The sequence below is a fragment of the Myotis myotis genome, unplaced genomic scaffold (assembly GCF_014108235.1).
Source record: "Myotis myotis isolate mMyoMyo1 unplaced genomic scaffold, mMyoMyo1.p scaffold_m19_p_4, whole genome shotgun sequence".
NCBI classification, from domain to species: Eukaryota; Metazoa; Chordata; class Mammalia; order Chiroptera; family Vespertilionidae; genus Myotis; species Myotis myotis.
In genome coordinates this window covers 63,675,610-64,829,042 of record NW_023416346.1, presented here as the reverse complement: position 1 = coordinate 64,829,042, position 1,153,433 = coordinate 63,675,610, and the positions used below count along the sequence as shown (strand labels likewise).

General features: G+C 38.8%; 3 protein-coding genes and 4 pseudogenes across 11 annotated transcripts; 4 read left to right on the top strand and 3 right to left on the bottom strand.

The window, feature by feature from the left end:
- Positions 1 to 173,943: 173,943 nt before the first annotated feature.
- On the bottom strand, positions 173,944 to 174,489 carry LOC118653314 (annotated as a pseudogene).
- Positions 174,490 to 192,411: 17,922 nt separating this feature from the next.
- Positions 192,412 to 1,132,393, top strand: DIAPH2 (diaphanous related formin 2). 9 transcript variants are annotated; one of them, XM_036305327.1, is made up of 28 exons: positions 192,412 to 192,792; positions 248,619 to 248,651; positions 251,397 to 251,573; positions 269,624 to 269,728; positions 274,841 to 274,861; positions 391,723 to 391,862; positions 426,853 to 426,927; positions 427,007 to 427,076; positions 430,797 to 430,933; positions 432,702 to 432,810; positions 449,222 to 449,332; positions 454,849 to 454,967; positions 456,867 to 456,983; positions 459,197 to 459,315; positions 462,826 to 462,890; positions 466,220 to 466,324; positions 470,726 to 471,028; positions 472,572 to 472,686; positions 600,206 to 600,304; positions 602,436 to 602,530; positions 643,354 to 643,455; positions 657,928 to 658,167; positions 692,408 to 692,537; positions 804,478 to 804,602; positions 891,664 to 891,828; positions 930,984 to 931,119; positions 975,525 to 975,620; positions 1,129,763 to 1,132,393. In XM_036305327.1, exons 1-28 carry the CDS (start codon positions 192,661 to 192,663, stop codon positions 1,129,825 to 1,129,827), a joined length of 3,306 nt encoding a protein of 1,101 aa, XP_036161220.1. In that variant the 5' UTR covers positions 192,412 to 192,660; the 3' UTR covers positions 1,129,828 to 1,132,393. The 9 variants fall into 9 exon arrangements, with proteins under 9 accessions (XP_036161220.1, XP_036161224.1, XP_036161223.1 ...); XM_036305331.1 differs by lacking the exon at positions 1,129,763 to 1,132,393 and adding an exon at positions 995,950 to 996,208; XM_036305330.1 differs by lacking the exon at positions 274,841 to 274,861.
- On the top strand, positions 393,974 to 395,930 carry RPA4 (replication protein A4). The gene has a single exon (XM_036305336.1). It carries the CDS (start codon positions 394,252 to 394,254, stop codon positions 395,047 to 395,049), a length of 798 nt encoding a protein of 265 aa, XP_036161229.1. The 5' UTR covers positions 393,974 to 394,251; the 3' UTR covers positions 395,050 to 395,930.
- Positions 400,298 to 401,036, top strand: LOC118654108 (annotated as a pseudogene).
- Positions 418,098 to 418,680, top strand: LOC118654243 (annotated as a pseudogene).
- Positions 928,244 to 928,688, bottom strand: LOC118654109 (histone H3.1-like). Its single transcript, XM_036305337.1, has one exon. The coding sequence runs from the start codon at positions 928,666 to 928,668 to the stop codon at positions 928,258 to 928,260; it is 411 nt and encodes a 136-aa protein (XP_036161230.1). The 5' UTR covers positions 928,669 to 928,688; the 3' UTR covers positions 928,244 to 928,257.
- LOC118654106 lies at positions 933,833 to 935,621 on the bottom strand (annotated as a pseudogene).
- Positions 1,132,394 to 1,153,433: the final 21,040 nt, after the last annotated feature.

The following is a 1,153,433-nucleotide window of genomic DNA, read 5'->3' as shown; positions in this document are numbered from 1 at the left end:
CTGATGGGGGGGCATGCAGGAGGTAGCCATCAATGATTCTCTCATCATTGATGTTTCAATTTCTCTCCCCTCTCCCTTCCTCTCTAAAATTAATAAAAATATACATATTTAAAAACCATAATGTTGATAAGCAATTTGTCCCAATTTTTAATTTGGATATATTCCATCTATGTGTCTTTGGCCAGGCCATAAAAAAACACACATGAATTGTATTATGTGACAATAATGTCAATGAAAACAATGGTTGAGAAAAAACACTCTTTAATTTGAATTAAATGAATCAGTCATGGAAAGCAGTGTTAGAATGTTTCAGAGCCTTACTAATATTATTTCTGCTAAATTCTACGCTTGTGGAACTGAAGATTCCACCAAGCTAGAAAATGAGCAAAGTTGATATTTGCCCATAGACCCCCTTTCTGAAATGAAAATCTACCAACTTTCCTGAATATTTTCTGTGTTTATACCCAGCTAAAGGCAATACTAGACAGCATTTTAATGATGATAAGCATATCATTTTCTTGGTCTCTCTTTCCTCATAGTAGTGGAAAAAGTGCCCCTTGGCCAAATCTCTCCTTATTCTCCTTTAAGTTTCCAGTGTCCCCTGCCCTTTCCCTATGATCCTGTCATATCTGACACCATTTATGCTTATTGGTTGGTTGGCTTTCTTGATCACTTTCTGTTATCTTCCTGTTAACCAGGGGCAATGTATGGATTTAATGTTTATCTTCACACTAGAGGCCCAGTGCACGAAATTCGTGCATGGGAGTGGGTTCCCTCAGCCCAGCCTGCACCCTCTCTAATCCAGGACCCCTCAGGGGATGTCCAACTGCCAGTTTAGGCCCAATCCTGGGCCACTGGCTCCTAATCGCTCACCTGCCTGCTTGCCTGGTCACCCCTAACTGCCACACCTCCTCCCCCAGCCTGATCGCCCCTCACTCCCTCTGTGTGTTGGCTTGATCACCCCCAACTGCCCCCTCCCTGCTGGCCTGGTCACTCCTAACTGCCCCCCCACCAGCTTGCTCACCCCCAACTGCACCCCTCTGGTCACCCCTAACTGGTCACCCCTAACTGCCCCCCCACTGGCCTGGTTTCCCCCAACTATACCCCCTGCTGGCCTAGTCACCCCTCACTGCCCCCCACCAGCCTATTCTCCCTGAACTGCCCTCCCTGCCAGCCTGGTCACCCCAACTGTCCCCTCTGCTGTCCTGGTCTCCCCGTATGGCCCCCATGCTGGCCTGGTTGCCCCATGCATGTTGAGTGTGTTTCCTTCCACGACTCGCGTGGAGTAGGGTTCGGTATCTGAAAGAGGAGCCGCACAGCAAATGAGAGAAAAAGACACGAGATAATTTTGCAATATTGGGGGACCAGGCGGCAAGTCCCGAAGGACTTCTCTTCTCGTGCTCAGGCCTCACCAAGCTTTGTATTCATCTGGGATGCCCCTATAGCATAGCCCTAGGCAGGTGACCCCCTGCAACAGGCAGACTAGCCCATCAGCAAGGATTTACATAATAATAAATGGGGGAGCAGTTTCAGCTACCACTGTCTGGACAAACAGAGGTGGCGCCTATCTCCGGGCTTTGCTAGGGCTTCAAAGGCACCCAGCCTTCGGGGGGGTTTCGGGGAGTGCTCTGTCTATGCTTATCAGATAGTGAAGGCAATAAACAGTTTCCCACATCTCCCCCTTATTTTTTCTTTAAAAAATAATCAAGTCCCAATTTCAATGTCCAAAAGTTCTGAGTCCATGTTTCAATGTCCGACAGTTCATGTGTACACGCCAGCAATGAAATGTTGGTTCTGGATGGTGGAAAATGCAGGTCCGGTCCTTTCTGGTCTGGTCCTGGGCAACCTGCAGCGACGCACAGCTGCTGTCTGCTAGCATGGCAAGGCGTCTTCCACCATCTCCATCTCTGAACTGTCTCTTCTGTCTTTGTGGCTGGCTTTCTGTGATCCGTTGTTACAGGAATCCACATGGTCTTGGAGTTGTTCTCTGAAAGTATACAAACATATTCTCGACCAAAGGTTAATAATTGAAATTTTACTTGGGGAATCCTTTTTATATTTGCCCAAATGATTTTCCTATGGCTTATTTTGACACCACATATGTTTTTCATGGGTGTCTTGCTGTTAGCATTACAAAATGAAAAAAGAAATTTTTCTAGATGTAATTTAGTTACAGGATATTTTTCCTTACATGGTATTCTTCCACTATCCCCCTTTTTTGATTTAATTAGGAGGCTTATGGAAAATTTTTTAATGTAGTCTAGATAACTTTAAATATTAATTTTTTGTACAAAAATATGACTGCTTTAGGTTCATTGCATGTTAAGCAATTTTACCATGAAATGAAAATTTTGGTTAATACTATATGAATAATTACTTATTTCAAATTAGCCAAATTTAATTAATTTGAAAACTTGACAACTATTTTACTGTCAAATTTAATATCTTAACAATAATCTTAATTTATACTGTAAATATTAATTGAAAGGATCACTTTACATCTTTGTGAAGGCTCTGAGCATTCCTGTTGTTAGACTAGATTTAGACATAGTGTCTGTTAGCCAAGCCTCAGTTTTTCTGGGTTCTGATTTCAGCTGGACCAAATCTCTTCTGTTATTTGGTTCCTGATCTGGGCTGGGCATGGGAAGCAAGAAGCAGCCATGGGGACAGGAGACCTCCCTCAGAAGGGCCGAGTGTTCAAGCCCGTGCACCATGGGGAGGGGGGGTGAGGATCTGTGCCCCACCTTTTTCTGTCTCCTTGATAGCCTATGTCCCTCTGGCCTCCATACCCAGCAACTGCCTTTGGGTCCCCTCGCCTGCTGGCGGGGCCCTGGCATTGATCATAGAGAACCCAGGTTTCTTCTCCAGAGAGGGCCCAACTTACGCCATTGGGCCAGAGACAGATCCATGGTACCAGCTTTTCATGATCCCAGCTTGAACAGAGCGCTCAGATAACAGCTGTAGGCAATTGGATTCCTCTTGGCAAAAAAAGTCAAGAGAGGTCAATACAGAATGCTTAAGTGCCTTCCCCAGGAGGCCCTCCACACAGTGGAAAGGAATAAATCCCTTCATGTAAAGCATTCAAATTCATTTGTAAATTTGTTTGGGATAAATGCACAATATACTGTTATAAAGCATCAAAAATTATTAATGAAACTTGTAGAATAATACCATGTAGGAATATTCTTTGCTCTAGGTCATGACAACTTAATTTTAAACTCAAGGTTTGGAATGAGGAACATAGTTAGCAAAAAAAAGCAATTTACAGAAGCAGAGACAGTATGCTATCTAAATTACAGTTTTGGGTCTCCAGAGCACTGAGTTGACACACTAACTGGATCCTTATACTGTCCTTCCCAGGTAAAGGAAAAATGTGCCTTCTAAGAGATATGAAACTTACAGTTTTTACCTGAATGAACTGTTACCATATTTCACTTTACCATGCCCCAGGTGGTCTCTGGGCTGTTGGTTGTCTGGCTTGTCTTCCTCCTGCTGGATTACACTTTGAGAACTTTAATTTAAAAAAGAAAAATCTTTCTTTTTTACACGAGGTAACTTATAGAGTTACTTCTTGGATGTTGACTGATAGTGCTGTAAGGCCATGTATTCCAAGTCATTAAACATTTATGGTGACTGTACTTATTTTCAGATTTGTATTTTAACAGCAAATCATTAGATTATCCTGTAAATATTAGTGGAAGATATTTCAAAATATTAAACTTTCTCCTTTTTATTAAATTTAAAATAATGTTTTTAAACAGCATTCCCTTTTGGCTTATTTGCATATACAGAGGGATCATGGGAAGCCTTCAGTAACTTTTTAGAAGAATTTTACTTTACTAGGATTCAATTGCTTACAAGGATTAGTAAATTCAGTAAAGTTTTATGTCTGATACACGCGGTGCAAACGCTGCTACACTTCCAGCCTAATTTAAAATGCAGCGGTGAGGAGCTTTTAAATAAAAGACATTGCTAGCTTAAATAAAGACTTTGCTACTAATAAATCAATTCTTTCTTTTATTTGGCAGAAATTCCTTATGCAACCAAGTATATTATATTTTGAAATATTGCACTCGGGAAAAACTTCCAAATACATATCTAATTAAAACATTTTCAACACTTAAAAACAGTTTTCAACATAATAGGATCTAGTCTTGACCATGGAATCAATTACTCTTAATTAGTTTATGATATATGTATAACTGTGGTTCTACTGAGAATTTTAGATATCTTTGAAAAATGTATCTATCTACAAGCCTTTTAAGAAATACGAGTTCTATTGTCGGCCCTTATAAAGCCAACTGCTTAAAACATTGGTCTATCATGCCACTGAAATTATATTAAGACCATGATTGCTAATTTATTAAGCATTAAAAATATCTTCTTAAAAATAGTATTAAATAAATCTGGGAGGCAAGCACACTTTCTGCCCCATCCGCATTTCCGCAGTAAAACTCCGCCTTAAAACTCCACCCCTGAAATCCCATCCTGCCTCAGTGAGCAGACATTCCTTCTGTGATTAGCTAAGTCGGAGGGCGGGGCTGTTCCAAGATGGCGGCCCCCAGGGGAGCAGCAGGCCATGCGGCCAACATGGCGGCTGCCAAGTCAGGCAGCTCAACATTGAGGCTGTCTACACTGTTCTCTGACAGAAAAGATGATTTCCTCATTCTCACAATAAACAAGGGAAGAGCAAACCAAAATCCCTAAAAGATAGATGGCCAACATTATATTGTAGACAAACAGAAATCTCATTAGCTGTTTATACCCTTTATAATTATCTTAATATTAATTACATTTAAACTGGTTTTTGTATTAAAAATTTCAGTTGAGATCTTAAAAATTAATCCTCTTTTTAAAATCAGACCAAGAAGTAACATATTTTGAATTCCTAATCATTTAAGAGAAACACATTCTATTTTTTCAAAAACATGTTATACATTAGATATTTAATTAATTTCTCCCGATTCAATTTGCACTTTAAACTTTCAGAGCTTTAAATCTTAGACATTTCAAATAAAATATAAGGCATTTTCAACTAATAGATTAACTTCTATCTTCTAGACTTCATAATAGGCATACTCAGATCAACATTTCAGTATTATAAATTTCAATACTTTTAGATGATTTGAACTTAAAAGCTTTAAGTTTCCAGCCAATAAGCCTGGCATAGCTGCTAAAATGGTCACAATTTTCCTGTTGGGGAAGTCAAGAAACAAACCCATAGGTATTCACAAGTAAACTTGACTATCAACTTCCTGGTGGTACTTGCCTCAGGGCGGGAAATTTCAAAAGCTACTTTAAATCGCTTTGGGAAACCAGTCTGCATTTCTTTCTTAGGTTCAACTTCGCCATTTTTAAAGCCAAAACAGTCTCGGGTTTTTATTCTGTACACATCAAAAGGTCAAGTTCAGCTCAAAACTATGCGCACTCGTTTTTAAACTGGCTTTTTCCCTTTACATGTGCACAGAAATCCCAGATGCATTTATAAATTTGTAAAAGCTTTTCAATTAAGAGAAGGAGACTTTAAATTAGAGGAGGCGTCCATATTGGATCGCCATGTGCTCCCTTTTCCTTTCCACCACATCCTGCTTTGAGGGAAGTTTCAGCAAATGACTCAGATGGTGTATTTTTCCCAAAGTCATGCTTAATTGAAAAAGACATTTTAAGTTTTTCCCTATTTCGCTTTCTAAAGTCATGGCTAGCACCCAAGGTTATCTTAGCCAAAGTTTGGTTGTCATAAGATGTTCTCCGGTAATTTTTAAACAAAACATTAAGTAATCTCATTGCGGGAGAGCTTATAGCTCTGCCTTTTCCTGCCACCTTTGAATCTCTCCGCACCAGAGAGAGATTCGGCAGTGGGGTTTCATTTCTTATTACAGATTTTAGATTCCAAATACAAATTAAGATTTTAATTTGGACAAGAAACCACATTAAGATGACCATGGCACTCTTTTTTCAGCTTGATTTAAAGGAGTACCTTTTAATATTCCAATTTCTTTATAATTTGGCCTTTTTGCACAGGTGATTCTATTCATGGCAAATTAAACATATTAGGATTAGGACATGGAGGTGGAGGGAGCCATGAAGGCCATTCCTCCCATTTTTTTTTTTATTTTTTATTTTTTATTTATTTATTTTTTCTTTCTGTTCCTCTTAAGGAGCGGAGGGTGCAAGGGGGAGGAGATCCATCCTCCTTGACCTCTCCTAAAGCCTCTAGGAAATGAAATGCCGTGTTCCACAAGGGGAAACAATTTTTGGCAAGTTCTGATTAACTTTTTGGCAAACTTTTAAGATCTACTGTACCTTTTTCAAGAAACCAAGGGTTATGTTCTATAATAACATGCAAAAACTGTAAAAGATTACCTTCTAAAATTTTACTTCCAGATTACCCGTTGGGCGCCAGATGTTGAGTGTGTTTCCTTCCACGACTCGCGTGGAGTAGGGTTCGGTATCTGAAAGAGGAGCCGCACAGCAAATGAGAGAAAAAGACACGAGATAATTTTGCAATATTGGGGGACCAGGCGGCAAGTCCCGAAGGACTTCTCTTCTCGTGCTCAGGCCTCACCAAGCTTTGTATTCATCTGGGATGCCCCTATAGCATAGCCCTAGGCAGGTGACCCCCTGCAACAGGCAGACTAGCCCATCAGCAAGGATTTACATAATAATAAATGGGGGAGCAGTTTCAGCTACCACTGTCTGGACAAACAGAGGTGGCGCCTATCTCCGGGCTTTGCTAGGGCTTCAAAGGCACCCAGCCTTCGGGGGGGTTTCGGGGAGTGCTCTGTCTATGCTTATCAGATAGTGAAGGCAATAAACAGTTTCCCACACATGCAGCCTGTTTTTTCAGTCATTTGGTCATCCCTCACTAATGCCCCTGCCCGCCTGGTCATGTTGTGAGGGTGTGATGGTCAATTTGCATATTACCTCTTTATTATATAGGGTGGTGGTGGTCTCAAGGCCAAGAAAGCTAGATATGCAAGTCCCATTCACAAATTTGAAGAAACTCTGTAATCAACTTTAGAACTCCTATGAGGTTTTATTTACTTCTAATTAACCTCTTCTTGCTCTTCCTGTCACTACAAAGCCATATTTCTTTCTTGCAATCATCAAGTCAATAGTCATTTTATCATCTTTTCCCCATGTTTGTTTGCCCTAATATGATGAAATGTAGTTGGGATGTGCTGGGATCAACTAATCAGGATCTTAATGTGCAGTTCTTGACTATTTGCCCATCCTTCAGCCCTTATAACAATTTCCTTCTATAAGATCTCAGCCATTTTTCTATCCCTAACTACCTCCAAGACATCTGCTGCTGCTCTCCACAGATGGCTTGAGGATGCTAATGCTTTCGCTAACTACACCAATGCCTAAAGTCTGTGCTGGACCAAGGCAGTGTTACAGATGCTGAGTCTCCCCTTGTGACAATGCTACAGATGCCTACATCGAAACAGCTGATTGCAATGTGTTGCATAATATCCACTCCCCACAATTTGTGTCCATTCAGAATCTCTGAATGTAATCTTATTTTGAAATAAGGTATTTGAAGATGTAATTAAATTAAGGGTTGATATGAGATCACAGTGGGATTGGGGTTGAGTTCTAAATCCAATGAAAGAGTCTTTATAAGAGATAGACAAGGACACAGAAACACACAGAGGAGAAGGCCATGAGAAAAAGGAGGCAGAAGTCAGAGTTAGGCTACCACAAACAGGAAGCTGGAAGAGCCTCCAAGTTTGTGGTAGTTTGTTATGGTAGCACTAGGAAACTAATACATTAATACTGCGCCAAAGATACCACATCATATCACTGCCAAAACTCTTATCACCAATGCTGTGGATTCTTTGGCTTTGGATATCTCAAGGGCATTTACTCTTTTAACAGTACAGTCGCCCCCCCTTATGTGAGGGGGGCATGTTCCAAGACCGATAGTGGATGTCTGAAACTGTGGGTTATCGTGAACCTTCTGCATATTGTTTTGTCCTATACTCACATACCTATGATAAAGTTTAATTTATAAATTAGGCACAGCAAGAGCTTAACAACAATAATAAAAAGAACAATTATAACTATATACTGTAATAAAAGTTACATGAATGTGGCATTATTAAGTAAAATATGGGTCACTTGAAATCAAGTACTCATGTACCAGGACAGTTGATGTGAAAACTGAGCTGGCTACTAAGTGAGTAAGCGGGGTTAGCATATACAGTGAGGAAATGGACAAAAGGATGATTCACATCTCTGGACAGGCTGAGCAGAATGGTGAAGTATTTAATCATGTTATTCAAAAAGGCATGCAATTTAGAACTTATGAATTGTCACCATGTCTGGTGTTGCTCAGTGGTTAGAGCGGGGGGGTGGGCAAACTTTTTGACTCGAGGGCCACAATGGGTTCTTAAACTGGACCGGAGGGCAGGAACAAAAGCGTGGATGGAGTATTTGCGTGAACTAATATAAATTCAAAGTAAACATCATTACATAAAAGGGTACGGTCTTTTTTTTTTTTAGTTTTATTCATTTCAAACGGGCCGAATCCGGCCCGCAGGCCGTAGTTTGCCCACGGCTGGGTTAGCGCATCACCCAGTACACCAAAGAGTCATGGGCTTGTTTCTCAGTAAAGGGCAAGGACCTGGGTTGTAGGTTTGGTCACTGGGGAGCATGCTGGGGGTGAGGGGGATGGTCAACCAATTGATGTGCCTCTCTTACATTTCTCTCTCTCTGCCCTCCCTCCCTCGCTCTGTTCCACCCTCTCTAAAATTCAATGGAAAAATATCCTCTAGTGAGGATAAACAGTAAAATAAAATTTTAAAAATTAAAAGAAATAAAACTTGAGAATTATTTATTTCTGATATTTTTCCATTTAATATTTTTGGCTCATGATGTAACAAACCATGGAAAATGAAACCATGGATAAGGGGGGATTACTGTAGCCTCCTTACTAAAGAATTCAAACTTAACTTGGGCATAGCCTAGAATACAGTCTGATATATACCACGCTATACTTAGAATCTGCTTCCACTCTGTCCTCAAACACTGGTCTACTCCAGAGTTGAGCCTCATCTTGATTGCTCTCCTACAATTCTTTCTCAGAAGAATCCTTAGACCAGTGGTTCTCAACCTGTGGGTCCCGACCCCTTGGGGGGTCGAAAGACCCTTTCGCAGGGGTCGCCTGAATATATCCTGCATATCAGATATTTACATTACGATTCATAACAGTAGCAACATTACAGTTATGAAGTAGCACCGAAAATAATTTTATGGTTGGGGGTCACCATAGCATGAGGAACTGTATTAAAGGGACGTGACATTAGGAAGGTTGAGAACCACTGCCTTAGACCCTAGTGCAATATAAATAAATGGATCGTGCAGAAGGCAGCTGATCCATGTTTCTCATTGATGTTTCTATCTCTGTATCCCTCTTCCTCTCTCTCAAAATCAATTTTAAAAAGAATCGACAAATGCATGCATAAATAAGTGGAACAACAAATCAATGTTTCTCTCTCTCCTTTCCTCTCTCCCTAAAAAAAAAAAAAAAAAAAAAAAAAAATCAATTAAAAAAAAAAAAGATTCTACCTCTACTCAATAATAAGCACTTCTTAGAAAGATGGAGAAATTGTCATTCTTTCAGGTAAGTCTTACACAATACCAGAGCATGGGGAAAAGGAAAAGGTGTAGCCATCTGGTTTTCGCCTATCAGTTCACATAAGTCACCTCTGTTAGTTGCTACTGTCGCTGTCTGGTGGCCCATGGTAGCCCATGCAATTTAGAGAGAGCTGCTTGCTGTTCAGTTACTACTTAGGTCATGATAATCCTTTCTGTTGCTTCTTTGCCTCATTTGGGGCCTGAGTATAATTTATGAGGTTGCCTATGCTTCCATGTTAGACAACAAGTATCACAGTCATTTCCCATCTGTAGTCATGAGACCTCACCATCCTCACTACAAAGCATCCTGTCTCCTTTGTTCTTATGACCTAGTAAGTCTCATTTTTCATTTCTTCTCTCTCCAAGCTAAGAAGAATATCAAGTGTGTAGGGAATGACTTTCTCCCCACCACTGGCTTACTCCTATGAATTCACCTAATTCAACATACTTCTCCCATATAACTCGGCTGGGGAGCACATGGGGGTGTGGTTAACAGAACCAGTTTAAATATTTGTTAGAAAGTCTTAGACGGACTTAGTGTGGCCTTGCAGCTATTTGTCATTTTCTTTATAATGGGCTGGGTGAGAAGCTTTGCACTATCTTCTGTTTCAGGATGTTAACCAAAATTGTAATTAAAAAGTTCCCTTTGAAGTAAGGCAAAATTCCACCATTAAATGCAGTCTCCCCCTAAATATAGCAAAAGTGCACTGCTCTATCTCCTATTTGTTGCCTTTGGAACTTTGATTCCAGGGCTGGGGAGGGATCTTTCTAGCTGCTGAAATACAGGCCTTCTGTGGTCTTGATAGGTAGTGTGATGGGACAGACACAAGGGAAGTACTGGGCAGAATATTGAGTCATGAGAAACCTATAAAAGGAGGGGGTGGTGTTTTAGTTATTGTATAATACAACAAACCAAGGCTATGTGCTTAAGTTTCTCCCATTTTTGTAGACATCAGTCCGTGCAAATAAATCAAGTGTTAGCACAGAATTCCAGAACAGAAATTACAGCTCCTGTGGCCCAGGGATAAAAATACGTACTTACGGATATTGCTAAGGTTACATAAAAAAGGACAGGAGCCCTGGCTGGATTGGTTCAGTTGGTTGGAGCATCCTCCCATACACCAACAGGTGCTGGGTTCCATTCCCTGTCAGGGCTCACACCCAGGTTGACAGAGACAACCGATCAATGTTTCTCTCTCTCTCTCTCTCTCTCTCTCTCTCTCTCTCTCTCTCTCTCTCTCTCTCTCTCTCTTTCACACACACACACACACACACACACACACACACACATTTTTTTTTAAGTATAAGGGCAGGAAATTGGCACCATTCAAGGTAATATAGTCCTTTGAAGGCGGTCTGTTGCCAGCTGGCTGCCCTATTCTTTTGAGGGAGTAGAGCAGCCTATGTATGGAAGTGATTTCCAATAAGATTCAAGAAAACAAATGCAGTCTGATTTCAAAACAAGCCTGGGACACTGGGTTAAGTAATCATCTCCCATTAATACATTGGAACCCCAAAGGCATAGCTATCCATTCTGCTTCTGGGTGGGGAGGGAAGTGCTGCCATTAATATTTTGTTAGAGAATGACGAAGTTGGCAGGACTGTCCTGTGTTATAACATGCAGCAATCACAAAATTCACATCTGGATTTAACACTTACATATATTAAGCTAAAAGGGAGGCTTATACTAGTTCTCTTACTTTGTAAGAAGTGTCCAAGGAATACGAGGTATAGAACAAGCTGTTTATGTTGAGGCTTCAGTAAAACAAACCCAGGCTCACATGTGTCCCGGCCTCTACAGTAAGAAAAGGCAGAGACCAAAGTTCTATCTCAAGACAAAGTACATTTCCCTTGAATTTCTTCTGTGTATACATCCTTTGTGATTCTCATGAGTCAGATAAGATAATATGCCTTTCATAAATTTAGGATGATAAAACACTGGCTTCCTATCAAACAGTGCAAAGCACTTTACATTGGGGGGTTCTGTGTAGCCTTAGCCTATAGGTTAAAAGCAGATTAACCCACATGTGTTGAAATCCTAGTAGATTTCTTACTACTAGGATTACAGACATATCCACAGTGGGATTCGGTAATGATCTTATTCCCCAAGAGTTCTTTGATTTTGCTTCTCTCACACAGCATTCCTCCCAGGTTATTCATAATGGCTTTGAGTCATTCCACTTTATAATATGCCGCTCCTCTTGCGTTCCCTCCACCTCCTATGCAAACAGAGAAACACCTTGGTCTTCGCTGTCAATTTCCTCTTCAGCCCTTCCTTCTACCCTCAACTCTGGAAAGTCTCCCCAATGAAAGTTGTTTTGATTATTCACATTTTGGGATTTCTTGGAATGATCACCAGGGGAAAGAAATTGGAATTGGGGGTTACTTTCTTATTTGTGTGTACCTTCTTATAAATTTTTATGAAATGTGTATAGATAGTGCCAGTAAGTAGCAATTCCCAGCCTGCTGCAGGTATTCATGTGCCAAGTGTTAAAGTGGCTAGAGATAATGCCAAATAATGCCCACTTCCTCCACATCTGTCAAATCAGAATCCTTTCAGTAGCCAGTTCACTTCTTTAATTTCTACAATGTCTGTCTTATAGCAAATCTAACCTGACAGTTAAGATTCTGGTTGCCCATTGAGGGGGGAGGGAGGTGGGAGAGGGCAATGGGGAGAAAAGGGGACATATGTAATACTTTCAAAAATAAGGTTTATAAATAAAATTTAAAAAAATGATACGGGTTATCCACCTACAACCTATTCTCTCCACTTTTCTTGCTGAATAATAGTACTTGATTTTTTTTTCAGGAAGGAGACAGAGATCCCTTAATCTCGGTGTAGATAGATCCCTAACCTCGTCCTAGGGGATAAATTAATTGCTCTAGTCATTTGAATTCTGTTTTCTTCCATACAAGTGATTTGTCTAGGATTGGACCCCTAACTGAGCGAGTTCTGACCACTAACATATAAACGGGAGTCCGGTGGGCTGTTACTAGGAACTATTTTGCATGCTGGTAAAGGGGACAGGGCATATGAGGAGGGCATGCTGCCACGGTCCCTTGCCCCTTCTTCCAGCCTGGAACTAAAAAGAGAAGCCTGGCGCTCTGTCAGCCATCATACAACCATGAGATGACAATCATGAGGCTAAAAAGCCAATAAGACAGGCATGAAAATACAGAACCTGGCAGAGAAAGATGAATACTGTATATTCTGCCCTATATAGATATGTAATATCTCAAAAAACAAACAAAAAAAAACTGAACTCACAAAAACAGAGTGGAATGGTGTTTACCAGGGGCAGGGCCGAGGGGGGGTGTTGAGCAATGGGAGAGATGTTATTTAAGGATACACACTTGCAACCATAGATAAATAGAACCTTTACAAATATACTCACTATTTAGGAATGTTAACATCTTTGTTTTGATAAATGTGTGATAGTTATGTCAGATGTAATATGAGGGGAAGCTGGATGAAGGGGATATACAAACTCTTTATCTCTATGACCCTTCTATAAGTCTAAAATTATTTCAAAGTTGAAAGCTTAAAAAGTTATTGAGGACCCCCCAAAAGCTTGCACTTATGTGAAATATATCTATTGATATTTACCGTATTATAAATAAAAATGAAGAGATTTAAAGCGTATTTTATTTATTAATTCATTTAAACATGAAAAAAAAATACCTATCACATGTTAACATGTGAGAAATGCTCACCTGTCCAAATTCAAATTATGGACTCAGAGACAGAAGTAGGGCAAAAATGAGACCTTTAATACGTTCTCGAGAGCGGGGGTCAGACACAGGCACATCCAGGGCAGCGAGCACAGCCCATTTATCCAGTCCCTCCCCCGCTTCCTCTTGGCTGAGTACTATGGGGTCACCTGCTTCCTCCTACATCGCCTAGGTCTTATTGTCTCCCATTGGGCCATTTAAAAAGTTGGGCTGAGGCCCTTTCTAGTTGCCTTCACCTTCCCCTGTCTAGCTGAGGCAGGCACCTCAGGGGTGTCCACCATGACGCTGGCCCACGTCCACAGTTCCTTGCTCTGACATCCTCTTCCTCCTCCCTACATTCTGTTGTCCCTGGGGAAATTCAGCAACCTTTTCCATCAAAAACTGACATGCTGGAGGTGGATCACAGAAGCCCATTTCCTACAAGCATAGTAACATTTTCATGAACATTATGTTTTCCAAAACAAAAGTAAATTTAGTGACAAGAGTAGCAATGTCTTACATTTCTGCTTTTTTTTTAATGTCTGGCATGGTAGAAGACAACTAGAGTCCCATCTCCTGCATTCAGTCTGTTGTGATATGTAGTTGTGGTTTGATTACAGGAAGAAAATCTAGCCTCACCCAGGTATTTCAGTAGAAACAGAAGTATTTCAATGGCCTTTCCAGATAACTGTAGACATTCCTTTTTGATAGTTCACTGAAATTCAAGAAGTGGTAGCTAAAGAAAGTTAATTGCAACATGGCCTAGAAAACCGTATCAATGAATTTTTCAAGCTCTGGCATATTAAAATCATTTGTCTACCTTGCATTTTGAATGGACCTTTACCCACTCATGATTTTGCAACATGTTGTATTCATTTGTCATTAGAGAAATACTGGTTCACTGAGTTTTATACAGGACTTCCAAATGGTGACACATTTCATTATAAAATATGAAAAAAATCACATTTTTTGTTAATACCACCATTGATCTTATCAGAAAAGTCTTTACTCTAGGAAGCTGACAAGATAATGGTAGCAGATATAAGTTTCCCAAAACTTGAATTTTCACTTGAAAGCACAAATGTTATTATTGATAACAAATACTTTGAGTTGTTTTCCTTAAAATGACAGGCTCACTTTGTTCATTTTCAAGAAAATATCTGCCAAATACTCAAATCTTGTAACTATAGTTTGCCTGTCAGTCATTTTTTTCAAGTAAAAATTATGCTTCTTGACAAAAGCAGGCAATTCAGCTTGTTACTCAGTTGCACAAGCTCCTTTTTTGGAGACAACCATTAAACTCCAGTTCATAGCAGAAGCACTTTATGCAAACTCCCCATTTCATCCCATAGAATATTAACAAGATGTATACTCAAGTGTTGAGATTTAATGAAATTCAAATTTTTTTACTGTTTCTTCAGGAGCCTCTTAAAGTGGAACTGGGTCCCCCCATCAAGTACATGGCAATGAAGGCTACACTGATGACTACTAGTACTGTTCGGTGCCACTCTTGTTGATTCCTTTTAGCATATGTTGCTTTAGCACCAACACTACAAATGTCAACAGAGTGAAAAAGACAAATAATATCTTAGAATTATTACTAAAATAGTTTTGGTCTTGCAGGATCCTGGAAAAATCTCAAGCACCCACAAGGGTTCATGGACCACACTTAGAGACCCTGGTGAAGCATCCATCTTATATAAAAACTGCTGTTTGAAATTTTAACCCTGTTATTTCTGGCTTCTGTAGATGCTTGCTGGCTTAAAGAATAAGGAAAATAAGACTACTCCCATTTCAGAGAGGCCATTAAACCTTCTCCAGACGAAGTTATCAGTGTTGGCAACAGGCCAAGCTTTTGGTCGAGGCCTCAAGGCACCAGCACATAGGGCCCTTTAAGAACTTGCAAAGGGAACCACAAAAAACCCATATTGGGGAGACAAAGAGGGTAAGATAGTATAAATACAGGAAACTTCCTGTGTGATTGCACCCAGAATTTGAGAGACATTTTCCTCTGGGCCCGCGCGTAATAAATGTAACTCCATATAAGCGTTTTGGTTCTTCTCCGGTTTTTCTGTAACACTGGTTTGCTTAATCCACTCATAATCAGGTTTTCTGTTATCTGCAAATAAAAGCATTCCTGATGCAGTCAACATAACATACTCTTGGGTATTCCTTAGTATTCAGAACATCCAAGCTCCCACTTCTGCTTGAGGCAAAGGTCTGGTTACCTGTTTGACTTGCTTCTTCTTCTGTGGAGCCAGAGATAACACACTCCCTCCCAATCCTGTGGTTTTTACTGACTGGTCCATGAACAAAGCTAAGGAACTCTCATACTGCATGTGAGCAATCAGCTTTGAAATATTTCCTATGACCTAATTTTTGGACTAGGAATCTTAAATGATTAGGTTACCCAGCAGTAATTCTATTCATTTCTATAGGTGTATTTCTTTAGAAAGTCGTCCTTAGCATTATTGCTGCTTCAAGCTAAAGAAGCTGCTGTCAAGGGAGCTGCGTCAGAATCTAGCACAAACCATTGCAAAAGGCGTGGCACTAGTGATCTTGATCTCAAGGTACATGACACATTTAAAGGTGAAGGAGAAAGAGAAAAAACAAGGGAATAAGATGAGCTTCTCCTTGCTTGTATTTTGGGGCATATTGCAGCAACAATGTTGGCTCTATTCTAACTTACAGTTTGCTAGTGGGAAAGAAAGTCACTCAGTATTCCAAAGCTACCTTCACTGCAAAAACTAATTATAACATTTCACATTTGAATACATGCTGTATTTAATAAAACCAGTAGGTAATATGGTGGAGTGGGAGGATTGAGAGATTTGGGGACAGAAAAATAAATCTGACCATAGTTTAGCCACAGGGTAATGGTTAGGGAAAAAAAATGACTAGAGGATTCCTATGCTCTGAAATGTTAACCAGAAAAATGAAACTTTAGAAATGGAGAACCTGTGTTTTAAATGCCTAAATTGAATAGCAGATATTTTGATTTAAAAGATATAATTTCTTAAGCCAGACACAGAAAGAAAAATACTGCATGTTTCCAATTGTATGGAGTATCTAAAATAGGCGAATTCGTGGAATCAAAGAATAGAATGGTGGTTGCCAGAGGCTGGTGGGAGGGGAATGGGGAGTTACTAATCAACAGGCATAAAATTTCAATTAAGCAACCTGAGTAAGCCCCAGAGATCTGTTGTACAACATTATATCTACAGCCAACAGTAATGTATCGTACACTTAAAAATGGTAAATGGTACATCTCATGTTAAGTGTTCTTACTACAGTAAAATAAACATTTTAAATAAATAAGAGACAGTATTTCTTATTAGGAATACAGGAGAACTTCCATGAACTGATAAAGGACATCTATGAAAAACTCACAGCTAACATCATATTTAACATTAAAAGACTGAATGCTTTTGCCCTAAGGTCAAGAATAAGACAATGTTGCCGCTCTTGCCACCTTACTTGACATTTTACTGGAGGTTCTAGCCAGGGCAATAGAATCAGAAAAAGAAATAAAAGGCATCAATATTGGAAAAGGAGAAGTAAAACCATGTTTATTCATATATGACATTATTTTGCAGATAAAAAATCCTAAGGAATCCATTAAAAGACTATTAGAAATAATAAAGAAGGTCAACAAGGATGCAGGACATAAAGTCAACATACAAAAATAAATTGTATTTCTATACACTTGCAAAGGAAAATCTGAAATGAAATGAAAACAATTCAATTTCCAATAGCATCAAAAATAATAAAATACTTAGGAATAAATTTAAAACTTACACTCTAAAAACTACAAAACACTGTTGAAAGAAGCCGAATAATACGTAAATAAATTGAAAAACGTCTCTTGTTCATAGATCAGAAGACTTGTTATTGATTTACATATCATTCTATGTAATCCCTATCAGATTCCCATCTGGCCTCTTTGTAGAAATTCATAAACTGATTCTAAAATTCATGTGGAATTGCAAGACACTCAGAATAGCCAAAACAATCTTGAAAAAGAAGAACAAAAGGCGGAGGACTTACACTTCCCGATTTCAAAACTTGCTACAAAACAACATTAATCAAAACATTGCAATACTGGCATAAGGATAGATATTTAGATCAATGGAATGAAATTGAGAGTCTAGAAATGAACTTAAGTGTCTATGGTTAACTTATTTTATTTTTTAAATTAAATGTATTGGAGTGACATTGGTTAATATGATCATATAGGTTTCAGGTGTGGGTTTCTATGCTTTAACTTATTTTCAACAAGGGAGACAAGACCATTCAATAGGGAAAAATAGTCTTTTCAACAAATTGTGCTGGTACAATGGGTAGCCACATGCAAAAGAATTAAGTCATATTCCTATTGCATACCATATATAAAAATTAATTCAAAGTGGATCAGCAACCTAAACATAAGATCGAAAACCATAAAACTCTTAGGTGTATTTAGAAGAAAATATAGGAGTAAATATTGGTGATCTTGGATTTGGCAATGGGTTATTAGATATGACTGAAGAACAAACAAGCAAATAAAAAAATAGATAAACCAGACTTCATCAAAATTAAAAACTTTTCTGCATCACAGGACATTATCAAGAACGCAAAAAGACATCCTACAGAAGGGGAGAGAGTATTTGCAAATTGCATACTGTGGTGATGATTGCATATATCTGCCACTATAATAAAAAAGATTAGCATGCATGTTTTTGAAAGGGTGAAATATATAGTATGAGAATTATGCCTCAATAATGCTATGAAATTTAAAATATATATACTTTCTTAGCAAAATATAAAAATGAGTTTAGATTCATATACATTTTCTATTTCCTTAATGTCTTTCAAGCAAAACAGATTGTTTTTGTTTTTTGTTAATCCTCACTGGAGGATATATTTTCCATTGAGTTTTTTTTAGAGAGCATAGAAAGGACAGAGGGAGGAAGAGAGAGAGAGAGAGAGAGAGAGAGAGAGAGAGAGAGAGAGAGAGAGAGAGAGAGAGAGAGAAAGACATCCACGTGAGACAGATCAATTGGTTGCCTCCTGCTGAGGAGGAAACTGGTCTTGCAAGGCCATAAAAACTGAACAATGCACTGCCCTGGGGGGGGGGGGCGGGAATGTCCTTATCACTGGCCCCAGGAAGATCATCTGATATGACCTGGGAACCCCAACACCTGGGGGCCTTCCTGTAAGCCCACAAGGGGGCGGAACCATATCTGCAAGACCAAGACCCCATAGATCATAAAAAGCAAAGCCTCTGTATGTTACTCACTCTCTGATTTGGAAATTACTTCCCGGAGTCCACTAGTCACTAGTGTTAATAAATGGGTCCCTCCCTTTCTCTAGGAAGCGTGCTTGGTTTTTCTTGCTCTTCTGTAACACTGCGGGTGCCCCAACCAGAGTTGGGAATCAAACCTGCAACCCAGGTACTTGTTCTTGACCAGTAATTGAACCCAAAACCTTTTGGTGTGCTGGCCCACGCTTTAACCACTGAGCAACACAGTCCATGGCATCAAGCAAAACAGATTTTTCATCACCATATTTCAGGACCATTTCTCTAAAAATTCTTGTCAGCCTGCTTGTGCTTACATCCTAACATGGAAAGGTGAGAAGCTGGGCATAGGCCTGGGAAAACTGCTCATGAAAAGAGCACCTGGCAATCCAAAAAGTATTTGAATTTGGGACAGAGTTGACAGTGCAGGATAATTAAAATACAGTAGGATAGGTGCTATGATGGTTGTATCTAGTAAGATAGAAGCTAGATAGGTAAGTTGAGACAAAGACATTGAGGATCACTATGAGTCAGGGTCATAGAGGGCAAATATCAAAGTTTATATGGGAAGATTTCAGAGAGCTGCCATAGACTGAGTTCACTCAAGCCCTTTGGGTTGGGTGGGTGGGGAGGGAGGGGGTCAGTGTATATGAAGTAAGAGAAAGAGCCAAGATAATAGAGGACGAGAATCACTAGGTGATCTAATTGCACAAGTGATTTTCTCTCTTTCAGTGGATCTTACACTTGCCAGGTCTTACATCAAAGCATCTTGAAGATGCTGCTTGTCATTTGAAAGTAAAATTTTGGCCGTCCCAATTTGGGGCTATGTATGTCACAAAGGAAGGCACATTAGGCACGCTGGTCAAATAAATCTGATAAAAGTGTACCAGTTCCGAGGAGCCTCTTGGAAGCACTCCTCCTGACAGAAAAGGGATCTGGGAGTACAGTCTTAGTCCTCGTAGGGGTGCAGTGACATTGAGTACAGCATGGTGACTATCACTTTTTTTCTATTAATCTCTTGATCCCAGCCCCAACTTGACACATGGTTAAGTCCTAAACGCTTATGTTATTGGGAGTATAGGCATCACTCGCATGGATTTGCCTATTAACAGAGAGTAGCACTTGAGACAAGTAAGAGCAAGGACTAGCAGGAGGTGGTTTGGGGGGAGCACTGCTGCACCCACGGGAAGCGAACTCCAGGAATATGCAAGAGGGGTCTCTTTCAACCTCCCAGAAGCACTTAGGGATGGTGGCAGGCAGTTAGACACACAGGAGCAGAGCAAGGAGGATGGGCCAGATACAGAGGCCACCAGGGCGGAAAGCCCCAGGTGCCCAGCAAAGGACAACTTTAGGGTGAGACCTCGCCCCCAGGGTGACCGTTCTTCCCCTAGCATATCACTGGTCTTACAGATTGGACCTCCTGGAGTTAACATCTGGCCTCAGTTGTATTTCAGTTCCAGGCCTAGAAAAGCAGCAAAACCAGACCAGGGACCCCATGGCTGACCTCAGGACCAGCTGCATTGGATAATGCCCGCCTACCCTGGTGCTGACCAATCAGTGGAGGCCTAGACCCTAAAAGGACACGCCTGGAAAGCTGCTGACTATTCTATTGAGATCTTCCCCTGGACCTCCTTGAAAATCTCCACCCATAAAAACCCTTGGGAGTGAGGACTCAGAGTGCTCTTCCTACAGCAAACCTGTGCCGTCCTCTCCTTCTTCCCCTCCCCCCTCCCTCCAGGCATGTCACCTGTACCTTCCTCACTTCTAAGCTCCAAGGGCCCTTCCTTTCCCCCTATAACTTGTTCCCTGAGCCCATTTCTTCTACAGATTACTTCTTCCACCTCTGTGATTTTCTAAATAAATGTTCTCTTATAGTTGGAGTCTTGGCTCTGAATTCTTTCCTAGCCAGAACTCAAGTACTGAGGTTGGTGAACCCCGGTCCGGTCTGCCTCCGCCTGTCTAACACCTGGTGTCGTTCTACCTCCCACAACAAGAGGACCTTTGAAGAAGCCTGAAGTTGTGTGTCATACAGATGAGGACATGAACGAATTGTCACAGGTATAACTATGTCATCCCCACAGGTTGGTGAGGCCTGAAGGAATGGGGAGACATGGACAAACTTCCTAATCCTTCTGGAACAGCCAAACATGATTTCGTGGTGGAAGTTAACCTTTGAAGGAATACAAGGTGTTTACTACACTGAGAGAGGGTGTGTAGGGCACTTCAGATTGGAGCAGAGAGGACGCACACACACACAGGTGTTCTCTATGCCTACTTATGAAGAATAGTTTGTGTGGACCAAGTGGTTTCCATTTTGTGTGGCTACACATGTGCATACTTAATGGGGATCCTGCCATTTGACCACAGTGGCAGTGAGAGCAGCTCAACTATTTCTTATAACCGTCAGAATTATTAAAATATTAGAACTGAAAGGAACCACAGATGCCATCTACTCCCACTCCCTCTTCCCAAGTGCAAGGGATAATTGCAAAGCTATTAGCAAACTCCAAGGCTGATAAACACTGTGCTTCTCTTTGACATCTGCTTTGTCATGTTAATTTAGAGGAGCTAAAAATTGCTGTAAGATTTAGAAGTCAGAAGGAATGCTGAAACTCTGTCAACAGGTCATAAGTGTTTCTTTTGTTAACCCAATGATCTAGTAATTCAACATACAATGAGAGCATCAGGTAACCTCTATAATTCCCTGAGGTACAGATAGCATTTATACTTATGACACAAAAGAAAATGGCTTTTGAGGGTGTTATTGCTTAATTGTTAGTGGATCACATTGTTTAACTCTAGCATCTAAATATCAGGATAGTGCTTACAAGCCGAACATGGTGATTATAATTTATATTATTTTTGTGTCACCTTACAGCAGTGGCTCTCAGCCTTCCTAATGCCATGACCCTTTAATACAGTTCCTCATGTTGTGGTGACCCCCAACCATAAAATTATTTTCGTTGCTACTTCATAACTGTAATGTTGCTACTGTTATGAATCATAATGTAAATATCTGATATGCAGGATGTATTTTCATTGTTACAAATTGAACATAATTAAAGCATAGTGATTAATCACAAAAAACAATATGTAATTATATATGTGTTTTCCGGTGGTCTTAGGCGACCCCTGTGAAAGGGTCGGTCGACCCCCAAAGGGGTCACGACCCACAGGTTGAAAACTGCTGCCTTACAGCATTTTTTTTTCTTTCACACTGTCTCAAATAATTTCATCAGAAATTATGCAAAGTACAATTCACTATACATAGAAAAGTAAGATGACACTGTGACAGTAAGCACTGAATGAAGTACCAAATGGGGTTTCTCTGAAAGCCGATTTAAAAAAGCAACTCAAATTCAGTAAACAGATTAAAATGGAAACAATAGTCCAGTGGCTTTTTCTTTCCAATACAATTTGACTATGGCTGTTTTTCAAAAAGTAAAAATGAAAATGTTACTGGAGAATTATGTGGACTGCCCTTCTCCGTTACTAGTGGGGTATCCACTGGTGGAAGTGGTGTTCTTGGGGGTGCCGCTGGAATAAACACTTCTGGAGGCCCCCACGAGAGAATGAGATGTAGCAAAAAAGTTTTATTTTTGTGAAATTATGTCCTTTTGATACGGAATTTTTGGACTGGAACCTGGATTCTTTGTCCGCTGGAATCGAAGAAGGAATCCACAGACAGAAAGTGGTACAGCAAAGGTGGAGATTTATAGAAGAACAAGTACAGACTCCCACGTGGGGAGGGGCAAAGGGTCCCACTAAGTTCCTTTTCCCTACTTATAAAGGCTGCAGATCCTGACGCCTTGACATCCCCTCTGATTGGTCACCATTCCCTTACACTGGTTACTACAGTAACTCCTGGGCTCAAAGGTTGGACCATGAGGTTCTCCCCCGCACCTTCCTTATTGTTTTTCTATTCCCTTTGGGCTTTCTTCTTCTCCTGGATGAAGGGCTTCCTTCTCTTTATTTTGTAAATATACACCTTTTGCTGTTCTCCCAGCTCCTCATTATATGGAAATGTACCTGTTGCAGCTTTCCAGCTTCCCTATTCTATGGAAATATACCTTCTGCTGCTCTGCAGCCCTGTGCTTCCTCCATGGTCCCCCTAAATTCCAAAATTTCTAATATTTCCTAAACCTGTCCTATTTTACCCTCAAATTCCTGTTTCACTTTGGTTTCCAAAACCTCATTTCCCTAAACCAGTTCTAGAAAAGGTGCAGCTAGGACCCAGTAGAGCTAAAAGCAATGGCAGTGTCCAGAGTTTCCGTTCCCTGGTGAAGCTGCGTCCAGTGTAGCATCAGGCTAGCCAGTGCAGAGCGGGAGGGCACACCCCCTGCAACAAGAGGGCCAAGAGCAGGACCTCCCTTTGTTCAGGAGCTTATATATCTCAGATCTGAGTCCTTGCAGTGGCCACGCCTATTCTGGCCCATACCCCTGTTCCAGGTGTGACTGATAAGTAGTAATAGGCCCATTCCGACCTCATTGGTCATGGGTCTATTCCAGCCATGGGCAAACTACGGCTGTTTGAAATGAATAAAACTAAAAAAAAAAAAAAAAAAAAAAAAGACCGTACCCTTTTATGTAATGATGTTTACTTTGAATTTATATTAGTTCACACAAACACTCCATCCATGCTTTTGTTCCGGCCCTCCGGTCCAGTTTAAGAACCCATTGTGGCCCTCGAGTCAAAAAGTTTGCCCACCCCTGGCTCTGCCCAGTCCCTTTCCCCAGGATCTGTGGGAACAGGCCTGGCAAGTGTTAAACTGCAGCTTTTTGGCAAAGCTGTACAAATGGCATGCCTAGATTATCTGGCCTTCCCTTTGCTCCTTTCCTGTTAATTAATAACTGGATTAATTACAGTGGTATCAAAACATTGGTAACAGAAAACCTTTAAGAATACTTATATAGGAAGGCCTTCCCATTGGAAATAATCAAAACAACATTGCTATCAAAATTAAACACCAAAAGAAAATCTTATGCCAAAGCTAAAGTAGTCACTCATATTTCATTTTTATTGCTTTTAATTTTAAACAATTCTTAGGTTCATAGAGTCCTATTACCCAGGCACTCTTTCATTATTGTCAAGCGTGACAAGCAGTAAAATTACTTGAAATAAAATCTGTGTGTTATGCACATTGCAGTAAAACTCTAAATTAGCACCACCTACACACAGAATTGTTGGAGATGTAAAATGTAAGGCCTTCTCTTGGAAGGATTTATGATGAGACACACACGAAATGTTCAGTATATGACATTAACACTGTATCAAATGAGTGTGACAGCCAATTACAGCTGTAGGAATTTAGAGGGGGGCCTGACATTCTGCTGTACCTATGCCTTTGCAAGGCTAGAATGTCTAGAGTTTTCTTTATGCTGGGCAGTTAGGCTGTAATTAAAGTAGAGCTGTTATTGGTTAGAAAATAATGTAATTACTTATTATCTTCTAACCCTGGGATGAATAATTATATCAATTGCAGTTGTTTCATGTTTTATCAAAAGATTTAACTATATAAATTTCCAATGACCATATTTTTTTAAAAACAATAACACATTTGGAGCAAAGTTTAAAGAAATTAAAATACATAAATATTGAAAGGAATTTTGGGGGGTGAAATAGGACGGTTTAGGAAATTTTAAAAAATTAAGAGGTCCATGGAAAAAAAACAGCGCTACAGAGTTGCAAAAAGGTACATTTCCATAAGACAAGGGAGCTGGGAGTAGCAAAAGGTACACATTTACAAAATAAAGGGAAGGGGGAAGAAAAGCTCAGAGAGAATAAGAAAACAATAAGGGAGAATGAGGGAACTTCACATACTTCACACCTCACATGAGACTTGAGCTCAGGAGTTGCTATAGTGACCAAATCAAAGGGGAATAGTGACCAATCAGAGGGGATATTGAGGTACAAAAAACTGTTGCCTTTATAAACCAGGGAAAAGGGACTCAGTGGGACTCTTCCCCCTCCCCACGTGGCAGTCTGTGCTGGGGAACTCTTTCCCCCTCCCCATGTGGGAGTCTGTGCTGTGAGATTCTTTCCCCCTCCCCATGTGTGAGTCTGTACTTGTTCTTCAATAAATTTCCACCTTTGCTATACCACCTTCCATCTGTGGTTTCATTCTTTGACTCCAAGGGACAAAGAGCCCAGGAACCATCCTGCCCAGGGGAACACTGCAGGTTCCAGCCCAACTTTCCCGTTTCAATATCATACTGTCTTAATATTTTAATAAAAGTAAAAATCAAGTTTTGTTTGTTTCAAAAACTCAAATAGTACCCCCTGACTTCCAGGTTTTTCCTATGGTGTAGATTTTAACTACAAAAACAAAAATGTACTTTCTTTGAAAAACTGGCTTTCTTTTAGTACTGTACCGTCCAACAATTCACTGTTTCACTAACCAGTCTCTCTCAGTCTCCTTGCTTATAGAAAAAGTTGCCTGCTATAGAACAAATGTGACTTGCCAGACAGCATAAGAGAGATGATAGCCATATACAATCTGTCTACGTAAGAAATGTCCAAACCTGTAGAGAATTTTTGTAAGAGTTTATTTGAGCCAAACTGATGACAATTTCTGGGAAGCAAGATCTCAAATACTCCTGAGAATGACAGTTCTGCAGTTTCTTCTAAGCATTTTGAATAAGGGAGGAACTAAGGAAGATTACATGGAGGTGAAAGAAAGCCAGGCGGGATTGGACTACAGGATAGTTAACAAGGTTATGTGCTTTATGAGGGTGGTAATCCCTCCCAGTGGTCTGAAAAGGAGGATTACTCTGACATTCCAAAGGCGAGTTAACCTAGAGCAGTGGTTCTCAACCTTCCTAGTGCCGTGACCCTTTAATACAGTTCCTCATGTTGTGACCCAACCATAAAATTATTTTCGATGCTACTTCATAACTGTAATTTTGCTACTGTTATGAATCGTAATGTAAATATCTGATATGCAGGATGTATTTTCATTGTTACAAATTGAACATAATTAAAGCATAGTGGTTAATCACAAAAACAATATGTAATTATATATGTGTTTTCTGATGGTCTTAGGCAACCCCTGTCAAAGGGTCGTTCGACCCTTTCAAAGGGGTCGCGACCCACAGGTTGAGAACCACTGACCTAGATGGACAAGAACAATGGACAGGGTTTGCTTAAGACAATGATAAACCTTTCACTAAAAAAGTGATATGCTGCCTCGGCCAGTGTGATTCAGTGGTTGAGCATCAACCTATGAACCCGGAGGTCACGTTTTATTCCCTGTCAGGGCACATGCCCAGATTGCAGGCTCGATCCCCAGTGTGGGGTGTGCAGGAGGCAGCCCGTCAGTGATTCTCTCTCATCACTGATGTTTCTATCTCTTTCTCCCTCCCCCTTCCTCTCTCTGAAATCAATAAAAAATATATTTCAAAAAAAGAAGTTCTATGCCTCGTGTGTGACTACTCACCATGACCTGCCCAGATATGAATTTATGATCAGATCACTCTGTGAGGTTACTTTCTGTCAGCGGACTTCTCATATGTATCACAGAGTCCCTTTCGCTTTATCTGTGTTGTTGAAAGTATTACAGATGTCCCATTTTCCCCCCATTGACCCCCTTGCCCATTCTCACCCCCCACCCAGGCCTTCACTGCACTATTGTCTGTGTCCATGGGTTGCGCATATATGCATATAAGTTCTTATCTCTGTTTTCTGTAATTACATTGTTCTTCCAATCATGTTAAAGTCATTTTTCCTTTACTGCACTAATTCAAAAAGAATTTATAGAGCACTTACTATGTACGTGGCACTATGTAAGTGTAGAGGTACAAAAATATTTTTCCTCTTACTTTGATAAGTTTTTCTGGCTGGGCTAATAATCAAATTAACATGATCCCTGGTCAGGTAGCTCAGTTGGTTAGAACATCATCTCAATATGCCAAGGTTACAGGTTCAATCCCCAGTTAGGGCACATACAAGAATCAACCAATGAATGCATAAGTGAAACAGCAAATCAATGTTTCTCTCTCAAAACAATCCTATATAATAAAAGGGTAATATGCAAATTGACTGAACGGCAGAATGACCGGTTGCTATGACGTGCCCTGACCACCAGGGGGCAGACGCTCAATGCAAGAGCTGCCCCCCTGGTGGTCAATGTGCTCCCACGAGGGAGTGCCGCTCAGCCAGAAGCCTAGAAGCCAGTTTCACAGCTGGCAAACGCAGCAGTGGCAGGAGCCTCTCCTGCCTCCACCACAGCGCTAAGGATATCCGACTGCCGGCTAAGCCATCAGTTGGACATCCCCCCAAGGGCTCCTGGACTACGAGAGTATGCAGGCCAGGCTAAGGGACCCCCCTCCACCGAGTGCACGAATCTCGTGCACCAGGCCTCTAGTAAATAAATAAAATTAGTGAGACAGATTAATAGAAGAAAATGTCCAAATGTATTACATATGTACATGTGGGCTTGCCATAAGAATGAAACCTGAGACCGTATTGGGCATGAGGCATATATGCCATTCTGGACTAAGGACAGGGGAGCAGGTGTCTAGAACTTCAAAGGGAAATTAGGCAATTCACAGGTAGATGAGAAAGAGCAAATATATGCTAACTTAATTCTTGCTGGACCATCCAGAAACCAGGGGAGTCCAACAAACTGGCTTAGCTAGATTTCTCCCTGTCTGCCACATTTAGTTTATACAGTGGAGCCTTGACTTATGAGTGTCCCAACTAACGAGTTTTTTGAGATATGAGCCATCTCTCGGCCGATTTTTTGCTTTGAGTTGCGAGCTAAAATTCGGGTTACCAGCCAGCTTCAGATATCCCACCGCTAGTTGGCACAGTGAACGTCACAGTGAACGCCACAACATCAGCCCAGCATTCAATTCATTGTAATGGTGAAAATTGATTTGACATATGAGCAATTTGAGTTACAAGCTCGGTCACGGAACGAATTAAACTCATAAGTCAAGGCCCCACTGTATTATTATCCTAAGTAGGTTTTCCATCTGAATTCTATCAGGCAAGTAAGGGGGAGGGTCAGAGGTTCTAGCTGAATCTTTTGTTTCTTAATAACTAACTTAAAATCTATATCCCAAAAGACACATTTTGGGGTGGCAAACTCCGGTTGCCCTTACTAGATATCAAGGATACAAAACTGAAAGGGGAAAAAAAGCTTCATGATCATGTATACAAAGAATTGCAAGAGAATGGAATAAGCAAAAGAAAGGTGTTCCAAAACTGTAGCATGGCCTCTAAGATCCTTGCTTACCTTTCTAATCTTATTTTAGCCACTATCTTCCTGCCTCACTGGCCATCTCTGCACTCAGCTCCCTTTTACCTCAGGCCTTTGCACTTATTTTCTCCTCCTGCAATGTTCTTCCTTACATTCTTCAACTGGCCGAGTCCTATTTACCTTCAGTAATCAATGTAAATATCATTTCTTCAGAAAAACCTTAACTATCCGCTCGGATTAGATTTTCTTCCTGTCGTATATTCTCATTGTCTCCCATGATTTTCAGTTTTAGCCCTAATCTAAATTGCCATTAAATCCATTCAATTGTTTGTTGACTGTATTTCCCACTAGACTAGACTATAAAATCAATGAAGGCAGGCCTACATCAGTATTGTTCACTAGTACATCTCCCATGGCCAACAAGAGGCCTGGCACATAGTAGTTGCTTAATAAACATCTGTGGAAGGAAAGGCGATCAAAGGAGAGTGGAAGTGGGGAAGAGAGGGAAGGAGGAAGGAGGGAAGGATGAAAAAAAGGAAAGAATAAAGGAAGGAAGGAAAAAAGGAAGATTGTATGTGCATAAAGAAGAGAGTAGCCAGCCAGCTGGCATGGCTCAGTGGCTGAGTGTCGGTCGACCTATGAACCTATGAGGCAGCCAATCAATGATTCTCTCTTATCATTGATGTTTCTATCTTTCTCTCCCTCTCCCTTCCTCTCTGAAGTCAATAAAAATACATTTTTTTTTTTAAAAAAAAGAAGAGAGTGGCTTATCCCTATTTATGGGAATCAGAGGTGCTGTTTTTTAAGATTTATCTCTGTATCAGAGTTACTTACTCTTTGTCACCTTCTTTCTGTCTACTAACTTCTATCCTTGGATCTTAGACCCAGGAATGAGAAGATGTGCTAGCATCAACCACTTTTTGACAATGACTCTACCACTAGCATGAAGTTTGAAAGTGACTGAAATACAACAACCCCTGTGGTTTTAATATCGGACCTACTGAATGGGGAGTTCCATACTCATACCAAACTCTGAAGTTTCCCCTATTTCCTTCTTTAATTAAATCTCTTGTACTATGTCTGCACTTCTATGTTGGGGATGGAGAAAGTAGAAAGGAAACATCAAAGTTAGATCCTTGAGGACATTTGTAAATGCACTTTTTCACTCAACCTGCCTTCTATTCCCATAGGTAATTACAAGTTGCTTGTATAAAGTGATTGTCATCAGTCTTAGAAAGATTGATACAAGCAAAACTAACAGTTTTCTTCTCTTCTAGTTAATGCTTGAAATCAGGTTTCTACATTTATATAAAAGAGAAAGGAGACAAGACAAAATCAGTCATCTTAGAAGTGCCAACAGCAACCTAGTCTCTTTTAAATATCAAATAGCAACTCCCCTCTTCATCCTTCAAAAGATTAATATAGCATTTGAAATTATCTTTTCATTCTACTTTTATTGTAATGCTCCAATTTAAGTTACTATAGTAACCATTTTGGATTTGAGTGAAGGCTCCATTATTATCACTTTAATTGTTTGGTTTTGTTTTCTACCTAGCTATATTGGAGTTTAAAAAATGAAAAGTGGATTAATCTTTTACTATTCTCTAAATATTATGGAACACAAAGACAATTCAGACAATGATTCTGTATAACTATTATTGGAAATATCTGTTTATATACCAATCATAGATATCTATTTTAGAAACACCAGACATTATATTAAAGCAGACCATTGTTCTGTATAATTAAATATCAGAGTGCTAGTAGCTAATCTTCAACACTCTGCTGAAAAGCATATAACAATGCAACTACTTCTGTGATACATAATTATTGAAGAACATTTGTTTTACTTTTTATAGAGAAATATAAAGATGGTGATCATGATATTTACATCATTACACAATTTGTGCATTAAAAGACAGGACACCATAATGGATTTGTGTGATTTTATCACAATACTAGAGGCCCGGTGCACGAAATACTAGAGGCCCAGTCCCTCATCCTGGCCTGTGCCCTCTCGCAGTCTGGGAGCCCTCGGGGGATGTCCCACATCCTTAGCACTGCTGTGTAGGTGGGAGAGGCTCCTGCCACTGCTGCAGCACTTGGCAGCCTTGAGCCCGGCTTCCGACTGGGCAGAGCACTGACCACCGGGGGCAGCTCCTGTGCTGAGTGTCTGCCCCCTGGTGGTCAGTGTGCGTCATAGCTACTGGTCGTTCTGCCATTCGGCCAATTTGCATATTAGCCTTTTAGAAGATAGGATTCATCACAAGTACCAATTAATGTATTTAAGTTGTCCAGATCTGATATTTTTTTAAAAAAAAATTCCTAAGTGTCTGATTATTTTCAACTGTTTTGCTGATTATTGCCCTTAAAAAAATTATTTGTGGAGATTCCCTGAGGATTATAATAAGTGTACTTTACTCTCTCTGGCTGCCTTTTAGGGGCACAAATTAGAGACCACTTCAAACCAAATTCAATGCCCATCTATGCTTTATGTTCCTGGGGTATACAGTCTGTGTGAGGGCAGGTCTGTGACCACATCTTCTTGGGAGTAATTTACCCCCTTCCTTCTCCTGCTCTTTTTAAGTCAAGAGTAGCCTTCTTTCCGGGCGTGTTGGGTGGGAGAGGATCAGGAGCTGACAGTTTATTTCTGGTTCATTCTAATCCTGAGAGGGTGACCCTTGGGGACTCCTGTAAGAGTCTTTACTCCTCCAATGTCTTCAAGCCAAAAGCAACTTTGGCACTCAACACCCTAGTCCAGTGGTCAGCAAACTGCGGCTCACAAGCCACATGCAGCTCTTTGGCCCCTTGAGTGTGGCTCTTCCACAAAATACCACATGCGGGCGCACACGTACAGTGCGATTGAAACTTCGTGGCCCATGCACAGAAGTCGGTTTTCAGAAAGGAGATAGATGAAACAAGTATACAAGACGAGTGTGGATGGGAGAGTTGGAAGGGGTCGACCTCAGCAAACGTACCTCAATCAGATTGAAGACATTTCTAGCAAAGGCCAGCTTAGGAGTACCCTAATTGTTAATAACAATGTACCTACATATTTAGTTTAAGTTTAAAAAATTTGACTCTCAAAAGAAATTTCAATCGTTGTACTGTTGATATTTGGCTCTGTTGACTAATGAGTTTGCCGACCACTGGACTAGTCTCTTTGGATATGAGTTTCCCTCAGTTCGTTTGGCATAGCTGCACTATCTTTTTAATTTCTCAGTACTTTTTTAAAAAATATGTTTTTATTGATTTCAAAGGGGAAGGGAGAAGGAGAGAGAGATATAAACATCAATGATGAGAGAGAATCATAGATCGGCTGCCTCCTGCATGCCCCTACTTGGGGTTGAGCCTGCAACCTGGGCATATGTCCTGACTAGGAATTGAACCATGACCTCCTGGTTCCTGGGTCAACACTCAACCACTGAGCCACACTGGCCAGGCAACTCTTCAGTACTTTTAAGGTGACTTATTTATAGTTGTTTTCAACCAGTGGGTTTGATCCAAATAACCAACTACCTAACCTGCCCTTATGGGAAACTGTTATTACATTTTTATTGTATAAAAGTATGCATTTGTGTTTAACAACTATGATATTTGCCTTTTGGAACTTTATAATGCAAAAAGATCAAGGGAATGTAGGCCTACAAGTTCTTATTTGTTCTAAGACATTAGCAACCATATGCAAGACTTATCTGGTGTAGATATTTTTGGGGAAAAGGTCTGAATCTTTTGATAGATTGTCCCATTAACATTATGAGATTGAAGAACCCATCTTTCTTGACACCATTTTCCTCAAGGAGTAACTTCAATTGACCAATAAGCTGTATCCTTCCCTTGAAAAAATAACCACCAAAGCAAAACCACCCTTAGTTGGTTTCCCAACCACCTCCTCCTGGTCCTGAGCTGCCCTGTAGTGGTCAAGGTTCACTCTCTTCAAGTTAGAGGCAGCTGTGATGACAGCTGGCTATGATTCAGACTGCAGAGACAGCATTAGCAGCCTCTTCTCTCATGCCCTGATGCCTTAGCACTCCAACATGTGTCTGTAACAAAGGCAGATTCCTGACTCAAGCCATGGTTAAGTGTGAATAAGTTTGGGCCACGTTTGTGACCTTGTAACTTTTTAATAACAGCTACATTCATGGCTCAGTCCCTAACTAGTGAAAACAATAGATTTGATTCTGAGAGGACAAATCAGTAACACCAGGCACCACAGCTTGGTAGGATTATGGTCAAAGCGGTGTTTTAGATTTTACAGAGGAAAAACACCTCTACATTCACTAAAGACACAGTTTAGGTATTAACATGCTTCCTACTATACACTTAAAACTTGTTAAATTATCCAAGATTCATCAAAAGTATAGAAAAGCATTGAAAAATTAAAAAAAAATCTAATTTAACATCACAAGGTTATATTAAGCATATTAAAATAGAGGTCATCTGTAATTCATTGAGTATTATTTCATTGTTTTTACTTGTGCATAAATAGCACATTTTGCCTAAGATATTTGACTTTAAAAAAATAAATAGTCCATTAAAATTAGTTCAGTACCTTTAGAAATAAATAGACTGAAATACTCCTCCAATGTCTGCAAGCCAAAAGCAACTCTGGCACTCAAATAACACCCTAGTCTCTTTGGATTCAGGTCTATTTAACCATGAATTAATTGAACCACGATTTAAATGTATTTATTAGTAAAACAAAATTGCTAATCTTCTATAAAATAATTTGTATTTATATTTGTACAATATTCCATGGTTTATAAAGTACTTACACACCCAACATTTTATTTAATTGTTTTAACAGCTCTGTGAGGTAAGCATTACCATCATTTCACAGATTAAAAAACAAACTCAAGGCTCATTTAGAGTACAGGCCTTCCTAAGGTCACAGAGCTAATCAGTGGCAACTAAGTCTCAAATTCAGTTATCTGACTTACAATCAAGTGCTTCTCCTGCTAAGTTTACAATTTACACTGTTCTCATCATTGTAGAATCATTACTAAGGCCATTCTAGGAAAGACTATATGGGCAGATGAACAATGAAAAAGGCAAGTTCTATGTACTTTCAGTTCAGGTTTGTCAACCAAAGGATAAAACTACAGACAGAAACACTCCCCCATGATGAACTCAGAGCAATGCCTAGAAAATACTCTCTAAGTCTAAATGAACAATGTTTCAACCGTTTAATAAGGGGATTTCATCTTCTAACAAAAAAATTTTTTTCCCTCCTTACAAATGGAGTTAAATCCTAACAAGGTCAAGGCTAAATAAACTGTTAAATTATTTTTCTCATCCTTCAGTCTAGAAGTTGTTTTTCTTAGCTAAATTCACAGAGGCAGTCTACATATTTTAAGAATTTTCATTTATTGCTACATCGACTTTCACCTTTACTTTATGGCTGAAACTTTGAACAAGCGCCAATAAATCATGACTGAGATGAAATTGAGCAAGATCTTAGAAGCAGAATAATCAAGACTTAATATGCATTTGAGAGACCTGTAAAGTATGAATGAATGTTACCTGCCCTATCAATTCTGTTTGTATTAAATTTATATTCATTCTGCCTAAAATTATTTAAGACTTGCTTTTGATATAATTCCTAAGTCATTAGTGCTTAAGATATCATACCATTTTTGAGGAAATATGTAAACATTATGTAAATATTGATCTATAAATGAAATATATTTGTACAAACTGTCTCAATACAGTTAATAATTCTGTCAAATCAAAACATTTGTTTTTTTTCTATAAACTATAGCTTTCACAAATGATTTGTTCTCTATTTCAATATATTCATTTAATAATTAGAGACCGTTGTAAATTAAAAGTTAACAATACAATATATATCCAAGTAGCAGGCCAAAAAACCTCTTTTTTTTTCTAATTGACATTGAAACAAATCATTAGCATGCAACAGTACCTGTCTAACTCTTTTATATTCATTAATTATTCAAGATTAATTCTGTGAAAATACAGAGAATGCTTATGATGATGAGTCTTTAAGATATACAACTGTTCTAGGAGATAAGAAATGTTCATGAATTTATCATGTATTGAAATACACTATAAAGAGCTTCACTGCCAGAAATATCTCCTACCTTGTAAAAAATATAATTACTAAATATTGGTGCAGAATGTACATTACCATTTGCCCATTAAAACTCAATTACAATTTTCTAAACTATTAAGATTTATTAACCTTGTGCAAGGTTATATACAAATTATTCTAATGCTTTTTATTTTTGAAGTACTTTGTATAGATGACCTATTTGACATGCATTGCCTCATCTGGTCCTCTCAATGATCCTGAGAGATGGGCGGAGCCCTCATTGAGCCCATGCTTAGAAGCTCAGCAGAGGAAGTGCAAGCATTTTCCAAGTACAGTACTAGATGCTGAGGATATAATGAACAAGCACATAATCGGGAAGCTTATGATCTAACCAGAAAGACAAACAAGCATTACGAGTGAGCTGTGGTGAGTACTCTGATGGGGAAATCAAGGATGCTACGGAAGCTCACAATAGGGCAAACTAACTAGTCTTAGAGAAGTCAGGGAAAAGTGTCCTTGAAAGAAGAGATGTTTAGCAAGCACAAAATTGGGAACTTCCTTGCAAGACATGCTCAGTGTTATATTTGATTTCAGAGATGAAGGGAGAGGGAAAGAGAGATAGAAACATCAATAATGAGAGAGAATCATTGATCAGCTGCCTCCTGCACACCCCCTTCTGGGGATCGAGCCCCAACCAGGGCATGTGCCCTGACTGGGAATGGAACCATGATCTCTAGGTTCATAGGTTGATGCTCAACCACTGAGCCACGCTGGCTGGACAGTGATTCTTATTTTATTGTGAAGGCTGTAAAAGCTGTAGAGGGGGAAAAGAGGAGAAATTCTAGAAACATAGGTCTGGAATAGACAAAAAGTTTTACTAAAATTACACTAGTATTCATTAGCCACTTAATGGAGACGAAGAATTGTGGTGAATGTATTTCTGCAATCTGTATTTCATTTAATCCTCACATCAACCCTAGGACTTAGTTACTAATGGCATTTACATTGATATAAGTGTTGTTATTATTATTACTACTACTAGTAGTAATGGTAGTGTTTGACTTAAATTTGTAAATAGCTGATGAGCTACTTAAATACATTATAACAGATCACTAAACAACAACATGGTAATATCCTTTTTTCTATAAAGTGATGAAAAATATATCAGGATCTGAAAGACATACATCTGTGTGCTAACAGTTACCGCTTCTGGATAGGATAATTATGAGTGCTTTCTGAGTTCTATTTGCTTGTGTATATGCATGTATATGTACATATGTATGCATGTGTGTGTATGTATGCAGTGAACATGTATTGTTTTTATAATAAGAAAATATAATGAACTAATTACAAATAAGGAATCAATACAGAGAAACAATGAAAAAAATCAAACCCAAGTATATGGTGACAGAAGGAGACTAGACTAGAATTGTACACCAGAAATCTGTATAATGTCATTAATGTCACCCCAATAAATTTAATTTTTTGAAATTTAAATTCTTTATTGTTTAAACTACTACATATGTCTCCTTTTTCCCCCATTGACCTCTCCTCAGCCACTCCCACCCCCCCAGCACATGCCCTCACCCCAATTGGTTATGCTTATATGCATGCATACAAGTCCTTTGGTTGATCTCTCATCCCTCCTCCCCCTGCCTTCCCTCTGAGGTTTGACAGTCTGATAGATGCTTCTCTGTCTCTGGTTCTATTTTTGTTCATCAGTTTATGTTGTTTATTATATTCCATAAATGAGTGAGATCATGTGATACTTATCTTTCTCTGACTGGCTTATTTCGCTTAGCATAATGCTCTCCAGTTCCATCCATGTTGTTGCAAATGGTAAGAACTCCTTCTTTTTTACCGCAGCGTAGTATTCCATTGAGTAGATGTACCACAGTTTTTTAATTCACTCATCTGCTGATGGGCTCTTAGGCTGTTTCCAAATCTTAGCTATTGTAAATTGTGCTGCTATGAACATAGGAGTGCATATGTCCTTTCTGACTGGTGTTTCTGATTTCTTGGGATATATTCCTAGAAGTGGGATTATTGGGTCAAATGGAAATTTAATTTTTTACATAGGGAAAAGAATGCTTAAAGATGTATAGAGCATTTTGAAAAATCCAATGTTGCACCCAGATGTCCAATTTCCAAAAAAGTAATTATGGTGATTGCTATGGATTGAATTGTGTTTCTCCCAAATTCATGTGTTGAAGCCCTAACCACCAATGAGACTGTATTTGCAGATGGGCCCTTTAAGTAGGTAATTAAGGTTAAATGAGGTCCTAAGGGCAGAGCCCTAATCCAATTTACCTGGTGTCCTTAGAAAAAGAGGGAGAGACACCGGGGACACATACACACATAGAAAAGGCCATGTGAGGACATACCCAGAAGACAGCCACTGACAGCCCAAGGAGAGGCCTCACAAAGAAACCAAACTTGCTGGCATCTGGCATCTTGATTTTGATTATATAGGCTCCAGAACTGTGAGAAAATAAGTTTCTATTTTTTAAGCCACCCAGTCTATGGTATTTTGTTACAGTGGCATGAGCACAGTAATACTATTATCTATTTTCAACCAAATCATCATCATGACCAACTTGTGTTCAGACAAAAGAAAACGCATACAAAGCACTGCTATCATTTGGGGGGGAAGTTTTGCTTATTTGTTTGCTTTGGGTTTTGTATTTTCTAGTGGGAGGAGGGTGGATATTCTGCCAGAGGCTTTAGCAGAGTGTGATCCCACTGGTGCAGGTGCGGGAGTAAAGGGAACTAAACTTATGTTCAAAGTAAAAGAGCATATTAAAGCAAGAGACTGTCAGATCCTGGCTGGTACCAGGGTGGAGGATGGACAGTTGGTCATTGGAAGAATCAGATCTGAGTCACATACAGGAGGAGGCACAGGATGAAGGGGGAATGCTGGGAAGGTGAAGCTTGGTGAGATCACCTGAGCAACAGCCTGCATATGGGACATTTTATAAAGAATCAACTGTGGAGTCTGTGTTGAGCTAGTAGAGACCTTTAAAAAAGAAAAAGTCTGGCCAAAAATATGAGGGAGGGAGGGAGGGAGGGAGGGAGGGAGGGAGCGAGGAAGGGAGGAAGGAAGGAAAGGTTATTGAGATAACACATTTGAATTATATTCCCATAATTACTAGCTATCTACTGATATATGGAGAATAACTAAGATGGTTACTCTCTATTTCACATTCTGACCCAAGCTGCCACAAACAATATTTAAGATAACTTCATTTGACTGCACATTCATCTGACCAAAATGCCCCTAGATCTCAGACTCATCTCCAATTATACAATACTAGTGGCCCGGTGTCCCTCAGCCCAACCTGCACCCTCTCCAATCTGGGACCCCTCGGGGGATGTCCAACTGCTGGTTTAGGCAGTCAGACATTCCTCTCACAATCCAGGACTGCTGGCTCCTAACCACTTGCCTGCCTGCCTGCCTGCCTGCCTGCCTGCCTGCCTGCCTAATTGTTCCTAACCGCTTCTGCCTGCCATCCTGATCACTTCCTAACCGCTCACCTGCTGGCCTGATTGACGCCTAACTGCCCTCCCCTGCCGGCCCGATTGCCCACAACTGCCCTTCCCTGCTGGACTGATTGCCCCCAATTGCCCTGCCCTGCCCTGCCGGCCCAATCACCCCCAAGTGCCCCCCCCCCACTGGCCCTGCCCTGCCGGGAGCCGGTCCATGCTTGCTGTTTCAAGGGACCTGGCATATATGGCATACTGTTCTTAATATGTTTGCTCACCTTCTTGGCACTATGTGTTTTAACCAAGGTCTCTGAGAAAGGTTGTTTCCCCAGGTAGGGATTTTCCCCTGAAGTTAGGGAGGGAATAAAACCTCTTAACTAGTGCCAGGTGGGTAATTAATCACTTTAACTACGAACAATCATGCTTAAGCTACATAATCTTTACTCCCTGGAATGGAGATAAGAAACGCCCTAACCTTTGTCATAGAGATTGATAGGATTGAATCAACTGGTATAAATACAGATGTAATAAGACAGCAAAAGTCAGAACTTAGAATACAGAGCTTAGAACACAGAACCTACAGACAGAAGAACTTCGCTGGAGAGAACATGGCAAAAGATCCTGGACTGAACCTGACTACAGAAATTGGCAAGAGAACCTGACTAGAACCTGGTGACTGAACCTGGCTGGAGAACCTGGCTGGAGAACCTAGCAAGAGAACATGGCTACAGAACCTGGCTGGAGATCCTAACCAGAACCTCTCTGGAGATCCAGACCAGAACTTGGCTGGAGATCCTGGCTAGGCTGCTGATCAACTGAACACTGTCTCCGTGTCCTTCCTTCTTCGCCGACTCCGTCCACACCTTTGGGGACCCCCTGGACCCGCTGGCGTTGGACCCCGGCACTGCCCCGTACTGGCCCGGTCACTCCCAACTGCCATCCCCTGTCGTGACCCGCCTCCTCCACCAGGACCTCCCTCCTCCACATGAGGCAGTGGAGGTGCTGGGACCAGCCACCTCCATGCTGTGTGGAGCTGCGGGAACTCCAGGCCTCACCACGCGGAGTGGCCACTGGGTACCACCTCCACTGTGCGTGTGTGTCCATCTTGTGGTGGCCATCTTGTGGTGACCATTTTGTGACATCATGTGTGAGGGTCACCTAGGCTTTTATTAGTATAGATGGTTACATCATGGGTCTTGATTTTTGTTGTTGTTATTGTTTTATTTTGTGATAATAGGGGCATAAGTATGCAGATTAAGAACCCAGGATGTGGAGCCAAACTACCTGGATTCAGGTCTACCTTGTACTAGATGTGTTACCTTGGGAAAGTTAAAGTCTCTGTGCTTCAGTTTCTGGGCAAAGGTTTCTGTGTGTTGGGGATGACCAGCAGCCACTAAATGACAGATGAACAGATCACTCAGACACAGTTTGACTGTGCAAGAGAGGGTTAAGGGGCCTCTGGCTTTAGTAGCCAGGGCAGCCTCTATTGCCTGCCTTGTTAGGCCTTTATTGGAATTTTTATCTTTAGATGCAATCATTAGGGTGACTAATCTTGGGAGGATACATATTTACATTGTCCTCTAGGCCAGGGCATCCAGGGCTTAAGCATAAGGATTCCAGTAAACACCCGGGGGCCTGCACATGCACAGGCTTGTGTGGAAAGGTCAAAGAATGATTAGGGGCACCACCTTCAGCACTCCCCTAAGTTGGAATTCTGATAAACAGGGCAGGCAGCCTTCCACACACTTCCTTTTTATCAGAATGTCCTCCTCACAAACTTTCCAACCAAGTCTCATGCTTCCCAACAGCTGTGAGGTTTAAATGAGCTAAAACATATAAAACACTTAATTCATGCCAGGAACATGATAATTGTTCATTCTAACATTAAACTGAGAATTTATCAAAGGAAGATGCCTTTCCTGAACTGCATTTCATTGTACTAGTATGTGGGATTTTTTTCAGTGATATAACATAATCTAGTATTTGTTTCTGTTTTTTTCATTTTTGATAATATAATGAACATTTCATTCTAATTATAAAGTAAAAAATATATATATAAATATAAATATCTAATGTAAAATTATACCACATTTTGAACTACTATAAATAACAAATAAAATAATGAATAGTTTCTATACTCAAAATAACTATATTTTTTAAGTTTCTATGAATTCTTCAATCTATTATAGAACATTTAAATAATAAAATAGATGTATGTTTTTTTTTTACTTCACAGACTAATAGGAAATTTTTCCTATCATAAAATAACATTTGTGAATATAATTTGAATTATTAAATGATATTCTATTGAATAAATGTACCACAATTTATTTAGCCATTCATGTTTTTAGACACTTTGGTTACATTCTTTTCATCCTTCTTCCTTCTTTTTCTTATTTACTGTTGTAATTAACACTTAGATATGCATCCTGGTATCAAAATATAAAAGAATATTAAATAAATGAGAGGATACAAAGATAGACAGAGCTGCTTGAACATATTTAACACCAATATTTGTTATCATCTCTGATTATTACCTTAAGGAGAATTCCTAGAAGTAAAATTACTGGATCAAAAGTCCTTTAAAATTTCATTTTATTTTATTGAATTAATACAGTAACATTGGTTAATAAATTATATAAGTTTCAAGTGTACGATTCTATGAAACTTCATGTGTATATTGCATTGCATGCTCACACCCAAATTTAAGTCTCCTTCTATTACTATATATTTGATCCCTTATACTCTCTTCAACCTCCTCCCAGCCCCCTTCTCCTCTGGTAACCACCGTTCTGTGGTCTGTGTCTATGAGTTTTTTTATTTGTTCATTTGTTGCTTTTCTGGTTTATATCCTACATGAGTGAAATCATACAGTTCTTATCTTTTTTCATCTGACTTAGTTCACTTAGCATGATACTCTCAAGATCCATCTGTGTTGTTATAAATGGCAATATTTCATATTTTTAATGACTGAGTAGTATTCCATTATATATATGCACCACATCTTTATCCAAGCATCCATTGAAGGACACAGGTTGTTTCCATATCTTGGCTGCTATGAACAATGCTGTAGTGAACATATGGGTACATATATCTTTACAAATAAGTGTTTTCAAATTTTTTTAGATAGATACTCATAAGAGGGATAGCTAGGTCATATGAGAGCTCTAAATTTTTTGAGGATCCTCCATACTATTTTTGATAGTGGCTGCACTAATTTGTGTTCGCACCAGCAGTGTATAAGGATTCCTTTATCTCCACAACCTCTCCAACACTTGTTATTTCTTGTCTCATTGATAAGAGCGATCCTAACAGGTATGTGGTGGTATCTCATTGTATTTGTATTTCCCTTATAGCTACTTGCCAGGAGCCGGTCCATACTTGCTGCTTGACACAGTCGCTGCAGGGAAGAAACATCTGCACAGCATATGTTTCAAGGGACCTGGCGTATATGGCATACTGTTCTTAATATGTTTGCTCACCTTATTGGCGCTATGTGTTTTAACCAAGGTCACCTCTCTGAGAAAGGTTGTTTTCCCAGGTAGGGATTTTCCCCTGAAGTTAGGGAGGGAATAAAACCCCTTAACTAAATGCCAGGTGGGTAGTTAATCACTTTAACTATGAACAATCACGCTTAAGCTACATAATCTTTACTCCCTGGAATGGAGATAAGAAACGCCCTAACTTTTGGAATAGAGATTGATAGGATTAAAATCAACTGATATAAATACAGATGTAACAAGACAACAGAACACAGAACCTAGAGACAGAACCTAGAGACAGAACCTGGATAGAACATGGCAAGAGAACCTGACTAGAACCTGGTGACTGAACCTGGCTGGAGAACCTAGCAAGGGAACATGGCTACAGAACCTGGCTGGAGAACCTGGAGAACCTAGCAAGAGAACATGGACACAGAACCTGGCTGGAGATCCTGACCAGAACTTGGCTAGAGATCCTTTCTAGGCTGCTGATCAACTGAACACTGTCTCTATGTCATTCCTTCTTCGCCGATTCCATCCAAACTTTTGGGGACCCCTGGACCTGCTGGGGTTGGACCCCAGCAGCTACTGAAGTTGAGAGCGTCTTTTCATATATCTGTTGGCCATTAGGGATCAAAAGTCTTAATATTATATTGTCATTTCCCTCAAATTGGATGGACTAAATAAACATTCACTCACAACATATAAGGGCTCCCATTCCCCTCCTTTACTATTTACATTGTATATTTCACTTCGTCTTTGCTGGGCAAAAATCATTGTTCTCTTAATTTTTTTTTAATGGCTAGTAAAATTTAAATATATGCCTTGATCATGAATATCTATTTTATAGACTGTTTTTTAATAACATTAGATAACTTTTCATTTATTTGTTATATTTTATATGCACACTCACAAATTCAAGTTTATATAAGGCATAAACATAACCATATCACACACAGATGGAATTTTAGTGATGTTTTCCTCATTTTTCTTCTTTCTCCTTTTGTTTGACATATTTCTATATCATATTCAGCCCCATAACCTATGTTAATAACTTAGCATGTATCCCTACAGAGCTTTCCTCATACTCATATAATGAAGCACAATAAAAGATCCAAAAGGCCAAACAAAATGTGTGTGAGGTGTGTGTGTGTGTGTGTGTGTGTGTGTGTGTGTGTGTGTGACTGTGTGTGTGTGCATGTGTGTGCGTGTAGGAGTGAGAGAGGGGAGAGGAATAAAGGAGAGGGAGAAAGAGAATGGTTAAGAACATGAGCACCCTGGAGCCAAATGTCTATGTTGAAATCATATATCTGCCATTTACTAGCTTGTGAACTCGGACAAGTGACTTTACCTCTATACCTCAGTTCCCTCATTTGTAAAGTAGGCTTCATAACACCTACCTAACTGAATTAATAAATGTAAATTCATTAATAGAGATATGACACATTGTATATGTTATATAAATGTTAATTATCATTATATAGGAGAGTTTGAGGTCATGATTTGTTTTACAAAAATAGTATAATGTACAAATCTTTCTGGAAGGAGGATCTTGTTTTCCTGATAGGTGATATATAATGCTGTATTTCATTAAATCTTAAAATGCCTCTGATTGTAAGCTGCATTATTATTTTATGTACCACTAAGAAAAAGTACTACCAGTTAAATATCACACAATGCTTTCTTATCACTTAGAATCATTTTATTACTAGAGGCCCTGTGCACGAAATTTGTGCATGGGTAAACCCTAATATGCAAATAGACCAAATGGTGGAACAACCAACCAAACATCTGAACAACCAGTCACTATGACATGTGCCAACCACCAGGGGGCGTGAGTGGTACATGGTGGGTGTTGGCAGCAGGCAATAGAGAATGGAACATGGCAGGCATCGGCCATGGTGGGATGGTGGAGCAGGAAAGTGGGGGTGCCAGACCAAGGCAGGGCGCTGGTCGCTGTCATTGGGACAAGCCTCTGATGGTTACTGAAAATTCTTTGCTCCCGTGCACTGCGGTCCCACCTGGTGCTTGCACCTGCTGCTGGCGCCAGCCCCGCTTGCACCCACTGCCAGCAACAGAGCCACTGCTGGCACCTGCTGCTGGCGCCAGCCCCACTTGCACCCACTGCCAGCAACAGAGCCACTGCTGGCACCTGCTGCTGGAGCCTGGCACCGGGACCAATCACTCAGTGCCATCAGCAGGTGCAAGCGGCGGCTGCCAGCCCCGATCTCCCCTGAGAGTTTCTCCACCTCTCCCTGCTCCTGAGGGGCAATCAGAGCAGCAGCTGCTGCTCACACCCACTGCTGGCGCTGGCCCCAATTGCTCCCTGCCATCAGTGGGTGTGAGCAGGGCTGGCACCATCAACATGTGGGAGCGATGGCAAACAAGGGACCTGGGGCTGTGGCGGGAGGGTTGGGTGGGGGTGCAGAGGATGGACCAAGACCGGCCCCTGTGCCCACCGCAGTCTCATGGCCCACAGTTCCTTTCAAGGTGCACGAATTTGTGTACTGGGCCCCTAGTCTTTTTAATAACTAGGTAAGATCTGATATTTGGCCTCTTGTGTGCTTGAACTGCTGGCCCTTGGATGGAATGTAGGGTTTGGTGGGGCTGTGAGGGGTACCTGGGGCCTTGCTGAAATGCCTGTATACCTCACCGCCATTGTGAGGACCAGAAAGCAAGGTGGTGCTTGGAAGGGAGTCCAGGGCCAGCTGGTCAAAGGTGAGGATCTTGCCCCCAGCCTTGAGGATGCGGCTCCGGGTGTGGCTGCAGCTCCGGGTGTGGCTGCTCACACAAAGTAACACATATTCTATTTTTAGAAATGAAAAGCAGAGAAAAAGATGTTTTTGAACTAATGAAAGATGGTAACACATTATTTTGATTTAAAAGAAATTTCCTGACAGTGAGCCTAGCATATTTACATTTTTGAGGGATCATTTATTCTTTTGTCATTTGCTTTTATATATCTATCCTTTTCACTTTTCTATTGAGGCATTTTCTCTTTCTTCTTATTGTATAATAGTTCTTATGTATAACAGATAATAATTCTTTGTTATCTTCAGTACCAGGATTTTCCCAAATTTATAATTTGTTGACTTATTGGGTCTTTTCCTATGCCAAATACTTTTATTTTTATATAGTAAAGTATGTTTACTTTTTAAATATAACTTCAAGTTCTCCTGCTTTGCTGATCTCTTCTGTTCCTAAACTGTAAATATAGTCTCCTTATTTTTCTTTCAGGATTTTTATTTGTATTTGTTTACACTTAATGTTTAACCCATCTGTTTTTCTAGTGTTTTGTCTTTTTTTAATAATGTGGGATAGAAGTCCAACTTTATTTTCCTCCATATGGATAAGCAGTTGTCCCAGAACCATATATTAAATATTTAATCTTTTCCCACTGAATTTGAAATAGTCTTTGTGGTATATTAACTTCTCATATATGCTGGGGTCTATTACTTGATACATTTTATTCTTCAATTTATCCAGAATTTATTTTTGTGCAAATGGTTATCCATTTATTTAGAGTTGTTTATTGGACTGATATTCTAGTCATCTTTCAATTTTGGCACCAGCATCACTCCTGTCAATTTCTGCTGCTCTGTAATACGTTTTTATATCTGGTAGACAAGTCACCCTCTGACAATCTTTAACTCTTTATCAGAATTTATTTGGTTATCTTTTCATGTTTATTCTTTCAGATGAACTCTAAGATTCTCTGGTCACGTCACATCTCTCTCCCCTTACACATAGATACTAAACAAATAATAAATAAAATATACTGTGATGTGGGTTTTTTGGGTGGGGGTCAGGAAATGTATTTATTTTATTTTTCAATTACAGTTTGCATTCAGCACTATATGGTAATAGAAATAATGGGTTGGACTGAGAGTGTGTTGCATGTATAGATTGATCTCTCCATAAATATATGTTTCCTATAATATATTTCTCCATTTACTGAAATCTTATTTTATGTCTTTAATTCTTTAATAGAGTTTTGTAGTTATCTTAATTTAGTCATGCACATTTTTGTTAATTCCAATATTTTATATTTTTCTTCATATTGTAGTTTTTCATTTTATTATCAAGTGAATTATTGTTAAAATGTAAAAATACATCAATTTTAGTATATTAATGCCATAGTTTTATACATCCCAATAAACCCATTATAAGTTGAAAATATCATTAAGTCGAAAATGCATTTATTTACCTAATCTACTGAACATCATAGCTTAGGCTAACCTAACTTAAACATATGCAGAACATTACATGAGCCTACCGTTGGGCACAATCATCTAACCAAAATCCCATTTTATAATAAAGTGTTGAATTCTTCATGTAATTTATATAATTATGACTTGCCGCCTTCATGCTGGGCAATTATCTTGAGTTTCATCTCAAGAGTAATTGCCTTCCTCTTCTTCTCACCAGAAGCAGGAGACACAGATGGGCATTTTGTAGGATGTGAAAACACAATATTCAAAAAACACTGGCAATCCAGGAAGCTGTAGAGTATAGGTTGTTTACCATTGTGAGAGAGTATTGTACCGCATATAACTAGCCTGGGAAAAGATCAAAATTCAAAATTTGAAGTATAGTTTCTACTTCAAATAGACATGTGTATTGTTTCACACCATTGTAAAGTAAAAAAAAAAATTGTAACTGGAACCACCATAAGTCCAGGACTGTCTGTACTTCATTCTCTAGGGGTTGGCAGATAGAAAATTACACCACTTACACATAATACAATTTTCCTATTTTTAAAATATTTGTTTATATGTTTATATTTTATAAACTCATTGACAAACACATCCATAGTATGTTAAATAATAGAAATAATGGTATCCAATCTCATTCTAAATTTTAATGGAATATTTCTAGCCTTTCTTAATTAAGTATGATGCCAGTTTTAAATTTTAATCATGTGAAGAAATTATCTTTTAATTTCTATTTTGCGAGAAGCTTTCTGTACAAGTGCCTGTTGAATTTTCTCTCCAAAAAAAAGACATTTAAATGTGTTGAAATATTTTTGTCTTTTGATATGTTAGAATGAATTATTATGTTTCTTAATATTAAGCCATCTGTGCATTAATGTTATAACATTTAATCAGCAAATATTATTCTTTGACTATGTTACTGGATTCAATTTGCTTTGTCATTTAAAATTTTTTGTATCAATTTATACAATTGGCGCTAGACAGTTGTTTTTTATTTTCGTACTGTCAAATTTTGGCAAGAGATTTATACTAGCTTTGAAAAATAATTTATGGCAGCTTTCTCTCTTTCTCTATGATCTGTTATTTGGATGTTTGAAATAACTTATTATAAAGTTATCTTGGCAGATGGTTTCTACAAGGTGTTTTTTTGTTACAATTCTCAATTATAATCAAGTTTTCTACCTCTACTTGAGTTAATTTTAGTAATTAGTATTTCCCCAAATGCTCACCTGATATATTTGGCCTTAATTTTGGCATGCTACTTGATGCTTCAGTACTTAATATGTCCAGATTTAATGTGCCATTGCCTTTTAAATCTGTTTCCTCATTTCTCCAGTTTTCCTTATGTTCACTTTCTGTCTTTCACTTTTTAATTTATTGGCATGAAAGTTGCATATGATAGTATTATTATGAGATTTTCTACTAAATTGGTCATTCCCAAAGGCTGTGGTTTGTAGTGTTTTTGTGGTGTTTACCAGTTACTGATTTGGGTGGTATAAATACTCTGACCATGGCCAATTTCAAGTTACCAACATGATATAACTGATTGCAGAGGTAGCCCTAGCATACCACTGGGTTTATTCTACAAATCCTTATGTTTATATTTTAAAAGTTGATAATCTATCCCACAAACATAAAAAATATGTGTCAATTACTCTCCTCTATATAGGATGAGAGACTTATATGCTTTTGTTCTTTGCTACTACTAATCTCCACTGATCCTCATGTTTTATTGAAATAACCTGATTTATTAAACTGAGATCATTACATCTTTTTATTATATAATTTATTCTTTAGAAATTATTTTGAAATTAATTTTACAACCACATCAATAATAATAATTTACATTTTAGGTATATGGTTCTCTGATGAAAGCACTCAACAATATTTTATGATATTCATGGGGAATTATTCAAATAATATTCAGTTCTCTCACTTTTCTGGATATTTTAAATTCTACTCTTGTATTAAGCTTGACCATCTGGATGGTATGTCTATGGCCTATACTACCTTAGACCTTCAGAAATAAACTTCATCAAGCCAAATGTGTGTTAACATCAGGGTAATTTTCAAAGGACAACAGAAGAAACAATAAAAATTTCACTATAGACTTTGCTGTAGATTGAAATGATTGTTCATTATATCACTCAGTATTCTTAATAGGAAGCTCCATGTGTGGAATTTCCTTTAGGATCCAATTGGTACTTGAAAAGCTTCCTTGAGGATCATTAAAATGACTATGTTTCTTTTCTCCTTTGTTTTCCAGGAATCTTCTAGTTCAGTGGTTCTCAGCCTTCCTAATGCCGCGACCCTTTAATACAGTTCCTCATGTTGTGGTGACCCCAACCATAAAATTATTTTCGTTGCTTCTTCATAACTGTAATTTTGCTACTGTTATGAATCGTAATGTAAATATCTGATATGCATAGATCATGTATATGTATTTTCATTGTTACAAATTGAACATAATTAAAGCATAGTGATTAATCACAAAAACAATATGTAATTATATATGTGTTTTCCGATGATCTTAGGCGACCCCTGTGAAAGGGGTCGCGACCCACAGGTTGAGAACCGCTGTTCTAGCTAAATCTGAAGCTCAACTTCAGGATTTAGCAAACTCTTGTGCCCCGATTTTCCCTGATCTTGACTTTCTGCTCATAATTTTATTTTGGCTTGCCCTGCTAATTCCTAGTTACACCTCAAAAGGCTGCTTTACACACAAAGAGAGGAAAAAGTTAAATACAGAAACTCTATAGAAAATCATACAACTTAACAAAAGGAAGATAAACAATCCAATCAAAAAATGGGCAAAGGACCTAAATAGACACCTTTCAAAAGAGGACATTCAGAAAGCCAAGAGACATATGAAAACATGCTCAAAGTCACTAATCATCCGAGAGATGCAAATCAAAACAACAATGAGGTACCATCTCACACCTGTCAGACTGGCTATCATCAACAAATCAACAAACGACAAGTGCTGGAGAGGATGTGGAGAAAAAGGAACACTTGTGCACTGCTGGTGGGAATGCAGACTGGTGCAGCCACTATGGAAGACAGTATGGAGTTTCCTCAAAAAACCACAAATGGAACTCCCATTTGACCCTGTGATCCCACTTCTAGGAATATATCCCAGGAAACCAGAAACACCAATCAGAAAGGATATATGCACCCATATGTTCATAGCAGCACAATTCACCATAGCTAAGATCTGGAAACAGCCTAAGTGCCCATCAGTAGATGAACGGATTAGAAAACTGTGGTACATCTACACGATGGAATACTATGCTGCTGTAAAAAAGAAGGAACTCTTACCATTTGCAACGGCATGGATGGAACTGGAGAGCATTATGCTAAGTGAAATAAGCCAGTCAATGAAGGAAAAAATACCACATGATCTCACTCATTCATGGATAATAGAGACCATTATAAACTTTTGAACAATAATAGATACAGAGGCAGAGCTGCCTCAAACAGATTGTCAAACTGCAGTGGGAAGGCCGGGGAGGGTTGGGGGGCAGGAGGGAGGGGGGTAAGAGATCAACCAAAGGACTTGTATGCATGCATATAAGCATAACCAATGGACATAAGATACTGGGGGATAGGGGAGGCTAGGGGACTGTCATGGGCGGGGGGGAAAAAAGGACACATATGTAATATCCTTTGTAATACTTTAAGCAATAAAAAATAAATAAATAAATAAATAAATAAATAAATAAATAAATAAAATTCTATAATTTTGCTTTTTGGTTCCTGGTTATTAAAATGGAATTTAATGCTGTTTATATTTGTCTAAGGTCCTTACATAAGACACAAGCTACAGTTGTCGTGTGTGTGTATATTTTTTTAGTTTATGAGAATTTATGTATTTGTCCATCAACTAATATCTTCATGTCAGTGGTCAACAAGAGACAAAATAGACTCTCCATCCCTTATATAATGTGTTCTTTGACTGTCTCAAATAAAGTTGAAATTCAAATTAATTTTGTTTTTGTTTTCAGACTGATGGTATAGTAGTTTGCCTCATAAAGTGCACTGAATTTAATAAAAACCTCATGGGTGATACTGAGGATGTCTTATTGTTAGTGATGTGAGGAGTGGTACAATGTGTTAGAAGATCCCTGAAATAAGAGGCGGGCATATTGTTTCCAGTTCTGGTTAAGGCTGAGCTGCAAATTCACCTTTTGATTTGTGGGTAAATCATTACTTGTCTGAGTCTTTAAAAGGAAGGATAAAATGATATGCATTTTAAGGTCTCATCCAGTTCTAACGTCTTATTATTTGAATTATGAAAAAAAATAGCTAGTGAATAATTATTGATAAAATATGTTCCTTACACCCTCATCGTATCTACCATATTGCACCTTTGGTCATGCCTTCAATTTATACGAGTAAGAGCACTTATTAATATAGTTAAAATAAGAAGCAATAAAGTAACAGCTATCTTATTTATGCATACATAATTCTTATTCTGTTGACATTTTAGAAACCCATGGTATTACTACTAGCATTCTTTTTCCTGTTTCCATAATGGCAAAATAATATTAATAGTGCATGCCTGGAATATTAACTATGTTGTGCTAATGAGAACTTTAATAGCCCAAATAACTCTAACATATAACTCATGATTTTGTTTTCTGAGTAGTTCATTCACTTTTGGTGCTGAGATCATCCCTGAAATGCCATGGGATCCTAATGATGTGACTCCTACGTGTAACATTATTCTTCCTGGGAACACCTCGGAGGAAGACAGGCTTTACATTTGGAAGGGTCCTTAGAGGTTATTGTCTCTTATTCCAAAGACGGATGCCTCCTTTCACTAAGTACAGTGTCAGAAATATTCAGATGACAAGAAGTACTTCCTACCATATATAAAATGTGAATTTGAAAACAGAGGTTTCCATTAATACTGTCATGTCAGTCCCCTATCCTGGAGCCTAACACAAGGAAAGAAATAACATTGTAAGATCAGTGATAGAATGATAAATCCATTCATTCTGGTTTACTGCCAATTTAAGTAACCAACCACCAAAGTACTCCCCAATGATGCTCACCTTCTAGTATTCATGCTCCCCTCCCAGATTGTACCAGAGCTGGTTTGTGTGACCAATATTACTAGGATATGGCATAACTGATGGAATGTAACTTTTAAGATTAGATAACAAGCCCTGGCTGGTTTGGCTCAGTGGATAGAGCATCAACCTGCAGACTGAAGGGTCCCAGGATAGATGGTCAAAGGTACATACTGGGGTTGAGGGCTACATCTTCGGTAGGGGTCCTGCAGGAGGCAGCCAATCAATGATTCTCTCATCATGGATGTTTCCATCTCTCTCTCCCTCTCCCTTCCTCTCTGAAATCAATTAAAATATATTTTAAAAAAGATTAGATAACCAAGCACATGAGGATTCATTATACTAATATGTCTAACTTTTCTATTTGAAAATTTCCATAATAAAAAGTTTTTGGTTTTACTTACTTATTTATGAATCAGCATTTGCTTTTATTTATTTTATGTTTATTTGTTTAAATCTTTATTGTTGAAACTATTACAGATGTTCCCCCCCCCATTGACCCCTTCTAGCCCATACCTCCCCTTGCCCCCTCTCATTCCCACCACCCGCCCCAGGCCTTCACCACACTATTGTCTGTGCCCATGGGTTATGCATATATGCATACAAGTTCTTTGGTTGATCTCTTCCCACTCACCCACCACCTCCCTTTCCCTCTGAGATTTGACAGTCTGTTCCATGCTTCTCTATCTCTGGATTTATTCTTAAACACTTTAAAAAATACAGAGCATCATATACTTTAAAGAAATATGGGAATATGAAATTTTATTGTTTATTATTGAAAATAATAACACATTTCCAAAAATATCTTTTAATGAAAACCTTATTTTAAAGTATTTCAAGGGTGAACAATTTTACAATGGTTATCCAAAATTCAAAAAATTTTCTTTTACACCCTAAATAATTGAATTCATTTATTTGGGGGGGAAAAAAGTGTAATTACAAATAGTCAAAAAAATAAAAAGCTTAAGGTGATATGGCATAGGAAGGTCACAATTTTGTGTTATGTCCCCTGTCCCAAACACATTGCAATTCTAGATAAAATATATAAAGATAAAAATAAGAAGACAACTAAGCTCAAAAGTAAGAAAAGTGTCTCTGTGGATCCAAAATTAAATAGAAATAAAATTGATAGGGAGTCTTAGAGCCACTGGCCTGGTACTTCTAGGTCTTAGAAACAAAGTAGGAATGATCAAGAGGGTAACATGGCCAAAAAGAGTTACAGAAATAAGAAGGGAAATGAGCAAGCTTAATTGCTTAAAGCCAAGCTTTGGGGTGGGTTTATCATGCTCTAGAAGAGCTGCTCAACAAACAAACAGAAAAACTGCCCACAGCTATAGCTCAAAGAAACCACAGATCTAGAGAGGTGAGAGGCCAATGTGCAGACTCTTTCTGTTTGTTTATACAAAAGACTTTTTCTTTTCATCCAGTAATTTTAGAGACTAGTCTGACAATGATTTCGAGTATGTTTAGAACACTAAAAAAAAGAGAACCTTATTAAAAACAGTAAATTAGGGACTAAAACCGAGCAGAACTGAAATATGAATAGGCAAATGTGTAAAAAGATCAATCAGAAATTCTAGAAATGAACCGTCTAATCTTTAAAAAAATAAAGATAAGTCAATAGATAGGCTAAATAGTAGGATCAATTAACGCATTAGAAAGTGATATGGAAAAATTCACCTGGTATGAAGCACAAAGATACAAAGAGAAGAAAAAGATGGCCAAGATATGGAGGATAGATTGCGAGACCACAATATTCCTTTAATAGAAGTCCCAGGGGAAAAAGTAGAGAATTGTGTAGAATCAATATTTGTACAGTTTATGACTGAAGTTTTTCCAAAATATAAAGACACAAATATTTAGATGGAAAGTAAACTCTGAGTACTGAATAAGTAAGACAAGAATAAATAAATCTACATCTAGACAAATAGTAATTAAAAAGCATAGCATCAAATATAAAAGTAAAGTAATAAAAGTTATCAATAAAAAAGACTTATTACCTTAAATAGGAACAAAATTTAGGTGGCGCAGTTTTTTCCTTAGCAATAATAAATACCAGGAAACAAAGTAATATTTTAATGTGATAAGAGTAAAAAGTGTTCTTCCCACTTAAATTATCATTTATGAGGAGTAGCCAAGGACTGAAGGAAGGGAGGAAGGGAGGGAGGGAGGGGGGAAGAAAACACAGCATGGAAGGAAAGCATTATATAGAAAAACACAAGGCTGAACAAAGAAGTTGTCAGTAAAATGAATTAACATTTTATTATAAGAATAAAATATTAACTGTTTTTGAACTTTAGAAAAACACTTCATACAACAATAGCAAAAATGGGTTAATATGTATTAAGGTCCTTGTCATTAAGAGAAAGAGAAAACCTGAATTGCTTGTCAGAAAAAAATATTGAAAAATTTAAGGTTTGACTTACATTTCTACAAACGTGGCAGACAGACTAGATAACCTGAAAATCCCTCAACCACTAATCAGCTAGGAATGCCAGATAAAACAGAGCAGCCACCCTTTTAAAAACATAGCTGTGCTCCAATGAAAGGAAGGGAACTCACCAGTGCCAAAGAATGAAGAGAAAACTGACAGCCAGAGAAATCAGCTTCGGAGCTGATGCTGCAGGAGTGTTGAGGAATGTTGCAGGTCGCCACAATATAGAAGTTGTGGTTTTCATTTACATTACCTGTTTGATCAATTTTAAGGAATTGATTCACATGATTATGGAAGATGGCAAATCGAAAATTTCCAGAGAGATCTGGTAGACTGGAGACTCAGTGAAAAACTGATGCTGCAATTCAAGTCCAAAGCTCAATAGGCTGAAGACCCAGAAGAGGGGCAATGTTACAATTCAAGTATGGGGGCCGTCTGCTGCAGAATTCCCTCTTGCTCAGGGGAGGTCAGTGTTTGTTCTAGTCAGGACTTCAACTGATAAGATAAGGCCCACCCGCCTTATGGAGAGCAATCTGCCTTACTCAAAGTCCACTAATGTAAGTGTTAATCTCATCTAAAAACATTCAGAATGTTTGACCACATATTTGGGCACTGTGGTCCAGCCAAATTGGCACATAAAATTAACCATTACAGTTGGCTAACTCAATAGCCATTTCCAGCTCTGTTCTCCTTTGCCTCTTATCCACAAATATTAGAGAAACAAAGTGTTTGCTTTTCCAGTGTTTAGGAATGGTTATATGACCTAAATATGGTCACTAAGGCTTAACCAGAAGTTGGCTGGGGCCAAGGGTATGGTTTCTTAAAGAGTTTTCTTTTTTCTTTTTTTAATAACAAAAAGACATGGCTATTGTTGCCTGTCTCCTCTTTTATCTGCCTTTAGTGTCAACATGATGCCTGGAGCTGTAGCAAATATCTTGCAACCATGAATTTGCTACTTACAAAGGATAGCCTACTTATAGGCATGTTGTGACATGAGATTGTTTTTATTACTTAAGCCACTCTTATAACCAGATACTTTGATACTTGCAACCAAACTTTCTTAACTAATACAGTTTTGAAGATATATTTGAGATAAGAGGTAATTATTCATTGAAAATGAAAATGTATTTGACCTCACTAGCAGGCAGAGCAAAGTCACAGCATTCAGTGTTGAGAATGTCTTTGGAAATGGGCATACACCATTATTACTGATGAAAATGAAAATTTCTGCAACTTTTTAAAGAAGTAATCTGGCAATATCCACTTAAATATATATGCATTAGAGGCCTGGTGCATGAATTCGTGCATAGGTGGGGTCCCTCAGCTTGGCCAGCAATCGAGGCCTATTGGGGGGCCAGCCAGCTAGGGGGAGGGGCCACGGGAGGTTGGCTGTGGGAGGGCACTGACCACCAGGGGGAAGCTCCTGCATTGAGCATCTTCCCCCTGATGGTCAGTGTGTGTCATAGTGACTGGTCAACCGGTAATTCCGGTCATAATGGTTGCTTAGGCTTTTATATAGATAGATAGATGATAGATAGATAGATAGATAGATAGATAGATAGATAGATAGATATAGATATGTACATGTATCATTTAACTAAGGGATTTCACTCTGGGGAATACAGCCTAGGAAATGAAAATTAACTGTATGTAGGTGTTGGGAGGAATAATCCTCCCTGGATCTCTTATAACCCTGACCTCTTGCTCCGTATGCTAAAAACATAAGGGCCTAATTGCTCTTTACTTGGTTCCATTCTTCAGGTTATGTTTGTAGTAAGCAACGTTGAGGGATGGAGTACTGACAGTCTTCCTCCAGTAGAAAGAGCAGGCTTGCTTACTGTTTGTTGCAGAATTGGTGGATTCTCTAAGCTCATTGCTCCTCAGGTGTGACATGCCCACTGCACGAAAGCGTCCATCAGGGCCCATATCACAGCTCCCTGTGGAACCTGGGGCAAGAGGGAATGACACAAATACGCTGGTGCTCATGCTGCTTGCAGTGTCATGACTAATAAAGGCCTTGTCTTTGACCTGAAGTATTGTGTCTTTGTCAGCATTCATGAAGTCATGTTAGTCGAATTTGTTAGCTTGTAACTTGTAAGCAGGGTAAAATCAAATCCCAGACTGTTGTAGAAAGAACATGTAAATTGTTGTTTTGCAATATTGACTTTAGTGGCAAATCAAAAAAATTAAAGGAAATAATATAAATTTTCATTGAAAGATAAACAAATAAAACAGTGGATCAACACAACACTTTGGAATTATAAGACTATCAGAAATGTGTTATATGTATATGTATTTATTTATTTATTTTGAATACATTTTTATTGATTTCAGAGAGGAAGGGAGAGGAATAGAGAGATAGAAACATCAATGATTAGAGGGAATCATTGGTTGGCTGCCTCCTGCATTCCCCCAACTGGGGACTGAGCTCACAACATGGGCATGTGGCCTTGACCGGAATCGAACCTGGGACCTTTTAGTCCACAGGCTGATGCTCTATCTACTGAGCCAAACCAGCTAGGGCTATATGTATTGATTTAGAAAGACAAATATATATACACATTTGAATGAACATAGAGAAAAGTGTGGCAGGAGACTTAACTTTGATTACCTTGGGAATGGGTTGGAAAAAATTAGATAGAGAGATATTGATATAGGTTGATATAGTTTGTATTTTTAAATAAACATATTTTCAATTAAAATATAATGAACCGCTAAAACTATATTAGAACTAATAAATGAGTTCAGCAAGGTTATAGAATACAAGATCAAATGTATATAAAATCAATTGTATTTCCATATATATTTGCAATGAGCAATCCAAAAATTATATTAGGAAAACAATTTATTCAAAAATAATAAAATACTTAGGAATAAACTTAGGTGTAAGACTTATACTGAAACTACAAAACACTTGAAAAAACGAAAGAGCTAAATAAATGGAAAGATATCACATGTTTATAGACCATTAAACTTAGTATTGTTAAGATCACAATTCTTCCCCAAATTATCTACAAATTCAATGTAATCTCTATCAGAATCCCAAATGAATTCTTGGTAGAAACTGACAAGCTGATTCTAAAATTCATATAGAAACTCAAGAGACCCATAATAGTCAAAATAATCTTTAAAAAGAACAAAGAAGACTCACACTTTTCAATTGTAAAACTTAATACAAAGCAACAGTAATCAAGACAGTGTGGTACTGGCATAAGGATAGACATATATAGATCAATGCAATAGAATTGAGAGTTCAAAGAAAACCTCATTATATCTATGGTCAATTAATGTTCAACAAGGGTGCCAAGACCATTCAATAGTAAAAGATTAATCTCTTCGACAAATGGTGCTGGGACAATTCTATCTCCATATACAAAAGAATGAAGTTGGATCTCTATGACATACCATACACAAAATTAACTCAAAAATGGGTCAATGACCTAAACATAAGATCTATAACCACACAATTCTTAGAAGAAAACATAGGGGTAAATCTTGATGACTTTATATTTGGCAATGAATTCTTAGATATAATATCAAAATAAAAAATATATAGCCCTAGCTGGGTAGTTCAGTAGGTTATAGTGTAGACCCAATTTCCCCAGGTTGTGGGTCCGATCCCCGTCAGGGCACATGCACGAATCAATGAATGCATGAATGGGTGGAACGGCAGATCAATGTTTCTCTCTCTCTCTCTACTTTCTTCTCTCTCTCTAAAATCAATAAATAAAACTTTTTAAAAAAATCAACAAATTGAACTTCACCAGAATTAAAAATCTTTATGCTTCAAAGTACACCATCAAGAAAGTAAAAAAACAACCTATGGAATGGAAGAAAATACTTGCAGATCATATATATAATAAGGGAGTTGCATCTAAAACATGTAACTAATTTTTACAACTCTACAATAAAACCAAAAATAACTCAAATAAAAAATGGGCAAAATATCTGGATATTTCTCAAAAGAAGTTATACAAATGTCCAATAAACACATGACAATATGCTTAACATCAGTGGTCATCAGTGGGATTCCAATCAAAATGATATATCTCTTATACCCACTAAGATGACTATAATAAAACAGTCAAATAACAATGTATTGGCAAGAATGTGGCGAAAATGAAACCATCATGCACTGCTGGTGTGAATGTAAACAGGTGCGGCCTCTTTGGAAAACAATCTGGCAGCTCCTCAAAAACTTAAACAAAGAGTTATCATTTGACCCAGCAAATCTACCCTTAGGAATATACCCAAAAGAAATGAAAGTACATGTCCACACAGAAATCTTACATAATAAAAGCTTAATATGCTAAGTGTCCGGTTGTCCAGTTGGCCATTCAACCAATCAAAGCATAATATGCTAATGATATGCTAAGGCCACTCAACTGCTCGCTATGATGTGCACTGACCACCAGGGGGCAGACAGTTGACTGGTTAACCAATCGCTATGATGCACACTGACCACCAGGGTGCAGACGCTCCAACCGGTAGGTTAGCTTGCTGCTGGGGTCTGGCTGATTGGGACTGAGTGAGACAGGCTAGACATGCCCTGGAGCCTTCTCGCAGTCCCTCCATGGCTAGCCAACTCCCCACGCCCCTCCCTGGCCCCGATCATGCACTGGTGGGATCCCTTAGCCTGTCCTGCACCCTCTCACAATCTGGGACCTCTCAGGAGATGTCAGAGAGCCAGTTTTGGCCTGATGGAGGAACAACCAGTCGCTATGATGTGCACTGACCTCCAGGGGGCAGACACTCAATGCAGGAACTGCCCCCTGGTGGTCAGTGCACTCCCACAGGGGGAGCGCCGCTCAGCCAGAAGCTGGGCTCACAGCTGGCGAGCACAGCAGTGGTGGCGGGAGCCTCTCCCGCCTCCATGGCAGCTCCAAGGATGTCCGACTGACAGGCCCACTCCCCCTGGACACATCCCCATGGGGAGCAGGCCTAAGCCATCAGTCAGACATCCTCTGAGGGCTCCCAGACTGCTAGAGGGCACAGGCTGGGCTGAGGGAGCCCCGCCGCCCCCCCCCAGTGCATGAATTGTGTGCACCGGGTGTCTAGTTTGTAAATAAAAGCTTATAGCAGCATTACTCACAATAGTCAAATGATGGAGAAAATGAAAATGTCCACCAACTGATGAATGAATAAACAAAGTATAATGTACCCTTACAATATTATTCAGTCATAAAAATGAATGAAGTACTGATTTATGCTACAACATGGGTGAACCTTGAACATATGTTCATTGAAGAAGGCAGACAAAAAATGTCACATTTTATTATTCTTTTTTATATGAAATATCCAGAATAGGCAAATCTATAGAGGCAGAGAATAGATTACTGGTCACCTAGGGCTGGAAGGGACAGGAGGGATGACTAGAATGTGATAGCTAAAAGGTATGGATTTGCCCTTGTCTGATGGCTCAGTTGGTTGGAGTGTTGTCCCATACACCCAAAGGTTGTTGGTCCATTCCCAGTCAGGGCACATACCTAGGTTGTGGGTTTGATTCCCACCTCGAGCCACTTACGGGAGTCATCAATATCTCTCTATCTATCTATCTATCTCTCAAATCAATAAAAAAAAAGTATCCTTGGGTGAGGACTGAAAAATAAATAAAAAATAAAGGATATGGATTTCTTTGGGGGGGATGATAAATGTGGTGTAAAATTTATTGTGGTGATGGTTACAGAACTCAGTAAGTGGCTTTTGTACTCTAAAACATTGAATGGCACACTTTAGGTGAATTGTATAATATCTGAATTATATCTCAATAAAGCTGTCACCAAAAATATATATTATGAATGAAAAATATTTGTTTCTTGACATCATTTCCACCTTTTTTTCACACGCTGATAAAAGTACAAAATTCCCACTCCTTAAAAGCAAAAAAAAAAAAAAAAAAAAGTAAAAGTCATCTCTGCCAACTCCATACAGATTCCTAAGAGAGCAAAAATCCAATTTTTTTCAGTTTTCTATGTGGTAGTGAATACCTGGCCACCAGGCCATACTATGCATCAGATTTGATTGCCTTGGGTTTTTTTTTTTGTTTTTTTTTTGGTTGTTTTACACTTTGCGGCCTATCTCCCAGCTAAAATAATCTCTGATACTATTACCAATATGCTTGGCAAGTAACTTGCTCTTAGAACAAAGAAAATCCTCATTATTAAAAAAAGAAAAAGAAGGGCCAATAGGCAAAAGGAAAGAAAGCCCCCTACCTTTGCCTTTCATTTTGGCAAATATATATTAGTAAGATAAGGCTACTTCAATCTGTGTGTAACTTCCAAAGATAGCAGAAATGGACAATGCAATTTTAAAGATAACAAAATAGACTTCAGAGAAAATTCAGACTGGCCACATTGTGCTCTGCTTGAAGAGTTGCTAAAAGCTCAGTTATGATAGGCAGGTCCCCAGTGATATTCACCTCTTGGTACTCAAACCTACTGTAATTTTCCTCCTCTTGGGTGTCAGGTGGACGTACTGACTTTCTTTCAACATATAAAATACGCCGGAAGTAATGAGATGCAACTTCTGAGATAAGGTTACAAAAGACAGTGGCTTCCATCTTGGGCTCCCTCTTTCACTCTTTTGCTCCAAGGGAAGCCAGCTGCCATGCTGTGAGCGGCACCACGCAGAGGCCCACATGGTTAGGAAAGGATGTCCCCACGCAAAACCCAAGCAAGGACCTGGGCCTGGCAACAGCCATGTGGCTGAGCTTAGAAATGGGCTCTCTCCCAATTGAGCCTTGAGGTGATGGCAGCCCAAGCAGACACTTGGTGGGAGCCTTAAGAGAAACCTGAGCCAGAGACATGCAGGTGAGCTGCACACCAATTTTTGACTCACAGACACTGAGATAATAAGATAACATACGTTTGCTGTAAGGCTTTGAGGGTTGGGGTGATTTGATAAGTAGCAAGAGATGACTAATATAGCATGAAAAAGAAATAACACCACCCACACAATTAGCTACAAAATAAACTATTAGGATCCTTTTTTTTTTTTTTTACAATATACAAAATAAATATATTAGCAGATTGTAGATACAAAATAATTAGCCATTTACATGCAATAAACATTAATATTTTAAGAAAAACTATTTTAAATATAATATTACATGCACAAAACATTATTTCAAGGAAAAATATTTTAAATATACTAATATTACCAAAACTATACTAACATAGTATAATATCACAAAAGTTGTAAGAAATATTAAAAATCTGCAAATAACAGAATTACTTCTATTATATTCTAAATTTTTTTTCCCTCTGGCTCTATTTTTGTTCACCAGTTTATGTTGTTCATTATATCCCACAAATGAGTGAGATCATGTGGTATTTATCTTTCTCTGACTGGCTTATTTCACTTAGCATAATGCTCTCCAGTTCCATCCATGCTGTTGCAAAGGGTAAGAGTTCCTTCTTTTTTACAGCAGTGTAATATTCCATTCTGTAGATGTACCAGTTTTCTAATTCAGTGGTCGCCAACCTTTCAGACTTCACGGACCACCGGTTGGCAACCAATGCTCCAAAAGTTTCCTTAAACCAGTGTTTGCCAATCTTTTGGACCTCATGGACCACAAGTGGGCCGCAGACCACAGGTTGGTGATTACTGATCCACTCATCTGCTGATGGGCACTTAGGCTGTTTCCAAATCTTAGCTATGGTGAATTGTGCTGCTATGAACATAGGGGTGCATATATCCTTTCTGATTGGTGTTTCTGATTTCTTGGGATATATTTCCATAAGTGGGATCACTGGGTCAAATGGAAGTTCCATTTTTAATTTTTTTGTGGAAACTCCATACTGTTCTCCACAGTGGTTGCATCAGTCTGCATTCCCACCAGCAGTACATGAGGGTTCTTTTTTCTCCGCATCCTCTCCAGCACTTGTCATTTGTTGATTTGTTGATGATAGCCATTCTGACAGGTGTGAGATGGTACCTCATTGTCATTTTTATTTGCATCTCAGATTATTAGTGACTTTGAGCATGTTTTCATATGTCCCTTGACCTTCTGTATGTCCTCTTTCTAAAAGTGTCTATTTAGGTCCTTTGCCCATTTTTTTATTTGATTATCTTCCTTTTGTTAAGTGGTATGAGTTCCCTGTAAATTTTGAAGATTAAATGCTTATCTGAGATAACATTGGCAAATACGTTCTCCCATGAAGTGGGCTTTCTTGATGTTTTGTTGATGGTTTCTTTTGCTGTACAGAAGCTTTTTATTTTGATGTAGTCCCATTTGTTTATTTTCTCCTTAGTTTCCATTGCCCTAGGAGCTGCATCCATAAAGATATTGCTATGACATATGTCTGCCATTTTTTAAATATTTGTATTGATTTCAGAGAGGAAGGACGAGGGATAGAGAGATAGAAACATCAATGATGAGAGAGAACCACTGATTGGCTGCCTCCTACACATCCCCAACTGGGGACTGGGCCTGCAACTCGAGCATGTGCCCTTGACTGGAATTGAACTTGGGACCCTTCAGTCCACAGGCCGACGCTCTATCCATTGAGCCAATCCAGCTAGGACTATGTTTGCCATTTTGCTGCCTATGGATTCTTCTAAGATTTTTATGGTTATTCTATCTTACATTTAAGTCCTTTACCCATTTTGAGTTTATTTTTGTGTATGGTGTAAGTTGGTGGACTAGTTTCAATTTTTTTGCATGTATCTGTCCAATTTTCCCAACACCATTTATTGAAGAGACTGTGTTGACTGCATTGTATGCTCTTGCCTCCTTTGTCGAATATTAATTGAGCATAGTGGTTTGGGTCAATTTCTGGGTTTTCTCTTCAATTCCATTGGTCTGTATGTCTGTTCTTGTGCCAGTACCAGGAAGTTTTGAGATCAGTGGCTTTGTAATACAGCTTGATATCTGGTATTGTGTAGGTCCCTTACTTTTAAAGGTGAACTAGCACAATGGGAGAGAGAGACAGAGAGAGAGAGAGACAGAGAGAGAGAGACAGAGAATGGGAACTAATTAACTTTGAGGATTTGGGAGACATGCTCTTACTTTCTGAACAACTATAATTCTTCAGAAACAGATCAGGAGAGAGGAGTTTGGCTCAGTCCTTATTTCTCTCTTCCAGTTTTGGGGGTGATCATCAGCCATTATGAGCCCCTTGTTGACTAAAGATTGAAATATCCAGTACTAGCCTTATTTAATGATAATATTAATTTTCTCCTTTTATTAGAACTAATCAGTCACATTACAGGGACTGCCCTAGAAAATACCAGCACTTTATTTTGCCAGTTTCCATCCCTTTAAACAGAGGTGGTACAAAGCTGAGCCACAGTTTCCTTACTGTTGTCATGACAACACTTTTCCTTTTCAATACTTTATACTCTATAAAGCCATTTATGTAATGTACAATGTGCTTAGGGTTAAGCACTTTTGAACATCATGTACACAGATCCCAACCTTCCATAAAGGGTGTTTGAACCTATGTATATATACATGTTAAAATTTCACTATATAGTGATAACTAGAAAAAAATGCCACGTGTTGTGGTCAAAAAGACCACATTTTAAAGTATTTTTCAAAATACATGTTTTCTACCTTCAAACATATCAAATGATAGTACATATCATGCAAAATTGACCATAATCAACTACAATACATAACAGTGCATCATAAATATTGGCATTCAGTTTCAGACCAAGAATGATTCCTTTTATATGCTTTACGTTTTTTTGTTTCTTTGTGTTTGTTTGTTTGTTTTTAATCCTCACCGAAGGGTATTTTTCCATTGATTTTTAGATAGAGTGGAAGGGAGGGAGGGAAGGATAGAGAGAGAGAGAAACATCGATGTTAGAAAGACACCCTGATTGGTTGCCTCCCACATGCTTCCCGACGGGGGAGGGGGGAGGGGGGAATCGAACCTGCAACCCAGGTTCGTGCCCTTGACTGGGAATTGAACCCAGGACCCTTTGGTGCACCAACCAGTGCTTTACCACTGAGCAACACTGGCCAGTGCAGCTTTAAGTTTTTGATACCAGATAGACTACTGAATTCTGGCTACCCTTAACTTCAGTCACACCTTAAAGTTATAAGTGGAAGAAATTTTGATTTTTTTCCTCAATAAAAATTATGCTGAGCCCAAATTATTATGAAGTTTACATTTTAAGGGATGTTTCCTTAAATGTGCTCTGCAAGGGCTCACACACCAACTGATTGTGCTAAGTTCATCTGCTTTCCTTTTTTCCTTAATGTCAGTCGGTCTATGAAAAGGAAGCAAATGAGTGGAAGCACCTAAATTAATGCAGACTCTGCGTAGCAGCAAATAAGCAGGCAGGGTACAAAGTCCAGGCAGAAAGCTTGGTCTGGCTCATGTAAAGACGTGACTACCAGGTGTACCGGCTAATAATTGGGATTTTGTAATCAAAGAAAACACGATAATTTCAAGAGAAACACCAAAAGTACTTTATTCAAAGTAATGTCCATCGCTAGCTACACATTTCCCCATCTTTCAGGTAATTTGTGGATACCGTCCCAAGAGAACTTTTCTTGTTTTGAGGCAAACCATTCAGAGACCCAATTTTCCACTTCTTCATATGTTTTGAAGTGCTGCTCAGAAAGTGCGTGTGCCATGGATCTGAACAAGGGGTAATCTGAAGGAGCAAGGTCTGGTGAATACAGCGGGTGGGTTAATACTTCCCAGGCAAGAGCTTTTAATGTGTCTTTAACTGGTTTTGAAGTGTGTGATGGTGCGTTATCATGAAGCAAAATTACTTTGCCATGTCTTCTGGCACATTCTGGTCGTTATTACGATCAAAGCGTGGTTCAAATTGATTATTTGTTGTCAGTAGCGATCAGTATTAACGGTTTCACCTGCTCTTAGAAGCTCATAATACACCACACCTTCCTGATCCCACCAAACGCAGAGCACTGTCTTCTTTCTGAAGTGATTTGGCCTTGCAGTCGATGTTGATGGTTGACCTGGATCAACCCATGATTTTGTGCATTTGGGATTCTCAAAATAAATCCACTTTTCATCGCCAGTCACAATTCGATGCAGAAAAAGACTTTTTTTTTCGTGCCATTGAAGCATCATTTTCCTGATGACTTTTCAGTTTTCCATTTGTTTTTTGTTCAGTTGATGTGGCACCCATTTTCCTTCCTTTAAAATATTTCCCATTGCTTGTAAATGAGCGGAAATTGTTTGCTGAACAATGTTTAATCTTCCTGCAAGTTGTTTGACTTTGACACGCATCTTCATCCAATAATGCTTGTAATTGTTGGTCTTCAAACTTTTTCGGTTGACCTGGGCATTCTTTGTCTTTCACGTCGAAATCATCACTTTTAAAGCATTTAAACCAACGTTCACAAGTATCTTGAGATGGAGCATGTTCACCATAAACTTCCCGAAGTACACGATAACTTTCAGCAGCACTTTTCTTCAAAATAATGAATTAAAACTTCCCGCAAATGCTCTTTTTTTGGCATGAAATTCGACATTTTTAAGTGTAAAAATATCTATGATGTTAACACCTTCAGAAAATTTGACATATGAAGTTTTGAAGCTTGCTGTCAATACAACAAAATAGCATACATATCAAATCGCATACATATCAACGAATGTGTAACTCCATCTATTGAAAAAATTCCGCATTAGTAACTGGTGCACCTTAGCGCATGTTGAACAAGTCCTTTCACAGTGCGTGTGTGATAGTTAGAGTTCTGTAGCAGGCAGCGATGCATTGTAACTTGTTGGTGGATCCAGATACAGACACCATGTCATTTACCATGTGCACCAGTCCCCTTTACAATCCTTTCCAAACCTATCCCTGATGGGAGCAGAACGGCGACCTTTCTCCCTTAGTTTTACACAAGTTCTGTGTTCTTATTCAGCATGGCTGTTTCACCGTCTCACTCTATTTGACATGCGTACAATTTAAGGCAGTGATTTTTCCATTATTAAGAATTATATATAAACGGATTTTTTTTGGTATTGCAGATACTCCTAGTGAATTATGCATGGGTCTGCCAAGGAAGTTATAGTTATAATTCTGTCATCCCAAATACACTGTTCAACCAGGAGACCTGGACTGATTTGAAAATATGCTGTGACTGTAAACCACTTTGGGATCCTTTGGGATGAAACACAATGTTTAATAATGTTACATCATATGAGAACAGGTCAGAGCAGGAATGATAACATATGAGGTGTTAATCATTCGATATTATTTCTAAATTATTCAAAGTGATTCCCAAGATAAATGTTATCTTCATTTTGATACCAAATCCATGGAGAATTGACAAGTGGAAAGCATCCTGCGGCTTTATAGTTCCCTGACTTTTTTCTTCAGGTTCATAAGTCAATAGGAAGTTGGCTTGCTTCTTTACAAAAGACAGAATGACATCAGTAGATGTCACCCATGATATAAAACTTGGAACGTACCCCAGGGAAACAGATCCCCACCCCCACCCCCAGATACTCTTAAAATCCCCATAGTGGTCAACACACTGTTCTACCCTCTCTGTCTTTTACATGGACAGGAATTGCTTTCTTTCTTTAATTCAATGGAGATTTGGCGTTTTCTAAGGCAGCCCTCTGGGCCATTCTGAAAGCTTTCTCAAGATTGTATCATTTATTTGTTGGCCACAAAGAAATGCAAGCAAAAAGCCAAGCTGTAGGTAACAGCTACATATTATATCGGGAGGGCCCTGCCCTCTGCTCAGCTCAGAGCCTGGCTGTTTAGTTTTCATCTAGAGAATAAGCTGCTGTTACTCTTTGTTGGAGGGAAGCAAACTGAGGGAAAGGGGAGCAACTCTTTCAGGAAAGAGAAGAGAAAGATCAGTGAAACTCAGTTGTCTGCCTTCACCAGTTGGAGAGCAGGCTTTTATCTTCCCCTTCAAGGACACATATAGGAGTGTTCATCTTTTCTTTCAATCAAGTCAATGAAAATGTTCCTTGTTTTGCTAATGAGAATTCTGAAGACACAGCCAAATGAATTTGGCCATCATTTTGATGGTTAAAAGAAATATGCTTAAATGAAAGTAGGGGAGAGTGCAGCAAAAATAATCAAAACAAAATTTAGCATTTCAGCTTAGGAGGTAGCTCATATCGGTGGATTAAAGACTATTTTTAAAGTCCCGCCTATTATAAAAACTACCAACTTCTATGAAAGGTTTATTTCAAATGCTCAGTGAGGCTTCAAAGAACATAGCATCCAGCACAACATAGGCAGTACACCTTACTGGATGCCTCAATCAATTAAGACACCAGATTTTAGTGTTTCACCAATACATTAAGTGATACTTTGCCTCAAACATGTGTATAAATCTGTGTCTATCTGCAAACTAATATACACTAATGGCATGTCTGTACAATTGAATTATATATGAACCATAGATAATTCTTCTCTTTACAACTGTACATGCTTCCAGGAAAACTCCACTTCTTTCTCTATTTGTCTTCCTTTTCAAAGACTATCCATCCTCATGCTCTTCTTCCTTACGGTTTTATAGACTGATCTGTATGTATGTATGTTCTGTAGGAGAGAAACACTGGTCCCTTCTTCACTTCCAGGTTCTTTGACAGGCCTAATAATTAAATTGACAAAAGATAGATTAACAGGAGGAAAACAAATTTAATTTTGTAGGAGAAACCAAGATGGCAGCATAGGTAAACACAGGAGTTTGCTGCCTTGAACAACCACTTCAAAAATACAACTAAAAGATGGAACGGACATCATCCAGAACCACAGGAAGGCTGGCTGAGTGGAAGTTCTACAACTAGGAGGAAAGAGAAAAAACATACCAAGACTCAGAGGAGGCACAGTGCTAAAGTAAAATAGTAAAGTGCGGAGTGCATGTGGAGCGGGCTGGCGGCTGAGGGAGCGGTTGTCATTTTCAATCAGGAGGGAGTCTCAGGCTCTGAGTTTCAGTTCCAGGTGAGTCTCTAGGGACCCAGACTCATACGGGAGAAGCGGGACTCTGGCATCGCTCAGAACCCTAGGGCAGCTTTCTCTCTGTGGGGCTTGCAGCGATTACTGGGACACTGAGAAGCAGAGCCTCTGAGGGTAAGACTGAGAGCAGCCATAATTGCTAACCCCGCCCTGTTGATCCCGTGGGACCCACCCCTCCCAAGCCCTGCAGGGAGACTTTTCCTGGATAGCCTCAGGCAAAGGCTAGATTAGCACCTCCTTAGAGATCCAGGAGCCAGGAAGCCCAGAGGTCAGAGTGGGACCATACAGTTTGCAGCTCCATGGAACCATAAAAGACACACTCAGGGGGCAGACTCAGTGAGCACCAAAGCCCAATCGAAGCAAGTCTAGCCCCAGAGGGGTGTCTCCAGCACAGAAGTTCTCCCACTGCAGACACAGCTGATTCTCACAGCCAATTGGCCTGGAGGTCAATTCCTCACAGTGATAACTACAACAATCAAGGCTTAACTACAACAAGACTGTGCACAAAGCCCACAAGGGGGTGCACCAAGAGTGTCTACCTCAGGTAATTGGGACACTTAGCACAGAAAGGCACTCTATCGACACAGCAAAGCATAAAAAATGCCGAGACAAAGAAATAGGACACAAACAACAGAATTGGAGGAAAGCAAACTGTTGGGTATAGAGTTCAAAACCACACTTTTAAGGTCTTTAGAGAACTGTCTAGAAGCCGCCGATAAATTTAATAAGGCCCTCAAAAAGACTGGTGAGACCGCCGATAAATGTAGTGAGATCCTCAAGAAATCTAATGAGACCCTCAATGTTGTGATAACCAACTAGAAATTAAGCATACACTGACTGAAATAAAGAATATTATACAGACTCCCAACAGCAGACCAGAGGATCGCAAGAATCAAGTCAAAGATTTGAAATACGAAGAAGCAAAAAACGCCCAACCGGAAAAGCAAAATGAAAAAAGAATCCAAAAATATGAAGATAGTGTAAGGAGCCTCTGGGACAGCTTCAAGCGTACCAACATCCGAATTATAGGGGTGCCAGAAGATGAGAGAGAGCAAGATATTGAAAACCTATTTGAAGAAATAATGACAGAAAACTTCCCCTACCTGGTGAAAGAAATAGACTTACAAGTCCAGGAAGCACAGAGAACCCCAAACAAAAGGAATCCAAAGAGGACCACACCAAGACACATCATAATTAAAATGCCAAGAGCAAAAGACAAAGAGAGAATCCTAAAAGCAGCAAGAGAAAGAAAATCAGTTACCTACAAGGGAATACCCATACGAATGTCAGCTGATTTCTCAACAGAAACTTTGCAGGCCAGAAGGGAGTGGCAAGAAATATTCAAAGTGATGAATACCAAGAACTTACAACCAAGACTACTTTATCCAGCAAAGCTATCATTCAGAATAGAAGGTCAGATAAAGAGCTTCACAGATAAGGAAAAGCTAAAGGAGTTCATCACCACCAAACCAGTATTATATGAAATGCTGAAAGGTAACCTTTAAGAAGAGGAAGAAGAAGAAAAAGGTAAAGATACAAATTATGAACAACAAATACACATCTATCAACAAGTGAATCTAAAAATCAAGTGAATAAATAATCTGATGAACAGTATGAACTGGTGATTGTAATAGAATCAGGGACATAGAAAGGGAATGGACTGACTATTCTTGGGGGGCGAAGGGTGTGGGGGTGAGGGAAGAGATTGGACAATAATCGTGCACCTATGGATGAGGACAGCGGGTGGGGAGTGAGGGCCGAGGGGGGGGTGGGAACTGGATGGAGGGGAGTTATGGTGGGAAAAAAGAGTAACTAATGTAATAATCTGAACAATAAAGATTTAATTGAAAAAAAAAAAAAAAAAAAAAAATAAACAAACAAATAAATAAATAAATATTAAACTCCTCAACAACCTTTCATTAAAAAAAAAAATTAATTTTGTATGTATGGGAGCTCATAGAAATATGAGACTCAAGGAAGTGACCAAAGCAGGCAACTTTTATACCATTTAGACAAAGAAACAATAATTTGTGAAGAATTGACAAGATAAGGGGGTTGGGCTTAGAGTAATAAACTGATGAAAAAGTAGCAAAATTTGTTTGTACAGCCTTCTTGACCCTAAATACCCTATCTTTGGTGATAAGAATGCCTTTTACCCTTTTAGTACAGGGCAGTTACCTTTCACATGGGAAACTTACGTCCTGTTTCCAGGGAGACAAAAGAGGGTAAGAGTGTTTTTTTGTTTTGTTTTGTGTGTGTGTGTGTGTGTGTGTGTGTGTGTGTGTGTGTGTGTGTGTTTTGCACTGGCTATTTCTTAAGTAACGTTAATTCACAATAATCAATATGCCAAAGTGGCATATTTTGCTCCCACTCAATGTCTCCCACTATACTAGAAACTTTTTAAAAGAAAGGGTACATTTTATTTTGCTTTCTATTCTTATCACTTCTGCTTTAGCATAACACCCTGTGTTTAACTCTATTATTCTGTATTTTGTTTGTTTTTTAAATTGTTGTTGTTGTTTTTGTTTTTGTGTTTTTTAAGAGAAACACCGATTTGTTATTCCGCTTACGCATGCGTCATTGGTCATTGGTTGGTTCTTGTATGTGCCCTGACTGGGGATCTAACCCACAACCTTGGTGTACCGGGATGATGCTCTAATCAACTGAGCTACTCAGCCAGGACCTCATTCTGTCTTTCAATTGCTCATTTGCTTAGAGAGGGACAGCATTCTTATGATTTGAACCTTTAAATTCAACCTTTTTGGATCATCTTCATTATGTGAGTCAATAAATACAAACAAGTTGGAATTGAGTTTTCTGTCCCTTGCAACACAAATACTCTTCATAAACTTGATATTGATATCTAGAAGAGCGATATTGGAAAGTAACAGATCCCAAAAGTAGAATTGCTGATTGCAATTGGAATGTGGGACACTAGATTCTTCTGCCTCCAGCTGTGGAATTGGCAAGCTCGATTTTACTAATACAGTAGCTTATTAAACAGCCCATATTGCATCTTAGGATTCAGATATTGGGCTGACCAAAGTTTAGGAACTTGATATAACTACTTCAGGATATTGGATTTCACTGACGACTGCTTTTGACCTTGAATAACTACCTATCAGGAGAATAAATGCTGTGGTCCAAGCTGATGTGTCTGAAAGCAGACCTGGAAGAAAATAGAGATACTTTCTGCTTTTAGCCAGCAAAACAAAAGTTGACAGGCAGATAATCATGAATCTTCCCAGGTTGGAAGTGCTGTATACTCTGCTCCAAGCTAAACATTATAAATAAACTTGGGAGGACAGCAGATATAAAAGGAGGTAAAACTGGTGCTCATACCCTAGTTCCCCACTAAGGACCGTATCCTGTGTATTCCCTGTGTGACAAAGGGCACAATTACCTGCATTTTAAATAACATTCCATTAGAATTCTGCCTCGGGCAGGGGGCAGATTAACTGTATCTCCACCACACCCCATCCGACTTGAGCAGCCCCCCCTTATCCATGAGGTATCTATGTCCCAAGATCCCAGTGGATGCCTGGAATTGCAGGTAGTACCAAACCCTATATATACTATGTTTTTTCCTATACATACATACCTATGATAAATGTTAATTTATAAATTAGCACAGTATGAAATTAACAACAATAACTAATAATAAAATAGAACAATGATAACAATATCTCTCTATATATAAACCCTAATATGCAAATAGGCCAAACAGTGGAACAACCGAACAACCGGTCGCTATGACAAGCACTGACCATCAGGGGGTGTGCGTGGAACATGGCGGGTGTCTACAGCAGGTGGCAGAGTGCAGAACATGGTGGGTGTTGGCTGTGGCGGGATGATGAGCGAGGGTGCCAGACCAAGGCGGGAGGCGATCGCTGTCATTGGGGTGAGCCTCTGGTGGTTACTGAAAATTATTTGCTCCTGCACACCTGCTGCCAACACCAGCCCCACTCCCACCCACTGCTGGCACTGGAGCCACAGCTCACACCTGCTGCTGGCACCGGCCCCAATCGCTCTGCGCAGTCAACAGATGCGAGTGGGGCCTACACTGTCAGTGCTTGGGAGCAGCAGCGGCGGGAGTGGGGCTGCTGGCAGACAGGGGACCTGGGGCTGTGGTGGGAGGGGCTGGGCGGGGACGTGGAGGATGGGCCAAGACCTGCCCCTATGCCCACTGCAGCCTCACAGCCTATAGTTCCTTTTGAGGGGCATGAATTCGTGCACTGGGTCCCTAGTACTGTAATGAAAGTTACGTGAATGTGGTCTGTCTCTCTGAAAGCATCTTATTGCACTATACTCAACCTTTTCACTTAAAGGAAGCACTTTACAGCTTCTCTTTGGCAAATCTGAATTGCCAGCATCACTATTCTTGTGCTTTGGGGCTTTTATTAAGTAAAATAAGGGTTACTTGAACACAAATACTGTGATACCTCAACATTCAATCTGATAACCCAGATGGCTACTAAGTGACTAACTGGAGGGGAGGGTATACAGCAGTGATGGCGAGCCTTTTGAGCTCGGCATGTCAGCATTTTGAAAAACCCTAACTTAACTCTGGTGCCGTGTCACATATAGAAATTTTTGATATTTGCAACCATAGTAAAACAAAGATGTATATTTTTGATATTTACTTTATATATTCAAATGCCATTTAACAAAGAAAAATCAACCAAAAAAATGAGTTCGCATGTCACCTCTGACACACGTGTCATAGGTTCGCCATCACTGGTATACAGTGTGGATTCATTTGGCAAAGGAATGAATCCACAGAGCAGGACGCACAGAGCAGGAAGGCACTAGATTTCATCACACTACTCAGACGTGCAATGTAAAACTTATGAATTGTTTATTTCTAGATTTTCCGTGTAATATTTTTTAACTATGGTTGACTGTGGGTAACTGAAACTGTGGAAAGTGAAACTGTGGATAAGGATGGCCTATTAGATTACTTGTATTGTCCCAAGAAATAGCAAGATGGAGATGCCATTTAACATCTGGGCTGGGGCAATGGGCAGAGCAGCTTGGTCTGTTGCTTAAAGGCAGAGACTTTGCAGCCCAGATTCAAGGACTGTGACTCAAAGAAATATGTATCTTTAGTTACCAGCCTATAAAACTGACCAAATGTAAATTGGCAAAAAGCCAATTAAGATTTTAAAAGGAATGGATGGATAGTCTGCCTGAAAATTAGCCAAAACAGTGCAAAGCAGCGCCAAGGGATAAAAAGACATCTGAATAGCATTGATGGAACCCCTTAGATTTTCCCTTTAAATGAATGAACATATTCCTTTTTTTAAAAAAAAAAATGTTTGATGTAGATTTCCATCACTTGAAAGTATGAGTCCTGATTAACGCAAGGCTAAGGGGAATGGGAAGGAAATGAAACTGTATTGAGAACTTACGATATGCCAGACACTGTGCTAGGTGCTTTCCACTATATTCTTTTTTATCCTCACCCAAAGCATGAGGATATATTCCATTGATTTTTAAAGTGAGAGAAGGGAAGGAGGGGGAGGGAGAGAGAGAGAGAGAGAGAGAGAGAGAGAGAGAGAGAGAGAGAGAGATGATAGAGACACATCGATTGGTTGCCTCCTACATACTCCCTGATGGGGGTGGGGTGGGGATTGGGAGATTGGGATGGAACTCAGGTACATGCCCTTGATGGGGACTCGAACCCACGGCCCTCTAGTACACAGGCTGGTGCTCTAACCACTGAGCATGCTGGCCAGGGAGCTTTCCAATATTCTTAATGTTCCCAATAACCCTGTGAGGTATAATATCTCCCCTCATTTTGTTTAAAAGAAATTGAGGTTCAGAGACATAAGTATACATTAAGTGCCCATGTCCACATGGTTACTAAGTGGTAGATTAAATATTTAACCCTTCTGTTTGATGCTAAAACCAATACTATTTTTATTATGCCATACTCTTCTTCAATAGAATGGGTATTATAATAGTGCTTGCTTCATAGGATTCTTGCAAATGCTGGGTACATAGTAAGTGCTAAATAGGTAAATGAAATACAAAAGGATAAAATAAATGAATAGACAAATGGTGGAGCGAGGGGTCCCTCCTTAACATGAGAATTTAATATAATCTATGAATGATGTGCTGTTTGATCCTGGCAAATCCTCTGATGCCTAATGACCTCCATTATTTAAAATCCGTAATCAGAAGATGGCTATATTCACTCAATAGCTTAAAAGTGCTTACAATTGTTGTAAACATTTAAAATATAAAAGCTACAGATAGAGTAGATTCATTTGCCTTTTCCTCAGCAAGGCTAAAAAAATTATGTGTATTATGAAAAAACATTATTTGGACATTGTAATTATTTTACAGTCCCCAGCTGAGAATTTTTAGCCTGAATATTATAAACTAAGAAACATTAAGTACATGACTTTTGTAATGAGATTTCTCACTTAATGTACAGTAGCTCCCCCTTATCCACAAGGGATACCTTTCAAGATCCCCAATGAATGCCTAAATCTACAGATAGTACCAAACCCTATGTATACCATGTTTTTTTCCTATACATACACAGCTGTGATAAAGTTTAACAGCAATGGCTAATAATAAAATAGAACTATAATAATATACTATGATAACACTTATGTAAATACGCTCTCTCTATCTCTCTCCCTCCTTCTCTCTATCTCTCTCTAGTAATTTTTATATTTTTCGGTCCAAACTTTCTCCTGAACCTGTGAGCCATCCCGTGCAGTCAGTGCTCGGTGTCACGGGTTTCAGGGCAGCCCTCCTGAAGTCTCCCTACAGGCTCAGTGCTTTCTGGTGCAACACGTTGCCGTCACCCAGCACACGTTTTCTGTCCATGCCTTCCACCCCCGATGTAACGCGTCTCCACCTACTAGTAAACTAAGCACTTAGCGTGCACAGTGGCCGGAACTTTGGCAGTTTAAGGTGCGACACCAAAACTAGTATAGATTTCTTTTTCCTTCATCATTTCGTGGATACGCTGGATGAAGGGAAGGTTCAAGTCCCGGGAGGGGCCGAGCAGAACTGTGAGATGTCATCACGCTACTCAGAACGGCATGCGATTTAAAAAGTGTGAATTGTCTATTTCTGGAATTTTCCATCTGATATTTTTGGACCATGGTTGACTACAAGTAATTAAGACCATGAAAAACAAAATCCTGGAGATCCGACTCCTGTGTGACTCTAGGCATTTGACTTGAACTTGCTGCAGTCTCAACTGGAATCTGTTTGAAAATGTAAGCGACATTAACTGTGCTTTGCAGTTTCAAGCTAAAAAATAAATTATTCAGAATGAGTTAATTATTATCTCAGTGTACCATCATTCCTATTTTAAAATGATATTCAAAAGATTAAATACCCAGAAATTTAATCATAATTTGCATACACTAGTTTTGAAATTAAGCAACAGTCTCTTGATCAATGCAAAATTACAAAATCCTCCAGATGAAAGATAACCTTGAACCACGATACAGATAGAAAAACAATTTCCCTCTTTAAAAAAGCTAACGACCACTCCCGGTTGCTTGAGGACATTTTACAATTTATTTCAATAAATTGCCTCGCATTCCCTTTTCCTATGAAAAGAGGAAAAAATATGGCTCTAATTCCACGTGGGCCTTTGATTTTGAGCACATGAAGGATTGAGTTTAAATAATTGTCTGAGTTCAGGCCTCTGCTCTCTTTCCCCTCAATATATAGGTGCTTGCTACTCACTCAACCTTCCAGACACAAAACAGTGACTGATGTGCCGTGCCCCCCTCCAAATTACTCAGACGGGCACAGACAGGAAACTCCCAGATCATCACAGTAATTATGTCCTCCCTGAAGCCAGTGTGAAACATAATGGCTTAACAGCCTACTATGAACTCAGGCATCTCTGTTTCCTCCAGTCTCCAAAGCAAGCCTCTGTGATAACCAAGACTTCAGATGCAAACCAAGAAGCAAGGACCAGACTTTACAAGTAGGAGATACAACAGCCCTTTCACCATGAAAACAAGGAATATATATAGAGTGACCCCCTCAAAATGTTTGCACACTTTAACAGCTGATAGCTCAATTTTGAAAATGAAATGTATTTTAATAAACACTGCCTTTATAATTATTCAAAGTGTGTGTATACATTTTTGGGATACCCTACATATAATGTTATGTAATATTTAATATATTATGACAATACAATATTCAAAGTGCGTATATACAATTTTGGGGGACACCCTATATATTGATGTAAAAACTATGTGATTTCTCATATTTAGTTTAGGAAACAGATTATATTTTACTCTCATACTTCTTCCTGCACAGAAATACACATAACGATAACATATTGAGAAATTATATAAAATTAAACCATTTAATTTTGCAAGTATATTTTTTTATTCCTTGGTTGAACATGTGACAGATCACAATCAAGCCTACCTATTGTAATTTATCACTTAACACAAGAAATGTATTTAACCAAAATATATTACAAATGCAAAGTGTTAGTGTCCAAAGACTAATATTTTCCTATTAACATTTTATACTTTATCTTAGCGTTGACAAAATATCCCATACTACTTTTTTCAAAAACAAAACATGTTTGCTGTGATTCTAAGCAAATAGTGTCTAGACATCAAAAGAAAAGTTTTTTCCTAATCTTTCCACTTTTTAAAAGACTCAGAGAATTTACTGGAGAGGAAGAGAAGACTAGATGAAACTTTTAACATTTTTAAAGCTATATGTTCCCATTTCTTGACAGATAAAGTGACAATAAATAAGATCTGCATCCTGTGATCAATAGAAATATAGAGGTTAGAGTTTTACTATTTTTCTCTTGCCTTTAAAAAATAAATAGAGCTTGCCAATGACTTCATTACACACAGCCTTTCAAGGTAAGCGTAATAGAATTCTAGTTTCCTGGCACACTGCGATGGCACGTTAGGTAAGTAAAAGATGACACTGAATTAAAGAATTTATTCCTTTACAGGAACTCAATTATAGTCTTCTCTGGTATTTTCCTAAATCAAATCCAGTGCTACATCTTGAGTTAAAATTCTCATACACTCCCTTGGCACAGAGGTACAAAAGGGTTTCTCCACCCTCCTCTTTGATTTTCCTCTTCATCCAGAACAAAATCCAACCCAAGATTTTTCACAAGAGCTATATAAAAAACACACAAAAAAACAATCGCTAGAATACTCAAATATTGCCAAGTCCTCCAGTATTCTAAGGCCACTCTTTCATTTAATATCCAACTATAAAATGACTTGAATCACCATTGTTCATGCAATAATAAGTCCAGCACCCTCCCTAAAATCTAAGGATTCCTAGGATGGGGTTGGTGGCTAGAGAGTGAAATCTCATCCCAAAATACACCCCCCCCCCAAATGATTTCTCAGTCCCCTTATGATCCTAGGTCTGAAAGCTGCTGACCTCTGATCTCCCCGCTTTGCAAGCCCTCTATCTCTCCCATATAGCACTTCCTCCTTGATTCGCCAAAGTGACACTGATACGTGCGGTATGGAGTTCAAGAAAGTTTGCTGAATCAAACCAAGCTAACATGAGAAGGGGAATTTAAAAAAGTCAAACCGGAGAAATGTCAAACCAGAAGCCTAAAAAAAGTGACAATGAAGACAGAGGCGCAGCTCAGAAGGTGTAAGAGAGATGTTCTTTGCCTTCAAGCAGTATCTATATAGCGTATTAGGACATTTGGAAACATACCTGAGCACACTTAGGCTCAAGCCGGGACCTTTGTTATATATTTTATGTCTTTTCAGGATGGTGTTTTTCCCTTTAATAAACCCAGTGATCAGAGATCTGTCAAAGTAAATAGGAAACCAGAGAGTAACCAGGTAGCATGTGTTGTGCTTCATACCTGGCCAGGTGATTGAAGACCTGTCTGCAGGGAAGAACTGAACCGGAAGTGGACAGGGAGGGATAATATTTTCAGAAGGTCTGACTGAGGGGGAGCTGTATGTTCCTATTGTCTAGCGAGATGTCCAATATCTGCCAATCATTACACATGAATCAGTAAGAAGAAAGATTGGTCAGCCAGATCAATGCACCTGTGTGATGATAATATTCTGATTTCTGATCAGAATTCTCTTGCTCTACAAGAAGCCATTTTCAAATGAAGTGTTACTATTTTGTCTTCCTGATTTTATTCCTTGTTCCTTAGAGTCAAAGAAGTGCTTGCTACAAGGGTAAAATTTTCTTAAATATTCAGTTAACTGAGAATTCAAACAACTGCCGGATCCTAATTGTAAATAGAAAAAGTGGCAAAGAAAGGACATCTTAACATTGGAAAGTAGAAATATGTAACCAGAGTTAGGAAAACAGATATAGAAATAGGCAAGACTCAAAAAAAGAATATTTCAGGCACCCTTGTAATCTACTTAGATATTTCAGTGTTTGACCTTGAAGCAATTTCTGGCAAGTTAAATGGCATAATTTCCTAGAATATCATAGTGGATAGATCCATTAGCCTGATGACCCTCACTTGGCATTTTCAAAGAAATTTACTGCTGGTAGTGATAAGGTTGTGAACACTGAAAGTTGCCTGGCTGATGAAAATCCTATTTGAAAAAAAAATCTAGGCAGATTTCACTTAGGAGTTACACCAAATACACTCACACACCCATACTGTTAAAATGTATACCTTTTAAAAATATGCATTAAGGTCTGAGGATATAATGGGCATTATAAATTCTATTTCATCTATGAAATTACTTTCGATCCATCAGAAATATTTTGAGACCTACTATGTGCAAGCCATATGCTAGATACTTAGGGAAACACAAAGATGACTAAGAGAGTCTCTCCTTCTGTCTTATAACAGAAATAAGACAATTAGGCAAATAACTATAGCTGAATAAGTAAGTACTAAATCAAGTTACAAATACCCAATTGGAAGAGTACAGGAAAAGAAGGGATTGATTATGACTAACAAGGATTTTTTTGGGGGGGAGGGGGGCCTTAATTGAGGTGAGAATTGACTCATAGAAACCAAATTAAGCCACACCCTTTCTGGAATCAAAGAAGAATCCTCATCCTTTAGCTCAGTGGTTCTCAACCTTGGCTGCATATTAGAATCACCTGGGAATCTTTTTAAAATCCTGATTTCTGGGCCTCATCCTCTGGAAATTCTGTTTCTTTGTTACTAATGTTGTGGCCCCACCCCATAACAAAGAAACAGAATTTCCGGAGGATGAGGCCCAGAAATCAGGATTTAAAAAAGATTCCCAGGTGATTCTAATGTGCAGCCAAGGTTGAGAACCACTGCTTTAGCTGGATTTAATACACAATGGGAAATCTGCTCAGAGACTCTGCATTCTATAAAGGGAGAACTGCTACTAATGAAACAAAAGAGCTTTTGGCCATGTCATCATGTATCATACAACCTAAAATGCTATTAGTGAATAATATCTGTTCTCATGGGAATTGCAACATTACAAAAGCATGAAATGGCATTCAAGATGAATGATGCCATGGCTCTTCGTTGTAGAAAAATAACATTCGAGCACTGTTTAGAGGAGATAAATATTCTATTCCTAGAGAGATGTCCTATTGCGTGGAACAGGAATACTTTGCTTGGCTCAAACATAACTGAAATGCACCCTTCCCCCAAGACTACCAATTATTTTGCTCTTATTCCATAATTCCTAGTAACCTTTTGATTACTAATGTAATCATTTAGCCTAATACGGGAAAGAAAATTATTTTAAGAATAATCTTTGAACTTCTTGGGGGCAGGGACCATACATTGGTTAGTATAGATCAATAGTGCTTGATAACTGGCAAAATTGCAAATTCACAAAACTTTCAAAATCACAGTTCTAAGTACCAGCAAGGTAACACTGACCCTTGTTAGTGAACTCTTACGCATCTGACCAGACTCGCAACTTTACCTATTATATTCTTATTTTCCAAAATAAAAGAAAGCCAGTAAAAAATTATGGAAGAAACCGCATAAATAATCTGATATATATCATGGGCCTATCTTTGCATTTGGCCACAGGTATTTGATACCAAAGTGAAGTAGAAGGCTAGAGGGTCAGGGATATATTTCAATGAAAGAAATTATATCAGGTCTATTTTAAGAATAAATATGATGAAAGAATGTAGAATATTTTTTCAAGCACATCAAAACTAGAGCACCCAGGGTTCACCTACCTGGTAGATGCGAAGAGACCGTACTCAACCCTCTTTTCCCTGAGAAGTTAGGTAGCCGGGAAGAGATGACCAAGACAGGCACCGTCCCTGTCTTTTTGAAGCCAATTTATTCATTAGGCATGATAAACACAGTGCCTATTTCCCACAATATATTTTAGGGCTCCATAAAAAATGTTTTAATTTTTTTAAATGAGAAAGAAAAAAATGAATATAGTCCTGGTTCAATTTTATTAGTCTTTATATCAATGCAGTCTAAAATGTAATTTTAATATTTTCATGGAGAAAGAGGCCCATGAAGACAAATATTGCTAGGGTTCATTAAAAAATAATGTGGCCCAGCCGGTGTAGCTCAGTGGTTGAGCTACGAGCCAGGAACCAAGAGGCCACTGGTTCGATTCCTGGTCTGGGCACATGCCAGGGTTGCAGGCTTGATCCCCTGAGGGGGGTGTGCAGGAGGCAGCCAATCAAGGATGTTTCTCTCTCATCGATGTTTCTATCTCTCTATCCCTCTTCCTTCCTCTCTCTAAAAAATCAATAAAATATATTTTTAAAAGAGATAATGTGGGCCTATTTGTTTACCTTCTATTAGAAAAGACTGGCAAATAATTAAAGAAAATGTAACACAGTTTAAAAGTACCGAGATCAGGTAAGTGCAGGGTGCTCCATCCTGAGAGGTCATGCAGGGTTTCTCAAAAGCCTCAGAAGAAACAGGAAGGAGGAAAATCACTAGAGCAAGAATGCGCACAGATCTAAAAGCACCTGAGGCCAGGATGAGTGGGGAAACGGCCACGGACCTTCAGACCCTTGGAGCAGTGGTTCTCAACTCAAGGAGATTTTTGCCTCCCAGAGGACAAGTGGCAATGCCCAGAGCACTTTTAGTTGTCACAAACAGAAAGGAATGCTACCACATCTAGTGGGTGGAGGCCGGAATGCTGCTAAATATCCTACAAAGCATTGGCCAGCCCCCCACCCAGGAATTATCCTGCCCCAAATATCAACCGTGCTAAGGCTGAGAAACCTGCATTAGAGAACTAGAATCAGATATTTTTAATTTTGAGCCTTTTCCAATTTGATAGCTTGTTGCTTAGATTTACATTTCTAAGCAGCTTAAACATTTAAATATACTTATTAACTCTTACAGTTCTTTTTATTAACTAGTATATGTTCTATTTATATCCTTTGGTGATTTTTCAACTTGTAATTGATCTGATGCTTGGTGTCCTAGAAGAAATCTTTACATATTATCGATAGAAAACCTGTGTGTCATATATGTTGCAAATATTTCCCTTACTTTATCATTTTCCTGGATGTTTTATTTTTTCTTTCTGTGCAGTTTCTAACTTTCATGTAATCAATAGTATTCTCATTTTTCACATTTTCTGCCTTTATATTATAAAAGCTGTTTTCAACCCAAATTGCGTAAACAGATTGTTTTACTACAATGTGATAAACAGTATAGTACAACAGCATGCCCCATGTCAACAGTGTGGAGGCACAAAAAAGTGGGCATTTAAAATGGCAGAAGAGGAAGAATTAATTTTTTTATTGTCCTATGTATTCTAAGTACCTAGAAAAGTGACTGACACATAAAAGGCTACCAATAAATATTCATTAAATGTTGAATGAATAAATAAGTGGCATTGAATTGGCCATGTAATTGCAGTTTATGAAATAGCATAAAATATTTATACTTGCAAACGTCCTTTGCAGAAATTGGATAATGAGTAGAAGAGATCATAGAGTTTTGTATTTCTCCTAGTTTATCCACTTCAAAGCTATATCTGAATCTAAGGCTCCCAGCGCTCAAAATCATCCTAGGAATGTGCATCAGGCTTAGGACTGATCCAGATGACCTTGGAGATAGCTATGAATCTCCAGATCCTCTTCTCAACCCAAATTGAATTGTATTTTTGTTTTGCAAAGAAAAGAGTATTCTCATTTCCCCCTAGATACACACACATGCCCATATGCATTTAAAGTAAAAAGGGAAAGCTCTTCTAGCCCCCACCCTACTTCCCAGGGGCTTGATGTATCTATCCTTCCATTTTTTAAAATATTTTTTTATTAACTTTAGAGAGGAAGGGAAAGGGAGAGATAGATAGAAACATCAATGATGAGAGAGAATCATTGATTAGCTGCCTCTTGCATGCCCCCCACTGGGTATCTGAGCCTGCAACCCAGGCATATGCTCTTGACCAGAATCCAACCCGGGACCCTTTAGTCCATAGGCCTATGCTCTACCCACTGAGCAAAACCATCTAGGGCTATCCTTCCATTTTTAAAATGGATTTGTGATAGGTATGAATCTGTTCCCAATTGCTTGGGTACAAGAAATACCACATTTTTCTCTTTTTGGTTTTTTTTAAATTAAATTCAACTTGGTTCTGAGTATTCACATTGTTAGCTGACAGGACACTTACTACCAGTAGTTATTAGAGCTTCCTTCTCTATCAGATCCTATAGGAACCTCAGAGCTTACTAAGTCACAGGAAAATGAGAGAGAAGGGGCTAACTCTTAGCTGGTAGTTGCCATCATTACTGATGATTCTGCTACCCAATAATGCCATTGAATTCTGGTTTTCTGCCATCTACCAGGTGCCAACGCTTTGTAGGGTATATGGCAGGAAGCAGGGTGATGCATCTATTTACCCCAGGAGATCCTCACTGGTCCTCTAAAGGCAAGACACTGGTCATTTTTATCAGTCCCTGGTATATACCTCCCCCAACAGTAGTACTGCCACCTGCCCAACTACAGATTCAAGGTAACGCTTCCTCTGCAGCAATACTCACTCACCAATTTGACAGCAAGTGTAAACCTTTATCCGCCCTTGCCTTCTAGGGCAACTCCAGACTTTCCCAATAAAGACCTGGATAGGTGTTACTGCTTGTTTGCTTTAGGAGTGGTTTTAATTTATGAATTTTTCTTCTAGGGCTGCTCCTATTATAGAAAGAAAAGGAGGGGGGGAAGAAATGAGAGAGAGAGAGAGGGAGGGAGAGAGAGAGAGGGAGAGAGAGAGAGAGAGAGAGAGAGAGAGAGAGAGAGAGAGAAAGGAAGGAAGGGGAAAGGGAGGGAGAGAGAGGAAGGAAAGAAACAAGGAAGGAAGGATAGATGAATGGAAGAATGAATGGAATGAAGAAAGAAAATGCTGTTAATTTTATTTACCCTTCCACTTCCCATCTCTAAGACAGCAATTCATTCTTAGAAATGAATTGGCTTCAGGCCAAGCAAGATAAGTTTAGCTCTCAAGGAGTCGTACTCATCAATAGATCAAACAAAAACTACAAGTGTTGGTGATGATGTGGAGAGAAGGGAATCCTCACACACTGTTGGTGGGATCGATAATTGGTGCAGCCACTATGGAAAATAGTACAGAGGTTCCTCAAAAAATTAAAAATATAACTGCCTTATAACCCAGAAATTCCACTTCTGGATATTTATTCAAAGAAATAGAAAATACCAATTTGAAAAGATATGCACCCCTAGGTTCATTACAGCATTATTTACAATAGCCAAGGTATGGGAGCAACGTGTGTCCATCAATCGGCCAATGAATAAAGAAAATGTGGTACATATACACAACGGAATACTACTCAGCCATCAAAAGAGTGGACTCTTGCCCTGGCTGGCTTGACTCAGTGGATAGAGCGTCAGCCTGCGGACTGAATGGTCCCAGGTTTGATTCCAGCCAAGGGCACATGCTGGGGTTGCGGGCTTGATCCCCAGTAGGGCGCGTGCAGGAGACAGCCAATCAATGATTCTCTCATCATTGATGTTTCTCTCCCCTCTCCCTTCCTCTCTGAAATCAATAAAGAAATATAAAATATATATATATATATATATATATATATATAATATGTTTTAAAAAAAGAGTGGACTCTTCCCAATAGTTGCAACGTGGGTGGGCCTGGGGAGTATTATGCTCAGTGAAGGAAGTCAGTCAGAGAAAGACAAATACCACATGATCTCACTTAGATGTGGAGCCTGAAAAACAACATGAACCAACAAATAAACCGAAACAAACTGATAGGTGCAGAGAATAAGCTGATAGTCACCAGATGGGAGGGGGATCATCAGGGCTGGGTGGAAAATGTGAAGAGAATTAAGAATTACAAACTGGCAGTTACAAAATAGTTACAGGGATATAAAGTACAGCATAGGGAATATCATCAATAACCTTGTAATAACTACCTATGGTGTCAGGTGGGTACTAGTCTTATCAAGATGGTCAATTCATAAGGTATGTAAATGTCTAATCACTATGCTGTATACCTGAAGCTGATACAGTATTGTATGTCAACTGTAATTGAAAAATAATTTTTGTAAAAGTACAATCTATAATAATAAAAGGGTAATATGTTAATTAGGCTGGACATTATTGCAGACGTCCTTCCAGATGAAGCCGGCGGCTAGAGGGAAACCCGGGTTCCAGGGTGCTGGAGAGAAGCCGGTGCCAGCAGCTGGCAGAAGGAAGGCCTACTCTTGCACAAATTTCATGCATCGGGCCTCTAGTATATTATAATTCACAAAAAAAATCCTCATGTATGTATTTAAAATCTATTCAAAGAAAAGAGCTCAGAAGGTAACAAAATGTTTCCATCTATTTGCCAGGTCCTCTAGATATAATGCTCACTAATTTTGACAGGCCATTGCAATCATTTCTCTTTTCTCTCTCATGTTGGCAATGACCCAAATGCTTTTTGATTGCTGAAAAGGATAAGATCATGTGACCTGCTAGGAGATTTTCAATCAATGAAAAAAGAACAGCAGGCACAAATGTCTGGAGTTTATCAAACACTGGAGCAGCAACTTAAGATTTGATTAGAGTGGATTTCCACTTAAAATGACAACATCAAGCTACTGTATTATTGGAAAACCATTACAAGTAAGGATGAAGCAAAGCATGAACTACTTTAGGAGGAGAATACTTTAGAATCCTTTAGCAAAAAAAAAAAATCCTTTAGCAATAAATGGAAAAAGTTATTTTATGAAGTCTTCCCAAGGCTTTGCTTTTCTGAAAATACTCAGAGTTCCAGTAACTTTAACATGAATTAAAATATTTTTTCAATGATGTTCTGATGCTAATGTTGCATCAAACTTATTGACATAGTTTTTCAATCCCAGAGTATTAGCTCTATGATCCCTTTGTCATTTAGACTGTCGAGTTTGGATTAATTGCACTGAAAGTTATGATTGGAAAAGGTGTGGTAAGTATTCTGTCATTTTAAAGGAGAAAAGGCCCCATTTCAAGGAAATGAATCAAGTATCTTATTTAGATTAGTTGGTGCATTACAGAGATTGTGGGGAAATGTTATTAAACATTTGATGATATATAAACAATCAGTCCTCACATCTTTGAAGTAGCTAAATGAATCTACACACACACACACACACACACACACACACACACACACACATACACACTCAAAAATATCTTTGAGGAGAAAGTACTTGCCAATACCCATAGGCAATCATAGCAACTTCCTTTTTTCTGTTTAGGAGTCAGAGAAGACCTCCTCATGACCTATTCTTAAGAATTACTGACTCAGAGGTAAGCTAATAGTCTTAGTAACAAGTTAATTTTAGTAAGTTAATTCATCGCTCTAGATCATTGTCTTCTCGTCTATAAAATGGGGATAATAATAAACTACCTATCTACTAGTCCTTGAAAGCTCATGAAAGGCTGAGATGAGATGGGGTATGTAACACTTATTCGCCAAATATAAAGCTATTTTTTCATCTATTCCATATTTGTTTAGCCAAGAAATGTACTCGGTGCTCAAGATATACAAATGAGTTTAACAGTCATTGTTCTCATGGGTCAATAACAAGGTGTTAAGTCATTTGGCTGACCCATTTGAGCACCTAATATTATGGCAGTCACTGTGGGAAGTGAGGAGATTATAAAGATGAAAGATTGGGTCCTTACTCTCAAGAAGCACACAGTCAAAGCAAGAGGGATGCCCATAAACCAACAACCACAAAATAGTGCAATAAATGCCGTAGTACAGAAGAGGAAAGGCTTACATGCATTTCTGTTCATTTGTAATGTGCTCACCTGTAATTAGATGGCCACTGTCATCGGAGCAGACTTGAATATGCTCTTTGGACTTGAACTGTTATGTTCCCCATATGTGTGGTTAATTGAGAAAGAAATGAGCATACTTTACACTCAACTATCCATTTTATGATTAAAAAACAGAAATCTTTGTTAAAATAGGTTAAGCACCGACATTAAAGAGTAAAACAGCCGAAACCGGTTTGGCTCAGTGGATAGAGCGTCGGCCTGCGGACTGAAAGGTCCCAGGTTCGATTCCGGTCAAGGGCATGTACCTGGGTTGCGGGCACATCCCCAGTAGGAGATGTGCAGGAGGCAGCTGATCGATGTTTCTCTCTCATCGATGTTTCTGGCTCTCTATCTCTCTCCCTTTCTCTCTGTAAAAAATCAATAAAATATATTTAAAAAAAAAAAAAAAAAAAAAAGAGTAAAACAGATAGTCATCCCAGGCAAGTTTGTAAAAAGACATTAACTCCTAAGTACAATTTGTTATCTCTCTCACTAATGGGTACAAGTGGTGTTTAGGGCAGAGCCACAATTTTTGCACTGTAGTCCTCATGACCAAAATATCTTTTTCTTGTTGGAAAACATCTTAAGTAGAACTGCTCTTATTAATTACATACTTTAATCTTCCTTGAAATATTTAAAGCAAAATAAATTTAAAACTCCAACTAGAAACATATAAGGTTCATCAAGGAAACTTCTACCCTAAGCACTTTAACTGACATGAGATATTGTTGTGCGTGAGCTCTTTTTTTAAAAATAAAGTATTAAGTTTTCCCAAGATAGCATCCCATGGGAGCTGGGAAATTTATTTTTAAAGGCTATAATTTTTTTTCTTTAATGTGCTGCTATAATTCTAGGACAGCAGTGTCTCTCGGGGCGGGGGGGGGGGGGGGGGGAGAAATAGCATTCAAGTGGCTGCCATCTGTATAGCCCCATCCCAAATGATAGGAACAAGCTGGTTCGGAGGCTGAATGACAAATATTATGAATTTCAAACCAATCTAAACCTGCCATCCTTTTCAGCACGGATGCTCAAGAAATCATTTAAAACATTTGATAACCATGTCATTGCACACCTTGAGAGGTGGATGATTTCAGGGATTACAATGACCTGAAAAACACAGAACCATTTGCCTCACAGAAGCTATTTCGATTTGAAGACCTCTTCATCACAACCCTGAAAGTTCATCTTACATCATTTATCTCCTTATGCTTGGAGCTGCCATGAGAGCTGCCGCGCGGCCATTACCTCGGCCTGTTGTACTGACAGGTCATGCAGGAGCATTAGTATGATCAGCTGTGGCATATACGGAAACTTTTGAGAAGAGAGGTTAAATCCTATAGGGAGCAGGGTTTGGGGAACAAATGACTTAGCAACAGGAAGAAATCAGTTAGCTAGCAAAGCAGCAGGACTGAATAGGTATTTAACTCTTCAGGGAAACATCCAGCTATGTATCAAGGTCAAGAAAAAGCAGATCAATTAGAGTAGATATTTAAAGGCACTTAATATTTCATGATGCTGATATTTAAAGAGAAAGGACAAAGAATTCATCTTTTCTGTGTGCCATTAATTTATAAATATTCTGCAATTAAAATAAAGTTTTTCAGAGAATTAACGTCCTTTTATCATCTTTCTTTTTTGTAGCATATTTCTTATTTGATTTGTTTTTAATAATTGAAGTACATTAGAGCACACCATTTAAAATGCTTCTTCATTTAACCCCAAAGTAATTAAATCAGCAATAGGCATGTATTATGGATAACTTTATCAATCAATGTCAGCATTTCAAATGTTTGAAATTGTGCAGTAATATCCAAGATAATGATTTCAGAAATACAGGAGAGACATCGTGATTTTTAATGTGTATTATGACATTTATGAAATGTTAAGGAGAAAAAAAATGAGAAAGAAAAAAATGGAAAATGAGCTATTAAAGGTATGCATGTCAATTTTATGAAGTGGTTCAAGATTAGTGTTTTATTCAGAATAATAATTTTATTATTATTTTATAATCCTCCGACCAATAGACCAGACTCCACTTCAGAGCATTCAGATAACATTTTTCTAATTTAAGGTTTCTCTCTGCTTAGAGTTTACTTATCTGAAAAATAAGACTTGTAACAATTGCAAGTTTTATCTATTTTTACCTCACCAGCAATAGCCTTCAAAGATTTCTTGCCTTCAGGGGCTTGATTGTTTCTTCCAAGACTTGAGTTATCAAAGTTTCAAATTGTTCCCTGGGATATGAGGGGATAATTAGATTACTGCACTCAAAATTTGCATTCAATGGCAATGATTTTATTTCAAGTTTTAAAAGAAGTAAAACAGCAGTTATCTCATTAGAAGTTCATTGGATATGACTTTATCAAAAAGCGAGTTGTTTCAGGGGTCATTTTATTTTTTATGAGAAGCCTGATTCATTCTAAAATCCAAAAGGCATAAATCTATACTTGTCCAAATTCTCAAGTATATTTGTAAGAAAAAAAAAGTTTTTTGTGTGTGTTGAATTGGTTTCAACATAAGAATTATTGTTTTAGAAAATTCTGCCTCCGTCTTTTATATACAATTATATTTTAGAAAGATGATATGTGTAGTCATCTTTGTATATATCTGTATATCATCTTTCTATACAATGTGTTATTATTATAAACTTAGGATGTCAAGGATATTTTCACTCTTTAAAGCATTTTGTTGATCTCTTGAATAATAAAGTGAAACTGAAGTTTATATTATTTCATCACCACCCCCTTTTTTTCTATTTCTGTACTCAACATGAATCATTTATTCAATAGCCATTTTTGCTAAACATTGTGTAACACCAAAGAAGTGTAATGCATAATCTTTGCCCTCAAAGACACACACACTCTCTAGAAAGTCAAGACACATATACCATTAGGAGAAAACAAATGATTAAGTGCCAACATGCATAATATGGCAGGTGTTAGAACAGAACATTTTTTTAAAAACAATGAGATTCATGTTTACTGAAATGTATGTAGAAGATTTCACAGAAGTGATGGGACTTGACGGGGTCTAAGGGATGTTGGATGAACCTAAAATGAGGGGAGAAGTTCTGCACAAAGAAGAGTAAAGAAACAAAAGAATGAACATGATCAAGAGAGTGAATGGAGACTGGTTTACATTGTGGAATGACCTTGATGGGCAGCAGGGAAAGATAAAGTTGGAAATGAATTGGGTTCCAATTATGGAAGAACTCAAATAATAAAGGGGAGAGTTTAGAGCTGATATTATTTGGTTTGGACTAGGCTAACAGTGGACGTGGGATAAAAAATTTGAGTATATTGCCGAGACCGGTTTGGCTCAGTGGATAGAGCGTCGGCCTGCGGACTGAAAGGTCCTGGGTTCGATTCCAGTCAAGGGCATGTACTTGGGTTGCGGGCACATCCCTGGTGGGAGATGTGCAGGAGGCAGCTGATCGATGTTTCTCTCTCAGCGATGTTTCTAGCTCTCTATCTCTCTCCCTTCCTCTCTGTAAAAAAATCAATAAAATATATTAAAAAAAAAAAGTTTGAATATAAGAAGCCTAGGGGAGGAAGCATCAGTGGGGCCTTTATCCATTTGTTTTAGCAAGCATTTGTAGAGCATCGTGCATTTGGTGAAATATTCTGAGGAGCAAAGGATTTTAAGATGGCTTTAGGCTTTGAGATTTCAGAAAGGAATGTGTTTATATTAACAGAAATTTTACTGTACCTTCTGGGCCCTTTAGAAATAAGACTCAAACTCCCAAATTGAGCCAAATAAGAAGTATGGTGAAAGAGGTTAACCAAATTTGTGTAATTAGTTCCTGAACTGGCGTTCAATTCCATTGTGCTTTCCGTTGCCTTTGAATAATTCAGTTTCCAAACCTTTTTGTTTCCAGCTCCTTTCCTGCCTCATCTCTCCAACCTCCCAGACTTCAGCTGGTTACTTTCTTTCCAGATGCTGTTCCCTCTTGGACATTTAGATCACCTTAGGCAAAGCCTAAATCATCTTTCTTTTTCTGACTTGCACTGGGGCGGGGGTAGGGTGGGGTGGGAATTGACTTGGAGAAAAATTAGGAGGTTTAGAAAGAACAACAATTGGGGTAGAGGAAAGGTGATCAATTTGACTGTGATTATATTGATTTTGTAATGATAGTGGGATTCATGGTCATATGCATGATTCCCAATAGACAGTTGGAAATAGCAAATGAGAAATTAAGGTGGGAGACAAGGTTGGAATGCAGATTTGGGAGTCTTCACCAATGGCAAGTGAAGGTCTCTCAGAGGCACTGAAGAGTGCTCCCCTCTCCTTACCCCACATGGGCATCAGTGGCAAGGAGAGAGCTCTAAGTATCATTCAAGGTCAAGTAATAATATTTTGTCTTATTTCATTAAGTCCTTGTAACAAGTCTATGAGGTAGGAAGGTGAGGCAGATTGCATATAATTTCTCATTAGGATTTTTTTCTCATTGGATCATGAATTTGATTCGCATTAATATTTATATATATTTATCCTAGACTGATTTCTTCTAAGGACCCATTATTTTCATGACTGGTCAGATTATTCCTAAAATCAGCTGATTCTGCTGTCTTTCCTATCAGCATGCACAGTCTTGCTCTCACAAATAACTGTGATTAGAAAAACTGCATATGTTAAAAAAAGAAGTCCAGATTGAAGAAATGTGCTCTACAACACATAGATCCTCTATTCAGCTAAAAATAAAGCAAATACGTAAGGGAAAGCATGAAGGAGAAAAAGGCTTGTTATTCTTTGAGGGATATGTTTTGAAACCATTGGTAACTGTGCCTGGAAAAACAACAGACTGTGAAAGAAATCTACCTTTTTATTCTTTATATACTAATTTTCTACTGAACAAACACATTGTATTTGAGTTCTTAAATTTTAAAAAAAAATTATTTTGTAGGCCCTGGCCAGATAGCTCAGTTGGTTAGAGTGTCATCTCGATGCACCAAGGGTGCAGGTTCTTTCTCTGGTCAGGACACATACAAGAATCAACCAATGGATGCATAAATAAGTGGAACAACATCTCTCTCTCTCTCTCTCTCTCTCTCTCTCTCTCTCTCTCTCTCTCTCTCTCCCCCTCTCTCTCTCTATCACCCTCTCTCTCTCTTTCTCTCTCAAATCAATCAATAAAAAAATTTTAATCATTTTGTTATATATCATCAAGCAGAGCCATAAATATAAATTCCAAAGGATGGCAGAACATTCAGTAACTATAAGGCATTGATGGAGAATTGGAAACAGAGAACTCGTATTCACTCCTGTGGATTACCGGATCATAGAATTGAAAGGGATTTGAAAAAATCATGTAGTTGAGGCACTTTTGTTTTAAAGAAGAAACTGCAACTCTGAGAGATTCTGAAAAGTTTAAGGTCATATAGCAAGTAGCTAGTGGAGCTCAGTTTTGAATCAAGTTCACCTGACTTCCAGTTCGGTGCTCATTCCACTGCTTGTAATCCCCTACCGTGACTGACTGAATGAATCCAAAAGTAATTGAGTTCTTTTTTTTTTTTTTTTTTTTTAATTAAATCTTTATTGTTCAGATTATTACATTTGTTGCTCTTTTTTTCCCCCCATAACTCCCCTCCTCCCAGTTCCCGCCCCACCCTCCGCCCTCACTCCCCACCCACTGTCCTCATCCATAGGTGCACGATTTTTGTCCAGTCTCTTCCCGCATCTCCCACACCCCTTTCCCCCCCAGGAATAGTCAGTCCATTCCCTTTCTATGTCCCTGATTCTATTATAATCAACAGTTCATTCTGTTCATCAGATTATTTATTCACTTGATTCTTAGATTCACTTGTTGATAGACGCATATTTGTTGTTCATAATTTGTATCTTTACCTTTTTCTTCCTCTTCCTCTTCTTAAAGGATACCTTTCAGCATTTCATATAATCCTGGTTTGGTGGTGATGAACTCCTTTAGCTTTTCCTTATCTGTGAAGCTCTTTATCTGACCTTCAATTCTGAATGATAGCTTTGCTGGATAAAGTAATCTTGGTTGTAGGTTCTTGGTATTCATCACTTTGAATATTTCTTGCCACTCCCTTCTGGCCTGCAAAGTTTCTGTTGAGAAATCAGCTGACAGTCGTATGGGTATTCCCTTGTAGGTAACTGAGTTTCTTTCTCTTGCTGTTTTTAAGATTCTCTCTTTATCTTTTGCTCTTGGCATTTTAATGATGATGTGTCTTGGTGTGGTCCTCTTTGGATTCCTTTTGTTTGGGGTTCTCCGCGCTTCTTGGACCTGTAAGTCCATTTCTTTCACCAGGTGGGGGAAGTTTTCTGTCATTATTTCTTCAAATAGGTTTTCAATATCTTGGTCTCTCTCATCTTCTGGCACCCCTATAATTCTGATGTTGGTACGCTTGAAGCTGTCCCAGAGGCTCCTTACACTATCCTCGCATTTTTGGATTCTTTTTTCATTTTGCTTTTCCGGTTGGGTGTTTTTTGCTTCCTCGCATTTCAAATCATTGACTTGATTCTTGCGCTCCTCTGGTCTGCTGTCGGGAGTCTGTATAATATTCGTTATTTCAGTCCGTGTATGCTTAATTTCTAGTTGGTTCCCCAATATAAGATCGAGGGTCTCATTAGATTTCTTGAGGATCTCACTACATTTATCGGCGGCTTCTAGACAGTTCTTAAGAGACCTTAAAAGTGTGGTTCTGAACTCTATATCTTCCATTGACAATTTTGTCCTGTTTCTTTGTCTCCGCATTTTGTTATGCTTCCTTGGTGCACCTCCTAGTGGTCTTTGTTTGCAGTCTTATAGTTAAATCTTGATTGTTGTAGCTAATTCCAGGGAGGGTTTGACCTCTAGGCCAAGTGGCTATGAGAATCAGCTGTGTCAGTAGTGAGCGAACTTCTGTCCTCTAGGGAGGTGCTAATCTAGCCTTTGCCTGAGGCTATCCGGCAAATGCCTGTGTGCAGGGCTTGGGCGGGGCGGGTCGCACAGGATCAACAGGGTGGGCCGGAGAGAGCAGTTATGGCGGCTCTCAGTCCTGTCCCCAGGGGCTCTGCCTCTCTGAGTCCCAGCACCCGCTGCAAAGCTCAGAGAGAAAGCTGCACTCGCTCTGACCGAAGCCAGACAGTCCCGCTTCTCCCGTTTGAGTCTGGGTCCCTAAAGACTCGCCCGGATCTGGAGCTCAGAGTCTGCGACTCCCTCCCGATTGAAAACGCCAACCGCGCCCTCCGCCGCCAGCCCGCTCCGCGCACTCCGCACCTCAGAATTTGACTTCAGCACTGCGCCTCCTCTGAGTGTCCGTATGCGTTTCTCTTTCCTCCTAGTTGTAGGACTTCCACTCAGCCAGCGTTCCTGTGGTTCTGGGTGATGTCCCTTCCGTTTTTTGGTTTCACTTTTGAAGTAGTTGTTCAAAGCAGCAAACTCCGGCGTTAACCTATGCCGCCATCTTGGTTCCAGTAATTGAGTTCTTACTATGCGTTTACCAATGTGGCATGTGTTAAAGGGGAAGCTAAAGTTTTTTTTAAAAAAAACATGGTTTTAAAAATTTAAGATATTGACCCTGTTGCCAGGACCTTTAAAATTGATGTGAAGGTAGCCTACAAGGAGAAGTTAAAAGGGAGGAGTATCAAGTGTTTGATGGCAGCAGGGCGTGACTAGGCAAGATAAAAGGGTACGTCAGAGGAATTTGCTCCAACGCTACCAGACACGGCTGTGCCTAGCCATTCTTTGACAAGGCCTGTGTCATCACCGATATACCAGGAGGAAAAGGACACTCTATATTCACTTTCCTCACAGGGTACATAGAGAGTTAAAGTTTGCTAAGGAATTTTCAATCCTGTCTCCCAAAATAGGCTGTGTTTACTCTTGCTGTGAATTTATTAAAATTCCTGCCAAAGTATTAAAAAGTAGTTTGCTCAGCTTTAAGATCTTAGATCTCACCAACATAGGATAAATATTATAGTCTCCTTTTTATAGGAAACAGCATGTAACGCCAGAAAAATGTCAAGTGAATTTTGAACAGAAGTCCTCACTGAGGCGGAAGTATTTAGTGCCCAAATCACTTTAAATTAATAGTTAATTTAAAAATAAAAATATGGGCAAGTTTGATTTATAATTATTTAAAATAAAGTAATTGTGTTGCAGATATTAAACCTAAAAATGTATATAACCTGTTTCAAGAAAAAATTATACCATCTATTGAGGAATTTTTTGTTGTTGTTAATTCTCACCTAAGGATATTTTTTTCATTGACTTTTAAAATTTTGAGTGAGTGAAAGGGAGGGAGGGGGAGAAAGAGAGAGAAACATTGATGTGAGACACATCAATTGGTTTTGCTCCACACGTGCCCCAACCGGACCGGGGATCGAACCTGCAACCCAGGTATGTATGTGCCCTTAACCAGGAATCAAACTTGCAACCCTTCAGTGCACAGGCTGATGCAACCAGTGAGCAACACCAGCCAGGGCTATTGAGGAATTTTAAAATGCATGTTTCCATTGCCTTTTTTTGTCTTTACTTTTTCCATATGTTTTGTTCACGGCTGTTTCCCTAGGGCCTACAACTATTCTGGCACATAGTAGGCACTCCATAAATATTAGTTTAATTTTTCCATATCAGGCTCTTTTCTCTCACTAACTATATTAACATTTTATCTTGATTGTTGCTTAGGCCACAAGGGCTACACAAAGAGACTAACAGCAATTTGAAAACATACTTTCAAAGTCATTGCATAAACAATGCTAAAATTAGATATAGTCCTGTGGAAAAATAAAGGCATTTCTCTTCCTCATGTGGAAAAATTAGGAATTAAAACTGGCGAGACCTTTCAGAGCCTCAGTGTGAATGAGAATAACCAAAAAAAAAAAGTCCCCATGAAACAGACTAAGAGGATCAAGAACCACTTTTATCACTAGCTCCCAGAAAAACAAGTGAATAAACAGAACCAAAAAAAAACGGTAAATGCTGTTCCCCAACAACAGAAAACTGAAATTGTGAGGTGGCTCCCCGCTGACATCCCTTACCTGCTTGGCTTAAAACAAATTAGAGGCAAAGCAATTGAGTTAAGAGCGCTAGTGTTGGAGTCAGACCAGGATATGCGTTCCAGTTCTGTACCCTCCCAGGTGTGAGAATTTCAGGGTCACTGTGACATTGGAGACAATGTCAATAAATAGCAGCTTTCAGTAAGTATAGCTTTTTCAGCTTCTTAAGTTATAATTAGATTGTAGACATGCAAATTTAGATTGTAGACAACTGTGCTGTATTTAGTCCCAATAAGGCATTTTTTCTGCCTAAAGCAAATATCCACACCACAGGTGACATAAATGTGTCAGTAAAACTTGTTAGAAGATTTTTAAGCAAAACTTTTATCACACCAATAATATTCTTCAAGTCCATGCAAACAAACATTGCTAAAGTCCAATCAATTGTTCAAAAAGTAAATATGAAATGAATGCCTACTATGTGCCAGATGCTTTGTAAGACACTAAGGATACCACAATGAGTGAGGTTTGATCCTTGTCCTAAGCAGCTAATAGTTTGGTGGGAGATGACTCATAAACATTTATAAAGGGGTAATAAGGAGGTGCACTATTTTAAACTCAATGTGTCATTTGCCAGAAAAGAACTTGAGGTAAGAAATGGGTCTAAGTACCCTTGGTCCCACTTCTCGTAGCCCTACTAACCACAGTTGAAGATGTCAAGTAGGTCACCACTAAAATGCAGACTGTCTAAAGTCCCTGAAACAATCACATTTAGAAAACAGAACAGAGTCCAACTAATGAATTCACTTACTCCTTAAAAGATTAAAAGTAAGAGCTAACATAAAATGAAAATTTCTATAGAGTGTATAATTTACAAAGGGCCTTACTTTATATAACCTCATTTGCTTCTCTAAATCCATGAGTTAAGCAGGCATTGGTACATTTATAGGTAAGGAAACAGGTTTTAAAAAGTGAGTGAGGTGGCCGGTGTGGCTCAGAGGTTAAGCATTGGACTATGAACCAGGAGGTCATGGTTCAGTTCCCGGTCAGGGCACATGCCCAGGTTGTGGGCTGGATCCCCAGTGTGGGGCATGCAGGGAGCAGCCAATCAATGATTCTCTCTCATCGTTAATGTTTCCACCTCTCTCTCTCCCTCTGCCTTCCTCTCTAAAATGAATAAAAATGTATTTTTATAAAAAGTGAATGAGGCAATTGACTAGTTATGACACACTAGGAAATAAGAGCAGGTGCACTTGAGGATTGGAAAAATAAATGCCCAAAAGATAGAAGTCAGATGGGATCAAATTAAAGAAAAAAAAACTGGAAGGAAAGATGGGAGGGAGGGAGGGAGGGAGGGAGGGAGGGAGGAGGGAGGAGGGGGAGGGGAGGGGGAGGGGGAGGGGAGGGGGAGGGGAGAGGGAGAGGGAGAGGGAGAGGGAGAGGGAGAGGGAGAGGGAGAGGGAGAGGGAGAGGGAGAGGGAGAGTGATGCACAGGAGAGGCTCCTGGTGAATAGGGCCTCAGGAGCGCTTCTAGCACAAAGATTGCAGAGCATGAGCTACCAAATGATAACAGACTTGAGCCCTGCAGAATGAGCAGCCAGGACATTTGACCACCATGCAATGCCCCTACCATGACCGGAGAGAGGGCTCTGTAAACATTATAAGCACTGAGACACTGGGAAATGGAGTCAGAGCTGTCATCCCAGAGGAGCTACTTGCATGTCTCAAACTGTAGAAAAGTTAAAACAGGGTAAAATGACCTTTGGACTGAGCCTAAAACAACCTTGAGTCTTGAAGAACTGTTCGCAAGGATAACAAGCAAGTAGATATGACTACTGCACTGAAAATTAAAAACATTGTTGAGAATTATAATCACAGCTAGCTATCTGCACCAATAGAAATGCCTTCCTTCTATTGATGTCACTCTTACCACTTCCATTTCTCATAAATACCCCTTGCTTTTGTCTCCAAATTGGAACACCATTTGGGCTTCTGCCTGAATCAGTGTTTCCAGAATAGCAATTCTTTTTTATCTCAAATAAATACTTGTTGCCTCTCAGTTTGGTCTTTTATTTTTAGGTTAACAGCTCTCACCCAACCATGCTGGCACTCTGGTCTCAGACTTTCAGTCTCCAGAATTGTGAGAAATAAATTTCTGTTGTATTTTAGCCACCCCGTCTGTGGTATTTTGTTATAGCAGACAACCTATTAGAACAGTGGTTCTCAACCTTCCTAATGCCGCGACCCTTTAATACAGTTCCTCATGTTGTGGTGACTCCCAATTTCATTGTTACAAATTGAACATAATTAAAGCATAGTGATTAATCACAAAACAATATGTAATTATATATGTGTTTTCCGATGGTCTTAGGCGACCCCTGTGAAAGGGTCGTTCGACCCCCAAAGGGGTTGCGACCCACAGGTTGACAACCGCTGTATTAGAAGGATTGAACACAATAATTGAAATCCCTTCCTGCATACCTAAGAGACAGCTCAAACTCAACCTGTTTGAACCCAAACTCTTGATCTCCCCAGACCTACTCTATCTACAGCCTGCTTCATTTCAGCAGATGGCAATTTCATCTTTTTCAGACCCTAAAACTTTTCAAGTTATTATTTTTTAAAATTTTTTTATTGAAATAAGTGCATATATCAGAAGTATAATGCTTCAAGAATTTTTCACAAATTGAACAAATGCCCAAGATCAAGAAACAGAAATTTAACAATACCCCAGACACCTTCCTTAGACTGTCCACTTCTAGTCACTAGCTCCCCCTCAGTAAAACTAATGTGTGCCTCAGAATGCAATGCAGGAGAACAACAAGGAAGAAAGGATGGGAGATAGAGTATATATATCTGGAAATTACAGCATTCATCTACTCTCAGGGCCAAATGAAAAAGAAGAGATAGAAAGAATAGTTAGGAAGGAATAGACAAAGCAATAATAAAAGAACATTTCCCAGAACTAAAGAAAGACATTAGATTTAAAAGGCCCATCAGGTGTCAAGCAGGATGTATGAATAAAGACCCATACCCAGTCACATTGTGGTGAAATTTCAGAACACAATAGAGAAAAAAAACTCTCAACAGCTTCCAGAAAGTAAAACATTGAGCTAACGGAACAAGAATCAATGACATCTGAATCAATGATACCAGTGACATCTGAATCAATGCAACCTGAATTGTCATAGGTAATATTGTGTAGGAAGAAGATGGAATAATATTAAAAATAAGAAAATAAGATCTTCTTGAAGGTTCTTGATCATGTTTATATTTGTATACATTATAGAAAAATATATTAAAATGGCTGTATCCAAAACAAGAATTGTCCATAATCCCATCAGCTAACCAAGTCAATATTTTCACTTAGCCAGGTTTCTTTCTAGTCATTGTCTATTTTATATTTATTTATTTATTAATTATTTTTATTGATTTCAGAGAGGATTGGAGAGGGAGAGAGAGAAACATCAATGATGGGAGAGAATCATTGATTGGCTGCCTCCTGCATACCCCCCACTGGGGATTGAGCCTGCAACCCAGGAATGTGCCCTTGAGAAGAATTGAAGCCAGGACCCTTCAGTCCACAGGCTGACACTCTATCCACTGAACCAAACAACCCAGGGCAACAGTCATTGTTTATATGCATATTCAAATTTTACATATTTGTAATAGCACTAAAGGTAAAAATTATATTCTACAGATTTGCTTTATAATATATATCATGAGAATTGCTTGATTTGGTAGCCTTTCTATATTTCTTCTCTGCCCCTATCATCTCTTCCCCAATATCTTCCTCCACTACTCATGGTAACAGTATCATTCCTTCTGTTTTTATTATTTTTCCCCCCCAAATTTCTCAACTCTTCTCGCTTATGTTCTCTACCTCTTAAAAAATTGCAATCAGTCTGTCAAACTCCATCACACATTTCCGGTGGGCTTTAACTGAAACTACATAGGACTTAGAGATTAATTTAATGAGAACTGCCATCATTAGAAAATTGAGACTTTCCATCTAGGACCATGGCATGTATCTCCATTTATTCAAGTTGTCTTTTGTGTAGAGAAACTACTAGTTTCGCTGTTACAGACACTTGTGAAGACAATTTGGCCATGTCTATTACAGTAAAAATGCATGCATCCTATGGATCAGCAGTTCCTTCTCAACAACTCTGGAGAAATAGGCATATTCAAACATGTCCTACAGTATCCTCTATAGTAGCAAAAAAAAAAAAAAAAAAAAAAAAAGAAAAAAGAAAGAAAATAACCTAAATGTTCATCAATAGGGAGATGAACAAAGAACATATTACCTGACAACCTGCTAAATGGAAGAAGATGTTTGCAAATTATATATTCAATAAGGGGTTAATATCCAATATATATATTAAAAAATCATGCAACTCAACACACACACACAAATCTGATTTTAAAATGGACAGATTTGTAATACTTTCAACAGCAAAGAATTTAATTTAAAAAAATAAAACACTACTTTGGAATTCTCAACTAGAAAATAAGTAAATAAATAGGCAGATGACCTCAACAAACATATATATGGCATAGTGATTAAGGCTCCGAAGGCACAGGTTTGAATCCTGCCTTTGCTACTCACCAGCTTCACCGTCTTGAACACACCTGATACTCAGCTTCATTGTTATTTTTCTGATTTGTATAATTTGAATAGGATTGTAGGGAGGTTTAAATGAATTAACTGGTGCCAAGTCCTTAAAGCAGTGCTTGGTAAAGAGTAATTGCCCTCTATGTTAGCTATTATTGTTATGAATATTATTAGTCTTAGTTCAATTCAACAAATATTCATTAACTAGCCACCATGAGGCAGAGGTTCTGCTAACCTTTGTAATCCAGAAATGACTGAGAATTAGTTCCCACCTGAAAAAGCTTACATAATGTACAATAGTCCACATGCCAATACCACGTAGAAATAAGTGCTTTGAAAGGATAATCGTAGGGTGCTGAGAACATACTGAGGAGGCTCACTCAACACAGTCTTGGGAACAGAAGGATGGGAGAGTAGGACATTCTGACATGGGGGAACTAAGAACTTTCTCTCCATTCCCTTTTTTTCTTTAAAGGGGAGAAAGTCCTTGGTAGATTATTTATTTCTCTGCAAACTTAAAGGTGGCCCACCAAAAATTGTTACCACAAAATTTTCTGCTTACAGCTCAAGGTTGGCAACCAAGAGTAACCACTGAGACATGACAAGGCTGTTCCGCAGATTGAGTTGTGAAAAAAATTCAAATCTTGCTGTAAACCTCACAGGGAATCAACTCTGTTCCACAGGGTGCCAGCCCTTCATAACATAGTTTCCACATTCAGAGAGTATTTCATGGTAAGTTTCCAAAGATTGTTTCACAACAAACATCTCAATCCCCACGAAGGATTCAAGATCATATAGTCTCAAGATAAACATGAGTCACCACGGCATCTCTATTTAAAAAAAATGAAAAAGGCATGACAATGGCTTGTATGAACTAGAGTAAATTACCTAGGAACTATTAGTTAGGCTGCCTTCTAACTGTAGTTCACAATCTTACAAGGTTCAGATTGAATATTCAAAAAAGAAAGAGAAAATCTGATACCGGTTAAAACACCAACCTGTAAGACTGCAATGGATTAAAGGAATAAGGAATGCTTTCCGACTAATTCAGTAAGAACTGCCCTCTCCAGGGCAAGCAAAAGAGATTTCCTGCCCATAAGAGCTCACAGTTTAGTCAGAAAAACAAAGAGCATGCACAGTAAATAGAATGCTATCAGGTCTTAAACAATATAAGTTTAAGTATAGCTTTGAGCAAGTGGAATTTTAGCTGGATTTTGAACAAGGATTACATATCCCTTATGAACAACTTGTAATGGCTTCTCATTGTTGACAGAATAAAGCTGTTCTTCTCACTTTAACCCACATACCATATCCCAACCGTAATCCTCTTGTCCAGCCTGAATGGCTTAAGCAGCATGCCTCAACTTTCCCATCTGGAATACTTTTCTGTACAAATCCTAACCATAGGTAATGAGATTAATCCCATCTCTTCCATGAAACCTCCCAGTTATGGCACCTATGCCTTCTTCCTCCACCTATTTTGCAGTCTACATTCTGATATTTCTTGGCAACCTCTATCTCTACCACATGAACTTGGTCACGAATGAGGAAAATTTACCAACAGATCAGAACAGAAATATGCAAAGTCACCTTATATGGTCAAAATGACTCACAGGCTTCCAAGTGTTGACTGAATGCTAATTGAATAAGGAAAGCAAGGCTTGAGCAAAAAGGGGCTAAGAAATCTCAAAGGCTAAACTGACTTTGTCCAAATAGCACTTTCCCGGGGAGGGGGAAGCTTGAGCTCTGGACTTGAATATTTCTATTTCCTAAGGCAAGGCATGGTTCACGTGGAGACACTGCAGGTGCTTGCAGCCAACAGACTTCACATATTTCTAGCCCCACAGGTGCCAGCACTCTCCGCCCACTGAATGAGAAATTCCAGTGAAAGGTGCCCTATAATTTGCATTGTTTAAAATCAGCTTTATTCTGGGATAATTTCTATACTGTAAAAATGCCTCCTTTTGAGGGCATAGTTCTAGGAGTTTTGACAAATACATATGGTTGTATAACCACCACCACAATCACAATATAGAATAAGACAACTTCTTATGTAAGTTTGATGACAAAGGGGAAAATGCACTGTTCATTAAGACATGCCTGTAACAATTATTTTTCACTAAGAAAAATAAAATAAAATACTGTCCTGTTAGCTTGGCTAGAATGAGTCTATTTTTAATTTGTTAAAAATAAGAGAAAGAAAATTGCCTATTCAGACCTAAATTATACCAACACAATGTATCAGATCAGAAATACAAAAAGTTACCTTAAAGAGATACAGGCCAGGAAGTGTTATTGACCATGACCTAATTGCAAATTTTGTATTAATTTAGTGTGTCAAACAAAAGAGTTTGGTTTAGTCAGACATTTACTCAAAGTATAATCCTTAAACTGGTGCCCTTATGTGAATGGTTTGTTATGGGTCCATGATGAGATACACACTAAAACTAAAAGTAAGCAACTAGGATATATACATATATATATATATGAAATGGCTAAATTTTTAAAAATATGTTTTTATTGATTTCAGAGAGAGGAAGGAAATGGGAAAGAGAGATAGAAACATCAATGATAGAAAATCATTGATTGGCTGCCTCCTGCAGGCACCCTACTGGGGATTGAGCATGCAAATGGGGCATGTGCCCTGATGGGGACTTGAACAGTGACCTCCTGGTTCATAGGTCAATGCTCAACCACTGAGCCACACTGGCCCCGGACACAACTAAGATCTTTTATTGGAACTTGATAAAGTAATTTTATATTGGTTGAACTAATGCTAAAACCATTTGGCTATATTTTGTATATCTTTGTTTCATTTTTTAGTGATACATTTTTATTGTATTTTTAAAAGGTATTGGTCCAGGATGGATTGGTGGCAAAAACAAACAAACAAACAAACAAAAAACCCTGGCCTTTCCTTACACAGAATGAGAAGCACTGTTTAGTGCAGGCCTCTACTACTTCCTGCTTGTAGCTAGTAAATTTTGACCACTCAATTAACCTTTAATCATTTACTGCCTTAAATCAAAGGTCAGAAAACTGTTTCCATGAAGGGTCAGATTCTAAAAATTTTTGTCTTTGCAGGTCTTACGGTTTCAATCACAACTCCTCTAATCTGCTGTTGTAGACCAAAAGTAGCCATTGAAAAATATAGGGTGTCCCCCAAATATGTGTACACACACTTTGAATAATTATAAAGGCAGTTTTTATTAAAATACATTTCATTTCCAAAATTGAGCTATCAGCTGTCAAAATGTGTATACTTTTTTGGGGGGCACTATGCAAATGAATGAGCTTGACTGTGTTCCAATAAAACTTTATTATAATGGAGACAGGCTGGATTTGGGCCATGGATTGTGGTTTGCCAATCCTTACCTTATTTTATTATTTAATTTTTGTCATATTAGACTGCAAACTCTTCATCAAGAATTTTTCAAATATTTTATTTCAAGCAGTGACTACAAATGCTAATAACCACTTTGGAATAAATGAAAAAATGGTGAATAATAAACTGGAAGCATGGAAGAGAGTTTTCTAGGCAGTGAGGACAGAAAAAGCAAGGCAGAGAGTTAGGAATACAAGTAAAGGTAAACCCACTAAAGCCAAGAAGATTGAAGATAATTTCAATGCTTCCAATCAACGATATAAAGGAACCTGGACATTTCCCTTTTCTATCGTCACTGACTATAAACAAGAGGAAACAAATTGGCATTTTCTCAGAAAGTTTTTACATGACACATAAAGACCTTCTGGTAAACTTTAGACTAGGTTACCGAAGGAACTTGCTCAGCAGGGGAATTTCTCAACACAATATTAACACAAACTGGTCTGAACTGTTTGAAGAGATTATGGTGAGTGTCTAAGAAATATCCTAGATAATTCCTCAAGGTTACTTTCAAGCCTATGAATTCACCAGATGACTCATTTTTCCCCCAGCTGTAAGCTCCATGCTTCTACTAAAGAAGTTCTAGCCCAGTTGGTGGTGTTCAGTCGTTGAGTGTCGACCTATGAACCAGGAGGTCATGGTTGATTCTTGGTCAGGGCTCCATTCCCAGTAAGGGAGTGTGCGGAAAGCAGCCAATCAATGATTCTCTCTCATCATTGATGTTTCTATTTCTCTCTCACTTCTTCTCCCTGAAATCAACTTTAAAAATTAAAGAAAAAGAAGTTATAAAAGAGAAGCATGGTATTTTGTTTAAAAATAATTGATACTTCAAATTATATGATATATAATAATTATATTTTTGTGCTCAGTAAAAACACATTTTCTAAAATAAAGATTTTAAGAAAATTATTCACTGTAACAGATGACTAATATTTAATCCAAATTTGATGGCTTTAGAGTTAGGTCATATAAATTTCCATTTGGGCATTAATACTTAAAGAGTTAGAGGAAGGAGAATAGGTTATAAATATTGCAGAGGTGAAATATGAAGAATACTAAATAAGTGAATTGTCAGTTTTCATTACAGCAGCAAAACTGTCATGTAATGGCACATTCATTTAGTCAGTATTTATTGAATACCAACTGTGCCAAGAATTGTGATGAATCAAACATGACCTTGTCTTCAAAAAGCATATACTCTAGGTAGAGTGTGAAATATGAATGAAATAGTATGACTGGTAAGTCAAATTTTACTGAAATTTGACAGACTATATTGGTGTTTGCCCAAAACTGTCAAAAATGTCCTTCAAAAATTACTCAAGTAACATTTTTTAAAAATCTGTTTTTATTTATTTTAGAGAGAGAGGAAGGGAGAGGGAGATAGAGAGACATCATTGTGAGAGCGACACATGGATCTACTTCCTCTTGCACTCCTCCTATTCGTGATCAATTCCACAACCCCAGCACGAACTTACCTCAGAGTCAAACCTGCGGCCCCCAGTGCACAGTATGATACTCAACTAACTGAGCCACACAGGCCCATCAATGTTTTTATTATTACTACTAGTGGCCCGGTGCATGAAATTTGTGCACATTAAAAGGGAATTAATTAGAGGAAATATTTTAATATTGCTATTTGCCCTTTCTCTATAATAGAAGTGTCAGAGAGGAAAGGAAATTAGTAAAATGTATATGAAAATAATATATACATTTATTAATAAGTAAACAATCACAACATGATATAACAACAACAAAGACAATATATAAAAACAAAAACATGGTATGAAAACAACAAAAAAGTGATACAAAAACATGATATAAAAACAACAGTGATGCAAACAATGACTGATATATTGACTAAACTTACTCTAATATCTCCCTGTATACCACATTAAGAGTGAAAACACTTTCAGAGTGCTTGACTAATTTCCCTTGTGATGAAGTATTTACAACTTTAACTGTAACGTCCCATGCTCTTTGAACTTGTGAGAAAGCAACATATAACTAACCATGTCCATAAACAGGTTCAGGTAGAAATAGTCCTACTCTGCCTAGAGTTTGTCCTTGTGATTTGTTAATAGTCATTGCAAATGCTGGCATCACAGGAAACTGTCGTCGAATCAATTTAAATCAGAAGCCAGTGTCAGATGGGGACAAATCAATTCTTGGAATCAGAACAACCTCTTCCTCTGCAGATACTGTTAATACTTCAGCTTCAATAATGTTAGGTCGTAATCTTTTGATAATAAATCTAGTACCGTTACAAAGACCCCATTTACTATTCAGATTTCTCAGTAGCATGATGATTGCACCCACTTTCAATTTTAATTTATGACACGGCATTCCAAAAGGAGTAATAGTATTAAGAAATTCGATGGGAAAAATTTCCTTTTCAGCATCATCTGTTGAATCAATGGAGTTGGTCTTGGGCAGGCCTGCGTACTTCCACTGGGGGCAGAAGTTCTCACCCCATGCCTACCCACCAGCTCCTTTGTGCATGCAGCCTGTTGACCAGTCATGACTGGGATACCATTACGACCAATTAGCATATTACCTCTTTATATATATAGATATCTTCCCAGAGTAGAAGAGCTGCTGTCTTTGCAAAAGAAAAAAAGAAACATAGCCTTTTTGGAGCAATGGAAAGTTAATTAAGCTAATGTGATTGCCTAAAAAGCATGTCTAGTGGAAGAAATGTAACGGAGAGAAAATAAAATAGTTTCAGACCTAAGAAACTCATTCCAGCGTCTTCTGATCTATACTTAACATGGAATCAGTCAGTCTACAGTTATTAAAAAACTTGTTTAAGATTCATAAAAGTCACACTACTCATAGCAAAATTCTTGGCAGTTGAAATATTTACAAACGTAAAGTGTGTCATGTTGTGAAAGAACTATCTCCAGCTTCCTTAATTAAATCAATTGTACATTGATTTATACATTAAAGCTAAAATGTAATGTATATAAGGTTACTCCTTCAGGGTACTTAATGGCTTTATTAACCATGAAAATCATCATTAAAAAGAGCCTTCTAAAGGCAATTTAATATGACAATTTTCATTTTTTTTTAAACCACATGTTGCATTATGCTCAGCTTTCACAAATAGGAGCACTCAGGTCTGATTCTTACACAGCAACGCTGAATGCAAATGTGCTCCACCTGGTGCAGCAGCCGATTGCACCTGCCAGCTCTCTAGGTCTAACTCAGTCACTAAGAGTCTCCCTGGCGCAATGCTGAGGCTCAGAAACCAGGCCTAATACATCTTGTGCACATGCTCACTCCAGAGCTGGTCTATTCCTTAAATTAGATTTTGCCACCATAATGCTACCTTTTTGAGATATTTATTTTAAACTGTTAAGAAACAAAAGTCCAACTGGTGTGACTCAGTGGTTGAGTGTCCACCTATAGAACTGGGAGGTCACGGTTCCATTCCTGGTCAGGGAACATGCCCAGGTTTCGGGCTCAATCCCCAGTGGGGTGCATGCAGGAGGCAGCTGATCAATGATTCTCTCTCATCACTGATGTTTCTCGCCTTCTTCCATCCTCTCTGAAATCAATAAAAATATTTTTTAAAAAGAACAAAACAAAAGACTCAGAAGGAAGCTTTGACTGTCCCCTCTTTCCTGCCCCAGAGATGCAGACAGAAAACCTGCTTCAGTTAGAAGATTTTAGGATGCTGCCTTAGCCTAATCTGAATTAAGTATGGTAAACAAGAGGGCTTCTGGCAGGGGCCGTTAGCTAGAAACCCGCTGAGGCCCATTGTTTCTGAGTTGCCCAGCAAGGATTATCCTGCCAAGTATGTTCTGCTCTTCCTCAACTACCTGTAAATTGCCCGTTCTCATTCTGAAATCGAAGACCCTGTCCTCCCTGCTTTCTCCTTTGTCCAAAAATGTCTTATACACAAAACGTTGCCTCACTGTTTTTAGAATTTTCATGGATTTATCATGTCTATGTGAATTCCTCATGCACATGTATTAAACTTTGATTTTTTTCCTGTTAATCTGTCTCTGTTAATTTGGATATTAAACAAGTCTAGACTCTAGAAGAATTTAGAAGGTGGGAGAAAAAGTATTAACTTTTTCTTGTCTCTGTGTTTTGGTACTCACAGTTTTAATCTTGCTCAGATTAAATTTTTACTCTGGTTTATGATCTTGGCTTTTTTATTCTATGGCCATAGTATACCTGGTATTCATCCCATGTCCTGGGTCTTAATCATATCATATTGTGTTTCTTTTTTACCTTGTCTTGCCTAATACTTAAATTCTAGTAAATTACTTTGCTTCTCTAACCTGAACTGCTGGGTTACTACGTAAGTTCCAATTTCTGCTGGGTGGTGCACTGGTCAGCATATTAATAATGAAATTTATATCCATGTGTTCATTTAACAAACATGTACTTATCTGTGCAAAGCACTCTCTTCGCTTTGGTGATACAGCGATGAATGAGACAGAATCTTCAAGGAGCTTACAGTGTAGTGGAGGCTACAGAGAAGTTAATCAACAACTATAATAGAAGGTGTAATGTAAGTATTACATCAAGGGAGTCATGCAAACACAAAGGGGGTATTCAAGAAGGCTTCCTGGAGGAGGTGATACTTAAGCTGAGTCTTGAAGGTCAGATAGGAATTCATAAAGCAGAAGAAATGAATAAGTAGGAAGGCAGGAAGGGTATTCCAAGAACAGGGAACATCATAGGTAAGCAAGAGATAGCATGGCAGATTAGAGAGACTGTAACTGGACAAACAATGGGTCCATGCTGCCTGTCACTACTCGAGCCAATTAAGCAGAGACAGGGTTGAATCATATATGAGCGTTTATTCCAGTACTGCCAGCAGCATGGGAAAGCAGCAGGTCATCCACAAATATCTGCTCTGCAACTCACCATAAGCCAGTTGCTTATATAGCAAGACCACAAAGGAAAAGTAGGCAAAAGGGCAGTTTACAGATATGCAAATGGACTAGGAGCCTTCAAAGGGCTTAGTGATATGCAAGGCCTGGAGTTACATGGGGAAATAGCCAAAGGGAGTGCCAGATGGGCAGTTAGCCAGTGAGCAGGCTGGAGGTCTGCAAAGGCCTGCAGTTATGCAAAAAGGACTGGGGACCTTCAAAGGCCTGGCGATTCTGGGTTTTTCAGCAAAATTGTTAATCTTTCCATGATAATAGGCAGCTCCAAACAGAGAGGAAGGGCTGCATCTCCAGGTCAGCTCCAGACAGGGTAGAATGTGCCTTCTTTGAACAGAATAAACCAGTGGTTCTCAACCTTCCTAATGCCACGACCCTTTAATACAGTTCCTCATGTTGTGGTGACCCCAACCATAAAATTATTTTCGTTGCTATTTCATAACTGTAATTTTGCTACTGTTATGTATCGTAATGTAAATATCTGGTATGCAGGATGTATTTTCAGGGGTCGTGACCCACAGAGCAATCATGGTGAACAGAGCATGATTAATATTTCTTACAATACTAGCTGGTTCCCACATTCTTTTTCTGCCCCTTTCAAAACTACAACTACTTTAGTATGGCCGAAACATATTTGCAGCAAAGTGGTGAAATATGAGGCCGATTGGAGCCAGATTATGAAAAGCCTTGTACTATGTTCTAACTACTAGTAGGCAATAGGAAAATGCTGAAGGGGATTAATCCTGTAGTTTCATATCTGAGGTGTTAGGAAAAGAAATTGTAGTTGAAAGTTTGATGCAGAAAATGATGAGTTCTTTAATGATGCTGAATGTGCAGTGTATACAGGGTGAGGCAAAAGTAGATTTACAGTTGTTCATAAGGAAAATAATACAATAATAAATAATAATTCAAGAATAAACTCTGTGTTTCAAGTACTGGCAACTGTAAACCTACTTTTGCCCTACTTTGTAAAAGCATCCAGCAGAGATGATCCACAGGCATATGAGAACCCCATTCTGTAGCTCAAGGGAAAAGTTATGGCTGGGATCGATTTGAGGGTTGTCTGCATGGAGGTGATAGCTTATAGGAATGAATACATAGCAAAATCTGGACAGGTTTTTAGATGAAAAATGAAAATCTAGATAACACTAGAATTTCCAGTAAGTTTGGCATTGTTGATATACAGCTTGGACACTGTCACAAGAAAGTCATTATCTTTTCTTTTCTAAAAAGTTCCAACTAATTCTTTTCAAAGTACTTCCTCTTAGTGTGACCCTCTTTACAGGGGTCACTTTTCTGTGACCCTCTGTACAGTGCCCACAGGAAGAAAGGAGAGACCTCAGGATTGCTGACTTCATGTCTAGAGCTCTTAGTACTGCATTTTATGATGAACTTTCCAGGAATCCACCAATTTCACAAAGCAAAGCAGAGAACACTGGTAATCTTAAATTTGAGCCGGCCAGTGCAGCTCAGTGGTTGAGCATCAGCCCATGCATATAAGAGGTCACTTGTTCAGTTTCCTGTCAGGGCACATGCCCAGGTTATGGGCTCAATCCCCAGTATGGGGTGTGCAGAAGGCAGCCAATCAATGTTCTCCCTCATCATTGATGTTTCTATCTCTCTCTCCCTCTCCCTTCCTCTTTATCTAAAATAAATTTTAAAATACTTCAAAAATAAATTTGATTATACATGTATAGTTATACCAACTTATTAATTATATGCACATGAGCAAAAGATGGAAATTCTTAAACATGTCATAACTAATATTTATTTTCATTTTTTATAAGCTATGTTTTACTCTCCACTTGAAATCAGTTTCCATCTGGAAGTTTTTTCTCTTCCTCTAAGTAGAAAAATATGGTGAAGCTCCTAGCATTCAAGACTTAAAATTTTCTATTAGTGTCATAGTATACTCTAAAAATAGCCAGAGGGTTTTCACAAACACACAAAAAGCAAAAACTACAAAAGAGAGAACTCATGTCTAAAAAATAATGAGGTAAGGTTTTTGCATACTGTATAAAGTACATGGGAGAAAGAGGGAAGTGTGTATAGCCAAGAGTAAGTTACCTCCTAAAAACTTGAACATTGTTTTATCCTCTAAGAGTTAAAACTATAAAATCAAGGCCTAAGGGACCATTATAGATAGGCAAACATAAGCTACAAAAAGAGAATGGTCCCCAGGCCAAATCAAGACAAACAAAATATCCTATCTAATAAAGAGGGAATATGCAAATTGACCATCACACTGTAATGGTCAAGATGGCTGCTCCCACAGCAGAGACAGGGATTCTGTTATACAAGATGGCTTACTCAGCAGAGGCCGAGTTCCTGTAATGAGCAATCAGCAGGGACCTGAGGCTGCGCCCACATGCCTTGTGGGGCTTGAAAGGGGACCTCAGGCCGCGTCCCCCCACCCTGGCACCAGGCTGGAGGACCTCAGGCTGCATCTCCCGCCCAGCAGAGCTTGACGGGGTACCTCAGGCCGTGCCCCCTGCCCTGGTGCCAGGCCAGGCGACCTGAGGCCGTGTCCCCCATTCAGTGGGGCTTGACAGGGGTGGGGCCGGCCAGGTCTGGATCTAGCCCAATAGGGGTGGGGCTGGCTCCAATTGGTCTCGTGTGATTTCAAGGCCCACATGGGTAGGCGGGGACTTGACTCTGGTTCCCATGGCGCACCCCAGACTCTGACAGGAGGAAGGTTTTCATATACATTTTACATATTTTCTTTCATCTCTGACACTTCTATTATAGAGAAAGGGCAAATAGCAATATTAAAATATTTCCTCTAATTAATTCCCTCTTAATGTGCACAAATTTCATGCACCGGGTCACTAATATTACCATATTTAAAGAAAGAGTTGGTCCATGCAAGAGCATGTTGGCAGACAGGAATTTAGGAGAATGACAAAGGCCTTGGCAATACTCATCCTAGCATTGCCCTGGGGAGAGAGTGTGAAGGCCATAGAGCACTTTAGGCCCTTTAGCAATTCAATATGCCTGTTCCAGAAATAAACACATTGGTCTTTCAGAGTTAGTTGTCATTACACATAAATTTCATCCCACTAATATTCTTTGCTTGCTCCTCAAGCTATCCTCTGGGGAGAGAACACTTTGGTCATATCAACATGAGTATTCCATCCACTATGAGAGTTTTATTTTGTATTGTCAATCAATATTTTGGTATTCTGAAATGTTGCTTGTGGATTTAGTCAATATGATTTTAACTTTGGGCCACAGAGCTAACTCCAGATGCACACAAATCACGTTTCAGAGGCTACCCTGTTATGTTTACCAACATCAACCTTGGAAAGTGCCATTTACTCACCGTTGAAGGGGAAGAGATGTACATAATCAATGCCTTAGGAATCATTCTATGGTCTACTTGAAAAGTCTGGGTCAGTAGTACAATGTCTGTGTGCCGTTGACAGAAAGCTGGTGCTAAGAAGCGAGAATGGTTTTTAGATGGTAAGTTTTAAAAAAAAAAAATCAGTATTCAGATATAATTGTGTCTTTGGGCTGAGTCCAATTCCTACATGTAGTACTTTACCTCAGATATACATGCACTGACTATACAATCCCAAGTATACATATGTAGCACTGTACGGATTACATAGGTGCACACGTTCTCCTTTTCTCCTCCTCTGCTTTCTGAAAAGTAGGTTAGTGAAACAAACAGAATTTTGCAGGTAGAAACATCTGGGTTTGAATTTCACTTCCTTTACTTTTCAGTTTCTTATTTTCTCTGGGCCTCAGCTTCTTTATCTCTAAAATATAGGTAATGATAAGTATCTCATAGAATTGTTGTGGAAATTAAATGAAATAATATGTACAGGTCCTTAAATTTTGGTTCTATTCTTGTTCCTTTCCATGCATTGTCCTCTTCAATTTAGACACACACACACACACACACACACACACACACACACACACACACTCCACATGACTGTAAGCCTCATGAGCAGAGACCACAGCTGATTTTTGTTTACCACTCTAACTCTAGTGTATGGCTTTTTAAAGGGATTCTCAAAACTATTTTGAATTATAAAACCGGATTGGTTAAGTTGAGGTTTTGTTTAACTGAATTTTCCAATCAGTTTAGGGACTCTCTTAGTTAAACTACCATAAGGCCATATCACGTGTCACTTCTATATAGTCTGTTTTATGATTGCTGATTAATCAATATAATGTCTATTTAAGTGACTTTTTATGGTATTTGTTTTTGTGAAACTTCAGATAGGCAACTGTATTAATTTGGTAAGGCTGCTGTAACAAAGTACCACAAACTGAGTTGCTTGAACAAGAGAAGTTGTGTCACACACAGTTCTGGAGACTAGAAATTCAAGGTCAAGGTGTCAGCAGGGTTGGTTCCTTCTGAGTGCTGTGAGTGAAGGATCTGTTCCAGGGCTGTCCCCTGGCTCACAGATGACTGTCTTCTCCCTGTGTGTCTTCACGTTGTCTTCCCTCTGTGCATGTCTGTCTCTGTGTCCAAATTTCCCCTTTTTATAAGGACACAGTCATACTGGATTAGGGCCCATCTACTGGCCTCATCCTCACTAATCCTAACTGCAAGCCAATGACCCTACTTCCAATAAGGCCACATTCTGAGGTCCTGTGAGTTAAGGCTTCAGCATGTGAATTATTGGGGGTACATAATTCAACCCATAATGACAACTTTGAAGTGATTATCTTTAAAGCTTCCTGGCAAAGCCTATTCCTGAACTGCTTTTTTCCTGACTGCATATAGAGAAAAACTCTTGACATTTACTGAATTACATTTTAGGATGTCTTGACTAATCTTAAAATGCCCATAGTAGCATGAGCTATGAAACTTGTGAGGGTATCTAGGTATCTGCAAGCAACTGTATCTTTAATTGACTTTGTTGCTTTCTACTCTTGAGAACATTTTGTATGTTAAATGGGAAGGACAGGAGGGATGGCCCTCAAGCTAGGAAAAAAAAATTAGTGTGTTTTGAAAAGCCAGTATATGAGGATATGTCAAGGAAATAGAAATATGATTCAAGATAAATAAAAAGAACTGTAAAAACATGAAAACATGTTGATGAACTTGGGAACAGATGAATTTCAGAGGACTATCAAGGACCTTCCGGACATAGGACAAGATTAAGCCTCAGTCATGATTATGTATTACCACTAAAATGAATCAAAGTGGAGTTGTTCCAGTCATGTTGTCATCTTCCCAGTGGATTTGGATGCAGGTGAGTTGATCCAAATATTGATCTTTAAAATGGTTAAAGTAATTGCTTTTAGAAAGCTACCAAAGAATTTCATTGACTAAAATTTAAAGTTTCATTGAACACGTGTTCTGTTCCCCATCAGATAAGGAAAGTGTTTGCTTTGCTTGATTTGGGAGGACAGGGCAGGAATTGATGCAATGGCCTTATGAAGGATAGATTTTTTTTTAATAATCATGCCTCATTGCCCATCAGTGTAAGGGGAGTACTTTGTGTTTGGCATTCTGGAAATTGTCATCTTTATGCTTAACTTGACTTCTAAAAATCTGGAGTGCTGTGTAAAGTTGCACTTTTGTCTCAAATGTGAAGCAATATGTTACAGGGGAATGAGTGTTGGATCAGGAGAGAGAAAAGTCTAGATTCCAGTCCAAACTCTGCCTGTGGCCTTGGCAAAATCACACAGAGTTTGTGCTCTGTCTCAGCAAGCTAAAGGGTTCAACCTGATGATCTTCAAGGTCCCCTTCAACTCAGAGGTCTATAATTCTATTATATAAAATTATCATATCTCTAATACAATATGTTCACTCAGATGCTGAGTATATCAACATAAAAGAGGACTTTTTGCTCTGCTGGGTGTAGGCTGTAGAAATGGAGGCTATTTCATTTGAGAACTCCCATCAGTTTTTCATCTCATTTTCATATCGCACTTCATAAGGTCTACCCACATAAAGTGCTACATGCTTTTGAATATGTTTGTCTTTTACTCCAAAAAATTAAACTCCCTTTGTTATGTCAACATTACTGCAGCTAGACGCCATGTAATTTTGTTTCACATAGATCTTGGCAGACATTACCTTGATGCTTTTGTCTTGGCTAAGAACCAGGTACATTTGTACTGAGTATATCCCAACTGCTTCTTTTATTTTAAAACTTTACACACGTCCTATGTAATTGATTTTCCCACCTATCTAATTAGCCTTGATGATATTATAATTCTTTTAAATAATTAAATGGGCTATGACTAATTTCAATACTGATAACAAAATTTTAACTCGATCCTGCAATTTTAATATTGGCAAAGCAATACCTGGACTGTAAATGCGTTTAGCCCACATTCCAAGTGTTTCATTTGTGACATTTATATTGAATAATATGTGTTCAGTATAATGTAACATTTATAAATCTAACCCTTTCATAAAGATGGGGCTGTATATTGATTAGTTTATGAGCAGAGTGTAATTTTTGAAATACAATATTTAAAACTGAAGATTAAATTTTTATAATTTAATTCATAAAGAACTGTGGTCTGTTACTATAGATTTTATTGTATTTTAATTTGATAACCAAAATGAAATACTTTCCTTTCATTTTCTTTGTTGTGTAGTATGATAGCCAATGACCTCTTTGAAATGGAATTTTATTTTCATTTCTTAATGTGTTTCTCTTATATTCCCTGTTTGTTTTAGTGGCACTCAAATATTTTGTTCATATTTTATAATACTCATTGGATGGGTTTAGTTTATTATAACATTTTCTCCAATTCAATTTACTTGAAACCACATGAATTCAATCCATTTCCCACAATTTTAAACTATATGAAATCTGTGCAACTTTCTTCATCATGGCATGCAATAATGGCCAAAAACATAACTTTGTATATTTGGGAAAGAGTTTTTGGGAGCAGGAAGTAAACTAAAGAGGGAAAGCTGTAATATGGACAGGATTAGAGGAGAAAGAACAAGGCCGGGACTTCAGCAGCAGGAGCCAGTGGAGGGTGAAGGGGACAGTAGGACACTTTCTCAGGTCTCTCTCTTGCACGTGCTTTAATATAGATCCAGGAGCATCTTCTCCAGAAAGTCTTTCCTAATCATCATCCAGGCTGTTTGAGCCATTCCTCTGTGCTCCTATACTTTGTGCTGATCTAGAACACATACTGTAATTATTCAGCCATTCATTCAATGTTTATTGTGCACCCACTGTACACCAGACATTCTATTAGGAGTGGGGAATACAATGGTGAACAAAACAAAGTCCCTGCCCTTATGGAGCTTACATTCTAATGAAGGGAAAGGATACAGAAAATAAAAAATAAACAGGTAAATATAGAGTATGCCATGTGGCAAGTAGTATTAAAGAAAATAATGCAGGATAATGTGGGTAGAAAGTGGGGGGAAATTGCTACTTTTATGTAATCTCCTTTCTAAAGTTAGTTTCACCTTGTCAATAAATACAGTTATTTCTCTAAAATGTTATTTTTATGCTTGCATATATATTCTCTTATATGGGTGTATGCTCCGTACCTACATAAGTCTTCCCTTCTTGTTGGGCATTTCGCTTTTCTTTCTCTATAGTAAACAACATTGAGAAGAACATACTGAAAGTTATCCCTTGGGGCACATTCTTGATTATTTCCATAGGATAAGTTCCTAGAAATGGAAGGGTTGCTACTCAGCTGCTGCCATGCTGAGTAAGTCAGAGCCATCTCCAGTCCTTTGGACTCTGGTATTGGCATCGACAGCCACTTCCTGTAGGAGTCAAGGCCAGAGCTTGGTCCCTGGTCCTGCCCTCACCCATTCACCTTTCTCTTTCTTTCCCCAGTGACCCACTAAAATGACATCAAGAAAGTTAGTGGTGGAAGTTATGAAGGTTATGACACTACTATCAGATGAAATTTCCCAGAAATTTAGGCAACTGTCTAAATCTAAAGGTATTGGTGTTTTAAATCCTAACATTTTTATTGCAGATATACATAGTGTCAACATTAAAGCTCACTGTAAAAGTCTCCAGCTTTCTGTCAGTTCCATCTTCAGCCCCATGCAGAGCAAATTGAGGTTTTGAATATATTTCTTGACCTTCACCTCCCAGAATCTGTGACTTCCCTTTCTCCTTATTCTTATGAGACCTCAACCTTCCTCAGTTCTAGTTTCCTGGCTGACATCTAGCTCTGGTCTCTAGGCCAGTGATGGCGAACCTATGACACGCGTGTCAGAGGTAACATGCGAACTCATTTTTTTGGTTGATTTTTCTTTGTTAAATAGCATTTAAAGATATAAAATAAATATTAAAAATATAAATCTTTGTTTTACTATGGTTGCAAATATCAAAAAATATCTATATGTGACACGGCACCAGAGTTAAGTTAGGGTTTCTCAAAATGCTGACACGCCGAGCTCAAAAGGTTCGCCATCACTGCCCTAGGCTCTACTTTGACCACACTTTCTTTTTTATTTACCATTAACCGGCGAACAACCTAGATACTGTCCCAGTAGTGATGGATGGTATTGGGAACCCAGAATAAGATAACATGCCATTCCCCCTTTTCTCTTTACTCACCACCACCTCCTCCTTATTGGTCACAATTGTGCTGAAGACCTTTAGGGCATTCAGGTCATCTGGCCACACTATGTGTAGAAGGTCCCCTAAAGCTCAAAGAAATGGCTCGGAATTGGTGTGCAGACTAAAGAATATAATTATTAGTCAGTTTAGCTATTTATCAGCAACTTTTTAAAGAACAAACAACTTGATGGTTAAGGAGGTCTAGCTGATGATTAAAATAATTTGAGGACAGAGTTTGTGTTTTTCATTTGTCCATGACTTCACTTTCTCTTATAATGATTCAATGATTAAAAATTGTCTCTAACTAAACTATTCTATTTTTCTAACAGAGTTTGAGTAACCTTAACTTAGGCTTTTGGAGAACTATCAGTCACATTAGCATAAAAAACTATTTAAAAGGAAATATAAAGAGAAGTCAAGGGAAAATCATTATTAATTGGATTTTAAACATATAGACCCTCTGCACAGACTGGTTCATTTTTATCAACTCAGCTTTAAGAGATAGAGCTTATGAAGTCACACCAGAAATGCAAGATCATTTAGGCACAAGAACTTTAGCAGCCTGGAGTAAATATGTCTACCTTAGAAAAACATATTCACTTTTCTTATTCTGACTTTTCAGTAGGTGATGCTACTATTTTATTTTTCTCATTGGAATGAAAGAATACACAAAACTACCCACCTTCAATTGCTTTTCTCAAGGTGATAATGGGCAAATTGGAAGCCACAGATGTGGCTTTTCTACTTGTTTGTGTATCTGCTCCCTTCATCACTGCTTTCATCAGGTGATGTTCTTCAAATGATCACACCATGCTGGGCACAACAAGCTCACATTTTCACTTTCAACCTCCCATATTGAGGACAAAAGTTACTGGCCCATGAGTTATCTGTGAGCATCTTTTATTATTTTCCTACTTTCATGGATACACACAAGAAAGAAACAACTTCAATATGAATGTGAGATTTTCCTGACCTGGAAAACAATATACTACACAACATGAGCAAAGCCAATAGGTATAACAGATCTTTCTAGAGATGATAAGTGGTGTCTTCCCACCTATAAATCATAGGTCACACTCTCCAATCTCCTCTATTCCTTGAATGGTGAATTTCACAGAGTGTTGTCCATCATATGATCTATACATTACTATTTCTTTCACTTTCACCTGAAAATGGAGCTGGCAAGACCATCTAAATTTGGGACTGGAAAAAGTGGATGTAGAAAACATGCTGAGAGAATCAAGTTGCTGCATTCACATTAGTTGGGAAGCATTTTAGAGTCTGCCTTGAAGTGATTGTCATATACTCACTCTAACCTTGATCAAGTGTGACAGGTTTCTGTTGAAAGCAAGACAGACCAAATTGGAGTTGACCAAGGATCAGGAGACAGGACTGATTCATGAGGAAATAACAGAGATCCAAAAAGCAAGCCACAGAAGGGACTGCAGATACATGGACAGGTAATGTCAGGAAGAGCTAGCGGCTAATAATAAATAAGATCCCTGAAAACACAAGAAGTATGACATTAGGAATATATGAATTAGGAATTATATTCTGCTATTAGTATTACAGGCCTAAAACTATTGGCTTACATGAGGGTTGTTTTTTTCTTTTATGTAATTAAACATATGGAGATTTTTACACCAGGGCTTGTATGACAACTTTCTATGTCATCAGGGGACCAGTCTCCCTTATTGCCTTCATTTAGCATGCCTAGGATGAGTGGCCTTCATCTGCGTGGTTTCATAATGGTTGCTGAAACTCTAGCCATTACATCTGCCTTTGCAAAGGAAGAAAAGATAAAGTGAGGAAGGACACAGCAAACTCTTTAAAAGAGACTTTCAAAAAGTCCTGGCTACTTCTGCTTACATGTCTGCTTATAGCCATTCGACCTGTAAAGCATGCCAGAGACTAGAATCTATACTATTTTTATCTTAACACACTGACATCCTCAAGTGTCTAGAAATTCTGTTTGTAAGGATGAAGGAGAGAACAGATATTGAGTAGAAAACGAGCAGTCTCTACAACAGTCCAAGGCAGTATTTGCGGGGAGGCCTTTCATTCAGGGATTCAAGGGCGCAGGTTCTTTCCTTCTTACAAGCTATTTTCAACACATGGCTTCAGTGGTCATCACCGCAGGGGTAAGATAAGGTAGAGAACCCATATGCTGGTCAACAGAAAGCAGGAACCCCACCAGGTTCAAAGGGCAGGACACTCCTCCATGAAAGGACCAGAGGAGAGCTTTCACAGCTTGGCTGCAAATTAGAATTATTAGACACATAAGGGAGTTTAACACATGTTGATGCCCAGGCCCGAGCCAAATGCAGTGGGAATAGGTAGGCATCAGTGCCTTTTAATGTCTCCTCAAATGATTCTCATGTTCATCTACAGTTGAGAACCATGTTCCTGGAAGATAACTGGACCGCAGACCTAGAAGGACTAAATTTTGGACAAAGATTGAAGATAGAGACTTAGTTAATTTATCTCATATACAAATTCATGGAACCATGCAGCAAAACAAACTTGATACTTAATTCTGAGAACTTGCGCCTTGGTCTCCTTAGACAGTTTCGTTCAAATGCCTGAGGTGATGCTAATATAAATAGGGGCTACATGGTCCCAGCAGTGAAGTTTAGAGGACTCACGGCCAGGAAGCCAATCACCCCACCAAACAGACAAAACAAACAAACAAACAATAAATAATCAACCTCCTGGAGTTTTTGGAGTATATGCTACCCAAAGGATAGACTTCAACAATTTCATTTATTAGGATATTCCCAGTGCCTAGAACAGACCTTGACACAGAGCCCCAACAAATATATATATATATATATATACATACATTTGGGTTAATCTTTATCCAAGGATATTTTTCCATTGACTTTTAGAGAGTAGAAGAGTGGGGGAGAGACAGAGAGAAACATCAATGTGAGAGAGACGCATTGATTGATTACCTACTACACGTGCCCCCAACCAGGGCCTGGGATTGAGCCTGCAACTGAGGAACATGCACTTGACCAGAATCGAACCCAGGACCCTTCAGTCCGCGGGCTGATGCTCTAACCACTGAGCACCTGACTAGGGCAGCAAATATTTTTTTTAAATTGACAAACTAACAAGTATTTTGAGAAACTATTCCATGTACTCAGAGAGTTATTATGTAGAAAATGAAGAGATATAGAAAAATACAAAAACATTAATTTCCCTCACATGACAAGATTAGACAGACAGATAGCTAGATGATAGATTGAGGGAGGAGAGTCGAGATTTACCGTAACACACAGTGCCAGAAATCAGACAACGTGCCAGAAATCAGACAAATGGTTGCCTGCTGGGGTTCAGATTGATGGTAAAGGAGCAGGAGGGAATTGGGGACATGATATTAATGCTCTATATCTTCATTGTGGAGTTTAAGTTTGTAGAAACTGAAAATGGGTGCATTTCATTATATGTAAAGTGTATCTTCTATTAGTCTTCTAATGCTACACAACAATATAGTGGCTGAAAACAACATTGATTTATGAGGTCACAGTTCTGTAGGTCATAAATCGGTACCACATGGCTGAGTTCTGCGCACAGGGTCTTCACAGGCTGAAATCATGGTGTCAGCTGGGCTCTGTTCTCCTCTGCATCTCAGGGTCCTCTTCCAGCTTCACACGATTGTGGCATAACTCACTTCCTTGTGGCTGTATGACTGAAATCCCAGTTTCCTTACCTGCTGAAAACCAGGGCAAGCTCTGTTAGAGCTCACGTCGCTGGCTGCATGGATCTTTCAATTCAGCAATGGCTGAACCTTTCTTCATCAAATCCGTGTCAGGCTTCAAAATTTTTTTTCTGTATGTAGAGTCCAGTTCCTTTTAGGAGCTCCTGACCTCAGTCATTTACATCTGCAAAATCCCCTTTACTGCAGATTATGACATAATAACGGGAGCGATGTCACACCTTCACAGGTTCCATCCAGACTTAAGGGGAGGAGATTGTAAAGGAGTTAGTCATTGTGCTCATCTTAGAATTCTGCTTACCACATACCCGATCATGTTTATTACAAAAGTAGATTAATACATAGGAAGTTAAGGATACATAGGAAGTTAAGGATACATAGGAAGTTAAGGATACTTGTATGTTGACTTTTAGCCACTCACTCCCATGCTCACATCTTGGAGCAGATCATCATCCAGAATTGCTCCCCTTTTGAAATCTTAGCGTCTGAGAGGAATGCACATAGGCATTCTACTTGTCAATAGAAATGGAACAACAACATGATCGGCAGGGCCAGGTGACAGAAAGGCTGAGCTACTCCTTCAAGCATTAATTTTACTATCATTACAGTTGACACATGTGCTTCTTTTTCATCCTACTGGGTTCACATTCCAGTTGTCAGAAGAGAGTGTGTGGGAAGTGAGATTTACCAGCACTCCCTAACTACCTCTTACTTCTGCCACCAGTGACTATCACTGGTGAATTCTTTTCAGTTGTTAAGAAATTCTCCCTCTTTGTATGCATGTGCACACGCGCCGATTGCAAAAAGATGCATTTCTGGATTTATGACCCAGTGCTAATGCAGATCCCGCTTTTTCTGGCAGGGGAAATAAATTCTATATAATATTTATTGTATAGTCACGGATTCTAAAAATCAACATTTGGGAAAATTATCTAGCACTGTGATTGTCACTCAGCTATTTTTAATTTATGCTTAGCAAACACTATACAAAAGAAGGTACTATATTATTTCATGGACGTTATCAGGGAACACGGGTTACAGATCTCATTCACTTCACAATAGTTGTCTGTTTTAGGGAAGTGATTGCCTGTTATATTTAGATCCATGAAAGATTAATTGCATTTCAGTATTTTTATTAGAACGAATGATAAAACCATAAGCACACTTGAATTTTCACAACTTAAAAACTCCAAATTCATCAGTAACCATTTTTAAACCCTCAGAAATATTTTTCTCTCAAAATACTTGATGATGAGCTCATTCTAAATGCTTTAGGTTAAATTACAGTAGTATTTATATTTAGTAAATTACATGGCAGCTTGTGATGCTATCATAATTTAAGAAATGAATCTTGATAAGTGATTTGTGCTTTTTATATACCCCTACATTTTATTAAACATAATTAGACTGTGTTCAAATATGAATATGATATTAAGACTCGGGATAAGTGACATGCCTTTCCCATTAGCATATTATTCAAATGATATAGGGCCTACCGCTTTTCTGGTCAGAATGATAGATAATGAGTTTGTACAAGCTAATTTGAAATTGGATCCTTAATTTTCATTCATTTAATTACAAAGCAGCATTATAAAATCCCTACTAAAATAGTTCACATAGCAGTCTGCAATGAGGAAGAAGCTGTTATGTGAAAGCACATTGTATAAACTTGGTCAGTCGCCAGAAGTGGTAGGATTGTGCTGAGCAAGTCATGGCATTATTAGAGGATGCTGGCATAAACAGAAATGCAGATCAGTAAATGAAATGGAGGATAGAAAGAAACCAATAAAGATGGTGTATTAAAAAAGTTGAATGTAGCTTATTGGAATCTGCGTTTTAATAGTTCAGTGTGAGTAAAGACCTGAGGAAATGACCTTTCATTTCAGTATAAAAGAAATGTAATTATAATTTATTCCAACTGCGCTCTTTTACAATAATATAGGATCATTTAGACTTGCCCGTGAAAATGGTTTTATTGATAGGCTGGTGCTAATGATAAATTAACTCTTCATAGTACACAACATGTTGACTGATAGAGAACTTATAGAAATGAAGAGGAGACTTTTAAGAAAAGCCGCATCCTCGGGATAATAAAACAATGAATGAATTATACTTGTAAAAATAATCCAGCTTTTTATGATAGTTATACCTATTGCAAAACTCAGGCTTTGTAACAGAAATAGGATGACAGTCAAAATTTCTATTAAAAGATAAAATGAGCCCTGGCCAGTGTGGCTCAGTTGGTTGGAGAGTTGTCCCATATACAGGTCTCAGGTTTGAATCCCAATCAGGGCACATACCCAGATTGCTGGTTCCATCCTGGGTGGGATGCCTATGAGAGGCAATCGATCAGTGTTTCTCTCTCACATTGATGTTTCCCTCTCTCTCCCTCTTCCTTCCCCTCTCTCTAAAGTTAATAAAACCATGTCCTCAGGTGAGAATTTTTTAAAGAAAAAGATGAAATGAATCTTACAAACAACTTACCTGTTCAATTAATATAGTGGTATTTCATTTTCTAAAATAATTAAGGTATTATAATTAGATACTTTGCATGAAACAGGCTTCATCCCTATATAATTGAGTATGCATATGTCATGTATGTTAGTCATAACACTGATGGGAAGAGATGACTGGGGTCCCAAATCTTCAAATATTCAGATTCTGTCAGGCAACGTGCTCCTTTATAAGGTTCCTGAGGAGTATATGGAACACACAGGAGATAATGGACAAACACACACTTCATAGCTAGAGCTATGGCCTCAGATCTTTAAGTGGTCTCAGGTTAAACTGGGCGGGACCATAAGTGAATGAAGGTGACTATCTACCCGACTCCCATCCTAACCAAGGGCCTAGACTAGAAGTCAAAAGAGTGGCTTCCTAGCTCTTTTTCCAGGAACCACTCCCTGGCTTGGCCCCCGCCTTTCCCTCCACTTTCAGGTCTTACACTCTGATAATGAGAGGAAGGACAAAGAGAAAATCTTCCTAGAAAAACATGGAGTAAAACTTGCTTAAACTACTTTCTGTGAGCCAGACACTGACCTTACACTCACTTGGCTTTACATAAAAAAGAGTATGAGGGGGGTCACAACATGGAGAACGCTCATCGTACCACAACTCCCACATGTGAGCACACCTGAAGCTTGAACTTTTTGGTTATTGTTGTTAATCCTCACCTGAGGATATTTTTACATTGATTTTTAGAGAGAGTGGAAGGGGGAGGGAGAGACAGAGAGATAGAAACATCTATGTGTGAGAGACACATCATTTGGTTGCCTCCCACAAGCCCCAACCAGCGCCAGGGATGGAGCTTGCAACTGAGGTAGGTGCCCTTGACCAGAATCGAATCTGGGACGCTTCAGTCCACAAGCCAACATTCTATCCATTGAGCCAAACCGGCCAGGACTGAAGCTTGAAATTTTACTTTTTTGTTTCTCACACCAAAAACTCAAATTATGAGTTCCTTACCCTTGTTTGAGTTGATTCTTCTACAAGATGGAGTTGTTGGGGGCAATACTGGACCTTTCCCAGCAGTTAGAATGTGCCACTAACAATAATTAGGACAAAAAGTAAACAACAATTAGACACTTCTTGTTGGAGTTAATCTTCTTAATTCAGGGATACAAATCCTACCCTAACACTACATTGACTTGGTGCATATAAAGTAGTAGGAACTGAATCGTTTTAGTTCTGTCTCCATTCCCATCACCTAATTCTTTATAATAAAAACCTAATATGCTAAGTGTCCAGTCATCCGGTTGTCTGTTCAATCAATCAAAGCGTAATATGTTAATGATATGCTAAGGCAGCTCAACCACTCACTATGATGTGCACTGACTACCAGGGGACAGACAGTCGACCGGTAGGTTAACTTGCTGCTGGGGTCTGGTTTATCGGGACTGAGTGAGACTGGCCGGACACTCCCTGGAGTCCTCCTGCAGTCCCTGCCCAACTGGCCAGCCTCCTGCATCCCTCCCCGGCCCTGATTGTGCACCAGTGGGGGTCCCTTGGCCTGGCCTGCACCCTCTCACAATCTGGGACCCCTCAGGGGATATTGGAGAGCCGGTTTCGTCCTGAACCCGCAGGCCTGGCCGAGGGACCCCACAGGTACATGAATTCGTGCACCGGGCCTCTAGTCATTTCTATAAAAATCATCAATCTATTTTTTCAATATAAGCATATACACATGAGAATACATGTTTGGAAAAATATTCATTTATTAATTGGTTTGTTCAGCTTTTAAAGAACTAGTTCTGCTGATAATCTAGTATTCAAAATAAACACATTAAAGAAAAATCAAATAAAAAATACTATGATAAATATTGTAAGAGATATAGACAGGATATGAAATACATGTTAAAAAGAGGAGCTGCTATTCTGAGGGAGAAGGAATTGCTATATGGAAGAGGTACGATTTAAGGAGAAACTTGAAATATATGTAATCTTTCATCAGTTGAAATCACAAATATAGTTTAATCCAGTAATTTTCAATATGTGGTTTGGGGACCAGCAATATCAGAATCACCTGGGAATTTGTTAGAAATGCAAATTATCAAGCCCACCCAAACTTAATAAATTATAAACTCTAGGGATAGGGCACAGCAATCTATGATTTAACAACCCTCCATGTGATTCTGATGCATGCTAGAGCTTGAAGACCACTGGACTAATCCTATATAATAAAAGCCTAATATGCAAATTGTCCCCTGGGGCGGTCATTCTATCACTCACTATGACGTGGGGCTGTGACCTCTCGCCAGCTACCTGGGGGTGGGGTGATGGGGATGGAGGTGAGGTGAGAATGTGGGATTTCCACTGAGCTCACTCTCACTCCCCCTGCTACCCTCCCCTGGGACACCAGGGCTAGCGTGCCAGGGAAGCACCTTCTCTGAGGTGCCAGGCACCCACGAGGAGCTCACCCCCCCATCTGAGCAGCCTCTTCCAGGTGAGCTGGGCTGCAGTTGCTGAGACTGCAGGGGCCAGTCAGGTTCCCTGTGGGTTCGTGCAGGAGCCGGTCTGCAAGGCCAGCCAGGAGAGAGTGCGCTGCCTGCCTGGCTTCCATGCAGTGCCGTTGGGCAGCCCAGAGGCCCAAGCTGCACCTAGCCTGCTGCCTCCAGCCGTGCTCACCATGTCTCTGCCTGGGGACTTGGGTGCCGTGACTCAGGCAGAGGGGGGCGTGCGGAGGCCTGAGGGCCCAGGTGCTGTCCAGGGCCCAGAGATCAGCTGGGACCTGCCCTTCCACGCCAGATGCTTTGATCACTGGCTAGGCCTAGGGACCACACCCATGCAAGAATTTCATGCACAAGGCCTCTAGACCTATATAATAAAAGTGTAATATGCTAAGTGTCCAACCTATCGGTCGACCTCTCAACCAGTCGCTATTATGCACACTGACCACCAGGGGGCAGACTCTCCGACTGGTAGGTTAGCTTGCTGCTAGGGTCCTGCTGATCAGGACTGGGTGAGAGGGCCAGACATGCCCTGGAGCCCTCCCACGGTCCCTCCCCAGTCAGCAGGCCCCCATCGGCCCCCATCAGGACTGGGCGGGACAGCCCCGATTGGCCCCAATTGCCAGCCAGGCCAAGGGATCTCACCCACTCACGAATTCATGCACTGGGCCTCTAGTTAATCAATAAGCCTATATTTATTGATTGACTTATGTGCAAAGTGCTAAATAGGCACTCGGGGAATAGAAATAATTATAAAATACAGATCTTATCATTTAAAATGTTCCAATTGATTTAGAATAGTCATCATAACAGAAATGGTATAAAAGAAACCTAAAGCCCAGCCAAAGTGGCTCAGTAGTTGAGCTTCAATCATGAACCTAGACGTCGCAGGTTCAATTCCCTGTCCAGCCATATGCCTGGGTTGAGGGTTCGATTCCCAGTAGGGGGCATACAGGAGGCAGCTGATAGATGTTTCTCTCTCATAGATGTTTCTGTCTCTCTATCCCTCTCCTTTCCCATCTCTCTAAAATAAGTAAAAACATTAAAAAAAAAAAGAAACCTAAAACACAGAGTTGTTGATAGGGCCCAAAAAATTCACAATGACAGGTAGAGACTGCAAAGAAATCCCTAGTAGTAGAAAGTTCTAAGGTATACAAAGGGGGCAGATTATAGTAATATACACCTAGTAGAAAATTCCAAGGTATACAAATGGGGGGGGGCGTTATAGTAACATACACCTCCTCCATTTTGTCAACACAGGCATTATCACTCCCTTGGTGCAGATGGCAATCAGTCAAACAAGCTAAAATAGAGCTACAGCCCAGCTGGTGTGGCTCAGTGGTTGAGCATTGACCCATGAACCAGGAGGTCACGGTTCCATTCCAGGTCAGGGCACATGCCCAGGTTTTGGGCTTGATCCCCAGCGAGGAAGGGGGGTGTGCAGGAGGCAGCTTATCGATAATTCTCTTTCATTATTGGTGTTTCTATCTTTCTCTCCCTCTCCCTTCCTCTCTCTGAAATCAATAAAAATATATTTTAAAAAAACAAACAAATACAGTTCAGTTCATAAGTCAGGATTTAGGGACCAATAAAACAAATAGACACAAATGGCCACTTTATCCTGTTTTGAGATTCTTGAGCTTCTTGAATGTGTAAATCTATAGTTTTCATCAATTTTTGAAAATGTTTGGCCCTAACCGGTTTGGCTCAGTGGATAGAGTGTCGGCCTGTGGACTGAAAGGTTTCCCGGTTCGATTCCGGTCAAGGGCATGTACCTTGGTTGCGGGCACATCCCCAGTAGGGGGTGTGCAGGAGGCAGCTGATCAATGTTTCTCTTTCATTGATGTTTCTAACTCTCTATCCCTCTCCCTTCCTCTCTGTAAAAAATCAATAAAATGTATTTTAAAAAAAGAAAATGTTTGGCCATTGTTTCTTCAAAAAAATGTATTCTTCCCCCTTCGCCCATTTAGGACTCCAATTACAAGTATTCTAGACTGCTTGATATTGTCACTACTTGACATGGTCACTGAGACCTTTTTCACTTCTTTTAGTCTTTTTTCTCTCTATGCTTCAGTTTGCATAGTTTCTATTACTATATCTTCAAGTTTACTGATCTTGTTTTTCTGAAATATCTAATGCTGTTAATTCCACCCTATGAAATTTCATTTCAGATATTGTATTTTTAATCTCTAGAAGTTTCATTTGGTCTTTTTTACATCTTCCATTTCTCTTTTCATTATGTTCATTTTTTCCTTTATGTCCTTAAGTGTATGGAACATAAATATTATAGATGCTTCAACGTCCTTGTTTGCAAATTCCATCATCTCTCATTTCAGCATCTGTTTTCCTTCTGCTTATGGGTCACATTTTCCTGCTTCCTCACATGTCTAGTAATTATTTTACTGAATGCTGGACATTTTTAATTTCAGGTTGTTGAGTTATGATTTTGTAGTATTCCATTATAGAGCATAGGACTTTATTCTGTTAGGCAGTTCAGCAACATGAAGATAATTTTTAATGAATTTGAAGCTTGTTTTTATGCTTCTTTTAGCTCTACTATAAGGTATGAGCTTCTGAGAGCACCACTAAATACCCTGGACATTCAACAATGTCTCTCCATTCTGGTCAGTTAGAACGAAAATGATGCCAGGCCCTATAGTAACTCTTGAAACTGCTTGGCTTACAATAATTGTTCTTTCCCTAAGTTTTTCTTTGCCTAACCGGATGGAATTTCACCCTACATATTCATAGACTGGTTTTAGCCAAAGATTTAAGGAGACGCCTATGTAGCTTTCTGGAGCTATTTCTCCAAGTGGCTCCCTGGACAGTACTCAGAAATTCTAGTTGTATTGGCCTCCCTGAATTCTGACCTCCTCAGCTCAGTGAGATTCCCTTTCCTTGTTCTACTGTCTAAAAAGTGTCTTCACCATAAAGTCAAGGTCATTGTAGGGCTCACTTCATTTATTTCCCTCTTTTCAGGGATCAAAATACCGCACAGCCTATTGCCCAATATTTGAAAACAGTTCTTTCATATATTTTGTGCTTCTTTCTAGTTGTTTATGGGAGGAAGGCAAGTCCCACAGGAGATATCCTTCATGGGTGGATGCAGAAGTCCTCAAAATGCCTTCCATAAAAACACGTAAAATAAACAGAGCCATAAACAAAAAGGTCTTAAGGATGGGGAGCTGAGAAAGATGTACTAAAATATATTTGGTAAACATCTTTTGGCATACATAGTTTCCCACTGGACCCTGGCTAGTTGTTTTTGTTTTTTGTTTTTTGTTTATTTATTTCTTTATTGAATTCAGACAGGAAGGGAGAAAGGGGGAGAGATAGAAACATCAATGATGAGAGAGGATCATTGATGGGCTGCCTTCTGCATGCCCCCTACTGGGGATCGAGCCTGCAACCCAGGAATGTGCCCTTGGCTGGAATCGAACCTGGGACCCTTCAGTCCACAGGCTAATGCTCTATCCACTGATCCAAGCAGGCTAGGGCCTCTGGCTAGTTTTTAAGGTGCCCTGACCCCAAGTAACTGGACATTCCATATGCACGAACATTAATAAATAGTTGATGTACATACAAAGTGATTTGAAGGATTGGCTAATTTATTTTCCTTATCAAGTCAACATTTGCATTATCTGTAGATTTTTCTGTTCTTTTTGAGAATGGCCTTTTCAGTATATGAATAAGGTATACGTATAAAGAATTTCAAAACAATTCAGAAATATAGTGGGGGGAAAAGGAATAAAAACAAAATCTCTCCACTCTCTTTTTTGATAAATTTCTTTATTGGTTAAGGTATTCCACTCTCTCTTATTAACTGTTAACTGTTTGGCATATATATATATATATATATATATATATATATATATATATATATCCATTTCACAAAAGTAGATTTCTCTACCACTGTCCAGTCCCACTGAAGAACCAGTGAGAGGAGTTTCCCTACTATACCACCATCACCCCTCTGTTTTGAGGGACTTACCAGAGTCGCGTGCTATTGCCAAAGAGAAGTATTTACAAGGCACAGTTTGGATGGGACCCAAAAGCTCAGAGCCTATTCCTGCTGGATGAGCAGCAGTAAGGACCACTGGCAGATCTTAAAGGAAAGTTGTACCTCACAGTTAAAAGATGACATGGCTTCTTGACATGGTTATATGCTCTCTTGACTGGTGATTAATGTTTTCTGGTATCAATTTAACCTTCATTCGGCTCCTGGATGGAGGCTACCAATAAAGTTCTACTTCGCCCTCGATGCCAATTCCTTGCTGTCATCTATAGCCCCCTAGGTCTGGTCTTTCTGTCTCTAGCTTATGACCACCTTCAAGGACTTTTCCTTTACTCCCTGCAAACACACTCATTCCTACACTGTAATCGAATCTCTTCCCAGGACTGGGGTGGAGTGGGTAAAGAGGGTCCTTTCTTCTAATATTTTTTTGTAAGTTTTGACCATCACCAACTCTATATTCCATTTTCCAGAGGGCCTTCCCTTTTGTTTCTCCACATACTTGTTTGGAAGCAAAAACAAAATGAAATAAAACAACAAAGAGTGTATATTAATTTTTTCCCTTTTCATTCTTACAATAACTATGCTTATTTATCTCCAAGCTAGGCAGGTGACTGTGACTGATAAGGGCAAGGGTCAGAAAGTGCAGAAAGTAAAAGAAAGAAAGAAAAATCACAAGAATAAAGTTCAAGGTTATATTCTGCATCTTTGCAAGCCACTGCATGCATGTAGGAATGCTGCATAATATTAACATATTATTATACTGTGTAAATTACTATAATATAGTGAAGCAGTCTCTTACTGATGCACACAATGAAAGAAAACCACCTTGAATCTGCTCAAGCTTTAAATAGCACTTACTTATTTATTTCTGTAGGAAAAATTTCTGAAAGTAGAAATGCTGGATCAAAGGGTATGTATTATTTAAATTTCAAAGAAAATATCAAATTGCCTTCCATAAAGATTGTGCCAATCTATACTTTTATAACAGTATATGAGATTGTCAACACTAGATATTAATAATTATATCAATATTTGCCAATGGAATAGGTCTAAATTAGATTAAAATATCTACTTTATAAAAACTCTATTTTTACAATTAACAGGTTGAAGATATTTTCATATGTAGATAAATTCATTGTACTTCTTCCATGAATTGTCTGTTCATATCCTTTGTGCATACTTGATTTGGATGTTATTCTTTTACTTATTAATATGTAGCAGCTGTATATACCAAATGTATTGTACAAATATCAACCCTTTAGATGTTATGTGTAGCCTATATATTGCACATTTTTTTCTAGTTTGATATTTGCATTTTAGCATTATTTACAAAGTGTTTTAGGGTTTGATTGTTTGTTTGTTTGTTTGTTTGTTTTGCTATGCAGAGATTAATCCATTCAACAAATATGTATGGCGATCCTACTATGTGCCAACCACTAGTCTGAGTTAGAGGGACATGGAGGTGATTAAGACAGACAATGTCCGTGCATGCAGGGTGCTTATATCCTAATGGAGAAGCAGGAAAATAAGCAAACAAGAGATGTACAGTTGTATGATAATGAAAATAAACAGGGTGACAATAAGTAAATGGGAAAGAATGGTCAGTTAATGTTTTTGCGAAGAGATGGCATTTGGGTAAAACCTGAAAGATGAAAATGAGACAAATAAAGCACCTGGGCAATGGAGGGGGACGCTGGGGTTGGGGAAAGTCTGTGTGTGGGAGGAACAGCCATCCAAATGAGCAATGGCAGGAGAGGATTTAGGGTGCTCAAGCACAAAAAGAAAAGCATGGTCACAGCCTAGTGAGGAGCAGGGAACTTGATGTGAATGGGGTTGTAGAGCCGGGTGGGGCCAGATGAGACAAGATCTTGTTTTATTCTAAGAGCAACAGATGGCCACTGGAGAGATTTAGGATGGAGTGGCATGATTTGATTTATGTTCTTAAAGCTCATTTATTTTAGTTATGCAAAGAATAAATTGGAAAGGGGAAAATGTATAAACAGAAAGAAGGCAACACTTGCACTAGTCTAGACCAGAGGTTATAGTGCCTTAGCTTATGGTGGTGGCCATAGAAAATAAAGTGGGAAGGGCAATTTTTAGACGATTCAATTTGCTTTTCTATCCCCTCTTCCCACACATAATATATCTTCATCTTTATCTATTCTTCTCTCATCTTTTGTAGTGTTAAGGAATAAGGTGTCCCATCTCTTTTTTAAGACCAACCTCTCAAGACACAGCAAAAATCACCTATTCAAGAAGTTTTTCTTGAAACTTTGACTGTGCTAAGAGTCACTAATGTATGCAAACCTCTACCAAAGCATTTAACATTATATTTTAATTATGTTCATTTGTCTTTCTTTTAATTAGACCATAGGCTCCAGAAGTAGGTGATTATATCCTATTCATCTATATAACACAGTGCCTGGATCAGTATCGGGTACATAGTAGGCACTTCATTATTAACTATCCTTGAATTGAAGAAGTGGGTATTAAATTTTACCTAAAACACATGTGGAGATACTAATTTATTTCAGCCTATTGATGTTGCATGTAAATAGCTTATCTTGAAATAAGCCCTGTATAACTATGATAGATTGTTATTTCCATGTAATACCAAATCTGATCTACCAATATTTTATATAGTTATTTTTCATCTATATTTTGAATTTGATATATTTTGTTCACATTTTGGGACCAGAATTATGTTGACTATAAAATAGGTTGAGTAGTTGTACAGTTAGGGGGTCTTAATTTCAAACAGCAGAAAATGACACTGGTTAATATAAACAAACGTGGAGGTCAGTGGAAGAATGCTGGATATTCACAGAATTCATAGGAAGGTTGAAGGCCTCAGATCAGTATGAAGTGGGAACCACAGAGTCAGCACTATAGTTGACATCATGCCATTGGAACAGTCTGGTAAACACCCCGCTGGCCTTGCTATCATTGGATACTGGATATTGCAGCCAACAGCCCCTGCCAGATGTCTGCTCTGTCCCTGCTTCTTTGGCTTTGCTTCCTCATTCCGGTAGGAGAAGCTGATGGGTTTAGCCTAGGACCTAGGTCCTGCATCTATAAGTTAGGGTTTAGTGGTAGAGATAGTGTATATGTGGCCTTTTAGTTTCTGTAATAGAAGGCAAGCACATCCTTCCTTCCTTCTCTCAATACTCTGAGGAATTCCTCAAACCTAAAAAGGAGGTCAGATGTTGGGAAGCCACAAAACATGCAAGAAACTCACCCCCCAAAAGCAAAACAAAAACTTTAGTTCACTCCAGAAGATTTTAATTATTTTTGATTATCTGACTACGTTGTATGGGAGATGGCCTGTCAACCTGCCAAGACCCAGACAATTTCCTGGGAAAATTTCTTGGATAGTTGTTTTTGTTTTGTCTATGGTTATTGCTCTGCTCAAGTTGTCTATAATTTTAAAATTTATCTTCTCAATATACAAAAATAAAACACAAGCACACATATGTAAAATGAAAACTATTTAGATATGGAGAGAGTAAAAAAAGAACAGTTTTTTGTTTCCTCTTCCTGAGGTAACCACTTTTGTTTGTTTTTATATATTTTTTATTTTTTTAAATATATTTTTATTGATTTCAGAGAGGAAAGGAGAGGGAGAGAGACAAACATCAATGATAAGAGAGAATCACTGGTCAGCTGTCTCCTGCACACCCCACACGAGGGATCAAGCCCGCAACCTGAGCATATACCCTGACTGGAATCAAACCGTGACCTCCTGGTTCATAGGTCAATGATCAACCACTGAGCCATGGTGGCTGGGCTGAGGTAACCACTTTTGACAGTCATTTTGCTATGCATCTACATAGAGAATGTGTACATACATACATTATATGTAGTTTTGACTTTTAAAAAAAGTAGCATTATCCTAAACATATTACTATGATTTCTTTTCACTTGATAATATAACGTGATCATCTTTTTATACCATTTTATAGAGACACCATATTTGTAAAGGGTTTTATTATGGTCCATTGTAGATATTAGCAAATAATACTTAGCCAATAGTCTCTTGAAGGACATTTAGGTTCCCAATTTCTTGATATTACATATTATAATACAACGAATATTCTTGTACCCCATATTTTCATATTTGTAATCTACTTTATAGTTAGAGGCTAATGATGGTATGTCAAGCTTTTCTAATTCTGTTTCTGTACACTTCTCTTTTTATGTATGACATCATCATCATATGTTTAATGAATTTTGATATTGCCTTTTTGATGTGTAAAATTCATTTTAGATGTTTTAAATGAATATAAACTTATTTTGCCCTGCTAAATTTTTTTTTAATTGCCTTTTATCTGACAACAATATTAACATCAGTTTTCCTTTTGGATGTGATTGTCTACATATATTCACTCATCCATTTACTTTTGACATTTCTAAGTGGCTGAGTTTTAGGAGTCTCTCTGATAAGCAGCACGTGGTTGGGTGGGGGCATTCCCGTCAGTTTTCAGGATCAGAATTTTCATCCTCCATGATCTTGTCTCCCTGAAGTTGGAAGAGAGGATCAGCTCCGTAAAACAGCCCCATTCTAAAAGAAGTCTGTACGGCATAGACTTCCCACTTCTTGTTATTTAAATGAGCCAAAATAGAACACTTTTTTTAAAGTAATTTTTAAAAAATATATTTTATTGATTTTTTACAGAGAGGAAGGGAGAGAGATAGAAAGTTAGAAACACCAATGAGAGAGAAACATCGATCAGCTGCCTCCTGCACTCTCCCCACTGGGGATGTGCCCGCAACCAAGGTACATGTCCTTGACCAGAATCGAACCTGGGACCCTTGAGTCTGCAGGCCGATGCTCTATCTGCTGAGCCAAACCGGTTAGGGCCAAAATATAACACTTTTAAAACCAGTTGGCCAAATGGCAGGAAATCATAGTAACATAGATTGAATTGGATCAGGCTTGTTTTAGTAACTCCTTTCCTACCCCAGATGAGGTCTGAGATGCTGCACAAAAGGTTGCAGCCTCTGTATCCTAACACATAAAGATGAGATTTCCGGGAACCTTTTCCATATCCTGTCTGTCAGCATGCTTCCTCCTCTTGTCAGCCTTCTGATTGCATCACATTGCTTAATTCCTGCTTAAAAAAAAAACTACTTTAAAGAACACACACAAAAAAAACAACAAAAACCTCTCTTCCCTGCTCCTTTGACTAAGCTCGCTGTGTGAATTTGATTCTCCCTGCCAGCTTTGCTCCCATGGCTTCATGTTCTGTAGGCCAGAGGCCACATCTAAACATCCGCCATGCCCAGACACAGCTTAATAAGGGCTCCTTGGATCTATGATCTTCAGCATGAAGCTTACCCGAGACAGCAACATTTCTGAAGTTTATAAGTATGAAAGAGACTTGGAAAATGAAGTAACCATTTGTCTCTCTTGCTCTCCAATTCAGGCAGGAATTCTACTGAATATGCAACTAGATTGGAATATAAAGATGGCCCCTCCACTAACTTGGGACCTAGAATATGAGAAATTTTAGGTCCATCCATTACTCAGTACTATTCCTGAACTTTTCCATTTTTTGGATGCCATTTCGTATTTTGTGGGTATGTCTGGCTCCTTTACTAGGCTGAAAGCGCCTTTGTCTTATGGACCTTTTTGCATTCTCCACCTGGCCTAGTAGAGTACTGTACGTGAATAGGCATTCACTAAGTGTGAAAAATAAAGAAGGAAAGAATAAAAAAAGAGAAGAAAATCAATAATGAAGGGAAACAAGACTAAGAATTGTGTTTACATAAAATTGGAATGTGATCAATTGAATGAGGATTTGTCTAGATTGGTTTGGGTAGTGATAGAGAAATAATTGTAAATATCTATAACCTGTGTGTCACCTTAGTTTCTTTAGACTCTGTAATGAAACTGGGGAGAAGAATGCCCAACAGTAAAATTCTATCAATCTCTCAGCCTCCAATAGCTACATCTAGGGAATCCATTTCCACTTCTAATTCAAGGGGGTGGAGCAGGATCAAGGAGTGGCTCACATGGTTTATGATTATGGTGATGGTTTTCCTCCTCTTTATGGCATTTGTCATCTCGGCCTCTGCTGCTCCAGACCCGTTCCCTAGTGGAAACTACTGCTTCTGTCATACTTCTGGATGTCAGCCACAGTGCTATAACCCTAGTTGCTTTTCCATTCCATTCCAACAGTCATTTCTGCCCTTACTTGTACATCAGTGTATTACTAAGCCACAAATAGCACTGCCTTGTGCTTTCAAGTTCTTACAATGACTCTAAGGCTGGGACTTTTTGATTTGACCTGTTATCTGACGGAGCCAGCACCACCCCTCAACCCTGAGCCGGCAGCACAGCACAGATCCATGTGTGTTTCACTCAACCACCCCTTCCCCCCAACACAGACCATTTCTTTTCCTGATCACATCAGTTTACCGCCAACAATAACTCCCCTCGAAGATGGTTCTTCCCCAGCTATTAAACTGAATTCTTGTTCAAAAGTGGGTTTTTATTCTCCCAAAAACTCAAGGAGGAGTCTTAGTGCTTGGGGCAGATATCAATTTCAACTTTCCCAGTTATAACTCTAGGACTCCTGCCACACTTGAGAAGCTTTTATAATTAAAAAATAACAAGTAAACTTCTGAGAACAAGATGAGAGCAAGCATGTGAAAGAGCTTTACAAATGCAATGTATTATAATTAGTTCCTTATTGTTTGTTTGTTTAATAGAAATCTATGTCCATGGGGGAACTGAAGGCATCAAATAGGGAAGGTTAAAAAAAGACAAGAATGATTAATTGAGGTAGAAATCAAGTTGATAAGCACATGGGTAGTAATTCAAAATTTATGTACTAAATAGAATTTCTGTGAGCCTATTTGAATGCAATAGACACTTGGCAAATGAACAGAGATGGAAGTTGAAAGATGATCCCGGAGTACCTAAATTTGCAGTCATACGCAGCCTTACATACTTTAGGGAACAGAAACCTAAGTGAAGCCATCTAGCCCCGGGAATTACCAGAGCTCAATTACTTGGGTTTAAATCTGAGCCCTACCACTTATGAACTCTAAGTGAATTTTGACAAATTACTTAATCTTAGTTTTCCATCTGTAATAAATTAGAGATATAATAGTACCATCTCCCCCATGGGTTTTTGCAAGCATTCCATGAGTCAATACATATAAAGCACTTATTATCACATCAGACACATAGCAAGTGCTCAATATAAATCAATTTTACAATTCAGCCACTCATGCCATCGTACTTCACAAAAGTAAATTGGGCTAGAGTTCACGCAAATTTTCAGTAAAACACAAATTTAGAGACTTGTGTTTTTTAGTTAGGTAGAATTTGGTGAATGTTACCTGTAATTAAATTGAAAAGTATTTCTTTAGTTTTAAGCAAAGTTAGGCAATAGTCTAGAATATTCAAGTGGCTTAAACAACTCACGTTGTATGACTCTAGTTCATTGGCCCTTTTGCTCACAATATGGGCAAAGAGACATACAATCATAGGACAAAATCAAGAAATAACAGTTGATATTAAAATGATTAAAAATCTCATTTACTCAAAATGACTGCTATAAATGGAGATTACTCTCAAAATTGCTATAGAAAATAAAATTAATATTCATGTGCAGATAGTTTTATTTACAAATATCTCATAGTTTACAGTGTACTTTGTTTTAAACTACTGCCATAAATGGAAATCACTTTCACTACCAATATAGAGAGCTATATGAATAATCACATGGAGATATAGTTGAAGCTCAGAATAGTAGTGTGTATCAAGTGATTTGTCCTAAAGTACAGTCTTATAAAAGAAAATTACTTCATAACCATTTGAGAGTTTAATTACTAATCAAACACAGATACAGTTTTAGTTACAAATATTAGGGTTTATTCTGTAATACTTGAAAATAATTGCACTCTAAAACATTTATTTTCAACAATTCTTGAAAATCAAATGCTTAACATAAACCACAAAATGTTCACCATAACAATACTTTCAAAATGCTGTTTACTAAAACATGAATTTGAAGCAATAATAAAAAAAAATGATGTGGATACCGGCAGTGGTTATATTCTCTCCCAGAAAGGCATGGGAGTGAGTCAATAACATCCCCATTGGTCTAACAGCAAGGCTGCCTGCCAGAGTCCTGACTCACAAGCAGCCTGTTGGCCATATTTAGCAAAGGAGCCTGCAGTTGATTAGCTGTGCTCTGACAATAAATATCCTATCACCACCACCAATGAAAATCACCACAGTATAGAGAATTTCTAAGATGATACCATAATTCATGTTAACCAAGATAGACAATGCATACATGGAAACCCTTCATATGAAGATCTGGTTCCCTGACATATCCTCATGGCATTTAGTTAGCAGATATTTAATAGCTGATCCTCACTGCAGTCAACTCAACCATTTTGAGGCTGATTACCCAGTGTCCGGCTAGCCATGTCTTGCTTTTTCTCCTACCGTTTCCTCTGGCTGACAGCCTTTTGACCATTTCACTCTTCATTAGCACCTGTAAAGAATAACTGAAAGCAGATGAACTCAAACCACTTAATTATGCTTCTCATTAGCAGCTCTACGGAAGGGTTCTCTCCAGGAGGTGGTTGCAACTATCAGGTAAAATTAGGTTTCTGGATTATCAGTGGATTTTCATTATCCCCATTGTTTCTGTCCCTCAGGACCCTGCATCATCCAGCGTTGGCCATATAGGCATTATTTGCCTTGCCATATGGAGAAAAACATGGGTCTTTATTGGGAAAATTAGATACTGGCTATATGTTCTCCTGTTTCTATTGAGAATTTTCTCCCTAGTCCTTTTCAGTATAGCGAACTAAAAAGCACATAAGGGTCTGTGAGAATTCATACTAATTGCTATTTGTTTAAAATGTTACTGTAATTGGTAAAACCCTGAAAGTGTGGGTATGTAGCCACACTGCTCACATTTGAAGGGCTCTTTGCAAGTGTTTTAAATACTTCATTTGGCAACGCATTACTTATACTAACCTCAGTTAGAAACACTGAAAGCCAGGGAGTGCCAGGAATAATATGCTCTTAAAGGTTTATCCTATGATGCATGAGTATGGGTGTGTCTCCAAAAAAATATGACTCGTGCATATTTCTAAAACACAAAATACTGTAGCCTGTTGTAATCTTTGTTGTTCCATGCATTTGAACAATTTTATTATAAAAGTATCACAGGTTTCTTTTAGAAATAGAAATATCCATAAATACTGCCCATAATCCAACCAGTGATAACCAGTTACTATTTTGTAGTATACACTTGCAGAATTTTTCTGTTCATAAATAGATTAATCCACCACCCTTCAAGTGGGAAGATATATAATATTGTTTTCTAACTTTTTTTCCCACTTAACATGTCAGGCAGGTTTTTCTGTGCCAAATACACTTGAACAACATTCTTTGAATGGGCTGCATAGTAATCCATTTTATGGGTGTGCATAATTTATTTAGATACTCTAGATTTGGATATTTAAATGGTCTTCAATTTTTGTTATTATAAAAAAGCCATAAGAAACACCCTGGAGTGTAAATCTTTGTGCACATTCTAATTTCTCAAGAGAAATTAGTAGAAGTGGAATTCTGGATCAAAGGATATGGGTGTATCTCCATTATTTTATTTTTTTGCTTAACAAATGTTTTAATATTAGTCATACAGAGCTTGTACATATTTTTCACAAGAGCAAAATCAGTAATATACAGCGTAGAATTTAACATTCAGAAAACAGTGTAACTTCTGAGGTGTGTGTATAACTTGTTTTATTGATTTTTTTTTTTGAGAGAGAGAGAAATATTGATGTGAGAGAGAAAAATCTATTAGTTGCTTCCCATACGTGCCCTGATCAGAAATAAAACCTGCAACCTTTTGGTGTATGAGATGACATTCCAACCAACCAAGCCAGCAGGCTTAGCCTGTGTAACCAGTTTTAGTTTAATATGGTGTGGCTGACTGTTCCCCTGATCTTGTTTTGACTACTGGTTCCCCCTTGTGCACACACACACTTGATCCTATAATTTACTGGTTTCAATCAACTTAAGAGGACAAATGAGCACCAAAATTACATAATTTCTCTTGGTTAATTATCACAATAAAATACCGAATGGACTTATTTCAATGTATTCATCAATCTACTGCAATAAAAACCTATTTCTTCCTTGATAGATATTCTGAATATTCTTTGTCCTGCATCATATTTAATCTCAGAAGTAAAAACAAACCAACAAACAAAAACAACAACCCCGAATTCCTACCTACAGCTTTGTTTACTTGACTAAATAACCAACAGTGACATGACTACCATATACCACTACCACCACCCTGCCCCCTAAAAGAAACATATAATCTGAAAACATATTGAAATATCCAACATATTTTTTAACATCCCCAATCTTCCAACCTACCAAGTCTTTTCCATCTCAGTAAATGGAGCTCCATCCCTCCATTTGCTCAGGCCAAAAACATTGGCGTCATCCTTGGCACATTCTTCTCTCATGTGCCATATCCAACCCATCAAGATCCCATTGGCTATGCTTTCAGAATATAGCCTCAATCAGTCCAGTTCTCAAAGTCTCCAGTTCTCAGGCCCAAGCCACCATCATCTACGTTTTGAATTACTGGTCTTAACTGGTCTCCGGCCTTTGGTCTTTTTACTCGTACGTTTACTCTTCATACAACGTCCCATGATTCTGTTAATATATATCAGATAAAATCACTGCTTTCCTCAAAACCTTTCAATATCATCCCATCTCACTTTGAGTCAAAGCCAACATACTTACAATAGACAACATGGCCCCACCGAATATATCATCCCTAGCCCTTCAGCATTCTCTTTGAAACCCTTTCCTGTTGCTCTCCCCCTTTCTCACTTCACTTCAGCTACACTGGTCTCTACTCTGTTTGCCTAATAAGCAGCAGCCGTAGAGAACTGGTACTTTAAGAGTTTCTATGTGGCTGTAGAAGCAGTAGCCAATTCACTGCAATGATATCAGTGGGCTTTGTATCCTCCTCATCCACTCTGGAACATTCCTTATGCATTTCTTAAACCTCACACACCTCACTCATTCAGTCAGCAAATATTTATAGGGAGCCTATTTTGTTCCAGATACTGCTGTATATGTTAAGTTTACTTTAATAAACAAAAGACAAAACTTCCTACCTTAGTAGTTTCCATTCTATAGGGAGAGAGTACATAATAAGTCAATTGTGATGTATGTTAGAAAGTGATAATGCAATACAAAACATATAAAACAGAGATGTGGGTTTAGGAGTGTGTGCATGTATGTCTGTGTAAGTTGGTGTGTGTGTGTGTGTGTGTGTAGTTGTACTGTTGATCCTTACCACAATGTCATACTTGGATTCCACATATTTCTTGGGTTGTGTTCTGTATAGGTCATAGAGTTTCTATATCAATATCCTGGTTTCTGACATGGTTTCCCCATAAATTCGCTATTATATGTGGTGATCTACCTGTATTTTCCAGCATAACCTGCTCCTTGAATTTATTCTTACTCATTCTATTGTGTTAACAGCTAGTGCATTTATCTCCCTGCCCTCTAGGCCATTGGTAGAAATTATGGCTGACGTCTTAAGAATGTGTTATCGTCTTCCCTTCTATTTGGCTTTCTCTTTTGTTTATGCTTCAGGCCCTGCCAGTGGCAGCCAGTGGCATCCACATGCATGCCCTAACCCTGAAAGCTTGATCGAAACTGCCATAGTCAGAAATGAATTATTGACCTGCAAGGAATTAGACATGGTGAGTCAACTGGTTATTTTCTTAGCAATCTGTCCGATTGTAGTGAGAACCAGTGTATTTCGGTTTATATCAGTCCATCATTGATCCTGAAGATGTACGAATAACCTGTAGGTCTGGGCGTCCTTGATTTCTCAGTTCGGGCATTTGGCTGTCTGTGGGACAATGTTTGGGGTTATCCCTAAGGGTTTCAGGCAAAACTGTTTTTCTTCTTCTTTTTTTTAAAACTGACTTTCTTAATCTATTGAACTGCCTGACTGTTCAGATAAGAGGAATTGAATTGATGTCTATTTAGGAGATTCTGCCTGGAGATGAGCTATGGAAAAATATAACTCCATTAGAAACTTTGTACCTTTCACTCTTCAAAACTCTGATTTTCTTCTAGTCCAGCCATGCTCACAGGGGTTTTAAGTGGATTAATTAGTGCTTGAAAAGCACCTTTATAAATGAAAAGTAGCTAAGTACTAATATAATCTTTTAAACTCTGGATGTTTGCCTTTTTAATTCATATTACAGTTCTAATTTCATACTTTTCTATAGTGTCACCAGATTGTAGGTAAGCTCCCAAAATAGACAGTTACTAGGGCTAAAAACTGTTATATGACCCAATATGCCAAATAGCTCTGGGAAAGGAAGGCTGCAATTGACTTGATTGTAGCAATGGCCCATTCTTTTAAAAGGATTTTTGTTTATTCAATGTCATCACAAATAGTTTTTCAGGGTTTTGGAAATGAGAGCATTTTGTATTTGGCGTATTACAAAAAAAAAAAGCTATTTATGTAGTCATTGAAGATTAGCTATAATGCCATAGAAAGTTTGTTTCCAAACTCAGACTTGGAATTTGAATTTAGCAATAGGTCAGATTAATTTTCGTGAAAATCTGGTTATTGTAAGTCTCTCTTCCTCCTTCCTTAAACTTGTCATTACATTTTCACAAATAAAGCTTAACAGGTTGTGATGAGATATTTCTCTTCCAAGACTGATTAAAAAATAGTCGTTTGGATTTATAGCTGTCTATGAGAGAAACAAGTCAAAATATTAAACCTATAGGCAATGCAGAAATACCATTAAATTGTAATGATTTTGTATCCAACTTCACCTTTCCCAAGTATCTTGCAGGGAAAAAAAAGGGTGAAATCTAACAATGGGAGCTGAAGCTACCCAGGCACGTTACTGAAAGGTGGCTGAGAGAGTATGTGGGTGTAGCATTGTTTCTAACTTTGAACAAGTTTCAACTCTGGCAGCTCCTCTATAATTAGTACCTAGACTTTATAATAAAGAAAGGTTTGTTAGTTTGTTGCATCTACCTGAACAGAAAGAGGACCTACTGTTCTCCATAAGACAGATAATGATCACTCTATGCATTACAATGTTAAGGTCACCAAAACTTTAACCACCCTGTCATATTAATTCATTATTTTTGTAAACCTTTGGTTAGGAAATAATGCTTTATTTGTTTTTGTATTTTTAGGAATGCCGTAGTATAGTCTCCGAGAAATTAAGTGAAGAAAAGTGGTATGTTATATTACAAACAAAGATGTATACTTTAAATTATGATCTAGTTTTCTAAACTATTGCTACCTGAAAAAAAATGAGTCAAACATTTATACCATAAAGTGCAATATGAATACTTCTTCAACCATGAATATGTCAGATACATTCAGTCAGTTAAAGCAACAATAGCAAATACATAAGCATAGCTGGAATACTGGACAAACTATTTTTAATGGAAAAAGTCAGAGCATTATCACATATGATATTTTAGTAGATAAATAAATGGCTAACCTCTAGGGGAGAAAAGTGTTTGCATCTATGAAAACAATACTATTCTCACATCCTTTGGTGCCTACATATTAAATTTAGTAATGAAAGGGTGAACATGAGTTCCTTTACATATGGATTATAAAGTGTTTAAGAGGTAGAAAGCTAATCGTAAGAATGAATGACCAAATTTCAGTGTGTATGAAAGCTAATAGGGAGGTGCCACAGCCCTTTGTATGGCCAGTGGGGTTGCAGTTTTATCAATTTATTAAGAACCAGAAGAAGGATGAACTTAGAACTATTCAGGATGAGGGGGGAATTATAAAACACTCCTGGGGAACTAAGCAAATGTTATCATTGGGTAACAGATGAACAGTGACAGATACAATTTAATATCTCTGCATACAACTCAATGCACATTGAAGAAAATTAAACTGCTTGCATACACTGAAAGATTCTAAATTAGTTATTACCTCTTGAGAGGGAAAGGAAAAATAAAACCCTTACATGTCCAACATGGACAGTTCAGTGAGATTGTCTGCTCAGTATTCAGCTGTGGTTAAATGCTGAGCAAAGTATTAAAAGTGTTTTGAAACAAGTGAAGAATTACTCAAAAGATATAATGATATACCAAATAACATATACCTAAGCTTTGTGCTCACAATGCATACACAAAATAATATACACATACATACACACAAATCTTTTCAACTTTTAGAGCAAACAAATGTTTTTCAACATTATTTTGGTATCATGAAATACAATTAAGGATATACTTAGTATTTCACTGTCCCTTCATGTCTAAAAGAAAAATACAGAACCACGGATGTTTAGCAAAAGTAGGTAAGGAAGAGAATATCCTATATAATAAAAGCCTAATATGCTAAGTGTCCAGTCATCCAATCAATCTAAGCATAATATGCTAATGATATGCTAAGGCCATTCAATCGCTCGCTATGACGCACACTGACCACCAAGGGCAGACTCTCCAACCCATAGGTTAGCTTGCTGCTGGGGTCCGGCTGATCAGGACAGAGCCCTGGAGCTCTCCCATGGTCCCTCCCTGGCCCTGATCATGCACCGGTGGGGTTTCTTGGCCTGGCCTGTGCCCTCTTGCAATCCGGGACTCCTCAGTGCATGTCATAGTGACTGGTCGACTGGTCAACTGTCTGCCCCCTGGCGGTCAGTGCACATCATAGCGAGTGTTTGAGTAGCCTTAGCATATCATTAGCATACTACACTTTGATTGGTTGAATGGATGATCAGACGACTGGACACTTAGCATATTAGGCTTTTATTATATAGGACTAAAGGCCCGGTGCACAAAAATTTGTGCACTCCAGGGGAAGAAGGGGGTCCCTCAGCGCGGCCTGTGCCTTCTTGCAGTCTGGGACCCCTCGGGAGATAACGACCTGCTGGCTTAGGCCTGCTCCCCGGTGGCAGAGGGCAGGCCCAATCCCTAGGTGCAGCCCCTGGTCGGGCTCAGAGCAGGGCTGATTGGGGAGTTGGGGCGCTGACCCCTGTCATGCACAGAGCAGGGCCAATCAGGGGGTTGGGGCGCTTCCCCCTGTCATGCACAGAGCAGGGCCCATCAGGGGGTTGGGGAGCTCCCCCCTGTCACACACAGAGCAGGGCCGATCAGGGGGTTGAGGAGCTCCCCCTGTCACTGACAGAGTAGGGCTGATAGGGGAGTTGGGGCACCGCCCCCTGTCACACACAGAGCAGGGTGGATCAGGGGGTTGGGGCGCTGCCCTCTATCACACACAGAGCAGGGCCGATCAGGGGGTTGGGGCGCCGCCACTCTCACACTCAGGGCAGAGCCGAAGGGGAGGTTATGGCTCTACCCCTTCACACACAGAGCAGGGCCCGTGGGTGGGGGAGTTTGGAGCGCCGCACCCTGTCACACACACAGCCACAGGGTGATCAGGGTGTTTGGGCGCTGCCCCCTGTCATGCTGATCCCAGTGCTGGGAGGCCTCGTGGTTCCGCTGATTCTGGTGCTGGGAGGCATATTACCCTTTTACTATATAGGATAGAGGCCTGGTGCACGAGTGGGGGCCGGCTGGTTTGCCCTGAAGGGTGTCCTGGGTCAGGGTGGGGGTCCCGCTTGGGTGCCTGGCCAGCCTGGGTGAGGGGATGATGGCTGTTTGCAGCTGGTCACACCCCCTTCAGGATAGGGGTCCCCACTGGGGTGCCTGGCCAGTCTGGGTGAGGGGCTGAGGGCTGTTTTCAGGCTGGTGGGTGACTGAAGCTCCCAACCACTCCTTTTTTTCTTTTTCTTTTTATTCTGGGCCAGCTTTAGCTTTGAGGCTTGGCTCCAGCTCTGAGGCCTCGGCTGCTGAAAGCAGGTATCTGGTTTGTTTGGGTTCTATAATCGAAACACTGTTTCAACTCCAGCTCTGAGATCCCGACTGGCTGAAAGCAGGGATCTGCGTTTGTTGTATAATTGAAACAATGTTGCAGTCCTGCTAGCTGAAGCCCAGCTGGCTGAAAGCAGATTTCTGGGGTTTTGTTTAGCTTCTATATTTGTAACAATGTTTCAAACTGCAAGCTCAGAGGCCGGCAGCAGCAGGCGGGGAACATTGGCTTCCTCCGTCACTGAAGCAAGCAAGCTTCCTGTTCGCTTCAAGCTGCCTGACTGCTGGCCGCCATCTTGGCTGGCAGTTAATTTGCATATCGCCCTGATTAGCCAATGGGAAGGGTAGCGGAGTGACACCAATTTGCATGTTTCTTTTTTATTAGTGTAGATGACATTCTGAAAAAGGTAAAACTATGGAAAGAGTAAAGAGATCAGCAGTTGCCTGGGGGTAGGGAAAGGGAGAGATGTAGGAGGAACACAGAGGATTTTTACAGCAGTGAAACTATTCTGTATGAAACTACAATGGGTAATACATGACATTATACTTTTGTCTAAATCCACAGAATGTACAATACCCAGAGTGAATCCTAAGGTACACTATGGACTTTGGGTGATAATGATGTGTCAATGTCAGGCCATCAGCTGTAACAAATGTACTACTCTGGCACAGGATGTTGATAGTAGGGGAGACTATGCATGTGTGGGGGCAGGGGGTAGATGGGAAAACTCTGTACATCCCACTCAATAGTTCTAAAAACTTAAGTCTATCAAAAAATGTAAGGCAACAGCTAATGGTTCCTGGGGATTATACTAAGGAAGTAGCCATTAATGGGGTTTGTCATAAGAATATTGAAAGGCCAAGCATTGCAGGAATTTTAAAAAGCATGCAAGCTTTTATTCAGACCTATCAACTTCTCAATTAAAATTATACTTTATTGACTTCATTATCTAAGAATGGAGGGGGAAAACTGGGAATATATTTCTAGGTCTCTATTTATTTTCTACTGTGTGAGGTAGGGTCTTTAAGTAGATAGTCACCTATATGGTAGGATATGAGAAATGCTTAAAGACTACATTTGTCCCAAAATCTCACCTATTCCTCTGTCATAGTGTCTCCTTCTTTTTCTCCTAGATTGAAATATATCTTGTCTGCTTCTCATTAAAAAAATTATTTATTGATTTGAGAGAGAAAGGGAGAAATATCAAATTGCTGTTCCACTTATTTATGCATTCATTAGTTGATTCTTGTATGTGCTCTGACCAGGGATCAAACTTGCAACCTTGGCATATTGGGATAATTCTCCAACCAACTGAGCCACCCGACCAGGGCCTGTTTCTCATTTTTAATGTGTCTAGTAAGTAGCCCATCACCAAATGACACATACAAGGTGTTCAATCATTGCTTGTCAAATAAGTTAATGATTGATTCTGATTTTTTCTTTTTTATTGAATTTACTAGAGGCCTGTTGCAGGAAGATTCCTGCAAGAATAGGGCTTCCTCAGGCCTATTCCTGCAAGAATAGGGCTTCTCTGCTGCCTCGCTCCCTCCTGTCTCCACTGCCTCGGCTCTGATCCCGTGTCCACTGCCTCGGCTCCCTCCCTTCTCCGCCACTTTGCTCCCTTCTGCAGTGCTTGGCTTCCTTCTAAACTGTCCTCAGGATTCGCTCCACACCTGCATATGCAAATTAACCGCCATATTTGTTGGGTTAATTTGCATACTAATCCTGATTGGCTGGTGGGTGTAGCAGAGTGGCACCAATTTGCATGTTTCTCTTTTATAAGTGTAGATTGGGGTGACATTGGTTAACAAAATTATACAGGTTTCAGATATACAATTCTATAATGCATCCCCCATCCTATCTAATAAAAGAGAAACATGGTAATTGGCGTATGACCGCTACCCTTCCCATTGGCTAATCAGCGAGATATGCAAATTAACTGCCAGCCAAGATGGCGGCCGGCAGCCAGGCAGCTTGAAGCTAACATGAGGCTTGCTTGCTTCAGTGACGGAGGACTCCAACGTTCCCCGATTGCCGCTGCAGGCCTCTGAGCTGCAACTCTAAGCAACTATGTAACAAATATAGAAGCTAAACAAAACCCCAGAAACCTGCTTTAGTCACAGGGCTTCAGCCAGCAGGATCACAACATTGTAAGCAAAGGCAAGAAACCTACTTTCAGCAGTGGAGGCCTAAGAGCTGGAGCCAAGCCTCAAAGCTAAAGCTGGCCCAGAATAAAAAAGAAAAGAAAAGAAAAAAAGGAGTGGTTGGGAGCTTCAGTCACCCCCAGCCTGAAAACAGCCCTCAGCCCCTCACCCAGACTGGCCAGGCACCCCAGTGGGGACCACCACCCTGAAGGATGTGTGACCAGCTGCAAACAGCCATCATCCCCTCACCCAGGCTGGCCAGGCACCCCAGTGGGGACCCCCACCCTGATCCAGGACACCCTTCAGGGCAAACCAGCTGGCCTCCACCCATGCACCAGGCCTCTACCCTATATAGTAAAAGGGTAATATGCCTCCCAGCACCGGGTTCAGCGGAGCCACGAGGCCTCCCGGCACCAGGATCAGTGTGACAGGGGCAGCGCCCAAACCCCCTGATCGCCCTGCGGCTCTGTGTGTGACAGGGTGCGGCACCCCAAACCCTCCCCCCCCCACGGGCCCTGCTCTGTGTGGGATGGGGTAGAGCCATAACCTCCCCATCGGCCCTGCCCTGAGTGTGACAGTGGCGGCGCCCCAACCCCCTGATCGGCCCTGCTCTGTGCATGACAGGGGGCTGCGCCCCAACCCCCTGATTGGCCCTGCTCTGTGCGTGACAGGGTACAGTGCCCCAACCCCCCTGATGGGCCCTGCTCTGTGAGTGACAGGGGGCACTGCCCCAACCCCCTGATTGGCCCTGCTCTGTGCGTGACAGGGGGTGGCGCTGCAACCTCCCCATCAACCCTGCCTTGAGTGTGACAGGGGATGGTGCCCCAACCCCCCAATCGGCCCTACCCTGAGTGTGACTGAGGGTGGAATCACAACCTCCCGATTGCCCTGCTCTGTGTATGACAGGAGGCTGCGCCCCAACTCCCCAATCGGCCCTGCTCTGAGCCCAACCAGGGGCTGCACCTAGGGATTGGGCCTGCCCTCTGCCACTCGGGAGCAGGCCTAAGCCAGCAGGTCGTTATCTCCCGAGGGGTCCCAGACTGCGAGAGGGCACAGGCCGGGCTGAGGGACCCCACCACCCTCCCCCGGAGTGCACAAATTTTTGTGCACCGGGCCTCTAGTATATTATATTTTGTTTTCACCACCCAAGTCAAGTTTCCTTCCATCAGATTCTAATTTTTTTTAAAATATATTTTATTGATTTTTTACAGAGAGGAAGGGAGAGGGATACAGAGTGAGAAACATCGATGAGAGAGAAACATCGATCAGCTGCCTCCTGCACACCCCTTATTGGGGATGTGCCCGCAACCAAGGTACATGCCCTTGACCAGAATCAAACCCGGGACCCTTCAGTCCGCAGGCCGACACTCTATCCACTGAGCCAAACCAGTCAGGGCAGATTCTAATTTTTTTAAAAATAGAATAAACACCTCCTATGCACACAATATAAAAAAAGTTTAATACTCTCTTTTATCTCTTGAACTTGTCAAATTCTTAAAGCTTGAATATCTCACAACTTTCTTTTTAAACTACTTTGGTTGTTTTTCTTCTTACAAGGACAAAAAACATGACTTTGAAACAAATAGACTCTTTCAAAGTGGGTTGACAGTCCAGTTGATCCTGAAGTTGTAGGCATGCTCATTCGCAAATGGGCTGATTTCCATATTTGAGGTATAAAGTGTACAAATAAATTAAAATTATTCATATTTTTTATTTACTGTTTCTTCTGGTAGACATATCAGATGACACTCTGGAGCCTTTAAATATAGTGAACAGCAAATTACAGGCTATTTCTATGAGTTCAGCTTCATTTCTTATTCTTTTCCTTTCTGTTATATTCCTCTTAAGGCATTACTGCTTCTCCCTGTACTTCCTGCTTCCATACAAAGTGTCAAGAGTGTGCATCTTCTGTCATTATGGCCACTACCTTACCACCTGGTCTGGCCCCAAATCACTGTAATGCCTTCATAGACAAACACCAACTTCATTCCCACCTTTCTGAATGGTGAGCCTTTGATTCTGTACTGATCTACAACTAGCCTGCTTTGGCATTAAAATAGTTTGGGATTCTACAAAGTACTCTAGGAAGTGACAGGTAGAAACAATAATTGAGGTAAATCAAATAAAGATCATATATTTGTATGAAAACCATCTGTGATGAGGTTGTGGTAGGGAAAGAGAAAAGTTCGAAGCGAATGAGCCCTTGTCTTTCTGGATATAAGATGAATGTAATGTGGGATCAGGGAAAATCCCCTTAGAGTGTTTTATTATCCAATCCCAGAGTGTGGGATTCATGCTTCCCCACACTGCTGAACACTGTGGCAGAAAGATGTGAATTAAGCAGATAACTAAAAATACATTTGATGCCTAAGTCTCTAGGCCATGACACGATAATTTAGCAAATACTATCCTAGTGTCTGACTTTACTTCGAAGACTGTTTTACAAACTTACTTACAAGCACGGCCTCCAAAAAAATAAATTTTGTAAAGCAATCCTTTATTTTTCAGTTTTTCCTTTGAAATACTGATACAGCTCCTGACCAGTCAACAACTTCCTACTCCACATTTTTTATCTCATAAGAACCTAGTTATTCCACAAATATCTGTTTTTTTCTCCCATTACACCAGTATCCTCTCATGTATTAGAAGCAGTCTTCTACTATTTAAGAATAGCAACAATACACCTATGACAACAGCAGCTTTTCTTTTTTTTTTCCTTTCTCTCTTTTTGTGTTTGTGTGTATTTTTTTTTTTTAATCCTCACTGGAGGATATTTTTCCATTGATTTTTAGAGAGAGTGGAAGGGAGTGGGGGAGACAGAGAGAGAAACATCAATGTGAGAGAGACACATCAATTGATTGATTCCTGCACACACCCTGACCAGGGCTGAGGATTGAGCCTACAACCGAGGTACATGCCATTGACCAGTAATTGAACCTGGGACCCTTCAGTCCACAGGCCAATGCTCTATCCACTGAGCCAAACCAGCTAGGGCAACAGCAGCTTTTAAGTGTCCCTCTTTAAATCCATTTCATTCAGGAGATAGTAGCAATACGTCAGATCCTACCAAGATGGAATGAATGATTACTGTTCTTTAGTTACTTTGTCCAAACATGGGCTCCTGGTTTATGCAATCAAGTGCAGGAGTTCAAGTGCCACCAACCCTTTCCAGTCATGTTTAGTTGACTTTGGACATCAATTATTACCTGTTAGATGGGTTCATGGGCTAATAACAAGTGCCAGCTCACCCTGACCTTTATCCAGACTTGGCCAAGCTAAAGAGAGGGCATTAAGATGAGAAAGAATGGGGGTAGTTTTGATTCCCTTTGCTACTGCTATGGCTTTTAGGTGCGTACTCTTCAGGCTGGATTGAAAGAGTACAGACTTTGTGTAAAGAACTTAATAGAAGTATCAAGTAAAACTCAAAATTGTATCATTACTTAGCAGTGTCTGGAGCACGCATCTCCGTGCCGCCATTATCACAATAAACTCATAAAGGTGTAAAACTATGCAGAGCTATGTCAGACACATTAAAATAACATCTGTTAAATGTCTCTGATGGCACATTTATTTCTTCTGATTCTTTTCTGTTCATCGTTTTCTCCTTACCGAGTTTTGAACTGGACTGAAATAGGAAACAAAGAGACAAACAAAACATTACTATGGTTCCTATAGTGTAGCTGTTTTGATGCTGTTTTATATATATATATATATATATATATATATATATATATATATATATATTTTTTTTTTTTTTTTTCTAACTGTGTTCTAAAAAATATTAAAGGACAGAATAAACATAGTATTGTGTCCATTGGTTAGGCTTATATCCATGCATACAAGTTCTTTGGTTGATCTCTCCTTCTTACCCCCACCTTCCCTTACTATCCCTCTGAGGTTGGACGGTCTGATAGATGCTTCTCTGTCTCTGGATCTGTTTTTGTTCATCAGTTTATGTTGTTCATTATATTCCACAAATGAGTGAGATCATGTGATACTTATCCTTCTCTGACTGGCTTATTACACTTAGCATAATGCTCTCCAGTTCCATCCACGCTGTGGCAAATGGTAAGAACTCCTTCTTTTTTACCACAGTGTAGTATTCCATTGTGTAGATGTACCACGGTTTTTTAATCCACTCATCTGCTGATGGGCACTTCGGCTGTTTCAAATCTTACCTATGGTGAATTGTGCTGCTATGAACATAGGGGTGCATATATCCTTTCTGATTGCTGTTTCTAGTTTCTTGGGTTATATTCCTAGAAGTGGGATCACTGGGTCAAATGGAAGTTCCATTTTTAGTTTTTTGAGGAAACTCCATACTGTTCTCCACAGTGGCTGCACCAGTCTGCATTCCCACCAGCAGTGCACGAGGGTTCCTTTTTCTCCGTATCCTCACCAGCACTTGTGCTTTGTTAATTTGTTGGTGATAGCCATTCTGACAGGTGTGAGATGGTACCGCATTGTCGTTTTGATTTGCATCTCTCAAATGATTACTGCCTTTGAGCATGTTTTCATATGTCTCTTGGCCTTCCTTATGTCTTCTTTCAAAAAGTATCTATTTAGGTCCATTGCCTGTTTTTTGATTGAGTGTTGGGGTCCAACCCCAGCAGGTCCAAGGGTTGCCAAAGGTGTAGACGGAGTTGACGAAGAAAGAATGACACGGAGACAGCATTCAGTTGATCAGCAGCCTAGCCAGGATCTCTAGCCAGGATCTCCAGCCAAGTTCTGGTCTGGATCTCCAGCGAAGTTCTGGTTAGGATCTCCAGCCAGGTTCTGTGTCCATGTTCTCTTGCTAGGTTCTCCAGCCAGGTTCTCCAGGTTCTCCAGCCAGGTTCTCTAGCCATGTTCCCTTGCTAGGTTCTCCAGCCAGGTTCAGTCACCAGGTTCTAGTCAGGTTCTCTTGCCATGTTCTATCCAGGTTCTGTAGCCAGGCTCTGTCTCTAGGTTCTTCAACCAGGTTCTCTCGCTAGGTTCTGTCTCTAGGTTCTGTGACCAGTTTCTGTCCAGGGTCTTTTGCCATGTTCTCTCCAACGAAGTTCTTCTGTCTTTAGGTTCTGTGTAGGTTCTGTGTCTAGGTTCTGTGTCCTGTTGTCTTGTTACATCTGTATTTATACCAGTTGATTCCAATCCTATCAATCTCTATTCCAAAGGTTAGGGCGTTTCTTATCTCCATTCCAGGGAGTAAAGATTATGTAGCTTAAGCATGATTGTTCGTAGTTAAAGTGATTAATTACCCGCCTGGCACTTAGTTAAGGGGTTTTATTCCCTCCCTAACTTCAGGGGAAAATCCCTACCTGGGGAAACAACCTTTCTCAGAGAGGTGACCTTGTTTAAAACACATAGTGCCAAGAAGGTGAGCAAACATATTAAGAACAGTATGCCATATATGCCAGGTCCCTTGAAACAGCAAGGATGGACCAGCTCCCGGCGATTGAGTTGTTTATCTTTCTTTTGTTAAGTTGTATGAGTTCCCTGTAAGTGTTGGATATTAAACCCTTATCAGTGATAACATTTCCCCTAAGAACAGGAACAAGACAGGGATGCCCATTTTCACCACTCCTGTTTGACATAGTACTGGAAGTACTAGCCATTGTGATCAGACAAGAAGAAGAAATAAAAGGCATCCAAATTGGAAAAGAAGTAAAACTGTCCTTATTTGCAGATGACATGATACTGTACATAGAAAACCCTAAAGACTCCATCAAAAAATTATTAGACTTAATAAATGAATTCAGCAATGTAGCAAAATACAAAATTAATGCCAAGAAATCTATGGCATTTCTATACACCAATAATGAACTTACAGAAAGAGAGACTAAAAAGCAATCCCATTTACCATCGCACCAAAAAACTTAAGATACCTAGGAATAAACTTAACTAAGGAGGTAAAAGACCTATACAAGGAAAACTACAGGACACTGAAAAAAGAGATAGAAGAAGACATAAACAGATGGAAGAACATACCGTGTTCATGTATTGGTAGAATCAACAGCATCAAAATGTCCATACTACCCAAAGCAATCTATAGACTCAATGCACACCCCATTAAAATACCAATGGCATATTTCACAGACCTAGAATAAACTTTCCAAAAATTCATCTGGAATAAAAACAGACCCCGAATAGCTGCAGCAATCCTGAGAAAGAAGAACAAAGTAGGTGGGATCTCAATACCAGATATCAAGCTGTATTACAAAGCCACTGTTCTCAAAACTGCCTGGTCCTGGCACAAGAACAGACATATAGACCAATGGAATAGAATAGAGAACCCAGAAATAGACCCAAACCACTATGCTCAATTAATATTCGACAAAAGAGGCATGAACATACAATGGAGTCAAGACAGTCTCTTCAATAAATGGTGTTGGGAAAATTGGATAGATACATGCAAAAAAGTGAAATTAGACCACCAACTTACACCATACACAAAAATAAACTCAAAATGGATAAAGGACTTAAACATAAGATGGGAAACCATAAAAATACTAGAGGAATCCACAGGCAGCAAAATCTCAGACATATGCTGAAGCAATTTCTTCACCGATACAGCTCCTAGGGCAATAAAAACTAAAGAGAAAATAAACAAATGGGACTACATCAAAATAAAAAGCTTTTGCACAGCAAAAGAAACCATCAACAAAACAACAAGAAAGCCCACTTCATGGGAGAACATATTTGCCAATGTTATCACCTGTCCAATTTCTTAGTCCTCCACCCATTTTGCTAACAATGATTCAGCTATAATCAACTCTAAAAATCACAGCTTTAAGGGTGCAGAATATAAATAGCATGTACCTGGGCAGATTTGCCAAAATCATGCCATCCCTACCCTATGTTGCTCTATGACTCAGAAAACAGCCAACTAAGCACAGTGGAGTAGACCTGTGCAAGCTTTTCATTCCTCGCACATCAGTTAAATACTTATTGAGAGCCTGCTATATGTACCATCCTGTACTAGATAGAGGACTATAAAAAAGCCTGAGATAATGCATCTGCCCACAGGAAACTTATCAAGTTGACTGGAAGAGGAGACAATACTCTCAGTAATAATTAATAGTCAAAGGCTTAAACATTCAAGGAAGAACTAAAACTATCCTTCTCAGACTATTCCAAAAGATTCAAGAGGACGGAACACTTCCAAGCTCACACTATGAAGCCAGCATTACCCTAATTCCAAAACCAGATAAAGACAACACAATGAAAGAGAATTACAGGCCAATATCCCTCATGAACATAGATGCCAAACTCCTCAACAAAATTCTAGCAAATCAAATACAGCGTTACATCAGAAAGATCATACAACATGACCAAGTAGGATTTATCCCGGGGATGCAAGGATGGTACAATATCTGCCAATCAATAAATGTGATACATCACATAAACAAATTGAGAGATAAAAATCACATAGTCATATCAATTGATGCAGAAAAAGCATTTGACAAAATCAAACACCCATTCTAGATAAAAGCCCTCAGCAAAATGGGAATAGAGGGATCATACCTCAACATAATAAAAGCCTTATATGACAAACCTACAGCCAACATCATACTCAATGGGCAAAAACTAAAACCATTTCACCTAAGAACAGGAACAAGACAGGGATGCCCATTTTCACCACTCCTGTTCGACATAGTTCTGGAAGTGCTAGCCATTGTGATCAGATAAGAAGAAGAAATAAAAGGCATCCAAATTGGAAAAGGAAATGTAAAATTGTCATTATTTGCAGATGACATGATACTGTACATAGAAAACCCTAAAGACTCCATCAAAAAATTATTAGACTTAATAAATGAATTCAGCAATGTAGCAAAATACAAAATTAATGCCAAGAAATCTATGGCATTTTTATACACCAATAATGAACTTACAGAATGAGAGACTAAAAAAAACAATCCCATTTACCATAGCACCAAAAAAATTAAGATACCTAGGAACAAACTTAACTAAGGAGGTAAAAAACCTGTACTAAGAAAACTACAGGACACTAAAAAAATAAAAGAGATAGAGGAAGACATAAACAGATGGGAGAATATACCATGTTTATGGATTGGTAGAATCAACATCATCAAAATGTCCATACTATCCAAAGCAATCTGCAGATTCAATTCACTCCCTATTAAAATGCCAATGGCATATTTTACAGACCTAGAATGAACCCTCCAAAAATTCATCTGGAATAAAAAAAAGACCCCAAATAGCTGCAGCAATCCTTAGAAAGAAGAACAACGTAGGAGGGATCTCAATACCAGATATCAAGCCACTGTTCTTAAAACAGCCTGGTACTGGCACAAGAACAGACATATAGACAAAAGGAATAGAATAGAGACCCCAGAAATAGACCCAAACCACTATGCTCAATTCATATTTGACAAAGGAGGCAATAACATACAATGGAGTCAAGATAGTCTCTTCAATAAATGGTGCTGGGAAAATTGGACAGATACATGTAAAAAAATGAAACTAGACCACCAACTTACACCATACACAAAAATAAACTCAAAATGGATAAAGGACTTAAACACTGCTGGAAGCCATTCCATCCTTGCTGCTTGACACAGTTACTGCAGGGAAGAAACATCTGCACAGCATATGTTCCAAGGGACCTGGTGTATATGGCATACTGTTCTTAATATGTTTGCTTCCCCTTCTTAGTGCTATGTGTTCTTACCAGGGCCACCTCCCTGGGAAAGGTTGTTTCCCCAGCTGGGAATGTTTCCCTAGAGTTAGGGATCAATGGGACTAGGGAAGGGAATAAATCGGTAAAACCCCCTAGTGTTACAGAAATACCATGTACCACTTATGAGGAACTCAGACTAAGACTGTTAGCAATAAATTTAGGACTTGCTAGGCCCACATCCCCAGGGGTCTACCCACCAGAGAAAGTACCAAAGCCTATACCCCTAAAAACCCACGACCACCAGTAAGGCTAAAAGGACAACTATCAAACAGTTAAAGAAATACTGCTGCAAACAATGCAGGCAGGCTCCTTATTTAAAAATCTTATGTGAGCTATGCAAGCAGAAAGACTTAAAAAAAGTGCCAGGCAGGTAGTTAATCACCATAGCTAAGAACAATCACGCTTAAGCTACATAACCTTTACTTAGGCCATAGAATAGGAAAACCTCCTTCAGTTTTTTCCTTATAGTTTAACAGTAGAGCAATAGAATAGTAACCTTAGAATAGAAATAACAAACTAGCCCTTATAATGAAACACAGAGACTAACCTTTAGAATAGAATGTGGAAACATAGACAATAGATAAGATTAAAATCAGCAGAGCTAAATAGAAATAAAATTTTTAGCAAAGGTCGGGTAAGAAACTGTAAACATAAAACAAGAAACTGTAAAAGGTCAAAGGAGGACCCAAAACATACCACGATGTAACTATAGAGGCATGCTTATAGAATCAAATAGTACAAGTACAGTTGTAACAGGGCAATAAAAAAGAACCTGACTATGCTGATCATCTGAACGCTGTCTCCATGTCCTTCATTCTTCGCTGACTCTGTCCACACCTTTGGGAACCCCTGGAACGCTGGGGCTGGACACCGGCAAAACATAAGGTGGGAAACCATAAAAATACTAGAGGAATCCACAGGCAGCAAAATCTCAGACATATGCCAAAGCAATGTCTTCACTGATACAGCTCCTAGGGCAATGAAAACTAAAGAGAAAATAAACAAATGGGACTACATCAAAATAAAAAGCTTCTGTACAGCAAAAGAAACCATCAACAAAACAACAAGAAAGCCCACTTCATGGGAGAACATATTTGCCTATGTTATCACTGATAAGGGTTGAATCTTGAACATTTACAAGGAACTCATACAACTTAACAAAAGGAAGATAAAGAATTCAATCAAAAAATGGGCAACAAACCTAAATAGATACTTTTCAAAAGAGGACATAAGGAAGGCCAAGAGATATATGAAAACATGCCCAAAGTCAGTAATCATTTGAGAGATGCAAATCAAAATGACAATGAGGTACCATCTCACACCTGTCAGAATGGCTATCATCAACAAATCAACAAATGACAAGTGCTGGCAAGGATGTGGAGAAAAAGGAACACTTGTGCACTGCTGGTGGGAATGCAGACTGGTGCAGCCACTGTGGAGAACAGTATGGAGTTTCCTCAAAAAACTAAAAATGGAACTTCCATTTGACCCAGTGACCCACTTCTAGGAATATAACCCAAGAAACTAGAAACAGCAATCAGAAAGGATATATGCACCCCTATGTTCATAGCAGCACAATTCACCATAGGTAAGATTTGAAACAGCCGAAGTGCCCATCAGCAGATGAGTGGATTAAAAAACCGTGGTACATCTACACAATGGAATACTACACTGTGGTAAAAAAGAAGGAATTCTTACCATTTGCAACAGTATGGATGGACCTGGAGAGCATTATGCTAAGTGAAATAAGCCAGTCAGAGAAAGATAAATATCACATGATCTCACTCATTTGTGGAATATAATGAACAACATAAACTGATGAACAAAAACAGATCCAGAGACAGAAGCATCTATCAGACCATCAAACCTCTTAGGCAGCGGTTCTCAACCTGTGGGTCGCAACCCCTTTGGCGGTTGAACGACCCTTTCACAGGGGTCGCCTAAGACCATCCTTCATATTAGATATTTACATTACGATTCATAACAGTAGCAACATTACAGTTATGAAGTAGCAATGAATATAATTTCATGGTTGGGTCACAACATGAGGAACTGTATTTAAAGGGCCAGAAGGTTGAGAACCACTGCTTAGGGAAGGCAGGGGAGGGTGGGGGTAAGGGAGAGAGATCAACCAAAGAACTTGTATGTATGCATATAAGCCTAACCAATGGACACAGACACCATGCGAGTGAGGCATGAGTGGAGGGGTGGGGGGCAATAGGGAGATAAGGACACATATGTAATACCTTAACCAATAAAGAAAAAAATAGTCAAAGGCTTAAATAACAACAGAAAACTACAATGAGTGGGAAATCTCAAACTCGGTTTATACTGCCAATAGGAGCTATGCCCGCTGGCTACCCCATTAACAAAAAAGCAACCAGCCCTGACTTATATGGCTTTTCTCAGTTGAAGGACAGTTACTATAAAATAATGACATGGTTTCTCAAAATACACAGTATGACAAATATAAACATTTCCTTCATTTTTCCACTGTCACTGAAAAAATATTCCTCCCTCACTTAAAAATAGCTTAAGTACCTTTTCAAACAGTGTCTACATCATACACCTTGTTCTCGCATTTCAAATGCATTCCTAACATAATTTAAGGGTGAATAATATCCAGGAGTCCATTCTGATACTGTTACAGAGGAAACTACTTAAGCCCAGAGAGAAATAAACAAGAAGAGGGGTTTGAGAAGTCAAAGGGAAAGTACTTATATTTCAGATCTTTCCTATTCCTCCCTTCCATATCGCCAACTAAAAAAAGAACTTGTGCGGGCTCGTTGGTGGCCTGACCTTAGACCAAGTTTAATTAATTAGCAGTCTTCTCCAGCTGCCATCTGGCCTCATTTGCCTAGACTGTAACCACAGCTAAGTACATTACTGTCGCTGAGACTCCAACCATGACCTTTTTGGTCCACTGAACTGCAGTGAACAGCTGATCAAATCTACCTCCTCTTTCCACAGTGCCCCAAACCGAGTCCCTCCTGCCAACAGAGGCGAACTTTAACTTCCCAGACTTTGATCAGTGTTTCTCAAAGTGTGGTTTATGCATTAGCGCACTGCAAATAACTGTGTTTATAAAACTGCAGATTCCAGGCCCCTGTTCTGAGAGATTCTGGTAGAGTAGCTATGGGATAGAACCTGAGAATATGCACATTAACATGTTACTCTTTGTCAATCCCATGCTCACTAAAATGACTGATGATGCTAATACAATTACGGAATAAGACCTAAGGCTGTAGGATCTAACTGTTATTCAGTTAGATTCTAACAAGATGGGAATAACTCAACTTGCTGGTAACATACTTAATATGAATAAGAATCACTCAGGATTCTTGTTAAACATACAAGGGTCCCACCTTTAGTCCTGCTCCCCAAACCAAAGGAATTATAAAGGGGGCCTAAGTGTCTGTATGCTTGAAAAGCTCTCCTAGGTCCTAGGTCATTCGGTTATATTTTAACAGTTGAGATTCACCGCGCCAGATCAACTGCTTCAAGGTATCCAGCAATCTGCAGAGTGAAAGAGGTTATTTGCGGAAGATTCAGCCACCTGTTCCCCATTATTGGAGTCTACAGGTTTCAAAGAACAACGCTACACATATTTTTTAAGTGCATAAGGGATACTTTACACTGAATGTGCTTGGGGTAAACACTCTACAGGTCTCAGGGACAGAGAGAAGCAAAGGTTTGCAATACTGTGGAAGAGAGGAAGAGAGAATGAAACGATACCATGGTGAAAAACAGGTGATGACAGGTGCTGAGATAGGCAAGTGTTTCTGTATCTGGCCTCCCCCCCTCCCCAACCCCCTCTCCCCCCAGCCCCAGATTATGAAGGGCTGAGGACTAAAGAAGAAGCAAATATCCATGTGGAGACAGTAGGGTTCTGTCCTCAGTCATTTTAAGTAGTCCTATCTGTTCTGTAAAAATCACCAGAATACTCCCTGGTCAAGTGGCTCAGTTGGTTGGAGCGTCATCCTGTACACCAAAAGGTCTCGGGTTCGATTCCTGGTCAGGGCTCATACCCAGGTTGTGGGTTCAATCCCCAGTTGGGGCACGTATGGGAGGTAGCCAATGTATGTTTCTCTCTCACATTGATGTTTCTCTCATGCGCTTTCTCTCTCTCTCTCTCTCAAAATCAATGAAATAAAACCAACAACAGCCGAAACCGGTTTGGCTCAGTGGATAGAGCGTCGGCCTGCGGACCGAAGGGTCCCGGGTTCGATTCCGGTCAAGGGCATGTACCTGGGTTGCGGGCACATCCCCAGTGGGAGATGTGCAGGAGGCAGCTGATCGATGTTTCTCTCTCATCGATGTTTCTAACTCTCTCTCTCCCTTCCTCTCTGTAAAAAATCAATAAAATATATTAAAAAAAAAAACACAACAAAACCAACAACAACATATCCTCAGGTGAGATATTTTTAAAAAATCATCAGAATACCCTCTTCCTAGCTGCAAGAGCAAAGTAGGACAGCATGAACAGACACAGCCATCTCAATTGCCACACGTATTCTCACACCATCTACTAATTATTCTGTGCTCATCAGCTGGAGTAACCCATCCAGGCAGGGAGGCGCCACGCTCTCCTGGAAAAAGAGAACACTTCATTGCATGCCACTGCCTAGATCTCATGACTGCCTCTTCCCCCTCCCTTTTCCCTCTGGGTCTGGGAGGGTGTTTTAGCGGTGGAAGTGACAGTCACCTAGAAGGGCGAAGCTAATTTCAATCTACTACTGAGAATCATGACATCTTAACACCTGGTTCCAGAGGCTAAGTAAAAAAGAACTTAAGGTTAAAAGTGCTCTTCCCACAGAGCCCTGAAATGTCAATCTCCTGGAGCACATCAAAATTCACTTCCAGGCTTTACAGCACCAAACTCTCTCCAAATGTCTAGATGCACAATGCAATCACCTCCTGGACATCATTGAAATGTTGCACTAGCATCTCTAAAACTACATATCAGAAACTAAACCTATCTCCTCCACACCAGTTTCTGCTGATGACATCACCATCCTCCCAATTAGAAACCTACAGGCTGTCTTCAAGTTCCCCCTTGAATTTATCCTCTACCTTTAATCAAGACTTTAGACCAGTGGTTCTCAACCTTCCTAATGCCGCGACCCTTTAATACAGTTCCTCATGTTGTGGTGACCCCCAATTTCATTGTTACAAATTGAACATAATTAAAGCATAGTGATTAATCACAAAAACAATATGTAATTATATATGTGTTTTCCGATGGTCTTAGGCGACCCCTGTGAAAGGGTCGTTCAACCCCCAAAGGGGTCGCGACCCACAGGTTGAGAACCGCTGCTTTAGACTCTTACTGATCTGAGCAGTAGTGACCAGGACACTGGGGGGCAGAGAGGAAGAGATGCTCAGGAGACAGTTGATAGGACTCACCTGAAACAGTCTCCTTCACATCTTCACTTCCAGGTTTTAACCCCCCTCCTCTGAATTCTTCCCACCCATAAACTTGTTCCTCCCTCATCCCAAAACGCTCACTTGCCCTCCAGGCTTAGCTTCAGCCACTCCTCTTGCACACAAAATGATTTAACTTTCTCCCACCATTCCCCCACTTATAACCTAACTCTCAGCCAAATTCTACCATTCCTTCTTTCCTGAACACTCGCCTTGTTTCCCTTGCTCAAAGTTTTTGCTAATGCCCTTCCTATTGTTTGAAAATTTCTCCCCCTTCCTTCTGTTAAATCCTATTCATCCTTCAGCTCCAGCTCCAATGCGACAACCCCCCCACTCCCAGCCTCCAGCTGAATACATTCTTTCCTTCCCTGGACTAAGAAGCACTTTGCATTTTTAATGACCCTTGCCAGGTTCTGTTCTATCACACTTCCTCCGCCTAGGGGACTAGGGGAGGAGGGCTTGTACTTCCACACAAGGCCTAGCAGTACCTTTTCCATAGCAATTACTTTAAAATTGTGTTGAATGAATGGATTTCCCCTTTCTCAACTTTTGGGGAAATTCCCTAAACCAGCCGTGGGCAAACTACACCCCGTGGGCCAGATCCAGCCCGTTTGAAATGAATAAGACTAAAAAAAAAAAAAAAAAAAGACCATACCCTTTTATGCAATGATGTTTACTTTGAATTTATATTAGTTCACACAAACACTCCATATATGCTTTTGTTCCGGCCCTCCGGTCCAGTTTAAGAACCCCTTGTGGCCCTCGAGTCAAAAAGTTTGCCCACCCCTGCCCTAAACTAACCCTACTTTTATTAATGAAGAAGCTTTCATCTTAACACTTGTCTTGGTCTCTCTATGTTTCTGTTTTTGCTTGTCTTTCTCTATCTCTATGTCTAGCTCTTTCCATAGCTTTCTCAATCTTTCTCTTTCTCTGTGTCTCCTTGCCATTCTCCTTCCTCTATCTGGCACCATCTATCTTTCTGTCCCTTTTATCACCACCTTTTCTTTTTTATTGTCAGGATGCCTTTGACATTTGCCCTGCATTGCCTTCCTCTATCCATTTCTGTTTCTCTGACACTCTGCCCGTTCTTACCTGAAAGTCAATCGCTAAAGCTCTTTTGAACCTTTGCTTTATCTCGAAGTAGAGTGTTATTGGGCCTTTTCAAGTTAGAACTCAGAAGGCTACAGTCGGAAAACCCTGTAACTCTGAAGAAAAATCAACTTTCCAGGGACAGGTGACATCAGTGCCTATAGTGAAGGGTTTGAATGGCAATCCTCAGATACTCCATATTCTTGATTTCCAAAAATGTAAGGCATACGGGTATAAAAGATGACTCATGACAGCTAATCATAATAACAATGCTAATTTCTCTAACTCTGGCTTCAAAGATAAGAATATATTAGAAAGTGAACAAAAGTTCTATAAAACCATTAATCATTTGGCACCTTGCCCAGGAGACTCTAAGGAATTCATATATAAGTATAAATGAATTGAAACTAAAGACATGTAATAATAACACCAACTGTCTTTTCAGTGCCTACAGTGAGACAAATGTCTTGTACACATAAATATATTTAATCCCCAAACATTTGATGGAGATGGAAACCGAGGTCGAAGGTGGTTAATTAACTTCAGGATCAGTCATCCCTAAGTGCGGGGGGGAGTGGGTGGACGGGGGGTGTTATGATTGAACCCAGGTGTTTTCTGATTCCAAAGCCTGGGCTCCTGAGCTCTCCAGCTTTTTTCAAACATGTCAGCTCATAAGAATTCCCTGGATGCTGATGGATCCTTCAGATTCCTTAACTCCACCCTAAAGTACCAAATTCCTGGGAGCCTGTTTTGTTTAACAAATGACCCAGGTGATTCTTTTCTTTTTTCTTTCTTTCTTTCTTTCTTTCTTTCTTTCTTTCTTTCTTTCTTTCTTTCTTTCTTCCTTTCTTTCAAGATTTCTCAAAACAATCAATGGTTTTCATTGAGTAAATTTTTTTAATTTTTTAACAGTGAAATTCTATTTTTTCAATTACAGTCTACATTCAATATTATTTTGCATTAGTTTCAGGTGTACAGCATAGTGGTTAGACAATCATATACTTTACAAAGTATATTTCCCCTGAATATTCCAGTACCTACCTGGCACCATACAGAGTTATTACAATATTATTGACTATATTTCCTATGCTGTAACTACAACAACTTTAACTACCATTCTGTACTTCTCAATCCCTTCAACTTTTTTCTCTCAGTCTACTTACCTTCTACTAACCATCAGTCTGTTCTTTATCTATGAGCCAGTTTCAATTTTGTTAGTTTATTTTGTTCTTTAGATTCCACATATAAGTGAATTCATATATTATTTGTCTTTCTCTTAGTTATTTCACCTAGCATAATACCCTCTAGGTCCATCCTTGCCATCACAATGTAAGATTTCATTCTTTTTTATGGCCAAGTAATGTTCCATTCTATATTTGTATGATCCAGGTGATTCTTATCAGCAGGCCTGTTGGGGAAATTGCACTTCATTAACTTCCCTAGCCATGACAGAAAGGAGGGGAGAGTTCTGTTTCCCTGTAGTTACTATTCTTGCCTCACTCTCCTCCATTCAGTGGCTTTCCTAGTCTTTCCTTCCCAGAGAATCAAAGTCAGCCTTAGATTCTTCATTCAATATGTTGTTGAAATGTACAAAAATATCCGCCCTGACAACCCTGAACTGTGACTTAAATTTACACCAAATTCAATAAAGAAATGAGCTTTATTGGTGGAATGAAAGTGGATAGAAGAATGCACTGTAGCCCTGGCCGGTTTGGCTCAGTGGATAGAGCATCGGCCTGCGAACTGAAGGGTCCCAGGTTCGATTCCGGTCAAGGGCATGTACCTTGGTTGTGGGCACATCCCCAGTGGGGGGTGTGCAGGAGGCAGCTGATTGATGTTTCTGGCTCTCTGTCCCTCTTCCTTCCTCTCTGTAAAAAAATCAGTAAAATATATATATTTTTAAAAAGCGTACACTGTATTTATGTAGGGAGAGGGAGAATGAGGAGGTTGGAATCATCCTGATACTCTTAAAATCATACCACGTAGGTGATCAACTATTTCAGCTTTTTAAAACTCAGCCCTTATTATGAATAATGATTTTATTTTAATTAACAGAATGGACCTGATACCAATGATAGAAAACACTCAGAAATCATACAGACTGAAAATTCAAACTAATCATGAGTTATTATGTATTGATTGTCAGGTTCTATGCTAAATGATTTACATGAATCCTCTCATTGAATACTCACAATAAATTTCTGAAGAACTACTTTAGTTATCTGCATTTTACAGATGGCAAGAATGAGGTTCAGAAAAATTACTTGTCCGAGATCTAAGATTCCAACCCAGGTTTGTTTGAATGCAGTTTGTGCCCTTAACACTGTGCTGCGCAGCCTTCACTACAAATAGGTCAAAGCAAGATTTAGGAAAATTGCCCAGCCAATGTGGCTCAGTGGTTGAGCCTCGACCTATGAACCAGGAGGTCACAGTTCAATTCCCAGTCAGAACACATGCCCGGGTTGAGGGCTCTATCTCCAGTAGGGGATGTGTAGGAGGCAGCTGATCTATAATTCTCTCATCATTGGTGTTTCTGTCTCTCTCCCCCTCTCCCTTCCTCTCTGAAATCAATAAAAATATATTTTTAAAAAAGATTTAGGAAAATTCACTGATTGCCAATCACTAATGACACAAGAAAGGATATTTTAGGATATTCAGGCTGTTTTGAAACATACTTTGAGGATATTATTTTGGAGGAAAGCACAGCATTCTTCCACCCAAATATTCCTTGGTATCTTGGAGTCACTGATTTGATTCAATATGGCATTTCTTATGTTCCTCCCTTCTTCGATTTATCAGCAACCAATTTCTTTAGTCGTTTAGGGTACTATTTGGAGCAATTCTCTCAAATGTACTATGAATTCAGAACCCTTTTTCTGAATCTTCAGAATCTCAAGTTTCTCAAATTTATAGACTTTAAGACTTTTTAAAAAAATTTCTCTTATGGTGGCCAAAGTTTTCCCCAAAGTACAGTAATACGGAGAGTAAGTATAAAGATATTATTTTCCCTTTTTTGAATTCTTTCCTGTTCTGAAATTTTTCTCCCCATTATGCAAGGAAGGAAAAGAATAATATAGAATATACTAAAAATACTCCTCAACTAGAAGTACAAGATATTTGATATATATGTATAAGGGACTTGTCAACAATTCTTTTCATCTCATAAAGCCTTACCAAAATTATACATCTTAAGTAAAAGCCTAACAGCTTTCAAGCATCTGAGTACTTATAATCTCTAAATTTAGAATTCTTTTCTTCTACCAAAATTGTAAAAGTATGAATAAATCAGAATTTTAAAAAAACTTCAGCTTTCAAAAATCAAGTGATTATTAAAATGGCTAAATTTACTGCATGAATCATTAACAGATTTATATAACTCAGTAACTTCACATAATGGAAGAACACTTTTTTACTTATGCCTAATGTTGGATTTCTGCAAAATTGTTTTTATTTTTAACAGAGCAATGCAGAAGCTGGGTACAAATTTAATAAGAGTGGCTGACCCTTTTTGCCACAGTTTCATTGCCAGTAGGCAACGACTTTTAAATATATTTAGTTCTTTTGTTAACTCATATGCTAAACTAATAACATGCTTTCTATAATAAATCTCAAATCCCATCATTCAGCTATTTGCATTATGAACATTTTGCCTATATTACTTCATCTAGAACTCATGTCCATCTTTTTCCTAGAGTTTCTTTTTGTTTCAGGTTTTATCTCACTAGCTAATCAGTCTTGGGGCAGGGCATTGTAACCTTTAGCTTCAATGTCCAGCTCCTAAACCTTGCTCAATGCCTGGAAATGCTATGCCTTTGCTCTGTTGGTTATGAAGGAAACAATTTGGATTCCACAGAACACAGGCGATAAGGTGGATTCCGCAGAACACAGGCGGTAAGGTGGATAATGATGGGCAACTTTATTTCATAAATGGCATTTATTGGTTTTATAATTTTTGTATAATTGATACAATGAGTTGCACATATTTAAAGTGTACAATTTGACAATTTTTTGTTGTTGTTGTTAATCCTCACCCGAGGATATTTTTCCATTGATCTTTTAGAGAGAGTTGAAGAGAGAGGGACAGAGAGAAACATTGATGTGAGAGAATCACAACGGTTGGTTGCTTCTTTCACAGGCCCCGGCCAGGGCCTGGGCCAGGGAGAAGCCTGAAACCAAGGTATGTGCCCTTGACTGGAATCAAACCTGGGACCCTTTGTTCCGCAGGCCGATGCTCTATCCACTGAGCCAAACCGGCTAGGGCGACAAGTTTTAAAATATGCATACTCCTTGGAAGCCATCACCACAAAGTCATAAACATATCCCTTACCCCAAAATGTTTTCTCATATCCTCCTGCCTCTCCCCACACCCTTTCCCTAATACAGAAACCACACATCTGCTTTTGACACTATAGATTTGTTGACATCCTCTAGTATTTTAAATAAATGGAATCATACAACATGTACTCCTTTGGCTTGGCTTCCTTCACTCAGTATAATTATTTTGAGATTTATCCATATGGTGTGGATCCATAGTTCTTTCATTTTAGTTGATGAGTAGTTGTCCATGGAATGCATATACAACAATCAGTTTATTCATTCACCTCTTGATGGACATTTGGATTGTTTCTGGTTTTTAGCTATCACAAATAAAGCTGTTATGAACATTCACCTATAAGTTTTCTTTTCTCCTGGGTAAATACCTAGGAGTGGAGTGGTTAAATTGTATGAGAGGTGTCTGTATAACTTTTGAAGAAACTACCAAACTGTTTTTCCAAAGTGACTGTACCATTTTATATTTATACATGAAGTCTATGAGATTTTCAATTCCTCTACATTCTTGCATTTGGTATAATCAATCTTTTTAATTTTAGTCATTATGGTGGGTAAATATACTATCTCAGTGTGGTTTATTTTGCATTTACCAGATGACTAATGCTATGAAGCAGCTTTTCGTGTACTTATTAGCCACCCTTATATCTTCTTTGGTGACATTTCTGGTTAAATTATTTTCCTATTGTGTCAAGGGTCTCAAGACCACCCTCAAGTTTGCTAATTCACTAGAAGGAGTCACAAGAATCAAAATAGGTTTTACACATGGCTAACATTTGTTACAGAAAAAGTATAAAGAGCAAGAGAAACAGGAACAAGTTATCCATTGGGTGGATTCCAGAGTCATTGGACACAGGTTTCCATGTCCTTTGCCATCTGGAGTCACACAGGATATATATGTTTTTTTTTCTGACTGTGAACTGCAGGGATATATACGTAGTCTCTGTGTATAGCCTGTTCAAGTCTCAGAGTCTAAGGTTTTTATGGAGGGATGGGCATGTAGGCATATTGTACTAGACAACCAGCTATGGCAACCCAAACTCAGGACCCCAACAATGTAATCAGCTGCATATCACCAATCCTGATTTTTGTGCAAAGTACTTCTGGCAAGATAGTATAGCATGGTCTATTATTCCAGGTGTACACAATAAAATCCTTAATCCTTAATGTAAAGAACTATCCAAGCACCTCATTTTCAGAAGTTGTCCAAATGATCAATAATGGCTCCAAGTCTTGGAGATGTATGATGAGTAAGTAATGAGACCTGTTGTGTTAACTCTTTTCTCACACTCATTTTATTATCAAACGAGAGGCCCGATGCACGAAATTCATGCAAGAGTAGGTCTTCCTTCCCCTGGCTGCCAGCACCAGCTTCCCTATGGCAACCGGGACCTGGGCTTCCCTCTGGCCACCAGCAAGCACCCAGGACCCAGGCTTCCCTTGCAGCTGTGGCTTCATCCAGAAGGTCGTCTGGAAGAACGTCTGGAAGGATGCCCAGTCTAATTACCATATTATGCTTTTATTATTATAGATTGTTTTTTTACTTATTACTGAATTTTAGGAGTTTTTTATAAATTCTGTATAGAATCCTTTATTAAATATATGCTTTGCAAAAATTTCCCCCCCAGTCCTTGGTTTGCCCTTTTACTTTCCTAAAAGTATCTTTTGAATAGGAGAAATTTTTAATGTGGATGAAGTCCAAATTATTGATTTGTTATTTTATGTATTCTGTTTTAGGTATCATGTCTTAAAAAATTCTTTGCCAAACCTGATTTTAAATAACTTTCCTATGTTTTCTTCTAGCACTTTTATGGTTTTAGGTTTTTACATTTAGGCCTATGATCCATTTTTCTATGTGGTTTGACCTGGGGTATTTTAAAGTAAATCTTTGACATCAAATCTTTTTACTCATAAATACTTAGGTATATATCTCTGTCAGATGAGAATAATTTTAAAAACATAATCCAAATACACTTATAATAATTATTTAATAGCATCTAGTACCAAATCTGTGTACAAATTTCCCCAGAGTATCTTTAAAAAACACACACTTGAATTAGGCTCCAAACAAAATCAGCATATTGAATTATGATGAAATTGTTTCTTAAGTCTCTAGTAAACTATAACATTCTCCTTATCTCATTTTCTGATGCCATTTATTTATTTATTTTAATAATTCAGGTCACTTGTGCCAAAGAATTTCCCACATTCTGGATTTGGCTGGTTGTATCTTTGTGGTATTTTTAATATGTTTTCTCTGCCATTTCCTGATTTATTGAACTTAGACATTATAGATTTATTCTATGCTGTGAAAGATGAAGATCTGGCTAACATACTATTTTCTACTTCCCTCTAATTATCTCTTCAACATTTTTAAGAATTGAATAAACCTGGAAGATTTTTGAAGAATCAATACATATAATTATTTGCCGTTTACCAAGTAATACCTTTATTTATACTTGGATCTGCCATAAAGTAGCATATATTATAATAAACTAGCTTTTATACAATGCAATAGCAGTGGAAGAGTAGAGAACAGAGATTTGAGAAATAGCACAGAATATCTGATAGTATCAAATGAGGGAGGAATGTAGAATGACTGCTCAGTTTCTGGTTTCAACAACTGACTACATGGCAGTGACATTTAGAAGAAAAGAAAAGAAGGAGCAGGTTTAGGAGAGGGTTTGGCGATATAGGAAGAAAATAAGTTCAGTTTTTGACACTGAGACACGGATATCCTATCGACTATTGGATGTGGAGATTAGGAGAGACATGTGGGCTAGAGTTACACATTTGAAAGTCATCAGTTTTACGAGTGATAGTTGAAGCCATGGGTATGGATGACATTGCTCAGGAAATATGTAAAGAATAAGGAAAGAGAATGACAAACAACAAAAGCCCAAGAAACACCAACATTTAATGAGACAGAAGCAATCAAAACAATGTGTGATAAATACCATAAAAAAGACATGCATGAGGTGGATTCCCTAGTCATTCAAAATAAGATTGATTGGGGGGGAAAAGGAGACATATGTAATACTCTTTGTAATACTTTAAGCAATAAAAAAAATTAATTACTTAATTAATTTAAAAATTTAAAAAAACAAAATAAGATTGATCAACTGGTTGTAGAGAAGTTATAAAAGGTTTTACCTTGGTTTTGATACTGAAGGATGGGCAGAAGTGTGCCAGTGGAATGAAGGGTTGGAAAGCAGAAAATTCACCTATTTTACAAGAATAGAAGACTTCAAATGAGAGCACTCTCAACCATGTCCCACCTGGTACACTTGGTTTACAGCAGTGTTCCTTAAAGTGTGGCAAAATTCACTTGCGTGAGAATCACAAAGGGGGCTTATAAAATTGAATATTATTGAGTTCTACCTTAAATCTGTTGAATCAGAATAACTGTCAGGGTGGGGACCTGAGAAATCCTCATTTTAAACAAGTTTTCTGATTCTGAAGCCGATGGTTTGTGAGTTAAGTTTTGTACAAACTAAAGCCTGATCATGGGAACATTCAGCTAAAATGTATCTATACTAACAAAAGCGTGATATGTTCATTAGAGCAGACATCTTCCGGATGTCCATCCAGACAAAGCCACAGCGGCTGCAAGGCCTGGGGTTCAGGCAGCCATAGACTCAGGCAGCCATGAGCCCTGGCAGCTGTGAGGCCTGGGGTTCAGGCCTTGCAGCCCCAGCAGCCCGCAGTGACAGCAGCAGCTGGGGTCATGGGGGTGGTGCCTTCTCCTGATCAGCCCATTGCCTCCTGCAGAGGGAGGCCAGACTGTGCCTAAGACATCAGTAGGACATCCCCTGAGGGTTCCCGGACTGTGAGAGGGGGCAGGTCAGGCTGAGGGTCGCCCCCCTCCTCCAGTGCACATATTCTCATGCACCAGGCCTCTAGTTTGAGATAAAAGGCTTTGGGATTGATTAATTCAAACAATTGTGATCTTCAAGTTGCCACTTTCTTCTTGCCAGTTTTAGAAAGAAGGCCTATGGGAAAATGGGGAGCAGGGGGTTTGCAAGAGATCATTTACTCCATCTGTTTCCCCTCATTAGAAAGGAAAAATGAACCAGGTAAGCCTAACAGCAGAGCAGTCTTCCTCTGAGCTGGATCCAAGCCAACCAGGAAGTATATACAGGCACCATGATGAAAAAGAAATTGATTCGGTTCATTGATTGTGGTTGTTAACACAATAACAACACCACTGATTTTATATTATCTGGCATTTTATACTCAGATCTTTCTAGTGAATGCATGTTACCTGAAGTGACCAAATGTTTAGTCTTTCACTTGCTCAATAATTTCAGGGATAAAAATTTCTATGTTTATCATAATTTTTATCCTAAAATGAGAAAACTCTCAAATCAAGTCATTGTCTATCATTCAGTCAGAAAATGTTTCTATGTATTCACACACACAAAAAAACTACATGTTTGGGAATACATTACTTGAAGTTCATTGTGTAATACATTACTTTTGAGAATTAATTCATTTGTGTATTTATGGAATCACAGTGATGTATTCTTAAGCCAAATTTTATGGCATATGAATATTTTGCTATGGCTATAAATATTCTTCTGAGAAATCAGCTAATGTGTTTTGTTATTTTGTCAAAACAACTCTGTACATGGCTCTCCAGAATTGGGTTTATGGTGCTAGAAATATGCTAACTTCAAAAGATTGGAACATATTACTTCATTTTGAAAATAGTTGTGAATATTTTTATTCATTCCTTGTAATTTTCCCAGAAAAATCATATTATAAAAACCATTGTCTCCTTTGTAAAGACTACTATATTAGGCCCTTTCCTGTGATAAAATTGTCAATTCTGATTACAAAATTAAACTTCAAGAATAACAAGATTTCATAAGAGAACTAACTCTTCTTTGTGTATTCACTATTTCCGTCTATCATTCATAGTTTTCTAAGACATGGTTCTGGCTCACATCTTGTGCTAGTAAGTCAGTAACACGTGAGAAGTAGATGATAGCCCCTGGTTACACAGAAGTTAGAAGGTTCTTTAGAAAGTATAAGAGGTGTGATGGGGAAATAAACTGTCACTTCTACTGTGATTCCACCCAGGAGCTATGGGATTATGTTGGAAAAAAAGAACTATGGACCTAGCTAGCTGATTTGGCTCAGTGAATAGAGTATTTGCCCGTGGACTGCAGGTTTGATTCTGGTTAAGGGAAGGTACTTCGGTTGCAGGCTCAATATCTGGCCCTGCTCTGGGTGTGTGCAGGAGGCAACCAATCAATGTGTCTCTCTCACATCGATATTTCTCTCTGTCTTTTCCTCTCTCTTCCACTCTCTCTAAAAATCAATGGAAAAAAATATCCTCAGGTGAGGATTAACAACAACAAAAAAAGAACTATGAAACCTGAGAGGAGAGCTAGAGAATAAAGAATTGTCAGTGCGTGTGCAAAATTGTGTAAAAAACACTAGAGAAAAATAAATACTGGGTCACTCTGAAGTTACATATTTTATGGTGGAGGGGAGGCTCTAATGGAGTGTGTGTAAATATTCCCACAGGAACAGGAGGTTTCCTTTTTAAATGTCATATTTACCAAAACAATGTTTTAGCTACTGTATTATCTGCCAGCTGCTATATGAGTGGCTAAGGTTGCCACAGAATGGGTGGCTTAACTGTCTCACAGTTCTGGAGGGTAGAAGTCTGAGATCAAAGTAGCAGGGTTGGTTGGTTTCTTCTCAAGCTTCTCTTCTCAGCTTGCAGATGGCCGTCTTCTCTCTGTATCTTCACATGGTCTTCTGTGTGTCCCTGTCCTAGTTTCTTTTTGTAAGAGCAGGGATCATTGGATCAGGGCCTACACTAATGACCTCATTTTAACTAAATTATCTCTTTAATGGCCCTATCTTCAAATAGTCACATTCTGAGATGCTGTGGGTTAGGGTTTCAATATATAAATTTTGTGGGGATACAATTCAGAGCATAACAGTTATTATTTAGGGCTGTGGATACATTAATCCAAAGAAAGTCCCTGTAAATATATATCATCTAATATAAATTTAAAAGTTGAATTTTGCCAAAATCTACTTGACTGTGAGTTCCCTTTCTAAAGGTCTGATCTGTCTGGGGAATCAACATTTATTTCCAAATATTTACTAATACTCTGTTCCAAGCGCTAGTATAGGGCCTGAAAGACAAAGGAAACACATTTCTTATCCTGAGGAGTTTGCAGTTTGGAGGAGGGGAAACAATATAAACAAGTACAATAAAATGTGCTAACATTATTACAGAGGAAATGAAATGTTGAAGGAGCAAATTCAGCCAGACCCATGGTGACCCAACCAAGATAAAGGAATATATTAAGCCCTAGAATATTGCCTAATTAATAAAACTGCAAAAAGTATTAGAGTTTATTATTTTTGACTTAATTTATTCATCTATTTAGATTTTTTTTTGCCTAAAGTCTTAAAACCCATTTCACATATAATTAAAAAAAACTTTATAAAATGCTGCTTATAGGAAAAAGTCAGCAGAAATGTTATTTTTTTGTCATGATATGATGCCCATGACCTTGCAGAGTGTGTTATGCAAATTAAAAATCTGTCTTGATAGGATACTGTAAGATAAGCCATCATTGAACACAAGGCTATATATAAGAACTCTGAAACCCAAGGACAGTTAAAAAAATCAAACTATACATGTATTGTTTGCCAAGAACTAGAACAATCCCTAATGATATATAAGAACCAGGGTACCAAAGTAGTGAGATAACCAAACTCATTATTAAGTACTGTATCACTTAGCAGATATATATCTTATAAAAGTTATCCTGAAATTATGATACACTTCAAGGTGCATTCTAAATTATTCTTCATAAGATCACCATTTTTCTGATAATCAATGATAAATTGATCACAAATATCTATATACAGCAGTAATCTTCATTACAGTTCTCTTTCGTCCTTCAAAGATGTCATTAGGAGTGAAAAAAAAGAAAGTTTTAGGTCAGCAAATATCACGAAGAAAAAGTCAGAGAATACTCTTTGGAATTGCATATTTAAAATGGTACTCTAATATGGGTATAACACAAAACAAGAAATATGGCATGACAAATGCTAACAACTTAAGGACAAACTTGTCAAGGTTTGATAAACCCATTCCATAAATAAACCAATTTTTACTTCCTATTGATTTTTTCTTCCAAGGCTTTCCCGAAATGAAATACATGGATATGTGATTTAGCTTTGAAATATGTAAAATGGGAAAGTTGAATTAAATTTTATGGCCATTGTAAATGAAGAATCTAATATTTTGCCTTATGTACAAGTTAACAAGTTAGCCAGTCACAATGTCATAGATGGTGGCAAAAGACACAAGACTGCAGGGTCATAGACAAAATACAGTTTATTAATATCATCAGGAGCAGTTACTAGAGTGTTAGCATTTGTACCAGTTGCCTGAGCCCCAGTTCCCACAGGGTGATGCAAGGAGGCCTAGAAGACCTGCCTGTGCAGTAGGGAGCATTGTAAAAGAGGAATTCTGAATTTATTATTTATAATGGGCAGTAATCTCTGGAAGGAAACACTATCTCTGCTTTCCATAGCTCTTCATTATACAAAAAGTCTTTTTATAAGTTGAGATATAATTCACATGCCATAACCTTTTTAAAGTATACAATTCAGTGTTTATGAGTATATTTACACAATTGTGCAACCATCACCACTCTATAATTCCAGAATGTTTCCATCATCTGAAAGATAAACCTCATATCAATAAAAATAAAGTTAAAAAATAATACCAGTACTGAAAAGATAACAATACATACATACATACATACATACATACATACATACACCTCATACCCACTACTCTCCATCCTCCTTCCCCCAAGCCCCTGGGAATCACTAATCTCCTTTTATCTCTGTATTTGTTTATTCTGGACACTTCATGTAAATGGAATCATATATGTGACTTTTTTTTAAGGTTTGTAACTATTTTATTACAAGTATACATTTAACACAATGAAATGAACACTGATATATGGAAGCCTAGTTAATAGTAGCATAACAATATGCATCTTTGATGATTACATTATTTTAAACATCAAACTACACTTAAAAATTAATGCCTATGAAATTCTAGGTAATAATATTATTGAGAAATACAATATATAAATTGAAAATATGAATACTTAAAATTTGTTGTTAATCCTCACCTGAGGATATTATTCCATTGGTTTTTAGGGAGAGTGTGAGAGAGAGGGAAAGACAGAGAGAAACATCGATGCGAGAGAAACACATCCATTGGTTGCCTTCTGCAGGAGCCTGGACCAGGGCCCAGGCAGGGGAGGAGCCTGCAACCATGGTACATGCTCTTGACCAGGATCAAACACGGGACCCTTCCGTCCGCAGGCGGGACCCTTCTATCCACTGAGCCAAACTGGCCAGGGCCAATTACTTAAAATTGAAAGTGGAAGTGAACTCAGGTGGACAGAGTCAGAGTTCAACATAATCTGAAAGGGGGGCAGGTGGGAAAAAGCTCTGATCCAAAAAAATCTTTCAGGTTAACAGAAGAAAATATGAAGCATAGCTTATCTTCCAGGATGACGGGCAATTTGCGTCTGCAGGCAAGCCGGGTCCCAGTGTCCTCAGGTCCTGCAGTGGAATTACATCACTGAGCAAGAAGACTTTCCTGGGGAAGCAGCCCCATCAATGTTTTTCTGCCTCCAAAATTATCCTTCAGAAAACATCAACAGCAGTTTGATTCTCTTTAGCAGAAGATTCCAAAAAAGCTGCCTTTTAAGATTCTGCTAACGCCATCCCTTCTTCGTAACTGATCACCTTTTCCATTAGTAGGTCTTTCTTATTCTCAACCAGCACAACAGGTATTTGCACTTTCCCCACCATGTCCAACAATTTGCCATGGATAACTTTAATCACCTCAAAACTTTTGATCGATGCAACAGAATACACAAGAATATAACATTAATATCTATGGAGTACGTCTGAGGAAAAATGGGATATTCATCTTGCCCAGCTATCTCTACAAGTTGGAGATCATATTCTTGTCCATTTACTGTGATCAATTTTGTTAAAGTGTTCTTTATGGTTGGATGGTAGGAGTCAACAAATTGGCCTTCAACAAACTGAGCTGTCAATGAGGATTTCCCCACAGACCAGTAGCCCAGGATAGTGATGTTGGACTCCGGCATGTTGGCAGCCTCCTCAGCCCCAGGCCAACCACATCCACCTGTAGAGGCGGCTCCTGTGCTGTGATCCACAATGGCCACACCAGGGAAGACTGTGACTTTCCTTTGACAGGCTTCTTTCACTTAGCATAGTGTTTTTAAGGTTCATCCATGTGGTAACATGAATGAGTTGTTCATTTATTTTGGCTGAATAATATCCATTATCCAATGTGTGTGGATATAACACATTTTGTTTATCCATTCATAATTTGATGAACATTTGGGTTATTTTAATCTTTTGACTATTCTATATAATAAAAGGCTAATATGCAAATTGACCGAACAGGCAGAACAACTGGTTGCTATGACGTGCACTGACCACCAGGGGGAAGATGCTCAATGCAGAAGCTGCCCCCTGGTTGTCAGTGGGCTCCTACAGGGGGAGCGCTGCTCAGCCAGAAGCCAGGCTCATGGCTGGCCAATGCAGGGGTGGTGGCAGGAGCCTCTCCTGCCTCCACGCCAGCGCTAAGGATGCCCAACTGCCTACTGCGGGGAGCAGGCCTAAGCCATCAGTCAGACATCCCCTGAGGGCTCCTAGACTGTGAGAGGGCACAGGCTGGGCTGAGGGACACTGCCCCCCCAAGTGCATGAATTCTGTGCACCAGTTCTCTAGTTAAGAATAATGGTGGCATGAATACTTGCATAAAAGGTTTCGTGGGGGCATATGTTTTCTGTTCTCTTGTGTATATAAGAGTGAAATTGCCAAAAAAAAAAAAAAAAGTGAAATTGCTGAGTCATATGGAAACTCTATGTTTAAGTTTTTGAAAAACTGTCAAACTGTTTTGTAAAGCATCTGCACCAGTTTACATTCTTACCAGCTCTGTATGAGAATTCCAATTTCTCCACATCCTTGCCAACATTTGTTATTTCCTGTTTTCTCAATTATAGCCATCATAGTGAGTGTAAAATAATATCTCATTGTGGTTTTGATTTGTATTTCCTTAATGGCTAATGATACTGAGCATCTTTTCATGTTCTTATTGCCCATTTCCATATCTTCTTTTGAGAAATGTTTATTAAAATCCTTCATCCCTTTTTTTTTTTACATTGGATTGTTTGTCTTTTTATTGTTGAGTTCTAAGAGCTCTTTATATATTCTAAAGAATAATCCCTTATCAGATATATGATTTGCAAATCTTTTCTGTTGGTTATCTTTTCACTTTTTGATGGTGTTATTTGAAACACAAAAATATTTAATTTTAATGAAGTTTAATTAATTAATTAATTAATTTATTTATTTATTTATTTCTTGGTTGCTTATTCTTTTGGTATTATACATAAGAAACCATAGTCAGAAATATTTACAGCTATGTTTACTTCTAAGAGTTTTATACATTTAGTTTTTCCACTTAGGTGTTTGATCCATTTTGAGTTAATTTTTATATATGGTGTGAGGTAGGGAACCAACTTCATTCTTCTTCATGTGTATACCCAGTTGACTCAGTAACACTTGTTGAAAATACTATATGCCATTGAATAGCTTCCTTGTCCAAAATCAATTGACAATAAGTGATTGGTGTATTTCTGGTTTATTTTTATGAGAGTTCCAGAAAGTCTTGGTTACTATAGCTTGCTACTAAATTTTGAACTCAAAGTTAACAAAATCCAACACTCTAGCCACTTTTATTCAACATTATTACTAGTAGTCCTAGCTTGTGCTATCCATAATGATAAAGAAATTAAATACATACAGATGGCAAAGGATTAGGTAAAGCTGTCATTATTTGCTGAAGACATCATTGTCTGTATGGAAAAACCAGTTGAATCCAAAACTATAACATTTCTGAAAGGAAACATAGCAGAAAAATTTTGTGAACTTGAGATAGTCACAGATTTCTTAGATAGCATACCTAGTATACAGTCCATAAAATAAAAATTAGTAAATTGGAATTCTTCAAAGTTAAAAATCTGCTTTTCAAAAGACACTGCTAAGAGAATGAGAAAACAAGTCACAGGTTAGAAGAAAATATTTGCAAAGCATATATCTAATAAAGGACTTGCATTCATAATACAATAATGAGAAAACCATCAATCCAATTAAAAATTAATATTTGAGCAGATGCTTCCAAAAGATATTTAAATAGGAAATAAACATGTGAAAAGATGCTCAACATCATTACTCATTAGGGAAATATAAGTTAAAACCATGAGATACCAGAGTAGCTAAAATTTTAAAAGAATGGCCTTAACAAGTATTGTCAAGAATGTAGAACAACTGGAACTTTTCTAAATTGCTGTTGGGAATATGATCTGATATATCTTATTGGAAAACAGTTTGACAAGTTTTTTTTGATATCTACAAAATATTTTAATTGATGACATTTTTTAACAGCTCTATTGAGGCATTGTTGACAGATAATAAATTGTACATATCTAGAAAGGGTCAATGGGGGAAAAGAGGGACATATATAATACTTTCAACAATAAAGATTTTTAAAAATATCTTATATATATAAAAGGCTAAGTGACTGATCATGTGCCGCCCGACCGCCCAACCGACTGCACTGGCAATTTAAAAATAAACGTTGACTCATGCATGGGAGATACATATAAAGCTCTCACTGGTGCCAATCACACGTGTGTTTCAATTTTATAATACTATATTATATATACTATTTTGACATGTAATTTTTTGCAGTAATGTAATTACCTCTCGAATCTTTCTTCTAATTAATTTCCTTTCAATGTGCATGAATCCGTGCACTAGGCCACTAGTAAATAAATAAACGTACAATTTGATACCTATGATATAGTCACATACTTGTGAAACTATCCCCACAATCAAGATAAGTAACATACACCTCAGCCCTAGCAGATCCCCCCGCCCCCATCCCTCTTTAATCGCTCCCTCTAACCCAGAGTCTCCCTTCACTGATAACAAGGCATTCACTGATTCCTATCTGTCACTGCAGATTATTTTGTATTCTCAAGAATATTATAAAAATGGAACAATATAATATGTAATATTTCCTGTCAGATTTGTTCACTCAGTTTAACTATTTGAAGGTTTATTTATGCTTTTTTGCATATTAATTATTCAACCATTACTTAGTGGTTCTATTATATGGATGCACCATAATTTTGGTAGTTTCTTAAGTTAAATATACATCTACCTATGGCCCAGTCACTTCCAATCCTAGGTAGTCTCTCAAAAAAACCAAAAGCCTATGTATACACAAAGACTTATACTTTAGTACACAAACTGCGGTAAATTCATACAATGGACTACTCAGCAATAAAAGTACAACAGCATAGACTAATCTCAAAATAAGTATTCTGAATAAAATAAGCCAAATAAAATAGTACATACCATATGATTCCATTTATATAAAACTGTATAAAATAGAAACTAATCTACAGTGACAGAAAGTGGATCAGTGTTTGCTTGGGGACAAAGCTGGGGTAGGAGGAAGGAACTACACAGTAGCAAAAGGAACTTTTTGGGGCTGGTGGATATGTTCGTTTTCTTGATTTAAGTGATAGCTGTACAAGGTTATATACATATGTATTTTTTAAATATTATTTTATTTTAGTAAGAACACTTAACATGAAATCCACCCTCCCAACAAATTTTTAAGTGGACAATACACTATTATCCATAGGTATGATATTGTATAGCAGATCTCTAGAACCTATTAATCTTTCATTTTTTGCATAGGAGTCAAAATGATTTACTCAAATTTGTTAAAATCAGAACTGAAATGACATGTATAAAAGAATAAAGTGGTTCTTCCATTATAGTCCATTGTATCATTAATGTTCCATCCCCTGCTCCCAACTGATCAGGACATGCGAACTCAACAGAGCAGTTACATGGACTCAAAATCATCTCAACTGGAATGACTCTCCATTTCAATGTTCTTATTCATCTCGCATAACTGAAATTGTATACCTCTGATTAGTAACTCCCCTTTCCCACCTTCTTCTAGCCCCTGGCATCCACCAGTCTATTCTTTGCTTCTTTGAATTTGACTATTTTGGATACAGATTTTATCAAATTGTATATTTAAATATATGTAGTTTATTATATGTCAATTATACCTCAATAAAATGTTCAGGGAATTACACATACATTGAAGAATAATAATTGTAGTTAATATTTATTGATTATTTACTATGTGCCAGGCACTGTAGTAAGCATCTTATATGCATTAATTAATCTCATTCTCAAAGCAACCGATGATGGAAGTATTATTCTTAATTCAATTTTGTTTATGAGGAAACTAATGCATAGTAAAGTTACTTGGCTAAGGTCACGAAGTCTTGTAAAAGGTGAGTAAACATATGTGTGCTTCCCCTCACAATAATAGCTCAACTGTATTCAGCACTTTCTGGGGCAGGCCCTGAGTTCATCATTTGGCATATGCCATCTCATTCAATCCTCATATCAGCACCAGGAAGTAGGTACTATTTTAAAGATGAGGCACAGTGAAATTAAGCAACATGTTCCAAATTATATAGTGAGTAGAGATTTGAAGATGAGCAGAGATTTGAACAGAGGATCTTCATCCATCAGGTGAGTTTCCCTGGAAAGCAGGTTCAGAACTGCTTCTCTGTTGGGCCTGTGGTATGGGCTCATGGATCTGACTTTCCTGATGCTGAACATAGACATTTGTCGCATGGCCCCCTCACTGCTGTGGCCCACCTTCCCGACTAGATACTCAGACACCGACTACAGCTTGCGTTGCGGTGGAGTCTGCCAAGCCTTCCTACTTTATTGACCACCTCCTTGCCACTCCCCACAACTCCAAGCCACACTGTTGCAGATGAGTTGGTTCCTCCAGGTCCTTGACCTTAAATACTGTCTCTACCAGTCCTAGTTTCCTCTCCTTACAGACTTTGTGTTACTGATAACCACACAGTCTTTTAGCAGAGTAGATCCAAATTCAGATGAAGTCTAGTTCACAAACCTTCTTACTCAGATTTAAATATAGCACCTTTCTTATACCTTCATGCATTTATGTTGGCTTTAGAAATTCCATGAAGAGTTGAGGGCTGTGAATGTGGAATAAGCCATACTCCCTGCTGAAATCTCAAGTGCCTGGTTTACAGGAAATGTCTTGTTTCTTTCAAGCACCCACTCAGATAATTTTGAAACATAAATGTATCCCCTCCCCTTAATCTTATCTCTCCTTGGGGCTGCTTGTTCTTCTCTCTGGTAGTACAGAAATAAGTGGCAGATGCCTCAAGTTTCCCTAATACCACCAGAAGCAACCAATTCACCTCTTTTGCTAGGTCCACAGAGCCAAGTTGAAGCTAAGAGACAGTATTCGGAATGTACCAGACAGTAGACCGACTGCCATGATTTTATTTGTATGCTGGAAGCCTGCTCTAATGCTAGAGGTTTATAACATGCAAATTACAGTAAGTAAAGGATTACCTAGCTATATCCTTACATATTAAAATGCATACACAAAGCACGCAAATAGATACACACATAGATAATTCTTTCTAAAAAAATATATTTTGTTATTGATTTCAGAGAGGAAGGAAGAAGGAGAGATAGAAACATCCATGATAAGAGAGAATCATGGATCAGCTGCCTCCTGCAAGTCCCCCACTGGGGATCAAGCCCACAACCTGGGCATGTGCCCTTGACAGGAATCAAACCTGGGACCTTTCAGTTTTCAGGCAGATGCTCTAACCACTGAGCAAAACTGGCTAAGGCCATACATAATTCTTAATTTAACATGTTAATGTATATACATACAAGCATGTCCATGAATACTGTATTGTTCACCTAGCCTCAGCACCATGGCCTGGACATAGTTACTACTCAAAATTTGTGAATATAATATTAACTCAAATTATATGTGTAAGTTCTAATATGGTAGCTACAATATAATCTAATTACTTTATAGTCCTCCATGATATTTAATCATTGAAAAGGAAAAAAAGCACTCCTCTAGCAATCCTATATAATAAAGATAGGATTACTGCATATGTGTAAGTTCTAATATGCAAATGGTTGTCACACCCTCACATCCTTGCGCCTGAACTGCTCAGACACTCAACACTGGGGAGAGAGGAATGGGGACCAGCCAGGCACAAATGAGCTCATGAGAGAGGAATGGGTACCAGCCAGGCACAATTGAGCTCGCGAGAGAGGAATGGGGACCAGCCAGCCTGCAGCCTGGGAGAGGGATACGCCGCCTGCCCTGCAGTCCCGGGCGCCTGCAGCTGCGGCCCAGGTGAAGCTGCCTGTCCATGGTCCCCTGCGGCTACAGCTGGCCTGGGTGAAGCCGACTCAGGTCCTCGGTGCCTTTGGTTGGCCAGAGGGTAGGAAGCCCAGGTCCCAGGTGCCTGCAACGGGCTGGAGGAGGGAATCCTGGGTCCTGGGTGCGGGGCGATGCAGAGGCAGTAGGGGAGCAACTAGGGGCGATCAGGCAGGCAGGCAGAGGTGGTTGGGGCGATCAGGCAGGCAGAGGTGGTTAGGGGTGATCAGGCAGGCTGGCAGGCAGGCTAGCAGTTTTGAGCCAGTGGTTTTGAGCCAGCAGTCCCAGATTGTGAGAGGAAGTTGGACATCCCCTGAGGGGTTCCGGATTGGAGAGGGTGCAGGCTGGGCTGAGGGACCCAATAATGCATGACTTTCATGCACCGGGCCTCTAGTCTACTTATATAAAAACCCTGGGTGTAACATCATGGCCAGAAGCATGATCAACCAGAAGCAAGTCAGTCCTGCAGGGGTCATCTTGGAAACGGCTGCACCCTCCGCAAGCTGTTTCCTGGAGGGTGAGGTTTCAGGCAGGAACCTGCCCTTGGAGCGGAGTGTGGAAGTGAAATAATTTGTAATGGATCTATTATTGAAGCTACCTTTGGAAATACTATATCTATAGATCAGTGGTTCTCAACCTTGGCTACACATTAGAATCACCTGGGAATCTTTTTAAAATCCTGATTTCTGGGCCTCATCCTCCGGAAATTCTGTTTCTTTGTTACTAATGTTGTGGCCGCACCCCATAACAAAGAAACAATTTCTGGAGGATGAGGCCCAGGTATCAGGATTTAAAAAAGATTCCCAGGTGATTCTAATGTGCAGCCAAGGTTGAGAACCACAGCTATAGACAATATTAAAAATATATCTAAACATGCAAGTCTTTGTCCAAAAAATGAGCATGTTCAAAAATTAAATGAAGAAAATTTGGATATACTCGATGGTGATTTTCACACATATTTGAGTGATGATCCCATTGATTCCACAGATGATGCTGAAAAGGAAAATTTTCCCATCGAATTTCTTAATAGTATTACTCCTTTGGGAATGCCATGTCATAAATTAAAATTGAAAGTGGGTGCAATCATCATGCTATTGAGAAATCTCAATAGTAAATGGGGTCTTTGTAATGGTACCAGATTTATTATCAAAAGATTACGACCTAACAATATCAAAGCTGAAGTATTAACAGGATCTGCAGAGGGAGAGGTTGTTCTGATTCCAAGAATTAATTTGTCCCCATCTGACACTGGCCTCCCATTTAAATTGATTCGACGACAGTTTCCCGTGATGCCAGCATTTGTAATGACTATTAATAAATCACAAGGAAAAACTCTAGACAGAGTAGGCATATTCTTACCTCAACCCGTTTTTGCACATGGTCAGTTATATGTTGCTTTCTCTCAAGTTTGAAGAGCATGTGATGTTACAGTTAAAGTTCTAAATACTTCATCACAAGGGAAATTAGTCAAGCACTCTGAAAGTGTTTTCACTCATAATGTGTTGTACAGGGAGATATTAGAATAAGTTTAATCACTTTATCAGTCATTGTTTGCATCACTGTGTTTTTATATCATGTTTTTGTTGTTTTCATATCATGTTTTTGTCGTTTTTATATCATGCCTCTGTTGTTGTTATATCCTTTTGTTACTGTTTATTTATTAATAAATTTATATATTATTTTCATTTACATTTTACTAATTTCCTTTCATCTCTCACACTTCTATTATAGAGAAAGGACAAATAGCAATATTAAAATATCTCCTCTAATTAATTCCCTTTTTAAAAAAATATATTTTACTGATTTTTTACAGAGAGGAAGGGAGAGAGATAGAGAGTTAGAAACATCGATGAGAGAGAAACATCGATCAGCTGCCTCCTGCACACTCCCCACTGGGGATGTGCCTGCAACCAAGATACATGCCCTTGACCAGAATCGAACCTGGGACCCTTGAGTCCACAGGCCGATGCTCTATCCCCTGAGCCAAACTGGTTAGGGCAATTAATTCCCTTTTAATGTGCGCGAATTTTGTGCACCGGGCTACTAGTAGTTATATAATCATCATAGAGCCATACAATGGGGCTGTGCCTGCAGTGGAAAAGCTTTATTCTATACATTTGTGATTAACCTCAGCCCTGTGTATCTTTGACTTTGGATGCCAATGAAGCCAAAGCAGCATGGGGAACGTCTCATCCGCAGGCCATATAAGACCCATGAAATCATTTGGTCTGGCCCTGCAAAGGCATTAGGGGTGGGTTAATTAAATGTTTGATCAAATGTAGCAGGCTAATTTTTAAGTTGATAATTTTGCATGGCCCATGAATAATGTTATAAATATCCAAATGGCCCTTGGCAGAAAAAAGGTTCCCCGCCCCTGGTGTGAAGCAACAACACCGTTAGGGATTAAAGGATGAACATTTTCATGCAAATCAGGGTTAGTTCATAGTGTTTAAAGGCAGGTCTGCCTTTGTATAATAACAGGTGTGAGATAAAGCTGCCAGTACTGAGGAGGTGAAAGCTTACCTTAGCCTTTATGTTTTGAAGGCAGCAGGAGGCCCATGTTACAGAGCTATTTGAAAAAACAAGTAAAATAAAATTAAATACTGAGTCTCTGTCAGCCCTAGTGACCAAAAGTCTTTCCCAAAAAGTTTCTTAAAAATTAATCCGCAGCCCTGGCCCTGTGGCTCAGTTGGTTGAAGAGTCATTCTGTATACCAAAAAGGTTTCAGGTTCCATTCCTGGTCGGGCACATGCCTGGGTTGTGGGTTCAATCCCTGGTTGGGGTGAATACAGGAAGCACCCGATCTGTGTTTCTCTTTCATATGGATGTTTCTCTTCTCTCCCTTCCTCTCTCTCTAAAATCAATAAAAAACATTCTCTCACTTCCTTTCTCTCTAAAATCAAAAAAAAACACAAAACCCCAGACTGTCAAACTGCAGCGGGAAGGCCAGGGAGGGTAGGGGGCAGAAGGGGGGGGGTAAGAGATCAACCAAAAGACTTGTATGCATGCATATAAGCATAACCAATGGACATAAGATACTTGGGGGAAGGGGAGGCCAGGGGATTGTCAAGGGCGGGGGAAAAAAGGAGACATATGTAATACCCTCTGTAATACTTTAAGCAATAAAACAATTAAAAAAAATATCCTAGGGTAAGGCTTAAAAGAAAAATAGAAAAAAATCCATGTGCAAATCTCAAAGGCCTTCTGAAATAATCTGACACCAATGTAGATGAATATTTTAGCTTCTAATAATGTTGGAATGGAAGACTTAAAACTAAGACAAGACCTATATATTCTCTGCTACTGTATTAGGTAAAATGTAATATAATTAGTTTCTGTGTTGACCTAATTAATTGGTATAAACTTCCAAAGTTCTGGTACATAATGTATACTTGGTTTAATATGGTGGTTGTGGTTATTTCCACAAAGCATCAGATATCAGGCCTGGGTCAGAAAGAAATTCCTCTATTATATTATTGTATAGAAAAATCAAACCCTAAAATCTCCTAGTTTTGCCAGGAGAGGAGGGACAAGATTGGAGTTCACATGAAAAGATCAACTTTTTGCAATTGTAAGTAGGTATATGTTTGTCACTGTGTAGGTAGCTTAAACAACTGACTTGTGTCCAAGAAATAAATAGGTAATAATAAATAAATAAAAATTGATGTGGGATGGATGAAACTTGAAAATATTATTCTGAGTAAAAATAGCCAGTGACAAAACACCATATATTGTATGATTCCATTTAAGTGAAATGTCCAGAATGGGTAAATCTACAGAGACATGAAGTGGATTAATGGTTGCCTACAGCTGGGGAAGGGGTGATGGCTATGGAAGGGATTCTTTTTGGTGTGAGGAAATATTCTAAAATTGATTGCAGTGATGGTTGTACAACTCTGTGAATATACAAAATAACTGCTGAATTGTACACTTTAAAAGGTGAATTGTATTATATGTGAATTATATCTCAATAAAGCCATTAGAACTTATAAGGGAGATTACATATAATACAAATAAACTTATTTCTAAAACTTGCCTCACTACTTTTTAAAAATACACTTTTATTGATTTCATAGAGGAAGGGAAAAGGAGAGATAGAAACATCAATGATGAGAGAGAATCATTGATCAGCTGCCTTTTGCACACCCCTCATGGGGGATCGAGCCCACAACCCAGGCATGTGCCCTGACCGGGAATTGAACCCTGACCTCCGGGTTCATAGCTCGATGCTCAACCACTGAGTCACACCAGCCTGGTTTGCCTAACTATTGATGACCAGATATGAAAACCTGTTTTTATTTTTTGCAGATGTCAAACACATGTTCCTTAATTGTCATGTAATTAATTATATTTTGTAAAGGTCAGAAAACAAACACAAACCACAAAGTACAAGCGACAATAGATTTTAATTGCATAATTGTAGTCCACTTTTGAACTGTACTCATCTTCAAAGAGACTGCTTATACTGATTATAAAAACCCTCAACTTCATAAAATAAATAGCATCCCTATAAACACCCGTGTGTGTTTCTTTGATCCACATACTTTAACAAGCAAATTAAAAATGTTTCTCTCACTGTTTATTACTGCACCTATGTCTTGGTAATGTATAGATTGGACAATTACCATTTATAATATGTTAAATCACTCTTGAAAATCACTTTGGGGCTTTGATTAATGTAGAACAAGGAAGGCTGTTCTTTGTTAGAAGCATATTTTCCAGATAAAATTGAAAGCTTTGGTTGTCAATATACTGTATAAAACTATAGGAGGCATGAACATGGCAGTTCTTGGTCTCTATCAGTCTCAACACTTTCACCAAAAGGATAAATGGGCATTACTGTCTCTCGGGCTAATTTTTGTAGGGTTGTGTTTTAGCTGCTTGGCAGCCTGCTTCCCAAACCCTGTAATTGTCACAACTGAACATATTAACTTTTACCTGCAGGTAAGTAAGCATTATTGTGTTTCCTTGTTGTTCACTTTTCCCCACTGGGACCAGTCCTGCTCCTAATCAGTGAGGATTTAAGAAGCAGTATTTTGGTATTTCAGTGGCTTAGTCAGCATCACATGGGTCTATTGCTTCTGGTTCTACTCTGTGTGTCTTGAGTACCATTTTTCTTCGCGCTGGTCTGCCTCTCTTCATGGACTTCATTTGATAGGCTGATTCCTTTAGGCCTGGTGTCCTGCCTTGTTTATCACTGTCTTGCCAGATCTCTTATAGCAGTGGTTCTCAACCTTGGCCGTACATTAGAATCACCTGGGAATCTTTTTAAAATCCTGATTTCTGGGCCTCATCCTCCGGAAATTCTGTTTCTTTGTTACTAATGTTGTGGCCCCACCCCATAACAAAAAACAAACAAACAGAATTTCCGGAGGATGAGGCCCAGAAATCAGGATTTTAAAAAGATTCCCAGGTGATTCTAATGTGCAGCCAAGGTTGAGAACTACTGTCTTGCAGGATTGCTAATTGGCTTCTTAATCCCAAACCCAAGAGTAGATTCCCGTTATATACTGCTTGCTTCAACCTCTGCCTATTGTTTGCCAGCAGACTGTCTGGATTCTGTTCTATGCCTGCCTGCTAGGACATCCATTGCTGCACTTCAGAGGTTAGCTATCTGTCTGCCCATTGTCTACTGTTCCTCAACTCCTTCTGTTTTACCTGCCTATCCGGATTTGTCCTGTTGGTGACTACAGAAGCCTTCTTAGCTTCCTTGTTCTGCCGTAATTAGTGTCTTTACTTTCTGGGTACCAGGCTCCTTGGTCTGACTGCCTGCCAATGACAAGCACCTGTTGAGATAATATCTCCCAGTTTACCACTAGGTTTTAATTTCCTTGGGCCAACATTTTAGTAATTCTTTTTCTTTTAGTAATTCTCTCTCCCGCTTTGTTTCCTGGATATAAATAACTCTGTGTGTGTGTGTGTCTGTGTGTGTGTGTGTGTGTGTGTGTGTGTGTGTGTGTGTGTTTTCACAAATCTCTTGGATTCATTTCTTTTACCTCATTTCTTTTGGGGTCACTCTAGTTCCAATCCTCATGACCTGTCCAGTGGGACTTTATCTAGTTTTAGCTCGAGTTCAGCAGTGGGGCCTCAAAGGCTCACCTCAGAGGATGAGAAAGAAGCTCAGGGGACATGAGCGGGGCTATGGTCTCTGCTCCATGCTAATTTCAAACAGGTCAGCTTGATTTGTATCTGCTGTGTATATTGGGATTCTATGAAGAGTTTGATTTAGAAAAAAATAACCTGTACTAAGGAAGAATAAGTTTGACAATCTTCTGCAGAGATGAGTTATTCTGCCAGACCAGCTCCTTAAAATAACTTCTTTATTTTATAACATTCCTGCTAAAGATCCTTATCAGTGACTACTGCTGTATCTTACATTCAAATCTGATTACATAGCAGGAAAATGCTATGGGGATAACCATGTTTCCTACTATTATTCAACATCTATGTTCTCACCATTCTAGTCAAGCCCTGGAGCCTCGCAGCATTACCCTTCAGTATTGTCTCCAGGCCATTCCATGTGTTGTCTTTTTCTTACTTCCTTTCTTTGCTTTGCCCCTTCAAGTCTGATTTCTGCTTCAGAGCTCATGAACTCAAGTTTTACTTCCTCCATGAAAACTTCATTTGTTCTAGGCCCAACTAATCTCACCCCTTCCCTATATTATGTTGAATTTAGAGTCAGTACCTCTGAGTGAGGCAACTAATTCCCTCTTACTGTTCCCCACATTTGTTTTCCGGACCAGATTTGGTGCCTATGAATGGCAGAGATGTTACATTTTACAGTCTGCCCCACTATAAGTGTTTATGTACCGCGAATAGCACATTCGCGATTGGTAAATAGAAGAACGATGTCAAAATAAGGTAGAAGTTCAGCTGGTTGGTTCATGGATGAACTTTCTTAGCATTTTTAGTTTTGCCGTGATCAGGAACAAGCTTTCTCACAATTAAGGAGAAATCTTAGCAATATATGAAGACTTTTCGAAAAAGAGAAGAATTCTGCATAAAGACTCTGCCCCTTTAGTGTGACTGGGTTAGTGGCTTCAACAACTGAATTTTCCACATTAGACTATCTGATGAAGCTATGAGTATTGATAATGAAGCTGTGAAGACTTTACACTGTGCGTTTTGAAAAAGTTGGGTCCTCCTCGATTAGATTGTAATTTCTGATGAAAACAACATCTATTCAAAGTGACTGCCTTTGAGGACCCACATTGGGAAAGAGGAAGCATGAAGACTACTGAGCACTGATGACGGTGATGGTGGGTACAAGAGCCAGTGGAGATGTAATCTCGTGAGTGTGTTTATTAGGTTAGTTATTGTTTTCATTAGTGCTCCGATTACAAAGTTGCATTGGATTTAAGTCCTGTTATTTTTAGTGTGCAATTTTGCTGAACAAGAGATTTTTTAGGAAGACACATGTGACAGTATCGCAGAATGCCTGCTACTTTTTTTTATCTGCTGGACATCTAGTGTGGTGCTGGCTATATAGTACATGCTTAATAAATACTTGTTGACTTTAGGCAACCTTTAATTCATAAATATTTTTCCATGTCCTTGAAGGTGGTTACTTCTCATATTTGTTTAATCTCTATTTCCTTTAATTTCTCTATTAATGGCTCAGATTGTTTAGATGAGAACAGGCAGCAGAAGGGAGACACAGAAAGCCAGGGGAAGATTATAAGGATCATCAGAAACCTCTGGGTTAATGGATGGTTCTAAGATTAATTTGAAAATAACTAGAGCCTAGCAGCCTTTTATCCTTCTTTTCTCCCAAGGCTAGCTTTCTAGTGCTCACTGGGTGCTAGACTCATGAGAGGCCAGACAGAGAGACCAAAAGATCAGTGGCTCTAACATACACGTTTGATATCCCAACTGATGGTGGTAACCTCCTTTCTTCAGCATCTGAGAAAAGTTGTCTCTCCATCCACGAGCTTACTTGTGCCTCAGAAAGGGAAAAATCAAGAAATGCAGCTGCAGTCAGATCAGCTTCGGGGGTGCACTTGGTGCGGTGCCTGGTTCGTAATCAGTGGACAAAGTGTTCTTGCAGGAGAGCAGTGGCTCCTTTGTGTGTCAACTTCCAAGAGAGGCCAAGGACCCTGATGCCTGAAGGAAGAGTGTTTGTAATTAACTAGAGCAAAATTCTGAACAACAAACATCAAGAATTCAGACGGGGCTGAGATAACCACCATAAAGTCAAGTGTAAGCCATCTCAGGGACAGTTTCTCACTTGCCCAATGTAGATTACGCATGTTTTACATGTACCTTTAACTTGATTTTAAATGTTGCTCTGCCTGGCCCGAGTGAGGGTGGTGAAGCCCAATCTTACATTCAAAATACTGGCAATCCATTTTTTAGTCTATTTACACCCTCCAAATGGAAGTCTTTGTATTGCAACGCCTTCCCCCCCTTTTAAAACCACACCAATGAGACCTACACGTAGGGAACTTCATGATCTGGAAGCTGCTTATGTGCTTTGCTTCTCTTGCTAACAGCAGCCCCCGCCCCAGGCCCCCAATTTCTTAACCACGGGGTCTCTGCACATGCTATTGCTATTTTGTTTGCCTAGAACCGTGGTTGGCAAACTGCGGCTCACGAGCCACATGCGGCTTTTTGGCCCCTTGAGTGTGGCTCTTCCTAAGCCTTAGGCGTACCCTAACTAAGTTAATAACAATGTACCTACCTATATAGTGTAAGTTTAAAAAATGTGGCTCTCAAAGGAAATTTCAATCGTTGTACTGTTGATATTTGGCTCTGTTGACTACTGAGTTTGCCGACCACTGGCCTAGAATGTTCTTCACTCACCTTCTTTGCTTCGTGATCACTCAATATATTTTTGCTTAATACCCTTCCCAATAGCCGGACAGTTCCATAAGAGCAAACTACATCTGTTTTGTTCACCAGCATACCCACAAAACCTCGAACAATACCTAACACTCAGTAGGCTGTCAAGAAATACTGACTCTACACCTTTAAGACTCAGCTCAAACATCATCCTCTTTGGGAAGGTGATCCAGAGCCTCTGACATTCCAGTGGGTACTTCCCTCCTGTGCTCCTGGGCTCCCAGTTCATATCGGTTGTGCTGAAGTGTGGCTCTGTAACCGTCTGCCTCTCCCAGTAGACTATAAGGTATTAAGTCAGTGATGGCGAACCTTTTGAGCTTGGCGTGTCAGCATTTTGAAAAACCCTAACTTAACTCTGGTGCCGTGTCACATATAGAAATGTTTTGATATTTGCAACCATAGTAAAACAAAGACATATTTTTGATATTTATTTTATATATTTAAATGCCATTTAACAAAGAAAAATCAACCAAAAAAATGAGTTCACATGTCACCTCTGACACGCGTGTCATAGGTTCGCCATCTCTGTTCTAAGTGGCAGAAACAATGTCTGCTTCATCTGTATAACCCACTGCACTCTTTATATCACCTGGTGTACTCTAAGGAGTTCAGTAAAGGTCTTACTGAGTAGATTATTGAGCATCTTTTCTTTTGTTTTATTAATCTCACCCAAGGATACTTTCCCATTGATTTTTAGAGAGAATGGAAGAGAGGGGGAGAGACAGAGAGAAACATGGATGTGAGAGAGACGCATCAATTGGTTGCTTTGCACACATGCCCCAGCCAGGCAGGGCCAGGTATCAAGCCTGCCACTGAGGTATGTGCCCCTGACCGGAATCAAACCTGCAACCCTTCAGTCCAAGGGCCAATGCTCTATCCACTGAGAAAACTGGCCCAGGTGAGCAACATTTGAGTTTGAAAACCCCCCAGCAGTGACCTATATCTATATCTCTCAACCAGGAATTATGTGAAAGCATTGGACAAACAGGTCACATCTTTTTGCAGCATCCATTTTCATGCAACTTTTCAGTGGGGGAGACATTTAAGAAATTTAAATCATGTGTGTGCATGCACGCACATGTGTAGCGAGTCAAATTCAAAATATACATCAAAATTTAAGTCAAAGAGGAACGTCAACAAAGCAAATTTACCATAGGGCTCCCTGTCCACCCTCTTTGGGAGCTTGCATACCCTCTTCTCTGCTGGCCCTGGGTAGTTTATCATCAGCATGATTAAGAAGATAGTTAATGGCAGTGCAGGGATTAAAACTGTTGATATCTAACTTTCTTTTCACTCTACTGTCCAAGTTAATTGCCTCATCATGCCTATAGCATAGTCCAATTTATTCTAACGCACTCAATAAATATGTTCATAAACAAAATAGATTCAGCAGAGTTGAATTTAGGTGGAAGGGGAGAAGGGCAAAAGGAGTCATAGCCTGAAGGTATCTGAGTAACAGGCATATGGACATGTTTAGACTTGGTATCTGAACTTACATTTCATGGAGCTTCTCTAGCATATAAGCTTTTATTTTATGACGGTGGTTCATTCAAAGCCTGCTCTGCCCCTTGAATGTTCTCAGTGCAAACATTATTTTTATTAAAGGGCCCTGTTAATAAAGGATGGAAAAATATTGCGTGGGCCTCTTCCTGACAACTCAAGGTTTAATGACTAACAATACTGGCAGTGCCCTGCTGCTGCTGCTGCAGACACCGAGCCTTTGTCTAGAGCAGTGGTTCTCAACCTTCCTAGTGCCGCGACCCTTTAATGCAGTTCCTCATGTTGTGGTGACCCCCAACCAGGAAATTATTTTTGTTGCTACTTCATAACTGTACTTTTGCTACTGTTATGAATCGTAAATATCTGATATATGCAGGATGTATTTTCATTGTTACAAATTGAACATAATTAAAGCATAGTGATTAATCACAAAAACAATATGTAATTATATATGTGTTTTCTGATGGTCTTGGGCGACCCCTGTGAAAGGGTCGTTCGACCCCCAAAGGGGTCACGACCCACAGGTTGAGAACCACTGGTCTAGGGGTTTACATTTTAAACAAAGTTTGTACACACGTGATTGTTTTCACTCCCCACAACAACCCTACACCCAAAGTAGTTCGGGAAACTGGGAATAGCACTCAATCCAATTGTTCGCTCTCTCTAGGTGCTGTGGTTAAAAAGCCTTACATCCACTTGGGGGTTAAATGGCAGGTGCCTGCTGCTTCTACAACCCAGCAGCATGGGAATAAAGAAAGACTATTTCTTTGGCGCTATGCAATCATGGCAACAAAAAGCACCCCCTCTTTCCACTTTGACCCACAGGGCTAGGCAATTCATCAACGCTCTAAGGGATGCCAGCTGCCTTGCCAATCAACCCCTCCCACAGGGCGTAGCAGGACACCCCCCAGCAAGGCCGCCTCCTGGGAAGGTGCTCTGGCCTACACCCGTGAAAGCTGCTACTCAGGTAGCTTCTGCAGTGAAACTCACACGTGAATCCTCCCAGCCCTCAGTTTCCCCATCTCTACAATGGGCTACACCTCCTCATTCTAGGGACTAGTTCCCTCCCATTCACGCAAGGCCCCTTGGACGTGAAATCAGTGCTTAACCACCGCTTCAAGTCCTCTCCTTGGGTTGCGGTCACCGCGCCGGGCATGCTCAGTGGCAGTGGCCCTGCCGGCGGCACGGCGGCACGGGAGTAGGAAGCAGTTCTCGGCGCCCAGGCGCTGGCTGCGGGCACTTTGATGAATCACGTGTGTGGAGGCCTCTTAAAGAGATAGGCACGCACTTTCTCCACCCTAAACACCGCCCTGAGGGCGGCGGCGGCGGTAGTGGTAATTGCAGCTGCTCAGGGGCAGGGCTTGCCCCGGCGCCGAGTAGTGGCAACGGCGTGTGGCGTCAGGGGTGCCTGGGCTCCCGGAGTCCCGAGGGCCTGAAAGCTGCTGCTCCCTAGACAGACACACGCCCTCCCAGGGAGCGGTGCTCCCGAATCAGCGCGGGGCCGCGGGACCACCCCGAGGGGCTTCCTCAGTGGCGGAGAGGTGGGGTGACAGGGCACAGGTGACAGGGCCGGAGAAAGATGGAGCAGCCCGGGGCGGCGGCGTCGGGAGCGGGAGGCGGCAGCGAGGAACCCAGTGGGGGCCGGAGCAACAAGCGGAGCGTGGGGAGCCGGGCCGCCAACGAAGAGGAAACGAAAAACAAACCCAAATTGGTGAGTGCTCCCGCAGCCCCCGCCGGCCTTGGGGACAGCGAGAGCCCCGGGATCCTCCTGCCGTTGAGCGCGGGGGCACCCGGGGCCCCCTCCCAAGGGTGACCGCGACCTCGCTGTGCAACTCGGGGAGCCGCTCCGAGCGGCCACGCCGAGGCGCGGAGACGGCGTGGGGGCGGAAGAGCACCCCCTTCTCCACTTAACCCCTTTCTCACTCGTGTCAGCCTGGGAAGGAGAAAGGCCCCACCCCAACTTGGGGAGACCCCGAGTACTGGGCAGGGTCCGTTGTTTTGTCCAACTTGTGGGCGCAAACCTTCTTTGCGCGATTCCCTTCCCTTCCCACCCCTGTCAGCTGCTGGGTTTCGCCTCTTTAACGCTTTTAGGGTCCGGGCTGGGAAACCGCGCTTCCCTGCAGTCCAAGTACTTGGGAGCCCACCCACAGGCTTCCAAAATGAAAAAATCCCATGAAACAAAACACACACAACGTAGCGCCCCCCCCCCCCCCCCCGCCCCAGTCTTCCCACTTTACCAGAAATCTAAGAGACGCCTACGTGCGCCTTCCCCCTTGCCTCTCCATGTGCTCTCCCAAGAAACGTTTCTTGGGAAGAGTGGGGGGAGCGTGGGAGCTGGAGGCTGGGTGAGGTACCACCAACTGTCGTGTGTGAATAGGCGGAGGCAGCCAGCGCTCCCACTTAGTTGATTGAGAACTCTCCCAGGCAGCCTGACTGCACCAGCCCCACCGTCCTGAGTGTGGGAAGCAGTGGTGGCAGTCCATTTCCTGCCACTGACTCCATGTGCAGAGGAATGAAATCGATGGGCCCGGTATTGCATTGGGAAATACTGGAGTTCCCTCTACTCATCAGTAAAAAGGGTTCCTCTTTTTTTTTTTGGTAAACTTTCTAATTCGGGTGGCAGGAAGGGAAACGGTTTGCCTGCACAAAGTCAGCAGATACTCCTGTCTTAACGTTCGTCTAGCTCGGAAGCACAAGCCACATGTTGCTCAGCTAGTTTTCAGTTTTAACCAGCAACTTGATTATAATTAGGAAGGAGAGGGTGACTTAACTGAAGCCTTTCTTATGGCATCTGGCCAATTTGGTGTGTACCTGCTATAACTTCTCTTGCCGCCTATTTGCCTTTCATATTGGAAAACAGTGGTCAAAGTGTTACAGTTTCAGGAAATACACAGCCTTCCATTATGTGGGAAAGGACCCAGTTGGGTAGAAAAAAATGACAACTTGAAAGTCTCATCAATTCCACCCTAACTTGAGGCAAATTGAGAATTTACTTACTTGATGTGTCTTGTTACCCCAGTAACTACAAGTGAGGAAACTGAGGCACAAGGTCTTTGTGAATTGTCTATGCTGGACTTAATGGGTGCCCTCACCATCATGAAAGTTAGAAAAGTTTTGTGAGTGTATCACCAAAGTTTAATGTACTTAAAAATTTGGATGTTGTGATTTTGAAATTTATCAGTTTGTGGTAAAAGAGTGGTCATATTTCCTTTTAATTTTGACCCAGCACAAAACTGTGGTTTAAACAGTGATTAAAAGTTTAAGCAAAAATAAAAGTGAGTTGATAGTTTCCACGAATAGTTTGGTGCAACCAGCAAGAACCTTTCAGTTTTAGGAAGTATTCTCCCAAGAGAAAGCAATTATCTCTGCCTGTTGGTAAATAACACCTTGATTACATTCTTCTCTTCCCTTTGGCCATTTGTCCTGTTTTATCTTTTATGTTTTACTTGCTTCCACAAGGTAACTAGATAGTTATGAGGTGGTGTCACTTTCAGTTCCTAGCTGACACTGTTGGGGGATGAACATAGCTTGATGTAGTTACTATTTGTAGTAGGACAAGTATTTAAATCCAAGTGTTTGTTAATATCAGTGGGAATTTCTTTCTTTTTTTGCTCAAATACAACCTTTGGGCCTTACCTGATTTTACGAGCGGATGTGTCAGAGTTAAGAAATACAAATTTAGGAAGATATTTCAGCACTATTTTGAGACAAGCAAGTTGACCAAACAACAAGACTTGGTAAACTTCTTTTGATAAATGCCTTACTCCTTATTTTGAGTTGTCTTATTGAAGTGCTCAACATTTTCTTCAAAGGCCTTTTAGATAAAAGTTCATCTGGAATTCTTAACTTAAAATATTGCTAGTAAAATAAAGCTTTATCTAGACTAAATGTTATTATTTTGGGTATTATGTTATTAATCAGTATAATAGTCCTTAATTGTGTGCATGTGTTCGTCTGCGTGTGGGATTATAAAAGAGAGCCATATGGTAATAGAAATTATTTGTGTAGGTGATTGTGAGGGACAGCAGTTCTTAAACTCCTGAAATTGTATGAAAAAATTTGAGTGTAGGTAGGTAGGTACATGCAGTTTTCTGGGCCCCAAGGCCTTCATCAGTTTCTCAAAGGCATCTGTCACCTATAGAAATTGGGTTACCAGATGGCGGGGAGGGGAGAGAGAGAGAGAGAAAGAGAAAGAAGGAAACAGAAAACACCAGTTGATTCCACCTGAAGTTACTGGGAAATAGCACTGACTACAGGACTGATTGATATTGAAGATAATTCACCTGGGGATAAAAAGAAATTAATTACACAATGTCAATATAGCATTAGCTAAGGTGAAAGTTTCCACTAAGTAGAAAAATTAACTCAATAGCTATCGTATAGTGGGTTCATAAAGTTTAAGGATTACGATTCTGTTGTTTTCATTTTAGTTCCTCACTGTTCTAGAACACTGGAGTAGGCAGGCATGTTTTCTATACTGAAGAACTATGCTTTTCTTTATATCAGTGGTTCTCAACCTTGGCTGCACATTAGAGTCACCTGGGAATCTTTTTTAAAAACCTGATTTCTGGGCCTCGTCCTCAGGAAATTCTGCTTCTTTGTTATGGGGTGGGGCCATGACATTAGTAACAAAGAAACAGAATTTCCGGAGGATGAGGCCCAGAAATCAGGATTTTAAAAAGATTCCCAGGTGATTCTAATGTGCAGCCAAAGTTGAGAACCACTGCTTTATATCCTCAGCTTTTGATGGGTATTAGTGAGAATTTTTTCAAAGATACATTTCAGGACTTTTTTTTTTTTTTTTTAATTTTTTTTCTTTTTTTTCTTCTTTTTTTTTTATTATTAGTTAAGGTATTACAAATGTGTCCTCATCCCCCCCATTAACCCCCAACCTCCCCCCCACACACACTCATGCTCCCATCCCCCTGTTGTCCATGTCCATTGGTATGGCTTATATACATGTATACAAGTCCTTCGGTTGATCTCTTCCCCTTACCCCCGCCCTCCCCTACTTTCCTTCTGGGGATTGATAGCCTGATTGCTGTTTCTCAGTCTTTGAGTCTGTCCCTTTTCATCAGTCTATGTTGTTCTCTATAATCCACAACATTTCAGGACTTTAACGACTTCTGTTTAAGATTAATTCAGTCAAAATTTAACAAAATTCATATGTATCTGTGCCTCCTTATAATGATCCTTTTATTTTGATTCTTTTTAATGAAGGCAACCTTATTTGGGAATTCATCATATATTAAATAATGCATTAGTAGTAGAGCTTTGTATTTCATGTAACTATCTGGTGAGGCCCAGATTGTAGCATCTCGTCAAATAGCATGAGTCTTAGATTAATTAGTGTCTTGATGTCAACCATGGAATGTATTTTGTCAAATCGAGAATTAGAGAGAGCTCTAGAGGTGGTATGATTGAATCCCACATGTTTAAGGCAGCGACCTAACCATTAAGAGAGGCTAGTGTTAAGGTAGAACTAACACCCCTCATACACACACAGTGGTGTAGAGTGGCTTATCATTCTGTCGTGTTTTTGTGTTTTGACTTTGTGTTTCTGTATGATTCCTGAAGCCTTTGGTTCCTTCGATAGTAGAGTTAAATTAGTAACTTGAAGTAACAGAAGTTAATTTTGTGGTTATTAAATAACTTTCTGAGTATTTGGTTATTGGTTTTTAATTGGCTAAATTCTGTTTGATATTAATTGATAAAGTTTGAACTTTATTATTTCATTTATGTAACAAACATTTACTGAGCATATACGGTGTGCTAGACATTATTCTTAGGGCTGGTGATATAAGGGGAGGGAGAGTAACGAAGACAGAGAAGTTAATTAATAGACTAAAGAGCTGTGTGATAAGGAATGATTGGAATATGCATAGGAGGACGATGTAAAATCATCATGGAGAGGCATCTAAATCTAAATGGATGCTGGAGTGTGGTAAGGAAAGGCTAATATTGTAGGTGATATTTGCCCCAAGGCTTGAAGAATAGGCCATTAATTGAAGAAGGCAAGGGAAAACATTTTAAGTTGAAAGAACAACGTATGCAAACAGAGAGAAATAGTAGCATGTCCAATAAAGGAATGGTGGGCAGGTGTTAATGGCTGAAACAAAGGGTACACATGGTTGACCTACTAGAAAAGAGACGGAGTACAGACAATGATGCGTATTTGTATGTCATGTTAGAGGTTCAACTTTTTTTGTGAAAGCCATAGCAAGTCATTGAAGAGATTTAAGCAGGAGATTGATTCGATCAGAATTGTGTTTCAGAAGGAAACACTACAGTGGAGAATTTCTTGGAGAGGCGTACTGGAATGGAGGCAAGAAGACCTATTAGGAAGAGCAGAATGGTGTAGAAGAGTTGGATGTTTGTAGTTGGAGACCTGGATTCCAATCGCAGCTCATCCTTTTATTCTGCAAGTTTTTCTGCATCTCAGTCTCCTCCTGTCACTTCATGGCCTCTCTTTCCTGCCACCCACCCTGAACATGTTCAGCACATCTGAAATGCTCACTCCGGTCCTCCTTTAGAAATCTCACCTGTGGTTCACACAGCCCAGCTCCTGCCTCAAAATGCTCTCATTCTTCCACTAAACATTCACTGATTACTTCACCTTACTGAAGGTTTTCTTTATTTTGAGGTCCTAGCTATTTTGAGTCTGAATGTTATATGCTGATCTTGCATCTGCAAAGATTTTAAAGTGCTTCTGGGCCAGGGTCCTGCTATATGCCTTTTCTTGAATACTTTGCAGGACAGCACTTGGGGGTAAAACTACTCAGTAAATTATTATTTGTTGGGAATTCTTTCTCTGTAGGCCAGACATTTTGAGAGTGTAAATTGTTGAAAAGAGGCTTTTAAAAAAATAAACGTTTACTTTTATATGCTTTTTTTTTTAACTTAGTGCACGTACTCCATCAAATGAACTTGTTCTGTACACTGTTTTGTTTCATTTCTCTAATTTTGAAATTCAAGAAACTTCTTGCTGGTAGAACTCCCTTACTCCCTTGTTTGTTTGGACTATTCTGATATCAGAGCCGGAACTTCCACACAGACAAACAGTATCAAAATGGATGATGATCCAAGTAAGATTTTATTGTTATTAGTAGGAGACTTCATATTATTGGCAGAGTACTGAATGGAGGGCCAAAGGACCTGAGCTCCAGTGTTTGTCAAGTCTTTTATTTGCTTGTGATCTCTGATGAGCCATTTAACACCAGAAGTTTGCACCTTTTGATTAATAGCTGCCAGTCCTGAGATAATGTCTGCCTGATTTGCTTCACAAAGTGGTTTAGCTAAATCACAGTAATTGAATGAGAAAGCATTAGGAAATTGTATATTGCTATGCAAATATATAGAGCATTATCGTTAACCCCTTATATTACCTGAGTGAAATATATTGTGGTTAGATGGCCAATGGATTTCTTGCAATATGATAGTTCTATCATTCCTATTATTATACTAGAGCCTGGTGCACAAATTCATGCACCAGTGGGGCCCCTCGGCCTGGCCTGAGGGATGGGGCCAAAACTGGTTCTCCGACATCCCCCAGGGGTCCCTGATTGCAAGAGGGAGCAGACCAGGCCGAGGGATCCCATCAATGCATGATCAGGGCCGAGGAGGAACGCAGGAGGTTGGCCAGCCGGGGAGGAACCGTGGGAGGGCTCCAGGGCATGTGTGGCCTGTATCGCTCAGTCTGATTGGCCTAGCCCCAGCAGCAAGCTCACCTACTGATCAGAGTGTCTTCCCAGTGCATGTCATAGCGACTGATTGACTGTCTGCCCCCTGGTGATCAGTGCACGTCATAGCGAGCTGTTGAGCGGCCTTAGCATATCATTAGCATATTATGCTTTGATTGGTTGAACAGCCAACTGGACACTTAGCATATTAGGCTTTTATTATCTATAATAATAAAAGGGTAATATACTAATTAGACCAGACGTCTTCTGGACCTCATTCTGGATGTCCTTCCTGACAAAGCTGGGGCCGGAAGGAAGCCAGCCTGGGTCCTGGGTACCTGTGGGTGGCCCAAGGGAAGCCAGCCCAAGGGCCTGTGGGCGGCCGGAGGAGGGAAGCAGCCTGGGTCCTGGGTGCCAGAGGGAAGCCGGTGCCGACAGCCGGGGGAAGGAAGGCCTACTATTGCATGCATTTTCGTGCATTGGGCCTCTAGCATAGGATAAAGTACCATAATATGGTTGGTTATACATTTATTGATTCCTTATTCTCTCCCCAATTATTTTGTCCATTTGGAGTATTACGCATTCTGTCCTTTTACTAATAATTTTTTCCATTGAATGAATATAAGATGTGAGTGTATTTTGTCATTGTACTTTTTATAAAGAACCAGGTTACTCTTTTCTTTGATTTGGAAGCATTTAAAAATTATATATTGCCCTAACCGATTTGGCTCAATGGATAGAGTGTCGGCCTACAGACTGAAAGATCCCAGGTTCGATTCCGGTCAAGGGCATGTACCTTGGTTGCGAGCACATCCCCAGTAAGAGGTGTGCAGGAGGCAGCTGATAGATGTTTCTCTCTCATTGATGATTCTAGCTCTCTATCCCTCTCCCTTCCTCTCTGTAAAAAATCAATAAAATAAAAAAATTATATATTTATGACACCTGTCTTGTCAGGAATCGTGCTGTTGTTGTACAAATAAGGAAACTGAGTCACTGATGTGTTAAGTGGTCTGATCTAGAGATAAGTTTAAAAACTAGCACTTTTATTGTCAAAGTTAGCAATACACTGAGTCATTATGTTTCAGGGACTCTGAAGGAGTAAAATTATTCAATCTCTCTTTTTTTTTGTTCCTTTTTGGAACAATTATAATTGTAATCCACCTAGCTCTCAGTAGTAACATGTCACTGAAGTGAAATCATATTCTTTTCCAACCTGGTCTCAAAGAACACTGTAAATAACAAGATGCTCTGAAAATAGTACATACATAACATACGCTAATTTACATGAACCAGCACATTTACCTAAATATTGCTGGTTATCTCTAGCACCACAGAGATTGTTATTGAAGACCCAACTTTCTCCTATTCCTAGATTCAGTCTGCCATGCAGAAGAGACCAGTTCCTTCTGTTAGATTTTGGCTGTTTGATACTTTTTTTTTGCCTCAAGCTTGAAGAAACTACCAGTGAGGTGATGGCCAGGTAACTTGAACTATGACTATGTATTTGCTATCCAAGTGGGCATCTTGTAGAAAACACCCATGTGGAAGATTACCCAAAAATGATGCATGCAAAGGAAGGTCCAGACATATTTTCACATAGCTGTTTGTTATTAATGTAAGTAATAGAAAGAAATCAACTCTTACTAACTAAAAACTTATTTACCTGATCAGGCTGCATCAGTTTCAGTCTAAAATGGTTTACTCTGGCTGTATTGGACAGACACTCAACCAAATCCCGATCCTTGCTTGCTTCCGTGAAGCGGCCTGGGGAAAAGGGTATTGGTGCTTTCTCATGAAAGAAATGTAGAAAATGAAATTCTTACTAATTACCACTTGCACAAACTTTGGCTTAATGAAGGTTTTTTTGTATTGCTTTAGGGAGAGGAAGCTACCTTGCTACTAAATACAGACCAGCGAATTGGCTGCCAGTTTCTCCTTCTGTTAGAGCTCTGACAGGTGTGATGCCTACTTCAAGTGACAAGCTTCTAGGTGGCTATTTAGGCAGCCTGGGTAGAATCCACGACTTCATTAGGATTGAATTGTTCCCCAAAGGCTACTGAGTCAGTCACCTGGCAATTCTGGTGTTCACCCAAGGGAAAAAAGACATTGGGCACAATCTTTTAAAAAAATTCTTATTTCTTGTACTGTGATAAATATACACAAGCGCTGCTTAAGGTCTGCTCAAAATTATGAGGAGTTTTTATCTGACCTTAACTTGTTAGTTGCTCTCACCCACCAAAAAATGAAAGAGACGCCGTAGCGGGTTTGGCTCAGTGGATAGAGCATTGGCCTGAGGACTGAAGGGTTCCGGCTTTGATTCTGGTCAAGGTCACATGCCCAGGTTTCAGGGTTTCAGGCTCTATCCTCAGTAGGGGGCGTGAAGGAGGCAGCCAATCAATGATTCTCTCTCATCATTGATGTTTCTATCTCTCTTTCCCTCTCCCTTCCTCTCTGAAATCAATAAAATATATATTTTTAAAAAGTAAAAGACAAAATTAAGTTTCTACTTTCTTTGTAATAAGGGCTGATTAAGACTATAAAACATGAAATTTCAAACATACTATAGAGTCAAGAGGATAGTCTAATGAACCACCACATATCCATTACCCACATATAGGATGGCGCAAAAGTAGGTATACAGTTGTACGTATGGAAAATAATACAATAATTAATAAATAACACAAGAAAAAACTCAGTTATCTCGATTTTCAACATTTGCTTCATCCATCCTTTATTTGTTTCTTGCTAAAGTATTTTAATGCAAATCCCAGATATTATGTCCTTTTACTCCTAGGTACTTAGTATGCATCTCTAAAAATTACTGACTTAAAAAAAATGTAACCACTATGTCACTGTTGCATCTTTAAAAATTAACATATTCCTTGGCATCACCTAACATTCAGTTCATAATCAAATATCTCCAATGGCCTAAAAAAATAATTAGATTTTAACCTAATGTGTGCCTAATTAATATACATGTCATTGAACTCCTTAAACAAATACAGCTTTAAATTAATGGTGAAGTCATAGTCAAAGTTATTCTACATGAAGGGCTACCATAAAGTATTACATCCAATTAAATACTCTTCTGTCTTTAATTCTGTAGAAGTGTCTGGAAAAGTTGACTATGTGAGTGTGGAGAGACTCCTTAGAATAGCTGCTATGTGCCCTAGGAAACAGAGCAGATTAAGACTTTTGGCTCCACTCACTGGTTGGGTAATCATACATTCTTCATTTGCAATTTGTCATGTGGGGTGGGGTTTATGTGTAAGAATTTTCCTCCCAGAGAAATGCTGTAGAATGTTGAAGGAAATGTGTCCTTGAGTTCTCTAGGTAAAGGGCTCCTCTAGCTTTTTGATACACACACACACACACAACTAAGTTTATGTTACCAGCTCTAGTTTTTATTTCAATACAAATGCCATTTTGGTACTTGAGGTGTCTTTGTTTTTAGCCCTTTTCATACACTCTAGGTTGCTGAATCTGGATAAGGAACTCTGAATTGTTAAAGTTCCTTATTTAAACATTTTTGGGGTTAAAACTGAAAACCAGGCTACACTAATGAGGCTGGGTATGGGTGGAGTGGGTAAGTGTGAGAATTAACTTGGGCAAGTGGCCTACTCTCCACACAGATTTACTAAAGAAATTGTGTAACCACTGTCTTCCAGAGAGTAATTTAGTGCTGGGAGGTGATAGGCTTATAATTTCACAACTTTTTAGTAATCCATCTCCACTCTGCAACTTCTAGGCTGCCCTTTTACTGACCCAATTTTCCTCCAAACAGGAGATGAGTGATAATTGTTGGGGCTGGAAAGATGGCCTTCCCTCCTTTTGTTTTGTCCAGGAGAGAGAAAGCTATGGAGGTGTTGTTTTATGTGTTTTGAAATCAGTCACTGATAATATGCTATTAAACATTAGAGATTTTATGGTTGCTGAAGCTGTTTAGGAAGATTGTATATATAGAGTGTAAGACTTTACGTAGACTTTACATTTATATTTTGAACTTTAATAAAGTATATGTGTTCTAGAGACCAGGGCCACTGTGTATGGTGGGGCCCAACTCAAGGATGAGATACCATAGAGGTCATATCACTTGTGCCCAGTCACAAGACTATGTTTTCAGGGGACCACATTTTCTAAAGCACACAAAGGTGCCAGTGGGCTTGCTACTGCACTTAAACCAGATGGATTTTGTTCTGAAACCTGATGGGGAATTTAGCAAGGCATGGGACAGAGTTTAAGTATCTCATTTAGAATAGGTATTTCCATTTGTCATGGATTCTAGGGAAAAAAAGGCATATATCTATGTAACATGTTGTCCTAAACCTGGTTACATGTGCTTTTAAATTATTGCAATCCTCAAATGTAGAGACCTGTGTCCGTGAGGACCTAGGCTACCGGTTCACTCTGTTCATTACTTAGTTAAGTCGCCTCACTTTCTGCACTCTTCCCAGTAATTTTCTTGACATTATTGTTCCGCGCGCTTCACATGGTTATAGACTGTGACGGATAAGACTGCATTTTTGGGAAGTTAGTGTCATAACTTCAATTTATTTTCATTTACATTGCCTGTGATATAAGGCCAGAACATATAGCAAGTTAAGATGGGTTAAAATAAATTTGGCAGAAGCATTTACTCTAATAATATGCTCTGCAGCTGCGTACCTCGCATTACAAAATCAATGTTTTCTAGAAGAGTCAGTGTGTACATAAAACATTTGTGAGTAGCAACAATCTTTTCTTAGGCTGACCTCACAGCTTGTTTTTCATTGGCAGTGCATTAGCTTACAGTTTTCCTCCCCTTTGGTTGAGTAGCTAATGGTCTTTAAACAAGCTATTAAAGGGAAGAATAATTTTACAATGCAGAAAAAAATTAAAATGGCCTGGATATTATATCCATGCTGGTGGTTTGGCTTTTCATATATTTGTTTTATCAAAGCAGGGCCAACCCATGTTCTCTAATCTCTAAATTCTTAGGCTTTCTCAGTAAAGCCTATACTTGCTTCATCAAATTGTTTTCAGATGGTCTTAAGAATTTCTGAGAGATCCAAGGGCTCCATTTTTATGTAAGTTGAGTAGGTCTGAGGCCAAATACTAAGTTTTTAAGTGTCTGTATCTCTGTATAAAATGGAATTGAGGCATTATTTATACTTTAAAGTCGGAATTGTGCAGGGCTCAGGGCCTGATTTTCCACACTCTTGTGCTAGCTCTGTTGTAGCTAACTGTGGATCAAGATATGTTATGCTACAAATTCCTGCTTTTGATCCCCTCCCTTTAAATATTGTTAGCATTTGTGTGTTGCTAACTCTAAAGATCATCTGATTCCTTGTGGTTTTTACTGGTTTCAGCAAATATTAATGGTGAATGCTATTGCCTGGCCACAGAAATAACATGCAGGATGGCCATTGGATGTGAAATCAATTACTGAATGTGATAGAGATTTATTTAAAAGCATCTTCCATCCATACCATCGCCAATCATGTTGCCAGAAACTAGTAGAAACTACATTTTGATCTTAGTACCATTACTTCACTTTTTCAAGTCTCCACATTTTATTTTATAGAGTCTAAGAGTATTTCATATGCTATATACAGAGTTGAAATAGGCCAAGTGGGATGTTTAACTGATCCTATTAAGTCTTTTTTTTTTTAAAGTTACTTTCTGGCAGTTTGAAGAGGTTATGTAGAGAGTAAGGTGACTACTTTGAAAATGTAACTCTAAGTAAGTCATTTATCTTCTTTCTGGGTGTCAGTTTGTTCTGTAAAACAAGGGGGTTGATATAAACAGTCTTCCAGTTTCCATTCAGTTCTAATGTACTGGGAATGAAAGGTTATTGAGAGCAGTAATGAATCTGCCCTAACATAAATACATGACATCTGGGTTTCAGTTAGACGGAAAGTTAACAAACATGAAAAATAACTGTTTAATACTGAATGCTAATGGGTGAAAATGCAAGTTCACGTTACTGTCCTGTTTCGGGAGTCTGAGTTAGCCCAGTTCAGTGAAGTTCACATCCATGTTTTAACCATGCTCTATATGAAGGACCCTAGAGAATGCTGGCTCTGCCCTAGGTCAGTCTAATCTAGTGGTTCTCAACCTTCTGGCCCTTTAAATACAGTTCCTCATGTTGTGACCCAACCATAAAATTATTTTCGTTGCTACTTCATAACTGTAATGTTGCTACTGTTATGAATCGTAATGTAAATGTCTGATATGCAGGATGGTCTTAGGTGACCCCTTTGAAAGGGTCGTTTGACCACCAAAGGGGTCGCGACCCACAGGTTGAGAACCGCTGGATCCCTCAGTGGTTTACCTTGATTCACTGACCAAGTACAGTACTCAAGCCTGCTCAGAGGTGATTCTCAATGAACAACCTCATGTGTACTGGTTGCCATTCTTAGTGCCTTGCATATATTTGTCAAGAATTATGTATGGTCTGGGTTTTAATCCTGCTTACCCACCTGTTGCTGTTTTCTGGATGGTTGCAGAAGACACAGGACTCCTGGATCAGGGACAAAACACAGTTTATTATTCATTGCAAAAGCAATAGCCAGAATGTCACCATGACACAATGGTGCACTATGGTCTTAAGTCCCATGAAATGGACCAGGATGGATCCCTACACAGATAGTGAGTTGCATTCCAGGAGAGGAACACTGAGCTTAGAGGATTTATCTCTTGTTCAAAAAAATATATTTTTATTGATTTCAGAGAGGAAAGGAGAGGGAGAAAGAGAAACATCAGTGATGAGAGAGAATTATTGATTGGCTGCCTCCTGCACGCGCCCCCCCCCCCCCCCCACTGGGGATCGATCCCACAACCCGGGCATGTGCCCTGTCCGGGAATTGAACCGTGACTTCCTGGGTCATAGGTTGATGCTCAACCACTGAGCCACACCGGCGAGACAGATTTATCACTTTTATAGTAATCAGACGCAAGCCTGCTCTATGTCTGGGGAGGGGAGATATTATTACTTCATCCAGGGTTTCTTGCTACAAACAAACCCTGAGAAATGGGAAAAGTGTTGTCAGGGACTTCCCGTTTTGGCATCCCCAACAAGAATGTGCAGGATGCTCAGGAATGATGGTAGACATTGTCCTCCTTCGATAGTAACTCATTTGATTTTCACAACTGTTATTTTTGTAGGTAAGGAGAAAGGCTCAGAGCACATACGTAAGTTGCCTGAGGAAATACAGTGGTGAATTTGGAGTTCAAGACCAGTGTGACTGTAAAATTCCTTGTTTTAAACCATGATTTTCTATAGCACCTAAGACCCTGAACTTCAGAGTAGCTTTAATTTGACCTGAAGACCTAGTGGTTCTCTAGCCTGGTGATGGTTGGACCTGGCCTACCTTTTGCAGTATGCTTATGTATAATTTAGAAGACAGAGTTCAGGACAATTCATTTTAGTGCCACTGATAATCAAAAGTTAAAATTCTTTGAATCACTGCCAGAAAGCAGTGGGTCAGATATATAACCATTGTTAGCAAAGAGCCACGAGGATAAAAGTGATATGGCTGTGGATTTTAAGGATGCACGAATTTAATTCTTAAAAATACCAGTCTGGCCTAGCCAGTATGCTTAGTGGTTGAGTGTCGACCTATGAAGCAGGAGGTCGGGATTCAATTTCCTGTCAGGGCACATGCTCGGGTTATGGGCTTGATCCCCAGTGTGGGATGTGCAGAAAGCAGCCAATCAATGATTCTCTCTCATCATGGATGCTTCTCTCTCGCTCTCCCTCTCTGAAATAAATAAAAAACATATTTAAAAATATTAAAAAAAATACCAGAATGGCAGTTTGGCCTCTGTTAAATACTTTCATGGACAACACAAGGCCTATTATTACTGTTGCATCTTACATGCAATTATTTGTTGTTTTTTCTATGTTAGCCATGAAGAGAGTCGCTTTTGAACATTGCAAGTCATGCTGCCTGCTTCAATTTTTAGTTTCTCTCTTCCCCTCCCCATTCCCCTTCTGTTTGTTTGTGAAATTTTGTGTGAAGTAAAACTGCTTTGGAAAAACTAATGCCAATCTCCCATTATACAAGTACACAATATGCATTATTTCTTGTTTAGGGGAGTGCCAAGAACCACCTACCTTCTCCTGCTGCTTCCTGTGCCTGCTTTGCCTAAAGATTGGCTGCAATAAAAGTGTGACATATTCAGCCAAGCGCTATCTTTTTTAATTAGGCTGCTGAAAGTGTTGTGACAAACTCTTTTTGCGTTGATGTGTGACGAGTAATAGAGCCCTAAACTGTAGGCTTAAGTGCCAAGTAATACGGAAATGCATTAATGTGATTTGAGTTCTAGTCCCTCAGCCTTAACCATCCAGCCCCCACAAAAGGAAAAGAGGGACTTTAACTTTAGAAAATGTGATGAGTAAAGGAGACCATGAATACACCAGTATATGCCTGGAATCCGGTGATTTCACACTTATGATTACTAATCTTAATGAGTTAAAATTTGTTGGTTCTTTTCATTGAACTATGTACAATAAATATGAAATAAGGTAAAGGCTATCTTAAGCTTACATAATGATATAAACATAATTGGGGCCCTAGCTGGTATGGCTCAGTTGGTTGAGTGTTGTCCCGTGCATCTAAAGGTCACCGGTTCGATTCCTGGTAGGGCACATACCCAGGTTGCAGGTTTGATCCCTGGTCAGGGCTTGTGTGGGAGGCAACCGAGTGATGGTTCCCTCTCTCTCTGCCTCTCCCTTCTTACTGTCTCTCTAAAACCAATAAAAACATAATAAAAAAATTACAAATAACTGAAAAAGCTGATAATTAAGGTATTTTTAAAAATGTCTATTTTTTAAGTATCTCTCACCTATTCTTACAGATTCATATTGTCTCCAAATATGATTCTGGTTATTGATGTCCTTCTTTAGTTTTTTACCCCATATAACCCAAAGAGCTTTGTGTTTTGGACACATATATATAAAGGAGAATGTAGTATTCCTCTGACCCCAAAATATGTTCTTCTTTTCTTTATAGCAGTGGTTCTCTTTGGAGGACAGTTTAACCTCCTAGGGGACATTTGATAATGTCTGGAGACATGTTTGGTTGTCAGAAGTGGGGAAGAGTGCTACTGGTATCTAGTGAGTAGAGGGCAGGGATGCTGCTGAACATCCTACAGTGTGCAAGACAGTCCCCCATGACCAAGAATTATTTCATTCCAAATGTCAGTAGTGCCAAGGTTTTGAAACCTTGCCTGGGATCCTGTGACTTTTTGTTTTAGGATGAAAAATTCCTATGGCTCCTTAACCATTCTTTATTCTCCATTCTATTCTTTCCTCTATATTAAGATGGAGCCAGATCATCCCTGTCTTCAAGGAAACATTGTTTATTTCATTGACTCCCACCAATGTTATTTTCATTCCCTTTCTTCCCTCAATAGGAAATCTGCTGGAAGGTACTGTTTACAATTTTGTAGTTGTAAACTATACATTTTATCACTTATCTCATTTCTGCCCTCTAAAAAAAGTCTCTTCCTAATGCCTTTTAAAAGGCTATTTTTCCATCTGCTGATTCCATGATACCTCAACAAGTTTAGATACTAGTCACTTTTAACTCATCTGTACAGATTTTAGATTCCACGGTAGAGAATTCTCTGGCAACTTTTGCCTCTTGATTGGTTGACTGCCCAAAGTAACAGCTTCCTTGCTTCCCATCTCAAAAAATTCTCTCTTTATCTCCTCTTCTCCACATACAATTGTAGGCAATCATAAGCCTCTTCAAATGCTACCTGAATGCAGTTGAAGCCAAACCTTTCCAGTTACTTTGACATCTAAATTCTATACAGTATCATTGTTTGCTGAAACACATCTCTAAACTATGATGCAGTTCTATTAAAAAACAGCAAAAAGTTGATTCATTTCTCTTAGATCCATCCGAAACCTGGAATTCTTTATGGAATTCTTTATGGAATTCTATTATGTTTTAATAATCTTTCTTTTTTCAGGGAAAATAAAAATTATCTTGATGTCACTCCCTGAACACACACACACACACACACACACACACACACACACACACTAAGTGAGACACACACACACACACACACACACACAGTATTTATAGTTTACTTTTTCAAGATAAGGTTTACTCTTGCCTCACGTATCACCAGACTATATTACTATAATATTAGTCACTGACTGACCTTTATGATTTCTGGTTCAGTTGAATCAAGGTTAACTTCCCTGTTTGACCAGTTAAAGTCAGTGACTACTTCTCACTCAATTTGACAGGATCAAATTTATTTTTTACATTTAGGGTTACTGTTAGGCTACCTAATTTTAACTTCTTTTCTTCTTTCTGTTTGCCCTTTATTTAAGTGAAGATATTAGCTGCATTGCCCCTTCTGCCTGAAATAACCTCATCCTTTTTTTCTCCTCTTAGTGAATTCTAAGTACTTACCTTCTATTTCTTTATATAACTTCTTAAAATCTATATTACCTGATTGAAAGTGACATGATCAACTCATTCCCCTTCTAAGAGCCAGTTCATTTTGTGGCATGTATGGCCATGTTCCCAGTTATTCTTATTATAAATGTTCTTTACAGTGTGCAATCATTCCACACGCCAAATCCTCATTATGAATGAGGCATCATGCTGAAGGTGCAAGTACAACTATACATAGGTCTTACTCTCTAGGACAGTGGTTCTCAACCTTCCTAATGCCGCAACCCTTTAATACAGTTCCTCATGTTGTGGTGACCCCTAATTTCATTGTTACAAATTGAACATAATTAAAGCATAGTGATTAATCACAAAAACAACATGTAATTATATATGTGTTTTCCGATGGTCTTAGGCGAACCCTGTGAAAGGGTCATTCGACCCCCAAAGAGGTCGCGACCTATAGGTTGAGAACCGCTGCTCTAGGAGTTCGTGGCCTAGCGAGAAAAGGACATATGAGTCTAAAGTAAAGTCCCATAATAATAGGTGTCAGCAGAGTGCTCTTGAAATGCCACATACTGTGCTGAGTATGGAGAGGAGAGACTTAACAGAGGTCACATTTGCCTCTGGGTCTTAGAGAATGAAGAATAGTTTAATAAGGTTACAAGGGAAGACATCCTCAGTAGAGGGATCATCATGTATACAAGTTGAGAGCTAGGTAAAGGTATGTATATTTTTTAAGTGTCATTGATTGAAAAATGTCATGTCTTGGAGGGAAGGCTATGACTGAATTTGCTTTGTAACAGAATATGGGTGATCATATGAAGCATCTTTCACTAACTCAAAAGTGAAGTAAAGAGAGAGAACTAACATTTATTGAGTGCCTACAATGTTTCAGGCATTTTTCTGGGAGTTTTACATCACTATCTTAATTTTTATCATAAATGTGTGCAGTAAGTATAGTTATTTCCCTCATTTTACAGATAAGGAGAATGACTCTCAGAGAGCTTAACTTGTTCTGATTCCAAAATACATGCTATTTTATAGTAGCATGCTACCTTCTTGGGAGTAACAGACTATATTTAAAAATTTAAAATGAACTATACTGGTTTTCTGTTATGTTAAAATATGCTTCATATTTTATATTTTTCTTCCTATCACAAACCTTATCCAGTGTCTAATAAATGCATTCTAACACATTTCATCATTGTTGGATTAAGTTAGTTGAGAAATAATAGAGCTTGAGAAGTTGGCTGGGAGTTGTCCACAAACATCTAATTTAGAGCTCTATACAGTTAGTTTACTTCTGACACACTATTCAGCTGGAAAAGTTCTAGCTCTGAAATTCTTCTTGTTCAGTACTTGATCTCATTTAATAAACGTTTTGGAGAAACCCATCCCAGGACTGTACTACGCATTACTAGGGTATTCAAATAAACAGACCCTGCCCCCTAGAAACACAGCGTTGGAGACTCTGATGTGTACAACACTCTGGTGTAAGGTGGAATGTGGTAAGTGCTACTTGAGAGGTAAAAAGTGCTGGGAGTGCTAGGGCTGACTTCTTGGAAAGATTGGCAATAGAAGAGAGTCTTAAAGTGCTGGGAGTTTTCCTTAAACAAACAGCGCTAGAGAGAGAAAGGGGTAATTCCTTATAGTGAGAACAGTATGCCAACTGCCAGGGGCTAGGAAGTTAGGGCAAGTTTGAGGAATGAAGAGCTTCTTAATCCCTTCTTAATCCCTTCCCCTTTCCCACCCATCTCTCCAACCCCCATCTCATCTGGCAACATTCAAATTTGTTCTTTATATCCATGGTTTGTTTCTGTTTTGTTTGTTCATTTATTTTGCTTTTTTAAGATTTCACATATAAGTGAAATCATATGATATTTGTCTTTCTATGTCTGACTTATTTCACTCAGGGCAATACCCTCTAGGCCCATCCATGTTGTGGCAAATGGCAAGACTTCATTCTTTTTTATGACTGAGTAATATTCAAATATATATATATATATATATATATATATATATATATATGCCACTTCTTTATCCATTTATCTCTTGATGGACACTTAGATTGATTCTAGTTATAAAAACAGTTACCATGGTACATAGTACAGCATAGGGAATATACTCAATAATCCTATATAATAAAAGGCTAATATGCAAATTGACCAAATGGCAGAATGACTGGTTGCTATGATGCACACTGACCACAAGGGGGAAGACGTTCAATGCAGGAGCTGCCCCCTGGTGGTCAGTGCGCTCCCACAGGGGGAGCGCCGCTCAGCCAGAAGCCTCTCCCCCCTCCTCGGCAGTGCTAAGGATGTCCGACTGATGGCTTAGGCCTGCTCCTTGTAGGGACATCCCCCGAGGGCTCCCAGACTGCAAGAGGGCACAGGCCAGGCTGAGGGACACCCCCCCCCCCAGTGCACAAATTTTGTGCACCGGGCCTCTAGTATTGTAATAACTATGTGTGGTGTCAGATAGATACTGGGCTTATCAAGAGGATTGCTTCATAAGTTATTTTAATGTCTAATCACTATATTGTACACTTGAAGCTAATCTAATATGTCAACTGTAATCAAAAAATTAAAAAAGAAGAGCTAGCCTAGTGAGGCCCTGATGTACATGCGATAGCTGTGGAGTTCAGTCTGGAAGGAGATTGCGGCTCCATCATGGTGAGCACTGAATGCGTCTCTATACAGTTTGGAATTCGTTCTGCAACCCAGCTAGAGTATCTGAGCAGGGAGTGATATCAGACCTTACTCTAGACCAGTGGTTGGCAAACTGTGGCTCACAAGCCACATGCAGCTCTTGAGTGTGGCTCTTCCACAAAATACCACGTGCAGGCGCGCACTTACGGTGCGATTGAAACTTCATGGCCCATGCACAGAAGTCGGTATTTTGTGGAAGAGCCACACTCAAGGGGCCAAAGAGCCGCATGTGGCTCGCGAGCCGCAGTTTGCTGACCACTGCTCTAGACTTTTTGTAATTGGAAATATGTAGTTTAAAATCTTTTGTCAAAACTTCGTGGTAATTGGCCTATTGTAGTGTAAATATAAAGGCATGTATTAATTCTGATACCTTTTGGCATGCTTTAATTTGATAGCTTTGAACTTGTGAAATTAAACATGTACTGTAAATAGCATGTGCTTTGCTAACTTAGTTTTGCAGTGACTTAATTGGCCCTTGCTCCCAACTACTCTTCTGTAGATCTGTGCCTCTAAGTCTAAAATTTTTGCCTCACCCCCGCCCCCGCCAAAAAAAAATAACTTCTCTAAAGGTCAGGTAGCTTACTTAGCATACAAGGCCTCTACTGTCAAACTGAATGTGTTGTGTCTAGACTGAATTACAGTCCCCAGAATATTCCCAGAGAAGCGGCAAGATTTATAATATATAAAACTAGGTAAAATTATCCTCACTAAAGTGTTGTCATGATTTGGTTGTTTCCATTTTCATGCATGAACCTCCTGTGACAAAGTAAGAGCGATACATTGCTCACAGCCATGGCAAAGTAGACTAGGGTTATAATTTGAACTTGAGTTTCCTACTTACAATAATTCACTTAAGTGAACTTTGTATTAAGAGATACTGTCAACTTAGTTTTATTGCTACAGCTTATAAAGCTTTTGTTACTACAGGGGTCCAAATGAATTCAAGATAAGAGCTAGAGAAATGAAAATTTGTCCATATACAAAGGATTTCACATATCCAGCATATGAAAGAATTGTGTTTAAATCTAGTTTTTACACAAAATCTGATTTGTAATGTGAATGAAATAATATCTGTTATTGTTATTATTAATGATTATATTTATTTGAATGTAAAACTTTAAAAATACATACAGGGTTTAAGGTTTAGCTGCCCCCGTAAAAGTAAAAGTAAAAGTAAACTGCCTTTCTGTTATGGTACGCAACTGTTATTCAGTGTTTGGTTTGGTCGAGGACAAAGATAATTTGTCCAAACTTGAATGTTTCCTTATTATTTCTTGAGAGAGGTATTACCTATCATGTGCTTTATTGAAAGTGAATTATTCTTTTTTTTATGCAGTGGTTTGTAGCTATAGAAATGGGACACCATTTTGCAAGGTACAGGCTGGGAAAGTTTTCAAGCTCCTTGTTGGATTGCACAATTATTCCAAAAACACATAGGTCTTTAGGACATGAATCATCCTTTGCTAGACAACTTTCTCATGAGAGATTTGTGATTCTTGCAAAATTCCTTTTGAGCCCTCAAAACATGAATAGTATTACTACCAAAGCGGAGGACAGGAACTCTGTGGGTTATAAATACATGGCCATAGCAAAGGCCAGCGGCTGCCCTGCTGTGTTAGAGCCAAAAATATTGCCTGGCCTTTTCCTTTTACACTGATGGTGCCTTGGGACTTGGCAGCCCAATCACGAGTGGAGTAGTGTCTGGTTTTTTTTTTTTTTTTCTCAGTGACCTCCATAAATGTGATGGTACTGGAAACAATTCACTTCTCCAGTCTCTCTCCCACTTGCCCTTCCCTCTGACTTCATTGCCAAAACGTTGGGGTTGATGATGGCCATCAACTTTCCCTGCTGCTACTGGCCCCTCCTCCTTTTTGCTTTATAGTAAAATACTGGGACACATTTTCCCATAGACATTATTCCTTTATTTGGTACATATTGTAGTGCAGTTCAATTTCCTAATATTCTATTTAGGGCTGAATAATAAAGAGTTATGGAATATAAGTGCTTGGTATGAAAGGAATTTACAATATTATAAGAAAATTAAGCCTTGTATACGCATCATTATTGAGTTAGTGTCATACAAATGACTGGGGTTTAGAGACAGGAGAGATTAATAATTTGGGTTAAAATAGGCTAGGAACTGAGTAACTACTTCTTCCCTCCCTTCCCCTCCCCTCCCCTCCCCAACTTCCACCATGGGGAAGTGCATTCAGAATTCAAAACAGAAGAGTTAACTATGAATTCATGGGTTGTAGAATGCTCAGTTTCAGCATTTCTATATAGGTTAGGTCAATTAAATTATTATAAAAATACACTTTAAGTAGATTTTTTTAGTAAACAAAATGTTCCTGATTTTTTAGAACACCACCATATATACATATATGCTCTGGCAGGGGCATATTATATATATGTTTTTATTGATTTCAGAGAGAGGAAGGGAGAGAGGGAGGGAGGGAGGGAGAGAGAGAGAGAGAGAGAGAGAGAGAGAGAGAGAGAGAGAGAGAGAGATGACTTCCTGGAGGAGTCTATACCCCCCCCCACCCCCCGCCGGTGTATGTGCTTAGAGTGAAAAACATATTCCAAAAGCTACCTGCTTTTCTAATGCAAGCTGAAATAAAAACCTACAAAATTATGACTGGCAGGAATAGACAGAAAATAGCATGTCCTCACGTTAATCTAACCAGGGTAGAGGCACACACAGAATCCCTGGGCAAGCTGTAACAGAACCCTTGGAGTACCTGAGATTATTATTTAAAGGAGTCAAAGGTTAGCAAAGGTTGACACTTTGCTGTAGCATATCACAATGACACAGTGATTTAATGACAACCACTTCTTTCTTGCAAATGGTCACTTTGGTTCTTTCTCTCTTTATGTCTTCTATATTTAAATTTTTGCTCTGAGTATTCTTTATTACTATGAATACCAGGAACATGCTGTATTTCAAAAAGTGTTTGTCAAACATTTCTTTCTTTTTTATATCTCTGAGAACATTGTTTCTTTGGGAACATGCTATATAAGGAGGTTAGGTGCAGGGGTAGCTCCCCTTTTTTCATACTCGATGTACATTGTAGATGAGTGGTTTTATTAATAGTATGAGGCTGGGCTCTGGGAGCAGTCACATGTCATGTAGTACAGGAACAATGAAGAGAGAGTTCCTTCCTCTTTTCTAGGTACAGGGCTGATCCTAGGCAATATTTTGAAATTGGTAAATTTTATCTTTGGGATTCCCCAAATTCCTTTCCGTACTACCCCTTTTCCATATAAAGGTGCCCTCCCTTCAGGCGACACCCCTCCCTCTGTAGCCCTCCTTCCAAATCTTCCCTCTTCCTCACTGTTCCAAAGTTACCTACCTCCTCTCCCCTCTTCTCTTACTCCTTCTGTCATACAACTTCTCTCTCCTAAGTACCAGATGAACTACGGTGTGCTAAAATAATGTCTGGATTTATCGTTGTTTTCAAAAGATGGTTGCTAACAGCAATTAATAGCTTGGTAAAATATCTAACACAGTGATTCTCAACCTTCCTGATGCCGCGACCCTTTAATACAGTTCCTCATGTTGTGGTGACCCCCAACCATAAAATTATTTTCGTTGTTACTTCATAACTGTAATTTTGCTACTGTTATGAATCGTAATGTAAATATCTGATATGCAGGTTGTATTTTCATTGTTACAAATTGAACATAATTAAAGCATAGTGATTAATCAAAAAAAAAATGTAATTATATATGTGTTTTCCGATGGTCTTAGGCAACCCCCGTGAAAGGGTCGTTTGACCCCCAAAGGAGTCGCAACCCACAGGTTGAGAACCGCTGATCTCAGATAGCACAGGAAAGTGGCTAAAGCAGACAGTGAGAGGAGAGGGTTTGGGGGAGAGGGTAATCATATAAGCAGCCCTGATTTAAGGTTTACCTTGGGAATAATGGGCACTAAACTGTTTCTATGCTCCAAGTCTTGCCTTTATTCACTCATGAACCCATCTCTCTCACATCTCTACTCATGACTGCTTTCAAGACAGTGCAGAGAGGCTTCTGGAGTTGAGGATAGGCACATAGGATAGGGAGAGTGGATTTCTTAAGTTTGGGACTGCTTATATGGCCTTTTGAGTGAAGGGTATATTCCAAAAGGACTTAATATGACAGTAATTAATAAAAAGTCCTTTAATATTTATTACCCATAAATGGTGACATATAATTTCTAAGTTTAGACAGTTTACTCATTGAGGCAAATGATGACTATCATTAAAAGCATTAGTTTCTAATAATTTATAAACTACCTTCTGTTCCTGTGTGTTGAGTTGTGATCTTACCGAAGAGTCCATTGTATTTGTTCCCAAACCTGTAATCCTCGCTATAATTGCCATTGTGATGACATGATTTAATTAAACATCATGAAATTGATGAAATGTGAGTGTGAGGAGAATAAGATCCTTCTTTGAAAATTAAATAGAAGTCTTTTTCATGAGTTGATAAAGCAGCTAAAAAGACTGCCATTGAATTGAGTCTAGGTGTGACAGCTAAAACCTAGGAAAAATATTAGTAACACAAATCTAGAAGGATCTCTGTCTATGGCTTTGCAGGTATCTTTAGATTCTTTCTTTTAAAGAAAATGCAAGCCATAGAGAATGCATTAAGGGTGTGGTTTATGAAAGGAAGACTGCTCTGAACTTCAGCTAAGGAGCCTGTATTAAAAGAAAAGGCCTTAGCTCTACATCAAAAGATTGATGAATGAATGTATATTTCTATGTTGTAAGTGATAATAACATGTTGAAGGTAATTTTTACTTGTAATGATTCCTCATTTTAATAAACTTTTACAAAGTAACCATCTACTGGACCTTATGAGATCTGTTCACTATTGTACCATAAAAGCTCATTTTCCATGCTGTGAGATGGAGTTCTAGCTAGCAGGTCTCTGCCATTTCTAGGCATAGAGAGGGACCAATATGTCTTCAAATTGTCCATTGAATGACCATGCTCATTAAGCAGATTGTATTCTCATTCTTTAAAATGTATGAATCCCAGGTTAATTTTTTATTGTAATATTCTGCCCATGACACGTGAAGGCATTTATTCAATGTGGAAATTTTATTTTGTGGAAATGATAAAGTAGGAATTATTTTAATATATAGTGACTAAATTTATCCAAGGATGTACTTTCTGAAACATTTGTGGTCTGCCGGGCCAGTGGCCGGCAAACTGCGGCTCGCGAGCCACATGCGGCTCTTTGGCCCATTGAGTGTGGCTCTTCCTAAACCTTAGGAGTACCCTAATTAAGTTAATAGCAATGTACCTACCTATATAGTTTAAGTTTAAAAAATTTGGCTCTCAAAAGAAATTACAATCGTTGTACTGTTGATATTTGGCTCTGTTGACTAATGAGTTTGCCGACCACTGGCTAGGCAATCTTGAGGAATTCTATATATTTGTACCTTGACATTGTTTTAGTATTCATCATTTTTAGTAGGATTTTTTAGTAGGAATGTTGCTAAGTATCATTTACAAGTGAAGTCTGATCAGGGTGTTCTGGAACCATTCTCATATTACAATAGTTCTTTTAAATGCAGATGAACTGTCATTCAGCTTCCTAAACTTACTCTGATCTGGCTCAGCCTTCAGGGTAGGATGAATAAAGCAGTTTTGTCCCCAAGGAGTTTGCTGGATTGACTTTTTGTCCCTGCTGTATTGAAAAAACATACTTCGCTACTGACCCTTTATGTATTTTCAATGATCATATGGATGATAGTCAAGTGGTTAGAATTCATATGCAGAGGGGTATGCCATATCACAATTTATATTCCAAATCGCTGTTTCACTGTCCTGTCAGCCACATTCTTCCTGGTGATTTAAAATTTGAGTTGATTGCTTTTAATGAACACAAAAAGATTTTTCCATTTTTCTCTTGTTCTTTTGAGTGGATTAGTACCCTGAATTGGTAGGAATAGTGCCAGTTAATCTTTGGATAACATATATAATACCCCCCATGACCCTTCTCATCAACCTTCCACTTTAGGATAAGAGAGAAAATTAACAACTGGTTAGGATAGTTTGAGAATTTGTGTATGAGGTAAGTATTTTTCTGATGCAATCTCTGCTAGCTGTATATTTAAATGGGTGAAATATAAGAGAAAGTATATGAGATAGAGGAGAATGTGTCCCATTTTTCAAAATTCCCTTTTTCCTCCTTTCAGAAATAACTTGCTTTTTCTTTTTGTTCCACTACTGCTGTGTTGATCTAGATTAGTTTTAGATGTAATGATCTATTCAAATGTCATCATAATATTTGCTAGCATTTTCTGTTCTTGCACATAATCAAGGTAGACTTCCTATTAGAAAATAGGTCTGCTCAAACCTCAGAGGGAAGGTAGGGGAGGGTGGGGTAAGGGGGAGAGATCAACCAAAGGACTTGTATGCATGCATATAAGCCTAACCAATGGACACAGACACCAGGGGATGAGGGCATGGGGAGATAAGGACACATATGTAACACCTTAATCAATAAAAAAAAAGTTATTTGAAGAAAAAAATAGGTCTGTAGTAAAAACAAAACAAAATTCAAAACCCAAAACTTTTAAATGAACAACATCCTTGACAAACTGAAGTAATTCCCTGGCTAAATATTGAATTCTTAGAATCTGGAATTCTGCTAAATAAGCAGGTTTATTACAAAGAAATTATAAAAGGTAGAGCTGGGTACTAATCTTGACTTGACTGTGAGCTTTGGCATATTACTTCACTGCTCTGGTTCTCCTTTGTTTTCCATATCTGTTATCTTCTCTATAATTATCATATTTTGTTTGTTTCATTTGATGTCCTCAATCCTATTAACCCCCTTTCCCAGATACTGCCTTTCCTGTCTCTAAACTCCTACCAATCATGTTCCTAACTTTGATTTTCAGATGTTTTATTCTGTTTATTATTGTTGTTTCTTTTGTGGATATTATTCATAATTGTTTCATCCTTTCTTTCCAGAACTCTGACAGCTTGGTTTTTCCTTCTTCCTCTTCTTTCATCATTTTCTTTTCTTTTCTTTTTTTTTTAGTTTCTTTTTTTTTTTTATTGCTTAAAATATTACAAAGGGTATTACATATGTGTCCATTTTATCCCCCCGCCCTAGACAGTCCCTAGCCTCCCCTATCCCCCAGTGTCTTATGTCCATTGGTTATGCTTATATGCATCATTTTCTTAAGTGGATCTTAATTTGTATCAAAATGCTATCTATAATAATAAAAACGTAATCTGCTAATTAGACTGGGCAGCCGGATGATCTTGCGGACGACCTTCCGGATGAAGCCGCGGCTGCGAGGGCCGAGGCAAGCCACCATGGCTGCGAGGGCCGAGCCCCTTGCATGAATTTTGTGCATCAGGCCTCTAGTATATACATAATTAAAGGGCTTGTTATAAGTAGTTACCATCTCATTCCCCATCTCTATCCTTAGTGTTGTTTACCAGTGGCAACCCCTTTTAACTATTTTAATTGTTTTGTCTGGTAGTTTTCTCCTTATCTATAAATACTAGTAATATACTATTGTGTATCACCTTATCAATTTTAGATATTATCTATTGACTTCCTGCTAGGATAGAAGAGGGCTCTTGCCATCCCTCACCATCCTATCTTTATCATCACAATACTGTTATCACTCTTTTTAGTTTCTGCGGTTCTAAGAGTACACATTTTTTGTTCTCCTTTTACATGATTACATATAACTTACTTGAGAAAACATCTGAAGTCCATCTAGATTTTTTGCAATTTTTATAGATTCTCTGTTGGTTCCTATCTGATCATTTATGTTTGAATTGGTCAGGCGACCCACTGTGGAGAGTGGTATAATGTATGTGTGTGTGTGTGTGTGTGTGTGTGTGTGTGCAAGTTTGTGAGTTCACAGGTTTGTTCATGTGTGTACACGCATACCCTATGTGTGCACAAGCATATTTCCAAGCTCATACATGCAACAGGAGATGATAGAGACGAGCCAGTCATCCATGGACTGAACTTGAGTTTATTTCCTTACATACATTCTCTCCTAATTTTATTTTTATTTCCTTTACCCTGAGAGCATGTCTTTCTCAGATTTTGCAGTCAGTGGTCTTTGCAGCAATGTCAAACTTGCTCCTTCCTTAAGGATTGTGTATCTGTGTGTTTATTTTATTTTTACATAGACTTTAATTTTTTAGAGCCATTTTAGGTTCACAGCAAAATTGAACAGAAAGTACAGAGAGTTCCCATGTATCCTCTACCACCACACATACACAGCCTCCCCTTGTCAACATCCTGCATCAGGTGGCATATTCATTACAAATGAGGACTCTGAATTGACACATCATTATCACCCAGTCCATACTTTACATTAGCTTCACTCTTGGCATTGTACATTCTATGGGTTTTGACAAATTTGTAATGACATGTACTAGTATTCACCATTCCAGTATCATCCAGAATAGTTTCACTGGCCTAAAAATCCTCTGTTCTCTCTCTATACCTCTCTTCCAACACCGTAACACCTAGCAACCACTGATCATTTTACTGTCTCCATAGTTTTGCCGTTTCCAGAATGTCATTGAGTTGGAATCATACAGTATGCAGTCTTTTCAGATTGGCTTCTTTCACTTGGTAATGTACATTTAAGGTTCCTTCTGTCTTTTCATTGGCTCATTTCATTTTAGTGCTGAAAATATTTCATTGTCTGGACATAACACAAGTTTGTTTATCCGTTCACCTACTAAAGGAGATCTTGGTTGCTTTAAAATTTTGGCAATTATGAATAAAACTTGTATAAACATCTGTGTGCAGCTTTTTGTATGAACATAAGTTTCAACTCCTTTGGGTAAACACCAAAGAGTGGTAAGAGTATGTTTAGTTGTGTTTAGTTTTGTAAGAAACTGCCAAACTATCTTCTAAAGTGATTGTATCAAGAATTTTGCCTGGGCTCTTCCTATGGTCCCCCACTTTTTTCTACTCTCCCTTACTACTCAGCTCAGTTCTCCCACTACCTCACTGACTCAGTAATTTGGGATTCCCTAAATTCCTTTCCGTACTATGAATGCTCAGTTTCAGCATTGCCTTCCCCCCTCAAAATGCTCCCCAAATTCCTTCCCGAACTATGATTGATTGATTTGAATGATTTCATAGCAGATGTACCTCTCCTTCATAGAATTTGTCATAAGTTTTTGTATGTGATTCTTTAGTGTCTATCTTCCCCACTAGTTCATAAGCTGTATGGAAGCATGGATCATGTTTGATTTTTTTGTTTACCATTTTATCTCTAGCACCTAGCACACAGTATCTGGCATTTTGACAAGTATTTACTATATATAGTATTTACACACACACACGCACACACACACACACACACACAGTGAATGAATGAGTGAATAAATAAATTGCATTAATGTTCTTTTTCCATTGATAATTATGTTTTGATTTGGCAAGTTTACTTTGCTTGAAGAATTTTGCCTAGAATTCTGCAGTAAAACTAGGCAAAGCCATTTGAAACTTCATGTCAGAAGGGCTGAGCCACAAGTGTTCTCTAAACTCAGAAGTCTGTGTGTATCTCTCTGTACACATATGTACCCAGTTTGTGTATGTTTATATTTAGTAATTTAAAATAGTGTGTTTTCAAGTGATTTAATCAATTTGTGATAACCACTAACCTAACAAAGAAAATACGAGGCAGCTCTTTTAGAAAAATGTGTTGTTATCAGGTAGCTTGGCCAGTGTGCTCAGTGATTGAGTGTCCGCCTATGAACCAGGAGGTCAAGGTTTGATTCTTGGTCAGGGCACATGCCCAGGTTGCAGGCTCAATCCTCAGTGGGGAACATGCATCAGTGATTCCCTCTCATAATTGATGTTTCTATCTCTCCCCCTCCTTTCCTCTCTGAAATTAATAAAAGTATATATTTTTTAAAAATAAAATAACAGATAATTACTGATGTCTCTTAAAGTGAATGGTTTCATCATGAAGTGGACAGTTCTGTGTGCTTTAAAAAAATTATTAAATTAAGACTTTGCTTGCATTCTTAAAGCATTAATGTGTACTGCACAGTAAAAAATACATATGTAATTTAAATTCTAAGTCTTGTCTGTAGTTTATTTCTGATTATCATTTGATTACTCATTAATCTGAAGAAAAAAAGATCTAGGGATCAAAGCATTCATTCAGATCATTCATTTTTATGCAACACAATAGCCTTGAACTTGAAAGTGAATTTCAGAACAAGATTTTAAACTCAGGGCAACAATTATTGACTAATGATGCAAGTTATTAATGGAGCCAAATCTCATTGAAAGTCACACTCTAGGGACACTTACTGCAGTACTTTCCTTGTTATGGCTGGATTATATATGCTTTCACATGGCAATATTGATTAAACAGTGAAGATTTATTCTGTCATCATTAGAGTTAAGTAGTCATGGTTAAGAGGAAGTGAGGTACACACAAGCTGTAAAGTGATGCTTTGCCTCGTGTTTATTTCTTTTAAGCTTCACTGACCTAAACTAGAGTATTTTGCAAGAAATTGTACACATAATTAAGAATGAGTGTCTTGTTTGGTTATTGGTGAAAAGGATTAGGTTTGAAGGAGTGGCTGCTACTCAGGTGTATTTAACCATAGTCGAAAGTAGGAGTTGTATTAGGAAGTTCTTTCATAAACATAAGAGGATGAGAATAAGATGCCTCCATTGTCTTCTTTACTTTTGGATTAGTATATATATATATTTTTTGTTGGTCTTGTGCTACGTCTCCAAAACAAAAGACATAACCTAGACCCTTTTATGTATTTTGGGTAAGTTTCCTCTGATCTGGGTCACGTGTACAACTCTCTCAGTTATCTGGTTAGGGTGTAAAACCTATTTTGCACAGTGTTAAAATAATCGCAGATAACAGATGGTAAACTAACTAAATAAGCCCAGAAATCCTTGTAAATATGTTTAGTTGTTGTCCCTTAGTATAGTCACCCTGGGTGCTAGGGGTTTCGTATTTACTTTATAATGATGCTGCTACCATTTCTCAAAATGCCTTTTGGAATGTTTGGGAATTCTATTCAGAACTAGTTTCTAAGAGACACGAGAAAGCCACTTTTAAGGTCACATTTTGCTTTGAGTCTAGCATACATTTGAGTGTCTGCAGTGGTAATCAACGTTTAATGTTGAAGGGAAACAAATGATTTGAATATGCACTTTCTAGTATATTAAACAAATTCAGGTGTTATTTTTGTTTCATATCTTGTAAGTGGAGATAAGTTGGTTGTTGGTATGTAGTCATTTATCTATCTGTCTATTCTATCAGTCTATTTAAACAGCTTTATTGAAGTATAATTGAGGTACAACAAACCATGCATATTTAAGTTGTACAGCTTGTTAAATTTTGCATATGAGCACACTTATGAAACCATCACCACAATCAAGACAGTGAACATATCCACACACCCTCAAAGGGGTTATGCCCCTTGAGAATTTCTCTCTACTCTCCTCATCCCAACCCCAAACCAAGAATCAGTTTGCATTTTCTTCAGTTTTCTGAAAATATCTCTGTAGAGTTGATTTTGGTAGAATACACAAGTGAAGCCATAGTGTTGGGTCCCCCCCCCACTTTCCCTCCCTTCCTCCCCCTTCTCCTCTCCCTCTCTGTCTCTGTCTCCCACCTCCTACTTAAGGAAACAACTTTAGGTTTTATTGATTTTTCTGTACTATTTTTCTATTTCATTGATTTCCATTTTGACTTTTATGATTTCCTTTTGCTTGCTTTGGATTTAATTTTCTCTTTTTTACTTAAGGTGGCATCTAAGGTCACTAATTTGAGAACTCTCTTATTTTCTAATTTGACAGTCTGTTCTAAAATTTCCCCTAATTACTGCTTTTGTGGCTTAAATTCTGATATGTTGGAATCTTATTTTCATTTGGTTCACAATACTTTCTAATTTCTCTTTTGCTTTCTTCTTTGACTCAACTGTTATTTAGAAGCGTATTTGTTTCTAAATATTTTGAGAATTTCCACAAATCTTTTGGTTTTGATTTCTAAGGTAATTGTGGTCAGGAAATATACTTTGTATGACTGGAATACTTTTAAATTTATTGAGATTTTGTTTTGTGGTATATGTACCACAAGCACTTGAGAAGAATGTGTATTCTGCTGTTGGGTAGAATGTTCTAAAAATGTCAATCCGATCAGGTTGATTGATAGTGTTGTTCAAGTCTTCCATATTCCTGCTGATTTTCTGTCTGCTTGTTCCATCAATTATTGAGAGAGGGGCAGTGAAATCTCTGACTATAATTGTGGATTTGTCTGTTTCTTCTTGCAGTTCTATCACTTTCTGCTTCATGTATTTTGTAGCTCTGTTATTACAGGCATAAACATTTTGAATTGTTATATCCTCCTGATTAATTAATTGATCCCCTTATCATTATGAAATGATCTTTTGTAATCCCTGGTAATATATTTTTGCTGTGAAATGCACTTTATCTGATATTTGAGGCCCGTTGCATGACATTCGTGCTCTGGGGGGCAGGGATCCTTAGCGCTACTACGGAGGCAGCAGAGGCTCTTGCCACCGCTGCCACCACTGCTGTGCTCACCAGCCTTGAGCCCAACTCAGGGCTTCTGGCTGAGCAGTGCTCGCCCTGTGGGAGCTCACTGACCACCATGGGGCAGCCCCTGCATTGAGTGTCTGCCCCCTGGTGGTCAGTGCACATCATAGCGACCAGTCGTTCCCACATTCAGTTGATTTGCATATGACTCTTTTATTATATAGAATTAATGTAGCCACTATAACCTTCTCTTTACTTGTGCTAGTATGGTTTATCTCCTTTTACATTACATATCTCCCCCCTCCCCCCCGCCTCCCCCTGCCTCTCCCCCCGCCTCCTTCCCCCCCACCCCCCCTGCTGCTTTTAACATTTTCTCTTAATCACTAGTTTTGAATAATTTGATTAAGATGTGCTTTGGTGTTGCTTTCTTCATGTTTCTTGTGCTGGGTCTCATTGGGGTATTTGGATCAGTAGGTTTATAATGTATTTTTAAAATTTATTTTTTCATTACAGTTAGCATTCAACTTTTTTTGTGTTAGTTTCAGTGGACAGCACAGCAGATAGAGACATTCATGTAGGTTATAAAGTGTTCCCTCCAATAATTCAAGTGCCCACCTTACACCAGACATAGTTACTACAGTATTATTAAATATATTTCCTATGCTGTACATTACATCCCCATGCCTATTTTGCAACTACCAATTAGTACTTCTTAATCTCTTCACCTTTTTCATCCATCCCCCCAAATATCTCTCCACTCTGGCCTCCATCAGATCTCTGTATTTATAAGTGTGTTTCTATTAGTTTGTTTGTTTGTTTGTTGTTGTTTTTTTTGGGATTCCACATATAAGAAAAATCATATGGCACTTGTCTGTCTGACTGGCTTATTTCACTTAGCATAACACCCTCTAGGTCATCCATGCTGTCACAAAAGGTAAGATTTCCTTCTTTGTACAGCTGAGTAGTATTCCATTGTGTAAATGTACCACAGCTTTTTTATCCACTCAAGTACTGATGGGCACTTGGGCTGCTTCCAAATCTTAGCTATTGTAAATAACGCTGCAGTGAACATTGGAGTGCATAAATTCTTTTGAGTTAGTGTTTTGGGTTTCTTTGGATATATACTCAGAAGTTGAATCACTGGGTCATAAGACAGTTTCATTTTTAATTTTTTATGGAAACTCCATGCTGTTTTCCATAGTGGTTGCACCAATCTATTCCAACAGTGCCCTGGGGTTACATTTTCTTTACAAATTTATGATATATTTGGCCATTATATCTTTACTAGAGGCCTGGTGCACAAAATTCGTGCATAGGGTGGGGTTCCTCAGCCAGGCCTGCACCCTCTCCAATCTGGGACTGCTGGCTCCTAACCGCTCACCTGCCTGCTAGCCTGATTGCCCCTAACTCCTCTGCCTGCCTGCCTGATTGCTCCTAACTACTCCCCTGCTGGCCTGATCACCCCTATCTGCCTTTGTCTCGGCCCCCGCCACCATGGCTTTGTCCGGAAGGAGGACCAGATGACCAGAAGATGTCCCATCTACCCAGTCTAATTAGCATATTACCCTTTTATTAGTATAGATTTGTTATTCCCTACTCTCTTTTTCTTTGGGACATCAATTACACATATATTTGGTCAATTGAAAATTTCCTCCATATTACTGAGGCTATTTTCATTTGTTTTTTTTTCTCTGTTTCCTTTTGGATAGTTTCTACAGCATATATCTTCAAGTGCACTAATCTTTCCTACTGTAATATCTAATTTGCCATTAATTTTATCAAGTGAATTTCTCTGCTTATCTATATAAATAAAAGGCTAATATGCTAAGTATCTGTCTGACCAGTTGCTAAGATGTGCACTGACCACCAGGGGGCAGACGCTTAATGCAGGAACTGCCATGATGTGCACTGGCCATTTACAGAGAAATGACATTGTGGACCTGGTGCCCACAAAGCAGCACTTGGCTTCTCCCAAGTGGAAAATAGGCCCTGCCACCACCCTGGAGCGACACCCCACCAAATCACAGCCAACTGCCCATGGCACAAAATGCGGCCCCCAGCCCAGCCTGGAAATGGTGGCTGTGGGCGCTGGGTAATGACGTCACATAGCAACACCTGGCTTCCTCTCCCTAGCGACCCTCTTTGCAGTTTCTTCTGCCCAGGAACACAACTTGCTTTATAGCCAGGTGGAAACATTTTACACTTTAACCAAATGTCTGTGAAGTGTTTTCCTGTGCTTCATCTCATTTGATCCTCACAGAAGTCCTGGAGTAGGTAGAGAGGAGACTCGGTGGAATCCTGTTTTCTTTTCATTAGCCGGAAAATGGAGATTTAGAAAGCTTAGAAACTGGCCTGACTGAAAAGAAGTAAGAAATGGTGGACCTTGAAAATTACTTCAAGTTTTCTCACTGTGCAAAATATAGTCAAACACTGCTGCAGTTAAATATTTTACCTTTTGTTCTCCCTGTGTAATCTACAATAATAATCTGCTTTGTGTTGATATTTACTGCTGTGTTTCTGGCAATTACCTGAAAGAGAAGTTGGGGTGTTTCACTGGGCTGGAAAAAGTTTATCTAAATCAGAAAGCAGGTCTAGTTAAGCAAGTGTATTCTACATCTATAAAAGGCTGAGTTGACTCATGCATGCACGATACATATAAAGCTCTTGCTGGCACCAATCGCACGCATGTGTTTCGATCTGTCATTGTTGATCGTGAATTCGGTTGACACTTCTATTATAAAGAAAGGGCGAATAGCGATATTAAAATATTTCTTCTAATTAATTTCCTTTCAATGTGCACAAATTCATGCACCAGGCCACTAGTATATTATAATTTTCATCTCCAGAAGTTCAATTTGGGCCTTTTTGTTTCTGTCATATCTCTACTTAACTTTTTAATTATATAGAATACAAGTAAAAATGGCTTTAATGCCTTTGTCTGATAATTTAAACAATCTGGACCAGTTCTGGATCAGTTTTGATTAGTTTTCTTTTTCTCTTCATTAAGTGTCATATATTCCTGCTTTTTTGCATGCCTGGCGAATTTTGGGTGCCAGATTTTGTGAATTGTTGGGTGGCAGGTATTTTTGTAGTGCTGTAATTAGTGTAGAGCATTGTTTTGGGATGCAGTTCCGTTACTTGGAAACAGGTTGATCCTTTTGGGTCTTGCTTTGCAGATTTGTTTGGCAAGATCAGAACAAGGTTTAGTCTAAGTCTAATCATCTCTTTACTACTGAGGCAAGAACCTTCTGAGAGCTCTACCCAAAGCCTCATTCATTATAAGGTTTTCTAGTTTAGCTGGTAGAAATAGGTTGTATTCCCAGTTCTGTATGAGCACCAGGCAGTGTCTTCTCTCTCAGCCTCTTGGATGGTTCTTTCTTCCCCATCCTCAGGTAGTTTATAGACATGTTCCAATGAGCACTCTGCTGAATTTACAGTTTGGACCTCCACAAGTCTCCTGAGTTCTCTCTCTGGGTAGCTTTTTTCTTTCTGGAACTGTGCCTTGTGAACTCTGGCCGCCTGGTCTCGGATCCTCAGCTCCTCAACTCTAGCAGGCTGCAGAGCTCTGCCTGGGTCCTCTCCCTGAGCAGCCACCTGGACACTCTTTCAAGGCAGTGTGAGGGCAACCAGAGCTTGCCTCATCTGTTTACCATGTTTCAGTGATCACTGGACTTTGTAACCTGCTATCCAGTGTCTTGAAAACCATTCTTTGAAATACTTGTACTTTTTTTCTGTTTGGTTTGGGCTGTTTGGTAAATCTGGGCACAAGTGGAAATCTTAGACACATTTTAAAAAAGCACACATCTGGTGTGACATAGCTAATTGAAATGAGATTTTCATGGTTCTCATTTGCTACCTCTTCCCCCCCCTCCTCTACCTCAGCATCTGGTCACTGTTGACTGAATGTTAACCAACACCTTGCAACTTTAAATTTAGTTTCCAGGTATAATCTCTTGGATTTAGGTAAAAATTGCCCATTTAACAATTATCTTAACCTCAATCTGCAAGTCTCCCTTTATTTTAGTCAATAATTTTTTGGCAGTTCCTTCCTTTCCTGAACTTGGTTAGTTCATAAATATTGTGTACATATGGCTCCTCCCAGTTTCCAAACAGATTTTATCTTAACTGTTTTCCTCCTTGTCATGTGATACATCTATTTCTTTCTATTTGTTTATTACAATGCCCTTTCCAGCCTTGGTCAAAATTTAATCCTTTAAAAAAAATTTTTTATTGATTTTTTACAGAGAGGAAGGGAGGGGGATAGAGAGTTAGAAACATCGATGAGAGAGAAACATTGATCAGCTGCCTCCTGCACACCTCCCACTGGGGATGTGCCTGCAACCAAGGTACGTGCCCTTGACCGGAATCGAACCTGGGACCCTTCAGTCAGCAGGCCGATGCTCTATCCACTGAGCCAAACGGGCCAGGGCTAATCCTTTTTTTAAGTGAGATTCTTTTTTTTTTTAATGTTTAGAGAGCGAGGAAGGGAGAGGGGTAGGGAGATAGAAACATTGATTACGGAGGAACATCATCGATCAGCTGCCTCCTGCAAGGCCCCCACCAGGGATCAAGCCCGCAACCTGGGCACATGCCCTGACTGGGAATCAAACTGGCAACCTCTTGGTTCCTGGGTTGAAGCTCAACTGCTGAGCCACACCAGCTGGGCCAACCTTTTGACTTCGTATATCAAAGTCTCCAGCTCAAGCACATATATTTTTACTAGAAATATAGCACAGAAACAGAATTTTATTGCTAATGAGAACCTTACTGTTTACCACCTACACTTTAAAAGTTTTAGAGCCTACTTTTCGGTTAGGCTCTCTTCAGTAAGCACACATCTAGTTTTTGCCTTGTCATACAATATTTAAGATATTTATCTTCAGCCTTGATTATTGTAAGAATTCAGATAAAGCCTTTTTAGAATATTTTAAATACATAATATAATTTAGGGATTATTCAATTAGTATAACCTCACATATTCTTTAAGCTGGAACATTCTCATTGGTCTTAGTGGCAGGGAGAGGGGAAGGCAGAAGAAAACTCAAGTCACTATCACTAAGAACAAATGTTATGTTGGTGCTGTACGGTCACATCAACACCACTTTTGGCAGGAAACTTCCCATCAATTTGACAGATTTTATTTGTGATAAATGTACTTCTAGAGGGCTTGCAACAAACCACTCAGCTATCAATGGATATTTCTGAAGTAATCTTTTCTGATTTGTTTTCAGTTCCAGGCCTCCCAACCCCTTTTGAAACTGTACCCTATGATTTAGTTAAAATGTATTGGATGCAGAGACTAGTAGCATATTATACACATGACCTCATTTTATACTGGTTTCCTTCCTCCTGACTCCATTTAGTAAGACTGTTAAGTCTGTGGTTCTACCTTCTTTCTGGAATTCAAGGGGAACTTCTGTTTGACAAAGCTAGGTCAGAAGGAATGAATTCTTCATTGCGGGCTGTCGCCAAAGCTTATGTCGAAGTCATCAAGTTTTTGAGGGATTAAGTTAATATACTCACTTGTGTATGTTACTGGAGATAAACTTAGGTAGGTGAAAGCAGAAACTGGGAAGGTTTTTAATCTTTGTTGTAGGATTTATTATGTAAGATGGGAATAACTCAGTTTTGCATGTAACTTAAGTAAAGAGAATAAACATTTTTAACTCAAATCCAAATAGAACCCATCTTACAGAGGTCATAAACATTTATTGCATGATGTTTTCCTTTTATATTTTTAAAATGCAAATACCATAGGGGAATCTTCCAGTATATGTTCATGAAGTGCATTTTGATGCTTACTGAGTATTTTGTATTTTACAGTTGGTCAGTCAAGTGCTGACTGATGAATGCCTGAAAAGGTCTGTGTTATTGGTGTCAGAAAATAATAGCTTTTATACACAAGCTAAGTCATACAAGCTAAGTTCATGTGAGTGATCTGGGAGGCATATGACCTTTGAGCTCTTGCTAGAATTCTGAAAGTAAACTATGCAAATGATCTGAGATGTCAGCTGAAAAATTTTCTTTGGGTTTCACCCAGGGGAACTATTGAATATTTTGCGATGCCTCCATCTGCACTATGATGGATCACACAGTACCGCAGTTCTATCTGTTTGCTAATTCCTTTGTGAAGATGTAGTATTAATCGGCATGGTGATACTGCATAAAGGTCAGAAAAATACTATAAGGTAGTTCTGTTTAACCTCTGTGGGCCTCAGTTTTCTAATCAGTAACATGGGGATAATAATACCTACATGACAGGTTTGTTGTGTGGTTTAATTAATTAAACCAAAGCACTAAGAACAGTGCCTGGCATATAGTAGATGCTTAGTGACTCTTAATTAGTAGACTAATAGTAGTGATGATCTCTCTTTAGGTCTAGCTTTGTTGTTGCTGTTTTCCCCCCTCTTTTTTAGTATACAAACCATTATTTAACACCATTTCTTATTAGGTATCCACCTCTAGAATTTGGCAAGTTAAGAGATTATTATTCATTTATTTTCTTCCTCTTCCTCCTTGCCCTTTTCCTTCTGTCTTCCTTTCTCCCTCTCTTCCTCCGTCCAGTCCTCCCTTCCTCTCTTCATTGTCTTTCTTGGACTTGTTGCTGTCTATCTGGAACAGTAATGGGCTCAGGATATAAGTGTTGCTCTAGGAATTGTGGTGATTTGATTAGGAGATAGAATTTGAAGCCATATATTCCAGAAGAGGAAAAGAGACCCAGACATCTCTTTTGTTTCTAATTTGTGTGTGTGTGTGTGTTTTAAATTCAGATTAAATTTTATAGTTCAAGTGTATTTAAACATTGATTTTAAAATAAGCTTTCTCATATGCATGCATACAAGTCCGTTGGTTGATCTCTTACTCCCCCGCCTTCCCTCATAGGTTGGACAGACACAGACGGGGGGGGGGGGGGGGGGTTTGGTGAGGGCATGTGCTGAGGGGTGGGGGTGGCCCGGGGAGTGGTCAATGGGGGAAAAAGGAAACATATGTGATACTTTAAACAATAAAGAATTTAAATTAAAAATAAAATAAAATAAACTTTCGGATATTTCTTATAATATATTTAGGTAAATGTTATGACTGTGTTTTGAAGGGTAACTGTTAATTTCACTTTTTTAGGGTGATATTCTTTGCTAATCTGGATTTTTCTCTGTAGATTTATTTTCTTGGTTTTAAAATTCTTCTATATTATTCTTGTTTATTACCGACTTTCTCACTTCACCCCCTTTCCCTCTAGCTGAATTAGCTGTGGTATCCCTAAATGCCTATTATAAGCTCTTTTCTAAGATCAGTCATTTTTGTTTTGTTGTTTTTGAGCTGCTGATATTTCTTGAGATGTCATTGAGTTCTTGGTTACTCTTACTTCTTTGATACAGCATATTGTTTAAGGATATTATTGGCTTTGGAGAATAACAAACCTGGATTATTTTGCTTTAATCTTTTTTTTGTTGTTGTTGTTAATCCTCACCAGAGCATATTTTTCCATTGACTTTTAGAGAGAGTGGAACAAGCGAGAGTGAAAGTGAGATCAAGAGAGGGAGAATGCGTGAGAGAGAGAGAGAGAGAGAGAGAGAGAGAGAGGGAAAATGAGAAAGAGAGAGGGAGGGATATTGAGATCCATGTGAGAGAGACACATTGATTGGTTGCCTCCTGCACCCACCCTGACCGGGGCCAGGGATCAAACCTGCAGCCCAGGTATGTGCCCTTAACCAGGAATGGAACCTGAGACCCTTTGGTGTATGGACCAACACTCTAACCACTGAGCACACCGGCCAGGGCATCTTGCTTCCATCTTTTAACAACTATGGGCCATGATTAAGTTACATTGTATCTATGAGCCGCAGGTTCCTTATTTGTAGACTGGAGATAAGTAATGGAATATACTTCAAGGGTCGTTGCATAAATTAAATCTTAAAACATATTTAAAAGTGCTTCGTATGGTACCAGGAATGTAGCTAACCTTCAATAAATTATACTTTTGTTGTTGGCATCCATATTATGGCTACCTATTCCTTCTCCTCTCTTACCATTTCAACTTTGTGTCCACTAATGTTCTGTCCTGCAGGTTCTTTGTGATGCACAGCTCTAGTGGTAGGAAGGGTTCTCTTATCACACCTGATAGAGATCCTGTTTAAATTCAGAAATTACCAGATTTCAGTAGTTCATTCAAAAAATATATGGTTGCTCCAAGGGCCATTAGCAAGGTATTGTATACTGAGTGAGTTTGAGAGCTTTGGGGCTGATCAAAGGAAAAAGAGGCCCAGGAGATGACAGTAGTATGCAATGAGGTTTATTTGAGTGATGCTTTAACAGATTTGCATGTAGGGGAAGCCCCTCAGAGCCTGAGTCCTTCCAGAGACAATAGTAGGGGGTAGGGGGGAGCATTACCCAGAGGGGAGGAGGGCAGGGGAACTCATGAGGGACATACAGGGTGGAGCAAACGTAGGTTTGCCATTGTTCATATGGAAAATAATACAATAATTAATAATACAAGAGTAAACTTTTGTGTACTTATAACTGTAAACTTATTTTTGCCCCACCCTGTATATGTCTTGATGTCACCCAGCAGCACAATGGAGAGTCTTTGGGTCAGAGAGCTCCTAAGGGCAGTAGCTATTGGGGTCTTTTGTAGCTGTTCCATTTATTTTATGTTTGGCTGGCAGATGTTAGGTGGAGTTTTACATTGTATACAAAGTAGGCTGGCTCTCAATGGCTGGAAATGTGCTTACCTGAGCTATATTTAAAGCCATTGAGTGGGTAAAAACTGGAGTTTGGCATCTGTAGGCTTTTAACGGGTCTTAGCTATTATGAAGAAATAAATAACAAAGGGCCAATATACAGAGGCCATCTTTTACCCATTTATAACCATATCCAAAGCTATTTCAGACCCAGTCCCTACCTCAGGAAATTCATACTCTCCAGTGGGAAATTATATACGATGATAAATGGTATAATCAAGGTTTGAACTAAGAGGGACATCAGGGAAGATACCCTCTGGGAATTTTTTAAAAAAGCCACTTTTGTGGTGTCCCAGGTTCTGTAAAGCATACTCTAGCTGAGGAAAACATTCAACCTTGTTGGCTACTGCTGACTGACACCATGCTTCATTACTTTTTTTTTTTAACTCTTGGAAATATGTTTATTTTGCAATTAACAAAAGGTAAGAAGAAAATGAATTTCCTGGATTTTCCCCGTCATGAGCACTTATTTTTTTTTTTTTACACTTTGCATTCAACATTATTTTGCATTAATTTCAGGTGTCATTACATTTTAAGTTTTAAAAAACTTTGTCACCCCATTGTTTATATGTTCATGTTTAGTCACTGTCTGCAGCTTTGGGCCTACATAGAGTTTCATTTCTGCATTTCATGTGAAAGAAAATGCCTCTCAGCATATTTTATTATGGTTTTACTAGAGAGGAAGAGGTCATTCTAGTACATTCCTAAAATAAATGGTCACCATTTAAAAACTCAAATAGAAAGGTGCTTGTGTATAGTTTGTGAAATTTGAGATATTTAGAACTCAATAGCTATCTGAAAATGGAGAGACTTTTCAACTTGGTCGAGCAAACTTGTACTAAAACTCCTTTTTAAAAATATTTATTATTAAAAATTTTTTTGCTCTTTATGGTATTAAAACTCTTGAACAAATTCACTGTAGGAAATGGGGCTTGGAAACCCAGGGATGTAATACCGCGCAAATAAAACCCACTCATCCTCTCGTGCGAGTCTCAGAAAATTCTTTTTCTCAAGATATTGTAAGGACTTCATCCACAGCACCCAGTGGGGAAAGGGATACCCCAAGTCCCCTGATAACGTAAGTACTAGAGGCAGTCTTTATGAAGAGATTTAGATCCCAGGACAAATGTTTTCTTGTTTTTTTTCATGGAAGGGGTGTTATTTTCAGTTACCCCAGCTAAGACTCCACAGGAGCTTGATCTCCTCCTGCGTTAGTTTTCGAACCCTTGTACTGAAATAGGAGGCCTGTTATTTCTCTTATGTCTCCTTATGTACCACTGCTAGTGTCGCCAGCCTTACCTACAGAAAGGAAAATACCGGGTTTTTGACATACTGAGTTCGAATGTATATTTTCTACAGAAAGTGTTTCAAACGAGGATGCAGTTGGAATACCACTGCTAGTGCTGTTCTGAAGGTGCGCTATACATTAGAGTTTGTAAGCTGATTTGGGGATTCAACCATTGTTGAGAACATTGTCTCTGTGGCCAAGTACAGTAACAGTACTGAGCCTATGAGTTGATGAGGGCTATAAAGGCCTATGTGTGTCCAAGCTTCAATAATATTGATTGTGGCCATTAAATAAGTAATTTTGTTTGAAATAAGTAGAATATTCTTAGCAAATAGAATGGTGCTTGAAGAGAACTCAATTTAGGAATATTGTGAATAACCTGGCTATGATTCTGGTGCTGGCTCATTAATTTGGAGCTAGAACTCATGACAGCACAGTAAAAGAAATTCTATAAATGTTTAAGCACATCTATATTTGTATTTCAATGATCTACTGATTATAAATTTTTCTGTCAGTTGCGTAGTAACATTTTTCAAACTTTCTAATCCTTAATTGGCTAAACTGTTATAAAACCAAATTACTCAGCAGTGAGGAAAATAGAAATTTGGCCAAATTGCTATTAAAATAAGCTCAGAACTTCTCAAATTTAGCCCACATAACTTTGACTTGTTTTATCAAAGAGCACCTGCCATACGTAGTCTGAGTGTCACTGGCCAGTTTACGATGTGCAGAGATATGTCTGTATTTCTCATTGGTTTTTGGGAAACCCCATGACAGGACTTGATTTTGCTGGTCAGCCACATTTATTGCAGAAGAGGTTGCTAGCCCCTTCATATTTTTTGGCTTTATGCAAAGTACGATCTATATATTCATGTATAGGAGACATGTTGTCTTAAAGTCTGGTTGGAAAGGAAAAAAACATGTTTTCTGTATCAAAATCTGAACTATTGCTGTGATTTTGCAATATTAAGAAAAAAAAAAGAATCATCTTGAGTTGCCTGTAAATTTTCAGGCAAAGGGACATACAGTTAATCATTTTTATGTTGTAAATGGTATAGTGATCACACACTATATAGAAGGCCTCACGGGCTAAGTATAGTTGCTGACTTATTTGTGATTCTTCCTCCATCTCAGCTAATTCAAATACATGAAGAGTCCATTGTGGACAAAGCAATGTTAGAGTCTAAGAAATTCTAGTTCTGTCACAAAAAATACTAGTACAATATTTGCTTTGTTTAAAATAAAATATCAAAAATTTAAAACTATTTGTTAATTTATTATAGTGTTTGTAAAACACAGTGACATAAATGAAATGTTTTTGCAATGTGTTCTTTATTTTACTTTGACAGAATTTGTCACTATATTTAGATAAAATCCCTTATCCAAATTAAAGCTAACTAAATAACTATTTAAGGAACACTATGGGACAAAAGCTTTAAATGGTGTTATCACTGCTCAGCATAGGCTTGTAAGCCAGTGAGGGGAAAAATGAAGGTTACAAAATTTAAATTCTTTTTTATTCCTAAATCCTTTCGAAGATCCTTTTTAAGCTTTCTGAAATTTTACATCACTTTTGTGTACCTTATAGTCGTCATGTTTTGCTTAAGTTTTTAAGTGTTAAATATTTGTTATAATGTTTAGTTATTTAAAAAGTTCTTGTTATGAGTCTAAATAAGCAGTGTTTGTTTTCCATGGGGAGAGGGCTATCTACTTTCACTTTGGAAACCACTTTTATTAGGTTGTATCTTTGAAAACGTGTTCCAGGAGCTAAATGACTGCCATACAAATGAACTTTTAGAACACAACCTGTTCCTGAATTGGAAATTATCTACAAATTCAAGAATATCAGTTAAAAGTACTAATAGTGAAATTAACTTAAATTATTGGTTGGTTTACGTATCTTTCCCCACCAAAAGTATGTTATAATAATACCTTATTCACAACTCAGGTATAATTTTCTGGTTTAGGCGATTCATACTCTTGAATCTTTAAAGGAGTGAATCATTTTGTTTTGTCAGATTAATTTTGCAGCTACATCAGAAAACTAAATGATGTGGTTATTTATAAAAGCTACTTGAAGTAGATACATCACCTCACAATGATTTGCCATGTATCTCCAGAGTGATAATCATAGCCATTTAGAGGTTATTTGTGTGTTATAAAGATGGTAATCATAACCACAGATATTAAATTACTCTATTTAATACAAACAACAATCATATGTCTGGGTACATTGCTTCAATAACAAGTGTAATTTTAAACAAAATTATATATAGTAACTGCCTTCTCTATTTCTGTTGCTACCATCCTGGTCTAAGCTCTTATCAGCTTACAACTGGATCTCTCTCTCCTCTCCCCCAAACCCCCTCTCAATTCAGCAAGTCATGAAAGCTTTGAATGCTAAACATGTGCTAGAAACTAAAAAACTAAGGACACAGTTGGGACCAAGAGAGACCTAGTACTTACTACACTGAGTTGGCAGTGTAGCAAGGAAGACAACATTGATACGGAATTGTAGTTTGATAACCATGATGTGTTACAAAAGCAGAAGTCAGGAACCATAAGATGATAACAGGACCAATTGTAACCTCAGCTAATATCAGAAAGGATGAGTAGGAAATGGCCGGGTGAAGAGGGAGGGGGCCGTGGGCTGAGAGCTGTAAGCAGAGCAGAGTTTTAGTACACAGAATAGAAAGGCCAAGGTTGAAAAAGATCTTGAGCTCTAATCAATATTGTTATACTGATGAAGACTCTTTTGCAGAATTCAGAATGTGGATGGAGGTTATAGAGTTTGGATTCTACTCAGATTAAAATGCTAATCCTAATGTAAATGTTAATCCCAACTGTGCAGTTTATTAACTTTGTGACTTTAGGCAAATGACTTAATGACAGCAAATTCCTTTATCACAAGATTGCTGTGAGGATTTAACTGAGGCACTGAATGTAAAACTCTTAGCATAGTGCCTGCACATAATAAATGCTCAGAAAATGGTAGCTAGTATTTAGGTAGAATTGACCACATTGCTGATCTCTACAAGCTGCCTTTTAATCCTTAGATTCCTTTTGCCATCTATCCTGAATATTACGGCCTACAACCCTTCTCTGAAATTCTAAAATCTGAAAGCTCTGAACACAGCCTTTCATCATTTTGCCACAAAATGTTTGAGCAGCTATTAAGTGCCAGCTACTGTTCTATTAGAAATCCAAAAATGAATAAGACAGGGAAATTAAGGGCTTTGCTGTTAGGGAACTTGTTTTCTTGAATCTATAACATAAGTAAATAAGTGAACAAGATAATTTCAGATAGTGGTCAATGTTGTGAAAATAGTAAGACAGGTCATGTGACAGGGCCTAGGGAGGAGCTACATACCTCAGAATCTCATAGTTGAGCATTTAATTATTTGTTTTTATGTGATTAGTTTTCATTCCCCAGTTATATTGTAGATTCCTTAAGGGCAGAATCCTTTCTTAAGCATCTATGTGCCATAAAGTGCTGGGCATATAATGGATACTCAGACATATTAATGTTTAGTTGAGACATTTGTCTTTTATTAAAACAGAAGGTACACATTTATTTTTTAAATATTGAGTCTCACTTGGCTAACTTATTGATCTAAGAGCATCTGTTGTATACAAGGTACTGGGCTGGGTTTTGAAACATTCGTATTTGTATAAAGCTAGCTTTGTTTCCATTCCTGTTGTTTTTATAGACTAAGAAAGAACTTTCATGTCCAAACAATTTTCCCATTTGAAATGGTTTATTACAAAGCAAATAAACATGATTTCTATACCAGCAGAAGAAGTTATTACTCTTAAAAACCTGGATGATTCTTGCAGTTGTTTCTGATTAATTCAGTACTAAGTGACTTCCTCCAATTCATTAGTGTTCACTTTTTTAAGACCTGAGCGGCAAACATACATTTCCTGATTGCTTGGCCCTTAGCCCTCAAGCTGAGCATGTGTGTTACTCCAGAGAGACTGCTGGAGTCCCATATTATAGTCACCTGTCTTGGAAGTTCAAGCTTGAAGTTCATGTCGAGACAATTAATTTAAGATTGAGCATATCTTGTTATGACAGATTAATGAAATTTATCCAGTGCAGTGACATGGTCCTTTGGATCAGGAAGAAAACTGAAGCCCTATGCGGTGATGTCATACAGTGGGGCCTTGACTTACGAGTTTAATTCGTTCTGTGACGGAGCTCGTAACTCAAATTACTCGTATGTCAAATCAAAAAGTGAACGAGTGAGACACGTGATGCTGGGCTGATGTTGTGGTGTTCACTGTGACATTCGCTGTGCCAACTAGCGGTGGGGTATCTGAAGCTGGCTCATAACTCGAATTTTAGCTAGAAACTCAAAGCAAAAAATCAGCCAAGAGATGGCTCATATCTCGAAAAACTCGTTAGTCGAGACACTCGTAAGTCAAGGCCCCACTGTATTTGATTTCTGATAGATACAGATTTTGTGTGTTAAAAGTTTAAAGAGCATCTTGAGAAGAAAATCCTAAAAGGAATTTTTTTCTTGTCATAAAAATGGTGGAAAGAATTTTGATTCGTAATAGCTAAAATCTGTGGGGGGTTAAAATTTGAGGCTTTGGCTCTAGCCAGTTTGGCTCAGTGGATAGAGTGTTGGCCTGTGGACTGAAGCATCCCGGGTTCGATTCTGGTAAGGAGCACATGCCCCGGTTGTGGGCTCGATCCCCAGTAGGGGGGCATGCAGGAGGTAGCCTATCAGTGATTCTCTCTCATCATTGATGTTTCTATCTCTCCCTCTCCATTCCTCTCTGAAATAAATAAAAATATATTTTAAAAAATTTTGAGGTTTTGACTTGACAGTACTTCTGAAATGATGTCTTTATAGTTACAAAAATATAAAAGTATTGCTTTGTTAAAGTGATAAAATGAACAGGTTTCAATACTAATAACAGCATAGTAAAGAGGAGATAGGAGCATAATGCCTATAACCTCATCTTCTCAACTATTAGGTTTTGCCTTCTGGGGGTGGAACCATGTCTCTTTAAATCCCAGTGCCTAGCACACTGCTCATTGATCTATCTTCTATTATCTGTGCTATGATGATGGAAGACAGCAATGCCTAAGACTAATGTGGGTGCCTAAAAATGATCTTCACTGTTATAAAGGAAATGAAAGAATGTTTTGGAGTGATTTTAAATATAGGTGGTAATAGTTTAATGATTTTGTAAACCAAAATTTGTTTTCCTCTTGTCTTCTTAGAATCAAACTTCTATATTGATCTTACTTCTAAAAATCAGACTATATATAACTCTCTTGGTAAAATAAATACAACTGACAGGTACTCAACTAAAAAAAAAAAATCCTTTAATAAAGCAGTTGAATGCCTGAACAGAATGTTCGGCTTGGTTACCAGGGGATTAAATGGCTAGATTGGTTTTACTGGTTTATAAAGTTCAGGGTTCGTACAGGATCTGGAAAGTTGGAAGGCAGGCCACTGAAGAGTAACTACTTCCTTCTGTTACTGCTGCTGATTTGAAGAGGTATTGGGTCAGGCATGTTGTCTAGAAATCACACCCTGGGTCCGTGGTTGATACGGGTGGCCTTACTTACGGGCCCTTCTAACATGGAAATTATATGGAGGTTGTGTTAGGTACTATCCTATCAAGAGCTCTCAGAATTTCTCTATTGTGATTTGTTCTTTCATTCATCTTATGTTCAAGTGAACTGCAACCTCCTAAAAGGAAGAGCACATACTTATTTTGTTTATGATTGTATTCTTAGTGCCCAGCACTGCACAGATGAATAGTAGATGCTCAGGTATTTGTTCTTGCACATGGTTTTCTGTGTCATATTGCCCTGTCCTTCTTAGAGAGTAGGAAACTTAAAGCTGGGTAAATAATTGACCCTTCATCTTTATTGTGTTGGCTAACATTTATTTTCTCTAAAACTTGGTGGTGAGACTTTTGAATTGTATGCAATTTAGTTGTCTAATTTCTGTGTTACTAGAGTAATTGTGCGCTGTTTATAAAACATTGTATTACCATGTAACATTAGCCATAAGAGAGTTGCATCTTTACATCTTGCTGTTTTTGTTAATTTCTGCCTGATTGAGAAAATTAAAACTTAATTTTCTTGCAATAATGACTCTTGCATTTCAATCAGAACTTTAGCATTAGAGTTTATAAGTAAATCAACCATTTCTCCTATTCTTAAGGGGTTGAGACTTTGGAGTGATACTTTCATAATTATACCATACTCATATAATACTGTACTAAGTTATATTTAATATAACTGATTATAAAGGAAGTTTAATAAACTCTGATTGCTTTACTAATGCACAAGCTTACTGCTTTTCCAGAGTTGATTTTAATGAAAATATATGGTCACTATACTTATTGGTGGAATATGCCCTCATCTTAATGACCATTATCGTTAGATTTGTGCAATAAAAACTTACTAAAATGACTTTAATCAGTGCTTTTAAATCAGGGGTGTGACTCAAGTTTTTTTGGTCATTTTTTAGAACTCCATTGTAAATCTATAGCTTATATATAGGGATAAAATCCATAATGTCTGCTTGCATGTGATGTGAGAGACAGATGCATGCACATTTATAAATAACCTTCAGATAAAATTTGAGAGCTTATCCCTGTAGAACATCATTATAAATGAGACTGTATTTTATTACAACCATGTAAAAATATGTTTTAAAAGTCACTTTACGTAAAAATGACTGATATATTTTTATCAAAGAAACAGCTCTTTACAGTTCTCTAAACTTTGTCTTTTTGCTGTTGGTTTCTGTCATTGTTCTTAATTCCTTTTGTACCTTCATTTTTTTTTTAAAGGCTCACCTGAGGATATGCACTCATTGATTTTAAAGAAAGAGGAAGGGGGAAGAGATGAGAGAGAGAGAGACAGAGAGACAGAGAGAGAGAGAAACATTGATATGAGAGGGAAATATCCATCAACTGCCTCCTGTATGTACCTGGACTAGGGATCAAACCTACAACCTTTTGTGTAGGGCATGATGCTCCAACCAATGGAACCACCTGGCGAGGGTGTACCTTTCTTTTTTGACTGCTATAGAAAGGCAGTTGTGTGGCAGAAATAATTTATTTTCTATGTTAGATAATTTAATTGTAACTGATACAATAATTTCAGTGTATTTTTCCATGTATAGTGGCCAAAAATCATCCCTTCTGAAGCTGAAAACTCTTCACATCTGCTTAAAGACTTTCCTTTTTAATAGACCACATTTTTTCTTATTTTCTGAACATTTATAAAGAAGAGCCGTAAACAATGGCATCAAGAAGATAAGAAAATATCCATATTAGCCAAATGTGCATAATTATACAAGATATATACTCTGTAGTTGAATGAAACTTATAAATCAAGAAATCACAAGCAGAGTGTTTTTCTGTATGGTTCTCTATCACAAGTAATTGCAATAATTTTTTACATGACTATAATTTCCTATGTGCCTTCGCATGCTCTGTTATTCCTGAAGATGTCTGTTAAAAAACAACTGTAAGAAAACACTAAAACAGCATAAACCTTCTCTGGTATTATTTTTGACTTTTGATTTATCAGTAATCAAACATTAAACTCAAAAGTAGCTCTAGAAAGAGAAATTTATCTAGCTAGATGGGCATTTCAGGTATAGCGAGCAGTGGGCGCACTATCAGGATGTACTGGGCCATACATGTGGGAAAAGGATTTCCGGATTTCCATTTTGTTTTCTGTAGCATATGGATCATGAGCAAAGAGAATAAGTAGAAGAAATAGAACTAGGGCTGAACAATACAGGACTTTTAATGCCATATTAAGGCTATTAGTCTTTTTTTTAAATAATATTTTTTATTTTTCAATTACAGTTAACATACAATATTATATTAGTGTTAGGTGTACAACTCAGTGATTAGACATGTATATCACTGTAATCACCATGGTAAACCTAGTACCCATCTGACACCATATATAATTATTACAATGTTGTTGACTATATTCTCTATGTGGTACTTTACATCCCCATGACTATTCTGTAACTACCAATTTGTACTTCTTTTTTTTAAAAAAAATTAAATCTTTATTGTTCAGGTTATTACAGTTGTTCTTCTTTTTTTCCCTCATAGCTCCCCTCCACCTGGTTCCCACCCCACCCTCTGCCCTTACCTCCCCCACTGTCCTCATCCATAGGTGTACGATTTTTGTCCAGTCTCTTTCTGCACCCCCCACACCCCTTTCCCCCCAAGAATTGTCAGTCCACTCCCTTTCTATGCCCCTGATTCTATTATATTCACCAGTTTATTCTGTTCATCAGATTTTGTATTCACTTGATTTTTAGATTCACTTGTTGATACATAAGTACTTGTTCATAATTTGTATCTTTACCTTTTTCTTCTTCTTCCTCTTCTTAAAGAATACCTTTCAGCATTTCATATAATACTGGTTTGGTGGTGATGAACTCCTTTAGCTTTTCCTTATCTGTGAAGCTCTTTATCTCACCTTCAGTTCTGAATGATAGCTTTGCTGGGTAAAGTAATCTTGGTTGTAGGTTCTTGGTATTCATAACTTTGAATATTTCTTGCCACTCCCTTCTGGCCTGCATAGTTTCTGTTGAGAAATAAGCTGACAATCTTATGGGTACTCCCTTGTAGGTAACTGTTTTTCTCTTGCTGCTTTTAGGATTCTCTCTTTGTCTTTTGCTCTTGGCATTTTAATTATGATGTGTCTTGGTGTGGTCCTCTTTGGATTCCTTTTGTTTGGGGTTCTCTGTGCTTCCTGGACTTGTAAGTCTATTTCTTTCACCAGGTAGGGGAAGTTTTCTGTCATTATTTCTTCAAATAGGTTTTCAATATCTTGCTCTCTCTCTTCTTCTGGTGCCCCTATAATTCGGATGTTGGTACATTTGAAGTTGTCCCAGAGGCTCCTTACACTATCTTCATATTTTTGGATTATTTTTTCTTTTCCAGTTGGGTGTTTTTTACTTCTTCGTATTTCAAATCTTTGACTTGATTCTTGTGATCCTCTAGTCTGCTGTTAGATCTCTGTATAATATTCTTTTTTTTTAGTCAGTGTATGCTTAATTTCTATTTGGTCCTTTTTCATATCCTTGAGGGTCTCACTACATTTATTGAGGGTCTCACTAAATTTATCGGCGGTTTCTAGAAAATTCTTGAAAAACCTTATAAGTTTGGTTTTGAACTCTATATCCAGTAGTTTGCTTTCCTCCATTTCTGTCATTTGTGACCTGTTTCTTTGTCTCTGCATTTTGGCTGCTTCCCTGTGTTGATAGGGTGGCTTTCTCTGTTAGGTGTCCTATAGGGCCCAGTAGTTTAGCCTTCCCAGTTACCTGAGGTGGACACTCTTGGTGCACCCCTTTGTGGGCTGTGTGCACATTCTTGTTGTAGTTAAGCCTTACTGTAGTTGGTATCACTGGGAGGAATTGACCTCCAGGCCAATCAGCTGTGAGAATCAGCTGTGTCTATGGTGGGAGAACTTCTGTGCTGGAGACACCCTTCTGGGGCAAGACTTGCTTCAGTGGGGCTTTGGTGCTCACTGAGACTGCCCCCTGAGTGTGTCCCTTATGGATCTGAGGAGTTGTAGTTTGGATGGACCCACTCTGACCACTGGGTACACTGGCACTTGGATCTCTAAGGAGGTGCTAATTTAGCCTCTGCCTGAGGCTACCCAGCAGGAGCTATGGAGAGATCTGTAGATTCCTCTTCTTTGTTTGGGATTTGGAGGTGCCCAGATGAGGCCCAGCTGTGAAGCAATGCAAGCTGCTGTGGGGCCTTGGGCCTTCTTTTGGAAGTTCTGGGTCTCTTTGACCCAGCTGCAGTTTGTTAGGTAATTTTAGATTGCAAAGGGCCAGGTCATTCATATGCAAAAGCCTCTGCGCACAGCTTGGGTGGGGCAGGGTCTCAGGGAATCAACAGGGCAGAGCAAACAGCTATGGCTGATCCTCAGTCCTACCCTAAGAGGTCCCGAGTCTCAGTGTCCAGGTAATTGCTGCAAGCACCTCTGAGAGAAAACTGCCCTTGAGTTCCACTCACTGCCAGACAGTCCAGCTTCGACAGTCCAGTTTCTCCCCGTATGAGTCTGGGTCCCCAGAGACTAGCCCGGAACTGGAGTTCAGAGTGGGAGCATGTGTCTCCCTCCCGATTGAAAAAGACAACCGTGTCCTCAGTTGCCAGCCCTTTCCGCGTGCGCCTTGGTACCTCTGCACTTTACTTCCGCACCCCCTCTGAGTCTCAGTGTGCTTTTCTCTTTCCTTCTAGTTGTAGAATTTCTACTCAGCCAGCCTTCCTGTGGTTCTGGATGGCGTCTGTTTTGTCTTTTAGTTGTATTTTTGAAGTGGTGGTGCGAGGCAGCAATTTCCGGTGTTTACCTATGCCGCCATCTTGGTTTCTCCAAGGCTATTAGTCTTTATCCTGTATTAGAAGCCATTGACTATGAACAGGTGTGTGACAGTCATAATTTTTAGTGTGCCTTTGCCAAGCAATGCTCTAGGCATTAGGGGTGCATCTCTGAATCAAACAGATGAATATCTCTATTCTCATGGAGCCTACAGACAAAAAAAGGTATAGACCAATGATGGCGAAACTTTTGAGCTTGGCGTGTCAGCATTTTGAAAAACCCTAACTTAACTCTGGTGCCATGTCACATATAGAAATTTTTTGATATTTGCAACCATAATAAAACACTTATATTTTTGATATTTATTTTATATATTTAAATGCTATTTAACAAAGAAAAATCAACCAAAAAAATGAGTTTGCGTGTCACCTCTGACACGCATGTCATAGGTTCGCCATCACTGGTATAGACCATATTAAAATGTGATAAGTCCTACTGAAGCAAGGAAAAGTAGAGCACAGTAAGGAAAGTTAGGCATACCCAGAGGAGGTGTTTCCATTTAAACAGGATCGATAGAGTAGAGCTTACTGAGCAAAAACTTGGAAGAGGGATGGTGGTGGTGATGGAGTGAGCTATATGGATAATGGAAAAGAGCAGTCTAGGCAGAGGAAGGAGCTAGTGCATGAGGCTTTGATGTTAACAGTATCACTTCAGTCTGTTCAAAATTAACTGTAGGAGGTTGAAAATGTAAGTAGGGAGACAGATTAGGAGGCTACAGTGGGGCCTTGACTAACGAGTTTAATTCATTCCATGACGGAGCTCATAACTCAAATTACTCGTATGTCAAATCAAAAAGTGAACGAGTGAGACACGTGATGCTGGGCTGATGTTGTGGTATTCACTGTGACATTCGCTGTGTCAACTAGTGGTGGGGTATCTAAAGCTGGCTCGTAACCCGAATTTTAGCTCGCAACTCAAAGCAAAATTTGGCCGAGAGACGGCTCATATCTCGAAAAACTCATTAGTTGGGTCACTCGTAAGTCAAGGCCCCACTCTATTCCAGAAATCTAGGTAGGAGGTGATGGTGGTTGGAACCAGATCTCTGCTTTAAGAAGAGGACCTTGGCAGTGAGAAAAGAGTGGAAGCAGAGGTAATTATTACGAGAGTTGCCTTGCTGGTGATTAGAATCTAAAGTAGGATGTTTTGAGTGAGGATGAAGAGGGAACTGCAGGAAGATTACCATGGAACTTGACAGCTGCTTGACTATAGGGAATGAAGGAAAGGTGGCATGGGAATCTTAAGCCTGGATAAATGGAATGCAGATCTAACCATTAATAAGTGTTACCCTCCTTTGTGAAAGTCTGTCTGACCCTCTGAGACATTTTGCCCACTTCCTGCTCATGTAGTGCTCATTGGGTTATTAATTGTATACTCATTTTTCCCTCTTGCCACCCACCTAGAAGTGGTCTGACTTTTAGAATTGTGGCAGTATTAAGGAATAATTAGGAATGTAAAATTTAAGAATTCTGAATAATCTAAATTAGCATATAGCTTGTATATGGAGAATAACTAGCTGATTAGCACTCAAAGAGCATAAAGTATATTGGTCAAATTGAGTTTAGTAGATGACATGTAAAATGTGTTGGGGAAGGACTATGGGTGCCAGGGGAATGCTCTTTGCAATGATGCTTGAGCCCTGGGTAATGGTGGCAAAAGGGCAGTTACCCACAAAGGGGTATCTCTGAACATGAGATTATCATGGACTGTTTCAATTCAGTAATTCAGTCCTAATGTCCTAGAGCTTAATTATACTCACTGAAAAGGTCACATGTTGACTAAGATTTAGTACCAAGTAGTAACCAGATCTGTGGTCCTTTGGGAATTTACTCATCGTCTTCAAGCTTCAGTTTCGTCACTTGTAAAATGAGAGGTTTTGACTAGATGCTCTCAAATTCCATCTAACTTTAATAGTCTCTAACTCTTTAATGTGTGATTTAATATGGACAAAAATATGTTAACTTAAAAAAGAGAAAAACACTCAAGTTTCTTCCCATAGACAAGGTGATAATATTGCTAGCATTACTTTTTTTCTTCTGTCCTCCTATTAAACTGTCAACATTATATTAAAAACCGAGATATAGATTTAAAGCATTCCACACGTATGTGTACCTTACCATAGAGAATTTGACAAAATAAAATTATATTTTCCCCCAATTTACATTCTAACGTTGAAGATACAGATTTGTTTCTAGTCTTGAGTTTATAACCCCACAGAATGGGAAGAGAAGAAAAGCAGGCGTTGCTTGAAGAACTATATAATCTGGCTAATAATAAGGTGGACAGATACATATCCAGATGGTAACAGGGTAGTTGAGGCACCTTTGAAGCTTTGACATTTTGCACTCTGATTTTATATTACAGGAGATCATGAAGTTTGTCATTGTGCATAAAACAGTTTCTGGTAATCCACGGGGAAAATTAAAGAGAAAATACCAGCTGGAGATAGTCTTAGGGAGTTCTCTCTTAAAATAGCTTCCTTTCTGATGTAACTAATCCCCCCTCTTTTATTTTCCTCAGGCAATAAAGATTGATTGGGAATTGTGTCAGCAGGATATAGTGAAGGCATTGTATAAAGATGTAGAAGTGTAGATCCCTGAGGGAATCGATGGATTGAGAGTAGAAAATGAAATGTGCAGATAATAGTGCGTTTGTCCCAGCTGATTGAGAGGAGGGTGATCTTTACAGCATTTTGTTGGTGCTATTTGAAGACAATTTCATGAGATCCTGAGACCAAATAATTCTCACTTCCTTAAAACTCATAATGGACTTCTCCCCATCAGTGAGAAGACCGTATTTCGCTTAGTAAAAAGGGATGTGAGCACGCATGACCAAGTTGATGTATATCATTAGTTTATGTTGTAGGAAATAAATGTACATGATGTAGCAGAAGGGTTAATTTCAATTCCTAACAGGCAATTTAAACAAAACTTGTTCTTCCCTAATCTTGTCACTTGGTTGGCAGTTCAAAACATTTATAATATAATAACTGCCCTTCATGCTAATTGTATGTTATTATAAGATCTTGAAGTATCTTCTGAATCATGAAGATTACTAAATTATTAGATGTTACTTTGCTTACTTTAGTATTGCTTTATTACTTTAGTATTATTGTATTCTGATTCTTCAAATCATGGTGCCTATGTATGTTATGTGGTAGTGTTTATTAACCACTGTATTTTATTAACTAGAATACACCATTTCCAATGATTTTCAGAATTAGAAGTAGAGAGCTACATCCAAAAAAAGTGTTGGAGTTTTTGAGAAATGGGCATATACTAAAAGAATCACTAAGTTCAGTTTTATCTAGACTATTTATAAAGATGTCCTTTAAACACCCATCAGATATAACAGAGTTCTAGACTGAGCTGTTGTGTTATATTTTATTACTATTAAATATGACATTTTTCTTCTTATTTATATATATTTTTAAATTTATCTATTGTAAAAACATGATCATTCATTCTAAAACTTTGAAAAAACTTGAAAGGGGCTTATGACTTCACTGTATGTTTTCTTATGTTTGAGCACTGTGGCCATGATGTCTGATCCAAATGTGACTTCGGGACCTTGGGCACCATCTTTAAAAACAAATAGACATCCCCACCCCACCCTTTATTTTAAATTTTTAAAAAGTTGTTTTTTTTTCCTTTTGTAAAAAATGTGCTTGTTAATATATTTAAACTGTCTGATTATTTTTGACAAGTTATACTTGATAAAATAAAAATGAGAATTATTCAATTATTGTTTTATCTATGAGTTTCTCTTATTGACAGGTGTTTCTTTTTTTCTTTTGGTTTTAATAGAACATTCAAATAAAAACTTTGGCAGATGATGTGGTAAGGTGGTCTTTAATAGCATGTTATTGCATTACTTATGCATGTTGCTTTTATATTAAAGTGAGTGGACATTACAGCATTGATATATGTAAGATATAGAATGTTTGGATGTTTACAAAGTACAGTAGAATGGAAGAATTTTCAATAGAATAACTTCTTTGTTTGAATTTTAACATAAAACAATTATATGAAATCTCAACAAAATTTTGATATTATCATCTTGGTATATACCTTAACCAAATTAAAAAAAATCTCTCTGTAAATATCACTCTGGAAAATCCAGATGTTTCCTTTATTGATAGCTTAAGAAAATTGACTGTGAATATGTTAACTAGTAATATGAATATTGGAAGAAATTAATGTAACATAGAAAGGAGGTTAAGTTCATTATGTTAGTCAGATATTTAAAATCCTTAAATATTTTTGAGCTGAATCTATCACAGTAAACCTTATTAAAAGTTATGGGCTTTAAAATTTAAATGTGCCCTTTTATAGCTAAACTTTAAAGAAACAGTATTGTAAGCAATGCCAATTTTTACTTGGTGAAATTACCTATCTACAAATAATGTAAAATACTGTTAGTAATTTAAGGAGGTGAAAGTATTCAGATTAACTTCATTTTCTTATCAAGATATAGCTGAAAGCAAAAGCCAGTTATCTAGATAGAAATGAAGGGCATAGTGGAAGATCAAATATATATGTAAATAATGCTACTCAGTAGAAAAGCCAGCTCGGCAAAAGTAAATATTAAATGATATGAAGGGACAGGAACAGAGGTATGTTGATTTAACGGTTGATTGCATATTTGAATGCTTTTATGTCCACCATATCTTTTAGTGAAATTTGACTGTTGAATATGTACTCAGCTTATTTGGGATTGCTTAATATTTTTTTCTTCAGTTGTTCAAAGATATACTACATATTTAAACCAACTTAATTTTTCTCAGAGTTTAAAGAAAATTTGAAAATATTGTTAAAGATGATTTTAAAAAAATGAACCTTACAGTGAACACTGGGATAGAAACCAGAGACTCGTGAATTTAGCAAGTCACTTTTTCTGTGAAATGAGAGAGTTGGTTTGGATTATTTTTCAAGTTTCTTCCCAGCTCTAGAATATTATGATTTATATAATCTCTTTGTAAGCAACCACATACTAAAATCATTTTTGTAATCCTAAATAAGCTGTTTAAAACTACTCATATTTATTTCAAAGCACACCTTTTAAGAAAAAAGTGTTCTTTGAATCAATATGAAAGGTCTGTTTGTTTTTTTACTGGGGGTCAACAGAAACTTACATAAGTTGCAGTAATGACTTCTTGATGCTTTTTGTATTGTTGAAGTAATGTATAAGGACTTGGTAACCTGGCAGTGAAGACACGCAGTCCTTGCATCTGCGCTGTGTCTGCTTGTTTGTTTAACGTGAGCTGACAGTGTGCATGTGCTTCCTAACAGAAACAGAATAAAACCAAGCTGCATTCAGTTTTATGGTCCTTACTAATTTTTGATGTCTAATGTTTTGTGGTTTAAAACAGAATGGCCTGTTTACGTGCAACTGGAGTCGTTAACCCACTTTATGTGAAATAGAAAGCTAATTATTAGAGATTGTACATGGAATCAATGGTTCAGAGTCAATATCCATTAAATAGCAAGTTCTTCATAATAGTGTTTGTAGGATTAAGATATTTCTGTTTATGTTGTGTTTCCAGTAAATAGAAAAGGTGATGTCTTGTTGGTTCTACTTTTTAGGGCAGAAAAAAAAGGTAGAGGAAATAATAGTAATAGTAAGAACAACAATAATAAATAGCAGCTAAATGCATTAGGCATATCAATTTATTTTATTGCACAATAACCCTATGGTGTAAGTAATATCATTATTTACTTATATGACATGTTAAATCATTGTGCTATATTACTTTTTATTTTTATATTTTTTTATTTATTTCAGAGAGGAAGGGAGAGGGAGGGAGAGATAGAAATATCAGTAATGAGAGAAAAATCACTGATCGGCTGCTCCTGCACACCCCCCACTGGGGATTGAGCCTGCAACCCAGTCTTGTGCTCTTGGCCAAAATCAAACCTGGGACCCTTCAGTCTGCAGGCCGATGCTATATCCATTAAGCCAAACTGGCTAGGGCTCATTGTGCTGTTTTGGAGATGAGGAAACAGAGACTATCTAATTTGCACAGGCAAACTGAGCAAGTAAAAGGCAGATTCATACTCAGGTAGTCTGCCTTCAGAATTTGTGCTCTTAACCACGATACTCTACTGCTACACTGAGCAAGTACTCACAGATACTTGTCACAATTTTTGGCACCTTGAAGAAGACAAACATTACTATAACATCCCCTTAGAACTGGATATCGGAAGCTCTTTTTATTTTCTTTCTCTCTTTCTCATGATTTGAAAGTTGCCAACAAAGACACATTCTCCCTGAAACAACCCACATGACTTTGATGCAGGTCTTTTTGTTTACCTACTTCCTGTGCAAAACTGAAATGACGGAGAACTGAGTTTTACTTTTTAAGGAATACTTTTCAGCCCCCAGACCGCTGAGGCTGGAGAGCTACTTCAGGGTTTCAAAATAGTACAATCTCTAACAGGAGCTTGCTGCTTAAAATAACATTTTGTCAAAAGGCAATAATGTTGTGTGTCATACTAAGTGCCATTTTGATGTTTCAGTTCCTTTTTTTGTGTGATTCCCAATCTCCTTTTTAGGGCTTATTTGTTGTTGTTTTCTCTTTGCAGCGTGACCGAATTACAAGTTTTAGAAAATCTACTGTCAAAAAAGAAAAACATCTTATTCAACATCCTATTGATTCTCAAGTTGCGATGAATGAATTTCCAGCACCTCAGCCATTATATGATGAACGATCTTTGAATTTGTCAGAAAAGGAAGTACTGGATCTCTTTGAAAAAATGATGGTAAGGTGGACCCCTACTTTTGTTGTAATTTAAAAATGCGTGTGCCTGGAATAACACTGGGTTTTAAGTAGGTATGTTTGTATGGACTGGACTGTGTTTATGTCACATAAAGGACGGACCAGAAACTTGGCCGATACAGCAGAACTATTTTCAAAAGTATCTGTTTTTTGAGCTAACATTCCTACTTATCTCTTCCAGTTTGAGCTCCTAAAAGCAGAGGCTGTCTTACTTACTTTTGATCTGTAGCATTTTGTAGTCTCTGGCACATCAAATCAAATTTTCAGGTAACTAATTTGTGTTCCTGTTTCTATAAAGCGAAACAGGCCTAAGTCCTCTTTGCTGCACAAGGTATCTTGTTCGGTATATGAAACAGAATTGGGAGGGAAGAAGTGATAAAACCATTATTGGGGGCAGAGATATTAATTCCTCCAAGTTTGTTCTATAGCAATAGTCACACAACCAACATTTCCTAGCATGTTGCTTATATTTTATAGCTTGTGGCATACGTTATTTCTTATATTAGACTAGAGGCCTGGTGCACAAAAATTTGTGCACTCGGGGGGGAGGGGGGGTCCCTCTACCCGGCCTGTGCCCTCTCGCAGTCTGGGACCCCTCGGGAGATAACGCCCTGCTGGCTTAGGCCTGCTCCCGGGTGGCAGAGGGCAGGCCCAATCCCTAGGTGCAGCCCCTGGTCGGGCTCAGAGCAGGGCCGATTGGGGAGTTGGGGCGCTGCCCCCTGTCATGCACAGAGCAGGGCAGATTGGGAGGTTGCGATGCCACCCTCAGTCACGCTCAGGGCAGGGCCGATTGGGGGGTTGGGGCACCGCCTCCTGTCACACTCAAGGCAGGGTTGATGGGGAGGTTGCGGCGCCACCCTTTGTCACGCACAGAGCAGGGCTAATCAGGGGGGTTGGGGCTCCGTACCCTGTCACGCACAGAGCAGGGTCGATCAGGGGGTTGGGGAGCTCCCCCGTGTCATGCACAGAGCAGGGCCCATCAGGGGGTTTGGGGAGCTCCCCCCGTCACGCACAGAGCAGGGTCGATCAGGGGGTTGGGGCTCCGCCACTCTCACACTCAGGGCAGGGCCGATGGGGAGGTTATGGCTCTACCCTGTCACACACAGAGCGGGGCCCATGGGGGCGGGGGGTGTTGGGGCACCGCATCCTGTCACACACAGAGCAGGGCCCGTGGGGGGGGGGGGTTGGGGCACCGCACCCTGTCACACACAGAGCCGCAGGGCGATCAGGGGGTTGGGGAGCTCCCCCCGTATCAGGCACAAAGCAGGGCTGATCAGGAGGTTGGGGCGCCTTCCCCTGTCACGAACAGAGCAGGGCGGATAGGGAGGTTGTGGCCCCACCCCCTGTCACACACAGAGCCGCAGGGCTATCAGGGGGTTTGGGCACTGCCCCCTGTCATGCTGATCCCGGTGCCGGGAGGCCTCTTGGCTCCGCTGATCCCTGTGCTGGGAGGCATATTACCCTTTTACTATATAGGATAGAGGCCTGGTGCATGGGTGGGGCTGGCTGGTTTTCCCTGAAGGGTGTCCTGGATCAGGGTGGGGGTCCCCACTGGGGTGCCTGGCCAGCCTGGATGAGGGGATGATGGCTGTTTGCAGCTGGTCAAACACACTTTAGGGTGGGTGTCTCCACTGGGGTGCCTGGCCAGTCTGGGTGAGGGGCTGAGAGCTGTTTTCAGGCTGGCGGGTGACTGAAGCTCCCAACTGCTCCTTTTTTTCTTTTTTTTTTTATTCTGGGCCAGCTTTAGCTCTGGCTCCAGCTCTGAGGCCTCTGCTGCTGAAAGCAAGTATCTGGTTTGTTTGTGTTCTATAATCGAAACAATGTATAACTCCACCTCTGAGATCCCTGCGGGCTGAAAGCAGGTTTCTGGGGTTTTGTTTAGCTTCTATATTTGTTACAATGTTTCAAACTGCAAGCTCAGAGGCCGGCAAGGCAGGCGGGGAACGTTGGAGTCCTCCATCACTGAAGCAAGCAAGCCTCATGTCCGCTTCCAGCTGCCTGGCTGCCGGCGGCCATCTTGGCTGGCAGTTAATTTGCATATCGCCCTGATTAGCCAATGGGAACGGTAGTGGTCGTACACTAATTACCATGTTTCTCTTTTATTAGATAGGATAATAAATATCATGTTTTGAGTATTCACTAGTTTATGGTAGGAGAGGAGAGAGATGAGGTTTGGGCCGTGTTACACTTGCTTGCTTGACCAGAAGAGAAGTGGAGATCCTGACTCATGATTTCTTTATTCTCTCCCACTTAGCATTCTAATATTTTTAGGTGGATGTCTATTTATCTGGAGTTAGAGTTCACAGGAGTTCCCAAGGTCCCTTCACCCACACCAAAATAAAAGGTTACGAATCACTGAAAATCCAGACCTTCTACTCTGCTCATTATGGAACAGCTTGTCACCACCCATCCCACCCCCACTGTTTCCCTCCTGTGCCTAGAAGAGGAGGTAATAGGCCTTCAATAAATATCAGTTGAAAGTTGTTGAATGAAGACAAACCTAATTCCCTTTATCTTTAAACTTTTCCTTGACTATTCCTTCTATCTCGCCACTGTTCCTTCTACCTGGCTTGTCCCCGACACAAGTCCTGCCATTTGTGCCCTCTTCAGCCCTGCATGCCGTTTTCTACCTGCTCCTTCCATGCCATCTTTGAACCATCGTTCAGCAACCCTTTCTCTTGTGAAGCCTGTTATCTGCTGACCTTCCTTGATGATAAAAGCACCTGGCTATCCTTTTGACTTTTCCCTTGATTTTGGTGATTTCAACTATTGTGTTGACAGCCCCATGCTTTTTTTGCTCTTACTTCTTTGATTTCCTAAACTCTCACTTCTGCACTTATACATTTAGCTAATTATTGGCACGAGTATGCCTTGGTTGGACTGTGATATTCTTTGGAATGATTCCACCTAAGTAAGATCTTTAACTCTGAAATTCTCCTAAATAACCTATGCTCTCTCTCCCACGCTTCTAATTTTACAAAGTGTGTATTGTGTAGTGGTTATGAACAAGGCCTTTGGGGTCATTCCGACTTGGATTTGAATTCTGGCTTCGCCATTAATCGCATTAACTTGCAAAGGTTATATAAACATCTGTACACTTTGTTTTCCTTAACTGTAACAAAGATATAAAAGGATCTACCTCATATGCTTATCTTAAAGGATTAAAGGAGATGATATTCATAGAATAGTGCCTGGCATATAAGCTCTCTGCATAAGTAATTTCATAACTGTGTTCCATTATCTTTCTTTATCAAATAAAGTTCTTTCTTTAGTTGCCAATATTCTAGATCACCTAGATTGCCCCTCAATTTACCACTTGGTTGCCTTATCTTAATAACTCCAAAGCAGTGATGATAACAACAGAAGCAGAAACATTCCTTGATTAACACTTTTAATTCTTTAAATAGTTTTTTTTTTAATTTGTCTCTTTTCTCTCTTTTTTTTAAATACATTTTATTGATTTTTTACAGAGGGGAAGGGAGAGGGATAGAGAGTTAGAAACATCGATGAGAGAGAAACATTGATTAGCTGCCTCCTGCACACCCCACATTGGGGATGTGCTGGCAACCAAGGTACATGCCCTTGAATGGAATCGAACCCGGGACCCTTCAGTCCACAGGCCTATGCTCTATCCACTGAGCCAAACCAGTCAGGGCAATATATATATATTTTTTTACTTCTCTTCACTCAAGCCTCACTCAAATTATACTTACTGCTTTAATCTCCCAACTGGTTACTAATTTGTACAGTATTGAAATAGTTCTTTGAGTTTATCAGTGGCATTGCCCTACTCTAGTTTACTTAAGATTGACACTTCCGGGTGATCTTCTACTCCATTGGTGTTCTCAGTCACTTCCAGTTGCTTTCCAAATCATACTGGCTTGGCTTTTGCAATGACTTTTACATCTGTTTCCTCAAATGTCCTCTAGATGCTCTTGCCCTAGTTTCGACAATATCCCTCTCTAGTTGTTTCTTGTAGGATACTAAAATAGCCTGCTAACTGGTCTTCCTCCTGTCCTTTAGGTTTTGCCTGTTCTAGTCCAATAATGCCCTATTAATGATCAGAAACATTCCTTTTCCAAAGCACCAAATAGGCCCTGATGTTTTCAGACAATTATTTTATACATTTCAACTCCAGTCCCTCAGCTGTGCTCCTAGAAGACTATTTCACACCTGTACTTTGATGTTCAATCCTCAGAACTCTTACTTATCTTTATACTCTGCTGATGACCTTGCTGCTTAATTTACTGAAGCAATCAGAAGAAAACTTCCACCACCATATATATCTACCCAACTTTTAGTACCTGCACTCACATAGTTTATCTTGCTACCTGTCACCGTAGGTGAACTTTTTATGTTCCAAATCCCTCCATTTGTGTATAAGGTTCCATTCCTTTTCAACTACTCAGGGACATTGCCCCAATAATTTTTCTCCTCTGTCTTCTGCCATTCCAAGCAGCATACAACCTGTCTCATTTTACAAAACCTTTTCTTGACCTTATCTCCCTTGCCAGCTACTGCTTTATTTTTACTCTCCTTTGAAGCAAAACACCTCGCTTAATTTTGTTTATATTGATTGCTTCTGATTTCTCACCTCTCACTTTCTCTCCTAAACTTACTCTAGCCAGGCTTCCACCTCACCATTCCATCAAAACTGTTACCAAGGTCACCAAAGATCTTCATGCTGCTGAATCCCATGCTCAGTTCTCAGTCTCATCTTGATTGACTTATCAGCAGCATTTGATGCAGTTGATCATTCTCTTCAATTTAAAATGTTCCCCTCTCCACCCCTCAACATTGATTTTATTTCCTCTCCTGTCTTTGAAATGCGTGACAAGAAATAAGTTACTTTAACATTGCCGATACAATTATTTGGAATTTCTGGGTAATGATATATTTTGGTGAAACTTGGTGAAAGCTTAAATAATGAGAGGCAATCCTATCTAATAAAAGAGTAATATGCAAATTAACCCTCACTCTGTCACAAAGATGGCGGAAGCCACGGAGCTGGAGTGAGCAGGAGGCTTGGTTGCCCCCTGCAATGGAGGAAACCAAGCTTCCCACCTGCCCTGGCCAGCACTGAGCTCCGCTCAAGGCTACAAAATTTCAATTATAGAAGATAAATAAATCCCAGATACCTGCTTCCAACTGGCCTGTCCTCTGCTCAAGGAGGGGCTGGGAACATGGGTTGCCAGGGGCAACCCAGGCTTCAGTGGGACCAAGGCTACAAAGTTTCAATTATAGCAGTTAAATAAATCCCAGATACCTGCTTCCAGCCCGTGGCCGTGGCCAGCCTGAAAACAGACATCAGCCCCTCACCCAGGCTGACCAGGCACCCCAGTAGGGCCCCCCACCCTGAAGGGGGTGTGGCCAGCCTGAAAATGGCCCTCAGCCCCTCACCCAGGCTGGCCAGGCACCCTAGTAGGGCCCCTCATCCCGTAGGGGCTGTGGCCAGCCTAAAAACAGCCCTCAGCCCCTCACCCAGGCTGGCCACACCCCCATGGGGTGAGGGTCCCCACTGGGGGGCTTGACCAGCGTACAAACAGCCATTAGCCCCTCACCCAGGCTGGCCAGGCACCCTAGTGGGACCCCAACTGTGATCTGGGACACCCTTCAGGGCAAACCAGCTGGCCCCCACCCATGCACCAGGCCTCTATCCTATATAATAAAAGGGTAATATGCAAACTGAACCTAACAGCAGAAACACTGGGAATGATTGGTCACTATGACACACACTGACCACCAGGGGGGCAGACGCTCAATGCAGGAGATGCCCCTTGGTGGTCAGTGCACTCCCACAGGGGGAGCTCTGCTCAGCCACAAGCCAGGCTGATGGCTGCCAGCACAGCAGTGGTGGCGGGAGCCTCTCCTGCCTCCTCAGCAGCACTAAGGATGTCTGACTGCAGCTTAGGCCTGCTCCCCGCTGGCAAGTGGACATCCCCTGAGGGCTCCCGGGCTGCCAGAGGGATGTCTGTCTGCTGGTTTAGGCCCGCTCCCCTGGGGAGCGGGCCTAAACCAGCAGATGGACAACCCCCGAGGGGTCCCAGACTGTGAGAGGGCACAGGCCAGGGTGAGGGACACCCCTGAGTGCACAAATTTTTGTCCACTGGGCCTCTAGTATTCAACTATAAGCCTATCTTACTCTGATCATTGAAACTTGTTATGCCTGAGGTTCATGTCTATAACAGTATTTCTCATTGTACAGACTTGTAGATGTAGATATCAGGGATATTCAGCTAAAACTTTAGTTATTGCAGGACATGGTTTTTTTTTAAGTATTGACTTTTATTTGATTATAAGAAGTCTTATTTAGTTACTAATAATTAATTTAAAAATTCGCTTGGCTCTTTAGAGCTAAGTAAAATCATGAAATGAGTCTAACTAAAAGATCTGAGTGGTTAGGTTTTACTTTACTAGCGTATATTAGCAGATTACGAATGTTTCATTGAATGTCATCTATGCATTGTATGTCATCTTTTATATTGTGGATACTCAATGAAACAATAATGGACATATCTTCTGAGCAATGGTATCAGTGGCTATTGCTGACAGATTTAAAGCTCCAAATTTGAAACTTTTAGGTGATTGCTCATTTTATAGAGCACAAGCAATTTATTAGCTGTGTGTCTTCAGTAGTTTGTAAAAGTGAATTTTGTTTTTAGAGTATGGTCACTGACTATTAATTGAAAATTAGGAAGTATTTATTTTTTTATTTGTTTGTTTGTTTTAAATTTATCTTTATTGTTGAAAGTATTAAAGATGTTCCCCTTTTTCCCCCTTGCACTCCTCCAAGGAGGTGTTTCTTTGATTAAAACTTTCGATAATAAAAACAGCCACTTGTTTTTATATGATTTTTATCATTACCTGCATGGGGTAAATTATAATTGCTCTTTAAGATTCCTCTTCCCCTGCTCGCCCAAAGTCATGTTTTCAAATCTTACACAAATGGGTAAAAGTAGTGGAACCAAAACAACAATACTGCTTCCACATTTTAGGGGGATAACTTTAAAGGATGACTGGACTATATAGTAGTAGTACATATCATCTCTAACCCAAATTCAAATTTGAATAAGGTTCATATTAGTAGCATTTCTCATGTTAATCAGAGGCATTTTTAATTTTCTTTAAGTAGTGTTGGTGAAATATCTCCTCCCTGACACTTTAAATGTAAGGAAATCAAAAATGCTATACTTGAGCAACTACTCAACATTTTAAGCTTACTGAGACTAACTAAACTGGTTTTTGTACATTGAGTATACTGGTTAAGGACTGTTAAATATTTAATAGTGATGATTTATTTTTATCCAAATTGAATTAATGCAGTTAGAACAAGGAATAAATATGTTGTAACATTCGCATTTGCTTTTGAATATTGTTGCTCTTTTGTATGCAGTTGTTCTTTTTAGGGGGAGCTAGAGGAGGTGGTAGGGGATTTCCATTTTAAGCTTAAAAATAAACATTGAGTCTTCAAGTTGGAATTTAATTTCCATTAGCTAGCACAAGGATCTACTGAGTGGAGATCCAGCTTGCACTGGTGACATTGGATTCATATAAATATGTCAATAAGGACTTCATTCTAATAAAGGTAATTAAGTAGTTTGGTTATATGCAAAAGATGAGACTATGATGATTTATTATTAATTTCTAGACACAGTTCATTTCAAATTTATTTATAATAACAATGTTTAACATATGATTCCATGTGCAAATTTGATGTTTTATACTTTGTTGCTATTCAGCAATTTATATTAATGTATTTTGCATTTTGTCATAATTTAATAAGAATATAGTTATACGCAACAAATGCTAAGGTATCTGTTCCATATCCCATCTGATATAACTCTGATAAATAATACTACAGTTTTTAATTTTGTTCTCTCACTTTTGCCTTTCATTAGTTAAGAGAATAGCTGAACCGTAGGCGGTGTACTTTAGCCCAAGTGTGCTTATTCACCGCTGACTACTATCATGGGCTTCTTTCTCACTCAACACCTGTTTTGTAGGAGTTGGTTAGCTTGGGTGAGACCCTTTTAGTGCTCTCAACATAAATAATGTTAATTAATGGTTAAGATAGATTAAAACAAATTATTGGTAAAGTAGATCCTAAAATGTATAATAAGCCATGGAAATAGTTTTCAGAAGTGATTAGATCCCTAGAAATTGTCTAGATAGCTTAATTTCCATTGGCTACATTTTCATTTCAGCATCCTTACTCTATATCATTAGATTGAGAAAACTCCAGCATCATTTCTAGTCAACACAGACTCTTAAGAAAAGCTTAGGAAGGAGGAGCAAAATTTACCCAATAAACAGGTCTAAAAGATAACTAAATGTGGCTCACTTTTTAATTTCCTTTCCAAGTATAATTCTCACCAAAGGTTTTACAACTGACAGAATAGTAGGCTAGGAGTCCCATGAAGAGAAGTTAAAGGAACTAGGTTTGCAAATTTGTTCTGATTGTAACTGGTAAACTCCACAGTTCACTGCTTCTTTTCTTGGTTTGTTCATAGAAATGTTTTCCAAAATATTTTTACTGTTTGAAAGGTTCTATTAGTATCGATTGCCAATGCATTTTCACAACCATTTATTTATATGGGCAATATGCCAGGTCCTATGCTACATGCTGGTGGTACAAAGATGAATGCAACACCTCCTTTCCCCCCACAGAGCTCAGAGTTTAGTCAGGGACACAAGCAAGTAAAAAGCCAATTTCCATGGTATTGGAACATTTTGGAGTGGACTACTGTGGATACTTAAAACCAGTGCCAGGGGCTCAGGGAGGAAACATTCAAGACCTGAATATGCTATGAAACCCAGTGCCACTTCTGAATTTTCAGTCTTTATTTCTTAAAGCATTAAAGCATTCTCAAGTTTGAACGATTTAGTTCATTGAAGCTCAATGCCTTTTATGTGCCAGGCAGTGTTCTAAGCTCTGGGGAGAGAGAGCAGAGAACGACATACAGAAAATCCCTCCAGTTAGCTTATGTTCTAATAGGGGTGACATAGCAGAACACAAGGTGTACTTGTGAGGAAAAAAAAGCAAAGACAAATGTGTGTCATGGAGAACTTTGACAACTCTCTATTGAAAGCCAGATATTTTATTAAGTACAGGGAATAGAAAGATGAAAAGATGCCAGCCTTGCCTGTAGGATTTCATTTTGTATGACTCACAGGGTAAGAATTGTTTTTATATATTTAACAATTTTTGAAATAGGTTTTTATTGATTTTAGAGAGAGAGGCAGGGAGAGATAGAAATACTGATGAGAGAGAAACATCGATCAGCTGCCTCCTGCACACCCTCTACTAAGGATCGAGCCTAGAACCCAGGCATGTGCCCTGACGTGGATTCCAGCTGGCAACCTTTCAGTGTATGTGATGACACCCAACCAACTGGGCCATGCCAGCCAGGGCTTTTTTTATATTTTTAAATGGTTGGGGGGGGAAATCAAAGACGATGTTTTCAGGTCAGATGAAAATTATATGAAATTCAGTGTTCACAAATAAAGTTTTATTGGACCCAGTCATGGCCATTTGTTTACATATTGTCCATGGCTCCCTTTGTGCTACAACTGCAGAGTTGAGTAGCTGTGACAAAGACCCTCTGACCTTCAGAGCCTAAACATTTACTGTCTGCTCCTTTATAGAAAAACTTTCTCAACTTCTGGACTAGTGTAGTAGTCTCTAACTTCATATCCTGTGGGGAAGGGGGCAAAAGTAGGTCAATAATAATAATCTATAATAATAAAAGCATAATATGCTTATTAGACCGGACAGCTGAATGACCTTCTGGACGTCATTCCGGCTGGATGCAGCCATGGTGGTGGGGACCGAGGCAGATGTGGTTAAGGGCAACCAGGCAAGCAGGTAGGCAGTTAGAGGTGATCAGGCAGGCAGTCAGGCAGAGAGGTTAGGGGCGATCAGGAAAGCAGGCAGGTGAGCAGTTAGGAGCCAGTGCTCCCAGATTGTGAGAGGGTGCAGGAGGGGCTGAGGGAAACCCCTCTCCTGTGCCTGAATTTTGTGTACTGGGCCTCTATTAATATGTAATACAATAATAAATAAATAACAATAATATACGAATAAACTGGGTTTTGTGTACTCACAACCATAAACCTACTTTTGCCCATGTTTGAGCAAGTAACCCCAATATATTTTACTTAATAATTATATACATATATGCCTGTACTAATACTATGTACATTATAAAATACATAGTAAAGAATGAGAAAAGCATGACATGAACACGATCTTTCCATGATTTAAAATGAGTTTATTTTATTTATTAATGGCACAAAAGCTTTTTCTGTCATGGTTAATAACTTTTTAGTGAGAACAATGACAATGCCATTTTTTATGTCTTGTTAAAAAAAGACAGTAATTAGAAGGTTTAGTTCCAAGATCATTTTATTTTGATATTTGGTTTGATGTCTGTTGTAGTTGAAACATAAGTCTGACAAAGATATGTAGGTCCAAGTGGAACAAGAACATCATTAGCAGCACTTATTAAATCATAGTACTAACTCTTCTCAGTCCGGTCTATGAATCAAGCAAGATTTCCTGCTGAACCATGGCTAGTAAATTTCCATCTTCCTTGATGACAGTCAGTTGTTCTTGCAACTAATCCAGAGTGTTACATTTTTATATAAATGGGTTCAAAATTGGCTTTAAAAATGGCTTTGCCAGATGTCATCAGGGACTTGGGCTCTTTGCAAATTTCCTTCTTTATTCTTAATGAGGAGACCCTCATCCCCATTTTTGTCTACTCATGTCCGCTCCAGACATTGCTCTAATGCCAGGAAGAGGGAGGAAGAAGTGAACCATACAGGGGTCAAGGAGATGGACCTGGAAATTGCGTCTGCTAATGTGTGTTTTTTTCCAATGCCATTTCTTTTAAATAGTTACTTTTTTTTTTTTAACTAATTGTTAAACTATCAAGGGATCACTTGTCTTTTTGTGAGTGAAAAATGCCTAACTCATGTTAAATTTCAGCAGTTTTTAAATGCTTTGTCTTGAGATAACCAGAGCTATCTCTGTAAAGTACAACACATTTTCATGCTTATTTCCTATCTCATTTCAAAATATTGTAACTATCCTATTTTATTTGAAAAATTGAACTTTTATAAAAAAATAGCTACATTCTTGACTCTGTGTGGCACTCTCTGTCCTTTGGTTTCAACTTCTTTCTTGCAATAGCTTGAATTTTGCACATGGGGTAACCTTACTCAGTAATCATTCCCACTTAGTTTTTTTTTTTTTATAAAGCATCTTTTTATTAAGTAAATCATTTATTTTTGTAACATGTTTTCTCTATTAGATTGCTCCATTAGTGACTCAAAAAGTAGTTTCTATATTTTGTTATTGAAGCAATCTAGAAAATAATATAAGCTGAGTTGTTTAAAAACAGCTGTATTTTCATTTATATGATAAACCTTTTACACTAAGTAATTTTTCTAATACTTGTTTTAGCAAATTTCCAGCAGTGATTTCTAAGTGTCTCTAATAGTATTTGCTGACAGAGGCATTTGTTCTAGTTTACTGTCATGTTTTTCTGCCTGTATTATTTCAGCTGTTTCTACCAAGTGTTTACCGAACGTCACAGACCTTTTGTCTTTTGCTATTCAATTGATTTTAAATGGTCTGTTAAGTTGAGGTGGCTTAAAGTGGGAGTCATCACTGACAATTGATATCCACCCATATTTCAAAGCTACCTTAATAAATTTTAATCTTGTGGTATCCACTTCTTATTAGCTTTAGATTTTCATTATGTTTACCATATTCTATGACTGATGAATGGCTCAAACATAGAGTAGGAGATAATAAAAGTCTGGCATTTTCTTGTTCCCTTGTGTTTGCATTACTGGTATTATGTTATTATCCTCAATCTGTTGTCTTTGCAGGAAACTTTTAAAACCACTTTTCCATTTTTTAGTGTGATTTGGTTAAAATTAGATAAAACAAACTACAAATCCACTTAACCAGGTACATGTAAACTGCAGTATTTGCAGTGCAGTGCACTGACAGTGAACAAATAGACATTGCCAATACCCCAGCTTTCCCCTAAGATACCTCAGGTACCATTTGGACCTATGGATCCAGTGAGGGCTCCAATGTTAAACTCATGTTAAATATTAAAGCTTATTTTCTTGTAGTTTCTGAATACAAATAAATGTCTCACAAACTGCAGTGGATCCTTTATGTAATCTCTTGACTCTGGAAACCACTGGTTGAACGTTAAACTCAGGATTAAGGATTTGGGGGAAGTGAAAATAATATTTTTGTTTTCTAATATCTAAATATATGTTCTAAATTTACCCTCATGATGGTAAAGAGGTATATGTAAGTATTTAAAGTTGGATCCCTCTAACAGGAGCTGGAAGCAGAATTAGATGAAGAGTTTTTGTGCCATACTCGGTAACATTCACCTAAGATCATGCTTTTGTTTCCATAATATTTGTAGACATAATGCATTTCAACAATTTTTTCTTTAACTTTGTTTTCCATCTGAGCTTCTAAATGTTATGTGGCTACAGTCTATATAGGTAAAGTTAACTGGATTTTTTTTTAACACATCAGGTAGTTATTTAATGCCAGGTAGAATTGTTCAATTATTTAATTATGTAGAAAATCCCTAATATTTTTATTGGAATTTTAGAAAGAAACATTATTTCTTTTCTGGTTCACAGAAGCTAGAAGAATTAAGGAACTTATCTTTAGAAAAGAATAAATTAAACAAGTGCTGTAAAAGTTTGTTAATTTATAACCTTAGAATAATTAAACATAACTATAACCACTGTTCATGCTAGGACAGATTTTTAGGTACTAGGGTATTATTGGTTCATTCAGGTCCCCTAAACATTGAAGTTAAAAACATACTTGAAAAATTACTGTTGAGAAGCAGAAGGCACAGGGCAAACATTTGATGGTGAAGTCCACTTCAGATTTTAAAACAGGTGGAAAATCAGCCTTAAACTGGGATCAAGACATGTTGCAGAAACAAACAATTTATAGAAAATATAGAAATTTATATAAAGAAGGAACAAGTACCACTGCTCTCTTATAGGGAAGGAAGAGTTATAAAAATGTAATTTATCTCTCATAAAGCAAAACAGAAAAACAGTGGAAGATTTAGAGTATGATGTTAGAAGATGAGGAGAAAGTTCTAAAAATTATATTGTCATCTATTTAAAGATATATGGGGTGAGAGAGGGAAAATGAGAGAGAGAATGAGAATGAATGAATGAATGAGAATACTAATGAATGAATAGGCAACTAGTTCAACTTTTAATCTCCGTTGACTCTAATAAGGCTTCTTAGTGATAACTTCAAGAATATAGTATTTGCTGAAGAAGTGAAAGAATTTGCTTATAATGGGAAATATAATGGGAAAGTTACATCATGACATACGTGGAAGGAGAAAAATGGTTTAATGTTTACAAGTATGGCTTTAAAAATATAAATGGTCAATTACTTAGACTTCAAACAACATTTTGAAAGACTACAAAATACGAATTTCTTCTCATGTATTATAGAACTGCTAACTAAATCTTAAACATACTAAAACTTTACTTTTGTGTTTTGAGTACTATCAGAACTCAGTATGTTTAGAAGTAGTTTTATATTTATATTGTTTAGAATTAATATTGAATTATGAGTGCTCTATTTAGTTTTATGATTATATTATAAAGCTAGAGTTAATGGATTGGAAGTATTAGCTGCCTAATTAGTAGTATATTTCTTATTTCTATAAAAATAAAATGAGTCATTATTATGGTCTTTCTGTTCATTTGAATGGTACCTATTCCAAGTCAACCTATGCAGCAGAGTTATAGGTATAGACCATCTTGATGGCTATAAAGCAAATTAAAGTATTTAGAGAGAAGGTCCTAAATATCACATTGGATCAACAAATATTTATTAACTGCTTAGTGCATTCCAGAAGCTCTGCTCTTTGCTGGGAATACAAAAATATAAAAGACCCAGTTTCTGCCCTCAGTTACCTTTTAGGTTAGGGGACATAGACTTATCAGGTAGTTTCAATTTAAGTGCTGCAATATCAGAATTAATATGAAGAATAGAATGAAGATAGTTATTTCTAAATGAGGTAATTTGGGAAAAATATGAAGAATTAGTGTACGTGTGAGTCATTCATAGATGGATCTGGGTGGGGTGAGTGGGATGAGATGAGATGTGGTTAAAAGAGGGAGAGGGTGGTGAAGATGCAACATTGCGGGCAGAGAGAACAGCATCATGTGTAAAGTAATGGAAGGGTGTACCAGCATAGTGCATGCAGGAAAACTACAAACAACCTTGCATTATTAAAACAAAGGGTAAGATCAAATGTGGTATAAAAAATGAGACTGAGGAGGCAATACTGACACTAATAGCTAGCATTTTTGAAGGCTAGTTAATGTAAAGGGTGGGGCAAAAGTAGGTTTACAGCTGTTCATATGGAAAATAATACACTAATAAGTAATGATACCAGAATAAACTCTGTTTTCAGTACTCACAACTGTAAACCTACTTTTGCCCACCCCTGTGCACAGGGCTTGAGGAGCATGATCATGCTTCATCTTGACAACAGCCCTCTGAGGTCTGTAATCTCATATTCCTCTTATTGCCCTGCCTACCTCCATGCAAAATGTTTCTACTCTGATGGCGTGATTTTAGCCATTACAACTTGAATGGAGGTTCATTGTAATGTAGAAATGCCACTGGAAGGGGGGAACAAATTCTCTGCCTAGAGACTGCCACCGGTGGCACTACCACACTCTTAGGCCTGGCGGTAAAGTTCACAAATCTAGACACACAATCTTGTTAGTGTCCGGAGTGGATTTAACTTGGGCTATGCAGACTTGTGCTAACCTCATTGCAGGAGACGAATTTAGTCAGAATGTTCTGAGGCAGTAGAGAGATGGCCTAGCATATGTGAGCAGTACTTGGGGTTTTGATGGAAACAAACACAATGTGAGTCAGTAGAACAATGTGCTTGCCAATAAGGTAATAATATCAGATGCTGAATTAATAGAGATATGGTATTTCAAGATGAAGGAGGTGGAAGTCCTTGCTTGTATTTGTCAAACCACAGAATATTTGAGAGAGAGCAATATGGATGCTAAGCCCTGTCACATAAAGATAAGTTGAAGCTGGTAGGTGTACTTTATCCTGAAGGAGAGAAGGCTGCCTTCAAATCAGATTTACATGGTTGTTGAGTTTATTTCCTCTGTCCTATCTGACTGCCATCTCTCTTAGTTCAGACTCTTACTAGTATTATTAGTCAGTTGAATTACTTTAATAGCCCAAATTATGGAATATAAGAGAATCCACTAAACTCCGGCTAGTTTAAATAGAAAAAAAAATGCTATTAAGATATATTAGTTAGCTCTCTTAAACAAGATAGGTTGCAGAAACAGGATCCAGATATCATTATAGGAATAAATTCCAGAACCACACAACTGAAATACAGTCCGAACAAGGAGCTGTTGCTACCCCAAATACACTTGATCAAAGTGTCATGATGCAAAAGATGTGGCTGCTGCCGTCAGTTTCATAACAACATCCCCTCTCTTGCCATCCACGCCAGCAAAATGGATGGCTTACTAGTGGCCTACTTCCTTACTTAGTTCACTTCTGAATCTACACCTCCTATAATTGCCTTTCATTGGTGGAAACTCAGCCACATGACTGTACCCTAGTTATAAGTGAGACTGGCAAAATGTAGTTTCTATAGATTCTTCCTTGGCGAGGTGGGACTGACACTGTGAGGTGTAATAAAGGTAGTGGGCATGTGCAAATACTGTTGGGCAGCCACACATGACAGCAGACCACTCTCGTCTCCTTGCCTTCTCTCAGATTTTCCTAATCCTTTAAGACCTGAATTCTGGTGAAGACTTCTCTGACTATTCCATCTGTCCTCTGTTTCCCAAGCATCATATACATTCCTCTATTATAATTATTTCTTAACATATCCATTTTCCAAACTTGACCATGGGTTATTATTTTTATTTAAGAAAGATGGCATTGTCCCAAGTGCTTCATAAATAAATAACCCATTTAATTTGTGGGTACAAACAGACTTTCAAATTTGCACTCCCCTAGACCTAGCAAAGCTCTGGGTGCATGGTATGTGTCCAGTAAATAAGTGGTTCACAAATTAGAAAGTACATATTTCACATCCAGGCGTCTAAAGGAAACCTTAGCAAAAATCACAATACCCTAAGTTAGGGTGGGCGGCCTGCTGAGGTAGTGAGTTCCCTGTTAGTTGAAGTTGACACAGAACATAGATGAGTATCTGTGGACTACATCAAAAGTGCTATCCGACTTCGTGTTTGTGATTTTTGATTCAACTGTGTTAAATCTAGCCTATGAGAGAGAAAGAGAGAAGAAAAATGTGTTCTGCCTTCAAGTAAGTCATTAACAAGTATGACATACAAATGAGAAATAAGATGATAAGACAGGAAATGTAGAGGTAGAGGCAGTGATAAAGGTGATAGGAGGAGCGATCATGTATATATACACTAGATTTATAAGAATTGTCATAGGAGTCACTGCAGTGGGTACAAATACAGGTCGTGAGATTCTGGCTGACACTGCAGTTACTATTTAAGAGATAAGTGTAGTTTGATTACTTTTCATGGATCCTTTGTGGGTTTTTTTTCCTCCCACATTGTCACATATCTCTCTGTTAAATAACTTCAGTATTTTTCTTTGACCATTAGTTTACTTGATTAAAAAAACAGTAATGGCCAGAATTACTAAGAGAATAAAAGGATAAAAAATCAATTAAAATTGAGGTACAATTTACATATCATTAAGTCTGCCCTCTAAAAGTGTTCAATGTGTTTTTTAAGTGTATTCAAAGACTTGTATAACCATCACAACAGTGCTTAGAATATTTATATCACCTGAGAAAGAATCGCTGTACACATTAGCAGTCATACCCCAATCTGCCCATCCCCTCCTCCCCGGGCCTTGGCAACCGCTAATCCACTTTCTGTCTCTATAGAATTGCCTCTTCTGGACATTTAATATAAATGGAATCATATAACATGTGTGTTTTGTGACTGGCTTCTTTCACTTAGCATAATGTGATTTCTTGGTTCATGAATGTAAGAGTATTTCATTCCTGTTCATGGCTACATAACATTCACTTGTATGGACATATTACATTTGTTTATCCATTCATCTTACTTGATGGACATTTGGATTGTCTCCACTCATTGGTGATGCTACACTGAACATTCCTGTACACATTTTTGGTGTGGATATGTTTTTATTTCTTTTGGGTATAACCTGGGTCATGTGATAACTCTATGTGTAACTTTTTGAGGAACTACTAGACTGTTTTCCAAAGTAGCTGCATCATATCACATTCTCAACTTCTCCACATACAAACCAACATTTACTGAACCTCGAACAATGTGTTCTTATAAGTGAACATTTTCCCCTCCAATGAGGGATTTTTGTTATCCCATTATAGGTAATTATATTTCTACCTCTTTTTTTTCCCCAAATCCAGTAACTTCTTATGAATTAACAGGAGATATATATATAAATTAAGTAATATATATATTAAGTAATATATATATGTTAAGTAATATATAAATTACTTTTAATTTACTGTTAATTTATACATAATAGATTTACTGTTTATTTATAAACCATATTTGCTCCTCTAAATAGTAGTGATCCTAGGAGAGCATATAGAAAATAATAAAGTATGTGTTTGGTAGTTATTATATTTATTTTTTAATTGGGGCAAATAAATAGCTTTGCTAAGGCTGTATGATGTATATCTATGCTATAAACTGCCAATTTATTCTGTGGGATAGTTAAAATTGTTCCTTTCTGCTCATTATTTGACTAGGTAGAAATATGAGCCATGAATATATGGTAGATTTTATATAAGATTACAGTATCTAGAGTGGAAAATAATAGCAAAGGATCCACAAAAATAATAAATATTAATATTTATTCATCACTTTTGAAACTCTTAAGCAGAAATTTGCTAATGCTCTCCAAAATGTTCTTTCTAACAGGAGGACATGAACCTCAATGAAGAACGGAAAGCTCCTTTACGAAACAAAGATTTTACCACCAAGCACGAGATGGTTGTCCAGTATATTTCTGCTACAGCCAAATCTGTAAGTAGTGAGTCCTGGCACCAACATAATAAGCTTAGCCTTATCTGCTTAAAAATAAACCGCAGATCTTCAAGTTCTTGCCTCACTGTACTCATATAGCCTATTTGGGAAAAAATTATACAAGTGTTTTTATGCATTTAATATATATATATATATATGTATATATATATATTGAAGTGTTCAAAATTAGAGCGAATTCCATTATAAACAAGACAAACTAAAGATAGAAGGCTCTGAGTTAAACCAGTGAGTCTTGGGATGGAGGTTTTGTGTGCTTACTAAAAACTGACAACAATTTGCAGGTATTCCATTTAATATACAGTTTGTTACATGAACATTTTAGATTTTGAGGTTGAAGACACAAATATAGCCTAATCATAAGCTTTGACTAAGTTTACGCTAATGCTACATGCCTGGGTCTGCTTGCATGAATATTTTAAAAATATTTTTAATAGGCAATTTTGTTTCTTCATTATTTTACATGATACTATGTAAACTACCTTGTAATTGTTATTGTACAGCTTTATTTGATAAAGAAGGTTGCTTAATAGGAACTTTAATAAGATCTGTGTGAGTTTCAAAATATTTGAAAGTGGGGTTCATTTGCAAAGACTTATCAGAAGGAAAAACACAATTTTTTGATGGAATATGTTGCTTTCTTCACATCTTAAGGTGCTTCCAAAAGTAGTCTCCAGGGTAGTGTGTGTTTTTTTTAATAAAAAAAAGTTTTTTTGAAATGGGGAAATGCATTGTTTATGTACCTATAAAGAAAACCCTTTTCTCATTTAGATATCATAAAATCACTGTGTATGTATATATTACATATATGGGTGTATGCACACACACAAACACACAGTGATTTTAGGTATGGCATGTATATTATATATATATATATATATATATATGCATTTACATGCATATTTTAAATTTATAAAGCTGACCAGAGAAGAAAAGAGTTCTTCATTGGAAAAGTATATTCTAAAATTATTTGGCTCTCCTATTAATGCTATTTCAGTATAGTAATTGCAGTGGCAATTGCTGATGCATTTTGCCCTGAATTCCACGATCATATTGATTCCATATTATACTTTAAGCAAGCTAAATCCGAATGCCGAACTATTTAAACATAACGCATTGCAGCTCTGCCAGAGCAGAACAACAGCATGTTTTTTAATTTGCTTCTGGTATCCAAGGGCAGAAATATGTTTCGAGTGATAAGTGAAATTTGCCATGAGCGTTGTTTTCAATAGAATTAGGTGATGCATAGGGTTTTACTTTGAAATTCTGATGAATCTCTTCTCATTTTGCACTCAAGTTATTGTTCACAGTAAAATGCTTTAGGAAGATGCAGGGTGTACATTCAGTGTTATTTTTCAAATACCTAAAGGCAAATACAGGAGTAAATCTATATAACCAAATCTGAGTGCAAAGTATGGATAATAATATATGAATAATCATGCCATATTTTTAATGAGATGATTTCGTTAGTGTTTCTGGTTCATTTATTGTTTTGGTTGTGTAAGTGGGGCTGAATATAATGAAGATTATATGAAGCTCTTCTTCACCTTTTGATTTTCACTCTGTCGCTATGTAGAACTTGTCATTTTTTCTCATATTGTTTCCTTTTCAAATGACCAAAGAAATGCACAATTTAAGTCATACACTCATTTTTCAGATTAAAATGCTAAAATTTGGGGAAATGTGCAATGAGCTCTCTTGAATTGCTTTATTCAAAAAATGGAAATTGAATATTTCTCAAAAGTCATTGAAAATTCTATGTTTAAGCCAGGCGTTCACCTCAAAGTCAGTACTGTAACTCTTTATTATATGACCTTTGTTTCATTCAACATACATATGAGCACCTGACACATGTCCAGCACTTTCATTAGAGTTCCAAGATTATACGTTTTATTTGCTAATATTTTTCAAGGAGCAAATATTATGGTGAAAGAAAGCCTGTTGATAAGCATGTTTTAAAGCTCCCTCACCTTGGGGAACCATTAATTAGTACTGTGTTTTCTGTTGTTAAAACAAAGAAAATTGCTTATGTAATTTCTTTATGAAGATGAGAGGAATGCCATTCAGTGACAAACAATTCTCTTACCTTTTGACCTCTTCATGATTATGACAATAAAATTTCCATAAATTATAACCTATGGCTGTTTACCTATGTGTAATCAAGGTTTCCATCCTGCTTGCATATCTTATACATTGTTATGCTTACTTTTTCATTATATTGATACACTGCTTAAAAATGTTTTCTCTTGTAAAATAAGCAGGATTCTAACCACTTCTTTATGAAAATTATTTATAAGTAGTCAAAACTTTCATCTTGAAGTAAAAATAAGTTAAGGGCTAGAGTCCCTGGTGGAAAAATGTTTTGTAGTCACATGTAAAACATGTGAGAATTGCAGGTAAATTGAGACATAAATTGTGCATTTCCCCCTTTAACACCTGCATTAGTCATTTTCTATGGCATTGAACACAAACAACATGTGAGCTCAATAGGAAATGTCCATCATCCTCCTGGGTGCCTGTAAGGACAGTAAAGCAAAATGAAACTGTACATAGGTATGTGCTCAAAACCTGTTTCTAAAGCAAACCAGAGACTATTGTTTAATTAACGGGGCTAAAATTGGCATGGAATCAGAGAATATAAAGGAAATTAAAAGATAATAATGAAAACTATTGCTTAGTTTTTCCCCTTTCAAGTCCCACAATAGAGAATGTTGCATTGTGTGAATATTAAAGGAAGAAGTAGCTTGAGTAACTGTCAGAGATGAATGAACTTTAAATCAGGGAGCAGAGAAGAGCATTTCCTCTGCACCAGCCCGGCTGGCTTGCTTATTGTAGCCTGCGCAGTTCTGGACCTGACCTCAGATAGCTGGTACACATAGGTCATTTGGCCGCAAATAAACTGGAAGAGTCTATATTTTAAACACCAACATATGTTTTCAGAACTGGAAAACCAAGCTTTGTGAACATTGCAAATGTAGTCATACCAATTCATAATCCTGAAGCAGGGCAGAATACATCGGTGGTTTGGAGGGCATCTTGCATGTTATATCAGAACAGCTTATTTTGGCAGTTATGAGGAAAAATTAGTCACTGAAATCCTAACCTTAGCTCGCCACATGTCAGTGTCCATATTATAATATTAAGAAGCAAGTTTATTTCTAACTTAAATCACAATCTTTAAAGTTGATATTTTAAAATATGTAAAATTATATTTTTGAAGACACGTGAGCCCTTGACAGGTATCATTGGAAAAAAAGATCTCAATAGGAAATAATTTCAAATAGTGATACCAAATACATCTATAGATTTTTTTAGATTGACCTGTATAATAAGCAGTTAAAGTTTCAGTATAGCTGTGTGTGTGTGTGTGTGTGTGTGTGTGTGTTTGTATACATGTATTATGGCTTTGCTCTTGCCATTATAGATATTTTCTTTCTCAGGTCTTCTTTTCCAGGCATGATCTGGATTTGGTGAAACACCTGAACCCAAACATGACCAAACCAGTTTTTCTTAGTTTTCCTCTGCCAATCTTAACTGTTCGCTTCAGCTAAATGCAGTCGTTTTTCAATCTGAGTGAATCATTAAATGGGCCATACCCTGGTCATTTCCCTGGGTATAGACCTACCTTAATTGTTAAGACAGGCTGGCATTCTTTTTAAGTTTCATGTCTGTGCTAAATAAACAAGGGACAAATACATAAGACTTCTGTCTTTTTGGAGGGAGGAAATAATTTAGGTCAATAGCATATCTTTCAATTCAGAGGACTGTTAATGGCACCAAAGAGGCTTTTATTCAACTAAATGATCACTGCCTGTAAATAGTCTGTTGAGTGAATATTTAAGAAAGCTGCTTCTCTCTCTGGAGATTCATGGATTCCTCTAAAATTATTTACTTGGAAACTGTCATTATTGTTTTGTATCTTGTGGTATCCTATTCAATTTAGGATTCCTACTGGAATTTCAATTATATTTGATTTTTTTAAGTACTATCTGAAAAATAGAACACATATTGATAACAACTTCTATCAGATTAATGGTTTTAGATTGTGGGTTAGCATTTTTTGGACATTGCTTGATATTTATGTGTAGAATTCTGATAACAGTGGTTTGATTTATGTTTGGATTTTGGCATTAAATTATGTTTAAGACTTTTTTTTCCCCCCTTTATTTGCATTTTTTTTTATTATTAGTTAAGGTATTACAAATGTGTCCTCATCCCCCCCATTAACCCCCAACCTCCCCCCCACACACACTCATGCTACCATCCCCCTGTTGATGTTTAAGACTTTGATTTTACTTCTTTTTAAAACACAATTCTGCCTCTCAGAAATTCTCTTGTCTCTTATGCATTAGGAAAAGCTCAGTCCAACTTACAATTTTGAACTGTTCCTTCCTTATGAATATCTGCATGTTTAGATATAAAATGCTTCTTTGTCTTCATATGATATGGAGAAATCTGATCTTAGAAATGCTAAGATGACCTAGAAAACTAAAATCATAAGCAATCTCTCTTCTTTGTAATTTTCAAGTATAATACTAAATATTATAAACTTTAAATTTATAATAATATAAAATATTCCAGTTTTCAACCTAACTTTCATTTCTTAACTTAGTACACGATGTTGAATGCAACATTTATATTCTAAAATACCCTATTTCAACATTAAGGTTATAACAGGGGAAGGGAAAAAAACAAGCAATATTTGGGAAAAAGTAATTTTCTATTGATAAGTTTTGGAGGAGCTGTGGGCTGGTAAAATATCTGATGCCTAATTACACTTAATCTTGCATTACTTGGTGTTTTGATTGCACTATATGAGAATCCCATCACAGTACATTTAAAATAAAACACACCTCAAATTGTAATAATTTTTTTGGGGGAAACCTTATTCCACAGACTTTACACATTTTTGAAATGTGGTAGAAATTTTTAGATTGTAGAACTAAAGTATTAAAAGCATACATAGGGTTAGCTATTTACTAATTTACTAAACACTTAACTTTTGTAAAAAGCTTCTAATTACTAATACTGTTGCTGTTTGTTTTTGTTTTTTGTTTTACACCATAACCACTCTTCATCGACCACTGCATGCAGATAGTTGGAAGTAAAGTTACGGTGAGTACAAAAGATGTGTTTTACCCTTAGATGTGAATTTGTGCTTTTTGGAATTGAGTGACTTTTGCTTATTGTATTTTATATGCTTGGTTTTTCTTTTGGTGTATATTTTACCAAAGCAGTGAGATGAATATTATGATTGGGTGGTTAAAATTTAGCTATGATAAGTATTTTTTCTGTGGTCTTGGAAAATGTTTTAGAACTAGAACACACTTGTATATTTTGTCTTAGAAAGTTTTACTTTTTTTTTAGAATTGTGCTTGTGCCAGTCTTTATGATTCTGATAAAATTGCATGTTGTATCTCAGTCTCTCAGGATGGCAGGGGAAGGACTCCTAAAATGTTGGTTTATGTGACCCGGAATTCTTATTAAAATGCCTCGCTGTGATTTAATATCACTGAGCACATAGCGTAATGAAAACAATCCTTGATGTTCAGTCAGGAGGTCTAGGTGCCTGTCTTTGTTGGATGCTACTCATGGGCTCTGTGACTTTGGGCAAGTCATATAATTTCACTGTGACTCAGGTATTAAATAGATAAATTGAAGTGATTGGCTTATCTTATCTTTTTAAAAAATAGTTTATTGGTTTTTAGAGAGAGAGAAAGGGGTGAGAGAGAGAGGAAACATTAATGTGAGACCGTAACATCCATCAGTTGCCTCCTGCATGCCCCCTACTGCAGGGGATCTAGCTGCAACCCTGGCATGTGCCCTGGCCAGGAATGGGACCAGCAACCTTTTGGTGCACTGGACGATGCCCAACCAACTGAGCCACACTGAATAGGGCATATTATCTTTAAAGACTCTGTTGCTGTCTTTTAAAAGTGTTCTATTCAAAGCACTGTATTTCAATGTTATAATTACGCTAGAGGCCTGGTGCATGACATTCGTGCACAGGGGGTGTGGGGGTCCCTCAGCCTGACCTGCACCCTCTCCAATCTGGGAGCCCTCAGGGGAGCCCTCTCCAATCCGGGAGTTTCTGTCTGTCTTTGAAATCATATGAGTGAATTGTCTGAGACCCCAACTCAGTTTGGTTTGTTGCTCACAGAATAATAGAGGCATTTTTTTTTTCTTTGCTTCATTGGTGGAGATGTCCTGGAACTTTTAGGATATCTTCCCTTTAATTTTTCCTAGACACTCTGATTTTACTTATGTGTCTCACCTTTGCTTTCCCTCCATCCCCCACCACAACAGTAACTTGCTCCAGGCTCACTTTGCTCTAGTATCTAGGAGATCCATCTGCCACCAGAACTACGATTCCCAGAATTCCTGGTGCTCCCTGCGCTCTGGGCTTCAGCTTCCGGTCCTGGGGCTGCCACCAGAACTACTATTCCCAGAATTCCTGATGCTCCCCATGCTCTTGGTTTTCCCTTCCTGCTCTGTCTCTGTCCCATGGCCTCCCACTCTGCCAAGTCCTCCAGGCTGCTGCCACTCCAGCTCTGCTCTCTGCCCGGTAGCTTGGGGGGGCATGGGTCCCTCGGTCGCTGGGAGCAACTGAGGGAGCCACATCCCCCCAAACCTCTGGCTCTCCTGCTCTGCTCTCAACCTGTGGCTTGGGGAGAGCAACCGATGGAGCCACGTCCCCCCAATCTGCCAGATCTCCCGTTCTGCTCTCCAACTGGCGCCTCTGTATGCAAATTAACCCACCATTTTTGCCGGGTTAATTTGCATACTCACTCCTGATTGGCTGGTGACCGTAGTGGAGGGTCAGTCAATTTACATATGTCTCTTTTATTATATAGGATGATACACTATTGCATAATACACCAAAATGCCCTGTATTGTAATTGAGAGCTGTCTGTAATCACCTTGCCTTCATGACTAAGCAGTCTGTAGGAGGAAACATCTTTAACATCACCATGTACCATGGTATCTAGAATAGTGAATGTGTCTGATATTTGCTTTGCTTTAAAATTTTGCTTTCTTCTTTTCCCTTTTGTAATTCAAAGTGACATCTAGGGGGAAAAAGCCATCAATCTTTCAGGATGATTGAAGAAATCAGCACATATTTCATTAGTGCTTGTTATGTGCCAAGAACTGTGCTAGGTGCATTGATGACTGGAAAATAAGAATGAGATAAGACCTTTTAGTTTCAATAATATATGTTGAAATAATTAAACCTTCCATTGAGCATGCTGATTGTAGATGTACAGCATGTCCTCGAGTAACGTTGTTTTGTTCAGCATCGTTTCATTATGACATTGATGAGATACTGTAGGAACTTAACTCTTGTTTATATCAATTAGTCTGTGTTAAAATTGTTTTCATTATATGTCATCTCACTTAAAATTAAAGCTTCCAAGAACCTATGGATGATGTTAAATGAGGACTTATTGTAATAGAAATTCATATGCAGGAGAGAGAAGTAGGGTTAGAGTAATTAGAGAAAATTCCTTGAAAATTTCTGAACTTAAATTGATGGCTGGGAGTGGACTAGGGAGGGGAGACTATGGAAGCTACCAGATTAGGATAGTACTATTCAATGCAAAAGTTTAGAGGAAGAACCAAATCGTGTTGGGGGTTGGGGCAGGGAAGGGGAAAGCAAGAGATGAGGCTGAGTTTGCTAGAACAAAGAATGTATATTGCAAAGAATAAAAAATCAATTTGAAAGAGGATCTCAAAGTCCTGGCAGAATAATAGAAATTAGTTTGAGCTAAATTCAGCAGGGTTTAAGAAAAATAAGTTTGATAGTAGGTAGGCTGGATTAGGCAAATGGTTCTCAAACTTGAAAGTGTAACAAACTGCAGTTTTTGTCCTTTATGGGGATACAAGAACTCTGCATTTCGTACCAAGCACCACAGGCAGTTCTGTTAAGGTAGGCTGAGGAGCACACTTTGAGAAATGCTGGATTATGATGGAGAGAGATTTTTTCGGGGGGCTACCCAGGAGATGTGTGTGTGAGTCAGTGAGAACCTGTATTGTACTGCAGGGTAGATTTAGATGGGTGGGGTTAAATCATGGAGTTTTGTGTGATAAAGGAATCTTGAACTTATTTGAATGTGAGCAGGAGCCAGCCTATATTTCTGATCTTGGCACCATAAACAATCCAATGGCCTATGCTAGAAACCAGTGAAATACTACAGATTCCACCACATCCAATTACCAACTTCTATGACTATTTTCTCTAAGTAACTCTTAACTCTCTCCCCTAATAACCTACACCACACCCCCTTAGTTCAGAGTCATCATTTCCCACACCAATAACTGCCCTGCCTAGTGGGTAGTCTCCCAGTCTTTGTTCTCTCATTGGGCTCCTGCATGTTCTACACTGTGACCAGAGATCGTGTTTCCCTCTTAAAACTTTCAGATGGCTCCCTCTTGGCCTTTGTGACCTTATCCCTGCATCCTTTCTAATTTCATCTCCAGCTGCATAGTACATGTGCCTGCCACCTGGCTATATAGCAGCTCTTAGAAATTCCTTAACATCCTATTCTTTAATACTTTTAAATCAAGCATGTTCTATTTCTTTGAGCTGGAATGCCCTTTTCTTTTCTAACTTGCCCAGCAAGCTCCTAAATATCTATTCAAATTAAGTTTCATGTCAGTCTTCAGAGAAGCTGTCCTAGATAACTCCTTCCTTCCCATAGCACTGTGTATATAACTGTATTATAATATTGAACATATTTTAATAAATCATTTATATGTCTTCCCCAATGAACATTGCTCCTGCTCTCAAAACGCTAGGTCTAATGGGGAAGACAGACAGGTAAACACAATAAAGGCAGGGTCTGAAGATGCAATGTAATAAAAGTTGCAAAGTGGCAGGCCAATAGGCTGTATATGGTTCATGGAAAAGTTTCATTTTGTCTGAGAATGTTTAGAAAGACAGTATGAGATGGGTGTTATGATTGATCTGCAATATAAACTGTTTCATATCCATTGTCTATGACCTGCTTCTCACACTGGAGTTTGCAAACCCTGCGATAAAGGAAACCATAGGAATCAGCTTCCAGAGGAAGTGATGAGGGGTTAGTTCTACAAGTTTAGATGGGAGGCGTCCCTAAAGGGAGACGTTTTTGTTGTTGTCTTAAGACTAGAGAGAGGAGTGGACAAATAGTATTTACAACCACTCTGGTGAAAATCAGGTACAAATGGCCTTAATTTTCATGGTCTCATTAATTTTCAAAAGAGGAGAATGTTTGTTCATTGATAAAATGGGCAGGTTAGAATTTCATAGAACTGTTGCAGAGAGAAGAATTTCTAGAATAACCACTTTAAGAATCATAGTTACCTAGAAATTACATACTTTGGTCAAAAAAGTGAGTGATAGAGAAGCCAGAATGAAATTGAAAAGGTGGAATATGTAATTAACGGGTCGCCCTGACCCTGTCTTTCTTTTGTCTCTTCGGTGTTGATCAGGAGCAGAAATGGAGGCATTTGAGGCCCTCCTGATCTTGAACTACTGCCACTTGTGCTTTTCACTCTTCCCCTTTATCAATTTTACTTTAAAAATCAGGCTGAAAAACTGCCTGTTACCTTAACATAACCAACCTCTCAGCCTCATGCAGTCTTGCTTCTGACTTTGCTCATCTGATTTTTTTGTTTTATTTTGTTTTGTGTGTTTGGGTTTTTTTTCCATGGAACGTTTCCCTTCGTTTGTCCACATTCTGCCCCTCCTCTATGGCTCTTCCATGAAGCCTAGCCTGAGTCCCACCTCCATCCCCTGCTCCCGATTTCTACCTAACAATTTCTCTGAAATTTTATAGCACTTTCTTTTCTTCTATCTCTTACGGAATCACTTTCTACCTCATCTTATACTTTCTATTACATTTTATGTTCCTTAAGGGCTTCTCTTATAATACTCCTATTTTACTTTATAGCAGTGATTTTCAACATTTTATGTATTATGGCAAACATAAAGTAATTACTAAAATTCTGCTGCACACCAAAAAATATATTTTTGCCAGTCTGACAAAAAAAATAGGTGTAGTTTTGATTCATTCATGTCAGATGGCTATTGTTGTGTTGGATGTTGTCATTTTTAAATTTGACAATCCTAGGGAAAAGAGGTCAGTGCCCCCGACTAAATAGTCAGGCACTGCATGTTTTATTTTATTTATTTATTTATTTTTAAATATATTTTATTGATTTTTTACAGAGAGGAAGGAAGAGGGATAGAGGGTTAGAAACATCGATGAGAGAGAAACATTGATCAGCTTCCTCCTGCACACTCCCAACTGGGGATGTGTCCACAACCAAGGTACATGCTCTTGACCGGAATCAAACCCGGGAACCTTGAGTCCGCAGGCTGATGCTCTATCCACTGAGCCAAACCGGTTAGGGCGATACTGTATGTTTTAAAAATTCTCAAGGCACACCAGTGTGCTATGGCACACTGGTTGAAATCACTGCTTTATAGTAATATATGCCTTGAATAATACTGTCACTCTATGGGTCTGTCTTTTTATTATTGTAGTATAGACTCTGTGAAGGGATGCATGGGTTTACAGGCAAATAGACCTGGGTTCAGATTCCCATTCTATTATATACTAGCTATGTGACCCTAGATAATTTACTTAACCTCTCTGAATCTCAGTGTTCCCTTCCATAAAGTGAGGATAATAGTACTAAATTCAGGATGGTTTTGGATCTTACTGCTTATATTTAACATATAAAGAAGCTTGCAAATAGTAGGTCTAAATTATATTTTTTGTTAAGTATATTTGATTCTTCAAAAAACTTGGTATGGAAAACATAAAAACAGGAAGAGGACACAATACTATTAGATAAATATTAGATGAGCTGCCTTTTTTATTGGTGAAGTATTCAAGGTGTGTGCTATTTGATAGCACTTATTTTGGACCAAGAATGGTGAGGAGGGTTAGCTGGATGGATAAGGGAGAATGCTTCACCTGCTTATTGGAAGCTATGTGTTATGTGGTGTAGATTATTGTTGAGCTTTGAGAAAAAATTCACATGTGGTCTCAAGATAATATTCAGAAAGTTATTTTAAACATTTAGTAAAATAGTTGAATACTTGTTATGGATACGATCTCTGCAGGGAAATGATAAAATATCTTCCTGTAGATATCTTAAAGTGGCAAAAGAGAATTTGGAATAGAAAGAACTGAATGGCTTTTTTAATAGCTTCTAATTCTAAATAACTGTTGTACAACTTTTTGAACCAAAATATATTGTTTTTATTATTTAGTAACACATTGCATAAAACAGATTTAGAAAACAGTGAAAATGGTTGATTTGATTTCACTGCAAGCTAAGAAAAATTTATCCACAGATTGAAAAATCCCTATTCATCTGTGGGGGGAAAAAGAAAGAATTGACATGATTACACACAGTAATTGGAAAATAGAATTATAGTGACCAGACCTTACAATGTTAAATATAAGGTAATTTAATGACATAAATAATTGAGTGCCTACTGCTGCAGTAGGATGTTTTTTGGGATAGTGTTTGTTTTGGCATTAGAAAGACCTGAATTTGAATCTCTGATTCAGCACTCATTCATTCCCTGTGATCTTGTTAACCTCTCTGGCCACAGTTGGCATTCTTTTCTGAACAAAGAGTTACTGGTTATCTATTATATGCCAGATACTATTCTAGGTGCTCATATGATGAACCATAATGGCAAATAAAATGATTCCAATATTTCAGGTTTCTGAGTAAGTATAGGATCAATAGTATAACCCTTGTCCTACGTGAAGATACAGGCAGATAAAAAATATGAAGGCTCCATTAGCATGAAGGTAGTGAAGGATTCAGCCATAATTTACATCTCGAAAAATGTGAGTAACAGAATTTAAAGTGAAATTGCTCATGGAGTTTACATTCTAGCTAGGAAGATGGACAGTAAGACACATATCAAATATGATGGCAGGTAGTGGTAAGTGCTACAAAGGAGGGGGGGAAGCAAGGTGAGAAAGCTGTGATCAGGGCTGTGTTATTATTTTAGACTAGGGGCCCAGTGCACGAATTCATGCACCTTGAAAGGAACTGTGGGCCATGAGGCTGAAGTGGGCACAGGGGCGGGACTCGGCCCCTCCTCCACGCCTCTGCCAGACCCCTCCCGCTATGGCCCCTGGTCCTCTGTGTGCCGTCAGCCCCACTCCTGCCACCACTGCTTCCATGTGATGACAATGCTGGCCCCACTCGCACCTGCTGACGGCACCCAGTGATTGGGACTAGCACCAGGCGCTGGCAGCAGGTGTGAGCAGCAGCTCCAGCGCTGGTTGTGGGTGAAAGTGGGGCTGGCGCCAGCAGTGAGTGCAAGCTCTGGGCAGGACTGTGGCATGTGGGAGCAAAGAATTTTCAGTAACCACAGTAGGCTCACCTTGATGACAATGACTGGCGCCTCACTTTGGTCTGGCACCCCTGCTCACCTCCACCATCCCACCACGGCTGACGCCCTCCATGTTGCACGCTCTGCCACTTGCTGCCAATGCCAGCCATGTTTCGCATGCGCCGCCTGATGGTCAGCGCATGTCATAGCAACCGGTTGTTCGGTTGTTCTGCTGTTTGGTCTATTTGCACATTAGGGTTTTATATATACACTAGAGGGGGAAGGGGGGGTCCCTCAGCCTGGCCTGTGCCCTCTTGCAGTCTGGGACCCCTCGGGAGATAACGACATGCTGGCTTAGGCCTGCTCACGGGTGGCAGAGGGCAGGCCTAATCCCTAGGTGCAGCCCCTGGTCGGGCTCAGAGCAGGGCCGATTTGGGAATTGGGGCGCTGCCCCCTGTAATGCACAGAGCAGGGCGGATCGGGAGGTTGCGATGCCACCCTCAGTCATGCTCAGGGTAGGGCCGATTGGGGGGTTGGGGCACCGCCCCCTGTCACACTCAAGGCAGGGTCTATGGGGAGGTTGCGGCGCCACCCCCTGTCATGCACAGAGCAGGGCCGATCAGGGGGTTGGGGCGCTGCCCCCTGTCACGCACAGAGCAGGGCTGATCAGGGGGTTGGGGAGCTCCCCCCTGTCACGCACAGAGCAGGGCCCATGAGGGGGTTGGGGAGCTCCCCCCTGTCATGCACAGAGCAGGGCCCATCAGGGGGCTGGGGAGTTCCCCCCTGTCACACACAGAGCAGGGCGGATCAGGGGGTTAGGGCTCCGCCCTCTATCACCCACAGAGCAGGGCCGATCAGGGGGTTGGGGCACCGCCACTCTCACACTCAGGGCAGGGCCAATGGGGAGGTTATGGCTCTACCCCGTCACACACAGAGCAGGGCCCGTGGGGTGGGGTGGTTCGGGTGCCGCACCCTGTCACACACAGAGCCGCAGGGCGATCAGGAAGTTGGGGAGCTCCCCCCTATCAGGCACAGAGCAGGGCCGATCAGGGGGTTGGGCGCCTTCCCCTGTCAGGAACAGATCAGGGCCAATAGGGAGGTTGGGGCCCCACCCCCTGTCACACACAGAGCCGCAGGGCGATCAGGGGGTTTTGGCGCTGCCCCCTGTCATGCTGATCCCGGTGCTGGGAGACCTCGCGGCTCCGCTGATCTCCGTGCTGGGAGGCATATTACCCTTTTACTATATAGAATAGAGGCCTGGTGCATGGGTGGGGGCTGGCTGGTTTGCCCCGAAGGGTGTCCCGGATCAGGGTGGGGGTCCCCACTGGGGTGCCTGGCCAGTCTGGCTGAGGGGCTGAGGGCTGTTTTCAGGCTGGGACTGAAGCTCCCAACTGCTCCTTTCTTTCTTTCTTTTTTTTTTTTTTATTCTGAGCCAGCTTTAGCTCTGAGGCTCTAGCTCTTAGGCCTCCGCTCCTGAAAGCAGGTATCTGGTTTGTTTAGGTTCTACAATCGAAACTCTGTATCAACTCCAGGTCTGAGATCCCGGCTAGCTGAAAGCTGGTTTCTGGGGTTTTGTTTAGCTTCTATTTTTATAACTATGTTTCAAACTGCCAGCTCAGAGGCCTGCAGCGGCAGGCGGGGAACGTTGGAGTCCTCCGTCACTGAAGCAAGCAAGCCTCACGTTAGTTTCAAGCTGTCTGGCTGCCGGCCGCCATCTTGGCTGGCAGTTAATTTGCATATCTTGCTGATTAGCCAATGGGAAGGGTAGCAGTCGTACGCCAATTACCATGTTTCTCTTTTATTAGATAGGATAGGTAGGTGAGTTCTCTTAGCAAATGGCATTGAAACAGACAGGAATGAAATTGGAGAGAGCCATGAAAATATCTCAGGAAGAGCTTTACAGGCCGAGAAAATGTTAAGCGCCACAGCTTTGAATCAGGAGTGTATCTTGAGTAGTTGAAGAATAGCAAAGAGGTGGCCATGTCTGGAGTGGGGTCAACCATGGGAAGTACGGGGGTATTCATTAACCAACCTGAGAGTTAGTGAAGGTGACTAAAAACACAGGTTAATCATAGTAATGGGTAGTAAACTTGGAAAGGTGGGTTCAGATCATTAGAAGGGATATGCCAAGGAGTTGTGAGGAATCCCAGAAGGTTCTGAGCAGTGGAATGACAAAATCTGACCTGTATTTGGGGAAGTTTAATGGAGGAGTGGAAATTGGAAAGGTTAGGGAGCCCAAGCTGGGTGTTGTTGAAGTAGCTTAAATAATAAGACCCTGAACTGGAGAGTGCTTAGGAAGAACTTAATGGAGGGTATGGATGAGAGAGAGGGAGGTTGTGGAAGTGGAATATCTTAGCCTCAGCAAATGATTAAGAAGGGCAGAGGAGATGTGTGATTCAGCAGTGACTGAAATTTCAAGCATGAGTGACTGGAATGATGGTGACTTGAGCATTCATAGAGAAGTCAGGAGCAATACTAAGTTTGGAAGAAAAGAAGACGAGTTCAGGTAGACATGCCAATCAGGGAGAAAGTAGTAAAAGAAAAAAATAGGAATCAAGTTATCACCATGCAAAAACATTTTATTAGCACTTATACCATTAAGAGTAGAATTTTATAGTTAGATTCTCTGTTTCAGACTCTGACTTTTACTATTTAAAATATGCTGTCTGCACATTGCTGCTGAACATAATGTTGTTTATCATCCTAATGCCATTTAACTGTTTATAAACCGAAACTTAAGTATCCGTACCAGACAACGTAGGCGATGTGTATTTCAGTTGGCTCAATGGACCCTGATAGAAAAGAGCTAATTATTTTGTTTTCTTACCACATAAGCAATTTAGATAATTGAGATGTCACATTTGTATCTTTTGCTGTGTTTCTAAATAACCTGAATTAGGAGGACAACCGCATTATGGGTGAAGGTTAGATACAGATGTGTGTTTCTTGGTCCTAATTCGGGCATGGGAATCATGGGCACTGATTGAATGAATATTGCAGAACCTTTTCCTCAAAACAGAGCCAAATGAATCTGTTTCCCAGGCTGATGAAGGTCATACTGAAAGAAAGTTCCTGGTAAAAGTATCAGTTTATGGCCAAGCTCAAAGTAATAAATTAAAAATGCTACTGATGTTTTCCTTATTATAAGCCACTAGTAATCATAATATTCATAAAATACCACCAAGTGTGACAGTATGTATTTGTGGGTTGAGCTGCTATTACATTATTAAATTAAAGTTTTATTAGTTTATTGATCAAATAGTGTCATAATGATTTCTTCATGTAATGTTACATTTGTGTCAGGCCAATTATTTGGATAATCCTGTGACAAAAGATAAAATCTTCTTTGCCTTAAAATTATATATATATATATATATATATATATATATATATATATATATATATATATGGTCCAGAAGGGGGAGACAAAACACTGGTTATTGAAGCTTGAAGTAGCTGCTGCTTCATGATAAAACATGGCTTTCTTGCTCTCCAATTTGATTGTTTTTTCTTGTGAGTTTAGAAATTGTAGGATAGCTGTTACTGTAAAATATTTAGTTTTATGGAAGTAACAATTTTGTTAAAAATCTAAATTCAATCAGAGTAAAATAATCAAGGCAATTATTTTTAACTATTATATATAAAGTAGAAAAACTCATTTGGTAATCAGATGAAAATAAGACCTCAGACTGTCTAATGATGGTATATTATAAGTGATCTTTTAAAAATAGCACAGGCACTATTAAAGTTCCAATTTCGGTCTTTTCTAATTTCACATTCATTATGTGCAAGGAGAAGCTACCTCCCCATTTCCTTATGTTTTAATACTGCAAACCAGCTCGTATATTGTATTTGTTTTGGATAGGAGCATCTGCCTGTGTTTTGAAAGGTTTTATTATTTAACTCTCCATTCATTCTTAGAACAGTTTCTTACCATTCTCTCTTTCCAGTGCATTGTCATAAATTACATTATTTAATCATGACAGATTAAATTCATTGTTTAAGGAATGCTAAGATAGTGCAGATTATAAAATATTAGCAAGTCATCTTACCTTGGGCATTTGGAAACCTCTGAAAGACAGTCTGAATGTTGAATTCCTGTTTAGACATATATTTTGTAAATTGATTGTATTAATATTTATGGGTATGGGGTAGTTATGTTTTATAATATATCCTGATATTAAAAACAAAAAAAAATAGACTTGTCATGTAGGATTCTGCACTGCAAGTTTATTTTCTGTATACTTTGTGATCATGTTAGAAATTTCTATTGATGATATTTCTCTGTGTGCATCATCAGGTAAATGAATACATTTAAAATCTGATGCTTGATTTAAGACATTTAAAATGAATATAGCCATTATTTAGTATTGCATCAGTTTTTAAAAAATTTTTCAACTATGGCAGAAATTTAATTGGCCATATAGCACGAGATAATTATATACAAGTGGTTTTTTTTGAGTGTGTGTTTGCTTTTGTTGTTAAGTAATATAGTCTCTAAGCTATGTGTCCTTTAAAAGCTTTGCAAAATTTGCTATTGCCATTAGAAAACTTAAGTGGCATACATGCCACAGGGAGATTTTTTTATGAGGCAATGCTTTCTTGATCCAGGTAGTCTTGTCCAGCATTGGAAAGAGTGAAAATAAAATTAGGATCACTATTAAAGGATCACTATCTTACCTTACTCTGTATCAGACTTTGAGCTTTTTCTTACATATTTGATTCCATTTCCCATTTTAGTTAATCAAGTTTCTTTTATCAGCTTATTGATTAGGACAGGACTGTTAGCTCCATTGAATGGGATAAGGGCAGAGTAGGATCATCTTTAAAATGCCACCTTAGATTTATAAAGTGCTTTAGAGTTTTTAAAGTCCCATCATGTATTTTCTCATTTGAGCTACATATCACATGTATTTCTGTAGGTTTGTGCATCAATTGTTCAGAAAGACATTGCCTCCATTTCCATATTCCTGGGGTCTGGCCTTATCCCATGGAATTTTTTTGAGTGGTATATACTGGTCAAGGTATTTCCCACCAGTGGTCAACAGGTATTCATAACGAATTAGTATCCAATTTATATGCTTGTATGAAATGTGTTGTGGGCTTGCATCTCTAAATAATGGTCATGTGACTAAGTAACATTTAAGTTTTTTTGTGGGTTTTTTTTTTTCCCTGTGGTCTCCATAATTCAGATACCAGGAGTACTACATTGATTACATATGCTATTATAGTTGCAACACAATTACCTATCAGAACAATAAAGAAAACAAAAGCATCAATCAGACACCAAAAGCTTTCTGAGTTTAATTATTGTCCTGATCTGTTTGTAAATTTTTACTAACCTGTCATGGTTCCTTTTTTCAATGCATTTGTGGTCTAAGAAGAAAATAATTGTTGTGCAGTGTGATTCTTGTGCTCTGGCTAGAGTAACTACTTTGTAAGCTTTAGGTAAACCATTTATTTTCATTGATGATGATGCTTTTTTGGCAGGGTGGTTTTGTAGTCAAAGAGCTGTTTTGCAAAGTGTGATTGGCAACTGTATCCTAGATTTTTTTTTTTTGGCGTGTATATCTATTCATCTGTCTATCCTCTCAAAGTTAAATGAACTTAATGTAGGTTCCTCTATGTTTGAAAAGTGAGAAATCTTAAGAGAGCTGAGACTTTTTCTCAAGATTAAATTTTTCTTATTATGTGGAAACCTTTTGGTTAGAATGAGAGGAGGCATGTTATGGGTTGAATTGTGCCCCCCAAAATGCATATGTTGAAGCCCTAACTCCCAATACCTCAGCATGTGACTGTCTTTGAAGGTAGGGCGTTTAAGTGGTAAAGTTAAAATGATGCTGTTCGGGTATGCTTTAATCCAATTTAACTGTATCCTTTTAATAAGAGGAAATTTGGACAAAGAAACACCAGGGGTAGATAGACCATTTGAAGACACAGTTGATGTTACCTGTTTGGGAATGTGTGCTATGAGAGCACACAGACCATGTCTGCTCAGTCATTTTTGTCCCACAGAGCAACATGTGACAGAGCGGCTTTCCCACAGGCGGGCTCCCTCTATGTTGAGGGTATGTCTATTAGCATGTCCATCTGGTGGAGAAGCAATCAGTGAAGGACAAAATAATAACAATGTTAGAAAAGATAAGCACCCATGGTGATGATCATTATCCACAACAGCCTGGAAGCCACTCAGTTCTCGGGTTTTGGTTAAGAGGCCAAGCTCTGAATTCAGTCTGACTATCCTCTCAAAGTTAAATGAACTTAATGTAGGTTCCTCTATGTTTGAAAAGTGAGAACTCTTAAGAGAGCTGAGACTTTTTCTCAAGATTAAATTTTACTTTTAAGGCTAAGGAGAGAGGCTTCAGAGGAAGACAACACTGCCGATGCCTTGACCTTGGACTTCTAGCCTCCAGAACTGTGAAGAAAGAAATCTTGGTTGTTTAAGTCCAGCCGTGGGCAAACTACGGCCGCGGGCCGGATTCGGCCCGCTTGAAATGAATAAAACTAAAAAAAAAAGACTGTACCTTTTTATGTAATGATGTTTACTTTGAATTTATATTAGTTCACACAAACACTCCATCCATGCTTTTGTTCCGGCCCTCTGGTCCAGTTTAAGAACCCATTGTGGCCCTCGAGTCAAAAAGTTTGCCCACCCCTGTTTAAGTCACATCCTCTGTGTTTTTTGGTTTGTTTTTGTTATGGCAGACATAGCAAACTAATGCAATATATAATATTCATTCTATTGTAATTGATACTTCATGATAGCTAACTTCTATAGTTAACTTAGTGTAACGCTAAGTGCCAAGAACTGTGCTCAGCAAATTCCACGTAAAAAGTAACTTAATCTTCATAACAGTTATCACCCCCATTTTATAGATGAGGAAAGTGAGGCTTAGATAAGCAAGTGCATTGTCCTGGGTTGCACAGTAAGTAAGTGGGGGAGCCAGGACTCGAATCCAGTCAGACTGACTTCCGAGCTTGGCCTCTTAACCAAAACCCGAGAACTGAGTGGCTTCCAGGCTGTTGTGGATAATGATCATCACCATGGGTGCTTATCTTTTCTAACATTGTTATTATTTTGTCCTTCACTGATTGCTTCTCCACCAGATGGACATGCTAATAGTCATACCCTCAACATAGAGGGAGCCCGCCTGTGGGAAAGCCGCTCTGTCACATGTTGCTCTGTGGGACAAAAATGACTGAGCAGACATGGTCTGTGTGCTCTCATAGCACACATTCCCAAACAGGTAACATCAACTCAGATAGCATACTGAACAGCTTAAATGTGAGGAAAGGGATACTGCTGCTTTATGACCCAACATAAGTATTAAAAATAATCCAATTTTTAGCAATGGCCTTTACTTACTTTTAAGCCATTTTCCCTGTTTCTAAAATCGATTAAACATTGTGCCTCTTCAAGTTTTATATCACTGCTGTTCACCTTTCTTGTGCACGCTTTCCTTTTATAATTAATTTCAGTTAAATATTAGTTTTGTTTAATTAATATTGTATAATTAAAATGCATATAAGCTCTCAAAGATCAAGGACTATGTCTTCATATACCTTAGACATTTAAAAATACACTAGGCTTGCCTGGCCGATGTGGCTCAGTGCCTGGCTGGCATGGCTCAGTGGTTGAGCTTTGACTTATGTACCAGGAGGTCATGGTTCAATTTCCAGTCAGGGCATATGCCCGGGTTGTGGGCTTGATTCCCAGAGTGGGGCGTGCAGGAGGCAGCTGATCGGTGATTCTCTCATTATTGATGTTTCTATCTTTTTCTCCTTCTCTCTTCCTCTCTGAAATCAATAAAAATATTTTTTAAGAAATAAAAATACACTAGGCTATAACAGTAATAAAATAATTGAACATCCTTTTGTTTAGTCTCTACCTATTCACAGTTCCTCTGATGGTGAACCGTACATAAACTGAAATCTGAAAGCTGCTTTTATAAAGCTTGTCAAGAACAGAAGTCCTCTTCTGTTGGCAATGCAATCCAGCATCTTAAAATCATATTTCTGTCAAGAATAAACTAAATTTCTCCCATGACAGTTCAGGTCCCTTTCCTCTTGAGACGTTTCCTACTTTCACTGAGAATGATTGGCCATCATCACCCATGCAATCTCTCTTAGATTGAAGTGGCCCTTCAGCTTCTTCTCCCACTTGCTTTAACTTTTCCATATAGTCCTGCATTCTTTTCAATTGGTGGAGGACTGTACACTTTGGGGCCTCAGATCTTTAAGTGCTACTTAATGATACACCCAATCTATACTCTCTTATTCTCATTTTACTCAGTGTGTGTGTGTGTGTGTGTGCGCGCGCGCGCGCGCGCGGGGGCCATCTAAGTTCCTTAGTTGTAGTGGTGACACTGTTATAGATAGTGATTGTGATTTTTCTGTATAGATGTTGAAAAATACTGAAAAATACTGAGAAGCCCTCTCCCCCTCTCATTTCCCCCCATTATCCAGGAAACTCCAAAAGCTAGACAGATTCTGGATGTTCACCTGGAGTTTTTCTCCACTTGTTTTTGCTCACAGCTTGGTGTGCAGAGTGAATCATACCCATAGGGCAGCCACCACATGAAATGGTTGTTTATAGCATAAATTATCACATAGTGAAAATTACAGTGTTTGGCCTCAGAAGACCTGGGGTTTGGCTCATGACTCTCTTTCTTAATGGCTGAGTGATTTAGGGATAAAACACCCAACATTTTGTGAGTCCAAGTCTCTATTTTTTCCTACTCTGCCATCCTAATAGAGTTATGAAGCACTTTGTAAACTGAAAAGCACACTATACATTGAAATGATTGTCATTGTAGTTCCTAATATATATTTTTTTGGAAGAAAATGCTGAACCACAACTACCACCAGCTTATAGTGCCACATGCGTGCATGTGTTCCTTCCTTCATCACTCAGTGTCAGTTTAGAAGCCATTTAGAGGTGTAGCCTTTGTAAAAACTCAGGTCTTCTCAGAAGACTGCATTTAAAGCTACATCTTTATGAGATACACAAGCAGCCATGAGGATTAGCCTTAATCCTCTATCTAGATATTAAAATATCTGTACTTTAAACGGCACAGCCACGGTATCCTTTTCTCATTTTATTTGAACTCTTTTCTTCATCTGAATATTGTATATGATTTACAAATTATATACAATAACTACTTCCAAACTAAGGTCACACACATTCAGGAATGGGGAAGTTTCTGGAGTAGTATTTTAAGATTTGTGATAGTAGGAATTTGGCCTTTTTTTTTTTTAAAGGTAGTACTAAATGTTTAAGTCAAAAGGCCATGTTTCTTTGAAATATATGTTTTAAATTAAATATACGATTTAAAGCAAACCCATTTCAACTTTGTTATTGTCATTCTAAGAGTATACAGTACATTTCAGAAAATTTGATAATGCAGCTAAGGAGAGAGTATTAAAAAAAACCCCACAAAAAAACACAACACCTTCCTATACCCCTATAACCCTGACATAAGCCACTGTTAGGAATTTGGTACTGATATCCACTCACCTCTCTGCTGCATAGTTATATTTTTACCATGGTTCCTACCGCTTTTCATAGCTATACTTCCCCCTCAGAATTGCATCCATATTTTATGATGAGGCAAACTGATACAGATAATTTTTGGTAGATTACAGCTTCTAATAGCAAAGTAGTATTTCAATCAATCCTGGTACCCTTACATCATTTCATTACAGTCTGGTTACTATAAACTCAATATCTAGAAGCATTCGATGCCTCAAATAGTTCTGGCATGATTTTATCTTTAGTAATGTTTGAGTATGTGAACAGTTATAGGCCATTTTTATGCTTAAAAAGTCTAATGGAAAGTGTTCATGATCTATTTCATTATTGGATGAACATAATACACAAATTGCTATCAAGATATGAAACCAATAAATGCTTGCTGTCTCCATAGGTATTTATATATAACTATAGGCTTAGTGCATGAAATTCGTGCACTGGAGGGGGGGGTGGTGCCTCAGCCTGGCCTGCGCCCTCTCACAGTCTGGGAGCCCTCAGGGGATGTCCCAGGGGGAGCAGGTCTAAGCCATAGTCTGGCCTCCCGCTGTGGGAGGCAACCAGGCTGGCCGATCAGGGGAAGGTGCTGCCCCCATCACCCCGCTGCTGCCGCCACCACCAGCCTTCCTCTGCAAGAGGCGACTGGGCAGCTGATCAGGGGATGGCACCGGCTGTTTCGGCCCCACCCTTCCCCCATTGCCCGTCCGCCACCACTGGTCGCTGCCACCTCCCCCCCACCCCTATTGCCATCCCCTCCCTCTGCCCGCTGGCACATGCCTTGGCTGGCCTGGCACTGCCTGCTCACCGGTCCTGCCCCCCGCCAACTGGTCGTTCAACCTTTAGGTTGATTTGCATATTATGCTTTTATTATATAGGATGATTCATTTTTATATTTATGAGACATGAATAATTTGAAGAACAATCTAGAGGTGATGAATGGAAACAAACTAGCAGGAAAATGTGTCAATAATTCATGATTTGTAAGCCTCAATTTTCATTACTTTTGGAGGGTGCTGTTGAATTACTGTTGTGCATGAAGCAAGATCTTCATTTGGAAAAATTATTTGTATTAAACAGATGACTAGGTTGGAATAGCTGCTAAATAATTTCATGTTTTTGTTTTTATTGTATGTAGTCCAATTATAAAATATCACATCAGATTATTTATAAGTATACAAATGCACAATTTTAGTTTTATTTGAGTTTTCACATTTTAGAGAAGCTGATTAAAATCACACAAAAATATCAGTGTTTTTTGTTGTTGTTTGTTCGTTTTCTTTTGTGAATCCTTACCTGAGGATATATTTTTTCCATTGCTTTTCAGAGACAGTGGAAGGGAGGGAGGGGTAGAGAGACAGAGAAATATCAATGTGAGAGAGACACATTGATTGCATGTGCCCCTATGGAGGGTGGGGAAGGTTTTATTATACAACAGTTTAACCATTTGAATTGAGTTAAAGCAAGATTGGAATTTTTGCAGTTAATACCTTTATTAAAGGAAGTGATCAATTATTCTGTAGTTAACCATTTTGTCCTTTTTATTGTTGAAGGTATAAGGAACTCATTACCACATTTTATTATTTGTTCTAATTTCTTCTTTTTAAAAAATATATTTTTATTGATATCAGAGAGGAAGAGAGAGATGGAAACATCAATGATGAGAATCATTGATCGGTTGCCTCCCCCTACTGGGGATCCAGCCTGCATCCCCGGCATATGCCCTTGACTGGAATTGAACCCGGGACCCTTCAGTCCACAGGCTGATGCTCTATCCACTAAGCCAAACCAACTAGGGCTGCTCTAATTTCTTATTTTGAGAAATTTCAAACTTACAGAATCATTATAAGAATATTACAGTGAGCCCTGGACAGTGCGGCTCAATTGATTGGCTATCATCCTGTGCACCAAAAGGTGTCCAGTTGGATTCCCAGTCAGGGCACATACCCGAGTTGTGGGTTTGATCCCCAGTTGGGGTGCGTACAGGAGGCAACCAATCCATGTTTTTCTCTCTCTTCCTCTCCTTTCTTCTCTTTCTAAAAAACACACAATAAAAACACATTTTTTTAAAAACAAATATTACAGTGAATACCCAAATCCCTCATCTAGATGTTCTAATTATTAACATTGTGATATTTGCTGTCTCCTCTCTTTTTCTTTTTTATTTCTCCTTTTTTTTCTCTTTTCTGAGTCTTAATTGATGATTTGTAACACTTCTCCTCTAAACACTGGGTATCTTTTAAGAACAAGGACCTTCTTTTATATAAGCACAGTATAATTTTAAAACTCAGAATTTATCACTGATACAACAGTATCACATTTCCCCCACTATTATTTCAATAATGTCCTTTATAATTTCTTTTCTCTATGGTCCAATGAAGGATCATGTGTTACATTTGTCATATCTTTCAATCCTTGTCTTTAATCTAGAATAGAACCACCCTAGCCTTAAAATTTTTTATTTCATTAACATTTTGATGAGACCAAACCAGTTATTATACAGAGTGTGCCTAAATCTGCATTTGTCTGTTTTGTTTCCCCCTAATTAGATTTAGGGTAAACATTTTTGTCAAGGATGCTATGTAAGTGATGTTTGCCCTTAGTGCATCACATCCTGAGGTGTATGGATATCAGTTTGCCCCATTATTGGTGATGCTAAATGTGATCATTTGGTCTAGATCTAGAAGGTCTCTTCCATATTTGTTTTTGTAATTAATAGGTAAAATGTGAGGTTGTACTCTGAGATCATATAAATAAATTGTTCCCCAGCAACATTTCACATGATTTTAACATCTCTTGATGATTCTTGCCAGAATCAATTATAACCGAGGTTTTATAAAATGGTGATTTCTAATTTCATCGTTTTCCTACATTTATCATCTGGTGTTGTTCTCTAATGTCGAACTTTCCTTTATTTCTCCTTTCTCTTAAATTTTTAAAAAATACTAGTATGGACTAATGGATTCTCTATTTAAATTTAGTTCACTGCCATAGTTTATTGATAAAAACTGTATTAAAGCCTTTCAATTACTTACTGAAAATAACAAAGAAATCAAACCATTAACATCTGTTAGGTTTGAACTTAATGAGGTAATTACACTCATACTAATTTATTAACTCTCATCCAGTAGTAGTTTTCCCCCACCCCCGAAAAAAAACACAACACATTAAACAGATATAGTAGAATTTGAAGTAATGAAATGTCTGACGTGATACATTTATTCACTGCAGTTGTTATATTTGGGCCTTATTTACATTCATTACTGCATAGCTCTTTTGAATATTCTAAACATTAAAATCTACTTTGGTATCTTACAAGACATAAGAAATCTTATATCAGATTGCTGTTTGAAATAGAAGCCTTTAGACATCTTTATTTCCAGAGTTCTATTCTTACAAAGTCATGGCAGTTTATCTTTAACTGTTATCAAGTATGAATATATAAATAGCCACAAATGTGTTTTCTGAAAAAAAAACATTGCATTTGCATATAGAAATGCACGTTGCCATAGTGTTTGATCATCCAGAGCTTGTCTTCCCTGCACACCCTTCACTGAGCCTTTTGTGGAGGTGCTTCATGAGTTCTGCAATCTCCCTGCCCCCAGTTCTGCTCAAATAGAGTGCTTTACTTGTTTTGAAAGATTACAAAAATAACACCCATATTCAGAGAAACCCAGGTTAGTAGTAATTTATAAGACCAGATCAGTTCATTTTTGTGCACATCTCAGAATGTAGCCTCGCTTAGTGTCTTTGGTAAGCTATTATAAGATTGCAAGAGTTGCTATTTTAAAATCCTTAACATTTATAGGTACCTATTTGTGAAAATCTGGGTTTTCTTCATACAATGCAACTAAATCGAATGTGTAATTCATCTGTATGCTTTAATAGGACTGTAGCTCTTTCATAAAATGCCTGCTGTTAGATGTTTCTGTTTATCCAAATCGTCTTATTGTTCTTCTTGATTGACTTATAAAACCAATTCCCACTAATGGAATACTTCTTTAATATACTTGAAAAAAATGGTGAGTCTTTGGAAAAAAGTTCTTAAATTGCTAATCTTAGAGAAAATATCCATTTCAATATGTAAATTTAATACGCCCATTTGTATTTAAAGTGTGTGTGTGTGTGTGTGTGTGTGTGTGTGTGTGTGTGTGTAAATTTTAAATGTATTTCCTTTCATTGGACATTGAATCAGGACTTTAAAATTAGCTTTCTCTACATTTAGTATAATGAGATAAAGGATGGAAATCAGGAATTTTTGTTGCGCTTAAGTAAAAACAAGAATAATTTTAGTGGTCTGGGTTGAAGTATCATGAAAAGCAGCAGCTACACTTAGCTGTAAATCTGTGCAGCTGAAAAATAGATTGTGGCAAAGTGGCCAAGGAGCCATGAGGTGGGCAGCAATATCATGGCATTAGGTATCGCAGAGCTGACTTTGCATGATCTATAAGAGTTTGCATAGTCTATAATATCAAGCTAAAGTTTAGCCAAAAGTTTTATGGCCCTTCATAATCCATTTCCTCCATGCTGATGGAACATTAGCCTTCCAGCATAAAGATTTCCCTTCTGATGGAAGGTTCTCCTTATTACCTCTACCACATTCAGCTGTCCATTTTAGATGTGTATCTTGATTTCTGCCCATCTAAGTAGTCTACTTGAATAATTAGGAGAAAGCTGTCCTGAAGTTTCATTACATAAGCATTACTTGCTGCCTCTTAGGAAAAAAATGAATTTTCCAGTCACATTTTCCTAATTGCCAAAATTATCTTTAGTTCTACACTCAAACTGCTTTCCTAGAAATATTATATCATATAAATTAAACAAAAAAGACTACCTAAATATAGATGAACATTTTAATGATGAAGGTAGAGCATGAGATCATTTCCTTATGTAAAGAATAACTATTAATAAATTCATTATTTATAATCCTGTTTATATAGCTCTCTTATGCAAGGAGAACAGCTTAGGTAAAACAGTATACCTGGAAAACTATTATGTGGAAATGATGAGAGATACAGCTAACACTAAAATGTGGTAAAACACATACATCTATAAACCTAGGCATCTTCTCTTGCTTATAGATGTCAATTTTAAGAAATAAAACCAATACTATTGAAAGTGGAGGTATGAAAATGATCCTATTGTGCTTTTTAATATACAGAAATTTTCCCAGATTTAAAGGCATAAAATCTCTATTAATGAGTTTTCTACTGCTATTTAATGCTATGAAAACCCCACTCTTCATTCTCAATATTTATTATATTATTTATTTATTTAAAAATGTTTATTGAAGATGTCTTGAATAAGCCAGGTATTTTTCTAGATGCTGATGGGGAAAAAAGTAATAGGGGGAAAAAGCCAGATGGAGCTTAAAGTCTAGTTGGGCTAGTATTAGAGTAGACGATTGATAAAATATATTTGTTTTGTAAGCCTCAATTCCTTCATTGTAAGGGGAATGGGGGTCACATTTTCTAGGGTGTAAATTGATCATTTGATCAAATTTCAGTTGTATTAATATCTCATAAACTATTTTGTTTCTCTGCAATGGCTTATTTAGTATTAACTCTCCAGTGCATAAAATGAGACTACAGTGACTTCTTAGTAGTAAGTCAAGGATAAATCTTTTGATACTCGTAAAACAACCAGAACAGATAGCATTCTACAAGTCAGGGGTGGGGTGGAGTGGGGATCAACTGTGGTGGTGAGAAAAGCTCTGAATATCTGAGTTATGACTAAAATGGAAAGGAGGGAGGGAAGAGAGGGAGAGAAGGAAAGAGGGAGGGAGGGAAGGAGAGAGGGAGGGAGGGAGGGAGGGAGAGAGAGAGAGAGAGAGAGAGAGAGAGAGAGAGAGAGAGAGAGAGGAGAGAGAGAGGAGGGAAGAGAAGGAGAGAGGGAGAGAGGGGGAGAGAGAGAGAGAGAGAGAGAGAGAGAGAGAGAGAGAGAGAGAGAGAGAGAGAGAGCGCAAGCATAAGAGCAGTGTTCTAGTCAGAGCTGGAGCCAAAGAAGACTTGGGGATTACATTTTACACATTAAGTCATTGGTTTGATGACAGGGGAGAAAGGCATGTTCTGGCTGGTAACTGTCTTGAAAAGCCTAGCCTTCTTACACAGAAGCTTAAAAAAAACTAATAAGGGAGAAGAGAGTGGAGATGCTCACTGACAGCCTGCACATCACTGGCTTGCAGATATTAAAACCATCAGTGACAGATGCAAACCAGAGATGGTGGTAACAGTTTTCTAGTGGAATTTAGAAATAGTGATTGAGGTGGCTGGATGGTGAGAAATGTAATGAAGACATAATGGAAGAGCTCTGTGGAGCAGCAGGCAAAGCCACAAGGCCTCTGTGGCACTTCTCAAGAACAGATGAGGAATGTCAACAGTGTGAGAAGTCTGGTTCTCCTCCGCCCACCCTTGATTCTGAGGATGGACACTTGCAACTGGAAAAAGGCCCCTCCCTTGCCCCAGTGGGAGTCACTCGTCTATTCTGTGTGTTTTCTGTCTGTGCAAAGAAATCTGGTACTACAATAACTTCTAAGGATATTGTGTGAATGTGGAGCCTGTGGCAAACCTTAGTCAATGATTTGGCTTTAGGTACCATCCATCTGCATCTGAATATCCCAGTTTTACCTGTAGCATATTGTAACATGTTCATGTCACTGGGGAGTATAATAGTCATCATAGACAGACAGAGACGCATTTCAACCAAAACACTTAAAATAGATGCATTGGAGTGGAAACTTTCATGTCATTGGAATATTTTTTCCTAGAATGTCTCATTCCCTACTGATACTAGGTCAGGAGGTATTTTGCTTTATTGATCCCCTTTCTGGCTATTTGGGATTTTAATAATCACATAGGTGCGCCAGTTTTCTTTGTGAATGACACAGCCAGATTACATAATTACAGGTATAGAATTCTCTCATGTTGTTAAAAATCATACTGGGACAGGATGAGTGTGTGTACAATCTTAATGAATAAGACATTTTTATTAAAATATTAAGATTCATATTAAGAACTCATTTAATTTATTTGTTCATTGTTGGTTTGAATCAAGAAACCAATTCTGGCCTTTGATTTCTTATAGTTATAGATATATGCAACTGGCTATATTGACTGAAATATAATCCAGTCCTTTTAATTCTGGTACTTTGGGAGAAGGTTCCTCCATATTCTAAAAAAAAATTCTCAAATATATGTAAAAACCAGAATGTGAATATAAGCATCAGCAATTAAATTAAACTCATGCATTTGGCTGTCAGGGTTTAAAAAAAGGTGTGCAGTTTCAAAAAATTAGTATGGGGGTGGTCACATAGCCAAACAACTTAAACATAACCCTCCTACCTAACAAACCTGCATTCTGTATTGGACTTGCTTAATTAGAGAGAGAAAGTTGTAATGGGTTATGGTTCATGAGTTTAAAGAGCAGTGAGTAGCATTAGGGCCTGGATGGTAAAGTTGGACTTCAGTGGGGTCTGGATACTGGATTATCATGTAGGAAATCATCAATGCAGAATGGAGACCTTGCCATGTTGAGTGCGTTTTGGAGAATAGCCATTTTCATAAGGTTGGCTAAATCATGGTTAGATTATCTCAGATATGGTGAACCACAGTGGTTAAGAAGACAACTTCTGGAGTCAGTCGGTCTGAGTTTGAATCCTGGCAGACTATAATGTTGATTTTCTCATCTGGAAACTGGAATGACAACATATAGCATCTACTTCCAAGCTAGGCTGTGAGGATTAAATGTTAGCCACTGCTATCGTTGTTGTTCCTCGGGGAGCAAATCGGATTTGGTTTTGCACCCAAAAAATCAACTTGGTTTGCAGAAGTAGTCAACTATAAGGGAAAAGCTCAATAGAAATTAGGTGAAAGGGGAGAGCAAAGTTATTATTTTGTGAGTCCTCATATAGGAGCCATAATCCATATTTAGAAAATTTGGGGCTCCCAAGCGGGAGAGAGTGGGTAGAAAAGAGTAGAGGGACAAAGACAAGGGAACGCTCATGTTTAGAGAATGGAAGGATGAACTGGAGCTAATGGTGCAGAAAAGAAAGCAGAGGAGAATGTCCTTGAGGAATAGAGAGAGCAGGGAGGTGAGCAAAGTCAAGTGAGACTTTCACAAGGTTGAGGAAACCTGTTTGTGTTTGAAGAAACCAAGGGAGTTAATCCAAAATATGATTGTACCCACAGGCCCTTTTCCACAGAAAGGTACTAAAAGTACCCTGTTGCCATCAGTGAAACTTTACACTATTGCATAGTAAAAAAAGTTATTTAGTGCAGTAGTAATCAAGAATTTGGCAGCTGAAATCAACTAAATGGCCCCTTGATAACTTCCGAAGAAGTTAGTATCCTACTGTAAGTGCTCACCTGATTCCAGGGAGTAATTAAGGGACTGTGGAGAATGGGGCTTCAGGTAATTAGAACTTGGAATTAGTCCTGTCTGTTGTGAATGGCTGAGATTGTAAGCAGATTTTGTGAGAGTATCAAGCAGACTGGTAACAAATATAATCTAGTTATCCTAAATGTAATTTCTACTACAGAAAAGATAACAGATGTACTTAGATTAGTTCCTGTTTGTGTTTTAAAAAACCCCATAAACTATTGATTTCAATTTGATGAGTATTGACAGTGTTACTTGCATAGCTGTTTAACAGAGGAAAGAAATAATTATAGAAAACAAATGCTTTATTTTCAGTGATGATTATACTAATTCTTTTACTTTACTCCAATAATAATTTAGTGTTTTGTTTTGTGGACTAAACTCCTTAGAATATTAGGAAGAATTCAAAAGGTAAATGAGATACCTGGTCAATACTGTATATGTTATTGCTAGTAAATTTTCTTTCAATATAGCCAGTGCCAAATTTCAGAAAATGTAATAATTGAAGCTGGTGTGTAAGCAGTACCTTCTGTAATAAAATAATTTTATATTATGTACCATGATGTAAACCTTATTGCTTGTTTTGATTTATATGCAAATATTTCTCTTTCTTATAGCTTATACTGCTTTCAGCTGCTATCTTAGTTTTTGTGCCCTAGACTATCTCCATTTTTCCCATGATTACCGTAATAAAATAGGCAAGCAGGAAAAATTATGGCTACTTCTTGTCTCATTTTGTGTATTTGTTTCAGTAGCAGTACCAATCTTTTAGGCAACCAGTGTTGTCAATGTCATGAATTTACAGTAAACCTGTGGAATTTACATATATAAAACATAGATGTCATGCTGGTGAATTCAACTTACAAGCCATGGAACAGAACTCTTGCAGTGAGGCTATTAGTTTCAGGTAATTTAAATCTCAGTGGGAAGCAAGAAATGGATTTTGAACTAATATATTTTTCAAGTCTTCAAAGATAGGAGATTGTAATATTATGTGTAGAGAAAAAAAGTTGTTGATTTTTTTAAGGTAAAGAGGTTTAAATTTAATGAAGTGATTAAAAGTAATTTTGAGATTTATTTCCCATTTATAAAAATAGTTTTTCATTGGTTTAAAGAAAATTGTTTAAAAACTTAGGTTCTTTTTCAACATAATGCCTAATGGAACTAGATATACCTTTCAATGTTGGGAACTTTTGCTGATGAAAGGAATGCAAAATTGTATGTTTGTGGATACTTGCACAGAGCCAGATGTAATTTATTCACCAATACCATTGTAGACATCATTCTTGAGGGATATGTTACTAGTTTCTGTGTCAGGTAAAATTATATCTTGATAACATGTTTTTCTAATTTTAGAACTCAAAGGAAAATGTATAACTATTTTAAAGTATAGGTAGTAGTAATCTTATAATTAATGTTAAGACTCTGCCACTCAGGTGTTATCATTGTTAGCTCCTCTTCACACATTTGTTTTCTAAGAATAATGGTGTCTAATGGTAGAGATAATTAGTTATGCTCCGCATCTGCATTTGTCATATCACTTTCTGCAAACCTCTCACACTTGTAACCTGGAATTCTAACAGTTTAATTACTTACTTCTTTGTCTCTTTCAGGAGACTGTGAGATCCTAAAGGCTGTTTTTATATTTCTGTTTCAAGCAAATCTAGTCTAATGCTTGATAGCTGATCAATTTTAGAAAGGCTCCAGTAACAAATGTTTAAATGGTCTGGCAAGACTTTGGGCCCGCCATCCTGTGCTTTTGAAATATTTTGAAGAAAATTAACTACCACTCCTAATAATACCCAAAGAATCATGGAAGTAAAATTATAGGGCAGAGAAAAGAGGAATGTCCATAATGGAATAATTAACATCTTTCTGTTTCAAATATTTCAGGCAATGTCATTTCCAAGAGGGCCATTTGTTACTGCATGTTGGTTATGTTAGTTCTGTGAGCCCCTTAATACGAAGACTGTGTTTCATTTTCCTGCTATGCCTATTACCTACTGTCGGCAGGAATACAATAGATGCTCATTAAAATTCCTCCCCCCATTTTTAAAAAGAAAAAAAAATATTTTTAATGATTTCAGAGAGGAAGTTGGAGAGAGATAGAAACATTAATGATGAGAATCATTGATTGGCTGCCTCTTGCATGCCCCCTACTAGGGATCAAGGCCGAAACCCCGGCATGTACCCTGACTCGGAATGGAACCGTGACCTCCTAGTTCATATGTCTGTATTCAACCACTGAACCACACCAGCCAGGCTCATTAAAATTTTGAATGATCAGTGTTTACTGGTTTATTGCCAGCATACCCTCCCCAAACTCCTAATAGATGATAAACAATTTGAGGGTGGGACCCAAGTATTAGTCATTTAAAAATTCTCCCACATTCAAAAGAATTCTACATGTGTCGTTGGAGGTTCCCAAGACCACTCGCATTCAGAGATTTACTAGAAGGACTCACAGGACTCAGAATATAGTACTAATAGCTGAGATTTATCACAGTGACAAAGTAAGAATACAGACCCAGATCACCAGGGGAAAAGCACAGGCAGATTCCAGAGGAATCCACGGGCAGGTTTCCTTCTGCTGTCTCCCTCCCAGGAGGGGTCACAAGACAGTGCTGTCTTTCTCTCAGCAGTGCTAGTGCAGCAGTATATCTGCCACCTGCAGTGTTCCTGCCTGGGGAAGCCCATTGGAGAGTCAGTCTCAAGGTTTTCCTTGGGGGCTGGTCATGTAGACACTTTGTTTAGCAGGTACCCCAAAAGCAAAGCAGGTGTGCAGTATAATCCACATTACTTGTAGAAGCAGACACAGAAGGGCATCCTTATCATTTAGGGAGCAGTCGGAGCACTTCCAAAACCTAGTTCCCAGACGCCAGCCAGGGCTCATCCTTGCTAGTGAGCCTTAGTCTTAGACCTGCTATGTTAATCCTTTTCTGCCCAGCATGGATTTGGATGAATGCCACTTTTGGTAGGGAAAGGAAACTGGATGGCATTTCTTTTAGTACTTCCGACTAGTCTCATTCTTAATTTGTTAGATAGGGAGATTAAGGTTCCTGTTCTTTATTAGGGTGTCTCTAATGCCTTGGTAGTTTAAATGCCTGTTCATCGACTTGTATTGTTGCTAAATTCCCTTCTTGACTTGTATGAAGGTATCAAACATTCTTGTTCTCCCCCACAACACAGATCTTGAAAGCTTGCTACAAGCACAGTTGCTCCTATTCCATGTGCCCTTGCTAGTAGGGTCAACTAGGCCATACTCTCTGTAGATTCCTGTCTATAGGTAGTTGTTATAGACGCACAGAATATTATATTGGCTTGTATTCAGAGTGCTTAATTTTCTTTATTTTGGTTAGTGGGTTGTGGTATTTGTGGGATAGGAGTTAAGAAAAAAAATAAAACAAATAAGTGTGGATTCCAGAAAATCTGAACATATTGTTATAATATCACATGTCCTAAAATATTCAAAGCTTAATTTCTGAGCTATTTAGATGAATCCCTGATTGTTAGCATCTCCAGGGTGATTGATAGAAAATCACCTTTGATTACTGCTTCATGTAGTTTTCTGTTTTCCAATTTTAAAGGTTTTCATCAATTGGGTTTTACCATCTTGCTTTTAAAAATATAATTATGGCAGTTTTGTATCCAGCAATGGTCCCATATCAAGAACTCAGTATTCTGACTGATCTTAACTATTTGTCTGATTGCCCACATTTCTGCAAATTAAGGTAAAAAAAGACTTTTGTGTGTCTTAGAGAATCTTGGGTGTCAACTCAGGCTCTCACCCAGTTAATCTTGTGTTTTGAAAAGAAAAAAAGAAAGAAAGGTGCTATTGACAGTGAGATGTGACAGGTAATAGCAGAAGGAGGAACTATAAAAATATAGTAGTCTTCAGTTAGTTCACAGAGAGAAAAACAGCTCTACGCTCTTCAGTGGTTTTGGAGAGCATCGCTGTATTATTGCATAGAATAGAAATTAATTTTGATGAGGAGTTATCAAGGGAAGATTCATTGTACTCATCATCATTGCAGTCTAGGCATAATATATTTTCTAAAAGTTTCCGTCACTAATGGTTAGCTTCTTTCTCCCCTTTTTAGTTGTTATATTTAAAGAAGTATCTTTCAAGTACCCAGCACGCATTCATAGATCACTGATTATGCTGCACGAAGGACTCATATTTAGCTTTCCTGATGAAAGCTCGTGGGGAAAAATGGGTAATTCAACACTTAATATAATTAAAAATCTTATGGGCGTAACTACAGAAGAACTGCTCCAAATGAAAGAGGGAAGTTTCCAGAAACATTTGGTAAAATTTGGAATGCATTCTGCATGTTCCCCCCTTGCCTCACATCAAATTTCTTGAGAGATTGATTTCCATAGAAAATAACTGATCACAAATAAAATATATTGTTTTTAAAAGATGTTTCTGGTTCTTGATGAGGCAACTAAGTGTTAACACTTTGGGGGGAGGGGGAAGGCAATTAAAAAAAACTTGAACTCCGGTGCCATCTCATGGGGAGGAAAAAAAACTCCTGTATTTTTTCAGATTTTAGGAATGCAGTTCTTTGGAAGCTGGCAGTTTTACTTATCAACTGAGGGAGGAATTAGGCCAGTTATGTTATGAAAAGGCCCACCCCTCTCTCTCCCAGAATCTTTTCTAGGTAACTGTCCAATAACATTTATTGGCCACTTACATGTGTGACAGGCACTGTGATAAGTGTTTTCCATGGATGACCACATGTAATCCTCATTCTAACCCTATGGGGTTCTCGTTATTTTTACCTGCAGTTTGGGAGGAGGCTGACATTCAGAGAAGTTAACTAACTTGCCCAAGGTTAGTTGTGCCTGATGATAAACTCTGATCTCTCAACTGCTGTGCTGTGTTGCTTCCTACCCAAATGCTCTCCCTGGTGCCATCATGTGACATCCAGTAGGTTTCCCTCAGTCACTGTAGGACAGCAGGGATCATTATAGAAGCAAGAATATGCAGCAAATGGAAAATAGTTCCTTATTCTTCTAGGAGTCTCTATTTAACTTATGATAAACGAAATGCAGACCTATCCTCCCTTAGTTTTAAGTTCAGAATTGTAAAGGAATGCTTTGTTTCATGATACTTAGTGGCTCTATGTGGTTTTATTCAGTTAGTTTCCAATAATTGTTTTGATATTTTCTTATGAGAAGTGCTTGATTACTCATTTTGCACATAATTTATTTACCTTTTGAACTTGGGTGCTGGGACCCCATAATGCCAGAACTCTCTTTCGCGCTTTTTGGCTCGTGCTGCTGCCAAAGCTGGGGTAGTGCACCTCTCCTCCCCAGCCAGCCTCTCTCTTCTCAGGGCTTCCTCTTGACCCCACCCCTCCCTGCCACCAGTTGCAAGGGATTTCAGAGTTTAGAACTTCTATTATTATGATAGCGCATTGTTTTATGGGTTAACTGTATTGTTCAGAATAAACTTTGCTCGTAAGCATTTTATTTAAACTTCTTTATTTTTAAATTAAATATGTCCCAGCATTGTCTGCCAATCAGTTTATAAACAGACTTTAGAATACAGTAGTGCCTGCCTTAGTGGCAGTTATACCTCCCTTGTTTTCAGTTATTTGCAGTCAACCATGGTCAGAAAGTATTAAATGAAAAATTCCAGAAATAAACAATTCGTAAGTTTTGAATTAGGAACCTCCTGAGTAGCTTGAAGAAACCTTGAGCTGTCCCACTCCATCCTGCCCAGGAGGTGAACTATCTCTTAGTTCCGTGTATTCAAGGTATGGATGCCCCCATTCTGCTAGTCACCCAGTAGCCTTCTTGGTTACCAGATGACTGTGGCACATCTTAGTGCTTGTGTGCAAGGAACCCTTGTTTCACTTAATGATGCCGAGAGAGCACAAGAGTAGAGATGCTGGCAATGCAATATGCCAAAGAGAAGCTGTAAATTGTATGCATGTATAGGAAAAACCACAGTATGTATAGGGTTTGGCATTATCTGTGTTTTCAGGCATCCACTGTGGTTCTTGAAACATACCCCTGCGGATAAGGGGGGGCCCTTGTACAACCCACTTGTAAATCGGGACTGCTTGTATAACACATGTAGAGTTGGGGATACTTTTTCTATCAGATTAGATTGAATATTCGTGTTAATTCAAGTCCCGTGATATCCATGAAATTGTGTATGCTGCAGTTAATTTAACACCTCAGTTGCTATAAACGTGTAATTTCAATAGTATGTAAATTTAATGTAACTTTGGAAATTTAGATTTGGTTTGTTCATTTCAATGTTAATTTATTTAAATTTTAGATATTTAAAAATAGGTTTGTTTGTGTAGGCCAGTAATGTTTTTTTATTTCAATATTATTACATTTTGAAATGAAAGATACTTAAAATAGGCTCCAAGGAGGTGTTAAATTATTAGTAATGAGTTTGGTTGCCTTTCTTTAGTTAATAGACTTTTGAATGAGTATTCATATTTTTCTTGGGTATTTCATTTTAAAAGTAATCTTTCTTAATTCAAGGACAAAAATTATATATATACACACATATATATAACCATGAAGTAATCCTATAAGTTTAGTCAGTCATACAGACTTCTTTGTGGGTTGTTTTTTAAATTCCTATATGTATAAGAGACATGCACATGCTGAATTTGTATGTAGTCTGTTTCAACTAATGAAAATCATTACAATTGTGACCTACTTTTTTTCCATTGCATTTTATTCACTAATAGCCAAGTGTTTTTATAGAGTATAAAGCAACATTTATTAGTTTCTCAAATCCCTTGCTATGCTCTTTTGCAGAATGGAATTTTTTTACTATTTATGTCATAGTGCAGAATATAGAATATGAAAATATAATTGTCCACTCCTCTTAACTGCAATTATAATTTGAATAGTCTCTCAACATGCATTTCTTTTTCCCTAGACATAAGTGAAGCCTTTTTTGAGTTCAGAGCTTAAAATTAAGGACTATTTTAGATTGCGTCCCCAGGACACTCAGTTTTTCATTCTAGGTAGCCCTATCTCATTTTTACATTTCCTGTGTTGTCTCTGTAGATGGTTAGAAAAGCAATACTTCATCACAGCGATGGGTTACTGCCAGCTCCCCTCTGTGAGATGGTTATTAAAAGCATGTCCTTTCCTCTCCAATTCAGAGCACAGGGTTTTCACTGATGTTATATATTCGAGCTCCTCTGACACAAGGAGAGGAGAGCTAAAACAGCTCTCAACGCTGGGCTTATGGCCTTCGGTACCATTTGGTATTGCAGTGAACTAGGTGAGGCGGTCCTTAATCTTTCTCTACCTCTCTGTCATTAACATGGTTGATCGTCAGTGAGAGCTGCAGTCAAACAAAAATGGAAACTTTGTAATTTATGGATAGCCTTAAAAAGGCAAAGAAATGAAGGATTATTGCAGTTGGTGCAGTCGCTGATACAATTAATATAAAATGCATATAAATCCTATTACAGATCTGTCATGGGTGAAAAAGGAATATGAAAAATGCGTGACCTATCTTTATTAGATTCAGTTAGAGAGAGACCATACGGAGCGAAGGAGCTTTCCGAACTGCATATTAATCATAACCAGTCTTCTGAGATAAACCTATTTCTTGTAACTTATCAAAGCTGTACAGTAGATTAGTCATTCCCTTTGGTAAAGGAATGTTTTACATATTGTTCTGAGTTTTGAACAGTGCAGCTTTAAAAACTGATTAACAGATATTTTAATACTAAAATATATCTCATTGAATTATATAGCTTAGGCACTTATTATCCTGTAATGCCATCCCAATAGGAAGATGGGCTCTGTCAAAACCTCTACATCATTGTTTTGTTGTGTATTGAATAAGACACTCTAGGGAGTTGTATTAGAGACCAGACAAAAGAACTATCTTGCAGCAAGCAATCATTAAATCATGCAGAAATGTTTCTTTCTTAAATCTTTAAGTAACAATTGGTAGATGCCAGCACCGTTTTTTTAATGTCACTTTCAATTCCTGAAGTCTTTTATCTCTTTTTGAAAAGGAGGAGAATTAGCTCAAGGGGCCGGTTAAGACCATCATGCTAATGTACAGCATTACTAAAGATAGGGGATGTATAACAGCTATAATCTGACAAAGACAATTAAGATCCTATTTTAAAAACGTGTGAGAAGGTTTCACAAAATATGACACTTTTAGATAAAACATGAAGAGTAATAGGTATAAAATGTATTTTGTGTCGTTGGTTAATAAAACCTAGAGATGGTGAGTGATTTAAGCGTTTAGTTTCCAACCTCCTGTTGCCACTTGAGTGCCTACAATATATTAGGTCCCGTCAATAAAACAGAGCACTATAGCGTGGTGAAGATATTATATGTATATAATTTTATTACTTTGTTTTTATATTTCTAAAATAGGATTTCAAAAAGTTAAAGAAATATAAAAGTATATACATTAAAAATAAAACCTCTCATTCTTCCCATCCTACAATCTAGGGGCAACTACTATTAATAATTTGGTATATGATCCTTTTAAATATATTTTAAAAACTCATTTATGGAAGGAATACACAGAAAAAATGCACAAATCATAAGCATATAACTCAGATGAATTGTCTCAAAGTGAATTAGAACATTACCGGTTCCCCCCAATTCCTGTTGCCTCCCCCTTCACCAGAGAGAACCACTCATTTGACTGGGAGCGATAGACAGTAGTGTAGATGCTCCTAAGTTTACATTTTGACCCAGGCTTCTCAACTACTTCCTCTTCTTATATCTCCAGATACCTAGAAGGTATCACTATTTTACCTCATTTTCTCAAATTTAAATATCTAAAATGAAGCTCAAAATATTCACCTTTATTCTCTCTTCTTTTTATTTTCCCCAAAGTCCCAATCTTCCTCTTACTCATTTAGCAAAGATAGATAGTAGGAAGAAGTGTTTCATCAAACATTGTTAAGTAGCAAGGAACAGAATCATTTCTCTTGTGGAGAATATGAAAGGGAGGGGAAGGAATGGCACATTTCATAAAACTCTTATTAGGAAAGAAATTTGTAGCTGTATTCAAAATAATATGAAGTATTGTTGATTTTAATATTTGTTCTCTAAATATAAATCATTTTACAGGCATAAATTGGGATGGTTTGGGATGTTCATTTAGGAAAATAGTACAAAAGTAGTGCTTCATCATTCTAGTTGAAAAATGAGCATAGTTCAGTTCTTTCTAGTATTCCAAAAATAAAGTTATAAATATATGCTAAAATTTAAAAATAATTTATTCAGCATAAATAAGTGATAACTATCATTTTGAAAAAGGAATTTCTTCTGGGTAGTAAGAAAAAGCATGTCTTTCCAGTGAGGCACTAATATCCCCTGATTCTAAATGGAGTTAGTTTCAAACTTTTGAGGAAAGCATATAATTTATCAGAATGTCATTTCCAAATGTGGGAGCCCTCAATCTCATATGGAATGAGGCGAATCACTGAGATTCCTTAATGTCTCAGACATACCGCCAAGATGTATGGTAACACTGAGGCAAATTCCCTGATGATAACCCTGGCAACCTATTAGAGTTTACTATAGGTAAGATGACATATATTTGGGTACCAAGTGTGTTCCAGGCATTGTTGTAGCAGCTTATGAGTAAATGATAGTGAGCACAGAGGAAAAAATGCACATGTATATACATATTTATGTATGTACACACACATATAGATAAGTAGGTAGGTAGATAATATCCCTGGTGTAAATGTTCTGGTGGAAAACACTGAAAAGACAGGAGGATAGACAGTATCAGAGGTGAGGTCAGGATAGGCCTTGAAGTGATATTCCAGCAAAGATAGAAACAAGGTAAGGGAGTGAGCAGATAATCACCTGGCTTGGTGTTTATTTAATAGGTTTTTATTCAGTTCTTGCTTCATTCCTAAAAGGATTCATTCAGTGCCTAGACTATTTATTAGTTCAAAACTAAAGAAAAACATGATGCATTGACTTTTTCTGCCTTTGATAACATAAGGAAACCATGCAGGGAAAACTTAGTCCACTCTGGGGAAGTTCTGCCTGGCTTTTGTTTTACTGTCAGTTCCCTCCTTGGGGTTCCATGCTGCCTGCAGTCACTCAGGGTCAAGTATTTCACTGTAATGTTTCCACACTGAATAAAATTGAATTAGATTAAAAATATCCCATCATAGCCCTGGCTGGTGTGGCTGTTGGTTGGAGCATTGTCCTATGCACTGAAGGGTCACAGGTTCAATTCCCGATTAGGGCACATATCTAGGTTGTGGGTTCTGTCACCAATGGGGGCATGTGCAGGAGGCAACCAATTGATGTTTCTCTCTCACATGATGTTTCTCTCTTTGACAAAAATTCTTCTAATATTATCTTTCAAGTGGAATAATGGTGAGTATTTCTGGCTAGGTAAATGTGAAGGCAGATAAGACTTTAGAGTGGTCCTCAAATCACACAGTAGAGGAAATTACCCATGCCAATTATGTGGCATCTGCCCAGGGGCAGACTTTCCCCATTAATTCACCATCACTATAATTGGGAAACCTGGAAAACCTAGGGCACTCTTTGTTAGCTATGTTACTGCTACATATCATTGGAATAAATGCAAGTGCAGTCTTATAGGATGTTAGGTGATTATTCCACACAGACACCTAATACATGGTTGTATCATGAATTTCTCCCTCAGTGTTTAGAATTCTGTAATTCGCTGGGGGATTTTTTTTTTTTGCTTTTATGTAATTTTAAAGATATTTAGTTTTTCAATATAGCAACGTATCATTGATACTCAAGTGAGAACACACAGGTTTTGTAATTTGAAAAACTAGAGATTAGAAATTACATTTTATAGGTTCTAACTACATATGGTCCAATGAACTTTTGCTTAGTTTCCTGGCATCTGGTGTCTGTTAACCTGGACCATGCTACTTTAATAGTAAACACGTTTGTATGTTTGGTCAGCCAGTTGTACATGTTTTACTCTGGCCCCAAGAAAGGAAAGGTATAGATATCCTGGACTCATTGGTGAAGGAACCAGGCCAATAAAAAGGCAAGTGCGCCAGTGGCCAACTTTAAGTAGGGCAGGGAATATAGGTAAATGATGTCATTGGTACATGCACGTAGGTTTCAGTGTTGAAGAGGAATCATTAATAGTCTAGGAAATTGAGAAACAGAGTCCAGGACCCAGGAACAGGGTCTGGGCTAAGGAAAAATCCTCAATAGAGGACAGAGATTCGAGGCAGCAGAAAATAGGAGCCAGGAATTAATAAAACTTGATATGGAACTAAAAATGTTATAGACCAGGGGCTTTCCTGGTGAAAAGCATATTAGTGCAGAAAGGACACTGATCTGTGAAGCTCTGATTGAGGAAGAGAGTGCTCTTACATCTACTATCTACCAAAGATGAGACTCAGTGCCGTACAAAAATAGCAATAAAATCTGTGGATCTTAAAATATATGTGAGCCCTTTCGAGGTCCATTTTTCATATTAATTAAAAATAACAAATTAAGCCCAGAGTAAGTAGAAGGAAGGAAATAAAGATCAGAGTGAAAATAAATGACATAGAGACTAAAAAAACCAATATAAATGATCTACGAAATCAAGAGCTGGTTCTTTGAAAAGATAAACAGGATTGATGAACACTTAACCAGTCTCATCAAGAAACAAAGAGAGAGAACCCAAATAAATAAAATCAGAAACGAAAGTGTTGAAGTAACAACTGACACCACAGAAATACAAATGCATGTAAGAAAATACTGTGAACAACTATATACCAACAAGCTGGACAATGTGGAAAAAATGGACAAATTCCTAGAAAAATACAACCTCCTATAACCGAATCAGGAAGAATCAGAAAACCTGAATAGGCCAATAACAACTGATGAAATAGAAGCAGTAATCAAAAACCTCCCAGCAAATAAAAGCACTGGTCTGGATGGTTTCACAGGGAGTTTTACTAAGCCTTCAAAGAACAACCAACACCTATTCTCCTCAGACTATTGCAAAAATCCAAGAGGAAGGAACACTTCCAAGCTCTTTCCATGAAGCCACCATTATCCTAATTCCAAAACCAGATAAAGACACTACAAATAAAGAGAACCATAGGCCAATATTCCTGATGAACATAGATGCTAAAATCCTCAACAAAATATTAGCAAATTGGATCCAACAATATATTAAAAAGATCAGACACCAGGAACAAGTGGGATTCATTCCAGGGATGCTAGGCTGGTACAATATTTGCAAATCAATAAATGTGATACAGCACATAAACAAACTGAAAGACAGAAATCACATGATCATATCAATAGATGCAGAAAAAGCATTAGACAAAATCCAACACCCATTTTCAATAAAAGCTCTCAGCAAAGTGTAGAAGGATCATATCTCAACATAATAAAGGCCATATATGACAAACCTATAGCCAACATCATGCTCAATGGGCAAAAACTAAAACCATTTACCCTAAGAAAAGGAACAAGATGGGCTTGTCCGCTTTCACCACTTTTATTCAAAAACAAAATCCCATTTACCATTGTAACAAAAAAGTTAAGATACTTAGAAATAAACTTAACCAGGAGGTAAAAGACCTGTACTCAAAAACCTACAGAACATTGAAAAAAAAAAGATAGATGAAGAAATAAAAAAGTGGAAGAATATGCAGTCTTCATAGATTGGTAGAATTAACTTAATTAAAATGTCCACACTACCCAAAGCAATCTATAGATTCAGTGCAATCCCTATCAAAATACCGACAGCATATTTCAAAGATGTAGAACAGTACTTCAAAAATTTATATGGAACCAAAAAAAGACCCCGAATAGCTGCAGCAGTCTTGAGAAAGAATAAAGTTGGAGGGCTCACAATACCAGATATCAAGTTATAATACAAATCCACTGTAATCAAAACAGTCTGGTACTGGCACAAGAACAGGCATATAGATCAATGGAACAGAGCAGAGACCTCAGAAATCTACCTAAGCCATTAGGCTCAATTAATATTTGACAAAGGAGGCAAGAGCATAAATGGAATAAAGACAGTCTCTTTAAAAACTGGTGTTGGAATAATTGGATAGGTACATGAAAAACCCCCAAAAATGAAACAAAAACTAGGCCACCAACTTATACCATACACAAGAATAAACTCAGAATGGATAAAATACTTAATGTAAGTCATGAAACCATAAAAACCCTAGAAGAAAACAGGCCCCAAAATATCAGACATCTCATAGAGCAGAATTTTCATTGATAAAATACCTATCAAGAGAAACAAAGGAAAAAATAAAACAAATGGGACTACATCAAAATAAAAAGCTTCTGCACAGCAAAAGAAACCAGCATCAAAATGAAAAGGGAACCCACTGTATGGGAGGACATATTTGCCAATGATACATCTGGTAAGGGATTAATTTACAAAATATTTGAACTATTCATACAACACAACAAAAGGAAGACAAACAACCCAATGACAAATGGGCAGAGGACCTGAATAGACACTTCTCCAAAGAGGACATACAAATAGCCAAGGGACATGAAAAAATGCTCAGCGTCACTAATTATCAGAGAAGATGCAAATTAAAATGACAATGAGGTACCACCTCACACCTGCTAGAATGGCTACCACCAATAAATCGAGAAACAACATGTCCTGGCGAGGATGTGGAGAAAAGGGAGCCTTAGTACACTGCTGGGGGGAATGCAGGCTGGTACAGCTACTACAAAAACAGTGTGGAGTTTCCTCAAAAAATAAAAAAATGGAACTGCCATTTGACCCAGTGACCCCACTTCTAGGAATATATACTAAGAAGCCTGAAACAACAATCAGAAAGAATATATGCACCCCTATGTTCATAGCAGCATTAATTACAATTGCTAAGATTTGGAAACATCACAAGTGCCCATCAGTAGATGAGTGGATAAAAAAGCTTTGGTATGTTTACACCATGGAATACTATGCAGCTGTAAAAAAGAGGTATCTATTACCCTTTGATACAGCATACAGGGACCTGGAGAGTATTATGCTAAATGAAATACTAGGTGTACCAGTTGATAATGGTGGATTTTGTAATCAAAGAAAACACGATTATTTCAAGAGAAACATCAAAAGTGCTTTATTCAAAGAAATGTCCATCACTAGCTACATATTTCCCCCATCTTTCAGGTAATTTGTGGATACCGTCCCAATAAAACTTTTCTTGTTTTGAGGCAAACCATTTATAGACCCAGTTTGCCACCTCTTCGTATGTTTTGAAGTGCTGCTCAGAAAGTGCGTGTGCCATGGATCTGAACAAGGGGTAATCTGAAGGAGCAAGGTCTGGTGAATATGGCGGGTGGGTTAATACTTCCCAGGCAAGATCTTTTAATGTGTCTTTAACTGGTTTTGAAGTGTGCGATGGTGCATCATCATGAAGCAAAATTATATTGCCATGTCTTCTGGCCCATTCTGGTCATTTCACGATCAAAGTGTGGTTCAAATTGATTACAGTGGGGCCTTGACTTATGAGTGTCCCGACTAACGAGTTTTTTGAGATACCAGCTGTCCATTGAGTTGATAGAGTAATTTGAGTTAACAAGCTCCTTAACAAGTTCCTTAACGAGCTCGGTCTCGGAACGAATGAAACTCATAAGTTAAGGCCCCACTGTATTTGTTGTCGATAGTGATCAGTATTCACGGTTTCACTTGGTTTGAGAAGCTCATAATACACCACACCTTCCTGATCCCACCAAACACAGAGCATTGTCTTCTTTCTGAAGTGATTTGGCCTTGCAGTCGATGTTGGTGGTTGACCTGGATCGTCCCATGATGTTGTGCATTTGGGATTCTCAAAATAAATCCACGTTTCATCTCCAGTCACTATTCGATGCAAAAAACACTTTCTTTTGTGTGCCATTGAAGCAACATTTTACTGATGACTTTTCGGTTTTCCATTTGTCTTTCGTTCAGTTGATGTGGCACCCATTTTCCTTCCTTTAAAATCTTTCCCATTGCTTGTAAACGATCGGAAATTGTTTGCTGAGCAACGTTTAATCTTCCTGCAAGTTGTTTTTGAGTTTGACACGCATGTTCATCCAATAATGCTTGTAATTGTTGGTCTTCAAACTTTTTTGATTGACCTGGGTGTTGTCTTTCATATCAAAATCATCACTTTTAAAGCGTTTAAACCAGCGTTCACAAGTATCTTGAGATGGAGCATGTTCACCATAAGCTTCCCGAAGTACACGATAACTTTCAGCAGCACTTTTCTTCAAAATAAAGTAATGAATTAAAACTTACCGCAAATGTTCTTTCTTTGGCACGAAATTTGACATTTTTAAGCGTAAAAATATCTATGATGTTAACACCTTCAGAAAATTTGACATATGAAGTTTTGAAGCTTGCTGTCAATACAACAAAATAGCATACATATCAAATCGCATATATATCAACATATGTGTAGCTCCATCTATTGAAAAAATTCCGCATTATTAACCGGTACACCTAGTAAGCCAGAGAAAGACAAGTATCACATGATGTCACTTACATGTGGAATCTAATGAACAAAATTAACTGACCAACAAAATAGATCCAGAAACATAGGAGCATGGAACAGTGTAATGTATTTCCGAGGGAAGGGAGAGGGACCGGAAGAGTTTATGTAAAAAACTTACATGCATATATGCATAGTCCATGGATGGAGAATAGTGGGGGGGTGGGGAAAGGCCTGGGGAAGGAGTGGGAGTGGGGTAGAAGGGATCAATGGGGGAAAATACAGGATCTCTCTAATACTTGCAACAATAAAGATACATTAAAAAATAACTAATTATATCTCATTTGGTATAAAAATTTTGTCTTTTTTGGCCCACTTTTAATTGGGAAGATTTAGTTTCATGGCCCTTTTTATTACATACTAGAGGCCTGATGCACGAAATTCATGGAAGAGTAGGCCTTCCTTCACCCAGTTGCCGGCACCGGCTTCCCTCTGGCACCCGGGACCCGGACTTCCCTCGCAGCCCTGGCTTTGTCCAGAAGGTGGTCTGGAAGGATGTCTGTTCTAATTAGCATATTACACTTTTATTATTATAGATAACTCCAGTTCCTAGATACTTTAAGAAAGGTGCCTCAGGGGGAATACTTTGTAGAGTATATGATTGCCTGACCACTGTGATGTACACCTGAAACTAATACAAAATAATAGTGAATGTAAACTGTAATTGAAAAAAATAATTAAAATTATTTTTAAATAATCCCCGGTTTTAAAATATACTATAATTATAGAAGAAAAGAACAAAACAGAAGGTATCATCCTTCCCTTTGTGTCATGTCTTCATAATGGGGCTGATTTAGCAAATACTCAATAGGTAGACCAAATTTCATATAGCATTGATTGTTAACTCAAATGAGGCATAGATGTGGAGTTAATAAAGAGGATAATGATACAATTTACAAAATTCCATCACTTGCACTAGTACCTGTATCACTCTAAAGACTAGTTAGTATTCTGGAGTGATAGTGACAGAAGACTTTCTATTGGCAGAAGAAAAATGGTGTACTTCCTTTCTCCAGCCCAACTCTTATTTTGAATATATCTGCAAGGCTGGTTTAAATCTTGCTTGAAAGTTTACATTAAAAACTGTATGCACTTCACATAGATGTGCTGATGCTTAATTGTATATTAAAGAAGACATTTCACATTTTCAACATGAATGGTTTCCTACTCTAAACATTTTTATTAAGCCATTTATTCAACAAAGGAAGGCCGGCACAGCAAGTAATCGTGTAGATGTTTTTCAACTACTCTCCTGTCAGGAATGTACGTAGAGACACATTTGAAATACCATGTTGAGGAAAAAACCCTTTAATGGAAATCCAGATAACATCAAGAAATAATCATTACCATTGGACTGTAAGATTTATCTTGAGTTTGATTTTACGGCTTTTTAAGGATATCCACATTTAAGGATATCTCATTATTTTCTCTTAAGTTTTCTTCCATTGATGATTGTTTTAAATTATATGCTGCCAGAGATCTTTATCTTTATTCTCCACTCAAAAGTGGCTTCTTTTACTACCTTGAACAGTGCCTTGTATTTATGTATTTTAAGTGTTTTAAGATGTTCTCAGCATGTTATTAAATTCTTATGCATATTTCATTGACTGGCATATAAAATAGTAAATTGTGAAATTTTTGGACACCCAGTCACAGTTATTTCCTGATATTCCAGAGGGACTTTGAATGCTGCTCTATTGGGTCTTTGATGTAAACAAGATCTCTCTGTGTCTCCCCATTCCACTTTTTCTGGAGACTTCCTCTCTAGTCTAATAGTAGCTGGAACAGAATACTTCTTATTCCCAAAAAAGTAATCTCCCTATTTCAAAGTTGGAATGAATCGATATGTTTGCAGAGACCAACCCTGTTTTACATGCTTGTCTTAAAAAATTATTGTAGTAAAAGAAACACATAACATGAGATCTATCCTCTTAAAATTTTAAGTGTTTAGTACAGCATTGCTAACTACAAGCACAATGTTGTACAACAGATCTCTGAAACTTTTCATCTAGCATGAATGAAATTTTATGTCCATTTGCCTCTGACCTTAGCCCCTAGCAACCACCATTCTATCTCATGCTATTGACTACTATAAATACCTTATATAAGTGGAATCATGCAGTATTTATCCTTCTGTTACTGACTTATTTTACTTAGTATAATGTCTTTAAGGTTCATGCATGTTGTAGCATGTGACTGGATTTCCTTTGTTTTTATGGCTGATTAATATTCCATTATATGCGCATACCACATTTTTATCCATTCATTTGTTTGTGGACATTTAGGCTATTTTCACCTCTTGGCTATTGTGAATAATGCTGCAATGAACATAAGAATGTAGTTATGTCTTTGAGATCCTGATTTCATTTCTTTTGTATATATACCCAGAAGTGGGATTTGCTAGATCATATGGTAGTTCTATTTTTAATTATTTGAGGAATCTCCATACTATTTTCTACAGTGGCTGCACTACTTTACATTCCCATCATAAGTGCTCAAGAGGCCCAATTTTTCCACATCCTGGCCAACACTTATTATTTTTTATAATGGTCATCCTAACAGGTGTGAGGTGATCTTACTGAGATTTTGATTTGAATTTCCCTAGTAAGTGATGCTTAGCATCTTTTCATGTACCTGTTGGCAATTAGGATGCCTTTTTTGGAGAAATGTCTATTCAAGTTCTTTGTCCATTTTTAATGTCAAATAAAAGCCATAAAGTGTTTCCTTTCAGGGAAAAGGTATGTACGCATGGGAAAAACTTAGGATATATAGGGTTTGGAGTAGTATCTGTGGTTTTAGGCATTCACTGGGTGTCTTGGAATGTATCTCCTATGGATAAAGTGGCCTTCTGTATTCTTTGCTATTTTTCTTTTTGGCTAAACAGCAGAACCCATGGACTTTTTGCTTCATTCTAGATTTCAAACTCTGACTTTCTTGCATATGAGCACACAGAGGAAGCTGTGACAATCCTTGAGCCAGGGTGGTGGGGGCCAGGAGTATAGATAGAGCTTTTGAATTTATTGCATGAGTATTTGACCAATGATGACCACATCATGTCTCCCAGGTGACTGAATCAAACTATTTAACATTTTGAAGTTATGAAGAACAATTTGAATTAAAGTAGATTCTCTAAAGAATATACTGAAACTTTTCAAAATAATGATTTTTTTGTTGTTCTTTCAACTTAACTTTTTTGGCTGAAGTGCAAGTTTTCAGTCTTAAATCTGGCATTGGTCACCCTCCCATAGCTTTAAGACTGGAGTATTTATTTGGTTCTATTATATAGTTTTTATCTCCTTTGAAAGTGAGCGCCTGGATGGAACTCTGATAGTTTGCTGTCACAAATACTGATATTGAATCTGACTTTTACCTCTTAAAAAGGTTATTTTCACTTTGGAAACACTTTAAAGATGCATTGAACTTTTTCTAAAGCTCTATAATCCATTTGTATACATAAGACACAGCATAAGTCTCCCACATACAAGGCTCACAACAGGCAAAATTCTATATGTCTGCTTTAGATTTTGCTGTAGAATACATTGTTTTGGCTACTTCTAAAACATCAAAGACACACCTGCTATGTTGTGGGGTTTTGTTTTTTTTTTTGTCTTTTTGACTTTTGAAAGTTTATATATTACGCTTAGGTTACATATAGATTATAAAGTGCATTTAAAACTTGTGAACAATGAACTTTTAGACATTCTGAACATAAGAAACCATCAACTTCACATTAAACTATACTTCCTTGTATTATTAGTTTCAGTAATATAAAAATATTCATTATGCAATAATATAACATTAAAACAAAGGATTATTGTATTTAGTTTCCTGAATAATTCCTCTATTTTCTACCTTCCCAGTACCCACTGGCTTGCTATTAGATTGTGCATGAAATTGAAGGGAACTTGAATATATAAATGTGCCCTGGTGTTGTTTGAATGAAAGGGATCATTTTAATTCAAGGGTGGGTTTTGATGCCCTTGAGTACATATTGTAAAATGTTTAAACAGATATATAGGTGGCTAGTATTCACAAATGCTGTTACTGGTGTATTTCTGAGGATAAAATGTGTGAAATAGAGGGAGAATTATGACAGGAGAGTTTTTTAATTTTAGAAATTATATTAGAGATATTTCATACCAGTTGGGAAAAGTGTTGCTGAATCAATTGAAAAATTATTGAAGGGAAAATATAAATTGATTCCCTACCTCACACTGTACATCAGAATAAATTTCATAACAGTTAAAGAGTAGGTATAATGATATAGAAGGCATAAAAGGAAACATATTTTTGACTACACAAATTAGGAAGTTTTGTAAATGAAGAACATAGTATGTATTATTAAAAGACAAAGGATGAATTTAGAACAATTTTATAAAATATTTATAATGGATTAATACTTTTATATATATAACTATTTTATTCAGCAACAGGAAAAATAATTATCTTCATAGAAATAAGAGCAAATGTAATGATATAATATTCACATAGTGTAAATTATATAGATTATGTACATGGTATGTATGGTATGTATTGGTGGGCTTATTGGATGTGTATGGACAAGTATGGGTGTGCCCGTTGGTGCATATATTTAGCCTTACTAGTAAAAGAAATGCCTATTAAATGAATGGTGTAATTCACTAGGTAAACAAGATCTAAATTAATTATCTGTTTGGTGAGGGTGCCAGGAAGCATATATTTTCTTTTTTGTTGTTGTTGTTAATCCTCACCCAAGGATATTTTTCTATTGATTTTTAGATAGAATGGAAAGGAGGGGGAGAAACAGAGAGAGAGAAATATTGATGTGAGAGAGACACAACAATTGGTTGTCTACCATACATGCCCCAGCCTTGGCCAGGGATAGAGCCTGCAACTGAGGTACATGCCCTTGACTAAATTGAACCAGCGATCTTTTAGGACACAGGCTGACGCTCTATCTACTGAGCCAAACCAGCTAGGGCTGTATTTTCATTTTTTGATGGTTGATTTACAAAGTCTTTCTGGAAGGCAATTTAGCAGAATGAAACACAAGCAATAAAAATGTTTATACGGCTCAGATGGTGTGGTTTAGTGATTGTTGGCCTATGAAACAGTAGGTCATGGTTCAATTCCCGGTCATGGTTCAATTCTCAGTCATGGCACATGCCTGGGTTGCGGGCTCGATCTCCAGTGGGGTAGCAGCCGATCAGTGATTCTCTCTCATCATTGATGTTTCTAGCTCTCTCTCTCCCTTCCTCTCTGAAATCAATAAAAATATATTTTAAAAATTTATTACAGACATCCTATAATTCTATTTATAAAAAATTTCCTAATGAAACTAATGTATAAAAAAGGAATCTGCACATAGATATTCACTTCAGTATTTTTTTCTAATAGTGAAAATTAGAAATAGCACAGATACCCAATAATAACTGTTTGTTAAGTAATTATTAAATGATATTAAAACCAATCTATATTTAATAATATGAAAGATTTTCATGATATATTAAGCAGGATATGAATTTACATACAACATATAGTATGAGCACAATTTTGTTTAAGAATATACTGTCGTGGGGGGAAAAAAAGACTGTGCTAAAATATTAACAGTAGTCTTGCTTAATGAGAAATTATGGTGATTTTATTCTTCTTTTATATTAACTGCATTTTCCAAATTTTCCGCAGTGAGTTTGTCTTAGTGTTGGAATGAGACAAAAGGAAAAAAGGATCAGGAAGGAGAGGTTGAATTGATCACATAATCTTTATTCCCCTTTAGTGGTCACAGCCTGGCATTCATTGATAGAATTAATAAACTCTCCATATATGCCTTGTTTATTAACTCTCAGTTTAGTAAGAGGAAATTTTAAATTCAATTTGTTTGTAAAGGATACAAATGTATATTTATGCCCTTTCTCCCTCCCTCCCTTCCTTCCTTCCTTCCTTCCTTCCTTCCTTCCTTCCTTCCTTCCTTCCTTCCTTCCTTCCTTCCTTCCTTCCTTCATTTATTGTTGATACTATTACAGATGTCTCCCATCCCCCCTTCATCCCTTCATCCACTTCCCCCTCTGGCTATCATCACTACACTGTTGTCTGTGTCCTTGTGCTATGCATGTATGTTCTTTGGCTAATCTTTTTACCTTCTTTCATTCAATCCCCCTGACCCTCTCCCTTCTGACCTCTGTCAGTATGTTCCCTGTATCCATGCTTCTGCTTCTATTTTGTTTATCAGTTTCTTTTGTTCATTAGGTTCCACATATAAGTGAGAGCATGTGATTTTGTCTTTCTTTGACTAGCTTATTTTGCTTAGCATAATAGTCTCCATGTCCATTCATGCTGCAGAGGGTGAAGAAATCCACAGCAGTTCTTTTACCTACTTTTTCAGATATTAAAAAACACAAATATGTTACATATCTATTGATTTGACTAAGGGAAAACAAGAAAGTAGATGTATGAACATATCCACCTTTCCCTCCATACTCTGATCTCTTGTCACATGTGGATTTCAACTTTTGACAGGACAGCGTATTATTAAATTATTTTGACCATTTTGGAGGGCATATTTGGGGAGATTATAATGATAATAGATTTAATGGGAGTTAACATTTAGAAGTAGATTTATAGCCAGGTTTTGTGTTTTGTTAATAGTCTAGGAAGCTAAAAATAATGCCTTCTAAGGGAAAAAATTGCAAACAGATGAAATTTAACTGAGCACCAGACATTCAAAGTTGAAGAGCACACATGGGGGAAATTGTATGTCCTTAAATTATGTACTTATTGGAACTGAAATGCTCTGGTACAGATGTGAAGAGGAAAACAAAAACAAGGCTCATAGTTGGTAACATCTTCCCATCTGCTCTCTGTAGTACAAGTAGAAGGCCCACTGTCCATGCTCATGGTAGTCGGCACCCCAAAAAAAAATAAATGCGTCACGATTTCAGTTGTAGATAATGTATTCAGAAAGAGATGATAACATCATGCATAGTGGTAAGGGACAATATACTGCAGATGTTCATCAGGATGCTTTTCCCTCAAAGTGTTTTTGATTTTCTCAAAAGACCAATCTCCTGAGCTATTTAAGAAAATGCCAGTTGATTTGTATAAGTAAACAATTGGGTCCATGGACCATATGATTTTCTCCCTTAATTATTTATGTAAAGGTTTAAAATGAACATGCACCACATATCACAAACCTGTGCAGCATACTATCAATTGCTTTGCTTAGGTATTTCTGTTCAGGTGAGACACTGAATCCTTTTGAATGTGGTTGCTTATATGTAACTAAAATAACCTTTTCACTCTCTCACAAGTATTACATAATTTTCTAATCTGATAAAAACTTTTTGAAGAACTTTAAAATTTTGATGTAAATTACTTAATTATTACATTCATTTTTTTAATTTACCATTTTACTAAAGAATATTGTCAGTTATAAATTGGTACGATGTATATTTTAATGGAAATTTTAAAGTGTATTTGTGATGGGCCCTGTTTATGTGGGTAGAAAATTATACTAAATCATAAAGCTAGAAACATGAGCTAATTCTTTTTTTAATTTTTATATATATATATATATATATATATATATATATATATATATATATAATTGATTTTTTTTTTTTTTTACAGAGAGGAAGGGAGAGGGATAGAGAGCTAGAAACATTGATGTGAGAGAAACATCGATCAGCTGCCTCCTGCACACCTGCTACTGGGGATGTGCCCACAGCCAAGGTACATGTCCTTGACTGGAATTGAACCTGGGACCCTTCAGTCCGCAGGACAATGCTCTATCCACTGAGCCAAACAAGTCAGGGCAAGAGCTAATTCTTTTTTTTTTTTTTAATATATTTTATTGATTTTTTACAGAGAGGAAGAGAGAGAGAGAGTTAGAAACATCGATGAGAGAGAAACATTGATCAGCTGCCTTCTGCACATCCCTCACTGGGGAAGTGCCCGCAACCCAGGTACATGCCCTTGACCGGAATCGAACCCGGGACCTCTCAGTCCATAGGCTGACGCTCTATCCACTGAGCCAAACCGGTTTCGGCTAGAGCTAATTCTTGACATGTAAGCAGGTCTATTAGAAATCCAGATAGCTGTAGTATTCTCTTAGATTAGATTTATTTTATTAATTTGTTTTCTTGTTATACTAGTGGCCCAGTGCAAAAATTCTTGTACATTGAAAGGAAATTAATTAGAAGAAATATTTTAATGTCAGTGTTCGCCCTTTCTCTATAATAGAAGTGTCAACCAAATTCACAATTAACAATGACAGATTGAAACACATGTGTGTGATTAGTGTGTGCGATTGGCGCCAGTGAGAGCTTTATATGTATCATGCATGCGTGAGCCAACTTAGCCTTTTATAGATATAGAATCAACTTGCTTAATTAGACCTGCTTTCTGATTTAGCTAAACTTTTTCCAGCCCAGTGAAGCACCCCAACGTCTCTTTCAGGTAATTGTCAGCAACACAGCAGTAAATATCAACACGAAGCAGATTATTATTGTAGATCATGCAGGGAGAACAAAGGGTAAAATATTTAACTGCAGCAGTGTTGGACTATATTCTGCACAATGAGAAAACCTGAAGTCATTTTCAAGGTCCACCATTTCTTCTTTTCAGTCGGGTCAAGTTTCTAAGCTTTCTAAATCTCCATTTTCTGGCTAGTGAAAAGAAAATCTGATTCCACTGAGTCTCCTATCTACCTACTCCAGGACTTCTGTGAGGATCAAATGAGATGAGGCACGGGCAGACACATCTTAGATGTTTGGTTAAAGTGTTTCCACCTGACTATAAAGGAAGTCATGTTCCTGGGCTGAAGAAATTGCAAGAAGGCTAGTTGCTAGGGAGAGGAAGCCGGGTGTTGCTACGTGACATCATTACCTGGATGGACACTTAGCATATTAGCCTTTTATATATACAGATAAGAACATGTTATATTAGCTATCCTTTAAAGATGATTACTTTAAACTATATTGTAATATTCCAGTGTTACCTTATACTTAATATATCTAATATGAACTTCTTCATTTTTCCTTATTAGTCACTCTAGCCTCCCATCATCTGCTTTTTCTCTGTGATACCTGTCACTGTTAGTAACATCACCATTTGCTCTGCCACCCCCACCTGAGCTACCCCATACCCATTCCTCTCCCTGTGTTCTCCATAGTCAAGCACTTCTCAGACCTGTCAGTACCCCTCTGGTTCTTGTATTTTCACCTTCATGTTCTCCACCTCCACTATCTGATTAATCCTGCAAAAAACCTTCACCATTAATTTTTGTAAAGCTTAGTATTCTCTCTACCATTTATTTTACATATAGAATTATTTAAATTGTGTTCAGTACTTCTGAAAAGTTTACCATTTCTCAAAGTCCCTTTTCCCCCATATGGTTATTTGCTATTTATTTTAGTTGCAGTTATGTATTTAAATTCGCCTAAACTCCAAGTGAGTTTAAAATATGATGGTTTTAATAGTTAAAAGCCATTAAAAACATTGACGATGAAAGTGAATAACAATTATAATTAGAATAACATAGAAAGATGCACTGTACTATAAGGTACATATATATTAATGACTACCATTCTACATTATCTGTGAGAGTCAAATACTGCCATTAAGTTGCATATGTGCACACTTTGCCACGGGGAGGAATTCTGGCACTGACATAGCTTAATGGTAAGGTCATGCCTGATTTGCAACGTCAGAAATAGTTGGAACTAGAAGAGGTCATTTGGTCCAATACCCTTCTTTGAAAGCAGGAAAGGTAAGTGATTTACCCCAGGATAGGTAGCTGGTTATAGAGCTATATAGCTAGTAGTAGAGTAGTTGAACTTAGTTTGTGAAAGAGTTAAAATTTGGGTTATTTGGGGAAAATTATTACTTAAACATTTGAAATAGAATTATATGTAACGGAGTGACAAACATGTATTAATAAGTTTAAAATCTTTTGTAAAATACATTCCTTTACTTGGATATGCTTTCTTGGTTAAATATTATTGTAAAGTCTAGAATGATCCATTAAAATGAAATATTCTTAGGAAAGAAAACAAGGTAATAATCTATATCAACAATTGAAGATTGGTTAGATCATAATTTTAATTCATTCCTCTTATACTCCAAGCTCTATCTATTATCTGTTATTTATATAACACTTTTTAAAGGATCTGAATTTCTTTTTATAAAGGAAGGGAAAAGTATTAGCTAAAGATTTAAATCAAAAAAGCAAGTGTTTGAAAGGATTTCAGTGTTTCAGTGTTTGAAAGGATTCCCTGAATGGCAAATTGGCAGAGTTAAGGCAGCTATTGCATAGAAAAAAATATTATCTACTATTAAACCATAGTCCAGGTGAAGAGAGCACGTTAAGTTAAAAACAGAATTAACAACCCAAAAGATCTGGAGGACTGCTTTTCAAAAGATAACAAAACCAATTGTGTTAGAGGGACAAAGCCCACTTAGACCAATAAGTTAAAATGACTTTCACATTTTTTTGGTCTTTGGTCGCTTTACACTCTTAAAATCATTGCGGCTCCCAAAGAACTTTTAAAATAAGAATTATATATATTGCTATTTTCTGATAAGATTTAAGACTGAGGAAAACATTAAAATAGAAGAACATACAGAGACATACTTCATTTGCTATCCAAGTGAATATTTATCCAAAGTCATGTAGCCTCTGGAGTGTCTTAGTATTATTATGAGAGCAGTGTTGGCCTTGAATCCCCCCCTAAAAAGGTTTCTGTGACACACAGGAGTCCTTTGAGAACTGTTGTCTCTGTGTATGGGACTAGTATGGACAGGAGTAAAGCTCAAGATAATTGGAGATGAGAATGGTACTAAAATTTTGTCTTTTTGTCATCTTTTCTTCTCTCAGCGAGTCAGCCTAATTCCCACCTGCTGGGGACAGGCTCCTTGATTTGGTGGATGTTTTGGTTGTCAGCAGCAATAAGAGTGGTCAGATTAGCTGGACAGCTATCCCAGTGTTCATGTTTGAATGCCAGTGACCACTGAGATGCTATTTGTTTACGTGGATGTAGGAGGTGTCTTGGCCCAATAATCATGGGAAATTTTGCATACTGTACTTTCCTCCGCACTGGGAAGAATCACAGTGCACATTAATATAGCAGATAATCCAAAATGTCCTAGAGTGGAAAAAATAATTAAGCTTCTTAACTCATTGTTTCTATATCTCAGATGATTCCAGGGCATTCATTATCATCTCTTGGATACTAGTGTCTCACGAAAGACTTTGGGGAATCTTGATTTGTAGGGATATAAAATTTTGATTCCATTTTTACACTGTAGAGTTTACTATTCCAATTTTCATAACAGGGAAGCCTGTGTGGTTTATGTTAATAAGGAAGGAACCACAAAAGTTTATATGGATATGCATCACTATTTGGAAAGGTAGTACGTTGTTGCTAGGGAAAATTGTGCCTAAAGAATATGTTTAGATTTAGGGGGGAATATAAAAACCTGATGAATGTGTTCTACTGAGACTTTTAAAATACCACAGAAAGAAGAAAATATCTTAATATGTATTATCAAAATGTCTTTGATAAAATTCAGCATGCATTCTTATTTTTAAAATGTTTAATACAGTGGAAGTTACTTATTTTGTTAACATGATGAAAGTATATATCTCAAATCATATCTTACTGTTAGATTTAATGGTAAAATACTTGAAGCATTCCCATTAAAGTTAGGAACAATATAAGGATGTTCACAATCACTAGTAATTTTTAGCTCTTTATTCTTTCTTATTTTTGCAAGAGAGGAGGACAGTGTGTATTAAGCAATGCAATGAGACAACAGAATGAAATATAAAGATTAGAAAGGAATATGCAAAATTATTTGCACATTATATGAATACCTGGTAAAATAAATAATTAATGTTAATAGCATTACTATGTGCAAATAGAGTTAAATGGTAATTAATGGGGAAAAGTTCTATTTATTATAGCAATTACTGGTAGAAACATTCAGTGACATACCAATAAAAATTTTAAAAGTTTTTTTTAGAAATTGGTAATATAATGTTAAATTTTATTTTGCAGAATAAGGATGAGAATAGCTAAGAAAACACTGGGATAGTCATACAGGTGAAGGAGAACTAATCCCACAAAATAAGAAAAAAACGTTAAAGCTACAGTAATTAAAATAGTTTAATTCTGTTTTAGGAATAGCCAGATGGATTATTGGAATGGAACAGAGAGTCCAGGAATAGACCTTAATTTATATGGGAATTAATGTATGATGTAAGAGACACTTGAACTCAGTAAAGATTTGTTATTCAATTTCCAACCTTTATTTGATAAAAAGATCATAAACAAAATTAAATACTACATTACAGAATGAAAAAATATACTAGCAATACATGTGACTAAGGGCTCATACTCTCTTTTTTAAAAAAATCCTCACCCGAGGATATGTTTATTGACTTGAGAGAGAGGAAGGAGGGAGGAGAGAAACAGCAATATGGAAGAGAAACATCGATGTGGGAGAGAAACATTGATCAGTTGCCTCCTGTACATGCCTCAACTGGGGATCGAACCTTCTGGTGTAAGGGAAGATGCTCCAACAAACTCAGTCACTTGGTCAGGGCAGGACTCATATTCTTAATATACAACGACACTTTACAAAATAAATACAAGAAAATTAAAATTCCAGCCTAAAAATGGTAACACCCTTGAACAGTTTACAGTTAATACAAATTATAAATATATAAAAGATACTTCATACAGAATTTTTTTTAATATATTTTATTGATTTTTTACAGAGAGGAAGGGAGAGAGATAGAGAGTTAGAAACATCGATGAGAGAGAAACATCGATCAGCTGCCTCCTGCACATCTCCCACTGGGGATGTGCCCCCAACCCAGGCACATGCCCTTAACCGGAATCGAACCCGGGACCTTTCAGTCCGCAGGCCGACGCTCTATCCACTGAGCCAAACCGGTTTCGGCTATACAGAATTTTTAAAATGTGGATTAACCAGCAAATAACATAACATTTTTAAGTCTAACAGATTAGCAAAGGTTAAAGCACATGATAATAATGTAGAAAGGTTATGGGAAACAAGCACCAATTTTTCCTGTCATCTTTTTGGAGGTCAAATTTCATGTTATCTATTAAAATTTGGCCCAGCATTTCTAGGTGTTGGGAGTTATCCTACACTTAATCCTATGCAAACATGCAAAGGTGCACGTACAAGAATAGTGGATGCTTGTGTCTATTAGGGGAGGAGTGGTACAATAAATCTGCTTCCAAACACTCCAGCCTTCTGTTTCTTGAATATACCCAGTCATTTCTACTTTAGGGCCTCTTCACTAGCTATTTGCTTGGAAAGCTTTTTGCAAAGATTTTTTTTTTTTAATAGGACCTAATCTTGCCATTCAGGTCTCAGCTTAAGTATTACTCCTCAAAGAAGCCTTTCCTAATACTGACCATACAGTTGCTCCCACTTCCTATTGTATTCCTCTGTTTTATTTTCATCACAGTAACTATAAGTATTTGATATTTTCTTGCATGTTTATATATTATCTAATTCCCCATAACATGAAAAGGTAGTATGACTAGGTGATTAAAAGCATTGACTCTAAAGCTATAACTAGGTTCAAATTCTGTCTCTGTCAAATGCTATCTATGGGCACTTGAGGACAATTTTAACTTAATCTGTATATTTTTCACTCTCCTCATTTGTGAAACCATGGGTGAGAATAGACCCTATCTCACAGACTTGCTGTGGGAATAAGTGAACTTTAACATCTAAAGCACTTAAAGCAATAATTAAGGCATAGTATTCACTCACAGAATATGTGTTGATTAAGTGAATCAAATCATTCATCCATGCAGAAGAATGTTATGTAATCATTTCAGTGAATCAGGTGGATCTGTGTGTGCTGATATCAATCTACTTCAAGATGTAATATTAGTGAGGATAGGCTAATATGCACTGAGAATTTAATTAAGCTCCAAATCTCAATGTCTTTTTAAAAATATATATTTTTATTGATTTCAGAGAGGAAGGGAGAGGTAGAAACATCAATAATGAGAGAGAATCATTGTTTGACTGCCTCCTGCACGCTCCCCACTGGGGATTGAGCCTGCAATCCGGACATGTTCCCCCACCGAGAATCGAACCATGACTTCCTGATTCATAGGTCAATGCTCAATCACTGAGCCTCACTGTCTTTAAACAACAAAGGCTTATTTCTTATTTCTGCTTCATGTTCATATGTGTCAGTGAGGTCTCTGCCCCATGTTTTTCTCACTCAGGGTTCTTGGCTCCAACATATGACAAAAGGAAGTAGAAGTTACATAATGGCTTCTTAGATACTTCCATCTAACAGCGGTTCTCAACCTGTGGGTCGCGACCCCTTTGGGGGTCGAACGACCCTTTCACAGGGGGTGCCTAAGACCATCGGAAAACATATATAATTACATATTGTTTTGTGATTAATCACTATGCTTTAATTATGTTCAATTTGTTACAATGAAATTGGGGGTCACCACAACATGAGGAACTGTATTAAAGGGTCGCGGCATTAGGAAGGTTGAGAACCACTGGTCTACAAGTACCATCCTTCATCCTATTCAGATTGCATCAGCCAAAATAAGTCTCATAGCCACAGCTAATTTCAAAGGGTAGGAAAGTACAGTTCTTTCTTTTTCCTCTAAGGAGGAGAATCCAAAATATCAGTGAGTAATCATTATTAATGGGAGCATAATAATTGAGCAAAAGGGTACAAAAGAATAGGTATGGTAAAAACCTATCTTTTCAAAGATGTGTATGTGTGTGTATGAAGTACTTGGATTTATATTATAAAAATGTATGGAACAATCCACAAAACACTCAACAGTGGTCTGCTCTGGGGAGTGGGATGTTCACATTTTACAGTATATCTTTATGTACTGCTTGATATAGTTTGCAACATGAACATGTATTACTTTCATAACTAAAAAAAAGTCAACTTTCCCTCACATATACTTTGACAGTGTGCCGTGGCAAATACTATTAAAGTTGAGGCAATATGGAATGACTTATTGTATACATACAGAGATGGACACTGATTTAGCAGTGAAAAAAAAAGGGTAGGAATAAATAGATTATTTTCTGGATAGAGAAGTATAAAATGGGGTTCCTCAAGGACCAGTGGCAATACTAAAGTTCTATAAACTATCTGGTGGAGGGAGTTGCATGGTAAAATTTCCAAGCTTACTAGCTTTCCAAGCAAATAGCTAGTGAAGAGGCTCTAAAGTAGAAATGACTGGGTATATTCAAGAAACAGAAGGCTGGAGTGTTTGGAAGCAGATTTATTTTACCACTCCTCCCCTAATAGACACAAGCATCCACTATTCTTGTACGTGCACCTTTGCATGTTTGCATAGGATTAAGTGTAGGATAAATCCCAACACCTAGAAATACTGGGTCAAATTTTAAAATTTCCAAGCAAAATCTTCTGGTTAGTTAAATGCCAAGCAAGTAGGGACAGACCACACAAAGATTTTTATATCACTTTGCTCTTGAATAGAAAACATGATATTTCTGATCTCTTAAAGTTGCTGGCAATCATTCTAGGGCTTTTCACAGCTTGAAAATTCCCAATTTTCATCCTTATTCTTTAAAAGTAAGACATGAGAGGATACACTTGTGTATTATTTGCAAACAATGGGGGAAGCATGGACTTTAGGTAAAAATCACATTTTAGATTTTTGTTACTTGTAACAATTTGGATAGATACATATGCCTAATTATTCCCCTTGTTAGTCTTCTTTTTTTTTCTTCGTCTTTCTTAGAAATGCATACTTTTTGTGCGAGAGACATACTAGTAAATATGGGAAGTTCTGTAAGGAGTCACAGATTTAGCTATAGAGTATACGAAGTTGTAAATTGAAGGAATTTTGAAAATAAAAAATTACCAAATGATTTGCAAAGTAGTATGAGATTTGTATATAGAAAACACTGAATTTAAACGGAATTTTTCTATTCTCCTTAATTGCTCTTTGTAATATATTTTAAAAACTGGTATTATATATTTTATCTATATTTAAAGCTATAATTAAGGTAGCAAATTATGATTGAGTGTATTTTAAGTACATATTTGTGTTCCCTTTCCATAACCTTCTGTTAAAATCAGTAGTATAATACTTACACTTTACAGAGGAAGGCAAACACAGTCATATTCAAGACTGGTCAAATTTTTTAAAGGATAGGTTCAGGTATTACAAAAATCAATACTTTGCTATATGAGTGAGTCCAGAAAAATAAGATAGGTCCACGGGTCTTCCACTTACTCATCCAGGTGACTTTTCAAAGGGTTTTATTACCATGCAGAGATACACCTGAGAGCACTGCTTTGTGTACTTTCTATTCTTGTATGATCATACTGAAGACAATCGGATTTTTTCCAGATTACTGAGCACCTTATAAGTCAAGGAATGTTACAATTTCAGTATTGTTTCTTAAGGCCAGCTGCATTTAGATTGTGCTGTTCACCATATACTTCTTGGCCGGTGATCTGTGCCAACTAGTGAGAGTATTCCTGCTCAACAATTTGAGTTACATCTTGAAGTATTTTGAAATAGGTGTCATGTTCTCCTTTTACTTAAATTTATAATAATTCTAAGCTTTTCCTTTTCATAATTGCTCATGCATTATGAATGAGTTTTTAAAAATTACCAGATTTGGTATTCAAAATGTATATCAAAAGCAATGTGGTAAAAAAAGGAACATATAATATATAAGCTTTTAGATTTTTTATATAGCTAATACAAATGGAAGCCCTTATTTAAATTTTAGGTCTTACCTTAAATTTTAGTATGCTACATTAGGAAAAAATGGACATATTTGGTAAACATTATTTTTACCTTTGGGTCATACTTACAAAAAAATAATTCTTAATGGAAACTAAAAAATGTTTGGTCATAAATGGTCAACTTTTCTTGCATATTCAATTATAAAGCATACTAGCAAGAAACAAAGAAGACAGACCTACTATTCACTCCACAGTTATTTACTGCGCTCCTATTATTTACTTAGCACTATACTTAGGTATGGAGAATATAGGAAAAAGGATAAAATATCTTAATTTCAAGAAGTTAAAAATTCCCCATTTGATCTGCTGAGAGAGTTTAAATAATTTGTCCAAAGGGTTATAACTGGTCAGTGTCAGAGCTGAGAGAAATCCTTCGGATTCCAGAGGCATTTTTATTACTATGCTAAATTGCCTCTTCAACAGCAGGAAAAACATCATGTAGTAGATGACAGTTGAATTGGACTTTAAAGTATGTTACTATGAGATAAATGACAAAAATGGAATTTTAAAAATGGTAATGAGAAAACTGGCCCAATTTCAAAAGTAGGCAGGAGTTAGGAAGTAAGAAAATATTAATAATAATATAAAAATAGTAAGGGAAGCTAATATTAATTGGACACTTATTATGTGTCAAACACTGTTCCAAGTGCTTTTAATACACAAGGTAATTTCAACCTCACAGCAACATGAGGTACAATTACTATTTCCCTTTTACAAATGGGGAAACTGAAGTCCAGAGAGGTTCAGTAGCTTGCTCAGAGTTCCACATCTAGTAAGTGGTGGAGCCAGTGTGTGAAGCCTAGGGTAGTCTGGCTTTGGAGCTCATACAGTTTTATGCTGTGCTGCTACTGAATAGTTTAGTAAGGAGTGGTGAAACCAAGCCAGTGTAGCCGATCTGTGTAGTGAATCCACTAGGTGTTAAGAGCCTATGAGAATTGAGAGCAAGGGCTATGGCAAGGTCCCTTAGTTTCTGCTGTTACATGTAGCGAGGACATGGGCCTTATCTTCTTTTCATAAAATTTTTTTTTAATTTTTCAATTGTAATTGATGTACAGTATTACCCAAAACACTAAATTGAAAAGCCATATATATCCATGTATTCATTGCAGCATTATTTACAACTAGAGGCCCAGTGCATGAATTCGTGCACCAGCGTGGACCCTTGGCCTGGCCTGCAGGATTGGGCCAAAACCAGCTCTCTGACATCCCCCGAGGGGTCCCAGATTGTGATAGGGGGCATAGAGGGATGTGGGAGGTTGGCCAGCCTGGGAGGGACTGTGGAAGGGCTCCAGGGCGTGTCTGGCCTGTCTTGCTGAATCCTGATCAGCTGGACCCCAGCAGCAAGCTAACTTACCGATCAGAGCATCTGCCCTCTGGCGGTCAGTGCACGTCATAGTGAGTGGTTGAGTGACCTTAGTATATCATTAGCAAATTGCGCTTTGATTGGTTGAACAGACAACCAGATGACCGGACACTTAGCATATTAGGCTTATTATTATGTAGGATAGCCAAAGTATGGAAGCCACCTATGTGTCCATCAGTAGATGATGGATAAAGAAGTGGTGCATATATACAGTGGAATATGACTCAGCAATTAAAAAGAATGAAATCTTGCTATCTGCAACAACATGGATGGACCTAGAGGGTATTGTGCTGAGTAAAATAAGTCAGACAGAGAAAGACAAATGGGCCTGACCTACTATCCTCTACTAGCCCCCCTTCCAAGTAGAGAAGAAAGAGATCCTTTCCTTCCCTCATGGCCACCTTGGCTGACCCCAGGAGGGCATTAAAAGTACCTAAAGATTCCTGTGTTGAAAGGAAAATCGATGTTTGGCGATTTTAAAGACCTTTCTAAAAGAGAAGGGGCCAGCCCTAACCGGTTTGGCTTAGTGGATAGAGCATCAGCCTGCGGACTCAAGGTTCCCAGGTTCGATTCCGGTCAAGGGCATGCACCTTGGTTGCAGGCACATCCCCAGTAGGGAGTGTGCAGGAGGCCGCTGATCGATGTTTCTCTCTCATTGATGTTTCTAACTATCTCTCTCCCTTCCTCTTGGTAAAAGTTCAATAAAATATATTAAAAAAAATAAAATAAAAGAGAAGGGGCCAGGGGCATTTTCTAATCACCATTGACTCCCTCCCCTAACCCACCAGGCCAAATGCCAAAGCAGAAGATATTTTTATATTTTATGAATTTTAAACACTTGTTGCCTTCAAAGTATATTGTCTTATCAGGGTTTGTTTTAAATTTTATGTTTAAACGATTTTTAAAAATTTAGTAGATGTTTGCTTTTATTAAAAAAGAATGCTATCTATATATATAAAAGCCTAAGCAACCATTTGACCAGTAACTATGACATGCACTGACCACCAGGGGGAAGACACTCAACACACAGGCATGGAAACATGGAACAGACTGATGAATCTCAGAGGGAAGGGGGGAGCCAGAAAGGCAGGAAGAGATAAACCAAAGATCTTATATGCATACGGGTCCGTGCACTGGTGGGGTTCCTTGGCCTGGCCTGTGGGGATTGGGCTGAAACCAGCAGTCTGACATCCCCCGAGGGGTCTCGGATTGTGAGAGGGCACAGGCCATGCCAAGGGACCCCACCAGTGTATGAATCTGTGCACCAGGCCTCTAGTTTAGTTATAAATACAGTTATCTACTTGACTACACTAAAATAAGTTCTTTCCATTGTAGTGTGGTTTTGGGGTCAACCACTGTGGTTAAGAATGGAATATTAACTACAGTAGCATTAAGGGCCTCACAAGCTAGGCAAGAATTTATGTCCAGAGTCCTTGCCTTATAGGGTTATATAAACTAATGATTTAGAGAAGTTTTGTTACCTAGAGTTTAAGGTACTCATAAAATGCTGTTTTGTTATGGAATGAATTTTCTCTTGATAAATGACTGTTCTCAAAGGCATATTGATTTCCATATAATTATATAGCTAGTTATACTCTAGTTTATTAGCAAAACAGTCTTGGATTTTGCATAATTTAATGAATATAATTAATGACTAACTATTCTTCTTTCCTCTGATAGGCTAAATAATCAGGCTGACCTAACCCAATTATTTATACTCATTACAGAATAGAAAAAAAAATAGCTGCAAAATGTTTTGCATGATGGCTCTATTTTTCTCAACTTCAATCCTAGGCATTTGATTAATTTCATTTAAAGTGGTACAGGTGTGCGCTAGCCAGTTTGCTTAGTGGATAGAGCATCAGCCTACAGACTGAAGGGTCCCAGGTTCTATTCTGGTCAGGGACACAGGCCTGGGTTGTGAACTCGATCCCTAGTAGGGGGGCATGCAGGAGGCAGCCAATCAATGATTCTTATCATTGATGTTTCTATCTCTTTCTCTGTCTTCCTTCCTCTCTGAAGTCAATAAAAATATATTTAAAAAATAAAGTGGTACAGGTGTACTTAATATAAGGAATAGACACATTGTAGCCAAAATAGTCCTATATAATAAAAAGCTAATATGCAAATCGACCGAACAGTGGAATGACTGGTCACTATGATGCACACTGACCACCAGGGGGCAGACACTCAATGCAGGAGCTGTCCCCTGGTGGTCAGTGTGCTCCCACAGAAGGAGCGCCGCTAGGCCAGAAGCCAGGTTTATGGCTGGCGAGTGCAGCGGCGGGTGGCACAGCGCGAAGGATGTCCGACTGCTGTCAGTCAGACATTCCCTGAGGGCTCCCGGACTGCGAGAGGGTACAGGCTGGGCTGAGGGGCACCCCCTCCCCTGCCGTGCATGAATTTCACGCACTGGGCCTCTAGTATTAAAATAAAAGTCACAAGTAACATACTCCTTTTCTTGTGTTGTTTAAAATTATAATGATGTCGCTGAGAAGATAGGTACTGGTATTTTAGATATTATTATGCCATTTAATTATTAGGTAAGGGTGGTTTTGTTTTGTGAAGATGGATATAAAAATCTGAACTATAAGTCATGTTAGGTAATGGCAGGTTCCCAAAGGGACCTTATAAATAGTTTAATGGATGAATATGTTTACACCTTATTAGCAGCTTACTGTGTAAAAGTGTGTGTGTGTGTGTGTGTGTGTGTGTGTGTGTGTGTGTGTGTGTGTCTATAGCTGAGGGAGCATCCAATGCACTTCAAGGTGAAGCCTCCTGTTTGATCAAGTCAAAGTAAAGCAACTATTTAGTTAATTATACTTCTTAAGGCTAGAAACTTTCTTTTCTTTCCTTTTCCTACACTTATCTTTATTGTTGAACATATTACAGATGTCCCCTTTGTTTTTGTTTCACTCCCCCAAAGCCTCCCTTCCCCCCGCCCCCACCCCTCCCAGGCCTTCACATTCTATTGTCTATGTCCATGGGCTATGCAAATATGCATGTAAATTTCCTGGTTAATCAACTCCCCCTCACCCCTTTCTTCCCTCTGAAATTCCTCAGTCTGAAACTTTATTTTCCTTTTCTCCTTCAGTGCCTGGAAATACTAGGTTCTCAAAAATTTTGATTGTAGTATTGTAAGTAAAAAGGAGATTTGGAGTTTGGTTATAAAAATGTTTATGCTACTTTCAGGCATGTATATATTATGTCAAATAGGAGAATTCTGTAATTAAAATGGAGCAGGCCTTTTTGTACCACTGTCAACACATCTCTGCTAAGCTTTTTCATGTTTGGCTTCTAGAATTTATTTCCCACGGTGTAAATGCACTGTTTTCATCTATTGATCCCTTACTTCCTATTAGGCACCATGCTGGTGCTTTTTACAAATGTCATCTTATTTACCTTCCTTATATGTGTAAGAATAAATATTACAATCTTCATTTTTCAAGTTGGGGGATTCTGACGCGGTATTTAAGTACGCTGCCTGATAAGTTGCTTGTTGGTAAGCTCTGGGGCTTTTGTTTGAATTCAAGTGCTGCTTCTCCTGGATATTCTTGCTAGTAGTAAATCTTCATCTTCTGAGAATGGAAATAATCTTTGGAAATAGCCCAAATTTTGTGCCTTAAATTTGATGAATAAGATGGGTGACTAAATTGATCAAATCCTAGCCTTAAAATATAAAGCAATGAGACATGTTTTATTGTTTGGGTGGTAAACTGTCTCTGAAGGTAATTCCTTCTTCCAAAAAGAATGTTCCGGATGTTTTCAGCAGTGCAACATAATTATAGTGCTTATATAGCCCCTGAGATAACTGTGATAGACAATACACATTTGGAAGATTAAGTTGTGTTTGTTAAAGAACAAAACAGGATAGTTATTTTATAGTCACAGTTTGTGATGCCAAAGTAAATCACTTCCATGCCGTTAATTGTATGCATTGTTTTAAGAGATGTAAAGGAATATTAGAGTACAAAATTACACCATTTATGTCAGTGTGGAACATTTGATAATTTCTAAGGGAAAATTTCAAACTGTTTAGCTCACCTCAGTTTCTATAGTGCAGTCTCTAAAGTCTCATTTCTTTAACAGGGCCTTGTGGGTGTTCTGAAGGAATGATTGAAATGAAAAGAAATGAGGGAGTCAAACAGTGTACCGTAATAGATGAAATGGAAAGTAATTATGTTAATGTTGACTCATTATGAAGCTCCAACCATTTTTACCTGCTCATTTCTGTGTGGAAACCTGTGCAGCTGAGATGCTGAATAAGAAATTCTTGTATAAATGAGCCTAGAGGCATGTTTCTAATATTGGAGCTAAGCCTATGCAGGATTGTAATGAATTTCCCTCAGTCAGGATTTAAATGTGCTAGCGGAGAAGGTAGTTCTCCTGCCAGAAAATTTGGAGTCTAATGTTTATCATCAAAATGTTTAGCTATATATTTGAATCTTCATAGCTGCGTATAGTTCTCATTTGTTAACTATGGTGGAAGAAACCTAAATCCATACTATATGTACATCACGCATAGTGTAAGGTTTTTCAAGATATACTCATAGAGGAGAAGTATTTTTGAGAAATAGTAAGGAAGGGATCTATACGGAAAAAATGTTAGCAGGACCAAATGATGTAGATAAATACATCTTGGCAAATATGTGCTCAGGAATATTTTGTCAGGAAGCAGTTGTAGATTAATCTTTCAAAAAGTTTGGCTAAGAGATGAAGAGTGCATGTATGAGTTTACATACAAATTCATAGTCATGATCATAAACATATATGAAGATATACAAAATGCTTAAGAACATGGAATTTGGAGTCAGGCAGAATAGATTTAAACCAAGTCCATATGATTCCCAAACCAGAGCTTTTGTTCACAAAGAAATTGAAAAGTACTTTCCTCCCATTGCATATATCCTTTTTCCCATCTCGCTCATCCTTTAGTCATCATTAATGATCTTAACCTCCTAAAACTCAAATGCCCTGCCTGTATTCAGGAATGGAAATATTATATAAGGAAATATCCCTATGTTCAGTTGCTAGCTATGTTATAATTACTTCTTAGAAAAATGGTGTACTGTCACTTTTAATTTAAAGAGACTTAATTTTTTCCTATGCTAATGAACGACTTCTAAAACAATGTAATTCCTAAAACAATTAAATACCTAATTTTTGTCAAATTATGTTAAACATTAATTTAAGACTTTAATTAAAACAAAAGAATATTTTACCTTGGGCATGATTTTTTCCTTCCTATTGTCAGTGTGCTAATGCCTTTTAGTAATAAATTTACATTTCATATTCTTAAAATTAATGTTGTTCTCATCATGTTGTATTATATTTGATGGTATTTAGTGTAGGTTTGGTATTTTATGCCAGTCTTTTGTGTTTGGAACTTTTAAAAAATTTTTGTATGATTCACCACAAAGATGCAAGAACTAGTACTTTACCCTTTTAGCATGCCGTCATGAGAGCATAGAATTACTGCATCAGAAGAAATGTAAAAAATCATCTAGAGCAGAGCTGTCCAGAAGAAATAGAATGTGGGACACATAAGTCATTTAAATATTCTAGTAGCCACATTTAAAAAGTAAAAAGAAAAAGGTGACATTTATTCTAATAATATATTTATTTTAATCTAATACATTCAGAACATTATCATTTTAATATGTAATCAATTAAATTAGATATATTGCATTTTGGAGGAATTTTTTTTAAAATATATTTTATTGATTTTTTACAGAGAGGAAGGGAGAGGGATAGAGAGTTAGAAACATCGATGAAAGAGAAACATCGATCAGCTGCCTCCTGCACACCCCTAACTGGGGATGTGCCCACAACCAAGTACATACATGCCCTTAACCGGAATCGAACCTGGGACCCTTCAGTCCGCAGGCTGACGCTCTATCCACTGAGCCAAACCGGTTAGGGCCATTTTGGAGGAATTAACTCTTCAAAATCAGGTGTGCATTTTACATGAACAGTACATCTCAATTCTAACAAGCCATGTTTCAAGTGATGGGTTGCCAAACAGGACCAGTGGCTTTCATATTGGACAGTGCAAGTCTAGAGTCTTGATTTCTTTTCTACCCAAATGTTCCCGATGACATGGTACATGAGAATAGTGCTCAAGGCTCACCAAGTAGGACATTCCTCCCTGATAAGGCGTCATCAGATCATCCAGGTGAGAGGAGCTGTCCTCTGCAGTTTTTCTGCATGCCACGTGGTCCTGATGCGGCCCCCACCTGAGGTAGGGAGCTTGCCTGTCACAAATCTTATTTGACCTCCTATGTTACTCATGAGGAAACAAGGCCCAGATTCATTCCAGGGCCTCTGTTCTGCTATAAGGTTGGCAGACTCAGATTCCTTTCTACCTGCAGTTGCCTTTCCCCAGGTCTATTTGTTCATTTTTTGGTGTAAATCAATTTTCCTTCTGCTCCAGTCTGGGTATCTGATGGAATGGAGAGATCACAGCATTAATGATGATTTATTAATCTTATATTAATAAGATTTTTCTTATATTTCTTATTAAATATCCACTACCTCTATTCTCTTTGACTCTCTACCTGCCATTTAAGCCAAACCCTATTGTAGGCTCAACAAATGAGAACTGATTGTTTTGCATTTTGAAAATAAATTGCTGATCTATTGTCTGCATTGAAAAACATCTCCCCTCCCCCTTATTAATTGGTAATGCCTTTTTATTTCTTCTGAAAGTATATTTCCACTACACTATTACCACCAGATAAGTTATTGATTATATGCCCAGTGTTCTTTTAAGCCCTTTGCCTTAATCATCTCACATAATCTTTATAACAACCAAAGAAGATGGCTTGTGTTGTCTCTCTTTTTAAAATGAAGAACTTGAAGCTCAGAGAGCTTAAATGATTTGCTTAAATTCATATGGGCCCTTATTGGTAAGGCCAGGGGTCATATCCAGGAATCAGACTCCAGAGCCATACTTAACCTTCATTCTTTGCACAACCCCTTGTTCTTCATTCTTTCCCGTGCTTGGCATGCTGTATGGCAGGGATGGACCTATGTGTGGATGGATTATACTTCTCATGCTTTCTTCTTTTTCAGAGGGGAATGAGGTATGTTGCCTCTGCATGGTCCTTTGGTCTCTCCTAAGCATATGTACAGTCCTCTTCCCTTTACCTTCATGCTTGCAGTGCCCTCTTATTAAATGAGGTAATGTAAAGCCTATCATGTGAGTAGGAATTAAGAAATTTGGAATGGAGAAATGGAGGGCAAACAGAGAAAGATCTCAAGAGGTGAATGAAGCTGGCTCACTGTGTTCCATTCATCCATATTTTAAACTCTCCCCAGTGAAATGTCTCTTGAAATAATTGCCTTTTTCTTTCCATTCCCTTTCCATTTCCATATTTTTAGCCTTGGATTTTTAGGAGATAGTCCCCCTGGCCCCTTGAAAGTGTCTCCAGAGCTATCCTTCTGAAAAGAAATCTATTCATGTTGCTCTTCTTTGTCTAGCAATGGTCCAGGGCAGTGTCACCCTCAGGGCCCTTAGCAGGGTCCTGGCTTTCTATCTGCAGTACTTGTCATTCTCGTCCTGCCTGCTCCCCTTGCCCCTGCAGACTGGAGCATCCAGCACTCTACCCTGACCCTGTTATTCATAATTTCCCAGTGCACGACACACCCTCCTGCCTCTGCTCATGAGGTTCCTCATTCACAGAATGCCATTCTCCCTCAGCCACTCCAAAGGTCCAATGTTGTCAGTGTTTTTTGTAATGTCTCTCCCCTTCATTGGAATTACTCTTTGTATTCTAATACTAAATCTTTTTCACTCACAGGTTTCTTGCTTTCCATATTGTATGGGAGCTTTATGTTTTTTACTTGTTTGATAGTAAACTTGTCTGTCTGGAAACAAAAACAACTGACATTTATTGACCTTCCAGGTGTTAGGCCCTGTGCTAGCTATGTTTAATTTATATCTGCTACCTCAGCACTAGAGTAGAATATAGTAATGATGTGGTAAATATTTGTGGCGTTAATGTTGTTTACAGCCTTAAAATCCATTGGAACACCTTTGGGAAACCTAACTTAGGACCATATGGGGAGGAAACTTACATGCACTAAATGCCTACTAGGTGCTTTATGTACATAATTTCATTTAGTAACTAGAAGGCTGTTGCACGAAGATTCGTGCAATAGGCCTTCCTTCCCCTGGCTGCTGGCACCGGTTTTCCTCCGGCACCGGGACCCAGGCCTTTGGTCTGGCCGCAGCGGAGAAGCCAAGCTTTTTCAGTCTTCCGTCTTCACTCTGGCAGGACCCTTCGGTCATCGCTCCGTGCCTGCGTATGCAAATTAACTGCCATCTTTGTTGGGTTAATTTGCATAGTCGCTCTGATTGGCTGGTGGGTGCAGCGGAGTGACACCAATTTGCATGTTTCTCTTTTATTAGTGTAGATGCTGTGTGCTGTTGGTAGAGTTTCCACATGTTAGAAATAAAGCGAGCCCCCAAACCAGGAGTCCTGGCAGAACTCAGGAGCCAGGCAGCAAGGCACGTATCTTTACTCCTGCAGGAGGGTGTGCAGCACATGGTGTGAGAACACACCCACACTGAGCAGGCATCTGCTCCGGGCTTTTATTCGTGACCCACGTGACCTGTTCCTCACTCTTGATTGGAAGAGCTCAAGCTCACACTCTTGCACAATTGGCTAATTTAAAAGAGGGGAGGTTGACCTTTGCCATTTCAAAATGGTGGCCTCAGGGAAGCCGCAAGTCACTGAGCCAAAATGGTGGCTGCCTAAACTCCCTTCTTTGTCAGAAAAGATTATTTGTTTATTCTCACACACATTTTAAAGGTGAGGAACTTGAAGCTAGGTAAAGTCAACTAGTTACCCAAATCACTCACCTAGTAAATGCAGAGCTGTGATGTGAATCCAGGTATGGCCAAAGAATGTTTTGTTAGATTTGAAAGTACAGACTCAAAGTAAAGAAATCTACTTTGGTGGAGGTAAGAGGTACCGGTTTTGGCTAACTAGATCCACTGAATCAAAGATGACAACTATTATTAATACCCTGAATGGCAAGCTGGAACTTTAATTGCTGGTTGTTGTCCTATGAAGTTTGAAGAATAAAAATTCGAGGACAAAAGGATTTTAAGCAGAAGTGTGGAAATTTATGGCAAACATAGACAATCTCCCTCTGGGGAGGAAGTCCCAAAAGGGGAACCTCTGGGGAGGGGTCCCCAATATGGGAAAGAACTCCTTCCTTCTGTGAGTGTCTTTGTCTATGGGTTTATAAATGCTGGCAGCTTCTTTGTCTGTTCATGCCACTTTCTAATTGGACCCTTCCTCATTTCATATGCCCCGCGTTTTTTCTAATTGGCCAGTTTTCCCCTGTATCAGTTTCAGAGTTTCAAAGCTCACCTGGCACTTCTCCCCTTATCTTATAACAGTCTTCTGTCCTCTGTGTATGTAGGGGAAACAATCTGGAGGCTTGGAGCTATCTCCACAGGTCATGTATGCATTCCTCTCCCAGAGACCCTTCCCTAACTGCCTCTCCTGTCTCTAACTCCTTTCATTATGATGCTGGTGTTTCGATCTGATAACCCTTACTTCCTCAAGGTACTAGTTTAATCATGTTGCTTATGTTCTATTTCCGTACGTTGGTATATACTGAACTTTGGAAAGGTTATTATGTTGTGTACTTGCATGAAATGCGAGTTAGTAAAACATGACTAGGAGGAAAGGCTCTCCGAAATTAGTGAAAAGTCTGAATTCCAGATTTTTTCTTTGAAAGAAATACAATGGCTAGAACAGTGATGGCAAACCTTTTGAACTCGGCGTGTCAGCATTTTGAAAAACCCTAACTTAACTCTGGTGCCGTGTCACACATAGAAATTTTTTGATCTTTGCAACCATAGTAAAACAAAGATTTATATTTTTGATATTTATTTTATATATTTAAATGCCATTTAACAAAGAAAAATCAACCAAAAAATGAGTTAGCGTGTCACCTCTGACACGCGTGTCATAGGTTCGCCATCTCTGGACTAGAAGTAGGCTAACAGCATTGCCTAGTAAAGGGCCTTAGGAAACATGTTGTACTGAATGTATAGAAGCTCTTATAATTAGCATGTCAATTAGTTGTTAATAAGAAGGGACTTCAGAAGTATTTTGGGAAGGGGTAAAAACTAACATCAGCTGAGTAGCATAATTTATGAAATCCTCACATTGCCCTATGAGGTGGGTAACCAGAGATTTGTGAATTGAGACTTGAAGAGGTTAAATCACTTGCTTAAATGACAAAGCAAATAAGTGGTGGACTAACATGTACTAGTAAATACACCTTTTTTATACTCCCCCAAAGCACACACACTTTCAGATATGCTAGTAACTACTTTTCAATATTCTTTCTGTACTCTTTGTTACACCATTAATTTTATTAGCAAACATATTTCATAAGTAGTACAAAGATGAATTTCAAAACTGCCCTATCAATAGGTGCCGAAAATCCACATATATAATTCTTGACTACACATGCTAAATGAAAACATATTGTAACCATTTAAAATGCCATCAATCAATTCCCTCTTTCAGTTATGCATAAGCTCTACATAGGTAAAACGGCTTATTTTTCATTAAACCCACTTGCTTAAATGCACAACTTAAAGGCAATAGTCACTCTGTCACACCTTTTGAATGATATTAATATTCTTCACTAAGTAATTTATTTTAATTTTCCTTTCCTTCCAGGAAAGTAAAATTTTTGATTCAGCTTCAGTCAAAACAAGATAAAATAAATCCCATCTTTTTAGTGTAAATAGTAAAATTGTCATTGATTTATATATAAACTCCGAGGATCTAAATATTAACTTGTTTTTGGCAATCAAATTTCTTAGCCCACCATCGTACATGGTGATAGCTCAGTTTCATATGGTTTTGTGAGTAGTAGTAAACCCGAATGAGTCTGGGAAATTTATGTCGACACAGATTTTTCAGTGATATTTAGCATATTGCAGAGGAAGTGCTATTTCAAATCAATATACTAACCCTCTTTGAACCCCCCATTCATTGAAAACACTGAACACACCATTTATTACACAACCCAGAACTCTTAAAAGCTAGCAAGCTTTAACATTCTCCTTATAATTCAGTCGTGGTTATGAAATATGAAAAATAATGTTTTAAGATTTATTTAAAAACACTTTGGTAAGGAAAACACATTTCTTCTCAGCCCATCATTAATCTGGTTTTACATATGGGCTGGTCCCACTTATCCTGCAGGCAGTTAATCATTAAACATTTTTAGTGGCAAAAAACCTCTCCTTATAAAAAGATTTTTGTCTTCCTGTCATAAATTTCTCATTTTTCTTTCCAGACTTGTAAGTTAGAAATTGCCGTAAATATCTTAAGGTAGCATTGCAGTTTTTCCACCAAATTAAAATGATAGCTATCTGGCATAGCTTGTCCTCGGTTATAAGTGGCATATTGTTTATTGTTTGATGACTTGTCTCATCAGAGATACTTAGATACTAACCCTTTGCAAATATACACACATTACTTCTCACATAGACACTAGGTTGACCACCTGATTAAAATAACGTTAATCCTTCTAGCCAATCCAAGGCTAGCTGCTAGTGAAAAGAATAGGCTATCAATAAATTCAAAAACATTACCGTCTTGGTGGGCTTTCTTTTCGATTTACTGATGTGGCACCCTTTCTAAATTCAAAAGATAAGGATATGTTACCCTTTTCTTTAATGAGATGATTAATAATTTCCCCTGTTTCTGTCTCTGTTAAGCCTGATTAAGAAATAATTATTCCATGTAGGGAAGGAGGGAAACTGTGCATTTCCAATTATGTTTTATTTTGGGTGAATTTTATTCAATGAAGTTCTTGACACTGATTTGAATGTGGTAAGAATATTTTTGTGTTTCACCTTTAGACTTTCTAATTTCACTTAATATAAAGTATAAATTAAAGCAAAAGGACCATTTACAGTTGAAAAGTCTTAGTAGTGGTTGAAAGAGAAAGGTTTTACTTCAAGCAGTGTTTTTCTTTGGAGCACCCCAATAGCATTGTACTTTATATATTTTTATTTGAGTTCCCTCAATTATGAAACCTGCAATATTAGGCCGAGTTAAACTTTGAACTAAAGGAAATGTATAAATTTATCCAATTATATTCCTATTCACTTGGTCCAGTTCTCATTTGACACATTTAACAAAGCAAGCAATGATAAAATAGGGTTGTGTTTCATATTATGCTAGTAATTTGCATTTGAAACTGCAGAATTTCTGGCCGAATGAAGCAATAGTGCAAATATTGTTCTAATTATATATTTAGTGTTCTTTAATAGTATTTTGTGAAGTCTAAAGTGTTATGTAAAATACAGTCTTTATATTTAAAGGCAACCTGACAGGGATTTTCATCCCATGTTTCAAAGTATGGTATGAACTCTGCCTGAAATTTCAATGCTTTTGATATGTCTAATTTAAGTTCTGCATTGCTAGTGTCACTGTGACTGCTGGAATATTCAGGTCTAGTAGAATCAATACCTATGTTAATAAGTATTTCTTGAGAGAGGGAGGATTTCTTGGCTTAGGTGCATCCTTACATATGCATTGCCCCTGATTGCCTTATTGTTATTCTAATTGCTACCACTCCTTTGTCACCTTTTACATCCCCCTGGCCCTTCTCTTTTGCTGCCACCTCTGTGGGTGGAAAGACAAAATGTAAGCAAAAGCATGTGTGGGGTGGGGTGGGGTGGGAGTTTATAGTTATTTCCAGTATTTAAAGAAGTATGACGCAGAATTGTTTTCTGTAGGTCCAGAAAGAGTAAGTAGAAGTCAGGAATAAGTTACTCTGAGGCATGTTTTACATCAGTAAAATAACTGTTAACTCAGAATGCCCAGATCTGGCATGGCTGCCTTAAGAGATACTGAATGGGATACAGACAGGGCGGTGAAGTGTAATGGAAGGAATGTGTGTGAGCTCTGGAATCAGGCAGATCTGTATTCCAGTTTTAGCTCTATCTCTTAATAGCTATGTAGCCATAAGCAAAAGTGACTGAGTAATGGAAGCTTAGTTTATCTCTAATGTGGGGGACAATGCTTGCCTTGTAGGTTGGTGTAAATGTGTGTAAATGTCCTGAACACTGTAATAGATGCTCAATTGTTTTATTCATTTTATGAGTGATCATTTTATGAGTGATCAAAACTATATCTTTGGAAATTATGTAATTGGGTATACATGTTATTTTGGACAAAGGAGAAAGGGAGGGAATGGGATCTTAGATTTCAAAAGTTAGAATGGGCGATTTGAAGGTAATTTAAATTTGAAGAGCAGAACACATGGCAGAACAATTTTCCCTAGGTATCCCAGAAAAGAAATGGAACATGGAAGGAGGGGGGAAGGGCAATTAGTCTACAGGTTCCTGCTAGGAGTCCTCTGTCTAATGTTAAGGTGACTGTGCGAAGGTTCCCTTCCTGAACCAGGTTTTTCCTTCTGAATCTCTTAGGCAGGAAAAGGGGGAGGGTCAGAGGTTCTTTCTGAGTCTTTTTTCTTCTTCTTAATAACTGGCTTAAACATAACATGTGGTCCCCTTCACTAGCAATGCATGTTCCACAGCAAACAATAATAGCATATGTTTTTCTTGAATAAATGGGTACAGAGGTTGAGCTGTTTGGAATTTGATGCACTTTCAGCCTGTTGTAATGGAATTGACCATTTGCTCAAAACCAGTTCACATTAAGGTATTAAAGTAATTTTCATGTCTAGTGCTGATAATTTTTTTGGGAAAAAGTAGGAAATTGAGGATGGCAAATGGTAAAATGCATTAACTTTTATTTTACCTTTTTGAAGAGAATCATAAAGGGCACAAGCCTCTTCTTGGCTGAGAGATTTTTAAGAGATAAATGATAGTGACAGGAGTGGGGATGATTTTTTCCCATCAGAGTTTTGGGTATCAAGTTATGTCAGAGAGAATGATATCCTAAACCTGAGCTCCATTAAAAGCCAACAGAACTGTCATTTGTCTGTTCTTTGGCCATGAGAAGTATTATCTAGAATATTATCTACTTATGACTAAATGTTGGGATAAGGGATTTTGATTTTATGTAATACTAGAGGCCCGGTGCATGAAAATGCGTGCACTCAAGGGGATCCCTCAGCCTAGCCTTTGCCTTCTCACAGTCCGGGAGCCATCAGGGGATGTCCAACTGAAGGCTTAGGCCTGCTCCCTGCAGACATCCCTGTGGGAGTGTATTGACCACCAGGGGGCAGCTCTGGTCCCGTCCCCCACCACCCTGCTGCTGCTCTCAGTGGCCTCCCTCTGTGGGAGGCAATCAGCAGGGTGATTGGGGACAGCACCAGTCAGCGAGCAGCCAGCCCCACCCCCTGATTGCCTCTCCGCCACTGCTGGTTGCCACCCCACCCCCCCGATCGCCGTACCCTCCCTCTGCCCACTGGCACCAGGCACCACCCGCTCGCCACCCCTCACCCCCTGCCAACCAGTCATTCCGCCATTTGGTCAATTTGCATATTAAGCTTTTATTATATAGGATACTTCTTAGACATTGGGGTTTTCTTGTTGTTTCTTTCAATCTGGTATGTAAAGCACGGTCATTATTTTCAAACTTGCTCACTTTGAGGTGCTTCTTTCTCCAGGGATTCCTATTATTTAGGTATGGCTAAGACTTAATGATATTTATTTTCCTGATTAATATTCAAGATTTTTTTTTTTTTTTTTTGGTTACCTACTCTAATTTAAACATTGGTTGCTTTTACTGTCCTGTTACTTGTCAGGGGAATATACCTGGTAAAAAATCTTTCCTCATGAATGATGAAGTCACCAGAAACTTATAATACTTTTGGTATGAGAACAGTAATGTGGAAAAATATTGCAAAAAGGACTTTTGGCCCAGCTGATGTTGCTTAGTTGTTGAGTGTCAACCTATGAACTAGGAGGTCATGGTTTGATTCCTGGTCAGGGCACATGACCCGGTTACAAGCTCGATCCCCAGTAGGGGGCGTGCAGAAGGCAGCCAATCAATGATGTTTTTCTCTCATCATTGAAGTTTCTATTTCTCTATCCCTCTCCATTTCTCTCTGAAATCAATAATATAATATTTTTTAAAAGTACTTTTGAATGACTAACGAACTCATACTATTTCCATTCATTTAGAATAGGAGTGGGGAACATCCGGCCTGTGGGTTGTATAAGGCCCAAGAATTCATTTGGTCTGACCCTGCCAAAGCATTACGGGTGAGTTAGTTAAATGTTCGACTAAATATAGCAAGCTAATTTTAAGTTGGTAATTTTGTATGGCCTGAGAATGATGTTATAAATATCTAAATGGCCCTTGGCAGAAAAAAGGTTCCCCACCCCTGATTTAGAACATACCTAATACAGCTGTCCAGAAGAATGCAGTAACCTTTAGATAGCTTAATAGCTCAACCTTTTGTGCTTCTACAAATATAGAATGCTTCCTTAAGAAAGCATGGCAGAATAATCAGAAAGGCTGCTATTGTTTTTTTCAACTTAGTGCTGAAGGGACTCATATGTGACATATTCCCATTTTTCTCCCCACTTCTGTTCTTCCAGAAAAAAAACCACACACACACAACAAAAAACTAGATATCTTGAGATATTTCTGAACTTAGGGTTCATGTTGCACTATTTCAACAAGGTCCTTCTGATACAGTCAATTGTGTACCCCAGTGGACCAGATCCTTATAGCATTCCACAGTGTTTTTACATCAAATTGATCTCATATCTAAAAAAGCATTTCTCTTCATATTTCATACAGATGCAATCCAGAGATAGATTACCTGGTGAGATATAATAATAACAATATATAATTTTTGCTGAACAATGATGTGCCAAACATTGTTCTCAGTGTCTTAATTCACTTTTCACAACATCCCAATAAAATAAATAGTACTGAGAGGTTAAGTAACTTTCCCAAGATTCATAGCTAGTTAAGTGGATCTGTTATCGGCAAGTTGAGGCGCTTCCTTTCTCCACTGAGTGCTGTGCGTGGAGTCCTTATAATATTTTGACAAAAATAATTTTCTGAGACTGGCATGGGAGAATGAGTGATTTTGATTACATCTCTGTGTTTCTAAAGTCCCAGTTCCCTTAATCCAGTCCTGGAAGAAGTGTAGCTGGGGCTTCAGTAGAGCTGGAAGCAAAGCCAGTGTCCACAGTTTCCTTTCCATGTTGCAGTGGGGTCCAGTTCAGCATCAGGCTAGTTATAGTCCATTAACGGTAAAAATCTTTCCTCATGAATGATGAGGCCACCAGAAACTTATAATACTATTGATTTGAGAACAGTTATGTGGAAAAATATTGCAAAAAGTCCATTGTGTAGGCTCCACATGGTTGTGGGCTATGCAAGTGAATGCAGGGGAACCAAGAGAGTGCACCCCCTACAACAAGAGTCCCAAGGGCAGCCAAGAGCATAACAGAGACCAAAAGAATGAACTTCTTTGTTTAGGGGATTAAATATCCCAAATTTCACTTCCTTGCATTGGCCACGCCCATTCTGCCCAATGACCTGTCCCTAGGTGTGACTAACAAGCAAGTACCTTTCCCAGGTCACCCCAAGTTTACTGGGTGTGAGCCTCTCCCTCCCCCACCTCCACCCTCCAGTCCCTTCCCACAGGAATCTGTAGGGAATGGACTGGTGGTTCCCTGGGGAGTGTAAAGTTGCCACTCCCTGAAAAGCTGCCCAAATGACATGTTTGTAGTATTTGGCCTTTCCTTTGCTCCTTACCTGTTATTAATAACTAGGTTAATTATAACGGTATGGTATCAGATCCAACGCAGGTAATTTGACTCAATTATCTATTCTCTTAGCCATTGTTTGTTATAGCTGGTAGATACTTTAAGCTGCTACCATGTCTCCAGCTTTTTCCCTATTTCATGTTCAATGGCCCTTCATTCACAGGGAAAGCATAGAAGGTCCCCAGTTTCTGTTTAATACAGGTTCTCATCCCACAGTGGCTGCCTCTGTATGAACTGTCTGGGGTCAGTAAGAACCAGTATTATACCGTTTGTTTTTAATCACAGTAATTGCTTCCGTGTCTGAGGCACACAACATTTGAAGTAGTTTTCAAACATATTGATTTTCTACATTTACAAGTACTAGTTTAAATAGCAAATGAAATAGAAACTTTAATAAAGCAAATAATGTTTGGTTGGCATGGTGTCTCTATTTTGAGATTAGGTAATGAGATGCACAAAAATTTTGCCTAGATCTTATTTTTCTTCCCACTCTGCAGAGATAATTATTATTCATAATGATAACTCTGAGAAGGCACCAAGGTCTTTGTTCCCTAGAATATACTTACAGAAGCAGGAATGTAGAGGCTTCTTTTTTAGAAGTATTTTATTAACATGAGCTTAAACAATTTAAATAACCAAAAAAGGTAGTGTTAGTGTAGTCATGAAAAGTTTACAGTGAGAGTTAAATTTGCTACAATATACCATATTTCATGCCAACAGTCATTAAGGTTAATCAATATTTGGATTTTCAAAGCAAACTAATTATACATATGCTGTAGGAATTCCACCATAGATGAGTCACAGAGCAGATTGTTCATGTCTATTCAGATTCTTATTTAGTACTAAATGAGTTCAAAATATATATTACATATCTGTAAAACCCTCCTTATTTTAGAATGTCAGCTATCTAGCCCATTTCGTACTTTAAAGCTGAAATTTTAATTAAACCATAACAAGTTCAAGTAAAACAGACATCAGATTTATCTTTTATTTCATTCCAGTGCAGCCAAATGTCTTATGCATTCTCATAATGTGCCGGGCACTGAACATTTCAACAACCACTAGGAAATGGTTTCTGTGTTTCCAGGCTATTTCATGTGTGTAGTCAGTCAAATTGATCAAATTTGCAAATGTTGTCTTAAGAAACACTCTTCTTGAAATTACTAAATGACTGTATTTCGTTCTATTTTCCATTAATATATTTAGACTAGAGGCCTGGTGCATGAAATTCGTGCATTTGGGGGTTGGGGGTCCCTCAGCCCAGCCTGCACCCTCTTGCAGTTTGGGAGCCCTCTGGGGATGTCTGACTGATGGCTTAGGCCCGCTCCCTGCTCAGCCTTAGCGCTGCCGTGAAGGTGGAAGAGGCTCCCGCCAACGCTGCTGTGCTTGCCAGCCTTGAGCCTGGCTTCTGGCTGAGCGTCGCTCCCCCTGTGGGAGCGCACTGACCACCAGGGGGCAGCTCCTGCATTGAGCAACTGCCCCCTAGTGGTCAGTGTGCATCATAGTGACCAGTCATTCCACCGTTCTTTCAATTTGCATATTAGCCTTTTATTATATAGAACTAGGGGCCCAATGCACAAATTCGTGCACCTTGAAAGGAACTGTGGGCTGCGAGGCTGCGGTAGGCACAGGGGCGGGTATCGGCCCATCCTCTGTGCCCCCACCCGGCCAATCCCACTGTGGCCCCTGGTCCCCTGTCTGCCAGCAGCCCCTCTCCTGCCACTGCTGCTCCCATGCACTGACAGCACTGGCCCTGCTCACACCCACTGATGGTGCTGAGCAATTGGGACCAGCGCCAGCAGAGGGTGCAAGTGGGCCAGTGCTGCCAGCAGATGTGAGTGGCAGCTGCTGCCCTGATCACCCCTCAGGAGCAGGGGGAGGTGGAGAAGTGCTCATGGGTGATCAGGGCCGGCAGCTGCCACTCGCACGTGCTGATGGCACCAAGTGATCGAGACTGGTGCTGGGCATCGGCAGCGGGTGCGAGCAGTGGCTCCAGCACCAGCTGCGGGTGTGAGTGGGGCTAGCGCTGGCAGCAGGTGTGAGTGCTGGGAGGGACAGCGTTGCATGGGAGCAAAGAATTTTCAGTAACCAACAGAGGCTCGCCCTGATGACAACGACCAGCATCCTGCCTTTATCTGGCACCCCCGCTCACCTGCTCCACCATCCCGCTGCTGCCGACACCCACCATGTTCTGTGCACGCCCCCTGGTGGTCAGCACACGTTATAGCGACTGGTTGTTTCACCATTCGGCCTATTTGCATATTAGCCTTTTATTATATAGGATACATTAATTTCAAAGATAGTGTGAAATAGATTTACTGCTGTGTCTTTTTTTTAATATATATTTTACTGATTTTTTACAGAGAGGAAGGGAGAGGGATAGAGAGTTAGAAACATTGATGAGAGAGAAGCATCGATCAGCTGCCTCCTGCACACCCCCTACTGGGGATGTGCCTGCAACCAAGGTACATGTCCTTGACCCGAATTGAACCTGGGACCCTTGAGTCTGCAGGCTGATGCTCTATCCAGTGAGCCAAACCGGCTAGGGCCACTGCTGTGTCTTACTGTTTCCTATTTTAGAACTACTTTTCAGAAATAGCTGTAAACAATTATTGATTTCAGAGAGTAAGGGAGAGGGAGAGAGTGATAGAAACATCAATGATGAGCGAGCCCACAACCCTGGCATGTGCCCTGACCGGGAATTGAGCTATGACTTCCTGCATCATAGGTCGATACTCAATCACTGAGCCATACCAGCTGGGCTGTAACACTTTCTTAAGTATTATGAATATAATATTTCAGAATTCATCTGAAAACATTTACTATTTACTATATCTGTTATTAGTTATAGCTTCTAAATGAGTTAATTGTACGTCGAGACTATAGCAATTCATTGCTTTTACTTTTTTGCAAGCTGCTTTATGTTTCATAGTTTAATGGAGGATAAGTCACTAGTCACATGTGATATTGTGCATATGCTTCTAGATTTAAATGTTTAGTGCTTGCTTTGACAACTGAGTAAAGAAGATCTATATACTAGCACTAGATTTATTTTTGAAATTGAAAAATTGTGCTTTTAAAATTATTGTGAGTAGCTTCAGTTTGTATCATAGTATACCAGCACTAATACATTGCTGGTGTCACCTTATATGATGTATGGAAATATTAGGTACTACAATATTGGCAAAGTTCTATTCCCCCCGTGTTCTTATTCATTTTAATCCAAAGCTAAGTCTTTCTACTGGTACTACATATTTCCTTTACATCACAATGGGAGAGTCTAATAAAATTGTATAAAATTTATATTGAAACTAAGGAAAATACATATAGCCTCATTTATCTTTTCAGCAGTTAAAGGAAATGAACGAAATTGTGCAAAGTAGTGACATGCAGGATAAAAAAAAAAACACCCACACCCAAACCTTATTTTCTTTGCCTAGCCTAGCCTGCTGTTCTATTATGGGTTTTATATGAACATACTTTGAAATGAAATGACATTAGTGAAAAACAAAAAAAATAAGCCTTAAACAACCAAGTAGCAGGGTTAAAGCATAATCTTTGGTTCTTAGGTACCATCTCATGTGCATCTGAATTGACATTTCAGTTACTGAGTGAATATTTTATACCAGCTCTCTGTCTTTAAATTTAGGCTTCCTTCTTAACTCTAAAATTATTAACCTAATTTGTGCTATGTTCTACACTTTAAATTTCTTAATTTGTAAATTTTATATGTTATGATTGATTCATCTTTCTGTGGTTTAGACTATCTTTCTTAGGTAATTAGAACCTTATATCTTCTACTTTGGTTTTCTTTCAAATGTTGTTATAGTATTATGGTTTTTCTTCATTTAATCAATTAGAGAAACTATAGTATTAAATTCATGATTGAACATATTTTATACAAAGGAACTGAACCCTGAGGGTCTAGCTTGGGCATTAAAACCCAAATGTCCCTAACCCTTATTGTAATACCCTTCCAGTTAGGATTGGGTTTATCTTGTAGCTTATGAGAACAAGGGTTATAGCCATTTGTTTCTAATTAAATATGTTACATATTAAAAATGTTTTATTGTGTATTCATTTATTAAATACACATTTTTTGGTTGAATATTGTACAAGCATATTAAGCAGTAAATAAATATAGACTGGTACCTATGCACATGAAGACAGGGAGACCGATACAAAACCGACATTCATTTTAATTTTCCTAAGTGGTTAAAGGAGACATCCAGGATATTGGAGGAACTTTGGGAGGATAGGGAAGGCTTCCCTAAAGAATTGATATTTAAGTGGAATCTTTAATGATGAATAAGGATTAGATAAGCAAATAAAGTAGGAAGAACATTTTTCAATATGGGCCAGTTAGAGTTTAATTAAAAAAAAAACAAAAAAAAAACTTGAAAAGACTCTGAGATGGAAGAAAGTGAAAGTTTAAGAAGTCAAGGAGTTTCACCAATCAGAAAGGACATATGCACCCCTTTGTTCATAGCAGCACAATTTACAATAGCTAAGATTTGGAAACTGCCTAAGTGTCCATCAGCAGATGAGTGGATTAAAAACTGTGGTGCATCTACACAATGGAATACTACGCTGTTATAAAAAAGAAGGAACTTTTACCATTTGCAACACAATGAATGGACCTGGAGAGCATCATGCTAAGAGAAATAAGCCAGTTGGAGAAAGATAAATATCACATGATCTCACTCATGTGGGATATAATGAACAACATAAACTGATGAATAAAAATAGATCCAGAGACAAAGAAACAGTGCACAGACCGTCCAACCTCAGAGAGAAGGCAAGAGACGGGGGGTAAGGACTTGTATGCATGCATATTAGCATAACCAATGGACAGGGACACTGGGGCAGTGGGGGCTTGTCCTGGGGGCGAGAGTGGCGGGGGTAGGGTCAATCGGGGAGAAAAAGGAGACATATATAATATTTTAAACAAACAAACAAAAAAAGAGGTCAAGTAGTTTAAACATAGTAAGCTCTAGGTCAGTGGTGGCGAACCTTTTGAGCTTGGCGTGTCAGCATTTTGAAAAACCCTAACTTAACTCTGGCCGTGTCACATATAGAAATTTTTTGATATTTGCAACCATAATAAAACAAAGACTTATATTTTGGATATTTATATGCCATTTAACAAAGAAAAATCAACCAAACAAATGAGTTCACGTGTCACCTCTTACACGCGTGTCATAGGTTCACCATCACTATTATAGGTCATCATAGAAATAGCAAAATATAGCAGTTTTAGAACCTTGCTGAAGATTAATTTCAGTGAATCTATAATGTATTCTGAATGAAGTTTTGAAATGTACTTTAGTTCAATGGCCTGTAACTGGAGTATTGGGATGGAGATATGGCAACCAGCTAAATGTCAAGACCAGAATGTGGGAAAACAAATACTTAAGAAAACCAATCCATTTAATGTGTGTGTGTGTGGAGTGGGGGTGGGGAAGAATAAATCAAAACATGAAAGATGTTTCTAAGGAGCCACTTTGGTACTGGATTCTCCATGTCATTTAATAAGCAGACCAGCCATGATCAGGTGTCTGACCTGTTAACTCCAGTAATCATAATTGTAGTGTTTACTAGATAATTTTCATCCAACAACAAATTTCAGTGTATATTTATTCTAGGTAACTATATGCTTAGGCCCTCTTGGTGATAAAAAAATGTCTTATTAGCTGTCTTCAGACTCCCCAGTTCTCACAAAGTTAAATAAGTTGTGTGACTGCTAAATGAGTTAACAGAAGATTTAAAAATAGAATTGAAGCTTTTTTTCTTTCTGTGGTGACACTGTCTTTGCTTTAAAGTTTGTGTTGTTTCTCAGTAGCAGAGGTTCTAATTAGTTAGATTTGTATTCTTTTGAAGACTTGACTATGTGTCTTAATATTAAAATAAAAAAAAGAAAAACCTTGTTCAGAAGCATAGAGGAGAAAACCCATTGTGCCTTTCTGATAATTCAAAGCTGCCCGTATCTACCTATTCATTCACCTTTTCAGCAAGTATTTATTGCATATACCAGGTGTGTGATGTTGAAGGTATAGCTTTAAGAAAAAAACAAAACACTATAGAAAAACAACAACACATGGTCTCTTCACTTGAGGAGTTTTCAATATAACCAGTGAAATGAAAGATACGCACATTCTCACCAGACCATGAGATGGAAACAGCAAGTGTCTTTCTGAGTCCAGGGTTGGTTTTGTTTTGCCTTGTTTTTAAATTAGGAAGATATTGAAAATACTTGCCTTTGTGTTTTAGTCCTGATGTATTATACATGAACATAATGTGAATATTCCTTGAGTACACATGTTATAGCACTTGTTGAAACTTCTGCAAGTTTGTTTACATCCTCTGCAGGTATGTATTATTTCCATTTTTATTTGGAAGAGTAAAACAATACACTGAAGATTAATAGTTACCTGTTTTTGCCCTCGCTGGTTTGAGTCAGTGGATAGAGCATTGGCCTGTGACTGAATATTCCTGTGTACAATTCTGGTCAAGGGCACATGCTTGGGTTGTAGGCTCAAGCCCCAGTAGGGGACGTGCAGGAGGCAGCTGATCAATGATTCTCTCTCATCATTGATGTTTCTATCTCTGTCTTCCTCTCCCTTCCTCTCTGAAATAAAAAAATAAAAATAAAAAAATAGTTACCTGTTTTTAAAAAATGTTCGGAAATAGGAAATTATGACTTCAGCAATGAGTTAGCATAGGCTTATCATAGTGATGAGGGTTCCAAAATACTATTTCTAGAAATACTGTCTATATTTCAGAGAAACACTTTAAATCAATAAACAGACTTCTAAAGTTATTTTTAAAATATATTTTATTGAGAGAGAGAGAGAGAGAGAGAGAGAGGGAGAGAAACATTTGTGATGAGAGAAAATCAAGGATTGGCTGCCTCCTTCACGCCTCCTACTGGGGATCGAGCCCGCAACCCGGGCATGTGCCCTTACCTGGAATCGAACCTTGACCTCCTGATTCATGGGTTGACGTTCAACCACTGAGCAACACCAGCCAGGCAGATTTCTAAAGTTTTTCCTGCAACATATGTTAAATGTCTGTAGAAAAATCTATCTTTTAGGGGTATCACACCACGTAATCTTAAGTGTGTTTCAGACATTTATTGAAAATTATGCTAATTTTATTATGTAGTTAGAAGTTTTCCCATTCAAATAAGTAGATTTTTCTTTAGGGTTACAAAGGCTATTAGATAATATCGGAAACACTGAACCAAGAGTAACCAAAACACCTGGATTCCATTGCTTCAAATGGTATGTATGTAGGAGTTTCAGCAGCATACTCAAATTGCTTGGACCTTGTTTTCTTTTTTCTGTTCTTATCAGCCCTGAATGTCACACATGATTGTTATGAGGATTAAATAACATAATACATGTGAAAATGTTTGAGTTGTAACTTCCTATTTAATGTAAGTACACCTATTATATGGAAGCTCAGCTATAAGTATTTTTATCCAATAGTGGGAGTTAATCATATGCATGTTATAAAAACCAGATCTAATTTTTTTCTTCTATTAAAATGGTTCAATTTTATGTCAAAGTAAATTTTTGAGTCAAGGTATATGCATACAAAATTTTTTTATATTTTTGGTATACCCATGATAAAATCTTTGATGAACACAAAGGTATTTAATAGTACCAGGTATACTGGTTAATAATGCGGATTTTTTTCAATAGATGGAGTTACACATGTTGATATGTATGCGATTTGATATGTATGCTATTTTGTTGTATTGACAGCAAGCTTCAAAACTTCATGTGCCAAATTTTCTGAAGGTGTTAACATCATAGATATTTTTATGCTTAAAAATGTTGAATTTCGTGCCAAAAAAAGAGCATTTGCGGGAAGTTTTAATTCATTACTTTATTTTGAAGAAAAGTGCTGCTGAAAGTTATCTTGTACTTTGGGAAGCTTATGGTGAACATGCTCCATCTCAAGATACTTGTGAACGCTGGTTTAAACGCTTTAAAAGTGATGATTTTGATGTGAAAGACAAAGAACACCCACGTCAACTGAAAAAATTTGAAGACCAACAATTACAAGCATTATTGGATGAACATGCATGTCAAACTCAAAAACAACTTGCAGGAAGATTAAACGTTGCTCAGCAAACAATTTCCCATCCTTTACAAGCATTGGGAAAGATTTTAAAGGAAGGAATATGGGTGCCACATCAATTGAACAAAAGACAAATGGAAAAACCGGGAAGTCATCAGTAAAATGTTGCTTCAACGGCACGAAAGAAAGTGTTTTTTGCATCAAATTGTGACTGGAGATGAAATGTGGATTTATTTTGAGAATCCAAAATGCAGAAAATCATGGGTCGATCCAGGTTAGCCATCAACATCGACTGCAAGGCCAAATCACTTCAGAAAGAAGATAATGCTCTGCATTTGGTGGGATCAGGAAGGTGTGGTGTATTATGAGCTTCTAAAACCAGGTGAAACCATTAATACTGACAGCTACCAACAACAATTAATCAATTTGAACCACACTTTGATAGTGAAATAACCAGAATGGGCCAGAAGACATGGCAAAGTAATTTTGCTTCATGATGATGCACCATCACACACTTTAAAAGACACATTAAAAGCTCTTGCCTGGGAAGTGTTAACCCATCCACAGTATTCTCCAGACCTTGCTCCTTCAGATTACCCCTTGTTCTGATCGATGGCACACGCACTTTCTGAGCAGCACTTCAAAACCTATGAAGAAGTGGAAAATTGGGTCTCTGAATGGTTTGCCTCAAAACAAGAAAAGTTCTATTGGGGTGGTATCCACAACTTACCTGAAAGATGGGGAAATGTGTAGCTAGCAATGGACATTTCTTTGAATAAAGCACTTTTGATGTTTCTCTTGAAATTATCATGTTTTTTTAATTACAAAAGCCGCATTATTAACTGGTACAACTGGTATATTAAGCAAAATGGCAGTGTTATTTTGATTCCTTTGATGTACATATCTTAATAGCTTCAGTTTTGTATTCCAGAGTCCTGGAGAAAGTGACTCAAAGTGGCTACTGGTTATTTACATTACTAGAGGCCTGATGCACGAATTCATGCACCAGTGGGGTCCCTCGGCCTGGCCTGTGGGATTGGGCCAAAACCAGCTGACATCCCCCGAGGGGTCCTGGATTGTGAGAGGGCATAGGCCAGGCCAAGGGACCCCACTGGTGCATGATCGGGGCTGGGGAGGGATGCAGGAGGTTGACCAGCCATGGAGGGACAACGGGAGGGCTCCAGGGTGTATCCAGCCTGTCTTACTTAGTCCAGATCAGCCGGACCCCAGCAGCAAGCTAACTTACCAGTCAGAGCACCTGCCCCCTGGTGGTCAGTGTACGTCATAGTGAGCGGTTGAGTGGCCTTAGCATATCCTATCTAATAAAAGAGAAACATGGTAATTGGCGTACGACCGCTACCCTTCCCATTGGCTAATCAGGGAAATATGCAAATTAACTGCCAGCCAAGATGGCAGCCAGAAGCCAGGCAGCTTGAAACTAACATGAGGCTTGCTTGCTTCAGTGACGGAGGACTGCAATGTTCCCTGCCTGCTGCTGCAGACCTCTGAGCCTGCAGTTTAAGAAACATTGTAACAAATATAGAAGCTAAACAAAACCCCAGAAACCTCCTTTCAGCCCGATGGGATCTCAGAGCTGGAGTTATACATTGTTTCGATTATAGAACAGAAACAAACCAGATACCTGCTTTCAGGAGCGGAGGCCTAAGAGCTGGAGCCTCAGAGCTAAAGCTGGCCCAGAATAAAAAAAAAAAAAAAAAAAAAAAGGAGTGGTTGGGAGCTTCCGTCACCCGCCAGCCTGAAAACAGCCCTCAGGCCCTCACCCAGACTGGCCAGGCACCCAAGTGGTGACCCCCACCCTGAAGGCTGTGTGACCAGCTGCAAACAGCCATCATCCCCTCACCCAGGCTGGCCAGGCACCCCAGTGGGGACCCCCACCCTGATCCAGGACACCCTTCAGGGCAAACCAGCCGGCCCCCACACGTGCACCAGGCCTCTATCCTATATAGTAAAAGGGTAATATGCCTCCAGCACTGGGATCAGCGGAGCTGCGAGGCCTCCCGGCACCGGGATCAGCGTGACGGGGCAGCGCCCAAACCCCCTGATCACCCTGCAGCTCTGTGTGTGACAGGGTGCGGCGCCCCAACCCCCTGATCAGCCCTGCTCTGTGTGTGACAGAGTGCGGCGCCACAACCCTCCCCTCCACGGGCCCTGCTCTGTGTGTGACGGGGTAGAGCCATAACCTCCCGATCAGCCCTGCCCTGAGTGTGATAGTGGCGGCGCCCCAACCCCATGATTGGCCCTGCTCTGTGGGTGATAGAAGGTGACGGCCCAACTGCCCCCCACGGGCCCTGCTCTGTGTGTGACGGGGTAGAGCCGTAACCTCCCCATCGGCCCTGCCCTGAGTGTGACAGGGAGCGGCACCCCAACCCCCTGACCCGCCCTGCTCTGTGTGTGACAGGGGGCGGTTCCTCAATTCCCCTGTCGGCCCTACTCTGAGAGTGGCAGGGGGGAGCTCCCCAACCCCTGATGGGCCCTGCTCTGTGACAGGGGACAGTGCCCCAACCCCCTGATTGGCCCTGCTCTGTGTGTGACGGGGTGGCGCTGCAACCTCCCCATCGACTCTGCCTTGAGTGTGACAGGGGGCAGTGCCCCAACCCCCCAATCGGCCCTACCCCGAGCATGACTGAGGGTGGCATCGCAACCTCCCGATCCACCCTGCTCTGTGCATGACAGGGGCGGCGCCCCAACTCCCCAATTGGCCCTGCTCTGAGCCTGACCAGCGGCTGCACCTAGGGATTGGGCCTGCCCTCTGCCACCCTGGAGCAGGCCTAAGCCAGCAGGTCGTTATCTCCCGAGGGGTCCCAGACTGCGAGAGGGCACAGGCCAGGCTGAGGGACTCCCCCTTCCCCCCGAGTGCACAAATTTTTGTGCACCGGGCCTCTAGTCTATATATATAAAAGGCTAAGAGACTGGCTGGTAGATATGATGTGCACTGTTCACCAGGGGGCAACACTCAATGCAGGAGTTGCTGCTCGACAGCAACTTTGCAGAGTGCTTTCTTGCACTCCAGAACCCCTCAGGGGATATTGGACTGCCGTTTTCCACCTGATCCCCTGCAGGCTAGGCCGAGGGACTCCACTTGCTGGTGCCACCCCAGGTGCGGCCAGTCGGGGAGGGACTGAGGGAGGTTGGCTCCAGGGTGTGTCCAGCCCATCTCACCCAGTCCCACCCTGCTGATGACCTTCTAATTAATTTCCTTTCAATGTGCACAAATCTGTGCACCGGGCCTCTAGCCATTAGCATATTATGCTTTGATTGGTTGAATGGATGACTGGACAACTGGACACTTTGCATATTAGGCTTTTATTATATAGACTAGAGGCCTGGTGCACAAAAATTTGTGCACTCAGGGGGGAGGGGGGTCCCTCAGCCCGGCCTGTGCCCTCTCGCAGTCTGGGACCCCTTGGGAGATAACGACCTGCTGGCTTAGGCCTGCTCCCGGGTGGCAGAGGGCAGGCCCAATCCCTAGGTGCAGCCCCTGTTTGGGCTCAGAGCAGGGCCAATTGGGGAGTTTGGGCGCCTCCCCCTGTCATGCACAGAGCAGGGCGGATTGGGAGGTTGTGATGCCACCCTCAGTCACGCTCAGGGTAGGGCCGATTGGGGGGTTGGGGCACCGCCCCCTGTCACACTCAAGACAGAGTCGATGGGGAGGTTGTGGCGCCACCCCCTGTCACGCACAGAGCAGGGTCGATCAGGGGGTTGGGGAGCTCCCCCCTGTCATGCACAGAGCAGGGCCCATCAGGGGGTGGGGAGCTCCCCCTGTCACACACAGAGCAGGGCCCATTAGGGGGTTGAGGAGCTCCCCCCTGTCACTCATAGAGTAGGGCCGATAGGGGAGTTGGCACACCGCCCCCTGTCACACACACAGCAGGGCGGATCAGGGGTTTGGGGTGCCGCCCTCTATCATCCACAGAGCAGGGCCGATCAGGGGGTTGGGGTGCCGCCACTGTCACACTCAGGGCAGGGCCGATGGGGAGGTTATGGCTCTACCCCATCACACACAGAGCAGGGCCCGTGGGGGGGGGGGTTGGGGCACCGCCCTCTATCACCCACAGAACAGGGCCGATCAGGGGGTTGGGGCGCCTTCCCCTGTCATGAACAGAGCAGGGCGGATAGGGAGGTTGTGGCCCCACCCCCTGTCACACACAGAGCTGCAGGGTGATCAGGGGGTTTGGGCGCTGCCCCCTTTCACGCTGATCCTGGTGCCAGGAGGCCTCGCGGCTCCGCTGATTCTGGTGCTGGGAGGCATATTACCCTTTTACTATATAGAATAGAGGCCTGGTACATGGGTGGGGGCTGGCTGGTTTGCCCTGAAGGGTGTCCTGGATCAGGGTGGGGGTCCCCACTGGGGTGCCTGGCCAGCCTGGATGAGGGGATGATGGCTGTTTGCAGCTGGTCACACACCCTTCAGGGTGGGGGTCCCCACTGGGGTGCCTGGCCAGTCTGGCTGAGGGGCTGAGGGCTGTTTTCAGGCTGGGACTGAAGCTCCCAACTGCTCCTTTTTTTCTTTCTTTTTTTTTTTTTTATTCTGGGCCAGCTTTAGCTCTGAGGCTCCAGCTCTTAGGCCTCCGCTCCTGAAAGCAGGTATCTGGTTTGTTTCGGTTCTCGAAACTCTGTATCAACTCCAGCTCTGAGATCCCAGCTCTGAGATCCCATCGGGCTGAAAGCTGGTTTCTGGAGTTTTGTTTAGTGTCTGTATTTGTTACAATGTTTGAAACTGCCAGCTCAGAGGCCTGCAGCGGCAGGCGGGGAATGTTGGAGTCCTCCGTCACTGAAGCAAGCACGCCTCATGTTAGTTTCAAGCTGCCTGGCTTCTGGCTGCCATCTTGGCTGGCAGTTAATTAGCATATTGCCCTGATTAGCCAATGGGAAGGGTAGTGGTCATATGCCAATTACCATATTTCTCTTTTATTAGTGTAGATTATATAGACTATATTGAGCTGTTTCACCTTTCAAGCCTACTGTGACCACCTATGAATAGCCAGTGGTGAAAAGGGAATAAATTGACAGCCATGAGTCAGAGTTTTTGAACTTGGTTGAATTTCAAGTGGTTTGGCCATAGATGAAATCAAATTCACAGAGATGTGTGGAAGTGGCATTTTATCTGGCCTGTTGACATTATTCAATGAGTCTTCTGACCTGATCATTAGGATGCAGGTACTTGATCTTTAGACTGACTTTTGGTAGCATTATAGTTGCAGGTGATCAGTCTGGTTTAGAGCAAAAACTGCTGCCAAACTTCAGGATTCATAATATAAGATACTACTTTCAATTCCTAGGGGAAAATGTTAATATGATGACAAGTTAGCGAGGGTTCAGGGCAAGTTCCTGTCCCAGGAGGGGTCATTTACCTTAAGTATATTGGGCTCTGGACTTAGGACAGCAAAGCTAAATCTAGAGTCCACTTATAGGCAGTGATGAGAATCCTCAGTATTTCAGGTTCCCTGGTCATAACTGAACCTCCTGATTGAAGGTGTCATTGCTTGGAAGTAGCCATTTATAAATCTGATAGAACATGCTAGCAACATGAAACATGCTTGTATAATGTGTCAGATATCTCCACTTCTCTCTATAAATATGGACATTGATTTATACAACCAAGAAAAACTTGAACCTCTAAAGAGAATAACACCCTGGACTTAGAAATCAAAGAGACTGGAGTCACATGTGTTATTTTGTCTTATTTTCCAGTTGAAAAGTTGGAATTTTGAGAGTCAGGAGGATAAAGGAAGTCGTTTGCTGATTGTGTACCCAAATTTTAAATATTACTTTTTAAATTTTATATTTTACATTTAGTAAAGAATACAGTGAAATTTTTAAGATGGTATGCTTTTATGTTATGTGTATTTTACCATAATTAAAACACAATGAAAAAGTACATTCATGATATTAATAAAGTATAAGATGATTTGAATGAAGTTAATAGGGGATATATATAATCTACATAAATAATTCTGCATCACTTTGAGAGCTATAGGAAAAGACTAGAATAAATGGAAAGAGAATACGATTTTAATTGGGATGAATGAAGACCATAAAGATATAAAGTTTTTTCTTTTTTAACTTACACACTTACACACTTAACGTAATTATAATAAAATACAGAAAGGCATTTTAATGAAATTTATTGAATTTAACAAGATTATTATATATATGAAAAAGGAAACTGACAAGAATATAAAATACCATTTGGAGAACCAGGAGCAATATTTTGGTGGTAGCTGAGCTATTCTATTAGCACACACATTCATGTAAATAAGTGAAAGTAAAAAGAAAGTCCACTAATATGTGATGATATATTGATAAGTAGAAAGAATTAATATTTTGTAAGGATATAAAATAAGGGGTAGATATAAGTATTCCAATGTCATTTATTAATCTGCATATAAATCTGGGGGAAAAATAGGTCCATGACTCATATTCATATAGAAAGATTACAAGTAAATTTCTCTTTTTTAAATTAAATCTTTATTGTTCAGATTATTACAGGTGTTCCTCTTTTTTTACCCCAATAGCTCTCCTCCACCCAGTTCCCACCCCACACTCTGCCCTTACCCCTCCCACTGTCCTCATCCATAGGTGTACGGTTTTTGTCCAGTCTCTTCCTGCACTCCCACACCCCTTTCCCCCCAATAATTGTCAGTCCACTCCCTTTCCATGCCCCTGGTTCTATTATATTCACCAGTTTACTCTGTTCATCAGTTTTTTTATTCACTTGAGTTTTAGATTCACTTGTTGATAGATATGTATTTGCTGTTCATAATTTGTATCTTTACCTTTTTCTTCTTCCTCTTATTGAAGAATATCTTTCAGCATTTCATATAATGCTGGTTTGGTGGTGATGAACTCCTTTAGCTTTTTCTTATCTGTGAAGCTCTTTATCTGACCTTCAGTTCTGAATGATAGCTTTGCTGGATAAATTAATCTTGGTTGTAGGTTCTTGGTATTCATCACTTTGAATATTTTTTGCCACTCTCTTCTGGCCTGTATAGTTTCTGTTGAGAAATCAGCTGACAGTCGTATGGGTACTCCCTTGTAGGTAACTGAGTTTCTTTCTCTTCCTGCTTTTGGGATTCTCTTTTTGTCTTTTGCTCTTGGCATTTTAATTATGATGTGTCTTGGTGTGATCCTCTTTGGATTCCTTTTGTTTGGGGTTCTCTGTGCTTCCTGGACTTGTAAGTCTATTTCTTTCACCAGGTAGGGGAAGTTTTCTGTCATTTCTTCAAATAGGTTTTCAATATCTTGCGCTCTCTCTTCTTCTGGCACCCCTATAATTCTGATGTTGGTACGCTTGAAGTTGTCCCAGAGGCTCCTTACACTATTTTCATATTTTTGGATTCTTTTTTCTTTTTTCTTTTCCGGTTGGGTATTTTTTGTTTCTTCGTAGTTCAAATCTTTGACTTGATTCTTGGGATCCTCTTGTCTGCTGTTGAATCTCTGTATATTATTCTTTATTTCAGTAGTGTATGCTTAATTTCTAGTTGGTCTTTTTTCATATCCTCCAGGGTCTCACTAAATTTATCGGCGGTTTCCAGAAAATTCTTGAAAAACCTTAAAACCGTGGTTTTGAACTCTATATCCAGTCTTTTGCTTTCCTCCATTTCTGTCATTTGTGACCTATTTCTTTGTCTCTGCATTTTTTATGCTTCCCTGTGTTGGTAGAGTGGCTTTCTGTGCTAGGTGTCCTATAGGGCCCAGTGGCTCAGCCTCCCCAATTACCTGAGGTGGACACTCTTGGTGCACCACTTTGTGGGCTGTGTGCACAATCTTGTTGTAGTTAAGCCTTGATTGTAGTTGGTATCACTGGGAGGAATTGACCTCTAGGCCAATTGGCTGTGAGAATCAGCTGTGTCTGCAGTGGGAGAACTTCTGTCCTGGAGACCCCCTTCCAGGGCAAGACTTGCTTCAGTGGGGCTTTGGTGCTCACTGAGTCTGCCCCCTGAGTGTGTCCCTTATGGATCTGAGGAGTTGCATTCTGGATGGTCCCACTCTGACCACTGGGTACACTGGCTCTTGGATCTAAGGAGGTGCTAATTTAGCCTCTGCCTGAAGCTACCCAGCAGGAGCTATGAAGAGATCTACAGATTCCCCTTCCTTGTTTGGGGTTTGGAGGTGCCCAAATGAGGCCCAGCTGTGAAGGAATGAAAGCTGCTGTGGGGCCTTGGGCCTTCTCTTGGAAGTTTTGGGTCTGTGTGGCCCAGCTGCAGTTTGTTAGGTAATTCTCAGATTGCAAAGGGGCAGGTCATTCATATGCAAAAGCTTCTGCCACAGACTGGGTGGGGTGGGGTCTCGGAATCAAAGGGCAGAGCAAGCAGCTATGGCTGATCCTCAGCCCTGCCCTAAGGGGCCCTGCGTCTCAGTGTCCAGGTAATTGCTGCAAGCACCTCTGAGGGAAAGTCGCCCTCAAGTTCCGAGTTCTGCCCGCTGCCAGACAGTCCAGTTTCTCCCCATATGAGTCCTGCGTCCCCAGAGACTTTCTGGAACTGGAGTTCAGAGCAGTGGGGAGCTTGTGATTCCCTCCAGATTCAAAAAGACAGCTGCGTCCTCAGGTGCCAGCCCCTTTCCGCGAGCGCTCGAGCCTCTGAACCTCTGCACTTTACTTCTGCAGCTCCTCTGAGTCTCAGTGTGCTTTTCTCTTTCCTTCTAGTTGTAGAATTTCCACTCAGCCAGCCTTCCTGTAGCTCTGGGTGATGTCCATTTTGTCTTTTCATTGTATTTTTGAAGTTGTTGTGGGATCCGGTGTTTACCTATGCTGCCATCTTGGTTTCTCCTAAAAGTAAATTTCTAAGTGAAAACTTTATAAGCTTTGAAGTAACTGAAGTCAAAAAAGAAAGGATTTACTCCTTTGAATAAATAAAAACAAAACTGTTTGGAAAATATAAAAAATAAAACACTGAGAAAAATATCTACAAGTTTCTCACATGGGGGATTACTCTTGTTAGTATTGAGGCACTGCATAGAGCAGTGATTCTCAACCTTCCTAATGCCGCAACCCTATTAAACAGTTCCTCATGTTGCGGTGACCCCCAACCAGAAAATTATTTTCGGTGCTACTTCATAACTGTAAATTTGCTACTGTTATGAATTGTAATGTAAAAATCTGATATGCAGGATGTATTTTCATTGTTACAAATTGAACATAATTAAAGCATAGTGATTAATCACAAAACAATATGTAATTATATATGTGTTTTCCAATGGTCTTAGGCGACCCCTGTGAAAGGGTCGTTTGACCCCCAAAGGGGTCTCGACCCACAGGTTGAGAACCGCTGGCATAGAGTATGTGGAATCATTTTGGTTTGAACAGAAAAATGTGAAAGAAAACAAAACAGACAATACACATAAGTGGAAATAAATTCAGTAAAGTGGGGGGCAATTTAACATACCAGTTGATAAATGCAAATTAAAAAATATAATTTTCCATCTATTGAATTGGAAATAATTAAAGTGACATTACCTAATGTGATGAAATTTGTTCATTATAGTGCTGGTAAGCGTTAAATCTGTTTGAAAATCAATTTGACAGAATATGCAAAACGTTATACCCTTTGACCTCTGTTATATAGTACTTAGGAGATTTTATCCTAAGGAAATTATCCAAAAGAAACAAACAGTGATTCTTTGCTGGATTGGTTATACTAATGGAAAATTGGGGTGGATGGGAACCTTAATTCTGGGAAGAAGGGAATATCTAAATTTTGGGTCAGGTAGGCACTAAAATGATATGTAGGCTGTATAGAAAAATGAAAATAGTAATCTGATGCAATGGTCAAAAGGAATTACATGTGGTGCCATGAATGCTTTTAATTATGTAAAATATGAGCATGTAATAAAATATTAGGTAACAATGTAAAAATTAGTTTCTGGTGTGGTGGCATTTTTAATGATTTTTTAAAAACATTCTGCCCAGACTTATGAGAAAATGAGAATGGCAAAGACTTCTAAGAACAATGTTAGGAATGCTAAAGTATGCTGCTAATTAATAATAATAACAATTTCTATTGATTATGTTCTATGTACCAGGAACAACCTTAATTGTTTTGCATGTGTTCTTTCATTCTTGAAATGTTTGAAAGCTGAAAAGAGAGAAGGTTTAGGCAGGATATACTTGTCTCCAATCATTGAAGGGTTGTGATAGGAAAAAGCACAACCAGAATAGTCCTCTTTTGTTCCATTGGGATAATAAAACAAACAGGAACAGCTATTATCCACAGTGTCAAAAATTTTATCAAAAAATTACAATAAATCGGATTTTTACTTAATGCTAACAAAACAAAACAGTAACAGCATACATGTTCCTCCTTCTGTATTCTCCACCTGGGTAAATGGACATCACCATACAGCCAGATGTCTGAGCCAGAAACTTGGCCTTCATTATTGATTCCTAGCATGTCTTCATTCTCTACCTACAATCCATCACCGTACTCTGTTGATTTTAACTGCTAAAAGTATTTTTGAAACTCAGTTCTTTCCTCCTTATTCCCACTGTTCTTGCCCAGTTTGGGCTGCCATCCTCCTCACACTTTCTCTCACCTGTTAAACTTCATGTTTTCCTATTCTCTAATTCTGGCTTATCTTTTAGTTTTCATCGTAGATATTCTTTCTTCCGGGAAGCCTTTCTGGACATCTGCTTTGGATCCTCCTGTGTATTCTCATATACCGCTATGCCCCTGGTTGGCAAAATGCAGCTCGCGAGCCACCTGCAGCTCTTTGGCCCCTTGAGTGTGGCTCTTCCACAAAATACCACGTGCGGGCGCACACGTACAGTGCGATTGAAACTTCGTGGCCCATTGCGCAGAAGTCGGTTTTCGGCCTGGGCGAGTCTATTTTGAAGAAGTACTGTTGATATTTGGCTCTGTTGACTAAGGAGTTTGCCGACCACTGGCCATGCCATTCCCTTTCTACTTCTATTACTAGAAAAGAACCACCTCCTGAGTAGAGGCCATTGTCTTGGTTTGCTCTCACCTCCTCAGAGTCAGCAGATGTCTGGCACGTAGGAGATGTTCAATATGTATTCGCTGAATGAATCTCTGTAGTTTTGGCCTACCAGGAGTATTGTGAACCCCTTAAGATTTATATTTTCAACTTCCAATTTGAGCACCGTCCTCTTAATCATCAATTCATTAACACCAAGCACAAATGCCACACATAGTACATCTTCGGTAATGGTTTGAAATGAATGAATAACTCCGTATTTGAATGAATGAATCATTGTAATGGTGACACCTCACGGAGGTTAATAAGTATTCCTCCTCTCTTTAAGTTCCTTTAAGGCAAAGTCTGTCTCATTTGTCTCTGCTTTACCTGCGGTACCTAACATAGTGACTTATATATAGTAGACACTCAGTGAATAATTACTTTAAGTTCCCAAGACTGAATATTAGCTAGAGAGTTCTGACTAATGCTAGTGTTAATGAGGTGATCTTGACCATGTCTGGAGTTTGGGCTTTAGCTAGATTTCTCTGTATATTTATGAACGTGTGCATACATGCATGTTCATGTCAGCATCTATTATATAAAGGTAGAAGACTGGTTTTATATTGATTTATACTAATTAGTGACCATTAAAACGATGCTGTTACCTTATAGTCAAAATTTTCATATTTAGGTGGTTGATTTGTTTTACTGTGGCTGTTTCTGTGTTGATTATACAAAGATTTCTGGGTTGCTTTGCACCATTTAATAAAAACTCTAGAGCTCATCCCAATCATTCACTGTGTAATCAATGAGTGGGTATTAGGGCTTGGGAAAGAAATTTTATATATATATATATATATATATATATATATATATATATATGTATATTTTATTGATTTTTTACAGAGAGGAAGGGAGAGAGATAGAGAGTTAGAAACATCGATGGGAGAGAAACATAGACCAGCCGCCTCCTGCACATCTCCTACTGGGTATGTGCCTGCAACCCAGGTACATGCCCTTGACCGGAATCGAACCTGGGACCTTTCGGTCTGCAGGCTGACGCTCTATCCACTGAGCCAAACCGGTTTCGGCCGGAAAGAATTTTTAACTGAAGGGAATATATGTGGGAAACCCTTTATGGGAAAGGTCTTTTTCTTTTTTTTCTTTTCTGCTGGAGTGTAGAACTTCAGGTGATATGCAATCCACATTCCTTCAACATCCCTCCCCTCATCAGTATGTTTTACTTATAAGTATCTGTCAGTAAGGATGTGTCTGAAGCCTGTTTTAAGAAATACAAGGTGATACATATTTGAATAAGCATCCTCTTTGTGTTTGAAGTTGAAAGGGTACAAATCCTTTTTGGTCAAAGCAGGAGAGCTTGTACCTGCTTTGTTATGAAGGAAGGCTGCTCTTTTGTATCCTCATTATGTTTTATTCCTTTCTACATTTTCCCCTGAATTCTTTTGTCTCCTTTATCGTTAACTATTTATTTTATCCTTTTATCCCTTATAATATTTTATTCTTACCTTTCTTTTTTTTCAAGGCTAACGTTTACATATATGAATAAACTGGACCAAAACAAGGTAGAGAGCAATTGTGTGCTGTGTGTGTGTGTGTGTGTGTGTGTGTGTGTGTTTTCTTTTGCTCAGTGTACTTGCATTTTTGATTTAGGGTTATATGCATCTTACCTAACTGTAAGTAGTATATGCTTCACTTGTTATTTTGGATGAACTTTATTGATAGACACAGATTGTCAGCAAGTTCACAAATACACTAGAGAGAGTGAAGACACACATATGCATTTAAGAGAAGAAAAAGCCTTCCAGTAATCTAGTGGAATTTCACTGAATCCATGCCTTATTTTGGTTATCATAAGGCAGAGTAGCTCAATTCTTCCAGGTTCTGCCATTTTTAAACGTGTGCCTCTGGGTAAATTGCCTCATCACCCAAATGTTGCTGGGAGGATTAAGTGAGATGCAAAGGCAACTGTAAAAAAAAAAAGCTACACACATTTCAGGTGTGTGATGTTGAAGTTCATCTTGGCAGTCTCAGGTGATGATTTTTTGATTCCTCGGGATGATCTATGGGAGCTCACAGTCGGGTAGAAGCTTCCTCAGGTCAAGGAGGATATATATATATCTATCTACACTAATAAAAGAGAAAAATGGTAATTGGCGTACGGCGCTACCGTTTTCATTGGCTAATCAGGGCTATATGCAAATTAACTGCCAACTAAGATTGGCAGTTAACTGCCAACTAAGATTGGCAGTTAACTGCCAACTAAGATTGGCAGTTAACTGCCAACTAAGATTGGCAGTTAACTGCCAACTAAGATTGGCAGTTAACTGCCAACAAGATGGCGGCTAATTTGCATATGTAGGCACAATGCAGGGAGGCGAAAGGGAAAGCAGGAAGAAGCCCTCTGCCACTGACAGTGATTGGAAACCCAGGGGGAAGCTAAGAGCTGGGGGGGAGGGCTGCCTTTGCCCTGACCCCCAGCCATGAACGGAGAATCAGGCGCCTTTGCCGCCCTGGCCAGTGATAGCAGGAAGTAGGGGTGGAGCCCGTGATGGGAGCTGGGCACGGTCGAAGCTGGCAGTCCCGGGAGCTAGGGGTCCCTTGCCTGGGCCTAAAGCGGAGCCCACGATCTCGGGGCCGCTGCAGCTGCGGGTCCCCGCTGCCTGGGCCAGACGCCTAGGCCAGAGGTGTCCTGCAGGGGCAGGGGCGGAGCCCGCGCGGCGCCCCCCACTGCCACTGCAGGTCCCCACTGCTGGGCTGGAGGACTGCGTCAGCGGAGTGAGCGGGGAGAGGAAAGTAGAGAGCAGTGTGGCGGGACTCAGCATGAGGTGGTGTCCCTGGAGAGTCCTGGGACCAAGGCGCTGACCTGTCCCCCTGGGTGGCCGAGAGTCCTTGTGCGGCGCAGCCATCATGCCCTAGAGCAGTGATGGCGAACCTTTTGAGCTCGGCGTGTCAGCATTTTGAAAAACCCTAACTTAACTCTGGTGCCGTGTCACATATAGAAATTTTTTGATATTTGCAACCACAGTAAAACAAAGACTTATATTTTTGATATTTATTTTATATATTTAAATGCCATTTAACAAAGAAAAATCAACCCAAAAAATGAGTTCGTGTGTCACCTCTGACACGCGTGTCATAGGTTCACCATCACTGCCCTAGAGCTTTCTTTTTAAAATGATAGTGCAGCTTAATTACAAAAGTAATCTTCAATTTAGAAAATCTGGAAACAGGTTTTCAAGAGGAAAAAAACCCATGTAGATATGTAAAATTCAGTTACTCAGGGATAATTACCATTAACATTGCCACGGATTATCATTTAGATGATAGAAACATTTTTACATAATTGAAATCATACTGTACATAGTGTTGTATCTCATTGCACATAACATTGACTCAAAGATATCTTTCCATATCATGAGGACATTTTAATGGCTGCATAATATTCCATTTCAGTAGATGCCGTAGTTTACCTCTCTGTTTCCCTACATTTGGTCTCTGACAGTGTTTACAAGTTTCCTTACTAAAAAAATGATTTCATAAACATCTTAGCAAATAAATCTCGGTCTTTAATGCAAATTATTTTCTGCGGTGGTTCCCAGAAGTAGCATTTCTAGATCAAAGATAATTCATATATTTTTTAGGCCCTTGGTTTTTCTTCTCAGATGGATTTACAGACAGATTATGCCAAGCCTGAGTGTTATCAGCATTGGAAAAGAATTTCCCTCTCACTACGAGAGCAGGGCTTTTAGTTTCTTTACCTGTATTCTAAGTCAATAAGTGCACACTTTCTGTATAGCTGTGTATACTGCATTATCAAATTAATCCAGGAAACAAAGTATGTTACTTTATGTACATATTTGAATCTTAAACAGCTTATTTTGATGGCAGTGGGTACATGCTGCATTTTTTCTACACTGGGAATCTTTTTGTGGTGGTTAGTACTCTGATATTGCATTACTCTGTGAAATCCCAAACTAAAGCAATAATTTTTTTTGAAGGTTCTGTATCTTTGTGGCCTTGACAAGTGAGCCAGTACTTTGGAGAGTAAGTGATCCAAGACTGCATTTTAGGACAATGAGAAGTGCCAGAGGCATGAGAGAAAGACTAATGGATAGGACGGGGGACTGGAAATCAGATGCTGTAGGTTCTATTCCCAGCTCCATTTGTCATTGTAGATCATGGCCAAATTTGATTAAAGGACTTGCCCAATCTGTAAAACGGGGGTAATATGTCTCACCTTACAGGAATGCTAGAGGGATTAATGTGATATTTTTGAAAAATACATTTTGTCTTCTTCCAAAAGAATTCTCACTTTGAGACCAAAAACTAAAGTCAGTCTAAAATTTGAAAGTAGAAATTAACTTTTTTATGTTCAAACTTCTATATTCCCAGTTTATTAACTTAAAATCCTTTATTGGTTACTTATATGAAGTAAAGATTGACTACAGGATTTCTGCAAATGTAGGACAAAGTTACTTTAGATATATTCTTTTATATTTATGATACATGACATTAAAATGCAAGGAGAATCAATTCTTTAAAAATTCCACCATGAATTAACATGGTCAGTCTGAATCTAAAAACAGTGTGAAAGTATTTTTCTTTATAAATTTATGATATTTTCATTTAAGAAATAGGCTGTGAAGCAGGGGCATGAAAAAGAATTTCTTTATCCTCATTGCTTGAATCCATGCTTTTTTTCTGAATGTGGTAAAGTTTTGTCTATAAATTGATCTCACTTATTCTTATCTAGAATGAGTATTTTCTAAAAATAGCAGAAACCTTGGGATGAGTAAAAGAGGTGACAATCTTAAATAATCCCTAAGCCTCATTCAGACACTTTCATTAAAATTCTTCTGGTAAAGGAAATGCTATTAAATCTGACTTTGAACTCTTTGAAGACAGGGGCTATCTATGTCTTTAAACATTTTTGTGAACCCAGTGTTTAGCACATAGTAGGTGCTCAGTAAATGTTTACTGAAGAAAGTAACCTGCTGCTTGAGATAAGAAATAAAAGCAATGCATAAAGCTCATCTGTTTCCAAGAACACTAGTATACTGTAGAAACTGCAAGGGTCTTTGAAATAATATCTTAGTTAAAAAGAATATTTCACACATACACCACAATTTTCTAAGAGTTCAAGGCATTTACCACACTTTAAAATTAACATTTTCAGAGATTATACTGGGTGCAGATATTTCAGATTGGTTGTATTTTGACCACTAAGAGCTTGTGCTTTGCATAAAGCTGTACAAGTAATTATTTTCTTGGACAAGAGTAGAAGTTTTGCCCTTTAATTTTTATTTTATTTTTGCTTTCAGGGACTTAGCTAGATTGGTCATCGGTCTGTAGTGATTTTTAGTATTCTAAGAGAAACTCCCTGTTTTGAATGCTTTGGAATATCCTTAATGTTTCAAAATAGTTTTAATTTTTTTTTTGGGGGGGGCACATTTAGTGGTAATGGCATATACCATTTTGTTTGAATTGCTGAAAATAAGTTGTGAGATCTATGTCAATACATTTAGTAATGTATATGCTAGCTCTCATAAAAATGCTCCCCCTCATGCATATTTTTCTGTTTCAGTAAATGAAAAATATATCGGAGGAAAGGAGTTCCCTCTCCCAACCCTAGGATTTTGTAAAGTTCTAGTAATATAAAGTGTGTCACTCTCTGAACAATAGGTATATTCCTAAAGAATTATGTGAATCATTACAAAATAGTTACTGCCCTTCAGGAAGTCTGCTGAAAGAGTAAACGTTATGGTGGCTGTTGGGTGAAGTAAAAAGTTATCGAGAATAATGATGGAGCAGTGAGTAATCTCAGGAGCGAGCAATATGTTTACTCTGGTATCTATGCGGGGACAGAGAATCAATTGAAATTTTGGTAAGTCGTATGGGACTCAGGATCCACGGAATATTGCTTCTGGGGAGAGACTTATGTTCTCAGGGATATGTGTGCTTTGCCCCATTTTTAGTTTTGATAGTGGGTACTCTTTCTTAGAGGCCTCAGGAAGTATCTTTATTCCTTAATTTGTCACAGAACTGTGGAATCTTCAATCTGCAAGTGACCTTAGAGGTAGTCTTCTAGTCTAACACCTTATTTTCATAAGATAAGGAAACAGAATCACCCGAGAATCTGTGTATCTCATGGCAAAAAGCAAATTGTCACTGAGCAAGGCTTGAAATAAAAGTGCCATAAATTCTAGTCCAGTAAGTTTCTCTCTTGAGCACACTGCCTCCTTAGTATTACTACGGTTGTGTTTTAATCATCAATCTCGTCTAGCAAAATCCCTCACCACGCTCTGCTCATCTGAAATGACATGTAGGATGTTGACTGGTCAGGAGACCAGACGGATCAAATGAATTGATTTTTGGATCCCAGTGTGATGAACGAGGAGGCTTGATCTATAGGTTTGTTTAAGATCAGGATCCTAGTTTTCTTTTCAGGACTCATAGAGGGTGTAGGTCAGTGATGGCGAACCTATGACACACGTGTCAGAGGTGACACGTGAACTCATTTTTTTGGTTGATTTTTCTTTGTTAAATGGCATTTAAATATATAAAATAAATATCAAAAATATAATTCTTTGTTTTACTATGGTTTCAAATATCAAAAAATTTCTATATGTGACACGGCACCAGAGTTAAGTTAGGGTTTTTCAAAATGCTGACACGCTGAGCTCAGAAGGTTCGCCATCACTGGTGTAGGGTATAGCTTTCTAAAACTAAGGGAGTTTGAAGGTGAGAAGTTTGTTTTCATTGCAGGTTAGTGAGTGCATCTGATAGGCTATGTGGTATTTCAGGGAAATGTGCCACCAATTCTTCCTACCCTATTTGTGTCTGATGAAAACTCACTTGTAATTCATCTACTCCCCAAATATGCTGTGCATCTGTGTTTATGTGTACTAGTATGCGTATTTAAACAACTGAGTTAAAATCTCAGGTTGTATATCCATCCATCCATTCACCCAACAAATATTGAGAGTTATCTCCTGTGCTAGGCACTGTGCTCTGGACTGGGGATGCAGCTTGTGAGAGAGAGACAAAGGCTCTGCTGCCACAGGCAGGGCTTATATATCAGTGAAGGGGGACAGGTAATCAACATATAAGTAAACAAAGAAAATACTGAGCAGCCATGAGCCCCATAAAGACTAAAACTGAGGAGTGTGGGGTTTTTAGGATGCAGATTTAATGGTGAGCCACATCATATAAGATTCAGAGAAGGCCTCTGTGAGGAGGTGGTTATTTGAATAATGGGAAGGAAACAGCTATGCACAAATTCAGGAAAAGAGCCTTCAAAGCAGAGGGGAGAACCCATGCAAAGGTCCTAATGTGGGAATGGGCTTGGGGTGTTCAAGTGCCAGAAAATAGACCAGGGTGGCTATAGTAGGCCAGAGCAGTACATCGGGATAAGGGATGGAGTCAGATGAGATTGCAGAGGTAGTTAAGGGCAAAATTACACAGGGCTTTGTAGCTCCCCAGCATGGAGGTCAAACAGACCAGAGTTTTGATTACTATTGTGTGATCTCACATAAGTTTCTTAACTTTTGTGAGTTTCAGGTTTTATCATTTGTAAATTGGGAATAATTATTACTTTGCAGAGTTGTTTATAAGGATTAGGATAGAAATGTAAAGTGAATTTTTAGTGATGGGCAAATCACACTCAAGAAGTTGGATGTCAATGATATTGATAATTGATAAGAAAGGAAATAAATATCCATTGTATATTAACTATGTGTCAAGCATTATGCTAGGCATTTTGCACTTATTTATATTTAAAACTTCAAAACAATTCTATAAGAAACTCACAAAACTGTTACTTTTACAGTGAAAATAGTCCTAAGTAGCAGATACTGGATTCAAAACAAAATCTCCATGACACCGAAATCACTTTCCTCCTGTTGCATTACGGGAGTAAACCAATTATAATGTGTTGGTTGGTTTTGTATGTAAATATAATTTATGACTATACATGTTTTCAAAGAAGAGAACTGTCTTTGATATTATATCAGTACCTCTTGCCAGTCAGGAACTCGCATGCATGTCTATATTGCCCTCAACGCTTAGGATAATGTCTTATTCCTCTTAGATACTCTTACTACATTCTTTGACTGACTGGATCTGCACAACAATATTAATAATTGCCAATGACATGCCACGTCTTTTGAAGAAATCTAATGAGTCTTCAGGTTTTTGTGCTGTTTTTTTCAAAATTCCTGAATTTTTCCCGAAGACACACATCATATGGCAGCCTGTTCTTTTGAAAGTGTTTCACCCTTACTTGTACTAGTTGGAAATGTCACAATAGTGCATTAACCTCCTGAGCTCCAGATGGCTCTTTGTTGTTGTTTTTTCTTTTGTCTCGTTTTGTTTAAAGGAATGTAGAATTGGTTGCAGAGTCTTCTGACTGATGGCAGATTTGGGTAGTGTAAATTTTGTTTGTCAACATGTGCTGAAAAAAATCGCAAGCTGTGCTTTTTATTTTTTGCTTAACAAAACCCTCACTGAATATATATGATAAGTTGAAAGGCTCATTCATTTTGTGAGCAAGTTTATAAAGACATTACTGATAAACTTAATTGATGGAGATATGTAACATCAACATTTTTGTTGTTGTTAATCTTCACCCGAGGATATTTTTCAATTGACTTTTAGAGAGAGTGGAAGGGATGAGAAGAGACAGAAAGAGAGAAACATCAATGTGTGAGAGAGAGAGACATTGATTGGTTGCCTCCTGCATGCACCCTGACCAGGGCCAGGGATCAAGGCTGCAACTGAGGTACTCACCCTTGACTGAAATTGAACCCGGGACCCTTCAGGCTGCAGGCTGGTGCTCTATCCACTGAGCCCAAACAGTTAGGGTTAACATCAACATTTTACACTGGGTAGTAGAAAAAGGAAATAAAACCTTTTAGAGATGTGTTTGTGTATGTGTTGAAGTATTAGATAATAATTTTTTTCCTTGAGAAGTGACAGGCTAAAATAATCAATCATCAAATGTAGACCATGAATAATGTTGTTTTTAGAATAATTATTTTGGTGAAAGAGGAATGTGTGGTTTCTTATGTTTAAATTCACAGCTTAGGTCTTTAAGGGTAAGAATGTTACCAGCAGAAATAGTTAATCTCTGGAAGTAATGCCATCATATTGAGTAATATTATACTGTTGCTACTATTGGCATAACCTTTGACTGTAACATGATATATATCCCTTTTGAGCCAGAACATTGTTTGAACTTTTATTAAAAACCCTATGAAGACTACAGGCTCAAGTACTATGTGCTCAGTATTCTTATCAGGTTGTTCTTTCAAGTGAAGCTAGGGCTTTGAGCAAGCAGTATTTTGTGATACTTTTTTTGTATACTATTTGAGAGGTAGAATTGGTTCTCATGCTGCATAGGTGAATTATTTATCACAAAAAAGCTTGAATAACCTATAAATCCATCACTACTGTAGAAAATACAAACAAATGTTTGACTTTGTTAGTAAAAATCAGTTGACTGAAATGAAACAAAAAGATCAACTTCCAGGTATTCTTAGAGTTTATATATACTAACCTAAACAAATCATTTCTCTTTTCAACACTAACCAGAAGACTATCTTACTAGAATACTATTTGATCCCAAAGATGTCAGTTTCTTTAATAACACTGAATATTTATGGACTAGCTGATTTCACTATAAATAAATTGTCACTTTCAATGTCACAATAATTTTTTAGAGGTCAGATCCCATAAAGGGAAAATTGAGTGTTCAGTTGCATAAATACAGATTAAAATCTTATCCCCCTCATTGTTATCTATCTATAAAATATTCTATTTTGTACTTCCTGCTTCTAAATGTAAGCACTGCTCAGATTTTCTTACTTGGCCTTGTCTTCTCACTTTCTATATGCTCTGTGGAAATCTTGAACACAACTTGGAAGAAGTATTGCTCAGTGGTCAAGCACACAGGCTTCAGAGTCAGACTGATGTGGGATCAAATTCAGGCTCCACCACTTACTAGTAATGGGACCCTGCGCAAGTTTTGTAAGCCTCAGTTTCCTGATCTGTAACAATGCAGATAACATCATCACTTAGCTCAGAGAGGTTCCCTGAACCCGGGCAACTTCTTAGTTCCTCCATCTTACCTGTCCTAGCCCATTATCCTCCTTCACTTACTAGGTGAAATAAGCCTATGTTCTAAAAATCTCTCTCATCCAGTCTTGTCTTTCTAACTGCATTGTTAATGGCTAAGCATACCATCATATCCTTCTGTGATGATTTCAAAAGATGAAACCAACCTACTGCTTCCATTCTCTCCTCTAGGGACTTGTCTGCACACCTCCCTGTCCAAGCCATCATTTGCAATACAGATGTGTTTGTCATTCCACAGCCTAAGTCCTTCCGTGTCTTCCTCTTATCAATGGCAGTTTTTCAAATTTGAACAAAATATAGACCACCCCCTTTAATGGGAAAACTTTCTCAAAGGCCCCAGTGTTGGCTTAAAATAGTTTAATTATACCGTTTAAATATGTGACAACACAAAATGAGATATAAACTATGCCAGTAATTCTTATATAACTTTAAAAAAATCGGCATATTAAAAATATACAAAACCAATGTAAATAAACTTTATTATAAGGGATAAATGATGTTTTGCTGAACCTGAACTGCTGTTTGCAGTGTGAAGATTCTACAATGCCGGCATTTCGGAGTTCTCTGTGCATCTCTGTGCTAGATTGCTACAGGATGACCCAGTTTTCACTGTTTCATCTATGGCAGGGTTGGGGGACCTTTTTTCTGCCAAGGGCCATTTGGATATTTATAACATCATTCATGGGCCATACAAAATTATCAACTTAAATTTTTTCCTGCTATATTTGGTCACACATTTAATTAACTCAAGGCATTAACCCTTAATGCCTTGGCAGAGACCAAAGAAGGCCCACGGGCCGGACGAACCCCATCCCTGATTATGGTTTAATTTTGATTAGTACAGTATACTGAAATGTCAGTTGGTCTCTATTTGATAAAAATCCGTTGTTTTCATATTAAGGCCATCTCTGTTTTCATTAGCCTGTGTTAATGAAAGTCATACTTCCTACTAACAGTGTGATTTTAAATGCAAATGTGGATGCTGATATTTGATGGCATGACTTGATTATAACATGGTTATCCTGATAATCCAGTTTATGCCTAGCTTTAACCTATCATCTTAAGAAATGAAACTGCAGAATTTAAAAATTACTTTACACAATTCAGAGGCTATTAAGAATGTATTTGAGCCCTAGCCAGTTTGGCTCAGTGGATAGAGTGTCAGTCTGTGGACTGAAGGGTCCCTGGTTTGATACCAGTCAAGGGCACATGCCTGAGTTGTGGGGTCGATCCCCAGTAGGGGGCGTGCAGGAGGAAGCTGATCAATGATTCTCTCTCATTATTGATGTTTCTCTCTGTCTCTCCCCTTCCCTTCTGCTCTCTCTAAAAAAAATCAAAAAAATCAATGGAAAAATATCCTCGGGTGAGGATTAACCAAAAATAAATAAATACAACTTTGAAATTAAAATAAATATATATATATATATATATATATATATATATATATATATATATCCCTGCCACAGTGGCTCAGTGGTTGAGCATTGACCTATGAACCAGGAGGTCATGGTTAGATTTCTGGTCAGGGCACATGCCCGGGTTGTGGGCTCCATCCCTAGTAGGGGGCGTGCAGGAGGTAGCCAATAAATGATTCTCTTTCATCATTGATGTTTCTATCTCTCTCTCCCCCTCCCTTCCTCTCTCTGAAATTAATACAAATATTTTTTAAAAATAATATATTTGAGTATCCCAGTTTGAGGAACATTAGCCCTGATCTCTAGGTTTACTGATCCACTAACACATCCTCAAACATGGTGCCTCAATGTTTAATGTAACGTCTGACTAAAATGAACTTTCCTGCTTTGGTGCTTGCCTGACATTATTCCCCCAAATAGAATCAGACAGTCCATCCTGCAAACCTCCCCTTATCTACTTCTGTTATCGCTTATCACTGTTCATAGTCTGCTTATTGTCCCTCACACCCACCCCAGAGAGTAAGCTCTTTGATGGCAAGGGTATGTCTTGGCTTGCCTCTGTACTCCGTTACTGGAACTTCATGGGAACTCAATACATTTTGAGTGGGGATATTTCTAATAAGAAAAGGACACCGTATGCATAGTAAGAGATAGATGCCTTGTCTCTGCACTACTATTTTGTGGAGAAAGTGAAGTCTGACTAATCCATGTATGTGCAGAGATTATGGCAATGGAAATTTTACACTTTAAAAAAGGGAAGCTTCTGCTTTAGTATGTGAATGGTGGCGTATTCTCAATCATAGGTTCAAAAGGGCAGTACCTTTGAGATCATCTAGCTCAGTGGGTTTAACACTTTATTTAAAATCAAAGCAGCTTATCCCTAAGGAATCATATGTGGAATAGGAATGTAGAAAGCAGATGAACATGCAGATGTCTTCATTATTGGGGGAGGAGAGGATCTGGAGACTCCCCGATGATACTTACTTTTTGCACATCCCCTCCTCAGCCCCCACATAGCCCCGAAAACACCTTAAGGAACTTTCTGGACCCTCAGAATACAGTTTAAAAATAACCTAATCTACCTAAGGTAGAAATCCCTTCCTGAGCATCTCAGAAAGATAAGCAGCCTATCTCAGCACCACCTGATTCAGGTGACCAGAAACTAATCAATTCATAACACTGGCATTTCTTTCATTAGGCCATTTTGAAAGAAGGTACTCAATTAATGATAAAATAATATAAGATGGCAGCAAACATTAACTGAGTGCTTATTATTTACCAGGTATTGACTTTACCTGGACTCTTATTTCATCCTTTAAACAACCCTGAGGGTAGGTACTTTATTATTCCCATTTTGCACACAGGTAACCTGAGGCATAGGAGGTCAAGTGAAAATCTGATTAAATTCCCACAGCTGTTGAAGGTATAGAATATTTCTGAAACTTTTGCCCATTTTTCCTCTTTTTGTTATACTTCTACATTGGGAGCAAATTATGCCCATTTGAAGATAATTTTGCACTGTCTTCAGAAAAGAACTCTCTATTTAGGTTTTAGCCTGTTTCTGACATTTGCTAGTTATCTCATCTCAGACAAGTCATGACTCCTCCATGGCTCAATTTTCACACTGCAGAAAAGAAAACCGGTTTTAGTAATATCTTCCACTGCAGGTTAGATTCAGATGAAAACATATATAGGAAAAGTTGTGAAAGCCGTGCTATAGAAATGTAAGACATTTTTGATATCTAAATCTATGAATCTCATTCAGTGCTGAAGACATGCATCCATTTATTTACATGTCAGCTAATCGCAGATCTTTTACTTTTCCTTGTTTTCCTATCATTTGCATATTTTACTATTGATGTACTATTGAATCAGGTGAGCAAGAAATTGAATAGAAATCAGTGTTTGCATTTTGGCTGATAGCACTTATTAAAGTGTTTGGAAGGCTAGGGGTTTGAAAATAATAGGTAATTTTTTGTTTGGAAGATATGCTTTCTTATTTCGTTTACAATTTATAGCTTCATTACCTACTTAAAATACAGTTTCTATCTAAGCCATAGGAAACATTTATAATCTGCAAAAGTATTATTAAACTGGTTTTATTACAGTGTCTAAAATTATTCTCAGAATTGGATCTCAAAAATGGTAAAGCAGGGAGGGAAAACATTGTATTTATCTTCATTGTCTTTGCCTAAAATAACAAGTCCTGATAAAGTTTTCACTATTGTTTTCATCTTTAAGTGGTCCAGTGAAGAAATTGGCTATGTAAAATGTTAGACATTATCATTGATCAAATTCTGCCCTTTTTAAGTCATTATTTGCATAGATGACCTTTCTCTATCTAAAATGGTGGCATACGTTTTCTCCCTCATAGGGTAGCAGAGAGAGTAAATGTTGTGAGATCACAAAATAAAGGAAACAGGTCCTTAACTTGCTTTGTTCCATGGGCCCCTCTGTCAGTCTGGTGAACCTATGGGCACTTTGTCAGAATCATGTTTTAAAATCTATCTATAATAATAAAAGTGTAATATGCTAATTAGACCAGACAGCCGAACAACCTTCTAGATGCCATTCCAGATGTCCTTCAGGATGAAGCTGCTGTGGCGGGGGCCAAGGCAGAGGTGGTTAGGGGCATCCGGCAGGCAGGCAGTGGGGTAGGGGTGATCAGGCAGGCAAAAGGGTTAGGGGTGATCAGGCAGGCAGGCAGGCGAGTGGTTAGGGGCGATCAGGTAGGCAGGCAGGTGAGCGGTGAGGAGCCAGTAGTCCCAGATTGCGAGAGGGATATCCGACTGCCAGTTTAGGCCCAATCCCGGCCTAAGCTGGCAGTTGGACATCCCCCAAGGGGTCCTGGATTGCAAGAGGGTGCAGGCCGGGCTGAGGGACCTCCACCCCCATGCATGAATTTTGTGCACTGGGCCTCTAGTATATATATAAAAGCCTATGATACGCACTGACCATCAGGGGCCAGATGCTCAATGCAGGAGCTGCCCCCTGGTGGTTAATGTGCTCCCACAGTGGGAGTGCCATTTAGCTGCCCCACCTGTCCTGGTGGCCCACCAGCCGGATGGCAGCCACTCACTCCCTCAGTAGTACTGCAAGTCCAATCTCTGGAGAACGGGCCAGGCACTGATGGACTGACGCCGCTGGTCTCCTGGAAGTTGGCCTTGGGCACTGTGGCTGTTTCCCCTCCCTAGATGCTCTGCAAGGAAGAAACGATATAAAAGTGGCCACCAGGTGGCTCCTGAGAACCAGCGCAAACGTCAGCAGGACGGATCTAGTTCCCAGGCAGGCAAGGGTGTCCTGCTGCCTGCCCAGAGGGCCAGTTGTGTCCCGGCCCTCCCCACTCACCTTGGGTGGGCACCAGACGCAGGACTCACAGCTGGTGCACGCTGCTATGGCGGCATGAGCCTCTCCGGATCGGGATTGACTGGGTATGAGCCAGGCGCAGTGGGGCTGGATGAGCGGGAGTGGCAGGCAGAAGTTGGACTGTGGGTTTCGGCCTGATCCCCACAGGCCACCCTGAGGAACTCCACCCATGCACAAATTTGTGCACCGGGCCTCTAGTGTAAATAAAACATAAAATACATAGGATCAAAAAGGAAACCAATTATATTAAAATATATTCACTAAATTATTTTTAAAAATTATGACTCCTTTCAGAGAAACAGATACTTATATTTACACAAAAACCTGTACACGTGTTCATAGAAGTTTTATTCATAATAGATAAAAACTGGAAGCAATAATGTGCTCAACAGGTGAATGGTTCAATAACTGTGGTGTAACCATACCACGACATACGATTCAGCCATAAGCAGAAACAAACTAGTGATATTTGCAATAACCTGTATGATTTTCCAGGGCATCATTGCTGAGTGAAAACAGCCCATGCCAAAAGATTATTACTGCATGCTTTCCTACATATAACATTCTTGAGAAGACAAAATATATAGAAATGACGAATAGATTAGTGGTTGCCAGGGGAGGAGGGTTGAGGGAGGGATTTGAGTATGGTTACAAAAGGGCAACATGTGTCCATGGAACTGTTTGGTATTTTGATTTTGGTGATTGGATACATGAATCTACATGTGATCAAATTGCATAGAACTAAATACACACACACAAGTGCAAGTAAAACTAGGGAACTTGTAATCAAACAGGTGGGATTTCTCAATGTCAATATTTTAGTGGTGATATTGTGATGTAGTTTTAAGCAAGATGCTACCATTGTGGGAAACAAGATTTCTCTGCGTTTTTCTTACAACTGCATGTGTATTTATAATAATCTCCAAATAGAAGGTGTAATTAAAAATTTGAGGCAGTGATATGCTTCTTTACAATATTTGTTAAATAACAAGACAAAGTGGCAGCTTATATAGCTAGAGTAAGTCTGAAGAACTGGTGAGCCTACATGATATTTTGAAAAATTGCCACAAATGCGGTATCTGTGATATGATAGGAAATATCTGTGACTCTTATGAGTCACAGTGACTAGGTTTTAGGTACTGTTTATACTACTGTGGTCTGTTGTCTACATTCATAATGGGAAGAGATGCTGAATTTAAGTCAGTAGTTACTGAAAATAAAGATGTTATTTTTCCCCCTTTCAGGTTTACATACTTCCTGAATTGGGGCCCAGGGTTAAGAACCCCTGTGTTACTTTCTATCTGTTTGCATTTCATTATCTGGTATGTCTCAAGGGCCTCTATCAAATAAAAGATAAACATAATGTATAAACTTTCTTTTATCAAGTACTGTGGGTAGTGATAAGGGCAAAAAAAATTGCTAGTAATAACACTTTAAGTTTTAAAAGGCAGGTATGGGTAGATTTTAAGTATGGAACAGAGCACACATTGTGTTTGATATGAAAGAGAAACATATCAGATTGATTGCTTATACAGATTTATTAATTTTGAATATCATTAAATATTTTAATTAGCTTTCACTAGCAAATCACTTAATAGGGATTTAGCTTTTCGTTGTTATCATGTCTGAGAGTATGTAGATCAAGTGCAATTGTTTCACAAGAAGTGAAGTGTAATGTTTTGAAATCAACCTATTTATTAAAATACCATCATCCTTTTATTAATGTTAAAAATAAAGTTTATTGTGTATTTAATTATTTGATGGTATTATTTTCCTCCCATATTTTATAAATTATTTTTTCCACTTTATAAATTAATGTGTTTCATAATAAAAGAAATACCAATAGGGTGACAGAATTTAAATATATGTTTAGAGTTTCTTTGTGTACTTGATATTTCTAACAGTACATGTGCTAAAAGAATAATTTAAATATTCTTTCTGTGATGGTTTTAGAGTCTGTAACTTGGGGATGAAATGCTTAATTTGGTGTTTAATATTTAGATGTTTCGATTCAATAAGGAAACAATAAATGATTTTTAAAATATATTTTTGTTGATTTCAGAGAGGAAGGGAGAGGGAGGGAGAGCTAGAAACATCAGTGGTGAGAGAGAATCATTGATTGGCTGCCTCCTGCACGCTCCACACTGGGATTGAGCCTGCAACCCAGGTAGGTGCCCTTGACTGGAATCGAACCCAGGACCCTTCAGTCTACAGGCCAACGCTCTATCCACTGAGCCAAACTGGCCAAGGCAATAAATGATTTTTTGTAGAAAAATCTTATACTTGAAAACAACCACTTTAGCTAATCATATTTAAATAAATTTAGTCAAATCCTTTTGGGACAAGTGATCTGTATAATCTGAAGAATTATGATACATCTACATTGCTGTAAAATTTTTTCTGTCCTAGAATTTAGGATATGTTCTCTGATTTTGCATATTACTTTCAACTTCTGTTAAGTTCTTAATTAAAGACATTGTGTTCTGCAGTGGGAAACGACACTGCCTGAAGTTATCTCATGATAGTAATTTTCTGTGTAGGTTTCTTTCTTAGAGATCCTGAATTGATAATGTGTGGTGTTTGTGTGCTATATTTTTTAATGCAATTTAAAGAATTTTCACTGCAAATGGCATATATAATAATTTGAAATGTTGAAATATATTTATTTTAAAATACAATTTGTATTTTCTGGATAAATGAATTACGTAACTCTAATAATCTCCCTTTGTAAGATATTTTTATTACATAATTGAAGATAAGCCATTTAACGTTTAGCATTCAGAGTTGGATAGCCCACCAAAAAGCATCCCTAATAGAATAAGTAGGTAGGTAGACTTGGATCAGGTACTTGTTTTGTGTTTCCTTTTCCTACTGGACTCAAGGAACTGATGATGAGGAAAATGGCTTTTTGGTTTCCTACTTATGCTTTTAAAGTTTTAGGAGCCTCTTGAAGAACACTGTGACCTTTGTAGATATCATTCCAAATTTGTTAATCTCAGACATTGCTTTTTCAGAGAACTGCAGTGATAGATATGAAACTCAATTAAAGTAGCCAAATTAACCTGACTTCCATAGGGTTTATAAATCATGGTCAGTAAGAGCAACAATATTACTGTTTTCATGACAATATTGTATTTACTCCTTAAAGATGACACCACTGATAGCAATTTATCTATGTGCATGTTACAGTTGAAAAGATTTGTGTACAATCAATAGTTCCTCCTAGTGTCTGCAGCAAGATACCTTTACAGCTTAGAACTATGTATGAAGTTTGTCCTCAAATTATAAGTGAATATGTATTTATATTAAAGAGTGACAGATCATGCTCAAAGTAAGCCACTTAAAATCACAAGTGGTATCTCCACTGCAAACTTCAAGTGTTCCTTTTTAAATAATGCTTGTCTGGTGTTGACACTAACATTTCATATCAGGGGAGGAGGATGTGATTATTATACAGTCCCGAACTACTTTTTGGTTCTCTATGTAATGTCTTAGAATAATACAAGCACAGTGACACTGACAAGTGTGTCCCGTTCTAATGATTTTCAAATTAAGGAATGGCTTCAAATTAGGAAAGCTTCTTGTTCACCTAGCTTTGGAATAGCATGATGTATGCTAATTGCTAACTTTGTCTGCATTATTTTTTAAAGATCAAATGGGCACAGTGGTAATTTTCATTAATCTCATACAGAGCAGCTAATTAAAATTTCCATTATTATCCATCCATTATCTAGTCGTTTCCTTTGTTCGGTATCAGAGCAGGGTGTTACTAATAAGCCATTCTTGCATTACAGCACTATTAAATATAGTGAGAATTAGTTTAATCTATTGAACTGTTTTTTAGATGATTTCTTTAATATTATGTTACACCATATTGATATGCTGAAGATTCTTTGACATCTTGTAATAGATATTTCAGAATTAAATACTTGTTGCTTTAATTTTTTTCAGTTGTGGGAAAAAGTGACATATAGTAGAAAAAGAAGTAACCCGAGGACCAGGATATTACTGTTTCTTTCTTGTAACCTTCCTAATTATGTGAACTTGGGCAATCACCGTGATTCTCTATTTCTATAATGAGGGTATTAGAATAGCTGATGTTTAAGGGCCAGTCCAGTCTTCATATGTTTTCATAATTATCAAGTATGATTTTATGTTAAAATCCCTAAGTCTTCCTAAACTCGATAAAAGGCATTTGTTCTGCCCTAGCGAGTTTGGCTCAGTGGATAGAGCGTCGGTATGAGGATTGAATGGTCCCAGGTTTGATTCCAGTCAATGGCACATTCCTGGGTTGTGGACTCTATCCCCAGTAGGGGGTGTGCAGGAGGCAGCCAATCAATGATTCTCTCTCATCATTGATGTTTCTATTTCTCTCTCCCTCTCCCTTCCTCTCTGAAATTAATAAAAATATTTTTAAAAAAAGGCATTTGTTCTAAAAGGCTATATAATTTTTTCTTCCTCCATTAGATCGATTGCTTCCACTCCTTATAACTGTAGATTATCCTAAATTACATAATTTAAACTTGTTTCTAAGATGGGGGAAGGGTGAGTCCCAATGTGATGGGCTGGCCAAATTGCTCCATAAATAGTATCTCAGCCTACCCTAGACCATATGAAAGCAGGGAGCTATCATTTTCTGAGCAGCTTACTTTGTAAGACAACACATATGAAATGCCTGTTTCAGGCACTTCATATTCATTGTCTTAATCATCATAACAAATGTGAGGGGGTTAGGTGTTTATTACCCCTATACCATAGATGAGCAAATAGGTTTCTAGAGATTAGTTCAATAGCCTGCTCAAAGATTAGCTGGAAGGTAAGTGAGGGGGCAATGATTCAAACCCAGAAGCAGTTTGAGTGGTCCCCAGGATGCCATCATATGCTGTCTCCATTTATCTGTTCTATACTAGCATCTCTCAATATGTTGTACTGGAATGTCTCATGTAATATTCTGAAGTGAAATTTGGGAGCTTCTGCATGTTGAAACTCATCAGTCATTCACCCATTTGTTTATTCTCCATCCATCCATCCATCCATCCATCCATCCATCCATCCATTATCATTCAAGAACTATGTATTGAGTAATTACTATATGCCAAGCAGTGTTATGGTCTGGAGATGAGGTGGTGAAAAGGTAGGCAAGATTCCTGCCTCATAGAGCTTATGTTTTAATGAGGAAGACACAGTAAACAAAGAAAATGCTAAACAAGATTGACTTATATAAAATTAACACTATAAATGAGGTTTGCAGTGGTGTTGTGATGATAATTGGTGTGTGGAGGGGAGAAGACTGTTGGGCTGAAAATTGAATGATGAGAGCCAGCAATGGAGAGGTCAGGGGTCAAAGTCTACCAGGCCAAAAAAAAAAAACACCCAGTAAATTCTAAGGTCATTCTGCAGGCAGAGCTTTATATAAAAGTCTCCAGGGGATCAGTAGAGCCTGTTATCCATTAATTAAGAAAGAAAGTGTGAGGATCATATGAAAGTGGTGTATGGAAGTAAACTTGCACAATTTTATGCTATAAATGTTTAGTTGCGGAATTCCTTGTGGATTTGTAGCCTTAAGAGCTGGATAAATAAGCTATAGAAATGTGGAAATGATTTCACGATGATGGTTTTACTTACTGTGCTATATATATATTGATTTACTTAATAGACTTTTTGAACATCTGTATATCCTAACAAAGCAAGAAAAATCAGGTCAGTGGCCAACACATAAAATATGGGCACTAAAGTAGGAAATTGTATTCCTTGTTCTGTAATTGTTATGGAAAGATTCAATAACAGCATACTTTTGTTGAGGCTCACCAAATTCAGTCACTGTTAGGTACTTGGCATACATGGACTTCCCAGTCTAGAGAGACAGACACAAATAATGACCTCTGCCCCAACGTCTTAAGTGCTATAGGAGTGATGGCAGCACAGTGCTATAAGGAAATGGAGTTTCCATATATAAAACTTTGTCAGACTTTAATGTTTACTGGAATTTTAAAACATTAAGACATTAGGCATGATTGACAATTTCTATATTAAGAAGGTATTCTCAATAAAAAGCCAATAGTATGAAACCCTAGGGAATCCATTTCTCATTATTAATTTTTTAAAATTCTCTAATGATAGGACTTTTACCAAGTGGGAAACATGTTTCTTTCCTTATTATAGCTTAGATATTTAGCAGAAACTGAGTGTAATGTACTGAGCATAAACTGAGTGTAATTTGTATGAATTTAGAAAATGGGAATCAAGCTAGAGTTTTTATTCAGAGGGATATGCTTGTAATCTAGGAAAAGGGCAGTTATGGCCATGTTTGTCTAGAAAGTAAAACTATTAGTTATTGTTACAGTGAGTGTGTTGATGATGTTTTCTTCCCAGCCTTTCCCCAAACTACTTATATAATAGTTATGGCAAGGTGGTGAAGCTAAAGAGCAATGAAATGATACTGCGTTCTAGAAATAAAATAACACTATGTATATTGGAAATTAAGCTAAAAACTAGTCATGATCAGATAAATGCATTTAATGACTTTTTAAGATTCATCTATAACAGAGTAACAAAGTTAGAAAGAAATAGTTGGGAACTGAATATTTTTGACCAATTTGATTAACTACTGTGCTCATTGGAAACTATTGTTTAACATTTTAATTAAAGTAATGTTTGTTGAGATAAGCTGATACTGATATTTCAATAAACGTGGGTAATGTATAATGTCTTATATTAAATTTCATGCACTGTGTTTTGTGGAATCTATATAAAAGCCTAAGTGATCAAATGACAGAATGACTGGTCAACAAGTCACTATGACTCACACTGACCGCCAGGGGCAGATGCTCAACACAGGAGCTGCCCCCTGGTGGCCAGTGCACTCCCACAGCCAACCTCCCGTGGCCCTATTGGCCCTGATCGCTGGCCAAGCTGAGGGACCTATGCATGAATTTGTGCCCCAACCCTCCAGTAGAATATAAATATCTTAGTAAGGAAAATTAATAAGATGATTGCTAAATGTTCATCCTGTGGGTTAAGGATAAACTACTGTAATATTAATCCTAATGCCTGGATTGTAAATGTAAGGATTCCTGCCGGTGATGCTTTATGCAACTCAAGTCCATATTCTATCCAGGTCATGATCACCAGCAGTGTCATTTTCTTTTAAATGAGGCTGAGGAGAGTGTTGAGATATACACAACATGATTTTACCACATCAATTCTATGACCATGAATTTTTAAGTGCTAGCACTCTGCCACACATTTTAATACAGAAAAATCTAAACATATTCTATGCACTATTTTATTTGAAAACTTTTACAAAAAAACTGTTATTTTTTTTTTTCTTAAATGGTATCTTTTTTCCCCCATAGGGAGGGCTGAAAAACAGCAAACATGAATGCACTCTGTCTTCACAAGAATATGTTCATGAATTACGATCTGGCATTTCAGATGAGAAACTTCTTAACTGCCTAGAATCTCTGAGGGTTTCTTTAACCAGCAATCCTGTCAGGTAGGTGGTTCTTATTTGTTTTGAAATGATTCATACAAGTTGTACTGTATATAATTGTTGGGAATATAACCAGTAACTCATTTGAACCTCGCGATTTTCTGACTAGAAATCTAATGTTAGCTAATAAAACTGCAGTATCTGATTATGAGGTTATAAGCATTTAAATAATGTTATTAATATGATTACTAACAATTTGCAGTTTTAAGAATACATATATACTTAGGTGTTTGATTCCTCTTTGATTATACAAACATGGATCCAGAAGTTAACTTTGTAATTAGATAATGATTACTATATATTTATTTGTAAACCAAATTCAGTATATTGGCTCTATGATATTATTCCTTTTTTAACTTGAGAAGTATATATAATTTTACATTCTACAAGTTTTAAATATACTACTTACACATTTCTGTAATTTGGGATAGGAAAAATACAATTATTTAAACCAATAAAATAAATAAGTTACAAAGTATTAATAAACTCTTCAAAATTGTTAGAAGATTTTTAAACAAGTTTCTTGCTAATGGTATATTCCAGTAACTGATGTTCCTATTTTAACCATAAAAAGCCTTTAATGACATCAAAATTAATGTTTTTATAAGGAAACTAGATTTTCAGTATAATATGGAAATATTTTGGGATCTACTTACACAATTGTTGGACTCTTAAGTTCAGAAATTAATGCATAAGACTATATAGAAATTGTATTTTTATTTTATTCATATTTTTCTTAATATATAATGGGTTAAGATCTTTTTACTTCTCTGACTTAGCCATGGAGCCTTGAAAATAATTTAGAGCAGGGGTCCTCAAACTACGGCCCGCGGGCCACATGCAAATACAAATATTATATTTGTTCCCGTTTTGTTTTTTTACTTCAAAATAAGATATGTGCAGTGTGCGTAGGAATTTGTTCATAGTTTTTTTTTTAAGGTTGCGTTGGTGGTATAGTGGTGAGCATAGCTGCCTTCCATAGTTTTTTTTTAAACTACAGTCCGGCCCTCCAACGGTCTGAGGGACAGTGAACTGGCCCCGTTTAAAAAGTTTGAGGACCCCTGATTTAGAGCTTAGTCATTCTGTTTGGATTTATGTATAAATGGAAGTGTATCATACTACATTTGACCCTTAGACAACATGGGAGGTAGGAGTGCCCACCGCCACTCGAAAATCGGCTTATAACCTATGTTCGCCCTCTGCATCGCTGGAATCCCAGGGCCAGTTGACCGACCCTTATACAATGCAGCTTTGAACTGCGCGGGCATATGTGAGCCTGCGTTGTAATCTATATTTATTTTAATCTATAAGGCATTTGGCAGGAAAACTGGAAAATATGATTCTACAATAAAAATTTAAAAAGAAAAACGGTAGGATGTGACGTACATTTCAATATAATCATTCAAAGTGGCTATCTTGCTATTTCTACCAGAATGCTTCTGGTTTTAATGATTTGAACAGGATGTGAGTTTTTGAGAACAGTAACTAACCGTGGTGGTGATCCCCCACAACCCGCGTCAGCCCTGCCCCCCATTCAACGGCCTGAGCCGCCACTCGGCCCCTCCCCCAACCCCCACTTCCATGTCCTGCCTCCTTCCTCAGGTGACTACAGCGCTCTGCCATAGTGCACGTGTGTGTTCCGAAATTTCCTTTAAATGGTTAACTGACTGACTGAATAAATGATTCTTTAAGAAATGACTATAGAAGAAGTATGCTTCCAGTTTTAATGATTTGAACAAAGGATTGAGTTCTTTCAGAGGTTCTGCGGAGGTTAAGTCATTATGGTGGTGGCTTACCCCCTCGACACCCCCCTCCCGCTGCCCGCTCCCCGTCCCCCGCCCCTCGCCCCTCAGTGCCGCCTCACCGAGTCCTCGTCTCCTCGCGTAATGTACAGCACTCCGCCACAGTGCACGTGTGCATTTTGAAATTTCCTTTGAATGGCTGATTGAGTGAATAAATGACTCTTTAAGAAGTGACTGTGGAAGAAGTTGTGAAATTTAGGCATGAAGGGGTCGGGCGAAAGTAGCAAAAATGCCTTTTTTATGAGAAGGCAGGAAAGGCCTAAAATTATACGCGGGCCTTTTAAAAATATAGCCCAGCAAGCACCAGGCCACTGTGAGGAATGACGGGATCACGCACACAGCTGGCAGGTCCCGACTGGCTGGAGGCAGCGCTGCTCTACTATCTGCCCGCTGATTGGCCCCGTGGGCGACGTGGGGCTACATACTTGCGTGTCGTGTCGTGAGCCACGCATTCGGTGGCAGCTCTCCGTGGAGAGCGGCGCTCGCTTGAGGAACTCGCTGACTTCCTCGCTGACCAGTCCCTCCGACCTCGCTGACTCGAGGCAAGTGCCACTGACCCATCCGCCTGTCCCGTGTGTGCTGTGGTTACGATGAGTAACATGAGTAAGAGTGAATGTGGGAGCCATGGCGGCTTCTTTGCCGCGAGTGGGGCCAGTGGCAGCAATGAGGGGCCCTCGCAGGGTGGCACGGCTCCTTTTCTGAAGGCGCCAAGGTCCAGGGCTCGAATCGAGCCCATTATCCCGTGTTGTGTGAACCAGCTGCTCACTGCTTCTCTGGTCGACGATGTTTTCAAGGTCAGGGGCATAGTGGTTTCTCAGGTCTCTATCGTGGGGATCATCAGGAAGGCGGAGAGAGCGCCAAACTACATTCTCTACAAGATTGATGATATGACCACCAAGCCTATCGACGCCCGCCACTGGCTGGGCAGAAGCAAAGCAAAGCAGGAGCTGGCTCCCTGTCCCGTGGGAGTGTACGCTAAAGTGTTAGGTATCCTGAGAGGTTCTGCGGAGGTGAGGATCCTCGAGGTGTTGCAGATCCGCGTCCTGGAAGACATGAACGAGCTCACCGCACACATTCTGGAAACGGTCAACGCGCACATGATGCTGGCGAAAGGCCAGGAAGAGGCCTATGGGCAGAGCGCGCCCGCCACTCCGCCTGAGGCGGCGCAGGCTCCCGAGCCCCGCGAGGTCCGCCCGCAGGTTATTCAGGCAGATGTGCTGCGTTTGATTCGCGAGTGTCCTCACCAGGAAGGCAAGAGCGTCAGAGAGCTCCAGGCCGACCTTGGCAGCCTGAGCATCAAGGCCATCAAGGATGCCCTCGAATATCTGATGGTCGAGGGCCACATCTACCCCACTGTGGATGGCCAACATTTTAAGTCTGCTGATTAAGGCGGCGAGAAGAACTTTCAGTTTCTGGAGACCGCGGCCTTCGGCTGTGACTGAGTTTGACCTGTTGACTTTTAGGAAGTAGGTTTATTTTTCAACAAAACTCTTAACTGGCATCCCTTTGGAACCTCACTGCTTTTCCAACAGCTTTGAACTTTTCTGTTTTTCTAACTATATTTGAAGCTCAGAGGGAGATCGAGATGGATAAATGGGTTGGACTTTTGTAGGCTTTACCAGCAAGCAGGTGAAAACAGTCGGGTAAATTTGGGGGCGAAGAGGCACAGAAAGAGTTGAAAATTGTTATTTTTTTGTGGGGGAGCTTCTTTTTGAAATGTTTAGGTATTTGGAGAATATAGATGTAGTCACGGAGCCAGCTAAGAGACAAAAAAAAATGTTGTTTTTAGTTACTTATTTTTTGTTTGCATTTAGCTTATTATAGTCATTGTTATCTCTCACTAAATATAGTAGTTGATTAATTGAAATGTGCTAAAGATAGCAGTTAGTGAACTCAAATGCTCAATTCAAGTGTTTGTTGAATGATTTACTTTTATAACCATGGTTTATTTTCTGTTTAAACTGCAGGGTCATCTTTGAATGCTGTTTTTCTAAGTGACTGTTTAATGGATGTTTCAAATAAGATGTAGTGAAATTTGGATTAAATTACAGTATGTTGTAGTTTTATGGTACATGGGTGCCTGATTTTCTTATGTTTGATGTTCTAAAGTATTATTTTAGACTTAACTGCTCAGTTTTATATATAACAAGGTTTTATTCTTATAGGTTAGGTTAGGCAAACAAAGAATATGTAATTCTAGGTATATTAAGCTTAGTAAGTTTAACCAAAATTTTGTTTGAATGTTTTATTAAAATACTTTTGTAAAACATTTATTGTGTGATTTTTTTTCTAAATACACTTGAATAAACCTTTTGCTTTGTCTTTAAGGAATAATAATTTTACTTATCCAGAATAATTTTTCTTTTCTCTGTATAATACCAATAACATATAACTTGTTTTAATAATACATTTTAGTATAGGTTATATAACTGTGTGGGACTTTTAAAAAACAGAATGAAGTAAACCTTCAATTACACACTAAAGATGGTATCTTCCAAGTTACTAATTTTATTACATTAGAAAAAAATTAAAAGTACATATAGTTATTCTGACAGGTAGAAGAAGAAAGCATCATTTGTCTTAATTAGATTACAAAAAGAAGGTGCAAAAACAGAAAATCTCTTAAATGCACCATTGTCAGTAATGCATACTATCAGGAAAACTATCTGAATATGGTCTCTCATTGTCGGCCTTTACAAAGCATCACCAATTCTTACTTAAGCATTTTGGGGCACAAACTTCATCTTTTTTCCCCTCAAAAGCAGAGAAATCAGAAATGGCACGCTTTTGAAAAAAACACCAATGGTTAGCATACTATAAACTTGCTTTTATACTCTGTTGATAAAGGTTGCCTGTGTTGGGGAAAATCATACTGGGAGAGAGGCAATGAGGGGCATATTTCTTCCTCAGAATCTGAGTGCAGAAAGAAATATTCTAGGAGACATAATGTTCTTTTGTGATACTGCTTATAAAAATGCTGGAACCTGGAGATTAAAATCTGGTATTTTAATGACTGTATAGTCACTCTCAAAATGATCCAAGTTTATTCAATTGGCCACTGGATAGGTAGCCACTTTTTCCCTTACTTTAGAAATATATCTCTGGAACTAGGAAAACGGCATATGACAAAGGCTTTTTGGGGCTAGCCTTTGTCCTGGGAATTTACGTTGCGATATGTACACCTGAATTTAAGGCCCAGGATCACCCCCTCTGCCTCCCCATCCTCTGAGGGGAACTGTCCATCTGTGTTCCTGAGGATCTTACTGAGGTTTGTTAATTATCCCAGACCTCCCCGCCTCCCCCCCCCTTATTCTTTTGAATGGAAGCATGTACCTTAGTGAGATTCTGCTGTAGGTACGGGACTGCAGTGGAGAAATAATAAGTAGAGCTAACTATAATATGAGCTGAAATCAAGAAACATTTTTAGGCAGAATGTAATTGCTAGATTATCTTATACAGGCACATGTGGTGCATACTAGGGATACAAGAATGTACACTTTTTTTTTTCAGTTTTATTTAGATGGTGAATAACTTGGTCTATGCTCCCCTTCCTCTCCAGTCCTGTTCTGTATGTGAGCCAAACTGTTGAGGATAAGATACAAATGCTGGGGAAATACTACCAACTATTTTGGGGCAGGAACATTTAAGCCTAAGGAATCTGAAGATCTTAATTGGTGATTATAGTTTATTGGGGTTGTTTTTCTGTGGCTCATAGGCATATGAAATATATGCATTTATTTTTTATTCTAAATTAACTGAATTTGAAAATGTTTTCAAGTCAAAGCTGATATTAGTGTTGTCATAAGTGTTTAGTAGTTTATTACCTGTTAAATTTAGATTTTGAGTATAATCTGAGAAATATAAATTTTGTATATTTTAAAAATTTCAGTCTACATTTTATGATGAATCAAAAAAGGTAACCACCAAAAATTGTTTATATTCATTAAACCTTCAGTGAGCACCTACTATATGCTTTCATTTTAATAAGCTTAAATTAAAGTGACATATAAAGTCATTAAAATAAAAATAATTGGATAATATCAAAACAATTAGCGTTTTAACATTTATATAGTACTTATATGCTAGGCACTGTTTTAAGAGTATGAGTGTGTATGTGTGTGTGTGTGTATGTGTATGTGTCCATTTGTCCATTTACTCCTCCCTCTAATGCCTAAATTTATATTTCCAGCTCAAACCTCTCTTAAAATTAAAACTCTGTCTTCAAATGCCTTCCTGGATATTCTATAGACATCCTTAAAAACATTTAAAAAATAATAATGAACAGTATATAGCATTTACTATCCCCCAGGAAATGTTCTAAGAACTTGAAATATACACATCCAACCAGGTTATCTTTATTATTAGTATTAGTATTGTTCTCATTTTATAAATGAGAAAATTGAGGTTCAGAAATGTTGGTTAATTTTCTCCATTGCAATATTGCTTGGCTAGTAAGCATCAGAGCTAAGATTGCAACTCAGTGTGTCTCCAGAGCCTGGGCCCTTAACCACTTTTTTATATTGCCTCACAATAAGGAAAATCTTTCAAAATACCCTCCTTTTATTGTCACATACTAAATATTTTAACATTATTTCTTTCATTAAAATTTACCTAACTTCAGTTAAAAAACGGCCCCGATGAAATCTTTTAGCAAAAAAGTATGAAGAATGTTAAGTCAGCTGTGAACTCACCTACCAGTTTAATAAACAAAATTTTCATTATATAGAGAACATAGCCATATAACTCAGGTTAATTTTAATGATACTAGAATGCCTCTTGAGCTTGAATTTTCACTGAATAAAAAATCACCTGAAAGTCTCTATGTTTTATAAACCAGTGCATTTATTTTGTGAAGTGTAATAACGTAAGAATATATATTGCATTGAAAAGTCTCTTTTCCTGATGACCTCATAGTTCTGAAGAGGAGAAATTTGGGACTTATTTGCCCTGTCCATTAGGGACAACACCTGTAGTAATTCAAATGCCATCCATATTATATTTATTTCAAGTTATTACTGTATGATAAATTAAGAAAACATTGATTTGCTATTATTCTATTAAGAGTTAAGTTTCTTGGCAATATGTAGAATTGGAGTAGTTCAGTGAATTATGTGGGGTTTTTTTTACATAGCAGAGTGATATCCCATGAAGGAGTAACAAAAGAAATTATTATTTTCTACAGCTTACATTCTAGTAAGAGAAGTCAGATACATTTTTAAAAAATATACATAAAATATCAGGTTGTGATCTCTGCCTTCCTTTTGAGGTTCTGTAGTCTGTTGCATGCTTTTATGTCTCGATCTATTTCTAGGTGAGATTCTTAATGGGGTGACTCTAGTCCCCATTTGGTTCTGCTTGGGCAAACTTTCATGCCAAGTCACCTCAGTCTCCATACCATCTCTGATTGAGTCAGATTTGCCTTTGTTAAGGGAGAGGGTGGCAGGGTGATGTGGTCCAGAATTTGTCCACCTTGGACTGTTTCTGTAGAAAGTGACTTTGGGGAGTGTTCCGATAAGGAAGAGATATGAGCATGTCAGTCACTGGCCAGCACAGTAACTTTAATAAGATAAGAAGGAAAGTTATTGTATGGAGACATCCTGAAGGTCACGGGATATTTTATTCATCCTGAAGGTCGGGTAAATTTTATTCAGCATTTAGCTGAATATGCAGGTTGAATAATTCCTTGTGGCGTTACAAGTTGAGTGAATGAGAAAAAGTAATACGTAGAGGCACTGCTACTATGAAGTGCCTACAGTGTTCCTGTGTGTGCATGTGTCAGTGTTGGAAAGAGGAAAAAAACCCAAAACGAAACAAGGAGCACCAGTGTCCCTATTTTTCCTTTCCGTGTTGTGAGAATTCTTACTAAAATCTAGTAACCGCCGAAACCGGTTTGGCTCGGTGGATAGAGCGTCGGCCTGCGGACTGAAAGGTCCCAGGTTCGATTCCGGTCAAGGGCATGTACCTGGGTTGCGGGCACATCCCCAGTAGGAGATGTGCAGGAGGCAGCTGATCGATGTTTCTCTCTCATCGATGTTTCTAACTCTCTATCTCTCTCCCTTCCTCTCTGTAAAAAAATCAGTAAAATATATTTAAAAAAAAATCTAGTAACCAACTCCAAGCAGTTGTGTCTCCTTGGATTTTTATCTACCATTAGACTCTGGTCTAAAATCTTTCTTTCTGATAAGGGGATAGTCTCCTCAACCTACCCCTCAAAGAACCCCCCAAAATGATGGTGGTATGATTTGTTTCTACATCACATGGTTAATTAAGTTCTGGAAGTGCATTTTCCCTTCTTGGGGACTCTCAGTGAACATTAATAGCATTGTTGTTTTGAAGCTTTTAAAAGTCCTGCAGGAAAGAAACTTGTTTAATTTTATCAACCCAGTTTGCAAGTTAAAAACAAAACAAAACACTTGGCTCTGCCCCATGGCGAGCGGTCCGCAGTCCTCCGATTCAAGCTGGCAGAGCCAGACCGCACCCCCCCCCCCCCCCCCCGCCCCCGTCCCGACCCCTTTGTCTGGGCACCGCGTGGCCTGGAACCTCGGGCTCTCGGGGCAGGGGACACGCCTGTGGCGCGGCTCCCAGAGGAAGGAGGGGCGGTTGCGCCCGGACCTGCTTGCCCATGAGCTAGGACCGATGCCCCCGCAGCAGGGGGACCCTGCGTTCCATGGCCTCTGTGAGGCGCCGCCATTGCCTCCGCGCCAGGAGCTGGGGGGGGCAGGGGTGCGCGGGCAGCGCTGAGGGCCGCGGCATCAAGTGCGTGCTGGTCGGCGTGGCGCGGTGGGCAAGACCAGCCTGGTGGTGAGCTACACGACCAACGGGTACCCTACCGAGTGCATCCCCACCGCCTTCGACACCTTCTGGGCTGTGGTGTCTGTGGATGGGCGGCCCGTGAGACCACAGCTCTGTGACGGCGGGACAGGACGAGTTCGACAGGCGGCGGCCTCTGTGCTACACCAACGCGGACATCTTCCTGCTGTGCTTCTGCGTGGTCAGCCCTTCCTCCTTCCAGAACGTCACCGAGAAGTGGGTGCCCGAGAGCCAGCGCCACTGCCCCAAAGCCCCCATCATCCTCTTGGGCACGCAGTCGGACCTCCGGGAAGACGTCAAAGTCCCCCTCGAGCTGAACCAGTGCAAGGAGGAGCCGGTGCCCGAGGAGGCGGCCAAGCTGTGCGCCGAGGAGATCAAGGCCGCCTCCTAGGAGTGCTCGGCCTTGACTCAAGAACCTCAAAGAGGTCTGTGACGCGGCCATCGTGGCCGGCATCCAGTACTCGGACACGCAGCAGCAGCCAAAGAAACCCAAGAGCAGGCCTCCTGGCAAAATGAGGACCCTCTCCAAGTCCTGGTGCAAGAAGTGCTGCTGCTTCGTATGATGCTGGCGAGACCCTCGGAAGGACTTGAGATGAAATCGGTATTAGAAGCTCTGTTGGCTGCAAGGACTCCTTGGGCAGTGTGCCGCCGGCATCGGGAGCCGTGTGCCTACCCTAGGAGGCCTTCTCCCTCCCTGTACCCCTCCTGCCTTTCATTTTCCTCTTGCTCGTCTGAGCTTAGGGACGAGACTCGCCTGCAGCGTATTTTGGGAGTAACTTAAGCATTTTTTCATGCCTTTGGAAATGTAGAGCTCTAGCCCTTTGTGTTGATTTCTATCTAATATTAAAAAGACACCTCAGGGGAAAAAAACCCACTTCATTCCTTAGAAATGGTTTTAACCATATATTCTATAAACCACGCCTTCTTTTTCCATCAGATTTAAACCCACCAACAGCTCTACGATTTCGTTATCTAACCACCTCCTACTTTAAAATCTCCTTCACAGAAACCAAAATACAAGTAATCAAATCAACACAGCAAACAACTAAATGGTCTTCCTACTGTACAGAAACAAGCAAATAAGAGCAATGAAACAACAGCAACAAAATGAAACAACAACAAAAAAATCAGAAAAGGAGGGAACAAGTGTAAGAATACATGCGAGAATGAGAATAGTTTGTATAACAAGAAGGAAATTACACAGAAAACAAAGAAAAGAAAAATGGTTTTTAAAAGGTTAAATCACCTTGAATGCATAGTGTGTTATACTAGTATAACAGTAAATAATCCTTGCAAGTCAACAGAATTCATTTAATATTATTTTTTTAGTTTCCTAGTACTTCCATACAGTTACCAAAAACTGGGTAACTTAAAAACAAGAAATTTATTTTCTTACAGTTCTTTTAGTGTCTAGAAGTCTTATATGAAGGTTTTTCCTTCCTAAGGCTCTAGGGCAGTGATTCTCAACCTGTGAGTCACGACCCCTTTGGGGGTCGAATGACCCTTTCACAGGGGTTGCCTAAGACCATCGGAAAACACATATATAATTAAATATTGTTTTTGTGATTAATAACTATGCTTTAATTATGTTCAATTTGTAACAATGAAATTGGGGGTCACCACAACATGAGGAACTGTATTAAAGGGTTGTGGCATTAGGAAGGTTGAGAACCACTGCTCTAGGGGAAGAATCTTTCCTTGCTTCTTCCAGCTTTTGGCATTCCTTGGCTCATGGCAGTGTAACTAAACCTGTCTCACTTGTCATATCTCTTGTTCTATGTGTGTGTATCTTTTGCGGTGTCCAGCATAAGAATACTCTAATTGGATTTAGGGCCCACCCGTAATGCAATATGATGTTTTTTCACCCTTAATCACATCGGCAAATGCCCTATTTCCAAATAAGGTGTTATTCTGAGTTCTACATAGATAGTATTCAGTAACAACAACACTATAATCATGCAAAGGGAAATATCCTTAAAACCTTTGAAATAACAGAATTAAGCTAAATTCTGTCTAGGTAAAAACATTAGCTAGTTCAGGATATCCAAAAAAGTGGAACTAGGTACAACTTCTAGATCTCTTTTTATGTATAACTCTTCTTAATGAAATTAAATTTTGTTGGCCTCATACCCTTTATAAAGAAAAATTTTCTGTAGTACTAAATTCTGAGAGACAGCATGTTAGCACATAATCATATTAGAATGCCAGTTGTGAGATCTGATTTCTAGTCCTAGAGGCCTCGGTCTCTGTGACCTTAGTGCAGTCAGCCAGTTCCCTTTGGGCGGCAGTTTCACCACACGTACATGAGATTGGAGCCTTCTAGCTCTAAACTTTTATGTTTTATGTTGTTTGCTTAGGTCCACTTTATTACGTTTGCTATTGGAGCTACACTAATGTTTAGAAATGATTTTGAAGAATGAGAAAAACTTTCCTCCATAAGACTGAAAGATTTCTTAGCATTCCATTATTTTCTTGCCTTTATAAATATTTTATTTAACCAATGACACACACAGGTATTTATAATTTTCTTTAAAATATCAAAGATGCTGAAACCGGTTTGGCTCAGTGGATAGAGCGTCGGCTTGTGGACTGAAAGGTCCCAGGTTCGATTCCGGTCAAGGGCATGTACCTGGGTTGTGGGCACATCCCCAGTAGGAGATGTGCAGGAGGCAGCTGATCAATGTTTCTCTCTCATTGATGTTTCTAACTCTCTATCTCTCTCCCTTCCTCTCTGTAAAAAATCAATAAATATATTTTAAAAAACATAAAATATCAAAGAAATCATCATCCAGATGTGTTACATAGCTATTTTTCAAACTTGGTGCTTGTTAGAATCCGGGCATTTGCCCTCCCATGACTGGTTTCCTTCCCTACTATGGTTTTGACTGGCTTATTTTTGTTCAGGCCCTATTAAAATAATAAATAAATGTAAATACACAAACACACACTAATAGCTTTACTAAACATTCTCAAAGCACAGTCATTTCAGAATATTCAATGGAGTCATGAATTTTAAATTCATATGGTATTTAATCACTCAGATGATAAAGGCTCTAAGAAAGGCATTTAATTATATTATTTTATGCTAAAGGAAAATATTTTAAAATTGCTTTTATAAACCATTAACTGGCTATATCCCAAGTCACTCCCTTACTATAGGGGGAGTGCATTTTCCCTTCTTGGCGGGGAGGGACCGCGGGGGGGGGGGGGGGGGCAGGGGTGCTCTGGGCAGCGCCTAGGGCCAAGGGCCGCGGCATCAAGTGCCTGGTGGTCGGTGAAAGCGCGGTGGGCAAGACCAGCCTGGTGGTGAGCTACAGGACCAACGGGTACCCTACTGAGTGCATCCCCACCGCCTTCGACACCTTCTGGGCTGTGGTGTCTGTGGATGGGCGGCCCGTGAGACTATATCCCAAATCACTCCCTTACTATAGGGGGAGTGCATTTTCCCTTCTTGGGGACCCACAGTGAACATTAATAGCATTGTTGTTGTTTTGAAGCTTTTAAAAGTCCTGCAGGAAAGAAACTTGTTTAATTTTATCAACCCAGTTTGCAAGTTAAAAAACAACAACACTCAGGCCCTGCCCCATGGCGAGCGGTCCGCAGTCCTCTGATCAAACGGGCAGAGCCGGACCCCCCCCGCCCCCCCCCTCCGCCCCCGTCCGGTCCGCGCCAGCTTTTTGTCTGGGCGCCGCATGGCCTGGAACCTCGAGCTCTCAGGGCAGGGGACGCCCCTGTGGCGCGGCTCCCAGAGGATGGAGGGGCGGCATTTATTTTGTATTCTATATATTTACCTGTAACTGCTTATGCTTTATAATAGTTTCATGCATGTATGTCTGTTCTCTCATTTAGATTTTACACTCCTCTGGGGAAGGGGTATTCTTGCACTCATATTGTTTCATGATGTCAGGTATGGTGCAATTCGTATACAATAATGTGTGATTTGATGTGGATATTGGCCCACCATTAATAACAACCTCTTCTACTCCAGCAGTGAGAATGAATTTGCATTAATCAGGCATTATTTTGTGGCCCTGCATTTTTAGATGTAATCAGAGAAAACATGAAGCTAACTTCTCCCACATAGGAATGTAATTTGTTGGTTTGATTTGAACCATTGTCATAAGCTACAGACAACACAGCATGCTTTACATAGTGTTCTTTTTAACTGTTGCATGATGAATTAATGAAATTGAATGTTTACACTCTATTTAACACCCTAAAAATCCATGAATTTTGACTATAAAATAAATCTCAATCTGCTATCACAAAATGTGTTAGACTCTGCACATACCATGGTCCGTGTGTTTTAGAATGAGAATCGTGTTATTTATAGACTTTTGTTCATATTCCTTTACTAAAGTTTATGAAGGGAAACAGTGCCTGCTGAGAAATGACCAATGAGTTTGGAAAATTTTATTCCCAGCCAACCCATTACAGGATGTATAAGGACTTGGCAGTACATTTTATGAAGATCCAAAGAAATGTGTAGCAATAAATCATTGTGACTAAACTTTCTCAACACATGACAAAAACAACAAATACTGGTTTGTAGAATAGTATCAGAGAGTTGTGATTGTGTAGAATTCTTTGCAGAGTTGTTGCTGAAATTGCCTTACAGCTTGAGGGGTATTTTACTCCACTAGGAATTTTTTTCTTTTTTGCTTGGAATCTTAGTGATTGATCTGCCAAACTCATGGCATAGGGTGTATGTTCACTTACTCTGCTGATAGTTTCCTCAGCCAATGATTTTAAGCCGGTGAAAACAGATAAAATATCTTTTAGAGTTTATATGTGTGTCATTATTTGCATTACCTCTAGACCATTTGTTTTCATTGATATTTTCTGACTTTAGATTTTGTGTGTGTATTAATAAATGTGCATTTTAATATAAGCATCATAATGAAAATAGCTGACTCTTGACAGTAATACAATTTAGGAATAGAAAGCACTTTCTGAATTATGGTTGCTAATAACCATTTAAACAGCTTGTATTAAACTTATTAAAAACTTGGCAAAGGAGCCAACACTACTTAGAAAGTTAATATCAAGGTAGTTGCAGATCGATACTCTTAGAACATTTTTCATTGGTCTACCTATGGAAAACGGAAAAATGAGGACAATTTTTTTATGATGCAGAAATGTGAGAAAGACTGAAAATTGTGAGCACATCTCATAAAATAGTATTACTAAAGCAGGAATGTTTAATATTGGTTTTTAAATTTGTTTGCTTTAACTTTTAAATGCATAAATCATTATACAAGATCCTGGTACATTTTTACATAGAATAAAAAACAATAAATTTAGTGCAGTTATATTAAATTTTATGCTTTCTTTTAAAATCTTGGTCAATAATTTGAATTAACAGCAATCATATCCATGTTCATTTAGCTAAGGTACCATATATATTGACATTGAATTTTTAATTATATAATTTTAGCTTCAGAACACAACTTTAAGGCACATCCAATATTCTCATAGTAGAAGCAAACTACTAATTAAATGGATTCCTTAATAGAATGCTAATTTCTTGCATTTGAAAACATTTAATATACATTTTATTACATTTTCCTTATAGTCCTAATTTGTCTTGGGAAGAAAATGTTTATCAGTATGTGGCATTTGAAATATTATTTTTATAATATACTAGAGGCCCAGTGCATGAATTTGTGGGATCCCTCAGGGTGGCCTGCGGAGATTGTGCCCCAGCTTGTGCCCCCAGCCTCGCAGCCCCGCAGCCCTGTAGCCCCGCAGCCCTGTAGCCCCGCCTAGCACCCTGCCTTGGCCTGGTGCTGCCCCCTCACCTGCTCCACCATCCTGCCTGTGGGATGATCGGTTGGGGCCGGGACTCCTGCCCGGCTCCCTCAGTGCCTGAGAGCTGGGTGGTGGCTCCACCCTCTCCCCCCAACCCCTCCACTGCTGGTTTCTGTCTGCGGGGTGATCAGGCCCCTGTTTGCACCCGCCTTGGTCTGACACCACCTGCTCACCTGCTCCACCATTGTGCCTGCGGTCCCCCTCTTGTCGGGGCCCATTGGGGCCAGCAGCACCTCCACTGCCGCTGGTTGCCAGCGCCACATTGCCAATGTCTGCCATGTTTCGCGCCGCCCCCTGGTGGTCAGCGCATGTCATAGCGAGCGGTCGAACTCCAGGTCTCACATTCGAATGACTGCCCTAGGGGACAATTTGCATATTAGGCTTTTATTATATAGGATTTTATTTGATTTCAGAGAGGAAGGGATAGGGAGAAATAGAAACATCAATGATGAGAGAGAGAGTCATTGATTGGCTGCCTCCTGCAATCCCCCCACCAGGGATCAAGTCCACAATCTGGGCATATGCCCTGACTGGAAATCAAACTGTAACCTCCTGGTTCAAGGGTCAATGCTCAACCACTGTGCGACACTGGCCGGGCTGAAATATTATTTTTTATTTATTAATTTAACTAAAAGTCTTGGACACATACTAGAGTTTTACATACTTCTCTTATTATTATGGGGCAGTTACTAAAAGCACTTGGAGCTTGCAATAAGAGATGCAGGCATCCCATTACCATGAAGATGAGGGTCAAAATACAACTCCAAGTCAACAAGGAGGGAAGGTGGTACTTTTCAAAAAGCCTAGGACAATGCTAGGTAATGATTTGAGTATAAAATAGTTACAATTTTCCAGGTAGCCAAGGGGAGAAAAATGCAGAGTATTGGGAAACACAGCTGTCATCTGATGAATGGCAGTGCCTCTGTTTTTCAGGAAGAACATTCTTTCTAATTCTGAGCTCAGGTTATTTTGTGGTCTATAAATGAGGCATATTGCAGAAAACAGTACAATGGGTTTTTGATAGTTTTCCATACAGTACAGAAGATTTCTATGCATGATAATTTCATACATAGGGCCTTGAGTTAAAAAACAACAACAACCAAGGTCGTGATGTTTCTGTAAAGACCCTGAGTAATAGTGCTGGTATGCAGCTTCCAGTATTCCAATCCGCTACCAGGAGGTGCTTGAGAAATGTCCCTGAAGCTCTCCCCCTGGAATATCTATAATCCTCAGGTGGACTTTTGATAGGAGCTGGATAGCTGACAATTCACAATTAAGATGCCAGCTAGCACCTGGAGTGTAGGTACATGGGGTGACTGTGTGGTCAATTGAAAGATCCATGTGCACTAAGATAACAGTGTTTGCTCTATGACCCCAGCTGTTCAACTGGTGTTAGATAATGGGCAGCTAATTTGGGGAGATTTCCCACCTGGGCAGCAAAGCTATAGGTGTACAGCCTCTCACATCAGGCAGTTTAAACCTGAAAGTCTTCTGTTGAGATGGAATCCATGAAGGCAGAATATAGAAGGCATTATAACCTTATAGTGTAACTTGAAAAACAAAATCAGCTTCAAGTGAGATGCTTAGTGGTCTGCCATATGAACATGAATCTTAAGCCTTCATATACCCAGAATCAACCCACTCCTTTTTGTAAGGTCTGCTCTGCAGCATACAGTGTTACTGAAAATATGCAGATTGAAACCAATTCTGTGTATTTCGGAGGATACTGCCTGAGTAGAGTTATGTTCTGGATGTTTTATGGGGCAAGGCTATGGTACCAATACCACCCTTGATAACAGCTTTTAAAAGAGTTTTCTGGAAATAATTTCTTAAATTGGTGCATTCAGCATTCATCAAAAAATATTGAAGACCAAGTGCTAAAATGGATTTTTAAGCAGATTTTTTAAACATTTGGGTATCCTAAATTTTCATGTGAATTAGTATTTGTCAAAGAATAAGAATACCCTGAAATGGACCCAGCACTAAAACTATATGAAGCATTAATGAATTTTTTTAATATAGAAAATGCTTAAGAATTTTGTAGTGTCATTGAGGTCAGCACTATAAGAATCAATTAAAATGGGAAAATAACTTTATAATGTAAGTGGTATGGGACATCTACTTGCAGGTTTTCTCTGGCCTCATGACATATTTTGTACCGCAAAGAAAAACATTCCTGTCAGTTTATTTACTCATCATTTTCTCCCAGGAATAGAATGCAGTGTGTGCTGTGCCAAGTTGTTATTACATAAGATTTTTGTCAATTCTGGTTATTGTTTTTTTTTGTTGTTGATATAAATTACAATGATGTATTTACATGTTGAAATCATGTGTCTTAACTTGCTGATGACACTAGTCTTATGCAAGCATTCACCTTAATCCATTTTTCAACTCTTTCAAATAATTTTGGAAAATTGGAGTAATAAAAGCTCATAACAGACAGGTATAGAGCAATTAATTTTGAGGACTAAGAACAAATTATATACGTATATTTATTTTTCAAATATGTGTCTGGAGATTTCTGAAACTATTAATATGAGGAATTCTAGATAAATATGAATTATCAAATAGTCCTGGGGAGATGTAAGCAACATGCCGGATACATACTCTGGAGCTATATGTAACATGATACTAGACTTTTTAGTTTGTGAGCTCTCAACAGATTTGAGATTACATAATAGTAGTCAACTATTTTTGATGGTATATATTAGTCTTCATCTTAGAGAACTTACCCATCCATTCATGGTTTTGGTTCAGATCCCTGTGTGTATGATTCAGAGATTTAGAGTCATCTTTGACATACCTTGTTCATCACATTTGGCCATTTTCTTTTTTTTCCAGGGGGAGAAAATGTTTTATTTATATTTTTAGAAATTTGTAACAATAATTATTTGCTGTTTTAAAAATATTTTACTGAGAACAATGCATTTTTGAAATTCAGGTCACCAATATGTCTCTTGTTGCTGACATATGAATGGCCATGTTACATATATATAATATACTGGTGCAAGCATCGACTACTTAAATACTCTTGTATGGATAGTCATGTCCAAGCATTTAGACATAAACTAGTTATTATAGTCATATGTCAGAAATATTGCAAGTCTGATTCCAGACCAGTGCAATAAAGTGAATATTGCGATAAAGCAAGTCATACGAATTTTTTGGTTTCCCAGTGCATATGAACGTTATGCTATAAATGTCTATTAAAGTGTACAATAACGTCATGTCTAAAAATAATCTGGATACCTGAATTTAAAAATACTTCATTGCTATAAAAGACTAACCATCATATGAGCCTTCAGCGAGTGGTAATCTTTTCGCTGGTGGTGTCTTGTGTCCATGTTGATGAAAAAGGAATATCTTTGAGGTCCAATAAAGTGAAGCACAATAAAATGAGGTGTGCCTGTATTTAATTTTAACTTAGTTTTATCTTATTTCTCCTTTACATTGTGGTTAGAGTTATATATTGATTTTGTAATTGAATTTTTTTCAAACAAAAGAACAGTTCACTCATTTTTCCCACCCTCCACCCCCACCTCTGGTAACCACTAATTTGTTCTCTGTATCCAATAGCATAGGTTACCTATCTATCTATCTCTATATCTCTATATCTCTATATCTATATATTTCTATATCATCTATATCTATATCTTTCTATAGATTTACATGCCTATCTACTTATAGATATACATATCCTACATAATAAAGAGCTAATGTGCTAATTAGATCGAATAGCCGAACAACCTTCCAGACGAAGCCGGGACTGCAAGGGGCTGTAAGGGCTGGTGAGGGCTGCAGGGGCCGAGTCCCTTGCACAAATTTCATGCTTTGGGCCTCTAGTAGATATATATTTTAGATTCCACATAATAAGAGCAAGCATATGATATTTGTCCTCTGTCTCACAGTTCACTCAGCATAATACCCTCGATGTCCATCCATTTCTAATGGCAAGATTTTTTTTTATGCCTGAATAATATTTTAGTGCAAGCATGTCAAACTCAAAGGCTAACATGGGCCAAATAAACAAGGTTTAAGTTTATGTGGCTGCAAAAAAACAAAAGCTTCCATTTTCATAGAAACATAGGTTTATTTCAATAGAGACATGCTGAATACAAAGGGCTGAAATAAATTAGTAATCATTAACATAAAATAGTAGAACATTTTAATAAAAATTAATATTTTTTCTTAAACATTAACTTACCAGACACTGAATAACTACATAAATTAATAAGCATAACACAAATAAACCTATTTTTTACTGTTCTCTGAAAGCAAAATATTTCCTGTTGCGCACACCAAACAAGTCAGTCCAAGACTAATGACTTGGCAGTCAGCTGCTAAAATATTTGCTGCTAGTATTAGTGGAGAGAAATGGTGTGCCTGTGCGTAAGGCACATAAGGGAAATGAATGCAACACGATTATAGTAATCAGTCATTAGTGAACATTGTAGTTCATTATAATAATCCTATATAATACCCTAATATGCAAATTGACCGAACGGCGGAATGACTGGTTGCTAAATGCACACTGACCACCAGGGGGCAGATGCTCAATGCAGGGGGAGCGCCGTTCAGCCAGAAGCCGGGCTCATGGCTGGTGAGCACAGTGTCAGTGGTGGAAACCTCTCCCGTCACAGCAGCGCTAAGGAGCAGCAAGCTGAGTGGTGAGCAGCGAGCAGGCGGTTGGTAAGGAGCGAGGGGTTAAGGACTGCGAGAGTAGGCCTAAGCTGACAGGCAGATATCCCCCAAGGAGTCCCAGACTGCAAGAGGGTGCAGGCCAGGCTGAGGGACCCCCTTTCCCCGGGGCATGAATTTCATGCAGTGGGCCTCAAGTTATGTATTACAGGATATTATAAAAATTAAGTAAGGAAATTTTTATTAAAACGTTTCTTACATACCTTTATATTGGCTGGGCTGCAAAAATATTCATTGTGTTCCGCATGTGGCCCATGAGTTTGACATGCTTGTTTTAGTGTGTGTGTGTGTGTGTGTGTATCACAATTTCTTCATCCATTTATCTATCAATGGATACTTAGGTTTTTCCATGTCTTAGATATTGCAAATAAAGCTGCAGTTAATATGGGGTGCATATATCTTTCTGAATTAGTGTGATTTTCTTCAGATGAATACCCAGAAGTAGAATTGCTGGATAGAATGGTAATTCTATTTTTTTTATTTTTGAGGAACTGCCATACTGTTTTTCAAAGTGGCTGCACCAATTTATATTTCCACTAATAGTGCACAAGGGTTCTCTTTTCTCCATGTCCTTGACACCACTTGTTAGTTCCAGTCTTTTTCTTAATATCCAACCTAACAGTATGTAAAGTCATATCCAAGCACCTGTGAGTTGATACCTCATTGTGATTTTGATTTGCATTTCCCTCATGATCAATGATGTTGAGCATCTTTTCATGTACCTGTTGGTCCTCTGTATGTCTTCTTTGGAAAAATGTCTATTTAGATCTCCAATTTTTAAATTGTATTGGTTGTGTGTGTGTGTGTATGTGTGTGTGTGTATGTGTATTCAGTTGAATGAGTTCTTTATATATTTTGGATATTAGCCTATTATTAATATACTAGTGACCCGGTATGTGAAATCGTGCAAGATCCAGGACCTTGGGGCTCCTCGATGGATTACCCCAAAGAGGTAGACCAGAGCTGGGGGTCCTGACTCCACGGCGCAGCCCCTGGACCCCTAGTCCCCACCCACCTGCGCGTGCCCGCGGTGCATGCAACCTCCTTGTGATGGTGTGAGGGCATCACTGTGTGAGTGTGTGACAACCACGTAGGTCAGTGGTCAGCAAACTCATTAGTCAACAGAGCCAAATATCAGCAGTACAACGATTGAAATTTCTTTTGAGAGCCAAATTTTTTAAACTTAAACTATATAGGTAGGTACATTGTTATTAACTTAATTAGGGTACTCCTAAGCTGGCCTTTGCTAAAAACGTCCTTAATCTGATTGAGGTACATTTCCTGAGGTCGACCCCTTCCAACTCTCCCATCCACACTCGCCTTATATACTTGTTTCAGATAGATGAGTGTGGATGGGAGAATTTGAAGAGGTCGACCTTAGCAAACGTACCTCAAAATAATGTACCTCCCCCGTGCTGCGCATTCCGTGGCCCACCTGCGCCCTGTCTACCGTCGCCTGACCGACCGACAACCCCCCACTTCTTCTAATGCCACTTCTTCAAAACAGACTCGTCCAGGCCGAAAACTGACTTCTGCGCATGGGCCACGAAGTTTCAATCGCACTGTACATGCGCGCCCGCACGTGGTATTTTATGGAAGAGCCACACTCAAGGGGCCAAAGAGCCACATGTGGCTTGTAAACCCCGGTTTGCCGACCATTGACCTAGGCTATTATTAGTATAGATCCGTGGTCGGCAAACTGCGGCTCGCGAGCCACATGCGGCTCTTTGGCCCCTTGAGTGTGGCTCTTCCTAAGCCTTAGGAGTACCCTAATTAAGTTAATAACAATGTACCTACCTATATAGTTTAAGTTTAAAAAATTTGGCTCTCAAAAGAAATTACAATCATTGTACTGTTGATGTTTGGCTCTGTTGACTAATGAGTTTGCCGACCACTGGTATAGATGCTTTGTAAATACCTTCTTCCATTCAAGTTGCTTTTTCATTTTGTTGATGGTTTCCTTGGCTGTGCAGAAACTTTTTAGTTTGATGTAGTCCCACTGTTTATTTTTACCTTTATTACTTTTACCTTTGATATGTCTGTTTAAAACAAATCATTGTTAAGATCTATGTGTGTACAGGGGACCGGTCAGGGGCAAGCAGCCTGGGGGAGGGGCCATGGCTGGTTGACCAGACGGGCCCTGCCCCAGATGGGAGTGGGGGGCACTTGGGGGCGGAGCTGGCTGGGGGAGGGGCCACAGGCAGATCAGGGTGGTGGGGGCCCTTTGGGGGTTGGGCCAGCTGGGGAAAGGGTCCAGGCGGTTGGCCATCAGCCCTGCCCCTGATTGGGGTGGGGGGGTGATCTGGGGTGGGGTCGGGCAGGGGGACGGCTGCAGGAGGTTGGCCTGCTGGCCCCACCAGCTATTCAGGTTAGGAGCAATTGGGCGGGACCGGGTGGAGGGAGGGGCTTCGGGCTGATGGGGTGGTTGGGGCCCATTGGGGGTGGGGCCGGCCCGGGGAAGGGCCACGGGTGGGGGGGTTGGTTGGCCACCCCACCCTCGATTGGGCTGGTTCGCTGGCCACAATGGGCGTCATAGTGACTGGTCATTACAGCATTCCAGTCGCTGGCTTTTTATAGATACTTCATTGGTATGTCTTCAATCCATAGTAATGGATTACAGTATGATAGGACTCTGTATCTATGCTGAACAACTACCTATTCTATTTATTAGTATATGGGAAGCAGAAGGAAAGTATATTTTTAGACATCTGCAGAGTTTTTATTATCTACAGTTTCCCTTGCCTTGATGATGGAATCCATAATAAATAATTAAAAAAATATCTCCTTGGCATTTCTTTCACTTCTGAATTATACAAATTGGTGATATTTTTATAAATTGTATGCTTCATCCAATATTTCTTTATGAACAAAAAAATAACCAAAACACTTGTAACCACTAATTGATGATTTCTTTGTTAGTTGTTGATAATATAGTTGAAATGGAGATGTGTAAGGATTGAGGAGTGGTTTATTTCAATCATAGTTTTGTCATTAACAAACTGTATTATCTAAGACAAGTCACTAAAATTTTTTAGTTTATTTGTAAGATGAAAGAGTCAATATGGGTTCACTTACTTTGATTTCACAACCAGTAAAGCTACATTGTTCAATGCATGTTCTTTCAATGCAGTTTGTTTGTAAATGAAGACAAAACCATGTCTTCAATTTCAATGTTAGTGTTTGTTTTGGGTTTTAACTATTCTAATTGAAAAGGTCTTGTCATTTTGAAGAAGGCCAAAGATCCTTCAGCAATTAAAACATTATGCTTTCTTTAAAAAGCATTTATATGTTTTGGAAGACTTACCATGTATAAATATGCATCCTTTTTGGAGCTATGTTTCTAGATTTTTCAGGACCTGAGTACAAGCCAGTTGAATATAGTTGAGTGCTAATATCCCTTTCTTAGGAACTTTTTACTGCATTGTTGTCCTATAAAGGTTTTTTTCTATAAGTCCTGGACATGTTTATTATTGTTTTGTTGTTATTTTGCTTTAGATGGTTTTATATCACTGTACAAGAGAAAAATAATGAATGTTTGGCTTAATTTTTCTTAGGTAAGCCTTAACATTTCCCAAGTTGTTTAAAGATTTTGTGTGTTTTTCAAAGCAATAGTTCAATGATTATGTTTTGAAAAAAATTATTAAAGGTGAATTTATTAAGATATTTAACTATGATTAAGAGTGCATATATGTGCACACAAACACATACATAATTTCCATAGTATCTTTCTCAGTTTTAGGGGAAAGAGGCTTTAAAATTTTATATGAAAATAAACCAGAAAACAACAACAACAACACAGAACAATTACCATTACAGATCCCATTCTGAGACAGTAAAACATTTGGACTTGCTGAGATTTTTTTGACATCCACCATGAGGACCCAAATGGGCTTTTTGTTTTGGTTGCAGGGATCATGCTAAAAATATTTGTGAACAATACATTTCCTTGTATGTATCTTTCATATTCTATAATGAGTCTTTAATGATATGTTTTTGGAATTGCACCTGGTAGGTGAGAATAACTCTTACATTTGTGTTGTTTAGTCATCAAATTGTAATTACCCTTCAACTCTCCTTACCCCTGTTACCGTGAAAGAAAATTCATTTAGCTTCTCTGATGTCCACCAGAATCAGACAGTATAACATACAAAGTGGTGTAGGAAAAAGGGACATGGCATGGGTGGTATTCTCTAATGCCTCTCTGTTTTCCTCTTTGCATCTAAAGAACTTGTTACCTTCTTCACAACAGATAAACTTGATGTCAGCTCCTTTTCATATTTAGGGTTTACAGATTAGGAATTTGATTTCTTGGAGTTAAGTTCATTTTAACAAAATTCCACTAAACTAAAAGAAATTGAATGTCCTGCGGAGTGTGTGGTAGCTCAGGAAAATGAGCCAATACATTTTTCTTGTGGAAGTTAATATTTTATTATAAGTTCGACTAGTTATATTACTAAGAAGTCGATTTTAGTTAGTGTCCTACGTAATTATATTCATAATTTCAAACCTATGGAGAAAATTTTAAATAAGATTAGGACTGTCTCTTGAAACTTTCCTAACAATTTTTAAAGGAGCACAAGAGAGGAAAATATTTTTTCTGTAGCCTAGTGGGTATTTTAAAAGATTTGGACTTGAGCCATTTCGACTGTCTCCTAAGTAGTTTTGAGAGTTTAAGAAATTGATTTTAATAAATAAAGAACTGTATCCTTTGAGAGAGCATTTTTACTTAAACTACTTCCCTCAGGATATTTTTATATGTAACTCAGGCATTTACAGTTTGTTGTGAATATATAAGAGGAATTTATTTTCATATTATATGAGCAACTAGAAAAAACACACATTTCCTCTTTTGTGAGAAAATCTTAAAAACTGTGTGAATACTATAAAACAGAGCAGATATTTCCAGCAAGACATGATAGGGAGAATAAATCTAGCCAGATAAAACCCTCTTAAGGAAACAACGGAGTATAGAGAGAAAGATGAAATTTCTTCTTTGGTGTTTTCTAAGGACACTATAATCTATCTATCTCAACATTGAAGTCAAAACCACTAAGAAGACAGAGATGGAAAATTAGCATATTCAACCTTTTATAAATTGGGTGAAATAAATGGATAGTGAATGTTATGCTTCAATGAAATATATGCAAATGTTTGGAAATGGTATTATTACATCTAATGGGTACCTTTAATTGGTCAGAATTAGTTCATGCATCAATCTACTATGATCCATAGTTTCTAGGGACACTCAAATGCTATTGTGTTTACCTTCATGTAGACAAACCTGAATAGATATTGAAAGGTTCAGAGTAGGTTGGGGTTGCGCACCTATGACATGAGGCCATAATGTATCAAAAAAAAGCTTTTATTTCAGGCACCTGGGTGCAGGTGGGCTGAGTCTGACAAAGGAATCAGCAGAGACTGAAGAGGGAGGCAGACTTTTATTAACCTCTGCTGGCTGCAAACAGTTCTGCTGAAGTAAGGGTCCTGTCTGTCCTTGGCTCCTCCCGGTGCCAGGTGTCTAGTGGTTATCTAGGCCAGTGGTCGGCAAACTCATTAGTCAACAGAGCCAAATATCAACAGTACAACGATTGAAATTTCTTTTGAGGGCCAAATTTTTTAAACTTAAACTATATAGGTAGGTACATTGTTATTAACTTAATTAGGGTACTCCTAAATCTTAGGAAGAGCCACACTCAAGGGGCCAAAGACCCGCATGTAGTTCGCGAGCTGCAGTTTGCCGACCACGGATCTAGGCTATGCGGAGCTCAAGGCTGCAAGCTTTCTGCAAGATACCTGCTAAGCACGATAAGTTTCCTCTGCCCCGTTTTATTCTCTTTAACCCTTCCAGATATATATGTTTTTCTTGGACTAATACCAGAGCAGTCACAGCATGTACAAATCCACGTTGCTTTGTTTTTAACATTGTATTTTAATGGATGTATATATTGATAGTGGAATTATCTATGAAGTTGATTTAGCTGAGCAAATTATCTTTTCAAAGGCTGAAATACTAAGTTTTTCTTGGCTACTACTTAGAGATACTGATCCATGATCTGTATATATGATAATATTGGTGTTGGGTTGTACATGGGTTTTAATCACTTAGGACCACTTCTTTCCCCAGTGCATATAACTAAGGTTTGGCCTAACTGCGTTAAAAAACATGACATTGGCAACATTAGTATTAAAATTAGATGTTTTCCTGCTATTAAATAAAACATGTAAACACCATTTAAAGTCATCTTTAAGGTCTTCTGAACCCTTTGAATTAGTTGTTTCATGTCTTACAATTTTACCAAGTTTCTGATTCCCCCAAGAAACTCTGAACTATCATTCATTTTATTTGATGTTCCAGTGATTTGGGTTGCAGTACGAGATTTCACATGGGAATAGAACACCATTAGAGGGAAATAAAATCCTTTGTACAGAACACATAACCCTCTATACTAGCCTTTAGCGCTGCACAAACATTCATAAAGGGATGACATGACCAATTATTGGTCTCCTGCACCTGAGACCAATTGCCTTTACAGCTTATGGGACTCAGGATAAAACTTTCTAATTTTAGCTTTGTCCCTTTTGAAAGATAGTTGTGAATTCAGACTATCAAATAATAAATGTACGTGCAGTCACTACTTCCTGTTATGCTTATATTGTGTATAGTGTACTGAACTCATCACCCACTATTTCTTTGTTTTTAACTTACATGAACTGTGACTGAATAATTCAGAGTCTAAATCTCCAATTTTGGATGAAAGGTTGACATTGTGGGAAACGGTGAAGGGTTTTCCTTTACATGTATATGTGAGGGAGCGGAATCTCATCCCCTTATTCAATAGGAACATTTATAGTTTCCCTTACTTTGTTTCCCCAGAGAACTAGAGAGGAGAGAATATTGTTTTTCATAGAATCCTCTGGTACTTTAATTAAACATACGATTTTCTTTCCTTTGATTATGGTTATCAGTATAAGTGGGCCTTATAAAAATATTGACCTCCTCTTTGAGAAAGTCAAGGTCACAACTGCAGCGTAATCCATCCCACCCACTCATGCTCCTGCGTCACAGCTGTTCCTTCTCCCAGAGGAACAAATGAAGTCAGGAAGCCAAATCACAGCCATGGCTTTTAAGAATACCGGAAAGACACTTTGTGGAGCCATAGGTGGTGACTCACCAAATTAGGATTGCTCTAACCCAGGGGTGGGCAAACTTTTTGACTCGAGGGCCACAATGGGTTCTTAAACTGGACCGGAGGGCCAGAACAAATGCATGGATCGAGTGTTTGTGTGAACTAATATAAATTCAAAGTAAACATCATTACATAAAAGGGTACGGTCTTTTTTTTTTTTTTTAGTTTTATTCATTACAAACGGGCTGGATCCGGCCCGCAGGCCGTAGTTTGCCCACGGCTGCTCTAACCTGTCTCAATGGAAAGACTTTGGAGAAGGTGTGTGCTGAGTAGAACAGAGGTACAAAGGAAAAGAATCTCAATGTGAAAGGAACAGTTTGGATACCTACCAAGACTCTGAAAATCACTACAAGGAAAGCTTTCTGTGGGGAGGGTTCTAACACTTGGGATCGGTTTCACATGAGGATCCACAGGTGACTCATTTACTTGCAGTGTCCAAAGATTGTTAAGCAAATTACTCCCATCAGTATTGAGCCAGGAATCAAGGTTGAAGTCACCATTGCAGATGCTTAAATCAACCTTTTTTAAATAAATTGACTATCAGTTAAAAAAATCACCTTGGAGGTTCTGAAAGCTCAGGATAGATTTATATTTTAAAACCTAAATTTTTAGATAATTGTTTAAAAAGATGCTTTGATTGGTTTTAGAGAGAGGGAATGGGAAAGGGAGAGAGAGAAACATCAATGTGAGAGAACATTAATTGGTTGACTCCTGCACATCCCCCACCCTTATTCCTGGGGATAGAGCCTGCAACCTGGGCATGTGCCGTGACCAGGAATTGAACTGATGACCTTTTGGTGCACCGGACAGTGCTCAACCAACTGAGGCCTGTTTGCCAGGGATATCCTAATATATAAAAGCCCAGGGTTGTAACGACCAATCACAACCGAAGGCTGACCAACCTGGAAGTCCTTCAGGCAGCACTGGGTTGCCATGGCGACCCAGTACTGATTGCCCAGGGGGCTGAGACCCAGAGAGAGAGGCAGGATCTGATCCGCTGCCTCAATGGCAGCTGTTGATCTGTACTTGCCTCTCTCTTTCTCTCGCTCTTTTTTCAGGGCTTTGCCAGCAGTGGAGCCTTTCTTTCTCTCCCGGCCTCTGAAGGGGCTGCTGTTCAGCCCTGCCTCTCTGATTGGGCTTGGAGATAGGTCCGGAGATACTGACTGGCATAGGAACCGACCAAACAGAACCAAATGTGGATGCTGTGAAGAACCAACGGCTGCCTAGGAGGTGGAGCTTCTGGCGTTGACTGGCATAGAAACCAACCAGTCAGAAACAAATCTGGGTGCTGTGGGGATCTAGTTGCTGCCTTGGAGGTGGAGCATTTGACTCTGACTGGCATAAAAACCAATCAATCAGAACCAAATGTGGGTGCTGTGGGGAGCCAGTGGCTGCCTAGGTGGTGGGGCTTTTGACGCTGACTGGCATAGAAACCTACCAATCAGAACTGAATTGGCCAGCAGAGGAGGGCAGTTGGGGGCAACCAGGCTGGGAGGGGAAGGCAGTTTTGGACAAGATCAGGCTGGCAGGGGAGGGCCATTGGGGGCATATCAGGCCTGCAGGGGAAGGCAGTTGGTGGTGATCAGGCAGGCAGGCAGGTAAGCAGTTAGGAGCCAGTGGTCCTAGATTGCGAGAGGGATGTCCAACTGTCAGACATCCCCAAGGGGTCCCCAATTAGAGAAGGTGCAGGCTGGGCTGACGGAACTCCCCCCTCCGTGCATGAATTTCATGCACTGGGCCTCTAGTTTTATATAATTTTGATATTTTTTGTCAAGATTAGTCATGAGCTATCAATAGACTCTCTCCCTGTACAGCCTTCCCCCATTGTAACTTCTATATCTGCTAGAGACTCAGTGCACGAAATTTGTGCACTCGGAGGAAGGAGTCCCTCAGCCCAGCCTGAGCCCTCTCACAATCTGGGAGCTCTTGAGGGCTTACTGGTAAGCTGTCAGTTGGACATCCTTAGCGCTGCTGCGAGGTGGGAGAGACTCCCGCCACCGCAGCTGCACTCACTAGCCTTGAGCCCTATTCAGGGGTACTGGCCGAGTGGCACTCCCCCTGTGGGAGCACACTGACCACCAGGGGGCAGCTCCTGTGTTGAGTATCTGCCCGCTGGTGGTCAGTGCATTTCATAACGACCAGTCGTTCCACCATTTGGTCAATTTGCATATTGGCCTTTTATAATATAGGGTTCCAATGTCAATTGGCAAGTGCTAAAATAGTGGAAAATAAATATATACAAAGTTAAAGAAAACACAAAAGGTAATATGAGTACCAGACATACAAATTATCTAGCATCTATTTAGATTCTAATGCATATTTCATATTAATTAAAATACTTTTTAATAAATGAATGATAAAATGTTAATATTATTAAAAAGTAGTCTTTATGCCTAAAATTCATACTGAATTTTGGACTAGAAGATTAAAAGAACATTTACATTTTTTATTTTTAATATTTTCACAAATATTTTAGTGCAAGCTTCACTGTGCTATTTTACAAGCATTATTTTATTTAGTAGTCACAAAGACCTTATGGGGTATAGGTACTATTCTCATCCCTATTTTGAAGATGAGAAAATGAGCTTAGAGAGTTTAAGTAACTGATAAAAAATAACACAGGTTGACTATGGTAGAGATCGGATTGGAACCTGGATCTGTCTTCTTCTAAAGCACATGCACTTAACTACGCCACTGTGTGGCCTCACAGCATATTTCATTGATAGATGGAGTGATATTTTTGTGACCTTTGAGTAAACTTGGGAAAGGTCTTTAATTTTTAACTTCTTTAGCAATGTGACAAATGTTGGACTGCCTGATATACGTAAGCCATTTATACCTAAGTTCAGAAACACTATCTCATTGTGGGTCAGTTCCTCTTATTCCCTAGATCATCTTCTTGGCTTCTTTTTCAGTCTTCAGTTCTAACCGTGGCTTCTTGCTCACTCATACATTAATCATCCTGACTCATCTTCGTATTTGTTTTGTTTCGGTGGCTTATTTATTCCACTTGGTCTCCTGACAAGTGATGGCTACAAATATCACCATGCATGTGTATCATGTCAAGATACCTCATTAAAATTTTTTTAATATGTTGATTTCAGATAGAAGAAGGGAGAGGGAAAGAGATATAGGGACATGAATGAGAGAGAATCATAGATCAGCTGCCTCCAACATGTCCCCTAATGGGGACCGAGCCTGGCAAACTAGATAATCGAACCATGACCTCCTGATTCATGGGTCAGTGCTCAACCACTGAGCCACACTGGCCAGGCAAGGCAACTGTTTAACTTCGGTAACATGATGGCATAAAATCACCAGTATGTTAATACCTAAAAACGAAACTGTGGATTATACAGCCTATTAAAAAAAAAAAAAAAGCATAAGCTCTATTCTGGCTCTATTCTAATAAGCTGCCTTACCTAAACCTTGATTGGAAATTTTAGTTGGAGTTTCCAGATATCTTTTCTTAACATTATTTGGTAGATTTCTTATGAAGCTAGGGCTTTAAATATAATAGAAACAGGGATTGAAAGGTACTTATCACACCTAAATGAACGAAGTAAACTGTCCAATAATACAAACCATATATTTGTGTGTCTAGACATAGACATAGTTATAAGTTCAATGCAGTTCTAAACAACCAGTGATTCTTCTTCAGTGAGTTATTGGCGGAGCCATTAGCCAGATATTGTTTTAGAAAATTGCACACTGGTCCTGTTATTAATTTTTAATGGTATGTTTCAAATACGCATGAGCTTTGGAGTCAGATCTGGGTTTGAGTCCTAGAAATCATACTTGTTGAGTGATGTTTGGCAAATTACTTGACTACTTTGCTTCTCAGTTTCTGTGTCTGAAAATAGTGTTCAGAATGGCTGAAGTTGAAAAGATTGACAGTATGAAGTGCCTGGAAGGATTTGGAGCAATTGGAACTGTTACACTTTGCTGAAGGAATTCCACTTTGGAAAGTAGCTTTGTAAAAAAGTTAAACATACATTTACCATAAGAGCCAGCAATTCAACTCCTAATTATTTTCCCAAGCAAATGAAAACATATGCTTACACAAAAAACTTACATGTGAATATTTGTAGTAGCTTTATTCATCATCACCAAAACCTGGAAACAGTTTAGATGCTCGGAAACTGATGAATGTATAAAATAAATTGTGGCATAACCAAAAAAGGAGTAGACTGCTGATTCATGCATCTAATTGTTGAATATAATAACATTTATGCCAAGTTAAAGAAGCCAGACACAGAATCCTGCACATTGTGTGATTCCATTTCTAAAGATATTCTTGAAACAGCAAAACTATAGGGACACAAATCAGATAGGTGGTTGCCAGGGACCTGGGAGTAGGGAAAAGGGATTGACTGCAAAGGAAAAAGGAGAAAATATTTTGAAGTGATGGAAATGTTGCATATCTTGTTTGTGTTGGAGATTGCATGACTATACCTTTGTCAAAATGATGAATTTTTCTGTATGTAAATCATATATTAGAAAAAAACAACTTGTGTTTTAGAGTGGTTATGAAAATTATGAGAGATCAATCTCCTTCCCCATTTTTTCTCCTGTTTGGTTGTTCATCATCCCTGGCTGCTTCTATGCCTCTTATAAATTTAGGGACCGTGATAAATTGCAATTTCTTGTTTCAGAGTTGAGATATAATAGAAAATTTGTGTTTATCTGTCCTTATTTGCAGTCTTGGAATCAGATTTTAAATCAAGTCATCAACTGTATTTTTATTTATTTTTTTATTGATTTCAGAGAGGAAGGGAGAAGGAGAGAGAAACATCAATGATGAGAGAAAAATCATTGATTGGCTGCCTCCTGCATGCCCCCTATTGGGGATCGAGCGAGCAACCCAGGCATGTGCCCTTGACTGGAATCAAATCTGGGATCCTTCAGTCTGCAGGCCAATGCTCTATCCACTGAGCCAAACCAGCTAGAGCCCTATTTTTATATTTTTAGATATTCCAATTAGTACTGAATAACTCAGAGCTGGAACTTGCATACTCTGTAAAATATACCAAATATACTTGCTTTGACTGGATTCTGTATCTCTGTTCTGTGGCAGTGGGAGTGTTCAGTATGGTTGGCAGGGTGTATAAAGCAATCTTGAGTTTTGAGCCTCAGTGCTTCCTGAGAAAGGCTCTTCCACTTGTTAGCGAACCATGTTTCTATATCACTGGTTCCCAAACCTGAGCAAGCATCAGAATCACCTGGAGCAGTTAAAACCCACATTGCTTGGCCCCACCCCCAGAGTTACTCATTCCATACGTCTAGGTTGGGGTCCAAGAATTTGCATTTCTAATGAGTTCCTAGATGATATTGATGCTACTGGTTTGGGACACACACCTTGAGAACCACTGATTTATGCTTACTTCTTGTGTTACAGTGTCAAAATTCCTGCTTAAATATCATAGCCAGCATTTTTTAAAAATATATTTTATATTGATTTTTTACAGAGAGGAAGGGAGAGGGATAGAGAGAAACGTCGATGAGAGAGAAACATGGATCAGCTGCCTCCTGCACACTCCCCACTGAGGATGTGTCTGCAACCAAGGTACATGCCCTTGACCGGAATCGAACCCGGGACCCTTGAGACCACAGGCCAATGCTCTATCCGCTGAGCCAAACCAGTTAGGACAGCATTTTGTTTTTAAACTGCTTATGAGTCATGGGGAGAGGGAGAGAGTGGGAGAAAATAGTGTTTGGCTAGAGGCCACAAAGTGTCCAGTGCCTAAAAGCAGGGAAATGATGCTGGCAAGAGAAAAAGGTAAAAAAAAGGGATGTCTAGTTGCCCCCTTTCTTTTATCCTTCTCATGCTGCATCATTATCGTTTTATCCCCTTAGCAACAGGCTCCCTTTGGACTCTTATTCTCTGTCAAAGTTCTGAGGATTCTTACTAGGCCTCCTCTGCCCATTGGCCTAAGATATTCTTGGTTAAGACTTTTCATGGCTTAGTTTGTTACAAATAGGCCCACCTCCTCACACTTAAGTTTTGTGATTGTGTCCTATTTTTTCCAGACCAATAGTAATTTGCACTAAATGAAATCAAAGTACCATAAAACTGCTCAATTTGAAGCAGTCTGGGGTGTGTAGGGTGGGTGACTGATTTCAAGTGAACAGATATAAATCATGCCCTTGTATCAAACAATTTCCTAGCCCCAGGAAGAAATCACCCTAATAATATTAATAGTACTAGGTGTAAAAAGAGTATGAGTAAAATTTAGAATCTTAAAAATAATTTGTATGCGTTAAATGTGAGGAATTCAGAGATCATTTTATCCTTCCCAAATGCCAAAGGAGATCTGAAATTTGGTCAGAACTATTATTTTAAGATTGCTGTAGGGTATGTTGTCCTGTAATGATATCTGCTGATTTCTCTCTGTGATGGATTAAATATAATTTATTATGCTTAGAGCTGGTGTCCTTTTATCCTTCCACCACTGCCCAGCTGATTATCAAGAGTCTTTAGAGAAAATTGCTCATTGTGCTGGTTGATTACATGCCTCAATTGAATAGTAGCTTGCTGCCAATTATCATTACAATGCCATATTGATTTTTTTCATTTCCACTGTGAAAATTAAAGCGGAATTTGTTTAAAATGATATTGTGGATGTGATTGGTTTTGAATATTTGAGCTATTTTTTAAAATATCTTTTCAGTGATCTGACGATTCTTACTGATATTTTCTTATAAATTTAGCTATTTTGTTGATAAGCTTTACCTTAGAAGACATGAAATGTAGTTTAAAGACTGAAATAGAAATATAGTCATTGTTTAAATATGTATAGATTTTAATTTTTGCTTTACAGGAGTCTGTTATATATTAATTTACATTTGTGAAGTTCTTGGGCAATATGAGACTACTGATTCTCTTAATCACACAAGTTAGTAAGTTTATTTAAATTTGAATTAGCAAATATTTACTTAGTGTTGACTATATATAAGCTAGCCTGCTAAGTATTATTGAAGACAGAAAGGTAAATGAGATAATATAACTGTCTTCACAGAATTTTTAATACAGAAATGTATGTAAGACATGTGTGACAAGAACGGCATAATAAAACAATAAGAAATAAAGATACATGGGTGTTCAAAGGAACAGTAACTCCTATTTGGATGGAAGGCTTATGGGGAAAAACACTAATGGAGGAATTGACAGTCAACTTGAGCCCTGAAGGATTTGGAGAGATGGAGTTGGGGTTGCCTTATGGAAAGAAACATAAATTAAGAAATGCAGGGAAGTGCAGGGAGGACTCCAGGAAGGACAGTGTCTGACTTTCACTAGAACATGTGGTATAAGGCCCGAGGCGTAAAGGTCGGTTGATGCTAGATCAGAGTCAGGATTTGAAATGTGTTAGGTAGTCCAGAGGAAAACTTTGGACAAAAGACTAGTTAAGTTCAATCAAGTGTGGTATTTTGTAAAATGAATAAAAGAACAAATGAAGCTGCAGAGAACCTGGTTGGGAGGTTCCTGGCTTGTTAAGGTGACTAGGGCTACACTAGAATGTTAGCAGAGACAATGGAAAGGAGGGCCAGCGCATGTGTGGGAGACCTTCTAGAAGTAGCATATTCAGGACTGGATAATAATAAGTCAAAGGAAGCTCTACCTGATTAGTCTCCAGCCTTCTAGCACACATGGGACTTCATCTCCTGCTGCTCACCCAGGCCCCGTTATTCAGCTCTAGCCACTCAGGTTTCCTCACAGCTCCTGGAATTTCCAAGTGCACTAGCTACCACCTCAGTACCCAGTTGCACTTATTCCCCCTCCTGGGAAAGTCCTTATTTTCTTCAAGGCTCTACACAAATGCCACCTTATCGAGAATTTGTCCCCGACCACTCCTGTTCCATTTAGCAATGTTTATTTTTGTTCATTGCACCAAAGCAGTGACATTTTATTATGTGTTTATCTGGTTATCATCTGTCTCCCTCTTTGAGACGATAACCTATATGAGGGTGAGGGCTTACTTTTGATGCCTGTTATATATCTATCACCTAGATAGAACATGCTGGTACAACATATATGCACTCAATAAATATTGATGAGGGGCCCTAGCTGGTTTGGCTCGGTGGGTAGATCATTGGACTGTAGACTGGAAGGTCCCAAGTTCGATTCCGATGGGGGCACGTGCTCGGGTTGTGGGCTCGATCCCCAATAGGGGGTGTGCAGGAGGCAGCCGATCAATGATACTCTCTCATCATTGATGTTTCTGTCTCTCCCTCTCCCATCATCTCTGAAATCAATAAAAATATATTTTAAAAATATTGATGAGGGGGTCACAGATTATGCAAGTATTTCAAGTCTGAATGATTAAAAGTATAGTGGTATAATTAACGACATGGAAGAATGGAAGAGGATTTGATTTTGGGAAGCAGGAGCACAGAGGAAGATAAATTCGGCTTATAAGTTTAGGTTTAAGTATTTGTTGCTGGAGAAACAACCAAGGCAGGGCTGTGGAGTGGGCAATCTAAAATGTGAAGAGAATTGTGACATTGAGGTAAAGATCTTGAGTCATCCTCACAGAGGATGCTTGAAGCAGTTGGAGTAGAAGAAAGAATGATGAGTAATATAAAGATAGGATTATCATATTTGAAAATCAAAATTTCATTGTAGATACTTCATGTTTTCAATATACAAACTGATTTATGCATTTTTTTTGTTTGTTCATTTCCTAGCTGGGTTAACAACTTTGGCCATGAAGGTCTTGGACTCTTACTGGATGTGCTGGAAAAGCTTCTGGACAAGAAACAGTAAGAATAAACATGAAAAAATCACCGAAGGGGAAATGTTTAGGCACAGTATAATAGGTTTTTCTTTTCTTTTATTCAGGCAAGAAAATATTGACAAGAAGAATCAGCATAAACTTATTCAGTGCCTCAAAGCATTTATGAATAATAAGGTAAGTGTTTATTTCTGCCTCTGTCACAAAGGGTGAGAACTTACTCAACAGTATGAAAGTATGAAACATACACAATAGTTTGTGCTTATTCAGTTTACAGAAAGGTCTTTCTGGCGCAAATCATCATGGTTTATTTAAATAGTATTTAAAATATATTTTCCTTCACAAAATATTTATTGGTAAGTTTTTATAATCATGCAAACACATAAGTCTTATTCCCAAATTAGATAATGCCTTTTTTTCTTTTATAGTGGAGAAAAATTTAGATGTCAAATATTGAATAGAATTTTCTTAGTGTTTTTATTCCTTTGAAAAGGAAAATTCAAAGCCATAGTTTGACTTGTTTGCTAAGAACACTATAAGGTTAAGATTTCTCTTTCTTTTATGTTCAATTAATGTCAGTTAACATACGTAAAAGACATTTCTGGAAAATAGTGTGGGTTTTTCTTGCATTATGAGGGACTCAACGAAATAATCCATACCAGGGTTGTTTTTTTTTTCCCTAAAAGTAGTCTGTGCTAAGGTTATGAAGTTAAAGTTGTTTTTTTTTAATTTATCTTTATAGTTGAAAGTATCACAGATGTCCATTTGTTTTTTCCCCCATTGATCCCATCTACCCTTCACCACACTATTGCCTGTATCCATGGGCTATGCATATATGTTCCCAGTTTAATCTCACCCCCCTCCCCCAACTCCCACCCACACCTTCCCTCTGAGTTTTGTCAGTCTGTTCCATGGTTCCATGTCTCTGGATATATTTTGTTCATCAGTTTATTTTGTTCTTAGATTCCACATATGAGTGAGATCATGTGATACTTGTCTTTCTCCAACTGGCTTATTTCACTTAGCATAATGCTCTCCAGGTCCATTCATGCTGTTGCAAATGTTGAGTTCCTTAAAATTATTTTTTTTCTATAAACTATTTTGTTACTGTCTTAGAAATGATTTGCTTTATATTTCCATAAGTAAAATACCACTGCTTAATTTACTAATTACTTAATTTCCTTTAGATGGTGTTTTAAGAATCTCAAATATTAATAGACATAAATAATTATAACAATAATCAAAAGCTTGCCAAATGTGAAATATAACTATTAATAATCAGTGCAATAAGATAGTCTAAGTAATCTTCAAAGGCTTTCTTAATTATATGGGATTACATGTAAGTGTGTATATACAGGGTGGGACAAAAGTAGGCTTACAGTTGTGAATATGCAAAACACAGTGTTTATTCTTGTAGTATTATTAATTAATTATTGTATTTTCCATACAAACATAATGGTTTGACTTAGATTGTTCTAAACTAAGGTTAAGATAGGGCATGTTAATATCTTGCACATAGAGGCTCAGAACATGAATACATGGTGGATATTTTAAATTATAGGCATATGAAATAATAGGCGAAAGTATGCATTAAAAATAAAAATATATAGTGATAAGTCCACTTCGTGTTGGAATAAATTGTCCTAATCAAAGAATCAAAGTTTCATCTGAAATGACTTAAACATCAAATTTGTTGGCCCTAAGGAGTTTATGTTACCTACTTCAAAAATTATTTTTCCTTATACAGTGCATGTCAGAATAGGATCATAAAAAGCTATCAATTTCTTCTTAACTTCCTTTGCTGTAATATTGCTCTGAGGTTTAGATTTATGTTTTTTTCATTATTACTCATACCTTCATTTTTATTATCAGTATATCCCTACATATTATAAAATACTTTTAAACAATAAATAGAAATTTGAAAATATAAATGATTTCACTCTTAGTATGATTTTTTTTCTTTTTTTTAATCTTTATTGTTGAAAATATTACGTGTCCCCTTTTTCTCCCCTTCCCCCACCACAAGCCTTCACCCTCCTATTGTCTGTGTCTTGTCTGTGTCTATTGGTTATGCTAACATGCATGCAAGTTCATTGGTTGATCTGCAAGTTCATTGATTAGGTCAGTCACAATTATGAGGACTGCTGCACACAGCATATATGTCAAACAATAAAATAATGCCCCTCAAAGACATTGATCTGTACCCCTTCTCCCACCCTCCCCTGCTTTCCCTTTGAGATTTGACAGTCAGTTCAATGCTTCTTTGTCTTTGGATCTATTTTTTTTATCATACTTTTTAAAAAAATTTTGTTTTATTGCTTAAAGTATTACAAAGAGTATTATATATGTCTCCTTTTTCCCCCTTCTTGACATTTCCCTGGCTTCCCCTATTCCCCAGTGTCTTATGTCCATTGGTTATGCTTATATGCATGCATACAAGTCCTTCAGTTGAAAATTTAAATGATTTCACTCTCAGTATGATTTTTAAAGTTGTTATTTTAAGTTTGGTAATTATGTGGTAATCATCTGTCAGTTTTACACCTGTGTTTTTCACTTATTTTTTTTTTACTATTTATTATCCACTGGCCACCTTTATGCATACATACATATTCCTTCTGTTTTCTTTGCTGCTTTTATATTTTGTCACTTCCATTTCCTTTTATGTTTTTTCTTTTATTTCCTTATTTATTTTGACCTCTGCTAAAGTTACATTTAAGAGCTTTAGTTATTTCCCCATGAATTCTTTAGAAGTTAAATTAGTAACCATGAAAGTCTTCATATGCTTGGTACTTAACTAAAGGTTAGCTTGAAATGGCCATTTTACTCTGATGAAATGTTGTCAGATTTCACCATCAGACTATAAAAAAAACAAACCTGTTTCATCAGAAATCTGAGAAATACTTTGTGGGACAAAGATCAAAGAATATATTACCTTAATGTAATGAAAACCCACATTTTGGGCTTTCTTTAAAATGTCTATACCTATTCATTTTTATAATGCGCACTTGCGCACACGTACTCTGGACTGGAAAATAAATGAAAGGGGTGTCTTCTCTGCCCAGTTGAATGTGACACTTATAGAAATCCAGGTGCCATTTCTTTGGGTTCATAGCTTTCAGAATGCAGCACAGCTGCCTGAAGGGGGAGGATAACAGAGAAGGTACAGGACAGTGATGGCGAACATATGACACGCGTGTCAGAGGTGACACGCGAACTCATTTTTTTGGTTGATTTTTCTTTGTTAAATGGCATTTAAATATATAAAATAAATATCAAAAATATAAGTCTTTGCTTTACTATGGTTGCAAATATCCAAAAATTTCTATATGTGACACGGCACCAGAGCTAAGCTAGGGTTTTTCAAAATGCTGACACGCCGAGCTCAAAAGGTTCGCCATCACTGGTCTAGGACAATCTGTACAGAGTCTTCTTGCTTTACCTGGAATATAGCATACAGAGAGCTTTTCAACATTTCACCCTTCTTGTTCAACTTAATGTTTTATACAAACATATTGGAGAATTTAACCATGAATTGCAGATATCTCCAGGGAGACCCAGTGACATAAGTGGAATTACTTTGGAAAATCATATCAGTATGTGCTTTACATGTTCTTCTTTGTTGAAGAAATACTGATTGTTCCCATATTTCTCCCAGATCTTTATGGAATTTTAGACAGGCTAATGGAGATCATATTTGATCAAGGGCTAAAAACTCCAAGATGCAGTCATTTCAAATAAAAAACAAAGACAAATAACTGCTTGTTTAAAGAACGTTCATATAATAGGTAGAACCTTATTGTGGAGGTATGGGTATTTAGAAAATCATTTTAAGTTGTATTTCTTAAATTAAAGATATATTCCAAAGACATTGTGAATGAAAGTTCTTTTTTTCTTAAGTTTGGATTGCAAAGGATTCTAGGAGATGAAAGAAGTCTTTTACTATTGGCAAGAGCTATTGACCCCAAACAACCCAACATGATGACTGAAATAGTAAAAATACTTTCTGCTATTTGCATTGTCGGAGAAGATAACATGTAAGTATTGCTATGTTATATTAATTGCATAAAAATGGCACTTGAGAAATTAATAAGTCCTACTCGTATGCTATTTCTTTAGATAACTTGCATAAAAATAATGTGAAATTTTAGGAAAAAATTAGTAGCATTTTTATCTTATCTATTTACATTTTAGCTTTGTTTGATTCTTTGAAAAATAGGTTTAAAGAGATAGAATCCTAATGGGGAATTCTTCAAAGTTGGATTCAAAGTGAATGAATAGAATTTTGTCTTGCTGACGGTAAAGCAATTACTAGAAATATAGGATAATAATCACAGTAATTTTGGCTACACACACACACACACACACACACACACACACACACACACTCGCGCGCCCAACCCTACTCCTGTACCCCCGCCCCCCACGTGCACATTACAAAATTGGGCTACTTGAACTAATTAAATTAACTAGATTCTTTTATTTTGTACTATTATTTTATAGAAGTATTCTATCTGCCTATGGTAAGTGAAAAGATAAAGCAATCATCCATAGAATGAAATAAACTAATCTGTTAAAAAGAAAGAACAGAACGTCTGGGTAATTTTTTAGAAAGTCTGTGGTAAAAGTGCCAGTTTCAGCAAGCCGTTGCCGACCCTGCATTAGATAATTTCTTCTTATGGAAATAATATTGAATCAGAAGCAAAATTTCAAATTTAATGTCATTAATATATCTAGTTAATAAGAAACAATTGTGATAAATAATGAAATACCTGCTAAGGACATGAACTAAAATGTTTCCTCTACACACTTTGCGAGCCAGCAGTAATTTCCATTTGAATCTGAACAGGGCTATGCAAAGAGTTAGGAATATTCTAATGCGTTGACTTTTTCATACCTGCTAGAATAAAATGAGATGTTGGTTAGTGCTGGCTAATGTGTCCTTAGAAACCAAAAGACAAACAAACAAAAGTATTATCGTATGGCATTAAATCTTATCTCAGTGAGAACAAACTATAAATGAGGTAACATATGCAAAACTGAGGCTTCAGTACTTAATTTATATAATACATCCTACCCTGCTATATTTGATATGCTTTAAATATAATTTCAGATATAATTTTATAAGGGTAGTAGACTACATAAAATTGAATTTGATTCAGACGCTGTACAAGAGATAGTCTTTATTATCTTGTTCAGGTAACTGAGTTTCTTGTGCTAGGTGATTATAGATGCTTCTCTAATTGCCTAGGCATTCTCTTTCAGGCATTGTTTATTTGTTCCATTTTCAAAGAATGTTAATGTTTTTAAGTTCTTTTTAAGATTTTTTACTCTTTAGCACTTTATTATAAAATTTCATTCGGGAGAGCATTTGAGATCTTATAAAAATTCAAAATAAATAAATAAATACAATTACAGTCAGGTTACACTTGAATAAACTTAATATTTGTAGGTACCCTTTGGGGTTGCAGAGATATTAATTAATATATGTTACACAAAATATCAATACCTGAAATTTTAAATTTCAGTGTTTATCAGTTAAGTATCTTTTGAAAACTGTCACCCAGAAAAAAATGTCCTCAAGATTTTTAAATTGAATTTTCTTGTTGATGCCCTAAAATTATTTAATGTTATCAATATTTGATGTGTTGAAATATGCAGACAGAAACACAATTCTTTAATTGTGGTGATCTATCTACTGGTCAAGCACCAAAAAGAAAGCAGGAAAATCTGATAGAGAAAACCCCATATTCACAATGTGTGTGTGAGATACGTTTCATTCCTTTTCTGTTTTTCTCTCTCTAGTCTAGAGAAACTTTTAGGGGCTATAACTACAGCGGCAGAAAGATATAACAGAGAACGATTTTCACCAATCGTTGAAGGGCTAGAAAATCATGAAGCTTTGCAATTACAGGTGAGTCTAGTTTTGTCTTAAATTGCTTCTAGAATTATATTTAGATGACTCATTTTGTGTGATGCCATTTGTGCTAACACTTAAATTGAATGGAACATAAAAATGAAATTTTTCCTGTTGTTTGATTGTTCATAAAAACTAGAAGTTTTGTCTGTGAGAATAACAAATGGTTTAAAATTAGAAAAAGCACTTTGGATTATTACAGATATGATTATTAGGATTATCATTAATATTTGGGTAGAAATTTAGTAATTGATGCAATAAACTGCAGAAATTAAAGCCTTAGCAATAATCAGGGCAACAGCACAAACAATCCAGCCAATGTCATTATCTTAAAAAGGGTTAACGATGTCTGTGGGCTTCTAGAAATTTAAAAAAAAAACAAAGTGCATCTCTCTTTGTGCCATATCCAGCATTCAGAAGCCTGACTCACCAGAATCGTGGTGATTGAATTGCAACTCTTAGGACAGTGTTTACCTGACAACCTGTATAGACCCAGCCTAAATGTTTTCTTTAGAAAATGACAAAACTCAGTATCTTTTCTTAGATAATTTCAGGAAATGACCTATTTTATGAATGATAACTTTGTTCTTGACTGGTGAGAATGCATATTTATTAACCATACTTATAGTGTGAGATCCGGGGCTAAACAATTTGTGTGTATTATCTGATTTAATTCTCACAACAACCCAGCTATGTAGGTACTATTATTTAGCAGTGAGTGTTTAAATATTAAAATGTCTTACCTGATATAAAGTAAGCATTTTCTTTTTCTCTTTTTTATCTTATTATCAATTGTTGGTTCTTTTTTTCACCAGCATTTGAAGCTATAGCAGATAGATAAATTGGCTTGTCCAAAGAGAATACTGTAGTGTTACAAAGCTATAATCACTCCAGATATTTAAGGAAATTTGTTCATTGTTAGTTCTGCTCCAACTATAATGAGCAGTTTGGATAATCTGTTATGGTGTGCCATTTATGTCCAGGATATTACATTTTTTTAAATAATTGGGATATTTACTTCCAGTTATTTTTTTTTCTTTTTAAATTATATTTTTATTTATTTCAGAGAGGGAGGAAGTGATAGAAACATCTGAGAAACAATCACTGATCGGCTGCCTCCTGCACGCCCTTACTGGGGATTGAGCCCGCAGCCCAGGCATGTGCCCTGACTGGGAATCCTACCATGACCTCCTGGTTCTTAGGTCCATGCCCAACCATTGAGCCACACCAGATGGGCTCAGTTTTTTGTTTTTTTTTACAATACACTTTTTATTATAAAATGTGTCTAAATAAAATTTAATATCTCTACTGAAAAGTATGAAAACTATCTTGTTAGATGATTTCTTGAAATTTTTGTCCTTGTTCCTTCGGCTTACCCAGCTAAATTTCTTTGACTGTCAGTCATATGTAGGAGTTTGTACTTGTCTTGCAATGTTTGTTTAGGAGTAATTAGGTGTTTTAGATATAGTGAATGTTTTCATTACGTAGCTCACTCAAAATTGCATAGCTGTTGAGGGGTAGAGCTTTGATTTGAAGCCAGGTCTTTGTGATGTCAACATTAATATATTGAATTGTCTGACCTTTAAAATGACACCTCTGTCATAGAGTAGTTCACCCAAAATGATGAGAAGGGAATGACATTTTCCAGTCTTCAGGAACCTGGGCTGAATGGAGTGATAAAATGGCAAGTTGTTAACAAGTAAACATATTGAAGAATTATAGACATCTTGTTGGGTATTCAAGAAATTGTTGAATACTTGCTACAGATGCAAACACCTGCAAATCAAAAAATTGAAATTTCCTATTCTAATGAGCTATAAAAATTAATAATTTTGTTATATACAGAGCCTATTACTCGCCCAGAATTGTGGGTTTATTTATTTGGACTATTTCATGTGAATGAAAAAATATCTAAAAGCTCAAAAATATATTCAGAATGCAGAATGAAAAGTAAGTTTAAATTTGTTGTTTAAAAAATATAGTTAGTGTTGTATTTTAACAGAATGACTTTTCTATTTCGGTAGTATCCAGAGACTTCTCAAAATGTTATTAAAGTCTCAGGAAGTAATTCTGTTAAAATACAGGACTAATTATATTTTTAAATAACAACTATATACCTTTTTTCTTTTTTTGTGTTTTAAAACAGATTACTAACTTCACACAGAAGTTTTCTAGCTCATCTTTAAAGTGAACTTTTATATCTGAGATAGCATTTTCATTATCTTCAGTACTTCAAAACATAGATAAGACAGTAAATCACATACATTCATATACTCTCTCTTCATTGACTTCCCTTCAGCTCAGTAGCATTCTCAAGTTTCCCTCATACTACAACACCTTCTTTTGATCCTACTTACCTTTGAACTAGCCTCTCATCTTCCTTTTACATTTTATAGTTTAAATCTCTAAAAGAATCATCGATACTTGTTTTCTCTGTTTCCTAAATTACCTTTCACAGCTCAGCTTTTTCACAGTTCACAAAAAGGTCAACAGTGATCTTCTAATTTCAAAATCCAATGGCCTATTTCCAATCCTGATCACTTGGCACTATTGATCCCCTCCCTCCTTGAAAATTTTTCTGCCTTTGGCTTTTCAGGCACCATTCTCTCCTTGTTCTTTAACTACCTTTAATTGCTCTTTATCTTCTTCATGTTGTTTCTCTTCTTGGGTATTTTGTTCTCTAAGTTCTGTCCTTGGTCTTTTTCTATTATCATTTTTGTATATACATACATGTGGATTATATACAGACATCCTATCTAATAAAAGAGAAACATGGTAATTAGCCGTACATCTGCTACCCTTCCCATTGGCTAATCAGGGCGATATGCAAATTAACTGCCAGCCAAGATGGCGGCCAGCAGCCAGGCAGCTTAAAGCGAACATGAGGCTCGCTTGCTTCAGTGACGGAGGACTCCAATGTTCCCCACCTGCCGCTGCCGGCCTCTGAGCTTGCAGTTTGAAACATTGTTATGAATATAGAAGCTAAACTAAACCCCAGAAATCAGCTTTCAGCGAGCCGGGTTCTCAGAGCTGGAGTTAAAACAGTGGTTTCGATTATAGAACCCAAACAAACCAGATACCTGCTTTCAGCAGCAGAGGCCTAAGAGCTGGAGCCAAGCCTCAGAGCTAAAGCTGGCCCAGAATAAAAAAACAAATAAACAGAAAAAAAGGAGCAGTTGGGAGCTTCAGTCACCCACCAGCCTGAAAACAGCCCTCAGCCCCTCACCCAGACTGGCCAGGCACCCCAGTGGGGACACCTACCCTGAAGGGTGTGTGACCAGCTTCAAACAGTCATCATCCCCTCATCCAGGTTGGCTAGGTGCCCCAGTGGGGACCCCCACCCTGATCCAGGACACCCTTCAGGGAAAACCAGCCGGCCCCCACCCATGCACCAGGCCTCTATCCTATATAGTAAAAGGGTAATATGCCTCCCAGCACCGGGATCAGCAGAGCCGCGAGGCCTCCCGGCACCGGGATCAGCGTGATAGGGGGCAGCGCCCAAAACCCCTGATCGCCCTGTGGCTCTGTGTGTGACAGGGGGCGGGGCCACAACCTCCCTATTCGCCCTGCTCTCTTCATGACAGGGGAAGGCGCCGCAACCCCCTGATCAGCCCTGCTCTGTGCCTGATAGGGGGGAGCTCCCCAACCCCATGATCGCCCTGCGGCTCTGTGTGTGACAGACTGTGGTGCTCCAACCCCCTGATCGGCCCTGCTCTGTGTGTGACAGTGTGCGGCGCCCCCCCCCACCCCCTGGGCCCTGCTCTGTGTGTGATGGGGTAGAGCCATAACCTCCCCATCGGCCCTGCCCTGAGTGTGACAGTGGCGGCGCCCCAACCCCCTGATGGGCCCTGCTCTGTGGGTGATAGAGGGCGATGCCCCAACCGCCCCCCACAGGCCCTGCTCTGTGAGTGACAGGGGGGAGCTCCCCAACCCCCTGATCGGCCCTGCTCTGTGCGTGACAGGGGGTGGCGCCGCAACCTCCCCATCGACCCTGCCTTGAGTGTGACAGGGGGAGGTGCCCCAATCCCCCAATCGGCCCTGCCCCAAGCGTGACTGAGGGTGGCATCGCAACCTCCCAATCCACCCTGCTCTGTGCATGACAGGGGGCGGTGCCCCAACTCCCCAATCAGCACTGCTATGAGCCCGACCAGGGGCTGCACCTAGGGATTGGGCCTGCCCTCTGCCACCCGGGAGTGGGCCTAAGCCAGCAGGTCGTTATCTCCCAAGGCATCCCAGACTGCAAGAGGGCATAGGCCGGGCCGGGCTGAGGGACCCCCCTCCCCCCCGAGTGCACAAATTTTTGTGCACCGGGCCTCTAGTGTATATATATATATATATATATATATATATATATATATATATATACAAATAAAATACAAAAAATAGCTTTTCTAAGTCATGTGCCAATGTTCTAAATATTTTACATATATCACCTCATTTTTAAACCTCACAGCAATTCCATGAGAGGTAGTAGTAGTATTCCTATTTTATAGATGAGTAAACTGAGGCTCACAGAGGTTACATAACTTGCTCAGGGTCACAAAGTGAATAGGTAGCAAAGCTCAGATTAGACACTAGGGTGTCTGGCTCCAGAGCACATGCTTTTTTAAAAAATTTAAATTCTTTGTTGTTTAAAGTATTACATAAGTCTCTTATTCCCCCATTGACCTCTCCCCGGCCGTCCACACCCCCAGTACCTGCCCTCCCCCTCCCCCGTCTGTGTCCATTGGTTTTGCTCATATGCATGCATACAAGTCCTGGTTGATCTCTTATCCCAGTGGTTCTCAACCTTCTGGCCCTTTAAATACAGTTCCTCATGTTGTGACCCAACCATAAAATTATTTTCGTTGCTACTTCATAACTGTAATGTTGCTACTGTTATGAATCGTAATGTAAATATCTGATATGCAAGGTGGTCTTAGGCGACCCCTGTGAAAGGGTCGTTCGACTGCCAAATGGGTTGCAACCCACAGGTTGAGAACCGCTGTCTTACCCCCTCACCTCATAGGTTGGGCAGTCTGTTCCATGCTTCTAGTTCTATTTTGGTTCCTCAGTTTATGTTGTTCATCATATTCCACAAATGAGTGAGATCATGTGATATTTATCTTTGTTTGACTGGCTTATTTCGCTTAGCATAGTGGTTCGCAACCTTCTGGCCCTTTAAATACAGTTCCTCATGTTGTGACCCAACCATAAAATTATTTTCATTGCTACTTCATAACTGTAATGTTGCTACTGTTATGAATTGTAATGTAAATATCTGATATGCATGATGGTCTTAGGCGATCCCTGTGAAAGAGTCATTCGACCGCCAAAGGGGTCATGACCCACAGGTTGAGAACCGCTGGCTTAGCATAATGCTCTCCAGTTCCATCTATGATGTTGCAAATGGTAAGAATTCCTTCTTTTTACAGCAGTGTAGAATTCCATTGTGCAGATGTACCACAGTTTTCTAATCCACTCATCTGCTGATGGGCACTTAGGCTGTTTCCAAATCTTAACTATTGTAAATTGTGCTGCTTTGAAGGGGTGCATATATCCTTTCTGATTGGTGTTTCTGTTTTCTTGGGTTATATTCCTAGAAGTGGGATTACTGAGTCAAATGGGAGTTCCATTTTTAGTTTTTTGAGGAAATGCCATACTGTCTTCCACAGTGGCTGCACCAGTCTGCATTCCCACCAGCAGTGCACAAGTGTTCCTTTTTCTCCACATCCTCTCCAGCACTTGTCGTTTGTTGATTTGTTGATGATAGCCAGGCTGACAGGTGTGAGATGGTACCTCATTGTTGTTTTGATTTGCATTTGTCAGATGATTAGTGACTTGGAACATGTTTTCATATGTCTCTCAGCCTTCTGTATGTCTTCTTTCGAAAAGTGTCTATTTAGGTCCTTTGCCCATTTTCTTGATTGGATTAGAGTACATGCTCTTAACACAGTAACTCCTGAGCTCACTCTCTCTTCCCCTTAACCTGACTCCCCCCAAAAGAAGTCCACTCTTCTTTCTGTCTTTCTCATTTTAGATTATAGAGTTATCATTATCTACGTAATCTCCAACGTTCCTCCAGACTTCATTATTCTTTGTCCTTGCATCTAATCCATTATCAAGTCTTAAAGAACAGACTATGAATCCATCCCTATCTCTCTATCCCCATTGCCTTTATCTTCTTCCACCAATATTATTTCAACAATTTTTTAAATTAGTACCCTATACTGATACATTCTTCTCATCATACAAATGTTCTGTACTGTTGTCAGTTATCCTTAAAAATATAAATCCAGTTATAACATAGCAGCATTCCTAGAAAGCTATGCTGATGACCATTTGCTATCTTGATAAAGGTGAAGTGCCTAATCATGATGTATGACATCTATTAGTGTGACCCCAGCTTTGAGCCTGTTACTCTCCCGATTGTACCATAGTTTTAGCCATACTAAATCTGGTGTTGCTCAAATATGCTGTAGACTTTTAAATGCCCTCAAATATTTTATAATATAGAACACTTTGCTTGAAATACCAACCCTCCCACACCCGTATCCCTTTCCTCCTGGAAAGATTTAATGAGAGCACAAAGGCACATTGAGGTATATCCTGCATAAATCTAGGAAGGCTTCAGTGAGGAGGTGATGCTTTAAGTAGGTCTTGAAGGATAAATAGGAACCGGTATTATGTTAGGATGGGAGACAGGAAAAGGAATTCCAGTAGGCAGATTGAGGCCAGAGTAGTCTGCTAGTCACTTCACAAAAGAAGACAGAGTGAAATAATATCAACATACATTTGAAACTGATTTCTGCACAGCCCAGCAGGAAGAACTAGGGTACACTAAACATTTATAATAGTTGTTTATGGAAAGAGAAAGCAGTATAGTAAGCTTCCAATGATGTATTATAAAAAGAGGCAGTCTTTAAAGACTATTACTCTGAAAGGTGCCATGTCTTAACGTCACTCAGGAGCTCTGAGCAGAAATGCCTTTAGCATGACTTAATACATTTTAAAAATGTTTTCTAACGTGCCAAAAATAATAATAAAATATTTGTTCGTGTGGTCATTAGATATGTACACAAACACACAGTAGTAAATATACACTTCGCTGATGTGTAATAGGTTCACTTTTCCTGACTTTACCTGTTGGAGAGATTGATCATGTTTTGAGAGCCAAAGAAGAAATAAAACCAAATAATCTGAGCAACCTACAAAATGTCATCGAATCCATCAAGCCTTGTGATGACAAAAACCTTTTGGCCTTTAATCAGAACCTGTTAACTCCTTCTCTCTACGGTGCCTCAATAAGCCCAATGAACTGCGTTCTGTCCACAGCAGACTAGCACAGCTTGGGAAGTCGGAAGAGGGTTTATTTCAGACAGGTTCACTAAAATGATCAAGAAGTGACAACTGACAGACTAAAATCAAGGGAGGAGGAGATAGAAACCATTAAAGATTGGAACTAGAGTGCGAATATTACAACATTTGGTTTTGTTTAGTGTCAGAGCAAATGACTCTAAACACCTCAATAGCCCCTGAGGGTATTTCTGTGTTACACACAGCTCACATATTCAATCATGTCCCTGAGTGAGCAATAAAATAATAAGTTATATTTAGGATATTTTGTTTAAGAATGTAGCAGCACTAACTGGGTGGCTCAGTTGGTTGGAGCATCGTCCCATACACCAGTAAGGTTGTGGGTTCAATCCCAGTCAAGGCATATACCCAGGCTACAGGTTTGATTCCGGGTAAGGGCATGTATGAGAGGCAACAGAACAGTGTTGCTCTCTCATATCAATGTCTCCATTTCCCTAACTCCCTCCCCCTCCCCCTTCCCCCGCTTGTCCTTCTCCCTCTTTCTCCACAATCAATAAATATATCCTCAGGTGAGGATTAAAAATGTGGCAGTTATATAATTTATTTTTAAAAGAGTTTTATGCAAAAAACACATGTTGCTTAAATGGACAAACCATCAGATACATGTATTGGTCCTCTGTAGCTCAATTCTTTCCACAGTAGTTCTCATGTGTTGAGATTTCACTCCCAGCATACTTGTAAATTAGTTATTAGTGTACTCATACCATCACATAAGAGGAAGTAGCTTTGCATAAATCATTTATCATGTGTCAGTGGAGGTACATTTATAATAAAACATGACACAGCAGCATATGAATAAGGAGAACACTTGGGAAAAATAATACATATATTAAATATTGTGTTGAATGAATGCCTGATATTACTTAAGAAACTTGTTCTACTTATTCACAGTTGTATATTATATAAGAGTAGAATTAGTACAATAGGGGGAATTATGTCAGATGTTTGTACAATGCAGTCACTTTTCAAGTTATTCTATTGGCTTCTCCAGTACCATTTGACACTATTTCATCACTCCTTTTTCATAGTTCTCTTCTCCCTCGACTTCTATGATAACTAAGCTCTCCTAGGTTTTCTTTTACTTTATGTTGCATTTAAAATCTTTGCTCTCTATGCTTGATCTTTAAACATACTGATTCCTAGAGCTTGGTCCTAAGTCCTTGGTTCCTTTGCTTTGCTCATTCTGTACATTGTTCTTAGGCAGCCACATCCATCCTTAGAACTTTAACTGACACTTCTGTGTGATGGATCTCTTTATTCCAAATTCCTCCTGACTCACAGACCCCTTATGTGCAGCTGCCTCTTGACTGCGTTTAAATTCAGTATTGTCCTTCATGGTACAAACCTTCCTTTTCTTCATCTTTCCTCCTCCAATCTCTTCTCTAACCTTAACATGCATTTCTCTTGTGTTCCCAACCCTGGTTAACCTTAGCATAATCCACCAAGTAGCATAAACCAGAAATGTAATAATCATCTTCAAATCTACTCCTATTTTGTCCACTATTTCCTCAATCACCAAATCCTACCAGTCCCTTCCTTGGTATGGTTGACCTCTTCCTCTACCCCTGCTTCCATTTCTTTTATTCAGGGCACTATTTTATCATTTACCCAGACTCTTGAATATCATTTACCCCTCATTCTTGCCCCTTTTAAATCATTTTCCACAAGGTTATACTTCTGAAGTATAGTTCTCATGATATCACTGCTTAAGGGTAGGATTAAAGTCTAGTCCTTGACCAAACAAACTACTTCATCGTCTGACTGTTGCTTTCTCTCTAACCTCATATTCCACTAATTTTTGGTCTAGTCCAGGTGTGGGGAACATCTGGCCCGCAGGCTGTATAAGGCCCGCAAAATCATTTGGTCTGGCCCTGCCAAGGCATTAGGGGTGAGTTAATTGTTTGACCAAATATAGCAGGTGAATTTTTTTTATTGCTAATTTCTTTTTTTATTATTATTATTAGTTAAGGTATTACAAACGTGTCCTCATCCCCCCCATTAACCCCCAACCTCCCTCCCCCCCCCCCGCCCCGCACACTCATGCTCCCATCCCCCTGTTGTCCATGTCCATTGGTTTGGCTTATATACATGTATACAAGTCCTTCGGTTGATCTCTTCCCCTTACCCCTGCCCTCCCCTACTTTCCTTCTGGGGATTGATAGCCTGATCGCTGTTTCTCAGTCTTTGGGTCTGTCTCTTTTCATCAGTCTATGTTGTTATCTATAATCCACAAATGAGTGAGATCATGTGTTATTTATCTTTCTCTGACTGGCTTATTTCACTTAGCATAATGCTCTCCAGTTCCATCCATGCTGTTGCAAAAGGCAAGAGTTCCTTTTTTTTTTTTTTTTTTTACCGCAGCATAGCATTCCATTGTGTATATGTACCACAGTTTTCTAATCCATTCATCTGCTGATGGGCACTTAGGCTGTTTCCAAATCTTAGCTATGGTGAATTGTGCTGCTATGAACATAGGGGTGCATATATCCTTTCTGATTGGCGTTTCTGGTTTCTTGGGATATATTCCTAGTAGTGGGATCCCTGGGTCAAATGGGAGTTCCATTTTTAGTTTTTTGAGGTAGCTCCATACTGTTCTCCACAGTGGCTGCACCAGTCTGCATTCCCACCAGCAGTGCAGAAGGGTTCCTTTTTCTCCACATCCTCTCCAACACTTGTTGTTTGTTGATTTGTTGATGATAGCCATTCTGACAGGTGTGAGGTTATACCGCATTGTCGTTTTGATTTGCATCTCTCGTATAATTAGTGACTTTGAGCATGTTTTCATATGTCTTTCGGCCTTCTGTATGTCCTCTTTCGAAAAGTGTCTATCTAGGTCCGTTGCCCATTTTTTGATTGGATTGTTTATCTTCCTTTTGTTAAGTTTCATGAGATCCCTGTAAATGTTGGAAATTAAACCCTTATCGGTGGTATCATTGGCAAATATGTTCTCCCATGTAGTGGGTCTTCTTGTTGTTTTGTTGATGGTTTCCTTTGCTGTGCAAAAGCTTTTTATTTTGATGTAGTTCCATTTGTTTATTTTCTCTTTAGTTTAGCAGGTGAATTTTTAAGTTGATAATTTTATATGACTTGTGAATGATGTTGTAAATATCCAAATGGCTCTTGGCAGAAAAAAGGTTCCCCACCCCTGGTCTAGTCATACTGTGCTCAGTTTCCTGAATATTTCTTGCTATTTTGCACCTCTACCTCCATACCTTTCTACATAGTTTAGTCCTGCCTGTAATCTTTCTCCATTTCTTGACTTAATTAACTTGCTCTGTACATTTGTATCTTTCTTGGTTGGTACTTATTTTGACTTAAACCATCTTTTTTTTTCTAACTCCTGCTGGGCTAGGATAAAGAAAGACCTTGTTAATGTCTACAGAGTACTTAATAAGGTCAAATGTGTGACAGTGTCAATAACATTTTAAAAGCATAATTTGTCACAGCTAATGGCAATATGGAGACTCTGTCTGAGAATGCCCTGGAGTTGGCAATTATTGTACTCCATTGCTCTATGAATTGTGGTCAAACTGGTAGATGTTTGTATAGTTTTAAGAGCTGAAAAGTTAAAATAAATAATAAGTTTTAGCATTTACCCAGTAATTTTGTGAAGCTTCTTCATGTTTAAAATTTCCCCTCTCTATGACTTAGGTAAGAAATGGAATGCAATTTCTTTTTGTAATATGTCTCATGACAATAACATTTGAAATATTTAAATACTATTCACTCATTATATTGTAACCAATTTATTGGGGCCAATTAGGGGTTATGCAGAAAACCATAAACAAATGAAGAGCCTTGTCTTTAGAAAGTTTAGTCTATTTTGTGATATTCCATTCTCTATACCATACCCATACCCTAGGACAGTGATGGCGAACCTATGACACATGTGTCAGAGGTGACACGCGAACTCATTTTTTTTGGTTGATTTTTCTTTGTTAAATGGCATTTAAATATATAAAATAAATATCAAAAATATAAATATTTTTTATACTGTGGTTGCAAATATCAAAAAATTTCTATATGTGACACGGCACCAGAGTTAAGTTAGGGATTTTCAAAATGTTGACACGCTGTGCTCAAAAGGTTCGCCATCACTGCCCTAGGATGAAAATAATAGCATCCTGTGGTTAAAGAATGCAGGTGATTATTGTAGAAAGATAATATACTATTAGAGGAATGGCAGGATCATAACTGGTAGAACTGATAGGAATAAAGTTTAGTATATAATTCTTCATGGCACAAATTATTGGATGTTTTATCTCATCCACAAAGTTGGCGCTTTTTATCTATATATGCTTATGCATTCATTCAATAGCTAATATAGATATCATATAGAAATCTCCTTATGATGTAAGGAGATCTATATAATAAAAGCCTAAGCAACCATTACGGTGGAACGATCAGAACGACTGGTTGTTATGATGCGCACTGACCACCAGGGGGCAGATGCTTAATGCAGGAGCTGCCCCGTGGTTGTCAGTGTGCTCCCACAGGAGGAGCGCTGCTCAGCCAGAAGCCAGGCTCATGGCTGCCTTTGCCGGTGGTGGGAGCCTCTCCCACATCCGCAGCAGCTTTAAGGAGCAGCGAGTCAAGCAGTAAGGAGCAGTGAGCAGGCAGGTGGTAAGGAGTGAGGGGTCCCAGACTGCGAGAGGGATGTTTGCAGAGTGCTAAGGATTTCCTGGACTGTGAGAGGGCGCAGGCCGGACTGAGGGACCCCTACCCATCGAATTTCGTGCACTGGGCCTCTGGCTTCTGAGTAAAAATGGAAATACACAAGCTCCTTGTTCTTACTGGTTTAAAATCAGAATTGTGGTCCTAGCCTAGCATATATATTAATAATGGAGAAAATGTGTGTGTGTGTGTGTGTGTGTGTGTGTGTGTGTGTGTGTGTGTGTTTGCATTCACATGTGTGCTAAGTAGGGAGTGAGGTGGCAGTAAGTAAAGGAGAGTGCAAGATCATTATTTGGGATGATGGGATGCTGCCCATACTTCACTGTTTAAGATATATATATAGAAAGTGGAATGTAACATATTTCAGGAACTATTTTCTACCTTAAAATTTTGCATTCCATTATATATTATGATAACTATTTAATTTTTATTGAGTTATATTAGACATATAAGATAACCATTTTATGTACTAAATAACAGCTTGTTAAAATAATTGTATGTTTTTCTAATTAACCTATAATTCCAAAGCTAGATATTCTCAGTGCATTAAACATGATGCACTAGTTAAATTTTATTCTCTTACCTATCCTTAAAATCTTTTGTTGTATGAATCTATGAATGGAGTTTATGAGGCATCTTGTACGTGCTGGAAGTTATTCTGTATTTGTAGTGAAGTGATATGGTTTGGAATCATGAATTTCCTTCTTGCTGTATGACCTTGTGTAAGTTATTTATCTGCTTTGAGCTTCACCTTCATCATCTGTGGAATAAGGCTAATAGCAACACTTATTTTGTATGATTTTTATAAGGATTAAATTAGATGGTGAGTTATATAAAGCACCTAATATTGTCTGGCAACTAATAATAATGATATAAATAATGATAATTATAATAGTTTGGGGTTTTGTATTTATCTTTAAATTCAGAATCCACACAATGAGTATTTCATGTTTATAATATTTTCTAATTACATTTTAAAGTTTATCTAATTACATTTTTTAAAAAAATATGTTTTGATTGATTTCAGAGGGAAGGGGGGGAGAGAAAGATAGAAATATCAATGAGGAGAGAGATAACAAAAAAAAATGATGAGAGAGAATCATTGATCGGCTGCCTCCTGCACACCCCCCACTGGGAATGGAGCCCACAACCCGGGCATGTGCCCTGACCAGGAATCAAACCATGACCTGGTTTATAGGTCAATGCTCAATCACTGAGCCACAGTAGCCGGGCTATCTGATTACAATTTTTAAGTTTAATTTTGTAGTTATAAATTGTGATAATTATTCTAATTTTCTTCTCATCCTGTGAAAAGGGCAATAATTGTGTAGTAGTTTAAAGGAATAGAGACTATTAAGATGACTATTATTCTCCACATTTTTACAATATAAATATTTCTCTGAAAGAGCATTGCTCTAGCAGATTGTGTTGTAAAGTGACATGATAGTATGACTACTTATCATATGTTATTTGTAATTATTTAGCTATCTATTAGAATTTTATAAACAATAAACAGTACATTTGGTAAACCATTGCTGTTAACCTGTTTAATTACTGAATTCATTGTCTTATACTTGTTTATACTATAGTCGATAAATGCAACTTCTTTTTTATTTAGTTATATATTTATAATAATATATATTCTTAATGCTATTAAAGTGTTTAATAGCATTGCAACATTTATTAAATTTGAAGTTATTTTGTAATTGATACATTCATTAATTTCATTAACTTTTACTATGTTTATCATCTCCTGATCTAAATACTTTTTTTTTTTGTATAAAGGTACAATTCTAAAAATCATTAAGCTGTTTCTTATGGAAATGCTCTCTTTACTTGTAGGGTATTAATACAAGCCATTAAGCTTGAATTTCTTCTGGCAAAAACAATCCTAGCAGATGGCAACTTTTCTCTCTATTAATTTTGGATTGGACATGTACTTTGGCTTGTTGAGTCATGTCATATTTGTAACATAACAAGGATCATTCAAGCAAATACAATAATGTAGTGATGGTCATGTAGAATATGCAGACTTATATCACACAAATAGATAATGTAGCGATGGTTGTGTAGAATATGCAGTCTCATAACTATGAAGATGTCAACGTTTTCTTATTGTAAATATGAGGGTTATGTAATCTGTTAAGGCATAAGCTTAATTTATCTGATAGATCTTTTAAAGTAATGCTACTTATATGGCAAATATTTAGTCAATTTTATAAGTGTTTTCGTTTGACATTTGAACACTTGTAGGAAATAGACTATATTTTTCAATTTTTATTTAGCTATATAGTAATGTTAGAAACAACCCGTCATCACCTGTAAAGCATGCAACTTTTGATTTTTGAATCTGGATATGTGGTAAATGGGCTAATCTCCCAAAGAAACATCTTAAATACATGATATAAATATAAAAATAAAAACAGTATACCTTTTTAAAAAATTGATCTTAGAGAGAGAGAAGGCAAGAGAGAGAGAGAGAGGGAGAGAGAGAGAGAGAGAAAGAAACATGCCAAATGCGTCCGGAGCAGGGATTGAACCCACCACCTGAGTACATGCCCTGACCGGGAATCTAGCCCACCACCTTTTGGTGTACCAGACAACACACCAACCAACTGAGCCACACCGGCCAGGGCACAATATACCTTTTAATCTTTTCTTTCTATTTGAAAAAATAATTATAATAATAGGTCTGGACAAGTGAAATCAAAATACATTTGAAATATGTTTTTTTGTTGTTATTTTTTATATGATGTTTGTGATTCAATAAAACTTTATTGGCACAAGCAGGCAGCTCGCCACATTAGAACTGTGGGCTGCGGCTGGCCTGTGGTCTGTAGTTTGCCAACCCCTAGACTCTATGCTTATTTCATCTTGGCAGCCTCAGGAGCTTGGTTCTCCCTCTGAGAAGGAAAGATGGCTTGAGGATTTAGGGGGGTTACCTGGTCAGTCTGGCATCCCTGTGGGACATCCAGGAGCTGGTATATTCAGGGACAGCTCTGTTTGTAAGTGGGGAATCAAAGAGGGTAGAAGACAGACATCAGCCTACCACCCAGAAGAGTCCCCAGGGTCTTGGGTACACTATGCAGATAGAGTTGAGCCCATACTAACTATTGATTTATGGGTGCTCCCTTCTATAAATACTTGGCATCTTTACTAAATCTGGTATTTTCCAGGAGTCCTCTTGCAGTCAGCTCTTTGAGCACTCGCTCCACCACTCATTGCATACTTTAAAAATAATCGATTTAAATGTGTGGTTTTCACTTAAACCAGCAGTTTTCAACCTGTGGGTAGCGACCCCTTTGGGGGTCGAACGACCCTTTCACAGGGGTCGCCTAAGACCATCGGAAAACACATTTATAATTACATATTGTTTTTGTGATTAATCACTATGCTTTAATTATGTTCAATTTGTAACAATGAAATTGGGGGTCACCACAACATGAGGAACTTTATTAAAGGGTCACAGCGTTAGGAAGGTTGAGAACCACTGACTTAAACTATTAGCCAGTTGCCTTAGACTTGAGCAGCATTTTTAAAAAATGCTATTCAGGAATAATGTATGGAACACCTGGCAATTAGCATTTTGTTAATTCCCTTTTAGCTTGCAATTACCAGAAAATAATTCCCCTTTTATAGTAGAGAGCCTCAATATCAGAAGGTAAGAAAAGCAAAACCCATTTTCCAGTGTCAATATAATTAATGAATCACCTTCATTGGAAAAGAAGCCCTTATATTTACTTTATCAGGCATGCACATTAGTATTGGCATCACAGTACCTTCTAGTTGATCTTAATTCACTTTTATACATAACAAATTAATTCATCTTAATCATATATTTTAATACTCTGAATTTTGTGCAAATCCATTCCAATAATAGAATAGAGAGAATATAAATCAGTGTAATTGTTTCTCTTATTTATCACTGTTTCCTGATTAATATTATGGAACTTTTATAACTTTTTTTTAATTTATTTTGGAAAAGTATTTATAACCATATAGGATTGAGGCTAGTTTACCTGAGGATACCTGGATATGCAAGATACATTTCACGATCTTTCTAAAGTGCTTTCTATGCATACTTTTAGAGCTTTGAGTTTCTCAAGAGAGAGTTCAATATTTATTCATATTGGTCAGCAAAGCATAGAAGTACTTGACCATCCATCATATCTTCATTAGAATTATTCTGCACATTAGAAAATTTATTCATTTTGTTGCTTATACTTTAAAATAATAATCATCCTTAAACTTTTATAAATATTTGCATTTTTCTTATTTTTATATGTATGTATACCTTTAGTAAATGGAAAAATAATGGTCTGAATGCATTATTTATTTAATTAAAAACATTAAAATAAGGTTTGCTTTCTAATTGCAGGTGGCTTGCATGCAGTTTATAAATGCCCTTGTCACTTTTCCTTATGAGCTTGATTTTCGAATACATTTAAGGAATGAGTTCCTCCGTTCTGGACTAAAGACAATATTACCAGTAAGTTGAGTGTACACATTTATTATGCTGATGAACTTTAACACTTTCCATTTTTAGACTTGCAACAGAGTAAGTACTTGTGCCTTGCTATTTTCTCTTGTAAAGCTTTAAACATTTTGTAAGCTTTATTAATTGCAGTAATATCAGTCTTTATATGCAGCTGACAATTTAGAATGCATCTGGTGCTGTGTGCAGAAGTGGCTTTTCCCTTCTTGAAGCCAAATGGAACTTCTTTTCTTTGGATGTAAATACTGAAAACATAAAAGACTACACTTTTTTTTGTAGTTTCAATTTTCATTTAAACATTTTTTCCTTTTTTCTTTGATAACTTACATTGATTTCATTTCTATTCAGCATAAGTATGCATATAATTTTGATTAGTATACTCTGGACACATTGCTTAAGTTTGGTATTCTTATTACAGAGCCATGTGAACTTTTTTAAAGAAAAAACAATTTTATGTGAACATTTGCTCTAATTATAATACTGTTAAAAACATTTTTGAAATAACTTTATAGGTTTGATCTCAGATTAATGAACACACTTATTCTTTGAATACAAATGCAACAACTATGACTTTATATTTTATTTAATGTTAATTGAAGAATGATTTTTTTTCCAGACTATAGCAATGTTAAAGGAGACAAAATTTCTCACTAGTCTCTTCATTTAAGCTACTCAGGTCACACCCGAGAAGCAAGAAGTAAAAGTAAAAAAGAATGGAGGGAAGAAAAAAAAAACAAATGTCAGTGAGCATGTATATAAGATTTAGGGTGCGCTAGAAATACCAAAATAAGGGGTGTTTCCTGGTGAGGAACAAGAGTGGAGTATGCATCAATTGCTTGTGCTGTGACAATCTTAACTGAAAGTAGTTTAAGCACATCATCATAAAATGGACGATTGGGTCTATTGAAACCAGTTTTCATCAGGTGTATGGTTGGCTCTATTTTAGAAATTTCTACATTACTTTCACATCCAATGGTTCTTTAACCCCTGAATTTAAAAACCAAGGAATTGGTTGTGGTTAATCAAAGCAATATTTTCAGTGACCCGTAGAGAGGTTTCAGTACACAGTTAACAGACACATTATATAACAGTTCTAGTGTGTGCAACACATTTATTCTCGTTTTGTCACAAATCTGTCTTCATGAAAAGTCTTTGGCCTTCAGTAGCTAGAGAGAATGTTATAGTCTTGCTTCTAGTTTGCTTTTGAGTTGCCTACTCACTGGTTTTCATGCTTGTCCTCCCTGAGTTAGTCCTCTGGTTCTGGGAGAGGAATAATGCTTGTGGGCACTTGTTAGCTACAGGGTCTCCTTAACATCATCTGCTCATTTACTAATATGCCGTGTTTTCTGCCTTAGTTGTTGTTATTACCCTTCCATCTTTTATTCCCCTATGTCTATTTATAATTGAACACCATTTTTGCCTTATATTACTGAATAGCTGGTCAAGAAAACTGTGGCTCTTGATTTATTTAAGTCTTCATTTTTTCAGAAAGAGTATGTACCGTAGCTCTTGCACTTACCTTTTGCACTTTTGTCTGGGTGTCTTAATTTCTGCTGGGTTCAGTGGTCCCATGGTAGGTTCTTTATTTGATTACAGTGACAGCTAAGATTTTGCATCAGTGGTTTTAAACTACACTTTCCCATTGGCCCTATAGCCATATAAAAAGCTTCTTGTGGCACCATGTGCTTCTTAATATCTGTATTCTTAAAATATTCCTCCAGGTACATTTTTCTTTAAGTATCACATCTCTTTAAAATGCCCTGCTTCTCAGATCTCAGTGATTCTAAAGCAGGAGAAATGTGGAAAGTGTCATGTTTCTGTTTCCTAAAGTTTTGAAATAGAACCTACAAGGACTCTCAATTTTCTTTTCGTCCTAAAACAATGGAGTGAAATATGGCCACAAATGGTTCTGGTTCTCAGCCATGACCTTGGTTACGTTCCCCTCAGAAGAGACTATCAAGATCTTACTGAGGGTGGGGAAGAGATGGTCTGTTTAAAGAAAAATTATTCCCAGGTATTTCTGATGAAGAAGATAAGAACTTGGATTCAGTCAGACCCCTGAGATTAGAGATTCTAGAATATAGCAGCCAATTAGACATGGCCATGGCTAATATTAGTAGTTGGTATATGGATAAAAAATTATTACTATCTGGAATCATTAAGTGATAGGGAAGAATAGTTCTTAGTACTTCAGTAGCCCCTGAGACCACCATAATGTTATAATAGAGTAAAACATTTTTTCATATAATTATCAGACTCCTCAAGGACAATTATTTTAATATAATCTGTAAAAATTTAATTTCAAAATTCCCCCATCTCTATGGATAAATTATAGAGTTTAAAGGGAGTTTATATTTCATTTATGTGGAAATTCACTTTTCATAAATTTGCTTTAGTAATTTGGGATAAATGAATCACTATACAGTGATTTTTAAAATGGTATTTGCTCTATAGTTAACTTACATTGATTTCTTGTGAAGTCCCCATTGGCCTTTTATTTAGTTAAATAAAATAGGAAAATATTAGGTAAATCAGATGTGAGAAGGAACATGAAAATAAGAAGTTGTGTCTGTAGACAGCAGGCATTCTTAATCTCTTTTAGAAGACTGACAAGCCCTTCCTTATTCTTTTGAAGAATCCTTATTCTTTTGCATTCCAGTATTTAAATATATTTTTGTTGATTTCCGAAAGGAAGGGAGAGTGAGAGAGAGATAGAAACAGCAATGATAAGAGAGAATCATTGATCGGCTGACTCCTGTGTTCCCCACACTGGGGATGGAGCGCACAACCCAGGCTTGTGCCCTGACCAGGAATCGAACTAAGACCTTCTGTTTCATAGGTTGATGCTCAACCACTGAGCCATACCGACTGGGCAGAAGTAAATTATAGAGAATTATATGTTTCAGAGAATCTGCCTAAAATGGTCCATATCTATATACCTAGTCTGTTTAAAAAAAAAAATAACTGAAACATGTTTACAATATTTCACATAATTATTAATAGTGTAATTCAGTAATTTTACAATATACATTAAAATAATTTTTTAATTTAATTTATTGAGGGACACTGGTTAACAAAATTATACTGGTTTCATGTGTATAATTCTACAACACATCATCTGACATGTTACATTTTTAAACATAAAACTAGTTATGGATTTTCATTTACTTTTATAGGATATCTGTAACAATTGTGATATGTAAAAATATTATTAATTTATTAAGTGGTTATTTTTATCAGTATTTATATATATATCTTTCTTAAGGTTGGCTATTTGACTAAAAGGAAGTTATATACAGGGTGTCCCAAAAATATGCATACACACTTTGAATGATTATAAAGTCAGTGTTTATTAACATACAGTTCATTTTCAAAATTTAAAAGAATCTACAGAAATGAATAGTATTTTGTCAATGCCTGTTCTCAAACTGATGGCCATTCTGGTCCAGGCACTGCTGATAAATATCAGGAAGCATTGGAATCACAAACATCAAGAATCATTTCGTTCGGTATTTGTGTGCCCTCAATTTGTTGACTGTTGCCGGTTTTGTTCCGTAAACTTTATCTTTTATGTATCCCTATAAAAACAGTCTAATGTCACTTTTTGATAAATTTTCTTTGTTCAAAGCTTAGACTGGCTTCACCCATTATTTTAAATCAGTTAAACCTAAAAGGAGTTAAAATTAAGTGAGTTATCAGCTATTAAAATGTGCATACATTTTTTGAGGACACTGTGTGTGTGTGTGTGTGTGTGTGTGTGTGTGTGTGTGTGAATATGTATTTATTTTAATGGGACATTATTACTAAACAACATAAGGTATTGCATTTGTACATGTTCATATTTGTATATTGTGCTGTATATGTTCACATACTATATATTATATAAATAATGTATTGTTCTAATTTAAAACTAAATTAAAGTATTTCACCAGTTATTTTTACTGAAAATATTTTTATCTTATTTATTTTTAATTAAATTTATTGGAGTGACATTGGTTATCTATTGAAAATATTTAAGCATGTATATTGGTTCCATGTTTTATAAAGTTCTGATGCTAATTAAATGACAGTATTTAACTTGAAATTTTCAAACATATTTGAATATGTTCAAGTTTTATAGTGAACATATAAGAAAAACTGGAATGTGACATAAGAATAATGAAGGGTTTATATTCTAAAATGTGTTAAAGGTTGTTTGTGCAGTGACCAGCATACTGAGTGTGTCTGGCTTCTGCTGTTTTCTGAACAGAGTTCAGAAATCACCTGTGAATATGACCCACCAATTTTACAATTTTGCATTCCAGTAAATGACTTAATTCCCCTTCAAAGTGGAAAACAAGACCTAAAGCAAGTTATTACTAAAGAGGACACTAGTATAAATACATTTATTTGTTATATATTTATATGAAATTATATAGATATATATTAACAAGTATTTTATATGCTATTTAGGTAAATTTTCAGTTGATTATTATGTTTAAGGATGTTAGAAAAATACATCTAGAAATTGCATAAATTTGTGTTTGGCTTTAGTACTTGCCATTACATCTCCATTTATAATTGTTCTATTGAATAAAAATAGAAACAAGAAATGCACCCTATTTTGTTTTAGTGACCTAATTTGAAGTACACCATGCTTACATTTCCTTTCAGAGTTCAAGCTCAGCTCTGAAAATCCTAGTCCCACTTTTGGTATCACTCTGAGCATCCACAGTTGTGATTATCCATTTGGGTTTTGAAAGCTGCAACTTAATGGACACATATTAAAAGCTATCCCAGGTGATATATATTAAGCCCAACAATCTCTAGTGTGGCATGCTTCCAAATTTTTCATTTATATTATTATTTTGAAAATTATCAGAGGTGTGTAATGCATGTGCTTATAATGTATTACAAAAACAAATCTTTGATGCCCAAGTTGGTATTTTGTGATTAGGCTAAGCAAAAATGAAATGGGGGAGGAGGCTAGATAAGCAGCCTGATACAAAGTCCTTCTTGCTTCAAATCACAAAATATCATTTAAAATAAACCTGTTTATTTCACTTTTCACGCCATACTTGGGACTGTTGTGCTTGAGTATATCCTCGTATTTGTTCTTTATTAATACAGTTGATCCATATTTGCATTTTTGCCAGAGGCATATGCGAATGTTCTGTCTGCATGAGTTCTTTTGCCATCTTTGATTAGTATGTTTAGTCAAAACGACAGCATTTAATTTGGGTTGTTAGCAATTACTTTTTTTCCCCTTTGTAAAAGTGATTGTTAATTTTTTAATGTGAATAATCAAAATCTGGGGCATGAAAAGAAAATGCAATGAATGCAATGAGGTTCTTTTATTTTAAAACAGAAAAACGATGCACATTTTACTTTCTCTCAGAAAACCAAGTGCGTGGGTCAATATTTGAATTGCTTCTGTGTACATAATTGAATAATAGTGTCTGGCCTTTATTACCAAAATATGATGTTGTCAAACTGTTATTCATCTGTTAAGTTTTATGTTTAAATGTTAGGATCTGAAAGAAAAAGAGAATGATGAGCTTGATATTCAGTTGAGAGTATTCGATGAAAACAAAGAGGACGACCTAACTGAGTTATCACATCGTCTCAACGACATTCGAGCAGAAATGGAATATCCTTTTGACAAGCCAGAAAAATCATTTTGCATGCATTGTGAAAAAAGGATGTGTGTGTGATATTGTGAATCATTATTAGAATTCTTATCTGCAAGCCCAATTTACATCCATTTATTTATATTAGAACCTCACTGTGATGCTGTCCTGGAGACTCATGTGGAGGAACTGGCTGACTGTCCGGATGATTTACACAGGTTACATTGAAATCTGCACAGTGGCGGCATATTCTGCTCCATGGTCTTGAAAAGAAAGAGCCTAAGGAAATATACCTCATGCATAAAAATTTAGGGGAGGGAGACTCACTGAGTTCATATGTGGCTATATGTAATATACTTTTTCAGTTTATTAAATGGTACTCAGTGGTTTAGAGATATAATTCAATTCAGATCAATGTCCTATTCTCCAAATATTTTGGTTCCTTAGCAAAACAAAGAAATGTTTAGATGTAATAGTATCTGACTATAGTAAGGCTGTGTGATGGAAACATTCGAGTCAAATACAACTGGTGTAAAACCTTGCTATGGCATTGATTTAATATGAAATGATTTTATATTTAAAGATGTCTGTCACAGCATTGGTTGCCATTTGTTTCATACCCATTCCTGTCCTTCCTTATGGATCCTAGGGAAATTGGGACATACTTCAGCACCAAAATGACCCTGAGCTGGATTTTTTCTCTGTGATGTCTTCTTTCCTCTTCCTCCTCTCCCCTCAAAATAACTGGAAGTAGTATTCCTCTTCTTGAAACTCCCAGAATACTTTGTTTGTATCTGTCTTATTTATGTACACTTCTATGCCCCTTGAGATTGGGGTCAGAAATGTTGTATTTCATCTTTTTCCTCCAATGCTCCTATTGAAGTGTCTTACCCATAAGTACTGGATGAACAGGTATGCAACAAATAACAATTTTATTATTATAGGAGATAATTTCTCATAATTTTTAATCTGTCATTAGTGTCTCTAGTCTACAGCGTTTCCATAATATTAAATGTTTTTATGTCAGCTAGTAAATATATTGCTTTCTTGCTTTATATAGATTTTTCTTATAATCAAACTTCACCAGACAGCTATTTTTTGATCCATTTTGTAATCACTTAAAGGACCTTATGAGACTTTAACACAGTACTCTTACATGGAGTCTGAGGAATGATCTAGCATACACTTAATTCTACTTCACTGAAAATGTTGACATTTCAGGTTATTTTTAGGATGTTGGATTACATCTCCTCTCCTACCTTTCTATTGTATTGATTTTCCTGATGCATTTTGGAAATATGTTTTCTAGTTTATTAAAAGCACTTGAACTTCAACCATTCATTTTATTTCCTTAGAAAAATGTTCCAAGTTTCATTCTTTATTATCCATGCTTTATTAAATAATGAAATACAAAGGAATGCAAATAATAATAATTTCGGATTTCCTTAAGTATTTCATCTGTATAAAAAAACTGGTTTTGTGATCTTTTATCAATCCACAGAATGCTCGTTTATCTTTCTATCTTATGTCACAGTAAAAATAGAGGATTAGTGGCTTTCGTGAACAATATAATATAGGCCCTCCCTCCATCACAACTACAGAAAGCTCAAGAGAAAACCATTTCCATTAATGGCGTTGCTATTCCAACAGTACCAGCTTTAATCTGGAGTTTAAAATATAATGAGTAACTGATTACTTAAGGTTTTGATGGTAAAATGGTCTTAGAAATACTCTTTAAGTCTATCTCTCTTGTGAAAATATTAACATGATTTCATAGATTATATTTTTTTAATATAAACATTGCAATACAGGAGCATAGAATTGAAGGTTTAGAAACAGTAATAAAAACGAAATGATACATCAGTGAATTTAAGTTTCATAAAAAATATTTTATTTTTTTTCCTTGACTTACTTTTCACTGATATGAATGAAGTATACCATCTTCTGTATAATTTGTTGAAGGACACAGCTGCTGAAAATTACTTATTATCCATTCTACAACATTTTTTGCTTATCAGAAATGATTATTATATCAGGTAAGAAGCAGTTCTCAAAGTACTACCTGTATAACTTAAATTAGATCTAAAGGAAAATTAACAATGTAGTATGCCTGGGTAGTCTATGCATGTATGCATCCAGAAAGTGTAAGAGCTCGATGACTTAAGGTAACATTTTGTAAATGGTATTAATTTCTTTTTATTTTTTGGGGGGCAGAATAATTTATTTATAAAAATGGGGTACCCAAGTGACAGGACTTTTAATAGCAATGAATCCAAAGATTTTGTTGACCCTATGATGAATTTTCTTTGCTAGATGATTGTAACACAGAGTCAACACTATAGAATCTATGGTAGAACTTTTAAGTTCTTATTTTTAATATGTAAGGTTTTACTATTATTTCTAGTTTATAGTATTTTTCTAGTAATAGATGTGTTATTATCTAAGAAAATAATGCTAAATTTCAGCTTTTTATTCACTAATATAATTCTTCAAAATAAATGATTATGAGACTAATCCATAAGGTTATAAATGTTATAGTCTAATAACTAGGAATATATTTGAAAGCCAGAAAGGTTTCTGAGTGACTGAAACTATCCATCAGGTGATGACCATCATCTTATATTTAACTGTTTCAGAGACTCTTAGTTGTTCTTCATAGTCAATATGCATGACATTCTGGCAACCTATGCTTTCTGATTTCTCAAAACTTGCTTGATTAGTGCAGAAAGGAAGGCTACTATGGGGCCAGGTATAATTGCAACAAAAATGACAGTTCTAAAGCCACATAGAAAACTATTATAGTTCAGACCAGTACAATAACTGATGGACATCATGAGGTTACAGAGATATAGAAAAATGTTTAAAATATTAAATTTTATGTTTTTTTAAAAAGTAGGAATGATGGTAATACACTTGGAATGGTTGTTGTTTCTTAAAAATAAGTTCTGGTGATTAAAGGGGTACTGTGGCTGTGTGATGCAGTTACCTGGGGAAATTGTGCAAAGCCATCCATTTCTCAGTAACTGATTAAATGAGAACTTGCTATAATATGACATCCTTTTCATCCCAAGAACATCCATGTGAGGTAGAATTGTGAGCACTTATATACTACTTATATAAAGAGTCATTGACTAGATTGACTATAATCTGATATCAATTAACCTAGGCCTTATGATGATTTGAAAGAACCTCAGATCTGTAATATACAGGGTGGGCAAAAGTATGTTTACAGTTGTGAGTACATGAAAAGATTTATTCTTGTATTATTATTTATATTACAACTGTAAATCTACTTTTGCCTGTCCCTGTATATTACTATTTATTTTTATTCTTGATTCTAGCCCTATGACAAAGGACATGTAAGAATAATTTGAATCTGGCTTCATTGACAAACTTTTAGTAGGTTGGCTAGTTATTAGCACACAATTTTAGGGATGTTTATTTAATTTGTGTATAGTAATATCTCTTTCTGATTTTTCTCTGTTGAATTTATCCACCACTGATCAATACTCACTTTTCCCCAAATATTAATGTAAAAAGTGCCTTTAAAAATTTTGAAGTATGCAAGTGGTCATTTTTAAGATCAGAATTACCTTGGTAGATTACAGAATTAGGATATGTTTTAAAACCTTAGACACTTTGAACAAATTGAGTCTCTAGCCATGCATATTAAGTGTGTAGGCGACTATAAAATGGAACTTTTAAAATATGTGCATAAGTAGATCTTTGAAATAGTCTGTAGCATAAGTGGCTCAGTCCAGTTTTGTAAGCTATTACAGCTAATCTTGAGTAAAAGTATTGGAGTAAATTCAAGACATTGCTTGCCACCGAATGCCAAGATACCCATCCCTTATTGAAATTGAGAACATGTAGAGGCCTAGGACTATTTCCATGGATGTGGGACTAACAGGTCATTTGTTTTCATTAACTTTAGGAACAACAGCTTAAGTTTAAGTACATAAGGTTGATAAGTATCTTTGTACACAGGCATGGACCCTTGCAAGCTAGAGTATTAAGTCACTGAGTGTTCACAGTTGATTATTTCACAATGGGTTTTGCACTATAACGTCCAGACCATCTTTAAATGTAGGCATATTTCTTCTAAAGGAGTCTAATGACTGGGAAGATATTTTTTTTAAAAACAGTGCTAGAGAAAGACATGGTTATTTTATCACAGTGAGTCAACTCTTAAGAATATTGATTTGTGTAGGTAGAAAAGGTATTTAAGAATACTTTCTCTTTTTTTCAGGCCACAGTATTACAAAATAATTGAGGAGTGTGTTTCACAGATAGTGCTGCACTGCAGTGGTATGGATCCAGATTTCAAGTATAGACAAAGATTAGACATTGACTTAACTCATCTGATAGGTATGTAATATAATCCTCAATGTCCTTTGATTGTATTATACTCTCTTCTGTTTAATAAGCACTTTTTAAAAGTATATCTCTTACTGAACTTCCTTTATTAATATCTGATAAGTCATTGTGTCTATGGGTAGTCAATCACTATAACTGTTAATTATTATGATCATGAGAGTTCTGCCTGTGTGACTGAAAATATGAACCTATTTCACAGGTTTCAACTCTCTTGAATTCAGATTAAAATTAATACCCCACAAAAATACATTGTATTATTATACATAAATGCCTTGCTGTTTAGAAACATGGCTCTGAAATCATTTGATTCAGTTTATACTGATACCTTAATGGTTTTATAGAAATCACATGTACAATAGGGTCTAATTAATAATATAGCTATGCTATTTATGTTCAAGTTTGAGGAAAGAAACACAAGGTTATTTAGTAGCTTAAGACCTTTTAATTCTATCAAAGTAGAAAAATTATATTTCATAGACTGAGCTAAAAAATAATTTCAGAAGTTTGTGTTCATCTACTTGGATTGTTGAGGAAATGCCCTTATATCATCCTATACTCATAATTAGCTATACTTTCTGGAACAATCTCTAGATGATGTGAAACCTCTCTTGTGAAATATGCTGTGCTATCTGACCTTACAGTTAAGCAGTTTTATTTATACCTAGTCAAAATCACTATTGCTAAGATTCAAGCATGAATTAATTTGTCTTGTCTATGAAAGAAGAAAAAAACAGCTGTTGAATGCCAATTATATATTCTTCACGCCATAGCACAGAGAAGACTCACAGTGATATTCAGAGATGAATTCTTTATTATTATTTATCACTAGAGGCCCGGTGCACGGATTTGTGCACCAGTGGGGTCCCTCGGCTTGGCCTGTGGGGATTGAGCCAAAACCAGTTCGTACACTGGTAGAGTCCTTCGGCCTGGCCTGCAGGGATTGGGCAGAAACTGGCTCTCTGACATCCTCCAAGGGGTCTTGGATTGCGAGAGGGCATAGGCCAAGCTGAGGGACCCCACTGGTGCACGATCAGGGCCGGGGAGGGACCGTGTCTGGCCTGTCTCATCCAGTCCCGATTGACCTGACCCCAGCAGCAAGCTAACCTACCGGTCAGAGCGTCTACCCCCTGGTGGTCAGTGCACATCATATGGATTGGTCAAACGGTCAAACAGTTGGACACTTAGCATATTAGGCTTTTATTATGTAGGATATATTTTTTAAAAAATTATTGGAGAGAGAGGAAGGGAGGGAGTGAAACAGAGAGGGAAAGGAAGAGGGGGGAGGGAGGGAAATAGAGAGAGAGAAACCTTGACTTTGTTGTCCCACTTATCTATATAGTTGTTTCTGGTATGTGCAGTGACTGGATATTGAACCCAAAATCTTGTTGTATTGGAAAGATGCTCTAGCCAGCCATGGCTATTCTTTGCTGGTATTAAAACTCCTGCTCCCTTATTCTAGGCAATCTAGAGACTTATGTAATGGAATAAAGCACCAACGTCACTTCTCAGCTCACTACATTTTCTCTCTCTCTCTCTCTCTCTTTCTCTCTCTCTCTCTCTCGAATTTTCATGGAGCATTTGTATTACAATAATTTTTTTATACAAACCTTTAAAATGGGACTTCGAACGTCTCTTTAACATTCCATTTTATGGAATGCCATATCATATTGATTAGTTCCTTCTTATTGTACATCTAGATTATTTACAGGTTTTCACAATTAAAACTGAATCTTGTGTGAACATTCTTTGTATAAATGTTTGGATTTTTCTCATTATTTCCTTAGGATTGATTTCTGTAAGCGAGGGTATGAATTTTTAAGACAAAATGCTTTTTACCTTGCCCAGCAATTAATGTGAATGCTGGTGTCATTGCATATTTTTCATTGTGCTTGATAAACTCAGTAATTTATTTCATATTTTGTTTAGAAAATTATAAGGGACCATTTCTAAATATTTGTATTGGCTTGTAATCTCTTATAGACTATAATTGGCACACATACTCTGCTATTGAGTTTGGCTAGCTCATTCAGTGTTCACAGACATTTGTTTTGTGTTCTGTGTGCCAGGTATTTATAATTGTGTAATGTTAACCAAAAGTACTGGGGCGAGGAGAGATGAAGGGACCAAGTGAGAGAGGATAGTCAGCATCATAGACTCGTTATTACTGGAACAATTTACTGAACTTCTCTAGGCTTCAGTTTCCTCAACCTCCAAATTCATATAAGCCAAATATATGTGTGCTTATTAATATTTTATGGTCAGAAGCCTATTGCAGTAGCTGATGAATGCTGTGGAACTTTCATTAGAACATGTACACACACAGACATGCGTGTCCACACACACACATGCACATGTGCATTCACATAAAGTTTCAGGTGCTTGAAGAACTTATAGGAAATTTATGGATCTCTGTTTTAAGATCACCTGGACTTAAGGAGAATAGAGTCTCTTCTGATTTCATAATTTTGTAAGTCTTGTATTTTTTTTATAAATCATATCCTATTCCTTCCTAATTTCTGATACCTTCCGATTGAGATTTAAATCAAGATTATTACCAATCATTGCCAGCACAACACAGGTCTGGCCCCTCTTTGATCTCTTCATTTACCAATTTTCTTATTAGTTGCATTGCTCCAGCCATACAGTTCTTTAATAAATTAAAAGAAAAAGAAAAAGAAAAGCTATATTGAGGTATTCTGGACATGAGAAAAACTACCCAACTTTAAAGTACGCGATTTGATAAAATTTTGATATTTAGTTATATTTAACACCACTATCACAGTCAAGATAATAACATGTCTATCACCCCGGAAAGTTAAAACTTCTATGACATTCATATGCAAGTCTGGGTATAGACATATGTTTTTATTTCTTGGGGATAAATAAATAGGTGTTATATGGCTAAGTACAGAAGAGACTGTATGTATAATAATAAGAATATTATCCAAAAGAAGTTCTTCACTTATTTATATTCTGAAGTGTTTGATAGATGTGAGAAGTTAAATGTTTATTTCCTTATTTACATAATATATTCTGCCCCCATTAGAATTTACTTAAATGAAGTCTTTCTTTAGGAAACCTGAATTAATGAATGCTCTTGTATCTCTACCTCTAGCCTTATTTTAAGGACCATTTTGAGTTTTAATAATCTTAAGCATAGATTTTTTGGGACCTATCTACCCATAATAAACTACAAAACAATTTTTAAAGAATTCTATAATTGTGAAAGTTGCAAAATAATTAAAACAATGATAATTTAGTCAAATATATATTTGGATGTTTGGTTTTTTGCCTCAACGATACTATCATTGAATTCAGTTAGTATGCAAAAGAAAGGCAATTTATGATGGTTTACGTTTCCTGTGGTCTAGGTCAATTTCTCTTTAACAGCAATGGGCATATAGATGATTGTCTACACAGTAGAGTTACAGGCTGGCAGCCATATTTTGCCTAGAGATCTATGCAATAATTTCTAATAGTTTTTTTGGTTAATTTTAATAGATTCTTGTGTGAACAAGGCAAAAGTTGAAGAAAGTGAACAAAAAGCTGCGGAATTTTCAAAGAAGGTAAGTCTTATGAAATATTAGCCATAATTATTAAATTAATAATTTAATCACAGTATATATTCCACCTCATTCCTTTATGTGAGGCTTTATAAATGTCGTTTCAGTTATGTAGTACTTTATGTTTCTGGATTCAAACATAACTAGAGGATATTGATTTCTTTCATGATAAGATAAGGTTGCTACTGTTTCCTCCTCATCACCTTTAATCCATTATGGAAGAAAAACACTAGCCCTAGTCTACTAAAGTGATAAATGAAGGTTATAGTTAAAAGCGATCAACCAAAATGTATTTCTCCATTGCTTTCCTGCAGCTCTCACTTACAATAGGTATCTCCTTGGAGAACTGTGAGATGTTTAGCTAGTCTTATCTGTTATACTCTAAAGTCATTGCTATTAATAGCAACAGAATGATGCAGTGTTTTCTCTCTGTGTATGGGTTTCTCGCTGCTTAAACTTACTTTCTTTGAATTTTATAATAATCATTTTTAAATGATGCTGCTGCTTCATGCAGTCTTGGTGTAATCTGAGGTTCCCCTTATGTAAATGTCAGCTTTTTAAATATTTTAATTTCATTTAGATCTTAGATTGTCTTTTCCTTGTTTTCTGAAAGCATAGTTACAATTTTATTAGCCTGTACCAAAGGTTGCATTTTTTTGTTGTTGTTCTATCTAGAGTCTAGACCCTATGAAGTGTTAGGATGGTATTTCTCTGCTTCTGGTGGCAGGGCCAGGGACTGAAGCACAAGTCTAAAGGCTCTCCAGTTTTCAGCCTCTGACAGCAAGATAAAGTGCTTACATATTGCTGTCTCTTCAAAGTTATGTCTTACCTTGGAGATTAGATAATCACTTTTGCTATCACTCTAGAAATTATAGAGTATTACTGAAGTTACTTCAGGGCATCTGAAGAAATGTCTTTGCTCTTTCAGTTACTAGAATAGATTTTTAAGAGCTTGAGCATAAAATGTTTGTGTGAAGATGTCATTTTTATTGGTGAAAGAAAATGTATGCTTTTGATTAATAGACATTTATGTTTCTAATGTTCTTGTTTTAAGTAGCACATTTAAAATTCCCTCTGAAAAATCTTAGAATCTCCTTAATTTTTCCCTGGAACTGTGATTAGAGACCATAAGACTGGAGAAAATTGTGACAATCTCTCCAGTAAAATTTTCTGTAAGCATATGTTATGGGAAAAGGAGTCCTGAAATAACAAAAAAGAAATTTCAGTGTTTGGTGCTTTATTCTCATCACCAACATTTAGAAGAAACATATATAATTTTCCAGGGATTGTCTGCATGCTTTCTCTTATTCTAGGTGATTTTAAGAGGCAGTATAAAACAGTTAAAAAAAGAGAGAATGAGGGGCACTAGAATGAAAAGCAGTAGTTATAAGATCTGATCTCAGCTTTGCCACTAATTAGCTATGACTTTAGGTAAGCCACTTACTCTCCTTGGATCATAGTTTCTTTGTCATTAAAAGGAGTGGATACATTTAGTGGATTTATAAGAAGTGTCCCAGCTCACACATCTCAGACTTCTCTGATTCCTTCTGTAAGTTTACAGATTAAGATCATTTCCGGCAGAAACACTGTGTGCCTCTCTTCAAAAGTACTAACAAACAAACCATTTGTAGAGGAAAACTATACAGTGTGCTTATGTAGACACCACGCTTGACAAGCACACAGGAGAAGCTAACTTTGGGAGGAGGAAGGGAGTATAGAATCAGATAAATCTTTTTTTTAGATTGAGGTAACATTGGTTAATAAAATTTTACAGGTTTCAAGTGTGCAGTTCCATAACACATCATTTGTGTATTGTATTGTGTGTTTACCACCCCAAGTCAAGTCTCCTTCCATCACCATTCATCCCCCCGCCCCTTTACCCTCTTCAATAGGGATAGTAGTGAAGTATCTTCTATGTGAACTAGGAAACAAGGTCATTTGCTGACTGAAGGATCTGGGGTGGGTTTGAAATTTGAAGTTATTAGAAAGGCTTTGGACCAACCTCTGTGGGACATTTTCCTAGGACTCAAGTACACATGAATAAATGAGTTAACCAAGTAGTATTTCAGGTTTGGCCAAAAAACACTGTGATTATCCAATTTGCTCACCCACTCTTTCTTCAGACTGGGATCTGAGTGGCATTTTATAACTTCTAAAGGTCAAATCTACTGTGAGGATGAATATGTCTTAGTGTAGTGAACATACTTTTTATGTTTTACAATCTCTAAAGACAATTTTATACAGTAAAAGATCAAAACAGAAATAAAATCATTGGAATAATGTATAGACTTCTAGAAGTGACTGGAAGTGATACTGACAATAAAGGGCAAATGTTCTATAGCTGGGTATAAGCAGTATTCACTCCAAGTATGCAGGCTTGTTTGGGCCTGCTTACAGCCCTGACTGGGGTGTGAGCTGGGCAGGATGCAGTAAATGGGAACTCACCATTCAGATGGTCTGTTTGGTTTAGCACACATTAACCTCTTATTTCCCCTCTTGTAACATTTAGACAAGTGTTTTGGTTAACCACGTAGAGGAGAATGCCATTATGGCATATATCACTCTACTGTCAAGGGGCACTACGTTTTGGATGCTAGACAACTAAGATTATAATATAAATATTCTCATTTGTATTAATGCACATCCATTTGAGTGTTCTAAAAGGTGCGATCTCTTTTCAAGGTTAAATATAATTAAGGAGTTGAACTGCTTGATGGCTAATTTTTAGGTTTCATTCTCCTAATTGAATAAATTTGAAAGTATGGGATGAAACATTAAAAAACAAGAATAATTCTAAAACCTAACTTTCAATAACAGAAAAGAAAGATCCATTACATATGAAGAGAGACTTCTCAGTTCACCCTTTTAAAACTGTGTTTTGTATTTTTAATTGATTTTTAGAGAGAGAGGAAGGAAGAGGGAGAGAGAGAAACATCGATGAGAAAGGAACATCATCGATTGGCTCTCTCCTACACGCACGCCCATTGAGGATTGAGCCCACAACTCAGGCACATGGCCTGACCAGAAATTGAACTGGTGACCTCTTGGTTCCTGGGTCAGCCATTGAGCCACACCAGCAGGACTGTTTTGTATTTTTTTTCCAGAAGTGAAAATGGGGTTTGTTTTTCTTGGGTTGGGGGCATATTTCTTCTTTACTACTACCACAGTAATACTCTATTCCCACTTAATTGTCATGAAAATAATGGAGCTCTGATTTTTTTAGTGACCTAGGAATTCAGCAAAGCAAGACACCTTACTTAATACCTAATGTTGTTTAAAAATTTCTCATAACTGTATTATGAAGTGTACATTTATGGTGGTGATCATTGCAGTTTGATGAAGAATTCACAGCTCGGCAGGAAGCACAAGCTGAGCTTCAGAAAAGAGAAGAAAAAATCAAGGAGCTTGAAACAGAAATCCAGCAACTTCGAACCCAGGTAATGAAACAAGATATAGACTTTGTGTCATGTCACAGTGAGGTTGATGGTAGAAATTATCTTGTTAGATGAAGGAAAAATACGACCAGAAGCAGACTTTTGGCAGTTTCACATTTTCGTTGAAATAACTATAGATTTGATTTTCTAGGACAATAAATCATTTTAATGTTTGGATAACAATAAGGCATTAGTCACTTGATCTGCCCTGAATATCCTTAATGGAATATATTATACAAGCAAAACTGTCTCTGAGATGAAATTTTCATCATGATTTGAAAAATTAGGTGCATACTCTTTTCTTTTAAAAGTAACATGAAAATGCTCCTTAATTTTAATTATCCCAAAACTTTTTGTGATCTCTTTAAATCTCGAATACCATCATTTCAAAACTTATAAATTTTGCATTTGCACTTACATTTTCTATGATGAAAAGAGTATACACACTTAAAATATAGACTTAAAATCTTAAATATACTGTCTAAACTTAAGAACTCATTAAATACTCAACACATTTTATGTTTTCAGTGTATATAAAAAATGTAAGATAATTTCTTAACATTGTGGATGCTGAGGTATTGGTTGATTGATTAGTTCTGTTGCCATCAGTCTACTGAAAAATGACTTCAAAGTCACCCAAGAACTCCCAGTTACCCATTGCAGTAGCCTTTTCCTTCCCTTAGCCTGTTTCATTCATTTCATTTCTTTTTACTGAATATTTTTCTCTTTTTTGCTATCATCTGACTTCTCTTTTTACATCTCTGAGAGCTCAGTTTTTATTTCTGTTTTCGACTACCAAATGGTGACATTCACCAATGTCTCTGCTCTTTTTTCCTCTGTATGTCCTTAAAGTAATATCCATTCAATATTATAATTCAAATATCACCTTTTAGTAGGTGTCAGGTCTCCTGAGTTTGTCTTATATTTCCAGCTCTTGATTACCTTTCCACATGGATGTTGAAATCAAACCCATTATCTGTGGTCACCTCTATTTTCTCAAACCAGCTTGATCTCCATTCTCACTTGTTTAAATTTTACCACAAGTTGTTTTGATCATGAAGCCAGGGGCCCTTCCCTGACAAATTAAGCTGGCTACTGTTTTATGTCAGTTCTTTCTCCAACTCTTTTCACTTGCATCAAAACCCAGAATCACTCAGGGTCACTCTCATTACTTCCTGCCTGGATACTACAATTGTTTCTTAACTTTCCTCCCTGCCTATAGTCTCTTCCTCCTCAGATTCATCCTTTTTTGTCAGTGGCAAATTAATCTTCCTAAAACACTGCCCTGATTATTGTCACTCTGGCTTTAGTATGTCCAATGGCTGCCTGTTGCATTCAGGATTAAATAAAAATCTCCTTACCAGGAATGTGAAGGCCTTCTATCATGGGCTTCCTTATCTCCCCTTTGCAGCCAGTCTGACTGCTCCCCTAACTGCAGCCTCTGTTGCAGCTAAGTCACCTTTCCTCCCTTCACATTTAGAATTTACTGTCTCCACACTTCCTTCTGCCAGCATTTCCCAGACATTAGTTACAGAGATGCTAATAGGTTTTTCATGAGGAAAGCATGCCATAGTCCAATAAATTTGGTACACTTGAAATTCTCCTCTTAGAGAGTCAGAATACTCATTAGCATATTAAAGGGTTTGAGATGTCCTACATTGAAGAAACCTGTCCACTTCTTTTACATAGAGCTTTCCCAAACTCATTCAAGCATAGAATCCTTTATCTCAGACCACCTATTAACATCTCCTGCAAAATAGTGTTTTTATGAAACTTAGTCAAGAAATGCCGATTTTAATGATTCTCTGCCAGAAATGCTCTCCCTTGTTCATCTGTGCCTGCAAAACATATTCTTTAAGGATAAGCTCAGTAAAATATCCTTTGGAAAGCTTCACAAAAACTCCATTAAGGAATTTCTGTGGACTTCTGTATCACCTTTGTAAACCACTCATGCTGTATTTGTTTGCATGCCTGTTTTGTTTCTTCTCCTGGAGCATAAACACCTTGAGGACAGTTTCTTATTATTCTTACTCAAGGCCCTACTGCACCTGGCACAAGGCCTTACCATTTAGTGAGTAGTGAGCTGATTTATTAAATGAACTAATTTGTAAAAGTGCAGAGTCACACAATGCTTTCTAGTGCACCTAAAATTGTGTCAAATATGATTCACTGGTAATATTTAATTCTCGATACTCTATTGTAGCCTAATTTAATTGTTCCATTCTTAATTGTTCATTGGAGGGAATAAAAGGGCTGATATGATTTGATGTTTAAAGGCTGGTAGCATTTAATATAAACATTTGAGATTTTTTATTAAATTTGAAAAACATGTATTTAACCTGAGTAAAATCCTATTTTAAAATCGTTGTGGTTGCTCACATTTTATATCATAAATATGACCTAATAGAGGCAAAATTTTATATTTAAAAATATGTATTACTTTAATTTTTCTGTTTTGATATAAAAATGGGATACACATTTTTACCTTTCAAATTATTTAACAAATCAATTTATGCACAATTTGTAGGGTAATTTACTAATTCCCCAAATTTTTCAGAAAAATTATTTTAATTTTCTCCAGTATTTCTTTGCTCTCAATTAAGATTGTAAAAATCAGGCTGTTTTCCATAATTTTGCCATATTAAAAATAAAATTAAAAGAATATTAAATATGTAATTCTACCTTTGATTTTTTCCTAATCTCTGGGGAAGATTGCATATCACTACAGGATTATCATTTGTTAGGTGTATGAACACCTTGATTGTATATATATAGATACACACATAAAGATTCATATATGTGAATAAAACATATGGATAATGCACATCAAATAATATGAGAAACATTTTTGTGATCCTATCTACCCATGATTGTTAATTTACAATCTTATAAATAGATCAGTCCTTTAAGTTGATTATTCCAAAAATATGCATCAACATATTTATTTTGTAAAGATATTTTTAAGTTTAATTAGCACAATTAGGGAGTCCAAGTAAGAAATTCATATTATTAATGAAGATAAGAAATCTTGCTCTCCAAGTAAAATTATCACTATACCACACTATACCAAGAAATTTCACTAGTTTTAAACCTTTTATTCAGTTAATCTAATGTCATACTTTGATTACAAAAGATGTCTGTTCATTGATAGGAGTTTCTTAGGAATGTTTATAATGAACAACTTCCCTTCTATATCCATTTATTTTAGAAAGTGAACCATTGTGATCAGTAATTGTTTAAAGAATCAGATACAAATTAATCATCAAAAAAGCAGACAATATGGAATGCTATGTTCTCTTTCATCTGTCATCCTTCATGTTAGCGAATGAGTTTGAAGTTACTTCCTGGTAGTAGAAAGAAGCTATACTCTTCTTATAATGTAATCTGTGTGAATTAATTTTCCTCATGGCAATGACACCCATCCATGAGGAGGCAGTCTGCTATTGTGGAATGAGGACTGTATTAGGTATGAGAAGAACCACATTCCAATCTTAATCACATTTCATACTGTGTGACTTTGATTAGTCATTTAACATTTTTGCAGTTACTGTTTGCTCATCTATAAGCAGTGAGATAATGATGAAATAAAAATGCCCTACCTACATTCCAGGGTTATAATAAGAATGAAAAGAAATAATAGGTTTAAAAGCATTGATAACTGAATATTAATATGCAAAGGGATGTTACTTAGTATTAATTATTGGTACTAGAAAACAGCTGAGTTACTGGTGCTCTGAGATAGACACTGTGTAAAGCTAGTTGGCCCCAAGGAAATCAAATCAATGAGCTTTTAAGTATTAACTTTCTCACGTTTAAACCAACTAGTCTAACAGGCCCAAGCCATATAACAGTGATGGTGAACCTATGACACGCATCAGAGGTGACACGTGAACTCATTTTTTTGGTTGATTTTTCTTTGTTAAATAACATTTAAATATATAAAATAAATATCAAAAATATAAGTCTTTGTTTTACTGTGGTTGAAAATATCAAAAAATTTCTATATGTGACACGGCACCAGAGTTAAGTTAGGGTTTTTCAAAATGCTGACATGCCGAGCTCAAAAGATTCGCCATCACTGCCATATAATATACTTCCTCTTTGTATATAGTTATAATGAAAGGTAAATTTTTTCATTATCTTGGGAGAGTGTTTCACAAAATCTTTGAGGATGCCAACTTTCCTAGCATTAGTGTGTTAGCAAAAGTAATCAATGTCCAGAGTTTATAATGCTTATCAAATATCTATGCATGCCTTTTCCATGTGCTGTTAAGCCCTTAGGTTGTTGCTCAGTTAAATAAAAGTGCATGTAATCTTAAGCCAAGCACAAATGTTTCCTGATACGTTTTCTTTGCTGCTATATTTTACTGTAAGTATTGAAACATTGGGTTATTTATGTTTCAGGGCCATGGAGTCTCAGGTGCATCAGGAATTCCAGGCCCTCCTCCACCACCTCCACTGCCAGGCGGTGGGCCTCCCCCACCTCCACCTCCACCTCTACCCATCGGAGTCCCCCCTCCTCCTCCTCCTCCTTTGCCAGGAGGTATACCACCACCACCACCACCTTTGTTTGGGGGACCTCCTCCACCACCTCCCCTTGGAGGAATTCCTCCTCCCCCAGGAGCACCAATTGATCTGCCTTATGGAATGAAGCAGAAAAAAATATATAAACCAGAAGTGTCCATGAAGAGAATCAATTGGTCAAAGGTAATACTACAACTAGAATTTTTTGGCTTTGTCTAGCCTTAGTTCATCAATAATATGTGAGTGACCGTATTGCTACGTATGAGTATTGTATCATATTTGAGGACCATCTTCATCTTTCCTAGTACAAATTTTACTGCTTAACTGAGCAAATAATTTGAAATTAACATAGAAGGCAAAAGGAAAATCAAAGTGAAAGTGATAGAAACTAATATATGAAATATATCACCAAATGAAAAATAATTTTGATTCTTACACCATTATTAACTTTCAGTACTGTAACAGCAAATACACTCTTTTTTTTAATTGAACCTCTATATCTTAGCTATTTTTGTTCTTAGGGAATGATTGTTATTATTTTTTTAGTTTTTAGATAGTTTGAGATAGGTGACAGTAGTCAGTAGTGAATAACCCAGTTGTTTTTTGATATGATGTATGAATGTTTCTTTCCTTCCATAATATTTTGCTGTATTATTAACACATAATATGTCTTGTAAAAAGCTTATTATTGAGATTGGCACAGTCCCCATTCACTAGGAACTAATCTTCTAATGAAAATACAGTTACCCAGACTACCAGGTGGGGAAATGACTCATCTAAAAATATACAGTGATATTTGACAATATCTACATAGAAAATTGGTTCGACCAGAATAATGGTAAATCAGTTTTAAAGTTATTTATATACTTATGCTTTGCTCAGAAAGTAAATGTATAAATGGTTTTAGGAAGTAGATTTTTAAAAATCAGGTACAATCTACCAAACTATAGGATCCCTAAGCTGTTGGTTCAGTTATTTTTGTGTGTAAATGTAATGGTATGTTAATTTAGCATGCAGTATAATGGTACTAGGGATCACGAAGCATCATGATGCCCTGGAAAATGCACAATTCTTAATTTGGGTTTCAGTTTAGCAACTAAGAACACAGTTCCAGGAGCTGTACTGCCTAATGTTAAGTCCCATCTTTGCTATTTACTGCCTTGGGCAGCCACTTAAGCTTTCTGAAGTTCAGTTTCCTCATCTTTCACATGGAAATAATAATAGGTCTCGCCTCAAAGAATTAAATGAGTTGATGTATGAAAATCACTTTAAACAGTACTGGACACATGGTTGGAGGCATGTATCAACTATTATTATGGTTATTGACTTCAGCTTAATCAGTGAACATGAGGAATTCACATTTCTGAATCTCAGTTCCCCCATTTTAAAAAATCCAGGAGCAAAAAGAATGTATGTGAGTTGGGGAAGGATTTGCTAAATTATTTTTAAGATTCCTTCCAGTAGAAGATTTTTATTTCAGTGGAAGATTTTTTTTAAATGTAATTTGCAATAAGACCTATTGATATCATGTGCCTTTTTTATTTACTAATGGAATTCTGTGCCTTTCCCAATAAATATTTACTTCAACAGTATTATTTTGATGGGTCCTAAAGTTGATTTAGTAGGTAAATGAATAAAGGAACTATCATTCAACTGTGGTGAAAGTGAATTCTTGAAAAATTAAATATAATGTTTTAGAAACATGTGTTTGTTATTTTTGTTTCAGATTGAACCCAAAGAATTATCTGAGAACTGTTTCTGGTTAAAGGTTAAGGAGGACAAGTTTGAAAATCCAGATCTCTTTGCAAAATTGGCACTGAATTTTGCTACCCAGATGAAAGGTACATTGTTTTTTATATAAATCCTTTATTCTGATATATTGAATCAGTAGCTTTGCTAAAGTTTCTACTAACACATGTGTCATATTTCCACACTGGACAGAGTCAAACATGAGTAGATTAATACATTAACTGCATGGACCTAACAACTTAAGAAGGTAGCTCTTTTGCCTTTTAATTTTATTTTGCATAAATGTTATTCATCTGAAAATCTAAGTTTTATTTTTTTTGTTTAATGTGTTATTCCTTCTCTATTATAAAGTTGTCATTTTTACTGAGAAGCAGAGATGAGTTTGTTGATTTACCATATAAGATAAAATAATGCAATAATACTGGTGGCTTAAAGTTTTCATGATATTGGAATAAGATTGATACCCTAGTGCCGAGACCGGTTTGGCTCAGTGGATAGAGTGTCGGCCTGCGGACTGAGGGGTCCCAGGTTCGATTCCGGTCAAGGGCATGTACCTGGGTTGCGGGCACATCCCCAGTGGGAGATGTGCAGGAGGCAGCTGATCGATGTTTCTCTCTCATCGATGTTTCTAACTCTCTATCTCTCTCCCTTCCTCTCTGTGAAAAATCAATAAAATATATTTAAAAAAAAAAAAAAAGATTGATACCCTAGTGCTCAAGTAGTTTTTCCTCTTACATTTGTACTACTTATCAATTTGGTTTCCTAGGAAATTTTATAGTTTCTTTCTATAAGCAGATTTTGTGGAATGATATCAAAGTCTGGTATCTAGTAAGTTTTTTTTTTTACTGATTTGATAATAGAGTGCCTTGTTTATGATTAGATGCTTAGGCTCTTGTGAATATCCCACATAATTTTGGTGCTATAGAGGTAGCTTCTCAATCTTATAAGTAAATGTTGTAGTTTGTGAATTTTTAATAGTTTATATTAACATTTACTATTTTACTTATCATTGTATAATTGATAGTTTAGTTCAGTGGTCGGCAAACTGCGGCTCGTGAGCCACATGCGGCTCTTTGGCCCCTTGAGTGTGGCTCTGCCACAAAATACCACGTGCAGGCGCGCACGTACAGTGCGATTGAAACTTCGTGGTCCATGCGCAGAAGTCGGTTTTAGGCCTGGGCGAGTCTATTTTGAAAAAGTGGCGTTAGAAGAAGTGGGCGGTGTCGGTGGATCGGGCAACAGGAGATGCGGCGCAGGGAAGGCATGCACGATTCATGCAAGAGTTGAGGATGGGAGAGTTGGAAGGGGATGACCTCAGCAAATGTACCTCAATCAGATTGAGGACATTTTTAGCAAAGGCCAGCTTAGGAGTACCCTAATGAAGTTAATAACAATGTACCTACCTATATAGTTTAAGTTTAAAAAATTTGGCTCTCAAAAGAAATTTCAATCGTTGTACTGTTGATATTTGGCTCTGTTGACTAATGATTTTGCCTACCACTGGTTTAGTTAAACAGGATTTTTTTCAGTCTGAGTCTTTACAACTAAGAAATTGATGTATTTCATAGTCTCATGCCCATAGAATTAGCACCTTTATCATTCATTTGTCACAACATGCAAAAATATGACTTTTGGGGGAGAGAGAGAGAGAGAGATATTATTCCCTTTCAGCCCTTCTATCAAATCTTGCATACTGGAACTAATGTAGCTTGTGCTATATTTGTTGTTCCTTGTAAATTGAAGTTTGCACACACAGAAATCTGGGGGATTACAGTATTTTGTAGAATTCTGACATTTTACAAAATTCCTCTCATTAGGTCTTTTTTCCCTTCTTCTTTGCTGTAGTAGACCTTACATTTGAATGGTTCTTCAATGACTCCATAGACTACTATTTATTATAAACATTTTTTCTAAATTGAAAAAGTAAAATATGCTTATATTAAGGTATGCATATACTTAAAAAAGAAAGAAAAGACACATGGTAACATCTCCTTCAATCCCAGACTTATAGCTTCTTCTCCAGAGAAAACCACTCTTACTAATTTCTCACATTGCCTATGAGAAGTAGTCGATGCCTTTAGAACAATGGTTCTCAACCTTCCTAATGCCGCGACCCTTTCATAAAATTCCTCATGTTGTGGTGACCCCCAATTTCATTGTTACAAATTGAACATAAAGCATAGTGATCAATCACAAAAACAATATGTAATTATATATGTGTTTTCCGATGGTCTTAGGCGACCCCTGTGAAAGGGTCGTTCGATCCCCAAAGGGGCCGTGACCCACAGGTTGAGAAGCACTGCTATAGAAGCATATGAATATTTACCTTTTTTGTTTTTTGTTACTTCCTACTGTTTTCACTTTTGTCCTTGGATATTATTCCATAATAGATTATGTTTATTTCCTGTGTTCTTTTTATATAATGCATAGAATTTTGCGCTCTGGGCTCATTTGAATTTATGTAACCAGTCCCCTAGTAATGGCTATTTAGGTTAATTCCAGTCTTTTGCTATTTCAAGCAATGCTTCAGTGAACTTGTACTTACATATATCTTTGTGCACATGGCATCTATCTAAAGGATACATTCTAGAAGTGAAATTCCTGTCTAAAATGCTGTGTACATATATAATTTTGATGGATATTGCCAAATGGTCTTCCAAAGAGTTTGTGTCCATTTGTAGTGCCACCTAAAACATATGAGTATCTGTTCCCATCGCAGAGGTGAAAATGGTAAATCATCCATGTTATAATTTTTACTTCTTAAATTATGAGTGTGGTTGAGCAGCTTTTCTTCTACTCATAGGCAATTTTAATTTCTTATTTCCATGAACTTTTCTTAACAGTTCTTTGCACACTTCGTATGGAGCACTTGCTCTTTTACTTACTGATGTATTTGGATTGAGTCCCACAAGAATCATAGATTTCATAAAATTTTAGTGTTAGTATGAACCTTAGAAGTGATTCTTTATTTTACCAATGAAGAAAATGAAGTTTGAAACATAGAGGTAACTAGAAAACCCATTGGAGAGTTTCTACAAGTAGTGAGGCATAGTGGGGAAAGACAGGAAATGGAGTTACCCATATTTGCATTCCAGCTGTGATGCCTGTAACCTCTGAGACTGAATTTTCTCATCCATAAAATGAGTAGACTAATGTTTACCTAGTAGTATTGTGAGAATTAAATAAGGTTATATATTTAAAGCACCCAGCACAGTGCTTAGCATAGCAGGCACTCAATACATATTAATCCCCCCTTACCTTTCATTTAACATGGTGCGTGTGCTTTGTTTTAGTTATTGACATTTAATATAACTGTTAATTCAGCAAGAGAATTTCCTGCTCTTCAGAGTAGCACTTGGTAGAGCCAATCAGTTACAATAGAAGCAATTCTTATTGTGACTGCTAAAATCTAATCAAACCAAAGTAAAACTAAACAAAAATCACATAAAGGCTCTCATGTGCCCTAGCCTGTTTGGCTCAGTGGATAGAGCATCGTCCCACAGACTGAAGGGTCCTGGACTCGATTCCAGTCAAGGGCATGTACCTTGGTTGCAGGTTGGATCAACCAGCTGTGGTCAGGGTGCATGTGGAGGCAATCAATCGATGTGTCTCTCTCACCTTTGTTCTTTCTCTTTATCTCCCCCTCTCACTTCTATTCTCTCTAAAAATCAATGGAAAAATATCCTTGGGCAAGGATTAAAAAAAAAGGCTCTCATGTACTCATTGCTGAGAACATTGCATTTTCAGTCCTCTTAACTCCGAGTCTTGGAATTTTCTAAGCAGTGTTGCTTCTATTTCTTTCCTAATTTTGAGTATTTGAGTACAAATCAGGTCAGGCACACCTTTAAGTACTATGACTTTTACTAAGATTTATTTCTGATGGGACATTCAACGGAACAATTAAGCATCATAGCATATTCCAGACAAGTATAATATCGGCAAAACACATTTTCATCATATACAGCTGCCATTTATTTTAATACCACTTAATAACTATCGATTGATCTTACTGTAATAGCTGAAGTTCTTTGCCTTTCACAGGGTCTTGATTTATAATTTGGTCAGTAGGTGGCAGGATCTGTAAGAAATGAATCCGGGGCTCTGGCTCCAGTGACCCACACAGCCCTGGAGTTCCTGGAGTTCAGAGCTCCAGGGCATCGCTTTCTTCCCCATTCAGCTGCAGTTTGCCTGTCACTCAAATGCAATCAGGAAGCAGCCACACACTCATTGTTTCTAAGAACTATTTCCAAAGCTCTTAGGCCCACTGTTCTAAAACCTCTGAGAATTTCCTCCTACTGCAAGGGGTTTGGAGAGCTCAAAAATCCGTTTCCTAAATTCATTGGAAAGCTTTACCGGTCTGTTTTAAGAAAAGGTTTAATCTAGGTATTTAAAGTTGCTTTGGATTGCTAAATAGAAGTTCTAAAATATACTAGTTCTGATAACTATAATATTTAAATGTGTAAATATTTAATATAGGAAAGTACCATTAAATTAAACTTTCTAGTTGAAGTACTTATCTTAGAGTTGTAGAGAAATTTATTTTTAATTTTCTATTATAAACCAAATTATTTTTATTTTAAGAGAGACTGGATCTCTCATTTTAGTCAGTTTCTATTTGTAGAGTCCCCACCATGTGCAAGGTACATGGGAGGGAGAGAGAAGAATAGGCTTATTCCTGTACTAGGGAACTCATCATCTAGAGAAGGGGAGAGGAAGAGGAGCACTACATTTATTCAAGTTGTAATAAATATCAGCATAGATATTCTTAAAATGCCATAACAGCACAAAATGGAAATAGTTAATTTTGTCTAGATCAAATGGGGATCCCAGAGGTGGTATCATTTGAATTGGGCCTTGTGTTTTGGTAGCATTTCATTAGGGGAAGTAGAAGAGAAGGCATTCTAGGCCAAGAACACCATTAGCAAAGTAATGGGGTGGGGGAAGGTGAAACCCATAGTGTGTTGAAAGCACATCCTGTTGGGTTGGGACTTGGGGGTGAAGGTGGTAAAGTGAACTTCACATTGAGGAAATGGGGTTTTGTTTTTTAAGCATGGGGGGCCCAATAATTTGATGATTCATCACTGAGCAGGTGTTTGGCATACACATAGGTGATGAGAATTCACAGATAGATGATGGAACATTGCTTGTGAATAAATACCCTTAGGCTCAGCAAAATATGGTGATATCCTGACTAGTAGGAATTCTTTATCGCTATTGTGTATTCTCATTCCTAAATCCTTTGTCTCCACACTTATAATATTTAGGTTCTTCTTACAAGCCATAATGATGCTGTATGACAAAATATATCTCAAAATGATCTCTGGATTAGTGAAAAAATTATATATCTCTATGTATTAGAGACAACTTGAAAAGGCCCTGTTAGTACTTGTGAATATATGTCATATATGCAACTGTTGGAATTTGCATTTGTGTTCTAGTTTTATTATTGATTTGATGATATTTGGCAGCATAGAAACATTAAGGGATTAATAATAGTGTCATTTTCCTTAAAATTTATAGTAATTATAGATAATAGTGATATTGTATAAGAATTAACGTAATGATGGCTAATATTAACTAAGCTTGAAATAATAATAAAATATGTAGGTTATAACTGCTAATTCTAATTAGAATTTCTAGGGTTCTCTAGAGGCCTCAGGAAGAACAAAGATTGTGTGGAAGTTGTAAGCAGTTTCTTGGTTTTAATGTTGCTTCGAGGAAATATAAGAAATAAACACGAGAGGTTAATAAAATTTAGCTTCTTCAATAATATATTTCTGTAGTACAATTTAGCTTTAATAATAACAGAAAATTGAGCTATTTATATAAAAGCACTTTTCCTCTAGGATCATATTCTAAATTGTGTTTCTTAGTCTTGGAATCAGCTGGCTGCTTTTGAAGATACCTGCTTTTTTGTTTGCTTTAATACAGTCTTCTATATTTAGTAAAGCAATCCAAAACCAAAAGAGTAGTAAAATCTAATTCGTCTCTGTCTTCATAATATAGGAATTCTTGGAATTGGCTTGAAAATAATGAGATGTCAGTCTCAGAGTTCACACCCCCTATAACAGTGATGGTGAACCTTTTGAGCTCGGCATGTCAGCATTTTGAAAAACCCTAACTTAACTCTGGTGCCGTGTCGCATATAGAAAATTTTTGATATTTGCAACCATAGTAAAACAAAGACTTATATTTTTGATATTTATTTTATATATTTAAATGCCATTTAACAAAGAAAAATCAACCAAAAAAATGAGTTTGCATGTCACCTCTGACACGCATGTCATAGGTTCGCCATCACTGCCCTATAAGAAGGCGCTAAAATGTCCTAAGAGGCCTGGTGTCCTAATAAATAACTTGTCATCTTAATGATACATAATACATGCTCTATAATGTAAGCTTTAATACAGAGAGAACAAACCAAGAAGACTTAATTCTTTTAGGCAGCCAACTAAAAAGCATACATACCTATATATAATTGAATTATTTTATTATGTCCAAGTTCTTTGGATTTCTATATATAAACTAACTGATTAGCTTTGTCTATCAGTTTGTCTTACTAAAATTGTTAAAATTAGGAACATTTTAAGTGTTTTAATTTATGCTGACACATACATTCCTTTCTAATTATCTTGTTCTAATATTGATCAACCACTTTCTGCCTGTAGAAGAGGGTACAAGGAATTTTTGAGCCAGAGATACATGCCATTGTTTAATTCTAAGAGTCAGTGATTTTAGAGAGAAGTTGAAGCAATGTATCTTCAGCCTTTTAAATGAGTAGGCTGAAAACTGGCTCTATTTTTACATGTTGGTGATGGTGTGGTGGTTGTGCTGCTTCTACTAATACCATCACTATTGATAACAATTATAGCAATCATAATAAGAATAATAATAGCACATTTATTAAGCACTTACTCTGTCCCAAGTGCCAGGGTAAGCATTTTAAATCTATATCTCATTTATTCCTCACACCAACCCTAGATGCTATTAATAATATTTTATAGGTGAAGAAACTGAGGCTGTGGGAGATTAAGCAGTATATCTTATTTATAATAGCTGGTAAGTGGCAAAGCTGAGATTTGAACCCAGGTTTGTTTTTAATCACTTACTTCCCTATGTTGTAACATTGGCTTTTATGCCTTAGTAATTTGGGCATTTTGCTGCACAGTTTAACTGATTCCTTTTTAACGCTATAGTTTCACTTATATTATCTTATGAAATGTATAATCCTGATATCCTGGAACTAAAGATAGTTCTTTAGAGCATAAGCCACAGCTAGGAAGTTGTATGTTCATGGAAAGGGATATGGTTATTTTTTGCCATGATTATGATTTTTTAAGGCATTTTCTTCATAGAATCTATTAACTGTAGAGCATGGCTATGATTTGGGGTCTGTCTCTTTTAATAATGAATGAAGGAATGTGGTCTTCATGCCATTAGGTATTTGGTAAGGATATTTTAATATATATGGAGTGCATAAAGTAATTAAATCAATTTTTCATGAGGTTAGCTTTCTAACACTATAGACACCTTGTATTATTTTAATTTGCCAATTTTTAGCTGTGAGTTAGTGAGAATGTCTCTCCTGTTTCAGTAATTTTTACGAATAAGCATTGTATCCATTTGGCACAATCACAGGTGTTTGGTTGGTAGCATTTACAATTCACACAGACACTCATTTACATTTAGAATTATTATTCTCCTAGATTAGTTTTATTTTGGCAAATTGAAACCATTGACATTGAAATGCAATGGACATTTCTAACACAGCTATGTAGAAGCACAAAGCAGTGTGCTTTGTTCCAATTGCAGACTGCTGGCACTTAAACCAGGTCCAGACTGTATCTTGCATGATAAAAGAAGCAAAAACAAGAGGTTTCTCTGATTTGTTAAAAAAATAAATTCAATTTAGAGAAGTTTAAATCTGGTAGGTTTTTCTGAGGCATCGTATAGAAGTAATTCCTTTAATCAATTAAAGGTGAGAATAAATTTGTTCTTTTAATAAGTTATTCAGTAATATCTGATTTTTATTTAATTTTCCCTAATTTTAAACTATGCTTTTTGCTATTATTATATTATTATAATTATTTTCATTATTATAATTTTTATTTGTGCCATTACTTTTGTTTTTTTATTATTTCTTCCAGTGTTATCATTATATAATTGACATATAAAGTTATATAAATTTAGGCTGTATAACAATGATTTTACATATTGATTACCACAATAAGTTTAGTGACTATCCCTTACCTCACATAATTACAAATTTTTGTTCTTGTGATAGGAACTTTTAAGGTTTACAACATCTTTCCAATACATAATACAGTATTGTTAACTGTAGTCATCGTGCTGTACATTATATCACCAGAACTTATTTATCTTATAATTGGAAATTTATACCGTTTGACCACTTTCACCCAAGTCTCCTACCCCATAACCCCTGCCTCTGGCAACCATAAATCTTAGATCTGTTTCTATGAGCATATCATTATTTTATAACAATGATTAACATCTTGTAAGGTAGGTATGCCAATTGAGTGAGATCAATTTTATTAGGTTCCCTCCAGATACTGTATGGGAAATGACCCAAGAAATTCAAAATTATAACTTAAAAATATCAGTTCCAGCTTGGCCAGTGTAGCTCAGTGGTTTAGTGTCAACCTATGAACCAGGAGGTCAAGGTTCAATTCCTGGTCAGGGCACATGCTCAATCTCCAGTGTGGGGCATGCAGGAGGCAGCCTATCAGTGATTCTCTTGCATCACTGATATTTCTTTCTCTGTCCCTCTCCCTTCCTATCTGAAATTAATAAAATATATTTAAAAAATATTAGTTCCATTTAAACAATTACTGGTAAAATTATTAATATTTGTTGTGCACTTACTATATGCCAGCTACTTTTATAAGTGTTTTACATGAGTTATTTAATTTTTTAATCTATGCTGTAGGTACTATTATTATAACCATTTTGAAAATGAGCAAAGTGGAACTGGAAATCAAGCTCAAGCAGAATGATTGCACAGCCTGAGAGCTTCACCACCTTGCTATGATTACTATGTGAACAAAGGCTGGGAAGTAGGGTGCGTTAGAGCAAGCATGAATCTGCAGCCTGTCGTTTTGACAGAACTGAATGAATCAGTTTGCTCACTAAGTAATTGTTTAGAGTGTGCTGCAAAACATATCTCCCCATATAAAATCCATCTAGAAAGAGTAAAATATATTGAAGCTGTTAGCAACCCTTGGCTAAGTTCTCTACATTCATGCGTTATGCCTTTGGTTCATCCGTGGCCAAATATTAAGATGAGTCTGATTTCTCCCTGCCTCCCCAGCATCATTTCTTCCTGTTCATTGTCATCTGTTGATAGTATAGGATTATACTTTTTTTGTTTTGTTTTGTTAATCCTCACTGGAGGAGATTTTTCCATTGATTTTTGAGAGAGTGGAAGGGAGGGGGAGAAAAACATCGATGTAAGAGAGACATTGATTGGTTGCCTCCCGCATGTACTCCTACCAGGGCTGGGGATTGAGCCTGCAACCCAGGTACATGCCCTTGACCAGAGTGGAACCTGGGACCCTTCAGCCTGTGGGCCAATGCTCTATCCACTGAGCAAAACTAGCTAGAGCAAGGGTTATACTTTTAATTTGAATTAATTTTATAGGAACCTAAATAGACTATGTGTTGCATTCAAATGGCAAATATAACTATTGTGAAATATCAATATTCCCTGCATTTGAATGGCTTACTGAGAGTTGACTGTGTCTGGCTTCATATGATAAGAACAGACTGATAACATGCTCCTGGCAATGAGTGAGCAATGTGCTTGTCCTAGCATGTAATTGTTTTTAATAGAAGGCAACAAAAGTGACTACTCTGTCACATGTGATGCTACTAGGATATTTGTAATTGTCTTTGAAAAGAGAAGCTGGTGTGATTAGGTACCTTTTGTTCCATTAATAGAAATAATAAAGATTCTATCACTGCTCTCCTAGCTTTTACTTTACTATTTGTTTATACAGTACCAATCATATCACATTCTTGTTAATTATTGGCATTTTTATTCTTTCTCACATGCTTTTGTTTTCTTACTGCTGAGAATTTAAGTCTTAACAGTTTAGTGTATTATCGAATGTTAATAAATTTATCTATGTGATAGATCCGAATGTGGTTCTAAAATCCTTGTATCATAATTTATAGATCTTCATTTTATTAAGAATATTATCACTTGGCATTACACAGTTTCTTAATCCATTTCAGGGCATATACTGACCACATATAAAGGCAAAATCTTAGAAAGTTAATTTCTTGGATTTGAAACAGGATTTGGGGACACAAGTCTAGTCCTTTTTGAGTATTTAAGACTAAGACATAACTTAGCTAAGGGATTCCTTTAGAATTTATAATTTCTTAAAATTTTAGAATTCTTTACCCTTTTCTAAGATGGCTTCTGATCAGCCATGTTCTTTTTCATGTTCACTTATATATAACCTATGAAAGCAGTGAGATTTTTTCGTATTTTCTTTTTGAAATTTATTTGGTCTACTGATGTCTGTCATCCTTACATAAAGACTAGAGGCCTAGTGCATGAATTCGTGCATGGTTGGGGTCTGGCCGGCTTGGACCCAATTTGGGTGGATTGGGGCTGGGCCTGTTGGGAGGATGAGATGGTGGGAGGTTGGCCGGCAGGCCTGCCCTGATTGGGGCCAATCAAGGCTGGCGGGCTGGGGGAAGGGGCCGCAGGCAATTGGCTGGTGGACCCCGCCCCCAATTGGGGTTGGGGGGCCGATTAAGGGTAGGGCCGGCCATAGGGAGGGGCTGTGGGTGGTGGGCTGTATGGCCCTGCCCCCTATTGGGGTTGGGGGGTGATCAGGGGCATGGCCATCCGGGGGAGGGATTGTGGGCCAATCAGGGTGATGGGGGCCCATAGGGGCTGGGGCTGGCCAGGTGGAGGAGCTGCAGGAGGTTGTCTGGCTGGCCCTACCCCCTTTTGTGTGTGTGTGGGGGGGTGATCAGGAGTGGGGCCAGCCAGGGGGAGGAGCTGTGGGCGGATCAAGGTGGTGGGGGCCCATCGGGGGTGGGGCTGGCCAGAGGAAGGGGATAGGGTGTTTGGCCAGCCAGCCCCGCCCTTGATCGGAGTGGGAGTGTCCGGTATTGGGCAGTACTTATTAAAGGATATTTTTGAGAACAGTAAGTAGGAAGAATGGGAAAAGAGTAGGTTTGAGCAAAGGAATAAGTAAAGCTGCAAAGCTGGCCAGGGATCAGCCTCAGCTAACTACATAGAGCTGGGTCAATGGGGAAAAAAGGAGACATATATACCTGATCAGGCCAGTTCGCTGGCCACAGTAGGCATCATAGCTGGTCGTTACGGTGTTATGGTCACTGGCTTTTTATATAGATAGATGATATTACCCACCATAATTAATAGGGTATGATACTGTTTTGATTTCCAGTGGTAGTAATTTTTTAAACTTATCATTTTATCTGTTTTTGCCTAATGCTTTTTGTGACAAATTATACACATTTTTGATGACAGTGGGTTAGGTGTAGAGTATTTGTCCTTGGTACAGAACCTAGGTATCTGACGCAGTAAGAACTGAACTCATGACCTTGGCATGGTGTTTAAACCAATGTAAACAATTGGCCACAGGTAGATGTATATAATGACAAAGGTAACTGTCAGCTATTTATAACAGCCTTTGCTGTAGTAGATATAACCTTGATAATATTTGCTTTCTGTAATAGTAGTGCCTAAGAACAGCTTTATACTGTAGGGCTCCAAATTTCTTAATATTTGAGACTTTTAAAAGAACTTTTTAAATTTAATATTGTACCAGATGAGGATATACCAGTATATTATTAATTTTATAGAACAAAATGGCAAGTCAACAAATTCTTTTCAGGGACATACCTGAATATATTTTAATTAAGCTTTATTGAGAGAAATAGTCACATGTATAAAACCACTTCATCATTATCCTAGTACTAGTAGCCTGGTGCACAAAATTCATGCATATTATAAGGGAATTAATTAGTGGAAATATTTTAATATTGCTATTTGCTCTTTCTCTATAATAGAAGTGTGAGAAATGAAAGGAAATTAGTAAAATGTATATGAAAATAATAATTAAATTTATTAATAAATAAACAGTAACAAAAGGCTATAACAACAACAGAGGCATGATACGAAAACAACAAAAACATGATATGAGAACAACAGTGATGCAAACAAGGACTGATAAAGTGATTAAACTTATTCTATTATCTCCCTGTACACCACATTAAGAGTGAAAACACTTTCAGAGTGCTTGACTAATTTCCCTTGTGCTGAAGTACTTAGAACTTTAACTGTAACATCACAAGCTCTTCAAACTTGAGAGAAAGCAACATATAACTGACCATGTGCGAAAATGGGTTCAGTAGGAATATGCCTACTCTATCTAGAGTTTGTCCTTGTGATTTATTAATAGTCATCACAAATGCTGGCATCACGGGAAACTGTTGTTGAATCAATTTAAATGGGAGGCCAGTGTCAGATGGGGACAAATTAATTCTTGGAATCAGAACAACCGCTCCCTCTGCAGATCCTGTTCATACTTCAGCTTCAGTAATGTTAGGTCATAATCTTTTGATAATAAATCTGGTACCATTACAAAGACCCCATTTACTATTAAGATTTCTCAATAGCATGATGATTGCACCCACTTTCAATTTTAATTTATGACACAGCATTTCCAAAGGAGTAATACTATGAAGAAATTCGATGGGAAAATTTTCCTTTTCAGCATCATCTGTGGAATCAATGGAATCATCACTCAAATATTTGTGAAAATCTCCATCGAGTATATCCAAAATTTCTTCATTTAATTTTTGAACATGCTCATTTTTTGGACAAAGAATTGCACGTTTAGATATATTTTTAATATTATCTATAGATATAGTATTTCCAAAGGTAGCTTCAATAATAGATCCATTACAGATAATTTCACAGGGGATTTCAATAATATCCATTCCTAAATGAAAACTGCTATCAAGTTTGCCATCCCCAAGTTTTATTAACCATTCACTATAAGCAGAATCCTCTGATCTCATATTTGTTGTAAGAGACAACTTTCTGAAACATCCCCAAACATTGTAGTACTTTAAACTTGTTTGTACTATGGCCGATTGCATAGCATGTGGTACAATACTGAGACATTGTCAAAAATCCCCTCCAAGAAGTAGAACTTTCCCACCAAATACAACATTCAAATTCATAATTTCTCTTAGTAATCTGTCTATGGAGTTTATAGCATGACTGGATGCCATGGTGCATTCGTCAATGAGAAGTTGGGCCTTTTTAATAGTTTTAGCAACTTCACTGTTTATATCGAGTCTAGAAATTGAAGTTTCATTTAATGGAATCGGTAATTTATATTGGGAATGAAAGGTGCTTCCACTGAGAAGTAAATTTGCAGCAATTCCTGTAGACACTGTGGGTAAAACAGTACCACCATGACCTCTAATACAATGTGTTAAAACTTTATCCAGATATGCAGGTGAATAGGATTCCTAGCTGGCAGGCCCCTGACAGCAAGCTGGCCACCTGTGGATTCCATGAGGAATGGGGCTCCCTCCTCCTCTCAGGGTCTGGGGTGCAGGAGAATGGGGTTCCTGGCTGGCAGGCCACTGACAGAAAGCTATCCAACAGCAGATTCTGTGAGGAATGGGGCTGCCTCCTCCCTACTGTCAGGGTCTGGTTTGAAGGCTGGCCACGCTCCCTGTTGGGCCAGACCCAGTGTTCTACCTGGGCCTCCGCCTCAGCAACCCAGGACTGACTGCTGCTGGGTGCTCCTGGCGATCCAAGGGTGGGTTCTTCCCTCATGCCTCCCGGGAAACAGCTCCGGAGGGCACAGCCCTTGGCAAGGCAACCCAGGACTCAGTATTTCCATGCTCCGAGGGCGGGTTCCTGACCGAAACCTCGCCCTCTGGGAAACAGCTGGGAGAGGGTGCAGCCATTTCTAAGATGACCCCTGCAGAACTAACTTCCTTCTGTTTGGTCGAGCTTCGGATGTTACGTTGCACCCAAGGTTTTTATATAAATAGATAATGGTATTATTTTCTCTTTGTTTCAATGATAGTCTACATTTATTCATACACAACTTCAGAGACATTGAAGCATTTAATTATTATCAGCTCTCTCAGATTTAATGCTTTTCAAAATATCATTGTCAGTTTTCTTGGTGGGCAGGTGACATTTGTGCTTCAACATTTATATATTGTATCCCATTTGCTTGAAAGTTATTAACAATAAATAAGTTTAATTAATTAGGCTGGACTCTAGTTAGGACTTAATAAAGAAGTAGTCTTAAGAGCTTGCTCTGATTTTTATGCACATTACAAGTGGCTATATGGGTAATATTTTCTTATAATTTAGTATTTATGTGATGTATATAGCAGCTCTCAGTTATTTGCTTTAGTAGAGTGGAATGAATGTATGGAACATTTGGGGATATATGTGGAAAACAAAGACAATTACAGTAGTCCCATTTTATCTATGGTTTCCTGTTCTACCGTTGTAGTTACCCTCGGTCAAACATGTTCTGAAAATATTAAGTGGAAAATTCCAGAAATAAACACTTTAGATGTGTTCAAATGTGTGCCATTCTTAGTAGCATGATGAAATCTCATGCTTTGTGCTATGTCCTGCTTTGTCCAGCTCTGTCTCACCCTGGACATGAATCACCCCTTTGTACAACTTGACCCTCCCTTTAGAGGCTGAGTAGTCTTCTCAGTTACCAGATCGGCTGTTAATGGCATCAGAATACTTATGTACAAGTGACCCTTATTTAATAATATCACATTCCCATAACTTTTATTACAGCATATTATTAAAATTTTTCTGTTACAATAATAATAATCCTGCCAATGTTGCTCAGAGGTTGAGGAGCATTGACCTATGAATGAGGAGGTCATGGTTCCATTCCAAGTTAGAGCATGTGCCCTGTCTGTGGTCTCAATCCCTAGTGTGCCATGTGCAGAAGGCAGTCAATCTATGATTCTCTCTCATCATTTATGCTTCTCTCTCTCTCTCTCTCTCTCTCTCTCTCTCTCTCTCTCTCTCTCCCTCCCTCCCTCCCTCCCTCCCTCCTTCCCTCCCTCCCTCCTTCTCCCTTCTTCTTTGAAATCAATAAAAACATATTTTTAAAAAATTGCTCTACTTCATTATTAGTTACTAGGGGCCCGCTGCACGGATTTGTGCACCAGTGGGATCCCTCAGCCTGGCCTGTGGTGATCGGGCCAAAACCCGCTCTCTGACATCCCCCAAGGGGTCCCGGATTGTGAGGGGGCAGTTCTCAGGTGACCCACCTGGACCTGGAATTGGGCTCCCTCCTTTCTGGTTCTGGGTGTGTCATCCAAGCACCGCAGCTGCCGAATTACCACAGCTTGGCAGCTCCTAGTGGTCATTGCGCATCATAGCTACCGGTTGAATGGTCGAACGGTCACTTAGGCTTTTAAATATATATATTGTTGTTGTTAATCTTTTACTCTGCCTAATTAATAAATTAAATGTTATCATAGGTATGTGTGCCTAGTAAAAATCATAGTGTATGTAGGGGTTAGTACTATCTCCGTTTCAGGCGTTCACTGGGACTCTTGGAATGTATCCAAAACGAATGTGGAGGGATTACTCTAAATGTTTTCATAGTAGCCTTTTTTTTTTGTATTTCATTTTCTTTAGCTATATTTGTTTTCTCTTGGACCATGAATAAGAAGCAAATAAGTAATGAAAAGAACCTTTGTATAGCCAGTTCTAGTAGGACTTAATTATTTTTTTCAAAGATGATCTTAAACATTTGTTAGCAGAGAAAATGGTCTCTTGGCCTTTAGGAAATGTGCTATATAGGTACACTGTCATGCTTCCAGATTCTCCTTGGCCATACATTATAGAAAATCCAGTACCAACCATTGAATTCCTTCATGTTCATAGGAATTACAATGGGCTTATGCTGTTTGGAGTATTACTTTAAGTTGTAAGACTCTCTTTTTGTAGATTCTCTTAATTCCCCTATCTCCATATTTTGTCTCTTGCAGCAACAGTAATCTTATTGGTAAAAGTCCAACAAACACCTCAGGATTGATGTAGTTGGAGTTTCAATAAACATGAACTCCTTCATGAACTGTGCTAGATTCAATTTGGTCTGTGAGCATTCTGTTGGCTGGTTGCTGAGGGTACTCTACATTCCTTAGCCACTAAGCCAGCAATTTGCAACCTTTTTCATTTCATGCCACACATAAACTGATTACTAAGATTCTGTGGTACGCCCCCCCCCCCCCCCCCGCAAAAAAAGTGTGTGTGTTTGTGTGTGTATTTTATTTTTTTACTGATATGACAAAAAATAGGTATAATTTTTTTAAAATGTATATTTATTGTTGAAAGTATTACAGATATCCCCTTTTTTCCTCCCATTGACCCCCCTCAACCCCATCCCCACTCCCAGGCCTTCACCACACTATTGTCTGTGTCCCTGGGTTATGCATATATGCATATATGCTCTTTGGTTAATCTCTCCCCATCCCTCCACCCTTGCCCTTTTTGATTCATTCACACTAGAGGACTATTTTTGTGTTGGCTGTTGTCATTATTTATTTGACAATCTAAGTGAAAAGAGATCAGTGCCCCTGACTAAATAGGCAGGTAATTGCATGTTTTACAATTTCTTGTGACACACAGGTTGAAAATCACTGCACTAGGCAGTTGATCACCTGGAATGTATATATGAACTGGAAATTGAGCATTTATATACTAGATAATGGACACAGAGACAGAAAAGAGTTGACTCATAAAGCATATGTTACCACACATTTTCTGAACTGTTTACATATATTAAATAATTTAATACTCATGATAGAAAACATGAGCTAATGCTATTATCTCCATTTTTTAAACATTAGATAACTGGGTCACATGGAGATAAGTGACTTATCCATAGGTCAAAAGGGTAGTAAGATAGCAAAGCTGAGTTTAACCTAGTACTTTTAATTGCTATACAAACAGCTAGTTTTCAGTTCATTTGTCAAGAGTGGGGAACCTTTTTTCTGCCAAGGACCATTTGGATATTTATAATATCATTCATGGGCCATACAAAATTATCAACTTAAAAATTATCTGCTATATTTGGTCAAACATTTAATTAACTCACCCCTAATGCCATGGCAGGGCCAGACCAAATGATTCCGTGGTCCTTATGTGGCCCATGGGCCGAGCATTCCCCACCTGATACATGGTGTCAGTTATATAGTTGGTAATCAAGGTTCCTTTTACATATTTATGAAGTATATGTCATAAAAACCGCAGTCCTATTCCTCTGGCCTAAAACATGCCCAGGCAGGCAGGTCTGGGGTTTATCTGGAAGCCAGAATGGGTGTGACAGCCGGGAAGAGAATTAGTCTGGTTTGGTGATATACGCTGGCTGAACGAGAATTTCCAGACTATCCACATTTCTTTCTGAGTTGCTTCTGAGTCTGAACAGTATTACTCATTCTTGGCACCTAAGTGTACTTATTTTAGAATCAAATCTTTAAGGTGACACTTGCAATTTGGGAAGGACATGAAAAACTCTAACAGAAGTTCCCCTTGTTTTAAAACCTCCAGTTGTGTATTAATTTTTACCAAAAAGTCTTTCCTGGAAACTGCTTTCAGAATTGTTTCAGAATTATTTTATAAGGAAATGCTGCAGGATATTTTGCAAGTTTATTTCCCTATTATATTAAAGCAGAGGATTCTAAGCTGATATCACAATGTATTGCTATATATACAACATATGTAGCATATTTTATATATATCTACTAGAGGCCCAGTGCATGACATTTGTACACTGGGGGGGGGGAGGGTCCCTCAGCCAGGCCTGTGCCCTCTTGCAGTCCGGGACCGCTTGGCGGATGTCTGCGTGCCGGCTTAAGCCTGATCCCCCTTGCAGTCAGACATCCCTCTCACAGTCCAGGGTTTCGCAGTCCAGGACCCCTTGCTCCTTACCACCTGCCTGCAGTGGAGGCGGGAGAGGCCGCCATTGCTGCACTCGCCAGCTGTGAGCCTGGCTTCTGGCTGAGTGGCGCTCCCCCTGTGGGAGTGCAAGGACCACCAGGGAGCAGCTTGTGCATTGAGCGTCTGCCCCCTGGTGGTCAGTGCGCGTCATAGCGACCAGTCTTTCCGCTGTTCAGTCGATTTGCATATTAGGGTTTTATTATCTAGGATATATATAAAAGCCTAAGCAACCATTATGGCCGACCGACTGAACCATCGGTCACTATGATACACAATGACCACTAGGGGGCAGACATTCAACACAGGAGCTGCCTCCTGGTGGTCAGTGGGTTCCCACAGCCAACCTCCTATGGCCAGCCAACCTCCTGTGGTCCCTCTCCCTGGCTGGCCAACCTCCCACGGTTCCTCCCCCTGGCTGGCTGACCCCAATCACTGGCCAGGCCAAAAAAAAGGACTGAATTCATGCACTGGGACTCTCTCTATATAAAAGCCTAAGGGACTGTTACCACTGAACGACTGGAATGACTGGTCAACCAATCGCTATGACATGCACTGACCATCAGCTCAACGCAGGAGCTGCCCCCTGGTGGTCAGTGCACTCACACAGCCAACCTCCCATGGCCCCTCCTCCTTCCTGGCTAGCCAACCTCCCGTGGCCCCTCCCCCCTGCTGGCCAACCTCCTGTGGTCCCTCCCCCCAGCTGGCTAACTTCCCGCGGTCCCTCCCCTGAGCCGGCCTGCCCCCCGAAAGGCCAGCCAATGTCCCATGGTGCCTCCCCCCTGCTGGCCAGCCCCCCCAATAGGTCCTGATTGGGGGGCCGGCCAGCCAACCTCATGGGGTCCCTCACCCCGGCCCACCAGCCCCCGATAGGTCTCAGTCACTGGCCAGGCCGAGGGACTCCACCCGTGCACGAATTCATGCACTGGGCCTCTAGTATATACATATATATTATGCCTTATCCCCTGCCATCCACCCTTACTAAACCACATGGGGTTAGATTCTGTCAGACGTGTATCTCTGCCTTCTTGAAGTCATCTAATTTATGTGACGTCTACAAATGCTGAATCTAAGTGCCTAAATTACTTTTCGTACTTGTAATTCAAATATTAATGCTTTCTTAATAGTGTGGGGTTTTGAGATCCAAGGTCATTTTAAATGTCTGCCGGGAGGTGACTGTGTGTAGCAGTTACAGGCAGTACAGCATGCTTGTTTGACTGAAAGGAATCAATATGTCAACTTATCAACATACACTTTTTAATACTGTTTCAAATAGATTGCTGAAAAAAGTTATTAAACTAGATTAATCACTTAAAATGTTAAGGAAAGCTTAATTTTCTAACAATTATTATCAAGTTAGTTATTAAACAGAAATCATGTTATGTCATTTTGATTTTTTTTTTATGAGAAGTACCTCTTCTTTTATAAGAATCATTGTATTTAATGCACATTAGTACTAGCTCACTGAAATGTTTGGTGTCCATAGGCATTCCCTTTACATGTTCTGCACTTTCCAATTTTGAATTGAGTTCAGGTAAGAGGGTTTACATAAATACTTTAGATTTGAGTCATCAAAAGAGGTTATATAAATGAGCTTTGATTATTGTTGATATTAATAATATGTGCATTTGAAATATATTAATGGTTACACAGTATAAATAATTAAATCTATCATAATTTCCCAGAATGAGGTTGCCTTAAATATTTCTGAACAAATTTTAGTTTGAATACATCCATTAAGGAAATTTACTGCGGAATCAAGCAACTTTCCATGTAGAAAGCAACAGCGTTGCTAGGACATTGGTGTCTGTGGAATGACTGCTTATTGAAAATCAGTATTTTACTTATCATATTAAAGTCATCATTGTGATATTTGGGGAGGAAACGAAAATATACCCCATTTTATTATTTATATTAAATATATCTGCATCATAGAAATACAAAAATAGAAATACAAATGGATCTACTAATAATGCCTTAGCTCTTAAAGATGCATACCCTGAAATTTATAGAACACAACCTATTTCCCTTACCTTGTCGAAGTAGGCCACTGGGGCAAGTGTAATATTAGACATTTCTTTGCCAATCAAAATAGACAGTATTTTGATGCACTAATAACTTTTAGTGAAGCCACCACATATAAGTTAAATAAACCACCTAATAGGCTTAATATATTAATATGGTAACCGCTATAGAGAATTTGCTGTTGTAGACAATACATTTCTCAAGAGATGTTCAGTACTAATCTCCATTACTAACTAGTGATTGAAGATTTTTTTTGAGACTAAATTTTAATGAAAGAGGATATAACTTTTTTAATAAACCTTGCAGGTACTATCATAAATCTAAATTTCATATAAGTGAACTTTGTAAAATAGTCCTCCTTCCTCCTGTTTCCTTCAGACATCTCCCTTCCTTCAGTGGACCCAGTACCTGCTTTATCAACATAGTGACACATTCACATTTCACAGATTTTAAATCAACTGATGCTCTGGTTTTGGGAGCTACATTTCCGTGTATACGTATTAATAAGTAATGGTGGCCTACATAGAGACTAATTTACTGTGGAACTGAGGTGGCAGCATTTTTCTAGCAATGCTTCCAAACTGCCATTCAGGCTGTCCTCCTTGTCTCATTTGCTCATTCAACAAATATGTATTGAATTTCTATCAGATGCTACACACTACTTGTTTTCACAGATTGCTTATTGCCCCATTAGGCCTGTGACCCACGGAATGAGTTAGTGTGAATGCTCGCCGTGGAGAGGGATTTGTTTATCTTGTTTTGCTCTGACAGCATCCCTGTACTTCGGTACTTTAGGCCCTTACTTACACTCAAGATAACTATTTCTTCTACTACCTTCAAGAATTTCCTAGGATCCCAATTATTTTGTTGTTAGTTAGACCTGCTTGTGTGTTAACTGAGCCACTATATATAGTATGAATAATATTTTCAGAAACCTTCTGCTTAGCTATTCTCTTATTTCTGCCCCATTTTTATCACAGTGCTCTTGTCCCTTAATAGTAATCAGTAAATTTATTTTCTATGAGTTCTTATATTTACAAATATAAATATCTTTCTTATAAAAAACCAGTGGCCCTAATGCCGTAACTACCAAAGACCAGTTGCCAGGAGGCTGCGTGTGCAGCGAGGCACACGCAGGTGGGCAGGGACTTGACTCTGGGTCTGGGGTCCCGGGTCTTGCACGATTTCCCGCGGGTCTGGGTCTCATGCGATTTCACGCTCCGGGTCACTAGTCAGCATATATTAAGCTTATATATGTACTAGAGGCCCAATGCACGCAATTCATGCAAGGGTCTTGGCCCTTGCAGCCCTGTCTGCCTCAGCCCTCGCAGCCCTGGCTTCATCCGGAAGGTTGTCCAGACAGTTGTTCTGCTGTTCAGTCGAATTAGCATATTAACTCTTTATTATATAGGATATTAAGCATATGTTCTGTGCTAGATGCTAGTCTAGGCCTTGAGTGGGGGAATATATAGTGGTAATTAAGGCAGATGTGGTCTTGATTCTCTTAGAACTTATAGTCTAACAGAAAAGATGTAGTAATAACATAATTAAATTAATATGAATTTCAGATAGCATTAAGTATTCTAAAGAAGATAAAATACAGTAATATGATAGAGAATTATTTAGGTGGAGGATTAAGTGTGATGGTTATTGAAAGTAATTTTAAAAGCATATGATCTGGAGGGATTTAAAATATGTCTTTAGAAGCAGAGGCCAATTGGACTTAATGGGCTGAGTGCAGGGATAAGAAAAAGGTGGGGAAGCAATGGGAGGATATGGACACATATGTAATACCTTAATCAATAAAAAAAATTGAAAAACCACAAGGAAATCAGGGATCACTTGTAGATTTGAGTCTTGAGCAAATAAAGTACTGTCCAGTAAATATCCTCTCCTAAGCACTGAATCAGAAAAGGCTGAGAGCAATAGTGTTGATGGGAAAAATGATCAGAGGCTTAAAACAATGTGATAATCAAGATAAAACCATCTTTGGCTGCACTATGCTAGTATTTCCAAAGGTAGGAAGTACAGTGCAGTTTGAATTAGTTCAGTATTCATTATAAACTGCTGAACAAAATAGGTCCAGAGACATAGAAGCATGGAGCATGCTGATGAATCTCAGGGGGGCGGGGTGAAGGGGTGGGGGTTGGGATGAGATTAGCCAAAACCTTATATGCATATATGCTTAACTCATGGACACAGACAATAGTGCAGTGAAGGCCTGAGTGCTGTAGGGTGGAGGAGATCATTGGGGAAAACAACGGGACATCTGTAATGTTTAAACAATACAATAAATTTAGAAAAGTAGTTCAGTGTTGATGCATGGAAAAAAGGATGTATTGCTTTAGCATTAACCTTTGCTTCAATTCTAGAGGTTTGTGCCTTTTTTCTCTGTTTAACTATTTGCACCTCATTTGACCAGTGTTTCTTTTGATTTATGCTAAGCTGAGGTCACACTGTGTACTAGGTGTGAATTAATTATGAAGTGACCAATTTTGTTCTGGTGAAGAGAGAATTTTATTCTCATTCCACCTAACTCTGTGATCTAAGATCTTTCCAATCTTTGTGTGCCTGAGAGGCACTGAAAGTGGACCGATAAAAACCCCGTGAAGTTCAGAAAGAAGTGTAGGTCATTTCTTTTGGATTGTCCACTAAATGGCTTGAAGCACTATATGCCAAAGTCCCCTTTCCAGATAGAAATAATAAACTCTCTCCAGGAAATTTTTAAAGGTTATTCATTATCTTGTCCTAGGAGTCAAGCATAAATTTAGCATTTGTTAATTATTAGGAAATAGCCAAAATGGATTATACATATGTGACAGATGTTCATGTAAATTTTGAAGTATATTATTATTGTGGCTGCATTATTATTTGTGATAGATATCAAAGGACCCTCTCACTCATGTCTTGGTGTTCTATGTGTACGCAATCATTTCTCTGATAATGTAGTCCTAAGAAATGAGTGGAATTAGTAAAGCAAGTCTGATTGTGGATTATTTCCTTATTCTTTTTTTTTTTATTTTTTTATTTTTTTTATTGATTTTTTACAGAGAGGAAGGGAGAGAGATAGAGAGTTAGAAACATCGATGAGAGAGAAACATCGATCAGCCGCCTCCTGCACATCTCCTACTGGGGATGTGTCCGCAACCCAGGTACATGCCCTTGACCGGAATCGAACCTGGGACCTTTCAGTCCGCAGGCCGACGCTCTATCCACTGAGCCAAACCGGTTTCGGCTCCTTATTCTTTATAGCCTAGAAAACTGAGCTCCAAATCTGAATCCTCTGTGGGTTGGTTGAGATTTCTAAAGTTATTAATGACCACTGATATAGCTTCAGTTCTAATATTTTATTTCAATACAGTTTAGTAGGGAGGTATTTTAGCACCAGCATTAACAACTTCATTGGTGTAAAGTATTGGAGATTTGCATTCAAGGAGACAATGTAGCCTAGCTGGCATGGCTCAGTGGTTGAGCTTTGACCTATGAACCAGGAAGTCATGGTTCCATTCTCCATCAGGGCACATGCCCTGGTTGCAGTCTCAATCCCCAATGGGGGGCATGCAGGATGCAGCCAATCAATGATTCTATCTCATCATTGATGTTTCTATCTCTCTTCCTCTCCCTTCTTCTCCCTCTCTGAAATAAAAAAAAATATATATATATATATTTTTTTTTTTAAAAAGAAGACAATGTAACTTCTCTGTATTGATAATTTTTTCTAACAGCATTCTAGAACATGTGGAAAGTATATTGCAGTTTAGATATGCTAACTTGCATCTAAGAAAACTTAGGTCATTTTATTAGTGAATTCCATAGAATTTATTTTGGAAGGCCTCTGGTAAGTATATAAGAAAGTGTTCGGTCAACTCTTTTAGGTAACTGTTCTCTTTTCTATTTCCAGCGTTTGTTTATCACTTGCTATTTTTAATTAATAATGTATAAAAAGAATCACACAAGGAGTTGTGTTTTTTTGGGTCTTTTAGAAATGGTGTCATAATGGAGATTTTAAAACATCTTACTAATAAAAGCCTAGGTGGTTGTCACGCCGTGATGCCCTCATGCCGTCACAAGATGGCTGTGCACACAGAGGGTGCGTGCAGGTGGGTGGGGCTGGGCTTGATGCTGCGTGCACGAGGGCGCTGGAGGGAATTTGATCAGGAGGTGCATCTGGGGAGTCCTGTGGGGCACGGCCATGGGGCAGCACTCGGGGGAGTCGCCCCGTGGGGCTGTGGGACTCTGTGACTCGGGGGAAATGAGATTCAGCTCCAGTGTCAGGATAAACCTGGGGTAGTGGGAGCTGCCCACACTCCACGTCCACCTTCCAACCTTGATCTGGGGTATGAACATGACAGAAAACCTCCCTATTCACTGCCTGGTCCCTGCCTAGTCCCCTAACTTGAACTTCTCCCCACACAAGAGCAGTGATTTCATTTCCTGATAAGAACAGTGATCTCACTTCCTGACGATGGAGCCCAACAGAATGTGGAACCCTGGTAGCCAGGCAGCCACGTTCTAAAACAGCCCATACCCAGCTCATTTGATAGAGACATTCCCACCAAGGCATGTTCTGCTCTTTGCCGCAGTCCCACCACCGTGATAGGCAAAGTGCCAACCATGACAGCTTCTTCCACCACTGCCGCTTCTGGCTCTGCACTCAGCCCTGACGCCTCTGGCCCTTTTCACTGGAGAACCCAGAGGTAACCCAGGGAGGCCCAGGGTGGTTTTCTTAGAACTAGGCCACCACTCTCATCCCCCTCACCAGCCCCATGTCCCCTGGGGCGCTGGCCCCATGGGTGCTGTCATAGACTCTGACAGGAGGGTGGAGGGAGCTGGATACCTGCACCCAGGACTTGGCAAATAGTGATATTAAAATATTTCTTCTAATGAATTCCCTTTCAATGTGCATGAATTTGTGAACCAGGCCACAATTATTTATATATATATATATATATATGCATGTGTGTATGTATTTGGAAGAGTAATTGACATTTTTGTTTGTTTGTGTTTGTGTGTGTTTTAATCCTTACCTGAGAATATGATTTTTTTTTTTTAAGAGAGAGAGAGAGAGTGGAAGAGAGGGAGGTGGTTGGAAAGAGGAACATCGATGTGGGAGAGTTATATCAATTGGTTACCTCCTTCATGTGCCCTGACAACTTGCAGCCCAGTTGACACACTTTATTGTGTTATGTAGGTTGTGCACACAAACACATCCTTAAATTTATATTGCTTGTCTACATGTCTGCATAAAATCTCAGTTGTTTGTGCATACCTTAAAGTGGATCCTGATCTGCTCAGTAATTCTTCCCTCATGCTGGGACTTTAACAAAGGGAAAAGGCCACGCTCAACCGAGGGAAAGTAGAAGCTAAGCAGTAGAAAAAGTGATTCATAGCAGTCTTGGAAGACCCCAGTCTTTCCATTTCTACATTCCAAACAAGCTCCTGCTAGGGGCATGGTACTGTGAAGGTCCAAGGCTTCTCTTATGGTTGTTCTTTGCGTGAGGATGCCCTGCTGAGCGTTTGACGAGGGCCTACAATTTGGCACAGACTCTATTTGACAAACTGTATACCCACAGGTCTGCATCCTACCAGAGATTGCCCTTCTCCAGTTTGCACAATAGTGTCATAGCTCCAGAGACAGCCCAGGCAGGCTAGACAATAGGCAGCCACTGCACACAACTCTACTGGCCTTCACTCCTCATACTACTGTTTTCTGTAGTGCTTTCTAGTCTGTGCTGCTTCATTCTTTCCTTTTCTCTACCTGTCCTTTGCTAGCAGGAAGCTAATTCCACTAAGGTTGCTTAATTATTTCTCTTTGTTGGGAAGAAGGCAAATGTTACCCTGGAGAGTTATATTTGTTATAATGACTATGTCAATATCATTGGGATCTGGAATATATCTCAGCATTTGCTTTCTTTTCTCAATATCCCCTTATGTCAAAATGCAGCATCTTTAGTTGCAATTTGCATACCTCCTAACCTCTAGGGAATGATCATAGTCTTGTACATTAAGATGAAAATCCAATTTAGATAAATAAACTTACAAATGGAGGTTGGGAAAGAAGTGATAATAATAATGGCTCACACTTACATGGCATTTACTTTCTGCCGAGTATTGTTACAATTGTCTTACATGCATGAGCTCATTATATCTTCTCAGTAACTCTTCGGGTTGCTATTACTTAGTCCTATTTTACATATGAGGAAAATAAGGAACATGAAGGTTACATAACTTGCCCAAGATAACACAGATAATAAATGGAGGAATGATTATTCAAACAAAGGCATTCTGTTTCATGGCCTTTTTTTTTTTTTTACTATACTATAATTTATGCATTTGCTAATTACCTTGATATCATTTTTCCTTTAACATTTCATCAAGCTCTGCATTAAATCATCACTTATTTTTTCTTGCTATTCACTGGGGAGAAAGTAGCATCATAGCAGTAGTTATAAGAGGTTTTCTGTTTAATCAATGTAGTGCTTTTAGAAGTTAGTACATTGTAAAAACTCCATTTCCATAATGGATGACTGGAAGAAACAACTTATTGTATATATGTGAACACATACATAACCAACAGTTTGTTTTCTGTTTCTAATGTAGTAGGGTGGTATAAACCTCAATGTACCTTAAGTGCAGTTACTGTGCTTCAACTTATAAGCATTTCTTTAGAAAGAAGAAATACTGCAATTTACTTAGAGTGCGCAAGGGAGTAATGAAAATCCAGGCCTGAGATGTCTTTTCAAAGAGTTGCCCTCACTGTCTTTCCCCCCTGGAATGAATATTATATATATATATATTGGCATCTCCAGGTGGTCAAGCACATTAAGACCTATATCCTAACTACATTTTCATAATTCCTGAGGTTTGCAATGGTAATTGAAAGTTCATAGGTATATTTCACAAGTATAGGGTAATATCCTGGTGTGCATGCTGCTATCCCACTTTAGCCTGAAATTTTACATAATAGTATAGGGATGTTGGATCCATTTGAACTTATCAAACAAGGGCAATTTTTGATGACGAGAGGCCTGGTGCACGGATTCGTGCACTGGTGGGGTCCCTTGGTCTGGCCTGCGCCCTCTCTCAATCCTGGATCCCTCAGGGGATGTTGGATAGCCGGTTTCAGCCTGATCCCCACTGGCCTGATCCAGACACGAGGGAGCCCGATCCCCACAGGTTGAAATTAGTTGGTAAAGGACATTTTTACTATGACCTATGGTTAACCTTTAATGGATTTTTAATTAGGTTTTTTTGATGGTATGATCAAATTATATTTTAGAATGGAAAGTATAAGATTGATGAGAGAGCATTTGGCAGGTTTTTTTGTTTTATTTTTCTGTTTTTTTTTAATTTATTGGGGTGACATTGGTTAATAAGATTATATATATTTCAGGTGTACATTTCCATAATACAGCATCTGTATATTGTATTGTGTGTTCACCACCCCAAGTCAAGTCTCCTTCCATCACCATTTAGCCCCCCTTTACCTTTCCTACTTCTCCCACCCCCTTTCCCTCTTGTGATCACAAAACTGTTGTCTAGGAGATGTTTTTTCATGCTTAATCCTTTCACGTTTTTCATTCAGCCCCCCAAACCTCCTACCCTCTGACAGCTGTCAGTCTGTTCTCAGTATCTATGAGTTTGTTTCTATATTGTTTGTTAGTTTATTTTGTTCATTAGATTCCAAATATTAGTGAAATCATGTGGTACTTGTCTTTCTCTGACTGGCTTATTTCACTTAGCATGATAGTCTTCAGGTCCATCCATGCCATCTCATAAGGTAAGATTTCCTTCTTTTTTGCAGCTGCATAGTAATCGATTGTGTAAATGTACCACAGCTTTTTTGTCCATGCATCTACTAATGATGGGCACGTTAGCTGCTTTCATATCTTAACTATTGTAAATAACCCTGCCATGAACATAGGGGTGCATATACTCTTTAGCATTATTGTTTCAGACTTCTTTGTATATATTCCCAGAAGTGGAATCGCTGGATCATAATGGCAGTTCCATTTTTAATTTTTTGAGGAAACTCCAAAATGTTTTCCATAGTGGTTGCACCAGTCTGCATTCCCACCAACAGTGCTGAGAGTTCTCTTTTCTCCATATCCTCTCCAAAGGAGGTTTTTAAATACTAGTCTAATTGAGGAATTCTAATGACTTGAACTAAAGCACTGGCAGTGGGGATGTAAAGGAGGGAGCTAAATATTTAGAAAATGAAATTAACACTTATAATGATATTAAGCTTGAGGAGGTGAGAGACAGGGAAGAAGGTGGAAAAGTAGGTGTAATATTGAGGTGGTGGATAATAGTGCTATTCACTGAGAGAGGGAAGAACAGGAAAAACAACTGTAGGGTTTCAGACCCACTAAGTTTGCGGTATAAGATAGTTAAGTGGCTCTGTCCTATGGGCACTTGTATGTGGATAATTGGGGCTCATAAGAATACCTGGGTTTGAGAGAGAAACTCATTTACATGTATATGGAATTTAATACCATGAGAATGGGTGAAATTACTGAAGGGGAGCAAAGTTTTGATACCGTAAAACTGCTCTTTGCGATATGATTTGAGAAAACAAACAACTGAGAAAGAAACACTGAGCCTCCCCTTTCCTACATAAGAGATTCAGATGGAAAGGCCTACCTACACCAGGAAGGAAATGTTAGCACATTCAGCTTAGCCTGGTTTGAATTGAGTACTCTGGATGGGGGTGCTCCAGGCAGGGAGGGGCCTGGTGGCTGGATTGCTCTTCTATCCCATTGTTTCTGAGTCACCTAGTGGGAATTTTTTTGCCATTCTCTGAACTACTATAACTAGCCCATTTTAAGTCGAGTCCCAGTTCCCCCCATTTTTTCCTTTGTCCAAAATATTGTATATACCCAGTTTTACCTTACTCTCTCTGGAATTTTTGTGCTTACGTGAATTCCCCATGCATGTGTATTAAAATTGGATTTTTCTCTTGTTAATTTGCTATCTGTTGTTTGAATTATTAGTTCAGCTAGAAGAACGTAGAAGGTGGGAGGAAAAGTATTTTTTAGTTTCCACATTACCTAAAGAAGAATTGTATAGACAGAAGAAAGAGGCCTGGAATTAATCCCTGGAGAAGACCAACATTTCCAGGGCCAGTGGAAGAGGAGAGCCAGCAAATGGAGAGCCTTCAGTAAAAATTATATAAATTTGCCAGTAAAGGAAGTGGCAAAACAAAGGAAATGTGTCATCACAAAGCTAAGGGAGGAAAATATTTCAGGAAGAAAGAAGACACTGGTTTAATCATGTAAAATATTGCTGAGAAGTTAGATGAAGACGGCAGAAAATCTTTTAGATTTGGTAGCATGGAGAATGTTCGAGATCTTTAACATAAGCACTTTCTAAGGGTTGGTGTGGATGGAAGCCAGATTGGAATTCTTTGGAGTTTAGGACCTTTGGAGGTATCTGGGCTGCAAGTCATTGAGATAATACAGAAGAAATACAAGGTTCGGTGGGAGAAAGAAAGAATGAACTGTGGATCCTGTTGAGTATGATACTCAGGTAGAGATGTTCAGCAACCAGAAAAGCATATGGTCTGGAACTCACAGAGCAGTCTGGTCTGAACATAAGGATTTGGGAGGTTTTTCACTAGTTGAACCCTCACTGGGTATTCTCAGCCACATTTTGAAATATAATTCATGATGGCCAGTTGACAAGTTTTATTAATGTAGAACACGATTATAGCTATGCATATGTACATCATAATTTGCAGAGGCCACAACTGACAAATGTGTTAGCTTAGCCTTCTCCAAAGACGAATTATTTGAATGTGATCTTATATTGGTTAAGCCAATTAATACCTGACGAATACATTTTCTGAATCTAGAACCTTAATGAAAAATTTTGTAAAAATCAGGCATCTCATAAATCCAAACCTAATCTAAACTGACGGTCCTATTTAAGTAACCTTGAAAAAAGAGAAAGGCTCAAAAAATTCATTAATTTGTTTACGTTGTACTTATAGCCTAGATTTATATAAAGTGCCATCTTAAGTTATATGGTTATTTATCTCTACTAGTCACCTAGCGATAAAAATACAGTCAGACAAATATCTGAGAAACTGAAATTCAAAGTAGTTCTTTTGGAAGTTAATTCTTCAGTAAAAGATCCATCCTTAGACTACTTTATTCACAATTGAATATAATGGTCAGAAATGTTGAAATGACCATTTTTGATTTAAATTATTTTTGTCACATAGTTTTTGTTGCTAGTAAAGAAAACATTGAATATGATTGACCTTATTAATTTTAATTTTATACAATTTAATAAAAGTTATGTTAGTGATTTTACAGAATGAAACCTTTATCCATTTATGTTTCTGAAAAATGACCTTGTTAAATGTCAAAATTGCTGTTGTATGCCTTTGAAAAATACTTAATGATTTGTGCTTGATGCATTTAAACTCTTTATTGAAGGTCAAGGATTCTATTAGGGCATTTTTGTCAGTAAAATGTTGACAGAAATTAGGTGGTTGAATTCTCACTGACAATACTGTCATATTTTTTAAGAAATTGTCTAATGATAAGGCCAGATTTTCCTCATTATTTTTCTTAGTAACAACCACTAGTTCATTAAATATTGCCTTAATTAGAGTGTGTAAGTGTCAAAACTTAGTGGTCACAGTCACAGTTCTTATTTAATAGCTATTTAGTTTAAATTGCTATAGTTACGTCATCCTCAATGACCATATATATATATATATATATATATATATATATATATATACACACATATACACACACAAACACACACACACACACATATGCCATGTGTTTTGATGAGATATAACTGTATAGATATTCCAGAGCATTGGTAATTATTGAACTTAATGTATTTTTGATATATGATGTTGAATTTAGGCATCTACAATTTTATTTATAAAGTCACACTCTAAACTAGCAAAGTCTCAAAACAAAGGCAATAAAGAAAAGCTGGAGAATGTGTGTGTGTGTGTGTGTGTGTGTGTGTGTGTGTGTGTATCTGTCTGTCTATCTAGATATATTTATATGTATGTGTATCTATATGTATCTATATATTTTAATCATCACCTGAGAATATATTTTTGAATTGATTTTTAGAGAGGAAGGGAGAGAGCGAGAGCAACATTGATCCATTGCCTTCTGTGCACACATCTACTGGAAATTGAAACTGCAACCTAGGCATGTGCCCTGATCAGGAATCGAACCTGCAACCTTTTGTTGTATGGTACGATGCTCTAACCAATTGAGCCACCTGGCTAGGGCTGGAATGTATATTTATTTTCTTAAAATTTCCCTGTCACTTCCTTACTGTAGTATATTTTGTCACCAACCAGATTTGTTACCTACCACCTAACCAAGAGTTACTGTTATGTGGCCATGATTTTTTTTTCCACCCTGGCCCTCTTTAAGGAGATGGTTATAATAAACACTAGTGGCCCAGTGCACGAAATTCATGCACTTGAGCCAGTGGGAGGGGTCCCCCACCATGGCCTGTGCCCTCTCACAGTGCGGGAGCCCCACGATTCATCACCCCAAAGAGGTAGGCCCCGCCCTCCCATCTGGGGCTCCTCAATGGATTGCCCCAAAGAGGTAGGCCGGAGCCAGGGGAAGTTTGCAGACCCCTGGGCTGGGCCACGGCGGAGGCCTGTGGACTTCCACGTGCCTGCGGACATCTGGGCCAGTGCAGGGGGATGGGGATGTGAGTCTTACATCCATAGGCCCATTGCCGGGGTCGGAAATGTGAGCCTCAAGTCCCTGGGGCTGGTGCAGGGGGCGAGGATGTGAGCTTCATGTCTCTGGGCTAGCGCAGGGGGCAGGGATACGAGTCTCACATCCTGGGGCCTGTTGCCAGGGTTGGGGATGCGAGCATCATGTCCTTGGGCCTATTGTTGGGGTCCGGGATGTAAGCCTCATGTCTCTGGGCCGGCACAGGCGGCGGGGATGCGAGCCTCACATCCCAGGCTTGTTGCTGGTGATGGGGATGTGAGCCTCACATCCCAGGCCCATTGCTGGGGGCAAGGACTTGAGCCTCATGTCTCCAGTCTGGTGTATGGATGCAGCCTGCTGATCAGTCGTTACGTGATGGCGTCCTGGCAAATTTGCACATTACCCTATTATTAGCTTGATAATAGCTTCAAAAGGTCTAATATCTACGCTAATAAAACAGAAACATGCAAATTAGTGTCACTCTGCTACGCCCACCAGCCAATCAGAGCAACTATGCAAATTAACCCAACAAAGATGGTGGTTAATTTGCATATGCAGGCGAGGAGCGAAGACTGACGGCTCTGGCCAGAGTGAAGACTGAAGACTGAAGAGGCTTGGTTTCGCCACTGTCGCAGCGGAGAAGCCAAGCCTCGCTGTGGCCGCAGCGGAGAAGCCAAGCCTTGCTGTGGCTGCAGCGGAAAAGCCAAGCCTCGCTGCAGCCAGACCAAAGGCCTCGGTCCCGGGTGCCAGAGGAAAACCGGTGCCAGCAGCCAGGGGAAGGAAGGCCTATTGTGCGAATCTTCGTGCAATGGGCTTCTAGTTGAAATATAATAAGTATATGGTGTAAGGGAGGAAAAATAAATTTACCTCTACCCTTCTAGGTTCTTCTTGGCTGAGACACTCTATAATAAAAGGCAGATTAACAAAAGAAAAACAAACAGACGTTTATTAAACTGGATACCTCACATTTACCTAGAGAGTTATCCCCAAGATGGCCTAAGATACCACTGTGAATGCCATCTTCAACTAAAGACAAAGATGTTGGGGGAGGGGATGGTTGGGGGAGGTGATCAGGAAAAGTAATGATAAGAATTATTGTACAGATTGAATTAGGTGCTTTTCTTCATTGATAAGAGTTTCTTTTTATTTAGAATCATCCTTTTCCTGGTACAGAGAGCTAGACAACCTAACAACTGGAAGTTTCCCTTGTAACTATAAATGTCTTACAAAAGGGTAACTTTTACGCAGTTTTATGCAGCTTCTGTGTCTGGTTGTTTCTCAAAATAATCTGCCTAGAATATCTTTATGCTGTTGAAGAGGAAAAATAATTTTTTTCTATTCTATTTTATTGGCTGAGAAACTCCCTCCCATAATAAGACATATTAACATGAGAAAAACATGTATACTTCCTGTATATTTCAGAGATACCCAATAAAACTGAGTAACTCTCCCAAATGACCTAAACTATCACCTTAAATGCCATTTCCAGCTAAAGACAAAAGATGTTGAGGGGGTGGGGAGCCAGTGGGAGGTTACCAGGAAATGTGCTGTATATGAGGGTAAGGTTTTTATGCAAATTTAAGCCTTAGCCTTCTCCTTTGATAAGAGTTTCTAGAGTTTTAGTCATCCTCCTTTTCCTGGTACAGAGAGGCAGACATGCTTACAAATGGAGTTTTCTCTGAGAAATGTACATTTGTCTTACAAAAGGTTTTATGCCTGCAGTTCTAAAAAAATAACAGCCTGAAATAACCAATATTCCAGAGAGGCATATTGTGGGGTTGCTTCTTTTCTTTATATCAGTAAATTACTTGAATAGAAAATTCTTAGGTTAATCTGTACAAAGATCACTTTTTCTGTAGGAGTTTGTCCATAATTTTGTGAGTATATGTCCTGTACCATATAGAGAAATATTTTAAGGTCATGCTTTTGGACATGCTATGATTGTGGTGCTATTGGTCGGGAGAGGTCCACATCCCCATCTGTTGCTCATGGGAGTGGAATTTTTGTGATATCCTGAGAAAAAGAAGTTGCTGAGAGTCGCACATGAGGATGGGTGATTTTTATATGTCTGGAATTAAATCCCCGAGTTTCCAAAGTCCCATTCCCCTAGTCCAATCATAGAAGTGTAGCTAGGGCTTCAATAGGGCTAAAACAGAGCCAGTGTCCAAAGTTTTGGTTCCATATTAGGGCATCATAGTTCAATCCAGAATCAGGCTAGCTTAGTGAGTGTTTCCTGCTGCAGTCAATCAGTCCATTGTGTGTGGGGTCCTCAGGGCCACATGTCTCTGAAGGAAACATGGGAAAATGCAAGGAAGCCAAGAACGAGGTACAACCCAAGAGTCCTAGGAGAGCAAACTCCTTTATTTAGGGAATTCTGTATTCCCAATTTTTTGTGGGCTAGCATTGGCTCCACCCATTATGGTGAATCCATGGTTCCCTGGGCTTGATTGGCCGGCAAGTACCTTCCCAGTCACCCTAACTTCACTGGGCATGTGTCTGTCTCTCCTTTATTGGACCCTTTCTCCCAGGAAATGGGCCAGTGGTTCTCTGGGGAATGCAAAGTTGCAGCTTCCTGGTGAAGCTGCCCTTTGCTCCTGTCCTATTATTATTTTTTTTTTGTTAATCCTACCCAGGGACATTTTTTCCATTGATTCTTAGAGAGAGTGGAAGGGACGGGGAGAGACACAGAGAGAGAAATATCAATGGAGAGGGACATATCAGCTGGTTGCCTGCTGTGCCCTGACTGGCACCAGAGATTGAGCCTGCAACCGAGGTACGTGCCCTTGACTGGAATTGACCCCAAGACCCTTCAGTCCACAAGCCAATGCTCTAACCATTGACCCAAACTGGCGGGGGCTCCTTTCCTATTATTAATAACTAGCTCATTACAACAGAATCAGTGGTACCTAGCCGTTATGTAAGTATTTTGAAACTATCCCTCAGAATTCTTTGTTCTCAGTGTGTGAGAGAGGCTTAGATGGTATGTATGACATCTTATTTCCTCATCCCTGCAGTTCCATGGTATAAATGACCTTTTAACTTAAGGTTTGGTTGCATACCCTGTGGTTCCCCCATACATTTGGTTTTCCTTCAAGATCTTCATTGAAGTATTTAATCCTATTAAACTTTGTATGACAGGTAGGACATTTAGACTCTTTTGATTACTAATGGTTATTGATAGGTCTCAGTTTACAAAGCTCTGAATACAGCTATTCTCCATTTTCTGAGAGTTTGCAAGTTTCATGGGTCTTTAGAAAACCTTGAGCCATCATTGCCCTTTTTCTAGGCAAGGCTGTATTTATACCCCCACTTTGGTATCATCTCCATTTTCTTAGCAATCTTCAATGTCTTATGTACTTTGTTGGATTTTCTCATTTCACCTGATGATTGCGATCATTTCGATTATATTAAATGTCATGCTTTTAATATTCCTGCTCTGAACAGATACTTCAATAGATAGCATAAACATTAAAGGTAAGATGGTGAATTTAGTGCTGAAATGTTTAAGGTAGGCAACAACTATCATTTATGTAATTCATGCTTTTATGGCAAATGTCATTGTCCACTAAGGCTGGCTTAGTTTTTATCTGATTAAATTGTGGGAAGCTGTATTTATAGTTAAATAACAGCACTTTACAGAGGAAGCAAATGCTTTTTCCTTAAAGGACATTCTTAGCTTCTGGTTTTTGTGATTAAAGCTGTGTATCTTGCAAGTGAATAAAGATAGTTATGCTCTAAAAAAAAGTTTTATACTGTACCTCAATAAAGTTAGTAATTAATATATGTTAGTCTTTAACCCCTGTAATATTTCTGTTTAGAATATGTGAATATTTAATCATAAAAGAAAAAAAAACACAAGTATATTTTATGCAGGTTTTTCACCATAGTTGACAGAATATGTTTGATTTTGGGGGGAAATACAGTATACTAGAGAGAACCAACTCATTTTAATGATTCCCCATAAACAAAGAAATGCTCAATTTATGGAGGACACATTAATCATTCCTGGTTTGAAAATCTAGACCCCTTTGTAATAGTTTTTGTTGTTGAATAAAGCCAAACTTTTATATTAATTTTCTAATTATCTTTAATGATAAAAATGAAATATTGAATAAATGCATTTCTCTGGCAAAGGTAGCCCTTTATTATAGAATAAAAACTAGTGAACTTTACTTGTTTTTTTGTGTTTTTTTTTGTACTTTATGCTCATCAGGAGATGGTCATGGTAAAAAGTGAAGCAAAGGCCCACTATCAAGTAGGACTAGGTTGGTTAGAGAAGCAGAATTAGGAAAGCAGGCTCTAGAGCCAGACTCCTTGTCTTATCAGAGGGGAGAGTCCCTTGTCTGTACCAGTTGCGTATGGGGGTGGAGTTCTTGTGATATCCGAGGAAAAGAATTTCTGAGGCTCTCACAGGGGGATGAGATGGTGTAGAAAGCTTTATTTCTGTGGAATTACACCTCTGACTTTCCAAATTCCCATTTCTCTATCCCAGTCATAGAAGAAGTGTAGCTGGGGCTTCAGCAGAGCTAAAATAAGAGCCAGTTTCCAGAGTTTCCTTTCTATGGTGGAGCCAAGTCCAGTCCAGCATCTGGCTACCTTAGCTCGTGTTCCCTCCTGTAGCCCATCAGATCATTGCATGTGGAGTCCTCATGGCTGTGGGCCATATGGGAGAATGCAAGAGTCAAGAGTCACAAGAGAGAGAGAATTCCTTTTGTTTAGGGGATTATGTATTCCCAAATTTTTGTGGGCTTGCAGTGTCCATACCCACTCTGGCTAATTATCTCTGTCCCCAGGTTTGACAGGCAAGTACCTTCCCTACATCCCCCCAACTTCACAGAACATGTGTCTGTCTCTCCTTTGTTGGGCCCCTTTACCCAGTGTTCTGCAGGAAATGGGACGGTGGTTCCCTGGGGTGGGTGAAATTGCCGCTTCCTGGTGAAGCTGCTGAGATGACATGCCTATAATGTCTGGTCTTTCCTTTGCTCTTTTCCTATCTATAATAATAAAAGTGTAATATGCTGCCCTAGCCAGTTTGGCTCAGTGGATAGAGCATTGGTCTGTGGACTGAAAGGTCCTGGGTTCGATTCTGGTCAAGGGCACATGCCTGGGTTGCGGGCTTGATTCCCAGTAGGGGGCGTTCAGGAGGCAGCCAGTCAATGATTCTCCCTCATTATTGATGTTTCCATCTCTCTCCCTTCCTCTCTGAAATCAATAAAAATATGTATTTAAAAAAATAATAAAAGTGTAATATGCTAATTAGACCAGATGTCCTTCCAGACAAAGCTGGGGCTGTGAGGGAAGCCTGGATCCCGGGTGCCTGCAGGCAGCCAGAGGGAAGCCCAAGTCCTGGGTGCCTGGGGAAGCAAGGCCTACTCTTGCACGAATTTCATGCATTGGGCCTCTAGTTATTAATAACTGGCTAATTACAGTAGTATCACTTGGGTTCAAAACCCACTTCTACCACTTTGTACCTGGTGTGATCTTGGGAAAGGTACTTAATATGTCAATCTCTTCATCTCTAAAATGAATATAATTATGTATCTATCCCTTAGGCTTATGGTGCCAGTTGAGTTAATATTGTACAGTATTTGAAATAGTACTTGCCACATGGGAGACATGACAGTTCTTGTGATCATTTTTATCTCTGTCAATAACATTTGCTTATTATAGCAGCAGCCATTTTTTTTTTTTTTTTTGACATGTTATATAGGCTTTTGTTGTCCTTTTTTTTTTAATCCAGGGGTGCAGGCAATTCTTTTTCATCTGTTTGCAAAGAATATTGTCCACACCGTGGACACCATTACTACCTGATCAACATCCCTGCAGAGTCTGATACCTGGCTAGCACTTAGTACAGCCATCTTATTTTGTAGGAAAAGAAACTGTGGGCCAGAAAATGATTTTGCCTGTTGCTCTTCTAATGGATTATTTAATACTATTTGTTTTTCATGGCTTAAGTTTGTATTTTTCTTTATTTTTGAATAATGAATTCCTTCAATCTAAGCAACATGTAGTAAATGTATGAAATATTAGTGTGGGTATCAGTTGTTTTGGTTTTCCCAGGAAAAATGTGAACTTTGAAATGTGATAAATGGAATTATCTTTCTGTTGATGCCTGTTATGAAACTGTATATAAGTGCCCTAATATGTGATAAAAGGTATACTAGAAAATAATGAGGGATAAGGTTAATGGCAAATTACAAAAGAAAATGCCTCAGGGATTGGCTTTGACCAGTAGAAGACGTAGGCTATAAAAGAATTCAGTGATAGCAATATAATATTTTCAGAGTCCACTTTCAAAATAAAGATAGAATATAATATTTCCAAATTGTCCACTTTCAAAGTAAAGATCTGACAACTGTGGAATGGAAAATTCATTTTCAGTAAACAGAGATTTCTAAAAGTTTCAAGATTATTCAACCCTGCAACTTTTAGCTGAATATTATAGATTATTCTCTCTCAGCTCTTAATTTAGAGGGTCAGGTCTCCAGAAACATACACTTCCATAAAGTATTTAAAATATATGCCTATTTTATGCATTTTGTGAAATTAAAATATTTGTTTTAAGTGAAAATAACTGTTACACTGTGGATTATGACAAAAAAATATTTCCTCATGTGTTTCTGTTATCTGTCATTGTTACCTCTAAGTTCACTTAACTGACCCCCATTGTTTTCAAAGTCAGTGTTTATTGCGTTTCAACTGTACTCTTACTTTAGTCAAGCCAGTCTGATTGTTTTCACTGGTGCATAGAGTTACGTGGTCTATTTATGTGCCTGTCACATACTACTTCCCCAGATTAAATACCTGATGCCTCTGACTCAACTAATCACAGCACTTACCTCCTTCACAATCTTGTTTACCTGTTCTAATTATTCCTGATACCAGCTTTAAGAACACTGAAGAGAGCTAACGTGCCTGAGTGGAGCCTTTCATTTTCTTAATATGCATTCTATTAAGGTGTGCATTTTGCTTTCTAAATGTTCTTGAGTTACTTTTAAATGTCCTCTTTGGTGTCCTCAACCTGTTTCTAGCTTCCTGAGGGTAAGAAACAGGTAATATATTTGTTTTGTTTCCTTGACAACAGTGGTTGGGTGTTGGTTCAAGCTATTTCATGACTAATTTCCTCAGTGGGGAAATGCTCAAGGTGTAAGGATTTATTTTAAATCAGCTTGAAAAATACAAAAGTAAGTAAATGCAGGAGTTGGGGAGATTTATGATCTCTTTAAAGGTCCCAAGCCAAATGTGTTCGTTATTAGTATGGCGTATGTCATTGTTGAACTCTACCTTCGCCTATTCCTTATTTTTGACCCTCAAAATGGGAGCAGGTCCTACAAAGTTTAGGCAATGAAGATTGTATCTGTAGTCTTGATTCTGCAGCCCCGCCCCGCCCCGCTCCATGGCAAAGGTAGGCCTATTTGGCTATGTGTTTAAGTAGTTCTGCATTTGGAAGAATGTTGATTTTCCCAGTTTAGTTCAATATTTTATGCATGTTATATTTTTCTTGAAATCAGAATGAACATTCCAAGATCAGAGAGAGAAATACTTCATAGCTATAATTAGCTTTTCTGTAAAAGGAAAGGCTGATGAACAAATACTGTCATGATAATTCAAGTCGTTAATCCATGAATGTGTATGAGTCTCACTGGCTGAGAGTCTGTTGTCACTCAGTAGGTCAAATCTAATCCATGTATCTATAGTCTTAACTGCTCATTTGCACATTGGCTTAACTCTGTGTATTTAAGCATTACGTGTTTTTATAGATCTAAGCTTGTGTGTTATTAAAAGTTTTATCCATTTTCTTTCCTTCCAATGAAAAGAAGTGATAACTTGTAATGAATACATGTACATTTGCATCATAGTGATGTGGCCCACCCCTCTGCAGACTGTATCAAGGACAATCAAAATATCAGGGAGAGAAGATATAGTTTCATTTGCTCAAGTTGTAACTCCTTATGTGAGTAAAACCAATAGATAAAACTGACATTTCCCTAAAGCATGACTACATTTATTCCATTGAAGAGTTTTTAAAATGTTTTTTATTGATTTCAGAGAGAGGAATGGAGAGGGAGATAGAAACATCAGTGATTAGAGAGAAACATTGATCAGCTGCCTCTTGCACACCCCCTACTGGGGATGGAGCCTGTAAACCAGGCATGTGCCCTGACTGAGAATCGAATGAGTGACCTCTTTCTTCTCAAAATACCCTGCTCTATAATATAGTAGTCACAACAATTCATATATGGTGACCTGAAGCCTAGTTAGTTCATAATACTTCAAATTCCATTGAACAAGTACACTATGTATTGTTTAGTCCCTGCTTGCTTCATTTGTTCATCAGTCATTCCAAACAAGCAGTTCTTGAAGTTCTGCCATATGTTCTGTTAAGCTTGGACTTGGCCTAAAACGATGAATAACATGGGATTTCTGACATGGAAGAGTTCACAGTCTAGTTAGAGAAACAAGTGTGTAAGTGAATAATACTACAGTGTGGTAAGTAGTATAGTCAAGGTGTGAAAAAACTGCTCTGGGAATTGTTACTGCCTGAGATAGTTGAGAAGGCCTCACATTGGAAGCAGTAATTTATTTCTGAAGAATGAATGGGGATTATTGAGGTAGAGGAGATAGTCAAGGATATTCCAGGCAAAGGGGTTTCTGTGTGCACAGAAGGCACAGTTAGATGATGGTGTTAGGGATGCTTCTTGCAGTGTAGGAGATAGACATTAAAACCAGACATTTTGTGTAGAAATAATGGGCTTCAGATATGGTAGGAGCACGGGGGAAAGATTCCTAAATGTGCCTCATCTGGGAAGGCTCTACAGGACAGACGGGCATAGTGCCAAAGGGAATCCTTCTTGAGGTGAATGACCCCAATGATAATAACAGTCACTAACGTTTATGAAAAGGTTATTTTGTACTAGCCACAGTGCTAATTAAGAAGCACGTCACATGCACTCTCATTTAATCTTCACAACCCTCAGAGGTAGATACTACTATTGAAGTCTAAATTTAAAAAACCCAAAAAGGTAATGCTCCCATTGGTTAAATAACTCCCCTAAAATCTCATGGAAATGGTAGAACTAGGGTTTGAGCCCAGTCATCTTGACTCTAGATCAGGGGTGGGCAAACTTTTTGACTCGAGGGCCACAATGGGTTCTTAAACTGGACTCAGAAGAAGGAGCTGCGGAAGTGTTTCCCGACGTTGCCATGTTAACACTGCTGCTGGTGAAGGAGCGGAGGGGAGAGCAAGAGAACCCTCCGCTCTTCGCGGAGCCGGATAGAACAGCCGAACGATCCGGCCCGCGGGCCGTAGTTTGCCCACGGCTGCTCTAGATCCTTTGTCCACATCTACATTCCATGCAATGGGCCATCTCATATATTATAGTGGAAATGAAAATATAAATGTTAAATTTGACACCTCCTCTCTCATCGAGGATTTCACACTATAGGACTTGTGCAAGACATCTTATCAATCATTACAGAGTGAGATAGTTTTATGCATGCTCTGTTGGAGAGACATTTGAGGCCCCGGGGGTTAGGTTAATTGTGAGGAAACCACTGCCAGATTTAGTGCCAAAGATACAGGTTTACACCCTGCTTTTGTTACTTATTACCTATGTAACTTCAGCAAATTATCTCGGTTCTTTGATGCTCAAGATTGTTTAAATTAATAATACCTGTCCTATAGGGCTGTTATGAGTAGTAAATACAACAAAGGAAATGAGTTATGCAAAGCACAAGTGACTGTTGAATCGAATATCTTCAAATAATAATAAATAGAAGTTCTTTGAGAAACCTATTGTTGGTGTTAATGTGTTGGTCTCAGCCTCTGCATAGTGATGCTATTGGAAAGAAATGCCTTTCGGCACACACCTGGGCCCTGCAGTGAGGCCCCCCTCCCCAAGACATTCCCCTTTAGGAGCCAGTGTTGTGGCTGGACCAGCCCTTGTGGTTAATATTATGACTGGAAGAATCATCTCAGCAACAACCATCAGGGAACTTTGAAAAAAACAAGGTTTATTACTCGTAAGTCCTGGAGGTTATACCCTTGAGGCCTACACAACAAGGTGGGGAGGGGCAGGACCTGGGATTCTGCCTTTATTGGGGTCGAGGGTAGGGTACCTAGGGTTTTAGAAGTTCCTTCTTTATTGGTGAATTTAAAACATAAGAGTAGGAATTAAAGTTCAGGAAGGGAAAATCAAGAGATCCAGGGGTCCTCAAACTTTTTAAACAGGGCGCCAGTTCACTGTCCCTCAGACCGTTGGAGGGCCAGACTATAGTTTAAAAAAAAAAATCTATGAACAAATTCCTTATGCACGCTGCACATATCTTATTTTGAAGTAAAAAAACAAAACGGGAACAAATATAATATTTGTATTTGCATGTGCCCGCGGGCCATAGTTTGAGGACCCCTGGATCAAACAGTAATCTACGTCAATCAGACCTCTTTAAAAAGGGAACTTCCTGGGTGGCGTGACCTGCCTCTTCCTCTAGTCCTGCGGCTGGCAATGTGGGCTGGCAATGTGTTTATGGGAGATGGGTGTCTTTGAAGTGGATGCCTGAGCAATCAAAAGCTTAATGTCAGGCCTTACATTGCCATTAAGAAAGTTAATTGTCAGGAGCTTACACTACAGCCGGAAAGAACATGGCATTTGAAGTGAGACAAAACAAAACATACTGACCTTGGAAGCCTGGAGTCATAGTTGCCTCAGCTATAAAACATGGAAAACACCACCAGCTTCTTGGGTTGCCTGTTCATTTCATGATACTCAGTCTTCAGGGAAAGCATCAGAGGTAGCCCTGGGCCTTGAAGAATGAGTAAAAGTTCACCGCAGCACAATAGTTTGAAAGAACAGAATGACGCCTTAAGAAGCCTCCTGAGGAAAACACGTGAACTTCGTTAACAGAGTTGCTGATTGCTGAGCATTGCCATGGTCTGTTATGTGGGCATCTTTACAAGCAAGAGGAGGCGGTCATGAGCTAAAACAGAGAAAGCTAAAGGGACTAAGAACATGTGTTCCTTGAGCAGAAAACAGTCCGGCAGAGAAGGGGGTGGACAGCTGCTGTGTTTGTGCTAGTCAATTTTCCCTCGGAGGGGAATGCACAGAGGGAATAACAGGAGAGGCTCATGCTCCCAGTCCTCTGTCATGTAATAGTTTTCGTGTCTGCTTTTTATAGGTATTTTGTCTTCTTCTTGCTGTCAGCTGTCACTTTGTGCACTTGTCAGTGTGACTGCCATGCCTCAGTAGTCAGGACCCAAGAGCTGGCTTTAGAGAAATTAAAGTCCACAACACCTTTTGCTTCTAAGTTACCGAATTTGCCTGGATGTAGGAAGCTTCCAAAATCTGTAGGTAGACAGCAGCTACAGGGTGGAAGAGGCATGCCTGAGATCAGAGAGTCAAGGAGATTACCTGTTGTTTTCAGATGGGTTGAAAGAGAGGGGCTATAACAGTGGTCTGCAAACTACGGCTTGCGAGCCACATGCAGCTCTTTGGCCCCTTGAGTGTGGCTCTTCCACAAGATACCACGTGTGGGCGCGCACGTACAGTGCGATTGAAACTTCGTGGCCCATGCGCAGAAGTAGGTTTTCGGCCTGGGCAAGTCTATTTTGAAGAAGTACTGTTGATATTTGGCTCTGTTGATTAATGGGTTTGCCGACCACTGGCTATGCCAAGGAAAAGACTTAGGAAAGGTAATTGGCATAAACTTTGGACTTGGCATCTGCTGTGTGAATGTGGACAAATGTTTTAATGTCACTATTTGTTCTGAGGTATAAAATTATTTAATCATACTTGCTTTGCAGTATTGTGCTGAAGACTAATCTAGCATAGTTCCTTTGTTTTCGTAGACATTCAATCGGTGTGACACGTTCTATCCCACACCCCGATAAAGAAATCTGTATGGTTAACTATTGAAAATACCCAAGATCTTGATATTTTTACCCAAGGTCTTAATATTTTAAGTTGTTTACTATTGAAAGCACAGAGGTAAGGAGTCCACAAAAATTATATTGGATAGGAGTGTATAATTTAGTCACTTTGTGAGGATTAGGAAATGCTCATCGAGGAAGAGTGACAGAAGCATTTAAGGGGGTTGCAAGTGGGAATGAGGATGGGAGAACAGTTCACATTGTTCTTCGAAAATAAATTCTGGAGGTTAAGGTTGTATCCAGCCAGCACCGGGAGCCTTAGTGCAGTGGTCGGCAAACTGCGGCCCCTTGAGTGTGGCTCTTCCACAAAATACCACCTGCGGGCAAGCACGTACAGTGCGATTGAAACTTTGTGGCCACACTCAAGGGGCCAAAAAGCCGCATGTGGCTCGTGAGCCGCAGTTTGCCGACCACTGCCTTAGTGGATCTCGCAGGGTGATGTTTAGGTTGAGCTGATCTGGTAGCTGGACACAGACACTGGAAAGGGAGAAGCTCTGGGCAGGGGTGTGAGCTATGCAACTGTTTTAGCCATCAAGGGGCAGGTGATGAAAGCTTCAAAGCTGTGCTAATAGCAGTGGACATAGAAAGGAAGAGGCACATCCTAAAGCAGTGATGGCGAACCTTTTGAGCTCGGCGTGTCAGCATTTTGAAAAACCCTAACTTAACTCTGGTGCCATGTCACATATAGAAATTTTTTTGATATTTGCAGCCATAGTAAAACAAAGACTTATATTTTTGATATTTATTTTATATATTTAAGTGCCATTTAACAAAGAAAAATCAACCAAAAAAATGAGTTTGCGTGTCACCTCTGACACGCATGTCATAGGTTCGCCATCACTGTCCTAAAGGATGAGTGAGCAATGATTTTGGATGGAGCCAGAGGATCCACTGGCTAATTAACCTAAGGAAGTAGAATATGGCTCGATGATGGAAAAATTGGAAGGAGCCTTTTTGTGATGCAGTGTACTGTTTATATTTTTTTTCTGTGTTTACTTTGATGACACATTGGGATGTGTAATTAGAGATGAAGTTGAGGCAATTAAAATATATATGTGGAAAGGCAAGCTTTCCAAGATTGTCAATGAGGAGGGGAAACCAGAAATTCAGTATGGAGTCATGGGAAGTAGCCATGATTAATGGCAAAGAGAGAAAAAGAGCTAGAAAAGCGAAGATAATGATTAGTGGTTGAGTTAGATAATAAATAGGTCAGGAAGAGAATGGAAAAGAATTTCGGGGAAAATAAGGGGCAAAACTGGCAGCTACGCTGACGTAGTTTTTCTGAGAACCAGTTTGTTGGGAATTATAGAGTGTGATGTGTTTCTTAGCTTTGCTTCTTAGAGTAATTTTATTTTTTAAAATAAACTGTACTATTTTTTAAAGATTTTCAGGCTTATTACTTTTTCTGTGTACTTTTCTTTGCCTCCACTTCTCCCCACATTTATTTCCTACTCTTTCTCATGAAAAATATATTTTATCTTTTGTTTTTCCTGATCCTGTTATACATCCTGAGCATCCATCTTTTCAGTAACTTGAACCTGATCAATTCCACTGCTTTGCTTCTCTGAAAACTAGTTGTAGCTATTTGTCAGGTAACAACTGCTTGCTAACTCTAGCCGATTTGGCTCAGTGGAGAGAGCCAATTTACTTTTGTAAATTAGTAATCAGCACATGAAACCTATATGTTCATGTTGACTAATGTCACCCCAATAAAATAAATAAAATAAACATTTCAGGAAGAATAGGGATAAGTAGCACTTTACCTAAAAATTATATAAGTAACATGGAATTTACACAGAAATTAGGCTATATATACTGTCTTTGAATCATCAAAGTTACTATATTTAGCTTAAACTATTTTCTAATACAACTTTTATATGTGAGCCAATGGTCATTTTTAATAAACATTATTTTTAAAAGGGCCCTTTGATATGTCATTTTTTTATTGTGTAAATGCCCTACCCTACACAAATCCTCTAGTGTTTTTTTCATTTTAGGGGCAGGCGGCCTCATTTTGATTTTCATGAAGGCACAATAAAAAGGGACTGAATTCAGTAATTTCCACAGGGTCTTTCCTATCTGCATTCACTCTTGGTTCTTTAAGTGACCTGGCTTCTGGCAAACCTTCCAAGCTTCATACAGTAACAAATATCATCTGGTATGCTGACCTTATGTCAACTTTACTTTTTTTTTTTCTTTCTATTTAAATTTTTAAACAATCCACGCTTCATGACTCACATGCAAATATGTGTCTATGTACATGTTAACATGGCATTTTTTAAAAATATATTTTATTGATTTCTCACAGAGAGGAAGGGAGAGAGACAGAGAGTTAGAAACATCGATGAGAGAGAAACATCGATCAGATGCCTCCTGCACATCCCCCACTGGGGATATGCCCGCAACCCAGGCACATGCCCTTGACCGGAATCGAACCTGGGACCCTTCAGTCCGCAGGCCGACGCTCTATCTACTGAGCCAAACCGGTTTCGGCAACATGGCATTTTTAAATATGTGGTAGCTTTGTAACATCTTTCTCAGTTAAAGCAAATACTGACTCAAAAAAATCTCTTTTATAACCTCTTCATCTAGTAAGTTGGCAGCAGATTATCTGTGTAAGAAAATTAATAGCTTTAGATGTAGTCGTCTAACCAGATGTATACACTGAAACTGTGTATTTATCAATTTATTTTGATCTGAGCAAATTATATTTAAATAGTTCTGTTGCTAGGGATGTCTTTAAAAGCTAGTCAGCCTTTGTGTTAAAGTAAGTAAAACAATTATATCACGTCCTTCTATTAACTTGGTGCAGTAAGACTCTTATCCTCAGACTAGAACACTGGAAAAAGGTATGTCTTGACACAAATCACAAGCTGTCAATATGTTGGCGATGAATTTCTTGTTTTCATTCGGATCAGTAGGTGGGGCAGTTCACCAAGTGTGAAATCGACATTTAATTTTTCTTTTTATGAAATGCAAACCCACCAGTAGCTAATTTCATGAAAAATTGATGCTCAGCTTTTCTTAAGGTTAAGTTGTTCTCATTTGTCTTGAAGAACATCTCAGCTTATGAATTTATATAATTTGGCAGAAAGTGAAAATGTATTAAAATTAACTCATTCTTGACCTTTTATTTTGGAATGGTAATTTTAGTGTCATTAGCATGTCTTTATGAAAAATCAAAATGAGAAGAAAGAGATAATCAGCTTTCATTATAATGATAGATGTGCTGTATATCATGGGTTACCTATCTTTACTGTGTAAGGAATTGGTCGTATTCATGGCTTTGATTCTCTAAGCAGGGTTATTCTTAAAGATTAGGATATGGACATCCTTTTTTTTCCTTTCTTAATATTTTGAAACTACAGCCACTGTTTATAGGATGGGGAGCTATGTATATCTTTGACAAGTTGCTTCCATCTCTTCCCAAAGAAAATTGTTCAAAAGGAGCCATGCCCAGTTGTTAGCTGCGACATATTTCAATGTTTTCACTGCTTCTGTTGTTTCCAAGCTGTGCAGCACAATGGAATCTGCTTTAATCTCTTAACATGTAGCATTGCTTAATCGTTGCATCCATCTACTTTGTTTATAGTTGTCTGGGCTTCCAACACAGGTCTTCAGGGTTGTGAGGTGAGCAGGAGATAATATATTGGTTTCTAGGCAAAAATGTGTCGGTGATCTAGTCTTACTGGTTAATGTTAAATGTGATTTTTGTATTTGGTGAGAATGGGAGTCTGTGGGGTCTGTCAGCTGCTCCCATCATGCAGCTGGGTATGAAGTTGTGCACCTCTTCTGCTTCTAACATTTTTCTTGGAGCTGCCAGAGATCAATTGCAGGCACTTTTTAGGTACGGCTATTGGAACATACTTAAATTTAAGATTTGTCAAACACAATTTCCATAAAACCATAAGATGTGTCCCTCAATACAAACTTGGTAATTACTAAATATTAATAAGATAGCCTTTGAGGAAGGATTATAAACAGTTACCATTAATCTTTTCATTTCCCTCTAGGAATTTTACTTACTGGACACTGGCAATTTAGAACTTTGTGTTTCTTTTGGTTGATGGTGGTGAGGAAAGAAAACCCATTTTTCAAAGATTATAACTAGTATATTAAGTCAAAGGTCATACATATAATAAAACTCAGATAAAACACCAAATAACCTGAATTCTGATTTAATTCAAATGGGGTAGGAAGGGTTACAAAGTGTCTCTCAGGTTAATATGGGATCTTAGTTCATTTTACAGTCATGTATGTTCAAGGTAAGGTTCACTGGATTTGTTTTTGTACTTTTTTGAGGCAGTAGAGATGGATTGAAATATATGGTTTTTAATTAAGTTCATGCTAACATGACCCTCCATTTAATGTAATCTATTTTTAACCTTACCTGTGAGCTGATGCTGCAGCTTGATGGGAGTTGGAGGTGCAAGTAGTTCCTAGTAATGAGATCCTTTAGCTTTTCCTTTTCAAGTGTTTCATTGATGATGAGATAAAAGAAATAGAAAGTTACAGTGCTGTGACTTAAAATTACATGACTGCCTCTTCTCTAGATTACTGGTAGGTTTTTATGAAACCGAAATAAACTTAATGTATACAGGAAGAGCCATGTGAGTGCATCTGATGAGCTACAAATTAATCGTACTTAGCACTTTGTGCTAAAATGACATGCCCTGAGAGACAGGAGTGGAGAAAAACACATTAACTGTAGCAGAATGTTAGTTGCCTAGGAAGTAGGAGCAAGAAAACTGCTACGTGCAAAACATGTTGGAAGTTATTAGTTAGATGACTGAACATTTGCATTTTTTTAATCTGACATGCATTTATGGTATGTTTCTAGATTTTGAACACAAGACCAGATCTAGAGGAGGCTAAATGCCCTAAGTTTTCCTATCACCAACATCATATGCTCACATGTTTTCACTTGATTAACAGTTTTAAAGTATAGCTGCCTTGCCATGTTAATAAGCCTCTAATTTTATTCACCTACTCATATGTGAATCAGGAGAGGCCAACGACTTAGAACTTTAGAGTAAAAGTTTGTATATATGTATATATATATTTATGTTATGAAGTTTTGCAGTCATTTTAAACAATGTATCATTTATTCAAAGTTAGGTGGTAAAACAAGATTCAATTAGTATTGGTTCTTAGTTTTTATTTTTAGGAGAAGCACTGTATTTACTTTGCTGCTATTTTGACCACAGCACCAATATACCAACATATTTCATATATTATACTTTTGCATTATGCAAAACATACACTGGCTTTAATAGAGAAAAAGTAATCATATATTATAAACCTATGTGGTTAATTAGGCATTCATAAATGGCTGGTGCTGTTTTTATTGTTTTAATTAATAGGCAATTTTTCAGAGTAGTTTTGGCTTTACACACAATTGAGCTGAAAGTACAGAGTTCCCATGCATGCCTTCACTCTGCCCCAGTTTCCCATATTATTAACATCTTTCATTAGTGAGGTCCATTTTTTTACAATTGATGTACCAATTTTTTTAAAAAAAATATTTTTATTGATTTCAGAGAGGAAGGGAGAGGGAGAGAGAGCTAGAAACATCAATGTTGAGAGAGAATCATTGATGGCTGCCTCCTACACACCGCACAATGGGGATCTGGCTTGCAACCAGGCCATATGCCCTGACTGGGAATGAAACCATGACCTCCTGGTTCATAGGTCAATGCTCAACCACTGAGCCACGCCGGCTGGGCTGATGTACCAATATTGATACGTTATTGTCAACTACAGTCCTTAGTTTACCTTAGGGTTACCGCTTTGTGTTGTACAGTCTGTGCTTTTTCACAAATTTATAATGGCATCTTTCCACCATTGCAGTACCTTAGAGAATGGTTTCACTGCCTCAAACATCCCCTGCTCTACCTATTCACCCTCCCCTCCTTATTCCCCCAAACCCCTGGGAACCACTGAACATTTTACTGTCTCCATAGTTTTGTCTAAACTTTTCTGGTTGACTTCTTACACTCAGCAATATTCATTTAAAGATTGCTCAATGTATTTTAATGACTTGGTAGCTTATTCTTTTCATTACTGACTACTGTTCTCTTATATGGATGTGCCAGAATTTGTTTGTCCCTTCATCTATTCAGGGACAGCTTGATTGCTTCCAAGATTTGGCAAATATGAATGAAGCTGTGTAAACAATTGTGCGCAGGTTTGTTTTGTAGCTATAACTTGTCAAATAATTTGAGTAACTACCAAGGAACATGATTGATAGATCATATGGTAATAATGTGTTTAGTTTTCTATGGCTGGTGCTATTTTATTCCCCCAGTACACAAAATTGTATTAATCACAATCCCTTAGTGCATAATCCCCTCATCATTTATTTGTGGGTGACTCACTTTTAATTTACTAATTTATTACATTAATAAGTTGTTTTTGAAAAAAAAAATAAGTTGGTTTTGATAGTAAAGTAAGTTCCTCTGACCTCACCATCCAAAACAAAATCTATTGCCTTGATAATAACCTATGGTTTAACTATGTGCATCCATTTCCCAATTCATCACTTGCCTCTCCCAAACTGTGGCTCGTGCTATTTTAGTATTAGATTTAACAATGGTTCACTGTGTGTTTTTATCATTTAAAAGTTAATTGGTTATTTAGGACACACTTCTCAGGAATAATCAGCCAGATGATTTCAACCAGTTTTATCCCTCCGAATATATAATAGTCCTTATTGATTTTTACTTGAACCATCTTACATTAATTTTATCCATTTTGAAGCTGTTATAAGTATTAATACTACATTTTCCTTTGACAACATAAAAAGAGTTTTCTGCTAAAAAACTAAGACCATTAGTGATGTTATAAAAATCAGGAATGACTGGCATTGTCACATCATTATGTGGAACAGACCCTTGGAGGAACTCGTCAAATTGTTAATGCCAGGACTCCAGGATTTTAAATCTACCTGTTCCCTAAAGCTAATGTGAATGATGCCAGTTCAACTGAACCATCTACTGGGTGAAGTGAAATCCTAAAGAATAAGGAAAATTTAAGCTTTGGGCTTGTGGTGCTATGGTTGTCCCATCCACCTCTGTTCAGGGAATCTAGTTAACACGATCTTCAATATCAACACATTTTAACAAGGTATGGTTAATGCTACTGCATGAAACACTTTCTAGTGAGAGTCTACCTGAAGCATACTTTAAATAATCCCTTGTTTGAGCTTATTTGGGAACACAATTCCTAATTTACTTAGTGTTTTCTGAATGTATGTGTGTATGGAGCTGCAACATATGGGGTTACCTAATTAACAGTAGTTAACTTTAGGATGTATATTTGTAGTAGCAAACAATTTTCAGATGTACCTATTATCACAACCTAAAAAATGTTATTACACATAAGATTACTTGAGCCATCAAAATGGAAGTTGCATATATGATGAGTGTAACTCCTGCTTTCTTATGATGTCCTGAATTCTGACAATCAAATTTTTAAAAAATATATTTTTATTGATTTCAGAGAGGAAGGAACAGGGGGAGAGAGATAGAAATATCAGTGATGAGAGAGAATCATTGATTGGTTGCCTCCTGCATGCCCCTACTGGGGATCGAGCCTGCAACCCAGGCATGTGCCCTGACTGGGAATGGAATCATGATTTCCTGGTTCATAGGATGATGCATAACCACTGACCCACACTGAGGGGCTCACATTGTTTTGTCTTTCTCCCAAAAAGTTAAATCTTCATGGGTGGGGATCATCTTTTATTCCTCTTAGTGTTCTCTGGCACTTGTGCAAAAAAAGTCTTAAAAATTATCTGTATATATAAAAGCCTAAGTGATTGTTTGACCATTCAACCATTTGACTGGTAGCTATGATGCACATTGACCACCAGGGGCAGACGCTCAATGCACAGGCATGAAAACATGGAACAGACTGATGAATCTCAGAGGGAAGGGGGAGGGGAGAGGGCAGAAAGAGTTTCACCAAAGATCTTATATGCATACTAGAGGCCCGGTGCACATATTCATGTACTGGTGGGCTCTCTTGGCCTGGCCTGTGGGTATCGGGCCGAAACCAGCAGTCCGACATCCCCTGAGTGGTCCTGGATTGTGAGAGGGTGCAGGCCAGGCCGAGGGACTCACTGGTGCATGAGTCCATGCACCGGGCCTCTAGTTGTTATATAAATGGATTTGAGAGCCCTATGTACTGTGTTTAGAGTAAAGGTTATATAGGAATCTCTCAAGGACCAAAGACTATGTTTCAAACAGTGTTAAGGTCTAAAAATAAAATTAATAATGTTCAATAATATTGAAACACAACAAATAAGTAGAATCTGAATTGATTAGGCTAATAGTTAATAGGTAATTAGCTGCTACTTTGTCAGTACTGAGGTTGGGTGAGTAGAATATATTACATGCATTTCATTCAGAAAATATTGACTAAGAGCTTCCTTTGTGTAGAGTACTTTCCCTTGTTTTGGAGGAACCAAGATGAAATGACATAATTACTATGATCAGGGAGTTTATAACATAGTGGGGAAAGAGGCTTGTAAACAAACAGCTATAGTATAGTAATAGTAAGATAGTTGTTCTAATGGAGACATGCACTGAGTAATGGAAAAAATTGGGAAAGAAAACATAAGTTGGCCTGATGAGTTAGGACTTGCAATTAGATAGCTAAAGGCTATGGATTACATGGAATATGATAGAAAATAGAATCTATTACTGGATTGGGAAGGAGAAGACCCAGCATGGATATGGTCCCAGCTGTGTACATTTCTAGCCCGGACATCAAGTGAGTAAATTTACGTGTCTGAATCTGTTTCCTGCAATGTAAAGTAAGGACAATGATACCAAATCTACCTAGTTTTAGGTTTATTTTAAGGGTAATGAGTAACTGTGGAAATGGTTCTCCTATAAATGCTGTATGCATTTTCACATGCTTTGTTTTCACTGTTGACATTGTGTGGTGGTGTCCATCCCGAACACCTTTGTCTGGAGTATGTGTGATACTGTTTTCTTTCTGTTAGATGGGACAGGAAACGTTCAGTGAGGGGGCTTTTTAGGTGAGTTTTGGCTGAAGATAACCTCTATGTATATGCTCTAGGGCAGTGATGGCAAACCTTTTGAGCTCGGCGTGTCAGCATTTTGAAAAACCCTAACTTAACTCTGGTGCCGTGTCACATATAGAAATTTTTTTGATATTTGTAACCATAGTAAAACAAAGACTTATATTTTTGATATTTATTTTATATATTTAAATGCCATTTAACAGAGAGAAATCAGCCAAAAATGAGTTCTCGTGTCACCTCTGACATGCGTGTCATAGGTTCGCCATCACTGCTCTAGGGAGATGTTTATAGATATGTGATTTTGAAAAATTGCAGTTGTTTACAATAGGTTAGCATTTTCTCTGAAAATAATGTTTTTAAAACTATTTTTAAAATACATTTTTATTGATTTCAGAGAGGAAGGGAGAGGAAGAGAGAGAGCTAGAAACATCAATGATGAGAGAGAATCATTGATTGGTTGCTTCCTGCACGCCCCTGCTGGGGATCGAGCCCGCAATCCAGGGCATGTGCCCTTGATCAGAATGGAACACGGGACCTTTCAATCTTAAGGCTGATGCTCTATCCACTGAGCCAAACCAGCTAGGGCTTTAAAACTATTGAAGAGCAACTCATTGTCAGTAAAATTATTTTTATAAAATTTATGTCTGTGGAAAATCTGGAAAACTATTGACAAATTTAAAAATATATTTAAAATGTTATCTGGAATTTTGGCATTTCAAGATAATGATTTTTATCTTTTATTTTTTTTAATATACTTTTATTTATTTCAGAGAGGAATGGAGAGGGAGAGAGAGAGAAACATCAATGATAAGAGAGAATCATTGATAGGCTACCTCCTGCACGCCCCCTACAGGGGATTGAGCCCACAACCCGGGCATGTGCCCTCGCCCAGAAATGAACCTGGGACCCTTCAGTCCACAGGCTGACACTCTATCCACTGAGCCAAACCAGCCAGGGCTGATTTTTATCTTTTAAATAATATTCTCAAAAATTGATCTTTTCAGACAAATACATATATTTCTTAAACATTACATCTGTGTATGTGTGCTATAGGGATATATTAGGTATTTGACAATAACAAATTTCATTCAGATTGAGTATACTATTTGCCACATTTTTATTATTTTATAATTTGGGTTTTGATTCACACTTATTAGTTTGAAATTATTCATAGTACTGTGTTGCTATTGGGAATGATACAGATTTTATTTACAGATTTTAATTGCTTTATGTTAAATATTAGACTTGCTATTCTTCTTATTCTTTCATTGTTTCCAATATTGTCTTTCTATTTAATTTTGTTGAAAATGTCATGGTTTTAGTATTGTTCTGTATACCTGCTAATTGATTTAGATTATTCTAAAGGCTTAACAGTAGCAGGCAGCACTTATCTTCCACTTGCTATATGCCTAACATTGCTCTACACATATCGACACATTTAATTCTCACAATAACCCAATGAAAGCTGATTATATCTTCATTTTATAAATGAGAAAAGTGAAGCACAAAGAGATTAAATAAATAAGCCGAGGTCACATAACCAGTAAGTGAGAGAGCTGGAGTTGGAACCCAACTATCTGGCTCCATGATTCATAATGTTAACTCCTTCATCATCTGAACTTCTGGGACATTTTATCAAGTGAAAAGAATTACCAGTGCAGACAATTCATTTTCTGTTTTGTATTGTTATTACATGACAAAAATATCTATGCATTTTAGCCTCTATAATACTAAATGTATTTGAGGATGACATATATTGGAAGCATTTTCGGATTGGTGGGTATCAAATTAAGAATGTAATCATTAAGAGAAAAGGTTATACCTTGCTTGTATAGGTAAGATTTTTCATTCAATATTTTATTCACAGTTTACTTTTTACCTGATAAATTAGCAGTTTAAATTTCTTATCTTGGCAGTGACACTACACATAAAACATTTTCCACTAAAACATGGCTAAAGATGATAAATCTACTTCAGTAGTATCAAAAGGAAGTCAGAGGTCAGTTGGAATGAGCACCAATCAATAAGCCGGCATTTAAAAATAGGCATACATTATTTATTCTTGTATGTTATATTCTATTTAAAAATGTATAAGTACCAGTCTAGGAGGAAATATTAGCCATCGGCAATACAATAAGATCTAGGGGTTTTCTTATGTCTCTACTCACGTGAAATGATAGACATTATTTCTGTAGATCATAAGGGCTAAGTGATTAGAAATATTTACACTCTAATTTCTATTTAGGCTATGTTACCTGGGAAAATATTGCTGTTTTATGCATAGATTTTGCTAAAAATGTGATATGGCCCTTAATGTTAAAATTGTCAAACTCTTTGACAATATTATTGGACTTCATATTTCTGGACTTCAAACTGCAGGTGGCTCTCTTGATCTTGTTAGTTCTAAGTTTAGGTTAAGAACCACTGCTGTACCTTTTTCCTGACCCCTAACTTTGAGATGGAGAGATTTATAAGATCCTTGGGTGTCTGTGAAACTTTTGGTAATTATCTTCAAATAAACACCCAAGAATTGTAATTCATATTTGTGCAGATTCCAGAGTCAGTGTCTATAAAAGACATACATGTTCAGGTTGTTCCCATATCAGAGAGGCAAGTTTTGGTCTGTGTGTGTGTCAGTCCTTTCCACTCCTTCCCTCAAATGAAGCCCTGCTCTGTCTCCCCTTACACTGTTATTGCTGGGGGGGGGGGGATTGTGCTCAAACATAAATTCACCAAAGCTATATTCGGTAAATTTACCCCAGGCTTGGATATTTTCACTTATATTTCCATTTATTTCTCCGGAGTATGATCTGATGAGAAGAGGTAAAGAAATGAAGCAACCAGCCAGTATGAAAGCTGGACAATCAGTTTCTGGACCAGATCCGATTATTCTTGATTTCTGTCTCAAAACAGCTGATTCATTTCTCAAGTTGGAAATGACCTGATCTGTTAAAGATGGGTCAGCTCTTCAAGTCTGACCACTCCTTCTTTAACAAGCCAATAGACTCCTGTTGACTCTATTTCCTGCATTTTATTTCTCTAACATCCTGAGAAAGCTGACATATGCTTATATGGGGAACTTTGGTTGTGGTGGCAACAGTCTAGATGTTGTCTAGGTTTTATGAGCTGTTGGCAGATTCAGCTCTTAGCCTATTCTCCTTGACTAAATGTTGATGTCGTTAGACTATAGAATCTAGCAGGGACTTAGTTGCACATACCAGTATTATTACCTCATAATACTCCATACAGGTTCATAATGGCCTGTGCTCTTACCTGACAACTTTATATATGTTAACTGGGATACATTTATTTGAGGGCGTATTTGATATGAGTCATGAGGACATTCTGTATGGTACCCAACTAGAGATAGAGGGAATAAAAGCATTTGAGAATCCATATGAGAACATGGAAAGTTCACTTTAAAAAGACATAGTAAATTTGTGTTTTGATAGTGTCCCCCCAACTTGAAGGTAATTCTTAACAGGACTATTATGGTTGCATAGATGATAGGAAAATATCCCTTATTATACAAATCCAGTTACCACTTATTGAGGAAATAAAAAGTAACTAATGTAGTAGGTGCTAAATAAATATGTCTGAAGTACTTGTTGAATACATTAAACATACAATTGTAAATTTTAGAAAAAGGGTTTGGATTGATAGTATTATATAATTTAAAATGTGATTTTTTTAAAATAACATATCTGGGTTCTGCTGTGTTGTGCTTTTCTAACCAAGTCAAACTTAATCAGATACTTTGCAGGTATCATTCTCAGAATCAATGCTTTTAAGTTGAAGGTTGGGGAAATTTTCATATTTCTGGACTTCAAAGTGCAGGTGGCTCTCTTGATCTTGTTAGTTCTAAGTTTAGGTTAAGAACTACTGCTGTACCTTTTTCCTGCCCCCTAACTTCTTAGAGAAATATTTTTTCCCAGATTATCAGACTTTCTTGAAACTTCTGATAATTGTCTTGTTATTGGATTGTAAGCAACATAGCTTTGCTTTCTTACTGTAGAAGATGCCTTTTTCATTTTTCAATTACAGTTGACATTCAATATTATTTTGTATTAGTTTCATGTGTACAGCATAGTGGTTAGACAGTCATATACTTTACAAAGTGGTCCCCCCAATAATTCTAGTACCCACCCAGCCAGTGCTACATAGTTATTACAATATTATTAACTATGTTCCCTGTGCTGTATTTTACATCCCCATGACTATTTTATAACTACCAATTTGTACTTCTCAATCTCCTCACCTTTTTTGCCCAGCCTTCCAATCCCACTGCCTTCTTGGCGATGTGTGTGTTTTTTTTTTTAACAAATTGCTTAGTCTTTTTAAAGAATACATATGATTTTCCTTTGCATGTCTTATATGAAGATTTGGTAAATATTAGTGTTGATAATGCTTCTAAAAACTATACCAGTATTCTAGCATTATTTTTAAAAAGTCTATTCATTTTTATTCTTCTCAGTTTCAGGGTAGCAGTGTTCTTTTATGTCATAATTTATTTTGGACACACCTAATACTAGGAATTTTATAAGCACTAAAATAAATAGATATAAAAACCTGTTATTACAACTTCAGATGGGAACATAAGCCTCATCTGTCCCTTTAGTCATTCTAATGTTTATTTTAACAACATTGAGATGTTGGAGATACAAACATTGATGCAAATTATGTGCAGAAGTAAATCAGAAATAACATAGCCCTTAGTGTGGATTGTTGAATTATCATTAATAATAACATCACTTTACATTTTTACAAGCTGCAAATCTAATTTCCCTTTTGCAAAGTAGGTAAATACATGCAATGGTTACTTTTTTAAGATAATAGATTAGTCTAAAATATGATAGGTGATAGAGAAAGTGCTATAAAGATATTTCTTGCCAGCATTTAATTGTGTAAAGCTGTAAGCACCAACAGCCAAATGGTTGTTTGCAATAAAAGTCTTATACCACGACATTCATCAAGTAGTGAAATATAACCCCAAATGTCAAATTCTGCATGATGTGTGTGCATTATAAGTGAGCTTGTAGGAATGCTGGAGAAAAAGGCATCGATACCAAACTGACCTGAAGAACGACACATGTGGCATTACTGCAGCTGGGCTGTTGTCTAGGAGATTCACAGAGGAAGCCTCCCAGGAATTATTTGTATGTTCCCTTTGTGTAAAGTTTTTGTCCAGGAAGTCACTGTGCAAACAAAAGCTGTTCCGTAGCACCTGCTTCTGTTCAGGGAGAGTGAGTCTTTTATTTAGAGAGCATCAGTAGCCATTTCATTCATCACTGCACAAAGAACCTACATAAAGAGCAGCATTCCAGTGACACCAAAAGAAACCAGTTGCCAGCAGGCGTGGCGCTTGTAAACACTGAGTCTGCCTGTCTCTTTTTTACTTTTCATGCAATTACATCCACGTCTTTATAGCGAGGAAAAAATAATTGATTCAGAACAATACTGGGAAAAGTTCTAAAATGCAAATTTAAATTTAAAAAGCTCTATTATGTATGAAGCTGTGGCAATGACATATATAAGCTTGGTCATTTGCATAAATATTACTTTAATCTTCTTAAGGTATTAGGAAATTAGTTGTATTATAGAAGTAACAATGCCAAGATATTCCATAGAATATCTTTGAAAAATGTTTATGGAATTGTTTTCAATGCCCCTATTGTCCCAGCATCTAAATGGTCTTTTTGTATATCTTTCATGGCTAATCATCTTTAATAATGATGTCTACCCCACTACTTCCCAGCGCTTTCCCTGGCTCCTGGCAGTATGCTGACTGTGTTTGCTACTCTGTTAAAACTACCCTCTCTCTGGCCTCTAGTTACCACCTCCCAACCTTCTCTGATAGCTATTACTTATCATTCTTTTTTTAAAAAAAATATTTTTATTGATTTCAGAGAGGAAAGGAGAGGGAGATATAGATAGCAACATCACTGATGAGAGAGAATCATTGATTGGCTGCCTCCTGCATACCACCTACTGGAGTTGAGCCCTAAGAAATAGAACCATGACCTCTTGGCTCATATGTCTAAACTCAACCACAGAGCCAACCCAGCCCGGGCAATTTCTTACCATTCTTCATCATTATATTGTGCTTGACAGGGTCTTCTTGATGCATACTCTCTCGTGGTTGGTTTGTTTGTGTGTGTGTGTGTGTGTGTGTGTGTGTGTGTGTGTGTGTGTGTGCTAACAATTCAGTGGTTTTAGTATATACACAGAGTTGTCCAGCTATCACCACAATCTGATCTTACAACTTTTTCATCACCCAGTCATTCCTTGCCTCCAGTCCTCACTCCTCTGTCCTCATAATTGCTAATCTACTTTTTGTGTGAATTTGCCTATTCTGGACATTTCATAAAAATAGAATCATACATGGTGACCTATTGTGTCTGGCTTTGTTCACTTAGGATATGTATTCAAGGTTCATCCATGTTGTAGTATATATCAATAATTTTTATTTTCTTTATAGTGTCTTTTGAAACACAAAAGTTTTTAACTTTGATAAAGGCCAATTCATTTTTTTCTTTTGTTGATTATGCTTTTTGGTTTATATCATTTATGATACCATTGCTGATCCAAGGTCACAACTATTGCACCTGTTTCCTTATAAGAATTTGACTGTTTTAGCTGATTTTATTCTTTTTCTTGTGATTATCCAGTTGTCCCAGCACCATTTGTTGAGACTATTCTATCCCATAATTTTCTTGGTAGCGTTGTCCAAAATCCATTGACCATAAATATAAATAATTATTTCTGAATTCCCAGTTTTATTCCTGTGATCACTATCTTTATGCAAGTGCATCATTGTCTTGATTTCTATAGCTTTGTAGTAAGTTTTGAAATTGGTAATTGTGAGTCCTCCTTTGTTTCTTTCCTTTGATATATAGTGTCTTAACCTTCTTCTCTATTTTTAAAATTTTATTTTTCAATTGCAGTTTACCTCCAACATTATTTTGTATTAGTTTCAGGTATACAGTATAGTGGTTAGACTCTTTTTTGATGAATCAGCTTTTCTTCCCATGTTTGTGACCACTCACTATTTTCTTTATCATTCTTTATCATTCATCAGTGGCCCCCATCACACCAAACACCTACCATTTTCTCTTCCTCTGCTGCTTTTTATATGATTCCATTTTCTTCACTTAGGCAAATATTCATCAAGTCACAAATCCTGCCTTGATTAAATATTTTCTATGGACTGAGGAGTAGGAGATAGAGGAGGAAGACAAATATCTCAATACAGTGGGGCCTTGACTTACGAGTTTAATTCGTTCGGAGACTGAGCTCGTTAAGGAGCTCGTTAACTCAAATTACTCTATCAACTCAATGCAAAAAATCCGCTGAGAGACAGCTGGTATCTCAAACAACTCGTTAGTCGGGACACTCGTAAGTCAAGGCCCCACTGTACAATATTTAACCACCTCTGGATTGCCGAATTAACTAAGACCTGAAGGGAATCATACAGGAAGAGGCTAAGTTGGAAGGAAAGGAGAGAAGTTATTGAGAAATTCTTATAGGTTAGAATGAACAAGACTATCACTGGTAGAGGAATAATTGAATATTTGAGAGAGAATGGAAAAACAAGTTTTGCAATATATTAACAAAAATCATAATCACTATTTTCTCTTTTTCTTCCAGTAATCTGATACTTAGTTACATTTGAGTGCAATATGACAATGTTGTTTCAGTGTAAAGTGCTAAAGTATAAAACAAATTTGGGCTTTGTTATGCTTACTAGTAATTTAATATTGCAATGTTATGCTATATGTATCATGCATACCCAGAAGATACAAACTATATTTGGCGGCATGGAGAAATACACAAATCACAGGAAGAAAGAGCTCATATTTTCACATTCAGTTTTATTTTTACAGTGACTTTAGTGTTTCCCTTCCTGTTTTCCATGTGTGTTTGAAATCGCCATATTCATTTTTGCTACACCTGATTCAGATATAATGTAGTGTATATATAATACCTCCAATTTAGTTTTTCAGGAGAAAATTACATTATCCCCTTTTGATGTTTAATGAAATGTTTTTTCATGGCACCATAGAGACACAGTAGTGTCATTTGTACCATGATTATATAGCTAATGATTCTAAATCGACTCATGGCTTAAATGTTAGTGAGTAGGGAGACATATACTTAAAATCATTTTATTATATGAAAATATACTTTAGAGACTTCTTACCTTTATTTGCCATATTTTTGAGCATTGATTTTATTTCCTATGCCCTGAGCTATTTGTCGAGCTCAGTAGTTGTTACTTCTTTACTCCTCTTTATATTTCCACCTTGAATTTTTCGGGATTCTTAGGGCCCACTGATGAGCCACCCCTGGGTGCATTATCAGCTTTAGTGTGTGAGTTTGAATCCTCCTGCATAGGAGAATGTTAGTTATTTGCTGCAGGCGATATGTCCGAAGGTTACCTCAGGGGAAGCATTTGTGTTTGGAGGTCATTGACTTTTGGAGCCCCACAAGAGGTTTTCTTTTTTAGTTTTCACCACAACGTGAAATGATAACAATTTTGAAGGATGACCTTATGATGTTTTCATTACAGCCAATGGGGGAGAAGAAAACCAGAACTCTGACCATGCTATACAGAAAGTTAAAGAAATAATGAAAAAGAAACCCAACCAAAAACCAACAACAAACATCTGTCTATATAAAGGGCTAACATGCTAAGTGTCCTTCCCTCCGTCCGGGTAATGACGTCAAGTAGCAGTGCCCGGCTTCCTCTCCCTAGTGACTAGCCTCCTTGCAGTTTCTTCAGCCCAAGAACATGACTTGCTTTATAGCCAGGTGGAAATAGTTTACACTTTAACCAAATGTCTGTGAAGCGTTTTCCTGTGCCTTATCTCATTTGATCCTCACAGAAGTCCTGGAGTAGGTAGATAGGAGACTTGGTGGAATCCTATTTTCTTTTCATTAGCCAGAAAATGGAGATTTAGAAAGTTTAGAAACTTGACCCAACTGAAAAGAAGTAAGAAATGGTGGACCTTGAAAATGACTTCAGGTTTTCTCACTGCGCAGAATATAGTCAAACACTGCTGCAGTTAAATATTTTACCCTTTGTTCTCCCTGCATGATCTCCAATAATAATCTGCTTCGTGTTGGTATTTACTGCTGTGTTGCTGACAGTTACCTGAAAGAAAAGTTGGGGTGCTTCACTGGGCTGGAAAAAGTTTAGGTACATCAGAAAGCAGGTCTAATTAAGCAAGTTTATTCTATATCTATAAAAGGCTAAGTTGACTCGTGCATGCATGATACATATAAACTTCTTGCTGGTGCTAATCGCACGTGTGTTTCCATCTGTCATTGTGGATCATGAATTTGGTTGACACTTCTATTATAGAGAAAGAGCGAATAGCGATATTAAAATATTTATTCTAATTAATTTCCTTTCAATGTGCATGCATTCGTGCACCAGGCCACTAGTAATTTCATAAACCTTATAGCTTATCTCCCCAAAGGATGCTTTTAATACCATAATGTGTTCCTATCTTTTTGTTCCAGCATCATTCTCTTTGGGGGCAGCCTTCCTGTATCCAGTGGTGTTACTAGGATTTTTACTGCAAATGCTACTTGTGCTTCTCTGCTTTTTTAAGTAAATACACATTTATTAACTACATACTGTTTTCTAGGCACTGTGCTGAATTCTGGGGATACAGAAATATGACTCTATGTCCTTAGGAAATTCTAGTGGAGATGATAAGACAGGTAAACAGATTATTATCATAACATGTGATCAACCCCAGAATAGAGATGAGCAGGGAATTGCAGGACTGCAGAAGCGGGAGGACCACTGAACTCACATGAAGGGAAGTCAGCACAGATTCCTAGTGGACATTGATGTCAGGTCTGAGTTTCAAAGGCTTAATAAAATAAGTATTAGCCAAAGAAAAATCGAAATTGTAGTAGGAAGGAATTCTAGACAGAGTGCAAGTACACACTGAAGCATGTGTTAAGGTATGAGAAATCGTTGAGTACTTAGGAAACTTGGAGTTGTTTGTTATAGCTGGTAGGTAGTGTACTTATAGGGAAAATGGTAAGAAATGAATGTATAGAGGCAAGAAGGGACCAACTCATTAATGGCCTACTATGAAATATTTAGGAGTTTGGATCTTTATCATAAAGGCAACATTGAATATGAATTTATAGCAGAGACATGACATTTTCAGATTCAAACATTTGAAAGATCACTCTGATTATAGTATGAGAGATGATTGGGACATGGTTGATGATGTGGTGGGGACATTTGAACTGGAGTCACATAGGCATGTCTGGAGCCCATTGCAAAAGAAATCTAGGCAAGACATTGCATGTGTCTAAATAAAATTGTGGGAATAAAGACTGGTACAGATTCAAGGATGTAGAAAGTATAACATTTAATCCCTACAGCTTGATAAGGGCTATTATATTATATAACTCAATTTACTAAATTACAGTTCTTTTTCCTGAGGTTATCCCTATCATCTTGATTTGAATGTTGAGTGGTGGTCGGGCAATTTAGTGTACAAGTATTTGAACTAATCCTTAGATTTATGCCACTAAATAGCTAATAATAGCTATTATGTATAGTTTTTCTTTTACTAGACTTATTTCCTTAATTTTTAAGCTCATGGAAGCTGGTGGGTTATCTCACTCTTGTCCCCTTTTACATCTCCTATTACTGGCATATTACTCTTAAACAGAGCACTCACATCCACAAATTTTAGTGTGAGAAAAATGATTTAGAAGAGATTATCTCAATTACCACAAGGACTTGCATACATTTCCAAGAACATTTTGAAAAGCATATATTATACAACTTTATTTGTGCCCTTTCAGTTTCTCCTAAAGGATGGACTCCTATTTAAAGAATCTGACATGCATGAGACTGTTAAGAAAAACTGAACACTGAGTGGATGTTAGATGATATTCAGGAACCACTGTTGATTTTGTTGAATGTGATAATGGTATTGTGGTTTTATTTTTAAAATTCTTTTCTGGCCTGGCCAGTGTTGCTCAGTGGTTGAGCAGTAACCCATGAACCAGGAGGTCATGAGTCAATTCCTGGTCAGGGCACAAACCTGGGTTGTGGGCTCAATCCCCAGTAGCAGTTGACCAATGTTTCTCTGTCATTGATGTTTCTATCTCTATCCCTCTCCCTTCCTCTCTCTATAAAAAATCAATGAAAAAACATTTTAAAAATAAGTAAAATCCTTTTCTGTTAGATAATAAGCTGAAATATCTATGAGTAAAATATGCCTGGACTTTTAAAAAATGAGAGAGAGAGAGAGAGAGAGAGAGAGAGAGAGAGAGAGAGAGAGAGAAAGAAAGGAGAAGAAGAAGAAGAAGAAGAAGAAGAAGAAGAAGAAGAAGAAGACGACGACGACAGAGAGGAGAAGGGAGAGGGAATGAGATGGGAGAAAGGAGAGCAAAAGATAATGACAGACAAACAAGATTGGCAAAGGGCTAATAAATGTTCGAAATTAGTGATATCTCATTATTTCAGTCTCTTTACTTTTATGTATGTTGATATTTTCCATAATAAAAGCATTTAATGAGTGGGTCAAACTAGAATGACTGTTAATATTCCTTCCAGTTCTAAATTTTAGGATTATATGTTCACTTTTCTAAAATATATCCACTGCATGATTGAGAGTACATATATGTACCAAAATATCAAGAATATTTCTTTAAAATATTATACACAAATCACAGTGATTACTCAATGATAAGTGTTATCTAGGAGAAAAAGGCCTACAAATTGGGCTATATTTTTCTGTAGAAAAGATAAAGAAGAATCTAATAAATACTTCTCAACACATAAAAAATATATAAAAGAGTCTGAATTATATGACTAACTAGAGGCCCAGTGCATGAAATTATGCGTGGGTAGGGTCCCTAGACCTAGGTTGTGATCAGGGCCATCTTCTGCCTGCTCGCCAGTCCCCAGTTCCGCCCTGCTGCTGCTCACCCCGGTTCCCCGTGGTTTCCCATTCGCCATCTAGCCATCAGAACCTGTGAGCCGGTGGGGAGGGACCAAGAGGTCTGCCTTCTGCCTACTCGCCAGTCCCCAGTTCTGCCCCATTGCCACCCATCCCGGTTCCCCGTGGTTCCCTGTTGACCATCCAGCGATCGGAGCCTGCGGGCTAGGGGGAGGGACTGAGAGGTGGTCAATGTACCTCATAGCAACTGGTTGAGTGGTCATTCCGGTTGTTATGCCGTTATGGTCGCTGGACTTTTATTATATAGGATTAGTTTGGTTGTCTTGTGATTTTCCTGAAAGAATTCAGTAAATTTATTCTTGGTCAGAATAATTTAATTTCACTTGCTAATATCTCTGTTGGCATGATTGATTGTTATGTCACACAACCATTTACTGAAGGCCTACCCTATTTAAAAGGCTGTAATACTGCATGAGAAACTGTGATGCTCTTAAGGTACATGTGTAAACCATTGTCTGGTTTCCTTCCTAAAGGTCCTGGATTCTGTATTTTGAAAGTATACTTTTTTTTTTCTAATATAAAAACAATTACTAGTATCATATTAAAAATCTGTTGTAAATAGTTGATCTTCAGATATAGTTATGTTTCAATTGACACATCTAGATTGGACATCACTTCTTTGTTAATAAATAAAAATGTGAGATCATTATGAGCAGGATTAGCAAACAATTAAAACCAGTTAGCAACTTCAAATATTTAGATCCTCACATTGAAAATGTACTTATTTTCCAAAGTAAGATAATAGCATTGGACCAGATAACTAGCCCAGAAAGATGCCAGATCTTATAAACTGAATAAGTTCGATTAGAGTGCTAGTAAATGTCTTTTGAAAGGTCATCTCCATTAGTTACTCTGTTACTATCCTTGTGTGTCCCCCGCCTCACTCTCCTTTTTGTTTCTTTTTAAAATGATCAGTAATGTACCATAACGTACTTTTAACTAAATAGGGAACTTTATTAATGATTTAAATCCTTTGTATTTAAGCTAAATAAAGTAACAGAGAATGTCTAAATAGTGTAACAACATAAGTAACACATGCTTTTTTCAAAGATGTTTAAAAGAAAAGAGTTGGAAAGCTAAAGTCACTGTCACAAGGATTAGCAAATTCCCTTCGAGTCAGTTTCCTTTGTGAAACATTCGGGTATTTTATTTTTAAGAGTTGGTGGTTCAGCCCCGGCTGTGTTGCTCAGTGGTTGAGCCTTGACCTATGAACCAGGAGGTCAAGGTTCGATTTTTGGTTAGGGCACTTGCCCGGGTTGTTGGCTCCATCCCCAGTGTGGGGAGTGCAGGAGGCAGCTGACCCATGATTTTCTCTCATCACTGATGTTTCTATCCCCTTTCCCTCTCCCTCTCTGAAATCAATAAAAATATATTTTTTTAAAAAGGGTTGATGGATCAAGTTAACTTTTGATAATTATGAAGTTATAAGTAGGTATTAAACACAAGGACACAATACCCCCCCCCCAACACCAATAGAAAATACACACTAGTTTAAAGGGCCAAAATGATTTAAGTTGCTATTTTGATAATAGTTTATGTCTTATATCTACACTAGGGGCCCAGTGCATGAATTCGTGTACCTTGAAAGACACTGTGGGCCACAAAGCTGTGGTGGGCACAGGCGCGGGTCTCAACCCTCATCCGTGTCCCCACCCAGCCCCTCCCGCTGCGGCCCCTGGTCCCCTGTCTGCTGGCAGACCCACTCCCCCCGCTGCCGCTCCCACACCCTGATTACACTGGTCCCACTCACACCTGCTGATGGCACAGAGCGATTGGGACTGGTGCCAGCACTGGGTGCAAGCAGGGCTGGCACTGTCAGCGGTTGTGACCAGTGGCTGCTGCCATGATTGCCCCTCAGGAGCAGGGGAGGTGGAGAAGCCCTCAAGGGCAATCGGGGCTGGCAGCTGCCACTCACACCTGCTGACAGTGCCAAGCGATCAGGACAGGTGCCGGGAACCAGCAGTGGGTGCGAGTGGGGCTGGTGCTGGCAGTGGGTGTGAGCAGCGGCTCCGGTGCCAGCTGCGGGTGTAAGCAGGGCCAGCGCTAGCAGTGATTGTGAGCTATGGCTCTGGTGCCAGCAGCAGGTGCAAGTGGGTCCAGCGCCGGAAGCAGGTGTGAGCGCTGGGCAGAACTGTGGTGTGGTAGCAAAGAATTTTCAGTAACTACCAGAGGCTCGCCTAGATGACAGCAACCAACGCCTGACTTGGTCTGGCACCCCCACTAACCTGCTCCACCATCCCCCTGTAGCTGACGTCCACCATGTTCTACACTCTGCCGCCTGCTGCTGCACCTGCCATGTTCCACACGTGCCCCCTGGTTGTCAGTGCACGTGATAGCAACCAGTTGTTCAGTTGTTCTGCAGTTTGGTCTATTTGCATATTAGCCTTTTATTATATAGCAGTGGTTCTCAACCTTCTGGCCCTTTAAATACAGTTCCTCATGTTGTGACCCAACCATAAAATTATTTTCATTGCTACTTCATAATTGTAATGTTGCTACTGTTATGAATTGTAATGTAAATATCTGATATGCAGGATGGTCTTAGGTGACCCCTGTGAAAGGGTCATTCGACCGCCAAAGGGGTTGCGACCCACAAGTTGAGAACCTCTGTTATATAGGATTGCTCTAGTAATTATCCGGAAGGGAACTGCTCTTCCAGCTGGAAATCTCTTCCTACTGGGACTGCATTTAAAAAATATATATATATTGAATTTATTGGGGTGACATTGATAATTAAAATTATATAGGGTTCAGGTGTACAATTCTATAATACATCATCTGTATATTGAATTCTGTGTTCATCACCACAAGTCTCCTCTCCTTTCATCACTTCTCTCTTTTACCTTCCCCCACCCCTATTTCCCTCTGGGATCACTATACTGTTGTATAAAAGTTATTTTTTCCTTGCTTAAACCGTTCACCTTTTTCACCCAGCCACCCAACCCTCCTCCCCTCTGACAGCTGTCAGTCTGTTATCTATCCACGAGTCTGTTTCCACTCTGTAAGTTTATTGTGTTCATTAGATTCCACATACGTGTGAAATCATATGGTACTTGTCTTTCTCTGACTGGATTATTTTACTTAGCACAATACTCTCCAGGTCCATCTATGCTGTTGAAAAAGGTATGATTTTCTTTCTTTTTTTAATGGACAAGTAATATTTCATGGTGTAAATGTACCACAGCTTTTTTTATCCACTCATCTATTGGTGGGTACTTGAGTTGTTTCTATATCTTGGCTATTGTAAATGAGCCTGCAGTTAACATAGGGTGCATATATTCTTTGGAATTATTATTTTGGATTACTTCAGATATAATCCTAGAAATAAAATCACTGGGTCAAAAAGCAGTTCTATTTTTAATTTTTTGAGGAAACTCCATGTTGCTTTTCACAGTGGCTGCACCAGTCTGCATTCCCACCCACAGTGCACAAGGGTTCCCTTTCCTCCACATTATCATCAACACTTGTTATTTGTTTACTTATTAATGACTAGAGGCCCAGTGCACAGATTTGTGCACATTAAAAGGAAATTAATTGGAAGAAATATTTTTTCATTATTTTTAATATATATTTTTATTGATTTCAGAGAGGAAGAGAGAGAGAGACAGAGAGAAACATCAATGATGAGAGAGACTCATTGATCGGCTGCCTCCTGCATGCCCCCCACTGGGGATCAAGCCCGCAACCTAGGCATATGCCTTTGACTGGAATCGAACCCAGGACCCTTCAGCCCACAGGCCAACGCTCTATCCAACTGAGCCAAACCTGCTAGGGCTAGAAGAAATATTTTAGAGGCCGGGGAGGAACCACGGGAGATTGGCTCCAGCGTGTGTCCAGCCTATCTCGCCCAGTCCCGATCAGCTGGACCCCAGCAGCAAGCTAACCTACCAGTCAGAGCGTCTGCCCCCTTGTGATCAGTGCACATCATAGCGAATGGTTGAATGTTTGGACATTTAGCATATTAGGCTTTTATATATATAGACTAGAGGCCCAGTGCACAAAAATTTGTGCACTCGGGGGGGAGGGGGGTCCCTCAGCCTGGCCTGTGCCCTCTCGCAGTCTGGGACCCCTCGGGAGATAACGCCCTGCTGGCTTAGGCCTGCTCCCGGGTGGCAGAGGGCAGGCCCAATCCCTAGGTGCAGCCCCTGGTCGGGCTCAGAGCAGGGACGATTGGGGAGGTTATGGCTCTACCCCGTCACACACAGAGCAGGGCCCGTGGGGTGGGGGGGTTGGGGCGCCGCACCCTGTCACACACAGAACAGCAGGGTGAGCAGGGGGTTGGGGAGCTCCCCCCTATCAGGCACAGAGCAGGGCCGATCAGGGGGTTGGGGCGCCTTCCCCTGTCACGAACAGAGCAGGGCCGAAAGGGAGGTTGTGGCCCCGCCCCCTATCACACACAGAGCCGCAGGGTGATCAGGGGGTTTGGGCGCTGCCCCCTGTCACGCTGATCCCGGTGCTGGGAGGCATATTACCCTTTTACTATATAGGATAGAGGCCTGGTGCATGGGTGGGGCTGGCTGGTTTGTCCTGAAGGGTGTCCTGGATCAGGGTGGGGGTCCCTACTGGGGTGCCTGGCCAGCCTGGATGAGGGGATGATGGCTGTTTGCAGCTGGTCACACAGCCTTCAGGGTGGGGGTCCCCACTGGGGTGCCTGGCCAGTCTGGGTGAGGGGCTGAGGGCTGTTTTCAGGCTGGGACTGAAGCTCCCAGCTCCTCCTTTTTTTCTTTTTTCTTTTTTTTTTTTTTTTTAATTCTGGGCCAGCTTTAGCTCTGAGGCTTCTGAAAGCAGGTATCTGGTTTGTTTAGGTTCTATAATCGAAACTCTGTATCAACTCCAGCTCTGAGATCCCAGCCGGCTGAAAGCTGGTTTCTGGGGTTTTGTTTAGCTTCTATATTTGTTACAATGTTTCTTAAACTGCAAGCTCAGAGGCCGGCAAGGCAGGTGGGGAATGTTGCAGTCCTCTGTCACTGAAGCAAGCAAGCCTCATGTTCAGTTTAAGCTGCCTGGCTGCCGGCCACCATCTTGGCTGGCAGTTAATTTGCATATCGCCCTGATTAGCCAATGGGAAGGGTAGCGGTCATATGCCAATTACCATCTTTCTCTTTTATTAGATAGGATATCCATTCTGACAGTTGTGACATGATATGTTATTGTAGTTTTAATTCACATTTCTCTGATGATTAGTGACTTTGAGTGTGTTTTTATGTCTGTTGGCCATCTTTATGTCCTCTTTTGATGTGTTTATTAAGGTCCTTTGCCTAATTTTAATTGGATTGTTTGGGGGGTTTTTGGTGTTAAGTTGTATAAGTTCTTTATAAATTTTGGATATTCAGTCCTTACCAGATATATCATTGGTGAAGATGTTCTCCCATTCATTGGGTTGTCTTTCCATTTTGTTGATGTTTCCTTTGCTGTGCAAAACTTTTTAGTTTGATGTAGTACCATTGTTTATTTGTTCTTCTGTTTCCCTTGCCTGAGGCAATATATCAGAAAAAATATTTCTATGAGAAATGTTTGTGATTTTACTGCCTATGTTTTCTTCTAGGATCATTATAGTTTTGAGTCTAACATTTAAGTGTTTAATGTATTCTGAGTTGATTCTTGTTTATGGTGTAAAAAGATGGTCTAATTCATTATTTTTTGCATGTATCTGTCCAAGTTCTCTCAACACCATTTATTGAATAGACTTTCTTTACGCCATTGTATATTTTTGCCTTCTTTGTCAAATGCTAATTGACTATAAAGTCATAGGTTTATTTCTGGGCTCTCTGTTTTATTCTATTGACCTATATGTCTGTTTTTATGGCAGTACCATGCTGATTTGATTACTATGGCCTTATAGCTTGATATTAGGTAGGGTGATTCCTCCAACTTCATTCTTCTTTTTCAAGATTGCTTTGTCTATTTGGAATCTGTTTTGGTTCCATATAAACTTTTGGAAAATTTGTTCTAGTTCTGTGAAATATTCCATTGGTATCTTGATAGGAATTATGTTGAATCTTTAGATTGCTTTGGGTAGGATAGACATTTTAACGGTGTTAATTCTTCCTATCTATGAACCCGGTATATGCTTCCACTTACTTGTATCTTCTTCAGTTTCTTCCTTCAGTGTCTTATAATTTTCTAAGTACATGTGTTTTATATCCTTGGTTAACTTTATTCCCTGGCTTTTATTTTTATGTTTTGATGCACTTGTTAGTGGGATTGTTTTATTAGTTTCCCTTTCTGATAGTTCATTATTGGTGTATAAAAATGCAACTCATTTCTGAATATTTATTTTTTATCCTGCTACTTTACTGAATTCATTATGCAGTTCTAGTAGTTTTTTGGTCGGATCTTTAGAGTTCTCTATATATAGTATTATGTCGTCTGCAAATAATGATAGTTTAACTTCTTCTTTTCCAATTGGATACCTTTTACTTTGTCTTCTTGTCTGATTGCTGTGGCTAGGACTTCCAGTACTATGTTGAACAAGAGTGGTGAAAGTGGATATTCCTGTCTTGTTCCCCATCTTAAAGGAAATGCTTGTTTTTGCCCATTTAGTATGAATCTATCTGTGGGTTTGTCATATGTGGCCTTTATTTATTTGGTTCCTCTTTTTTTCTTGATGGGTTTGGTTAAAGGTTCATCAATCTTATCTTTTCAGAGAATGAGTTCTTGGTTTCCTGGATCTTTTTTAAATTATATTTTTATTGATATCAGAGAGGAAGAAAGAGGGAGAGAGAGATAAAGTACATCATTGATGAGAGAGGTTCATCAATCAACTGCCTCCTGCATGCCCCCTACTGGGGATGGAGCCTGTGCTATGACCAGAACCGAACAGTGACCTCCTGGTTCATAGGGCAACACTCAATCACTGAGACACACTAGCCAAGCTCCTTGATCTTTTGTAGTTTTTTAGACTTTTTAAAAAAATTTCTACTCTGATATCTATTATTTCCATTCTTCTACTCACTTTGGGCTTTCTTTGTTGTTCATTATTTTCAGTTCCTTTAAGTGTAAGTTAGATTGTTTATTTGAGATTTTTCTTGATTATTGAGGTAGGCCTGAAATGCTATGAATTTCCTTGTCAGGACTGCTTACGCTGTGTCCCATAGATTTTTGGTGGTTGTGTTCTCATTTTCATTTGTTTCAAGGTATCTTTCGATTTCTTCCTTGACCTCATTGTTAACTCATTATTGTTTAGTAACATGTTATTTAGCCTCCATGTATTTGTATGTTTTTCAGTTTTCATTATAATTAACTTCTAGTTTCATACAATTATAGTTAGAAAATATGCTTCATATGATTTGTCTTGTTAAATTTATTGAGACTTGTTATGTTTCCTAACATGTGTTCTCTCCTAGAAAATGTTCCATGTGCACTTTAAAAGAATGTATATTCTTCTCCTTTGGGGTGAAATGCTCTGAATGTATCAATTAAATCCATCCGATTAATTGTATCATTTAAAGTCATTGTGTCCTTGTTGATTTTCTCTCTGAAGGATTTATCCATTGATGTCAATGAGTTGTTAAAATCCTGCTATGATTGTATTACTCTCAATCTCTTCCTTTATGTCCATCAGGATTTGTTTTACATATTTAGGTACTCTATGTTGGGTGCATAAATGTTTACAAGGGTATGTTCTCTTGTTGGGTTGCACCCATTATCATTATGCATTATCCTTCTTTGTCTCTTGCTATAGTCTTTGTTTTAAAGTTTATTTTGTCATATGTAAGTATTGCTACCTCAGCAGGGAATGTTTTAAGTTGACTTTTTACTGCCTCCTATTAAGTGTTATCAATAACTTAATAGGGATTTCAAATTTAAATTACACAAAGTCTGAAGTCATTACTTCTATAGAGTAGGCATTTTTAGTAGGGTAGGCATTTTTAGTGTATGCATTTCTTAGATTGTAATACTATTTTGTGAATTAAACTCAATGCCACATACTTTTATTACTGCTAGAAATGTAAAATAAAAGGGTACAGATATTGCCAGATAAATTTGGTCAGCATTTTTTGTATATAGAAATTATAATTTTAAAATATATTTAAAAATAGAATATAATTATTCTAATAACCATTGCAGTTTACTTTTGTTATCTATATATAGATAATTAAGTTACAAACATGTTCTGTGTAGAAACCCATACGTGATATAGATTTGTCTGTAAAATAATCTCTATGGTATATTCTAGAAAGAATTTTTTTACTGTTGTTAGCCTACAGTTCAAAAAAATAGGAGAGTGAAAATCAATGTGGAATTGTCAAGTCTGCAAAATATCTTACCTTGGGATTGTACAGAGCTGTTTCTGAAACAAAAGTCAAAAATCTCATCCTCTAGCAGTGTTCTTTCGTAACGTAGGAGTGGGAAAAAAGTAGAAATCAAACTACCACCATGTAACGATTTAAAAATTAATCCATACTTGAGACCCTGCACCACTGTGTTATGTTAAAATAACCTCCTTCTGTCACTTATAAAGAACTAGATTCAGAACATTATAGTTCAGGCAAGAGGAATATATTGCCCTTGTAACCACTGAACATTCTCTCTGTTATTTAATTAGAGAGGAGGGGGCTGGATCTACAGTAATCTAGGGGGAGTCTCTGTGTAACAATGAGTATGGTATTTTTCTAGACATTGTTGTTCTCAGAGGTCCCCATTAAAAAGAATAAGGATTGCTACTTCTCAAACCTTGTCACATACTGGGCATATTACCTACCTGCACAGTGGAGGTATTGAAGATAGCAGTCTACCTTTGTGATAACCTTCTTTATACACTTACAGAACATATTTACTACTGTATGCAGTACTTCTACAACACTACCAGGGCTTTGCTTGTAAGATTTTGTAAGAAATACACAAGAGAAACGAATCATAGACCTTAGACTCTGAATTGTCTAATATAGTCACAGTGATGCAGTGCTGAAATGAACTATAGCAGATTTAATGAGCAATCTAGGACAGAGACACATGTACTGGACACACCAGGGAAAGCGATTATGTGTATAGGGACTAATTAGCATGAAATATGAATACATTCATATAAGTAGTCTTGATCTATGGGACTCCTTCATTATTGAGAATGATTTTAGCATGAAGTTAATGAAGAGAAATTCAGGAGTTATGCTGTATAGAGAATTTTAAAATAGTATTTTAACTTTTTGATTCTGCAAAGTCTCAATGTCTAGAGTAAAAAAATGAAATTGCATATAATGAAATTGTATGATCAAATGAAATGGATATATTTTTTACAAAGTCTCAAATGTACAAGTTGGAAAGCAGTAGCTACCCTTCATATAACCAATTAATTTAATTAACAAGTAGTTTGATTTTAATTTCTTGAATTCGAGATGAATTGATATTGACTTTTCATCTTAATATTTTAAACATGGTGGTCTAGGCACATTATGTTCCAGAATATGTACCAATAGCCAGGGAGTTGAAAAGCTCGCTTGAATCCTTTGGGGGTTCTGAGATGTCTTTACCAAAGAAATTATCAAAGGATTTAGAGAGAGAATGGGATTAATTTGCTTTAAGGTTGTTTAGGCCCTTGAGAAAGAGCAGAATAAGTTGTAGAGGAACAATATTCCAAAGTAGATTAAACTCCAGGTGAAAAAGACAGGAATATATTTTTATTTAAACTGTATTTTTATTCTATTCTATTCTATTCTATTCTATTCTATTCTATTTATTTATTTATTTATTTATTTATTTATTTATTATTGCTTAAAGTATTACAAAAAGTATTACATATGTCTCCTTTTTTTTCCCCCCTGCCCTTGACAATCCCCTGGCCTCCCCTACCCCCCAGTGTCTTATGTCCATTGGTTATGCTTATACACATGCATACAAGTCCTTTGGTTGATCTCTTACCCACCCCCCTCCTGCCCTCCCACCCTCCCCGGCCTTCCTGCTGTAGTTTGACAGTCTGTTCGAGGCAGCTCTGCCTCTGTATCTATTTTTGTTCATAATTTTATAATGGTCTTTATTATCCAGAAATGAGTGACATCATGTGGTATTTTTCCTTCATTGACTGGCTTATTTCACTTAGCATAATGCTCTCCAGTTCCATCCATGCTGTTGCAAATGGTAAGAGTTCCTTCTTTTTTACAGCAGCATAGTATTCCATCGTGTAGATGTACCACAGTTTTCTAATCCATTCATCTACAGATGGGCACTTAGGCTGTTTCCAGATCTTAGCTATGGTGAATTGTGCTGCTATGAACATAGGGGTGCGTATATCCCTTCTGATTGGAGTTTCTGGTTTCCTGGGATATATTCCTAGAAGTGGGATCACAGTGTCAAATTGGAGTTCCATTTGTAGTTTTTTGAGGAAACTCCATACTGTCTTCCATAGTGGCTGCACCAGTCTGCATTCCCACCAGCAGTGCAGAAGTGTTCCTTTTTCTCGACATCCTCTCCAGCACTTGTCGTTTGTTGATTTGTTGATGATAGCCAGTCTGACAGGTGTGAGATGGTACCTCATTGTTGTTTTGATTTGCATCTCTCGGATGATTAGTGACTTTGAGCATGTTTTCATATGTCTCTTGGCTTTCTGAATGTCCTCTTTTGAAAGGTGTCTATTTAGATCCTTTGCCCATTTTTTGATTGGATTGTTTATCTTCCTTTTGTTAAGTTGTATGAGTTCCCTATAAATTTTGGAGATTAGGCCCTTATCAGATATGACATTGGCAAGTATGTTTTCCCATTTTTATTCTTAATTTAAGGTTTAAAGTTTAGTATATGAACACTTAGAATTTAAAACGACTTTTGATAATAAAACATTCTAAGTTTGAGAAGTGAAGCTGATTTTCACCATATCCACTTCCTTCAAAACAGCTCTACATTAGATTGCTTAGTTAAATATATGGCTGGATTTTATGTAAAATTCCCAATGTTAATATTTTATTTTATATCTGACTTCAATAACCTTTTCATGTGCAAACATCTCAGAAACTGCCATAGAAGTCAATATTCTTGAAGGAAAGTCAGTGTTTTTAAGATGTGAAATTTAAACAAAAACTGCTAAAAGAGTCTATACATTTATTGTACAGAATACTTGTAAGAAACAGTATTTGTATGTAGGGCCATAGGTCTGTGTGCTATCTAGCAGAAAAATAGGCTCTGTATGGTGCTTACCATGTTCAATGCTCTCATGGTTGCTCCAAATATTAACTCATACCTTTTAACACATGTACTTTGTATAAATGGATCAGGGGGTTGGTGATAAAAATAGAATTTAAATAGAGATAAACTTATAAATAGCCATATTTCTATCTGTCCCAGCTTTGAACAAGTCAAAAAGCACATGACTTGTTCATTATTAGGGCACGTTTGAGGAGAGAGTTAACTGACCAAAGGTGGGTCATGAGTCAGACTAATTCTTTGTGGAACTGCTCTTTATTTATTGGAACATATTTAACTTTAAGGACACTAACTTTAGGGATGTGCAGTAGATATATGACAATCTTCAAAACAGCAAGAGGGCACTTGCTGAGTGTCAAACATTTAGATTTTGCTACTAATGTGTTCAATGAGTTTACCTCATTACATTGAATGCTAGCAGATTCCTTGTGAGTTAAAAGTAGTATTTTTAATCTCAAATTGGCAGTTGAAGAAACAGAAGTTTAAAGAGTTAAGTGTTTGGCTTTGTTTGGGTTAAAGTTAAACTATTAAGTATATATCTGGAATTCAAATCCAAGTTGTATACCTCACTTTTTTTTTAGTTTATAATAGACTATAATTAAACATTGATATGAACAAAAATTTCTCTTGAATCAACTTTTTATTTAGCTGTGCAATAGCTGACCTTGTTCCACCTTTTGTGTATTATACTAAATTACTGCTGTTAGGAAGTCATACTGTGCTTTCTGCTGCTTAGATCTCAGGCATGTATATGTATCCCTGCTGCTGCTCCAGTCACCTTTTGCTCTTGCAAATACTTATAATCGGGTCTGTCTTGACATTGTAGTTGCTACAACATAGGGTCACTTTCCTCCAAGAGTTAGTAACGTTGGGGGATAGTTTCACATTTTCCTTCATGTCCATTTCTATTATATACTAGTGGACCGGTGCACAAAATTCATGCACATTAAAAGGGGATTAATTAGAGGAAATATTTTAATATTGCTATTTGCCCTTTGTCTATAATAGAACTGTCAGAGATGAAAGAAAATTAGTAAAATGTATATGAAAATCTCCCTCCTGTCTAGGGCACACCAACGGACCCAGAGTCAAGTTCCCACCCACCCACGTACACCTCAAAATTGCACAAGACCCTAACCCGGGTGCTCCCCACCCCATTGGGTTAGATCCAGACCTGGCGGGTCCCACCCTTGTCAAGCCTCACTGAGCAAGGGGTGCAGCCTCAGGTCCCCTGGCCTGGTGACGGGGCGGGGGGTATGGCCTGAGGCCCCTCAGCCTGGGTCAGGGTGGGAGGACCCCTGACTCAGCACCAGGGCGGGGGGCACACCTTGAGGTCCCCTGTCAAGCCCCGCCAGGTGGGGTCATGGCCTCAGGTCCCCTGGCCTGGTGCCAGGGCAGGGGGCATGGCCTGAGGTCTCCCCTCAAGCCCTGCTGGGTGGGGTGTGCAGCCTGAGGTCCCTCGGCCTGGCACCAAGGCGGGAGGCATGGCCTGAGGTCCCCCATCAAGCCCCATGGGGATTGGGGTCGCAACCTCAGGTCCCTGCTGATTGCTCATTACGGGAACTCGGCCTCTGCTGTGGGTGCAGCCATCTTGTGTTACGGAAACCCTGTTTCCGCTATGGGCACCACCATCTTTGTGGCGGAGTGATGGTAAATTTGCATATTCTCTCTTTATTATATAGGACTAGTAGCCCAGTGCATGAAATTCATACGGGGGGGGGGGGGAGGAGTGTCCCTCAGCCAGGCCTGCACCCTCTCCAATCTGGGATCCCTCTTGAAATCTGGGACTACTGGCTCCTAACCACTTACCTGCCTTCCTGCCTGCCTGCCTGATTGCCCCTAACTACTCTACCTGCCTGCCTGCTCTCCCCCAACTGCCCCCCCCCGCTAGCCTGCTTGCCCCCAACTGTCCCCCCGGCCAGCCTCCTTGACCCCATCTGCCCTCCCCGCCAGCCTGCTTGTCCCCAACTGCCACCCTGCCGGCCTGCTCACCCCCAACTGCCCCCCTGGCCAGCCTGATTGCCCCCAACTGACTGGCCCCCACTGGTGGCCTTCTTGCCCCCAACTGGCCCTCCCTACTGGCCTGCTCACCCCCAACTTCCCCCTCCGCTGACCTGATCACCCCCAATGGCCCCCCCACCCCCAATGGCCTGATCACCCACAACTGCTGTCCCATTCTGGCCTGATCACCAACAACTGCCCTGCCCTCTTGGCCCCTAACCGCCTCTACCTTGGCCCCGTCACCATGGCTTTGTCCAGAAAAATGTCCGGAAGGTCTCCTGGAAGCTCTCCCAGTCTAATTAGCATATTACCCTTTTATTAGTATAGATAGAGGCCTGTAGCATGGGTCGGGGCTGTCTGGTTTGCCCTAAAGGGTGTCCTGGATCAGGGTGGAAGTTCCCTTGGGGAGCAGGGTGGCCTGGGCAAGGGGCCTATGGTGGTTTGCAGGCCGACCATGCCCCCATTGGGCTGGGGGTCCCCACTGGGGATGGTGCCAGCCTGGGAGAGTGGAAGGGGCAGTTTGCAGGCCAGCCACGCCCCCTTCAGGGTGGGATTCCCCACTCTGGGGCTGTGGCCAGCCTGGGTGAGGGGCTTAGGGCCGTTTGCAGGGTGGCCACACACCTTTCAGGTTAGGGGTCCCTGCTAGAGTGCCTGGCCAGCTTGGTGAGGGGCTGATGGCTGTTTGAAGGCTGGTCACGCCCCCCCATCGGGACCCTCCCCCCATGGGGGCATGGCCAGCCTGGGTAAAAGGCTGAGGGCCGTATTCAGACTGGCCACAGCCTCTACAGGGTGGAGGTCCTTGCTGTGGTGCTTGGCCAGCCTGGGTGATGGGCTGAGGGTTATTTGCAGGCCCCTCCCTCGGCAGCCGGCCTGGGTGATCCAAGCCTCCTGTGCGCTCAGGCTGTCTCTGTGGCCACCGCCCACAGGCCCCTCCTTTGGCTGCTGGCCCAGGAGGGCGGGAAGCTTGATTTCCTCCATTGCCGGGGACGACCCAAGCCTTCTGCCCGCTCCAGCTGGCTCTGTGGCTGCAGCCATCTTTGTCCCACTAATTTGCATACCCCCCCTGATTGGTTGTAGGGCATCATGGAGGTATGGTCAATTTACATATTTGTCTATTATTAGTGTGTAGATGTTGATTTTATACCACTTAGAAAGTATACCAGAGACCTTTATAAAAAAATCTCTTGAAATTATATCACTTGATTGTGATAGCCAATTTACCATTTTGTTATATATTCTCTCAGTGATGTTGCTGTGCTTTTTAAAAAAAATCTGTGTTTATATCCTTATTTATTTATTTTTTTTACAAAATAGTATCTTACTGTATATATAGTGTATGGTACATCCTACTTTTTTGGACCTAATATATTCTTGGCATATAAACTAATATTTTGCAAATACATGATTTTAATGAATGTATAATATGCTTAAAAGGCTATACCATGGTCTAGTTAAATGTTCCCCTATTTTTCAATATTTAGATCATTTCCAGTTATTTGATCTAGCTATACCATGTGGAATAGTCTTTATATATTAATTTTCCTGTAAATCTCTTAGTGAAATTACTAATGGAAAGGTATGAGTTATTTTAAACTCTTGTTATGTGTTCCTAATTGTTTGTGGAAAGGGTATTTAAATTTTCATTCCTACCAACCATAAATGAGTAGCAAGCAAATATTTAGAACTATGACTAGCACTAAATATTATAATTTAAAAATATTTGCCAAATTGAGTGAAAAACTGGGTTTATTTGCTTATTAATTATGTAAAACAGTTTTAATACATATTGACCTTTTGTTTTCCTTTGTCTTTATTTTGTTCATAGTTTTTACTCAATTTTTATATTATAGGCATAGTATTTTTGTTATTTTCTTCAAAGATCTTTACATTAACCCTTTGTCAACTTTGTTATAGTTTGCAGTTTTTTCCCCAGAGTTTCCAATTACTTTTTAATTTTGTTTTGATATATATCAAGATGAGCTAAAGTTTTTTCGTTTATTTGTCTTTATGGAAAGTGGGTGGAACATTTTAAAGTAGAATTTCCCATTAGATAGAAAAATTTTACTTTAGTTACTCCAGAGACGCAGAAGAAAGTATAATAATTGTAATATACACTCAAGAGAAATTATACAACTAGTGCTATTCATTATCCCTGGCTTCCATTCAAATGGAGCTAGCTTTGTTATTTTCATATTCTGCTTCCTGAGTCTCCATATGTGACAGTCTCTTGGCAAGATTTCAATGCGCTTTTATCTTTTATATTTGTGGTTGGAACTGATCCAGCTTCTCCTGCTTTCTGGGGAGAGTTCCCTGTCATTGTACATGCATTGGCTTGGAGCTCTTATAGTGGTGGAGCAGTTAAGTACATGCCCACGTGTAGGACATTCAAGTTTCCTAAGACTCAAGTGTGTCATATCCATGTCATCAAACCAAAGCATATTAAATCTGAAAGTGACCTTAAAGATCATGGTCTAAAAACCTCACTGTGCAGATAAGTCAAATCTCACTTTCTTGCTCAGGCACACAGACTGTTGAAGAATGATGAACTTGGTTGATTCTCTGACAGTCCCATTATGTTGTATAGACTTTGTTGGTATTGATCTCATCACACATTTACTTTCTGCTCTATATAGGGTGTATAATATTTTCTTGATCTAATAAACCAGGCTATAATAGTGCATGATTCTTTCTTTGTCATAAATTTTGTAGGATGAGACTTGGCAAAACACCTAGCCATCTGGGGTTTTTCCAGAATGTGTTGCCTGTGATGATGTTCTGTTTTCACCATTATTATGAAAACATTTATTAAACACTAGAGGCCTGGTGCACGGATTCGTTCACTGGTGGGGTCCTTCGGTCTGGCCTGCGCACTCTCACAATCCGGGACCCCTCGGGAGATGTCGGATAGCTGGTTTCAGCCCAATTCCCGCAGGCCCTATCCAGACAGGAGGGAGCCCAATCCTCTGCATTGAGTGTCTGCCCCCGGTGGTCAGTGTGCGTCATAGCGACTGGTCAACTGGCCGTTCGGTTGTTCGGTCACTTAGGCTTTTATTTGTATACTAGAGGCCTGGCACACGAAATTTGTGTGCAGGTACAGTCCTTAGGCCTGGCCTGTGATCAGGGCCATCTTCCCCGGCTGCCAGCAGCTGGCCCCGCCCCCTGCTGCCCCCCCCCCCCCAGTTCACTATCAGGGGATCAGAGCTTGCAGGCCAGGGGGAGGGACCGAGAGGTGGTCAGTGCGCCTCATAGGAATTGGTCGAGCAGTCGTTCTGGTTGTTCTGCTATTTGGTCAATTTGCATATTACTCTTTTATATACACTGAGTGGCCAGATTATTACCACCACCTGACGTTTGTAGGCAAATTAGCTATACTTTCCCACTGAAGTTGCTAGAGGGCCAGATCATTATGAATGTCTGAATAGCAGAATATACCTAAGTATTGTTGCTGATCAGGTTCATCCTATCATGTTGATGGCGTATCCCAATGGAAATGGCTTCTTCCAACAAGACAATATGCCATGCCACAGTGCTCGTATTGTGCAGGAGTGCTTTCAAGAACATGAGGGAGACTTTACCTTGCTTAGCTGGCCCCCACAATCACTAGATCTCAATCCAATTGAGCATTTGTGGGACGAAGTTAAAAGAGCCATCACGCAGCTGGTTCCACAATCATCAAATCTCACAGAACTGAACAGTGCTATTCATCAGGCATGGTGTCAGATTCTTCGCATCACCTTTTAACATCTCGTGGAGTCAATGCCAAGAAGAATCACCACAGTATTGAAGGCAAAAGGTGGACCAATGAAGTACTGATGGGGTGGTCATAATTATCTGGCCACTCAGTGTATATAGATATAGATGTTATATGTTTGCTAATATACTGAGATAAAAGAAACTGTTTTCACAGTTTACATAGCTTAACAAACTTAACATAGTCCTACTACTGTGCTACTGAACTTACAGGTCTCCCCGCAGCTTGGACTAGCCATCATTTCCCAGTTTGGCATGTTGCAGATGTTGTAGCTAGAAATATGTTAGGCCCTCAGATGAAATATATTATTCCCTCCTGACCTGACAGGACTATATAGCTCATATCATCAGGTGTCAGGGCTTTAAGCAAGCTTGCCTCTGGGTGGTTTATCTTTTCCAGTGATTTGAGACATGTACTTATATTGAATGTGCTCAAATTTCCTGTATATCTCTGCTTTATTAGTCTCTATTTGGGTTGTTTTGAAGGGTTTTCATTTTACTATGTAGATTGACACATTTTTATACTGTTGCTGGAGGTGCTTTCACACTGCTACACTTTAGAAATCAAAATAATAAATAATACATATGGTTTTCATTGTTTTTTTTTTCTCTTTGCAGTCTTATTTTTTATGACTATAACCTTTCATTGGAAGTGTTAGTGACATTGTTTCACTTTTTCTCTTCTTGCTTTTTTTTTTTTGTCTTAAGATAATAATAGGATAGCTTTTCAGACAGGCCTGACATTTCCTAATTTGAAAATATATACTGTACATTTTTAATAGACTGTCCTTTTTAGAGAAGGTTTATACTTATAGAAAATTAAGAAAGTTCAGAATTCTCATTCCTGTACAGAATTTCCCCTTTTATTAACATCTTGCATTAATGTGGTATATTTGTCACAAATGATGAAACAGTATTGATATCCTATTTTTAACTGAAGTCCATAGTTTACATTAGGGTTCATCCATTTGTTGTGCAGTTCTGTGGGTTTTGATAAATGAATAATGTCCTGTATAGCATAAACTGAAATTTGACTTATCCTTTGATGATGGTACTTCCATTCTTGGTTCATTCATTCATTCACCCATTTTGATCATATCTTTCTCTAGTGTCTATTTATTGAGTGCTCTCTATGTTAAGACACTGACAAATGCTGCAGGAAGTTGCCTAGCTATGTATCTCCAGTGATGAAATGAGGTCTTGTGTGAGAAAGGCTTTGAAAGGGAAGACCCTTTGCTGACAGGATGTTGTAATAACTAAATGATCACTGATTTCAGATTTCTGCTCACGAAGTATTTTCCTAAGTTAAAACAGGTATGCCATGTTCCATTTATGTTTTAGACATTTATTTGCAAGGGAGTGGGGACTGTTTTAACTATGGCTATTCTGTACATTCCCCTGTTTGTGTTGGATATTTATTTCTTCATATCTTCCCTATTAGAAGCTAGTGAGGCATTATAAAAGGCAGCATTTTTCTTTGGAACTAATTATTTATTGATTCTGGGAAAGTGTAAATTAGTGCTAAATTTTGACTTCAGTAAATGAATTTCCCTTTATAAATTTTCTGGAATAAACCTATTGATTATTGAGAAAAATTTATAATATGTACATTCCCTGGGTGGGTCAACATGAATGGGTGGATCATTTTTGTTATTGGAACAAAGCATTCCAAATAAATAAATGATTATGAACAGAAATAAATAATATAAATATAGACTTTTTTGAGTCAATTCACCGTCTTTTAGTACTGTCATTCCTTTTCTCTTTAGTTGTAAGGTTGACTAGTTGGCCATGATGCCCCTGGGCTAGGTGTTAACACAATTTCTTGGTAAATTCTTATATAATCTGCTGGCTATTGCTCTTATAGAGGTTGTTATTGTTTTACAAGAGTTTAATTGAGAGTGTATGATTTGAAATCAGAAAATCTGAGTTTAAATCTTAGGTGCTAAGCATCCATGGGCAAATACCTTAACCTCTCTGAATCTCAATTTATTCTGAATTATGATACTACCATTCTCATATGGTTGTTAGTGTGATTAAATCAAATTATGTACATAAAAACATTGCCATTAATCACTACTTATAATTTATTGTGACAATGACTATTATATATATATCTACACTAATAAAAGAGAAACATGGTAATTGGCGTATGACCGCTACCCTTCCCATTGGCTAATCAGGGCAATATGCAAATTAACTGTCAGCCAAGATGGCGGCTGGCAGCCAGGCAGCTTGAAACTAACATGAGGCTTGCTTGCTTCAGTGACAGAGGACTCCAACGTCCCCCGCCTGCCGCTGCAGGCCTCTGAGCCTGCAGTTTCAAACATTGTAACAAATACAGACGCTAAACAAAACTCCAGAAACCAGCTTTCAGCCGGCTGGGATCTCAGAGCTGGAGTTGATATAGAGTTTTGAGAACCGAAACAAACCAGATACCTGCTTTCAGGAGCAGAGGCCTAAGAGCTGGAGCCTCAGAGCTAAAGCTGGCCCAGAATAAAAAAAAAAAAAAAAGAGAGAAAAAGGAGCAGTTGGGAGCTTCAGTCACCCGCCAGCCTGAAAACAGCCCTCAGCCCCTCACCCAGACTGGCCAGGCACCCCAGTGGGGACCCCCACCTTGAAGGGGGTGTGACCAGCTGCAAACAGCCATCATCCCCTCATCCAGGCTGGCCAGGCACCCCAGTGGGGACCCCCACCCTGATCCAGGACACCCTTCAGGGCAAACCAGCCTGCCCCCACCCATGCACCAGGCCTCTATCCTATATAGTAAAAGGATAATATGCCTCCCAGCACCGGGATCAGCGGAGCCGCGAGGCCTCCCGGCACCGGGATCAGCGTGACAGGGGGCAGCGCCCAAACCCCCTGATTGCCCTGCGGCTCTGTGTGTGACAGGGGGTGGGGCCACAACCTCCCTATCCGCCCTGCTCTGTTCAAGACAGGGGAAGGCGCCCCAACCCCCTGATTGGCCCTGCTCTGTGGGTGATAGAGGGCGGTGCCCCAACCCCCTGATCCGCCCTGCTCTGTGTGTGACAGGGGGCGGTGTGCCAACTCCCCTATCAGCCCTACTCTGTGAGTGACAGGGGGAGCTCCTCAACCCCCTGATGGGCCCTGCTCTGTGCGTGACAGGGGTGGCGCCACAACCTTCCCATCGACTCTGCCTTTAGTGTGACAGGGGACGGTGCCCCAACCCCCCAATCGGCCCTACCCTGAGCGTGACTGAGGTTGGCATCGCAACCTCCCAATACGCCCTGCTCTGTGCATTACAGGGGGCGGCGCCCCAACTCCCCAATAGGCCCTGCTCTGAGCCCGACCAGGGGCTGCACCTAGGGATTGGGCCTGCCCTCTGCCACCCGGGAGCAGGCCTAAGCCAGCAGGGCATTATCTCCTGAGGGGTCCCAGACTGTGAGAGGGCACAGGCCGGGCTGAGGGACACCCCCCCCCCCCGAGTGCACAAATTTTTGTGCACCGGGCCTCTAGTATATATATATATTTATTAATTTGAGAGAGAGGGAGGAAGGGATGGACGTAGAAAGAAAGAGAGGGAGAGAAGGAGAGACAAGGAGAGAGAAGGGGACAGAGAGAGAGAGGAGAGAGAGAGAGAGAGAGAGAGAGAGAGAGAGAGAGAGAGAGAGGAGAGAGAGAGAGAGAGAGAGAGAGAGAGAGAGAGAGAGAGAGAGAAGAGATCAAACCCATTAACCTTTGCGTATTGGGACAATGTTCTAACCAACTGACCTACCTGGCCAGGGTTTGACTTTTATATTGTAATATACTAGGTTGGTGTTCTTTTTGATCCATGAATACATTTCTAATGTTTATTTGATTAATTTATTGAATATGGAAGAGCTTTCTTTTCAGACTAATGGCTGTGCTTTGGAAAATATCCAATGAAATGTAGAACTACGGTCCTCTTTCTGTGTGAATTGGGAAGCTAGTACTTTATTTTCTCTCTCTCAAGCTTTTGATTTATATATTTTCATTGAGTTAATATGGGATGATTGCTAATGTCATAAAATAAAATCCCAAAAATAGACAAGTCAGTCATTGAAAATAAAGTCTACTCAAAATTCCTTCAATCATATTACATCTATATATATAAAAGCCTAATATGCAAAGTGTCCCTTCAGGAGTTTGACCCACTGGGAGTTTGATTGCTTGTTATGATGTGTGCTAACCACCAGGGGGCAGCGCAGAACAAAGGAAGGCCCCATCTGGCAGCCGGCAGCCAGGGGAGGGAGGCCCCAGCCGGCAGCTAGCAGCTGCTAGGGACCCTACCTGTGCACGAATTTTATGCACTGGGCCTCTAGTTTTAAAATAAGAATGCTTGGTCTTTGAGTTGTACTGTCATAATACCAACTTTTATTTGTGTGTACGTTTACTTTAAGTGAAAATGACTGAAGCACTATTTTTGATTTCTGTTTTGTGAGGTCAATTCAACTTTAATAGTCTCATAAGAATAAAAGAAATGGAACAATTATTATCACGAAACTGGAGAAACTATTGCTTCTTACCATCTTGTTTGTTTTGTTTGCTACTTAAATTGACATTGAGGCAAAATTTAAGTGAGCTTATATTAAAAAACACAGCTGAAATTTGTAATTCCTTATAGTCAGTTAAAATATATCAAAAATAGCCCTGGCCTGTATATTCAATGGTTAGAGTGTTGGCCTGAGCACTGAAGGGTCATGGGTTCGATTCCTGGTCAAGGGCATATACCAAGGTTGCTGGTTTGACCCCCAGCCCAGGTCAGGGCTAGTGTGGGAGGCAACGAATAGATCTCTCTCTCTCTCTCTCTCTCTCTCGCTCGCTCTCTCTCTCTCTCTCTCTTTCTTTTTCCCTTCCTACCTTCCTCTCCTCCCTCTCCCACCTCCCTTCCTCCCTTCCACTTTATCTAAAAACCAGTGGTTACAAAAAAAGTATTCATAGAAACAAATCAATTGTTAATCAGCTAATTCTAAGTAGGAATACAATCCTTCAAGATACTTTTATTTTTTGAAACGAACTTAAATTTTGGATTTTTAAAGCATACTTGTCTGCCAGTATCTATAGATTAAAATGCATGGACATTAGTTTTGATAGTTCAGATGTACTTATTTACATGTTTAAAGGAGATTTATTTTGTTTTATCTGAGTAAAAGCTGGTAAAACCAAGTGGACATTGTTTGTTTTTATAATGAAGTTTTCAAATTTATGGCTACAAATATTACTGGGATTAGAACTGCTGTCCCTGTTGGTTGTTTTTCAAATGAGTGAATATGCTTTGTGTGTGTGTGTGTGTGTGTGAATGTGAACAACCTTCACCAATTTTAGCATTTCAATTTTAGGGAACCTAAGATGAGTCATTTTTCACAAAAGTCTTTATCTCTTTGAACTCATTTACTATCTTTGCTTGACAGAGAGAAAGGATTTGGTGCTTTTTTTAAAACTCCCTCCTTAGCCCCATAGTGTTTTAGTTGCTCTGTAATAAAAATGGTGCAGAGAATTGAAAGGCCAAAGCAGATGTTTGAAGTTTCATGAATTTATTTTGTATTTCAATATTGGGTTGGGGGAGGAGGAGAATGAAGTAAATTCTGATATTATTCATTTTTCCTGTTGGGATAGTTGTTCAGAATATCAGTTTACTTCTCTATATAAAAACTAGAGGCCCAGTGCAAGAATTCGTGCACCATGGGGTCCCTTAGCCTAGCCTGTGAGATCGGGCTGAAACTGGCTCTCTGAAATCCCCTGAGGGGTCCCGGATTGCGAGAGGGCAGCAGGCCAGGCCGAGGGACTCAACCAGTGCACCATCGGGGCCGGGGAGGGACGCAGGAGGTTGGCCAGCCAGGGAGGGATGGGCTCCAGGGCGTGTCCAGCCCGTCTCACTCAGTTCTAATGGGCCGGACCCCAGCGGCAAGCTAACCTACCAGTCAGAGCATCTGCCCCCTGGTGGTCAGTGTACATCATAGTAACTGGTCGACTGCCCCCTGTGTTCAGTGCATGTCATAGTGAGCGGTTGAGCTGCCTTAGTGTATCATTAGCATATTATGCTTTGATTGGTTGTATGGCCAACTGATTGACCAGACACTTAGCATATTAGGCTTTTATTACATAGGATAGTAGTATTTTGCCTTTTTGAGAAGATGATTTTAATTCTACATTGCAGATATTTAGTAGGAGAGAATTATAGGCATGCTTTTTAATATTTATAAAGTATTTTTAAGGGCCATGCATGAAGGCTGTATGTAAATATACTACTAATAAAATAACACCACTAATACAATTGAGCTATTATAAAAAGAAAAAAATCTACTTACCATCTAGTGAGCAGAGACTGTCTTTCCCTAATTTGCATTTAGAAAGCTCTAAATTAAAATGCTAAAAGGAAGGCAAACAATTTCAGCCAGTGCTGCTGGTATTGTAAATATAACTTGCTTACTTGATATAATTTTAAATAAATACTCTTGGCATTAAGACATCATGCTTTCTGATCATGTAATGGTAAACCACAGAATAATAGAAGCATGTTTGAAATGGGCCTCATTTTTACCACAGTGCATTATTAATTGCATGCTTCAATATCTTCAAATTAATTTGTGACATCCCTATACAGAAATAGACTTGTATAAAGAAAAACTAATAACTTATTTTTCTACAAGAATGTCATTTCTTTTGTGAGCCATTATAAGACTTTTCTATTTGGGCATACAACAAAGAACTTATGTAATGCTATTTTATCTTCCAAAAATACTTTGCTGTATAATAAGAAATTGTAATTTTGCAATAAAAGAAAAATATATATGTATGTGTGTATGTGTACATCCTACCTATGACCAAATAGATAGTATTGTCTTATAAATTTCCTAGCATATTCTCTTTAACATGGCTAATTCATACCTTTTCTCTTCAGCTTTTTCATTCTGTGCTCCTTGATCCTCAATCCATACACCACACAGACACAGAGACACACAGGCATACACACACACCAATGATCTGCCTCATAATTCATTGACAAATGTATAAGCACTCAATTAGGAATCCCTTCAATTTTGTCTGTACAGTCTATCAAATTACCCTGCCTAATTCTCTATGTTTCCTATTACTGTGGATAAAGAGTCCCTGCACCTATGGAAGAACAACCTGTCCACTTGGGCAATGGTTCCCACCCCTCCATTTATTTTCTTTCCCCATGCTATATTTATATTTTCTTTACAATACTTCATTTTCAGCAGCACACTGACATGCTGAACTGTCTCCTCTCTTGAAAAGAACCACTCTCGATCTCATAGCTCTCTATAACTATTCCCCATTTCTCTGCTTTCCAGAGCCAAAACCTCTTGAAAGACTTCTCCATTAGTCATTGTCTTTACATTCTCATCTCACTCTTTCTTCAGCCAATTACGAATAAACTTATATCCCCATTACTCCACAGAGTTTGTTATTCTGAAGATCACCGGTGACCTTCAATGTTTGCTTCTCAATTATTGTTTTAACCTCTCAGCAGCATTTGCTACAGTTGACCAATCCTTCTATTGTAGAGGAAATTTTGTTGGTTTGCATGACTCCACAGTTTCCTGGGTTTTCTCCTTCTTTGCCAGCTCACTCTTATTCGCTTTTCTTTGTTCACTGCTTTGGTGGCTTTTGAGATATGTTTTGGGGATGGAGTTAACAAAACTTGCTGATGAATTGGGTGTGTGAGATAAAAGACAGAAAGGAATCAAGAAAGGCTCCTAATTGTTTGGCTGGAGCAACTGGATGATGGTGACATTTATTGAGAAGAGGAAGACTTGGGTAATGGTAGGGGCAGAGTGAGGAATAAAGAGTTTTTCTTTGGCTATGATACATTTAAGATACCTGTTAAACAGATATCATAGTGAAGATGTCAGGTAAATCGTTGGATTGTGAGTCTGGAATTCCAGACATTGGTCATAGCTAAAGATATTAATTTGAGATCGTTGTCACATAGATGACATTAAAATCATGTGTCTGGATGAAGTCATTTTATGAAAGTGTTTACATGGAGAAGAGGAAGAAGTATGGGACCAAGCCCTGGTGTATTCTATCAGAGATTGTAGAAAGGAAGAAGATTTAGCAAAGCAAATTGAGGAAAGTATGAGTAGGAAAAGTGAAACAGTGTAGTGTCATAGAACCACTAAGACAGAGGATATGATGATCTGAGAGATTAAATAGGAAGACTATAACATATTGGTTGGCAACATTGAGGCCATGATACCCTTATGAAGTTTTAGAAGAGAGTTTGACCTAGATGCTAAGTTGGATGTGGCTAACGAAGTCAGTGAAAACAACAGAAGTTAGAGTGCACAAAAAGATGGAATCAGTTGCTCAAGTCCTCAGTAAATGCGTGGGAGTGACTAAGAGATCTGAAGATGAAATGGGAAAAAGTGGTGTAGCTGCATTATGCTAGCTGTGCTACCTATTTATCTCACAAATGTAGTATGAAAATTAAATATTGGCAAACCAATTACCTTATAAACCGATGACTGAATGAAAATCACTTCACACATTGTTAGGTGTAGCCAAATGAAGATGGATTCCATTGTGTTTATCTAGTTCAGATGGTATATTTAATGAGGACAGTTTGCATGGAATTAATGATGGCTAGCTACGATTATAATGAAAATTTGAAGCATAATCATTTAGACTTACGTAATACCCTTTATTTTAAAAAAACATGTAAAGAAATGTATAATTACAAAACCATTTTAAAATAAACACTTCAAATTTTTAACAGATATAATAATCTCCTTGATAAAATGTGCTTCCTACTCTGTTTCATTGGAAGAGTATATAAAGCATTTACTTGAAACATTTCAGATTGTTCAAGTTCACTAAGGATATATATTTTGGAAGGCACCAAGGCTCAAGAGGAACTTGGTATTTTAATTTTGGTTCTCTGTGACCATGTGACCTCAGTTCCAGACACAGAAAAATGAGGAGAGAGTGTGTTAACATATTTTTAAAAGATCCTCTGATTCTGTTGTGTGATAAATTAGAAATATTTCAAATATTTGTATTTTGGCTTTTAGTGTAGACAAAAATATATGCTATGTGTATTTCTGCATGCCCTCTGATGCAGGATTCCAAGCTATTTGTCATGGTGTGATTTAATGCTTCTGGTTTTCTTTTTAATCTGTAATACAATTTAAGCAGTCATTCAAATAATTTTCTTTAAAGTGAGACCAGGAAAATGCATAGCATAGTAAACTAAGAAAAGACATGTAATATTTTAAGGTTTTTTTTTTTTTGGGGGGGGTGGGAATAATTTCACTTATAAAAATTGCAATGATAAGTATACTACAGAGAACACTTGTATACATCCTTTATCCAAATTCACCTATCATTGACACCATTCATTCTCATTCATCCTCTCTCTCTTCTTCCTCCCTCCATGTGCATGCATTCATGCTCGTTCTCGCTCTCTCTGTCTCTTTCTGTCTTCCTCTGTCTCCAAGCTTCCCTCCTCCCCACCCCCATCTCCATCTCTGGCTCATTTCATCTTCTTCAGCCTTCTTTAATCTGGAACATTTTCCCAGTCATTCTTTGTCTTTTATGACATTGATATTTTTGAACAACATAAATCTCATTTTTAATAGAATGTTTTTCATTTTGTGTAGGTCTAATGTCTTCTCATGATTAGAATCAGGATATGCATTCTTGGCCAAGATTATGCATAGGTGATGCTGTGTCAGACATCACATCTGGAGGCACACATATCTGTCTGTGCCTCATTGGTGATGTTGATTTTGATCACTTGGTCAAGGTATTATATAATTTTTCCAGTGTGAAATTATTATTTTCTCTTTGAAATTAATATGCAGTCTGTGGGGAGACATTCTAAGGCCATACAGATATCCTGTTCATCATCAAAATGTTCCCCCAGGCTATCTAATCTATATATATAAAAGCCTAATATGCAAACTGTCCCCTCAGCAGTTTGATGGACCCAGAGATCAATCGCTCACTATGACATGCGCTGACCACCAGGGGGCGGTGTGGATCAAAGGAAGGCCCTGGCCAGCAGCTGGCAGCTGCTAGGGACCCTACCCGTCCATGAATTTCATGCACTGGGCCTCTAGTACTTACTGTAATAGTTGTAAAATGGTTTTCCATTTCCAGTCTTCCCTTGACACAGTTGGCACTCAGCATTCTACTGTAAGCAAGACCTCTCCTTTCTCATTGATTGATTGATTGATCTATCGACTTATTGATTGATATATTATCAATATGGACTCATACATTTATATATATTTTCCAGTGGTTCATAATTCATTACTGTACTGAATTATTTTGGTGCTCAGTTTTTACCAGATTTGGCCAGAGAACCCCCTCAAGCTATTCTTGTGACATGCCTCCCCTTCCTTATCTTTTTTTTAGCATTACCTTATGTTTCTATAGAATAACATTTTAGTTTCATCTTTTACCTACCTTTCTATAGCCCTGCGATCAGCTATGTTTCTAAGGAACCTGGTTTCTTTTAGTGGGAAATTGTATGACAGATCAATACCTAGATGCTAGATGTGTACTCATTGTTACTGGAATGCAAGAAAAGACAAGTTACTTTTCAATTAAAGGAGACATATGTACTACTATTTGTAATACTTTAAACAATAAAAAAATAGAGTACAAATTGTTGAAAATGTCATTAGAATATGTAATTTGCCAAATCATGGCATTTCACTTTTACATATGTCCCATTTGTGTGATAGAGGTGTGAAATGATTTCAAACCCACATGTGGTACCCTAATTACAATGAATAAGTTTAATTTTAAAAATAAGAGTGTGTAAGGCAAGAACATTGCAAATATTTATCTGTACTAACATAAAGAAAATACTAACATATGTAATTGCCATATATTTATACTCTCTTTGAGTTGCTTCTGTGACTCAGTTAATTAAATAAGAAATTAAAATGTCAAACAGAATTGGAGCAGAGATTTTAGTGAGAAAACAGAATCTACTTCTACTTCAAAAAGTTATAGTTAAACAATAGCTTTAATAATGCACTATGGGATACTATAAATGGACAAAACTCTTCTTGAATTTTTTTTATACTTCAACTTTAAAAATTTCTTAGAATATGTGGTTACATAGAGTTTGTTCTATGTATAAATATTTCTTTGATTTTTTAATATATATTTATTGTAATTGGAAAATAACATATGATGAAACAAACTCCTACACATTCATTGAATTGAATAATTCAAATTAAAATTCAGTTTAAAACTCCTACATTTAATGTTCTACTTCATTTTATGAAATCGCTGTTTATTTTTATTCCTTTTCTCTTAAGCTTCTAAATTTTTTTCTTTCGCTTTTGCATTGCTTGATAATTGACCTTTCTAGAATCAGCATAATCTTAGCTACAGCAACAGAATCCTAGCTAACACACTTAGGTGCTTTTTATTACATTCAAGATGTTAATTGATTGCTTACTACGTGCAAGGTACTGTCCAGGGAACTAATTTTTTTTTAAAGGTGTTTGAATTACTGGTGTTTCCAATGAAGTTAGTAGTAGAATCTGCTCCCTCCCTAGCAAATTGCATTAGACCAGCTTGTCAGATGCATTACTCATTAGGTTGCTAAGGCATAAATAAGGCCTGAACTTGAGGTTTATAACATAATGACATTTGATGTTTTTCTTCTGTTTGTTATCAGTGCCATATCTGGTACTGAAAAGAGATATACTCCTTATCTCTCTTTTCTCAAAATATATTTTTTCCTAAAAACCCCATATTTTTAAATCTAATAAGTTTTCTTGAAAACATATCTTGGAATTGATAGTGTACTGTCTCCCTTTTACTATGGTAGTGATAATCAAATGCTTGCTTTTCGAAACATTTTCCTGACATGTCTGAACTGAGTATTTTATTTTTTTACCCACAGCTGCTTTTTCATTCTTCTTTTCCTTTTATTGCCTCTTGCTTTATGAATACTCATGTATTCTCACTTGGTTCATTAAGTAGTAATTGTATAATTATGAGAGTATATTAAATGGATTTCTTTTAGATTGATTCAATCTATATGAGACGTCAACAGCTTACATAAATTGAACCATGTTTGTTTGGGTTTTACCCTCTCTGGAAAGGAATTACTCTTATTAACATTGAAACTAGAGTCATAGGACGTTATTCAAATGTGTCAGTTTTGTGAAACCATACAAAGATGTTCACTTCGCTTAAGGGAACAGAAGAACTTTGTTATGCTCTTTGAGTGTTACATTAAACTAGATCATTGCCTCAGGATCCTATTTAAAATGTCCATCTGATTTATGATTTTTTTGTAGTCCTTTTTTTTTTTGATTTGTCTAGTCTTTGGAAAACTTGGCACTTATTTCTGTTTTATTTTTAACACTGCCTGGATGATTACCTGTGCATTCATTACTTTCAGTAGTGTTATATCCTGAATATAAATCAGATTATGTAGAATATTGTATTTCCACTTTACAATCATGTGTCATGTGACATGAAGAAGGAAACATGGTTTGTAGGTGTGCAGAATGATTTATTTAAAAGTATCAATTTCCATAAATTCTTAAAACACTAGTTTTGGATCTTATGTAATACCTAGAACAATATGAATGTTAAATACATGTTCATTCTTATTTTTATTATTGATTTAAAGAGACTTTAATTTTTACAGCAAATCACATTTCTCACTTTCTGGCCATCTATCATATAATTAAGATGATATCAAAAACTGATTAGACTATTTAAGTCATTAAGATTTTAATTCTTAATTATACAATCTCCCTTGGCAGGGTTGTTAACATTTATGATATGGGCCAGGTGGGGGTGGGGTAGAAAATCAGCAGAGACATTTATTTATTTCCTTTTACAAACAAGTCTGTAGAATTTGCATTTTTCCAGGTGGTATTGGGAATATGTTAATAGATCACACAGCTGCTGGCTTAGTAGGTTGGGGGGATATATTTAGCAGATGCTTGTGGAATCTGGAATTTCAAGTATTTTCAACATATCTACAGGCACAGATATCTGTTCTCTGATTTAACATTTCATATAATGTCTGTATCTTTGGTGTCTTGGTGGTATTTATCTGTCTTGCTTTGTTTTTGTGTTTTTCTTTTCCTACCCTTCTATAGCCCTGGGATTTTAATGGCTTAGGGGCTATATGTACCATAACCTTTTGATTAGATGGACATTCCTAATAAATAGCTGAATATATTTTTAGGATGAAGTGGGGTTTCTATGATTGGCTGTATAGTTTACCAACAAGAAGGAAAATGAAAACTGCAGCCAGCCTCATTTCCATGGCACTTTTCTAAAGTAGAATCACCTGTGGAAGTGCCGTTTTTCCCATGTCATCTGCCATGAGATGGCCTGAGAACTTGGGTCAACCTGATTTTTTTTTTTTTTTTATCATTTAGCTCATTAGCTGCTTTGATTAAAAAGAAAAACCAAAAAGGATTTTGGAGGCTCATGATTCAGTTTATAGGCTTTCAATATAGCAATTACTGAATATGTGCTTAATTAAAGCCAAATTATTTGTTAATTTAAATGATATTTTGAGCTACATGAAAGCTATCTTACTAAATATTATGAGGTTTACAAAGATGGCTTAGTTAGCTTTGGATCCTTATAACTAGTAGCTTAATATTCAAGATTAAGACATGCATACAACTAATGAGATTATTCTAATAATATAAAAGTCCTGTAGGTGACATTGAGATGAAGTGGTGCTGGTTTTAAGGAGATAAGGGAAGGGGAGGAAAGGAGAGTAAAATGAAGACATTAGAAGACATCATGAGAGTGGAGGCAATTCGGCTGGGCTTTTAAGGGTGGGTGACATTCAGGCATTTAGTAATGTGAATGGGGGGCGGAGAGGTTTTCAGCAGAACTAATTGGATTTTGAGAAACCTGGAGCTTATAATGTCAGTTTCCCTAGACAACAGCAGGTATGTAGCATGTGGCTGGACTGCAGAATTCATATTTGAGATGGAAGGGAGCGACTTCAGAGGAAATGACAGACGTTGGTATTAGAAAGGTGTGTTCAAACTGGATTTTGAGGGCCTTTCAATGCTAGAACAAGAAATGCAGACTTCAGTTGATAAGAAATTTGGATTCACCGAAGACTCTTAGAAGACTTACATGAGCAAAACTTTTTTCTTTTTTTGGCGGGGGGTGGGGGGACATTGATGTTATCTTTTATTTAAAATTAGAAAAAATATTTTTAGTTACAGTTGATGTACAATATTATATTAGTTTCAGGTGTATAAGGTAGTGAGCTGATATTTATATAACTTATGAAGTGATCAGCACAACATTTCAACATTTCCACTACCCACCTAACACCATACATAGTTATTAGAATATTACTGACTATATTCCCTATGCCAGAGATGGCGAACCTATGACACGCGTGTCAGAGGTGACACACGAACTCATTTTTTTGGGTTGATTTTTCTTTGTTAAATGGCATTTAGATATATAAAATAAATATCAAAAATATAAATCTTTGTTTTACTATGGTTGCAAATATAAAAAAAAATTTCTATATGTGACACGGCACCAGAGTTAAGTTAGGGTTTTTCAAAATGATGACACGCCGAGCTCAAAAGGTTCACCATCTCTGCCCTATCTGTACTTTATTTATATCCCCATGACTATTCTGTAACTACCCATGTGTATTTCTTATTTCCTCCACCTTTTCCACCCAGGCCCCCAATGCCTCCTCCCATCTGGCAACTGTGAAAATATTCTCTATTAGTTTGTTACTGTTTTGTCTTTCCATTTATTTTGTTTTTTAGTTCCATGTATAAGTGAGCTCATTTGACATTTGTCTTTCTCTGTCTGACGTTTTCACTCAGCCAAATACCCTCAAGGTCCATCCCTGTTGTTGCAGATAGCAAGGTTTTGTTTCTTCTTTTGAAAGAGCCCATGGAACCATTTTTATTGAAACGTAGATCAATTGCTTCTATCAGACTATCTTTCCTGATATTTCTTTCTTTAAAATTGAATTTATTGGGGTGACTGATTCACAAAATCATACAGGTTTCAAGTGTACAACTCAATAAGTCATCATCTGCATGTTGTATCATGCCCATCGTCGCAAGCAAAGTCTCTTTCCATCCTCATTTCCCTGCCCTTGGCCCACCTCCACTACCCCCCACGCCTTTTCCCTCTGGCTATCACTGCACTGTTGTCTGTGTCTTTGTGTTTTGTATATGTGTGTTTTGCCATAATTCCTTCACCTTCTTTCATCCAGCCTCCCAGTCCCCCTCCCCTCTGACATTCAGCGGTCTGTTCCATGTATCCATGCCTGTTTCCATTTTTGGGGGGAATCCTCACCCAGGATATTTTTCCAAAGATTTTTAGAGATAGTAGGAGGGAGAGAGACACATTGATTGGTTACCTCTTGCACGCATCCCGACCAGGGCCATGGATGGGATCGAGTTTGCAACCGAAGTGCATGCCCTTGACCTGAATGAAATCTGGGACCCTTCAGTCTGCAGTCCAGTACTCTAGCCACTGAACAAAACTGGCTGGGCTCTGTTCCCATTTTGTTCCTCAGTTTATTTTGTTCATTAGATTCCACATGTAAGTGACTGAAATCATATGGTATTTGTGTTTCTCTGACTGGCCTATTTTGCTTAGCATATTGTTCTCCAAGTCCATCCATGCTGTAGCAAAAGGTAAGACTTCCTTCTTTTTTTACAACCGAGTAGTATTCAATTGTGTAAATGTACCACAACTTTTTTGTCCACTCATCTACTGATGGGCACTTGGGCTGTTTCCAGATTTAGGCTATTGTAAATAATGCTGCAATGAAGAAAGGGGTACATATATTCTTTCAAATTAGTGTTTCGGGTTTCTTTGGACATATTTCCAGAAATTGGATTGCTGAGTCATAAGGCAGTTCCATTTTCAATTTTTTGAGGTAACTCCATACTGTTTCCCACAGTGACTGCACCAGTTTGCATTCCTACCAGCTGTGTACTAAGTTCCAGCACTTGTTGTTTATTGATTTATTCATGATAGCCATTCTGACAGGCATGAAGTGATATCTCATTGTGGTTTTAATTTGCATTTCTCTGATGATTAGTGATGTAGGCTGAGCATATGTTATTTTTTTACTGATGAGAGAGAGAAAGAGAGAGAGAGAGAGAGAAAGAGAGAGAGAGAGAGAGAGAGAGAGAGAGAGAGAGAGAGAGAGAGAGAGAGACAGACAGACATCAATTGGTTGCCTTCCCTATGTGCCCCGACTGGGGATCAAACCCACAACCTGGGTATGTATGTGCTCTGACTTGGAATTGAACCAGTAACCCTTTGGTGCAGAGGAGGACACTCCATCCAACTGAGCCACACTGGCCAGGGCTGAGTGCTTTTTCTTTATGCCTCATGATCATCTGTATGTCCTCTTTGGAAAAGTGTCCATTCATGTCCTTTGCTTATTTCTTTTTTTTTTTAAATATATTTTATTGATTTTTTACAGAGAGGAAGGGAGAGAGATAGTTAGAAACATCGATGAGAGAGAAACATTGATCAGCTGCCTCCTGCACACCTCCCACTGGGGATGTGCCCACAACCCAGGTACATGCCCTTGACCGGAATCGAACCCGGGACCCTTCAGTCCGCAGGCGGACGCTCTATCCACTGAGCCAAACCGGTTTCGGCCTTTGCTTATTTCTTAATTGGGTTGTTTGTCATCTTGGTGTTGAATTTTATGTTCTTTATAAGTTTTGAATATTAACACCTTATCAGATGTATCATTGGCAAATATATTCTCCCATACAATTGGTTCCCTTTTCATTTTGTTGATGGTGGTTGTTTTTTTTCTGTGCTAAAGTTTTTTAGTATGCTGTAGTCCCATTTGTTTTGTTTTTTCCTTTGTTATCCTTGCCTGAGGAGATATATTGGCAAAAATATTGCTACAAGAAATGTCTGAAATATTACTACCTGTGCTTTCTTCTAGGATTGTTATGGTGTCAGCATTTACATTTAAGCCTTTTTAAGTTTATTCCTGTGTATGTGTAAGTTGGTGGTCTAGTTTCATTTTTTTGCATGTATCTGTCCACTTTTCCCAACACCATTTATTGCAGACTATCTTTACCCCATTGTGTGTTATTGTCTAATTCAGTGGTTATCAACCTTCCTAATGCCTCGACCCTTTAATACAGTACCTCATGTTGTGGTGACCCCCAACCATAAAATTATTTTTGTTGCTACTTCATAACTGTAATTTTGCTACTGTTATGAATCGTGATGTAAATATCTGATATGCAGGATATGTTTTCAGGGGTCGCGACCCACAGGTTGAGAACCGCTGGTAATTGAACATAAATGCATGGGACCTGTATTCTATCCCATTCTGTCTGTTCTTGTGCCAGTACCATATTGTTTTTATTACTATGGCCTTTTAATATAATTTGATATCCAATATTGTGATCCCTCCAACTTGGTTCTTCTTTCTAAAGATTGCTGAAGCTATTTGGGGTCTTTTTTGGTCCTATATAAATTTTTGGACTATTTGTTCTAGATCTGTGGGATATGCTATTGGTATTTTAATAGTAATTTCATTGGAATTTCAAAGAATCTGTAGATTGCTTTTGGTTGTATGGACATTTCAGTTATGTTAATTGGTATATGCTTCCACTTATTTTTATCTTCCTCAGTTTTTTTCTTCAGTAATTTATAATTTTCTGAATAGAGGTCTTTTACCTCCTTGGTTAACTTTATTCTTAGGTACCTTATTTTTTGTTGTTGCAGTTATAAATGAGAATGTTTCCTTAGTTTCTCTGATAGTTCATTATTGGTATATAAAAATGCCATTGATTTCTGAATATTAGTTTTGTATCCTGCTACTTTGCCGACTTCATTTATTAGATCTAGTAGTTTTTGGTGGAGTCTTTAGGGATTTTTATATACAATATCATGTCATCTGCAAATAATGACAGTTTTACTTCCTCCTTTCCAATTTGGATGTTGTTTGTTTCTTCTTTTTTTTCTTTATTATTAAGGTGTCCTTATACCTCCATTGCACCCCCCTCCACCCCCGCACTCATGCCCTCACCCTCCTGGTGTCTGTATCCATTGGTTAGGCTTATATGCATTCATACAAGTACTTTGGTTGATCTCTCCCCCTTACCCCACCCTCCCCTGCCTTCCCTCTGAGGTTTGACGGTCTGATCGATGCTTCTCTGCCTCTGGATCTGTTTTTGTTCATTAGTTTATGTTGTTCATTATATTCCACAAATGAGTGATATCATGTGATATTTATCTTTCTCTGACTGGCTTATTTCGCTTAGCATAATGCTCTCCAGTTCTATCCATGCTGTTGCAAATGGTAAGAATTCCTTATTTTTTACCGCAGCATAGTATTCCATTGTGTAGATGTACCACAGTTTTTTAATCCACTCATCTGCTGATGGGCACTTAGGCTGTTTCCAGATCTTAGCTATGGTGAATTGTGCTGCTATGAACATAGGGGTGCATATATCCTTTCTGATTGGTGATTCTGGTTTCTTGGGATATAGCCCTACTTTGTTTCTTCTTCTTGTCTGATTGCTGTGGTTAGGACTTCCAGTACTATGTTGAATAAGAGTGGTGAAAGCAAACATCCCTGTCTTGTTCCCAATTTTAAGGGAAATGCTTTTGGTTTTTCCTCATTGAATATGATGTTGGCAGTGGTTTTTCTATGGCCTTTATTATGTTGAGGTATGATGCCTCTATTCCCCCTTTGCTGAGAGTTTTTATCATAAATGGGTGCTGGATTTTATTGAATGCTTTTTCTCCATCTGTTGATACGATCATGCTATTTTTGTCCTTCATTTTGTTTATGTGATGTATCATGTTTATCGATCTGAAAATATTGTACCAACCTGCATCCCCAGAATAAATCCCACTTTATCATGGCGTATTATCCTTTTAATGTTTTGCTGGATCCAGTTTGCTAATATTTTGTTGAGGATTTTAGCATCTACGTTCATCAGCGACATTGGCTTATAATTATCTTTGTTCTGTTCTTGTCTGGTTTTGAAATTAGGATAATCCTTGCCTTAAAAAACAGCTTGGGAGTCTTTCCTCCTCTTGAAATTTTTGGAATAGTTTGAGGAGAATAGGTGTTAGTCCTTCTTTGAATATTTGATAAAATTTGCCTGTGAAGCCATCTAGTCCAGGACTTTTGTTTAATGGGAGATTTTTGATTACTGCTTTGATTTCTGTAGTTTCCATTGCTTATTCCTGTTTTCTGATTCTTCCTGATTTAATTTTTGAAGATTGTGTGTTTCTAGGGACATACATTTTGCCCAGGTTGCCCAATTTGTTGCACAGAGTTATTCCAAATACTTTCTTACAATCCTTTGTATTTTTGTAGTGTCAGTTGTTACTTCTCTTTCATTTCTTCATGAGTGTGGTTAAAGGCTGGTGAATCTTGTTTATCTTTTCAAAGAATCAGCTCTTGGTTTAGTTGATTATTTTTTTCTCTATGTCATTTACTTTGGCTCTAATCTTTATTATTTTCTTCCCTCTAATTACTCTTGGCTCTGTTTTTTGTTCCTTTCCTATTTCCTTAAGGTGTACAGTTAGATTGTTTACTTGAAATTTTTCTTGCTTCTTGAGGTAGGCCTGTAGTGCTATGAACTTTCCTTTCTGAGCTGCTTTTGCTGTGTCCCATACATTTGGGGTTGTTGTGTTCATTTCCGTTTGTTTCCAGGTAACTTTTGATTTATCCCTTGATCTCATTGTTAACCCATTTATTGTTTAATAACATGGTATTTAGCCTCAATGTGTTTGAATTTTTTCAGTTTTTTTATTGTTATTGATTTTTAGCTTCATGCCATTATAGTCAGAGAAGATACTTGATATAAATTCAGTCTTCTTGAATTTATTGAGACTTGTTTTGTGTCCTAACAGGTGGTCTAGTCTAGAGAATGTTTCATGTGCACTTGAGAAGAATGTATATTCTGCTGCTTTGGGATGAAACTTTCTGTAAATATCAATTAAATTCATCTGATACAGTGTGTCCTTTAAGGTTGCTGTTTCCTTGTTAATTTTTTGTCTGGAAGATCTATCCAGTGATGTCAATTGGGTGTTAAAATTCTACTATGACTGTATTGCTGTTGATCTTTTGTCCACCAAGATTTTCTTTATATATTTAGGTGCTCTTATGTTGGGTCTATATATATTTATGGGGTTATGTCCTCTTGTTGGAGCGATCCTTTTAATATTAAGTGGTGACATTCTTTGTCTTTTGTTATGGACTTTGTTTGAAGTTTATTTTGTCTGATAAAAGTATTGCTGCCCCAGGTTTGTTTTTCATCTCTATTTGCATGGAACATTTTTTTCCATCCCTTCACTTTCAGTCTGTGTGTGTGCGTGTGTGTGTGTGTGTGTGTGTGTGTGTGTTGTTTTGAGGTGAGTCTCTTGTAGTTAGCATATGCATGGGTCTTTTTTTTTAAATCTAGTCTTTTGATTGGAGCATTTAATCAATTTACTTTTAAAATAATTATTGATAGATATGTAGTTACTGCCATTTAATTGTTCATATTTTTACCTTTATTTTATTTCTTCTTCTTAAAGAAGTGTCTTTCACATTTCTTGTAATACTGGTTTGATGGCGAGGAACTTTTTTTCTTGTCTGGGAAGCTATTTATCTGTTCTTTGATTCTAAATGATAGCTTTTCTGGGTAGAGTAATCTTGGTTGTAGGTCCTTGCTTTTCATCACTTTGAGTATTTTGTGCCAATCCCTTGTGGCCTGAAAGGTGTGTGTGTGGGGAGACCGAGTAAAAAATTGATGCAGTCTACACAAAGCGGTATCTTATTAATGGGCCCTTAATAGTGAATGCATGAGTGCTTCTGTATGTATGTGTGTGGTTTCTGATTTATCAGCTCAGGACTGGAGGGCATGCTGCCCGCATAAAGTTGCTCCAGGTTCTAGAAGCAATCACAGAGGCTCTGCTTATCATGTAGAGTGACTTGACACTAGGATTTTGCCATAGGAAAATCTCTTAGTTGTTATCTGCCACCAATAATGGGTTTTAACAGAGAAGCACATATGCCAGCTGCTAAGTTCCATGTTAGAAATTGAAATAGAAAACATAAATCAAATACAGAATCACAATTATTAAGTGCAGTATGCAGCAATGAATGACTGTGGCATCTTTAATGCAATTTAATTATGGATATAAGGGTTGATGTCCAATAACTATGAAAAGGTGGCTTTGTGTTTTTAATTAGAATGCATTGTAATGTCTAACGCATAGAATTTTAAGAATTTTTATAGTTTGGCAAAATAGTATTTTTATTCAATTAAGCAAAAAAAAAATGAATGTGCATTATGTACCAAATTGGTACTTATTTCTGGTGCTACAAATATGGTCAGTATATGGCTGATGACCTTAAGAAGCTCACACCTAATTGGGGAGCTGGATATCTAAACTAATGGAAATTCAGTATATTAACTTCTATGTTCATGCTAGGAACAAAAAGCTGTAGAGACCCAGAGGAGGAAGTAATGAATACTGCTTGGAAGAGTTTAGAAAGGCATCCCAGTGGAGGTGGTATTTTAGCCCTGCCAAATGTTTTCAGGCTGAGGAGTGGGATATAAAGAGCTTTCAGCAAAGACATACAGGCTTGGAATTTCCTGTCTTTTTTTCAGGAATGGTGAGTACTCTGATGTGGCTGCAGCACTGGGATACCTACTTTAATTTCTAGCCAGGTTTTGAAAGGCCCGGAATGCCATGCTTATCACTTCAGCTTTGTCCTATAGATAGTGAACAAATTATGTATAAATCAAACATCACAATATTTTTAAAGAGTTACCCCAGTAATGAATATGTAGAAGAAATTAGAGTAGTTAGAGTAAAAATAATGCAAAACAAAAATCCAGGAGACTACTGTAAACTCATAGCTCTCTCATACACCTTAATACATTGTTGGAGTCATTCAACTGTTTCCTCTCAAGAGAGAGGTTCTGCTTTAATCATTTTTGTATCCACATTGCCTACCATAGTGCATAGCTATAGAATTAATGAATGAATTGCCTAAGCAATTATTGTTGAAGGCTCTAAAGAAGGCAATAGAAATGGAGGCAGATTTTGCAGAGGGCAGGCAGGCTCAGGGAGAGGAGTCAACAATGACTTGATGGCTTCTTACTTCTATGATATATATTGGGTTATGATGCCTTTAACCCAATATAAGTAGACAGACCACCTTTCATGTGACTGGATGTGAGTTCATTTTGGATCATCTTTATTCGAAGAGGTAAGAAATTGGATTTATGAATCTGGAGCTCAGTGGGAAGGCCTGTCTGTAGCAGTACTTTCTTATATTGTGCATAATATGGACATAGATGCAATACACATATGTTAATATAGATTTGGAATCTAGTGCTTAATAATTTCAGATTAAAGCAATAAAACATTTTCTAGGAATGAGTATGGAGAATAAAGACCACACAGTCCTTAATTCATCTAGCAGAATGTTGCTCTCATTTTTCAAGTGATCTGCTTGAAGTGGTTTTTTTTTTCATTATGTGTGTTTATGCATTTTAGTTTCATTGATTACATGCTTTAAAAGGTTTTAATGTGGCCAAGTATTGAGGATGTAGCTATAAGAGCCTTTATGTGGTGGTAAACTCCAGCATTTAATAACTGCTGAAAATGCACTGTCTTCTCTCTTATTGTATTTGACAGGTGTTTTGTTATTATTTTGATACTCTCTATTTTGCCAAGAGGTAACTCATTCCCAAAGGTATTTTATGCCAGGGAAATTTTATTTTACTTTGTATGGAAGGCGAGGTTTTATATTATCTTTGAGTGTGTGTTTTTACTGTGGATTATAAATTACTGGAATTATTTAAGCAAAGTTCATACTGAGATTCTTTATTTTTAATCTGATAATGACCATATGCATTAGAAATTTAGTCCAGAAAACTGCCAGCAAATAATCATCCTTACGTTTGGGGAATAGTTAAGTCAGTACAGCATGCTTCAATTACCATTAAATATATCAGTGGATATACTCATTGATTAATTTCTGTTCTTTTTGTTAAACAGGATTTTTCCTTTATCATATTTAGCAATGGAATTTGGCATGTCTGGTATGCTTACCTGTATCTTTGCAGCACCCCATTTCTTTATATAACTCACTTGGTTAGACTGTATATGTACAGCATCTGTATAATGATTATTGGGAGACATGGCCTAGGAATTGACATTTATTGAGGTTCCCAAGTGCCAGCCACTCTGCTTCATGTTTCACACATGATAATTCATTTAGTGGAATGATAGGCAGACACACTGAGTGGGGCAGCCTGCTGAAGTGGAAGGAATATGGACTGGAAAGCTCTACTGCTTTGGGTTTGAACCCTGGATTTATTGCTTGTTAGATGGACAGAGCTATTTCACGGCCCTGAGCCTGTTTTTGTGTGATAAAAAATGGGCTATTTACTTTGAAGAGTTATTATGGAATTAAGAGATGGAGATATATAATCTTAGGCACTCATTAAATAGATAATAGAATAATTAACATCATTAATAATAACTGATATTAGGAAGGAAGTTAAATGTTTGATTTTCTTTGGATGTTATTATTAAATGATAATTCAAGCATGGCATGCAGAGACATAGGATGATATAAGCAATCACCTTTTACAGGCAACTTAAAACAAAAATGTAATTGAAATGTTAATTTGGCAATCATGTTGGATACCATCACTTTCTTCAGGCATCAAGTATTTCTTAGAACTTGTTCACTTCCTAGGGTAACACCTTGTCCCCTACAAAGAATTTAAGTATTTCTTTAATTATGTTGCATTGAAATTGTTTGAACTAGCATGCATTTGTTACTAAATTGACCTAGCAAATGTTATTCTGTCCTTGAATATTTTCTCTTAAGAAGACTACAAATGCAGTCAGTAAATTGAGAAAGCTACCTGTTGTCTTGTTGGTGGGCCACCTAGCTATTCCATCTGTACTTGGTGTAGAGCAGCGGTTCTCAACCTGTGAGTCACGACCCCTTTGGCGGTCGAACAACCCTTTCACAGGGGTCACCTAAGACCATACTGCATATCAGATATTTACATTACGATTCATAACAGTAGCGACATTACAGTTATGAAGTAGCAACGGAAATAATTTTATGGTTGGGTCACAACACGAAGAACTGTATTTAAAGGGCCAGGAGGTTGAGAACCACTGGTGTAGAGGGAAGCTTTAATAACTACCATTAGGTTTGCATATGGTCAGATTTCACACCTTCAGGATACCATGGGTAATTGTGTGACAGCCAGTTTATTTCCTTCAGCTAATGTTGTAGGTAAACACTTCATATTTTTGTTTAGCCCTGATAGGACAGAATTAAGTAGGGCTCTGATATTCATTCAGTAACTTTTGTAATTCAATGGAAATGGCAAAGGCTGATGCTTGTGGAGCATTTTCCATTGAACATACCAATTTTATTATTTGTTGACTCATATAGATGGAATTGTGTGTTTTTGCCATAAATATCATCAGGACCTTATGGGCCATGCTTGTTTTATACACATTTAGTTCTCTAAACAATAATTTTGAGCCTACTTTGATTAGTATTGTTACATACTACTTTTCTATTCCTGTAACACTGGAAAATGCTATTTTGTCATCAGTAAAAAGAGGGTGTGGTACTTACTTACTTACTATGTGGACTTTGTTTTCCTGGTTGATTTCGTTAAGGAGCAATTCCGGGAAGCTTTGGGCCATTGTATCACCTTGTCTCATTCCATTATAGATATTGATGCAACATGGATCACTGAACAGTATAATCTCTTTTGCACAGTTTCTATTGATCTTGTCCAGTAAGTCATTGTATGCTGGGTTTGTTCTGAAATCATTTTGGGAATAAAAGCTGTTGTTGAATTTGACAATCAGGTACTTTCTTGTAATAGGTAAACTTATATAAACCTGGGATTGAATCACATTGTTTCTGTCTCCTTCATACTATAAAGTTGTTTTTCCTACTAAACTTCTCCAGTGAGTGGTCTTTACTCACTGTTTCCTTTCACTTCTTCCTCACATCCTGTAATATGGCTTCTGTTGTCATTGCTCTCTTGAAATTGCTCTGTATTCCGAAATGGCCTATTTTCTTCTGGTCTTTTTTTCCAGGACAGAGGCTATGCTTGACCTTCCTTCTGTGTTTGACACTGTTGATGACTTTCTCTTATTGAAACATTTTTCTGTCTCACTGTGGGGACAATGTGCTCCCCTGTTTCTCACACCTTTTTGATTGTTCTTTTTGTCCTCTTAATTGGCTGCTCATTCTTCTCTGTGTCCATAACTTCGGGCATCCTCCAGGGTCTAATCTTCTGTCAGTTGGATTCTTTTTCACTGACTGTTCAGTCACTGCTTAAGCTTTAGTTACATTTGAAGACAGGAGATCATCAAATTCTCCTTTCTCTTTCTGTACCCTCATCATTTTTCTATTCCAATATTTCACATTTTATTCACATAATATTTCTTGAATAGAAACTTCGTTGTTTTCCCTGTGAACTTGTAACTTAGGGAAGGCAATATGATGCATACATAAACCTTAATGAAGTCGAGCATGTGGAAAATACCTTATCAGTGATGTCCCTAGCAAAGAATGTACTGGTAATTGGAGAAGGTTCATAGAGAAAGTGGTACTTTATTTGGTTCTTAATAGATAGATCCAGGCTTGACAGCAAAGATGTGAAGGGAAGCGAGCTTCAAGTATTCTGCAGTTCCTTAGTAGTCCTGTCATACCTTTTCTATCTTTAGGTGAACTTACCCTAGGTAGACAATAGGCAAAAATCACTTAAAATTAGAACCTGTAATCTTTTCATCTGTATTAAGCACACAGAATCACTGTATGCATAATAATTCATGTCATACCTATAATATTTTAAAATGTAAATATTTTGGATGCAAAACTTCAAGGGTGCTTTTAAAAAGGTAAAACCATTATTTTCTGTATTCACTTATTCCTATTGTATCTCGTATGCCTAGTTTTAAAAAAAAATACTGCACCAGATATCACATTTAATCTCTGCCCTTTTAAATGTCTTATCAGATTTATTTCCATAAGATCTAAGTGGAAAGCTGCTTCACGGATTGTCACACTCAACTTTGCTGTTCATGTTTTGTACCTGCTATTTTAATATGATTTTCCCATAGGAAATAGGAATCTATCCTTTCTGATGAGCCAATTTGAAGCTTTTAATATGATTATATTTCTTTATGATGCTTCTGTTCCCGCTTTTATGTATTGACTTCCTGCTCTCTCTCTCTGTAGTTATAACCAGTGCTCAAAAGTTCAGATTCTAAGCATGCTAGGCTGCAGGCAGAGGTGCACTTCGGTGGCAGCCCTGAGGAAAGCAACTGAGCCCCCACAGAGATGGGACTGAAGTGGCCGGGGTGAAGTAAAGGCCAGCCTAATGGCGCGCACAGCAGGCCTGAAATAGTTTGCTAGGAAAAGGAGTCAGCAGGTTGCTGTCCTGATCCAGTAAAATTTATTTGCTGTCTGAGACTATTAGCAGCTGCTTCTTACTTGGGTTATTACTTTCTCTTTTAAGTTTCCAGTAAAACCTTCAGTTTGAGGGAGTTTCTCATTTCTTTTTTATATAACGCAGGTTTTATTATAATCTTTGAGATGTGTTTTACTTTGTATGGTAATAGCTCTATCTCATTCTACAGATTTCAGAGAATCAGAAAGCTGTACATTGAGGCTACAATGTACAGTTCAGTTTTGTTTTGCCCTGAGATTTAGTGTTTAATTTTACACATTGCTTTTTAGCTTATATATGCCTTTATAGACAATACAGGATGCTCTGTTATGTACCTTTTGAGCTCAAAAATTAATAAAAGGTACACAATAGGTAATTACCAATTATTCTACAATAAATGACTAGGCTTATGTTCCTGTTTTATAGTATATTTTTGCAGTATATTAAAAATGCTCTACACCACTGAAGATAATATTATTAAATTATAGTTCTTATAGGAGACAGAGTATTTCATAGCTAGGCCTTCATCCAAGAACATTTTTGAAAGTTCTTAAAAGCTTTCAACCTAAACTGTTTCTGGCATGTGTAGAATAAAGCACCTCATGGAAGCTCATTGTTAAACAGAAGCCACCTAACTATGATATATTTAATCACACACACACACACACACACGTTTTACTTATCAATGATTCAACATCAAACTAAGTGCAACCATTGAATAGGTTTCATGGAAGTTGACTTACTTTACTTTGATAAATAGCTTACATGTTGAACTCAGGTTATTCTTATTCTCATTGTTGGGAGCATAACTTAAATTGACCTTGTCATAAACAGAGTATTCTATTTAGACATATGTACTTTCACTAGAATTCGGTCCTTGAGACCTATTGTTCTAAGGTATACCAGCTTTACAATAGTTACATGGTGTCTAAAAGCAATGAAACGAAGCTATGGTGTGCTTGCTTATTAGCATTTTGTCTAGCTTAACTATGGATTTTGGTTAGACTGAATTTTTCCTTGTTTGTAGACTCCAGTTTTTATTGAAAATTATTTTGTCGTTTCCTATTTCGCATCTTCCACATCCTTACCTGCTTGGGTATTTTCAGTGACTTGGTCAAATAGGAGCATGTTTACATCCAACAAAGATCAATCCATCTTCGACTAACTTTGGCTTTCCTTTTCAATGGCAAATCTTTGTGTCTTTCTTTCTCTTTTCTTCTAGCATTGTGATAACTGCATCTATAAAAGGGGGGAAAGACAATGATATCTGTTATTAATTTTAGTATTATATGCATATATATTTCTTAATTAATGCATTTCCAATATAGTAGCAAATGTTGCTTACTCCTTTGCTTTCTCTTAAAATTACCTTACTCGTGGCTAATATGAGCCCAGTTGTTGACCAAGATTTTCCTTCAGTGTTAGATTCTGACCTTCAGCAGAAGTTATATGCAGGACTTCCATTGCTTATTGTTGATGTTATTTGCATTTTTAATTTGAGGAGGATTTATCCAGCTATCAGAATGTTGTGTTATGTGCCTTAGAGCAGTTGTTCCAAACCTTCCTAAAATTCATGATTACCGAGGGAGTTTTTAAGAGACACTACAGGTATTGTGACATTCTGATTCCATAGTTATGGGTGGGTTCAAGTCCAGATTACAAGAGGATGAGAGAATAGGGAAGGACAGGGATGTGATGTCAGGCATTCTACATTCTAGGTAGTGTAACAGAAAGGTGATAGGTTAGGAAGGAAGAGGGTCATGAGTCTGTCCAAAAAACAGGATAACTTGGAGCTTATTCAAATACTGTTCTTTTCACGTTTGCAAAATAGTCTCAAACCTTGCTTACTGCTTTCAAATTGAAAGTCCCCCCAAAATAAGTAAGCTTGGCTTAAAAGAAAGAAAGAAATGAAAACTTCAGGTACGTCCTCTCCTACCCCTCTCAGTTTTTCTAATGCTTCGATTTCCTTCAACAGAATACAGATGTAGTTTTGTGAGCTAAAGAAAATTACTGCTGAAAGATAAAATTGAAACCAGTTGGATTCCAAAAGAGAAAACAGAGACAATGTAACTATGGTTGTTTCCCATTGAGCTCAGCCAGCAACAAACCAAATTGAAATACTCAGTGATATTTGTATGTACATAAAGGAAGAGAACTGTATTACACAAAATGCAAAGGTCTGATTTAGGTTTGTTTTTATAGAACTCAGATTTTCATCTTATCATAAAGCAGCATTACCAAATATTGTAGCTCCTGATGAGCTCTCATTATACCCAGATATTGATGGGGTGGTAGAACCTAATTTTATAATGGCTGATTTGTTTTTACAGTCATTTTATATATAGACATATGACAAAGTCATATGAGAATATATGGGGGATAAGTAGGAGATGGTTATGGTTTGGGATAAAATCATTGGTCCCTGTAGGATTGACACATTTAAAAACGTGGGAGTATAAATGTGTTGATTATGTGAACACTTTGCAAAACAGAATTTTCAATCAACAGTTATCATAAGGCACTTCTAAATGCTATGTTGTAAGGAAAAGTTTGAATGTTTTCTTTTTAAAATATATTTTTATTGACTTTGGAGAGGAAGAGGGGAAGGAGGGAGGGAGGGAGGGAGGGAGGGAGGGAGGGAGGGAGAGAGAGAGAGAGAGAGAGAGAGAGAGAGAGAGAGAGAGAGAGAGAGAGGAAGAAAGAAAGAGAAAGAAACTTCATTGATGAGAAACAATCATTGATTGACTGCCTCCTGCACGCTCCACACTGGGGATTGAACCTGCCACCCTGGCAGTTGCCCTGACTAGGAATTGAACCATGCCCTCGTGGTTCGTAGGTCAATGCTCAACCACTGAGCCATGCTGGTCAAGCTGACCTCAGTTTTAAAAAGAAGTAGATAAGGGACCACACAGTTATTGAGCACCTGTGATATCAGGGATTGGCAAACTACAAAGGCTAGCCTGCCACCAATTTTTTAATATAAGTTGTTATTGGATTGCTTCCATGCTCATTTATTACTTATTGATAATGGTTGCCTTCATGTGACAACACCAGAGTTACAGTTGCAAAGTATGACCTGCAAAACCTAAAGTATTGACCATCTGGCCCAATCTAGAACTCTCACTTACACAATTGCTAGAATTTGCCTCAGCTGCATTTCAAAGGATATCCTGGTTCCTTCCAGGGGACTCTGGGGTGGAGGTGATCACCACTCTTCTGCTAATGTTCTTTGGCTTGGGCTTCCTCACCAAGCCTATGCCTTTATAAGCATATTCATGCACAACCACTTCTTTAAAGACCTGGTGACTTCTCTGAGCCCTTATGTCCCTGACATAATCTCTAGTTTTTCATCCATAATTTACACAAAAATTAGTTTACAAGACTGGACCAGGTAGAAACACATACCCCAAGCCAGTGTTCCATTTCTAGTCCTCTTCTTCCCCTTCCCCCTGTCAAACAGTAAAAAATAAATACCACCCAGCACCTCCTCTAGCAGGGGTGGGGAACATCCTGTCCCAGGGCCATATAAGGCCTGTGACATCATTTGGTCTGGCCCTGCCAAGGCATTAGGGGTTAATTAAATGTTTGATCAAATATAGCAGGCTAATTTTTAAGTTGATAATTTTGTGTGGCCCACAAATGATGTTATAAATATCTCAATGGCCCTTGGCAGGAAAAAAAAAAAAAAAAAAGGTTCCCCAACCCTGTCCTATCCTATAGGGATCACTGACCACTGAACTCAGAATTCCAGTTTGGGCAAGTGAGGATGCCAAGCCATGCCATCTCCACTGAGTCCTCTTATCTTGAGATAGATATATATATATATATATATATATATATATATATATATATATATATATATATAGAGAGAGAGAGAGAGAGAGAGAGAGAGAGAGAGAGAGAGAGAGAGAGAGAGAGAGAGAGAGCGAGCTAATATGCTAAGTGTCCAACTATCTGACAAGTCGCTATGATGCACACTGACCACCAGGGGGCAGACAATCAATGCAGGAGCTGCCGAGCTGCAGTGATTTGGCAACAGTGGTTCTCAGGTGATACACTCCAAAACCAGAGAGGAGGAAGCCCAATTCCTCGTGGGGCTGCACCTTCAACCATGGATTATGTTGTTTCTGGGGCACTGTTGTCCCCGAATCTGGTTTACTGCACACTTGGCATTTGTGTTCTACACCCTGTACGACAGGAACTTTGTAGAGTGCCCTCTTGCACCCTAGGACCCCTCAGGGGATGTCAGAGAACCAGTTTCAGCCCGATCACTGCAGGCCAGGCCAAGGGACCCCACCTGCCAGAGGGACCCTTGCTCACTCTGCAGATGCCAGGGAGGAGACTGCGGGAGGTTGGCTCCAGGGCATGTCCGGCCTGTCTCACCCAGTCCCACCCTGCCAGCCACCTTCTAATTAATTTTCTTTCAATGTTCACAAATCCATGCACTAGTTTAGTAATAAGTTATGGGAGGCAACTGTGAATCCTCTGTATCCATGGAGAATGGCGGAGCCTTGTAGCAACATCATGGACTTTGGGGTTAGACAGCCTGGGATTGAATCCCAGATCTACCATTTAACTTTTCTCTCAGATCTTTCACAAGTTTCTGGGGACCTTGGTTTCCTTATGGACTGAATGAATGTATCTTCCCAAAATGTGTATATTGAAGCCCTAAACCACATTGTGGCTACATTTGGATATGGGCCTCTAAGGATGTAATTAAGGTTAACTGAGGGGAAAAAACATGGGCCCTGATCCAATAGAATCAGTGTCCTTATAAGAAGAGACACCAGAGAGCTGGCTCATGCTCTTTTCCTAGGCACGCACCAAGGAAAGGCCATGTGATTACAAAGCGAGATTGTAGCCGCCTATAAGCCAAGAGAGTAGGCCTCTGAATGAAACCTACCTTGCCAGCACTTTGATCTTGAACTTTCCAGGCTTTGGATGGGTGTAAAATTTCTGTTGTTTGTTTAAGCCACCCTATCTGTGGTATTTTGTCATGGTATTCCTGAGCAGACTAATTCAAGCATCTACCTTGAACAGTTACTAGGAAAATCCATCTAGTGCAGTGCCTGGTGATGGTTATATGTAGAGTAGAGAGGCCCAGTGCACAAAATTTGTGCATTTGGGGGGAGGGCCTTGAGCCCGGCCTGTGCCCTCTTGCGGTCCAGGAGCCCTCATGGGATGTCCGTCTGATGGCTTAGGCCCACTCCTGGCGGTCAGACATCCTTAGCACTGCTGCGGAGGTGGGAGCGGTCCCGCCACCGCTGCTGCACTTGCCAGCCATGAGTCCGGCTTCTGGCTAAGCGGCGCTTCCCCTGTGGGAGTGCACTGACCACCAGGGGGCAGCTCCTACATTGAGCGTATGCCCCCTAGAGGCAGTGTGCATCATAGCAACTGGTTTTTCCGACGTTGGGCTGAAACCGGCTCTCTGACATCCCCCAAGGGGTCCTAGGTTGCGAGAGGGTGCAGGCCAGGCTGAGGGACCCCACCGGTGCACGACTGGGGCCCGGGAGGGGCACGGGAGGTTGGTCAGCTGGGGAGGGACCGTGGGAGTGCTCCAGGGTGTGTCTGGCCCATTTCACTCAGTCCTGATCACCTGAATGGAACACCAAGCTAACCTACTGATCGGAGCGTATGCCCCCTAGTGGTCAGTGCAGGTCATAGCGACTGGTCGACTGTCTTCCCCCTGGTGGTCAGTGCTCATCATGGCGAGCAGTTGAGCAGCCTTAGCATATCATTAGCTTATTATGCTTTGATTGGTTGAATAGCTGACTGGACGCTTAGCATATTAGGTTTTTATTATATAGGATTCTTTTTTTTTTTTTCTAATCCTCACCTGAGGATATTTTTTTTATTGATTTTTGGAGAGTGGAAGGAAGGGAGGGAGGGAGTTAGGGAGGAGAAGGAGAGAGAGGGAGAGGGAGGGAGGGAGGGAGGGAGAGAGAGAGAGAGAGAGAGAGAGAGAGAGAGAGAGAGAGAGAGAGACATTGGATACATTGATTATTTGCCTCCTGCATACACCCCAACCAGGGCTGGGGATTGGTCCTGCAACCCAGGTATGTGCCCTTGACCGGGACTCAAACCTGCAATCCTTTGTTGCACGGACTGATGCTTTAACTACTGGCCACACCAGCCAGGGCAGTTGTATGTAGTAGATTCTTAATCATTATGTACATCTCATATTTTCCCCGGTCATAATAGTCTGGGGATAAAAATAAAATGACAGAAACTATTGTGTGAGTAATGTACCTGAATTTGTCTTCCAGGAACTAGTCTTCTCCAGTTCCTCCCAATTGGTTTAGGAATTCTCCAGGGGAGGCCTACTTGTTTCTATAATGTCTAGGTTGCCCTTGGCTTTTCTATGTTTAACCTTCAGAATATCATTTTCAGGTATTATAATTCATTGAAACTCTTAAATTGCCTTTTATACAATGCATTCAGGTATTTTCACGGACATGATAGTGCTGTATACCAACCAATATTCTGTGTTTGTAGTATTGCTGTTTTTTCCTGTACAGGAAACATTTGTGCAGGTACTTTAATATTTTGTTGCATATAATAATTGACTTCCTTTGATAAATAATAAGTGGTGAATAAGAAAATGAATGTATTGATACTAGTGATAAGAAATATGGGTATCAGACATAATACAATTGTGGAGAAGATGGAATTCATTAGGCATATTGAAAGCAGTGGCTCTTTAAGCCCCCACCTCTACTGCACCACACATAACATATAGGTGTGCTGTTAAAATCATTTCATTTGAATTTCACTTTTACATTACAGTGTGCCTCTATGGCTAGGCCACCATTTGGTGTGTGTCACTTGGTTCCTGCTCTGACTGTTGATCATGCTATGTGAAGTCCAGGCTACATGCCCATGCCACAATTTGAAGTGCACACATTACTTTTCTAGTAACTTGTGCCATAGAGCATTCCTTTGCATTCATGTATCAGAAACTTTTAGCGGTGACATCCTTTTGTTTCTTTCTTATTTTGTTTTCCTATTCATTTTTTAATTGATAATGTATTTACATGGTTTAAAATTCAAGAGGCACATGCCCTGGCTGGTTTGGCTCAGTGGATGGAGCGTCGGCCTGCAGACTGAAGGGTCCCAGGTTCGATTCCAGTCAAGGGCATGTACCTTGGTTGCAAACACATCCCCAGTAGGGGGTGTGTGGGAGGCAGCTGATCGATGTCTCTCTCTCATCGATGTTTCTAACTCTCTATCCCTCTCCCTTCTTCTCTGTAAAAAATCAATAAAATATATTAAAAACAAAGAAAAAAAATTTAAGAGGCACAAAGACAGCCTAGAGTGAAATGTCTTCCTCCCACTTCTCTCTGTCACTCAGTTTCCTCCCTAGAATGAACTAATGTAATACATTTTCTATAAATCTTCCCAGAAACATTTTCTGCATATATCAGCAAATACATATAAATATTCTTCCCTTTTTCCCATAAATGTACTGTAGAGTCTTGAATAGCTTATTTGCTTCATTTAACAATATTTACTAAAGATCACTCCATATCATTCTATAAAGAGCTTCCCTGATCATGAATATAACAACTGAGTATTCCATTGAGTGGGCATATTATAGTTTAATCAAGCAGTTTTCTAATGATGAGCTTTTGGGTCATTTTAAATCTTTTGCTCTTATAAATAATGCACAATATACTGTAATTTATTCAATTTACTTCTGGTTAATGAACATTTATAATATTTTTTACTATTAATAATACTGGAATACATAATCTTATACATCAATCATTGTGCACAAATGAGTATATGTAGGATGAATGCCAAAATAATTGGAGCGCCTGTTCCTTTCCAGGTACAATTCTAGATACTAGTACATAACAGTGAACAAAACAATCACAAATCCTTACTTTTAACAGAGCTTACATTGAAGTGGGAGGTATAGACCGTAAATAAATAAGAGGGATATTTTGTCAGGTGATAATTGCTATGGAGGAAAATGAAGCAGGCAAAAGGAAAAAGGAGTGGCAAGGGGGAGTTGTGATTTTCAACCAACATCATCAGGAAAGTCTCTATGAAATGGGAAAATTAAAACAAGACCTGAAAGAAGTGAGGGAAGATCAGGGGATGGTATAACATCAAGTGCAGAGGTGCTCATGTGGGAGATGTTCTGGTATATTTGAAAACACCCAGGCAGCTAGTGTGGCTGGAATAGAGTGAATGAGAGGAAAGATGTAAGATATGAAGTCAAAGGAGACGACATTAAATATGAAGCAGGATATTCCAGGTTATTGTAAAGACTTTGGTTTTTACCCTGAATAAGACAGAAAACCATTGGAGGGTTTTGTAGAATGGAGGGAAGAATAGCAAAGGCTAGAAGTCATGATGGTTTGAAATCCTTAGGCAGAAGTGGCGTTGATAAAATACCGGATTTGCCCAAGAGTGGGATGTGGCCTGTGAGAAAGAAAAGTGAATGCTGATTTCTCTCTCTCTGTCTTTTTTTTTTTTTTTCTTGAACTGTTAGGATTGAGTTGCCATTTGATGGGAAGGAGAAAACTAAAAAGCTGATTGGGAGTAAGATAAGGAATTTGGATTGGGATGTGCTAAATCTGAGACACTTATTAGACATCATGTGGAAATATCCAGAATTTGAGAACTTGTTTTTAGGAGACACGGGTTCCCAGTGACCTTTCATTTGAAAAGAATATTTGATGGGATTGACAACACTGACTTTATTCCAGACATGCTCAGGTATATTTGTAACCAGGACTGAACAGTCCTACATTGTTGAGACCCTGGCTACAAATACTTGGTGTACTGGTTAATAATGCGGATTTTTTTTCAATAGATGGAGTTACACATATGTTGATATATATGCGATTTGATATGTATGCTATTTTGTTGTATTGACAACACACTTCAAAACTTCATATGTCAAATTTTCTGAAGGTGTTAACATCGTAGATATTTTTACGCTTAAAAATGTCAAATTTCATGCCAAAAAAAGAGCATTTGCAGGAAGTTTTAAGTCATTATTTTGAAGAACAGTGCTGCTGAATACTTCGAGAAGCTTATGGTGAATATGCTCCATCTCAAGATACTTGTGAACTCTGGTTTAAATGCTTTAAAAGTGATGATTTTGATGTGAAAGACAAAGAGGTCCAGGTCAACCGAAAAAATTTGAAGACCAACAATTGTAAGCATTATTGGATGAAGATGCGTGTCAAACTCAAAAACAACTTGAGAAAGATTAAATGTTGCTCAGCAAACAATTTCTGATCATTTACAAGCAATGGGGAAGATTTTAAAGGAAGGAAAATGCGTGCCACATCAACTGAATGAAAGACAAATGGAAAACCAAAAAAGTCATCAGTAAAATGTTGCATGGAATTGTGACTAGCGATGAAAAGTGGGTTTATTTTGAGAATCCCAAATGCACAAAATCATGGGTTGATCCAGGTCAACCATCAACATCGACTGCAAGGCCAAATCGCTTTGGAAAGAAGACAGTACTCTGCGTTTGGTGGTATCAGGAAGGTGTAGTGTATTATGAGCTTCTAAAACCAGGTGAAAACATTAATACTTATCGCTACTGACAACAAATGATCAATTTGAACCACGCTTTGATCATGAAACCACCATAATGTACCAGAGGACACTGCAAAGTAATTTTGCTTCATGATGATGCACCATCACGCACTTCAAAACCAGTTAAAGACCCTGGCCTGGGAAGTATTAACCTACCTGCTGTATTCACCGGACCTTGCTCCTTCAGATTACCACTTGTTCTGTTCCATGGCACACACACTTTCTGAGCAGCACTTCAAAACGTACAAAGAAGTGGAACATTGTGTCTCTGAATGGTTTGCCTCAATGAATGGTTTGCCTCAAAACAAGAAAAGTTCTATTGGGACGGTATCCACAAATTACCTGAAAGATGGGGAAATGTGTAGTTAGCGATGGACATTACTTTGAATAAAACACTTTTGATGTTTATCTAGAACTTATGGTGTTTTCTTTTATTATAAAATCCACTATTATTAACCAGTACACCTAGTATTTTGGGCTGTTATTTTGTTCAGTCTTGTCAAGTAAGGTTAAACTAAATTGTGTGCAGAATTGTATCAGTCTGAGATGGACCACATTGAATAGAAAAGCCTAAATATGAATATCTGAACTGTATTCTCAGCAAGAAATTCCCCATCAGCCTGGTGCTACTAGGTATTATCATACTAATTTCTACTGGTGTGTTTTTCTTAGTACTACTCTTGACATACATAGCCCTTAGGGCAGTGGTTCTCAACCTGTGGGTTGCGACCCCTTTGGCGGTCAAACAACCCTTTCACAGGGGTCGCCTAAGACCATCCTGCATATCAGATATTTACATTATGATTCATAACAGCAGCAACATTACAGTTATGAAGTAGCAACGAAAATAATTTTATGGGTGGGTCACAACATGAGGAACTGTATTTAAAGGGCCAGAAGGTTGAGAACCACTGCCTTAGGGTTTGTTGCTGGACTTACTGGTTTTTGACATCAATTCGGACATTTAGCATAATGAGAGGTTCTCTGAGTGCATGAGATGGCCAGAAAAACATCATACTTATAAAGCCAGAGCCAACCTGCCTGTAAAGGGATTATTTATAGCCTGAGTAAGGTACTTCACATAGGTTCAAGATTACAGGAATTCTCACAACCTCATTTGTCAAATACCAGGTTGAGGTTAACATCATACTTCAGTTTTGGTATTTAAATCATCTCTTCATACAAGGGAAATTCTGCCTAAAACCTGAAAGTTAACTTTATTTGTCCTTCCTAAGATATACATTACCTGCTGAGCTATTGAGACCCAATTGAAAATATACATTAGCTATTACACGTTGTTAAACATCTTGTTCTGGTGACATTTAGCGATGTTCAGTAATTGGCTTAATGAACAGGTGTGCAAGTATATTAGTTATGCAGATGTTAATTTGCAGTTACATGTGCTGCCTGATTTGGGGGGTTCTTGTCTAAACTACAACCAGTAAGATTTGTTCCTTAATTAGGAAATCATTACAAAGTATATGTGTGTGATTCCCGCCATTATAACCATTACTCTTGTTTAATGTGCTCTAAACTTCCGGAACACCCCTGGTAATGCCATTCCTATGGCTTCAGGTACTATGCAGGTGTCAGAATGAAATCTACGTTTCTGTGGGACGCCTGAGTTAGTGCACAGCTGTAGGCAACAGAGAGGGGACGCTTCACAGCTGTGCTGTGCGACATGTAAAGGGAGTCAGAAACGCAGTCTCCTACTCCATACTGCATCAGCTTTTCCTCCCAAGATTTGGTAAACAAATGTGTTATTTCTCACAAAATGGATCCAAAAACAGTTTAAAAGAAATTGTGCTTGCTTACCATGCTGACTAATTTTTACCTGTATTTTTTTTTATTATTCTCTTCCTTATTGTTTCTGATTGCTAGCTACACTTGGTCTTTGGGATTGCCAAAGCTAACAGTTTCTACACTATAAAAAGGGATGGGTATATTTATGTAATTTAGTCATATCCTTTTCATTTTTATGTTGCAAAAATGGACATTGGCAAGCTAATATAGCTAACACCCATGTATCAGCCTCCCAGGGTGAGCAAATATTAACATTTTGTCATATGTACTATAGGTCTTTGGTTTTAAAGAAATAAAACATTAGAGATAAAGTAGATATTTCTAGGGTGCTACTTATTCCAATGTCACCTTGCTCCCCCAAGACAAGCACAGTAAATAATCTGCTGAGTATCTGTTCCATGTTTTTATAATTTTACTAGAGGCCTGATGCATGAAATTAATGCAGGGGGCTTGGCCCTTGCAGCCCTGGCTAGCCCTTGTAGCCCTGGCTTCATCCTGAAGGTCATCTGGATGGTCGTCCAGTGTTCGTTCTGCTGTTCAGTCTAATTAGCATATTAGTTCTTTATTATATAGGATAATAAGCTTACATACTCATTTATAAGCAATATAAGATTAGTCTGCATTTTATTTTTTATTTAGATCAGTGGTTCTCAACCTTCCTAATGCCACGACCCTTTAATACAGTTCCTCATGTTGTGGTGACCCCCAATTTCATTGTTACAAATCGAACATAATTAAAGCATAGTGATTAATCACAAAAACAACATGTAATTATATATGTGTTTTCCAATGGTCTTAGGCGACCCCTGTGAAAGGGTCGTTCGACCCCCAAAGGGGTCGCGACCCACAGGTTGAGAACCGCTGATTTAGATTAATGCAATTGCATCATTTTCTACCACTTTTATTTTTCCATTCAGCATCATATTTGGGATCTATCTCTGCTGAAATATTTGGCTGTAATACAGTCACTGTAAATGCAGATTCTTATTTCATTATATAGTAATGCCTCCATTGTGGACCTCTATTTAACAGAGTTTGGATTTAACGGACAAAATTTCCAGTCCATATGCATATGTGAAAATTAGCACCCTGTTCATGTAAAGATGCTTTTAAACCAATATTTGCTTATAATTAAATTAATAGGTTGGTTTTTGTTATTAATTCACTTATTTTAAACAGATTTTAGCGAATAGGCCAGATGTTGGAAAAAACACTATAGTAATTTCACCGACATAAATAAATATTACATATCTACATTTATAGTCTATATATTTAAATCCAAGAGTCGCTTCTCATAAACAATGTTCGGGAATGATCAGCACATGATCACACTGCATTGCTGATGGTAATTGATTCTGTTGAGTGGAGTGAATTTCTGAAGCAGTTTTAATGGGTGCTGGCTGATGTTCCCACGTGTGCTAATCCATGCTCCAGCTGCATGCATTTGTTTACTTGAGATGACTGGTGAAGGCACACATTTACTAGACCTATTCATTGTAAATTTAAAGTTGCAGTAATTCATATGAAAAACTTTTCAGTGAAATTAACTTTCCATACATACTTAATTTTAATTACACAAGCGTGTCTACATAAGTAAAAATAGGTAAACTAATTTGTCAATTTTTTAACATATGCATTTGGAAAATCTGCTTTATTATATAATAGACTTTCAGAATTAATAGATAGCTGCTCACCTGAGTTACTGGTAGTCTGTTTTATCGAATATTCCACAATTTATCCATTTCATAACCTCTGACATGTGGGTTGTTTTTAGTTTTGTACTGTTGTAAGCATTGTGACAGTGAACATCTTGTCTCCTTGACCTTTTGGCATACAAGTGGAAGGATTGGGTTATAATTATGAACGGCACAACTTAAATATATTAGATGTTAATAAATGTGTATTTTAAGGTTGTTGGTCTGATTTTTACTGCTCCTGTTGGCACAATCAATACTCTGCCTCCTCATCCATACATGCATTTATGAGATGTTTTTGTTATTTCCAATTTGATGTCTGTGAAATAGTATTTCATTGGTTGTTTTCATTTGCATTTCCCTGATTACTGGTAAAATTGAGCATTTTTCTGTTACTTGCTATATGACCTTGGGCAAATGAGTTAATTTTCCTGTTCTATAGTTTTCTCCTTTGTGAAATGACAATGCTAATACCAATTGTATAAGGTGATATAAAATTAAATTAGTGCCAGGCACAGAGCATATATTTCTGGCCCCAGCGCACTTCTGTTGCGCTACTCTACAGAGCATATCCTATATAACAAAAGCCTAATATGCTAAGTGTCTGGTCGGCCATTCACCCAATCAAAGCGTAATATGCTAATGATATGCTAAAGCCACTCAACTGCTCGCTATGACGTACACTGACCACCAGGGGGGGCTGACAGCCAACGTGTTGACCAGTTGCTATGATGTGCACTGACCACCAGGTGGCAGATGCTCCGACTGGTAGGTTAGCTTGCTGCTGGGGTTCGACTTATCAGGACTGAGCGAGATGGGCCAGACACGCCCTGGAGCCCTCCCATGTCCCTCCCCATCCCCGATCGTGCACTGGTGGGGTCCCTCAGCCTGGCCTGTGCCCTCTTGCAATCTGGGCTGAGGAACCCTCCCCATGAGTGCACAAATTTCATGCATTGGGCCTCTAGTATTTAATAAAAGTTGATTTAGGTGGTGGTTGTGACGATTGTGGTTATGGTTACTACTACTAGTACTACTGCCACTATTATTATTGTTATACAGTGGGGCCTTGACTTACGAGTTTAATTCGTTCTGAGACCGAGCTTGTTAAGGAGCTTGTTAACTCAAATTACTCTATCAACTCAATGCAAAAAATCGGCCGAGAGACAGCTGGTATCTCAAAAAACTCATTAGTCGGGACACTCGTAAGTCAAGGCCCCACTGTAGTTATTATCATTACTATTACAACTTCTTCTTTTGTGTGTTGCATATATGTGTATTATACATATGTCTTTATAATATGTATGTGTATAGATATGTATATGTAATCGTTTGCTTATTTTCAGTGGTTTGTATGATATTTCCAGAAATGCAAGGGTAAAGAAGATTTTTTAAAAAGGGTGGAAAATAACAATTAAATTTTAAAAAATTATTGTAGCTATTGCACATAGAAATTATAGATTTCCCCTGCCAGCTGTTATCATATTTGCACTCATTTTAACATTGACTTATTAATTGAGTTAAAATAACACCTATTTCAACTCATACAGGAAAACAATATTAGAGTATAGAATATAATTAGAATCACTTCTGGAATTGTATACATATGGATAAAATATGTATTTATGCAGGGAGATCACAATCCCTATATTTATGTGATATATGTAAAACAGCAGTTGGGCATTTACTTATTGATTATAGATATATATGTACATGAACTTACATATATTTTTAGTATGGTTTTGACACTACTGTTAGCATTATTTACCCTGGCTTTATATATAGTACACTTAATAGAAAGTGCCACTTCTCCACATAATCCTTATAATATGATGTGACACATCAGATGATGCTGATTAAGAGATGCAATATTCTCTAATGTGGAACTGTGGCTATCAACAGCAAGAAGAAATTTTATTAGTGATATGTATGTATTAATTTAAGCTATATTGTTATTGATAAGAAAACTATGAATGCTAAATATCTTTTGGAGATACTGCCATAATTAGTAGTTTACATATAACCATGTATTTAAGAGTATGAGTAGATATTTCAGTCTTGTGTACAATTGTACACTCATGCTAGGCTAACACATTGTGAAGGTGACAAGTATTTGCTGGTGAAGGAATGAATAAATGAAAGAATGACTAGTATGCTGACTTTAGCAATCAATCTTTCTTACTGGAATTTTTAAATAAATTAAAATAGTTATAAAATTTGTATTATGATTTACGATTAGTTATCACTGTGCAAATCATTCAATGTTGCCCATTTCTAATATCTTAATATTTGCTACAAATTATACATTTTTGTCACATGTTCTATGTATCCACTGGGATAGTGGAAATTAATAGGAAATTTCAGAACATTGCCTAAATTTGATTGGGGAAAGAATATAATCATGTTTACTTTATTTATGCTGATGAAAATCCCTCAGTTGTAAAGGAGTAAATTTATACTACAGTTGCATGTAAAAATCCATGAATTAAAGGAAATATAATAATGCTCAGTGGGCATTTTACCTTAGATAATGAGTATCTTGATGTTAGCATATCTTTAATAATAATACAAATGCTTTATTATTATATCATTATCTTCCTACAGACAGTATTTTATAATGTTTCAGTATTGTTGGTCAGTTAGCTGTGCCAATTTATGAACCCAAATTAATTCAATCCATTGGATTCAAACATAATGGCTATATGGCTTTTCTTATGCTCAGTGAGAGATTGCATTTGACTGGAGGTCTCATTTTGGGCCTGCAGACCATAGAGCCATTGATGACTAAATCAGTTCTTGAGTTTATGTGTTAAAGTTTAAAATCTCTTCAGTCACATCAAAATAATTTCAAATAATTATAGAATCTCTATAATTTATTTTAAGTTTTTAAATAATTTATATTTTATTGTTATATGCACATTTAATCAGAGGTATACCTTCTTAACAATTTTTAAGTGCACAGTATAGTATTGTAGACTGTAGATACAATATTGTGCTGCAGATCTCTAGAACTTATTCATCTTATATAACTGAAACTTTATTCCATTTGAACAGCAGCTCTCTATTTCTCCATCCTCCAACCCCTGGCAACCACCATTCTACTCTTTATTTTCATGAGTTTTACATTTTAGATTGCTAATATAAGTAATTTAAAGCATTTACATAGAGCATTTAGATTACTTATATAAGCATTGATCCTTTTGTGGTTCACTTATTACAGTTAACATGTATTCTAGGTTCATAGGTGGGATTTCCTTATTCATAAAGGCCAAATAATATTCCATTTTGTGTGTGTGTGTGTCACCTTTTCTTTATTCATTCATTCCTTAATGGACATATAGGTTGTTTCCATATCTTGGCTATTGTGAATAATGCTGCAGTAAACATGGGAATGCAGATATTTCTTTGAGATCCTGATTTCAGTTTTTTTGGATATGTACCCAGAATTGATTGCTGGGTCATATGGTACCACTATCTTTCATTATTTGAGGAATTGTCATACTTTTTTCTAGAAAGGCTGCACCATTTTATATTCCTACCAACAATGTGCACAGGTTTCAATTTCTCCGCATCCTCACTAACACATCTATTTTTAAATAATAGCCATCCTAATAGATGTGAGGTGATATTGTAATTTTGATTTGCATTTTCCTCATGATTAGTGATGTTGAACATATTTTCCTATATCTAATGGGGGTTTGTATATCTTCTTTGGAGAAATAACCATTCAAATTTTAATCAAGTTATGTAATTGTTCATTTTTTAATCAAGTTATGGGATATTAAAGTTTTGTGAGCATTAGAAACATATATGGAATAAAAGCCTATTAGGACAAATGGCATTTTGTAGTCATTATGAAAGCAGGAAAATTTTAATATATGAAGCCTTTAATACTTAGTTAGGTAAATTTTATGTATCATTGCCTCTCTTCAAATTCTCTACCAAGCCTGTGGTTGTGATTGCTAAGGATGCTTTTAGAGACAAGAAAGCAAAGGGCAGTAACAGCCACTGGGCAATATCTACTGATCACGAACCATTATTGTTTGTGAAAGTCTGTCTAATTAAGAGACTATTTTAAACTAGCTTTTCTCTAGTAATTCTCAGAACAGTAGCACCCACTCATGGAATTCTTACCATTTCTTGAACCCAGGATGAAGCCAAATTGCATACATAATACAAGAGATATATAGTAGGATTCAAAAAACAAAACTGTGAACTCTAGATATTTGAGACATCTAATCTTAATTTTAAATAACTTGTTCATTTAAAGAGGAGAGAGGTTGAAGTCTATTTTAATGAAAAATGCAAAAATGAGGCATACGAAATGAGCATTATGTATGTCTAGGATAATCAGGAGGCTGTTAGTTTGCAGGATAATCTTAATGTATCCTTCATGCTACAGTATTTTTATCCTATATATACTTGCTTAATCAGTCTCCTGTAATGGGGTTTAAAACATATCGAGAAATTAGGACAGTTGTCTTGGCTATTACTTTGCGTTAAAACTAATGAATGATTTTAGAAGTAATTTCAGTGTGATTCAGATAATTTTTTTATTGACAAAGGGAATGACTCTTGGACTGTCATTTCTTTATATAGTTGTCTTAAGCTGGGGGGTGGCTTGAAAATTGAATCAACTAAATTGCTGATGATTGCATAGGAAAGACTGTGCTCTTAGAAAGATCATTTGAGGAACATATGTGATGATTTTAAAAGAAATACATTAAAAGTCATTTTTCTTGCCCTCACTGGTTTGGCTCAGTGGATAGAGCATCAGGCTGTGGACTGAAGGGTCCCGGGTTTGATTCTGGTCGAGGGCATGTACCTTGGTTGCAGGCTTGATCCCCAGTAGGGGGCGTGCAGGAGGCAGCTGATCAATGTTTCTCTCTCATTGATGTTTCTAACTCTCTATTCCTCTCGCTTCCTCTCTGTAAAAAATCAATAAAAATATTTTTATAAAAAGTCATTTTTCTTCCAGCACTAGCAATAACTATTGTGTTGAGTAAAGATGGCAAATTACTTGTCATCTCTGAAAAAGATTATGATTTTTAAGTGTAATTACTATCTAGTCTCCTTAGACTCTGAGTCATTTTAGGTTGGTGATACTAGTAAAGTTTAGAACTGTTAGGACTTTAGTTATTCAGATAATTTATTTTATAGTAAGTTATTTGATTTTCATGTATTTTGCACCATGAAAATAAAGTTGGTCTTAATGGACCTATAGTATTTTGATACCTTCTGTAATATGTCTAGAATGTTTTCCAGATGCTAACATCTGTGAACACATAGCTAAGCAAAATGTACTGTGGTTGTGTTGATTTTTCCTCTAATGAAAATCAGTAACTCCTTTGTGATCTCTGTACTAAAGTCAGATAACTTAAAATACTAAAGATAATTATTGCCTCAAAATTTAAAGTAATAAAGAGCAGGATTATGACTATATAATTGAGTGATGAAATTTAGGAACATGAGTTTGGGGGCAAGAGTATATCACTTCACTTGATCGAACAAAAATGTTGGCTTTACTTTACTCACATTTTTTATGGCCCCATTACCTAAAAACTTATTTTTATATTATAAGTAAACTGGTAACACATGAATGAATACAATGGTAGCTGTTGAATTTCTGTATTGGACGGTTTAGGGATTTGCCTGCCATAAAGCTTCATTTTCATAGCAGCCAGCCAGCCAGGTTACTTTTTACTTTGGTTTTTGGGATGGCTTATTTGGGGGAGGGCTGACGGAGGTAATCGGGAGCTAAAGCCACTCCTTGGAACTGCCACTCCACAGTTTCAGGTCATTTAAATTCTTTATGAACTACAGGATTACATTTTGAATACAGCATAAATATATGTTCTGTCCTAAGAAAGCAAACAGTACTAAAAAAATGGTGAGGGAGACAGAGCTAACTTACTCAAAAGACCTGTCTCTGAGGTTTGTTAATTATGTTTAAGCAAATGGGTGCTACTGTTGTGCAAGTTGCAAATGGTTCATATCTATTCTTCAGAGCAGTCTCAGCAGGAATTTTTATATGGCAACCTGGTTAGCAGTTAAGTTACCTTAGGTATTTCAAAGCAATTTCACTGAATTAAAGGGATGCCTAAATTTTAGCATGTTAGGATAAATGCATGTCTTTTTCCTCAATTAGTCCAAATTAGGGAGATTTTACTATATATTTAATTCCAGTGCTGCTTCTAGGTACCTGGTAAAGGAGTAATTAATGTTGCACATTAGTTAAGAAGCAGCAATTGATTTTTGGTTCTATTTGGCTTATCTTTTCTGCTTAAGTGCTGATATTTAATTTGTTGGGAAACCTCTAAACAAGTCTATATTTTTATGTTTATCCTCTTCCTTGAACTAATGAAATAAACACATTTATTGATTTTCGCATGCACTTTATTAATGTAGTTAATATGCCTTACTATGTTATTCTGTGCATTTGTATTAGTGCCATTATTGTTTATGAATCAACATTTTTCTTTCAGTTCAAAAGAATGCAGAAGCTTTGGAGGAGAAGCCCCAACCTACCAAGAAGAAGGTGAAAGAGCTGAGAGTTTTGGATCCCAAAACGGCCCAGAATCTGTGTATGTGCTATTTCGTGTATAGGATGGTGGTGAGAGGGTGGTTATTGAATGGATTTAAACAAAGTTGTAACTTCTTCGAACAGGCATGTTTAGCATCTACCAGAAACACAATTCTATGTAAACATGATTTGGTTTTCCTTTTTGTGGTTCAGCCAGAATAGGAGGCCATCATAATTTAGTCTTCCTCAGGTTTGATGAAATGTATGAATAATAAAGTTTTGGAAAGTGCTGATAACTCGACCTTGTCAGAGGACCAGTGAGACCTATGGCAGAGCTGTACAGGGTTTTGTTTTCCTTCTGCCTCGGCTTGGCAGTGACAGGTTTAGCGTATTCACTAGTCCCATTGGGCAAATCCTTTTCTGATCCTCCTTTACGTTTGAAGTAATCGTGATGGGAGCTAGATAAATGGTTAACCACTGCACTTTAAAACTGGTTACTAAACCTTCAAACCTTTAACAAACCAGTCAGCCCTTAAGTATACTTTCATTAAAGCAGCCGGACAGTTAAAGCCGTCTTCATTTAAGTAGGCCTTATGTTTTACTTTGACAAATTTCCCCCTCTATATTGAATTTAGCATTCTTTGTCACCACAGTAGACTGTGTTTATATTCTGAGAATACTAAAACACTCTGCATGAGAAATTTCAACACATCAAGCATTTCTAATTGCGCACAGAAATGCCATAGGAGTTTCTTTTGTTAAAGAACGTGCTATAGGGAATCCGATTGAAATAAACAGCTCATCATTCTCCTGTCAGCCGGAATGTTGCTGTCAGAAAAGCAGTCTCCAAATAGCTGTTGTGAATGTGTATGCTGCTTATCTGATGGTACATTTTTTTTCCTAAATATGTTTTCATTGATTTTTTTAAGAGAGAGAGGAAGGGAGCAGGGAGGAAGGGAGTGAAGGAGAGAGAGAGGGAGAGAGAGAGAGAGAGAGAGAGAGAGAGAGAGAGAGAGAGAGAGAGAGAGAAACATCGATCACCTGCCTCCTGAAACACACCCTACTGGGAATCCAACCCATAACCTGGGCATGTGCCCTGACCAGGAATTTAACAATTGACCTCTTGGTGCACAGATCAGTGCTCACCAATTGAGACACACCTGCCAGTAGTACATTTTCTTTATAAAGTGGATGTTTAGTGTTGTGTGTTTTTTAAAAAACAGTATTATCTTAATTGCTAGTTGATATCTGTCAACATTATTAATTTTGATTATGGAGATCCCACTTGGTGTTTACATCTAGGTAATAATGTACCTAGACAGTACGGATTTTTTTTAAGTGCCAGAGAAGTCATAGGGACCTTTACATGAAAAAAAATTCTTAGGAATATATTCCTGTTCTGGTGATAAGAACAAACAAATGTTCTTTCAAAGGTATGTGTAGTGGAGGCTAAAGTATAATGTATTATTGAAAAATACTTTCTGAGTAAGCATAAGCTTTTCTGGGTATAATTTATTGAATTATTTCAATATGACATAATATGTACTAATTAAGAAGATGTTGACAAGGGAAATCGTGATTCAACATATAAAGCAACTAATAGTATAGCATGTGAATGTCAGCAGGAATGCAGAGATCAATGATGTTCAGACCCTTTAATTTTTTCCTATATGGGAGAAATGCTATATAACTTGATATGCTTTTCTTGTATTTGGCTACTTTATTGTCATTCCTGAGAAGTACTGTGTTGGATGCATCTGACAATCTCCACACTAAATTCTACTTTGAATTAAAAGGCCCACCTGAAATCAGATCTCTAACTTTTCATGGGTCATTTCGTATCAGCTCAATCTAAAATGCCTAAACATGTAGTTGTCACTATTAGTATGAATTTTATTTTGTATATAAATATGTTAGCTGTAAACATTAGATCCTGTGATAATAGGCCATTTTACCTATTACTTGTAGAAGCTCAACTGGTGTTCCAGTTTGGAGACAAAGGCAATGAGTGTTTATGAGTGTAGTAGTGTAGTACTTTGAATGGGAGGTACTTTTGTTTGTTCATAACTCTGTAAATTAATATTAGTTAGAGAATTTTTGTGTTGCAAGTCTATGAAATGGGAATCAGGTATTTATTAGGATGTTAAAAATTTTATGCTGTTCTGTTTTTAATAAACTCAAATTTATTTTAGCTATCTTCCTTGGATCATATCGTATGCCATATGAAGATATAAAAAACATTATTTTGGAGGTCAATGAAGACTTGTTGACTGAAGCCTTAATTCAGGTAACTTGCATATTTTCCTTTTATAATTCATTCTCACAGGTATTCCTACGTTGCTGTCTTCTAGTTGTAAGGAAATATTCGTCTATGTTTGGATTATACAATCAGCAATATCTAGCTGTGTTGATAGTCAGAGGACTTAACATAGAAGATCTAGGTTCTGTTTCTATTTCTTCCATTTATTAAACGTGTGTGTGTGTTTTTAAGTTTATGCATATGTAGATATACCATTCCCTATTATTCACTGTACAGAAAATTGCATGTATGTCATCATCATAGTGACTCTGTTAATTAGATATCGTTATTATCATTTTATGGATGTAAAAGAGAAGAGGCCAACAGGTTAAATAGCTTGCTCAGGATCAGTGGGTAAGTGGTAAAGTTATCCTTTGTTCGGCACTGAACGTATGCTGGGCATTGTGCCAAGCATTTGATATATTTCATTTCATTGACTCCTACAGCAATCTTATGAGATCAGTACTAACATCCTCATTTTCCAAATAAGAAAACTGAGGCTTAGAGAGATTGCCACATGTCACATAGCTGGTAAGGGGCAAAATAGCAGAGCTGGGCTTCAGAACAATGTCTGTCTGTCATGACTCTAAAACCATTGCTCTTTCTAGTCTATTATTCTGCCTCCTGTGGGCAGACAGGTTTGGCTTGCTTTATCTCTGCATCGTCATCTGAGATCACAGGGCCACTGTGATGATTTCATCCAAAAAGTGCTCTATTCTAGAAATCTAACATATTATTAGAATTCTTGGTATGTCTGCTCCTATCTGTTTTAATTTCTAGGAAGAAACACTGCAGAGATTTGCTGTAGAAAGGCAGTCATTGTAGTTTTTTGTTTGTTGTTGAGCCATGCCATTTGCTTTGATTTTAAGAAGACTGGTAGTTTATGCTGTCATAATTGTGCCATTTCTTCCTCAGACTGTCTCTAAATCTCAGAGAACCAGTGTTTGTCATTTGAGCAGGTTGTGTCTATATGGAATTTCTGTTAACCTAAAAGTAAAAGACCTTTCAAAGTGAGAGGCAAACAAGTATTTATTTGAGATCACTAAGAATAGCTATTCTGGAAACACTGATTCAGGCAGAAGCTAAACTGGTGTTCCAGTTTGGAGACAAAGGCAATGAGTGTTTATGAGAAAAGGGAAGGGGAATAATTGCATTAGTAGAGGAAGGCATTTCTATTGATACAGATAACAAACAAACATAGTGGTGTTAATTCTAAACAGTGTTTTTTGTTGTTTTTGTTGTTTTGGCTATTTTGTTAATCCAGTAGTCATCAGTCCAGTAGTCATAATAATTGCTTTCTTATTATCTTTGCAAACAGGTCTTTTTCAAGGCACAAGGTTGCTTAAGCCAGTCCAAAGGTTATTTTGCCCTGTTTTAACATCCTGAAGATTTAAGGCATGAGGTGTACAAGCCAGTTTCTCTGACATGGCAGCTCTGGTTCTGTTTTAAAGTGGCTCTGTTTATGTTATTGTTTACCATTCCTTCATTTCGTAGTGGAGGCTTGCATTACAGTTTACCTTATGTATATGTTTTAGATATGTTCACTTTCTATAGGACTAAGGTTTAGTCAGTTGATATAAGCTCTTCATTATCATGACACGCTCAGTATATTATTCTCAGTAAAAATCCCCTTGTGGTAAACTTTTTAGAAAAATGTTTTTCTCTGTGCAACTAGCAAGTCAATAGTTCTGTGAGTGGAAATGCAGAGCTGAGCACATGTCTCCTGTCCTCCTTAGTCCCATGATTCTCTGTGCACTAGTCAGAATGAGGACAGCATTAAGCCAAAATGTGACTTAGTTCTCTCTTTTTTTTCAATTGGAAGTTTAAATTTAAATTATAAAAAATCACACAAATATCTGACTCCTACTTAATAATTGAAGCTTTCTAGTTTTTTTCTGTATAACCCAAGTATAGTAGAATAGAACCATATTTTGAAGAATTAATCAATGTAGTCATTTATTCTACCCATTAAAACTGTGTAGTTTTTCCTTCATATTCCTTGGTAAATAAATAATGTAAATATTCAGAATGCTACTGAGGTATTTATTTCCTGGCAACATTAAAAACTTTAAGTCATGTTTTCACCTCTTTAGGGAATGTAAGAAGAGAAAGATTATCGCTATAAGTGTCCCTTTACTATGCAACAAGTTTTTAACATGTGTCTATAGGAATGTATTACCTGGAATTTTTGTAGCATAAATAATATAAAGTTGTTTCTCTCTTTAAATTGGGTAATCCTGGTCTGGTTGGGAGGAATGAATTGCTTGTAATTTAGAGATGGTAGTAAATTATGTCTAAATTGTTGAATTTGTGGGCTTAATCTTATCCATCATGACAAAACAACTGCTTAAGAAATCACATTATTATTAGATTGTGCTCTGGGAAGGTGAGTGAAGGAGAATCACCGAGTGCTGACCCTGCCAGGCTCCTTTTGTGCATGTAACACCCTGTGCTTCCATGCATTTCCCGTTTGCTGTATGTGGCTTCCTCTGAGCCTGTCTTGTCTCTTCCTCTTTTCGAGATCTCCCTTCCCTTTTCTAAGCTTCTCTTACTGGTTTTCACATATTTGTATGTTTTACCCCTTGCATCCTTTGCCCCACCAATTTTGTGCCTGCTTTTTGTTGAGGCTTTTTTCTTTCCCCACCCCAGACTGCTTTCTTTCTCAGTCAATGCCAGATACGCTATAATTTTCTCTCATTTCTTCGCCTTCTCAATCAAAACTCATTTTCTTAGTTATGATTGTAGTAGAAAACAATTTAACATACAATTTACTAGTATGCATGATTGGAATTGCGCTGCTTGGATACATACAAGGCACAACTGGTGAGTAACTCACCTGGGTTATTGAAGTTAATGTTGCGTTTATCCAGACCAATCAAATGTCTCAGTATCTGCCAGTAAGCAGGAAGTTCCTGGGTTGAAACAATTATTTGTTTCCAGCACCTAAAAGAGTGCTCGCACCCTCCGGAAGAAGAAAGATTATAATCACCAGTGTCTCCTTCTCCATCCCATCCCAGAAACATTGGCTTCAGTGATGCAAAAGTAACATCAATTTGCCATTCATCGGAGCTGTTTGCTATTTATGCCTAATTACCATGTAGCACATCGATAATGCACAACATTAAATATGTATCATCAGATTAACTTTGTTGTAAGCTCTAGTTGATTACAGTGCTCAGCTCCATCCATGCATAAATGTAGTTTGTTGCTCATGCGGCGTGGTTGTCTCCTCATAACAACAAAACAACAAAAAACAATTAAGGACACATTACTTTCCAGGGACTGGAATTAACACCAGTATTCTCTCTCCTAGTGTGGGTCAATAGGCTTTTCCTGCCAGATAACTAAACTCTATTAGTTGTCTGGCAGGATAAATGTCTTAGTAAAATAAAATAAAAATTAGCAAGATCAAGCTCAAGTTTTAAGGTTATTAATAAATAAAAATACTAATATCTCTTCTGTTTAAAAATATCTAAGTCTAAATTAGAAACTGAGTTTACAATGTGGAAGAAGTTGAAATGTCCGAAACTACTTACAGCACATAGAAACACTTAAAAGTAATCATATCCTGAAATTATTGAGGAGCTTTTAATAGATGCAGTTATGAATTAGTTCCAAATAATGTGCACTAAATTTAGGTGATTTGTAGGGTCACTTCATCTTTGAAAATCTGCTTCAGGATAATTTAATTTGATCTATTGAGAGAAAAATCTAAGACCAGTTAGTGTTTTTAGGATATCAGTGGTAAAAATTAAATATTTGTAGACATACTTACATATAGAACATTGACAAAGAAATGAAACTAAGAGTTTCAAAAAGTTAATTAAAACCTTAAGGGAAAAATAAAAGTATGCTCTATTTTGGAACATTAGTGCTTATAAATGATTCTTAAATGCTGTGGAAATTCATGTTGGTAGGGAGTTTGTGGTCATATTCACAAAGTATATGCAGAAAAAATATGGTTAACAGAGACGGTAGTATAATAATGTTGCAGAGTAACTTGCAAAGATACTTGTAAAGCAGGGATTGCTAACCAGGGGTTCACAGCCCCCTTTGGGGACTCGTTGGGAAAATTCCAGGGCTCCTGAATTTGGATGTGAACAATACTGCATCTTATTTTCTTTAACTTGTAACTGATATTTCACATTTCATTTGATTAACAATGTGGGCAATATGCCAAAGAAATATTAACAGTATCTCTAACTTTGTCACTAATAGAAATAATAAATATTTTCATATCACATAAATTTGTGGTAGATATCTTGAAATATTGTTTGTAGTCATTACTACTTCAAAATTATACTAGTTATTAAAGCTGCCACTAGATCTTATTTTTGAATGCTTTAATCAAGGAGCACATCCATGATTATCACAACTTATTTTTTAATATGTTGATATATATTTCAGTATAATTGTTTTTTATTTCTATATATTTATTCTCTATGGAAAATGGACCTATAAACTGGTATAACGGGTTCATGGCACAAACAAAAAGGTTAGAAATTAGAACAGGAAAGTTTCCCAATCAAGATGGTAGGGATGAGTCATTCTCAACTTCAGTTCGCCCTCACAACTATCCATAGAAAGGACACCATTATAAAAATCCCAGACCTAGGGTTGATTCAAATGCACCCTCTTAAACTAGAGAGACCAAGAAGGACTGCATTAGAAGGGTAAGAGGTTCAGCTACATTCTGACCATATTGCCCCTCCCCAATCTGGCAGAGTGCTGCACCAGGAGGGCCTTCATGGGCCTATGGCTTCTCCAGTGGAAAGAGAGAACCCTAGGTGGACATCCAACTAGACCAACATTAGGAGATTCTTCCTGGAAGACCCACTCAGGTCTCACCTCATGGACATTCATTGGCAGAAACTGTGGAGCCTGACCATTGAGGATCAGAAATAGATGGAGAAAAGGGGATGGGGCATAGAGAAACCATCACTAAGATATTGGCTGACCACATTACTGCTTTCAGGACTGCTTGAGAAGAGATCCCAGCCTATAGCTCTGCCCATCCTCAGAGCTACTTTGATGACCCCATCTAGCCAGGGAGCTCGGTTGGCAGTTCTACCTGATTCAAGTCCCCAGTCAATGGCTGTACCAGCCATGGAGCCTGTTCTACTGTCATCCCCAGACAGGGAGCTAATTTATAGTCCTTCACAAATGCTGACCGTAGCCTGTAGTCTCAACTGGTCAAGAAGCCTGGCCAGAGAACCCAAGTAGGTATGAAGTCCATCCTACAACCCTGCCCAACTGTTGAGCATGCACTTTGGTCCTGCATAACCAAGAATCATGAACAGTGATTCTGGGCAGCCTCAGAGCCCAACCTACACTAACACCAAGACACAGAGTCCAGCCTATAGCATTTCCCAGGCAGTGAGCACAACCAGTTTTATGCCCAACTATGGACTATACCCTGTGGCTCTACCTGGGTACAGATGGAGGCCCCTCTTGACCAGAGAGCTCATCAGTGTTCTTGCCCAACCATGGAGCACATTCAGTGGCTTACCTGATTGTGAAGCCCAGTCAGAGGGCCAACCCAACATCAGGGAAAAGCCTCTGGCCCCAACTGAACATGGTCCAGCCAGCAGCACCATTCATTCAAGGAGCACAGCCTAAGGCCCACGCTGACCAAGAGAAATTATAGAACCCAGACCATACCCTGCCTAATGGCAGAGTCCAACCTGTGGTACTGCCTGGGAACACAGCCTGTGACCTTACCTGACCAGAGGTGATTATAGAACCCACCTAGTAGCCTTGTCTTGACCAAGGAACACAGCCAGTAGCCCCCAATGGCCTTGGGGGTCTACCCAGTGGCCCTGTTAGAATGCGGAACCCAGCCAGCAGGCCCAGGCTAGAATGCGGAACCCACCCTGTCTGACCTCAGATAATAGGCAATGACCTCGTCATGAAAATAATTCCTTCTTGTCCCCAGACACTACCAGTTGACACAGCCAGTACCCCAAGGTGAGTTGACAAGTGGAGGTCTTTACATGCTGAAGCAAACATGTAAAATCTAGAAGAGTGAAACCACTTAATCAAATGTGCAGATACTATTTTAAGGAGTCAAAAGTCACAAAGAATCAGGTAAAAATGGTACAACCAAGAAAAATAATAAAGACTAACACCTGACCCTAAAAATATGGAGATTTATGAATTTTCTGAAATAGAATTCAGAATACTCTTCTTAAAGAAGTTCGGTGAACTACAGGAACACACAGACAGCTAAACACAAATGGGAAAACAATGGATGAACAAAATGAGTTCAACAAAGATATTGTAGCCATAAAGAAAAAAAGCGAAACAGAAATCCTAAAGTTGACTGAACTGAAGAATTCAATAGAGAGATTTAATATCACACTCTGTTAAGCGGAAGAATGTCTGAATGAACTGAGTGATAGGTCTTTTTAAATTATCCAGTAAAATAAATAAAGAATGAAAAAGTGAAGAAAGCCTTGAGGACCATCAACAAATTTCTCTCTCAAGAGAATAGTGCAGGCAAGGAGATTATGAGATGATATATAAAAATATTAAGAAAATAAAAAACACCTGTCAACCAAGTCTACTACACATGGAAAAGCTGTCCTTCAAAAATGAAGAAAAGGTAAAGATTTTCTCAAAGAAAAGAAAGATTACCAGGAGACCTATAGTACAAGAAAATTTACAAAGTATTGTTCACGCTGAAATGAAGAGACCACCAACTTACACCATACACAAAAATAAACTGAAAATGGATAAAGGACTTAAACATAATATGGGAAACCATAAAAATATTAGAGGAATCCACAGGCAGCAAAATCTCAGACAGAAGCCAAAGCAATTTCTTCACCAACACAGCTTCGAAGGCAATAGAAACTAAAGAGAAAATAAACAAATGGAACTACATCAAAATAAAAATCTTCTGCACAGCAAAAGAAACCATCAACAAAACAAGAAAGCCCACTGCATGGGAGAACATACTTGCCAATATTATCACTTATAAGGGTTTAATCTCCAACATTTGCAAGGAACTCATACAACTTAACAAAAGGAAGATAACCCAATAAAAAAATGGACAATGGACCTAAATAGATACTTTTTAAAACAGGACATAAGGCCAAGAGACATATGAAAACATGCTCGAAGTCACTAATCATACAAGAAATGCAAATCAAAACGGCAATAGGTACCATCTCACACCTGTTAGAATGGCTATCATCAACAAATCAATAAATGACAAATGCTGGCAAGGAAGTGGCGAAAAAGGAACCCTCCTGCACTGCTGGTGGAAATGCAGACTGGTGCAGCCACTGTGGAGAACAGTATGGAGTTTCCTCAAAAAACTAAAAATGGAATTTCCATTTGACCCAGTGATCCCACTTCTAGGAATGTATCCCAAGAAACTAGAAACACCAATCAGAAAGTATATATGCACCCCTGTGTTCATAGCAGCACAATTCACCATAGCTAAGATTTGGAAACAGCCTAAGTGCCCATCAGCAAATGAGTGGATTAAAAAACTGTGGTACATCTACACAATGGAATACTACACTGTGGTAAAAAAGAAGGAATTCTTACCATTTGCAACAGCATGATGGAACTGGAGAGCATTATGCTAAGCGAAATAAGCCAGTCAGAGAAAGATAAATATCACATGATCTCAGTCATTTGTGAATTATAATGAACAACATAAATTGATGAACAAAAACAGATCCAGAGACAGAGAAGCATCAATCAGACTGTCAAACCTCAGAGGGAAGGCAGGGGAGGGTGGGGGGTAAGGAGGAGAGATCAACCAAAGGACTTGTACGCATGCATATAAGCATAACCAATGGACACAGACACCAGGAGGGTGAGGGTATGAGTGGGAAGTGGGGTGGCAATGGGGGGATAAGGACACATATGCAATACCTTAATAAAAAAAAAATCATAACAACCTATGAATGTGTAAAACTTACTAGTAATGATAAATACCAGTATATATTCAAATTGAAATTTATTAATATTGTAATGATGTTTAATTCACTTACAGCTCTAGTTTAAAAGTAAAAAAAAAAAATATTAAAATTAACCATAACTACAACATTCTGTTATTAGGCCAGAGTATAAAAATGATGTAAATTATAATATCAATAGCCAAAAATAACTTAAATTATGAGATGGGGGAGTAAAATTATAATGTGTTTATATACTATTGAAGTTGTTTATCAATTTAAAATAGGATATTATAGCCCAACCGGTGTGGCTAAGTGGTTGAGCATCAACCTATGAACTAGTCAGGGCACATGCCAGGGTTGCAGGCTCAGTCCCCATTGGGGGACGTGCAGGAGGCAGCCCATCGATGATTCTCTCTCATCATTGATGTTCCTATCTCTCTCTCCCTCTCCTTTCCTTTCTGAAATAAATAAAAAATATATTTTAAAAAAGAAGATGCTGTAAATATATTTTATGTATGCCTTAGGGTAAGTGTAAAAGAAAAACATGTAAATTATGATATAGGAGTTAAAGCATACTGTCACAAAAAGTATTCAAATCACAAAGGATAAGAGTAATAGGAGAAGCAAGAAACAAAGAATCTACAAAACAGTCAGCAATTAACAAAAGGCATTAAGAAATTTGTACCGTATTTTCTCATTTATAAGACTATTCCTAAAATTGTTAGACTGAAAATCGAGGGGCGTCTTATACCGGGAATCAGGCAAAGAGGGAGCCACGTGTGTGCATAGCTGCCCATACCTTGTTGAATAGACTTCCTCCAATCATGAGCCTTATTGTTACTGACGTCAGCTGATGCCGTAATTGGAGGAGGAGGTGGAGAGTGCGCAATTCTAACAGAGAAGTTTACAGGAATACATACATCAAGGGGAAAATATATCTCAAATAAATAAGCAACCTCACTTTATATCTCAAGGAAGGAGAAAAAGAAGAAAAAAACTAAACCCGAAGTTAGTAGAGGACAGGACTAATAAAAATTAGAGCAGAAATAAATGAAATAGAGAACAGAGAAACAATAGAAAAGATGAACAAAACTTATAGTTGTTTTTTTCAAAAGATTAAATTGACAAGCCTTTAGCTACAATAACCAAGACAGAAAAGAGAGAGGACCCACATAAATAATATTATAAATGAAGAAGGGGACATTACAACTGATGCCACAGAAGTACAAAGGATCATAAGAGACTAGTATGAAACATTATATGCAAAATTATTAGACAACCTAAAAGAAATGGATAAATTTATTGCAACATACAACCTACCAAGACTAAATCATTAGAAAATACAAAATATGAACAGATCAGTAATGACTAGGAGATTGAAGCATTAATGAAAAAACTTTCAACAAAGGAATGTCTAGGGTCAGATGGTTTCACTGGTGAATTATATCAAACATTTTAAAAAAGAATAAACACCAATCCATCTGAAACACTCCCAAAAAATTGAAGAGTAAGGAATACTCCCAAACTCATTATGAGGTCAGCCTTACCAACACCAGATAAATACAAGAAAGAAAATTGCAGGCTATTATACTGGATGAATATAGATGCAAAATCCATCAACAACAACTAGAAAATTGAATTCAAGATTTTATTAAAAGGGTGATACACCACGATCAAATGACATTAATCTCTGATGGTTCAACATACATAAGTCAATAAATGGGATACATCACGGTAATAGAACGAAAGCTAAAACTCATATGATCATTGCAATAGATGCAGAAAAAGCCTTTGACAAAATTCAGCATCCATTCATGATAAAAGCTGAGTATAGAAGGATATATCTCAACATATCAGTGGCCACATACGATAAACCCACAGCTAACATTATGCACATGCTAAAGAGTGGAAAGCTTTTCCTCTGAGGCAGTGGTTCTCAACCTTGGCTGCATATTAGAATCACCTGGGAATCTGTTTCTTTGTTATGGGGTGGGGCCACAACATTAGTAACAAAGAAACAGAATTTCCGGAGGATGAGGCCCAGAAATCAGGATTTTAAAAAGATTCCCAGGTGATTCTCATGTGCAGCCAAGGTTGAGAACCACTGCAAAGATGAGGAGCAATAAATGGTGGCTACTGTTACCATCCTATTCAAACTAGTAGAAGTCCTACCCAGAGTATTCACGAAAGGAAAAGAAATAAAAGGCATCTGAATTAGAAAGGAAAAAATAAATTTTTCTCTGTTTGTAGATGACATGATTTATTATATAGAAAATCTAGATTTCATTGTATCACTGTTAGAACTAGTAAATTCCTAAAGTTATAGGATACAAGAATAAATATAAAAAATCTGTGTTTCTGTACACTAACAACAAAATATCTATAAAAGAAATAAGGAAAACAGTTTCACAATAGCATAAAGAACAATAAAATACTTAGTAATAAATTTAATTATGGAGGTGAAATATCTGCACACTGTAAACTTTAAGATATTGTTGACAGGAATTGAAGAAGACAAAAATAAATGGAAAGATATTTCATATTTATGAATTTGAAGAATTACTTTGTTAAAATGTTCATACTACTTAGAACCATCTATAGATTCCAGACAAACTGTATCAAGATTCCACTGGCATTTTTTACAGAAATAGGGAAAATAATCCTAAAAGTCAGATGGAACTACAAAGAACCATGAAAAGCCAAAACAATTTCAAGAGAGAACGAAAATGGAGTCATCATACTTCTTTATATCAAACTATATTTTAAAAACCTCTAGTAATTAAAGCAGTATTGTGCATAGAGCAAAGGAAAAGAATCAAGAGCCCAGAAATAAATCCACACATGTATGGTCTACTACTATTTCACAAAGGAGACAAGCGTCCTGAATGGCAAAAAGGATAGTCTCTTCAATAAATGGTGTTGGGAAACTGTATATTCAAATGAAAACAATGAAACTGGACCCCTGTCTTACACCACTTACAGAAATTAACTTGAAATGGATTGAAGATTTAAAAGACCAGGAACCCTAAAATTCCTAGAAGGACTTGTATGCATGCATATAAGCCTAACCAATGGACACAGACAATAGGGGGTGAGGGCATGAGTGGGGGGGTAAGAACACATATGTAATACCTTAATCAATAAAGAAATTAAAAGTTAAAAAAAATTCCTAGAAGGAAATACGGAAAAAGTTCCTTGACATTGGTCTTAGCAATGTGTTGTGTGTGTGTGTGTGTGTGTGTGTGTGTGTGTAATATGACACCAAAATAACAAGCAACAAAAGCAAAAGTAAACTACTGGGACTACATTAAACTGAAAGCCTTCTTTACAGCACGGGACATAACTATAACCAACAGAGTGAATAGGCAACCTACAGTATGGGAGAAAATATTTGCAAACTACTTATCTGTTAATCAGTTAATATCTAAAATATATAAGCAACTCATACAACTCAAGAGCAGAAAACCAAATAATCTGATTTAAAAATGGGCAAAGGACTTGAATAGACATTTTTCCAAAGAAGATATGCCAGTGCCCAACAGGTACATGAAAAGGTGCTTGATATCACTCAGAGAAATGCAAATCTAAACTACAATGTGGTACCATTTTATATCTATTAGAATGGCTATTATAAAAAAGATGAGATAAGTGGTGACAAGGATGTGGAGAGAAGGAATCCTTGTATAATTGGTGGGACTGTAAATTGGTACAGCTACTATAGAAAACAATATGGCAATTTCTAAAAAAATTTAAATAGAACTACCATATGATCCTGGAATTCCACTTCTGGATGTATTTCTGAAGGAAATAAAATCACTATATCAAAGAATTATCTACATGCTAATATTCATTGTAGCATTTTCTTACAGCAGCCAAGACATGGTAACAACAAATGGATAAAGAAGTGGTGTATACACACACACACACACAATGCAACATGGAGCCATATAAAAGAATGAAACCCTGTCATTTGTGATAACATGGATAAACCCTGAAGGCATTATTTTAAGTGAAAAATGTCAGAGAATGTCAATGTATGATCTCATTTATATGTGGAATTAAAAATACAAATGAACTTATAAGAACAGAAAGTAGATTGATGGTTTGCAAGGGTGGGGGAAAGTGGGGAGAGAATACTATATGAAAGTGGTTCAAGGATACAGCTTCCAGCTATATGATGTATAAGTTCTGGGATGTAACATACAACATGGTGACTGGAGTTAATAGTGCAGCATTGCATATTTGAAAGATTCTAAGAATAAATCTTAAAAGTCCTCACTAGAATAAAGAAAACAATTATATGACTGTGTGAGGTGATGAATGTGTAAACTAACGTTATGGTGGTAATCATTTTGCAATATATAAATTTATTAAGTCATCACATTGTATATCATAAACTTACACAATGTTATATATTGTTATATATGAATGAAACTGGAGAACATTTTTTAAAAAGAAAAGTTTCCCAGTTAAATGACTTAGAAGATTCATTTGAAAGGATCGGTGCTTGCCAGTAGTTAGTGGGGAGGGCGGGATGAATACTAGTAGGCAGAGCAGAGATAATTTTTAGGGCAGTGAAACTATTCTGTATGATATTAGAATGGTGGATATATGTTCATACACTCTACAACAAGAAGAGTGAACCCTAATGTAAAACTATGGTCATTGGGCAATATTGACATGTCAGTGTAGGTTCATTAATTGTTAACCAATCTACCACTCTCTAGTTGGGGATGTTGAGAGATGCTATCCATGTATCGGGGCAGGAGATATATGGGAACTCTTTGTACTTGCTGCTCAATTTTGCTATGAACTGAATACTGCTCTAAAAAAATAAAGGCTAGGGTAGGCTGTGGTTAGGTTGTCTTCCTGGAACAAGTAGAACTTGAGCTGGACTTTGAAGCACTATTAAGATTCAGTTAGAGATGAGTAGGAACAGGGACCAATGGGGAAAGGCAGGGGCATGTAAAAGAAAATATTCGTATTCTGGAATAGCTCAGAAGTCATGTAGAGTGGCACTAATGAGAAAGCATATAAAAATTGATTGGGGTCATATTGTAGAGGCATAGAAATCACAAATTAATGAACCATAATATGTTTTCTTTGGCCTTTGTAGTGCTTAAATGGTGGAATTTAAATGTCATATACTGTCCCGTTTGCCACAGGCCCTGCCGTCCCCCAGGGCATTTTACCCACTCTGAATCATTCCTAGCCCCTATAAGCATCATACTTGCTGATCCCCAATGGACAACTTGGACACCAAGTGGCTGAGTTTGAACATGGACAAACATGCATTTAGGAAGATTACTGTAGCTGCAGTATGCCAGTTGGCTTGGTGAAAAGAGATTGGAGATAGGGAGATAATTGTAATTTCAAGTATAATTATAATGAAGCATTAAAATATATTTGGGGATAGAGGAAACAAGTGAAGGTGGGTGAATGAGAGCTTAAAAACGACTAATTGAAAAATCTTGGCGATATATTGAATGGTTGTACTATTCACAAAAAGTGGCAAATCAGGTGGGAGAGAAAATCATTACTGAGCAGAGGAGAAATATTTTATGGATACATTATCTTAGGGTATGTATTGGAAGTGATAATAGAAAGTAGGAGTGAAAATAAGGATATTTGGAGTCATTTGCAAATAAGTGATTGTTGGAGTATAAAGACCAAAGAAATTCTTGAGGTTGATTGTGAAAAAAGTAACAGATGGAAGGTGGACTACATCACTGGAGACCACACAGCTTGAGGGGCTGGGTGGTGGCAGACAAATCAGAATAAAGGAGCCAACTTCAGGGAGGTGCCAGATACAGGTATGTCACAAAAGCCAGCGCAGAGGTTTTAGGAGGGATGAATGAGAGAATGAGATCAGGGTAAATGCTACTTTTCATATTCTGAATTACAGTGAGTTAGTTTAAATAGTTATTTTTATGTAGTTCTTTTTAAAAAGAAACTATGCAACATGCCAGACACCTGTATTCCTTAAGCAAATATTCTATTTATTGTTTTTGGTATCTGTGTCCCTTTTTTAAAAAATATGTTTTTAATTGATTTTTAAAATATGTGTTTTTTAATTGATTTTTATTGAGAGAGAGAGAAACATAGATGAGAGAGAAACATTGATTGGCTGCCTCCTGCACACCCTCTCCTGGAGATCGAGCCAGCAACCTGGGCATGTGCCTTGACCGGTAATTGAACCAGCACCTTCTGGGTGCATGGGATGCCCAACCAACAGAGCCACACTGGCCAGGGCTGTCTCCCTTATTTTTAAGAGACAGCTGCATCTACTGGTCATGTAACTGTCTAGTGCCCTATTTTCTGCTCCCCCTCAATCTTCTTCAGTTTTTCTGACCTTTCCTTTCTCCTTGTCTCCCTCCCTCCCTCTCTCTCATCCCTCCTTCCTTTTTTAAAAACAATTTTGTTAACTTCCCTTTTTTCCTTTCTCTCATTTTAAATAATTTTTAAATAAAAGACACTAATCTTTCTTAATAATAACACCTTGGTGAAATACAGCTCTAGGACAGTGGTTCTCAACCTTCCTAATGCCGCGACCCTTTAATACCATTCCTCATGTTGTGGTGACCCCCGATTTCATTGTTACAAATTGCACATAATTAAAGCATAGTGATTAATCACAAAAACAATATGTAATTATATATGTGTTTTCCGATGGTCTTAGGCGACCCCTGTGAAAGGGTCGTTCGACCCCCAAAGGGGTCGCGACCCACAGGTTGAGAACCGCTGCAGTCTAGGGCATTTCCCTCATAGCTGGACACCACAGAAATAGCTCCATAGATGTGTTTCTGCAATACCTGCCTGGGAATTGTCCAGCTTGCGTTCCTCCACCCTGTTAATTTCCACTTACAGTGGCGCTATTACTTTTCTGAAACACTTTCAAGTATTCAGCACTGAACCCAATGTGTGTGGTCTGCCAGTAGCCACAGCATTATATTTTTCGAAATGTTATTTTACATCTCAAAATAGATTTATATGATCTCTATAATTTATTACTGGGTTCTGACAAAATGATGAGAATGAAGCAAAGGTCATTGAATCCATTCCCTTGATTCCAGACAAGGCTACTCCTAAGTCATCAAAGATAGATGGGTATCTATTGATTCTGCAGGGAAAAAAGATTCTTCAACTTCCCTCAATTAACCAGTTCTAGAGTATAATTATTCTTATAGTCAGGAAGTTCATGCATGTGTAATAGTAGAGCTCGTTTTTGTCTCCTCTATCCATCTTTGTAATCATTGATCTATTTGCGCGGCTATCGACCATCTGTATTTTATGCAGGCTGTGAGTCTGCATGTGTTCATGCACTAGAAGAATACAAGTATATCAATTAAGGCTATAATGGCATTAGTATTGTAGAATTTGGAAACATTTTTTCTCTTAAATAACTCATATTCACGACGCTCATTTTCATAATTCTCTAGGGAACATGAAACATTAGCAATGACAGCAGCAATCATAAAACATTTCTTGCCCATTTCTCATCATGATGGAATAAATAGTTATTTTGTGGCAAGCGTACTGCTGTCTAAAAGTACTTTTATCCATGAGCTGCTGTTCTTTTTCATCTTTTGCTTCTAACTGGTTGAGTGATTTTTATTTTTCTGTGACTTTTCTGCACTGAAGTTTTCTTTCACCCGTGTTTGCTACTTTCAGTCTGTTGTTCAGATCAGACCTGTTCCAAGCAAATGTGATGGCTGCTTATTTTTATCCCCTCTGTTTTTTGTGGATTTGTACTATTTTATTTGTCACCATCACTGTTTGTGGTGTTGTCCACCATAATACCACACGTTTAACAAAGACAGGAAAGGCAGTTTTGAACAATACATTTTTCTTGTACTAATGGGGTTATTAAAAACATTTTAAAAATTACCAACTTGCACTTTGAACAAAACATAAGTCTTATTAGTAGTTGTGCAAGATGTGCCCTCAGAAGATCATATTTTATACCATCTGATAGACTTTAAGCCATGGTAATACTTCATTAAAATTCTGGTTCTTTCATACTGTACAGATTTATTGGGTCCATTGAAGAGAGGTGATGTTTTGGGTAGACCAGGAATTCCTTTGCAATTATATAACTTTGAAAGTGCCCTCATTTTCCTCACATAGACTTCCAGAACCCTGAACTAGGAAATTAAAAGCAAGGTTAGACTCAAACTCCGACTCTAACTTGTAGTTGTGTTACTACCTCTGGACAAAATGCAGCAGTCCCTGAGCCCCCCAAAATAGGCTCCAACTCCCTCAATGAAACAAACTGAGATGGAGAACAACTACATCGTCTTTTTCTACTATCTTCCTACTCTTTTTTTCTATTATATAAATTTGATTTGAATCTAAAGATCATTGGTTAGTCATGTAAATTATAAGTTCTTTGTAATTTATTATATCTGTAAAACCACTTCCTCTCCGATATGTACTAGTCAGGGAGTAAACTAATAAAAATGTTCCTTTCTATATACAAGGAATAAGTATTTACTTACCATATGGTTTTTACAAAGTTCCATTATAATTCTAGATCTCCTGTGTCAAGTAGAAATGTGCCTAGTCTCAAATCTATTAAAGTCATATGATACTTACAGTATTATTTAACATAAGATACTATAGTTAACATGCTATGGCATATTTTAACACAGTATAATATAGATATAACATGATGGATTTTTTAAAAAGTGCGTTTTTATTAATTTTAGAAAGAAAGAGAGAGGGGGAGAGAAACATTAATGATGAGAGAGAATCATTGATTGGCTGCCTCCTGCATGCCCCCTACTGGAGATCGAGCCTGCAACCCTGGTATGTGTCCTGACTAGGAATCAAATGGGCGACCTCTTGGTGCATGGGTCTACACTCAACCACTGTGCAACACTGGCTGGGCACATGATAGATATCTTACCTAATTTCTTTAAAACATATTTTAGAGAAGCAATCAGGAAGGAATGCACAAGGGAGTTTGATACTTTTTATTTATTAAGCTCAGTAGTAGGCACATAGAGTCATTGTCTTATGTATATAGTTTTGTATGTCTTAAATATTACACAATATATAAATTTTATAAAGTATTTGACAGGTACTTAAGGCAGGGTTCCTCATCTTTGGCAGGATTGACATTTTGGAACCAGTAATACTTTTTTTGTGGAGTGCTGTCCTGTTCATTGCAGGGTGTTTAGCAGTATCCTTGGCCTCTACCCACTAGATGCCAGTAGCAGCCTCTCATAACCAATTGTGACAACCCAAAATGCCTTCAGACAGTGACAAATGTTCCCTCGCAGGCAAAAGTGTCCCTGGCTGATTACCACTGGCTTCAGAATTACTTTTATTTCTGAAATATAAGTAGTAAAGTTTCAGAATCTAATAAGATTCCAAGCATTTGCTTTTATTTTCTGTGTTAGAAACTTCGGGACAGAGGTTTTGGACATTTGATTAATATAGGCAAAAACAAGACAAAATGATTCCATGTGTTTACAAAATTTCTTTCCCAGAAACATAAAGTAGTTAAGTTTAAATTGCAAATACCCCTCGTCAAGCATTATTGAAAATATAGACCATAATTATTTTTCAATTGGGAATACAGACAGTCAGTAGTGTGAGTTGATTTTTTCCTTAATCATATAGTAGGTGGTTTTCTTTATATAAACAATTTAGTAATGTTCATCAATTTACTTTATGTCATTTTAAGAACCTTATGTTTATTATTTTTGATATGTCATTTAGGTAAGTCAAGTAATATAGGGAGAACTTCCAGTTTGGGTTCAGAAAGCTGGGTCTGAGTCCCAGCTCTGCCATTTACTAACCATGTAAACCTCTAGCACGGTGTTAGTCACACGGTAGGCACAAAACAAATGTCTCTGGGAATGAGTGAGATCCATTCAGTTAGGGCTGGTATTTTTTAGATATTTTCTTTGAAACTTTTAGTTGAATAGTCAGCACTCAGTTTTCTATGTTAATGGAAAGCATTATCAACAGGGCGACAATTCTCTTGGGGCTTCTTCCTTTCTCTACACTGTCTAGAATCCCAGAAATAGAGATATCAAGTAGGGACAAAGGAATAGTAGAACAGTCTAGGAATAGTCTCCTGTTTTTGAGATGATAATTCAGAAACCTCTCTTCTACCTCTGTGGCACTTTATATCGCATCCCTTATTTTGTATTTCTGTTCATTTGCATGCTGCAAAGGGAAATGTATCATCTTCCAAGTGGGCAAATATACTTGAATTACCACAAAAGTAGTCAGTGGAGGTGACTTTGGGGGATTTGATAGGTGAGAATGAGGACTCTCCAATGTTACTAAAACCTTTTAATATTTTTAGTGTTTTGTATGTTTTTAATATTCCACTTGAATAAGTGAAATAGAACATTACCCACCAATTGTTTTCCACAATTTTTAATGTGTTATTGAATTTGTTATAAGTTACTCATGTCTTCTTTTTAGTGTTGTGAAATTTAGTTTTTAATGTTTATACTATTACTAAGCATGAAATAAGGCTATCATAATTTGAGGTTCTTTTTTGGGGAAAGTGTTTAAATTTTTATTGTTGAAAGTATTACATAGGTCTCCTTTCCCCCCATCATAATTTGAGGTTCTTAGAAAAAATGATCAGAAAATATTTCAGGTAGATAACTGATATTTCTATATTTTATTTGTTTAGGATTGTTTTATTTTAGTATGTTTAATATTAGTGTCATATATTTTACATTTAAATCATTTAGAATATGTGAAATCATGGATTTATAAAATTATTAACATCTATTATGAATGAAATTGATATTTTAGTTTGAGTATTAGTAAATAGTATTTTGTCCAAATCAAAATACTGAGAATAAGGACGTGACTTTGTCTAAAGTCTTGGTGTTAGGTGAGCTTGTCATATTAAAGAGTTAATCAGAAATGGTGTGATCCATTCTGACTAATTAGTTATAATATCTACATTGGGTATTTGTTCTAAAGGCTCACAAAAGATAATTAGTACGTAGGGGCTAATAAACTTATCTGACAGTGCTAAAGTGTGGCTTCAGCAGTGTTTATGATTGGCCAGAAATAGGAAGATGGGTTTGCTGTATGACATGCAGGAATGGGGACACTTGTGAGATGGGTGTAACCTGTAGAGGTCTGGATTTACATGAAAGATTGCAAGCAGGATAACCTCTTAGAAATGGTAGAAAGAAGCCCTGGCTGGTTTGGCTCTGTGGATAGAGTATTGGCCTGCGGACTGAAGGGTCCCAGGTTCAATTTCGGCCAAGTGCACATGCCTGGGTTGCAGGCTTGATCCCCAGTAGGAGGTGTGCAGGAGGCAGCCTATCAATGATTCTCTCTCATCATTGATGTTTCAATCTCTCCCTTCCTCTACCTTCCTCTCTGAAATCAATAAAAAAAGTATTAAAAAAAAGAAATGGAAGAAAACATATGGATGAGAGCAGATATGATTCCTGTTAGAATACTTAAAAGATCTTTTCCTTTGTCTTCCATTCATGGGAACCTGTTGTCTCTATGAGGTATTTGCTAAGGTATGACCATTCTCTTCCAAACTGCTCACTGTACTCAAATTTAATTTTGTCTTTGTATCTTGATCATAGAATTAGAGACCATCAAAAGTTAAGGCTGAAATAAAATGTATAAATTATATTATTCATTTTCCTTATTTCATGGAAAGAGAAACTGGCTTAAAGAAGTTTCTGTCACACAGCCAACATGGGATCACAACTCGGTCCATATAAAGCCCAGTTCGTGGATTTCTTTTTTTACCCCTATTGTTTGACTTCTGTTTTCTCTGATGTAGTATGCAGCTGGTGACTAGGTTCTGGATTTCCCTGTTGGACAGGAATAAAAAAGTGGCCACAGAGTGTTTCCTAATTAAACAACGTATAAAATGTCTATCATCGGAAATCATAGTAGAAATTAAATTATCCTTTTGAAATATCTTCTTCCAGTATTAGAAGACATTATAAATGTCTTTCTTGACATTCATTATTGTTTGTGTTGTGAAATATATAATTAGGTGCCAAGAAATAGACTTAATTTTACTTAATGCAATACAAGGGCCATTGGATTCCATCTCTGAATTAATAAGTAGCACTTTAGTAAAATGAAAGTGTAGTTCAAATAGTAATAAGACTATCATTTGTTTTATCCACTATGAAGGATGGAGAGTGATAGGTCTTTTTAATGAAATTAAGTCGTACAGCTTTGTGAGAAAAACAAGAGAAAATATTTTGGGCTTCATTTTATAATTTCTCTTTAATGCTTATAGCCGAACAGAGTTGGAAGATTAGTTGCTTCTCAGGAAAAGCAAATAATGTATCTGCTTTCTTCTTGAGAGCTATGAGTAATTGCTACATCATCTCTTTAGAGTTTCTACTCTTCAGTGTGTGTGTGTGTGTGTGTGTGTGTGTGTGTGTGTGTGTTGTTGTTGTTGTTGTTTTTTCTCTTAAAATACCATTAGCATTGTGTTTGGATTTCAGATTGTGTGGTTTGGGGAAGTCACTTGTCTTAGCCTTAAATTTCTTGCCTATAAAAGTGGTGGGGTAGCCCTGGCCAGTGCGGCTCAGTTGATTGGGTATTGTACCTTGCACCAGAAGGTTGCAGTCATTTGATTCTCAGTCAGGACACATGTTTGGATTGCGGGCTTGATTCCCTGTAGGGGATGTACAGGAGTCAGCTGATCCATGCTTTGTTCTCACATTGATGTTTCTCTCTCTCCCTCTCCCTTTCACTCTGTCTAAAAATCAATTTTATATACTGTAGGGGATCACTAGTTAACCTCAAAGGTTTGGTGAATTTCTGCAAGTTTTGAATAATCTGTACCTGACTTCCCTTTGCTTTTCTCCACGGCTTTGCACATGTCCTTCCATCCTGTAGGTGTTGTTAATTTCCTTCTAAACGCAAAGCTCACTACTTTCTATACCATCCTGAAATACTCCTTGAAATATTCCCTACTTTCTATACCATCGTGATGATTGTCTCTGCTCTTTATCTATTCATATGTACTATGTTGTTCATAGCTTTTTGGAATAGTTTTTGAAAATAGATCTTTGCATATGATGCTGACATTTTGATCTGTACATAAGTGTTCTGTTCTAGTTATTTTATTATAAAGCATTTTTTTGAAGTAGGAAAGGAGATAATTTTTTAAAATATATGTTTTTGTTGATTTTTAGGGGGGGAAGTGAAAGGGATAGAGATAGAAACATTGATGAGAGAGAAACATCAATTGGCTGCCTCCTGCATGTCCCCCATTGGGGATTGAGCCCACAACCCAGTTGTGTGCCCTGACGGGGAATTGAATCATGACTTCTTGGTTCATAGATCAATGCTCAGCCACTGAACCACACTGGTTGGGCTGTTTTAGTCATTTCTTAAGTTCTTTCAGAACCAGTCAGATACATGTTATAATGTTCTATTTGAGAAATATTATATCATACTAGAGGCCCGGTACACGGATTCGTGCTCCAGTGGGGTCTCTCGGTGTGGCCTACGGGGATCAGCCAAAACTGGCAGTCCAGCGCCGCCTACTGCTCTTGCCTGCTGCTCCTGCTCATCGTGGCTCTGCTGCACCTGTCGCCACTGCCACTTGGTAGGCTCACTGCCGCTCTGCTATGGTCTCTGGGCTGAGGTGGCCAGCTGTGAGTCCTGCGTCTGGTGCCCGTTGGTCAGCTGAGTGGCACTCCCGCTGTGGGAGCATACTGACCACCAGGGGGAATCTCCTGCATTGAGCGTCTGCCCCCTGGTGGTCAGTGCGCATCATAGCTACCGGTTGACGGCTTGACCAGTCACTTAGGTTTTTATATATAGATGATTTGGTGGTATTTTAAACTAGAGATTGTGAAATTGTTAGACTGACCCTTTCTGTAGGCTGTATTGAGGGGTGAGCAGTCCATGCTAAGCTTAATGTCAAATTTATGGATTACCCCTTCTTGACTGTTTATGTCTGTGTTATCTCTCAAGGAACTCTGAAAATTACTAGAGCCACCCCAATCTCCTTTAGTGAACTACAAGTCTTTATGAAAATAAGCACAGTGATTCCACACAGTATCAAAACAATGCTTATATAGAGTCATTATTAGTGGTAAGTATTTCTGCTGGCCCTAAACATTCCTGTCATAGATTATTCTGCTCTGAAAGATCTTTAGCACCAGGAGGAGAAAACTATACAGTTTCCCTGAGCCTCAACTGCCTATTTTGGGGAGTGTGTTTCCGCCACCGGAATATTGGTGGTCTCTATTAGCCAAGGTGCATGCAAGCAGTGTTTTTGACACACTGGATCCAAAGGGAGCAGCCACTAGGTTCAGTTTATGTATGTTTTATGTTGCATATAATTTTTAAAATCAAAATTGTGACTACCTCTAGATGAAGATAGTTTCTGTTGGTGATGAACAGTATCACACATAGGGAAGCTTTTGTTATTGGTTCCTGTAAATCCATGAAAATCATCTGAACTCATATAAAGACAGCAGATACTGCATGGGATATATATGATGGGAAGGTATGCTTCCCCATTGGACAGGGGACATACCAAAGGTCTCGAGAAGGCTTTAACTTATCTAACAGGAGTTTGGGAATGTTTCCCAAATATCTTCCTTAGATCCTGCACATATGGATTCCCCTTATCTGATCTTATGCCCAGGTTTCCTCAGAAGGATAAACAGGTCAGGTGTCAATAACAGGGCCAATCTCAGAGGATAGGCCATTAGTTGATGATGGAGTGAGTAGCCATATAGGGGTGATTCGTTGGAGTGGGGCTGCATCTTCAGTGAAGCCAAGATTCCCCAAAGTGATAAATTCTTTCTAAGCAACAAAACACAAGTCATGGGATGACAAATGTATTTGGTTACCCAATAATGATATATTGTCTTATATATATGATAATTAAAACTCATTTTATTTTTTTGGAACTTGGCATTGGTGTATATTTCAGATTCTGTCTGCATCTAATCTAATTCATTGCTCTTATTTGATGGTAGAGTAGTTGCAAAATTTGTTCAATGAATGTTTATAAATAAACATTAACACATGTCGCTAGTTGGGAAAACAATCAATTTTTGAGGATTGCAGGGAAACTGTTATGGCTTTATATCTGTTAGAAACTTGGTGCCCCAGGCCAAATGTACATTATGAGCTATTTTCATAGATAACTTGAATACTGCTTTGAGGGGGAAATATTTCAAACAAAATTTGTGATTTGTTGTAGGATTTATTCAATTTTTGTTTGACTAATTATTTTTAGTTTATGGTACAAATGAATATGTAAGACTGTGTCTTACCTCATCTGTTTAAACTAAATTGACAATTCTTTATGGGATATTTGAAAAGGGGCCACAAAACATTAACAATTATTTTTTCTTAAAAAAAAGTCTGAAATAGTTGAGTTTAAGCATTGGGGATTATTGCTTAGCCTGTAGAGGAAAAGGAAACAGAAGAGTATGTCTAGACATTGCAAATGTGAAGGGTCATTATCTCGATGATGATGACCAGGTGAAAAATGGCCCTGACTGGCTCAACAGAAGAAATCAATATTGAATTGAATCAGATGAATAGAAGACTAAGTCCAAACTATAAAGTTTTAAGGCAACAATGTGAACTCTTCCAGGATGATCAAGAATACCTGAGGGCAAAAGAATGCATTCTGTTTTACAAAGAGATCATTTGGGATACTTCACTAATATGTGGCTGTATGTGTATAGTTCAAAATATAGCATTAGTAAAATGTAACCATGTATGCCCACATCCCCAATGTCTATAAAGCCTATTGTTTACCCTTTCTGCCAAGAAGAAACCACTATTCTGAATCTTGGGCTCATCATCCCCATGCTTTGCTTTATAATTTTATCACATATGGATATATACCTAAAATATATATTTAGCTTTTGCCTCTTTTTAAATTCTGTATGAGTGGAATCATATTGCATACATGTTCTATTATTAAATTATTCACTATTTTGGAGATTAATTTATTTTCATGTATGTAGGTCCCCCCCCCCATTATTGCTGTAGTAGAGTGTTCTATAGTATGAATATTTCATGATTTATTTACCCCAGAAGTGAGATTGCTAGATCATATAGCAGTTATATTTGTAATTTTTTGAGGAACTTCCATGCTGTCTCACATGGTGGCTTATATAGTGCCATTTTATATTCCTACCTACAATGTATGTGATTTCAAATTTCCCCACATTCTTGCCAATGCTTTTTTTTTATAATAGCTATCTTAACAGGTGTGAGGTGATATTTCATTGTAGGTTTAATTTGCATGTCCCTGATCAATTAGTAATATTGAGCACCTTTTTATGTACCTGTTGGCCATTTGTATGTCTTCTTTGGAGAAATATCTATTCAAGTCCTTTGTTCATTTTTAAAACTGAGGTATTTGGCTTTTTACTGCTGCATTGTAGGAGTTTCTTATATGCAGGGTGGGGCAAAATTAGGCTTACAGTTGTTTGTATAGAAAATAATACAATAATTAATAAATAATAATACAATAATAAACTTGTGTTTTGCATACTCACAACTGTAAACCTACTTTTGCCCCACCCAGTATTTTTGAGAACAAGCCTTTATCAGATATATGGTTTGCAAATATTTTCTTTCATTCTGTTTTTTGTCTTTTCTGTTGACTGTTTTCTTGGCTGTGCAGAAGCTTTGTAGTTTGATGTAGTCCCACTTGTCTATATCTGCTTTTATTTCTTGTGCTTGTGGTGTTATATACATGAAATCATTGCCAAAACTAATATCATAAAGCTTTTCCCCTCTGTATTCTTCTTGTAGTTTTATAGTTTCATGTCTTATGCTTAAACCTTTAATCTCTTTTGGGTTGATTTTTGTGTATAATGTAGAGGGCCACTTTCTTTTTCTTTTTTTGTATGTGTACATGGATGTCTGGTTTTGCTAGCACCAGTTGTTAAAGAGACTATCATTTCTCCATCATGCATTCTTGAAGCCTGGACAAAATCAGTTGACCATATATGCATGGGTTTATTTCTGGCCTATCAATTCTGTTCCACTGTACTATTTAACCGTCTTTATGGTAATACCATACTGTTTTGATTGCTGTAGTTTTGTAATATTTTTTAAAATCAGGAAATGTGATGCCTTGACCTTTGTTCATTTTTCTCAAGATTACCTTTGATTATTCTGGTGCACTATTTTTAAAAAAGCTTCTTCAGTAATTTAATATGAAGATGGTATTGAAAACCAATGTTCTATACCCTGAACAATACTTGGTATTTTAAGTATTTTATATTTTTGCTGGTCTTGCAGATGTAAAAAAAAAAAAAAAGAATCTTAATTGTGTGTGGGTGTTTCTTTGTTGTTGTTTTTTTAAGTACTAATGAGCCCGTTTGGAGACATTTGGGACACTTATGGACCATTTGTATTTCCTCTTCTATTAAATGCATGATCCAGTCTTTTGTCCTTTTTTTAAAAAAAATGTGTTGCTTATATTTTTCATCTTGATTTGTATGAGCTCTTAGATGTATTTTAGACTAATAATATTTTGTGGCTTGTGTCTTGCAAATGGTTACACATTTTCTTGTCTTTTGTTTTTCTTCATGGGTGTCTTTTCATAAAAGTTATTGCTAATTTTAATTAATTTAATTTATTAGCCTTTTTTAATACTTTGTGTTTTTGTGTCTGATTTTAAAAATGTCTTTCTTATCTAAGGTCATATAGGTGTTATTTTATTTTTGTCTGAAAGTTTGAAAGAGGTTGTCATTTACTTTTAAGCCTTTAATCCACCTAGAATTGATTTGTGTGTATCCTAGGAGGAACAGAATCAATTTCATTTTTTCACATATGAATAACTATTTTTCCAGCATTATTAAAGCATTCATCTGTCCCCTAATTTTTATAATGTTGCTTATGTCATGTATCAGGATTATAAGAATGACTGTGTTTAGGAGTGCTTAAAGTCTGACCCATGGGCCTATTCATCTATCCCTATTCCAATATCATAAATTTATTAAAGATTATATAATTATATAGGATTTGATCTGTGACAGGAGAATGACATTCTGGTTGTTCATCAGGGATGTGTCAACAAATATTCTCTCTTTATTCAGCCACATAAATTTTATAATCAGCTTGTCAAGTTCCAACAACAAAAATTCTGTCAGTATTTGATTGGAGTTGCATAGGCAACCTGGACACATTTTGGTATATTGAGATCTTTATGATATTTGAGTTTTCCTCTCCTTAAAGATGACATGTTTGTCTTTTTATTTACATTCTTTATAAAGACTTCCAAAACCTTTTTTTGACAACCCCCTAATTTATCTGTTGTTTCATATTTTGGTTATTTTTTTAACTTAAGTTAGGCATTATTTTTTTTCTCTTTCAGGCATTTTTGCTTAGATTTACTTGCATATTTAAGTTATGCATATACCTTCCTTCTTCAATGAGAGAACTTCCTTCTAGAACTATTTTACTTCTTACTGAAATGCATCTTTTAAATGTACCTTTACTGCCTGTGGATTCCTCTAAGACAGTGGTTCTCAACCTGTGGGTCGAGACCCCTTTGGCGGTCGAACGACCCTTTTACAGGGGTCGCCTAAGACCATCCTGCATATCAGATATTTACCTTACAACTCATAACAGTAGCAATATTACAGTTATGAAGTAGCAACGAAAATAATTTTATGGTTGTGTCACAACATGAGGAACTGTATTTAAAGGGCCAGAAGGTTGAGAACCACTGCTCTAAGATTTGTATGGTTTCCCGTCTTACGTTTAAGTCCTTTATCCATTTTGAGTTTATTTTTGGGTATGGTTTAAGTTGGTGGTCTAGTTTCATGTTTTTGCATGTATCTGTCCAATTTTCCCAACACCGTTTATTGAAGAGACTGTCTTAACTCCATTGTATGCTCTTGCCTCCTTTGTCAGATATTAATTGAGCATAGTGTTTTGGGTCAATTTCTGGGTTCTCTATTCTATTCCATTGTTCTATATGTCTGTTCTTGTGCCAGTACCAGGCAGTTTTGAAAACAGTGGCTTTGTAATACAGCTTGATATCTGGTATTGAGATCCCTCCTACATTGCTCTTCTTTATCTGGATTTCTGCAGCTATTCGGGGTCTATTTTTATTCCAGATGAATTTTTGGATAGTTCATTCTAGGCCTGTGAAATATGCTGTTTGTATTTTAATGGGGAATGCATTGAATCTATAGATTGCTTTGGGTAGTATGGACATTTTAATGATGTTGATTCTACCAATCCATGAACATGGTATGGTCTTCCATCTGTTTATGTCTTCCTCTATCGCTTTTTCAGTGTCCTGTAGTTTTCTGAGGACAGGCCTTTTACCTCCTTAGTTAAGTTTCTTCCCATGTATCTTAATTTTTTGGGTGCCATGGTAAATGGGTTTGTTTTTTAATCTCACTTTCTGTAAGTTCACTATTGGTGTATAAAAATGCCATAGATTTCTGGGCATTAATTGTGTATCCTGCTACATTGCCGAATCATTTATTAATTCTAATAATTTTTTGATGGTGTCTTTAGGGTTTTCTATGTACAGTATCATGTCATCTGTGAATAATGACACTTTCATGTGTTCTTTTCCAATTGGGATACCTTTTATTTCTTCTTCATGTCTAATTGCTATGGCTAGCACTTCCAGTACTATGTCGAACAGGAGTGGTGAAAGTGAGCATCTCTGTCTTGTTCCTGTTCTTAGGTGAAATGGTTTTAGTTTTTGTCCATTGAGTATGATACTGGCTGTGGGTTTGTCATATAAGGCTTTTATTATGTAGAGGTATGATCCCTCTATGCCCACTTTGCTGAGGGTTTTTATCATGAAAGAGTGTTGGATTTTGTCAAATGCTTTCTCTGCATCAATTGATTTGACTATGTGGTTTTTTTCTTTCAATTTGTTTATGTGATATATCGCGTTTAGTGATTTGCGGATATTGTACCATTCTTGCGTCCCTGGGATAAATCCTACTTGGTCATGGTGTATGATCTTTCTGATGTAATGCTGGATCCGATTTGCTAGAATTTTGTAGAGGATTTTGACATCTATGTTCATGAGGGATATTGGCCTGTAACTCTCCTTCTTTGTGTTGTCTTTGTCTGGTTTTGGTATTAGGGTATTGTTGGCTTTATAGAATGAGCTTGGAAGTGTTCCTTCCTCTTGAATTTTTTGGAATAGTCTGAGGAGGATAGGTTTTAGTTCTTCTTTGAATGTTTGGTAATACTCCCCTGTGAAGCCATCTGGCCCCGAGCTTTTGTTTGCTGGAAGCTTTTTTATGACTGCTTCAATTTCCTCCATAGTTATCAGCCTATTGAGGTTTTTAGATTCTTCCTGATGGAGTTTTGGAAGGTTGCAATCCACAGGCAGCAAAATCTCAGACATATGCTGAAGGAACATCTTCACCGATACAGCTCCTAGGGCAATACAAACTAAAGAGAAAATAAACAAATGGGACTACATCAAAATAAAAAGCTTCTGCACAGCAAAAGAAACCATTAGCAAAACAAGAAAGCCCACTGCATGGGAGAACATATTTGCCAATGTTACATTCAATAAGGGTTTACCCTCCAACATTTACAGGGAACTCATACAACTTAACAAAAAATGGGCAAGGGATCTTAATAGATACTTTTTAATAGAGGACATACAGAAGGCCAAGAGACATATGCTCAAAGTCACTAATCATTTGAGAGATGCAAATAAAAACGATAATGATGTACCATCTCACACGTGTCAGAATGGCTATCACCAACAAATCAACAAATGACAAGTGCTGATGAGGATGCTGAGAGAAAAAGAAACCTTGGTGCACTCCTGGTGGGAATGCAGACTGGTGCAGCCACTGTAGAAGACAGTATGGCGTTTCCTCAAAAAACTAAAAATGGAACTCCCATTTGACCCAGTGATCCCACTTCTAGGAATATATCCCAAGAAACTAGAAACACCAATCAGAAAGGATATATGCACCCCTATGTTCACAACAGCAAAATTTACTATAGCTAAGATTTGGATACAGCCTAAGTGCCCATCAGCAGATGAGTGGATTAGAAAACTGTGGTACATCTACACAATAGAATACTACGTTGCTATAAAAATACTTTATTTTTTAGTTTTTAATTTATTTTTTCTTTTCATTGAATTTATCGGAGTGATATTATTATAATTGTATGGGTTTCTGTTATACAATTCTATAATACATCATCTGTATATTGTACTGTGTTAACCACCTCAAGTCAAGTTTCCATCCATCACCATTTATATCTTCTTTACTGTCCTCCTCCTGCCAATTACCACACTGTTGTCCATGTCCATGAGTTTTTTTTTCTTTCTCCCCACCCCCCCCAAAATCCATCCACTGACAGCCTGCTCTCTAGCTATGAGTTTCTCACTATTTTGCTTGTTAGTTCATTTTGTTCAGGTAGGGCTCAGCTTTGAAAACATCTGTATATAATATTTTATAGTAATGCATCTTTGCATTTGTTTGTGGCAGTTAGCATGGTCATAATAAAGTGATATTTAAAGAAAGCAGAGTATAACATAAACAGAATATTGTACACTTATTACCTCTTTTAGCTAATACAAATCTAAGATGTATCTGAGAATATCCATTTGGCCTCTTATAATGAAAATATGCTTTATGTTTTACTTGAAATATGTTAATTTAAAATACAAGAAAGATATATAATTTTTAAAATAATATTAATAATGCAGGTATTATACTTAGGAATGATATATTACATTTAGACATGGGCATACACATCTCATATGCTATTCAATATTCATGGTGAGTTATTCACTCTATATGTTCTATGTTTTTTTAATTCTTTAATCATATTAGGGTTAATATGATTTCTGATTTTTATTTTTGAGTATAAAGTGGGACAAACAAAATTGAAGATAATTAGCATCCAGGGAATGCTTTCAATAATTATCTTTACATTAACTGTAAATCATATAAATTACTTCAGTAAGCAATACATTTTTTCTGCAAATAGGATCATGACTTTAAATGGGAGTCAAATTTTTTATGTATAAAGTGGTCACAATTTTTTTTTCCTTTCATAATTATAAAAGTTGTAAATATGTCTGCAATTGCCATTAGTCTACTACAGAGCTGGAACACTTTGAATAATTTAATTGAATTTAAAGTAAGAAATGTTTTGATACCATGTGATTTCCCTCACCAAGATTTTTGGCTGTAGAATTTCAAAGAAGGGTTCACCCCAATAGATTTTGCTGGAAAGAATCATCAAACTTGAGTGATCGCTGCCAGTTTGAAAGCTTAGAAAATGGATAGGATGCCAGTCCTATGAGCAGAGTGGGGCCATTAGAAAAAGCTGATAAGAGGGAGGAGACAGAGTGAGGATGAATTTGCCTTTAGATTTGTTCGATTTGAGTTAGTGATGGGACATCTAGGTGCGACTTTCAATTAGAAATATGGAAGTTGAAGGTGGGTAAGAGTGGTGAGGGCTGGAGCTGTTCATTTGACATTATTAGCACTGAGGTGATACTGATCTTTGGAGAGTCGATGAACTTACTAGGGAACTGAGTTAATGTTAAGACTCAGAATGTAGTATAATTTCTTTAGGAAAAGTGTTTTTTTTTTACCTGGGCCAAGTTGAAGATTAAATAGGTAGGAAGGCTTTCTAAAAGGCAGCCTCTTTGCAACACACAATTGTTATATTCCAAGTTGATTCTTCTCATCCAGGTTTTCAATGCTTGTTTTTTCATATTTATTTATTTTAGATAGAGAAAGAGAGAGAGAGAGAGAGAGAGAGAGAGAGAGAGAGAGAGAGAGAGAGAACAGAGAACATCAACTTGTTGTTCCACTTATTTATTTATTTATTTATTTTTTTAATATATTTTTATTAAGATATTACATATGTGTCCTTGTCCCCACGTTACCCTCTACCCCCCACCCCCCCCACCCCCGCTCATGCCCTCACCCCCCCGTTGTCCATGTCCATTGGTTAGGCCTATATGCTTGCATATAAGTCCTTTGGTTGATCTTTCCCCCTTACCCCCACCCTCCCCTACCTTCCCTCCAAGTCCCGACAGTCCAATCAATGCCTCTCCGTCTCTGGATTAGTCCTTGTTCATCAGCTTATGTTGTTCATTATATTCCACAAATGAGTGAGGTCCTGTGGTATTTATCCGCTCTCAAGTTCCATCCATGCTGTGGCAAATGGTAAGAGTTCCTTTTTCTTCTTCCTCTTCTTAAAGAATACCTTTCAGCATTTCATATAATGCTGGTTTGGTGGTGATGAACTCCTTTAGCTTTTTCTTATCCGTGAAGCTCTTTATCTGACCTTCTATTCTGAATGATAGCTTTGCTGGATAAAGTAATCTTGGTTGCAGGTTCTTGCTATTCATCACTTTGAATATTTCTTGCCAGTCTCTTCTGGCCTGCATGGTTTCTGTTGAGAAATCAGCTGACAGTTGTATGGGTACTCCCTTGTAGGTAACTGACTGTCTTTCTCTTGCTGCTTTTAAGATTCTCTCTTTATCTTTTGCTCTTGGCATTTTAATTATGATGTGTCTTGGTGTGGTCCTCCTTGGATTCCTTTTGTTTGGGGTTCTCTGCGCTTCCTGGACTTGTAAGTCCATTTCTTTCACCAGGTAGGGGAAGTTTTCTGTAATTATTTCTTCAAAAAGGTTTTCAATATCTTGCCCTCTCTCTCCTTCTGGTACCCCTATAATTCTGATGTTGGTACGCTTGAAGTTGTCCCAGAGGTTCCTTACACTATCTTCATATTTTTGGAATCTCTTTTCTTTTTTCTTTTTCGGTTGGGTATTTTTGTTTCTTTGTATTTCAAATCTTTGACTTGATTCTTGGGATCCTCTTTTCTGCTGCTGGATCTCTGTAAATTATTCTTTATTTCAGTCAGTGTATGCTTAATTTCTAGTTGGTCCTTTTTCATGTCCTCCATGGTCTCCCTATACTTATTGAGGGATTCATTAAATTTATCGGCGGTTTCCATAAAATTCTTGAAAAACCTTATAACCGTGGCCTTAAACTCTATATCCAATCGTTTGCTTTCCTCCATTTCTGCCATTTGTGACCTGTTTCTTTGTCTCCGCATTTTGGCAGCTTCCCTGTGTTGATAGAGTGGCCCTGCGCGCCAGGTGTCCTGTAGGGCCCAGTAGCTCAGCCTCCCCAGTTACCTGGGGTGGACACTCTTGGTGCACTCTTGGTGCCTTGGTTGTTGTAGAATCACTGGGAGGAATTGACCTCCAGGCCAATTGGCTGTGAGAATCAGCTGTGTCTAAAGTGGGAGAACTTCTGTGCTGAAGACACCCTTCTGGGGCAAGACTTGCTTCAGTGGGGCTTTGGTGCTCACTGAGTCTGCTCCCTGAGTGCGTCCCTTATGGATCTGAGGAGTTGCAGTCTGGATGGATCCCCTCTGACCACTGGGTACAGTGGCTCCTGGATCTAAGGAGGTGCTAATTCAGCCTCTGCCTGAGGCCACACAGCAGGAGCCACGAAGAGGCTCAGCTGTGAAGCAATGCGAGCCGCTGCGGGGCCTTGGGCCTTCTCTTGGAAGTTCCAGGTCTGCCTGGTTCGGCTGCAGTTAGGTACATTCACATGCAAAAGCCTCTGCAGCAGCCTGGGTGGGGCGGGGTCTCAGGGAGTCAGAGGGCGGAGAAAGCGGCCATGGCCGATTCTCCGCCCGGAGTCGCGCGTCTCAGTGTTCCGGTAACGGCTGCAAGCACCTCTGAGGGAAAGCCGCCCTCAAGTTCGCTCGCTGCCGGACAGACCAGCTTCTCCCCGTGTGAGACCTGGGTCCCCAGAGACTTCCCGGAACCGGAGTTCAGAGCCGTCGGGAGTTTGTGATTCAAAAAGACAGCCGCGTCCTCAGGCGCCACCCCCTTTCCTCGCGCGCGCCGCCGTACCTCTGCACTTCACCTCCGCAGCGCCTCTGGCTCTCAGCGTGCTTTTCTTTCCTTCTAGTTGTGGACTTTACACTCAGCCAGCCTTCCTGTTGTTCTGGATGATGTTTGCTCAGTCCTTTGGGGTAATTTTCAATTGTTGTGTGAGGCAATAATTTCCCGGTGTTTACCTATGCCGCCATCTTAGTTGCTCCGACCGTTCCACTTATTTATTGATCCTTATATGTGCCCTGACCAGGTATGGAATGTGTAACAGCGTATCAGAACAACACTCTAAGCAACTTAGCTACCCAGGCAGAGCTTGTGTGTATTCCTGTCAATTAATCTTTTTTTTTTTTTAAAGGAGTGGCTCTCTGAAGAGGCCTAGAAAATCTCCCCCTGATTTTTTTTGTCTAGCCAAGCAGCATTTTAACATACTCTTAGGGGCTCATGGAGTCTCTTTTAGGAGTTACAAAAATGTTAGGAGTTTCTAACCAAAAGGAGAGAATTGTAGCATGACCACCTTACAAGAAATACAATTTGGATAAACTGCAGCACAAATTACTTTCAGTCACACGTTGACTGGTTTCACAGTGTCAGCAGGTGCATACATGGCCCTTTTAACCTATCATCTGTGTGAGGGCAGGTTCTCCAGTGCTTAACGGGGTGATAATCACGTAGTTGGCAGCCAGTATATATTAGCTGGGTAGATGAAACACACAGAAAAGCATAGAACCAGGCCTGGCATCAAAGTTTTTACCATTAAACTCGAAGCAAAAAAACAAGAGCACATGAATGTGATATCAGAAAATTAAATATACTTAATTTAAGAAATATGCCTTAAGGAAGTGTTGAATAACAGTAGTTAAGGGGTTGAGTTTTTTGGCCAGGTTAAACGGTGGAGGTTAAGTTCACAGGTTTTTTTGCCAAGACTTTGGGGAAAGATTTCTTATCTGGATTTTTAGAAAAATAAAATACTTGTCAACATAAATAAAAATCATACTTTTTTATATGTCTGTTTATGTATCATATATAAAATTTGGTATATGTGCTATAATATATTTTTAAAGATTTTACTAAATAATAAATTTTTAAAAGAAATATTGGCCCCAATTCATATATGTGGGAGATGATAGACTTAATCATAGTGAGCCTAACTCTGCTCTCCTACTACTAAAAAGACTTAATGAGATATAAGATAAAAAAGAAAGGTTATGTTTTGGCAAGAAGGAAAGGGCATTATGGTTCAATACCTTCACTTAACTAACCTTTAACTATGCAATTAACATTTAAAGGAAATAAAGTTTTGGAAGTGTTATAGAGTAATTGAAGAAATGTAAAAAATAGTTAAAAGCCCATGGTCTTTTAGGAGAAATTCTTTAGATAACAGTGACAGTTATCAGAAAGTGAATTTGTGATGCATAAAAGGTGAAGAAAAATCTGCTCATTTGGTGACATAGTTACTTCTTTCCCCTTTGTTGTTTTCTTCGTGAATTTCAGCTCATTGACATTTTCAAGGATGAAACTTTCATACTGACCCAAGATTGATCTTGCAAACACAAATCTTGAAATATTTGAAAGAAACTGCTCAGTAGTAACCAGGAGCAGTGGGAGGGAGAAATGGAAGGGAATATTTGCCTATTAACTCTGTTAGAATCTAAGTTGTATTTCAAAAATTATAATTTCTAGCTTGAGCTCTTAGGAACAGCTTTTCCCTTACATTGTAGAGGGTATGTGGATTCATCTTTGCTATTTATTTAGGGAATATGTGTATATATGTAGTGATAATATCAGTAAGGTACCTAAAGTTAAAAGCTATTTAAAATTTTTGAAGTTCAGAGTCCTGTCCTGGCTGGTGTGGCTCAGTTGGTTGAGCATTGTCGCATGCACTGAGAGGTCGCTGGTTCGATTCCACGTCAGGGCATATGCCCAGGTTGTGAACTCAGTCCCTAGTAGGGTGCATGCAGGAGGCAGGCAATTGATGTTTCTCTCTTATTGATGTTACTCTCCCCCTCTCCCCTCTTCTCTGTCTCTCAAAAAAAAAATCAATAAAAAAAACATATTCTAAAGAAATAAAGTCCAGTTCACATCAGTTCACCTCTATTTTTCTTGCTCTTGCAGGACCTTAACTATTTTCAAAGCCCCTACAGTAGATGTTTCTAGATGTGTCAGGGAATAACTTACACATTCCATGATTTGTGTCAGCTTCCATGTAGTAGCTGTGGGTTGATTTCCCTCATCTTCTATTTTGAACCCTCTGCTGGAGCTAGTGTGGAGAGAGGGGAAGAGTTTCTTATTCGGCACAGCTGGTGTGTACTGCATCCCTCTAGGACAGGGGTGGGCAAACTTTTTGACTCGAGGGCCACAATGGGTTCTTAAACTGGACCGGAGGGCCGGAACAAAAGCATGGATGGAGTGTTTGTGTGAACTAATATAAATTCAAAGTAAACATCATTACATAAAAGGGTATGGTCTTTTTTTTTTTTAGTTTTATTCATTTCAAACGGGCTGGATCCGGCCATAGTTTGCCCACGGCTGCTCTAGGACCTAGAGTCTAGGTGCTACAGGTGTGGGGTGTTCTGTGGCAAAGTGTTGAAACGTGTTTCTCCCATCTTCTCCTTTTTAAGCACATTTGATTAGAAGATACCAAAGCAATACTCATCGCATAGTTTTCCTTTCCACAGCACCCAGACATGTGACTGTGTGGATAGACCAGGCCTGGAGACACATCCATGAAATAGATTTGCTGCACTCAGAAACACACAGTCCTTTTCAGAATGCAGGCCTTTTTACTGTCCCCATGCTGATCCTCTGATCCACACTGCCCTTCCCTTAGGCAGGCGGTTTCTCTCCTAGGAAGTCCCTTAGCCCCCTGTACAAATACACTTCCCCCTGATTCCTCAGATTGTCCACATTAGTCTCAAACTGTGCCTTGAACATCTACATTTTTTCATTTTCTCTCTTGACATGCTTTTGATTAGTAGCTGAAGGAGAGTAGAGGGAAATGAGTAGCACTATGTCTCTCTATATTGTCTTCTTTTTAATCCTCACCTGAGGATATTTTTTCCATTGACATTTAGAGAGAGTGGAAGGGAGGGAGGGGGAGAGAGGAAAGTGGGGGAAACATCATGTGAGAAAGACGCATTGATTGATTGCCGCCTGCAAGTGCCCTGACTAGGGAAGAACCAGAGATTGAACCTGCAACCCAGGTATGTGCCCTTTACTAGGAATTGAACCCATGAACCTTCAGTCCGAAGGCCGATGCTCTAACCACTGAGCACCCGGCCAGGGCTCCGTTGTCTTCTTAACCTTCCTCTTCTATTCAGGAATTTATGGGCATGAAAACATGTTAATGTCCAATCTTATACAACATCTTTGTCTATAAAGTCTAGTCTGTATGTAAACATTAGGTATATTTAAGCATTGGCTATGATGCCACTTGTAAGATGGGATTCTAGAGGTAGCTGATTCATTAAGCACTAAGTAGTGTAATAGTAGTTGGTGTCTGTTACACCTGTGAGATAATGAGTTTCTTTCCAATCCTATTTGCAAATACAGTGGGGCTTTGACTTACGAGTGTCCCGACTAACGGGTTTTTCGAGATAGGAGCGGTCTCTCGGCTGATTTTTTGCTTTGAGTTGCGAGCTAAAATTCGGGTTACGAGCCAGCTTCAGATACCCCACCGCTAGTTGGCGCAGCGAACGTCACAGTGAATTCCACAACATCAGCCCAGCATCACGTGTCTCACTCGTTCACTGTTGATTTGACATACGAGTAATTTGAGTTACGAGCTCCATCACGGAACAAATTAAACTCCTAAGTCAAGGCCCCACTGTAGAACCTTCTAAGCACTGGCAGTTATATAAGCTTGTGACTCAGTCACAAAATAGTATCCAGAATCACAATACATCTAAGCCCACTAAATGCATTAAATATTTCATAGAACTGAACAGAGAAAGAAAAGATGTTACCTACAGTGGAGCTTACATCCTGAAGATGAGTCAACAGGTTACCTATAGCTGGAAGAGATACAAAGTAACAACTTTCACATTCTGAGCTAAAATTTTATTTTCAGCTTGATTCATTCTATGATACAGTTAAAACTTAAAATTGAAACGGAACATTTAAAGTATACAGAATTGATAATTTTTTGTAATTTTAAATAATGTTCCTCATCTTCCTAAGTTAAGTTAACCAGTAGTAAAAATTAGGCAAGTTGCCAAACTGATTCTTTGTTTTTCTTAATAACATACTTCAGGGGAAAAAAAACATTAAAAGAGAACAATTTTACAAAACAAGTGAATAATTTACATGTATATTTACCTGTATCAAAAATATTCTGTAAAGATGGAAATAAAGTTTTATTCTATGCAAGATAATGATATTAGTGGTACAAAATGTTCTTAATTTTCTTGGATTAAATATATGCGTTATTATATCAATATCAGTATTTCTTTTAAGTCAGAGGACATGATATTTTAAATCTTTAGTCCCATTAGTTACAGAATGGGTGCATTGAAGGTCTAGAGCAGTGGTTCTCAACCTTGGCTACACATTAGAATCACCTGAGAATCTTTTTAAAATCCTGATTTCTGGGCCTCATCCTCCAGAAATTCTGTTTCTTTGTTATGGGGTGGGGCCACAACATTAGTAACAAAGAAACAGAATTTCCGGAGGATGAGGTCCATAAATCAGGATTTTAAAAAGATTCCCAGGTGATTCTAATGTGCAGCCAAGGTTGAGAACCACTGGGCTAGAGCTTAATGGAAATGCAACATTGAGTGGGAGGACATAAGGGATAAATGGAGAGAACAAAAAAGCACTTAGAGTAGAACATGATACCGTTGTTTCCCCTGGGACTCATGGTATATGCTGCCTATTCATTTTTTTTTTAATGTGGAAAAATCTATAACATAAAATTTACCATTTACTCATTTTTGACATCAAGTATATTTACATTGTTGTTCAACCATCATCACTATTTCCAGACCTTTTCATCACCCCAAACAGAAACAATATACTTGTTCAGCAGTTACTCCCAATTTCCCTCTGTCCCCAGGCCCTGGTAACCTCTATTCTACTCTAAGAATTTGTCTCTTTTAGATACCTTATGTATGTGGATTCATGCAATATTTGTCCTTTTGTTTCTACCATCCTTGGTTCATGCATGCTTTGGCATGTATCAAAACTTCATTTTTGGCTGGATAATATCTCTGTGGATATATACTACATTTGATTAATTTATATGTCATTTATATGTCAGTAGACAAACCTATTATTCTGGCTATTGAATAATGATGATGTGAACATTTGTGTACAAGTATCTGTTTGAGACCCACAGCAACTGTTTTCAGTTCTTTTTGGTATATACCTAGGGATGGAATTGTTTGGTCGTATGGTAATCGCTAGTTTGTTTTTTTTAATCTTGAGTGTTGAAAAGTAAGTAATTCTGTTTGATTTCTGAGAAACCACCAATATGTAAACACTCTGGTCTTATATATTTATGCCCCCTCCCCTTTGTACTATTGTTTTAATATATTAAATCTTTGTACATTGCATGCTCATCAACATAGATTTATAATTATTATTTTATGCGTTTGATTTCTAAATTATACAGAAAGAAGTACAGGAGTTATAAACCGAAAGTACAATAACATTGGATTTTATATTTACCTATGTAGTTACCTTTATAATCACTTTTTATTTCTTTTTATGTCTTTGATTTATTGTTTAGTGTTCTTTCATTTCTGCTTATAGGGCCTCCTTTAGTATTTCTTGCAGGACAGAATTGCTAGCAATAAATGATCTGTTTTTAGTTTTATTTTGTTAATTTGGGATCGTCGTAGTTTCTCCTTTATTTTTGAAGGACGGTGTATTTTCTGGATATGGAATTCTTGGTTGAAAGTTTTAATTTTTTTTTTTTTATTTTAGGACTTCAGATACATTGTTCCCCTACCTTTCGGCTCCCATGGAACAAATTAGATATTAATTTTATTGGCAATCCCTTGAATGTAACAATTTATTTCCCTCTTACTGCTTTAAAAATTATTTTTCTTTATTTCTGACCACTTGATTAGAAAGCATCTAGTGTGAACCTGTTGGATATTCTGCTTATAGTTGATGAGCTTCTTGGATGTGTATATTTAATGTTTCATCAGATTTGGGTATATTTTTTTCTGTCCCTTTCCTTTTTTCCTGGGAATCTTGTGATGCACATGTTCGTATGCTTGATGGTATCCCACTCATCCCTCAGGCTCTGTTTATTTTTCTTTATTCTTTTTTCTTTCTGCTCCTCAAACTGGATCTTTTTAATTTCCTTATCTTCACATCACTAATCCTTTCTTCTGTATGCTCCAATCTGCTGTTGAGTCCCTTAAGTTAATTTTTCATTTCAGTTACTGTATTTGTCACCTCCAGAATTTCTGTTTCATTTCTTTTTATGACTTCTGTCTTTATTGATATTCTCATTCCATTCACACATTATTTTCCTGATTTCTTTAATTATTTGTGCATAGTTTCTTTTAGCGCATTGAGTATATTCAATTTAAGACAGTTGATTTAATCTTTTTGACTAGTAACTCCAAAGTGTGAGCCTCTTCAGGGGGAGTTTCTGTCAAATCCTTTTTTCCTGAGCATAGGCAATTCTTTTCTGGTTGTTTTTTGGTTTTGTTTTGCATACTTTGTAATTTTTGTTGTTGTTGAGAACTGGCATTTGAGTCTATTATAACCTGGAAATCTGATTCTTTCACTCCTTACAGACAGCTTATTTTTATTTGCTAAGGTCTATAGACATTTGTGACTTTTCTAAATACTTTTTGCAAAGTGTACTTTCCTTGTGTGTGGTCACTGAAGTTTGGGTTTTATTATCACTGGTGTCAGCCAGTGATCTGATTCCAAATTGCAGGGGAATTGTTTCTGTCTATTCAGATCTGATTGATGCCAGTAGTGAAAGCTGCTACAACCCAAAAGGGTAGAAACCAAGGCAAACATTTTCACTGTTCCTTCAGGGAATTGCCAAGCCAACCAAAATGTATAGCTTCAAATTTTAGAGAACGAAGTCCTCCTGCCTACCCTGGCATCAGCCAGCTCCTACAGGAACTATCCTCACAGTGATGCTGAGGAATGGAAAATGGTACCTGTTTTGTACATGCCATTCTCGTAACAGAGAACAGCAGTGACTTTCTTCATGAAACACTTACCTTGTTGTAAATATGCAGTCAGGTGCCAGAGTTCTGAAATAGTTTATTTAAATCACTCTTTCTAGCTCAGTGGTGGCATTGCTGAAGGACGAATCCCTGGAACTTCCTTCTCTGCCAATCTGTGTCAATCCTTACCTTCTTAATTCTTTGTTTCTTACTTTTTTCCTTTTCATATGTCTTTTGAAATCCCACACAAGTTCCCAATAGGTTGGTTGCAGGCTAATGCAATAATAATTAGAATTGTACCAAAGTCCAAAATAAACCAGGTTGACAAGAATTAATCAATTGTGAGTCTCTTATGAGTCAGACTTTAGCATGCATCAGACTTCATCACTTTGATTGAGTCTTCATTAAAGTGGAATGCATTATGTATTTAAATATAGAATTGTGAATAATGGGAGATTATTTTTACAGGTTTACTGTGGGTTTATAAGACTGAAAATGATTCCAAATTTTGCCAGTTATGAAGAGTGCACTTGGTTTATTATTGTTGTTGCACATGATTTAATGTCTTCATAGTATTTTTGTTAATTATTATGATAGAAAATAAAGCTTAAAAGTCATGTTATAGATTTAAGACCCCGAAAGTTGCTCAATTTAATGCTATGTGATGTCATTTATTGTTATATGATCTTTTTATTTAATTTTTATATTTAGTTCATAGTAACTATATATATTCACATTAAATTATAGTTGTTGTTTTTTTGTTAAGTTATTTTAGGAAGAGGGGTAGAAACTGGTACTATAACAGAACCACAATCAGAAATGTATCTATTCTATTTTATCACTTTTTGAGTTGTTAGTGCATGTTTAATAATTCTAATAAAATACTAAACATTTATACTTTTATTTTTTTAGAACCTTGTTAAATATCTTCCAGAGCAGAAGGTTCTCAATGAATTAGCGCAGCTGAAGAATGAGTATGATGACCTTTGTGAGCCTGAACAATTTGGAGCTGTGGTACGTATCTAGCACAAGGGCTCACAAACTCAACTTGGAGGTAACACTTATCAGAAAGATTGAAAAGAAAGACAGTTCAATTGTGGACTTTTGTTTTACTATATAGCTATATAATTAATATAATATTGGCTATCAAGCAAAAAACAAACAAACAAACAACCAAAAAAACCCAAACAAACAACCCTCCTTGTTTGTTATTTGTCATGGCATTGAAAAATAAAGAAATTAATATTTATTTTCTTTAAACATTTAATTATTTTAATTGTTTCTAGAGAGAAGAAGGAAGAGAATGAGAGAGAGAAATGTAGATGTGATAGAAAAACACAGATCAGTTGCCTCCTATACGGAACCCAAGCAACCCAACCGGGGATCCGACCCACAGCCTGGTTATGTGCCCTGACTGGGAATCAAACCTGCAACCATTTGTCTATGGGACAATGCTCCAACCAACTGAGCCACACTGGACAGGAATTAATATTTATATCTTATAAAATATTTCAAAATGTCTCATAGGAACTACTCCATACCAGTTCTGCTATTTAATTAGTATATGAAAATAGTATATGTATAATTATATTGGATATTTTTTTTTCTATTTGGATCTTAATGATAGAATTTTGCAACCCCCCCAAATTTAGGCTAATAAAAGGGTACTAATTACATAATTAACAACATTCTGGAATTTTTTGTGGTGGTATATATTATGTCAAAAAAAGCACAAGAATTTTTAGATTTCCTATAGAGTGTCATTAATTCACTAAAGGTTTTAAATACACTGTTTCAAGTGGGAAAAGAATCTCCTAAATACACATCATGCTTTAGTGAGGTTAAATCACTATTGAAATGTATTATGTTTACTTATCCCTTCTTTATTTTAAGGGGTACAAATGATGGATAGGTATACATTATGTATTAAAGAATACAGTTATATGTTTTAAGTACTCCCCAAATATGCTATTCAAATAATTGCCACCAAAAAAAAGGTAGGAAAGAGGGCATAATGATTTATTTAATTTCTCAGAGGAAGAGCTGTTTTTGATTTAGATGCACAATACAAGTTTGTTGGCTATAGGATTAAGCAGTTCTAGTACAGCTGCCAGCTTTCCCCTGCTCCCTGAACAGTTTCCATCTGCCTGCGAAGACTTCAAATTACCATCAGATCTAATAGCCCAACACAGTGTCAGCTTCATCCAAAATATTTTATAACCCTTTTATAGTCATATATCTGAATTGATCCGATTTGGTACTTTGCAATTTAAAAATCCTGTTTAAAGTCTCAATGTGATAGATGGGACAGAGAATGTTTCTTTTGAACATGTGCATTAACTGCTTGCCCTTATTTAGAGTTTATTAATTCTCAGATATGGTATTGCATACACTGATCTAGGAGGATTCTTTCAAATCCTTGGAAAGCAAATCAGGACTGTATATTTGGGATGGGATAGAACATGTAAATGTGCCTGAGGAAGATATTTCTCTCATTTTTGATTTAGGTAAATTATTCTGACCTGGCTAAATATTATTTATTAAATAGCAGCACTTTAGTGCAGTATTAAATACGGAAGTTTTCTAGACCAAAGTTCATACTTAAAACCTAAGCTGCTTGAATTCTTATTGTAATTGAAGCTAGGCTGTGTACCATCTGAGAATTCAGCTGTGTCAGACGGTGATGAGTTTTACAGTAGGTACACCACACAATTTCTCTGAAGCCATTTTTTTTCTGAATGTAGTTTATCTTGGAAGATGTATTAGTTTTCCAAGCAAGTCCTTCAAGAGGCATATCCTTGGTACCACACTGCTAAAATGAAGTTTGGGGACATAAAAAGCAATATACCTTCTGAACTTAAAGCAAAATAGAAAATGGAAGAGATTTCTTGTTTATGCACTTAACCCAAATAATCATCGCGATGTGTACACGAAGTCACCTGGTCCTCTTATTTACTCTCCCCATGCATAGCTACATGTCTGGAGGGAAAAACGTCAAGGACATTACAAAGTAGTTTGTGCTATGGGAATTTTCTAAGGCAGTATCAATCAGTATTTGCCAAATAAAGTCTAGATCATCTATATATATGTAAAAAGTCAGTGACCCGAATGCCATAACGACCAGTTGCTATGACGCCCGCTGCGGCCAGCCAACCAGCCCTATCGGGGGTGGGGCCAACCCCTCGTGGCCTTTCCCCCAGCCATCCCTGCCCCTGATAGGCCCCCACCACCCTGATGGGCCCACAGCCCCTCCCTCCAGCTGGCTCCACCCCTGATTGCCCCCCTTACACCAATGGGGAGAGGACCAGCGGCAAACCTCCTGCAGCACCTCCTCTTGCCCGGCCCCACCCCAGATTGGCCCTCCCACCCCAATCAGGGGCAGGGTTGGCAGGCCAACTGCCTGAGGCCACTCCCCCTGGCCGGCACCATCCCCAATAGGCCCCACCACCCCATCAGCTGGTGGCCCCTCCCCCCAGCCATCTCTGCCCTCGGTCAGCCCCCCCTACACCAATCGGGAGTGGAGCTGGCTTGCCAACCTCCCATGGCTGCCGATCCCCAATAGACCCTCCCACCCCATTTGGGGGAGGGGCCGGCTGGCCCACCATGCATGAATTCGTGCACTGGGCCTCTAGTCTTATATATTGTAAAAGGTATTTGAGATAATATTATGCCTCAGTCTTTTAAGCATGTATGCTTGGCAGTGATTAGGACAAGTCTTATATACAATAGACAACTGATAAATGCTTATAAAATTGAATTATAGGACAATTATTAAACCCAAGTGGAAGCCTGAGATTGAAAATAGCATATTTTAGATCTATAAAATTGAAAATTATGTTAAAATATATCTCTCCTGGTCTGTGCTGAAATTCAATTCACTTCTGTGTGGCTATACCCAAATACCCTTTAACCATCCAATTTGATCAAAAAGCTACATTTAGGACAACTTTGGAAATGTGTAGAATCATCTGCACTAATGAGAAGAGAGGCTTTTGATCTCTTCCCCCATGAAAGCGATTAGCGTAGTCTTCTTAAACTCTCTAGTCATTTTACGACATCTGTATCAAAAACCTTCAGTGTCCCCCAGAATTTACAGAATAAAACCCACTCTCCTTAGCATTCTCATCCCACCTCTTACTCTCTGGCTTTATATCTCCCTGTTCTCTTTGGTGCACTCACTGAATTGGTGTCTTTATGACATTTTAGCTTTTACCTCAGCAGGGCTCTCATTGCCATTTCAGCAGTTATTTTACTTGTTTCTATTCAGTGGTCTTTCATTTTTTATAGCAGCTCTATCATTTCTTACCTGCCCTCCTCAAGTCTTCTCCCTCCCCTCCGCATTCTTTTCACTTACTACAGGCAACCTAATCTCTTCCATGCACTTTGGCTTCAGAGCCTCCAATATCTCTTCTCCCTACAATGTTATCTCTACCTATGATGTCTTTTATTGACTTACTAGAGGCCCAGTGCATGAAATTTGCACACAAGTAGGGTCCCTAGCAGATGCTGGCTGCTGGCTGGGGCTTCCCATCTCAGGCTGCCGGCTGCCAGCTGGGGCCTTCCTTCATCCTGTGCCGCCCCCTGGTGGTCAGCACAATGTCCTAGCGAGTGATCAAACTCCAGGTCGGTTGAACTCTGGAGGGGACACTTTGCATATTAGGCTTTTGTATATATAGATTCTCTATCAAACCTCAGAAAGAGGGATATTTTATTTACTGTGACTACTATTGTTGTTATTAGCGATAGAAACAAAATGTATTGAGGAATTAGTGTAAGAGACCACGCTAAGCAAATTTCGCATAGAATCTCACAACTTCCTCACAACCCTATGAGATTCGTACTATTATTAACTCCACATTATGGATGATGAAACAGGCCAAGTAAGGCTGCGAAGCTTGTCCAAGGTTACACAGTAAGTAGTAGATTCGTAATTCAAACCTAGGAATCCTGACTTCATAGACAGAGCTTTTAACCACTGTGCTGTACTGGTGTTTGTGTGTGTCATTTGTGCATGTGTGTGAGTTGCTCTGCTAAGTGCTAATTTCCTTATCTCTGCTTGGGACATTATTATCCCCTGACTACTTTAGTTCTCTTGTTCTGTTGCCTGTTCAGTTTTTCAGTTTCCACCCTACTTTTCTCTCCAGAAAAAAAAAAAATATTCTTCAGTCACTCAGAACCAGAAAATGAATGAATGGATAGCTGGATAGATGTTTGAATAAAAATCCTTCATTGGCCCCAACGGTCCCTGATACTTACTTCCCCCTCTCCATTTCCTAGCACCAGGTTTTTTTTTTTTTCAAAGTTTAGCTCCTTTGACTCTCTACTTCCTTACCTTCAATGAACAGCATCAGAATTCTGCCTTAAATAATGCACTGAAACAGATCTATGAGAGTTCCTTCATTGCCTCCTAATTTCATCAGATCCACTCACTTCTCTCTCTATCTGTGTAATAAATTTACCACTGTAGGCCAAGCCAGCATCATCATTACCTTTAACCATTATGATATACTTTTAGCCTGTTTTCCTGCTTGCAATTTTGCACTTCTCCAAATCAGTCTCAGCAAAGCTGTCGATGTGACATTTTTAGAATGCATTTTTGTTGTATCTTCATACTATTTATCTACTTAACGCGTCGGTGATTTGGATGGCACTCAGGCTACAATATGAACTCCTTATCCCAACTTACCACCTCTCCTACTTTTATCTCCTGCTGTTTGCTTTCTTGCTCATTATGCCTCAGCCACGTTGTATTTCTCACTTTTTAAAAAATATATTTTATTGATTTTTTACAGAGAGGAAGGGAGAGAGATAGAGAGTTAGAAACATCGATGAGAGAGAAACATCGATCCGCTGCCTCCTGCACATCTCCTACTGGGGATGTGCCCGCAACCCAGGTACATGCCCTTGACCGGAATCGAACCTGGGACCTTTCAGTCCGCAGGCCAACGCTCTATCCACTGAGCCAAACAGGTTTCGGCATTTCTCACTTTTTAAAACTTGCCTGCTCTTTCCTGCCTCTGGCCCAGTTATGCATGCTGCTCCCTGATACTCCCACTCCCTGCCTGCCTCTCTCCTGCTTATTCTTCGAGGGAGTCTCAGCTTAAATCTCATTCTCCAGGTGACACCTTCATTTGCCTATCAATTAAAATTAGGTCTCCCTATTAAATTCTCTCACAGCATGGGTTTTCTTTTCCTTTCTAGAAATTATGGTTTTTAATTAAATGTTTATTTGCAAAGTTTTTTAATTTAATGTCTATAAACCCCTACTAGATTGCAATTTCTACAAGTGCATGTGTCATGTTAATTTTATTCACATGATATGTACTTAAATGTTTCTTGAATGTATTAGTATGAAGGCAAATTCAAGTGGACTCCTTTCAGGCCTAATTCCTTATCCTGGTGGCCCTTCAGCCTCCTTGATTGTAAACTTTTCTTTCCTTGCATTTTCTAACAATAAATACTCTTTCTTGATTTTATTTATATAACCCTTGGCAGTGCCCTGTAGAGTTTGCATTTTTATATATTTTCCTGGGTGATAAAAACAGAATCTCATGAGTTACGAATATGCCAGAAGTGAGCTTACTCCTGCCAGATTCATAAAATCATTATCAAACAAACAAACAAAAACAAATAAAATTGGTAACACTGGGGGGAATCTGGTTTTGACTTTTTGAAAGAAATAAACATATCTGAGACAGGGACAGGGCTGCTAAGCTTTCTCTAAACTTTTTAGGATTTTCTTAGCGGCCACATCATTGGTTTTCTTGTATTCACATATATAAAGTTAAAAAGAAACCCCCAGAAAAGAGACAAAGAAAAAAGAAACAAAACAACCTAGGGACCTTTCCTCTGTCTAGAGGTAGACCTCCTGGTAAGAGGGCTATGCTAGTTCCCACACCTTCTATGATCAATAATTCTTTTCTTTAGGGGGCTAGATTGACTGCATAGCTCCCCACTGGTACATCACTGTAATTGTGCTGTACCTTTACTGGGGGAAAAAGCACAGATCTTTGAAAGCTCTGCCTGTTAGAACCCCCAGCAGGAGCTCTTAGACTCTTCGCAGTGTGTTTGCGGCTCAGCTGTTCTCCAACCTCAGAGCTATGGAAATTCCCACTTGTGTTGCACTGAGGATAGAGACCCATACTGTGTGTATCTATTAAACTAACACATCTTCTGAGAAAAAGAAGGCAATAATTAGTTCTCTTCGTAATCGGTATTTTGTTTCTCTGACTTCAAAATTACCCACATTTTTTCAATTAAAATATTGTAAAGCTATAATCTAACAAAAAGATGTTAAGATAGCCTTGTGCATAAAAGCATTTATAACAAAAGCACAGATTATGTGATATTGCTGACAGTGCACTTCATTTTCTTTTTTTCTCTTTCCACACAACTATATGAAGAAGGATGAGCGGATTTGTGCCTATAGATGGAAGTGCAACTATAAAGTCTCTGTGCTTTTTAATTTTTTTAAGCCCCATAAGAGCTTATGAGCTCTATTCAAGATAGCTTAACCAGGTGAAAAGGAAATTCTTAAAAGCTTTCTTTTCCTCCTGCATATCATCAAAAGCAATTATTTTAGATGGAAAATTGTAGCTCTTCTGTTCCACTAATATTAAATCATTATTCAGGTTTGCATATTCATTGGGAAAATCACGTTTTTCTTTATTTTATCTGCATGCATTCAGAGTGTTCAGCATTTTGATATGTAATGCCTTGATTGTTTCTATTTTCATTCTTTCTGTCAATGTGAATGCTTGCTCTTACTTCTAGATGTGCATTCATTTTATCTGAGAAAAAAGCTGGTTTAATAACTTTGAGATCAGGCGAAGAAAATTCGCTATGATTCATTCTCAAATCCATGCATTTATATTCTTGTTCATGTCATTAATTTCTCATAATAATCCATTTGTGACAGGATTAGCTTATTTCCATCAGCTTTTGCAATAAAAATAAAGTTAAAAAACATCTGAAAACTGAATATTCATATTAAGTCTATGGATGTCAATCAGTTTTGCTATTGATTGCATTTCATTAAATTGAAAAAAAATCAAATATTAACCCCTTCTTCCCTATGGCAGTAAGCCCTAATATGACAGCGTAGCAGCACAGTAGATGTGTGCATGGTCGTTCTTGGCCTTAAACAGCTGTTTTCAGAAGGATGTTTTGAAAGTTTTTGCTCAAATTCTTAATATGATTTTTCTGAGTTTACAGTGTCTTTTGGGATAGACATTGTTACTGTGTTCTGTTCCAGATCAGGCAAGTAGATGATTGTTGATGCATAATTTCCATATATCACTATCTTTGGGGAAAATATTCTTTATCAGCACATCATTATTTTTCTGGTATAGAGTCAGTTTTCAACACTCTATTTTTCCAAAGCCTCATTTTACAGATTAACTATTGCCCTTATCTCACTTGACATGTAATACACAGACATTTGCTGTTGACTCCAGAGAGCAGGCATGTTAGTATTAATTATTTTGTCCAGGCCAGGTGCTAGGTGTACTGCAGGGAGTGCAGCAAAGAGTAGAAGAAACCCTGCACTCGAGGAGGTGTTATTAAAAGAGGGTAAGAAAATTATTGAGCAGAGAATCACAGATGTCCCTGCTTTAATCACAGATGTCTCTGCTTTATTTCCGTACTAACAGGAAGAATTTTGCTCCGTCATTGAGTATGGATCTCACAACTTTTATAGGCAGTTCTGCCTGCTGTATAACTTAAGTCCACCCATCTATGTGACTTCATTTTCATCACCTTTATTATAGTCACTGGTACAAAATTATTTTGTATATTCAATGTGCAGTGGGTCTAATATTTAACTATTTGGGAAAAACACATGTAACAAATGTATATTTGCTACAAATATATCTGTCAATTCTAATGAAGTCTTAAACGTTATATTTTGAAGAGGCTAGAAGATCAGTTAGGCTCAGATACGACGGCAGTTGAGGTGTGTCTCTTAGCAGTGTAAAAGCAATAACAGAAATAACCTTAAACATAAGTGACACATGACTGCAGGAGTGGCTTGTAGCCATCTCCTCCCCCCTCACACATGACTTTTATACTTGGTGCCTCTTTTTTTTTTTTTAATATGAACAATAAAGTTTTAATTAAAAAAATAGTTTGCTCATTTCTTCCTAGGATTCTGACTGAGACATAGACAATATATGAACCTAAAGTAGTCTAACTCTGTTTACTCCCCTCCAACTTATATGTCATTTTATTTATTAGGTTTTTTTTTTTTATTGCTTAAAGTATTACAAAGGGTATTACATATGTAATACTTGGTGCCTCTTTACTTTCTCTCTGGATTCTTTTGGTCGTTTGGCAGTAGATCAATATTCAGCAGCTGTATAGGTAGTGAAGTGTATAAAATTCAAATTATATATAAACAAAACTGTGTCCAACTCTTTGGGGAAATAACCCACTTGTAGCAGCTCTCACTAAAGCTGTCAATGCACTTTTTTTAATATAGTGCAGATCAGATGAAGAAATGATAGCTGCTTGATGTGATTTGATAGACAAGTCCCTCATAACCCAAATAAATCCCTACATAATGCAACACCATGGTCAGCATCCCTCAGCACTTCAAGGGATGAATTATAAAACAAAGCAATGCTGTGAGGGACCACACCTAAAAACAAACATACATTTCAGCTGAGTTTTTTGTTTTATTTACTTATATCACTTAGGCCCACTCAAGTGCCTTTATGAGACATGAGCCTTTTAATAATTGTATCGGTGGCTGGGGATGTTGCTCAGTGCTTTCTATGATTTCTAACCTTAGTTATCCAAGACATTTCCTTACACACCTAAATCCTTTAATGGAGATCCAACTGTTGTCTATCAGTGACTGTTCATAAAAATTCACACTTTTGATTGTATCAAATTCTATTAGTACCATCAGTGTGTGCTGATTTGTTGCTTCTGTTAAGAGATGCACCCACCATAGTTTCACCTCCTTCATAGGGTCTTGATTTTATAATAACACAGTTTCAGTGATAACATTTCTAATAGAAAGTATATGTTTCAACTGGCTAAAGGGAGCAGAGCACAATATTTGCAGTGTATTCAATACGTAATGAGCACTGTTCTTCACCAAGCCTGAAAACACACATTCCTTATTTATTTCTCCAGCCATTTTGAATACTTACTAATAGTGTCTCTGCCTCTAATCTCTGTTCCATCTGCTCATGCATACTGTTCCCAATATGGCTTAGGAGGCAGTGTGGTGTAGTGGTTGAGAGTCTGGATTCTATGGCTTAACTGCCTCAGTTCAATTCTCTTGCTCCTCAGCATGTGATTTGACATTGTGCAAGTTACTTAGTATTTCTGTGCCTTACTTTCCTCATCTTTAGAATGAAGCTAATGCTAATCATCTTTTCCTAGTGTTGTTTTCAGAATCAAGTAACTACATATATAGAGAGTATGTATAACATATATATAACATATATAACATATATATAACATATCTATGTATATAAAAGCCTAAGCAACCAAACGACCAGTCGACTGGTTGCTATGATGCGCACTGACCACTTGGGGGCAGATGTTCAATGCAGGAGCTGCCCCCTGGTGGTCAGTGTGCTCCCATAGCTAACCTCCCGCTGTCAGCTGACCTCCCGCAGCCCCTCCCCTTGGACAGCCAGCCCCGATGGCCCCAATCAGAACCTCCCACAGCCCCTCCCCCTGGCCAATGTCCAGCAGCCCCAATCAGCCCCCATCGCCAGCCAGGCCAGGGGACCCAACCTGTGCACGAATTCATGCACCGGGCCTATAGTATATAATAAAATGCTATGTAAAAAAGCATCTTGCACAAAGTACTCAATAAATGTCAATCACTGTTATTATTGTTGGTACTATTATTATTAAAGTCCATTTTTGGTCATATTATTTCAGTTTGAAACCGATCAGATCCATGCTCTTTGGGTTTGTTAGGCCAAAGATTGAAATACAAAGCTCTGAATGGATGGAAGTATGGAAGAAGCCCTGGCTGGTGTGCTCAGTGGTTAGAGTATTGGCCCTTGCCTTGAAGGTTCATAGGTTCTATTCCTGGTCAAGGGCATGTGTCTGGGTTGCAGGTTCAATCCCCAGCCCCAGTCAGGGTGTGTGCATGAGGCAACCAATCGATGTGTCTCTCTCACATTAATGTTTCTCCTCTCCTCTTCTCTCTCCTCCCCTCCTCTCCTGTCTCCTCCTCTCCCCTCCCCTCTCCTCTTCTCTTTCCTTCCCTTCCCTTTCCTTCTCTTCTCTCTCTCTCCCTATCTCTCTCTCTCCCTACCTCTCTCTCCCTTCCTCTCTCTCTGAAAATCAATGGAAAAATTATCCTTGGGTGAGGATTAACAACAACAAAAATATGAATGAAGACAAGTGGTATTAGAACTGTAGTAAGACTAAAAATCTATGTCAGCCTCAGGTTTAAATTCCTTGTTGATTAGGGACCAAGGCCCTCCTGGTGAGCTGGGTCCCAATAGCCCTATAAAGCATGTCCAGAAGGGCAGGTAGGTACATGCTGACTAGCACATGGAAAAAGTAGATCTGACTTTTTTAACCATGAGGGACACTGAAAAACTACTCCCTAAATATCTAAAATGATACAAAACATGCTTCTGTGCTAATGATGGTCAGTTACCAGTGAAAGGAAAGGAAAAATACAGAGGAATTTGGAGGCAGTGGTAGAGGCCTAAGTAAAGGCAGAAAAAAAACATGGAAAAATTTAGGGAAATTCCCACAGAAATATGCATAAGGAGATTTACACTTCATATGGAGACATAGACTTTTATGTGGTTATCTTCTCATTTTGTGGCCTTTACATGGGCTCTTCAGGTACTTTTGTCTAAATTCTGCCCCTAGTCTTATGCCTCATATATACTTACCCTATCATAAACCTTTCTCACAACCATTCTTTCTACATCTTCCTTTTGGTCCCAGTTAGTTTGTTTGTGTTCTCTCTCTCTCTCTCTCTCTCTCTCTCTCTCTCTCTCTCTTTCTCTCTTTCTTTCTCTTGTTTGTTTATTATCCATTTGCATTCCTCTACTGTGAAACCTTCATTAAACATTGTAGTCATAAGAGCTTAAAATTTTCTATTCCTTCAGTGAACATCTTCAGCACTTAATTTCAGTTTACCCACCTAGAGCCATCTGCTGGTTTTATCACTAGCTGTAGTTTTCAAGTGACTGGATTATGAGTTTTAAGCTTTATTGGAACCTTTTTTGAGAAGATGGTATGTCTTATACCCAAAATCTGAGCACTAAAGAAACAGTGTGATGATTTATATAATATTACCTTGATCATATAAAAAGGCTAGTGATAAGTGATAAGACCTATATAAGTGTAGTAATAGGCAGATATTCCCAGCATACTTTGATACATCCTATCTAATAAAAGAGAAACATGGTAATTAGCATACGTCTGCTACCCTTCCCATTGGCTAATCGGGGCGATATGCAAATTAACTGCCAGCCAAGATGGCTGCTGGCAGCCAGGCAGCTTGAAACTAACATGAAGCTTGCTTGCTTCAGTGACGGAGGAAACCAACGTTCCCCGCCTGCCTTGCCGGCCTCTGAGCCTGCAGTTGGAAACATTGTAACAAATATAGAAGCTAAACAAAACCCCAGAAACCTGCTTTCAGCCCGCTGGGATCTCAGAGCTGGAGTTCATACAGTGTTTCAATTATAGAACACAAACAAACCAGATACCTGCTTTCAGCACCAGAGGCCTCAGAGCTGGAGCCAGAGCTAAAGCTGGCCCAGAATAAAAAGAAAAGAAAAAAAAGGAGCAGTTGAGAGCTTCAGTAACCCGCCAGCCTGAAAACAGCCCTCACCCCTCAACCAGACTGACCAGGCACCCCAGTGGGGTCCCCCACCCTGAAGGGTGTGTGATCAGCTGCAAACAGCCATCATCCCCTCACCCAGGCTGGCCAGGCACCCCAGTGGGAACCCCCACCCTGAAGGCTGTGTGACCAGCTGCAAACAGCCATCATCCCCTCACCCAGGCTGGCCAGGCACCCCAGTGGGGACCCCCACCCTGATGCAGGACACCCTTCAGGGCAAACCAGCCGGACCCCACCCATGCACCAGGCCTCTATCCTATATAGTAAAAGGGTAATATGCCTCCCAGCACCAGGATCAGCGGAGCCGCGAGGCCTCCTGGCACTGGGATCAGCGTGACAGGAGGCAGCGCCCAAACCCCCTGATTGCCCTGCGGCTCTGTGTGTGACAGGGGGTGGGGCCACAACCCCCTGATTTCCCTGCCCTGCTTTGTGTGTGATGGTGCGGCGCACCCCCCCACCCCCGCCCATGGGCCCTGCTCTGTGTGTGAGGGGGTAGAGCCATAACCTCCCCATTGGCCCTGCCTTGAGTGTTGACAGTGGCGGCGCCCCAACCCCCTGATCCGCCCTGCTCTGTGTGTGACAGGGAGCGGTGCCCCAACTCCCCTATCGGCCCTACTCTGTGAGTGACAGGGGGGAGCTCTCCAACCCCCTGATAACCCTGCTCTGTGCGTGACAGGGTACAGAACCTCAACCCCCTGATTGGCCCTGCTTTGTGCGTGACGGGGTGGCGCCGCAACCTCCCCATTGACCCTGCCTTGAGTGTGACAGGGGGCGGTGCCCCAACCCCCCAATCGGCCCTACCCTGAGCGTGATTGAGGGTGGCATCACAACCTCCCAATCCTCCCTGCTCTGCATGGCAGGGGGCGGCGCCCCAACTCCCCAATCAGCCCTGCTCTGAGCCCGACCAGGGGCTGCACCTAGGGATTGGGCCTGCCCTCTGCCACCCGGGAGCAGGCCTAAGCCAGCAGGTCGTTATCTCCCGAGGGGTCCCAGACTGCAAGAGGGCACATGCTGGGCTGAGGGACCCCCCTCTCCCCCGAGTGCACAAATTTTTGTGCACCGGGCCTCTAGTCTTATATAATAAAACCCTAATATACAAATCAACCGAATGGCAGAATGACCTATGGAATGACTGGTCGCTATGACAAGCACTGACCACCAAGGAGGCAGACGTTCAATGTAGGAACTGCCTCCTGGCGGTCAGTGTGTTCTCACACAGGGAGCACTGCTTCGCCAGAAGTCAGGCTTATGGCTGGCGAGCACAGCGGCAGTGGCAAGAGCCTCTCTCACCTCTGCTGCAGGTGGGTAGTAAGGAGTGAGGGGTCCCATTCTCCGAGAGCCCCAGACTGAGAGAGGGATGTCTGACTGCCTCTAAGCTGGCAGGTGGACATCCTCTGAGGGGTCCTGGGATGTGAAAGGGTGCAGGCAGGGCTGAGGGACCCCCAGTGCATGAATTTTGTGCACTGGGCCTCTAGTTTTTCTATAAAATCATGAAAGCATATAGGGGGATTGGTAGAAGGCAAAGGTTAATCTTTGGTGAGGCAGACACCATAGTTAATGGGCAAGTTTATTTCAAAGAAGAAAAATAATGGACTATGCCTTGCTTCCATATTAGAGCAGATGTGTCCTATTCAACAGCTCATTTGATGCTTTTGAAGGGTACTTTGTGGTTTAAGGACTTTTTATGTTGCGCATTTTTTTCCTGTTAGCTACAGATATCTTAGTGCCTAAACTGTGGCCAGGAATTTATATTCAGGAAACTAAGCTACATGTGCAGAAAATAAATATAATTAGGATTGTTAATAATTTACGTTCATTGTGTGTGTGCATGTGTATGTTCATGTGCATCTACTTTTCCCTCACCTCTCTCCCAGAATTTATTTGTGAGTGAAAACTAGTTAAATGACTTGGAGTTATAGGTAGTTAAAGACTAAAAGAAGTTATTATCATAGGAGCTATACCAAAGGGAATAGAGAATATGCACCAGTACTATGACACAAATAATTAAGACCTAACTGGGAACGTTTTGAAGAAAACCAATATAGAATTCTTAAATAATGTACTGAAAAGTAAGTTCATGTGATTTTACCAAAACATAATTATTTAAAATCAACATTCTGTGAAATTCTTTAGACCATATATCAATATTTAATATATTTTGTGAACAGAAATCATAGGTTTAAAAATTATTAAATGCTCTATCAGAGCTAGTCCTCTGATTTCAAACAGCATACTAATAGGTAATTTCTTAGGAAATGTGATTCCACTCATATTTTCTGTCATTATGTACATCTTTTATATGTGACCCAACTATTCACTCAACTCAATTTCATATTTGTAAGTTTTCATAGCTCACCTCAAGGACAGATTCTTGGCAGTTTAAATGCTATTGATAACTAATGATTATGCAATTAACATAAAGTTTAGCTTCAGTAATATTATCTTAATGCTCTGAGGATGATTTAATTTGTTTAAAACTGAACAACTACTTTTTAAACTTTAATACAAATATTCTTTTGGAATGTTTAAACCAAGCAAAAATAATATTTTTTAAACCTAGGGAGAATTCATTTTATGCAAAATTTTACAATATTGTCTATTTAATTATCCCCACTAGAGAGAGAAATAACAGACTATTTCTTATCTTACAGATTAGCTCAGTGAAAATGTTGCGGCCTCGTCTCAATAGCATTCTTTTCAAGCTCACTTTTGAAGAACATGTAAACAACATCAAACCAAGCATCATAGCAGTAACTCTTGCTTGTGAAGAACTGAAGAAAAGTGAAAGCTTTAACAGACTTTTAGAGTTAGTTCTTTTGGTTGGAAACTACATGAACTCAGGCTCAAGAAATGCCCAGTCCTTGGGTTTTAAGATCAACTTCCTTTGTAAGGTAAGATAACATTTTTATTTATTACACTTTATAATGCTAATTTACAAGTCTCCTCTATGAGGGGTCATTCTGAATAGCAGTAGTAAACAACCAAAACATGTATGTTTTAAAAAGGGTGAATTTTATGATATGTGAATTATATATCAATTAAAACAGATAAATAGCCCTCGCTGGTTTGGCTCAGTGGACAGAGTGTTGGCCTGCCCACTGAAGGGTCCCAGGTTTGATTCTGGTCTAGGGCACATGCCCGGGTTATGGGCTCGATCCCCATTAGGGGGTGTGCAGGAGGCAACCAATCTGTGATTCTCTCTCCTCATTGATGTTTCTATCTCTCCCTCTCCCTTCCTCTCTGAAATCAATAAAAATATAAGAAAACAAAACAAAAAACAGATAATCTGGCCAGTGTTGCTCAGTGGTTGAGCATTGACCTAAGAACCAGGAGATCATGGTTCGAATCCCAATCAGGGATCATGGGGGCTCAATCCCCAGTTGGGGGGCGTGCAGGAAGCAGTTGATTGGTGAATCTCTCTCATCATTGATATTTCTATCTATTTCTCCCTCTCCTCTCCTCTCTGAGATCAATAAATGTATATATATATATATATATATATATATATATGTATATGTATATGTATATATGTATATATATTTTAAAACACATAAATAAATTTTCAACTCCATTAAAATCTCAATGACTGTGCAAATTATTTTGTAAACTCTTTCTGATCAAATATTACTAGAGTTTGTAGATCAATAAAATTTGCTTTTGTAATATAGATGAAATCTTGAATTTCAATCTCTTTGTACGTATTTTATGCCTCTCCAAAAAGTATTTGAGGAATGAAATTCAGTGAATAGCCAGAAACATCTGAAATGTGCTTTACTTATTCTACTCTAAGAAAATAATACTCTTCATGGTTGAATAGTGTTGTGTTACTAAGCATATACTATGTATCTAGTGCATTTACAAAAAGTTTTAAGAAATCAAGTGATAATTGTCTTATTGTTTGGATTGGGCCATTACATAGTATTTTTGAGATTTTAATTCTTGTGAAAAGTAAACAAAGAAACAGAAGTGCAAAAGTGATTATGTATGTCCTTTTCTAGGCTAGAGCAAACCACCTTATTCAGAAAAGATCTGTCTGTTATAGAGAAAACTGAACAGACTGAGGTGAAGGCCTGTAGAAAGCTAGAGATGAAAATAAATCTGAAAACAAGCAATCTATCTTTGACATCTCACCGTTCTTTCACCTTTTTTTCCACTCACATCTGAAAACATTGCAGAATTTTGGTTAGTTCTTGAAGTATATTATAAGGAGAATCCTAGATCTAGGAATGGATATAAATTTCTTTTCTATTCATGCATTAAATAGATGTGCATTACATATATATGGACAAGCATTTTAATATGTATCAAAAATGATTTGCTTCTGGTAGTTCTAACTCAGACATAAAGAATAGCATTTGTAGATAATAGGATATATAATGGAAATCTATCTTTTTGCTCCTGATTTATTTTTGAGGGATATAAGGGAAGAAAGAAAGGAAGACACCCAGAATGTTAAATTTGTCAAAAAAGGTCTTATTCCTTCCTCTTGTGATATTTGGGGACATGTGAAATTATTTTATAATGCCAGAGAGACTAAGGCAGTGCTTCTAGTAAACTGGAATAAATCATAGCCAGATTTTTAGGACAAAAGTAAATATTTAAGGCTTTTTCATTGTATTGCATATCATATATTCATAATAAAATAATCTCTTTCCAAGATGCTACTTGTTTAGAGTACATGCTATATGTACAGTGAGTGAATCTTAAAGTGTTCTTGGTTGATGATTATAGAAATATTAGAAGTTAAAAAAATATCATTGGCAATTTGTATTATATACCTATTTCAAATTTAATTCATATAAAATATTTGAAACAAACTCGTAAAATGTACCTCTTTACGTGTCTTAATTTCACACTATTCAAATTAATTACATGAACAGATTTTTTTAAGCAAGAATGAATAAGTCATTTATACACAGGAACAAAAGATGATATTAATCTCACAGAAGGATTTTACAGTTGCATCTTATATTTCGGAGAGAGGCTTTTTCCTGTCATCTCCCTGTCAAATACAAGTTCTTCCTCACAACGCTGCTCTGACATCTATCACTAGAGGGATGCTCAAAGGATTCAGCACAGAGATATTTGCCAACTTCAAGTAAAATAAAAAATAATCTTGTGGGAAATACTATCATGTACTAATAGGTGTTCTAAAAGAGAAAGAGGTGAATGTTTTAAAATGCACCCCCTATTTTTCAGTAGGATTTTTATCTTGTCATTAAGAAAGAGAAATATCATATATATGCATGATATCATGATATTCCCATAATGTCTAGGAACGTTCCTTGAATACAAAGGATTCTCAATAGATGTAAATGTGTAAAATGACAGAAATTTACTGAAGTACATAGAAATAGCTTAAGTTTATAATCTGTTCAAAACTTAATTAACTAAGTACTGATGTGTGATTAGCTAGAATTGCTGTTAAATTCCAGTTTTATTATAAAATACTACTTGATTGATTTTTCTTAGTGTTATTTTTTTCTTAAAAAATAATGTAGGGAACTTTCTTTGTAGAGTACTGATTAGGCTTTAAATATACCATTCAACCACCTAAATTATTCTAATGGTAATTTTCTTTCTCAGTGAATTTAAAACTGCAATTCAACGTTTTTCACAAGAAGCTATAGAGTATGTTAAAATATTCACCTAGCTACAAAGGAGCCAGTTACACTTATTAGATGTATCTTGTAGTAAAGTCATATTAAAAATTCAGATGGCCACAGTTGGCTCCTGCAATATTTGGGAAGAGAAGGAAAACAGAGGGGTTAACCTAAATGTCAAATATCACTAAAGGGTATCATTACTCTAAGTACTACCCTCACCAGGAAATGTTTTGTTAATTTTCAGCAGTGAATTATCACTTTGTGAGTCACCAAACTAGGGGGCTGAATTGTAATAAAAATCATTTCCATGCAGATGAGGTCCCAGTGTTAGCTTGGCCTATGCTTGCCTGCTGGTTATTAACATTCTAACCAATAGCAATGTTGCACCAACATTGTTTATGTTTTCAGCTTATAATAACATATAATCTGCATAAAAACAGAACATTTAAAAATACTCAGCACTCCCTAGGCACTAAGCTTTGTGGGTACTATATCAGACAGGGTTCTTTCTTTGCAAGCAACAGAAAGTGACTCTGCCTAATATAAGCAAAAAAAAAAAAAAAAAAGGAATTTAATGGGAGGGTATAAGGTAGCTCAGTCAGAAACTGAACAAAGGGGGAAGAACTTGGCCTTTAAAAGAACAGAAACTATGGCAGCTTTGAGAATGCAAGGAGCAGGAATTAATCAAAAGTCTTTTCAGGAAGTTGTCTTTTGGGTGTATTAGCTCCAACCGTTTTTCTCCTCCTCTCCCTATGTTTGATTCCAATTCTAATTAGAAAGAGAAACTAATTAGCCTAGTGTGCAGAACAAGAACACCCCTTGTCCAAGGGAGGGCAAAGGACCTTGATTGACAGTGCTACCAAGACTACCTGTGATGGAAAATTGGTCATGCCCCAAGGCCCCTGTTAACAAAGATAGGAATATCAAAGGCTGGAGGCAGATGAAGAGATATCAGGCAGGCTTGAACAAAGGCAAAACAAAAGAGCTGGTTGGTGCTCCAGGGGGGTACTAAGGTACAGCAGAGGAGACCTCAAGAAGCTTGTGGCACAGTAGAATAGCCAGGAAATATACATAGAGAGTACTATGTAACGCCATAGAATACACTGTCAATGAATACAAAAATTAATGGGCAGTGAGATGACTCTGTGATTAGTGGGACTTCAGAGAAGGGAATAATTTTTTTTTTTTTTTGAAGAGGATGGAGATAGACAGTAAGGTAAGTTGGAAGAGAAGGATCTTGAAGAATAGGTAGAATTCGGTTATATGAAGAGAAGCCATACCCTTAAAATACAGGAGAACACTGGGCTCTAAACCTACATTTTTGCTTCCATTTTGCTAATTGCTAGGCAAGTGTTCAAGGCTAAATCACTTTCTCTAACCAAACCTCAGTTTCCTCATCTATAAATAAGGAAATACAGTGACCCTTATTTATTTTGATAGGGATGTTTCACAATCAAATAAAATGAACTTGGTCAGAGTTCTTTGAAAATTTTTAATATTAAATAAGTGCTGGTAGTTATTTTTAATGATAGTACACAGCTAGGAATAATCACGTATTTGAGGATGAATGAGAAAGCCACACTGCCTGGAATATTGGTGGTATGTGTGTATATTGGAAACAAATGATAACATTGGGAGGTAGGTTGTGAAAAGAGTTATTTACACTCTAGTTTAGATATCTTGCCTCCGTAATTATATAACTATATAACTATATAACTATATAACTATATATCTATATATCTATATATCTATATATCTATATCTATATATATGTATATAACTATATATATACATGTATACATATGTGTGTGTATATATATATATATATATATATATATATATGCATATCCTATCTAATAAAAGAGAAACATGGTAATTAGCGTACAACTGCTACCCTTCCCATTGGCTAATCAGGGCGATATGCAAATTAACTGCCAGCCAAGATGGCGGCCGCAACCAGGCAGCTTGAAAGTAACATGAGGCTTGCTTGCTTCAGTGATGGAGGAAACCAATGTTCCCCGCCTGCCTTGCCGGCCTCTGAGCCTGCAGTTTGAAACATTGTTACAAATATAGAAGCTAAACAAAACCCCAGAAACCTGCTTTCAGCCCGCTGGGATCTCAGAGCTGGAGTTATACATAGTTTCGATTATAGAACCCAAACAAACCAGATACCTGCTTTCAGCAGCAGAGGCCTCAGAGCTGGAGCCAGAGCTAAAGCTGGCCCAGAATAAAAAAAAAAAGAAAAAAAGGAGCGGTTGGGAGCTTCAGCCCTCAGCCCCTCACCCAGACTGGAGAGGCACCCCAGTGGGGACCCCCACCCTGAAGGGTGTGTGACCAGCTGCAAACAGCCATCATCCCCTCACCCAGGCTGGCCAGGCACCCCAGTGGGGAACCCCACCCTGATCCAGGACACCCTTTAGGGCCAACCAGCCAGCCCCACACATGCACCAGGCTTCTATCCTATATAGTAAAAGGGTAATATGCCTCCCAGCACCGGGATCAGCGAGACAGGGGGCAGCACCCAAACCTCCTGATAGCCCTGCGGCTCTGTGTGTGACACGGGCAGGGCCACAACCTCCCTATCCGCCCTGCTCTGTTCGTGACAGGGGAAGGCGCCCCAACCCCCTGATCGGCCCTGCTCTGTGTGTGACAGGCTGGTGCCCCAATTCCCCTGTCGGCCCTACTCTGTGAGTGACAGGGGGGAGCTCCTCAACCCCCTGATGGGCCCTGCTCTGTGCATGACAGGGGGGAGCTCCCCAACCCCCCTGATGGGCCCTGCTCTGTGCGTGAGAGGGGACAGTGCCCCAACCCCCTGATTGGCCCTGCTCTGTGCGTGACAGGGGGTAGCGCCGCAACCTCCCCATCGACCCTGCCTTGAGTGTGACAGGGGGCGGTGCCCCAACCCCCCAATCGGCCCTACCCTGAGCGTGACTGAGGGTGGCATCACAACCTCCCGATCCGCCCTGCTCTGTGCATGACAGGAGGTGGCACCCCAACTCCCTAATCGGCCCTGCTCTGAGCCCGTCCAGGGGCTGCACCTAGGGATTGGGCCTGCCCTCTGCCACCTGGGAGCAGGCCTAAGCCAGCAGGGCGTTATCTCCTGAGGGGTCCCAGACTGTGAGAGGGCACAGGACAGGCTGAGGGACCCCCTCTTCCCCCCGAGTGCACAAAAATTTGGGCCTCTAGTCTCCTAATAAAAGAGTAATATGCAAATTAACCATCACGTTGTGATAAAGATGGCGGTGCCCATAGTCAATAAGGAGGGAATATGCAAATTGATGTGACAAAGATGGCGGTGCTGGCCGGAGCCACAGAGCTCTCCTGCCAGGCTTGGCTTCCTGGGTCACTGGGGCCAGAGCCAGCAGACACACCCTGCATCCCTAGGTCCCCTCCTCTCATTTCCAGGAAATAAAATATCCGCTGTGCTCCCACCTTTTGGCACAACTCCTGCCTGCCGCGGGCACCCTCTCCCCCAGTAGGCAGTGCTGTGCGGCTCCCGGGCACCCGTCTTCCCATACCTTAGATGGACAAATACGTGCAAGCAAAGTCAGGAATTCAGGCCCCTGACATCAGCTTCCAGCTCTCAGGGCACTGCATAGGAGACTGAGGGGAGGGTGGGGGGACAGTGGGAAGGAAGGGGGGGGGCACCAACCAGCAGTTGCTTCAGCCCTGCCTAAGTTTCACTTTTTGTCTGTGGGTTCACTCCCAGGACCTATGCGAGCTTTCCTGAGATAAGTAGCTTTAGTGAGCAGGGGGACAGTTGGGTACTGCAAGGTAAGGGCTGGTTGCACGATCCGGGGCACAGGACATGCTTCGAGGCGCGGGTCCAGGCCTGTCGGGGGCTCAGGACAATGGGAAGGGGGATGCCTGGGCACCTTCTCCTATGCCTTAGCCTCCATCTCCAGCCACCACCACCACTGCCCCGGCTGCCTCCTCCCAGAGGTATTGTTGCAAATCCTCCTTCCTTGCCCCCCACCCTCTGCCCACAGGTGCCTCGGGAACCCCCAGCCTCCCCAGGCGTGAACACCTCTTGGGTGGCAGCAGCACGGGGTGTGGAGTGTGTGCCCTGCCTGGGCAGAAGGGCCTGTGGTGCAGAAGTGCCAGCCACGGTGCAATCACGGGGTACACACCACTGAAGGAAGACCCTGAGTTTTTCAGGAAGCTCAGATCGTGGTCTGGGCAGGGTTGGAGCCCTTCCCTGTGTGATCCCAGCCTGGGTCTTTCTGGGCACCCAGGGCGCGGGGCCACACCCAGCTGCTTAGAGCTTTTGCAGAATCCCAGTTGTCACTGTGGAAGGGGCCATGGAATCCAGTTATCCAAGCCCCCATTTTACAGTTGGGGCAACTGAGGTCCAGAGAGAGGGGCCTCCCCAGAAGTCAGTCACTAAAGGCTGAACTGTAATGAAAATAAATGTCTCCCAATTCCTAATTTCCATTCTCTAGCATTTTTCCAGCACTGACAGGCCAGCAGGGGGTGGGGGGGTGGGGAGGGCAGTTGGAGGTGATCAGGCTAGCAGTAGAGGGTGATCAGGCTGGCAGGCAGAGTGCTTAGGGGCGATCAGGCAGGCAGGCAGGCATGTGAGCAGTTAGGAGCCAGTGGTCCTGAATTGCGAGAGGGATGTCGACTGCTGGTGTAAGATTGGGGCTAAACCGGCAGTCTGACATCCCCCAAGGGGCCAGATTGGAGAGGGTGCAAGCCAGGCTGAGGGGACCCCCCCCCCGCCCCCCTGCACGAATTTCATGCACCAGGCCACTAGTATATATATGAAAATCATTCACAGCCAATTTCATAACTTATGAAGGCCCAAAACCTTTCTTCTTCTGACTTGAGTTAATATCCCCTTCACCTATCCTATGACTTTCTAGTCATTCTAGTTAGACAGAGAGACATAATAAATTATAATTCAGCAGGATGACATGCTTTTGTACAGATGTGAAATACGTCATACAAACAAACTGAAGAAAACATTTAGGTTTACTATAAAGCAAATTTTAGATATCTTTAGGTCTACTAGGGGTAATATGATAATGTAATTGTGTTACTTTTTCCAAGATTATCATTTATATGTAGTATATTTAACATATTAAAGGCCTCATTTCCTGGAGGCCATTACATGGTAGAAGTGGCAGAATATTACAAGGATAACTCTAGTATAAAAAAGAAAGCATCCATCTTCACCATAGATTTTGTAAGATGGAAGAGATGAAATAGCTTCACTTTCATTGTGATGTAGAAAATAATGTACCAGATTGTATCATTTGTAAGGAGAATGACTTTTTTTCTGTCAATGGAAACAAAATTTGGAAATATGTAATGCAAGAGAAAGTCTGCAAAAGATCTAAGAAAAAATCATATCTAAGCACTCTAAAATTTTCAGAACGTTTAATTGTTTTTAGCTGAAATCATGTGTTCATATAAACTTAGAATCTTAACATTAGTAGATATCTACTGCAGCCTCTTTAGTCCACAGGTGAGAAAACTGATGCTCAGAACAGTGAAATACACTTTGGATAGTGTATTGGTTAGCTCAGGTTGTCATAACAATACCACAGGTTGGTGGCTTAAAAACAGAAAGTTATTTTATCACAGTTTTGGAGGCTGGACGTCAAAGATCAAGATGCTAGTAGCGTAGGTGAGTTGCTCCCTGGCTTGCAGACAAATGCCTTCTCACTGAGTTCTCACATCACCTTTTTTTCTGGAGAGGGAGAAGGAGAGGGGGAGGGGAGGGGGGGGGAGAGGAAGAGGGGGAGGGAAAAATCTGGATCTCTTTTTATAAAGACACTAATTCTATCCTTTGCCACTCTTCTTCATCTAATTTTTGCCCTTCTTGGCTTTCCAGTGCACATTGTGAGTACAATTATTATAGAACTGTCCACACTATACTGTAATTATTTCATTTCTCTTTGTCTTCCAAGACTCAGAATTTGTGGAGTTTATTTTATTCTACATTATATCCCCAGAGTTGGTTGTATATGAAGTCTTCAATAAATTACCATTGAGTGAAAGCCAGAGAGTTTGATTAAATAAAGGATTTGTTGTGAATATTCAGAATAAGTTTAATTTTTTAAGTGAGAAAATTTAGTGCCTCTCAGATATAAAAGATATTTTTACCAGCAAAACTATTGAATATATAATTGTAATACTTTGCTACTTAATTATTTGTGAAAACATAAAAAATGTATTACTTGCTATAATTATGAACCAGCAAGTCACCCTCAAATATGATTTGATAAATAAATATTAATTTAATTAATATTTAATTAATATTAAATTAATTAATATTAATTTCAAACAAATATATATTTTAGAAAATAAGCACTATAGGATATATTGAAAGGCACCCTAGCAAAGATCAATCAGTAGTCCACACATTTGGTTGGTATGGTTTTACAATTTACTTCCTGGAATTCAAGGAGGTTAATTATTATTAACCCCATTTTTCAAATTAGAAAACTAAAACTCAGTGAGGTTATGTGATTTCTTTCAAAATTAGAAAGGTAGTAAATGTTCAAATTCAGGCTTAAATCTGGGCTTTCTGTGGCCAAATCTCTGCAGCAAACTGCCTCTCACTGCACTAGAACAGGATGCTTGGCTCTCTAGTAGCTCATTTCAGGAAGCATTGCAGAACCAACTGCTACTGGATGTGTTCTGAAAATGGGAAAAATCACAAGTGGATTTTCCTGACTCTGGTAGCTTGTAAAATCAGGAATCCCTCTCTCTCTTAATTCACATTGAATTGGAAGTAATTGTAGGCATGTTAATAGAAAGTTTTTCTTCCCTGAATAGATTTAAATGTATACAGGCAGTAGAGCCTATGTATTTGTAATTTTAAAAAGCACCTAATAATGTAAATAGTTGTAGAGCTTCCACTTGGCTTTGTACGTATAGGGTCCCAAAGTATATATGTTTTGTGTAGGCAGGATTGGCTGCCTACTCTCCAGAGAGATGGCTTACCCAGGATCAGTGTCAGAGGTGGAATCCAGCTTTTCCGGGGACTCAAAGTATTTCAGTGGCTCAAGCTATTTTTAGAATGTGATGGTCTCTTTTGGTTCACTGAAATATGTTTTTTCCTATTAGATAGTGTTTAGTATTATTTGAATTTGGAGGAGATATGGTTGATAATTGGCTGAGAAGAAAATTGCTTTAAGGGATATAATTTGTCTTGGAAAAATTCTGTGTAAGGGAAGGTTAGACTACCAAGTATGGGTTGGATGGAATGTTAGGTCCTCTTTCCAAACTTTCTTTATTCTCCCTGTGGGTCTTTTAAACTTCCCTCCCTATGGGGCTATTTGCAGGAGACTTTTCTGAGAGTAATCGCTCTGATTCACTGGTTTAATCAGTGATCTGAGATCCCATTCCACAGCAATACACAGGAGCTCATACGTGGTCCTTTGCATTTTAAAATGGCATCATATAACATAGTGACACTCCTTACCATTTGTTCATAATTCATGACCAGTAGACACAAACCTTTCAAGTTAAGGGTTTGTCTGTGCCTCATTATATTACATTGAAGCAAGAACATTCACCATTTTTTGACCTCTGCAATAACTAAGCACCAGAGAATGACATAAGGACAGGATATCATTCTTAATTTTAAATGGTTTCCTTTATTCAGCTTATTTGATGGTTGACCTTTATTTAAGACCATTGTGTTTTATTGTATTGTGCTTAATGGGCTCTCATCATGGAGAATCACTGAATAGTTTCTTGAGCTTAAAGATGAATGTTGCACCATTGTGGTACTATGCCAATGGTGACATTTTAGATTCACTTTCTATAATTGTGTGATGGGGTTATTGTTCCCCGCAGTTTCTCATGTAAATCAATATACCAAAATTTGTAATTTTCAAACAGCAAGCATCGATAGTACTTAAGTCAATAAGTCTAGGAGTTTTAAAATTTATAGAACACTAATTTTTAAAGAAACAATTTTCCGTAAAATATTTTAATCCCAATATGTTATTTGTTATGTATCCTAGAGTACATATTATTAATTAATGCATGTGGACTTGTACATATAGGCAAATGTTAGGCCTAAAATATTGCTTCAGCCATCTCATTTCTCCAGTAATCAAGATGCTTAGATACCAGCTTGGAAAGCCAATCCAAAGTTCTCACCTTCAGTGCCCTTCGTGTCATTTAAAACCTGAACAAAATACAGGCTTCTTTTGATTTTCTTTCCCTTGTTTAAAAGTGCAGCCATCTGTCTAATCAGGCTGAGAGCTCTGATGTGTCAGTGTGTGTGTGTGTGTGTGTGTGTGTGTGTGTGTGGAGGGGAGTGGATGTTGAGGGGGAAGGAGGGATTGAGGAAAAAAAAACATAGAGAATGCATGGACATTGACAACAGTGTGGTGATGGCAGGAAGGGGGTTGAAATGAAGAAGGGCATTGAGGGGATAAATGGTGATGGGAAAAAGAAAATAAAATGATTCTCAAAAATGTATTTTTATTGATTGTTAGAGAGAGAAGTGTTAGAAATAAGGTGAGCCTCCAAAACCAGGGGTCCTGGTAGAACACAAAGCATACTCGGGAGCCAGGCAGCAAGGCATATATCTTTCCTCCTATAGGTAAGTGCACAGCACGTGGTTTGGGAGCACACGCACACTGAGTGGGTATCCGCTTGGGCTTTTATTCCTGACCCACATGACCTGTCCCTCACTCTTGATTGGAAGAGCTTAGGCTAACACTCTTGCGCATTTGGGGGGTTGACCTTTACCATTTCAAAATGGTGGCCCCCAGGGGAACTGCAAGCCACCAGGCCAAGTCATGTGAGCCAAAATGGCGGCTGCCTAAACTGCCTTCTTTGACAGTAAAGGTTATTTGTCTACTAGAGGCCCAGTCCATGAATTTGTGCACATGTGGGGTCCCTTGGCCTGGCCGGTGATTGGAGCCATCTCACCCAATCCCAATCAGGGCCAGCCAGCCAGGAGAAGGGACGGCAGGAGGTTGGCTGGCCGTGGGAGGGTTGCTTTGGGAGCGCACTGACCACCAGGGGACAGATCCTGCATTGAAAATCTGCCCGCTGGTGGTCAGTGCACGTCATAGCAACCGGTTGACCGATTGTTGGGTCAACCGGTCGTAATGGTCACTTAAGCTTTTATATATAGACACTAGAGGCCTGGTGCACAAAAATTTGTGCACTCGGGGTGGGGGGGGAGGTGGGGTCCCTCAGCCCGGCCTGTGCCCTCTCGCAGTCTGGGACCCCTTGGGAGATAACGACCTGCTGGCTTAGGCCTGCTCCTGGGTGGCAGAGGGCAGGCCCAATCCCTAGGTGCAGCCCTTGGTCGGGCTCAGAGCAGGGCCGATTGGGGAGTTGGGGCGCCGCCCCCTGTCATGCACAGAGCAGGGCGGATTGGGAGGTTGCGATGTCACCCTCAGTCACGCTCAGGGTAGGGCCGATTGGGAGGTTGGGGCACCGCCCCCTGTCACACTCAAGGCAGGGTCAATGGGGAGGTTGCGGCGCCACCCCCTGTCACACACAGAGCAGGGGCAATCGGGGTTGGGGAGCTCCCCCCTGTCACTCACAGAGTAGGGCCGATAGGGGAGTTGGGCACCACCCTCTGTCACACACAGAGCAGGGCGGATCAGGGCGTTGGGGCGCCGCCCTCTATCACCCACAGAGCAGGGCCGATCAGGGGGTTGGTGTGCTGCCACTGTCACACTCAGGGCAGGGCCGATGGGGAGGTTATGGCTCTACCCTGTCACACACAGAGCAGGGCCCGTGGGGGGGGGGGGGTTGGGGCACCGTACCCTGTCACACACAGAGCAGGGCCCATTGGGTGGGGGTTGGGGCGCCGCACCCTGTCACACACAGAGCCGCAGGGTGATCAGCAGGTTAGGGAGCTCCCCCCATCAGGCACAGAGCAGGGCTGATCAGGAGGTTGGGGCGCCTTCCCCTGTCACAAACAGAACAGGGTGGATAGGGAGGTTGTGGCCCCGCCCCCTGTCACACACAGAGCCACAGGGCAATCGGGGTTTGGGCGCTGCCTCCTGCCACGCTGATCCCAGTGCCGGGAGGCCTCTCGGCTCCGCTGATCCTGGTGCTGGGAGGCATATTACCCTTTTACTATATAGGATAGAGGCCTGGTGCATGGGTGGGGTCTGGCTGGTTTGCCCTGAAGGGTGTCCTGGATTAGGGTGGGGGTCCCCACTGGGGCGCCTGGCCAACCTGGAGGAGGGGATGATGGCTGTTTGCATCTTGGTCACACATCCTTCGGGGGGGGGGTCCCCACTGGGGTGCCTGGCCAGTCTGGGTGAGGGGCTGAGGGCTGTTTTCTGGCTGGTGGGTGACTGAAACTCCCAACTGCTCCTTTTTTTCGTGGTTTTTTTTTTATTTATTTATTTTTTTTATTCTTGGCCAGCTTTAGCTCTGGCTCCAGCTCTGAGGCCTCTGGTGCTGAAAGCAGGTATCTGGTTTGTTTGGGTTCTATAATCGAAACACTGTATGAACTCTAGCTCTGAGATCCAGGCTGGCTGAAAGCACGTTTCTGGGGTTTTGTTTAGCTTCTATATTTTTAACAATGTTTCAAACTGCAAGCTCAGAGGCTGGCAAGGCAGGCGGGGAACGTTGGTTTCCTCCGTCACTGAAGCAAGGAAGCCTCATGTTAGCTTCAAGCTGCCTGGCTGCCGGCCACCATCTTGGCTGGCAGTTAATTTGCATATCGCCCTGATTAGCCAATGGGAAGGGTAGTGGATGTATGACTAATTACCATGTTTCTCTTTTATTAGATAGGATTCTTACAGAGAGAGGGAGAATAAGAAGGGAGAGAGTAATGGAAACAGCAATGAGAGATAAACACCCTGATTTTATAATCCTGTGAACACACTACCATGTGCTTTGTCCTTCAGTAGAAAATCAGCTCTTTTTCTACTACTAAGATGGAGGGTAACTGCCTCTTTATCTGTCTCTCCACTATAGTGATCTGCACATACATATTGGCTCCTTATGTAGAAAGAAAAATGAATGAAGGTAGTGTATGTTTTTGTCTGTTTGTTTATTCATTTATTCACTTATTTTTGTTAATTCTCATATGAGGATATTTTTCATTGTTTTTCAGAGAGTGTAAAGGTGGGGGGAGAGATAGACAGAGGGAAACACCAATGTGTGAGAGACACATTGATTTGTTGCCTCCCAGAGCCTGCAACTGAAGTACATGCCCTTGACCAGAATTGAACCTAGGACCCTTCAGTCCACAGACCGACGCTCTATCCACTGAGCCAAAATGGCTAGGTCTGTTTTTGTCTTTAGAAGTGCTTTCTTCCAAGGGAGTTCTCTCTATTTTTCCAAAAATGTTACTGTGAAGATGCATTATTTCTTGCTTTTCTTTTTCTTTCTTTCTTTTTTTTTTTTTTAGAGGGCAAGTTTTCTTTTTTTTTTTAATTGATTTTTACAGAGAGGGAGGGAGAGGGATAGAGAGTTACAAACATTGATGAGAGAGAAACATCGGTCAGCTGCCTCTTGTGCACCCCCTACTGGGGATGTGCGGGCAACCAAGGTACATGCCCTTGACCAGAATTGAACCTGGGACCCTTCAGTCTGCAGGCTGATGCTCTATCCACTGAGCCATACTGGTTAGGGCACATTATATCTTTCTTATTCTCCCTGTAGCCCACATTATGGAATTGAAATGGGAGAAAAAGCTAACTGGTGTGCCATCAGGGGTAAAACTGTATGATCATGATGTGCCCAGAAAGTAACCAGTTTTGTAGATGTAGTTCTTCAAATTGGTATAGTTATGAAAGAATATGTCTATCAGAATTCCTTTTTTGAAAACTTGAGTTCTGGTTAAAATAAACTAACTCACACCTTTACTCTCCCTATTTGGCTCTAAAAATTCAGACATCCCATGAGTATATTTAAAGATTTTTCTTTAAGTTGAAATATTCATTAATTTACATTCATTGGTGCAAATTAGTCAGTTAATACTTTAAATGTAACACTTGTTTGTTTTCTCAGAATTTGATTACATCTGTTTAGAAATTATCATATTTACAACACCATAGGTTGTGTGAAAACTTCATTATACACCCGCTTTTCAGTTTATTAAATTCTCTGGAGGATAGTAGTTTGTAAATGTAATTTGTCTGATGCAGACTTGATTAGTATTCCTTGTCAATACTGACTGCTTTGGAAACTTTTTTTGTTTCCTCTCAAAATTTTTTCTATTTTACTTACATATGTGAAAATGTTCTGTCCTCTAAACCAACACACATATAAACCCTATGCCCTTAATTGTGATTATTAATATTATAAAGTCTGTGCTGCTCTCCCTGGTATTAACTCTGTGTTATAGGTAAGTGTGCTTCCCATATGCCCAGAGAACTTGCTGTGAGTGGTAATATGAATATATATAGCACACACTTTCCTTGTGCACTGGCTATGCCTAGTTGTCCTCCCCTATGCAAGTACATGACCTCTTTGATATGGAAGACATTTGAGTTTTTTTTTAAAAGTTTTACATTAGGGAAAGGACCAAGGAAATGGAATTGAAAGCCAGACCAAGCCAAAAGGTATTTTGTGCGTGTGTGTGTGTGTGTTTGTGTCTGTGTAGGCAGTGGTTCTCAACCTTCCTAATGCTGCGACCCTTTAATACAGTTCTTTATGTTTTGGTGACCCCCAATTTCATTTTTACAAATTGAACATAATTAAAGCATAGTGATTAATCACAAAAACAATATGTCATTATATATGTGTTTTCCGATGCTCTTAGGCGAACCCCTGTGAAAGCGTCATTCGACCCCCAAAGGGGTTGCGACCCACAGGTTGAGAACCGCTGGTGTAGAGAGAGAGAAAGGGAGACAGAGACTGAGAGAAAGGGAATGAAAGAGTGAGAAATAATCAGGAATGATTTTCAGAATTTAGTGATCAGAGAGAAACAGGATTGAATTAAATATTTCTTCATATACATAAATTGACAGTCTCATATAAAGCACTTAAAAAAGCAAAGTAAGAGTGGCCAAATTATATTTCTTATCTTCTGACTATGATAATTATTAAAAACCCCATAATATATAATTGTTTATAAAACTATAGTGAAGGGTTGGTTTATGACTCATTAAATACAGTTGCATTTCAGAGAGATAAAAGGGTGAATACATCTGTGTTTTCTTCCATTAAAAAAAAATTATCCTCATACTGATATATAAAACACAACTTAAGCCCTGGCCTCTCAGTTGGTCAGCTGTTGTCCTGTGCACTGAAAGGTTGCAGGTCAGATTCCAGATCAGGGCACATGCCCAGGTTTCAGGCTCCATCCCCAGTAGGGGCGTGCAGTAGGCAGCTGATCCAGATTTCACTCTCACATCACTGTTTCTCTCCCTCTCCCTTCCTCTCTCTGTCTAAAAATCAATAAAAAATATTTTAAAAAACCAATACTGTGCCATAACTATACTTGTCGACATCATTGTGACTAAACAATGAATACTTCTTTTGGGTAGTATGGCTAGGAGAGATGAATAATTATCTAGTTTGCAAAAAACCTTTTTTGTTGTTCTTGATGAGTTCTCCATATATCAGGGGTAGCAATAAACAATTTCAGCTCTGGAGCAGGCGAAAAAAAATATGATTTATGGGACTAGCTGTAGGTCTTCCTTGGTTCGTCACAAAGACTATTTCCAGAGACGATTTAAATGAACCCAGCTGGCTTAGTATTCTGTGAATTGCTGTAGTCATTTTCTGAGTTTAATCTTATGGCTGATTTTGTAATTCTCACAGTAGGGGAAAGTTGACAACATGAACAGCATTTAGTGAATATAATTAGTAAGTTTGAAAACAAATGCCTTTTTACGCTATGAAAACTCTGTTTGAAGAGGATTTCGACCCTGTATGAAACTGTTGTTCAAAAAATGTGGCTACTGTGACTGAGTGTGACAGATCATCTTGGAAAATGATTTTTCTGTCACAGGAAGCCATACTAGTGAAGGCCTAGTATAACTTTAGGTAGGAAGGCTGATAGCCATGGGAAGGGGGTTTATAAAGCAGCAGCTAATATCCAAATAAAACTCTGAAATCCAGTTATTTCTGTGATAATATTCGGGAATCTAAGAACTCTTTATGTACAATTGACCCTTGAACAACATGGCGGTTGGTGGTGCAGATACTTTTGGCTCCAAAGTCAGCCATTAGCATCCGTGGATTCAACCAACCATGTTTCAAAACTGTATTATTGATCTCTGGTTGGGAAACCATGGTTTGGGCCAACAGTATTTACTGAAAAAAATCTGTGTCTAAGTGGACCTGCACAGTTCAAGGATCACCTGTACATATAAATAATTTTTAGCTAGTAATCGGGCAGCAAGTTGGCCATATTTATTGAGAACTTACTTTCTGTGGAACCCTGTGCTAGATACTTTGCAGGTATAAAGAGAAATAAAGTATAATCTCCATTCCTTGAGGGCCTCAGGTGTGATAAATTGTAATGAATGGAGACTTGATGGGCTGGTGAATGCGCAATGCAGTGTACAGATGATGTGGTGTAGGATTGTGCACCTGAAACCTGTATAATTTTGTTAACCAGTGTCTCCCCAAGATATTCAAGAAAAAAAATTGGCAAATAAGAAATGGGTTATGACAGTGTGTATATTAGTGAAGAATCTATGGCAAATAAATGCCTATAAAGAAGGTCAAGAAATGGTCTACAGTTTGACTATAATTTACTCAACTTCTGGGCCACAAAAACAAACAAAAAACCCACACAAAAAAGACAAGAGACAGGGAGGGAAATAGGTGAAGTGAGGCAGGGGTTAGGGGGTGTAGGGGTGGCTTTTATATAAATAGCATACTCAAAACCTAATCTGTGGTGCTGTATAAATACTGATTAATGACAAGATTATAGCACACTGTTCCATGACAGCTGGTAATGTAAGGCTGCCCCACATCTTTAGGAAGGAAAATCACAGCACCAGCCCCATTCATGTGTACCTTACTCCTGTCCCCCAGAACATCGCTTAGACTTTGCTTTTTCTGACTTCTGTCATGGGGAACAAAACACAAAGCCTTGATATTTTTTTATTTTTATTTTTTAGGTGTTTATTTATTTATTTGTTTTATTTTGTTTTCCATCACCATTTATCCCTTCTCTGCCCGCTTCCACCTCCACCCACCCCCTCTCCCCACACAATCACCACACTGTTATTTCTTTTAATATCTGCGTTCTCAGAATACTCTCTCCCCCTTTTCCTTTTTATTCTACAATAAAGTATCTTTCAAAATGCTTCTCATAAGTTCCTACATACTTTGTACTATAATTAAGTGTTGTTATTTTTAAAATCTGGGCAAAATAAGTGCCTATTCAAAAACAGTAAGATACTGATACTACTGTGTGACTGATGTATGTTTTGACCCTTCCTGATTCACTAATTGGGCAAAAAATAAAATCATATTTCCTTTAGTAAGAGAATGTCATGAGATTTTACAGAGAAGTTAAATAAGATGAAGAAAGTCAATATTTAATGCTATTTATGAGGGGTCACTCGAGGAGCCAGGCAACATGCTACAAGGAAATAGAAGCTACTCAGAGGCAGTTTAGAGAAAGGATGAATTCAGTTTTAAATTCAAGCAAATAGCTAGGTACTTATCTTAAAACAGAATATTTTACTTGGAAACCTGTGCTGAGGAAAGTGGAAAAGCATTTGGGAAGAGTTGTGGAAGCAAAATGACAAGTATTTTCCATCAATCACAGCCTGGTCCATTCAGATCCCTCTATGTTTCTAAATTCCAGGCTTCATGAAGTCAATGAGAGGCCAGGGTAGTCATCAACTTCTGAAAGCACCTCCTTAGGACTTTGTTGTGTTGTCATTCTTTCAGAAGCAAAGTATGTTCATGACTAAGAGAGATTTGAAATTAACCTGTAATTTTTAGAAGTGACTTTACCAAAGTGTAACTAACATAATCAGATTTACTTATTTTTAGGGATAAAGTTTGATGGATTTTATTATTTGTATACAATTGTGTAACCTTCACCACAATCAAGATACAAAACAGTTCCATCAACCTGTATAGTTTTCTCATGACCCTTTGCAATCAGTCCTCACTCCTAGCTCTAGGAAACTACTCATTTACTTTCTGTTAGTATACGTTTTGGCCTTTTTTCTAGAATTTCATATAAATGGAATCATCCAGTAATGCTGTCTCTTGTATTACTTTGTTTTTATTGCTGTATAACAGGGGTGGGGAATGTCCGTCCTTTGGGCCTTATAAGGCCTACAAGATCATTTGGTCTGGCCCTGCCAAGGCATTAGGGGTGAGTTAATTAAATCTTTGACCAAATATAGCAGGCTAATTTAGGTTTAATTTTAAAAGGTACTATTTTCCAAAGTGTCTATACCATTTCACATTCAGAACTATAATTAAATTGAACCACAATGAAATGTCATTTCATACCCATGAGAATGGCAAAATATTATTAATTTGACTAAGGGCCCAGTGCACGAATTCGTGCACCATGAAAGGAACTGTGGGTCCCTTGTGGTGGCCTGCAGAGATCGGGCCCCAGCTTGTGCTTCCAGGCTGGCATTCCCAGCTTGCACCCCCTGCCTCACAGTCCCAAAGCCCTGCCTGGCATACCGCCGTGGCCTGACACCGCCTCTCACGCGCTCCACCATCCCATCTGTGGTGTGATCATTTAGAACCGGGCCCCCCGCCAACTCCCTCAGGGCTTGGGAGCCAGGCTTCAGCCCCCCCGCCACCACCGCTGGTCTCTATCTGTGGGGTGATTGGTCGGGATCAGGCCCCCCGCCCGGCTCCCTCAGCGCCTCGGAGCCAGGTTGCGGCCCCATCTTCTGCTACCGCCACTGGTCACCGTCTATAGGGCAATCGGTGGGGTGATCGGGCCCCCACTCGCACCCACCTTGGCCTGGCACTGCCAGCTCACCTGCTCCACCATTCTGCTGTGGTCGGGGCCCATTGGGGCTGGCAGCGCCTCCACTGCCGCCCACTGCCAGCGCCACATTGCCAATGCTCGCCATGTTTCGCACCTCCCCCTGGTGGTCAGTGCATGTCATAGCGAGCGGTCAAACTTCCAGTTAAGCTCCCAGTCAACACCGCCTGAGGGAACAATTTGCATATTAGGCTTTTCTTATATAGGTTATTTTGCTATAATAAAAGAATGTTCACAGTATCATCCTATATAATAAATGCCTAATATGCTAAGTGTCCAGTCATCCGTTCAACCAATAAAACCATAATATGCTAATGATATGCTAAGGCTGCTCAACCGCTTGCTATGACATGCACTGACCACCAGGGGGTTGACACTCCGACCGGTAGGTTAGTTTGCTGCTGGGGTCTGGATCAGGGGTCCTCAAACTACGGCCCGTGGGCCACATGCGACCCACCGAAAACATTTATCCTGCCTGCCGGGTGTTTTTGCCTCCACTGCCTGTCCTGCTTAGCAGCCAACTTGTCCTGGGCCCGCAGTGCACATGTGTGGAATGTCTGAGGGACAGTGAACTGGCCCCCTGTTTAAAAAGTTTGAGGACCTCTGGTCTGGATGGTCAGGACGGAGTGAGATGGGCCAGGCACATCCTGGAGCCCTCCCGCAGTCCCTCCCAGGCTGGCCAACCTCCTGTATTCCTCCCTGGCCCCGATCGTGCACTGGTGGGGTCCCTCAGCCTGGCCTGTGCCCTCTCGCAACCCAGGACTCCTTGTGGGATGTCAAAGAGCTGGTTTCTGCCTGATCTTGCAGGCCAGACTGAGGGACCCCACTGGTGCATGAATTCGTGCACCAGGCCTCTAGTTATCGCTAATATCTGTAATGAACCCTCCAAATGGAAACCATATAATGGAAATGTTCAACAGGAGAATATAACTAAAGTTATTTATATTCATATGGTAGAATAGTATATAGTAGTACAAATGAACAAACAGAAATAGCTACAAACATCAGCATAGTTATGTAACTCACCCTGAATAGCTGCTTCTCAATTCTACATTGTAATTATGCTTTACCAAATACTACATGTCTAAGACCTTCAGAGTTCTTAAATAGCTGATACCACTTATGTTGAATCACCAAATGTGATTTACTTACAGTATATATACCTAGCAAAATCAGTTTTATACACCCTTTTGGTGGTGGTGATCATCTTTAAAGCTATACACAGAAAAAAAGAGTCAAAAAACACCAAAAACTATTCCACCCATTCTCAAACCTCATACATATAAAACAGTTTTGTTAAGTAAAATACTCATGACAATAAAAACAGTTTCAGTTAAAAGCTGAAACCATTTCTGAGAAGGAGCCACTTAACACCTTGGAGATATTCATTCTTGGAAACTATTTCTGTATTAATTTAAAATAATTTGATTTTTGTTAAAACTATTCTCAGAGGTATTTCTGTTTGGTACGCCTACTAGAGGCAGGTTGATTAAGGGCACTTCAAAGTAATAGTCCAGCTTTTTCTTTTAAAGTATAGGCATGCTTCCTCACCTCTCTCTGGCCTTTCCTAATGTAAGTACAAATAGTTGTTGATTTGCCACTGGGCCTGGCTATTTGAGGCAATGCATATTGCAGGACGTTCTCCTGGAATGAGCTAGAAGGAAAAATGCTGAGAGGTGAGCAGGAAGAGCAGGAAAGCAACATTTGTCTTCTCTGGGAAATTAACATCATGGATGCTCTGCTGGGCCTGAAGGTGACAATTAAGATGAATCCTTATGCTATTTAATGTTGTCATGGTTTCAAGTTTAAGCTCTCCTTTCACAGGTTGCTACCATAAATTAAGCAAACAGTGAAAAAATTTTAAATTGCTTGACTTTTACACAATTGATATCATCTGTTCCCTTTTTGTTGGAAATCCATTAATACCAACATCAGGAGTATAGATCCAGAGACATAGAAGCATGGAACAGACTATCAAATCTCAGTGGGAAGGTGGGGTGGGAATAGATCAACCAAAGAACTTGTATGGATATATGCATAACCCATGGACACAGACAATAGGGTGGTGAAGGCCTGGGGTGGGGAGGAGGGAGGATTGGAGGGGTCAATAGGGTTTTAAAAGGGGACATGTGTAATACTTTCAACAATAAAGATTTTTTTTAAAAAAAGAGTGTAAAACTGGGATGATCAAGCCTACATAGAGAATTAAGACATCTTCCACTGTAAATTATATTTGGCTGAATTAGTGTCAGCCCTGGTCATGTAGAGCCCAGAAAACCATTTTTGGTGACAGATTTAGAAATAAAACCAGGAAAGCATGTATTAAACCTGGCTGAACATAGCTTCAGAGCTAATGTCTTTATGGTAATTGCAATCCTTAAAAATGCATTATCTTTTTCAATGTTATTGCAGTGTGTGGCGGTGTTGAAGAAAGCAATAATTTGTAAACAACCCTTGGCAGAGAGCACAGAACTTCATTTTGTTTAAATAAAGGAGGCTAACATTAGAATTCATGCGCTGTATCAAGACTGGCAAGCAGTAGTCGTTGTTTTGATATATGCACTGGAGCATTCATGATTGCTTAAATATTAACTGTTCCATAAATATACAAATATAATAGGGAGAAAAGAAGCCTTGATTAGGGAAAAACTTTACTAAAAAGAAATGAAATTGAATTATCTGATTGTATTGCTAGTTTAGATGGGCTTATTCCAATCACTCAACCAGATTGCCTCACTGTGTTCCACTCTCTCCTTTCCTTCCAAGGACAATCCAATCTAAATATATTGCACAGTGTTGCTGTCTGTCAGATGCTTTCCTTGACACAGAGGGATTAGGCCATTCTGGATTTTCCTGAGTACAGGTTTTGTTGATAAGTTTGCTGAGTTTCATATGGCCATATGTATAAACACCAAAGGGTAAAATGTTGGGGGCGGGGGTTGGGGGGCTGGTCTAAGGCCTTCCTTCACATTCAATCTATGTATACCTAGACTTTTATCTCAAATTAAAATTTTCATACACTTTAAAGATGGACCTGCTTATAAATGTCCTGAAGTTTTTCCTTTAGTAATATCCACACTGCTTTGCTACTTCAATTCTTTAGTTCCATATATGCAAATCAGGTTAGTCTCTGATAAATACTTGCACTATAGCAATTCATGCAAGGATACCTGGTGTTCCTCCTGCACATTCTTGCCTCTTTCTGAAGGAGAACATTTCTCACAGCTGGCTGGTTATGTACTCCTTTACTCACGCTGATAATTCTCTGTGCACTCTGCAAGCTGGATGTAAGGATTCTTTAGGTGGGGGCACAAGGTCCCTGGCTTTGGTCCTCTATAATGTCTGGTAGGTAATGCATGAGCACATTCTCACTCTTGGCCTTGACCTCCAAATGGGGCTGCCAGCACAGGAAACACAATATCAGACACAGGGCCTGTGCCATGGACAGGGATGATGCTTTTTCTCCTTTTGCTGTCTTTTTCTTTACATCCATTCACCCACTGTGCTCTGTCTCTGCAGGTTCAGGTTTCTACAGGTTCATATGAATCAACTCTATGGCATGTGGCTTGAGGCATTTGTCTCCTTAAAGCCCCAGTCCACATTAGCCCTGAAGTTAGTAGTGGTGAAATACATTTGCATGCAAGATTTTTATGGAAAGCTTGCAACCTGATGTCTGCAACTAGAATTTTATATTCTCATTCAAAATTATTGAATAAATATTTAAGCAACAATTCATATTTTCCAATAAGAAGTGAGTCTGTAGCTTGAGTTAGAGTTGAAAAGCAAGAATGATCTGCTGGGTTATCTAGTTCATCACTCTGGTAATACACAGTAGACAGGACACCACAGCATCACTTTAAGTGTATTTTCAATACAGTCTTAGGTGAAAGAGGAGGGCTACTTGGAAGACTTATGAACAATGTATTTAGAATCTTCACAGCTTGGAGCATATTGTTTGGGTCATCTGCTCTTGGATAAGTAGATGGTCAATTATGATACAAATCAGTCTCATTTTCATGTAAATTAATTAAGAACATTCACAGTGATTCTGTCCTTCACATGCCACAAATTACTAGACAATTCCTCTCTAGTTTTAAATTGACACTAAGCTTTGAAATTATGTTGACACTTCAACTTGTTATATGTAAAGGTAATTAATTATGAGAGGGCCCAGGCAAGCTGTAGGCAATTGCCTGCATCTTTTTGCTTGGAAATTTTCTTTAAGGAAGTCATGTGGGTCTCAAAATTTAGCATGTATCAGAAATGCCTAGAGGTGATACCAGAATTTTTTCCAGTATATTTAAACACAGGTTGGTAAAGACTACCCTCAAAGTTTCTGATTTAGTGGATTTGGCCCCCAAATCTGCATTTCTCCCAAGTTCCCAGGTGATGCTGATACTGCTGGTTCAGGGACCATGGTGTGAGAAGCAGAGAGGTAGTCATTGCCCATCCATTCTCCTTTCTCATGATTTTTAATTCGTAGTTCTTGCATTGCTTCATCCCCTCAGGCCTAATTATGCTGAACTTATTCAGGAGAAATAATTATAATACCTTTTGTCACTGGCCTCACTATTTTCCAGCTGTTGTCTCTGCTGCCCCTTCTAACTATTACCTAGTTATTATCCACAGTCAATATTTTGAATACATTAACTTACACTTTACCTCCCCTTTCTGGCTATCCATTATTTTAATTTTGCACTCCGGCACTGTATTAAAACTGTGCTTTGAAGGTCACCAAAGATTTCTCTAATCATCAAATTGGTCCTAATTATCTTTGGCCTCTCTCAAACATTTATTCATTTAATGAACATTTACTGAACAGAATTGACATATTTCTCATTTTTAAGGAGTTCCCAATCTGATAGGTGATACTGATAGTGTAAACACAAATATATATTGTGGGACAAATGCTGTAACTGGATTATATATAAATCACCATGGGAAAACAAAATCAGCATTTATTAATTCTGCTCAGGGAAGTTGAGAAAGGCTCATTAGCACCACTCTCTAAAACCCTCCCCACTTCTGCCCCTCCTCACATCTTCTTCATTGACCATGACACTTAATTCAGTCCAGTATCTATTAAACCCCCAGCATACCTGTTACCATGCTGTGTTCTTGCACCAATTCTGATTAACTGTGTGACCTACGTTAAGCAACTTAAGTATTCCAAACCTAGCCCCTTATCTATAAAATGGGCATATTCAGAACTACTTCACAGTATTGTTTTGATAATTTAAAAAAAGTGATACAGCCCTAGTCAGTTTGGCTCAGTGGATAGAGCATCAGCCTGTGGACTGAAGGGTCCTGGATTTAATTCTGGTCAAGGGCATGTATCTTGTTTGCAGATTCCCCGGCTCTGGTCGGAGTGTGTGCAAGAGGCAACCAATCAATGTGTCTCTCTCACATCAATGTTCCTCTCTGTCTCTCCCTCTCCCTTCCACTGTCTCTAAAAACCACTGGGGAAATATCCTTGAGTGAGGATTAACAACAATAAAAAAAGGTGATACATAAAAAGCACTTATCAAAGTGCCTGGCCCATAGGCATATGATAGATGGGTAACAGATGTTGGTCCCCTCCCCCTTAACAGAGGAATAGGATACTACCACCTGATGATGGAAGAAGGGTATCTAAGGTGAGGAAGATCAAGGCAAATGGAGAGAAATCTTCACCCATTTGTGCATTCAACAAATATGTATTAAGGTATTAAGTACTGATTATGTGCCAGTCATTGTTTTGGATTCTGGGTATATAAACAGAGGCCTAGCTGATGTGATTCAGTTGGTTAGGGGTTGTTTAGTGCACTAGGAGGTTGCTGGTTTGATTCTCACTCAAGGGCACATGCCCGGCTTGCTGGCTCAATCCTGGGTAGGCCGTGTGTAGGAGGCAGCCAATCAATGTTGTGCTCTCACATCGATGTGTCTATCCCTTTCTCCCTCTCTAAAAAATCAACAAGCTATTAAAAGAAAAACTGAATGGAGAAGACAAAAAAAAAGCCCTGCACTTGTGTATCTGACATTCTAATGGAAAGAGTTGTTCAGTAAATAAGTAAATAAAATATATAGTATATTTGAGATATTGCTGTGAATAACAATAGAAGAAGGAGGTGGTAAGAGGTGTTAAGAGAGTGGATTTCAATTTTAGATAGAGTGGCTAGGAAAGACCATGGTGAGAGAGTGACTTTTAAGAATAGATCTTGACAGAGGGCAAAGATGCAGGTAAGTAAAAGCAAAACCTTCCAGGCAGAGAAAAAGCACTCATAACCACTCTGAGGGAGATGCATACCTGGTGGATTCAAGGAATAGCAGCTAGGAAGCCAGCACAGCTGAAGTGGGTGCTGAGGGCTAATAGCTAGAGCTAGACATATGGTCAAGGTGGTAACAGGGGCCCTGAGCACAGAGGGAATTTGAGGTTCTTCTAATGACTCTCTCTGTGGGAAGATGGGAAACTAAACCTGGCTCTCTTCACTTCTAATCTGGATAATGATCTGGTCATGATAAAGTATTATCTTATTCAATTGTGCAAGTGTGTGAACACAAGTATTATTTAATGCCCATTTTAGAGATGGGAAAGCTTAGACATATAGTGTTAAAGTAACTTGCCCAAGGTTGTACAACTAGTGAATGATAGAATCAAGGTTCAAAACCAATTCTGTCTGAATACAAAATCTGTGCTAATAACTACTCTGTTTAGAAATTTGAACTTTATGATTTTTTGAGGACCATTGGATTTTTTGAAGGAAGAGAGTAACATAGTCATTTGGATGTTTAAAAAACATAATTAGGTTAAATCATCTATATATCCTATATAATAAACAGCTAATATGCAAATGGTAGTCATACCCTCGTGCCCTCGTGCTGGGGCTGGGGGACCTGAGGCCGCACCCCCGCCCCAGTGGGGCTTGACAGGAGACCTGAGGCTGTGCCCCCTGCCTTGTGGGGCTTGACAGGGGTGGGGCCAGCCGGGTCTGGGTCTTGCATGATTTCGAGGTGCATGCGGTTGGGTGGGGACTTGATTCTGGGTCCAATGGCGCACCCTAGACTCTGACAGGAGGGAGATTTTCATATACATTTTACTAATTTTCTTTAATCTCTGACACTTCTATTATAGAGAAAGAGCAAATAGCAATATTAAAATATTTCCTCTAATTAATTCCCTTTTACTGGGCACGAATTTTGTGCACTGGGCCACTAGTATATATATATTAAAGCCTAAGTGACTGTTTGACTGTTTGACCAGTAGCTGTGATGCACAATGACCACCAGGGGACAGACGCCTGATGCACAGGCATGGAAACATGGAACAGACTGATGAATCTCAGAGGGAAGTGGGCAGGAGGAGGGGTGGGAAGGGATTAATCAAAGATCTTATATGCATACTAGAGGCCCAGTGCACAAAATTTGTGCACTCTTGGGGGGTGGGTGGACACCCTCAGCCTGGCCTGTGCCCTCTCACAGTCCGGAAGCCCTTGGAGGATGTCCATCTGATGGCAGTCAGATATCCTTAATGCTGCTGTGGAGGCATGAGAGGCTCCCATCGCCACTGCTGCGTTTGCCAGACATGAGCCTGGCTTCCAGCTGAGTGGTGCTGAGTTTCTGCCATTGAAAGAGCATATACTGACTGGAAAAAATTACCATGTTGAAAGGTATATAGTGAAGGGCATAGCAAATGTAGGTCATGTTTACTCCTGAAATAGAAATTCTTCAGAAAGGAAGTGGTAGTTGAATGGTCTTGAAACATGAGTAGGTATTCACCTGGTGGATAGAAAAAAAAGGGAGAAGGAAGGGAAATCTAGAAAGAGATGTGCAAAAGCACGGTGCTGTTTCACTGCATGGTCTGTCCAAGCAACTGTGATCAGACTGAAGAGAAATGTATGCAGCAGGGACAGGTTAGAAAGGTAGGAACGGCCAGATGGCAAAGGCCTTTTGAGCAAAACCAAGAAGTTTGTATGCTTTTCTAGTAGGTGATGGGAGCCTGTGCAAAAGAAACTTTGAATGGATTCTAATTATTCCAATCATGTATACTAGTATATTCTATAATATATAATATAAAATATTCTGTTCATATATATATTCTATGATGCATAAATTATACTTAAATTATAATTATAAAATTAATTTATAATTAAAATTAGTTAACTGTAAAAAGTTTTTTTAAATGTTTAATTTTTATCCTGACAAAATTAAACATTTGAAAACTAACTTGTTTGGAGAAGTTAAATGAACTGAAATTGTTTGGTTTAGAGGAGACCTACATGCCACAAGAAATTTTAAAACATGAAATACTAAGTATTAGGGCTACTGACCTCTTTTCCCTTAGATTGTAAAAAAAAAAAAAAAAAAGACAACAGTCAACACAACAATAGCTGTCTGGGGTGAATGAATAGAAATTATACATTTTTTGTCAGATCAACAAAAAATGTTTTTGGTGTGCTGCAGAATTTGAATAACTAGTTTATGTGTGCTGTGAGATGAAAAAGGTGAAAAATCACTGGTGTAGAGAATACGACACATGTGAAGGGAACTTTCACTCTGTGAGAGGTGGTTGTACAGAGTGTCCAGTGCTCTCCCACTGAGAACAGAGCAAGAAGAAATAGGCTTAAATCTCAGCAGAAGGGAAAATTACCTACAGAAGGGGTCCTTCAGAGAAAGATTGAGTGTGACTGACGTAGATGATTAAAATGTTGTTTTCTCAGGCTCTCTGGCTGTGTGCTGGTTTCTGTGTGCTCAAATCCCTAATTCAAAGACAGGACAAAGTTCACACATTTTGAAGCTTGAATAATAGCATTTGAAATAAAAAATAATATTTTATATGGCAATTAGTTGTTCATATTTTGCTATCTAAAATTTTGAAAATGTGTTTAACACATCAAATATAAATATTATCTTTCATAATGCAGCACCAATATTTATTAGGAAAAGGAGAAATGATCAGAATTTGCTATAGAAATAGGTGTTTTTCTGTTAAAGCTATTTTGTATTAATGTACCTTTTCAGGAAGTTATTATAGATTAGGTAGACGCAGTTAGTATAAATTCACTTATTAATCTTTATGTGTAACATTTATTGGTCAGATGATTACAATTAAAATCGCTATGTGGTTTATTAACTGATGGCACTTTATCAGTGAAGGTAGTAATTTACTCTATTTTACTTTTATTGTTATCATTCCTTGATAACTCGGCTCGTAAAATATTATAAAATGTTTTGAACTTTTTAAGAGACTTTCAATTTCTGGAACTGCTGTTTGTGTTTTTATTAATTGGAAATATGTACAAGACAGAGGATTGTAGGGTAACCATTTTGTTCATCCTTTTGCATCTTATAAAGAGAAGTCCTATATCCCTCACACTCCTGCCTCACTGTGGCTGCTAAGAGGGAGGGAAAGAGAGCAAGGACAGGAATGCAAAAAGGCACTTGGCTCCTGGCTGTAGAAAACGTTGAAGTGCTTCTCGTCACTGCTGAGCCTTAGGCCATCTGGACAACTATTATTGGAATATTTGATGTTAATTTAAGTTAACATAATTTCTAGTTAACCAGATATCAAAGAGAAATCAATTTTATTTATGAACTAGAGGCCTAGTGCACAAAAATTTGTGCAGTCGTGGGGGTCCCTCAGCCCAGCCTATGCCCTCTTACAGTCTGGGACCCCTTGGGGGATGTCCACCTGCTGGCTTAGGCCCGCTCCCTGGGGGATCAGGCCCAAGCTGGCAGTCAGACATCGCTCTGGCATCCCAGCAGCCCTCAGGGGATGTCCACTTACCAGCAGGGAGCAGACCTAAGCTGCAGTCGGACATCCTTAGTGCTGCTAAGGAGGCGGGAGAGGCTCCCACCACCATCGCTGTGCTGGCAGCCATCAGCCTGGCTTGTGGCTGAGCAGAGCTCCCCCTGTGGGAGCGCACTGGCCACCAGGGGGCAGCTCCTGCATTGAGCATCTGCCCCCTGGTGGTCAGTGTGTGTCATAGTGACCAGTCATTCCCAGTCGTTCTGCTTTTAGGGTCACTTTGCATATTACCCTTTTATTATATAGGATAGAGGCCTGGTGCCCGGGTGGGGGCCGGCTGGTTTGCCCTGAAGGGTGTCCCAGATCAGGGTGGGGGTCCCACTGGGGTGCCTGGCCAGCCTGGGTGAGGGGCTGGTGGCTGTTTGCAGGATGGTCACACCCCTTCAGGTTGGGGGTCCCCACTGGGGTGCCTGGCCAGCCTGGGTGAGGGGCTGGTGGCTGTTTGCAGGCTGGCCACACCCCCTTTAGGGTGGGGGGTCCCCACTGGGGTGCCTGGCCAGTCTGGGTGAGGGGCTGAGGGCAGTTTTCAGGCTTGCCAAGCCCCCCAGCAACAGAAGCTCCCAGCCTCTCCTTTTTTTCTTTTCTTTTTTTTTTAATTCTGGGATTTATTTACCTTCTATAATTGAAACTCTGTAGCCTTGAGTGGAGCTCAGAGCCAGCCAGGGCAGGTGGGAAGCTTGACTTCCTCCATTGCCAGGGGCAACCCAAGCCTCCTTGCTCCAGCTCCATGGCTACAGCCGGCTGTAAGCAGGTATCTGGGGTTTATTTATCTTCTATAATTGAAACTTTGTTGCCTTGAGTGGAGTTCAGAGCCAGCCGTGGCAGGCGGGAAGCTTTGCTTCCTCCATCACTGGGGCAACCAAGCCTCCTGCTCGTTCCAGCTCCATGGCTACCGGCCACCATCTTGGTTGGATTAATTTGCATATAGTCGCTCTGATTGGATGGTGGGTGTGGCTTAAGGCATAGTGACGATGTGGTCAATTTGCATGTTTGTCTTTTATTAGTGTAGATAAACTAACCCAAACTCAGATTAGGTTACTTTTATACTATCCCAAGGAATGTATATATCCAACTAGTACACTTGGAAGAGCAAATTATTGGATAATTACCACTAACCATTTGAATTAATGAAGGTGAATGTTCTTGCCTTCTGTGCTGATATTGAACAACAGTAGGTCCTGAGAGAGACAGTGGCTAATGTGTGAATGGTGTGTTTATGGTAAGAGAGACTGATGTTATGATAGAACAAAGTAAATATATTTTCATAAGTAAACATTCTTTCACCTTATATTTTAATATTTAAATTTTATTTTAAAATGATTGACCTAAGGTTCATATAAATAGAAAAAAACAAACAAACCAAGACAACATATTTCTCATGATTATTCCATTCTAGTTTGAAGCCTTAAAAAGGACTCTCTGTATGAAGTTATTTCAAAAATAAATCTTGCAGCCGAAACTGGTTTGGCTCTGTGGATAGAGCGTCGGCCTGCGGACTGAAAGGTCCCAGGTTCGATTCCGGTCAAGGGCATGTACCTGGGTTGCGAGCATATCCCCAGTAGGAGATGTGCAGGAGGCAGTGGATCGATGTTTCTCTCTCACCGATGTTTCTAACTCTCTATCTGTCTCCCTTCCTCTCTGTAAAATATCAATAAAATATATTTTAAAACAAACAAATAAATAAATAAATATTGCAATACAGATTTAGCAATTTGTCTCCTATACCAACCAAGGTATTTCTTAGCTTGATAAGACAGGCGCTTGGCTATGCTTGCCCATGCTTCAAAGGGAATATTACAATTCTGAGAAAAATACATGCAGCTCTGGCTGGTGTGGCTTTTTGTTGGGGCATAGTTTTGTGCACCAAAAGGTTGCGGGTTCGATTCCCAATCAGGGCATGTACCTGGGTTGTGGATTTGATCCCTAGTAGGTTGGGTGTGGAAGGCAACTGATCCATGTTTCTCTTTCCTCTATCTCTTTCTCTCTCCCTCTCCTTCTCTCCCCTCTCTAAAATCAGTAAAACATATCCTTGGGCAAGGATCTATATACCGGTATATAAAAGGCTAATATGCTAAGTGTCCCTCCAGTTAATGATGTTACGTAGCAATGCCCTGCTTCCTCTCCCTAGCGACTAGCCTCCTTTCAGTTTCTTCAGCCCAGGAACATGACTTGCTTTATAGCCAGGTGGAAATATTTTACACTTTAACCAGATGTTTGTGAAGCATTTTCCTATGCCTCATCTCATTTCATCCTCACAGAAGTCCTGGAGTAGGTAGATAGGAGACTCAGTAGAATCCTATTTTCTTTTCATTAGCCGGAACATGGAGATTTAGAAAGTTTAGAAACTTGACCCGACTGAAAAGAAGTAAGAAATGGTGGACCTTAAAAATGACTTCAGGTTTTCTCACTGTGCAGAATATAGTCAAACACTGCTGCAGTTAAATAATTTATCCTTTGTTCTCCATGTGTGATCTACAATAATAATCTGCTTGATGTTGATATTTACTGCTGTGTTGCTGACATTTACCTAAAAGAGAAGTTGTGGGGCTTCACTTGGCTGGAAAAAGTTTAGCTACATCAGAAAGCTGGTCTAATTAAGCAAGTTTATTCCATATCTATAAAAGGCTAAGTTGACTCGCTTATGTGTTATACATATAAAGCTTTTGCTGGCGCCACTCGCACGCATGTGTCTCGATCTGTCATTTTCTACTGTGAATTTGGTTGACACTTCTATTATAGAGAAAGGGCAAATAGCGATATTAAAATATTTCTTCTAATTAATTTCCTTTCAATGTGCATGGATCCATGCACTGGGCCAATAGTTAATACAATAAAATAAAATAAAAATAAAAAGTACATGCATATTCTGTCTACAACTCTTTCTGATTTTGACAAAGATACCAAGATATTTATTTAACTGAAATATTATGCTCTATCTTTTTAAAATATAACCATTGATTCTACTAAATTTCTTAACAGAAATAAAATTAATGGACCTGATTCTGAATGAATAGTTACCAATTAAAAAGTTTTTGAAAGTTAAGCATGTATAAGTATTCATGTCAGCAGCTGAAGTTTTCAGTCATCCATAAAATTGACATATGAGCGCAATGCTCTTTTTTTATTTTTATGTTTTACTTTCTAGTGTTGGCCATGTGCATTTAAAAAATATAATATACTTGTACAATTTGGTGTCCTGAAAAATTGGGTGGGTTTTTGTTGTTTTGCGTGTGTGTGTGTGTGTGTGTGTGTGTGTGTGTTTCATCACAAAATTCATAAAATATAGATTAATTTCCTTTCCCTTCGGAAGATGTACCTTCATTTTCTCTAACTTTTAGGATTTTAGGATTTAGGAATTCAGGTAATTTGTGTGAAAAAAGTAAATGCTAATTTTCTTATTAGTTGGAATATCCAGCATCCTCTGAAAATGATACACTTCGTGAACATGTAACACTATAATCCCAGGTAGAGACCTCTCCTTAGGAAAGAGAGCTTCCCATTGATTCCAATACAGCCACAAGCCTTACTTAAGACAGATTGCCCTTGAGGTTTTTGGTGCTTTTTGTTCTTATAGCTTGTCCTTGAATTGTGTCATTTCAACCTTGTGGTGCTTTAAAGTGTTTGGTGAATCAAACTAATAATGCCAAGTTTTACATATTTTACCTACCTGGGATAAGGTAATCCTAGAAATTATAAAAGAAATAATTGTGACCACTTGAAATTTCAACATCATGCCTCCTGTGACTGTTTCTTTTGAGCCTTGAGAGTAATATTTCTTTGAAGTTTTTTATGTCATTGGGCTGTAAACAGTTGTTTAAAATCTGTAGCACAAAAGAGATTCAATATGGACTGATTGTCCAAATGCAATTTTTTTTGGTCTAAGTCACTAAAACAGTAAGATGAAATTCCTCTGTAGTTAGCTAAATATCCCCCACAGCCTTTTTATAAACCTGTTTGTGAAGAATACTCTTTTATTTGAAACAGAGTAATCCTTAAAGCGAAAAACCCCGAATCAGTATGAACATCAGTAGACAAATCCATCATCTAAGGATTATAGAATTAAAACATCCAACAGAATGAGAAAACTTGATACTTTATGCCATATTTATCCTTTGTTTTTCAGTAAATCCTTGATTTCATTTGCAGCTTAGTCTAGTATGAGAGTTATATTAAGGAAAACACTTAGATTCTCATCATAGATTTTTTTATTTTATACTTTAAAGATTTTTATGATTCTAACTGTAGCATCTCTTTCCTAGTGTCTCTACAAAGGAAATATAATATGTAAGCATACAAATAAACTTTGTCATATTACCATGATTGCGTGCTCAGATTCTGTTTATAAATCTGCATAAGAAGTTGTCAGTTATTCTTTTTTGATGGCCCATGCAAGTAAAGGAGGGTAAAATGTGTTTACTCTTTTACATTAATTTGCATCAATGATGGCTAGAAATAAATATAACTCCACAAAGGAAACTTACTTTCCAGAATATATTTCTGTGATAAATCGAAGAACAGAATGCTGATAACATAAGCACACATTAACTTGGGTTTCTATTATTAATATTTGAATGAAAGTTGTTTTCTCATGAAAAGAATCATTCATTTTACCATGATAATTTATACACTTTAAAAATAGATTCACATTTAATTTTTCATTTTTTGTCATCTTTCTTGCTTTTAAAATGGGGGGAAGGTCATTTTAAAATTCAGAGCATTATTATTAGACCCTACTGGAACCTACCCCAAACTTATTTTTTAATTAGTCATGATGAATTGAGTTTATTCATTCCACTTATTTAAGAAAAAAATTTGTATTTGTTACTAAAAAAATACTAATATTTTTGTTTTTTTCATTCCAGATAAGAGATACTAAATCAGCAGATCAAAAAACAACCCTCTTGCATTTTATTGCTGAAATTTGTGAAGAAAAATACCGGGATATCCTGAAATTTCCTGAAGAACTGGAACATATAGAAAGTGCAAGCAAAGGTAATTGATTTTAACTGCGTTGAGACTACTCCTTGTTAAGTATTATATTTTAAATGATAGGATTAAATAATCTATAAACATTAACCTGCAACGGATGTACGTGCCCTCGACCAGAATCGAACCCAGGACCCTTTGGTCTGCAGGCCAATGCTCTATCCACTGAGCCAAACCTGCTAGAGCAGGAAACATTTTTGAAGGTGAGAGTATATATGTGGAGAAGTACATTGTCCCTCATAAATCGTATATTTCAAATTGCACTGTTGTAAATACATTTCTCTATAACTCTGAGGATTTTCAGTAAGGGAACAAAAGCATGTACATTTCCCAAGTTTATTACAATCCATATAAACCAGTTATTGTCATTTGAAGGGGGAAAACGTGTGTCTATAAAGCTCAAAATCTTTTTTGTGTAATATTATTCAATGGTCATCTCTGCTGGTCTGGTATTATCAATCAAACCCTCAACATATTTCTTTTTTTAACTTTTATTTTTAAAATTGCTTTAATTAATGTCTAATGTTGATTTTTTTATTCTTGTTAATCATCACTAGAAGATTTTTTTTCATTGATTTTTAGAGAGAGTAGACGGGAGGGAAGGATAGGAGAGAGAGAGAGAAACATTGATGTGAGACATGGATTGGTTGCCTCCTGCACACTTTCTGACCAAACCAGGGATCAAACCTGCAACTCAGGTGTGTGCCCTTGAGAAAGAAATGAACCCACAACCCTTCAGTGTGTGGGCTGATACCCTAACCACTGAGTACCTGGCCAGGGCAACATATTTCTTTAATCCACTGTGTTGCATTTTGTGGTCCAAGGAACAGAATAACACTAGGAGACAAATGATGACTCCATAGTACTATTTATTTGCTTTCCTTTTTATAAAAAAAAAACTTTATAATATGATGGAAAATTTTACTCACTACAACTTTAATAGCAACTTTCTGGAAATTGCTTTTCTAAAGAATTTCTATATCTTGGTCCTTGAATTTAAAAGCACACCTTTGTGCCCGACCCAAGTGGCTCAGTGGTTGGGTGTCAACCTATGAACTAGGAGATCATGCTTTGATTCCCAGTCAGGGTACATGCCTGGGATGCAGGCTCCATCCCCAATGTGGGGTGTGCAGGATACAGCCAATCAATGATTTTCTCTCATCATTAATGTTTCTATCTCTCCCTCTCCCTTTCTCTCTGAAATGAATAAAAATATTGTAAAAAACCTAAAAACACACCTTCGTAACTAGAGGCATATTTACTAACATATAACTAATGTAGAATAATATCAATATTTATAAAATTTATATTATAATTTGAAACATGAGAAATGTCATAAAAAAAGATCAATTCTGAAATTATATCATTTCAGGACTATTCTTAATTTTTATTGCCCTTTATCAGAATTTTTCCTAAATTTTATTCCTTTAACATGTAGATCAATTTCAGAAAGATTTTGGGAGGAAGCATATCAAGTATATTTTTAAATAAAATAAAATGATCTGTCAGTTTTACAATGGTGATTTTTAATTCTTACATTTAAGGACACTTTTCATGAATATAACTGATAAACATATCTTTATCCAAAATAATCTGTAACAACTCTAAAGAAATCTGATTGAGTTTATATCAGCTTTCATTGTTATATCTAAACTAGAGGCCCGGTGCACAAAAATTTGTGCACTGGCGGGGGTGGGGGGTGGGGGGTGTCCCTCAGCCCCACTTGTGCCCTCTCACAGTCTGGGATCCCTCAGGAGATAACCACCTGCTGGCTTAGACCCGCTCCCCGGGTGGCAGATGGCAGGCCGATTCCTAGGTGCCTGCCCCGCCAGGTCGTGCACAGGGCAGGGACAATCAGGGGGTTGGGGCACCGCCCCAGGTCCCGCACAGGGCAGGGCTGATCTGGGGGTTGGTGCGCCGCCCCCAGTTGTGCGCAGGGCAGGGCCAATTGGGGGGTTGTGGCGCCGCCCTGGGTCGCACACTCAGCAGGGCTGATCCAGGGGTTGGGGCCCCACCCCGGGTCGCACACTGGATGCCCGGTGGGCCGGCGGATCGCTGCTGCCCCATCTGGTCGCATACAGGACCCCCCCCCCCCACCAAGGATCTCAGATAGCAGGCCCAGATGGCGGCAGGGCAAGCGGGATGGTGCTGTCCCGCCCTGCCTGCAGTATGCAAATTTGCCGCCATCTTTGTTGGCGATTAATTTGCATATCATGCTGATTAGCCAATGGGAGGCATAGCAAAGGTACGGTCAATTACCATGTTTGTCTACTATTAGATAGGATACTTATTTATCTATATCTATGTCTATGTCTATATCATATCATACACACTTTTAGCAACTGCTATTGATGAAGGTACCCTAGAGAGCACAGCTTTTTGAGTTAGATTTTATAAAGTTCTACTCCTTGCTCTATCACTTATCAGTTCTGTAATGTTGAACTAGTAATTAAAACTTTCAAGTTTTTGTTTCCTCATCTATAAAATGGAAATGATAGTGACAATAAGATGAAATGAATTACCATGTTCAAAGTACGTACTGACAGGCTTGGCACATAGTAATTACCCAGTTGTTGCTATACCGCTATCTTTATTATAGTAATTAGTAGTAGTAGTGGTAGTAATTGATGTACTACTCTAAATATTATAGCCGTCGCCCTTGCCTTTTTAGAAGGGAATGATCATAATCATAAGGGTACCTATAGTTCCTCTATTCTCAGCTAAATATGTAGTATATTCAGTTCTATTTGTTTCTTGTGTCTGGGCTTTTGATAAATCTTTTCATATTTTTCTCTTACAATATAACCAACTTCTTTCTCACAATCCATTCCAAAAGCAAAATCTCTCTGTTGTATTTTGATTATTTCTGCTTTTATGTATTCTGCCTGCCAGTTTATTCAAAAGACTGTTACCAGAAAGCTTCTTCCTATCTCACTGTTTGGGCCGCAGCAATCCCCATTCTCAAGTTATTTTCACTAGTTCTTTTTCTTTCCCTATGAAATTCTGACTCAGAGTTCTCAACTCAAAAAGTTCTTAAGCGCATTCTGCCTGCTTGCATCCCTCTTTCATTTTCTCCTAGTTTTCATTTCAGTGTGCCCAGGCATATTTTCTCTGGAGCCGTTTTCATTCCCCTCTCTGTGTATGATTTCATGCTGCATCTCATGCCTGGAAATCTCAGCTGCCCAGTTCTCTAAGACAACTGACTATCATTTGTCATATCACTGTTCAGAATCTATTTCCTTTTATTTTCTTCTGAGTATTTTGCTACTAAAACCTTAGGAGAAAATACTTTTGAATTTAGTCTGCAGGGAAAACAAACAAACGAAAAAACCAAAACATGGTAAAAGGTCAAGCCAGTTCCCATTTATTTATAGTTAAATACATTTCCTTGGTATTTGAGTCTAATTTATCTTGTTTGCTTAATGCACATTTCAGTCCTGTCTGAATCTCATTCTCTTACTTTTAGTACTGTGTATAGCATATACTGTGTGTATATATATATATATATATTTTCACAGTCCACCAGCAAAAATAAAAAGAGATCAGTACTATATAGTTCATTTTATTCCATGATGGACTAATGATCATCTTCACAAACAAAACCAAAAACAGTATTTTTTTTAAAACTGAAGGGCTATAGATAAGATGAAACTAATTTAGTTAATGATTGAATTGTATAACTAATATGTGAAGAAAATTGCATGACGACTACTCTCTTATTTCTATGTTTTTGAATTATTAGAACCTGAGTTCTTATTTTGATAGAGTAAGGATCTTTCCTGTCTGGTATAGCAAATACTAGACATTTATTTCAGTTCAGTCCTAAAGGCATAGGCCTCAAATTAACTGGCAAAGAAAAAAAAATTACATGGAAGTAAAAGGAAAACTGAAGTAAAAATATGAGATCCATGGAAAAAGTGTATTTTATAATTGCCTTTATCCCTTATAAAGCTAAACATCTAAAGTTATGTGGGTCCTGGAAGATGCAAACCTGTGGTGTAAACTTAGTCTATTTTCCTAGAGCCCTGCAATGCAAAGATATTGGGGAAAACAAATAATTTTTACATTAAAACAGATCTATATTATGGAGTAGGATGCAAAATCCACATGAATTTTTAAAATAAAACAGATGACTTCAAAGAAACTTCAAACTAGCAGTAGATCCCTAGGGGCATGTGTTCAATCTTCTCTTCCATTAGGAATACTTGGGTGGGAAAATTTATGAAGCGTTGCTCAAAGAATTATAGAGTGGTTTTGTTTTGGTTTGATTTCACTTGTTTATTTATCTATTCAGTGATTATTTCAGGAAGAGGGGAAGCAAGCAGGCTGGGTGAGGGAGGAGAATGCCTAACTTTCTTCTAGATATTCTCATAGCCCTTATGAAGTTCAAAATAAAACACTACAATGTAATTTATTACCAGTGTAATTAATAAAATCATCTTGCTCTGGTCATTTTATCCTAGGTTAAATTATAAATCTGCAGGTCCTCTCATTCATGTTTGGCATACCAATGACTCTTAGAGAGGAAAAAAAAAACTGGTTGCTATAGAGACCCTGATGCCTTTAAATATTTAAAATATTTTTTATAAACCACAATTACCTTTTCCCCAATGATTACTATTTAATATTATGTATATGTCAATGTATATCATTGTATATGATAGATGTATAGATATATCTTGCATAAGGTATTGCTAGTTTACTAGACATTTTGTAAATCCTTTTTTGTCCTCCCACCCCTCATGGCTATCACTTTAACTTTCAGCTTTGAACATTTTTATGGTTTGATTTAAAACCTCTAGTGTTTTATAGGTCAGCTCCAGGGATTAAACCAAAGGGGTTAGTAAAGTTTAATTAAAACTATTCTACTCAACAGGGGAAAATTATATTAATATATTTGAAGGCACTATTAATCCTAAGGTTTTGCATAAATCCAAAATGGGTTTCATTTCAGTTAAATTAGTGCCATCCTACAAAATAAGAGCTGGTTAAATTTCTTATGAACAGTGTTAATTTCTTTTGAATCAAATCAATCTATTATACAATTTAATGACCAACTATATCTTTTGATATCTGCCATCTTTTCATGTCATAATAAGTAACTCTGATTACCTGTTTATCCACTCTGATTTATTCATAGGATTAATAATGATAAAAGTTCAGATTATAGGAAATATTGTAGAGGAAAAAAATCTATGAAATAAAGAAAAAGAAAAAAGTAATATAATAGCAGGGTAAAAAAGTTGGGGGAGTGATAAAACCCATACCAACTTTTTCTGAAACTCCAGAGCTTGCAGAAACTTTAGAAGTCACAGAGTCCTTGCAAAAAGGGACCAAGATGGCAGTTAGTCCAAGTTCATCATTTGACAGTTGAAGATACTGAGGCGTAGAATGATGAAGGAATCATAGTACTGGGTGGAGAGTCAATGAAAGTTTGCAGACCTTGTCTAGAGTTCTTTTTTAAAATACAGTTCAGCTCCATGTTTGCTTCCTTTGTGGTCTACAATATACAACAAATAATTTATGCTTACATATTGGGAAACATAGAAAGTAAATGCTGACCAAGTGAAAGGCTTACTGAAATGTTAATGCTATTTCCTCAATGTAGTGGTCCACATCCTCTCCCCATTTTGACAAAATTATCCTCTCCTTTCTTTCTGTCACAACAGTGTGTTAGCCTTATTTGTAACATAGCACATAGTATACTTGCATTTTTATTTCATTGTTTGCTTCTCTATGTACCTCATAGATTGAGTTCCTCAATGACAAGGAATATGCCCCACGTGTCCCTACAGTCTCAGTGCTAGTGCAGCATGTCAGGGAGAAGTAAATGCTCAATAAATGTTTATTAAGTTGAATCATTGCATATCCTTTTAGTACAGCAGACATATTTGAAAATAAAACATTGTGAGAAGTTCACACATAGAGAATAGCAACCTGAAAATTACTAGTACTGTTTGCTGTAAATACAACAGGAAAAACAAGATAATTCAGAATAAAGAGGACACCAGGACTTACCTGTATTTCCTGGTCCATGTTTTACTTCTTTCAAGGAGAAAGTTAAAAATGGAAACAATCAAGGTAATGTGGAGATACCTAAACTTATGGAGGCCACCAAACCATAAAGGTTTGTGATGAACAGTAAGGATTAAAAGTCTCATAGGAATGAATGGCAGCCGACTGGCTCAATGTAATATCTGCCTAACAGCTGAAACTTCTGTTATTCTAATTCCTGAAAAAATTAATTTCATATTGTCCACTGTTAGTTTTATTAAAAAATCTTTGAGTTATGGAATAAAATCCTACTGTTTCTGGAGCATTTAATGTACAGTGACTCACAGGACCCAATATATGAGAAAGTATTAAACTGTTGGATTTCCTAGCAGATTTAAACTTTGAGTTTTAGTTGAACTTTTTGGAAGCACATAATATACTGATGAAACAAAATATCAGTAGACTTGACCTTACTTAAATGTTACTAATCTGCCCTGGCTGATGTGGCTCAGTTGGTTGGGTGTCGTCCCATGTACTGAAAGGTGGTAGGTTTGATTCTAGGTCAGATGACTGGGTTGCAGGCTCAATCCCTAGTAGGAAGCATACAGGAGGCTGCTGATTGATGTTTCTCTCTCACATCAATGTTTCTCTCTTTCTAAAGATCAATTAAAAATCTTTTTAAAAAATGTTTGCCATCTGAGTTAAACTGCATATACATCATTACATCATTTTAATAAAAAATAAATTGTTTAGTTTCCTTTGGACTTTTCCATACATACTGTTTAAAATAATTTAGAATGTAATTCATTCACCAAGAAATATTTATCATATCAACACCATAAATATCTTATAAAATTTAAAGGAATATTAAGTTTTAGGGAATCAAAGTCATACATTTTCCAGTTTGTTATACTTCTTTCTTCCTTACCCTCACCAAATCAACCCTAATTTTTTTTTAACACAGTGCATTGTTTAAAATAGTAAAAAGAGTAAGAAGTCTAGAACATGTATAGAAAATGTCTTTTCAAACTGAAAAGTCAAAAGGACTTGGGAAAGAAAGTCATGTTTTCTTGGTGATTAGTAATCTAGTTATTACCAACCAGTGTTTTCAATTCATAAGTATAAAAACACTATAATTCACTTTCATTTCTAGAAGAAGCTGTTGAAAACACTAATACCTTCAGTTAACAGTGAAAGGAAGCAGAGACCATGGCCATTTGGATTTAAGAAAAATGTTTTAACATAAATAAACATTTTTTTTTACAGTATAAAGAACTTTTTTTCCTTCTAAACCATTTAAAAATCAGTTGCTGACATGATAGTCCATCACTCCTCTATACTTTAGTGTGTTTTTCCTACAAAGACATTTTCCTATACAACCACAATATAACCATCCAAATTAGGAACATAGCACTGATAAATCACTGCTATCTGATTACTACCATTTTGATTTACCAATTGTCCCCAAAATGATTGAATCCAATATCAAGGTTTATGTTTAGTTTTCGTATCACTTTAGTTTCTTCTGGAAATATCACAGAAGTTGTGTTGTGTTATTCTCATTATATCCTATCTGATGGCACATAATTTTAGTTTGTTCTGTTGCTTTGCTTGCTGGATTAAGGTGGAATTTGCCAGTCTCCTTCACTTTAGAGTTAATTCATTTTCTCTTTATAATGAAATAAATTAAACAGCTCCATTAAGATATATTGAATCAACAAATTTTTATAGGCTTCTATAGGCATTTGTCAGAGTACCGTAGCTTTTGCATCCCAGGATTTTTTCTGCTAGACATTTATATGCGTAGCTTATCTGTCTCAAACCATTGCCTTGCCTGTCTCAGCTTAGGCTTCTGCAGTTTTCCAAACTGAAATGCCACCCCCTTCCCTCAGCCCTTTTGAGCCCTAAGTATCTTTAAAATTAAATTTATTGAAGTGACATTGACTTATAAGATTATGTGTTTCAAGTGTACAGTTCTCTAATACTTCATCTGCATATTGCTTTGTCTTCATCACCCAGAGTCAAGTCTCCTTCCATCACCGTATATTTGACCTCCTTTACTTTCTTCTGTCTGCCCCCACCCACGTCCACCTTCGTCTCCACCATACTGTTGTCTGTGTATATGGGTGTTTTTTTCCTGTTTGTTTTTTTGGTTTGTTTGTTTGTTGCTTTCTGTTTTAAATCCCACATATGTATGAAATCATATGGTTCTTGTTTTTCTTCTGTCTGGCTTATTTTACTTAGCATGATATTCTCAGGATATATTCACGTTGTTGTAAATGGCAGTATTTCATCTTTTGTTATGGCTGAATAGTATTACTTTATATATAAGTACCACATTTTCTTTATTCAGTCATCCATTGAAGGATTGTTTATATGTGTTTTCCGCCATGAATAATGCTGCAGTGACTATAGTAGTATGTATATCTTTATGAATGAATGTTTTAAAAATTTGGGGGTAGATACCTAAAAAAGTGTTTGCTGGGTTATATGGTAGGTCTATTCTAAAATTTTTTAGGAACCTCCATAGTGTTTTCTGTAGTGTCTGTATTAATTTACATTCCCACCAGCAGTTATGAGGGTTCCTTTTTTGCCCAAATCTCTCCAACACTTGTTATTTCTTGTCTTTTTTATGATAGCCATTCTTACAGGTGTGAGGTGGTATCTCATTCTGGTTTTAATTTGAATTTCCCTTAAGCTAGTGAAGTTGAGCATCCTTTCATATATAAAAATATATATGTCCTTAAGTATCTTTTTGAAGTCCCAGCTTAAATCTTACCCCTCCATAATGACTTCCCAACTGTTTGGGCTTTACTTGGTCTCTCACTTCCTTCATCTTCCACGGTACTTACTTGAACATTTTAGTTTGGTACTTGAGCCTTCACTCACTTGCATTATACTCTAAGGCTTTCCATGTTTATGGCTGCATCCTGCCATGATGCTTTCTGAAATAATGTATAATGTGATTTGTCTCCTTTTTAGGGCAAAGTCTAACACAGGACATGGAGAGTAAATTTAGCTCAGTGAATGCTTATTGAACATCAGCCTCATTCTTGTCACTGTCTTTATTAAACCCCACAGTGGGCACTTAAATGAACTCACATATATTTGCAGATATTTAATTTCAACATCTTGAACATTAAGCAACTAATAGAAAACCAGATGTTCAAAAAGCATTATTTAAAACTAATGTATGGTGTTAGAAATCATTATAATGGCTACTCATGGGGTGGGTTGGTTACTGGGAGGATTATGGGGTACCTGGCATGTTCCGTTCTTGATGTGGATCCTGGTTTATGGGTGTGTTTAGTTTGTTGGTCACCTAAGTGCAGAATGTATATATGGTTCAACAAAGCATTTTTAAAAGCCAGTCGTTAAAATTTTTAAAATATGTAATGTCTGAAGAAAAGTGAGAAAGGTGCTGCATTTTAATTCAAAAGGTCTTCATGTGTTAACAGGTGCTTAGTTATGATGATCGCATTCATTGTATAAATATTCGCTGTTCGAGTTGATCTGATGTTATTGTAAATAATTATTATTTTTTAGCAAGTTATATGTCACTTAAGGATTTTGTCTGTGACTTAGAGTAAGAATAGATGGGAGCATTCTAGTATTAAAAAAAATGAGAAAAGAAAAAAAACAGAAACCTCCAAGCACGTTATATACCATGTAAACACTCAGGGTGATCTTTCCATAGTTATCATCAACATTGTGCTGTCTTGTATAGCATTGAATCCCAACATGTTCTGAGTACATCTGGAGTTAAAATTTTCACCAAGAGCCTGTCACTGCTGTCATTGTTATCACTGTGGCTTTGCTTCAATGTCAGGAAATGGGATATGTGGGAATATTGTTCAGTTTTATCTCATTGTGAATTCAAGCTCATTAGCTGAAAAGTGAATATTCATACATCAAATGCTATAATTCGATTGTCTCCTGAAGTTGTTATAATTTGATTGACTCCTAAAGTAAAACTCAGGGACATATTTGATGCAAAAGGTTAACTGACTGATGTTGAGTGGTAATGTCAAGGTGGAGAGGGGCAAGGGAAGAGGGAAGAGCAACAGAAATGAAGAAAGAATCAGCTGTCTGCTGTGACAGCAGTCATAAGAGGTGGCTCATGCTCTGAGGGGAGATTCCCTTGTACCCTAGAGAAAAATGGGTGGAATCTGGCTATCACCTTGGTTACCCTTGCTGCGGTTTTCATCACTACCAGTCCTTTTGCTGAAGTCATCAATAAGGATCAGCAAGGGCTAGGATACAGGGTTAGGGTTTTCAGGAGATTGTAAGAACGTTATCACAGCAACCTAAGCCATAGCTTCCACTCTCCACTTTTTACACATTTCTAACGTGGCTTGAACACAGGACCAAGTCAAAGAGGGTTACACTGCTTGAATTTAACTGGGTTCTCTTTCCAGAATTTGGATCCTGCAAGGCAATGAGGTAAATTAGTAAAAAGCAAGCATAATACTGACTTGTGTCAGTTTCATATGATTCAAACTGCTTAAATGGTATTTCATGTAAAACAGAGTGGAACTGGTATTTTTATTAGAAGATTTATTAAAATAATAAGGTGAAAAGACACTGAGTCCTATTGGAAGCTAATAGCTCCGTGGCAAAGGATTCTGGTATAGTCCTATCTGAAAGAAACACATGCTGGAAATAATATGTCCAAAGATGAGAATCATAACATATACATTCTAGTTCCAACTTTGTTACTACCTGCCTGTTGGATCATAGTTTGGCTATCTAAACTCTCAGTCCCTGTGTCTCATTTTCTACAATAGCATTTCTCATTTTCTACAAACTATATAATAAATAATGGTTTATTATTCAAGCTAACATGATATTAATTCCAGATGATTTTGGCATGGTTGTTTTTGTTTGTTCAGTCTCATTTTTTTTTTTTATTATTTTTTACAGAGAGGAAGGGAGGGGGATAGAGAGTTAGCAACATCGATGAGAGAGAAACATCGATCAGCTGCCTCCTGCACACTACCTATTGGGGATGTGCCCGCAACCAAGGTACATGCCCTTGACCGGAATCGAACCTGGGACCCTTGAGTCCACAGGCTGATGCTCTATCCACTGAGCCAAACCGGTTAGGGCTTTAGTCTCATTTTTAAAATGAATGCCAATGTTTACTTGATAAATCACAAAGCTCTCTGAAAGAATGTATGATGTTATTAATTTTGTTTCCTTTACATGTTCTTTTACTTTTTCCATCTTGTGGTCTTCTAGAAGTAAGACTCTAAAAACATGATCACAGAGGCTCATCTGATTTTGAGTGACATTTGTAAGCTTTGATGGAGGAATCAGTGTTCCACATTCAAGAGGTGATTGTAAAAGTTCCAGTATCTTATTTTTCTAGGTTATTATTGTCCTTAGTATGTATAAAAATGAAGAAAAAGCATGTAGTTTATAATAGAATATTCTAAGTAATTAATAGCCAATGATTGGGGAAAATAAAAAGGCATAATTTTTAAATATAATAATAACTAATGAAAATGACAATAAAGCATTTTTGATGTGCATGTTGAAGAAATGGACTTGGCTTGCATTTGTAGCAGAAAACCAAAGGCTAATGTTTATGCTAGCTATTGCTTATTCACTTAATTATGCATTTCCTTATACCTGATAGTGATAATCATAACCATTACCATTTATAAAGTGCTTAGTAATTGCCAGGCACTGTTCTAAGCATGATTTTATGGAACAGGAGACTGAGTCTCAGAAACAGTAAATGAAGTCCTCAAGGTTACACAGTTTATAAGAGCTAAGTTTTTGACTACTTCTCTATCCCCTTTGTTTTTCACTGTAGCAACATAGAAAGTAATATTAAAAGCAGAGTTGAAAAAGCTATAAAACATGAAAACTGTATTCATAAATTTAAGAAAAACTTAGAAAGCAATATAAACTTTAGTAAATTCTGTATTTTAATGGGAACATTAATTATTATAATTAGAAACACCCAGTGACACCATATAAATACAAACACTTACTGGTTTAGCCTAAACTACAGTAAACCACTAAATGTATGAAAATGGTATTGTTAGAATTAAGGGTTTTACTCAATTGATGTTTACTTCTACATGTCCACAGAAAATAGTAACAAACCCTGTGATGATGACCAAAGAATAAATATCTCCATTGCCCACCCTTCTTGAAGGGTATATGGTCATCAACTTAAAACAAGTTTATTTAACTCTAATAGGATAAGGACTTGCAGTCCCTGAGTTGTATATTTGTATCCCTTTTTTAATAATATGTCACTTTTCTTCAGTAACCTATTCCATGGAAGTATGGGTACGCTTCCAACTAACTTGTGCAGTTACTAGTATTCATGTATCTTTTGCTCTTAGAAACCACCCTGACTAGGTGTTATTCAAAGGAAAATGAGTTATTTCAAACATTTCTATGAATGCCTCAGTTTATATCCCAGCTTACTTAGAAACTCAATAGAAATGATTCTTAACACTTATGTGGGCAAATGGCACATGGACAGAACATTATCAGAAGGAAAGCATAACAAAAATGTTCAACCTCATCAGTAATGGAAGAAATGCACATCTATAATAATAAAAGCATAATATGCTAATTAGACCAGACAGCTGAATGACCTTCCAGACGTCCTTCTGGATGACCTTCCAGATAAAGCTGGGGCTGTGAGGGCCGAGACAAGCCTCCACTGCTGTGAGAGCCGAACCCCTTGCACAAATTTCGTGCATCAGGCCTCTAGTAAAATAATAAGATACAACTTTTCAGCTATTGAATTGGCAGAGGTTAAAAACAAACTATATCATATATTCAGTGCTGGTTCAGATGGTGCATGGGAGATGCTTAGGTATTAATGGTCCAAGTTCATGATGACTACAACTTTTTGGAAAGCAAAATGTATCAAGAACCTCAAATGTTTTGCAAACCTTTTATTTGTCTCAAAAATATGATCGGAAATGGGCACTAAGTTTTATACACAAGAATTTCATTGTGATATTTATAACATTGAATAGTTAGAGATAGTCCAAATAGGAATTAAAGGAAGTAATAAAATGAATTCTAATATACTTAACACTAATATTTGCTGTCAGTAATATTATTTTTTTTCCTGTGTAGTATATACAGTTGATTCTTGTCATTTGCAGTGCTTATGTTCTATAAAGCCACTGTGAACACTCAACTAGCAAATACTGAATCATTGTTTCTCGTTGAAGTGTAGGGTTATGTTCCTGCGCGTCACTGGTCTCAACATTTTCATCAACCAGTCAAAACATAGCCTTGTTTTATGTCTGTTTCTGTTTAAAGACACCTTGTTTAATATACATGGTTGATTCATTAACATTGAACTCACAGCCAGCAGCAGTATGACTCATTCCTGAATGAAGTCTATTTAACACACATCTTCTCTCTGGGAGGCACATCACACCCTTCTTACTCATAGAAACATTAGACAGCACTTCTTTATTATACTTGAGGGTCATTTTAAAAAACAAGATCACTCAAAAATGCACCCAAATAAGAAAAACATGGCATTAAATAGATCACAAAAGGCTAGCTGTTTATGTGAGCTAAAACAAGAAGTCAAAGTGTCACCTTGTTTGACCTCAGCTGGCAGCATTTGCCTGGAGCACCTCACATTTTTCACTACTATGCACATGTGTGTGTGTGAATGACCACAGAATTGCTGTGAGATTTTACCAGGGTTACAGGGAAAATTCAGCAAGTTGACAAATTCACAAATATGGAATCTTGTAATGAAGATCCACTGTGTATTTATATTTATAAATATAATTTAAGACATGACTCATCATGCAGTTCATTTATTTACTCACCTCCTGAATAAGTAATTATTGAGGACTTATCATATGTCTCGAACCTTTCTGTACACTTGGACTATAGTAGTGACTAAAACAAAGTTCTCATTTTCATGGGAGGATTCAGTTATAAGTGTTATAAAGAAAAAATAAAGCAAGGTAAGAAAATAGAGGATAATGGAGGGTGCTGTATTACATATAGTGATTACGGAGGCCTCTTTATGGAGGTGTTTGGTCAAAAATTTGATTGAATGCCTGGCCGGCATGGCTCAGTGGTTGAGAATCGATCTATGAACCAGGAGGTCATGGTTCGATTCCCGGTCAGGGCACATGCCCAGGTTTTGGAGTCGATCCCCAGTGTGGGGCCTGCAGCGGGTAGCCAATCAATAATTCTCTCTTACCATTGATGTTTCTATCTCTCTCTCCCTCTTCCTTCTTCTCTGAAATCAACAACAACAACAACAACAACAACAAATATATATATTTTAAATTAATTAAGCTGAAGTAACAAGCCATGTTTGTATCTCAGTAAAGGACATTTCAAGCAATGGAAACAGTGAATGCAGAAGACCCTGAGTCTTCTACCTGCATAATGTATTTGAGGGAACCAGTGGTCTAGACCCGTGCTCGGCAAACTGCGGCTCACGAGCCACATGCGGCTTTTTGGCCCCTTGAATGTGGCTCTTCCTAAGCCTTAGGAGTACCCTTATTAAGTTAATAACAGTGTACCTACCTATATAGTTTAAGTTTAAAAAATTTGGCTCTCAAAAGAAATTTCAATCTTTGTACTGTTTATATTTGGCTCTGTTCACTAATGAGTTTGCCGACCACTGGTAGACCAAAGTGAATGAGGGAGAGTGTGAAAGGAAAAGAGGTTGGAGATGTAGCCAGGGACAAGAGCATGTATGAAGGGTCTGGAATGGTCATTGGCTTATTCAGATTTTGATGGGAAACCATGAGCAGTTTGAGATTATGGGGATAATGAGATCTGACTTATATTTAAAAGAATCATTCAAGCTGCCATGTGGAAAAATGGATTGCAATAGGGCAAGAGTAGAGGAAGATCAGGAGATTATTGAAGTTGATCAAGTGAGGAAAGATGTTAGGGTAAATTAGGGTGATAGTAGTGGAGGTTATGAGAAGTACATTTACTATTTCTTTAAAGATAAAGCAGGCTGCATTTGCTGAGAAATAGGATAAGAAGTGTGACAATTTGACTTCTTCAACAAATACTCCAAAGGTTGTAATCAGAGCAACTGAAAAAAAGATGGATTAGTCATCAATTGAAGTAGGGCATACCACATAGACAGTGGTTCTCAACCTTCTGGCCCTTTAAATACAGTTCCTCATGTTGTGACCCAACCATAAAATTATTTTTGTTGCTACTTCATCACTGTAATGTTGCTACTGTTATGAATCGTAATGTAAATATGATATGCAGGATGGTCTTAGGCCAACCCTGTGAAAGGATCGTTCGACCGCCAAAGGGGTCACAACCCACAGGTTGAGAGCCGCTGCCATAGAAGGACCAGGTTTAGGAGTTGGGAATATCAGGAGTTCAGTTTTGTACATAAGTTTTACATGTTTATTATATGTAAAAATGGGGGTGTCAAACAAGCAGATGGATATGAGAGTCTGGAAGTTCAGGGGAGATTTGGGAGCTAGAGACAGACATTTGAAAATAATCAGCACATGGATAGTATTTAAATCCATGTGCGTGGATAAGAGCACCAAGAAAGTGAAAGCACTAGTATATAGGGAATGGAAGAGGCTGAAATACTGAAAATCCTAGGACTAGGGATCCAAGTAACCACTAGGCTATTTTTCAGTGAATTAGAATAACACCCATCTGAAAGAGCATAAAGAGCCCTGAGCCCTTCGTAGAAGAAGAATTGAATTTGATTGAAACTGTAAAGAATAATGATAACTACAACTTTTAGATATGCTCTATTAAACCAATGCATTAGATGTTCTGTTCTGCACATGGTATATCATTTATATTATCTATGAATAAATATCTATATTATCTATAAAGGAGCCTTTGTTTTAAGGAAAAAATACACATAAATACAGAAAATCACACACACATACACAGATATGTGTGTGTATGTATATATGTATGTGTATATATATGTGTATATATGTGTGTGTGTGTGTGTGTGTGTGTGTGTGTGTGTATCCTGAAAGTTAATACTTTCTATAAACTCTTAATGGCCATAAAATCTGTATATCTTTATTTTTGGAGGTTAACACACATTAAATATTATGTGCTATACTCAGATTGAGAGGATCTGTAAGTGTGCAAAGATTTGTCACCTACAAATAAATTTTAATAAATGATTATTTATTTTGTAAATCTTCTGTTCCAATATCTTCTAATCAGTAGTAGTATTTAAATCTATGTGAGTGGATAAGAGCACCAAGAAAGTGAAAGTATATAGGGAATGAAAGAGCATATTGAAATTCTTAAGAAAAATGCATTGAGGAAAACCGACACCATTTTTGTGGCTTTTAGACTCTACCACCATGTGCCCCTCACTATATATGTAAATATAGTCACTATGCTATTAGGTCTCCAGAACTTATTTATTTTATAACTGAAAGTTTGTATCCTTTTATCAGTGTCTCTCCTTTTTCTTTATCTTCTAGACTCTGATATTCTACAACCTTACTATGAGTTTAACTTTTTTTGAGTCCACATTTAAATAAGATCATGCAGTATTTGTCTTCTGTGTCTGGTTTATTTCATTTACCATGTCCTCTAGATTTGTCCATGTTGCAAATCACAGGATTTACTTATCTTTTAAGGATGAATAATATTCTGTTTTATATGTATTTTTTCATTTTTTAATTTTATTAATTTTAGATAGAGATAGGGAGGGGAAGAGAGAGAGAGAGAGAGAGAGAGAGAGAGAGAGAGAGAGAGACATCGGTTTCTTTTTCCATGTTTTTATGCATTCATTCCTTGATTCTTGTATGTGCCCTGACCAGGGATTGAACCCACAGCCTTGGCATATTTGGACAACGCTCTAACCAGTTGAGCTACCCAGCTAGGGCTATATAATTTTCTTTATCCACTAATCTATCAATGGACACTTAGATTCTTTCCATATCTTGTTACTGTGAATAATAAGCTAATGAAAATGGGGATGCAGATATCTCTATGAGGTGATTTCATTTTCTTCAGATGAATACCCAGAAGTGGGATTGTTGGCTTATATGGTAATTCTATTTTTAATTTTTTAAAGAATATACATGCTGTTTTTCCATAGTGGTTGTTCCAATTTACATTTCTACCAATAGTGTAAAAAGGTTCCCTTTTTCCATGTCCTTGGCAATACTTGCTATATTTTAATTTTTTATAATAGTATCTCAACAGGTGAAAGTTGGTATCTAATTGTGATTTGGTTTGTATTTCCTGATGATTAGTGATGTTAAGCACTTTTTCCTATACCAGTTGGCATTGCTTGTCTTCTTTGGAGGATTGTCTGCTTGGGTCCTTTGCTCATATTTAGTTGGATTGTTTGGGGTTTGTTGTTTTGTTTTTTTTGCTATTGAATTGTATGTGTTATTTATATATTTCTGATGTTAACCCCTTATCCAATGCTTCATTTGCAAGTACTTTCCCCTATTTCATAATTTGCCTCTCTTGTGCAGAAGCTTTTAAGTTTGATATAGTCCCACTTGTTTATTTTTACTTTTGTTGTCTGTGCTTTTGGTGTCAAATCTAAAATATCATTGCCAAGTCCAATGTCAGGAAGCTTTCCCCCTGTGTTTTCTTCTAAGAGTTTTATGGTTTTAACTCCTCACCATAATTTTAATATTAAAAGCCCTTTCAACATTCAGAATACCTACTGGTAACCAGCAGCTTTTCATAAAGGAAAGAATGATGAGTATGTTTGTATTTTGACTATATTTGTATGCATGAAATACTCTGATGGGAATTAAAATAGGTAATTTCTGGAAATGGATGCAGTTTCAACTTAGGCACAGATCATGTCAACAGTCAGCAAGGGTTTTGTGGTAATGATTGGTGTAACATCTAAAGCCTGACACCATTGCCATGTGGCAGAGAACAGCAAATTTTCGCACTGTTGCATTATTAACAATGAAGCTAGACAACTGTTCTTCTGGAAAACAGTGAGCCAAATGCATGCCCAGCTATTTCCTTTCTTTGAGAAATACTGTTTACCAAAAATAAACCCAGAAAAGTGAGGTTTCAGTATGTGCCTAGTAGACTCCATCTGGATATAGATACCAACGAATCTTGAATTACAGTTAGTCCATCACCAGAAATATTATATGGTTTATATTGTCCTCTCCTAGAGAGGATTAGATGGAAAGCGATCACTAACATTTAAATGTTTGTGTCTTTATGACTGTTTAACAAAAGTGCCAATGTAGGTTACAGAATGTTCCACATTACCATAGTAAATAAATAGACTTGGAACTAACACCCAGGCAGAAATATATTTCTTATCCTTGAAAATTAAAAAAAAAAGATTCACAAACACAATTTGAACTCTTTCATGATATAATCATATGTTATTTTATAATAATATCAAGTATTTCATGACCTGGATCTCTTTTTAGTAGCTGAAAAGCCATAGCAGTGAGACTGGAAAGGAAAGGGAGAAAATTTGGAAAAATTAAGGACTTAAATATTCATTGGATTCGGGGTGTGATGTGGGTGGGGGATGAGGAGACCACAATGGTTAAAGGCTGCAAAAACAGAAGGAATGTAAGTATGCAGATACTGCATCTAAACAATGTAATTATTGGGACCTGTTTTTGAAAACACACATGATTCCCTGAAAGATTTCTCTTCTAGCATTAGCAGTGTCATACCATTAACACTCCAAAGTAAATAAAAGTTCTAGAAAAAACTGGAATCTCAGATTTAATATCATCAATTAAGTTTGGAAGGAAATATAAAGAAATGTTTATTCTGCCTGATCAAATTTCAAAACAAATATATAGCAGGGTCAAACATTTAGCATATTTGTATTTTGTGTCCTATCTGCATTTCTTTACTCAAAACTAATTATTTATCTAAGATTTACTGTCATTTAAAGTAGTTAGCACATAAAAATATGTGCTGAGCCTTAATGTGATATTAAAGGCTTGTGATGTTCAAATATTTTGCAAAATATAATTTAATTTCCTATGGCTATTAATCACAGCAGAATCGTATCTCTCTAAACAGTCTTCTGCAAAGTAAATCACATTCACAATGTATTTCATATGAAAAGAAATGTAAATCGATAAACAGCCTTTTTTTCTCTTCTCTAACAAACATAATCAGTTAATCATCTTCATTCTATGCCTGCTCTGGTCTTCCGTGGAGTTAAAACAATGGGCAATGATTGTGATTAATGAAATACTTGGAAGATGTTGTTTAGGACCATATTCATGTTGAAATGTTATAATGTTTAAATTATAAGCCAATATCTCAGATTGGACGAAACAAAGACTCCATCTCCCATACGTAATTTCCAAATTCAGCTAGAAACAGTTAATGTAAGATAAATCAGTTTTACATCCTTCTCCAGGTTCTTGAAGTCCAAGTTTGTGCCAAGTGGACTTGAGGAATCATCTGCAGACAAGAGCAGTAACTCTGTCGCTTGTCAGCATTGTTCTCTTCGGCAGTGCTTACTGCCAGCTACCCAAGTGTGCCATGTGCTAGTGGCTGTGAGCGCTCAAGGACTGTAACACCTTAATTAAAAATAAATAGTGACTGTCACTGTTACTTTTGCTAGAGCTTTTTGTCTCATGCGTTTGATTTCCTCTGTATTTTTTTTATTATTTGCATGAAAGAAAAAAGAAATCACTCTTTTGACAGTGGGGGGGGGGTGTGCTAATTAAACTGTTGTGGAATAATATTATCATCTTTAGTTTAATACTGACAATTTTCATGCAGAGTCCCTTTAACAGGCTTTGCTAATCAGAATTTGCTGGGCCCTTTATTATTTCTCTGAATTCACGGAACAAGTCCATTCCCAGGGATATTGCAAATGCAAAGCAAGGCTGGACAAAAATAACATTTATTTTATGAAAGTTTCATTAGAGCTCACACTAGCCGAAGATAAAGGGGAAAAAAGTTTCACAGGGAGTCATATGAGATATTACTATATACAGATTTTTTAGAAACAAAACACAAGTCTGAAAAGCCATCAGGTGTTGCTTTGAAAGGAATACGGAATTATATGGATTTCGAATATGTTGAAAAATGGCTTAAGTGTACTGAGCTGTTGTTCACAGCCCTTGGCTTTTACTTTTTATGTGAGTTATATCTGAACAAGGATTTTATTATAGTCAGTGTTGTTCATGCTGCCATAGTTAAGGTTGTCAGCATTTCCATTATGACCCCACTATTTCAGTTGGGGTTCATAACTCAGCTTTAGAAGTCACCCTGGGCTAAAGGTTGGCATATGCATTTTCAACTTGCGGTGATAGTGATGGATATGAGCGTGATTAAATATGTAGTAAACATTCAAATTAGCATATACTACTTTTTATGCTATGAAATATCTTATTGGAATCATATATTATGGTTCCTTAATTATAGAAACTGCCTGACAAATGTTAGCTCTGTCAATATAACTGATTAACAGAGTTAAAGGAAAGTTTTTTCAATCTAATTAGTCCTTGTAGCCAAGAAACTCTGAGTTTGTCTTGGAGCTAAGAGCCAAAACATTTCCTGTTACCAGTTGAGTAATGGCTTCCAAAATCTCTCCGTAATATATCAATGATACAGCTGAACAACTGGTTAATTCCGTCCAAAAATTAGTGAGTGCCATGAGGATTGAAAGGTTAAACTAACAGTTTGAGATTTTACATATATCCATAGCCCTACAGGCTTTAAATGTATTTCTTTCAAATTTGTCTCATTTTTTCTGGCTATAAAATTTCCTGGTTATGAAAACTAAAATATTATAGAAGAGTTAGTAAATATAGAAAAATTAAAGACATAAAATAATAAATAATCTAAATTACCCTTAATCCCTCCAACCAGGCAAAACCACTGGTTACATGTTGGTATATATCCTTCCAAATTGTGTTATGCATACACAGATACCTATATAGATTGAGGAGTGGACAAGGGGGCAACTTATTACAAATAACATTCCTCTCTAAGTTTTTTTGTTTTGTTTGTTTTTGAGAGGCAAGGCATTCACCATAGGAATGGGATGTTATTTAATATTAAGAGTTATGGGGTGTGACCTTTAGGAGGACTAACCTGGACAGTGGGTCCAGCACAGAAAGAGTTTAGCATGTTCTAGAACCTGAAAAGTAAGTGTGGCTCAGATAACAGTGACAGGATGAGGCTTGAAAAGTACACATGAGCTACGTCATGGCAGAACTGAGTGCGCGGCAAAGTGCCTGGCAGACAGGAGACCCGCAGTAAATAGGCACATTGCCTTCTCTGTGGGCTTTAAATATGATGTCGTCTTGGCCAAGGTTTTGAGGGTCAGGTTATATGAAATTATAGGTCATGTAAATGTTTCCTCTCGGATTTGGATCATCATCAGGATGCGCCTGAATTAGCTCAGCCTCACTTCTGATTGTTGTGTAGGTGCCTCTTTTTCTGTCCTTTAACCTCCCTCCCTTACTCCTTCTAGTCCACACCCTTGCTTACTGAGCGGATACAGACCAGCTGCCTGTGCTGCTCAGCTTTTCTTGTGTTTTGTTTTGTTTTTGCCCTCTCACCAGCCCATTTGGACTATTTTCCTCCACCTGGATTTATCTTCTCTTTTTCTGATTCTTCTGCAGCTCATGATTAGAGCTTGTTGTGCAAATACTGCAAATCAGTGAGAGGTCAGAGAAACAGCAAGACGCACACGTAAAAATTTCTCAAGACAATGAATCTTTAAAGCTAAATCCTTCTCCCAGAAAGGTTACCTACTCTCCATGGAACTAATAAATAAGCCTTGTGCAGACTTATGCCAGTGAAAACAGGTCTATTAAAGTAACAAGCAGAATGCATGCCTGGGATACCTTTGTATTCAGTGAGAGAAAGGGGCACACATTTAACAGGATTATAACAAAAATAGCACTGGCATTAGTGAAAATTGGATTTCTTTAGGTTGAATAACAAAAGGAAAACAATATACAGCATAGACAGGAACTTTGTTGCCTGTAGTACAAGAATATGTGATTTTGAAACCGGACAACCAAGGGGTCTGGGCTGCCTGTCACTACTTGAGCCAATTAAGCAGAGACAGGGTTGAATTACGTATGAGCGTTTATTCCAATACTGTCAGCAGTATGGGAGAGCAGCAGGTCACCCACAAAAATCTGCTCTGCACCCTCCCCCTGATAAACCAGCTGCTTATATTGGGTAGAAGGACAAAGATAACATAGGAAAGTAGGAATTCCAGGCATGAGAAAGTGAGTGGGGTATAATGGTTACAGGTTACAGGCAGTGGAGGGGGGGGGGTCACCGAGGGCGGGTGCCTCCAGGTACTTCGAGGACCAGGTTACAGGCAGCAAGGTTGTTAATCCAGAAAAGGAGGATGGACTGCATCCCAGTGTTCACCCACATGTCCAGGGCATACAACTCTCAGCCAGATTAGATTGTGCTTTCTCTAATCTTCAGAACAGAACCATCATGGTTAACAGAGCATGATTAATATTTCTTATAACTATAACTAGTACCCACTATTCCATTTCTGCCCCTAACAATTTGGGCACATGTTCTATGCGTGTAGATATGAATGCTTGACTTCTGGCAGTGACTGATCCTAAAGTACCAATTTTGGTTGTCTTGTCTTAAATAGTTGCATCACTCGTCTTAAGTATTGTTTCAAATTGCTATCATCAGTAAGTTATATTTAATATGCAACTATTATGTTTAAAAAATTAAAAGTATACATTTTTAGTAATTGTTCATGTTTTCTTTAAATAGTCTATTGGATTTCTTTTTTTTTCTAGCATGAGAGATAGTTTAAAAATTAGTTAATAACATTTGCCATTGTAAAGTCTCCCTTGCCAAGCACTTTTTATTAAATGTACCTGCTATAGCAGTAATTTTTCAACTGGTGTGCCACAAGAATTTTGAGAACATGCAATACCTGACTATTTAGTCAGGAGCACTGACCTCTTTTCCCTTAGTAGATTTTTAAATAAAAAAATGACAACTGCCAACACAATAGTCGTCCAGTGTGAATGAATCAATGTTAGACCTATTTTTTGACAGATTGGCAAAAAATCTGTTTTTGGTGTGCCTCAGAATTTTAGTAATTTGTTTATGTGTACCATGAGATGAAAAAGGTTGAAAAATCATGGTTATAGTGAAGGAAAAAACATTTTTTTTCCGTTTGTCTTTCTAGGTTCACTGGGTGAGGCCTTATAAATTATACTGAAAAGAGAGATGAACAAGAGAAAAAAGAAACAAGTTTATTAATGCATGCATACACATGGGAGTACTTAGTGATGAGTAACTCAAGGGGGTTAGAAATTGGGCTTAGACAGCATCTTAACCAAAGAACAGTAAGTTTTGTAGAGAAGTGACAAGGCAAATAAAATGGTTTTTGAGCTTCTAGGGGCAGCAAATTGTGGAAAGGTAAATAAATGTATGAAGAAAATTAATGGTTGATAAGGGCTAGTTAGTAAGATTTGTTGTGTAGGCTCTGGTGCTGCCTCTGGGCTCATAAGAGTTTAGATTTGTCTCCAGGAATTAAGACTCATTCTGCCCTTACTTATAGAGAGGTGGAGGGGAGTTTTTCCTGTGTTTCCCTTTTAATTGCATTTGGCTCAAAAGAGTCCTTATATCAAAGTGGCATAATCTGGGGTGCATATTCTACTACCCTTCATTGTCATGTGTACTTAGCACATTATTGTGGAAGTGGGCAAAAAAGAGGCACACAGATCCCATCACTGTTTTATTTTAAGTAACCCTCCCATCTTTAACATCACCTATCATGTTTTAATACAAATATAATATGGAATTTAAAGACTGCCATTAAGAATGGTTTCCTGGGAGAAACCAAGATGGCAGCATAGGTAAATACCTGAAATTGCTGCCTCACCCAACCACTTCAAAAATACAACTAAAAGACGAAACGGACATCATCCAGAACCACAGGAAGGCTGGCTGAGTGGAAATTCTACAACTAGAAGGGAAGAGAAAAGTACACTGAGACTCAGAGGAGGTGCGGAAGTAAAGTGCAGAGGTACGGAGGTGCACATGGAAAGGGCTGGCAACTGAGGACGCGGTTGTCTTTTTCAATCAGGAGGGAGTCACAAGATCCCAAGATCACTCCAGTTACGGACGAGTCTCTGGGGACCCAGACTCATACGGGGAGAAACTGGACTGTCTGGCATCCGGCAGAACTCAAAGGTGGCTTTCTCTCAGAGGTTCTTGCAGCGATTACCATGGGACACTGAGACCCGGGGCCTCTTAGGGCAGGACTGAGGATCAGCCATAGCTGTTTGCTCCACCCTGCAGATTCCCTGAGACCCCGCCTCACCCAAGCTGTGAGCAGAGGCTTTTGCATACGAATGCCCTGGCCCTTTGCTATCTAAAATTACCTAACAAACTGAAGCTGGGTCAGAGAGACCCAGAACATCCAAAAGAAGGCCCAAGGCCCCACAGCAGCTTGCATTGCTTCACAGCTGGGCCTCATCTGGGCACTTCCAAATCCCAAACAAGGAAGAGAAATCTGCAGATCTCTCTGTAGCTCCTGCTGGGTAGCATCAGGCAGAGGCTAAATTAGCACCTCCTTAGAGATCCAAGAGCCAGTGTACCCAGTGGTCAGAGTGGGACCTTCCAGATTACAACTCCTCAGATCCATAAGAGACACACCAAAGCCCCACTGAAGCAAGTATTGCCCCAGAAGGGGGTCTCCAGCACAGAAGTTTTCCCACCGTAGACACAGATGATTCTCACTGCCAGTTGGCCTGGAGGTCAATTCCTCCCAGTGATACCAACAACAATCAAGGCTTAACTATAACAAGACTGTGCACACACCCCACAAAGGGGTGCACCAAGAGTGTCCACCTCAGGTAATTGGAGAGGCTGAGCCACTGGGCCCTATAGGACACTTAGCATAGAAAGCCACTCTATCAACACAGGGAAGCAGCCAAAATGCGAAGACAAAGAAACAGGTCACAAATGACAGAAATGGAGGAAAGCAAACTACTGGATATAGAGCTCAAAACCACAGTTATAAGGTTTTTCAAGAATTTTCTTGAAACCGCTGATAAATTTAGTGAGACGCTCGAGGATATGAAAAAGGACCAACTAGAAATTAAGCATACACTGACTGAAATAAAGAATAATATACAGAGATCCAACAGCAGACTAGAGGAGCGCAAGAATCAAGTCAAAGATTTGAAATGCGAAGAAGCAAAAAACACCCAATCAGAAAAGCAAAATGAAAAAAGAATCCAAAAATACAAAGATAGTGTAAGGAGCCTCTGGGACAGCTTCAAGCGTACCAACATCAGAATTATAGGGGTGCCAGAAGAAGAGAGAGCGCAAGATATTGAAAACCTATTTGAAGAAATAGTGACAGAAAACTTCCCCTACCTGGTGAAAGAAATAGACTTACAAGTCCAGGAAGTGCAGAGAGCCCCAAACAAAAGGAATCCAAAGAGGACCACACCAAGACATATCATAATTAAAATGCCAAGAGCAAAAGACAAAGGGAGAATCTTAAAAGCAGCAAGAGAAAAACAGTTAGTTACCTACAAGGGAGTACCCATACGACTGTCAGCTGATTTCTCAACAGAAACTATGCAGGCCAGAAGGGAGTGGCAAGAAATATTCAAAGTGATGAGTAGCAAGAACCTACAACCAAGATTACTTTATCCAGCAAAGCTATCATTCAGAATTGAAGGTCAGATAAAGAGCTTCACAGATAAGAAAAAGCTAAAGGAGTTCATTACCACCAAAGCAGTATTATATGAAATGCTGAAAGGTATTCTTTAAAAAGAGGAAGAAGAAGAAAAAAGTAAAGATAAAAACTATGAACAACAAAAACATATCTATCAACAAGTGAATCTAAAAATCAAGTGAATAAAAAATCTGATGAACAGAATAAACTGGTAAATATAATAGAATCAGGGGCATAGAAAAGGAGTAGACTGACAATTCTCAGGGGGAAAGGGGTGTGGGGGTGCAGGAAGAGACTGGACAAAAATCGTACACCTATGGATGAGGACAGTGGGGTGTGGGTAAGGGCAGAGGGTGGAGTGGGAACTGGGTGGAGGGGAGCTATGGGGAAAAAAGGAGGAACAACTGTAATAATCTGAACAATAAAGATTTAATTTTAAAAAAAGAATGGTTTATATGCACCCATATGTTCATAGCAGCACAATTCACCATAGCTAAGATCTGGAAACTGCCTAAGTGCCCATCAGTAGATGAATGGATTAGAAAACTGTGGTACATCTACACAATGGAATACTATGCTGCTGTAAAAAAGAAGGAACTCTTACCATTTGCAACAGAATGGATGGAACTGGAGACCATTATGCTAAGTGAAATAAGCCAGTCAATGAAGGAAAAATACCACATGATCTCACTCATTCATGGATAACAGAGACCATTATAAACTTTTGAACAGTAATAGATACAGAGGCAGAGCTGCCTCAAACAGATTGTCAAACTGCAGCGGGAAGGCTGGGGAGGGTTGGGGGGCAGGAGGGAGGGGGGCAAGTGATCAACCAAAGGACTTGTATGCATGCATATAAACATAACCAATGGACATAAGACACTGGGGAGTAGGGGAGGCCAGGGGATTGTCAAGGGCGGGGGGAAAAAAGGGACACATATGTAATACCCTTTGTAATACTTTGAGCAGTAAAAAAAAAAAAAAAAATAGAATGGTTTCCTGCCCTACCTGCTGTGGCTCAGTTGGTTGGGAATCGTCCAGTGCACTGAAAGGTTGCCAGTTTGATTTTCAGTAAGAACACATGCCTGGGTTGTGGGCTTGACCCCCGTAGTGGTGCAATCTGTGTTGCACTCTCACATCAATGTTTTTCTCTCTCTCTTTCTCTCTCTCAAAACCAATAAAAAATCTTAAAATAAAAAAATAGAATGGTTTCCTGATGAACAATTTTTCTTAATATTAGTAACATTAGAATATGGGCATAGAATATAATTCAGTTACATGAACAATGTATACTGTGTATAATTCTCTTTGCTAGATACTGTAAAGATTCGTGTGGAGCCTTTTTATTTGCCAAGGGCCATTTGGATATTTATAACATTACTAGAGGCCTGGTGCACAAAATTTGTGCACTGCGGGGGGTTGTCCCTCAGCCCAACCTGCATCCTCTCCAGTTTGGGACCCCTCCGGGGATGTCCAACTGTTGGTTTAGGCCTGATCCCTATGGGACATCCCTCTCGCAGTCTGGGACTGCTGGTTCCCAACCACTCGCCTGCCTACCTGCCTGATTGCTCCTAACCACTTCTGCCTGCCAGCCTGATCACCCCCTAATCACTCCTCTGCCAGCCTGATCGATGCCTGACTGGTCCCCTGCTGACCCAATCGCCCCCAACTGCCCTCCCCTGCTGGCCTGGTCACCCCCAACTGCCCTCCCCGGCCAGCCTGTTCATCCCCAACTGACCTCCCCTGCCAGCCATCTTGTGGTGGCCTTCTTGTGACCACATATGGGCGGCCATCTTTGGGTGAAGGTGTGATGGTCAATTTGCATATTACATCTTCATTATATAGGATTTGTGGGCCATACAAAATTATCAACTTAAAAATTAGACTACTATATTTGGTCCAACAGTGAATTAATTCATCCCTAATGCCTTTGCAGTGCCAGACTGAATGATATCATGGGCCTTAATACTGCCCTTGGACCCAGCCCTGCTTTAAGATAACACAAAGATGAATGAGGTTGGGTGTCTGCCCTTTGGGGACTCAATCTAGTATTTGAGGTAACTATGTTACCCCATCCCCCATATTAGAAGGAAGACACTAACAAGCTGTTATGGTAAATGTTTTGATTTGTTGTGGTTTTCTGTTTGTTAGTTTGTTTTTGCACATGTTGGGCTCTTTTAAAATTTACCACATTTATATGGATTCCCCCTCTTTTTCAGGAGGGGAACCAAACTGAGAAAGGTTAAAACATTTGCCTAAAAGTAACATAGGCACAGCGCAAAGTCCACACTGATTTTGTAAAACTACAAGAAATATGCAGAGTCCTATAATTATAGTTCCTTAAAATCATAATATTCTGTAACCAGGTTCTAAGGCCATAGGTTGCCAGAGCCACAGCACTAAACCTCAAGCCTTATTGTCCTGAAATCCATATTATTCATGTAATACTGATTGTAGAATTTTAGTTAAGGTAGCAATTATTGTGGGTTAGAATTGTCAGAGGAGATAAGTGAAACTGCTCTGTGGATGTAGGTATTCGGCAGCAGAGAGAAGTAAAGGCAAGAAAAACAGTGCTGTTAAATGCAGAGGCAGAAGAAACAGATTATCTGCACATGGCAGTGGCACAAATGGCTTGATTGACACATGACTGAGTCTAGTTATTTAGGTCCAGTTATGAGATAGAACTATGCATGTGGGAATTGAAAAGTTAAATTGAATTTACATTCTTGCATTAAGACTGGGTGGACATTTTGCAACCCTGAGCAGGAGAATGGTTTAGTAAAAGTGCTATTCTAGGAAAATTATTCCACCCTGGTACCAAAATATCTTTGAAACAGGAGCACTAACTGGGAGTGCATTTCATTCCAGTCTTTCTCTAGATTGATCATTATAAATAAAAACGCCTGTGTTGTTACTTCTATTTTAGTTAAGAAGCAGCTAAATCTTTAGCATCATGTATTTTTCAGTCTCGATGACTTCATTTTTTTTAACATTGTAGTCTCTTAATCTGAAATTCTTACATGATATATTTGCAAACTTCTTATTCTGTCCTCCAAGTTGACTATTCTTTCATAATATCTATCTCTTAGTATATCTTCTTAATATCCCTTTGTAATATATCCCTTTTTAAACTCTTCTTAGTTTTCTTCTTACTATTACTTCACAATTATAAATGACCTTGGATTTATCTTCCAACTCACCAATTCTCTCTTCAGCTGTATTTAGTAAACTTTTCAAGTCATCTGTTAAGAAGCAGTATAGTATGGTAGTTATAAGTGAAGACTTTGAAGGCAGAATTCCTAGATTTAAGATCTTTCCCTGCCACTCACTAGCTGGGTGATGTTGGGCTAGTTTCTTAACCTCTTTGTGCCACAGTTTTATTATTTGTAACATGGAGATAAGAATAGCATCTATTTTTACAGGTTTTGGTATTAAATGAGTGAATATATGGAATGAGCTTAGAACAGTACCAATATTAATTTTCATTATTGTGGTTTCATAATTATAATATCTATACCTCCCATTTTTGCTAGGCGTGTTTCTATTTTCTAATCTATTATTTTCCCCCTTATGGTGCCCATTTCTTGGACCATTTGAGCATATTTATTTTAAAACCTCTTTCTGATTATTCTGATATCTTTAGCTCCTAAGTTATGAATTTTACCCTTTGTTATTTTGCTATCTCATAGAAGTTTGTTTGTTCATAGGATTTGTAACTTCTTTACTTGGGAGCTCACCTTCAGCAGATTTTTATTTTTATTTTATAGAAATTCCAGATGCTCTGGGTTATGAGGTACCATATGGATTGGTTTGTGTTTTTCTGTCTCTGCTGAATTTTACAAGTTTTATTTTAATCTTTCAGTACAATTTTCCCACACAGATTGGTAGGGCATAACATCTCACTTTTCTACCCACAGCTTGACATGGTTAGCTTATCTCACTGTCATATCCCTCAACAGGTGGCTGAAGTTTTTCTAGACCATATTTCTAGGTGGGACCACCTTTCCAGGGTCCTAGCCTTACTCAGGGAGCTCATTTCCAGTTCTTCATGTGCAAGAAGCTTGTGACATAAACTCTTTCCCTTATGCAGATATTAAAACCCTAGTCTTTATGCCTGCATTTAGTTCCATATTTTTCTTGGCATAAACTTATGCTCCTTATCAGAGGTTTGGCTTTGAATTCCTTTTTGGTTTCTAGCCTCTAGGAATTTGCCAGTCAGTTTTGAGACTGGCCTTTTTTCTTAAATTTTATACAGAATAACTTGAATAGTATTAGTAGCCTTTCATATTAGCTTATGCTACCATTTTGTTTGGTAGAATACTGTCAGGCGTGACAATGCCAATTTACCAGTTATATTTCTTTAATAAATAAAGTGGTGCATTACTTGATTCCTCAGCTTTCCCCCCAGCCTTATTGAGATATTATTAACATATAACATATGTAAATTTAAGTTATACAGCCCTTGCCTGTGTTGCTAAGTGGTTAGAGCATCAACCTATTCACCGTAGGGTTACCAGTTAGATTTTTGGTCAAGCACATGTACTTGGTTTGCAGCTTAGATTCCTGGCCCCAGAGGCAACCAGTACCAGTGTCTCTCACATTGATGTTTCTCTCTCTCTCTCTCTCTCTCTCTCTCTCTCTCTCTCTCTCTCTCTCTCTCTCTCTCTTTCTCTCTCTCTCCCTCCCTCTCACCCTCCCTTTCTTTCGCTCTCTCTACAACTCTACAATCATTGGAAAAAATATCCTTGGGTGAGGGGTGAAGATTAACAACAATAATGAAGATTAAGGTATACAGTGCAATGATTTGGTACACTAAATACTGAAAAATGATTACCACAATAAGGTTAACACATCCATCTTCTCACATAATTACCCTTTTTAATGTATGTGTGATGATATTTACAATCTCTGATTTCAAGCAAACAAGATTCACTAAAATCAACAGTTTATTGAGAACTTACTTTATCGCATTTTTAAGGGTATTATTGTGTTAGTTCCAATTCAAATATGTTCTCAAAATTAGGGTACCTTTAGTTAAGTTAGAGTCAAGAAATAAATAAACGAAGCATAATGAAAAGCACTAGGTGACAGTGCAAAAACAGCCATTCCTTAATCCTGTAGATTAGACACACCTGGGCTGGAGTGCCTTTAAATAGTAGGTTATACAACCATACCGATACATGCCTAGGGCATGCTTATCTTTGTTACTTTCCAAAAAGAAATTGTATACAATGCCCCTCCCCCAGTTTTTATTGTTTGTTAGCAAAAGTGAGGCAGACTTATGGTTCTGAGTTTACACTACAGTTTTTTAATCAAAAAAGAGAGATCAGGTTGCCTTAGGTAAACTGAAATTGTCAACTCTGAGCCAAAGCAATGCATCAAATTTAGAAATATAATCCTTCTTTTTATGCATTGGCTTTCCTCTTTTGACATGAATGACTTTTAACTTTTAAGATAATGTGTACCTATTATTATTTTTCTTTTGCTAATTTTTATTGCATTCTTGACCATTAATTCTTAGAAGTTATTGTTACATTTTTGGACATTTAAGAATAAATTAAGCCCTGACCTGTGGTTCAGTTGGTGAGAGCATCGTCCTGTACACCAAAGGATTTCAGGTTAAATTCCAGGTCAAGACACATACCTAGATTGCAGGTTCTATTCCTGGTTGGGGCATGTATGGGAGGTAACTGTTTGATTTTTCTCTCTCACATCGAAGTTTCTCTCAATCTCTCTCTCTCCCTCCCACCTTACCTCCCTCTTACCCTTCTTCCCTCCCTCCCTCCTTCCCTTCCTGTCTCTCTAAAATCAGTAAACAGTCCTTGGGTGGGAATTTTCAAAAAAGAATAAATTAAGATTGTCTTCTTTATTCCTTCACCATTTATCTGAACATGAACGATGGGTTAGGATTGTATACAGTGATTGATATAGACGACAGTGTGGATATTTACATCATGGGATTTGTTGTATCGTTTTCTGTCAAATATCTTCGCTCATGATACCCCAAGGCATCATAAAAACAAAATGGAAGCTGCAACAGAGGGCCAAGAGAGAAATATGTTAGAATAAATAGTAAAGCAGGAGGAAGACACGTTACATATATTGTATTTCATTCTTTCAACAAACATGTATTGGATGCCGAATGCGTGCCAGGGATTGTATTAGACAGAGGCCATGGTGCTCAAGAAAGATGTGGTCACTGCCTTCCTGGTGCCTACAGTCTAACAGGTGAGACAGTCAATAGCAATAATATAATTATAGCCTTTGACATATGCTATTAATGAAACATACTTGGGGCATCAGGTGGACAATAATACTGTTGGGTCAATGCAATAGGAGGGCTACTTCTGATAGTATGTACAGAGATGGCTTTTCTGAAGAGTGGCCATTTAGATGGGGACCTAGATGCTGAAAAGAGATTGCTGTATTTTCTGTTAGCAGGGTTAACATTTCATGGGAGGCATACAATAGTTTATAAAGAAACATCATCAAAATAAGATTCTTTAAATTTTAACCTGTGCATTGTGCTTTATTTGTTTGTGAATATTTTATTTCACACCCATCCTTCATAAGTTGATGCAATTTCAGGACAAGTATAGGCAGCAAGCATAGGATAGTTTGCATATTAAAACTGTTACTACTGTATTGCATATTTGAATATTGCTAAGAGTAAATCTTGAAAGGTCTCATCACAAGAAAAAAAATCTGTAGATATGTATGGTGATGGATATTAATTAGGCTTACTGTGGTTATCATTTCACATTATATAAAAATGTGAAGTCGGTATGTTTTACACCTGAAACTGATATAGTGTTATATGACAATTATATCTCAATTTAAAAAAAGAAAAAAAACTGCAGCTCTCCCCTCCTCCTGCCCTCCCTCCTTTCTACCTTTAGGAATAATAAATCTGTTTCCATATTTATTGACTGTTCCTTTCTACAGTTTAAGAAATATCTTTGTACTATGAGTTATTTGAGAATAACTAAGAAGATGTTAAACATTATTCTTCATTGAATTCTAAATATTTTATTTTTTTCTTAACAAAACATTTGCCAAAAATCCTCTATATTGATTTAATTAATTAGCTATTGCCTTATGTATTGCATACTAAGTAATTATATAATGTAGAAACAAGGGCAAGGTATCTTTGCAGATGCTGTTTTATGGAAAAAAAGAGCCTTTGGCATAATGTAATACATATTGCTGCCTAGTCATGCCTTAAATGTAATTCTCTGATATATAATAATGTTAATAAAGTGGTCAATTATAATTGACAGTATTCTGATGCATTAAAGATGATGGAATAATTCAATATTTAGGAAAAACTGAGAGAAGTGAGTATCTCTTTTTTTGAAAGCAGGTTAGACTGTGATACAGAAATGAACAAATGAAAATTAAAACATAAACATTTAGTGCTACATGGCTATTGAATAGTATCTGACTTAACCCTCTTCCAGAAAGACTAGAAAAAAAAAAAACTAGGCAAATAATAGCTTTTAGATTTTTTAAATGTTAGTAAAGACATTTAAAAAACATTATAAAATATGTCATGTACACATACATATAACATGTAAATTACAAAGAATAATAATTTAAAAATCTATTAACTTACTGAACTGAAGAGATGAAACTGTCATCAGTGCCCTTGTAGGGCCTCCTGTGTTCTCCTAGACCCAGTCCTCCCCCTCCCACCCCAGAGCTAACCTCTGTCCTGAACCCTGTGTGTATCATCCCTGTTTTTCTTTATAGTTTTACCATGATATATCCCTAAACAATATATTGTCTACTTTTTCTCAGTTTTTAACCTATAACATAAAGGGAATCCTAAAATATGCATTATTCTGCAATTAGTTTTTTTATTTAACATTTTGTTTCCTACCTTTACCAATGTTAGTGTATGAACCTGAATTTCAGTTGCCTGCCATGTAGCTTTCCATTGGATGAACGCACCGCAGTTTACTTGTGAGATCGGCCGAAACCGGCTCTCTGACATTCCCCAAGGGGTCCCAGATTATGAGATGGCGCAGGCCAGGCCAAGGGACCCAGCTGGTGCACTATCGGGGCTGGAGAGAGACTGAGGGAGGGCTCCAGGGCATGTCTGGCCCCATCTCACACAGTCCCAATCGGGGCAGATCAGGGCTGGCAGCCCAGGGAGGGACATGGGAGCTTGGCCAGCCAGGGAGGGACTGTGGGAGGGCTCCAGGGCATCCATCCTGTCTGGCTCTCTCCTGATCAGCTGGACCCCAGCAGCAAGCTAACCTACCGGTCAGAGCGTCTGCCCCCTGGTGGTCAGTGTGCATCATAGTGAGTGGTTGAGCGGCCTTAGCATATTATTAGCATGTTATGCTTTGATTGGTTGACCGGTTGACCAGTCAACGGGATATTTAGCATATTAGGCTTTTATTATATAGGATAATTTTCACCTCAGGGACCTACCAAAGGGGCCTCAGAGACCCCTAGTCAAGTGTCTCTAGACCACACATTGAGAACTACTGCTCCGGTGTGAGTCTATGATTAGAATGATCAGGTCATTGGTGTATGTGCCTTTACACTTGCTATTTAAGTCCAAATATTTTTTCCAAAGCAGTTGTACCAATTTATACTTTTAATAATAAGGTATAAGTATTTCCTTTGCTAAACATTCTGTCTAGCTTTTAATATTGTCAAACTTTTTAATTTTTGTCAACCTAGTGGGTGTAAAATGGTGTCTTGCTGTGGTTTCAGATTGCATTTCTGTTATTGCTAATGAAGCTAAAGATTTTTATTGGCTATTGAAAAAAATTGTCTTCTTCCCATTTTCTTTTGGGTTATCTTTTTCATAAGTCTATTAATGAATTCTTTAAATATTGGAGATACTAATCCACTGTCAGTAATATGTGATGCAAATATCTGGTCACAGTTGAGGCTTTTATTTTTATTTTTTTTAATCTTATTTTTAATGAACAGAATTTTTAAAATATTAATATAATCAGTTTGTCTCAATCATTTCCTTTATGGCTTAGACTCTTTGTTTTTTGTTTAAGAAACTCTGCCCTGGCCAGTGTGGCTCAGTTGGTTGAAGAATCATACCATGCACTGGAAAGTCGCAGGTTCGATTCTGGTTCAGGGCACATACCTAGGTTGTGGGTTCAATCCCTGGTTGGGAAGGAGGCAACAGACTGATGTATATCTCTCACATGGGTGTTTCACTCTCAAAAAGAAAAAATCAATAAAAAACAAACTCTTTCTACCTGGGGTCATAAAGATATTCTGCTAAATTTATTATGTATATTCATTCATTTAAACAATGTTTATTAGTTGCCTGCTGTTGTCAGATTCTGTTCCAGATACTGTAAATATGGTAGTGAAAGAAAATATTTAAAAATCCGAGAATCCTGGAGTTTACATTCTGGAGGTGGGGGGAGGGCCAATGGACAAATGAGTAAGTAATGATTTCGTATAAGGATGGCTATAAACATTATGAAAGATCATAAAGGTAGGTGAGAGTGTGCATGGTCAGCAGTGAGGTTCTCTAGCCCGGAACAGCAAAGTGCAGAGTTCCTAGGAAGTTATGTGCTTGGGGGAGTTTGAGAAAAAGTAAGAAGACCAGGCGGCTACAATGGCAAGAGCAAGAGGAAGGGTACTCAGAGATGAGGTCTGGTTGATTAACAGGAGCCCAGAGCTGGTAGGTGCCTCTTAGGCCACTGGAAAGACTTGAGCTTTTACTTTGAGATGGGAAGGCACTGGAGAGTTTTGAGCAGAGAAATAACGTATTCTGATAACTCAGTTTTTTAAAAACACCCCTCTAGCTGCTGTTTTGAAAATAATCCATAGGCAGCAAGGGCGGAACACAGAACCATTAGGAGGCTTATTCAGTAATCAAGGCAGAAATGAAAGTGGCTTGCATCAGATGGTGTCAGTGCTGGAAAAAAAAAAAAAGATCAGATTCTTGATATATTTTGGGGCTAAAAATTTGGAAATTGATTAGACATAGTTTGCAAGAAAAATTGAGTCAAATGAGTAACTCCCCTTTTTTTTGGGGGGGGGGCATTTTTCTTGAGTAATTGGAAAGAGAAAGTTATCATTTAAAGAGATGAGGAAGACACAAGTAGAGCAAGTTTCAGCTCAGGTATAAGGACTTCCTTTTGGGTAAGTTACTGTTCTCATGCCCACCCATTTTCTGAATAGGGATGCCAAGAAGGCAGTTGGAAATATGTCTGGACTTATTGGGAGAGGTCTGCCTGGGTACATGAATCTGGGAGTCTTTAAGTTCATGAGGCTGGGTGTGATTCCCTTCCTCCCTCCTTCCTCTTGAAAATTAAACACACACACACACACACACACACACACACACACACACAATAACAAAAGAAAACTAAAATAAAAATAAAAGTGCTTAAAATAAAGAATTTAGGAAAGTCTTAAAAAGAAGAAAATTAGTATTTTCTATGATCCAAACATAACCACTGTTAATATTTTGGTTTGTAGCTCTTAGGTTTATTTTTTCTGTGCACTTTAATAAATTGGTTATCTAAACAAAAAAAGTAAAATACAGTGTTTATATATTTGCTGTGATTTTCTTGCATAACAATATGTCATGTTTATCATTCCCCTTCACTAAACATTTTCATGATTTTTAATGGTAGTGTAGCGAATGGTAGTGAATATATAAAAATAGGCCTTGACATAGTCTTAAAGATTCAGACTATTAATCCATTGGAATGTATCCAAAAGTGAACTACTCTGATGGTGGTAGGTCTGGGAACAATGTCATACAAATAGAGGGCTTAGCAGGAGTTGTTCCCATAGCAACAGTTGGAAGGGTTCCAGTGGAAAAGGAGAAGTGTCCAGCAGCAGATAGTAGTAGAGAGGAGGGCAGGAGAGGCCCCAATCATAGCAAAGATCTGGATAGAATTGCTGCAGTTGTTTTTGTAGCCATTTTTCAATCAGAAACTTTCCATGTTTCGCTGAATTATAGGTCACATATGTTTGTTATACTACATATCTTATGCATGCAAATATAAATTTTTTATGCACTCTACAAACACAGCTCCGTGTGTGTGTGTGTGTGTGTGTGTGTGTGTGTGTGTGTGTGTGTGTATTATAGTTGAGAAACTTTAGTTTCTATGTTATACTGGTAGTTTATGAAATACAAGCTTTGAATTAGATTTCTACTATTAAAATATTTTTAAATCTATTGGAGAGGATTCTTTTTTTCTGAAAACAAATTGTAACAAACATTTTCTCTTTCTTGACCTTGAACTACTTGAACTCTGTAGCTTTCCTGTTCATTCCCCATTTGAGAAATGTGATGGTCAATCAGAAGTCATTTTTTCTTTGTGAGGCTTCTGTTGTGAATTTCAGCAAAAGGGGCCATGCAGGCGGCATTTTACCTGATGTTGATGTTGCTTAGGAACAGAATCAGGAGTAGTCTCCACATTTACAAAAGGCCAAATAACTTGGCCGTCACTTCTGCTTACAGAAACATCTGCATCTCTCATCCTCCTTTTTGAACATTATATGGGCTAAAACATTAATAAGTCAGATATAATGTTCTTTTCACTTTATATAACCTCTTAATATTCCCTAGTAAGAATGTGTTGCTTGAAAAATCAGGAGAAAATAAAGTTGTTTTAAAATATTATTTTAGATGATGAAAAGAGGGATCAAATGAGTAGTTTAACAGATATGCCCGACAAGGACCCTTTTTTAAAATTGGATCTGTATAGGACTAATCATAGAGCTACTTAAGAATAAAAATACAAACACTGCGGTCTAGTTTCACATTGTGTCCTAAAACATCCCACTAAGGGCCATGTACTCCAGGAGAACTGAATTACTTTTTATTATTCTACTCCCGTTTGCATGCTATTCTCTCTACCTAGACTTCTTGGATCCAAGACTTTGAAAGTCTACATCCCATCCATAATTTTAGGCTAATTAAGTCGCCACCTCCTCCAAGTAGGCTTCCTTCAATACCATAAAACACAGTCTCTTTCATTGAACTTTAATTTATTTCTGTATCCCTAGAGACCATCCCAGTGCTGGAACATAGTTATGACCATATGGGATTTTTTTGTTTTGTTTTTTGTTCATCCTCACTCACGGATATGTTTTCCATGAATTTTTAGAGAGAGTGGAAGTGAAGCAGGGAAAGGGAGAGAAAAGCATCGATGTGAGAGAGACACTTCGATTGGTTGTCTCCTGCACAAGCCCTGATGGGCCAGGGATCAAACCTGCAACCCAAGTATGTGCCCTTGGCCAGGAATTGAACCCCAAACTCTTCAGTGCTCGGGCAGAGGCTCCAACCACTGAGCAACACCTGCCAGGGCCTTATGTGATTTTTATTTGCTTGGTTATACTATTATAATGCATGGCATATATAATAATCCCTTAAATGTAAGTTTTCCTTATGAAAATCTCTAGACTATTTAAATGTAGTTTGTATATCTTTTTGGCAACCATGAGAATGTTGGATTGAGTATACAAAACCCTAAGTATTCTTCTTAGAAGTATTCTTTTTAAAAAGCAAGAAAAGAAGTTTAATAGTAACTACAATAGCAGTGTTGAGCAGTAGAGTGATAGTAGCATTTATCAAGCATTTATTGCATGGCACATAAAAGTTTTTTATATGCATTTTCTCCTTTATGCTTCACACCCACACTTTCCAAGGTAAAATCCTATTATTTCACTCATTTTATAAATGAAGAAACTGGAACCTGGGGAGACTTGCATACATTCCCAGAGATAGTCAACGACAGTATAAAGTTTTGAAATGAAGTCTTAGGCCCCAGAAGGGTAAATGAGAGGAATGTCCCTGGGTGTTAGGATGGGATTCCCATGCGTGTCAGGAAGGAGGACAGTACCGTAAGAATTGTTGATGGGCACGTGCATTGCGACTTTGTCCTGGAAGGGCTCCTAACCATGGTAGGAGCTTAGATTAAAATACCTTTAGTTATCTTTGAAAATGGGGGGGGGGGATATTCGTAAACTCTTTCATAAAATAATGTGATTTCTCTATGCCTCTAAAGCTGTTTTCCCAGGAAACAGTAAGATGTTTAAAAATGATTTATGCTTGCCCTAGCCAGTTTGGCTCAGTGGATAGAGCGTCGGCCTGCGGACTCAGGGGCCCTGCATTCGATTCCGGTCAAGGGCATGTACCTTGGTTGCGGGCACATCCCCAGTGGGGAGTGTGCAGGAGGCAGCTGATCGATGTTTCTCTCTCATCGATGTTTCTAGTCTCTATCCCTCTCCCTTCCTCTCTGTAAAAAGTCAGTAAAATATATTTTTTAAAAAATGATTTATCCTAATGTATGAGTCTTCAGAATTTCTGGAGTTAGGTTTCTAAGAGTATGTGTCTGTTTAAAAGAACAATTAATAAAATTGCATATACTTTATTCCTTTGCATTGTTTTAATTATTTTAGACTGATTCTGTTTTTTAAGTTCCAAGTTAGAAGGACTTCTTTAGAACATTTATTAAGGACAAGTACCTGAACCAGGTTGACCTGGCATTTGCAGACACCATCTTTGGGCTGCCCCCTCCCCCTGCTAGAGAATAGTGACTTAGCGAGGACTATTCCAGTTAGGATATGCTGCTTGTTATACTAGCATGTTTTTCTGGGAGGGAGGGAGGAGTGGAAGGAGGGAGGGGACCTATTTTGAATATTCTGAAGAAGTCTAGCCAAGGGATGATAGTGACCATCATCACAGCTTTTGGCCACTTGGATGAAAGAATGTTATTAATACCCATAATCCTACTGTTACTCAAGATAGTCATGTGGACACACCTTATTATGAACCTATTTCCACAAGATTAAAAACAAGTTATAACACGCTTTGAGGCTTCTATTTTGTAATCACCTTTTACATCATTATGGAAGAGAATCATTTACATTTCCTTGAACACTAAATTTCTTGTTCTATTTCTCTGGTATCTAATGGGCTTTCATTTCATATCAACATTTAAGTAGTGTCACAATAGGTGGTGCCATAACTCTATACTGACTGACATTATAGGAAAACAGAACGTATTTTTGACCAGTGAAATCAAAAGGGAAGAAAAAAATATAAAAAATCTTCTGCCCTAGCTGATTTGGCTCAATGGATAGAGTGTCAGCCTGCGGATTAAAGGGTCCTGGGTTCGATTCTAGTTAAGGGCACGTACCTCAGTTGCAGGTTCTATCTCCAGCCTTGGTCGGCACTTGTGCAAAGGCAACCAATCAATGTCTGTCTGTCTGTCTGTCTCTCTCTCTCTCTCTTTCTCTTCCCCTCTCCTTCCCTCCCTCTCTCTCTAAAAATCAATGGAAAATATCTTTAGGGGATATATTTTAACATTCTTTCATCCAAGTGGCCAAAACAAAAGTCTTCTGAGCCCTGCTTTTAGGAAATTCATGAACAATGTTTTGAAGGATGCATTCTTCCATTCTCTGTTAGTAAAATCCCTTGACTGCCTTCTTAATTCTGCTGGCAGCTAGCATGGCAGTGTGCTGGGGCCTGCATGGCAAATGATATTATTTGTAACACTGGTGTCAACCTGCATGGAGATTAATTACTGTGTTTGTATTAAAGTACTGGTTGGTTTAGAATCACTGCCTTTTTCAACTTTCCCCCCAACTTTGGTCATTTCTACTGACGATTTACAGTAAAATAGCTGACAACTGCCTGTGATTAGTTTAGCCAGATGCTACTTGCTCTGGTAAATTCATTTTAAGCATTTGACAAGACTGCAAAGATTAGTGCCAGCTTAACTAAAAATATTTTTACAGACGGAAGATGCGTGAGAAATCAGTTACTTTCCAGGTATATGATGACTATGTAAATTAACTGACAACATATCTTCTTTGATGTTTATTTGTGAAACATTTGTCTACTTTATAGAACAATTGGCGGAGTGATCTTTCACAGGTATGTTCAGGAGGTGTCACCAAATGGAGTGCTTACTGGTGTCTGTATGTTATTCCTTTGCTCTATGAGTTACCTGCACCTCAAGACTTAGGGAGTTGCAAGGAAAAATTAGGAAACCCTGGATTAGAAAATGACCGTAAAAATGAGAGGTTCTTTCTGTAGGGATTCCTACCACTCAACACCAATGAAGAAGCTCTTTTCTTACTCTGAACACATTGTTCTTAAAAGGGCTTCCTTCCCTGTCATAGCTCCAGGTATCATGACCCACGATAACTACTTTATTGTTCGTTTCTAACTGTCCTTTCTTCAGAGTCCTTTCTCATCCATTTCCCCCTTTATCTTCAGTTTCTCTTTTACACTCTCCTTTCTCTTAGCATACATTTTACCACAGAAATGTCTCTTATTAGTGATTATTGTGTTAAATTGGGTTAGTTGAATAGAAGTGAATTTAGATTCTAGCACGGCCCAATACAGCTACTTTTAGAGGCTTCGGGCAGTTTCCAATTCTCCTTCAAAAAATCGGTTGTGACCCTGTCTATTGGAATCCTGTATCATATATGTACTATCTGTTCTGGAATTGGGCGGAGCTGCTGTGCTGTCCAAACTTATTTTACAAATGAGGAACCTGAGGCTTTGAGGTTTCAATAACTTGTCAATTATCACGTGTAGTTAAGTGGCTTGGGTAGGATTAGAACCTTGATCTCATCATATCCCAGTGTTCTGTCCACTTGTTTATGCTTCTTCCTGACTAGCTTGACTCTGTGTATTTGAATGTCTTTATATTTTACTGGCTTCAGTTTTCTCACCAAACTTACTGACTTATCTGACTTCAAAATTAATACTCAGAGCAAAACAGCTATAAGAAAGTATTCATTTGTACCCATTTTCTTCTCCTGTTTATTGACCAATTTTCCTGAAATGGTCTGGATATGTTTAGGGCTTTCTCAGAGAATGCTACACAGAAAGTATACAATGGTACTATTATGTTTTAAGATATGGGAAAGAAAGATGATTGTTTTGGTATTGATGGTTATCATTATTAATTTTTAAAGACTAGTATATTCATAGCTTTTCAGTATAATGATTTAGCAACCCTGTGACAGTACTGTATTTCTCTTTACCCTAATTTCACTTCACTCTGCTTTAGATTAACCCAGCTTCTACCAGGTACCTAGTGAAATGGTGTTAGTGGTGGTGGTGGGGTTACTTATGTATATGTGTTAAGTATTTATTGGTTTCATGGGAAGCTATAATTTTGTGGTGATTTCAAGCTCTGTGTGTGTGCTTTTAACAAAGGCCTTCCCTGCCATATTCTCATCCCAATCCTACTTTTAGTTACTATGACAATGGTAGTCTTTTACAAGTTTAAATATGTAAGTAGGTAACTACTTTTGCATTTTATGTAATATACAGATTGCTACCAATAATGTGCTGTAAATTTATTTTTATAAAAAGATCATGGTATGTTAATATGTAATATTCTGTAGAATAATTGTGGAACATTTATAAACATTCTTTTAAGGACGTGAGTCATCCACTTACCATTTGCTTTGCCTCTCACTATTTGCGGTCACTTGTCATTATCCTTAACAATAAAAATGGACCCTGAAATGCAGAACATAAAATACTTTGGGAGTTCAGAGAAGGTAGGAGCATATTCTAGCTGGGGGCCTTGGAAAGCTTCATGGAAGTGCTGGAATTCCTTGGTGGGACTCCAGCAGGTCTCGCTATAGCCTGTGGGGCTAGACAAGATAGGGGGGAGAAAAGAGGTTGGAATTCAAGATAGAAAGAACAAGTTATAATAACATGCAAGCTGAAGAACGTGCAGAGTATACTTGAGGAGTAGTCTATCTTGGCCAAGCATAGGACATGCTTAAAGTAATTAAAGAAATTCTGCTGGGAGGAAGTTTGAGACTGTATCAATAACATCCTTGAGTGCAATATTAAGACGTTTGATTTTATTTATAAGGCAGTAGAAGAGCCATTGAAGAATTTTAAGTAACAGTGGAATATTATCAGGGATGGTTTAGAGAAGACTGATCTGACAAATATGAATAAAATGGATGGGGGAGAAACTAAAGGAGGAACTATTTATTTGTTTATGGCAATAGTCTGGGCAAACAGAGCTTAATCCAGGAAGATGGTTCAACACACCTGATTTTTTTTTAATGGGGGAAGAAAAGATCAAAGATAATTCTGAGCTGGAATAACTTGCTGAATAGTGATGGCAGTTGTTGTTGTTGTTGTTTTTAAATAATAAAGTAGTGAGTTCATAGGAAGGATCCTGTTTGGGGAGAAATTGTTTGTGAATTTCTCTGATTTGAAGTATAGATCGAGTATATAGCTACAGTTGCCTAGTTAGGGAGAAGAACATATGTGGTTTGAATGGGTATCAATAATTACCTACTTTTTATAGGTACCCACACAAAGGAAATGATTAAAATTATGAGTTTAAAAGAGATCACTAGGGAAGAGTGTATAAGAAAGGAAGAAGGGCAAGGGGAGAACTTTGATGAACCCCTCACTTGAGTGCAGAAGTAATAGCTGCTAGAAGGAAGAGGTAGGGAAGCTGGGTAGGGGAATTATACTAAAGCAGTGTTTAGAAAGTCCACAGAGGAGTAACTTCAGGAAGAAGGGATTAATCAACAACCTAAATTTATAAAGAGAAAACAAGTGAGTTGGGGAGGAAAAAGTAGGTCTTTGGATTTCTTGGCCTTGGTCGTGTTGCTGATGCGGCAAGGACAATTGCAGGAGAGTGGAAAGGACAGAGATTGGATTATAAGGGCTTAAGTCCTGGGTGACAATAAAGTGAGGTCAAATTTGTGTAGATTGCAGTCTTTTCAAAAGGTGAACACTGCTTATTTTTGTTTTCATAATGTTAAACTGGATCTGTTATAAATTTTAATATCATATGCAAGAAGCATTTTTTATCATTTTATAGCAGATTTTTAAAGCCATAATTTCAGATTTTGAATGGATCAGCATGAGACAGATTCTCTTTAGCACCATTTTAGCTCTGGACAAATTTCAAGCTGGATATTACTGATTACTCTGAAATGCAAATAGTGCTATTTTGTTTTACAGCTATCATTTAAAAAGCCGTGTACTCATTAAGATAAATATGTGCTGCGTGAACAACAAAAAAATGAGAAAGAAAATGGACATTATTTGTATTTTGTAGGTTCTCCGGTATGGAACCAAATGCACTAATCTTCCAGTACTAATGAGAAGCAAAATATAATTTGCCAACGCACAATTAACTTCTTACTGGCTTCTGTTGATTTGTAGTGCTATAACCCCTTACCAGGTGAAAATTCCCAGCTTCAGAGATTTTATTTGACCAATATTTTTAATTGCAGCCAAATAATGAAATGATTATCGTGAAACAAGGTTATGTTGGAATAAATCATAATTCCATGGAGCTCAGATTACAGCCTCTCTGTTGCGTTGTCTGCCACCAGGGCCATGAGCTCTTATTTCCCTCTTTTCCCTTCTGCTCTTGTGTTTTGCCATCACTGACAAACAAGGGCTTTCCTCCCATTTTCCATTTGGAAACCTGCTAGTTGTAGACAATGTATTGTATCTCATATGGCTATTGTATCGCTTCTCTCTTTTTTTCCTTTATTCTCTTACTGTGTCATGTCACTTCTATATACTTGCACACATACATATTATATGTATATACACACATTCATGCATCCATATATATGCATCCATACATTCATATCACAGAGTAGTGGGAGAAAGCTTTTATTTGTTTTTGTTGTTTTGTTTTTATTGACTTCAGAGAGGACTGGAGAGGGAGAAAGAGGTAGAAACATCAATGATGAGAGAGTATCATTGATCGGCTGCCTCCTGCATGCCCCACACGGGGATCAAGCCCTCAACCTGGGCATGTGCCCTGACCGGAAATTGAACCATGACCTCCTGGTTCATAGATCAATGCTTAACCACTGAGCCATGCAGGCAGAGTGTGGGAGAATGCTTTTAAAGCAGCGAGTTTACCTATTTAGCTCATAGTCTAATGAGACAGGTTTTGTTCCTTAGCTCCACATGAGAAAAGCTCTACTCCACAATCCTAAACTGAAATTCTAAATCCACCTAGCCATTTTCCAAAGGGGCCTCTGGGACCAGGGAGATTGGGTTAAAGAATATAATGGCTCAGCGAGACCAATCATTATGATTGGCAAATGAACTCAAAACACTATATTACTAATGTTGAGGCAGTCAGGAATCTTATTTGCACAACATCCAAACTGTAATACTCTGAATGACTAATAGATTGAAAAATTGTAGAAAACTCTGAAGTTGTGATTCTCTTATGATTTGAGGTAACACTTGTTTCATAGAATAATGAAATCTTGTTTGTTGGCAGGGACCTTAGAGGATCATCTAATTTAATCTCTTTTTCGAATGCAGCAGTACTTTCTATAACACCCCTGAGAGATAAATGTTCAGTGACATAGAATTCTTTGCTTTCTGTAGGCTCCCGTTCCATTAACAGTATATTCTTCACACTGAATTGGGATGTCTTCCTGTGAACTCTCACTCAGTTCTGCCCTGAGGAGAGAATATGGAATCCCAGACTTACCTCTTTTTCCTAACAGTTAGGCAAATACTTGAAACTCTTTTTATTTTGTTCACTTTTCCATGGCACTTTCCTGTGATAAAGTACATAGTTTTATTGACCATTCCTTATTTATTGACCCCTCCAGAATGTTGGCTCCTCCCCTTCTCATTTATTGTAATTTGTCCGTGACCCTCCTAAAATGTCATTGTACATTATTTAAGCTAATAGTCCAAATGAGTCTGCTCTTTGCAGAATACAGTTGAACAATGCCTTATACATTATACGTTTAAAGGTCAAATCTTTATATTTGTATTTTTTTATGTACACACTTGTCTGAATATTGCCTTAGAATAAATATCAAAAAAAAGAAGATTGGTGCCTAAGAAAATGTACTTTTAAAATATTATTTGTATAATTTGTTGGATTGTTTTTGAGTAAGGGTGTATCTATGGAAACTATGATTAACTATCATAAGACAAGAACCAGTCATATCCTTGCAACACTGGTCACTGTATTGTCATTCTTTTACATCTTGCTGCTCTGACAAATATAAAGTTATATCTCCCTATTACTTTAATATGCTTTTCTTTTACTTTTTTCCACCCATCCATCAACCCCAAGGTCAAATTTTTAGAGTATATGTTCCCATTTTATAATATTGATGATGCTAAGATTTTTAGCTTTTATAGTAATTTTATCTTGCTGGGGGCACATGTGGATTTTGTGGTCCACTAGAATCCTCACTCTTTTATTTTTATTTTTATTACAAACCACAGTGAAGTTAAATTATCTCAAATCCTGTTTCCTGTGCAATTATTTTTTTAACTACCTATAAGATTTGTGTTTATTTCTGTTAAATTTAATTTTGTTTGGTTGCAATTTAGCACTGCTACCTGTTACAAAGACTTTGAATCTCAATTCTGTCATCTGTCATATTAGAATCCTTTCAGGTGTTGTGTCATTTGTACATTTAACAAGTATACTTCAAATATTTTCTGAGTCATTGATATGTTTAAAGGGACAGGAGTAAGAAAAAATGCCTGGGACTAAGTGCCAGAAATCTCCTGGTGGGTCAACAACAATATAATAATTAATAGACCTTTAAATTTAATTTTTCAGTCAAATTAAAACCTTATGCAATTGTATTGTTATCCCGCCCATATGCCTTTTTCTTTCTCACCGTGGTATGGAGAGAATTTTCCCAAAGTCATCATGAAATAAAAATATTTTATGTATGTACCTTTCAGTTGATTTTCTCTGAGAAACAATTGCCAGTAATTTGACATCAGTCCTTGAGCATCAACCCATGCACCAGGATGTCACTGGTTCGATTCTCAGTCAACTCTCATGCCTGGATTTCTGGCGCAGTCCCTGCTGGGGGCTGTGCAGATGTTGTTGCTTCTCTCTCATTGATGTTTCTATCTCTCTCTCTTCCTCTCCTTCCCTCTCTCTCTCTAAAATCAATGAAAAGATATTTTAAAAGAAATTTGGCATCAGTTATTTTACATAATCCATGCTACTTCTTGATTTTTAGCATGATGTTTTATAAGTTTGTGGAAATATTTTGTTTTCTATACCCAAGCATGAGGCAGGGCTGGGATGCTTCATTTTCTTTAACACAATTGAAGAACATTGATACTTTAATTGAAACGTTTTTTCAGGGAGAAACAGGGAAGGTATAAGAAATCCAAACCAACGGGCTTGCAAAGTATGGGATCCTAATACCCCTGTCCCTACGGACCCATTCCACCTGAATGAGAGGCTTTGCCTTGACTCCTCATATCCACTACTTTGGTCTGCTTGAATACAGACCAAAAGAAGCTACGACCTCTTGCCTGTCTACCTAAGGCCCACTCTGTTTCTGTTTCTGGAATGAAAGACATTCAAGGTGATTGTTACCAAGAATGACTTCATCCTGTCTGCGAGATCCCACTCTAATTGCATTTCTGTGGCTTTTCCCCACACAGATTTAATAGAATAGTAACTATGCAACATGATGAACTTGGCACCTTGGCATTTGTGGGGGCTAAAAAACAATTGATAGTTTTGTTTCTGGACTAAAGGTGTCCATTTGCCTGCACACATCAAAGGCCAATCAAACACCAAGAGGAGCTTATAGCAAAGAAAGGAAAGGTTAATTTTTAAGGAAATGGCACCAGGCCCCGAGTCACAGGTGTGCTTGTGCTTAAAGACTTGCTCTCCATTGGCTTCTAGGGAATGGGTAATACTGGGGGGAAATGCAATAATCATGGTGGAGTTAAGGTTGTGTTCTCTGTTGATTGGTCGACATTAGGGTAGGGGGTAGTTGGTCATTGCATTTGGTCCTGATGTCAGCCATGGCATCCCTTCATCTGGTTTCACAAGGGTGTGGTGGGTGGCGTCAGTTCACGTCTCTGCGTCTGGAGCTGAAACACAACTGAGGCTTAGACGTTATCTTTACTTTGATTAAACTGTGTCTGTGATCAATTGACCCAAGATCATTTCATGCTGACCAGGGCCTGGTAGTCCTGAGGGCTTAATGATTAAGGGAGTGGTCCTGCAAGAGAGAAGGAGGTAGGTGAGTCAGGTGCTGGATGGGGCCAGTTTGAAACAAAAGGAAAGAAAGTAGAAAGTCATATTAAAGAAATGAAGTTTCTGCATTATGGTCATACTTTTTCTCCCGCCTTCTAAGTTCTTCTGGCTGGGCTAATAATCAAATTAACAGAGATAGATTTAAAAGGAAATATCAAATATTGAATACATGTGCATTGGAAATTCACATACACATGAAAATTCCAAAGACAGTCAAGCAACACCGGGTACATATGACATTTTGGACAGAGCAGAAAGTGGAGGGAGAGCAGGCGTGGGGATATTCAGAAGTGAGAATGGGCGATTTTCAAGTATTTGAGGGAGAGCAGAACACACAAGGCAGGACAGTTGTTCTCAGACAACTCAGAGGCAGTGGGGCATAGGGTATCAAGCTAACTGGCCCCTGCCCCAAGCCCTCCTATTTACCATACTGAATTCAAATTAGGCTAAGGCAACATCCTAAAATTCTCTTCCAAAAGTAGGGAGAAATCTGAATCTCTTAGACAAGAATCTCTTAGACAAGAAGGGGAGGGTCAAAGGTATTTTCTGAGTCTTTTGTTTCAAAATAAACAGCTTAAAATCAATATCCCCCAAAGGCAACTCGGAGTGGTAAAGCTTTGGTTCACTTCACATTCATATAGTAGAGATTACCATTCTGTAATACCAGTGAGTAAGGTCATAAACTGTCATTTAATCTATCAGAGAAAGGGGTAGGGATTGAAGAACAGTTCAGTAGTTATTTTTTTTTAATATATTTTATTGATTTTTCACAGAGAGGAAGGGAGAGAGATAGAGAGAGTTAGAAACATCGATGAGAGAGAAACATCGATCAGCTGCCTCCTGCACATCCCCCACCGGGGATGTGCCCGCAACCCAGGTACATGCCCTTGACCAGAATCGAACCCGGGACCCCTCAGTCCGCAGGCTGACGCTCTATCCACTGAGCCAAACCGGCTTCGGCAGTTCAGTAGTTATTATTGCCTTCCACATGAGATGTGGTGTAGCAATGTGAAAAGTAAACAGACCAGTGGTAGAATGGGAAATTGGCAAAATATAAGTTAAGGAAAAGAGAATCAGATAATATGTAAAGGCTTCCATCCAATATAGTTGAAAGTTGATACTCATTTTGGAAACAAGGAGTTAGGAGTGATATCTGCTGGAGTAAGAGAGCAGAATGAAAATGATGGGTTTATAAGGGTGTTAACATACCCAGGGTGATTTTAAGCATACAGTTAGAAATTTTTGGTAGGTGTTGCCAAAAAGATAATAGGTGAAAACAAAGAAGAGTCTTTGGAGCAGAAGAGGAAGGGCTTGCAGATAAAATCTTGGGAGAATAATGCCTACCCTTAGGATGGGGATTGAAAAGAACTTGCCAAGAGAGTGTTAAGAAAAATGGTGGATAAACAAAACTCATGCTGTGACTCAGGAGCCAAAGCAAGAAAGTGTTTTTTAAGAACAGCAGGGAGTAAAACAATATCAACTTCCATAAGAAGTTGAAAAGTATACACTAAGGTCAGGCCTTCAAGTTTGGTGATGACATTTATTTTAGCCCTTCCATAGAATAGGTTTGGGAGCATATTAAAGGCAAATTGGAAGGGCTTACATTATATGAGCAAGAATGGAGGAAGCAGAAGCAATAGACTACTCGTCTGTACAGTAGAAATAGCTGGGAATGTCAGAAAAATGGCTTCTTCCTGTTTTATGGATGAAAGGGAAAGGGGGATTAGATTAACTCATATGTTGAAAAATTACTGGAAGTTTGCTTTACTGTTTAAACAGATTTTAACTTCAGACTGTTCAATGTGACTTCATAGTTTAACCACCACAGGAATGAAATTAATTGAGTTCTTTGCTCTGCATAACTTTAATAACAGACAGATGTTAGTTTTTCAGTAAAAGCAACCAAGGTTGTTCTCTCAATTACTTTGAATTTACAATGCTACAGAGCATTTTAATTACATTCATATGTGCATACTTTAAAAAATAATTTCAAAGTGTTTTATTATGGTAATAGAAGCACATTTATGGCACATCATGCAACATGGAAAGCATTCCCTCTGTAGAGTGGTATAAAATGATTGTAGCTTTTGCATTTTTGTGTTTCTTGTTTTGAAACTGCCACCAACATTTACATTTACTAGTAATCCAGTTTTGAATTCCATAGGCTGGACAGGGTGCCAGTGGAAAGCTACGTAAATTGAGAAAGGTAAATGGCAAGGTAGTTGGCAAGATTACTTTTTCTTTACTGTGCCTCAGCAGCTATTTTTTGGCTGGAAATAAGGAGGAAGGAATACACACTGATTTCAAATCAGGTAGCTCTAGAAAGAGAAAACTGGGCAAATAATTCAGGTATGTAAGCAAGTTCAAGAGATGCATGAAGACATTATCCTGACTGTTGGGGAAAGCAAGTCAAGAGAAAGGTTAACTAACAAAATGTCATATGTGAACCCAGAATCGTCAGTAACTGGGGTAGACTAGAGATCCTGTAGCAGTCGTATTTGGAAGAACATAAGAAAGAGGTGGCCCCCTGAGTCACATTAACCAGAGAGAAGGCTCTGAGAAACAAGACACAAAAGAGATGAAAAGAGATGGGTCTCTGAAAATGTTTTACTTTTGTCAAGATCTTGCCCTTAAGTGCTCTTTGTCTATCTGTATCTCTGTCTCTGTCTGTATCTTTATCTATCTCATCTATTTCCCTCCCACCCCCTCCCAATGTTAATAATGGCTGGATACTATAAAAGAACTGTGTACCCCCAGGTTTATGGGTAGAGAATTATAAATGATATTTTAAACTACCCATTGCTATTACTATATAGATAAAATTGTTTGGTTCATTAGAAATTGCCAGCTCTAAATGGCCAAAAATTCAAGCCTCAGGTAAGTGAAGAAAAAAATAAATAAGGGAAAGCAGCTAATAATGTGATGACGCCCTTTGCCTAGCCAAAAAAGAAAAAGAAAACAAAAAAAGTGAGTAGGATCTATTGTTAGAAAATGTAACCTTTAAAGCTATCATGCAGTCTTTTTCCTGCCTCTGTAGGGCAAGGCCCTTGAAGATGCTTAACTAGGCAGGTGTGGTGATTGCAGCATTCTTAGGGTAAGAGCAGAGGCCAGGATTGTCAACACGTGGACAGTAAAGACTGCCGGTGCAGACTCTGGGCACTGTTCCTTGTTTAGGTGTGTTCCCTGTGCATGGATGTTTTGGCCCAAGAGAAAAACTCCAGTGCTGTTAGAAAGCGCTGTTATCAAAATGGCTTTAGCAATCTTAAAGAAGTAGCAGGAACAGATTTAGGATTTAATCCCTTGTTCTGTAGTCACTTGCTTAGCTACTGATGACGTGATCTGTTTTTCAAGCAAATCTCATGCGTGTTCACAGTATTTGCAGCCCAGTTTTTGTGTCTGATGGCATTGGTCTCCAAAACACCCATATCTTAAGATATACAGGTAGTTAGCTCTGGTGGCATAATTCTTCACGAGGGGGATCGAGAGATTTGTGATTCTAGGGTGTTGTGCTAGCCCTGATTGGGACAGGATTTTAAGGTTTTTCTGTGGACCTTCTTTTGTTTTAGTAGAGTGGTGGGAATTCAAATATAAACACCCTAATGCTACCAATAGAGTTTAAAGTTTATAAATATATTGTGTAACTTTTAGAAAACTTTCATAGTTTCTGATGGATGGCATGGGGGTGAGCCTCACTGGGGATTCTTCTGTTGTAATGTCCCCATGAGTGACACACAGGACATAAGATCAAATCAATGAATCATTTAATCAATAAGACCGGCGACTGTGAGAGAGAAGCGGCTCCAAATCTTGCAGTGCCAAAATGTCCGAAACATCAGACTTATATAGGCAAATATCACAAAGGTATTGATTACATCTCTCGGTTTGGAATGAGGACCCTGGTTTGCAAAAAGCAGTTTGTTACAGAAGCTAGATTGAGCAGATTAGTTATTTACAAAGATTAATTACAGTTTCCTGTCTTGGGACCACTGAGTCAACGGAAACACATTATCTGGAGCCAGTGAGGCAATTTAAAGTAATCGTGCTGTCCTGGTTTCCAGGTACAGAGGAATGTGTTTTTTAAAACCAGTATGACCACAACCAATGGGGTATTCAAATTATAACCAATGGGGGTATTCCATCGAATGGGATGATTTATATAGTAAAGAAAATCAAAATAACTTTTCTATTATTTTAGCAAGTAAATAATTACAGAAGCCAAGCAAGCAGGGTTAAAATATTAAACATTTACCCAAACATGGTTGCTACCATGCTTCACTTCCTCATAAGAGAGCTACCATCAGAGGTGAGCTGAATGAGCTGGGTGAGCTGGAGCCTAGAATATGGATCATTGTGCATCCTCACCCCGTTCCATGACCTGAAGTCAAAAGGCAATGTTTTTTGTTCTAGTTTCACAAGATCCTCTTCTTTTATCTTCCTAATTCTCTGTGTGGCAGTGCCCTCTTTCTCATGCTGTGTGGACTTGGATCCCATGCACAGAGGTAAAAAGTTGCATGTTTGTTGGATTAGTTCCTTTAAGCAATTTGAGTGAAGTTCTTCCTTTCAACATCTCCTGCTGGGACAGGTACTGAGAAAGCACTCTCTATCTTCACAAGGAAGCAGGGCTAAGGAGCACAGAGGAGGATCCCAAAGGAGGCTATAGACTGGCTTGTTTCTCTTAATAGTGTCCTCGGGATTCATCCATAGTGGCACATATTGCAAAATTTCCTTCGTCTGTGTGTGTGTGTGGGTGTGTGTGGGTGTGTGTGCACGTGCGCGTGGTCCAGGTCCAGGTCCAGGTCAGAGCCTGCAACCGAAGTGCATGCCCGTGACTGGAATTGAACTCCGGAACCTTCATTCCCCAGGCCGGCGCTCTTTCTATTGTGCCAAACCAGATAGGGCAACACTTCCTTCTTTGAAAAGGCAGGATAGTGTTTCATTGTATGTATATACCATCTTTCTCTGTCCATTCATTTCAGTGGACACTTGTTTCCAGAACTTGGCTGCAGTGAACAGAGCTTCAGTGAACACAGGAGTGGAGATATCGCTTTAAGATCCTGATTTCAATTTTTATTTTTTTTTTTTACAAATACCCAGAAATGGGATAGCTGAATTATACAGTGAGGGAAAAAATATTATGCGATTCTACTTATTTGAGGTAGCTAAAATAGTCAAAGTCGTAGAATCAAAATGACAAATGGTAGTTGCTTGGGGTAGGGGGAAAAGGGGCGTTACAAATAAACAGACAAAATTTTGGTTATGCAAGATGAAGGAGTTCTAGAGATATGTACAACATTGTATCTGCAGTCAACAGTAATATATTGTACACTTACACATTTTGTTAAGAGGGTAGATCTTGTTAAGGTCTCTTACCATAGCAAAATAAATTTATTAAAAAAGGGTATATAGGCTATGGGCTGCTCACAGTGTAACTATATTTATGTTTGTATTAGCACACTAGCTCAATTTTTTACTAAGTATAGGAATAGCCTAAAGAAACCTACTGTTCATTCATAGTATTCTATGCTATATGATCCCAAGTGTCACACAAACAGGACACTTTTTAATACTTTTGAGGCCTCTCCCACTTTCCATTTTCATCATGTCATCTATCTATAAAAACATCTTACCAGTAGGTTGGTTTAGGAAGAGGGGAGAAAAGTGACGGTAGTATAAGCTTTGTTGCTTCCAAGTCAGTGTTGAAAAGATGACCATGAATCTACTCTCTATCTCAAAAGGAAGCAATGAAAAAACTAAAGATTAGTGTGTCCAATAAACCTTACAGGATAATGGCCACACAGCAAAAAAGAATGCAGCCCTGACCAGTTACCCAAGATTCACTCCTAGGAAATCATGGAATTGAAACTAGAACCTAAGTACCCATATTCCTAGTCAAGAGCTCTGAATAAAGCAATCAATCAGCTACCTATTCTTTTCCCTCAATAACATGTTTATATAGTTAAATTAACTTTAACTTTGTCACCTTTATTTTTCTCCTTTTACCAGATACTTACTCCCTTTATTTTGATGACAGTGCTGCATTTGGTCACCTATATTATGCAGTTGTTAGTCAAGCACTTTTTAGTTATTGATTTATCTCTTATTTTATTAAAGTGAATTAAAGGTACATTTGTCTTGTCAAAAATGGAAGGCTTTCATTGTCCTTGTTCTAGGATCAAGTTGTCTCCCCATTGGTATCATTTAAGAAAGACATCAATGGCATTGTATTTGGCAGCCTTCTGGTGCTAGAAAAGCTATTTCATCTTCTGGTGAAGTTTATGCTGATGAGTTGAGTGGAATGGGTACTGGTATAATGTACTTAATTATATGTTACATTCATTTATTTTATTTTGCTGTTTATCAAGCAGGATTTTAGTATCCTCACAAATTATTATCTGACCCAAGGAAATGCCTAGTTAGTTTGTTTTCTCTGCTGGGATTAGCCAGGATGTCAAGCCAGGTGGAAAATTTAAATCCATGTATGATGGGTTCTCCTTCCTGGTCTGTAAATAAGCTTGTATTGATCATAATAAGTTATATTTGTGAAATACTTTATACAATAAACATGTGTTGGTTTCTTTTGGGGTTTTAATGCATCTTTTACATTCATTATCAGATTGTTTTCTTTTTTAAAAATATAGTTTATTGATTTTACAGAGAAGAAGGGAGAGGGATAGAGAGTTAGAAACATCCATGAGAGAGAAACATCGATCAGCTGCCTCCTGCACACCTCCTACTGGGGATGTGTCCACAACCAAGGTACATGCCCTTGACCGAAATCAAACCTGGGACCCTTCAGTCTGCAGGCTGACACTCTATCCACTGAGCCAAACCAGTCAGGGCAGATTGTTTTTCTTAATAGCACTGAGGACATAGGTGCTGTTATTCCCATTTCATGGGTGATGTAACTGAAGTTCAGATATCTAAGTAATGCAAACTACACAACCAGCTAGTAAGTGGCAGAGTCAAGGACTAGAACCTGAGATCATATGACTCCAAGTCTTATATTTATTCCTCATCTTAGCTCCATGCTCATGCTTCTCTTTGTATATTATTCTTTTTTTTTAATATATTTTATTGATTTTTTACAGAGAGGAAGGTAGAGAGATAGAGAGTTAGAAACATCGATGAGAGAGAAACATCGATCAGCTGCCTCCTGCACATCTCCTACTGGGGATGTGCCCGCAACCCAGGTACATGCCCTTGACCGGAATCGAACCCGGGACCTTTCAGTCCACAGGCCGACACTCTATCCACTGAGCCAAACCGGTTAGGGCGTATATTATTCTTAAATATATCTTTCCTCTTCCCTCCCTGAAAGTGATACCATTCTTAGTCAAATATCCTATTCACATTGTAGTATCCTAGAAATGTTTTCCAATTGTTGAATTTGTTTTATTGGTTCCACCTTCTGGGGTAACTTATCTCAAACACCATGATGAGAGGGGAGGGAAGAGAATAAATAGTATTGTTATAGAGTTTAAGCCTGAATTAAGTATAAAATTGTAGACTCAATTAAATGTGATTAAATGAGCCATTTTATAGCTTACCACTATTCAGGAGCATATTAATGATGATAGCAAGAGAAAAATTCCACATCCAGGTTTTAAAAGCACATTTTTATTTTAGATATATCGAAATCACTTTCCAAAATGTATAGCTACCTTTCTCAAGGATGCATTACTTCATAAATTCCTACTGTATAGATTTTAAAGCAAAATTTAATAAAAATAAATTTTTAAAGAAAAGAAAACAAAACGTAGGTGATTATTATGTGACCTTAGGGTAGGGTGGAACTTGCTAAGCATGAAGCCTGAAGAGACAATCACAGGTAAAGTTTGCTAAATATAGTGTTTGTGTATTGCATGCCATTGAGTTGGCTACGATTCCGGGCAACCCTGTGAGTGAGTGATGTCCACATGCCCTGTCCTCAACAGCCCTGTTCAGCTCCTGTAGATTCATGTTTATACCATCTATTATGGAGTCAATCCATCTCATATTTGGTCTTCCTCTTTTCCTGCTGCCTTCTATTTTTCCCCAGCATTAATGTCTTTTCCAAAGAACCCTGCCTTCTCAGGATGTGCCTGAAGTAGGACAGCTTCAGTTTCATCATTTTTGCCTCCAGCAATGATTCAGGTCTAATCTGCCCTAGGACCCACTTGTTTATCTTTCTGGTGGTTCAGGGTATCTGTAGAGCTCTCCTCCAACATCGTATTTCAAATGAATCATTTTTTTCCTCATCAGTCTCATTCCCTGTCCAGCTTTCATATCCATACACAGTAATGGGGAATATGAGAGTGTGGATGATCTTTGCCTCGATCTCTTAATGACACACCTTTGTTCTTAGTGAGCTTTCCTAATTCTTCCATTGCTGCCTTTATGAGGCTCAGCCTTCAGTTGACTTCTTGGTTGCAATCTTCTTTTGAATTGATCCCTGGACCAAGGTAAGCAAAATCTTTAACAATTTCAGTATCTTCACTTGTCTGTGTTAAAGTTGTGCATTTCGTCGGTAGTCATGATTTCTGGCTCCTTTTTTTAAAAATATATTTTATTGATTTTTTACAGAGAGGAAGGGAGAGGGATAGAGAGTTAGAAACATCGATGAGAGAGAAACATCAGTGAGAGAAAAACATCGATCAGCTGCCTCCTGCAAACTCCCCACTGGGGATGTGCCCGCAACCAAGGTACATGCCCTTGACCGGAATCAAACCTGGGACCCTTGAGTCTGCAGGCCGATGTTCTATCCACTAAGCCAAACTGGTTAGGGCGATTTCTGGCTTCTTGATGTTTAAATGCAGTCCTGCTTTGGCACTTCTTCCACTTTCATCAGATGTCATTTCGAATCATTGTTACTTCTTGCCAGTAGGATGGGGTCACCTGCAAATCTTAAGTGACTGGTATTTCTTCCACCAGTTTGCACCCCTCCTTCCTCTGAGTCTAGCCCATTTTTTGTATGATATGTTCTGCATAAGATTAGACAAATAGGGAGATAACATGCACTCTTGTCTGACACCTCCGCTAATAGAAAACCATTCTGTCTACATATGTATCAATTAGAAATACTGAATCCCAAAAAAATGATTTAAACAAAATTAACAGGCAAATTATAGACTCTAGGAAATAGTTAAAACATATGTAATATCCAGATATGTTTAAACAGTTTATAAATAATGGGTGTCATAATAAATTTGTACTTTACTATTAAGCATAATGTAAGAGCAGCATAGTCCATAGTGTGTGTTTTGGATATTGAAATTCACTGGTCTCATTGGTAAACTGGGAAATGATTAAAAAAAAATAGGTTGATGATAAGTAGAAAGTAGTACAAACCCTAAGATAACCTACCATTTTGCCAATTCTTGTTGGAATATTATGATATATATATATATATGTATATATATATATATATATATAAATAGAAAGGAAGCTAATACATGATATTGTAAAAAAAGGAATAGGTATCATGGGGCGATTATTAACATGACTGCATGTTTATGGGAAGAAGAGTCTTTATCAGTAGCTGCCTAGTTAATTAAGAGGCAAATAGAAGATGCACATTTAAATAAAACACTATTGGACATGATGCCATTATTTTATTTTGGAATTTTATTTGGAGAAAACACACAAAGTAATCCTGGCAGGATTTGATTACATTTTATTAAAAACTGTGGGATAGAACATATGAAAGAATATGCCACTGATGTCTTAAGAAACTGTTAGTCACCTGAAACACATGGTGACAATTGCACAGGGCAGGAAAGCTTGGTGGCTACACTGGATCTGGAACTCAGAATTGGAGTAATAGGCATGCACATAGAGAAATCTGCACACACCCGCATGTCTGTGTGGGGGTGTGGAGCTTTGTCATATTGCAGTGCATGGAGAAAGAGCAATAAAAAGGGGATTTTCAGTATTACATTTCACCTTTTATTCAGTTCTGTGTTACTGCCATCTTATCTGTTTTGAAGCTAAGCAGGATATAACAGAAGATTGTAGGCATTAGGATATCATCAGATACTAACAGAAACTTGTTGAAAGAAACTATGGTTCTTCTGTTGTGAAATTCACAAAACTAATGCCTTCAAATGTTAATAAAGAGAGAAGTGGTAGAGCTATCAAGAAAGAAATAACATGAAATCCTTCAATTATGAGCTAGTATTGGACGTTTGTTACAGAAAAAAGGGAAAATGTTCACTATTCCCTTCACCAACAACTTCTTTCAAGATTAAAATATCAAAAATGGGCCAGATTTCACTATACAGTGATTCAAAAGGTGATTTCTATGTTGAGAATATGTTTCTGAAGCTGGTGCACACCTGATTTTCATTGAGGAAGTGCAAATGAAAAACTTTTTAATAAAATTGATCCATTCCATTGATTATAATGAATTAACTCCATTAATTCCATTATTTGATAATGAGGCAGATTGATGGATTATATCAGGATTGGACAAACTTTTTAGTGTAGCATTGCACATGGCAGGTATAAAGTATACTCTCTAATTTATGATTTGTCTACATGTATATATACATATGTATATGGATACACAAATAATATTACATCTTACTCAGAACATATCACATGGGAAATATACTATAATTTGTCCTCACTGTACACTTATAAATTAGGTAGTAAGCATATTTCTTCTGCACAGGAGAGGAAATAGAGGGAGCATGCAGGTATGGTGAGTAAAACAGTCAGGCAGCAGCCACTCAAGGAGTAGACTTCTATATAACTTCCATTTCATTTCCCTTCTCCAATTACATATTATTTTTTATATATGTATTTCTTCAAAACTCCCTAATACCCACCAAATGTATGTGCTTAAATCAATCAATCTATCTATCTATCTATCTATCTATCTATCTATCTATCTATCTATCTAAAAGCCCAGCGACCATTATGGTGAAACCAGAATAACTGGTCACTATGACCCGCACTGACCACCAGGGGGCAGATGCTCAACGCAGGAGCATTGAACGTTGGTGGTCAGTGTGCTCCCAAAGTGGAAGTGCCACTCAGCCAGAAGCCAGGCTTATGGCTGGTGAGTGCAGCGGCGGCAGGAGCCTCTCCTGTCTCTATGGAAGCACTAAGGAGTGGCAAGCCAAGCAGTAAGGAGCGAGCAGGCAGGCAGTTAGGAGCAAGGGGTCCCAGATTGTGAGAGGGCCCAGGCCGAACTGAGGGGACCCCCTTCCCCCGTGCACGAATTTCATGCATTGGGCCTCTGGTTTGTATATATGCCTCATTTTAAGAATGTGTCTGATTAGAATAATCTAGGTCCATAAAAAGGAGAAACATTTGGGTGTTTATTCATTCCTTATAAAGTTACAGTGTAAGTTATATTTATAAACTTTATGTATCTAGCAATTGATTCAATGTTTAAGAAATTTAAGTAGCCAACTTTTTTTCAAGAGAATTCTGTAGTAGAAAATGAGATATATCTACGTTTAAAATACATTTAAGGCATGTTACTATTGATGACATTGTTTCTGTTCTTTTGTTTACCAGGGGTAGGGGAAGATGATATTTATATATACGGATTACAGAATTAGTGGCTTCTACTTAATGATTGCTACCCTTCATTCAGCCACCTCCCTAAGTTAAATTTGATTTGATCAGGTCAATTTATGATCTTAACCACAATCAAGTTGACTGTCAAGGACTTGCTATTTCATTTACCAGGTTCTTTCAAAACTAATTTTAATTATTTTGTGTATTTCTAAGCCTTATGTGTTTCTAGTTGAATAAAAATAGAAAGGAAACAACTACTCAGTATTCTGAAGCAAGCCAGTTATGTTTGCATCACTTAGAGAGCTATAGGACTCAGACTGAGAGACTGTCAGATTAATGAGAATCAGCTGAACACCAGTTGTTTCCTCAAAAGACAATGGGAGCCAATGATGTTGGAGCATGTGTCATGAATGTTGAGAAGCTCATCTCATGGTTAAAAAAAGCACACCCACCGTTGGATGATTATATATGTATTAGAGGCCCATTGCACGAAGAGATTTGTGCAATAGGCCTTCCTTCACCTGGCTGCCAGCACCGGCTTTCCTTCGGCACCCAGAACCCAGGCTTTCGCTCTGGCCATAGCGGAGAAGCCAAGCCTCGAGGCTTCTCTGCTTCGACTGCAGCAGAGAAGCAAGCCTCTTCAGTTGTCTTCAGACTTTAGTTGTTTTCATTCTTTGCTTGGGCAGAGCCTTCAGTCTTTGCTCTGAGCCTGCATATGCAAATTAACTGCCATCTTTGTTGAGTTAATTTGCATATTCATCCTGATTGGCTGGTGGGCGTAGTGGAGTGACACCAATTTGCATGTTTCTCTTTTATTAGTGTGTGTGTGTGTGTGTGTGTGTGTGTATATATATATATATATATATATATATATATATATATATGAAACCTAAGGATACTATGTTTTACCAAAAATATCAAATCAGTGTGTGTGTGTACAATGTATGTGTGTGTATATAAAAATATAATATTTCAGTATCTCTTTTAAGCTAAAATGTCCAGTATTGTAAATGATCACAAAAGTCTTTCCCATAAAAAAGGTTATGAAGTTGGGGAGGGGTCAATCGGAAAAGGAGACATATGTAATACATTAAACAATAAAAAAGAAAAGGAAAAAAAAAAGGGTACAAAGCTATAACTTATTTAATTTGAATATGTATGTACATATATAGGCACATATGTATTTGAATTGACTTAATAGATTTGCATTTACAATTGATAAATGTCATCCTTATGTGAAACGTCCATACGAGTTTACAGAATTATCAACAATATCCTAACTATATTGTTTCTTGTGACCTTTTTTATTCTATGAAAATTATAAGTGCTTCAGGTAAACAGTACATATCAGCTACCACATTTTTATCTATTAGTGCAGTGCTGAGTACAGACAAGTGAGCATTTAATGGGTTTAATCAAGTATATTTAACTTTACCTACACAGTTTAAGCAATGTAGCCCAATTTTATCAGAAAGTTACAGTGATTTCCCAACACGTTCATTTGATATTTCCATCCCTGACAGGTCTGCTAAGAAAGGAAAGCAGGATATATTCTTTGTATTTTAAATATATTAGGTGGGCATGTGAGCTGTGGTCAAAATTTATTAAAGGTGAGGGGAAGCCAATGTAGAAAGAAGAATTAACAAGCATAGAATAAGGTGGCTGCGAGTGTGGCGTTGGGGTGGGCAGCAGGTGGGAGGAAAAGAGCCTTGTCATCAGCATGTTTCAGGTGCAAGGCAGTGCTCTGAGTTTCTTCCTTATCTAGTTTTTCAGTCTCCCCTTATAATAGGCAGCCACCCTTGATCTAAAGCATCACCCCATAGGGTTCTTTTGGGGGGTGATTAAATGTGTGTGTGTGCACAAAAGCTGATAATATAGTTTATAAAATAACTTGATTTCTCATGATATATCACTTAAATGGCTTTTATTCCTATACATGTGGATACCCTTTTTCTATAATAGAAGTGTCAACCAAATTCACGATCAACAATGACAGATCGAAACACATGCATGCGAATGGAACTAGCAAGAGCTTTATATGTATTGTGCATGCACAAGTCAACTTAGCCTTTTATAGATATAGAATAAACTTGCTGAATTAGACCTGCTTTCTGATTTAGCTAAACTTTTTCCAGCCCAGGGAAGCACCCCAACTTCTCTTTCAGGTAATTGTCAGCAACACAGCAGTATATATCAACATGAAGCACATTATTATTGTAGATTACACAGAAAGAACAAAGGGTAAAATATTTAACTGCAGCAGTGTTTGACTATATTCAGTGCAGAGAGAAAATCTGAAGTCATTTTCAAGGTCCACCAATTCTTCTTTTCAGTTGGGTCAAGTTTCTAAGCTTTCTAAATCTCCATTTTCCAGCTAATAAAAAGAAAATAGGATTCCACTGAGTCTCCTATCTACCTACCCCAGGACTTCTGTGAGGATCAAATGAGATGAGCCACATGAAAACGCTTCACAGACATTTGGCTACAGTATGAAATGTTTCCACCTGGCTATAAAGCAAGTCATGCTCCTGGGCTGAAGAAACTCCAAGGAGGCTAGTTGCTAGGGAGAGGAAGCTGGGCGTTGCTATGTGACATCATTACCAGGCACCCACAGCCACCGTTTCTGGGCTGGGCTGGGGTGTGGGCTGTATTTTGTGACATGGCAGTGTCGGCTGTGATTTGATGGTGTGTCCCACTTGGGGAAAGCCGAGTGTTGCTTTGTCAGTGCCAGGTCCACTCTGCCCTTTTTGTTGTAAATGGCCAGTGCGCATCACGGCAGCTCCTGTGTTGAGCATCTGTCCCCCGTGGTCAGTGCATGTCATAGCAACCGGTCGGACAGTGGGAGGGACACTTAGTATATTAGCCTTTTATATATATGGACTAGAGGCCCAGTGCACAAAAATTCGTGCACTTTGCGGGGGGGGGGAATGGGGTCCCTCAGCCCGGCCTGTGCCCTCTCGCAGTCTGGGACCCCTCGGGAGATAACGACCTGCTGGCTTAGGCCTGCTCCCGGGTGGCAGAGGGCAGGCCTAATCCCTAGGTGCAGCCCCTGGTTAGGCTCAGAGCAGGGCCGATTGGGTAGTTGGGGTGCCGCCCCCTGTCACACTCAAGGCAGGGTTGATGGGGAGGTTGTGGCGCCACCCCCTGTCATGCACAGAGCAGGGCCAATCAGGGGGTTGGGGCACTTCTCCCTGTCACTCACAGAGCAGGGCCCATCAGGGGGGTTGGGGCTCTGTACCCTGTCACGCACAGAGCAGGGCCCATCAGGGGGTTGGGGTGCTGCCCTCTATCACCCACAGAGCAGGGCCAATCAGGGGGTTGGGGCGCCGCTACTCTCACACTCAGGGCAGGGCCAATGGGGAGGTTATGGCTCTACCCCGTCACACACAGAGCAGGGCCCGTGGGGGGGGGGGGGGGTTGTGGCGCCACACCCTGTCACACAGAGCAGGGCCAATGAGGGGGTTGGGGCGCCGCACCCTGTCACACAGAGCTGCAGGGCAATCAGTGGGTTGGGGAGCTCCCCGCTATCAGGCACAGAGCAGGGCTGATCAGGGGTTTGGGGCGCCTTCCCCTATCACAAACAGAGCAGGGCCTATAGGGAGGTTGTGGCCCCGCCCCCTGTCACACACAGAGCTGCAGGGTGATCAGGGGGTTTGGGCGCTGCCCCCTGTCACACTGATCCCGGTGCTGGGAGGCATATTACCCTTTTACTATATAGGATAGAGGCCTGGTGCACGGGTGGGTGCCGGCTGGTTTGCCCTGAAGGGTGTCCTGGATCAGGGTGGGGGTCCCCCCTGGGGTGCCTGGCCAGCCTGGGTGAGGGGATGGTGGCTGTTTGCAGATGGTCACACACCCTTCAGGGTGGGGGTCCCCACTGGGGTGCCTGGCCAGTCTGGGTGAGGGGCTGAGGGCTGTTTTCAGGCTGGGGGTGACTGAAGCTCCCAACCGCTCCTTTTTTTCTTTTTTTATTCTGGGCCAGCTTTAGCTCTGAGGCTTGGCTCCAGATCTTTGGCCTCCGCTGCTGAAAGTAGGTTTCTGGCCTTTGCTTACAATGTTTCGATCCTGCTGGCTAAAGCTGGTTTCTGGGGTTTTGTTTAGCTTCTATATTTGTTACATAGTTGCTTAGAGTTGCAGCTCAGAGGCCTGCAGCAGCAGGTGGGGAACGTTGGTTTCCTCCGTCACTGAAGCAAGCAAGCCTCATGTTAGTTTCAAGCTGCCTGGCTGCCGGCCGCCATCTTGGCTGGCAGTTAATTTGCATATTGCCCTGATTAGCCAATGGGAAGGGTAGCGGTCGTACGCCAATTACCATGTTTCTCTTTTATTAGATAGGATACTAATATTCACTGGTGTCATAATTCTACATTCCAGTCTCCCATGCAAACATTTATGGAAAGCTTGTTCTAGGGATATTTCTTCCTTCACATCCTGCCCCTTGCCCCTTTATTGAAGCAGTGTCTATTTTTCCTTCTTCTTCTTCTTTTTTAATCTCCCAGAATGTTCTTGTTCATGTGAAATATTAGTCTTATCAGCACTGAAGCTGGGACCTTAGCATACCAACCACTGTTTCCAGGTCTGATGTGAACCAGGGCTGGGTGGGCCTGGGGAAGGAAGGCTTCTTTAGGCCATGCTGATATTAATAGCAGCTTAATGCTTTAGCTTTTACTCTGATTTCTATGGAATTGAATTCTTTGAAACTTTTTCAGCCATGAAGAAATCTGAATATATGGTCTCTTACATTTCTTTTCTTGACTTAAGTACTTTTTAAAGGTTACCTACTTTAAAAAGAGCTAGACCAGCTATAATAAAAGTATACACCACTTTATTGGCATTCTTCAACTCTGCCTCTTCTGGACTACTTCTGGAAATGAAATGTTATAAAAAGAGCAACCTATTTAAATATTGGAATGATTGTGAGCGTACTTATTATGGAGTCCTAAATGCTGTTTCATACTCACCGTGGAGTTTAATAGAAAAATGGATACTTACATCATGAAATCTTTTCTAAATAGGCACATTGAAAGCCTTGGATCATACATTAAAAAATGTATAGAGACATTTATAATGCATATATTCAAATACTTGCTTTAGAATATCCATATATCTTAGTCATATCTACTCTAATGCTGAGCAATAATTACACATTCACTTAGCATTTGACCCATGTTAAGCTCTACTGAGATTATGTTAAAACAAATTTTTAAAGATTAGTGATTTTAAGGTAGTATGTTTGACAAAGAAAAATCAAGAGAGTGATACCTTTGAAGGGTCAGGCAGTGCTTTTAAGATGCTATGAATCAGGCTTACTCAGCGTGATGGGTACTTGTGACATATTAAAAGCATCCTTGGCAGGAATGATACCATTTTGCAGTTATTTTACTGTCTCTGTTACCGATTACCTTGACTATGTTTTCTAAACATACTCTGTATTTTGGCTTTTGGCATGTCCTTCATTCTCATCTCAGTATCTCATAGTGACCTCCAGTTATCTTCATACTGTCTCCTTGTATTTACCACGATCAGTCTCTTGAGCCATGAATCAAAACTATTGTCATTGTTTTGATTTTGGCACTGCTCCTAACCAAACCTTTATCATGTCAGTAGTATCTTTGCTGGCGTTTTTGACAAAATTAGTAGCTGAACTGGACATTCACATGTTTAATTTAATCATTTTAAAGAAAATAGCAATATACAAAAATGCAATCAGTCAAATAGTATAGATACCATATAACTGTATACAAAGTTCAATTAAAATACTTTAACATTATAAACATAATATTAACCCAAGTTAGTTGAAAGCTACTCATTCAGAAAGCACTTGTGGGTATCTTTTAAGATCGTCTACTGGAAGTTTTAAAATAACAATAATAATGACAAAAAGTAGCAATGATGATAGGAGTTCATACTTATTGAACGCGTAGTATATGTCAGAGGTATTCCAAGTACTTTATATGAATGTATTTAATCCTTACAATAACCCCCCTTATGAGGTAAGAACCATTTTCATCCCATTTTATAGGTGAGAAAACTAAGAAGTAACATGCCCAAAGTTACAAAGCTAGGAAGTGTAAGATTAGCATTTGTCTATTTTTTCCACATATCCAATTGATATAGTAAGATTTGTCTTATCTTCTGCCTAGTATTTTGTTAATAAGCTTCAAGGAGATGCACAATGGCAATGCTTTCAGTGAGCATTGCCTCTCAGTCATTACCTGTATATTTAGTAGTCTAACCCATGTGCAACAGTGATTTTCCTACTGAAATTCTTGTTTTAATATATAAAAGGAAGAACTTTTTCAATTTGTATTCCTTAATCCCTCCCTCCTTGTCACTATCCCCCAAACCAACTCCAACTGGCAACCATCAAAAAACGTTCTCTCTATGGGTTTGTTTCTGTTTTCTTTTTTTTTTTTAATATATTTCATTGATTTTTTACAGAGAGGAAGGGAGAGAGATAGAGAGTTAGAAACATCGATGAGAGAGAAACATCGATCAGCTGCCTCATGCACATCTCCCACTGGGGATGTGCCCGCAACCCAGGTACATGCCCTTGACCGGAATCAAACCTGGGACCCTTCAGTCTGTAGGCCGATGCCCCATCCACCGAGCCAAACCGGTTTCGGCTGTTTTCTTTGTTTTTAATTATTTTTTCAATTACAGTTGACATACAATATTATATTAGTTTCAGGGTGAATCATCATGGAAATGAAAAAATTCTGGTGTCTTTTCCTAAATACAGTTTTTATATCCCATCCATCCATCTATCCACCCATAATTTACTATGTGATCAGTAATATAATAAGAGATAAGAATAGAATGGTAAACAAGGTATGGTCCTTGTTTTCAAAAACTTATTTGAGCTCAAAAAGAGAATAGAAACCCATTCATTTCTGTTGATTATATACTTTCCTGCCTGAAGGCAGATTAGCTCAAGGAATCCACCAGTTCTGTTATTAAGATTGTAAGTAAATTTTACTTTCAAATAGAATTTAATTTGCTTAATTTATTTCAGTCTGTTTTCATATTAGTTTGGATCAAATTAATACATTAGCTGCTATGAGATAAGGGTTGTTTTTCTCTTGTTTGCTTCTTTAGCCAAAAAGGTAATGTTTGACAGAGTTCTATATAAATACAATGAGCAAAGTTGTCTGCTTTCTGTGACAATATATATTTAGGGAGAACTGTGTAGAATTACCTGGTGTTTAAAAATAATAAAATATTCTAATGAATATTCTTACAAAAAAAAATATCTTTTGAGTAGGATGCTCATTTTGTTGGCCCAGAATTAAGTGGACTATTATATAAGCCTTTGCATTCTATTAATTTTTATTGTATATATATTTTAAATAACATTAAGGAAATGAAAAGTTGTTTTTAACTTTCCAACTCTCAAGAATCTAAGACATCAGTCAGTTTTTTCTTTCCATTTTTAATGTTTTTTTTCTAGTCTTTGTTCATAGAATTACTAGAGGTCCAGTGCATGAAATTCATGCACTCAGAGGGTCCCTCAGCCCAGCCTGCACCCTCTTACAGTCCAATAGCCCTCAGGGGATGTCCAACTGCCGGCTTAGGCCTGTTCCCCACAGGAAGCAGGCCTAAGCTGGCAGTCAGACATCCTTAGCGCTGCTGCAGAGGCGGGAGAGGCTTCCGCTGCTGCCACTGTGCTCGCCAGCAGTGACCCCACCGATGCATGATTGGGACTGGGGAGGGACGTGGGAGGTTGGCCAGCTGGGGAGGGACTGCGGGAGGGCTCCAGGGCCTGCCCAGCCCATCTCACTCAGTCCCGATTGGCCCTGGACCACAGCAGCAAGCTAACCTACTGCTCAGAGCATCTGCCCCCTGGTGGTGAGTGCACGTCATAGTAAGCAGTTGAGCGGCCTTAGCATATAATTAGCATATTACACTTTGATTGGTTGAATGGTCAACTGGACGACTGGACACTTAGCATATTAGGCTTTTATTATATAGGATATGGTCTTTATTTGCATTTATTACACTTAATATTTTTAAAGCATGATATTATTTCTGTCATACTATCTTTTCTTCATAATTATTTTTATTCCATGATCTTGATTCAAATTGCTGTGCCAAAGTTAATCAAATCAGTATTATGCTACAGGACACAAAAAACTCTAATCTTTTTAGAAAAATAATTTAAAATATTTTCAATTACAGCTGACGTACAATTTTATATTAGTTTCAAATGTACAACATAGTGATTAGACATTTGTATAACTTATATAGTGATCATGCCAATAAGTCTAGTACCCAGCCAGCACCAACTATTACAATATTATTCACTATATTTCCTATCTTGTACTTTATATCCTTGTTACTGTTTTTATAACTGGCAATTTGTACTTCTTAATCCCTTTCCCCTTTTCAACCATTCCCCCAAACCACCTTCTATCTGGCAACCATCAAAACGTTCTCTGTACCCATGAGTTTGTTTCTGTTTTGTTTGTTTAATTTGTTTTTTAGATTCCACATATAGTAAAATTTGTATATCTCTGACTGACTTATTTCACTTAATGTATCTTTTACTATTAAAAATAACTATATTTCCTCTTTTAAACTATATATATATACCTTTCTTTGATTTTATTATTTCCTTTAGTTGTGCCTATTTCTGCTCTTGAATATTCTAGAAAATTTGTCTTCCAGGATGATTGTATCAGTGTATACAATCATCAGGAATAAATATATATGTTTCACCACAACCTCAAAAACAACTAGTTTTTTATCTATTTATTTTATACCTACTTTCAAAGAAGGATTGAGACATCTGGTAGTGAAAATAAAGGAACACAAAGTCAATATAAGTGTAGAAATAAAAACAAGACTTTTAAAAAATTATGCCACTAAATATAGAGTGGTAATCTCTTTTGTTGTAATTTAAATTCCTTTGACTATGAGTATATTTTCCTATTTTTTAAAATTAACTTAATCACTTTTCTGCTTTGGTCATTAATTGAGGTCAAGTGTTTTGCTCTTTTTTTCCATGAATTCTTTTTTTGAATTATATTGAATATATTGTGGTGATATTGCTTAATAAAATTATATAGGTTTCAACTGTACAATTATAATACATCATCTGTATATTGTATTGCATTTGCAGTACCCCAAGTCTCCTTCCATTTCCATTTATCCCCTCTTTACCCTCTTCTACCTCCCCCCACTCCCTTTCCCTGTGAAAATCACCATACTGTTGTCTGTGTCTATGAGGGATTTTTTTCTTTCTTTACTTAATCTCTTCACCTTTTTCACCCAGATGCCCAACTCCCCTCCACTATGACACCTGTCAGTCTGTTCTCTGTAACTATGAGTCTGTTTCTATTTTGTTTCTTAGTTTATTTTGTTCATTGAATTCCGCATGTAAGTGAAATCATATGGCATTTGTCTTTCTCTGACTGCCTTTTCTCAGCACAATACTCTCAGGTCCATCCATGCTGTTGTGAAAGGTGAGATTTCCTTCTTTTTACAGCCGAGTACTACTCCATTGTGTAAATGTGCCATAGCTGTTTTACCCACTCATCTACTGATTGACACTTGGGCTGTTTCCAAATCTTGGTTATTGTAAATATCACTTCAAGGAACTTAGGGTTGTATATATTCTTTCAAATTAGTGTTTTGGATTTCTTTGGATATATTCCCAGAAGTGGAATTACATAAAGCAGTTCCATTTTTAATTTGTTGAGGTAATACCATATTGCTTTCTACAGTGGCTGCACCAATCTGTATCCTCACAATGCATGAGGGTTCCCTTTTCTCCACATCCTCACCAACATGTGTTGTTTGTTAATTGATGATAGCCATTCTGACATGTGTGAGGTGATATATCATTGTGGTTTTAATTCTCATCTCTCTGATGATTAGTGACATTGAGCATTTCTTCATTTGCCTATTGATCATCTGTACATCCTCTTAAGAGGAGTGTCTATTCAGATCCTTTGCTCATTTTTAATAGGTTTATTTGTTTGTTTTTGTGTTGTTTTATAAGTTCCTTATAACTTTTGCATATTAACCCTTTTGAGATGTATCATTGGCAAATATGTTCTTCCATACAGTGGGGTGTTTTTTCATTTATTGATGGTTTCCTTTAATGTGAAAAATCTTTCTAGTTTGAAGTAGTCCCATTTGATTATTTTTTTCTTTTGTTTCCCTTACCTGAGAAGATATATTAGAAAAATATAGCTATGAATTATATCTGAGATTTTATTGCCTATGTTTTATAGAATTTTTATGGTTTCAAGTGTAACATTAAGACTTTGATCCATTTTGACTTTACTCTTGTATATGGTATAGGAAGGTGACCTAGTTTTCATTTTTTTGCACATAATGTTCCAATTTTCCCAGTACCGTTTATTGAATAGACTATAAACCATTGTATGTTCTGGCCTCCTTTGATAAATACTAAATGACCATCAAGGTGTGGGTTTATTTCTGGGCTCTCTATTCTGTTCCTTGATCTATATATCTGTTTTTATGCCATTACCATGCTGTTTTGATTACTATAGCTTTATAATATAGTTTGATATCAGGTAGCATGATTCCTCCAACTTTGTTCTTCTTTCTCAAGATTGCTGTGGCTATTTGGGGTCTTTTGTGGTTCCATATAAAATTTTAAAATATTTGTTCTAGTTCTGTGAAATACACTGTTTGTATCCTATTAGGAATTACAGTGAGTCTATAGTTTTCTTTGGAGAATATGGACATTTAATGATGTTAATTCTTCTGTCCATGAACACGGCATATAGTTCCACTTAGTTGAATCATTTTCAGTTTTTCTCTTCAGTGTCTTATAAATTTCTGAGTACAGGTCTTTTACATCCTTGGTTAAACATATTTCTAGGTATTTTATTATTTTAGATGCAATTGTAAATAGGATTATTTTCTTAATTTCACTTCCTAATAGTTCATTATTGGTGTATTAAAATACAACTTATTTCTGGATATTTATTTTGTATCCTGCTACTTTACTGAATGCATTTATTAAATCTATTGATTTTTTTGGTTGAATCTTTAGGGTTTCTTATATATAATACATGCCATCTGTGAATAATGGGAGTTTTACTGCCTCCTTTCCAATTTGGATGCCTTCTATTTCTTCTTCTTATCTGATTGCTTGGGCTAGGACTTCCAGCACTATGTTGAATAAAAGAGGTTAAAGCAGACATCCCGTCTTGTTCCTGATCTTAAGGGAAATACTTTTAGTTTTTCCCCATCGAGTATGCTGTTGGCCATGGGTTTGTCATATATGGTCTTTATTTCGTTGCAGTATGTTCCCTCTATTCCTACTTTGCTGAGTTTTTATCATAAATGGGTGCTGGTTTTTATCAAAAGCTTTTTCCGTATCTGTTGATAAGCTCATATGTGATTTTTACGCTTCATTTTGTTTCTGTGATGTATCACGTTTATTGATTTGCAGATATTGTACCAACCTTGCTTCCCCAGAATGAATCCCACTTGATTGTGGTGCATGATCTTTTTAGTATATTGCTGGGTCTGGTTTGCTAATATGTATTTTTTAAATTTAAGTCATTTTCTTTTTTAACAATTACAATTGACTTACAATATTATATCAGCTCCAGTTGTACACACCAGTGATTAGACATTACATACCTTACTAACTGATCATCCAGATCACTTGTACCCATATGACACCATGCATAGTTAATAGAATATTATTGACTATATTCCAAATGCTGTACTTTACATCCCAATGACTATTCTGTAACTATCAATTTGTGTTTCTTAATCCCTTCCCCTTTGTTACTCAGCTTCCTAACTCCGTTGCCATCTGGCAACTCCCAAAATTTCTCTGCATCTATGAGTCTGTTTCTGTTCTCTGTCCACTTATTTTGTTTTCTTTAGATTCAATTATTGCTAGATATGTATTTATTTCCACTTTATTACTCATATTTAATGTATTTTTATTGATTTCAGAGAGAGGGAAAGAGATAGAAGCATCAATTATAAGAGAAAATTATTGATTGGCTGCCTCTTGTATGCCCCCCCCCCCACTGGGGACTGAGCCCACAACTTGGGCATGTGCCCAAACTGCAATCAAAACATGACATCCCGGTTCATAGGTCAACACTCAGCCACTGAGCCACACCAACTAGGCTATTATTCAATATTTTTTTTCTTCTTAAAGCAGACCCTTTAACATTTTTTGTTATACTTGTTTGGTGGTGATGAACTCCAAATTTTTGTTGTCTGGGTGGGAAACTTTTTATATGTCCTTTAATCTAAATGATAGCTTTACTTTGTAGAGTAATCTTGTTTGTAGGTCCTTGCTTTTCATCATTTTGATTATTTCTTGTCACTCTCTTCTGGCCTGCAAAATTTCTCTTGAGAAATCAGCTGATAGTTGTGTGGGCTTTTCCTTTTAGGTAATTAATTGCTTTTCCCTTGCTGCTTTTAAGATTCTGTCTTTAACCATTGGCATTTAAATTATGTGTCTTGGTGTGGCCTCTTTGGGTTCATATTGATGGGGCTTTCTGCGCTTCCTGGACTTGTATGTCTGTTTCCTTCTCCAGATTAGGGAAGTTTTCTGTCATTATTTCCAAATAGCTTCTCAATCCCTTGCTCTTTTTCCTCACCTTCTGGTTCCCCCATGAGGTTGTACCGAAGTTCCCTTAAACTATTCCATTAATTTATTTTTCTTTTTTGCTGCTCTGATTGGGTGTTTTTTGCTACTCTGTTTTCCAAATCATTGATTTAATCATCTGCTTCATCTGACCTACTGTTTATTCCTTCTAGTGTATTCTTCATTACTGGAATTCTATCCTGCATTTCTGACTGGTTCTTTTCTATGGTTTCTATGTCATTTTATGCTTTCCATCTCTTGGTTGCAATTCTCACTAAGTTCCTAGAGCATCTTTATAACCATTTTATTTGAACTATATATCTGAGAAGTTGCTTACGTGCACATCATTTAGCTTTTTTTTTCTGTAGATTTATCCTGCTCTTTCATTTGAGGAGTGTTTCTATGTCTCCCCATTTTGGCTCCTGTTTGTGTTTATTTCTATGCAGTAGATAGAAATACTATGACTCACAGTCTTAGTGGGGTGGCCTTATGTGGTATTTGTCCTGTGAGAGCCAGTGACATAGTCTCCTTGATCATCTGAGCTGAGTGTTATGTGGGCCATCCTGTTGTAATCGAGTCTTGATTTTTATTGGCCTGTTTGTGTGTGGTTTGATCCTCAGGCTATCTGACTGTGAGGATTGACACTGACCACAGTGTATGAGCTGCTTTGTAGGTGCTGGCCACACAAAGTAGAACTTGCCTCAGCAGGGTCTGGTGTCTACCAAGATCAACCTTTGAATATGCCACCAGTGTGCTAATTGGATGTTGCTCTGATATAGTGCAAAACTGACCACTGGGTATGTTGGTTCTGGGGCCTTTGGGGAAAGACTCTGGTGCAGGCCAATATCAGATGCTGCCTGTGACTGGCCCTGGGCAACCTGTTTGGACTGACAGTGCGATACACAGTTTGTGGCTACCTCTGCTGGGCCTCGCTATATGCAGGAAGGACCAAGATACTCATTAAAGCCAGCTTTTACCAACACTGGGTGCAGGGACCAGTTAGTAAAAGTACCAAGGCACCTTGAGATCTGCCTCTGCTTTTTTCCACCTATTGGCTGTCTGTTATGCTCAGTCACTGAAAGAGCACCTTGAGGATACTTGAATTACATGAGGTAAGTTCTCAGCGAGTCACCAGGTTGGGGTGAGTGCTATTCACCCAACTGATACAGGTTCAACTCGGTGTTAGTGCTGGGTCTCAGGCCGCTCAGCAAAAGTTCCAGAGTATATTAAGTCTAACTGCCACCTGCTGGGTGCTTGTATACCTTTGTGGAGGTGCAGGGTCTCAGAGTCATCAGGGTGAGGGCAGCAGAGTTTATCAGGCTCAAACAGACTAACATTTGACTGTGTGAAGGGAGAGCTCTGTACCTCTTGGGTGTGTGATGGAAATATGGCCCCTGTCTTAGAGCCACACAACTCAGTCTGTTCCAGATTCTGCCCAAACCTTGGCAGGACAGAGCCACTAGGAGTCAGGAGTGAGGGGCTTCCGGGAACCTGAAGACTGGGGCTAGTGGGGCTAGAGGGGGAAACACTAGTCAGATTCTTGGGAAAGTGGGAGGAATGGCCCCCTGCCTTAAAGCCACACAATTCATTCACGGATAGACATCTCTTGAGTCTGCCCAGACCTGTGCACCCTGGCCCAGGCAGCTGATTCCTCAGCAGGGTGCTAGCTCTGCAGGGTGGGGCTACAGGGAGTCTAGAGTGTGGGGATATTGGTTTCTCCAGGCTAATGCCTCATGGAGAGGAGTGATCCATTCAAGAAAGATTGTGTCTGGTCTTTGGGAGAATGTCTCAACACAGGGATCTTGGCAGTTGTCTCTTCAGCTCTTTTCCCAGAGCCCCAACCCTCAGTCTGTCTTCATGCAAATCTCATCCATTCCACCCTTTTTCCGCCAGAGCTCAGGGTGAGTGGCTGCAAAAGAAATTTTGTTCATTGGCCCTTTAAAAGAGTACCTGTGTCTCTATCCAACTCTTGTATTTCCTTGGTAGACAGAAATCCTCTGCTTTTCATAGCCAGATATTATATAGGCGCCTCTTTCCAGCTCTTGTGCTCTGGGTTGGGGAGCCTGGCTTAGGGTTGAGACCCCATGCTTCTCAGCAGGAACCTTTGCAGCTGAGGTATTCCTCCAAAATCTCAGCCACTGCCCATCAGAGTAGAGCCAGCCCTTTTTGTGTCTCTGCCCTTCCTACCATTCTTGATGTGGCTTCTTCTGTGAATCTTTGGTTATAAGACTTCTATTTAGCTAGTCTTCAGTTGTGTATTTAGGTTGATTGCTCTATGTTTTAGTTGTAATTCCAATTTGGTCCTGAGAGGAGGTGAGTGTAGCTTCTACCTACTCTGTTGCCATCTTGGATCTCTTCTTATGAATTCTTTAACACATATTTGCTCTAAATGTTTTCCTATTCTCTGTTCCATTATAGTTATATGATTATAATTTTCAAAAATCTAATTAAGAATCACAAGTATGACAGTATGTTTTTATTTGTAAAAAATTATTTCCTTTATTCTCACTTAATTTTTAAGTACAATTACTTATTGATTTGGAATCATAGATGCCAATCTATCAGAACTGTTAACTGCATCCTATTGTTAGGACCACTTATTACTCTTTTGGGTATGATTTGAACAGAAGTTTCTTCTTAACTAGAATAGTTCTTAGCACTTCTTTTAGACATGCCATATTTAACTGAATTTCATTTCTTTTATAGGGAAATTTTACTATTTTCTACTTTACTTTTCCAGCGTTGTATTTGTCCTGGCTTTGTTCTTTCTGGAGTTTCACAAATAGTGTTTGTTTTTATGTGGTAATGGAAAATATGAGAAACTGACTTATGGAATTAACATAGACATGTGCAAACTATTTTATGGTACTGACATAACAAGAAACCAGTTCTGGGCCATGACTGTGACCAGGAGCTACTGAGGTTCAACACTTTCTATTCCATAGAGTGCCATTTTGTCCCAAATGATTGATGACATTCTCCTGCCCTATTCTCCGCAGATTATAAGAACACTATTGCAATCTAGAGCTTCTGTAGATACCCGCTTCATTAAGCATGATCCCAAAATGTCATTTAATTTATTTCTTAGATTGAATGTCTCATTAAACTCTGATGAGGCCAGGAGCCACTTTGGGTTGGACTTGTTATGAAGCACTCTTGTCTTAAAATTTTGTTCTTTCCCTGTTGGCAAAGGAAATGGACAAGACAGTGAAATCAATGCACAGTGCACTTTGTCTTTGACAAACTGAAATATTATTTTGCTAAAATAGGCCCATGGGGTAGAGAGATTAAAATCAGACATAAAATAGATCAGCATAAAGTCCAAATCTACAAATTTATGCAATATGGGTATTATTTTATTTTGTTTAATCCTATTTTCTCTTGTTTGGACAAACAACATATTTGCTTAATTAAATAAGACACTGACCTCCACCTAGCTCTATTTAAAAAGTAATGTTCTTATTTTTTGAGTTACACAAAATGAGTTGAGTGAATGGGTAATATTTTGCCCATTTTCAATAAAAGGGATATCTCAGTGGTTGTTTTTATTACATTATGGAACAGATGTGTACCAGAACAAAACAACCTCATAACAATTGTATTTTCCTGTATTTTGCATTGTCAAATCAGGGGCATGGTCGTTGTTTGGTATGGGTGAGAAGTGGAGAAAGGCGGTGAATCCTTCAGTAGACCAAATTGAAAACACTTTGTGAGCAAGGAATTAATGTGTTGGCTACCTCTGGGTTATTCTGATCATTGGATGCAACTTCTGGATACTTCCTTAGGGTTGGGATTACCATCTTCATCAGAATAGTTGTCCTGACTCCTACATCCTACCACCAAGCCACTGCCATACTGCACACTCAAAACATGTGAATTCCAACCCCGTGTACCATTCCCCTAACACCAGAATTTGTAGAATTCTGTCTCTCCTCTGTGTTTACACAGCATATTAGAGAGCTTCTGTGCCATCTAACACTGTGCACATATGTAGTGTCATCTAGCAAAATGGGCACAGTTGCCTAAAGTGCATTGGGTACAAAGCTTTTTGCTTTGTAAATTGTGTTAGTTTGCTACCTAATCAAATTTAAAATTTTGAAAACTTGCCCTGTGTCCAGATAAAACTATCAGAAGATGAGTGAGCAGTGTGACAAATGAAAGTTATCACTCTGTATTTCCGGCATGTATTACAATAAATAATGTTCTTGATTCTCTATATTTTAGGTTATTCAAAAAAGGTATGTTAGAGCATTTAGTTTGGGTTTTTGCTTAAATCATTAGCTGCATGGCTAGGGAGGCTTGATTTTGATTTCATCTTGTTTAAATGACCTAGTCTATTTTTTTATATTAATTTTAAGGTTACCTCAAGCAAGATTCTATTTTCCCCCCCTCTCATTAAAAATAAATAAAGATAACCTGCGCCGTATTAAATAGTATGAATCTTTTTTTTCAAATGCGGGTTATTAATGAGGAAAGCAGTGTTGGGTAGGTGGGTGTGAGGTGAAGTATACAGGATTTAGAGTCATCGGACCTGACTCTGAGTCCCAGCTCTACAAGTGAATGGTTGTGTGATATTAGGCATGTTTATAACATCTCCCAATATAAGCCAACTCCTATAAAATACCTGTAATTGTCACATTTGCTTAATTGAAGTTGTCTCTAAAATTAAATGAGATAATCTACAGGAGCATGTAATATATGTAACTTGGGTATTTTCAACATTATACAACCATCATTATAATTAGTTTTGTGTGTATTCTGTACAGGAATGGTTGAAATGTGTAGCAAATGCAATTTTGGTTGATGTTTAGATTTTTTTTAAATTTGGAATTCACATGAAATTTGATAATAAATCAATGTTCTGTTCTCTATAGAAATTACCTTTACTATAGAGAAAGGAATTGCACAGGGTTTTCTGTTGTTGCAGTATGTGAACTTTAACAAGGCAACCTGAGACTAATTACTAAGATATGAAATGAGAATGTGTTAAAATAATGAAATAATGGACATATTTCAGGCTCTAGCTTTAGTTGAAAACATTGATCATATTTTGATTTCTCCAAAGGAGGGAAGATATTTTTTCCTTCTTCTTATGCCCTCTCCCCTTTCTATGCTACTCATCATACTCTCTTAAGAGTGCTTCTGTTTTCACTTGCTCTCAAAATTAAGAAATGCATTTTTATTGAAATGTTAAAATATGCGCACTGTTTGGCATTAAGGTGTTAATATCATCAAGACTAACAGCTAAGCCAGTTCTTTAATTTCCTATCAAATTGCTGTTAGTTACCAAAGCCATCTAAATACTATTATATGTCATATTTTAGAATTTTGCTTTGCATTAGCAGATGCTATGATGCAGCAAATATTGGTTTGCATCTTTAAAAAATGTCTCCAATAACTCTTAACTAAATTAAATATTAGTAAAGGGTTGAATGTACTTAGGCAATATGTAAATGTACTCTTCATTTACTGTAGAGAATCATTTTGTTAAAGTTGTTTTATTTTCATTTTAATTCATTCAATAAACAGTCATTAAACGTCTATATATCAGATACCTTAAGGATACAAAGATAAACACAGTGTAGTGTCTGCCATCCAGAATCCCATACTGTAGTGAGCAAAGCAAATATCTAAACAAGTACAATACAGCACAGCATGTTAACTCATATTGTCCCAATATCGGCCTCGAAGCTGCGGAGTACAGTGGACATTACAGCCCCCTCTGTCTGTTAAAGTCCAAGAGAGGTTTACCCAGGGCAGGCTTTTGATCTTGATCTTAGAGGACAAGTAATAGATTGCCCAGTAAAAGGGAAACAATATAAGTACCGAGAATTGCTTGTGCAGAGAAATGGAATCAGGAAAGGATCTAAAATCCATAGACTAGGGAATAGCTAGTTGTAGGAGCATGGAATGAAATCTATGCTAGTTTATAAGTAAAAGGCCAGTTTTCTATTTTGACATTCCATAGACCAAACTATAGTAATTGTAGAATTTGAATATAACATGTTTTCACTGAAAAGTGTGAACAAAAGTTTTTAGAGTGTGAGTGTGTGGTAAAATTGTAATGTCTTCCATATTCATGACTTTCCTAGAAACTTATTTTTTTAATCTTAAATTTTAAGCTGTATATATACACTTGGATATTGGGTTTCTGTTTTTCTTGAGTTTCTTAAATTTTTTTCTACACTAATAACCACAGTTTAGATAAAACATGCTTAATCTTGCTCAAATTTTTCAGACTCCAGCAATGAAAACGATGGAGTTGGTTTAGCCTTAAAAATGAATCTCCAATATTCAGTGTCTATGTACCACACCAACTGATGAATAGGTTTAGCTTGTGCACAAAGAAATATAATCTCATTAACTCCATCTCCTTCTAAGAGACAGGAGCCTACTGTTCTTCCTCTTAGGATGGTAGTAATATGGTTTTCTTGGATATTAGGTGGTTTTGTTTCATTGAATCTTAGCAGTTGGTTGCTTTAAAAACCTTTTAACTGAGTTGGGTCAACATCTCACATGAGATTTTTCTTCCCTAGTCATGTAAGAATTCAACTGTATTAACAGTGATATGAATCATTCATGTACACTAAGAGGGAAATAGGTTCTGGTTGTTTCAAAAACTATTAATTTCTAGTTCCAACCATAGGGAGCTCTGTGCAATGAATCATATCATTGTCTGTGGAAAAAAGAAATGGGAATAAAGTTATTAGCTCACCATTAGCCATGTTATCATTAAAGATGAATGCTAAAGAGAGAAATCCTCCACTGAGTCTTGTGTCATTTATCCAGTAGGCCTTCACGTGCCCTTTAGGCCATGAGATTGCACAGCAAGGGGCCATAAGGTAGTGTGTGAATTCCCATATTTTATATTAAAGTCTGTTAGATAAATAATGGGGATTTGGCCCCTTTAATGTGCTATTGTAGCTGCTACCCTCTGCTGCCTGCGTTAATTACATTCCCAGTGGGGGGAAAGTATATTTACTCTGCAGGTACACATGCATATATACATATGATTCATACACTTAAATAAAACACATATATCCAGTTGACAGTAAGGAAAATCTGTAGTTTATTTTCAATTATTTCATTTCACACACTTTACAGTGTTTTGTCTCTGAAGATATAAGTATGAAATTGATGCAGTAGGTTCAGCAATCAAACTTTGAGACCAAAGTTATATTATTTTCTGTTATTTGTGTGACGATTTACCCCTTTCTGATAGTGTGAGATCCTTATTCACCGGATTCATCTGTTGAAAGAATTTTTAACCAACAGCTGGATCAGTCTGAGAACCGGTAGTGTTTAATGTTTCTTATCAAGGCATGACATGACACCAACACAGGTACTATAAGCCCTCAATTAACAAATCTTCTTTTATTACTATTATTTTTTACTCTCCAATTTTTTTGTCTTTGTTAAGATACAGTTGGTATATATCATTATGTAAGTTTAAGGTATACAATATGTTAATTTGATCATTTACATGTTGCAATGTGATTACCACTATAGTGTAGTGAACACCTCCATCATGTCATATAATTACCAATTCTTTTTTGTAATGAAAACATTTCAGATCTACACTCTTAGCATTTTTCAATTATATAGTAGAATATTGTTAACTATAATCACAATGATGTGCATTAGATCTCCAGAACTTACTCATTTCCTCTAATTGGAAGTTTGTACCCTCTAACCAATATCTCCCCAATTCTCCCACCCCCCGCCTTGATAACCACCATTCTACTCTCTAGACTAGAGCACCACTTTGAAAATGCTGTTGCCTCCCATCTGCAGATCAAACCTGCAACCTGGGCTTGTGCCCTGACTGGGAATCAAACCAGTAACCATTTGGTGCTGGGGATGATGCTCAACCACAGAACGACACCAGCCAGGGCTGATAGGTCTTATAAGTGGTATTGTTGTCACTTTTTTTAATCGCATCTTAGAGCCATTTTTTATTCTTAGGGATTCACAGCTAAAATTACAATGAAATCCACTGAATAAATATGAGCAAATATACATATACTAGTTGTATAAGGTTTGTAAAAGAATATTAATAATACATAAATGGAAGTAGAGCTCTAAAGAGAAACTACCCTGGCCAAGGTATATGCTTACCCATAGCTGTAGCCTTATTATTATCCCAAGATAGACTTTATATTTCTGCACCATCATTTTTCATCTTGCTCACCAACTAAATATCCTTTATAGATGTCAGAATGATTAGATTTACCGTCTGCAAAATACTCATCGTTGAGAATTATAGACCACTTAGAAGATTGGCAAGGACAAGTTAAAACTGAAAATAGGTCTCTCAACAGGCATGCAAAACCATAGCAGTATTCAATAAATTCTCAGGAATATATTCCTTTCAGGGTAGTAGGAAGGGAGGGCAGTTTATATTTTGAGATTGTTTGCAGAATAAACACTGGGTGTAGAAAATTACACCCATATTTATTGTCAAGCCACATTTGTTATATAATGCATTTTCCTCCTACCCAGATGCAACTCACCTTCTGTCAAAATGTGATTTCCTGTGCTATCCTTTGTTATAAGTGGTTCAGCTCAGGCCTTACTCCTAGTATTCCTACACTTGTACTTCCCTGCTAGGCAAGTGGATGTTCTGTTTTGAGAAAACCTGAATGCATAGAAGCTTCATTCTGACAAGCCCTCTTTTTAGGCTAACCTTGACAGTGCTTACAAATTTTAGAAGGAAAAAAAAAGGAAATCTAAGATGACCTTTAATGTCATAACTTAACTTGTTTCTTGAGAGCAAATAGAGCAACAACCTGCAGATGTGGGTTTACTGATAACACTGCTGTTATTCTGTCTGCTCCCCCAGCACACTGATAGTGGAGTTCCAGTGGAGGGGGAAGGGGGCGGGGCTCAGGACAATGGGGATGAATTGAGGGCAGGGGAGGTGGTGTGGGAGCAGATGGTAGCTGGGAAGAGAGGTGCTCCATGGCACTGTTGGCATGGTTACAAACAGGTAGATGTGCTAACAAGCTGTGCCAATATCTGAATGATTCAAAACTCTACTTTGTGGCTTGTGGCCTCAAACAGTCATTTGCTGTCACCAGATAGCTTCCCTACCCTACTGCAAACAGTTTCTATAAAAGCATTATTTTCCTTACATTGTCTAAATGCTGTGTGTTTTGCAATTAATCTACTGATACACTGATACAGTGAAAAAAGTGTTCACTGTTCTTGGTCTCCAGGTAGCTAATAATTAGTACATGTAACAACTCTGATGATGATGATGATGATGATGATATATATATATATATATATATATATATATATATATATATATATAAAATAATAATGCATGTAACAACCCTGATACACACATACACATGCACATAATTATAAATAGCTTTGACATACAATCTATTTATATAGCAGAAGCAAATACTGTTAAAAATAAGTCCAGTGGATTTTATTTTCTTAGTTTAGTGGTAGGACTCATGTGAGCATTTGCTGGTCTCTTTAGTTGAAATTCTGGTTGCCATTAAAACAGAAAAAGGAAATGGCCTAATTTAAGTTGAAATAGGTCCTTTACTAAGGTCTTATTTTTCCGTGAAAACAAATCCATTGCAAATGTTACTGCCATTTCCAAAGCCTAAAGTGCCCTTAGAGGATATGCCTAGTGCATTGATTTGAGGTTTTCAGCCATATGGCATGGTTGAAGCAAACACATATTGTATTAGGTCAAACCATGTGCAATTGCTGATACTCAACCATTTTTGAACTATAAAATATCAATTCGGTATGATGATCAAAACGGTTTCATTTATGGACTGAGAACAATTCAGCCTCATCTATATATTTTTTATTCCTTATGTTGAGTTTAGGTAGAATAAATAATAAATTATAAACCTTGCGCATGTATATTCATCTCGCAGCTAAATAAAGATGAAATACAATTTCCCAAACATCCAGCTCAATTAAAAATACTGTTTGCACAGGTGTTGAGATTTGTCTCCATAGAAGTTCTCTGAGAGGGTTGGCTGGTATGTAATTTATTAACCAAAGTTTCGTTTGTTAAACATCTACTCACAGCTAACTCTGCTATACACAAAAATGTCTGATGCAACAGAGAGGCAGCTAAATAATGTGCATTTTGCTTTAAAGTAAAGGAATTAATTCTTAGGGTGGTCGCTGAAATTTCTCGTTCAAAATTTTGTCCCAAGTAGTATGAAACTTCTACCACAATTTAATAAAATGATTGTGCCTTTTCCCTTTCTGAGACAGTTTTTAGATTGTAATGAAATAACTATAAAATGCACAAATGGTTGCTATTAAATGCCCATGTCTTTATTTTTTAAATTTTTAGTTTATTTTAACTGAGATAAAAATTGAATTGGGCTTTGTACCAAAGAATGTATATTTAGAGAAAGTAATTCCAACAGTATCAAAGTGTTATTTACATTCCTGTAGCAAATCTCATATTATTACACTGAAGCGAACATCGTTTTTGAGAATCATCTGAACCACATCCAAGCCTGTTCCTTCACTTTTTGTTTGTTTGTTTGTTTTGGTACTTAAAAATAAAAGGAAAGCCTACTTTATTGAATATAAAAACATATGTTCATGAATGATAAAATGTTTCCAAAGAAAGTACATTAACCCATTTACAGAAATTAAAGTTGATTTTTGATGATAAGAATACATGTTAAATATGAATCACCTCTTGAATTCCTCCTAAATTCACATTAACATATTTAATATTGTGGAATAATATTTAAAAGGAAGGCGTAATAGTCATAATATCCTTCTTTATTCATTTACAAGCTTAAAATAAGCAGTTAGTATCATGTGACCCCTGAATTCTGAGAGAATTCTCTGGAGATTATACTTTGTTTTGTGGTTTTGTTTTGTTAAAGGGAAAAAGCAATCTTAGCTTTGCTCTTGCCCTTAATTTTTCTTTAGTTCTGGGTTCAAAGTGAATTTTTCTTCTTTTGTGTTTGCTATTTTAAATGAAGAAATTTTATTATTATACATATGACTAGTTTTCTACTCTAATTTCTAGATGGTTTAGCTCAGTGGCCTCTTGCTAGTTATATCATTTACAAGTCTTTTATCCTACATTTCAGCCCACTAGTGTTTCTCTTATTTTCTAATTATTAAAACATGTAGGGTAATTGATATTTATAAACTTTCACTGAGATGCAGACAAACCAATATTCCTACTGAATTAAATTAGTAGTGCCTAAGTACTTATGCACAACAACTTTAAGCCAGCACTCAACTTCTTACAGTTTAGTAGTTTGACCTTCAGGGTATGGATATAGGTATGGATAGAAGAATTTCAGCATCAGCAATTCAGGAAGCAGCAGCTATATGTTTCTGAAAGTTTTCGGTTTTGGGTTTTTGTTGTTGTTGTTCAGAAACAGATGGTGGGTTCATCTCAAAGTAAAGACAATTATTGGAGACTGTAACTGTTATCCTCTTTAGTTGAAGTGAAATAAAACCTTAAGGATAGATTAGTCTTGAATGTCAACTGGAATAGCATGTACTCATTTCCTGATCAAGTTAGACCATTATTAACAATAAAACCATAATGGTAGTTAATTTATTTGGATTGTACTCTTCCCTTAATAGTCAGTTGTCAGTTCCTGAAAATACCGGTTTTCAGCATTTCAAGGTTTTCAATTCAACTACAGTGGCAATTGCCAGTCTCGCTAATCACCACATAGTAAAATTATGATGTGGTCTTTCTTTAACTATCATCAGGTCACTTAGTATCGCCTTAATCTTTTTATGCTTTAATAAACTAAGGGAAAGATTGAGATCATTACATATCCAACTGTAATTTAGCACTGTCAAGATTAAGGAGGGGATTATGGTCATTAGAAGCAAAACGGTTTCATTTATGGACTGAGAACAATGAGGCCCATCCATAAACTGCCTCTAATGATCCTACTTCTCCCTAATTGTGTGCAAATCTAACAACAAACTCATTTTCTTCTTTCATTCTTGAGGGGAAGATTGTTAAGCAGGCATGCTTTGTTTATGCGTTGTTTTTACTCCCTTGAATTTTGGTTTGTGTTCATGAATGCAATAAATTATTTCCAGGTGAACTAGTATGTCTTTTAAGGGAAAGATGATGTGTTATCTCTTAGTTTTTTAATAAATATATTTGACAGAGGAATATATTTTCTAAGATTAGATAAGCTCCAGCATCAGCGGCATCTTAATCCTTATGTGAGACATTCTTTTAGAAGGATACCTGTCCTATAGTTCCCAGTTCAAAATATTTGAATATTCTGAGAATCGAAAATGATCTCAGTAAGGGCTTCCTGAGGGATGCATCTCTTTCTGTGTACTGGCATTCTCTCACCTTTATGGTAGAAATTCTCTTTACCTCATCGAAACCAAGTTACCTGAGAAATCAGTGCTGACACTTCACTGGACTTAAGGTGTTGACTGATGGTGGGGGCACTCTGACTGCTGCAGCTACTAGGCTGTTCTCAAGGACACCCTGGTGCTTCTGCTCTTAACATTTGAGATCTCGAATTTGCATGACTCTGTTGCGCTTATTTTCCAACTCTCCTGTATATGCCAGTTGTACTTGTTAGTGAAATTGTGTCCTTCAGTTATATATTGTGTGAACTACAAAATAGTGTTTAAAATAAAAGCATATGCCATTTTTAATGAAAACTCTGCTGAATACTTCAGAAATGCTTCATAAAGTCATTTTAAATGTGTCCTTCAGTCAAGTGTAGGCAAGCACTCTTAGACAATAGGATACAGATTCCAAAAGCTTTCCTCACTCAGTATGATTGTATTTAAGCTCTAGAAACTTAAATCTAGAAACCAATCTAGAGGTGATAGTGTATTTTGTGAGATGGTTATATGCAAACAAATCTTTGCTGAGAGCCAATCAGAGAATCCTAACTCAACCATAATATCTTAGCTCTACATGAAAAAGATTGGCAAAGGAATATTATTTATACTTTTTCGGTTAAAATATTTAAGATGTGCATCATGTTTTGTGAATACCTACTTTAACTGAACTCTGATTAATTGACCTTGCCTGATATTTTTAATTATCTTTTCTAATCATGTCTACTGTGTTAACTTTATTGCTGCTCTCTCATATTTATTACAAATGTTAACTTCATATTCTAAGTCCATCATTTTCTTCCCTTACTTAATACAGTAAAAATGGGCCATTGTGTGTTCTGCGTTGAACATGCCCCATCCCCCAAGACAAACTCAACTCCCATAGTCTGTTGTCTTTTTACCCAGTTAAGGTATAAATCAAACTAACCAACAAAACCTGAAGGCCTCTGTCTTGTTTCTCCTTATTCTGAATAGCATATGGCCAGTAGCCCACAGACTACCTGCAAAGGAGAATCTAATGGTGGACTGAGGATAATTTTAACGTCATCTCAATTCTAACATCAGAGATAAATAGAGCTTCCGGTGGGGTCAATGGTAGATCCTGTGAGAAAAATGTGATGTCTCTGCTCTAGAGGAACTTACATTCTTATTGAAGAGATGGGGTTTATAGATGAGAAACACTTAGCAAGAAAAGAGACTCATGCTTACAGGGTGCAGGGCAGATTATAAATTTTCTAGGAACTAAGAGATAGAAAAGCTCAAAGTGTAAGTATGGTACCAATCTCAGAATGTTTACTCATCCTATCTAATAAAAGAGAAACATGGTAATTAGCGTACGACCGCTACCCTTCCCATTGGCTAATCAGGGCCATAGGCAAATTAACTTCCATCCAAGATGGCGGCCGGCAGCCAGGCAGCTGTTAGTGAACATGAGGCTTGCTTGCTTCAGTGACGGAGGACTCCAACGTTCCCCGCCTGCCGCTGCCGGCCTCTGAGCTGCAACTCTAAGCAACTATGTTACAAATATAGAAGCTAAACAAAACCCCAGAAACCTGCTTTAGTCGCCAGGCTTCAGCCAGCAGGATTGCAACATTGTTTCAAATACAGAAGGTAAACAAAGGCCAGAAACCTGCTTTCAGCAGCGGATGCCTAAGAGCTGGAGCCTCAGAGCTAAAGCTGCCCCAGAATAAAAAAAGAAAAAAAAAAGAGAAAAAGGAGCGGTTGGGAGCTTCAGTGACCCGCCAGCCTGAAAACAGCCCTCAGCCCCTCACCCAGACTGGCCAGGCACCCCAGTGGGGACCCCCACCCTGATCCAGGACACCCTTCAGGGCAAACCAGCCGGCCCCACCCGTGCACCAAGCCTCTATCCTATATAGTAAAAGGGTAATATGCCTCCCGGCACCGGGATCAGTGTGACAGGGGGCAGCGCCCAAACACCCTGATCGCCCTGCGGCTCTGTGTGTGACAGGGGGCAGGGCCACAAACTCCCTATCCGCCCTGCTCTGTTTGTGACAGGGGAAGGCGCCCCAACCCCCTGATCAGCCCTTCTCTGTGCCTGATAGGGGGGAGTTCCCCACCCCCCTGATTGCCCTGTTGCTCTGTGTGTGACAGGCTGCGGTGCCCCAACCCCCTGATCGGCCCTGCTCTATGTGTGACAGGGTGTGGCACGCCCCCCCCCCCCCCGCCATGGGCCCTGCTCTGTGTGTGACAGGGTAGAGCCATAACCTCCCCATCGGCCCTGCCCTGAGTGTGACAGAGTGCGGTGCCCTAACCCCCTGATCCGCCCCGCTCTGTGAGTGATGGGGCGGTGCCCCAACTCCCCTATTGGCCCTACTCTGTGTGTGACAGGGGGAGCTCCCCAACCCCCTGATGGGCCCTGCTCTGTGCGTGATGGGGGGGAGCTCCCCAACCCCCTGATCGACCCTGCTCTGTGCGTGACAGGGTACGGAGCCCCAACCCCCCTGATGGGCCCTGCTCTGTGCATGACGGGGGCAGTGCCCCAACCCCCTGATTGGCCCTGCTCTGTTCGTGACAGGGGTTGGCGCCGCAACCTGCCCATCAACCCTGCCTTGAGTGTGACAGGGGGCGGTGCCCCAACCCCCCAATCGGCCCTACCCTGAGCGTGACTGAGGGTGGCATCGCAATCTCCCAATCCGTCCTGCTCTGTGCATGACAGGGGCGGCGCCCCAACTCCCCAATCAGCCCTGCTCTGAGCCCGACCAGGGGCTGCACCTAGGGATTGGGCCTGCCCTCTGCCACCTGGGAGCAGGCCTAAGCCAGCAGGTCGTTATCTCCCGAGGGGTCCCAGACTGCGGGAGGGCACAGGCCGGGCTGAGGGACCCCCCCCCCCCCGAGTGCACAAATTTTTGTGCACTGGGCCTTTAGTCTATATATAAAAGCCTTAGTGACTGGCCAACCTCCTGACGGGCTGACCAGCCAACCTGACCAGCCGGTAGCTATGGCATGCACTGACAACCAGGGGGCAGACACTCAATGTAGGAGTGGAAATCACAGGCATGGAAACATGGAACAGACTGATGAAGCTCAGAGGAAAAGGGCGGGAGGGGGCAGGGCAGGAAGAGATTAACCAAAGATCTTATATGCATACTAGAGGCCTGTTGCCTATGCACAGGTGGGATCCCTCGGCCTGGCCTGTGGGGATCAGGCCAAAACTGCCTCTCCAACATGTCCCCCGAGGGGTCCCGGATTGCAAGAGGGTGCAGGCCAGGCCGAAGGACCCCACTGGTGCACGGATGGCCTCTAGTGTCTAATCCTATATAATAAAACCCCAATATGCAAATCGACCAAACAGCAGAATGACCTGTGGAATGACCGGCTGCTATGACGCACACTGACCGCCAGGGGGCAGATGCTCAACTCAGGAACTGCCCCCTGATGGTCAGTGCACTCCCACAGGGGGAGCACCGCTCAGCCAGAAGCCAGGCTCATGGCTGGCGAGCACAGTGTCAGTGGCGGGAGCCTCTTCTGTCTTCTACAGGCAGGTGGTAAGGAGCAAGGGGTCCCAGACTGAAAGAGGGATGTCTGACTGCCGGCTGGGGATCGGGCCTAAGCTGGCAGGTGGACATCACCCAAGGGGTCCTGGACTGCGAGAGGGTGCAGGCCAGACTGAGGGGACCCCCCTCACCTCCCGCCCGAGTGCATGAATTTCGGGCCTCTAGTAATTGAATAAAAGAATGGCTCGATGACTTGGCAAGTCCATTGGTGTTATCAATAGAATGTTCTTTCCACCGTCAATTGGAAAATAGTTGATAAAATGTAAGACTATAAAAATAAATACTATGTTAGGAATTACATAATATAATTAGAAACATGCTAAGACTTGTTCCTGAAAGGTGAAAAATGAATGTATGTTTACAATCATGTAATGTAAATATTCAGGTAGTCAATGAAGTCAAAAGAATTCTGCATTTTAGGATAGGATTATAGCTTGTTCTATCATATATACCGTGGCATGGATATATTGACCTACAAAAATGGCAGTTTCATGTGGTTCAACCATTATGTTTATATTTAAAATTCCCTCAAGGATATCAATCCATAGAAATGGTCACATTTAATGTGTGCAATTATGCCACAAAAATATAGAAAATAATATGTTATAATAAAATGTATATCTTTTTAGTCACCTAATATGATCAGAATTAAAAAATACCTTAGGTATTTTTGGTACTGAAAGGTCCTAAGCACAGAACAAGGTTTACAAAATTACTGAGGCATTGTAGGAAACATGATACAGGAATAACTAAGGATATTTCCCCCACTCTGTTCATTTATTATTTGGGACTTGATGTAGTTTATTCTTTGATAACAAACAGGTAAGCTATCGGATGGTAATATGTTTGTTGATTTCACCCAATGTCTATTTAATCTTACTATGTGTGATGCATTTTGCCAGTCCCAGCAAGAAGTACCTTCAAGAAGTTGGCAGGAATATAATTTCTTTAATAAAATGATTGCAAAAGAATTAATCATGTTGACTCGAGCTAAGAGAAAGTTTTGAAAGACATTTCAAACAGGTCTTAGTTTATTCCAAATCTTAAAAAGTCAAAGTTACAGGTGATAGTGAATAATAAAGCAAATGAGGGAGATTCTTCAGATCCCTCAAGAAGAGGCCATAACCAAGAAGCCAAACCCATTGGTTACTTTCAGATGAGTTAATTATAAGGCATAATTAAATAAAAGTGACTGCAAAATTGAGATCCAGTTGTTAAATATAAAACTTATTTTGAGGCAAATGTTTAAATTCTTAAACTATTTAATTATTAACTCTTGCCCTGGAATTTTTATAAGAAAATTCAGCAAATGCATGGAACAAATCTTAGGGTGGGGAGAATGTTAATTTTCTTGCCTAATACTTAAACTTTGATTGTAAATAATATGAGGTCATGAGTCCTAAAATGATCGGGGTCATATCCTGGATTCTGTATTTATGGTGGAAAATTTGAAAATACTTTTTCTGTAAAGAGAGAACTCAGGTAGAAAATGAAATCTGCCGATGCATGGTAAGACAAATAAAAAGGAAGTATTTTGCAACTTTGCTTGTTGTTCTAGTACTACTCATTAGTGTTTGTTCACTTTTTTCTTTCTAAGATCATACCCTTTATTAGGCAGCAATATTCTGTTAATGGAGAAAAGAAAATGAGCAGTTTACAATTATGTAAATAAGACACAGTTTTTCTATTTTTGAAAAGTAATAGCGAGAACTTTTCCCCCTAAATGAATAAAATCTCAAATGAAATTAAAATCTCTGTACCTTGCTACTCATTAAAGGGTGACACTAGTAACAATTTGCAAAGAGGAAACTGTAGAAATACAATAAAACAAGATTATCTTGGGAAAATTGAGATTTCTCTCTTTATGTCATGCTAAAAATGTAGCTGAGAGCTGGTCTTTGCTAGATCAATGAGGGATATTGCGTGAAATGTGATTTGCATATTTAAAGAATTTATTTAAATCGTACCTTATAAACCTCACCACTGAGAGAAAGCAGTAACGTAACAGGTAAAATGGATGCACCATTGTCCATCTATGTATAGCAGAGCCTATGTGCTTACCCAAAGGGCACTGGTGCATTGTTAATTCCCAAAGACAATAAGGCTGTTGTATGAAGTTTACAAAAGCAATTTCATTTTATGTCCACCATGGAGATTATAACTATTTTTATATTTGAGATTGCACTGCAGCCTCCTATTAATTTGTATTACTTTAATGCATTCTATCCTAAAAATGTCTTGATTTGCGTTCAAGATATTAGTCATATTCATTAGTTTCTAATTGCATTCTGTAACCTATGGTAGCTTTTGGGACTTTGGATGTAATTGAAGGGTTTAATTTTAACTCATAGGATCAGAGAGTGATATGGTGACATCAGTTTTCTAAGAAGAATTTTTTTTTCTCCTGAAGGTTTTTGTGTGATAGAGTTAGTGTGTGACCAGATGTAACCTATAGGTGATGTGGCTTCAGAAAAGTGGCAGTTGCCATGGCAAGGCAAAGCGGATGCTAAAAGGCATTCTGAAAACGACTTTTGATGAGAATTGATGACTGGCAGGATGTGGTTAATAAGAGTAAAAACTATGTGGTTTTAAGCAATGCCAGCTGAAAGAACGGCACCATTGTTGAAAACGGAATAATGAGAAATGGATGTTGGTTTCTGGGGAAAGCGGTTGCTCAGGTTTGGATATGTTGCCTATGAAGACATGGGACACCCAATTGGATGTGTTTAATTAGCTTGTGTGAGAGAACAGAAGACTTTTGAAGAGGTTGGGACTTGGATATAGAGATCGGAGGATCCTCACCTTTGTATAACAAAAGTCTTGATGTAAAAACAGTGCATTAGGATAAAGAGTTTAGAGAAAAAAGCGGAGGGTCTTGGGAATGCTCCCATCCTGATGGTGAGAAGAAGCATAGAAGGCAGCAGATGAAGCAGAGGAAGAAGAGTATACAATGAAGAGATGTGTATTCGGAGTTGAAGCAGTGTGATAGAAAATAATTTTTCTCTAAGAGGTAGCCATTTCTTTTCAAATAAAAGATAGGAAATCTTCATAGATATCACAATAAAGGTACTTAGGAATTTTATATTACATACAGTGGGCCTAAAATTAACCATAATTATTGTTATGAGTTGATAGAACTTGAATACAAATATCCCAGCTGTAGAATAGAGGCATTCCTGAATAATTTTCCTATGAAAAATCTTGCCCATGTACTGTGCCTTGCTTTCTAAGTATGACCTTTATGCATAGAAACTTAAAACATATAGAGCTTTGGAGCTGCTTTGGCCCCATCCTTCTGTCCAGCACAATCTCCCTTTAACCACATTTTTAATACCATCAACTCAAGATTTTTTATTCAAAAACACTATTTATAACAAGTTTTCCCAACTCATGCTTATCTTTATATCCACCCTACGAGGTTAGCAAGGCAGCTGGATTATTCTTGTTCTCAGGTGAGAACATAGATACTCAAGGAGGGTTAAGCGTTCCGTCCTAAGTCATATGGAAAGTAAGTGGGACTCAGGACTTCTGATTCCAAGACAAACGTTCTTTTCGTTGTTATTGTGCCATCCCACACTTATTATACATTTCCTGAAGTCGCCTGTAAGGGAAACTTGCAGAATTTCATCAAAACAAATCCCAAAGGGACATGATGGATTTTCTCTCCGCTTTAACTGAGTAAAAATCCATTTCAAGAGTCTTACATACGATAGGTCAGAGGTCTAAAGTGACTGTTTACTGGGCTCTTTTGGACACATTTTGAGGCATACTAATTCTTCCCAGCTTTTTGAGTAAATTACTCTTGAAAGGGTTCTTATTGGTATTCTCCAGAGGCCAGGAGAGTTAATTGGCTTACAAAACATATGTGGATTGCACTAGGGAACTAGTTCACTCATCTCTTAACATCTGGATGTACTGGGTTTTTTTGGTGTGTGTGTGTGTGTGTGTGTGTGTTTTACCATTATGTATTCATGTCTGAAAACTGTGGCCATTTAAAAGTAAATATGGTAAGTAAACAGCATGTATATAATTAAGAATAATTTACCATAGCTCCATGAAACTTATAAAAATGTTTTAAAAAAAGAAAAAGCCTTCAATTTTATAGTGCTGTGTTAAAAACTAAAAATATGCTGGTGTCTCTAGGTAACATATAACTTCAATGTAATTTAAATAGCTAAAAAATATTTTTACAGGAACACTTCATTCTCATTTGGAAAGAACTACTAATTATTTTTATATTATGTACTTTGAAAATATGGGAAAATTGTTCAAAATGTTTGCATGCCTGTTACTCTGAACAAAAATGCAGGTTTTTTTTCAATCTGCATTCCTCCTGAGGATCATAAAATACTGCTCTGCTAAAATCTGACTTTCACCTTATGCTAATCATACCCTCTTCCTCAGACTTCTCCTCCTCCTCCCTTCTAAACATAACCGTTGATCAAAACAAGAAACAAAACAAAAACATCCTCCAAGGAAGAAAATTACAAAAAACACAAAAGCATTACAAAATCTGAGAAACAAATATGTTTATTTAGTAGAAAATGGGAGATGAATGTTAATAACTCCACCATTGAAAGTGAGTTCTATTCTACAGCTTGGCCTCGAGCTCCTTGGCCTCCGGTCCACCAGCATGAATTTTTCTCTCCATTAGAGCTCCCCTGTATGCATGTAAGAAATAGACATTGTCACCCTGATGGTGTGGGTCAGTGGTTGAGCATCGACCCATCAACCAGGAGGTCATGGTTCAATTCCTGGTCAGGGCACATACCCCGGTTGCTTGTGGGCACCATCCCCAGTGGGGGGCGTGCAGGAGGCTTTTTAGGTTACTTCACTGGATGTAAGATGTTGATTGATGCTGGGAGCACTCTGACAGGAGGCAGCTGATCAATGATTCTCTCTCATCATTGATGTTTCTTTCTCTCTTTCCCTCTCATTCTTTCGAAATCAATAAAAACATATTTTTCAAAAATAGACTTTGTCATCACATAGAATATGGATACCTCCAGGATTTCCAATGTGCCTTTCTCCCCACAGCCATCCTCACACAGCTCTTGCCTGTGGAGCCTGTTGGCCTCGTTCTAACTTAACTTTACCCTTTTCTTCCAACCCCTTAGTTCCCCTGCAGCTGCATTCACCATATCACCTGACCTGTACCTTTTAAGCACACACTATCTAGGTCTGTAGAATTCTCATTTCCTTGTGTTTCCTCAAGCCCTCCCTCCTTTAAACTCCTGTCATTCACACCCTTCTCTTCCTGATGTTCTATTCCAATTTCAAGTCCTACATAGATTACCAAAGTCACACAGTCCACCTGATGGGGTCCACTATCCCATGATTCTAAACTTAGCCTCCGAATCGAGTCAGGATAACTTTCCATTTAACTCTAATCCTCTCCTTTTCCCCACAAAAGCAATTCCGAACTGTTTGTTCTCCTTAAGCACCCAAGTCCATCCTCTGTTGGCTCAGATCATCTTTCCTCATTCATGACTGAGAAGATGGGAACTATGCTTCATTTACAGTCACTTTTCAAGGAATACCTTAAAGTTTAAGGCTTAAACCCTCTCCCCTTATAAATGCCCTTAATTCCTACTCACTCTTAGTGCGATAAAACCTGACTGATAACCCTTCTCAACTTATACATTCTTCTATGTGCTTTTTTTAAACCTCCCTACAAAATGACACGTTCCATGAGGGCCCGGACAGTGCTTTTCTTCTCTGGTGTGCCTTGTCCTTGGCTATTGTAATGTTGTGCCGTTAATAGGCTGGCATTAAAGAACTATGTGTTCAATTAAGGGCTTGAAAGAACTTCAGGTACCAGGTTCAGTTTGTGCTTCCCATGCTTGGAAATGCTGCTTAACTAAAACTTGCCTCTACTTATTCCTGAGAGACAGTAGAGCACATTGGTTAAGAAACACAGACCAGACTACATCACTTCAAAGACTAGCTCTGCCACTTACTAGGCATATGACCGTGAGGAAATGTATTCTTTCTTATATAAAATTGGGATAAAAACAGGATATATCTCATACAGTGGTTATGAGAATGAAATGAGTGTGTGTGTGTGTGTGTGTGTGTGTGTGTGTGACAGTGGGAAGTATATTTACAACTTCCTGGAATGTATTGGAGTAGTGTAATAAAGCCCATGTTAACTACAAATAGATCTATTATATAGGATATTTCTTTGTCAATTTTTAGAGCTTTAAAAAAACCCAGAAGGAAGTATAGGTGGGATACTGAAGAATTTGATTTGGAGCACTATGTGTCATTTTGAAAAGTGATAATTTGGCTATTAAGATTGAACTTCCTGTTGCTTTTATACTGGCTGATGTTTTTCTCTTACACTGACTAGCTTACAGAACCTGACTTTAAGTTTCTGCATATATCTGTTGCTTTTTTAATTTTATTTACTTAATTTTAAATTTATAAAAAAAATTTGCCAGGGCGCCTTGATCCTAACTGGTATTGTGCTAACTCTATAAAAAATGCTTGTTTTAGTTCTGTTAAATAATTATTCTATTGATGCCTTTGGCCGATAATTGTATAGTCAACTTCACCTTATGGAATTTACCATATACACCTTATCCCCAGAAGGGTATAAATAGTAATTTCAAAGAAACTCAGTTGCATTGTGATTATAGAGGAACCAGAAATCCAGAGACCTGATACATGGTCAATCAGTTTTGTTTTCTCTCCATTCCCATAGCCTCATGAGAAATCTAGACTAGGAAATTGCTGATGTCTCTCCCAAGAGAGTGTTTTTATTAATCTAGAAAAAGCAGTGGTTGCCCGAGGTTGGGGTGGGGAGTGGGTAAAATAAGTAAAGGCAGTCAAAAGGTGCAAACTTCCAGCTATAAGATAGGTAAGTCCTGGGGATGTGATGTACAGCACGGTGACTATGGTTTATAATAGTGCATCATGTAGTTGAAAGTTGCTAAGAGAGTAGATCTTAAAAGTTGTCATCACCCACAAGAAAAAATTGTAACTATATAAGGTGTTGGATATTAACTAAACTTATTGTGGTAATAATTTTTTGCAATATGTACATACAATTGACCCATAGAAAACACAGGTCTGAACTGTGTAAGTCTACTTAGAAGTGCACTTTTTCAGTAAATATGTAAATGTGTTTTCTATTCCTTATGATTTTCTTAATAACATTCTTCTCTCTTGCTTACTTTATTGTAAAAGTACAGTGTATAATACATATAATATATACAAAATTTATGTTAATGGACTGTTTATGTTTCAGTTTCAGCTCAACAGTATGCTATTAGTAAAGTTTTTTGGGGAGTAAAAAGTTATAAATGGATTTTTTTTTCCTTTTTCTTTTCTTTATAAATGGATTTCTACTGTGTGTAGGGATGGAAGAGTCAGTGTTCCTAACCCCTGTGTTGTTCAAGGGTCAACTGTATATCAAATCATTGTGTTGTACACCTTGAACTAATACAGTGATGTCATATGTCAGTTACAACTCAATAAAAAAAGATACAGAAAACAGGTCAGCAAACTTTTTCCACAAAGAGCCAGACATAAAGTATTTTAAGTGGTGCAGACCACCTAGAGTCCCTGTCACAGGACTGAGCTCTACCACTCTAGTGTAAAAGCAACCAAGAGCAATATGTAAATGATGGGGCCTGGCTGTGCTCCAATAAAACTTGACTTGTGGACACTGAAATTTGAATTTCATATAATTTTTGTGTGTCACAAAGTATTATTCTTTCTATCCTCCCTCCCCCCTTATAATTGTAAAGCACATTCTTACCTTGTACAGAAACAGGCCACGAGTCAGATCTGGCCTGTGTACAGTAGTTGGCCAACCCCTGATCTAGAATAGCCAGACATATACTTATTTAGTCAAGTATGTGTGTGTGTGTGTGTGTGTGTGTGTGTGTGTGTGTGTGTGTGTTTGAGAATATCTAGTATACAAGGTATTACCTCTTAGTATTGGTATTCGTAACCATTTATTTTAGCCAGAATAGTTCAGAGTCTCAGGGATTTTTATTCAGCTTTCCTTTGTCTCATGCTTTCCCACCATGTGTAGATGAATGAAACTTTTCACCAGCTTTTCTTTTCATGTCTTGGGAGACTAGTCACTATTTAAATGACACAAAAGTGTCCCTATCCCATCCTTGTGTGTTTGATGAGTTCCTTTTTGCCAGGGTGGAGGGAATTTCCAGGAACATATTTGAATAGACTGAGAATTTGAATAACACGAGTCAGATGTTTATTTGGGTCTTATGGAAGAAGATAGATTTAAAACAACCTGTGTGCCTCTTGGGTAGTTCATTTATTCAGAACTCTGAGCACATCCAATGATTTGTGTGCATGTGTGTGCGGGGGGCGGGGGGGAGGTGCTGCTTCAGAAAATCTCACTATATATATATAAAACAAAGAAGGTTCATTTCCTTCTTTGTTAGCTATTAGCTCACCATAAGTCCCAGCAATTATTCTCTATGAAATGCATAATGAGCATGTGAGTGATAATGGGGGTACCATTCAGAGTTAAGGAGTTGTTGTTGTTGTTTTTTTCATTTAGAGAGAGGTTATTAAAACAAAAGACATTACACAGTCAAGATCAAATTATATATAAACTTTCATGTGATGATTTTTCACTTAACATGAAAGAAGTCACAAGTATTTTTCTGTTATTAAAAAGTTATCATGAATTTCACATTCATGTCTATGTAATTATCATGCATATTGTTGCACTAAAGTTTTGAATCATTCCCTTTTCTCTGGTCATCCAGGTTATGTCATCTTTTTGCCACTTTATATAAGACTTTATGATTTTCTTTGGCCCCCAAACCCTTTCTCTTTCAGGCTTTCTCTTAAAGACAGTTTACAACAACTAGTATTACTACATCAAAGGTTATGAATATGTGTAAGCCTCTTTCTAATTCTTTTCTAGAGAAGTTGTGATTTCACCCCTATTAACATTGTTATGAGAGTTCCTGTAACTGTATTCTCAGTGGTACAAGTTAGTCTACACTTTAAAAACAGTGCTTGCTAATTGGATAAATGAGAGTAATGGTGTTTCAGTTCAAACAGAATTTGTTAAGCACTAACTGTATGGCAGGTTAGAGGCTGAGAATAGGAAGATATTTTTAAAGCCTCAGTCTGCTTTCAAGGAACTAAAATTCTCCTGAGAGAAGTAGCCATATAAACTATGAGAATGCAAAGAAAAAAAATTGTTAAAAAATTACTATGAGAGCATTGAGAATGGAGTTACTACATCTAGAAGTGTCATGAAAAGCTTCATAGAAGAACTGACCTCAAGAAGAATAGGAGTGCCAGGGAAATGGTGGAGGGCATGGTTACCAGGGGGTAGGGGAGGTGTGGGGTGGGGAAAATGCAGATATGGATCAAAGAGTCAAACTTCCAGTTCTGAGATCAAGAAGTTCTAGGGATCTCATGGTGACTATAGCTAATATTATATTTGAAAGTTGCTGAAAGGTAGATCTTAAATGTTGTCACCACAAAAATGAAATGGTCACTATGCAACAGGACGGAGGTGGTAGCTATCGCTAAGGTAGTAATTATTTTGCAATGTATATATATATGAAATTAACATGTATATCTCAATAAAACAAGGGGCATAGAAATCAAACTAAAATAAAATAAGAGCTAGTGACTTTAGCATTTTTAAAAACTATGGAGGGTAAATAGTTTTTGTTTTAATCAACTAAAGTAGGCAAGTGTCTCTGGTGAGTGGGGAATAGGGGTGGGAGTTAACAAGTGCTGTTTTCATAACCAGACTTATAGAATGATTTGGTTCTTTAAACGATATAGTGCATATATAACTAACATAAAAATAAAAACTATGTTTAAAACTTCCACAAAGAAATGATTAAAACTTGTTGTAATCTTTAAAAAGAAGGAAGAGGAGTAAGAAAAGGCCAGGGTAGTAGAAAAAGACATTCCAGGCAGAGGAAACGTGAACCAATGAGGGAGACATGAAAGAGCAGCTCAGCATGGTAATTCAGGAGCAGAAAGTACGGCAGAATGCCTTGCATGAGAATCAGTCAGGTGCTGAAGGGCCTACTTGTATTGATCCTACGGGTGACAAGAGCACACAAATAACTAACAAGTCTAGTTTTAATGTGCTAGGATATGATTAGAGCTTTGTATACATTATTCATGTCATCATCATGACAGCCTTCTGAGGTGAGAATTGGTTTCTCCATTTCACAGATCAGGAAAGTAAGGTTCACAAAGGTTAAGTAACTTGCCCAGAATCACACAGTAAGTAGTGAAAAAGGAATGTGAAGTAGGTATGTCTGACTCTGAAGGCCATTTTTTTTCTGCCATAACATAGACAACCACAGGCTTACTGAAAGATTTTAATCCTGGTGGTGGCTAAATCAGATGTTAGTTTTTAAAGGACAAGTCCGGCAGAGTGTGGAATCAGGTTTAATGGTGCCATTATTGACTCATTCATCAGTGTGTTTCTAGGAGGACTGTTTTGTAGGACATACTGCTCATTCGGATTCCAATTCTGGGTCAGCTGACATTTAGTCTTCACCTTCTATGTGTGTTCTGCTACGTGTGTTTCGCCATATTATCCAAATTAATGTTCATTGTGGTTAAATACAGTTTTCCAAATATCAAAACATGTTTATCATTTTTGGCTAGTTTGAGCTAATAGCAAAAATGTTTTGGAAGAACATATGTGATGTCCAGTGCTAAATCTATTTTGTCAGTATTACCAGCGTGACATTTGGCTGTGTGTCATGAATGGAACATCTGTGATCACATCTTTAAAAATGTTATTCTGCAACTTTGAAGCAGCCAACTATATTGAAATAGAATCAGTTTGAATTTGGTGGGAAAGTAATATATCTACTTAATGTTACTTTCTAGTTGTCCTAGGTTAAAAGTAATGAGCATTTGGGTAGATTTTTAATTTTGAGTTTTCTTTTTTTAAAAATACATTTTATTGATTTTTTTACAGAGAGGAAGGGAGAGAGATAGAGAGTTAGAAACATCGATGAGAGAGAAACATCGATCCGCTGCCTCCTGCACATCTCCCACTGGGGATGTGTCCGCAACCAAGGTACATGCCCTTGACCGGAATCGAACCTGGGACCTTTCAGTACGCAGGCCGACGCTCTATCCACTGAGCCAAACCGGTTTTGGCTAATTTTGAGTTTTCTTATCCATTTCCAGCTCCATAGGAAACATCCATATCCTTTATAAATTGGCACAATAATTTGGATAAAAGGACCATAATTGTTAAACCTTTATTTTAGAATACTAAAGGCTAGAGATTACAGTTGCAAATGTAACATGCTGACTAACTGGGAGGATGAAATTGATGGAAAGTTGATTCATTAAAAAAAAATTGGGGGGGTGGGAGGGAGCTTCTGTAGGGACTTCATCACATCCCAGGCAGAGCAGAATTACTGACTTGGGAACTAAAGCAGATGTGTGCAGCTTCCCATCCTCTCAGTACACTCAGAAGTGGTCATTATATTGGTCCATTCTAATGAAAATACAGATAAGCATTGCTGTTGGTCTTAAACGAATAGCTCCGTGATAAGAAGAACAGCAATTAATTACAATGATCATTAAAAGAAAAACAACCAACAGTGAAAACTAGAAATGTATATTTCCTAAAAGAAGATCGTAGAGCTACAGTTAGGAAGAAGACTTGGTTTACTATGAATGTCTCAAGTGGAACCAATGGGAGAAAGGGACCAAAGAAGGATGAAGCCAACATTATCTTGTTTAGGCTGAGCTACCCTAACTTCTTCCCCTCGCACCAGTGTTAGCGTGCCAATAATGTGCACTGTGAAGGAAAAACAATTGAGTGATATTTCTCCTTCTTTGGAGGAAATTCTGGCAGATATTTTCTTGGCTATGTGCTTTAAACCCCTGCAGCTTTTTGATTAGTTGTACTTCTCCCCACCTTTAAATGCAATTAGCTGTGTGGTTGTTATTGGCAACATTTGTTTTAAGAGAAGTATAACAGTACACTTGGAAAAAAAAATGTCTTAATAGGAATATCCTCGGTACTGTGAAAGTTTAGAGTAACTAACAGAAAATCATAATAAAGAGAAAAAAATAGGAATAAGTTATAAGCATAGCTCAGAGGAAAATGACCTTAAACCAACATCTAGAAATGCTTGTATTTGAAATGAGTCAGAGATGCAGGAATTGTTACTTAGATTTATACAGACAGAAAACTACCTGTAGACTAAATTATATTATAGCAATGTAATGAAACAGTGTAACTATTCTGAAGTGGGATCTGTATGAAAATGCCTTCTTTTTTCATGTGTCCAGCTCAGACTTCTCTTGTGAGCTCCGGATCCCTATATCCTCCTATTTGCGGTCTCAACTTGGATGTTTCATGTAATTGAAACATAGTGGGTCCAAATCTAAGCTCTTGATCTTTCCCCACAAATCTCCCTCCTAAACATCTCCATTGTCATTGTTCATGCCAGAAACCCAGGAGCCATTCTTAACAATTCCCTCTTATATTTTCATCCACCCCAAGTCAAGTGCTACCTCTAAAATTCATACTGCAGCTAATCCAAGCCACCTTCATCTCCTGGTCATAATAATTGTTTCCTAACTCTTCTCCCCTTTTCCATTCTTGACCCTCCCTTCCCACCATTTGCCATGTAGCTGCCAGAGTTATCTTTTTAAAAGTGTAAATTTCATCAATCTCATCTGCGTATAAGCCCATCAGCCTTTTCCGGCTACTCTTAGGATGAAACCTAGACTCCTTATCTAAAAGGCATTGCCTATGAACCTCATCCCCTCTTTTAAGGCATTGTTTGGGCTATTAGGCAAAAATACTTACGGTATATTAGATTTATGAGATGATAATGCCCAGATAAAGCCCTGCTTTTTTTTATGGATTGAATTCAGTGGTGAGGAACGTAGGTAATTATTGCAATTCCATCCTTGAATTACTTTAGTTTGCATTCCCAAATCTTTTATCTGTGGGTGTATAGTAATCCTGTTAACATCTACAGTCAGTTAATAAATAAGGAAAATATAACCATCAGGTTCTACACCATTCCAAGCATCTCTTATCTCTCTGGCCTGTAACCATTTTACCAAGCAGAGGAACTGCTCAGCCTGGCAGCAGGAATGTGGATTGGTCTCCGATGACTCCAGCATTGTGACCTCAGCACTGACATTAATCCCATGACAACCAGCATTCAATTTGGGTGAAAGCTGATGGTTTATGTATATATCTGTGGGCTTCACAGACTAGACTTGTTCTGGGAAAACCTGGTTAAGTGTAGGAATAACTAAGACCAATCATATAGTCCCATTAAGTTTTGGAATATAGTTCATGGAAATTTTGTCCACAGTCACAAAAGTCTCTCACTCAAGAAGGTTTAACATTCCTTTAATATAACGTTATAACAACACTACCTCCCTGTATTTAATTCTTGCTGGGTAGCATGTGAAAGAAAGTATTCAAATTGTTTATCAAGTATATAAGATTTCCACACCTTGTTAAGGATGTAATATGCCAGGAGTAAAGGCATGTTAATAAGGTTGCCAGTAAGTGATTGCCCAGATAAGTGAGTGCTTGTTCAAGAAGCAGGTCATTGTCTCAGTGTGAAATAAACTGTTAATCTCTCACATCTGGTTTTGAAGAACTTCAGCAAAGTTGTGTTTTCTCTCTTTGACTTAAAACATATGAATGACCATAGCTGAAAACTGAACACACATATAAACATATACTCAAAACTCCAAATTTTACAAATGTGTAATTTCAGAGTAAGATTAAATTAAGATTTTTGTCCTAGAAGTCTTAGTCAACAAATCTACCTTTTCCATAGCCCTTCTTTTTTTCATAATTGCGCTAATTTGTTTTTAAGGATCCCTATTGTAATATTAACCAGCCTCCTTTCACAAGGTCCCTTTTTTCCACTAGTGTTCTAATTCCAAGGTGAAAGAAGAATGCATCACATAGATTTGACAAGTGAAGACATTAGTATAGGATTGTTTGTCATAAAGAAGTTATTTAGCATTTGAAGGTTCCTGCTAGCTTTTTTGTTGAGGATAATACCTGCCCCAGCCATTTACATAATCTTCAGGGGAGGACAATTTTATAAAGTCCAACCTCAAGTCAATGAAAATTTGACTTGACCCAGTTCAATGTGTGGCTGAGTGAGGGTTCTTTTATTGCAAGGAAAACAAATGAGCTTGAATAAAAGATTCTTCATGATGAGAATAAAGTATTGTAACAAGCCTACCCAGCCAGCATGGCTTTACAGGAGCTTCAGCTTGCATATGTACTTCCCAATCCTGGCCTTGAGCTAAGACTGTCAACAAGAGTAGGAGATTTCAGTTTGTTTTTTAGCCTTTGATTTAAAAATTCCCACATAGTGTTTGCTGCAGGCAGAGTAGCAGTTGCAGGAGAGACAGCAGGTGAAAGAACTGTGGTTGTTCGTGGGGGGCTGGCTGGCCACTGCTGGTAGTTCCCTAGTCTGGCTACAGAATTTTTTTTTAGTGAAAATCCTTTTTCAGAGGATTCCAAACTCTGTCTTTTACCCCAGCTATCTGTTGTGCCATACTCTCCATAGTTATTAGTAAGTGTTTGGAAAAGAAGGCTCCATTTTCTGTCAGGGCCAGCCTGACAGGGTTGAGCCGGGCTGAGGCAGGGAGGTGGGAATTGAGAAAAGAAAGACAGGAAAGTGGGGTCGGGAGGACCCCAGTTCTCTCGATGAACTGAAGCAAGTTTATTAGTCATGCAATCTTATTTATACACAACACACTGAATAGGAGGTCTGTCAAGAGGAATGTATTCTTTGTTCCTCTTAATCTCTAAGGGAGAGACATAGCAGAAGGACAAGTTCTCAGTACAGCATATCTCAGTAAATAGTTACAGACTTCTTGGTAAGCTATGAAAGGCTGTTCTCATTCTACAAAAGTTGCTCTCATTCTACTGATAACCGCCATCCAAACAAGTTTGGGAAAACTGTGTGGGTAAGGGTCCCAGCCTTGCTAGCCCCTACAGTGCAAGGACCTTGCCAGCTTACATCTGGCCCCCAACACCATTTCTTTATTTTTTTTTAAAAAAAAGCTTTCAGAGTAAGGTTTTCAGGTTGAACACTTGTGCAATTGTGAACCCACACATTGAAATATGCTAGTGAAGCATTTATATCAGGGGTGGGGAATGTCAGGACCACGGGCCACGTAAGGCCCTTCAAGTCATTTGGCCTGGCCCTGCCAAGGCATCAGGGGTGAGTTAGTTAAATGTTTGACCAAATATAGCAGGCTAATTTTTAAGTTGATAATTTTCTATGGCCTGCAAATGTTATTATAAATATCCAAATGGCCCTTGGCAGAAAAATGGTCCCCACACCTGATTTGGAGTTAAACATTTCTATGGTTTATAAAGCACTTTTTCATGATTTCTAATGGAAATTCTTCTGCGCTCGGCATCAGTTCAAGCCATGTTATGAACTGTCCCTATCCCCAAGGGCGCAAGTTAGAGGGGCAAGTGATGGTGCTTGTGAATACATATTGCAGATGTATATTTTTAAATTTTATTTAATAACTCTTCTACTTAAATTGATTTTTTTAACAGTTTTCTTTTTCTTCCAAGAATGAGTCATTTTCTAAAAGATTTTTCTTTTCATTCTAGAAATTTCTTATTTGGGTGCCATTTCCACTTATTTTTTTCAAAGGCCTAAGAAGTCCACAGTGATGAGCTTTTGCTATTGTTGTTATATAAACACATTTGCTTCATTTCCATGCACAGCATTCATATAGAATGAAACTATTAACTTATAAATGCACTTGAGAAAGAATACAACTGTGCCTGTTGTTCAGGCTGCTTGTAATGTCCTTGTCTTTTTATATATGCTTTCTGCATGAGTCCCTTTAATGCTCTGCGCCTCAGCTGATAGTAATTCTTCAACTAAATATATTCAGTTAAAGAAAATTACAGGGTACTTATAATCATGTTTGGGCCTATTCACATACAGACTTGCCAGAGTAGATTTCTACTTGGCCTTTCTTAGAGCAAAGATGTAGGAAGTGCTCGGTTACTTTGTCAATGGGTAAAATTAATAGAAATATTTAATTCAGAGAAAAAGAATCCTCAAGTTCCTGGAAAAGCTTTTATATTTACATAAAATTACACACTCTGCACATGGTCTGGAAAATGTCATCAGAGTACTTCTTTTTTTCTCTTGAATGCATAACAGTTCTCTTATATACTATGTAATTGAGGAATCTTTCCATTTAAAAATCTTGTGTGTGTGTGTGTGTTTATTGATTTTTAGAAAAAGAGGAAGGGGGCAGAGAGAGAGAGAGAGAGAGAGAGAGAGAGAGAGAGATAGCTTGCCTCCCACATGCCCCCAGCTGGATGGAGCCCACAACCTGGGCATGTGCCCTGACTGGGAATCAAACTGACAACCTCTTGGTGTATGGGACAATGTTCAACCAACTGAGCTACACCAGCCAGGCTAAAATATTTTTCTTTTTAATTCTTACCCGAGGATATGTTTTTATTGATTTTTAAAGTGAGAGGAAGGGAGAGGAAGGGAGGGAGGGAGGGGGAGAGAGAGAGAAAAAGAGACATTAATGTGAGAGAGAAACATGGATTGGTTGCTTCCTGTGTGTGCCAATGGGGATCAAACCCACAAGTGCATGGGACAATGCTCCAAGCACCGGACCCACCCAGCCAGGGTATACCTTATACTTTAACTTCATTAAAATTATGAATTAGAGCAAGTCTGTCATTTAAAATCTTTTGGATGAGGGTCAGGCCACTGTCATATATATTCTTGAAACCAGGAAAAATCTAGAGTCAAACCTTGGTGTCATATGTCTCCCATCTGGAAAAATTCGGTTTTTGGCCAAGTTGTTCATGGGGGGAGGGATTCTGGATTGTTGAACAAAACTTTGATTCTGGACCTGACAGCCCTTTCATGCTCATACCTGTATGATCAGTCACACATCTATTGGGTGACAAAGGAGAGAATGCTCGAGTATGAGTCAGTTTACTGCTAAACCTCTCCTTGTTAACATTTCAGGAAGTTGTGCTATGAATTTTTTTTTTCTTTTGGGAGTCTGGAACAGATTCATTCAATTTAAATTATTTCTAATGAGAAAAAATGATTCGGTTTTCAAACAAATTGTGTGTTAGCCTCTCGGAACGAATTAAGTTAGAGAACGGAGGTTCCCCTGTATATGTATATTTTGCAACTGAAATAGGTGGATGAATAAGATTTGTGGGGAAAGTTTCTCCCTACATATAGCTCAAGAGTATACTGAACTTAAAAGGTTATTTATGAAGTACAGGGAAGAAAGCTATAATAAAGAACCTGATAGTTATAATTTAATTTTTAGTGTTATAATTTAGATTCAGTAATTCAGTAGCAGATGTAAAAAATGAAATGAGAGAAAAAAATTAAAGTGCCACCAGAATGACTAATCAGTCATTGAAAATGACTGTAGTGGGAATTTACTCAGATAGAAAATGTTTGCACTGTCATTAAATTCTCCCTAATTTATATTAGTGAACTAATAGAATGACAGGCACAGAAACATACCCTGAGGCTGATGCTATGTGATGCTATGCAGGAGACAAGCGTTTTTAACCCATCTGGTATTTAAATGTTCTTAAAACTCCATGTACCCTACATACCTCCCCCTCATAAATCAATCAATCTCTCTCTCTCTCTCTCTCTCTCTCTCTCTCTCTCTCTCTCTCTCTCTCTTTCTCTTACATACACACACAAACACACACACAATCAAGAAATATTAGAGGTAATATAGGTCAGGACCTAATTAAATAGTTAACTAATCAACATTGACTCCCCACTTGTAAGATTGAACCAAATATATTCAAGGTAAATATTCAGGCATGTCAATTCTTTTGTAAACCTTAAACAAATCTGCTATCTTTTAGACAAGTCTAGAAAGCCAAGTGACTAACTTTTAAATGTCTCTATAGAAATATATACTATAGGTTTTAAGTTCTAGAAAGCTTCTTTAAATATGGAACTTGCTAGTATCTCTAATAAATTGGCTGTTCATTAGTATAATTGTCACTGGTTCACAGACCTAAAATTCCATGTACCCTATAAAACGTACAAAGAGAACACAATCTAAGCTTAGTTCTCTTGATTAGAAAGAAGCCCAATATTAAATTAAATCAGGCCACAGAGGATAGCAAGTAGGGAATGACTGCTCGTTTGTTATTCCCGTGCATCTGAAGTGTTATTTAACTCTTCCTGGCACATGGACAGTAAGGATTTGTCTATTGTAAAGTAAGGTATGGGGAAATGATTGCGAAATATGAAAGGAATATTTATAGATTATCTATTATATACCAGTTATAACAATAGAACTTTGTTCATCAAATCATATAACTGGAATGACTGCCTTTTAAGGAAGGTATTATTCTTTTCATTTTTCAAACCAGGAAATGACAACCCAGATTGGCTAAATGACTGGCTCAAGGTAACCCAGTGAGTAGTTGGTATGGCAGAAATTAGAATCTGTGGGGGAGCATGAGACTTGATTGGAAAGTTGGTAAGGGAATGTCCTCCTTAAAACTTCAACCAAGTCTCATGCTTCCCCACAAGAATCAAGGTCAATATAAGTAATTTGCTTTGGTGCCAATGGGTACAGATTTTACTGTAACTGCCTAGCCTTCCAGGTATAAGAGATACTATCTTACATTTAAAATTTCCTGAGAAGACATCATGTGGCTCATATGGCACCCTTGCCTTAGAATAGTACATGCCTCATAGAGTTTTTGTGAGGATTAAATGAATTAACATATAAAACTACTTAGCCCAGCCATTGTGGTTCAGTGGTTGAGCATTGACCCATGAACCATGAGGTCAGGGTTCAATTCCTGGTCAGAGCACATGCCTGGGTTGCAGGCTCAATGGATCCCCAGTAGGGGATGTGCTGGAGGCAGCCTATCAATGATTCCCCCTCAACATTGATGTTTATATCTCTCCTCCCTTCCTCTCTCTGAAATCAATAAAAACATATATATATATTTAGAATAATGTCTAGCACAAAGTAAGTACTCAGTAACTGTTAGTTAATACTTAAGAGCCTATGTAATAACTAACCCTACCCTCAGAGAACTAGTTGAAAGAACTGAGTGTCTGTAGCCTGGGAAGATTAAGATGATGTTAATGACTCCTTTCCTGTAAAATAGGGAGTAGACTTAATCAGTGTGGCTACAAGGCAAAATGAGGTCTAATCTGATGGGTAAGAAAAATTCAATAGGGTGATATTGATTATAAGTGAACAAATTTTTTTAGTTATAGCAACTGTCAATATTTTCATTATATAATTTTAGGATAGAGTGAATCCCCTGTTGATCTCGTTTCTGCACCAGCTTAGGTTCACTGGGCACCCCTTCTGTGCCATTTCACCTCTAAGTCTGGGCCACTTTTCTTACTCCCCAGCCAGAGCCGGAAGTTAACACCCCTTGAAAGAGACTTTCGCCAATGAGAGAATAGGAAGTGGGGAGGAGCCAGCAGGTGCACTTCTCACCCCCTCTAACCAGCTCTTCCAAGTTGTAGTTGTTTCACTTTTCTTATTTGGAGACCAGAACTGACTGCATGGTTATTGTGTCCCAATGCAAAATGAAAATGAATGCAGGACCCCGTTTAATATAGTATTGAGAATTTAGAAATGGTAGCAACAAAGTATTAAACCAAGTACAGAGCCCTTGTAAGGGTGGGGGTGGGGGCTTTGCCACTGCACAGGTCACATGCCCATTAGTTTGGCCTTGAGGGAGACAACCTGGGATACTAAGCAACCAGCTGTGTTTTTTCTAAAGCTGTGGTCAGTTCAGTAAGTTACCCTCTTGTTTTCTTCCCCTTTCCATCAGGCATGTTTCCCTCGGATTGCAACACACTCTCACCCCCAATAAGGTCTTAATGTTATGAGAGAAATGTGTGGATTGTCTTTCTCCATTGCTAGTGGGAATGGGGTTCTTGGGCTGCTACTGGAATAAGCATTTCCAGAGGCCCCCACGGGAGGATGAAATGAGGTAGAAAGCTTTATTTTCATGGAATTACATCTCTCAGTTTCTAGAATCCCCTTTCCCTTAATCCAGTCCTGGAAGATGTGCAGCTGGGGATTCATCAGAGCTAGAAGCAGAGCCAGTGTGCAGAGTTGCTGTTGCATGGTGGAGCTGCATCTGGTATAGTACGAGGCTGGTTACAGTCCATCAGCCCATTGTGTGGGGTCCACATGGCTGTGGGCCATGTGGGCAAATATCAGGAGCATGAGACCCCAGCAAGTCAGGAGTCAAGTGTGAGCAAGAGGCAAGAAAACAAACTCCTTTGTTTAGGAGCTTAAGTATCTCAAATCTTCCTGTACTTGCAGTGGCCACACCTACTCTGGCCAATGTCCTGTTCCTACCTGTGACTGACAGACAAGTGCCTTCCCTATTGTCACTCAGACCTTACTGGGCCTGTGTCTATTCTCCCCTGTCCAGTCCCTTCCCCCAGGATCTGCAGGGAACGGGCCTGGGGAATGTTAAACTGCGGCTTCCTGGCAAAGCTGCACAGGTGGCGTGCCTGTGCTATTGGCCTTCCCTCTGCACCTTTCCAGTTAATTAATAACTAGGTTAGTTACAAAGGTATCATTAACATGCAAGCCATGTCTTGGACTCTTTTCTAGAAGCTTGGTGTGCGGACTAAGACAAATTAATACTTTTTCTCCAACCTTCTAAATTCTTCTGGCTGAGTTAATAATCAAATTAACAGAGACAGATTAACAGGAGAAAATCAAATGTTTAAGACATGAGCATGGGGAATTCACAGAGGCATGAAAATTCAAGGACAGTGAGGCAACATTGAATATATAAGGCATTTTGTACAAAGGAGAGGGGCTGGGGGTCTTAGATTTCAGAAGTGAGAATGGGAGATTTACAGGTAGTTGAGGATGAGCAGAACATACATGGCAGGAACATTCTTTCAAGGTAACTCAGAAGCAGGGAGACACAGGGCTACGTAGTTAACAGGTCCCTGTATGAAGTCCTCTTGTTTTTATTTTGTTTTGTTTTAGAGAGAGGAAGGGAGGAGGAGAGAAAGAGAGAGAGAAACATCCATGTGAGAGAGAAACATTAATCTGTTGTCTCATATGTACCCCGACCAACTAGGGATCGAACCCGCAACCTGGTATGTGCCCTGACCAGGAATCAAACCTTAAGCCCTTTGGTGTATAGAATGACACTCAACCAACTGAGCCATACTGGCCAGGGCTGAAGCCCTCTTGTGTACCGTACTTGATTCAGATTGGGCTAAAGCAACATCCTAAAGCAGATTTTACTGTCTGAATTGCTTGAGCAGAAAAAAGGGGAGGGTGAAAGGTTATTTCTGAGTGTTGTTTCTTAATAAACAGTTTAAAATTGGTGTCCCAAAAAGGCAGCTTCTGGGTGGTAAAACTAGTTCCCTTCAATAGACCATGACAACATGTAACCTGTGTTTTTAGAAAACTGGAGAGGCTGATCCAAATGCCCTTTAATGTCATTTCTACCTCTATGATACCAAAATTCCACCAATTTAAGGATGTACATTTTCTATAATGGTATTGCTGGCTTAATGCAGCCACAGATATGCATGTGGTGGGCTGAAATCCTTGGATTATTACAGCACCAGTATTTTATTCTTTTTTTCAACATAATATTAATAATTCATTAGAGGGAAAGAATAGCGCAGCCTAATAAAGAAAGATATTTCTTATCTCTCTTTCTTGTATCAGTTTCTCACTTTCATTTGTCTAAGCATCTCCTGCAACCCTGCCTCCTCTACATAGCATTAGACAGATGTCAACTTTCTGCTTCCTTTCCATACTCACATCATAGTTGGTAGGGTAGCTTTCAGTCATTGTGACTGTATCTAACCCCTGTGTGCACATTCAGTTGCAGAAATGGGCATAAATTTAAATCTGAACCAAAACGTGTTGAAATATGCATATTCATTCAACAAACATTTGTGGAGGACCATGCATTAAATAAGTACTGAGGGAAAAGCAAAAAATTAGATATGGATCTTACCATTAAGTAGCTTCAGGTTTTCTAGCAGAGACTGTGCTTATGTAGACGAAACAATAATTCCCGTTCAAAGCAGAAGGTAACATGTGGAAGATCACTTAAACAAACAAAAATGCCTATAGATGCTGGAGTATGTGGACTAGAGCTCTGGAGGGATTTATAGAGGACTAAGGATTTGACATATGAAATTAAGGAAGACAGGTGTCTGGAAAGTAGTGTTTTATTCAGAATTTAACTTTAAGGTGAAAAGTAATTTCTCTGGATTAAAAATATTGTCTCATTATTTGGGATATCTAGACTTTTGTGTGCATAGCAATGTGCTCAGACTGTCTGGACGGAACAATCAAAAGATGGATCCTCCTCTTCCTCCTCCCCTTTTTACTGCTCGGTCACTATTGCTTTTAGTAGGAGGATTACTATTGTGACCTCAGCCTGGCCTTTGGGCACATTTTGCTTATAGCAGAAAGTTATCATGAGTTTATTTCACCCATGCAATGTAAACGGCAAACAACTGGTCAATTTTATAGCTTCAGTTTTTCAGTCAAGCAAACGGGTTGGGAGAAACCTTTTGAGTGATTAGCAAGAATTAAGCAACAATTTTTAAAAAGTAAAGAAAATAATTCCGTTTTTAAAATTTTTTTAAAAAATACATTTTTATTGATTTCAGAGAGGAAGGGAGAGGGAGAGAGATAGAAACATCAATTATGAGAGAGAATCATTGATCGACTGCCTCCTGCACCCCCCTACTGGGGATTGAGCCTGTAACCCGGGCATGTGCCCTTGACCTGAATCAAACCAGGGTACCCTTCAGCCCATAGGCCGACGCTCTATCCACTGAACCAAACCAAATAGGGCAAAATAATTCAGTTTTAAAGTCAGAGAGAATGATTTCCTCCACAGAAAACTTATCCTTTAAATACAGCAAGCAATAATGGCTAAGCTATTAGCGAATTTTTGGCAAGACAAAACTCTTTTAGACTTCTTCAATAAAGAATAGTTTTCAAGCTTTTCGGATCTAAACAAATGGAAATAACTTGGACAGAGCTCTTTGAACTGACAGATTAATAAGACAAAAATTGTTTTTAGTATTGGTGCTTGATTTTTCAGTCTCTTGAACTTCCCTGTAAATTAAGTTAATTTCTTCTAATTGAGTCATAAAGGTATGCAGTCAGTGTGAGGATTTTGTATCAGGAGAGTTTGGCCAAAATTTGCCAGGGGATTGATTTTTGTTGGTATCATTGAATTTTTCATTGTAATTTCAATACACTTCAGAGTGAGCTGAAATTTACTTTAAAAAGAATTTTAATATTATTCTATTTCTCTTTCATAGTCCTTTAATGAAAAGAACAGTGTTTCAGAGGTCTGAGTTTAAGAACCATTTTCACAGGCTACCTATCAAATTCTTATACCTACCTTGTCTTTCCAATTAGAACCTTGCCAGATGCCATTGATATTGATAGAAACGTCTTTGTATATAATTGATCATCATGCAATAATAGAGTATCTATAAAATAACATTAGTTTAAAGAAAAGTCCCTCTGTGAAAAGAAGGTATCAGAGAGATCTGGAAAGTGTATTTTGGAACAGTTTGAATACAATACTTAAAATTATTGGTTGTCAACGAGGAGAGAAAAAAAGTGCAAAGAATGTTAGGAGTAATTAACGCAACTGATGATAGAGTTTGAAGGCTTGCTGAAGATTTGTGGGTATGTATGCACATATGTGTTTGATGGGTTTTGCTCTAAATTCTCCTTATGTATCAACAGTTATTTTTCACATCTCTGTGGGTATGAAAAAAGAATTTTTCGCATTCTCTATGAGAATGGAACTTTTACCATAGATGTTGGTTTGTAAAAACTAGGCTATTCCAACCAAAGAAAAATAGTTGATCCTTTTGTATAATTTAACCTTAAATCATTTATATAGCCAAGACACATTAATAAAATAAGATCTCTTTGAACCTTAGTTTCTCTTTAATCTACAAATTAGATTTTAAAGAATGAAATATTAGGAATTCCACCAATAAATTTAAATAGAAATAGATTCATTTGAACCAATGACTGAATAAAATGGTGACATTCTCATATTAAACCTGATGATTTGGTATATTATATTACACATTTTCTCTTATTTCATGGAGAGTGGAATTTTTATGAGCAGTATTTCAGAAAAATGTGAGTTGACTTCATGAAACTCTTTTCCATATTAAAAAAATACTTTAACTAATACTGTTTTCTTTTAATCTTTTTCTGGAATACCTGGCCAAATATTCTAAAGACTTTGCATATTTTTCTTCAGTTTCAGCTCAAATTCTCAAGAGCAACCTTGCGGCAATGGAACAACAGATTGTTAATCTGGAACGTGACATCAAGAAATTCCCCCAAACAGAAGATCAACATGATAAATTCGTGGAAAAGATGACTATATCCTTTCTTTAAGTATTTTGTTAGTGTGTGTGTGTGTGTGTGTGTGTGTGTGTGTGTGTCAGTGTCAATCGGTCTGTCTGTATATTTACTATTTGGTTCGTTCTAAACTTAGTCTTATTCACACTGTCTGGATGAATTTGTGTATAGGCTGTTTTTATATTAGCAGCATAAATTTTAGTTCAGGATATTTTGAGCCAGGTAGAGTAGCCAAGGGAACAATTATATAAGAAAACAGTGCCATTTCTCAAAGAAGAATTTCATTTGAAGGCCCACAACATATGCAAGGTAAGTCTTATGAGGCTTGATTAGACCTAAAACAAAACAAAGAATCTCCTTATGTAACCATGTGCTTAAAGGAAACGATCAACGGAGAAAAGTTATTTAGTCAGACCTTTTTTTTGTTTCTTTGTTACGTGTGCAGGATTTTTCAAGGGCAACCAGAGGATGACTAATATCAGTAGACTAAAAGGATTGTGAAGGATCAAATGGATACATGGATAGATGAATAGATGAATTGATCAGTAGATTATATATTTAAATAAATTATAGTAGCTATCCATGTAATTTTAAGCTTTCCTGATAAGTGGTTTTCAACTTCCATTTTACATATGTTATACTCATATAAATTACAGAAATATATGAACGGAGAACTTGAGAAATAGCATTTAGCTTGAATTGTTGAATGTTAAATCTGGTGTCTAAAGATAAACTACATTAGAGCTGTTTGTCTTCCTATTTTGGTTTTCAAAAGTTAAAGCCATATCCCCCTCCTCTGGGTTTAACTAAATATCTTGAACTGCAGATTGATTCACTATTTTATATCTCGAGAGGGAATAAATACTGTAAATTCTTTATCTGATAATAAGTAAATTCCTTCAACAACTATATGGCAGTTACCTTGTTTCAAGGTTAAATCTCTTGCCTTTCCTTCTCTGATAAGCATTCTTTCCTGCCCAATGTGTAAGTTATGGTACTGAACATGAATTACTTGAGAATGGCCATCAGATTTACATGAAAAACAATTTTTTTCATTCTCAGTTTTTTGGTTTGGGGATTAATACCGTGTTTTGTGTGGGCCTTTAGTGATGCTGAGTACGTTCATAAATAGGAATATTGTAAACATGTTTGTGAGTGACAAGGCAGGAAATCCTCAAAAATAACCTTGGATTATATAACTGTCCACATTGCAATACTTAATGTGCAAATTTAATTTTATTGCTGATTGGATTATTCCTTCAATATGTTAATATTGTCCTGTGGCTGAATACACCACCTACATTTTTCAAATTTTGAGTTTGGTTCTTGCATCATATATTTCAATTTAATTTCTGATCCCCCTGTTTTCAACATTTTCTTCTACAGTTGGCTTGTGGCCACATAACAGCTTGCACCATTGAGGAGTCTTTGTTGCTCATTTAGAAAAAGAAAAGTAATTTCAAACCCTCAAGAACTTGGCCTGGACTCTTTATTTTATTTCTCTCTTTATGCAGATAATTAAGCACTTTAAAATGAAAATCCAGAGCCTTCTGTATCTCTGTGTTACAGATGAATAGTTATTCTTCATTTAGGGGGCACTAGAGTGTGACTATTTGTCTACAAGGGGATTGAAAACTATATTAAAATGTATGGGGCTGTAACTTTGCATATCATATTTAAAATAACAAATAAAATATACAGCAATTTATTATAGAGAAAAAGTTCGTATATTGAGTTGAGCTGGTTAAAAACTCCAAATTAATGAATTACAATGATAGAACTATTACTCAAATAATTTGTTCTTCCCTTGGAAGACTATGGTCTATCATTGAAACTTTGGAACTTCTATAAAATGACAAACAAAATGCGTAATCATCATATGTATATATGTTATATAAATTCTGCTGCATACTTAATATTTTCTACTGTTCTGGCAGATTCAAAAGAGGATATTTTATGGTGGGATATTTGACTCTGTTTTAAAATTAGAACCATGATTCTAGTTCAAGTAAAGGATACTTTGTACTGAATGATCTTTCCATTGTTTCTATCCACTGCCAATAAATTGTGTGGCTTCAGGTCACTGGCCCTTTAAATTGAAAACTACAAGCACAAGTATGGGAGTAGCTTCCTTTGAAAGTAACCTTACCTACTTAAGCAGTAATCTCTTTATAAGCACTGTGAGTTCAAAAACTGAATAACACTGCCACGCCTGTGGGCTTTTAGAAAAGCTATAGTTAGCAGCAATGGCATGAGGGCCAGAGAACATATAGATTGAATATACAAATTGAATCTTCACCAAATCTCTAGATAGGGCTAAGTCCCATAGCCTGCTATGTTCACCGTTACTCTTTCAATAATATTGATCAAACACTTATAGTGTGCTAGGCATTGCCAGGCCATGAAAATAACATTGCACATTATAGGAAACTTGACCTCTAGCTGTTGACAGTCTTACATGTCCACACTTCTCTATCTTGCTGTCCCCAGGGCTGAGGTCATGTCTGGTGTGTTAATATCTGTGTGCCCCTCATACTGTGCAGCACGTAGTAATATGTAGACACTGAGTAAGTATGTGTTGAATCACAGAGTATTATAGCTAGAGACCGTGGAGATCATCTTGTCCAAACTCTTACTTTTACTTAGGATTTTAAAAGGGATATTGTTAAATAGAAGTTGTTTGTGCTTATAGTTATACATTTTTTCTTCATATAAATCTCAGGAACTTAAGTAACATTGAGTCACTTTTTTAGAGCATGCATGTAAATTGTAATCAGTTTTAGAAGGGATAATCTCACCTTTACAAAGTAAATGTCAAAAAATTGAACAACAATTACAAAAGAATGAAACGTCTCCTCTGAATGGAGCAACCCAGCCTATTTCCTGCCTCCAGAAGCATAACCAGTGGCTTTAGAAGGAAGCTCATCAGCTCTGTCTCCCTTGCTCTACCCATAGTTGGTTGCTTGTTCCTAATGTGGGGGAAGAAGAAATTGTACTCTACCCCTCTAGGTTCCCCCAGCTGGTCTAATAAATAAATTGACATAAGATAGATTAACAAGAGAAAAGGAACCATATTTAATTCTATATGTACATATGGGAACCCTACATATGTGAGAGATTTAGAGACTGAAAGAGTAATGAAGCATATATGGCATCTTGAGCCAAGGAATGAGGAACATGCCTTTCCAGAGCTTCAGAGGGGAGGAATGCCATTCATAGAATGATAATAAGAACAGGTGTTTAGTAATTAGAAGTTTGCTGCCTGGCTGGTATGGCTCAGAGGTTGAGTGTCCACTTATGAACCAGATTCCTGGTAAGGACACATGCCCGAGTTATGGGCTCGATCCCCAGTGGGAGGGGGCATGCAGGAGGCAGCTGATCCAGGATTATCTCTCATCATTGATGTTTTTTATCTCTTTCTCCCTTCCTCTCTGAAATCAATTATCAATTAAAATATATACTTTAAAAAAAGAAGTCTTATGTATGTCATAAAAAGTTATCTCTGGTGATTACTCTTATTGCACACCCCCAATTTAAATTTTTTAAGGGAGAAGTCAAAGTTTCCGTTGAGCCACAGGGTCTCGATTGCCTTTAGCTTAAAATAATCCACATGCCAAAGTGGTACATCTTGTGGAGGCCTGTTCTGAGCCTTTTAATGACTCAAAAAAATATATGGAAAGAGTAAAATAAGCAAAACTAATTGTATAAGACTACAAAACATGAAGAAATGGGGAAAATTCTCTTATACCTCATTATAGGATCAAGGGGGATGGTCTGTCATGGATATAATAGCCCTATATATTGAAATGCTAATTGTTCAAACATCTTGACAAAATTTGTGAGGAAATTATTGCTGTTTCTCTAATTTTTTTAAAGTCAAAATGCTTAGTATTCATGCTGATATGCTCATCATAATAGTATTGGAAGTTTTAGCTCTACTGTTTGTACGGTGGATTGAAATAGAATCTATATTCTTTTTTGTCAGTTGTAAAAATGATAATATTCACTCTCATTTATTGAATATTTATACTGTATATCACACATTGCCTAATTTTATATACTTGAGTTTTAAAAAATATTTGTTTATTATTTTCCATGTCTGATAATAAAATTGACCACAGTTGTTTCTGAGTCATTGTGAGCTCAGGTTGGGTCAGTATAATTTCAACAACTCAGTTATTTGCCATAGTCCTTTGTTTTTCATTCACTAATTTCTAGGGGTTATCTCATTTTATTTTATTTTTTTAAATAAACTTTTTAAAAATATATTTTTTTATTGATTTCAGAGAGGAAGGAAGAGGAGAGATAGAAACATCAATGATGAGAATCATCCATCGGCTGTCTCCTGTATGCCCCCTACAGGAGCCTGAAACCTGGGCATGTGCCCTGACCGGGAATCAAACCATGATCTGGTTTATAGGTCAATGCTCAACCACTGGGCCACACCGACCGGGCTCTTTTTATTTAAGTTACCAGGAATTACGTAGTGTGTGCTAGTGTTTAGCACAGATGGCAAATATTGGTAGGGTGAGGTTCAGAATCACATCTAGTTTCAGTTTTAAAAAATAACCCATGCTTAAGAGACCTGAGAGGGTCTATTTGAATGGACTATTTGCCTTGACAGTATATGTGGAGTTCAATTTTTACAGGTTTTGTCTTCTTGAGAGGTTTTCATTTCTTACTTCTAAATCAAAGCATAACTTTTACTTATTGCTCCTTCCTCTTTCTGACTGGAGAGGCCATTGTTAAAGGAGAGCTTCTTGGACTCCTAAATATTTGTCCTGATCTATTCTTCACATCCTCCACTGTCGAAAAAGCACATTAAACACAATGTTGACCTTACTGCTTATATCCTATTGACAAATTTCTTACCACATTTACTCACACAGATTTTGTCAATGGCAGGGCTGTCTATTGCACCACTCAGCTTAGCTTTTTGATTGACTGCTGGCTAAATCATTTCACCAACTGGAGGATAGGGAGTGACTGAGCAGCAGGGGCACCATTAACACATTGACAAGAAGAGCTGACAGAACTCTAATGACATTAACACCCTGTCAACTAATATCAACACCTGGGATTTACTCATAGTAGGAGGGAGAGTCATTTGAAGTGGTTAAAAATCTACTTACTGAGTAAGCACATTGTCCTTACCAGATAATTCAAAACAGATCAGGGGGTCTGCCCTGCACTGCAATTATGTTAATTTCCCCACTATTATTTATTAAGAGAATAATTTCTAAAAAGATGAAAAAATTCACATATTATTCAACCAGAGTAACATTAATCACCTTTGAGAGCATGACAGTAATAGATTTTAGTGAAATGATGAGCCATACTTTGTAATGTAAATGCCATATAAAATTGACCCCAAAAAAGAAGCCTCAAGAACAAAGCCTTCTTTTATATGAAAATAGTAAGTCAGGTTATTTTCTAGTTCTTTAAGAAAAATGGAGAGCTGTAGACTACATTGGAAGGAAGTTCACTGGCCCTGACTCTCGAGTTTTCTTACCATCAATTGCCTGCTGATGTCAAATAAATAATTGGGAAGTTCAAAGCAAAACTTTTGTAAATGAGACTGCTCATGGAGAGAGGGTTCAGGATTTAAAAAAAAAAAATCAAAAACTTAAAAAAGTACATGGTCAGTAATGGAGATAATGCATACATTGAAAAGCAAAATGTTCTAGAAAACCACATGGATAAAATACTGCTCTTTTAAAAATGATTCTTCACATTCTTTAAAATATACACTTCATAATGGTATTAGGAGAATTTTTAGTTCAATTACTTGTGCACTGATTTGAAATAGAAGGTATAATCAATTATAATAATATAAAAGTAAAAATGATAATAAAATAGTATTAATAACAACTGTTTAGTGAATGACATGTGCCAGTCACACTGCTAGGAATATATATGTCCATATATATATACATATATATAGCCTCTTTTCCTATCTCCCTAAATTGGATAACTTTTTTCTTTTTGAATGGCTTGTAAGTTAATTATATATATTATACACACTATACACACACACATACAGAGTTGGGCAAAAGTAAGTTTATAGTTGTAAGTACACGAAATGCAGAGTTTATTTGTGTATTATTATTTATTAGTTATTGTATTATTTTCCATATGAAAAGCTGTAAACCTACTTTTGACCCATCCAGTATATAAATGTATGTGTGTGTGTGTGTGTGTGTGTATGTGTATGTGTATGTGTGTATATATATATATATATATATATATATATATATATATATATATAATTTCTTGTGATTTTTAATGCAATTCTAACCCCATTTTTAATATGTGAATATTGAGGCTACAAAGCTTTATAGTTCAACCACATATGTAAGATCACATATGTAATAAGTCTGGTTAATGAGGGTGTAGTGGAGGAACAAATGTTCCTCTACTAGCCTCAGGGTTCCTTTGTCTGGTCTAATAATTAAATCTGTATGAGACGAATGAACAAAAGAAAATAACCAAAGTTAACACATGCACATGCATGGGAACCCCACATACTACAGAAGAGACAGAAAGGGAGAATGGAGTATGGTGGCATTCTGAGCTAAGGAGCACCTTGAGCTGCAAAGGGCAGGAAGGTCATTGCAGGACCATAGGAAGAACACACGCTGCCCAGCCAGTGTTGCTCAGTGGCGGAGCATCCACCTATGAACCAGGTGGATGGTTTGATTCCCAACCAGGGCACATGCCCCAGTTGCAGACTCGACCCCCAGTAGGGGGCGTGCAGGAAGCAGTTGATCAATGATTCTCATCATTGATGTTTCTCTCTCCCTCTCCCTTTCTCTCTGAAGTCATTAAAAAGAAAAAGAAAAAAGGAAGGAAGGGAGGGAGGGAGGAAGGGCGGGCAGGCACAGTAAGTAAATAGACATTTTCTGTACCCGATAGATATATCATAAAAAGTTATTACTGGTGATAATTCTTATTAGGAGCCAAGTCCCTAATTTAAATCCTTTAAGGGAGAGGTAAAAGTTCTCTTGAGTTTGCAGGGTCTTGACTACCTTCAACTCAAAATATCCACATGCCAAGGAGTCACATTTTGGGGAGGCCTGTGCTGAGCCCCTACAAGGGCCAGGATTGAAGTCTTGGTCTTTCAGACTCCAATCCTTATGCTTGTAACCATGGTATCATGCTGCTTATGTGGTCAGAAAGCTTTGTAAGTCTGAGATGAATTCCACATTTGTTCACTGTGAAAGTATGGCCTCCTTTCCAATCTCCTTAAATTGGATAAGTTTTTCTCTTTGAACAGTTTGTAAGCTAATTTTAAAATTAGCTGCTCACTTATACCATCTCCTCCAGAAAGCCTTTCTTAATCATAGCAATCAAAATTAATTTCCCTGTCCCCTGTGTTCTCATAATATTTTAATAATTTGATTATTGTACTTGCAGACTTGCCTGTACTCTGCTTCTATGAATGTCTGTTTTGCATACTGGGTTATAAAGTCTTTTGAGATACAGATCCTTATTCAACTCTAAGCACTCTACAACAAACAGCATAATGCTTTTTAGCAAGTTGTCTTAATACATGTTTATTTAAATAGGTTAGAGTTCATTGTATAATGATTAATGTTAACATTCTGGCAAGTAAAGAGAAAACATTAGCTATATGTTATCCTAGGCATCACTTCAGTTTGACAAAAAAAAAAAAAGGGATTAAACATTTTTCCAGTGTTATTCCTTTGTAACAATTTGATTTAAAATGTGGTATTTATTAAGAATTATCTCTTAAACTCTTTGCTGAAAATCACATTCTAAGAAACTGTCTGAATGGAGCACATATTTTTAGAATCAGTCAGCACAAAAATTTTCTATTTTCTGTTTGAACTTCGGTCTGAAATTACATAGACTGTGAGCTATATTTTTCTAACTCTGTTTAGGGAATTGATAGACATTTTGTACATGATGCTAATGATGAGAAGAGAATACATTACTCAGTTAAAGGGTGCATAAACCCTTTCAGGCCATGAGATTCTCATCTGGGAAATCATCTTTGTCAGAGAATAAAACGGGACAATTTGTTTGAAAGATGACAAGTCCTCATCTTTTCTACCAGAAGCTAACTTTTAAGTGATTAAAACATTTTTCTGGGGTTTATTTATATTGAATAGAAATGGTATTAAAAAAGAAGCTTGGAAAAAGTCAATGACCCAGTACGGTTATGTTTTTGTATATGCTTGTGTCCTGGAGAACATGTAGCACTTACCCATATCTGCATATAGATATAGACATAATTTGAAGCCCTTTTGCTATTCACAAGAGCACAAATTGAGTAACGTAGTAAGGAATCTATGAGTTTGTTTCCTTTTGCTTTAATTTGAAATTTACTCAAACTCTCTTTATTTTCAATTATGAAGGACATGCATGGTATGTTAAATACACAGTTTATAGGCAATGATAATGATGTTAGTATAATATTCAAGTAATATACTCTTGCAGCAAAATCTAAATCATGTACTATTTTCATAATGTAGAAAACAGATCAGTATCATTTTCTATAATAGAAGTCTGTTTAGTTATTTCTAGTTAGAATCTATTTGAGATATAGCTTATGAAAATTATAGCAAGTCAACAGCCTTCCATTGAATATTCCCTATTCTTCTGGCTTTATGCTTTAAGACATAGGAAGTGAATTAGCTTTATAAGGTGCAGACTGAAATTATCCAATTGAACTTAGATGGTGGATACACACACACACACACACACACACACACACACACACCTCTGCACCTCATAAGACAGACCTTTAGAATTATTGTCAGCTTGAGATGATTATATCTCAACTACTCATTTAAAGCTAAGGCACTCACCAATGGTGAGAATAGAAAATAAACGGGGAGTGGGGGGGAGAGATTGATTTTCATTTTATCTAACTTATTCTTTTTTAAAAATCTAAATTCTAAGTGTTCTTAAGACTGAAATGAAAAGGCACATTCTTTAAAATGTAGTAAATGCCTATGGAAGAAGCAGGATGCTTGCACCTCATTATTCCAGGAGTATCCAGATGTTTGGTATTAAACAAATCCCTGGCTTTTCACTTTAGTAGAAGAGAGGAAGAAACAACAAATGGAATTTGAAGAGAATTGTATACTCCATGAAAGCTGATATTGCGAGCACAAGGACACCTATAAAGTGAGATTAACATATGTTTCCTGCTTTCAAGAAGGAATGTCAAGGAGGTGAAACCCACAGAAAGAAGACAGCAACAAACCATACAAAATGATTTCAAAGCTAAATGAGTGTAGTGCAGGCTATAAATGCAATAGTCATTTTGACCACAGTTGGGAATTACCTTTGCAACTTCCTTATTTTGTTGGAAATATATTCTCAAACCAAGCAAGAGACCCAAATGAAAAGTTAAGTATGGAAATGCATTCCAGAGCCTAATGGAAATGACTTGTATATTAGCTGTTGTTTTGCATTAGCTATCTCCCTTAGCACAGATAATTAAAAACTGGCTGTCCCAACAGTTTCTCTAGGTTCAAAACTAAGTTTCTTTCCATGTTTGTATCAGTCAATCAGCATATATTTATTAAGCAGCTACTGCAGAACTTAGCCCTGTACTAGTTACCATGGGATTGAAGCATTAAAATGAAGCACAAAATATTCTCTTGCTTTAAAGATCCTTAGCATTTAATTAAGAGCATGCCTATGAGAAATAAATCACTGAAAGGATAGTGTTTAATAAGTTCAGTTGTGTGGCATTGGCTATAAAAGCATTAAGGGTTAGGTAAGCAGGGGAAGTGTTTTGGAGCATCTTCATGGAGGAGATAAGATTCACCTCTTGCTGAAACAGCACCGTCTCTGCGTGGAGGAGGTTTACTATGTTGGCTTTGTGGTGATCATCATTTTGTGCTCCCAGTGCCTGGCACATAGTCATGCTCAATATATGTCTGGTAAATGGATGAATGCATGATTTGCTCTCTGCTGACATTTTACTTCAAGGATATTGGAGTATTTAATAGAGATGGTAGTTAAATCTATTTTGTTACATCCTCTCACAGGTCATCCAAAATGTGATTCTGTCTGACTTTGAAATTCATTTAATGTCTTTATTTAAACAAACACTCCCAAAGCCCCTCACTAATTATGTCTGGTTAGAGAAATATTAAAATGATTTTGCATTTCAATAACTTGCCCAAACTGGGCTGTATGCATATATTCTAGGATTGGTTGAAGGAGAATCAGAATTTAAGATTTGAAGTGATCAACTAGGTTTTATCGGCTGTTTTATATTTACAAACAGGAATTTTGATTACTAAAGTTTATTTTGTTCAGTGATTCTCATTATAGAATTAAATAGCTTGACTTCACAGTGCATGTTAAAAATAAGTAATTGGTTATAGGCATTGAGATGCCATATTATGGGGCATATGTATTACATTATTTAACATATAAATCTAAAAACTCAGATATCAATACACATTTGACACAGTTTGCCCTCTGCTCTTGGTTGCATCTGCCCTTTGCCCACACATCTATTTAGTCATTCTTTTCATGTAGGAATGTGTGTTGTGAAGGAAGCATTGGGACTGGTTAACAAAAATGAGTAAGACATGGACCTTTCATTTTAGAAACATATAAGTTTGGAAACAGAGCCAACAAAATACCCAAATGATTACAAGGCAATATGGGTATAAATGCAATATAGATTGTGGAAAGTTCATTCTATAAAGTAATAAAACCTAGTACAGCCTTAGAGGTTTTGGGGCTGCATAGAGCATTCACATACACTGTCTTAGTAGTGGTTCAGAGCAGTGGAAGATCACTTCTGAGCGAAAGCTCAGGGGAAGGTTTTGGGGAGAGTTACAGAACAAACACCAAAACTCAATCAGTAAAGATAAAAAAAGGTGTTGAAAGAACATCAAGTACACCTGTTTGACTGGGATGATGAAAGTTATTACTAGGAAAGTGTAAAAAATCAAATTTCAAATATCAAGAATACTGGTCTACAGAGATTGGTGGGCTGTAAAGAGCTCTAAGGCAAATAATTCTTGTTCTCCTTCCTCTTCCTACTTCCAACTACTACATGGTGCTTACCTGACGGGGGTGATGCTTGCCAAGTATGAAATAAAGTTAGAATTGTTTACAACATTAAAAAGGCGTGTGTGTGTGTGTGTGTGCACGCACAGGCATTCACACGTGTGTTCACACATGCAAATGAGTGACTGATGGGGCAGATTGTTTTGCTTTGTGGTTTTTTTACTTGCAATAATGCTTTTAAAACTCTCCTATAGTTTGCATTTATAAAGGTATCATATGTGTATAGTACTTTTCAGTTTAAAAAACTCTTTTATCTTAGAACGTCTCCTCTGAAATGTTCCATAACAAAAGCTGTTATTTTAAGTCTTGAACCTAGTTTATTTTTTTTAGGATTCATTCATTCCACACATTGTATTTAGTGATTCTCTCTCTGTGCTGGGCGTTGTGTTAGGTACTTGGAATATAGTGGTGAGCAAAAAAAGACATGACATAATGCTTACCCTCAGAGAGGCTTTAGTCTGATGGCAGAGTTAGACATTAAACATCTCCACAAGTGGTCACGGCAAGTGACATGGAAGAGATTTATAATGCCATACCAGTGGGCGGCCTGGTTAAGCAGGGCTCTCTTGGGAAGGGAACACTTGAGCTGCCATGTGAAGGATGGATAAGAATTCAGGTAAGAGGGGCAGAAGAATCTGTTGATTTTGATTCCTGCGTTGAGCATCTGCCCCCTGGTGGTCAGTGCACATAATAGTGACTAGTCATTCCGCTGGTTGCTCCACTGTTCGGTCGATTTGCATATTAGGCTTTTATTATATAGGATGTGCAAGCACATGTGCACATGCCTTTGATGCCATGGGGGCAACCTGGTCAGGTGGTTACATACATTTTAGAGCAGTTCCCTGACTTCTGGGCTATGGTCCTCTTCAGCTCCTACCCTTCAGGAATTCAGGGATGGTCAACCTTACATTTCAAATGTTTCACAGTGTCGTACCTTGATGATGAAATGATGATGATATGGTTAGTTGCAAATCCAAAGCATAGTTTCTTGTCCAAGGCCTTACTGGATTTGGGCTTTTAGTGGAGGTTTTTTTTTTTTTAATATATTTTATTGATCTTTTACAGAGAGGAAGGGAGAGGGATAGAGAGTTAGAAACATCGATGAGAGAGTAACATTGATCAGCTGCCCACTGGGGATGTGCCCGCAACCAACGTACATGCCCTTGACTGGAATCGAACCTGAGACCCTTGAGTCTGCAGGCCCACGCTCTATTCGCTGAGCCAAACCATTTAGGTCTTTAGTGGAATTTTTAAAGTTAGAATTAGAAATCTCCAAAATTGAACCAAATACTGAAGACATTTTATGTTGCAAAAACTTTGTTAACTTTTTTCTCCCAAAGTGGCATTTACTATTGGCTAGGGATTGAATATGGGTGTTTTTAAAAGCTATGTCAGGTTCAGTTGAAAACCTAAAGTTCTACTAACCTTGTGGGAGCTGGAATTTTTCAGCTGAAGAGGTTCCAATAAATTTAGATATTTATCCAAACCGAACTTTCAAAGCATCAGAGATTTGCCCATTACTAGTTTACATAGAGCTTAACTACAGTGGTTTCCTCTTTCAACATTTACTTTTTTTTATTTGAACAGCTTAATCGAGAGCTATAAAAACACTGGATCAGTCTTTTCAAATAAAAATGCAATAGAGCTGCCATGGGTTAGTCCTACAGAAGAAAGCCTGCTGCCTGCAGGAAGTTTAGATGTTAAAATGATGGGTTTTTAAATACCAGAAGATCAAGTTTGGGATTGCAAAGTTATAGCTTTGAATTGCAAATTCATAAAAACCTAGCAATTCTTTTAATTTGCGTGTGTATGTGTGTGAAATGCCAAAAGAGTAATAAGATTAACATTATTGATATGTTAATTAAAGGAAGATTTCTGTAATTTTATTAACTCAATCACACTACACAGGGGACGTATGCCTCATTATTTGTTTTTCTGCACATATTTTATGTTGTTAGTTATTTTTTTCATAACATAAAATACCAAGATGTGCTTAGGATGATAATACTAATATTGATTCCAAACTCTTTGGACTTATGAATGTTACCTACTTTCCTCTTCTGTAGGTCATCACTTTCCATTTAAATCTCAATGTTATTAAAAATAAGCTGTGTTAATACTCATTCTGTCTAGAGGAAATAAAAGTCTTAGTTTTTAATAAATTAGCCTGAACCCTGAAATTCAGAGAAGTGAAATGATAATTCTAAATTATACAAATAAATATCTAAGTACAAAGGGATTGTATTAGGTAATCTTGCATGTCCCTTTCAGCTCTAAAAATTTCTTATATTTCTAATTTAGTGTAGTGTATCCATAGTTGTTCCACTAAAATGTTAAATGCATAAATGTTGAATTAATTTTTCCCTGATTCATCTTACCAGTATTGATAATATAATACTGTAACATTGTTTCTACTGGTTATTTTTACTCTGGTAACAAATTCATCTAATAATTTAGCAAACATTTATTAAATACCTATTATGTGCCAAGCCCTGTGTTTATCACTGGGGATTGCAACTTTACATATGTGTGTGTGTGTGTGTGTGTGTGCGTGTGTGTGTGTAAAAAGAAATGTGTGTGTGTATATATATATATATTTGAGTGTATAGTCTAGTGCAGTAGACAAAAAAAGTAGTATAATACCAGACAATGATAAATGACAAAAAAAAAAAAATAAAGATGAGCAAAGGATTGAGGATAGTAATGATGCTTTTAGAAAAAAGATAAATGAAATGGCTCAGGGAAGGACCTCTCTGAGGGAGTGACATTTAAACAGAGATTTGAATTGAGGACATGATTTGTGTGAATAACTGACTTAAAAGATTTCCATGTAGAGGAGACAATAGGGTAAAGTCTCTAAGGTATGAACATGAGCTGCTTGAAGGAATAGCAAAAGACCAGTGTCTTTGGTTTGCCATGAGGGAGGGAGAAAGTAAGAAGGAGAAACGGTGGCGAAGGTGAAATCATGGAAGACTTTGTTGTATGATGGGAAGCCTTTTGAAGATAGAAGAGAGGAGCATGGCAGTCACAGACATGAGGCAGACTGGATGAGGAAGGAGGTGCTGTGGCAGTGGTGAATCAGGTTTTTGTTTCAGATCGGCTAAGTCTGAGACATTAGGCTTCCAAGTAGAGATGTAGAGCCTAGTCTATTTGAATATTTGAGCCTATACTATAGGAAAGATCCAGACTAAAGATACAAATTTAGGAGCCATGAGCATGTAGATGACATTTGAAGCTATTAGAGTAGAAAAAGATTAATTACCCTGATAGAGAGTGTAGGCAGAGAAGAGAGGTCCAAGGACTAAGGTCTAGGGTACCCCAACATTTAGAAGCTAGGAAGATGATATACCTGAAACTAATACAAAATAATAGTGAATGTAAACTGTAATTGAAAAAATTAATTAAAAAGATAAACGTGGCCGGTTTTGCTCAGTGGTTGAGTGTCAACCTATGAACCAGGAGGCCATGGTTTGATTCCCATCAGGGCACATGCCTAGGTTGTGGGCTGGAGCCCCAGGGTGTCAGGAGGTGAGCCACTCCCTGGACAGTCCAGGGAAGTTCATGACTCACAGGCTCTGGGGGAAGCACACAGCAGGCCTCAAGGGGCCACTTAGGAGGTGAAGGCAGAGTGCGGAGAAAGAGAGAGCTGCAGGACAGAGGGCACATGCCTTTATTAGGTTTTGTGGATGGAGTGCTTTAAGGTTCCTGGGCCAGATTGGCGATTTCAAACCAAAAAGAGTGAGGCTTTGGTAAGCTCTCAGAGGTCTTATGTAAGGGTGCCCTAGAGGAAGGCCCTGGGAAGCAGGAGACTGTCGCTCAGGAGAGCTGCCGGGGAAGTCATATCAGGAATTTCTATTTGCTTGCAACTCTGGGCACTTATCTAGAGCATGCTTTTTGGGAGGGACTAGTGTCAGTTTAAGGCCCCTGTAGGCCACTGGACCACACAAAGTGGATGCTGAGGTAGCAATACACTGGAGTCCTTGGGCTAAACTCTGTGGCAGGTATTATGGGTAAGGCATTGAACACAGACAGCAGAGAGGAGCTTGCGTGACTTTAGAACACTCAGTATGTTATTGACAAAATGTAGACTCATATCATGCATTTCTTCTTTTACTTTGTGATTCCTTTGGATAGCACACATGGAGAGTTAAGTTAGATTCTTTTTCTTCTATTGTAGCTGACTCTATATTTCCAAATCAACCATTATGCCCCCATTAAGTTGTCAGTCAAATCACAAATAATTGCCATATGCCATTAATTTCATGTTTTCAGAATGCACTGAATTAAAGGCCATGAAATGCTTTGACCAAGTATTCAGTGGAATCTGTTATCTGGAATTCCATTAGTGTATCTATCTTTATGAATAACCAGGATTTCCCAAGTTTGAGCATTAACCATTTGAATGCTGGAGTCAATCTCAGCCCCTTTTTTAGGGAATAGCCTCTTGAAGTTCATTATAGTGAGCACCAGCCATGTGTTAGGTATTTTATTAAGCATGGCAACTATATACTCTTACCTGCCTTCATAAACAGAGTGTTCTGACCATAATTTAACCATCGCCTAATGATTTTGGATTGTCAATTGTTGTGAGGTGCTTTAGAACTATTTGTACTGCTGATGTTGTATTCTATTTCTCCATCCTCCCTTAGGTCTGCAACTTTATTTCATTTGTTGCTTTACCAATGTCTGTTGCTATTTGTGAGAGACAGATGATTGCTCCCTTTTGTGTGAACACATTCACATATGTCTGTGTCTTTCTTTTCCAGTCTATGTACATGTGTGTTTCATAGACATACAGAGAGAGAACATGTCACATTTAAAGGCACTATATTGAAGCAAAAGTGGCTTTTCATTTTCCTGCCTGCTTATGTACACACTACAGGCCTGGTGCACAAAATTTGTGCATTTGGGGGTGGGGTCCCTCAGCCCAGCCTGTGCCCTCTTGTCCAACTGCAGGGAGCGGGCCTAAGCCGGCAGTCGGACATCCCTCTTGCAGTCCAGGACCCCTCACTCCTTATCACCCGCCTGCTTGCTGCTCCTTACCTCTTGGCTCACTGCTCCTTAGCGCTACTGTGGAGGTGAGAGAGGATCCCACTACTGCCGCTGCACTCGTCAGCCGTGAGCCTGGCTTCTGGCTGAGCAGGGCTCCGGAGCATGCTGACTACCAGGAGGCAGCTCCTACATTGAGTGTCTGCCTCCTGGTGGTCAGTGTGCATCATAGTGACCAGTCATCCTGCTGGTTGCTCCACTGTTCAGTTGATTTGCATATTAGGCTTTTATTATATAGGATGTGCAAGCACATGTGCACATGCCTTTGATGCCATGGGGGCAACCTGGTCAGGTGGTTACATACATTTTAGAGCAGTTCCCTGACTTCTGGGCTATGGTCCTCCTCAGCTCCTACCCTTCAGGAATTCAGGGAGAGTCAACCTTCCATCTCCTGAGAAATGATTTTACTCTCTGTTGTACATATGTACTACCCGTGTTAGTGATCTTAATTTCTGCAAGTGCTATTCTACCATTATTTTTTAATATGTTTTTAATTGATTTTAGAGAGAGGGGAAAGAGAGAGAGAGAAAGAAATACTGAGGCAAGAGGAAAACATTGATTGGCTGCCTCCTCCGTGCCCTGACTGGGGATCAAGACAACAACCCGGGTATGTGCCCTGACCTTAAATGAAACTGCAGACTTTTTGGTGCACAAGATGACACGCAACCAACAGCCACACTGGCCAGGGCATTCTACCATTATTTTGTTCCAGTTTCTCATCAATCTACATCAGTTCAGAGTAAGAATATCAAAGCTGGAGGCAGCTGACAGTAGTGGAGGTGAGAGACACACTCCAAACTTGCTCCACTCACTTGGTAGAGACCTGGGGCATTGCGTGCCTCGAGAGGAGTGGTACTTTTTAATAAGATCCATCTGCCAATGGCATGCAGAGTGGCAAGAAAAGGGAGAGACTGAAGACAGGAATATCAGTTGAGAAAGTGAAATATTTCCTATGTGCCAGGCATTGTTCTGGGGCTTTCACGTAAAGAGATTAATGAGACAGACAAGGTTCCCATTTTCATGGAGCTTCAATTTTCATTGGGGTAGAGCTGGAGGGGGCACTGGGGATTCAGTGCTAGGTAGTGCCAAGTATTACTTGAAGGAAATAAAAGTTACATGATTGGGAGGGCAGACAGGGTCTTTTTGTCAAGGGGACATTTGAACTGAGGCCTAAAATATACAAAAATCCCAGACATGCAAATATCTGGGTAAAGGCATGTTGGACAGGGAGAATAGTGTGTTCAAAATTGTGAAAATGAACATAGCTTAATATGTTCAAGGAACAGAAAGAAGGCCAATATGGCTCGTTAACAAAGGGTAAATTAGTATAAGATGAAAACTTAAAAACAGGTAGGAAATCTATCATGGAGGTCCTTGTTGGCCAGGATGAGGAGTTTGCACATAACTGTACCAGTCTAGGTGCTGAGTAATATTATTGCCATTGAGTTTGGTTTTCACTAGCCAGCTCTCTAAATGAGTTAGTGTTTAAGATTAACCCTAGCTGGCGCTAGAGATCTCATGGAGAATAACCCATAGTACTTGCCTCAAAGGAGTTTACAATATAAATAATCTATTCTTTTGATTTAGAAAAATAGGAATTTTACCACGACTTTGGAAGAACAGATATTGCCTATTTTTGTTATTGTTGTTGTTCTATACAAGTGATTTTGTCTCCTAGGACTCTGTAGCTAGCATTTATTTTGCCAACGGACTTTGAGAGTGTGAGCTGCATTCGCTCTTAGCTTGGACGCTCTCAGTTTGTTAACTTTATGCACAGTGCCTGAGAATTATTGCAATGACTGTCATCATCGTCTTTATTGGAACAGGGCCAGGACATCTGGCCCAAAGTCTGACATAAAGCAGCTATGCTGTCTACCTCCCAACCAGTGCTCCTTTGGTGGTTGGAGATCTTGTAACTTCTTTGCTTATGTAATTGCTATAATCTCATTTGTAAAGTAGAGTGGGAGAAAAAGAGAAAATTTAGAAAGAAACTTAACACATCAACCCTTTATCCTGCTAAGCATTTCATGTCTCAATTTGTGTTGTTCCAGTAAAGTATAAAGCAAAAAAAAGTGTGTGTGTGTGTGTGATTATAAATATAGTTTTTATTCTTATTACTCTTGTATTCTTGGTAGGAATTATTTTCCCCATCAACACATGTTTTTAATTGGCAACTCGATTTTGGCTTTCCCTTTAAAGAAAAATCACTGCACTTTGTGTATTTGTCAGAAATGACAGGCTCATTCTTTGAGCCAAAACAGTGTACATGAAATGTGATTTTTGTTGATTTTGTGGAGTGTAGCACAACTTATTTTTTGAAATGTCCCTTGCTGTGGTTAAGATTTCCATGGCACAGAACAAACTGCTTATTTGGACGTTGCAAAGTACAGCTCATCTACAAGGATAAGCTTTCTAATATCTGCTATCAAACCAAGAAATGATGTGTTGCACCAAAAATGTGCACATATAAAAGAAATGATTCTCTTACACAGGATGCTGCCACTTGGACTGTACATAGAGTTGATTTGTAATATAAATTAACTCTCCAATTATCGATTGTTCCATCTGACTTTGTACAGATTAAGAATCTGCAAAGAGTTTCTGCATTATCAATAATAAGAATGCTGTGTATGAAATGTAATGGAGTGCGTCAGCTGGATCCGAGTGAGATATTGCAGTAAATGTTGCTCAGCTTTACCATCTGGCGCATATTCTTTTTTCATAATATTTTAATCCACTAAAATGTCTTTTTGTTCTTCTTTTAAAAAAACCTACTTAGGCTATAGCAAAAACCTTTAAGAACTAGTCTCTGACCACTAACCTTCCCAGTGTCTTAAGAATTTTTTAACATTGTTTGTGGTCTCTGTACCTTCATTAACATGAAGAATGGCAGTCTCTAGAAATAGAACAAGCCAGGCTCCCAGTTGCACTGCTAACAAGTAGTAAGTCCCATTAACTTCGTAACTTCTCAGGCAAGAACTAAATTTGGCCATGAAATATTGTTTCTGAAACGTCTTGTTCTCAGGAACAGTGATTGAATGAACTTAGGACTTGCTTTCACTAAGTGGAATGGAAAACTCATGTCACAGCATGTCAGTTCCTGCTTAGCGAATAAGATATTCGCCGGGGTATAAATTAGGCACTTTACATACATAACTCCTTTAGGGCACCTGGACCCCATTGATTTCCTTGTGACCTCAGTGTGCAGAATAGCACCCATGTGACTTAAAGGACTTAATGTACCATCGAGCTGTTCAACTTTGACCCCCAAAATAGTTTACTCACCTAAGAGGGTCTGACTGGAAATGGTCTCCTCCCTGGAATAAGAAAGTGAGCTCTTTGCACCCTGCTGGCCTGCTGCTCTCAGGCCACTGAATGAAAGGAACTTGCCTGTCATTTAGAGCCATTTACCAAATGAACCATTGTGGCCTGAAAAAGTTAAGCAGTTTGGGGCCTTGCAAGTTACCATAATTGAAGAGTTCCAGCAGCAAATGTACAGGTTCTCATTTCTACCCATTTGTGTTTGTGCAGTGTTGCTCTTGGCAGCTCCCGATGCTGTTTTGAGTAGCTCACTCTTCTCTTCCTCCCCTTGTTATTAGTTTGTAAAATGAAACAAATTATTGACCCTCGAATTGTGCTATTACATATGCTTGAGTAATTTCACTTCATTTACAAAGAACTTCATTTCATTTATTATTAACACTCTACCTGCTTCCAGAACAATGTGTACTGGTCTCTTTTTACATCATTCTAATTAAAATCAACTGAGTATTTTTCCAAGTCCTGTCCTGAAGAGGACTTATGTCACTGTCCATTATTTCACATTTACTGTGCTATGGTGATATGACAATTGTTACAGCATTTTCTGTCCACTTCAAAATGACTATACCAGTATTAACAAAACATCATGCCTAAGATTTAATTATCACTTCTTTTGAGGTGGTATGGTCTATTGGGAAAAAAATATGAAACTTAGGTGAGAGTTCTATGCCTACTTCTATCAACTATGTGACTTTAAGAAAGTCACTTGTTATTTCTTGCTCAAATTTACTGTTTTAAAAGTAGTGGTTAATGTTGATCCCCTCCCTCCAAACCTTAAGACAGTGGTTCTCAACCTGTGGGTCGAGACCCCTTTGGCGGTCGAATGACCCTTTCACAGGGGTCACCTAAGACCATCCTGCATATCAGATATTTACATTACGATTCATAACTTTAGCAACATTACAGTTATGAAGTAGCAACGAAAATAATTTTATGGTTGGGTCAGAAAATGAGGAACTGTATTTAAAGGGCCAGAAGGTTGAGAACCACTGCCTTAAAAGGTTATAGCAATCATTGCAATAGCTATTAATTACAGATAAAGTGTTCCAGTCCCATATTTCTCCCATTGTTAATAATAGGTAGAATAACCATCAGTTGGATTGAAATGATCAAGCACCTCCCATGTGTTCCCAGCAAACAGAGGAGAGAGATGGCAATCAGGAACTCACAAGCCCTTGACAATGATGATGACATTCCCAGTAGGACCTATGCCACAGGTGAGATACACAAACATATCATAGCTGCAGGAAGTTGAAGTAATGAACTCAGATCAGGGGTTTGGGGAATAGGTGAAAAATTAGGATAAAAGAAGATAATGTGTAGGAAATTCCTTCAAAAATTCTTTGTAGATATTCAGACAAAATCTTATCATCAATGTCGTTTATTTAACAGACATTTGTATGGTATTTGCTGTATGCCAGACACCATTGTAAATGTTTTACAATAATAAGCCATCTAATCCTGAGAGCAACCACAGAGAGCTAGATGTTATTCACTTCAGTTTACAGGAAAATATTGGTACAGAGGGTTACATAGCAACTAACTTACAGAGTTGATTCAGAACCCAAGCAGAGGGGCTCTAGAGGTGGCGCCCTTAATCAGGTTTGCTATGCTGCTTCTCCATTACCCGCCAACACAGAGGTTGACACCTTTGCTTGAATCCACTGCTAGAATTCCTTCTATGACATTTTGACAAGTGGTCATTTTGATCTCTGTTCGAGTACCTAGAGAAACGACAAGGACCTAACTAGCTCTTGAAATAGTTAGCTACATTTTTGGACAGCTGTAATTACCAGAAAGTTCTGAATTTGAGCCAAAATCTGCTTTTCCTGTAACTTCAACCCATTGATCCTATGTCTTTCGGACACTACAAAGACTGATTCTTCACCTTCTTCCACATGATCACTGTGAGGGGAATATCAGAAAACATTCCCCATGCCTCCCGCTTGAATTCTGCATGATCTTTTGCATTTCTTGGGCACCAATGTCTAAAGAAAAAGGTGGTATTTAATGAAAGTAATTAGCAAATCCCATTGTTTCATTGAGCATTTATCTATGGAGTTACTACTGTGCACAAAATGTTGTACCAGGTGTTACCAATTGGCAAGAGGAATGAATAGCAAAATATGTTCTCTGCACTGAGCTACTCAGTTTCTATCCAAGATGTTGCAATTATCATTTAATACACAAACTGATGAATAGGAATATTCTCTGAACTTATTGAAGTAAGGGTTTCAATAAGCAGTCTTTTGCTAGGTGCACCTGTACACATGCCTTAATTACCCCACAGGATTACAAACTTGTGGGCAGAAACTGCTAATCCACAATGCCTAGCACCAGGCCTTGTGTAGACTCAGTGAACAATAACCATTTTTGAGTAAACAAGTGAGTGAGAGACATGCAGTATTCTCTGTGCTCCAGAGAATTGTTCTTATGCTATTCTGTAATAACAAGGAAAGATGGTTTTACTTTGCTGTTTGAACTTCTTTAAAAATTTCATTTGCCAAGTTAAATAATAGTGCTAGGGAAGTAAATCTCCCCAGGAGAAATGTCTGAGCGAAATGTTGGAAAGACAGCAAGGTGATTCAGAAGCCAGAACTGTAGGACTTTAATAGTGTTGATCAGTCCTCAGCTCTATTTGAAGACTCGCTGTTATCATCTGAGAAGCTCTCTGTCACCAGGTGAGCCCAGCAGAGGCATTTTCTAGGTCGCCACCATGGGGTGCTCCTTTGGTGCCAGTCGTTCTGGCTAATATTGCTATCATAGTGGGGAATTCAGCAAAACCATAGAATCTGCACTCTGACCATTCGATTGGCATTTCTATAGAACATCACACAAGGCACGTCAACTGAACACAGTTAAGTTCAGGTCGGATTTGAACCCCAATACATTACTGTTTGCTATGCTTTCTGAGGAGGATGGGTGTCTGGAAATAGATATAGATTTTTTTTTCCATTGTAGTCTGTGGAAGCTTGTATGAGCGGCAGGATTCTGTAATAAATAATTAAATGATTCATGCCATGTTAAAAAGTTCAAGTGCCTATTTGTGAGCAAATTATTATCCTTTCTGCTGTCTCATTTGGCATAACCTTAACATCATGTATTTATTGGTGTTGCCTTACTGATAATTAACTTATAGAGAACTTTAATGTAGCATAATTTTAAATCATTTTATGAATAAATCAATATTTTATCAGACAGGACCTCTTTGGAATAACTCTAGGATGTAAATATAATGGGATAGGAGAGGTCCTTTCATTACATTAGAAATTCTGATAGTTCTAGACCTATAATTAATTAACATTTTCATTAATGATCTGTAAGGAGTACCAGTAAACAACAGTTTAATTAAGTTCATGGGTAATAAATTAATAGGTGCAGAAAATACCAATGAAGAGAAGAAAATAATTCAAATAGACTAGAGAATTTTTTTTTTCTTTTTATAATTCCATTGGCCACATGTAATCCCCTACTCCAAATAAAAGGCAATGTTTGCTATATTTGTTGGATACAGAAAATAGGAAAAAATAAAATAAGTATTGTTGTTAACAATATAACATGAGGAACTGTATTTAAAGGGCCAGAAGGTTGAGAACCACTGCCGTACACCAAAAGGTTGTGGGTTTGATTACAGGTTGGGGTACATACCTAGGTTGCAGGTTTGATCCCTGTTTGGGGTGTCTGTGGGAAGCAACTGGTCCCCCCCTTCCCCTCCCCCTTTTCCTCCCCCTTTCCTTCCCCTCAATAGAAACATATCCTTGGGTGAGGACAAAAAGAAAAGAAGCAACAGCTTTTGTTGATGAAGGATCTCTGAATATATTTCTACATATAAGTATTTTAGCTTTGTGCATCTTAGAAACAAACACAATAATTATATCATCTGAATGGCAGGGTTTGTTAAGAAGCTGACATTTGGTGTAACAAACTATTAGCCAGTCATTGTGTTTAGACACTTGAAATACATTGTTTTTTTGTTTTAAAAATCTGGTCACATTTTATAGGCTCAGAGACAGGAAAATTCCCAATATCTCATGTCCACTTAGTAGTAGAACTGGGTTTGAACCCAGATCTTTCTATGCTGTTTCCAATAATGATATGAAAAATTGTATAAAGTGTGTGTCTTTATGTGTTTGTGTGTAAAATAGGTTTGGAAACATTTATCATCAGCTAAATGATATACTATTCAGTGATACTCAGGTATTTTACAGGAAGCTTCTGTTTAAGGGGAAATTTTTACATTTAAATTGGCCTTAAAGGTCTGCTGACTAATTAGGCCACCGGGGGACCAGGATAATAGTGATTTTAGGTTTCCACTGAGTCAGTACCCTGTTTCACATGTAATTTGACATTGGTCATTTCAATGAATACTTGGGCCTTCAGAAACTTGATCCACTGTGGCAATAATTCCACATATTTACTCTTGGCCTTGACATCATTACCACAAGAAGTAGAAGTGGTCATCCTCAGTTTCCTTTTAATGACTTCAACCAAATGAAATCTTGAAATTTTCACAGCTAATAAAACCAGTGGTGTGTGTGTCTATGCGCGCGTGGAGAGAGAGAGATGGGGAGAGCGAGCGGGCCTAGGAACAAGTTGAAAGAAAGCTTGAGTGCATAGAGTGGCCTCAGCCAGGATAAGGATGCTCAGGGTGTATACCCAAAGACCCCGGCTAAGTTAAGAGCACCCACTACATCCACAATGTCCTCTCCCAACAGCACCCCCAATGGATTTTGGAGCTATCCTTATCCCTCCCATCTATTCCTACCCCTCAGGTTAAATGCTACTTGTCAGACAATTTGGTCTTATCTGTGGTTACCCCAATTGGGAAAGATTTGGAGAAATAACTTTAGCCGATTGAATAATTCCATTCCAAAAATATGGATTTAGGATCATGCTTCTATATTGTTATAAATCCTCATTCTAACTCAAAAGAAGAGGTTTTTAAGAACTACCCCCCCCCTTCTTTTACTAGTAGACTTTTATATTTTAGAGCAGTGTTAGGTTTACAGAAAATCTGAGCAAATAGTAGAGAATTCCCATTACCTCCTCCATCCCTCACTATTTCTCCTATAATTAACAGTTGCCATTAATGTGGTACTTCTGTTGCAATTGATGAACAAATATTGAGAAATTATTATTTTTAATATATTTATTTCAAAGAGGAAGGCAGAGGGAGAGAGAGGTAGAAACATCAATGGTGAGGGAGAATCATTGATTGGCTGCCTCTTGCACCAGGGATTGAGCCTGCAACCCAAGCATGTGCCCAACTTGGAATCAAACCATGACCTCCTGGTTCATAGGCCGATGCTCAACCACTGAGCCATACCGGCCAGGCTATTGATAAATTATTATTAACTAAAGTCTACAGTTTACATTAAGATTCATTCTTTGTTTTATACAATCTGTGGGTTTTGACAAATTTATAATGACATATATCCACCATTACTGTAGCCTACAGAATGGTTTTACTGACATAAGCATCTCCTGTGCTCCTCCTATTCCTCTCCCCTTCCTCCCCCAGAATCTCGGGCAACCACTGACTTTGTTATTATCTCTGTAATTTTGCTTTTTCTTACAGTTGCAATCAGACAGTACATAGCCTTGTCAGATTGGCTTCTTTCACTTAGTAATATGCATTCAAGGTTCCTCCATGTCTTTGCAAGGCTTGCTGGCTCATTTCATTTTATTGCTGAAAAATATTCCATTGTCTAGATGCCTAAAAATAGCCATGATTTTGGAAAATAGTTCCAAGGCATGTTCTTATTTGCCTTTGCCTCTGACACAAGTTGCCATATATCAGTGTGGCATATTCTATTGTCACAACCCTGGAGTGACAGCCACTGGGATGCGGAAGGGATCTGCAGCACTGGTTTGCTGGATAAACAGCATGTGTAGGAGAAATGAAAGACAGGCTTTCAGGCATCTGAAGTTCATGTTTGTGCGGTGTACTTTACCGAATGCCCTGACACAGCAGTTCGGCTCTCTGGACTTTGGTTTCCCGGTCTAGAAAACAAAGGAGGTACAAGATGAACGCTAAGGTTCCTCTACATTCTGAAATTTGATTATCTGGTCTCATTTTCTAGTTTGAAAGGTGAGAAAAGAAAGCACAAGGAAACTAATTCAAAGGAGATAATATAACAAATTGTTGGCACTGCTTGGGCTAGAAATTTAATCTCTGCATTTGGTCTGGCTTTTTTCCCTCTCGTTTCACACTTTGCTTTCAGATTTTTCATGTAAAAACCTGTCTTTCTTGTTTCAGTGCCACTGATTACATAAAGTAAATTGGTGGAAAAAATAAAAACATGTTCAAAGGAACTGAATCATTTTTCCTTGAGCTCTAACTATTGAAAATGTCCATCTTGCCCTGGCCGGTGTTGCTCAGTGGTTAGAATGCTGGCCCAAGGACTGAAGAGTCACGGGTTGGATTCCTAGTCAAGGGCACATACCTCGGTTGTACATTAGCTCTCTGGCCCCAGTCAGGGTACGTACAGGAGGCATCCAATCAATGTGTCTCTCTCACATTGATGTTTCCCTCTCTTTCTCTCTCCCTCCCTCCTTCACTTCTACTTTCTCTAAAAAATCAATGGAAAAATATCCTTTGGTAAGGATTAAAAAAAGAAAAAGAAAATGTCCACCTATACTTCTTTTCTAAAACATCTACGTATATAAAAGCCTATGTAACCATTATGACTGAACGACCGGAATGATTGGTCTACCAGTCACTATGATGCGCACTGACCACCAGGGGGCAGACACTCAATGCAGGAGCTGCCCCCTGGTGGTCAGTGTGCTCCCACACCCAACCTCCCGCGGCCCCTCCTCCACAGCCAGCCAACCTCATGGGGTTCTCCCTCCTGGCCAGCTGGCCCCCAATAGGCCCCGATCGCTGGCCAGGCTGAGGGACCCCACCTGTGCAGGGATTCGAGCACCGGGCCTCTAGTGTAATTTTATTATGTTCTGGAGGTACATAAGTTTTATAACATTTTCACCACTGGTGGTATTGTTCCTCCATATCATTCCAGATTTAAAAGGATAGTGAATGTTTATTTATATCCCTAATAGTATTACAGGAAGTAACTAGTGGAAATGAGGAAAAATACACTTCTCAGGGTGTCATTTCATTGTTCCCAGTCAGGCTGGGACACCTGTAGAGCTGTCATTACTCATGACCATGTTCACTAGCAAGAAGACAGATGAATGAATTAGCCTTTCTAATGACTTGGCTGTAAAGTAGGTGCCAAAATCACTTGTTTTCTATATCATCAATATATTGAGAGAGATGTAGATGTTGATGTATAGATTGGAATTTTTTCCTTCTTCCTGTTCTCACCCAGAATAAAATCCTGGAGTTTTATTTTCCTCTAATCATCCCAAGCTTTCTTAGTCTCAGTCCTTTTTAATGTTGAACCTGTTAGATCTGAGAGGTGAATAGATCTATACTGGACTGGAATTACATTACAGTGGCTAGAATAGAGAGAATTTTAATAGTAGATTTGCTAAAGCTGAAATTAAAGTGAACATTTTCAGTAATCAGTCACAGCTTAAATATTTGTTTAATATGATAGTCATTGAAAAAAATTTAAATATAAGCCCAGTCACTGAAACTGTTATGTTTTCAGGTTCCCTGGAAAAGGTGGTGATGAGCTAATGTTCCATCACTTCTCAACCTTGCAATCATAGAGTTTTGATTTAATTAACTTAGAAAGTCTGCATGTACAATAGGGGATAGAGTGTGGATTTTACTTCTTTAATAGTGTGACAAGCAGATTGCAACAAACAAGGCACTTGGAAGCTTGTTAGGATCCCAGAGGCCTTATAAATATGCAGTGCACTTCTCTGCATTTCCCCAGGTCCCCAAGGTGCAGATGTGATGAATAAAATTAAAACCAGAAGATGTTTTCATATAGCTTTCAGCTATCACTAATTTAAACCAAGTAATGACTGTTTTACAGGTATACCTTCAGTAGTTTAAAAAGCAAAGTAAGTGAAATGTACAAATGTGTTTTGACTTTGCATTAAGTTGTTCTTAAATGGAAAGATTTTCTACTTTTCTGTGTCATGATACATTGGTTTTAAACCACATTCTAAGAGTCAAACTCTTAGGATTGTTTTATATTTAACTAGAGGCCTGGTGCAATTCGTGCACCAGTGGGGTCCCTCAGCCTGGCCTGCGGGATCAAGCCAAAATTGGCTCTTCAACATCCCCCGAGGGGTCCCAGATTGCAAGAGTGTGCAGGACAGGCCGAGGGGCCCCATTGGTGCACGGTCAAGGCTGGGGAGGGATGCAGGAGGTTGGCCAGCCAGGGAGGGTCCGTGGGAGGTCTCTAAGGCATGTCCAGCTCACCTTGCTCAGTCCTGATTGGCCAGAACCCAGCAGCAAGCTAACTTACTGGTCAGAGCGTCTTCCTCCTGGTGGTCAGTGCATGTCATAACGACTGGTTGACCGGTCAACTGTCTGCCCCCTGGTGGTCAGTGCACATCACAGCAAGCAGTTGAGTGGCCTTAGCATATCATTAGCATATTACGCTTTGGTTGGTTGAATGGACAACCAGACACTTAGCATATTAGGCTTTTATTATATAGGATAATGCTGTTTAGATGCCTATGAGAAGTAGTATATATTTATGTATAAACACATCATTGGAATAGCATAATCCATCTGGAACAAGATCTTTGAAATTTGATTTTAATAGATTAACACCTTTACTACCCTTTCTATGTACTATATTTATAGGTATCCATGATGAACAGATCTCTCTGGTTCCTTTTTGAAAACTTCTGGACACTTGGAAAAGTTCATGGATAGATCATTTCAGGTTCTGGATGCCATTAATATATTACCTAGAAGTAGAATATTTTAGAAGACCTATGAAAAAGATTAAGGCAAAGCACAATTTATATACAGTGGGGCCTTGACTTACGAGTGTCCCGACTAATGAGTTTTTCGAGATACGAGCCGTCTCTTGGCCGATTTTTTGCTTTGAGTTGTGAGCTAAAATTCGGGTTACGAGCCAGCTTCAGATACCCCACCGCTAGTTGGCGCAGTGAACATCACAGTGAATGCCACAACATCAGCCCAGCATCACGTGTCTCACTCGTTCACTTTTGATTTGACATATGAGTAATTTGAGTTACGAGCTCCGTCACGGAACGAGTTAAACTCGTAAATCAAGGCCCCACTGTATATACTGAGTGGCCAGATTATTATGACCACCTGACGTTTGTAGGCAAATTAGCTATAATTTCGCACTGAAGTTGCTAGAAGGCCAGACCATTATAAATAGGGAAGCAGGTTGTTTACCAGGACAGTAGAAGTGATTTTTTTCTGAAGATATGGCCCTCTAGCAACTTCAGTGCGAAATTATAGCTAATTTGCCTACAAACGTCAGGTGGTCATAATAATCTGGCCACTCAGTGTGTGTGTGTGTGTGTGTGTGTGTGTGTGTGTGTGTGTGTATGTATATATATATATTTGCAACAAAATTCATGGAAGTGTGTGGGGAAAATCCTAGCGTGATATATAAAACCCCAACATGTAGATATTGCATTAATATTAAATATGCTAAGCAATATTGGCAGTGACTGGATATATATTGAAAGGCTAGCCTTTTCTAATGAGAACTGAGAAAAAGGGGAGTCTACTGAAAAACCACATTAGTATGTTTAAGGAAAAAAAAACTGATGAGGGAATGAAATTTTTACTTCCTAAGAACTCAGTTGTGTCAGTTGGGAAGTTTGGGGAGTGGGAAAACTAATTTGTCAAATTATGCCCTCAGAGTTCAACAATAAACTAGATGAAGTCTCCCGGGCCTATATGTAGAAGAAGGCATCTGTAATTTGTCTTAATGTGCCTGTGCCTTCACACTGCAACTGCTCACACCCAGAAGTATTAAATTGCAATTCCCAGTAGCCACTTCTAGTGCATGTTTAAAAGAATGCATCCAAATAACAGACCAATTGAATTAAGAAGAGCACATTCTTTTACTGAACTCATCTTTAATCCTTTCCTTTTATTGTCCTCTCGGTAGATGTACTTTATATATTTGCTTTTGACAATTTCAACCAGAGGCATGGTATATCTAAAATGAGGTGAGAAACAATTCTAACATGATAGTAGTAACTCTCTGAATTAATTTATGCTTGGAGTTTCATCTGTTTTGTTCTGCCTTCCCCAAAATGCTCTTTTCAGTATTACAGAACAAAATAAAGAAATAATGACTTGTCTCGTGATTTACACAGTAAACTTTATGTACTGTCATGTTCCACGTTCCATCACCTTCCTGGTATTTTTCCCCAATGGGATACTAGGATGTCATAGATAATTGGATGTCCAGACATAGATTTAGAAATGAAAGGTAGTCTAAATGGTGGCTGACAAATATATTTTAGATCCAATTTAAAGGGACTATGTTCCTAAGCCAGCTGTGTATTTTGCATGTGGTTACATAGCCAGTTGATAGCCAAATCAGGGATAGCACATGTGTGTTTGAATATCTATCTGTCATCTATCTACTTATTGATAGGGAAGGCTATATTTGTTTTATTTAAGTGATTTCCCTGTTATTTTGTGTTTATTTTTAAAACCCTATCATAAGGGGAACTATTCATGAATGGCCTGCCTGTCTGATCATGATCATGATGATGATGATGATATCAGCCGATGAGGTAGCCACTATTTTTAATTTTTGAAACTAAGGTTTAAAAGGGTACAGTAATTTGCCTAGGCTCACATAGACTATAGATTTGCAGAGCTAAGAGTTATACTGAATTCCATTTGACATTCAAAGACCTTACACTTCTAACAGCGGTTAATGCGTGTTTTAAAAGGAAGACTGCTCCTGCCCTGGTCATTGTAGCTCAGTTGGTTGAGCACCGTACCATGCATCAAAAGCTATTGGTTCACTTCCTGGTCAGGGAGGCAACTCTTCTCTCTCTCTCTCTCTCTCTCTCTCTCTCTCTCTCTCTCTCTCTCTCTCTCTCTCCCCCTCTCTCCCTTCCACCCTCCCTCCCTCTCCCTTCCTCTCTCTCTCTCAAATCAATTTTAAAAAATATATAAAAAGAAGACTGCTCCCTATTCATAAATGTCTTAAGACCTTACTCCCATTTCCATACATTTATACTGAAATGAGGATCTCATCTACTTGGCCAATTTTAACATTTCTTTGTACTCATGGGTAATATTTAAAATATTTAACAACTGATATGTCATAGGTACTGACCAATCAGAATGGATGAAGTCATAGTCTGGAATAGTATCCAGGAGGCCCATAATTTGCCAGGTTACCCTGTAGTTGCTTGATCATGAGTATATCCGGGAAATTATGGGGTGAACGGCTAGAGCAGCTAGGACAGCAGTTTGTACTAACTGGTATAAGAGTGTTTTTAAATATTTTCATAACCAGCATGGCCATTCCAGGCTATAATGGCTGAATGTCCATCAGCACAGTGTGATGTCCAACAGACCAAGATAATTGACACTGGTGGATGACACATATATAAGGACATCTCTTATTGATATTTCTGTTTCAATATATAAGAGTGATAAGATTCCTGGGAAGTGGGTGAGCATGCTCTAAGCCTTTGTGGTAAGGCAGACTGCATGCATCATCCCCATTCTTCTCTCATCAGACCCCAAGAAATTCTCAAACTGTGACTATTTGGAATCATAGAAAGAGAAAGTGGAGGGTGGGCAGGATTCTCAGTGTGCCATAGCTATCTTACTTGTGTATCTTTCTCCTGTCTAGTCCGTGAATATGTAGAGGTTAAGGACTCTCTACCTTACTCATCTCTATCACTACTGCCTAGCACAGGACGTGGCACAGAGCAGGTGTTCAGTTATTGAACAAATGAAAGCATTGAGCTCCACTAATGAGAAGCCATTCTATTGCTAAGCGAGAGGCATAAATTAAGGAAATAAGATCACTAGTCTTGCCAGAGTCATTAACTTAGCTGTAAGATCGCTTCTTTATCTCTAAAAGAGAAGAAAAGTACAATGTCCTCATTGCACAAAGTATGAAGGAAACTAGCAAATATTTATAACATTTATAACAATCAGATTGGCAGTGAAAGAACTCTGGAAGCAAACCCAGTTATTTAAATTAATTATTCTTCTTCCTCCTTTCTTATAATTCATGCATCATGACATGAACCTGTCAAATTCAGCTTTCTAGAGTGCCTGTAAAATTCACTCATGGTCAGGCTGACATTCTATATGATTGCTTCAAAGGAGATGTTGCACCATTTTGTAATACATCAAGATGTCAGGATAGATACTACAAGCCTGGTTATTACTTTCATCTTATAACTTGTAACCCATATGTTGAGCAAGGAAAACCCATAGAAAATGGTCAAAATGCAAGTGTGTGCCTCCTGTTACCTCCTTTAACATTTATTCCCTTGGGATTACCTTGCCCTGCACGTAGAGGAAAATTTAGGCAGTCCCCATGGCTTTTAGGTCTCTAAAGTCTCTTTAAATTGCAAATACAATCTCAATCCTGAAATTAGAAAGCTAGCCTCTAGCATGTTAGCAGTGCTTGCAATCTAAACTCACAGATTTAAAATTGAAATTAAAATCTTTTCTACTTCCCAGGCTGGGCTATTACAGTGCTTAGGGAGCAAGATGCTTCTCCTGTGTGGGAGCCTTCCCTACAACTCCCATGATGTGGGCAAATGTATTTCCTTCAACCTGCCACTTCCCCTTATCCTACTTATTTTTTTAATCCTCACCTGACGATATGTTTCTTTATTTTATTTTATTTTTTTACAGAGGCAAGAAGGGGGAGAGAATGAGAGAGAGAGAGAAACATCAATGTGTGAAAGAAACATTGATCGGTTGTTTCCTGTATACTCCCGACATGGATCTAACCTGCGACCTAGGTATGTGCCTTGACCTGGAATCGTATCCTCAGCCTATTGGTATCGGGACAACACTCCACCAACTCCAAGCTCCATGCCACAAACATTATAATAAGCATTCTCTGTCTGTGCATCCTCATTCTCTCAGATATTCCTCTTGGAGAGGACTCAAATATGGGCTCCAAACCATCTCAGGTGAGATTTTGCCTTGAAAATCCCTGAGTGTAGGTATTAAAGCCCAGCTGTCTTGATGCCACCAGCCTAGGACATTTTAGCTTGTGCAGAAATGAGTCAGGTGTCCCTCTACTTAGGGGTAACTTCAGGGGACATATTTCCATGCTCATACACATCCTCGGCAGATGTCTCATGTCATGGCAACAGCATTTTCCAAAGAGTCTCTGTACTTCGTGGCATCTGGTGCTATCACTCGCCACCACAGATGTGCAGGTTGCTACAATCAAAGAGGAGGTGACATAGTGCTCAGTGCGCAAAGTTAAGCTCTCCTCTTTTCAGGTTGCTATCTGACCTTTGTAAAAAGAGGTTCAAAAAGTCAATATACCTTCTGCCCTGGCCGGGTGGAGCATTGTCCTGTGCACCAAAAAGTTTGCGGGTTCTATTTCCGGTCAGAGCACATGCCTAGGTGATGGGTTTGATTCCCAGTGGGGGCACAGGTGGGAGACAACCGATTGATGTTTCTCCCCCGCTGCCATATCTCTCTAAAAATCAATAAACATATCCTCAGGTGAGGATTACAAAATAAAAGTCAGTATGCTTTCAAAAAGATGAACATCTTGTCTACAGAGAGGAAGACTTAATTTAGCATATCTAAAATGTCTGTCTGGCTGCAAGAGTATAGTTACGGGACTTTAGAAAGGTGGTTGGCTTGCAATATTAGCTGTGCAGAATAGGAGGAAACGCTAAACACATACAAACAAAAGTCGCTTACAGATCATGCTGAGGGCTTGGCTGAGATTGGAGATTATGAGTTTGTCTTGTTGCTACTTTGTAGTTCTGTGAATTTGTTTAACATCTTGCTGTCACCCTATAACAGCAGAGTTGGTACTTGTAGTGTTGGTCCAGCATTGGGGCCTATTTTTTTTTTTTCTTAGCAGTTAAAGGAAGCAGAAAGTAGACGGAAATTGACAAGGCTAGTGATTGCATAGTTTAAGTGATAAGCCAAGGGGCCATGTTGGGCTGTGAAGGAAGGGAGGCCAGGAGTCAGCTAATAGATGGCTTAACTAAAAGGATTTCTGCAGGTGAAGAGCGGGCGTACTGGGAATGAGAGGGATTAATTGCTGAGTGAATGTAATCACAAAATAGGACATTGTACTTGGAGACTTCAAGAGCAGTGCAGTTCTGAGTAGTCAGATAACACGCATGAATTTAATAGGGAATGAAAATTCTCTGTAAAACTAAATAAAGGATGTGGAGAATGAGCGTACATGAGGGTAGAAGGTCTTGAGACTGTCATGAGGGGGGTTGAGTTTAAGACTTCAGAGGTGGAATTGCTAGGTTATATGGCAGTCTGTTTTTAATTTTGGGGGGAACCTCCATACTGTTCTCCACAGCGGCTGCACCAGTCTGCATTCCCACCAGCAGTGCACGAGGGTTCTCTTTTGTCCATATCCTCACCAAAAGTTAGTTTGTTGGCTTTTTTATAATAGCCATTCTAACCGATGGGAGGTGATATCTCATTGTGGTTTTGATTCGCATTTTCCTGATGAGGGGATTAGTATACAGCACAGGGAATATAGTCAATAATATCATAATAACTTTGCACAGTAACAGTTTTTAGATTTATTGTGGTGATCACATTGTAAAGTATATAAATGTCCAATCATTGTGTTGTACATGTGACACTAATACAATATTGTATACCAGCTACACTTTAATAAAAAATTTCAGAGGTAGAATAAGCATTTATTTGTCATCCAGGTACCCATATATGGTGGGGAGAGAAAGGAGAGCTACTGAAGTAAAGCAGAATAATTTAGGTAGGATTTTCTGTGAAGAATGAGTCTGTGAGCCAAGCGCCAAAGACCTAAACAATGAAGCATGGTTGAATTTTCTGTAGATTGCATCAATGGAATGATAGTGCAGTGGTGATAGTTGAAGCACATGCCTGTAAGGAACAGTGATGTGAGTGGAGAGGTAAGAGAATGAAAGCGATACTGTGTGTGTGTGTGTGTGTGTGTGTGTGTGGTGGGGAGTACTAGCTTATTTATTGTCTACAATGGATTGGGTTCTTCACATTTATTTCTAATATTTACCCTAATCCAGCAAGATACGTAATATTTTAACTTGTTTATTATGGAAAACATTGAGCATACACAATAGTAGAGAAAATGACATGATGAATCCCCGTGTACCTGTCATTCAGCTTCAACAATCATTGAAGTTTTACCAATTAATCCCTTATTCAGAGGAGAAAAACTGAAATACCAAGTTTAAGCAATTTTCCCATGATCATGGCTAGTCTGTAAGTGACTAAGTCAACTCAACCCAAAGCAGTCTCACTCCAAAGCCTTTGTTCTTTCCAGGACACCATGCTGTTTCCCTATAAACTATGACAGTGATGGCGAACCTATGACACATGTGTCAGAGGTGACACGTGTCAGAGGTGACACGTGAACTCTTTTTTTGGTTGATTTTTCTTTGTTAAATGGCATTTAAATATATAAAATAAATATCAAAAATGTAAGTCTTTGTTTTACTCTGGTTGCAAAGATCAAAAATTTCTATATGTGACACGGCACCAGAGTTAAGTTAGGGTTTTTCAAAATGCTGACACGCCGAGCTCAAAAGGTTCGCCATCACCGAACTATAATTTTCTCTTTTTAGGAAAATGTTTCACTCTAGGAGCACTTTTTTGCAGCATTGGAAAGCCAACCAGTTGAAACTGGTTAATCTCTCTGTCCTCCATTACTTAGCACCCCCATGTACTTAATAAGTCATTTCCTCTAAGTCAATTATGAGCAGCATTTCTCCTTGTAATAACTTTATTATTTTATCTACTTGGTTAGCTAATGTTTTTATGTTGAAGGATTCTTCCAGATATTTTCTGAGCATACTGATTTTTTTTTTTTGTCCACGGTGCTGCATTTTGTCTCATGGTTATTTCATAGGTGAACGTATTACTTTTTGTACAAATGAATTGTGGAGTCTATCAGCCAAGTCCAGGATACATGCTGTAATGTCTCTAATCTTTTCAATTTGAATTGCTTTAAATGGTGGTCTGTTATGTCTTCATTTACATTGTCCATTTAATAGGCTTCCCCAGCAGTCCTGCTCTGGTCATTAGTTGGCTTATTTATACCTCAACACCTTGAGCTGCTACATCTCATTTAACTTATTGCTCTTTAAAGTTCTTGTAACTCAGTGGTCCTCAGCTCTGGATATACATTAGAATTACCTGGGGAACGTTTAAAAAATACTGACGCCTGGGCACCATCCCAGACCAATTAAATCAGAATCTCTGAGGACCGGAGCTCTGAGAACCATGGTGATAGTTCTTCTTTGACCAGTACCACTCTGAACACTCTGCTCAATGTGAGGTTGAGGCAATGAAAGCAACAACAGGCCAACTCGTTACCTCACCCCTTCTGCCTTCATATTTCTTCATTTAGCAATGTTTTTTTTTAAATATTATTAGATACTATCATACTCACGGACTATCAGAGTTTTGTATTTCTCTACCTGTCACAGATGTCATTGCTTAATGCAACAGGATTCTGGAAGTAAGATTGTATTTGTAGATTTTAAAGGAAATCCATTGCTTTGCTCTCATGTTATTGTGTTATACAGGGAGAAGGGCCAGCAGTGACAAACGAGGTGGAAAGAGCATGGAACATTTGGGGAGCTAACAGTTTCTATGACTGAGTCTCAGAATAACTGGTGATATAAGTCTGAGTCATTTTCTTAAGGATTTTGGATCTCATTTCAAGGGATTTAATTAGGACCAGCAACAGGCATACCTCAGAGATATTGTGAGTTGGGTTCTAGACCATTGCAAGAAAGCAAATCTCACATTAAAGCTAGTTGTGATCTTTTTTGCTGGTGGAGGGTCTTGCCTTCAATTTGTAAAAAAAAAAAAAAAAAAAAAAAAAAAAAAAAAAAAAAAATTTCTGTGAGGTGCAATAAAGTGAAAGCACAATAAAATGAGGCATGACTGTCCATAATTTATAGGGCCAGTGCAAAATGTCAATGTGGGGCACCTGTTCATAAATCAGCAAGTATTTCAAGATGGCAGCAGAAGAGCATTAGATCAAGCACAGAGCGCTAAGTGTGGGCCCCTGTGTGACTGCACAGATCGCATGCCCATGAAGCTGGCTCTGAGTTTAATTTTATCCTGAAGGTAATGGGGGATGGGAAAGATTTAGGCAAAGGAATTACTTAAGGTTTATTTTAAAGATAGTTGTGAACACTAGGTGGAAAAATGGATTGTTGTGTTGAGAGATAAGACACTACCAATGGTTTTTATGAAACCCGGTATCTAACTCCACATTTTTTTTTAAATCTTATGATCATTATAGTAGTGATGGTACTAGTAATAGCTTCCATTAGTATAGCACTTAACCCCTTTCATATATAATATTGTCATTTGATCCTTCAGCCATCTGGTTGTCAGGAAGGCATATGTTGTCATCCTTGGTTTATAGACCAGAAAACAGTAAGTGACTTGCCAAAAATTATGTGACTAATGATTGATGTATAAGGGATTTGAATCAGCCCTTCTGACATTTATACTACTATTTCTACTCTACTAAAACTGCTAGTTTTATTATTAATAGCTATTTATAGAAGCCATTTTAAAGCATCATTTGTACAGTATTACAGTGGATTTTACTAAATTATAGTTGAAGTCTTTGTCTACTGTGTTTTCAAAGCCCCTCATACAAAGATCCACATGATGGAGTTTTAGTTGAATGCCAGCAATATTTTTTTGTAGAAAAATGTGTTTCCTTTTGATCAGACATTAAAAAATGTTACCTGCCCCAATCTTTAGCCTGGCTGTTAGGGAACTTGTATTGAAATTCAACACCCAGCTTTAAAAATTAGCTTATCCAACCCCTTAACTCCCTTGAGATGACATCAACTGTTTTGATCCTTGATAATGCTATTTTCACATTATATTAAAAATGTATATATTAAATTTTATAAGTCACTTCAAATACGTTCAGAAGAGGTCATGATATAAATACTTAACAAATGAAATAAAAAACAATTTAGAAATTTCTGCAAAAGGAAGAAGTACACAAAGGAATATTTAAGGGGCTGAACAGCAGTGTAGTGGATTTCTCACTCAAGCTTGTTAAATTAGGAAGTAGCCCACAAGTCAGATAAACATTCCCTAATTAAATGAAAGAGGAGATTGAGTGATAACAGGAGAGGTAAAACGAAGGTATGAACCTACAAATGACTTAAGCCAGCAAATTTTCTACTCTTAGAGATTGTATACTGTCATTATAAATTCCAGTGGTTCCATGTCCTACCCAACATCTCTCAATGTTTTATAGTCTCTCATGCTCAGGGCTTAGAAATTTTATTTTTCTTTCTCCTTTGTTGACATTTCTTTCTGCCATTATTTTGTGTATATCATGACTAGAGATTCAGATACTAGAAAATCTACTCTTTCATAGTAGGTATAACAAGTAAATTTTGGAAATGTATGTTTTACAAATATTTGAGTATTTTTATAGAACCACAATGTGTGGATTGTTTTAGGTGTTTGTTTCTTTATTGTAATTTAAGCAGTTGGAGTTAACTACACCTCAGAGAAAAACAACATTCTTTTTATAGTCTTGGTTTCTTGATTTTCATGTCTTTTTTAGTTTGTTCCTAATTTGTATACAAATATTGATTATAGTTCACATTGGCTACTGCAAGAGATAATATTTGAATTTCAAAAGCTACTTTATTCTCTTTATGATAATAGCATGTTAAAAGTATATGAAGTAAAATTTTATCATCTGAGACCAAGTGAAATGCAAACTTCTGTGTATGGAGGAGATCCTATAAAAACAACTCAAAGGAAGCTCTTTAGCAGAATTTATTGGCTGGATCCGATCTGTAGTCTACTAATCCCCCTATACCTGAATGGACTCCTTGCTTCCTTATCCTTGGTAGGCGCACAGCTACCTTGCCACATAGCAGCCCTTGCTATCTATCCTGGACTTGACCTCTCGAGTCATAGACAGGTCCTCCCGTTGACCCATAGATTCTCTGATGACGACCTAGCCTGCCTCCTGTTTTTTTCACTATCCAGCGCCAGACTAAGCAACAAGATTTTTATGAAGATTATATCTTTATTTATTAGGAATGGAAAGTAATTTAGAAACATTTTAGTCCATGGGTCTTAATTTATGGATGAGGAAACGGACTCAGAAAGAAGAGGTGCCTTATGTCTGCATTGAGTAACATTTTGTGCCGGGGTCCAACCCCAGCGGGTCCAGGGGTTCCCAAAGGCGTAGACGGAGTCGGCGAAGAAGGAAGGACACGGAGACAGTGTTCAGTTGATCAGCAGCCTAGCCAGGATCTCCAGCCAAGTTCTGGTCTGGATCTCCAGAGAGGTTCTGGTTCAGGATCTCCAGCCAGGTTCTGTGTCCAGTTGTCTTGCTAGGTTCTCCAGGTTCTCCAGGCAGGTTCTGTAGCCATGTTCCCTCGCTAGGTTTTCCAGCCAGGTTCTGTCCAGGTTCTCCAGCCAGGTTCAGTCACCAGGTTCTAGTCAGGTTCTCTTGCCAATTTCTGTAGTCAGGTTCAGTCCAGGATCTTTTGCCATGTTCTCTCGCTAGTTTCTGTCTCTAGGTTCTGAGGCCAGTTTCTGTCCAGGATCTTTTGCCCTGTTCTCTCCAGCGAAGTTCTTCTGTCTCTAGAGAACGTTCTGTGTAGGTTCTGTGCCTCCTGGTTCTGTCTTCTGAGTTGTGTTCTAAGCTCTGTATTCTAAGTTCTGTCTCTTGCTGTCTTTTTACATCTGTATTTATACCAGTTGATTCAATCCTATCAATCTCTATTACAAAGGTTAGGGTGTTTCTTATCTCCATTCCAGGGAGTAAAGATTATGTAGCTTAAGCATGATTGTTCGTAGTTAAAGTGATTAATTACCCACCTGGCACTAGTTAAGAGGTTTTATTCCCTCCCTAACTTCAGGGGAAAATCCCTACCTGTGGAAACAACCTTTCTCAGAGACCTTGGTTAAAACACATAGTGCCAAGAAGGTGAGCAAACATATTAAGAACAGTATGCCATATATGCCAGGTCCCTTGAAACAGCAAGCATGGACCGGCTCCCGGCAATTTTGTAATCTTTTTATTGGAATCTGAAGATAGAGGTTATTTCTGTAGAGCTTTGTAGAGTTTTATATGGAATTATATTTTCCTTTGAGTTATTCAAGTTGTATATGTGCATATCTACACTAATAAAAGAGAAACATTGTAATTGGCGTACGACCGCTACCCTTTTCATTGGCTAATCAGCGAGATATGCAAATTAACTGCCAGCCAAGATGGCGGCCGGCAGCCAGGCAGCTTGAAACTAACATGAGGCTTGCTTGCCTCAGTGATGGAGGAAACCAACGTTCCCTGCCTGCGGCTGCAGGCCTCTGAGCGGGCAGTTTAAGAAACATTGTAACAAATATCACCGGACTTCAGCCAGCAGATTCGCAACATTGTAAGCAAAGGCCAGAAACCTACTTTCGGCCACACGGAGGCCTAAGAGCTGGAGCCAAGCCTCAAGGTAAAGCTGGCCCAGAATATAAAAAAAAAAAAAAAAAAAAAAAGGAGCGGTTGGGAACTTCAGTCACTCCCAGCCTGAAAACAGCCCTCAGCCCCTCACCCCAGTGGGGACCCCCACCTTGACCCAGGACACCCTTCAGGGCAAACCAGCCAGCCCCCACCCATGCACCAGGCCTCTACCCTATATAGTAAAAGGGTAATATGCCTCCCAGCACCGGGATCAGTGTGACAGGGGGCAGCGCCCAAACCCCCTGATCACCCTGTGGCTCTGTGTGTGACAGGTGGCGGGGCCCCAAACCCCTGAGCAGCCCTGCTCTGTGCCTGATAGGGGGGATCTCCCCAGCCCACCCCCCATGGGCCCTGCTCTGTGTGTGATGGGGTAGAGCCATAACCTCCCCATCGGCCCTGCCCTGAGTGTGAGAGTGGTGGCGCCCCAACCCCCTGATCGGCCCTACTCTGTGGGTGATAGAAGGCGGCGCCCCAACCCCCTGATTGGCCCTGCTCTGTGTGTGACAGGGGGTGGCGCCGAAACCTCCCCATTGACCCTGCCTTGAGTGTGACAGGGGACGGTGCCCCAACCCCCCAATTGGCCCTACCCTGAGCGTGACTGAGGGTGGCATCACAACCTCCCAATCTGCCCTGCTCTGTGCATGACGGGGCGGCGCCCCAACTCCCCAATCGGCCCTGCTCTGAGCCCGAACAGGGGCTGCACCTAGGGATTAGGCCTGCCCTCTGCCACCGGGGAGCAGGCCTAAGCCAGCAGGTCGTTATCTCCCGAGGGGTCCCAGACTGCGAGAGGGCACAGGCCGGGCTGAGGGACCCCCCCTCCCCCCGAGTGCACAAATTTTTGTGCACCGGGCCTCTAGTTAGTTATAAAAGGCAGACTAGTTTTTCCTTATGTTATTTCACATAGATAATTATAGGAATATAGAGCAACCAGAAAAAAATAATAATAGTACTTAACAATTTAGATATATCATTCTCTATTGAACCTTGAAACTATTTGTTATACCCTCTCATCATTATATTATTTCTCTAGGAAGTATGTAGGTCATAGAATTGAATTACAAAATTGAGAGTAGTTTTATGATTTAGGAAATTTTCAACTAATGTTTATGAAGTTCTAAGTAAATGACATTGTTTTATATTTTATTTACTCCATCAACATAGTAGATCTTACTTTTGGATCTGAAACACTTCACCTGCTTTTATAATTTCTCTGTCTTCCCTTTTTCTCTCAGCATCCCTTGGCAAGAGTTCCCAAGTCCCAGATCTTCAATCAGTCCTTCAATATCCATAACTATTAAGTTAATATCTTCTTTTTTTGCTCGCCATCCCACACACAGACTTAAATTTCTAATGATTAGCTGTATATTTTTACTTAGATATATATCCCCATCCCAAACTCGGTATAATTAATACTAAACTTGTTCACCTCCCTCTGGAAACTTTCATTGAATGTTACTACATCCTTCTTAAGTTATATGGGTTCAGTCACTAGTGGTATTCTTGACTCTTCTCTCTCCCTTGCCTGCACATCCATTTAATAATGATGATTGTGACATAGATTTAACACCATGTGCCAGGCCCTGCACCAAGTACTTAACGTTTCATTCTTGGAACAGTCTATGAATTGAGTTGTTATGATTCTCACTTTACAGTTGGAACAACCGTGTGTGGAGAAATGAGGTACCTTCCTTAGGTTAGAAATGGAAGAATTGTGATTCAAACTCATGAAATCTGGCTCTGTAATCTAGATACTTATTTACAGCATTAACCCCTTACTAATGTGATATGTGTTATCATTTCTACTTCTACAAGAGATTTGTATCTGTCTAGTCACCTTTTCTTATTACCTTAGTACATGCTCTCATTACCTCTTGCCGAGACCATTGCAGGAGTAGCCCAACCAGTTTCTTTCTTTTTTTCCCCGTTGTATATATTTTTTTTCAATTTACAAAATAAATCTATTACCAGATTGTACATACAAAATAATTAGCCATTTACATGCAATAAACATTATTATTTCAAGAAAAATTTTATATATAATAGTATTATATGTAATAAACGTTAACATTTCAAGAAAAAAAAAGATTTTAAATATGATTATGTTACCAAAACTGTACTAACATAGTATAATATCACAAAAGTTGTAGGAAATATTAAAAATCTGAAAATAACAGGATTATTTCTATTATAGTCTAAATTTTTTTTCCCTCTGGCTCTATTTTTGTTCATCACTTTATGTTGTTCATTATACTAGTATTCCACAAATGAATGAGATCATGTGATATTTATCTTTCTCCCACTGGCTTATTTCACTTAGCATAATGCTCTCCGGTTCCATCCACGCTCTTATAAGTGTTAAGAGTTTTTTTTTGTTTTGTTTTGTTTTTTAATAGCAGCGTAGTATTCCATTGTGTAGATGTACCACAGGTTTTTAATCCAGTCATCTGCTGATGGGCACTTGGGCTGTTTCCAAATCTTAGCTATGGTAAATTGTGCTGCTATGCACATAGGAGTGCATATATCCTTTCTGATTGGCGTTTCTGATTTTTTGGGATATATTCCTAGAAGGTGCTAACCAGTTTCTCCAGATGCTCTTTCCCTCCAGTCTATTTCATATACTGTCCTATATAATAAAGAGGTAATATTCAAATTAACCTCACACCCTCACAAGATGGCTGCCTACAACCAGGCTGGCAGGGGGTTTAATGAGGGTCAACCAAACGACTGAACAAGCAGGCTGCATGGGGCGACCAGGCCGGCAGGGGGGTTAGCGAGGGACGATCAAATGACTGAACAGCAGGCTGCATGGGGCGACCAGGCCGGCAGGGGGGTTAGTGAGGGATGATCAAATGACTGAACAGCAGGCTGCATGGGGCGACCAGGCCGGCAGGGGGGTTAGTGAGGGATGATCAAATGACTGAACATCAGGCTGCATGGGGCGACCAGGCCGGCAGGGGCGTTAGTGAGGGATGACCAAATGACTGAACATCAGGCTGCATGGGGCGACCAGGCCAGCAGGGGGGCCGTGAAGGGCAACCAGGCTGGCAGGGGGGACAGTTGGGGGGTGACCAGGCCAGCAGGGGGTTAGTGAGGGATGACCAAACGACTGAACAACAGGCTGCATGGGGCAACCAGGCCAGCGCGGGGCGGGGGGGAGTTGGGGGTGACCAGGCTGGTGGGGGGGCAGTTAGGGGTGACCAGGCCGGCAGGGGGGGCCATAAGAGGCGACCAGGCTGGTGGGGGTGGCAGTTAGGGGTGACCAGGCCAGTGGGAGGGGTCAGTTAGGAGCAACCAGGCCAGCAAGGAGAGGGCAGTTAGGGTGATCAGGCCGGCATGCAGAGGCAGTGAGGGGCGATCAGGCCAGCATGGGGCGGGGGCTAGTTAGGGGCGACCAGGCAGGCAGGTGAGTGATTAGGAGCCAGCGGTCCAGGATTGTGAGAGGGATGTCTGACTGGTGGTTTAGGCCCAATCCCCGGGACATCCCCAAGGGATCCCGGATTGGAGAGGGTGCAGGCTGGACTGAGGGGACCCCCACCCCAATGCATGAATTTTATGCACCGGGCCTCTAGTCATGAGATAAATCTCAACGCATGATGGCTAGGTACATTCACTGTCCCTCACCCAAAGAGAAATGGAGTTGCTCCAAATTCACTAGGCCTTATAGGAATTCTCCCTCTTCTCCTTTATTAATCCTGTACTGTTAGCAGACCTAATCACTTGCTGAAGTACCATTATCTTTAATTATTAATTTATGTATCTTTGAAGTTGTCAACGTTATATTCTCATTTATGTATAAGATTTTCTAATTATCCATATTATACATCATCCTTGGTACATATATTTCAGGATCATATAGCAGACATCACATATGTGATATCTCTCATACGTGAGCATGTTGTCAATGTATTCTGAAAATGTTTCCAATTTGTAGTTGACATGATTGTGGTTTTACAACATAATCCCCCAATGTTTATAGGAACATTATGGGGTTTTATCTGAAGAAGAATCTCTTTACTTGCTGCCCTTAGAACATGGCTTTGGGGCATTTACAGCCTCATTTAAATTTTCTCTGGTTCCTCTTTTTTCCAGTGACATGAATTCGCACCCTGGCTGTAGTACAGCAGGTACTTGCTACAGAATCTTTTTTGTTGTTGTTATTCTTTTTACAAAGCTAACTGGCTCATACAGGAATTCATGACCTTGGCCTCATTAACACCATGAGCTAACCAACTCTGACATATAGAAATTACACAAGCCAAAAATCATAAGAGAAAACAGAACTAACTACAAGATGGCCTGTTGGGAAATAATTTTCTTAAAGAGCGTATCCAAATAGAGACCTGCATTTAGCAGCTTGTGTCAGATTCTTGATCTGCAGAGTGGCTTGTTTTCAAAGTAAAAAGCAATATACCAATAGCAGTAGAGGTTGAAAGCAAGGAAGTTGTCCTGACATACTATTTTCTTTCTTGTATAATGCAGATTTATATAGAAATGGGGTCTCTAACTACCTGTCAGTAATATGTTTTTGTCAATTTTTCCTGCAGATTTTTATTCATGAAAACAGCACTGGTGGGAAATAAGAGCTAGTGAGTGAAAGTATCCTACACAATTCCCCAAACTACTCTGCCAGTTGATTTCAGTAATTTGTAGTGCAATGATTTTTTTCCTGCAGTGTTGGACTAAAGCAGAGAACAAGTGAAAATCACTATGGTTCTAGTGGTTTTGATAAATAGACAGGTGCCAAAGATTACCAGGGGAGTTACCCATCCCCCCAAGATAACTATTACCATCACCATTACTATTTTGTTCCCACCTTACAAAACATGGCATGGAATTTGATAGTTTTTATTGTGAAAACAAAGGCCTATTTCTGATTCTCTTCTGAATTATATGAGTTTGGGGAAATCCTATAGTTTCTATAACACAGTTACCCCCTCCATAATATAGAGATACTAAAATATTGAGTTTAATGTGAAAATTAAGTTTTTGATTCAATCTTCTTGACAAACAAAAATGAAGCACATTCACACAGCTATAGTCATCTCAGAGGTCTGGAGCAAGTATTAAATCCTGTATGTACTCCTTATAATTTTGAAGGCTTGGGACTTGTTTCTTCAATTATAACTAATGCTGTATTTCTTGACTCTTTCTGGTTGTTCCCCTAACTAAATTAATTTTATCCTCACCCATATGCTAGGCATTTGGAACTTAGTGAGTAGTTGAAGTTAGAATAAATAATGAACATGATAAAATGAATTTTCTTTTGAAATGGCTAAGATAGACCCATGGATTGAACATGATATCTGACAGTGTCACTACTATACTGATGAATAACAAGGAACAGTCAGCAGAGTCTTATTATGGTTTCCTTATTTTTGTCAATATGGAAGTAAAATCTATTATGATAAATACAACATGGTTTATCTAGCTCCAGTTACATTGAAAAGGAAATGAAAATTAAATGATAAGCTTTAAGAAGTCATGTTTGCAAAATCATTTGAATAAGTCAGAAGTGTAGAAATTCATCATCAGGCAAGCCAGGATGTAGACTTTGTTATTTAAATAATCTAGGAAATTGTAGATTTGATTAATGTTATTTTCACATTTTCTATCGAAGAACTCTCAGTTCTTTTATTCCCTCTTTCTGGGTTGTGCCTGCCATGTAAAATAGGAAGAATGTTAATTTGCTGACCTGCGTCCCTTGATCTATCACCATGCTTTTGAGGTAGGGCAGAAAAGGAGCTATAAAGAGGGAAAATGACAAGTACTAACTGAGAGGCTAAATGAGACAGATATAAATGTGGCACATACATAGTAATAACAATACCAATTATTATTGTTGATAGGGCCTTGAACAAAATTAGGCCAGGGGCCTTAAATTAATTATTAGCATTCATAATAGTTAATAACATTATAGTAATGGTGAGATTAATCTTACTAATACTATTTTTATGTTGTGGGTACAAGGGATACACATGAAAATATAATGATTCAGGCTGAAATAGAATGAAGTTGCCAGTGAGGGTTGCCATCCACCTCTCTGGATAAAGGGTTACATTTTGGAGAATGCTGGGAGCCAATTAGAAGGCTAAGCGAGAGGATCCCGTGTTACAGACTACATAGCTTGAACTTGATCTTGTAAAGTGCATTGATGGAAAACACTTTAGGAAGATCTAAGTCATGTGTTAGAATTTCAGGACTTGAAACATCACCGAGTGCCGTCCTCGTCACTTCCGAGATCCTGCGAGGTTTGGGTGATTTGTCCAGGTCAAACCGTTTATTAGCTGCCAAACAAGGTTGTGGACCTTGGACAGCTGACATGAAGTGCGTGTGCTTCTCCTTTCATTTAAACAACATGTCAACTTTGTTCAGAAAGGATATTGTAAATGTCACTTGAAAGCAAAATATTCTTTTGTATTTCAATTAGAGAATGAAGAGTTATGCATATACATGGCAGTTGATGCAACTATAGTGACAAAAAGACTTTTAAAATTTCAATTAAGATAGTTTCATCAAAGCTGCATAATAAATGCCATTTGTAGTTAATTCATTCCATATGACATACATTTAAAATGCATTCAAAATCAAATCTCGAGACTAAACTGTTTGCCAATTGAGAAAAAAAAAACATGGCAATTTTCTTTTTGTACTAGTTGAAATTTGTGTATTGCACTTCTTTCTTTTAGAACAATAGAAGTTTGGGAACTATGTTTGGTAATATAACAAGAATTCATGATCATAGATATACGCAATGTAAGAGATTCTACCCCAATTGTGTGTTGTCAGACTGACAAACATTGAATTAATATTGAATAGGTAACTTGCAATTCTGTATTGTTTGCAGAGATATGCTATTTTGCTGTCCTTAGGACCTTTCGTATGTTTATTTTCTGATATCTGAATGACTTTAAAAATGACAGAATGTCTTTTTAGTAATTCATGAAATAAATTATTCCTTGTTCTTTCCAGAGTAAATAACTGTCTACATTGTCTACATGGTGACATAGCTTCTTAGGGTGGTTAATGACTTATAAGATATAGACCAGGGGTCCTCAAACTACGGCCCGTGGGCCACATGCAGCTCGCCAAAAACATTTATCCGGCCAGGTGTTTTTGCCGCTGCTGCCTGTTGCTTAGCAGCCGACTCATCCCAGGCCCGCAGTGCACATGTGTGGAATGTGTGCTGCACTCTCCGACTCCCCTCCTTCTCTCTGTCTCTCGACTCCTCCTCTCAGTCTCGGGTGTGATCAGAAGAGTCACGAGCTTGCCTGTACAGAGCCTGCTGCTGCCTGAGGATCGAGGTAAGAACAAGTTAGGATTTATTTTTTTTTTTAAGTTAGGAGGTCTATCTTTTTTTTTAATTTAGCAGTTAGTAGGGCCTTTTTTTTTGAAGTTAGGAGAGCCTTTTTTTTTTTGAAGTTAGGAGAGCCTTTTTCCAGAATGAAACATCTGAAATCTCCAACCAGATCTAGACTAACTGATGCACACTTGCATCACTTGTTACGACTAGCAGTGACAAATATGGAACCGGACATTGACCATCTCATTAGCCAAAAGCAGGCCCATAGTTCCTACTGAAATACTGGTAAGTTTGTTGATTTAACTTTACTTGTTCTTCATTTTAAATATTGTATTTGTTCCCGTTTTGTTTTTTTACTTCAAAATAAGATATATGCAGTGTGCATAGGAATTTGTTCATAGTTTCTTTTTAAAACTATAGTCCGGCCCTCCAACGGTCTGAGGGACAGTGAACTGGCCCCCTGTTTAAAAAGTTTGAGGACCCCTGATATAGACTAAGAGATGTATTCAATAGTGAAGTATGCATTTGAATTTAGTAACAGGTTGTGATTGATAATGACCAATAGTGGAAAAGGTTTGAATGGCATCTTGATTTGTTTTCTGGTTGGCAAATGGTCACACTCCAGAACATAGAACTAAGATTTATGTTAGACATCTTGGTATTAGGATTTCTGATTTAAAAAAAAAAAAAGCTGTCAAGAGAATAAGAGATTGACACTTAGGGACTGGAAGAAGATACCTTATTCTACAAATCGTCCCCAGACCTATTCTGAAAATAAATTAGAGACGTCAGGCTTCAGCTCTTTTGCAGAAAGAAATAACATTTTCTTCTTTTGATATAGAATGCATACTATCAATAGTGAAATGCATACCTATAATAACTATAGATAGTTATATATAGAGAGAGAACAATTCAGTGAGACATGCCTACTTTACCAGGACCTGACGCCTGTACCATTCCAAGTCCAAAGTGACTGACTATACTAGGAACTGGTATGTAGTTTATTTTTTAATAAGGAAGGAGAGTCCTGGCCAGAGTGGCTCAGTGGTTGAGTGTCATCCCATGCACCAAAAGGTTGCTGGTTTGATTCTGGTCAGGGCACATGCCCAGGTTGCAGGTTTGATTCCCAGTAGGGGGTATGTAGGCCGCAGTGGATGGATGTCTCATCCATATTTCTTTCTTTCCTCGCTTCCTTTCCCTTCCTCTCTTTCTCAAATCAGTAAAAGTTTATTTAAAGATTTTTTAAATAAGCAAGAAAAATTACCCTATACTTATTGATACATAACAGTTGTAAAAATGTAAATAATTGGATAAGTAGCTTTTATATTAAATTAATGCACATATTAGATGTCCTCATGGTGTTCAGAGGGCTAAGATATTTACACAGTTAGATATGAGTTGTGCCTTCTATGAAGAGTTTAAACATTTAAATAAAGTATTTGTTATTTATGGTACCTTAAGGATATTACATTCTAAGTCTTATAATGAAAAGAAATCATTTTTATAACAATTTTAAAAAGCAAAGTCTTCAAAACTTCTTGGAGGAGATCTATGAAGGATTACCAGATTTTTTTTTTGTTTTGTTTTGTTTGTTTTTTTAATCCTCACCTGAGGATATGTCCTCATTGATTTTAGAGACAGAGGAAGGGAGAGGGAGAGAGAGAGAAACATGGATGTGAGACACAAACAATGATCTCTTGCCTCCCATTTGGGTCCCAGACCAGGGATTGAACCCGCAACCTGGTTATGTTCCCTGAACAGGAATCGAACCCATGACCATTGGGTATATGGGATGATGCTCTAACCAACTGAGCCACCTGGCCAGGGCTACCAGATTGTTCTTTATCATTTACTTTTACCTCTGACTCAGTCTAAAATTATTAACTTTCATGGAATAAGCACAAAGTGTGTTAGCAAAATCAAGGGCACTTTCGAAAGTTTTTGTTGAGATGCTTTCAAGTATCACACAAAAGTTTAAACCCAGAGATTTGTAGGAACAAAATGGTGAAATAGAAGAGAGAGAGTTCATTTCCTCAGAAAATCTTTATTACAGAGAGCTAACTTGACAGTGCCAGCCATGAATTACCTGTCCCCCATGTAAGGACAGCTGACTTATATTCTTGCACAGGTTCCTTATCTCATAGTGAATCCACCCTTTGAGTAGCATCATATTGCTCATCTGATTTGGTGAGGTCAATAGAGCTCAGCAAAGGACTATAGAACTGTGTGCCCCAGTCAATACATTAGATACTTATTCGACCTCTTATAAAAGTACTGGAAACTCAGTTTACTCATCTTCTGAGGAGTCAGTGAAACTGGGTGAGAAAACAAATCTCTCTCTTTTATATGTCCCTTTGGTGTAGCTCTGCTTTATGATGCACATGCTGATGGTGAGATCCACTATTAAATGAGGCTGGGGAAACACATGTGGACTCATACAATTAGCTGTCCCTAGAGTTCCTTGCATAACCAAATGATGTGAGGAAGATTTGCCTTCATTAATATCTCAGTTCAAGTTTGCTGTGGTGCTCTTGAAACTCTTAGTACTTGACTGAACTTTTTGGTTTTCAGATTTGCATGCCACTTTTATTTCTTTACTTTGTATAAATAAAAGGTTCTCTTACTGGTTTGTTACTTAGTGTCTTTGATCAGTAAAAAGAAATACAGAGTGGGGCAAAAGTAGGTTTTACAGTTGTATGTGAAACACAAGAGTTTGTTCTTGTATTATTTATTAATTATTGTATTATTTTCCATATGAACAACTGTAAACCTACTTTTGCCCCACCCTGTAATTTGGTTTGGCATCTAATGGGTTATGGATTTTTTCCCAATTGCTTTTACTTTTTAACTTCATCCAAAAGACTAGAATGCTCAATCATCTTGTTTTTGTTACCAACAGAGACACCCAACTATTGATTGCATATATCATAAGACATACCGAGAGGGTTGCAAATTCCCAATGTTGTCCTCTCTTTCTTAGTTCCATATTATTCAGAAAATGTTTCATAGCAGTCTTTTTTTTAAAATTTCTTTTTAATTTTCTGATTTTTAGGGAAAGGAAAGAACCCGGGAGGGTGAGGGAGGGAAGGGGGGGGGAGAGAGAGAGAGAGAGAGAGAGAGAGAGAGAGAGAGAGAGAGAAATCGATTCGTTTCACGTATTTATGCATTTATTAGTTGATTCTTGCATGTGCCCTGACCAAGGATCAAACCCAAAACCTTAGCATATCAGGACAATGCCCTAAACAACTGAGCTACCCAGCTAGGACTTTTTGTACCAGTCTTGATAAACTAGTATTCTCACGAAAGAAGGTTGTGCTATATTGTTGTTTTGAGATACTGAAATTATGTTACACTAGAGGCTCAGTGCATGAAATTCGTGCACAGATAGGGTCCCTATGCCTGGCCAGCTATCAGGGCTGATCAGGTTCCCTGCCTCACCACCACTCTGCCTCCCCGCCTCCTCCTTCCCTCACCACCCGCGTGCCGCCACTACACAGTTCCCCCTGGCTCCTTGCCTCCTCCTTCCTTCGCTATCTCAGCAACCTGCCACCACTGCTGGTCGCCCGCCATGTTCCACGCCACCCCGTGGTATCAACACACATCATAGCAAGCAATCAAACTTCCTGTCTCCCAGTCGAACTCCCGAGGGACACTTTGCATATTAGCCTTTTATATTTAGAGATTGTACATGGGAGATGTTATTTATTTATTGAGGTTGGTGTTCCCAAACTATATTCTACAGCATATTGTTCCAAGGGATGTTGAAATATCTATATATATAAAACCCTAATATGCAAATAGACTGAATGGCAGAACAACCGAACAACCAAACACCCGGTCGCTATGATGTGTGCTGACCACCAGGGGGTGCTTATTGAACATGGCGGGCATTGGCAGCAGGTGGTAGAGCACTGAACATGGCAGGCATTGGCCGTGGCGGGATGATGGAGCAGGTAAGCAGGGGTGCCAGACCAAGGTGGGGCACCAGTTGCTGTCATTGGGGCAAGCCTCTGGTGGCTACTGAAAATTATTTGCTCCTGTGTGCCGCAGTCCTGCCTGGCACTTGCATCTGCTGCTAGCGCCAGCCCCGCTCGCACCCACTGCCGGCACCAGAGCCACCACTCGCATCCTCTGCCGGCGCCCAGTGATGGCCCTGATTGCTCGGTGCCATCAGCAGGTGTGAGTGGTGCCTGCCGTCCCTGATCACCCCTGAGGACTTCTCCACCTCCCCCTGCTCCTAAGGGGCGATCTGGCAGCAGCCACCACTTACACCCACTGCTGGCGCTGGCCCCAGTCACTCCGCGCCATCAACGGGTACAAGCAGGCCTGGAGTTGTCAGTGCGTGGGAGTGTGGGAGCGGCAGCAGTGGGAGTGGGGCAGCCAGCAGACAGGGGACCTGGGGGCTGGGCGGGGCATGGAGGATGGACCGAGACCTGCCCCTGTGCCCACCACAGCCTCACAGCCCACAGTTCCCTTCAAGGTGCACAAATTTGTGCACTGAGCCCCTAGTTTAAAAATAAAAGTGTGTGGGTAGGTAGGCAGGGAGATTGCCTGTGGGAAATAAGTTGTGGATATGCAAAGTTAAACAAAGATCAGCAAGTCTATTTACTCCAGAATTTTTCCTGACTTAATATACTACCGTTATTGTAAATTTCTAAGAGGAGTTATGGTGTGAAATGTTTTCCAATTTAGCCATGCTTAGTGTATGTGTATGTACATGTGTGTGCATGTGTGTTTGTGTGCTTAATACCTTTTAACATCTCAAGTGCATGGTTGGGGGAAAAATAGTCTAACTATTTATTCTTGTATGAATAAGGCATAGGTAGAATAGGCACAGGACAAATTTGTTAAAATTTTCTTATCACAATACCTTAAATGCCCACATGCCTTATTAGCAAAGCTTCCTAATTGTAGGAAATCCCCATTGAATTGTTCAGGAGGAGGAAAAAACAATCAAATAGGATTACTTTAAAAAATGCATTGGCAATACCCTTGGTGTTGAATAGAGGAAAGAATAGAAGACTTTTAGATACTATATAAATAAACAATATGTGTTGTATCATACCTAGGTCTTCAGAACGTTTTAAAGCTACATATGAGTGCAAGCTTGATGATTGTTAATTAGTAAGAAAGATGTGGCTTTTAGAACACATGATCCATTTACACAAACATACCATAAACACTGTCCAAGGATTGTCTGTGCGTAAACCATATTATTTGCTGTGTGACTTACTTAGGGCATTAAAAAGGTATTTAACAGCAGAATTAGTTGATCCAAAATAAATCATTTGAATACTTATAAGAGCAATATTGGAATCCTGGGACTGCAATGAAGCTGTGCTCACAAATGGCCCTTGTGTTATAGGGTAACACCCTCTGTGAACCATTACCGAGAACAGAATAACACTGAAAACAAGCCCAGATAGATATGCTGCTGGAAACAGTTGCCCTAGTTCTGTAGTTTCAAATTGAAGTGGCAGCGTCTCCCATATGGGAAAAGCACTTGTACATGTCTCTGTGATGGTGTTCATCTCATGATGTTTGATTCCATTTTGATGGGTTTGTTGATAGCATGATTCCTGCTGTCAGTATGATTTGTGTTTATTATAGCTGTTTTCTTTTTAATAAAGGATGCTGTTGCATATAAACACTGACACGAAGCTGTCTTTTCAGAAATTGCATTCTGCATGCTGCTATAGTCATTGCACCATTGTAAAGTGAGGATTTTGCTATGAACTGAGTAGGATTATATTTTTTTAATGTATTGATTCCTGTGTTTTGTTGTTTCGTTATAAGAAAGGATCTATGGTTATTTTTATTTTCTATTTGCTTTTAAATGGTGTATATTTTCAAGGAGAAATAGCAAGGTAGGCAATGTGATGTAGCTGAAACATATGTTCATAGAAGAACTATGGAGAGTAGTTTGGAAAATGAGTGTGCAGAAGCAGAGGGCAGCAGCTTACCAGAGTCCAAGTCATGGGCAGAGAACATGCAAAGTCATCAGGCATCATCTCTCCTAAGGCGAGCTGAGGCTAATGTCATAGTCAAGAGTAGAAGCTAAGACATCCCAGGCTGAGAAAATAGCCAAAGAATAGGAGGCAAGAAGGCAGGGAGCTGTTACCAGGGCAGGGCAGCCAGTTGTACTGGGTAGTTTTTCTCACCTGGAGCTGCTTTTAACAACCTCATGCCCAGTGACATTTTAATGTTGCTGTCTGGCTCCAGGAAGGTTTGTCTGTAAAATAAATTGAACAAGATTGAATAGCCCCAACCAGTTTGGCTCAGTGGATAGAGTGTCAGCCTGGGAACTGAAGGGTCCAGGTTTGATTCCGGTCAAGGGCATGTACCTTGGTTGCGGGCACATCCCCAGCAGGGGGTGTGCAGGAGGCAGCTGATGGATGTTTCTCTCTAATCTATGTTTCTAAACTCTCTATCCCTCTCCTTTCCTCTATGTAAAAAATTAAGAAAATATATTTTTAAAAAGATTGAATAGAAAGTATATTTAAAAGAAGCTTCAAGGAACCTGGTGTAATTAATTTACAGTGTTCTAGCCAAGGGTCATTGAAGGAATTTCAGATTAGATACAGATTGGCAGTACTCAACTCCACTACTTCCCCTCACCTTCCCTCTCTTCCTCCCCCTCTCTTTCTTGAGTAAGAAAAAGTCCTCTAGTTAGTCAAGGATGCACCATGTTGTGGGAAGTGCAAGCTGAAGTACATACAGAAGTCAGCATACAGTGTTGCATAAGGGGAGAGCACCCTTGATGGTAGGTAGGGATTAAGCTGGCTGTCACCAGACCGGGAAAGTTCAAGTCTTGCACCACTGCTCTTCTCCACACACACCTATCATTACCTTTCATGCAGTATTTCCACAACATGTACTTTCTCATGTAACAGAATGTTTCCAAGCACTGGGCTTTCCTCCTCCCTGAACCACATTCAGCATGACCAACACCATGGGCTCAGTCTGGAGCGAGAAGAAAGTCAAGGCCAAGTACCCTGGGACAGCAGACCTTTTTCTACTTCCCTGAGTCAGCTTCCCACTCCCTGCCCCTTCTCTGTAGACATATACTCTGATTTTCTGCATGTTTTGAGAGGAGTACAGTCACAAATCTGTTACTCTGTATGTGCTTTTGTATTTATCAGCACAGCTTCTACCCCAGAGAAGCTGACTTTCAGCTCGGTAGCTGAAGTAGGAACGGAGATAAGACTTTCCATACCAGAGGGACAGTTAACAAAGGCTGACTTGTGGGACAATCTAACAGTTAAGGAGCAGTAGATTGTTCTACTTAATTGGATTATTGGTTAGATAATTCATCGTGACTGACATAGCGCAAGGTTGGAAGTGTCCATTGAGACCAGCCCCCTCGAAGACTTGAGTGCTTAAGGAAGAAGCTTTTATTGTTTGTGTAAATGAGGTTTTTGAGTAGGGCCTTACTGTGAGGGAGCAGACATGAAGAAAAAGCCAGTATGAATGACAAGAATGTTCTTGTCAGTTATAAGTCCCTTGCTATGGGAAGCTAGAAATTTATTCTTATAAGATAGAAATAGTCGTAGCTGACCAGAGAGAGAAAGAAAAGTGAAGACAGCATCTGTGCAAAAGCTGGGAGTGTTCCTCTGAATCTCAGGTTTCAACCTTCTGTCTTACTTGGCAAACCAGCTTTGCCCCAGGTCCAAAAGTCTTGCCTTTTATCATAAAGGGAATCACTTTTGTGAAACAATGATAGGAATCTTTTATGAGAATGGAATGATCAGTTGATTGGAAGAAGACTATCATTAAATGTGATTTCTAAGCAATAGATTTTGCCTGAGAAGATTTTGAAACCATGTAAAGGTTTTCTTTTGTTTATTTCTTAATACCGTATTAAGCTTTTATAGATTACCGATTCAGCCTAAAAAAGTAGAATAAGCATTAGTTGTATAAATGTTATTAGCACATTAGTTGTATAAATTGTATTGGCACACACTGTTAGTTGTAAGAATGCATCATCAAAGGCTAGGTTGGCAGGACTCAAGCTCGTTTATAGATTGATCATTTCTACCTGGTGTTTCTACTCCTGCCCTGCACAGACCTGGCTTTAGGGTGGTATTTGTGCTGCCCCAGGCAGCTTAAAAGTCAGATCATATAGATCCTCCAAACATAGTCTAATGAGTCTCAGAGATAATATTGTCATCTACCTTTCAATAAGTTTTTAATAGTAAAAGAAATCATTTCGAATAGTGTCACTGCTGTCTAAATACTAATTAGGCATACATTTTAGCATATTAGCAATGATAAAAAAAAAAGGCTGAGGTAGGGTTGGAAAGAAATAAAATGACCTAAGCCTGAATCAGATACCTTTCTAATTAAATGAACCATGATTTCATTACTGCTCAACCTCTTCTGGTCTTATAGACTGACCTTGCCTCACTTCCGGGTCAGAAGTCTTCCCACACTATGTTTATTACAGTCCACAATATTTGAAGTGACAGTGCTGCTCTAGTCCTCAAATCCTGCCACTTTGGTCTGCTCGCTAGACTTCATTTTCCCTTCGCTTCTGTACCACCTACAGTTCTTCTGGGTTCAAAAGCCTCTGCTAGCAGGTTTTTATTCAACATTTTCTTTAATTTGTGGCTCGCTCAATTTTACCTTTTTTAGACCCAGTTTTCATTGATGCATTCTCAAGGCTTAATGATGTGGCCCTGGCTTTATCAGGAAGATAACTTTGTCAGAAGAACCTAAAGGAACTGGAGTTACACTTTTGAAATGGTTCATTTTGCTAGTGTTGCTATAGAAAATGCCTTATAAATAACATTTCAAGAGCAATAGTTCTCTGCATCTCCTTACAGCTGTTAGAATGTTTCCCAGCAACTTTTCTAATGTCTACTGAGAAAGTGCTATGTTTAGATACTGGTCAGTTCCCAACCATTTTCGTATGACAGCATTAAGTATCATTTATACAAAACCACAAATAATCTGGCTAGGATTTCAGTTCCTCTCATGAAAGATCTTTGAATCTTTGAGATATAGAGCCATATGGGTGAGGAAACTGGGAAATCAGTTATAGGGCCCAAGGCATGGTGAATTCACAAACCTATTTTTTCTCTGCTAGTTCTAATCTTGATGTAATAAGAAAGTTGTTGGCCAAGCATTCATGATCTTACTAAAGTGAAAAAGGGGAAAGAAAAGGAAAGGAAATCCCAGCTGGTGTGGCTCCATGGTTGAGCATCAGCCCATGAACCAAGAGGTCCCCAGTTCAATTCCTGGTCAGGACACATGCCCAGGTTGCAGGCTTGACCCCCTGTGGGGGCATGCAGGTGGCAGCAGATGGATAATGTTTCTCTGTCATTGGTGTTTCTCTCTATCCCTCTCCCTTCCACTCTCTCTAAAAATCAATAAAAACATATTTTTAAGAAAAGAAAAGGAAAGCAAAGCTGCTGTTTTATCCCTAAAGAATGCCAGTGAGAAATTGAGAGATATCTGCACTATCCTGCTCCACCTGATCCACTCCTACATGTTCTCACTCTGAATTTGCAAAGAGACAAAATTGCCACCAAAGAATCAGCAGGATTGGGATTTGAAGAATAGAATAGAATAGAATAAAGGGTAATTACTCAACCGATCAGCTTAATTTTTAAAATTCATTCATTCACTCATTCAGCAAGAATTTACACTGAGTGCCTACTGTTGTGCTAGCCACTGTCCTAGGGCTCTGGGGACACCATAGTACATAGAACAGATACAATTTTCTGGAGCTTACATACTAGTAAGGAAAAACAGACAAACAGTTGTTTTTATTAAAAAATTACTAAGTATTTTAGAAGGTGATACCTGCCATGGGAAAAAGAAAGCAAAGAAGAGGGAGTGGGGTATTTTGGTATTGGGACCAGGGCAGTCAGTTAAAGCTTCATTGACTTGGTGACTCCTAATTAAGGCTCTACGGGAAGTAAGTCATGCGGATATCTGGGAAAAAAGCATTCCAGGAGCAATATATATTCCATAAAGGTGAAAGTAAAAATATTTTACAATGTATTTTCTTCAGGTAAGTTAAGATATGAGGCAAGTTCACCAGAGTAAAATATAGTATTATGGAAAATCTGAACTGCTAAGTTACATTTAAATCAGAAATTAGCACACATTGATAGCTATTTGTCAAGAGTGCTGATAATATACTTTTAAAAGGGGTCACAGTCTTTTTCTAGGACAAGTTAAAGATAAGGGCCTATCAGTTGGCCTGACGTTGTCTCTTTGCCTGACTAGCAGCCTCTATGAGGCATATCTTTGTCTACTATGGGGGCTGATTTCTGCTTCTGCATTTGAATTTAAAAGGGAAAAATTAGAATTGGACTGAAAAGGTGTTAGAGGATTTAGAGGAATACCTAATGCATCATTCAGCTTGTCCAGATTTAGAAACCACAAATGCTGTTTGTTCAAGCTACATTTGCAAAATAATATGCTGTGTATGGACACCAGTAGTGCCCTGAGTCCTTGGAAGGCAAGGTGGGTTTTGTTGCTGAAAAATGTTTCAGTTGAAGAATCCTTAGAAGCAAATTGGTCCATATCTTTAACATTTCCCTCCTTAGTCTCACCTGCGGTGAAACAGAAAGGGATGATGAGAAAAAACAGTCTGCCAGTATAATAGAAACACCTTTAATATATGGCTATTGACTGTATAGTTAGTCTTATTTATCACTCTTCTTTTTATTAGACTCATCCTTCACTCAGTAAGGGAAATAAGACAGGTATACAAAAAAACAAAAGCAGAAAATGTGAGGCATGATGTGTTGTAATAGAGATACATACGTTTCAAGTCCTATTTTTACTGTAGATTTACATGTGAGATGTGAATTTTATGGTTATAGCATCCAATGCAATCATTTCTCAAAGTTTGCTCCAAGGTACCCTAGATCCGGATTTCCCTCAAAATGTATCAAAGATTGTTGATGGGATGGGAATCTTATCCCCACCCCTACACTCATGCTCATACAAAGTCGCTCCATTTTCATCTGTTTTAGAAATTGGTTTTTGTGGCAGAATTTGTGAAAAGAAAGTGTTCTTTAGATTAAAAAAAAAATTATGAGCCACAGCTTTAGCAGAAAGCTTTGGAGTGAGAGTGTTCTGGGTTGAAATATCAGTTCTGCCCTTGGATAATGCTTACTCCATCCATCACCATGACCCCTCTACTTAAGTCTCTCACTTGTGAGGATAAGTGGGAGATATGTGTAGAGTGCCTATTGCTGCGGCTAGCCACACATTCCTATGGCATTAGAACAATGTGCATTGTAATTTGTATTGAATTAGAAGAAGGTGAATGGGAAGGTATTATTTTAATGCCTAGGAAAAAGCCGCTTCACATATTTATTAAGGTGATGATTATTGATTTTATGTCTATTCTAAGTTTCATCATGTAATTTTGCCTAAATAACCGTATTTGGCAACCATTAAATTATAAATATGTGTACTTGTTTTTGTTTTGTTTTTAATTTTTTTTATTGATTAAGTTATTACATATGTGCCCTTATCCCCATGTTACCCCCCATGTATTTGTTTTTGCTCCCCACAAAACATAAGCATTTCAATTACATTTTATTCTGTGGTGTTTTAGCCTCACTGCACTGAGATATCAGACCCCCGAGGCCTTGATGTGGCCGTGCCCTCTAGCCTGTTGCCTTAATTCATGAGCAACCTCATCTATTCACCTTGGGATTCCATACAAAGGTTATCAATTTTTATATGTACACTAGAGGCCTGGTGCACGAATTCTTGTAGCAGTGGGGTCCCTTGGCCTGGCCTGCAGGATTGGACCGAAACCAACTCTCCAACATCCCCTGAGGGGTCCCAGATTGCAAGAGAGTGCAGGCCAGGCTGAGGGACCCCACAAGTGCATGATCAGGGCCAGAGAGGGATGAGGGAGGTTGGCCAACCGGGGAGGGACTGCGGGAGGGCTCCAGGGCATGTCTGGCCCCTCTCGCTCAGTCCCAATTGGCCAGACCCCAGCAACAAGCTAACCTACTGGTTGGAGCATCTGCCCCCTAGTGGTCAGTGCACATCATAGTGACTGGTCAACCTGTCATCTGCCCCCTGGTGATGAGTGCATGTCACATGAGCAGTTGAGCAGCCTTAGCATATCATTAGCATATTGTGCTTTGATTGATTGAACAGATGACCAGACACTTAGTATATTAGGCTTTTATTATATAGGACTAGAGGCCCAGTTTATGAAATTCATGCTTCATGCACTGGGGGGGGGGGGGGGGGTGTCTGGGAAGGCTGTGTGTCCCTCAGCCCAGCCTGCACCCTCTCAAAACTGGGACCACTTGAGAGATGTCCAACTGCCTGTTTAGGCCTGATCTCACTGGGATCGGGCCTAAACGGGTAGTTGGACATCCCTTTCACAATGCAGGACTGCTGGCTCCCAACCACTCCCCTGGCAGCCTGATTGATGCCTAACTGTTCCCCTGCCGGGCCAATTTCCCCTAACTGCCCTCCTCTGAAGGCCTGGATCCCCCCCAACTGCCCTCTCCTGCAGGCCCAGTCGCCCCCAACTGTCCTCCGTTGCCATCTTGTGTCCACATGGGGGCAGCCATCTTGTGTGTTGGAGTGATGGTCAATTTGCATATTACTCTTTTATTAGATAGGATGGTATGTAGGTGCATAGAGAAGCATACATGGTCCTTCTCTTCTTTCCTTTTCTCATTTTCTTCTTTCTCTCTCTTTCTCATTTTTTCAGTTTCTTGTCATCAAACCCTCTGGTTTATAAACACCAAAGAAACAAGTAAACCAGGCGTAGGGAGCATTGGCAATTTGATGAAAAGAGACAGTCTTATTTCTGTATCCCAGGCCCTATTTAGAAAAACTTTATTTACACATTTAGAAAAAAAAAATGTTTTTACAAGTTGACTAGTCTCCCTCTGGTTTTCCATTTGCCTTGGGCAAAATTTGCAACAGTCTTGTGTGGATGGGGCAAATGCGTTTATGTACTGGGGTCCAAGCCAAATGAAAAAGTTAGATGTGCACTAGATTTCATAATAGGAACAGCACCAATTGAATCTGGAAAGTAATAGAAACCAGTGCGAGGTGTCTAGGCAAAATGAGAAAGCAAATTGCCTGGAATATGAATTGCATGATGACTATTGTAATGCTCCTATTATTTTCTGAAAATTCAGGATGACTTTATATTGAGCTTGAACCAGAGGATTACTATGTCCATTCTGGCTTCAATCTGTAAGAAATGAACTAAAGCAGGTGAACACTGAAAATGTTAAAACAGCATCATTTGTTTGATCGCCCAATCACCACTTTTCTGATTTCAACGTTCTCCAGTCTTATCCATTGTTTGTCACTAGTTCTTATGATTAACTTTTTGAAATTCAAACAACTTTGAAAAGAATGTTTTAAGAAATTTAAGAGCTTTTTTATTCCCCACCCTCTCTTGCCTAGGGAATGCAAGGCAGAATTCAGACTTTAAATATTATTTTCCTTTCTTATGAATTATTTGTTCATGGTTTATCAGAGGTCAGCAAACTCCTTCGTCAACAGAGCCAAATATCAATTATTAAAATTTCTTCTGAGAGCCAAATTTCTTCTGCGAGCCAAATTTTTTAAACTTAAACTATATAGGTAGGTACATTGTTATTAACTTAATTAGGGTACTCCTAAAGCTTAGGAAGAGCCACACTCAAGGGGCCAAAGAGCTGCATGTGGCTCGTGAGCCGCAGTTTGCCGACCATGGGTTTAGTTTATAAAGACATTGCTCTTATAGTTATTATTACCTGATGATACTTCAAGTTAAGTCAGCCAGATGTTAAAACTCATACATTGATTTGATGGAAGAAATATAAGTAACAACACCAACCTGTGTTGAACTTGATCCTAGAGATATGAGCCCCTTTGTGAGAGCATATTTTTGTGGAATATTACAGTTTGTATTTTCAAAAGAATGTGATAACGGCACTACTGTTCATGTAATTATCTCTCCTCCTTCCCTTTCCACTTTAACAACCGATATATTCTGACCTGTGTGTGGATATATTGTCAGTGTTGATAATTCTTCCACTGTAAGTTGATTACAGTTTTTAACATGTCAAATCATCATCAGTGTGTTAAGTAACACACACATTTGGAGAAAGGATAGTGGTAAAACTATAGAAACACTAAATATGCCGCACCAGCACAGCCAAGGGTGACCCTGAGTAGGGACGGTGAACGATTTAGAAAAGATAGACAAGAAAATGAAAGCTGGGTCCAAGTGGGACGCTGCCCTCTCTGATGGAGAGACAGCACCACGGACTACAAGCCGTATCTTTATTTTATAGCCAGATTCCACGAGGCAAAGTAAGGGCGTGGTCAAGATGTTTACAACATTCTTGTGGGTTTCGGTCCTACTCAATCACATGCACCTGAACTCTATCAAGCCCATATCACTCAGGCACGTGGGGCCACGTGTTCGGACCATAGGTTCAAGCTTACAACTACAGCTGTTGGCTATAATAGTGCTGGGAGGGCTCTGCACTCCAAGCTGGGACTTGCACGTGGCAATGAGAGGACTGTGCCCTCTCATTAGTCTGAGGCTTGAACCTGTCCAAACACTGTAGCCTCTCTCCACAACTAAACTTAAATAAAGCCCCCCAATTGTATTATTAATACACTCAGAAATATAGAATGTTTTCTCATAAGGTCTCAAACACAGAAGGATCTTTAACAAACAACAGTAAATGTATTTTTTTTTCTTTTTGAAGATCAGATTACAAATGTTGTATTTTGATACAGTCCTCAAAACAGTATTTTTCTTAATTATTTACACAGAATGTTACACATGACTTTTTCCATTCATAATCTTGAGAATTTTCTAAAATTGATGAGTAAACAGGTTAAATAGTAAGAAAAAAATGTACAGAAATTAATAAGGAGTTAGCTTATCTCTGCAGCTATCCCTAATGCTTTCTACTCCATTTCAACAAATAAGTTTGAGTCTATGTTCATTTTCCTCTCTGTGGCAATGTAGAGATTTTAAGGTATATTCACAGAAAAACAAATAATAAATCAAGTTTGAAAAATGATCATTTTCCTATTCTAATTGGAGGGATTTAACTCTTTTTATAGGGCACCAGAACTTTAAAGTATCTCTAATATAAAATTTTCAATATTGTTTCCAAAAAGAATTGGTGCCTACTGTAGCACTTGGTACTGAGTAGGGATTTGGGACATTATAAATGTTATTGATAATAAGTGTTTAAATATATTCTAAAGGTTATTATTATTATTTGCAAAGAGACACACTACTTCTAACCAAAAAACGCCTGTTGTTTTTGTGAACTGTTAAGACCATAAATTGTTAAACAGCCAATGGGACCAAGTGTTTGAGTATTACCTCTGAAGTAACCAGCCTTGCACATTTTGCAAAGCATCAAAGAGTTTCCCTGGACGCAGGATTCTCAGTGTTAAAACTGGGAAAGTCCCAGGCAAACTGGAACAAATTGATCACCCTCAGAATTATTTCTCAAGTTGAGGTTGCATTGCATGTAGGAAAATCTGAGCTTTTGGACAATTTCTGACATTAAAACCCAAAACTCAAACAAAGGATCTATCCTTTTACTTGAAATATATAACATTATATTCAGCATAGAAGGAATAAAAGGAAAAGTATAAAAATTATTATCATTAAAGGCTATATCTTTAATTGCAAATGATATCAGTAGAGATTTTATTACTAATTCATTTACTATTTATGAGTCCACCATAGTTGTCAGTTATTCTTTATGACATCATTTATAAGATGACTGAATAGGAGCACATTTTCTAAACTGAACTATTTAAATAGCGTTATGCAATTTTTTAATAGCTGGAAATTGGAAGCGAGAGTGCTGGTTGGACAATTAACCTCTGAATCACGTTATGTACTAGGAAATTAGGATTCCATTTGCCAGTGGTATGGAAACAAATTTAAGAATAAAGTGTTTAGTAGAACTTCATAACATGACTCATTTTGTATATGTCAGAGATCAAAGTTTTCCATGTGAAGCACAGCATTATGGTGCAATAAAAATTTGAAATAATGCAAGTAGCCTGAGATATAGACATTATCATAGCCCCTAGCACACAACCAAACATGTTCAACTATCATAAGCATAATTTTTCCCAAAGTTTTCCTTCCCTTTAGAATATTATCATTGCAAATTAAGAAGGAATATAAAGCAAATGAACTGAAATATAATTATGCTCACGTACATGTATGCCTGCATGTATATTACATGCATTCACAAACATACATGTTTTAAAAGGCCATTTGATAGATCTTTAAAGTTGCCTTCCAATCTCAGTTAAAAATCATACAGGAAATTGTTTTGAATTTAGGCATATTTAAACAAATGCCATGCTAATTTATATCTTTAGAAATATATATGCATGTGGTTTAATTTGGAAAGACACAATTTTGTTAAGGTATTTGGATAAAAAAATGTCAAATGCAAAAATCCACAGCAGGAGAGCTGAAATTTTAATTGTAACTAAATTTTAATGTATTCATCAAGTACATGTCCCAGTGTATTTAATAAAAATGCATTGTTTATACTTCTCACTTTGGAGACCCCTATGAAGATAGTAAAACCACACACTTTCAGGACAGAATAGCCTCCATGTAGTTTGTGATGTGCAGACAGTATTCTCCTGAGCTTATTCTTATTAGTTTTAATGCAATTAAAAATCAATATATTTTGAAGGCTAATCATATTATTCATGGCACATTTTTTTAAGTTTAAGAATATGATTCTTTGGGGGAGAGTACAAAAGAAATAAAATGTATTTTGTGAGTTAGAGGGGAAGCGGCACATAGGGTATAGGCAGGGCAATGCCAAAAGGAAAGGAAATGAGTGCAGTGAATGGCCATATTTTTAATTACTTCCAAAGGGCACTGGTATATGTTTTATAACTGTTCATCCCTGTTTTTATGAAGTGCTAACTCCTTGAAGCACAAAATTACATGTGTGAGCCTGCAGGCATATGGAAACAAAACACACCAGAAACCATGGCCGACTGTTAGCCACGGGTTTAATATGGACAGTGTTGGAGAGGTTTGGGAGTCCCACTGAATCTACTGATTTTGATTAGTTTTTCAAGAAGAAAAAAAAACACACGCCTTTTTAATTGAAAAGTGGTAGCACTCAAAATTGAAGTTAGATTAGAGATGGTGCTTTGAGATTTTCTTTCTGGCTAAAATATAGGTTGTTAATAGCAAAAGATCTTTTGCAACATTACTAGTTGCTGCAAACTATGATATATCTCTGCAAATAGAAATCTTTTAACATTGATTCTCAAGTTTTCCCCAGTCTTTAAAGAACAAGGACAGACAAAAAGAGGCTCTGTATAGGCCAAACCAAGTAACTGATGGGTCCTAACCCTAAAATGTGGCCTGCAGGTGTGTATTCAGAATCCAAATGCTATCATTTGTCTCCACTAATAACCAACTTTAAGGGAAACCATCACTATAAAACATATTTAAAGAGATAACTCATGTTTTACTGGTAATCCAAAGGCTTCTTGATATTCCCATTGGGAAACTGCATTCTCGAATGGTTCTGGCTGGCCTTCAGCAGGGGGTGATGTGGGACTCGTAGGAAGGGGCACATTGTTTACTTCTGTATAGAAAGTTGTACATAAGAAGCAAATAAACTGTCATTTCATATAGAATTCCTTTCATTAAGTGTAAAAAGCAGTGCCTGCCTGCCAGGCTTTGAATGCCCTTCTTTTCACTATGAAAGTAAACAGTAGAGAAATCACACACTTCTAGTGCTTTTTACGACAGATTTGCAAAAAAAAAAAAAAAGAAAGAAAAAGAAAGGAGAAACCCCTTTCTAGTTTACTTTATAGTTTTCTAAGATGTTATAAATAACATCTTAGAAAAGAATCCCTTAGTGATTGGAAGGCATCATAAGATCAGTAAAATGACAAAGCAGTCAACCCCCACGTTCACAGTAGATATAATCAACTCGTCAAATAATAAATTTTTAAAATCTGTCTTTTACAAAAACACTTTTTGCTTTTCATCTCTTGTGTTTTTTAATGATGGCATTTCAGTGTTTGTTCTTGTTGTTTTCCTGTGTGATCTAACAGACATGTTTTGATAGTGTGTACTCAAACACAAAGGTGCGTGAGATCTAGGAGGACTTCCATGCAGTGCATATAAAAGGCCCGTGCACCGAAAGATTCCAATTTAGCGATGTCCAGAGGAAAACCGCCCTGATCAGCTCTTTCTATATCCTCTCTTCAGGCAGTGATAACTGTCTATGTGAGACTGCTGGAAAACTATGAAAGTAAATTGTTTTTCTTAAACATTTATCTCTCATCTGCGAGTGTAAAGACAGTGGCCCTAGTGATGATGGCTGTGTGTGCGCATGGCTATGGATGGAGAGGTAAAGGGACAAGCTCCACCGTCCACTGCGCGCCTGTGAGCAGCCAGCAGGCTCTTCTGTGGTTGAGGACATGCCTCCTTAGTGCACAGTCTGCCTCTGCATCTCTGCCTCTTAGAGACGTGGTGTGCTTGATAGCATTGCTCAAGGAGAGAAAATACATGCACGCCTCTTCGGGAATATAGAAGCATCTGGTTAGAATTACTTTTAATGGCCATGTTGAATATTCGTAGTTGATTGTCAGCACAGAGAGCAGGAAGGATGTTATATTGTAATGCACAGCAGTGGTCCAGGCTGGGCAGTCACTTGGATATCTTAGGCAGGAATAAGTTTTCCATTGGTTAGGTTTTCTTCCTAATATTACTTTAGGTATTTGAGTCGTTTGCAGCATTGTTTTCTGTTCTTTAATTCACTCGAGGGAAAGGTAATTATTATACTCTTTGGAATTGAAAAGGCTTTGTGGATTTAATTGTACATTATATAGATGTCTAGTAAACAAAAGATTCCTTTTTAAATATGGTCAAATACAAATTGCAAGCAGCTACCATCTGTAGAAAATTTTTCGTAAGAATCATTGAAGGAACAAAAGCATGTCATTGTACATACCAACCTTTCTTTATGCATTATCCAATAAAATGACATTTCAGAAGATTCACAGTGGGTAGCATATGGAATACTCCATAAACACTGATTAGATTTAATAATGTTTGTATCACTGTTTGGGAACATGTACAAGGAGCGCGACAGCCATATATTATTAGCATCAAAATAACTCAGAAGAAAAGCTCCTAATTAAAGCAGGACTGATTTAGAAACTTAGCAAGAACTGCAGGCAGAAATAACCACCTACCCACCTGCCCGGGACTTGGGACTTTCTTTTATGCATGCAAAACAGACTTGCTTCCTGGGGCTGCGAGATGGCTGCTATGAAAATTATAATGAGCTGTGACAATACCATTTTCAGCTTGTCCACAACGGCACAAAACCTAGTCTCCGAAGGACAACATCGCTGCTAGAGTTAAGGTTTCAGCGAAGTGGCATCAAAGGAAAGCAAGATGTGGGCTGCGCGTGTGCCGACCTGCACTCGCGGCTCTCAGTGATTGATTAATACCCGCCCGCCTGGCAAATGTGCATATATTACGCTCAGCATCACAATAGCAGAGGTTCACTCACAGCCTCTGCCAGAGTAATTGATGCGCACCTGTCCTGGAGAGCAATGCAGGTCGTGCTTTTGTGTTCTCATAGAAGGGGTCTCTGCGGCATTTTTCCGTGGTCCTTCCTGGAAGAGAAAAACAGGAGCAGATTAAACAGAAGGAGGTTGTTTAATCGAGCAGTTTGAAAAACTAGTTGAGAACGATGCCCTACCACTTATAAACACTACTTATACTATAAACAATTTCTGTGCCTGCCGTCTAAAATATAAAGTGTTCAACAGGTTTTATTTTTATGGACAAGTATCTTCAGGCTTAGGAAATTTCTTTGTTAGGTATTTAATCCTTTTTCAAACTTGACCCTTTCCTAATACTTACATTGCCTTTTTCAATAGTAGTTTTCTTACCATTCCCTACAATCCACTTAGTTAATTCCTTCTTAATTCATCTAAAAGCAAAGATGCCCCTCCAGGAGCAATCCCTTTTATTTCCTGTTGTTGTTAGCTTGGGGCTCATGTGTATTTGTTTTGTAATAATATCAAAACATTTAGGTATATGGTATTTTGCAGTCTAGTTTCATCAAATTATTTTGCTCTAAAAATATACTATTAGGTCCTTAAGTATTAGGTTATCTTATTGTTTTTTCTAGACCTAGCATCTGTCATTGTTGTTTTTTACTTATCTCAGTTTCAACCTAATTTAAATAAAATGTCCTTCTTATTTGCTAAAAGTTCTAAATCAGTAGTAAATGTGCAAATATTTTAATTCTATTCCACATGTTCTTTTGAGATACATATCCTTCTTTTCTATTTGTATTTTATTTTCACTGGGAAAAATAGTTTATAAGCTGAATAATATGAAAATATATAAATATTCTATTAATTTGATTTTGAAAACTAGCTGAAGATACTTCTCATGTATATTATACTATATAGCCATATTCATCATTTTTCATTAATATATTAGTATTTTTACCTAAATTAATTTTTATCCACTACTGAATATTAGGAAGCACTGTACATCATTAAAACTCTTTATTCCTAGATTAAGTATTTCCCAAGATGTATTACTATATTAACATTTTTTCCACCATCCCCTTTCCATCAGAATATACCTTTAAGTCATCATGATAAAAATGATAATGTGTTTATAGAGACAGGATAAATCAGAAGCAGTAAAGATGAAAGAATCAGATTAGACATTCCATTTGCTTACTCAATATGGTGTCTCTTATGCTCAGGTTTCCATCTTTACAGAACTTATTGGGTATGTTTCACCCACACTGCAATCTAACTCGTTTTTTTTCTCTGCCATCTGCTGTTGAGTTAATATGTGTTTGGATGTGTATTTTATGCAAAATAACTAACAGCCTACCATTTTGGCACACTTTGCTCTTGTGTCTCAACAATGCCTGGGCATTTTGGGTAAAAGAGATATATTTTTGTTTGTACATACAGATGAGTGAAAATCACTCCCTCCAGCCACTCCCCCCACTAAAATGAGAATGCATTGAGATGCTGAAAGGAAAGTGCCCACTTAAAAAAAAACCCACAATAATCTTAGAGTGAGCCAAGTATTAATATACAATAGAAGCATACATTAACAATTGTTTGAGTGTTATGATTTGTGTGTTTTTGTAGACTATTTCACATAATCTGGGCACTGGTATATGTACCCTGTTGTATCACTTGTTTGCAGCTTATCTCTACATCTGACTTTTTAGATCAGCCAGTGATCGCTTTCAGTATTCTCAGGCAGCAACATACCTTCTAGGGCACCTGGGTGTTAGAAAGGGGAGAGCCCACAGGGGGGAGCTAGCCAGGTACTCTACTGATGGTCAGCGTAATCATAGAATGTTTCTATTGTCGCTGTAGCTCTAATTCTATTGCTGTTCCCTGGGTAACTCTGCTTATACTTAGAAGCCTTCTCTTGGCTTTGTCACAAAGCAGCTCTACAATGGACGTTTCAAAATCTATCTAGGCGCACCCACTGGCATTTTTCTGCCCTCCCTCCATTTACACACACACACACACACACACACACACTCACACTCACACTCACACTCACACTCACACACACTTCCTCTGGCCTCCTAAGCAAGGACTAAATTTTTCAAGGGAGCAGGGAGAAGGAGAAAATCACTAACCCCTCTACCTTGAACTTGCAAGAACCCTGAGACAAAAATAGTGTGTGTGTGTGTGTGTGTGTGTGTGTGTGTGTAGTGACCAAAAAGAAGTTTGCCTTTTTTAAAATCATGGTTAACACCCCCCACACACACACATAATATGAGATCGAAACAGATTTTTAAATGTATGTAATACAGTATTTTTAACTATAAGCATAGTGTAGTACCACAGATCTCTAGAACTTTTTCATCTTGTATGACTAAAATGATAGTCATTGAATAGCAACTCTCCAATTCCCGTCCCCACCAGCCCCTGGCAACCACCGCTCTGCTTTCTGCTTCTATGAGTTTGATTATTTTAGATATCTCATCTGAGTGGTATCATGAAGCATTTGTCCTTCTGTGTCTGGTTTGTTTCACTTAGCATAATATCTTTCAGGTTCATCCATGGTGTAGTGTGTGGCAGATTTCCTTTTTTTAAAAAGATATTTTTTTATTGATGTCGGGGAGGAAGGGAGAGGGAGAGAGAGATAGAAACATCAATGGTGAGAGATAATCATTGATTGGCTGCCTCCTGCACACCCCCTACTGGGCATCAAGGCTGCAGCGGGGCATGTGCCTTGACCCAGAAAGGAACCAGTGACCTTTTGGTTCATGGATTAATGCGTAACCATAGAGCCAAATCAGCCAGGCAGATTTCCTTCTTTTGAGCATATTCACCTGTGTGTATATACCACATTTTCTTTATCCATTCATCTGTCTATGGGCACTTAGATTTTTTCCCACCTCTTGGCTATTGTGAATGATGCCGTAATGAACATGGGAGTACAGATCTCTTTGAGATCCTGCCTTTTTCTTTCCTTTTGGTACAAGTGCTGGCTTTGAATAACACATTGACATTGAAACATATATGATTCCTAAGATCATGTAATTTTTCGAGATGTCAGAAACACCTAGAGACAGCAAACACATTAAAGATAGATTTGCAGTTCTAGTTTATATCCATGTCACAGACTGAACACTACTGAAGCTATTTTGTTATTGTTTGCTTTCCTCAAGCAGAAAAATTTCACAGGGCACATTTTTATCTTTCCAGCAAAGGAAAGAAAAGAAAAAGAGTGCTTTATTTGAAAGGAAAGGCACTGCATTCTAATGGCTTTTTCTACATAAAGCATCTAACAATGTCTTTTAGAATTAAATAATGCAATTTCATATTGAAGACATACATGAAATTGATACTGGAAAAAAAGCATTTATTAGTGACACAGTAAAATTAATAAATGCATACATATCTATACGTATGCATACACACATCATAGGTACATACATACATACATACATATAAATGCCTATCTGTTTAGAGAAACTTAAAAAATAGATGCGTTGCTAAAAAGCATAAGAAATGTCATGCAAAATAACAGATTTTTGTGAGAGAATTTCACTGTAGTAAGAGTAAAATTCTCCTAGTGGAAATTCTAGCCCAGGGTTGGTCCAGAATAGCTATTACTATATCTAATAAGTGCAGGGAAATGTTTGGCTGCCGTGAATAAGATATTAATGCTCTTTATATCCTGAAATGCATTTGTTTTCAACCTTACAAAAAGTTTTAGTAAGTGAGAAAGAGTTTAGTATTATGGTTAGGGTTACATGATCATCTGAAGAATGGATTCTGATAAGAAGACAGATCTTGAAAGCTTACAGAACTAGGAGTTGGAAACTTAATCTCAGAGTGGCCAATAGCCCAGATTGAAAGGAAATAAGAGTCCTCACTAAGCAATTGGGTTAGGAATATATACAGTGGGGCCTTGACTTACCAGTTTAATTCGTTCGGTGACCGAGCTTGTTAAGGAGCTCGTTAAGGAGCTCGTTAACTCAAATTACTCTATCAACTCAATGCAAAAAATCAGTCGAGAGACAGCTGGTATCTCAAAAAACTCGTTAGTCGGGACACTCGTAAGTCAAGGCCCCACTGTAGTTGTGTTTCAATGCTATTGTTTGTTTTATAGTAACATATCTATCTTAGAGATAGTTTATTGTGGGTTAAATTCAGGATGAGGTTGCTGTGTACTTACTAGGCCCTTAACCCTGTTTTATAGTGTATACAAAAACAATGCAAAATATATTTTACCTTCACCTTCTTTCAATCTAGAATAGGAAGACAATATAAACCTAAGTAACTAGCTTATAGAATCAAGTATATCTGTGAAAGAAATCCTAGCACCGTCATCACTGTTTCCCAAGACGTTAGTGCTTCCATTTAACCTGAATACATATAGAACCCAGTATTTTACAGCTGGAAGGAACCATATGGAATTTCCACTCTAGTTAGTCTATTTTCATTTCTCTGAGAAGTGAATCCTGCAGACCACCCTGTCCATGCAGAAAAGGGATTCAATCTCATGCCTCAGTTTATAGGTTACTAGAGGCCCAGTGATCCATGCACCAGCGAGGTCCCTCAGCCTGGTCTGCACTCTCTCACAATCCAGGACCCCTCAGGGGATGTTAGACTGCTGCTTCAGCCCAATTCCTGCGGGGATGGGCCTAAACTGGCAGTGTGACATCCCCCCAAGGGATGTAGCAGTGTGTGAAGCAGCAGGCGGCCAGGGAGGAGCCCAAGCCAGGGCCTGGCACCACGCCACTCCTGCTCATCGCAGCCCCATTGTGCCTGCCACTGCCACTAGGTAGTGCTGCTACGAAGGTGGGAGAGGCTCCTGCCCCCACCGCTGCGCTTGCTAGCCATGAGCCCAGCTTCTGGCTGAGCAGTGCTCCCTCTGTGGGAGTGCACTGACCACCAGGGGGCAGCTCCTACATTGAGTGTCTGCCCCCTGGTGGTCAGTGCACAGCATAGCAACTGGTTGACTGGTCGTAAAGATTGCTTAGGCTTTTCTATATTAAGATTCGAATGCAGAGTTGCCTCCTAGTTGTATGAGTCACCTTGGTTTGGAAGATTATTCCCTTTTTGTTGCCACTCTTTGTCTCAATGGTGATTTTAGTTAAGGAATGATGAGCCAGGAATAATAAAGCATTATCAGCTGAATTTGAAACAACTTCTTGAATTGAAAATGTATGATTGGAAACTCTCTATAATTCACTATAATAATCTCCAAACCTGAAATGGGCATTTGAAAACAAATGCAGGAAAACGAGCAAAATAAGATGCTCAAACAATATGGTGAATTATTTTACAGGAAACTATCAATCCCAAATACCTAGATATTTATCCCAAAACAGCAGACATAGCAGAAGTACCTGGTGTAGTAAAAATAAAAAATAAAGCACACAATGATGAGAAACAATGATTCTCAGATCCTCACCATCAGCATTTCTAACTAATTTCAGAACTATATACAGTTATTCTTGAATCTATAGTAATATATCTTAAACTCCTTCATACCCTACTTCCATCACTACCCAAAACAATAAAATGTAATTCCCCAGGGATATACCTTTGGCAAAATTCACACTGACTGCATATTTTGCTTCACTGACATTTGTAGTAAATGATCTTTTATGATCATTAGAAGCTGTTAGCACAGACTGCAAGATCTGATATTTTGTTCTCTTAGCTAAAGTTTGATTTCCAGAATATTCTATATTTGGGAGGAATGTATCAAGAACATACATATTCAGATGAAGGGCATGTTCATTGGAGCAATGAGTGTTAAGGTCGCATGGGTGTGGCCCTGTTCTGACCCAGAGCTGACTGGAGAAGAGGAAGCCTTTGCTCCATTTTCCTTGTCTTTGCAGTTCTCGCTGTTGCCGCCCACATGGATCTCCAAGGTACCACGGAGCCCACATATTTCCAACTGCCTGTTAGACATGACCACGCTTATGTTTCATAAATATCCTAAGCTCAGGGTGTTCAAAATTAGTTGTTATTCTCCCCCCCCCCCAATAATTTTTCCTATCTTGTCTCCTAAGTTTTATTAAAAACTAGAGGCCTGGTGCACAAAAATTTGTGCACTCGGGGGGGGGGGGGGAGAGGGGGGTCCCTCAGCCCGGCCTGTGCCCTCTCGAAGTCTGGGACCCCTCGGGAGATAACGACCTGCTGGCTTAGGCCTGCTCCTGGGTGGCAGAGGGCAGGCCTAATCCCTAGGTGCAGCCCCTGGTCGGGCTCAGAGCAAGGCCGATTGGGGAGTTGGGGCGCTGCCCCCTGTCATGCACAGAGCAGGGCAGATTGAGAGGTTGCGATGCCACCCCCAGTCACGCTCAGGGTAGGGCTGATTGGGGGGTTGGGGCACCGCCCCCTGTCACACTCAAGGCAGGGTCGATGGGGAGGTTGCGGCGCCACCCCCTGTCATGCACAGAGCAGGGCCAATCAGGGGGTTGGGGCGCTGCCCCCTGTCACTCACAGAGTAGGGCCCATCAGGGGGGTTGGGGCTCCGTACCCTGTCACGCACAGAGCAGGGTCGATCAGGGGGGTGGGGCGCTCCCCCCTGTCACGCAAAGAGCAGGGCCCATCAGGGGGTTGGGGAGCTCCCCCCTGTCATGCACAGAGCAGCGCCCATCAGGGGGTTGGGGAGCTCCCCCCTGTCACGCACAGAGCAGGGCCCATCAGGGGGTTGAGGAGCTCCCCCCTGTCACTCACAGAGTAGGGCCGATAGGGGAGTTGGGGCATCGCCCCCTGTCACACACAGAGAAGGGCGGATCAGGGGGTTAGGGCCCCGCCCTCTATCACGCACAGAGCAGGGCCGATCAGGAGGTTGGGGCACCGCCACTCTCACACTCAGGGCAGGGCCGATGGGGAGGTTATGGCTCTACCCCATCACACACAGAGCAGGGCCCGTGGGGTGGGGGGGGTTGGGGCACCACACCCTGTCACACACAGAGCTGCAGGGCGATCAGGGGTTGGGGAGCTCCCCCCTATCAGGCACAGAGCAGGGCCGATCAGGGGGTTGGGGCGCCTTCCCTTGTCAGGAACAGAGCAGGGTGGATAAGGAGGTTTTGGCCCCACCCCCTGTCACACACAGAGCTGCAGGGCGATCAGGGGGTTTGGGCGCTACCCCCTGTCACGCTGATCCCGGTGCCGGGAGGCCTCGCGGCTCCGCTGATCCCGGTGCTGGGAGGCATATTACCCTTTTACTATATAGGATAGAGTCCTGGTGCACGTGTGGGGGCAGGCTGGTTTGCCCTGAAGGGTGTCCTGGATCAGGGTGGGGGTCCCCACTGGGGTGCCTGGCCAGCCTGGGTGAGGGGATGATGGCTGTTTGCAGGTGGTCACACCCCCTTCAGGGTGGGGGTCCCCACTGGGGTGCCTGGCCAGTCTGGGTGAGGGGCTGAGGGTTGTTTTCAGGCTAGAACTGAAGCTCCCAACTGCTCCTTTTTTTCTTTTTTTATTCTGGGCCAGCTTTAGCTCTGAGGCTCCAGCTCTTAGGCATCCGCTGCTGAAAGCAGGTATCTGGTTTGTTTAGGTTCTATAATCAAAACTCTGTATCAATTCCAGCTCTGAGATCCCGGCTCGCTCAAAGCAGGTTTCTGGGGTTTTGTTTAGCTTCTATATTTGTTACAATGTTTCAAACTGCAAGCTCAGAGGCCCGCAAGGCAGGCGGGGAACGTTGGTTTCCTCCATCACTGAAGCAAGCAAGCCTCTTGTTAGTTTCAAGCTGCCTGGCTGCTGGCCGCCATCTTGGCTGGCAGTTAATTTGCATATCGCCCTGATTAGCCAATGGGAAGGGTAGCGGTCATATGCCAATTACCATGTTTCTCTTTTATTAGATAGGATAAAGTATACAGGAAACACTCTGCGTCACACAGGCTAGAAAGCTCAAGTGGCATCCTCAAATCCTTCCCTCTCTCTAACTGCTGATATCTAGTTAGTCGCCATGTCATGGACTCTACCTTCTCCATATGTCTTATATCTACCCCTTCCTTTTTGTTCACAGTGCTACTCTGTTAGCTTCCTATGTGTTCTCCCAGAGTTCATGGTCTCATTTCTCCAAACCACCCTTCCCAGTGTCGGCAGACTTAGATTCCTTAAGATCATATTATTTCTCTGTATAAAAATCATTGATTACTCATTGCCCACAAGCAGTGAGGTTTGAGAGTTCCTATACCATCTTAATAGGGGAAGATGAGAGGGGATGCAGGCCAATTAGAGGAGAGAGTAAATGATTTTAGAACAGATGAATGTGCTCTTAGAAGAATAGATGAAGACATGGTGGCGTGTGACAGTTTGTCCCAGGGAGGAGATTTATGACAATTGAGTTCCTGTTGGAGGATATGTCTTTAAGAAAATAAGTGGAATTCAGAGAAAGCCACTCCCTGCATTTGCTGTTTTCTCAAAGTGCCTTCAACTCAGAATAACCCTCATGCCCAAGAGCCATCTTCTAAGGTGGCCTGTTCTGCCACCATCACAGACTTGGGTATCCTCCTGAGTACCCAAACCATGTTATCCCAGAATAGTAAATGGTTCTTGATAACTCTAGATACATTTACACTTTGCTCACTCTATTCTCATTGCCTGAGGTGCCTTCTCTTTGGGTAGAAAAGTCCTTTTCATACTTCCAGATAGAAGTGGAAAATTACTTCCTTCTGAAACCTTTCCTAATAACCTCAGAGCCACTCGTTTCTGTGTTTCCACATATTTCTTGAATTCTTTTATGGAGCTTAGTTTACTTTACCACACACTTTTACTTATTTACCTTTTTGAACAGGAGATGCAGTGTAGCATGCGGGTTAAATGCATAGTTCTGTATGTGGGGGAGTGGGGAAGGGTACGCCAGTTCATATCCTGAATCCACCACTTACTATCGAGATGGCACTGAGATGTGACTTCCCTGAGGCTAATTTCATCATGTGTAAAATGGAGTTACTAATAGCATATATGCGTCATAGGACCATTGGGAGGGTTAAATAAGACAAGGCTTGTAAAGCATTTAGTTCCATGTCTGGTTCATTGTAAGAGTTCAGTAAACATTAGTTCCTGCTACTGCTGCTCTGCTATTATTTATCTGTCTCCCAGCACTAGTTTATAAATTTAGTGAGGGTTAGGAGCCATGTCTTATCACTTTACTTCCTTTTTCTCTACTTAGTCTCTCAGTTTCTTATACATTGTTGGCCCATGATAAATGATGCTGAGAGCTGAATGTGAGGTAGGGCTGGCAGAAGGACTTGATCTAATTAACGTCTGTGTGTGCATACCATGAATATTAAATAATAATGCTGACATTCCAAAATATACACATCAATCTCAAAATCTTATAATCATGATTCTTCTGGTACTCGAAACACTATTTATTTCTGAGCACAATTATTTATATGTCAATCACAGTAGTTATGTATTGCCTAATACCTGCTGGTTTTGTTTTACTGCCTTTGATTCTATATAACATTCTTAATAATTTATCAAATATACTTTAATTGGATATTTATATAATATATACTCTTCCCATCAGTAGTTAGGAACTAGCAAGTATTCTTACTGTCATTTGGATAGTATTCTACATTCCACTAGTCGTAGGGTGGTTTTTTGTTGTTATTAGTGTATGTTGTAGGTATGTATGTGTATTTTTTATTTATTTTATTTATTGTAATACTCACTTAAAGATATTTTTCATTGAATTTTTTTGAAAAACAGAAAGGGGGAGAGAGAGAGTGAAACATCAATGTGAGAGAGAAATGTCGATCAGTTGCCTCTTGTAAACACCCCGACTGGGAATCAAACCCTCTACCTAGGTATGTGCCCTGTCCAGGAATGGAACATACAACCTTTTGGTGTATGGGATGATGCTCCAACCACCTGAGTCACCCGGCCAGGCCTCTGTGTATTAATTTAAGCTAAAATGTTGATACCCTTGCGCAAAAGAAATCTGATCCTATTACTTCCCTATATAAAATTGTTCAATGACTTACATTTTTCTCATAAAAAATTTCAACATGCTCAGAAGACATATAGAATGTGGCCCCTCAGGAACCGTTTTCCTCCTGTCTCCCACTTACTCCACAGGCTCTAGAATTCCAGGCCTTTTTTCTCTTCTTTGGGTTCCTAGAATATTTAATATCCTTCATCACTCCCCTACCATTGCTCCTTCTCCTGGTTTCTCCCCTTTCAGGTCTCACTTTTTTTTTTTTTTTGTAACCCTCACCCAAGGATATGTTTTAGTGATTTTAGGGAGAGGAAGGGAGAGAGGGATCTGTTGTGAGAGAGAAACATCGACCGGTTGCCTTCCACATGTTCCCCAACCGGGTATTGAACTAAGCCAGCTATGTACACTTGTTAAAGGCATAAATAGAATGTATCGGGGACCGGCTACAATTAAAGAAATATTACTCATGCTCTGTTAACCTTGATAGTTCTGTTCTGATTAGAGAAAGCACATTCTAACCTGGCTGAGAGTTGTACCCCTGGGGACATGGGAGCTAACATTGGAGTGCTGTCTGTCCTCCTTCTGGGAACTGCCTACCATTATGGAAAGATTTACAACCTGGTGGCTGAAATAATCTAGTCCTGGAGGCACCCGCTCTTTACAACCCCCTGCCCCTATTACCTGTAATCTGGTCCTGGGGTTCCCAGGGCACCTGGAGGCACTTGCCCTCTGTAACTCCCCCCACCCCAGCCCACATGACTTGTAACCTGTAATGATTATCCTGTGCCCACTTTCCCATACCTATAATTCCTACTTCCCCATGTAATCTCGTCCTTCTTCCCAATATAAGCAGCTGGCTTTAGGGGGTGGGGGAGAGCAGATTTTTGTGGATGACCTGCTGCTCTCCCATACTGCAGGCAGTATTGGAATAAACGCTCATATATGATTCAGTCCTGTCTCTGCTTAATTAGCTGAAGTAATGACAGGCAGCACAGAACGCTTGGTTGTCTGGTTACACAATGATAGGCAATCAAACCACAACCTTTTGGTGTGCAGGATGATGTGCCAACCAGCCAGAGCATGTCTCACTTTTAATGTTTGATCCTTCAAGAGTCTTTACACCACTCATAGCCCACCACAGCCTCACAAGTCTAAGTTAGGTCTTCCAAATATATACTCTCTAACAACCTATTCTTTGCAATTAAATTTTTTGCATTTGTAATTTGAAAAAAAAAATTGATGTTTAATGCATGTTTTCCAACTAAGCTGTAATCTCCATGAAAGCAGTGACCTGTGTGAATATTCACTGCTATGTCTTCAGCACCTAAAAGATAACTGAAACATAGGCGCTTAATGAATATGTTTGAATGAATGAATGAGTGAATGTAAAAATTATTGAGTTGGGTATCTAAGAATGCAAAGATACAGTCTTCAATGGAAGGGTAAAAATAAATGTACACAGAAGACACATGGAGTGAATAATGAAAGGGTAGAGAAAAGTAGCAGTGTTGAGTGTACCTCTTACCTCTAATAACCATCACTTTGTGGCTTTAACTGGAAGCTGATTTAAAAGCATTTTCTTTATACCCAGCTGCCTCAGACCATCTGTAGAAAAGTGGGGTCATTACAAAATAGCTTCATCTCTCTGGTAATAGAATTGCCTCCTATATGTTAAAAACTGGAAACTTTGTCTTAAAATCATTATTGACTATGCTATCTTTGTTATATTATTTAAATGTCCTATGCCTAGATTTTGTAATCTGATTTTTAATATAATTGTATAGTCAATGTCCTGAACTACTTTAAAGCACCAGGTATACCGGTTAATAATAATACGGATTTTTTAATCAAAGAAAACACAATAATTTCAATAAAAACAGCAAAAGTGTTTTATTCAAAGTAATGTCCATCGCTAGTTAACATTTCCCCCATCTTTCAGGTAATTTGTGGATACCGTCCCAATAGAACTTTTCTTGTTTTGAGGCAAACCATTCAGAGGCCAAATTTTCCACTTCTTCGTACATTTTGAAGTGCTGCTCAGAAAGTGTGTGTGTGCTATCGATTGGAACAAGTGGTAATCTGAAGGAGTAAGGTCTGGTGAATACCGCAGATGGGTTAAAACTTCCCAGGCAAGATCTTTTAATGTGTCTTTAACGGGTTTTGAAGTGTGTGATGGTGCATTATCATGAAGCAAAATTACTTTGCCGTGTCTTCTGGCCCATTCTGGTCATTTTATGATCAAAAGCGTGGTTCAAATTGATTATTTGTTGTTGGGAGTGATCAGTATTAATGGTTTCACCTGGTTTTAGAAGCTCATAATATACCACACCTTCCTGATTCCACCAAACGCAGAGCATTGTCTTCTTTCCGAAGCGTTTTGGCCTTGCAGTCGATGTTGATGGTTGACCTGGATCAACCCATGATTTTGTGCATTTGGGATTCTCAAAATAAATCCACTTTTCATCGCCAGTAACAATTTGATGCAAAACAAAAACTTTCTTTCGTACCGTTGAAGGAACATTTTACTGATGACTTTTCCGTTTTCCATTTGTCTTTCATTCAGTTGATGTGGCACCCATTTTCCTTCCTTTAAAATCTTTCCCAATGCTTGTAAACTATCAGAAATTGTTTGCTGAGCAACGTTTAATCTTTCTGCAAGTTATTTTTGAGTTTGACACGCATGTTCATCCAATAATGCTTATAATTGTTGGTCTTCAAACTTTTTCGGTTGACCTGGACATTCTTTGTCTTTCATATTGAAATCATCACTTTTAAAGCGTTTAAACCAGCGTTCACAAGTACCTTGAGATGCAGCATGTTCACCATAAGCTTCCCAAAGTATACAATAACTTTCAGTAGCACTTTTCTTCAAAATAAAGTAATGAATTAAACTTTCCCATAAATGCTCTTTTTTTGACATGAAATTCGACATTTTTAAGCATAAAAATACCTATGACGTTAACACCTTCAGAAAATTTGACATATGAAGTTTTGAAGCTTGTTGTCAATACAACAAAATAGCATACATATCAAATCGCATATATATATCAACATATGTGTAACTCCATCTATTGAAAAAAATCCGCATCATTAACCGGTACACCTGGTATTGTGTTGAATCCAAATGCAAATCCTAATATATAAAAACCCTGGGTCCATCACATCTGCAACAGCCAGGAGGCTCAATCAACCGGAAGTCAGTCCTGCAGTCAGTGCTGTGTTGCCGTGGTTATCCAGTGCTTACTGCTATGGCTGCAGGCACAGTGACTGCTGAGGCGGCTGCGAATCAGGCCCAGAGAGAGGCCTGAAGAGAGAAGCAGGGTCTGATCCATAGCCTCTGTGGCAGCTATTGATCAGCACTTGCCTCTCTCTTTAGCTCCGGGCCTGTTCAGCGGCCACACCTCCATTTCTCTCCAGGCCTCCACTGGGGCTGCTGATCAGCCCCACCTTTCTGATCAGGCCTCATTGATAGGCCCAGAAACGCTGACTGGCATAGAAACCAACCAGTCAGAACCAAACCTGGGTCCACTTGAGGAGCCAATGGCTGCTTAGGAGGCGGAGCTTTTGATGCTGACTGGCATAGAAACTGACCAACCAAAACCAAATCTGGGTCAACTGTGAGGAGCCAGTGGCTGCCTAGGAGGCAAAGCTTTTGACGCTGACTGACATAGAAACCGACCAATCAGAACCAAATTGGCCAGCAGAAGAGAGCAGTTGGGGGAGAGATCAGGTCTGCAGGGAAGGGCAGTTGGGAGCAAGATCAGGCTGGCAGAGGAGGGCAGTTAGGGGTTATCAGTCAGGCAGAGGCAGTTGGGGGTGATCAGGCTGGCAGGGAAGGGCAGTTGGGGGCAAGATCAGGCTGGCAGAGGAGGGCAGTATCAGGCCTAAACCAGCAGTCGGACATCCCCCAAGGGGTCCCAGATTGGAGAGGGTGCAGGCTGGGCTGAGGGACACCTCCCCTAGTGCATGAATTTCGTGCACCAGGCCTCTAGTTAATATATGAAGTCGATATTGTCCTTGTTATTGTTTCACATTTTAAAATACTTGTCAACTCATACTCATAACATAATGTATGATTTGGAAGTAAATTTCAACTACTTCAATATGCCCTACTATTATTTTAAGGTAAATTTTTTGAAATATGAATAACTTTTTACTAAAATGACATTTACAACTTAAAAGGAAAATTTACTATTTTATTTTTAGCACTGAGAGAAATCTTTTCTGGGAGGTTATGGAAAGAGGAAATGCTATCTGTATTCTTTAATAAATTATATATTTGTGACTTCCTTTTATTTAAATGAATAATTATGCCATGTTGCTAACTAACGCTTGTGTGAAGGTTAAGTGGATCTCAAGTTGATTTTTCTTTCCATGTTCTTAATAATCCAGCAGTAATGATATTTAAAATTTCAAGTTTTTATTAAAGTCATAACTAATGTACTACCTACAAAGATGAGAAATTGTAAAACTGATCTCATTCAATTTGCTGTGAGATACATATAACAATTATCCTTTACATCAAAATGAAGTACAATGATAAAGTTTTCTCTGCCTAGTATTTGAAGTAATACTTTGTAGGAGAGGAAAAAGTTTTCCTCAACCCTCTTAGGATCCCTGGCTGGGCCAAAAAATTAACCAGACAAAGATAGATTAACAGGAGAAAAACATACAAATTTATTAAATATAACTTTCACGCAACATGGCAGTCTTTATTAGGAAATAAAGACCCAAAGAAATTGTTAAACCTGTGTATTTTTATGCTAGGACTGATAAAGAGTGGAAAGTCATAGAAAGATATGGTAGGTCAAAGAAGAGGAGGTAAGTGTAGTAAACTGGTGAGCACTTTGCAAGGTCTGTTCCTTTGGATTCTTCTGGGTGTCCCTCCAAAAGGGCATCAGGATGGTACTTTTCCCCCATACCAGGAAGCCGACTCTCAGATGAGGGAAGGGTCAAGAAAAGGTCAAGAGTGACTTTCCTGCTTCTTCCCTTTCCTCATACTCCTTCAGCTTAAAATATTCTGTATGCTACAGTGCCATATTTCAGGGTCGCACATTCTGAGCCCCATCAGCTATTTTACCAGTTAGAGGACAAGGGTTACACCTACCTTCAACCAATTTATGGACAGGCATGTACAGTTACCAAAAATAGTCAAAAACAATATATAATACACCTAAAAGGACAAACAAAATAATTAACCTTCTATTTGAGTATATGCCTCTGGATGAATTACAGCTACTTCAGATTGAATTTTTTAAAATTGAGATTAATTGACATATAACACTATATTAGTTTCAGGTGTACTATGTACTAATTCAACATTTGTATACACTGCAAAGCAATCACCATAAGTCCAGACACCATCTGTTATCATACAGAGTTACACATACTTTCTTGTTATGAGAACTTTTAAGATTTACTTTCTTAGCAACTTTCAAAGTTACAATATAGTATTATGGACTATAGTCACCATATTATACATTACATCCCCATGATCTATTTATATTATATATGGAAGTTTGTACCTCTTGATCCCCTTTACCCATTTCATCCAATCCCATCCCCCATCCCCTTGGTAACTACTAATCTGTCCTCTGTATCTGTGAGTTTTGTTTGTTCGTTTATTTTGTTTTTAGATTTCACATATAAGTGAAATCATACATTAATAGTCTTTCTCTAATTTCATTCTTCTTGATGACTGAGTAGTATTCTATTGCATGTACATATACATATATATACTATACATATATATACACTATATGTATACTATATATAAGACCACATCTCATATATGTATCACATTTTCTTTAGCCATTGATTCATCCTTTCTCTTGCTCCTACAGAAAGGGAGACACCCTGACAAATGGATGACAAATGGAGATTTCCTATATATATATATATATCTTCCTTTCAAAAGGATAACTTTTACTCTTTTTGGAAATTTTCCTGTCTCTGCTGTTTCTCTATCAGCTCAAAATACTCTATGCCAAAGAGGCATAATTTGATATGGTATATTCTACAACACTTCACTACATTCTAACTCTAGATGGGTGAGTGCTGTTTACCCAGTTTCCACAACGCTAAAATGTGAATAGTGGTATTTTTCTGCCTCTTTGATAAGGTTGTGCTGTCAGCAAAATGGCACCAAGTGTTAGACCGGACCTTGGTTCAGGAACCTTGGTACTTGAGTTCTGGCTAAGAAAGAATTCAGAGTCAAGACTCAAACTATAAGAGAAAGTTTATTTAGAAAGTCACAGAGGTAGAAGAAGTGAATCATAGAATAAATGGGCTCAGGAAACAAGTTATAGGGGCAAAGGAAGGTCCCTTGGAACTTAGGAGAAAAGGCAAGGAAACGGCCCTCCAGGGAGGTGGTGGGGAAAGGTCCTGTTGTGCTCCATAGAGAGAACCAAAGAGGTTCCTCCATCTTGAGGGTATTTATCTTGAAATCTCAAGGGAGGTTTCTAATAGAATATTCATCACCTTTCCTGGTGTCCTTTCAGGGTCATGGTCTCTACTGATTGGTTGGTGCCAGGGCAAGAGGTCAGTATTTAATGCAGTTGGTCCTGAGGCAGCCATAGTTGCTTGTTTGATTTTGCTGCTTTTCCAGGCTTGGAGCTGAAATACAACTGAGGCCTAGATGTATTAGATGCGGGCCAGAATCTCATTGTCCTGGGGACTTAATGCTTAAGGGCTATTCTCTGCCCCCCTCATTTGGTTCCCCTCTAACAGAGTCTAACTCTCATGACTAGTAATGTGCCAGGGGAGGAAAGGTCAGGGGAGGGTCTGAAGCCTATGACAAGAGATATGCTAGAGGAGGAAAGGTTACGCTGGAAAAGAGATCCTTGTTTTCCCAGTTTTGTCCGTTGCTAGGCACCTGGGGCTCTCTGCCCTGGTGACCTTCAGTACCTGGCCTGTTGTCCTTGCTCTGCTCATATCTGTCTGACTGCCTACCACTGTTGTTATCAAGAATATGGGACATAGCCCTAACCAGTTTGGCTCAGTGGATAGAGGGTCAGCCTGCGGACTGAAGGGTCCCAGGTTCGATTCCAATCCAGGGCATGTACCTTGGTTGCAGGCACATCCCCGGTAAAGGGTGTGCAGGAGGCAGCTGATCGATGTTTCTCTCTCATCAATGTTTCTAACTCTCTATCCCTCTCCCTTCCTCTCTATAAAAAATTAATAAAATATGTATTTTTAAAAATTATAAAAATATGGGACATAATGGAAGGAAAAATATATCTTAAATAATAAAGTCCTATACAAAAGCAAATTGTTGATGGTGGAATTATTTGCAATATTAGATTATAAACTACTTCAGAGTCTGGATTAGGCTTTAATGATCATTGTATCCATCATGATGCTTAGCATAGTACTAACCAGGATTTTGTATTTAGTAGCAGCTCAAAAATAAATAAATAAGTAAATAAATAAATAAATAAAACTTTCCTTACTGACATAAGGGATGAAAGGAATGGTATCTAGTTCTTTTTCCCCTCCTGTCCCAGGTAGGATGTGGTGACATAGTTGCAATTACAAATGATTTCCATACTGACTCATGTTGGTTCTCCCTTTTACTACTACAAAGTAATCAGTTTGAGGATAAGTAAAGGACTTGCAAATTGGGCTGTTTTCCATTTATTTATAAGACAAAGCATTCCTAGAATTTTTCAAATTGTCTCACTTTGGTTCACAGACAGAATTTCTGAAATCAGTTTTTGTTCTAGGAGAACAGATTTATGAAATTGTATATCACTACATAGATATATTTTAGCTGGTGAAAAATTATGTTATGATAAATGGGAAGCATGCACTATTTTGCCTTTTTTATCTTTTACTTGTGCTTGGTGTTGTACAGATGTTGAGCCTTCTGAAATATATAGTTTTGTACTTTGCATTGCAAATAGAGTACAAGTAAGTGACCTTTGCAAAGTGTTTCTGTGTAGAAAGTCTCTGGCGTGGGTCGATTTTATTTAGGGAAGAGAGACTGGAGAACAAGTATCTAACTTTCATTCTGTGCTAAGAAATGCAGAGTATTGTCTTATTTCTGCAACTCTTAAATAGTTTAATACTTTCTTAAAAATAAAAATATAAATATATGGTGATATTCTCAGAGGGGAAACCAGAATATGTATATAGCAGTACCTATAACCCTTTGTTGATAACACTTTTTTAAAAAAAAATTAGAATAAGTCAGAAATGTGTTAATTCTTTCAGGTCCATTGGACTTGAGGGTTAAAAGATTTAATGTCACTTAGCACAGATGAGGTTATTGAGTTGCCAATGTGAATGCTAATACTTAAGTAGCATAAGAAAGAACATGGGTAGGGGTCATCTCACTTTTTAAATCATGTTGTGTTCCCTAAGTGTCAGCTGCAAAGTAATTTACCAGAAATGGTCTGATTTCCCCATTGACTTCCATTGTACAACTAGAACTCTGTTCCCATGGAAAATAAATTTGGCCCCAGGTTATAATAAAACACACTGGAAATTTCAGAAAATCGTATAAAATCAAGTATTTCAAGACACAATTATCAGTATCTGATAACATAATACAAATACAAAATATTAATATACTGTGGTGGATCTTAAAATCACATGCCCCCAAACTGTGCTGTTCTTCTTTTACAATGCTAAGTCTGTTCCCTTTCTATTTAGAAACATCTTACTTCTGCTTCACTATTGATTTTTAACAGATTTAACTAGAATTTTAGAAGGTGGACTTGGTTTCCTATATTCTTCAGAGCTAGCGTGCTTACCTTTCTCTGAAGCATTCTTATCCGTTAACATTCAAAGGAGCCCTAAAAGGTTTGGCTCAGTGGATAGAGCGTAGGCCTGCGGACTCAAGGGTCCCAGGTTCGATTCCAGTCAAGGGCATGTACCTTGGTTGCGGGCACATCCCCAGTAGGGGGTGTGCAGGAGGCAGCTAATCAATGTTTCTAACTCTCTATCCCTCTCCCTTCCTCTCTGTAAAAAATCAATAAAATATATATATTAAAAAAAAAATTCAAAGGAAATGCTCCAACATGTTCACAGTATTTGCTTCTGTTTGTTGAAAATTTGCTTACTTATTTAAGCTTTTATATTTCTAAGTCTTCTAAAGAGAGAGTTTTCTATAAATATACCTACTACAATCAGGAAAATAGTATTATAATTTATTTTTATAAGTATAAATTTAAGTATAATGAGATACCTTTAGTTGGACACCTTTAAATATATGGTTTATTTAATGCTTTGATACTGGTGGTTGTTATTACCTTTTGATAACATTTGTAAAACAATGATGTAATTAATTTCTGAATAAGTAGCTTTTGTGGAGTGTACTGCTGAGAGTGTAATCCTGGACTGGCAGCCTCAGCGTCACCTGGGAACTTGTTAGAGATTATAATGCTCAGGCCCCTGGGCTCAGGCTCAGCAAACAGCAATCTGGCTTTTAATAAGCCCTTGGAGTGGTTAAGGTTATAGAGCTACAGCAGAATCTCTCTCACTGTCTCTCCCTTGCTCCCTGTCCCTCTCCCTTCCGCTCCTCATGAGGGACACACACACACACACACACACACACACACACGGTTACATATAACAATCTTATATAGAATTTGCTATCTATATGGAAATGTGCATTAAGAATGGTGAATCTATACTTTCTAAGTTTTTTGTTGTTGCTTATTTCTACTGTATGCTGTTCATAAAAAATATGACGTAGTTTGTGGATATGTATTTTGATTTAGCAAACATGTTCAGCACGGTTATACATTAAATATAATTTATAGTTTCAAAACTCATTAACCAATATAATGACAACAGCAACTGCTTATGGACTGAATTGGATCTGCCCAGAAATCATATGCTGAAGCCCTAACCCCCAGAACCTCAGAATGTGACTGTTTGGAGATAAGGTCTTTAAAGAGGAGATTTTGTTCAAATGACATTCTAAGGGGGTGCCCTAATCCCCTGTGACTGCTGTCCTCATAAGAAGAGGAGATTAGGACACAGACAACACAGAAGGACCACTGTGTGAGGACATAGCAAGAAGATCACCATCTACAACAAGCCAAGAAGTGAGGCCACAGAAGAAATCAAACTTGCCAACGCCTTGATATTGGACTTCCAGCCTCCAGAGATGTGAGAAAACAGATTTCTGTAGTTTATGCTGCCCAGACTGTGGCATTTTATCATGGCAACCCTAGCAAACTAATACATAAGTATTTATAGAAATGATGGTATAATTCAATCTTAACATCTAATGATTGCCTTTGAGGTACTATTGGATCATATTCCTTAACAGAAACCTACAGCTTTACAAAGATCGCCAGAGAACAGTATGACAAACTGTCCACCATGCACAGCAACATGGTCAAGCTCTATGAGAATCTTGGAGACTACTTTATTTTTGACTCTAAGACAGTGAGCATAGAAGAGTTTTTTGGTGATCTCAACAACTTCCGAACTTTGTTTCTGGTGAGTAATATATCTTGAAGCATTGCAAGGCCTGATGCTTTTGTTTTTAAATAATTTCTTCTATTGGCATTTCATATAACTATTGACCATATTGATTTCATGTTATAGCCCTTTAGCAGAAATTGACAGATATTTTATACCTGTGGCATAGATGAAAATTGTTGGCTGGCTTAATGTATAATGGAGAACTGCATGAATTATCTTAAACTTTAGGTATACATGGGAATTTTTCTCCTGAAATTTTATCTTATATAATAAAGGGATAATATGCAAATTGACCAAATGGTGGAACGACCAGTTGCTATGACACACACTGACCACCAGGGGGCAGACGCTCAACAGAGGAGCTGCCCCTGGTGGTCAGTGCACTCCAAAAGGGAGAGTGCTGCTCAGCCAGAAGCCAGGAGAGCGCAGCAGCGGTGGCAAGAGCCTCTCCCGCTTCCAAGGCAGCGCTAAGGAGCAGCGAACTGAGTGGTAAGGAGCAGCGATCAGGTGGGCGGCGAGGAGTGAGGGCTCACAGACTGCGAGAGGGATGTCCAACTGCCGGCTTGAGTGGGCCTAAGCTGGCAGGCAGACATCCCCAGAGGGGTCCTGGACTACAAGAGGGCGCAGGCTGGGCTGAGGGACGTCTCCCACCCCCCAAGTGCACAAATTTTCATGCACCGGGCCTCTAGTAGAAAATAAATGAATAGGTACGGAAATGACCCTGATTTTTATACGGCATAATATTATCATTTGATCTAGCTTAAAACTCATATCTAAAATAATCTTTCAGTTAATACATTAAAATGATGTAATTGATGAACAAGTTTCTTTTATAGTCTAGATGAGAGACTGATTCTAAATTGGACTGTGTAAATGACCTTGAATGCCTAAAGTTTCTTCCAGAATATGGGCTCTTGTTTCAAACTGTAATTCTTGGGTTAACAGTAAATATTAGCATTAATTGAAGGGGAGGCAATCAGGGTGCAGTTACAATGTTAGAGGAAAACGAAAGCTTTGCTGTATGAATGCTATGGAACTACTTCTCTGCATCCAGCCAAGGAGTAGAAGAATACAGACTGTGGTTATGATAGAAAAGAAAGTTATGCACAATAGTTGATATCAAACAGGCAAAGGTCCATCTATTTTAAAGAAGGAATTCTAGCAATTATCCCAGCATTAAGACCAATTAGCAAACTAATTATTGCAGTTCAAGATATGTTTCTATCTCCAAAGCAGTTATTTGCTAAATAAGGCTAGCTCTCTTAATTGATGGTGAAATCGTTTGATTTGAGTGTGTCTTGTACAACCTGTGAGATATATGTTTGTGGAAAGCATTTGCTTGCATCTACTGCCTTAAGGCATATGACCCAGGGCACACCCCACCTTTGGTAATGGAAACTAAACCAAAAACTTTTTTGTAAATCCTTACCCCTGGGACATTTTTTCCATTGATTTCTGGAAAGAGTGCAAGGGAGGGAGGATGGAAGAGAGAGAAACATTGATGTGAAAGAGACACATCTATTGGTTGCCTCCCACATGTGCCCTGACCCAAAAAATTTTTATAGATATGATAATTTGTCTTCTTTTTTGCTAAGAATATTAGCTTATTTTGACCTTTGGTCTTTGCCCCTTAATAGACACACTTATTTTTATTTTTTTTATTTTTATTTTTTTTTTACTTTTTAGCTGGCCAATAAGTAGTAAAATGTGTTCTACTGGTAATGAGTAATTAAACTATTTTCAAAACTTAAAAGTCATAAATTTGACATGGACATATGCACACCAAGGTTATATCTACCTAGATTATTTTCAAAAAGAAAAACAAAGCATGTTGAAAGGAATGGGGACTAGAAAAGTTGACACATTGAAAAGTCCAATGGATTGTTTTTATAGCATCAATGCCATGTGCCTTGTTTTAACATGGGTCTTAAAACAATGTCTGTGTGCCCCCTCCCCCCACACCTCTCCAATATACAGACACAGAGTAGAATTTGGGGTACTTCTCCCATGTTGCAGCATTTGATGAAGGACAATTTCTGTGTGATAGCCTGTTTAGTCCTATTAGAAAGATGCTTAGAAGACTTGCTAAGAATTATAGTTGTAGTACTTCTCAATCATAACTTTTTTAAAAAATGTAAGGATATCATTGTTAAGAAGACCTGATTCTGTGTCCTTATGCTGTAAGTAACAAGCTATGTGACTGTAGATTAGTCGTTTATCTTATCTAGCTATTTGTTTATTTATTTGTTTATTCATTTAGTATAAGAAGGGATTATACTACTGACCTCTAAGAACTTTATCTTCTTTATTAGTCTATGAGTCATGGTTGGAATTTCAGCGAGAGAGTCAAGTATGTATATGTACTGGCTTCACTTTGCATGCAGCTTGAGTACAAGGAAATAATTTGTCATAGATCATTCTCATTGTGAATAAGTTGACATTCTGAAGTCTGGTTTTGTGTGCATTTAACTTAAGAACCTGCTAAGATTGAGATTGAAGCTTTCAAAACAGGTAACCAACTGCTACCCTGTGTCCTGGCCAGCCATTGCCATCTCTCTGACAGAATACTACTGCTATCACTTCTGTCTACAAATATTTATCGACTGGCTCACATAAGAACTAGGCGTGCAGTTAATCAGCTGTTTTGAACTTGGGTTGGTCAGATAACCTCTCTGGGTATTGGTTTCCTCATCTGCAAAATATGGATGATAATTCCTGCCATGCCTTCCTCACCACTGTGTGAAAACACCGTGCAACCCATGCTATGCAGATGAAGAGTATTATTGGCCATTCTTTATCCATTCATTCGGTTATTATATATTGAGGACCAACTTGATTTTGGTAGTGCTTTAGTTTAGAGATAAAAAGAAGAGAATAGTCTCTCTACATAGAGGGAGACAGACAAGTAAATGCAATATAATTTGATAGGTGCTGCCATAGGAATATATCAGGGCACTATAATAATACTAAGGAGGAACTGCCTAACCTTGCCTGAGTTGGCCAGGGAAGCCTTCATAGAGAAAGTGACATTTGGGCAGAGTCTGGAAAAATCCATAGCAATTTGACAAGCAGACTTTGACAAGCAGACTTTGACAAGCAGATTTAAGGGTTTTACACCTGACCTATAAGCCGAACACTCCTAAATCAACATCACCAACTTCAGTCAATCATTTGTGCCCACCATGTTCCTGTTTCATAGTGAGCTTAAAGTGATTTCACTCTCCCAGTGGAGGGAAAACCCCTGAAAGAGAGACAAAAATTGTAATCGCCAGAAGTTCCCATTTTCTTAGTGCTTTGTGTGTTTGGCCTCAGGGGTCTTAGCGCTAAAAGCATATTGGACTATAGATGGAAGCAATAAAATACCGGTAGTGCTAAGAAGAAAATAATAAGCGTTCTGATTCATGTGCTACCAAAAATTACTTCCCAATGAGCTCAGAGTTTCATTTTAGAAGATCTATTTGGCATGTGTAACATAAACAAAATGCACATACAAAAACATCTTCCTCAAAGAGATATCCTTGAAAGGATGGGGGAAATGAAATTAAATAGTGGATTGACATTACAGATTAAGACCTTTTTCAAAATAATCACATTCAAATTAATGAAAGCAAGATTGGGTAATCTCCATGAGCTACTGCTCTATTCTTTATTCACATGATTAATATTATTCAACTAATGAGGATATGAAAGATATTCAAGATGAATGTCCCATATATTGGCATGAAGATATATGTAATTGGAAATATTTCTCAATTCAGAGTTAAGTCTCTCTTTCCAGTTAGCTTCTCTGAGATCATCAGAGTTGAAAGCACTACTTATAATATAAGCAAGATTAATTAAGAATCCCTAAATTTAGATTGAATATTTTGTGGAAGGAAATAAAATTCCATATTTATGTAATGTCTAGATATCTTTTTTGCTATTCTTCTTTATGCTTTAGTTATTCTACTAGTTCAAATAGTTGACTGCACAATCTTTCTTCTTTTGAGATATTTTGAATAGAATATTCGAATCAGTGAACCTTCTGTGTTTTGCCACCATGCAGTCTCTTTCTTAGGCATAAAAATTAATTTCAGCTTTTGAGATAGTGTTCAAGGCAAGTATTGTGTTTTAATAACTTTCATAGCTCCAAATAAATTATAGAAAATTTTTTTCTGTTTTAAATCCATCAGTTTCCTGCTGATTCTGTGTGTTTTTGTTTTGTATTTAAAGAACAATATGTTACCTAGGCACTCAATAAATATTTCTTGTGTGTATGTTCTCATTCTATATCTCATACACTAGAAATATAGGAAAAAGGCTTTATAGAATTAGATTCATTGACATAACTAAAGAAGAACATGTTATCATTACTATTAGTCATGCTTGAAGATTTCCCCTCAACTAAATAGGTATCTGCTACTGTTCACTTGATAAACTTTAATATTTTTTTAATCAGGACTTTTCTTTAACAATTTTTGAACAGCTCTTAGAGGACCATTAAAGTGACAGTGTTAGGAGACTAAGTGGTATCTATAAATCACGGCATTTTATTCCATTGTTCCAGTCTTGCTTCTTCTACCTCCTGAGTACCCTTTCAACCCATCCATTTCCTGCAAGCCACAGATGCGATTTTAGTTCTGGGCCTCCATCTCTTAGCTGGACTATTACAACAATGTTCTGACTGGTATCTGTGTCCACTTCTCTGACCATTTCTAATTTGGGATCCATTCACCACATTTTATAGTCAGAGTGAGATCAACCAAAGAACTTGTATGCATATATACATAGCCCATGGGCACAGTCAATAGAGAGGTGAAGGCCTGGGGTGGGGCAGGGGGCTGGGTAGAGGGGAGAAATGGGGGACATCTATAATATTCTAATAAATTTAAAACAATTAAAGAAAAAAACTGAAAAAATAGCCTTAATTCCATGACTTAAAATTCTTTAATGACTTCCCTGTGGCCTCAAGATAAAATCTAAACTGTTTAAAATTAAAGTAGTTTACAAAATCAAAAGAACTGTGGTTACTTAAAGGCCAGACCATCTGAGGTTGGCTGAATGAGCCATAATCACTTCGCATGGGCTCTCCTCCCAGACTGGGACAAGTCAGGTATGGAAAGTGGAAGCCACAGAACAACACGACAGCAAGTGCCCAAGAGGACTGGAGCCTCTTAGAATAGAGAGAAACTTTGGGAGTGCAGTATCAAAATTAAATGAAGTCTCCGAGGCAAATGTGTGATTGTCACTATGCCTTAACTGCTCCCCTAGCTAGTATGGCATGGGGAGTTATGACAAGCGAGGTCACTTTAATTCTCAGCGATGTGCTTCCTTCCATCTTAAGTAATTGTTCTTTTAAAATCGAAACTAGTCTGAGAGCTCCTTGTGTTGGCTTATGGAGATACTTAATTTTGAGACACTCGCATCTCCCTGTAGCCATCTTCCTCTTTATAAGGCCTCAATCATGTCCAAATCGAAACAATAATTGGAAAGCCAAAGTGAGCATCTGCGTTTAGTTAGACTCAAAAGACTAAAATGATAATATACAGAACATTTTCTTCATTCATTAAATGCAGTTTGCTTTTAAAGAAATTAGGATGAATTTTTGCATCAAAAGATTGCATATATAATTCCTGATCCAAGAAGACGAAGTTATTTTGACACATTTTAAACCTTCAATTCACAAAGCACTTAATATTTAAAGGAAACTTTAGTGCAATATTATAAAAAGTGTGGACACACATAAGAAACCAAATATATTCTTTAACAAAGAGACTTAACCAATCATATAAACTCTGTTATCTAGAATTCCATCATCCAAAATCTCTATTGATGCCTCATAAATGGACACATCTCTGTGTCGAGTGTTTCCTTCCACGACTCGCGTGGAGTAGGGTTCGGTATCTGAAAGAGGAGCCGCACAGCAAATGAGAGAAAAAGACACGAGATAATTTTGCAATATTGGGGGACCAGGCGGCAAGTCCCGAAGGACTTCTCTCTGTGCTCAGGCCTCACCAAGCTTTTATTGATCTGGGATGCCCCTATAGCATAGCCCTAGGCAGGTGACCCCCTGCAACAGGCAGACTAGCCCATCAGCAAGGATTTACATAATAATAAATGGGGGAGTAGTTTCAGCTACCACTGTCTGGACAAACAGAGGTGGACAAACAGAGGTGGCGCCTATCTCCGGGCTTTGCTAGGGCTTCAAAGGCACCCAGCCTTCGGGGGGTTTCGGGGAGTGCTCTGTCTATGCTTATCAGATAGTGAAGGCAATAAACAGTTTCCCACATCTCTGCTTTGCCAGTGAAATGGTAATATTATGACGATGCCCAGGAGAAACTGCAAAGACCCTACTGTGCCTCTTGAATAGTATAGTTTTATTTATAAGTTAAATGTCTCCAGGTCTCATCACCTGTGATAACAATAATCCAAATGTCCCAAATTATCTCTCCTCTACCCTCCCTGGCTGGACTCAAGCTCCTGCAAAGTGTCAACTCCCAGAAGTACATCTGAAGTCCTCTCCTGTGGGCTCCAAAGCGTGTCAACTATAAAAATATCAGTCACCTCCTGATATTTCCCCACAAGAATTTGAGTGCCTGCTGTTCTAGGGTGATGAGAATATAACATTGAACAAAAACAGACAAAGCCCTGCCTTCCTGTCCCTTCATTGCTCTGGCTCCCCTTTGCTGAATGCCTTTTGCCAACAAACTTGCTTGCTTGGCCCTCAGTGGAAGCAACCACACCTGGGCTGAGGTTGCAGCCTCCTACTGCTTCAATTTTGCCACCAACCCTCACAGTACATAATGGGGTTACACACAGTGCAGAAGGAGCCATGATTCACAGGACCCTTCATAAAAACAGTTCATCTCCCTTCTCCCTGATCCCTTTCTCCTGGGAGGCTTAAAAAATGTTCTTTTTTTCAAGTCCTAGAGACCTGAAGGGGATCCTAAGACCATAAACCCCACCACTGCTCCCCTTCCTCTAATTTGTTTAGGCACCGAGGCATGCATCTTCCTTTTCCTAGAAGCCAGGGATAAATAAAATACCAGCCTAAATCCTTTCATGCAAATAGAACCCCTAAGGGCCCACCAACTCCCTTTAATCACACACACACACACACACACACACACACACACACACACACACACACTTCCCTTTGAGCTCAACCGGGACCACCCAGGCTATATAGCCTTAGGTTTATTTTGATCTATTGCAACTCTTTGAAAAATAGGCAATCCATGAAAAATATAGGGTAAGTCTATTAAGCAGAATATTGGACCAGAATGCCTCATTCCCAAGCTGTGCCAGAGAACAGACTTTACTGTATTATATAGACATCATTGGATTCTTCTGGAGAAAAAGATGTCACCTATCAACTCTTGTATTCTGTTTACTTTGGGTCACAAGTAGATGTCCTATTTTTCTGACACTATTGTTCCTTGTCTAAAAAAGCTAAATATTGTAAGGAACTAAAAGAATACGTAATAATGGCATACATGGTTTAAAGAAAACCCAAATCGCCAATATGATAGGAATGCCTACTGGTATACTAGTAAAGAGTTTTTAACTATGTATACATTTTAGGTTAATATTATAAAATTGTAAAGTATCATAAATGTTTCTAAAAATAGATCTAAAAGTTGTCAGAATTGTTTATGGCAAGCTGAATATTGCTCTTTAAATATCTATACTAATAAAAGGGTAATATGCTAATTAGGCCGGGAGACCTTTCAGATGTCCTTCCGGACAAAGCCATGGTGGCAGGACCTAGGCAGAAGCAGTTAGGGGCAATCAGGCCAGGAGGGGAGGGCAGTTGGGGGCAAGCAGGCCAGTGGGGGGGGGCAGTTGGGGGCAATCAGGCTGGTGGGGGGGTGGGTAAGGTCAGGTAGGCAGTCATGTGAGCAGTTAGGAGCCAGTGGTCCCGGATTGTGAGAGAGACATCCCAGATTGGAGAGGGTGCAGGCCTAGTTGAGGGACACCCCCGCCCCCATGCATGAATTTCATGCACTGGGCCACTAGTATATGATAAAAAAATAAAAGAATGAAAATATACGACAATTTTGTGTTCAATAGTGAGGCACTAGATAATTTCCAGCAAACTACTTTCTTTTTAATTGGCCTGTACATTTCTAATATATAAAAGGCCAGGGTTGTAATAACCAATCACAACCAAAGGCTGACCAACCCAGAAGTCCTTCAGTCAGTGCTGGTTTGCCATGGTGACCCAGCACTGACTGCCCAGGGGTCTGAGACCCAGAGAGAGAGGCAGGGTCTGATCTGCAGCCTCAGTGGCAGCTGTTGATCAGAACTTGCCTCTCTCTTTCCCTCTTTCTTCCTGAGCTACACCAGCAGCAGGGCCTTTCTTTCTCTGCCCTCTCTGATCAGGCCCAGAGATAGGCCCGGAGATGCTGACTGGCATAGGAATCAACCAATCAGAACCAAATGTGGGTGCTGTGAAGAGCCAATGGCTGCCTAGGAGGCAGAGCTTTTGATGCTGACTGGCATAGACACTGACCAATCAGAACCAAATATGGGTGCTGTGAAGAACCAATGGCTGTCTAGGAGGCCGAACTTTTGACACTGACTGGCATGGGAACCAACCAATCAGAACCAAATGTGGGTGCTGTGAAGAACCAATGGCTGCCTAGAAGGTGGAGCTTTTGATGTTGACTGGCATAGGAGCTGACCAATCAGAACCAAATCTGGGTGCTGTGGGGAGTCAATGAGTGTCTAGGAGGTAGAGCTTTTGATGCATAGAAACCGACCAATCAGAACCAAATTGGCCAGCAGAGGTGGGCAGTTGGGGGTGAGATCAGGCCAGCAGGGGAGGGCAGTTAGGGGTGATCAGGCAGGCAGGCAGAGGAAGTTAGGGGCAACCAGGCTGGCAGGGGAGGGCAGTTAGGGGTGATCAGGCAGGCAGACAAGTGAGCCGTTAGGAGCCAGCAGTCCCAGATTGTGAAAGGAATGTCCAACAGGGATCAAGCCTAAACCAGCAGTCTGGGGTGTCCTCAAGGGGTCCCCAATTGGAGAGGGTGCAGGTTGGGCTGAGAGAATACCCCCCCCCCTCCGTGCACAAATTTTGTGCACCGGGCCTCTAGTTTAATATAATTGTCTGAAAGGTGTTTTCTAAATAAATAAATAAATAAATAGCTGGCAATGTAATAGTTAACACTGAAAATATTAACAAAATCACTTCAATGCCTGCTTTCTTATTAAAGTCTAGTAAGAACTGGAACCAGGAAACAAAATGCAATATCTTTAGTTCTAGCAACAATACCTTAGATAGGATTTTTCAAGGAAGGAAGTGTTCCCTATAAATAAGTTGTTATTGAATTATCTCCAAACCCCAGGAAGTTGGAAAATTAGAAGTTAAGCAGTAGGGTATACAAGCCAACCTTTCCCAGTGGCCTTGAGATTGGCCAAAGCTATTGATTTTTATCCAAACCTGCCTGTTACAACCTGAGCAGGGAGATCACAGAGACCAATGCTACCAGTACCACCCTCTCAGCTTGCTGAGATTTTCTTCATTCTGCTTCATCCTCATTTGTTTGTCCATTTGCTGATCAATCTTTTATCAGAAAAGATGCCCTACCTTAGTGATGGCGAACCTTTTGAGCTCGGTGTGTCAGCATTTTGAAAAACCCTAACTTAACTCTGGTGCCATGTCACATATAGAAATTTTTTGATATTTGCAACCATAGTAAAACAAAGATTTATATTTTTGATATTTATATGCCATTTAACAAAGAAAAGTCAACCAAAAAAATGAGTTCGCGTGTCACCTCTGACACACGTGTCATAGGTTCGCCATCACTGCCCTAACCCCTGTACAGGGTAGTAGGAGGCAGGACTCTCCTTGGAGCCCTACCCTGGGAGCTCCTTTTGCCTGCTGTGCCCACTGCCTCTCCCCTCACCCTCCCTTCTTCTCTAGTTGCTTTACCAACTTATTCAAGTCACTTCATCTAAGAAGCCCTCCCTAATGTCCCCATTTTGACCTAGAAACTTTTCTGCATGCGTTCGTACCTCCATCCTAGCACATTTTACCATGTAATGAGTTTATCTTCATATCCTCCGTGATCAACACTATAATTAGCCTATTCTGGGTCAAGCACAGTGCTAATCACTAAGGACATATAGGAATGACTTAATAAATTAATAAAACAGTGAATGAATTAAATGATCAAAGATGAAAAAATCAAAATGTTGGCCTCCAGAGCTCACATTCTTGTGGGAAAGGCCGTCAAAGGAACAAATACTGATACTGACATATGCTACATATATACAGAGAGCTTGTGAGCATGGAGGAAAGAGGCATTTATTCTTCTGGATTTAAGGAAGGCTTTAAAGAGGAAGTGGCATGTGAACTGGGTCCAGTCATTGTTTTTCTACTGTGGGCCTTTCACCTTTAAAGGAGTTCTTTCCTTTTTGTTCTTCCCCCACCTTATTTGGTTTTTATGTTTAGTGGTAAACATATGTTTCCTAGTTTTCCATGCTGAATTCAAAGTGGAGAAACAGCTTTTTCATTGCCAGGGAAGCAGCTTTCAGGTTATTATTATGATCTGAAGAGGGTCCACCATATGCTTGAATAAGCAGTATCTTAGCTTCAGTTACTTCTTATGACTGACAGCTGTCCTTCACAATAGGCCAATCCATGCAGATTATCTAGGGCAGTGGTTCTCAACCTTAGCTGCACATTAGAATCACCTGGGAATCTTTTTAAAATCCTGATTTCTGGGCCTCATCCTCCAGAAATTTTGTTTCTTTGTTATGGGGTGGGGCCACAACATTAGTAACAAAGGAACAGAATTTCCGGAGGATGAGGCCCAGAAATCAGGATTTTTAAAAAGATTCCCAGGTGATTCTAATGTGCAGCCAAGGTTGAGAACTGCTGATCTAGGGCAAAGTCAATTGCTTGCTTAGAGATTGACTTGTCTGGTGTTACTTTAGGCCACTGGTTCTAACCCAGGGGTGATTTTGCCCCCTAGGAGACATTGGGCAAGGTCTAGAGATATTTTTGGTTGTCAACAACCAATGAAGAGTTGCTACTAGTATCTAGTAGGTGAAGCCCGGGATGCTGCTAAACATATTACAGTGTACAGGACAGCTCTCCATAACAAAGAAATATATGGTCCAAAATGCCAAGATTGAGAAACCCTGCTTAGAGTTATCGGCTAAAGATTTTTTTAAATGCATTTGTAAACAATATGAGATGATTTTAATTAGCATGCAAAATTTATACTAGAGAAGTTAATGCATCTATGTCACATCAATTTAATATTATAATGATAATTTCAGTTATCAATTTGATCACTACAAGGTAATATTTTCTATATCATTGAAAGATGTCCTGGTTTGTAATGATGTATACAATTTTAAAATCATGCATATAAATTGTAGAAAAATTGAAAACCATAGGGGAAAAAATCAATGGAAATTCTATGAGACAGAGGTAATTAAAATTGATACCTTGGCATATGAACTACCAGGCATTTCTCTGTGTATATACATATGTAGTTAGATGGTAAATATGTTTTTCTTAAGAATAAAAGTCTTGTGAAAATTTAATCCCTAAGATATATATTTACCTGTAAAAATCCTTGTACCTTATACCTGTGTGGATATGACCAGCATTTAGTGTATAGTGCCACAGATTATGTCTTCAGTTGCTATTAAAATGTTAATTGACTTATTTTATGATGCCTTTTCTTGAATACCTGGTCTTTGGTACCACGCTAACCATAATTGCCTTCTTAAAAAAATCTTTATCATTGAAAGTATTACATATTTCCCCTTTATACTCCTATTGACCCCTTATAGCCCACATTCACTCCCCACCTCAGGCCTCCACCACCCTATTGCCTGTGTCCATGGGTTATACACAGACATGGAAACATGGAACAGACTGTCCAATCTCAGAGGGAAGTTGGGGGTGGATGGGTGGGAAGAGATCAACCATAATTGACTATTGGAAGCCACCTAAATAGACTAATGACATCGTGCCTTCTTTTTTTGTTTTCTTTACCAAACTTCCCTGTGGCAAGGGGCCTTAAATTGGTAATTGGTGAATTGCCGGTTGGTCCCACTCACACTCGTGTTTTATAAGCACTCTGCTATAAGCACTCTACTGTATACAGGGTGTCCCCCCAAAATGTATGCACACTTTAACAGCTGAGAACTCAATTTTGAAAATGAAATGTGTTTTAATAAATAGTGCCTTTATAAGTAATTATTCAAAGTGTGTGTATACATTTGGGTGGCACTCCCTACATTTTGATTTAAGAACCATTTACCTCAAATAGACTGTTTTTACCTTTACAATTGGAAACTGTCAATTATAGAAAAGTTTGTAATTTAATCACAAGAAGATTTAACAGGGAGGGGGTCAATTGGGGAAAAAGGAGACATATGTAAAACTTTAGACAATAAAAAAAGAAAAAAGAAGATTTAGCAAAGATAATAGTATTAGTTAAAAATCAGAGTCCTAAATATGTAGATATGTTTTTCTCTCTGTGAACCAAATTTCAAAGTTGTAGAATACAGTCTCTTAAATGTGTGTGTTTTTTCCTTAGCTCTGAAAGATGTTCTAATCCTGATAAAACAGTCCCTATTTTTCCTTATATATCTGTTTTGATTTTCTTTTTTTTAACTTTTTAATTGAATTTATTGGGATTGCATTGGTTAATAAAATAGGCTTCAGGTGCACAATTCTATAATACATCATCTGTATATTTTATTGTGTGTGCACTACCCCAAGTTGATTGCATTTCCTGCAAGTGTTTAGTCTCACAATAATCAGAATTTCCTGATATTCATAATGTGGTTTGTGGGCAAATCAGAGATTACACAGTATTCCTGAAAAGCCAGGGAAAAGAATGTACATCCATTCAAATGCTGGCATTTTGAAATGGAAGATCTTTGAAGCTCATTATTCTTCAAGATCTTATGAATTCTGTGTTCAAATTAATAGGTTACTCAATATGATGGTTTGCCTGAAATTATTTTTTAAATTTTACTAATAGTGCACAAAAGCACCAAACTTTTATATACTGGACATGGAATAGTTTGAGTAGCATATAATTTGTTTCTGCTCAATTGTCTTTAGTCTAGGAGTTAAAAACACCCAAAGTTTCATATACATTAGAGACATAAATGCAACAGTGATTAGGAAGAGCAAGACAGATGATTAACTAAAATGTGGGTAAAATAATAGATATAACTTGTAGGGACCAATAAAATCTGTAGATGGGAGATAAGGGTTTATGTCCCCAACCAATTGGAAACTTTATTTTGAAGGTTATCTTTAGTGTTAGAAGGCATCCTCCTTCATCAGATGGCATCTACCAGGAACTACTTGGCCATGTGTGTGTACCTTAGTTTAAAATACAAGATTTAGCCCTAGCTGTTTTGACTCAGTTGATAGAGCATCGGCCTGCAGACCAAAGAGTCCCGGGTTTGATTCAGGTCAAGGACACATACCTTGGTCGCAGGCTCCCCCCTGGCCCGGCCCTGGTCGGGGCTTATGCAGGAGGCAACTAGTCAATGTGTTTCTCTCACATGGATGTTTCTCTCTGTCTTTCCCTCTCTCTTCTACTCTCCCTAAAAATCAATGGAAAAATATCCTCGGGTGAGGATTAACAACAACAAAATAAGATTTATAGATAAAAAATCAATTTAAGATTGTCTCTTTAATATATCATAATCATGTGGTTGTTCACTCACACTACATTACAAGTCTAAAGCATATAATATTTTCATAGAAATATACTTATTTTTATATTTGAGAATAATTTAGGCAAAATATATTTTTAGATAACCCTTTAGGTAGCAGATTTTAATATATAGGCCAAATTAGCTTATAACTGTTACTATAGCTGTTTGTGTCTGTAGATATCGTTGTTCAGATATTTTTATGAGCCCCTGAAAATAATTGCTTTAACTTTGTTTTTAAGTACACTAGCATGTTTTGGCATATGCTCTTTCTCATAGTCTATCAGGATGCTTTTGGCTTCCAAGTCACAGAAAGTATAACCAAAATTAGCTTGAGAATATGGTTTTATTCTCCCGCATCGCAGGAAGTAAGGCAGTAACAGATTTGGTTAATTCGGTAGCTTAGTATGTTGGCATGTTGGCTCATGGTTGCAAAATGATTACAATTGTTCCAGGCATCACATGCAAATATAATGATATCTAACTAACAAAAGGTTTTTTTTATCAAGCAGAAAAATGTTTCCAGAAGCTCCTGGGCAGATATTTTCTTCAAATTCTGTTGTCCAGATTAGATCACATTCCCGTCTCCAAACTATCACAATCAAGGAGAATCTTAGACCAATCATGATTCACCGCTGGGGCTGGGCCTGGGCCTGGGGCTGGGGCTGGGGCTGGGCCCCTTCCCTGAGCATGTGACTGTGCAGAGTGAGCAGCCAACCAGTCTAGGGCTCTGCCAGCAATTGATATGAGATGGATTAAGGCAGGCAACTAACAGTTTCTGTAAAATAGATAGCACAAAAGTACATTGCTGCTTGGCATTGTTTGAATTGTCAAAAGTTCCAAATGAATTGGAAAATACAAATGAATTGGCAAAATACAAATGAATAAGATGTATCGTGAAATGCATACTGGTATTCATTTAGGTAGCTTAAAAAATCTTGGGGAATAGGAATGTAAATAAAAAACATTATTCGTTTATTTTCAAGTTATCCTTTCCTGTTTGTTTTCTGTCTTTAGCTGGAATGTACTTATCTAGGACAGCTCTGCTTTTCTAGTTTGCTTGCCTGCTTTTTCTCGTTAATTTATTCCACAAATATTTATTGAGTGCCGACTAAATTAGACCCTGTTCTAACCACTGGGACTGTTTAGTTTACTAAAATCTCTGTCCTCATAGAGCTTAATTTGTGATGGGGAAAGTGAGACAATAAACTATAAACATAATTAGGAAAATTATATTATATGTTCAAATGTGTCAAGCAGAATGAATGGCCATATGACAATGTCTGAAAGGTTTACTATTAATTATAAAGTTCCTTGTACAATCAGTATTTTAAGTTAAGCTTTAGATTTTGGCATTATAGCTTTTGCCTTAAATACATGAACCACTGAGTTTTCCTCTTTAGAAGATATCACTAATTACAGTGAGATGATCTGCACATAAACTCTTTCATAAGTTGTGTATCCTTATGTAGTAGAGAAATAAAAATGAACACTGTTCCCACTTGAGTGTCTTGCCAAGGGTTTTATCATTTCAGTGGAAACATTGTAATATTGTCTTCTGGCGTAAGGAGGGTATACAGAGATCTATACCTAGAGCCATGGCACATTGACTGCTCTTAGACACAGGTCAAATTCAAAACCTAGAAGAGGAAGCTCATGAGAAAATGGCTTCCTTTTCCCAGTATTATGTCTAAAGCCATGGCTCTTGTCCTTATTAATTAACACCGGTCCCTTTTCAAGAGAAGACAAACATGAGCAAAAGAGTACTTCAGACAAATACTAATTCAGCCTCAGTGCTTGCTTCTTCCCCAAGGATAACTCAGATGCCTTATTTTGGAAGATAGACATTAATATTCCAAAATGAGTTTCTAAACAGGAAGAGCTGATAAAAGATGGCATATATAACAAAGCATGTAGTGGAGAAAAGCCTATTTTTAGTGCCAAATATATGAAAAATAAGGAATTTACAAAGACAGTTCATCTTGGATTCCATTTGTCCTGGTCCTTGATCTCTGCTGGCTGTCATCTAGTTGATCTGATAAACTAATCAGTACTCGTGTGTCACTCACTCTGTGCTACATACATGCCCTGTAAATTCAGGATAATGCCTTCCAGCAGAGCAATTCTACTGACAAGAACTGCTTGCAGCGTGGCTAGCTGCTCGGGGAGATATTTGGGGGAAAGGCAGCCTTCTTTACCTCTGGAAGAGCATCCTGTGCTTGGCTGCCTACTCTTCCTGGGTCTAGAATATCTTTTTCCCATCAAGAACATTCCACAACTTAACCTGTATGTTGTGATCTCATAATCCAGCTTTATGATGTTGGCTTTTCGGATGGGCATCCTGTGGTAATGGCCTCCCCCATGAGAAAGGTCAGGGACCAGCCATCCTGTGACCCAGGGCCCACATCCAGCCTGCCCTCTGCCTTTGTAAATAAGTTGTATTGGCGCACAGCCGTGCTCATCTATTTATGCCTTGTCTGTGGCTGCTTTCACTCTAAAATAGCAGTGCTGAGTAGTTGAGACGGAGTCCATATGACCCATAACCGTAAAAATGTTCACCGTCTGGCCCTTTACAAAAAGAGCTTGCGGGCTTTTAACATAGAGCATGCAAACAAGGTGGCGAGGAGAGATTCTGACTGGGAAGTCATAGAAATCATACAGTCTCTTGCTTTTCAACTTTCCAGTGCAGCCTTTCCTTGAGAGGGTATAGCTTTGGAGAAGATGTAGCATCATCTTGGCTGTCGATTTCCCCTTTCCTTTCCAGGTGACAGTCACTTCTCTATGTATTATCCCTGAGGCAGAAATATTGCACTCCTCTGGCATGTTACACAGGATGCCTGCAGGGGCTGAACCCAGGCTTGGTGTGTGAAACCCAAGTCATGCTTAGCCAGTAGTCTTGACCTCAGTTATACATCCCTGGAGACAAAAAGACATGCAGTGCCTATATTATATTAGGAACACAGTGTATGCTTTATATTCCACATTTCTCCCCACTCTACCTTATAGTATGAGACACACACAGCCTCACCAGGGAACAATCCTTTGTCATAATGAGGCCAGGATTTCTTGGTTTTGATTTTCAGTAGAAATCTCTCTTCAGTCTATTTCTTTGGACCCTCATCCTTCCACCTTGAATGTGAGCATTACGAAGGGTCTACCCTTGGTCCAACAAAATCATTGCTGGGCAATTTATATCTGTTCGCATGGTTTCTACTCTTTTGTGAATTATGAGTTTATCCTTCAGTTCTAGACTTCAGTTTATTGTTTGTTGGATGCCTCTAACTAGATTTCCCACAACTGTGTCAAGCTCAGGCATATTCAAAATGGAAACCATTGCATCTTTTCCCAATTTCCTCCCATATTCCCTGTGTTGGTTAATGGCACAACTTGATATCTTCTTCTTCCTCCCTATTCACATCTGTTCAATCTCAAGTTCATGCTGATTCTGCCTGAAACAGCCTCACTTTGTCTGCCCGAGTTGGGGTATTTGCTGTCCTCCCTGGACTTCTGCAGTAATCTGTTCCATCATCTGATTTCAGGCTTAGCACCCTCCCAGCTGTCTTCCCACAACTGCCAGATATTTCTTTCCAAAGCACAGACCTCATTGGGAAACCTCCTTTCCCAGAGACCTTTTATGGCTTCCCATGAGTGACAATAAAGTCTAAACTAGCATTTGGAAACTGTTGCCACTCTTAACTACCCCCAACTACATTATTTTTTCTCTACTTTATATGCAATCATGCTCACAATCTTCCTTTTACTGAAGATATAACTTTCATCCTTTAAGACTCCATTCAGTGGCTACTTTCTGCATTGTGTCTTTCCTAATACCCCCTTCCCCAACTCCAGGGAGAAATAATTGCTCCCTATTTCATATGCTCATATTAAACATTATTAACATGGTGCTGTAACACACCACTCATTACAATTAGGGATGTGCAGACCTACTGGCTTGTTTAAGCGGCACATTCCTAGAGTATATGTATCTCACTTGTCTTTGAGTTTTTATCACACAGCAGAGTATGTGGCACATAGAAGTAGCCAGCAAACAGTTATTGATCAGTCACCATATTTGTAACTAGCAATCATTCCCCTCCTGTGCTGGAAATCTAAGAATAAATGGCCTTGTATTAAATGTTTCAAAACCCTCTGGCTGCTCTCTCCTCCTTTCCTACTCTCTCTGCCAGTTTTTCAAAAACCTTTCATTATTTTAATGACTCCTTTGACTTTTCATCAACATCGATTCAGCAAATATTTGACTAAAGTACTTAAACTTGTCTACATTCACCACATCAGTCTAAGTTGTGAAATCCCAAAATGAACTCTCTGTTCCAGGTGTAACTCTTAGGCAGTGCTTTCAGCGGGTACCGGAAGTCCCTGTGTTGTGCATTCCAGTACACAGCCTGCCATTTGTCAGCATCACTTTGTGATTTACTATTCCCTTGTGACTGACTATGACCCCTTAGATCTTCATTATTTATCCATAGCCAGCTATTCCCCTGCTTATATCTCTAGGATTTTTTTTCTCTTTATGATAAAAATCTTTAGAGAAGGACTCTTCAAACATATACCTGATCTTTCCACCTTCTCTAAGTCTTGCCATCTTCAAAGACCCTTTGAAGAGAGGGAAAAAGTTTCAATTTCTTTCTAGGGGAGCTACTGCAATTTATTTATTTATTTATTTATTTATTTATTTATTTATTTATTTTTATTAATCCTCACCTGAGGATGTTTTTCCATTGATTTTTAGAGAGAATAGAAGGGAGGGAGGGGGAGAGATAAAGAGAGAGGAAAAGTGAGAGAGACACATCGATTGGTTGTCTCCTGCACATAGTCCGACTGGTGCCATGGAGCAAACCTGCAACAGAAGTATGTGCCCTTGACCAGGAGTCGAATCCGTGACTCTTCAGTGTGTGGGCCAACACTCTAACCATCGAGCAACACTGGTCAGGGTGAGCTGCTGCACTTTAAAAGATGAGAAATAGTCATACATGGTGTAAAAGCTAGTCACATTAAATTTGTTAAGTACATTATTGCATCATCATTTACCTTTGTAAGTACTTAAGCATAAACACTTCAATATCCAGAAAGTAACATTGCATTGTACTTGAGAACCTATGAGTCAAAGAGACATTCTACAGAAGTTCACATTGAAAGAAGTCAAATCTAAAACATGGCGTTTATTATTGCAAAGTTTTGTACAGGAAATAAAATCTGGTGTGTCCATAAACTCCCTAAATCCCTTAGTAAGCTATTTGTCCAACATGTCAAACCTAATGGCAAAATCCCTCTATACCAATAAATAAGGCAACTTAAGTGGAAGATTCATGATGAAGCCAGAAAACTCCTCTATAAATAATGGCACAGTACCCAGGGAGGAAGGAGGTAAAGGAGAGGGCAGTAGATCATTAGCATAGTAAGAAAAGGATATTCCCATCAGTAAGTAAGCAATGGTATTTGACCAAATCTAGGTCATGATCAAGGATATAATCACAAGTGAGATGGGTTTTACATTGCGGAATGTAGCCACTGTGCTCACATACAGATGGAATGGCTTGCTTCCCAGAATGCAATCACCACTATATAATAACGTCCTTATTATTTCTAGTTTTGAAAAGGAGATCTTAAAGCAGAATATCTCATTTCCAACCTCCGTCCCATCCAAACCCAATTTTTCAGTGATCCACATTATAATATGGTAGTCAGATATTTTCACAGATCAACTCTTTCTGGCTATAGCAACCCAGATTTGTGATATTAAGAGAGACATGAAATTGTATATTCATTTTATTTATCCTGTTTTATAAATGAATGACTCAAATACATATCCTATACAGTCAAAATATCCCAGAATAGAAACGGAGAGTTGGAATTCACATGGATTTCTCACACAGCTCAGGTTCCTGGCATGTTTTCCCAACCTGTTAGCAGCTAACTAGCTAATCTTTCAACACATTTCTAGAGAAAGCACTTTCATAATTTCACTTGGTTCCACCTCTTTGCCATTCTTGCTATAAAGTTCTTTTTAATTCTCAGACTTTCTTTTCTTAGATTTCAGATTCAGGCACTATTATTCTGCCTTCTGGAAATATGGAACATACCTGATAAGCTTTATCCTTTAAATAAACATCCAGTTCATGTCCATGGATATAGTTATATCCCTTAGCCCCATGTTCCCTCAGGTTATTTATCCATATTCTGTTCATTGTTTGGCATTTCCCAAACTTTTAGCACTTCTTTTGTTCTTATCAGACTTCTTTTTCAGGTTTATATAAATCCCTTCAACAGAGGAGGATCCAGATTTGTGAGGCCTGCATTTATACATTTTGGGTGGAACCATTTTTTTTTTAAAGAATATAAAAATATCTTTCTATTAGAGGCCCAGTGCACAAAATTTGTGCACTGGTAGGGTCCCTAGGCCTGGCCAGCGATCAGGGCCCATCAGATTCCCCGCCTCCCCGCCTCCTTCCCTAGCTCCTTCAGTGCCCTGCAGCCACTGGTTTCCTGCCATGTTCCATGCCACCCCCTGGTGGTCAGTGCATGTCATAGCGAGCGATCGTACTCCAAGACTTCTGGTTGAACTCCCAAGGGGGCACTTTGCATATTAACTATATATATGTATATAGCAAAATTTATAAAGACATACGGCCAGGTGAGCACATTGCCAGTGCCCCTCCCATGCAAGTGAGAGGTCCTGATGTTTTGTTTTGTTAGCTTCATGGTAAATCTGTCTCTGCCACCAGAGGTGTTCTGCCTATAAATTAAACACAGCTCTTTTTAAAAAGGGCCAACCTGAGTAGACACTTCTCCAAAGTGAACATACAAATGGCCAATAGACATGTGAATAAATGCTCTAGGTCACTAATCATCTGAGACATGCAAATTAAAACCACAATGAAGTGTCACCTCACACCTGCCAGAATGGCTACCATCAATAAATCAACAAACAACAAGTGCTGGTGAGGGTGTGGAGAAAAGAATATCCTCATACACTGGTGGGAATGCAGACTGGCACAGCCACTGTGGGAAACAGTATGGAGTTTCTTCAAAAAATTAAAAATGGAACTCCCATTTGACCCAGCAATTCCAGTTCTGGAAATATATGCTAAGAAACCTGAAACACTAATTCGAAAGAATATATGCACCCCTATGTACATAGCAGCACAATTTATAATAGCTAAAATCTGGAAACAGCCCAAGTGCCCATCAGTAAATGATTGGATAAAAAGGCTGTGGCACATTTACACAATGGAGTACTATGCTCCTGTAAAAAAGAAGGAAATCTTACCTTTTGTGACAGAATGGATGGACCTGGAGAGTATTTCGCTAAGTGAAATAAGCCAGTCAGAGAAAGACAAATACCATATGATCTCACTTATATGTGGAATCTAATGAACAAAATAAATTAACAGCATAGAAACCGAGGCATGGAACAGACTGACAGCTGTCAGAGAGGAGAGGGTGGGGGGACTGGATGAAAGAAAGTGAAAAGATTAGCCAAAAATATATATGCATAACCCATAGACAGAGACAACAGTGTGGTTATGGCCAGAGGGAAGGGAGGACGGGAGCTGGTTGGAGATGGGCAAAGGGGGAGAAAATGGGGATACTGTAATAGTGTCAATAATAAAAATGAAGTTAAAAAAATAATAAAATTTTAAAAAGTCCAACTGTCAAAAAGGATAAATGCTATCACATGTGCAAAGCTAGTATTTACACTAAATTAATCTTCACTGCCTTCAATAATTAAGAAAGTTATTGCATGTCTCCTTTGTATAGGTGCTATATCCGTTTTATACTTAAGACCTCTTATCTGAATATAATACACTTACACACACACACACACACACACACACACACCAGACTAAAACCAACACAGTGCCTGCCCTTTCAGAGGCTGTTAAACTTAGCCAAGACTGAAGCAAAATGCATAAAGGAAATATATGGATGTCTGAATGCATGTTAAATATTTAACAGACATATAGAAAACTGGAGTGCATCTTGTAGCAGTGGTTAGTGAAGCAGTCCTTAGGGTCTCTAACTTAATCTCATGGAGGAGAGCTGTAAGGTGTGCTCTCTTTCTAACTAATGAAACTGACATTTCCCTTACCAACAATATGGCATGGACCACTGTGACCTCTAGGGGCTGTGTTGCCATTTTTTTTCCCCCATGTATCATCAATTCTTCCTTTTTTATTTGTATTGTTTGCCTTCTACTAGTTGTTTCACGTTATATGTATTTCTCTACATATGAGAATTACTCTGATTGTTCACACAACTTCAATAAAGGGAAAGGTGCTACCCCATAAGTACTGGAAAGACATCTTGCTGTCAATATCCTGGCAGGTAGGCTCACAACTCATCAAATAATCACTTTCTACTTAGAAGAGTGCAGAGTTCTGGCTGGCAATCAAGGTGGCTTTGTGAAAAGCAAATTGACCAAAACCATTTTAACTTCTATGAAAGAATTGGTGCCATCTAGTCCAAAATAAAGAAATCTCTCTTCGTTTGCTAAGATTTTTATTCCTTCCCATGTGACATTCATTCCTAATGATGATTTGTAAAAAACAGGATCTATATTCTAGACTAGAATATTATTTCAACTGACAGTAAGACAGTGCTCCAGGTGAGTGAGTGGAAAATTGACTAAAAGAGGACAAACACTGTAGTGCTTCTTTGGATGATTCCTAAGTGCCAGGAATGCAAAAGCCATGTCTGTAATGCTCCTTGTTGATCTCCCAGGAACTAGAACAGTATGTGACAATACATGGTATATACTCAACGAATGAATGAATGTTTCCTGGTTCTCAATAAAGGTACAGGTCACTGGATACAAATAGGGCTACATTTAGCTTAGCTTTTCTGCTTCCTTGGCCTCTTCCCTGTCTCTCCCATCACCTAGATCAGGGGTGGGGAACCTTTTTTTCTGCCAAGGGCCATTTGGATATTTATAACATAATTTGCAGGCTATACAAAATTATCAACTTAAAAATTAGCGTTCTACATTTGGTCAAATATTTAACTCACCCTAATGCCATGGCAGGGCCAGACCAAGTGATTTTGAGGGCCGTATACAGCCCGTGGGCCCAATGTTCCCCACCCCTGGCCTAGAGGAAGGAAAAAGTATCAATGGCCATATGTCCAGAAGGATGTATAACACTTCATTAAAAAAATTTTTCTTGCTGTAACCGGTTTGGCTCAGTGGATAAAGCATCGGCCTGCGGAATGAAGGGTCCCGGGTTTGATTCTGGTCAAGGGCATGTACCTTGGTTGTGGGCACATCCCCAGTGGGGGGTGTGCAGGAGGCAGCTGATCGATGTTTCTCTCTCATCGATGTTTCTAACTCTCTCTCTCTTTCCCTTCCTCTCTGTAAAAAAAAAAAAAAAAATCAAGAAAATATATTTAAAATTTTTTTTTTCTTTTGGGTATTCCCTCAGAAATAAAATCAAGTTCAGTTAGGAATTAGATCTTTTCAGGGGTACTAAATCTTGGCAATTTGAGAGTGGATTTGATTTTTGAAAACAGTTCAAAGTGACATTGAGCCAAGATTTATTAATAAGATGTACAACCAAAGTAACGAAATCTCTTGTCAAAAATATTGTGAATCTAGGCCAGCGGTTCTCAACCTGTGGGTCGCGACCCCTTTGGGGGTTGAATGACCCTTTCACAGGGGTCGCCTAAATACATCCTGCATATCAGATATTTACATTATGATTCATAACAGTAGCAAAATTACAGTTATGAAGTAGCAACAAAAATAATTTTATGGTTGGGGTCACAACATGAGGAACTGTATTTAAAGGGCCAGAAGGTTGAGAACCACTGGTCTAGGCCTAGCCAGATAGCTCCGTTGGTTAAAGCTGTGTTCTGATGTGCCAAGGAATCAACCGATGAATGGATACGTGGAACAACAAATTGATGTTTCTCTCTCTTCCTCTCTCTCTCACCAATAAATAAATTTTAAAAATATTGTGAATCTAAAATGAGACTGATTTCATTTGATTTAGATTTTAATTCTGAAAGAGCAGGTTCAATCACAGAGAAAGAGCCCTCAACAAAATAACTGTATGGCTTCCCAAGGTGGTTCTCTGAAGAACAGGATTCATGATTTCAACAGATAACTTGGAACCAATCTGAAAAGTTAAGCATTGCTCCTTAAAATGTTATAAAACAACTGCTATGATATGTTAGGAGAATTAGAGCCTGAAAAATTGGAAATATTCTTACATGGGATATTTGTTAGCCCATCTCTTAGGTTATCCTTTCCAGTTTTGTACAGTTTTTTTTTTCTGGGGGGGGGGAGGTGCATATGAGGATAAAGAAGCCAATCATTTAAAAAATAATGTCCAACAAGTAGAGATAAGAGCCAGAGGAAAACCTTAACATTATTAAAAGTTTAGAAGAAACTATGAGAGAGGAGAGAGTTCTAGAAAATGGTATTGCATGGCTTACTTAATGGGGTCCAACAGATTATCCTAAGGGCCTGTCTGACTGCCCCCTCCCCCGCCACACACATATACAACCTTTACCCTACAAACAAAGCAATTTACCTGCATTGCATTTGAGGATTAGTTTCACTTCTGTGGAACTCAAGTTGTCACAGGCACCACTTGTTCTGGTGACAACTTACACCTGTGTGAAAAAATATTAAGGAAGAAACTGACCAGGTTTTTATTTCACAACAACCAATAGACATGATATGGGCTTAAGGATCCGACAGCTTGTAGTTCAACATGAGGAAGTATTTTCTTGTAGAAGTGATTAACTATCAGCACAGGTTCCTGCAGGAGGTCAAGGAACCCTGTTTGCAGTCAGAAGATGATAGAGCCAGCATTTCTTGAGGGTCCTTCCTGTCTGACTTCGTATTTCTATTTGTCAAGGTCATTTCAAAGTATTTTCCAAGTCTCTGGGTGCTTTTCAACCCACCCAAACTGGCCTCATCAGAAACCTTATTGATTGTGCCGCCTCTTCCATCCTGTAAGGTGGTGACAGTACTGGTAGTACAGCAGCAAACCCAGCTCTCGGGCCTGTAAGATACCATTGCTTTGTCCTTTCCCCGCAACAGTATCTCTCCAAGACATTTTCCCATTTAAATATTGTATCAGTAACTTTAGCGTTTCATTTTCTTCCTTTGGATCAAGATAAAATTAATTTATAGGTTGACTTTCTATACGCACTCAAAGCACTTCATAGACTTGAACCAAGTAGAGGTCCATAAAGGCATGTGGATCTCAATTGCTTTTCTTTCCCAGGTACCTGCTAAGAAAAAAATGTGTCTGCAGGAACATGCAGCACTTGAAACCTCCATGCTACAGATTGTAGATTAGTTTCTAGCTCATCAGAGTTCAGCATTCTGATAGTCTGTGACGGGAAAGACAGTTTTTCCTCCAACTTCAGATCACATGTTTTTGCAGTTGGAAAGCAAATTTTAAAAGAAGGCCTTGGGGACCACAGCTAGCCTGCATTATCAGTGCACTACTCCTTTGTAACTAACTGCAGTTTAATATCAAGAAGATTTGCACATAGTCCTTTTTTCCTTCTCACTTTTAATAATTTACCTTTGTGATTCTCTTCACAACCATGCTGGCATGCAAAGATCTATTTGTCTGTCAAACCTCCAGATATGTACAGCATGTGAAAGACACATTAAATTTTTATTTGTTTCCTACAGAGGCTGAGCAGTGAGCACAACAGTAGGTTGTGCTGAATTCAAGAGGGCTGCTTCTATGAACATGTGCTGGCATTTACTTCACTGGCTCCTTCACCTGTAGCCCATCAGTTTCTTCTATGAGTCTCCCCTCTACCAGAGAGAGTCATTTATACAAATATACTCAAGGAACTTTTCATGTACTAGTAAACCTTCCCCCCGCCCCCAAACCTGAGACAGTTTTGTCTGAAACCAAAAGATCGCTGGGAAAGCTGTGTATTACTGATGTTTGTGGATCCTGAAAATATCTCACTCGAATCAAAGACTCATTTTCAAAATTGGGACACAACTTTCCTTTTCACCTTGGAGGTTCCTTGTCAGCACTAATCTCTGCAGAAGTGAATTTTCACTGCAGGGTTGAGCTCTGTCAGGATGGCAAATGGCATAGATATCAGGCCTCAGAAACATCAAGCATTGGCATTTTTAAGAAAATACCTAATTGTCAGGGAACCATAGCCTATGAATGATTAGGAAGAAACCACCATTCAAAGGTGGGTAATGCTTATTTCAAGGCCACTAATGTTTTTCACAATAAAGAAATAGGTGCGCAAGGAGCTATGGTACTATGTGTAGAGATGTTGTTGGTAATTTAATGTTTTTGAGAATCCCCAGGCTGAAAAGTGTTGTTACATAAATAAACTAGCCCTGGCTGCTAATTCTTAGAAAATGTGAAGAGTTTCTAAAGTGTCACTAGGTTTTGACCTTTTCTGTTATGAAGACCACAGTAGGGAGTTAGGGAGTTTATTTGGGGTTATTTTATGGAAAGTGGTCAGGGAGTGCATCACTATTAAGGGGGCATTTAAGCATAGACTTGATGGAGCTGGAGCAAAGGGAACACCAATGTAAAGGCACGGAGGGAAGGAGACCAGTGGGCTGGGACAGAATGATGAAGAAGATGGGGTCAGAGAAGCAGTGGGCCAGATCAAGTAAGGCCTTGAAGGGTGGGAGAGGGCAGTGTAGTCTAGAAAGAGAATGAGAGCGAGCAGTCTGGCCTATAGGTCTATAGGAAGTAAGGGACACAGTGTCTCAGCAATCTAAGATAGCAGAACATGTGTTCTTTTGTTTGATTTGGTTTATCATGTTACCTATGGTCCATCATACCATCTATATATGATTCATACCATCTATATATATAAAAGCCTAGCCCTAACTGGTTTGGCTCAGGATAGAGCGTCGGCCTGCAGACTGAAGGGTCCCAGGTTCGATTCCAGTCAAGGGCATGTACCTTGGTTGCGGGCACATCCCCAGTAGGGAGTGTGCAGGAGGCAGCTGATTGGTGTTTCTCTCTCATCGATGTTTCTAACTATCCCTCTCCCTTCCTCTCTGTAAAATATCAATAAAATATATATTTTTTAAAAAGCCTAAGCAACTGAATGACCGATCAGTTGACCAGTTGCTATGATGTGCACTGACCACCAGGGGGCAGATGCTCAATGCAGGAGCTGCCCCCTGGTGATCAGTGCATTCCCACAGGCAACGTCCCTCGGCCGGCCAACCTCCTGTGGTCCCTCCCCCGGTGGCTGGCCAACCTCCCACAGCCCCTCTCCCAGGCCGGCTGCCCTCCCCCCCCCATTGGCCCCAATTGCTGGCCAGGTCAAAGGACCCCACCCGTGCACGAATCCATGCACCAGGTCTCTCGTATTTACATATGACAATAAGCACAACTTTAATCCCCATCTAACTGCAGTATCAACACATGTGTTCAATGTCTGTTACATGAGCAAGTACTTGAGCAAGCTAATTAAGGTTTCAGTGACCTCACTGAGAAAGTTCTAATCGTAGTCGGTTGGTGAAATATTCATGAGATCTTGCGTAAGAGGAACCTGGGTCACTAGTACCATAAGAAGTGGAAATCTCTGGGAAAGAAAAGTTTAGCAGGATTAAAGTGCTGATCATTCTTCAGACATACTGATTCTCAGTGTAGTTGCTGCAGCTGCAAAGTCTTTGCCCCAAGCATTTGTCATGTCTCCTTCAATCCAATATGCCCTTTAAACACGGTGAACAATTATAGAAAAGGAATAGCCAATGTTGTTTGATGTTAATTAAAGTGGAGGATTCTTTCCTTTCTTTAATGGAAAGCCTTAATTCGTCCCTACTTGAAGGTGAAAAATCTAATGACTTATTGCCACCATCTTATGTAGGTTTTTCCTCTAATCATCTGGTTGTTTAATGCTGTGTTCAAATGCTGAAAAACTCATCTTGGCTCACATTTTCCCATTTGGAACCTGACATGATCATTCTGAAATGGGATTGAGAAAGATCAGGAAGAGTATATGAGTCCTGATTTACCTTTGGCATTCGTTAGGATTTCCATCCACTTATACTGACAAATAGGGGATTCCGCCCATGTTACACTTCAGTTAGTGTAACATAACATCAGGAGCTGCGTGTCTCAACAACTCTTATCCTTGGTTGCAGGCACATGCAGCAAATGGCCAATATGACACTAGCTGTCAAAACAACTCAAGCAAAGAATGTGTTAGGTATCTATCTATATGAAGCATAGTACAAGAGGAGGGAGAATTTTGTTAAAGAAATGTTTTGGTAAAATGATGAAAAGGTGTCATATGTACAATTGCCTTTTATGTTCATGGCCATGCTCAGGGCATCTCTGGGACAGGGAAAGGACAGGGTCTGGACAGACTTTCCAGCTCTATCTATTTTGCCTCCTGTTGTGCCTGGGATTAAATGAGAACCCCACCAACAAGCAAAAAGGTTTTACCATTCAGCTTATCTTGTATTTGAAATCCTTCAGTACAAGGTTTTCCAGCAAGACTAGCAGTCTCTTAAGGGTAAAGGTGGCAAAAGTGTATGAGAAAGCTCAGCCAGGCCTGGGGTAGAGGACGGTGTGTAGGCTCATTCTCCCGACTCCCCCGTAAACCTTTAGGCAGAACAAGTGAATACTGCGTTCTGAGATAAATACTCACAAAAGAAATAAAAGTAAACTCCTAATTTCCAAATCTAATGGCCTTTCTTTTTTAGTTTGTGCTTCATTTTCTCAGGGAGATGAGAGACCTAACTCCAGATGTTTAAAAACAAACAACGCAAAAACAAAACACTGCCTTCTTCCAGGAAACTTTATCCCCCCAGTGTATGCAAATAGTCCCCGAAGGTGTGTTGAACCTTAAGTAAGATGATGTGTGAATTTCATTATTGCTCCACAGAACAAGATATTCAGTGATGTTTTTTGTGTCTTAGATTTGTCCAATATGGTATATTAAAAAAAGAATGTTTCCCACAAACTTCTGTTGTTCATTCTCTCTCTGTCTTTGTTCTCGTGGCTTCAGGAAGGCAAGTCCTATTGTTTGTTCAAAGTTTGTAGGTATGAGAGAGAATGAGTGTGGTTTGTTCATATTTTTACCTGATTCTGCAAAATAGCCATAGCACGAAGGATTCTTCCTTCTCCCCAATAAGTATGTCCATACATGGCCATACTCCTAGGTTGAGTGAAATGGAATCCAGACCCTGAATTGCATAGAGCCATGGTCGGCAAACTGCAGCTCACGAGCCACATGCAGCTCTTTGGCCCCTTGACTGGCTCTTCCACAAAATACCACGTGCGGGCGTGCACATAGAGTGCGATTGAAACTTCATGGCCCATGTGCAGAAGTCGGTATTTTGTGGAAGAGCCACACTCAAGGGGCCAAAGAGCCGCATGTGGCTCGCAAGCCACAGTTTTCCAAGGCGCATTTTGCCAACCACTGGCATAGAGCATTGGTATTGACCAACTGTGGAATAATCTGATAATGAGTAGAGGCCCAGTGCATGAATTTGTGCATGGATGGGGTCCGCCCTGATTGGGGTTGAGGGGGGTGGTGTATCCGGGGTGGGGCCAGCCAGATGGAGGGGATGCGGTGGTTGGCAGGCCGGCCCCACCACCTGGTCGAACTCCGGTCAAACTCCTGATAGAGGGGACAATCTTCATATTACCCTTTTATTATATAGGATAACCCACCACCATTCATTGAACACAATACCAGGCACTGTGCTTAATGGCTTTATGTGCAACTTCTCATTAAATTGCAAAACAACTCTCAAGTCCAGGTATTTCATAGATCAGGAAAGGAGGCTTGGCTCAGTTAAGTAAATTGCCCAAGGGGATAAAACATGATTGTCACTAGACAGCCAGATTTAAACCATATCTCTCAGCCCTTAAAGGCCATCTTGTGTTCACAAAGGTGTGCGGTTCTACTTCGAAGGTTTGGATTATGGGCCCTCAATTAGAGGAACAAAATAAATAGGCCTCTTTCTCATCATTGTTTTTATCCTGGGCATAAAACTATAGGTCAGGAATCTTTAAAAGTCTTCTCAATAGGATGCATAAAAAATGAAGCTATAGAATCATCATACTTATCTAGGAAAGATAGAGACTTACCAGGTCTGCAGTTCTTTCAGTTAAATTTGGTGTCCTATGGTATTTTCAAAAGAAATGATTAAAAGAAACATTTTAAAATTTCGAAGTGGTTAGCATGAAGCAAAAGAGTTAAAAAAAAAAAAAGAGCCCAGTTTGATTAAAGCTAAGAGAAAGTCGGATGCTAGGATAGTTCAAGGTAAAAGATGTGGAGAGAATTTCACCTGTTTCATTGAGCTTTCATGAAAAATAATATCTCGATGACACATGTTTAGTGTATAAAAAGATTTTCAATATAATATACACCAGGTTTCTTTATATTGTTGCCAAATGATTTGACTCAATATCATTTGTGAATCCTTCCAACATCCCTGATGGATGAAGAAACGCTCAGCAGTGCACTGTGTGCCTCTGGCACCGGAGTTATCAATTTGTTCACCAGGACATTTCCAATTTACATTCTTTTAAGGTTATGTGACTCTACTCTCATACAGCTTCTGATACTGCAATGAATTGCAAGGCTTTCCAAGTATATTCACACAGGTTCCCAGGATGATCCAAAACCCCAAAGAGAAGAAACTACATTTCTAGACTCTTATGAGGGTAGACTGTGTCAAGATGCTACATTTCTAGTCACAGATCACATCCTCCTGACTTCCAAACAAGAGGGAGGGGCTTGTGCCGAGTAAACCATTGAAAACACGTGGTCATTTGTGTTTAATGACCAAATTCTTGCTGTTCAAACTTTCAGATGTTCCTACTACACATGATAATCAGCACCACCGTGTGTGTAGTGAGCATTTCTTCTGTACCAGGCATTGTCTTCAGTGTTTTACATAAACACAACTTCCCTTAGTCTATTTAGCAACCAAGTGATTTGAGTATCTCCGTTCTGCACATGTGGAAGCCAAAGCTCAAAGTGATAAAGCAACTAACTTGTTCAAGGTCACACAGCTTTTAGGATAAATGACAGGAGCTTGGATTTGAAACCAAGTTTACTCGACTCCAGGATCCAATTTCCTTACTAATGTCTCCATTCCTCCATGCCTCAAAAGTACCTTTGGCTTCCAGTGAGATCATAGTGCTTGCTGAGTGCTTTTGTAGTCAGCCCTGGATAGTAAGCTATTGGAGACGATGGAAGGAAGAATGGTTTTGGTGGTGGTGGTTTTTGTTTTCATATATCTTGTTAAGATTGGAAGATGCTTCCTTTATGTAGACCTGCCATGAATGAGGCTGGCATTTGAGCCCCTTGGAATTTTTTGAAAGTTTCGTCCATTTCTTAAAGCTTAATTGTAATAAATGAGAGGTCTTAGAATTTACATAGGTGCTTTTTTTTTGCATATGGCATTTTTAGTCCATAGGTTTCATTTGTTAATTTTGTACAGCCAGGGAAATAAGATTTTTAATTTATTCATATTTTTAGTGAGGCAATAGAGATTTCAGTGAGAGATGTAAAATTATATATTTCACAATAAATCCTAGAGACATCTGTTATATTTTCCTCCTTTTGTACTTCTTACTGGCTTTTGAAAAATAGATGTACCAGTAAAACTGAGGCTTTGTTCTGTGACTATTTCTTATCTTATTTGAGGTTACTACCAAAACACTTTCTCAATTAGCATCCTTGTAACAGAATGCAGTCCTATACATTGACAGAATCTAATCAGTTGGCTTTCTCAGACCAATAAATAATAATTAATGCTTGAGGATGATAATACTCATACATTAGTGTTTTAAAATGTTTATGAGGGTCCTAGCTGGTTTTGCTCAGTGGATAGAGCGTCAGCCTGTGGACTGAAGGGTCCCAGCTAGGGTCCCAGGTTCAATTCCAGTCAAGGGCACATGCCTGGATTGCGAGCTCAATCCCCAGTTGGGGGCTTGCAGGAGGCAGCCCATCAGTGTTTCTCTCTCATCATTGATGTTTATATCTCTCCATCTCCTTTCCTCTCTGAAATGTAAAATACATAAATAAATGTATGTTTAGTGAGGCTCGGCAAATATAAAGTGTTGCTAAATCACAGCCAATTATTTAAGGTATTGTGTTGTTGTTTTTTTTAGCCTGGGCTTAAATTTGCTCCTGTTGCTTTTATTCTTTAAATTATTTGGGTTCTGTTAATAGGAATGAGGATGAAAAGAAAATATCTCATCCCTCAAGGGAATTCTCTCCCCATCAGATTTCACTTTTTTTTTTTTTTTGAAATGTGTTATCTTTCACTCTAGTAAAAGTCAAGATTGATGATATGGAACCATAGTTAAGATTTGCCTTTCTCTTTTAATATTTTTTCTTAAAGAGAGAGAATTAAACAGGCCTGTGTTTCCCACCCCTAAGTTGTTAAAGTCAGAGCTAAAGTATAAAAACATCAAGAGGAATAGGGGCTTCTTTTAAGCATGAGGCCGCTTCATGAAGACAGAACTGGTGGCATCAGGACCAGAATTATACTTCACAGTCTGTGTGGCTTGAAAAAATATATGTCTCTGTAGATGCTTCCATTCCTTTTCATTACTGCCAAACCACAGAAATTATTTTCCTCTTCTGTTTTGATCTCTTTAGAATCACACAGGCCATTTCAAAGCATGTGCTTGTTTTGTAGTTCAATCTATTTCTGAAACATTTAAGATGTAAACTAAAGGGCCTATTACTTGGTCTGTTTCATCATTGACTATATCTATATTTATGTTGTTTCTTAGTGCCAGTTGCAAGCCTCCATTTTTATAGAAATTTAATCTATTCACATCTGCCAGATTTCTTCATTAGCGAGTCTTTTGATGTTGTTGACTTATTTCCTTCTACCCCAATTGTATCAATTTAGATATAAACAATTTTTTAGTTTTACTCCATTTTCAAGAAATAAAAAGGAAAGGAGTATATGGAGAATGCTACAGAAATAGTATGATTCATGTCCATGAACCTTGGAATGCCTATCAGTAGTCTACATCAGTACTTCTGTTCTCAAAATATGGCTTAGATTTGGGATTTTGTATTTTTATAATGAGTCTACTGTTTTCATTAGAGGATCTTAGTCTGTGAAAGGATACCTATAAAAAAATCAACAGTCTTGGGAATAGAATTGCCAGATTTATCAAATAAAAATAGATGCCCATTTAAATTTGAATTTCAGATAAACCCTGAATATCTTCAGTACCAAGGTGTCCAAAATATTACATGATTGTTTTAGTATAAGTATATCCCAAATATTATATGCATAATGAATAATTTTCCTACCAATGAGTCCCAAACATTACATGAATTTTGTAAGTATAGCTTAAGTATAGTATGGAATATACTTAGACCACAAAGATAATTCATAGTTTACCTGAAAGTAAAATGTAATTGATTGTGCTGTATTTTATTTGGCAACTCTGCTTGGAAGGCATCATGGTAGTGTAAGTGAACACATGTGGTTTTGGTACTTAAGTAACTGGGTATCCTTGGGCATCTCACTTAACTCACCTGAACCTAAGTTTCATCATCTGTAAAATGAGAGAAAATAATAGATATTTGCAAATTTTCTATGAAGACTAGAAAATATTTATTTAAAACACCTGGAAAATAATAGAGTGTCATGAAAAAGTAGCTGTTATTATCAGAACAAGGAAGAAATACAAATGGAAGGTACCAGTTTTTTGTGTTGGTTTTTTTTTTAGTTTCATAATAAATAACAGCACTCAGCAGTTAAACAGCTCATTCAATTAATAATAGAAGAGTCCACCTAGACATTGGTGACTATATACCAGATCAGAGATTTGACCAATAATAAAATATACACAAGCATTAACCTTCCTCCGCTCCTCTATTACTTGCCTGTTATGCTACTTACCAAAGGTTGCATAACTTATTAGTATCAGCCTGAGTATACGTTGCCTTTTCACATTGTCTTTATTTTAACTAATTCACATTTTTATTTCAGTCCTGTCTTTCTCAAACATCAACTTTGTAAAATTTATTGAGATCTAATTTACATATAAAATGCAGCATTTTGAAGTATACAATTCAGTAGTTTTTATTATATTCACAAGGTTGTGCAACCAACACCACTGTCTAGTTCCAGAACATTGTCATTGACCCAAAAGAACCCATGCTCAGTAGTAGCTACTCCACATTTCCCCCTCTCCCAGCCTCTGGCAACCACTAATCTAATTTCTGTTTCTATGGCTTTAACTGTTCTGGATAGTACTTATAAATGGAATCATGCCACGTGTGGCCTTTTGTGTCTGACTTCTTTTACTTAGCATGATATTTTAAGGTTCATCAATGTTGCAGCATGTGCCAGCACTTCATTCTTTTTATGATTGAACTAGAGGCCTGGTGCATGAAATCCGTGCAAGGGTAGGATCCCTAGGCCTGGCCAATGATCAGGGCCGATCAGGGCCTTCCAGCTGCACGCCAAGGCCTTCCTTCCCTGGCTGCTGGCTGCTGGCTGCCAGCCAGGGCCTTTCTTCATTCTGCGCCACCCCCTGGTGGTCAGTGTGTGTCATAGCAAGCGATTGAACTCCCATTCTCCCCAGCCAAACTCCTGAGGGGACAATTTGCATATTTGCCTTTTATATATATAGACTAGAGGCCCGGTGCACAAAAATTTGTGCACTTGGGGGGGGGGTCCTTCAGCCCGTCCTGTGCCCTCTCACAGTCTGGGACCCCTCGGGAGATAACGACCTGCTGGCTTAGGCCTGCTCCCAGGTGGCAGAGGGCAGGCCCAATCTCTAGGTGCAGCCCCTGGTCGGGCTCAGAGCAGGGCCAATAGGGGAGTTGGGGCGCCGCCCCCTGTCATGCACAGAGCTGGGCGGATTGGGAGGTTGCGATGCCACCCTCAGTCACGCACAGGGTAGGGCTGATTGAGGGGTTGGGGCACCGCCCCCTGTCACACTCAAGGCAGGGTCGATGGGGAGGTTGCGGCGCCACCCCCTGTCACTCACAGATCATGGCCCATCAGGGGGTTGGGGCGCTGACACCTGTCACTCACAGAGCAGGGCCCATCAGGGGAGTTGGGGCTCCATACCCTGTCACACACAGAGCAGGGCCAATCAGGGGGTTGAGGAGCTCCCCGCTGTCACTCACAGAGTAGGGCCAATAGGGGAGTTGGGGCACTGCCTCCTGTCACACACAGAGCAGGGCGGATCAGGGGGTTGGGGCGCTGCACCCTGTCACACTCAGGGCAGGGCCGATGGGGAGGTTATGGCTCTACCCCATCACACACAGAGCAGGGCCCATTGGGGGGGGCAGGTTGGGGCACCACACCCTGTCACAGAGCCGCAGGGTGATCGGGGGTTGGGAAGCTCCCCCCTATCAGGCACAGAGCAGGGCTGATCAGGGGGTTGGGGGCGCCTTCCCCTGTCACGAACAGAGCAGGGCAGATAAGGAGGTTTTGGCCCCGCCCCCTGTCACACACAGAGCTGCAGGGCGATCAGGGGGTTTGGGCGCTGCCCCCTGTCATGCTGATCCTGGTGCCGGGAGGCCTCTCGGCTCTGCTGATCCTGGTGCTGGGAGGCATATTACCCTTTTACTATATACGATAGAGGCCTTGTGCATGGGTGGGGGCCAGCTGGTTTGCCCTGAAGGGTGTCCTGGATCAGGGTGGGGGTCCCCACTGGGGTGCCTGGCCAGTCTGGGTGAGGGGCTGAGGGCTGTTTTCAGGCTGGCGGGTGACTGAAGCTCCCAACTGCTCCTTTTTTTCATTTTTTTTTTTTTTTTTTTTTTTTATTCTGGGCCAGCTTTAGCTCTGGTTCCAGCTCTGAGGCCTCGGCTGCTGAAAGCAGGTATCTGGTTTGTTTGTGTTCTATAATCAAAACACTGTAGCAACTCCAGCTCTGAGATAACGGCTGGCTGAAAGCAGGTTTCTGGGGTTTTGTTTAGCTTCTATATTTGTAACAATGTTTCAAACTGCAAGCTCAGAGGCCGGCAGCGGCAGGCGGGGAACGTTGGTTTCCTCCGTCACTGAAGCAAGCAAGCCTCATGTTAACTTCAAGCTGCCTGGCTGCCGGCCACCATCTTGGCTGGCAGTTGATTTGCATATCACCCTGATTAGCCAATGAGAAGGGTAGCAGATGTACGGCTAATTACCATGTTTCTCTTTTATCAGATAGGATAATATTTCATTGTATGGCTATTTAACACATCTTCTTTATCCATTTATCAGTTGATGGACACGGGTTGTTTCCACTTAGTGACTCTTAGGAATAATGCTGTCATGAACATTCTTGTACAAGTTTTGGTATGATTATGTGTTTTGGTTTTGTTTTTTCCCCTTAGGTCTATATCTAAGAGTGGAATTGCTGGGATAGATTATAACTCTTTGTTTAACATTTTAAGCAACTGTTTTCCAAAATGACTCATTATTGTGCATTTATTCATTTCTCCACATCCTCACTTGCTATTATATTATTATTTCAGCTGTCCTAATGGGTGTGAAGTGGTATCTCATTGTGATTTTGATTTGCCATTTCCTAGTGATTAATTACCTCAAACACTTTTTCATGTACTTGTTGGCTGTATGTATATTTTCTTTCCAAAAAGATCTATTCAGATCCTTTGCCCATTTTTTTTTAATTTTTTTTTATCAGTATCGTCTTTATTGCAAATCAGTTAACAAAAAAAAGATGAAAAAAAATACATCATTTTATCACCTACAGTTTTGCATGTCGTTAACTTTCTTATTGGCTCTGAAAAGAGCCTTTGGGTTTTCGGTGAACTTTGGGTAACGGTTTACGCCCTCTCGCCGCGGATGCGGCTCGCGAGCTGGATGTCCTTGGGCATGATGGTGACGCGCTTGGCGTGGATGGCGCACAGGTTGGTGTCCTCGAACAGCCCCACCAGGTAGGCCTCGCACGCCTCCTGCAGCGCCATGAAGGCCGAGCTCTGGAAGCGCAGGTCGGTCTTGAAGTCCTGCGCGATCTCGCGCACCAGGCGCTGGAAGGGCAGCTTGCGGATCAGCAGCTCCGTGAACTTCTGGTAGCGGCGGATCTCGCGCAGGGCCACGGTGCCGGGCCGGTAGCGGTGCGGCTTCTTCACGCTGCCCGTGGCCGGCGCGCTCTTGCGGGCGGCCTTGGTGGCCAGCTGCTTGCGGGGCGCCTTCCCGCCCGTCGACTTGCGCGCCGTCTGCTTGGTTCGAGCCATTGCAAAGCAAGGAGAGGCGAAGCTGGGGATCCCTTTGCCCATTTTTAAGTGGGTTCTTTGTCTTCTTGTTGTTTGAGTTGTAAGAGTTTTTATATATTCTCATCAGAAAGATGATTTGCAAATATTTTCTCCCTTTCCGTGGGTTATCTTCACTTTCTGGACAGTGTCCTTTAATGGATGAAAATTTTTAGTTTTGATCAAGTCTTACCTATTTTTTCCTTTGGTTGCTTGTGCTTTTGGTATCATATCACATTATCTTTTCTTCCTTGAAGAATAAAACACACACTAAACTAGGAATAAAGAGACACGAGCTCTATTCTCACCTCTGCAATTACAGAAATGTGTGAGCTTAGGCAAGTGCTTAAACTCATTGGGAACTCAGTTCCACATCTGTGAGAAGAAGCTGGGTTCAGCAGAGCAGGCACTTTGTAACTTTTTGTGAGTATGTTATCTGTATGAAAACCCCTAGGTTAGTAGTTCTCAACCTGGATTACATGTGGCAGTCTCTGAAGACTTTTTTGGTTGTCACAGCTGGGGATGGTTGCTACTGGCATCTAGTGAGTAGAGGTCAGGGGTACCGTAAACATGCTACAATGCACAGGATGGCTCTTCCAACAAAGAATCATCCAGACCAAAATGACAGTAGTGCTGAGGTTGAGAAGCCCTGCTCTAAAATTCTATTTCTGTTATTCCAGCTTCTTTTCAGTGGGGATCTTTGAGGCTGTCTGCAGGAGCCAGAGCATTTTGTGCTCTTAACCTAATGTTAGAGGTCCCAGCCTTATGGGGGCAGTGGAAGGGAGAGGTACCAATAATTCTTGCAAGTCAGGAGATCTTTTTGAAAGTGTTTTCAGGGTTTTAAAAACTATTGTGCCTTCTAATATGAAGAGAAATATTTCGATACAGACACCTCCAGGCAAAGTCTTGTAGATGTGTTCTTGTTATTGAGTCCTTTTCTTTAGGGTTTCTGGAACAAAATAGTTTTTGTGAAATAGTTGGTACATACTATGAAGTATATTTAATCAATCATAATGGGAAAAAAGAAACAGAACAGCTTGATGGGAGAAACGTGCAGTTATATGTCTCTGTATTAGTGAATTCTTTGACTTCAAAGGAAGTTAATATTGTTATTCCAGCTGAGCAGTTCACTTCAACTTTATCCCATACTATCTACTGGAATGTCCTGATTCACCTGAGTTCCATAAATAATCTATCTAAAATAAAATAGACAGTATCTTGAAATATGCTGCAGCATTTATGAAGATATTGGCATGTAAAAAGCTATTAAACTTGCAGGTATTGCTTTCTTGTGATAATATGGCTGATTATTTCATGCTTTGCACCATTAGATATAATTGTTACCACCACAACCACCACCGCTGTTATCATCATAGACTCAGTATTCTAAGCACTGTATAAGTGTATCTCATTTTTTGTCACAAAAATCTTATGAGGTAGTTTTTTTTAATCCTCACTTTGCAGATAAGAGCATAAGGTGCAATAATGTTGTAAAATACTTGCTAAACCATTTCCATATTAAACATTTTCTTGTATACCAAAACTGTTTCTTATTTCAACAACAGAAAAAGTATGTTTATTATTAAATCTGTAAACATTCATGTCCTGAATTTTCTGGCACCCTAGGTAATGTTAATTAAAGCCTGAGTTATTTCTAATTTTTTTAATGTCTTGTGGTTATTGGTTCTTGTAGCTTATATACATACCCGGTGCACAAAAATTTGTGCACTCAGGAGGGTCCCTCAGTCCGTCCTGTGCCCTCTTGCAGTCTGGGACCCCTCGGAGGATGTCCACCTGCTGGCTTAGGCTCACTCCCTGAGGGATCGCAACTAAGCTGGTAGTCAGACATCCTTCTGGCAGCCCGGGAGCTCTCGGGGAATGTCCACTTGCCAGTGGGGAGCAGGCCTAAGGTGCAGTCGGTCATCCTTAGCTTTGCTGAGGAGGCGGGAGAGGCTCCCGCCACCACCGCTGTTCTGGCAGCCATCAGCCTGGCTTGTGGCTGAGCATAGCTCCCCCTGTGGGAGCACACTGACCACCAGGGGGCAGCTCCTGCATTGAGCGTCTGCCCCCTGGTGGTCAGTGTGTGTCATAGCAACCAGTCATTCCCAGTCGTTCTGCTGTTAGGGTCAATTTGCATATTGCTCTTTTATTATATAGGATGTAGCTTGAAGCTACTGTAATACTTTTCCATCTCCAGACACCCATGTGCATGTGTGAATATGTAATTATAAAATTGTAAAACTTCTCCAATATATATAAGTAATGAAAGGGTTTTTGTTTAACTTTTTTAAAATGTACAGGAAGCAGTAAAAGAAAACAACAAGAGAAAAGAAATGGAAGAGAAGACTAGGAGGGCAAAGCTTGCAAAAGAGAAAGCCGAACAAGAAAAGCTGGAACGCCAGAAGAAAAAGAAACAGCTCATTGATATAAACAAAGGTATGAAGTACTTCCATGTTTTAAATGATCTATAAAGTGCAAAATAATTGCACTTAATTAATTTTGGATTATGAAGTGAATTGTATTATTGGTAGAAAAATTCACAATATTATTAATTACTTGTGTTAAATTCTCTCATGAAATTATCTGCATTTCTTGTCACCCTACACTGAGCACTCAGGATTTTTGGCAACCAATTCAAGGTAATATGTTGTTGAAACAGTCTTTTTCTCTTTGTTATTTTATTTTTTTGCCAAATTATGTTCCAGATGAGGCAGTGGTGAGGGAAGAAGGGGGCAAGATGAAGAGTTTACTGGTATGGGGAGATGAGCCTTATAGCTCCAATTTTCATTTTGTTGACACAGAGCAGCAATAATTAACACTCTTCCTAGGGGGCTTGAACATTTCAAGTCATAATTGATACCGACAGCACTATTATAAACAGGAAAAACTACGGAGCAGCATCCTGCTCAGCTGTGAGCCTAGGAACAAAATGCTGGTATATCCACGTATTATAAAGTAGTTGTTTTGTTGGTTAGCAAGAACGACCATAGATTAAAGGTATTTTTTTTGTTTGGTTTTGTTTTCTTTCTACAGAAGAGAAGGTAAATAAAGTAATTGGCACCAGATAGCTTCCCCCTGAAAATATAAGAATGAAAAAGCATAGTCTTTGCCACTGAAGGTTAGAGAATTTAAAAACAAAGCAAAATCAGAGCAAGATACAAAACAATATGATCAATATGGACCCCCTATTTCTAAATACAGTGATAGTCAAAATCGTAAGCACTGTATAATGTTGAGCATGTGCCATGTGCTGTTCTCTTTCACATGTTTGAAGTAAATTAATCCTCATAACATCTCTATGAGGTAGGTATTATTATCTCACTTTCCAGATGAGGAAACTGAGGCTCATAGAAATTAAGGAACTTGCCCAAGGTCACACAAACAAATTATTAGCACCAAGATTAGAATCCAAGCAGTCTGGCTAGGGAATCTTTGCTCTTGTAAATGCATTGTCAAATAATAATAATAACCACAAACAAACAAAAAACATGTAGTGCTTGCTATGTACCAGGAACTTTCCTGGGAGATTTACATATGTGAACATATTTAAGTCTCATAAAATCTTATTAGGAAAGTGCTACTATCTCATTTTAAGATTAGAAAACTAGGCACAGAGAAGTTAAGTAGCTTGCTCAAGTTCACAAAGATAGTAAGAGATAGAACCAAAATCTGGACCTAGGCAGTCAATGGCCCAAGTTCATTAGTAATTATTATTATATATTTTATTATAATTATTAATCAGTATCAATTATTCTGTGGTAATATTTCTAAATGGCTAATCTGAAATAATATCTATACCCATTAAGCTTATCCTTCACAACATTAGAATGTACAAAAATGTTCAGGAATTGACTATAGTTTATGTTTTCTAACCATGAAATAAATATAACAATTTAAAGAACTAAAAAAGTAGACAGCTGAGGTAAAATAATAGTATCAACATCATTTAGCAATCTTCATAGAATATGGTCTTGTTCCCACACCACACCACACCCCCCTCCCCAAGTATTTATCAACTTTCCACTATTTTCCTAAAAACGTATCTATAAAGAAAAAAAGAAATAAAGGACCTATATTGATTGTGCCTATAATATATATTCTTGTTCACCAAGATTTTGTTAATTACCTCTTCAAAGAAAATTGAAGACATAGGATAAAGATCCAAATAACTTCTTAAGCACATGCTTGGCTGAGTGGTCTGAACATGAAAGACACACTTTAAAGATAGGATTTATCTTTGTGTGTTGTTACCTTATCTCTATTTACAGATCAAATAGCAAACTTCACCATGAAGTTCTTGATTTGTGGCCCATATGTTGCAAATACTTATTATTTTTATTTATTGTAATATTATTTTACACCACATATGTGTGTTAGTCCTTATAAATATTTTTCAACAGGAAAGCTTTTCATTGGAAGTGTATAATCTTTTTATTTAGATATTTCAATTTATTGTTTACATATTAGTCATAGTTGAAAAAGGAATTATAATCCCACTCTCTAGAACATGAGAAAACAATGGAAGGTACTGTTATACAAATGGAATATATGAACGTAAATGGTATATGTGATTTTCAACCACATTCATATTACACAGTTTTAAAATGATCTAATCTCTTACAATGACCAATTACTTATTTGAAAACATAGAGTTGATTGAGGATATATGCCACCTAAGTATCAGTTCAAAGACAAGACATAAACAATTTTATTGGTGGTACTTATTATGTGTGAAGAAAAGAACTGTTTACAATATATAACTATCATGTTTCAGGGGACATGATTTAACAGTTAACTTTTTATATTACAAAGCAAGTTTAAGTATTAATTATTTTAGAAATAAACCACTGAAACTGGAATGACATTTAACTATATTCAAAGAAGATGGTAAATTAGCTGACAAAATTTACCTACCTACTAGAGAAAATCTTAATCTGTTGAGATAGACAATGTAGGTAGGATTTAGCTTTTTGACACACAGAAAGCAACACCTGCTATTATGTGAACGTTAGTTTAAAAAAAAAAAAAAAAGCTTACTGCCACGAATACTTAGGTACTTGGCCAACTTCTGACCTAAGAGACATATGAAGCCACAACAAACAAACAGAACACCCCAGGAATAATAAAAACCTTCTTTCTTATCATAGCTTTATTTCTCTTCTGTTGTTTCAGTCTCCAAATACATCTGGCACAGCGCTGCATTAGGGCCGTATCTAAGCGCATCAGTCTCATCTCCCAACTCTGTTAACTGTTCCAGTGAACACACACAAGGATAATGGTCTTTTAACATATCTGGCAATTTAGAAGTCTTGTCTTGAAGACGTTGAAAATGTCTAGCTGGTGTCAGAAACTGTAGCTCTTTAAATGTAGAATTTGTTTTTTCCAATTGCATTTTCTTTTTTACATTTTGCAAGAATGGTGTAGTAGACACATTCTATTTAATTAAGCAACTCTCCCTAGTTTCTGCATTGAGGGTTTTAACATCATTGGTTATCTTGCTCTTTTTTGCAATCTTGAAATACCACATTTCTATGATGTTTATTTTCCATTTCAGGTTTTCCTGACTCTAGATTTGTTCTTCGGTTGAACAAGTCTCCTCAAAATTTTCTCCAAATGTAACTTTTTCTTGACTCTTCATTGTTAGAGTATCTCCAGTTGCATGTTGCATTTCTTCAGTAGGCCAAGCTCTTGCCAGAATGGCCTTCTCATAGATTGCGATAAGATTTCCAATAGAACTTGTAAGTGCTTCAACACGTGCATACCCAATATTTAGCAAGCTTTTTTTGGCATCTGAAATATTTTTAATCGGCTCATTCAGTGTGTCCAACATTTCTTCTTTGGGGCATCCCTCATTAATCAGCTTTAGGCCTTCACAAAATGTCCTGTTTACTTTTCCAGGAAATAGTCGGTGTTCATCTTCTGATGTGGTAGTCCAAAGGACCCAACTGATTTTTCATTTCCGGTTCAGGCTGGGGAACTACTGAGCGAGGAGGATTTTTAGCATTCTTCTTTTGCTAGCTCTCCACTCGCTCAGATGAGCTTTTCTTTCTTTGCAGTTTCTTTGGGATGAACCCATCTACATAATAGGTATCTCATCTGTCGATACTTGCTTTTGCTATAGTATGTCCACGTTGGTCTTTGGTTTTTGACTTTTCTATCAGTTTGGTGTTAGAAAATGAAGCAGGCCTGGCTGTGATTTCAGATGTGATGCTCCTTGATATTTTCTTATTTCTTTTTACTTCCTGAGAAGAGCTGGGTTTGACACTAAAGAAAACTATTTAATTGTAGTAATTCTTTCTCATGAGACCCTTTCCGAATTGTAACATTGGCAAAGGTTCTACTGATGCCTTGTTTCAGGGAGCCCAGGGTACTATGGGTATTATTGTGGTTTTCTATATGAATTGAACTCACATTGAACAATTTGGCCACAAGCACAGAGTTCTTGAGCATGTTAGCACCTTGCTTTAGTTTCCTGTGGTTACTTGTTTCTTTTTATTATTGTTTTAATGTGAAATGCTTGGATTAATGTCATACATTGACCTTGGGGCTCACCTTTAATTGGTAACAACTGCAGATTTTTATTATTATTGTCCAAATTATGTGTGTCAATTGCTATGGTCGAATTGGTTAATTCAGTAGAAGGTTTTAAAGGAATATACTTTTTTCCTGTTGTAATATTATTTTTGTGCCTTGTAGTTCTAAGGACATTTTCTTTATGAGACTTTTTTGTCTTAGGTTTCTTCTTGGACGTGATCCTCATGTGTCATCACTCTCTGGTTGCTACTGGATAATATCTGATTTTCCTGTTTACATGCAAAAAAAGTTTTTCTTTTGAACAGATGTTCCTTGAGTTTTTGTTTTCTTTGCTCTCCAAACATGAACTGGGCTCTCCGACTCAGAGGAAGCTGCGGGTCGTATGACACCGCTGGGGCGCTCATCTCAGTGCGAGGTCACATGTGGTCTTAATTAAGGTGAAAAGATGCTGAAAAGAAATAATAATTAGAACAGCATTGCGTGTCAAGAAGGAACTCAGTGTCAGTGAGCTTCTCAGACAGTGTCTCATAAAAAATGCTGTTGTTAACTAGGTGTAAGTCAATTACAGACATTCTGAGAACCTGGGAGGAAGCATGGTAGAGCTACACAAAATGTGACTCCATGGGAGCTGTGAGAATGACGTACAGTCAGAAAGTGATTTAGAGAACTTTAAATGTGTCCAATTAGAACAGTGTATTCCACTTGCCATTGCAGGAACATTGCAATCTTACTTTCCACTGAATGAGAGATGACAGAATATTTGACTGCCATTGTGAGATACCTATTTTGTAGAGCAGAGATTTTCAGTCTTTTTCATCTCATGGCACACAAAGTAATTACTAAAATTCCGTGGCACACCAAAAATATATATTTTTTGCTGATCTGACAAAAAAATAGGTATAATTTTGATTCATTCACACTGGACAGCTATTGTTATGTTCGCTGTTGTCGTTTTCTTTAATTTGACAGTCTAAGGAAAAAGAGGTCAGTGCCCCTGATTAAATTGTCAATCGTTGCATGTTTTAAAAATTCTTGTGGCACACTGGTTGAAAATCACCGATGTAGAGTGTAGACATACTTCAGAACATGTGACTAGAGATGCACATCATTGGAACCAAGGATCTTAACTAAAGCGAAGAGTCCCTTGGGTAAAGAAAATCACTTGAAAATTACAAACAATGTACTATTTCTGTAAATTTCAATTTCAGATCAACTTAGCAAACTGCAAACCTCTCTCTTTTAAAAAACATATCCTGTGACCCACATATAGCTAATAAGTAACAACAATAAGATATATTTACCTGGCATGCAAAATTATGTATATCATCAAGAAAAAAATATTTTAGAATTTACTTATTCAGAAGAACAGACTAAAGCAAACACAAAAGGGTATTTCTGTAATCTAGATGTGATCAGAATTAAGTAAAAGTATCATGAAAACCAAGCAGCCAGAGGATTATATCTTTTAGGTTAAATCTGTAAAAAAAAAACAACAAAAAAACCATGTTTAAGGCTCCATTTTGAGAGCATTGGGGATCAGGAGGCAGAGGCCAGGATAAGAAATAGTATATTTTAATAATGAAGGAAATAAAAGGCATGATTATATGTGAAATAGTCATTTTGTAAACATTAAGTAGTATGACTGAAAAGTTATTAAAGCCTGCATGTCAAAAAGTAGAGACCAGCCCTAGTTCTGCCACTTACTAGCCTTATGCTTGTTCTGGTCCTTCATCTCTTCATGCCTCAGTTCCTCATCTATAATGTAGGATAATGACATTTACCTCTATAACAGTTTTAGTGAAGAGTAAATGAGTTATTTAAGTACAGTATATAACATGGGGCCCAGAGTATATTTGTAGCTACTGATAATTAGTCATTTTGTGCAATTGAAAAATCTCAAAAAAAACAAATTTAAGACATAGTCCCCACCCTCCCGTGATTTACAGTTTTGTCAGAGAGAGAGAGAGAGAGATGTAGGGGCTGAAAACTCTTTTCCAGCAATCAAGCTTAGGTTCATTACCTGGGGTCCTGTGAATTAGACTGAAAAAAGATGGATTATCAAGAAAAACAACAACACCAGTTTATTGAATGCATGCATTACCCAAGGAGGTGGGAGCACTCGGTGATGAGCAACTCAAAGGGGTGGTTAGAACTTGGGCTTATATAACAGCTTCACAACAGAAAAATTCATTTTCAAAAAATTTTAAATAAAACAAGGGAAAAGGATTTTGAGTTTCTAGAGGGGCAAATTGTGAGAGGATAAATATATGGGGAACTAATGAAGGTGAGGGCTAGTTAATAACGTTTTGTCTGTAGTGCCTCTGGTGCTGTCTCTGAACTAATCAGGTATATCTAGAGTTGCTTCTGGTGATTAACTTCCGTCCTTCCTGGTACAGAGGAGAAGAGGGACACCTTTACAAATATATGTCCTGTTTTTAGGCAAGTAGGGGGAGGGTAGAGAGCTTATCTTGTATTTGTTGCTTCTTATTGCCTTCCTTTCGAAATAATCCTCCTGCCAAAGTGGCATATTTTGGGGTGACATAGTCTGCTATCCTTCAGGTGAAATAAATCTGAACCAGCAAAGTGTAAACTGTGTACTAATAGAAAACAGATTATTTAGAACTATCTAAAAGGGGAAATCCGCCCTAGCTGGTTTGGCTCCATGGATAGAGCATTGGCCCTCGGACTGAAGGGTCCTGGGTTCAATTCCGGTCAAGGGTATGTACCTCAGTTGCAGGCTCAATTCCAGGCTCTGGTCAGGGTGTGTGAGGGAGGCAACCAATCGATGTCTGTCTCTCACATCAGTGTTTTTCTCTCCGTCTCATCCTCTCCCATCCTCTCTCTAAAAATCAATATATCCTCAAGTGAGGATTAACAAAATAAAATAAAAGGGGAAATTAATGAAGTTTGATAAAATAATGTAAAGTTTCATGGAAAAGGCTAAGCATAGTCTCAGGGCATATCAGTAGAACTAAACACTGAAGGATGGGTAGTATTTGGCTAAGCAAAGGCGAAAGTGGTCAAGTAAAAGAGAATAGCGTCAGTAGTAGTGCACGTCAGCACGTAAGGCATCAGGCCTCATACAGGATATGTTTAATGGCCCATAGGAAAGTACATCAAAATGATTAAGAAGATAGCTCTTAAGTTCAAGTCCCACATCCACAAATGACTAGCCATATAATCTCAATTTACTCATCTATAAAATGGAATAATAGTGCCTTCCTTGTTATCGTGACAGCTAAATGAGATAACTCACAGAGACTCCTGTTATTTATACTATAGTCCAGGGGTCCTCAAACTTTCTAAACAGGGGGCCAGTTCACTGTCCCTCAGACCATTGGAGGGCCGGACTATAGTTTAAAAAAAAACTATGAATAAATTCCTATGCACACTGCACATATCTTATTTTGAAGTAAAAAAACAAAACGGGAACAAATACAATATTTGTATTTGCATGTGGCCCGTGGTCCATAGTTTGAGGACCCCTGCTATAGTCTGTCAATTATATGTTGACATCTTTGGTTTCTGATAAATAGTTCAATGTTCAGTAAATATTTTCTTATATTGTCATTGCAGGGAAGTGTTTAAATTGGAAAACTGTTAGAAAGGTAGGAAGACTGTTGGAAAGATTGTGAACAGCCTTCCAAGTCACATGGGAGTTGTTTTGTGATGAGGTTGGAGAGCCAAGGTGATTGTAGGATTTTGTTCAGAGATTCCCAGGACAGTGAGCCAGAAGCACAAGAAAGGAGAGGTGACTACAAGGTAGATGTAGTTGGAAAAGGACAGTGAAAGGTGAGAAGAAGAAAAAGAATTAGCTCATACCTTATTCTGTCTTCAAAGAAGGATTTTAAACCTGAGGCAGTTTAGGAAGGTGGTAACAGGAAGGAAATTTTCTTATAACAGGAGTTTCTAGCAACAGATTCACTAATAGCCAAGATTTTTTTTTCTTTTAAAGAGCAGCTTATTTTACCAATATATAATTATGCATTGATATTTTTGACATATTGGGTTATTTCATTCATTCAACCAACATTTATTGCACCATTTCCCAAATAATTATAATTAGAGCATGCACAGTAATACACTATTTATTTAAATGTAAAATTGAGAAACCTAATTTCATTGCAGCAAGAAATATGCTAAATCAATAAATGTACTCTAAAATGTGTAGTAGTATATAAACTATGCAAAGTACTTGGTATAATCTATGTTCTCCAACCTTTGATTATATTAGTATAGATTATAATTAACTTAGGGACCACTAAAAATAAATTAATTAATTCTGTAGGTAGAGTAAGGAGGCTTGTCAAATATTTGTAATATTTGTGAGTAAATCTCTTTTCATGTTTACCTCTTTTCAAATTGATTGCAAGGACTGAGAAGAAGCAATAAAAAGAAATGCATTTTTAAAAAAGGTTGTTTTGAGATTGGAAACTCCAATGTGTTTTGTATGCAAATATTATTTAATCAGGAACAGTGTTGTTCCTCCTTATATAAGATTATATGGAAATTAGAATTGCCTAGTTTCTTCTAGGATGATAATAAATAATGATCTACTTTAGTGAGATCTGATGATGTCAGTCTTCTGAGAGTGAATTAGCAAATTTTAAACAATAAACCTAAATATTTAAACTCTGTGATTAGTGGTGGATAGAAATTTTTTCTCTGTTTTCTAAGTTTTAAAATAATTACATCTTGTAAGTAAATGAGTTCATTTTACATTACATTATTTTAAGCTGCATAGGTCAAAACTGTATTTCCTAATGTCATACCCTTGACATTAAATTACAGTAACCAAAATTATATATTAGAATACCCATAATTAATGGAATTGATCCTGTTAGTATTAAAGCTCTCCTGAGAGTATAAATTATTGAGACAATATAGGTACCATCAATCTGGCATATTTCATAAATGCTTATGAATGGCTCATAGATGCAACTGCAAAAGCTAAACAAAGCTTGTAGACTTTGTGGGTCTAGAACAGGGGTGGGCAAACTTTTTGACTCGAGGGCCACAATGGGTTCTTAAACTGGACCGGAGGGCCAGAACAAAAGCGTGGATGGAGTGTTTGCGTGAACTAATATAAATTCAAAGTAAACATCATTACATAAAAGGGTACGGTCTTTTTTTTCAATAGTTTTATTCATTTCAAATGGGCCATAGTTTGCCCAAGGCTGGTCTAGAAAAAAAATCATTGACCTAATAAGCCTTATCTATGAAGGAAAAATAATATCTGACTGATATTTCACTTATTTAAATTTTCTTGCTCCCTACATTAGCAAACATTTCAAGAAATCTATGTTAATTCACTGTCAGAAATTTTCTGTGTTCTCTAGGTTTGTTTTTTCAGTGGAGATTTATGGGGCTATTTCACCAAAAAAAAAAAAAATATTCATCACAGTAAAAATTTGCACAGGTCTTTAGAGGTTTTAGCAAGCTAAGTTATTTAGTATAAATGTGGGGCTTTGTTATTTTAATGAAACATCCTTAGCCCGTTTTAGGTAACATCATGCCACACTACTGCAATTCATTCAATAAACACTCCTTGAATTTCTGAGTTCAAGTACTGGGTTAAGGCATTGAGGTATAAGAGGAGCTCCCACAGTAGCAACCATCCAATGATAAAGCACATCCTGTTGGCTGATTCTGATGACCCTGCGACATGTCATCTCAGACAGATCTTTCATTGGGTTAGCTTTCAGGCCAGATGAGTTCAACCTTTTCCCCCTTGGAGCCAAGCAAACCTGAGTTCAAATTCTGGCTCTGCACCCTAAACAATGTAACTTTGGGCAATTCACCTCTGTGATCCTCAGCTTCCTTGCCTATAAAAACAGGGGAAAGAAGGGCACCTGCCTCCTAGGAACTTCATAAGAATTAAATGGGAGAATACAAATCTCTTAGCACTTGCCTGGCACATGGTTAGCACTTAAATGTTAAATGTTGTTAGCCCATTCATAATAATAGCTATTTCAATGAACAGATCCAAGAAATCTATTAATGGCAATAATCACTACAATAAAATCTTGGTGACTAGAATGCCTGGGGAAGAGATGTTTTGATTAATTGGATTTTATAATTATGCTAGAGGCCTGGTGCATAAAATTTGTGCACTGGGGAGTTTGTCCCTTAGCCCGGCCTGCACCCTCTCCAATCTGGGACACCTTGGGGGATCCCTGTGGGATTGGGCCTAAACAGGCAGTCAGACATCCCTCTCACAATCCAGGACTGTTGGCTCCCAACCGCTCGCCTGCCTGCCTGCCTGATTGCCCCTAACTGCTTCTGCCTGCCAGCCTGATTGATGCCTAACTGCTCCCCTGCTGGACCAGTTGCCCCTAACTGCCCTCCTCTGCCAGCCTGATCGCCCCCAACTGCCCTCCCCTGCTGGCCATCTTGTGGTGGCCATCTTGTGTCCACATGGGGGCGGCGGCCATTTTGTGTGTTGGATTGATGGTCAATTTGCATATTACTCTTTATTATATAGGATAGAAAGCCATGTGTATATCTGTCTTTATTATCCATAATTTTTATGAACTCTATTAGTCTACAACCTTCCTCCCACCCTCCCAACCACCTCTCCACTCCCTCCCAGTATTTTTGGCTTTGCATTTTATACAGATGAATGTGCAGCATATAGTGCTTAAATATAATTTTGTACAGATAGGCAGCATGCAAGGTATAGACCACTGGTTGATCATTAGGACTTTGTTATCGTCTCTGGACCATTATCAGAGCATCAGGAATGGTTGCGTACAGGCATCAGAGACTTGGCTTCCTCTGTCCTATTCCAGAATACCCTCTAGCTTAACTGAAGGTGCTAGTTATTTTTTCCTGTAGCCAATTTGAGCCACTTACCGTGAGTAATCTTTTTCTGACCTCATACTAAAATAATTAAATTTCTGGCACCAGCTCACTGGATGTAACTGCTAATCTCTCATGCTATCTGCGTTAGCAGGAAAACATTTTTCTACATCTACTAAAAATATTCTTCTAAATAGGAGACAAAAATAAATATGTGAAACGAGATAGGTAATATACTTTAGATCTCATTAAGAGTTCTTACAGTCTAAATTCAGAAACTCGGATTTGCAAAAACTATCAGAGCTGTCTTCAGTGTGGTGAGCATTTAACAAGATTTCATCGGTTCTCAGGTGGAAGATGAGTAGTGCTGGCAGTTACAGACCAGCTTTCCTCTGCAGTGTGCGCTCTTTGCCATGCGCTCCTTATGTAACTCTGCTCGGCAGAAACCCATGAAAATCCTGGAGCGGGTGGGTAAAAACAATCAAATTGGCTGCCTGAGAAAGGACCAAAACACATTGTAGGTGGCCTAATCACTTCTTAGAAACATACTTTGGTTCCATATTTTAATATTCTTATTAGAGAAAAGTATCAAATGAATAACAGCTGTTATAGACCAACATCGCAATTAATTTGGTTCCGTTCTCAGTCAAATGCGTTTAGATTCATGTCAGTAATTACACCTAACAGACTCATAGAACCAACAAACTGCACTGAACCCAACTGAGTCTCTAATGACTTCTTTTTTTTAATTATATTTGTTCCACCCACATTGAATCCCTGAGCCCCTGGGCTGCTTCAGAATCAGGGTAAAATCTATTGTTACACTAAATATGCAAAAGGATTATTATGGATGCAAACCTTTCAGTGATTTTTAATTTAATTCTACAAGTATTTATTGAGTGCCTACAGCATGCTGAGCAGGGGTGACACACCCGAATCACGCTATTATTGTCTGACAACTCAGCACTATTAACCTGCTTAAGGGGTTGCTGTCAGCCTTTCCCTCTCTGTGTCTCTCTTCTGTGAGAAGTAACGGCTCTTGATGCATATGTATGCATGTGTGTATGTATCCACTCACATAGGACAATGGGTACCTTATAACATCTGTCTTTCACTTTTTCCCAAATGGTTTACATATGGAAACTTCTATTTTTATGTCTAGTCGATCCTCAGTTGCTCCTTTCATACATGAACGATCTATAACAGACTATCATCACTATTCAGTGGGAAAAAATGAGGGGAAAAAAAACCCATATCTTAGTTTAAGAAAACAATTATGCCTTTGTTATAATGCTATTAGAAAAACATTATAACCTAATCCTGGAATACTGATTGTCATCTAAATGAACAATGGGTTTCATATGCTCTTTCCTAATAGCTCAGAAAATGATGGTATGATTCATTTGGGAAGCAAAAATAATAATCCTTTTAAATGTGCAATTAACTATGGATGACATAATACTTCTATTTGTTTGAACCAGTGTTGGAATCTGCTTTAAGTGCACATTGTGTAAAAATAAAAAAATTCTCTTTTTATCAGAGGAGATATGTCAGAGCTCCTGAATTTGATTTAGCCTTTTCTGTTTGCCGAGCCCTGGACAGGGCTGTGTAGGAATTACTTGGAGCATCACTAAACAGGATGGAGGGGTATGGGTCCAGGGGGCCGCAGGACCAAGGTCCTAGGGCAGCAGTTCTCAACCTGTGGGTCACAACCCCTCTGGCGGTCGAACGACCCTTTCACAGGGGTCGCCTAAGACCATCCTGCACATCAGATATTTACATTATGATTCATAATAGTAGCGACATTACAGTTATGAAGTAGCAACAAAAATAATTTTATGGTTGGGTCACAACATGAAGAACTGTATTTAAAGGGCCAGAAGGTTGAGAACCACTGTCCTAGGCCATTTTAAGATCTATATGATTCAGTGTTAGAAGAACCACATTCTCACAGTATGGTGTGTTAGACTGTGTTGTAATCTAAAAGTCAAAATGCATTGTTTTGTTTGGTGTTTAGTCTCATTTTTATATCATAACCCCCATCTCAATTTTTAAGCTACTAATTTTATGTAGTTGAGTGAGGTTGAGGAAGTTTTTCAAATTTCCTGATTATCTCACCAATATATGTGCATTCCTGGTTTGAGTTGCTACCTCCTTTGATTTTCTCGAAAAGTATTTCTGCGAAAGGAAAATGTGTTCCCTCTAGTCCTCTTTTGTCAAAAACCCTTTGCACTTGCTTTCTTTTGCCAATTGAACCTTTTTTTGAAATGCATCAGTAGGGAGAGCTTGCCTAGCGTTTGCTAGACAGGAGTAGCTGTAGGTGCATTTAAACAATCCAACTGGAAAAGGGGATTTTTCTCTTTTTATTTGAAAACAATTGAAAATGAAAAGTGTGTGTCTCAGGATAGAGTGTTTAACCAACCTAGTTCTACTGAAATTCAGTGTGGTATATGAAACTGCCTCCCCTGTGTCTTCCCCCGTGTTTAAAAAGAAGCTTTCATTGTTTGAGGTAACGGGTTCTGAGTCAGAGCTCTCTCTGGCATAACCGGCATCCATTATGTTGTTAGGCCTTGTTGTACTTTTCTTTGCGTCTCTTTTTCTTCACTCAAAAAGTCAGTGCAGCTTTGTTCTAAGTGCTATCTGATCATGTTTTCTTTAAAATATGTTTTTTTTTATTGATTTGAGAGAGAGAGGAAAGGAAAGGGAGAGAGAGAAACATTGATAGGCTGCCTCCCACACTCTTCCTACTGGGGATCAAGCCTGCAACCTGGGCATGTGGCCTGCCTGATGGGGAATTGAACCAGGGTCCTCCTGGTGCACAGGATGATACCCAGCCTGCTGTGCCACACCGGCCCGGGCAATATCTGATCATATTTAGAGGAGAAATGGAGATCGCACTATATAAATGGACTATGATTACATTAGGCTTTAAGTGTAACCACAATCAATCCCCCACAGTATATACAGCCTGTAATTTCAAGTAATCTAGTGTAAACTATAGTCATTTTCACTTGAGTCACCATGACAGTTGAAATGAAACGCCCAAAAGGTACTTCTCTCCCCGCTGGTGGACAGGAGGGTGGTGGTAAGGGTTGCAGTGTGGTTCTCAGTCTATTTTCCCTGTCCCCTGTCTCATTTTAAAACCCCCGAGGAACAACATAAACATCTTTATAAGGAAATGTATGGGTTCTCTCTTTAAAAATCATAGATAATTATAACCTTAGGAGAAGATATCATGTGCCCTGGACTTCAGTAGTTAACACTTCTGAAGGATGTGGCTCGTAAGGACAGAACAACTACGAACTGATTGTACTTCTGTAGCAAAGGAAAACCACAAGTCTGTGTTCTTAAAAAAAAAAATTATTTATATATATATATATACACACACACACACATATATATATATATATATACATACATATATATTATTGGTTTCAGAGAAGAAGGGAGAGGGAGGGAGAGATAGAAACATCAATGATACGAAAGAATCATTGACCAGCTGCCTCTGGCATGCCCCCCACTGGGGATTAAGTCCACAACCTGGGCATGTGCCCTGACCAGGAATCGAGCCAGTGAACTCTTGTTTCATAGGTCAATGCTCAACCACTGAACCACACTGGCTGGACCACAAGTCTGTATTCTTGAGGCGCCATTGCAAACATTTACACAGACAGTAGTATCCTATATAATAAAGAACTAATATGCAAATGGTTGTCACACCCTCATGCCCTCATGCCCTCATGCCATCACAATCCATTACCAGGAGGCTGCATGAACAGCAGGCGCAAGCAGGTTGGCGGGACTGCGTGCACAACGAGGTGCACGCGGGTGGACGGGGACTTGACACTGCATGCGTGGCATGGAGACGGGCCCGGCAGCTTCACGCAGCGACACTGGGGGGGTCCCTCGGCTCTGCGTGGCGCGGAGGTGGGACCCCTGGCTCTGGCCTACCTCTTTGGGGCAATCCATCAAGAAGCCCTGAATGGGTGGGCGGGGCCTAACTCTTTGGGGCAATCGGTTGTGGGGCTCCCACACTGTGAGAGGGCACAGGCCAGGCTCAGGGATCCCCCACCCCGAGTGCACGAATTTTGTGCAACGGGCCTCTAGTGTCTTAAATAAAAATATATTATTTAAACAGAAATGAGGCCATATGTCAGGGTTTTGTTTTGCCTCATTTTGAGGGGAGAATAAGAAGCTACCGTAGTCGCTTGTCTCACAAACATGGCAGGGAAAGGCTTTTCTGGGGAAGCTGGCTATCTCAAAATCTCTGATTCAAAAAATACCAAGTTCTAGTTCACAAAGTGTAAGTCCTTTGTTATAAGATTTTTCCCCTGGCCTGTGGGCAGTTTCAGAAACTCATTTCTGATTGCCATGTAATGCTTTTCTGTGATTTTATCCATAAAACCGTTTGGATGTTTTGAGTTGATGATGCCTTTTCATCATTCTCCTGCACCTCCTTCCCTTCTTCAAGATTGTCGCGCTATCACACTCTTCCTGATGCATTGCTTCCCAGTGGGTGACATCATGGTTTGTGAGTGATCTGATATATAAATAAGGTGGTGAGACCTGCCTCAGCAATTCAGTTTCTATTTGAAAGGAATTAAGCAGCCTCTCTCTCTGTTCTCTTACATTTTCCTCTACTTTGTGTTTTCACAACTCTATTAGGCACTATAGGAGGGCCCCTTTTTGCTTTCACTTCATTTCTAAAAAAACATTTAGTTGATTCAAAAATCTACTTGGACCTGCAATGCACCATGTGTTATAATAGACCCTCCTACCGTATATGTTTTTGTCATGCCAGAATGTGCTTGCTGTTTGGAAATAGCTAATAACTACTAATTTTCTAGGAGCAGTCTAGGATTGCTTCAATCAGATGTCTTTATTTTCACTGAGAGTAAAGGAGTGTTAATCTAGGAAGAGTAATAGGAAAGAATGTATCAAACTTTGACCTTAATTCTTTACTATGTTGACATTGTGTATTCATAGGTGGGCTTTCATAGGTATGGAAATGTGTGTGAGATCAATAAAACTTCAATATGTTCAAAAGTGAATATGGATATGGTTTTACTAGATGAACTCATTAGTAAAGATGCCTTTTAAGGGTACAGTATACACACACAAACGTGTGTGTGTGTGTGTGTGTGGTGTGTGTGTGTGTGTGTATATATATATTAGGGGTGAGTTAATTAAATATATATATACTAGTTGCCCAGTGCATGAAATTCCTGCACGGGTAGGGTCCCTAGGCCTGGCTGGTGATCAGGGCTGTCCGGGTGTTGGCCGGGGCCTTCCTTTGTTCCGCACCACCCCCTGGTGGTCAGCGCACATCATAGCGAGTGGCCAAACTCCCAGTCGGTCAAACTCCTGAGGGGATAATTTGCATATTAGCCTTTTATTATATAGGATGCTGTGTGTACATGTGTGTGTATGTATGTGTGTGTATATTATTTCATAGACTCCCACAAGTAAATGACTATTTGTGTCTGTATAGTAATGTAATTGGTCATGATAACTCATTTTTTAACTTTTATTGAAGTGTTTAGCTGTGGTACATTTGCACCATGGAATACTATGCAACAGTAAAAAAGAAGGATCTCTTACCCTTTGAGACAGCATGGACGGACCTGGAGAGTACTATGCTAAGCGAAATAAGTCAGTCAGAGAAAGACAAATATTACATGATCTCACTTATATATGGAATCTAACAAACAAATAAACTGATGAACAAAATAGATCCAGAGACATAGAAGCATGGAACAGACTGATGAACCTCAGAGGGAAGGCGGGGGAGGGTGTGTGGGTGGGAAGAGATCAACCAAAGAACTTGTATGCATATGTGCATAACCCATGGACACAGATAGTAGTTTGGTGAAGGCCTGGAGTGGGCTAGAAGGAGTCGATGGGGAGAAAAAGGAGACATATGTAATGCTTTCAACAATAAAGATGTTTTTAAAAAACTAGTTAGAAAGTCATATAGTATTGATGTCAGGGTCTTGCATGATCCACCTTAGAACAAGACAGTCTGATAATTATTTTCAGTGTTCATTTACATGTACTCAGGTATTACATCTCAGATCATCCATCTGGAATTACTTTCTGCCAGAAATACATCATTTAGAATTTCCAGTGGGTGAAGGTATCAAACTATTGAGAACTCTTTATGAACTTTCTCAACCAAGAGAGAACCAAGCCTTGTCCCACCACCATCCCCAAGACATGGGATCTTTGAGCTTCATATTAACCTCACAGGAATTTTCATTCCTGGAGTTCCATCTCGCCAAGGTGTTCCACCTGTGGCCTTACGCATTGCTCTAAGTCAGGGGTGGGGGACATCTCGCCTGCGGGCCATATAAGGCTAGTGAAATCATTTGGTCTGGCCCTGCCAAGACATTAGGGGTGAGTTAATTAAATGTTTGACCAAATATAGCAGGCTAATGCTTAAGTTGATAAGTTTGGTCTGAAAATGATGTTATAAATATCCAAATGGCCCTTGGCAGAAAAAAGCTTCCCCACCCCTGATCTAGGTGGTTCCCATCCCTTACTTTATGGTCAGCCAATGTTTCATTAGTACCTTGTGTTCTACCCAGTTTTATTTTCTGATGTAAGGCTTTTTATTGTTGATAGTATTATAGATATCACCCACCCCCACCCCTCTTTCCCCATTTCCTTGCAGCCCCAGCTACCCCTCCTAGGTCTTCACTACCCTATTGCCCCTATCCATAGGCTATGCATATCCTATCTAATAAAAGAGAAACATGGTAATTAGCATATGACCGCTACCCTTCCCATTGGCTAATCAGGGCAATATGCAAATTAACTGCCAGCCAAGATGGTGGCCGGCAGCCAGGCAGCTTAAAGTGAACATGAGGCTTGCTTGCTTCAGTGACGGAGGACTCCAACTTCCCCTCCTGCCGCTGCAGGACTCTGAGCTGCAACTCTAAGCAACTCTGTTACAAATATAGAAGCTAAACAAAACCCCAGAAACCTGCTTTAGTCCCTCGGGCTTCAGCCAGCAGGATCACAACATTGTTTCAAATACAAAAGGTAAACAAAGGCCAGAAACCTGCTTTCAGCAGCGGAGGCCTAAGAGCTGGAGCCAAGCCTCAGAGCTAAAGCTGGCCCAGAATTAAAAAAAAAGAAAAAAAGGAGCGGTTGGGAGCTTCAGTCACTCACCAGCCTGAAAACAGCCCTCAGCCCCTCACCCAGACTGGCCAGGCACCCCAGTGGGGACCCCCACCCTGAAGGGTGTGTGACCAGCTGCAAACAGCCATCATCCCCTCACCCAGGCTGGCCAGGCACCTCAGTGGGGACCCCCACCCTGATCCAGGACACCCTTCAGTGCAAACCAGCTGGCCCCAACCCGTGCACCAGGCCTCTATCCTATATAGTAAAAGGGTAATATGCCTCCCAGCACCGGGATCAGCAGAGCCGAGAGGCCTCCCAGCACCGGGATGAGTGTGACAGGGGGCAGCGCCCAAACCCCCTGATCGTCCTGCGGCTCTGTGTGTGACAGGGGAAGGTGCCCCAACCCCCTGATCAGCCCTGCTCTGTGCCTGATAGGGGGAGCTACCCAAGCCCATGATCGCCCTGCGGCTCTGTGTGTGACAGGGTGTGGCGCCCCAACCCCCTGATTGGCCCTGCTCTGTGTGTAACAGGGTGCGGCGCCCCAACCCCCCCCCCACGGGCCCTGCTCTGTGTGTGACGGGGTAGAGCCATAACCTCCCCATCATCCCTGCCCTGAGTGTGAGAGTGGCGGTGCCCCAACCCCCTGATCCACCCTGCTCTGTGTGTGACAGGGGGCGGTGCCCCAACTCCCCTATCGGCCCTACTTTGTGAATGACAGGGGGGAGCTCCTCAACCTCCTGATCGGCCCTGCTCTGTGCATGACCGGGGGGAGCTCCCCAACCCCCTGATGGGCCCTGCTCTGTGCGTGACAGTGTACGGAGCCCCAACCCCCCTGATGGGCCCTGCTCTGCGTGTGACGGGGGTGGCGCCCCAACCCCCTGATTGGCCCTGCTCTATGTGTGACAGGGGGTGGCGCCGCAACCTGCCCATTTACCCTGCCTTGAGTGTGACAGGGGGCGGTGCCCCAACCCCCCAATCGGCCCTACCCTGAGCGTGACTGAGGGTGGCATCCCAACCTCCCGATCCGCCCTACTCTGTGCATGACAGGGGGCGGCGCCCCAACTCCCCAATCAGCCCTGTTCTGAGCCCGACCAGAGGCTGCACCTAGGGATTGGGCCTGCCCTCTGCCACCCGGGAGCAGGCCTAAGCCAGAGGTCGTTATCTCCCGAGGGGTCCCAGACTGTGAGAGGGCACAGGCTGGGCTGAGGGCCCCCCCTCCCCCCCGAGTGCACAAATTTTTGTGCACCGGGCCTCTAGTAAGTATATAAGTTTTTTGGTTTATCTCTTCTCATCGCCCCCCCACCCCCACCCCCACATCGAGGTATGCCAGTCTTATCCATGCCTCCAGGCTTTGGGTCTTATTTTATTGGTCAATTCATCTTGTTCTTTCAATTCCACAAATAAGTGAGATCATGTGATATTCATCTTTCTCAGATTGGCTTATTTCCCTTAGCATAATATTTTTCAGGTACATAGTCTTATTAGTCTCAGTTTTGGTCACAACTTTTTGATTTCCTCCTAGATCACCCACCCCTCTTTGCCCCCCACCCTGTTAATATTGCTACTTGCCAGGCTAATGCACAGCTTGAGTTTCTTCATTTGAAAGAGCACTGCTGTTTTCCGTTGATACCTTGTGACACTTTGGCAGGTGCCTCAGAAACCCTACCCCAGTGGTTCTCAGCCTTGGCTGCACATTAGAATCACCTGGGAATCTTTTGAAATTCCTGATTTCTGGGCCTCATCCTCCAGAAATTCTGTTTCTTTGTTATGGGGTGGGGCCAAGGGCATCAAGCTAAATAGTAGAGCCAGTGCAGCGCCTGTCTCCGCCCACTGCTCTTTCTACTATACTACCACATATTGCTAGTGCTTAAACTTGTTTTTAGTCATTTAAATTTTGTCATGACAGATTATAATGCATATGAAAATGAGTGGCTTATCCTCCAAGCTTTGCATTCCTATAATTTTTGAACTTACTACCAGTGACAAGATCAGTCAGAATCAAGTTCTTTTCAGTGATGAGGTGGGAGGGTGTCCTTGGCCTTGGAACTTTACTGGGAACTCAGCAGGGTCTTGGTGTTGTCCAGCATGGCTTTAATGGTGGACATTGCCTTGTTTTTGAAACTACAACATACCAAAGTGAACTCAAGAAACTGGTACTGAACTGAAATATGGAAAGGCTTCCTGAATAATAAACAGAAAACTCACAGCAGAGAACCCTGATACCCAAGGACCTAAGGTGGAGAACACATAGAGACTGATACCTGCCTTGCCTGGGAGGAAGACAGACTACACATCCTATTGGAAAACACCTTGCCCTGAGGCCACTTAAGAGATTAAAAGTAACAATTAGCCCCCAGGCAGAAGCAACTGCCCCACCCTGTTGAAAAAACTCTCGTTGGAAAAAATCCAAGTCGGAATCCTATTAGTCCGTAGACAGAGGTGGTCTCTGGAGGCTTTAAGTCTTTGTCTGATCCAATTAGTCAGAAATAGCCTTTAACACTGTCCTGCACTAGAGATTGAGAGGTGTAGAGAATCTACCTAAAACATAGTCACAAACCCAAACAGACAACCACAATGAGGAAACAAAGAAACGACCCCAAATGAAAGATCTAGCAAATTCTCCAGAAGAAGAGATAAATGAAGCAGAGATAAGAAATTTATCTGAAACAGAGTTCAGAGTAATAATGTTAAAAATGCTCAACAGTATGAAAAAAAAGATATAGTAACTATGAAAAAAAGAACAGTCTGAGATAAAGAATGACATAACACAAATAAAGAACATATTGGAAGAAATACATAGCAGTTTAGGGGAAGCTGAGTATCGAATCAGTTAATTAGAAGACAGAGTTGAAAATATCACTCAATTAGAGAACCAAAAAGAAAAAAAAACAATTAAAAAACAGGAGGACAGCTTAAGGGAGCTGTGGGATCATGTGAAACATAACAATCCTATATAATAAAAGCCCAGTGACCAAATGGCAGAACGACCAGAACCACCAGTTGATCAGTCGCTATGATGCGCACTGACCACCAGGGGGCAGATGCTCAACACAGGAGCTGACCCCTGGTGGTCAGTGCCCTCCCACAGTGGGAGCGCTGCTCTGATGACTGGGTTGAGCAGCACTTCCACAGTGGGAGCAGCTGCACAGAGGGGGGGGTCCACAGCCGCTCAGATGACCAGGATGAGCTGCTCTCCCACAGTGGGCAGAACCCCGCAGGTCACGCCCCCCACCAGTGCACAAGTCCCGTGCACTGGGCCTCCAGTATTAGAATAATAGGTGTTCCAAAAGAGGCAGAAAGGGAGAAAGGAATAGAGAAGGTTTCTGAAGAAATAATGGTAGAAAACTTCCCTAACCTGGTAAAGCAGTGGTTCTCAACCTTCCTAATGCTGCAACCCTTTAATACAGTTCAGTTCCTCATGTTGTGGTGACCCCCAATTTCATTGTTACAAATTCAACATAATTAAAGCATAGTGATTAATCACAAAAACAATATGTAATTACATATGTGTTTTCCGATGGTCTTAGGCGACCCCTATGAAAAGGTCGTTCGACCCCCAAAGGGGTCGTGACCCACAGGTTGAGAACTGCTGTGGTAAAGGAAAAAGTCACACAAGTGCAGGAGGCACAGAGAACCCCAAACAAGAAGAACCCAGACAGATCAACGCCCAGACACATCATAATTAAAATGCCAAAAATTAAAGACAAAGAGAGAATCTTAAAGGCAGCAAGAGAAAAGAAAACTGTTACCTACAAAGGAGTTCCCATAAGGCTGACACCTGATTTCTCTTCAGAAACTCTATAGGCCAGAAGGGAATGGCATGAAGTACTCAAGGTAATGGAAAGCAAGAATCTGAGACCAAGATTACTATATCCAGCAAGGCTATCATTCAAAATAGACAATCAAATACAGAACTTCCCAGACAAAAAAAGGCTAAAGGAGTTCATCACCACCAAGCCAACATTATAATAAATGCTAAAGGGATTGCTGTAAGGGATTGCTGAGAAGAAGAAACAGAGAAACCTAGCCATACAGAATTAAAATGGCTATAAATAAGTATCTCTCAATAATAACCCTAAATGTAAATGGATTAAATGCTCCAATCAAAAGGTGTAGGGTAGCTGAATGGATACAGAAACATGACCCAACTATATGCTGTCTACAAGAGACCCACCTCAAAACAAAAGACACACACAGGATGAAAGTGAGGGGATGGAAAAAAATTTCCATGCAAATAGAAAAGAAAAAAAAAAGCTGGAGTAGCAATACTCATATCCAACAAAATAGACTTTAAAAAACATCATGCTAAGTGAAATAAGCCAGTCAGCGAAAGATAAATATCATATGATCTCACTCATTTATAGAATATAATGAATAACATAAACTGATGAACAAAAATAGAGCCAGAGGGGGGAAAATATCCTAGAATATAGTAGAAGTAATCCTGTTATTTGCAGATTTTTAACATTTCCTACAACTTTTGTGATATCATACTATGTTAGTATAGTTTTGGTAATATTTTATTTAAAATCCTTTTATTCTTGATATATTAATTGCATGTAATATTATTATATGTAAGATCATTTTTCTTGAATAATTGGTATTTATTGCATGTAACATTATCATATTTAAAAAAATAAAGAAACTGGTACTAAGGCATGATCATTTGCATTCTCTGTGTATGTGAGTGTTTAGTTGGTAAAATGAATTACCAAAGAATTTAAGTAGCAATGCCCCTGGTATGTTAAAATAGAATTAATTGTGGAGAGGAGGTAGATAATGAATTACATGACTGTTTAGGAACACATCTATTGAAGAACAAGTTTACCTTGTATTAGTTATTAATTATTAGTATATTTGTTCTATAATTATCCTTATTTGAAAGGATACTCTCAAGGCCTTCTGTTTCCTCTGGAAGGATGTTCTCATATATTCTCCAGATAGTAAATAAACATGTCTGAGTTTTCATTTGTCTCAGTTTGACATCTTTGCCCCACATACCCTCATAGACCTGAACCTAGAGGAAAGGCCATCCAAAGCTACTATTTCAATATTTTTTCCGCTTTCAATTTTATTTTCCACAGCCAAACATTTCTTTCCAATGATAATTGGACCATTGAGATAATTATCTTACTAAATCATGCTTGAGTGGATTGAAAAAGGTAGTGCAGCCTCTAAAGGAAGTGACTTAACCACTGGGAAATTCTTCTTTGAGATGATTTTATGAATGTTAAAATAAAATAGCATTAAGAAATTATCAGGAATAGTAACTACTACATCATTTGAAAACCTTGTAATCTTTTTCAAAACTTGTGAGAAATGGGCAATCAAGACAGTTTATTATGTTGCAGATGGGATTTATTTTTACCAGCATTGGCTATGTAATTTGCAGGCCTCACTGAAAAATGAAAATATGGGCCTCTTGTTCAAAGATTGCTAATTTCAAGATGGCAGTAGCAGAGTATTAAACCAACTATGGGGCACTTCTAAGAAGGGGGCCCTGTGTGATTGCATGGGTCACAAGCCCAGGGAGCCCCTGTGTTTTGCTTAAGTGATACAGTTAATGAAAGAAGCAAAATCTGCACCCCTTTGTTCATGGAACAAAAGGAACATTTTAACTTCAATAAAAGTGAGAATCTTTTAACAAACATCCACTTCTAAAAAAAAACTCTTTCTGCCAGTGACCTCTTTTATTTATTTCAAAATGTCTATCTTTTCCCATCAATTCCAGCATGAACTCTGTAGCAAATAAAAAGGGGAGCTTTTCCCTTGCGAACTTCTGTCAAGAAACTATCTTATTCAGCCCTCTTCTGACATATTAAGAAATAGTTCTCATCTCTCTTAAAGTAGGTTTGAACATTTCTCTCTGATGAATACTTTACATACTCTGAGCAAACAGCTTCAAATGTCTCACATATTTTGTTGAAGAGATTCCTATTTTTCTTTTTTAATCCCCAGTAGCTTAAGGTATCATATCTACAGATAGTTTACATCACATTCTCTGTAAGTAATATAATAGGGCTTATAGTATTTCATTCTGCAGCATTATCTTTGGGTCTGTTTGCAATTGATGCTGGGTTCGCTTAGGGTTATAGCAATCCTTTGAAATTTGTTTTGTGTGATTTGGTTTTCATAAAACATCAGGATGCTCTGTAGATTATCCAGGCCAGTTCCCTGCCTCAAGGTATGCTCGCATGTAACTGTAAGACAAATGGTTAGACAGCATGTTTTTAAATGTCCCAGGAGAAGGAACGTGTGATAGCACCAATAACCCTTATATAGGGAGGGATGTTCAGGGAACCACCAACTGCACTTGTATCGCTCACAAGTCCTATTGTTGTTGCAATCATTATTCTTTTTTTATTTGAAATTGTTTGATGTATTTTATTTTTTTGACTTTGGGCAGAGTGTTTTATTTCTAAACCTAACTTTAATTACATTCTTGTCGAGAAAATACACAGCAGAAATATACTTTTCTAATCAGTATATTCCACCATGTAAAACTCTAGAAAACTGTCATCATGTTCCATTCATTTGTCAGTCCTTTTGATACATAGACATATCTTGGTTAATCATTATGACTGCATATGTTTCTCTTTGTTAATGAAAAACTATGGAATTATTCAGTTTTTCTTAAAAGTTCACTGATTTTTATATTTCAGATGCTTTTTGGTATTCAGTATATTCACAGCATGCTCAGAGTTTCCCTCACTGGTCCACTGGCTCTAAAATTTATTAGAATAATTTTATTTACCATATGTTTATGTCATATTGGAAATGTTAGGAGAAAAATTGAATTTTGAATGTGAAAGGTTCTTTCTTCTTTTATCAAAAGGAAAAAATGCATTCTCTGACATTAATAAAAGTCATGCTGCCGTTCGCTTTCAAGAAACTCACTAAAATGACAGAGCACAAAAAACACAATTAGATATTCAGTTGAAAGGAGTTGGTTTTCTTATCTGATAAATTCTAATACACAAAAATAAAATAACAATTAATAAGAAGTGCAAACCTGGCAGATATATTGATATTTGAAGCACCTGTCATTATTTCATGTGTTAAATAAATTTGACTTTTTTGCAAATATTGCTGCATTTTTCTCTGAAAAATACTATGATGAGTGGATGTGTTTATTCAGTTCCCAGTGAGGTACTGGCTGTATCAAGGTTTTGGAAAAACAAACATGAATTCTTTATCTCTAAGTATATTAACTAATCTATAAAGGCTTGACATTCAATGCTTAGCGAGGGAAAAAATGAGTTCTAGAGATTGCATTTTGCTCAGTACTGCATAACTTACTTTCACAAGTCCTACTTAAGCTTTGATTTCTAAATCTCTCCCCAGTGAAATCATACCTCAAAGATGTTTCATTAAAATGACAAGATAAGCTGCCTTGCATTCCTATGCTGGAGTAGGAGCAAGGGACAGAGTTCTGGGAGATCTTGCAAAACCATTCCTGAGCTTTAGGGAAAACAAGCACAAATTATTGACCTTAGTGAAAAATTGGCAGCATCTCCATCTTGAAGATAATAGGTGAGACGAAGTGCCAACTATGTGCCGAGCACTGGCTTGTCTTCATCTTGTGTTGATGACTCATACAGAGAACATGGAGGTTGGACCTGTGCATTGTAGGGACTGTGAGAACGACTGTGTCTTTTGTTATGCATGTTAGAAAATATTTCGAGTGCATATTTTCATTGTTACTGCTTTCTGCATTGTGCAGTCCTCCACTCCTGTCTACCCCTCTCCTATTTTTTTTTTAAATTTAGGTAACACTGGTTTATAATATTACTTAAAGTCTCAGGTGTACTACATTATAATTAGATTTGGGTATGTATGAAGAACCCCTCTTTTGAAATATTTTCTCAGAGAGTTGGTAATAGTTCACATGCCTTCATTATATTAGTTTAAACCATGTGAAATTGTTGCTCATTGACCATTTTTTAGCCTATAAAAATGGTAACTTCACAAGGTTCAATCTAATTAAAAATATATAATTCCCCAAACAGAAAGGTAATACCCTTAACCACTTTTTGTTGCCTATGAAACTCAAATTCGGCCTTAGTTGATCATTTACTGGCTGTTTGACATTTAAGAGAATTTTCTAGCAGATTATTTGCAGTTAAAAGAGATTTCAAATAGGAAACCTTGTCCCGGTTCATGCAGAGCTGCCCTGGGAAACAGGCCTTAATGAAGTCACCTAATCAGTAGCCTGGTCCCCTGTGGACACAGTTCTATTGGCAAGCACATCTTCAGAGAACGTGCAGTGTGGCTGTTTAATGTATCATTTTCTTTATTTTTGTTCTACTAGTAAATGAATATGCCCTGATCATTCTAATGATATTTAGAGACACTGTATCATATCTTGGATAGAGCTGCATATTGACAATTTTTCCAGAGCCATCGGCTTCCAAATCACCTCTTAAATGAAGATGATTAATCCATCCAGCACATGTTGACCTCTTCAGGTTTGGCTCTGAGGTGGAAGTGACCTCTTCCTCTGTTTACTCCCCATTTCAGGGTGCATTTAAATAGCTTCCTCTAGACTGGCTACAAAGAAGATTGCAGCAATGAATAGATTCTCTCAATATACTTTTCCTTTTTTATTAAACACAGTGCTAATGTGAGTACTTAGTTACCAAAACAAATATAATTATATTTTTAACGCCTCCCAAGGTAGGTAATTGCTTTAAGAAATGATGATGCATTCTTTTCTGGAAATAGAAAATTATAGTCCTATTGAACACCCGGATTCCCTATATCCTAAGAGCATAGGTAGTGTGTTCCTTCTACAGCAGGGGTGGGGAACCTTTTTTCTGCCAAGGGCCATTTGGATATTTATAACATCACTCGTGGGCCATACAAAATTTTCAACTTAAAAATTAGCCTGCTATGTTTGGTCAAATATTTAATTAATCCTCCCCCAATGCATTGGCAGGGCCAGACCAAATGATTTTGCGGGCCTTATAAGGCCCGCTGGCCAGATGTTCCCCACCCCTGGTCTAAAGGACAAGGATAAATTTCCCTTATACTGAAAATCACCAGCTGCCACAGAAGTAGAGTGAAAAATTGTCCTTACAGATTCTTTGTGGACTGCAGTTTCCCCCTGTTGATGCAGGCTATAAATAGGAAATAAACAGTTGAATGAAATCAGGTCATGCAAAGATTTCACTGGGACTTTAGGTGAGCAAATCGTAAAAAGAACAAAATATAACCAGGTCCTAAATCTTTGCCAAGACCATTTAGTAACCTCCTTACTCTCTACCCTTTTGGCAGGTACCACTTTTTAACCCCATTTTTGAAGAGTAACAGATATTTCATTTTGAGTATTTTTTTTACTAATCTTAAAGAGGAAAAATAAGAATATTAAAAAATATTACTGTTCAGTGGGCAAGCAAAATAACCACAGTCTTCAATATCCTTTATTTAATAAAAACCAGCAATTCCTCCTTTTATAACATACTTATCTGAGGTAATTTATCAGTATAAAGACTATAAAAATAACTTGTTTCTCTAAATGGAAGATTTTGGCTTCAGCAAATACTTGAGCCGTGCCCAAAGTATAAAATAAAAAGTAGGATGTTCTATTAAATTAGTGTTATAGGGGCCAAAAATCTGTAGTATTTTTCTCTCTGTTCTGAATGAATATTACCTATCAAACAAGTAGAGATTTTTAGAGAGTATTTCATTTTTACTTGGGTTGACCAGCAAAGCTCTTTATTAGCCAAAACTTCTCAATTTTCAAATAAGACCACATAGAGAAAGAAATACACAATTTACTTATTTGCAGCAATGTAACCTTAAGAGGATGCGTTGCCATTCTCAGTTTTGCACACAGCTATCCACCAAGCAATCTCCCAGTGGTTGTGTGTGAAAGCTTGAAGGAGTAAATTAAAAACTAAATAAGCAATGTGCTGAGGGAATGATTGAAGCAGTACTGATTAACTGTGTCTCGTCCTCCCTGCTTTTCCTTTCTGGAGCCTACTGTCCCAACAAGAGTCATGGGTGAACAAATTTGAAATTGTAAATCTTCTCTCCTTAAACCTAAGCAAGAAATTAGGTGCCTATTTACAAGTTTGTCTCTGACCACAGCTCTGTCCATTTCAATAAAAACATAACAATATTTACAAATAGTAGTTATGCAATAGTAGCTAGATAGCAACATAATTACTTCAAAAAATAATCCTATATAATAAAAGGCTAATATGCAAATAGATTGAATGGCAGAACCGAACAACGGGTCACTATGGCGTGCAATGGCCACCAGGGTGCGCACACGGAACATGGCAGGCATCAGCAGCAGGCAGCAGAGTGTGGAACATGGCGGGTGTCGGCCGCGGCGTGATGGTGGAGTAGGTGAGCTGGGACGCCAGACCAAGGTGGGGCGCCAGTCGCTGGCTGTCACTGGGGCGAGCCTTTCGTGGTTACTGAAAATTCTTTGCTCCCATGTGCTGTGGTCCCATCTGGCGCTCATACCTGCTGCCAGCGCCGACCCCACTCACACCCACTGCCAGTGCCAGAGCTGCCACTCACACTTGCTACTGGTGCCCGGCGCCAGCCCCAATAGCTTGGCGCCGTCAGCGGGTGCGAGAGGCGGCTGCCACTCGCACCCACTGCCAGAGCCACCACTCATACCCGCTGGTGGCACTGGCCCGCTCGCACCTGCAGCCAGTGCCAGAGCCACCATTTGCACCCACTGCCGGCACCTGACGCTGGTCCCAATCACCCCTGAGGGCTTCTCCACCTCCTCCTGCTCCTGAGGGGCGATCGGAGCAGCAGCCACTGCTCGCACCCGCTGCTGTCTCTGGCCCCAGTCTCTCCGCGCCATCAGCGTATGGGAGTGGCAGCGACGGGAGCAGGGCTGTTGGAAGACATGGGACCAGAGGCCTCAGCATAAGGGGCTGGGCAGGGGGGCAGAGGATGGGCCAAGACCCACCCCTGTGGCCACTGCAGTGTCACGGCCCACAGTTCCTTTCAAGGTTCACAAATTCGTGCACTGGGCCCCTAGTCTATCCTATCTAATAAAAGGGAAACATGGTAATTAGTGTACGACCACTAGCCTTCCCATTGGCTAATCAGGGCGATATGCAAATTAACTGCCAGCCAAGATGGCGGCCGGCAGCCAGGCAGCTGATGCGAACAGGGAGGCTTGCTTGCTTCAGTGACGGAGGAAGCCAAGCTTCCCCACCTGCCTTGCCGGCCTCTCAGCTGCACTCTAAGCAACACTGTAACAAATATAGAAGCTAAACAAAACCCCGGGCTTCAGCCAGCAGGACCGCAACATTGTTTCAAATATAGAAGATAAACCAGAAACCTGCTTTCAGCAGGGGAGGTAACATAGCTGGAGCCGAGCCTCAGAGCTAAAGCTGGCCCAGAATTTTAAAAAAAGGAAAAGAGGACAGGTTGGGAGATCAGTCACCTGCCAGCCTGAAAACAGCCCTCAGCCCCTCACCCAGGCTGGCCAGGCACCCAAGTGGGGTCCCCCACCCTAAAGGGTGTGTGACCAGATGCAAACAGCCATAATCCCTTCACCCAGGCTGGCCAGGCACCCAAGCGGGACCCCCACCCTGAAGGGGGGGGTGACCAGATGCAAACAGCCATCATCCCCTCACCCAGGCTGGCCAGGCACCCATGCGGGACCCCCACCCTGATCCAGGACACCCTTCAGGGCAAACCAGCCGGCTCCCACCCGTGCACCAGGCTTCTAACCTATATAGTAAAAGGGTAATATGCCTCCTGGCACCGGGATCAGCGGAGACACGAGGCCTCCCAGCACCGGGATCAGCGTGACAGAGGGCAGCGCCCAGACCTCCTGATCGCCCTGTGGCTCTGTGTGTTACAGGGGTCAGGGCCACAACCACCCTATCCGCCCAGCTCTGTTCCTGACAGGGGGGAGCTCCTTAACCCCCTGATCAGCCCTGCTCTGTGTGTGACAGGGGGGAGTTCCCCAAACCCCTGATCGCCCTGCGGCTCTGTGTGTGACAGGGTGCGGCGCCCCAACCCCCTGATTGGCCCTGCTCTGTGTGTGACAGGGGGGAGCTCCCCAACCCCCCGATCGCCCTGCGGCTCTGTGTGTGACAGGGGGCGGGGCCACAACCTCCCTATCCGCCCTGCTCTGTTCGTGACGGGGGAGCTCCTCAACCCCCTGATTGGCCTTGCTCTGTGCATGACATAGGGGAGCTCCCCAACCCCCTGATCTGCCCTGCGGCTCTGTGTGTGACAGGGTGCAGTGCCCCAACCCCCTGATCCGCCCTGCTCTGTGTGTGACAGGGGGCAGTGCCCCAACTCCCCTATCGGCCCTACTCTGTGAGTGACAGGGGGGAGCTCCCCAACCCCCTGATCGACCCTGCTCTGTGTGTGACAGGGTATGGAGCCCCAACCCCCCTGATGGGCCCTGCTCTGTGAGTGACAGGGGGCAGTGCCTCAACCCCCGATTGGCCCTGCTCTGTGCGAGACAGGGGGTTGCGCCACAACCTGCCCATTGACCCTGCCTTGAGTGTGACAGGGGGCAGTGCCCCAACCCCCCAATCGGCCCTACCCTGAGCGTGACTGAGGGTGGCATCGCAACCTCCCAATCCGCCCTGCTCTGTGCATGACAGGGGTGGCGCCCCAACTCCCCAATCAGCCCTGCTCTGAGCCCAACCAGGGGCTGCACCTAGGGATTGGGCCTGCCCTCTGCCACCCGGGAGCAGGCCTAAGCCAGCAGGTCGTTATCTCCCGAGGGGTCACAGACTGCGAGAGGGCACAGGCCGGGCTGAGGGACCCTCCCTTCCCCTTGAGTGCACAAATTTTTGTGCACCGGGCCTCTAGTATATATATAAAAGCCTAAGTGACCGTCCAACCATTCAACCATTAGCTATGACACACAATGATCACCAGGGGCCAGATGCTCCACACACAGGCATGAAAACATGGAGCAGACTGATGAATTGCAGAGGATAGGGGGAGGGGAGAGGGTGGGAAAAGATTAACCAAAGATCTTATATGCATATTAGAGACCCCGTGCACCAGTGGGGTCCCTCGACCTGGCCTGCAGGGATTGGGCCTCCAACATCTCCTGAGGGGTCCCAGATTGTGAGAGGGTGCAGGCCAAGCTGAGAAACCCCAACAGTGCATGAATGTGTACACTGGGCCTCTAGTATTTGATATAAATGATAGAAGTTTATTTTAATTATTTTTTTCCATCAACTTTAGTCCCTCTATGCCCTTTTCTACCACCGCCCTGCAATCACCACACTATTGTCCATGTTTGTGGGTTCTCTTTCTCTCCCTCTATTTTTCCTTTTTGCTCAATCCCTCTTTAAAAATAAAAATTGAAGAAATACAAAGATCAAGTAGAAAGATCAACTTGAAATAATGCACTTATGAAGTTAAATTTCTAAGAATGACAATCTTTAAATGCCAGTATTTTCTCTGGTTTTACCAGTTTTTAGCAGATTATTTAAGCATAATTATCATTCATCACTTTATATTAAAAGAACCAAATAACATTCACAAACTGACATAATTATATCTCTGAGATATTGGTGCCTAATGTTATAATTCTATAACATTTTCTACCAACTGGTCAACTCCCATGTAATTCAATGGCATCTATATTATTTATTCAGTAATCTGTAATTAGAGACTTCCTCTAATGAAGCATCCTATGCTTTATTGCCCTGTGTTCTTGGGAGCTTTGTGGGTTTCAATTTTAGAAAATTTGAACTTAGAAGAACTATTTTTTTTCCCCAGATGCATTTTATAAAGTAATGAAAAGGTTAATCACTGTTGCCTTGTTTGTTTGAAACACCAAAAGGCAATACCACCTAATATGCAATTACCATATTACTTTTAATATGTCTTCTTTTTTAATTTAAAGGTTGGATTCAATTAAATGGTAGCAGCAATTGGTTAAATTTAGTATGAGTATCTGCCTTAGGGAGTTATTTATTTATTTATTTTGAAATTACATTTTTCTATTGGAGACCAACTTCCTTTTATTTAATAAAACAGGTAATTAAGGTCTATCTAAATTTTAATTATTTAATAGAGCAGAATATTGTTAATATACATTTATATAAATTGTCTAAATTACTAGAATTTAGGTCGTTTATATTTCTGAAGCACTTACTTTAGGAATTTGACCTCTTGAATAGATCTGGTGAGCTAAAGTATATTCATATAATAATCTTTCCAAAGGCTATATCCATTTAAACTTGGATGTATACAGTATTTGACTTTTTTGGTTACTTTTTTATTTTAGAGTTTACATTAATCTTTTATTTGTTAATTAGGCACATGAGGGAAGATATAGAGGTGTGAGCACTCAGGAATTTTACAAAATGATAAAGAGAAGTAGCTTGACTGATGTGGTTGGAGGAGCCAAAGAAAAATCTAGAAATAATTAATGAGACCTTTGGAATTTGGATTGGATCTGATGAGCAAGGAATCTTGGAGAAGTGGGTAATTTGGCTAAAGTCACAGTTTAGTAATGTAGGAGACTAGAATCAGAGAATTCAACAATTGAGTCATGTAATGGCCATGTAGGTTAAGGGATGAGTGATAGCGTTGGGGAGGAAACTCTGGTTCTGTGACAGATGGCCTGGGAAGAAGTGGTGTAGCTTAGTCACTTTTTGAATTTGGAGACAAAGAAAAAATATCAGAGACCATTCAAAGGTTCCAAACCAGGGGGTACAATCAGGCATGGGAAAATTGTGATGAGAAGTCATTAGGGGTGTGGTTGGGTTGGGAAATCTGTGGATGAGTAAATTAGTCTTAGATACATTGAGATGACGTGAAATTTTGTAAATAATAGCATTCAGGAGTGGCTGATGATTTGGGGCCTGAAATGCGAATGGGAGTTAATAGCAGGGATGCAAATGAAGGCATCTCCATCATAGAAGAGAACTAGAAACCTTGAAAGTGAGATCACTTCCCAGAGTCCAAGAAAGAAAGGCCACAGAATGTCCAGTGACACTTTGGTCTGCTTTCTAAATAATCTTTCAGCAACTTGGTTCAATTTTATCAGGAGACAGCAGTGAGATGGCTAGGAGGACAAATCCATTCTAGTTGATGGAGAAAGAATCCAGGTATGTTCAGAGTCGAACTGGCTCTCTCCTGGAGCAGAGTATTGAACTCCTCTGAAGGAATTATTGAGGGATTTAGATCAAGGCTTAAAGGTAAATCCTTCCCTCTCCCATTTTGAAACATCAATGTAAATTACACTATTGAGTTATGATAATGCTTATCAGAAGTACATGCCTTCAGCTCCTTACCTGAGGCAAGTGGCAATAGACAGCCTCTTAAGCATTGCTGACCATGCTTTGTACCATGCTATCCCCCCCCCCCCCTTTCAAATTGGGCCAGAAATTGATTCTGTGGAGACAGCCATCTGTAGGCTGGTGTATTTTGTTAGAAATAGCCTGTCATGAACACAACTCCCAAAAGGCTGTCCTATACTTGTTGAATCAGTTTGCTTTCTTTCGGGGAGTTTGGGCTGAAAGACACAAAGAGGGATAATTAGTTTGCAAATGGCAGAAGAGAAAATAAAAACAGATACTAAGAGTAGGTGCACTTGGGTAGAGTGCATAGGTAGGTGAGAATGGACATCAAAGTATTAAAGTAATAACATCAATGGATGACTAGGGATGTTGTGGCTGGAGGGTAAGACTCATGGTTGTATCTTGAATGGTGTCTCCGTTCTTTATGAGGCCGCCCTTACAGCTGCTAAGACCTGGTTCCTATTCCTCCTTATGTCTGAGTGCATCCTTTCATTCAACCCCCACCTTTGTTTCTTGCAAATCATGTAACATGTTTATTAGCAGTGTGTCTTTTCTGGGCATTCAAAAAATAAGGTGGTCAGCCCTGGCAGGTTTGGCTCAGTTGGTTGGGTGTCATCCCATGCATAGAAAGGTCACTGGTTCAAATCCTGGTTAGGCCACATGTCTGGGTTTCAGGCTCTGTCCCCGGTCATGGTGCATACGGGAGACAATCAATCAATGTTTCTCTCTCTCTCTCTCTCTCTCTCTCTCTCTCTCTCTCCCTTCTTCTCTCTCTCAAATCAATAAAAACATATCCTCCAGTGAGGAATAAAAGAGTAAGTAAATAAGGTGGTCACACGCATACATGCATGTACACACACCAAGACTTTTTGCCTTTAAAAAATAGATAAACAACAGTTAAGTTCCTGTGCAACAAGTGGAGTTAGGTATTAGGGCCTGTCTGTAGTTGTACAGGAGCCTGGCTGGAGAGCTGACCTACTGTAGAAGCTGGTGAATGAAGGAAGAGTACTGATTGGTTGAAAAGCTGGGTTAACAACTGATGAATCATCCACTTGTTTCCTATACTCCAAGCATCAGTCAATTCAAAGTATCAATGTTACGATTTACAACACTTTTATACTTGGTGGTGGGCTGCCGTTTTTTCTGTGGTGTGTGACATTTGTTAAAACTGCCTGACTTCACTCTCATTTGGGCTGTTCTTTTTTTGTTGTTATTCTCGTTCTTGTTTTTTAAATTATTATTATTGTTTAAAGTATTACAAATAGTAGTACATATACCTCATTTTTTCTCCCCCATTGACCTCCCCAGGCCTCCCCCACCCCCTGACACATGCCCTCACCCCCCCCCTAGTGTCTGTGTCCATTGGTTATGCTTATATGCATGCATATAAGACCTTTGGTTGATCTCTTACCACCACCCCCCTCCAACCCTCCCCTGCCTTCCCACTGAAGTTTGACAGTCTGAAAAGCTACATCTATTCCCACACTTACCTCAGGCCTTTGCTGGGCACCAAGGAAGATGTAAGGACACATTTGACCTCATGGTGGTGCTGCAGAAGTTGAAACTATCCCTTTCCCTCTCCTCCACTAGGCTGTGCTTGTATTTCTTATGAAGATAGTAGGTTATGACTCATGGTATTATATTCTGATATGGCAGTCCAGTTCAAGTTCATAGGGAAAGAGCTAGGTCCATAAAGCCGCTGAATTTACTCCAAGGCAGTCAGAGGCTGCTTCTCAGACAGGAAATCAAAACTTGCAAAATAGGTCTCCCCTTGGCCTTTGAAAAAATCTTTTTTCCTTTTTTTTAATGTTTAAATGTGTGTTTTTTTAAATTGATTTCAGAAAGAAGAAGGGATATGGAGAGATAGAAACATCAGTGATGAGAGAGAATCATTGATCGGCTGCTTCCTGTACACCCCACACTGGGGATTGAGCCCACAACCCGGGCATGTGTTCTGACCGGGAATCGAACCATGACCTCCTGGTTCATGGGTCGATGCTCAACCACTGCGCCACTGCAGCCGGGCTCTGTTTGTAACTGTTCTTTAGGAACGAACTTCAAGGACTCCTAAATGCAAATCCAGATAGAAGTATGTATACAACCATTGCCTCCTCATTCTGGCTCATTCTTGGCTTTTCCCCTCTAAATGGAAGCATCTCCATTTTAAGTCAGCTTACACTGACTGCTCACATCCTTTCCCACCTTCCACTTGACGAGCCCTTGTTTGTCTGATACAGAGGTTGCCTGGCTCCGTCAGTACCTCAGAGGCAGATTGTGAGCTCACGTGGGTCTGTAGCTATGTGATGCTGATGTTGACAGTGTGTACTCTATCTAGATCAGGGGTCAGCAAACTTTTCCTTTAAAGGGTCAGATAGTAAGTTCTTAGGCCTCATAGGCAAAAAGGTCTGTCACCGCTCCTCAGCTCTGCTGTGGTAGCATGAAAGCAGCATAGACAGGACATAATGAATTGCATATGGCTCTGTTCCAATCAAGCTAGGTCTTCTGTAAAGGAGCCGAATTTATTCCATGGGCTGAAATTTGAATTTTGTGAAAGTTTTACGTAGCACGAAATATTCTTTTGATCTTTTAGAAACCGTTGGAAATGTGAAAAGCATTCTTAGCATGTAGGCTGTACAGAAGCAGGTAAGAGTCTGGATGTGACTGCTAGGACTCCAGTTTGCCAACCCCTGCTCTATAGACATGCCTCTTAGGTTCCAATGCTGGTCTGTCCTTTCCAACTACAACCTTGAGTGAGTTACTTCACCTAAATATGCCTCAGTTTCTGTACCTGGGAAATAGGTCCACGTGAGGATTCTCTTAGGGGAGGGCCTGCCATACACAGTATGCTCTCAATAAATGGTAGATATCATTAATATTCTTACTTGCAAGACATCTTTGTTTTATTTTTTGGACAGTAACTTAGATTTACTTTGGTGGATGGTTTGGAATTGAGTTAAATTTATTCTTTTTCCAAGTTTGTTTTTATGCAGTTTTCCCTTCACAAGTGTTCCATGCCCTCAGTAAATGATTGATTCTGATAAGACACAGAGTATTTCAAAGGTCTCTTTGAAATATTAATTACTTAAAATACTGAATGTGAGATATTTTACCAGAGGCATCAACAGTGGTTTTCTGGTAAGCGTTAACATTCAGGTTTATTGGGTGTTTTCTTATTTATAGAATGTGTGATTTTCTTTTCCCAATCTACTAGCATATAGGTAAACTGGGGAAAAATGAATGAAATGAATGCGCATTAGCATTATTTTTTAACTACCATTTATATCAAGCTGTCTTACTGTAGGCAAACTGCCAAAAAGGTGCCTCTGGCCATAAAAGTTTCTTCACTGAAACTCTACCTTTTAGAAATCCATTCATTTTGTTAACAAGCTCCTCTTTAAAGTGCAGGTACATCAGGGAAAGTTAACTCACCAATTCAGTTCCCCTGACAAACATTTATTAGGTAGTACCTATCATGTAGATATTTGGGGGGATATCACCTCATCCTTCACCATTCATCACTTTGGAGTGGAATATCCATTTATCTTATGACTCTAATATGGTACCTTTTCCATGACAAAATGCACCTAAAACATTAACCTTAAATTAAAATTATTAAGGAAGAGTACTATTCACTCTGAAGTTTATCAGGGATCTGATGATTTACCTCACTGTAGGAAACTGCTAATCACCTGTTCTGGCAAGGAGATAACAGAATGAATGAACTATCTAACCAACAGTTCCCTCTATAGTTTTAACTTTAATTGCTGAGAGATTAATTTTGCTTTTTGGTGTGCACCACTGTGCAAGGCCTCAACCTGGGAGCATAATGTTTTTTCCGTTTTGTTTTACAAATTTTCAACTGCTGCATAATGTAATTGCTACACTGCCCTTACCTCATCCTGTGGTTTCTGGTAATTTCTTCTAAGTTCCTGTGTCCTCTTTTCCCACTTGGAAGTTTTCCTCTTTTGAACAGGAGCATCTGCCTTCATTAGTTCCCTTAGAACTTTATACATTCTACTTATGCCCTCTATCACTTTGGAATATCTTGATTTTCTTAAACACTTTTCATGGTTGTAAATCACTTCACAAACTAGTATCCTGTTACCATCTTTTGATTACTAAGTCCATCTCCATTCTTCACTCATTTCTAATTAAACTTCAAACTAACAGAACCGTCCCATCAGGTAGAGGCTTTCTAGATACTCGCGGACTGCAGTACAAGGTGCTCCGGTTTCTGCCATGTCTGTTGATACCATGCTTTACCACCTGGGTTGATTTCGTTTATTTCTGTCTCATTTATGGTTTGTTATTACCCTTAGGTATTAAGGTCCTGCAGCACACTGTGTTATCTTCATCATATTATGGTAGCCTTTTGCTTAGTCTATTACCATTTGTTGTTTCATGTGGAATTATAAGAGCTTTTTTTTTTTTTTTCAGCTCCGTGCCTTTATTTTTATTAGATTCCTAGAGAAGGGATTTTGATTCCCTCTTCTTTGATAACTGAGCAGTCTTCTAGTTTTGTGTCATCTACAAATCCATACATCTTGAAGCATGGTCTTAATCTGGAGCATAATAGATAGTGTAGTAAAGATTGAATCTAACCCTGATTTTTCTTACACTCCACTTATCACTGCCTTCCTATGCTGTCAGCTTCCATTTACTGCTGCTCATGACCTTGCTCACAAAACCAATTTTACTTTTCTATTTCGTCTTCCACCATTAATGCCAAAATTAACCATTCTACTTTGCCCAGGGTTAGGCAGAATAATATTTGTCACTGTAAATTAAATTATGTTCTATGTATAATTCATTTTTCTCCCACTCTGGTCCATTTTGCATACTACTGTGATGCTGATCTTAAATGTCACCTTTATCACATCACTATCTTGCTGAAGATCTACCAATGACTTTTCAGAGTCACTTGAAGCATGTTCAAACTTCTTTCTTTGATATCTAAGTCACTTTAGGACTCTTCTCTGACCTTACCTATCCAACTATAACTCCTGTACTTTTCAATTCAGTTGCTGTCCTCATGGTTTATCACGCACACTACACATATTTAATTTCAGGTAGCTACACTGATTCAGAATGATCTCAACACATTTTACTCTCTTAAAATTATATGATATGAACAGGCAAAACTAATATATGGTGGTAGAAATCAGAGCAGAGGTTGCATCTGAATAGTGGGGGCAAGAGGGAACTTACTGGGGGTGATGGAAATGTTCAGTATCTTGATTATGGTGGTGATTATATGAGTGAAGCAACCTGTCAAAACTCACCAAACTGTACACTTAAGATCTGTGCATTACAATATTTGTAAATTTATACAGACACACGCACACACACACTGCAAGTGAGTGAATACATGTCCTTAAACCAGTCATTACCCAGCCTTTTTAATGTATTATTTTCAGATGCTTAAGTCCTAATTCAGGGGCCCTCAAACTTTTTAAACAGGGGGCCAGTTCACTGTCCCTCAGACCGTTGGAGGGCCGGACTATAGTTTAAAAAAAAAACTCTGAACAAATTTCTATGCACACTGCACATATCTTATTTTGAATTAAAAAAACAAAATGGGAACAAATACAATATTTGTATTTGCATGTGGCCCGCGGGCCGTAGTTTGAGGACTCCTGTACCTAATTCTTCCATGAGTCTTTCCCACAGAGAGCACAGCTTTAGTTTTAAAAATTACTTAATCTACATAAGTATTATCTTACATGGTAGGGTTCTACCATCAGCAAAAAGCCTTCGGCTTCTTTTGGGTCACTTTACACTGATTGGTTGATGGCAACTTCTTCAACTTTGAGCAGCTCAACTTTTCCAGAAGGCCTTAATTAAACAATAGAGATTTCAAGGAGGCTGTGTAATAGTGAATTAAAGCCATTATGACCAGGTTGTTAGAATCTTATGAAATGATTTTTATAGTATTGGCTTTAGTTTTGTCATTTTTGAGGAGTAATGAACTGGAGTTGGGTCTTAGTTAATGGAAAAGTCCAAGCACCAGGTGTTTAGGTTCCTAGAATAATAAGGGGTATTCTAATTAATAAGGCTTGAAAAGGAGGGATGGCTCAGAGTATTTTCAAAGACTGTATAGGGTCAGAAATGTTACCCTACTGACATGTTAAAAGTCAGTCTACCACAGTTTCAGGTATGTTGGCAGAAGACACGAAATCCAGGGTCAGAGACAAAGACCTCATGGTACAGCAAGCAGTGTGAGCTTCATGTTCACATTGCTTTCCCTGGCCTTCCAGCTCCCAAGGGGAGACACCAAGGTGGGACCAGGTGGACGCTATGCACACGGTTGTTTTGTGTCACAGCTGAGGAACCCAGGCTTCAGGAACCCAGCCTTTTATAATGGACTAAAAGAAAACCTGCCTGACATCTGCCCTACAGGGAAATATAATCTGTTTTGAAAGCAAACAAACCTGCCCTCTGCTCTGGAGGGAGACACTATGTCTTTCAAGGCTGTCCACTAAAAACATCCTTACAAATATAGTTTAAAACGAAGGCCATCAACTCCTGAAGTCACAAAATAAGCAGAAATTGAGAAACCCATAGAGAATAGCCACTAAATAAGTTTGTGCTAGCCATCGGGGAATCGCCTTACACAGAGGTGTAACAGAGATCATAAATTCACCCAGTGCTAATTTTACTCAGTAGCATCTCCAAACTCTTCTGAGGAAATTAAGTCAATACAATACAGGTAAATGTTGATGCTGAAAATTGAGAGCAGCAAGCATTCAGCACCCACTGAATGACCAACATTGTTGGAAACATGAAATACAAGGTACAACCCATACCTTTCGTTTTACCCAAAGATATGTAGCTCACACAGAGCCCACAGGACTGCATACAACCCACTCAGCTCCTCAATACTGTCTGTGATTTGGTTTCACAGACAGTGAAAGATTAGAAATTTGTCTCTGAATTGCTACTTCTCAGACATGCTCATATATTACCATTCTTGTGGCTAAAAAGCATTAACAATTTTCTCTGTGATAATTCTTTTGCTCAGTAAAATAGGTATTATAAATTATAAGAAAGCACATTTTTCTATGTAACTCAAAAAGTAAAAGCTATTTTCCTTTTCAAAAAGCCCCCCACAAACTTAAAAGATATTTTTCCTCAGTTTGATCACATAGACCAAAAATTTAAAAACAAATGAAAATCCCAGCTACTTACTGCTAATCACATGTAAGTAGAATGGATGATTCTATGAACTCGAAAATTCTAAGTGAACTGTCAACCTCACACAATTCAATGACATACCAAATTTCCCTGAAACTTATTTAAAATGAAAGATAACTTCTTTCAAATGAGCATGTTGGCTTCCATTTTGTTATAGGAAGACTAACTGGAATATAAACCAGTTCTATGACATATTCATATAACTTTCATTCTTTAGTGTCAGACATTTCATAAAAATCTCTCAGCTCCTTTGAAAGTTACCTTGAAGCAAATGAAAAAGTAATGGTGGACTGGAACCTACATTTCTTTCTTTTAATACATCAGCGATGTTCACAAAGACCTGGCCTTAAAAAAAAAAAAAAAAAAAAAAGAACCATTTAACACATGCCTTCTCGGCAGGGACAGTAGCACCCCTAAGGGAATGAATATTTTTTCTTGGGGAGGTGGGCAGAGAAAAATCTTAGATATTACAAGGTTTGTAGCCCTCCGAAGAGCCACAATGCATAAACAGATATGTAGTATATCTGTGGTATATTAAATTTTAATGATGGGAGATTAGGAATGTTGTATCTTTTAATTAGGAATTAAAAGATACAACAAATGGTTCCATGGGGGGAGGGGATGATAATGAAAAAAAAAGTTCAGAAACAATGGCCTAACATAATATTTTGATCAGTGTTGTCTGATGGCAACCACTAAATTAAGCAAAAGGATTTATTTTTTTAATTTCTGTCATACTTGTTTTCCATATTTTTTATCTGTATACAATATGATAGCATTAAATAATTTTATTGAAATGGTATCCATGATGTCATTATGTTATAATTTTTTTCAGTTTTGCGTATTACCTGTAAAATCATAAATGCATACTGTTTTGTATTCTGTTGTTTTCACTTATACATATATTCATCTTTCTACATGATCTTTATAATGACTACTTTTATAAGGACACTTCAATTCAGTTGTACTGTGGCTCTCTTCTGGTTGTGCTTCTATAACTCTAAAAATTCTTTCCATGTCTTCTTTGCAATTCTGCTTCTCCTGACTTCTTATTAAAAATTGGGGTCCTCAGGAATTGTATGCTATGCCCCCTCCTCGTTTCATACACTGTCTCAGGGTAATCTCATCCATCTTCCACCAGCACTCATATCTTTCAGTTCCAGCCCGGACTTCACTCCTGGGTTCCAGGCTCATATTTCCAACTTGTTACTGGATATCTCTACTGAGCTATTCCTTAAAAAATAATCTCAAAAAATCATCACATTTTCTCAACCCGTTTATCCCTGGTCATCTAGATTCCTTCCCTTCCTTCCCCTTGACCTCAGCAGCCCAGCTAGGTCCTATTGACAGTATTAATACCTTCACAATATCCACCCTCTCCATTCAACTCTGCTGTCCCCTTTGTTCAGTTCTTTCTCTCCTACTGAGACAATTAGCCTATACTCCTAAACATCTTCCTGCCTCCTGTCGCGCCATCTTGTCTTCCACCACAGTGCTGTTTGACAAGTCTTTCTAAAGCATATATCTGATTAAGGCACCTCCAATGGCTTATGGCTACATTGCAGTATACAGTAACCGGAGCCACATATAGCTATTGAGCACTTGAAATGTAGCTAATCTGGAGTAAAATGTGCTGAAATAAACACATTAGATTTTCAATACTTAGTCTTAGAAAATGAATGTAAAATATATAATTATTGTATATACTGAGTTAAATATTTACATAATATATTCAGATTAATTTCACCTGCTTTTTTAAAATATGGCTACTAGAAAAATTAAAACTATTTACATGGCTCACATTTGTGGCATGCATTATATATAACTATTGCACAGTGCTGGTTTATAGGATAATGCCCACACTAGATCATAAGATTATGATGTTTCATCATCTGGCCACCATAGGCGTAGTCCAGTGGTCGGCAAACTGGCCCCTTGAGTGTGGCTCTTCCACAAAATACCACGTGCAGGCGCGCAAGTACAGTGCGATTGAAACTTCGTGGCCAAAGAGCTGCATGTGGCTCACAAGCCATGGTTTGCCGACCACTGGCCTAGTCCATTCATCTCCTGCTGGCTGTCATGCAAAGAGGGCTGGCCTTGGTGGCAGGTGGATCTGGGTTCATTCCTAGACCCTTTCGCATGCCGGCAGTGTGATTTGGAGCAAGAAACTTAAACTCTCCAAGTTTTAGTATCCCCAGCTGCAAAACAGAGAATACCTATTTCACAGTGTTGTTGGGCAGATTAAAAGATACAACAAATGTCAAGTGCCTCCTGCATAAAATTTTTTTTTATAATTTTTTAAAATATATTTTATTGATTTTTCACAGAGAGGGAGAGAGATAGAAAGTTAGAAACATCGATGAGAGAGAAACATCGATCAGCTGCCTCTTGCACATCTCCCACTGGGGATGTGCCTGCAACCCAGGTACATGCCCTTGACCGGAATGGAACCCGGGACCTTTCAGTCCGCAGGCCGACACTCTATCCACTGAGCCAAACCGGTTTCGGCCCTCCTGCATAAAATTTAATTTTCCTAGATGCATTCCAGTCATACCCAACTATTCTCAGTTCCTCTTTTTTTTTTTTTTTTTCTATTGTAAAGAGCAGGTGTTTGTTTAAATATCTGCAGCCTTCCTAAAAGTGCACAATCCCCTTTTCCTCTTTGGTCACTAGGGCTCTCCTTTCCTTTTATTTTTCCTGTTTTCACCATATATTAGACCTGAGGACCTCTGTCTCCCTTTTTGTTTTCCATTCAATATCCTCTATTAGAGAATTCATTTTAGAATTAATGATCATAAAAGAAGTCTCAAGTCAAAGGAACAGCATATTCATGAAGATTTTAGCTTGTTCTTGCCCCATAAGAGAATATTTTCTTTCTGTCATCTGATACCCCTAGCCAATTCTTTCAACAAGTCAGACTTAAATTTAACTTGGGAATAGCATTAGAAACAATTTCTTCTTCCTCATTCCTCACTTTTACTTCTCTTAACCCTCCTACCAGTGCCCTCTACCCCAGACCCACACATTTAGCTGCCACGTACATTAACTATCTTGTGAGGGTCCTTTTCATTGCCTGTGCATTAGCCACAGTGCAGAAGAGAGTTTCTGGCAATTGACACCTTGAGACAAATGCTCTAACAAATCTTAAAGTGTTTTTGATGGCCAGAGTTGTCAAAGGTGGAATGTTCTACATACATTGCCATTAGGAATTTCCAGAAACATTTTTTGAGTACTCGCCCATGGATTCTTAACAGTTCTTTCCCATAGGAAAAGCTTTGAAACAGCAGCATTCTAAAAGGGATGAGGAGAATCTGGCTAATGTTTCTCAAATGTAAAATGTGGCCTTTCAGATGATGTGGTCACCTTTTTTCTTCTTCTTCTTTAACACTGTCAGCATTTTGAAATGGGGAAAGGATATGGATTAGGTAGGAATTGAATGCAAATGTGTTTTGCAAATAGTGTCTTTTGAGATAATCGCAGATGATGCTTGAATGCTGAAGGTATTAATACAATCAGTATTTAACCTTGTGTAACTCCGCTTCATCAAATCACACCCTGTGCATTGATTGCATTAAGCCGGGTCAGTGGTTTCTTGCTTAGGAATATCTTATAAGAATCTTAACAGCAAGGCAGCAGTAGCTGATCAGCTGCTGTTTATTTGCATACTGAGCGTATCATCAATAATACAAAAGACAAGGTCTTTAAGTTGAAAGAACAGTGGGATTGGCATGAATTTTGCTTAATGGTGCGTAATAAGCAAAGTAGTCAGTGGTGCCAGAAACTGACAGGATCCATTATGTTAAAACAGATATATGTCTTTAATTTAGGGGTATTATGTAAATCTGACAGGAGTTTTTCCCTTTATTTTCCTGTAGTTTAACTTTAATTGCTCCAAGATTAATTCCGATTTCTCCTTCCCTCCAGAGGGTGATGAGACTGGTGTGATGGATAATCTTCTAGAAGCCCTACAATCAGGCGCAGCATTCCGAGACCGCAGGAAGCGGATTCCCAGGAACCCAGGTGAGACCCCTCCGAGCGCACTGGGATTGTCAAATATAAATGTTCAGAGCCAAGGACCCTCCCCCGACAAAATAAATAAATAAATAAATAACAACAACAAACAACAAACAGAAAAACTTGGCCCTGGAAGATGTTTTTTAGCACTTGATCTCAGTTCTTCAAGTGTGAAGTCTCAGCAGGTTTTTCCATCTCCATGATTGCAAGTTTCAACCTGGTAAAAGTATCTTCAAATAACTGTAGACTTTGCAAAAAAACATTCTGAAACAAGAACTCCCACTGTGTTTAATATTAAATATTTTAATTGTTATTTTCTGAGCGCGTGGTTTGGGTGGAAGGTGTGCTTTAAAACCATAAATGTAATTAAATCATTAAAAGTAATTGGCCCTGTGGATGGCACATTAGCTATTTAAAGGTAAGGAAACAGAGATAATGTTTCTTTCTAGAGGCTGCTGTGGCTTTGCAGTACAATCTATTCTCCATGTTAGCAAAGAGAAGAGAGACACAGATGATCTAAGATCCCTGAAAGTTCCAAGCATTGAAACCCATGTTGTTTGTGTGTGTTAGTAACAAAGCCACACAAAGAAAGTTGATCTCAGGGGAATTAGAAACATGAAAACAACCTCCCTCACTTAAGTGTAACTAGAGAGTTGTCTACCTCCTCTGTTTACACCCTGTGGATGAGGTAAATAGGAGTTGCACTCAGTATAATCCAAATAGGCCGAGCTGGCCATCTCCTCTAAGTAAGTTCTTATATTTTTTTAGTTCATATCTTTCTTAAAGTAGAGAAGAAATTAAGTGTGCTAATTTGAAATGTCCTCTTCATAGACTATAAAAGCTATATAGAGAAGTAAATAAAAAGGAAAATTAATAGTAAATATGTAAACTCTACTTCATTTAGTGTTATAAGATTTGCCTTGAATAGCCTGCAGTTCAAAAAATATTCTGAATCTGGACTGGAAACTACCATATATCATTAGAATGCAAATTGGTGTCTCTCAAAACCATTGTAGTCCAACAAACCAGTGAAAGAAGTGGAGCCCAGTGCAGAGATATTCTGATAGCTTTTGGCAATGGCAGCAGACAGTATGAGTTATATTCATCTTTTTGAAGGTAAGATATGGTTGAGAGGAGAGAAGTGTTTTGGTTGGATTATAAGACTACTTTGTGTGTCTGACGGCATTGAAGATGGGCTACAAAAAGAGGGGAAGCTTGGAGGAAAGAAAATGAAAGTCCTTATTTATATGCTCATATTAACTTCTTAAGGTAATGCTCCATGGCACAATGTTAGGAGCACTACTGCTCTGTAATTATGAGGTGGCCATTCCATTTGCCTCAGTCTTTGTCTGTGAAATAAGAATGTTCTAGAATGCTATCGGGCCCCTTTCATATCTTAAGAAAACAGAAACCTTCACTGTTTTTTCTTGAACTGCCAGAACATTAATAGTCAGTGGAAAGCAAACTGAAATAATTTGTACATCAATTCAGTTCTCTGTTAAGCAGCTGGTAAGTAAAAGTTATTCTGTGCCTTAAAAGAACTGCCTTCGTCTCTCCAGTCTGTTTATTTTAAAAAATACATTTTCTGAGGCCCCTGTCTGATTAGTCTCACACCTCAAACTGACTCTAGAAAGACTACTGGGAGAGTGCGATCATTCTATGGGGTTTCTGTGAGTTTGGCACTCAAGGGAATATAGTGTTGTCAACTGTGAAACACCAAGAATATATTCAGAAATGGCATAAATTTATAGTACTGTTTCCAAGTAATCTAAATTGGGCTCTCCACTGGTTTGTAGCTGGAGTGCCTCCATGAGCACAGAGGGTCAAAAATATCAGCCTATTTAGCCCTGGCAGTCGTTCTAAGTGGCAGCAGCCAATGCAAATGTCCAGCGGTAAAAAGAAACTAGAAGGAAGGCAGCGGCAATGATTGATGAAGCATCTTGGACATCAGTGGAAGAGCTTGGAGAGAGGGAGAGCGAAAGGCAGGCACAGAAAGGACGAGTCTGCCAAAAACTCTCCTGTCTGCTTCCCCCTTTCTATAAGCAACAGAACCAGGGACTTTTCCAGATTTCCTCCTTCTTCCTGCCTTTTCCTAACTATACCATCTTTTCCTGCTGGCCCCTTTTTGTGTTGACTTTCTTAGGCACCTTATTTGGTTCCTTTCCAAGATCCCATTGATTTTGTATTGTTACAATTTCCTTATTCAACACCGACATCCTTGTTGCTTTCCAATGACCTCCACTTCAACATGGTGAGATACAAGCAGTAAAAGCAAATTATAAAAAATGGCTGTTTCCTCCAAGTAAAGTAAAATAAGAGGAAATAGGCAAAAATCTGAAATCAGAGTCCACCACAAACAGCAATGATGTTCTGCTCTGCTTTCCACCTTGTTGGCATCACTTACAGACAGAAATGACGGTATGTACACTACAGAGCTCTACAATTCTGCGTCTAATTGCAGTGTTTTCAATGCCATATTTACCCAAAATGAGGTGAGAGTCTGTATTCTCCATGAGAAAGTTAAGATGTTAATAACTGGCATAATTAGTTGCCTAAATTAGAGATCTTCCACGCTGAGCCTGGGGCCCCTCCCCAAGAGTATCCCCACATTGGGTGACTCTGAAGGCGCTCCCAAGCCTTGCCGCCAGCCACTTCAGCTGAGTGCGCTGTTTCTATTAAGGGCACCAAAAGACATTTTAAAGGAGACTGTCATATCAGGAGTGATATTTAAAATATTAATAACTGGTGTCGCACAGGTCCCAACCAGTCAGAATATACACAGGCAGTCAGTGGCCACTATGGTTGTATTCATTCCTGCTGGCTGAATATCATCCCAGATTACAGCTTTGCTGATGTCAAACTCTGAGATTAGGAAATGAGCCCCTAAACATTCATTAATTTATCGTACGTATGTTCTGTGAAAGGTACTATATTACAAATGATGGAAGATGCAGAACTAATTAAGATAAGATATCCTTAGTTATAAGACCCTTGTGTCTTGTAGGAAAGATAAGAAAGTATAGAAATACTGCAGAGTGAGGCAGATGATAATAGGTACTATACAAAAGGTGTTAATAGCATATTATGTGAGTTCAGAGAATGGAAATATCATGACTTAATGGATATATCAGAAAAAAAAACACAAAAAACACGGAGAAAAGGCCTGGAAGGATGAGAATGGAAATCAGCAGTAGGAGTTGGAGGTGGGGATAGTAAGCATTTCAGTTGAATGAAATGTCCTTAAGAAAAATAGAGGTAAGAAAACACAAGTATTTTGGGAGAATAGCAAATAGTACAGCTAATGGTTCTATAAAGTATAAAAGTTTGGAGATAATTCTGGAAAAGGAGGTTGGTGCCACATCCTAGAGTGCTTGAATAAGATGCTAAGGTGGCAGCATATAAATCTGTAGGCAATGACGATATACTGAAGGCTTTTAAGCAGTGGAGGAGCATGATCAAAGCTATATATTAAGACATGTCATCTATAGAAGTGTGAGCAATGAATGGGGATAATACTGTCATATTCTTAGTCAAAGGAAATAATGTAGAGGAAGATGAGTAACCACGAGTCCAGGATGAGTATAGGCTTTTGAGTGTGATTAGTTGGGAGGACAGGTGGGCTACAGGAGAAGACTGCTAGGATCAGGAAGATGGGTGCTGATGGAAGATGAATTCCTATTGGGGTAAGTGAAGCTATAGGAATAGATAGTATTCATTCAACAATGTGCAGTTCGGGTGACTGCCTCCTGGGTGTCATACACTGGGTTAGGTACTAAGGATGCAGCACCAAATAGGCCACTGCCTCAAGGAATTTGGATACTGCTTGGGAAAACATGAATGTAAGGCATGTGATACAGTTGCGACACAATCTAATTGCAACACAATGCGCGTAATGAGATAGGAATTGTATGCTTGGGCAGGAGTTAGAGTACCTGCCCCATTCCCTCACCTCTCAAGAGCCTCTGCAGCCTAGAATGTGGACTGTGCTTGCTGGAAACTTAGTGGGTAAAAGGATCATCTCAATTTTCCTTAATAACCTACTGTGGATGTATCATCTATGAATTTGCTAAATCTTTCTGTACCTTCTTTGTTACAGCCTTTGTTAGCACTTCAGGTACTAAGTTCCATGTGTTTACAATCGGCTTTGTAAAGTATTGCCCATCAGTATTTCTGACTTTGTCTTTATAAGATCAAAGGTAAGCTTTGGAGGGTAAAACACACACACACACACACACACACACACACACACACACACAGAAAAACCTTGCAGAAGTGAAAAGCACATTTAAATATCAATACACAATGTCGCCTCTGTTATATTACTGAACAGCTATCAGTACTTAGCACTTGCTTCCCCTGCTTTAACCAACTTGACTTCTTCATTTTTTGCCCACTGTAAGTATATATAAACAGCAATAGGTAGATGTCTAACTTAGCTATTCTAGCTGTGACTAGATTTTGATATATAGTTCTAGGCATTAAACAAACACACAAGAGAAGCATTAGAAAGAAATGAAACCAGGAAACAGAATAAATGTAATTTGGTTTTAGAACCACACAGGGCAACCAAGAAAACGAAATTTGAAAAACCGGAAGAAACTCAGGAGACACATGATCCTAGTTTTATGGATCAGCAAGATAACAGTATAAATGAGAAGGTGTAATTTACCATTTGAGGACAGATAGGGGACAAGAAACAATGGTATTCAACAGAGAACAAAAACAAACTCTAAGTATTAGGGAAAACATCTTTGCAGCAAAACAAAGCACACATTTTCCTAGGCCTCTCTATCTCGCAGCAATAACAAAACACAGATTGTCCTGGATCTTGTCTCCACGGACCTGTTCAGGACCTCAGCTGCCTATAGAGGGGTTCTCAGGGGGCATTTCACAAACACAGTTACCCACCCCTGTTCCTCCACCTTTGCCTATAATACCAGGCTTTTCCGCACCTGCTGTGAGCTGGCATGGTCATGCCTTCACAGTGCCAGAGCTTGACAGTGGTCAGTGGCAGAGTGGGGGGGAAATGCCGTTCTCTTCCTTCAGTGTCATTCCACCAGTGACCGAGCAGTATTATGTCTCAGAGTCTTACAGACATCCATAGAGAAACAGCCTTCAGGGTTTTTTGTTTGTTTGTTTGTTTGTTTGTTTGGTAGCATTTTTTCTTTTAAATATATGTGTATTGATTTCAGACAGGAAGGGAGAGAGATAGAAACATCAATGATATGGGATTCATAGCCAATGATGAGAGAGAATCATTGATTACTGCTTCCTGCGCGCCCCCCACTGGGGATCAAGCCCACAACCCAGGCATGTGTCCTGATCGGGAATCGCACCACAACCTCCTGGTTTATAGGTCAGTGCTCAACCACTGAGACACATCGGCTGGGCCAGCCTTCAGTTTTATTAGCCATCTTGATGGCCATAGTATTTGACCTCATATAGTACGGCCCAAGGACAAGGCCATGACAGATTGCAGGAAATACTAAGTATTATCTTTCCATGACCAAGGTCTGTTGGGGTCTTACGTTTATTTTTGTTTCATTATTGGTAGGCCAAGCTGATCATTCATTCCAAGCTTTTGACTTCTTTCTCCCTTAGGATGGGCTCTTTCCCGTGAGGTTCCTCAGTTTCTATTTTGTAAGTGTCAGGACCTTAGATTGGCCAACTAAATTCTATTTTGTCTATAGTGCAATTACTGTGTTTTTATGTGTAATTCAAATCTAATAAAAAATGATGTAATGTAAGCAAATCAAGAAAAAAATGGAATTCATCCAAATAATATTTCTTGGTCAAATAGCAGGGTCCAGGCAGCAGTGCTGGGGCCGTGGAGTGCAAAGAACTCAGAGTCTCATAGGGAAGAGAGGTATGTACACAATAGAATGATATACGTGTGCACAGAGTGCTAAAGAGCAGCTAACTGCCTAGACAATCCAAGAAAGATTTCATGATGAAAGTGGCATTTGAGGTGTGTTTGAAGGAAGAATAGTAGTTTTGTCTGGAGAATAACAGGGGGAATGGGCATTTCAGATACAGGAAATGGCAGATACATGCAACGGGGATGTGGAAGGGTACAGTGGCAATGCAGACAAAACTGTTGCAACAGCAAAGAGCCAGCAGCGGTTTTTAAGTAGCGGGTTACATAATTACACACACACACAAGCAAGAGAGGTTGAGGCTGGAGATAAGAGATTTGGGGGGCATATATATGACTATAGAAACCTTGGGATCACCCAGGAAGAGTATGTCCAATGAGAGGTGAAGAAGGCCAAGATTAGTGAGTATGGGGATTATAATGTTTAAGAGGCAGATGCAGGAATCAACCAAAGACCCAGGGAAAAAATGGTCAGAAAGGGAGAAGGAGAAGTAGCCAAAGTGATACCCAGAAGACTGGGGGTGGAGAAAATTTCAGAATGGAGCAAGTCAGCAGACTCACATCCTGCAGAAAGATAAGTAGAATGCCAACGGAAAGTAGACAAATGGGTTTGTCAACTAGCAGGTAACAGGGTAACAGTTGACCTTTCCCTGAGCAGTTTTAGTAGAACAGTGAGGGCCAAGAGCCAGGCTCTAATGGATTAAAGAATGAAGAATATCTTTTGTACCTTGAATACTGGGGTTTGAAGGGAAGAAAGGTAGTTAGAGAATAAAAGATAAATTGTGTCTCTTCCAGAGATTCTGACAGGAAATTTGAGACACTTTCAAGCGCCTTGAATGGAGTTGCCAATCACGTATTGTTATGCCTGGTTTTACTTACAAATGTGTGGCTTTTTTTCTCCTCTTAATTCTATTGTGTTTATTAAGCATATACTGTGTGATAGTTAAAATACTTTATCATGCCTAGTGCTTTACAGTTAACAAAGCACTTTCTCCTCTATTGTGTGATATGGGATTCATAGCCATCTAATGCTGAGTTCTATTCTCCTAAGTTAAAATGAAGGACATTTGTGGCTCAGACCAAGAAAGAATGGACTGGGGGTGGAGGAAAGATATTCTTGAGTTAATTGGGGAGAAGCAGGGGGAGAATTGGGAAAGGAGACAAAAAGAATGGGACCATTTACAGAAAATCTTTGTCAACTTTTGAATTATCCGGTCTGCAAGTGCTGAAAGTCAGGGGGAGGTGGGTCAGAGTATATGTGTGATTCCTCTGAGAGGCAGGAAGGAGGTGATTAGAAAGAAGCAAATCCTTAGGCCTCCACTGCGCTCAGTTAGCTTGGTTACCTCTGGGCAATAATTAGAGGGTGGATGCCAGGAATCTTGGAGAATTGATCATCATCATCATCATTCAGGTGACAGTTAAAAATACAAGAGTGGGTAAAATAATCTGGGGGAAATGAGTGGAGCAGTAAGCAAAGGAGAAAACAGACATTTGCGGCTCTCAGCCCTACCTACACATTGGTATCACTTTGCGGTACTGCTCCGAAGTACCTACATCTGATTCCTCTCTGAACCAACTGAATCCCAATCTGTGGAGTCAGAGCCTGGGCAATCATATATTTTAAAAATTAATTGAATCAGACACTTCAATTTATTGTCTGTAAATGATGCCAAATTCAAACAAAGTTAACATTTTTAAAAAGTGATTTAGGTGATTTTAATGTGCCACAAAAACTGAGAACCATTAGTTTATGGGGCTAGCCTGGGAGGCGGAGCACATGAACGGAAGAATGAAGGGCTTGGTTATGGAGGTGTGGGGGGAAAGAAAGGCTAGTGTGGTGTGATACCACAGAGGCCAAAGGAATAGCACTTTTCAAAGAGAAAGTGCTGAATAGCATTAGATGTAGCTGAGAGGACCAATAAAATCAGGATTGGAAAGAAGCCATTGGATTTAACTATTAAGAACTCACTGGTGACTTTAGCAAAGAAAAGTTTTAGGAGAGTGTTAGGAAGAGGGTAGAAGTCAGATTGCACTGAGTTCTCAAATGCGATGAATTTTTAAGACTGCTTTAATTTAGTGTCTCTTTGTCTTTCATCGCTTCATGTGACTCTTGCGATGAAGTGTGTGCCTATATTAGTTACATAATTTTTGTTTCATTTTTGTTGTATTTTTATTTATGGAAATTAAATTTTACTTTCAGGACAGACACATACATATATTGATTAATAAGATGTAGGTTGGCATTGGGGAAGCTAAAAGCAGAAGATTGCTATGTAGTCTGTCCTTGATTATTTTTTGACAACTAGAGAACAAATTGCACACAGACCATTTATGCCCTATTTATATGCAAAATTGTTCTAAGCAAGCACTGATGATGTGCTCTATAGAAATTTCAATCACTTTGGCTTGTCTGTTCTCCTACACAATATAATCAGCTCTGCTGCACATTTCTTCATTGGTGATCGCTGCAGGCCAGTAGGAGATAAGGTCAATTTCAGTTGATTTTTATAAGAATATGAATTGAGCAGGCTTCCTTCAGATATTGGAATATGGGAGAAGTTGGGACAAGCAATTATTATGCAGCAATAAATTCCTCTTGGTAGTTTTAATTCCATGTCAAACATTCACAGACATGCTAATGTTGGTAGCTAAGCTCACAACCACCTGCTTATTTACAAACCTTCAATTCAGGAATTAATGGCTGGGACCCTGTATGCCAGGTGCATGATACCACTCTAATATGAGCAGACACTCTGCATTTACAACGACATTAACTGACAAGGCATTTATCAGATTGTCCTAAGTACCTTACATTTCCTGGAGAACTTAATTACTTTCAAAACTAAAGAGAAATAATTGTTTGTGCTAATTGGTGGTCGTGATGGTAGGCATATATTTTTCTTGAATGGACTCAGTAGTATATTATTATTTCAGGGACAAGAAAGTATAAACTGCTTCCTCTTCAGCCAAATTTCATCTCCTTCCGCAGAGGCTGAAAACAGCTAGATTCACCTGGACATGAGTGTATTGCTTCCCTATCTCCCAATTTTTGTGAAATTTTTAGACACACCTGTGTATTACAATTTGAACCTTGCTCTTGGTAGTTCCTTTCCTTGTGTCAATTAAATTGAGAGGAGTGGAAGGTGCTGGAAAGAAGGAAAGGGGCAGTGGACATGTTCAGCTCCACAGTACCCTTTGGAGATTCAATTTCTTGTCTTACTTGTTGGTATTTTTTGCTTTTGCAAAAACATGAACCCAGATACCTTGCAGCTAATACAGTGCTTCACCTAACTCAGGAAGCCTTTTAAGGGTATGCTCAGTAAAAACTCTTCTAAACACAAAGATAATACAAACTGTTAAAATACTACAAAGCTTGTAACTGTGTTTCACTGTTAAAAGATTGTGATTTATATTTAGCACCTAGGACATAACTCAGTATAATATAGTATATGTTCTTGATAGCTGCTTGTTGGATAATTCCCAATTATCAAAAAAATTGAACCTACATAAAAGCCTTTTCAATATATTGTACCTACAGCTATTTCTCACGTTTGTAATTTGGGGGAGCATTCTACATCACTGTAAATGGAATTCCATGAAAGCTGAGTTCTTGCTATGGGCAAACTTGAATGTCCTATGCATGTTACCTTCACATGACATTTCTACACAGTAATACTTAGGCTTGACAGGTAGAGAAAAATGCCAAATTTATATAAAAAAACAAAATATAACTATATGCCATTACTCTTATTCATATGTCTATTGTGCTTGTATTTGACTGCTACCTCTTTGTCATTCTCAGCTCAAATTGCAATTTCTTCTACTCCTACCACTTAAAGTAAAGGGGAAAAATTCCTAAATACTGCTGCAGAAAGTACTGGAAAAAGAGAGAGGCAACAACAGCCTTTTGTTGAAGTTTTGCATATCTTCTCATCAGTCTTTGCAAATATGTTCTGTAAGACAGGGGACGTAGATAGGAGTTAGTGAATCTCTTCAGAATAACATTAAGTAATTAATTGTTTTGCCAGCTTTCTCACAGATTTACTCAGGAGAACAGCTCTTTCTGAAGTTTAAGGGCTTTTATCTCATACAGAGGAGTATTCTGAGGATTTGAACTGTTTGGTTGAGGGACTTCCAGAATCCAGGATGATATTTTCCCTTTCCACTTGGGAAGGTTTTAGCTTGAGATTTCTGGGTTTACTGGTCTGTTCTATTGTTTGTCTTGCATAGATGTACTGTACAGCAAGCAATACAGTTCTCCCTGGGCAATGAACAGATTTTTTTTAATTTCATACATTATTCACAACTCTGCAGTGGTTTCAGAAAGTCAATGTATATCCTGGACACAAATAAATGAAAAAAACACCAAAACAGGGATATGATTTTCATATTGTTGTTTGGAAATTTAATATTATTATTGTACATGGATTCATCTTTAGTGCCCAGTTGTAATAACTGTTAGATTTCTAGCAGCCTTAGAGCAATTAATCCAAAGTGTATATGTTTATCATATTTCACAGCAAACTGATAAATTATCTTCAAATATTTGGAGCTAACCAATGAGGGGAAGTTTATATCAGGGGGAATACACAGTATGACTTTATATGTTCATTTTAGTTATGTTTGTGACATTATCTCAGGTGTTTATGTTGATACTACTTTAAGTGACAGAGTTAATAAGAGGTGACTGTGCTTTGTACATATTTGTGGATTTCATTTTGTCATATCAACAGATAATTGAAATAAAACATTCTTAAACTGAAAAGAAAAAAGACTTAAAAAAACTTTTCTAGTATGTGGTTTTTATATTATGGTTCAAATTTAAATGAACTCCCGTGTGCCTATAGAGAACATTCAAACAACTTGAGTTAATAGTCCCAAAAAGCCCACAATCTGAAGCACCCAAAGGATGACCATTGTTAGTGACTCGGGTAATAGTCAGGGTAGAAGTAAATATAGAAATGACGTTCCAACATAATGAGTTTCTAGGAAATTATTAGAGGTTGTTTTAAATGTTGAATGCAGGTGGGATCAGATTGAGAAAGACAAGTGGGAAGGAAAATATGACATCTAGTAATTTAAATACTTTTTTCTGGTGCCAAAAATAGTATCGATCAGTTTGCATGGCTTATGTAGAACTGAAACTTCCTGGCAGAGGAAGATGCAAAGCACTGAGAAAGGATTACGGTCAGTTGAATGCTATGCACACAGATCTGTGCATCACAGGTATCCTATGCTTCCCATCTCCTCACTTTTTCCTACTTACCATGCTCTGTGGTCCAGGGCCCTTTGTGCACCACTTGCCTCTATTCCATGCTGCTCGTTCAGAAGAGCCCTCTTTTATCTGTTTATCTCCCTCACAACACTATGTCTCACTTCCACCATCCCAATCATATTCCTCACATTAACGGTGGGAAGAAAAAAAATAGGAAAATATAATTGTGTGAGCATTGCTTACACAGTGGTTCTCAACCTTCCTAATGCCGCGACCCTTTAATACAGTTCCTCATGTTGTGGTGACCCCCCACCATAAAATTATTTTCGTTGCTACTTCATAACTGTAACTTTGCCACTGTTATGAATCGTAATGTAAATATCTGATATGCAGGATGTATTGTCAGGGGTCGTGACTCACAGGTTGAGAACCGCTGGCTTAAAGTCTATTTTCTCTCAGCATTCTCTTTTAGGAAAACAAACAAAAAACAAGACTAACACTACTTACTGCTCCCAACAAAGCCTCTCTTACTTTAGGCAGAATTATTCTGGTCTTGTTGGCAGGCAGGGAGGGGGGAGGCAATTAAAGACATTTCAAAGGGACAGAGAAAAATTCCTGAATAGACCCTTGGCTCCCAGCCTTTTTGGAATTATGATGTTATCAGTGCTGGAATTTCTAAGTGCTCCTAACATAGAGTGAAGCAGCAAGTAGACGATTAACCTATTGTATAGCTACATAAATTACTTCATCAATTAGGAAAAACAGTTGTGAATATTTTTGCTCTCAAAAAGTATACACTCTAAAAAAGGGGGAAATGCCTTTTCATAAAAGTTCCTCAAACCACAACAGTTATTTACAGCTTGACAGGCGAGAACGTGTTCAATGGAAAGGAGAGTGTTCCAGACTCAATAGGTAGAGTAGTTTGACAGGTTTACCATTTTTAAATTTTTGTCTTTTTTAATTCATTCAAATAAAATATTAGGTCTTACTGGAATAGGTCATAATTAGGAGAGCTCTTTATTACTGAGGCATGTAAGATAATTTTTTTAAAGCACCTTTTTATAATCTAATGGATGTTAATTTTTCTTTAATATTTTGAAAACATATACCTCTGTCATTTCACCATTTTTAAATTTTATTTTAAAAACTGATTTTTTTATTTTTTATTTATTTTTGTTTTTTTGTTAATTATTTTTCCTCCTGAAATACTTCTTTTTTGTATTGGTTTCCGGTGTACAGCTTTGTGGTTAGACAGTCATATAATTTGCATAGTGCTCCCCTCAATATTTCCAGTACCCCAACTTGCAGGCTAACTCGAGTAAAAGTGAGACTGAAGTGTGTGAGCTTATCTGTTTACTTAAACTGAAATGTGGCCCTTGGAAAGCTGCATGTTTCATCAATAGTGATTTTTAAAAAATATTTTTATTGATTTCAGAGAGGAAGGGAAAAGGAGAGAGAGAGAAGCATCAATGATGAGAGAGAATCATTGATTGGCTGCCTCCTACACACCCCACACTGGGATGGAGCCCGCAACCTGGGCATGTGCCCTGACTAGGAATCAAACCGTGACCTCCTGGTTCATAGGTCAATGCTCAACCACTGAGCCACACCATGCAAAAACATTTTTATTATGCATCACTTTTTTTAAAATTATATTTTATTGATTTTTTACAGAGAGGAAGGGAGAGGAATAAAGAGTTAGAAACATTGATGAGAGAGAAGCATCGATCAGCTGCCTCCTGCACACCCTCTACTGGGGATGTGCCTGCAACCAAGATACATGCCCTTGACCGGAATCAAACCTGGGACCCTTCAGTCCAAAGGCTGACACTCTGTCCAGTGAGCCAAACCAGCTAGGGCTTATGCATCACTTTTTAAACTACTATTTAACTTCCATTTTTGACCATCAGATAGGTTTTGTTCTCCTGGTTGATTTGGCTATAAAAGTTAAATGTGGCGTTTTTGTAAATGGAAAAGTAGCTTAATTTTGAATTATGGCTTCCTTTGGCTTCTTCTCTGGGCTCTATAATATGTGGTACGTGTCCTGGCATAATTGAAGGTAAAAAGGGTAGTGGTTGGGTTGAATTCATCACAGAATTTCACTTCCTAATTGTGTGTCCAAAGCTGCTTTTGTACCAATTAGCAATGACCTTTTATTCTAGCCTTAGGGTATGAGATTATTAGAGGCGACTGTTTCTGAAATCTTTCCTTTCTAATATTAGTTTAAGCAAATCTCCTTGCAGTGCTGATTCTTCTTTCATGGCTGGGTTTCTGTTTTGTTTTGTTTTTCCGTGCTGCTTCTTTCCACTAAGCTGCTAAATCTTTGGCAGAGGAATTAAATGTAATGTTTCTAGAAACATGAATAGCTTGTGCCCTTTTCTGTGTGTCCTACTTCAGAAATATCGCAGCTGCAGTGGTATTGCATGCCCTTGTTTCTTCCTGCTTCTGCAGGGAAGTTCCTGCACCAAGGTAGACCCAAGCTCTTTTATTCCTGGCTTTTTCCTCTTTTAAATGATGTGAATGCTTCAGTCGTGTTTTTTAAAAGCACATTGTTTCTTTGTCAGCTTATTTCAAATTGGTTGACTGTGCAGCTTGTAAGAATAATGGGGACTGGGTAAGAGAGTATAAATGAATATTTACAAATCAATCTTTTCTATTAGGAAAACAACCCAAAGCAAGGAAAGCAAGGACTCTATGAATAGTCACAGGCGGTGATCTTTAGAGATTCATACCTGTGTATGTGATACAGGCAGGGAACACCTCCAGGGGTCATAAAACATCAAAAATGCAGCTAAAATGCAAACAAGCCACCGGTACATTTTTTATGGTGTTTTGGTTATCAGGATACATCGTTGCCAAATGAAAAGGTCTTATTGGACTTGCATTTGGGGCAGAGAAGGAAAGGATTTTGCTGAGGTTTGCCTTGGTAAGCCCCTCCCTCTGAAGCATTTAATGTATGTGATTCTTTCAGTTTCCTTCCCCATCCACTTGTCATTTGATTTGTTTCAACTTGAATATCACACTGTTTATGGAATGGCTACTGCTTTTGAAATTCATTTTGTAGCACCCTAAGTTTTATTGAGAAAAAACTAATTTTCTAAAAAAAAAGGGTTATCAAACAAATTAGTTAAATCCCATTCAACTAATAGAAGGCAAACTGGACTTATTCAACTTTGACATCTAATTTGAATCTTTTGCACATGCTGTCTAAAAGCTGCTACCACTTGTTACAGTTGAATAGGAGAGAACAAAACAGAGATAGTAGAATATTACTTCTTTTTCACTAGCTTTAAATTAATTTTAGATTACACAGAACCACATCTTCATTATTAAAGTGAGAAATTCAATATGCACTCCAAAGTTTTCTCCTCTTCTAACGCCTTAATACTGTCAAAATCCTGCATCAGAAGAGCAGGGAGATTGATATTTCGTTATGGTATAAATGTTCTCCTTTCTAAACTAACCAAGTTAAAAATTCTTTCTTCTTACATTTATGATTTTTCTTAAGCTAATTACAACAGAATCCACATAAGCAGTTTATATTCCTGACTACCTGCCACTTACACTGGAAGGAAAAATACATTTTTAAGACAAAAAGAAATAAGCCTGCTTTGAAAAGACTATATATCATTACTATCATTTTGGTAGTTTATATTTTCCTAAATAAGCTCATTTCGAAACATATAAATACATTAAGTTGGAAATGAATCTCACTTGTATGGTAGCACTGGTTATGATTCATGGTTAGCACTGGTGCAAGCTGGTAATTTAAACACCTCATAGATTTTTTTACTGCTTTTTGTACCCATTGGTGTCAGCTGTACAAATGATAAAATAATAATCAGAGGACTGATGGCTTAATATAATGGCTATTGTGCTCTAAATATTTTTTATGCTTTGACATTAAATGTCTCTTTTGCCTTGGTATCTACTTTTCAAAACTCCGCTACCCATTCCTGATATTCTTTTACTGGGATTATTAGTCCCTTGACAGTACTGCGTGCTATTGACAGTGTCTTTTAATTTGCTTAATTTCCTGACATTTACTATGTTAATTTTTTACTTTGGGATTTTTAAATGCCAGATTTGTGCTTAAAATAGAAGAACCCTCCACTAAGATTTAGTCATATCACCTAAGTACTACAGAGTTGTCCCAGATGTAATAGGGAGAGATAAAGAAGGGATCACAGATAATAAATTTGCCCTGCTTTCTCCACAAAGTTATTACTGCAGGCTTTAAGTCTCAGCTTTTATTGATAAATATAAATATGGGTTATGTAAGGAAAGCCTGTGCCTATTTATAATAGCATTCAAATCTAGTTTTAGTAATTGCTTTAGGCCATACTGCTCCATAAACAATCCCAAGGCAATTTGGAAACGGGTATTTGTTTCATAATCTGTTTTTATTGCAAATGCATTTTATTTTATGATTTTTGTAATTAATGTAATAAAACTAAATAATATTTCCTGGCTAAGTAGCAAGTAAACAACTTTACACAATATAAATGTATTTTATCTTATGAAACAACCGCTGGTCATTCAAAAGAAAGATGGTTGAGGAGGGGTGGGAGAAGGTGGTATTTTCATTTGGTTGCCAGGCTTTTAACAAAACAATTCCTATTATAATCCTAGAGAATTTCATCTGACTAAATCCCCACTGAAATGACAAGCGGGGAGTGAGAGCTATAGTCAAAGGAACAAAGGATGGGTGGATCAGTAACCCCATGGTGCCCTTTAGATGGACTCATTAAGCCATGGGGTTAGCACCTCTCTCCATTGCTTGTGAAAATGCTCCAAATTGTATGGTGCTATAAGGCTGACATTCTCCTTACTGAAATTACTTATACCATTTCAATTGGTGATGGTATTTCTCATGTTCTGTCTTAAGCATTATGTTAGCATGGTTAAGCCTCAAAGCAGCTGCCTTTTTTTTTTTAATGGATCAAGTGATTGGTATGTATTGTGTGAATATCAGTTCAAGTTTCTTGAGTACTGTAGCATCTAGATGAATGGTAGTAAATAAACATTAGGCTTTAAAAATACTTTTTATTTATTTTTATTCTAACATTTTTCTTTGTTCTCATTTTTTCCCATCACCATTTATCCCCTCTATGCCCTCTTCCACCTCTACCCACCTCCCTCTCCCTGCAATCAATTACCACACTGTTGTCCATGAATTCTCTCTCTTTTTTTTTTTCATTTTTGCCCAATCGCTTCACCACCTCCCCCAACATCCCCACCACCCTGGAACTGTCTGCCTGCTCTCTATCTATAAGTCTATCACTATTTTTCTTGGTGGTTCAGTTTGTTCATTAGATTCTGCATATGGTACCTGTCTTTGACTGGTTTATTTCACTTAGCATAATGTTCTCCAAGTCCATCCATGCTGATGCAAAGGGTCAAATTTTCTTCCTTTTTGCGGCAGAGTAATATTCCATTGTACAAATGTACCACAGCTTTTTCATCCACTCATCTAGTGATGAACAGTTGGGCTGCTTCCAAATCTTGGCTATTGTAAATAATGCTGCAATGAACATATGGATGCATATATTCTTTCAAAGTAGTGTTTTGGGTTTCTTGGGATAAATTCCCTGAAGTGGAAAAAAAAATAAACAATAAAAAAATAAATTTTAAAAAATACTTTTATGCTATTCTTCAAATTATACATTGCCTGGAAATAAATAGTGGCTATAGGACCCTTTTATTTCAATAAAATTTAGATATATACTTCCATTGGTGAGCACCTATAAATCTGTAATTTAATGTTAATGAAAGTTGTACATGGGTATCAAGAGGTAAGTCCTCAAAGATATTATGCAATCATGTGATATTGCTCAGTTTTTAAAATGGTTCTAACCAAAGGGGCATCCACATGTACCTTGAATGTATACAGTTTTTAACCAACAACATCCTTGAACTAACTTGGTTAGTTTCTTTTGAAGTATGTGGGATTGGAGATGATTAATTTTAAAATTATAAAAGCCTCTTTGAAAATCTGATTTGATAAAATGAGCTATGTAGTGTGTATGCCTACATAATATATGTAGCTCCTTTGGCGTCTGGTGAGAACTAAGTGCTATTCTAGCATTTTTGTCCACTTTCATCTCGGGCCATTGTTTTAGGTCTGAGACTTTCTCATTCTGCGGCCCTCACCTCCCCACAACTTTTCCTCTGATCCCTTCAACTGCATTGTCTCTTTTCTTCTCTTTCCATCTGGGAGCTCTCCCATAATTTACTGAAGTGCTGTAATTACAGCCTGTACTTTTATTAACATATCTCCATGCTGTGCTTTTCCGTGATAGTACAGACTATTAATGCGATTAGTACTGTACATGATGATGTACTGCCCATTTTGAGTGACAACCTTAAATCACAGGATAAGCTTCCTACACAGTAGTTTATCTTTTTTTTTTCTTTGAAGGAAGAAGGAAATTTTTGTAGTTTTTTAAAAAAGTAAAAACCTCTCAGAAAATCTACCATTGCTAATCTACTCCCCTTGCCCCCCCAAAAAAGAAAGTTTTGACATTGAAACTTAGGGAATCTTTGTGATAGCACATTTTCCACACTTTAGTAAGTTAATCCAAACGTTAATCACAAATGAAGCTAACTTGTTTATTTCCTACACTGGTTGTAAAGACTAAATGGGATATTTGATGTGAAAATTTGATGGAATTTTTTAAAAATTATCTTTATTGTTGAAAGTATTATAGATGTTCCCTTTCTTCTCCCATTAACCCCCTCCACCCCACGCCAACCCCCTCCCTAGACCTTCACCACACTATTGTCCATGCCCATGGGTTATGCATATATGCATACAAGTTCTTTGGTTAATCTCTTACCTCTGAAATATGTCATTCTGTTGCATGCTTCAATGTCTCTGGTTCTATTTTATTTGTCAGTTTATTTTGTTCATTAGATTCCGCATATGAGTGAGATCATGTGATGCTTGTCTTTCTCTGACTGGCTTATTTCACTTAGCATAAGGTACCTCCATGCTGTCTCAAAGGGTAAGAGATTCTTTTTACTGCTGCATAATATCCCATAGTGTAAACGTACCACAACTTTTTTATCCACTCATCTACTGATGACACTTGTTTCCAGATCTTAACTATTGTAAATCGGGCTGCTATAAACATAGGGGTGCATACATTCTTTCTGATTGGTGTTCTGAGTTTCTTAGGCTGTATTCCAAGAAGTAGGATCACTGAGTCAAATGGCAATTAATTCCATATTTAATTTTTTGAAAGTTGAACAAAACTTTAAATTGTTTAAAGATTATTGTCATTCTTAAACATATGAAGCCAGTGCCATTTATTTCAGTGGCTTCCCATTACTTCTAGGGAAATCCAAAATTTTTACAGTAGCTAAAAGGCTCTGTGTGATCCAACTTGTACCTATATTACCTCCCTCGTCTTGACTAGTTCAAGGCTGTGAGGAAATGTGGCTCTCAGCTACAGAACTGTTATATTAAAAAGAGAAGCATTGTTTTGGGTGCAGAAATATTCCAGTGTTCATTCCAGAAACTGGGTTTTTTCAGTAAAACGTGATGTTTCAGAAGATGTCATGACAGATATGTTTTATTGTGATTGTTTGGTCATTACTAGGAAAATAAGTAAAATGTTATTGGTTTCATATATAATTGATTGAGGTAACAAAACATTAAAATGTAAGCCATAATTTATGAGATATTAAGTAATACCAATAATATATTTTATTGAACTTTCAGTTGCATTGTCTCATGGACTCTTTCAATATAGAGTAAGTCATATTTTTCAAATGGAACAATTAGAATAAATCTTATTTTATAGTATCCATTTCCCCATATTCCAGGTTCTAAATAATTATAATAAAACCTAATGCTTCTATTACAAGTTGACAAAGCAATTAAAATATTGCCTGTACCCTGGGCTTTATAATTCAAATTTAGGCTTTTTTGGTTATAGCTATGCTATTGAAAATTGTTTTGTTTTTTTTTCTTACCAAAGTTATTCCAGTGCAGTAAAATTTTAGAAAGAAAAATTATTTTGGATTAAGGACAAGCAACTCCAGGAGTTAAAATATTAATTTTTAAAATTATCTTTTAATGTAGGAAAAAATTTAAATATATGGCACCAATATTTTGCTTTGGTAGATTGAAGATTTAAACATAGTAGTTATAAGTGAACTGCAAAAGTAATAGCTCTTTCTTAAGAAACCAATATAGTCGAATATACACCTAAGAAATACAACTTGTTCATACTTGTAATAGTGTCTCCATAAAGATTGTTATGTTGTTATTCTGATTTGTGTCCATTACTGGAGACAAATGTATATGTACTTAGGTCTCATGATCAAAGGGGCCATAGTCATCATAGCTCTCTCAGAAGCAGAAACATATTAATACTTTAGCTTTCCACTCGTTTTCCTGAAACGTATGGACAGAAGTTAGCATCTAGGGGTTGTCTTCAAGTTAAAAATTCAGCATGCCGTACAAGTGATACTCGGTTTCCTGCTGAGGTCATCCATTGTTTGGCCATCCTGAGAAATGGTGAGGGTGGATTCATATTCTCAAATGCTATAGGTTCTTGTTCTATTATATTTTATTGTAATGGTAAAGAATAGGACTGTGAAAAGGAACGATGCCACATGAAGAAGAATACCAGTTATAGAATTACAAATTGGTCAGTGTCCCCTTGCCAGTATTTCAGAATCATCTGACTAAAATGATATGGTTTGGTTCCATTTTCTAAAAGACAAAACACAATGGAAATGGACTTCTGCAGTATTCTGAGTCATTTATATGAAAAGTAATGGCTAAGATTGTTTATGTTCCTGGCACATAGTATGTTCTTAACAAAGATTTGTTGAATGAATGAATAAATTATCTAAATAAATATATGCTCTATTTAATTTATTTATTACATTTCCCTTTTGCCTTTCCTCTTTCCAAGCTTGAGCAAATAATATAAAAATGGTATCATCATATATTTTCTCTATTAAAATGTTTTACAGTATAAAAGATAATGTATAAAGACAAAGAAAAATTTCATCTACAGTCTCAATATCCAGAAGGAATCACGATTAACATTTTGCTATATTTCCTTCTATCTTGTATTTCTATGTATACTTTATATTATTCATATTACACATTATACAGAGATGTATCTCTTACTTTTTTACTTAACTTTCTAAGTATTTTCATATATTAACAAATCTCTTAATAATTCACCTTTTAAAAAATTTTTTTTATTGATTTTTAGACAGAGAGAGAGAGAGAGAAGAAAACATGTGAGAGCGAAACATCAGTCAGCTTCCTCCTGTACACCCCCTACCTGGGATCGAGCCTGCAACCTAGGCATGTGCCCTGACTGGGAATTAAGCTGGCAACTATTCAGTGCACGGGATGATGCTCTACCAACTGAGCCATAGCAGCCAGGGCAATAATTCACCTTTGTAATGGTTGCATATTAAAGTATCTGGATATATGATTATTCATTTCATCAATCCTTTAAATTGGACACTGAACTTGTTTCTGTGTTTTCACTGCTATAAATATTTGTAGTAAACATTTTCTACATATAGTGCATATACTTACAAATCACCACAATTTTATCCTTTAAGGGATTCAGAAAGTAAATGTAGAGGAGTGATGTCAGCAATGTTGTGGAATAGGGGGTCCTCTGCTTGTCTCCCCCCGTCAGTAACAATAATTTGGCATCTATCTACAGGCAGAATGCCCTTGTGGGAGCTTTGGATCCAGATAGAAGATTGTGAATCCCTGGTCCAGTCTAAGATCAAGGAAATCTGTTTTGAGAAGGCAGGCTTGCACCTAGATGGCTGACTCAAGGACTGTGGTCCTATTTGCAGACCCAGAAATAGCTCTGTACCCCAGAGGATTCAGCTACAGCCCCACAATGGCCTGGGTCTGCACCAACACTATGTGCCAAGAGATCTGGGTGGGTCACACTAACCCATACTTCAGGTAATAAGCCCACAGAGCTCAGTCCTGGCTATGGACCCTGAAATAGCCCATGAACTGACACTAATCCCTTTTAGCTGTGGTCCTGTAGCCTCTGGAGGTAAGGCTGCCAAACTCAATTTGACAGCAGATTATGAAATGGCCCTGTAACTGGGCTCCATCCCCTCCTAGCAGCAGTTCATGAACAATCCTGCCAGTCCAGGTATCCAATCACAGGCTCTCCCATCGGCACCTTTAGAGATCTTGAATCACCCTGTACTCGGCACCAGCCCTTCCCAACTGGGGCCAGGGAGCAGTCCAGCCTACCCAGGAACCTAGTGGGAGATATGCTCATCCATGTCTCCAGAGTCAGTTCTGCAGATTTTAATCCTGACAGTAGAACTTGAAGTAATCCTGGGACTCAGTTCTACCCCCTCTTGGCCATGGAACAGTGCCAGACTGGCCAACCTAGACACCCACGCTGTGACCTAGCAGAAACCTTCTCAGGGACCTAGTGGGAGTGACACCCACTCATACACCTGGTAACACACCTGATGTCTGAAGACCCAACTATGAACCCTGAAGCAAACCCTTATCCTAGCACCACCCTACTTAACAAGGTACTGTAGACTATCCCATATATCCAGGGGCCATACATGATCCGCACCTGCCATGACACTAGTAACAAGCACACCAACTGCAGACTCAGCATCAGCCTTGTGACCCAGCTCCAAAACAGCATAACTGCAATTTTGGGGTTAATCCCATGAGTATGGGGAACTGAAAGAGAAAGTATTTACCTATTGAAATCAGTCTGTAGAAACTGGAAAAGGTGTTTTTTCCCTTTAAATGCATAGATACCAATGCAAAGCTACATGGATCATGAAGAATCAGGCAAATATGACACTACCAAAGGAAACTAATTAAAACTCCAGTAACTGATGTCAAAGACATGGAGATCTATGAATTGCCTGATAAGAATTCAAAATAATCATTTTTAACATTTATTGATATGAGAGAAAAATAGTGATTTGTTGTTCCACTTATTTATGCATTCATTGGTTGTTTCTTGTATGTGCCCTAACCAAGGATTAAACCCACAATCTTGGCATATTGGGATGATACTCTAACCAACTGAGTTACCTGGCCAGGACCCAAAATAATCATTTTAAAGAAATATAATGAAATACAAGAGAACACAAATAATTAACTAAACAAATCAGTAAACCAATGCATGAACAAAATGAGAAAGTTTAATAAAGACATAGAAAACATAAAAGGACACAGGGTAACAATGGAAAAGATATCCTAATATATAAAAGGCCAGGGTTGTAACCACCAAAGCCTGACCAACCCAGAAGTCCTTCAGTTAGCCTGGGTTGCCATGGCGACCCAGCACTGACTGCCCCACTGCAGCCTGGCGACCCAGCACTGACTGGCCAGGGGGCTGAGACCCAGAGAGAGAGGCAGGGTCTGATCGGAAGCCTCAGTGGCTGCTGTTGATCAGTACTTGCCTCTCTCTTTCTCTCCCTCTTTCTTTCTGAGCTTTGCCAGCAGCCGGGCCTTTCTTTCTCTCCTGGCCTCAGAGGGGGCTTCTGTTCAGCCCTGCCTCTCTGATAAGGCCCAGAGATAGGCCTGGAGATGCTGACTGGCATAGGAACCAACCAATCAGAACCAAATGTGGGTGCTGTGAAGAACCAATGGCTGTCTAGGAGGGGGAGCTTTTGATGCTGACTGGCATAGGAATCGACCAATCAGAACCAAATGTGGGTGCTGTGAAGAACCAATAGCTGCCTAGGAGGTGGAGCTTTTGACTCTGACTGGCATAGACACTGACCAATCAGAACCAAATGTGGATGTTGTGGGAAGCCAATGGCTGCCTAGGAGGTGGAGCTTCTGACACTGACTGGCATAGAAACTGACCAATCAGAACCATATCTGGGAGCTGTGGGGAGCCAATGGCTGCCTAGCCAGCAGAGCTTTTGATTATGACTGGCATTGAAACTGACCAATCAGAACCAAATTGGCCAGCAGAGGAGGGCAGTTGGGGGTGAGATGAGGCCTGCAGGGGAGGGCAGTTGGGTTCAAGATCAGGCCGGCAGGGCAGGGCCATTGGGGGCGAGATCAGGCTGTCAGGGGAGGGCAGTTGGGGGCAACCATGCCAACAGGGGAGGGCAGTTAGGGGTGATCAGCCTGGCAGGCAGAGGCAGTTAGGGGCAATCAGGCAGGCAGACAGTTGGGCAGTTAGGAGCCAGTGGTCCCAGATTGTGAGAGGGATGTCCGGCTGCCAGTTTAGGCCCAATCCCACCAGGCCTCTAGTAGAATTATAAAACTCATTGGTAAAGGTAAATGCATAGTCAAATTCAGAATTCCCTCATACTGTCATGGTAGTACACAAATCACTTTTATCCCTAGTATAAAAATTAAAAGACAATAGTATTAAGAATTATGATAGCTACAACAGTTTGTTAATGAATGCACAATATACTAGTAAAAGATATAAAGTGTGAAATCAATAGCATACAATGCATGTGGGGGAGTAGAAGTGAACGTGTAGAGGATTTGTATGTATCTAAGATAAGTTATCAGTTTAAAATAGACTGTTATATTGATAAGAAGTTTTGTGTAAGCCTCATGGCAAACACAGAGAAGAAACCTATAATCGATACACAAAAGATAAAGAGAAAGGCATTAAAGCATACTTACTGCCGAAACCGGTTTGGCTCAGTGGATAGAGCGTCGGCCTGCGGACTGAAGGGTCCCGGGTTCGATTCCGGTCAAGGGCATGTACCTGGGTTGCGGGCACATCCCCAGTAGGAGGTGTGCAGGAGGCGGCTGATCGATGTTTCTCTCCCATCGATGTTTCTAACTCTCTATCTCTCTCTCCCTTCCTCTCTGTAAAAAATCAATAAAATATATTTAAAAAAAAAAAAAAAAAAACATACTTACTACAAAAAATAAATTAAAAAGACAGCAAGATAGGAAGAAAGGAATTAAAAAGTAGTCAGAAAGCAACAAAATGGTGGTAGTAAGGTCATACCTATCAATAATTACTTTAAATATAAGTGGATTAGATTATCCAGTTAAAAGATACAGAGTGAGACTCACTTTAGCTTTAAGGACACACATAGGCTAAAAGTGAAAGGATAAAGAGGTATTCCATGCAAATGAACTAAAAGAGAGCAAGAGTAACTATATTTATATCAGATAAAACAGACTTTTGATCAAATCAGTCACAAGAGGCAAAAAGGCTATAGTGATAAAAGGGTAAATTTATCAAGACGATATAACAATTATAAAAATATATGCATACAACATTAAGCATCTAAATATTTAAGGAAAACATTATCATAACTGAGGGGAGATTTAGGCAGCAATATAATAATAGTAGGGGCCTACAATATCCCACTTTCAACATTGACTAGATTTCCAGATAGGAAATCAATAAGGAAATAGTGGACTTGAATAACACTATAGAGCAAATGGAGGACATTATGCTAAGTGAAATAAGTCAGAGAAAGACAAATACTGTATGATCTCACTTATATGAGGAATATTAAAAAGCTGAACTCATATAAACAAAGAATAGATTGTTGTTTGCCAGGGTTGAGGGGCGGGGGTGCAGAAGTGAGGAAATATTGCTCAAAGAGTAAAAACTTTCAGTAGAAGATGAATAACTTATGGGAATCTAATGTACACATATTGATTATATAATAATATTCAATTGTATACTTGAAAGTTGTTGTTAAGAGACTAAATCTTAAATGTCACAAAAAATATAACTATATAAGTTGATGGATCATTTCACAATATATACATCTATCAAATCATCATGTACTCCTTAAACTTACACCATGTTATAGGTCAATTATCTATATATATAAAAGCCTAAGTGACCATCCGACCAGTAGCTATGACCTGCAATGACCACCAGGGGGCAGATGCTCTGACTGGTAGCTATGACACACACTGACCACCAGGGGGCAGACGCTCAACTCAGGAGCTGCAGAGCTGTGGTGACGGCAGCTGCTGTTCTTGGGTGATGTACCGGGGAACCAGAGAGGAGGGAGCCCGATTCTGGCATGCATCACCGGAGAACCGCCCTCTCACAATCCAGGACCCCTCAGAGGATGTCAGAGAGCTGGTTTTAGCCTGATCCCTGCAGGCCAGACCGAGGGACCCCACCAGTGCAGGATGCACCGGGCCTCTAATATCTCAATAAAGCTGAAAAATAGTTTATGAGAAGAACAGCTCCAGGCAACAGACAAGAAAACAATTAGAAGGATGAGTAAAGTTGAGCCACCACATTGTCTGAAAAAGCAAAAGAAAGCAAATGAAGTGAAATGAGAAATCTTTATTACTTACCACATCCAAAGCATTATTTACCTGGGTCAAATCAAATCTGTAATTGCTGATTTTGGGTAGATAGATAGATAGATAGATGATAGATAGATGAATAGATAGATAGGTAGATGATAGATAGATAGATGATAGATAGGTCTAGCTGTGTAAATCTAAATCTACATATTGTTCAACTTTTTAAACAAATAGTTTCTATATTTATTATAGCCAGACCCTGAGGGCACAAAGATGGACCTTCCCCCAAAGGTATTTACTATCTACTGTGGAAAAGAGAGACATATGAAATTAACTATTATGTTGAGCCATGTGAAAATTTCAATTTTTGACCTACAAAAATGTCAATTTAATATGCTCCCACCTAGTGTAATACAATATATTAAGGGCTAATATGGTAGTAGGTACATGATGGCTTGAGGACACAGATTTGTAAGCTATTCATTCTTCTGGCAAGTGACAATGCATATTGTTGCTACTTATTCAGCAAGAATGAATATAAGGGGGTGTCATTATTGTCTGTGTAGGTGTGTACTGGAAAGGTGCTAGGCCAGACCTATGCATCCAATTTATGGAATTTGGTAGCATTGTACAAGTAACACTTCACTTCTCTGAAAGTCAGCTATTCCAGCAATCACATCTACCTGGAAATGCCATCTACCTCTTCTAAATATGGCCATAGATCTGTTAAGTATGCAAAACCCAGAATATCTCTGAATATGCAAAAGGGGTGTGAAAGTCTCTAAACAACAGCTCATGGAATTCATCTGAAGAGAGCCTTTCCAGTCCCTCACTCAAATCTGTTTACTCTTCTATTAGACACAGTTCTATCACATTAGGTTTTCAATCCCCCTAACCCCACCCTAGCAAATGGGAAACAATGTATTGGTGTTGATAGGGGGGGATATGTTAAGACCCACTGGCAGCAATAAGAAGTGATATGGTTAATATGCTGCACCAGTGGAGATGAACTAATTCTCAAAGCAGGTATCATCTTACAGAGCAAAAGCACAAGATACAAAATGGGTTATAACAGATGTCAGCTATGTAAAATTATATGTATATAGTTGCTAAGAAATCAGAATGAAATGTTTCAAAATATTGATAGTCTTGGTGGCTATATACATGGTACTATGGACAGTTTTTATTTCCTACTTTTCCTAATTGTTTTTTGTGACCACATGCTGATTATATCATTAGAATAAATAGAATGATTGTTTAAACATAAATTATAAGGTGGAAAAGAACTTTAAACACAGACTAGTTCTGGTCTATTTAAAGAAGAAACAGACACACCTCAAATATGCCCTGAAGACCTCATTGGATTTAAAGCACAGCACAGTATTTGATGGGCATTATAATTATGTGAATCAGCAAAGATGTATTTTCAGTAGATTCTCTTTGTGAAGACAGCAAAGTGATAAGTACATCTTTGAAATATCCCTATACAAAGAGACTAAGATAAAAAATGTTGCTATTTATTTGAGCCCTGGCCAGATTGCTCAGTTGGTTGGAGTGTCAACCTTACACTAAAAGATTGCGGGTTGGATTCCCAGTCAGGGCACATACTTAGGTTGCAGGGTTGATCCCCAGTCAGATGTTTTCCTCATTTTTTTCCTCTCCCTTCCTGTCTAAAATCAATAAAAACATATCCTCAGGTGAGAATTAAAAATAAAAATAAAAATATCCTCACCTATCCAGATCAACTCATTCTCTGAGGTTTCTGGATAGCTGAGATCTCATTTTAGGTTTTTCTATTTTAAAATGAAATTGCTCTATAGCTATATGTCCTATGAAATAACACAATCTATATATATAAAAGCCTAAGCAACCAAACAACTGGTTGACCAGTTGTTATGACATGCACTGACCACCAGGGGGCAGACGCCCAATGCAGGAGCTTCCCCCTGGTGGTCAGTGCGCTCCCACAGCAGAAGTGCCACTCAGCTAACTTACCGAGTGACGGTGGCAGCAGGCACAGCAGGGCCAGGATGAACAGGAGTGTTGCAGCTTGGGCTCCTCCCCCAGCTGCCTGTCACTTCACACACTACTACATCCTTTGGAGGATGTCAGACTGCCGATTTCAGCCCAACATCCCCTGAGGGGTCCCAGATTGCGAGAGGGCACAGGTCAGGCTGAGGGACCCCACTGGTGCATGAATCTGTGCACCAGGCCTCTAGTATTATATTTAAGCTCCCTCTCCTAAGTGTCCGTAGCTATTCATTGAGGCATTATTTTCAGATGGCCATGGAAACAGTTGTTTAAGTGATTGTCTTTATTCTTTTGTTAATGGCCCAATTAGATGTTAAAATGTATCTTCTTTCTCCAATGTGAGGTTTTTACTGTTCGATGTTGCCTTTGTTGGTTGACCCTTGCTTTTGCAGACTTTCACAAAGTAAGAGAAGATATATTTACATATTTCCAAACTATTGCAAAGTATTAAAATCAAATCATAAATTATTCAAGCTATTTGGAAAGTTTCCTGAGAAAAAATATGCAACATAAAGAATATAGTATTTAGAATCCTATCTCCCAGTTAGTTGTGTTACAGTTGCTACTCAATCCTCTCCTCTTAAAAAAATCAAAATCAAACAATAACAACAAAACAAAATAAATACTTAAAATGAATTCATTGTCCTTGTGGAAGAATCTCAAATATCACCTTCATGTTTTATGTATGAAATGCACTTGTAGCATTAGCTGAGTCTTCATTACTGCTTAGCTATATCCTTACTCATTCACTGAATCGCATACCTTGGTGTTTGTTCCAGATTTGCTCTTCTGACCTCAGTCCCTCAAACTGAGTCTCACCCTCATCAATCTTAGTAGATGCCCTTATTTTCCAAGTCTCCTCAGTACCCTTTGCTGAAGCCCACATTGTGCTCCTCATCTCACTCTTTTTACCCCCTTCAGAATCATGCTTCTTCATCAAATATTCCTTGCTTCTTTCCTTCTTAATGTCTTGCTTTAAATTGATGTCTTTATCCTACAGAAATGCCTAGGTCCTCCTTGTACTTTAAAAGCAAACCTCAATGATAAATACCAAGCAGTAAATGAATAAAAAATATCCCCAAACTACTATCCTATGTCTGCTTGGGGAGAAACAACATGATCACACTAAAGAGGTAAGATATGTATAGATCTATATGTATGTACAATGTACAGTTTGTACAGTATGTATAATTTGTATGCACTTGCACCCACAGATGAATCTGTATGGCTATTGGAAACTCACCTCTCTTAATTGTATGGTTTAGCTGGAATTATTTCAGCTGATGTGCCTTGATAGTCAATCAGTTCCTTTTTCCCCCCCTTGTTCTTTATTTTTAAATTTTCAAGTACATACAAAATGGAATCTATATCTATAATAATAAAAGTGTAATATGCTAATTAGGAAAGCTGAACAACCTTTTGGACGTCCTTCCGGACATCCTTCTGGACAAAGCTGGGGCTGCAAGGGCCAAGTCAAGCCGCCATGCCACGGCTGTGAGGGCTGAGCCCCTTGCACGAATTTCATGCATCGGGCCTCTAGTATATATATAAAAGCCTAATATGCAAATTGTCCCCTTGGAGTTCGACCAGGAGAACCGGAGTTTGATTGCTTGCTTTGATGTACACTGACCACCAGGGGGAAGCACAGAACGAAGGAAGACCCTAGCCGGCAGCAGGCAGCCAAGGAAGGAAAGCACAGGCCAGCAGCCGGCAGCCAGGGAAGGGAGGCCCTGGTCAGCAGCCTGAAGGCCCCCATTGGCCCTGATTGCCAGCCAGGCTTAGGGACCCTACCCATGCACGAATTTCGTCCACCCCGCCTCTATTAGTAGAATAATGAACCCAACCTAGCTTCAACGATGATTAATTCTTGGTCAGTCTCGTTGCATCTATACTCCCATCCTTAGATATTTCCAAGCAAATTTTAAACATTTGCATTTTTAATCTGTAAATATTTCTATATGTATCCACAAAATATAAGAATTATTTCTAACAAAGTATATTATTATACTTTTTTTTAAAAAAGCTTCTTAACAAATATTCAGCATTCACATTTTCTTGATTATCTACTACTTCCCCTCCCACACCCCCCAGTTTAAATCAGGAGCTAAATAATTTATTATTTTTGTCCTCTTAAGTCGCTTTTAAACTAGATGATACATTTTGTATTAGTTATCAATTGCTTTATAACAAGTTACCCTCAAAGTTTAGTGGCCAAAAATTACAAGTATTTATTGAAGTTTCTGTGTGTTGGGGATTTAGCTGAGGGATTCTGTCTCATGTTTCATGAAGTGGCACTCAGCATGTCGGCCAGGCTGCAGTCGTCTGTGGGCTTGACTGAGGCTGGAGAATCTGTTTCCAAGCTCACTTCACCTTGTGGGTCTCTGTGTAGGGTTTCTCGAGTCTCTTCACAACATGGCAGCTGGCTTCCCCAAGACTGAGTAATTTAAGAGGGAGCACATAAAGGAAACTTGTCCTAGCCTTGGAAATGACAAAGCAACACACAGAACTTCTGACATATTGTATTGGTCACACAGACCAACCCAGAAACAATGTGAGAGAGAACTACACCAGAGCAGGAATAACAAGGGGTGGGGATAATTTGGGGGGTCATCTTGGAGGCATTGTGGATGCAACCAGGTCATTTGTTGACAGTTTGTATTTTGCTTATTGCACCTCGCTAGTATCATTGACATATATCTTTCCCTGTCTTCCCACCCCAGATATATGTGTGTCATCTTATAATAGTACACATAATGACTGGTTGACTCATATAATATTAGCAGCCACTGACTATCATTGCCTAGATCCCTTAATTCAAAAGAGTGAAATGATGATTTCCTCTTTTTATTATTTGGAATACTTCTATAAAGAGAACTGTCCCCTAAACAGCTTTTTGGTTACATTGAGGTATATTTCATAAACAGAAGGCTAGATGAGTGCTTGATTCTTTTTCTTTATTTACCAGTTTTCAAATTTATGTGTTGGCTCCCGATCATCCCCCAAAGATAAGTGATATGCTGAAGCAGAATCTGTAGGCATGAGAATTTTAAAAAGCTACCTAAGTGATTCTGATTTGTTCCGCTATTAACTTCTATTGGTCTCCATTCCCGGTAGATTTGGGGTGGGGTCCAGGATTCTGATTTTGTTTTTGTTTATTTTTTTAATCTCCAGATAATCCTCTTGAGTTTCAAGTTTGAGAAACACTACAGTAGCTATGCCTTTTCCTACTTACTGATATGCATCTGTTCTGTTTTCCTGTGACATGGATATCTCAAGTTTTCCTTCCTATAAAAACTATTACATTTAGAGTCTACCTAGCACAGACTCTATAATTAGACTGCTTGGGTTCAATTCTTGCTTCTGACACTTCTTGACTTTTGGAAGTTCATTATTTTTCTGTCTCCATTTTCTCATATATAAAATGGAAATGATAGTAGGATTCCCCTCATGGTTGTTTTGGGGACTAAATGAGTTAACATTGGTGAACTGCTAAGAACAGTCCTTGGTAAGGATTTCGTATACATATTATAAAGCATATCATCATTATATTAACTGTCATTATACCAACTGTCATTTATTGACTGCTTCATATAGGACAGGCATAGTGGATTACATATATTCTCTGGTTCACTTAATTATATCAATCCTACAAGATTAGCAATATTATTCTCATTTTATATACAAGAAACTGAGTCTCCAACAAGCTCAGTAAATTGCCCAAAGTAATTGAGGTAATAAGTGATGGTATAGGCATGACATATACTAAGGAGGCAGTGTGACTATTAGGAGTACAGAATTTGGAGTTAAGATTTCTGGGTTTAAATCCTGGCAGTGCTACTTAACCTCTCTGTATTTTCAGTTTTGTTATCTATAAGATAACAGCATAACAGTAATACCTACCTCATATATTATGATGAAGATTAAATGAATTAATACTTGCCAAGTGCCTAAAATGGTTCCTGGTACCTGATAGGCATTTCATATGTACTACCTAGTTGTTGTTACTGTTACCTATACTAATAAAGAGCTAATATGCTAATGGCCAGGACGCTGTTACAAGTAATGACTGGATCATTAGCATATTAGTTGTTTATTAGCTCCTATCAGCAGGAAGCTGCCTACTCATGCCACAGGGCATTGCTCTGGAGACGTTGGGGGGGGGAGGGGGGAGGCAGGGAGGCACCTGGAGAAGGCGGGACAAGCCCTAGGTGACTCGAGGGACTGAGAGCCAGGCTTGAAGCAGCCAGAGAAGGCCAGAGAGGTCAGGAGCTGGGCCAGGTGCGCTGGAGATATGCGTGGAGAGGTTCGGGTGTCAAGGCAGGGCAGCAGGTGGGTGGGCGGCACCACGCGATTTCACACGCTGGGCTCCTAGTTATTAATAATTATTAATTAGTTTTAATAGCTTGGATTTAAAGAAAAGGCAGCTGGTAAGAGGGAGTTATTGAAGGTGCTGGTGAGGAAAGGAGTGAAATAAAAGCTTTGGTCTTCAGGATAGGAGGAAAGGAGAGCTGTTTCTGCCAAAGAGTTGGACAGGATAGAAGGTAATCAATGTCTAGCCAAAGGCAGGTGGCAAAACTCGTGGGAGACACTCATTTCTACAACAAGATAGAAAGTAAGATCATTCTTTAGGAATGAGGAAAGGAAGATAGAATTGTACGTCTATGGAGGCAAGGGGAATTTGCATACTCGGGGAGTATGGCAGGGAACACACAAGACGGAGCCAAGTTGAGTTTTGTCAGTACTCAATCAGAGCTCGATTCTTTGAGGCTAAGAGAATTAATGTCTGGGGAGGGAGAGCCTAGGTATTGAAGGGGTAGCTCCGCAGCCAAGTAAGGCCGTCAAGTTCGGGCATGGTTGGGTGGGATGATTATGATGGTAAGTAGAGGTGAAGAAACAAGAGGGATCAGGAGGCTGAGATTCATTTTTCAACTCCACTATCACCAAGCTTGTATGACCCTCGAATAGGTCACTTGACCTTTGTATCTCAGTTAATTCCTTGTGAAATGAGAGAGCTACACCAGTTTATCTCTCTAACTTCCCTTCTAACTCCAGAATTTATGACCCTAAGGGCTGATTCTAGAGTCTAGCTACAGAAAAAAAAGGAATTGATTAAAATGCCAAAAGTAGGAAAGTGATGGGAAGGCTCAGGGAGGTTGGGATGCAGGTTCAATACAAGTGGAGGTAGATGAGCAAACTCATGCTAGTCAGGCTCAATCTCTCAATCTTTTCTGCCTTTAAAATTTGTTTCTGTGTTAAAAAATGTTTCAGATTAGGTTGTCATTTTATATAGCACATATTGTGGATATTGTGAATGTAAGAGGCTATGTTTGCTACACACGAAAGAAAATTTTACTTCGGCTATGTATCTAAAATGTTCATTAACACATCAAAAATAAATCATTTTTACTGTTAGGGAGTTATTTTTCTGCTTTTAAGCAGAAGATAATAAAAGAATATTTCCTGTACCCATAATAACATTACACTTTGGAGTAGCTAACTAGGTTGCTTGAACATGCTGTTACAGAACTGGTTAATCCATAATTCAGCAGGTTCTTGGCTTCCAAGTTGCCGTATTGACAAGCCTGAAGAAAGTGGATGGAACTAATTAGCACTCAGCATTATAAAATGGGAAGAATTAAATAAAGCAGCTTCAATATTAAACTCAGACCCCTATGAAGATATTCCGTTTAGTTATGGGGATTTTGAAATGATGGACAGGCTAAACCAAAACTCATAATCCTATTACAGTCTCCTACACCCGCCTAATAAGCTTCAAGAGCTGTTTCCTTAGAGTTGGGGATATTGCCATCTTCCTCTAGGCTTTTCTGTATATAGCTTATAAATTCTTTACTGTTCCCACTAAATACTTTGTTATTTAAAATAGCATAAAAGAGAGTATATAAGTATATATACATATTGATGCATTTTGACTGTAATAATAACCTTGGCCTGTAGGGAACTTCAAATTATTAATAATTTCAGAGGAAAGCTTTTTAAGAAAAAAGCTGCAGGCTTAGCTGTAATGAGGCATTTGAAAAGGAGGAGGGGGTATGTTTGTGTGCATAATGAAAATATTGAACCCTTTGGGATGTTATGAACCATGGTGTACTAATAAATGATCTTTCCAACTCAGTGTTCCCGCAGACATCTTTGTACCCCCCGACGTATCTTGGCAAAATGCCTTTAGCTCACATTTTCTTCTAAACATTTCTTTCTCCTGACATTTGTTACTGGAGGTGGGGGTGCAACAGGGTGAATCTGATGGAGAAAGGAGGACAGTACTGAGACACAGACAAAGTTGGTGGCTGAGAATAATGAGCCCATTTTCAGCTGAGCTCTGCGGTTCAGATGAATTAATTAACCCCTTACAAGCATTTGTCTGACAATCCTAATTCTCATTCAGTTCAATGAGTTTTATAATTATCATTTAACTAAATAGCACTAAAAACTGTTTATACCCTGACATTAAGGAAGCTTTGTAGAGTTCTCTTCCTATAAATCATCGGAAGTTGTTTACAATTTGCAGCACTCTTGTTTTTCTTCTGGTTTGTGCTCAGGTTGCTGTTTTAAACAATATTTTCAGGGTGCTAATTATAGAACATGCTCTCAGGTTTTGGTTAGCTGTGTAAGGGTAAAGGACCTCAGTAAAGAACATTTTCACATTTTAATTGGAAGAATGTAGGCTTCAACTATTATCTATCATGTTAAACAAAATGAATCCAGTGATGCTAAATGGATATAGAATGATTAATTACTCATTCTTAAGACCTGTGCCATTTAGTTCCTGGTGATAAGATGGTGATAGAGCACTTCTACCCGGAAAGAGAGAAATGAGAGCATTGGTCTGACGATGCTGGAAACAGTGTTAGAGCGCCAGGAAGATACATTTGAGACGGGAAGGAAGCATATGGGCCATTCCCTACCACCTAAGCCCCGTATCTGTAATGACTGTTCATTTTCATACTAAAAGTTAAGGTAATATTAATAAACACTTTACTTAATCGCACCTCTTTGGATTGCAAGGAATAAAAAGCTACTTAAACTGAGTGTTTTTAAAGAGATACAGAGAGGCTCATGGGAATTCAGGGCAGAAAATACATAGGCCTAGATCCCTGAAAACTGAGACTGCACTACTTTCAAGGCGGCTCTGGGGTCCTCCATAGCACAAGTTCATGGGTCTTTTTGAAGGGGTTGCCCTGATCTAACTGCCCCTTCTACCTCTTCTACCTCCTGACAAATGTGGGTCCCAATTCCACATTCTTGTTCGAGGAATACTATTTAGTACCCTCCCCTGCTTTTCACCAGGCCCAGGTACATCAGAGCTTAAGATGGCTGCCATTTGGGTCAAGTTCCTACCCAGGTTTAATCAGCTATTACTATTTGCATCATATGGTGATTGATTTAATTCTCACAACAACTCTTTGGTTAGATTAAGCACTATTATCATACCTCATTTTATAGAGAAGAGAACTGAGGCAAGGAGGGTCTGTGCTCTGAACCAGCAAACTCTACTGATAGATGCTATGTGCCCCAGTGAGGAGATCTGGTTTCTAGTCTCTGACCTGACACTATGTGAATGACTTGGAGGGAATAATTTAATCTCCCTGGGCATTCAGCTAGTCCACAAATAGTTTAAAACTTATATTTTTAATTTATTTATTAAAAAGTTAAAGGGTGGAGTAGAAACCCAAAACACATTATCTTTGGGTTTGCTTCTTTACAAGAAATAGAAATTTACTCTAGCTGGCTTGAATGGAGGGGTATTTACTCAAGGATATGACAGCGACCTTTTGGATATCCAAGGATAGGGAAAAAAAAAAACATAGAATGCCTTGGACTAGAACCAAAACTGAGAAGTTAGAAATATTAGTTGCTTTCTCTGTCCTTGAATGATCTCACTCATCTCTGTCCCCTCTTTTTCCCCATTGCTTTTCTTTGTTTGAACATGACTGACATAGATGAGAGACATTATGGCCCTTACTTCAAGTGCCTGTCTTTATGTGACACCAGTCTCTTTGGGTTTAGGTTCTTGTGACAGAATCTAACTGGTCCAGCCTAGCCGAAGATCCACATGGTGATAGGATGGCTGCCTCTCCCAGGGACTTACAGAAGAGTAGGTTCTCTGAGAAAGAAGTATGGGTAGGCAGGCAAGTGGACTGATGTTTGCTACACTTATAATGCTAGCACTATACCACTGTTATAAATATATTGTATATTTCTCCATAGACCATTGTTTTGGCTACATAGAAAATATTTTACCACTTAATAAGCACTTTGCTACATACTTCACTAGGAAGAGCTGGGCCTCCTTTTATTTATCTGTAAAATTAATTGTCTTATCCCGCTATAGAATTCTGCCACACACATACACAGAGTACACACATTTATGCATTTACTTATATTTAAAGACTATATTGCCTTTATTACCAAACCAACAAGAATTTATTTCTACCAATAAATGTTCTTCAGAGTCCTACGATTTGAGCTAAAGAAGAAATTTAGTATTATTTCTATATAGTTGAACCTAGTTTATAACCAAACATTAGTATTACACACTTTAATTGCCAAGCTTATTTATTCTATTTGGCTCTGCAATACTTGTCTGCTTTCCAAAACTCAGATCTACTATAAAACACCAAAGATTTGCTGTCATTTGAGACTACTCAAAAGAATGTGAAGCTGACTCTAAAGATATACCAAAGAGGCATGTCCCAAATGTTTCACAAAATGATGGAATCATTGCTTAATTCTGTAACTCCCAAAGCAACTATATTGATGGGGTAGATCTCATTAACCAACACAAGCAAGTTATTTTACAAATTACTCACATTACTTATAGTATCAAAATTATAAGAAATTTTACCAAATACAAATGACCAGTTAAATCTATAGTTAGTTAGTTATGAGACTTAAAAATAATTTGGTTGGACCCTTTACTGAAGAAAGGAAAAAGAGTCATCTCCATTTGCTTCAACTACTCTGACCCATGATCAGTATACTCTTCTTATCCTATATAATAAAGAGGTAATGTGCAAATTGACCATCACTCCAACACACAAGATGGCCACCCCCATGTGGTCAAAGATGGTTGCCCCCATGTGGACACAAGATGGCCACCACAAGATGGCTGGCAGGGGAGGGCAGTTGTGGGCAACCAGGCCTGCAGTGAAGGGCAGTTGGGGGGGGGACAAGTCCTGCAGGGGAGGGCAGTTGGGGGTGACCAGGCCTGCGGGGGGGGTAGTTGGGGGTGACCAGGTCTGCAGGGAAGGGCAGTTAGGGGCAACCAGGCCTGCAGGGGAGGGCAGTTGGGTGGGGGACCAGGCCTGCAGGGGAGGGAAGTTGGGGGGGACCAGGCCTGCAGTGAAGGGCAGTTGGGGGGGGGGACAAGTCCTGCAGGGGAGGGCAGTTGGGGGTGACCAGGCCTGCGGGGGGGGGGGGAAGTTGGGGGTGACCAGGCCTGCAGGGGAGGGCAGTTGGGTGGGGGACCAGGCCTGCAGGGGAGGGAAGTTGGGGGGGACCAGGCCTGCAGTTGAGGGCAGTTGGGGAGCAGACCAGGCCTGCAGGGGAGGGCAGTTGGGCGTGGCCAGGCCTGCAGGGAAGGGCAGTTGGGGGGTACCAGGCCTGCAGGGGAAGGCAGTTGTGGGGGGGACCAGGCTTGCAGGGAAGGGGAGTTGGGGGTGACCAGGCCTGCAGGGGAGGGCAGTTGGGGGGAACCAGGTCTTCAGGGGAGGGCAGTTAGGGGCAACCAGGCCTGCAGGGGAGGGCAGTTGGCGGGGGGGTACCAGGCCTGCAGGGAAGGGCAGTTAGGGGCGACCAGGCCTGCGGGGGGGGGGGCAGTTAGGGGCAATCAGGCCAGCAGGGGAGCAGTTAGGTATCAATCAGGCTGGCAGGGAAGTGGGTAGGGGTTGTCAGGCTGGCAGGCAGAAGTGGTTAGGGGCAATCAGGCAGGCAGGCAGGTGAGCGGTTGGGAGCCAGCAGTCCTGGACTGTAACAGGGATGTCCGACTGCCGATTTAGTCCTGATCCCACCAAGGGGTCCCAGATTGGAGAGGGTGCAGGCTGGGCTGAGGGACACATACACCCCTATGTACGAATTTCATGCACCGAGCCTCTAGTTACCTCATATTAAAAAATATAGATTGAAGTCCTTTAGACACATCGAAAACTAGGCAGATGAATTGAGTGCTTTTAGCAGAATGAGAAGAACACTTTGCCACAGACCTCCAGAAACAGCCATCTTAATTAATTCTTTGTTTGTTTGTTGTTTTGCCATAGTTATGCAAAATCAGTGCTACAAGTACAGGCAAAAGCCCCAGAGGAGCAAAATAGATTTACCAAACCTGTTGGTACTTGGCTGATTTCACGTTGGTGGTTAGACACTGTCTTTTTGTTTTAGCTGTGGACCTTGAGTGTGTGTGTGTGTGTGTGTGTGTGTGTATAGCTATGTTTGTATGTATTTCTGCTGCTAAGTTCAATATCCTTTGGTTGAATATGTTTTATTTATAAAATGTTTTGAGAGAAGTATATAGTTTTATTTTTTCCTGTGGATAAAGTATCTTAATTTCTCTAGATTAATCATTCTAACTTCTAAGAGGAGTAGAAGACAATTTTAAAGCTAAAATTAAAATTCTGTCTAAGCAGTATGATCTCATGAACACACCCTTTATCTAAGATTTAGAACAAGAAATTGTTTTACCTAATTTAAGAATAACTGATAGGAAAAGTTCATCATACATGTGGTCTCAGAAATTTGACATGTTAATAACAGCTTCCATACTCTAAAATCCCATGATCCTCACTTGATTCCAAAGTAAATCACTTGTTATTTCTAGAAAATTACTAACAGCTAGACTAACTCCTTTTTGTTGTTGTTACACAAAGATTTGAAACCAGTGCACTGTCTTCCTTCTATACTGGTGTCCACACTTTTTCTGTGGAATTATACTTTAAGACCTAAAATATATAGTGTAGAAGATTCCTTCTAAATGTGACACAGAGACTCCCTTTGTGCAGGATAAATTTTTTGTGTTAATCGCAGTCCTGACTCATTCCTGTCCTACCTTATGTCTCATCTTCCCTATTGTACATGTAAGCTGACTCTAATGGCTAATGAAAAAAAAACAGAAAAATAAATAACTATAGGATGAATGGGAGATTTTTTAAACTTTAAAATATAGTTCACAGTGCACAGCGGAATAAGCAAATAATTTGCTTATATACTGGTGTCTGCCTGGTGTTTTCATATACCTAGTTTACCCCTTTGGAAAGTCCTAGCAGTCACCAGGTATTTTCTGTGGGAAGACACAATTAAATGCTTCATCTGAACCTGGAACAGTATAACTTGAGCTGATTTGCAGAGGGACCATAAAAGCTGAAAAATCAGTTTGACAACGTTGCTTCTGGGATTGGTGTTCAATATCTGTTTGCAGTGGTATTTGGAGGCCATGCCACCTTAGTCAGACCACTGGGGCTTAGGAGATGATGCCTACAGTAAAACTTGAGTCCGCTGCTTCTCGGGGAATGTGTGAAGGCTCCCAGGCTGAAGGTTCATTAGATCAGTCTGTAAGAACTGTCAATCAGACCAAGCTGGCGGGGGGATACTTTAAAAAAAAACATAGAAGAAAAATTTTCCCACCTAGGATTTTTCCACATTGTGTCCCTACTATCATCATATCATCCACATCAGGAAGTAGAATGCTAGGCCATTTTAATGTTCAAATGTCATCCTTTGGCCACTATCACTTATGAAATGTCTTCTGCTATTCTCTTTGTAATCATTGTCACCTCTGGTGAATATGCTAGAATGGTTCTCAAAATACACAAGACTGTAGGGAGGTAGGGACTTGTATCATGTTCGGTAGCCCCAGTATCTCACCACAATATAATGTGGCTATGTAATAAAATGTAAATTACATCATTTTCATTTAACTCTTGTTTTAATCAGCATCAAATTAAGCTAGAATTGTATTTGTGAGTCCATGTTCATTTCTAATATGCAGAATCAATTACTTCTTCATGAAAAAATACCATTCTCAGAATGGAGATTTAGAACATCTATTCCATTAAACATAAGTTGATTTTATTTGCAGGTGGCATCCATTAGGACAAACATCATGAAAAGGCCACTGACCAAAATGTTGATTCCCTGGCTGACACCTGGAAGAAAAATAAACTTATGTTTAATGGAGTAGACTGTCTAAATCCCTGTTTTGAGAAGAGTGCACATTCATGAATATGTATTCAGTGCTGCATTCAATAGATTCTCATAGTGAAGGACATCCGTATCACAGAAAGTAGCATCTATTCATTAGCTTACTACTTTCCAAGAAAGAAGCAAGAATGCAGCTTGGGATGGAATGCTAGCAATAACCAGTTCAATCCTTTATTGTGTGACACAAAATTCATCATGACCTGCATGATAACCAGTGAAATACAAATGTGATTTGTGTGCAAGCTATAGTCTAATTTTTACCCTGAGCCAATATTATAAATTCATGAACTGTTCATGAACTTGTTTTATTCAGTGTTCTGGGTGCAGTATAATACCTATTTATTTATTTGCACATTTCAAAAGAATTTTTCTGTTTATTCTCTTCTGCAATAGTAGGTCATCCTTGCACAACATGGGCTAATCCAAGTTCAGCTACATAAATGGTCTGAGTGCTGTCTTAATCCAGATTGGGTGGTTGTACAACATGACTTTTTTAGATAATCTAATGATGAAAGTTTTCAGTACAAATAAAAGATCCATTTTAGCCCACCCCCTTTTCTCTATGCTAAGGCACTGCTTAGGTCCCATGTGTAACTATCTCACTACATTTTCACAAAATTCCTAAACATTAACTTTTATTTTCCCAAGACTACAGGAGAAGGAATGGAGGGTTAGAGAAGTGAAGGAGCTTGGCCAAGGTCACAGCTAGTGAGCAGTTGAATCAGAATCAGACAAACATGAATTTGTCTAATTTCAAACGACATGCTCTGCTATTTCCTCATAATGTTGCCTTTCACTTGGGGGCTCATGCGAAAGATTTACGGGATCTCTCAGATTTTCTTCGGTCATACTCCTAGGAACATTTGTAGCTGGATTTTTAGTTTTTGCCTCAAAGAAGTCTAGTAACTCCACTAACATTTTAAAAGAATGAGTGATTAATTTGTGGAAATATTCTTTGGAATACTATTAAGAGTTTTCAAATCATAGAGTTGAAAACTCATGCTGTGCTCCAGGCATTATTGATTCTGAGCCATCTCATGCAGGTAAGAAATAAATCCTTTTTTTGAAAATCTCAGGATTTTCTTGAACACCCCAGGATTTTCCACAGTAATTTACCTCACTACTGAGGCTTACACATAGGTGTATGCACATGGTTAGGGCCGATGACATAATGCCCAGTTTGTGAATCAAGCCAATAAAATAATAATCCTTTTTTAAAATTACAATCTTCAAAGGGTCCCTGGAAATTACTGATAGGAAGTTTATGTGATTTTGCCATTTCTCTAGGAGAGACAGTGAAGTCTGAACATTTACAATAAATGATCGGCCTTGGTTGAGCCACAGAGAGATTTCTTTTTTGCATTTGGATTCCCTTTATGGTCTAAAGCACAGATTTCTACCTTAAATGTAAATGAATGGAATGTTCAGAAGTGACATAATTTTTAAAATTTTCACAGTTGTTTTCAGATAGCTTTACTCTTTAGTTCTAGTATCCTATGCCATATTCTCTCCTGTATTATAACTGTTTGCCTGTTTGTCCTTGTAACAAGACTGTGAGCAATTGGAGGGCAGGGATTGTGTCTTATTCATCACACTATCTCTAGTATTTAGCCTAATACTTGACACAGAAGGGATCAATAATTATCTATTCAATAAATGAATTAATTTATCTAATTGATACTGCTTAGACAGGCCTTCCCTCTTCCCCAAAATGTATCCTGCTAATTCATGTTTTCTCTGTCTTGGTTCATATTATTTCTCTCACCTGGAGTTATCTTTCCTCCTCTTCTCCATCTATATAAATCCAAGTACTTCTTCCTGGTACAATTAGTCAATACATGAGTCTTGTTCTGATTATTCTAACTACCACAAAGTCCTCCATACCCTCATTCATTTACTGTCCCACACATTTTAGTCCTTTATTATGTTATTTGTTAATGTTTTAATGACTTTGTTCTTGTTTCTCCAACCCTTATGAAAAGTGGCCATGTTTTACTTTTTTTTTTTTCTCCCCTTGATAATGACTTACATATAGAGTAGAACAGGAGATGACAAACTGTGGCTGTGGCCTACAGGCCGAATCTGGCCCAAAGTCTAAGAATGATTTTTACATTTTTAGGTGGTTTCAAACAATAACAAGAAGAGAATATTTTGTGACATGAAAAGTGTATGAGCCCTGGCTGGATAGCTCAGTTGGTTAAAGTGCTGTTCGGATTCAGCAAGGTTGTTGGTTTGATCCCAAATTAGGTCGCATATACAAATCAACCAATGATGCATAAATAAGTGGAACAACAAATCAGTATTTCTCCCCCCTTCCTCTCTCTCTAAAAATCAATAAATAAAACAATGGGAAAAAAAGGAAGTTATATAAAATTCACTTTCCATAAATAAAGGTCTCTGGAGGAATACATTCATTCATTTATGTATTGTCTATAGCTGCTTTGGGGCTATACCAGCAGAGCTGAGCAGTTGTGACAAAGCCCCTGTGCCTTATGAAGCCTAAACTAGTTACTGCTTGGCGCTTTACAGAGAATGTTTGGCAACTGTTAAACCTTCCATGAGAGACTGCTTATCTATAATAATAAAAGTGTAATATGCTAATTAGACCAGACAGCCGAACGACCTTCCAGACATCATTCTGGACATCCTTCTGAAAGAAGCTGCGGTGGTGGGGGCCGAGGCAGAGGAGGTTAGGGGTGATCAGGCAGGTAGGCAGATGAGCAGTTAGGGGCGATCAAGCAGGCAGGCAGGTGAGCAGTTAGGGGTGATCAGGTAGGCAGGCAGTGGGGTTAGGAGCAATCAGGCAGACAGGCCGAGTGGTTAGGGACAATCAGGCAGACAGGCAGAGGCAGTTAGGGGTGATCAGGCATGCAGGCAGAGGCATTTAGGGGTGATCAGGCAGGCAGGCAAGCAGTTAGAGGTGATCAGGCAGGCAGGCGATTGGTTAGGGGTGATTAGGCAGGCAGGCCAGCAATTAGGAGTCAGGGGTCACAGATTGCAAGAGAGATGTCTGATTGCTGGTTTAGGCCTGATCCCAGCAGTCAGACATCCCCCAAGAGGTCCCGAATTGCTAGAACGTGCAGGCCGGGCTGAGGGACCTCCCCCGCCCCCCATGCACGAATTTCATGCACCGGGCCTCTAGTGGTTAAATAATTCAGTATCTCATGACTATTCCATTATGAAATAAGATACTCTGAAAGGGCTGGTAATTGTGTTATCTTAAATAAAGAAAAATAATAATAAAAACAGCCCTTGGAGCACAGATCATTCTTGTCTTTTAGTTGAGGAAGTACAGAAATTTTCATTATTTCATCTCTGATAATAGTGCCCTTTTCAACATGTACAGAACCTCTTCCTGTGCAGATTCTTCAGAATGGGAGGATGACTGTCATTCTGGGGTCGACTAGAGAACCTCTAGTGCTGTGCAGCCTCTAGTACTCCTGGAGTCTCCTCTGTATGTAACCGGCTTTATTAGAAAGGACAGATTTCATTTGTGAAAAGGAAGTATCCTCATTCCTGACAACTCCACGAGTCTCCTCTGCCAGAGCCCCCACCCTCCACTTTTGGTTTAATCTAGTTCTTTTAATTAAATCCGAGATAATTAAAGTACACCGAGTTTAAACCCAGCAGGTTTGATTTAGTGATAAAAATCTGTGGTTTGTCAGCTTTTCAAGGCATAATCCGGGCTTCACCCTTATCTGACAGGTAGTCAGCCTAGCAGGTTTGAGGATGAAAACCAGTGCATCTCATCTTTTCTGGCCTGACTTGCTATTTATCTTCTGAGGCATAATTTACAATTGCCCTGTAGAAAACAGGTAGGGTTAAATAAGTAGAAAAGGCCCCTTTTGTGTCAGCGCGATCAATTCATTTAGTATGCAGTTGTCAGTGACTAGGCCTACAGCGTGCATAGGTATATTTCAAATGAGGGAGGGGTAAAATCCCCCAAACATAGCTTATTTGATTAATGTAAATTATTCCTTTACTCACTGAATATGTAAAGTATGTAAATGTAGTCCTGCTGTCAAAAGGTAGCTCCGTGCCATTAGTTTCTGCAGCAGACAAGGCCTACTGCATCCTGTACTGCGTTTTCAGAGAGGTAATGCTAATGACAGCTTGAGCAATTGCCTTAATGAGCCAGAAAGGTGTTCTTTTTTATTCATGTTTAGCTACTTAGAGTCATCTGAAATAGAGATCATCTGTAGATGTTATAGAGTGAAAAAAGGCATGGGTTATCTTATTACTGTGTTTCTCCAAGCATGTTAAGAATGAGCCATCAATCAGTTATTTGCTAAGAAAATGGTTTGTTGTCAGTGCTGAATAGGTGATATGCAGTCTTGAAATGCAAGTTTTAGATTCTAATTGTCGTGCTAGCTAAGTAAACACAGTTGTCAAGCTGTATCTCTTAGACATTTCGGTAAAGGTTGTAGGACTTCCAAAATTGATCATAAAATAGCATTAGTATTGTAAACCTGAAGTTCACAGCATGACCCATTTTTCAAAAAATAAAGCACTGTACGTGAATCATCGGGAAGAGGTTAGAAATGCACCTATGTGCGCCATATTATTTTTAAAATACAGCTCGGTTGTAGCTTCACTTTGTGTTGTTAGAATCCAACACATGAATGTTTAAGACAAATTTCTTGTCATCAAAGTTTCATTCCAAGTTAAATGTCCATATTTTCTCATTAATTTCAGTCTGTTTAGAGATGTCACATCACATTAACAGGAAGACTGAGAAAGTTATGTTCAAATTTTAGTTTAAGTCGGGATGTATATTCAGTACCTGTAATTTACTATGGTGTTTTAATTTGGTTGTAAAAGTAACTGTATTGTTCACATGGAGTCAAGTGTAGCTGTTTAACACATTAGAATTGTGAAAGTATAAGTTTACTCTTAAATTACACCCCTTAGCCAAGGATTTGCATAATCTGTCAAAGTTTAGCTTGGGCTTGTGATAGAAATGAAAGATAGAAACACTCTAAGCTCAAGTCCCTTTTTGTCACCATTGTGTACAGTCCATGTCTTCATCTGGCTTGATCTTAATTAAATTGTATGTCTTCTGGGTCTGAGAACTGAAATTCAACCACTCTTTAAGAGCTTAAAAATAACTTTTGTAGAGAAACTATGAAATACAACTATTAAAAAAAAACACAACAAATCAAAACTGTGCTGTAGAAATATTTTTTCATTTGAATGAGTAATACTGTTTTAAAAACATATATCCTATTTTCAGATTAAATAATCTATTGTGTTAGAAAAAGTTATGCAAGTGACCCCTCTGTGTAGTTTTCAGAAGGTGAATCCAATAATTACTAAATTGAAATACTTTCAGACTTCAACCATCATGTGAAATTTTATTTCCCTATAAGTGTTTAATTGAAATCTTACATTGATTTGTGTGTATATTTGACCACTGAAGTAAAGTGTGGGGACTATTATAGAATTTAGATTTAATGCCTAGGTAATGGGTACTTTTCCAATTACAGATCTTCATGAAGTTTCTAATGAAAAAGCACTAAAAATCTCCTCATCTCAGCTACATCATAAATGACAAAAACTCAGTTCTCTAAGCATAAGTCAGTGATAAGTGGATGAGTGACTCTTCTAGTTACTTACTCATTTGTGCAGTTTTCCAGTTAGCTTGCATCTTAACTTTCTTATAAGGAGAAATATTGCATGAGAGTTCATCTATTGTATTGTCACAATTGTGTCATGATCCTCAAAGAAGTGTGATGTGCATATACTTAAAGCATCCAATTCATAATACTTTTTCCGAGTAGAACCAAAAGTTATATTCCATAGTTATACTCCCGTGGAGGTGGTAATTATAATGCATTGTTTGTCAAATTGTATTCTTTTTTCAACAGCCCAAAGAACATGTAATAGTCTGTGTCTTTGAATTTCTATGTAAATTTGTTTCTGTTAATCTGTAAGATGTTACTTGTTTTCTCTGCAGTTGTGTCATTTGTGTTAATTCACATGTAGGCATATAGGTGTACTTGAAATCACCTAATTTGAAATTGCAGTTCTTAGAGTTAGCTCTACTAGTAAGAAAGCAATTATGTAAAAAAATATTTTGAGTGAATATTGAATAAATCAGTAAAACATTTTCCATGCATCCCCAAATAGTAGGCTTGGAAAGTGGTGCTTTCCTGCTTTAATTGAAGATCTTGTACATTTTATGGGTAAGAGGCAAGTGTATCCATATATTAGGCAAGTCAGATTAAATGCTAGTGCCTTTAATTCAGAGAAACGAGGCTCAATTTATGATGATCTAATGCTGGTTAAAAATAACAAGATAAAAAAATTCTTGGTTCATTCCCATGATTTCCTATCATTTTTTCTTCAGATTTTTCTTTTTATGATAGAATGTTATGAGACCTCCTTATTCTTTAATGTTAATGAGTGCTGATCTTAAATTTCATTCCCAGTAGTTTTTTAAAAAATATTTTAATTTACATTTTATTTTTTTTATATATATTTTATTGATTTTTTACAGAGAGGAAGAGAGAGAGATAGAGAGTCAGAAACATCGATGAGAGAGAAACATCGACCAGCCGCCTCCTGCACATCCCCCACTGGGGATGTGCCCGCAACCCAGGTACATGCCCTTGACCGGAATCGAACCTGGGACCTTTCAGTCCGCAGGCCGATGCTCTATCCACTGAGCCAGACCGGTTTCGGCTTTAATTTACATTTTAGAGAGAGGGGGGGAGAGAGAGAGAAACATCAATGTGAGAACAGAAAATCAATCAGCTGCCTCCTGCACACCCTGTACCTGGGATCAAGCCCAAAACTGTGGCATGTGCTCTGACCAGGAATCGAACCAGCAAACTTTAAGTGTGCAGGATGATGCCCAACCAAACATTTTTTAAATACCAAACTTTTTCTGGAAAAGGAGGAAGGAAAGAAGAGCTTTGACTTACAAAGTGGCTTACAAGCTATTCCAACCATTGGTTGCATCTAAAGTAGGCCATATAGCCTTTGTTTTCCTTCTTCTGAAATCAGTAATATTGCAAATATCATTTTTGCAACAGGAAAGAATGGACCGTATATTAAAGTTCTCTCATATATGGCAAATCTGTAATTGCTGAGTCCTTCTTCCTGCCTCTCCACTTCTTAGAAAATACACCCTGATTAGGTCATGATCAAAGAATTACAACAGGCAGAACAGCACAGCTATGATAGTAAGTCTGTCTTACCTTTCTCTGGAAAGATGTTTCTTTGCAGACAACTGGAACTTGAGCTAAACTTAGGCCCCAGGAAAAGAAAGGTCAGGGAGTGGTTTTGCTTTCTGGGAGGCTTCAGAGATTAGGACAAAGGAAAGAAGGGAGCATTTGGGTACCTACTCCAGAACTGCGCTTGATTGCCAAACTTCTGTCTAATCCCTCCATGGCACATCATCAGCATGCAGGGTATACCTCGTACATGAAAGCAAAATACTAGCCATTGCAGGGTTTCTTTAAAATTGTGCCCTTCATTTGTTTCCTGTGCTTGTTCTATTTCCCCAATTAATTTTGGGAGCCCTGGGCAAGTTAGTTAACGTCTCTGGGCCTCAAAGGCCTCATCTATAAAACTAGTGGTTTAGAATAAATGATCTTTATGATCCCTTCCATTGCGAACATTCTGTGCTGTGAAACCTCAGGGCTGTAAACTACATGAGAGTAGGAGCCAATTTTTTTTTTTATCATTTTTTATCTCCCCACAGGGCCTAATGTAACTTTGAGTTCACTACCTTGCTCCTGTTATGTGAAGTAGAGAAGAGATTTTGAAGACAGCTCTAATATGTACTGAACTAGGTTAGAAATTAGACATACCTTTTTTAATTGAAAGTCTGGTTATTTATTAGGTGTAGGTGTCATATGAACTTGCATGTTTGAAAAGAAGAAAGTGTAGGAAATGAATCATTAGGATGGGATTATGTAATCCCACTCAGAGGACTAATACTTTAATAATTGGCTGTAAGCCCTGGCAGGTGTGGTTCAGTTGGTTGGAGTGTTGTTCCATGCACCAAAGGGTTGGGGGTTCAATTCCCAGTGAGGGCACATACACAGTGTTGCGGGTTTGATCCCCAGTCAGGGCCTGTATGGGAGGTGTTTCTCTCTCACATCAATCTCTCTCTCTCTCTCTCTCTCTCTCTCTCTCTCCTTCCTTCCCTCCCTTCCCCCTCCCCCTCCCTCTCTCCTTCTCCCTCTCCTTTTCCCTCTCTCTCTCCCTTCCTCTCAATTATTGAATAACTAGAGGCCCAGTGCACAAAAAGGGGGTCCCTCAGCCCAGCCTGTACCCTCTCGCAGTCTGGGACCCCTCAGGGGATGTCCACTTGCTAGCCTAGGCCCAATCCCCGGGAATCAGGCCTAAGCTGACAGTCAGACATCCCTCTGGCAGCCCGGGAGCCCTCAGGGGATGTCTACTTGCCAGCAGGGCGCAGACCTAAGCTGCAGTCAGATATTCTTAGCGCCACTGAGGAGGCAGGAGAGGCTCCTGCCACCAACGCTGTGCTGGCAGCCATCAGCCTAGCTTGTGGCTGAGCAGAGCTCCACCTATGGGAGCCCACTGACCACCAGGGGGGCAGCTCCTGCATTTAGCGTCTGCCCTCTGGTGGTCAGTGTGTGTCATAGTGACCAGTCATTCCCAGTCATTCTGCTGTTAGGGTCAATTTGCATATTGCCCTTTTATTATATAGGATAGAGGCCTGGTGCGTGGGTGGGGGCCGGCTGGTTTGCCCTGAAGGGTGTCCCGGATCAGGGTGGGGGTCCCGCTGGAATGCCTGGCCAGCCTGGGTGAGGGGCTGAGGGCCGTTTTCAGGCTGGCCTAGCCCCCCAGCAGGGACCCTCATCCCATGGGGGTGTCGCCAGCCTGGGTGAGGGACTGATGGCCGTTTTCAGGCTGGCCAGGCCCCCCGGCAACCCAAGCTCCCAGCCTCTCCTTTTGGGCTGGAAGCAGGTATCTGGGATTTATTTATCTTCTATAATTGAAACTTTGTAGCCTTGAGCGGAGCCCAGGGCCTGCCAGGGCAGGCAGGAAACTTGGCTTCCTCCATTGCCAGGGGCAACCCAAGCCTCCTGCTCGCTCCAGCTCCGTGGCCATCGCCATCTTAGTTGGGGTAATTTGTATACTCGTTCCTGATTGTCTGGTGGGAATGGCTTGTGGGTGTAGCAGAGTGGTGGAGTGATGGTTAATTTGCATGTTTCTCTTTCATTAGTGTAGATAATTGGCTGTGAAAAGGTTGTCCCCCCAAAAAGATATCTTAATGTCCTAACCCCTTCCCCCCCCCCAGAACCTTATTGGAAAATAGCATCTTTGTAGATATAATGAAGTTAAAATTTTTAGGTTGGACTAAATTAAGGTGAGCCCTAAATCCAATGACTAGTGTCCTTATAAGAAGGCCATGTAGAGACCCATGGACACAGAGACTCCCGGGGAGAAGGCCATGTGATGACAGCAGAGATTGGAGTGATGCGGCTACCAGCCAAGGGATGGCCACGATTGATGGCATCCAGGAGAAGCTATCAGAGAGGAATGGAACAGACTCGTGCTCAGAACCTCCAGAAAGAACCAAACGTGCCAGCACCTTATTTCATTTTTCCAGCCTCCAGAACTGTGAGGAAATACATTTCTGTTGTTTTAAGCCACCCAATTTGTGGTAATTCATTATGACAGCCCTAGGAAACTCATGCAAAAGGTTTAGAGACCAGCCTAGTAAGAGTCCCCAAGGTATACAGCTCTGTCCTTGACCAGTTATAGATTTCAACCACTGTAGGACACGCAACCTCAGCCTGGACGTCTTTCAAAATCTGAATGGAAATTGACCATTATTATCTTTTTTGGAGCACCCCAGCATTCCTTAAGAAATCAAAAACTATCTTATAAAGACTCTAGTCAGCCTGAACTAGAATATTATTTGTTATGGCTACTACTGGTCCCTTAAAAGCCACCTTTCATCCAGCATTTAATACCCTCAAGCCTAAGGATAATCTGCAGAAAGACTGTTCCTTAGACGTAGCATCCATTTACTCAAGATCTTTGAGCTCAAAAATAATTTTTTAAAGAATGAAAAATGAATATATCAATTTAACCTGTTAACTTGCCCACTGGCAATAACATCTCTCCCACTCTTTACCTATGAAAACCTCATCCATGCTTCCACCATGCATAGCTCAGCTCTCATCTACCTCTTGAAGGTACCATCTATCACCCTATTTTGGAGTAATCTGCTTCCCATAATTACATAATTTTTGCCCTCTATGTAATTCCTTTGATGTTTGACAAACAGTATCCTTAATTATAGTTTTGCTTTTATATGGGTGTGACTTATCTGGTCAGTGAGGTTGTTCCCAGAGGATAAGGATTATAATTTGTATTTTTTTGTATCCCTGCTCCACACTGTAATACACGAAGAGTAGTATATGCATGTCATAAAGTAAATTGTGATGAGTATTTTTCAATTATGGCGGACTAATGATGACAGAATCAGCATTTTAATTCAATAATTAACCAGTTCTAGGCAGAGCCTTACACAACTCATCATTATATAGCTAAATCAAGACAATCTATATTCTAAGAGTCTGGCACATAATTTCTGCTTAACAGTGGTTGGCATAATTTATTCTCTTGCCTGTTATTTTCCAGTTATGTTATTGCTTTGAACTCATTTTTAAAAGCAATATTTATAAATATCATTGATAAAAGTATGGCATCGTTGGCCAATGAAAAGAATTGCTGCCAATTTCAGAAAAGAAACTAAAGCACTCCAGTATTCTAGAAATTGCCGACCTCCTCACAAAAGTGATGGATTAATGAGCACATACAGCATTATGAAAGCTAGTTATAGTTTGCTTAAACCAGTCTCTCTCTTTATGGCATTCTCAATCTTTTTAAACAGCTAGGATATAATAACATTTTAAAAATTAAAGTATTTCACATAACCAAGAACTTGGTATGAAATGAGCAACATTAAGCACAAAACAATTGAAGCTTCAAATACTGGAGCAGGCAAGAATTTTAAACAGTCCAAATGAATAAGAATGCAACACTGTTGTGCTTCCTCAGATACAGTAATAATCAGGCTCAGAGGTTAGCTGGGAGAGATTTGATAGCAATAATGGCTCCCAGTACCATTTTTCTCTTGTGACTTTGACTCACAAAGGTGAAGCTGTTATTCAAAGATTTGGTACCACGCAGCTGCAAACAGCAGTGGGGGGCGGGGGGGGGGGTGAGTGGGCCAACCAGTGGACCCTCTCAAACTTCTATGAGAGAGGGTGAGATTGAGAGGGAGAGACTGGGAGAAATTGAGAGAGATAGAAAAGGAGGATGGGAGGGGGTCTCCAAAAACTATTTACATTGCCAATGACAAATCAAAGCTGAAAGTTTGCCATGCCTGTTGTCATTCATTGCCATTCATATTTAGCAAGCAGACTGCTGTGATAATTGATTTGATGGTCCAGCTTGAGTGGAAGCACTTCTGGGCATAGCAGGCCTCAGAGATGCCAAAAAAGAAGAAAAGGTGGGAATGAAATAATGCACTACTTTCCCCTCAGAGGCATGTGGCCCAGTTTTTAAGAACAGAACAACATTCTCTGGGGTGGGGAGAGGAGAATGGGGAAGAAACCTAAAGAACTTAGTAATAAATACAAAAATGACCATATAGCTCTAGTCAGATAAAAATAGGCATTCAAGCTGAGACAATGAGAGGACTTATTTTACTGACAGGTGAATAATAGGGGAGTGTGGTGGAAATAATCTGATTTTTAACAGGCTCTGTCCTTGGGAATACCTTTTTTTTGCTGTTCTTTTGTATAGGGACAAAAGTGATTCCTTTTCTAAAAATCCTTTTAATTTTTTAAAGCTTTTTCATGCTAGATTAATAGTTCAGAAAGAAAAAAAAGAAAACAATAATTGAGACCGAAAAGCTATATATGTGTCTGGATTATCTCAACTTCATTGAAGCGAAAGGTAATAATGAAGCTTGTCCTTAGACTTGTGAGTGGAGGGTGGTGGTCAACCACTGCTTCCTGCCGATGTGAATGAGTTAGGAGACTCAAGTGCAGGTTGAAGGGGGCGGGAAGAAAGAGATTTTTGAAAAGTACTGAATTCACCACCTGACCTCTTAATCACAACTGCCAATTGGATTGTGTGCCCTGTCATCCATTTGAGGACCTAAACAAAACTAGATAAAAAGACATGTCTGTCAAACAACAAATTTAAATCAGAAACTGTTTGTCTTTTGAAAGAAATGTGATTCTTTATGTTCAAAAGTAGCTCAATCCTTTACTGCTCCCCTTCTCACTTCTCTTCCCTGTCTCCCTTCATTTCTCCTTTCTCTCTCCTTCTCCTACTTACCTAGCTATTTGCCTTTACTTAAACCTACAGTGAAAGCCTATTGTCTGGCCTCATTGAATCAGATCAAATCTATTTCATACATATGTAGCCATTATGCAAATATCAATACCATCACATCACAATTTCTGTTCTCCTGGTAAGTTTCTCAATTACAGAGACAGTAAGCATTATGAGTTTAAAAAGGAAAAACCTCAAATATCTGACTTGTTTTAAAAAAGACCCAGGAAATTAATACAGAGAAAGCAATGTTAGCTCTGTCAGTATATGTCAGTATTTCTCAAAGTCTGTAAAAAAAATCAGCATGAGAATTGCCTGGGGAGCTTATTAAAATTTAGATTCTCAGATCCCACCCCAGGTCTACTGAATCACAGTGTATGGCGCCCAGGAATCTATATTTTAACAAGTGCCCCAAATCATTCTTTCGTGTACTACTAAAATTTGAACACCAGAGACAATGGTTAAAAAGAGCAGTGTTTAATCAGATAAACTGGATTCTGATCCATTCATTACCCATCCTTACTGGTTGTGTGAACTTAAGCAAATTACCTAGATAAAAAATTATCTAAAATTCAATTTTCTCGCCCATCACATGTGCATAATAATAGGGTTGTCCTAAGGTTTAAATGCACTGATTAATATAAAACACTTAGCACAGTAGCTAGCGATTATACCAAAATAGATTCTTTTCTATGGGTTATTCATATTGCCTCCACTTAAAGTAAATATTAGATTCTACATCAATATTATGTTTACCTGTACAGTTCTTTTTCATGCCTCAAAGAGTTTATAAGATTAATCATACCCATCACTTCTTCTTACCCAATGGGGAAACAGAACTATCGTAGACTAAAATAATGGCACACATGCCATTCTCAAGAGTAGAATATCCTTATTAATATTAACTGTATGTAGGCAGCTAGATATACACATTATTCATATGTCAATTTGTAATTAAAGAGTGTTAAGGTACTGAACTTATTGAGTGTTGAGGGCTGCTCATGGTATCAGTATGATCCTGTAAATACCAGAGGAAATTCACAGCCTGACCAGCACATTACCTGGCACACACCCAAAGATAATCACATATTATCATGTCTAAACAGGGACAGTCTTTGTCCTCACAGCCTGGAATAGAGAAAAGATCACAATACTTCTTAGCTCAGTACTTTTGTCAGTTTGGGCTGCTCTAACAAAAATACCATAGAGTGGGTGGCTTAAACAACAAACATTTATTTACTTATTCATTCATTCATATTTTTAAAATATATTTTTATTGATTTCAGAGAGGGAGAGAGAGAGAGAAACATCAATGATGAGAGAGAATCATTGATTGGCTACCTCCTGCATGCCCCCTACTGGGGATTAAGCCTGCAACCCAGGCATGTGCCCTGAATCAAACCCAGGACCCTTCAGCCCCCAGGCCAATACTCTATCCACTGAGCCAAACCAGCTAGGGCCATTCATTTATTTATCACATTTCTGGAGGCTGAGAAGTCCAAGATCAAGGTGCCAGTATATCCCCTGTCTGGTGAGGGCCCACTTCTGGGCTTGTAGCCAGCCAGCTTCCTGGCTATCTTTACATAACTAAGAGAGAGATCATCTCTCTCATGTATCTTATGTGGACACTAATTGCATTTGTGAGGGCTCCACTCTTAGGACCTAATGACTGTGCAAAGGCCTCACCTCCAAATATCACACACTGGGGACTAAACTGCACCATATGAATTTGCAGGGGAGGTACACAAACATGCAGTCCATAATACTCTGTACTTCAGATAAATCTCTTACCCTCAGTGCTTCCATGTATAAAATGAGGATGAATCATATTTGCCCTGTCGCAGAGCCTCGAAGTGAGGAGGAAATATGGTAATGAATGCAGGAACCATTTTTAAACTAAGTTCTATATAAATTTATGGCATTATTTTACACCTTTCAAATGGACTGAAAGTCCATTTTGAAAATGCAATTATCAACATTTGACAGTGATTGCATTCTCATTTTCCAGGGAAGTGCAAAGAATAGAAGAAATTAGAATTCTTCATTCATCAAACCCTTGTTGTGCCTTGATGATTTTTGCTGGAGGTGATTAGATTTCATTGATGAATGTTTATAGAGCTTTTGTTGAATATTCCTTGGTCCAAATGCTTTCAGCTCTGTGGCTTTGAAGCTCCAATTCCCTGATCAATGTCTGAACTCGTGAAGCTTGAAATTTGTCATTTGGCATTGACTTATGTGTAAATTTGAGTCAAAACTCAGTGTCCTTTAAACATCTCAGGGCAGATTTTCAGCATGGCCTCATTTTTACTGATACGGTTATGTATTTGTAAGTACAAATTGCCACTTTTGTTCTCAGGAGAGCAAAAAGTGGTCATTGCACCTGCCATGAGGTAATTGAAGGTGCAAGAAAACACTTCTACAAAAAGGTCTTTATTATAACACTCTGTTCCCCCAATACCCCTCCCCTCCCGTCCTCTGTGTAGAGAAAGAGAAGAAGAAATAATGCTATTAGCAAGCTCTGAATAGAGGTCAGCATTTCCTTTCAAGAAAAATAAATTGCTCCTAATTTGTGCTTCTTTTCTTAAAAAAGGATATACCCAAGATACTCTGAGGAATTGAAAACAAAAAATTGATGGAAATGGCAATGTCTTTCACAATGCTCATTTTGCTGCAACATTATATACGCTTTAACTTAAGCAGATGAGTGGTTTTGACTATTGAAAAATAGCTATTCAAAGCCAATTATGGAACTTGCAGTACAGCTATACTTTTAGTTGCCTAAAATTGTCTCCTCTGAGCTTACTCTTGACCAAGAGAATAACGTTTGGTTTGACTATGTCCTTCATTGCACCCGTCTTCTCCTGGTCCTTTAGGACTCTCGACCTTGAACAAAATGAGAAAGTTATAAGAAATGAAGCTCAGCTCAACATAGAGCTTATCTGTTACCTGAACAGTATATGTGCTCCAACTGGCTTATAAAATCATTGAAGTCAGCGATTTCCAACTGGTGTGCCGCAAGAATTTTTAAAATATTCAATACCTAACTGTTTAGTCAGGGGCCCTGACCTCTTTTCCCTTAGATTGTCAAAGAAAAAAGTGACAACGGCCAATACAATAGCCATCTGGTGTGCGTAAATCAGAATTATACCTATTTTTTTTTGTCAAATCGACAAAAAAATATATTCTTTGGTTTTGGTAATTAGTTTGTGTGTGCCATGAGATGAAAAGGGTTGAAAATTGCTGACCTAGGCTGTGGGAAAACTAGCCGTTTCCTGGTGCATTGCTTGTGGCTGTTAGAAGCACTGCCTGGAGATATTTGTAGAGCTTGATTTTACACATACTGCATAGCCTGGCCTACTCACATCCCACATACGTGCCTAGCGCAGAACCAGTAGGGAATCACTTTTTCCCTCAGAAACAGCAGACTGTTATTTAACAGGGCAGTTTCCTTTACTTAGGTGAGCAATGCAATTTAATGCAGGTTGGTGCACGCATTTTCCCTTGAATGACTACATTGCAAAGGCCATCTGGACTCCCCCTTCCACTCTGGCACTGTTAAAGCAAAAAAGGTTTAAGTCAGCGGTTCTCAACCTGTGGGTCGCGACCCCATTTGGGGGTCAAACGACCCTTCCACAGGGGTCGCCTAAGACCATCAGAAAACACATATATAATTACATATTGTTTTTGTGATTGATCACTATGCTTTAATTATGTTCAATTTGTAACAATGAAATTGGGGGGTCACCACAACATGAGAAACTGTATTAAAGGGTCACGGCATTAGGAAGGTTGAGAACCACTGGTTTAAGTGATACCCACGTAACTGACTGGATCCCTGCAGGCAGCTTGATAATATAAAAGCCGCATACTCCTTACAGGCCACCAGTCCAAAGTCAGGAATTCCCACAATTAAATTTTATTAATACATTTGAAGGAAAATAAGATCTTAGAAAGTGACTGAAGATGCATGCAAGGTGATGAGAAGGTAAGAGAGAGAGAGAGGCGGTAAAATCTTTGTAAGCATGTTTTCAAAGGAATGCTGTCACATATGAAATGCACAGTTTGAACTCTCGTGTCCTGGTGACAAATGCATGTCTGAGCTAAGATGACTGTTTCATTTTATCCTTCTCTTACACAGTCCTATCCACAGTGATGGCCAGCCCTGGAGACTGTCAGTCTGTTACGTTAGGAAATCTTTGCCTATTAGGTGGCCAAAATGTAAGAGAATTACAGCCCACTCCATATTGTCAAACCACAGAACGGCAACAAAGACACCCAAATGAAACAAGCTCTGGTCTTTTCAAAACCAAAGACGTGTAAGAAAACCATTGAATTTAAGGGGCAGAAACTATCCCAGAAGGTTATTGCTGGAATTCTGATGCTGGAGACGGTAATAGAATTACACCTTACAAAGATTAAGAGTAGCGAATTGGGTTTGAATTACTATCCTTTCAAGTCTTAAATTCATTCAAATGTTAAAAAGAAAAGAAAGCATAATCATGTTTTAGTTTGCAACTTTCACAGGTGGTAAGACAATGAATGAAAATAGCTCTGTCTAAAACCCTCATACAAATTGGTACATTCCATGGGTAAGTAGTTTCTCATGACCCTGAGTTAGAAGCTTTCAACTGATAGTTTTCTCTAGAAAGGGAGAAAATAATTCTCATAATTTGAATTCCATAAGTGAAATTTTAAAACGGATACTTTTTCATATTTAAAAACCCCCAAATAGAGATAAAAGGACCATGTTGAATTGTGTTTCTTTCAGTCCTCAATCTGAAGAGCTTGGACCCATTTAAGGTATGTTGGACAGGAAGACAGTACCTAAATCAATGTTTGCTTAACTGGACTCATGCAAATAATCATGGGAATATTGTTAGATCTGTTGTCCGGAAAGAAGGCCGAGTTTGATTAGTCCAAGGTGATTTGAGGAAGGGAGGCCAGCTGAGGAGGAGAATGAGAACCAAGTTGGAGAATTTGGCCAGGGCCCAATAAAATACTGTCACGAAAATGAAACTGTGATGTATGGAGGCGCTCCTTCAGAGTAGAGAAGAGATAGAATGGAGTTGGTCCTCTGCCTCTGGCCTGTCCCCGCTCCTCAAGTTTTTGAGCTCATTCAGGCCAACCTCTACCTTCTTTCTCTGGCTCAGCCACTTCGTAACTCTTACCACACTCCTTCCTGCATTCTCTTTATACTTTTTCTTTTGCTTTATCGCAGTGGTTTATTATTGGGAGACATAGAGGCATTCCTGAAGTTTTCCTACGTGGTATAATGTAAAGGAAACATGGGCATGGCAAGAAATAATGCCGTAGCTGCCCAGCCTTGCCTCGTCAAAAGTGGAATGTCCCAATTCCAGCAGTGGCTATGGCAGTCTGAAGGCAGCTCTGGTGACACAGTGACCAGAGTAGTCTTTCTTTAAGACGGGGGGTCTGTTGTGCTGAGCCCCGCTTGTGTTTTACTAATCTGTCTATTCTCATGCTTTGCCCTTATGTTGACTCAGTGATTCCATTTTGGTTTTTCTGTCAAATTCTTCTTTGTGCTCCCTGACAATGAATGGACACTCTGTTCTCCTTCCTACATCAAGGTGTCTTCTTAGTCATGGCTTCTACTGCCATGTCACATTTCCTTAACATCCTCTCTCTTTTAGCTTCCACTGCTGCCTACCATTTCTATTCCTTTCTGCATATGTCTCATTACATTTCCCCAAGAAGGATTTGGTTGGTTTGGTTCACAACATAGGTTCCTGCTAGACAGAGCTCTCCTGGTAGTCTATAGATATTTTCCTTTGGCACTTGGCCATTATGTAACCTACTGTGATTGGGGTCATATGTAAGGTATCACTGTAGAAGGAGCCTCTAAGTTATATCTGAAGAAGACAGTGTAACCTACAGGCATCATGCACAGAATATTCTCTCTTGAGCCACCCCATCAGGGGACTTGGGGGGACTAGATTTTTATTGTTGTACCATAGGTCACTGAATCTAAGATGATATCACTTGTAAGGTCTATATTAGTTTATGTACCATTAAGAAAGAAAGAAATTTTGCCAATTAAACCATAGCACACCATTGTTAGATGCACCCCGGTCTCAGAGCTGTTATGGGAAGAAGTGTACATTTTACAACAGGGAAAACATGGTGTCTACGTATATCTGAGGTTTTCATAGGGTGAAAGTGGGTTAAGTGAGCCCCAAGAGTAGGTCCCTAAGGATTGACCCATAGAATGGGGTAAATGCTAAAGGCTAGGAGTCAGGTCACAAATGTGGGAGGCCAGAAGGTCATGTAGAGAGAAGAGACAGACATATATCTGTCTACAAGTGAGGAGGAGGCTGGTCACTGATCCCAAGTGTGCTTTGGGTCAGGATCTGACAAATAGCAGAAGGTGGATCCAAAGGGAGAAAGGAGTATGTTGCCAAATTGGGTAAATGACATGGATAGATCAGGGAAGTCTATTTCTCTTAAATTCCCACTTATACTCTGGGATCAATTCAGCTGTTTCTTTTCTCTTTTAAAACACCTTTGTTCATTGCTTGTTCATTAACTAGACCTCTGGAAGAAGGGTCATTTAGTAAAACCAATGCTGTATTTTGTCTGTGAGGCACCTAAAATAGCATGACCAGGGAGAGTTAAGCACACAGTTATCATACATTAATGAATAATCTCTAGTTGTTGACTCCCTTTTTGTTATTGGGAGGGTAATATAACTGGGATCACAATTATGAATCAACATGGCTCTCTTTTAGTCTCTACTGTGTTAATAGAGCAGAGTCTTACATTAATGTGATTAGCACGGAAGAAAGTTCTTACCCAAGTCCCCTTGCTCCCCTGACAACTGGGCGGGTTATCTAAGGAGCGTGTTCCCGGGAAGCCTGCACAGCATTCAGGGAGCCGTTTACTCTGGGTCTGTAGCGATGAGATGTGAGACAGCAGTTTGTTAGGACCACATTGCCCACTGTGTGTGTCCACTGAACACTTGTTTTTATCCACTGTTGCTACATGTCTTGTGTAAAAAGCACTGGATGAAGTGAAGTTGGTGAAATTATGATTTGAAAACTGTCTCGCTGAATCTCTGGGTACCACTCATTGTTTCCACAGCTGTTACAGCCCAACACAGTTACAGTGATTTTCAGGTTGGACTCTTGGGGCCCTTTCACCTTCTGAGACCCCGATGCCTAAGATAAACTAATCTTTCCTATAAGCTTCAGGACTACTGTGGTCCCAGCTCAGCCCCCAATGGGACTCATTTAAAACTATGAACAGCCCTAGCCGGTTTGCTCAGTGGATAGACTGTCGGCCTGCAGACCGAAGGATCCCAGGTTTAATTCTGGTCATGGGCACATGCCCGGGTTGCAAGCTCCATCCCCAGTAGGGGGCATGCAGGAGGCAGCCAATCAATGATTCTCTCTCATTGATATTTCTATCTTTCTCTCCCTCTCCCTTCCTCTCTGAAATCAATAAAAATATATTTTTAAAGGAGGGGAAAATAGAAACTATGAACAAGAGTAAGCCTGGCTCAAGAGGATAGCGAAGTGCCCAGTTATGTGTGTCACTGCCCTCGATACTTAAGAAGAATTTCAAAAGGAGCCAGTTTGGTTTCTGAGACCAAACTAGATGCTCAGCTATGCTCTCAGGGAAGGAATCCAAGTCTCCAATATTGTCCTTACCACCCAGCTTGAGGGCCAGACTGATTATCCAGGACTTTACTTATCTGAACAATGAGCTTAGCTTAATAAAAAAAGCTCTCTCCTCTTTTTTTAAAATATATTTTATTGATTTTTTACAGAGAGAAAGGGAGAGAGATAGTTAGAAACATCAGTGAGAGAGAAACATTGTTCAGCTACCTCCTGCACACCCCCTACTGGGGATGTGCCCGCAACCAAGGTACATGCCCTTGACCAGAATCGAACCCGGGACCCTTCGGTCCGCAGGCCGACGCTCTATCCACTGAGCCAAACCGGTCAGGGCAGCTCTCTCCTCTTTTACACAGTACCTTTCTACCCATTATTTCAGTACCACTTGTTACACATATTCCAGACTAGGGTAACAGTGTCTGTGAGTACACTGGGACTCCACTGTGGCAACTCAATGATATTCTTTTGGCAGAATCAGATGAAGTCCTATTAAACAGTTTGCAAGTGACTACAATGGCCTGTATTGGTACTTTGGTGGTGTCTGTAAGTCTTAGTCCTTGCAGATGCCTTCTAGGGATCCCAAGACACGTGTTCCTAAATGCCCTCCTTCTACTTCCCATGTGCCCAGTCTTCTTGAACCCATCTTCTATTCCTTTCTTTCCTTTCCTTTTTACTTCAACCTTCTGTTTTCTGCCTCACTACAGAAAATGGCTAAAGCACAGGAAATGCTACAGACTGCTATTGTCTGAAACTAATTTAGCAGATACTCCCCCATCGTGCCCCCTACCCAAATCCAGCATCAGAAATAAAAGTCTCAGGGGTCCTTCTGGTAGCACATAAGTGACTGATCCCCTATGGCTTTGTGCTGGGTAATTTTGGTTCGCCTTCTATAGAGCAAGGCCCATTGACAGGCCACTGTACAAAAACGGATACTAGTCTTTGGAGCTGTGGGTTTTCTAAATAAACTGAGCACATCGGCAAAAAATCCGATTACTTGGAAGCCTAGAAGGAAGAGGCATTGAGTGACTTCATTCAGCCTCTTTTCAAAAGCACTGTGTAGTTTTCAAGTTGCAGAGTTTGTAGAGCCAATTAGCAGACAGTAGTTGCAAGAAAAAGCAGAATTTTCATGAGATGTAGAAGCTGTATGGCTTGTGTTCACTCATACCTAAGAGGTTAGACAACATATACTGATACTGTTTTTAAAAGATAAATGTGTTAAGGAGTTTGTCTTGTACATAGGGGCACATATCAAAATGAAGTATATGGCCTTCTGGGGTTTTTTCTTAGTATATACATAAATGTTGTTATATATTGGAAGATGGTAATATATTTCCATGAGTATATTAATGAGAGAAATACTGAAATCTACAGAGAATTTTTGTGAGTTTATTTGAGTCAAACTGTCAACAATTTCCAGGAAGCAGAAGCTCAATGAATTAAGACAATGCTCTGGAGAATGGCAGTTTTCTACCTTGTTTTATACATCACAATCAAAGGAGGAGACTTAAGTGGGTTACATGAAATCCATTGGTGATAGATTAGGGAGGCAGGAGAAAGCAAAGTGGGAAAACCTCTGGGATTGGATAAAAAGTGAAATGATAGACACATGCTTCTTTTACAGAGGTGGGTACAGGATAGTTAACAGTCAACAATTAACATGATGACAATAAAAATGAGGGAATTTTTGGTCTCATCCCTGGTGTCCTGGCACATTGGTTGTGCCCTGAGGGGTCCAGAAAAAGGGAAGTTACAAGTTACCCTGACATTCCAAAGGTATGTTATCATAGATGCAAAAAGACAATAGGCTCAGTTAAGATCAGAGTTGATCTTTGTCAGGGAATATATAGTCCTAGGACATAACAACCCACCATAGACTCCTCTTTAAAAAGTTGAATATCAGACCATCCTTTGTGGTTACTTTAGGTCTCTGAGTTTGCAAGGGCTGCCATGCAGGCCTTCCCTGAGCTAGTCAGGTTAGCATGTGGCCCTTTTCATCCACAAATCAAATTCTGCGCTTAATGCTGACTCCTATCCTATATAATAAAAGCCTAATATGCTAAGTGTCTGGTCGTCCAGTGACCAGTCTACTGTTCAACCAATCAAAGCATAATATGCTAATGATATGCTAAAGTCACTCAACTGCTCACTATGACGTGCACTGACCACCAGAGGGCAGACACTCTGACTAGTAGGTTAGCTTGCTGCTGGGGTCTGGCCAATTGGGACTGAGCGAGATAGGCTGGACACGCCCTAGAGCTCTCCCACATCCTCCCTGGCCCCAATGGTGCACCGGTGGGGTTCCTTGGCCTGGTCTGCACCCTCTCACAATCTGGGACCCCTTGAGGGATGTTGGAGAGCCAGTTTTGGCCCAAAACCGCAGGCCACTCCCCTTGGGAGGGTGCCAGACACAGGGCTCACGGCTGGCAAATGCTGCTGCAGCAGAGCAAGCCTCTCTCGATAGGGACTGATTGGGCAACAGCCCGCAGTAGGCGCAGTGGGACCAGGATGAGCAGGAACAACAGGTAGGAGCTGCAGGCGGTATTGGACTGCAGATTTCGGCCTGATCCCCGCAGGCCACCCTGAGGGATCCTAGTATATTTATATTGTATTGTGTGATAGAGGTTCTTCTTAGTGGTGAGGGGACAATAGAAGTATTTTCTGACTTTTAATAAATGTGGGTTTTTAAATTCATTATTTTAGTTCAACTGTTTACCTCATCTATATATAAAAAAGGCTAATATGCAAAGTGTCCCCTCAGGAGTTTGACTGGGAGACCAGGAGTTCAATTGCTTGCTATGATGTGCTCTGACCACCAGGGAGTGGCACGGAATGAAGGAAGGCCCCGGCCAGCAGCCAGAAGGAGGGCCCTGGCTGGCAGCCAGAAGGCCCTGATCGGCCTGATCGTAGGCCAGGCCTAGGGACCCTACCCATGTATGAATTTTGTGCACCAGGCCTTTAGTTTAACATAAAATTTTTGAGCTTAGATCTTTTCTTATTATCATTTTAAAGCTCCCCAAATCTGTCAGTTTTGTATAGAAATAAATGAATTCATGAAGTTGCTTTCTTTGCAGCATGAGGGGCTAACAGCTAGAATAAAAACAATCAACCTAATATTTCTTGTTGCTGAAAAATAATTATGAGAATATTACACAGAGGAAACCATGCTTAAAATAAAGGCTTCATATTGCATTTAAAACTCAAGTGGGACTTTCAAGTATTCTGTTTAGTGGAATAATATATTGATGAACCCTTGGAGAACTAATTATGTTGTTTCACATGAATTACAAATGCATCATTTAGCTGCATTATAGTCTTACATGTGTCCTTTACAATTAATCATCGTTAAATGTTAGAACTGTAAAATTTAAGATGCAAAGAAACCATACTTTTTAAACAAAGTGGCCAACACAAATACCAGTATTTTAATTTGACATCTATAACCGGTCTACAGATTTTTCATTTCCTCTTTTTGCAAGACCAGTGAATGACTCTGAGAAATTTTTTCAGTAGAGTTTCCTCACTAAAATCCTATTATTGATGTTAAATATAAGTTATGACAGTAATTTGTATCATACCACTTTAGGCTTACTTCTAGAATTTGAGCAGCAGAAACATGTTATTTAAACTTTTTATTATTTCTGGAGCTACCTTTCCAAATGTTTTCCAAAAGTCACAGCTTTTATAAGCTTTTTACTCTGAAAATCACAATTTCGAGTATGAACTGAAATTCTAGTAACACAAGTAGTATCCCAGTGCGGAGTCCTAGCTGCAAGTTTTAGTGAATTATTTAGGATTTGAACATTGATTCCCTTATGAGTCAGTCCAGTCTCTTTCTGAAAATAGTGTTATTCCCATTAGCCCTGCCATTTTACAGGAAAATGTTATATTCCAAAGAATTAGATATTGGTAACTAAGTAGACACAAAACATAGACACTGAATAGTTTAAGTTAAATGCGATAAACTTCTATAATACAATCATTTATGGACAGAAAACGCTGTGAGATGAGGAAATACCAAGTAGAAGAAATATTTTTTCCTTTTTATTGAATTTATTGGCATGACACTGTTAAAAAAATTATAGAGGTTTCAGGTGCACAGTTCCACAACACATCATCTGTACACTGTATTGTGTTCACCACCCCAAGTCAAGTCTCCATCCATCACCATTTATTCCTTCTACACCCTCCTCCACCGCCTCCTACCCCGCCTCTCCCAGCAATCACCACACTGTTGTCCATGGCCATGAGTTTTTTCTCTTTTTTCCTTTTTTGCTCAATCCCTCCCCTCTTCCCCCACAGCTGTCAGCCTGCTCTCTATCTATAAGTCTGTGTCTATTTTGCTTGTTAATTCATTTTTTTGGAGCAGAAGGAATATTTATTAACTGTTAATTACTAAAGACCTGGCACTGTTCTAAGTGCCAGGGATACTGCTAGAAGTAAGAAATGTTCCCTTTCCTCAAGCAATTATACATTGAGTAGAAACACTCCAAAGGGCCAACAGTGAAGGAACTGACAATGAGTTGACATATTATGGTCTAAACAGATCTACTTCTGATCTATAGGCAAAGTCTGCTCGTATTTGACCTGCCCCTGAATAACTGTTATCCTGTGTAATTGCTGACAAAATCAGACGGGGTATGGTAGAGCTGGAAAGGCTCTTAGAGGTCAGCTAGTCCAAATCTCTCATTTTCCAGAGGAAGCAAACTAGGCCTAGAGCAGGTGAAGTGATTTGTTCCAGGTCACACAGCAAATGAATGACAGTGACAACTAGAATGCAGGTCTCTTGGTTCTCAGTCCAGTCTTTCAAGAGGGGACAAACCCACACTTTATTTCTTTTCACCGCCCCACCCCCCACCGCACCTCACTCTCCCATTTACTAATACCTTCATGGCAAAAGCAATGGCATAGGTGGTCTATGGAGAAGTGAATTCTCTGAATAAGGCAAAAAACTTTTGGGAGAATGCTCATGAAGTCAATTAAGAAATTAGGAGACAGCATGAAAAATTAGTTAATTGGGGGTAGGGAACAAGTACAGAGCAGAAAGAAAATCAAGAGGACCCCGACAGCTAGAACAAGAAAATCACAAAGAAAGGAGGACTGAAATAATTTTCTATTAGCCATTATTTTTCTGGAAAAACAGGCTAAAATGCCATGGGTCTAATTTTATGCATTCAGTTTGCTTCACATTTTTTTCTTTTTCCAAATAAATAGAGTCAGCTAAGTTTGGGCCTCTTATAAACCAAAGAACTCTCTTTACCCAGCACATTTGTACAGCTGCAGAACAGTGATGACGGATGTGCATAATGATGACCCTGAGGCAGTGTAATGCCCCAAAGTGCCTTTTGAACCATCCAAAAAATATTTGTTACGTTCAGCCTACTTTCATTGTTAACTACACCTTACATTTAAATTCTTGGAAAATGGGGACTATGTTTATGATAATATCTCTGGTACTTATCTATGAAATCATCTTAAGTTCGTTACAGCACTTCATATCTTAGCTAAGCCCCATAGTAGAGATTTTACTGGAATGAGAAAGAACCTGTGTTGTCCGACTTGTCTTTTCAGATGTTTTTTCTTTAGGCTTTTTGGACTCTTTTTCTTTCCTTGCTCCTTTTCTGAAGAAGTGTGGAATGTAACAATTTTAGGCTGCCCCGGCCCATTGTTGACCATCTAGATCCAAGGATGCTTTTGAAAGAAGATATTATGTAAATATATTATTTTACTTTTAGCTATCTTACAAATCTTTTTGTATAGTAGTAAAGGAACACTATAATGTTTTCATTGGCACTCACATGTTCGTTTCATGTAAGTCAGCTTCCAGGCAAGCAACCTGAATGTCTTTTCTAGCTTCCATGTGAACGTCTGTGCTAAGTAAGTAATTGCTCACAGGAGCTGCCTTTGTGGAGCAGATCCTGCGCTTACTGTTTCTTTCACATACACAATGACAGCAGTCAACCTCATTGACTATTACTTGGTCAGTTTCTGTCTTGGGAGTGATGCCAGGTAAAACAGATAAGAGAAAACCAAATTCAATGCATTTCTGATAGGTTTAGTAACAGAAAAACTACACTGATTTGAAGTTTTGTGGGGATTAGTATTGCCCCCCAAATGACCTTGAGATCCACTACATTCTCTATCACAACCTAAAGTGAATTATGTTTGTCTCTAAGAGTGAATCACTACTAGGTACATTGACATAGTATAAAATGTATCACATGGCTATAATAAACATAGGTCTGGCCGGGTCAGGGTGACTCAGTTGGTTGAGCATCATCCTGTGCACTGAACGGTTGCCCAGGTCAATTCCCAGTTAGGGCACGTGCCTGGGTTGAGGGTTTGATCCCCAGTCAGGGCACAAGTGGAAGGCTACCCATCAATTTCAATGTTTCACCCTTCTCCCTGACCTCATATAAATGTTTCACATTGATGTCTGTCTCTCTCTCTCTCTCTCCATATCCTCGGGTGAGAATTTTAAAAAATAATTAAAAATAAACATAGGTCACAATTGCAGTTCAATTAGTAAAATGCCAGGGAACTCTTTTCATATATTGTCTTTCCTAATTGGAAACATAAAGGATTGGGTATGAAATGGTTATCCTCATCACTTCAAACATCAGAGAATATTTATGTCTTAACAAGGCCTAGTTACGCTTTGCAATTAAGCAGCTTGCGATGCCTACATTGCCGAACAGGCTCCTGTTCTGTGGCTGCTGCTGCTCTTTCTTTTCTGTTTCATGTCTGCTTTAGAATCATCGTCATTATGGAGTATGACACTAGTCATGTTAGGCCACACGGCTAACAATGGTGACTTTCAACAGGGAGAAGTAGTCAGGGAAAGACATCCATCATCATGCAGCACAGGGTGAAAACGCAAGACTCAGAAGCAGGGTTAGCAAAGACAACCGGATGCAAGGGAGCACCTGAGGAAGACTAAGCATCCTGAGTTGTGCAGATGAGCCCTGGACTGAGGGAAAACAAGAATTGAGTGACCTCCTTTGTGTAAACGAACATCCTCGAGTTGGCAGTAATTGTGCCAATAGCCTCACTGCATTTTGAATCCATTTGGATGTCATGTAAAGAATGAACATATGCGGTACTTAATAAAGAAAGGTCAGTTCTGCCATAGTGCTCACCGAAGCATAATGCAGCAAATGAGGTACGGCTTTCCTTCTTTTTTAACTCATCAATTCTAGAACATTCAAACTTATCTTTGTAGGAAGTTGCAACTTTTTAAAAAATCTCCTGCATCTGTTATAACCTAAATGAACAGCAGTTTTAAGCCAACTTCACACCGGTGCTAACATATTAAAAATGTCAAATAATTTGTGTATAAATACTGATGTGCAGGTTCACTTATAGGGGTCTGATTTGACACTATCTTTCCTACGTATTAGACTGTAAATGGATTGTTAAATTGGTGTGGCTCTGTGTATGTGCTGGCTGTCTCTTATCTTACGGAATGTACTGCTTGGATTCTGGTTAAGCAGCTGGGCAAGGTTTGTTGTGGCTACAATGCTTTGTTCACCTCAGAGCATTAACAGTGGCATTTGCCACTGTTGTCAAAAGTACAATATTGAATTAATCATCCTCATCCAAAGAAAAATAGCTTCCTTAATTTTCAGCATAATGTTTCTGGGTATCCAATGGCATTTGTTACAGGTGGTGAACTAGAAAGAAATGAAATTACAACCCCAGCATAGGACATAACTCTTGGTTTATACTTTCTGAGAGGAGCAGAAATGACTACATATGGTCATCCATGAGTTCCAAAATTATCAGAACTGATTTCCACCTAGAACATATTTGAATTCTTTTTCATTAAAAGTCCTCTCCAAGAGCCAGCTCAAATGTCACGTTCTTTGGTCATTCCAACTCTCCTCTTGCAGGCTTCTAACCCTGACTATCATTAGCTCTGTATAGATTTCTGTCCAGTAGTCCCTTTCCTTGCCCATTAGCTCTTGAAGGGTATCAGTCACACCATCTTTGTTGTTTTTTCATTGCTTATAATCCATTGATTGAATATATTCATTCATTTTTTAACAAATACTTCATGTGCTCTTCCTAGGCTAGGCAATGATCTACACCAGAGGTTGACAAACTATAGTAAGTGGGCCAAATCCAACCTGTGGGACTGGAGTTAAGAATGATTTTTATACTTTTACATTTTATGATCCATTTTCAAAGGATCATAAAAACAAAGAAACAAAAAGAATATGCGGTAGAGACCATTTGTGGCTAGCAAGCCTGGTGTATTTACTTTCTGGCCATTTAGAAGGAAAAAGTTGCTGGCTCTTGTTATTGGTGCTGGGGATACAATAATGAAAAAAATCAGATAGAAAACTCCTACTTGCAGGGAACCTAAATTCTACTTATGCATCTACAGGGTGTCCCAAAAAATGTATATACACTTCAGCAGCTGGTAACTCAGTTTGGAAAATGAAACATAGTTTACTAAACACTACCTTTATAATTACTCAAAGTGTATATATGCATTTTAGGGGGACACCTATATTTTACATAAAATAGGATTCCATCTTTGTTATCTCCACAGTACTTACCTATACAGTTGATCCTTAAACAACATAATTTTGAACTGTATGGGTCAACTTATATGTGGATTCTTTTTAAAAAAATAAATACCTGCACTGTTTCAATCTGCTGTTGGATATCCATGTGGATGCTGAGGGCTGATTGTACACATTGTTCTACACCATATTATATAAGGGACTTGAGCATCTTTGGATTTTGGTATCTGCAGGGGCTCCTGGTGCCAATCCCCAGTGGACATGGAGGGAGGACAAGTTTTGGGAAAGTCAGAAGTTTCATGCAGATTTTCAACTGTGTGGGGGCATTCAGTGCCCCTAACCCCTACATGGTTCAAAGGTCAATGGTAATACATAATGAATATTTATGAAATAAATGAATGAGGCATACATGGAATCTGTCCTCTAATATAGGCAAATATAGACAAACATTTCTATATAATGTAAGTAAACGTATTTTTTATCATCGTTATGTTAAGAGTCTTTTTCTAGATAGTTTTTACAGAAAAAAATGAAACATTACTTACATGTCAAAGACATTTTATTCTGGTACTTAATAAAATGGTCTCCCATCTTAATGTAACTTTTATTCCTGATGAGGTCTTGATTATCTAGCCTCCTTATGGAGGGTAATCATAATTATGTTTGATTCTGAAAGCTTTCTGAAACGGTGGATGTTTCATAAGAGATCATTTTGTGTGCGTGACAGTTAAAACAATGAGTTCATCTTCCAGGGAGCCTCTGTCCTTGAAATCTCAATGTTTGTGGTGTTGGAAAGCTGTAATTCAGATGGAGCCATTTTTCTTAACATTAGAAAAGACACCAAAGAACTTATATGCATAACCCATGGACACAGACAATAGTGCAGTAGGACTTGGGGGAAGGGGAGCTGGGGAGGGGGAGATGGGTGTGGGGTCGAAGGGGTCAGTGCAGCCCTTAGAAACTGACGGTTGGATACTGGGGATGAGCTGAGTGCTGAGAGGTCAGTGGAAGGGAAAAAAGGTCCCGTGAAAGGAAGCCAAACGTGGAAAGGGTGGGATTTGTGGAGACAGCAGATAATGGTATGGCTAAGAGGATTATGTAATTGCTTTTTCCTGCCCTTGATAGCAAAGCTTTCCACTCAGCACCATTTCTCCATCACAATGCCCTGGAGTAATCAGTTCTCTGTTGTAACACCCACCTATCCCCATCCCAAACCATCAAGTAATTTTCTATACTCTCCTCTGTCTTTTAAACATTTCAAATGAGAAGTAGACAAGATACCAGATCTAAAAAAAAGAAGAGATCTCCTGACCTTTTATATATATCTTTATTGCCATTGGCCCTTTAATGTGAACTGCCTTACTCCTAGTATCCTGCACACTTCCTCTTAGAGCCACACAACTGTTAATCTAAATACTTTGCTTTATTAAGAAATTGCTCATTCCTTGCATAGATTTAGAGTTGACAAAATGAGACTTTAAAGTGCTGTAATGGAGAATCTTAATTATAAATGAAATTGAAGCATACTACTGTATGTACTGATTTACTTTCAGTTTCTTGACCTTTGTCATGACTAATGAGATTACATATCTAGTATAGAGAATGGATAAAAATTTTAATAGACTTGCCTAATTTGCATTGTTAGGAATTCTGTGAAACAGAGAGTTATACCAGCAACCCTGCATGTGCTGTCGCTTTAATTGCACCTACTGCTCTTCACCACTAGCCCACCCCATCCTCTCATATATATGGTTGACAAATATGAAGTCATTACACTGTGAAGTAACAAAATAAAAAAAACCATGGATTTGTTCTCTAAATGCAGATAGCTCACCCCCAGCACTGTTTATAACTAACAGAGCTTAAACTTCCTTTGGAGGGGGCTAGACTGCTGGATAATGACAGGAAAGCGACATTTGTTAAATCCAGTTTTAGCACAGAACTTGGGTCTGTGCAAAGCATTCTTTCATTATACCAGTTTGAATCTGTTTCCCTCATGTAGCAAAATGAAGAAGGGACCTTTCTGGAAAGGTCCTAGGTTGTTGAATTCTACTTCTGAAGGATCATACTCATGCATACAAAATAACCCATCGGGTCATGAATGTATTCAATCAATAGTATTCATTGAGGAACTATTATGAGTTTAGTATGTGGGAAGTATAAAAGTAGAAAGCATATTCCCTTTCCTGTGGATTAGAGACTAACAAAAAGAAAGCAACAGTACACAACAGGAAACGTGTACTAGGGTGTTTTGTATAGGTTCTGGTATAGCCTAGATTTTCCAAAAGCATCTCAATTCATTATCACATCATGTGTTCACATACCTTTTTAGCACAAAAGAAAAGAAAAAGCCACTGTGGCCACAGGACCCCAGGGAAGGATGAGATCACTGCAGTTTGAAATATGCCAAGAAGGCTTCCTGGAGGAGGCAACGCAGCTTACCTAACAAATACTCTGTCATTTCTTTTCAGATCATTTTCTAATTAAACATTTTGCTGTTTTCCCTATGAATTTCTTACTACTTGATTTTTTTCTTTTGTCTTCCTTTTCACTCGTTCATAATAACCCAAAATTGGAAGCAGTTCCACATCTTTTGGATTAATTTTTGTTGTTTCATCGCTGCTTCTCCCAGAGTCCCCATTCAAACACATTTCACTATGCTATTCACAGTAACATGGAATTAATTCTTTCAGAGCATTTGAACTCAGTAAACGGCAGCATTTGAACCCATTCATTGTGGTCAGGCAGCAAGTCTAATTGTATTGTCATTTTAAAATGTTTGTTCCATGGTTTGAAGAAGAAAATTACTTAAAAGACCTTGACATTCTATCTTGATTTGTTATTTTTTCCTTTCCAATGAAATAATAAAAACGAGCAATTCAAACCCTCTCTCTCACAGCTTTCAGAAAGCACAGCAATGATGTATAATTTATGTATCTCTCATCTGTAAGGCTGAGAAGCACTGACAGGACCAAACGGAAGGGGGAAAAGGATATGTTTCTGGATGAACTAATGCTAGTTTTTTCTAGCTTTTTAAATAAAATGTATATACAAGAAAATTTTTTGGGGGGGAGGGCAGTATTTTTATAAATTGTTCTTAAAATGTATTGCTGCTAATAATTGTGCAGCTAAGGCTTTAGTTAGACATATTCTTAGTTTCTCACAAACCATTATCTTTTATGATTTTTTAAAAGTCTACTACAAATATCATCTCCACATTTTCCTAGCTCGGTTTTTATTAAAGGAAACCCTACAGGCAAAAAGGTAATTTTTCTAAGGTTGGACATATGGCCAATGTCAGAACTGGCAAAATAATGTTATATAGAGCCAAATGCTGAACTAAGAATCCCAGTGCTGATGCTCATCAGACCCTGGATAGCTGCGTGTTACAAGGTAAGCAAATGTTAGCCACAGAAGTGGAACTCAGTGGAAGCAGAACTGCTCACCTGCAAAATCAGGTAGCTCTCAAAATGCATGGCCCTGTAGTGTTGGGCCAATTCCTGCTGACCCTGGCGCTGGGAGTGTAGTCTTATATGGCAAATCTAATGAGTAGAAGTCTTAGGGCCAGAATGCTATCAAGCTCTTCCTAAACTTTAAATGGATGCAAAGACCTGCTCGTTGCCGTGGAAACAGGCATAATTCTAAGGGCCCAGTAGGCAATTTTATTTTGTTTTATTCTATTCTGCCTTATTTTTGGTAAGCAGAACTGGCAGTAAGAGATTAACCTACATACACAGCGAGTTCTCGGTGCTCATACTTATTTTCCATGTAGATCTGAAGCCAGTAGCTTATTTACATGTAGCTCCTAAACTGGAGGAGATAAAGGAACAGCATAGGGCTATGTTGAAAAATCAAGATGGGGAAGAATCCCCAGAACAGCTTGACATTTTACTAATCCCTGCTGGAAAACAGCTGCAAAATTTAATGAAAAGTCATCCCAATTGTTTTGAAGTCGTGTGCGTGTATATGTGTGTGTGTGTGTGTGTGTGTGTGTGTGCGCGCGCACGTGTGTTTCCTGTCTCCTTTCTCAGTAGTGTCCATTTAATCAGGCTTGTTCCCCAGGTCAGGATGTTAGCATGTAATAGATGCTGTGTATTAGAGAACCAGTGAATCCAGCTTCAGTCCTCAGTTGAGCTAGGGAACTCCCAAATGAGAAAATATGGAATTTTCCAAGAAACTTATTTTGCTATCCTCCTCCAGGACCCTTGCTGCCCTTCCTATTCTTAAGCTTTTCTCTGTAGCTGCAGATAATAGCTGTGGGTAATAGCTGCGTACCTTCAATCTAGCTCCTGTACTTCTAGAAGCAGCAGTAAGAGCCTGAGGAGCCACAGAGAAAGTTTGCTCAGCCCTCAGGGTTCCTGATGCCAGCCTAGTTTCTAATCTTTCTGAATGGTGACTCATACCTCAAAGTTAATTTTGGATGTAAAGCGGCTTTCTAAATCTACATAAATAATTTCTAGATTATTTGTTATTTTAAATTAGCCATGCCTCTGTTCCCCTCCATTAGCCTAAATAATTGAGATTTGGCTATATATTACCCGGTACCTATAACAAGAATTGAGCATTCTGAACAGTACATTTGAATGGCTACTTCATTTTTGCTCACAGTGGTGTACAGATGTGTCTCTGTTTAAGTGAACTCAATAAATGAAAATATCATTTCACAAAATTGATAAGCTATGGTGATTCCCCCCCCCCCCTTTTTCAGGATTTCTTACTTTAAAAAGAGATTCACTCTAGGGTTACTTTAGTCATTTTCTTGATTGCATCTAAAACATCTGTTTAAAGGAAAAAATCAAATTGATGGATAACTTTCCTGAAACAAATATATTGTAAGTCACCTGGATGTGCAAGAACTGGCGGGAAGATAGTCACTGCCACATATCGCTCACAGCTAAATGTTCTGTCTTTTCCTTAAAAATGCTTAGATGCCTTTGAAATGGTTTTTAAATGTTTAAGGGAACAGTATTCCATGCATAGCCCTCTGTGAACCTAAGAAGATGAAGTATACTTGTGACTGTGACTGATAAGGCTGCCAATTTTCAACAGAGGTTACTGTTTAAAGGGTGGCCCAGATATCCATCTGTCAATCTTTATCAGATAGCTTACTTGTTATTCATTTTTCTACGGCCTTTTAGGTTGTTTTTCTTCTTTCCACACATCCATCCTTCCCCTTTTTTCCATGTTCCATTCTAAAAGCAAATCAGGAAATTCACCTACCCAATGTGGGTAACAAGAATGTTACTTAGTTTTACTTTAATCTGAGCTATCCTTAGACCTCCAATTGAAATAAAAGGGATTTTTGATGTATGTAGGGACTATTTTTTTTTTTTTAGGGAAACTGTTAAAATTGTTCAACTTCAAAGAGTTCCCAAATGTTGCATTTTCAAAAATGTTTTATCTTGTCTTCCTTTAAACTTCCTGTTGCTCTGTGTGGTCCCAGAGATGGCTGAAGGCACTGAATTTTACCTTCTGTATCAGTCTCTGTGTTCCACATCCAGTTACCAGTTATAACAGTGCTTTTATGGAATTAATTACTCAAAGCTTATTTATTTCTAATGGTTTTTTTCAGACCATGATTTTAAAGTATACTTGAATTTCCACATATATAAATGTTTGCCCCCTCTGGATAAAACATAGATACATGTTGATTTCATCCTAAAGCAGGTAGCTACCTTTGGTCCATTTTGCCAAGTTATTATCTTGGATTTAAATTCTAGAAGGACTAGCTACTCAACCTTCCTCTTTCCATCCAAATTGAACATTTCCCTTCCTCCCTCCCTCCCTCCCTCCCTCCCCCCTTCCTTCCTTCCTTCTTTTTCTGTATGCATTAATGAGGGATAATTAATCATCCCTCAAATTATCCCTCATCTACTTCCTGGAAAGATTTCAGGTAGTTTACAACAAAAGGCAATTAAAATAACATTAAGCTCTGGCCGGTTTGACTCAGTGGACAGAGCTTTGGCCTGCGGACTGAAAGGTCCCGGGTTAGATTCGGGTCAAGGGCACATGCCTGAGTTTAGGGCTTGATCCCCAGTGGGTGGCATGCAGGAGGCAGCCGATCAATGCTTCTCTCTCATCATTGATGTTTCTATCTCTCTCTCCCTCTCCCTTCCTCTCTGAAATCAATAAAAATATATTTTTGAAAAAAATAATAAAAATAAAATAACATTAAAAGTTAGAAGGACACGCGTGTCATAGGTTCGCAATCACTGTCCTAGAATCATGAAAATTTAAAGGTGGAAATGATCTTCAAGTACATTTACCAACTCCTTCTTTTCACATAAAGGAAAAGACTTGTGCAGCTTCACATACCTCAGTAGTAGAAAAGTTGACCCTAGAACTCACATCCTTGGGTGACTATTCTAGCACTTTCTCTACTATAGCATGACAGCATTACAGGATTAGATATGCATCCAAATTACTGTTGTATTCCCACATGTGACAAACCTGAGCCTCATATCATCTTTTTCCTCTCTACACAGCACTTATAACCCTGATTAGTATGTAGACTCTCCATTTCTAAGTTTCATAATGAAATTGTTTATATAGCAGATTAATTAATCTTTGATCCATTCAGTCAACAAATGCTTCTGAACTATGTAGTTTGTAATTTGAGGTCCATTTGGTTAAAAAATCATGACTGCTTTCATTAGCACTTTAATTAGCCTAATTTTGTATTTCAGAGAAGCAAAGCCAGGAACTGGGTTTTACTGATGATTGATCTACAATATGCCTTTTAGGCAAATGGAACCCTGACTTTTTGCACTTACATTCAATGTTAATACCCTGCTCGCTCTTGTTTTTACTAGAAGGAGCACCATCACCTCGTTCCCACAAACAATAAATACATTTCCCCCCTCCCGTGACCCCTCCATTCCCTTTTTGGGGGAATAGGTGAAGATTTTCATTGTTTCTACTTCAAGGCCTCCCTGGGGGCCTGTGTGTGTACCAGTGGCTGAACTGAAGGGAGGAAAGTGACACTGGTGATCACAGCACTGGATGGAAGGCTTCTTTTTAATATATTTTATTGATTTTTTTACAGAGAAGGGAGAGGGATAGAGAGTTAGAAACATCGATGAGAGAGAAACATTGATCAGCTGCCTCCTGCACACCCCTTACTGGGGATGTGCCTGCAACCAAGGTACATGCCCTTGACCGGAATTGAACCTGGGACCCTTCAGTCCGCAGGCCGATGCTCCATCCACTGAACCAAACAGGTTAGGGCTGGATGGAAGGCTTTTAAACCCTTTGCACAACAGGTTCAGGCAGGGCTTGCCTGCTTTATTGTCTCAGGCAGTGCTATTCCCTTTCATGCCTTTGGAGATCCCAGAAAAGGGGCCAGGGGTTGAGGAAAGCCTCTCCAGTCTCCCAGGGCTTTCCCAAACAATGGCAATTCATTTCAGCCCAGAGGTAAGGAGGATGTCTATTCTTATAAGACTTTTGTCCTTATTGCCTATACACTTTGAAATCAAATTAGTGGAAAATTGGAATGTTTTCCTTTCTCTGTCCCTATATACCTCCAGACAACACCTCCCACCTCCGAAGTTTTGAGACCAGATAAAAGCAAATAGATTGATGAGGGATTCCTTTGTCCCTTCTTATTACTCTCTAGAAAGCTCTCCCTTCTTAATACACATAGAAATGCATCTGAAAGAATTCTAACTAACCTCAGAAACAAGCCTGAGATAATGACCAAGATTAAATGGACTGAACATCTCATTCATATCAATACCAATTCATAATCCTGTTTTATTTAAGTGGTTATCTTTGTCCTCTGGAATTTCAATTAGCCAAAGGATGCCAGTGCTGATAATGACACAGCCTGCCATGGGAAGTTATTTCCTCTGCTTCCACAACTCCCAGGTTCACTCTGTAGAAGCTGTGTCCTGACATAGTATCTCTCACCCCCCGCCCCCCCCCCCCACACACACCTTTTGAACAATATTTAGAAAAAAAGAAAAGAAAAAGATCTGGGGAAGGGGAGAACTCATTCAAGTAAATCCAGAGCAATTTCCAAACCAGATTTGCTCATTAAAAATTTTACTAGAGCCCTGGCCAGTGTGGCTCAGTTGGTTGGAGCATGTTCTGCACAATGAAGAGTTGAAGATTTAATTCCTGGTCAGGGCACAAACCCAGGTTGCAGGTTCGATTCTCGGTTGTGGCACATATGGGAGGCAACCGATCAATGTTTCGCTTTCTCTCCCTCTCTCACTTTCTCTCACCTTAAAATCAATAAAAGCATGTCCTCAGGTGAGGATCAAAAATATATCTATATATGTGTATATAGATATAGATATAGATATAAAATAAAAGTGTAATATGCTAATTAGATTGGACAGCCAAATGACCTTCTGGATGTCCTTCCAGATGACTGTTGGGACCAGCGGTTCTCAACCTGTGGGTCGCGACCCCTTTGGGGGTCGAACGACCCTTTCACAGGGGTCGCCTAAGGCCATCCTGCATATCAGATATTTACATTACAATTCATAACAGTAGCAACATTACAGTTATGAAGTAGCAACAAAAATAATTTTATGGTTGGGTCACAACATGAGGACTGTATTTTAATGGCCACAAGGTTGAGAACCACTGGTCCGGACGAAGCTGAGGCTACGATGGCCAAGCCCCTTGCATGAATTTCATGCATCGGGCCTCTAGTATATACATCAAAGCCTAAGCGACTGGGCAAACAGCCGACTGGTCACTATGATGCATACTGACCACCAGGGTACAGACGCTCAACACACAGGATCGGGCTCCTTCTTGTCTGGATTGGGCTTCCTCCTATCTAGATCAGGCCTTCAGGGATCGGGCCAAAACTGCCTATCTGACATTCCCTGAGGGGTCCTGGATTGGGAGAGGGTGCATGCCAGGCCTAGGGACCCCACTGATTCATGAATCCGTGCACCAGGCCTCTAGTGTGTGTGTGTGTATTACTTTAAATAGATAGCAGGTGTTGTTACCTTTTGCAATTTTTATGACCCATCTCATTTCTGTTTTCTAAGTCATATTTTAAACTATTACTGACATTACAATTTCCCAGAAATTATTTGGATCTAAAATTCATTTTCCATAGTTTTTCATACAATTTCTGATCATATTTATGTTAGAAATAAGCAACAACTAGATTTTAGTGTAAACAGTAAACTACTAGCCCCACTCTTTGCCCCCTTACCCTGCTCATTTTCCTTCTTAGCGTTTCTCACCACCTGCCATCTAGTTATTTGTTCATTGTCTCATCCTCGCCACTGAGATGTGACTTCCACAAGACAAAAAGTTTTGACTCTTCTAGTTATCCAAAGACTCCCCAGTGCCTAGCACAGTGTCTAGCAAATATTTATGGTAGTTTTTTAAAATTTGTTAAATTAGTGATTAGGATGTCTGAGCTGTACAGCTTATTCATTTCAAGTTCTGTGGTGATTGTTCTCTTACACCTGAGAAATCTCCCCCAGACCAGATTGTTACCATTCTCTTCATTTGCCACTTCGTGACCAACAAGGTAGTACCCCAGGTGCCATAAAAATGACTCAAATGCTTTCCTTGTCCATGTGCCTTTATATTTCCCTTGACAATATATGGTCTTCACATTAACAGACATTCCTTCATTCATTCAATAAATATTCATTGAGAAGTTACAATGAGCCAGACACTAGCCCAGAAAGAGACATACACAGATAAATAATATATTGCACCCTTGCTGTAACTCCTTTAGAGCACAGCTCCAGAAAATAATGTCAGAATCTCTGCCATCTCCACAGTTGTTTGTGGATTTCTCCGCAAAATTGTATGAGAGCGTTGTTATTGGGATATCACCCTTTTTCTGATTTTTCTGATACTTTCTGTATCTCCTCTGTCACTGATGTTTTCTTTGCTCCCTGCACGTTAAATGCCCTTGTTGACCAGTTCCCCCCTCAATCTTTGCTCTTCTTGCTCTACATTGTCTCCGTATGACCTTACCTGCTCTCATGTTTTTATTGATCATGCATATAGTTCCCAACTATGTAGCTGTAGCCCACAGTTCTCCCTGCAACTTCAGACTTGCATAGCCAAACATCTGTTGGGCAATTCTGCCTACATGTCTCAACATGTGAAAATCTCTTTTTCCCTATAGGTAGTTTATTTTATTTTAGGGTATTTTTTTTATTTTTTTTTAAATATATTTTTACAGAGAGAAAGGGAGAGAGATAGAGAGTCAGAAATATCGATGAGAGAGAAACACCAATCAGCTGCCTCTTGCACACCCCCTACTGTGGATGTGCCCGCAACCCAGGTACATGCCCTTGACCGGAATCGAACCTGGGACCTTTCAGTCCGCAGGCCGACGCTCTATCCACTGAGCCAAACCGGTTTCGGCTAGGGTATTTTTTAATATTTTATTTTTTTCAATTACAGATCACATTTAATATTATTTTATGTTAGTTTCAGGTATGTAGCAAAGTGATTAGACATTTATATAATTTAAGAAGTGATTCCCTGATAAATCTAATACCTCCCTGGCACCGTACATAGTAATTACAATATTATTGAGTACATTTCCTATACTTTACTTTACATCCCTGTGACTATTTTGTGACTAGCAATTGTACTTCTTAATCCCTTCACCTTTTTCACGCAGTCCCCTACCCCCTACCCCCTCACCACTGCAACCATCAGTTCTGTGTATTTATGAGTCTGTTTCAATTTTGTTTGTTTATTTTGTTATTTGAATTCCACATGTAAGTGAAATAATGTGGTTATTTAGCTTTTTGTGACTGATTTATTTCACTTAGCACAATAACCATGCTGTCCCAGATGGTAAGATTTCATTCTTTTTTTATGGCTGAGTAATATTATACTTCAACAGGTCAAAATCTTAGTTCTGCTTTTTCCTCTAAAATCTCTTTCTGTTTTCATTCTTTGTTAGTGGCAGCACCACCTAGCCTGTCACTCTGGCTCAGAACTGGACATGAACCTTGATTCTTCCTTTTCTATTAGCCTCCATATCTCCATACCCTGCCTATTTTTCTCCTAAATATTTCTTAAATGTGTCACCCCTGTGGCATCCTAACTGCCATTGCCCTGTTTCCATCTCTCGCCACCTTTTCCTGAGGCTACTGCAGCAATCTTCTAAATGATATTTCATTTCCGTCTTGTCCACTGTCTTACCCACCCCGCCTTTCGTAATTTTGCTCACTGTGTCCCTCTGTCTAGACTCCCCTCCCTTATTCTTTCACCTCATTTTCTCCTGCTCATCCTTCAAAACTCAGCTTGGTCCTGCCACCAGGAGTGCCGACTCTACCTCCTCAGTCCTTCCCTGATGCTTTCATCAAGCTACCCTCAGTGAACTCCCACCCTACTTTCTGTTGGTTCCTACCCTGCCTGTCTCTCTTATTAGAGTGTCAGCTCTTTGGGGGCACAGTGTCTTACTTATTTTCCTAGGTCCAGAGGTAAACATGTCACTTAGAACTTAATAGTCCCTTCAGAAATGTTTGAATAAGTGAAAGATGAATAAACAAAAGAACAAACAGGCAAACAAAGGGTGACTTTGAGGTACAATATTAGGATATCAAAAAATATAACATTATATTCTTTCTACTTTAGCTAGCAATCTTCTAAATTGATTAGGAAAAATGAAAACATGAAAGGGCTATAATCTACCAGAATTTAGAACATACTTTCTTAAATATCCTACTGTTTTGATCTGACTTGGCCTTTTTGAGTCTGATGTTGCAGAGTATCTGGGCCTACATAAACTGCTAGTGCTCTGAAATATATGTTGAATATTTTGATAAAAACTCTTTTGCCTATGGCTTGGTTCCCTGTAAGCGCCTTGACTCTAGACCAATTTGCATGTCTGCTATAAATGAAAAATGTTTCATAGTTCCTACTTCAAACGCATAAATCTAACCTTGATCAATGTCAGCAAACCAGGCCTCTGGCAATCACTTCACTTCACAATTTTGACTGTCCGGAGAAGTTCATCGTCGTCTTTGGATAACTATACCCTGGCATGGCAGGTTGAGTTAGTATCAGTGGAGCCTTGTCAGACCTGTTTCTTCACAAAAATGACCTCAAGCAGGAGTGTGTAGTTTTTTCTGAGAAAGCTTTTCTTCCCCTGGGCAGATCGCAGCCTCCACAAATGTCTTTGAAGCATCAGGCACAGGTTGCTTTATACAGATGATTGTGACACTGAACATGAGGGGTTTGGATGGCCATCCTAAAGTGACCCATCACACAGAAGGGTAAAATGCCACTGCTCTTGAGGTCTTAAAATAGAATCTTTTTCGCTTGAATTCATTGGGAATAGAAAGTTTTGTGATTAGGCCACTTGAGAAAAAAGAATGCAAAATAGCAATCAGTGTTATCATAGCCATTTGTCACTTATTAACAGAAAGCTCAGAATAGACATTTGATATCATAGCATTTTTAGTATTCATCTCAGCACAGTGCTGAGTGTGTCTTCCCTCCAAAGCACGTGACTCCTCTATCTTCTCCATCTCTAATTGATGTGCCCAGTCACCTAGGTTCAAAACCTTGGCGTCAACTTTGACTCAAGCCTTTTTTATACGGATCCCCTAGATCAGTGGCTCTCAACCTTGGCTGCACATTAGAATCACCTGGGAATCTTTTTAAAATCCTGATTTCTGGGCCTCATCCTCCGGAAATTCTGTTCCTTTGTTACTAATGTTGTGGGCCCCACCCCATAACAAAGAAACAGAATTTCCGGAGGATGAGGCCCAGAAATCAGGATTTTAAAAAGATTCCCAGGTGATTCTAATGTGCAGCCAAGGTTGCGAACCACTGCCCTAGATCTAGTGATCACCAATTTGGATTTTTTTCTCTTGAAAACTGTTGTACCTCTAGGTACTCTAAAACGTCCTTATTTGAACACAGCTACTTCTTCCATCTTTCTTGGTCCATCAAACGCACAGTACTTGTGCTTCTCCATGGAGTTTTCTACAAGCTTTCATCTCATTTCATTTTCCCCTCATTTCAGCATCTCCCCAACTATAACCCTTTTGTCAGCCATATCAGCACTCTACTCAAGAGCCCTCCTCACTCACTCAGTACCTGATTCTTCAGTTGCTACTGGCTTTACCATCCCCAGCCTGGAAAAATCCCTCAACCATTTCCTCCTGTATTGCCCCCAGATGAATTTATGCTGTAGGCAATAACATATAATGGTAGTATGTTGATCAGGTCCATTGCTAGTGAAAGGAAAATTGTAAATCCATTAGATAGAATTTTGAAAACAAAACATCTGTCACAGTACATCTGCTTGGTTCTGCAAAACTGTGATTTCTGTAATTATTGAGAGGTTTCTGTAACCTGAATGCGTAACTAGTATTTTACATGTTGAAAATTATTCTTAAAAAATGAAAAACAGCACACCTGTTATACTGAAAGAATTTTCTTTAGGATTTACATGAAATTAATCTGATAGAATAGAGGAATGTAATTGAAAACAATGAAGAAGAATCCAGGTATAGAATCTCACCATCCTAATATTTCCCCCCAGATTAAGAGCAACATACCAGCATGTGTTTTTCAAATCCAGGCAGGCACAATCTTACAAATGGCTTGTAGACAGATGTAGGACATATTATTGTTTGAATCCTGATTACTCAAGTGGGAAAGCTTTGTTTAGATGTCAGTTGTTTGGAATCCAGAAAGCATGTCCCCACAGAAGCAATGTTATAAATGATGCTTGGGCTCCCCCAGGATAGCCAATAATGTCACTGAAATCCTATACATTTGCAGTGGAACAGCAGCAAACACATTGGTGATACTAATAATTAAACCAAAGGAACAGCATTGAGTGAGAGGATTTTATACTTCTGGTGGTACTTGAGGAAGGACGGGTTTCATTATTAGCTGATGAAGACATAGATGGAGACAGTGTGAAGTCTCAGAAGAGGCCTCAGGAGCATTTTTGAAGACTTTCAATGGTATGTGTTCTTTAGGAGGCCTCATTGAATTTAAAACTTGTGACCTTTTGCTTTTCCCCTTTTTCGGTGTGCAGGGGTTTCTGCTGAGATTACTACACTGTGACTGAGGGCAGTGATTGACTAGAGATCACAGCAAAGGGGGACAATGGAGTTATGATGCCAGAAGAAAATTTTGAAAAAGGAGACATATACAAATGCATAAGATAAAAAGAAAACTATATGCTTTAGCAATACACAAGCACCACCTTCCAAAGGAAAAGGAGTTCAGAAAAGTTGACATAATATTAGAGAGGCTAAGCTGAACCATACAATGAGGAGATGACACAGGGAGAGAAAACTACAGGGCTTGCATGAGCTGGGGTAGGGAGAGAGGCATTTATGTGCCTCCCCGCCCCCGTTTTATAGCATAGATGTTGGAATGGGGAAAGAAACTTTGGGAATGTGCTGCCTTGGGTGTCAAAGGTTAAGTTCAGAGAGAGAGAGAGAGAGAGAGAGAGAGAGAGAGAGAGAGAAGAGAATTTTCTTAGTTTTGTTGCATATTATAAATGGAATCCTCCTCTGGTGTCCTTGGAGAAAATTCAGTAACTATTTACATTGTTTTCTAATCATGTTTTATTCTGATTGATTTTTACTTGCATGCAGCTCCATGCCAGTAGGGAACTGGGGGGTAGCTTGGCTTTATTTAAATTATACAAGTGTGATAGATTTCCTGAAATTACATTAATTGAGCTGTCAGTGAGGAAAGGGAGATGAGGAACTCCTCATAGCATGACTACTCTGAAGACAGAGAAGAAAGGTGATAGAGGAGGGACATTGAGCCACATAGTTCTCTGTTCTGCTCACCAGCTGATTGTCAGGTATTTCATTCAACAAATATTAATTGTGCTATGTGCTAGGCACTGGGCTAAGTGTTTGGAGATACATTGTAAAAAGTACTGGGAATACAGTGGTAAACATGACACTGTCTCTGCCCTCACATGGGAGGCAGATACAGATAACTAGGAAATTATAATGAATTGTGTTAAGTGCTGATGTGGAAATACTATTGAATAGTAATATAGAAATATTATCTAACTCAGACTTTGACAATTAGGAAACACTTCCTAGAGCATTCTAAGATGATATCTAAAAGTCGAATAGAGGTGAAATAGGAAACGAGGAGAGGAGCGGCCAGTGTTCCTAGCAAAAGAAATAATATTTAAGACTCCATCATATGGCAAGCAGTCAGGAGAGGGGACTAAAAACAATAGCCAAAGAAAGATTTCCACTTCTGGCAATGATGTTATAACTTGAGCCTGAACAATGTTCTACCAAGAACACATAAGCCAGATAAAAGACAAACATTTTATTTGAAACCATGGGAAAGCTGCCAAGGCAGCCAGGGCTTAAGTTAAAATCTTGAGTAAGGAAAACTAGACAGAAGTTAGCCATATTTCCCTTTGAGACATTTGTCAGTTTGGGGTGTGTGATACAAAGTAGTCATCAGAGGTCTCAGCGATCTCATAGGGCTGGGGAGAGAGAAAAAAACTGGGTGCTGTCCATGTAGTTAGCACGAGAGGGTCCAAAATCTTTTTTTCTTTTTTTTTTTTTGAATATATTTTATTGCTTTTTTTACAGAGAGGAAGGGAGAGGGATAGAGAGTTAGAAACATCGATGAGAGAGAAACATCGACCAGCCGCCTCCTGCACACCCCCCACTGGGGATGTGCCTGCAACCAAGGTATATGCCCTTGACTGGAATCGAACCCGGGACCCTTCAGTCCGCAGGCTGATGCTCTGTCCACTGAGCCAAACCGGTCAGGGCAAGGGTCCAAAATCTTGAAGAGAAGGGATGAATAAAGAAATGAACCTGCCAATGCGTAGATTTTTCCTCTAGTCACTTGACAGTTTCTTAAGCTATTCATGTCCTGAGAAAGCCTGATAGAGCAGAAAGTAGCTGAAAAGCAAAGTGGAGTTTCTCCTAGTTTCATTGTTACTAAAGAAATAACAATTAATGTTCACAACCTTCCATAGAGGAGAGACCCAAGGAAACACCTTAGGATCTCAGTTGAGACCCCTGAAGAATCTACTCTTTGTGAACTGGGGGTAAATTAGAGGTAGACTGTGCCTTTAAATGACTGCAAGTCAACTTCTAGTCATTCTGCTACTTGATTAGATTAAGCTGATCTGCCTTTACTCTAACGCAGTGGTTCTCAACCTTCCTAATGCCGCGACCCTTTAATGCAGTTCCTCATGTTGTGGTGACACCCAACCATAAAATTATTTTCGTTGCTACTTCTTAACTGTAATTTTGCTACTGTTATGAATCATAATGTAAATATCTGATATGCAGGATGTATTTCATTGTTAAAAATTGAACATAAAGCATAGTGATTAATCACAAAAACAATATGTAATTATAGATGTTTTCCGATGGTCTTAGGCGACCCCTGTGAAAGGGTCGTTTGACCCCCAAAGGGGTCGCGACCCACAGGTTGAGAACCGCTGCTCTAACTGCCTACAGAGGAAAGGCTGAATCCTCTCTGAAGGAAAATACCATGTATAGCTCCTACAGTTTTTTTCCATACAAAATTTCTGTATCCAATCAAACATTAATAGGCATATGAAGAAACTGGACTGTGAGAAAAATCAGACAATAGAAATAGACCTACAAATGATGTAGGTATTGGCATTCTCATAGATTTTTAAATTATTATGAATTTTAAAAGTTACTGTGATTAATATGTTAAAGAAAATAGATGAACATATATATAATTTCACCAGGGAACTGGAATCCACTTAAAATAAGAAGAGGATAGTCAGAGAGGTGGGGGGAGAGTGTCATAAAATTAGTAAAGACTATTTCAATAAGAAGAGAGTAGTTGACACTGATTGATGGCTGCAGAGAGATTCTTTGGATATAGTAACAATCAGAGTGAGTTTTGAGAAGACCTTTGGATTTTATAAATAGGTTGCTGGTGACTTTTCATGTAAACAGTTTCAGTGGAGTTGTGGGTATAGAAGCCATGACAGTCATAGATTTGAAGTGAGCAGGGAAGGTGACTGTGTAAACATAGAAGGTATCATGGCATTAGTTAAAGTTAGGGTTCGTGAATTTATAGTGATAGCAATCTATATGGCTCTATAATTTTCTCTAGTAGCAGTCATCAAATTGGGTAGAAATATAGAGATCAGTTGGACTATTGTGTTGATTCATCAGAGTTGGAATTTTGTCAGCAATGTTTGAGAGAAGTGAAGTGGGTGGGGCAGGGGAATTGAGGAATTAGTGAGAGAGGAGATAAGGATGTTGTTTTCTTTTGGTTGGAAGTAACAGCTAACCCAATTTAGAGTGGCTTTAAAAAGTAAGCAGTTATTATTCTCATATCACAAATGTGGAAGTAGGTGGCTCCTCCCCTTGGTTCAGTGGCTTAAGTGTGTTAGGGCTAGAATTTCATTCTTTTCACCTTTCATTCATAGTCACAAGATAGCTCTCATGGCTCCAGATACCTTATATGTATTCAAAGAAAGAAAAATGGGGAAAAGAAAATGCCAGCTCTATCTGTTGCTTTTATCAGGAAAACTCTTACCAGCATCTCACTGCCAAGAACTGTACTACATGTCTTGCTGCACAAGATGTTGGTAAAGTATTTCATTTACTAACCTCTAAAGGTGAGGGAGAACGGAATTGGCAATGGTTGTTGGGTTAGCCAACTATTAGTATCTGCAACAAAATAGCAGATACAGTATGGACTCTAGGCTAAAGAGGGAAAGAAGTTAGGACAGGAATGGGCTGATAGCTAAAAACAGAGTATAGGGGTCCAGAAATAAGAAATGCCTTTTAAAATGAAGAACAGATATACTGGGAGTCATTACATGAAAGAACTGGAAGCATAGGAGGTTGTGATCAGAGAAAAGGATGCAGGGAGCTATTACTTCTCATTACTGAGGTGGACTTAGTTGAATTGATTTTAATTACTACCTTGAATGAGATGGATGTCTGGAGTCAATGATTGAAATAGATGTGTGTGTGTGTGTGTGTGTGTGTGTGTGTGTGTGTGTGTGTGTGAGGGGGGCGGGGAGGGGTGGGATAAGGAATAACCATGGAGGATATATGAAGTACTGACCATATGAGTAGGAAAAAAAAATCTCCAGCATGGCTCAATAGTTGAGTGTCCACCCATGAACCAGGAGTTCAGGATTCAATTCCTGGTCAGGGCACATGCCCAGATTGTGGGCTCAATCCCCCATATGGGGCATGCAGGAGGCAGCCGATCAATGATTCTCTCCCATCATTAATGTTTTTCTCTCTCTTTCTCCCTTGCTTTCTCTGAAATCAATAAAAAAAATTGTTAAATCTCCAGAAATATAAAATAAATGTTCATCAAAATTTCATTTAAAAAATGAACTCATAATCATGTTCTCATCACCATCTATTCTTTTTAACAGAGAGCTACCATTGGCTTAAAAATTAAAATAATTTACATTATTTGTAGGGTGGCAAAATAGTGTGTGACCAAACCTTAGGTTGTTTATTTCCTAAAGGTTGTCATTCTTCCTGTGGTTGGTGAACTGCTGTAAGTGTTTTCACAGTCTACAAGGATATGGGGATTGCCCGCCTCATCCCTCCCGTCTCCTATCCCCTATACTTTTCCATTTCTGCTTCCGTTCTAATTCCATTTTGCATTTTTAACTTCTCTTTCCTTGCCTTTTCTCTCCATTCCATTTTTTGTTTCCTTTTCTTCCTTTCTTTGTTTTTAATATGGGAAATAGCAATAAATTTTAAGAGAAAGGAACTTGTATACAGAGACCTACATACCAGTAGACCCAAATCATGCCATCACAAATCTAAGATGATTTTTAGAAGTGATGTGTATTCTGATAACATCTACTGTTCTATACCTGAATTTTTACAGAAATAGTATACATTATATTTAAAATGCCTTTAGAGTCTCATTCAGTTTTACAAGACCATCTATCTATATATATAAAAGCCTAAGCAATCATCACAACCAAATAGATGCCCAAACAGGCTGCATGGGGCAACCAGGCTGGCACAGGGGTTAGTGAGGGATGACCAAATGACTGAACAGCAGACTCTGTGGGGCGACCAGGCCTGCAGGGGGTTAGTGAGGGATGATCAAATGACTGAGCAGCAGGCTGCAAAGATGGTGGTGCCCACAGCCAATAAGGAGGGAATATGCTAATTGAATGCCATGCCCTCAAAGATGGCGGCGCCTACAGCCACAAGATGGCTGGCAGGGGAGGGCAGTTGTGGGCAATCAGGCCAGCAGGGGAGGGCAATTAGGGGCAACCAGGCCAGCAGGGGAGGGCAGTTGGGGGCAACTGGGCCTGCAGGGGAGGGCAGTTTGGGGTGACCAGGCCAGCAGGGGAGGGCAGCTAGGGATAACTGGGCCAGCAGGTTGTGCAATTAGGGATGATCAGGCAGACAGACAGGTGAGCAGTTAGGAACCAGTGGTTCTGGATTGTGAGAGGGATGTCCGACTGCCGGTTTAGGCCCCATCCTGGGGATGGGGCCTAAACCGGCAGTCGGACATCCCCCGAGGAGTCCCAGATTGGAGAGGGTACAGGCTGGGCTGAAGGACCACCCCCCCCCCCAAAGTGCACAAATTTCGTGTACTGGGCCTCTAGTAATTATATGTGTGTGTACGTGGAGGGTGAGGCAAAAGTAGGTTTACAGTTGTTCCTAATATAACTGTAAGCCTATTTTTGCCTACCCCTCTATATGCCAATACTATTTATCTGTTATATGCATGTTTCTATATGTATACATGTGTATGCCAACACAGTACTTTAATGAAGTAAATTTCCAGGATTGGAAAAAAATAGACTTCTCTGGTCATATAGACTGCTTATTAAAACATTGCAATCCAGTTCTTTGGGAGGTGATTATTACAATTTATTAGTTCATCACCATTTGGAACAATAGCTGTTCTAATGTAATTAACCATTGAAAGAAATATATTTTAAATGTCCTAAATTACATTTCTAATTGCTTGTGAGAAAAACCCTCTAGAATTTTAAAATCCACTTTATCTTATGAAAAGCTTCAGTGCCTATCCCTGTTGTTTCACTATTACTTTAGATTAGAGTAACTTCATTTTAAAATTACATGTCAGATATGATTTGCTAGTAGTAACATGAAATGTATGGCCTCACTCTGAGGGAAAAAGCCGGTTCAGCATTTTTAAATATCATATACCTAAACAGAACTTCCAGAATGATTAGATCACATCTGGCCCAATGCAGATCTATTTGTACTTGCATAATGCATGTACACATGCACACTGTTATATTTTATTACTATTTGGGTGCATTGATTTTTCTATAAAGAGAACTATCATCACATCTTTTTGCACAGAAGTACACTTAAACATTGGCATGGGTAAACAACTTGCTAAAATATAACCCATGTTTGGCACAACTATTACTGGTTCACAGATTTTACATCTGTAATATTTCTGAAAATCTAGCTTGAACACTTCGGAACATTTTTTCTGGGTGAATGCAGAGGCAGTTTGGTGAGTTGTAAAACTTCTACAATTCATTTTGCATTCTACTCTAGGCCAAATCTTAAGTGTCACTAAATCTGATTCCGTCTTGAATGATGGCCCAGTTTCATCTCCAGAAAGAGGTTTTCCTCTCTCACGCTGGGCAAGTGGGCAATTTGAAACAAAGGCAGTGGCTTTGCCAGAAGGCAAATATTAAGAATGAGAAAGACTTAGAAATAGGTAAGCAAAATCCAAAAAGTATATCTAAAATCCAAAAGTACAGGAAGCTTTAACTCGTGTGATCCTGTTTGAAGAAATGTGTCGAAGTATTATAAGTAAAGTAAAACTCACTAGCATACTTAGAAACAGTCTTGAAGTGGTATGCATTCCCTGCCCTTGCTTAGCATAAAATAAAATCCATCCTAAGACATTAGTTCCTCCTCATCAGGAGGGAGAGCCTCTTCAGAGGCTGTGTGACTGTGTTGAGGACATGGCAGTTGACAACAGAATGAGCAAGCCCAGTGACATGGAAAAGGCTGCTTTTGCCTCCTGTATTTAATATGGAGAGCAATCGGTCCATTTCTGCCTCACTGCACAAGCCCTCTGGATTGGGTTCCCAATACTCATGTTGTGTTTTTCTAATTTCTTATTTTGCAATGATTTCAAATTCACAGAAAAGTTACAAAATAATACTGAAAATTCCTGTGTACCCCTTACTCAGATTCTCCATTTTAAATATTTTAAACATATGTTTCATTATGCCCCTTTACTCCTTAATATGTCAGTGACTATTTTCTAAAAATAAGATTATTCTCTTAGGTAACCACAGTAAAATTATCAAAGTCAGGAAATTTATCATTAATATAATACTTTTATCTGACTAATAGCCCATAGTCCATATTTCAGTTGTCTCAGTCATCTCAATGATATCTTTTTCTATCATTTCCTCTCTAGTCCAGGATCATATATTGCATTTAGTTGTCTTGCCTTTTCAGTCTCCTTTGTTGTGGAACAGTTCCTCATGACATTGCATCACCTTGCTGAATATGAACAATACTGGTCAGTTATTGTATATAATGTTCCTCAATTGGGGTTTCTCTCATGATTTGATTCAGGTTATGCAGTCCCATGCATGTCCTTAGGCTTTCACATCTGGAGGCACACAGTGCCCTCTGTTCCTCATTGGTGATGTTCATTTTGATTGCTGTTCGGTGTGTTGCCTGGTGTCTCTACGTAGTAGGTACTCTTTTTACCACTTTAACTAATAAGCAGTTAGTGGGGAGACCATGTAAGACCACTGGGTGTAATAACTATTGATGATCTAGCCTGAGCAAAGCTTTACCACAATGGTTATAAGTCATCTTGTGTGAATTCCTTCTGAAACAGGAAGAAAACAATTTTTTCTAGTAATGTTCAGAAGAATCCAGGTGTTCTTCTTTGTGAATGTTCTAATAAAGACTGTTGTTCTCTGTGGAACAGAGTAGTGTATTCATTCTAACTCAGTGAAAATGAGCAGAAATTAAAATCAAATGAGTTGTGTTCTAGAATTAATATAAATGTATATATGCTTACCAACAAGTTATAGAATAAACTCTCCTAAAACTGTACTCCAGGTAAATATAAACACAATTTTATTGCTTCTTGAAATAAAGAATGTTTTTAATTGACTTGTTGACAGCATTCTATAATTTCCAACTACCTTCGTTTTTCTAGAATTTGTTTTATGTACTTTTCAAATTTTCAGCCTTTGCTTTTCCAAAATTATCACCTCATCCATTTAGTCATGCTCCATATAATTAATGTATTTCTATTCTTCCTTCCTTCTGCCCTAAATCCTTTGTGGATGGGAGTACTTAAATTTTCAACCTGGTTTTAATTCATACTCTTCTTATAAGTTATGCATATAATTTACTTAATAAATATCTTGGCCATGTTCTACAATTGAACATGAAACCTTTCAGGCACCACAATGAAAGAGAGTAAAGTCATATTACGTCAATATTATATTATAAAATGGTTGTATAATAGTTGATAACTATTGTTTTGTATATTTAGAGAACTGTACAAAAGACAAATTATATTCAGTGTATCAATTCTAATTTTAATCTTTTCATTTAAAACTTTAATCTTTTCTATTTAGCATTCCCCATAAATAGGCAAAAGTTTTAATGTTTCAGTGAAAAGAAAATTTCAACATCCCCATGAACCCTGACTACTTAGTATATACATATGTAATTGAAAAAGGTAAAGTAAATTATTTATCTGACAACTTTCTGGCTACTTCCTTAAGTGTCTGATATGTTTTGGATAAGTAAAATTGATAAACATTAGGTCCATTGGATCCCTCAGCCAGATGATCAAAGCCAACATCATTAGTGATAAGACATGTAGATAATATGTTCCCCAAGACACATGATCCCAGTCTAATCATGAGGAAAAAAACAGACACCCAAATTGAAGGAAATTCTACTTGACCATTAATCCTGATGCTGTCAAGGTCATCCAAAGCAAACTGTGGCAGTCTAGAGTTGCTTAAAGAGATATGAGGACTAAATGTGATGTGGTATCCTGAACGAGATTCTGAGACAGAAGGACATTAAGTTAGTTACAAGTGAGGAAATCTGAACTAAGTATGAATTTTACCTAATGGTAAAGTATCAGTGTTGGTTCATTAGTTATGACAAACATAACACACTAATGTGAGATAGCAATTATAGGGCAAAGTGGGCATGGGGTATATGGAAATTGTACTATCTTTGCAATTTTTCTGAAAATCTAAAGTTATTCTAAACATTTTATGTAAAAAGTTGGCTCATTTGGAATAATATATTTGATATGAGATGTGAAGTTAGGAATTCTAAAATCAGCAGAAAGTTCCTGAATATGTAAAATGCTATAAACATATTGTTTTTATTTTTTTAATATAAATGTTTTTCTTTTTTAAAAAATCTTTATTGTTGAAACTATTACATAGGTCCTCCTCTTCCTCCATGAACCTCTTTCAGCCCGCTCCCATCCTCTCCCCACCCCCCAGGTCCTCACCATCCCATTGTCTGTGTCCATGGGTTATGCATATATGCATACAAGTCATTGGTTGATCTCTTCCCACCCACCCACCCCTAACTTTCCTCTGAGGTTCAATAGTCTGTTCATGCTTCTATGACTCAAAAATAGATCTAGAGGCATAAACATATTTTTTACACTTGATAAAGAGTAGATATTATCCAAGGTCACTACCATCTCGCTTTATATTTTTAAAATAACAATGTGTGCAAATATAATGTGATATTTACTGATAAAGCAATTATTATTAATCAGAATTTCAAGTATTATATGTTCCTGAAAATAGTAGAAAATGATGAAAAGACTATGGTCCCTGTAGTAATATAGGTGAACATTATTTATACACACAACAGAGAATGGAGTGTTCATTCCCATCGCATCCTTAGGGAAAGCACTATCTAAATTAGGTAATTGCTTTACGCTTCATGGAAATGCCATACAAATAAAACACTTGAAGTACCAAGGAAATCTGAAAATTTCAAGGAGTTTACAAACTGAGAGGAAAATGCAGTTAAGTTTTAACATACTCATGAAGAGTATGTTTTAGAATGTACCAATGGAAACTCAGGCTCAACTATTACAATATGTGGCATTTTATGGACAAAGACAAAATTAAATTTCTTTGAAAACAATACCATTTTCTACCTTGAATACTCAATGTAAAATTTTCTATGAATAATTACTCAGATGTAATACCGGTATTGACCATATGAAGCCACATTAGCACTTCTGGCTCCTTAGAATAAAAATATTTTATGAGTCAGCTTTTAATTAAAAAAAATACTGTTGGTCTGATGTTATCACATTTTAACTCCATGAAAATTATCTTCAACATTTTGATAAACTATTTTTTACATAAAATATTATAGAGGGATGACAAATATCCTGTAAGGCAAATAAATAGCCATTGAATATTTGTATACCAGAGTATATTAAATTATGAAGACCTTCAAATATTTCACACTATTACCTATTTGTATAATTTCTCCACTGGATTATTTACATCATCTTTCAATGGCATTTTGGCTCCACAGCTTCTCCCCTGTCAATCCAGTAGCCCAGCTGCTCTCTTTTCAGGTATGTTTCAGTATTGGCTGGAGAGTCATGTGCCCTGCAGCCTCATAAAACACTGTTGCCAAAGAATATGTCATCAGATTGAATGGGATCCTATAGAGGCCTGCATTACATATACAGAATTATCCACAAGTTATTAAAGTCTAAAATACTTTTATTGCCCTGGCTGGTTTGGCTCAGTGGATAGAGCCTCGGCCTGCGAATTGAAGAGTCCCGGGTTTGATTCCAGTCAAGGGCACATGCCTGGATTGCGGGCTCCATCCCCAGTAGGTGGCATGCAGGAGGCAGCCCATCAATGATTCTCTCTCATCTTTGATGTTTCTATCTCTCTCTCCCTCTCCCTTCTTCTCTGAAATCAATAAAAATATATTAAAAATAAGTAAATAAAAAGAAAATACTTTTATTTACTGTCAAGGCACTGTGTGAGATGCTGTAAAGGTTCACAAATAAAGCCATGATCCTTGTTTTCAAGGGACATACGGTTTATTGGAGGAGGCAAATATTTATGCAAATAAGTTTAATATGGTCCTTATTTGTAATTTTTTAACAGAGGTAAAATCTAAATTATATGGAAATATGGAGGAAGGAAGGATCAAATTTTATGAGGAAGCATTCATGGCAGAAAAAAAAGTATTTGGAATAGGTCCTGAGTGAATGGGTTAAACTTTGACAGGTAAAAATAGAATAGGAGAGAGAAGTGCAGGGTGGGAAGTATTTCAGAGGGAGCATGGAAGGGAAAAAAGTGCCCAGTGTTTACAGTGAGACTAGAGCAACAAGTCAGATCATGGAAGACCAAATAGATGACTGGGGAATTTGGACAATATTCTGTATGCCGTGGGGGACCATTAAAGGTTTCTGAGCAGTAGAATTTCAAAATCACACCTGATATTGTAATGGTCTATCGGGCTGAAGAAGACTGGAAGGGGCAGAGACCAGTTAGGGTGATGCAATAATAAGACTCAAGTTTATTTAAGTAGAATTCTTAATTTTAACAGGTTAGTATGTGTGATAAGTAGACTCTGAGGTGGCCCCTCATGATCCCACCTGCTGGTGTTCATGCCCATTGAGTGTGTCTTTCTTCTAATGGGATGTTACTTCTGAGATGCGGTTACAAAAAGATCTGGCCTATCTTGTTTTGAGGCTAAATTATCAAATATTTCAATGCTATAATTTGAGTATGTAGAATAGTTTCAAGATTACTGGATTATTAACATTCAGAATATTCTCCATATTCCTTTGTATAATCTTAACTGTTGAAAAAGTTTGCTCCTCCCTTAACATTTACAACTTTTTGAGAAATGAAAGCTACAGGATTTATATGTAAGGAGAGGTCTTAGGAACCTATTTTGAAATTTTGAAATTTCTCATATTTTTGTTAATCCTTTTTTAAAGATTTTAGAGTACCATAGTTAGAGGACAGTGACTTTTTTCACTGCAGCTTTGATAATGGGGAAAAAGAAACTACTGGAAAATAATTAAAGAAGTTGCTAATCAGTTCATTAATCAAGTGTATCTGCTGCACATTATACTGAAACAAATTGAAAAGGATGCTGTGCTAGCCAGAAACTCCTACTCAAATAAAGTCAAAAGTGAAGATAAACGAAATTGCCTTTTCCTTTGTGGTTGATTTCTATCTCAGTAGATCTGTCTCTAAAACACAGTGAAGGAAGTTGTACCACTACACTTACAGCGCCTTCATCCTCCACGATTAATTTGAACTGTATTTAGTCAGTCCATCTTTAATTTTTGTTTGTTTTTTTAATTTTATTTGCATTTATAACCCACTGACCATTTTCATCTTCTGAATGCTGATTATACTTAGAAAAAAAAAGAGAGAGAGAAACAAATAATACCTTGCTCATTCCATTAAGACAACTGGTTTTGTAACCCAATTAAATAAATATATATTACCCCCCCAAAAAAAAAAAATCTAACACTGGACAAAAATATTTGTCAACAGTCAGAATGATTCCAGTCCTTCCACTCTCTATGGTGCCTTAGCTGTAACCATGGCAGTGAGGCACTGTAGCCTGAAAAAAATGCCAACTGATTTTCAATTATGATTACAGTAGATCTTCGAGAGAGGTGTCTGCAGAAGGCCCAAGGTTCTCTAAAGGGTAAAAAGAGTAACTAAATTCTGCCTTAAAACAATATAGTTCTTTCACTCCTTCCTTGATACTAACCTTCAAATGTATTGGGGTTTCTAAAAGCCAAATCCTTGAAGAATTTGCAGGTCAAAATTGGAATTCACTTGAGTTTCATTAGGTTTGAGCCACACACCAGTCTGTGTCATTTTCCAAAAACAAAATAATTTAGATTCAAACAATAGCCTCAGAAGAAGAAACAGGTGACCTGACAATCACATTAAGACTCCTTTGGTATGAACAGATATATGCCATAACTTAGTAGCTTATTTTATTTATTTATTCCTTTAATTTTGGCACCCGATTTCAAAAGAGCCCAGAAACCTTATGTATATATGTATTTTTATATTTGTAGGCATGAATCTGAAATCACAAAGTCAGGTACATAAGAAATGTAATTTTCTTTATTTTTGCAACTGAACTTTATTTTGCCACCCTATTCTGGGTGGTATTATGGAAGATGAGAAAATAAAATAGAAGAAAATGTACATAAATTTATACTTCATATACTATCCCCACAATATTATAAGGATACAATATCCATTCATTGAGAAGTGAACTACATGGTTATTATAGATTTTTTAGGATTATTCTGAATTTACAGATGAAAAAAAAATGACCAAAGAAATGCCACTGGATACAAAGTATTTTGCTTTCCAAAAGCATTAATTTAAGCAATTGGCCCATGATTATCCATCTGCTCTAGCAGTGAAAGATCCCTAAAGACAATGCTTGTCTTCTATCCTTCTCATACTCAGTATACTGTTGACATTACATAACAAATATTTGCCCCAAATGGTTTAACTCAGGATCCAGGAGAGAGAAATATATGAACTGCAATGTGTCACTGATAGGATGTGAGTGAAAAATCTTTACATTTCTTTAAAGCTTAGGTGAATGGACACAATTCCCTATGGTTTTGTTTATCTTTGTCCTGTTTTGTACTCTCAGAGAGGGGGGCGGGGGGAAGGGAAGGAGAGATAGAGAGATAGAGAGATGAGAGAGAGAGAGAGAGAGAGAGAGAGAGAGAGAGAGAGAGAGAGAGAGAGAAATTAAAGAGTTCTAGAAGTTGGAAATGTCAACTGGAAATGGACAAATGGACACCTTTTCAGGAGTTGAGATAAAATATATCCTTTACCCTTGTGCAAAAATGTATTAGTAAACCAGATTCAAACGGTAGTAGAATTTTCTGGTAATTAGTACCTTACTGAAATTAAGTGAAACAATAGTCAAATTCAGAATGGTGTAATGGAACATATTTAATTCTTTTGCATGTTTTTAAAAATAAGGTGTTAAAGATACAAAGAAAAATTTAAATAACAATATCACCAAGTTATTAATAGAGAATTGATCATTATGCAACTGATTAGAAGATATAAATATTTAAACCCATCATGTATAAAATGATCGGCACTACAGAATATTAAAGCTGTGAAGGCAAATGCTTGACAAATTCTAATTAGCTGTAAAGATAATTTAGAAGCAGCCTTGTTGCAAACTTTTCTCAAAGAAGTGAAGATGCGTGACCTTCAGAACCTTTGCTAACCATCAGCCACAGAGACTTAAAGTTTATAATAATTTTGTACTTTGTAATTGTTCATACAACTGCATTGAACTTACTAGTGAGGATATATACATATGTTCATGTATCACTCTTGAGCTCTTTCCAGAGGAAAAAAGTGAGGCAGCGAGAGAGAGTGAGAGAGCATGAGCATGGTGATAAGAAAAATAAACTACCTTATACTTACAGGCACAGGAAGAACTGCACATTCCTCATGGGTCCCCTAACTCCCCAATTGACCATGACATTTCCTCCCAAATATTAAATGCCAAATGAGAACTCTCTTTCCAAAGCACAGGAAATTAAAGAAAAATTGAGTCAAGAAGGTAAAGAGAGTTAATTACACTTGGCAAGGGTCTCAATCCACTTAGATACTTAGCAGCATCCTCAGCACTTTTCACTGCGGCATTTGCATTGAGCACTTTGAAAATCAGGATGAAGTGGGTTGTATACATACTAGAGGAATCATTATGAGGCCACAAAGAAGCACCGGAATATCGCAGCTGAAGCTGGGGGAAGGGAAAGCAAATCTGGAACACAGAGGAAATCCAACTTTTAGTCTCTCAAGTCATCTTTCTACTGATCAATGCCTGCGTGTGACATGCAGTGGGGAAAGGGCAGATTACTGGAGTACTCAACAGGAAGATACAATGATCTAAAATAATTTTTGCATCTCTATCCTTTTCTTCCATATCCCAAGGGAATACAAATACGCCATGATGCACTTGAGCTGTCCAGGGGAGGACAGAGTCAGGTGATGGTTTGCGTCTCCAGTGTTCATACGTGTTGTGTGTTTGTGTGCACGTGTGTACACATCAAGACGATCTGGCTTCACCGACGGCTTTGTAGAATTTTCTGTCCATTATATGCCCCAGACTAGAAGGCAGACAAGGAACATAATCACAAAAACAAAGATAAATGTGGTTCTGTGATTCTAAAGAGGAGGTGTTTTTCTGTTTCCTCTTAGGAGAAATAAAATGCATCACGTTTAAATTACCAATTAGGATCACGTTGGACTTTAAACATTGTTTTACTCTATAAGGATTGTGAAAGAGTGTTGCAAAGGGAGTTCATGAAATCTCCCAGTACGTGTTGAGAAAATAGCCGATGATGGGTTTTTCTGGTAGTTTTGGCACATTAGCCTCCTTGGAAGCGTAATACGGGCCTGAAAGACTTCAACTGAATCAGCAGAGAGCTGATTAGAAATGTGTTCTTTTATCTGATTAGCATGAGATTAAGCAGATTGCTAGGCATCTTGGATCTGCTGCCACAGCCTTATTAATTATTAACACAGTCATATGGTAACCAGTCATGCCAACCTCCCAGTCAGAAGGCCCTCAGCCAGTTTTTCAGGCTCCAAGTAGAGAGCTGGGTAAGGGTAGGACTAGACCTTGGCTGAGGTTTATATGATAATTGAACTAGTTGTGGGTGCCGGAGGGAGGCCCACAATATCAGTCTAAAGTGTGTGTGTGGGAGAACGCCAATGTATAAACTCCAATGGACATGTTACTTCTGTTATATGTCAGTAAATATAAACATGGGTTTGGTACCTTACTCAATCTCATATTCTGATTTGGTTGTAAGCAAAGGCAATTCTTTCTGGGTATCAGCTCAGAAAAGGGTGAGTCACTATTACTTGGTGAGTGTGAAGAAGCAGGCCTTCTCAACGCATCTTTACTGATGGTACTGCGCTTTACATGCAAAGCTGACAGCTCCGCCTGGTGCCTTTCACAGAGCCTTGCCTATCTGTGACATCCCTTTGCCTGCCAGAGCTGTGGGCAATGGTTGTATCACTCTGTATCCTGGAATGCAAGGCTCTGCTTATTGGTTTTAAACATATATAGTCAACTCAGTAGTAAAAATAAAATAAATAAACCAATATGTGGTGGTAAAAATGACAAGAAAGGGGATATTTTTAAAAAATATATTTTTATTGATTGCAGAGAGGAAGGGAGAGGGAGAGAGAGATAGAAACATCAGTGATGAGAGAGAATCATTGATCGGCTGCCTCCTGCACACCTCCTACTGGGGATTGAGCCCGCAACCCAGGCATGTGCCCTTGACCAGAATTGAACCCAGGGCCCTTCAGTCCATAGGCCGATGCTCTATCCACTGAACCAAACCAGGTAGGACAAGGGGACATTTTTAAAAGTCCAAATATACTGAACCAATGGGCTGAGATCAAAATACAAATGGAAAAGAGCAAGCGAGATAGAATAGAAAGAAAAAGGGCTCAAGAAATAAGTATTAATTTTAGAAGGTATATCCATTATCAAATGCTGTATAACAAACCCCAGATTTAATGGCTTAAAACAATTATTCATGATTCTGCATTCTGGGCTGGCCTCAACTGGGCAGTTCTATTGTGAGTCTCACCTAAGGTCACTCATGCTGCTGTAGTTAGTTATCTCAAGGCTTGGCTGGGGCTGGATGGTCCAGGGTGGACTCACATGCCTGGTATTTAGTTGGGGCTGTCAGCCCAGCACTTCTAATTTCCTGAGCTCTCCAGAAGGAAGGCTTCTTATGCGGCCATTACAGTGTTCCAAGAGGTCGACGATGTAAACTACACAGTCTCATGAGGCCTGGGTCAGAAGTCCCACAGTACCGCTCGCACTGCGTTCTGATGGTCAAAGCAAGTCCCAGAGTCACTGAGATCAAAGGGGCGGGGAGAGAGATTCCTTATCTGGTTGGAAGAAGCTGCACATAATACATGTTCACATTTAAACTACCACAGAATTCAAATGCCTATGAAAATAAACATCATGACAGGTGTAGTGTATTCCTAAGTGGAATCATTTTTAACGTCCACCATTTTACAGTACTTCTTGTGGAGCCTCTGTTTAACGTGTTTTAAATGTCTCTTCATATTTCATTCTTGAATCTCTTGAAAGCTAATAGTCCTGAGAAATATTTTTATTTTATTCATTCAATAAACATTGAGTACCTGTTGGTGGCCGGCACTGTGATTTATCTGTCACTCTCAGATTTCTCAGCAGCCTTAGGTGTAAATTGATTCTTTGCTGCTTTATCATAATTGTTGAACTTTCTTTGTCAGTCCTTTACTGACCCTTGATAGAAAAAATATTAATTCATATTATAATTATTCATCAGGAGCATAAGTATCCTTCCCTATTGAACTCATTCAATTTTTACCCCGCTACTGTCCCAGCGATTCAAATAGTATCACATGAAATTATAGCTGGAAGGGAAGGGGAGAAATCTAGTAAGGCTTATTCAAATTGCATTCTAAGTACATAAAACATAACGTCTTCCCAAGAAATGAAAGCTAGTAGAATATTAAATCCGTAATATACACACTTAAATGAATATTATTTTATGTGATAGTTAATGATTATGTAGTGTTTAAAACCAAAGTGATTCCATGTCATTACAGTCAGCAAAATGAAATTTACAAATGGGTTGTTACTAGCTTCTTTTTAGTTTGCTGTGGAGTGTTCCTCTGAGGACAGAGGAGACCAGAAATAAAACCAGCGCACAAAACGCAGGGTTTCTGCATCTCCATTTTCCACGCCAGTTTTAGTGTTGATGTTATTTCCCTATGGAGGCTATCTGAAAGCTAAAATCTTAAGTAAAAATCACTTAGGCCATGTCATTTTTACTGACGAGAAGTCAGTTTTCCTATAAAATGTACAAGTTATTACTTTAATGGTTCTGGTTCAAGGGGCACCAGGCTGTGCAGACGCCCTGAGCTTCGGCAGCAGCGTTCTCTTAGGCGGGACTCTAATAGCTGTGTGAATCACTGGCCTAACGTTCTATTCCTGTTTTCATCGTGGGAAAGCAGCTTAAAGTCCGTTTTTTAAAAGGTTTCAAAAGAAGGCTTCAGAAACAGTAAAATCTGAAAATCCATTGAATACTGATTTTAAACTCATTCAATTCCCTGAGCAGTTGATGCAGACCTACTGTGTACCTGGCTGCTGCGGGTAGAGCAGACATACTGGAACCGGCTCTGCACCGGCGATGCTTAGCATCTGCCTGTGAGACAAGCATGGGCACTGAACTACAGACTTAACTTGGTATTCGAGGCCTTCCATGGGAAAGCCTTCAATGGACCTTTTCTGTCTATTCGCCACTACTTCCCTCATCTACCCTGTACTCCAGCCCACCCGAATGATTCCTTTTTCTTTGATTACACCTTTCCCACCTGTGTAGCTTCCCCCATCAGCACCCCACCCACTCACTCCTTAAGGCTCATTTCAAATACAAATTCCTTCAGGAAGACTTTCTTTCTGAACACACACACCACTCCCCCCAAACCCAATGTTCCTCTGGTTTCATCTCCTGGTCCCTCTGTCACTGCACTCAATTCTTTGTGTAATGGTTGTTTCTGTATCCTATCTCCATCACCCACTGGATTTGAAATCCTGAAAGTATAAACACTGTTTGGTTCTCTATCTCTTCCAGTACCTAGCACTTAGTAACAGGTAAAATAGCTGTGCAGTTGAATTAAAAATGAATGCGAGAAAATATTGTGGCCATCTGACAAAAAAATATAACAGTGTTGAAGTAGAGGTAGCTTTTTATTTTGGAAGTTTTATTCCCATGAAAGTAATCACTTGTCCAAAATTTAACAGCTAAACTAACATTTACTGTATGTTCATTACTCTGCATAATGTGTTTCTCATGTATGTAAAAGCACATTATTTAGTCAACACTATTGTATTAAATTTTCCCAGTAATTCCTAAGGGCTGTCAGCTACTCATTAAATCTTGATTTTCTGTCAGGAGGAATTAATAATCTTGCCTTTGAGTGAATTTAGAAGCAATGAGGGATTGAGCAGAAATATTTGACTACCCTCTCAGTGGTAAATTGGATATTCAATTTTCAACTTAGTCTTAATAGGAAAAAAAGAATAAATTGAATTCAGAAGCTGTTTTCTTTTTCTTTTTAATATTTCCTCCCCTTTTTAGCTGAGTTAAAATGAAAAGGTGTAGTTTTTCTCAGTGGTTGAGGAAATCTATTTCCATTCATTTTAGAGAGGTTTCTCAAATTCGAATGAGACTTAATGCATGGACAATCTATACAGCTAAGTCTATAAGGTGACCCTCTGAAAATCAAAGGAAAATTCAGTACAATAACAGAAATTGATTTGCATGAGATTTAAGTAGTGTTTTTTTCTAAAATCAAAGCATCCCTCTCCTCCCCTCTAATGAATTTTATTGTCAAAGACTGGAACTAACAATTATTGAAATCACAGTTCAGTCTCTGAAAGCAAACTGCCCTATTACTGCCATACAGATGTTGATGTACATCACACTAATAAAATACAGCTCTTAATTATTTGTTTCAGCTACACATGTCTGTACCTGACCTTAGACTGAAAGTTCATTAAAGTTACAAGAGATTGAGAGACATTGATAAATAGCTTTAAAACCTTGTGGATTTTTTTCTTTTTACCTCCAATCACTTTTTTTCTAACCCAAGTTGCATCATGTACCATCCAGTGGTACATTTAGCTGTAATACAGCTGCTAACAGATGTCCATCCACCAGGCACTACAAAATTATAGTCACCTTCTCAGGGAGGCAATAAGGTAAATGTGTTTCCATCTGTAGTATGACTGTATGACCTCGTGTGTGTCACTCACTTCCACTTTTTTTCAAATACCAGGTAGCAGTTTGCTTGAAGTTAACTGTTTCTCCACGCTGCTTAAGAGGAAATAGTAACATACACAACTCTAAATTATTTCTTTTCATAGCTCCCTTCCCATACTAAGCATTTGAATACAGATATGGCTCATGTTCATAACAATCATTCTACTTCATGTGACAGAATGATGAGGTCAAATGGTGAGGACCCAAATCAGAAAGAGCCAAATGCCTGGGAATGCCTCATCCTTTCTCCTGGCTTCCCGTCCTCTTGCTGGGGACCAGTGGTATCACCTCTGAAACCTATGATAAAACTTTACAAGACACTGTCTTCTTTCCAGCTAAGATAATTACTTTTCTAGCTCAAACTCCACTCAGGGTATGGAAGTTTTTCTCTGGTTAAGTTGAATAGACTTTTCTGGATTTTGCTGGCCAAGAGCAAGACAATATAAATGTCAACAAGCAGAAAGAGATTAATAGAAAGAAGCCATGGAATAAAGGCCAAAATCTAGATAATCACCTATGGATAATTGAGAGCTATCAGCAAATTTCTAAGCTTTTACTTCAAAAGATGTTCAGCATGACCAGCAGCTCTTACTTTGCAGAGGTGCTGTTGATTGAATTCTTCCCAAGCCTGTGCTTAAAAATCAGCTTCAGATTGGATGCTGAGCACCCTTGCTTCCTAGAAGCAATGCTAGCTCCAGCTTCCCCTTTGAGGGGGCTTCCGGTTTTCCAGGCCTCACCTCAGTTTACAGCATCCCAGCCTTTCCCCCACACAACTAGCATGTTGGTACTATTGTGAGGCAAGAGCTAGCTCTGAGAGAATCTTTTCAGGATAGAGATCATTATCCCCATTTTAAAGACGAAGCAATATAGAGGCCTAGGGTCATACAGCTGCTAAGTGATAGGAATTGATCCCAGATCTGCCTAATTCTGAATCCTTTTCTCTTTGTGAGCTCCGCGTTGTCTCCCTGTTTAAGAATCTTATTTATATAATTATCCTTCACAAATATTTATCCTATTTGAACTAAGTTGCAGTAAGTTTAGCATCAATTCTTTGACCTGGTCTCAGCTAAACAGTGCTGTTGGCAACGATCCAGTGGCCACTGCAGTAGTTCTAAATTAAACCCAGGCTCTAACACCTGACAGTGCAAACCACTCTCTTCCAGGAAAAACAACCAACCTGAGGATGCCATAGTGCTCTGTGCAATCGAAAGCCGATCTCCCTACTCATTCATTCATTCCTAGCCCTCTCTGTCTCTCCCTCTCACCCACACACAATCTTTTATGGACACACAATTTTAAGATCATTTTTAAGTCTGGAGAATTTGTTTCTCTCTTCTTTCCTGATTACATGGTGAAACAGCCTGCCCACAATACTGAGTCACTCTGGGTGACTCTGCTTGAGGCCCTTTGTTGTGAATTCTCATCTGGTGCCTTTTTGATTATGCTCTAAAAAGCAGGGATGGCCTGTGGCTAGAAAGCATGGAAACCCTGCCCAGTTGGTATGGCTCAGTGATTGAGCATGGGCCCATGAACCAAGCGGTTGCTGGCTCAGTCCCCAGTTTTGCTTGTTGGTTTGTTTGTTTTGTTTTGTTTTGTTTTGTTTTGAGGGGGGGTTAGTAGGCAACTGATAGATGTCCTGCTCTCACATCTCACACCACATGGATGTTTCTATCTCTCTTTTCCTTCTCCCTCTCCCTTCCTCTCTCTCTTAAAATCAAATATATATGCATGGCAAGTCTGGAGGGCTCTGTGAGCGATGTTGCTTTTCTTAATCATGAAAAGGCATCACTCTTTAGTAGCATGGCCCACTTTTCTTTTGTATTTTTTTAAGAATTTTATTTTTATTTGTTTTTTAAATATATTTTTATTGATTTCAGAGAGAAAGGGAGAGGGAGAAAGAGATAGAAACATCAATGATGAGAATCATTGATCGGCTGCCTCCTGAATGCCCTCTACTGGGGATTGAGTCTACAACCTGGGCGAGTGCCCTTGTCTGGAATTGAACCCGGGAGCCTTCAGTCCACAGGCCGACACTCTATCCACTGAACAAAACCGGCTAGGGCTGGCCCAGTTTTCTAAGCAATTTGATTGACTGTACAATGGTATGGGCATTGGGGATTAAATAAAAGGCCACTTCTGTCCTAAGTTCACATGCCTTAAAGCAAAGTATTTTGCTCATTTCTTTCGGATGTTTGATGTTTTATTCTGTGTGCCATATAGAATTTGGCATGTAGTCTCTGTGCAAGATGATCCGTTAAAAAGAGAAAAATATCTGTGAAAAAGACTATAACTTGGTCTTCTGGAATACAGTGTGATTCAATTAATTGACCAAAATGACTCTAAACCTTTATGTTGCTTTGAAAGTTGTTTCTTGTCACAATAAGAATTTCAAACGTGTCCAAACAAAGTACTAACTTCCCTGCAACTGAAATAAAGTAAATTCATATGTTTGTTATTTTTGAAGAGACTCTGTTTTGGAAACTTGCTGAGTTATTTATACATTCAAGCCCATATCAAGAAACCTGCCCAGTTATAAAATGATATGTAGAGATTTCCTTAAGTGCTGAGCAATTATTTTATCTACTTTTTCAAGAAAAAACACTTATTTAAAAACACTTCTAACATATTATATTTTGTGATTTTAACTTGTTTTTTATTCTATTTGTTTGCTTTTATTCACCTTACTATGGTCCAATTTGTTGATAGTCTAGTTTGCTAAGTGGCTTCAGTATTTGAGTTTAATTTGCTATAAAGTAGATCTTAGAAATTAAAATTTCAGGTTAAAACTTGCCTTTCATACCTTCTTGCCTAAGTATATGTGTAAATGAGAAAATAATCTAACCTATGCATAAGCACATTTAAAATATTCTATAGCTTTTTTATTTTGAAATAATTTTAGACTTACCAAAAGTTACAAAAATAGTCCAAAGATTTGTATATACCCTTTACCCAGATTCCCCAAAATTAATATTTGATCACATTTGCTCTACCATTCTTTCTGTATGCACACATGCATTCTTTTTTTCTGAATGTTTGAAAGTAAGTTGCAACATGATGCCACTATATAAATTTATTAACATTTGTAAGTTAACATTGATAAAATCTTATCTAATTCATGAACTTTATTCAAATTTCATCAATGCTTCACTAATATCCTTTATAGCAGTGGTTCTCAACCTTCCTAATGCCGCGACCCTTTAATACAGTTCCTCATGTTGTGGTGACCCCCAACCATAAAATTATTTTCGTTGCTACTTCATAACTGTAATTTTGCTACTGTTATGAATCATAATGTAAATATCTGATATGCAGGATGTATTTTCATTGTTACAAATTGAACATAATTAAAGCATAGTTATTAATCACAAAAACGATATGTAATTATATGTGTTTTCAGATGGTCTTAGGCGACCCCTGTGAAAGGGTCATTCGACCCCCAAAGGGGTCATGACCCACAGGTTGAGAACTGCTGCTTTATAGCAAAAAAAAAAAAAAAAAAATCTAAGAGCACATGTTGCATTTTGTTATAATGTCTTTTTAACCTCCTTTGATGTAGAACAGTTCCCCAAGCCCAAAATGCATAACCTAAATCTAATCATGAGGAAACAACAAGCAAATCCACATTCCACAAAATAATTTACCTGTACTCTTCAAACATCACAATTTTTAAGCTAGGGTACATCTCCAAGGAATTACATATGCGTATTTTCTTTTTTAATTTTCTTAAGAAGAAAAACCTAAAGTAATGCTTAGGCATGTTTATAAGGTTTGGTACTATCCATGGTTTCAGGCATCCACTGAGGGTCTTGAAATGTATCCTCCATAGATAAAAGGGGACTATTGTATAGGAATTTAAAAAGCCACTGAAGGGAAAAAAAAACCATTCATGTATTGATGAGATATTTATTGAGTTTCTACTATATCCTTCATTCCATAGAAATGAAAAAGCTAGATACCTTAACCCTACTAAGTTCTTTTTTTTATTTCTTTCTTTTTTATTTCTTTTTTTTTTTGGTACTTATCAAGAAAAAAGACTGTGAAAAGTTTGCATGTAAATTCAAGAAGTCAACATTGGAAATAGATAACAAATTGAATCTGTAATTAATAGAGCCTCAAACAGACAGTGGACTCCCAAATGGATGGAATCATAACATTCAAGCTAAATTATATTTGAGAATACTTACTCTTAGTTCCAGAGCATAAAAACCTATTATCACCTCAAAATACAGCAGCTAATCCATTTCACTCTTCACTCATTACGATTTTCTTTTTGCAAGTATAAACGTCTTTCCTATAATATAAAGTAAAAAGAAAATCTCAAGATGTCTAGAGTTTATTTGTTTTAATGGTAATGCAATTCCACCTAGTGTGTATGTTCCTATCTGAACAACCCCAAAGAAAAAGAGCTTCTAAGTCACAGAATTCTGAAAGGGTGGAAACAGTTGTTGACCTCATAATCATTGTTATGTGTATTCATTTGCTAGGGTTGCCATAACAAAGACCACAGACTGGGTAGTGTAAACAACAAAAATATACTTTCCCCAAATTCTGGAGGTTTAGAGGTCCAAGATCAAGGTTTGGCAGGTTTGGTTTCTTCTGTTGACTCTCTCCTTGGCTTTCAGGTGGTTGCCATCTCGCTGTGTCCTCAGGTGGTCATTGCTTTGCCTGTGTTGCCTGCGTCCTAATTTCTTCTTATAAAGATACCAGTCAAATTGGCTTAGGGCCCACCCTAATAACCCCACTTTAGTTTAATTACTTCTTAGAAGGCCCTGTCTCCAAATACAGCCTCATTCTGGAGTACTGGGGGTTAGGGCTTTAACATAGGAATTTGAAGGAACACAATTCAGCTCATAGCACTATGTTTATTTTTGTAATAATTAACATAGATTTATGTTATTCTTACTACTCTTTTGTGCACTGAATATAATCTGATTTTTATTGTACAGTTGCCTGTCACATGTATCTACTTATCACAGTGTGCCAAGGATATGAAAATTATTGCTTCAAAATATAGCCTAATTAAGATAATTAAATATTCACAACATTTTCATAGCATTTGATTTTTTTTCCTTGTTAAACATAACAGAGAACTGGATGTTGTTCACATATTACAGATCAGCCAATAAACCAGACATTTTTACCATACTCTGTGTTGATAAGGATTTAGGGGCGGGGCACGGCAATGATAAATTTTATTGCCTTTAATTCAAAGACTCTGTTAAATACAAACACAACAGCCTTTTTTACTAGCGATATTATATATGCAGCAGTGTTTAAAGCTAGAAGAAAAGTCCTAAAATGGGAAGGACAGGTCTATTGTAGCCCAGTGATGCAACACGCAATTGCAACTTTTGACATTGGAACAGATCCTTGATTCTACTTTCTGGACGACTTTAAAATACTTTATGTAATGAGTAGGTTTAAAAAAAAAGGTTGGGAAAATGTAAAGGTAAAAGAGTTTTAAGAAATTAAGAGAAAGCATAAAGCCTAACTCCAGTTATATAAGATAGATTATATGGCTGTGGTGCCAGACAGCCTGGATTTGTATCTTAACAATTCCCACTACTAACTTACTGTGCTGCTTTGTACCTCAGTTTTCTCATCTGAAAAAGGGGGTGAATAATGATACCTTTATTATATGTTTGATGTTATGGTTAATAAAATAATTTACAGCCCTAGCCAGTTTGGTTCAGTGGCTAAAGCGTCAGACTGGGGACTGAAGGGTCCCTAGTTCGGGTCCCAGTCAAGGGCATGTACCTGGGTTGCAGGCTCAATCCACAGTAGGGGGTGTGCAAGAGGCAGCCAATCAATGATTCTTTCTCATCATTGATGTTTCCATCTCTCTCTCCTTCTCTCTTCCTCTCTGAAATCAATAAAAATATATTTAAAAAAATAAAATAAAATAATTTGCATAAGTCATTTAACACAGAACCTACATATAATAAATTCTCAACAATTTCTAGTTATATATTAGCATATATATATATATATATATATATATATATATATATATATATATCTATCTATCTATCTCCTGGTATATATTATAAATTCACATGCATAATATGTATACATATTAAAATTCATTTGTATATTCTTCAGCTTCCCTTTCGTATACTACTAGGTTGTATATAATCCAACTAATGGCTAGTTCTCCTTTCATAGTGGATAAACTAGCAGAGACATAGGCAACTGGTAAAATCAGTTTCAAGTGAAATATCTTTCTGTAATTAGATATATAGGATCCCTAGCAGCATGTCTAGTTGTTAATTGCCTCACAGACACTACTTCTCACCCATAGGGGAATTGTTGCACAGAATCCACATCCCTTTCTTCCACTCCTCTCAGTACTTGAGCAATCTCTTGATACATATAAAGTTATGTAAACGTCCCTAAGTTTTTCTTTGGCCTATATATGGCCATTATGCTTATCTCATTTTTAAGCTCTCAGAAGGCAAAGACTACATACCTTCCTCATCAATGTCAACATTACAGGCAATGAGCTTTCTCACACCTTAGACGCTGGAGAAATTATGAAGTCTGAGCGGAACCTGAAACTAACCCATAAATCAAGAAACCGAGAAAGGCTAAGATCTCCTTATTCTGGACTCACATTAGTCTAAAAGGTTTAAGAAATCACTGAAAGTCAGAACAGAATAGCGGTTTCTACATGGACTACAGAGAACAGGACCCCTGGTTTTGAATCTTAGCTCTGCAACTTAAGAGTTATGTGATTTGGGCAAGTTGTTTGACTTTTCTATGCCACATTTCCCTTATTTATAAAATGAAGATAACACTTACTTTAAGTGTATGTGACATAAATAAAATCAAATGTTTGGCATCTCCTAGCTACTTAAAACAGTGGTCCAAAAGCTAGTCTACTCCACACTGGTCTTCTAGATCAAGAGCCACTATACACCTAGTTGAGATCTCCAAAAAGGCAGCTGTAGATACTTCAGCATTTTTGTTGGGGTTTGTGAGCAGACAGAATATTATAATTTGGATTCATCCAAAGTTTTCCTGAAGAGGTTTATAAAACAGACTGGTGGGACATTTGGTATGTGTGTTTTTGATACTTTACAATCCATGTTTCTAGTGCCTGCATCATTAATATATGTCTCTTTCTGGGCTTATGCACTGTCGTTATTCATCTCTGTTTTGACTTAAACTTGTCAATGGAAGAAGAGGAAGAATATGGGTCTCCTTGAGTTCTAGTGCTTCTTTATGGTCATAACTTTATGGTCATTTCTTAACCAACAAGGAAATAGTTGCATGCCCACTGGATCGGGATTCTTCAGAAAAGATCTTTTCTATCCTTTTTTCAGTATCTATGTAACTTATTTTCACTCTGATTTGTATTATTTCTATCTTTCTACTAATTTGGGGCTTTGTTTGTTCTTATTTTTCTAGTTTCTTTAAGTGTAAGGTTTGATGATTTGAGTTTTTCTTCTTTCTTGAGGTAGGCCTGTATCACTATAATCTTCCCTCTGATAAATGCTTTTGATGCATCCAATAGATTTTGGAATGTTGCATTTCCATTTCTATTGTCTCCTTTTAATGAAATAGCTAGAGAAGAAATATCTTACCTGGTGTTATATATGGATCCACTGTGTGCATTACTGTATTTTTTGTTGGAAACTTACCCTAAAAAATGGGTTTTGTAAGCAACAGAATTAATAGCAACAATCCCCATTACTCTACCATTCTACCAGTAGACTCAGAAACATTTATATGTGGATTCTAGCATTATATTGCACATTTTAGAGCACAAAAACACCAGTCAGGACTTCAAAGGCAATTTCTCGCCATAGAGAAGCAATTTCATTGGTTCATTCATGATTCAACTATGACTTTCAGATCTCCACTCTATTCCCAGTGGGAATGAGCTTTATTATGGAGCTATCTTTTGAGGCATAGGATAAAAGATATTGGAGTTCTTAGGTGAATTCATGGTTGTGAGTGTGCAAAGGACATTCAAGAGAAAAGCAATAATATGTATAAAAATATGATGTCATTAAAAGACTTAGCATCCTTCAAGAAAAGTAAGGAGTTGGTATAATGGGTCTATAGGTTTAGTCATAGGGAATGGTAGAATACACAGGTGGAATACACAGGAGAAAATGAACATGGTGGTATTTGATAGAGGACTTTCTGTTTCATGCCCAAAAATTTGAACTTTATAATAGTATATAATATAAAGCCTCTACCAATACCCTTGTGGATATTTTTTAATCATTAAAGTAAGAAAGAATGGATTTAAGTAGTCTCATAAAGTGAAATTAAACAGTAGTTAATAGAGCATCTTGCAAAATTGGAAAGGCCATTCTGACTCAGAGAAAATCATTTGAATTACAGAATAATGTTGTTATGGAAATGCATTTTTATTTATCTCTAAGTATGTTCAGGAACTCCAACTAAGTTAACAAGATTCAGTCATTCAAACCATTGCCTCTTAGAGGTCCTTAAGGACCCAGTTTTAATGAACTAATATGGCTAAAGTATAATTAGCATATCAATTGCTTGTATGTAAATTGATGCTTATAAAGTACTTAAGGGAATCTAAAAAGTTTGTTCTCTTAAGCATTTTAAAGATTCTTCTTATAATTTTATTTATACTATTAATTTTAGATTATCTGTGGGGAAGGAGTTTGCTAAACGAAGGTAAACATCAACCCTAGTTCCTGGGCAACTGATGAATTCTGAGTTAGTCACTTTTTATTTATTCAACAAGTAGGTATTAACATCTGTGACCAGATCTGTCCTAAGTAGCATAGCAGGGATTCAAAGACATGGCAGGACACATCACTACCCTTGTCCAACTGACTGTCTAGTTGGGGAGACCAAGATGGAAACAAATAAACAAATTAAAAGTTGCTGAGTTGGATAATGGTGGTTTATATGGGTTGCTGGGTGAATACAGTAGGAGAAAGATCCAGTTTTTTGAGATAAGGGAAGCAGGCTATCAGAGAAGGCTTATAGTTAGGTTGAACTTTGAAGGATGAAACTCGCTTTTCCAATTAGACAAGGACGCCAAACTGTGTAGTCAGTATCTTCGGTATTGGGTTCAGCTCTTTAACAAGCTGGGAGAAAGGAAGGCTCTGCCATAGTCCTGGAACTACAAGACATTAAAAGTAGGTGCTTGGCATGCAGGTGTGAGTGGGCAAGGCGAGTGAGTGGTGAGGGGAGGGAGTTGAACAGCAGCTAAGAAGGGTTATAATACAAAAGCATTTGAACTTTTATATGTTCTAGGATCCACTTTTTAATGTTACAGAAGAGGGCCGTGATCAAGTTTGGGTTTTAGAAAGAGACCTCTGGGAGCAGTTTGGGAGAAGAGACGAGAACAATAGTTTTCAAACACCCTTGCTTTTATACAGGAAAAACCTTTCCAAATAAAATCTTACATCTCTAACCAAGAGAGATAAAAGACAAGTGTAGGATTTTATTAGAATAAATGTATATGTTCAAATGTAGAACATCTATTTACTATGCAGTCAATGAATACAGACTGTTTTAAACTACTAAAAAGTGTGAAATTGGGATTATAGATTATAGCTCCTGTGTTACATCAAAATTACATTTGATTTATTACTTTACCATCTAGAAGTAATGCTGATTTGCATTGATAAACTGTTGTAAATAAGTTTTAAACAACTGTCCTCATGAAGTCAGGGTATCTTCAGTTGAACTGATCTAGAAATATTTTCTTAAAAGACTGATAATAGGGGGAAATCCCTAACAACAGTCAGAACAGCCCACACACATCCTGTACCATAAATATAGGCATTCAAACTATGCCTCTATTTTATGTACTTACTTTTTTGTTTCCACGTGCATGGTAGCCACAGTAAATTTAAAACAAAGTAAAAATTTAACCCACAAAATACATCAATGGAATGAAACCACAGGGATATAAAATCCAGAGGAGCTCTATCCTGCAGCAAGACAGATATTCCCTGGCATTCGTCCTCTAGTCCAACTTCTAACTCTCATTTATACAACCCTGACCTACCAGAAAATTGGGGTAGATTTCACTTCATAGAGAGGAGGTCATGCTTTAAGAAAGAAGAGACGCATATAAATTTATATGGGGTTAGAGAAGGGACATTGCTCTCTAGCTTCACTAGAAACTGCTGCTAAGAAGGGTTGGGAACAAACCCTTTTCAAATCCTACCCACCTTTCAAGACCTACATCAAATTTTACCTGGATGGGACACTGATACCTCAGCGTTTGCTCAGGGCTTGCCCACATGCCACGGACAGCAGCAGGTGCCGCAGATGCAAACATGAAAAAGAGAATCTCATATAAATCCTAGCATCTATTTTCTCTCACTTGATTCTTTTTCTACATGCGAGACTCTAAGGCCCAAGAGAGCAAAGTTTCTGTAGGTAAAATTCAACATACTTTTGTTGGCCACAGGCTTTGTGGCAGGCCCCATGTTAGGCATTAGAGATACAAAGATGTAGACAAGTCCTCAGTCTAAGCCTCTGGGCTACAATAGGAAGGGCATGAATGGCCAGGTAGCTGGGAGGGTAAATCTTTTAATGCTCTGACTAGGCTAATTATACTCATATAGAAAATGATATGATAGAACATATAAAAATGAGTGATGTCATCTATCAAATGAAGGGTTAGACTTCACTTAATAATCCACAATTGAACTAAAATTTATATTCTCTTTTTCAAATGTGTCATTTTCTATTTCACTTTCACCTTGAAACCCTGATGATCCCCTACGATAAACCCTTAGGTCCAACTCCAGTTACACTTTATATCCTAAACTGGACCACTGCACTAACAAAGATTTCATTATGCCATCCATTGCAACCAATGCTTTTTAATATGAAAATATAGGCCTAACTTCACACACTATCATATATCTCAGCATTCTTTATAGATATTTGAAGCAGATAAGGGTGAGAAAACCTTTCATTTTTCAATTTTGGGAATATTTTAGTGGTGGTGTTGGTATAGGGATATTGTTATAGGATATTTTTTGCCACCCTCTTTTAGTGCTTATTACTATACAACTACCATATTTGATGATATGTATCATTTGATTTAGTATCACTCAATTGGATCCATTACTCTTCTAGTTTTCTCCATTGTCTTCATGCATGTATTTTATTTTTTTTGCTTTAAAAGAAAATCAACAATTGAATTGTCAGTGATAGACACATCAGTGGGACCATTCTTAACGAATGTGTATATATAATTTCTCTTCCCATAAAGTCTGTAAGTTATTCTGTACTAGAATGCCTTTTAAATGCAATTCAATAACAGTAGAGTACTGACTACTGAACTGTTGACTGCTGCCTAGGAAGTGTTTTCATGTGTTGGCTTTTCTAAGTAATTACTTGTCAGAAAGGCAGGGGAATGGATGAGCATATCTATTCTGACACCTTCTGAAATGGAGGCGTTAGTTGACTCTATCTGTTACATCACCCTGCACCCATTCGGCAGCACTAATCACAATGTTAAGTGACCTTTTATTTTACTTGGCATTAAACTTGTGCTGCTTGACCTTTGAGCCTCAAGCAGGCCTTTCCAAGCACCCCTCTGTACCTTTAGTACAGTACTAAGCTCTTGAATCATTATCCATCCTGAGGATCTGCCTTGCCTTAGAGGGACTCTGACATTTGCTAAGATTTCCAGTGGACTTTGCAGACATTTCCAGATCATGACAGTGTCGTTTGATATCTTGGTTTTAAACATCATCAGAGTGGCTCATGCTGAAGAACCTGAACTAAAAAGAAAGTGGTAAAATAAAAACAACAAGGCTGTTTCTTCTGTGTTTATTAAGATGGCATAGAAAATACTTAGATTTTTCAGTTATGAATACATTCATAAAACCATGAATATTTTTCAAGGATCATAATATGAAACAGAGAGCCAGCAATAAAAAAGATACAAAGTGAGCCATTTGAAAGAGCATCTATCTTTAAAGAAGCCTTGCAGTTAATAAAGCCAAGTATAGTAAAACTTTATGGTTACCTGGTTAGCTCTTGTTTAGTAACTACTTTGATTTCACAGTATCTTGTTTAATCATCACAAGAAATAGACATAGTAAGATAGAGTTACTTTCCTTACTTTGCAAATGAGGAAACTGGGCATTAGAAAGGTTAAGTGACTCATTCCTAATTTCTTAGTTTGGACTAGGCTGAGCAAAATTTGAGTCTACAGTCCTGGCTGGGGAGCTCAGTTGGTTGGAGCGTCCTACCATACACCAAAGTTGCAGGTTCGATTCCTGATCAGGGTACATACCTAGGTTGCAGGTTGGATCCCCAGTCAGGACGTGTATGGGAGGCAACCTATTGATGTTTCTCTCTCATATCGATGTTTTTCCCCCTCTCTCTCCATTCCTCTCTGAGAAATCAATTTAAAAAAATATCCTCAGGTGAGAATTTTTTTTTTTTAAATTGAGCCTAGGAACTCTCAGTCTAAATTCTGCCTTTTCCTGATATATCATGCTGTGTCTACTTATATGACACTAGAGGCCCAGTGCACAAATTCGTGCACAGGTGGGGTCCCTTGGCCTGGCTGGCGATCAGGGCTGATCAGGGCTGATCAGAGCCAGCCGGCAGGGAGGAGGGACCGCGGAAGGTTGGCCAACCACAGGAGGTTGGCTGTGGGAGCGCACTGACCACCAGGGGGCAGCTCCTGAGTCGAGTGTCTGCCCCCTGGTGGTTAGTGCATCGTCATAGTGGTTGTAAAGGTCACTTAGGCTTAGATAGATAGATAGATGGGATTTGTGCCGATCATTCAGAAACTTTAATACAAAGCATCTTGTGTTCAAGACGAAACATAAAACTAAGGTAGATATTAAGACATTCTTTTCTGTTGAAATATCTGTGGGAAAATTAGAATTCTGCTAATTGATTTTTTAAATTCCTAATAAGCCCTCCTCCAATTGAGGCATATCTGAGACTAGAAACCTATTTTGTTTATCTTACAATCTGAAAAGGGAGTATTATAAAAATTAATAAGGCTTCCCAGAGTAGGAAATAAAAGTTCTTAAAATGAAGTAATGATAAACACTAAGCTGTTTAAATATGTAAGAGGCATATAGAATTACAAAGCAACCTAGGGGAGGCCAATTGGAAGGATTTATGACAATGAAAGCAGATGCATTTTAGGATATTTGGCATATTAATCCTTTGGTTTTATGCCTTCAGAAACATGAGGCCAGTAGCGTGTCTAAATCTAGGCTTTTATTACAATCTACTTTTCATCATCAATGTGAAGAAAGGTGAAAAATTTTTAGAAAAGACAACTATCACTGTGTAGAGCAATTTTTTAAATTGGGGGATAATTTTACACTTAATATTTGTCCTTCAGTTTCAAACATTATCACTTTACTTTAAGGGTGTCGTTTATTTTATGAAAAAGTTAAGGAGCCTGAAGTAGGAGGGTTGCAGTTGTTCTGAGTTCCCTGAAAGTGAAATGCCAAGCTGCCAGGGATACACTGCAGGGAGCTCTCTTGAGGCTCATGAGTGGGCAGAGAAGTGGCAGATGAGCTTCCGTGTGGGTAAGGTAATGCATTTAGGGGGAAAATGAAGGTAAAATAAGCCAGGCTGCATTCACCAGCTGCCAGGCTCTGACTTCTCAGTTTCAATGTTGAAAAGGGACTTAGGAATCCCTTTTCAAGATAACTGTCCCCTGAAAAATGTAGCTCAAGAAGGTGCTGTTCCCACAAAGGTTAACATTCTGCTGGGAAACCTCCAAAGAAAGAGACAAAGGTTGGCATCCAAAAGAAAATGTTTGACTTCCTTAGTACTAAGTCATGGATCGATTCCTGGTCAGGGCACATGCCGGGTTGCAGGCTCGATCCCCAGTGTGGGGCGTGCAGGAGGCAGCTGATCATTGATTCTTCTCATCATTGATATTTCTATCTCTCTCTCCTACTCCCTTCTTCTCTAAAATCAATAAAAATATGTTTTTGAAAAGAAAATAAAAAGCTGCTGCTGCTGCATCCGACCAGAGAAGGCATTTATAATGAACTGGCTAATGGTAAAGATTCCCGGTTATGAAAGGCTAAATCAATTAGGGCTTTTCTGTTGGAAAATGAAATGGTTGAGTGAGGCTATTCTCAGAGCCCATCAAATCATGAAACCATAGAAGGTTCGGATAGGATATAAGTAAAACTGTTTGCCAAACCCAAGAATATTGGAAATAGGAGTATCAGAGGTGTATGATGGGGACCTACTATACATACCTTATGGAATAAGTTACCACAGAAGTTGTAAAGAACTAGCATGTTTTTATAAAGTAAAGTGTTCCAGGCCAGTTAATCACGGTAGACACATGGTGAGCAAAGAGAAGGTTAGAGAAGCAAAGGAGGACAAACCATGTCTTTCTATAGGGCATCCCTTGGTGCCTCTCACCAGAAATAGAATCATGAGGCTAAATAGAACATGAGTGTGGTGTTCTTTGGGCTTTTCGTTTAAAAATGTATTAAAAATAAAAAATGTATTAAAAGGGTTATTATTGAAGATGATAATGCATTTATAGATTATAAAGCTTCTTGTTCTTGTCCTACTTTTGACTTCCCCTTTGTTTATATAAAGCATCATCCTGTCAAAGTCATGGTCCTGGGATTTCAGGCTCGGTGCTTGTGGAGCCATACGGGGTGGTAGTTCAGGTTATGGACTTTGAAACTTCGCAGATGTCCACCACTTCAAACTCATGATCTTGAGCAAGCTTTTAAATTCTTGGGGGCACACTGTCCTCTTTTGAAAAATGGCTTCATAATACCTAATCCCATAGGATCGTTTGAAGAACTATTAACATATAATATATGCAAGGCACATACATGGCACCCAGCAAGTGCTAAAGAAGTAAATGGCAGCTCTTACTATTGTGGGCCAGATGAGCCATGTTTACCACCCTGGATTCAAAAGCTTGTAACACATATGACAGGTAACATGTGCCCCCGATTTTCCTAATAGGATTTTTTTCTTACCATTTTGGATACAGGTATTCTTTTAAAAAATGTAGGTGGAAGAGTAAAACGTCTAATTATGATATCAAATATATTTGATTATACAGGTGCATTCAAATTGCATATGGTATAAAATAATATTTTTCTGTAGAAATATTCCTTTCCCCACACTATCTCATTTTGTAAAACAATTTTGTTCAACTTCTTCACATATACCTCTGACATCAGTGTTTCTATAAGCATGAGAGCCAGTTTTTATGTTCCCTCACAGTTTTCTGGAACACATTGCATTCATATCCATCTCAGTTGTTAGATAGGGATACAGCACATTAATTGGTCTATGATAGCATGACTGTCATTTTTATCCCCAGACACAAATATCCATCTGCATAACAATACTAGGTCAGTTGATTATTCTATTCATGCTAAATGTGTATATTTTTGTATTATTATTTAAAACATTTAATGTTGACACCATTGCAGATGTCCCCCACCTCCCCACCCCCCGCTTTGCTAAATATAGGTATTTATTGTCTCTAGGTGTTTACCACATTGCAACTTTAAGTGAGCTTTCAAAGGCTTTTTTATACTTGATACTGTGAGGACATATCCTATAAATAATTCTTAGATCTGTGTTACATTTCTTTGTCTCCACCCCCCCCAATTCTGTAAGTTTACCTCCATAAACACCTAAAACTCACATTAATTGAGGTTGTCCAAGACTAACATGTGTTCTCCAAAGAGTGTGTTAAAAGCAATATTTTTAAAAATGTAGCAAAGGCCCTTTAAATTAAAGAATTTGTAAAGACTTAAACATTAGATTGTTTCCTTTTTTCTGAGACATAATTGGGAGTAGGGAGGCATGCATTATATTTAGGAAGGTAGGAATAATTTTTTAAAAATATTTACCCAATTACATGATTTTAAAAGCATTCAAGTTTCTTATTTTTATTCTTTCCTCATATGTGTTAAGTGCTGGGATGATCCAAACATTCAGAAGACAAAGTTATTGCCATATAGGAATTTTTAGACCTTGGAGAATATTTAATTCAAGAAAAATGTATTGAACACTTACTATGTGCAAAGCATTTGCAGAGAGAAAGATTTGAGTTGCAGCCCCTGTCCTCAATAGCTTATGAGCCATTCCAGGGGTTTCAAACAAATATACGAATAACCCTTGCACCTAAGGAAACTTAAGAACATTATCAATTGTTCTGGCTGTTCAGAGGCAGAAGTAGCCATGTGCAGTTGAGAAAAATCAGAAAAGGCTTCAGAAGGTAAATGACATTTGGGATGAAACCTAAAGGATCTGTAACATATTCCTAGGCATGTGCAGTAGTAAGAAAGGGAACCAGAGCGATCACATGAGCAAAGGCATAAAGAATAAAAGCGAGAAGGATATTGAGGAACAATGAGTAGTCCATTTAGATGGAACATAGAATTTATGGGAACAATGGGCAAATGAGCCTGGGCTGTGAGATTAGACAAGATTGTAAAGAACTTGTAGGCTATGTTCAAAAAATGTATTTTATCCTGTGACCATAAAAACAGATTTATTAACTAGAGATGGAGGTATACGATTGGGTTTGCATTTTAGTTATCTTTCTGAGTTGATTTATGAAAGTAACTGTGAGGAGACAGAAGTGACATGGGAGAGAGAAGAATAGATCGAGATAAATTTTAGAGATTTATCAGAGGAATTGGAGACCATTAGGATATTGGGTTTCAAAGCATAAGAGGATTGATGATGATGGTTAGATATGTACCATACCATTTAGTTGGACAGGTTTGGAGGAGTAGTCAACAAATTTGTTTATGTTGATATTGGACATATGTGAGGGGCCTGTAGACATGGCTCACAAGGCAGTTCACATACAAAGAAAATAGTAAATCACATGGAAACATACACTTTTCATCAGCAAGTAAACAACTTAAAATGAAAATAACAGTAGGTAACAACATATATCTACTAGAACAGTGGTTCTCAACCTTCCTAATGCCGCGACCCTTTAATACAGTTCCTCATGTTGTGGTGACCCCCAATTTCATTGTTACAAATTGAACATAACTAAAGCATAGTAATTAATCACAAAAGCAATATGTAATTATATGTGTGTTTTCCGATAGTCTTAGGCGACCCCTGTGAAAGGGTCATTCGACCCCCAAAGGGGTCGCGACCCACAGGTTGAGAACCGCTGTACTAGAATGTCCAAGCACAAAGTGAGGTGTTGGAGGAGGTGTAGGGAAACAGGTACAGTTTGATGGTGGTACAGTTGCATGACAACTCATGGAAATATATACACAAAACAATGTTAAGTGAAAGAATTAGATAGCAAGAGAGTATATAAATACTGATTATATCTCTAATAATGTGTGTATGCTGACACATATTGGAAGAGAATTTGAAGGAATGTAAGTCGTTTAATGTTCATTTGCATTTTCTTCCTAGTACAGTTATTTAAGTGCATTCTAATTGGAAAAGAATGGGATGAAAAATGATTCCCCATCATACCCCTAAAACACATGCACATACACACATCCTTGCAAATAGATTGTAGTAGAATATGATGTTCATTGTTTGTGATGTTGCAGCATTATCTATAAATCAGGGATGTAATTGAAGCTATAGTTCCTTCGTTATCTACCATAAGTCTGATGAGGCATTTTTTTTATCACTGTTTATTATAGTAACGAGAAAAAAGGAAGTCTTTTTCTCATAAATCCTGACAATCTGCATTTTAAATCCTTTCACAATATGAATATTTTGCCATGACTAAGTAAATACAGAAAGTATTGCTTATTCTACCTTCCTCTCAGTACTCAGTAGCTCATTCTTGACCTTTACCTGTCAGTTGATACTTGTTTTTTCCTCTCCAAGGTTGATACATTGAGATGTGTTTATTAAGTGCACACAGCCAATGATCAGATGTATATTCAGCTAAGAAACTAAATGGATTTAATGCCTACCATGTGCCACCCGTTGTTGCCCAGTACTTTATAGAGAAGACTTTACTTAATCTTGACAGGAAACATCTGAGATCTGAAATATTTCTATTTGTCATCAGTTCAGTCAGCGGCTCTCTTCAGAGCCTAGGACAGTCCTCTTTTCTACCATGGTGCCTTTTAAGTGGCTACTTCCCAATAAAAACATTGTAGACAGCAGCATTTTTTGTTGTTGTTAATCCTCACCCAAAGATGTTTTTCCATTGATATTTAGAAAGAGTGAAAGGGAAGGAGGGAGGGAGAGAGGGAAGGAGAGAGAGAGAGAGAGAGAGAGAGAGAGAGAGAGAGAGAGAGAGAGAGAGAGAGAGAGATGTGAGAGAGACACATCAATTGGTTGCCTCCTCACCGGAGCCAGCAATCAAACCTGCAACCCAGGAACATGCCCTTGACCAGAAATCAAACCCGAGACCCTGCAGTGCTCAGGCCAATGCTCTAACTAGTGAGAAACACCATCCAGGGCAGAGAGCAGCATATTTTAAAAGAAGATATATATATTTTTTAAGAAGTGTGCTGTTTTCCTCACTTAAGAAAATATATACTTTTGCTATAAAATTCCTTTATAAGGGCTTTTGGAAAATTTCATACAAAGCAATTCAACATGATACCAGCATTTTAAATGAAATCCAAATATGAAGTAATATTCTCTATTACTTTAATGATTTCAATTAAATAAAATGTATGAGCTGATAAAAATGTTGAAGTTTTATTTAAAGAAGTGCATGAGGTTGGCATGCTGACCAATAACAACAGGAAATTAACATAGCATTACATAATGTAATAAATAATGCAAACAAGGGAAATGTTGAAGGAAGGTGAAGAAAATCATAAATAAGCTAGGACTAAATGGAAGCACCAAGTGGTCATTGGTACAATGAAGTATATTAACTATGAGAATGTTTTCTGACTCACACAGAACATTATTAAGATTGCACTGGAATGACTGAGATGCTAGCTTCTATGTGATAGCTGAAATACTATTGAGATTAGAAATGTGCACCAGATGTTAACCAATGTATTAAGATGGGGGCCAGAGGGGGTGCCGGTATGAATCATGTAAACGGATGAATTGGAAAACTGTCCTGTTTAGCAGAAGAAAAGGGGGAGCCTGGCAGGGAAGGTAGAGAGTTTAGAAATAGGGAATGTGGCTATATGAGATTCATATACAGGCTAGGGCAAAAGTAAGTTACAGCTGTTTGTATGGAAAATGACACAAAATTAATAAATAATAATATAACAATAAACCCTGTTTCACATACAACTGTAAACTTACTTTTGCCCTACTCTGTACATAAATTATGTACACACAAACATCCACCTCCTTTCTCTCTATTCACACCATGTTTGGCTTGCAGGAGTAAGAACCTTGATGAGGAGGTAATTGTTCAGAAAAAGAACTCAAATTGAAATCAGTAAGAGGAATAGCATTTTATAGCATTTTAAAACGGATACACAATAGTAAGTGGCATGAAGAATGAATGAAGAAGCAGACAGTGCTTTCTAGTCAAGTTCTAAATATCTCTATTGACGATGTACAGTTCATTCAGATTCCAGAGAATAATTGGAAACAGAGACTTTCTGAAAGAGGGCTCTCATTAAACCTGTTCACCCGGCAGTTGGCTTTGAGTTATATTTTACTAGAGGCCTGGTGCACGTATTCGTGTACCGGTGTGGTCCCTCGGCCTGGCCTGCACCCTCTCACATCTGGGACCCCTCGGGGGATGTTGGACTGCTGGTTTCAGCCCAATACCTGCAGACCAGGCCAAGGGACCCCACTGGTGCACGAATCCATGCACTGGGTTGGTTTCAGCCCGATCCCTGCAGGCCAGGCTGAGGGACCCCGCACACCGGGGCCTCTAGTATGCATATAAGATCTTTGGTTAATCTCTTCCCACCCTCCCCCCTTCTCTCTGAGATTCATCAATCTGTTCCATGTGTCCATGCCTGTGCATTGAGTCTGTGCCCCCCTGGTGGTCAGTGAGCATCATAGTTACCGGTCGAACGGTCACTTAAGCTTTTATATATAGATCACCAATCAACATAAACTAAAATACCCAGCTCACGACAAAATCCTTTAGACAACGTCTCAAATACTAAAACACATACTGTATGTAAATAACATTAAGCTTAGGAAAAAAACAATGACAGTGAACGTTCATGCGATACCAGTATCTTTGGGCTCCTTGCATCATCAATTAAAAACATGGTGAAATGACCAGAGAGGGCAGTGCAGTGACTTTTCTAACTTGCATTCATAACTAGAAGAGTTTTTAACTTTTCAGTCTTAACTATGCATAAGCCTAGTGCCTTTTAATAAAGACATGGTGCCAAACATTTAAATATATACGTATATAGCTGTGTGTGTGTGTGTGTGTGTGTGTGTGTGTGTGTGTGTGTGTGTGTGTGTGTCTGTGTCCATAGCTGTCTATCCATCCCAGAGTGCATCTCACTAAGGCACTAGCACAGATGACTGTGTTCTTTTCTTTTCAGGTCTTTGTGTAAATGTGTACTTTAAGGATTTTGTGGACAGTGCATGATGGAAATATGTTTTAGGCCCATCAAAATGTAGACTATAGGCCTGGCTGGTGTGCCTCAGTAGTTGAGAGTTGACCCATGAACCAGGAGGTTTAGTCAGGGCACATGCTGGGTTGTGGGCTGGATCCCCAGTGGGGTGTGTGCAGAAGACAGCTGATCAATGATTCTCTCTCATGATTGATGTTTTTATCTCTCCCTCTCCCTTCCTCTCTTTGAAATCAATAAAAAACATTTTTTAATGTAGATTTTAGGAGAGATATGTTTTTTTCCAGAGAGTTTTCCCTTACCAAATAACTAAATTACTGAATGTTGTACTGTAGGATGATAGGATTTTTAAAGCATATTGTTACTCTCCAATTACTTCTTTTGATTAGTTATACAGGATCATCAGAAGATCGTTCTATCATGTTATTGCTATATTTTATTAGGAATATATATTTTATAAAAGTTTAATCATATATTATCTGATAAATGAATGATAGAACAATTACAGTTATATGGTTTATTATCTTACATCCCATTCCCTGCTTTAAGCCTCTCAATTTTATATCTTTCTTGTGTAGGGTATTTATGACAAATCAATTCTCCTCTCTGGAAGTCAGTATCATCATCTATAAAATGAAGGGTTAGATTTCAATTAAATAATCCATAAATTCTCTTCCAGCTCTAAAATTCTATGTTCCATTGACTATGCCCAAACTGTTATACAAGTTCATAGGTCTCTTTTTAAAAATAGATATCTTTTATAAAACACTTTATTGACCTGCACAAATTGAGACCTGATATGGTATCAAAAGTCCTTTCTGCTAAAGACAAATACTATATGATATCAACTATTTGTGGAATCTAAAGAAAACTGAACTCATAAAGACAGAAAGTAAAATGGTGGTTACCAGGGGCTAGGGTGGGGGTGGAGGGGATAGGAGAGATGTTGTTAAGGGTACAAACTTACAACTAGTGGATAAGTCCTGGAAATCTAATGAATAGCATATTGATTAGTCAGCACTACTGTATTATAAACTTCAAACGTGCTAAGAGACTAGATCCTAATTATTCTCACCACAAAATAAAGAAATGATAATTTTGTGATGTGGTAGAGATGCTAGTCAATGGTATAATGGCAATCATATAGCAATATATAAAGGTATCAAATCAACATGATATATACTTTAAACTTACATGATGTTATATATATATAAATATATTTCTATTTTTTAAAAAAGTCTTTTGCACTTGACACTATGATAAGAGATAGACATAATTGGAAATGTTTAGCCCCCAAACAGAGAAGATAAGGGGATAATCAGTCTTCAGGCTTATGATGAAATAGTGACTAGTTTTCACTCTCTTCATAAAGGATAGATTAAGAGGGAGCAAACTGTATCAAATACCAAAGTGGCTATTGTAATGGTGCATCAAAAAATGCTGGAGAAGCTGGAGATGCTTAGAGAAAGTAACCATTTAATGCAAAATATCAGCTAATGTCCCCTCTAGTGTGCTTTAAATCCAGGGAGTCTCAACATGAGGGGGTGTGAAGCAGGATTGGAGCTGTTTCTCACAATTCAACAGGAAGGCACTTATATGTTTATTATTTTTAATTACTTATTTTTCTGAGCTATTGTTCCTAAGAGGAAAACCTCAGACTCAAGCTATAGAAAATTAGCATTTAAAGATACAGACATCATCATTGCTCCCAAAGTCAGTTTATATGCACAAATGTATCTGTAGTTGGTTTATATGTGTCAAGATTAATGACAGAACCCCAATCCCACCCCTTCCTCCACACGAATTAATTTACATTCTGAATGTAAAAGGAGTCAAGGGGCAAAGAGACTATTTTGTGGTCACTTTCATTCTTTTTAAGGACAGATTCATTCACTGATGAGAAATAAACCTGCAACTTTAAAACATTAGAGACCAATGATACTTTTTATGTCTTTTCCTGTAGGTAAACATACAAGTTTTTAATAGTCATTAATATAAATGGGAAGAATGGCTGATGTCAGAATTGCTGTTAAGGGTGCCAATTATGAAGCAGCTGTGACAATCAGAATCAGTATATTCACAGTCAGAAGCTTGTGAATTATGTTGTATCTATTAATCTCTGTAATTGCAGCACATTGGATAAAAATAGCCATCTTCTCTTTCTAAATAATCATTAAGTATAAGTTCAAAATTGAGTAAGTCACAGTTGGTGGGCACAGAGACTCAGCTAACAGGTAATAATGGGCTTATTCGGCTAATGTCAAGTCTGAGTTTTTCTTTACTGTTATATGATTGAAGGTCATGGGTGAGCAACAAGGATGACAACCCTCTCAGGAAAGAACCAGTCTTAAAGTTTACTTTTTTTTTTAAGTTTTCCCATAGCATATTCAATTCCACTTAAATATTGCAAAAAGCAAATTTAACTGAATTGCAAATGATAACCTAAACATGAATAAAAAATGTTGATATTTTATTTAACCTAAAAATAGTAATTATGGATAGGCTCCTTTTACAATTATCATATTTAAAATATATCATTTTACATTGGGAATACAGCAGGCATTGTCACTGTGCTGTTATAATAAGAAATTTTGTTTGGAGTGCATTAAAAATACAGCAGATGATTATTGCAATATAAGGGGGAAAGTTGTTTGCTTTTGACAGTCTGTCAAGAGATATAGCCTAGGAAGAAAAGTATAGTAGCTGCTTTATATAAAACAGTAGGAGAAGGACATAAGTGCAGAGAGAATTTTCCCAGCTGCTGTTATTAAAGAAATTCTTTTATAGAAGAGAGGCTGCTTTATTTTGCTTTCCGTTTTTGCTTCCATCTCTGAATCCTTGCTTTCATGTGGCATGTGAAGCGCCTGTGCGTGGCAGCCTGTGAGTCCTGTTATTTAAACTGCCAACTGTTCCAATGGATTGAGTCGAACCAGAGGAGGAGACTAGCCCCACTGAGACAAATGCATTTTCATACCCCCTCTTTAATAAAATATTGTAAGGAATAGCTAGAAAGTTTCCCGTCATACTTTCATCCAAAATTGTTAAGATTGTAGCTGTGTGAAAGAATCATTATTGATGCCTGTCAGACAGTTTTGGTGAGGAGATGAAGAGACTTGTCTCCTGACTGTCTGTGTGCTTTGTCAAGTCAGGCGCTGGGAGCAGGAGTATGAAGCGAAGGCTGGTGCCAGAGAATGCCTTGAAGCAGGAACCTGTGCCTGTCTCCTGTGACTTCCTTTTTTTTTAAGGAATCAGATTGCATTATAAAATGATGGGAATGTGACTAGACACAAACACGTTTGTTGAGGGCTTAGCAGCCTTTACGTATTGTGAGTGAAAGGAGGCAGGGGGCCAAAGGGACCATTTTGATGTCACTTTCATTCTTTTTAAGGACAGATTCATTTACTGATGAGAAATAAGCTGGCATCTGTAAAATTCTGGAGACCAGTAATACTTTTATGCCTTCTTTTCCAGTAGGTAAACATATAACTTTTTAATAGCCGTTAATATAAATGGGGAGAAGGTGATGTTTGAGTTGCTATTAAGGATGCTAATTGTTAAGCAACTGTGACATCAGAATCAATATATTTCTATATCAAAACAGTGTATCTTTTTCTTAGCTAAGTATATACTATTGTAATGTAACACTTTGGCTGAAGTTGATGTCAAAATCCAATATTTCAAAGGTGATAACACTTTTTATTAAGAGATATAGTTTGACCTTAACTTTCAACCTATAAAAGGCCATATTCCTTACACATCAACTCTAAAGTTAGTCCCATTTTCTGACTTTTCTTGTTCTTTATTCACCTTGCCAAAGAATCTCTATAATTGGCTTGCTCTGCAAAATGTTTTATTTGCCCTTCTGAACATTATCTGTTTTAAGAATCTGAATGTATCATATCAGGGAGCACAAAGTTTAACGTCAACTGCTGCAGTGCCCCCACCCCCACTGCCAAATTCATGCTTCTGTTGTGAGTGCTCCAGGGAAGAGTGAAATTGCTAGGCTGTAACTGGTCCCAAGGAGCAATCTAAACAAAGGAGTCATTCCAGGGAAGACAGTAGGCTGTGTGCCCAGCATGGATCTTAGCCCTGCCCTACTTCTAAGCGTCTAACATATCCTCATAGTCATTTCTTCTGTATTGTGATTTTTTTTAAGTGAAGCACTTTTAGATGTCCCATATGGCTTAAAACAAATCAGAAATTCATGTCCTAAATGTTTCGTTAGTCAGAATAATTAAGTTGATCAGTTCTGGGAGCAGTGGAAGCAAAATAATGGGGTCATTGAAGCAGTCAGGCTCTAATGGGAACCTGAGCTCATTCAGATATCAAATCTAATAATTGTTCTACACCTGTATGCACAGTCCCATTGAGCAAATTCACATTAAAGGTTCGGTGGAACACTTTCAACGCTGTGCTCCAAAGGGACTTGCCACTGTTTCACAAGAATGCACTGAATATTTTTTGGAAATATGTTTCTGTGTGATGTGTTAACTAAGCTCTGTGTGTTTATGTTGGTGCCCTGTCCCTATCTAGGGAAGAAGAAAAGGGAGATATGTAAAACTAAGAATGGTTTTCTTACCATTTCAAGATAATAAAAGTGCACTCACGCATTTGTCACCTGGAGGCAATAATATGAGATGACTGAACTCACTGGATTGTGGGGAATGGGCGTGGAAGGTTGTTAAGCAACCTGTGCAACCTACTAGAAATGATCACTTAACCCTTCATAATCTTTGGTATAAAGCATGATTTTGGTTACTAAACTATAAAGTAGCACTTAGGCATTCTATAGAAATACAGTGTCACTATATAACTGTAGCAGCAAATTGACTGCTTTTGATTCTCCTGTAAGTTATCTAAGGGGAGTTGACAGACCTAAAGTTTTTTTTAAGGATCTGAGGCGTGAAAAGATTAATTTAATTCTGCCCTATAATGACTGCTAAACTAACACGTTTTCAATAGAACTCTCTTATTCAAAGCTTCAAAGCACACAGGAAAGTTAAAAGATCGGCAATATATCCTGAACAACGATGAAGGACACATCTGGCCAGCCCTCTACCAAAACAGGCTCTCATAGATGAATTAATTTACCTAAAGAACAGTTTTAATACAGGCACACAAACTTTTTCATGAATATTGTACCCTGGTGTTTTTGCTTTCTCTGTGGATAAACAAAAGAGCATGTTCATTTGTGTATTCATTCAAAAGCCATTTATTGAGAGCCTGTTATATTCCAGGCACCAAGGAAATAGGTGCACATGGAAGCTTTTGCCTTTCCAGAGCTTGCAGTAAAATGAGGGAGACAGATGGCACTGGGACAGTCACGGTGTACAGCTCAAGCTGAATCTTAGCAGATGAGTAGGAGTTTCTTGGGCAGGAAAAGAAAAGGGAAGAGAAGCATGTTTTAGGAAAGTGAACAGTGTTTGTGGAGGCAATAGGAGAGCATGATATATTCAAGGGAGAGAAAGGAATTACAGTGTTGCTGAAGTATAGGTGGGAGAACTGGTAAAATGATGTCATGAGAAGCCTTGGATAGTAAGTTTGACTTTTTCATTGCATGGGTGATGAGGAGCTATTTCCAGCTTCTTCTAGCATCACAGATAGTCGATGGGGTGGGGGCAAGGCTAGAAGCAGGAGCGATTCGATAGGGCTCTATTATAAGAGCCTAGGCAATGGAAGAAGACCCTACACTTGCGCAGTGGCAGCAGAGATGATGAAGAAGAATAAATAGATCCAAAAGTCATTCAGGAGTAAGAATTGACTGAACTTGTTGAGCAATTGGATGTGAGGATAAAAAAAAAAGGGAACAAGTCTAGGGTAATGGTTTGTTTTTTGTCTTTTGTTTTTATGACTTGTTGTATGAGGGCTGTGTTCATTTGCTAGGCCTGCTATAACAAAATACCACACTGAGTGGCTTAAGCAATGGAAATTTATTGTCGTACTAGAGGCCCAATGCACGAAATTCGTGCAAGGGGCTCGGCCCTCGCAGCCCCGGCTTCGTCTGGAAGGTCATCCTGAAGCATGTCCAGAAGGATGTCTGGAAGGTCATTTGGCTGTCTTGTCTAATTAGCATATTATGCCTTTATCTTACCTAATAATAGACAAACATGTAAATTGACTGTACCTTCGCTATGCTAACCAGCCAATCCGGAGAGTATGCAAATTAACCCAACAAAGATGGCGGTCAATTTGCATATGTAGGCTCCAAGCAGCGGAGCGAAGCCTGATGGCTCCGGGGCCGGCTCCGGCTGGAGCCTGGCCAGAGCGAAGGCCTGGGTCCCGTGTGCCAGAGGCAAACCGGTGCCAGAAGCCAAGGGAAGGGAAGGCCTATTGCACGAATCTCTTTGTGCAACAGGCTTCTAGTTATTATAGATAGTTCTGGAGAATAGCGTTCCAAGATCAAGGTGTCAGCAGGGCTGTGCTCCCTGTGAAAGTGCAAGGAAATGGTCTGCCCCAAGCCTCTCTAAGCTAAGCGCCGGGTGGTTTGCTGGTAATATTTGGCATCCTTTGGCTTGTAGAATCCGCAACGTGATCTCCATCTTCTCTTTCATGTGTCGGTCTCCATTTGTGACTGTGTGTCTAAATTTCCCTTTTTTATGACACCAGTCATATCAGATTAGAATCCATCCTAATGACTTCCTTTTAACTTGATTCCTCTGTAAAGACCCTATTCCAAATAAGGCCACATTCAGAAGTAATAGGGGGTTAGGGCTTTAAAATAAGAATTTGGGGTGGGGAGAAATTCAAGCCATATCACTCATCAAAATAAGGAAACAAAAAGGAGTGAATAGAAGCAAAGGAAAGGATCTTGAGTGTGAGGTATCAGGAGAAATGTTTATAAGGTGATTGAAGTTATACTTAGAGCCTAGGAAGTGCAAAACAATGGGATTCATTAGCATAAATGAGTAGAGTAGCTGAGGTTTCGCACCCTAATGAATATGCCCATGGAGAGTACTTTATGGCACATATAGAGGCATATGAAAAAGGGCAAAGACTAAAATCGTGAAGATTACTAACATAAGGAACAAGGAAAAGAATGGTGGCTTATAAAAGAAACAGAAGAATCATGCAAAGAGGTGATTTAAAAATTAAGAAATAGTGATAATATATACAAGCCAAGAGAGGAGAGAGTTACATGGAAAGAATAATTGTCAACAACATCATATGCTACAGAAAGGTCAAGGAAAATAAGAACTGAAAGAAAATTTCTAATTCTTAAGGCAGGAATGTGATAATGATTCAGAATAGGCAGATTCATAATACAATCAATGTGGTACATATCCTGTATTTTCAATAGAATTTCACTCTGCGTATTATAGAGAAGAGAATGTATTTATACAGTATAACATTTTATACACATAGAAACTGTGTTGTTGTTTTTTTACATGATCTAGTTTTTCTATTCTATATTCACTATTTCTATTCACTATTGGAGTGAATCCTTTTTTAACTACCAAAACATAGTTAAATAAAGCTTACAGACTCTTTTCAAAGCAATGCATACAAAATCCTGCCTTGGTCTTGAAATCCTGATATTTATGGTTATTGTACTTTGTGACTAGTGCTCGGAATAAGATAAAATTGAGCCTCTCAGAATGAGACTGTAATGTGGTTGGTCAGAACAGAGTCTTCTAAGGAAGTATCTTTCCCTTCAAGTCATTGTCTGTTTTTATGTGGTCAACATTGGTGCTCTCAGGGCTGCTAAACATCATTTTATTTACTTCACAATCTAACCATATGTATTTTCCTTTTCCCTCCATTCCCCTAAAAACACAAAGCTAACTCCAGAACCAATTTCAAAGATTCACAATTTAGACTCATGGTAAAAGAAAGTATTGAAAAGATAGGGTAGAGTTTGTAAACTATTGTCCCATATCAGCATGTGTATATGGAAAAAAATGACATATTTATGTCTGTAAATCCTCAGAAAATCGTTCTTTGCAAGAGGACCAATAGGTATATATTAAATGGCTAGTTAGTAGTGAGAAGGCTAATAAAGAAGTAGAAGAGATGTATTCCCTCATCTCTTAAAAAGGCAATACATAAAAAGATAATGAAATTGGCTAAAATTAAAAGCTGAGTTGTGTGATGCAAGCTAAGTTTGTGCTGTTGGAGTCCAGAGGAGGGGAAGATAATGAAAGCCAGAGAGGGCAGGGAGCAGGATTTGAACTGGGCTTTGAAGAATGAGTAGACTTTAATAGAGGGGAGGGAGAAGGCAGAAGTGGGCAAACAAGCAAAAATCTGGAATATGCATAGGTGTGTTCATGAAATAGTTATGAAATTCGTGCAAGGGTGGGGGTCCCTAGATCTGGCCAGAGATCAGGGCCAACCAGGTTCCCCGCCTTCCCCCCCTTCCCTCGTCACCTGCACACCGCCATATCATGGTTCTTTGACCCCCCCACCTCCCCATCTCCCCCTTCCCTTGCTGCCCAGGCTCCGCCACTGCTCAGTTCCCTGCCTCTGCGGTTCCCCACCTCCCTGCCTCCCCCTGCTCTTCCTTCCCTCGCTGCCAGCATCCACCACCACCCACCCCTGGTTCCCCGTCGCAGCCCGGGGCGCAGCCCTGATTGGGCAATCGGGGCCTGTGGGCTAGGGGCAGCTCCTGCATTGATCATCTGCCCCCTGGTGGTCAGTGCGTGTCATAGTGGCCAGTAGTTCTGGTCGCTCCGTCATAAAGGTCGCTTAGGCTTATATATATACTAGAGGCCCGGTGCACAAAAATTTGTGCACTCGGGGGGGCTGGGGGGTCCCTCAGCCAGGCCTGTGCCCTCTCACAGTCTGGGACCCCTCGGGAGATAACGACCTGCTGGCTTAGGCCCACTCCCGGGTGGCAGAGGGCAGGCCCAATCCCTAGGTGCAGACCCTGGTCGGGCAAAGAGCAAGGCCGATTGGGGAGTTGGGGTGCCGCCCCCTGTCATGCACAGAGCAGGGCAGATCGGGAGGTTGCGATGCCACCCTCAGTCATGCTCAGGGTAGGGCCAGTTGGGGGATTGGGGCACCACCCCCTGTCACACTCAAGGCAGGGTCGATGGGGAGATTGCGGCGCCACCCCCTGTCACGCACAGAGCAGGGCCAATGAGGGGGTTGGGGCGCTGCCCCCTGTCACTCACAGAGCAGGGCCCATCAGGGGGGTTGGGGCTCCGTACCCTGTCACGCACAGAGCAGGGTCGATCAGGGGGTTGGGAAGCTCCCCCCTGTCACGCACAGAGTAGGGCCAATAGGGGAGTTGGGGCACCGCCCCCTGTCACACACAGAGCAGGGAGGATGAGGGGGTTGGGGCGCCACACCCTGTCACACTCACGGCAGGGCCGATGGGGAGGTTATGGCTCTACCCCGTCACACACAGAGCAGGGCCCGTGGGGGGGGGGGGTAGGGGCACCGCACCCTGTCACCCACAGAGCTGCAGGGCCATCAGGGGGTTGGGGAGCTTCCCCCTATCAGGCACAGAGCAGGGCTGATCAGGGGGTTGGGGCGCCTTCCCCTGTCACGAACAGAGCAGGGTGGATAGGGAGGTTGTGGCCCCGCCCCCTGTCACACACAGAGCCGCAGGGCGATCAGGGGGTTTGGGCGCTGCCCCCTGTCACACTGATCCCAGTGCCGGGAGGCCTCGCGGCTCCGCTGATCCCGGTGCTGGGAGGCATATTACCCTTTTACTATATAGGATAGAGGCCAGGTGCATGGGTGGGGGCCGGCTGGTTTGCCCTGAAGGGTATCCTGGATCAAGGTGGGGGTCCCACTTGGGTGCCTGGCCAACCTGGATGAGGGGATGATGGCTGTTTGCAGCTGGTCACACACCCTTCAGGGTGGGGGTCCCCATTGGGGTGCCTGGCCAGTCTGGGTGAGGGGCTGAGGGCTGTTTTCAGGCTGGCGGGTGACTGAAGCTCCCAACTGCTCCTTTTTTTCTTTTTTTTTTTTTATTCTGGGCCAACTTTAGCTCTGAGGCTTGAGTCCAGCTCTTAGGCCTCTGCTGCTGAAAGCAGGTATCTGGTTTGTTTGGGTTCTATAATTGAAACACTGTTTCAACTCCAGCTCTGAGATCCAGGCTGGCTGAAAGCAGGTTCCTCGGGTTTTGTTTAGCTTCTATATTTGTAACAATGTTTCAAACTGCAAGCTCAGAGGCCGGCAGCAGCAGGCAGGGAACGTTGGAGTCCTCCGTTACTGAAGCAAGCAAGCCTCATGTTCGCTTAAAGCTGCCTGGCTGCTGGCCGCCATCTTGGCTGGCCGTTAATTTGCATATCTCGCTGATTAGCCAATGGGAAGGGTAGCGGACCTACGGCTAATTACCATGTTTCTCTTTTATTAGATGGGATAGATTCCTTACCTTGCAATGAATTTTTATCTATATGCCCTCCAAAGTTCTTTTGGAAGTTAACTTACTATAATTTTTATTGTTTTCTTTTTTTCATCACTTCAAATTATAATTGAGCCAAGTTAGTCTCATTTTTTTAAGTATAGTTAATACACATATTATATTCATTTCAGGTGTCTAACATAATGATTTGACATTTATATACCTTATGATGTGATCACCATAAGCCTAGTAACCATTTGTTACAATGCAAAGTTATCACAATATTGTTGACTATGTTCCCTGTGTTGTACATTACATCCCCCAGGAGGTGTTTGTACCTCTTATTCCCCTTTACCTTTTTCAGCCATCTTCCCATCCCTCCCCTCTAGCAACCATCAGTTTGTTCTCTATGTCTATGAGTCTGTTTTTTGTTTTGTTCCTTTGTTTGGTTCTTTTAAGTTTCACATATAAGTTAAATCATACGGTATTTGTTTTTCTCTGACTTATTTCACTTAGCATAATACATTCCAGGTCCATTTATGCTGTCACAGATGGCAAGATTTCATTCTTTTTATGGCTCAGTAATATTCCATTGTGTGTGTGTGTGGGGGGGGGGGTTCACATCTTCTTTATCCATTCATCTGTTGATGAACACCTACATTGCTTCCATATCTTGGCTATTGTAAGTGATGCTGTGATGAACATAGGGGTGCACATATCTTTTTGAATTAGTGTTTCACTTATGGGTATTTGAGGTAAATACCCATAAGTGAAGTTGCTGGATTGCTTGGTAGTTCTATTATTTTTTGAGGAAGCAGGAACCCTCATGCACTATTGGTGGGATTGCAAATTGGTGCAACCACTATGGAAGTTAGTCTTGTTTTAAATCCATTGCAGCCTTTGAGATGGGGAGTAAGGTTTCTTTGGGAAGACTGCTCAGAAGGCAAGGTGGAGGGTGCCTTGAATAGAGGAAACTCTAGGTACAGTGATTAGTCTAGCCCAGCCATGGGCAAACTACGGCCCGCAGGCTGGATCCGGCCCATTTGAAATGAATAAAACTAAAAAAAAAAAAAAAAAAGACCGTACCCTTTTATGTAATAATGTTTACTTTGAATTTATATTAGTTCACACAAACACTCCATCCATGCTTTTGTTCCGGCCCTCCGGTCCAGTTTAAGAACCCATTGTGGCCCTCGAGTCAAAAAGTTTGCCCACCCCTGGTCTAGCTAATGCCTTGTTTCTCAAATTTTAGTAGTAGTAAAGGGATCTATAGGTTCATTTTAATAGGAATCTCATTCCTTGGGGTCTCTGGTAATTGATTTAAACTATTATTGATATACTGTTACTTAATTATTAACAAATATAAAAATAGGCATAAACTCCTTATGCTTTAACAATTTAGTAAAACAATAAAACAAATAAATATCATTAACATGTCTACCAATACTCGATTTAATAGTAGAAAGATTTAGCTTTGGATCCAGTTACATATATTGACCTTACTGACACAATACAGATAATCTCTGTTTTGTAAATAAATTGGACAAAATGGTATTAATATCTTCAGGGCTTGCCATCTAACTCAGTACCATCTCACATTTCAGTTTTAATAGGGTATATCCTTGATAATTTTGTACAGTTGTCTTGTTTACATAAAGATAAGGCTAGGATTGAAATCTTCATAATATGGATATCTAATGTATTTATTGCTGGAATCAGGGACAGAAAAAAAAATCATTCACTGCATATTTATTCTTCTATTTATAGCAAGTTGGTCCATATAGACTCTATTCTCATTGTACTTCTGCTCTCACTGTGAAGATGGTACTGACTTCTTTGTCACAGGTTCTTATATGTCCAGCCTTGTGCTATGGTGTGAAGTAGTATCACATTCTGGAGTGACTCAACTCTCTGAAAAATGTCTTTATTCATATTGTTGTGAAACTTTATAGTATAAATGCTACCCTCATTTAAGTGAGAATCTTGATGTTGCTTTGGCTTTTTTTCTTTTTTTGAAAAATTGAGTTTATTGGGGTGACATTGGTTAATAACGTTATATGTTTCAAGTGTACAATTCTATGTTGCATCATCTGTATATTGCATTGTGTGTCAAGCACCCAAAGTCAAGTCTCCTCTTATTACCATATATTTTACTTGACTGCTTGGCTCTCATATAATAGTATATATGAGCAATCCACTAGTTACTTTTACTTATAAAGTGACAATTATGCTGATGTCAACATTTTTTATATAAAAATTAAAACACAAAACTTTAAGTATACCCCACTTTAAGAAATAATGGCCTAATGAGGTTCATTGACTATTTTTTAAATGCAGCTGCCCCCGACATTAGGAATTTAATCATGCAATTCATGTATTTGTTAGCGTGGGCTCTTTTAGGATAGAAACTTACTCAGGACATCTTAAGAAACAAAATGAGTTTCACTTCCTTCTATGTATCTGTTCATTCTGTTTTATTTTTCTTTCAGCTGGTTTATTACCCTATGAATAGCACCTTTCATCGCAAGGCATGCCATGTGCTACTAACCAGCCTATGAATTGGCTGCCCTGAAGGGAGACAGATGACTATGGTAGTCCATTCGGTGGACTCTGTTGGCAGGAGGGGGGGGGGGGTTTCAGTGCTGGCTCCCTAAGTAAAACACTGTGAGCAGGACAGTTTCAGCTAGAAGTGGTGTGTGGGGCATGTCAGGCACAAGGACCTGAGATAACTGTTTTTGTTCTATGAAAATATCACCTCTTTTTCGGGTCATGGGAAATGCAAGTATAAGTTAGATTCATTGCCTCCACTTACTCCTCAACCTTCGGCAATATGGCTTCTGCTCCTCTTATTTTACTGAAATTGTTCTCATTAAGGTCTCTGATGACCTTCATATTTCTCAAGCTGATAGTTTTCTGTCTTTATTTTACTGCATCTTTCTACAGAATGCGATATTATGGCTTATTCCATTTTTCAAAACATTTACTCCTCCAATTCTGTAGCGTGTGCTCTAATGTTTCATTCTGTGCCTCTCTGAACGTTCGCTGTCTGGCTCCTTCATGGACTCCTCTCCCTGTGCTCATCTACAGAATGTCAGCGTTTCCCAGGATTGATCAGCAGCCCCCTGCTCTTCTCACTCTACATACTTTCCTGCAGCGTGGCTTCACTTATGGACTATACGATAAGTCTCCAAAGTTCCTCAGACTCTTTCCAGACCTCTCCCTTGAACCTCAGTCTTGTAATATTTCATTGCCTACTGTATAACTTCACCTGCATATCTTAGCGGTATCTCTAACTTGAAAAATCCCAAACTGAACACCTCATCTTTTCCGTGAATGCAATTCCTCCTCCTCTTATATACTCTATTGACGATGGAACCTCCATTCTCCCAAATGTATAAGCTAGATTCAGAGTTATCTTTAACTCTTTCTCTATCCCCCATGCCCAATTATCTTGTCCCCTATAAGCCCCTCCACTACATGATCACCAAATAGAACTGTCTTAAGAATTTCACTCCCTATTGAACATCTAAAGCTCAAGAGCTTGAAAATGGCACACAAAACTATCCATGATCTGAGCCCACGGTCCCCTGCTTTTAATCAACACTAATTTGCTTGTAGCCACACACACACACATTTTTTTTTCTCATCTCTTTGTCTCCCTATCCTCACAGTATCTCCTTTACCTGGAATAGACTTTTCCTCCGGGCTAATGCATCCTCATCTTTTAACAATCAACTAGAGATGCTTCTTCTAAGACTCAGCTAAATGTTCCTTTTCTGCGCTCCTGAAAAGTATAACTTTAATCATATCACTCACTGTAACTATATGCTAATTCTCTTTCCATGCTTCCCTCATTGAAGTGAGACTCTTAAGAAGTGGGACTCACTAAGAACTGTGTACAAACTACAGAAGAAGCACTAACACATCTGATCAGACCACCTTTTTAACCAAAAGGCCACAATCACTGTATAGTAGCTGCCTGGAAAGAAGAGACTGGCTCATTTATCTCTGATACCATGTGAGGTACATGGTCGGCGTTCATGAAAGGATTGTTGAAATAAATTGCAGGCCAGTTTTTAGATGGAAGGAACTATACCTGACACAGGAACAGACCCCGCATATGACTACAAGGAAGGCTCCCTCTTTCCAGTGAATAGGTCTGCTGAGGAAACGCAATTCAAGGCCAGCGGGTTGCCTGGCCAGTTTTACTAGATGCATAATTCAAATCGGGCTAGAATCTCTAGAAATATCTCTAATAAATAAATTGCTCTAAAAGATGTTCATTGATTTTCAAAGGCATAAAAACACCCCAGCCCATGATGACTTGTGAAATAAATCAAAAGCCAAAACCTGATAAATTCTAATTTCCTAACTGTATTTACTAAGTCTTTGTTTTTATAGGCTAATCTGAAAAAGACTTCTATAAACATCTGTTTGCATCTTATCCCATTGTCCCCAAGCGGCTAAAACATGCACAGTGTTGCACCTGTACAAATGGTGGTAAGAACGAGTGTAATGCTTTGTGCTAAGACTCCTTCTCCATGCCACACAGCCTGCATTAACCAGGAACAACACCCCATATGCATGTCTTTTGAAAATGGGTCGATATTGTTTACCATCAAAGGACATACTTTCATTTGTAGGTTATGTGTTGCTGCAAAGCAATTTTTCTGTTTCACTAGATTTTACCATTGAAGGAAAGCTCTCTAGATCAGTGATGGCAAACCTTTTGAGCTCAGCGTGTCAGCATTTTGAAAAACCCTAACTTAACTCTGGTGCCGTGTCACATATAGAAATTTTTTGATATTTGCAACCATAGTAAAACAAAGATGTATTTTTGATATTTATTTTATATATTTAAATGCCATTTAACAAAGAAAAATCAAAAAAATGAGTTCGCGTGTCACCTCTGACACGCGTGTCATAGGTTCGCCATCACTGCTCTAGATGATGTCATGACACATACCTCCTTATCTTTATGAATTTGTACCTATCTTTTTGGAGAAACAATGTGTAGGTTCACTTCCTAAAACTAGAACTGTTAGAATTTAGAATCTAAGAACAATGAAATACTTTTATAAATGACAACAGTATAGGAAGACAGTTTTAGTTGTGTTCTAAAACCAGTTGACTTGTAAGCCATTATTTTCTCTTTTTTCTTCTTCAATTACAGTATTCTTACAATATACAGGCTATCCTAAAAAGTGTATACACACTTTAACAGCTGATAACTCAATGTTGAAAATGAAATTGATATTAATAAACACTGCCTTTATAATTATTCAAAGTATGTGTATACACTTTTTGGGGACACCCTATATATTATTTTTAGGTGAGCAACTCAGTGATTAGACATTTATATACCTTGTGAAGTGATCACCCCGATAAGTCTAGTAACCTCCTGGCACCATCATAGTTATTACAATATTATTGACTATATTCCCTATGCTGTACTTTGCATCCCTGTGACTATTTTTTATAACCGCCAGTTTGTACTTCTTTTTTTAAAAAAAATTGTTTTATTGCTTAAAGTATTACAAAGAGTATTATATATGTCTCCTTTTTTTTCTCCCCTTGACCTTCCCCTAGCCTCCCATACCCCCCAGTGTCTTGTGTCCATTATGCACTTCTTAATCCTTTCCCCCTTTCCCCTATCTCCTACCCCTACCATCTAGCAACCATCAATTTATTCTCTATTTATGACTTTGTTTGTTTCCTTTGCTGATTTTGTTTTCTAGATTCCACATATAAGTGAAATCATGTGGTATTTGTCTTTCTCTGTCTGACTTATTTCACTTAGCATAATACCCTCTAGGTTCATTCATCCAATTGGCACGATTTCATTCTTTTTTATAGCTGACTAATGTTCCATTGTATATATGTACCACTTCTTTATCCATTCATCTATCATTGGACACTTAGGTTACCTCCATATCTTGGCTATTGCAAATAAGGCTGCAGTGGACATAGGAGTGTATATGTGTTCAAGTTAGTGTTTTTGGATTTCTTTGGATAAATACCTGGAAGTGGGATTGCTGGATCATAGAGTAGTTTTAGTTTTGATATTTTGAGGAACCACCATACTATTTTCTGTAGTGGCACCAACCGTGCACTAGGAATCCCTCCCTTTCCTCCAGATCCCAAATACTTCTTGTTTGTTGATTTATTGATGATAGCCATTCTGACAGGTATGAGATGATATCTCACTGTGGTTTTAGTGACATTGAGCATCTTTTCATGTCTATTGGCCATCTGTATGTCCTCTTTGGAGAAATGTCTTTTCAGGTCATCTGCCCATTTCTTTAATCAGATTTTTTGGTACATTATATGATTCCTTATATATTTTGGATATTAACCCATTATTGGATATATCATTGTCGAATATATTCTAACATCCTATAGGTTTCTTTCTGTTTTGTTGATGGTTTCCTTTGCTGTGCAAATACTTTTTTGTTTGATGTAGTCTCATTTATTTTTATTGTTCCCCTTGCCTGAGATATAGCAGAAAAAATATTGCTAAGAGAAATGTCAGAAATTTTACTGCTTATATTTTCTTCTAGGAGTTTTATGTCTTACAGTCTTATATTTAAGTCTTTAATCCATTTTACGTTTATTACTGTATATGGTGTAAGAAAGTGATCCAGTTTCATTGTTTTGCATGTGTCGCTCCAGTTTTCCCAACACCATTTACTGAACAGACTATCTTTGCCCCAGTATATATTTTTACCTCGTTTGTCAAATAGTAATTGACTGTAAAGGTGTGGGTTTTATTTCTGGGATCAATTTTCCATTGATCCATGTGTCTGGGTTTATGCCACTACCTTGTTATATTGATTAATATAGCCTTCTAGTATAGTTTGATTCCAAGTAGCATGATACCTCCAACTGTTCTTCTTTCTCAAGATTGCTTTGCCTATTTGGGGTATTTTAGGATTATTTGTTCTAGTTCTGGAAAAAGTGCCATTGGTGTTTTACTAGAGTTTGCAATGAATCTGTACATTGCTTTGTGTAGTACGGACATTTTAATGATGTTAATTCTTCATATCCATGAGCATGATATATCCTTCCATTTATTTATGTCTTCCTCAGTTTCTTCAATGTCTTATAGTTTCTGAGTACAAGTCTTTTACCTCCTTGGTTAAATTAATTCCTAAGTATCTTATTCTTTTTGATGCAATTATAAATGGGATTGTTTTCTTAATTTATCTTTCTGATAGTTCGTTATTGCTATATAAAAGTACAACTGATTTCTGAATATTAATTTTGTATCCTGCTACTTTGTTGAATGTATTTATTTGTTCTAACATTATTGGTGGAATATTTAGAGTTCTATCTCTAGATTGTATCATTTCATCTACAAATAATGAGAGTTTTACTTATTTCTTTCCAATTCAGATGCCTTTATTTCTTTTTGCTTGTCTCATTGCTATGGCTAGGACTTCCACTACTATGCTGAATAAAAGTTGTGAAAGTGGACATCTTTGTCTTGTTCCTGATCTTAAAGAAAAAGCTTTCATATTTCTCTGTTTAATATGCTGTTAGCTGTGTGTTTGTCATATATGGCCTTTATTATGTTGAGGTATATTCCCTTTACATCCACTTTGCTGGGAGATTTTATCATATGTGGATGTATGCTTTTGCTGCATCTATTGACATGACCATATGACTTTTATTCTTCATTTTGTTTATGTGGTATATTGTATTAATTTATTTTCAGCTATTGAACCAAACTTGCATCTCAGGTCTATGTCCCACTTGCTGAGAGTGTAATATCTTTTTAATATATTGCTGAATTCAGTTTACTAATATTTTGTTGAGGATTTTTGCATCTATGTTCATCAGGGATATTGGCCTATAATTTTCTTTTCTTATCTTTTTTTTTTGTAGTGTCTTTGGTTTTGGTATTAGCATAATGCTGGCATCGTAAAATGAGTTTGGGAGCATTCCCTCCTCTTCATATTTTTTGAATAGTTTGAGAAGTATAGGTATTAATTATTCTCTGAATGTTTAGTAAAATTCACCTGTGAAGCCATCTGGTCCAAGACTGTTGTTTATTGGGTGTTTTTTGATTACTGATTCAATTTCATTAGTAGTTATCAGTCTGTTCAGATTTTTTTTTTCTTCCTGAGTCAGTCTTGGAAAATTATATGTGTGTAGTAATCTATCCATTTCTTTCAGGTTGTCCAATTTGTTGTCATATAATTGTTCTTTGTATTTTCTTATAATCCTTTGTATTTCTGTGTTGGTGGATTGTCACTTTTGCACTTTAATTTCTGATTTTATTTATTTTGGCCCTCTCTTTTGTGCTTGATTAGTCTGGCTAAAGTTTGATCAAATTTATTTATCTTTTCAAAGAACAAGCTCTTAGTTTCATTGATCTTTGCTATCATTTTTGTTTGTTTTTATTTTATTTCATTTCTTTTCACTATCATCTGCAGCATCTTGCAAGGGCTCCAGTGCAAGGCAAGGTCAGCCACCACTTGTGCCAGACTTAGGGCTGCCTAGTAGGAGTTCCAAAGGATCCGTGATTGGTTGCCACTTGTGCTGGACTTGGAGGTGCTTGAGAGAGACTATTGGAAGCCATTACTTTCTGTTGAGGGCACACTCTATGGTCCTTATTTAAGTAGGGCCAAAATGCTATCTGATTTCTGTCTATTTTTTTCTTTCCATTATTGTATACTTATAGTATACTCAACAATGAATTAATTCAGATTATTGAATTCTACCCTGCTCTTTTGTTAAGTTGAGAACAGTGAGTGCTTTTTATCTGAAGACAGAAAATTTTATCTTACCTAGGTTGTTTCCCTAATTTGCCAAGTTAATCATGCTCAATGCCAAAAATTCAGACATGGAAAAATATTAAAAAAAATTATCACTCTACCATTCAGAGATAACCACTATTTTTATTCCAAACTTCTAAAAATTATATTTAAAAAATAATATGATGTACTCTTTTATAACTTGCCTTTTTCACTTTATAATTTGGACCTCTTTCTGGCAAGCACATAAAGATCTATATAATAATTCAGAATGGCTGCATTGAATCCTAGTGCATGTGGATCCCAACTTTTACTAATGTAATTCCATGATAGACATATAGGCTATTTATGATTTTCACTAGTATAAACAACGCTGCAAAGAACATCGATGTACAGCCATCCTTAGTGATACATTTGTCTAATAATGTGAGGATTGACTTTGTTCCAGTAGACTTAAACACCAGGAAAGGTGTTTTGAGACATATGATAGGTAACTTGTTAGTTAGTAGCCATTATTTTTACTCATATATAGGCTTGGCCTGCACTCAAGTTGTGCACAGATTGCCTTAGAAACTAAAATTACAAAGGAGCTTCTGTCAGTTATGAACATGACATTGAGAAGCTGTGTTTTAACTCTGTCCTAATTACTCATATTTAAAACAACTGCCGACTGGCTTCTACCTTAAGGGACAGTTTATAGTTTAAAACAATGGCACTGGCAGCTGCTAAAGTGTCTGTGATATTAACCATACAGGCTGCCTTTGTCCATGCAACTGGTTAAGTAATTAAATACAGGGTAGCATGGGGAACACTACTAATGGGAAGCACCTGTTTATAGGCTCACACATTGTAACTTGTAGATTAATATCTTCTCTCCTCAAATCACAGCCAGCAGTACATTTCTGTGACCTGGTCCTTTGGGGGATAGAGGCATCATGCAGGGGAAAGCCTGCCATTTCGGCATTGCTACAGAAACAGTGAGCTGATATAAGCCAGAGTACCTGGGGGTCCTGAAGCTGTAGAATTGGGCTGACAACTCTAAAACTTCCATGATCAGTGAGAACTAGGTAGCCGAGACCCAAGAGAGAGGTTGCACATGCCAAAAACAAAAGGAGTAGATCTGAAGTCTTAGAGTGATTCAGAAACAAAAGCAGATGGCAGGTGAGTGTATTATAGGTCAGCATCTCAGCAACAAAGCTCAAGCAGATCACAAACAGCTGCCACAAAAAATGACAGAGGATTGTTCATCATATGATCAAAGTTAGAGAATGGCTGATGCCTAATATTCTTAGTCATAGGGATCTATGTCACTTATAGAGTAGAAAGGCAGCGAGATGACAGGTGGTAGAAATGAATTGACCCTGTATCCACATTGTCATTTAACAGCTGGTTTATCTGCACCAACCCAAATGGTTACTCAAGCTCTCATCTTGCCAAGTACTCTTGGCACAGGTCACTGCAATCGCTGTGTGCCTTGATCAGCTGTTCTCCTGCCACTCTTGATAGTGCTGTCCAGGCTTCAAGGACAGAACCTAACCAGGTGATTTCAGAGGCCTCATTTCTGCTAGGTGGTTTTATTTGTTTTGTTTTCTTTTTTTTTAACTCACTGCTGTCTTCTCTGTAAATAATTCCAGACTTTTAAAAACCAAACATTAAAATTAAAGTCACATGTTTATGGAAATAACTATCACTATGAATCTGGCAATCCAGTGCATTTCCTTTTGTTATTTTCTTCCTCTTCCTAGAAAAAAAAAAAGGTTAAATATGTACAGACTAGGGGCCCAGTGCACGAATTCATGCACCTTGAAAGGAACTGTGGGCCACGAGGCTGCACTAGGCACAGGGCCGGGTCTCAACCCATCCTCCACGCCCCTACCCGGCCCCTCCTGCCACAGCTCCTGACCTCTGTCTGCTGGCAGCCCCATTCCCGCTGCCGATCCTGCTCGCACCCACTGACGGTGCAAGCAATTAGGGCCAGCACCAACAGCAGGTGTGAGCTGTGGCTGCTGCCCCAATCACCCCTCAGGAGCAGGGGGAGGTGGAGAAGCCCTGAGGGGTGATCAGGGCCGGCAGCCGCCACTCGCACCTGCTGATGGCATCAAGTGATCAGTACCGGTGCCAGGCATCAGCAGTGGGTGTGAGTGGTGGCTCTGGCGACAGCTGCGGGTGTGAGCGGGGCCGGCACCGGCAGCAGATGCGAGCACCGGGCGAGACCATGGCACACAGGAGCAAAGAATTTTCAGTAACCACCAGAGGCTCACCCCAATGATAGCGACCGATGCCCCGCCTTGGTCTAGCACCCCTGCTCACCTGCTCCACCATCCCGCTGCGGCCAACACCTGCCATGTTCCACACACGCCCCCTGGTGATCAACGCACGTCATAGCGACCAGTTGTGTGGTTGTTCAGGTTGTTCTGCCATTCGGTCTATTTGATATTAGCCTTTTATTATATAGGACTAGAGGCCTGGTGCACAAAAATTTGTGCACTCGGGGGGGGGGGGAGGTCCCTCAGCCCGGCCTGTGCCCTCTAGCAGTCTGGGACCCCTCAGGGGATGACCACCTACTGGCTTAGGCCTGTTCCCCGGGGGATTGGGCCTAAGATGGCAATCAGACATCCCTCTGGCAGCCCAGCAGCCCTCGGGGGATGCCCACTTGCTAGCAGGGAGCAGGCCTAAACTGCAGTTGGACATCCTTAGCGCTGCTGAGGAGGCAGGAGAGGCTCCCACCACCACTGCTGTACTGGCAGCCATAAGCCTGGCTTGTGGCTGAGCAGAGCTCCTCCCATGTGAGAGCACTCTGACCACCAGAGGGCAGCTCCTGCATTGAGTGTCTGCCCACTGGTGGTCAGTGTGTGTTATAGTGACCAGTTATTCCCAGTCTTTCTGCTATTAGGGTCAGTTTTCATATTACCCTTTTACTATATAGGATAGAGGCCTGGTGCACGGGTGGGGGCCAGCTGGTTTGCCCTGAAGGGTGTCCCGGATCAGGGTGGGGGTCCCGCTTGGGTGCCTGGCCAGCCTGGATGAGGGGATGATGGCTGTTTGCATCTGGTTACACCCCCTTCAGTGCGGGGGTCCCCACTGGTGTGCCTGGCCAGTCTGGGTGAGGGGCTGAGGGCCGTTTTCAGACTGGCGGGTAACTGAAGCTCCCAACCTCTCCTTTTTTCTTTTTTTTCTTTTTTATTCTGGGATTTATTTACCTTCTATGGCTGTCACTGGAGCTGAGAGCTGGCTTTAGCTCTGATGCCTGGCTCCAGCTCTGAGACCTCGGCTGCTGAAAGCAGGTATCTGGGCTTTGTTTAGCTTCTATAATTGAAACACTGTTGCAGCTCCAGCTCTGAGGCCCGGCTGGCTGAAAGCAGGTTTCTGGGGTTTGTTTAGCTTCTATAATTGCAACATTGTTTCTTAGAGTGCAGCTCATAGGCCAGCAGCGGCAGGCGGGAACCTTGGCTTCCTCCATCACTGGAGCAAGCAAGACTCCTGTTCGCTTCAGCTGCCTGGCCACCGGTCGCCATCTTGGTTGGCAGTTAATTTGCATATCGCCCTGATTAGCCAATGGGAAGCGTGTCGGAGGTACGGTCAATTACCATGTTTGTCTATTATTAGATAGGATATTCTGATTCTCCCTTTATGTATTCATTGCTTTACATGCCGCCAAATAGGAAAATAAATGGTAATTAAATAGTCAGCAACATGAGGAACTTACTTTTTTGAACCAAAAATTAACAGTGATATTCTTGTCTTTTCTTGTTGAAATTCCACATATTTTAAGGCCTAACTGGGATGATATTATTCCTGACCCCCAACTCTTGCACTCAAAGGATATGATGTTTTTCTACTCTGAACCTCCATCGTACTGAGACTATAATAGATGCTATGAGAAACAGAGTGTCTGTTATAGTTATACATTTATCCTGTCCTCCCTAATGACTTATGAGGGTGCCTGCTATGGGACTCTGCAGATACTGGGTGTAGTAAAATTGAGTGTAGATGAAAGGATGGAAGGGAAACAGGGAGAAAGGAAAGGAGTGTGAGTTTCCTTTCCTTAAATGAATGGCAAATTATATTCCCTGTGTAAGCAGTATAGAAGAAGGTAAACTGAAGGATCAGTTCCTGATTCATTGCTAATGATTGGATATTGAATTCACAGTTTTTGAGAAACTGTTGCATGTAATCCACTGTGATAGACATCTGAGTGGCTCTGTTCTAATTTGTATGGTTTCTCTATTGGACTACAAGTTCCACACATATAATTTACTTGGGAGCCTTTCCAACTATTTTCTAATATTATTCATCTTTTTATTTGTTGCCTTTTCCATATTTTCCAGATGTGCAGGCATCGTCATCAGATTTTCAACCTCATAGAGTGAAAATTTGTCTTAGGGTTTAATTGCATTTCCTAGTATAGAAGCAAACATAACGCATGGCTAAGATACAAAACCAAGGACATTTTTTTAAAAAAAATCTATTCCCTAGCTTTGACATTGTGTCCAAATATAATCAATAGCAAGGTCTGTGGCAGTTGAAATATTGAACAATATACTGATATTAGTTTTTTTTCTGAGCCATGCTTTTCTAAAATCCTTTGAAATACTCAAATTACCAATTATGTAAATGTTAAGTCATTTAAAACCCCAAGAGATTGGTTGTACATGTTATGAAAATATCATGTTTATGATAGATAAAAGTAAGTATTGCATATTTTCTAAATTTGTAGCTTAATATGGATTAAGTTTTTAGTGCCTTGAAGTAATATTATTATTGTACTATGTGGTTTTACTTTTATCATGTGTTTCAATCTTCCTAAAGTCGCTGTAATTGAGTTTGTTTGATAATGTGCCCTTATATTACTACAAGACTTGATAGTTTGCAAAATATGAGGTTCATAATAGAGATAGAGAGTAGAGTTACTACCTGGCAAGGAGGATAAGAAGAAAGTGAAATATAGAAAAGTGATTTCATCTCACTACTGCAGTTTTGTAAAATATAATTTGTTTTTCCCCTAGCACAGCAGAGTTTCATGCTGATAACAAGCTACCGAATTAATAAATCCATCACAACTATTGAGACTTTTCCTTTAATAATATAACGAATGCTGAGCATTAAGAAGTGAAAAGGAAAGGCATTCTTTGTACAGACATTACCTCTAGCAGATCTACATCCCTAAGCATAAGGAAAATACCAACATCAGACCCTGAGCAATATCAATGAAACTAATTTGTGCATCTCAATTAGAATATTGTATTTTCTACACAAAAGCACGCCGTTTCCTGGAACATATCTGCTTATTTTCCAATTGGAAAGACATTTAGGGGTCTATTTTGTTATCATTACATGTGCTTAACTCCAATTACAGTTAATGGGAGTTGTGTGTCTATAGTCACAGTAGCCTCTGAACTACTTTAACATTATTGCTTTCCATTACCATCCTCGTTAAAATACTTTCATCTCTTCTGCCAACCTGAACTACCACGGTAATCTTGGTTTCTGTTTTCTTTGCATGGATTTATTTGCATATAATGAAGGATACAGATTACACAACATGGACTATTTCTATTATGTCACTGAGATTAGAAAAGGGCTAGAACTATTTGCTAGGTGGAGGCAATAGACTGGCTTCTAGACATGCATTTTTGCACAGCACCCTTGTATGCAATTCTGTTGGAATGAAATAATGTTTGATATAGTTTAATACTCATGGTTTCTAGAGAAAGCCAATTTTGTAAAACATATAAAACATATGAGAAAATTAGATTTACAAACTAGAAACACTAGACTTTATCAACAGCCAACAAAACTATACATTTAATACCAATTACTCATATTTTTGACAAGGCACAAATAATGAGAGTAAGAGTATTATAAAACCTGTAGGTAGAATCACTGATGTTCTTTTTCTTAGTGCTGGCCTCTACTGTATTTCCAGAAGAAAAGTAATTAGCTGGTATAAAAAAAAAAAGTTATCAGAAGACAGGGAAAGGAGCTTTTTTAAAATCTTTAAGAAAATGAGGAGTCTGAGAACTCTTAAAAACATCATTAGGGACATTAGAGTCACCTAACTCACTGACACTCAACAAATCAACATCTGCTTAGCTGGCCTCACTGGGATAGCCTAGTTAGTAGGGTTTGTTTTTCAGGCTGTGTGTGGATTTTTTCAAGATGTTTTGTGATGACAGTGTGATGTAGACATCCAAAATGTGCCCTAAAATATGTTTGAAATGAAATTATAAATTATGGAGGATTATTTTCTCCAGATATTAAAATCTATTATGAGGTTGAAATAACACAGTCAGAAGGTATTGGCACCAAAATAGTAGTTGGAAAACTACTTAGGTCAATGGAACAGAAATGTGCCCTACTATAGATTACTTATAAGAGAGGCATCATGAATCTGTGCAGAAATTCATGATTATTCAACAAATAGTGCTGGGACAACCCATTTCTTCTTTGCAAGCAAGCAATGTGTAAACTTATCAAAATAAATTCTAAATCACTTAAATAATTAAATGTAAAAAAATCAAAGCTTAAAGAAGAAGAAGAGATATAGTTGAATGTGTATCATATGTCTCTGTCTAGAGAAGTGGTTCTCAACCTTGGCTGCACATTAGAATCACCTGGGAATCTTTTTAAAATCCTGATTTCTGGGCCCCACCCCATAACAAAGAAACAGAATTTCCGGAGGATGAGGCCTAGGCTAGAAACTTATTTGCATACTTAATGCCACTTCCGCACATGGTACATATAAAGATATGACTCTAAGGATGTACACTGTGAGGCTTTTTGTAATAGAAAAAATTGGGAGCAACTGAAATGTCCAGTAGACAAGAGATGATTAACCAAATTGTGATATATTTATATCATATAAAAGAAAGTGGCCATTAAAAACCATATTTTTAGTATCATGTTTCAGATGTTTAATGCCATGGAAAATTTCTATGATAAAATGTTAAATAAAAAATTAGAACACCAAATTGTTTATGAAGTTTGAGCTCAACATATTTTTTTTCTTTTAGAGGTCACTATTCTGGTAAGAGTGAAGAGAATGAGCCTGGTCAACTAATAGAGCAATTGGCTATCCTCCACCTTAGGCCTAAACCTAATTCAGCTGCCACATTCTAGTCATTTCTAGTGAGAGAGATACTTTATCAATTCAGGATCCCAAAAATCACAGCAAACACACACACACACACACACACACACACACACACACACACCAACATAAATCAGTTTTGGAATCATGGGACACAAAGGAAAAAACATAAGTTCATATGAGAATATTTCAGTATAACAAGTCTAAAATTACTTTTCTTTCTGAGTGTTTGGAATGCAAACAGCTACTCAATAGACATTTCCTGAAGCAACCTAAAATGTTCTTGGTTTCCCTAGCCTAAACTCCATAAACCCAATCCTCTGTTTGCTTAGTTTGCTGGAAACAATGCCTACCCATTGATGGTCAATGGGCCACACCTTCACTTTTGAAGAGCTTTGGAGAAAACAAAGCCCACAGTACATTACGGAGGGTATCTTTCACTTTGTTTTCGAGCCAGATAATTTGCATTTACGTGGGATATTTTGTAACACACTGTGCAGTATATACCAGGCACACTTGTTTTATGTTACCCGGCTGGGAGTGTATAGTGCATTATGTTAGGTGTACATTGATATATGTCTACATGCCTACGAAGCACCAGGGAAACAATTCTTCCATAGACAACAGATGGGCACCTAACCTGGGGGGAAATGAATAATGGACATGGCCTTTTTCATCACCATTTTTCAGTTTCAACCTGACTTACTCATGCAATATACAAGATGCAGCCTTGTATCTCTGGCATCACTTTGTTAGAGGATTAATTGCCCATTCCCAGGTTATATAGCACTGGCTTGAGTCCTTTGATGTCTCTCACACCACATTTTGTTTCAGCCTTATCTGTGACATGCTTCTTCCTTAGTTATTGCACTTGACAAAGTTTTCAGTAAGAAGAAAGTAGTGGCATAGATTTAGCTATGGATCTGAAACATTGTGACATTCAGGTATTTCATAAATGATGTGCTTTGTATATAGTTGCTGAATAAATGATTGAATGGATGAATTTTAGAGCAATACAATAATGGGTTTAATTCATTCACTGCAGGACTCAGTTGGGGAAATTTTGAGATGGATGCCAAATCAATTTATGCTCAGAAAAAACCAAAAGCTTTTTGCTCTTAACATAATGGGGAAAGCCTTGACATTGGCTTTAGCTGTTTAACCTGATATTCAGAATATGCAGAAGCATGTTAAAGCTGGGCCATGCATTTATAGTCTCTTTTGGTGACAGATTGGAATATTGTTTTTATTTTAGCCACCTTTCCTCTATAGAATGCACATTTCCTATCTAATAATAGACAAACATGGTAATTGACCATACCTTCGCTACACCTCCCATTGGCTAATCAGTGTGATATGCAAATTAATGGCCAACAAAGATGGCGGCTAATTTGCATAATTCAGGCAGGGCAGGTCAGTGCGAGCCGCCATCCGAGCCCCTGTGTGCCGCCTAAGCCCCGCCCCCAGCCGGGACCCCCGTGTGCAGCCCTGGGTGGGCGGGACCCCATCTGCGGCCCTGGGCGGCGGGGCTTGGTGGCGCAATCAGCCTGAAGAAGCCCTATTCTTGCAGGAATCCTCCTGCAACGGGCTTCTAGTTTTCGTATAACTATGTCCCTCTCTTCAATGTCATGCTATGACCAGGTCACCCTCTGTAACAGCAGAATCCTTTCATCTTTACCTGGGGCATATTTTATAAAGACAAGCTTTTGATGACCAGAGATAACCTGCCAGGGTAAATATACCTAACTGTGGTGGATTTGGGACTGACATCTTAGGACTGACGTCTCAGGCTTTACTGCTGCATTAATCCTCATGTTTACAAACAATAGAATGCCTTAATGAATTCCTAGACCCTGAGGATATCCTAGAATCTCCAGGCTCTCTTACTCACTGTAATATGTTACTTATGTATTAATAAAATGGGAGCAGAGGGAGAATATGACAAATCATGTTTCCCCCATCCTCTAATGAAATGTTTTTGCCTGTATCTCACTGCTCACTATCCCCAACAAGGATACAAACACAGACAGATGCTTCCCTCCTACCTTCCTCTCCTTGTTTTCCAAAAAGACAACAGACAAATTGGAAAGGAAAGCTACTAACAAAGCCTTCCACATCATCTCAGGTTAATACATATGTTTAAACTATTGACTTATTGGAGGAGAGGCTCTGTTTTCACCATGTAAACCACTCTAGTATCAGTAGTGCGGGGAGAATAAGATCGGCGAGGTAAGTGGGTTTGGTTCCATCTAGGTCTCCTGGAGCTCTCCAATCATATCACATGCACACCTGCTGCTTCCATCTATGTTTCCAAAAGGGAAATGCAATAATATCGAACATTTGCTCCTTTCTCATAAATGTGATGCCAAAGATGTGCCCTGATCTTATGAGGCTCAGACCACTGATTTTTATTCATTAGTATTTAATACTATAAATATAGTAGTTTGCCTTTCAAAAAATGTAGTAATTCACAATCTCTGCTTTAAAGAAGGTATGAATCCATGTGAGAAATATTGTCATCATTAGATTGCAAGCTATTAGAATGCGAAGAGAGATGAATATATATTCATGTTATATATACATATAGCATATTATCCCTTAAATCACACTGTGGCCTGATCCATACAACTCTAGAATATAAATATATATATATTTTTACCTAAATAGTTTTAACATAAATACAGAGGATTGTAAATAAATTGCAAAATCCAGATCAGTCATTGCTGTCATTGTTTCTAATGACATTTTTTCATAAACAAGGTTGTAGGTTGATATTTTAAAATCATACGTGGTGACCTTTACAGAATTGCTGCTTCTTTATAATTATCTCATGGACATAGATGACTAATTAGGTACCAAAAAATTGAAAAAGATAGAGAAGGAGGAAGAAAGGGAGGGAGGAAAGAAGGGAGGAAATGTAGAATAGGTACTTTTCTTGTGCATGCCAAGAGCTAGATTTGGACCATGGACCAGTGTTTATCTTGCTTTCCAAAAGCTTCAATGTCCTTTTCTCCATTCATTTTGACCTGAATGTTTCTTTTCTCACACCAAATGCTACCAATAAGTTGCGGGTTGACATGAATCCTCACATCATTTAATGCCATGAGGCTGGGTTTTTGCATGTGGTACTTCTCTTGAATCCAGGGGGCAGTGAGTGATGTTATGGGGTGCCAGTGGCATTCCTAAAGTGAATGCCAGTTTGGCTTTAGTGTGTAAGATTGCTAAGGAGCAAGCCTCTTTTTGAGCTGGGACAGTCCTCTGTGATTGGTAACATCATTCTCATATCTGATGGCATTAAAAGCTTACATGCTAGCAATGGAATGGTAAGTGTTATATTATAATCTCACTTTTAAATGTTTTCTAAGAAGTCTCAAACCAATCTGTATGCAAAGCAGTGACATCTCAGTAATAAGCTCTTTATCTAGGAATGTTATCTTCACATTTTTAGCTGAATTGTGATCCATATCACAAACTAAATATTGGATTTTTTAAATAGTATCTTTAAAAGGATGCCCAAATAATCCATCACTCAGATATATCTCTGAAAGGAGAAAATGCCCCTTTCTTTCTCACCTCTCGGTGATATTATTGCATATAAGGCACTTTAAGCTTATAGTTGTTTGGTTCAATGCACTCATACCAGGGTGTTAATGAGGCCAAGGTCATGGAGGCCAGTGAGCTTTCTTTGCTCTGTACTGACCACAGACTACTGGGAGTCCGTCAAGAGACACTGGAACAGATGAAACTGATACCATAGCAACATTTCAGCACTTCTCACAGTCCATCCTTCTCCTGGGATGGACAGGATGTCTTTCTTTCATATCATCTTAAGGCAGGGGGAGAGGAGGGGAGTAGCTTGGGAGGCCCCAACATTTACCTCTGAACAAAGCAGGCCTGACATTTAGGCATTAACTTTGCATTATGATCCCCCATCATACCATTGATTTGCTGTGTAACCTTCATCAGTAAAGCAGAGATAATAGGATAGAATGAAATGGGCTTACCTCCCGGGGATGTTGTGTGCATTAGCAAATTAACGAGTGTGAAGCTTTAGCGTTTATGTAAGTGCTGGTGGTTGTCATTATTTGTAGGGACCTAGTCTCATTCTAAATAGAGAATTTAAGTATATTATGCCTCTGTCAGAAGGATTTGCACCCACATCAATTGCATTTAAGCCGAGCATAAAACAGAGGTGATAATAACATAGTACTGATCATCTCAATGCAGAGCTGTAAACCTTTTTCCTATTAAAGCTAAAACTATTTTCAGCAACTTTCAATACTTTAAAACTTTGCTTTTCAAGCTTTGTGCCAACAGTTATCTCGACAGTGATTATTTTTCTTGTGACGGGTGAAGGGAATGGGGCCTATTCATTATTCATTCTCACTATGACTATATAATGTATTGAACTTGTTTACATCATACAATCAGGCAAATATTCAGTAGCTGCAATCATTGCAAAAAATCAAAACTCTTTCCTGCTCTGCCCATGCTGCTGTCCTGTAGTGGTAGCCAGTACACAGAGTGAAAACTCACGGAGAATTGAAGTGCTTTCCAACAAAAGGCCCTGTACATAGAGCCTTTCAATTTAATGTGTTGACCAAGAAATTCTGTTGTCGCCTGCCACTTCCAAGGGGATTGTGCTTGAGAAAATTCTTCCATTTCTTGTATCACTCTGACTTCACTTAACCAAGAAAAGTCACTTAGTGCTGATTGCAGAACTCTTGAACTCAGCCCGGCAGCTGCTGCATGAACTCCTCAGATCTGGGCTCCATGTTACTTATTTACATAATAGAGGCCCGGTGCATGAAAATTTGTGCACTGGGGGAGGGGGGCCTCAGCCCGGCCTGCACCCTCTTACAATCTGGGACCCCTCAGGTCTGGTCCCTAGGCCTGGCCTGAGATCAGGGCCTATTGGGGCTTTCCTTCCCCCGGCTGCAGGCAGCTGGTCCCACCCCGCCACTGCCGCTACTTGCCATCTGTGCAGCACAGCCCCCTACTCCCCTGCCATCGGTGGCCTCCCTCTGCAGGCAACAGGGGTGGGGTGCGATGGCTTGGCTGGCCTGTGCCTCCCTCTGTGGGGCAATCGCTGGCCACTTTACACCTGCCACAGAGTAGCCACTGGTGGCCCAGACCTCCCTCTTTTGTTGCTGGGGGGCGGGGCCAGCCCTGCGAGGGGCCGTCTGACTATCTGATCACCCCTAACCGCTGGCCTGCCCACCTGATCACCCCTAACCACTGGTCTGCCTTCCTGATCACCCCTAACCACAATGCCTGCCTTCCTGATCACCCCTAACCACAATGCCTGCCTTCCTGATCACCCCTAACCACAATGCCTGCCTTCCTGATCACCCCTAACCACAATGCCTGCCTTCCTGATCACCCCTAACCACTTGCTTGGGGGCAGGGCCAGCCCGGCAAGGGGCCATGGTGGTTTTGGTCTAACGGTTGTTCCAGTCATTGTGCTTTTATTATATAGGATTCATTTGAAGTGATTTTTCAGGACTATTTGAAACCCTCTCTCAACCTGACATCCTGTAATAGCTGAGATCTGAAGCTCACCATGTTTTTGGTTCTTTTTCTCTTTGTCTTACAGATAACAGACGGGTACCTTTGGAAAGGTCACGCTCTCGCCACAATGGAGGTATCTCCGCTAAGTGAGTCCTGATGCCAAAGAATATAAAAATATTTCAGTAAATAAAATCATTCATTTTGAGAACAAAACATGCACTCAAGGGATGGAGAAGAATCAGTGCATTTCTGCAAAGATCAAGCCAAGCCGGATGAAACAGCCTGCATTTGTAAAGCTATTGCAAGACTCCTCCCACAATCATACTAATATGAACACAATTATTGGGATTCTAAAATGTGTGTTCCATTTTAGTGTAAAGATGTGTATTATTTGTTATTGTGTGTGACCTAACAGTGATGGTGAAAAGTGTAAGAAATTGAAGAGCTCTAAGGCTTTCAAATCATTCAGTCTGTCAGAAACGTACAATGTTACTCAACTTTGCAGGTCACCTCCCCCACAGCCCCTCCCCCCCCCAAAAAAAAAAGGAAGAAAGAGAAGAAAAGGGGTAGAAAAAAAGAATGACTCAATATCTGCTTCTGATTCTTGTTACATAGAAAAGGAAAAGGCCAATGAAAAAGTATGTGTTAGTAATATGGAGCGGCAGTAAGAGACACCATTTTGGAATCTCAGCAAAAGTACTGCTTCGCCCCTGTCTAATTAGTTAGAATCTTATCTCAAGTGAAAGCTGATGGATTCATCTGCTTTGGCTGAAATTAAACTGATCATTAATCTAAAGTTTCAGCATGATAGTGCGGGCACTTTTCATTGCTAAAAATAAACCAAAGTTCAACAGCAGCAAAGTGATTTAAATTTTATTTAAAGAAGTGTTTTCTAATTATGCACATATATCAACTTTATATAAATACTTTATATGGCTATTTTTGAGAAAAACTTCACATCTTAATGTTTAGGTGAGGGATGAACCTAAAAATTCTATTACCTTTATTTAGATTTTTAAAGGTAAATATTGATTCCTAATCTGTGTGGTTTATTTCTTCTCTCTACTCTTCTTTCTCCTATGATCCCCTTGGAAGCAGGGAATAGAATTCTCAGAGACCTGAGAGGAAAAAGATTTCTCTCTGCAAGAGGCAGCAGAAAACTGAAAGGTCAATTGTTTTATCTGCCTTTCTACTCCCCTTTCCAATTCTGCCTCGGTGGTCTGAGGAAGAAAAACCAATTTATGTATGTATGTGTACATATGTGGATATATTTATATCTCCTGCTACAGTAATTCCACATCCCAGTGACTAAGTGAACTTCTGAGTCATCATACTTACTTACCAATATTAACAAATTTAAATGCTGCCGCCATAAACAGCTCTAGGAAGAAAATAGGCTCTACGTTTTTCTTAAATTGATGAGAGAGTAACGATTATATTTCAATTGTCTATTATTTTAAAGTATGCATTGAAGTAATGTGGTATAACTTCTCTGGAGTGCAATTTTAAGACCAATCCATGCAGATGATTATTGTAAAAGATTTCTTATGTGTATATATCTTACATAGAGAATCCTATTTCTCCTCCAAAGCACATTGTAGACATTCAGAAAGAACAAAGGACTGACTTGGCAAGTCACCACATGAGATAAAGACAACTAGTGGCCAGTTTCCTTTCTGCAGATGTGTGATGATTCAGTGCTGCCTTTCCCTCCAGTGCATTCTTACTTGGGTGTCATACTTTACAAAGCTCTAAAGCTGCTATGATAGAGAAATCAACAAGAATTACAGTATCTGAGATGTTACAGTTTTATCTCCTCTTAAGACACTCACATAGGCACACACATACACAAATTTAAAGGATATACTAATTTCACATAATTTTTTAAACAAAGATATTGGTTCTACTAATTTATGTAAATACTTAACGTGTGTATTTTTGACTTCAACAAGTCATTTCTGAAATCTTCATGGTATGGCTTCTTTGAATCCTTTGATAGCTTTTTAGGCCTGGGGAAATATTTTGAAAAATTAACCCTGACTAATGTGTAGGGGCATTTGCCATGCCATATTACCAAGCTGGTCAAGGTAGAAATACTGATGTATATCACCTTTTCCAGATGTGAACTTGCCTTATTTTATAGTTTGTGAAAAAAAAAAGAACTATTATTGATAAAGTATATATTTGTATTTAAAGTAATCCCACCTGCTTTTCACAAATATTATGAAGCCTTTTCAGGGTCTTTCATGAAGTTCCAATAATTGAGTTCAGGGAATTGCTTCCCAGATTTATAATGATCCTGCTCTAGCTATTTGCAGTCTGGGGTTAGATGGAAACGTATCACCAAAAAAGTGCATCATGACATTTTTAGTATGGAATCAGATTATACTGAAGTCTCTTGTTGGATTTATTACTACCACATGTGAGAAGCACCAGTTTATGAAGATTTTCTTCAGAATGTTTTAAAAAATTACAAAGCCCTTAAAATGTTTACTAGTTGTATTAGTTTCCTTCGGCTGCTATAACACAGTATCACAAACTCAGTTGCTTCTTAACCCATCAGAAATTTATTCTCTCGAGATTCTGCTGCCCAGATGTCTAAAACCAAGGGCCATGCTCCCTCCAGAGGCTCTAAAGGAAAATCTGTCCTTGCCTCTCCCTGCTTCTGGTGGCTGTCGGCATTCCTTGGCTTACAGTCACATCTCTGCTCCATTTTCACATCACCTTCTCCTCTGTGTACCTAATCTCCCTCTGCCTCTCTTAGGGACACATTTAGGTTGGCATTTAGGGCCCACTCAGATAATCCAGGATAATTCATCTGAAGACCCTAAACTTAATTATACTTGTAGGACCTTTTTTCCAAATAAGGTAGCTAATTCACAGATTCTGGGATTAGGTTATGAATATCTCTTTTTTGGAGGCAACCCTTAGCCCACAATAGTTGCCTTTGCTCCCCTCCCCAAATTTAGGTCTGTCCCATGTGCATGAAATCTTCACTCCATCTCAACCTTGTCAACACATTACAGCATCAAGTCTAAGTCTAAAATTTCATTCAAACATTATCAGTTCAAGAGTTCCAAATCTCACCATTTAGATGATCTAAATTAGGTATAGAAAATGCCTGAAGCAAAATTCATCTCCATCTGTGGATCGATACAATAAGAAAACAAATTATCTGCTTCCAAAATACAATGTTGGGACAGGCATCTGATAATGGTTATGGGCATTCCTATTCCAAAAGGGAGAAAATGGAAAGTAGGAAGGCGTCATCTGTCCCGATGATTTTCTTTTTTTTTTTTTTTTATTGATTTCAGAGAGGAAGGAAGAGGGAGGGAGAGATAGAAACATCAATGATGAGAGAGAATCATTGATTGGTTGCCTCCTACATGCCCCCCACTGGGGACCGAGCCCAAAACCTGGGCATGTGCCCTGGACCGGAATCGAACCTGGGACCCTTCAGTCCCCAGGCCAATGCTCTATCCACCGAGCCAAACTGGCTAGGGCTGTCCGGTTGATTTTCAAAATTCAGGCAGCAAAATCCTCTTAGGTTTCAAGGCCTGACAATAATCCTCCTTGTCTCAGGGCTCTACCTGTTAGGCCTGCATCTCTGCCCGCTCTGCCCATGGCTTTCACTTCTGCTTCTGCTCCCATGTTTGGGCCCCTGTACCTGCAGTCCTAATGGGTGATCCTTTACATTGAAGGATCCTTTACATTGTAGTTTTATCAGCTTGTTTGTTGCCTGTAAATTTTTAGTAGTCTGAAAACCTTCTCTCATCTTGTCCCATCTCTGTCCCTTTAAGGCCAACCTAGAAGTATTTCTGCTGGTATAACATTTTCAAAAACTCTGTGGGCCTCCCATGTATGTCACATTGATTCAATACTGAGACAAGAGAGTCCTCAGAGATCTTTGCCAGAGAACCCCATCTCTATTCCTGGCTTCAATTGAGATGGTTGAGTGGATCCATGAGTCAATACCTAATCTTTCCAGCAGTAGCCAAAGGTTGTCCAGCCACACCCTTAGCTTTCTCTCCAGAGCACACCTCCTAAAAGCGAGTCTCCTAGTTTGAGCATATTTTACAACCTGAATAGGCTCAAAATGTTCTGAATCATCAAGTTCTGGTTCCTTTCTGTTTAATAGGTCTTTCCTCAATTTCTCTCTTTCCTCTTATATTTTAATATAAGCTTAAGAAGAAGCTAGGCCATACCTCTAATGCTTTGCTTGAAAATCTCAGTTAAATATCCTAGTTCATCATTTACAAATTCTACTTTCCATGCAACTGTTTGAGACAATTCAGATAAGACTTATGCTGCTATATAACAGGGATCGCATTTCTTCTAGTTTCTAATAAAATGTTCCTCCGTTCCTTCTGAGCCCTTATCGGAAGCACCTTTAATTTATATTTTTACCAATAGCCTGCTTAAGTCAATCTATGCTTTTCCTATCAGATGCATCACATTTTTTCCAGCTTCTACCCATTATCCAATTTCAAAGCCACTTCCACATTTTTAGTTATTTGATATATAGCAGAACCTTACTTCCTGGTATCAAATTATGTATTAAGTTCCTGTGGCTGCTGTAACAGATTACTGCAAATGTGGCCGCTTAAATCAACAGCTATGTATTTATTATCTTACTGTTTCGTAGACCAGAAGTCCTAAATTGAGGTGTCAGCAGGGCTGTACTCCCTCTGAAAGCTCTAGGGCAGTGATTCTCAACCTTCTGGCCCTTTAAATACAGTTTCTCATGTTGTGACCCAACCATAAAATTATTTTCGTTGCTACTTCATAACTGTAATGTTGCTACTGTTATGAATCGTAATGTAAATATCTGATATGTAGGAGGGTCTTAGGCGACCCCTGTGAAAGGGTCGTTTGACCGCCAAAGGGGTCGTGACCCACAGGTTGAGAACCGCTGCTCTAGGGAAAAATCTGTTCTTTGCCTCTTCCAGTTTCTTTTGACTCATCAGTCCCTGGCTTGTGGCCAAATCACTCTCAGCTCTGTCTTCAGAGCACCTTGCCCTGTGTATCGAATCTACTTCTGCCTCTCTTATAAGGACACTTGTGGTGGCGTTTAGGCCCACCCGGTTTAGCCATGATAACCTCTTCATCTCAAGATCCTTAACTTCATTACATTTGTGAAGACCCTTTTTCTAAATCAGGTAACATCATAGGTTCTGGGAATTAGGACATGAACATACCTTTGGAGAGTCACCATTCAGCTCACTACACTTTTCGCTTTTTAAAATGCATCCGTGGTGCTCAAGCCAAATTCAAGGTTGTCTAAAAGATATTGTCTGTACAGGCTACTGCATGCTTTGATGTTAAATGGCTGAACAGGCCATTCTAAAATTTGGTTGATACTTTTGCTACTATGGTCAATTTGCTTGAAAAAATAATTGGTTCCAACTCTGAGCTCTAGTGTATCTCTTCTGGCCCCTTTATGGAGTCTTTGACCAAATGTTTTCTATGACTCATAATGCAGGCATAAAACTACCTCTGATACAGAAGGGTTCTTTACAAATTTGTTTTAGATACCCCTCAGCTGAAGGGAGAGGTGACAGCCTGCTTTGAATGGTATTGAGGGAGACTATGCCGATACCAAGACACCCAGAAGTATTTCAGTAGCAGCAGAACTGTGGATTCCTGCTCTCATTTTGCCTTGGAATAAACACCTGTCTTTTTGCAGGACCAAGAATGATTTGAAATTGATATGTATGCATACCTACTTATTCAATAAAGTTAAGATACACATTAAATGTTGTGTTGCCTATGATCATTGATATTCAGGATGAGTGTAAAGGCATACACTAAAGTATCAAGACAGGATGTAAGAACATTCTAGAAAGAAGCTCCAACTGAAAAGAAATGCAAGTGAGAAGGGTGATTGACATCCTCCAGAGAAACTGTTTCTACTGAAAAGGGTATTTTGGGTTTTTGTCTTGATTATAGAATGAAAGGAAATGGGCTTCAAATACTCAAAGGAGTAAAAACCTGGAATCCTATATAATAAAAGCCTAATATGCAAATCGACCAAAAGGCAGAACGACCGGTGGAACAACAAGTCACTATGACACACACTGACCACCAGGGGAGAGACACTCAATGCAGGAGCTGCCCCCAGCCTGCAGACCCCAGGCCAGTCAAGGTGTGTGCCAGCAAGGGCCTCCTGATCGCCCTGCCAGTTGCCCCACAGATTGGCCCTGATCGCCGGCCAGGCCTAGGGACCCTACCTATGCATGAATTTCATGCACTGGGCCTCTAGTAAGTCATAAATGATTACAGATGATTATTCTCTGAAGGGCTTTCAAAAGAATCTCTCATCATAGGTATGCTGACTTGAAGATGGAGTGTTGGACCAGGAAATAACTAGGTCTATAAATGAAACTAAGGTACCTGGCAAGACCAGAGTTTCCTTGGAATGGTTTGCTCCAGGAATCAAATACATTGGCTTTTTCTTCCCAGACACCCAAATAGGCAAATTCCTTAGTAGGGAGTCTGATAAACAAGTATCCACAACTAGGGGGATTTGAGCTTAATGCCAAGAGCTTAAAGAAAAGTGGCAGTCTGAAAACTGATATATATGCAATGCATGTAACATGCTGTATAGTTTTGATTTATAATACAAAGAAAGCTATAGCCAAATATCCCATTTACAGACTGAATTTATTTAGATGTCTATAATCCCAATAGCCACAAATAAAATATTATTACAGTTAACATCCATTGCAGGGAAAAACAATTTGCAATTTCATGAATTATGCAAATCATGACTTTGTTCCTTGTTCTTGGAGATTGGCCAGAATTCAATTTTTAGCCATGATGGCCTTATATCTTGGCTAATACAAGCTAAGCCAATATTTCCACCTATATTTTGGCTAATTGATATCAGACATTTTCACCATTCGATGTTTATAAGCAAGGCACAAGAGCTATTATCATATGATTAGAGACAGTAATAAACCTCAACTTTCTCTACTTTGCTATAGCCTCCAGTGTGGCTATTCTAATCGAGTGTCCATTCAGGGGAAGTTGTTTTTCAGGATACGGTTATGAATTAAACATAGCTGATGCCTTCAGGGATTTCACAGTCTAGTGGGAGATGGCACAGGTACAAAAACAATTATAATTCGAAGTGCAAAGAAAGAGTAGTATCGATAAGGCCTATGAGAGTTCAGAAAAAAAAAACAAATCAGATTTAGAGAGGTGAGGTAGGTATTAAAATGGGAAGCAGGTATCAGTATAGATTTTTTGACAGGGGTGGCATTTGAACTGAATTTTAAAGGGTAAGTTGATTTGGAAATGTGAAGCTTTTATTCATTCAGTCGATATTTAATGAGCATCTCCTGTATGCCAACCCCAACACTAGGCTCTGAGAACATAACAGTGAATCAGATAGATGCGGTCCCCATTCTCATAGAGCTTGTATCTCTTTGAGGAGGGATAGAAGGCAGGAGCAGAAGTACAAACTTTGATGTGCATATGCAAGGAATATTGAAAAATTCTGTTTAACTGGAGTGTTAGGCCCACAAAAGGCAGCAATGGTCATGTGGTTTGGGCTTGATTTGATAAATAGTAGGGGAATACTGGGGGATTTTTAGGGGAAAAATGATATGGAGCACTTAAGAAAGATGAAACTCTGTGTAGGACACAGAGGGGAGATGTCACAAAAGGCCAACGTTGTTGGGGGCTATTGAAAAAATACTTATGATAAATAATGAGAGGCTAAACAAGGGTACATCAGTCGGACAGATACAAATGGCATGTAAAAAACTGGCAACCGCCCTGGCTGGTGTGGCTCAGTCGGTTGGGCATTGTCTTGTGCACCCAAAGTTGCAGAATTGATTTCCGGTCAGGGCATATACTGTACCCAGGTTGCAGGTTCGATCCCTGGTCAAGGCACTTGAGGGAGGCAACCGATCAATATTTCTGTCTCATACTGATTTTTTTCTCTTTCCCTCTACTTTCCTCTAAAATCAATAAAAACGTATTAAAAATAAAATAAAATGAAGAACTGGCAATCAATTAGATGTTGAGGGTATGAAGAGAGGGAGGATTCAAATCTGACACCAAGGTTTAAGACCTGAGTGACTGATAGGCTCCTTTGAACAGAAAAATTGAACACAAGAAGAGCTCATCTTTGCAATGGTGATACCATGGATATACACAGCTGCAGCTCTGACACTTGGTATGACCTATTATCTGTACCGTTGAATGGCTCATACAAGTTTTATATACAAGGAACATCAAGTCATAAAGACATAGAGCAGACAGGAGAACATGATTCTGCACAAGAACTTCCTCAGTGATATTACAGTGATTATAATAATAAGGGCCAGGGGAATTGCTCTAGGTTGCATTTTTTTCCCTTTCCTTCTAGTTGCATTTTTCCCTTTCCTTCTTATTCCTTTTTTCTCTCCCTTTCCCATTCCCTTTTCTTGTTAATAATGCTGAAAGGCAAAGCATTGACTGGCTGTTCAAAGAAACAAAAACTGACAAAGATTGAGTGGACATTAAAAGGTACTGATTCAGTGTTGGCCTCAGAGTGACAGGAAAGGCATTTAGATGAAGTATAATTTGTGGAAAAAGCTCTAATTAGTTCATAGCTAGGACTTCTTAAGTGACTGGTGAATATTTTAAGCTATACATTTAAGAGGATCTTGAACAATTATTACTCTCTAGAAGAACAGCAATTCTCCTGTTGTATTATTTTCCCAAGAATCTCCCAGTTTTCTAAACTGTGCCCGTCTATCTATAAGGCTTCCCTTCTCCGTACATTCAACTGCTGGGTACTGAATAGCTTCCTTTTAGTTAATATTTTGTTTTGGAAGAGGAACTGCTCCATCTCCCCCCTCGCTTCCTACAAATATCTTTTGTTAATGCCTCACCGTTTTTCTACAATCAACCAAATGTTACAATGGGAATTAAGTTGAAAATACTCAAATGCTATGAATTTTCTCCTGGAATAGTTTTTGGAAACTTATCACATTTAACAGCAGTGGCCTAGACTTGCTGACAAAAATCATGTAAGGAAGTGTTTTACCTGATTGAACAACTGGTAGCATTTATGCTGGTGCTTGGGGGATGGAGGAAAGGGCAACGCAAGGGTCATGAATAAGGCTCCATCGCAGAATTCAGTATAATGATAAAAATGAAAGTGCCTTTTAGATGCCAATGACCTTTTGACTCCAGAGCATCTGGGATGAAAAGCTGACTTGCTGTGACCTTATATTGTGTGGCGCTTTGTACTTTTGAAAGAACTTTCACTTTTCATAGCCATTCTTCCATCATCTCATTTCCTCTCAGTCTACAAGCATCCTCAAGTCTCCTCCATCCCATTAAACAACAGTAACCTTCCTGTGCCTCTCTTTCAAGGCAACCATTGGCCACCTAAGTGCCCACTGCTATCGATTCCTCTGAATCCTCATCCTGCTTACTTTCTCCCACTCTTTCACAGGGCACACCTAGCCCTGTCTGCTCCTACCACTCAGCAGATTCCTCAATCCCCTTTATTGGGAGTTGTCTTCACATGACCCCTAAATATAGGTGGTATCTCCTGTGTTCATTTGTATTCTTCCCACCACCAAGGTCATCTTAGACATTGCCAAAGCTTCAACAATTTCATGCCAGCAGATGACTCTGAGATCTCTCCCGAACCCCAGGACCACCAAACTCAGTATATTTCCAACCAAATATGTTCCCCAGCAAACTGATCCTTTGATCCAGGTTGTCCGTCTCAGTCTGGGCACTCCCCCTTGCCCAGTCTTTAAGGCTAGAAATGGCAGAAGCATCTTGTAGTATCCCCTCTCTCCTAATATCCAATGAGGCCCAGAAATTGCTCTCCCTGTTTCAGTCCCTGACCTCTTCAACCCATCCTTCACACCGCTGGAGATTGCTTCCTAACATGCTTTTCTTGGCCTCCTTCAAACGTTTTGATTACTTTCCTTAATTAACAAAACTAGTATGGGCTTCAAAGGTCCCAGGAACAGACTCAACCATAACTTTCAAGCCTCTTCATCATCCCTGCAGCCATGCTGGCCTGGATTTATCACTGGAACTTACCAATGATAAACAAACAAATATATGATTACATCCCCCACATGTAGATAGCTTTCATGCCACTTATGTACATACAATTTAGTCTGGTATGACCTCACCACCCAACTTTACTCCTTTTCTCCTGTTAATCCTTCAAGGTGCAATGCTGCCTTTCTGTAGCCTTCCTTAATTCTCTTCCCTCATTAAAATAAATTTTATCTCTGCTCCCACAGCAATTTTTTCATACTCCCTTATTGCATTCTGCCTTCTACTAGAGTTAGTTGGCTGTGTCCTTGACTAAAGTGTAAGTTTCTTGATGGCCATGACTGTCTCATTCATCTCTGGGCCTTTACACAAAGCAATTGCTCAATGAATTAATGTGTAGTGTCAACTCCAGGTGAATTAAACAAATGAAAAGGAATGTTTGGTACAGGTAATGGAAAATCATAGCTAATTTCCTCATCCAGGTGAGAACATAGCCTTCATCATTGTCCTGGGAGCTGAGGGCCCGCCTAAGGTCAGCGGTGAGGACAAGCCCCCCAGATGTGGATGACTGGAAGTTGACTTCAGAGGAGTGCTTTCAGGAGCTGATGACTGATTGAAGACAAAGAGGAAGGTTTTTCCTCCAAGGTCAAGCTTTTAACAAGTATCTGCATTGTACACCGAGGGATTTGGCTGTACTCCAATTATGCTAATATGTTTTATATATGGGCCTCCAGCATCCAGGAAACACCTCCCTAAACAATTTAATAAGTGTAAATATCAAGGCAGAGTTGTAAATGTGGAACTTATTTGTACTGTACCAACCTTGTTATTATCAAATGTCATGGGGTATAAGTCATGGCAATTATGCTGCCTGCTTTTTATTACATTTCATTTACTTTCTAAAAGTGCAGTATATTCCTATAAGCTTCTAGCCTAGCTGTGTGTTCTGGAGTCACAGAAGGCAGGAACGTTAGGGTCACAGCATTAATGGGCCTCCCTAATGGAGAAAGGAAATCATGGGTCGTTGACTTCACCCTCTGACACACTATACTCAACATTAGGCTTCACTGTGTGTTGCAACAATTCAAGCTGTGGGACCTCGTGGGTTTCTCCATACGAGACATTTCATGATCTAGAAAACAGATTTGCTTCCTTCCCCCTCCCATCACCTGGGCATGCGACGTATGTATGTCCCTGTCATGAAGAAGCTGGCCATTTTGCATGAAGCCTTCAAACTCTTGATTGCTAGCTCGGTGGGGTTCAGTTCCAGAGCCACCTCTTAAGTGGTTTCTTGGCATGTGAAGGTGAGGCAAATAGGACTGATTTTTCTGGTTTGGGCCAGGAAGGCATCCACTATACCCAGCCCATTATTCCCTTGCCCTAGTCTCTTTCTCCTCCCCCTTTCCCACTTTACATCAACCACTCAGTAGGGAAAGGCCAGGTGTCTCTTATTCCATATAACTAAGCATTCATGGCAACAGTTCTCCTTTCTTTCAAAGGAGTCCTTCTAGTCCAGCAGTTCTCAACCTATGGGTCGTGACTCCTTTGGGAGTCAAACAACCCTTTCACAGAGGTTGCCTAAGACCATCGGAAAACACATATATAATTACATATTGTTTTTGTGATTAATCACTATGGTTTAATTATGTTCAATTTGTAACAATGAAATTGGGGGTCACCACAACATGAGGAACTGTATTAAAGGGTCGCGGCATTAGGAAGGTTGAGAACCACTGTTCTAGTCTATGTGCAGGCTTCCCTGGTATTAGGCAGGAAACCTGTTAGGCTGCAGATGTCTGTTGGCCAGTGAATGTGTTAAGGGTTTTGAAAAGTACCACGACTTCCAAAGTTGCCTTGAAATATAAGGAATAAAATGAATAAAATAGCATTTAATCCTTGCACCCAGGAGGCTCTTCAGGAGCATTACTTCCTTAATGGCAGCATCCCCCTACCTTTATTGTTTTAGCCAGGTTAACAATAGCTATTCATTTGTTCATCACTCATTCCACAAATAACCACTGAGCAATAACTATGTGACAGGCACCATTTAATGTGAGTCCAAATAGATGTGATCCAGCTCTTCATGAGCTTACAGGTAAGTGGAGCATGTCAAAGATAAAAAAAAAATCTATATATGATTACAATTGCGTTAAGTGCCTAAGAAGAAAAGAATGTAAATACTACAGGAGAAAATAACAGTTGTGTATGTATGTGTGTGTGTGTGTGTGTGTGTGTGTGTGTGTGTGTGGTGGGGAGGGGGGCCTAAATTAGACCAGGTGATCAAGAAAGTCCTCTCTGAAAAAGTGATATATAATTAAAGACCTAAAGGATGAGTAGAAGTTAACCAGGTGAAAAATGAGCATTTGTGTTGAGTCAATGTAATATAATTAAGCCCATATAATGGGGCAATGTAATAGCTTTGGCTAGGTTGTACTATGGTTACAAACAATCCCCAAACCTCAATTACCATAGTAAAGGTTCATGTGGCAGCTATAGGTCATCTGAGACTGTGCCTCATATACCTTCATTCCAGGACCCTGGCTAAAGGAGTCCTTATTTGGGACATGCTACTTTTATGACAGAGGGTAAACAACAAAAAAGGCTGCCCCACACCATGGCTCTAACTACTTCTGATCCTATGTGGTGGAGGTCACTTTGGATCACATGATCCTGAAAGTCTTGTGGGAAGATGTGGCAAAGGAGAATCAAACCCATGCACCTTGATGGCGGAGAAAAAGCTTCCAGTTATTTTTGATATCTACACCGCCACTCAGTTCTATCAATTCTCCATGGTATAGCTTACGTAGAATTTTTTCTGATTTCAAAGCCACCACCCAACCCCAGACCCTAGTACCTGACTCCTTGATTTCTGCCTAAACAGCTGACCCTTGAAGAAAGTGGGGGTTAGGGGGCACTGACCCCCCCTTCCCCCGCCACACATAGTCAAAAATTCAAGTATGATTTTTGACCTCCCAAAAACTTATGTGTTCCTCAGTATCCATGGGGGGATTGGTTCGAGGACCATCTGGGGATACCAAAATCCATGGATGCTCAAGTACCCTGTATAAAACTAGAGGCCCAGTGCACTAATTCATGCACCAGTGGGATCCCTCAGCCTGGCCTGTGGGATCGGGCCGAAACCGGCTCTCCAACATCCCCTGAGGGGTCCCGGACTGCGAGAGGGAGCAGTCCAGGCCAAGGGACCCCACTGGCGCATGATCGGGGTCAGGGAGGGACATGGAAGGTTGGCCAGCTGGAGAGGGACCGTGGGAGGACTCCAAGGTGTGTCCGGCCTGTCTTGCTCAGTCTTGATTGGCTGGACCCCAGCAACAAGCTAACCTCCTGGTTAGAGCATCTGTCCTCTGATGGTCAGTGCACATCATAGCAAGTGGTTGGGTGGCATTAGCATATTACGCTTTGATTGGTTGAACGGCCATCTGGTTGACTGAACACTTAGCATATTAGGCTTTTATTAGATAGGACTAGAGGCCTGGTGAACAACAATTTGTGCACTTGGGGAGGGGGGGTCCCTCAGGCCGGCCTGTGCCCTCTCGCAGTCTGGGACCCCTCGGGGGATGTCCGGCTTATTTCTTTCCTGCCTCCCTCAGCTGCCCGGCCCAGGTTGATTGTTCCCGCCTCCCTCAGCCGCCCGGTCTGAGTTGTTTTGCTCTCGCCTCCGCCACCCAGCTTGTTTTTGGCCGCCCAGCTTGCTATGCTCCCAGCCGGTATATGCAAATTAACCACCATCTTTGTTGGGTTAATTTGCATATGGAGCTGATTAGCCAATGGGAAGCGTAGTGGAGGTATGGTTAATTACCCTTTTCTCTTTTATTAGAGAGGATGGCATAGCTCAATGCATATAGTCAGCCTTGCACATCCATGGATTCCCACCAGTATAAGTATTTATTGAATAAAATTTGCATATTGCTCAGCCCAGTCCAAAGCAGCCACTTATTATCTGATCCCCACCCTCCAAGCCCTATAGTGACTCACAAAGTTAAAGTCCAGACTCTTCAGCTGAGTAGCCAACACTGTCCACAATTTGGTCTGACCCACTTTTTCCAACGTTCTCTTCCACTTTTTCCCAAACTTCCTTTGCTGCAGCGATCCCGACTTAACTGGGCCTTCTCTGAAAATCTCTCTTATATAGATCAGCAGTGACCAACAGAAATCTAATGAAAGCCACAGATAATTTTAAATTATCTAGCAGCTACATTTGAAAAAGTAAATACAAACAAGTGACATGAGTTTTAATACGGCAAGTCCTCACTTAACGTTGTCAGGTTCTTGGAAACTGCGACTTTAAGCAAAAGGATGTTTAAGAAAACCAAGTTGACCATAGGCTAATTGACATAAACAAAAGTTCCTATTTCTGGTCACAAAAACTTCTAAATAAAGACCCAAAATGCTATAATATTAAATGCTGAAATAAATGTGAGCTAGCCCTAGCCGGTTTGGCTCAGTGGATAGAGCATCTGCCTGCGGACTGAAGGATCCTGGGTTCGATTCTGGTCAAGGGCACATGCCTGAGTTGTGGGCTTGATCCCCAGTGGGGGGCATACAGGAGGCAGCCAATCAATGATTCTCTCTCATCATTGATGTTTCTATCTCTCTCTCCCTTTCCTTCCTCTCTGAAAACAATAAAAATATATTTAAAATAAATAAATAATAAATAATATGAGCTATACATACATTTAAGAAAGATGAATAAAAACAAGGTAATTCTTTTTCAACCCGCTTATTCCAGTTCAGGGTAGCCAGAACCTCTTTCAGCTGCTCAGGGCACAAGGCAGGACCCACCTTGAACAAGACGCCCTTCCATTACAGGGCCACTCACACACCCACACTCACTCTGACCCGCTCCATGCAGACACTCCAATTAACCTAATGCGCACGTCGTTGGGATGTGTGAGGAAACAGAAGTCCCTGGAGAAAACCCACGCAGACATGGAGAGAATGTGCAGACTCTACACAGAAAGTGGCCCCAGCCAGGCATCGATTTTTTTTTCTCATCAATGTTATAACGAAATGACTTTGAACAAAACAATGTTACCCAAGGACCTGCTGTATATTAATTTAACCCAAGATATCCAAAGCACTATCCTTTCAACATGTAATCAATATCAAATTTTTAGTGAAGGACTCTCCATTCGTTTGCATGCTGTGTCTCCAAAAACCCATGAGTATTTTACAATTGCAGCATGTTTCAATTCGCATGCACCAGCCACATTTCCAGTGCTCGACAGCCCATGTAGCTGGTGGCTCCCATTCTGGATGGCACAGGTCTAGCCCTGCCCTGGTGGCTCAAGGCAAGCTCTGTCCTCTGCCTGAAACACCTGCCACTCAAACCGTCACCTTTGAAAACTCTACCTTCCAGGGCCCAGCTGTGTAGCCCACACGCTAAGAAGTCTTCCTAGAGTCCCTCGGCCAAAACTCATCTTCCCCCTCTTCCATACTACCCTTCACATCATTTTCTTTTCTATCTTCAAGACTTGCGAGTAAATAATACAGTCATTTGTTTCAAAACTCAGAGTACCAAGAGATATGCATACAATGATACCTTCTCCCACCAGTCACTGTGATTCCTTCCCCTGGAGGTAACCAATGTTATTAGACTTTTGTGTATCCTCGCTGGTACATCTTTTACATATACACATACATATGCAACACCCATTTCTTCACCCTTTTTAAAAAATGGCAGCATACTAAACGTATTCTCATATCTTACATTTTTATACTCGGTAGTCTCTATTGGAGATCATTCTGTATCAGTCCATAAAGTGCACCTGTCTCCCTGGCAAGGCTTTTAGCTCTTAGCATATATAAATGTTGTCCTCTTTCTTCTGTATACTTGCATAGCCCTGCGCCTTGGTCTGTGCTGCTATACCTGTTACTCAGTAAGTGTTTATTAAATGGAATTTCTTAAACTATTACCACATAAATCTTCCCAAAATGCTCTTTTGCATATGGTATCCACCACCCCCATCACAACCTCATTAACTTCAAGGGCCTTCACAGTCTGACCCATCATTCCCTTCCAGACTAATCGTTACTCCACAGAGACACACCCTTTGCTTTAACCAACAGGTGTCCTCACTGGAGCTTTGCCACAGGTGAATATGTATGGTTGCACGTGCTCAAGTGTGTGTGTGTGTGTATGCGTGCAAGTGCACACACATGAACATGTATTTTACTCCAATATCCTCCCAACTAGACTATAAACCCCCAAGGCAGGGCTTATGTCTCCTCCCCGTGCTTGTCCTGGGGCAGCACCGCTAACTGGGCCGTGTGGACGTGATGGACTCGGGATGTCTCCCTCCAGGCCGCCTTCTCCCCCACTCCCTCCCCCGGCACCTGCACTGCCTCCGGCTGGGGGATAATCGCCCAGATTCCACATTGCCTTTTGCCAGAGACAGAAGACAGCTCGTTTCGCTAATCCATTTTTATTTTTAATTCTTTTGTCATTCAAGTGATTCTCAAGCCCGAGAAGTCGGCAGAAGCAGAGACAAGGGTCCAAGCACAAAAGCAGCATAGTTCCTGCCAGGGAGTTTTTCTTCCCACTTTCACACTTTTGTCCAGAAGTCCATCTACTTAAATCTGAAATCACCAACTTATCTTAAGTCTCAAAGCACTAAAGCTGCTTTGAGAGATCCATCAAAAGCAGATCTAACAGGACCATGGCGGGCTTGCGTTTGAATGAAACCTGGTAGTACTCATCTGCGCTCAGCTCTCAGGGGCGAATTACCGTGCTCTGTGGCGGGTGTCATTCTGAGGCTTTATGCTCTTTACGTCACTGCATCCTCACAACTATCCTGAAGCGGGTTCTGTTACTCTGGTACCCAGAGGAGCGGACAGAGGCACAGGGAGGGAAGGTGGCTAATCAAGATCTCTACTAGGAAGCGGTGCAGGCGGATCTCGAACCCAGGGTCCAGGACTCCAGAACACACGCCCTTGACCACTAGGCACGTGCTCTCTCTGGGCCTGAGCAAGCCGTTGCCTTTCCGGTGTGTGCTGCTGGAAACCCAGTTGAACCCCTGAGGAGCATGAGCGCAATCAGCCTCTTACCTGCTTCCCTTTTGTTTTCTTTGCCCTTCACTTGGACCAGATAGAACCGCGCTACTTTCCCACTGAGCTTCCTCATGCTTTCACTGCTTGCCAGACCGAGGGCTCCATATCTAGACTGTTTCCTGTGACTCAATCTATGCTCCATGGGCAAGCAGCACCAGCCTCCCCAAAGAACTTGTCTACACTAATAAAAGAGAAACATTCAAATTGGTGTCACTCCACTATGCCCACCAGCCAATCAGGATGAGTATGCAAATTAACCCAACAAAGATGGTGGTTAATTTGCATACGAAAGCACGGAGCGAAGACTGAAGATGACTGAAGACTGAAGACTGAAGAGGCTTGGCTTCTCTGCTGTGGCCGCAGTGGACCAAAGGCCTGGGTCCCAGGTGCCAGAGGAAAACCAGTGCCAGCAGCCAGGGGAAGGAAGGCCTATTGCGTGACTCTTAGTGCAACAGGCCTCTAGTTAGAAATAAAACATCTCGGGCATCACTCAGGCCTACTGACTCTGAGTCTGCATTTTGATGGATTCTCATGGAAGCTTGAGAAGCACTGGCCTCCGCCTTTGGGAGTCCTCCCTTAGGGGCTCTTTGCTGGGATGCTCCCAAAACACAAGTCTAAAATCTATGGCTTGAAAGGGAGGGAATTATTGGAGTCAGAGGCCATGCTAAATGGACAGTTTGCTGTCTTATTTTAAAAATATTCTTTTTATTGATTTCATAGAGAGGAGGGAAGAAGGATAGAAACATCAATGATGAGAATCATTGATTGGCTGCCTCCTGCATGCCCCCCACAGGGGATGGAGTTCGCAACCAGGGCATGTTCCCTGACCGGGAATCGAACTCTGACCTCCTGGTTCATGGGTTATGCTCAACCACTGAGCCATGCCAGCTGGGTGAGATTTTTCTGTCTTTAGAATAAAACATGTGTGTGTAAAATGAAAAAAACAACCACACATTAGCCATCATTTCCTTCCCATATTTCATTCCTGCTCTCCTGGTGTCTTACACTGCCACCACAGAGGTACTTTCCTTTATATAATGAGGAAATTTTTAATTAAAAGCATCAGAATCTTTGAGGACAGATAATCCTTTAAAAATAAGTTAATCTGTATTTACAAGCTCCCATTTATTTGGCGACAAAAGGAGGGGGCGGGGGGAAGATGCCTCTGAAGACATAGAGAGGAATGATTAAGCTAATTTACAATAATTGCTTTAATCTTGGTATACTGAATTGTAGTGTCTAACTCTTTCAGTTCTCCTGGTCTAAGGTAAAGGAGGAATATGTTACCATGCTCTCTATGGCACCGCTGAATGACTGGAAATGCTGCCGTATAGTGCAAGCCTGTCCTCCAGGTTATCCATGCAATCGCAGCTCCTCACTCCACCCCCAACACCTAATTGCTGCTCTACTCACTCCTTCAATTTAAAATAGAAAGTCCATGTTCAGAAGCAAAGTTGTTAGCAGCTATTAATTTCTTAGCTCGAATAAGTTGACCAGGCCAAAATGAATTAGGGAAGGCGCTCGGGAACAGAACACAGGACAAGGGCATGTGAAGGAGAAGAGGGAATGGGTTGAAACCAGGGCAGCCAGTAAGGCCAGGAGAGGGTCCAGGATGGAGAGAGGGTAGCTGAGATGCAGTCAACATTGCTTACTTCCTGGTTATGGCTCAGGACAATCCTGCTGGCTTCCATCTCTAACACGTGCTATGGATTCATCACCACACATCCCCAGGAAGCATCTGGAGTAGGAAGAGCAGTACTACTTCCGGTGTTGTGAAATACTTCCTCTTTGCCCGCTTGCCCTGAGGTTGCCCACTTCTCTCCCTGAAGGGACCAGCTGGGTCAGGCGTGCCTTTGCTTTTTGAATGACTCAGGTCTGAGTCATTCATCAAGCAGAGTAGGCCCCAGTGACAGGAGCAGCCCTTTCAAGTCAGAAGAGTGCAATTGCATTGTAAGGGACCACGAGCATTCCAAGACATCAGGCTGAGAGTTATCCCATTGTTTTACTTTTAGAAAAACGACACTCTTCATTTTTGCTCTTGGTGAGCTCTGCTCCACCACTGATTTCAATCTCAAAGTTTCCTGAAGGGTTCTGCCAGATGTGACCAATAGCTCATCATGATCTGATATCTGCTATACGGCCTCAAACAACAGGGAGATGGCGAGCATTGCATGCACACTGCATTTATAGAAGTATCTGTCTCCAGATTGTGGCAGGAAGCATTGAGGCTAACAGAACACATTTCTTTTGAGTTGGAAACAGAGTACTTGGCAGCTAACAACAGGGTGATGCAGCTCACTTTCAAGAGCAGAGGACAGATTATGTGGGTGCTCTCGGTTGTTAAGCCTCAATATAAGGGAATTGTCACCGAGAAGCAGATGTGGGTCATCATTAATAACATTTTCAGACACTAATTTCCTTCTGAGGGGCTCGGTGCCTTCTACATCCAGGATCTCACTTAACCATGAGGCGTGATTCACGGGGCGTGAACACACAGCATGTCACCCCGAAGAGTTCACAAAATGCTTTTACATCTAGCATCGTGCTTGGGCCTCACAACAGGTCTGTGAGGTCCGTGGAGGTTAGCAAACCCTGTTTGTGAAAAAGCAGCATCTGAAAGCCAGAGCTTCCAGCTCCGATGGTGCTGCACCCCAGGCGCCTCACAGGCAGCAGCTGTCAGCACCGCTGTCGCTGCAGGTGGCGCGCACTATCCCTGCATGGCCTGGGACACGGCAGCCCTGTGCTTCGGAAGGCGGGCACCAGGGGCTGCTGCTTTCTCTGCCTCCTGCGCTCCCATTTCTTCACTCTGACTCCTGATTGAATGACCATGACCTAAAATGCTTTGCTTTTATATCTGTCTTCTTCCCACCAACCCCAGGTAATATTTTAACCTCCATAGTTCCCATGAGTCTTTCTTTATTCCTACATGCAGAAGTGTTTCTGGGCTTTTTAAGCCTTTGCCGCTTTGGGATAAACATCTTGCACGCCCTGCCATTCATGCCCTCTCCCCTGCTCTTTGCAGACACGGGTGTGCCCGTTCATGCTCAACTGAGAGTTCAGACTCCTGGTTTGGATAATCATCATCTTATGTCTACCAGCAGCCAAATTGTTACTCGTGTTTATTTTCTATCTCAAGAGACCAATATGCTTTTTTTTTGCTCTTCTACTTATAAGGTGATAGAATATCGATATGATCTTTCAAACTATTTCTCTCCCACCCCGATTCTGAAACATAGAGCCCCTTGATGATCACTGCTCTGTTGTTACTGATCAGATTTTGTTAAATTTATAACAGTTTCCACATCGGTCCCACTAGCCTGTGACCTCCTTGAGGGCAGGGATGTAATCCGGTTGTGCCTTGTAGCCACACATGCCAAGCAGAGAGGCGCACATTAAGTATTTGTCGAATGAATGACTGAATGAAGAAACAGTGCCAGAGGAAGGCTTCTTCGGTGCTGCTGCATCATTGTCCTGGTGTCTTGTTCTGTTTTTAGCAAAAGTACAAATTGGAAGTGTTTCAGATTCTTTAGCATCTGACTCTGACGAGTGTCAATGAAAACAGCCTGGCTTCCCTTCTCCATCCCCACCAACCTGTCTATTAGCTCATCGAAGCTTTGCCGCTCAGGTGCCAGATGCCTCTCTTGATTAATTATATACTTCCTTCTCTCGTCTTGCATGTTTTAAACTGACAGAAATTGCCCAGAATTGAATGCATGACCTCTAAAAATCCAAGTCTACTAAAAAAGGGCTGGTTTCTCACTGTAATCTGTCATAATAATCCTCCAGAGGGTTGATTTTATAACTTAAAAGAGGCTGCTGTGTCAAAATAATGGTGCAGATCAGCTCCACTGGTCAGCCTACCACCCACATCTGAACGTGAAAATACCTCTGCCCTGTTAGTGTTTACATTTCGCTCAGATCCACTAGACCTAGGCATCGCAAGCCATTTGGAGTAAAGAAACATAGTTTTTGTTTTGATTTTTGTTTTCATTTTGAATTTATAGATACTTTTATAAAATATAAAAAAATAAGTTACTAGAAAATATATAATAAAAAGGTATGCAAAACAAAAGCCCTTATATATTTTATTTACTTGTTTTTGTTAGCATCAATTGACATGAAAGTACTCTGACAAATTGCTGTAAGGTTCTCAAACGCTTACTCTCAATAGCTATACTTAACTCATGGTGGGCCATCCGTCATCCATCTACAAAGCCAGGAAGCGGAGCTCCGCATGAGATTGTGTACTTACCCAGGCCTCGGCCAAGCTTTATGATGGCCTAACTTGCCTTTGGACCCCCAGGGGCTAGTCATCATGCATAATGATTTAGATGACTTTCCAAAAGAATGAATATGCCCTTATATGGAGGACTAACAACCCTTGTGAGCATAAATTAGAATTGATGTGAGTGACCCGGCACTGTAACTAAAAGTATAATTTTGATAGAGTCGGGTTAGAATTCTGGGTTAGCCACTTACCAGCGATGTGTCTGTCAGCAAGTTATTTTACCTCTCCATTCCTTAGTTTCTTAATCTATGAAATGGAAATAATTATAGTCTCCATCTCATAAGGATGCTGCGAGGATTAAATGATGGGATGCATTTAAAATACTTGCTGAGATGCCTGGCAAATAGTACAAACTCAGCAAGGTTGGCTATCGTTACCATGAGCCCAGTAAATAGTATTAATGTTCACTTCATGGGAGAGGAAAATTCCAAATTTGCCGTCCTATAGACCCCTCATCTAGTGACTGTGGGATTACGGAAACTGCTTCATCCAGGTACCTCAGGCTGGGCAGGACTGCTCTCAGAGGCATGCTGCCCCTTCTTCCACTCAAGGTGGTTCTCCGTGCTCCTGAGAAGGCTTCGGTACCCTAACGAAGTCAATTTACTTCTCTTGCACTCAACTGGTGGGTTCTCACTTCTTGACATTTCCTCAGGACAATCCTTATCCTGTAGTGCAGTGGTTCTCAACCTTCTGGCCCTTTAAATACAGTTCCTCATGTTGTGACCTAACCATAAAATTATTTTCGTTGCTACTTCATAACTGTAATGTTGCTACTGTTATGAATCGTAATGTAAATATCTGATATGCAGGATGGTCTTAGGCGACCCCTGTGAAAGGGTCATTTGACCGCCAAAGGGGTCGCGACCCACAGGTTGAGAACCGCTGCTGTAGTGCCTGCTCCTTTCTTCAGTGTCACAGTATTCGCCTTGATCAAAGCCAATACCCACATTAGCCTCCAAAAGCAGTTCTCAAACTTTATTGTTCATCAGAAGCACCCGGGGAGCCTGTTACTAGTAAGCATGCCCATTCCTGAACTTCACTCCCAAATTCTGGGGTAGGGCCCAGGAACTTGACCTGTTAAATGGACTCCCCCTCCCCACTCTTCCAACCCCCAGAGGACTCAGAGACATTAACTCTTTGGGCCACAGATTGAGAAACCGTGCTCTATATAAGAACACTATCAGCACTTGAATCGATTCTCCAGATTTTCTTAAATGCTAATACTTTTAATAAAGTAACACCTTATTAACTCGGCTTCCTGAAATTGGAATTCTTGATAATTGGACAGAAGCGTGGCTGCCAAAAAGGGAGGTGGGAGGCTGAAGATGAATCTCCCTTCAAGATGATGAGTAGAGCTAGCCATGCATAGTTAGATAGGTGCCTAGTGATTCCTTGCTGATTTATTCATTGACTGAAAGTTCCTTGATTAATCCATTCAGGACCTCATATACCATTTTCTCTTATTTGGATTATGCCCTAGACCCGTGGTCGGCAAACCGTGGCTTGCAAGCCACATGCGGCTCTTTGGCCCCTTGAGTGTGGCTCTTCCACAAAATACCACGTGCGGGAGTGCACGTACAGTGCGATTGAAACGTCGTGGCCCATGTACAGAAGTCGCTATTTTGTGGGAGACGGTATTTTGTGGAAGAGCTACACTCAAGGGGCGAAAGAGCTACATGTGGCTCGCGAACCACGGTTTGCCGAGCCGCAGTTTGCCGACTACAACCCTAGACTCTTATCTGATTTTCCCACTTCTACTCTCGCTGTCCAATAGTCCATTCTCCACGTATATACCATGTGTGAATTTAAAACTAAAATTGTGGTTGTATCACCTGCCTAAGAAAACCCTTTAAATGGTTTCTTGTTGATCTTAGGACAGAGACCGAACTCTTTATCAGGGTCTACAAGGCCCTGCACTGTCTGGCCCTGCCTACTGCAGCAGCATCTTGTATCACTTTCCCCCTGGCGGTCTGTGCTTTACACATGCCAGCTTTCTTTCAGTTCTGTGACCAGCCCCCACTTCCTGCTGCTACCGAGTCTATGCATATGCTTTTCCATGGATTTAGAATGTTCTTCCCAGCATCCATCCCTTTCCCTCCCCACACAGCCACACAAGCACACACTTAGCTAACCCCTACTCATCGTGGGACCTTGGCTCAAATGTCTTGACCATAGAGAAACCTCCTGAGCTTCCAACTCTAGGTCTGTTTCCTTTTCTAGATGCTTTCAGAGAACCACTTGCTTTTCCTCAAAATATTTGTCTCAGTTTGTGATGATACAAACGCTACTATTGGTATAATTATTTGGTTAAAACCCATCTCATCTTCTAGACCAGTGGTTCTCAACCTTGGCTGCACATTAGAATCACCTGGGAATCTTT

Excerpts from the sequence above, each read along its gene's own strand:
- RPA4 (XM_036305336.1), top strand. The coding sequence starts at position 394,252 with ATGAGTAACATGAGTAAGAGTGAATGTGGGAGCCATGGCGGCTTCTTT.
- LOC118654109 (XM_036305337.1), bottom strand. The coding sequence starts at position 928,668 with ATGGCTCGAACCAAGCAGACGGCGCGCAAGTCGACGGGCGGGAAGGCG.
- DIAPH2 (XM_036305325.1), top strand. The coding sequence starts at position 192,661 with ATGGAGCAGCCCGGGGCGGCGGCGTCGGGAGCGGGAGGCGGCAGCGAG. Across the intron at positions 192,793-248,618 it reads CGAAAAACAAACCCAAATTG|AACATTCAAATAAAAACTTT; the intron begins GTGAGTGCTCCC and ends TGGTTTTAATAG. Across the intron at positions 804,603-891,663 it reads AATTCGTGGAAAAGATGACT|AGCTTTACAAAGATCGCCAG; the intron begins ATATCCTTTCTT and ends ACAGAAACCTAC.